The 880,354-nt window shown below is 37.6% G+C and overlaps 10 protein-coding genes and 3 pseudogenes across 38 annotated transcripts; 8 read left to right on the top strand and 5 right to left on the bottom strand.

The window, feature by feature from the left end:
• Positions 1-28,082: 28,082 nt before the first annotated feature.
• DTWD1 (DTW domain containing 1) lies at positions 28,083-67,683 on the bottom strand. Of its 5 annotated transcripts, XM_064365655.1 has the most exons (7): positions 67,593-67,648; positions 66,956-67,064; positions 63,294-63,612; positions 59,950-60,093; positions 57,482-57,740; positions 47,771-48,961; positions 28,083-28,302 (listed from the first exon to the last, which is right to left on the bottom strand). In XM_064365655.1, the coding sequence occupies exons 3-6, from the start codon at positions 63,555-63,557 to the stop codon at positions 48,714-48,716; spliced, it is 915 nt and encodes a 304-aa protein (XP_064221725.1). In that variant the 5' UTR covers positions 63,558-63,612; positions 66,956-67,064; positions 67,593-67,648; the 3' UTR covers positions 28,083-28,302; positions 47,771-48,713. The 5 variants fall into 5 exon arrangements, with proteins under 5 accessions (XP_064221725.1, XP_064221723.1, XP_064221724.1 ...); XM_064365653.1 differs by lacking the exon at positions 66,956-67,064 and having other exon boundaries at positions 67,593-67,683; XM_064365654.1 differs by lacking the exon at positions 66,956-67,064 and having other exon boundaries at positions 63,294-63,589; positions 67,593-67,675.
• A 227-nt stretch (positions 67,684-67,910) lies between these two features.
• On the top strand, positions 67,911-492,960 carry LOC105709990 (COP9 signalosome complex subunit 2). 5 transcript variants are annotated; one of them, XM_012442168.2, is made up of 24 exons: positions 67,911-68,011; positions 73,913-74,032; positions 77,511-77,564; positions 100,017-100,248; positions 101,901-101,968; positions 111,254-111,289; positions 112,059-112,163; positions 115,727-115,825; positions 126,420-126,521; positions 142,369-142,495; positions 157,325-157,462; positions 291,768-291,865; positions 472,659-472,772; positions 473,742-473,819; positions 478,085-478,210; positions 480,585-480,695; positions 480,817-480,894; positions 484,062-484,236; positions 484,468-484,646; positions 484,766-484,818; positions 487,949-488,046; positions 489,173-489,255; positions 491,673-491,731; positions 492,344-492,960. In XM_012442168.2, exons 2-24 carry the CDS (start codon positions 73,985-73,987, stop codon positions 492,486-492,488), a joined length of 2,406 nt encoding a protein of 801 aa, XP_012297591.2. In that variant the 5' UTR covers positions 67,911-68,011; positions 73,913-73,984; the 3' UTR covers positions 492,489-492,960. The 5 variants fall into 5 exon arrangements, with proteins under 5 accessions (XP_012297591.2, XP_012297594.2, XP_012297592.2 ...); XM_012442169.2 differs by lacking the exon at positions 67,911-68,011 and having other exon boundaries at positions 73,942-74,032; positions 480,606-480,695; XM_064365646.1 differs by lacking the exons at positions 67,911-68,011; positions 112,059-112,163 and having other exon boundaries at positions 73,943-74,032.
• Positions 113,685-115,019, top strand: LOC105709994 (heterogeneous nuclear ribonucleoproteins C1/C2-like). Its single transcript, XM_064365659.1, has one exon. The coding sequence runs from the start codon at positions 113,852-113,854 to the stop codon at positions 114,521-114,523; it is 672 nt and encodes a 223-aa protein (XP_064221729.1). The 5' UTR covers positions 113,685-113,851; the 3' UTR covers positions 114,524-115,019.
• Positions 176,813-239,282, bottom strand: FGF7 (fibroblast growth factor 7). Of its 2 annotated transcripts, none has more exons than XM_012442180.2 (4): positions 239,056-239,282; positions 237,912-238,463; positions 181,783-181,886; positions 176,813-180,708 (listed from the first exon to the last, which is right to left on the bottom strand). In XM_012442180.2, the coding sequence occupies exons 2-4, from the start codon at positions 238,195-238,197 to the stop codon at positions 180,514-180,516; spliced, it is 585 nt and encodes a 194-aa protein (XP_012297603.1). In that variant the 5' UTR covers positions 238,198-238,463; positions 239,056-239,282; the 3' UTR covers positions 176,813-180,513. The 2 variants fall into 2 exon arrangements, with proteins under 2 accessions (XP_012297603.1, XP_012297604.1); XM_012442181.3 differs by lacking the exon at positions 239,056-239,282 and adding an exon at positions 191,510-191,564 and having other exon boundaries at positions 237,912-237,988.
• Positions 296,078-299,423, top strand: LOC105709993 (signal peptide peptidase-like 2A; annotated as a pseudogene).
• On the bottom strand, positions 329,899-453,918 carry GALK2 (galactokinase 2). Of its 9 annotated transcripts, XM_064365650.1 has the most exons (12): positions 453,733-453,917; positions 447,885-447,992; positions 445,935-446,154; positions 440,438-440,526; positions 434,839-434,962; positions 417,927-418,017; positions 414,900-415,046; positions 375,699-375,797; positions 374,058-374,210; positions 363,769-363,979; positions 343,031-343,232; positions 329,899-330,466 (listed from the first exon to the last, which is right to left on the bottom strand). In XM_064365650.1, exons 4-12 carry the CDS (start codon positions 440,505-440,507, stop codon positions 330,259-330,261), a joined length of 1,305 nt encoding a protein of 434 aa, XP_064221720.1. In that variant the 5' UTR covers positions 440,508-440,526; positions 445,935-446,154; positions 447,885-447,992; positions 453,733-453,917; the 3' UTR covers positions 329,899-330,258. The 9 variants fall into 9 exon arrangements, with proteins under 9 accessions (XP_064221720.1, XP_012297598.1, XP_064221718.1 ...); XM_012442175.3 differs by lacking the exons at positions 445,935-446,154; positions 447,885-447,992 and adding an exon at positions 450,967-451,012; XM_064365648.1 differs by lacking the exon at positions 445,935-446,154.
• On the bottom strand, positions 458,202-459,327 carry LOC105709996 (NADH dehydrogenase [ubiquinone] 1 alpha subcomplex assembly factor 4-like; annotated as a pseudogene).
• A 608-nt stretch (positions 492,961-493,568) lies between the features above and the next one.
• On the top strand, positions 493,569-513,513 carry LOC135270384 (putative uncharacterized protein encoded by LINC00269). Its single transcript, XM_064365660.1, has 4 exons — positions 493,569-499,086; positions 500,108-500,178; positions 500,801-500,919; positions 512,952-513,513. Exons 1-4 carry the CDS (start codon positions 499,081-499,083, stop codon positions 513,071-513,073), a joined length of 318 nt encoding a protein of 105 aa, XP_064221730.1. The 5' UTR covers positions 493,569-499,080; the 3' UTR covers positions 513,074-513,513.
• Positions 513,514-565,251: 51,738 nt separating this feature from the next.
• SECISBP2L (SECIS binding protein 2 like) lies at positions 565,252-622,574 on the top strand. 4 transcript variants are annotated; one of them, XM_012442324.2, is made up of 18 exons: positions 565,252-565,428; positions 572,787-572,965; positions 574,735-575,059; positions 577,205-577,340; positions 582,230-582,459; positions 582,735-582,759; positions 583,416-583,531; positions 591,645-591,779; positions 593,568-593,648; positions 594,171-594,338; positions 594,480-594,621; positions 598,294-598,463; positions 599,262-599,394; positions 601,752-601,914; positions 610,024-610,244; positions 611,116-611,270; positions 614,209-614,428; positions 618,122-622,574. In XM_012442324.2, the coding sequence occupies exons 1-18, from the start codon at positions 565,405-565,407 to the stop codon at positions 618,802-618,804; spliced, it is 3,306 nt and encodes a 1,101-aa protein (XP_012297747.2). In that variant the 5' UTR covers positions 565,252-565,404; the 3' UTR covers positions 618,805-622,574. The 4 variants fall into 4 exon arrangements, with proteins under 4 accessions (XP_012297747.2, XP_012297746.2, XP_012297749.2 ...); XM_012442323.2 differs by having other exon boundaries at positions 577,202-577,340; XM_012442326.3 differs by lacking the exon at positions 591,645-591,779.
• A 30,548-nt stretch (positions 622,575-653,122) lies between these two features.
• Positions 653,123-795,068, top strand: SHC4 (SHC adaptor protein 4). The gene is made up of 12 exons (XM_012442380.2): positions 653,123-653,707; positions 693,288-693,358; positions 723,976-724,039; positions 730,670-730,789; positions 742,798-742,851; positions 746,920-746,971; positions 756,628-756,751; positions 758,323-758,494; positions 763,444-763,504; positions 771,685-771,858; positions 781,775-782,028; positions 792,696-795,068. Exons 1-12 carry the CDS (start codon positions 653,123-653,125, stop codon positions 792,849-792,851), a joined length of 1,887 nt encoding a protein of 628 aa, XP_012297803.2. The 3' UTR covers positions 792,852-795,068.
• On the bottom strand, positions 735,375-737,083 carry EID1 (EP300 interacting inhibitor of differentiation 1). Its single transcript, XM_012442381.3, has one exon. The coding sequence runs from the start codon at positions 737,015-737,017 to the stop codon at positions 736,442-736,444; it is 576 nt and encodes a 191-aa protein (XP_012297804.3). The 5' UTR covers positions 737,018-737,083; the 3' UTR covers positions 735,375-736,441.
• LOC105710107 (adenosine 5'-monophosphoramidase HINT1-like) lies at positions 768,414-768,793 on the top strand (annotated as a pseudogene).
• Positions 795,069-801,137: 6,069 nt separating the features above from the next.
• On the top strand, positions 801,138-878,238 carry CEP152 (centrosomal protein 152). 9 transcript variants are annotated; one of them, XM_012442383.2, is made up of 28 exons: positions 801,138-801,245; positions 806,921-807,014; positions 814,643-814,746; positions 814,965-815,034; positions 815,116-815,394; positions 816,499-816,667; positions 819,548-819,688; positions 821,972-822,111; positions 824,108-824,308; positions 829,011-829,158; positions 831,117-831,208; positions 832,013-832,176; positions 843,461-843,665; positions 847,124-847,249; positions 847,864-847,973; positions 848,734-848,862; positions 848,995-849,127; positions 851,353-851,532; positions 852,770-853,051; positions 855,180-855,311; positions 859,624-860,274; positions 863,382-863,502; positions 867,173-867,340; positions 870,567-870,663; positions 871,198-871,301; positions 873,436-873,589; positions 873,828-873,931; positions 876,847-878,238. In XM_012442383.2, the coding sequence occupies exons 2-28, from the start codon at positions 806,928-806,930 to the stop codon at positions 877,866-877,868; spliced, it is 5,313 nt and encodes a 1,770-aa protein (XP_012297806.2). In that variant the 5' UTR covers positions 801,138-801,245; positions 806,921-806,927; the 3' UTR covers positions 877,869-878,238. The 9 variants fall into 9 exon arrangements, with proteins under 9 accessions (XP_012297806.2, XP_012297805.2, XP_012297807.2 ...); XM_012442382.2 differs by having other exon boundaries at positions 851,347-851,532; XM_012442384.2 differs by having other exon boundaries at positions 814,609-814,746; positions 851,347-851,532.
• The last annotated feature ends 2,116 nt before the right edge of the window (positions 878,239-880,354 follow it).

Here is an 880,354-nt window from a genome sequence, read left to right as displayed (position 1 = left end):
ACAATAAAATAGTAAAATTCATTAAATATATTCAATTGCTTACAATAAAACCTGACTGATTTAGAAATTTTCTGAATGAAAAGACACATCTGTTTATGAAACAGACAGAAACTACAAGCCACAAACTGGGACTAGATAGGTAAGTGGAACACAGAAAACTCCTGCAGATCAATAAGGAAACAATCCAATTGAAAATGGATTTAGAAAGAGGAAATCCAAATAGCCAGTAAACTCAAAGATATTCAGCTTCAACAATGGCAGATTAAACAAAGGTGACACATTATATCACAACTATCAGAATGATAAATGTTTAAACCTGACAGTATAAAATGTTAGCAAGGATACAATGAGAACTTTCATGTATTGCATGTGGGGATTATACAGACTGCACAGAAATGTAGCAATACCTACAAGTTGAATATGCATGTGCCCTCTGGCCTAGCAATTCCATAGCTAGGTATAAACCTAGAGAAATTCTGTCACATTTGCACAAGAAAACATGTGTAAGAGTATTCTTTATAGCATTATTTATAGGAACAGCAGATTGGAAGCAATCCAAAAGTACATCAAGAAGAAAATAGACAAATTATGAAATACAGTATAGCAGTGAAAATGGACTAGAATGGTATCTTTGAATATGAGTAATTTTCACAAAAATAACATCAGATTTTAAATGCAAGTTTGATAAAGACACATAGAGTATCTTTATGTTTTAAATGTATATGAATTTTGAGAGCATGTAAGAATATTATATGTTGTTATAAATTAATGCATAGACATATAAAAGTATAAAAAATTAAATGCAATATTATACCTAAAATTTATGATAATTATCACCTCTGGATGGTGGAGGGCATCTTAGGTCAGGCCCAAAAACAAGGCATCATACAGGAGTAAGTACTGAGAGACGTAATCTCAAGGCAGCAAGGGTGAAGGAAAGGCAAACTGAGACAGGAAAGGAAGAGAAAGAAAAGGAAGGCAATGTATTAACTACACAGGCAGCACAGAGAACCATCTTCAGAAGAGTCCATTACAGAAAGGAAGGGAGATGAAATGAATATTTTGGGTTCTTTCAGTCTTCTTGCTCTCATCGGTCGTAATTTACTCTCAGGAAGCTAATTCTACCATGCTTCCAGGTTCTCTCACCTGGCCTTTGCAGCAGCTGCCGTGGAAGGCATCTCCAGTGCTCTGTGGCATGATGCTTCATTCAGATCTGGAAGCGGTAAGAGGATCCAGAGATTTCTAGTGTTTGCCTGCTAGACCTCAGGCAGTGGAACCTCTGCCCTGAGTGTACTGCAGTGGCACTGGCAGCTCACATGGAACAGCCAAGGGTCTAGGAGTCAGATGAGGGAGAGAGAATCTGAAAGGTTACATATAAAATGCTCAATATAAAGGGAGATGTGACTGGGAGGTATAAGAGGATTCAGCTGCATTAATAATGTTTTATTGCTTAAGCTGAGTATTAGGTTCATAGCTGTTTGTTCTATTTATACCTTTCAGACAGATAGATAAGATAGATAAAAATGTAGATACAGATGTACAATCATGTGTCACTTCACAATGGGGATACATTCTGAGAAATGCATCATTACACAATTTTGTTGTTGTGTGAACATCATAGAGCACACTTACACAAACCTAGATGGTATAATTTACTACACGCCCAAGCTATATGGCATAGCCTATTGCTCCTAGGCTACAAGTGTGTACAGCAGGTTACTGTACTATATACGGTAGGTGATTATAAGTATTTGTGTATCTAAGCATAGAAAAGGCACAGTAAAAATACAGCATAAAGAATAAAAAGTGCTATACCTCTCTAGGGCACTTAACATGAATGGAGCTTGCAGAACTGGAAGTTGTTCTGGGTGAGTCAGTGAGTGAGTGGTGAGTGAATGTAAAGGCCTGTACACTACTGTAGTGTTTATATACATGTACACTTAGGCTACATTAAATTTATTAAAAATATGTTTCTTCAATAATAAATTAACTTTAGTTAACTAACTTTTTCGCTTTATAAGCTTTTCTTAAAAAACTTTTTGACTCTTGTAATGACATGACTTTAAACACAAACATGTTGTACAGCTGTACTAAAATATTTTCTATCTTTATATCCGTATTCTGTAGCCTTTTTCTATTTTTAAGTTTTTTACTTTATACACTTCTTTTTTGTTAAAAATGAAGACCAAAACACACATTAGCCTAGGCCTACACAGGGTCAGGATTATCAATATCACTATTTTCCTCCTCCACATCTTGTCTTATTGGAAGGTCTTCGGGGGCAATGCATGAAGCTGTCCTCTCCTAGGATAACAATGCCTTCTTCTGGAATACTTCCTGAAGGACCAATCTGAGACAGTTTACAGTTAACTTTTTTTCTTTTTTAAAGAGAAGACATATACTCTAAAATAATGATATTTATAGTACAGTAAATAATAAACCAGTAACATAGTTGTTTCTTATTATCAAATATGTACTGTACAAAACTGTATGTGCTAGACTTTTATATGACTGACAGTGCAGTAGGTTTATTCACACCAACATCATCACAAACATGTGAGTAATGCATTGCACAATGACTTATAATGGCTACAACACCACTCGCGATAGGAATTTTCCATCTTATTATAATCCTACAGGACCACCATCATATATGCAATTAGTCATTGACTGAAATGTTATATACATGACTGTATATTATACATTAAATAATACATCTAAAGATGTTTTGATCCAGTTCAAAGGGCTTTAACGATGTTTAATGTATTGAGCTACGTTTTAAAACTTATAGGAACTATAGTTTTTTTCTTACTCTTATGTTGTAAGTTGTGTTTAGTTTGTTTTTTCTTTTTTTTTACTCTTATATTGGGAAGCACAGAACTTGTAAAGAAGTATTAATCAATTTTTTAAAAATTGTATCTTCATGTCTGAGTGATGAGTTAGTTAATTTGTACCATTCCTATAATGGGGTTGCACAGAAGAGTTGAATTTTGAAACTGTCCCTAAAAATAAGAAAATCTGGAAAAAAGTTGATAGAGAGGAGCCTTTCATAAAAACAAACTAAACATGGGATGTAGAAAACTAGCTCAGGGAAAAGTAATAATTATTTGACCAGATCACGTGCCTTGTGAAGGGAGAAATGAGGTATATAGTTAGAAAGGTACAATGAAGCTAGAATGCAGAGGAACTTGAAATGCCTAGTAGTCTATATTTCATTGACAAAAAAATAAACTGAAAATTCTAATCTATATTTTCCAGCCTGTCAGAAGTTTAATATAATCACATGTCTGAGTTTTGACCAATAGAACGTGTAAGGGTGGCTTTTCTAGGCCTGGTCCATGAAACCTCCCTTGCCTGCTAAACAGGTAAAGAATATCTGGTGGAGCTCTCTGAGGCCCCAAAAGATGGCAGAACCACTATGGAAGAAGCCTGGGTCCCTGGATGACTATGTGCAGCAGAAACCCCACCATATCCTTTCTGTGTACCCCCAGTGGTTGGTAATGCAACCAAATAATAAATCTTTGTTGTGTTAAAACACTGAAAATAACTTTGTTAAAGCATTTAGCCCATTCTGACTAATATATTACATAACTGAATTAATATACCTATCTCTTACTGCTAAAGAGTGAGCTTTTCTGGGGACAAAAACATAGCTCTTAATTCACCTTGACTAGCACACAGATGATCAATAAGTATTTGTGGAATTAACAAATAACCAAGGCAGAAGAAAGGACTAATATATGCTATAATGTTTTCTTTGTACCCACATTTTCTCCTGAAGTGATAGTTGAAACAAACATGTAAAGAAAAAAAAGTTCTTAAATATCAGAAAAACAAAATAGCAAGCCAACCAGATTTCACCGTTTCTCAAATATTCTGAGTATCTGACATTCGTTGCAGTAGAAAATAAAGATTGGTTCTGAAGTTTCCAAAAGGCAGAATCACACATCCTCCAAAGCAATTTTCCATCCATCATTCTCATAATAAAAAGAGCAAAATTCTCTACATTCTATAGGTCCAAAGTAATTTCTATCCCAAAATTGATACTTGTAACAAGGAAACTTGGAGTCAATTTTGCAAGGCTATTTACTAGAAAGTCATTTTGATGCATTTACTTGGGGCTGCTATTTGTCATAGCTGTGTCAAAATGCATTAAATTGGCTTGAAATATGCAAGTTTCCCCCCTTTTTTATGACCAAGAAATATCTGCGACACATTAACCCCAGGCAATCTTAGGAGATTTTCATTTTAAGGATATTGGCATATGTTTTTTTGAGTGTTGAGAGAATCATTAAATATATAATTAAGAATTCCCCATGCAGATTGATGCTAAGATTAGTAGATCAAATTACTACTACTCAAATATCCTCCCTTTCCCAAATTCTATATATATATATATATATGTTTGTGTTTGTGTGACTGTGTGTAAACATAGGAGGAACCCCAAAAATTTCAAATTAAAAAAACAGCTATCACTATTAAGCAGAAATTCTATATATTCATTTAAAGTAAATTAGTATGGCTATTATAACTTTAAAAGAGGAATCATGATACTTGGAGCATTCATTAATGTAAATTCTTAAAGAATGGGTAGATACTGAAGTTAAGAATGACTGATGGCTTTTTGTGAAATGAGCAAGCTTGGTAAATACAGGCCTCTTGGTTATCTGTAGTTTGTCTTTCAGATTGTATCTAGGTGTCTCCTCATTCTTACTCTTCCCTGATCCTCAGCTCATGCCTTGCTCAGCCCTATGCCAACAGCAATGAGGATGATTGTAGCACACATTTCTTGATACTAAACACAGTTGATGAGGCTGGAGGATCACTTGAGCCAAGGAGTTAAACTCTAGCCTGGGCAACATAGTGAGACCTCATCTTTAAAAATAAAAAAATAGCCGGGCGTGGTGACTCACGCCTGTAATCCAAGCACTTTGGAGGCCAAGGTGGGCGGATCACCTGAGGTCGGGAGTTCAAGACCAGCCTGACCAACATGGTGAAACCCCAACTTTTATTTAAAAAAAAAAAAAATTAAAAAGTTGAAATTTTAATATGGTTTGTTTGGGAGTTGTGTGAAAAAGTCCACACATGAAATTGACTGTCTTAAAAAAGCAACCTTATCCTATACATCCTTATTCTGCCCAACTCCCACCATCCTCAATCCTCAATGCTTCATGCCAAAGCAACTTCTGGTACTCAGTTTGGTAATCTGGGTCCCTAATTGTTGAATACCTTCTATCTCTGCATATGAATACAAGCACACACATCTTTTTAATATTCTCCAGTGTACATTATTCATGTTGTGAACTTTGTTCATGATTTTTTCTTAAGCAAAAACAAACCTCTACTTCAATTATAATGGAAGTTTCAAGTGAAATTTCTCACGGAAAAAAAGAGGAAAATATCTTGAAGTGCTAAGAGGAAACTTAATGGCAAAGTACATCTCTAATTCTGTTAACTGACAAGTTTAAACTCATGCTAAAGTCTCCAAAGTATTAAAATAGCCATACCATTTTAAAAATTTCTAGTAATTCAAGACTAAGTCATGGATTTTTAACATTTTTTTCTAGGTCAGTGAGTTTCATTATGCAAATGTGTCTGGTTCACAAGATGCTGGATTATGGATATCACAAGAAAAAAGTCAACAGTCCTAGTCACAAAAAAGGTAAATGAAAGCAAGGAAAATGGTTCTGTAAGTAGAAACTTAAAATAGATGCTAGTGCAAGATATAGTTTGTTAAATTCAAAATGTCTGTAGATCGAATCTGACTTTTAAAGGAAATAGTATTGTCAGAGAAAGTCCTAATAGTCCCATTACTATTTGAATCAAGAGGAAAGTAATAAACATCATAGAAGAGAAATAGTTGTGTCTTTTTCAGAGCCATTTCATATCTGTTCACACAGTGCTTACACATAAGAATGAAGCACGTTATGGTTCAAAAGAAATGAAACCGCAAACAAAATACTATCAAGACACATTCCGTCTCAGAAGGCTTAATGCTCTCTTGTTTTTATGAAGAGTATTCTGTTCTGAATATCCATATCCAGAAATGTCCTCAAGAAAATACGACAGCCTTGAACAAAATAGAGGAACAACTGGAATCCTAAAATAGCAGAGCAGGAGACAGTGGAAAGTAGAAGCTTTCTCAAGAGTGTTTCTTGATGAGACATGAAGACAGATGATGAATTGCTTTTAGTATTTTCTTCCATGATTTATTTTTATGATTATATGATGAGAAATAGCATTTTATCAGAAAAACACTGATGTAAGTTTGATAAAACTTTGTTCTGAAAGAGAGGGAGGCCCCCTGAAAAATTTAACAAGGTAGTCATTCAGGTCTTTCAATTCTCTACAATCTCTCTATGTGACTACATTTATACCAACATTTTCACACCATACAATAGCTCAAATTGTTAACTTTATAAATCCAGAATAGAGTTCTCTCTTGTTCTACAAACTCATACATCTATATGTCCCTTCCTATCTGATATTTACTCCTGAACATCCTTCAGGAACTTCAAATCCACTGAACAAAAATCATCATCTTCACTGTAATTTACCATCCTTTTGAGAAGTGTTGTAATGACTGCTGCATTTGGAAATAGCTCATCCTTGACCTTTCCCATAAAGATTCAAAATCTCCTTGCACTAAGAGACATAAACTGCCAATGATAGTTTTAGTCTGTGTTTCTTACAGTGGGTTTTGTTCTTGCAGCAAAGAATAGTTATAATCTATAGCTACTGCAGATATTAATGAATAAAATGTTACCAACTCTTCTGATCTTGTTGGCAAAAATTCTACCAGTGTGTTAGGAGTATCTTCTATTAAAAGCAGCATTTCTTTTGTGAATAGGTAGGTAGAGAATGGTTAGATAGGTGGATAAAGGGACAGAGAACTATACACATCAATGATTTATAACATAAAGGAGTAAGTGGATGAATGAATCACTGATTCTTAGAGGTGTGAAAAGTGATCCAGAATGAAGTGAGCGAATTTCTCTTCTTAGGGTTTTTCTTGATCTTCTGTAAATATGGCTTGCATTTTAGAGATCAATCCTATTTTCAAATGTATTTCTCCATTTTGATACTACTTGTATCAATTTTGGTGTTTGGGAAATATGGTCACGAAAGTTACAGTGGGAAATGATAAATGTTTGTATCTCACATGTTTCCATTAGGGTCTTTTTCAAATGTTCTGAAAGAGAAAATACATTAAATGTTCAAATGTAAGTATACTATTTTTCAACTTTCCACTTTACTTTGGTCACTTCTTAGTCTTCATCTTTCTTGATCTGACGGCAGCTTTCAGTAAAATTGACCACTTCCTCCTTCTTGAGTATTTTCTTTACTCAGCCTTGGTGTACCACTCCCTCTTAGTGTTTCCCTTACATTACTGGCGGTTCTCTCTCAGTCACCTTTGGTGGCTTCTCCATGTATACTTGACCTCTAGACCTTGTCCCACATCAGGGGTCAATCTTTGAACATTTTTATATATCCACAATTTCCTGTGATTTCACGGTCTTTAAAAACTATCTATATACCAGTGACGTTCAAAGCCAAAGATAATAGAAGATAACCAGAGATAATTAGGAGATAGCCCTAACATACTGGTAGAATTTTTGCCAACAAGATCAGAAGAGTTGGTAACATTTATTCACCTGTCACCTGAAGTCCTTCCTGTCTATTCAAATCTCCACAAGGATGTTTAATATTAATTTAGAGTCAACATGTTTAAAACAGAACTCCTAATTTTTCCCTCAACTCTAATTCTCCTGTCTTCAGCTTCAGCTCTACCAACGGCAATTCATCTATCCAGCTGCTCGGGCCAAAACCCTTGTACTTTTCTTTGATTGCTCTCTTTTCCTCACACCCCTCCACCAATCTGTCAGGAAATCTTGTTGGCTCCACCTTAAAAATATATCCATAATACTACTAATTATCACCATCTCTTTCCGTTCCAATTTTCTTACCCACATACACTGCATTGAGTTGAGATATCATCTCTCAGGCTAGGTGCAGTGGCTTACGCCTGTAATCCCAACACTTTGGGAGGCCAAGGCGGGTGGATCATTTGAGGTCAGGAGTTTGAGACCAGCCTGGCCAACATGGTGAAGGCTTGACTCTACTAAAGATACAAAAATTAGCTGGGCATGGTGGCGGTTGCCTGTATCCCAGCTACTCAGGAGGCTGAGACAGGAGAATTGCTTGAACCCAGGGGCTGGAGGCTGCAATGAGCCAAGATCACACCACTGCACTCCAGCTTGGGCAACAGAGGAAGACTCTGTATCAAAAAAAAAAAAAAAAAAAAAAAAGATATCATCTTTTACCTTGATTATTGCAATAACTTTCTGGTTTTTTCTCTCTTTTTTACTTCCCTATAGTCCATTCTCAACAGCCAGAGTGATCCTTTTAAAAGTTGAGTCATATCATGTCCTTCTTCTGCTCAAAATCTCGAAAGGTTCCCTATTTTTTTCAGAGTAAAAAGCATATAGAGCCTTAAATGACCTGGCCCCTTAATAGCTCTTGTCCTCTCTTCTGTAAGTCTTTTCCTTATTCATTGTGCTCTAGTCTTACTGGCTTTTTTCCTTTTCTTTGAATGCCTAGCACTCTGCCATCTCAGAGCCTTTGCACTGGCTGTTCCCTTGATTAGAATAATTTTTCTCTAATACTTCCAAGTTTCACCCCTTATTTTATTCAATTATATGCTCACTTGTCGCTTTATCAGCGATAACTTCTCTGACCACATTAACATAAAGTAGCAACTTTCTGTGTCCTTAATCCGGTTAATTTTCCTCTAATGCATTTTAAAACTACTTCACATACTCTATTTTTTTGTTAGAAGGGAATGCCTATCCTGTGGTACTGGGTATGGAGAGAATCTCTCAGCATATTAGTCAGGAGGTAGCAGACTGGTAGAAGTAAGAAGGATTGGGCACAGGCACTGAGGAAAGAGATTGTGGTTTGTGGAAAAGAGCTTTCTTTCTGTGGGCAGGGCTGATGCTGCTGTGTAATCGGCTCTCATGGCTTCCATATTGTCTTAATGATCCTGGGAGAGATCAGTGGAAAGATAGAAAGTATAGGCATATATTATTTGTACATGAGATACTAGAAGTGAAAACATCACCACTGTTAGCATCAGTTTCTTCCAGTCTTTGCCATGTTGAAGTATATCAATGCTCTAACCACAAGGTTTCCCATAATACAGCAGGTATCCCAGTTATCTTGGTCAATTCCCTGATAAGGATGGCTCTTTACATAGTCATATTTCTTATTCCTTTCTTTTAAGGCAATGGTACTGATAGACAGTGGTCAGTTGTAAATGCCATAAAACATCAGTCCAGGAGCTGGTGCCAGGCCTACCATGGCTCACCTCCAAATCCCTGGCTTCCCTAAAACTATATATCTGGTACTAGGGTTATAAAAGCAACACTCTGGCAAAGACCACTTTGAAAATTTGCACCGAGACTGCAATTTCAGGGATTTGAGAATCACAGAAATAGCTTTTTCTTTTTCTTTTTAAAAGTAGATAAAAAGATGGCATTTTTAAGGATAAAGAGATTTCTGATTAAGTGACTCCTTAATCAGAAATCAGAAATTAAGTTACTAAGCCCTACTAACTGCCACCCAGGCCAATATTAACTGTAAAAATCCCCAGGCAGGATCACAAAGTAAGAGAAGTAAGTGTGTTTTGTATATCCCTCCCTTTTGGGAGCCCTCTTTCCCTGACCTTCCATTTCCAACTGAAGAATAGTCATCTTGTGGTCTATTCATTTCACTTGTCATTCCCCTCCCTAGTCAAAAGCTTCTTTCAGAAAACAATCTGGTATCAATCACGTATTCCTCAAATATAAGGCTACATACTTTGTTTTGTCTCTATGAAATACGTTTCAGCTCTACAGCAGGGTGAAGATCGTTGGGAGCTGTCAGGAAGACTGAAGTCAAAAGTTGGGGCAAATTTATTCAGGCACTGGGAAAATCAAGGCCCACAAGGCAAAACTTGGTCAGTGAAACAAAACCAGGGCAGGGATTGTGCTAGAGTCAGAGCAAGAGGCAGTTATTTCAGGAAATGGCATACATGAAAATGATTCTAAGATCAAAAAATGAATCTAGTCCCAATGTGGGTAAAGGGTTGAATGTATTATGTTTTTTAGTAAGGCTTAAGAAATAGGGCATATATGCAGTTGGTCTGGATAAATTCCCAGCCTTGTCAGGATAGGGAATGGGGGAGTGGGGAGTGTCATTGGAGATGATTCTCTTTGGGAAAGTAAAGACTCTTGGGGGCACAGCTGCACTTCCATTGTTCTTAAAGAGAGAACTAACATTTACTAAGCACTTTCTTGGTGACAGGCACTGTGCTAAGAGCTTTGCTTGCATTTATCTTATTGAATTATTGCAACAACCTTATGATGCAAGTACTGTGTTTATCTCCATCACTTGTTAAAGCTCTCAGAGTAATAAATGTTGAATCTAGGCTGTGAATGCAGCTCTGGCTGTTTCTAGAGACAACACCCACTCAGAACAGCCATATGGCTTCCATATGGTAGAATGCTGGATTAACACAGCTGCATTTGATATACAACAACACTCCCCAGTGTCTAAGTGAATGGAATGGGACCTCCTCAAAACTTTCCCTCATATAAGGCTGTTTCCTTGAGATTTCTAAAGATCCTTATGATTCTCTGGGTTCAATGATAATAATTTGTATGTTTTCAGGTCTCACAATTTAATGAATTAGCAATGACCTGCAGGATCTGGTCTCTGAATTACCAGCTTGAGATGGATCGCATATTCTTTTTGATCCAATACAGACGTGCCTAATGGAGGCATCCTTAAATAAGTATTATCATAAACAAAACTCTTACAAAGGCACAGGTGGTGACAATTATATTTTAAGTTTTATCATCACCTAACAACATGTCAGACTGATTCAGTTCTTCACTGGGATGTCTGATTTTCCAATAACTGTGGGCCAGGGGATGCACTGCCCAAATCCCTGAAGGGAGTTCTCCTAATAATTGGAACATGCTGCCTAACCACCTAACTCCTAATTCCCTAAACTTTATTCTGGAATACATAAATATTGTATCAATACTTGCTTTGGGTCTCTCATCACATGTACTCATGCATTATCACACCATTTGTTGGCATTCATTCATTCAACACAGAATTACTAAGTATCTATTCTGACCCATACTTTCAGACTCAACAGTCAACAGGACAGGCATTGTCCTTTGGGGTGCTTACAGTCCAAAAATAGGAGCCACATTTTAGTGTAATTAGATATTATCCATGGAAGAGTCCCATACCACCTCCCAACAAGCTTCACTTTCTAGATATATATTTAAATCTTAATAAAAATGCTGCAAGAGTTTTTGACTCAAGTTGAAACTGCTCTTGGGTCTCACTTAGATGAAGACAGTTCTTGAAAGACTTGAGCTTACTTACCGTAATATATTCCGCTTCAAATATGGAGTAATTTATTCCTGTCTGTATATTCTTGCTATGTATACAATTTGCCCTTCCTAGAAAACTTTTTCCTTCTACTTTGTTTATCTAATTCTTGCCTTCCTTCAAATCCTAGCTCAGGTTCCCATATTCTTTGAAACTTTCTCTGGCACAAGGGAGTTTTTCACCTAAAAATTCCCAGGACATTCATTATCTGCACCACTTGTTGTCATGACTCCTTGGATTATTTGTTTCTCCTCATATCTACCCTCCAGAAGTTTCTGACTTTTTCATATTTGCATCCTGTTGTTTAGAAAACTGCCTAGCATGTCATGGCTACCCTGGAAATATTTCTTCATGATAACACATATTTCTCTGTTAACTTGATGATTATCAGGCTTAAAGAATAAACTTTTCCCAGGTAAACACTTTGTGAAAATTAGCTTTTGGCCAGAGAAATTTACCCTTAACTTAGCGACTGCATTTTTCTTTTAGGTATCTGCATAGATCACAAGGTAAACTTTCTTTGTCATTAGTCCCAAACATGGTGGCATATTATGTAAGGCAGACAGCAAGAAAGAAGGCTTGTGGTTTCCAAGACTGCGATAGTAGCTGATACTCTTGTTTATAGTGCTTATGTGATTCATGGTGACACCATGTTTGGCACCATGAATTACATAAGCACTATAAATAACATAGAATAAGGAACTGGGTGACAATCTCAGATAGACTACTAGGAATTAGAACAAGGTAAGACAATGGATTCAAATACTGAGAAATGTCAAAATGTAACAGAGAACAGGGTAACTCACTGATTAATGGCCAGGGAAGTTGTAGGTACCCAGAACACAGTCTAGGCAGTGAGGGAATCTGGAAAAAATCCAGCAATCTCAACATTAAGGGTCAGGAACTCCAGGCAATAATTCAGGGCAATAACTTTACAGGATACCTGGAGTAAATGTCCTCCTATATTTGTTTCTCTAGCCCAGCACTGTCTAATAGAAACATAACATGAGTCATTTACATCAGTTTTAATTTACTATGGTCACATTAAAAAGTCAAAATTAGGCCAAGTGCTGTGGCTGATGCCTGTAATCCCAGCACTTTGAGAGGCCAAGGTGGGCGGATCACTTGAGGTCAGGAGTTCAAGACCAGCCTGACCAACATGGAGAAACCCTGTCTCTACTAAAAATACAACAGATCAAGACTCTGCCTCAAAAAAAAGGTCAAAATGAAAACGTGAAATTAATTTTACTACTATATTTTATCTAACCCAATAAATTCAACATATCGCTTAACTGTTTATTCAATATGAAAGTCATATTGAATATAATTGATACATAAATTAGACAGTTTACATTCTTCTTTTCATAGCAAGTCTTCGAAATCTGGTGTGCATTTTATGCTAAGAATACAAGTCAGTTCAGGCTAGCCACGATTCAAGTGCTGGTAGCCAGGTATGGCTGGTAGGTACCATACTGGGTAGCATAGTTCTAGCCTACTGGTGAGAGTTGTTTTCTACTACTACTAATCTTTGGGTTGCTTCGTCATCATCCCTTGTTTTGCTTTTTATATACTAAATCACTTGTGTAATCAATTCCCCAAATAAAAACTTCACTGTTATAAGTACTTGAGGCAGTTTACTTGTTTTTTTTAGATTGGAATATGGCTAAAACAAAAGTATTAACCAAAGAAAGAATACATACAGAAGGCGTATCAGAGGGTCTGCCCTAGGAAGATAGAAAAGGAAGGTCACAAAAGCAAATTTTAGCAGCAAATACCAAAGCACTGTCTAAAGGGAGCAATTATTGGCAATCAGACTTGTACAATTACAAGAATAACATTATTGGTCATGCTGAAAAAGGAGGTCTCAAACTCTATTAGCAAATAAACACTTGACATTCAACTTTACATCCTTTTATTCCTTTACTCTATTGCTGTAATTCTTTCTATGCACACTATGCAATCATCGTTACAATTTGGCTTCTCATGCAGGTCCGTGCACCAAATAAGCACGCATTAGCTATGTAGATTAAAAAACTTGGTCTCTTCCGGACTTTATCCAACCCTTGAATAAAGATGTCTCCACTCTTTAGCATCTTGCTGCACATGGCAGAACCTGGCAGAAGTTTCCTACATTGCTTTCAGTCAGAGACCTGATCTGGCAGGACTTAACTCTGTTTTTGAGCCTCCATCAGCTCTCCCTCTGTGAAAGAAGAGAAGATGGATTCTGTTCAGCGTTGTAAGATCATAGAGCTGGAAGGACTTCTTGTCAGCTTGTCCAAACTCATAATTTTTACAGATGGGGATTAAAAAATTTGCCCAAGGTCATGCAGCAAGTTAGTAGCAGAACAGAGATTGTGACCTATGTTTTCTGCCTCTTGGAACAGTGTTCTTTATACTGTGTCATGTATTAGATTATTACCTTAGATCACCCAATATTGCTTTTGTAGTTACAAGTAAGTTTTAGTAAGTAGGAAAGTTACAAATACAGAATTCATGAATGAAGATTGACTCTGTGTGTGTGTGCATGTGTGTATAATGTGATATTCAGGCTCTGTGCCAAGCACGTTATGTGTATTGCCATATTTAATCCTTAGAGTAACTCCATGAGATAGGTACTACTTTTATAGTAGTGTGCAAATGGAGGTTAAGTAACTTTTCCCAAATTTGAAAGGAGTAGAGCCAAAACTTCTGTCTTGGGGTCTCTGAATCCAAAGCCTATGTTCTTAGTCATTATGCTCAATTGCCTCCCCAAATGTGGTGCCTCCCATGAGCTTTTCTTGACTTCATTGCTTCCTTTTCTGAATAGAGGTCAAGGGATGATCTGTGTTTCCAAAGGGTCACTTTTTTAGTGAGTATAATCTAGAGCTTACTTATCCTATCAATTACAGCATTCTCTTTTCACTTAACCTGTGTGGATTAAAATACTGACTACCCATGAGACGAATTGGTAAGCCATTCAGCCCAGATATTTAGGTCTGAATTCTTTAATATGAAGTGCTATAAGAAATTCTTCTTAACTTAAGGTATGGGCTCCATAGTTCAAATCCATGAAGCTTTTGGAGTTGTGGAATTGGATTTTCCACCCTCATTGAACCACTAATATCAATTTTAACATCATAGAGAATATGACATTCTGTTTTAGGAATATCAAAAACATATAATTAAAAAGCCATCACTTATTAAAATCCTATTTAATGATTGAATGAGAATACAATTGACAAATTACTATATGTAAGTGGTATTGGAAAAGCAATGAATATTTTCAAAGCTTCAAATAATTTACTATTTTTTCTCTACCAAGTGGATCTATAGCTCAATCCTTGAACAGATTCCACATTCATCTGCTATTGGCTTATTGATACTGTTTTTTTTTTAATAGATTCAGCAATAAACATTAGTTTCATGACTGAATGCAAAGCTTATAAAACTAAGCACTTGGAATACTTGTATCCAGCAACTCATAACTCCTGACTGTTCTGTATTCATCAAATATATTACATGTCAGTTTCCACTGCATATAAATGGACCATAATAGCACTTAGGAATATGACATGAAACAATAACTATCCCCATCCCTCTCCCACTTTCTCAAGAGGGTGTGGTGTTCACTGTTTATTGCTTAAAGGGATTTGCCAAGAACAATGGCTACTCAGGCCAGTAGCATTTATTCCAGCTACGTCTTGAATTGATTAAAAACTCTTTCTCTATGCAATGATTATTTTTACCTTAAGCCAAAGGATGAGTTTGAATAAAGGATTTGATTGAATCATCAGAGAAACAATGATATGGAAAGTGAGAATGAAATGATATTATCTTATCAGTTACAACATGAATACTGAATAGAATTATTCAGGTTTGACTGAATCAAATAGCCAAGTTATAACTTAAAGATGTAAATGTCACCTTTTTATCCAATGGATTTTAATATTCAAGAAAAACCTGAATAAATTAATTGACAATAAAAATTGAGAGATTTATTTGTTAAGACTGAGCATCCTATGCTTTATTTTCAGTTTGTGGTTGACACGAAAGTAAGAAGTGTTCCATTTAGGTACAACTAGCAATACTCTCAGACAATTAAGAAAGTATCAACAGATAAAAAGAAGTACTGATTTTGAGGAGTTGGAGAGGAGAAAGAGTATGTTGGCTATTTTGAAACAGTTTATTCATTGCAGAGAATGGGTAAATGTTGGAGCTGAAATAAATTCCAAAGAAATAAAAAATCATAGCTTAATTGACTGAAGAACAGATATGCTTCAATAATACTAATATGCAGGAAGAGAGATACTTTGATTACATATTTCCTAACTACTCAGAATGGTCCCTAACCAGTGACTGGAAGACATGTGAATTTAGATGCCAACGAATGGATGAATGAGCAAAACTCTGGGGAAAAAAACTTGAAGTAGGCATATTAAAAATTGTATGTTTTCACCTGTAAAAGAAAACTAAAAATTTTCCAATTCCTCATGAATATCTTTCATAAAGAACAGTCTTTCCTGAAAAGTCTAATTATCTAAGGGACTTTGTAAGGAAGGCAGAAAGGTTTGTCCAAAGATAGGTAGGTTAAGGAAAATATGAGGTTGCAGGTGATTACTGAATACCAGACAGCTAGAGTTGCAACAGAGGGACAGGTGACTTTTTAATGAAACATTAAAAATTTAGCTTATACAGTCCTCTATGAATGTAATGTTTCTAAGTATACATTATCACTTCATACATATGCACTAGTGCTACAGTTATGGCTTTTTGCTTAGCAACATCACATGGCAGGTGGTCAGGTTTGATAGGTTACTTACGAATTACCCATCCTAATTCTTTCCTTGGAGATAGAGGGACAGGCCATTCTGAGTTTTTGGAAAGAATGTCTTTAACCAAGGAATAACAAATCCAGTTTTAAAAATATTTGGCACCCTTATATCTCTTATTTTTAAAAATTTTAAACTGGTACATAATACTTGGACATTTTATGGGGCACATGTGAATTTTGATAAACACACAGAATGTGTAATGATCGAGTCAGAATATTTAGGATATCCATCACCTTGGGCATTTATCATTTCTTTGTGTTAGGAACACTTTAAATCCTCTCTTCTAGTTATTTTGAAATATACAATACATTGTTGTTAACTATAGTTACCTTACTGTGTGATCAAACATTAGAACTTATTCCTTCTACATGACTGCATGGTTGTACTGAATAACCTACCTCTCTTTATCCCCCCCACCCAACGTGCACCCTTCCAAGACTAGGTATCTATTGTTTTACTCTCCACCCCCATGAGAGATCAACTATTTAAGCTCCCATCTGAGTGAGAACACATGATATTTGTCTTTCTGTGTCTAGCTCATTATACTTAACATAATGACTTCCAGTTCCATTCATGTTGCTGTAAATAACAGGATTCCATTTGTTTTTATGGCTGGAGTATTCTCTTATGTATATTATATTTCACATTTTCTTCATTCATCTGTTGGTGGACATTTAGTTTGATTCCGTATATTTGAAATTGTGAACAGGGATGTAATAAACATGGTGTGCAGGTATGCCTTTGATATACTGATTTTCTTTCTTTTGGATAAATACCCAGTAATGGGATTGCTGAATCGCATTGCAGTTCCATGGTTAGCCTTTTGAGTAATTGCTATACTGTTTTTCCTAATGCTTGGACTAATTTGCATCCCCACCAAAAGCGTAGAAGAGTTCTCTTTTCTTCGTATCCTTACCAGCATGTGTTACTTTTTGTATTTTTAATAACAGCCATTCTAACTGCAGTAAAATGGTAACTCACTGTGGTTTTGATTAAGATTGCCCTGATGATTAGTGATGTTGAGTATTTTGTCATATACCTATTGGCCATTTGTGTATCTTCTTTTAAGAAATGTCTGTACATGTTCTTTGCCCACTTTTTAATGGGATTGTTTTTTGCTGTTGAATTATTTGTGTAGCTTGTAGATTCTGGGTATTAGTTCCTTGTTGGATAGTTTGCAAATATTTTCTCTCATTTTACAGATTGCCTCCTCACTCTGTTCATTGTTTTCTTTGTTGCGCAGAGCTTTTCAACTTAACATAGTCCCATTTGTCTGTTTTCTTGTTGTTGTTGCTTGTGCTTTTGCAGTCTTAGCCATAAAATCTAATGTCCTGGAGTGTTTCCCTTATGTTTTCTTCTAGCAGTTTTATGGCTTCAGGTCTATAAATTTAAGTCTTTAATCCATTTTGAGTTGATGTTTTTTTAATCGTGGGATATAGGGAATGAGTTTCATTCTTCTGTATACAGATATTTTATTTTCCCATTTACTGAAGAAGGTGTCCTTTCCCCATTGTATGTTCTTGTCACCTTTGTCAAAAAATCAGTTGACTGTAAATATGTGGAGTTATTATGAGTTCTCTATTCTGTTTGATTTTAATACTTTCACTGTTCTTTCATAATAGTGAGAGCATTCCTCTGAGGATCTTTAGGCTTGAATTAACTCTTTATAACTAATATTGTTACAATTATTATATTTGATAGAAACTTCTATATGACTCTACATGTAGAATCAAGTGAAGTATACACCAGGCACAGTGTAAGAATCATAAGCACTGGCAAGCCATAGTTCAAGTATTTCATAAAAGTAAGTGTAAAGGTCTTTATCTGCTACTCAGAAGAGAAGACACTAATCATGAAAAAAAAAACTATTAGTTGATCGTTAGTTAAATTTTATTTAACCAGCTCACTTTTACCTCATAAAGAGTTTTGATCAGCCTTAACATATGAAATTCCTGCATGTGTTCACCATACATCTCCAAAATACACAATAGTACATTCTTAGACTCTTTAGAGAGACAAATGTAATTTTTTTTTGCTTTATTTATGTTTTATCTCCAAATATGTGACATGCCCTGAATTTGGTACTGGGGATATCCATGGAAACTCTATCCTGGTAGAGGAGATAAACACAGAAAGATATTTGTAATACAATGTGCTGACAGATGATGTGCTAAGTGCTATGAGAGCATAGAGAAGGGAGTATCTAACTGTGCCTATATTAGATAAGGAGACTGGTCCAGTGGATCAGTGAATGCTTGAACTTGGTATTGGAAACTGAATAGGTTGGGCAGCTTCAAATAGGAACCATTTAGAAGCCTGTTATACAAAGAGTCCAAGTGATTGGTAAGGATCTGAGGATAACACATAATTGAACTTATTTAATGAGTATTTACATAGTGCTAATGTGTCAAGCCATGCTCTAAGCACTTTATAAATATTAACTCATCCTGTATAACTTATAACATCACTATGAGGGTAAGTAGTATTATAATCATCTCCACTTTATGGATGAAGAAACCAAGTAACTGAAACACTAAGACTTTTGCTTAAGATCACAAAGCTAATTAATGATAAGGCTAAAATTTGAACCTGGCAGTTTGGCTCTAGCCTCTTTGCTCTTAACCACTATACCACACTGCCTTCTTGTATTCCAGAGTAGAAGGGCATCCTATGACTTGGGTAACTAGGTGAATGGCATCCCATTTATGGAGACTGGGAAGACAGAAGGAGGAATAGATGTCTTTCAGACAAGCGTGGAGCTAATGAGCTCATATTAGGTATATTGAGTTTCATATCCTTCTGCTCATTACTTTGCCTAGACCTGAATGACAAGAGGTAATTGTTGACTATAGCTGATTATTTCTAGAGTGCTAGAAAGTGGGCTATGTGTCAGTGTCAATGCTGGTCTAAAGCCTCTTGGGAACCTGGCAGTGTAAGTTGAAAGCAGTGGCACACCGCAGAAGGAAGTGGGACATGTGTATACACAGTCCTGCTGCCTCTGCCTACTACCCAAATTCCCTTAAGTAAGACCCAAACATGGGGCAAATCACTGAGACCTGTACTACCCAGGATGTTTGACCTAAGTCTGAAAATCTGTAGTTCTTTTCTCCTTTATTTCCCCTCAAATCCACTGAAAAGGTAAAAGACCTTTTGCATTGTATTGAGCATGTTTTGAACAACAGTTATAATTCAGAGTTCACTGAGTTGGATCATTGTGACAAAAATGTCAAATAAGCATCTACAAGACTTTAATTCATTTAACGCAATGAAAATAATATCTATTTAGGAGAAATAAACTCAGCCAAACTTCTGCCCAAACTCTCAGATTCCACTTTCATTGGTGTCAGTTGGAATTATTTAGAAATATTTAAGAGACAACTCAGTCTATGATGCATCATTGTGCCATTGCTTTTTGTCTGTTACTTATTGTTAGTTTTCTTCTTTCTCACTTGCCAAGTTTGGAATTGGGTACAAGATAAAACAAATTTTTGAAGCAGGTTTCAAAGTTTTGGCGGTTGTTGAATTCCATTACTTAATATTCTTGTCTCAGGAGAAGAAAGAAAGAAAACAATTTCTCAACAAATAGGTAAGTCTTGACATTTTGTCCTGTCATGAAACTAGGGGATAGGACAGGGAAAGGCAAATTGTTTTATATTCAAATAAGTCTTGTTTCATGTGCAATGGTTCCTCTGGGAATGTCTCTGAATTCATTCTCTGACTCTACTCTTCAATGTGCATACAGCTTTCTAAGTTTCCATGATGTAACACTCATTCAATAGTTTTCCTATTGTCCCAGAGCATAGTGAATTCTCCCTTAATTTCTCCCAGAAGCTCACAAGTCTCTTCTCTTCAAGACATGTTCTTCCTTGGAGAGTTTCTACTTCAGTTAGTGGCATCATCATGTAGCTAAACTAGGAAGCCAAGAGGGCTTTCCAAGTCTTGTATTTCCCTGATTCTCCATACCCATCAACCAACCTTGGCTTTATGTATGATATTCTAAATATCTCTCAGATACAATCTCTCTTCTCTTATCGCCATTGCCACAACCATTGCCTTATTTCAGGCCCATATTACCTATCCTCTGGACAACTGCAGTTACCCTAAAACTAGTCTCAACGACTTCTAATATCTTTAGCCATCCTATCTAGTCTTCCTTCACAAAGCCATGAAAGTGAAATTTCTAAATCCCAATCTTATAATTCCCTTTCTTAACTCCATCTCCTAGTGGCATCTAAATTCTTATATATGAAAGTTCAAGCTCCTCAGTATGGCTTCTAAGGCCCTTTATGATTTAGCCCTTTGAAACTATGTTCTAGTTTTTCTTTATCCTCCAATAGTGAGGTCTCCTGAACTTTCCAAGGTGTTGCATGCCTCTGCCCCTATTCAGATTGAGTCAGTACCTTCACATCTACTATTTGGGTAACCCCAAAGCATCTATAAAGACCCCATACAGCCACTGTGCTGTTTGGGGTCTTTATAGATGCTTTGGGTGTTATTCAGGGCATTATCAAGGAGTGCTTCTTATCTAGGTTCCGTAATTGTTGTCATGTTATACCTATATTTTCCTTCTCTGTCAAGCTCCTTTGGTTCTCAGTAGAGTTCTATGACCTACTTAGCTTTTTACCTAGTTTCTCTTTAAAACTTTCCTCTTGTTTTCTTCCATCTGTTTCCAAGAAGGAAAGCCCTCAGACAAGCAATATTCCATCCCTACATCCTATACCAAGTTCCTCATGTTAGATCCCAACAAGAGCCCAAATTGGTGGTGGAATGAGTTTCTGCCTTTGTACAACAATGCCCTCTCTACCCTCTATCAATTACAAATGCCCTTCATCGTCCTTCAAAACTCAGGTCAAGGCAGGAGAGTGGGTCATGCCTATAATCCCAACACTTTGGGAGGCCAAGATGGGACATTGCTTGAGTGCGGGAGTTCAAGACCAGCCTGAGCAACATAGTGATAACCTCATCTCTACAAAAATTAAAATAAAAATAAATTATCTAGGTATAGTGGCATGTGCCCATAGTTCCAGCTACTTGGGAGGCTGAGATGGGAAGATAACTTGAATCTGGGAGGTCGAGGCTACAGTGAGCTATGATCACACCACTGCACTCCAGTAAAGAGCTAGATCCTGTCACAAACAAACAAACAAACATCAGCTCAAATGTTACCAACTCTGAGAAGCTGTTCCTGTCTGGATTAAGAGAGTCATTCCTTCTTATCTGCAACTCTATTCCTTGTACATATTTGCATTTCATTTATTCCTCTTTATTGGATAATCTTAGGCAATACTTTTAAATTTGCTGTGACTGGTCCATAAAAAGTAGTGTAAATTCTCACCATTGCCATCATATTGTAGATAGTAAGTGTATACTAAGAGCTGGTGGAAAAAAAAATGCTTCTAACTAGGAATAGAAAGCTATATATAGTCCATGGCTAATTTAAAGATCAGAAATAGCATTTCTATAATTGTAAGTTTCAGTTATCCATGTGTAAATAATTGTGGCCATGAAAAATTGTGGCCCATTGACATAAATGGGTCCTCAATTTCACAAAATGCCTTAAAGAACTTAAAATTAGACTAAGAATGTTACTGTTTGTCAACACAGATTATCTTTATATGTCATCAGCAGTAAATAAAGTATTTATTCACACACTGGACTCCTAAAATGAACTTATGAGTTGCCTTTGTTTGGTGAAGTGGTTTCTCATCTCTCATATCTCCTCCCATGATAAATTGTAGAGCTTATATTCATGATTTATAGATAGCATGCCTTTGCATAACTATATCCTTATATCGGGTCTCCTATGTAATTCAAGTATCAGGGAATCACATGAGGACAGCCCTAAGAATAATTATATTCTCTAAATAAAACATATTCAAAAATAGGTTTTCAACCCTCATTATATCATTCAACAGCAATTCAATGATCACCAATGACACTCTCATCTTTTTCTCAGTTTTTATTCTTCTTGCCCTCTTTACACTATTTGGCATTCTTGAAACTCACCTTATTATTTAAAATATTTTCCTCTTGGCTTCTACAATTCTCAATTCTCTGTTTCAAATGATGCCTCTTCTGGTTTTCATTTCTTCTGCCTATGACTTTGGGTGCTTTACTTGCTTTCTATCTTGAGCTTCTGCTTTTCCTTTTCTCTATCCTCTCCTCTACCCTTGGATGGGTGGATGACACCAAATCAATATCTTCAGTCCTGACTATCCCAAGACCGAGTTTGGGATTTCTTTCTCTCTGCTGGATATTTTCACCAAGATATGCCAATCACTACTTTAAAGTCAATAATCTGTATCCAAAGCCAATAACTGTAACTACATCAAGTATAGATTCTCCTATCTCTGCTAATGATAACCCGTTTCAGTCATATAGATATTTGATTAATGAACAAAAGTTAAAGAAACATTGAAAGTACATTTTTTCCCCTCTAGTCACATAGAAGGCAGACAGGATTAAAGGATCCATTTTTCATAACTTTCACTTTACCTTTTGAAATTTCTATCAGCAACAGTGTTAAGCTTATATAGAAGAATATTCAACCTAATAAACAGTTGTAAAAACGTTTTTAGAGAAAATATATCTGGCTTTTTTTTTTTAAGGGGAAAATGAAAATTAGAAGAAATAAGGCACAAAATTTTGTGCTCTTAGGTTTACAACAGAATGTTTACACATTCACACAGTCTTTTTTTTTTTTTTTTTTTGCTGGCAATTTAATTATCAGTTAGGAATTCTTGGTTTACTATGTCTCATTCATAAAAAATGGCCTTTTGGATTTCAAGATCTTTAACCAATGCCAATTTATAGATCAAAGTTTTCAAATACAAAGATCTCAAAGGTTCAGTTTGATAAAAATTTAAAATAATAATTTCCCTTGGATCTGTACTCACTAAAACAGTCAAACTCTCTAATCATTTTCTCCATGATGCCTAACAATACTCTACAAAGCTACTGTAAGAAGAGAAATTCCTTTGTTACCCCTGCTGGTAGAGGTGAGTGTTCAGTTCTTCCACTGCTTCTTAGGCCCAAGTATCAGATGTGTAAATAAAACTCACAATTGGCTGAACCTTCTCATCTCATTGTTTAAACCTCACCCACGAGATGATTCAGATTGTGTTTACTCAATTGCGAACTATTTTCTGAACTCAACATAGAAAATTAGTCAAGCCAGTTGTTGGGGTTACAAGAAGATAAGAAGCTCAGAGAAAGTCTACAGAAAGACAGTAGAAAGAAGGAAGTTATTTCCAGAATCCCAAAGTTCCATGAAATAATGCTTTAAATTATGCAAATTAATAGTTTTAGCACTACAAATGTACATGGTCTTAAAATGTTAAGCAAAGATGCCAGGGTAAACTATAGAAGGTGATTATAGGCCTGATACATAAACTTTATTTTTCCTACTTTAAAAAAAAAGATTTTTCCTCCTGTTTTTCTCCTAACAATAAAAACAAAGGGGTCAAAAACATGCCAAAAAATGATGAATTGAAGGAGACAATGCCATTTTGGGATCATTTAAATGTTTGTGTGGTCTTTCTGTTTTAATAACATTCAGATGCTCCACAATTTTCTTTTTCTTTCCTTGTAGAGTTTAAAAATACAGCAGTAAAAGATGTAAGAAGCCATTGGGAAATCTGTCTAATAGTCAGAACTTAAGATACCTTCATTTGTTTTCTTCTCCCCTCTACTCCCCCTCCCTTTCTTTTGGTCTCAGGATTCTTTCAACATTTGCATAAAACAAATATTTTACAGTTCAGAGAAATTTTTAGTACAATTTTCCTGTGCAAATTGCCAGAAAGCCTTGCCTAAGCAAACTGCTCAACCAAAAGTAGCACTATAGAGTGTTCCAGAACGTCAGTTACTATGAGACAAGGTCATCTACATTAAGTCTGTGGTTTCAAATCCCACCTGAAATGGAGTTTGGGGTTAATGTTTGTTGATTTATTTGTTTTAGTGATTCTGGATCTATATTTTATTTTTAGTCTACGAAAGCATTCAGGGTTGGAAATTTTCTTTCTTCTATCCAAGTAACACATGTAGCTATTTTTCTAAGAACCATTGATGCTGGATCATCTGAAGCAAGTCCATCAATAGTCAATCTCCATTTCAAGTATCAACATAGGTTCTGATAAAGATTGTCCGTACATTACTAAACCTCTTCTTCTTATTAGGAGTACCACTGAATTACAGAATGAAAAACTCCATGGGAGATCATTTCTTTCATTAACTGTTTGGACACAAGATTAGTCATGGAAGGTTTAAGTCACTAGATTATTTGATTTTAATACTTTATGCTATTTATTCATTTTGATTATTTTGTGGATTACCCCACTATGTCTTCATCAGGCATTTGAAACTCCTTAAAGCCTCAGGTATATTGGTTTTCTAAAGTAAAAATAGCTAAAAGAGGCAATGTGTAGAAGCTACAGTTTAAAAAACGAAAATGTTAAAGTTAAGCAAATGTATGTGCTACAGCTCCCAACTTACTCTTACTAAAGCCATCAGGCCAACTCAGAGACATGAAGCGTGGACAGCCTGACACCTAGGAGGTTTCAGTATCCATCCGCCAAGTGAATAGAGGTTGGAATCTCAAATCCTAGAAATGAGAGTCATTTTTCTTCTCCTTAGCTTTTTGGAGTTTAAAGAGTTGAAGCAGCCCTGAAAAGTAATGCTTAAGCACGATGAAGCTATTAGAATTGAGCTTTGATTTCTCCTGAGAAACCATAACTAGTTCATCTGAAGTGTTGTGTGAACTGCAGAAAGGTTCCACTGCTGGAAACTTCTTTCATACTGTTGTGCCTTACTACTTAGAATTGTTCGAGCCCTCTTTAGATGTGACTCTACTGACCTCAGGATCTCACTGGACAAGGCATGTGGGGACCCTTGCAGGAGCCCTGGTACTGGTGAAATGATCCTATTGTTACACTATTTATGGAGCAACAACTTTGTACAGAGACCAAGCTGCTTGGCTTCTAATGCCGAGAATGATGCTGATGCTGCCATGTAATAGCATAATTTTAGGTGTCCTCAAGGACAAAACTTCCCCTTTGGATAACAGAAATTAGAACAAAGAACTTCACAGGGGAATAAATGTTAATGACTGATGTAACTTTCTCTATTGAAGAACAAAATATGCCAGTGTGTATTCCCTCCCACCTCATTTCCACAGTTTGCTTTTTTTTTTCACTGTGAAATTAGAGGAAATGTGTGATGCTAGTGTTTTGTCTTGCTTGTTTGATGCTGGGGGTTTTATGTGTTGTACACTTTACCACTTACATTGTGTAATTTGCATCAAATCTGCAGTAAAAGTCCTTACTGGCATCTTAGAAAAGAAAAAAAGAAATGTGCTCTACCCAGATAAACATCAGTTGATGAAACTCACTTAACAAACCATGTCCAGAACCCATCAATATTTGTTAAATTCTTCCAATTTTTTTTTTCTTCTACATCTTTCTGAAGGAAAGCCCTGACATTCACAACAACAAAAATGGTCTCTACCATAAGTAGGGAGCATAGAATGGGAATATTATTTCAGTTGAGTCTAATGAAAATAATTTTGGACAGGCAAATGCCTTTGTAATTACACCACGGATTGGGCCTAGGTATAAAAGTGGAGATTTTACCTTAAGGTAACAAAAGGCCTTTCACTGTTAAGCAATACTATCAAATTTAAATATCAAAGAATTTTCAAAATTGTCTAGTACAACAGTCACAATTGATTCAGAGGACTATGAGATGGTTTGCACCTAGTTAATTAAAATAGAACCACTTAAGCAATGTTAATTTTGGACTGCACTGTTATGAAATTTTTTTTCATCAATTCTTGAAGTGTTCCTGCCTCCACAGAATTTTTCCCACTTCTATAATTATGTTTCAAATAACCGGTAATCTGTTAAAAGGTATTTGTGACCTTTCTTTAAGCTTAAAAAGAAATCATCTGTTGGTTTCATCATCAGGGAACTCTGGAAAAAGAGAAATCTCAGAAATAAAAAGAGGAGAAAGGCATTTTTTCTCCTGACCTTTTAAATTATAATGTCATTTAATTGAATCTGAATTTTTTGTTAACAGCTATTTCATTGTAACATTTCTGGGATCAGTATTAAGTCAAGTGTTCATAGACAAGCAGGTGTTTTCTCTCATGTTTGTGTGTGTTCATATTTTCCCCTTTTCACTCTGAGTAATTCGTTCTCATAATGTGCTTCTAATTTTTTACCTTGTGAATCTTCTTAATGAGAAGTTCCTTGTTTAAACAAATATTTGTTGATTAAGTGGTAAATAGTTGAAGATCACAGTTTTCCCCCAGTAAACACTATTTGTAGCTTTATCAGTAGTCATTTGAGCCACAAGATAAATAATGCTTATTTGTGAGATCCCCATATAAATATATGGCTTTTGCATTTGCACTTTATTTTATTTAAAATCTATAAAGTCAAAAAGAGTCTATGTCTATATTTTTTTAAAAACTAAGGAAAATGCGTTTTATATTTATCTTTAGTTTAACCATTTCTTGGGATATTTATTTCTTTGTATTGACTAAAAGGAAAAGTGAGAGAAATGTCTTACAGCATTTAACATTCTAGGGTTTTTTCTCGGTTGCCTTTGACAGTCTACTGTGAATATTTTAAACTCCCCTATAAGACTGCAACTCCTCTGCCCACTGTGAAGAAGCATTGACAATTACAGACCAATCAGTGAATAAATAGACCAGCTCTACTTACTCAGAATGGGTTAGAGTGGGGTTGGGGACTAGAAGTACTATACTGTGAAGCTTCTCAAAAACATTAAGCTCGTCCTGAGTTCATCAGATAATTCAGCCATATACAAGAGCTGGCTAGAGGCCTTAAACAGCCAACCCAACCATGCTTTCTTAATAAGGTCAGATGCCCATTTTCAGAAGTCAGCTCCTGGCAGGCACTTACCTGATGGAGTTTTGGCGTGAAGGGGCATCTTTCTGCAGCCCACATCGCTGTCCCAGGTTCTCTTCTTAGTATGACAGACACTGCCTCACATCATACTTGCCCCAGCATAGCCTCAACTTCACCCCTTGTTATATACTGCGACTCACATTCTCTGTCTGGATGTGAGAAACCTTGCTACCTTTAGAGCATCATCCCCCAGGGGTTGAGAGGAATGGCCAAAGAAGTTTAGGAAGGTCTACACTTCTCCATTAATTCTGAGTACAGTCATATTTAGCTTACATTTTCAGATAAAATTTACATATAATGTATCACAGATGTCAAATATACAGTTAAATGTTTTGACGGTGTATACCAATGTAACCAGCTCCTCCAAAGAAGACAAAAAATAAAATTCCCCTTATGCCCCTTAGTAATCAATTCCTAATCTCAACCTTCTGAGGCAATCACTGTTTTAATTTTTCCTTATATTTTTGCCTGTTCTTGATTGCCTTAGAATAAAATCATATGATATGTCAAAAAGAAACAACAAAAACCCTCAAGCACTTTGTGCACAAGAGGCTAAAACCAAATGGTAAACTGGGTGTGGTTTTTTTTAACCACAAAGAGTGAGTGGAACCAATCTTCAGGGTCACTGATGACTTGGTAGCCTGTTCATTATCTTAGGGGGAGTGTTACAGGATTCCAGAAATGAAATGCTTCACTGGAACGTATTTCTTCTAATTAATTGGGGTACTACAGGACTATCCAGGTGCAAATTTTTCTGTTAGGTTTTCTTTTAAATACTAAGCCTCTGTTAGGGTTTCTATGTCTCAAGAAGTTCAAGTAGAATCCCTCTATTTTTTCATAAATCATTCCTTAAGAATTCAACAATCTCTATTGTGAATGAGTATAACACTGAGTAGCCAGTAAATTCCCCCAAATTTATTTTTATTTATTTTATTCTCATTATCAATAGTTCAGTGATTATCAGGGTCCACAATAACTTTGTCACTCACTTCCATTTTTATTTCCATGGCCTCCTCTGAGGAATCAAAAGTAAATATGTATATTTTGGGAGATTGTTGATGCATTGTTTGTGGAATCTTCTTGTGGACTAAATTGTCTTAGGTTGGTGTGTCATCCTGAAAAATAAATTAAATGTGTTTACAGTCTGGCATTTTTACAAAGCTGAGTGCTGGACATACTGTTGTTTAATTTTGTTTGATTTTAGTCTGAGCTTCTGATGTCAGAATATTCTGTCATAGATATAAAACATGCTCTGACTGACTACATACTACTTTATATCTCCATTCCAGCATTTTTGATACTACAGGACACATTTTTTTCTTCCCTTTTGGATGGTACTCAAGCATTTCAGCTTGGTGTAGGTAAATCCAGATGGGGCTCCTTGCAGAAAATATCTCTGTAATCAGCTATGGTGTTCTGGGCTGGGATCAAAGAAGTATGAAGCTATTAGGAAAGAAAGTTAAGAATAACAAAATTCTCTTCCTTTTAAAAGGTAGTACTTCAGAAAGTGAAGTTTAGTGAAAGTCACAGAGGATCAATATCAGAGGAGAACGGTGAAGTTATTCAACTAACCAAGGTAGGTTGGCAGCAAGCACCTTGGAAAGACTGTGGTCTTGAAAGGTTAGCCAAGTGAAAATGCCACCTCCATGAAGGCCTCTGAGCCAAACTATGCATCTGAAGTCTGTGTTCTCAATTATCTGCTCAAGACCTGTAGACTCCAGTTCTGTGAACAGATGCTGGAAATGTGTTCATGAGAAAGATGCAGACCTAGAACCAACTGGAGTGTCTACTTATAACACCTTCAAACAAGTGCCTTATCCCTCTGGCCCTAGAGATAAACAGTTCATGCTTCTCAGTGCATTGGTAATGTCATGTCCTACAACTACAAGAGTTTTAATGTCAAAATGTGGCAAAGGGGTGGGTGTAGGGAAACAGTCAGTTGTACTCCTCATCACTACTCTCAGGTCCAGTCTGCAGGAATATCTGCAGGAAGGGCTGCTCAGGATTTTCAGGCACATGGTGATAATAAAAAAGCTGACAACAACTTTTAGTTGGCTTTATTACTGTTTTCAAATTCTCTACGGAAAAGGCACCCTCTAATCGTCTATACCCAGAGCAGACTGCTCCCACAGATCTTCCTACTCTGTAGCCTCCCTTTGGGAAGTCACTGCTGGATTCTCACAGTGGGGGTACCCCAGAAAACTCAACCATCCTCTTTCACCAAAAATTCCTCTCACAGACCTGCTAATTTTGTCTGCTATTTGAGGAAAGCTGAGAAATATAATACATCAGGAACCAACAGATCTGGGTCCTAATCCTAGCATCATCACTGACTTTATTAGTTTGAACAGATTATTAATAATTATATGCCTCAAGCTTGTGGGGGAAGAGGAACACTTATACACTGTTGGTGAGGGCACAAATTAGTTCAGCCATTGTGGCATTGTGGAAGACAGTGTGGCAATTCCTCAAAGAACTAAAGCAGAACTACCATTTGACCCAGCAATCCCATTACTGGGTGTATACCCAAAGGAATATAAATTGTTCTACCATAAAGACACATGCATGCATGTGTTCATTGCAGCACTATTCACAATGGCAACCTAAATGCCCATCAATGATAGACTGGATAAAGAAAATGTGGTGAATATACACCATGGAATATTATACAGTCATAAAAAAAGAATGAGCTCATGTCCTTTGCAGAGACATGGATGGATCTGAAGGCTATTAGCCTTAGCAAACTAACATAGGAACAGAAAACCAAATATTGCATGTTCTCACTTACAATTCTCATCATCTAAATGATGAGAACACCTGGAAACATGGAGGAGAACAACATATACTGGCATCTATTGGTGGGAGAGGGTAGGAGGAGGGAGAGGATCAGAAAAAATAACTAATGGGAACTAGGCTTAATACCTTGGTAATGAAATAATCTGTGCAACAAACCCCCATGACACAAGTTTACCTATATAACAAACCTGCACTTGTACCCCTGAACTTAAAAGTTAAAAAAAATTATGTGCCTCAGTCTCCTCTTTTTAAAAGTTAGGTTGATTATATCTGCTCTGATTTTCCCAGAGGGTTGTTCTGTAACAACATGAAGATGCCTGAAGAAGAACTGGGCAGTAGGTAACAAGAGCTGAAAAGAAACTTTCCAGCCTTCCTACTCACAAGACACAGGCCTCTTCAGCTGGTTTCTGGGCCTCCTGTTCTCAGAGTAAAGAAATAACCTCTTACTAAAAGGTATATTCCACATTTCTGTACTAACTTTATAGTCCAGACATAGACTTACTGGTGTTTATAGTCTTTGTGAAGACTATAAACTGATATCTAGCTGAAGAGATAAACTCATGTTTTGAACCAACACAAGGCTGATACTTCGATTATCATAATCCTTATAGTTGTTTATTTTTATTGAAGTAATCATATATACAGAAAAGAATACAAATCATAAGCGTATATAGCTCAATTTTTTTTCACAACTTGAACACATTCATGTAACCAGCACCCAGATCAAGAAATAGAGCATGAGCAGCACCCCAGAAACCGCCCCCCTTGTGCCTCCTTTCAATCGTTCCACTCAAAGGTTACCACTATCCTGACTTCCACAGCCATAATTAGTTTTCCTAGTAGCCCTTTAACAGGATAGATATGCTACATCCATGCAGATGCTAATAACTCTTAAACTGCTATAGATCAGATATTCATTTTTTGTCAAATGTGCTTCCTGATGAATTAATAAAGAATGGGGGAAAAGTGGGTAGAGTACAGGGGCAGATGCAGTAGAAAGAACTGGAAATTATCTTCTCCATAAAATATTGCTGGTTAAGACTAGTGTGTCATTTCCAGCAGGCATATAATCTCATACTGTAATATTTTTGGAAAAGGAAGGGCTTAATTATATTAGAACTATTATGTTTCTTTTGCCTTGGATAAATTGCAAAATACAACTTATAGAAATTTTTTGAAGCGTTCTCTGTGGCCTACTTGATATTTGTCCATACTTGGTGAGAGTTTGATACATACGGTATAATACTGTCATCTTAGATTTTATTTTGAAGCCCCTTACCATGATATTCCCAATAGTACAGAATCCAAGTGCCAGATCTTGCCAAGGTCACCAATATATTTCCTGGGTAGTGATGGGGTTGGGAACAGGAGGCAGGGGTAGGGAAGGGCAGGGTCTATGCACCAACTGCCTCAGGGCAGAAAATCTTTCCTGTCCCCATATCAAATCCTCATCTGCATTCCATCGTCTGCTGGGCTGGCCACAGCTGTGGCTGTTTCCAAAATGAAGATGGAATCTAGCCACATTTGGATTTAGTATTTAGTCTAGAACTGCTGTTCCTTTGGATATTATTTTCAGAAGTACATTGCATAAGGGCTTAGTGTTTCTAACTAGCTCGTGAAAAAAATTTGCAAATCTCTTCTCCCCTAAATATAAAAGACTGATGTAAAAGTATTCTGTTTATTACATTTTCCTTTGGGGTAGCCTTATTCAAATGAAAAAAGAGACGATTGCTTGATCCAGCTATCTATCTAAAAATATTTTTTCTCTCCTAGAGCAGATACATTATATACCATAATAGTGACAACACAGCAGTGTATTTGACATAAGAATCTACAAAGTGAAAGACTGTTTGGTGACTTCTTGTTATATAAGCTGTTCGATTTAGATCAAACAACATTCTCTAAGAGCCTATACTGTACCAGGCACAATGTTAGATACATATGACAGAATGACAAAAAGACATTGACCTAGCTCACAAGGAGTTCACAGATCAGTGAGAAAACAAATGCAAAACCAAAAATAACCATATAACAATGGCTTATTATAATGAAAATACTATATACAACGTTTTATGGAAGAACAAGTTACTAACTCTCAATGAATGCATGGTCAGGGAAGACATCACAGAGGAGGTGTTCCAAAATGGGTTAGCTGACTTTGTGGACTGCTCCCTTCTGGAAGGCATGGGTTTACAGGGGAAAAAGAGGTCATTTATGATGATGGAGCCTGCTCCATTTCTGAACATACACATGAGCCACAGTGTGACAAGTTAAGGTGGAAAAGACTTTGAGGAGAACAGAGAAGAGAATCACACGTGACAAGCAGAAGGAATAAAAAATATAGAGACACAGAGGAATGACATGGCCTAGTGTTCTTCAGAAACTTAAAAGAAATGAAAATTGTCTAAACCAAAGGTGAAGGTTTAGCAGCTGGTGAGGCTAAAGTGTAAGTTTGGAATCAGATGATGGAGAGACTTCACCCTCTAAAATGTTTTAAGCAAAGGACCAACACAGTTACATTTTCAGTTTAAGTATTGACACTGGCATAGGAGCAGAAGCTCAATTAAAGGAGGATAGTAAAGAAGGCAAGAGGATGGATTAAAAAACAATGTTGTTTTCAGGCTTCAAATATACCAAGTCTTTAGTCTCATGTACACACTCATTCTCACCCTCACCCATTCTCTTGCTCACCTCTCTCTCTTTTATTTTAATCACTGCCTTTCTTCCATACCTCTCTATCCATTTCTTATATTTTATGTAATACTATAGAAATTTTAGGACAAATCCTTAAAGATATATGGCATGATCCCATAGCCAATATGCCCAAGCTCCAAAACCAACTTGTGAAAAAGTGAAAGGTTAATATGACTCATCGAAATACGATTTCATCTCGTTTTTTTGTTTGTTTGTTTGTTTTTTACGTTCAGGTACAAACTCTTAGTTTGCCATCATTTTAACTGAAAGATGAAAACAAAATACTTAATACCCTTTAAAAAGGAACCCTATTGCGTAGAGTACAAGATCTTCTTTCCCAATAATCTTAACCATATCTTAAATCTTGCTAACAAGTAATATACTTATAATTTAGTATATTCAAACCATAGCTGGTTAAAAGAAAATTTCAATAAACCATTCTTTGAAGTCCTAATATTTTTATGTTACTGAGTGACATAAATAAGAGTATCAAATGAGATAATATCACTATTCCCAGCAAAGTCTATTTCTAATTTAGAAGTTCATGTATAGATTGGCTTCTCCACTTAGCAAGAAAAATAATCAAAACAAAGAAATGGATTTTTTTAAGCTGAAGACATGACACTAATGGGCCTCAAGTACTTCAAGAATGCTGTAAAGATAGGAGTAAATTCACGTTTCTAACTTAAAAATATCATTTCTTAATACTTCTCCCAAATCCCATACAATTCACCTATAGGACTTCTTCTTTTTTTTTTTTTTTTTTTGGAAGGAAGGAGGGAGAGAGGGAGGGAAAGAGGAAATGAGGGAGGAAGAGAAAAAGAGAAGAAAGAGAGAAAGATAAAGGGGGAGAGAGAACAGGAGTCTTGCTCTATTGCCCAGGCTGAAATGCAATCTAAAAATAAGTATTAAAAACCTCTTTTATGCCAGTAATTGTGCTTAACAGCGAAGACAGGAAGGAATAAGGGAAGAAAATAACAAACAAGCAGCCAACCAATATTTCATTTAAACCTATGAAATGCTATGCAATTACTGAGCAGTGATTTACTTCCAATTATGTAGTCACTTTTGGAATAGGTGTGAGGTGGTAATGTATGTTTTGTGTATTTGAAGTGGAGAGTTCTATATATGTTTATTAAGTTTACTTGTTCCTGGTCTGAGTTCAAGTCCTGGATGTCCTTGTTAATTTTCTGTCTCGTTGATCTATAAAATCGTTAGCTCTTCTTGTTACATTGATCCTTTTGCCATTATGTAATGTCCTTCTTTGCCTCTTTTGCTCTTTGTTGCTTTAAAGTCTACTTTATCAGAGGCGAGAATTGCATCTCCTGCTTTTTGTTTATTTGTTTATTTCTACTCTCCGATTGGTTGATAAGTGTTCCTCCTTCTCTTTGTTTTGAGTCTTTGTGTATCGTTGCATGTGAAATGGGTCTGGATGCAGCATACCGATGGGTTTTGGCTTTTTATCCAATTAGAATATATATAAGTTTAATACTGGCATTTGACACTAGCTGGCTGTTTTGCCCATTAGTTAGTGTAAATTCCTCATTGTGTTAATGCTCTTTTCTTCTTGATATATTTTTGGAAAGGCTGATATTGGTTGTTCCTTTATATGTATAGTGCTTCTTTCAGAAGCTCTTGTAAAGCAGGCCTGGTGGTGGTGAAGTCTCTAAGTACTTGTTTGTTCACAAAAGATTTAATTTTTCCTTCGCTCATAAAGCTTAGTTTGGCTGGATAGGAAATTCTGGGTTGAAAGTTCTTTTCTTTAAGGATGTTAAATATTGGTCCCCACTCTTTTCTGGCTTGTAGGGTTTCTGCTGAGAGATCCGCTGTAAGTCTAATAGGTTTCCCTTTATGGGTAACCTGACCTTTCTCTCTGGCTGCCCTTAGTATTTTCTCCTTCGTTTCAACCCTAATAAATCTGGCAATTATGTGCCTTGGGATTGGTCTTCTTGAAGAATATCTTTGTGGTGTTCTCTGTATTACCTGGAGTTGAATATTACCCTGCCTTGCTAGGTTGGGAAAGTTTTCCTGAATGATATCCTGAAGAGTATTTTCCAACTTGGATTCATTCTCTTCGTCACATTCAGGTACACCTATCAAACGTAAATTAGGTCTTTTCACATAGTCCCATATTTCCTGGAGACTTTGCTCATTCCTTTTCATCCTTTTTTCTCCATCCTTGTCTTCTCGTTTCATTTCACTGAGCTGGTCCTCGACTTCTGATATCCTTTCTTCTGCTTGATCAATTCGACTGTTTAAACTTGTGCATGCTTCGCAAAGTTCTCGTGCTGTGTTTTTCAGCTCCATCAATTCACTTATATTCTTCTCTAAATTGTCCATTCTCGTTAACATTTCATCAAACCTTTTTTCAAGGTTCTTAGTTTCTTTGCATTGGGTTAGAACAAGTTCTTTTAATTTACAGAAGTTTCTTATCACCCACCTTTTGAAACCTGCTTCTGTTAATGGAACACACTCGTAATCTATTAAGACTTGTTCTGTTACTGATGAGGAATTGCAATCCCCTGTAGAGGGACAGGCATTCTGATTTTGAGTATTCTCTGCTTTTTTACGCTGGTTTCTTCCCTTCATTATATATTTATCCGTCTGTCATCTTTGTAATTACCGACTTTCTAACTAGGTCTCTGAGCAGATGTCCAACTTGTTGATTCCCAGTGCCGAAATCTGAGCAATCCACTGCGCCAGCCAAAATAGCGGTGTTAAGATTGATGGTGCTTTTCTGCCCGGGAATCTCCGGACTCTGCACCAAGAACTGGGGCGCTAAGGCGCCAGCAAAACTGCCATGCTAGCCACAAGAGTCGCCCTGGCGACCCGTGGGGCTCCTCTGCTGGGAATCTCCTAGTCCATGAGCAACAAATATTCGTCTGAAAGTGTGGCGTCCTCTTGTTCTCTGCACTTTCACTGGGAATTACGAGCCCGAGCTGCTAGTGATCAGCCATCTTGGATCTCTCTCCCCATCATGTCCTTTTGAAGGTGGGTTGCCACACCTACACATTACAGTTTCAGTTTGGTAGGTTTATCACGTGGGCACCACACTTACTACGTCCACCCATGTTGTGTAACCAGGATTCCAACCTCCTGTTGATCAGGGTCAAGTGATCTTGACTCCTTTTATTAGCTGCTGTTCCCTGGACACAAGGAACCTAAAGTATCCAGGTAGCTGCTGCAGCTTATTTTTTCAGTGAGATTTTTGATGTATCTCCTGGCAAAAGTGTGTCCCCTTAGGGGACCAAGACCTCTCACTGCAGAGTTCTGAGTTATGAAGAAGTGCAAAGTACCATATGGGCCATTAAAGGTGATGGTAAGGAGGGTAGGAACTTCTTCTTCCACCCTCTTTGCATCTATTCCTAGGAATAAATGGCTTCCAATATCCATCTGTTCATATTGAGGCATATGCTATATAAGGATAATTGATCCAATTATATTCTGTATCTTGGAGTACAGCATCCTATCCCTGTGGAATATTGCCTATGAACTGGTGTTCAGCTGTACCTTCAGCAGGCTCTAACAATATTCTATCAGACTGACAGATTCTGGTTGGTGAAAAAAATGATATTATTAGTGGATCCTGCGGATATGGGTCCACTCCTGCACTTGCTTTTCCATAAAATAGGTTTCCAATCTCATGTGATATAATGTGAGATCCCATGCTGATGAATATAATACTAAGTAAACTCAAATGGTGATACTGGCTGAGGCTCTACAAACAGGAAAAGCAAACTCATATCTGGAAATTGTGTCTATTTCTATGACCAAGAAATGTTGGTTCTTTCAGGATGAAGGGGCCCAATGTAACCAGCTTGATCATGAAGAATGGTATTATATCAGGGATGCAGAATTGTCTCTGTTCCTGGTAGGTTGGACATTCAGCAGCAGCAGGAGCTACGGCACCCTTGGTAAGTTGAAATTCAAGTTACTGAACCTATGCTTGGTCTTCATCCCTTCCTCAGTGGACACTCCATTCATGTGTCCACTGTGCCAGCACTGGGTGGCCAATAACTGAAGCAGGATGGATGATGTCAACTAGGCAAAGTGTTTAGTTTGCTTTATTGTTTAGTGATTCTTCAGCACTGAATGCTCTCGGGTGATCACTGCGCGTTGATACAGAGACCTTTACAGTTCATGCACATACCTGACACAAGTATATCCATTCACATGCTGTGCTTGATCTTCCAGTATTTATTCTTAAGGGCAAATACTAGTTTGGCTACTTGGACTATTAAATCCTAGATGAGCTTTATATGCAACCAAAGAAGCCCTCTTTCTATAGAGCATTAGTGGCACTTGGTCATTCAATTCTGTTATTCTTAAATCTACTATTTCCTTCATGCGTCTCAAATACCTGATATTTGCACTCACTGGCACATTCTCTTCCATGGGTAAATCTCATTTTACCACTAATAAAAGTTACCACCTTGAGCCATGGGTTTTATTTGTTCCATGTGCCACATGTGATGGGATCCTCAATGGCAGCTCAGATAACTCCTGCTAACAACTACCACAGGTTGAGTCCTCTAAAGAGAAATGCTGAGATGGAGTATGGGGTGTAAGATGTTTATTAGAAAGTGTCACCTGGCAGGGGAAGGGGAGAAAGCAGGATTGGGCAGAAGAAGAAATCAAGTTCCAAAAGAGGGAGCTCTGGGGCAGGTTTTGCCTGACAACAGTGTAATAAATGAGGCTGAAACAGCAAGACCTTACATCTCCACTAAGCTCAGCCCTGAGATCTAGGGCAAGGGTCACCTCAGGTGAAGTTTTTTCTATAGCTATTGCTGATGAAGGTGCTGATATCTGGAGGATTTCTGTTTTCCACACTCCCTGCAGCTAATAAGCAAGTCCTACTTGGAAGGGGGATCTTGGCAGCACATTTTCAGGTCTACCACAGTATCTAACCTATTTGCAAATACTGGCTCTACCTTCAAAATATATGCAGGATCTTGTCATTCTGTATCACTCTCCTATGATCACAACCCCCATCCAGGCAAATACTGTCTCTCAAATGGACTACGAAATAGCATTCCAATTGATCTTCCTATTTTCTTACTCTCTTGCAGTCTATTTTTCACAAAGAAGTCAAAATAATCCTTTAAAAATATAAGTCAAATCTTGTCACTCCTTTGCTTAAATCCTCTGATGGCTTCCTATCTCATCACTCAGAGTAAAACCTTAACACCATGTTTTTTTAAAAATTTTTATTTATACCATATATTTAATTTTTATTTCAGCAATTATTTAAAAATTTCTGGGATCTCTTTTTTATTGTTAACCTTTTTCACACTCTCCTATTCTTGTTTTGTGAATACGATATACTCTCTCTTATTTTAAAGATAGTTAGTTGTTTTTTTGTTGCCATTATTCTTCTCTATTTCCTTTGGATTTTCTCCCCTCCTTTTCCCCTTTTTTATTTGAAGGATTCACCAAGTGTCTAGTGATGTCTGGCTCTTATATATGGGTGGTAATTTTTGGCTGGTGGCCTTCAATGTAGGGTCAATATGTGTTTGGCTAAACTTTTCACTAGGGTCTTTTTTTTTTTTTTTTTTGAGATGGAGTCTCACTCTGTAGCCCAAGCTGGAGTGTAGTGGCACGATCTCGGCTCACTGCAACCTCCGCCTCCCAGGTCCTGGTTCAAGCAATTCTCCTACCTTGGCCTCCCAAGTATCTGATATTACAGGCACGAGCCACCATGCTCAGCTAATTTTTGTATTTTTTTTTTTTTTTTTTTGCAGAGACAGGGTTTCATCATGTTGGCCAGTCTGGTCTTGAACTCCTGACTTTGTGATCCAACCACATCAGCCTCTCAAAATGCTGGGATTACAGGTGTGAGCCACCGCGCCTGGCCTCACTAGGGTCTTTTAACTGTCAGTATTTGGAGATAAAAATTTTCTCTAATTAATGCTTCCAGTAACATGGAAGACAAAAAGTATACCTAATGCATTCATGGCATTTGGTAGTATTTTGAGGCTCTTAGGTACCTTACCTATTATACTTAATAACAGTTTATTTTTTCAAAATATGAAACATAAGAAACAGAAAAGCTCAAAATTAAAGCAAGTGGAACTGAAATGAAATATATAACCTAGGATATGCAGAACTAGAAAATAAAATTGTTTCTTATCAAATAAAATGTGATAATCAAACACAGCCTAATACAAAGACCAAATCAAGGAGCTGCCATTAATATGGCCTCAAAGAAAAGATCAAATAAAAGGTGTAGCCATGTACCCTTTTTAAGACTTCTGAAGGGATTTAGGGGGACTTTCAGGATGAACCAAAGGACTCCTAGAAAGATTAGAGGAATGAGAACCTTGATATGCTTAATATATAAATGTTTCTACAAACGGAGTCATGAACACTTTGAGAATCTTGGGCTGACCTAGTTAGTCACTACTTCTCTAAATCTCTTCTACTGTAGCCTTCCAGACCTTTATTACCCCAGTAATTCCCACGTTGGGGTAAACCTTAATTTCTTTATTAAACTTCTTTATTCATGTAACGCTTGTAACAGTGCTGCTTTTCTAAATAAACCCAGACTAAAACATCTGACTGGCCTAGAAGAGAGCCTAAAGGAAATATATCCACTACTTTATTAAAGGTACAATCCAGACTGGTAAGAGTGAGGAAGAAAGGAAGTGAAGCTAGCAATAATGGGAAGCAAATGAAAACTGCCAAATTACTGTATAGCACTTGCTGCTGTTTCATGAAAAGCCATGAAGAGACACTGCTAGTCATGTGACAAGTATACTTGTATAGCCATATAGTACACTTCTGGACAGGCAGGATGAAAAACAGTGTCTCTATACAGTCCATCAGAAGAAGAGCAATTTATCTGGCACTTCTTCTAGTGCACTGTAGTCCACAGTTCTTCTAGTCCATTGAAGTTTTCAGACAGTTAACTTCACAAACCTACCAGAGTACATCACCTAGCCCTTTTAAGTCATTGTGGCATGGATTTTTTAAAGTCCAGAAGTGTTGGTATAAGCCAGAGATTCTGAACATATGGCTAGTTGATCTCAAGCAGAGGAATCATACAAGCCTGCTGGTAATCTGTTACTATGTGAGGGGATACTTAAGGCAAAGCAAGTGGTCAAGAGCCAAGAAACACAAGACTGAGATTCTTCTAAGGTACTTGAAGAAGCTGTATCTGATAATGCATCCAAAAATGAGATCTCTATAGCCACAATAATGCCACAATAAATAGCTATAAAACTTTGGTGGCATAATAGACGTTCCTTGCTCATATATTTGGAATCAGGTAGGTGTCAGTTAGATGACTCTTCTGATCTTGGCTGGAATCCTTCACATATCTTGGGTTTGGTTGGCCATCAGCCAATCTAGACAGGATTCAGTAAGGGTGACCAGGGAAACCTTGCTCTGTTCCATGGATGTCTCATCCTCCAGCAGGCTAACTCAGCCAAGCATATTCTATGTCAACAGCAGAAACACAGAGTAAGTAAAAATGCACTAAATCTCTGGATGTCTATGACCCAGAATCACAGTAGGGGGAATAATTCAAAGGAACCTGAAAAATGACCATGATTACAGGGAAGAATAAAGAATTAAGGCCATTATTAAATCTATCAAACCAAAGAAAAACAAGTATAGTCAGTTCATTGTTCTAAGAGGCATTATTATCTTCTTTTGAAAAGAACCTGAGATTTTATCTAGCCTTAGCTGTAAATTAGGCTCTTATGAACTACGTGGGTCATCTTTCTTGTGCCAGCTGAAAGATGGGGGCAAATGAGTGACAGAATTATTCTCTGTCTCTCACTTTTTTTTTTCTTTTCCCTCTGAACTGTTACATTTAGTTGGTTTGTAAAGCCAGTTAAATGCAATAGATTTTGGCTCAGGCAAGTCCAAATATAGCCCAGAGAAATTCAACTTTGGCCCTGCTTAAATCAATTCAAGCCTTCCTCTATTTCCAGGGCCAAGTTCTAAACATAAAAAACAATAACAGCTTCACGGCAGATGGCCAATTAGAAGGAACTCGGGATTGCAGCTCCGAGAGAAAGCGCAGAGGGTGAGTGGACGCCGCATTTCCAGACGGATTTTTACTGCCCACAGACCAGAAGATTCACAGGAGGAGGAGCCTCACGGGTCGCCAGCACTGCTGGTCTGACCGGCGCGGCCGCTCGGCCTACGTCCTGGGGCGGGGGGCAGTGGCTCCTTGAGCAGAGTGAGAGAGACTGAGTCCCCTCTGAGCCAGCAAGGGGAGCTGAAGCAGGAAGTCAAGCTAGGAGATTCCCGGGCAAGGGCGCACCACGAATCTTAGAGCCGCTGCTTCGGCTGACGCAGCGGCTCATAGGGCAGCAGATTTTTACTGCCCACGGACCAGGAGATTCACAGACGGAGGAGCTCCACGGGTTGCCAGTACCGCTGGTTGGACCGGCGCGGCCGCTTGGCCAACACCTGGGGCAGGGGGCAGCAGCTCCTTGTGCAGAGTGAGCGAGACTGGGTCCCCTCTGGGCCAGCAAGGGGAGCTGAGGCAGGGAGTCAAGCCAAGAGATTCCCGGGCAAAGAGAGCGAAGCATGGCTGAACCTGGGATGGTCCAGCTCTGTGGGGGAGTGGCGTCCCCCACCGGGAAACACCCTGCAGTTCCCAGGGCAATTTGCCGTAACCAAGGTAACCCGCCACTACAAAGACTCCGTCACTACAGGGGCGGGCCAACATAGCGGAAGCAGTTCTAACTACACCCATATAAACAGGACTGCAGGGAAGTTCACATGGAAGCTGGGCGGAGCCCACAGCAGCTCAGCGAAGCCTCTCCAGGCTGAGTGTGACCAGGCTGCCACTTTGTGGGCAGGGAAAACGGTAGCAAGACAGCGGGAAATCATAAAGCCCTAACTCCCTGGGACAGAACACCTGGGGGGAAGAAAGGGGGGTTTATGAGTTCAGCTGCTGCAACTTAAAATTACCAAAATCAGAAAGACAGCAACTAGAAAGTCGATAGGTGGATAAATCCACAAAGATGGGAAGAAAACAGCACAAAAAGGATGAAAACACCCAAAACCAGAACACCTCTCCTCCTACAAGGGAGCGCAACTCCTCACCAGCAAGGGAACAAGACTGGATGGAGAATGAGTGTGATGAAATGACAGAATCAGCTTTCAGAAAATGGATAATAAGAAACTTCTGTGAGCTAAAAGAACATGTTCTAACCCAATGCAAAGAAACCAGGAACCTTGAAAAAAGACTTGACGAAATGCTAACGAGAATGGACAACTTAGAGAGGAATATGAGTGAATTGATAGAGCTGAAAAACACAACACGAGAACTTCGCGAAGCATGCACAAGTCTCAACAGCCGAATTGACCAAGCAGAAGAAAGGATATCAGAGGTCGAAGATCAACTCAATGAAATAAAACAAGAAGGCAAGATTAGAGAAAACAGGGTAAAAAGGAATGAACAAAGTCAACAAGAAATATGGGACTACGTGAAAAGACCTAATCTACGTTTGATAGGTGTACCTGAATGTGACGAAGAGAATGCATCCAAGCTGGAAAATACTCTTCAGGATATTATCCAGGAAAACTTCCCCAACCTAGCAAGGCAGGCCAATATTCAAGTCCAGGAAATACAGAGAACACCACAAAGATATTCCTCTAGAAGAGCAACCCCAAGGCACATAATCATCAGATTCACCAGGGTCGAAATGAAGGAGAAAATACTAAGGGCAGCCAGAGAGAAAGGTCAGGTTACCCATAAAGGGAAGCCCATCGGACACACAGCAGATCTCTCAGCAGAAACCCTACAGGCCAGAAGAGAGTGGGGGCCGATATTCAACATCCTTAAAGAAAAGAACTTTCAACCCAGGATTTCATATCCAGCCAAACTAAGCTTCATAAGTGAAGGAAAAATAAAATCCTTTGAGAACAAGCAAGTACTCAGAGATTTCATCACCACCAGACCAGCTTTACAAGAGCTCCTGAAGGAGGCACTACACATAGAAAAGAACAACCAGTACCAGCCACTCCAAAAACACACGAAATGGTAAAGAGCATCAACACAATGAAGAATCTGCATCAACCAATGGGAAAAACAGCCAGCTAGCATCAAAATGACAGGATCAAATTCACACTTAACAATATTAACCCTAAATGTAAACGGACTAAATGCCCCAATCAAAAGACACAGACTGGCAAATTGGATAAAAAGCCAAAACCCATCAGTGTGCTGTATCCAGGAAACCCATCTCACATGCAAGGATACACAAAGGCTCAAAATAAAGGGATGGAGGAAGATTTACCAAGCAAATGGAGAACAAAAAAAAGCAGGAGTTGCAATTCTTGTCTCTGATAAAATAGACTTTAAAGCAACAAAGATCAAAAGAGACAAAGAAGGACATTACATAATGGTAAAAGGATCAATGCAACAAGAAGAGCTAACGATCCTAAATATATATGCACCTAATACAGGAGCACCCAGATACATAAGGCAAGTTCTTAAAGACTTACAAAGAGACCTAGACTCCCACACAATAATAATGGGAGACTTCAACACACCATTGTCAATATTAGACAGATCAACGAGACAGAAAATTAACAAGGATATCCAGGACTTGAACTCAGACCTGGAACAAGCAAACCTAATAGACATTTACAGAACTCTCCACCCTAAATCCACAGAATATACATTCTTCTCAACACCAGATCACACCTACTCTGAAACTGACCACATAATTGGAAGTAAATCACTCCTCAGCAAATGCAAAAGAACAGAAACCATAACAAACAGTCTCCCAGACCACAGTGAAATCAAGTTAGAACTCAGAATTCAGAAGCCAACCCAGAACCGCACAGCCTCGTGGAAAATGAACAACTTTCTCCTGAATGTTGACTGGATAAACAATGAAATGAAGGCAGAAATAAAGATGTTCTTCGAAACCAACGAGAACGAAGACACCACATGCCAGAATCTCTGGGACACATTTAAAGCAGTCTCTAGAGGAAAATATATAGCAATAAGTGCCCACATGAGAAGAAAGGAGAGATCTCAAATTGACACCCTATCATCAAAATTGAAAGAGCTAGAGGAGCAAGATCAAAAAAACTCAAATCCTAGCAGAAGACAAGAAATAACTAAGATCAAAGCAGAATTGAAGGAGATAGAGACACGAAAAACCCTACAAAAAAATCAATAAATCCAGGAGCTGGTTTTTTGAAAAGATCAACAAAATGGACAGACCACTATCCAGACTAATAAAAAAGAAAAGAGAGAATAACCAAATAGATGCAATAAAAAATGATAAAGGGGATATCACCACAGATGCCACAGAAATTCAAACCATCATCAGAGATTATTACAAACAACTCTATGCACATAAACTAGAAAACCTGAAAGAAATGGATAAATTCCTGGACAGTTGCCTCCTCCCAAGCCTAAACCAGGAAGAAGTTGAAACCCTGAATAGACCAATAACAAGGTCTGAAGTCGAGGCAGCAATTAAGAGCCTATCACCCAAAAAAAGCCCAGGTCCAGATGGGTTCACAGCCAAATTCTACCAGACAAACAAAGAGGAACTGGTACCATTCCTACTGAAACTATTCCAAATAATCCAAAAAGAGGGAATCCTTCCCAAATCATTTTATGAGACCAACATCAGCCTAATACCAAAACCCGGAAGAGACTCAACAAGAAAAGAAAACTACAGGCCAATATCCATGATGAACATAGATGCAGAAATCTTCAATAAAATACTGGCAAGCCGACTGCAACAGCACATCAAAAAGCTTATCCACCATGATCAAGTAGGATTCATCCCAGGGATGCAAGGCTGGTTCAATATACGCAAGTCTATAAATGTAATTCACCACATAAACAGAACCAAAGACAAAAACCACATGATTATCTCAACTGATGCAGAGAAGGCCTTCGACAAAATTCAGCAGCCCTTTATGCTAAAAACTCTCAATAAACTAGGTATCGAAAAGCTAGGTAATAAAAGCTATTTATGAGAAACCAACAGCCAATATCATACTGAATGGGCAAAAACTGGAAGCATTCCCTTTGAAATCGGGCACTAGATAAGGATGCCCTCTCTCACCACTCCTATTCAACATAGTACTGGAAGTTGTAGCCAGAGCAATCAGGCAAGAAAAAGAAACAAAGGGTATTCAATTAGGAAAGGAGGAAGTCAAATTGTCTCTATTTGCAGACGACATGATTGTATATCTAGAAGACCCCATCATCTCAGCCCAAATCTCCTGAAACTGATAAGCAACTTCAGCAAAGTCTCAGGATACAAAATCAATGTGCAAAGATCACAAGCATTCCTATACACCAATAACAGACTTAAAGAGAGCCAAATCAAGAACGAACTGCCATTCACAATTGCTACAAAGAGAATAAAATACCTAGGAATACAACTAACAAGGAACGTAAAGGACCTCTTCAAGGAGAACTACAAACCACTGCTCAACGAAATAAGAGAGGACACAAACAGATGGAGAAACATTCCATGTTCATGGTTAGGAAGAATTAATATCGTGAAAATGGCCATACTGCCCAAAGTAATTTACAGATTCAACGCTATCCCCATCAAGCTACCAATGACCTTCTTCACAGAACTGGAAAAAGACACCTTAAACTTCATATGGAACCAAAAGAGAGCCCGCATAGCCAAGTCAATTCTAAGCAAAAAGAACAAAGCGGGAGGCATCACACTACCGGACATCAAACTCTACTACAAGGCTACAGTAATCAAAACAGCATGGTACTGGTACCAAAACAGAGGTATACACCAATGGAACAGAACAGAGGCCTCAGAGGCGACACAACGTATCTACAACCACCCGATCTTTGAAAAACCTGATAAATACAAGCAATGGGGAAAGGATTCCCTGTTCAATAAGTGGTGTTGGGAAAACTGGCTAGCCATATGCAGAAAGCAGAAACTCGACCCCTTCCTGACACCTTACACTAAAATTGACTCCAGATGGATTAAAGACTTAAACATAAGACCTAACACCATATAAACACTAGAAGGAAACCTAGAGAAAACCATTCAGGACATAGGCGTAGGCAAGGACTTTATGACCAAAACACCAAAAGCATTGGCAACAAAAGCCAAAATAGACAAATGGGACCTAATCAAACTCCACAGCTTCTGCACGGCAAAAGAAACAGTCAATAGAGTGAATCGGCAACCAACAGAATGGGAAAAAATTTTTGCAGCCTACCCGTATGACAAAGGGCTGATATCCAGAATTTACAATGAGCTAAAACAGATTTACAAGAAAAACACAAACAAGCCCATTCAAAAATGGGCGAAGGATATGAACAGATACTTTACAAAAGAAGACATACATGAGGCCAACAAGCATATGAAAAAATGCTCATCATCACTGGTCATTAGAGAAATGCAAATCAAAACTACATTGAGATACCATCTCACGCCAGTTAGAATGGCGATCATTAAAAATTCTGGAGACAACAGATGCTGGAGAGGATGTGGAGAAATAGGAACACTTTTACACTGTTGGTGGGAGTGTAAATTAGTTCAACCATTGTGGAAGACAGTGTGGCGATTCCTCAGGGACCTAGAAATAGAAATTCCATTTGACCCAGCAATCCCGTTACTGGGCATATATCCAAAGGATTATATATTGTTCTACTATAAGGACACATGCACACGAATGTTCATTGCAGCACAGTTTACAATAGCAAAGACCTGGAACCAACCCAAATGCCCATCGATGATAGACTGGACAGGAAAAATGTGGCACATATACACCATGGAATATTATGCAGCCATCAAAAACGATGAGTTTGCGTCCTTTGTAGGGACATGGATGAACCTGGAAACCATCATTCTCAGCAAACTGACACAAGAATACAAAATCAAACACCACATGTTCTCACTCATAGGTGGGTGTTGAACAATGAGAACACATGGACACAGGGAGGGGAGCACTATACACTGGGGTCTGTTGGGGGGGAGTGGGTGGGACAGCAGGGGGGTGGGGAGTTGGGGAGGGATAGTATGGGGAGAAATGCCAGATATAGGTGAAGGGGAGGAAGGCAGCAAATCACTCTGCCACCTATGCAACAACCTTGCATGTTTTTCACATGTACCCCAAAACCTAAAATGCAATAATAAAAAAAAAACAATAACAACAACTAAAAAAACTATTTTAATTCCATTCTTGTAAAATAACTGCTAAATAAGCAAGCCAGTTAATTTATTTGGCTAAGACTATAAGACTAATAATGTTCAAACCTTATATAGTCCACAGTCCTTTTTATGAATAGCATAATATAATGGTGACCTTACTGAACCAAACCAAATCAGAAGTTCTAGATTCTAGAACAGGCTCTGCTACTAATTAGGAGTATGATCTATCAACAATTTACTTACCTCTTTAATTTTCAGTTGCCACATGTATATTAATAGGAATTGCTCTTAATTACAATATTCCAAATGTCCTATGTCCACGGAATGTTAATAGGCACTACACATTCAAGTAAGTTTAAGATCTATCAGCTTAAATAAAGTTCAAAATGTTTATTTCAGGACTTGCCAGAACCTTTAATATCGTTTGCCTTCTGAATCCCTAGGAGGGAAACAAACTAATGTACAGCAAACTAAGTTCACCAAAACTATTTTCCCCCATAAAGCATGATGTGTCCCACTGTATATACTTCAGGAAATGTGCTATTATTTCACCCAAACAGGTGAATTTATCAGAGTACCAAAATGAAATAGAAGGCAACTTCAAATGGGAACGTTTGAGAAGAGTATAATAAAACAAGTGCAGTATTTACAAATGTCTGAGCAGGGTTTAGGGAAAGCCACAAGTGGTTGTGAACTACCCTGGGGCTATTAATAACTGTAAGTTATTACCAGCCCTAAGTGAAAAGGGGTAAAGTGAGGGAGCAGGAACTAAGCCTACTGAGGTAACTGGGATAACTGCTTGGGAACAGAAGGGATAGGATTCCTGATAAGCCAACTGATTATGACAGGGCAGGAAAGGAGCCAGGGAAATAAAGCACATCATTTCATTTTCCTCTACATCTAATCTCCCACTGGTACTTCCCATTTTGTTGAACTCAACCAAAAGCAAGAGAGCAAGGGAACCTACCTCACAGAGCAGAGAGCAGAACAGAAAAGAGTAGACAGAAGCTACTCAGCACAGTAGGGCTCTATTCACAAGCAGCTAGGTCTAGGTGAGTAAATGATGTCATCAGGACTCAGTCTCTCTTTGTCTTTCTCCACTCTGCTTTCCATTGCCGACTTCATTCTAAGGCAGGCTCTTTTCACCTGGCAGCAGAGATGGCCACTAGCAGCCAGGCTTCAATTATTATTAGTTCACAATTCCAAATAAAATAGAAAGAGCAAACATATATATAAAACACTTATATTTCAGGTACTGCTGAAAGCCCCTTAGATATTAACCCAGTTAATTCCCAGTTAATCCTATAAGGTAGCTGCTCAGTATTGCCTGCTTTGTACAAATGGAAGAAACTGACATGCTGATAAGTAGAAAGGCTGAGATTTAAATTCAGGTAATCTAGCTCCAGAGTCTCTGCTTTTAACAACCTTAGGACTTAAAGAAACAGCCCTAGATATTGGAACTCTAATTCTAGTTCTGTCTATGTTTGCTACTAACCTCAAGAAAAATCACGTATGACCTATTTTTCAGCCAGTAGATTGTAACCCCATTTACCTCTAAAGGTGGTCACGAGTACAGGTGAAAAGATATAAAGATGTTGAAATAAAGAGCTAATTAGATCTAATTGAATATGTTATATCTAACAGAGATAAAACACACTATATTAAAATGTAGTAATGAAACTGAGGTTTCACTGAGCAAATAACTTCTGAAATAAGTTTTTCAATCTGAAAAATTCCCCTAGATACAGTTTCCTTCCTTTTAAGAAATATAAAGTAATATATGAGAGACTCGAATTTTTTCAAATGGTCTTACAGGCATTATATATAATTATTTCTTAAGAAAAAACAAAGCAGAAATATAAGTTTATTGATGTTAGCAAAATAAAAGGACATAAGTGGCTTGTTAAAAACTAATGTATAAGTTTTCCTGTCTCCTTATCTCCAGAGCACTTGGCATTCTTTATCAACTGGTACATAAAAGAATAGAAAAATAAAAGATTGTCATATTGCCCTCTGTATTTCTCTTTTAATATATCAGTATGGTAGTCTACCAGAAAGTAGTAAATGGCTTCAATTGTAGAAAGGAAAGTATCTGGCTTTCCTTTTTGATGGCGCCAAAAGCAAGTTTTTCTTGTTTTCAACTCAACTTGTAACAACCCTGTCAAAAAAAAAAAAGAAAGAAAAAATATAAATAATTTCTTCTTAACCACAGGCCTGGTACAATAATAATGATTTCTCTTAATTATTCTAACAATTTTTTTAAAGACTACAGATAACTTCCTTCAAAACCAGCTTGAAATAAGATATTTTCTTAAACACCTTAAGGTATATACAGAAGCAATATAAAACAAAGAATAAAATCTTATACATGACAGTTAACACTGAATCTTAGACCAATTAATTAAAAGTAGTTAACATTTACGATATTCTTCTAATCTTCTATGTACCAGCATCTTTAAAAATCTGAATCTCTGACAGGACTACATTCACCAATTTTCAGAAGGGTTTCATTTCCTTGACAAACTAATATTTTTGTTTGTTTAGAGATGGGGTCTTGCTCTGTCACCCAGGCTAGATCGCAGCAGTGTGATCACAGCTCACGGTTACCTCAAACTTCTGGACTCAAGCGATCCTCCTGTCTCAGCCTCCCAAGTAGCTGGGACTACATCTGCACACCATCATATCCAGCTAAGACTTTGTATTTTTATTTTTTTTAAAGATAGTGTCTTGCTATGTTGCCCAAGCTGGTCTCAAAATCCTGGGCTCAAATGATACTCCTGCCTTGGCCTCTCAAAGTGTTGGGATTATAAGTGTGAGCTATAGTGCCTAGCCTAAACTGACCTTTAAAATATCATTAACTGAGAGAGATAGGCAGCTTAATGGTCCTTAATCCTGGTTAAAGTTTACTTCTTGATTATCACTTTCAGGCTATCTTTATGAACAAATTATCCTAAAGCTATGGTGTCTTTTGTTTGTTTTAGCTCTGTTACATGTATGCTCCAGAGCCTCAATATCGAAGTCAGGTAGAATGCCTTGCTCTTGCACATTTAAAAGGTGAATAATTAATACAATCACAGAACAGTACTCTCATCTGTTATAACTCAGCTGTCATCATACAAATCCAGAATACTTTTAGCTCCTTTGGCCAGTAATTGGACTCATATTATATTTATTTGCCCCCTTTTTGCTTTTGCAAATTTTATTTTAAACTGAGAAATAAAAGAGAGAAGGTAGCATCAAAATTGTCCTAATGACCAACTGGAACTTCTAAGTCATTAATGATTTCCTACTGTCACATCTCACTTTTTCTCAAAAGCTACCCCAGAAATATAGAAGAAATAAATAATAAAAGAAATGCAAAGATATTAAGAGATATAGAGGATTAAATAACTAATAGGAGTTTGAGGAAGAGAGAACAAAGAGAATGAAAGAGAGAGAGAGAGCAGTTAAATAGATAATGCCTATGACTTTTTCAGAAACTGTTTTCAACTATGCAAAGCCACAAATACATAAAACATAATGTGTATCAAGCAGTATAAATACAAACAAATCAGTGCCTAGATCTATTACATAGTTATGTAACTGCAAAACACCAAAGATAAAGAGAAGATTTTAAAAGAAGCCATGGAGAAGGGATGGATCATATACAAAGAAAAGGTAATTAGAATGACCAAAGACTTCCCATTGGCCACAACAGTATATTGAAGACACTAGAATAATATCTTTCAAGTGTTAAAAAAAAAAAAAAGAAAAAACAAAAACAACAAAAAACAAAACTGGCAACCTAAAATCATGAACCCAGCAAAACAACATATCAAGAAAAAAGTGATAAACATTAATAAACAAATGAAAACTGAACATATGCCAACAAGAGATCAAATTAAAGGAATTCCTAAAGGACTTATTGGATAACACACTGAGTAAAGAAAATGGTAAACATCTATGCAAATCCAGGTAACTGTTGCCTGTATAAAACAAAAACAATATCTAATTTGTAGACTGACAATAAAGAACAGAACAGAAATCATGATATTAACAATAACAATGTGTACCAGGAAGAGGCTGAATGAAGCTTCAGCATATGAAGTCCATATAATGTAAAAAAGGAGACATTAAACATTGTTTGGCTTTGAACTTTTTAGGTGACGTATGCAATTCTCTAAAAGAACTGAAATAGGAATAAAAATGGAATAAGAAAAAACCTCACTCAATCAAAAGAAACAAAAATTATAAAAAAAGGACAAACAGAAATAAAAAATTAAGATGGTAGAAAGTAGATCTAATTATATCAATACTCACAGCAAATGTAAATAAACTAAAGTTGCTATTTAAAAGACATAGATTATCAGATTGAAACATGAGAAGGATGACCTCTACAGGGCTTCAATTAAATATTGCATTAGAGGTCTTATTTAACATAGTAATAAAGAACAACAAATTAATTATATGCATAAGAAATGAAAATAATTGCAATTGACATTACTTACACAGAAAATACAAAAAATCTAAAGCAAATTATTAGCCATATAGTATCTTGGAGAAGAGAAATATTCAAACAAGATAAAGACATATTGATAAATTCCACACTAAGAATTTTTTTCCTCAAAAGAAAGAGATTAAAAAGATGAACCACAAACTGCAAGAAGGTATTTTACAATATTATCTATATTCTAGAATATATAAATAATTTCTACAAATCAATTAAGATAAAACACTAAAAAAATGGGCAGAGATATTTCACAGAATAGCACATGTATTTGGCCAAATAAACAAATAATGTAATTCTCAATCCAATTAGTAATTAGAGAAAAGTAAATGAAGACGACATTGAGACACCATTTTATACATACTAGATTGGCAAAAGTCAGACATTTGATAATACCAAGGTAGGAGAGATTATGGATCACTGGAGCTCTTATACACTCATGATGGAAATATTCCTTTGTATATACACTTTGAAAAACAATTTGACATTATCTTGTAAAGGTGAATATTCTCATACTCAACAACTCAGCAATGTGACTCCTAGGTATGTTTCCTAGAGGAGCTTATACTTGCACAAGAATGTGAGTAGTAGCCTCATTTGTAATAGCAAAAATTAGAAATAACCAAAGTGTTTCATTAGCAGGAAACTAGATAAATTGTAGTATACTCACAGATATTATTCAGTAGTGAAACTGAATAAAATATAGGTACAGTGATATGACAATATAGACAAATCTGAGAAACAAAATATGAGTTTAGAAAGCAAGTCCCAAGAAAACAACATATAGGTCAATATAAAGCAAAACTAAATAATACATAGTTTATGAAAACAGATATACATAATACTATAATTTAAAAAAGCATAATTCAGGAAAATAATTAACTGTCAGGGGAAGAAGAAGAATGGCACAAGGGAGAAGAACATGAATAAAAAGGAAGTTAGAAATACTATCTTGATGCATGAGTTCTTAATAATTCATTATATATGTTTTATAACAGTGTTACATATATATGTGTGTGAGTGCATGTGTGTGTATTCTTTCATATGTATCACAATTTAAAAATATAAAACAGTTAAAAATAAACAAACAAAACCTCTTTGCTTATTTAGTGAAAGAATTAGAGCTGGAAGTCACATCCCAGCCCAATTCTTTCCATTAGACTTAAAATTCAATCTAATCATATCAATGACAACCTTAAAATTCTTTAATGATGCCACAGCACCTATGGATAAAAGAACAAATTCCCAGATATGCTGAATAAAATAAAACATTTATAATTTGAATTTATCCAGTCTTTTCTACCAGCCTCATATATGTATGCATTCTAGAACACAATAAATATTTCCGTTTCTTGAATGCAAAAAGATTTTTTATATCCTCGTATTTCTAACAGTTAGTAACTTTATAATAAAATTATAGTAAAAAAGTGAACTTTTTTTGAGGTGTGATTTTGCTCTCTTACCCAGGCTGGAGTGTAGTGGCATGATCATAGCTCACTGCATCCTTGAACACCTGGGCTCAAGCAATTCTCCTGCCTCAGTCTCTCAAGTACCTGAGACTACAGGTGCACACTACCACCCTGGGCTAATTATTTTTTGTTGAGATGTAGGTCTTGCTATGTTGTCTAGGCTGTTCTAGAACTTCTGCATTCAAGTGATAATCCCGCCTTCATCTCCTGGAGTGCTGGGATTACAGGAATAAGCCACTACACCTGGCTCCAAACTAGTAAAATATTTTAGTAGGAGAAACTTAAAGTAGATAATTACAAATTGCTTTTCCTTCCAAAAGTGCTGCCTCAATTTCTTCAATTGCAAAGTGAGGATGACATCCTTTACCTCATACATTTGATGTGAGGATTGAATAAGGTAGTAGATGACACAGTACTCACTGACACAGTGAGTGTAGTTTAGGCAATGCTTATAATGTGAACAAAGTTATCACTTTAAAAGTTGTATCAATATATAGTTAAAATGAAGGGAAAGAGCTGGTTAATTTTTAAAACAAATTACAGTATAATGATGTTTAAATAATTTGGACTCCAGCTCAACAAAAAGAAACAATGTCTCCCTCTACATTCTGCCAAGGCTTCCTATGGTAAATCTTCAAGAATGTTACATGATTCTTCACTTGTAGGTTTAGGTTTACCTTTTATGATTAAATTAGGCACTCTGCTTTTCAAGTGCTTTATTTTGACATTGGTAGAACATACAGAACTATTTCTCTGCAAAAATTTGGCAAAACAGTACGGCTTTACATTGTTAAGGGGATTCTTAACCTTAGCATTCATAGTAAGATAATGGAAAGATAATTTCCAATACACCTGAGGGTTTAATTGAGGTTTAACTTAGTAGTTCAGCTGAATCCCATGAAATGACAAAAAGTTTTAAAGCCTAAATCCAACAATTTATAACAAACATGGACTGTTTCTTATGGAAGTAACTTGGTTTATTCAGAATTAGTATTTTACATATACAGAGGTTATAAATAAGTGTAGAGCCCTAATTATTTCCTGTGGTGCAATAAGGAGCTACAAATGACAGGAGTTGAATTGAAGTAGGTCATGCAGACAACTTGCCTCTAGAAATCTGTTTCTTTTATAATTTTAAAGATTAAGAAGCCCCTTTAAAAATTTTTGATCTGGCATAGAACTAAAATATATGATATTTCCCATGTGAATTGGGAAGGAATAACAAAAATCTTTTGTACAAATCTGATTTTAGGCAAGCCAAATGTGAACACTCTGAAATGAGATTTTGAGTAATACCACATAATTCCTTTTATAGTTATGTCAAGGGTTTTTACTTATGTTTTTTTTTATTTGATCGTTTCAATTACCATATAAGGTAACAATAAAGAAAAATCGCTCAGAAATATCTTCAAACTGGCAAGTAACCTGCTGCTGTAAACATCCATGGGAATGTGGCAGGCAGTGTTCCCTTTCTCTTTCAAAGAGCACAGCCTTAGGGCTCAGGAGTTTGTCTTTCTATTAAACACTGGCAACAAAATTTCTTTCAGATCTTATGCTCCATAGTACCTGCCCTTCACTCTCTCCCACACACATACAACACAAAGAACACACAATTCGACTGTCAAAGCAACCTTACTAACATGTATGAAGATGTCAGATGCATAAACTATATAAATTAAGCTAGTTAAATCTAGTGTTGTCACTCACTTCAGCTTGGTATTAATGAACACCAGACTCCAAAAAGTGTCAAAATGTTCTTTCTAGATAATGCACATTTTTAACACTAGCCTGAGAGAAGCTCTCCCAATTTAAAACTGTTTTGGCAACTGTCTAATATCAACTGAATAGCTTTCTTGCCTTCTAATCATACATAGGCAAGTAAAGTAACTCTTCTTTTAAACAAACAACTGTTATTAGGAATCAAGCTATTCACTCCTCTAAAATAAATAAAAATCATTATAATGTTAAATATAGAATTAGAACTATCTGTGTGAACTCATGATGCATAACTATGTATTTTTCTTGGCTCTATCCACTGAAGGAATGACATCCGAATAGTAATGAATTTACCAGATCTTAGTTTCTAATACCATGTCCTATTAAAAGAAACTATAACTTCTTAGAAAAACAATTGATTCCAGGTCTGAGACAGAAAAAAAGTACAAATGAACTTGTCTGTTGTACCAAAAGGACAAATGAGGCCATGCCATGAAGTACCTGAAGGATTTGCAGTGGCAAAATTTGAGAGAACTCGAGCATCAAAAAGATTGTATCAAAAAGATTAGCATCAATATGCTATAATAGATTATAACATAATGAATTAGAGAAAAAAATCCATAAGTTCATAGTGATCTCAAAAAGAGGTGGGAGAGAGAGAAATAAAGAACAAGGGAAAAAGGAAAAGCTCTTCTTTACATAAGAATACTGGCTAACAAATGTAGAAGAAAACATGTAATTAAAATTTCACCATTTTTCAATTCTCAATGTAATTATTCAATTCACGCAGGGATCATCAATGAATACTAAAACTACTTGGTGAAAAGTTTTTGGGAAACAGTCCATAGTCTGAAAACATTACCCATAGATTACTACTACTTACAAAGAGAAAAAATAAACCTTAATAAAAGAGAGATCTGGCAATCACCACTTTACTCAAGTAATGAAAATTATCACAAATAATAGAACAACTTGCATTATATGCCTCCTAATTTGATGCAACAATAAAGTATGAATTCACCTATGAATTGGTTAACCATACAATTTATCAGCTAAAAGGTTTATTTCTGAGCGTGAAATGACATGCTATTAATAATTATACCAAAACAATAGATATAAAATAGACATAGACAACCCTGGATTTATCCTTACCTGTAAGTGTCCTAGCCAACATATTTAGACTGAAACTAATCACAATGAAAAATTCAGACAATTGACCTGTACTCTTCACAAAAGTCTAAGTCATGAAAACAAAAACAAGACTGCTCTAAATAAAAGAGACTAAATATACATAATAACCAAATAAACTGTGATAAGTTTAAATGCTATAGAGGGGAAGCTACAAAAAGTATTTTTGGGTCAGTTAGGGAAATTTGAATATGGACAGTATATTAGATGATATTATGGAATTTTCATTAATTTTCTTAGGAGTGATAATGGTACTCTATTTATTATACAGGAGAACATACCTTTTTTTTTAACACAAGTATCATAGCAACTTTATTTGAAATAGCAGAAAATAAGAAACAAACAGTACAAATGTCTATCAACAAATAAATGGGTAACACTACTTGTAGCATACCCATAAAACAAAATACAAGTTGGAAATAAATGTATGACCTATTGATACATGCTACAACAAGAATGAGTGTCAAGTTATTTATTTTGTGTGAGAAAGCCAAACTGAAAAAAGGAAAAGAATACATACTGTATGATTCAATTTATGTAACAGTCCAGAAAATGCATCTAATTTATAATGATTAGATATAGATAATTGATAGATTAGAGATGGGGTTGGAGAGTGCTGTGAGGAAAGCTGGATGTGAAAGATCATAAAAGGGCAGATGGAAACTTTGGCAGGGGATGGATAGGTTCATTTTCTTACTTGTAGTGATGGTCTCATGGCTGTACACATATGAGAAAACTTTTATACTCTCTAAATATGTATAGTTTATTATATATTAATTATTCCTTAATAAAGTTATTTTTAAAAACTGTAAGTCAAGCCAGGCACCATGGCCCATGCCTATAATCCCAGCACTTTGGGAGGCCGGAGGGCAGATCACCTGAGGTCAGGAGTTTGAGACCACCATGGCCAATATGGTGAAACCCTGTCTCTACTAAAAATACAAAAAACTTAAGTCGGTCGTGGTGGTGTGTGCCTGTAATCCCAGCTACTAGTGAGGCTGAGGCAGGAGAATTGCCTACACCCAGGAGGCAGAGGTTGCAGTGAACCAAGATTGGACCATTACACTCCAGCCTGGGTGACAGAGCAAGACTCTGTCTCAAAAAAACAAAACAAAACAAAAACTGTTAAGGCAAAAAACAAAAAACCAAAGAGAAGATATAACTCCTTGGTAAATGTGTTCACCATTAAGGTGCTTATAACAGAGAAGTCATTTCTTTATTAATATAGAAGAATATTTGTATTCTTAGATAATGAACACTTAGGCCAGACGCTGTGGCTCATGCCTGTAATTCCAGCACTTTGGGAGGCCAAGGCAGAAGCAGAACCTGAGGTCGGGAGTTTGAGACCAGCCTAGCCAATGTGGTGAAACCCCATCTCTACTAAAAATACAAAATTTAGGCAGGCATGATGGCAGGCACCTATAATCCCAGCTACCTGAGAGGCTGAGGTGGGAGGATTGCTTGAACCCGGGAGGAGGAGGTTGCAGAGAGCCAAGATCGCACCATTTCACTCCATCCTGGGCAACAGAGTGAGACTGTCTCAAAAAAAAAAAAAAAAAAAAAGAGAAATGTACACTTAATATTTAAGGGTGAAGTTTTACAGAGCCTGATCGGTCAACTTCCAATTGGTCAACCAAAAAAACAAAAAAAATATAGAATATATAAATACATACATATGTAATAAACAGAAAGAGAACTAAAGCAAATGTGGCAAAATGTATAGGTATTAAATCCAACTCTTCTTTCATATTGTCTGTAAGTTAGTTTTTCAAAATAAGTCTGAGGGAAGAGCAGTCCAAAAATCATTTTTTTTTTTTACCTTGAAGTCGCTCATCAGTGATTATTTTGTTTGTTTGGTTCCAGGTGCTATCTATAAATATAATTTTTTTCAGTGTTGTGCCTTTGCACTTGCTGTCATTCAAATCACAGAACTCATGTTCTTCAGCTCTTTTGCGTTTAAAAGATGGCTTGTCAAGGTCATCATTTTTGCCTCTAACATTATTTTGAATCCTTTTTTGCAGATGAAAAGAAATATCTTTTACTGAGATAGACTGAGGTCCAGGAAAAACGAGAGCAACCTAAAACAAAGAAAACTGGGTTAGCAGTGTGCTATTATGATCTTCAAAATATAGAAATTTTGATTGACTTAAAATTTTAAGAAAAACATGTTGAATATTTGAGAAACAAGCAGAGGTTGGTTCTATTGCATATGCTTCTTTAATATGTATAGTAAAGTTCTAGCTCTCTCCTAGTAATTTCTAATCATAATATACTAATTAAAAGTATTATTTCAAAATAAGTTATTCACTGACTGACAGAGGCCAAGTTAATCATACTTGAAATAAGAAGACTAAATTATATAATTTTTTAATAAGATAAAAACAAAGTACATGATACTTTGTAAAACAACCACTGAAACTCTTCAGTGATTAAGTGCCATTTTCATCTATATCATAAGCAAAGATAAAACAAATGACATAGTGAATGCTGGTGAAGAAATGGTGGTTTGAGGTCAGGATTAAATAGCATAACTCTTCATGGAAGCAATTTGACAATTTAAAACAAGAGTCTTAAAATATTCATACCCTTTTGCCGAATGGTTTCATTATGGGAACATAGTAAAATAATCCTAAACACACACATGCACAATATCTAAGTATATTTATTACAGTGAAAAATTAAAATGAAAAAAATCTAACCTTCTAGGAAAAATTTTATGAATTAGGATACCTCTTTTCTTTCAGCACATTTTTATTGAGATTGATATTGCTAGAGCCTCCAATGTCTGAATAGCTCTTGGCACAAAGCAGGCACCAAGTAAATATTTGTTAAGTCAATAAATGTTGGTAGAATCAAGGGAATTTTATCCCCATATGTTTCTCTATTTCCCAAATTTTCTTCAATTAGCATATAAATTTTTAAAATAAAAAGATAAAAATGAAATCATAATAAAATAAAATTAAAAAACAAAAAGTCTTGGGCAGGCAAGTGGGTCATGCCTGTAATCCCAGCACTTTGGGAGGCCAAGGTGGAAGGATCACTTGAGCCCCAGGAGTTCGAGACCAGCCTGGACAACATAGTGAGACCAGTCTCTACAAAGAATAAAAAAGCTGGGAGTAGTGGCATATGCCTGTGGCCTCAGCTACTCGGGAGACTGGGGTAGGTGGACTGCTTGGGCCCAGAAGTTTAAAGCTGAAGCGAGCTATGATCATGCCACTGCACTCCAACTTGGGAACAGAGCAAGACTCTGTCAAAAAGCAAAAAACTTGAATTTTATAAATTTCAAAGTTGTAAAAGTTTAAAAATATTCATAATACATGTCTATATTTCCCCCTATAATCAGTTAGCAAAGTCAAGGGCTTCTGAATTTTCTTAGATTTTAAGCATATCACATCTCCTTACAGAACCTAGCACTACATTCTGTCTAATGAACATAAATGGATTCTAGCTGACCAGAGAAGGAAACATTTACCTAGATCCAAAACTTAAATATTATTTACAAACATAATTTTCTATATAAACTCAGCCAAAAAAAATACATATATATAGAGATAAATAGGAAAGTAAAAATTTACCAAGTTCTTCCTGGAACAAATGAATGAATGAATTTTTAATTTTGTTTCTAAATCAGCCACACCAACAAATGGCCTCCAAGAGACCAAAAGGCTTTTACATGCTTCTTTCAGTACTCAAGGCCTAATTTTTTGAGACATATTGCAAAATTGCTTTTCAGCAAGAAGACCCATAATATCTCACCAATGTGACAATTACAACTAAGTGAAAACCAATTAAGAATCTAAAAATGAGCAAGGAAGGCCTCTAAGCAGCCAAAAGAAATGTTATACAGGTTACGCACTAAAGCTCTTAATTTAGGAGGATTCCTGAACATCCTAACTCAGTTTTCTTCTTTTAGAGAAATTCCAACAACATTTGTAATCTGGTTTCCCAGTTTGCATCAAATTAGATCATCTATGTGTAGCAGAGACAGGAGGAGAGGAGAAAAAGTAAAAGCAGGCACATTAATATTGGCAAAAAGTAAAAACTTAAAGACATAAGGCAGAAAAGCTATAAAGTGCAGAGAGACTGAAAAAGCATAGCAGTCTAGAATCATGTGATCTTTGAAGATATCAATGAAATACACTGTATATTGTCTAATGCTACCTGAGCATAATGCTAGGTTATGAAGAAAAATATTAAATTATGTTTGAGTAAGTCCAGAAAGGCAATGGAGGTTAAAATTCATTTTTATATCCAATGTGAAGAGTTATTAAAAAATAAGTTGCCTACTTCATGGTCCTTTTCTTCATATTCTGGAACACAAGGATACGTGTAAATGTTTACAAATTCAGGTGCTAAGAGTTTTGCATGTATAGCAGTACTTTTGCCATCTGTTTCATTTGGATGTTTAATGATGTCAATCTTCAATGGAAGCTAAAGGTAAAAAAAGGACAAATAAAAAAACAAATATAAACACTCTTATTTTTATGTTAATAAAAACGGTCTCTAAAGCTAAATAGGAAGCTCACAATAAATTCCTATACATATGCATATGGTTTAAAAGTTATACTTTTCTAGACCAGAATATTAAGAATGGTGATTGTTACAAGCAAAACCAAATTTCTTCCTTGGAATTGTTAATCATGTATTAAGACAATTATTTTCAACTCATTTAACATAGAATCTTCTCTTACAGCAAAGCTCCAATGTCATTTTCATTTAAGTTACTGCATTTCAGTATGTGTGCCATGGACATTTTTATAATTCCTATAAACTCTAGGTTTGCCTACTTAATTTTATTTTTATTTATTTATTTTGAGATGGAGTCTCACGCTGCCACCCAGGCTAGAGTGCAGTGGTGCAATCTCAGCTCACTGCAACTTCTGTCTCCTGGTTAAGCAATTCTGCCTCAGCCTCCCAAGTAGCTGGAATTACAGGCGCCCATCACCATGCCTAGCTAATTGTTGTATTTTTTTAGTAGAGATGGTTTTTCACCATGTTGGCCAGGCTGGTCTTGAACTCTCGACCTCAAGTGATCCACCTGCCTCGGCCTCCCAAAGTGCTGAGATTACAAGTCAGCCACCACACCAGGCCTCTTATGCTATTTTAAAAGGAAATGTAAGTTTGAGCAAAAAGCTTCAGATCTAAAATTCAAGTTGAAATTCTGTTCCTTATATATACTTTCAGGTCAAAACTGTTATCCTTTGTAGTAAACATCATGATTTTTGGCATCACATTTTCAACAGCACAAATTAAATAATTATCAATTTAAAAAATAGTAACAATAAGTCTAAGAGGTGTAATCTTTATATCACAAAACTCTCTTCAAAATCATCTTGCCTAAAAAGCAGTCCCCAGTCTTTCTGGGAAGAAGGACTGGTTTCATGGAAGACAGTTTTTCCACAGACCAGGGTTGGGGGAAGAGGGTTTTGGTATGATTCAAGTACATTACACTTAATGTATACTTTATTTCTATTATTCTTACATTATAATATATAATGAAATAATTATACAACTCACCATAATGTAAAATCAGCAGGAGCCCTGAGCTTGTTTTCTTGCAACTAGATGGTCCCATCTGGGGGTGATGGGAGACGCTGACAGATCATCAGGCATTAGATTCTCATATACAGCGTGCAATCTAGGTCCCATGAATATGCAGTTCACAACAGGGTTCATGCTCCTATGAGAATCTAATGCTGCTGCTGATCTGACAGGAAGCAGAGCTCAGGTGGTAATGTGAATCATGGAGAGTGGTTGTAAATACAGATGGAGGCTTCACTTGCTCTCTGGCAGCTCACCTCTTGTGCAGCCTGGTTCCTTAGGACTGGTACTGGTCTGTGGTCTGGGGATTGGGGCCCCTGTTGCCTATGTATTTCCCTTAAAGTTTCATTATTTGTTAAAGACTAACATGTCTCTATGCAAAAATAATATTCTCTTGGATTTCTTAATTACATTTTTCTTATTTCGCTTCAGCTTTTTTTGGTTTAGCTCTCGTTATAATGCTTATATAAGTACTGCATTCAGCCATGATTATGAAAAAAATGCCAAGTCATCTCCTCTACTATATATAAGAAGCCCTCTGGAGATGTGTTCTTGACTTCAGCTTTTAAATGACCTTTTGTTTTATTTGGTAGTTCCCACAATCTTCAAGTTCCCATTCCACACTAAATAAATAGGATTCTAGGAATTTACCCTGAGCACACTTTTACCCTGGAGGACAAAACTATTTTTCTTATGTTTTAAACTATACATATTTAAAGTGTACAATCTAATAAGTTTTAACATATATTAAATTCTTGAATCCACTGCTACAGTCAAAATAATGAGAGAATTATAAGATAGAATAATTCTATGTATACTTCAAAAACCATACTTCAAAATGTAACATTCCTGTAAGATAATGGGAAGCTTGAAAATAATTATTACTCTCAAGTTCTTGGTTTTTCTGAGCAAACTGTGAAGCTTATATTAAATTCCACACTTCCTTATTCTTGGCTAATAAACTTTCCATTAGCTTATATGTGTGATTTTAGATGCTGAGGACACCATGGACTGGTCAAGATGATATAGGCTAAATTGAAATTCAAATAAAATATGAGTGTCAAAGTACTTTTCTTACTTCAAATTTTTTTTTTTTTTTTTGAGACAGAGTTTCGCTCTTGTTACTCAGGCTGGAGTGCAATGGCGCGATCTCGGCTCACTGCAACCTCCGCCTCCTGGGTTCAGGCAATTCTCCTGCCTCAGCCTCCTGAGTAGCTGGGATTACAGGCACGCGCCACTATGCCCAGCTAATTTTTTGTATTTTTAGTAGAGATGGGGTTTCACCATGCTGACCAGGATGGTCTCGATCTCTTGACCTCGTGATCCACCTGCCTCGGCCTCCCAAAGTGCTGGGATTACAGGCTTCAGCCACCGCGCCCGGCCTCTTACTTCAAGTTTAAATGAACTTTAAAATCATCACAACAAATATTTAAAAATATAGCTACAATTTATTATTTTTTTTTACTGGCAAGTTCTAATGAGACCATGTGTAGGGTTTACTCTCTCTGAAGTCTTAATAAACAGTAGTCAAATTTTATACATTAATTGATTTATTCCTAAAGTTTAGGATGCTAGCAATCAATTCGAATGACCTTTTAAATCGGGCTTAAAATCACTCTAATGATAACACAGTCCAGGGAATAAGTCTTAGTTTTTAAATTTTATTTTCCTTTTGGTCAATGAAATCTGCTCCATCCCCATGTATAGGATAAGACTAAGTCATAAAAGTCTAGGTAAAAATTGATTCTATTCCTACTAGAATAGTATTTTCTCAAGGAGCAGTACAAAGACCTGAGTTTTTGGAGCTCCTTCAGGATGTCTATAAACTTTTTTTTTAGTATTCATATGTTTATATCACACATTTTTCCCTATGTTGTAAAGAAATTATAATTACTAATGAAAAATTAATTGGTTTCATTAAAAACACTATTTCAGACCCAGAGACAAGAAAAACAAAGAGGTTTAGTAGTCTGTAGAACTAAATTTTCCATAAATACACTTCCTTTATCAATTATATTAGAGTAGGTATGTATGAGATGTCTTTTAAAAATCTATTTTTCTACTTTCAAACAATTACATTTCTTACTAACCTTCACAAGTGGAATCTGTTCAATAGGTACATTCTCAACTGGGACATAACATGTATAGCAGTAGAACATTCTGGAACCACCACATTTGAGACATTTTGATCTCCCACTTTGCTGAGCTTTTTGAAGAACTTCTTGAGATGCTAAACGTAAGTTTTTAAGGGGATCTTCTGAAGCTATAGAAGTAGTTTGTGACTGTTTTGTTTCCACAAATTTTGAATTATTTTCTTCACTTAGTTTGAGAAATATAGGTGGATTGAGAGACATTCTTCATTCAAACCAAAGTTTAACAGCTATTTCTAAAACACAAACCATAGGTGCACTGTAAAAAAAAGTGTTAAGAGGAGACAAAATAAAAATAGAAAACGTTTTACTCAGTCTGTACCATGAAAATTATTCAATTTAAGTCACAGTTGTGTGCTGTTTTAGTACTTATTAATACATGTTTTAAACCACTAAATTGGCATACTTTGAAACATAAGATTAAAAGCAATAAACTCAAAGCTATTTCAGATAAAAAGTTTAGGTGTTGACAATCCATTTTTCAAGAACCTTTTTTCATTCCAGAGATGGCAATTTTGTTTTCCAGATATTAGTAACACAATGGCTTCATCTTAGTATCAGACAAGGATATATTTAACCCTGTTGGCTCTGACTTTGAATTGACATTAATGAAAAATAGAAGATTCCAGTGGAATCAGCAAAATTTAGTTGGGTATATTCTTAAAGATATAGTGCTCTCCAACTTAAAACACACACTGTTTATGTTTGTGTGTACATGTGTGCATATACACATACAACTAAATACCCACTAAAAAAGAGGCATCTATTACTAATTATAATTTATAAAATATCCTATAAGGTGAAATATATTATCTTATAAATTTTAAAAATTTACAGAGTAATATTAATGTCCACTTACTCTAAGAATTTATGCTTTTTAAAAACATACATTATTCAGATTCTTTAGTACTAGAGAAGAATAGTAAAATAACTTTCCCACTTAATATTTTCTTCAAAGAAGGGTGATGGCTGCCAAAACTGTTATCTGTATACCCTGTAAGGAAGATATCTTTCAAGGGAGAAACAACACTGGGGCCCTATTGATTCGATATGCATTCCACAGCTGTAAAATAATTCTCTTATTATAAAGCCTTCTGGCATTGTGGTTTAACTATGAAGCTCCAGCCACTTTAAGTAGTAACAGTGACAAGAAAAATGCTGTGACTTCAATAGGAAACACTTTGTGGTCTCCCAAATAGAAAGTGAACAAAAAGTCCAGAGAAACACAAAGTACAACATAATTTGTTGACGAGAAGTTAATGCCCCTAATTTAATTACTCATCAAATTAATTTTTTAAAAAGATTTTAAGTCCTAGTGAGCTTGAGACCAAAATAAAAAGATGCAAAGATACCAGTTATAGTAGAAAAAGGTATTTGCCAAATGTACCCAAGGGGGAAAACCAAAATATAGTAAATATTTTTGCTGTGTACTGATTAGGCACAGATTTACATTTTGGGTTAGAAAGCAGTATTTAAGAACAATGGTCCAATCCCTTCTTCCTGCCTCACAAATAGAAAATCTTACCAACTTCTGACCACCACTCTAAATCACCTGCCTAAAAATGGCTTCAATTTTTGTGAACATGCCCTCAATGACTAAAAGTGCAATAAATTAAGATGCCATCTTTTCTTGAGTCTCAGATCCTTTTAGGAATCACATTAAAATCTTAAACCTCATCCCTAGAAAATGCATATACAGACACAATATTTTGCACACAATTTCAGGAGATTTGGAACTTTCCTAGAGTCTAACTATAACTGAGGTAAAGAAGTTCCAAGTTTAGGAAGGGGCGGGCATGGTGGCTCATGCCTATAATACTAGCATTTGGGAGATCAAGGTGGGAGGATCACTTGAGCACAAGAGTTTAAGAACAGCCTGGACAACAAAGTGAGATCCCATCTCTAAAACAGAGAAGAAAAAGAAAGTTTGGGAAGAGATCCTAATAGTCCTCAGAAATCAGAGTTGCAAATGCTCTATTGACATCTCTTTGCTGCACATACAAAGCTAAGTTTCACCTAAACCCTCTTTGGGTTTGTTGTGGTGTTGCTTGTGGTTCTTACAGAGAAACATTTTGAGGCTTTCATAATCCTGAGTTACTCAGATGATGGGATTCATCCTAAAAAAAGAAAGTTGATTGGACTAACTCAACCTGACTTATTTCCCTGGGTATTCCAGTAGCTATTTAGTGGAACTGCATGTGTCACTCAAAAACCTAGACATAGTGGGACTGAAAAATGCAGTTGCTGTGATGTCATGACAGTTTCTGTGGTTGCTTGACATTTAGCAGAAAACTACTGGTGAGTTTTTGGAGTTATTCTAGGGCCCTCAAAGTGCATTCGTCTTAGAGATGCCTCAGAAATACCATTTTGTAGTTCATGGACCTCCTATCCAAATAACTAAATGGATATTAGTGAAGCCTTATATAAATAACCTTCCTCTACAAAAATCAAACACCACAAATACCTGTAAGACAGTAAAAGAGAAATGTTAATGGCTCCATCTTCTAGTTCACCCTACATACTCTCACTTATGGCTGAGGTGACCACATAGAAGAGGCCAGCAATTGTAAATCATGGGCAGCTCCCTCCAAAAGGTCTCTGAAACTACATGATCAGGACATCTGTCCTAACCTAGTCAACAGCCTGCCTCAACTGTGAGTAAATCATATGTTACAAATGTGGCTATTTAAAATCTTTAAAACATACCTCTTAATATCAAATATGTGCAAGGAAATACAATTTGAGTCATGGGAGCTAAAAAGACTTAGAAAACATAAAGACTATTCCTATGGAACTAACAATTTTAACACCTTGATGGTGTGTCCATCTTCCTGGAACTTAAGGCTGAAAATACATTAATTTTCTTATTCCTCCTTCTACCCAATTTCTACCCCAAATTAATTATACTCACTAAGTTTGTATCAATTCTACCTTGTACATAATCCTCTATCTTCACTCTCAAAGTCAGGACTCTAATTCAGTTCCTTATTAACTCATAGATGGGCCATGGCAAGATCTTAAACCTCTTTATCTTTGAGTACTTATTATTGATTACACATATTTGACATGGAAATATGCACTTATTGTAGAGGTACTTTCGTGAAGTTAGCCCCTCTAGCATTCAACTCTGTAAGAGAAGATCCTTTCCTGATCTCACCTATTCATGATTCTTATGCAACAGAAGGAATTCGATAAACACTTGTTAACTAAATTAAAACCATTCTGCAAAACACATCCAGTAAGCATCTTGCTACTGAAGTATCTGACAAACTACCTTTATAGGCCATCTGCAGCCTAGCACAGGTGGCAGGCTGGCAATTTCCTTTTTTTTCCAAAATGATAACAGAAAAAGCTTCTACCTCTTTCATTATTGTTAGTTGACTCACCTCCTTCCCATTGGAATATTATATATATATAGACTCCCCTATGCTATATTGTGGACCAATAATTCAGTACTAGATAAAAACCACTTCAAATTTTCTTGCTAGAGTATTTTTAAGAACCTGGTCACATAGGACCTCCAGGTCCAACATTCATTTTTCACAATCCAAGGTAGTACCCTTTTTTAATATAGGATTAATGGCCCCTCCCACACCACCCACCATATGGTAGCAGACGGTCTTGCTTTCGTTTTCATGGTGCATTGCGTTAGTCCTTAAATGTTGCGATCTGAAGTACTGATTTTACCATCCAACTTTGTGGACCTGGCGCCTGAAAATGTTAATATACTTCCTTATTTGTCCTACATTCCCAATAAATAATTTAGACGTAAGAAACAGGCTCTTTTGCTTATTACGTAACCACAACCTCAGTATTTAAATACACTGCATGGCATCGCTAATTCTACGTCTGTACTACTCTTCCCCTTTCGTGATAACCCCTACAAACCACTCCAAATACTAAAAAAAAAAAAAAAAAAGAGAGAGAATGGGGTTCCTAGGGAACTGACTTTGCCAGGACAAACTTTCGTTGGGGTGGAATGCACCGAAAATCATTGGTAGGAAAAAATAACTGTTTTTTGAGGAAAAATTTGGAAACCTTTTTCCCAGAGGGCCCGCAACATCCTAACAAAAAACAAGAGCCCGCGCAGGGATCGAGGATCCCCGTCACAGGCGACACCCAGCGTGATCGCCGCTAGGGTCCTGACAAGGAATGTCCACTTCCCGCTGCCGCAACTCTGGAGCCAGACCACGCTCCACGCGCAGAGACCTGCACCAGGAATCAGAGTGGTACTCAGACCTGCACACCCACGAGTCGAGCAGCTCCACGCTTCTTCAACTCCACCCGAGACCAAGGCGCGCGCCGGGCCGTGATCGCGCACGGACCAGACGGAGCGCTTTCCCGGTAACACCAGAGGGAGGAGCCAGGCCGTTACTAGTGTTGTTGCTAGGGCCGGGGCCGACACGCCGCAGTTCGCGCGGCTGAAGCCAGGAGCGGGAAGGACAGCAGGGCGGGGTTAAACGGGAAGTTCTGCCTCACCCTCACGCTCAGCGGCCTTGTCGTACAGCTCCTGAGAGGCTCCGGCGCGGGGGCAGGGCCGAGTTCGTCTGGAACCTGGCTCACGCCTCGCAGCCTTTCAACCAGTTTCCTCCTGATCCTTGCTGGGACAACATAATTGGGACGCGGTTCTCGAAACATACTCTGAAGGCATAGTTGCAGTGAGTTGTGAAGAAATGTTGTTCCCAGAGAAAGTTTGCATTTTACCCATCTCAAAGATAGTTTAGTTATAAGAACTTGGTTCTATTACGTTTTCGTGGCTATATCAGTATCATTATTTCGTGCGCTGTATGGTAATGAAAGCTATTCGAAAAATCATTTGTATCTTTATGATTTGGTTTGCATAAAAACACGCATATAGAGTTAAGAGTACTTTGTATGCTTTTCCAGTCTAAAGTTAAGTGTGATATGTGGATAAGTTACTAGACCATTTATCCATGCCTCTTCCCAAAGAATGCCCAAATTGAAGTGCACTCTAACAGCTAAGATTTTGAAACACAACGGTCAAATGTTGAGCAATGTTTATTGAGTATTCTGAATTTATCAAGTGGTAGATAAAGGATATTGCAATTCCCTAGAAGTGTTCACGGTACAAGTAAAGCATGGGTAGTACAGAAAATGTAATATTCTTACTACCAAGATTAAAATGCAATTTCATAAATTATAGGAATTTTAAGAAAGCTCAGAATGGAGTGGTCACGAAAGGCTTCTTTTTTGGACTTGGGTAAGGCCTTAAAGAATGATTTAGGTTTAGGACAGTGTTTTTCAACTGTAAAGGGGATTATGTGGGACCCATTAGTGGGGTCTTGATCCATTTGTAAGCACTTAAAAAAAGGAACAATATAGATTGAAAATATCAGTGCATGTGAGTAAATTTAATATTACTTAGTAAAGTACTGCTTTATGGAGATTTAAATTATATAGCATGTATGTGTGCACTAGGGCTTGTTTGTAAAATGTATTTCTTAGTGTATTTCAAACTATAAAAAGTTTGAAAGCCAGTGTTTTAGGGAGAAAGGTGAACTTTCTGGGTAAGGAAAGTAGAAGAGCAAAGTCTCTAAGTCAGGAATAAATAATTCACAATCATTTTCCTTTTTAGCTTAGCTCTTAAGTTTTATCAAAGTAGCTAAATTATACAGATTAAAAAGCAAATGATACTACTTGTTAGATAGAGCATTGGTTTGCTATTGCCATGGAATACATTAGTCCAAAATATGGTGGCTTGAAACAAACATTTTATTATGCTCACAGGTGGTATTGTCAGTAGGTCACAGTCATCGCCTTTTTTTTGGTAATTCAATTAGGAAGACTAGAGTGGGTAGGCATGCTAGCAGAGCTTCTATAACTCTCCATATGGCTAGGGCTTCCTCACAGTATGGCAGCAAGGTAATCAGCCTTCTTACCTTAGACTCAGAGCTCCAAAGGGAGTTTTGCAATGAACAAGGCAAAAATTGCCTGTCCTTTTCTGACCTTGCCTCAAAAAGTAACATGATGCTACTTCCCTTACTTTCTTTTTCTTACAAGTGAATCACAAGTCCTGTTCCATTTTAGGAAAGGAGACATAGATCCCTCTTCTAAAAGGATTGGCAAATAATTCTTGTCCATGTTTTAAAACCAGCATAGTGAATTTACTTCTATTATAGAAAACCCCAAAATATAAATGGTTTAATACACATGTTTTTTTTTTCTCACAAAAGATCCATTGTGGCTATTTCTAGTCAGATGAAATATTAAATTCAAGGCCAAATGTTTTTATTTTGAATGGTTCTTCTGCCTTCTAGGACCTGAGGTCCATAGCTTATGTGACAAGAAAGAAAGTATGGCAAATATCACTCAAGAAATTATAGAGGTCAACCCTAAAAATGATATAACAATTTGGCCACATTCTATTGGTCAGAATTTAGTCCCAAGGCCACCACTTTAACTGCAAGGGAGTCTGGGAAATGTAGAGAAACATTGGTGAGCACTAACAGTTTGCCACGTTCCAGGTTAAGGAAAACCCTGTAGTCCCCAACCCTTCCACTCTATTCTCAATTCTTCTCACCAAAGGAAAATTCAAGTATTTTAAATATTTCTTCTGTTACTCCCTATGTCTAAATATACTTACATTGCAGTTTCTTGATTTTCCAATTTCAGACATTACCCGTTGACTTTCTCCTATGGAAGACAGTGACATAGGTCTTTAGTAACAACACCACCTCTAAGTGTGTGAACATTCCCTTTCTACCTCATACACTCTTCTTGTCCTTTCACCTCTCCGTATAGTGATATCATAGGTTTTGGTTAAATCAACGTTTAGTGTTATCACTACTGTCTAGGTAAATGCCATTCAACCCTAAGCCACAAAGTATACTAAGATCACATTAACTTTTAATACAATCGTTTCCTTTCCTTTCTCTTAATAACTGCCATTTTTAATGTATTTATTATTAATCTGTCCTGAAATACTTTGGCAAACTGCTAAAGCATCACAGTAAAATATATCAGTTAATCTAGTAGATTTTTTTTCCTTACAGATATTCCTCCTAGATCATTACAACCTTTAGTTTATTCAGGATTGTTGGCTTCTTCAATATATCACTGCTCTCCTGTGTGTTAGATCACTTGTTTCTTTTTTCTTCGCTTAATTCCTTTTTAAAAATGAACTACGTTCTCTAGTACCTTCCTGAAAAAAGGTAAATGGGAGTGTGGTAGACAAAATAATGGCCCCCAAAGATGTACATAGCGTAATCTCCAGAACCTACTGATATTTTATCTTATATGGCAAAAGGAACTGCATATGTGATTAAGGAGATGGGGAAAATTACCCTAAATATTGTCTGGGTGGCTGGACATCATCAGAGTCCTTATAAGAGGGAGACAAGATGTCAGAGAGGGGAGAAGATTCTACACTGCTGGCTTTGAAGTTAGAGGGAGGAGCTCTGAGCAAAGGATAGCAGGTGACTTCTAGAAGCCCCTTTTCTCACAAAAAGATCTTTTGGAAGAAAAAAACGTGTATTAAACCATTGATATTTTGGGATTTTCTGTTCCACAAATAAATTTACTAATCTGGGTGACAGAAACAAAACTCTGTCTCACACACACACACACACACACACACACACAAAAGGAATATAGCCCTGCAGACCCATTTCAGATTTCTGACCTCTAGACCTGTGAAATAATAAACTAAACTTGGTTTTTTTTTTTAAGCCATTTTGTTTGCTGTTTGTTACAGCAGCAATCAGAAACTATTATGGGGGAAATTTTTTTGTTTTTTTTAGTATCTTGCAAATCTGAAAAATGCCACACACTTAATTCATGCCCTGTCTGTATTTAAATTTACAGATTGAAAGTCATTTTCCTGGCATAATCTTCTAAATTATTGTTTTTTATTCTCTGATTCTTGTTTACTTTAACATTTTTATTCTAGTTTCTAGAAGATTTCTTCAACTATTTTTCACCAGAATTTTGTTGAATAATTTATATCATTATGTTTGTACTTTGCATTTTTTCTTATTCTGTATTCATTTATAACATGCAGTTTTGGTTTCAGGGATGCATTATCTTATTATAGCTCTCTGAGAATCTTAAAGACTTTTTTGAAGTTTCCTTCACATTGTCTATATATGCCTAGATTTTATTTTTAGTCATTTGTTTGGGTTTCTATTTTTTTGTTTTTATATTTTTCATTTCACAATTATTCCATAAATGTCTAATAGTCTTTACTTTCTATTCATTTTGAAAAACAAGAATTACAATGATGATGAAAAGCTCATGGTGACTGAACAGGAATTGTCAAGCAGTCAGCTTCATAGTAGAGCAAGGTTTATCATTGGAAGTTTCTCAAACATTTAAAGAAGAAAAAGGACCAATAAAAATAAGAATTAATCAATAAAATTAAAAACAAATGTGCACTAAAGAAAAGCAACAAGGCCAAAAGTGGTTATTTGCAAAGATTAATAAAATTGATAAGCCTTTAGATAGACTGACCAAGATAGAAAAAGAAAACTCAAGTACCAATTTCAGAAATGAAAAATGAAACATCACCACAGACACTGCAGATTGCAAAGATAAGAAGATACTAAGAATAAATATTTATATCAAAATACTTGACATTTTAATTTTTCTTGAAAAGTAATTTACCAAAATTAATATAAGAAGTAATAGAATAGCTGGATAATCCTATATTAATTTTGATAGATTATATCTGTATCAGTCTACCTAGTATGCTATAATAGAATACCACAGAGTGGATGAATTAAACAACAGTAGTTTATTTTCTCACAGTTCTGAAGGCCAAAAATCTAAGACCAACCTGCCATCACTATTAGTTTCTAGTGAATCCTCTCTTCCTGGCTTGTAGACTACTGCCTTCTTACCATGTCCTTACAAAGCCTCTTCTCTTATATAGACAGAGCATGAATTAAGTGTGTGGCATTTTTCACATCTGCAAAATACTGGGAAAAAAATCACTCTTTCTCCTCATATTAGTTTCTTACTGCTGCTGTAACAAACAGCAAACAAGCAAAGTGACTTAAAACAACACTAAGTTTTTTATTTCATAGTTCTAGATATTTTTACAGATAAAATACCTGTGTGTATATGGAGAGAGAGAGAGAGAGAGAGAGAGAGAGAGACAGAGAGAGAACATGAGCGAGCAAGCTCTCTGGTGTCTATTCTTATAATGACACTAATCAGATTAGCGCCCCACTCTTATAGGCTCTTTTAACCTTAATTATCTCCTCAAAGGCTCCATCTCCAAGTAAAGTCACATATTGTTAAAAGTGTTAGGGCTTCAATATATGAATTTGGGGTGGGGGCATGATCAGGTCTATAACAGTATCCTTAATTTAAAACTCCCCCATAATTTCAGGTTCAGGTTCAGGGAACATAACTGGCAGTGTCCACCAAACATATAAGGAAGAGAGGAAGTAATAGTACTGATCTTTCAGATTTTTAAATTCTTTCAGATAACAGAAAAAACAGAGGCATTTCCCAGCTCATTTTTTTTGAGACAATAATAGCCTTATTCTAAATCTTCACATTATAAGATAGACAAATTCAGGCCAAATTTTTTTTTTTTTTTGAGACAGGGTCTCACTCTGTTGCCCAGCCTGGAGTGCAGTGGCGCAGTCTTGGCTCACCACAACTTCCACCTCCTAGGCTCAAATGATTCTCTCTCCTAAGCCTCCCGAGTAGCTGGGATTACAGGTGTGTGTTACCATGCCCGGGTAATTTTTGTATTTTTATTAGAGATGGGATTTCACCATGTTGACCAGGCTGGTCTCGAACTCCTGACCTCAAATGATCCACCTGCCTCAGCCTTCCGAAGTGCTGGGATTACAGGTGTAAGCCACCGCTCCCAGCCCAATTTTTTTTATAAACGTTATAGTAGCTTATATTACTAGCCTTCCCTGGTCCATTTCTTGTTGTATGCATGCCCTTTGTCATATGACATAGTAGAACCTCCAGGTTCATGAGCAGAAAATATATTTTCCAGCCCCACCTCCACTGCTGCTTTCTTGGTGTATTAGTCTGTTCTCACATTGCTATAAAGAACTACCTGAGACTGGGAAATGTATAAGGAAAAGCTGTGTAATTGACTCACAGTTCCACAGGCTGTACAGGAAGCATGGCTGGAGAGGTCTCAGGAAGCTTACAATCATGGCAGAAGGTGAAGGGGAAGTAGACACATCCTCCATGGCTGGAGCAGGAGGAAAAGAGTGAAGGGGGTGATGGTACACAGTTTTAAACAATCAGATCTCGTGAGAAGTCTATCACAAAACAGCACTAGGGGAATGTTGCAAAACCATTAGAAAGCATCCGCATGATCCAGTCACCTCCTACCAGGCACACCTCCAACACTGGGGATTACAGTTCAACATGAGATTTATTTATTTATTATTTGGTTTAGCCAGTATGCAATTTTTTTTTTTTTTGTCAACATGAGATTTGGGTGGAGACACAGAGCCAATTGATTATCACTTGGTGAAAGTCAGAAGTGAGGTTTGGGGTTGAGGAGAAAGGAATTATTTGGCTGAGTCATTTATTTTTGCATTTTGGTGTCTTTCATACTCCAGTTTGGTTCCCCAACTCACATTGATGCCTAAGGCCTAGCTGATTTCTCTTCATTTCTGCAAACTTACTGTACCATGGCAGGCCAGCGAAAGTGTCAAAAGATCAGCACAACTGGCCCCAGGGTAAGGAAGCTGCCACAGCTTTATGTTCACTTATAAATGCCGTATTTCTCTTGGAACTTCTGGTAATCAAGGCTCCCAGGTAGAGCTGGCTTTGTTACTGAAACACCAAGGGTTTGGTCTAGGTCTTGTTCGCTGCACAGATAGCCAGTCACTGAGATGTGTATTGCCAAGGAAGAAAGCTTTAATTGGGTGCTACAGCCTAGGAGATGGGAGATCAGTCTCAAATCTATCTTCCTGACTGACTAACATTAGGGTTTCATATAGCAGGGAAGACATGTAACCATGTGTGGGAAAACAGGAATTAGGGAGGGTGGTGAGGAGGAGGCGGTAAACAGGAAACAGGTGGTCAGTTAGGCAGTCATGATGGGTGATGGTAAGGAATCTAGAGGCTTATTTTCAAGATACACTTATTTGGTACATTTCAGTTCCTTAACACTGTCTGGGAGGCCTGATGGTTAATTTTCTGAGAAAGGAACTCAGAAAAGAGAAATGTAACTTTCTCAGGTTTTAAGACTGAGAGGATTAATTTCTATGTTTATTTAAAGTAACCATAAACATTAGTTCTATGGGACAATTAGGCTTGTTTTCAGCTTCATGAGTTTACAACTTCTGTATTTGCACAGGGCCTTATGCTGAGACGTACCATGCATTTGGTTTAATGCTCTGATGTTATTGTCTTCAAACTCTTAATAATTTTTGAACAAGGAACTCTGAATGTTTACAAGTTATATAACTAGATCCTACCTCCTGGCATTTACCATTTACTTTTCACTAACCCCATAGAAAAGTATGATTTTAATTTGTCCAAGTTTGTCTTATTGTTACCATGGAAGTATAGGCATTTTATATCCTTCTACATCCTACCAAAAATAGAAATCTGTTTAATTTATACCTTACCTTCTTTTAACTTTAAATGCCAAGATTCTTTTAAATTCCAATTCTTTTAACTTTAAATTCCTTCTTTTAATTTTAAATTCCAAAACTTTAAAATTCCAAGAAAAACACGGAATTTTGAAATTAATTGGGACTTTACTATGCAAGTTTCACTTTCTTAGTTCCTTTTTCTAATTCCCTTTAATTTAAATGTGCATATTATTTTTTTGATGCTTTGTACTAGGAGTGATTTGACAGCCATTACAAGAAAAAAAGTCTATACTAAAATTGTTTTCATTAAGTTTAATTCAGTATATTTTTTAATGTATTGTAAGTTCTTTCTAGCCAAATTGCTGTACTCACTATTCCTGAAGGTATTATATCATGAGCATTTTTCTATCTGTAAGCCTTTTATGCACACCATCTTTCATATCTCTCATTCTATTCAATCTAACTAGCTTTAGAGCTCCTGTTTCCAATAACATTTTCTTCACATCTCTATGCATCTTTGCTTCTTTCTAAACAATTTGTTTTCCTTTTTTTAATTTTATTCTTTAATTTTTAAGAGTACATCATAAGTATACATATTTGTGGCATACATAAGTTAATTTTTGATACAGACATACAAAGTATAATAATTATATCAGAGGCAAGTGGGGTATCCATCATTTCAAGCATTTATCATTTCTTTGTGTTGCAGACATTCCAATTATACTCTTTTGTTTATTTTAAAATGTTGATTATAGTTAGCCAGTTGTTCTATCAAATATTAGATCTTATTCATTCCATCTAGCTCAACCTTTTTATTTATTTGTTTTTTTAGAGAGAGTCTCACTCTGTCGCCCAGGCTGGAGTGCAGTGGCACAATCTTGGCTCACTGTAACCTCTGCCTCTAGGGTTCAAGCGATTCTCCCACCTCAGCCTCCCGAGTAGCTGGGACACCTGGCTAATTTTTTTGTATTTTTAGTAGAGACGGGGGTTTGGGGATCTCTTGAACTGTTGACCTCAAGTGATCCACCTGACCTCAAGTGATCCACCTACCTTGGCCTCCCAAAGTGCTGGGCTCACTGGCATGAGCCACCCTGCCTGGCCACTCTGGTTTTTTGTTTGTTTGTTTTTACTGTTTTTTTTTTTCTTTTTTATAGAGATGGGCTCTTACTGTGTTGCTCAAGCTGGTCTCGAACTCCTGGGCTCAAGCAGTTCTCCTGTCTTGGCCTTCCAAAGTGTGCTGGTATTACAGACATGAGCCACTATGCCTGACCCTAACTATATTTTTGTACTCATTGACCATACACACTTTCCCTTTAGTTCTCACTACCCTTCACACCATCTGGCAACCAGCATTCTATCTCTATCTCCATGAGTTCAGTTGTTTAAATTTTTAACTCTCACTAAATACTCGTTTTCTATAATGGTTGTTACATACACTCTGTCTTCTTCTTGCATTATCAGTTATATATTTCCTTACATTGATCATATATTTAGATGAATGAAATATCCCCCCAACTCAAATATGTTATTATTTTTATAGAATTTTTTATAAAGCATGACCTTGTTGTTCTGTAATCTTGACCATGTTATATATTGATGAGAAATATGTGCTTTAATAAATAAAAATGCAATACAATCTTTTCAATGATATCACCATGGATATTAGGGTATTCAACTTCTGAATTGCTCTTACTTTCGCCTTCTTCTTACTGGTTTTTCATTCCCTAGAAGGATTTTTATTATTTTTCAAGTACCTACGCATTTCTGCCCTTCATCTACACATTTATGCTTTAATTTATGCACACTCGAGTACTTATTATGCATTGACTATGAACCAGCCACTGTGTGAAATTTAGAAAATTCAGCCATGATTGTACCATAGTTTCTGTCCTCATAGAGATAATCTGCTGTATGCCACCATGGAGAAAACTTTAGGGGATAAGAAAGGCTTGCTGGACAAAGTGACTTTTAATTTGTTATTTGAAGTAAGAGTTAAACAGGCCAAGAAGGGATTGGAAGAAGAGAGTTTGGGAAAGGGAGACTTCTAGACAGAAGAAAGAATGTATGCAAAGTCTCTAAGGCAAAAAGGAGAAAAGTGTGGTCTTGATTAAAATTAATTTGTCTAATGTTGAACACATTTTGAAATCACAAAGAAACTAATAAAAAATGTGATTTTTATCTGTTAGACTGAAACAGCCAAATATTTAAATTTATTTTCACTGTGTAACTGATTAGCTTTTAAAAATACTTAATCAGCAAGATCATATTATATTTTGGGCTCTGAATTTATTATAGACTATCCATGATACCCCAAAATATCTTGGAAGTCTTTAGGAATCTGAAATGAGGGCCTTGAGCAAGATTCATGTGGAGTTTTTCACTATGGGTAATGTATAAGAGGGAAGCCTATTACAAAATTTGGTTTGGAGGCTGAGAATGTAAACATTTATGTCCCTTTTCAAAGTGGAGGGTTGGTACAAAGTGAGCATTTTATGATATCTTACTGCTTTGAAAATGATAACTTAAATAGAGTAACGTATTTAAGTAAATTATTTGTAAATATTATAAACAGTCTGAATTTATGCCAATGAACAATATCGATTTACTTTATTAGGAAATGCAAGAACCTCCGAAGAGTATTGAAGAATTCTTAAAGTTTCAAAATTTGGTGAGTAGAGCATCTAATTTTATGTGCCAAGACATCATTTTAAAATATCAGTTATGGAGATGTAGAAGGCTAAGAACAGACTTTAAGACTAGAAATTTGAAAAATACATTTCAATGTGGAAAGTGTGTATAAATACTTTTTTGGTAGGGTCTATACTGTAGTCTTTCCCTCTTGTCAATATTCTATTCTCTTTTTCACGTTTAAAAACTCTAGTCCTATACAGACATTTCTATATACTTTTATTAATGTAAGATTTTTGTCTTATGTGTTTATACCTTAAAGAATATCCAACAATTGTGCTTACTTACCTCATTGATTTATATGCCACACCTGAGACAGGTAATTTTTAGAGGTTTTACATCAATATTCCTTGATTATTGAATCAGAGAGGAAAATTAAAAATGTGTTTTCATGTTGAAAGTTCCAATTTCCATTGTTATGCGTAATTGCGAACTTTGCCTGGAGTTATTGGACTTGGTAAGTCTTCCCTTGGATTCATGCACCTGTAAGTGTGAAGGTCAGATTTGTTTTGCATTGAGGAATGTCAAGTAAGGGCCAGAATAAAGATGTCGATATAGAAAACAGAGAAAAGGTAGCTTTTTAATTAGATATGTTTGTATTTTGAGTGGTTTAGAATATAAATAATTTATATTTATGCTTAAATATAAATAGCATTTGCTATGATTAAACTGCTAACAATGTAGTTTCAGAAATAGGTATTTTTAAATATCTATTTTCTGTTTTTATATTTGTTTAGATAAGTTTTTTTTTTCCTTTCAATGTTTTGGGACAGGATTGCGTTCCTTTATGTGAAAACATTTTTAGTTATAAAAGTTTACTTCAGTCACATGCTGTAGCTAAGTATGTTGAAATACTTTTAGGACAAACTTTTTCTAACTATTTTGATTTAAAAAATGATGGAAATGTGCTGCAACCTAATGACAATGTTTCAGGACTTTTTAATGTTTTAATTTTTAAGTTAAAATTAAGATAAATTCGGCATATAATGGAGACTGTATTATTATACATGTTTGAGAACCTATGATTTCAAATAAAAATTTCTAATTATTTGAAGTAGTCAATACATAATCTGTTTGTTTAAATTGAGAATGATACAAATCAAATCAAGATAATAGGTTTATGCCGGCTCTTCACTAAATATAGAATAAAATCAAATCAAAGAATGTCTTACTAATAGTATGTCAGTAGTATCATTTTTGTATGCTAAGAACATATTTATAGTTGTATTCACAGGCTATATTTATAGCTGTCAATTTTTATCAGATAGCATTTGATAAAACAACATTCATTTATATCATTTTGTCATTTATAGATTTATCTGTAAATCTTTTCTTATTGTCTGAATTTCCCAACCAAATACTCATATTCCGTAGTTATTTTTTATGGTTTGACTGTGTTTGTGCATTGCCAAAGTATTGGCTATTTGAAAGTATTCAGAAATAAAATGACTAGATGTTTAATTTTTTGTTTGCTATACAAAGTCTTTGTCTAATAGATGATGGTAAAAAAGTAATGACTACCAAGAATTTATTTAAGAAATATTTTTGAACACCTGCTATGTTCCAGGCACATAGATGCTTAGGATATATCAGCGGATAAAAACAAGCAAAGATGCCTGCCCTTGTGGAGCTATTTTAGAATTGAGGCATATTATTAACAAACAAATGAATAAAACAAAAGAGAAATGAAAAATAAATTGTAAACTTTTCATAGCTTCTTAAAAGCCTATTTTATTTTCTTCCTTTTAAAATTTAGAAACAGAGCTATGTGTCTGTGTAGTATTAATAGTATAGTGGTTAAGAACAGAGATTCTGGTATCAGATTGCCTATGTTCAAATCTGAGCTCTGCTGTTAACTAGTATTATAACAGTAACCAGTATAACTGGTTTCTCTTGTCTTTTACTTTTATCTTTTATCATAACATCTAAAGTCTTCTCTTTTTGCCAGTCCATATTATTTCTTTTTTGATAATTTTAATATTTTATATCATCTACTTTGCTCTCTCCCCTCTTTGTTTGTTCTGTAATACTTCTGTGTATCTTTTTATCTTTTATTATTTTTAGCCTCTCATTTCTCTGTTGATCACTTCCTAAGTTCACTCCATCACTCTTCACTCCATCACAATTCTACTTTTATCTTTATAAAAATATTTTTATGTTTATTTTTATAATATTTTTCCCCCACTATTGTTATATCAGTGTCAGCTCTCTTATCCTATTCATTCACTCATTTAATTTTTTCTGTTCACTACCCACAATTTGCCAAGTATTTTTTTGGGCACTGGAAATTCAGCAATGAACAAAGACAAAAATTTCTACTCTTATGGAATTTACATTATCTTCCTCCTTCTGCCTCATTTCTCTTTACTGTCACACATTTAAAAAATTCTTTTTGGTTCTTCAAGTACTAAAGTATTGATTCAAATTGTTTTTATATTTATATATTATAATTTTGATTTTTATGTTATTTATTTCTTACCACCTTTTTTTCAGTGTCCATGCAACTTTTATCTGGTAAAACTTTAATTCATCTTCTCTTAGTTCATCAGTGTTAATTTTTGTTAACATTCCTGCTAGATTTGTAATCTATATCTGGAGAGTACTCAGATCCCTATTATGATTTTTCTTAGAGGTCAAAATTATTTTATGACAGAGAAAATAATTATTTCAATCCCATTATCTTTATTCAGGGAATAGCCTGGTTATTTGCTTCTTTATTTATTCATTTATTTATTCATTAATCCATTTAAATCCTTATATCAAAACTTAATGTAAGGGAAGAAGAGCTAAATAATGGTCACTTTTTCCACTAATTCTAGTCATGCTTTTTATTTCCTACCTTTTGTTTGATACTTAAACATTGTCTCTTGGACTTTGGGACATGGGTAAAGAATTAACCATATATTTAATTTAAAAAAATTTCTCTCTAAACTCCACGATAGCCCTTTTGTCTATCTACTCTCCCTTCTCCATCTCTAGTTTTGTATTATCGTATAATAATTTGTGCTTCTCCCACTGCCAAAGTTAATTGCTATAATTAACATAAACATAACAAATACATAGCCAATTCTTGGTTCACTGACCCTGTTTTAAACAAGGTAAATGTTCTTCTTAGTTATCACTAAGGACCATGGTGCTATAATGTAGAATTTAACTCCTTAGGAAACAAAAATTTCTAGTGCAATTCTTCTCTTCTTTTGGGATTTGAATACATTTATTTACTTTTAATTAATATAATCATCATAGACTCTGGTTGCTCATACTCTAGTAGTAGTGTTGATCTCCTTTCTTGCAGTAATGACATAACTTCTGCCCAACAGCTCATCCTCCTGTTAGCTGCTAGTTGACTCAATTTGCCTTTTTAGGTCTGGCTACAAAATTTATTTTTTAGATGATACTCTATTCAAGAGGTATCTTATTGAAGGCAAAATATAAAGTAATAAGGAAGGAAACTAATTAGAGAAATGAGATGGGGAAAGTGGATTATGATCTGCTACAAGATATGATCTACTCTGAGATAATCATCTGGTATCCATTTAATAATACATACACAAAGAATTCATTAAAAGAATTTAAATATCACCTGCTTTATATTAATTGCTTTGGGACACCAGTCAATCCCTTGATTACCTTGGTAATGTAGAGAAGACAGAGTCTCATCAGCCTGTAGAATTTCTGGAAATTTATTCAGCTCATAATAATATTTCAGTATCTTAGGAACAAGGATTGTGATATCTCAAGTCTGACATAAAGAATACATTTTCATAAAGTTCTGTACATATACATCTTTTCAAATTCCTTTTAGCTTCTTTCTATTCCCTCAACGTCCCTAACAACAGCAACACATGACTCATAAGGACTGTGTTTTCAAATGTAGCTGCCATTCTAAATTGACAGTGTTTGTCAGGGATTTTACCCTGTGACCTTCTCTTATTTTTCCAAAATCTCTGAAATTCTTGACATAATTTTCCAGATATCAGTGTTAGAAAACTTTCCCAAGTGCTGTGCATCTTATTTAAGATATGCATTTACAGAATTTGGAAGAGGGCACTTATGTATTTATATAGCACTCTTTTTCAAAATTACAGGGGGACCAAGACCTTTTTGGAAAAGTTTTCCAGTGTTAAACACTGGGTATTATTTTCATATCTTACTACTAGAGAGCACAGTTAGTAAATGAACACATGTATGATAAGTTTAGGATACTTTCAAAGGAAGAGAAAAGGAGGTATAATAGACCAAGGTGGGTTTGAAATTTCTGATCTGCAGACTTCAGATTTCTTCCCCTTTAGCTAAATCCCCAGTACATTTTACCCAAACTCCATTGCAGAGTTTCATCCTACACAAGTCTCCTATCATTCCAAAACATATTCTTTTATATATAAACTTCTAATTATGTTGTCTAACTTAGTTTTGCTATTATTTGATTATATTAAAAGATAATCTTGTATTTAGATTTGCAGATATTAAAGTTATGGTTCAACTTCCCTTCACTTTCTCTTCATTTCCCTTGTTTCCCTTCATTACATCTCATTCTTTTCCAAAACAATTTAGTCTTAAAGCCGTTTGGTGGCCAAAACAAGGCAGGCTTCCACATTGAGGAAGAAGGGTTTGCTGTGGTGGCCCAGAGCAAGATTTCTGAGCCCAGCAATGGTGAGGAAGATGTCCATGTAACACCACAGGTCATAATCCAAGGGAGTGATGATGATATTCACAAATAAATGGTGAAGAGGAAGGTAGCCTTCACTCTGATGCTGGAGGTCAGAGATCAAGTGGGGATAAGGAGGATGTCCTCGCTGAATTGGCAACCTACCATGGGATATCAGAGCCCAAGTAGCATGAAAAGGGTATCCATATAGGGAAGAGTCTGGGAGCAAATATGAGAGATTGGATACATAAAAGGGTTGATCAAATAAGTAAATATATTAAAGATAATAGAAGCTAGCTTTTTAATTGTTGGAGTTGGCAATTATAATATGGAAAGAGAAAACTAGGATGGTTAGATTTGGAATTAGAAACAGTGTGAATTTGTGGCTTTGAATATATAAAAGTAAAAACAAAAAAGACTGAGGAGGAATGACTCCAGCAAAATGGCAGAATAGCCTTTATCCCTTTGCCGAAATACCAATTTGAACAACTGTCCATTCAAGAAAAATGCCTTTACAAGAGCTAAGGAATCCAGGTGATATATTACTAGCCTCCACTATGTGGGAGGCCTGGATATAGCATAGAAATAAGAAAAGATACCTTGAAGAGTTTAGGAAGGACATTTTCAAGGTACCAAGCTAGGGCAGAACAGTGTGGAGAGAGATACCTTTCATGTGGGAAAGGGAAAGGAGAGTGAAGTGAGCACATAACTTTGCCATGGACCCCAGCAAGAGGACTGTGCAAGCCCACCCTCCAAGCTCCAGTCTCCAGTCCCACTCTAGTGGCAGGACAGCCCCCACAGTTCCAGGCCATCCCTCTCAGACTCAAACTCCAGCTCCATCCCAGCACCTTTGGATTTTTGACTTTAGGCTAGCACAGGAGGATCCAGGCTCCATGCCTGCTGCAGCACTAGGCTGCTGCAGGCTCCAGGCCATTTCTAGGTGAGGCAGGCTCCAGGGCAATCAGGCTTCAGGTCCACTTCAGTGTACTCAGGACCAAGTCTGCACCAGTAGACCCCAGAACCAGGTCAGTCAATGGACACAGGCTCCAGGACTGCTCCTGAGACCTAGGCTCAAAGCCAACCCCACAACCCCAGGAACCAGAACAACCCTTAAAACAGACACCAGGCCGATCCCAGCACTAGACCAGCCCCCACTGCAGTGTCACATTGGCTCATATGGGCCAAGGCTTCAGTTCTGGCTCCACAGATTAAGTGTACAGGCTCCACCCAGTGGACTGCTGTGCCAGGTCAACACCCCTTAAGCTAGGACTCAGGACCACTGCAGTGGACCCAAGATGTAAGAGTATCCAAGGGAACCCAGAGGCCCAACCCCATAAACCAAAGTACAAGGCTAGCCACTGTGGGCCCAGGTAACAGGCCTGCCCACATAATGAAGCAGATACCAAGTCAACTTACCTGACAATTTCAGCAGGAAGTCCACAGATCCTACCAGCTGGCCTGCCTACACTTTCTGGGTGGGCTGACAGGTAAAGGGCTTTTGTGCTGAAGCCAGCCTGTAAAACCACAGGAGGCATCTGTTTCTTCAAATGTGCAGGCATCGAAACAAGGCCACAAATGTGACAAATAATCAAGGAAAGGTGACATCACCAAAGTAACAAAATGAGTCATCAGTTACCTAAAGAAATAGAGATCTACAAACTGCCTGATGAAGACTTAAAAATACCAACTTCAAGAATCAGAAGAAAGAATAGGGATACTCAAATACAGATCATTTGAAATCGCTCTAAGGAACAAAAACATAGACTGAAAAATAGCAGTAAAGTCTACAAGTCATGGGACACTGTCAAATGAAACATACATGCTTAACAGGAATTCCAGAAGAAGAGAAAGAGAAAAGAGTAGGAAGCTTGGCCGGGCGCGGTGGCTCAAGCCTGTAATCCCAGCACTTTGGGAGGCCGAGGCGGGTGAATCACGAGGTCAAGAGATCGAGACCATCCTGGTCAACACGGTGAAACCCCGTCTCTACTAAAAATACAAAAAATTAGCTGGGCATGGTGGCGCGTGCCCGTAATCCCAGCTACTCAGGAGGCTGAGGCAGGAGAATTGCCTGAACCCAGGAGGCAGAGGTTGCAGTGAGCCGAGATCGCGCCATTGCACTCCAGCCTGGGTAACGAGAGCGAAACTCCGTCTCAAAAAAAAAAGAAAAAAAAAAAAAGAGTAGGAAGCTTATTTAAAGACAGAATGATAGAAATATTCCTAAATTGAGAGAGCAAAATAAGCAGCAGGATCCATGAAGCCCAAAAAAATCTCCGGATAAGTTAAGACAAAGAAAGCTTCCCCAAGATATATTATAATGAAATTATCAAAAGTCAAAGACAAGAGATGCTTTTGAAAGCAGTGAGAAAAAAGTTACTTATTATATACAGTTATAAGATTAGAAGCTGATAAAAAAGTTACTTATTATATACAGGAAAAAGATTATAAGCTGATTTTTCAGCAGATACCTTGAAATCCAGGATAATGTGAAGTGCTGAAAAAGAAAAAAAAACTGCCAACAAAGAATTTGGTAACCTGGCAAGGCTCTCCTTCAAAAGATAACAACTTTCCCACACATGGAAAAAGTGTTGGGAGTTTATCACCACTAGATGTAACTTGCATTAGATGCTAAAGGGAGTTCCTCAAGTTCAAATAAAGAACACTAACAATATAGAAACAAATTAAAGTATAAAACTCACTATAAATGTAAGAATATAGTCAAAATCAGAATACTGTAATACTGTATTGGTAGTGTGTAAATTACTTTTAACTATATTTCAAGAGTTAAAAGGCAAAAGTATTAAAAATAACTACATACCAAACTGAATTCAACAAAACATTAAAAGTATCATTCATCATGGCCAAGTGGGATTTATTCCAGGGATGCAGGGATGGTTCAACATACACAAATCAGTCAGCGTGATATGTCATATCAACAGAATGAAGGACAAAACCCATATGATCATTCCCACTGATGCTGAAAAGGCATTTGGTAAAATCCAACATTCCTTCGAGATAAAAATCCTCAAAAACTGGATACAGAAGGAATATGCTTTAACATACTAAAAGCTGTCTATGGCAGACCCACAGCTAGTAACACTTTATGGGGAAAAGCTGAATGCCTTTCCTCTGCGATCAGGAACACAACAAGGATGCCCACTTTGCCACTATTATTATTCTTACTTTCACCACTATTATTCAACCATAGTACTGAAAGTCCTAGCTAGAGCAGTTAGGCGAAAGAAAGAAAGAAATGGCATCTAAATTGGAAAGGAAGAAGTCAAATTATTCTTGTTTGCAGATGATATGATCTTATATTTGGAAAAACCTAAAGACTTCATCAAAATATTAGAACTGGTAAACAAATTTCAGTAAGGTTGTAGGATACAAAACAACATACAAACATCAGTAGCATTTCTATATGGCAAGAGAGAAAAATCTGAAAAAGAAAAAAGTAATCCCATATATAGTAACCAAAAATAAATGAAATACCTAGGAATTAAATTAACCAAAGAAGTGAAAGATCTTTACCATGAAAACTATGAAACACTGATGAAGGAAATTTAAGAAGACACCAAAACATGGGAAGATATTCCATGATTATGGATTGGAATAATCACTATTGTTAAAATGTGCAAACTACTGAAAGCAATTTACAGATTTAACACAATCCCTATCAAAATACCAATGACATTCTTCACAGAAATAGAAAAAAAATCCTAAAATTTCTATGAAACCACAAAATACCTAGAATAGCCAAAGCTATTCTAAGCAAAAGAGATAAAACCAGAGGAATCACATTACCTGACTTCAAATTATACTGCAAGCTATGTTAACCAAAACGGCATGGTACTGGCATAAAATAGACATACACACCAATGGAATAAAATGGAGAACCCAGAAACAAATCCACACACCTACAGTGAACTCATTTTCAACAAAGTTGCCAAGTACATACATTGAATAAAGGACAGTTTCTTCAATAAATGGTGCTGAGAAAATGGACATACATATGCAGAAGAATGAAACTAGATCATTATCTCTTGCCATATACAAAAATCAAAATGGATTAAAGATTTAAATTTAAGATCTCAAACTATGAAAGTACTACAAGAAAACATTGAGAAGATTCTCCAGCACATTGGTCTGGGCAAAGATTTCTTGAGCAATATGCCTCAAGCACAGGCAACCAAAGCAAACATGAACAAATGGGATTACATCAAGCTAAAAAGCTCTGACCAGCAAAGGAGAGTACCAGTAAAGTGAAGAGACAATCTATGGAATGGGAGAAAAGATTTGCAAATTACTCATCTGATAACCAGAATATATAATACAACTCCATAGGAAAACATAATCTGATTTAAAAATGGGTGAAATATTTGAATAGACATTTCTCAAAAGAAGACATAAAATGGAAAACAGTCATCTGAAAAGGTACTCAACATCACTGATCATCAAAGAAATGCAAATCAAAACTACAATGACAGAGAAGATCCAAGATGGCCGCTTAGGAGGAAGTTGGGATTGCAGCTCCGAGAGAAGGTGCAGAGGGTGAGTGGACGCCGCATTTCCAGACGGATTTTTACTCCCCACAGACCAGGAGATTCACAGGAGGAGAAGCCCCACGGGTTGCCAGCACTGCTGGTTTGAGCGGCATGGCCGCTCAGCCTACGCCCTGGGGCTGGGGGCAGTGGCTTCTTATGCAGAGCGAGAGAGACAGAGTTCCCTCTGAGCCAGCAAGGGGAGCTGAAGCAGGGAGTCAAGCCAGGAGATCCCCGGGCAAGGACGTGCCACGTATCTCAGATCCGCTGCTTCGGCTGACGCAGCGGCACACAGGGCAGCGGATTTTAACTGCCCACAGACCAGGAGATTCACAGGCGGAGAAGCTCCACGGGTTCCCAGCGCCGCTGGTTGGACCGGAGCAGCCGCTCGGCCTGCACCAGGGGCAGGGAGCAGCGGCTCCTTGAGCAAAGTGAACGAGACTGTGTCCCCTCTGGGCCAGCAAGGGGAGCTGAGGCAAGGATATAAGCCAAGAGATTCCCGGGCAAAGAGGGCCCCACTGGAAACACGGCTGAACCCGGGACGGTCCAGCTCTGTGGGGGAGGGGCGTCCTCCATCGGGAAACACCCTGCAGTTCCCGGGGCAATTTGCTGTAACCAAGACAACCCGCCACTACAGAGACTCCGTCACTACAGGGGCGGGCCAACATAGCGGAAGCAGTTCTAACTACACCCATATAAACGGGACTGCAGGGAAGCTCACACAGAAGCTGGGCGGAGCCCACAGCAGCTCAGCGAAGCCTCTGAAGGCTGAGTGTGACTAGACTGCCACCTTGTGGGCAGGGAAAACGGTAGCAACACAGCTGAAAAGCATAAAGCCCTAACCCCCTGGGCCAGAACACCTGGGGGGAAGAAAAGGGGGTTTATGAGTTCAGCTGCTGCAGACTTAAAATTACCAAAATCGAAAGACAGCAACTACAAAGTCAATAGGCAGATAAATCCACAAAGATGGGAATAAACCAGTGCAGAAAGGATGAAAACACCCAAAACAAGAACACCTCTCCTCCTACAAGGCAGCATAACTCCTCACCAGCACGGGAACAAGATTGGACGGAGAATGAGTATGATGAAATGACAGAATCAACTTTCAGAAAATGGATAATAAGAAACTTTCTCCTGGATGTTGACTGGATAAACACTGAAATGAAGGCAGAAATAAAGATGTTCTTCGAAACCAACGAGAACGAAGACACCACATACCAGAATCTCCGGGACACATTTAAAGCAGTCTCTAGAGGAAAATATATAGCAATAAGTGCCCACATGAGAAGAAAGGTGAGAACTAAAATTGACACCCTGTCATCAAAATTGAAAGAGCTAGAGGAGCAAGATCAAAAAAACTCAAATCCTAGCAGAAGACAAGAAATAACTAAGATCAAAGCAGAATTGAAAGAGATAGAGACACGAAAAACCCTACAAAAAATCAATAAATCCAGGAGCTGGTTTTTTGAAAAGATCAATAAAATAGACCACTATCCAGACTAATAAAAAAGAAAAGAGAGAATAACCAAATAGATGCAATAAAAAATGATAAAGGGGATATCACCACAGATGCCACAGAAATTCAAACCATCATTCAGAGATTATTACAAACAACTCTATGCACATAAATTAGAAAACCTGGAAGAAATGGATAAATTCCTGGACAGTAGCCTCCTCCCATGCCTAAACCAGGAAGAAGTCGAAACCCTGAATAGACCAATAACAAGATCTGAAGTCGAGGCAGCAATTAAGAGCCTACCACCCAAAAAAATCCCAGGTCCAGATGGTTTCACAGCCGAATTATACCAGACATACAAAGAGGAACTGGTACCATTCCTACTGAAACTATTCCAAATAATCCAAAAGAGGGAATCCTTCCCAAATCATTTTATGAGACCAACATCATCCTAATACCAAAACCCGGCAGAGACTCAACAAGAAAAGAAAACTACAGGCCAATATCCATGATGAACATAGATGCAAAAATCTTCAATAAAATACTGGCAAGCCGATTACAACAGCACATCAAAAAGCTTATCCACCATGATCAAGTAGGATTCATCCCAGGGATGCAAGGCTGGTTCAATATACGCAAGTCTATAAATGTAATTCACCACATAAACATAACCAAAGACAAAAACCACATGATTATCTCAATTGATGCAGAGAAGGCCTTCGACAAAATTCAACAGCCCTTTATGCTAAAAACTCTCAATAAACTAGGTATTGACGGAACGTATCTCAAAATAATAAAAGCTATTTATGACAAACCGACAGCCAATATCATACTGAATGGGCAAAAACTGGAAGCATTCCCTTTGAAATCTGGCACTAGACAAGGATGCCCTCTCTCACCACTCCTATTCAATATAGTACTGGAAGTTCTAGCCAGAGCAATCAGGCAAGAAAAAGAAATAAAGGGTATTCGATTAGGAAAGGAGGAAGTCAAATTGTCTCTATTTGCAGACGACATGATTGTATATCTAGAAGACCCTATCACCTCAGCCCAAAATCTCCTGAAACTGATAAGCAACTTCAGCAAAGTCTCAGGATACAAAATCAATGTGCAAAAATCACAAGCATTCCTATACACCAATAACAGACTTAAAGAGAGCCAAATCAAGAACGAACTGCCATTCACAATTGCTACAAAGAGAATAAAATACCTAGGAATACAACTAACAAGGAACGTAAAGGACCTCTTCAAGGAGAACTACAAACCACTGCTCAACGAAATAAGAGAGGACACAAACAGATGGAGAAACATTCCATGTTCATGGTTAGGAAGAATTAATATCGTGAAAATGGCCATACTGCCCAAAGTAATTTACAGATTCAACGCTGTCCCCATCAAGCTACCAATGACCTTCCTCACAGAACTGGAAAAAACCACCTTAAACTTCATATGGAACCAAAAGAGAGCCCGCATAGCCAAGTCAATTCTAAGCAAAAAGAACAAAGCGGGAGGCATCACACTACCGTACATCAAACTCTACTACAAGGCTACAGTAATCAAAACAGCATGGTACTGGTACCAAAACAGAGATATAGACCAATGGAATAGAACAGAGGCGTCGGAGGCGACACAACATATCTACAACCACCTGATCTTTGAGAAACATGAAAAAAACAAGCAATGGGGAACGGATTCCCTGTTCAATAAGTGGTGTTGGGAAAACTGGCTAGCCATATGCAGAAAGCAGAAACTCGACCCCTTCCTGACACCTTACACTAAAATTGACTCCAGATGGATTAAAGACTTAAACATAAGGCCTAACACCATAAAAACACTAGAAGGAAACCTAGAGAAAACCATTCAGGACATAGGCGTAGGCAAGGACTTCATGACCAAAACACCAAAAGCATTGGCAACAAAAGCCAAAATAGACAAATGGGACCTAATCAAACTCCACAGCTTCTGCACGGCAAAAGAAACAGTCAATAGAGTGAATCGGCAACCAACAGAATGGGAAAAAATTTTTGCAGCCTACCCATCTGACAAAGGGCTGATATCCAGAATTTACAAAGAGCTAAAACAGATTTACAAGAAAAAAACAAACAAGCCCATTCAAAAATGGGCGAAGGATATGAACAGATACTTTACAAAAGAAGACATACATGAGGCCAACAAGCATATGAAAAAATGCTCATCATCACTGGTCATTAGAGAAATGCAAATCAAAACTACATTGAGATACCATCTCACGCCAGTTAGAATGGCGATCATTAAAAAATCTGGAGAAAACAGATTCTGGAGAGGATGTGGAGAAATAGGAACACTTTTACACTGTTGGTGGGAGTGTAAACTAGTTCAACCACTGTGGAAAACAGTGTGGCGATTCCTCAAGGACCTAGAAATAGAAATTCCATTTGACCCAGCAATCCCATTACTGGGCATATATCCAAAGGATTATAAATCGTTCTACTATAAGGACACATGCACACGAATGTTCATTGCAGCACAGTTTACAATAGCAAAGACCTGGAACCAACCCAAATGCCCATCGATGATAGACTGGACAGGAAAAATGTGGCACATATACACCATGGAATATTATGCAGCCATTAAAAACGATGAGTTCGTGTCCTTTGTAGGGACATGGATGAACCTGGAAACCATCATTCTCAGCAAACTGACACAAGAACACAAAATCAAACACCGCATGTTCTCACTCATAGGTGGGTGTTGAACAATGAGAACACATGGACACAGGGAGGGGAGCACTATACACAGGGGTCTGTTGTGGGGGAGGGGGGACATCAGCGGTGTGGGGAGTTGGGGAGGGATAGCATGGGGAGAAATGCCAGATATAGGTGAAGGGGAGGGAGGCAGCAAATCATACTGCCACATATGCACCTATGCAACAACCTTGCATGTTTTTAACATGTACCCCAAAACCTAAAATGCAATAAAAAAAGAAAAAAAAAAACCTACAATGACATATTGTCTCACCCAGTTAAAATGGCTTATATGCAAAAGACAGGCAATAACAAATGCTGGGGAGGATGTGGAGAAAAGGAAACCCTCATACATTATTGGTGGGTATGTAAGTTGGTACAACCACTATGGAAAACAATTTTAAGCTTCCCCAAAAATCTACAAATGTAACTACCATACCATCTAGCAATCCCACTGCTGAGTGTATACCACAGAGAAAAGAAATTAGTATGTTAAAGAGATATCTGCACTCCCAGGTTTGTTGCAACACTGTTAACAATAGCCAAGATGAGGAAACAATCTTAAGTGTCCATGAACTGATGAATGAATAAAGGGAATGTGGTACCTCTGCACATGAAGTACTATTCAGCCATAAAAAAGCGTGAGATCTTGTTATCTACACAACATAGATGGAACTGGAAATTATTATGTTGAGTGAAATAAATCAGGTACAGAAAAACAAACACTGAATTTCTCACTTATTTGTAAATTCTAAAAATGAAAACAATTGAACTCATGGAAATAGAGAGTAACCCTCTTTCTAGAGGGTTACCAGAAACTAGGAAAAGGAGTGGGAGGATTGGGGGCAGATGGGGATGGTTAATGAATACAAAAATATTCATTAGAAAAAATGATTAAGACTGAATATTGATAGCACAAGAAAGTTAATATAGTCAATAACAATTTAATTGTACATTTTAAAATAAAAAGTGTATTACTGGATTATTTGTGACACATAGGATAAATGGTTGAGGGGATGGAAACCCCATTTTTCATGATTTGGTTATTATACATTGCTTGCCTGTTTCAAAACCTCTCATATACCCCATAAATATATATACCTAGTATGCATTCACAAAATTAAAATTAATAAAATTGTTACAATAATTTGATAATGGAGGTACAATATATATAAAATGTAAATAATGTCATCAGTAGCATAAAATGTGAGGGTGGGAGTTAAAGTGTAGTTTTTATATATGGTACATGTTAAGTTGTTATCATCCCAAAATAGAATGTAATAATTGTAAGATGTCTTATGTAAGCCTTATGTAACCACAAGGAAAAACCTTGTTTACATACACAAAAGATAAATAGAAAGGCATCAAAGTATACCATTATAAAAAATCATCAAATCACAAAGGAAGACAGCAAAGAGGAAGAAGAGGATGAAGTTACTATTCGTTTGGAGCAAAAGTAATTGTGGTTTTTGCTATTAAAAATGGCATTAAAAGTAATGGCAAAAAACATAATTACTTTTGCACTAACTTCATACAAAACAATCAGAAAACAATGAACAAAGTGTCAGTAGTAAATTCTTACATTCCAGTAATTACTTTAAGTGTAAATGGGTTAAATTCTTCAATCAACAGATGTAAGTGGCTGGCTGTCTTTTTTATTTTTATTTTTGAAATGGAATCTGGCTCTGTCACTCAGGCTGGAGTGCAGTGGGGCAATCTCGGCTCACTGCAACCTCTGCCTCCTGGGTTCAAGCAGTTCTCCCTGTTTCAGCCTCCTGAGTAGCTGGGACTACAGGTGCACACCACCACACCTAGCTAATTTTTGTATCTTTAGTAGAGACAGGGTTTCACCATATTGGTCAGGCTGGTCTCAAACTCTTAACCTCAAGTGATCCACCCACCTCGACCTCCCAAAGTGCTTGGATTACAGGCATGAGCCACCATGCCCAATTGGATTTTTTTTTTTTAAAGCAAGAAACAGCTATATGCTGCATACAAAAGACTTACTTTAGCTTTAAGAACATACATAGACTGTAAGTGAAGAGACGAGAAAAGATAATTTATGCAATGGTAATAAAGGAGAACTAGGATAGCTCTACTTCTATCAGGTTAAGTAAGCTTTAAGTCAAAATCTTTTAAAAGAGACAAAGAGGGTATTCATATAATAATAAAGGGTCAATTGGCAAAGAATGTCTAATAATTGTAAATATATATGCACCCAGTGTCAGAGCACCTAAATATATAAAGCAAATATTAACAGAACTGAAGGAAGAAATAGACAGCAATACATTAATAATAGGAGACTTTAAGGCCATATTTTCAAAAAATGGATAGATCATCTGGAGAGAAAATTAATAGGGAAATAGAGGACCTGAACAACACTCTAGAAAAAATGATCCTAACAGACATATACAGATCATTCTATCCAAAAGCAGCAGAATGCACATTCTTCTCAAGTGCACAAAGAAAATTCTCCTGGATAGATTGTATGTTGGGCCACAAAACAAGTCTTAGCAAATTTAATAAGACTGAAGTCCTATCAAGTATCTCTTCTGACCACAATGATATTAAACTAGAAATCAATAATGGAGGAGAACTGGAAGTTGAACAACATGCTCTTGAACAGCCAGTGGGTCAGGAAGAAATCAAAAGGGAAATCAAAATATCTTAAGACAAATGAAAATGTAAATAATGTACCAAAACTTGTGGGATAAACAAAGGATTTATAAGAGGGAAGTTTATAGCAAAAAATGCCTGCATTAAGAAAAAATCTCAAACAACCTAATTTATGCCTCAAGTAACTAGAACAAGCAGAACCAACTAAGCCCAAAGTCAGTAGAAGGAAGGAAATAACAAAGACCAGAGCAGAAATAAATGGAGAGACTAGAAAAACAATAGAAATGATCAACAAAACTGAATTGCGTTTTTTGAAAAGATTAGCAAAACTGTCAATTCTCTAGCTAAACTAAGGAAAAATGAAGGAAGATTCAAATAAATAGAATCAGAAATAAAAGAGGAGACATTAAAGTTGATGCCACAGAAATATAAATAATTATAATAGGCTACCATGAGAACTTATATACAAATAAATTGAATAACCTAGAATAAATTAGTAAATTCTTTGAAATATGCAACCTTCCATGACCGAATCATGAAGATATAGAAAATCTGAACAGACCAATCCTGAATAAAGGTATTGAATCCGTAATTGAATACCTCGCAACAAAGAAAAGCCCAGGACCCTTTAACTTTACTGGTGAATTCGACCAAACATTGAAAGAAGAATTAATACCAATCTTTCTCAGACTCTTCTGAAAAATAGAAGAGGAAGGAATACTTTCAAATTCATTTTATGAGGATAGGGTTACCCTGATACTACAAAGACACCACAAGAAAAGAAAACTATGGTCCATTATCTCATAATGAATAGTAATGCCAAAATCTTCAACAAAAACGAGTGAACCCAATTCAACACTGCATTAAAAGGATCATATACCATGGTCAAGTAGGACTTACTCATGGGATGCAAGGATGATTCAACATATACAAATCAATCAATGTGATAAACCACATTAACAGATGAAGAATGAAATCATTATCATCTCAATAGATGAAGAAAAAGCATGTAACAAAATTCAACATTGCTTCATGATTTTAAAAATGCTCAGCAAATTAGGTACAGAAGGAATGTGCTTTGAGATTATAAGGACCATATATGAAAGCCCACATCTGACATCATAATCAATAGTGAAAAATGGAAAGGGTTTCCCCTAAGAAAATCATTGGTTCCTTTTTCTCTGGTTCCTTGAGGTGTGACCTTAGATTGTCTACTTGTGCTCTTTCAGACTTTTCAATGTAGGTATTTAATGCTATGAACATTCCTCTTAGCACTGGCTTTGCTTTACCTCCGAGGTTTTGATAGGTTGCATCAGTATTATTGCTCAGTTCAAAGAATTTTTATATTTCCATATTGATTTCATTGTTGATCCAACAATCATCCAGGAGCAGGTTATTTTATTTCCATGTATTTGCATGGTTTTGAGGGTTCTTTTTGGGGTTGATTTCCAATTTTATTCCACTGTGGTCTGAAAGAGTACTTCATATAATTTTGATTTTCTTAAATTTATTGAGACTTGTTTTGTGGCCTGTCCTATGGTCTGTCTTGGAGAATATTTCATGAACTGATGAATATACTATCTATTCTGCAGTTATTGGCCACTATATTCTGTATATATCTGTTAAGTCCATTTGTTGTAGGGTATAGTTTAAGTCCATTTCCTTGTTGGCATTTTGGCTTGATGACCTGTCTGGTGCTGTCAGTGGAGTATCGAAGTCCTCCCACTATTATTGAAGTCCTCCCACTACTATTGAAGTCCTCCCACTATTATTGAATTCCTCCCACTATGTGCTGCTGTCTATCTCATTTCTTACATCTAATAGTAATTGTTTTATAAATTTGAGAGTTCCAGTGTTAGATGCATATGTATTTAGGATTGTGAATATTTTCCTGTTATACTAGTCCTTTCATCATTATATAATGTCCCTCTTTGTCTTTTTTAACTGTCACTGCTTTAAAGTTTATTTTGTCTGATAAAAGAATAGGTGCTCCTATATTTTTGGTGTCAGTTTGCCTGGAATATCATTTTCCACTCCTTTACCTTAAGTTTATGTGAGTCCTTATGTATTAGGTGATTCTCTTGAAGATAGTAGATACTGGGTTGATAAATTATTACCTATTCTGCCATTCTCTATCTTTAAAGTGGAGCATTTAGGCCATTTACATCCAATGTTAGTATTGAGATGTGAGGTACTATTCTATTCATCATGCCAGTTGTTATCTGAATACCATGTTTTTTTTTTATTGTGTTATTGTTTTATAAGCCCTGTGAAATTTATGCTTTAAGGATGTTCAATTTTGGTATATTTCAAGGTTTTGTTTCAAGATTTAGAATATTTTTTTTAGCAGTTCTTTTAGTGCTGGCTTGGTAGTAGCAAAATCTCTCATCATTTGTTTGTCTGAAGAAGACTTTATCTTTTCTTCATTTGTGAATCTTAATTTTGCTGGATACAAAATTCTTGGCCTATAATCATTTTGTTTAAGGAGGCTAAAGATAGGATCCCAGTCTCTTCTGACTTGTAATGTTTCTGCTGAAAATCTGTTGTAAATCTGATAGGTTTTCTTCTATAGGTTACCTGATGCTTTTCTCTCATAGCTCTTAAAATTCTTTCCTTTGTTTTGACTTTAGATGACATGATTACTGTGTGCCCAGGTGATGATTTTATTACAATGAATTTCCTGGGTGTCCTTTGAGCTTCCTGTGTTTAGATATCTAGATTTCTAGCAAGGCAGGGAAGTTTTTCTTGATTATTCCCTCAAGTAAGTTTTCCAAACTTTTAGATTTCTTCCTCAGGAATACCAATTATTCTTAGGTTTGGTCATTTAACATAATCTCATACTTCTTGGAGGCTTTGTTCATTTTTTAAAAAATTCGTTTTCCTTTGTCCTTGTTGGACTGGGTTAATTCAAAAGCCTTCTTGTCTTTGAGCTTTGAAGTTCTTTCTTCTACTTGTCTGATTCTATTGTTGAAATTTCTCTAGTGTGTCTTTCATTCCAGAATTTCTGATTTTTATTTATGATATATATTCCTCTGGAGATTTTTTTGTCCATATTCTATATATTTTTTAATTGCTTCATGTTTGTTTTCACCTTTCTGTGGTGCTTCTTTTAGTACAAAATTTGACATCCCTTTATGATTAAAACTCTCAGCAAAATCAGCATAGAAGGGACATACCTTAAGGTAATAAAAGCCTTCTGCGTCAAATCCACAGCCAGCATTATACTCAACAGGGAAAACTTTAAAACATTGTTCCTGAGAACTTGAACAAGACAAGTATGCCCACTTTCACCACTTCTATTCAACACAGTACTGAAGTTATAGCTAGAACAATCAGACAAGAGAAAGAAATAAAGGGCATCTAAATAGCTAAAGAGTATGTCAAACTGTCACTGTTCACTGATGGTAAGATTATATACCTAGAAAACATTAAAGACTCATCCCAAAAGCTCCTAGATCTGATAAATGAATTCTGTCAAGTTTCAGGATACAGAATCAATGTACAAATCAGTGGTACTGCTATACAGAAATAACAGTCAAGCTGAGAATCAAATCAAGAACTACACCCCTTTTACAATAGCTGCAAAAATAAAACAAGATAAAATACTTAGGAGTATAACTAACCAAGGAGCTGAAGGATAAACTACAAAACACTACTGAAAGAAATTATAGATGACACAAACAAATGGAAACACATCTCATGCTCTTGAATGGGTAGAATCAATTTTGTGAAAATGACCATATGGCCAAAAGCAATCTACAGATTCAATGCAATTCCCATCAAAATAATCATTTTTCAAAGAACTAGAAAAAAAATCCTAAAATTTATATGTAACAAAACAAAAGTGGCTTCATAGCCAAAGCAAGACCAAGCAAAAAGAACAAATCTGGAGGCATTATATACGCAATTTCAAACTATACTATAAGGCTATAGTCACCAAAACAGCATGGTACTGGTATAAAAATAGGCACACAGACCAATGGAACAGAATAGAGAACCCTTAAATAAAACCAAATATTGACAGGCAACCTAACTTCAATAAAGCAAACAAAAACATAAAGTGTGGGAAGGACACCCATTCAACAAACATTGCTGGGATAATTGGCAAGCCACATGTAGAAAAATGAAACTGGATTCTCATCTCTCACCTTATACAATAACCAAATCAAAGTGGATTAAATACTTAAATCTAGGACCTGAAACCGTAAAGATCTGAAGATAATATTGGGAAAAGTCCTTCTAGACATTGGCATAGGCAAAGACTTAATGACCAAGAGCCCAAAAACAAATGCAACAAAAGCAAAGATAAATAGATGCAACTTAAACTAAAAAGCTTCTGCACAGCAAAAGAAATAATCAGCAGAGTAAACGGACAACACACAGAGTGGGAGAAAAGTCTTTGTAAACTACATCAGACAAAGGACTAATATCCAGAATCTACGAGGAACTCAAATCAGCAAGAAAAGAAATAATTCCATTAAAAAGTGTACTAAGGATATGAACAGACAATTCTCAAAAGAAGAAGTTGTTGGGACAATTGAGTATCCACACACAGAAGAATCAAACTGAGCCCTTATCTCACATCATATTAAAAAAATCAACTCAACATGGATTAAAGATTTAAGTGTAAAACCAAAACTGTGAAACTACTAGAAGAAAATATAGGGAAAAAATTCTGTAACATTGGTCTGTACAGTGAATTTTTGGATATGAAGCCAAAAGCACAGGCAAAAATAGATAAATGGGGTAACATCAAACTAAAAGTTTTTGCACAGCACGGGAAACAAGCAAGAGTGAAGAGATGACCTGTAGAATAGGTGAAAATATTTGAAAACCATAGATCTAATAAGGGGTTGATGCCCAAAATATGTAATGTGACTCAAATGACTCAGGAACAACAAAACTAATAACCTGATTTAAAAATGGGCAAAGGACTGAAATAGACATTTCTCTAAAGAAGACATGCAAACAGCCAACAGCAATGTGAAAAGATGCTCAGTATCACTAGTTATCAGGAAAATACAAATTGAAAGCACAGATATTACCTCACACCTGTTACAATGGCTGTTACGAAAAAAAACTAGATTTGACAAAAATGTAGAGAATAGAAACATTTGAACACTGCTGATGGGAATGTAAATTAATACAGCCATTATGAAAAACCATACAGGTATTCCTCACAAAAGTTAAAATACAACTACCACATGATCTAGCAGCCTCATTTCTGATATAATATTCAAAGGGGATGAAAAGAGTACTTCAAGGAGATGTCTGTACCCTGATGGTCATATGCAGCATTATTCACAATAACCAAGATATGGAATCAACCTAAGTGCTTTTCAACATATGAATGGCAACAGAAAATGTGGTGTGTGTGTGTGTCTATATATACATAAAATACATTTTCTTTGTGTGTGTGTATACATGTGCACATATTATACACACAGTGGAATATTTATTCAGCCTTAAGGGAAAAAAATCTCTTCATTTTTGACAATGTGGATGAGCTTAGAGGACATGATGCTATGTAAAATAAGCCAGGCACAAAAAGGCAACTGTGGCATTATCTCACTTATAAGTGGAGTGTATAAGAATGGACCTTATAGGAACAGAGAGTAGAATGGATTCTTACCAGGGCTTGTGAAAGAAGGGGAGAAATGGGTGCAAAGTTTCAGACAGTACAGATAAATTCTGGGAATCAATTGGTTAGCATGATGATTATAGTTAATAATAATATATTGTGTACTTGAAAATTGCTGAGAGAGTAGATCTTAAATGTTCTCAGCACATACAAGCTATGCAAAGTGATGGATATGTTATTTACCTTTTGGGCAATCATTGCACAGTGTATACATTTATTGAAGCATCACATTGTACACCATAAATATTTACAATGTTAATTTGTCAACTGTACTTTAATAAAACTAGAAGAAAATAAAAATAAATTTAAATTATCTCTTCTAATCTTCCCTGTTCCCTTCCCCATAGATACTGTGGAACTGTCACAGACTGAAGGGGACCGAATAGACGTGAAGCCAAAACCTAACATTTTTTTTCTGAACTAGATTCTTTTGCTATAAAGGGCATAATTGGTTCCATTGAAACTTGAATAGAGTGTATGTATTAAATATAAATAATGTATCAACGCCAATTTCCCAATTCTCATGATTGAATTTATTATGTAAGTTTTTATTTTTTGCAAATATACACTGAAGTTTTAAAGGATAATGGGCTGTCATGTAAACAAATTATTCTCAAATGATTTAGGAAAATAGTTTTAGTAAAGTACTTGTAACTTTTCTAATGTTTGTGATTGTTTAAAATTTTTAAAAAGTAATAAGCAATGCTGTGGAATAAAGTTTCAATTAAAGCTCGTTGGTTTTGAACTCTTATTAATTTAAATTCATTAAAAATGACTTAAGCTGTATTCATTCTTTCACATTTTTTGCAGGATTATTGGCCAAAGGAAATCCATTTTAGAGATGATGATCAATGGTCATGCACTCTGAAAAAAATAAAAGAGGATAGTTCATTTGTTTCCATTTATACACATCTATGGGAAAATGTTCCTCGAATATTTGAAGCAGTTTTGATCATGGAATCACAATTAAAGGACTGTTCACTTCTTTTGCAAAACCACACCTCTAAAATATTTAAGTGGAAAAGCATAATTTCTGAAACAAGTAAGCCTTATTTATTTTTACCTTTTATAGAAGTGGAGTCTCACTATGTTGCGCAGGTTGTTCTCCAGTTTCCAATTTTTGGCCTCAAGTGATCCTCCTGAGTCAGCCTTCTAAAGTGCTGGGATTATAGGCATGAACCAGTGTACCTGGCCAGTCCTTATTTTTTGTATTAGTAAAGTAATGGTCAGGTAGGAGTGTGTGTGTGTGTGTGTGTGTGTGTGTGTGTGTGTGTGTGATCTCAAAGAATGAAATTCTTAAGGTATAAAATAAATTTTAAAAATATTTGATTTTAAAACCTCTTCATTTCAAAATGGTTCAATACAGAATTTTTAGTTGAACATAAATATGTGGATTCAAAGGAAGTATTACTAAAAAAAAGCCTTAAAATAGTTGTTAAGCTGTTAAGCTTTTGTTAAACTGTTAAGTTTTTGTTAAACTGGAGTGGAGGTACAGAATATTAGGAAGACATGAGAGCAAGGTTGCATCAACTAATATTTTTACTAGAAACAAACATATCAGCAAGGGTCAGGATAGAACAGAAATATCTAAAACAAAGTAAAAGGGGTGATAGTTAACCTATATGAACTAGGCTTGTTTGTAGGAGTAGCTGGTATTCACTATGCAATAACTGAATGAATGACAAAGCATATTGCAAGTAATGGTAATTTTTACTTTTCAATATTTGTATAACATTTTTCTAATATAATTGTATTGATTACTATTTCCAGAGTAGTTTTAAATATTTATAATTATTCTTGTCTTATTCTTGATTTAATCAGCAAATTTGTTATATATGTCTTGAAAATAATTGTACTTATAAAGTATTTTTAGATATTAGATTCATTATGTTATTTTGGTATTTAATATTCTTTTTTGGACTTAGAAATGCGTAATTCTGAGGATATATTTAAATACATTTCCATTAAATTATTTTTAAATTTTTAAATTTAAATTATGTTTTTTAATGTGTATTTTTTTCATTTGTAAAAGCTACATATAGCTTCTGTGTATGTATATATAAATATACACATATATATAGCTTTTATACACACACACACAGACAGCTGTACGTGCATATGCATTCATCTTATAAAGAAATAAAACATCCACAAGTAACCAAGTAGGAACATATCTTTTCATATCTTCCTCCTGTTTTTTAAAAAAGGTAATTTCTTATATATACATTGTCCTCAATATGTAGATATCAGAAACAGGATTCAAGTCTAGTTTATCTGACTTCAGAGCCCCCCATATTGTTTCACTGGGTCGTGCTCCACAGTACTGCACTTTATTGAAATTAAGGTGACCATGAAACAACCAAGCATAATTGGGTGAGCTATTTGAAAAAATGTGAACTTTTTTTAGGAGAGAGGGATTGATATAAAACTTTAGATATAGGAGTAAGTGCCACAGACATGTTAGTTGGAACATGACATTTCAGAAAAGGAAAACAGAAGATATACTGTATATAAGAATTCCAATTATTTATTCAGCTAACAGTATGTGTTTAGCATATACTCATCAAAATTGCTAGTTGATTTCATTGAATAGTTTTGTTTATATAATTTGCTTAAAGTATTTAAAATTTTATTTATTTCTAGAGGATATACATATATATAACATATAAACTATGAATTCTTGTATTTTTAAAGGTTCTTACAGAAAATTGGAAAAATATGGGGAGCTCCTAAAGAAGTACCATAAGAAAAAAAAGATAATGGTATGGTATCTATGTTTTTATCATCCTTGAAAATTGGATTTTCACAGAAAATATAAACATTACATTTCCACAGATGACCACTGAAAATATTTTTGTAAATGTCCTTTTAGTCTTTTGTTGCCAATCTAGCATCTGTCTCTATGTTTTAAAGATAACTGCATTTACTTTCTTTTTATACTCAATATTAATGAGCATTGGCATCTTCACATAACTACAAGTAATTTGAAGACATATTTCAAGGTACACTAGTCCATTCTTTGGTTATTTAATAATTTATAACATTTTATACTTAGTGGTGCAGGTCCCGTATCAGTCTTCTTCTTTTAGAAAATTAATAAGTCTTTTTGATGACCTTTAGATTACTTTGCCAATTTTTTAAAAATCTTTTTGAGATTTTGATAAAAATTGTCTTTTGAACTACTTTTAGATACCTCATCTTTTTAAAAATATGTTCTAAAAGTATATAATGTTAAAGCTAGAAAAACTTTGTATCACCATTAGTCTAGCCACCTTATTTAATACTTTTTTTTTAAATTAACTTTTATTTTCAGTTCAGTGGACATGTGCAGGTTTGTTTTATAAATAAACTTGTGTCCTGGAGGTTTTTTGAACAGATTATTTTGTCACTCAGGTATTAAACCTAGTGCCCATTAGTTATTTTCCTGATTTTCTCCCTCCTCCTGCCATCCACCCTTTGTTAGGCCCCAGTGTCTGTTGTTCCCCTCTATGAGTTCATGTGTTCTTGTAATTTAGCTCCCACTTGTAAGTGAGAACATGCAGTATTTGTTTTTCTGTTCTTGCATTAGTTTGCTAAGGATAATGGCCTCCAGCTCAATCCATGTTTTTGCAAAGGATGTGATCTTGTTGTTTCTTAGGGCTACATGGTATTCCATGATGTATATATACCACATTTTCTTTATGCAGTCAACCACTGATGGGCATTTAGGTTGATTCCATGCCTTTGCTATTGTTAATAGTGCTACAGTGAACATACATTTGCATGTGTCATTATGGTAGAATGATATATATTTCTTTTGAGTTCTTTCAGAAAGTGGCTGAACTAATTTATATTCCCACTAGCAGTGTAGTATAAGCGTCCCCTTTTCTCTGCAACCTTGTCAGCTTCTGTTATTTTTTTACCTTTTAGTAATAGTTATTCTAACTGGTGTGAGATGGTATCTCATTGTGATTTTGACTTGCAGTTCTCTAATGATCAGTGATGTTGAGCTTTTCTTCATATGTTTGTTGGCAGCATATATGTTTTCTTTTGAAAAGTGTTGGTTCATGCCTTTTGCCCACTTTTTAATGGGGTTGTGTGCTTTTTTTTTTTTGTTAAGTTCCATGTGAGTTTTGGATATTAGACCTTTGTAAGATGCATAGTTTGCAAGTATTTTCTCCCTTTCTGTAGGTTGGTTGTTTACTCTGTTGGTAGTTTATTTTGCTGTCCAGAAACTCTTTAGTTCAATTAGATCCTATTTGTCAATATTTGCTTTTGTTGTGATTGCTTTTGGCATCTTTGTTGTGAAATCTTTGCCCATACCTATGTCTAGAATGGTATTGCCCAAGTTGTCTTCCTGAATTTTATAGTTTTAGGTTTTACATTTTGGTCTTTAAACCATCTTGAGTTAACTTTTGTATAAGGTATAAGGAAAGGGTCCTGTTTCAATCTTCTGCATATGGCTAGCCAGTTATCCCAGTACTATTTATTGAATAGGGATTCCTTTTCCCATTGCTTGTTTTTGTCATCTTTGTCAAAGGTAAGATAGTTGTAGATATGTGGCCTTCTTTATGGGTTCTTTATTCTGTTCCATTGGTCTATGTGTCTGTTTTTGTACCAGTCCCATGCTGTTTGGGGGGCTGTAGCCCTATAGTTTATAATAGTTTGAAGTCAAGTAGCATGATACCCCAGCTTTGTTCTTTTTGCTTGGGATTTTCTTGGCTATTTGAGCTCTTTTTTGGTTCCATATGAATTTAAAGATAGTCTTTTCTAGTTCTGTAAAGAATGTGATTGGTAGTTTAACAGGGATAGCATTGAATCTACAAATTGCTTTGGGCAGTATGGCCATTTTAATGATATTGATTCTTCCTGTTCATAAGCATGGAATGTTTTTCCATTTGTCATCTCTGATTTCTTTGAGAAGTGTTTTGTACTTCTTGTAGAGATCTTTCACCTTCCTAGTAAGCCATATTCCTAGGTATTTGTGTGTGTGTGTGTGGCAATCATGAATGGGATTGTGTTTCTGATTTGGCTCTTGGCTTGACTGTTGGTGTATAGGAGTACTAGTGATTTTCATACATTAATTTTGTATCCTGAGACTTCGCTGAAGTTGTTTATCAGCTTAAGGAGCTTTTAAAACTATGAGGTTTTCTAGGTATAGGATCATGTGGTCTGAAAACAGGGATAGTTTGACTTCCTTTCTTTCTATTTGGATGCCCTTTATTTCTTTTTGTTGCCTGATACCTCTGACTAAGGCTTCCACAATACTCTGTTCAATAAAAGTGGTGAGAGAGGGCATCCTTGTCTTGTGCCGGTTTTCAAGGAGAATGCTCCCAGCTTTTGCTCATTTATTATGATATTGGCTGTAAATTTATCATAGTTGGCTCTAATTATTTTGAGATATGTATCTTCAATATGTAGTTTATTAAGCGTTTTTAATATGAAATGGCGTTCAATTTTATTGGCAGCCTTTTCTGCATCTGTTGAGATAATCATGTGGTTTTTTAGTTCTGTTTATGTGATGAATCACATTTATTGATTTGTATATGTTAATCCAGCTTTCCATCCCAGGGATAAAGCCTACTTGACTGTGATGTATAAGCTTTTTGATGTGCTGCTGGATTTAATTTGCCAGTGTTTTGGCGAGGATTTTTGCATCAATGTTCGTCAAGAATATTGGCATATAGTTCTTTTTTGTTGTATCTCTGTCAGGTTTTAGTAACAGGATGATGCTGGCCTCATAGAATGAGTTAGGGAGGAGCCCTTCTTCCTCAATTTTTTGGAATAGTTTCAGCAGGTAGGGTACCAGCTCTTCTTTGTACATCTGGTAGAGTTCACTTGTGAAACTCTCTGGTCCTGAGCTTTAATAGGTTGATAGGCTATTTATTACTGATTCAATTTCAGAGCTCATTATTGGTCTGTTCAGGGATTCAGTTTCTTTTTGGCTCAGTCTTGGGAGGGTATGTGTGTCCAGGAATTTATCCATGTCTTCTAGATTTTCTAGTTTTATATGCACAGAGGCATTTATAGTATTTATTCTCTGATGGTTGTTTATATTTTTGTGGGGTCAGTGGGGATAGTGATATCCCCCTTATCATTTCTTTTTTTTTTTTTTTTTTTGCAAGGTGAAAGCAAGTTATTAAGAAAGTAAAGGAATGAAAGAATGGCTACTCCATGGACAGAACAGCCCCGAGGGATGCTGGTTGCCCATGTTTATGGTTATATTTTGATGATATGCTAGACAAGGGGTGGATTATTCATGCCTCCGCTTTTTAGACCATATAGGGTAACTTCCTGACATTGACATGTCATTTGTAAACTGTGTGGCACTGGTGGGAGTGTAGCAGTGAGGACAACTAGAAGTTGGTCACTCTTGTTGCCATTTTGGTTTTGGTGGGTTTTGGCCAACTCCTTTACTGCAATCTGTTTTATCAGCAAGGTCTTTATGACTTGTATTTTGTACTGACCTCCTATTTCCTTATAATTTCTGATTGTGTTTATTTGATTCTTCTCTCTTTTATTCTTTATTAGTCTAGCTAGCAGTCTATCTATTTTGTTAATATTTTAAAAAAAACAACTCCTGGATTCGTTGATCTTCTGAATGATTTTTGTCTCACAGTCTCCTTCAGTTCAGCTCTGATTTGGTTATTTTTTGTCTCCTGCTAGCTTTGGAGTTGGTTTTCTTTTGGTTCCCTGGTTCTTTTAGTTGTGATGTTAGGTTGTTAACTTGAGATCTTTTTAACTTTTTGATGTGGGCTTTTAGTGCTATAAATTTCCCTCTTAACACTTCCTTAGCTGTGTCCCAGAGATTTCTGGTATGTTGTATCTTTGTTCTCATTAGTTTCAAAGGACTTGTTGATTTTTGCCCTAATTTCTTTTATTTCCCTAAAAGCCATTCAGTAGCAGTCATTCAATTTCCATGTAATTGTGAGGTTTTTGAGTGAATTTCTTAGTATTGATTTTTAATTTGATTGCTCTGTGGTCCAAGAGACTGTCATGAATTCAGTTCTTTTGCATTTGCTGAGGAGTATTTTCCTTATGATTATGTGCTCGATTTTAGAGTATGTGCCATGTGGGCAATGAGAAGAATGTGTATTCTGTTTTTTTTGGAGTGGTAAGTTCTGTATATGTCTGCCAGGTCCATTTGATCCAGTGCTGGGTTTAGGTCCTGAATACCTTTGTTAATTTTCCGCCTCAATGATGTGTCCTAATACTGTCAGTGGGGTGTTCAAGTCTCTCAGTATTACTGTGTAGGTCTAAGTCTCTTTGAAGGTCTCTAAGAACTTGCTTTGTGAATGTGGATGCTCCTGTGTTGGGTGCATTTATATTTAGGATCTTTAGGTCTTCTTGTTGAATTGAACCTGTTACCTCTATGTAATTCCCTTCTTTCTCTCTTTTGATTTTTGTTGGTTTAAAGTCTGTTTTGTCTAAAATTAGGATTGCAAGTACTAGTTTATTCTGTTTTCCAATTTCTTGGTAGATTTTTCTCCTTCTCTTTACTTTGAACCTGTGTGTCTCATTGCATGCAATATGGGTCTCTTGAAGATAGCATACTAATGGATCTTGGTTCTTTATCCAGTTTGCCACTCTGTGACTTTTAATGGGGGCATTTAGCCCCCATTTACATTCAAGGTTAATATTGACATGTGTTGATTTGATCCAGTCATCATGATGTTAGCTGGTTTTTATACAGATTTGTTTATGTGGTTGCTTTATAGGGTCACTGGTATGTGTACTGTAAGCAGATGCAGCCAGGCTGGGGCTCTGGGAGAGGCCAGCCAACCAAGGGGTGCTCAAGTTGGACTGGCCCCATCTTTTGGGCAAGATGGCCTTGCACAGTTCAGGTCTGACAGTTCCTCTAGGTCTGTCATCTTGTTGGTTATTATGCAGACTTGATTGTGTGGGTGCTTTATAGTGTCACTGGTCTATGTACTTAAATATGTTTTTCTGGTGGCTAGTAACAGTCTTTGATTTCCATATTTAGCACTCCCTGAAGGACCTCTTTCAAAGCAGGTCTGTTGGTAATGAATTCTTATAACATTTGCTTATCTGAAAAAGACTTTATTTCTCCTTCACTGAGTTTGACTAGATATGAAATTCTTAGTTGGAATTTCTTTTCTTTAAGAGTATTGAATACAGCTGGGCATGGTGACTCACACCTGTAATTCCAGCACTTTGGGAGGCCGAGGTGGGTGGATAATGTGGGGTCAGGAGTTCGAGACCATCCTGACCAACATAGTGAAACTGCCTCTCTACTAAAAACACAAAATTAGCCAGGCATGGTAGTGTATAATCCCAGGCTACTTGGAAGGCTGAGGCAGGAGAATAACTTGAATCCAGGAGGGGTAGGTTTCAGTGAGACAAGATTGTGCCACAGCACTCTAGCCTGGGCAAGAGTGAAAATCTGTCTCAAAAAAAAAAAAAAAAAAAAAAAAAGAGTACTTAATATGGCCCCCAGTCTCTTCTGGCTTGTAGGGTTTTTGCTGAAAGGTCTGCTGTTTGCCTGGTGTGATTCCCTTTGTAGGTTTGCCTGCCTTTCTCTCTGGCCACATTTAATATTTTTTATTTCATGTCAAGCTTGGAGAATCTGATAACTGTGTGTCTTGTGGATGGTCATCTTGTATAGTACCTCACAAGGGTTCTCTGCATTTCCTGAATTTGAATATTGGCCTCTCTAATGGGTTTGGGAAATTATCGTGGATGATGTCGTGAAATATGTTTCCAAGTTGCTTGTTTTCTCTCCCTCTTTTTCAGGAACACTAGTGAGTATAGATTTGGTCTCTATATAATCTTATATTTCTCAGAGGTTTTGTTCATTATTTTTCATTTATTTTTGTGTGGCTGAGTTATTTCTGAGAAGCAGTCTTTGAGGGCTGAGATTCATTCCTCAGCTTGGTCTATTCTGCTGTTAAACTTTTGATTGTATTTTTAAATACTTGTAGTGTGTTTTTCAGCTCTATCAGTTCAGTTTGGTTCTTCCTTAAAAATTATCATTTCAACTTTCAGCTCCTATATGGTTTTATTGTAATCCTTAGATTCTTTGGAGTTGGTTTTAGTTTCTCCTGAATTTTGATGATCTTTATTTCTACCCATATTCTGAATTCTTTGCCTGTCATTTCAGCCATTTCAACCTGGTTAAGCACCATTACTGGAACTAGTGCAGTCATTAGGAGGAAAAAGACATGGGCTTTTTGAATTGCCAGAGTTTTTGTGCTGATAATTCTCTCTCATCTATGTGGGCTGATGTTTCTTTAACTGTGGTGTTGATTGTAGTCAGTTGAGTTTGTTTCTGGGTGTTTTCAGAGGGCTGATACTTTGTGTTGGGTCTTTTCTTGTACCTGAATTCTTGTCTTTGGTTTTATCAGGGCATGTATTTGCAAAGTATTTTTAGTGTTGAAGTTTGGGATGTGATTCAGTAGACGGTGCTTAAGCATACTGGTTCGTAGCTAGGCGCTTGCTCAACCAAGTGGCTCTTCGGTATTTCCTTACATTTGCAAGCCATCCTGCTTTCAAATACATTTTTAAATTCTGACTACTTATTTTATCAAATGTCTTTTCAAAATCTATTGAAATGGCCTTTAGGCATATTATACTAACAAAAGTTTTAGTAGTTATTCTTTTTGTTAAATATAAAAGTGTTATTGGCTTTATCAATCAGAATTTAACATGTATTTATATTTTTGTGGTCTCTTTTAAGGTTATATGACTAAAAACTATGTTTTGTGTTACTGTAGCTCTGCTGCTTGAAAACTTTCACTGTTTCTTTTCCTCTTACAGAATAAAGCCAGGACTTGGAGATTAAGCTTAACATTTAATTAAATCTGACTTCATCTTTTTTAATTGATATATAATAATTGTACCTATTTACAGGGTACATGTAATATTTTGATGCATGCATGTAATGTGTAATGATCAAATCAGGTTATTTAGGAAAGCTATTATTTTTTGTGTCAGGAACATTTCAAATCTTCTCTTCTAGCTATTTTGAAATATACAATGCGTTGTTAACTATAGTTGCCCTACTATGCTATCAAACAGTAGAACTTAATCATTCTAGATAACTGTATGTTTGTACACATTAACCAACCTCTCTTAATCCCCTCCACTCCCCCAGCAGCCTCTGGTAATCATCATTCTACACTCTACCTCCACGAGATAAACTTTTTAAGTTCCCACGTGTGAATAAGAATACATAATACTTGTCTTTCTGTGCCTGTTTTATTTCACTTAACAGACAACCTCCAGTTTTATCCATATTGCTGCAAATGACAGGATTTCATTTGTTTAATGGCTAAATAGTATTCCATTACATATATACACAACATTTTATCTATTTATCCTTTGATGGAAACTTAGGTTGGTTCCACATCTCAGCTATCATGAGTAGTATTCCAATAAACCTGGGAGTGCAGGTATCCCTTTGACTTCCTTTCTAGTGGAGAGATACTGAGTAGTGGATTGCTGAACTAATTGTATGGTAGTTCTATTTTTAGTTTTTTGAGAAACCCCTGTTTTCCATAATAGCTGTACTACATTTACATTTCCACCAACAGTATTATAAGAATTCTCTTTTCTCTTCATCCTTACTAGCATTTGTTGTCTTTTGATAATAGCCATTTTAACTTGGGTAAGATTCATTGTGGGTTTGACTTGCATTTATCTGATGATTTGTGATGTAGATTGTTTTTTGTAGACCATTTGTATGTCTTCTTTTGAGAAATGTATATTCAGATCCTTTGCCCACTTTTTGATGGTATTATGTGGTGTTTATTTTTGCTGTTGAGTTATTCTAGTTCCTTGAATGCTAATATGTTCTGGATATTAGTATCTTATTAAATAAATGGTTTGCAAATATTTTCTCCCACTACACAGATTGTCTCATCACACTGTTGTTTCCTTTGCTGTACAAAAGTTTCCTAGTTTATTGTAGCCCTATTTCTGACCCCATCTTTATTGTATCCTAGCTTTTGAGCACATAGCCTTCTTTAAAATCATATTTGATCTCATTTTTTTCTAAAAAGTCTCTCTTTCTTATTCCTGTGTACACTTTTAAAAATGAGAATAATATGATCCTCTTTCTGGAAGCAATCTATCATTCTTTCCAATTTGTTTCATATGTTGTTTGTCCTCTCCTTTCTAATATATGTGTATGTGTAATATGTGTGTATGTTTGTTCTTGTATGTGTAAAACTTACTTGTAAGCTTAGTTATTTTTGGAGTAATTAGGAATGTGGAAATTAACCTGCTGTCTGTCTATATATCTATCATCTATCTGTGTCTATAGAATATGAATACATATATATATACACACACACACACACATGACTAGATGATCAAAAACTGATCTATGTGTGTAAAGCAGTGTAGCAGACATTAAAATTTGCCACCTGGATTCCCTTTCAAAGAAAGATCTGTTTCTCTAGCAGCTAAGAGTGCTGTTAAGGGCCACTCAGCTGTCAGCTCTTTCATGGGTTTCCTTACCTCCAGAGAGCTTCTTCTTCAGAGGAAACATCTTTCCAGGAGCTACTCAGTGACTGCTTAAGTTGGGGCAGGAAGTCCTGGCTATTTCAGTCCAATGCAGGACAACTTTGATGGATACTTTCTCCTCTAGAATTCTTCTTGGAGTCAGTTGTGGCTGTTAGGCTTCCATCATAGCTAATTTCTCCATCTGCCCAATCCTGCCTCTTCCCTTAACTGTCAAAGGCATTGATTCCAAAACACTCCCAATAAATGTTCTGAACACTAAACTCCTCCAAAGAATCTATTTCTCAGGGAACCTAACTGTAATAGTGATTTGTTTATTTTAGCCCTTATCTCTGTTTGTTTTTTAAATGAATATATCTGATTCCCTTCTTGAACCATAACTAGTTTGAGGGCAAGAACCATCTTTGAATTTCCAGTATCCAATACAACAATAGTATTTAAGGCCTCTGTAGGATGTATCTATATCTATATCTATATCTATATCTATATCTATATGTATACATACTAGTTAACTGAACAAATTTACTAAATGTTAAATTTCTTTAATTTAGAATTTTAAAGATTTTACTTTAAATGTTTTCCAGCTTTCAGATGACATGGAGACAGAGAAGAATATAGAGGTACTTAAAATTTATGTTTTGCTAGATTGTAAATCAAGTGTATTATGTAGGACTAAAATAATGTTTACAATAATATAAACATAGCTCTAAATATAGAGAGAGGTACTAGAGGAGAGAATTGGAAGCAGGTATAGAAGCTTCCTAGTCTGTATTTATTTATGTATATCCAGCTAAAATTCTTGATCATTTGAGTTTATGTGACAATTAGTTCTGAAATATGATTTTGTTTTGATTTTAGATATGGCATATAAATGTGCCAGGGCTTCTTATTTCAGAGAAGCAGATAATATGAAGGTTTTTCTTTTCTTTTCCTTTTTTTTTTTTTTATTGAGACAGAGTCTCACTCTGTGGCCCAGTCTGAAGTGCAGTGGTGCAACCTTGGCTCACTGCAGCCTCTGCCTCCCGGGTTCAAGTGATTCTCCTGCCTCAGCCTCCCGAGTAGCTGTGATTACAGCTGTGTGCCACCATGCCTGGCTAATTTTTATATTTTTAGTAGAGACAGTGTTTTACTATGTTGGCCAGGCTGGTCTCGAACTCCCAACCTCAAACGGCTTGGCCTCCCAAAGTGCTGGGATTACAGGCGTGAGCCACTGCACCTGGCTGAAGGTTTTTCTTAGATGGGATATATGAATTTTTACTTAATTTAGTAAAAAGAAGTAAAATTGTGTTAGTGAGTGATAGTTAAATGTTGGTTATCTGTAGTTATACAAGTATACTGTAGTGAGAAAAGTAAAGTAATTACTGTCCTGTTATATTCGCCTCTTTCTAGGGTTGCAACTTCACAGGATTCAAAGCAAATGAACTTACTCAGCTACCCAGACATTTGGATGCCAAACAAATTTATCTTTTTATTTTAAAAGCCCATAATTTTGATGTATGTAAATATTTCATTTTATTGTAGGATAAATTTTGACAGTAGGATTTAATGAATCAGACCTTTATTTAAAGCTATGATAAATAATTAGATGTTAAACAAGATTTGATCCTTTGGGCATCAAATTTGGCAGCAAAGACCAGTGATGTGTCTAACCTACTGATTACCAGAAAATAATGTATTAAACTCTGTAGTACTGCTTCAGGATCCTGAGGTTGCTAGTGTGCGCTGGCTTGGCATGTAACCATGACAGGTGTTTTTTCCTTCTGGTCTGTTCCTGCTCTGTCAGCTCAGGATGTTTTAGCCTGCTCATTTTTGATCCTGAAATAAGTTGTGAATGCCCTTCTTCACAACTCTTTGGATGTTTCTTTTGAGTCTTCAAGTGTCTGTGGGAATTTTTGAGTAGTATCTCTATAGGGTAACCAAACGATGAAAAACTGGAGGTCTTGAGAGGTAGTTAGATCAATAGCCAGTGAATACCAGGGCTAAAATGAGAGTGGTTACCTGGTAAAATAGCCAGTGAATACCAGGGCTAAAATATGGAGTAGTTACCTGGTAAAAGTGGTCATTTTGCCCTCCATTTCAATTTACCTGTTATAAAATAGCCAGTGAATACCAGGGTTAAAATGTGAGGTGGTTACCTGGTAAAACTGGTCATTTTGCCCTCTATTTCAATTTTCTGATTTTTATATTTATGTACATTACATATATTCTTTGTCACTAAAAAGTATTAAATCTAAGTTGAAGCTGTTACCAGTGTACTTCATACTATGCTTAGTAGCTTATGAAAAAGATGTGCCCCCACAGAATACATAATAATTTTCTTGTTATGAAAGTTGCATGATGGTCTTTTTATAGACCTGTACTTTAAGAGGAATTCATACCTCTGGATGTAATTAAAATAAATTAATTTCAGACATAAAAGAATCTTGAATGTCTCAGTCTGACATTAAAACATTTTGGGAATAAGAAGATAAAATGATCTGTTGAATCTGCCTATTTAAACCAAAACTTACAGTTCTAGTAGTCACAGTAGACAGATTTAACCATTTATACCAATTTTGATCAATTGTCTGCTTCGGAAGAACACTAGACAGGCCCAGAAGAAGGGCTTATTGGAATAGAAGTCCATGATTGATTGTTGTTATTTGTCCTCAGTGGAAAAGGGGGAACTCATGGCATGAATCTTACATTTTTGCTGTTCATGGTGTGTTCGACATTGTCCTTTCAGTATCAGCTATCCAAATATGGTTATTGAGCATGTGAAATGTGGCTAGTATGACTGAGGAGCTGAATTTTTTATTGTATTTCTTTTAACTCATATATAAATCTAAAAACTGAATTTGATTTAGTTATTTAAAAATGTTTAATTATGCTTGGAACAAAATTACAAACATGTATTCTATGAAGTCTAAATATTAATCTAGTATTTCTGATGAAAATGTAGGGTTCAAATTGAGATACACTGTCAAAAATATATACCATATTTCAGGGGGCCATTTTGTGAAGAGACGAAGACTGAGAGGTTGTGTCTGCGTTGCTGACTTCCAGCAGCAGTCAGCTTCTGCACTTAGAACCCAGGAGTAGGAGACTCAGAATCGAATCTCTTCTCCCTCCTTCCTTCTGTGAGATTTTTTTGATCTTCAGCTACATTTTCGGCTTTGTGAGAAACCTTATCATCAAACACAATGGCCAGCAACGTTACCAACAAGACAGATCCTCGCTCCATGAACTCCCGTGTGTTCATTGGGAATCTCAACACTCTCGTGGTCAAGAAATCTGATGTGGAGGCAATCTTTTTGAAGTATGGCAAAATTGTGGGCTACTCTGTTCATAAGGGCTTTGCCTTCGTTCAATATGTTAATGAGAGAAATGCCCAGGCTGCTGTAGCAGGAGAGGATGGCAGGATGATTGCTGGCCAGGTTTTAGATATTAACCTGGCTGCAGAGCCAAAAGTGAACCGAGGAAAAGCAGGTGTGAAACGATCTGTAGTGGAGATGTACGGCACCTCTTTTGACTTGGACTATGACTTTCAACCGGATTATTATGATAGGATGTACAGTTACCCAGCACGTGTACCTCCTCCTCCTCCTATTGCTCGGGCTGTAGTGCCCTCGAAACGTCAGCGTGTATCAGGAAACACCTCACGAAGGGGCAAAAGTGGCTTCAATTCTAAGAGTGGACAGCGGGGATCTTCCAAGTCTGGAAAGTTGACAGGAGATGACCTTCAGGCCATTAAGAAGGAACTGACCCAGATAAAACAAAAAGTGGATTCTCTCCTGGAAAACCTGGAAAAAATTGAAAAGGAACAGAGCAAACAAGCAGTAGAGATAAAGAATGATAAATCAGAAGAGGAGTAGAGCAGCAGCTCCGTGAAGAAAGATGAGACTAATGTGACGATGGAGTCTGAGGGGGGTGCAGATGACTCTGCTGAGGAGGGGGACCTACTGGATGATGATGATAATGAAGATCGAGGAGATGACCAGCTGGAGTTGATCAAGGATGATGAAAAAGAGGCTGAGGAAGGAGAGGATGACAGAGACAGCGCCAATGGCGAGGATGACTCTTAAGCACATAGTGGGGTTTAGAAATCTTATCCCATTATTTCTTTACCTAGGCGCTTGTCTAAGATCAAATTTTTCACCAGATCCTCTCCGCTAGTATCTTCAGCACATGCTCACTGTTCTCCCCATCCTTGTCCTTCCCATGTTCATTAATTCATATTTCCCTGCGCCTAGTCCCATTTTCACTTCATTTGACGCTCCTAGTAGTTTTGTTAAGTCTTACCCTGTAATTTTTGCTTTTAATTTTGATACCTCTTTATGACTTAACAATAAAAAGGATGTATGGTTTTTATCAACTGTCTCCAAAATAATCTCTTGTTACGAAGGGAGTACAGTTCTTTTCATTCATACATATGTTCAGTAGTTGCTTCCCTAACTGCAAAGGCAATCTCATTTAGTTGAGTAGCTCCTGAAAGCAGCTTTGAGTTAGAAGTATGTGTGTTACACCCCAACATTAGTGTGCTGTGTGGGGTAGTTCAACACAAATGTAACGATGTATTTTTGTGAATGAGAGTTGGCATGTCAAATGCATCCTCTAGAAAAATAATTAGTGTTATAGTCTTAAGATTTGTTTTCTAAAGTTGATACTGTGGGTTATTTTTGTGAACAGCCGGATGTCTGGGACCTTTTTTCTTCAAAATAAACAAGTCCTTATTAAACCACGAAAAAAAAAAATATATATATACCATATTTCAAATGCCTAGTATTCAAAAAGGAATGAAATATTTTAAATAATTTTTTATGTAAATTGTATATTGGGGTGATATTTTCAACATATTTGGTTAAATAAAATGTTACTAAAATTAATTTCACTTTTTACTTTTTTAATGTGGCTTCAAGAATATTTAATATTATGTATGTGGCTCATGTTAAATTTCTGTTGGACAGTGCTGATCTATAAGCATTGAAAGCATACTCTTTATAAAGCCTGTTTATATTAACATGTTTTATAATGTGTTTTAATCTCTATGCATCTCTTTTTTGTTTTTTTCCCCATAGGAAAAAGTTTTTAAAATCTGGAAGACTCATTTTCTCTCAGAAGCCTCCATTGCTCTTTTGCATGACTCCTTTTGGTGGTGGTTTCTCCATAAATTTAAGGTATGGTGTTTTAAAAAATGTATTTTAAGTTGATATTGAGCATAATTAATTTTTCAGTAGAGATAAGTCTAGTACAAAAATGCTTTTCTGGATCTTACTACAGAGGTCATTTTTTGAGCATTCACCATATAAGAAATCCTATTTGAAGTCTAGAGTTCTTTCAAAGGAGTTAAAACTGTAATATGGATTTCAAAAGATTCTGGATCTTTGAAATTAGACTTCGTAAATTATATATATTGTATATCATGTAATTAGAGTCTAAGTCAGAAATTTAATGAGAAGATCCAGAATTAGAAAGGTGAGAATTCTGATTAGGACTGAACAGATGAAGAAGGTGTATTAGTCCATTTTCACACGGCTATAAAGAACCTAAGACTGGGCAATTTATGTAGGAAAGAGGTTTAATTGACTCACACTTCTACACGGCTGCGGAGGCCTTGGGAAACTTACGGTCCTGGTGAAAGGCAAAAGGGAAACAGGCACCTTCTTCACAGGGAGGTAAGAGGGAGAGAAAGGGAAGCAAAAGTGCCACAGTTTTTAAACCACAGATCTCGTGAGAACTCACCATTATGAGAACATCATGGGGGAAACCATTCCCATGATCCAGTAACCTCCCACCAGGTCTCTCCCTTGACATGGGGTGATTACAATTCAAGATGAGATTTGATTGGTGACACAGCCAAACCACATCAGAGGGGGCATCTGGGAAACATTAAGAGAAGGAAAAAGCAGCACATGAAACAGTGTTTTACTAGAAGAGTTTCAGTAATAATATTATAATAACCTTAATGTTTTAAAAAATTGCTTTTGGGACCTTGACTACAAAAAAGACAAATCCCTGGAAAGTACATCATTTTCCTCCAAACAACAACAAGGGAGAGGCATATATAACTTACAAAGTCAGTTTTTTTTTTCACCCCATCATACAAAGTAGATTTCAAAGCAAAGAATGTTACCAGAGATAAAGAAAGTAATTTTGTAATGCTGAAGTGGTCAATTCATCATCCGGACATAACAATTCCAAATATTTATGCACCTAATAAAAATGCTTCAAAACACATTTAATAAAAAATTTTAATACTTTAACGAGAAATACACAAATCAGTAAGTATAGTGATTTCAGCACCTTCTTTGAATAGTTGGTAGAATATAAAGAAAATCAGTAAGGATACAGAATGATATAGAAGACTTGAACAACACTGTCAAACAGCTTGACATAATTGACATTTATTAAACATCTCTCCTGTCTTAGTTGGTTTTGTGCTATAATAACAGAATACAGCAGAATGGTGATTTATAATTAACAGAATGAATTGACTCACAGTAGTCTGGGGTGTCCAAGATAGAGGGGCCAGCATGTGGTGAGGGCCTTTTTGCTGCATCACTCCTTGGCATCAGGTAGAAGAGTGAGAGAGGGAACAAATAAGACGGTCTTTCCTATGATAACAAACCTACTTCTGTGATAATGGCATAATCTGTTCATGAGGATAATGTCCCCAAGACCCAAACACGTCCCATTAGGCCTCATCTCTCAACATCACTGATTGGGGATCAAATTTTCAATATATTGAACTTTGGGGGACACATTCAAACCATAGTACCTCACAATAGCAGGAGAATATACATTTTTCTCAAGTGCACATTAAACATTTACTAAGATTAACTATATTCTGAGCTAGAAAAATATCCTAATAAGTTTATAAGAATTCAAGCCAAATACAGTGTTTTCAGATCAACATGGAGGTATATTATAAAATAATAACAGATATCTAAAAAATTTCCAAATGTTTGGAAATGAACACAGTTCTCAATAACCATGGGTCAAGTCAGAAATCAATAAGGAAATCAGAAATTATTTTGAACTAAATGAAAATGAAAACACAGATTAAAATGTGTGCGATATAACTAAAGCAGTATTTAGAGAGAAAATCAAAGAATTAAAATGCCTGCAATAGAAAAAAGAGAAAATTCTGAAAAAAGAGAAAGCATATCTTCTACCTTAAGAAATTGGAAAAAGAAAAAAAAAAAAGCCAAACCTATGGAAAGCAGAAGAAAACAAAATAAAGATCAGAGAGAAAATTAATAAAATTAAAAAGAAAAAGCAAAGAAATTAAAGAAATTCAATTTGGCCAAAAGTTGGTTATTTGAGAATTGTAAAAATGAGGTAACATGAGCAATTTGAAGCCGTTATTTCAGTGAAAGTGACCATAGAAGAAACAAAACCTAAATACAGCTCATTGCTTGACTTAATTGATTCAGGCTCCTAAAGGCTTAGCAAAAGAAGAAGAATACCTATTCCCAAGCATAAATATTACTTCTGAGTTTCTATAGGCCTTTGAAAGATGCCAAGCTCTCAAACAGAAGGTATGAGACATATAAAAAAGGAAAGGAATTGCTGGGTTGTTTGATATGAAAATGATCAGTTTAATGAGAAAATGTCAAATTGTTTTTCCAAGTGCATGTACAATTTTATACTCCCATTGTTAATATATTGAGTTCCCATTGTTTCTGAACAACCCGTGGGTCAAAGAAGAAATCAAAAAGGAAATCAGAAAATACCTTGAAACAAATGAAAACAAAAACACAACATGCCAAAACTTATGAGATGCAGCACAAACAATGCAAAGAGAGAAATTTATAGCTGTAAATTCTTGCATTAAAAAAGAAGAAAGCCATAGCAATTAGGCAAGAAAAAGAAATAAAAGTATCCTAATAGAAAAGGAAGAGGTGAAATATCTCTGTTTGTAACATCTTTCATACAGAAAATCCTAATGATTCCACCAAAAAACTGTTAGAAATATATGAATTCAGTTGCAGGATACAAAATCAACATTCAAAAGTTAGTAGCATTTCTGTACACTAACAATGAATTATACAAAAAAGAAATCAAGAAAACAATTCTGTTTACAATAGTAATAACAAAATAAAATACTTAGATTTAAACTTAACCAAGGAGGTGAGAGATCTCTATACTGGAAATAAAAAACATGGATGAAAGAAATAAAAGATGACACAAATAAATAGAAAGATATCATATGTTCATAGATTGAAAGAATTAGTAAAACATCTATACTACCCAAAGCAACGTACAGAATCAATGCAATCCATAACAAAATTCCAGTAATGTTTTCCCAGAAATAGTTAAAAAAAAAAAAAGTTATAAAATTTATATGGAAGTACAAAAGAAACTGAATAGTCAAGCTGTCTTGAGCAAAAAACACAAAGCTTGAAGTATCACACTACCTAACTTCAAAATATGCTACAATGTTGTAGTAACTGAAAACAAGCAGAGTATTGGCTTAAAAACAGCCACATATACCAAAAGAACAGAAAAGAGAGCCCCAAAATAAATCTACACGTTTACAATCAATTGACTTTCAACAAAGGTGCCAAGAAGACATAACAAAGAAGGATAGTCTTCAATAACTGTTGTTGGGATAACTGAGTATCCACATGCAGAAGAAGGAAATTAAACCCTTATTTCACATCATATACAAAAATCAAGTCAGCATGTATTAAATTAAAGACTTAAGTATAAGATCTGAAAGTGTAAAACTACTAGAATAAAACATAGAGTAAAAGCTCCATGACTGGTTTGTACAATGATTTTTTGAATATGAAGCAAAGTATAGTCAACAAAAGCAAAAAATAAACAAATGGAATTGCATCAAACTAAAAAGCTTCAGCACAGCAAAGCAAACAATCAATAGATTGAAGAGACAACCTTTAAAGTGGGAGAAAATATTTGAAAATCATACATCTGATAAGAGGTTAATGTCCAAAATATATAAGTATTTCAAACAGTTTAATAGCAAGAAAACAAATAACCTGATTTAAAAAGGAAAAAAGTAAATTAATACAGTCATTTTGGAAAATAGTATGAAGTTTCCACAAAAAAATTAAAAGTAGAATCACCATATGATCCACTAGTCCCATTTCTATACTGTAGTTATATCCAAAGGAGTTAAAATTGCTATGTTGAAAAGATATTTGCACTTTTATGTTCATTTTAGCATTAATCACAATAGCCAAGATATGAAAGCAACCTGAATGTCCATCAATGGATGAATGGATAAAGAAGACATTATATATATACATATATGTGTGTGTATGTGTATACACACATACACACACATATATATATACATATATTTTTAATAGAATACTATATAGTCTTTAAAAAGAAAGGATATTCTGTAATTTCCAAAAACATAGGTGGAACTGGAGGACATTTTGCTAACTGAAATAAGCCAAACACAGAAAGTCAAATACTGTATGATCTCACATGTGGAATCTAAAAAAGTCAATCTTGTAGAAACAGAGAGCAGAAAGGTGGTTACCAGAGGCTAAGGGTGGGGAGAAATGGGGAAAAGTGAGATGATCAAAAGGTACAAAGTTTCACTTACACCAGAGAAATAAGTTTTAGTGATCTATTATACTGCATGGTGACCACAGTAAATAATGTTCTAAATTTAATAAAATAGGCCAGGCGCGGTGGCTCACGCCTGTAATCCCAGCACTTTGGGAGGCCGAGGCGGGTGGATCACGAGGTCAAGAGATCGAGACCATCCTGGTCAACATGGTGAAACCCCGTCTCTACTAATACAAAAAATTAGCTGGGCATGGTGGCGCGTGCCTGTAATCCCAGCTACTCAGAAGGCTGAGGCAGGAGAATTGCCTGAACCCAGGAGGCGGAGGTTGCAGTGAGCCGAGATCGCGCCATTGCACTCCAGCCTGGGTAATGAGCGAAACTCCATCTCAAAAAAATAAAAATAAATAAAAAATAAAATAATTTGATAAAATTTTTTAAATGTGCAAAGGCTCTAAACAAACACTTCTCAAAAGAAGACATACAAATGGCCAACAGTATGTGAAAAAATACTCAACATCGCTAATCATTAGGGGAATACAAACCAAAACCACAATGAGATACGATCTCACATACTAGTTTGATATGTGAGATGTTATCTAACATGGCTGTTATCCAAAAGGTGAAAGATAACAGGTATTGGTGAGGATATGGAGAAAAGATAACAGGTATTGGTGAGGATATGGAGAAAAGGAAACAGGTATTGGTGAGGATATGGAGAAAAGTTGGAAATGTGAATTACTACAGCTAATATGGAAAACAGTATGGATTTCTCAAAAACTAAAAACAGAACTACCACATGCTCCAGAAATCCCACTTCTGGGTATACATCCACAGGAATTGAAATCAGTATGTCAAATAGATATCTCTATGTCCACATTCATTGCAATACAATAGCTAAGATAGGAAATCAACTTAAGTGTCCATCATAGAAATCAACCTAAGTGTAGTATGTCAACGAATGAATGGATAATGTGGTGTACAATAGAATATTCTTGGGCTTTTAAAAAGGAAACTCTAATATTTGTGACAACCTGAATGAACCTGGAGGACAATTTGCTGAGTGGAATTAGCCAGGTTTGTACAGACAAATATGATCTCACTTACTTGGGGAATCTAAAAAAGTTGAACTCACAGATGTAGAGAGAAGAGCAATAGTTACAGAGACTTGGCTGGAAGCTAGGAATGGGGAGATGTTAAAAGGGTAAAGAGTTTCAGTGAGACAGGAGGAATAACTTTTTTTTTTTTCCTTTGAGACGGAGTCTTGCTCTATTGCCAGGCTGGAGTTCAATGGCACCTTCTTGGCTCACTGCAACCTCTGCCTCCAAGATTCAAGCAATTCTCCTGCGTCAGCCTCCCAAGTAGCTGGGACTACAGGTGTGTGCCACCACTCCCAGCTAATTTTTTTTCTTTTTGGTAGAGATGGGTTTTACCATGTTGGCTAGGATGGTCTCCATCTCTTGACCTCTTGATCTGCCCAACTTGGCCTCACAAAGTGCTGGGATTACAGGCATGAGCCACCGCGCCCAGCTGGAGGAATTCATTGAGATTCATTGAACAGCATAGTCACTATATTTAACAGTACCATATTGTGTGCTTCAAAATTCCTAAGAATGTAAATTTTAAATGTCTCTCCTTAACAAATTATAAGTAACTGAGAGGATGGATACATTGTGTACATATATCAAAATGACACATTGTACTCTGTAAATAAATGCAATTCTGATTTATAAATAAAATACAATGAAATATTAAAAATCAAAGAAAGCTCTCAAATCAACCACATGGTCTTATACATTAAGAAACTGGAAACAGAACAAAAGCTAAAATAGACAAATGGGATCTAAAAAGCTTCAGCACAGCAGAAGCAAACAACTTATAAGCTTTTGCACAGCAAAATACACAATCATTAGCATGAACTGGCAACCAATAGAATGGGAAAAAATATTTGAAAGCTACCCATCTGAAAAAGGGCTAATATCCAGAATCTACAAAGAACTAAAGCAAATTGACAAGAAAAAACCCCATCAAAAACTGGGCAAAGGATGTGACCAGACACTTTACTAAAGAAGACATTTATGTGGCCAAAAAACATATGAAAAAATGCTCATTATCACCGGTCATTAGAGAAATGCAAATTAAACCACACTGAGATACCATCTCACACCAATTAAAATGGCAATCATTAAAAAATCTGGAGACAACAGATGCTGGAGGGGATGTGGAGAAATAGGAACACTTTTACACTGTTGGTGGGAGTGTAAATTAGTTCAACCATTGTGGAAGATGGTGTGGCAATTCCTCAAGGATCTAGAGATAGAAATACCATTTGACCCAGCAATCCCATTACTGGGTATATATGCAAAGGATTATAAATTGTTTATTATAAAGATACATGCATACGTATGCTCATTGTGGCACTGTTTACAATAGCGAAGACTTGGAACCAGCCCAAGTGCCCATCGAGGATAGACTGGATAAAGAAAATGTGGCACATATACACCATGGAATACTATGCAGCCATAAAAAAGGATGAGTTCATGTCCTTTTCAGGGACATGGATGAATCTGGAAACCATCATTCTCAGCAAACTGGCACAAGAACAGAAAACGAAACACTACCTGTTCTTACTCATAAGTGGGTGTTGAATAGTGAGAACACATGGACACAGGGAGGGGAACATCACATACTGGGGTTTTTTGGGGGATGGGGGCTAGGGGTGCAATAGCAGGGGGTGGGGAAGTTGAGAAGGGTAACAGGAGAAATACCTAATGTAGGTGATGGGGGGATGGAGGTAGCAAAACATGGCATGTGTATACCTATATAACAATACTGCAAGATTTGCCCATGTTTTCAAGAACTTCACATAGAGTAAAAAAAGAAAAAGAAACTGGAAAAAGAACAAATTAAATCCTAAGTTAGCAGAAGGAAGGAAATAATAAATATTGCAGCAGAGAGAAATGAAATAAAGAATAGAAAAACCTGAACGGGCAAAAACTGGAAGCATTCCCTTTGAAATCTGGCACTAGACAAGGATGCCCTCTCTCACTGCTCCTGTTCAATATAGTATTGTAAGTTCTAGCCAGGGCAATCAGGCTAGAGAAAGAAATAAAGGGTATTCAAATAGGAAGAGAGGAGGTCAAATTGCCTCTGTTCACAGATGACATGATTATATATTTAGAAGAGCCCATCATCTCAGCCCAAAATCTCCTGAAACTGATAAGCAACTTGAGCGAAGTCTCAGGATACAAAATCAGTGTGCAGAAATCACAAGCATTTCTATACACCAATAACAGACAAACAGCCAAATCAAAATTGTGAACTCCCATTCACAATTGCTATCAAGAGAATAAAATACCTAGGAATACAACTAACAAAAGATGTAAAGGACCTCTTCAAGGAGAACTACAAACCACTGCTCAGTGAAGTGAGAGAGGACACAAACAGATGGAAAAAAACATCCCATGCTCATGGTTGGGAAGAATCAACATCATGAAAATGGCCATACTGCCCAGAGTAATTTATAGATTCAATGCTATCCCCATCAGGCTACCAATGACCTTCTTCACAGAACTGGAAAAAAACACTTCAAACTTCATATAGAACCAAAAGAGAGCCTGCATAGCCAAAACAATCCTAAGCAAAAATAACAAAGCGGGAGGCATCACACTGCCTGACTTCAAACTATACTACAAGGCCGCAGTAATCCAAACAGCATTATACTGGTACCAAAACAGAGACATAGACAAATGGAACAGAACAGAGGCCTCAGAAGCAACACCACACCTCTACAATCATCTTATCTTTGACAAACCTGAGAAAAGCAGTGGGGAAAGGATTCCCTGTTTAATAAATGGTGTTAGGAAAACTGGCTAGCCATGTGCAGAAAGCAGAAACTGAATCCCTTACTGATACCTTACACTGAAATTAACTCCAGATGGATTAAAGATCTAAATACAAGACCTAACTGCATAAAAATCCTAGAAGAAGACCTAGGCAAAACCATTCAGGACATAGGCATAGGCAAGGACTTCATGGCCAAAACACCAAAAGCACTGGCAGCAAAAGCCAAAATAGACAAATGGGATCTAATTAAACTCCAGAGCTTCTGTACAGCAAAGGAAAGAATCATTAGAGTGAACTGGCAACCAACAGAATGGGAAAAAATTTTTGCAATCTATCCATCTGACACAGGGCTAATATCCAGAATCTACAAAGAACTAAAACAGATTTACAAGAAAAAAGCAAACCCATTCAAAAATGGGCAAAGGATATGAACAGACACTTTACAAAAGAAGACATCAATGAGGCCAACAAACATACGAAAAAATGCTCATCATCACTGGTCATTAGAGAAATGCAAATCAAACCACATTGAGATACCATCTCACACCACTTAGAATGGTGATCATTAAAAAATCTGGAGACAACAGATGCTGAAGAGGATATGGAGAAATAGGAACACCTTTACCCTGTTGGTGGGAGTGTAAATTATTTCAACCATTGTGGAAGACAGTGTGGTGATTCCTCAAGGACCTAGAAATAGAAATACCATTTGACCCAGCAATTCCATTGCTGGGTATATACCCAAAGAATTATAAATTGTTCTATTATAAAGACACATGCATACGTATGTTCATTGCAGCACTGTTTACAATAGCAAAGACCTGAAACCAACCCAAATGCCCATTGATGATAGACTGGACAGGGAAAATGTGGCACATATGCACCATGGAATACTATGCAGCCATAAAAAACGATGAGTTCGTGTCCCTCATGGGGACATGGATAAACCTGGAAGTCATCATTCTCAGCAAACTGACACAAGAACAGAAAACCAAACACTGTATGTTATCACTCATAGGCAAGTGTTAACAATTAGAACACGTGGACACAGGGAGGGGAGCATCACACATAGTGTTGGGGGGTAGGGGAGGGACAACAGGGGTGGGCAGAGTGGGGAAGGATAATGAGGGGAGAAATGCCAGATATAGATGATGGGGGATGAAGGCAGCAAACCACCTTGCCATGTATGTACCTATGCAACAATCCTGCATGATCTGTATATGTATCCCAGAACCTAAATTACAATAAAAAAAAAGAAGTGTGCAAGTGTGCCCCAAGGAAATGCTGTAATGAAGAAGCTTGCTTTATAAATGTGCATGAGGTAAACCCCTTTGCAAATCAGAGATCCATTTTGTAAAGAAATAAATTGCTTTATGATAAATAATAATAATAAATAAATAAATCTAGTTCTGGCTCTGAGAAGAACAAAAATGGACAAACCTTTAGCTAGAATGACTATTAAAAAACAGTGAAGACTATACTAAAATTTTAAATGAAATTGGGGAAAATATTATCAATTTTATGGAAGTAAAAAGGATTATAAGAGAGTGTTATTAACAGATGTATGCCAGCAAGTTGGAATAATGTTATTGAAATGGGCAAATTCTTGGAAACATACAATCTAACAAGACGTAATAAGAAAGAAATAGAAAATATAAATGGGAGATTGAATCAGTAATCAAAAACCTCCTATCAAAGAAAAGCCCTGTAACAGAGGGCTTCACTGTTGAAGGCTACCAGCACGTAAAAATAAACACCAGTCCTTCTGAAACTCTTCCAAAAAGTTGAAAAGGAGGAAATATGTTGTAACTCAACCTATGAGTTAGAAGGTATTGCTCTGAAACTAAAACCCAAAAAAGACACTACAATAAAAACAAAACAGAAACTACCAATATCTTTTATGATGAGTATCGACATAAAAATCCTCAATAAAATACTAGCAAATCAAAGTCAACAGCATATTAAAAGGATTATACACCATAACCAGTGGGATTTATTCCTGGAATGCAAGGATAATCAACTCATAAAATGTTTTCATGCTTTTCATTGCCAGGTACTCTGCTAAGGCCTTGAAATACAAAGTTACAAAAATATGATCTCTGTCCTTATTTAATTTTACTACACTCCTTTAAGATAAATATATATTATCTACATTTGGCAGATGAGAAACCTGGCACTTAATTAACTTGCCCAGGATAATACAGCTAATGTATAACAACCAGTATTAAAATTTGGGTCTACATTATGCCAAAAGCCACCCATGCTGATACTCCTATACCAACTGATGTGCTCATAAGAATAAATAAAGTTGCTGACATCATGTAAACAAATTCCAGTTTTAAATTGTAATATTGACTTTAATTTCATACTTTTTTAAAGCCTGACAGAGAAAACCAAGATTGTTTATTTGACAGAATTTCAGAAAGTTATGTGACACTTTTCATGAGCATACCTCTAAGTCGAAAGGATGCATTCTTTCAGGTAAGCATTGAAATTTATAGTTATGCTAATTATTTGTAAAGTGAATGAAATAGAAACAATAGTTATTTTATTTAAACCCATATAAGAATATATTTTGTTATGTTTGAAAGCGAAGTTGTCTGGTGTAAAGCTTTAGTAATATTTTTAAAGTTAAGCTCTTATTAAGCCCCCCAAAATACTGTATTCTCTTGCATCGAGGTCTTACATAATCTCCTTAGTGACTATAGGTACTTTGCTTGCATATTAATAATTTGAAACCTATTGACTTATTCTATGTATGTTTTTGTCTTTTTTCTGTTTACCTACAAAATTATTTATGATTTTTATTTTACTTTATAATCTCGATCCATTTAAGAGAACTTTATAAATTTATGTTATGCCTAAGGACTATGCACCTGTTACGGTAAAGTATAGTACATAAAATTATGAATCAAATGCTTGCCATGCTTTTCTGTTGTACTAACTGATGGATAGGATGGATTTGAATAAGTGTGAAATGAAGATGGTATGAATCTCATTAGGTAATTTTAGGTTTAACATTTAGCATTTCAAAACACAAGCCATATTCAAATACTTTGTTTCATTAGCAATTTGTAAATCAGAAATCATAGTAAATATTTTGGAGTTTGTAAATGTTTTCATGAGTAAGCCATACCTCAAATAAAAAGTTGTATATTTCACGATGAAAATATAAACAAGCCTAAGTTCACACATTTGCCAAATATTTATATTTAATCTTGACCTATCTTGCTTACTCACAAACACATTTGTAAAGTGTGATAAAAAGAAACTACTAGTAGTAGACTGGGAATAAGTAGACTTGGCTTCATGTCCAGAATCTGCTTCTGATTACCTGGGTGATCTCAGCAAGCCACTCAACCTCTCAGGCTGACAACTGGGTTGTCTATCAAATGAAGACGTTGATCAGATCTTTATTCTTTTAAGACAGTGATTCTTAAATAGTTATGAAACAGTGATGTTCTGACAGGTTGACTAGGATTTTCTCTGCTAATATTGAAATTTTTTTTCTTACTTGCAGAAAAAAGTTAATGATTAGGCATGTTGCAATTAAATTGTCTAAAGAGCACAAAAACAGCTGTTTCTGCTACCCATGTTTTTTCATTTAGCCTATTCTTTTATGGCTTTTATATTAACTATTTACTGAGAGTGCATAGTCCACCTACATGATTTTATGAAATCAAGCATGCTTTAATACAGGGCCTTTAAGAAAAGGATAAGAGGCTTTTAGATATGGACAAAGAGTAAAATGATGACATTGTATATCCCCACTTCTCTAGTTTCTGTTTCTCCTTCTATGATCCAAATGTTCTCACCTATGATGGATATAATGGATGTGTCTTTTGATAGATCTTATACAAACAAACCATAATTTGACTTTCTCTGGGTTTTGATATTCAGTAACTTTTTCTAACAGAAAATTAGAAGTTATTTAATTAATTCTCAAAGCCTCATTTGAGAACAGACAAGATGTACTTAATGATTAGACTCCTTGGCTTGTGCTAAGTCTTCCTTTAAAACCCCCTGTGACAAACCTGACAAAAGCTATGGGGAAAGGATTCCCTATTTAATAAATGGTGTTGGGAAAACTGGCTAGCTGTATGCAGAAAGCTGAAACTGGATCCCTTCCTTACACTTTATACAAAAATTAACTCCAAATGGATTAAAGATTTAAACATAAGACCTAAAACCATAAAAACCCTAGAAGAAAACCTGGGTAATAACATTCAGGACATAGGCCTGGGCAATGACTTCATAACTAAAACACAAAAGCAATGGCAACAAAAGTCATAGACAAATGTGATCTAATAGTAAACTAAAGAGCTTCTGCACAGCAAAAGAAACTGTCATTAGAGTGAACCGGCAACCAATGGAATCGGAAAAAATTTTTGAAAGCTACCCATCTGACAAAGGGCTAATATCCAGAATCTACAAAGAACTTAAACAAATTTACAAGAAAAAACCCCATCAAAAAGTGGACAAAGGATATGAACAGACACTTCTCAAAAGAAGATATTTATGCAGCCAATAAACATGAAAAAACGCTCATCTTCACTGGGCATCAGAGAAATGCAAACCAAAACCATATTGAGATACCATCTCATGCCACTTAGAATGATAATCATTAAAAAATCAGAAGACAACAGATGCTGGAGAGGATGGGAAGAAATAGGAAGGCTTTTACACTGTTGGTGGGAGTGTGAATTAGTTCAACCATGGTGGAAGACAGTGTGATGATTCCTCAAGGATCTACAACTACAAGTACCATTTGACCTAGCTATTCCATTACTGGGTATATACCCGAAAGATTATAAATCATTCTATTATGAAGACACATGCACACATATGTTTATTGTGGCACTGTTTACACAGCCCCTTCAGTACTCATACCCACTGTTCTGCCAGCCATGTAGTGGCCTGGGAACCAGCTACCTACCCTACTTACACTGTTCCAACTCTACTGGCACCTGATCACTTCCCCAGGGCCTGAAGTCAGGCTGACCTAACCTGCCACAACCACCAGAACCAAAACCCACTTACGTGGGCCCAAAGGTGGAGCCCCCCCATACACCATTTACAAGCAGCATCAGTACTGTCACACTGGCAAAGAGGTGAGCCATAAAACTGTCTGTATCCAGTTCAGAGATGAAATTATGCCCTGAAAAACAGGCATTTATTGTGGCTCTCAACCTCATTGTAGTCCGGAGATAGACTAGAATATGAATCTAAACTAGGAGTCATAAGCCCTGGAACAGTTGTGTAATAGGAAAACAAATCAAGTTCTTGCCTATGTAGGACAGGAAGCTGGTGCAGTCACCTCATCTCCCTGCAAAGTCTTCAGTGCACTTCACAAGAAACTCCTACCATTAACCCTCATTAGGGCAGGTGCCTGTGTTTGCCATTTGGGTATTTGTGAGAAAGCAAGGGGCTTCACAACTGTGTCCCTCCAACCCCACAGAACAGGAAGCTTAGGGTACCAGGTACTCCAATGTCCAGTCCTTCACTTGAAACAACAGAGAGCAAAGCATGAACAAAGATCAGGTACATACCTATCTGCTTGTGTTGCAACTGGCTCTCACCTGACGGCACCGTCAATTCAGCTTGCACAGCTCAATATAAAACCAGTCCACAGAAGTGCATAAGGTAATAGAAGCAAAGCCAAAATACCATAAGGCAATAGAAGAAAAGCCAAAAGACCTACCCATTCCTCTCCAGATGAGCAGGAACCAGAATAAGAATTCTGATACCATAAAATATCTGAACTCCACATCAGTTCTGGGTGGGAAGCTGCCTGGCTTCACTCCTCTTTGTTCTTTCTGCTGCTTCCTTGGTGAATCTTCATGGGATCTCCTTGGCAATCCATTTGTAGAAAGAACCGGTATTTACTTACCACTTTGTTTCATCTCCATGAGAGCAGTGTACACTAGCTGCTTCCTGTCTGTCATCTTAAACTCCCCTATACGTGACTTTCTAAAAGAGGATAGCAATAGTAAAGTTAAATAATTACAAAGCCTTAATTGTTAATTTTATTCTTTATATGAATTAAGTATTTTCCCCAAAACGTTGTCAGGCTGACTGGATTTTCAACTCTTACTTGTTTATGTCCCTCAATTAAAGGTAGAAGGAAGTAATAAAATGGCCAAAACCAAGTTATAAGAAAAAAATACATGTGTATTTCATAAAGTAAATAATAGTTTCTAAGGTAGCTGACTATATGCAGCCAGGAGGAATATCTGCTACCAGGAGACTGGGATGGGAAGACTGGTGCACTCTGAATATATCATCTGAGGGAAGGCATTGAGAGTGGATGGAGGAAGAACACACATGCTAGGATGGAGGGGGAAGAAGATGGGTACACTGCATGGGGCTGTCATGCACAGGGGCTTCTTCCTGGCCTGAATGACTCCTGGGGAAGAGGTGAGATGAGCAGGCAAGGAGCAACCCACTCTCACCATGAACCTCTGGAATCATGGCAGCAGAGGACCCATGACCCCCATGGACACTTGAGCTAGCAGGGATAGCTGGTTGGAGATGTGTTGGGGCAGGACTCTAGCCTGTGCAGAAGGCAGAGGGTTTAGTGTAGGAGTGTCTGTGATGGAGTACAGTTAGGAATGCCCATACCTGAAGGCTTCCCTCACTACCCTAGGAGACTTTCATTTTAGGGGAACTGTCAGACCTTAACAGAGCAGGGTATCCTTTCCTAGGAGATGGGCCAGTCTGACCTGAGTGACCCCTGTCTGCCGGTCTCTTCTTGGGACCAGCCTATCCAGTGATGACTGCTTGCAGTATGGCATTGGATGCCCAAATGGGCTTCCTCCCGGGGGCCTGCATTAAAACTCCTGCAGTGGCAAACAGTGCCTGTCCATTGAGAGTTCCAGCTGGCCCCTGTCTAATGAAGTGCTTTGGCTGGCAGCACACATCAGAGTGTTGTGGCCTGTGGCCCAGGAACACTTTAGCCCACCAGGACAGCAGATTTCTAACCTCAAGGGGCCAGGATACCAGCTCTCCAGAATTAGAGCACACTGCCCAGGAGTGCTGAGCTGAGCTGTAGCTCTCTAATTTTTTACAGAAACAAAGTCAGTAAACTGAACCCACCTTATACCACAGTTAAACCCCTGACGAAATCAAATAAAAGAAGAAAGCATCCAAAGAAAGCAACTTTAAAGACTGAAGAAACATCAGCTCACAAACATGAGGAAGAACAAGTGCAAGAACTCTGAGAACTCAGAAAGATAGACTTTTTACCTCCAAACAACTGTACTAGTTCCCCAGCAATGGTTCTTAATCAGGATGAAATGGTTCCCAGGTCACTGGCCAAACTCAAAGACCAGGTCAAATCTGCATGTATCAGTAATAACCTAATTCTAGATAGAGAATTTAGAATATGGATTAAAAAGAATTCATTGAAACTCAATCCAAGGATTCTAAGGAATACAATAAAATGATAAGGTAGTAAAAGATAAAATGGCCATTTTAAAAAAGAAGAAGCACTGATACAGCTGAAAAACTCACTTTGAGAATTTCCGAATACACTTTAAGTATTAACGCAGAATAGGCCAAGCTGAGGAAAGACTATCACAGCTCAAATACTGATTCTCCAAAATCCACCATTCAAACAAATATAAAGAAAAACAGTGAAGAAGAATGAAGAACACCTTCCATAAATATGGGATTATGTAAAGAGACCAAATATATGACTCATTGGCATCCCTGAAAGAGGGAAAGAAACCAAGCAGCATGGAAAACATTTCAGGATATTGTGTATGAAAAATTACCCAACCTCGCTAGAAAAGCCAACATTCAAATTCAGGAAATGTGAAAAAGAACTGCAAAATACTATACAAGAAGACCATTTCCAAGACACATAGTCATCAGATTCTCCACAGTTGACATGAAAGAAAAAACTTTAATGGCATAGAGAAAAGAGGCAGTCACCTACAAAGGGAACCTCATCAATTTGCTAGCAGACCTTTCAGCAAAAGCTTTACAACCCAGAAGAGATTTGTTGCGGGGAGGGGTAGCTATATTCAGCATTCTTAATAGAATTTCCAACCAAGAATTAATATTCAGCCTAACTAAACTTGATAAGTGAAGGAAAAATAAGATCCTTTTCAGACAAACAAATGTTATAGGCGTTGACTACCAACAAACCTGCTTTATAAGAGGTCCTGAAGAAAGTGCAATATATGGAAAGGAAAGATTTTTATTGGCCACTACATAGACCAGTGACATTATAAAGCAATCACATAAAGAAGTCTGCATAATAACCTAAAAACATGATGACTAGATTAAATCTGCATATATCAATAATAACCTTGAATGTAAATGCCTCAATTAAAAGGAACAAAGTGGCAAGTTGAATAAAGAAGACTCAACTGCATGCTGTCTTCAAGAGACCAATCTCCCATGCAGTGATACCCATAGGCTCAAAGTAAAGGGATGGAGAAAAATCTACCTAGCAAACAGAAGAAATCAGAAGTTACTATTCTAATTTAAGACAAAACAAGCAGAGGCAGAGCAAAATGGCAGAATAGAAGCCTCACTGATTGTCCCCCCACAAGGACACCAAGTTAACAACTATCTACACAGAGAAAACACCTTCATAAAAACCAGAAATCAGGCGAGTACTCATAGTGCCTGGTTTTAGCTTCATGTTACTGAAAGAGGCACTGAAGAGACAGGAAACACCATCTGGAATCACCAACACTATCCCTCCCCAATCTGCAGCACTGGCAGTGTAGTGCAGAGAGCATTTCTGGGTGCTGGGGAAGGGAGAACACAACATTGTGAGGCAGTTAACTCAGTGTTGTCCTGTTAGAACAGAAAGGAAAACCAAACCAAACTCAGCTGATAGCAGCCCACAGAGGGAGCATTTAAAACAGCCCTGTACAGAGGAGAATCGTGGATCCCAGTGGTCAGAACTTGAGAACCTGCAAACCTTGCCACAGAGGGCTACAAATTCTGTGTCTCCAAGTAAATCTGAAAGGCACTCTAGGCCATAAGGACTGCAACTCTTAAGCAAGACCTATTACTGAACTATGTCCAGAGATGGTGGACTGAAGTGTGCTTGTACATATTGAAACCCCATTAGGGTTAGCCAAGGGAGTACTGACATCACCTCTCTCATAACCCTAGGCTGCACAGCTCACAGCTCCAAAAGAGGCCCCTTCCTTCTGCTAGAGGAAAGGAGTGGGAAGAGTGGGGAGGACTTTGACTTGCATTTTGGATACCATCTCAGCCCCAGCAGGATAGGGCACTAGACAGAGGTGAGGCCCTCATTCCAGGGCATAGCTTTCAGATGACATTTCTAGCACACCCTGGGCAAAAAGGGAACATACTGCCTTGAAAGAACAGGCCCAATCCTGGCAGCATTATTACCTGCTAACTGAAGAGCCCTTGGGCCCTGAATAACTAGCAGCAATACTCAGGTACTACATTGAGGGCTCTGGGTGAGACTCTGAGACTTGCTCACTTCAGGTATCAGCATGGCCACAGGTGGGAAGAGCAGCAGGTGGGCTCTTGGGGTCCCTGATTCCAGGACTTAATTCTTGGGCAGCATTTCTGGACCTGCCCTGGCCAGAGAGGAGCCCACTTCCCTGAAGGTTGTGTCCCAGACCAGGCGGCATTCAACAAAAGCTGATTTAAGAGCCTGTGACCCTTAAGGGAACATTGACTGATAGTCTGGCAATATTCCTTATGGCATGGTGTGGCAGTGGCTACAGGGTGAGATGACTCTACCTTTTGAAAGGGTAGGGAAGAATGGGAAGGACTGCATCTTGTGGTTTGAGTGCCAACTCCAAGGGTTTTTTTCTGTAGTCCCTGGCTCTCAGACAGCACACCTGGACCCACCTACCAGGGACCTGGGGAACCTGACCACCCTGAAGGGAAGGACACAGGCCTGGCTGACTTTGCCACATACTGATTGTAGAGCCCCAGGGCCTTGAGCAAACATATACAGTAGTCAGGGAGTGATTACTCTATGCCTTCAGTGAGACCCAGCACTGTTCTGGCTTCAGGTCTGACCCAGTGTAGTCATAACGGTGAGAGCCAAAGGAGTGCTTGTGTCACTCCACCTACATCTTTAGGTGTCAGAACAGAAAGAGAGATTCTGTATGGGAGAAAGTAAGGGAGGGAAACAAAAGTCTCTGCCTGGTAATTCAGAGAATCACCTCCACGAGTCTGCAAGAACCACAGTGTTACTGAGCTTGGGGTGTCCCTAAAAGTAGATGCAGCTTAGATCACGAAACCCAAGTTCTTTCAAATATCTGGAAAGCCTTCCCAAGTAGGACAGCTACAAATAAGCCCAGACAGTGAATATTACAATAAATACCTAACTCTTTAATGCCCAGGCACCAAAGTACATCAACTGGCATCAACACATCCAAAAAATTATGACTTCACCAATGAACTAAGTAAGGCACCAAGGACCAGTCCTGGAGAAACAGAGATATGTGACCTTTCATACAAGATTTAAAAATAGCTGTGTTGAGGAAACTCAAATTTAAGATAACACAGAGAAGGAATCAGAATTATATCAGATTGATTTAACAAAGAGAAATAAAAAGAAGCAGAAATTCTGGAACTGAAATGCAAGTGGCATACTGCAAATGCATCAGAGTCCTTTAATAGCAGAATGGATGAAGCAGAAGAAAGAATTAGTGAGCTTGAAGATAGGCTATTTGAAAACACACAGGAGAAAAAAAAATAAAATAAAAAACAATGAAGCATGCCTATAAGATCTAGAAAATAGCCTCAAAAGGGCAAATCTGAGTTATTGGCTTTAAAGAGGAGGTAGAGAAAGAGATGGGGTAGAAAGGTTATAGAAAGGGATAGTAGACAATTTCCCAAACCTAGAGAAAAATATCCATATCCAAATACAAGAAGGTTATAGAACACTAAGCAGGTTTAACCTGAAGATTATTTAAGATGTTTAATAATCATACTCCCAAAGGTCAAGTATAAAGAAAGGATCCTGAAAGTGGCAAGATAAAAGAAACAAACAACATACAATAATGCCCCAGTACATCTGACAGCAGGCTTTTCAGTGGAAACCTTATAGGCCAGAAAAGAATTGAATGACATATTTAACGGGCTGAAGGAATGAAAAATTTTACCCTAAAGTAGTATATCTGGCAAAAACATCCTTCAAACAGGAAAGAGAGATAAAGACATTCCTACACAAAAGCTGAGGGATTTCTTCAATACCAGACCTGTCCTATAATAAATGCTATAGTGAGTACTTCAATCAGAAAGAAAGAAACATTAGTGAGCAATAAATAATCAATTGAGGCCGGGCACGGTGGCTCACGCCTGTAATCCCAGCACTTTGGGAGGCCGAGGCGGGTGGATCATGAGGTCAAGAGATCGAGACCATCTTGGTTAACATGGTGAAACCCCGTCTCTACTAAAAATACAAAAAATTAGCTGGGCATGGTGGTGCGTGCCTGTAATCCCAGCTACTCAGAAGGCTGAGGCAGGAGAATTGCCTGAACCCAGGAGGCGGAGGTTGCAGTGAGCCGAGATCACGCCATTGCACTCCAGCCTGCGTAACAAGAGCGAAACTCCGTCTCAAAAAAATATATAAATAAATAAATAAAAATAATCAATTGAATTTACAAAACTCACTGGTAATAGTAAGTGCATAGAAAAACACAGAATATTAAAACACTATAACTATTATGTGTAAACTACTCTTATAAGTAGAAATACTTAATAAAGGAGGAACCATTCAAAAATTATAATTTCAACAACTTACATAGTACAGTAAGATATAAATAGAAACAACAAAAAGTTAAAAATTGGGGGGACAAATTTAAAACATTGAGTTTTTATTAGTTTTTCTTTTATGCAAATAGTGTTATATTGTTATCAGGTTAAAATATGGGTCTTAAATTTGCAAGCCTCATTGTAACCTCAAACCAAAAAAAATAAGCAAAAAATACAAAAAAAAAAAAAACCACAAAAAATACAAAGCAAGAAACTAAAGTATGTCATCAGAGAAAAATCATGTTCACTACAGGAAGACAGGAAGCAAAGAAAGAAGGAAGAGAAGACCACAGAACAACCAGAAAATAGATAACAAAATCACAGAAGTAAGCCCGTACTTATCAGTAATAATATTGAGTTGTAAGTGGACTAATCTTTCTACCCAAAAGATGTAGACTGGCTGAATGGATGTAAAACAAGACTCATTGTTCTGTTGCCAACAAAAAACACACTTCACCTATAAAGATACACATAGACTAAAAATAAAGATATGAAGAAAGACGTTCTATGCCAATGGAAACCAGAAAAAGAGGAGTTGCTATACTTACATCAGATAAAATATACTTAAATACAGAAACTGTAAGAAGAAACAAAGAAGGCTATTATATAATAATAAAGGGGTCAATTCAGCAAGAGGATATAACAATTTAAAATATATATGCAAATCAATAACAAGAAGAAATTTGAAAACTAAACACATGGAAATTAAACAGTATGCTCCTAATGACCAGTGGGTCAATGAAGAAATTAAGAATTTGAAAAATTATCTTTAAACAAATGATAATGGAAACACACTATACCAAGAGAGTGAAAAAACATCCTTCAAACATGAAAGAGAGATAAAGACATTCCCACACAAAAGTAAGAGGCATATTTATAGCTGTAAGTGACTACATCAGAAAAGAACAACTTCAAAGAAACAATCTAACAATGTGTCTTAAAGAATTATAAAAGCAAGAGCAAACCAGACCCAAAATTAGTAGAAGGAAAGAAATAATAAAGATCAGAGCAGAAATAAATGAAATTGAAATTGAAAAAAAAAAAACCACACACACACAATAAAAAAAGATCAATAGACTGGGTGCTGTGGCTCATGCCTGTAATCCCAACGCTTTGGGAGGCTGAGGCAGGTGGATCATAAAGTCAGATCCAGACCTCCTGGCCAACATGGTGAAAACCCATCTCTATTAAAATACAAAAAATTAGCTGGGCGTGGTGGCTTGTGCCTGTAGTCCCAGCTACTCAGGAGGCTGAGGCAGGGGAATCGCTTGAACCTGGGAGGTGGAGGTTGCAGTGAGCCAAGATTGCACCACTGCACTTCAGCCTGGCAACAGAGCAAGACTCTACCTCAAAAAAAAAAAAAAAAAAAAAAAAACCAGTAAAACAATTCTGAAAAGTTTTTTAAAAATTGACAAATCATTAGCCAGACTAAGTAAAAGAGAGAGAAGATACAAACAAAATCAGAAATGAAAAAGGAGACATTGCAACTGACAGTGCAGAAAGTCAAAGTATTATTGGTCTCTACCATGAGCAAGTGTATGCCAATAAATTAGAAAATCTAGAAGAAATGGACAAATTTCTAAATATATACCACCTCCCAAGATTAAACCAGGAAGAAATTCAATTCCTGAACAGACCCAGTAATGAGATCAAAGCCATAATGAAAAGGATCCCAGTAAAGAAAAGCCCAGGACTTGCTGGCTTCACTGCTGAATTCTACAAACATTCAAAGAAGAACTAATACTAATTCTACTCAAACTATTTTAAAAAATAGAGGAGGAGGGAATACTCCCAAACTCACTCTACAAGGCATTGTTATTTGGATATCAAAACTAGACAAAGGCACATCAAGAAAAGAAAAGAAAATTACAGATCAGAATCATTGATGAATATTGATGCAAAAATCCTCAACAAGATACTGCAAACCAAATTCAAAAATACATTAGAAGTATCATTCATCATTACCAAGTGGCATTTATTCCTGAAGTGGTTCAACATATGCAAATCACTCAATGTGATACATCATATTAACAGAATGAAGGATAAAAAATATATGATCATTTCAATTGATGCTGGAAAAAGTATTTGATAAAATGACTTATCCCTTCATGATAAAAATTATCAAAAAATTGGTGATATAAGGAATATACTTCAGCATAGTAAAAAGCATATATGACAGATTCAGAGCTTGTATCAGACTGAATGGGGAAAAACCAAAAGTTTTTCCTCTAAGATCTGAAACATGACAAGGATACACACTGTCACCAGTTATTCATCATAGTACTGGAATTCCATGTGCTGATGAATAGAATGTATATTCTGAAGTTGTTGGGTAGAATATTCTATAAATATCTGTTAAGTCCATTTGTTCTAGGGCATAATTGAAGTCCATTATTTCTTTGTTGACTTTCCATTTTGATGACCTGTTTGGTGCTTTCAGTGGAGTGTTGAAGTCCTCCACTATTATTTTGTTGCTATATATCTAATTTCTTGTGCCTAGTAATAATTGTTTTACAAATTTGTGAGTTTCCATGTTAAATGCCTATAAATTTAGGATTGTGACATTTTCCTGTTGGACTGATTGCTTTATCATTATATAAATGTCCCTCTTTGTCTTTTTTAACTGCTGTTGCTTTAAAGTCTGTTAGGTCTGATATAAGAATAGGTACTCCTGGCCAGGCACAGTGGCTCACGCCTGTATTCCCAACACTTTGGGAGGCTGAGGTGGGCGGATCATGAGGTCAGGAGTTCAAGACCAGCCTCAGCAACATGGTGAAACCCCGTCTCTACTAAAAATACAAAAATTAGCCAGGCATGGTGGTGTGCACCTATAGTCCCAGCTACTCAGAAGGCTGAGGCAGGAGAATTGCTTGAACCTGGGAGGCGGAGTTGCAGTGAGCTGATATCATGCCACTGCACTCCAGCCTGGTGACAGAGTGAGACTGTCTCGGGAGGTGGGTGGGAATAACTACTCCTGCTCCTTTCTGATGAGATCATATGATAGGCCATAAAAGAAGTCTCAATAAATTTAAGAAAATCAAAATTATATGAAGTACTCTTTCAGACCACAGTAGCATAAAATTAGAAATTACTCCAAAAGGAATCCTCAAAACTATACCAATACATGGAAATTAATTTGCTCCTGAATGATCTTTGGGTGAACAGTGAAATCAAGATGGAAAATTTAAAATTCTTTGAACTGAGCAATAATACTGACAAAACCTATCTAAACCTCCGACACAGAAAAAGCAGTGCTAAGAGGAAAGTTCATAGCATTAAATGCCTACATCAAAAAGCCTAAAAAAGCACAAATAGACAATCCAAGGTCACACCTCAAGGAACTAGAGAAATAAGAACAAACCAAACCCAAACCCAGCTGAAGAAAATTAATAACAAAGATCAGAGCAGAACTAAATGAAATTGAAAAAAAAAAATACAAAAGAGGGAAAAAAGCTGAATATTTGGAAAGATTAACAAATTTGACAGATCATTAGCAAGATTAAGCAAGAAAGTAGAAGATACAAATAAGCTCAATTAAAACATAATGGGAACTATACAACCGATACCACAGAAATACAAAAAATTATTTAAGGCTACTGTAAACACCTTTATGCACACAAATTACAAGATGTAGAGGAGATGGATAAATTACAGGAAATCTACCACCCTTTTAGATTGTATCAGGAAGAAACAGAAACTCTGAACAGAGCAATAATAAGTAGTGAGATTGAAACAGTAATTTAAAAGTTTGCCAAAAAAAAGTTAAGGATCAGATGGATTCACAGCCGAATTCTATCAGATATTTAAAGAAGAATTGGTATGAATTTTACTGAAACTATTACAAAAGTTAGAGAAAGAGAGAATCCTCCCTAATTCATTCTATGAAGCCAGTATCACCCTAATACCAAAACCAGGAAGGAACAAAATGAAAAATGAAAACTACAGACCAATATTACTGATGAACATAGATGTAGAAATCTGCAACAAAATACTAGCTAACCAAATCCAACAGCATATCAAAAATATAATACACCATGATCAAGTATGTTTCACAACAGGGATGCAGGGATGGTTTAACATACCCAAGTCAATAAATGTGATACATCACAAAAACAAAATTAAAAACCATATGATTATCTTAATAGATGCAGAAAAAGCATTTGACAAAATACAGCATCACTTTATGATTAAAACTCTCAGCAAAATTGGCATAGAAGGGACATACCTCAGGATAATAAAGCCATCTATGACAAACACACAACCAACATTATACTGAATGGGGAGAAGTTGAAAGCATTCTCCCAGAGAACTGCAACAAGACAAGGATGCCCACTTTCACCACTTCCGTTTAACATACTGGAATTCTAGCCAGATCAGTTAAACAGGAGGATAAAGGGCATCGAAATGAGTAAAGAGGAAGTCAAACTGTCACTGTTTGCTGATGATATGATTGTATACCTAGAAAACCCTAAAGACTCATCCAGAAAGCTACTACATCTGACAAATTAATTCACTAAAGTTTGAGGATACTAAATCAATGTACACAAATAAGTAGCACTGCGATATACCAACAACCAAGATGAGAATCAAATGAAGAACTCAGTCCCGTTTAGGACACCTGCAAATATATATATATATATATATATATACACACACACACACACACACACACACACACACACACACACACACAAATATATATATATATAAATAACTTAGGAATATACCTAACCAAAGAGGTGAAAGACCTCTACAAGAAAAACTGTAGAACACTGCTGAAACAAATCATAGATGAGACAAATAAAAACACATCCCATGCTCAGAGATGGGTAGAATCAATATTGTGAAAATGATCACACTGCCAAAAGCAGCCTACAAATTCAATACAATTCCCATAAAAATAACATCATCTTTTTTCACAGAACTAGAAAAAACAATCCTAAAATTCATATGGAACCAAAAAGCCCACATAGCCCAAGAAGGCTAAGCAAAAAGAACAAATTTGAAGGCATCACATTACCCAATTTCAAACTATACTACAGGCTATGTTACCAAAACGCCATGTTACTGGTATAAAAATAGGCATGTAGACTAATGAAACAGAATAGAGAACTTAAATAAAGCCAAATACTTACAGCCAACTGATCTTTGACAAAGCTAACGAAAACATAAGGTAGGGAAAGGACACCCTATTTAACAAATGGTTCTGGGATAATGGCAAGCCACATGTAGAAGAATAAAGCTGGATACTCACCTCTTAACTTAGACAAATGTCAACTCAAGATAACTCAAAGATCTAAATCTAAGACCTGAAACAATAAAAATTCTAGAAGATAACATCGGAAAAACTCTTCTAGATATTGGCTTAGGCAAAGAGTTCATGAACAAGAAACCAAAAGCAAATTCAACAAAAACAAAAATAAATAGGTGGGACTTAAACTAAAAAGCTTCTGAACAATAAAAGAAATAATCAGCGGAGTAAACAGACAGCCTCCTGAGTGGGTGCAAATGTTTGCAAACTATGCATCCGACAAAGAACTAATATCAAGAATCTACAAGAAACTCAAACAAATGAGCAAGAATAAAAACAAATAATTCCATTAAAAAATATACAAAGGATATGAATAGACAATTCTCAAAAGAAGACATACAAATAGCCAACAAACATGAAAAAAATGATCTATATCACTAATTATCAGGGAAATACAAATCAAAACCACAATTTGATACCATTTTACTTCTTCAAAAAATTCCATAATTTAAAAATCCAAAAATAATATATGTTGGCATGGATGTGGTAAAAAGGGAACACTTTTACACTGCTGGTGGTAATGTAAACTAATACAACAACTGTGGAAAACAGTATGGAGATTCTTTAAAGTAGTAAAAGTAGAACTACGGTTTTATCCACCAATCCCACTACTGGGTATCTACCCAGAGGAAAAGAAGTTATTATATGAAAAAGTCACTTGCACACACATGTGTATAGCAGCACAATTTGCAATTGCAGAAATATGGAACCAGCCTAAATGCCCATCAACCAAGAAGTGGATAAAGAAAATGTGAGATATTTATATATATATATATGTATATGTATAACTGTGGCCGAGACTTACTTTCTCAATAAATTGTACTAGTGTTTATAAAAAGAAATAATGTGTTCACAAAACCTCATTAACATACGGTTTACCGATATAAGAAACCTGCGCATGTACCCTTGAATATAAAATAAAAGTTAAAAATGTTAAATAAATGTATAACTAGTTTTAAAAGCTAAAAAATTAAAATCATGAGGAAACCAAAGAAATTTAACTTCCAGGTTGTTGGAGGCAGTGGAGAGGGTGGCATTGCTCTTCATTGACACATATTCCAGTTCAAATTTAGCTTTCAGGCATAGTGATGTACATTAATTTATATAATTATGATTTTAGAATTTAAAAATGGCAAATTTTTATTTGGTTAATAAATTGTAAGGCAAAGTTTAAAAATAATTTCTTTGGCAGCTGACATATATTAAAAATTAAGAATATAAAATTAATCTAATATGATTTTATTTTGATAGATATATCCTGATTGTTTGGCACAAGCCATATATGCAACATTCCATGAAGCTTTTCCAGAATCTAGTTACCGCTTTAATGATGAATTTAAAGAAGATCTAGGGAATAACATTTTTCTTTGGTGTTCAGGTATGAATATATCATTTAAATATTGATCATTGTTTTGGTTTCTAAAAGTTTGGAGTGGCAGTATTTTATTTATTTCATCCAACAAAAATGGTAGTTCTTTTTCATATAAAGCATGCCATAGCAGTACCCATGGGTTAAAATAAAAGTTATTTATTTTCTTCTGAATATTTTATTATACCATTATTTAAATCATTACTTATTAAATTTAGAAGCCAAATATTTTATAAGCAATGGATTTATTATGGAAAACTGAAATGTCACAGAAATAAAATCATACCATGTATGTAGTGTATTTGCACCATACATGTTTAAGCTGCTTTTAGAATACTACTTACATTTTCATAGCAAATAGTATTATTTAGGATAAAATCTAGAAATAATTTAATTTCTTTGAGAACATTAATCAAGGAAAACCTGTTTTTGAATCAATGTGTGTGTGTAGGTGAAAATGGTAGGATTGGAAAGCTAAAGGAAAGTAAAACTCTATCCTAGAACATTTATCAAGAGATTTAAGTACTAGAGTTTAAAACTAAAGTATAAAAATATAGTTTCATGTTCCTGGAATGACCTCCCAGCATTTTTTATAAGATTGTTATTATTAACCACCAGAAACTATTAACTGTTTTCACATAGTTCTTGTAAATACTTCAATCTAAATGTTATCTAATTTTTAAAACTGCTTAATGTCAGTTTTTACTAACCAAATCACTTTTATAAGAAAATGTTTTATACTTTATGGAGGGACCCTTTGAGGGGTAAAGACTTGAAAACAACCCTGAGAAACCCCTATGAATACACACAGGTAAGAATCTCCTGCTAATCATTTAAAATATCAAATTAATTCAAATATAAAAAACAAAAAGGAAATGTCCACAGCATTCATACAAAGATACTATAAGAAAAAAACATGATGAAGGGCAGAAGAATTTTTTACAGACCTATTATTAAGTGAATTTTGTCTTTCCCCAAATTTAAATGTTGAAGTAGATTCCTAATCTCTACTATACCTCACAATGTGACTGTATTTGGAGGTGTGGTCTTTAAAGAAGTAATAAGAAGTAATTAAGGTTAAATGGCATTATATGGGTGGGCTCTAATCCAATATGATTGGTGTCCTTATAGGAAGTGGGAGAGATAAATGATATGAGCAACATGGTAGATTAGGTTATCTTTTATCTCACTCCCACACATACAAAATAATTAGATATCTACCCATGAACAAAAATAATCCTAGAAGGGTTCAAGAGTCAAATTTAAAACCTACAGCAATATAGTACTGCAAAAACCAGTAACTGCACAGAAAGGATTGCTGGGGAGATTGGCATATGTGAGACATCTGGATACAGCTAGGCACAAAGAAGGGTGGGGAATACCAGAATCAGTCAGGAAGCAGGTACCACTTTGGTCTCCAGTGGCCTGCTCTGCAAAGGATCCTAGCAGCCTTTTCCACTAAGGACTTCAACAGTCCTCGAGGCAGCCACATAGTCCCTATAGCTTTCACATCATATGTCCCCTTAGTGTTCATCCTTTTTTTCTTCAGGACATAGAGAACACTACTGGCTCTTGCCACTGAGATAGTTAACCAACAGCCATTGCTGTTTTTACCTCCTGGGGAGAGAGACACTGCTGTGCTCTGACCTCAAAAAGAAGCCACTGTTGTGCTACCCAGGGCTAGGGCCACCACTTGCACCCAAAACTATGCATGCCACAGACTCTAGAGACACAGACACTCTTTGCATACCCACATTCTAGGTCTCAGCTTTGTTGCAGGAGCATGCATGCCCATGTTTCATACCCCAAAGTCATTTCCACAACAAGCTAGGCTTCACCAGGGACCATGGAACCACTTTTACTCCACACATGTCTGTACTTTAAACTCCAGCTCTACAGCCATTCCATAAACACCTCCTATGGACACCAGCTGCATTTGTATTCTGGACTCTAGAGCAACAGTAAATTTTCGCCTGCCCGTGCTCTGAACCCCAGATCCTAGGGCAAACACCTGCACTCATGACACTGGACCCACTACAACACTGCCTCACATTCCTGAGGTCTGCATGAATTTACACTCCAGACCTCATTTTCTTGCATTTCCAGAAGTTCCCATGCCTCACACACCATTCCAAATGCTGTTGCAGGGAACCTGCATCACAGGCACCAATGTCCCTATTGCCCCAGACCCTGGAGCCACTGACCCTTCATGTGTACTCATACTTCAAATCCTGGCACCATGGCCACTTTGTGGGCACCAGACATCAGACAGTGATGCTACTACCACTACCACGAGAGGCTCACAAACTGAACCTGGCATTTTTGGGGATATCTGCAGGCATGAATTCCACTATAGGAGAAAAAGAGATTAGTAGGATCCCATCAGCCTTTGTAACTGAATACCCTAACAACCCTCACAGCCATTGCAGACACCACTAGCCTTGGCGACCGAGGACACTGCAATTTTCACTGATGCTAACTTCATCTGACAGAGGTGCATGGGAAATGTAAGCTGTTGCATGCTCACCAAGCCAGAAACACTACACCTCACCTAGCCAATACCTTTATACCCACCCATAGTTGAAGTTCTTTTCTCACCAAAACCAGCATATCAACAGAGAAATGCGAATCAAAACCACATTGAGATATCATCTCACGCCAATTAGAATGGCGATCATTAAAAAATCTGGAGACGGCCGGGCGCGGTGGCTCAAGCCTGTAATCCCAGCACTTTGGGAGGCCGAGGCGGGTGGATCACGAGGTCAAGAGATCGAGACCATCCTGGTCAACATGGTGAAACCCCGTCTCTACTAATATAAAAAATTAGCTGGGCACAGTGGCGCGTGCCTGTAATCCCAGCTACTCAGGAGGCTGAGGCAGGAGAATTGCCTGAACCCAGGAAGCGGAGATTGCGGTGAGCCGAGATCGCGCCATTGCGCTCCACCCTGGGTATCAAGAGCGAAACTCTGTCTCAAAAAAAAAAAAAAAAAAAAAAAATCTGGAGACAACAGACCCTGGAGAGGATGTGGAGAAATAGGGATGCTTTTACATTGTTGGTGGGAGTGTAAATTAGTTCATCCATTGTGGAAGATGGTGTGGCGATTCCTCAAGGATCTAGAGATAGAAATTCCATTTGACCCAGCAATCCCATTACTGGGTATATACCGAAAGGATTAGAAATCATTCTATTTTAAAGATGCATACATACATATGTTCATTTCAGCACTGTTTACAATAGCAAAGACTTGGAACCAGCCCAAATGCCCATCAAGGATAGACTGGATCAAGAAAATGTGGCACATATACACCATGGAATACTATGCAGCCATAAAAAAGGATGAGTTCATGTCCTTTGCAGTGACATGAATGAATCTGGAAACCATCATTCTCAACAAACTGACACAAGAACAGGAAACCAAACACCGCATGTTCTCACTTAGAAGTGGGTGTTGAACAATGAGAACACATGGACACAGGGAGGGGAGCATCACACACTAGGGTCTATTGAGGGTGGAGGGCTAGGGAAGCAACAGCAGCGGGTGGGGAGATTGGGGAGGGATAACATTAGGAGAATACCTAATATGGGTGATGGGGGATGGAGGCAGCAAACTACTATAGCATGTGTATACCTACAAGATCTGCCCATATACCCCAGAACTTAAAGTAAAATAAAAAAATTTTAAAATCTTGATAAATTGGAGTTTGTAAAAATAGGAACTACTCTTCAAAAAACACTGATAAGAGAATGAAAATTCAAGCCACAGAGAAATATTTGTGAATTTCTTATCTGATAAAGGATTTGTATCTAGTATGCATAAAGACTCTTCAAAACTCAGTGTTTAATAAATAATCCAATAAGAAATACACAAAAGATATGAACACATCATCAAAAATGACTTACAGAAGGCAAATAAGCTTACAAAAACATGTTCAACATCCTTAGACACTTGGGAAATGCAAATTAAGACAACACTGAGGAGAGAGATCCAAGATGGCTAACCACTAGCAGTTCGGGATTGTAGCTCCCAGTGAAAGTGCAGAGAATGAGAGGACACCACACTTTCAGACGAATTTTTGTTGCTCACAGACCAGGAGATTCCCAGCGGAGGAGCCCCACAGGTCACCAGCGCAACTCCTGTTTTGCTGGCACCTCAGCACAGCAGTTCTTGGTGCAGAGTGAGGGGGACTGGGTCCCCTTTTGGCCGATTCCCGGGCAGAAAAGCACCATCAATCTTAACACTGCTGTTTCGGCCAGCGCAGTGGATTGCTCAGATTTCGGTGCTGGGAATCAACAAGTTGGACGTCCACTAAGAAACCTAATTTGAAAGTCGGAAATCACAAAGACAACAGCTGGATAAATTTACAATGATGGGAAGAAACCAGCGTGAAAAGCCTGAGAATACCCAAAATCAGAATGCCTCTCCCTTTACAGGGGTTCACAGTTCCTCATCAGCAACAGAACAAGCCCTGATGGAGAACGAGTGTGTTCCATTAACAGAAGTAGGCTTCAGAAGGTGGATGATAAGAAACTTCTGTGAATTAAAAGAATTTATTCTAACCCAATGCAAAGAACTTTGAAAAAAGGTTTGATGAAATGCTAACGAGAATAGACAATTTGGAGAGGAATATAGGTGAATTAATGGAGCTGAAAAACACAACACGAGAACTTCACGAAGTATGCACAAGTTTTAACAGTTGAATTGATCAAGCAGAAGAAAGGATATCAGAGTTCGAAGACCAACTTAACAAAATAAAAGGAGACGTCAAGATTAGAGAAAAAAGGATAAAAAAGAATCAGCAAAGTCTCCAAGAAATATGGGACTATGTGAAAAGACCTAATCTACTTTTGATAGGTGTACCTGAATGTGACAAAGAGAATGAATCCAAGCTGGAAAATACTCTTCAGGAGATTATTCAGGAAAACTTTCCCAACCTAGTAAGACAGGACAATATTCAACTCCAGATAATACAGAGAACACCACAAAGATATTCCTCAAGAAGACCAACCCAAGGCACATAATCGTCAGATTCATTAGAGTTGAAATGAAGGAGAAAATACTAAGAGCAGCCAGAGAGAAAAGTCAGGTTACCCACAAAGGGAAGCCTATCAGACTGACAGCAGATCTCTCAGCAGAAACCCTACAAGCCAGAAAAGAGTGGGGGCCAATATTCAACATCCTTAAAGAAAAGAACTTTCAACCCAGAATTTCATATCCAGCCAAACTGAGCTTCAAAAGTGAAGGAAAAATAAAATCTTTTGCAAACAAGCAAGTACTTAGAGATTTCACCATCACCAGGCCTGCTTTGCAGAAGCTTCTGAAAGAAGCACTATACATATAAAGGAGCAACCAGTATCAGCCTTTCCAAAAATATATCCAGCTAGCATCAAATGGCAGTATTAAACTCATATATATTATTAACTGGATAAAAAGCCAAAACCCATCAGTACGCTGTATCTAGACCCATCTCACATGCAACGATACACAAAGACTCAAAACAAAGGGACAGAGGAAGATTTACCAACCAAACGGAGAGCAAACATAAATAAATAAATAAAAAGCAGGAGTTGCAATTCTCACCTCTGATAAAATAGACTTTAAAGCAACAAAGATCAAAAGAGGCAAAGAAGGACATTACATAATGGTAAAAGGATCAATGCAACAAGAAGAGCTAACGATCCTATATATACACATACCCAATACAGGAGCACCCGGATACATAAGACAAGTTCTTAATGACTTATAAAGAGACTTAGCCTCCCACACAATAATAGTGGGAGACTGTAACATCACATTGTCAATATTAGACTGATCAACGAGATAGAAAATTAACAAGGATATCCAGGACTTGAACTCAGACCCGGAACAAGTAAACTTAATAAACATTTATAGAACTCTCCACTTCAAATACACAAAACATACATTCTTATCAGTACCATATCACACCTACTCCAAAAGTGACTACATAATTGGAAGTAAATCACTCCTTAATAATTAATTGCATAGCATTTCATAGGTTTAAATGAAATATTGGTTGGCTGCTTGTTTGTTATTTTCTTCCCTTATTCCTTCCTGTCTCCATTGTTAAGCACAATTATTGGCATAAAAGAGGTTTTCAATTCCCATTTTTAGACTGCATTCTAGCCTGGGCAATAAAGCAATATTCCCGTTCTCTCTCCCTCTTTCTCTTCCTTTTTCTTCCTCTTCTTCATTCTTTTTTTTTTCTTTCTCTCTTTCTTTCTTCCTTTTTTTTTTTCTTCAAAAGAAAAAAAAACAAGTTAGTACAATTTACAATCATTGGTATCGTCTTTGGTGCACTAAAGAAAAATAGCTATTCACTAAATTCTGAATGCAGGGAACATGCCCACTAAAAAAACTGAGCAATTTTTGCTTCTATGTTACTGGATTGGTGCAAAAGTAATTGCAGTTTTTGCCATCGAAAGTAATGGAATTAGGGCGCAGTGGCTCATGCCTGTAATCTCAGCACTTTGGGAGGCCGAAACAGATGGATCACTTGAGAGGTCAGGAGTTTGAGACCAGCCTGGCCAACATGGTGAGACTCTGCCTCTATTAAAAATGCAAAAGTAAGGCATGATGGTGGGTGCCTGTAATCCCAGCTACTCGGCAGACTGAGACAGAAGAATTGCTTGAACCCATGAGGTGGAGGTTGCCGTGAGCTGAGATCACTCCAGCCTGGCAACAGAGCAAGATTCCACCTCAAAAAAAAAAAAAAGAAAAAGAAAAAGAAAAAAAAAGTAATGGCAAAAACCTCAATTATGTTTGCACCAACATAATAAGTTAGTTTCCCTCTCACTATTAACAATTCAAAACTAATGTACAAATTAAGTGTTTTCTGTAATTGGACAACAGATAGTACAGGGCTGTGATCCATGTGAGAAGGGTACAAATTACGTGTGTCCTGCAACTGCCCCGCTTTCTACCTGAAGATATTTTCAGTATCACTGTAGAGGAAAAGGAAGCCAAACAGAACACAGTGGTCTCACTAAATTGAGGGATCAGAGCTCATGGAGGCATAGGCAGCTACATTTTGGGGAACAGGTAACTGGAGAGGAGAAGCCTACACAGATAAAAAGGTAGCAATTTTTCATAAAGATTTCTTTAAGTTCCTGGTTGACAACTAAGATGTGCATTAAAAGACTAAAATCCCATGCAGCTAGGAGGAGAGCAGTTAGTGGAGAGGTGTAAGTTGAACAATTTCTAGATGTAAGAAAGAACTGGAACATAGGCAAGTTCTGATGATCCTGGGTGAGAAAACTCATTGGACACCTGGGGGGTACAAGACAGCCCATAGATGGATGCACATTCCTGGCAGCAGGAATAAACTAGTTTTAGAATAACAGCTATTGTAAGACTTCACCTAAGTTCCTTATAGATTCTGAATATTAGCCTTTTGATAGGTGCATGGTTTGCAAATATTTTCTCCAATTCTTTACATTGTCTGTTTATTTTCTTAATTTCTTTCACTTTGCAGATGCTCTTTAGATTAATTAGATCCCATTTGTCAATATTTGTTATTGTTATCATTGCTTTGGGCATCTTTGTCATGAAATCTTTGCAGGACCTATGTCCACAGTGGTATCTTCTAGGTTTCCTTCAAGGGTTTTTATAGCCCCATCAACTCTTAGGTTTTAGGTTTAAGCCTTCAATCCATCTTAAGTTGATTTTTGCATATGGTAAAAGGAAGGGGTCCAGTTTCAATCTTCTGCATTGGATAGCCAGTTATCCCAGCAACATTTATTGAAAAAGGAATCATTTGACTATGAAAAGCAGTTTGGCAATCACTCAAAGAAGTTAGAGCAGGACTAACATTTTACTCAGAAAAAAAAAAGACAACACTGAGATAAACTATATATTTCTTTCATGGCTACCACTGAAAAATACCTGCCAAGTACCAGCCAGAATGTGGGACAACTAGGACTCTTGTACATTAGGTGAATGGTACAGCCACTTTGGAAATCACTTGGCACTTTCTTACAGAGTTACAAATATGGAACTGGGAGTAGAGGACGGGTTGATTACAAAGGGGCAAAACTTCCTGGTGGGTGTGGGGGGAGTTTTTAGAATGGTGGAATTGTTCTGTATCTTGATTATTGTGGTGGTTACACAATGGTATGCATTGGTCAAAACTCACAGAACTGTATAATAAAAAGGGATATTTAAAAAATGCAGAAAATAATACATATATTATAAAATATTTATCAATCAACTCTTAATATTACTAGTAAGGCCCCCAGTCAACAGTAGACTATTAGTCTTTAGGTTTTGGGGGCATCAAAAGCTATATGCAGATTTGCCTCTCCATGGGGTGTTGGTACCCCTGACTCCCACATTGTTCAGGGTCATCTGTATATTCAGAGTTCTGAAAGAAAAATATGTCTAAGAATACTTTGCCTGGAAAAGCTGTATTTCAAAAATTAAAGGAAAATAAAAGATTTACCAGACACACAAAACCTGACGTAATTAATCACTCCTAGATTGCCTTAAAAGAAATGCTTAAGAGTTTTTCAAGAAGAAAGGATGCTAATTAGTAACATGAAAACATGTGAAAGTATAAAACTCACTGAAAAAATATGCATATAATCAAATTCAGAATATTCTAAATTGTAAGGTAGAGCGTGAATCACTTATAACTCTAATGCACAAAAAGACAAAAATATTAAAGATAATTATAGCTACAACAATTTGTGTATACACAATGTTAAAAGATGTAAATCGTGACATCAAAAACATAAAATGGGGGGAATATAAAAGTGTAGAACTTTTTTTTTTTGAGATGGAGTCTTGTTCTGTCACCAGGCTGAAGTGCAGTGGCATGATCTTGACTCACTGCAATCTTTGCCTCCTAGGTTCAAGTGATTCTTTTGCCTCAGCTTCCCAGGTAGCTGGAATTACAGATGTGCCACCATATCCAGCTAATTTTTATATTTTTAGTAGAGATGGGATTTCACCATGTTGGCCAGGGTGGCCTCGATCTCCTGACCTCGTGATCCATCCACCTTGGCCTCCCAAAGTGCTGGGATTAGAGGCATGAGCCACCATGCCCGGCCAAAAGTGTAGAATTTTTAATGCAAAGTTAAGCTGTTATGATACCAAAGCAGACTGCTATAATTAAATAGGATTTATATAAGTAAAAACCTACAGTAGACACATGAAAGAAACAGAAAGGAATCAAATTATACAGCCAGAGAAAATAATAAAATCACAAAGGAAGACAGCAAGAAAGCAATAAATGAGCAAAGAATCTGCAAAACAACCAGAAAACAAAAAACAAAATAGCAGGAGTAAGTCCTTACATATCAATTACATTGAATGTAAATGAATTATAATCTCCAATCAAACAATAGAGAAGGACTGAATGGATAAAAACAAAACCCGACTATATGCTGCCTACAACAGACTTATTTCAGCTTTGAGGATGCACATAGACTGACAGTTATGAGAGAGAATCCATGCAAATGGTAATAAACGAGAGTGAGAAAAGCTCTACTTCTATCAGATAAAATGGAAAAACAAAAACTTAAAAAAGAGACAGAGGTTATTCATATAATAAGCAATCAGTTCATAAAGAGGATATAACAATTGTAAGTATATGTGCACTCAGTGTTGGAGCACCTAAATATATAAAGCAAATATTAACTGAACTGAAGGAAGAAACAGACTACAATACAATAATGATAGGAGTCTATAAGACCCTGTTTTCAAAAATTGATAGATCATCTGGAGAGAAAACTAATAGGGAAATAGAGGAATTGACAACATTGTAGACAAAATGACCTAACAGACGTGTACAGAACATTCCATCCAAAGCAGCAGAATGCACATTTTTCTCACATGCACACAAAACATTCTCCAGGATAGATTATATGTTGGGCCACAAAACAAGTCTTAACCACTTTAAGAGACTGAAATCATATCAAGCATATCTGTGGACCACAATGATATGAAATCAGAAATCAGTAATAGGAAGAGAACTGGAAAATTTATAAATATATGGAAACTGAACAATATGCTCTTGAATATCCATTGGGTCAAGGAAGAAATCAGAAGGAAAATCAAAATATCTTGAGGCAAAAATGAAAATGGAAATATCTCAAAACTTATGGGATACAACAAAAGTAGTTGAAGGATGTGCCATTGATGGAGCAGTGGTGACTCACACACAAATGTGCACCACAAACTATTTTAAACATAAAAAAGTTTAAGGATTTTTGTTCACATGAGACTTTCTTAAGGAAATACAAGTGGTCACATGCTAGCCAATTAAAATATGAAAAAGATTGTATGGTTTGTACCTTAGAACATTCATAAAGATAAAAGTAAATATTTTGGTGAATGAGCATAAATTGTTTTTTCTTCTCATTTGACTTTGTAGTTAGAGCTGTGTGACTCTATGATCTTAGAAAAATCACATCATTTTTTGATCTGTTTACTTTTTAAAATTGTTCTGATTAAATAAAATGGTTTTTGAGAGTTCTAATATTTTTAATATTGTCAAATATTAATTACTCTTGGAAAATTTCTGTAAATGCTTTTTTTTTTTTTTTTTAAGAAGGTATGGGATACTTGATGCTTTTTGCATTATTCTGGAACAATTTCCATTCCTCTTTTCTTAAGTCTCTTTTGTCTAATTTTCCACCAAAGAAGGAATCATTTTACTTGCAGTTTTTACTTGACAAAAATATTCATGCATTAATTTTGCTTTTATTGTCATTATTTTATCTCAGTCTTTTTAAATGACTGCTTTTTTTAACTTATGGAGCTGAAAGTTTTGTACATGATTTTCATATTTGTTGCTTAGTAATAAAAGCTTTAAGGCTATGAATATACCCCTGAGTAAACCTTTCTCATAATGTTTAACTATAATATTTTCACCACAGGCTTTCTTCTTTATATGATTCTAATTAATCTCTGAAAATATGTCAAATAGCAAATTTTCAAATAGTAGCAGCTGACATTTCATAATTTAATTGAGAGGAATATCAGTGTGCTCCCAAGCCATTCAAAAACCCCAACCAGCTTCCTTAAATATCTCTGTTTATCTATTATATATAGATATTCCCTTAAATATATATATATAATATTATCTATATTATATATAGATATTCCCTAAAATATCTATATAAAAACGCACCAAGAATTTCTTCATAAGTCATTTAATAGACAAAGTAACTCCCTGTTTATCCAGTAACAAACTTATTAATGGATATATTTTTTGGCAGTATTCAACAACAAAGTACAATAATGGCCACAAATTATATTTGCCTTCTTAAGGCAATGAATAAGTACTAAAGTGTAAATGAACAATGAAATATATCATAAACATGTTGAATATATTATCTAAATTGTGCCAGGGTTGCACATTCTCTCAGGCATTTGGCAGAGAGAAACACTGGGACTCTTGTAGGACTCAACCCACAGTCTGAAGACAGGGAAAATGATGGGAGTAATGCAGAATGCTTTTAAAAAACAAAAGCATGAGACATGATCCTTTCTGGAGAATAGCTGATGTACAAATGCAGCATTAGCCGTACCTTCTCATCCAAGCTCCCAAGAACTCTATACATTTTCACAATGAATGAATGATTTTTGTGTTTTTCTATTCAGAAATGAAATTTTGACTTTAAATATTTGTAAGTTGTTATAGAGAATATTCAAATCTTGAAGGATTCTGATAGCGAGAAATATCTTATTTCCCTATGCTTTAAACATTTTATTACTGATTTTTAAATTTTTCTATGAATATTTGTTTTTAACATTATTTTATTGAAATCTAATATACATCTAGTACACTGCACAAATCTGTAGGGTGCACCTTGATACATATTACAGAATATATATAAACATACAGAATACATAATATATTTACACAGACATATAAATTAAATCAACATACACATCAAGGTATAGAACATTTTCTATAGATCTATTTGAGCATCCATCTCAAATGGGAAGAAACTAATCCTTCAGCCTTTTTTGTTTTTGAATCTCAATTCTCTATATTATATTCAAAAAGAAAAAACAGAGAAAAAGCAAAGTAAGAAACAATCAAAGTTTTCGATGCTTGAAAAACTTGAGTTTCTAGTTTGAAAGAGATTATCTAGTGCTTAGGACAATGGATAAAGATTGATATATGCCACAGTAAATTGCTTTGAGTCCTCAGAACCCAGAAAAAAAAAAAAAAGAAAATGCTAAAAGCTTCCAGAGAACAGAAAGATTAAGAAACAGAATTGTATCCTCCTTCTTATCAGCAACTCTGAAAGATGGAAGAGAATAGAACAATGTCTTACAAATTCTAAGGGAGAATTATTTACAGCCTAGGACACCTAGACCCAACCAATTTGTCAAGTAAGTGTAAGGATGAACCAAAGACATTGTTAACTTATATATATCTTTTCTTACCATGTTACTGGAGAAAAAAAATCACCAAAATAAGGAGTAAATTAAGGAAGAGGTTAAGATGACAGTCAAGAAATGGGAGGCTTTGTCAAATAAGGCATGTAAATTGAATCCCCAAAATAATAGCAAAGGGAGCTTCCTAGATAATAACTGCGTGAGCCTAGTGAAAAAAAAGGTTCAGATTTGAGCACATTGGCAGGCTTTGGGAGAGATGTTTCCAAGAATATTAAACTCAAAGAAACCCTAATGCATCTGAATGTATTCAGAAGTAATTTAAACAGTGGTGGGTGGAGTAGTTCTTAGCTAAGTTAATTGTAAGTACATAGAACACAAGAAAATGAAAACATCCAAAGATTATTAACTTCAGAGAAACAAATTTTCTTAAGAAAATAAGTAAAGCAGATTCATTTTTTTAAATCTCAGTTCTCCACATTATTCTTTATATTCAACAAAAGAAAACTGGTTCAGTTGTCAACAAGATTTTACATAGTTATAATGTAAATGTTGATATTCACAAAATGAAAAATATAACAGTTGGTATTATATAAAGAATAGAAAATTAGCTTGTATGTGGTGATAATGGGATAGGATGGTGAAAGATTGTTAAATCTTTATCTTCCCTAGTTGGGAGTCAATAGTTAATGCCTAAAATTAACACATCAAAGTGTAAAAATATAGCCCTTCTTTTGTATGCTATCATTATGGGTCCCAAATAAAGATTGTTGTTTCTGGGAAGCAAGATATGGTCTTGGGGATGTGTGAGGAACTATGAGAGTTTGGAAATTAAACAAACAGCTTGACATATATTTGACTCTTTAAACTATATGTGTGTATACATTTTATAAAATGAAAATTAGAATATATGTAAGTTGCCAATTAATTACAAAGACATTTTAGGTATTTATCTCTTTTATTTTATATGCCATTTGTTTCTAAACCCTGTAGGAAAACAATTTCCTAGGAAATACTCAAATAGATCCTACTAGGGTTTAGTTTTTAAAAATTGGCAATGCAAAAAGGTAAATAACACTTCATTCAGGTGTTGTGCCTCTATATAAAGGTCATTCTTTAAAACAATTCATGTTTTGTGACCAGTTTGAATTAAAACTTGCAAATAATGTTGGAATGTAGTCAGAGATCAACCAGTGGTTAATTGGAAAAAAAAAAAAGTAACAGTGAAATTAACTTATATTAAGTGCTTAGTATGGACCAGGCACAATGCTAAATAATTTCACATCTGCCTTGATGGCAGACAGGGACTAGATTGAAATGAAATTTTTGCCCCTTGTGTCAAGCACAAAGTTTGGTACATAGTAATCTCTCTCTCTCTTTGTATATCAGGACCAAGTAGGGTTCATCTAACACTGGACAGTATTAACATTTTATTTTAATAAATGTATTTTCTTTTCTATATTCTGATATTTTGACATCTGGGACCTTGATACTCTAGAAGGACTGCACTTCCTAGGGTTAGTCAATTCCTAAAGACAACTTGCCTATGAGCATGTTTTTTAAATGCTTTTCAATTTTTAAACAAACCAGTTGAGAGGCCACAACACAACCATTTCCTTTATTGGGCTCTCACACTCTGATTCACTATCCACCTACCCTGATCATCCCAGGACTAGATGATAAAGGATAGCTCTATGCACTAAAGCCTGCTGAAATTATTTAAACTAGTCAATCATAGGCCTTTTTGCCTTGCCTATTCCTTCTTAAGGAAAACACAGTAAAGACTCATGCCCACAGTTCTCCCTTCTTTCTCTGCCTCTTTACTGGCCCCAAGGCTCGCCCTTGTGGGCCCCTGTAGCATGACATCCCCCTACTCTTGGGAACTGTGAGTAATAAAACATCTTAACAAAGGCAATCTACTGATCTGTTGGCCTTACTATACTTCAGCTTTTCTATTAATGTACAATATTTTAAAACATAGGCAATCTATCTAGAAGCACTCAAGTGAATCAAACTGAAGTCTTCTGCTAAATAAGTGATAACTGTATCTAAAAACATTTAGGAAATTATAATTTGATGGCCCAGTCTAGTGAATAATCCTCTCTGAACAATCACCACTGAGCCAATGTTGGCTACATTTATGAGCATGTTAGTTTATAGTCATAATTATGGTTAACATATAATATTAACAATAATATTAGTTCATATTTGTGTAGTACTTTCCCATTTACCAACACTTTAACATATATTTCAAAAGAATTTATATTATTCTCATTTTTATTGCTGAGGATACAGATGTTTAGAGTGGTTAAATGACTTATCTAATTCTATGCAGCTTAAAAGGAACAAAAAAGAAACTTTTTTGTTGTAAGGATGAAGTGTATAATTATGATAAAAAATACTTTGACAAATTAAAAGGTATTTTCAAAATCCAAATTTCTTTGGCTAAATATGCATTTTATATTCACAGGTTTAAAACCTCGAAAAGGCTTTTGGACCCACTGGAAACTGAAAGAACTCTCCACAACCACCATTCATGGTAGCAAAAAAGCACCCGCTAAATCAGTAAAGGAGAGAACTGCAGGCAGTCAAGAATGTATATCAACCAGTAAGTAAAGTTTTTGTGTACTGCAGAATGGAATAGGTAGCAAAATCAAGTATATTAAGTTATTTATTAGTCAGAATTTTCTAATGATTTATTTTTTGGTGAGGGTCTTAAAATAACATTTGACTTATAGATCAGTATTATAGTGATACACACTTAATTCCTTTTTCCATTTGTCTGTTATAAAATAATGATGTTTTTTACTTTTATCCTTTTTGTCTTTATGTATACTACAGATATTCTCACTTTTACTTCTATTGCTAACTGGTAATCAAGTGTTTTCTCAATAGATAAGTTTAAATTTTTTATTTTGTTCATTTAAATTATGTTTTCTTTAGAGTTTCAGTTTTATGTTGTGTTTGTCAAGACTTAACTAAGATTATAAAAATACCTACCTGTATTTTTTAAGTATTTTTAAATTTCCGTATTAATTTAACTCATTTCATTATAAGCAGCATAGTTGTATTCCAATGTGATTGTTTTTTTCCCCCCAAATGACTCATTTATTAAATAGTCCACTTATAGCCTACTTGAAATACCAATTCACTTACATTTTAATATTCTTTTCTGTTCCTTTGAGCCATATGCCAAATTCCTGCACCAGGACCAAAGTCCTCAGTTACTGTACATTAATAAGCTTTGTAAGGCAAGTGTATTTCTCTCCTGTTTATGCTATTTTTTTTAGTACCAAACATAGGTCTAATGCTCAGGCCTCATGTCTGATCAGTTAAATCAGAATCTAGGCTTAGTACTTTTTAAAGTTCCTCAGTGCCTCTGATGATTTCATGTGCATGTACAAACCACTAACGCAGAGGGAAATACCTTTCTAACCTTTATCTTGATATAGGCCAAGGAAGAGGAGGAATTAACCTCCTACCCAACCTACTCTTTGGGAAGTTTTTCTTTAATCTAGAATTATTTAATTAGTTAATTATTATTCTTCAGATCTGTGCACTTTGAATTTAGAGAATTACAGCTTGAACTGTGGTTTTCTGTATTCTTACCCCAGTATATATCAACCAGCATGATTTTTATCTTTTATTAGTTACATGAAATTTTCTTGTTTGCTGTCACCCTCAGTGGTTTACCAAAACTTCATACATATTAGTTATGGGTGTGGGGGGCTCGTTTCTAGGGATTTCTCATAGAAAGAGAAATAGTCTGCTATCTTGAGCCAATTTTGTTTATCTGTTTTTAATTCTCACCCTCACATGTGAATAACTAAATTAATAATTTTTTAGGAACTTTCCATTTTCTTTTCAATTTTAAATAACAGAAAAGTGATAAGAATAGCATAAAGAACTCCCATATATCCTTTACCCACCAATTATTTCTGCATTCCTTGTTCTTCAAATCATTCTCTTTCTTCTTTTTTCACGTAAGCATTTCAAGATTAAATTTCCCTAAGCACTGCTTTAGGTGTGTTGTATTTAGATATGTTGTATTTTGCCACTTAATTTAAATTTTCTAATACTTACTATAATTTCTACTTTGACTCATCAGTAGGTCAATTATTTAGAAAAGTATTGTTTAATTTCCAAAGGTTTGGGACTATTCCAGATACCTTAAAATTACTTTTTCCTAATTTAAAAACTACTGTGGTCTGAGGACATACTTTGTATGAACTTTTGCAATGTATTAATACTGTTTTATGGTCCAGAACGTGGTCTGTCTTAGTGAACCTTCCATGTACACTTGAGAAGAGTGTATATCTGCAGTTAAAAAAAAAAAACTCAATTAGATCAATGTGGTTGATAGTATTATTCAGATCTTCTGGATCAGGAGTCAGCAAACCGTAGCCTGTGGACTAAATCTGGTGTGTAGCATGCTTTTATACATTCTATGAACTTAGAATGGTTTTTACATTTTTTAAAGTTGTTAAAAACAAAAGCATAAAACAAAATAAAGAATATGCCACAGAGACTACATTTGGCCTGAAAATCCTACAATACTGACTAGCCTTTTATAGAAAAATTTTGCTTACCCTAGTTCTATGTCTTTATTGATATTTTATTTAGTAGTTCTATTAATTACTGAGAGGGGCTATTAAAACATCTATAATTTTAGAATTATCTATTTCTTCTTTTAATGTTATTGATTTTTGCTTTATGCATTTTTAAATTATTGAGCAAATACACTTTTATTGTTTTTTCCTTTAATCATTATAAAATGTTCCTTTATAACCATGATAATTCTCCTTTTTTGAGTTCTATTTTGTCTGATCTTAATATAGACACTCAGATTTCTTATACTTATGGTTTACATGGCATCTTTGCTCATCATTTTACGTATAACTAGTTCATGTTTTTATAAAGTATACTTTCTATAAACAACCTGTAGCTGAGTCTTGTTTTTTAATTCAGGCTGACAATCTCTTCACTTTAATTTGGAGTGTTACTTCATTTATGTTTCATGTAATTATTGATATGGTTAGTCTTATTTCTACTAGTTCCTATTTGTTTTGAGATTTATCCCATCTGTTTTTTGTTTTTCAGTTCTCCTTTTCTGTCTTCTTTTGGTTAATTGAATATTTTTATCATTCTATTTTAATTCCTCTATTGGCTATTTACCTATACCACTTTTGTATTTTTTTTAGGCTTTTTTAATGCTTACAAAATGCATTCTTAAATTATCAAAATACTATCTAAGTTAATATTGTTCTACTTCACTTAAAATGTAGGACCTTGGAGCAGTATAGTTACATATACACCCGCCTTGTCTTTTGTGCTGTTGTCAAATATTATATCTACATAAGTGATAGGCTCCTATTATATAGTGTCATGACTTTTATTTCAAATAATTACATGTTTTTTTCAGCTTTTTTGAGATCTAATTGGTGTACCATAAGCTGCATATATTTAAAGTGTAAAATTTGATGAGTTTGGACATATGTATTAATCTGTAAAACCATTATAACATGAGCTAAAAAAGCAATCTATCACTCCTAAAAGTTCCTTATGCTTTTTTTTTTTGTAATTCCTTCTTACCACCAGTCCCCAGGCAATCATTTATGTGATTTTTGTCATTATAGGTTAGTTTGCAATTTTCTAGAATTTTACATAAATAAAATTATATAGAGTGCATGCTATTTTTTTACTAACATTTTTTACTCCACATAATTATTTTGGGATTCATTCATGTTGCTACATGTATTAATATTCCTTTGTATTGCTGAATAGTAGTCCTCCATAGTAGGAATGTAATAGGATTTGTTTATCCATTCATCTCTTGGTAGATACTTGTATTGTTTTCAGTATTTGGATATTATAAATAAAGCTGCTATGAACATTTATGTACAAGTATATGTTTTGACATAGGATTTTATTTCTCTTTGATGAAAATCTCATAGTGGAATGACTGAGCAGCACAGATATGTAATACATGAGGTCATTTTTGCATTGCTATAAATATATATGTGAACCTGGGTAATGAGAAAAAAAAAAGAGGCTTAATTGGCTCATGGTTCTATAGGTTTTACAAGAAGCATGGTGCTGCTATTTGCTCAGCTTCTAAGGAGGCCTCAGGAAGCTTACAATCATGGCAGAAGGCAAAGAGGGAGCAGGCGCATCACATGGTGAAAGTAGAAGCAAGTGAGAGAAAGTGGTAGGGGAGGTGCCACACACTTTTAAACAACCAGATTTTGTGTTAACTCGGAGTGAGAGCTTACTAATCATTAAGGGAATGGCCTGAGTCATTCATGAGCGGTCTGCCTTTATGATCCAACTGCCTCTCACCAGGCCCCACCTCCAACACTGGGGATTACATTTTGCAACATGAGATTTGGGCAGGGACAAATATCCAAACTATATCATTCACCCCTGATCCCTCCCAAATCTTATCCTTCTCACATTGCAAAATACAATCATGCCTTCCCAACAGTCCCCCAGAATCTTAACTCGTTCCAGCATTAGCTCAAAAGTGCAAAGTCTCATCTAAAACAAGGCAAGTCTTTTCCACCTATGAGCCTATAAGGTCAAAAACAATTTATCCTTTTTTCTTTTTTTTTTTTATTATGCTCTAAGTTCTGGAGTACACACGCAGATCATGCAGGATTGTTACATAGGTATTCACATACCATAGTGGTTTTCTTACTTCCAAAATATAATAGGAGTATTGCCATTCCAAAAGGGAGAAATCAGCCAAAAGAGGGAACTGAAGGCCCAGTGCAAGTTCAAAACCTGGCAGAGCAGTCATTAAATGTTAAAGTTCCAAAATAACCTCCTTTGACTTTATGTCCCACATCTAGGGCACACTGGAGCAAAGTGTGGGTGCCAAAGGCCTTGGGCACCTTCACCCTGTGACTTTGTGGAGTTGTACCCCCACTGCTGCTCTCACAGTTTATTGAGTACCTGTGACTTTTTCAGGTGCAGGGTGTAAGCTGCCAGTAGATCTACCATTCTTGGGTCTGGAAGGCAGTGGCCCTCTTCTCACAACTCCATTAGGCAATGCCCCAGTGTGGCCTCTGTGTGGGGGCTCCTACCCTACATTTTCCCTCTTTACTGCCCTAATAAAGGTTATCTATGAGGGCTCTGCCCTGCAATGGGCATCTGCCTGGACAACCAGGCTTTTTCATACATTATGAAATCTAAGAAGAGGCTGCAAAGCATTCTTCACTCTTGCATTCTGTGCACCTGCAGGCTTAACACCATGAGGAAGCTGCCAAATCTCATGGCTTGCATTATCTAAAGTGGCAGCTCAAGCTATACCTGGGCCTTTTAAAGCCCCAGCTAGAAATGAAGCAGCTGAGATGTGGGGCCGAAGACTGTGCAAGGCAGCAGGTCCCTGAGCCTGACCCATAAAACCATTTAGTCTTCCTAGGCCTCAGACCTGTAACTAGAGGGCCTCTGTCTTAGATTTCTGGGATGCCTTCAAGGACTTTTTCTGTTGTCTTGGCTATTAGCACTTGGGTCACTTTTTGTTATGCAAATTTCTCTAGCAAGTGATTGCTACAAAGCCTACTTGAATTCTTCTGCCAAAAAAAGCCTTTTCTTTCTGTGCCACATGGCTAGGCTGCAGCTTTTCTAAACTTTTGTGCTATGCTTCCTATTTAAATACAAGTTCCACATTTATTATTTTTTTGCTTCTGCGTCTGAGTGTAGGCTGTTACAAGCAGCCAGGGTTACATCTTGAATACCTTGTTCCCTAGAAATTTCTTCCATCAGATACCCTAAATTATTGCTCTAAACTTCAAGCTTCCACAGATCCCTATGGTAGGGAAACAATGCAGCCAAGTTCTTTGCTAAGGCACAACACAGGTGACCTTTGCTCCAGTTCCCAATAAGTTTATTATTTTCATCTGAGACCTCATCAGGCTGGACTTCACTGGCAATATCACTATCGGCATTTTCACCACAACATTTAACTAGTTTCCAAGAAGTTCCAAACTTTCCCTCATCTTCCTGTCTTTTTCTGAGCCCTCCAAACTCTTCCTACCTCTGCCCATTATGCAGTTCCAAATCTGCTTCCTCATTTTCAGGTGTCTTTACAGCAATGCCCTACTCCTGGTACCGACTTTCTGTATTAGTTCATTCTTGTATTGCTATAAAGGAATACCTGAGACCAGGTAATTTACAACAAAAATAGGTTTAATTGCCTCACGGTTCTGCATGCTTTACAGGAAGCATGGTGCTGTCATCTGTTCAGCTTCTAGAGAGGTCTCAGGAAGCTTACAATCATGGCAGAAGGTGAAGGGAAAACAGGCATGTCACATGGCAAAAGCAGGATCAGGCAAGAAGTGGGCAGAGGTGCCACACACTTTTAAACAACCAGATCTCATGTGAACTCAGAGCAATAACCCACTTATCACCAAGGGAATGGCCCAAGCCATTCTTGAGGGATCTGCCCCCATGATCTAACTACCTCCCACCAAACCTCACATCCAACACTGGGGTTGCTATTTCAACATGAGATTTGGTTGGGGATAGATATCCAAACTATATCATGTATGTATGACATTTTAAGAAATTGCCAATTTCTTATCCAAAATTTTACATTTCTACCAGTATACAAGTTATAGTTACTCTACTTCCTTACTAACACTTGATATGGTCTTCTTAATTTTAGCTATTCTTGTGAGTTATATACTGCTATTTAGTTAGGTTTTATTTTAATTTCTCTAATGACCAAACATGATGAGCTTCTTTTCATGTGCTTATTTGCCATCCATGTATCTTCTTTGCTGAAGTATCTGTTCAAATATATTGGCCATTTTTATTTGAGTTGTTTGTCTTCTTATTGAGTTGTAAGAGTTTCTTTATATATTTTATGTTTATTTAGTTAGTATAGTTTTTAAAAACAGGGTCTTACACTGTCACCCAGGCTGGAGTACAGTGGCATGATCATAACTCACTGCAGCCTAGAAAAAAAGTTCTTTATGTATTTTAGAAACAGATTCTTTTTCAGGTATATATTTTAGAAATATTTTCTCTCAATATGTGACTTGCCCTTTTATTTCTTAATAACATCTTTTAATGAACAAATGGTTATAATTAGGAGAAACCCATTTATTGATTTTTTTTCTAATACAGTTTGTGCTTTTGGCATTCTATTTAATAATTTTTGTAAACCCAGTTTCAATAACATTATATTCTATATTTTCTTCTAGAAATTTTATAGTATATAGCTTTATAGTTGTAGCTCTTACTTTTAGGTCTCTAATTTATTTTCAGTAATTTTTCTTAATTTTATGTGCAAACATCAAAAGTAACTTCTTTGCATATTGCTTCAGCACTATATGTTGAAAATATTATCCTCTCCTCATTGAATTACCTTGGAAATCAATTGACCATACATTTTGGTCTATGTCTATTCTCTGTATTCTGTTCCACTGATGACAATACCCAGCTACCTTTAAAACTGTAGTTTTATAGCATATCTCGAAGTCAAGTACTATTAGTCCTCTAACTTTGCACTTATTTTACACAATTATTTTAGTTATTCTGGATTCTTTTTATTTCCATATTCATTTGGAAAACTGCTGGTCAGTTTCTAAAATATATACTCAGGCAATTTTATTTTAAATACATTGACTGTATTGACCGATTTGAGGAGAATTGATATCTTAACAAATTGAGTTTTGTAGTTCACAAACATAGAATATGCCTATGTTTATATAATATTTCTTTAATTTATCTCAGTAATGTTTTCTAGTTTTTACTGTACAGACATATCTTTTTCTGATTATACATGGCATTTTAAATTTTTAATTTTGATTATTCATGCTACTATATAGGAAAAAAACTTTTATTTTGCATTTTTATTGGGTGCATGTATATTTAGAATATTTCAGTCTTTTTGTTGTGTTGAATACTTTATCATTATGCAGTGCCCTTCTTTGTCCTTCTTGATTATTGTTGTTTTAAAGTCTCTTTTGTCTGATATAAGAATAGCAACCCTTGCTCTTTTGGTTTTCCATTTGGCTGATAGATCCTTTTCCATCCCTTTACTTTGAGTCTGTGGGTGTCATTCCATGTGAGATGGGTCTCTTGAAGATAGCAGACTATTGGGTCTTGCTTCTTTTTTCAGCTTGGCACTCTATGCCTTTTAAATGGAAAGCTTGATAAGTATATTATGTAATTTATTTATCCCTAAATATTGAAATATACTTTTTATATCTGATGCTAAAACATGACAAGATTTTTTTGTTTCTAGATGAGATGATCTAAGTTGTGGGAGCAAAGACCAAGTAATAGTGGCTGTTTCTTCTCATGTATTATTCAGAATTTAATTTAATAATTCATGTTCAACCTGGGAAAATCTTCAGTTTGAAATATGTACTTGATAAAGTGTGTTAACTTAATAGAGCTAAGGCTCTGTTAAGAGCCTTACTCTCATAAATGAATAATCTTTTTATGTGACAAGTGACTTTTATTATCATCTTTCTTTTATAAGTGACAAAACCAAAATATAAGTTGATTAAGTAATTTTCCCAAGACCACATAAGTGATCAGTGCTAGAAAGTGAATTGAAATTGAGGAAATCTTGGCCAGAGAGTCTGAACTCTTAACCACTTCATACACTGCCTATCAGCCATTTGAGTTTACCAGATTGTATTTATATTGAGGCTTAAAATTATCATCGTAGAATAAGAGTTGTAACTTACGATAGTTACCATAGCCTTAATTTTTCATTTATGGTAAATGTGAATGAGTTTTTATGTCTTTTCCTGGATTAAATTTTAATAGATGAGGGTCAATGAAGAAAGATGCTAGTAGAAAGGCCAGAAAGGTAGCAGAAGGCTGGATAAAAATTTACTTGTTTTCCAGTTTTGTGAATGAATTTCTCTAGAGATAGCAAACAATGGTTAGGGGAATTGGAAAATTCACACTTCGGGGCCAAAGTGGTGCATAGGCACAATGGCAGCAATGGACCAGAATTTCTAAACCTCTAAAAGAAACGCAGCCTCCATTGGGAATTACATGTCTACCACACACTACCGTTTTTGATGGTGGAATTAAAAGAGAAGTTGTACCATTTCAAAAAGACAGAGATCACTACAGAGGTATTTTTTTTCTAAAATCTTTTGCTTAGATTCCGACTACTAGGAAATCTACTTAAGAAAGAAGTTTGTTCAAATTTAAGAGTTTCAGTTTTGAACTTTGAACATCTCATATTTCTCCAGAGCTTTAATCTGCTTTTAAAACCGTCTTCTATGTTTTTATATTAGTTAGTGGTCAGTGAGTGCCTCTCTTCCAAACATTGATTTTGTCCTTGGTGGCAGAGTAGGACATTAATTCACAGTGAGAAACTGAAACATTCCTATCCCATAGGAAATCATTATAAAGGGGCTTGGCTCGTGGTATCTGAGAGCTTTCATATCCTGCTTGTTGCCTTACAGTTTCTTTGTTCCTTATCTCCAGTCTGAACACAGCCATCATTGTGGAGAATTCTCGAACATAAGATTTGGATAATTTATTTACTGGTGCCATAAGCATGTTTTTGTTTGGAGTCTTTCCTGTAGTCTCTAATGTTTCTTTTGCTCTAATGTATTCAACTTGTGCATAAAGAACTTTAATGTCCTTGAGCAGGTCATACAACCCCTCTGAGCTTTATTTTTACAACTGAAAAATGAGATAAATAGAATATTTCTATATTCCCCTTTTCTAGCATTTTGTTCTTTAGTAACTTCTATCCATAGGTGCTGAATAATCTTCCAAAGTGGTTGTTGACTGGTCAGTTGTGATTAGTAATAGAGGCTGGTGGTTTAGGATTCATGATTTGAGAGCTCCCCCTTCTCTATAGCTGTATGTGTGTGTGTGTGGGGAGGGTGAGGGTGAGCTCTGTGTATACTAAAACCATAATCCGTGTGCTGGAGGTATGCTAAGGCAGATTAAGAGCAGAACCAGAGTAAAACATTACTGTTACTAATGTTTTAGCCTTACATATGCATGCATATGCATATATGTGACTTTCAAGAAATAATCTGTGCTCCATATATACTGCTGCCTTAGAATTGCTTCTTCTAATTTAAAACATAATTTCTTCTTGACATTTGAGATGCTTATTGTCATGTGGAGTTAACTTTTTTCCCAGAATTTTAACAAAGGACTTTCTGTTTTTGTTTTTAATGAAATAAACGCACAGTGGATAGTTAAAATTTGCCTTCCTAACAAAATGGCATGATATCTCCCTTTTTAGGACTAGAATGTAAGCAGTTATAGAATTTCAGTATCTGGAATGACTCATGATTTATAAGTCAGCTCTTCTTAAACATTGTATTGTTAGATTATTTACAAGACTAAAGTTTTAATGTTAATTTCTCTTATTGTGGTACAACACCATTTAAACTTGTGAACTCAAAGATCATTTTAAAAAAGTATTTTTATAACTCTCCCCCAATTTCTAAATCCATTTCTTTCTCTTTGTTTGGATTTTAAGGTTAAAACATTAACAAGTCTCATTATTTTTATAAACAATAGCTTAAACCACAAGCAACAAGAAAAATCCTTATATTCAACTAACATGTACTTGTATATATCTAGTACACATTTCTGTACTTGGCACTGTGGGGAGATTAAAAAACAAGCAACACAATATTTGCTCATACACAAGTACTAGGTGATATTTAGCAAATGACATGTTATAGAAATATTTAAAGTAATAGCCAGATGGGTCAGGATTCCTTATGTTATAAAGGGCTACTAGAATTTTATCATTTATTTATTTATTTAGAGACAGAGTCTCACTCTGTCGCCCAGGCTGAAGTGTAGTGGTGGGATATTGGCTCACTGCAACCTCTGCCTTCCAGGTTCAAGCGATTCTTCTGCCTCAGTCTCCTGAGTAGCTGGAACTACAGGCATGCACCACTACACTCAGCTAAATTTTTGTATTTTTAGTACAGGTGGGGTTTCTCCATGTGGGCCAGACTGGTCTCAAACTCCTGACCTCAAGTGATCTGCCTACCTCAGCCTCCCAAAGTGCTGGAGTTACAGGCATGAGCCACTGTGCCCGGCCCTACCTGGATTTTAGTTTGCAACTCTAATTTTGCTACCTCTTCACTATTAGCAATGCTCAAGGATAATAAAAAACAAACCATTAAAAGTAGGATATAAAATAGCACTTTGAGAACTAAGCCAGTAAAATTTCCACGTTATGCTTTAAATTATACATCATTAAAAGAAAACTGAGAAATTTTGCACAGCTAAGGAGTGAGGAAACCCCAAGAATGTGCTATTAAGATGGTCAGACATACAAACTCCCAATGTGGTAGCAATTTAGTAAGTTGTATTGTTGTTAGCTGTATTTTATACTATATAGAGAAAGACTATATGAACAGAAGTGAAGTGAATAACATAAGGCAGAGTAGTCTAAAAAAACTGAAAACTGGCAGAAATTTAAAAGAACTATTCAGACTATTGAGTTACATTTCATCATAATTGGGAGAATATGTATATTTCAAACCCATTTCATCTCCTTTTACTTTGCTGCCATGCTCACCAAGAAATTTCAAGTTATTTAACTTCCAAGATAGTTTTCCTTGTCTACCATAAGGTCACCTGCAGATATGTGTCCCCCAGATATATTGGCCTGTTGATTGGTAGCAGTAGTCAGAAGTGCTGGTTTTAATTTTAAAACATTGGGTTTTCATTATATTATGATTACTAACATATTATACTAAATGACATGAAAATGCTGTGTAATAGAGAAGCGAGTGATAAGAATTTGAATACCTGAGAGATTTAGTCATCAGTTTGCACAAAATATGGTGATACATTTCTATTCATTTGCAACAGTCACATTTGTATCTGCTTTAGTATTAGAATGATTCTTTGTAATAAAGAGTGCTGGAATTGGCTTGTCCATTTGTTTAATGAATATTTTCTGAGTGCAATGAATATTTACTGAGTCCTTATATTTCCTGAGTATTAAAAATATTTACTGGGTACTTAACAGATACTCTTAAGGGAGCTTGGGATACATAAGGGAACAAAACAGACGGTATCCTTTTGCTTATGGAACTTTTGGGCTAGTGAGGAGAGACAGACAATAACCAACAAACAATTAAATAAGTTATATAGAATGTGTAGTAGTCATATGTATACCTCCCACACACCTCTAGACCATGGTATAAATGCTGTGCAAGGAAGAAAAGAGCCTCCAACTGAGCAGTTTGCAGGGGAAATAGTATCTTAAGAGAACAGCTATTTTCATTAGAGTAAATCAGTGCAGGGTATAAATCTAGCAAAATGTTAGAAAAAGTTTTCACTAATAAAGTCGATCTTGTAAAATGGACTTCCAAGGCAATACTGGACCTTGTTAAACACAGAATGAAGTCAACCAGAAAGTTCACAACAAAAAGACTGAAATTGCAGTTCTTGGCAATATACATTTCTTTATTCAGTTGAACTTTTTGAACTTATTGCTAACTCTATGTTTAGGGTGTGTGTGTGTATGTGTGTGTGTGTGTATGTGTGTGTGTGTGTGTGTTTCCCACTAAGGCAATAGAGATGATACTGCTTTGGCAGTTGTTTATATTTATATTTAAGATTTAAGACTTAAGCATTAAAGTTGCTGTTAGACAGGGTCAAAGCACAATGGTAACTTATACATTATTCTACAATTGACATGCTAAAGACTTAGGAAGTTTTTTCTTGACAGTCTGTCTGCTATCCCTTATGGTTCTTTGTGTTCCAAAGGCTCATTTCTTCCAAATCTGATCTTCCTAAAATTAGTTATATATATATGGACATGTAATTGTTTTAAGTTTTGAAGCATGGATTTTATTATCACTATTACAGTGTCTGACACTGCACTATTGACTACACACATACACACAAATATTATATATACACATACATACACACTCAGACCCCTTTATATATTTGTGTAGATGAAATAGATGTGGACGTATATTTATAAAACATAGATGTGCATGTATTTGTATTGCTTAAGTAGATAAGTGTAGATAGCTGGATAGATAGACATACAGGTATGTCTGTCCATCCTCTATAGAGATAGAGATAAGGGTTCTCCAAATGCTAGATTAATGGCATAGATTGACATACAGTGGGAATTCATAGAAGAGAAAAAGGCAGGGATAAGTCTGGTAGTAATTCATTGAAGAGGAGAATCTTGATTTTGTTCTTCATGACAGAGCAGGGTGTGGATTGATAGTGAGAAGTTAAGACATTCTGAATGATAGAGACAATATAGACAAATCCCAGAGACACAATGAAGTATGGTATGTATAGAAAATGATATGCATAATGGTCTAAGGAGACTGTGAAGTTTATGAGCAGTGAGGAAGTTGGACCAGATAGATGGAACCAATTTGTTGATGGTTTTGGTTTCTACTTTAAATAATTTTACCCAAATTCAGTGAGTCATAGAGAGACAACATGGGTTCTACAATTGGTAATTGACATAGTTTAAATGACATTTTAGGAGTATTAGGTAACTAAACAGGAATTGAGACAATGAGGACATGGAAGAAAAACAAATAGGATGCTATTGCTAAACTTTAGGCACAATTTAATGAGTTCATGAAAGTAGTGAGGAAGAGATGAGACTGAGGGATATTAGGTAAGAAGAGTTTAGCAACCTTGGTGATTACTGGATAAAGGAACAGATTCAAGAAGAAGATTCAGGACACAGTCACCTCTCAAATACAGTAACAATGACTACATTATTATGAAATTATGGTTTTAGTAAGTTTAGTTAATTGAATGAGATGAGCAATGTGGGTGCCAGGTTTGGTCATTCATGTAGAAGACTGTGCTATTTATTCCATCAGTGTGGCACCAACATCCCACTCTTCCAGCTCCATAAAAACTGAATGTGGAGAAGATAATTTTTTCTAAAAAATCACATTTGCTGTTGTTATTCTGATAATAAAGATGATATATATTAATGTAGAAAACTTGAAAATAAAGAGGTATTTACAAGACAGTAAAACATCACCTGTGATTTAACCTTAATAACATTACAACATGGTAAATATTTCTCTTCTGAAAGGGAATAAAAATTCCAATATTACTTTTGAAACAGTGAATGGAGCTAATTAGGAAGATTTATTAGCAAGAAGATAACATTTTTCTTTTTTCATTATGGAACAATATCATAAAAGTTGAACAAATGAGTAGCTAGTTGAGTAACATGTACAATAAATGAGAAATATGAAAAATTAACAATTAACATTGTTAACTATAGAAACTTAAAGTTGAATTGAAGTAAGCACTGTCACCTAGAAAAACAATGACAGAGAGGAATAAATAAAAGGAGGAAAAGCTGAAAAATGTTACTTGATTCATTGTGTGAACACCTATGAGCATGAACTGCTGAACACACTAAGCTTTCAATGATGAGATGAAGTCGTGCAAAAGCAAAAAGCTTTGATCTCTTGCTTTTCCTAATTGATTCTATTTAAATTGTATATAGTACTAGCATCCCTATCAATGCTATCAAATGTCTTATGTTCTCAAACCTGTGACTGACAGAATTTTATAGAAGAAATAATAGATGTGTCAAAACAGGAAAAGTTAAACTTAAAAAAAAAAAAAAGGCTGCTGTGACCTCTTCACCCTCCACTTCCCATCTCAGAATCTAAACGTAGTCACCTTTGAGTAGAGAGGCCTGTGAGCACACCCACTTAGGGCAGTGCTACCCGCTGATAACACAGGCTCTCCATCACCCAACCTAAACCATGGGAATTTGCAACAGGGGAGGAAAAAAGAACCAAAATTTCCAAGGCCCTGCTTTTTTTCTTAAAAGTACTTTAAAAAGGATATTTGTTTGTATTTTTTTGTTTACATTTTTTATTTTTGTACATATTGTTAGGGTCAGTCATTTTTAATGATCTCGGATGACCAAACCAGCCTTTCGAGCATTGTCTGTACATCTGACTTGATGTGGTGTAACTATGTTCATTATAATCTCAAAGGAGAAAAAAAACTTCGTAAAAAAGGCAAAAATGACAACGGAAAAAAATCTTATTCCGAGCATTCCAGTAACTTTTTTTGTGTATGTACTTAGCTGTACTATAAGTAGTTTGTTTGTATGAGATGGTTAAAAAGGCCAAAGATAAAAGGTTTCTTTTTTTTTTTTCCCTTTTTTGTCCATGAAGTTGCTGTTTATTTATATATATGTATTTTTTGGCCTGTTTGATATATGTGTGCAACAATGTTGTCCAACAATAAACAGGAATTTTATTTTGCTGAGTTGTTCTAAAAAAAAAACAGTACAAAAAAATGAAACAAAACAAAAAAGGAGAGATGTGTTTTTACCTCACAAAGTGATTACTGCATTTGTTAAACAACGTGTTTTTAAAAACAGTTTCTAAAGGACCTCGCCAGTATATAACACTGACCTTTGTATAGAAATAGATAAGATTGTGTATAAGCATGATGACAGGACTGGAAAGATCTTTGTATATAAAATGTATTATTTATTCTATCAATAGATTATTAATATGGATCATTTAGTAAGCCAGTATTAATAGTGTTAAGTACTTTTTGAGGTTCTATTTCCTTACTAGATTCCATAGGAAATTTTAAAAAGGCAATATTCATTTTTAATTTTATCACACTTAACACATATTTATCATACAGTGCCTGATACAAACATGGTAGAATTCTCAATATCTGCTTGTTTAACTGAAGTAGATGAAGCCACATATATATAACATGTGTGTGCATACATGTATGTGTGTGTATGTGCAATGTATTACTATATTAGAGTGCAATAGGATTCAGAGATGGAAAAAAATTGTTATAAGGCAGGGGCAAGTTTGGGAATAGTTCATTAAACTTGAGCTTTGTCCGTAAGAGCAAAGCAGGGTATGGATTGATTGACAGTGGGAGGTAGAGATATTCTAAGCAGTAGGGACAGTATAGACAAAACTCAGAGGCAGAATCAATTTACAACTTGTGTAAATCACGATAAACACAGTGGACTAAAGAAACTACGAGGTTAATATTGAACAGTGAGAAGTTTGGACAGTCAAGTTAGAGCCAATTGTTTGACAGCTTTGGGTGCTAGTTTAAGAGGTTTAAACTAAATCCAATAGGCAAAAAGGAACCAATATGGGTCTTCAAATGGCAACTGACATAGTCAAAGCAGTATTACAGGAAGATTAAAGAATTAGGCAGCATATAAGATGGGAAGGAACTTGAAACAAGAATGATTAAGGAGCTATTGCTAAATTCTAGGCATGAAGTAATAAAGCTGTAGAAGGATGAAGAAGGAGGTGAATCTGAATGGATGTTGAGAAAGAAGTTAGCTGAGTGTTGATAATTTACCACATTCACAGTCAAAGGGAAGGAGACACAAGAATAAGAGCTGACTAAATTTTGAGCATAAAAATTAGAATATTTACTCCCTGTACTGCTGATTAGAATGTATTTTGAAAAAACGCTCAATTATATTTCTTGTAATCATCCTAAGAAAATCAGAAATATAAAGAAGCATATGCAATATATTCATATTTATTTTAGTAAAAAATTTTGAAATAACCAAAATAATCAACAACAGGAGATATATAATAAAGAAATAATAGTAAAGTAGAAGCTCTCTCGTCTAGCCTAGTTGTATCTATTAATTGGTTGATTAATAGAAAAATTTCAGTCAAGTGGAGAATCATTAAGGTGATATGTACATGCCCTAAATATTTTATATTTACTTCAAACATCAAAAGATACATTTATTTATCATTTTTTGATGTAGAGCTATGGCCTTTCCTCCTCTCCTCAGTGTATCTGCCAAGCAACTTAAGTGCATAATTTATCTAGATTTTTATTACCTTTTCTTGTTGTTTTGCCCACACCTAATTCAGCAGCAGAGCTTTTAAGTACTCACTTTATTCCATTGACACTTCTTAGCCACTATGAGGACAGGCTCCTATTCTGAAGAATATGGAAAACAATTGCAGTTTTAAACAGAGGATGCGTGATCTGAAATATATTTTAATAGAATCACTCTAGCTGCTCTGTTTGAAAATGAACTGTGCTGGGGGAGGGAGGACTTTTGTGTACTTTGTATTCCATAATCATTCTGATGCAAAAAAAATTGTAGCTTTCTTTCTAGTGTTTACATTTCCTGTGAGCCTCAATTGTGAATAGCAGAAAATATGGAGGCATCTAGGAAAACCTAGGGGCAGGAGTGGCTGAGAGGGAATAAGACTTTTCAAGGTGTTTAAAGAAGAGACAAAGATTGTAGGACATAAGAATAAATAAAAGTTCCTCTTCAAAGATTCTTCTTTGCTTAAGAATAAATAATAATTTCTTCAAAGGTTAATTTACTTTAAAGCTTTTGCTAATAAAGTAGCTATTAATCATAATAGAGAAATAAGTATATTCTATGTTCTTAGCTTCTACACTTTAGCCTAGTTATTTGCCCTGACATTTCTGGACAGGCCCAGGCAAGCCTGAGCTCATAGCTTATTCCCCTTCCTTATTTGGAAGAGGGTCTACCTCTCTTGGCATTCCTCAAGTTACTTCCTCTTTTCCTCTGTTCTCTGTTGCCTTTACCTATTTAGGAAAGTTAGGTTGTTAGCCAACAGGTGCAGACTGGACTGTGAGGTTCAGTTCCAGCCAATGGAATCAGGTCACAGCAGTAGGGTCTAGGTACCAAGATCTGTTAGATATAAATGGCCCTGCCCCCTTTGTTCAGTGTCCTCTTGTAGCAAGATGGCTAATGGGAGCACCCTTTCTGCAGAAAGTAAAGTTGCCTTGCTGAGAAAATTAAATTTATATTCAAGTGCTACAGCCTTTGCAGCACAGAAAATTTACATATAACAAAGATGAAGAAGCAGGCATAGTTCCTAAAGAGGTTTTTTGGTTTTTGATGTTGTTTGCATTTACCTAATTAGTTCCCAACTTCAGAGGCACATTAGAATCTTCTGGAGAGTTTTAAAAATACCATTCCATGGGATGCCTCTCATATCCACTGATGTAATTAGCCTGTGTTGGGGCCTTGGCACCTCTCACCCTCTCTTGCTCTCTGAGTTTTACTGAGTTTTACTCAGAGAGTGAGAGTGAGAGAGAGGGAGAGAGTTTTATATATATAAAGAGAGAGAGAGAGAGAGAGAGTGTGTGTGTGTGTGTGTGTGTGTTTTATATATAAAAAGAGAGTTTTATATATAACAGGGGATACCAGTGTGTACCTACCATTGAAATAAATTGTTTTCAAGTCTTTTTTTTTTGAGATGGAGTTTCACTCTTGTTACCCAGGCTGGAGTGCAATGGCGCGATCTCAGTTCACTGCAACCTCTGTCTCCTGGGTTCAAGCAATTCTCCTGCCTCAGCCTCCCAAGTAGCTGGGACTACAGGCATGCACCACCACGCCCAGCCAATTTTTTTGTATTTTTAGTAGAGACGGGATTTCACCATGTTGACCAGTATGGTCTCGATCTCTTGACCTCGTGATCCACCCGCCTCAGCCTCCCAAAGTGCTGGGATTATAGGCATGAGCCACCGCGCCCGGCCTCAAGTCTTTTTAGGTCTTGTTCTCAGATGGTCTTGGGCAACTTGTGGCTGATTGCCTTCATCATTTAGAACAAAACACTCTATGGCCCAAAGGAATTCTAGCTGAAATTTATGATCTTATTCTCTTGAGGTAGGGCAGTTAAGGGGAGGATTATCTTTATGTTGAGCCTGATGGCAGAGTAATTTGCTTCATGTAGAGGCAAAGGGATATTGTTAATTTTCCAGCTGCATTGGGAGTTCTAAGTAGACACATCTCAGGCTAATAGGAAGCTCAGGCTGTGGTTCAAACATTTTCTTAATTATCCTATGTAGCAATGGACCACACAGTATCCCTCAAGGAAAAATCAAGAATATTTCCACAGAGAATATACATATTTCATCTCTTTCTCTGCTGAATAGAGCACCGCTGAAAGCCATGACCCTGTAGAATCCCAGCTTATGGCAGTGACATTTAAAGCATCTAGTTTATGACTTGGATTAGGTAGCCTGTAAAATGGCTTCTAGTGATCCCTGCCTTCTGCTATGTATAATACTCTCCTCATGAGTGTAGGCAGAAGTAACATCACTTTTGAAACTAGGTTATATATATATATTTTTAAAAAAAAAAAAAAAAACCTGTGGCTTCCATTTTGGGTATTTTATCTCACACTCTCTGCTTTCTTGCTTCATGGGAAGCAAACTGTAAAGTTGTAAGCAGTGCTATGGAGAGGTCCATGTGACAAGGAAGTGATATGTCCTGACAACAGCCAGTGAGAATCTAAGGTGGATCCCTTTCTGAGTTGAATATTGAGATAGATGACTATAGCCCTGGTCAGCACCTTGATTGCTGCCTCATGAGGAATTCGAACAAAAGATACATCACTGAACCATGCCCGGGTTCCTGAGCCACATAAATTATGAGAAAACAAATATTTGTTTGAAGCCATTAAGTTTTAATTTGTTACACAGCAATAGATAACTAACACATGGAAGGATTCATCAAGAGAAGAGTTTTTCATCTTTAAGTGAAATGTTATTTTCATCTCACATTTCAATTATTAGGATATAAATGAAAGAAAATACATTTGGATAGGCTCTCAGAAATTCAGTGATAAGGATTTGGAATATGCAACCACATGATAATCAGGAAGTAAAAGGAAAATATAAGAGACATCTTTCCAGACGAGAGTAAATATCTGGTTCCCTGAGAGGTATAGTTTGAGAATGGAGAAATCAGATGTTACTGGAAAGAGGTTAGGGCTTTATTATTTCTTGCTTCCTGTCAAGTCTTTTCAACTCAAGAGAAAGTAGATTTTATTGACAAACCATTCAAAATTAAAAGATAGGTGGAAGCATATGTGGCCCTGAAGGACAAAATGACCTTCATTGACAGCAGCAGGTTGGTTGAATAAATACTGTATAGAAGTGGAATAAAGAGTAGCTGATAACAATGCTAAAATAGGTAGACATAAAGTTTTAATGAGCTATTTCATATTAAGATGTACATGGAGAATCCAAACCAGAGAGACTAGTTAATAGATATTTTCCCAACTCTGTTTTAGGGTGATCATAGAAATGATACCCACAAGTTAGTCATAGTGGCCTACATCCATTTTGATATATCAGTGATGTATTCTGATTGGCCAATAATCACCCATACTGGCTGTTAAGTATTTTTAATATCACTCCTATATATAGTGAATTTAAGTTCTGGTTTTTTTTAGCTTTGTGTTTTTTATGTTTAAGGTTGGATTATGGGAGGCAGAGAATCTCTTGTGTCTTATTCATGCTCAAGTAAGTCTCAGTAGCATTGGGGTGTAAATAAAACTGCAAATCATTCTGAAGCATCAATTTTGCTTACTGATGTTTAAGTGCAGACATTGTCATATTAATGCAACCACTAATATATTATGGAGTAAGATGCAAAAATCACAAATCTTAAAAGAAATATTCTGTCTGTGCTGGGCCCCCTTTGCATTATACCCTAACCTCTTATTTTATACCTCTACTATTAGAGATATTTCAGTAGAAAATCGTGAGAGGTACTGTTTTAGAATTTTTGTTGTTATAGAATTGCTTTTACTACAGCTAGGTCCCCTAGTACATCTTTACATTCTTTGGCAGTCTAGAGAACCAGAAGAGCAAACTCTATGATATAGAAATCCTAAGAATTTACCTCCAACATCCCTTCGCTTCGGTCATTAAATTGAATTTGTAGCCAACACAAAGGCTGACAATTTATATTATAGCTTTTATTTTTTTTATATTATAATTTATATTGTGGCTTATGTCAAATTGTTTTGTTCACTGCTTTGAAAGTACCTTTTTGTTTACTTTTGTTATCATTTCATATTTTAATTTTTTCTAATTGTTAGAAACTCATGTATTTTCTCTTTCAAAGAACATTTTAGAAAGGCTTACTCTGCTTCTAAGTATATTTTGCACAGTGCTTTCCATTTATAAATAAAAGGTGAATAGGAATCAGAATTGAAAACTACATTATTTATTTTCTCCTTTTGAGTCAAATCATCACAATGTAGATTAGTCATTCTGTATGAAGTGCATTGCCAAAACGTAGTCACATTTGTGTGCAAATGTAAAGGCTATATCTCAATAGAAATAAAAAACAAAAAACACAGAAGACCACTAGTTAATAATACTGGTAATCTAAGAGGAGAAAGCATATGCTAACTGATATAGACTCTCCTGACAGTTGCATATCTATCGAACTGCATGACCTTAGGTGTATCAAAATATCAATTTTCTAGTCTACAAATGAGTAAGGGAGATGGAGACCCCTTACAGTTTTAAGATTCTAGAATTCTGTGTGTAACTAGAGCAAATTTTATTTTCTAAAATTTGCATAATAAATTTAAAAATAGGAGAAAAATAATTAAAGTACGTTTCTAGAAGTCTTTTTTAGGTGACTTATACTACCAAGAATGGATTTACCACTAAAAATTGCTTTTACCTAATTCAGCATTGCTATGTAATTTGGTAGAAGCATAACTCTATAGACAAAGAGTATTTGGTCCTAATGTAGCTTGTATTTTATATGCATATATACTATTTCTATTTAAATTTCTGTATAGTCATGTTTACCCTTTTAAAAATGAAGATTAGTTTTATTTTATATTTTCTTTTGTATATAAACATTGAATGAATTCATATTGAAAACTGATTATGGACAGATAGTCTGCTAGGCACTGAGGAAACAAATATGAAAAATTAAGTCCTCCTCTGCCCTCAATATGCTCACAAAACTCCAGTTACTGAAGCCTGATCTCAAAACCTAGGCTAGCAAGGTCCTTGAATCAGGTGATAGTTCAGAATCCTATTCATGCTCTCTCCCAGTAGTATATCTGAGGACGGGCAATTTTTTCTAGTTTCCTATAGCCTGGTCAGTAAGTGAACCACAGGAAAATCAAATGAATCTATTGTTTCTGTTGACATAGTGTTTTCATATAACTCTCATTTATAAATGTATTACCAAATACTATTTATGTAAAGGGACTTGAATGACAAATATTTTGAAATTAAAACCACAATGGTTAGCACACCTTTTAATTTAGATAAATGTTGACCTCCCATTGATGAACATATAAAGTGCTACCAAGATCTACCTATGAAAGAATTTTGAAGTGGAAATTCATCTTTGTAATAATCCTGTTACCTGTAGGCTGACCTCAAGCCTTCATGACATTCAGGGCCCCTTATTCCTAACTGTATCTTCTATTTTGGGCATTGTGCTCTTGCCATCTAACAGGAAAACAACTTTCAGTGCTGCCACCTTTTGAATAGCAGAGATTTCTAGAGATTAGAAAATCACTGAATTTAAATATACATAGTTTTAAAATAAGATACTTTTCTATTCATGCATTCAAATATATACTAACTTTAACATCCTATAAATTCTTTTATTTGTAATGATTTTACTTATATGATCCAATTAATTGTTAAGAATATGTGGCAAAAGATTTTTTACATATTTGTATTGTTCTGTATCAGACATTTATTGTAAGCATTGCTTCAGGCTCTCATTTTTGTCTGCCTTCCAGGATTTGCTGGCCCAAGTGCTATGTGCTAGACTTGGTGTCAGTCACAAAGGGGGAGGGAAACTTTTAGTTGAGCCAGACAGTTTTGTTATTCCTTTAAAATTGAAAGCATATGAAACAGATACAGCTTATTAAGGTTGTTTTTTTTATAAATAACATAAACTTAAATAACAAAACAGTAAAGTTCAAATACAACTTAAAATAGAGTTTAATGCTATAACCATAGGAAAAAAGCATGATTATTTGTGGGAAGAACATTATTAAAAGCCATATTCCCAAATATGAATTATACAAAGATAGATTATGTTATTTGAAAAAAACTTAAGGATTTCTCAGTTTTACTTGGAGGAATTATAAAATGCTAATTTTGTGGCAAGTGACATGAAGTACAGTATTGTCCTCAATCACTGTTGCTATTTTATATACAAGATTTTTGGAAACATCCTTTTAGCAATACCTTTTCCACTTGAGAAGCATTAGGAATTTTGTTCTCGATAATAGGTATAAGCATGTTCTAATCCTATACTTTTGGTAAATTATCTATTTTATTGACCTTAATAATAGATTTTTTTGAGAATTTTTTTTTTCTGATTAGAGTTTAAGTGGATTATAATTTTTCATTAGAAAACATTTAAAATGCTCATCTTCCATAGTTAGTGTGGCTTTATTATCCGACAAATCCTGCCAACAGCCTTTAGGTCTGACATATCTTATATAACATAATCTGCATTAATATTATTATAGCAGCCATTTTTTAAGCAGATAGGAATATTTAAATAATCATCTAAATCTAACATACTTTTAAGGGTAAATTAATTTAAGAAAAAATTACTATTACTAACACCATGATTGTACAACCAGTTTTATAATTTTTTACAACCTTTAGTTACTAAATCTGATTTTTGTGTATACTTTTCAAATCTTTCTTTAATGCAGTGTCTTAAACATAAATGCGCAAGTCCAGCTTGATCAGTTTTTCAGTAGTTTTCCAGCCTTTCTTGGTTACTAAAAAATAAAAGGAAAGAAAATTTTGAAAAGAAAGAAAACAGTCCACTTAAAGAAATCTCCCTGCTGGAATTGTTTCTTTATATACCATATACAATTAAGTTATTGCCATAGGAAGAAAGTGGGCTGTTTTTTGTTCTTTCTTCGTTTTTTTTCCTCTTACAGGAATCCCCTTTTGATTTAAGGCAACAAACATTTCCCCTCCATTGTGTGTCCATTTAGCTGATGCATATGTGTTGTAATGGTTTTCTAAAATTAGTTCTTTGAAGTTACAATCTTCATTGCAGTCTTTCTGTTAAAAGAAACAAACAAACATTATCCAAATGATTTTTAGAGGGGCTCAATTAAACAGAGAGTAAGTAGGTAATATTTGGTAGAATTGAAACATGCATGAGTTTTTTAACCCTCAGGTGGAGCAGGCCTAATGTGGTTTATTAGCAATACCTATGTAGTATATTTGCATAGAAAGGTATCTTAAAACAAAAAAAGAACATAATACACAGTTGGTTATGAAATATGTGTAGCTTTTTGGCAGTTCATGTCAACTGTTCTTTAAAATTAGGACCTATTTTCCTAAATAGCAGGCCTCATATTACTATTCCCACATCACTCATTGTTTAACCACTGGAAATTAGGTGTAGCTAGCAGAACCTCTGCCTCCTTCAGGTGAGAGACTTGTTTCACAACTTTTCTTTATTTACTTCTATATTGTCTCCAATGGTAATGGAAGGTAAAAGGTTAATTTGTATGTTCATCCATGCAACCATTTGTTTATTCAATTAAACCTATATTATAATATAATTAGACTGTGCCAGGCATTATGCTGAGCTGTGGGAATACAAAGGAAAGCCAATTATATTTTATTATAGTGGGATGAACTGTTACATATTTTGCATTGTAGTGAACTGGGAACAATGTGAATAATTACAGTTCAAAGCCCATGATTGTGAGATTGATGTTGATAAATGAACTAAACACTTCAGGATATTTTTTCCCAAGAATTTTCATGTCAGCAATGTGCAAATTGGGTGAACTTTAACAAAAAGAGCTTTAATACTGGCAAATGGAAATTTTGGATTTTAAATATCTAAAATGCACATGGAATTTTAGAGCTGGAAGGATCCTTAGAGGTCAGTTAATTCAACTCATTTTATAGACGAAGAAACCAAAGTCTAAAGAACAAGCTATTTCTCTAAAGTCACACCGAAAACATTTTTTCTTAATGTTTGAGTAAAAAGTGTTTTAATGAAATCATTAAATTATATAGTTGGAGATAAATTAATTCAATTTTTACTTTTCAGAAAGGTGAGATACTTTGACAAAAATGAATTTGAAAAATTAAATCTAAGCTATCACTTAACAATACCTTCGCATAGAGTTTTCCTTCCTTGTTCATTGCAAGATAGAATTCACTTTCCACCCCTTTGATTGCCACAATTCCAACTGCCACTGTTCTGATTTCCATGATATCTGCAAGGAATCACAGAAACACATGTCAAGTATTTGTTCAGCTTTGCAGATGATCTAAGAATGGCCATTTGTTCTTATTTCTGTTTTAATTTTAAGTTTTTAAATTTTTTAATGTGATTATCAATTCAGCCAAGACCCCTGACCCACAACAGATACACACAAACACCAGAATAGTCATTTTATAAGGGAAGTGCAAACTGACGGTTGTTTATTTTTTAAAAAACATGTCTTTATCAAAGAAATAGTTACATATTTGAATTTAGATTTTTATTCTCTAGAATTAAATTTCTAATTTACTATAATAGGTAATGTTTATTGAACTCAGACCACATGCTAAGGATTTTTAGTTTGCTCTTATGTATTAACTCATTTACTCATAACCACAGACTGAGGCAGGTACTCTTGTTATCCCAGTTTTGCAGATCAAGAAACTGAAGCACAGAGAACATACATGTGCATGTGTCTTTATAAAAGAATGAATTATAATCTTTTGGGTATATACCCAGTAATAGGATTGCTGCGTCAAGTGGTATTTATAGTTCTAGATCTTTGAGGAATTGCCACACTGTCTTCCACAATGGTTGAACTAATTTACACTCCCACCAGCAGTGTCTTTTCAAGCTGGAAAAAAAAAGTGGAGGCAGCGATGTGATGATTAGCCAATCAGAACATTTAATTTTATCCTTGATCAAGTATACCTTCTTGGGCATGTTAAAACTAAGAACTAGTATCAACAAAGAAAAAAAATTTGAATTTAAACAAATTTTATGATTTTCTGTCAAGCCTGGATTGTTTAGTGGGAAATGTTAACCATTATATATTTATATTATATTGAAGGCTATAGATTCCATTCATTTACATCATTAAAACACACCCACATATACATATATGCAAAAAATACATAATATATCCAACATATACAAAAAACACTGAAAACCCCACAGTAAGATAAAAAACCTAGTTAAAAAGTGGGCAAAATCTGACAACTCACTAAAGATACACAAATGGCAAATAAGCATATGAAAAGTTGCTCAAAATCATAGGTCATTAAGGAATTGCAACATGGATGCTGCTGGAGGCCATTATCCTAAGCAAATTAACACAGGAACAGAAAACCAAATACTGCATGTTTTCACTTACAAGTGGGAGCTAAATATTGGGTATTTAAGAACATAAAGACGGCAACTACTGACACTAGGGACTGCTGACAGGGAGTAAGTGAGGGAAGGGTTTAAAAATTATTAGGTACTATGCTCAGTACCTGGGTGATAGAGCAATCATACCTAAAACCTCAGTATCACACAATATACCCAGGTAACAGACCTACATATGTACCCCATGAATCTAAAATAAAAGTTGAAATTATTCTAAAAGGAATTGAAAATTAAAACAACAATAAGATACCTCTATACAACTATTAGCATGACTAAACTCCAAAAAACTGACAGTGCAATATGCTGGGAAGGATGCAAAGCAACCAAAACTCTTTCATTACTAGTGGGAATGCAAAATGGTATGGTCACATGGGAAGACAGTTTGGCAGTTTCTTAAAAACTAAACATACCCTTACAATATAATCCAGCAATTATGCCCCCAGGTATGTACCCAATTGAATTAAAAACTTATGCCCACACAGAAACCTGAACATGAATATTTATAGCAGCTGTATTCTTATCACCAAAAACCAGAGGCAACCAACATATACAGTAGGTAAATGGATAAACAAACCATGATACATGTATACTTTGGAATATTATTTAGCAATAAAAATATATTGAGCTGTGAAGCCACAAAAAGACAAGGGGAACATTAAGTGCATATTGCTAAGTGAAAGAAACCTGAAAAAGCCAGTTTGAAAAAGCCATATACTGTATGATTCCAGCCATGTAACATTCTGGCAAAGGCAAAACGTTAGAGACAGTAAGATCAATGGTTGCCAGGGCCTCGAGGAGAGCAGAAAAAGGATGAAAAGCTGAATCACAGGGGATTTTTAAATCAATGAGAGTATTCTGCATAATACTGTAATAGTGGATACATGATATACATTTGTCAGACCTCATAGAACTGTATAAAGCAAAGCATGGACCTTAGTATAAACTGTAGACTTTAGTTAACATTATATATAAATATTGGCTCATCTTTGTAACAAATGTGCCACATTAGTGCAAGATTTTTATAATGGAGTAACTGTGGGGGGAAATGGGGATTGCATATGGGAACTCTATTATCTGCTCAATTTTTTGTAAATCTAAAAGTGTTCTAAAACACAAAGTCTACTAATTTTTACATGCAACCGACTTTAATAATATAATATGATTGACTGTAGAGAAACTATTTGTACTGGCATTTTACATTATTTATTCATGACCCAAATATATAGAACATATGGGATTTATTATTAATTACTATTAAAAATGTCTTTGGTAATAGATGAAGAGCTGCTTACCCAATGGGTAACTTCTTTTTGTGAAATATGGACAGTAAGGAGGAGTAAGGTCATAATAAAAACACACTCTGGCAATTGTAGGATACAAATACTCGATATACAGACCACTGTTTCACTTGTAAGTCAACAGTATCTCTTAGGTGTTTGGGAATGGAAAATAACAGCCAGTAATATTTTAGAAACGTGAACTGATTACTTTAATTATGATGTCATCAACATATCTGGATATTAATAAATATATACAGAAAATCAGTTAGTATTTTCTCTTTCCACAGAAAAAGAAAATGAGTGATACCCAGCAGTATATGCTAATTGCAAAACAAACAAACAAACAAACAAAAAAACCAGGAAAATAAATAGGAATTCAGAAGAAAGAAGTGTTATCCTAGGTAGTCAAGGGAGGATTTGAGGAATAGGTAGAGCTTGAATTAGATCTTGATGTATGAATAGAGCTGATGTAGGTAGAAAGTATGGAAACATGCTAATCGAGAAATTAAAGTACTATGTGCAAGGCCATAGAAGCAAAGATTCAAAAGTCATGTTCAGAAGATTGAAACTAGAGCTGTATGTCTGGAACAGGAAGTGTAACAAAAGAGTGAAAGAGTGGAAAAAGAGTTAGGGCCAAATTGTGGATGGTCTTGAATGCCAATTTAAGGAACTTGAACTTTTATTTGTAGACAATGGAGAATCATTAAAGTTTTGAAGTATGAAAAATGTCAGTATAAAAATTGTGTTTTAGGGAAATGAACTGAATGAGAAGAATAAGAGGAGGAAATGCCTGGAACTGTGTAAGCCCAGCTTTCTTTCTATGCAAATGTAACCAGTTGGTTTTCCTGCTGACCTGTAAAGGGTTATTAATGTTATTTTTTAAATGTTAAAAAATACATGTTTTCGAAGTGCCTCGGTTCAGATTTCTAATGCGGGAAATTTCAGTAGTTATAACCCACATAAACAAAAGCTCTTTGTTGCCTTCAATTTTTAAGAAAGTGAAGTAGTCCCAAGACTAAAAAGTTTGAAAACAAGTTTCCTAAATTAGTTCCATTTCTCTTAGTCTGTTTTTTCTCAGTTTGACTGTCTGTTGTAAATTGTACCTTTGTATTTGTGTGATGAATATCTTTGACTAATTTATGACTCTCTTTAGACATAGGTTTATAAATAGAAATTCCATGGCATATGCATATAGAAATAGCGAATGTACTCCAAAATGTCTGGAGAATTTTTTAATGATATTTTAAACTATCAAGTTGCAAACTGTAATTAAATTATGTAAGTAAATAGTGAATCCTGTAAAACATTCATGTTTGATCAAGCTGGTTATTCATTTAATGTTAGCATGGCTTTAACATCCTAATACTATTAACATAATAAGGCTAAGATACGTATTTATATTGTTATGATTTTTGTACACTGACACAGTTACCAGGATAGTAAAAAATTTTTCTGATTAAGGGCCGTATTTTTGACATATTAAAACCCTGTATCTCAGTGTTATATTTTTGACATATCCTGCATGTAATTGTGCCAATTATTAAATATATTTGTGTGCATTTGCTATTGTAAATTCAAAGAATTGCCTTTAAAAAGTGGTTAACTCTTGATTCTATCTCCTTTTGCCCTCTGGAACATCTTCAGTCCCTCTCTTCCTTGTCTGTTGATTACAGGAATCTCTTCCAAATTTTTCTCCCAATCAGGGTTGTTTTAAGATTTGTAGATTCTAGGTACTGTTATTTTGTGATACCACCCTAAACAGATTAAACATTAAAATACATCTATATTGCTCAATAGATAAAATATTTAATAATTTTTTAAACTTTTATATAATTTTTTTGAAATTATTTGTCCTAAAGTAACTCACTGAATTTAGCTGTACATTGTTTTTCTTTTCTTTTCTTTTTTTTTTTTTTTTGGAGGTAGCGTCTTGGTCTGTCACCCAGGCTGGAGTGTAGTGGTACGCTCGGCCTACTGAAACCTCCGCCTCCCAGGTTCAAGAAATTCTCGTTCCTCAGCCTCTTGAGTAGCTGTAATTACAGGCGTGTGCCACCATGACTGCCTAATTTTTGTATTTTTAGTAGAGACGGAGTCTCACCATGTTGTCCAGGCTGGTCTCAAACTCCTGACCTCAAAGTGATCTATCTGCCTTGGCCTCCCAAACTGTTGGGATTGCAAGCATGAGCCACCACACCCACCCCAGCTGTAAATTTTCTGCAAATTGTGTACATTCTTGGGAATTCTTACAAAGTGAAAAAAGTATCAGATTGTTTTTAGATGTTATTAAAAAATTAATAAATTTAATAAAATTAGTGTAATATTGTGTTTGTTAAATATCTGCTAATCTGTATATTTTATTTTCAAATTTTACTGTCACTATCTTAATATTAAAGTTTAAATAGATTTGCAAGCCTTTGAAATTTTCACAGGCTCCCAGCTCTGTGCCTATGAGCCAAATGAATAAAATATCCCTGCTCTTAACTCTGAAATCTTTTCAAAGGACTACACTGGTTCCTTTTCTCTAGCACCAACTTTCCTGAACATATAGCCAGAAGCTGCTCATTTTTCTTCAATTTAACTTTTGCATCCTACCATTAATCTCTTTATTGGCGTTCTCTCTTCAAGCTCATGAATAAACTCCTAATTGCCAAATCCAAGAGTTTTTTCAATAAATCTTTCTTTTATGCATTCTTTGGTTCGCTTGAGATTTCTTACTCTATTCCTAATTCTCATGTTTCACTAATTGTGCACTACCGGAGTGCAGGGTGAAAAAATTAATCAAACTGATCAATTTTTGTGTAGCCAATTCTATAGATCTTTTGTGATCATTTATTATATTGTATCTGTGCTTAAAAGTATGTTTTCCATATCATTGTCTGAAATATGGTTTATTCTAACTTTTATAGTTTGATTTTTAAATATAAATTCAAATTATCTTAAATTTATCTAGAATTAATTCTGAGATATGGTATGAGATGATATTCTAAACCAGCAGTCAGGGGACGGGGAGTGGAAGGGGAAGTTCAGGAAGAAACTCTTCCACTTCAGATTGACAGGCATTTGTGAGATTTTCATAAGGAGCACACAACCTAGATCCGTGGCATATACAGTTCACGATAGGGTTCGTGCTCGATTCCAGTGCCACAGCTGATCTGACAGGAGGTGGTAATGCTTACTCACCCACCACTCACCTCCTGCTTTGCGGCCTAGTTCCTAACAGGCCACAGACCAGTACCGTTCTACAACCCAGGGGTTGGGAGCTCCTGCCCTAAACTGATACATACTTTCTTCAAATAGCTATCTGGTTTTTTCAATATTCAATTATTTATTGAACATTCTAGTCCTTTTTTTACTGATGCCTCAATTTCACCTTTTATTGGCTGTTTTGTCCCATTGATTTACCTGTCAGCTGTATACCCTTATTAATTTATTGTGGGTTACCATTTTTCAAATGGTTCATTACATTTACAGGTAGCTCTGATTGTGTTACTAATTATATGTGAATATATCCTCTGAAGTTATGCAGAATAAATCAATACTATTTCCACATAACAGCCATTGAAAGAGGTGAAGATGTTGATTATGCTTCCCATCATCCATAGTTTCTTTGGCCGTTTCTCATACGATATGAATTCCAGACTCTTTACTAGCTACACTATTTACTTAAAATAAGTATCTCAGCAAGAACTGGACTGATATAGATAGTCTAAGGCAGAATATTATTCATTATTTTCCCTAATGTAGACCATAAACGTATTTTACAGTTATATAATCTCATCATCTCCTTAAAAATATTTTTAAGCCTGTCATTATTTTGGAGTTTGAATATCAAAAATAAATTTTGTTTTAGATTAGTATATTTTTCAAGGTTATATTATGAAGTTTGTTTAAGTATATTATATATACAAATGCAAATGTCAATTGTTCCCTTTCAACAAATGATTAATGTTCTTCATTTTCCTTAAATTAATTATGTTTTTAAAAAAACCTCATGATTTTTGAACAAATAAATTTCAAAATGACCTCATATGGCATGTGTAGAATTAAAAGTAAGTTAAATAAATATATGTTGAACTATAAATGTTACAACATCAAAGGGACAAAATCTAGTTTTTGGATCTAATTATTAAAATTCTATGCTTTTAAAAAAAAACTCACTTATTTTTACAATTTCTTTCGTTTCTAAGTGTTGAAATAAGAGAAATTATTTTATTCTTCTATTTGCAAATAGTGCTCCATAAATAAAATATCACAGGTGTAGAGAGTCATTATACTCCCCCAAAACGTGAGACCAACTCCAATATGATTGTCACAATATTTTCTGTAGCATACAAAGTTATTTAACAAGTACTTATTGAGAGTTTATTGCCAGACCCATTTTTGGCACTAGGACTGTACTGATCTGAAGAAAATTATTTAAAAGTTAACTGTAAATTGTCAAATATAAATCAATTTAAAAAATAAAAGTGAATTTTGGAGTAATTTTAGGCTTCTAATAACTGATATTTAACTCAATTATTCTTTATACTTTCTATTGTTAACCAATGGTTTATTAAAGTTATAAATTTAGCAGCATGACAATGAATGAATCTATTTATTTAATAGTGAACGTCATCCTGACTTCATTAGATGAGGAAGGGGTGAGTTAACTAAATTGTGAGTAAATCTGTCTCATCTCTCTAAATTCCAGGCATTCATATTTGATATGTTTGTGGAGGCACTCAAACCATTCTTTTCTAAGTTGAAAAAATATAAAATTGATTTTTAAAAATATATAAGTTAAAAAAAGATAATAGTATGCCTTTAGTTAAATTAATCCCCCAAGTACCTTTGGAAACATTTGGGTGGTCCATGTACAATTGCTTAAGAAATGGTGAGTTTTAATTTAGCCACTTCAATTCTGTTTATAATTTGGCATGGAATAAATCATAAATAACTGATACATGATCATATTAAAATTTACGATACCCCAAAATTAGCCATTCCTTTCTATTATTTGTCATTGGCAAATTTGGGAAATGTCTTCATCTATAATGTCATGTAACTTTTCCGTCTACTATTTGTCATTGCATCTGTGCTTTTTTCTACCCATTTGAAGTTACACGTTTTGATTTTGGCCCTTTTCTTATGAGGCATAATGAGCTTTTATTCTCTTTTTGTTTTATCTCTGCCCCTTAAATCTTGAAGCTTATGACAGTACAATGTCATTCATTATGATGTTCATTCCTTCAGTCATATGTAGGCATTTTTCTCCCCAGCTTTCTGAGAAAACACTCTTAATTGTTCCCCAACTTTCATTCTCTCCTTCTTCCATGGCAGTAGAATTTTTAGCTGAGTGAAGAAAATAAACTTTACCTTTCCCAGTCTTCTTTGCAGCTTAGTGCAGCCACGTGACCGAGTTTTAGCTGATGTGATTTAACTAAAGTGTCCTATGGCAGCTTTCAGAAATCTTCCATAAAAGGTAGCCAGCAGAAGCCTTTTGTACCCACTTTTAATCCCTTTATTCCATCTTCCTGCTGGAATTTGGATTCCACCATGGGTTATGAGAACAAACAGATTGTGGAACACTGAGCTAAATGGACCTGGAAACTCCCAGATGTTTTTGTGGAGCAGAGTTCTCACTCCTCCAGACATTTATTGCATGGAGAAATAAACAATTTTTTGAGCCAAACTGAATCTTAACTAATGTACCCCAATTTCATTTTGCTTCAAATGCATTCTTCATAAAATGTACATAAAACTCCAGGAGCCCATTTTTTCAGTTATTCTAAGCCAACAGCCAGAAAGACAAGTCTTGTTTTCAACACTGTTGTTAATGGCCAGGTGTCTACTTTCATAGCTTTTTTTTTTTTTTTTTTTTTTTTAACTTCTAAAGTCATGAGATAAACCTAGAAGAAAAAATGAAAACAACACCTGTGCTGTCATGTCTTTCATTTTCATATCCAGAGCTTCACTGTCATGAGGGATTCCAAGTTTCTTCTGGTGCTGTCTTTTATTCCTACATGTGTCAGCATTTATTTAGCTTGATAAATCTTTTCTGGCTGCCCTTTACATCTTTATACATGTGTCAAGAAGACCACAGCTCCACTATCAACAAACTGTGTCAAACCTGTGTTCAGTTGCTTACTAGCCAAGAAATTACCTAATGTCAGCCAGCTTTTCTGAGTACTCATTATTGTTACGTATAGCATGAGATGCTGTTACCACTCTCAAAAAGACCAGATTCACCATTCTTGGTTAGAAAATCAACTTTTCATTTTTGAATAAAACAAGTTACTGATCACTTAACTATGTTCAGTACTCTGCATATCTGTTATCTTTCTTCTATATATGAATTCATTACATTTGCCATATTCTCTTTTTTTCTTTTCTTTTCTTTTTTTTTTTTTTTTTTTGAGGTAGAGTCTTGCTCTGTTGCCCAGGCTGCAGTGCAGTGGCACCATCTAGGCACAGTACGACCTCCACCTCCCAGGGTCAAGCAGTTCTCCTCCCTCAGTCTCCCAAGTAGCTGGAATTACAGGGATACGCCACCGCACCCAGCTAATTTTTCTATTTTTAGTAGAGAAGGGGTTTCACCTAAGCCAGGATGGTCTCGAACTCCTGACCTCAGGTGATCCACCCACCTTGGCCTCCCAAAGTGCTATGTGATTACAGGCACAAGCCACCGCAGTCGGCCTTACATTTGCCATATTCTTAATAATAGTTTCGATTCCCTATCCTCTTTAGATTTTTTCTTCTTGATTTCCTTTCTGAATTAGTTTTTCTACTCCCTCTAAAAATACTTATCTTTTCTAATAAGCTGTAACATAGAAAAGAGTATCAACAAGCCGTTTCACTTTTACATCTAGTCAAGAAAAACAGTTTATATTACACATGACTGGTGACTATCTCAGATACAACATGTGGAACAAACACAAAAAACATGTTCTAAGTGGGCTGCAGTAGTTCCCTTGGTGTCCTTACATCCTGGAATTTCTCCCAGCAGGCTGTTGAGTTCTTGGAAGTATTTCTTTTCATTCTTTCTAGATGACACCCTTGTCACTGCATTTCTACTTCGTTGATCTTCTAGGAAGTGGTACATAATACTGGAATGTACCACCTTAATGTCAAACTTCAGCAAATATGATAGATCACAAATACTTATTATATACTTAACAGCAATGATCCAAATTATTTCTGTCACATTTACCCATTCCTCTTGCTGTGTCCATTTTTTCAACTTCCAGGCCCATTGGATGTTGAGGCTAAAGCAAAAGAAGTTAGAGAAGTCAAGTATCATTTCAAACCCAGGTCATTTTGAGAATAAGTGTATGAAAAAAGTTAAGGCAATGCTATTTTTATTGGGTAGGAGTAATAATGTGTTGGAGTTTTTATGAAGATATTAAGTTTGAAGTGATAATGGGTTTGTATATGCTGGTCCTAAATTTGACATAAGAATATCGCTTTGTGATCTAGAACTACAGTGAAATTATAGCTGTACTAGATATGTAGGATCAACAGAATTATTTATTGATAGTAAAAAAGAAATTTGCTTAGCACCAAAAAATTTCAGAAGATATCTGACTTTTAAAAATATAGTGATAATGTTAGTGTTTTAATTTTAAAAATATTTAATATATACTCAGTATGCCCAGTGTTCCCAGTGTTAAAGAATTATCAGTAGGTGTCACTTAAAGTATCCTCACATGTGATTTTTCTATCACTGCCTCTCTCTTTAATTTACAATCTATAGTAACAGTTTAGAATTCCATCATTTTCCATGCTTTGATCATAATACTGGAGTCTTCAAAAGATGGTGCAACATTAGAATGTCCCATTTTGATTACAGTTGTATGCAGGGCTTAAATTTTACCAGAGAATTAAGAAATATATTAAAGCATAGCTACCATTTCTATTTAATGCCATCCTCAAATCATTGAACTCTTAATTGTACTGGGAAGGTGAGAATTCTTTGGTTTGATGTGGATTTACAGTTTCTCAGTTCTCCTTATCACCATTTCTCATTTTGAGTTTGCTTATTATTATGACTTCTTAGAATCATAAAAAAATGAAAGATAATGATAGTATGTTTTAGCCAGTAGCTTCTCAATCACATTATTGTTATTAACAGTCACTGTTAAAGGCATAGCTTAGTTGTGACCAATACCTTGATAATGATTATTTCATTCACTGCCAACTACTAATGTAGCTGTTACAAATGAAGTCCTTGGCTACTTTTTGTCTCCCTCATAGTAAAACCAGGGAATATAAGTAAATATGTTACTGAATTGTTTCAATTCAATACTTTATTGAAGTGACACCTAATAATTTAATCCGTAAGCCACTGTTTTGGCCTTGACTACAGATAAAAGTTTTTCTTGTTCTGACTCTAAGAAAGGGAGGAAAAATTGTGCTATGAAAAGCCAAATGATTTGTTGGTCTGAGATTTTATAATGAAATAGAGATAGTGCTTATGAATCACATATAATTTATTAGAATTAAGTATAAAATATTTTGATGATAAACTAATTTTAATGCTCCATACCCTTTAAATAGAAATAAAATTTACTTTAATTTTAAGAGTATCCCTGGAAGAAACAACAGTTTTCTGTATAGACAATATTTGGTGAGATAAGTGGTATAATTATCTCTAAGAAATGTTTCTCTAAAAGAAAACATATTTGAAAGCAGAGTAATATAAGCTTTATATCAACTGTTACGGACAAATTGCTTATAAGGAAATAAATGACTGAAGTACCATTTTAAATTTATTTCAGTCTTACATATATTTTACAGATGTTTTATGAGTCATTCATTTTCTTGTAAACAACTTGTATAAGTTGCCTCCATCATGAACCAAGTCAAAAAATATATATATATTTTGTCAAAATATATATATATATATATATATATATATATAACATGTAGCTGTATTTTGTTTCAAGGCGTCAACCTGAAACACAAGCAAATGACCTTTAGTGATATATGCATGTTATTCAAAATTAACTTTTTCAATAGTGACAGTGAAATAGAAAAAGCCCAAATTATGAGCACTTAGGTTGAAATAAACTTGTTTCATCAATTAAGCAGAGTGATTGTTTAACGTGGAAGACAAACCTCTTTTGTCAGTGCTAGTGTTGGGGTAGGACCCTTATGTGGATATGCTGTGTGCATGTTGGCTTTCCTGCCTGGAGGGAATGATTCAATGCTTGAGTTAGGAAAGAAGTGAGTTCACTTTCTCCACATTTCTTTATTGACTTTCACTTTGAGGGGACAACACAAAGGACTTTGTGGAGGTAGTGACCTCCAGCAGGCTGGATATAGAACCTGCTTCCAGGTTCTTCTCTTTTCCCATGAACCCTAGAATCCACTATTGTAAGAAAACACAATGATACATATGGTTGATAATACTAATCTTGTTGTTGGATCACTTTACCCTAAGAAGGCATGCCCTGTAGCTGTTAAATAACAGGTTTAAGACAGAACCTTGGAATATACTAAAAGAAATTAGAAAACTAATCGAAGCCCGCAAGAAAGAAACACAAGTAGATAAATTATTACTGAAACCCAGAAAGTTTAATTCCTATCAAATCAGCATGAAATTCAAAACAGTTCCACATGATTGCATAATTGCTGGTTTCAAGTATAACTGAAATGTCCTGCAACAAGAGAACTTATTCCACATCATCCTCATTATTAGGGAATAAATCAAATATACCTCTTATTAATCCCATATCTATTTTATAATGATGTCAAAAACTGTTTAAATGATATGTCTGGTTAAGTAAAAATAATTATGTTATCCATTTAGGGATTTATTAAAATAAAACATTAGAAAATCTTTAGAAAGTACATCAGCATATGGTACAATGATAGCAATATTTTCTTTAGAAAGAATTTAAGTTGCAGCAGCTTGTTTCAGCAGGGTTAGAACTATAGCAGAATTTGAAGCAAACTATTTGGTTGTACAATATACAGGGTAATATTTATTTAGTAGCATATTACTGAAGAATGCCATGGAAACACCATTGAACTATATTTCACAGATTATATTTCTATACATATTTACTGATCATTTTCCTTATTATTTATGGCCTCTCAGGAATGCAAGGACCCCACCTTTCTCCTTTGGGCCAGAAAAGATATATTCCTTGGCCGGGCGCAGTGGCTCAAGCCTGTAATCCCAGCACTTTGGGAGGCTGAGGCGGGTGGATCACTAGGTCAAGAGATCGAGACCATCCTGGTCAACATGGTGAAACCCTGTCTCTACTAAAAAAATACAAAAAATTAGCTGGGCATAGTGGCGCGTGCCTGTAATCCCAGCTACTCCGGAGGCTGAGGCAGGAAAATTGCCTGAACCCAGAAGGCGGAGGTTGCGGTGAGCCGAAATCGCGCCATTGCACTCCAGCCTGTGTAAACTCCGTCTCAAAAAAAAAAAAAAAAAAATATATATATATATATATATATATATTCCTTGAATCAGAGAGGAGGAAATACTCTTTGTTTACTCTCTAATTGCTAGAGATTCTGTATTTTTATCCAGGAAGAATTATTTGTCTGATAATGTAGACTGTTTACATCTGCTAAATACAACACTTCACTATGTTTTTTTTTTTAATATGCTTCAAAAATTATCAGAATAGGTTGGATATTATAGTTCCAGAATATGTGAGAAAATATCAGATTTTTATGTGAAATGGAAATAATTGAAGCAATCTCTTCCCACCATCTAGAAAATCTCTTCCATTTTCTGGCTTTTCCTAAAGTCTGAAATATCTTCAATAGGAAACCGGATTTTCATTACATAGCATGGGAGATAAGTTTCAAAATACAAATGTCCCAGGGAGGAGTTAACATCTATGTATAAATTTATACTGTGTATAAGTTTCTGAGAGCAGAATTTGGGCTAGAAGGAAGTGATCACAAGGGCACTAAGAGTGAAATTGAGGGGAAAAATCATCATAAAAAGAAGTTACAGAAACTTTCATTAACGCTTTGGTCATAGCTACCTCTAGGAGTCACAAAGCATGTTATGCTACACTTTAATTCAGAGACACCAGCTTAGATGATAAACTACACATCCACTTTCTCCCTTTATTTTAACTACTAATATGCTCTGTGAAATTTACTATCCTGTACATATATAATGTACTCTTTCTTCCCTTCCTCTTTAACTTGTATTTAAATGTTCTGCTACCCAGGCATAAGATAATTCTAAACATTTTACTTTCAAATCATGCTGGTTATCAGCACTGAAAAATTAAAGCATGATTTAAAGTCATTTTGGTCATTGGCTTTCTTGGGACTTTTAAAGCTGATGTTCTTTGCTAGCAGTCTAAACAAGGAATTCTTATGCAAAGTAGTTATATTTTTTCACAGAAATGAAAGTGAAAGGAAGAAGAGGCAGAAATAAAAACATCTGAGTTTACTGAGGAAGATATTTCAAAGATTTAAAAAGTATTAAAGATCCCCAAGCTCTCACCAAAAACAATTCTGTTTCTTCTCTATTTTGCCAGTGTATATCCAGCAGTTCTCTTCTGTTTCCATTGCCATCACATTAGTCCAGGCCTTCATTTTCTTTTGCCTCAACTATTATTATAGTTTCTTAACTAGACCTTTGCCTCCAGCCCTTCTGACTTTAACTTTTTATATATTCATAAAATATATGTTGTAAATGTTACTCTTCTGCTCCAAAAGTTTCAGTGGTGCACTCTATTAAAAACAAAAGCAAACACTCCTATATTGCCAGTCCAAAAGCCGTCCGGCGACTAAAAAAAATTAAAATTAAAAAAAAAAAAAAAAAAAAAAAAAAAAAGCAAACCAAAACCTCTTTTTTTTTTTTACTATCCAAATCCCTCCAAAATCTGACTCCAGCCTACATAATTTTTTCCCATTTTTCTTCTACAACTTAGATCCTTTGACTTCAAACAGATTTCCTCATTGTCTTCTTCTCCCATGCAAAATGTCAGAGTCTTTACCTGCTCTGCCTACCAGTTCCTGGAATTACATAGAATTCTTTACTCAAGAATTTCCCAAATATTGCCTCATGGACTGACTGCACAGAATCACGTGACACACTCTAAAAAAGATTTTCAGATTTCCAGTTCCTTCAGAAAATATCAGAGTCAATAGTTCTGAGGTCAAGCTTGATAATTAGTATTTTAACAACTTCCACCTACCTGAGTGACACGTTTCTTTCAAAATCAAATTGAAATTCCAGTTTCTCCATGATGATTAGTAGTTTTCTCATCTGTTGTCATCTCTTTTACTGTAAGAACATACTGCTGTACTATTAATTAGCACTCACCTCTATTGTTCTCTCGTTATTTATAAATTTTGTCTATTTTTAAATCTAAGTTATAAACTATTTACAGAGACTATCTTATGTTTCTTCTAACTGCCAGTACTTGGTACAGGGATTTGGATTTGACAGACTCTCAATAAATGCTGAAATAGAGAGAGAGATACATAAACACCATAGTATGTAGTGTGGGAAATTATAAATTGGCATATGAACGTTATTATTCCAAAATTAAAGAATTAATGAGTTTTCTAATCATACTAAATGTCTGAAAAACTAAGGTTACATTGAATAACAAAAGTATTTGCTAAATTTCCTTTTCTAATTTTTATTACATTTTGGAGTTAAATAAGCCCAAAATTCCATGGTTAAATCAAACAATACTTGATCTCAGATTGTATTTTACGATGCCAACTCAAAAAGGCTGAGATAAAACAAATGTCTTTAGTTTTCTGATCGATTATAGGTCTCTCTTGTTTGGTTTTAGCTAAATCTCTTTTGAATCTATTTGTATTTTTAGCATGCAACACTCATGTTATGGGTAACAGCTTACATATATTTTCTATTTACTATGTAAGATAGCATATTTATTTATCTATCTTGTTCCTAACACATTAAGACTTTAGGAAGTAGGCTGTGGGTGATGGCTGACCCCTGTAATCCCAGCAATTTGGGAGGCTGAGGTGGGCAGATTACTTGAGCTCAGGAGTTCGAGCAGGCTGGCCAACATAGTGAAACCCATCTCTACTGAAAAAAAAAATGGGAAAGGAAAAAAGAAGAGACAGGCATGGTGGCAGGTGCCTGTAATCCCAGCTACTTGGGAGGCTGAGGCAGGAGAATCACTTGAACCTAGGAGGCAGAGGTTGCAGTGAGCTGAGATTGTGCCAGTACACTCCAGCCTGGGCAAGTGTGAGGCTCCATCTCAAAAAATAAGAGTAAAATTAAGAATTACATGCTAGTTCTAATATTTCATGAGTTAAACAAGCCTCTGTTCCTATCCATATTGTTATGATTTTATATACACAGTCGATTTTAATGTTCACCTTAATAAACATTCATTATTCTAGATGAGAGCCAAAATGTTTTTTAGGTATGTCATGTATGTCTTCATCATTCATTCATTCATTCTAATTGCAGGATGCTTCCATTGTACTGTATAGTTCTTATTAATGCTAAGCAAGGAGTATAGCATCTGTCTTCCAGATGTAGATATACCATACTGTTTACACAGAGATATTATATGTTCTGTTTTGTATCTTACATTCTTCCTGATAATGCCCATTACTTTATTGGACATTTGGGACCACTGCACATTAAGATAATATTTTAAGGAAACATCTAAAATGATTTATTGGTGTCATTTTTGCAAGGAAATTATTATGCCGTGATGTTTATCTTGTAAATATAATTTAAATTGTATTATGAAATTTAATACATTAAAAGTCATCTGCCAGTTTTCTGCCTACCTACATGTAAATGCTCTGTCTTCCAACGTTTTATCTTCATTAGCTTAGTTTATGAATTTAGAGATGTTAGCCTAATCTACAAACTTGGAATTTTCACTACACATACTTACTTTTAGATCATTTATAAAAATGTCAACTAAGTTGGATCATTTGACTGATCTCTGAGGACTCTCACTGTTAACACATCTTTATTTAAAATATTAATTCAAACTAATTCCTTTTTTGTTTCTCTTTGAAGAACCAGTGATTCTCAGTAGTGATAGACTAGGGGTAGGGGGCAGAAAACATCCTTCTGGAGAAAAGTGTCAGAGTCACTGCTTTTAAATCTACACATACGCTGTGGAGATTCTGATTATCCACCCTCCCTACACCCTCATCTGGAAAATCCATCCCTTGCCTAACCCATCCCTCATGAGGCTTATCGTAGTAGTTAGCCAGTGAAACTAATAGAATTGTTATCCATACAGCAGGTGTTTGGGGGTGGAAAAAAATCACAACTTATTCAAAGCCAGGTTTTAAAAAGTGTCTCACCTCTGCCAATGAAAAAGATCAACTTTATTTTAGGATAGTAATAGTAATGCTAAAACAACAAACAAAAACCTTGTTTGTTGACCCACATCAAATCAGTTCGAAGTAGTCTAAAAAATGATATTTATGTGCTTATTTTCTCAAGGAGCATTAGCAAATACTTACAATTTTCCCCTTACAGAAACTTCCTTGCCTTTTCTCAGAATCTATTCCATAAACATTATAACTAATTTGTAGCAGCATAGTAGTGAAATAGAAAAAAAAATCAGATAAATGGAATTGTATGAGAAAGGCACAGAAGCTTAAAACACTGTGGCATTTAGGGGTTAATTTGGTTTGCTTGCAACATTTACACAGTGAACTTCCAGAAAAAGAAATAAGAAATATACGCAGATCTAGACCATTAAGAACTTATGCAGCTAGTTGAGTTTTGATTTTGTTTTCTTTCTTTTTTTTTTTTTTTTTTTTTGAGGTGGAATCTCTCTGTGTCGCCCAGACCGGAGTGCAGTGGCACAATCTTGACTCACTGCAACCTCCACCTTCTGGGTTCCAGTGATTCTCCTGCCTCAGCCTCGCGAGTAGCTGGGATTACAGGCACCTGCTACCGTGACCAGCTAATTTTTGTATTTTTAGTAGAGACAGGGTTTCACCATGTTGGCCAGACTGGTCTTCAACCCCTGACTTCAGGTGATCCACCCACCTTAGCCTCCCACAATGCTGGGATTATAGGCGTGAGCCACTGTGCCTGGCCAAATTTGAATTTTTATTCTGTAGGGGATGGTAAGCCACTGAAAAGTTTAGAAAAATGCTTTTAGCAGCAGTGTGGGAGATGAATTGGCAAGAGGCAAGACCAATAAAGAGATTGTGGTACTGGTCTAAGCGGGAGCTGATGGAGGCCTATTCCAGGGGATTGGGAGGGAGTGAACTTGTTTCCGCAAACAAGTTATATTTGCATAAATGGTTCATATAGATCCTGAATCTATTTTGAGTGATTTAAGACACAACCTCTCAAAAGACCTCAAAGTATTATTAATATTTAGAGAATCTGATAATGTGATATTTATCATGGCACGGTTCCATTCTGCCAAAATTGAATGTATAAAGTGCTAAATTAGGACCTAGAGAATAAAATGTACTTATTTATTTTGAATGTAATATCAAGTTTATAATCTATCAATACTCTTTTAGGATATAGTCATCCTTTTAATACATGCCAAAGTCTTCACTAGTCTGAGCTGCTTTCATAATCTGATAAATCATTTATTAGCTTTCAAAGTTGCATTTTAACTTAATTGGAAGTAAAATTAATTTAATAGGAGAAAGAGGAAAAGCAGTCATAGAATCTGTGAGCAACAGTGAGTTAGCTTTCCTCTTCTTGGTAAGAGTCACTGTAACCTACCCTTACCTCCCTATCTTATGCTTTCCAGTTATGTGCCATGGAAAGTGGATCATGCACAATGAATCAAGAGACACAAAGTTAAAATAGAATCAGGAGAAACTTATTAACAAATTTTATCAGAAAGTATATTTGTCCATGCTGGAAAAGAGAATATGAGACTGGACTAAAAATATTTCTGAACTAAGGCTGGCTTTCTAGTGAGCACAAGGGGAAAAAGGGCTGTGATTAAGAAATATCATCTGAAAACATCTAAATTTAGTAAATATATGTTAGGAGCTTACTATTCACCTGGCAAAGTACATTTTTAGGAATTATTTTCTGCAAGATATTTTAAATGATGGATCATTTTCAGTGCATTCATATGTGATTAAAGTGCAAAAAGGCAATAAGCAATCTTTTTTTTTTTAATCCCAGATCCTCCTTAAGTCATCCCAGATCCTCACACATTTCTCCTTTCCTCATGCTTTCACTCTACCTTTAAATACAATTTTTTGTTTGTTTTTTTGAGGTGGAGTCTCGCTCTGTCCCCAGGCTGAACTGCAGTAGTGCTATCTCAGCTGACTGCAACTGCCACCTCCTGGGTTCATGCGATTTCTGGCTAATTTTTGTATTTTTAGTAGAGATGGGATTTTGCCACGTTGGCCAGGCTGGTCTCGAACTCCTGACCTCAAGTCATCTGCCTGCCTCGGCCTCCCAAAGTGCTAGGATTATAGGCGTAGCCACCACACCTGGCTCAATAATCAGTCTTAAAGCTACGTTTATTAGATAAATCAGGATACCCTAGTAACCATATATAGATAGTGAGCTCCCAGTTGTTTTATTTGAAATTAATACACTAACTAGCGTAAGAAAATTCAACTTGAATTTCACATGGTATTCCTTTAAGTTTTAATGGAGTATAAAACTTTTTCCTCAAAAAAATCAGGATTGCTCTTACTCTTTTTGATGCTTTGACAATGTACATATTGTACCTGCACTATCTGAATACGTAGTGTACAACTTTTTCTAGCCAGTATCTGCAGGGATTAACTTAATATGCCTAAATTAAACAGAAGTATGTGGCTCTTTTACAGAGATAGATAAGACATGTAGCAATAAGTAGGAGAAGTGTAGAGCATGAAATATGCAGTTTCTCAAATTAGCTAAAGTCTTCATTGAAAAATAGACGTGATGTCAGATAAAACACTCCTCTTTTTATAGCTTTGTTAATGGCCAAAGAATATGTGTATTTAATGTTTTTCAAATCTACATAAAATGAATCAAAGTTATTGACTATATACCTACTCAGTATCTAACATTGTCCGTGGATTTGTACAGGGAACACAAAAAAATAAGTTGTTAGCTCTTTATCTTTGAGGAATGAATTGCCTTTTAAAATAATTAGACCTGCCATTAGCCTAAATGACAAGGAAGACTCTAAGTGGCAAAGTAGTAAGGAAGAGAAAGGATCTGTGTCGCTAGTCCAGTCGAGAAGGACTTCTACAGATAGGAAGAAAAGGTCCAACAGGATGGAAGAGATATTTGTGTCAGGAAGAAACAGACTAGAAGGAAGTAGACTAAGAAAAATGGCAGAGATGGGGTAAAGGGTAGTATTTTCAGAGGAGGGCTGGCCCCACAAGATGAATATCACTCATTTTTTATGATCTATATGGATTCCAGCTATCAACACTGGGCTTTGACATAGTGGAATTTGGCTTGGGCAGTATTCCATTGAAAAAAAATTAAAAACAAACCAAACACATTCTGAAAAAGACAAAACAAAACATAAACAAACAAACAACACTCTTATTTAATATTTGCCTCACACACAAAGCTTTGCCTGTAATATGTCTCTTTATTACAGGCAAAAATTTACAGAGCAGAAAATCATATTGCCAAAACAAAGAAGCTACACAGTTTTTACAAGTGCCAGAGGGGTTTTGGATTGTTTAATCATTATATACATGACTGGTATCAAGAGTCCTATTTTTTTTCAGACTATAATGAATACAATATGTGTGGGTTAAAATATTTGTTTTATGACTTGGCTCTTGCTAGAACATTTTTGGGATTGGCTAGTACTCCCACTTCGAATATTTGGTAATGATTGCCTGAACTGTGAAGAAATGTCAAAATATAAGTAGTAAAAACATAGTCCTTGCAAAAGAATCCTGGTACTACAGATTTAGAATTTGAGCTAATTTGAGCACATGCACTCAGACTTTGCAGTGGAGTCAGAGATATGTAGACATCCACTATGCAACTAAAACGCTTAAGTAAATTATATATGTCATTCCACTAAAATCAAACTTCACCTTCCATTAGCATGACTATATGTTTGTCTCAACATATTGTTATCTGTGATTGGATCAGTAATTATGTGCTATGTAAGTAATTGTGCAGTTTACTTCTAGGGGCACTGAGTTTTTTGGACTTTTTTTTAAGGCTTCAGAAGTAACTTTAATAGGTACTGGGAAACGTAATATCACTTTTCTTCCTCTGTTGGGGCTTGTCTTTTCCATACCTGATGCTCTGGCTTGACATTCCTTGCACAGATTGTTAACAGTGCTAACAAAAACATGAAGTCTGTTGTTGGTAGAGACAAGCCAGGCAGTGGTGAGGTATGGTATCAAGGGAAAAAAGTGATAGCTGAGGAAATTTCATCTACAGGCAGTGTGTGGGTGGATAAATATTTAAGAACAGACTCTCCAAAAGAAAAGAAAAGGCTCTAATGTGTAGCATTTGCCTATTTACATTGTGTAAATACCTCCACCGTGGCCAGTTTTATGCCCATGTCAAGCTACAAACATGGTGTTGGTAAGAGATGAATGTGGAGTTAGAAAGAGATGGACACAGGAACCAGGATAAGCCATCTTTGGCACACCACCAGCTATGAGTCTCAAGCACAGCTTATGTCATGAACTACAACCTGGTTTTGACCCTTGAAAATATGTAAAATCATTTGTGAAAGCATAATAGTGTAGAGCACTATAGGAATACTAGTTATAATTATTTCTCAAACTCTATGAATTTACATAAAAGCAGTATTTACAAAATATAGAAGAGATAAAAGAAAACAAGAGTTCTTTAAGATATATTAATTAAAGATAGAGGATGGGTAAAGAAAAGCACTTAACACAATGCTAAAAAGCAGGTTCATTTGAAAAATCACTTTTCACGCTTCTATCTCAAAAAAAGAAAGAAACAGTACCGCAAGAATGTACAACACATGGACTAGAAGGTTCAGAAAATGCATGGAATCAATTTACTAATTACAGGTGTTCTGATTCTAAGAGAGTTTTTGAATTTGTTGCAGGCATCATGTGATGTGCTGCTCCTCCAGAAAGCACCTAATGCAGAGAAACTATTGGGAGCCTACTCCTCCATGTTTGAAATTAGCCAAACATATAAATCTCTCCTCCTCTGGCCAGGACAGCTGACATCTGCACACCAACTACAATGTGGTGTGAGAAACATAAACACACATTCTCTCCTGAACAAAGATTCAAACCATTTTTAAACTTTCTGGGAAACTCAGAAGATATTCAGTAATGTTTGTATTTATGTCACCAAAAAAGGAAGAGATATTAGTTGAGTATTAGTTATATGACAGTAGATTTTTTGTGTTTTTAATAGAAATTAAGGACAATCGAATGAATTGACTTATTGTTCTGAATAACAGGTCAGTATTTTTATAGGCAGTGATAATTGTTATCAACTAGCCTAGTAAAAAATAATTATAACTAAAGAGAATAGTAGATGTTGGTCAGTCTGGAAAAAAATAAACAAAATACTGGTGCAGGGGAAAAATACTTTAAATTCATCTGCGAGACTTATTTTTTGTTTATAAATTGAATTTATAGAATAAATTTCTAAAAGACAAGATTTTAGGAACTTCAAAAATATCCACAACTGTTATTAATCCTATTGCTTTTATGAAACGTTATTATGAAGTTGATTTTCAGTTTAGTTTTCTGATGTATTGCATTTATTTGTATGGAAGTCAGAAAATATGGGAACATAAAGTTCCCTCTGATTTCTATAAAGGCAAGAGCTTGGCAATGGTAAAAAGCAATTTTTAGTCATTCTGTTTGTAAGGAGTTTCTTCTAGTGAGTATTATCTTAAAATGCATAAAGTGTGTTGAATCTTAAATTGGTAAAGAGGGAACAGGAAAATCTTGGATGAAAAATAATCCAAATAAAACCAAAACCTTTAAATGAGAATTAATTAGAAACACAAGTTAACTATGCTGGAAGTGCATGTTTATGAGTTTAAATGACCTTTAAAGATGACTCGAAGCCAACTAATAGCTTATTTGTGGATTGTGACTATTTAAATGTACTATTTGGCAGGTGGGGTGGGGGTTCTTTTTCTCCAGAGTATATTAATTCAGTATACTGAATTAGTAGACATTGGAAATCTATTGTCTTTGGAACCTGAGGACCACTTCAAAAATTCTGATCTAAGATCAAATCATTAGTTTATGTTGGTAATTATAAATAGCTTCACTTATCCAACTTATCAAGCTGAAGCTCTACCTCAGCACCTTTCATTAAGTTTTCAGAGAATTTTTACATGTTTTATCTCGTTTGATCTCCCCAACAACACTCTTGCTATAAATTGAATACTGTGCTTTATGGGAAAAAACATTATCAATCAAGAAAGTGATCCCTAACGAAAGATAAGTAGCATCACTAAAGGCTTAATTGTTCTAACATTAATTAGTGGTTTACCTTGTGCTAAAATTAGCACAAAAATTATTAGATTCATTTAATTGTAAGTTTTTTATACCATTATGAACACTTTCCAAAAATATACCATTTAACTGATGACTACAAAAACTCTTATCTAATATAATGCATTAATCAATTCTCTTAATTTTAAATATACTAAATAAAGCCTCAAGACTTGTGATCTATTAACTAAGTACTGAATTAATAGACATTGGAAATCTATTGTCATTGAGACCTGGGACCACTTCAAAGATTCTGCTCTAAGATCATACTAATTTTATAGACTCTTTTTAAGTCTATACTCAAGTTTTCTCTCCTCTTGAGAAATGAAAGTAGAAAAGTTTCTGTTCTCTAAGGAATTTGATAATAGTCACTCACAAAAAAGTTATAGATTTTTAAGAAAAAGTGACTCAAGTATTTATATTTTACCAAAAAGTTCAGTCATCTTGATTTTCTCGTTTTAGTTAATGGCATCATAATTTTCCAAACCATTCAGCTTTGTAATTTGAATGCTTTTAAAAAAAAACTTATCTCTCATATCCCACATACACTTTCTATGGATTCCATCTACAGGGTAGTTTATATACTGATCTGATTTTTTTTCCCATTTCTATTACCAACACCATTGTTACTGCATGTAGAATATTATAGTATTTACTGAACTCTTTCTTTCTTGGCCTACTTTTTCCCCATTCCAATCTATCCAATAAACTGCTTCCTGCTTTCCCAAAGAAAAAACACTATTAAAAGTTTTAATAGTTCTCCACTCTTCATGAAATGAAACCCAAACGTCTTGCTGTAAATTATGGAGTCTTCCTATTTTGGCAGACATGGTGGTATAGTAGTAAAAATGATATGGCTTTGAGACATGGCTTTAAATCTAGATTCATCCACTCACTAGCTCTGTGATTTTGAGCAAAGTGACTTAACTTTTTCAATTCTGACTTCCCTTGTCTATAATATGAAGGTAACTGTATCTTTTTAAAAATTAAATTGGATTGAATTGTAATGCAGTAAACACTGTAAAAACACTTACCTATCTTTTTCTGGTCTTATTTTTCATCAGAAAAGTTGGACTGCCACGGATTCTCACAACTCTGCATCTTTTGTTTATTTGTGACTTCCCGTCACCTGTCAATACCCTGTTCATCTTTCAAAGTGAGGCTCAAGTTCCTCCCCCGATCCTTCCCCCTTTTTTCCTTTTCAGAAATTCACAAAATATAGTATCTCTCATGCTTTTTTAGAAAGAACACTTACCCTGCCTTATTTTGTAGTTACTTATTTTAGTTATCTCCCTTTCTCAAACATTTATTCCTTGAGGAGAGAAAGGCAAAGAAAAAAACGTAATTTTTAAATAGTCTTATTTATGTATATATATATATATATATATATATATATCCAGTTGAATGCTTGCCCATAGTAGAAATGCTGAGTTTATTAAATAAATGCAAATATAACATTGAGAAATTTCATTTCGAGTATGTTACCCACATAGCATTACATTTTACATTAACCCTTCTTAACCCTGTCAAGCAATTTTAATTGGCATAAATGACTTGTCATATAAGACACTGCCCAGCTGCTTTCCCTTTCCATTATTTCTTTCAACTTCTAAATATAACTCTGCACTTTGTACTTCCTTCACAAAGCATTGTATTATGATCATCAAACACATTTTGGAAACTGGGGTAATAATTCAAGTCTCAGAGGGAAATAGGATAAAAAATGAAATTCTGCAGCATTAATTCTGAAATATCTGGAAAAAGAACTGAAAGAAATCTTAATCAAATGTGTTTAACAAAATGATAATACAGAGTCTAGACTTATGCTGAACATTTTAGAATGTCTTATAAGTTAGTAAAAAGCAGAAGTGCCATCAATATGTGGTCACACTAAAGCATGTAACAGCATGTTGAGCCAGTTCATAGTTATGTTAAGTAGGTATTTTTAAAATGAAAGCTGCATATAAATACAGGTTGACCTTGATTTTTATGCTAGATGTATTCTTGACAAATATAAGCACCATACTTTGGGGATACTATGGCCACTTTGTTAACCCTGTGTATTCACCACCTAGCAGACTGCCTGACACATAGATGAACAGGAATATCACCAGATTTGAAGTGCCTGTCACATTACATGCATACAAATCACCTGAGATGCCAATTAACAACAGAGATTTTGACTCAATGGGTGAGTGTTGAGGCTTAGGTAATATGCTTTAAAACAAATAAAATAGGTGATCCTAATACAGGTGATCCCAAAACTGTACTTTAAATCATACTGCTGTATAGGGGCAATTTTCTATCCCACCTCACTAAAATCCCTGGAATTGGCTACTGGAACATAGTGAGACTGAAGGCCTGCAGAGAGTGCTTCAAGAGTATAATTATGGGGAATATCCAGATCTTGGAGATCTCTTCTAATCTTAAAGTACAGATGAGTTGAGTGGAACCAATGTTTTCTCATTAGTAGGGAGTTCCATAGCAGAACTGAATTTACTTGAGTATATGCTGATAGGTAAATATTTTCTATAAACAGAGCAGGCACTCAATAAATATTGGCTCTTATTATTACCAGGATTTTTACCTAGGGAGATATTAGTGTTTCTTCCTTTACTTTGTAAATGGTGTGTTTCTGGAATTACACTGGAAAGGGGGAAAAGAGAAGAAAATGCATAAGAGAGACCCAGTAAGTGCCCTGCTGTCTTTGAACCTCTGGAAATCCATGGTATATTTCAGGGATTCCAATGCAATTTATTTAGTCTGTATTTCTGATGATAAAATGCTAACTATATAATCTTCAATATGGCATCACTCTGTATTTCTTTTATAAAAGTATACCCCATCTATGTTATACATTAACTAGAGCTGAAGCAGAGTTTTAAACCTAAGCCTGTCTGACACATCTTTTCTGTTACACCACACTGCCTCCCCAGTCATAAAAACTTCATCATCCCTGGTCATTAGAGAAATGCAAATCAAAACTACATTGAGATACCATCTCATGCCAGTTAGAATGGCGATCATTAAAAATTCTGGAGACAACAGATGCTGGAGAGGATGTGGAGAAATAGGAACACTTTTACACTGTTGGTGGGAGTGTAAATTAGTTCAACCATTGTGGAAGACAGTGTGGCGATTCCTCAAGGACCTAGAAATAGAAATTCCATTTGACCCAGCAATCGATTACTGGGTATATATCCAAAGGATTATAAATCATTCTACTATAAGGACACATGCACACGAATGTTCATTGCAGCACTCTTTACAATAGCAAAGACCTGGAACCAACCCAAATACCCATCGATGATAGACTGGACAGGGAAAATGTGGCACATATACACCATGGAATATTATGCAGCCATCAAAAACGATGAGTTCGTGTCCTTTGTTAGGGGCATGGATGAACCTGGAAAGCATCATTCTCAACAAACTGACACAAGAACAGAAAATCAAACACCGCATGTTCTCACTCATAGGCGAGTGTTGAACAATGAGAACACATGGACACAGGGAGGGGAGCACTACACACTGGGGTCTGTTGGGGGGAAATAGGGGAGGGACAGCAGGGGGTGGGGAGGTGGGGAGAGATATCATGGGGAGAAATGCCAGATATAGGTGAAGGGGAGGAAGGCAGCAAATCACACTGCCACGTGTGTACCTATGCAACAATCTTGCATGTTCTTCACATGTACCCCAAAACCTAAAATACAATAAAAAAAGTCTAAAAAATAAATCGATATTAGAGGCAATTGGACTACAGAGTCTAGGAGACATTTACAAAATAATATAATAAATGTAAATGTTTACAATGTCAAAAAAAAACTTCTTAGAGGATTTGAGGACTCAGTTTAAGATAATATTAAAATATTCTATCACATTTTAAGTGATAGACTAGTTGGACTTCGTGACCAAAAATGGGAGCTAGAAGTGATGGAGGAATGCAAGGCTTCCATTTTGGTCAATTAAGTGATGAACTTTCAAATTTCAGATTAAACAACATATGGGCGATAATTGAAGTCATGAGTGTAGATGCAATTACCTCAGAATGTATGAGTAGAAAAATATCGTTGTTATAAGCAGAGTAACATATGGCCTGTGACAGCCATGTGGTCTACACTACACCATCCTGCATAAGAGCCACGTGCCACATGTGGCTACTGAGCACTTGCAGTGTGACTAGTTGGAACTGAGATGTGCTGTAAGGGAACAACATGCATTGGATTTTGAAGACCCTGTACAAAAAAAAAAAGAATGTAAAATAGCTCATTAATATTTTTAATACTGGACCAGGCATCGTGGCACATGCCTGTAATCTCAGCAGTTTGGGAGACTGAGGTGGGCAAATGGCTTTAGCTCAGGCATTTGAGATTGGCCTGGTAACATGGTGAAATCCCATCTTAAAAAACTAGTAATAATGAAAATATGTATGTATTTTTATACTGACTATGTGTTGAAATGATATATTACATTAAACAGAACATATGCAAATTTAAAAAAAGAAAATTACAGTTATTTTGGAGAATATAAAATGGGAACCAAACATGCTACTTCAACTTTTCATTGACCTCAATGCAATATTTTAGGATGATTATCCAAGATTGTTTATAAAAACTACATTTCCATAGTAGTAAGAGAAAGAAGAAAAGTGATTATTACATTAGCAGTATCATTTATAATTAGAGTAATTTTGTGGAATTTGGGCCCTATGGTAGGAAAACCTTTTAAAGGGATAAAATCCTGACTTTGAAATATTTAAAATATTTAAAGAAATTTTGTGGGTTTTTTTGTTTGTACCATAGTAAGCAAGGCATATAACAGCTAATGTTTACTGAGTACTTATATTGTCCTGTGCCCTGTGCTGTGATTCACTTATACAGTATTCATTATCTTAATAATCTTGTAAGCATATAAATTAGATACTATCTCAGTCACCCAATAAAGAAACCAAGATTCAGAGAGATTAAGTTATTTGCCCAGAAATAATAGAATTTCTGTCAAATCCCAGATTTGAACCCAAATTTTATTCTCTTTCCTAAAGATTGCATCCAAAAGAGCTTTCTTTAAGGTAGTTGGCTTAAGTTAAAAAAAAAAATAGTAACTTGGAGTAACTGCATAAAAATATCTATATAGATCTTTTTATGAAGAACCGGAAAATAACATCCAGTTTCTCTGGCAGCCTTTTACTTGTTAATTTGTTTGCCAAACATTTTTTTTCCACAGCAAGTATAGAAATAGATGTCAATAAAGGTTCATTTAATTTTCACAAATATGAAATAGTAAGGTAACCTGTGTTTAAAATTCTGGCTGGGGCCGAGTGCAGTGGCTCACACCTGTAATCCCAGCACTGTGGGAGGCCAAGGCAAGGGGATCACTTGAGGTCAGGAGTTCAAGACCATCCTGGCTAACATAGTAAAACCCCACTTCTACTTAAAATACAAAAATCAGCTGGGCGTAGTGGCACACACTTGTAGTCCCAGCTACTCGGGAGGCTGAGGCAGGAGAATTGCTTGAACCTAGAAGGCAGAGGTTGCAGTGATTCAAGATCGTGCCACTGCACTTCAGCCTGGGCAACAGAGCAAGACTCTGTCTCAAAAAGAAAAAAAATTCTGGTTCGTATTAAATCAAATTTTGAATTTATGTCAAGTAGTAATGTAGGATATCATATGGAGACAAAGTTTCTCAAATAGGATTGTTTTCACTAGTTATTAATCCCAGTCTCTCAAATTCTGAAAGCATCTTGAATTCTGGACTTATTAGAAGAACCACATGTAAAATTACTTCTAAGAGATTACAAAGTGGGTCTTAGTTTCTTCTCCTAGGCAAAAGATTTACTTAACCTCTCTGGATTGCTATATAAGTATTACTTTTAAAATTTACCTAACCAATACTTCTAAATAAAACTTAAGAGTATTAATCCCCAATAGAGTCTGCAAATTTAGAAGATATGTTTCATGATTTAAGACATACTTAAACATTAGAGTTAAGTTAGCCTTGTGCTGTGTTTCACTTCATGTTTATTGAAATTATCAGTCATTAAATGTGTAGTCAGTACAGATAAAGGTGAATTGAAGAGGAATTGTAACAAGATTTAGAAAAATATATGAAGAATAAAGGTTAGTAAAGTTGAGATTTCAGAATTTAATCTTGTTGTTATAGTCTATATATACATATAGATTTCAGCAAACATATACATATATGTTTTTCAGCAATGCATAGACCTCTTAATTTTGAATGTTGCTTAAAAATATTTACTATTCGTTTCAACACTTTCCGGAAGAAAATAATACTTTATCATTGTGATACTAATTTTGTGCTTAATAAAACTTTTTTAATTTTTATAATTTCTTCTCTCACAAAACCTTAGCCTCTATGATACATAAATATATGTAGTTGTCAAACCTTCTGTAGAGATTGGCAAGCTCTAATTGGTTAACATTTTAAATGACAGTATTATTTATTTCACATGTAAGTAGCCATATTCTTAGTTAATATTTTGGAAACAAATACATATAAACTCTAAAGAAAATTATTTTTTGATATACTTTTTCTAGGTCATGGGATTTATATTTGACTTAAAATTTTTATTGAATTAAACTGTCATTTTTTAAAAAAACAAAACAAAACAGTTTTTAGACATATACTTCCCCACACGTGTAGATGGCACCGACCAGGGAATAATATTTGGGGAGAAGGAGCATTCAAAGGAGTTGATTAGCTGTAATTATGCTATCTACATCTGTAGTTTACGTTTTTCCCAAATAGGTTCAGTCCACATGTGGAAGAGAATAACTGGGCAGCTTCAGACAAAAACCCTAAGCCATCCAATTGCCTGTAACAGATTTTACAGTAAAACAGATGAGATTTATTTTTAAATAAACTGTCATAACAAATTTAATGTTATTAATTTGGTCAAATTGGATTTAATGATCAAGAACATAATTGAAAGCCTGTGATGTGGGAATCAAGAGACATAAGGAAGTTTTTGTTCTCTAAAATGTCTTTCTTATCCAGACTCTTTCTGGCTGCAGCCCTTGAATTGTACCATTGGAAACTAATTGCTCTATATTAAGCATCATATTTTCAGAGACATATAACTAAAGGGTAAATATTCCAGAGAAAGTTTACACATTGAGCTATTAACCATTAATAATGTCAGTTTATAAAATGACTCTCTAATGGCATGGCTGGCTGAGAGGAGGGGCTTTAAAAATGGCTTTCAGGATGGTTTTGAAAAGTCAGTGTAAAGGAAAAAAAATTTATCTGTAGCAACATAATCAGTGACATAGGCCCAGAGTAATGAACACAATAGAAGTGCCAAGATTTGGAAGAAAGAGATAGCCTATATTGACAGGAAACTGCTGAAAGATGAGGAGGGCAGTGAACACACACTTCATCAATTGTTCAATTGTAGGTTATTCTCCTGTCAGCTGAGTCTTGACACAGAAACTAAATTCACTTTTCTGCCATTCTAATTCCATTATTGTGAATTTCTTTATAGTGAATTTCCCTGTAATAAGGCATGTTTATTCCACAACTCTGTTTTTAATTTGTTTCTCAGTCTTACGGATTTATACAACTTTGGCACATGCATTGCTGATCCATTCCTTATGGGCCCATGCAACCATTTGTATGAATGACAGTGTCACAGTCTAGTTTGTGATTGAGCATGACATTTTCTTTGCATATGTCTGTGGAGTGTTCCACAGACATATGCAAAGAAAATTAGGTAACAAGAAAAACTTATACATTTCTAAAAACCTGTTTTCCAACTCAAAAATTACAACATTAGAATTCACAGAGTGACAATATCTCTAAAGTTAAGTCATCCCTATGGATATCTGATCTCATTCACGTGTATTTTTATTTATAATTGACTGCAATATTGGGATGAAGCTAACAAAGTAAAATTTAAGAAAGGGAAAACCAAGACACTATAAATACAAAAAGCAATTGCACAAGTACAGAAGCAAAGGAGACCTAATTTGTTAGCAATTTATCTGAAAGAGACCTGGACAAGCTTAAGATGAGCTGACAGTGTGGCATATCTTCTCTAAACTATATTAATGGGAAGGCAAGCTTGGCCACCTTAATAGAAGTGTAAGGTTGCCAAGGAGGCAGTAATCTTGCTGATTCTGGCACCACCTTGCTCAATTTGGAGCATTGCATTCTGGGTATCCTGTTTTAGGTGGTATTCATAGAGGACTAGTGGGTGGTGAAAATCTGAGAAATCCTCATGTTTCAGTGTAAGGGTTGAGTGAATTTACATTGCTTAGCCTAGAAAAGATAAGATTAAATAGAAATATAACTGTCTTTATATACTAAAATTACTATCCTATAGAGGACAATTTGTAGGTATAGAAGTAAGAAACATTTACTGATTTATGGTCTTATTTTAGATTGATTTCATGATAGTTATATTCCATATAGAAATAAATAGCAATAAATAGTAGGAGCCCAATATGAGCCTATGTAGATGGAAATTAGGTAACAAGAAAAACTTAGATTTAGTAATGTAGTCTGAGATAGTGCTAGAAAGAGTGAGAAATTTTCTACAGACTGAGGGTATCATTCAAGTCTCTGTTCAAATCCTTACCTGTTAGCCAGACCAGCATTTTAAATGCCAAAAATTACTCATCAAGGGGATGCGTGCAGACAGAAAATAATATGTTATTTCTCCTATGAAAATGTTTTTTTAGTGGCATATCCATATTATTCATATGCAAAAAAAGAACACAAGGAAAAGGGCTTAAACTGAAGCAGGAGTAATTTTCGTAGATATGAGAAAGTGTCCAGCTGTTAGGGTAATACAACATTGGAATGGACTGCTAAAGAAAATTGTAGAGGGTTCATTCTCGGAGAGCTTCAAGAAAAGTTTTGCCAGTTATCTGTCTTGGATTGCTTAGACTGCTGGGTGTTTATGGGAGCCTTTCTTGTCTTATTGGTGTGTGACTGAAAGGAAATTGACAGCCACATGTATTAAAACAACAGGTTTATTTTATTTATATATATATATATATATATATATATATATATATGTACATATGTGCATGCTCATTAAAAAAAACAGTATATGCTCATCAAAGAATATTTGGAAATCACTGAAAAAAAGTAAAGAGAATAACCAAAAATATCCTTATTATAATCTAGAATATTTATTTTTAATCATTTTTCTGTGAGATTAACTATGCTAGGAGTTTTTTAATATAATAAATATACTCTTTTAAAATTGCTTTTTAAATTTAAGCACAAGGAATTTACCCATTCACTTTAATGAACAGTTAATATGTACTTCAGTTCTATATTGTGGTTAGTTAAAGCAAAGAAATTGAGAAAATTAATTAGAAGAGTTAGATGGAAAGAAAGCAAAGAAGGGAAGAGAAAAAAGAATAAGGAAAAGAAAAGAGAGAAAAGGTAACAGGAAAGAAGACAAAGGTGGAAGGAGATGTAAAAAAAAACAAGAGTTGAGGGGGATAACGATAGTGAAATGTTAGGGAGAAGGTTGGAAAGAAAGTTCTAGTAATTTATGATAAAGATCCTGAGATAACCTTCATTCATCTGGCCCTCAGATATATTAGCTGTAAATAGGAGCATAATGTATTGCTTCATATTTCTGTCTTTTGAAGTTCTGATAAGTTTGTTAGTTACTGATTATAAATCTGTATATGCTCTTGAACATTAAAGTAATTTTGAACTCTCAAATCAGTAAGATATCTGGAGCAGCTTGTGAATGGGGAAGTTCTTCTCTGGCTGCAGAAGCTAAAGCTAGATGTCTAAAGAACAAGAGACTGAGGAGTCTACCTCTACTTTATATTAATATGCATGAAAAACAAAAGGCAAACCAACTGTTTATTCAATTTGTTCCCATTCTGTGAATCCTGGATTTTATGTTTTCTCCATCATGTTGGTGACCATCAGGTAGTTGAATTAGCTTGGAGCAAACAGTAATGAGGACCAAGTCATTCCACGTAAACATCTCCTTAAGCATTAACAATCATCCATGAATAGATTGCATGTTTTACCAACATCATCTTCCTCAAAAATGAAGAAGATAGCTTTGAAATCTATCAATTTGCATGAATTTGCCAGAAAATTTACCCCAAGCAGATACACCACTGATGGTGAATGTTTATTTTAAACCTAACAAACAATAGATGAATGTATTTTCTACCAAGTCTTGGTAATTAAATCCCATTAAGATTGAGAAGCTCTTATTCTAGCATGATTTCTATACTAGCTGCCATATTGTTCACTTTGACTCTTTTTTTTTTTTGGCATATAGATTTTTTTTTTTTAATTGCATTTTAGGTTTTGGGGTACATGTGAAAAACATGCAAGGTTGTTGCATAGGTGCATACGTGGCAGTGTGATTTGCTGCCTTCCTCCCCTTCACCTATATCTGGCATTTCTCCCCATGCTATCTCTCCCCAACTCCCCACCCGCTGCTGTCCCCCCCACTTCCCCGCAACAGACCCCAGTGTATAGTGCTCCCCTCCCTGTGTCCTTGTGTTCCCATTGTTCAATACCCGTCTATGAGTGAGAACATGTGATGTTTGATTTTGTGTTCTTGTGTCAGTTTGCTGAGAATGATGGTTTCCAGGTTTGTCCTCTTTTAATGCACATCTGGGTGTCTAGAAATACATGTTCCAAATATGACTATCACTAACTAGCTTTGTGATCTTTGCTTACTTCTTAACCTCACAGAAGCTAAAAATGTATTTATCCTTAAGTAAAATTCAAAATGGTAAGAGAGTATTTTGCCAGCCACATTACAGAGTTTCTTAGTAAATATTCTCAAGCAAGTCTCAAAAGAAATAACAATATAGTGCAAGATTATTTACAGTGGGCCTGGTGGATTATATAATAACACTTTGTCCACCTAAATTATTATTACAAGGATCAGTTTTTTTAATTCGTTTGTTTTTTGTTTTTACTTTAGGTTCTGGGGTACATGTTCAGGTCATGCAGGGTTGTTGCATAGGTACATACATAACCAGGTAGTTTGCTGCCTCTATTCCCCCTTCATCTATATCCGGCAGTTCCCCCCATGTTATCCCTCACCCTCCCCACCCCCTGCCATCCCTCCCCTAGCCCCCCTGCAACTGCCCCCAGTATGTGATGTTCCTCTCCCTGAGTCCACGTGTTCTCATTGTTCAACACCCGCCTATGAGTGAAAACATGCGGTGTTTGGTTTTCTGTTCTTGTGTCAGTTTGCTGAGAATGATGGTTTCCAGATTCATCCAAGTCCCTACAAAGGACATGAACTCATCGTTTTTTTTATGGCTGCGTAGTATTCCATGGTGTATATGTGCCACATTTTCTTTGTCCAGTCTATCATCGATGGGCATTTGGGTTGGTTCCAGGTCTTTGCTGTTGTACATAGGGCCACAATGAACATATGTGTGCATGTGTCTTTATAATAGAATGCTTTATAGTCCTCTGGGTATATACCCGGTAATGGGATTGCTGGGTCAAATGGAATTTTTATCTACATCACAAGGATCAGATTTTGAAAGCCTTACAGCAGTATAGGAAACCACAGGCTTGTGTATTTGACCTTTAACATGATTTTATTCATTGTTTAGGGGAACATTAGTCGAATTACAATCCATTTATTCAGGATGAATTCCCGCATCCCCAAACTCCAGTGAATATTCTGGTTATACCTGTCAAAATCTCTAGCAACTTCAGAACTTCCAGAGTATCCCTCTGCCCTTGTCTCTCCTGCTTTATTGATATATCTGTGTATTGCTTTTCCTTCTCTTTAGTGAGCATTCCTTCCTTGCTTCTCCCCCTCCTTGTATCTTTCTCCATTTACTTCCTACTATCCTTCTTTTAATTCTGTCTCCCCCATTTATCCTTGTTTTGCTCTATCTTCTCTTTTTATAATATGAAGTTAAAATATGTTTTGAAGCATTTTATCTGTTCACTAGCTCTGTGTTACCACTTTCTTTGCATCATATTCTCTGGCTATATTGGACAGAGATCCCCATTCCTCACTCTTATCCTAATACATCTGCATCTTTTTTCACATTTTGTTCTCTTCTTTAAAAAGCTCTTTACCCTCTATGAAATCTTTCAACCAGTCCTTCCTTCAAGCAAATGTACCTTTACCAGGAAATTTTCCTTTCCCAATTCTTTCTCTCTGTCCCCTTTACCTCCTTAGGTGTACCCAGAAATATTCTCTTTCAGTCTCTTTATCACTCCTTTGTTCATATGAAACTTACTAGCAACTATCATAACTTTGCAAATTATTTCCTATAGAAGCACATTAAAGGTAAAAGTCACATTGTTTATCCTTGCATCCATAATGTTACCTGTACATCAAATGCGCTCCATAGTATTGAATTGAACTAAATTAATTTAAATCTTAATGAACTAGATCTGATTGCCCTTTGATTCCATGTAACATTCAGTTAAGATTTTTTAAGATGAATGGCTCTTAAAAAGAAAAAAAGTTCCCATATTTACCAATGAGTGAAGCCTTTCTCGGTGAAATCGCTGTCACCCCCGCTCCCAATTATAATACACTAATTACTTCATTACTTAAAAGATAGTGAACTATTTAATAAAACATTGGTATTTAGAAATATACCATAGTTTTAATGTACAATAAAACTAACATTGTAAATATGTTCATTCCAGTAAGGGAAAAATTCATGAATTTAGATAAAATTATAATGTAGATGGAGAAGTCTGATACTTGAGCAGTTTTAACAAGAAATTATTAATAATAGTATAGATATGTTTGTCTAATAAAGTTTCTATCTAATTTCAAATGATCATATTAAATTTTAGTTTGAAATTATCTAATAATTAGAATCTGGTGATAAGAGAGTATCAAATACACTCTTTTTTACTATTATTTCTTGGCTAACATGAGCAGAACTTTGAACAGATACTTGCAGTTTTTATAAACTGGACAGCTATTATCATCTGAACTTGATAGATCATATACTTTTCTATATTTTATTTTATTATTAAAATTGACATAATAATTGTACATATTTATGATGTACACAGCGATGTTTTCATATAACAGTGTATAGTTGTCAGATTAGGATAATTAGTATGTCCATGATCTAGACATTTATCTGAACCAAAATAGTAGAAAAAATAACAAAACATAAAACCATTTAAACAAAGGTCCATTTGTTTTGGATAAAAATGTTCTAAAGAAGAAAATTAGAAAACTTACACTTCAAATGGGAAAAATGTCTAGATAGGAAAATTTAGCATGGTAAAAATAAGTTTGCCACAGGAACAGAAAACCAAGTACTCCATGTTCTCACTTATAAGTGGGAACTAAACATTGGGTACTCATGGACATAAAAATGGCAACAATACAAACTGGGAACTACTAGTGGGTGGTAGAGGTAGGCAAGGGTTGCAAAATTAACTATTGGGTACTATGCTCACTACCTGGGTGATGGGATCATTTATACCCCAAACTTCAGCATAATACAATATACCTAAGTAACAAACCTACACATGTACTCCTTGAATCTAAAGTAAAAGTTGAAAAACATGAAACTTTTTAAATTATAAAATTTTAGTCTGAAAAGAAAAGGATTACAGAGGATATGTCTGAAATCTATATAATAATTAGGACTTTAGCCACAATGAATATGAATTCATAATTGATTATATGAATATTAATCAGAATTAATATGAATATATTAATATTTGTTCTAAAATATCTTATTTAAATTTACAAACAAAGCTTCTAATTACCAGTATTCTGAGATGTATTAAACAAAACAAAAAAAGAGAGGCCAAACTTTATGCATTAGATTGTAAATTTATTTTTTTGGCTTAAAGTATATCACAAAAACATAGATTCAAGATGACTTAAATTGATTCTTGAATGATAGATTCATGCACAGTATTAAAAAAGCTGGAGATATTTGGGATTTATTTCTAGCCTTTGAGATAGACCATAAAAGATATTCACACAGTCAGCAACAGAATATTAGGCTAAAAAGATTCTTGTTCCAACTTACATCTGCATGTATAGGCTTCATTAGATTTCAGGTTATTTCAACTTGACATAAACCTTATGTTCTCTCACACACATAGGGTTTTAACTGAATGTAATTAGATGCACATATTATAACCCATTCACTTTAATGATGTTTTGAAGCAGATAATTTCAATGATATTTCTTTGTCTACTTTTTATCCTTAAGAAAGTTTTTTAAAGACAAATATGCAATAATCTATATTCTTTATTTTTTACTTTTTTGTACTATAAAACAGAATCTGTCACTGTTTAAACCAATTTTGATTCCCTGCATTTTCAAATATTTTTGTAGTAGCATGCTTTACTGAAATTTTAAAATGTTTAAAAGAATAAACACTGGATTAAATGGCTGGATTGTGGCCTTCCATTCTCTGTTTTTTCATTGTCTTGAGAGCAACCATAAATCCTGATGAGGAAGAAGGGATACTATAATGAAAAATGAAACAGTACATATGGTTCTTATTAATGAGTTTTCTGCTATCTCAGAAATGCCACTGTCTGCCCCAACATTGCTTCAAAATGTAATTTGTTTTAATGTAATTTATTTCATTCTAAGTTTATATAATTAAATGTTTACTAATGGCTGTATTTAACAAGTTTACAAAATTTTTGAAAATTTAACAATTGGCTCTCATGGACCAGTACAAGCAGCTTCAGCAGACCACTGAATATGGCCACCCTACTTACAACTAATCCCATATGTTCAAACATTCATTGGCTACAGATTTTCAAACAATATGTGCCAGGAATTGTGCTAGTTCTTGTGAGATGTAATACAGTGGAGTTCAAGATAGAAACTATTTCTGCCCTCACATGATTTTCAACAGTCTTCCTCTGTTTGCCTCTGCCACTTCCAATCTCTTTTTCCTGATCAACCGAATCATTAGTGGTGTGAGCAGCACATATTTGATGGATTGTAGTGACTTAGTAGGGATATAGGTGTCATGTGGAAGCCCAAATAAGGATTTAAAAAGAAGAAAAGCCAATGGTTGGCTATTTGAAATGTCAAATGTAAATAGTAACAAATTAGAACTGAGTTTTTTCTGTCAAATGCTAAAATAACCATGCTGGTAGATTTCCTTTACATGCAGCTTTATGATGGCAGACAATGATAAAAGACAATGCATTAATGTAATTAGTGAGTAATTACTCTATGCAAAGCACTAGTCTAATAGCTAAGATGGGAGATGAGGGATAAGGAAAGGGGAGACAGTGACAAGGGAATTGGAAAAAAGTTGTTATAATAGATGGAAAGACCTATAATACTTCCAATTCCTGGTTCTAAAGTCTAGGAAAATACAGTAAAGAGAAAGTAATAACAGTAATGCCTTATATTTGTATATGGTTTTACAGTTCTCATATTTGACTCTCAGGAGGTACTCAGCATTGTGCAGGGGTGGACTGAAATGGCCAACAGGAGCTTCATGGGAGAGTTGAGACTTAATCTGGGCCCTGAAGAATGAGTAGATACTGAGAATTAAAAAAAATTCTAGTCAATATTGTCATTCACTGAATGAGAAGTATGGATGTTTGTAGTCTAGGAAAAAGAGTGAATACATTGGCTGGCTAGAATAGAATCTTTCTACTATCAAACAGCAGAAAATAAGGTAAAAGAAAAAAATAAGCCAAATGTTAGAGTTCCTTAATGATGAGCTGAGAGAAGCCCTACAATACCTTTATTCACTCGAGTTTTTGTTGCTTCTTACTTACTCAAACACTTTGTTTCCTCATGTGCTGGACACTATACTGGATCTTTTGATATAAAGACAAAAAAGAAAAGTTCCCTGCCCTCAAAGAGCTCTAGCCAGAAAAATCAGACAGACATATACAATTAATTATAATACTTTAGCACTATACAAAATGAAAAAAATAAATGCATAAATATAATAAGAAGGTTGCTCCCTCCTCCTACTGACCACTGAGAAACATTGTATACAATTAAGCTTGTGACTGATAGGAATTCAATGAGATAATACTTTTTTAAAAAACTTTATACAATACTGCTATTAAGAATTATGAAAAATATGTAATAAAATAAAGAATAAGAATTACAAATAATATAAAATAGTATTATAATCATTATTATTGTTATTTGAGAGGCTGAACATATGAAATGATTTGGAGCCTCTGAGAAGTACTGCTTTGGTAAATCAGAAGAAAATTATAACATGTCATAAAATGCCTCTCCTTTTCTCTCTATTTATGGAAATCCTAACTAATCTTTATGTCTTTCCTTGTCTGTAATCCTTCTTGGTCTATTTTTCTGGTTTATTCCAATCCTCTGGAGCACCTCTTGTAACTGTGGCCAGTACCACATCATTTAGCATTTAATGGCTCTCTAATTTTATTTGTATTTTACTTCATCTTGTGTTGATATTAGTTTTATTTCTGAAATTGGATTCTTAGAGGCTGGAAGACATATGTTATACTTCCTTTGTACCCCCCAGTGAGCCTATAACACTGCAGACTCAAACTGATGCTAAATAAAGTATGACTGAGTGTTTAATTTGAAAATCCAAGTCATGGGCACCTAGGCAACATTAGCAGTATTGTTTGGTGAGGCCTCCGACCTCCTTCTTCTGCAGTCTCTTCCACTTCTGTATTCTCTTCTTCTTTTAAGGTGATTTCATGTTCTCTGTGTTCTACCCAGTCAAACCCACATTCAGGAAATTACCTTATTTGCTCATTCATTTTAAAGGTGTAACTTATTCATAAGTATTTAAACATTTCGTTTTGGGGATAATTTACATTTTAAAAGATAAAACATTAAGCCAAAAAGAATGAATCTCTATTTATAGAATATCTGCTATTAGTTAAGTAGGTAGGTGGAGTTTTCTTGTTACAGTTTTCTGAGTCTGAACCAACTTATAACAAGTATCATCATCTTGATAGAAAATTAAAATGTTAAAATATTAAAATGTTTAATAATACCTCAGTCAGTAATCAACTTCAGAATGTTATATAACAAAACAACTCAATGAGTGGAAAGAAAATTGGCTTTTCATTTTTTTAGAGCTCTGAGTTCAGATCCTGATTCTGTTGTTTACTAGCACCAGACCACTCTCTGACTGTCAAATTTTCTGAGCCTTATTTTCCTCATTTATGAAATGGAATTAGATGAGAGAAATTATGTAAAGCACCAAGCACTGTGCCTGACAAATAGTTAATACCCAATAAAGATAAGTTTTTATTCTCCCATCTATTTATTTTTAAAATATTAATGCCTTAATTTGGTTCATTTTAGGATTACTCATATGACTGTACAACAATGTTCATTTTAGTTAATTTTATGTAAATAGTAGGACATTATATAGTTTGAGTTTCGGTTTCAATTAAGTATTTGGTTTTATATTATAGATGGCCCACTGTAATCAATTTGTTCATCTCTTTTTCCTATATATAAACATTGGGTTTTGACATTATAAATACTTTGGAGCAATATTCTGTCCCTCTATGATGACTCTTTTACTTATATGAAATATATCCACTTTTTGATGTTTGGTGGAGGAACAAAAGGGGAAATGATTCAAATTGCAAGAGTGTATAAACAGAAGGAAATCAGCTAAGCTTTTGGTGTTCCAAATCACAGTAATAATGCATATTGCTTACACAATGAGTTTAACTAAAAGGTTGCTGAACTAAAACCCAGAAGACTTCAATTCCAGTCCAAACCACCACTGCCACTAATTCATGATGTGATTTTGAAAAGTTATCTTCTTGTGATTCAGTTCCCTCATCAAATAAAATAATCATGATAGACTATCAGTGCTTCTTAAACTTTTATTGGAAACACAGATACCTTTGAGAATGTGATAAATGCTTTGAATCCTGTCCCCAATATTTGTGCATATTTTTTCCTTTCCAGTTTCCCTGAGGGCTATCTGCAAACTTCATGTCAAAATCTCTGGACTGTATGATATCATAGTTTCCTTCCAGCCCTATAACTTCAGAATGGAGTTGTGTTTGTTTCATACAATCATTAGTGTGATTTTAAGCAGGCAAATCCAGTTTCTTTCTCAATGCTACAAAGTGGGGTATTAATACATGGTATAAGGTTTTCTCCCTGTGTCTGCAGTAAGAGAAGAGAGCTACATGCCTCCTAAGGAACCCTAAGAAATTAGCCGTTCCATTAAGGAAAGCTATCTATTCCTCCGGCTTGTTGAGAAACAAGCTTATTCCACAAACGTATTGTTCTGTTTCTCTTCTATTGTTACTTTAACCTAATTTTATGTGTACTTAGTATTTCAGCTTGACTAAAAATTCTTCGATGCAAAAACCACATATGCTAGCTAATATCTGGTTTGGCTTCAATGATCCCTAACACTTAGTATTCACTTTTCACACCCTTGTGTAGTTCATTCCCCCCAAGTTTTACTATTTTACTAGGGTTGGTCTGTGTGACCAGTAAAATAAGGCAGAAATGATGGTATGTCACACTGCAATTTCCATCTTAAAGATTCTCTCTCTTTTCCTCCTTTTCTCTCTCCCTTCCTCCCTCCCACGCCTCTCTCTCTCATCCCTGTCATTGCTCAATCTGAGGGAAGCCAGTTGCCATGTTTTAAGGACACTCAGGAAGCCTGTGGAGAGGCCCACATAGCAAAAAAGAAGTTTCTGGCCAACAGCCTGCTAGAAACAGAGGCCTGCCAACGACCATGTGAGAAAGCTTGGAAATAGATCCTTCAGCCCCAGTCAAGTCTTGAGAAGACTTCAGCCCTAGCTGACAGTTTGACTGCAACCTTGTAAGAGTCCCTGAGACCAACACGCTCAGCTAAGCTACTCCCAGATTCCTGACCCTCTGAAACTGCAAGATAATAAATACTGCTTTAAGCTTATAAATTTTGGGTAGCTTGTTATGCAACAATAGATAACTAATTCTCTTTCTCTTTTTTTTCCTCTCTCTCTCTTCTTTTTCTCTCCTTCTCTCTTCCCACCTTACCACCCACTGTCTCTCTCTCTCAGTTGCTTAGCACTGAAATGTATTCAAGGAATCTGGTTCCTCTCTTCAACTTTTACTTAAAAAACAAAAACAAAAACAAAAACTGAGGCCCAGGACGGTCAAGTATTTGCCCAAGGTTATTCAGTTACTTACTGGAAGAAAAAGGATTAACACCCAGGTGCCATAATATACAATACAGTATTATTTCCTTGTCCTTATGCTTCCTCTCACTTTCTTATCAATTCAATCTACTCCTGTGCTACAAATAATATGTATTAATATTTATATAAAATAACACTTTTGGTGTGATAAACTAAGACTGATAAATCATTGGTGAATTTTTCAAGCCTACTTTTCTCCTTCAATTGACAATCTGGTCCATTTGTAAATCCCTATATCAAAGACTGGGTGAAACAAAGTAATGGATATCCACTATCATGAGTTAATGTCATTACTTGTGTGTAGTTCTGTTAAGAGGATTTGGTAAGAAAGGTTAAATTTTTTAACAAAGTAATATTTGAGTTATTAATTGATACTAACTATCCAGGTCATTTTTGTGAATAATGTAAATGACTGTTTTTGATTAGTTACTGCTTCTACTATTCTTAAATGTCTCCTTAATAGCCTATTGGTAAAGTCCGTATTCCGTAAAACAACTTTTCAAGATGTGAGACTTCACTGGAGTCTTCTCTCTTCCTACTTCCTACCTTGAACTTGTACTCCTGAAACACTAATTCCTATCCAAACCTACTGACACACAACTCAGCTTGTCTTCATATACTATTTTCCAGGAAGGGATACCCTTTCTTCTGACTCCCTTCCCCATTTTCTACCCTTTTCTCTAGCCTGATTCACTCCCACTGGCTCTTTGGGATGTGGTTAAAATAGGTTTTTTGAGAGTCTTTCCCTTCCTCTCCCAAGTTCTATTAGCTGGACTCCACTAGAGTCCTCTAATTTCCTGAACATATCTTTATCCCAGTACTTAACTACATTCTGTTAAAACTGACTCTTTGGTGTTGGTGTCCCCATGTAGGCTGAATGTCTTCAATAATGGGTCCTTGCACTGTGTATCTATGCATACACAGTACATAACATATAATATATGCTCAGTAAATATTGCAATAAATAGTATTATAATTGCTGGAAAAAGCCACTGCAACTTTCAGAACACAAACCTCTAAGGTACTCTTAAGACATTGAAAGAACCTAAAGTTAATCAAGTCACAAATAATGCACGTCTAGATTTCAGAAAAATATTGAGAAACAAAGATATTATTTACCCTGAATTACACCCAAAACAATCTTTAAAATAGAATTCCAGGCCGGGCGCGGTGGCTCAAGCCTGTAATCCCAGCACTTTGGGAGGCCGAGGCGGGTGGATCACGAGGTCAAGAGATCGAGACCATCCTGGTCAACATGGTGAAACCCGTCTCTACTAAAAATACAAAAATTAGCTGGGCATGGTGGCGCGTGCCTGTAATCCCAGCTACTCAGGAGGCTGAGGCAGGAGAATTGCCTGAACCCAGGAGGCGGAGGTTGCGGTGAGCCGAGATCGCGCCATTGCACTCCAGCCTGGGTAACGAGCAAAACTCCGTCTCAACAACAACAACAAAAAAGAATTCCAGGTATATTATTTTTGCACTAATTCATCATTTTTATTCCCTTTCTTTTGCCTCTTACTTTTTGTGGAGCACAGTCCTAAAAGGATTAAAAGTAAACTAAGGACATGGACAAAAGAAAGAACCTATTTGCCAGTAAACTGTCTCTTTTGCAGTATCCTTCAGAAGTGCTTGTTAAAACAAACTCTCTGCTATTTCTTTTATTTGTTTTTGTGTTATCTTCTAGTTGCATCTAGTGGCTTTAGGGAAGGAAATTATCTTTAGGCACTCCTAAATATGACTGAGTTATCTGAAATTATCTGAAATTAAATTGTATATATAAATTTAATATATAACATATATAGTGTCTTATTATTGTTATACATTCTATAATAATTGTCCAGACACTAAAGAACAGAAGTATAAATATTTTTAATAATGTCCAAAATGTGTTTAAAATACAACCAAATTAAATTTTGTAGTATCTTTAGCAATTTGTAAACAAAATAAACTAAAAGTTGCACACCTTCTCAGGGGAAGACAGATGGATATGTTTTATACAAGGAAAGTTGGAGTAAGTTTTGATTTAATAAGATGATGATAATGCCAAGTATTCACTAGGTCATATTACAGAAAAGAAAATTTCAGTTGTTTATATTTCTTCAGAAATATATTATCCCACTTCATGATACAAATTAATATTTGATGTTTCAATAACATGAGTGACAGTATAGTGATACATGTGGTGATACTGAAACTATGCTTTGGAGTTAAACCTACTTGGATTCACGTCTCAACTCTGACAGTTACTATGTAGCCTAAAGTAAGTTACTTAACTCTGTGAGCCAAAGCTCCCCCATCTGCAAAGGAGCATTAAGTCTGCCCACCTTATAAGAGCCCCATGAAGATTTAATTAAATAATGTATATAAAGTGTTTAGCACAGTGCCAGGCACATAGAAACCACTCATACATTTAATTTTTGTTGTAGTCGTCATTTTTGTTGTCTTAATATTAGTGGCCCATGTTTTCATTGAGGGAAAAAATGTTACTTAAAAATGCCTCATGTTTTCTCTTCAAAGTCTCTTAGTGACCAACTTGTGTTGATTATAAGAAAGCTGGAAGGTTTAAAGCAGGATTCTATATATGAACTTCTTGCTCCTTAATATACAATGATGTTAATCACACAATGAGCTCATCAGACCTACTATGCAGTATCTACTCTTTGTAAGTTAACTGACTACTCAGGTATTTTCAGATAATAATCAACATTGTATGAAAAGGTTTTTGATAGGATCATCTGAAACATTGGCTAATTTTGAACACCAGTCTTTCTTCATTGAAATGAACAACATCTCAATAGGAAGTAAAACAGGGCCATGTATAATTTCAAAACACTTATAATTTCAAAACAGTTACATACCAGCAAACTTATCAAGCTGGCCAGTTTCCTGAGGGTCTTTTTTTCCTTCCATGACATGAAGTAACAGTGTAATTGCAAATTTACAGCATGGAGGTATTTTGAGAATTAATCAGAATGGAATAAAGTACTCTGTACCAATTTCAATATTGGCATATGTATTTTTAAAGAATTAACATCATTTTAATTATATACTTACATGTCATCACTCAATAAAAATGTTCCTAGTTGTACATTGTAAGATTTTGCGTAGACTAAATTAAAAGATTCGTGGCAACAGTAACAAATTTACTTCTATACGGCGCAATAATTTTTGTGGTAATATTAATTTGAATACCTGATAAAATACTAAATAGTACTTCAAAACATCATAAATTTTAAATTACAACTTAACACTATGATATATAGATTTATGTTCATTTTATTTGGGGGATCTATTATTATTCAATGTCTGGCCATCTTCCAGCCAGTTAAGAGAAAATTCGAAGACCAAATTTGGCCAGAATCTTTTCAAAGCTGAAAGCGCTTTTGTGTGCCTGTTAAACATCCAACATTATTTAATAACACATTATTTATACAAGAATGGAGGTGATTCTAATTTTGCAGAAACAAAGGCACATCAGTAGTTTATGAAAGTAGCAATCTTCCTAACTTAGAGGGCGTAAAACTATGCACAGCTGCTTGACTACTGAGTGTCTTGATTACATAGTTGAAACAGGTGATCCTACACTCATGGTAGTAAAATAATGTCTTATGTTAAAGAATGTTGTACAAAACCTTCATAATTTTTTCTTTACATGCCAAACATATGACTTGGAATTATTATTTTTCTCACATGCTAGAAATTATTAGGGGAAAAAGAACTCCATAAAGATAACATAGATTTTACAGTGATTATTTGTCAACAGCTGACGTAGACAAGTTACACTTATGATCAAAGATTGAAAAGGCATTAAAAAATGAAAAATATGCAGTTATTCAGAAAAAAATATATTATTCCAATTGAATCATGCCTTCAAAATTTCCTTTTAAAGGAAAGACATACAAAACTTGGAGATATTTGGTTACCTCTTTTTTTATTAATTCAACAAATAATCATTGATTATTTCCCTTGCCAGATTGAGCATACATAGTGAACAAATTCACAGTCTATGTAGAGAATTTTAGTTGCTGCTAGTTATGTTTTTAATAAATATAGCAATCATTCAAAGCATGCAGATTAATAAAGAGTAAATGATCGAAAAAAAGTTTTACCTTGGTGAATTTAACATTGGTACTTGGAAAGATGTTAAATCACTTTTCATTTCTCAGTCTTGCAGTACTCTTACTACAAAACATCTACAACAAGCATTTCCTCTGAGGATAATACATCTGTCCTCTATCTTTTGTCTTATTCATCCTTCAGGTCATTTCCTGTGAGAAAAGATTTCCATGCCCTTTTCCTTGTGTTGGGTTAGAAAACCTGCTATGTGCTCTAAACTTACCCACTCTGACTTGGAATTCTCCCTTGACTCCCAACTGTTAATTCTGTAAAAGCATGGACTGTACATTTGTTTACTGTTGTATCCTTAGTCTAGCAAAAGGAGGTATAAATAACTTGGTTGAATTAATTTTTAAAAAATTAAAAAGTCACTAGCCTTTAAGATTTTGTATGATGTCTTCATTATTCATGCAAACAAAAAAAGGAAGCTATGTACCACCTACAAGTGACCTTCCTGTGAGAGCTGCCTCAGTGTGAACCAGATAAACCAGGCCTATGGTCAGAAGCACAGTTAGAGACCCCTAAGATTCCTGAAGATTAGGCTACTGGCACTAAAACAAATTGAGAGTGGATTCACCAACTTTCTGGACTGCTTTCAGTTCTCTCTTCCTATACATATGCCCTCTCCTCCCTTCAATGCTGATCACCAACTCCAGGATCAATATTAGTAGCCAGACCCCTGTCTCAAAATTATTAGTCCACTGCTTGTTTTCTAGCATAGCTTATTTAATTAGCAAAGACTTTTTCTCTTGTTGTCTCCTCTTAATGCAGATATTCCTTAAACCAATATCAACTGTGAATTACTAATTTTTTCCTATCTTTGACATGCATGGATTAGTTGGCAGTCAGGTGGAAACAAGAATGATTGTCATGGAGGGCCTCAGCTCTTTTAGAATTGGTCTTCACTATCCCCTGCCAATCAACCTTCCAGTGTCACCAGTGGTAACTGTGCCTGCTTACATAGTTGGCCTCTACAATAAACCAAATTTTTCACCAGTTCCTTGAAATCACTTAGAAAGACCTAAGTTAAATTGGTTCTGGAGGCCAATTTTTTTTGATGATAGGAGTAAGAGGGATGTGAGGTGTATTTCTGTTTTATTTCAGCAAGGCTTTTAACTCTTGCCCACATTAAATTTTCATGATAATTTAGTAACCTATTTCTTATTTACAACTAATTTTAAATGTGTAATAAATTAAAGGATAAATATATTGAGTGATCACCAACCTTCCTCCCTTCTTTCACCCTTTCACCTCTTACATAGGGCTAAGTGCTGCTGCTTCTACCATTGGAAGATTTAAAAAAATAAAAAGTGTGATATGGTACTTGTCTTCCCAGAGCTGACATTTTAGTGACAGTGCCAAATGCAAACAGAAAGAACTATAAGACAAGGCATATGTGCTGTACACAGATAGAAAAGCAATTGGAGCACGGGAAGAGAATAAGACCATTACTGGCTGTGAATTTAAAATCTCAAATAATTGACTTCTTCAAAGAATATGGAGATTAGTTCATTAAATTTATAGCCCTTTCATCAGGTTGTATTAAATTTCTAAATAGATTTTAGCCAGTAAAAGAAATTTATTTCTTTATTGAAATAATTGAAATAGCAACAACTTTTGCTCAACTACTTTTTTGAAAAGTAAAAGTTTACTGTTGTAGGTACATATAGTAAGAAGTTTTTGATCATGTTAGGATCCTGAAGCAGTTTTAGGTTATGGCATAAGAAGTGTTTTTGGTCAGTTTATAGGTTGCCCACGTAATAGCTATTGGGCATCATTTCTTGTTGTAGGAGGGTGATCCTATAAATCTGCTCAGAACTCAGAAAGTATTTTAAATTAGGCTTAAATTATACTGTAAATCCTTGGATTTCCATCTGATATTTATTCACAAAATACTACTCTAATAATGTGAAATCATATATAATCTCCTGACTTTGGCATACGTGCTTGGTTGGTCATTATTAAAACATTGGTTCAGGTCAATTGTATAGTTTTTTTATTTGGTTCAAACAATTTAGTGGTGACTTTGTTTAGTTCTCGACAAAATCGAAGATAGATCCTTAGACAATAGCTCTCAATTTGAAATTTAACAAAATGTAAATGTTCTAACCAAACCAGGAACTGGGAATGGAAGTGAGGGAGAGAAATGTTATGTTGTCAAATAAGTTTGAGAAATCATGTGTACTCTTTTCCTAGAGTTTTTAAAATTCACATAAGCATAGTATAGACTCAGAGAAATTCTGCTGAAAAAAATTGTTCAATTTTGTTTAATCTAATATTTCTCAGTGGGTTAATTACAGAAGCCATGCTGCAGGAAATAGCACTAATATATCAGGGGCACTAGTGTTATAAGGAAACACAGTTTGGAAATACCACCTTAAGAAAATTCTGCAAGCCCTGTTTATTCTGAATTTGGTCTCAAATTTTCTTAGCATTACCTACAGTTACATCTAAAGTTCGAATAGGCAGATAAAATGGGAAATATTACAATAGAATATAATAAATGTGGTATTTGAGGATATTGAAATATGTCTTATTTCTCTTAGATTAATCTTAAAAATAAATTAAGTTTCAGAATAATCCTGATAAATAAGCAAAGATTGTTATAGTTTTAGGCACAAAATCAACTAATAGATTCAAACCACCTATTTGTGTAATACCTGTAATAATCTACTATCATTTCAACTCCTCTGATTACTATCTGAAATTATTATTTCAATTTCTAGTTAAATTCAACCACCAGCATTGCAGTGGTTTTGTTTCTCCCTCTACTCTCCTATCATTCCACTATCCTCATTCTTTAAGTGCATCAAGAAAGTTAGTGGAGCTATATTTTATGAGAAAACCTTTGTTTTATTTTAAGTTTACAGAAGATTTAAAATCCATTAATTTTTATATAAAGTTTTTTTTCCTTTTCTCTTTTGCTCTTTTTCCTCCTGTTCAAAAAGATATTTTCTTCCTATTTATTTTTAGATGGACACTAGCTAATGACTCTAGCAAGTACTCATAACCACTCCAGTAGAAGAGATTACTTTCTTCTGAAGGGGAGTTAACTAAGCAAATGGAGAATCTCTAGAGCCAGTTCTCCTCAGTATACATCAAATTTTTTTCCTCTGAGAATGATGTTGCCTGCCTAAAGACAGGGTTTTACCTGGGCATGGGTACTGGATAATTTTCCTTTCTCACTCCCCATCTTAATCACTTTGTCTTTATGTATTTACTATACAAACCCATTCATACACATAGTTAAGGAATGTTAATGACATTTTTGTCAGTGAATTTGATATGACTTCTCTACTAAAGATGTGCTCAGTTATAATCTCAAATGCAGATGTAAAACTTGGTCCAAAAGCAATTTAATATTCAGTGACTCCTTAACATGGTTTTCCAAATGATGTGAAAGGCAGAGAATTTTCATTTACAACATATTTGAGGGGTAAAAAGGTTAGATATTGTTTAGTAAAAGGGTTTACATTGAAGTCTATTTCATTTAACAAGAATCATTTTTCTTCATATTGCTTAAGTGTACACTATTGTATGTGATACATATAAAATTTTTAAATGGAAAAGTATTGTATTCCCATAGTGATGTTAGGGAAGTTATTGTGCTACCAAAAATTGTCTTATACAAAGGAAGAAAGCTACGATCCTTAGAAAATAAAAAAAGCTTTGCCTTAATGTTGTGCATCATTCCAGTCTTAAAAAAAAGAACAGTCCTCTAGCTTTATGTCCTTTCTCTGATCTGGATAGATCCTTGCTTTGGTTTGAATGTCCCCTCCAAAACTCGTATTGAAATTTAATTGCCATTGTGATGGTATTAAAAAATAGAACCATTAAAAGGTGATTAAGCTGTGAGGACTTCAACCTCATGAATAGATTCATATCATTTTTTCAGAAGTGGGTTTGTTATCAAGAGAGTGGGTTGTTACAGAAAATGAGTTCAGCCCTGTCTGTCTCATACTCTCTTACTCTCATACGTTCTTGCCCTTCTACCTTCCACCATAGAATGACATAGCAAGCAGGCCCTCGCCAGATGCCAGTACCTTGATATTGGACTTCTTAGCCCCCAGAACTGTGAAGAATAAATTTCTTTTCTTTGTAAATTATCCAGTCTTCAGTATTCTCTTATAACAACACAAAGCAAACTAAGACAACCCTCTAGAATTGTGGTTACCTTCCCTTGGGTTTTCTAGTCTGGAGGTTGTCTCCTTAAATCTCTGCCTTTGAACTTTGTGAGGTGGCCATGAAAGGTAAGATCCTAATCTGGGAGCATCTGAGTTCATAGTCATAAGGTGGCTCATTTAAGTGCAGAATAAGTTAACATTGATGCCTGTACTTCAAGTACCCTACTGTAGCACCACTTTAAAGTGTCAGAAGACATTCAGACCTGCCTGTCATTGTGAGACTGTGGCACAAAACCTATTCTTGCCTGCAGCTAACTCATTCAATAAAGCAGTCTTCTTAACATAGTAGCTACAGAGCTGCCATCATATGCATTTCCAGGCAAGTTCATCAAATGTTGGAGCCATTGAAATTTGTCAGATAGGTCAGATGAGCCCTGAAGAACCCTCTCAGTGCATAATTCAGAGATTTATGCCTAACCAAGCCTATTTCAAAATCCTCTAGGGTTCAAGTTAACTTCGAACCCCTCTACAGATTCCATTCCCAAGACACCTGAGGTGGTCCAGGCTGAATTAGAATTTGTGGTCTCCATAAGCAGTAGTTCACAACCTTAGCTGCACTTTAGAATCATTGGAGAACTTTAACAAATACTAATGCGTGGTCCTTCCCGCCTTTGTGAGATTCTGACTTAATTCCCCAGTAATCTAATGTGATCCATTTAGTCCAGTGGTTCTCATCCTTGGCAGCATGTCAGAATTATCTGGGGAGCTTTTAAAATTCCTGATGCCCAGACTGTACCTCAGATCAATTTAATGAAATTTTTTGTGTGGGTGGAATCTGGCATCATTTTTTTTTTTAAAGTTCCTTAGCTGGTTGTAATATTTAGCCAAGGTTGAGAAATGAAAAAATACAGAAAAGGCAACCCCTTCAATATCTAAGAGCTGACTTCTTGCATTCTCTGTAATTCACTTGGGTCTCTGAATGATCTAAAAGTATAGGCTAAAGAGTTTTTGTACAGCCAAGTCATAAGGGTCAGTCTAGATGAGGATTTAGAAAAGAGATAAGAGATGATAAAATATGCATTAATGGCAATGAATGAACTTACTGGGACTTCATAAGTGCCAAGCACATGTGATGGCCAGAAAAAAAAAATTATAAAATTAAAAACTAATTAAAGAAAGCTAATATTTCCAAATCTGCTCCCCAGCAATTTATCCATTCTCCATAATTTAAAGCCCTAACAAGTTACTTAAGGGAATGCAGGTCACCAGTTCTACAAGATTCTACCTTGTCTAAAATTTCTAGGATTTTGGTTCAACTCCATAGTTATGTTCCTTATTATCTATTTTTTAAAGGCAGGGATTGTCCTTACATTGCTATTTTTTATTCTGATAATGTGAATTACTGCTTTTTTACATAACTTGCTAAGAACTGTTTAGAATATAAGCAAATTTACCATCTCCATATTAAGAGGCGATATGTGTATTTGCTAGCTTCTAACAGACAGTATTGTTAAGTAGGAGCCTATCCAAAGAATTGTTGACAAATGAGTTGCTGAAGCTTTTGTGTCCAAAGTCAAATTCAGCAACGCTGTGTTTATTTGCTTTTTGCCAATTGTTAGGCCATATCCCATCACAGTCTAACAGTCCAAAAGAGAATATTGCCAAATCATTGGCCAGTTTTCAGAATGACTAACCCTTTTCTAGCTATGGAACTAACAATGCTTAATTACAACCAAGTGAGGCAATTTGTGACAAGGAGTTCTTCTTTAAAGGAGTAGATGATATTGACTATTATTGGGAAGAGCACAACTTTTTAGCAGTTGGATTCCAAAAGCAAGAAATTATCCTAAGGGATTAGGTTCTGTCTTCCACATCTGTTTCTCAAGGCGGTCACTGAGTGCCCAGGGCACTGCTGCTATCTCTCACTCAGCACCTCAATACTCAGCTTAAACAGCAGTGTTATTTCTGCTAGGTGCAGAATGATAGTCTCTGTCTGCTGTTGGACTGCCTAGTGCAACAGTTACCTAAATTCACCCTCTGGTCTTGTCCCCACAGGGAGAGCTCTGACAACAAAGGGGAAGTACTGACCATTCATTTCGTCCTTTTATGATGTTCTCAGTGCTCTTCTTCCACAGAGAAAATGAATATTTACTGCATTTTGAATGTGCACTTTGGAGGGACATTTTATTCTTTTATTATTATTATGTTTTTTAAGGTTAGGTACCAGTTCATCACCTGGAAACCTACTGTTAGGCTGAATGTGAAGCCACCAGAGACACAAGTAAAGAGGAGAGACTTTCTGCCTCCTGGGTAACAGTAGTACACAATCCTTATGACCAGTTCTCTAGTAACAACTTCTGTCCCTCTAGAGTTAGATATGTGTTCCAGTATTGCTTGGCCTCTCATGAATTCCCCCATCTTCATAGTTCTTATTTATATGTCTACTAATACAAGTCTTATTTCCACTGGGTTCCTTGGTGTACTCTTCCTGTAATGTATTCATTCTAATCTAAAATGTTTCACAAAAAAACACAACAATTAAGGTAGGACTAAAGGAAGTGACAACCTCACAATCCAGGATACCTTAAGTAATTTTTAAAAATTATCTAAAGCTATGAGACATGAACAGTCACATCCACTTCCCCCTCACTCCCTTTTATTTCTCCATGCCCTCCATCCATTTGCCCCAGCCCAAAACGTTCTAAAAGCAGAATTATACATCCATATATTTTTCTTCTCCTGCTAGCTCCAATCCATATTTCCTAGTATCTTAAAAGCCACATTCCTGTGTGAAAGCTGTGCTTCTGCTAGTGAAGTGAATAGTTTTCTGAAGACTTGATTGACATTCTCAGGTCAGTTCTCTTTCATTCAAAAAACAGTCATGAGCAAAGATTGGGGACTTTCTTATGGTAGTCAAAAGAACAATTATATTTTCCATAACTGACATCTTACTTTTCACGTAAAACTTTATCTTCCAAGACATTAAAATCTATACCAACTTAAAAGACCTTCAAAGAAAGGTGATTAACAACCTGTTGAAAAAATTTAAGACATCAAAACATTGAAAATGAAATTCTAAGTTTGATTCTGATCTTCACCACTTTCTGAATCCTGCTGCATTTCATTCTAGTAGTCAATCCAATTACATTTTACTCTCATTTTAATGAAAATAGGAAGGAAACATTCTTTTGTTCATTTGTTCATTCATTCAGTTAATGATTGATGAATGTAAACAATCTTTGATTTTTATAATTTCAAGTTTCTATTCTTGTTATTTTAAACAAATTTTGAGCATTTTCTTTGTACCTGGATTTCCTAGTATAGCAGCTTCAACTTCACATGTCACTTAGCACATTTAGGTATGGGCATTCACTCTTAAAATTATTATTGTAAGGCTACCCTTCAAATAATAGGAAATGGCTATCAGAATTTTATTCTAACATGTTATTTTCCATATATTCTTCACTGTAGCATTTCCCTCTGTACCTAAGGTCTGCCTATAGAAAAAAAAGTACCTTATACTCTTTTTAACTTTCGAGAAATATTACTAACTCCTTCTTCAGTAAGATAGCCATATAACTTGACAATAATTTTAGAGTCTACTTAAAGGATCCTGATGAAAGTTTCTCTTTCCAGGATAATTCACAGTATTAAGGAAGCATATCATATATACAGCCTATAGAAAAGCTTATAGAAGTGAAAATTATTTACACTTTGCATATCTTGTCTTTTTAGTACATTGGTATTGTGACATTCTAATTTATAACAACATAGGGCAACTTTCTTTCTTTTGTTCTGTTGTCTTATAGAATTAGTGTTAGAGGAGATGGTTTACAAAATTGGCTTTAGGGTTACTCAAAGTTAGCACTAAATTGTGTTTCAAACTATAAAATAATTTTAGCATTTTATGTATGTCTACTACTTGAGTTTCATTGTTTCAAGAAATCTTAATACAAACAAAATAAAATTTACATATATGAATGAACTCCAATTGAAGATATTGTTGATCCTAAATAATTATGCATGCCATTCATTTTCACTGGATTTGACATCTACTTTTTAATTTTTTCATTACTTGATAAAAGAATTGAAAAGGAACTAGTCAGAATGTAGAATCCCACAGTGCTTGGGTTTGGTAACCTTGTTGCTACAATTTGAAATTAATTGTAATGATTCATCCTACCACTTTAATCTCATTCATTGTTTGAGATAATTATACAATGGATATTTAGGTTTCTTTATGAAATATATTCTGTGGTTTAAAATAGAATATAAGAACTGAAATGTATCTTGGAAATCATCTGTACCTATGCCATATTTTACAGATGAAAAAATTGAGTGTCAGAAAAACTAAGAAATTGTCCCCAAATCATTCAGAGACAGGAATTTGACCCCTGTGTCATAATTTTTACCTGGGCTCTGTCCTCTCCACCAGGTTTTATCATCCATGATAAATCTGAGTAACTTTTAAATAAATTGATTATAGGCCAAATTGTGTTGCTCATGTAGAAGTAGGTATCAAAAAATTTTCTCCAAATAGTCATTCCTTAGATAAACTTTAGTATAATCTGAATGATTTTCCAGGACTAACATGATACCTTTATGAATCTCAGTAATAATGATAAATAATAATAATAAAATCATAACTGTCAATTCATTAAAATGGCCTTAACATTCTATATCAATTATGGTTAAAAAGAAGGTCCTCTCATTTTCATATTGGAAACATAATTCTCTGAAATTCCCATTTATTGGTTGATTAGCGTGGAACCCTAAAAGTCATTCAGTAAACAGGCATCAAAAGTTTGAAGTAATTGCTGCAAGCCTGGCAGTGTGATTTGCACATGTTTACACCAGTATCCCAATGCATTCTTCTTCAAATGACTTTAACACAATTAATATAAAATGATATATTAATAACAATGTTGTCTGAGTGCTAGTAATGTAAACAAAATTTATTTTTGCTAAGCATTTTAAATTCTTAATTTATGTGTTGAGGTGTGTATTTTATTCCGTTAAATTTAATACTATTGAAGTTGGTTATTAATCATAATCATTAAATGAAAAACACAACCTTGATATTTCGACATAAGAATAACTGATTCCTGGGAAAAATATAAGGCTTTTAAATTGAAACTCATGGAATTAACATCTCTTTCAGCTCACTTTTTTTCCTCCTCACATTTACGTTTTTCTTAAGGTAGCATAGAACTTTTATGTCATAGAAGATTTCATTAAAGAAAATGTTAGAAGGCATCTGTTTTTCTGCCTAAGTTGATAAATAATCAATCTAATACAAATTCATTACAACTTAAACGAATAAGGATACCACAGATTCCCTTCTATTTTGTCATTATACGCAATTGCAAAGAATGCATTTCTTAGCACAGATTAAGTATTTTACATCGGGAAAATATTATTCCAAAGAAAATCAAATTAATAAAAATAAATTTCCTACTCTTTAAACTAGTGATAAGTAGCTTTTAGTGATAATTTATAAAGTTCTAAATTAGAGCTCCTAATGAGTTTTGCTAGACAGTATTAAGTCACATTTTGGTGTGAATAATATTATTTACATTTTGCTTAACTTATGAGCATTTTGAGTACAAGGAGTATATGTTTTCAAATTGGCCTGGATTATCAGGTCCAACTATAATATAAGTAGATTTGCCCTGTTCCAAGAGATATTTTTAGAAGCATAGTTCAATTTAGAGAAATTAGATGACATTTTATTTAATTTTTTTCCAAGAAGTAAAAAAGAAGCTGAGAAAACATATCACCTGAAAATTGATCCATTAACAGATTGCCAAGGTCATAACCAGTACTTAAAATAAAATTACTTACTGTAATTGTTCTTCATCTCTTGGGTCCCTTTTACTTTGCCTCTTTTATCAATCCTCAGATACCACTGTGTTCGACAGAAGAGTCTTCTCACTCTTATATCCCCTCCTTCCATGTAATCATAACTTCTTGTGTGTCGCTCAGGGCTGGAACAGTTCACATTTGTAGCCATTTGCTCTGGAGTCATGTCATTGCAAGCTAAAGATATAGTACCCACTAGACAGATAATGTGAAAGCATGATCTGTAGAGCAAAGTTGGCAGGATCCATGTCAGTATCCATTTGTGCATTATAGTGTAGTGCTCCGGGTGTTCATGAATAACATAATGAAAATTAAATCTTGAGTTGATTGTTACTCCTAGGTCATTGACCTCTTCCTATCTATGAATTGTAGATTGATTTAAGAAAAAGTAGTTGCTCTTTCCAAATTGTTAGCCTTATCCTTTTAGTTCCTGATAACAATACAGGATTCTTCCTTAATAACTCTGTTGATATATTCTTATAAAAACAGTTCGTAGTAAGTTCAGTGGCTGTGACGCTGTTTGCTACTTGACTTCTGTTTGCAATGAGAGATTAAGAATAGGGAGGGGAGGAGAGAGGAAGATAAAAAATTGTATGTATAAATTTTAGTGGGTAAGAAGTAGTATAATATACAGTATAGGTTATACTTTGAAGATATATTTAAAACAGCCTTCCCAGAGGATGTCAAAATCTTTACCACTTTATGTGTAGATTTATAAAATTTATGCATGAGTAGAGATAAAACAGAATATGACTGTACCATTCATTCCAATTGCTATTTTGTGAGAAACATACTGCACATAGAACTATTTTTTTAATTAAGCTTTTATAATTACTACTAACAAAGTATAAGTGCTTTCTCCCTAGACTTCTTTATTATATGCTTTTACATTTGTGGTTAATCAATTATTTTCTCCTGAACTGCCCAGGTTTTTAAGTTAAATGTCAAGATTGCTCTGGAGAACTTCAACCTTATCTTTATGTTCTACAGCATAATTACTATAGATATTTACATGGCTCAAAAATCTTGTAACTTTACTTTCCTGCTCAGTACTAAAATCAGAGAAAGAAACAAACTTTTAGAAAACGTTTAGCATTGTTTTTAAAGACAAATAACAGTAACTTACTTGTTTTGTTGATAACAGCTGGATATGTAAGAATTCCATGTCTGTTGTCTGCCTTATGCAACTTGAGCCTTTCTACTGTAGCTACAAACTATTTCTCAGCTGAAAAATTCTCCAGCAGAATCATAATTGTTTCCATAAATCAACAGGCAGGAAGATTTTCTCTCTGTGTGTGAGTGCGTGTGTGCTTGTGTGTGTGTATGTGTGTGTGTGTGTGTGGAGTCTTTTATTCAGGGCTTTTCGATAAATACCTTTGCTGACCTCATTGGAAGCAATTAAAACTTAGCCAGTGAGCTGTTGAATACAAAGCGAGAATAAAAGGAGGCTTGTATATTACTGGATGGTCATGAGAGGGAGCTATGAACATGCTTATGCTTAAATCTACAAGTGGGTACCTACTTTGTAGAAACAGATCTCTGGTTATGAAAGAGTTAGAAGGAGAAAGGGAGTTTTTTAAACCTTCTCTGCAATATAGCAGTTGTATTATACTTTGAAAATTATTTCTTTGAACATATATATAGGGTTTTTTTGATACTTGAAAAATCTTTTCCATAGCTTTATGATACATGCATTTCTTCAATTACTTCTTTGTGCTCAGAATGTTAGAACAAAACTAATACGTATTAACTAACATATGAGTGCCTTAAAGCACTGTGTAGATAAGCTGAGTATTACCACATCATACAGAGACAATTCACTGAATATGAATATGAGTACAATTTTTATATCTTATATTCCTAGGCTGAAAGTGAGAAGATCTAGGTTCTTATTTTAGTTGTTGTTCCAGAGTCTCAGTTGCTACATTTGTAAAAATTGGTGTATTAGTCTAACGACTCTATGGTGCTTCATAGTTTTATAATTCTGTGATCTGTGACTTATACTCACTACTAATATAAGAAACAGGACACCTACTTTAAAAAACTGTTATTCTTAAAAATTAAAAATGAGGAAATAGTTTCACTTTAGTTATCAATATTTGATTTTTGCCTTCATAAGAACATTGGAACAGTACATGTTAATTTAGAGATGGAATTATAAGATCTATTACTAAGGTAAATAAGAGAAAGCTATTTTACTTTCCAGCATGAGTTCTCTCCTTTATTTCTTGTTCTAGTGTGTATGAAGTAGTGCTCATAGAATAATTGTGTTGTCTATCTAAATCAGTGTTGAGGAAGTATATTAAAATTATCTTTTTCATATTATATACCTCCTCTCTCTCTCTCTCTCTCTCTCTCTCTCTCTCTCTCTCTCTCTCTCGTTCTCGTACTTGAAATGCACTACTTTACCACCAGGTGGTGCATGTAGACCAAATAGGAAAAGGAAATTAAATCTACTCAACTGGATTATAGTTTTATGTGGTTTCTGTTTGTATCTGTGCCTTTAGGAAACAGAATCAAGAGCACAGAATGGTTCAGAGGTACCCAGTTACTCTTTATATACCAAATGTTGAATGTTCTACATTTATTAAAGCAGAGGAGGACAGACTCTTTGATGATTGTATCTGTTGAAAGCTAGAAGGCTGAAAGTATTCTATCATGTATCCTCTAAAAAGAGGAAGAGAAGGAGGAAAGAAAATATGGTGTTATTATGTTCTGAATCACACTTCACTAGTTTGGAAGGTAACAGTAATTAGCAGGGTCAGAATTCCTAGGACTTGGATATTGCTTCTAAAGAAATAAAAGTTAGCAATAGTAAATTTACTATGTAGAGATATTCAAGAGCTACTAAATCCATTTGTTCCATACTGACTCCCTAGATTTTAAACCAAGAAATCAGTAAGTTAGAAGGCAACATTTGCTAACTAAATGCTAAATACTTAAATAAAAGAAATGGGTAGTTTGTTAGAAAAGAGTGCTTAGTGCCTCCTTAATATCTGCTATATAGGATTAACTGTAAAATGAAAACAAAAGAATAAAACTGTGATCTATGCACTTAAAGTACATTAGATACTATTACACTCTAATTGGAAATATGATCCCAGTAATATTAATGGGATCTCAATAAGGGAACTGTATCAGTGGTTTAAATTCTTTGATTATCATTTCTCTTGTTGGAAGATAATTAATTCAGATGGACCCACAATTCATTAGGACCACAGCTATAATGGAGAACCAAACTTAGATTTCACTGTGCCCTTACTATTTATGCTTCAAAAGGAATTCTCCAGGAACTAAGAATAACTTTAGGTATCTCTAGATGGGGTAACCCTCCGGATTTGTTAAAGTTATACATTGATAACCATTTGTTGCTCTTGTTTTAATGGACCTATAGTGATAAACTAAGCACAGAAATACTTTGAACCATTGTCTTTCTTTTGTTATTCGTAGATGGAATTTTCTTTTTTAACACACCATTGCTGGCTTGAAAGAATTAACTGGCCTGGCACAGTGGCTCATGCCTGTAATCCCAGCATTTTGGGAGGCCACGGCAGATGGATCACTTAAGGTCAGGACTCTGAGACCAGCCTGACCAACATGGTGAAACCCCATCTCTACTAAAAATACAAAAGTTAGCTGTGAGTAGTGGTGAATGCCTGTAATTTCATCTCCTCAAGGGGCTGAGGCAGGAGAATCACTTCAATCCAGGAGGTGGAGGTTGCAATGAGCCAAGATCGCCCCACTGTACCCCAGCCTGGGGTGAGATTGAGACTCCACCTCAAAAAAAAAAAAAAGAATTAACTTTATTTTTAATTGGAAATACCTACATCTCATGAATTTTAAATTTTTAAAACAAAAGATTATTGCATCTATTCCTAAATACTGGCTTTTTAAAATGTGCTTTGCAAGTAAAGGTTTGCACTGGTAATTCTTCAAAAGGAAACAATGCCTAATATTTGGATAGTTTATTTGGGTAGAATATATTAAACGAATAGAGAGAATCAATTTCAGTAAGTATTGTGAAAGCAGGCAGTCGTTAAAGTAATAATTAGCCACCTAACTTTGCTTAAACAACCTCCGTTATATTCTTTATCCATGTAAAGGTAAATGAGAGAAAATAACTTTTGTTTCATGAATTTTTTGTTTTGATAATTAATTTTAAAACTTTGCCTCATTCAGAATCATGTATACTATAATCAGTAGAAGGGAACATCATTAAATATTTTCATTACTTTGCATTCTTACATCTTATTCTGTTCCATATCATCTGAGTTTTCTTTCTTCCCCAAAATATAGATAATTATTTTTATTAGTTTTTTGTGTATCTTTTTAGAGTTTCCTTATGCTTATACAGGCAAACTGAATACATATTTGTGTGTGTATAAAAAAAATCCAATATCAAAAAGATACTGGAAAGGAAAGGTTAAGGGGAAAAAGTCATATATGCTTCCTGACTAGGGTAAAACATGAATCCCTTTCATATATATTATACACACACACACACACACACACACACACACACACATATTATTTTTTACTTTTTCCATTTTTATACAAAAGGTAGCATGCCATATGCATTGTTCTGCATGTTGGTTTTCTTACTTAAAAAAAAAATAGAAAAATTTTTCTATCTCAGTATTTAGGAAGCTTCCTCAAATTTTTGTTGTTTTTATAGGTACATGGTATTCCGCTGAATGGTATATCACAATGTATTTGAGCAACCCCCTATTGAGGAACATTTGATTTTTGGTACTTTTCTATTACCAAAAGATGCTGTAATGAATAAAGACATAAAATATATTATTTTACACTATGAAAATAAATCTATAGGATCAATTTCAAGAAGTAAACTGACTGCCTGGGCCAAAAGACATAAAAATATTTTATTATTTTGATAGATATTGCCAACTGTCCTCCACAGAGGTTGTACTAGTTTTATAATCCCACCAGCAGTACCTAAGAGTACCCATTTGTTTAAAAAAAAATTATTGTCAAAACATTTGGAGTTTTGTTACTCTAACAAGTGAAAATGGCATTAAATTGTAATTATCATTTTCATTTCTATTCTTATGAGACAAGGTAACCATCATGGACAAGTACTACAAAAAAAGGTACATAGAGCCATAATTATTTATAATAAGTGGCAATATGTAAGCTTTCCCTACAAAAATTCCAGTAAAGCTGCAATTTTATAGCATGCATGGGAAGTAACCAGGTGAAAAGGTACAGTACAGACAACAACAACAACAACAAAAACCTGTCCTTTCAACTGTGAAACACAGGTTTGGTCCTAGTAGAGAGAATGAGAAGGGACTGTGGCACCTGAAGAGGTTGGAGAGGCAGGCAGGATCTCTGTGTGTTTTATTAAGCCATATGATCTGTATTCCAAGAGCAATGGGAAGCTGTTATAATATGGTAAGCAGAAGAGTGACGTGATCAGAATTGCATTCTGCCTCCGTTCTGGTCAAAAGTTAATTCCTATTGGCAGAGTGAGCTTATGAAATGTTAAATTCTGTTCATTTATTCAATTTTTTCTATTTTTCATATTTTCAAACAGATACTGGAAAGGAAAGATTGAGGGGAAAAAGTCCTATATGCTTCCTAACAGAGTAAACATGAATCCCTTTCAAAAGGTCATGCCAAGTGCCCCGAAAATAAAGGAAGCACTGGAGTGCCTTGAGAAGCAGCACATGGACATTATTATTAATATTTTTTATTATATTTTAGGTTTAGGGGTACATGTGAAGAACATGTAAGATTGTTGCATAGGTACACACATGGCAGTGTGGTTTGCTGCCTTCCTCCCATCACCTATATCTGGCATTTCTCCCCATGTTATCCCTCCTCAACTCCCCAACCCCCGCTGTCCCTCCCCTATTTTCCCCGACAGACCCCAGTGTGTGATGCTCCCTTCCCTGTGTCCATGTGTTCTCATTATTCAACACCCACCGATGAGTGAGAACATGCAGTGTTTTATTTTCTGTTCTTGTGTCAGTTTGCTGAGAATGATGGTTTCCAGGTTCATCCATGTCCCTACAAAGGACACAAACTCATTGTTTTTTATGTCTGCATAGTATTCCATCATGTATATGTGCCACATTTTCCCTGTCCAGTCTGTCACCAATGGGCATTTGGATTGGTTCCAAGTCTTTGCTATTGTAAACAGTGCTGCAGTGAACATTCGTGTGCATGTGTCCTTATAATAGAATGATTTATAATCATTTGGATATATACCCAGTAATGGGATTGCCGGGTGAAATGGAATTTCTATTTCTAGGTCCTTGAGGAATTGCCACACTGTCTTCCACAATAGTTGAACTAATTTACACTCCCGCCAACAGTGTAAAAGTGTTCCTATTTCTCCACATACTCTCCAGCATCTGTTGTCTCCAGATTTTTTAATGATCACCATTCTAACTGGCGTGAGATGGTATCTCAATGTGGTTTTGATTTGCATTTCTCTAATGACCAGTGATGATGAGCATTTTTGCATGTTTTTTGGCCTCACATATGTCTTCTTTTGTAAAGTGGCTGTTCATATCCTTTGCCCACTTTTGAATGGGCTTGTTTGGTTTTTTTCTTGTAAATCTATTTTAGTTCTTTGTAGATTCTGGCTATTAACCCTTTGTCAGATGGGTAGATTGCAAAAAATTTTTTCCATTCTGTTGGTTGCCGATTCACTCTAATGACCATTTCTTTTGCTGTGCAGAAGCTCTGGAGTTTAATTAGATCCCATTTGTCTATTTTGGCTTTTGTTAGCAATGCTTTTGGTGTTTTAGTCATGAAGTCGTTGCCTATGCCTATGTCCTGAATGATTTTGTCTAGGTTTTCTTCTAGGGTTTTTATGGTATTCGGTCTTATGTTTAAGTCTTTAATCCATCTGGAGTTAATTTTAGTGTAAGGTGTCAGAAAGGGTTCCAGTTTCTGCTTTCTGCACACGGCTAGCCAGTTTTCCCAACACCATTTATTAAACAGGGAATCCTTTCCCCGTTGCTTGTTTTTGTCCAGTTTGTCAAAGATCAGATGGTTGTAGATGTATGGCATTGCCCCTGAGGCCTCTGTTCTGTTCCATTGGTCTATATCTCTGTTTTGGTACCAGTACCATGACATTTTGATTACTGTAGCCTTGTAGTATAGTTTGAAGTCAGGTAGTGTGATGCCTCCAGCTTTGTTCTTTTTGCTTAGAATTGACTTGGCTGTGTGGGCTCTCTTTTGGTTCCATATGAAGTGTAAGGTGGTTTTTTCCAGTTCTGTGAAGAGAGTCATAGGTAGCTTGATGGGGATAGCATTGAATGTATAAATTACTTTGGGCAGCATGGCCATTTTCACAATATTGATTCTTCCTAACCATGAGCATGGAATGTTTTTCCATATGTTTGTGTCCTCTCTTATTTCCTTGATCAGTGGTTTGTAGTTCTTGAAGAGATCTTTTACCTCCTTTGTTAGTTGTATTCCTAGGTATTTTATTCTCTTTGTAGCAATTGTGAATTGCAGTTCGCTCATGATTTGGCTCTCTGTTTGTTATTGGTGTGTAGGAATGCTTGTGATTTCTGCACATTGATTTTGTATCCTGAGACTTTGCTGAAGTTCCTTATCAGTTTCAGGAGATTTGGGGCTGAGACAATGAGGTCTTCTAAGTATACAATCATGTTGTCTGCAAATAGAGACAATTTGACTTCCTCCTTCCCTATTTGAATACCCTTTATTTCTTTTTCTTGCCTGATTGCTCTAGCTAGAACTTCCAATAGTATATTGAATAGGAGTGGTGAGAGAGGGCATCCTTGTCTAGTGTCGGATTTCAAAGGGAATGCTTCCAGTTTTTGCCCATTCAGTATGATATTGACTGTTGGTTTGTCTTAAATAGCTTTAATTATTTTGAGATACATTCCATCAATACCTACTTTATTGAGGGTTTTTAGCATAAAGGGCTATTAAAGTTTGTCAAAGGCCTTCTCTGCATCTGTTGAAATAATTGTGGTTTTTGTCTTTGGTTCTGTTTATGTAGTGAATTACGTTTATAGACTTGCATATGTTGAACCAGCCTTGCATCCCTGGGATGAATCCTACTTGATCACGGTGGATAAGCTTTTTGATGTGCTTTTGCAATTGGTTTGCCAGTATTTTATTGAAGATTTTTGCATCTACATTCATCATGGATATTGGTCTGAAGTTTTCTTTTCTTGTTGAGTCTCTTCCAGGTTTTGGTATCAGGATGATGTTGATCTCATAAAATGATTTGGGAAGGATTCCCTCTTTTTGGACTGTTTGGAATAGTTTCAGAAGGAATGGTACCAGCTCCTTTTTGTATGTCTGGTAGAATTCGGCTGTGAACTCATCTGGACCTGGGCTTTTTTTGGGTAATAGGCTATTAATTGCTGCCTCAACTTCAGTCCTTGTTATTGGTCTATTCAGGGTTTCGACTTCTTCCTGGTTTAAGCTTGGGAGGATGCAAGTGTCCAGGAATTTATCCATTTCTTCCAGATTAACTAGTTTATGTGCATAGAGTTATTTGTAATAATCTCTGATGATGGTTTGAATTTCTGTGGAATCTGTGGTGATACCCCCTTTATTGTTTTTTATTGCTTTGATTCTTCTCTCTTTTCTTTTTTATTTATCTGACTAGTGGTCTATTTTATTGATCTTTTCAAAAAACCACCTCCTGGATTTATGGATTTTTTGAAGGGTTTTTTGTGTCTCTGTCTCCTTCAGTTATGCTCTGATGTTAGTTATTTCTTGTCTTCTGCTAGGTTTTGAGTTTTTTTGATCTTGCTCCTCTAGCTCTTTCAATTTTGATGATAGGGTGTCGATTTTAGATCCTTCCTTGCTTCTCATGTGGGCATTTATTTCTATAAATTTTCCTCTAGACACTGCTTTAAATGTGTCCCAGAGATTCTGGTATGTTGTGTCTTCATTCTCGTTAGTTTCGAAGAACATCTTTATTTCTGCCTTCATTTTATTGTTTATCCAGTCAACATTCAAGAGTCTATTGTTCGGTTTCCATAAAGCTGTTTGGTTCTGAGTTAGTTTCTGAATTCTGAGTTCTAACTTGATTGCACTGTGGTCTGAGAGACTGTTTGTTATGATTTCCGTTATTTTGCATTTGCTAAGGAGTGATTTACTTCCAATTATGTGGTCAGTTTCAGAGTAGGTGTGATCTGGTGCTGAGAAGAATGTATATTCTGTGGATTTGGGGTGGAGAGTTCTGTAAATGTCTATTAGGTTTGCTTGGTCCAGGTCTGAGTTGAAGTCCTGGATATCCTTGTTGATTTTCTGTCTTGTTGATTTGTCTAATATTGACAGTGGAGTGTTAAAGTCTCCCACTATTATTGTGTGGGAGTCTAAGTCTCTTTGTAAGTCTTTAAGAACTTGCTTTATGTATCTGGGAGCTCCTGTATTGGGTGCGTATATATTTAGAATCGTTAGCTCTTCTTGTTGCGTTGATCCTTCTACCATTATGTAATGTCCTTCTTTGTCCCTTTTGAACTTTGTTGGTTTCTTTGTCCCTTTTGAACTTTGTTGGTTTAAAGTCTATTTTATCAGAGACTAAGACTGCAACTTCTGCTTTTTTTTGTTCTCCATTTGCTTGGTAAATCTTCCTCCATCCCTTTATTTTGAGCCTTTGTGTATCCTTGCATGTGAGATGGGTTTCCTGGATACAGCACACAGACGGGTTTTGGCTTTTTATCCAATTTGCCAGTCTGTGTCTTTTGACTGGGCGTTTAGCCCATTTACATTTAGGGTTAATATTGTTATTTGTGAATTTGATCCTGCGATTTTGATGCTAGCTGGCTGTTTTGCCTGTTCATTGGTGCAGGTTCTTCGTTGTGTCGATGCTCTTTACCATTTGGTATGTTTTTGGAGTGTCTGGTACTGGTTGTTCCTTTCTATGTTTAGTGCTTCTTTCAGGAGCTCTTGTAAGGCTGACCTAGTGGTGATGAAATCTCTTGAGTAATTGCTTGTTCGTAAAGGATTTTGTTTCTCCTTTACTTATGAAGCTTAGTTTGGCTGGATATGAAATTCTAGGTTGAAATTTCTTTTCTTTAAGGATATTGAATATTGGCCCCCACTCTCTTCTGGCTTGTAGGGTTTCTGCTGAGAGATCCGCTGTGAGTCTGATGGGCTTCCCTTTGTGGGTAACCCCACCTTTCTCTCTGGCTGCCCTTAGCGTTTTCTCCTTCATTTCAACCCTGGGTGAATCTGACAATTATGTGCCTTGGGGTTGCTCTTCTTGAGGAATATCTTTGTGGTGGTCTCTGTATTTCCTGGACTTGAATATTGGCGTGCCTTGCTAAGTTGGGGAAGTTCTCCTGGATAATATCCTGAAGAGTATTTTCCAGCTTGGATTCATTCTCTCCATCACATTCAGGTACACCTATCAAATGTAGATTAGGTCTTTTCACATAGTCCCATATTTCTTGGAGACTTTGTTCATTTATTTTTACCCTTTTTTCTCTAATCTTGCCTTCTGATTTTATTTCATTGAGTTAATCTTTGACCTCTTATATCCTTTCTTCTGCTTGGTCAATTCGGCTGTTGTCACAGGGAAATTATTATAGAGTCCCGTGGACCTGGGAGCATAGAGAAAAATTTATGGCCCCCACATTTGGGGAGCCATGCTTGTGTATATCCGTACCACAGTACCACAGCATGTAGCAGAAGCAACAGTACTCCAGAAAATCAGGGACACCTCATAAAGATTTCCCATATTTTAAAATAATTCTGAAAATAGCAGGGAGTTCAGACCAGTAGAAACAATGTGAATAGAGTGACTGAATACCCCAGAAGAGGAATCAGGGTAGATACATGACTCAACAGCCAGATGCACTAGTTTTGTCTATGCATAAAACTCTTGAAATCTCTCCCATTTTGAAACAGAAGAGGGAAACTCAAGAATAACTGAGGTTAAGTTTTTACCAAACTGGAAGAACAGAATTATCAAAATTAAAGCTAGGTTGATTTATATTTATACATATAAATTTATATGTTATTCTTTGCATATCTGAAATTGTGGTCCCAGGCATGTTTCTTTTTTTATCTTTTATTTTAGGTCCAGGAGTACATGTACAGATTTTTATACAGGTAGACTCATGTCACAAGAGTTTGGTGTATAGATTATTTGTCACTGGAGCACTAAGCATAGTACCTGATAGTTATTTTTTCTAATCCTCTCCCTTGTTCCTCCCTCCACCCTCAAGTAGACCCCAGTGTCTGCTGTTCCTCTCTTTGTGTCCATTTGTTCCCACTATTTAGCTCTATTTCTAAGTGAGAGCATATGGTATTTGGTTTGCTGTTCTTGTGTTAGTTTGCTAAGGATAATGGCCTCCAGTTTCATCCATGTTTCTGCAAAGGACACAATCCAGTCCTCTTTTCTGACTGCATAATATTCCATAGTCTATATGTACCACATTTTCTTTATTCAGTCTACCATTGAGGGTATTTAGGTTGATTCCATGTCTTTGCTATTGTGAATAGTGCTGCGATGAACATATGTGTATATGTGTCTTTATGGTAGAATGATTTATATTCCTCTGGGTACCTACCCAGTAACAGGATTGCTAGGTCAAATGGTAATTGTGTTTTTAGTTCTTTGAGAAATTGCCACACTTCTTTCCACAATGGTTGAACTGATTTACACTCCTGTCAGCAGTGTATGTGTTCCTTTTTCTTTGCAACATTGCCAGCATTTGTTATTTTTTGACTTTTTAATAATAGCCATTCTGACTGATCTTGGATAGCATTTCATTGTGGTTTTTATTTACATTTTTCTAATGATTAATGGTGTTGAGCATTTTTTAGACACATGTATGTCTTTTCAAAATTGTTCATGTCTTTTGCCCACCATTTAATAGGACTGTTTGTTTTTGCTTGTAAATTTGTTTAAGCTCCTTATAGATGCTGGATATTACATCTCTGTCAGATGCATTGTTTGCAAAAATTTCCTTCTGTCTAGTAAATTGTCCGTTTACTTTGTTGATAGTTTCCTTTGCTGTGCAGAAGTTATTCAGTTTAATTAGATCCCATTTGTCAATTTTTTCTTTTGTTGCAATTGCTTTTGGCGTCTTTGTCGTGAAATCTTTGCTAGTTCCTATGTCTTGAATGATATTTCTTGGGTAATCTCCCAGGGTTTTTATAATTTTAGGTTTTACATTTTAAGTCTTTAATCCATCTTTAGTTGATTTTTGTACATGGTGTAAGGAAAGAGTCCTGTTTCAATCTGCTTCATATGGCTAGCCAGTTGTCCCAGCACCATTTATTGAATAGGGAGTTCTTTCTCCATTGCTTGCTTTTGTCAGCTTGTCAAAGATCAGATAGTTGTAGGTGTGCAGCCTTATTTCTGGGCTCATTCTGTTCCATTGGTCTAGGTGTCTCTTTCTGTACCAGTATCATGCTATTTTAGTACTGTAGCCTTATAGTATGGTTTGAAGTTGGGTAGCCTGATGCCTCCAGTTTTGTTATTATTTTTTTAAGAGAGTCACCAAGACTGGAGTGCAGTGGCATAATTATGACTTACTGCAGCCTCAGCTTCTCCGGCTCAGGTGATCCTCCACCTCCTGAATAGCTGGAACTACAGACATGCATCACATACCAGGCTAATCTTTTGTATTCTTTGTAAAGACGGGGTTTTTCCATGTTGCCAGGCTGGTCTCAAACTCCTGAACTCAAGCAACCTGCCCACTTGGGTCTCCCAACATGCTGGGATTGCAGGTGTGAACAACTGCACCCAACCAGCTATGTTCTTTTGGCCTAGGATTGCCTTGACTATTCAGACTCTTTTGCAGTTCCATATGAATTTTAAACTAGTTTTCTTTAGTTCTGTGAAGAATATCATTGGTAGTTTGATAGGAATGGCATTGAATATATAAATTGCTTTGGGCAGTGTGGCCATTTTAATTATCTTGATTCTTCCTATCCATGAGCATGGAATGTTTTTCCATGCATTTGTGTCATCTCTGATTTCTTTGAGCAATGTTTTATAATTTTCATTGTAGAAACCTTTCACCTCCCTGGTTAGCTATATTCCTAGGTGTGTGTGTGTGTGTGTGTGTGTGTGTGTGTGTGTGTTAATTGTGAATGGGATTGGGTTCCTGAATTGGCTTTCCACTTGACTGTTGAGGTATAGGAATGCTAGTGATTTTTGTACATTGATTTTGTATCTTGAAACTTTGCTAAAGTTATTTATCAGTTCAAGGAGCTTTTGGACAGAGACTGTGGAATTTTTTACATAGAGAATCATGTCATCTGCAAACAGGGATAGTTTAACTTCCTCTCTTCCTATTTGGATGGCTTTTATTTCTTTCTCTGATAGTTCTGGCCAGGACTTCAAATATGATGTTGAATAGATGTGGTGAGAGAGGGCATCTTTGTTCAAGACATATTTCTACTACATTCTCACAGCTGTCCTCACACTATGAATTTATCTTCCTCTTTTCTTCCATCTGTCCCATTCCATAAATCAGCCTGAACCCTGGATCATGCCATATAACCAGTCTTACGTATTTCCTTGATTCATCCATCTAACAAATATTTATCAAATAAATACTTGGTGCCAGATGTTGTGCTAGCCTTTTGGAGATACAATGGTGAATATTCTGGAGGTGACCTCTGCCCTAACAGAGTATGCATTCCAGTGAGAGAGCAAACATAAACAAGTAGATTGTTTGCGGGGTGGGGTGTGGATCTTCATGTGTTCCAAGAACTGAAAGAAGGCTAATATGAATGAACAATGGAAAAAGTAGTGAGAGATGAATGAAGCTGAAGAGGTAGGCAGGGACCAGATCATAATGAACTTTGTAGATCACAGTAATAGGAGTTTGGGTTTATTCTAAGTATTAATATTAAAGGAGGCTGTACTATAGACAAGTCAACCCAAACCTGATGTGCCTGGTCAAAGAGAGTAGTTTAAACTCTGGCATAAAATCCCAAAAGTAATTGAGCAAGCCTGAGGTTCCTATAAATCCTCAGTTATGTAAACTTGTGCTTACCCTTGGCATAATGACCTAACATTTTAAAACTAACTGTATATAAGATACAAAGTATGAGTCATATGCTCAAAATTGTGGTGTGCCTGTGACTCAAATATATAAATATCTCAGTTTACAAATGTTACTTGACTCTTGTATCTCTGAGTCTATAAAAATTTATGCTTTAATTTTATATTTATAAGAAGTTATCTGAAATGCTAATCTAAATTTAAATTTCTTAAAATTGTATTATGAATTTACTGAATTGTGGTACAACTTTAGACCTAGAGAAAGAGCTCTAGTTGGAGCTGCCAGTTTTGGTAATTTTTCCACTTTTACATTTATATATAATGAAAACATATTATATAATTCATTCTTGATAGTCTTGATTCCCCTTAAGTTACTGCTTAACTTTAGGAAATAATCAATTTCCTTGATTCAGTACTTTACATTGGTGCCTAGTTTTGATAGCTTCATGCCATTCTAAATGTTGAAAAATGTTCTAATAGAGAGAGTTTTGCTTCATCCCTAGAAAGACCTTGTGCAATTAGTGTTATTACATTATAATCTCTAAATTGTCATTCTTTAGGTCTATATTAATTGTCTATGTAGCAAGGCAGCAAAATGAGGGGTAAAACTAGCAATGGCAATTTTTCTTTAATAAATGTTTCATGGATATCAATGTGTTAACAGCAAAACTTGCTTAATTTTTCATTTGTTAGCTTTCAAAGTATGTTCAAAAAGGAGAAAAAGAGGCAGAGTAAAACTAATTATGATAATGAAGAAGGAAAAGAAAGTTATGAAGTCCACCACCTTAAGTATAGAGCTATATGCATGAAAAGTCAAGTACTTGGTAAAAATGTGTATTTGTGTAAAACTGGTGACTATCACAATAACTTATGCATGGGAAAGGAGGTTTATACTTCTGTTTAAGCTTTTCTTCAAGCTAAACATTTTTTCTATCCTTAGATGTAACTTATATTTTTACCTCAATAGTTGTGTTTTGTTTGTTTGTTTGTTTGTTTGAGACAGAGTTTTGCTTTTGTTACCCAGGCTGGAGTGCAATGGCACGATCTCGGCTCACCATAACCTCCGCCTCCTGGGTTCAAGCAATTCTCCTACCTCAGCCTCCTGAGTAGCTGGGACTATAGGTGTGCACAACCATGCCCAGCTAATTTTTTGTATTTTTAGTAGAGACGGGGTTTCACCATGTTGACCAGGATGGTCTCCATCTCTTGACCTTGTGATCCACCCACCTCAGCCTCCCAAAGTGCTGGGATTGATAGTTTTTAATTTTAATTCAGACATAGTGAATCCTCCTTATTCCTCTAATCGCTCCAAAAATTATCAATTCTACCAAACTTCTTCCACACCTGTTTCTTCCTATCAATTATCACTTTCACATCCTAGATCAAGTTATCGTTACAGTTCACATCAATTCTATTCCTAATCTATCTCTTTATGTCTTCTCTCCCCATCTCCAATCCATTTTAAATGTTATTATGAGATTAATCTTTCTAGAATATAATTGTAACTATTTTATTTCTCTGCCCCAAACTCATCAGTCACATCCCCATTTTTCCTAAATAAAACTCTACTCTTCTTTTTCTAATATGCAGACTACTGTTTCCAATGTCCTCTATGATCTTCAACATCCCCCAAACACTAGGCTCTCTCACTTGCTTTGGGGTGTAGAGAGATTCCCCACTCCCACTCCCCACAACACTTCTCCTCTTGGTAGAGAAGGGGACTAACAGAGAAGAAATCTTACTCACAAATTCTCTCACCCTCTACCATCTCTCCTCACTATCTCCCCATCTCTTTCTCTTCCTCTCTCTTGCATGTTCATTCTGCATGAGGGACTTAAGAGTCATGTAAGCAATTCTCAGATATTTCCTTTGAAATTATACATATTGAGTTTTTAATGATGCAATAAAGTCCTTGGTCCTATTTAACTGATAGCTAATTACTTTAAATTGAAACTTACTCTGTATTTAGATAGTGTGCATTATGATATACTCTTCAATAAGGTAAGCAAGGTCGCTGACTTAGAAGAGGAGACAGATAATAGACATAAAAATGATTCTGATGGCTATTTCAGGAGGAAATAAATAGGTTAGTATGGTATCAAAAACATGGAAAGAGAAGGATGTTTCAAATCTCATTACAAAAATGTCTTTGTGAAGAGTTGGCATTTAAGCTGAGATCTAATGAATAAGAAGAAATCAGAAGTAAAGGTAGACCATTCCAGATAAAGGTAACGCACAAAAGTTCTCAGGTGAAAATGAGCTTGTTGTGTTTTAGAAACCAAAAGATAGTATAACTGAAGCATATTGAACAAAGGGAAAGTTGGGCAATACAAGGCCAATGTACATAAGGCCTTGATACCAACATTAAAGACTTTGGGTTTGATCCTAAGTATAATGGGTTATAATTAGCAAGTATAATGGATATAATTATTCTGAAAACTTTATGGAGAATATTTGGGAGATGGCAAAAGTTGAAGTAAGAAGACCAGTTAGGAGGCTACAGTTGAAATCCAGGTCAGAGATTATGTCTTTGACTAATTATGGTAGGGGAGATGGAAAGGAGTAGGCAGATGTATGTTGGAAACTATATTAGTCTGTTCCTCCACTGCAGATAACGTCACACCTGAGACTGGACAATTTACAAAAGAAAGAGATTTAATGGGGAGGCCTCACAATCATGGTGGAAGGCAAGGAGGAGCATGTCAGGTCTTACACAGATGGCAGCAGGTAAAAAGAGAGAATGAGAGAGAAGTGAAAGCGGAAATCCATTACAAAACCATCATATCTTGTAAGACTTATTCACTACCGTGAGAACAGTATGGGGGAAACTGACCCCCTGATTCAGTTATCTCCCACCAGGTCCCTCCCACAACATGTGGGAATTATGGGAGTCAATTCAAGATGAGATTTGTGTGAGGACACAGAGCCAAACCATATCAGAGACAAAGCCTGATTCAGTGTAAGAGACAAAGCGGAGTCAAGGTTGAATTCCAGGTGTCCAACATTTGTAACTGGTTAAATGATGATGTCATTTGCTGAGCCAAGGAAGACTGGGAGAAGACCAGGATTGGAGGGGAAATCACACAACTGGAAATTTCACTGAGAGAAATTCTATAACCCAAGGGCCAATTTATTCTGAATCAGACAGATCTGGACCTTTTACTCCTTTGAAATGAGAACCAAGAAGCATCTTGAAATTCAATTTCCACACAAGTGTGGAAACAGAAACAAAATCTCATTTTAAGGATATCTGGTGCAAAATGAAATTTTTTTATTGTGCAGTATTAATTATGCATTTTAACAAAAATAATAAGGGCTGTCCTCCCTCGTTTTCTAATTAAGGATGTCTCTGACAACCAGCATGTCGTAGGCCCCAGTAATATAATACATGAAAAATATCAGAAGTCCAACCATATTATGGGAACTTACAGTAAAAGCCAAAACTGATTTATTCTTTGATTTCACCTATAAATGTATTACAAAGTTGCTAAAATATAAGTTAATGTACTTAGTGTTCAAATCATTTCTTGTGACACTGAGAAAAAAATTTTTTTAAGCATAACAGTGTTGGTATTTTGAAAAAAAATTAATCCTTAGTACCCTCTCTAGTTATTTTACCTGAAAGAACATTGCTTTCATCTTCTTGAAAGCTATACTTCCTTCCATAGAAGGATGTTAGCAGAGAAACATAGTAGTAGAGTTGCTGGTATCAGATTATAACACCACCCTGTATTGTGCAACAAAAAGAGTATGTTAAAACTAAGATCTTGAGGGTTGGCACAGTGGCTGATGCCTGTACTCCCAGCACTTTGGGAGGGCAAGGTGGGTGGATCATGATGTCAGGAGTTTGAGACCAGCCTGAACAACATGATGAAACCCTGTCTCTATTAAAAATACAAAAATTAGCCAGACATGGTTGTGGGTGCCTATAATTCCAGCTACTTGGGAAGCTGAGGCAGGAGAATCACTTAAACCTGGGAGGTGGAGGTTGCAGTGAGGTGAGATTACACCACTGCACTCTAGCCTGGGCAACAAGAGCGAAACTCCATCTCAAAAACAAACAAACAAAAACTAAAATCTTGTCTATCTAATGCCAAGAAAAAATGGCTAATTTGGCAAAAATTATATTAGGCACTTTATAGTGGCCAGAAGAACAACAAGCTAAGACTGACTGATTTTTTTCTTTTTGTATATATTTTATTGCACTTTAGGTTCTGGGGTACATGTGAAGAACATGCAGGATTGTTGCTAGGTACATACATGGCAATGTGGTTTTCTGCCTCCATCCCCATCACCTATATCTGGCATTTCTCCCCATGTTATCCCTCCCCAACTCCCTACCCTCCACTGTCCCTCTCCTAGTTCCCCCCAAAAGACCTCAGTGTGTGATGCTTCCCTCCCTGTGTCCATGTGTTCTCATTGTTCAGCACCCACCTATGACTGAGAACATGTGGTTTTTGATTTTCTGTTCTTCACTCAGTTTGCTGAGAATGATGATGTACAGGTTCATCCATGTCCCTACAAAGGACACGAACTCATCGATTTTTATGTCTGCATAGTATTCCATGGTGTATATGTGCCACATTTTCCCTGTCCAGTCTATCATCGATGGGCATTTGGGTTGGTTCTAAGTCTGCTATTGTAAACAGTGCTGCAGTGGACATTCGCGTACATGTGTTTTTATAATAGAATGACTTATAATCATTTGGATATATACCCAGTAATGGGATTGCTGGATCAAATGGAATTTCTGTTTCTAGGTCCTTGAGGAATCGCCACACTGTCTTCCACAATGGTTGAACTAATTTACACTTCTACCAACAGGGTAAAAGTGTTCCTATTTCTCCACATCCTCTCCAGCATCTGTTGTCTCCAGATTTTTTAATGATCCCCACTCTAACTGGCATGATATGGTATCTCAATGTAGTTTTGATTTGCATTTCTCTAATGACCAGTGATGATGAGCATTTTTTCATATGTTTTTTGACCTCATATATTTCTTCTTATGTAAAGTGTCTGTTCATATCCTTCACCCACTTTTAAATGGGTTTGTTTGTTTTTTCTTGTAAATCTGTTTTACTTCTTTGTAAATTCTGGATAAAAGTCCTTTGTCAGATTGGTAGATTGCAAAAATTTTTTCCCATTCTGTTGGTTGCCGATTCACTCTAATGACTGTTTCTTTTGCTGTGCAGAAGCTCTGGAGTTTAATTAGATCCCATTTGTCTATTTTAGCTTTTACTGCCATTGTTTTTGATGTTTTAGTCATGAACTCCTTGCCTATGCCTATGTCCTGAATGGTTTTGCCTAGGTTTTCTTCTAGGGTTTTTATGGTGTTCGGTCTTATGTTTAAATCTTTAATCCATCTAAAGTTAATTTTAGTGTAAGGTGTCAGGAAGGGTTCCAGTTTCTGCTTTCTGCACATGACTAGCCAGTTTTCCCAACACCATTTATTAAACAGGGAATCCTTTCCCCGTTGCTTGTTTTTGTCCAGTTGGGGTCAGATGGTTGTAGATGTGTGGCATTGCCTCCAAGGCTTCTGTTCTGTTCCATTGGTCTGTATTTCTCTTTTGGTACCAGTACCGTGCTGTTTTGATTACTTTAGCCTTGTAGTATAGTTTGAAGTCAGGTAGTGTGATGCCTCCAACTTTGTTCTTTTTGCTTAGAATTGACTTGGCTATGTGGGCTCTCTTTTAGTTCCATATGAAGTGTAAGGTGGTTTTTTCCAGTTCTGTGAAGAGGGCCACAGGTAGCTTGATGGGCATAGCATTGAATGTATAAATTACTTTGGGCAGCATGGCCATTTTCACAATATTGATTCTTCCTAACCATGAGCATGGAATGTTTTTCCATATGTTTGTGTCCTCTCTTATTTCCTTGATCAGTGGTTTGTAGTTCTTGAAGAGATCTTTTACCTCCTTTGTTAGTTGTATTCCTAGGTATTTTATTCTCTTTGTAGCAATTGTGAATTGGAGTTCGCTCATGATTTGGCTCTCTGTTTGTTATTGGTGTGTAGGAATGCTTGTGATTTCTGCACATCGATTTTGTATCCTGAGACTTTGCTGAAGTTGCTTATCAGCTTAAGGAGATTTTTGGGCTGAGACGATGGGGTCTTCTAAATATATAATCATGTTGTCTACAAATAGGGACAATTTGACTTCTTCTTTTCCTAACTGAAAGCCTTTATTTCTTTTTCTTGCCTAATTGCTCTTACTAGAACTTCCAATAGTATATTGAATAGGAGTGGTGAGAGAGGGCATCCTTGTCTAGTGTCGGATTTCAAAGGGAATGCTTCCAGTTTTTGCTCATTCAGTATGATATTGGCTGTGGGTTTGTCTTAAATAGCTTTTATTATTTTGAGACACATTCCGTTGATACCTAGTTTATTCAAAGTTTTTAGCATAAAGTACTGTTGAATTTTGTCGAAGGCCTTCTCTGCATCTATTGAGATAATCATGTGGTTTTTGTCTTTGGTTCTGTTTATGTGGTGAATTACTTTTATATATTTGCATATGTTGAACCAGCCTTGCATCCCCGGAATGAAGCCTACTTGATCATGATGGATAAGCTTTTTGATGTGCTGTTGCAATCAGTTTGCCAGTATTTTACTGAAGATTTTTGCATCTATGTTTATCATGGATATTGGCCTGAGGTTTTCTTTTCTTGTTGAATCTCTGCTGGGTTTTGGTATCAGGATGATGTTGGTCTCATAAAATGATTTGGGAAGGATTCTCTCTTTTTGTATTGTTTGGAATAGTTTCAGAAGGAATGGTACCAGCTCCTTTTTGTATATCTTACAGAATTCGGCTGTGAACCCATCTGGACCTGGGCTTTTTTGAGGTGGTAGGCTATTAATTGCTGTCTCAACTTCAGCCCTTGTTATTGGTCTATTCAGGGTTTCAACTTCTTCCTGGTTTAGTTTTGGGAGGGTGCAAATGTCCAGGAATTTATCAATTTCTTCCAGGTTTACTGGTTTATGTGCATAGAGTTGTGTGTAGTAATCTCTGATGGTGGTTTGTATTTCTGTGGAATCTGTGGTGTGTTATACCCTTTATCATTTTTTATTGCATCTCTTTGATTCTTCTCTCTTTTCTTTTTTATTAATCTGGCTAGTGGTCTGTCTATTTTGTTGATCTTTTCAAAAAACCACCTCCTGGATTTATTGATTTTTTTGAAGGGTTTTTTGTGTCTGTATCTCCTTCAGTTCTCTAATCTTAATTATTTCTTGTCTTCTGCTAGCTTTTGAGTTTTTTTGATCTTGCTCCTCTAGCTCTTTCAATTTTGACGATAGGGTGTCGATTTTAGATCCTTCCTTGCTTCTCATGTGGGTATTTATTACTATACATTTTCCTGTAGACACTGCTTTAAATGTGTCCCAGAGATTCTGGTACATTGTGTCTTCATTCTCGTGGGTTTCGAAGAACATCTTTATTTCTACCTTCATTTCATTGTTTATCCAGTCAGCAATCAAGAGCCAGTTGTTCAGTTTCCAAGTTTTGCGATTCTGAGTTAGTTTCTTAATCCTGAGTTCTAATTTGATTGCACTGTGGTTTGAGAGACTGCTTGTAATGTTTTCCATTCTTTTGCATTTCCATTCCTTTGATTTGCTTCCGATTATGTGGTCAATTTTAGAGTAGGTGTGATGTGGTGCTGAGAAGAACGTATATTCTGTGGATTTGGGGTGGAGAGTTCTGTAAATGTCTATTAGGTTTGCTTGGTCCAGATCTGAGTTCAAGTCCTGGATATCCTTGTTAATTTTCTGTCTCATTGATCTGTCTAATATTGACAGTGGAGTGTTAGAGTCTCCCACTATTATTGTGTGGGAGTCTAAGTCTCTTTGTAGGCCATTAAGAACTTGCTTTACGTATCTGGGTGTTCCTGTATTGGGTGCATATATATTTAGGATCATTAGCTCTTCTTGTTGCATTGATCATTTTACCATTATGTAATGCCCTTCTTTGTCTCTTTTGATCTTTGTGGGTTTAAAGTCTATTTTATCAGAGACTAGGATTGCAACTCCTGCTTTTTTTTTCTCTCTCTCCATTTGCTTGATAAATCTTCCTCCATCACTTTATTTTGAGCCTGTGTGTATGCTTGTATGTGAGATGGGTTTCCTGGATACAGCACACCGATGAGTTTTGACTTTTTATCCCGTTTGCCAGTTTGTGTCTTTTAACTGGTGCATTTAAGCCCATTTTCATTTAAGGTTAATATTGTTATGTATGAATATGATCCTGCCATTTTGATGCTAGCTGGTTGTTTTGCCCATTCATTGATGCAGTTTCTTCATTGTGTTGATGCTCTTTACCATTTGGTATGTTTTTGGAGTGGCTAGTACTGGTTGTTCCTTTCTATGTTTAGTGCTTCTTTCAGGAGCTCTTGTAAGGCAAGACCTAGTGGTGATAAAATCTCTGAGCATTGCTTGTTCATAAAGGATTTTATTTCTCCTTCACTTATGAAGCTTAGTTTGACTGGATATGAAATTCTAGGTTGAAAGTTATTTTCTTTAAGAAAGTTGAATATTGGCCTCCACTCTCTTCTGGCTTGTAGGGTTTCTGCTGAGAGATCGACTATGAGTCTGGATCCACTGTGAGATCCACCTTTGTCTCTGGCTGCCCTTAGCATTTTTTTCTTCATTTCAACCCTGGTGAATTTGACGATTATGTGCCTTGGGGTTGCTCTTCTTGAGGAATATCTTTGTGGTGTTCCCTGTATTTCCTGGACTTAAATAGTGGCCTACTTTGCTAGATTGGGAAAGTTCTCCTGGATAATATCCTGAACAGTGTTTTCCAGGTTGGATTCATTCTCTCCATCACATTCAGGTACACCTATCAAACATAGATTAGGTCTTTTCACGTAGTGTCATGTTTCTTGGAGGCTTTGTTCATTTCTTCTTACTCTTTTTTCTCTAATCTTGCCTTCTCATTTTATTTCATTAAGTGGATCCTCAATCTCTGATATCCTTTCTTTTGCTTTGTCGATTCAGCTATTGAAACTTGTATATGCTTCATGAACTTCTCGTGTTGTGCTTTTCAGCTCCATCAATTCATTTATGTTCTTCTCTAAGCTGTTTATTCTCATTAGCCTTTCATCAAAGCTTTTTTCAGTGTTCTTAGTTTCTTTGCATTGAGTTAGAACATGTTCTTTTAGCTCAGACAAGTTTGCTATTACCCACTTTCTGAAGCCTGTTTCTGTCAATTCATCAGACTCATTCTCCATCCAGCCTTGTTCCCTTGCTGGTAAGGATTTGTGATCCCTTGGAGGGGGAGAGGCATTCTGGTTTTGGGTGTTTTCATTCTTTTTATGCTGATTTCTTCCCATCTTTGTGGATTTATCTACCTGTGGTCTTTGTAGTTGTGACTTTCAGATGGGTTCTTTGAGTGGATGTCCTTTTTGTTGATGATGAAGTTATTTCTTTCTGTTTTTTAGTTTTCTTTCTAACAGTCAGGCCCCTCTGCTATAGGACTGCTGGAGGTTCATTCCAGACCCTGCTTACCTGGGGATCACCTGCAGTGGCTGCAGAACAGTAAGAGTTGCTGCCAGTTTCTTCTTCTGTTATCTTTGTCCCAGAAGGATACCTGCCAGATGTCAGCCTGAGCTCTCCTTTATGGGGTGTCTCTTTGGATATATGGGGGTCAGGGAGCTGCTTAAGGAGACAGTCTGTCCCTTATAGAAGCTCAAGTGCTGAACTGTGAGCTCCGTTGTTCCCTTCAGAGCTGCTGGGCAGGTACGTTTAAGTCTGCTGCAGCGGAACTCATAACTGCCTTTTTTTCCCAGATGCTGTGTCCCAAGAAGGTGGGGCTTTATTTATAAGTTCCTGACATGCTGCTGCCTTTTTTTAAGAGGCCCCTTCCAGCGAGGAGGTAGCCTAGTCACAGTCTGCCAACAGAGGCATTGCTGAGCTGCTGTGGGCTCTGCCCAGCTGCTGTGTGAACTTCCTTGCAGTTTTGTTTATAGAGGTATAGTTAGAACTGCCTCAGTAATGGCAGACTGTCTCTGTAATGGTGGACTGCCTCAGTAATGACAGACTGCTGTGGTAATGGTGGACTGCCTCAGTAATGGTGGACTGCCTTGGTAGTAGCAGACTGCCTGGGTAGTGAAGGACTGCCTTGGTAGTGGCAGACGCCCTTCCCCCAACAGAGCTGGACCGTATTGGGTCCAGCTGTGCTTGCTGTGAAACTCTCAGTCCAGAGAGTTTCAGATTGCTGGTCTTTGTGGGGATGGGACCGGCCGAGCCAGGTCACCTGGCTCCGTGTTTCAGCCCCCTTTTTTTCCTTTGAATGGGCAACTCTGTCTCCCAGGCGTTCCAGGTGCCAGATGAAACGGCACCCAGATTTGTGTGAATTTTTGTGTGGAGACCTGCTGTGCTGGCTGAAACAGCTGTGCTGGAGACTCGTGGTACTTTTCTACCCGGGAATCTCCTGGTCTGTCTGCAGTAAAAATTCATTTGGAAATGCGGTGATCACTCACCCTCTGCATTTTCGCTGGGAACTGCAATCCAGAGCTATTCCTATTAGGCCATCTTGGATCGTCTTTTTTTGGCTACATATGATTATAGCTTTGATTTCTTAGCTTAAGTAATTTGGAAGTTGGAAACATTGTAGTATGAGCTTAGAAAGCTGCTGAATAAGTAGAAATGCAAATGTATAGCATATTTTAGAAGAAATATTGTTTCTGAATGCCAAATACTGTATGTGTAATAAATCAAAATGCCACCTGGTTTAACTGAATCAATAAAAGAATATGGAAATAGCTTATAGCTGCTCTGCAAATAAGGATGTAAAAGTACTGAAAGATGTTTGAAAATTGCTTTCTCTCTGAAGTATTTTTAAATTCCCCATAACAATTGATATATCCTATTATTTTTGCACAGTTTTGGAAATGTCTGCAAAGCAAAAAAGACAGGTTTCAATTCAAAACTCAATTTGAATGGTAACAGATTCTGAATTGAGAGATTCCAAATCTAAGAACTTTTGCCATATTTTAAATTATCCTAGGAATACATGGTTTATTAGGATAATATTTATTATTTTTGCCTTAAATAAATAAAATTAAAGAGGATAATTCTAGTTCTTGGTACAACTAAAGGATTAAGTAAAAGTCTACTTCAGAAATGGTAATGAAATTATTTATATGTACTCATCCTTTACCTTGATTGCCTTCTTTATGCCTTTTATGCCACTCAGCATGTTGACATACTGTGACAATAAATATATTTTATTTTCAGTGTCATCAAATATAAAACCAGAATGCAAACTCAGAAGTATCAAAAAATCATTGTTCATTTTATCTCTCAAAAAGGTGGACAAGAAGGAATGAAATATTTTCAATTTTTGGATTATTTTAGCATACCTAGAATATATTTTGATTTAAAAGGGGACTTTTTTTTCAACAATGTTCCTCATCTGATTAGTACTTAATTTATCGTTTTTAAAATGAGAAACTATGTATTTTTTCTGTTTTTCCCTTCCTTGGTTTACAGATAAAATTATATTATACTATTTCCTTGGTGATACCAAATATTTACAAAGATTTGAGGATTTTTTTGGTTCTATTTTCAATTCTGTAACTGTTTTTTATCCTATCCATCCTCCTTCCCCTTCTCTGCATTTTAATTCTCCACTTTGTTATGTTTTTTTCCTATCTCCCTCTCTTATTCGCATACTTTTACTCCCTCTCTCCCCTCCCTCTCTGTCTGTCTGTCTCTCTCTCTCTCTCTCTCTCTCTCTCTCACACACACACACACACACACACACACACACACACACACCCCCTCACTCAAATGCTTTTTCTGTCATACCCATGCTTAAGGTTTCTAGAAACCTCCTTAGGTCATTCTTATATTAATTTTATAGTTGTTTATCATGTTTTCAGTCATCTTGAAAAACACATCTGGTTTTCATTCTAATCAGTACTCCTCTGAGAGCAGTATCATATTATAGAAGTCAAACAATTCTCAAATAATAACCCATAATGTTGCAACTTCTGGTAATTTAAACTTTTATTCAGTAACTTTAAAAGAGTTCTTCATGTAGTTCAACTTGGCAGCCTTTTTTTTTTAAGATAAAAGTTAATGGAGGTGGGGTTTGTATGGGTAATCATTTAAAGAAACAATATTTGGAAACCTGTTTTCTCAAAATGAGAAATCTTTGAAACTAAACATGGAAAATGATTCACTATTTTCATTAGCAATTCATTTCTGAGAGTTCACAATTTAAATGACACATACAACTTATATGCTATAGAAATGAGGTGATAGTGAAGCCAATGTCCTGAAAAAGGAAGGCAAAAACACTAGAACTACTAAGAAAGAGCAAATAGATGTTAAGTGAGAAATTATTGAAAACTACTTACAAAACATAAAACTATGTGCATTATGAAACTATGTGCATTATGAGAGGATATAGTGTTTAGAGGTAATATGGGACAAAAGGGCCTGTGGGGAGCTTTCAGAATTCAAATGATTTACAATCAGATATTCTGAATTTGAATTATTGTTCCTAATAATTGTGTGACATAGGCAAGTTATTTAACTTCTCTGAGTTCATCACATTTTATAAGAATAATAGAGGACAAATTTCCACTTGAAGAAGCTTAAAGGGCTGAAGAGTGGATGCAAAAATAAATAGGGTACTTTAGAAAATCTGAAGTGAGAGTACAGTTGTGAAAGAAGATGACTAGATAATTCTAGTGGCAACATTATAGGTGAGATTGAGCAAAAACCTCATGTGGGAAGGTGAGCCTAAAAAGAAATGAGAAAATGAGAACAAGGGAAATCTTAGAGCCTGAATGAGCCTGAAAACAATAAAAGCAAGATGAATATAGCAGAAAACAGAAAGAGACTATTCTTCTGGCGTATATCTTTAGTTTACATATTGAAGGCTTACATGGCACTTACTGCATGCCAGGCAGTTTTCTAAGCATTTTATAAAATTAAATAATGCAGTCATATTAAGTTGGCATTATTTTTATCCTCATTTTGCAAATGATGAAACTAGTCTTAGGGATAGTTTGCCAGAACAAATAAATAAGTGGAATAAAATTTGAGGTGACTTCAGTTCTCCAGCAAACATTGCTAGAAAGTTAAAGAAAAGATAATTCTCTCCAGGAAGAAAATAGTAATAACAATAATAATTACAGCAACAGAATTTATTCAGCCTTTATTAAGTGCCAGCTTCTATATAAACTTTAACACTTTATTAAGTGTTTTAAATTTCTATAAATCTCTCTTTTGATATATATATTCCCATTTTTATATATTATACATATACATATGTATGTATATTTCTTATACATATGAAAATATATATTTTATATATATATATATGAGACAGAGAGACAGAAGGAAGGGTAATATAAGAATACAAGTACTCCTTTATCCTCATTTTCCAGATGAATTAAGAAGACACAAGAGAGTTTAAGTAACTTTTACAAGTTAATAAAATTTGAAATAAATTGAGATATTTATACAGACAGGTTAATCTGAAGCCTGAGCCTTTAGTCACTATTACTTTCAACATAGGATTTATTTTCATAAAGGGGATGGGGAGGGTGTCCCTAACATGCTTCACTTTTTCAAGTGTGCAGTATCTTAAAGTGGAATATGCTTGTTGACATAGTTAGTTCACATGTAAAGAACCCAAATAAGATGCCCTCCAATACTGAAGTGAAACTTGCTAAGAAAATAAACATACTCATATTCAGAGGACACTCACACCAGTCAGCCATAATACTAAACTAAATCTTTAATAATACATATAAACCAAAGATGACAAAGATTTGGAGAAAAAAAGAAAGATCAAAGTGAAGACACCAAGAAAATTGATCCTTCAGAAAGGTAATCCAGGAAATATAAAATACGTATTTCAAATTCTTACTAGAATTTATGTACTTATTCATTAAAAAAATATTCACTATGCACCTCCTACTATGTATCAGACTCAGAATTGTGGTAGTAAATGCCATGGTGATATAACCCCAGTCCTCCACCCCCAGAAACAACAACAACATATGACTTGCTTCCATGGAGCTTATTTGAAATTATATTGTGTTATTTAAAAAGCATGATCTGACAGAAAATGAAGCAGAAAAAAACAGAATTAGGAATCAAGGATGTGATAGCAGCACAAGTAACTTGACAGAATGGTTAAATAATAGACTGAATATGGGTAAAGAACAAATATATGACTTGTAAAGTCCAGCATTCAAAATTAGAACAAAAAACAGAGGCTGAAAATAGAGAAATATTAAAGGATATGGAAGATCAATTTAGATAATGAACATACATGTGCATGTGTCTTTATAATTAATAGTACAATTTATAATTCTTTGGGTATATACCCACACTGTCTTCCACAATGGTTGAACTAATTTACACTCTCACCAACAGTGTAAAAGTGTTCCTATTTCTCCACATCCTCTCCAGCATCTGTTGTCTCCAGATTTTTTAATGATCCCCATTCTAACTTGCGTGAGATGGTATCTCGATATAGTTTTGATTTGCATTTCTCTAATGACCGGTGTTGATGAGCATTTTTTCATAGGTTTGTTGGCCTCATATATGTCTTCTTCTGTAAAGTGTCTGTTCATATCCTTTGCCCACTTTCGAATGGGTTTGTTTTTTCTTGTAAATCTGTTTTAGTTCTTTGTAGATTCTGGATATTAGCCCTTTGTCAGATGGGTAGATTGCAAAAATTTTTCCCCAGTCTGTTGATTGCTGATTCACTCTAATGATTGTTTCTTTTGCTGTGCAGAAGCTCTAGAGTTTAATTAGGTCCCATTTGTCTATTTTGGCTTTTGTTGCCAATGCTTTTGGTGTTTTAGTTGTGAAGTCCTTGCCTATGCCTATGTCCTGAATGGTTTTGCCTAAGTTTTCTTCTAGGGCTTTTATGGTGTTAGGTCTATGTTTAAGTCTTTGATCCATCTAGAGTTAATTTTAGTGTAAGGTATCAAGAAGGGGTCCAGTTTCTGCTTTCTACACATGGCTAGCCAGTTTTCCCAACACAATTTATTTAACAGGGAATCTTTTCCCCATTGCTTGTTTAGCAGTTGTTTTTTTGAAAAAAAAAAATTAATAAACTAGATAGACTGCTAGCTAGACCAATAAAGAAAACAGAGAAGATCCAAACAAACACAATCACAAAGACAAAGGGGATATTACCACTTACCCCACAGAAATACAAACAACCATCAGAAAATACTATAAACACCTTTACGCACATAAACTAAAAATTCTAGACAGAATGGGTAAATTCCCAGACACATGCACAGTCCCAAGACTGAACCAGGAAGAAATTGAATCCCCCAATAGACCAATAACAAGTTCTGAAATTGAGGCAGTAATAAATAGCCTACCAACCAATGAAAATGTAGGACCAGATTCATAGCTGAATTCTAACAAAAGGTACAAAGAAGAGCTGGACCATTTCTAATGAAACTATTCCAAAAAATTGAAAAGGAGGGACCCCTCCCTAGCTCATTCTATGACACCAGCATCATCCTGATACCAAACCTGGCAGAGATACAACTTCAGGCCAATACCCTTGATGAACATAGATGCAAAAATCCTCAACCAAATACTGGCAAACCAAATCCAGCAGCACATCCAAAAGCTTATCCACCATGATCAAATTGGCTTCATCCCTGGGATGCAAGGTTGGTTCAACATACACAAATCAGTAAATGCAATTCATTACATAAACAGAACTAAAGACAAAAACCACATGATTATCTCAATAGGTGCAGAAAAAGACCTTTGATAAAATTCAACTCCCTTTCAAGTTAAAAACTCTCAATAAACTAGATATTGAAGGAACATATCTCAAAATAATAACAGCCATATATGAAAAACCCACTGCCAATATCATACTGAATAGACAAAAGCTGGAAGCATTCCTGTTGAAAACTGGCACAAGACAAGGAGACCCACTCTCACCACTCCTATTCAACAAAGCATTGGAAGCTGTGGCCAGGGCTATCAGGCATGAGAAAGAAATAAAGCATATTCAGATAGGAAGAGAGGAACTCAAATTATCTTTCTGTGCAGATGGCACGATATTATATCTAGAAAACCCATTGTGTCAGTCCAAAAGCTTCTTAAGCTGATAAGCAACTGCAGCAAAGCCCCAGGATACAAAATCAATGTGCAAAAATTGCTTGCATTCCTATGCACAAACAGTAGGCAAGCAGAGAACCAAATCATGAATTGTGAATGAACCCCCATTCACAATTGCTACAAAAAGAATAAAAACCTAGGAATTACAGGTAACAAGGGAAGTGAAGGACCTCTTCAAGGGGAACTACAAAGCGCTGCTCAAAGAAATTAGAGGACACAACAAATGGAAAAACGTTCTATGCTCATGGATAGAAAGAATCAATATTGTGAAAATGGCCATATGGCCCAAAGTAATAAATAGATTCAATGACATTGACATTCTTCACAGAATTAGGAAAAACTTTTAAAATTTATATGGAATCAAAAAAGAGCCCAAATAGCCCTTTCTCTGCAAAAACAAAGAAGAGCCAATATACAGATTATTGATGTGTCTTTCTGTCATGCACTTTGCTTGTCTTATAATAGTTTATTGTATACCAAGCACTGTGTATAAAAGAACTATAGAGTCTGAAGATGATGTTATTTGTCACCAGAGGTGATTCTTCCTTTTCTCATTTAGGATGAGGGACTGAGACCATGTTTTAATCAGTGGTTGAGCTTGATAAGAGCTGGAATGCAGTTTTGGTAAGATTAACTCACATTTTGTTCTCCTCTGTTCTTTGGGCATGGCTTTCATGGGTTTTAAATTAAAAAAGTGGAAGTTTCTGAATTCTCAGCCATGAAAATTTAGGGAGATTCAATTCTATCCTTTGAATGTGTTGACCTTAACTCTTTAACCTTCAATACCACACATCTTCAAAATTTAATATATGTCTTTATGAGAAGACCAACCAGGTATTTGCAAGACTGCCTCATAGACACTGTAAGAGCTGTAAGAGACTTCATAGAGACTTCATAAGTTGCTGACCCAGCCCTGCCTCAGCCTTTAAAAACACTACATAACTCAGCAAATATCCTATGGTAAAAATTGGCTGTGACATGTGATGCTGCTCTAAATTTTTATACCTGCCTTCATAGTTGTCCAAAGTTCTGATGGTTCATTGCTTCCATAGTAACATACCTCTGCCTATGCTAACCCTGATTCTCAGTAGTACTCAGAATCTACAGATGCTTTCAAGGGATGAAAATAACTGAGATTGTCAGCTCATATAAGAAAGACTCTTCCCTCTCTAGAATTTTAAATTCTCCCTTTCCCATTGTTTTCATTGTCCTTAAAATAGCATTTTTGTAATATCTTTAGGTTTTTCTAATTATTGATGTGGAAACATTGACTATAAGAACTACAATATCCTACTGAGAAGCAAAAGTCTCAAGTAGATTTTTTAAAACCATCTTTATTCTTCTTACAAAAAACAAAACTTAACCCCCCCTAGAAATGTTGAAAACAAAGCAATATAAAAAGAAATACCATGTAACTATTTACCAAAAGAAAGCTAGCATAGTAGTATTTATATGGGATAAATTAAAAGTTAAGGAAGAAGGCATTGGTGAGTATAAATGTGTATGTACCAAAAATATTGCCTAGAAATATATAAAGCAAAAATATTCAGACTCTCATGGATTAACTGATAAATGCATAACTACAATGTAATATTTTAACCCTCCTCTCTTAAATAACAATAGTTAAATCTGACTATTAAAGAATATTTATTAGGAAAACATTAGTACATTTGGCATAAGTGTATGTGTATTAGACACTGCATCCAACAGTCAAGACTAAACATTCTTTTCAAGTGAAGATACAAGTGGAATAATTACAGACATTTTCCACATACTGTCATAAATGAAATCTCAGCAGTATATAGACTTTATTACTTTTCTACTGCTCCTCACCAACTGATGTCCTGTCTTTCTTTTTAACCAAAATTAAACATCGTTAATCATTATATTTATTTATTTGTACTCATCTTCAACCCTTTTGCAATTCTTCACCTTTTCAGTTCACTGAAAAAGCCACAAACCTAATTAAAGATAATTCTCCACACCTGAATTTGAGCACCTAATGTGTATATAGAAATCATGCAATCATGCTGAGTAGTGTCATTTTAATTTATAATTGTGTAACTCAAATTGGCCTTAATTCTGTCAATCATACTGCATTCCCTATTACTTTATTTCTCTCCTTCACCTAGACAACTACTTCCACCTTTATTTCTTTTCAGATCTCCAGCACCACCTCCCCATCTTCAATCTCAGATGGTGACTTTGCTTTCTACTTCAATTAGAAATTTAAAGCAATGAAAACTTCCACAAATTCCAACCACCATATCTACCCAATTACCAGCATTATGTACCATATTCTCTCTTTCCCTTCTGTGCTCCTATCTAAGGTCAACTTTTCCTAGTAACCTCATTTACTCCTCCAAGTATCCCATGAATTGGTGTTGATGGTATCATTTTACAGTTGGGGGGAAAGGTTCAAAGTCAAATCATTAGGGAAGAACTGTTCTAGCTCTGTGTTCTCTATCCCCTTGTTACTCAAAGGGTGATTCCTCAGAACAGCAGCATCACCAATACCTGTGATGTTATTGGGCCCCAGACCTAATTAATCCGAAAAGGGGATGCATTTTAAAAAGATTCTCAAGTGATTCTTATACTCTTTCATATTTAAAGAACATTCCTGTATACCACTCTGTCCTTTCCCATGCACATTCCATTATAGTCTAGTGGCACCAATTATTTTAAAAATAAAATTGGTTCTTAGATCATGTTTTACTAGAAGTCAGTCCGTCTCCAAGGTACTAACTAATTCAATCCCTCCATAAATTCTGTTAGTTTCTTGCAAATGAAGTTTCTGATGGTGATGGTGTTCCTTCTTTTGGTGTGATTGATTTGATTAAGTTTGGATTCAGTTAGTTTCAGTAGTCAGGGTAGGAGCTTGGTGGTAGCCAGATCAAAGAATTTGGAATTTACCAGCCTTATAAGAGATAATTTTTATTGTATTCATTCATTTTAACTGGTAATTTCTTATTCACTGAGAAAGAACTTGGTTTAATTAAAAACAGAACAAAATTTTGCAAATTTGATCTTGGTCTGTGGACTTATTTTAAGGCATATTGTTAGTGGTGAATATTGGGAACCCACCTATGGAAAAAGTTTGAGAGCCTATAATTTATTTTTTAAAATAATGGAATTAAATGTTAGTTTTTTGTTAAGCGTAGAAGTCTGACTTACAGTAAACATTCTGATGGAAATATTTTAGTTAAAGGATGGGGAACTGACACTACGTCATTAAGACTTCTGCTAGCATTTTTCCCATTAGAGCACAATGACTCCAAACAAAGAGGAAATGATATGGGTGAACCACAGCACCCTCCATTTACATGAAGAGGAAAACACATTGAGCTCTTGTGAAAGTTTTATGTCTTCTACATTTGAGCCCTCTGACCATATTTTGAAAGAAACATGCATTTCAAATAAAGTATACAAACACCGAACTTTCCAAAACAAAAATTTTGTTATCCCTTTCATTGCATTATTTCAAGGTTTTAAATATTTAAATTAAAAATACTCCACTTTATTCTTCTACAGTATCAGGTAACTATGCACTCCTTGACTCGTCTTTTCTTCATGATTTTCATGGTGGTTGTATTGATCCATTCCTCTTGTTATTACAAAGAGCTACACTCAGCTAACAAAAAGTTTCAAGCCCTTGGCAAATATTTCAAAATTATTAGATTACAAAAAGTAAATGAGACATAATTGCTTTCATCTTCCAATAAACTATCATGTTACCTTTCTCCATTACAAATAATCTGTGGGGAAATTAAGTTTATGACCATTTGAAATAATTAGGCTCATTAACAGCTTATGACTTAAGAGGTAAAGCCACATCACTCACATCATTTATTAAGCAACTATATATTTAAATGAACTCATAATTACCCACCAGTTATTTCAATCATCCTCAGAGATTTAAGTTCAATGCATTATTTCCTGACAGACACATTTTTAAAAGCTTCTTACACTTGGATAACCATTCCATCTTAATGTCTTCGCTCTTTGTCTTCTTCGCGTTCTTAAAGTAAGGACACTTGGGGTGGTCTTTTCATTGTCCTGCCTTGTTACTCAACTTCACTTTTATGTACATTCCATTGCCTGAATTCAATTTCCATGTTTGAACCCCTGCAAATCTAATCAGTTCTTAAGAACTCACTGACTACTTCATCCCACAGTCTCTTTTGCATCTTAAAAGTTTCATTTCTGACCCAATGTATTTGCCGCTTTATCTCATATGAACTTTATAATAGATGTTGAATTTTCCACAACTATGACTTGTAATGTGTTTTATCAACCTATTTGATCATAAGTGACTGTAAAAGGCTGTATTCTTTACTTGTCTTGAAACTTGCAGTGTTTTTCACATAGTCTACTGTTACTAAACCAAACATGGATCTGCTTGCCTGGCACAGTAAAGCCAAACACCCACACCAAGGTTTGCAGCAAAAGTAAGGAGGGCATTTATTTGCAGGGTGCCAAGCAAGGAGAATTGGGCAGCTAATCCTTAAGAGCTGGCCTCCCCAATGGCCCATAAGCAAGGGCTCTTAAAAGCAGAGGTGTATTTTAGGAAAGCAGAAGTTACAGTCAAAACTGTAAATCAACCTGGGAATTATATTAATACATTGGTTTGTCCCAAAATGGCAGGCTCTGTTGAAGTGGGGCTTACAGGGCATAGGTAGATTCAGATATTCTTTGGTTTACAGTTGCTTAGGGAAGTCAAGACTTTGTTTAAAAACTTGGGGTCATCAGAAGGGAATGTTGTGATTTGACCAGTGGGCATTACTCTCTCTGTGCCCTTCAGAAAAAAATTTAGAACAAAGAACAGCAATCAGATTTCATATTCCCCTTATCTGAAGTCTATGTAACTGTGGTTGGCATTTTTCAGCTGATGGGGTCTGGGTTTCTGAAAAACAACTTAGGGACATGTGTCATCTTTAGTTTCTATAGGGAACCAAACATTTTGTTCTTCTTGCTTATTGAATTGCTGATTTACTTGTCAAGGCTAGCTATATGCCTGGAATTTCCCTTGAAGAGACTCAAGACTTTTCCCTTATTTTCATACTTAGGGTGTCCTAGCAGGCCCGTAAGAGGGGTCTCTGCTGTGTCTTGCTACAAGAGCTATTTCTTAAATAAATGTGTGAATAAATGAATAAATGGAAAATAGCTGATTTAGGCTGGAGAAACCACATTTGTGAGGTTTTTCCCTGCTTAGTAGAGGTAGGTTAATTTGATCTATCTCTTCATGTCTTAATTCATATAATCTAAAATAAAGAACATAATTTGAACATAAATTAAATTTTTAAAAGGTCTCACTTTTACAAATGAAGAAACTAGAACTAGTCCTGAATCTTGATGTCATGGTCTTCCTAAGAATAATTCTTTCCAATGGAGATACCAGATTAATAGCAGTGTCTCGATGTTAGGCTGTTTCAAGTAAGGGATAACTGAAAGTTATGGCAAAGCACATAGGTCAGTTCATATTGGATGTCACATATTTAAAGTTTTTATTATTAAAACAATGGGCAATATGTTTGTATATATATTTAATTATGTACCTGCCCATTTTTCACATAAGGATTCTTTTATATAGCTGTACGTAAATGTGTTGAATACAACAGCATAAAATAACATTTTAAATAAGCAGATAAGGAAAAGAGGGTTAAAAGTGAGATAGGAGGGAAGATAAAAGCCTGAAATGAGGTTAGAATGTGAAATCCTATTCAAAAATCTTTTACTTTTGCTAGACTTGACCCATGAATTAGATTGGCTCTGAACATTCTACCTGTCAAGGCAAAAGAAATGACAGTGCCACTTTGGATAACTGAGAAGTATCCCAAAACAAAACAACATGCACATCAAGTACACCTATTCTTTATACTAACACAAGATAGTATTTTTTTTCTTGTAGATCCCTGTATCAAACAGGATGGACAGAATTATGTTATAGTAACAAACATTAGCAAAATCTTAGTGGCTTATGCTGACAAAGATTTATTTTTCACTCACACTGTGTGTTCATCGCATATAAGATGGGGTCTCTATCTACCATAGTTAACTCATACATACAAGCCAAAGGAGATTTTCTCTCATTTATAATCAGTGCAGCAGGAGGAAAAGAAGTGGGTGGCTGGTATATTGGTTCTTAAAGCTTCCATTTGGAAAATACACATTTCATCTGAGCTCAAATTTCTTCATTTCATTGCCCATAGCAAGCCCCATGTTCATACTTATCTTCAACAAACTTAAAGATAGTTTGCAGTCCAACCTTGTGCCTTGGAAGGATGAAAAGGTGAATATTTCTGAACAGCCAAATTGATTACCACACTCTCCATACAGAAGCATTGCATAATATAATAAGTTGTGTTGACATATAAAATATCACCAGAACTGAGTCTATGACATTGCACTGTGTTGACCAAGGGCATAAAGACAAGGCAAAAGCTGATACAAATGGTTCTACCAGTGGCTAGGAAAAATCGGTTCTGATACATAGCTCTTTACTTGTCTACCTTAATTCAGGAATATGTTTCAGATTGCCTAAAGAAATAGATAAAAGTTACTCCTAAATATATATTGCTTCTCTCAACAGAGCTTTTATATGTATGAACTAATAGTGAGTTTGCATTTATATCCCTTCAGAAATAATATTAATAACAATATTAATATTAATCTTAATAACAATATTAATGTTTTTCTTCTTTTTAAAAATTTAATAGCTTTTGAGGTACAAATGTTTTTGTTACATGGATGAATTACATGGTGCTGAATTCTGAGATTTTAGTGCACCCATCACCCAAGTAGTGTACATTTTACCTCTAATGTGTAGTTTCTTATCCCTAGCCCTCCTCTCACCCTCCGATTTCTGAGTCTCTAAAATCCATTATATCACTCTGTACCCCTTTGCATACTCATAACTAAGCTCCCACTTAAAAGTGAGAAGATAAGGCTTTCGGTTTTCCACTCCTGTGCTATTTCGCTTAGAATAATGGCCTCCAGCTCCATCTAAGTAGCTGCAAAAGACATTATATCATTCCTTCTAATGGCTGAGTAGTATTCCGTGGTGTGTGTGTGTAGAATTTTCTTTATCCACTCATTAGTTGATGGGCACTTAGGTTGGTTCTATATATTTGCAATTGTGAATTGTGCTACTATAAACATACATGGGCAAGTGTCTTTTTTTTTTTTTTATAAATGTCTTTTTTATATAATGACTTCTTTCCTTTGGGTAGATACCCTATAGTGGGATTACTGGATCAAATGGTAGTGCTACTTTTAACTCCTCAAGGCCTCTTGATTACTGTTTTCCTCTTCATTACTGTTTTCCATGTACCAGTTTACTTTCCCATCAGTAGTGAATAAGCTTTCCCTTTTCCTCACATGTGTGCCAACCTCTATGTTTTTTTGACTTTTTATTAATAATAATGGTCATTCTTTCAGGATTGGTTGTGATATCTCACTGTTGTTTTAATTTGCATTTTCCTCATGATTACTGATGTTGAGCATTTTTTTAATATGTTTGTTGGCCATTTGTATATCTTCTCTTGAGAAATGTCTATTCATGTCCTTTGCCCACTTTTTAATGGAATTATTTGTGGTTTTTTTCTTGGTAATTTGTTTGAGTTCCTTGTACATTCTGGATACTAGTCCTTTTTTGGATGTATGTTTGCAAATATTTTCTCCCATTCTATGGGTTTTCTGTTTAGTCTGTTGATTATTTCTTTTGTTGGGCAAAAGGTTTTTAGTTTAATTAGGTCCTATTTATTTATTTTTATTTTTGTACATTTGCTTTTCGGATCTTTGTTATAAATTTTTTGCCTAGGCTAATGTCTAGAAGAGTTTTTCCAATGTTGTCTTCTAGAATTTTTACAGTTTCAGGTCCTATATATAAGTCATTGATTCATCTTGAGTTGATTTTTGTATAAGGTGAGAAATAGGAATTCAGTTTCATTCTTCTATATGTGGCTTGCCAGTTTTTCCAGTACCATTTAATGTGATAAATGATGTCAATTCCCCAACTTATATTTTTGTATATTTTGTTGAAGATCAGTTGTCTGTACATATTTGGCTTTATTTATGGGTTCTCTATTCTGTTCCATTGGTCTAGGTGCCTACTTTTATACCACTACCATGCTGTTTTAGTAACTATAGGCTTATAGTATAATTTGAAGTCTGGTAGTGTGATGCCTCCAGATTTGTTCTTTTTGCTTAGAATTTTGTAGCTATTTGGGCTCTTTTTTGTTCACATATGAATTTTAGGATTGTTTTTCTAATTATGTGGAAAACAATGTTGGTATTTTTATGGGAATTATATGAAATCTGTAGATTACTTTGGGCAGTATGGTCATTTGCACAATATTGATTCTTCCAATCCATGACCATGAAATGCGTTTTCACTGGTTGTGTCATCATAATTTCTTTCAGCAGTGTTTTGTAGTTCTCCTTATAGAGACCTTTCACCTCCATGGTTAAATATATTCCTAGATTTTTTTTTTTATTATTTTTTTGCAGCTGTTATAAAAGGGATAGCATTCTTGATTTGATTCTCAGCTTGATCACCAACAATGACATTGTTGTACATTGACTTTGAAACCTGAGACTTTATTGAATTCATTTATTAAATCTAGGAGTTTTTTTGGAGGAGTCCTTAGGATTTTCTAGGTATGCAATCATATCATCTGCAAACAGTGATAGTTGGACTTCCTCTTTTCCAGTTTCAATGTCCTTTATCTCTTTCTCTTGTCAAATTGGTCTGGTTAGTACTTCCAGAACTATATTGAATAGGAGTGGTGAAAGTGGGCACCCTTGTCTTGTTTCTATTCTCAGGGGAAATGCTTACAACTTTTCCCCATTCAATAAGATGTTGGCTGTGGATTTGTCATATATGGCTTTTATTATTTTGAGGTAGGTGCCTTCTATGCCTGGTTCTTATTATAAAGGGATGCTGTCTTTTATAAAATGCCTTTTCTGCATCTATTAAGATAATATGGTTTTCGTTTTTAATTCTGTTTATGTGATGTATCACATGTATTGACTTGCATATGTTAAACATCCCAGTATCCCTGGAATGAAACCCACTTGACCATGATAAATTATCTTTTTGACATCCTTTGGGATTTGGTTAGCTAGTTTTGAGGATTTTTGAATCCGTGTTCATAAGGAAAATTGATCTGTAGTTTTCTTTTTTTGTTGTGACTTTTCCTGGTTTTGGTATCTGGATGATACTAGCTTCATAGAATGACTTAGGGAGGATTTTTAACTTCTCAATCTTTTGGAATAGTTTCAGTAGGATTAGTACCAATTATTTGAATGTCTGGTAGAATTCAGGTATGACTCCATCTGGTCCTGGGATTTTATTTTGCTGATAATTTTTAAATTACTGATTCTGTCTCACTGCTTCTTACTAATCTTTTCAAGGTTTCTGTTCCTGATTTAATATAGGAGAACTGTATGTTTCCAGGAATTTGTCCATTTCCTCTAGGTTTTCTAGTTTGTGCACATAAAGGTATTCATAGTAGTCTTTAATGATTCTTTTTGTAGTTCTGTGATATGGGTCGTAATATCACCAGTTTCATTTCTAATGGAGCTTATGTGGATCCTCCCTCTTCTTTTCTTGGTTAATCTACCTAATGGTCTATCAATTTTGTTTATTTTTTCAAAGAACCAGCTTTTTGTTTCATTGATCTTTTGTACTGTTTTGTTTGTTTGAATTTTATTTACTTCTGCTCTGGTCCTTTTTATTTTCTTCTAGCTTCAGGTTCAGTTTGTTCTCATTTCTCTAGTTCCTTGATGTGTGACATTAGGTTACCAATTTATGCTCTTTCAGACTTCTGATATAGGCATTTAGCACTATAAACTTTCCTCTAAGCAATGCTTTTGCTGTATCCTAGAGGTTTTGATAACTTGTGTCATTATCATCATTCAATTCAAAGAATTTTTACATTTCCATCATGATTTCGTTGTTAACCCAGATATCAGTCAGGAGCAGATTATTTAATTTCCACATATTTGTATAGTTTAGAGGGTTCCTTTTGGAGTTGATTTCTAGCTTTATTCCACTGTGGCCTGAGAAGATACTTGATATGATTTTGATTTTTTCAAATTTATTGAGACATGTTTTATGGCCTATTATATGGTCTATCTTGGAGAATGTTCCATGTGCTCATGAGACAAATGTATATTCTAGAGATCTTAGGTAGCATGTTCTGTAAATATCTTTAAGTTCATTTGTTCTAGCATGTCATTTAAGTCCACTATTCCTCTGTTGACTTTCTGTCTTGAAGATCTGTCTAGTGCTGACAGTCTCCCACTATTATTATTTTGTTGTCTATCTCATTTCTTAGGGAAATAACCTAGGGCGACACTAGCTGGCACAGCTAAAGGAGGGCTTGCACCATCCCTCCCGCAATCCCAGACAGTGAAGCTTATAGCAACAAAGGTGACTACTTTCTTCTACTTAAGAAGGGGAGAGCAAAGAGTAAAGAAAACTTTGTCTTGCATCTTGGATACCTACTAGGCCACAGCAATATAGGCCACCAGGTAGAGTCCTGAGGCCCCCATTTCAGGCCCTAGTTCCTAGATGACATTTCTAGTCACACCCAAGGTCAAAAGGGAAGCTGCTCCCTTGAATGGAAGGACCTAGTCTTGGCAGGATCCATCACCTGCTGACTAAAGAGCCCTTGGTCCCTAAATAACAACCAGTGATACCTAGGGAGTACACCATGGACCTTGGATTCTGAGGTGTGCTGGCTTAAGTGGAGACCCAGCACAAAACCAGCTGTGGTGGCTACAGTGAAAGACTACATTTGTTTGAGAGAAGCAGAGGGAAAAGTAGAGAGGACTTTCTCTTGCACCGTAGGTACTAGCTCAGTCATAATGGGGTAGAGCAACAAGCAGACTCTTGGGGTCCTTGCTTCTGGCCTAAGCTCTTGGAAAACATTTCTGGGCCCGCTCTGGGCCATAGGGAAGCCCACTGTCCTGAAGGGTGAGTTCCAGGCTTGGAAGCATTAACCACAAGCTGACAGAAGAGCCCTTGGACTTTAAGCAAACATGGTGGTGGCCTGGAAGAACCCTCTGTGGTGGTTCTGGCCACAGGGAGGAGCTCCTCTGCCTGTTGAAAGTAGAGAGAAGAGCAAGAAAAACTTTGTGTTATGGTTTGAATGCCAGCTTTGCCACAGTAGAATAAACATCAGGTAAATTGCTAAGGTTTTAGACTCCAATCACTGGCTCCAAGACTGTATCTCTGGACATGCTTGAGCTCATAAGGGAAGAGGACTCTCTGACAATTCAGTGGTCACTAATCTGTCTTGGGGTGAGGTGAGGGTAAATATTTTTACCTACCCTTTCAGTGGGACTTCAAGTTCCCCAGGCATCAATCTCTACCTGGAAGAACATACCAACCTTAAGAAAAGGGCCTTGGGCAAGGCCTAGTGCTGTGCTGGCTTCAGATCTGAGCCAGTGAAGTTCCAGTGGTGGTAGCCACAGAGATTCTTGCATTACCACACCCCTAGTTCCAGGTGACTCAGCACAGAGAGAAAAACTTCATATGTTTGGGAGAAAGTAAGGAAAAGGAACAAGAGTCTCTGTGTGATATTCCAGATAATTCTTCCAGATCTTATTCAAGACCACCAAGGTGTTACCTCTACAAGTCTGCAAAACTATAGCATTATTGGTCTTGGGCTCCAGGTTCCTCTGAATATCTGGAAAGCCTTTCCAAGAAAGACAGGCACAAAAAAGTCTAGGCTGTGAATACTACAATCACTACCTAACTCTTTAGTGCCTAGACACCAAAGAATATCTACAAGCATCAACACCATCCAGAAAAACATGAACTCACCAAGTAAATTAAATAAGGCATCAGAGATCAATCCTGGAGAAACAGAGATATATGACCTTTCAGGTAGAGAATTCAAAATAGGTGTTCTGAGGCAACTCAGAAATTCTAGACAACATAGAGAAGGAATTGATAATTCTATAAGATAAATTTAAGAAAGAGATAGAAATAATTTAAAAGAAGCAAGCAGAAATTTCAGAGTTGACAAAGTTAGGTGACATGGTAAAGAATGCATCAGAGTCTCTTAACAGAAGAATTGATCAAGCAGAACGAACAATCAGTGAGTTTGAAGACAGGCTATTTGAAAATGCACAGTTGGAGGATACAAAAGAAAAAAGAATTAAAAGCAATAAAGCATAGCAACAAGATCTAGAAAATAGCCTCGCAAGGAAAAATTGAAGAGTTATTGACATGAAGACAAGGTAGAGAAAGAGATAGAAGTAGAATGTTTATTCAAAGGGATAATATCAGAGAACTTCCCAAACCAAGGGAAAGATATCAACATTAAAATATGAGAAAGTTATTAAACACCAAGCAAATTTAATGCCAAGAAGACTAAGAAGACTATGTCAAGGCATTTAATAATTAGATTCCCAAAGGTAAAGGATAAGGAAAGAATTCTAAAAGCAACAAGAGAAAAGAAACAAGTAACATAAAATCGAGCTCCAATACAACTGGCAGCAGGCTTTTCAGTGGAAATCTTACAGGCCAGGTGAGAGTGACATGACATATTTAAAGTACTGAAGGAAAAAAAAAGCATTTACTCTAGAGTAGTGTATACAGTGAAAATATCCTTTAAACATGAATGAGAAATAAAGACCTTCCCTGACATGTCCTATAAGAAATGCTAAAGAGAGTTCTTCAATCTGAAAGAAAAGGATGTTAATGAGCAAGAAGAAATTATCTGAATCTACAAAACTCGTGAGTAATAGTAAATACACAGAAAAACACAACATAGTATAATACTATAAATGTGGTGTATAATGTTCTTGTGACTTAAGTAGAAAGACTAACTGATAATCCAATCAAAGCTAATAACTGTAACAGCCTTTCAGTACACTAAGACAAAAAGAAGCAACAAAAAGTGAAAAAGTGGAAGAATGAAGTTAAATTATAGAGTTTTTATTAGTTTCCTTTGTCCATGTGTGTTTGTTTATGCAAATAGTTACATTGTCATTGGTTTAAAATAATGGGTTATAAGATAATATTTGCAAGCCTTGGGGTAACTTCAAATCAAAAAATATATAATGGATCCACAAAAAGATATAAAGGAAAAAATTAAAGCATACCAACAGTAAAAATTACCTTCACTGAAAGAAAGATGAGAAGAAAGATAAGATGGAAGAGAAACCCACAAAACTCCTAGAAAACAAATAATAAAGGCAGGAATAAGTACCTATTCATCAATAATAACATTAAATGTAAATGAACTAAACTCTTCAATCAAAAGACATAAAGTAGCTGAATGGATGAAAAAACAAGACCCAGTGATCTGTTGCCTACAAAAAATACACTTCACCTATAAAGATACACATAGACTGAAAATAAAGTGATGAAAACAGATATCCCATGCCAATGGAAACCAATAAAGAGCAGGAGTAGCTATACTTAATTCAAATAAAATAGATTTCAAGACAAAAACTATAAAAAGAGACAAAGAACATTATTATAAAATGATAAAGGAGTCAATTCATTGAGAGGATATAACAATTGTAAATATATAGGCACCCAACACTGGAACAGTCAGATATATAAAGTAAATATATTAGTAGAGCTAAAGAGAGAGATAGACCCCAATACAATAATAGCTGGAGACTTGAACACCCTGCTTTCAGCATTGAACAGATCTTTTAGATAGAAATCCAACAAAGAAACATTGGATTTAATCTGTACTATAGAATTAATGGACTTAATAGATATTTACAGAACATTTTCTCCAGTGGCTACAGAATATACATTGTTTTCTTCAATACATGTATCATTCTCAAGGATAGACTGTACATTAGGTCACAAAACTAGTCTTGAAAATTTTCAAAAAAAAATTGAAATATCAAGCATATTCTCTGACCACAATGGAATAAAGTTAAAAATCAATAACAAGAGGACTTTTAGAATCTATATAAACACATGGAGATTTTAAAATATGCTTCAGTGGGTCAGTGAAGAAATTAAGAAGAAAATTTAAAACTATTTTGCAGCAAATGATAATGGAAACACAACATTCTAAAATGTATTGGATACAGCAAAAGCAATATTAAAAGAGAAAATTGTAGCTTATAGGTGCCTACATCAAAAATGAAGAAATGTATCTCAAAAAATAGAAAAGCAAGAGCAAACCAAACCCAAAATTTGTAGAAGAAAAGAAATAATAAAGTCAGAGCAGAAATAAATGAATTTGAATTGAAAAAAATAAAAAAGGTCAATAAAACATAAAGTTATTTTAAAAAAAAATGCAATCGACAAACATTTGGCTAGACTAAGAAAAAAAGAGGAAGACCAAAATAAATAAAATCAGAAATGAAAAAGGAGACATTACAATTGATATCACAGAAATTCAAAATATTATTAGTGGTATATTACTCCGTTTTCATGCTGCTGATAAATACATACCTGAGACTGGGTAATTTATAAAGGGAAAGATGTTTAATGGACTCACAGTTCCCCATGGTTGGGGAGGCCTCACAATCATGGCAGGAGGCAAAAGGCACATCTTACATGGTGGCAGGTGAGAGACAACGAGAGCCAAGTGAAAGGAGAAACCCCTTATAAAACTATCAGATCTCATGAGACTTATTCACTGCCATGAGAACAGCATGGGGGAACCACCCCCATGATTCAATTATATCCCACTGAGTCCCTCCCACAACATGTTGGAATTATGAAAGCTACAACCTCAAGATGAGATTTGGGTGGAGACACAGCCACCCATGTCATTACACACCAGATCCTCCCAAATATCATGTTGTCACACTTCAGAATCAATCATGCCTTCCCAACAGTCCCCCAAAGTCTCAACACGTTTCAGCATTAACTCAAAAGTCCACAAAGTCTCATTTGAGACAAGGCAAATCCCTTCTGCCTGTGAGCCTGTAAAATTAAAAGTAAGTTAGTTCTTTCTAGATACAATGGGGGTACATGCATTGGATAAATATATCCCTTCCGAATGGGAGAAATTGGCCAAAACAGAGGGGCTAAAGGGCCCATGCAAGTTGGAAATCCAACAGAGTAGTCAAATCTTAAAACTCCAAAATGATCTCCTTTGACTACAGGTCTCACATCCAGATAACACTGATGCAAGAGGTCAGTTCCCATGTTCTTGGTCAGCTCCACCCCTGTGGCTTTACAGAGTACAGCCTCCCTTCTGGCTGCTTTCATGGGCTGACATTGAGTGTCTGCAGCTCTTCCAGGCACACAATGCAAGCTGTTGGTGGATCTACCATTCTGGGGTCTGGAGGACGGTGGCCCTCTTCTCACAGCTCTACTAGGCAGTGCCCCAGTGGAGAACCTGTGTGGGGGCTTCCACCCCACATTCCCTTCCACACTGCCCTAGCAGAGGTTCCTTAAGAGGACTCAACCCCTGCAGCAAATGTCTTCCTGGACATCCAGACATTTTCATACATCCTCGGAAATCCAGGCAGAGGGTCACAAACCTCAATTCTTGACTTCTGTGTACCTAAAGACTTAACACCACGTGGAAGCTGCCAAGGCTTGGGGCTTGCACCCTCTGAAGCAATGGCCTGAGCTGTACATGGGCCCCTTTAATCCATGGCTAGAATGGCTGGGACACAGGGCACCAACTCCCTAGGCTACACACAGCAGGACAACTCTGGGCCCAGCCCATAAAACCATTTTTTTCTCATGGGCCTCTGGGCTTCTGATAGCAGGAGCTGCCACAAAGGTGTCTATCATGCCCTGTAAACATTTTTCCCATTGTCTTGGTGATTAACATTTGACTCCTTATTACTTATGCAAATTTCTGCAGCTGACTTGAATTTCTCCTCACAAAATGGGTTTTTCTTTTCTTTTTTTTTTTTTTAATTTTACTTAAGTTCTGGGGTACATGTGCAGATCTTGCAGGATTGTTGCGTAGCTACACACATGCCATGGTGGTTTGCTGCCTCCATCCCCCCATCACCTGAATTGAGTGTTTCTCCTAATGCTATCCCTCCCCAATCTCCCCACCCACTGCTATCACTCCCCTAACCCCCAAACCCCCAAAAGACCCCAATGTGTGATGTTCCCCTCCCTGTGTCCATGTGTTCTCACTGCTAAACACCCACTCATGAGTGAGAACATACAGTGTTTGGTTTTCTGTTCTTGTGTCAGTTTACTGAGAATGGTGGTTTCCAGATTCATCCATGTCCCTGCAAAGGACATGAATTCATCCTTTTTTATGGCTGCATAGTATTCCATGGTGTATATGTGCCACATTTTCTTTGTCCATTCTATCTTTGATGGGCATTTGGGTTGGTTCCAAGTCTTTGCTATTGTAAACAGTGCCACGATGAACATACATGTGCATGTGTCTTTATAATAGAACAATTTCTAATCCTTTGGGTATATACTCAGTAATGGGATTGCTGGGTCAAATGGAATTTCTATTTCTAGATCCTTGAGGAATCGCCACACTGTCTTCCACAATGGTTGAACTAATTTACACTCCCACAAACAGTGTAAAAGCATTCCTATTTCTCATCCTCTCCAGCATCTGTTGTCTCCAGATTTTTTAATGATCGCCATTCTAACTGGCGTGAGATGGTATCTCAATGTAGTTTTGATTTGCATTTCTCTAATGACCAGTGATGACGAGTGTTTTTTAATATGTTTGTTGGCCGCATAAATGTCTTATTTTGAAAAGTGTCTGTTCATATCCTTCACCCACTTTTGAATGGGGTTGTTTGATTTTTTCTTGTATATTTGTTTTAGTTCTTTGTAGATTCTGGATATTACCCCAGAATATCAGATGGGTAGATTGCAAAATTTTTTTGCAGATTATTTTTTTATATCAGATGGGTAGATTGCAAAATTTTTTTTCAGTTCCAAAATCTCTGCCACATTTTTAGGTATCTTTACAGTTTGCAAAATTTCTTTGTCAGATGGGTAGGTTGCAAAAATTTTTTCCCATTCTATTGGTGGCCAGTTCCCTCTAATGATTGTTTCTTTTGCTGTGCAGAAGTTCTTAAGTTTAATTAGATCCCATTTGACTATTTTGGCTTTTGTTGCCATTGCTTTTGGTGTTTTAGTCATGAAGTCTTTGCCTGTGCCTGTGTCCTGAATGGTATTGCCTAGGTTTCTTTCTAGGGTTTTTATGGTGTTAGGTATTATGGTTAAATCTTTAATCCATCTGGAGTTAATTTTTGTATAAGGTGTAAGGAAGGGGTCCAGTTTCAGCTTTCTGAACGTGGCTAGCCAGTTTTCCCAATACCATTTATTAAACAGGATATCCTTTCCCCATTTCTTTTTTTTGTCAGGTTTGTCAAAGATCAGATGGTTGTAGGTGTGTGGCATTACTTCCGATACCTCTGTTCTGTTCCATTGGTCTATATCTCTGTTTTGGTACCAATACCATGATGTTTTGATTATGGTAGCCTTGTAGTATAGTTTGAAGTTAGGTAGCATGATGCCAGGGATGCAAGGCTGGTTCAACATATGCAAATCTATAAACATAATCCATCACATAAACAGAAGCAAAGACAAAAACCACATGATTATCTCAATATATGCAGAGAACATCTTTGACAAAATCCAACAGCCCTTTATGCTAAAAACTCTTAATAAACTAGATATCTATGGAATGTATCTCAAAATAATAAAAACTATTTACGACAAACCCACAGCCAAAAGCATCCTGAAGGGGCAAAAACTGGAAGCATTCCCTTTGAAAACGGGCACTAGACAAGGGTGCCCTCTCTCACCACTCCTATTCAACATAGTATTGGAAGTTCTAGCCAGAGCAGTCAGGCAAGAAAAAGAAATGAAGCCTATTCAATTAGGAAAAGAGGAAGTCAAATTATCTCTATTTGTAGATGACATGATTGTATATTTAGAAGACCTCATTGTCTCAGCCTAAAATCGCCTTAAGATGATAAGCAACTTTAGCAAAGTCTCCAGATACAAAATCAATGTGCAGAAATCACAAGCATGCCTATACACCAATAACAGACAAATAGAGAGCAAGATCGTGAGTGAACTCCCATTCACAATTGCTACAAAGAGAATAAAATACCTAGAAATACTATTAACAAAGGACATGAAGGACCTCTTCAAGGATTGCTACAAACCACTGCTCAAGGAAATAAGAGAGGACACAAATGTGGAAAAACATTCCATGCCCATGGTTAGAAAGAATCAATATCGTGAAAATGGCCATACTGCCCAAAGTAATTTGTAGATTCAATGCTATCCCCATCAAGCTACCATTGACCTTCTTCACAGAACTGGAAAAAACCACTTTAACTGCATATGGAACCAAAAAAGAGCCCATATAGCTAAGACAATCCTAAGCAAAAAGAACAAAGCTGGAGGGTTTTCTTTCCTATCACATTGTCAAAAATTTTCTATCACTGCAAATTTTTCAAATTTTTATATGCTGCTTCCCTTTTAACACTGAATGCTTTAGCAGCACTCAGGTCACCTCTTGAATGCTTTGCTGCTTAGAAATTTCTTCTGCCAGATATTCTAAATCATCTCCCTCGAGCTCCAAGTTCCACAAATCTCTAGGACAAAGACAAAATGCCATGTTTGCTAAAACATTGCAAGAGTCACCTTTACTTTCATTCACAATAAGTTTCTGATCTCCATTCGAGACTATCTCAGCCTGAATTTCATTGTCCATATCATTATCAGCATTTTGGTCAAAGTCATTCAAGTCTCTGGAAAGTTCCAAACTTTCCCACATTTTCCTGTTTTTTTGAGCCCTCCAAAATGTTCCAAACTCTGCCTGTTACCCAGTTACAAAGTCTCTGCCACATTTTTAGGTATCTTTACAGCAGCACCACACACTACCAATACCAATTTACTGTATTAATCCATTTTCACACTATGATAAAGACACAACCAAGACTGGGTAATTTATAAAGAAAACAGAGGCTTGAGGGACTCACAGTTCCATGTGGCTGGGGAGGCAGAATGTGAAAGGCACATCTTACATGGTGGTAGTCAAGAGAGAATAAAAGTCAAGTGAAAGGGGAAACCCCTTATAAAGCCACCATATCTTGTGAGACTTATTCATTACCACGAGAACAGTATGGGGGAAACCACCCCCATGATCCCGTTTTCTCCCACTGGGTTCCTCCCACAACATGTGAGAATTATTGGAGTTACAGTTCAAGATGAGATTTGGGTGGGGATACAGCCAACCCATATCAAGTGGCTACTATGAAAAAAAAAAGCCAATAAATTGAAAAATCTAGAAGAAATGGACAAATTCCTAGACACATAAAACCTATGCAAATTGAATCAGAAATGAATTCAAAACCTGAATAGGCCAATAACAAGTAACAAGATCAAAGTAATAATAAAAAGTTTTTCAAGAAAAAAAGAAAACCTGGGACACAGTGGCTTCACTGCTGAATTCTACTGGGAACTAATGCCAATTCTACTTAAACTGTTCCAAAACATAGAGGAACAAGGAATACTTTCAAACTCATTCTCTTTGGCCAGCATTACCCCAATACCAAACTCAGATATCTAAGACACATCAAAAAAAGAAAACCACAGGCCAATATTTCCAATGAATATTAATATAAAACTGCTCAACAACTAGCTAAGCAAATTTAATGCTACATTAAAATTTAGGTCATTCATTACAATGAAGTGGGATTTATCCCAGAGATGTAAAGATGGTTCAACATATGCAAATCAATCAATATCATACATCATTTCAACAGAATGAAGGACAAAAATCATATGACCTTTTCAATTGATGCCAAAAAAGCATTTGATAAAGTTTAACATCACTTCATGATTAAAAAAAAAAACACCTCAAAAATGGGTTTAGAAGGAATATACTTCAACATAATAAAAGCCATATATGACAGAAGTTTATACTAAATGGGGAAAAATCTGAACGCCTTTCCTTTAAGATCTAGAACATGACAGGGATGCCTACTTTCACCAGTGTTACTCAGTGTAGTATTAGAAGTCCTAGCTAGAACAATCAGACAACAGAAAGAAATAAAAGGCATTCACATTGGAAAAGAAGTCAAATTATCTTTGTTTGCAGATGATGTGACCTTATTTGGAAAAACCTAAAGTGTTCACCAAAAAAAAAAAAAAAATTAGAACTGACAAATTCAGTAAAGTTGCAGGATACAAAATCAAGATACAAAAATTAATAGCATTTCCATATGCCAACAGTGAACAATCTGAAAAAGAAATAAAAAATGTAATACCATTTACAATAGCCACAAATAAAGTTAAATACCTAGGAATTAACATAAGCAAAGTGAAAGATCTCTACAATGAACACTATAAAACATTGACGAAAGAAATTGAAGAGGACACTAAAAAAAAAAAAAAAAACAAGAAAAAGGAAAGATAGTCCATGTTCCTGGATTGCAATAATCGATAAAGTTAAAATGTCTAATCTATGGATTCACTGCAATCTCTAGCATAATACCAATGACATTCCATGCAGAAATGCAAAAACATGTATACCAAGATATAGTAACCAAACAGTATGGTACTGACATAAAAACAGACATATAGGCCAATGGCACAGAATAGAGAACCCAGAAACAAATTCACACACCTACAGTGAACTCATTTTCAACAAAGGTGCCAAGAACTTATAACGGGGAAAAGACAGTCTCTTCAATAAGTGGTACTGGAAAAGCTGTATATTCATATGCAGAAGAATGAAACTTGATCCCTGTCTCTCACCATATACAAAAATCAAATTACAATGAATTTAGTACTTAAATCTAAGACCTCAAACTATGAAACTACTGCAAGAAAATATTGAAGAAAACCTCCAGGACCTAGGTCCAGGCAAAAATTTCTTGAGCAATACCCCTACAAACACAGGCAACCAAAGCAAAATGGATAAATGAGATTACATTAAGAAAAAAAAAAAAAGGCTTCTGCACAGCAAGGGAAGCAATTAACAAAGGGAAAAGACATAGAGAATATTGGCAAAATTATCTATCCTGACAGGGTATTAATAACCAAAATATATGAGAAGCTCAAACAACTCTGTAGTAAAAAGTCTAATAACCTGATCAAAAAATTGACAAAGATTTGAATAGAAATTTTTCAAAATAAGACATATGAATGGCAAACCAAACAATGCTTGTGTCTCTTAACATTTTAACTTAAAACAAGTTAAATATTGCATCATTTGTCTGTCTTTTGTCTTTTTGTTTTTTTCCTGCAGGCATGAGGCCTTTTCTTGAATTATCTTCTATTTCAATACTAGATTAAAAGTCTCTTTCTGAGAGTAGTTCTGATTTTAATTACATATATTCTAAAGCATATCTACTAGAATATATACATATATTCTAAGGTATATCTACTAGCAATACTTTTTCTGTTTCTATAGTTTAGTCAATTATTGTATTAATATTTGTGGCCTACACTTGACCTTTCTTTGAGTTTTCCAAGATATATGAATTATTTGCATTTCAGAAAGATTATTAGAATAAAAACTGCAAAAGTGGATAGCAATAACCATACTTACCTACATGTCTCCCTTTTAAAGGAGATAACATCTCAGAAATAAATAGGAGATAATTATGGAAATGAAATTTTCTAAATGCAGGTGGAGGAAGACTGGAACATTTTTTCACTAGTGAAATTTCTGGAGATTTAGTAAGAACAGTTAAGACATATTTTATTATAGTTTTATCAGATAGAGTCATTTTTTGATTTTCAGATAATCTGCCCAAGCTTTCAGAGATGCTGAAAACAGAAGAGGCACTAAAACTAATTAGAGGGAATATTAATATTTTCCCTAAAACTAATCAATGGATTTGAGGAGAAAAAGCTAATAAATACAGGCATTTTAATGTTATTGATTATTCATCATATCTAGATGAGTTTTTTTATAGTTTTTTATTTTATTTTATTTTATTTTTTATTTTATTTTTTATTTTTTTTTTGAGACAGAGTTTCGCTCTTGTTACCCAGGCTGGAGTGCAATGGCGCGATCTCGGCTCACCGCAACCTCCGCCTCCTGGGTTCAGGCAATTCTCCTGCCTCAGCCTCCTGAGTAGCTGGGATTACAGGCACGCACCACTATGCCCAGCTAATTTTTTGTATTTTTAGTAGAGACGGGGTTTCACCATGTTGACCAGGATGGTCTTGATCTCTTGACCTTGTGATCCACCCGTCTCGGCCTCCCAAAGTGCTATTTTTTTTGTTTTTGAGACGGAGTTTCACTCTTGTTACCCAGGCTGGAGTGCAATGGCGCGATCTCAGCTTACTGCAACCTCCGCCTCCTGGGTTCAGGCAATTCTCCTGCCTCAGCCTCCTGAGTAGCTGGGATTACAGGCACGCGCCACTAATACTAATTTTTTGTATTTTTAGTAGAGACGGGGTTTCACCATGTTGACCAGGATGGTCTCGATCTCTTGACCTCGTGATCCACCTGCCTCGGCCTCCCAAAGTGCTGGGATTACAGGCTTGAGCCACCGCGCCTGGCCTTTTTTTATAGTTTTTATTTGACTCTTTTTCTTCTTAAATTGCTTTGCTTCACTATTATGCCATTGCTATTACTCCTCGTTTAGATATTTTGCCTCATATTAATGTATACTACTATCTGTTAGCAAGCAGCAGTTCCACAATTAAGCTCAGGGGATCTGAAAAGTGAGCTTTTTATTGTGGGTACAGTGAACATGAAGTAGAGGTTTCTTTATTTTTTTAATTATACTGGTTCATAGAAGACTAGAAATTAAGTAATATATATATTAAGTATTATATATATTTAAGAATTTTCAAAATTGAGCACATTTTGAAGAAAAAAATATGGTTTATTACTTTTCTTGTCCTTTCTAATTTAAATCTAATATTCTTTCTACTTAAAATGTTTAAATGTAGGTTCCTTGCTAACCAATTCTTTAATCTCTGGTGGACATAAATGCTTACCTGCCTTTAGTATTTCAGGCTAATGCCTAATATTTCCTAATGCGTAATGTTAAAAATCAACCCAAATAACTTTCTTTAACTCTTAAGAGGTTTATCGTCAACATTATAATCTCTAGATCTGACTAGTCTTCCTGGTAACCGATAATCAGTGCCAGAATCTAGAACATACCTCTCAGATCACCTTTTTTCTCTGATGTTAAGATAAACTTAATACCTGCCTGGGCTTTTAGGCTGATTGACATGCCTGATTAAATCATATGGTTCTCTTTTCCTTTAAAAAATGGCAAGATTCCCTCTGTACCCTCATGCATATTCATGCTGTTGAAAGGAAAGATCATCAAGTCTCTTCTTATCTGGGTGTATTGTCAAAATATGGAAAAACAGAACTCTGACAGACAGCGGCCCAAGTTGCTTATTTCATTTAATTAGAGGGGCATTGTTCTGGACTTTGAAGCAAAAGGCCTAGATTTGTGTCCTCTCTTACTACTTAATAAATGGTAGCTTAAACAAGTCATAGAACTTGCACTTTAGTCTTCTCAACTGTAAATTATAGAAAATGTTTCTTAGCTCACAGAATGGTTTGCAAGGATGACATAACATAAATATGAATTTTATAAACTCTAAAGCTCTAGTAAAAATATGAAATGTAATATTTATTTCTTCTTTGGGACAAGTTATAACAATGTTTTAACACTCTTTATCCATGTTTGCCCTTCTGCGTGTTTAGGGTACATTGTTAAAAGGTGAAAAAGGTATCATGCTTTTTTTGTGAAGGAAAAAAAAATAGCAGAATTTTAAAAATTATTTTATTTTCTGTTTTAGCTATCGACTTCAATATTATAAAGATTTTAAACAACACAAGAGCATATACATTGCCTACATCCAAGGAAGAATCAGGATTATTGAGACTAGCAACAAAGGTTTGGAGTATAATAACTATTACAAAAAAATCTTACTTGTTTAATTTGCAATATAATTGCTATTGACTGTGCTGTACATAGACAATCCTGGTTATTACATTCTTAACATATATTTTAGAAAGGAATTTAATGGTCAAAAGAGATTCATTTGAGGGGTTAATCCTAATATTAAAAAGGTTTGTTTTCTTCTGAAAATATCCCCATCTCTAATGAAAAATATCATAATATTTATCTTTTTTTCTTACAACATGTCTTGTCACTGCTTCTCCTTGGGTTGACATACAAAGATTCCGTCTGGTGTTTGCACATGAATATGATCTCAATAAGCAACAAAGTTTCAGGGAAAACTTCAAAGGAGTATCAGCAATAGCTGACCTGTCCTTACTTCTTAAGCCACGGTCCTGGAATAATTGACCACATGTAGTTACTGTTACTCTTGAGTCTTGAATGCTTAGCCTTTCAACATTCTTGAAGGTGCTTTGCAAGTAGAGATTTCATAGACTCACCACCATGTGTTGCCTTAGCCAAAATTTGATGAGATTATTGACCTGAAATTCTGAATTTGATATCTTAATTTGTTAGAGAATTCAGTTTTAAGTCTGTTACAGTCTTTATTGCTAATATTTTTTCTAAATTATCTTATCTGATAAGATTATTTAAAATTTAAAATTATGCCTATGTAAAAACCACTTTCTGCAAGTCAGTATTTATGTTTTCCCAGTATTTAATAATCCAGGTTTAATAAAATATCTTCCTACTTTATTCCGACCTTCACAGTAAGGCCAAGGATGGTTGCAGCACTTCAGATATTAACTGGTGATGTATAGAAGTCTATTTTGAATCAATGAGAATGTCACATCATTTCCTTTGGGGCAATATTGCCAGATTTAGAAATCAGAGATAAATAATAGAAATTGTATATCTGATCTTCAGCAAACCCTAAAAATGGTCTCTTGTACTTTGTTTAGTAATTAACACATGGGTTTGTAACAGACTAAACAACCTGGTAACAGATAGAAGTTGGAGATATATCTTTAGAAGTACAGCACATTGCTGCATTTTTTTGTCCTGTCCTATTGTATTAGTCATCTTGGACTGCCATAACAAAATACCATGGACTGAGTAGCTTAAACAACAGAAATTCATATCTCACAGTTCTGGAGGATGGGAAGTCCAATATCAAAAAGCCAGCCATTTTGGTTTTCTGGTAAAGGCTCTCTTCCTGTCTTGCAGATGGCCTCTTTCTTGTTGTGTCCCCATATGGCAGAGAGAGTGAGCTCTGGTCTCTTCTTTATAAGGATTCCAGTCCCATCATTGATAACCTCATCTAAACCTAATTGCAAAGAGCTCTGAAATCATATTGCTGGAGCAACAGCTAAACTATTTATGAATATTTCTCCTGGAAGGAAAAGACTCGGAAGGCCATGATAACTGTTTTCAAATATGTAACAACCTACTATAGGAAAGCAGAATTAAAGTTTTTCTGTGTGCCTCCAAAAAAAAGTATAACTTTTGCCAATAAATAAGTGAAAGCTACAGGAATATAGATTTCAGCTCAACATAAGGAATTTTCCAGGAAAAAAAGTTGTCCAAATGCTGAATGGGTGCCTGTGGTTTTCTAGTCCCTGAAAGTGACATTGAGTATGAGCACTGGCAGAGCACATATTCAGGCCTCAAAAGTCAAAGTTTAACTTTCTTGTCATTGTAGCAATTATCCTTTAATAAATTAACAGAGAAATTAGACACCAAAATCACCCCTTCGAATTTCTAGTTTATCCTTACAATCATTCCAAAGCTTATGGAGTTGCTTGATTCTTCAAATTTAGGGCTAGGTTGACTTGACAATAAAAGTATTGTTTATAGAATCTTAAAGTGCTCTGACAAATTTCTACCATTATCTTTTATGGAAATATTAGGGCTTCTGTTCGTTGGTTTGGCTATTTGGAGTGTCTCTAGCAAGAGATTTTGGGAAACTTGGGACATTCTGCTTTAAAAAACAAAACACTATATTTACATTTAATACCTATTTGGCTCTTACCTGACTGAACTACTCTTAAAAACCATGAATTCTTATAGAGGAAAAAAGAGCTACAAACTGTGATTTTCTGAATTTAATAACAGATAACTGTAGAAAATGACAGAAATGTCTATTTTTAGAACTTTAGTAAGACAGAATGTTTATCTTACAGTACCCAAGAAAGAAACAGGAAGAGTTACAAAACATCTATCCAGACAGGAAAATTTTTTAAAACTCTAAACTGAGCTTAGGCTAGTTTTGCATATATTTTGAAGATTGGGCTATATATAACCCAATGTGAATTATCATGGCAGCTTAAAATGAAGGAGTGATTTACATCATAGAAAACATGTCTGATATTGACCTTAACTTTTTACCAGCAAAGACTTGCTATTGATTGTGATAGTCTCATTATTTGAAATGATTCTGTAGCTGCTAGGAATTCTGAAACATATTATTTGCAAAAACCTATAGAACAAAAAAGTGACCATAAGCAAAAGAAATTCAAGAAAACTTTATGTATCAATAAAAGCAAATGAAAATAAAATTTTATTTCCCCACAGAAAGTGGAATCAATACTAAATCTCTCATAATGGCATTACCAAGATTGAGGAAAACTTAAAATATTAGTAGTTGCTATACTGAAATTTCTCTCATAAGAAGGGAATAATAGAATCTTGGAGAAATTGTATTTATGGTTGTTGTATTCTTAATATAGGATTCTTGGTCAACAGGGTTTTTTCCATCAGCACCTTGATGCTATCCTACTGCCTTCTTGCCTGTTTTGTTATGATAAGAAGTAAGCTATTAATCTTATTAAAGTTCCCCTATATATGAATTGCTTTTCTCTTGCTGCTTTTGAGATTTTTCTCCTTGTCTTTATTTTTGAATACTTTGTCTAGGATGTGCTAGGTGTGAATTTATTCTGCTTAGAGATTGGTGAACTTCTTGGATGTGTTTTTCATAAATTTTGAAAATTTAGCCCGTCATTTCTTCAGATATTTTTCCTATGCCTTTTCCTAGCTTTGTTCATTTTCTTCATTTTTTTTCTGTTCTTAAGACTGAATAATGTCTTTTGCCTATATGCAAGCCTGATGATAAATCAAAAGGCTAGAAGAGACTTACTGCACATACTTATAGACTCATACTTTGGTAAATTCCTCTAATTAAGATGATGCTGTCTGGAATTTCCTTTATTTTCATATGCCAAATGGTAGCTTTATGCTTAATATGAAGTTATATTTTATTCATAGTTTTTTAGAAACACAAAAGTTATCATTGTCTTGATTCTTTTCTTCCTCTTACAGTCCCACTATAGTAGTACTGGTCCAGAGTTTAATCGTGTTCTCTTCAATTTTGGAGGTCAGAGTCCATTGGTTTTATATTATCTTAAGATGCATGAGCTGGCTGGTATTTCCAAAGCCCCTAAGCAAACCAAGATTAAACTCACTGAGATATTCCAGGAACCATATCCTTTTTAAAGCTTTGCTTTAATATGATTTGTTTCCAAAATAATATTCAGAACGTTTTACTGAATGTCTCAATTGAGAAAAAAAATTGAATGCATGTTTTACCAATGCTTCTATTTAGTTTTAATATTTAGTTATGCTTAATATTATATATTTAGTATGTAGTATGTTTGGCTAAGCTGTTTTGTAGTATGTTTGGCTAAACTATTTATTTTCTTTTTTAGATCTAAGGCTATAATTTTATAAGAAAAATAAAACAAACATAAACCCAAAGAACTTTTAAAACTGGTATACTTGGTGCTGTGATAAAAAGCTGTCTTTGCAACTTTACTGTTCAGTGATTGGTTTCAAACATACACAATTATGAGACATGGGCTTCTAGCCTTCTCCAAAGAGAGTTTTAGGCATGTTTTAGCTGTGGAATTCCTTGTTCAAATGAAAATTTGTCTGAACATGTTTTACACATTAAAAAATTATTTTTATGTGTAAACTAAAAAATAAATAAAGTCAGAGCTCTTTGGTTGAAGCAGGGGTATGGCCCAGAGTTCCATTTTTTACAGTCTTGTCCATCTTCAGTATAACATTTCTTGGCCCAGCCCTCATTAAGGACTCGGATGAACCCCAAAGAGATTAGAACACTAACCACTAAATTGGAGTACAGGCTGCCAAGGCGGCACCTGTCCGGTCTGGTCTGCTACGGAGGCCGCGCAGCGTCAGGACCCAGAGCTTACCCCACCGATAGAGCCACGCTGTGCGCCCCACCCAGCACCCACCAGTTCAATGGGGCCGCAGTGGCCGCTACCCCATGCCATGGCCGCCCAGCTCTGGGGCTTCCTGCTCCTGCTTACAGCAGCTCAGGAAGCATCTTAGTGCATCTAAAAATGGCACATCCAAGGGCTACTGCATGCTTTATAACCCTCGTTGGATAACTTTTCTAAGTACCCTAGAAAATGCAGCTTCCATTAGTTTGATGAGTCTGACTTCCACACCACTATGCAGCCCTTCTGATATTCCTCCTGTTGGCATAAAGAACAAAGTAGTTGTGGTGCAATGGGGAAGCTGCCATTTTCCCAAAAAAGCCAGAATTGCACAGAAAGGAGGTACTGAAGCAGTGTTAGTTGTCAACAACAGTGTCCTATTTCCTCCCTCAGGTAACAGATCTGAATTTCCTCATGTGAAAGTACTGATTGCTTTTATAAGCCAGAAAGTCTTTAAAGATATGAAGCAGACTCTAGGAAATAACATTAATGTGAAAATGTATTCTCCATCGTGGCCTTTGATCATACTATGGTGGTCATTTTTGTAATTGCTGTGTTCACTGTGGCATTAGTTAGATACTGGAGTGGACTAGTTGAATTGGAAAACTTGAAAGCAGTGACAATTGAAGATAGAGAAATGAGGATAAAGAAGGAAGAATATCTAACTTTTAGTCCTCTTACAGTTGTAATCTTTGTGGTCACCTGCTGTGTTATGATGGTCTTTAATTCTTCTGCAAATGATTGGTTTATGTTATGATAGCAATTTTCTGCATAGCATCAGCAATGAGTCTGTACAACTGTCTTGTCTGCACTAATTCATAAGATACTATATAGGCAATGCACAATTGTGTGTTGTGGCAAAAGCATGGAAGTGAGACTTATTTTTCTCTCTGGACTATGCATAATGATAGCTATTGTTTGGGCTGTGTTTCGAAATGAAGACAGGTGGGCTTGGATTTTACAGGATATCGATATCTTGGAGATTGCTTTTTGTCTGAATTTGATTAAAACACTGAAATTGATGAACTTCAAGTCATTCATGATACTTCTAGGCCTTCTCCTCTTCTATAATGCATTTTTTGTTGTCATAACACCATTCGTCACAAAGAATGGGGAGAGTATCATGGTTGAACTTGCAGCTGGACCGTTTGGAAATAATGGAAAGTTGCCAGTAGTCAACAGAGTACCAAAGCTGATCTATTTCTCGGTAATGAGTGTGTGCCTCATGCCTTTTTCAATGTTGAGTTTTAGAGACATTACTGTACCAGGCCTGTTGACTGGGTACTGTAGAAGAGTTGATGTTCAGACTGGTTCTTCCTATATATAGTATGTTATTATGCTAGTTGCCTATGCTATTGGCATGATACTTACATTTGTTGTTCTGGTGCTGATGAAAAAGGGGCAACCTGCTCTCCTCTATTTAGTACTTTGCACACTTATTACTGCCTCAGTTGTTGCATGGAGCATTTTAATTATTTATGATGTAACTGTAAGTAGCAGCCTGGGTGGCATAGCAAGACCCCATTTCAAAGAAATATAAATATATATGTAATATAATATAAAATAAATAACTTTATACATTTCCTGGAAGAAAGGTACTCTATAAATTCAAAAGATCTGAATCAAATTACTCAACCTTTTGGACTTTGATCCTCTACTGTAATACTCATATGTGAGATTACTGAATTTTCAGTTAAAAAAAATTATTAACAGGATAATATATAGGCCATATTATAGTGAAGATCATAGCCTCTGTATTAAAAAAAGTGTTCATTGGGAGAAAAACTATTTTTAAAACTAAATTTTTATAGTAATCCTCCATTACTTGCAATAAGGAGCAACCAAAAAAAAAAAAAGAAAGTAGAATATTTAATGTATACACTGTGGAATGACTGAATCAAGCTAATTAACATATTCATCACCTTAAATACTTATAATTTATCCCTCCTAACTGAAACTTTGTACTCTTTAACCAAAACCTCACCATTCTGCAACCCCACAGGTAATATTTCTATTGATAAGGAGTGATTTGCCAAAATCACAAAAGGGAGGATGACATTATTTTCAGTGTGTAAGGATTCACATGTAAACACTGAGTAGATTGGAGGTGTGTATGGAGAGGACTGGAGGGAGTCAATGAAATTTCATATCACAGAAGTGCTTATGTCTTCTGACATGATTTTAAATGTATATTTATAAGGATAATAAACTACTAGTTAATGTATACTAATTCATTAGTGAAAAATTTAAATTAATTTTTAAATGATCTTTGGAGTTTTTTTAAAATCTTGATCACTTAATATTCGAATTATGAGTAAAACAGGAGACAAACTTTGATGTATAGGATTTAGAGCTGAATGCATGGTGTATCTTTAAACTGCAGACTCTTTGATAAAATATATTTAGAGTTCCTCATTCTCCCTTCATACTTTGTCTGTATTTTTATAAGCTACCTCAAGCCCTTTATGTGTTGAGACTAAAAAAGAATACCCAAAAATTTAACAATTTTTTAACATGTGAAATGCTAATTATTTAAAAAATTGAAAACTCAGAGCCAAAATGTTGGTGTAGTCTGTGTAGGTCTTGTTAAAAAGAAAAATCTATAAGCCATATCTGTATTTCTAACATGAGTTTTAAACATTCATATTTTGTTGCAGTTTAGAAAAATCTGAACTCAATGCAATGTCATAATGAGTACATTATGTTACTATTAACACATGCTCCCACTATCACACATGCATATACAGACTTTTTAAACATGTAAATGGTGTCCAGGAATGAATTGTTTAAACCCAGCAATTGAAAATAATGTGGATATAGCAGCATTTATATTAGCATAAAAATAAAACCTATACAAAGAAATAATCTGTTATGAATTATCTGTGATGTGGGAGAAGAAAATTGTCAACAGTGAAAAAAAGAGAAAGAATTCTGAGACTCCACAAGCATCACCAGCTCTATATTCTTTTTACCATTATTTATATAATGATTTCCAATAATCTTCATCACATGAACACACATAGATATTTTTCTCATTAACCAATATATGAATAGCAATTTGTAAGTTATTACTAAAGTGACTATCAATTGTATTTTTCACTTCAAGTCAATGACTACTTAATTAGCATATGGTAAGAACCTGGTAATACTGTCCCATTTTTAAAAGGATAAATTAGCTGAAAGACAAATATCTGAAAAAACATCTAATCCAGAACCCTCCCATCTAGTAATTTTTCCAATATATACAAGGTAAAACATCTTTTTCCTCAGTCCTTCTGAAATACTCTGGGTGAAGTGAATAGACAAGCCTATACTGCAAGAAAGTTTGTTCCATTATTTATGATAACTTACCAAAAAATTTAACCCTTATTTTCCTTCAAAAATTGGGTATCAATGTCATAAAGTTATCTGTTAATGAGATTTTTCAGAAAATGAAAGCAGGTGTTAACTTGATGAAATGTGAGATCTTTTAAAAATACATTTTCATTCTAAACATATAGGCCTAAAAGTCCCGTGGCAACATAGAGATAAAAGATTTCCTCTGCCAAAATATGATGGAGAATTGAGATTTCCTCTAATTGCCTGCAAAGAGTAAAAATGGAGACACAGTGATCCCAAACAGGAGAAAGAAGAGGGAAGATAAAGATCAGAGAGGAAACATAATACCCTTGATTACATAGAAGAGGACTCTTCAGCAGTGTAGGAAATAATTGTACTCTAATTTGAGCCCAAATTTAAGCCTCTTCTCCATTCATATTAAGTAGATGAATTGGACTAAATAAATTTCAAGTCCCTATGGTTTTGTTGGAGGAATTTGACCTTTCACACTATCAGTGGCTGAATTGACAACTATTTCAATTTTTCCCTGAAATGATGACGTTCTCATTTTGTCAGCTCACCATAGAACCAAGTTCTTCTGAAGCTACCCTAAGAGAAAGAATGCTTAGACACTGTTTTTGCCATTATCTGCTGTTGACTCCCCTAAAAGACTACCAGAATTACCTGTTGACCAAGCAAAGCTAGGTTTCATACACGGATTGCAGTAAGAACACCAATGTAACAGAGCTTTAGGAATGTCTCAAAACCAAGAAATTCAAGGATGATATTTATGGGATTTTAAGGCCTGAGGTAGGTGACTTTGAGGCAGGCTTTGCAAGATAGGGAACTGCTTGAGATTGGGCAGAGGTTATGATATTATAATTTTGGATTGGAGGGACCAGTGGAGCAAGGGTCTTGAAGTGAGCTGTGATGAGCAAGCTATTTTAGTTTGTTTGCAGTCCTATCTTCAGGGAAAGGGATATTCTGGAGCAAGTAACTAAGTTATTTTTGCTTACTCTCAATATTGTTAAACATAGAGACAAAAAATTATGCATAACACAGGAACAGGAAAATACATATGGTAGATGCTCTGAAGCTTAAGCAAAGAAAAATAAAAGACATTCTTCAGCTGTTGGGATGGGACAATACTGACGGCATAAGGCCCTTGGTTACCAATACCCTATAAGAATTTCCTCAGCTGATAGTAGTGGACTTACTCAAGGTAAGTCCTATGGCAGATTATATTTTTCAAGGGGCCATAACAATATTGCCCTTACCACATGCTCCTGTTACAATGTGAATTATAGCAATTCTCCCATCAAGAGATAGCACCAATGTTCACTGCCCTTGAATTTGGACAGTCTTCTGTAACTTCCTTAGCCATTGGAGTGTGACTTTATGACTTCTGGGGCCAGCTAATAAATATCTTTACAGCTTCTGCCTGTTTCACTCTTCCTCTTGGGATGCTTGCTCTTGGAACTAGCTGCTATGTTAGTAGGAAGTTCAGACCCTGTGGAGAGTCCATGTTCCACTTAGCAGCCATAGCTGAGGATGAGCCACTGCAAGTATCAGCCCCAGACACATAAATGAGAAAATCTTTGAGATGATTCCAGTCCCAGCCAACAACTGACCTCAACTATATGATAGACTCCATCTTAGGACAGCCTAGCTGAGCCCAGTCAACACCCAAAATTACAGAGATAATAATATAAATTAGAGTTGTTTTATGTCTCTAAGTTTGAGGTTGTTTGCTATATAACAATAGACAACTAGATGATATTCCTTTCCCAAGTTAGCCCACATCTACTGACTAAGGTGATATGTAAAGATCTAGCCCCTTAGCTCCAATTCAGAACAATTCTGAAGGGTCATCTGAGCTTCAGACCTCCCTATAGGAGGTCTGAGAATTCCACTGAGACTGTTATCGCAGTTCAACTTTTCTGTCTGCCCAATGTTACTTTATTCCCTTGAATCCACAGGTGTTGATCCGAGAGCACTCTAATAAGCCTACTATATGCTGATCTCCATCTCTAAGTCCGCTTTCCAGAAAACCCAACTTGGGACATTGTGTTACTTTCAATTCTCACCATTACAGAGAAAACAATCCATGGATTGCTCATACTTTTCTTCTAGATCCCCAGTAGTTGATTAGATGGAAGCAGATTTTTAATAATACATGTTTTAGAAAAAAATCAACATCGTTCTATGGTAAGATCTCATTTTCTGTCATGACTTGGAGTTGCCCACTCCAGAATTTGAGTGGAATTGACCATATCTTCTTTCCATATCTTCCAGGAAAGACTTTAACAGGATCTAAAGGAGTGGCTAAGTACTAAATTTAACTAACAATTCCATAGCTAGTAGTTATTTTTGCATTGTTTGGAGGACATTTAAAACTCAAAATATTTTCTTTGTATAGAACCACAGTGTATAATCACACACTGTGCCTATGCACGTCTTATTTCTCTAGTACATGAATTCAAATAATTGCAAACAAGGGTAACAAGAAAAAAATGACCTACACAATAGATAGTTTCTATAGGAGAGAATGAGAAAAAATCATTGATTATAGAGATGGAACCTCAGCATATGGCTGAGTAGGCTATGCACTAGCCAGTCCGGTCCCTCTAAGAACTGTGTAGCAGGTACGTGCTCAGTGGTACGTGGTGGCCTTAACAACATGCTTCTAAGGGGGAATGTGATGCACTTGGAGAAACCTGTTTCATGCAGTGGATTAGGATGAGTCTATCAGAAGTCTTTCCTTTGTACCTATTCACTCCCATTTATCCCTACCTTTGGCCCTTGTCAGGGCTTTCTCTTCCGGCCTCACTTCTCATTTTGGATTCTATACCTATTGTCTACTCTATTTTCCAGATACTTCCAATCCTGCTTATTGAGTGTCTGCTTCTGCCCTATTACCTGACTATGGCTTTATTACTGGAGTCTGGATTCCAAACTGTTTCCTGTGGCTCATTTAACAAACATTTGCAGAAAATCTACGATGTTTTGGGTAATGTGCTATGTGCTAAGGACATGACTATAATCCCTGCCTTCAGATAACTTGTTGTCAAATATTTTACCTCATGCACAAGTTTTTCAGCTCCACCCAAACACAACCTTTTTCTAGTTCTCCTCTCATGCTTGCCTGAGCAATTTCTGTTCTTCCCCTCTCCTAAATATCTATAAACTGCATCTCAGTGGCCTTTAAAAAAGGTAACACTTGCAAAGATCTCAGGAAACACATTTATTTTCCTTCCTCAGAAATAAGCAGCAATCTACCAAAAAAATCGGAATAATTTTTTTTGCTTGATCTGGAAGCATCAGGGGCAACATTTAAAACATAAATGAAGCACTTACAGTGTTGAATGAGGGTATCACGAACAGAAACTTAGTCTGGAAGAAAATGGAAAGAGGGTTCATTAGGTTACTCTTCTCCATAGAACTAGCATCAAAGGGGAGTCTGCTTCTTTGCTGTAATTCCACGCCATTATATTTGTCTACAAAATCCAGTAACAAATGGTCTGGGGAAAATTTAACAGAAGGGTGAGGCAGAGAGAGGAGGGGGTAGAATGGGAATACTAGAGGCAAAGAAGCAAGCCAAATGCATGGAAATGCACTGGGGCAAAGCAGCACTGGCCAGTGTCAATTTTGATAACCACCAGGTGTTACAGTGAGGGACCAGCTACTTTATCTTTAGCTCGCATATCTCAGAGAAAGCTGTTAGGAAAGAAAAAGTCATATTTACCCTGGAGCAAATAAGAGAGAAGCTGCCCAGTTTTAGGAATTATAAAAGCCAAATAGTGCAGGAAGACCCACCAAGGTCAACAATTAGACTATGGAAAAGGCAAATCACAGTACCCTCAAAGGGATTCTGAATCTGTTGTTTTAAGAGATTAACGATTTGTTCTTACTTTTAAACTCAGTTTTGTGGTGCTAGCCCATAAAAGACAGTTTAAACTATTTGCTTTCCCCTATTCTTAAAACCGTGGTAGCAACTCCAAGTAAAAACTTAAAGTGTTTAATAGATCAAGAATTAGTATGTGACCAGTCAATGATACTTTTACAAACATTACCTAAAATGCAATATAATTTAGAACAAAACTTAAAGAAATACAAGTATATGCGCACAGGTATTTATGATGTTTGTCATCATTCTAGACCTGCACTGTCCAGTAGGGTAGCCATTAGCCATGTGTGATTATTTAAATTAATAAAATTAAGTATAAGTAGAAATTCAGTTAATCCAATGCACTTGCCACATTTTAAGTGCTCATTAACCATATGTGACTATTGGACAATGCAAATATCAGACATTTCCATTGTCACAGAAAGTACTATGAACAACAAACACTGCCTTGAGTAAGAAGAAAAGTTTAATTTATTTTATAGAACTTGATATGCCACCTAGGGATACCAGACAGCCAACACGTACAGAACTTTATTTTACTTTGTCATGTGTAGTCTTCTAATTTTAGAAGTTTAGGGGCTTAGAAGTTTACATATACCTTATTGATCCACCCAACAAAGTTACCAACAAAGTTAATTTCCCATATATGTTCTTAAATTTTCCCTGTCATTTTGTTTTGGTTAGATTTTTTTTCCCATTTTATTCTAGTTTAGAGTTATTTTAGTTTTTTGATCATTTTTGCTTACAGAAAAATTACTTTCAGCATCATGCAGGTTTTGGTCCATACACATGGCTTCAACCCAAAGAAAAAAGCTTGCCACTCTCTGTATAAGTCCAGAGATCTATAGAGGTCAAAGACTTTATCAGTAACCTACCTCTGTATAAAAGTCTGTGATTGCCTTTTTACAGTTAGAATATTTCTGATCAGTGAATCTCTTTACTTAATTCCCTTTGAAGATACCTTATATCAATTACCTAAAATAACCTAATAACTCCCCTACTTGGCTCCCAAGGAAAAACAAATTCCAGATTTTTAAAAATACATTTAAAACTTATGTAATAGAGTATAAGCATAAAGGCATAGTAAAATAAAGGATACATCCAGTATTTAAATTTTGCTTTTAGATAAGAGAAAGACATTTTATTTTATTTTTAGATGGCTTATACTTGAAGCTATTCTAAACTTTGATGAGTAAATTGCTAATTTATTCCTTTTATAAACTCTACCAATTAAGAGTAGAGGATGAGTTTGAAAATGAAATGAAAATAATAAATTTTATAAGAACTAGATGAACAAAGGGGCTTTGTTTCACATGAATGAGTATTATAAGTATTGTCAGCCACCTTGAGCCAGAGACAATTAAAAAACTGTTGTTGGTAGTATCTGGCTATTTTTTTCTGACAAACTCCTTTCAGTTCTAGTTGGAGATTTTCTTTTAATAAAATACACAAGATACAGACTACAATTCACCAACTTGTTATTAACACTAACTAGTAAATTAAATAAAAGACTTCAGTTGCTTTAGGTAATCAGGTTCCAGGGAGTGAGTTACATCAATTTTTAAGCACAATTTGGACTTTAAATTATAACTCAATGGAAAAATAAGGGGGGAAATATGAATTCTCATTCTGGAGAATTAGTAATAGCTTGGTTTGTTCAATTTAGGAGAAGTGTGGTAAAGGCAAATTTGTATCAAATAAAATAAGAATACTTCATTTTCAAATAGTTTAAGTGATCTTTAAAGACTGGGGTAAAAGCATTCTTGCTATAAATATTGTTGGTCAATAAAATTAGGTGAAAAAGCCAAACCTTTTGAATGCTTGGAATTTAGGAATCAAAAGCAAAACCTCAAGTAAATATTGATCAGATCATAATTTTGTGTTCACCCAACCTACTTCTCTCTGAGGAGGTGGGCAGGCAAAGGAGAAAATAAGCAAAACTTACACTATTACCATGCATTCACCCCACAAAAATCACTTCCAGCCTCTGGCTCTGAGTAATTCTGTGAAGTGCTCTAAAATTTCAGAAAGTAAAAACCATATTCTCGTTTAGAGCTAAAGTCCCGTTTATTGAAGGAAAAACCAAATTGGCTCCTTTTGGTGGTTGCCTCACATGTATCTGTTTTCTGGTTTTTTAGTGATATATCAAATTTGAAAGAGGGAGTTCCAGAAGTTCTATCTTTATAGACTTAGATATTCAATTAAGTTTCAAGCAGAGAGCTAGGGAACTTTTGTTGAACCTATATTTGCAAAGCAAACCCAAAATTTGTATATTTATCTGGAGTAGCTTTGTCGAGGATAGAGGGGTGAATGAAAATAATGGGAATGGCCAAAGCCCTTCCAAGCAACTTTTGAAGTGGTCTCTGTTATTGGACATAAATTATAAAAATGCTGGAATTTCTATAAATCAACAACTTGTTTATATAGCTTTATCAGGGAGTGCGCTGTAGCCAATAATTAAATTTTCCAGATAACTAAAGCTGACCATTTGAAGGACTAAACCTGTTTAACTACTTTTTTATTTTTTTTTTTTGAGACACTGTTTCACTCTTGTCACTCAGGCTGGAGTACAATGGCATGATCTCAGCTCACTGCAGCCTCCACCTCCTAGGTTCAAGCCACTTTCCTGCCTCATGCTCCCCAGTAGCTGAGCCACCACACTCAGCTAATTTGTATATTTTTAGTAGAGATCATCAATTCTATAGTGAATTATTTTACTTGAATAAGTGTCAATGTTTTCAATAGCCCTGTTCCTCAATTTTTTGAGTATACTACAAAACTGCTGTTAATGATGTGTTAAATAATGAAACTTAATAGAACTGCAATCCTATTTTACATATAATTCTAGGCCATTTAGAATCTGGTAAGATTCTGACAATAATGTTATCTCCTATAGAATAAGTCACATGTGTTTCTACCTTAAAAAAAAATTTTTTTTTTTTTGATACATGGATGTTGGGTAAACTACAAACCAAAATTAAAATATTTTACATATAGGCAAAGGTAAACATTAAACATAATATAACTGCTCTAAGATCAGTTTAGGCCACATGCTAATAAGCTATTTCAAGAATTTAGTTTTTAGGATTAAGAACTAGATGAGACTTCCACCAAGATGGCCAAATGGGAACAGCTCTGGAGTGCAGCTCCCAGTGAGAGACACACAGATGGGTGAACTCCATATTTCCAACCGAGGTACCAGGTTCATTTCAATGGGACTGGTTGGACAGTGGGTGTAGGCAGGGAGGGAAAACTGAGGCAGGGTGGAGCATTGACCTGGGAAGCACAAACAATCGGAGGATCAGGGACTTTACCCCCTTGGCACTGCAGATACTGCACTTCTCCCATGCCCTTCGCAACCCACAGTCCAGGAGAACACCATCAGGCTGAGAAGTACCACAAGTTGCTAGCGCAGATGAGCGACTGCTCCAGCTGGCCTGGCGCCGCAAATTGTCGGCACAGAACTGGGCAGAGTTTTTGGATAGCACCAAGATTGCCTGCAGGATGGATCTGTGCACCCCCTAGAAAGAGGGAGAGCTGAAAACAGGGAGACAGGTGATATGGCTTGGCAGGTCCCACTGCCACAAAGACCAGCAGACTGAAGCCCTCTCACTTGAGAGTTTCACAGCCAGTGCATGAGGTCAAGCTTGACCCCTGACAATCAGGCTTGGTGAGGGGAAGGGCATCCACCATTGCAAAGGCGGATCGAATCTTACCTGCATAAACAAAAGCCAAAGGAAGCCTACACAGCAGCCAGGCTGAGTCTGAGGAAGCCCAGCAGCACCTCTGCAGGCAGACAAGTGACAGACTGTCTCCTGAAGCAGCTCCCTGACCCCTGTATAACCTAAAAAAAAAAAAAAAAAGTCATACAGCAGAGGTGCCTGTTAGAAGGAAAGCTAAAAGACAAAAAGAAATAGCTTCAACATCAACAGAAAGGACGTCCACTCGGAGTCCCCATCTGAAATCACCAACTTCAAAGATCAAAGCTAGATAAACCCACAAAGATGTGAAGTAACCAGTGAAAAAAGGATAAAATCATCAAAGACCAGAACACCTCTCCTCCTCCAAGGGATCACAACTCTTCACCAGCAAGGGAACCAAACAGGATGGAGAATGAGTTTGATGAGTTGACAGAAGCAGGCTTCAGAAGGGGGATAATAACAAAGTTCTCCGGGCTAAAGGAACATGTTCTAACTCAATGCCAAGAAACTAAAAACCTTGATAAAAGTTAGATGAAATGCTAACTAGAATAACCAGCTTAGAGAAGAACATAAACGACTTGATGGAGCTGAAAAACACAGCACGTGAACTTCACAAAGCATACAAGTTTCAATAGCCAAATCAATCAAGGGGAAGAAAGGATATCAGAGATTGAAGATCAACTCAATGAAATAAAAGGAAAAGGCAAGAATAGGGAAAAAAGATTGAAAAGAAATGTACAAAGCCTCCAAGAAATATGGGATTATGTGAAAAAACCTAATGTATGTTTGATAGGTATACCTGAATGTGACAGAGAGAATGAATCCAAGTTGGAAAACACTCTTCAGGATATTATCCAGGAGAACTTCCCCAACCTAGCAAGGCAGGCCAACATTCAAATACAGGAAATAAAGAGAACACCTCAAGAAGAGCAACCCCAAGGCACATAATCATCAGATTCACCAGGGTTGAAACAAAGGAAAAAAATGCTAAGGGCAGCCAGAGAGAAAGGTTGGGTCACCCACAAAGGAAAAACCATCAGACTCACAGCAGATCTCTTGGCAGAAACGCTGCAAGCCAGAAGGGAGTGGGGGCCAATGTTCAGCATCCTTAAAGACTCAAAGAAAATAACTTTTGACCCAGAATTTCATATCCAGCCAAACTAAGCTTCATAAGTGAAGGAGAAATAAAATCCTTTATGGACAAGCAATTGCTGAGAGATTTCTTTGCCACCAGACCTGCCTTACATGACCTCCTGAAGGAAGCACTAAACACGGAAAGGAACAACCAGTAACAGCCACTGAAAAGATGTACCAAATGGTAAAGACCAACAACACAATGCAGAAATTGCATCAACTAATGGGCAAAACAACGAGCCAGTAACAAAATTGCAGGATCAACTTCACACATAACAGTATTAACATTAAATGTAAACGGCCTAAATGCCCCCAATCAAAAGACACAAACTAGCAAACTAGATAAAAAGTCAAGACCCATCATTGTGCTATATTCAGGAGACCCATCTCACATACAAAGACACCCATAGACTCAAAATAAAGGGATGGAAGAATACTTACCCAGCAACTGGCAAGAAAAAAAAAGCAGGGATTGCAATCCTAGTCTCTGATAAAACATACTTTAAACCAATGAAGATCAAGAGAGACAAAGAAAGGCATTACATAAAGGTAAAATGATCAAGGCAACAAGAAGAGCTAACTATCCTAAATATATATGCACCCAATACAGGAACACCCAGATACATAAAGCAAGTTCTTAATGACATACAAAGAAACTTAGACTCCCGCACAATAATACTGGGAGACTTTAACACTAAACTATCAATATTAGACAAATCAATGAGACAGAAAATCAACAAGGATATCCAGGACTTGAACACAGATCTGGACCAAGCAGACCTAATAGACACCTACAGAACTCTCCACCCTAAATCCACATAATATACATTCTTCTCAGCACCACATCACACCTACTCTAAAATTGACCACATAATTGGAAGTAAATCACTCCTCAGTAAATGCAAAAGAATGGAAATCATAACAAACAGTCTCAAATCACAGTGCAATCAAATTAGAACTCACGATTAAGAAACTAACTCAAAACCACATAACTACATGGAAACTGAACAAGTGATTCCTGAATGATGATTAGGTAAACAATAAAATGAAGACAGAAATAAAGATGTTCTTCAAAACCAGTGAGAACGAAGACACAACATAACATAATCTCTGGGACACATTTAAAGCACTGTAGAAAGGGAAATTTATGGCACTAAATGCCCAAATGAGAAGTGAGGAAAGATTTAAAATCAACAGCCTGTCATCAAAATTGAAAAAGTTAGAGGAGGAAGATCAAAAAAACTCAAAAGTAAGCAGAAGACAAGAAATAACTAAGATTAGAGCAGAACTGAAGGAAATAGAGACACAAAAAAAAACCCTTCAAAAAATCAATAAATCCAGGAGCTGGTTTTTTGAAAATATCAACAAAATAGACCGCTAGCCAGATTAATAAAAAAGAAAAGAAAGAAGAATCAAATATATGCAATTAAAAATGATAAAGGAGATATCACCACTGATTCCACAGAAATACAAACTACCATCAGAGATTACTACAAACAACTTTGTGCACATAAACCAGTAAACCTGGAAGAAATGGATAAAATCCTGGACACTTGCACCCTCCTAAAACTAAACCAGGAAGAAGTTGAAACCCTGAATAGACCAATAACAAGGTCTGAAGTTGAGGCAGCAATTAATAGCCTACCAACCAAATAAAGTCCAGGTCCAGACGGGTTCACAACTGAATTCTATCAACGTACAAAGAGGAGTTGGTACCATTCCTTCTGAACCTATTCCAAACAATACAAAAAGACGGAATCCTCCCTAACTCAATTTATGAGCCCCACATCATCCTGATATCAAAACCTGGCAGAGACTCAACAAAAAAAGAAAACTTCAAAAAAAAAAAAAAAAAAGAAGAAACTTCAGACCAATATCCATGATGAACATAAATGCAACAATCTTCAAAAAAATAGTGGCAAACCGATTGCAAAAGCACATCAAAAAGCTTATTCATCACAAGCAAGTAGGCTTCATCTCGGGGATGCAAGACTGGTTCGACATACACAAATCTATAAACATAATCCATCACATAAATAGAACCAAAGACAAAAACCACATGATTATCTCAGTAGATGCAGAAAAGGCCTTTGGCAAAATTCAACAGCCTTTATGCTAAAAACCCTCAATTAACTAGGTATTGATGGAATGTACCTCAAAATAATAAAAGCTATTTATGACAAACCCACAGCCAATATCATACTCAACAGGCAAAAACTGGAGGCATTCCCTTTGAAATCTGGCACTAGACAAGGATGCCCTCTCTATTACTCCTATTCAATATAGTACTGGAAGTTCTAGCCAGAGCAATCAGTCAAGAAAAAGAAATAAAGGTATTCAATAAGGAAAAGAGGAAGTCAAATTGTCTCTATTTGTAGACGATATGATTGTATGTTTAGAAGACCTCATCATTTCAGCCCAAAATCTCCTTAAACTGATAAGCAACTTGAGCAAAGTTTCAGGATACCAAATCAATATGCAGAAATCACAAGTATTCCTATACACCAATAACAGACAAATCAGAGATCCAGATCAAGAACGAACTGCCATTCACAATTGCTACAAAGAGAATAAAATACCTAGGAATACAACTAACGAAGGACGTAAAGGACCTCTTCAAGGAGAACTACAAACCACTGATCAAGGAAATAAGAGAGGGCACAAACAGATTAAAAAACAATTCCATGCTCATGGTTAGGAAGAATCAATATCCTGAAAATGGCTATATTGCCCAAAGTAATTTATACATTCAACACTATACCCATCAAGCTACTATGGACCTTCTTCACAGAACTGGAAAAAAACTCTTTAAACTTCATATGGAACCAAAAGAGAGCCTGCATAGCCTGGACAATCCTAAGCAAAAAGAACAAAGCTGGAGGCATCACGCTACCAGACTTCAAACTATACTACAAGTCTACAGTAATCAAAACAGCATGGTACTGGTACCAAAACAGAGATGTAGACCAATGGAACAGAACAGAGGCCTCGGAGGCAATGCCACACATCTACAACCATCTGATCTTTGACAAACTGGACAAAAACAAGCAATGGGGAAAGGATTCCCTATTTAATAAATGGTATTGGGAAAACTGGCTAGCCATGTGGGGAAAGCTGAAACTGGACCCCTTCCTGACACCTTACACTAAAATTAACTCCAGATGGATTAAAGATTTAAACATAAGACCTAACACCATAAAAACCCTAGAAGAAAACCTAGGCAATACGATTCAGGACATAGGCATAGGCAAGGACTTCATGACTAAAACACCAAAAGCATTAGCAACAAAAGCCAAAATGGACAGATGGGATCTAATTAAACCTAAGAGTTTCTGCATAGCAAAAGAAACAATCATTAGTTTGAACCTGCAATCAACAGAATGGGAAAAAATTTTTGCAATCTACCCATCTGACAAAGGGCTAGTATCCAGAATCTACAAAGAACTAAAGCAGATTTACAAGAAAAAAACAAACTCATTCAAAAGTGTGCAAAGGATATGAACAGACACTTTTCAAAAGAAGACATATATAAGGCCAAGAAACATATGAAAAAATGTTCACCATCATACAAAAAATTAGCTGGGCATGGTGGCGCATGCCTGTAGTCCCAGCTACTCAGGAGGCTGAGTCAGGAGAATTGCCTGAACCCAGGAAGCGGAGGTTGCAGTGAGCCGAGATTGCGCCATTGCACTCCAGCCTGGGTAACAAGGGCAAAACTCCATCTAAAAAAAAAAAAAAAAAGAAAGAAAAATGCAAATCAAAATCACATTTAGATACCATCTCATGCCAGTTAGAATGGCCATCATTAAAAATCTGGAGACAACAGATGCTGGAGAGGATGTGGAGAAATAGGAACACTTTTATACTGTTAGTAATTAGTTCAACCATTGTGTAAGACAGTGTGTTCATTCCTCAGGGGTCTAGAAATAGAAATTCCATTTGACCCAGCAATCCCATTACTAGGTATATATCCAAAGGATTATAAATCGTTCTATTATAATGACACATGCACACAAGTGTTCATTGCAGCACTGTTTACAATAGCAAAGACTTGGAACCAACCCAAATGCCCATTGATGATAGACTGGGCAGGGAAAATGTGGCACATATACACCATGGAATACTATGCAGACATAAAAAACGATGAGTTCATGTCCTTTGTAGGGACATGGATGAACCTGGAAACCATCATTCTCAGCAAACTGACACAAGAACAGAAAATCAAACACCGCATGTTCTCACTAATAGGTGGATGCTGAACAATGAGAACACATGGGCACAGGGAGGGGAACATCACACACTGGGGTATGTTGGGGGGTGGGGGTCTAGGGGAGGGACAGTGGGGGGCAGGGAGGTTGGAGAGGGATGACAGTGGGGGAAATGCCTGATGTAGGTGACGGGGGGATGGAGACAACAAACCACCATGGCATGTGTGTACCTACGCAACAATCCTGCAAGATCTGCACATGTACCCCAGAACTTAAAAAGAAATTCTAGTGTACAAAGTAGGAGATTCTGGCCGCAGCTTTCTGCCTAGCTTCCTTTAACTTGTTACACAATTAGCATTATGTGTATAATGGGCACTCTCACCTTAAACCTGAGATGCTCAGAAACAACTCTGAGGATACTCCAAGGAATATCTCTAAGGGCAAAAAGGTAGACAGCGAAGCCTCCTGAAGGTTCATTTTGTTATCAGTGAGGTCCAGGTATGTTCTGCCCATGCACAGTGAATCAATTACTGTGACATGAGTTTTACAAAAGAGAAAAGATTTATTAGCAAAGCTGCTAAGCGAGAAGGCAGAAGAACAGCTTTCACATTCTCTTCCCCTAAAATAAGGCCTAGGGATATTTCTGAGTTAGGTAAATGGGGTGGTCTAAGGTGTGGGGAAAGGTGATTGGCAATGGGGAAAGTGAAGTAACAGGTTCATTCTGTACAAGCATAGTTAGGCTTCATAGCATTTTATAGAACATATGTATAGAAAATCGTGTTAGCACAACTGGAGGGTACAGTTTTTGGCCCTCCAAAGGCCACTTGTTGGACACTTGCGCAGGCCCAGTTCAAGGGCTGGTGGTCTCAACCAGTTTGAATTGAACAGGAGTTGACTCAAGTTTCTGAAAAACAACAGAAGTGTTGTTTTGGTAACCTATGAATGTTATCTATCAAGTAGCCAGTAAAGGTTAAGTTTCAGCATTCAGCAACATGGCTTTCAGCTTTATGGAAAAAGGGGGAAAAAACAAAAAGCAAGCAGGGCAAGGAGACCTGATCAAATTAACCTCTTGGTTTCAATTCTAGGACAATACTTTGTCAGAAAAGTACAAAATTTACCCCTGGGCCATTCTTTTCCTGAGTCTCTCACATACACTCAGTCTCTCACAGGCAAGGCACTTCACTGCTAGAAGCTTCAAATTCTTCATTTCTAATGTAATTAAATTGGATCCTACAATTTCTAAGGCCCCTTGTTTCTCTAATTTTCTGTGATTTTAAAGGGAGATGAAAGACTCCGGAGTCTTGAGTTGAGGTCTTAGTTTGTGACAAGCCCACCACTGTTGTTGTGAAGTTCCAGAAAAGGACTATATTTTTTGTCCCCAAATGAATCTTCTGTTCAGTGGCTTACCATTTAGTAGTGCATGGAAATATGAAGTATGAGGCCAATTCAGATGGTGGAATTGAAAAATATATTGCCACATTCATCCCCCAGAAGTAGAAAATAATGGTTGTTGATAATTTATAGGGTCTAAGTATTCTGTTTTTTCTAATTGGGAAAAATTTATGGTTTTAAGTGTCTAAAAAGAATAAAAGGCTATTCATTAACACACATCAACAGAAATATACTGAAAACCATCACCACTTAGTACAAGAAAATGCTAAGGTTTCAGTCAACACCAACATTATACAGCCCAAAACTTCATTATACAGCACAAATGTACAATTATGACCAAATTTTACAATTAGAATGACTTTATAAGGAACATATGTCTACTCAGTTCATTTCAATAAAGTGAGGAGAACTACAAAACACTGTGGAAAGAAATCAGAGGTGACACAAACAAATTGAAAAACATCCCATCCTCATGGGTTGGAAGAATCAATACTATTAAACTTGCCATACTACCCAAAGCAATTTACAGATTCAACATTATTTCTATCCAATTACCAATGTAATTTTTCACAGAATTAGAAAAAAATATTCTAAAATTCACATAAAACAAAAAGCCCAAATAGCCAAAGAACTCCTAAGTAAAAAGAACAAAGCTGGAGGCATCATATTACCCAACTTCAAACTATACTAGAAGGCCGCAGTAACCAGAACAGCATGGTACTGGTACAATAACAGACACATAGACTGATGGAACAGAATAGGGAACTCAGAAATAAAGCCATACACAACTATGCGATCTCCAAAAAGGTCAATAAAAATAAGCAATGGGGAAAGGACACCCTACTCAAGAAATGGTACTGGGATAGTTGGCCAGCCATATGCAGAAGATTGGAACTGGGCCCTTTCCTTTCACCATATACAAAAATCAACTCAAAATGGATTAAATATTTAAATGTAAGACTTCACACTATAAGAATCCTAGAAGAAAACCTAGAAAACACCATTCTGTACATCGGCACTGGGAAATAATTTGTGACTAAGTCCTCAAAAACAAATGCAACAAAAATTGACAAGTGGGACCTAATTAAAGAGCTTCTGCACAGCAAGATAAAACATCAACATAGTCAATAAACAATCTACAGAATGGGAGAAAATATTCACAAACTATGCATCCAATAAAGGTCTTATATCCAGAATCTACAGGGGACTTAAAGAACCAAACAACCAAATAACAAATAGCTCCATTAAACAGTGGGCAAATTACATGAACAGACACTTCTCAAAAGAAGACATGCAAGTGGCAAACAAACATATGCAAAAATGCTTAGCACACTAATCATCAGAGACATGCAAATCAAAAACCACCACAATGAGATACCGTCTCACTCCAGTCAGGATGACTATTATTAAAAAGTCAAAAAACAACAGATGCTGGTGAGGCTGCAGAGAAAAGGAATGCTTATATATTGTTGGTGGGAATGTAAATTAGTTCAGCCACTGTCAAAAGTAGTTGGAGATTTCTCAAAGAACTTAAAACAGAACTACCATTCAACCCAGCAATGCCATTACTGGGTATATACCCAAAGTAAAATAAATCATTCTACCAAAAAGATACATGTACTCAAATATTCATTGCAGCAGCTATTCACAATAGCAAAGACATGGAATCAACCTAGATCCCCATCAACAGCAGAGTGGATAAAGAAAATGTGGTTCATATACACCATGGAATTCTGCATAGCAATAAAAAAGAACAAACTCATGTCTTTTGCAGCAACATGAATGCAGATGGAGGCTATTATCCTAAGTAAATAACACAGGAGCAGAAAACCAAATACCAGATGTTCTCACTATAAGTGGGAGCTAAATATTGGGTACTCATGGACATAAAGGTGTCAACAATGGACACTGAAGACTATAAGAGAAGGGAAGGAAGGGAAGCAAGTGTTGAAAAACTATTTATCACACACTATGCTCACTATCTAGGTGGCAGGATCATTCATACCCCAAACCTCAACATCGTGAAATATACCTGTGTACCAAATCTGCATATGTACCCCCTGAATCTAAAATAAAAGTTGAAATTATTTTTTAAAAGTGCTTACCAAGCAAAAAATAAATGAATAAAATACTTAGTGAAAAACAAATAAAATGAACATCAGGAGCAGGCCTGTAATAGATAATAAGGTTTTTAAAAAATGGGCAAACTATATTCAGAGAAAGCGGTAATATTGAAATTTGTTTCACAATGAGAGTGGGGCTGTAAGAGAGGACAGTTCATCCCCCATATCTTATTGATGGCAGACGTTTAAGAGCTCCTAGTGTAATACCAAGGCTAAGGTCTTCATTTAACACAAGTTGAGGAGCTGTCTTCTTGTTAATATTGGCCAATTGCCACTTCAAAAGGGAAGCGCCTGCTTTGCCAGATCAGGCATGGGTTAAGGCCAAGGTTAAGACATATCCTCAGGCTGTGCCAGAAACAGACAAGACAAGAACCCAGCTTCATTAACAGCATACTTGGACATTCTGATTACCATCTTTCTTCTGGGAAGATAGCAGAAGCCAGGCTAACCGAGGCAGCCCACGTGCTACCAGCTACCTCCAAAGCCTCTTACAAGAGTCTTTAAGGTTCTCAATATATGTAAAAATGAAAGCTGGGTGTGGTGGCTCACACCTGTAATCCCCATACTTTGGGAGACCAAGGATTGCTTGAGCCCAGGAGTTTGAAGTTCAAGACCAGTCTGGGCAAGGTAGCAAGATCCTGTCTACTACTCAGGAAGCTGAGGCAGGAGGATTCCTTGGGCCCAGGAGTTTGAGGCCACAGTGAACTATGACCATGCTGCCATACTCCAGCCTGGGTGACAAAGTAAGACCCTATCTCAAAAAAATAAATATATAATTAAATGAATTTTGGTAATCTTTAATATTTACATTTAACAAGTTGCTGCTTTTAAAACAAACATACACATAAAAGATAATTACAGGATTTATCATACTATTAAATGCCTTATGGTTGTTGTGGTCAAGATAATGGGACACACTTTTAAAGTGGTGTTGTCTTCTTTCAGTCCTCTGAGTGTGACTTCAGACAGAAGTGTTTATACTTGAGACTCTTTATCATTGGGAAGCCAAGGTCACATGGTCCCTTTGGTTCCTCTGTGAAGGGTACTATTTACTTCCCAAATGTTCCTAATTGAAAGTCTTTCCTTAATAATAAGCCTAGCACACTACCTGCTCCAACATACCGTGGTATTATAAAGGGGGCAAAAAGACAATTTGCAAGGAACCAAAAGGATTTTTGGATGTAAGTTGATGCCATACTATTGTTAAATATAAAATAATACTTTTTTAGAGCTGGAAACAATCAGAGAAATCATCTAAACCAAGTTCCTTATTTTAATGACGAGGAGTCATGTCTGAGCATCTTATAGACTGAGAGATTCTTTTCAGGTAAGTGTCAAAGGTATATGTTGTAACCATGGAGCCATGGCAAGTGAGAGAAACAGAAAAAAGGAAGGAAGCTTTTCTTGGTGTGACTAGAGGGGTGCACCCCAACATGAAAAGGCAAGAGCTTCAGGGAATGGAGATTGGAGTATTGTCCATTTACAAAGATAAGCCCTGGAAGACTAGCAGAAAGGTTGCCTGCAGTGGAAGTAGTTCCCTGGAGCTGGGGTGGCAGCTGGGGTGGAGTCAAGCAAGGAAACCACAACAGGAAAGTCCTTCCTGAAATGTTTTCTTGGGGGAACATTTTCAGTTATTTGTACTTAGTTTAAATGATTGCTTATGGTCGTTTATGGTAATCTTCTGTCCTAGGAAGCCAGGAATGGTTTAATGAGAGAATATCCATCAATTTTTACGATAACAAATCGGGAGGGTCCAGTGCTTCTATCTATGCTATCAAGGTTACTGCCTTGAGATTATATTGCTTTGGGGGGAGGATGATCCTCCCTTTTGGGTGCCTCCCACTGTTTAAGGAGGACATCCAAGAGAGGTAAATGGAGGATCACCAGTTACGTCCTGTCCAGCAGGCAGATCTAAAAGCCTGCACCCCTGCTTTCCAAGGGTCCCCATTCCCTTCTCTCTCGCCCACCCACCCACACACATATGTGCACATCCACACATACATACCTCTTAGACTTCCTGTGCTTAGTGGAAATGACACAGATGGACACTTTTCTAGAGGGCCCCTGTGGTAGCAGAAGGTGGAGTCCAGCTGTGCTCAAGTGTGGTGGGTGATACCTTCAGCACTCTTTGTAAGAGGGAATGTGCTGGGGGATTCTTGACACTAAATAATGCATAGGAAGGGAATGAATTGGTTTGTAGAGGGCTTTTACTAACACGTGTATATCCGTAAATTGTTGATTTCTTCTTTCCCAATTAGTAACGCCTGCATTATTTTAAAGTTTAACTTCAAACTTTGACTTTATAGGGAAAAGCATAGAATTAATGAAGAAATAAAACATCTAAAACGGCAGCAGGAAAGTATTGACAAGGAGCTTGATAGGTTTGTCTCTTATTCAAGTTTGTAGTGCTTAAGATCATCTTTAATTGAAGAGATGTGTTACATAAAACCACAAAACTGCAAAAAGGTTTTCTTGTTAACAGTTAATCTGGAGTAATTTTAACTTCCTTTAATCACGAAATCATTTACTCTGCTAACTTACTTAATTGCTAAACATTAAAAACAACCAATTTAGGTGGTCTCTCTTGGGCTATTTTATTTCTCTTCTTCTTCTGCTGCTTCCCCTATGCATATAGACATTTTTCCTCAATGAAGCAAGAAAAAATTGGCTAATTTAATTTATTTTAGAAATTATAAGAAAAACTATATTGAGATTACTTTAGAGTAATACTACTTCAAACACACCCACAAGCACATGCAGAATAAGAAGTATCAGACTTACCTATGTAACAAACCTGCACGTTCTGCACATGTACCCCAGAACTTAAAGTATAATAAAAAAAGAATTATCAGACAAGTCCAGCCCTTCAAACAAGCCCCCCTAGGGAGACTATAGCTTTGTGTAGTCACAGTTCACACTTCTAAATACTATTTTAGAACTTACAAAGCTAGTTTTCCAGGGACATGAGAAAATTCAACCCACTGCTTTAGGATCTTATCTCACTTTTCACCAAAAACTTTAACACCCAGTTTTCTGCTTCACAACACCTGTTATAAGGTTCCATTCTGGGTGAGTGTTACAAGTTTCCAAAAATCAAATGTGGACCAGAGTTTTCACCCCTGAGAATACGCAGAAGAATGTAGGACAATTCTCAGAGTAACTCACAAGAAGTGTTCAAATATGTTTAATGCAATAACACATTGTTGAAAAAATACATATCTGGATATATAAATCCCATGTGCTTGTTAAAGTTATAGGCACAGTGTATGAGCTTCCATTTGTAATCTTCAAAAGAGATATTCATGAGAGGAAAGGCAATCAGAAAGAGGAAGGATTAGTGATGATATAAAACTTCATGAATATACTAAAACTACTGAACTGTACATTTTAAAGGGTCAATTTTATGGTATGTAACATATATCTCAATAAAACTGTAATTTTTTAAGAGGGGAGATTGTAAATTAAAAGTGACTTGGAAGAGGGAGTGATTTTAACTAAGTGAGGTGAGACAGATTCTGAGAATAATGTGCAGCTCAAGGAGATTCTAAGAAGGTGTTACTGAGAAATGGCAGTGTAAGAGCCAGATTTGAGATAAGCGTGGAAGGAAAATGTGAGACCTAAAGAGCAGTAAGTGAGAAGGAAATCCAGCCTGAAAGACAAAATAAGCAGAGAGAGAATGAGTGAGGGGACATGTATCAGTCACAGAGCACGAATGTAAGAGAACCTCGACTAAGTAATCCCACTCTGCCTTCAGGGGTAGCTGAGTCTAAATGCTGAAGAATCCTCAAATAGGCCTTGCAAGGGGTTAGCGCATCTAAACTTTCTGCCTCAACAAAGTGTATTTGGGATTTTCAGAAAATTTTACTTCCTGCCAATTTCATGGAAAAAATAGTTTTTAAATACTTGAAAATTGCCAGTGAAATTAATAGCCTTATATATCTTTTATTCTGCTTCTCTTTCTCTCATCTGTGTTACTTTTACTAATGTTTCTTCTGGTTTCAAGTTTTTATCCTTCCTTGCCTAGCCTACCATTGCTTCTCCCCTCATTCTTAGATCTCTGGAAAGGTTCTGCTTCCTGAATTCACTCATTAAAGTCCTTCATAAATATTTCTTGAATGAATACTTGGTGGCAGAAACCATGAGATTCCTGGATCCCTGCTTGCAATGAGCTTACAGTCTAGCAAGTGCTCTCACCCAGTGGCCTTTTCCATCTCCCTCTCTTTCTTTCCTGTATCTCTCCCTTGTCAGTCTCTTTTACTCTTCTCTCCCCACTGTCACTCCTTGAAGTCTGAGCTAGAGCTTCATGAGTGGAATCAGTTAAAGCAATACTGTGTGAACAATCTAACTGAAGAGGATGTGCCATTGCTGGGACGAGAACCACACAGTGGGTGGAATTGAGGGCTTGAGTCACAGTGCTTGGGTTCAAATTCTTTCCTTGCTAGGTGTATGACTGGTGTGTCTGTGTGTCTGTGTGTGTGTGTGCACGCACGCACGCATGCACACAGGCAGCAGGGGCAGGTGTCTGAACCTATCTGAGCCTGTTTCCTCATTTATAAAATAGGATAATAGAAGTATGTACTTCAGAAGTTTTAAGAGTAATTGAATTAATGTATGTAAAGTGCTTGGCAAATGCCTCACATGTTAAATTCTTAATAAATGTTGGCTATTAGATGGTGTCAGTATACGGACAATTCATTTGGTTATTGATTTTCTTTATTCCATGATTAGACTCCAAGCAAAGGCTACCAAGAAACCTGAAGTTAAACATGACTTTGAAAAGTTCCTACATAAACTGGTATGTTTTCTTTCTGAAAATAATTGAGAATTCTCTCTCTAGCTTCTCTTATATAGACTGGACAATATTTCATAAGCAATGTATTGTGTCACACCCAAATTACAGTGGCAGAAGAGAATACATTCTTGTCATTTAATCATCCACATTCACATGTAAGATAATCTCTGTTTTACATATTTAGTGACAATTCACGTTCATTTTCCCCATTTTAAGATTCTGACCAGGAACAGTTTATGCAACTGAAAAGCTCAAATGCAGTTAGAATTACAAACTAATCACTGATGTTTGAAGTTGTATTTTGTTTTTCATTAATAATTCAACAAAATCATATTGGGTACCATCAGCTGTGTTAGATGAATAGTCCCTGCCCTCAACTAATGGAAACACAGGCAGAGTATGATAAGGTTCTAAACAGGACTCAAGTATGAAAAAGAAAGAAAAGAAAGGAGCCTGTTCTATCTTTCTGATTTTCCTTGTCAACTTCTCTTTTGCTTCTCTTTACCTGTGGGCAGTCTTGTTAAGTCTGAAGGGCCTCTTCCTTCCCAACAGACAAGAACATGTAGTGACTAGTGTACAATAAGTCTGAAGGTTGGACAATTGGAGGTCAGGAATAGAGGAGAGCCTTTTATTTTCGGCATGTCAAGGCTTCCACTCAAAAATCTAGAGCAATCCCATTGGGGATTGCTAGTATAATGTCAAAAATGGGTCAAATCAAATTCCTACATGGGCCAGAAAAGTGGTAGAAAGTAGTGAAACACCTGGGTGTTGTATAATATACCAACAAGACAGTATAGTAAGCAAATAGGACTATTCTTTTTCTTGTTGAAACAGGGTCTCACTCTGTCACCTGTCACCCAGGCTAGAGTGCTGCAGTCAGGGCTCACTGCAGCCTTGAACTCTTCAGCTCAAGTGATCCTCCTGCCTCAGCCTATCAAGTAGCTGGGACAGCAGGCGCATGCCACCACTCCCAGCTAAGGATTATTTTTTTACATCCACTCAAAAAATACTCATTTTCCCTTTTTTTTGCGGGGGGGGGGGATCTATCTTCTTTCTTCCCTACTATTGATAGGAACGTGAGCACAGAGAAATACCTAATTAGAATACAAAAACAAGAGTACAAGTGTGCTGATAAAGTGCAAATGACCTCAGCTGGTAAGTGGTAAATGATTTGAGTACCAGGGGAACTGTTATACAAACAGCTGTGGAAACTGTAGTGCACTGGAAAGCCATGCCTCATCTAACAAGGCAGCTACTATCTCAGCCCTAGTTCATTGATGCCCTGCAGAAATGTAGGACAAGTAGTCTCAGATATTCCACCACTCAGTAATCCAGATTTTTCTGTATAATCTTCTTATTTGAAGCCCAAGTTTTAAGTCATTCTGTGGGCCAAACTCTGTACACCTGCAAACCAGATGTGACCCATGGGCTGCTGGGCTATAACCCTTGATCTAAATGCTGCCTAGATTTGAGTCTTCAAAATCTAGCTCCAGCCAGTGTAGCCAATCTTATTCTTCACTACATAGCAGAGCAAACCCTTCACTGTCACTGAACCTCCTACATGCACCATGTTTGCCTATACCCATAGGCTTTGCTCATCTGCAGCGTGCACTCCACAGCTTTTAAACTATGTTCATTCTTTAGGGCCATGCTCAAAGTCCATTTACTGCATGATCTTTTTTCTAATGCCCCAGGCCCTATCCCTTCCAGGTAAGTTTAGCATCTCTCATAATGTCTAGAATACCACATGGTGGTGGTAGGACTGAAACATAGTTCTTTTTTTCAAAAGCGAAATGAAAACAAATATAGGATAGATCCCTCACTTAGAATGATCATGTGTGTCCCCCAAAGAAGAGTGCACATTGGAAATTTTTACTCACCTTTTGCAAAGAAGAAATCCCATGGTAAAAATTTTAAATGGAACAGCAAAGCAATGACAAGTGCCTTTTTTTTTTAACACCGATCCAGGTATCTTTAAAGAATCATATCCCAACCACAAATCCTTTGTGGAAAATGCCATGGTGTTAAAAAATAGAAGATTATACGTTTAAATAAATACAGGTTTTGGATTTTAGGGTTTATAGAACCAAAATTCTTTTAACAAATTTGACTCTAGCTTTCTCAGGCATTTACCTTTCTGCTAAGAATGAAAATGCACCAGAAGTTTATTTTAAAATAGAATATTGGCTTTCCTAGTATTTATATATGACTATTACCCTTGAAGAACTACAACCAACTTTGTACAGGCCTCCCTCAAACTGAGATTCTGGATAGTGATGCCCAATCTGAGTTAAACATTAATGAGCTAATAAAATCACAGAATAATAAGTAATTGTGATAATTTTATGGGTAATTCATTCCATAAAACCATTGCTATCTCACTTATCTGAGTATTTCAGCAAAATATTTTGGTCCAAATCATTATGTAATTCAGAAAGTGCTTCCTGTATTCTGTCCACAAGAGGAAGCGAGTAATTTGCCATCACTGGCCAAACGTTTCTGCCTACTCTTGATATACATACAGAGACACCCATCAATACCATTACAAATCCCAAGATTCATTAAGTCTTTTCATAGTCACTCTCACCCACATACCTGCATACCTGCCTTACACCGAGGTACATATATACAAACAAGCTTTGGTAAACACACAAAAAAGGGATATAAGGAATGTGTGATATTTCTCAGAAGCCTCTCTTGGATTAGAGAGGTATTTGAGAAAAAGTAGTCAAAAAAGAGTAAGAATGAAGTTAAGTTCTATGAACGAACTGAATTATCCTTCAGATAATTATTTATTTATTTATTTTAATTGTATTTGGGCTCTGGGGTACATGTGCACATCCTGCATCCTGCAAAATTGTTAAATGGTACATACATGCCATAGTGGTTTGCTGTCTCCATCCCACCACCCCCCACCCTCCGCCGCCTCCTGGTCACCTACATCAGGCATTTCTCCTGGTGTTATCCCTCCCCATCCTCCCTGTGCCCCTCCTCCTGTTGTCCCCACCTTCCCCTCCCCTCCACCCCACCACCTAGCCCTGTGAATGTTGTTCCCTTCCCTGTGCCCACATGTTCTCATTGTTCATCACCCGCCTATGAGTGAAAACATTCAGTGTTTGGTTTTCTGTTCTGTGTCAGTTTGCTGAGAATGATGGTTTCTACATTCATCCATGTCTCTACAAAGGACACGAACTCATCATTTTTTATAGCTGCATGGTATTCCATGGTGTATATATGCCCCATTTTTTTGTCTAGTCTATCATCGATGGGCATTTGGGTTGCTTCCAGGCCTTTGCTATCATAAACAGCGCCACAGTGAACATCCATGTGTGTGTGTCTTTATGACAGAACGATTTCTAATCCTTTGGGTATATACCCCATAATGGGATTGCTGGGTCAAATGGAATTTCTATTTCTAGGTCCTTGAGGAATCGCCACACTGTCTTCCACAATGGCTGAAATAATTTACACTTGCACCAACAGTGTAAAAGTGTTCCTATTTCTCCACATCCTCTCCAGCATCTGTTGTATCCAGATTTTTTAATGATGGCCATTCTAACTGGTGTGAGATGGTATCTCAATGTGGTTTTGATTTGTATTTCTCTAATGACCAATGATGATGAGCATTTTTTCATGTTTGTTGGCCGCATATTTGTCTTCTTTTGAAGTGTCTGTTCATATCCTTCACCCACTTTTGAATGGGTTTGTTTGTTTTTTTCTTGTAAATCTGCTTTAGTTCTTTGTAGATTCTGGCTATTAGCCCTTTGTCTGATGGGTAGATTGCAAAAATTTTTCGGTTGTCGGTTAACTCTAATGATTGCTTCTTTTGCTGTGCAGAGCTCTTAAGTTTAATTAGGTCCCATTTGTCTATTTTGGCTTTTGTTGCCATTGCTTTTGGTGTTTTAGTCATGAAGTCCTTGCCTATTCCTATGTCCTGAATGGTTGCCTAGGTTTTCTTCTAGGGTTTTTATGGTGTTAGGTCTTATGTTTAAATCTTTAATACATCTGGAGTTAATTTTTGTATAAGGCGTAAGGAAGGGGTCCAGTTTCAGCTTCCTGCATATGGCTAGCCAGTTTTCCCAATACCATTTATTAAACAGGGAATCCTTTCCCCATTGCTTGTTTTTGTCCAGTTTCTCAAAGATCAGATGGTTGTAGATGTGTGGCATTACTTCTTAGGCCTCTCTTCTGTCCCATTGGTCTGTATCTCTGTTTTGGTACCAGTACCATGCTGTTTTGATTACTGTAGCCTTGTAGTATAGTTTGATGTCAGGTAGCATGATGCCTACAGCTTTGTTCTTTTTGCTTAGGATTGTCTTGGCTATGTGGGCTCTCTTTTGGTTCCATATGAAGTTTAAAGTGGTTTTTCCAGTTCTGTGAAGAAGGTCAGTGGTAGCTTGATGGGGATAGCATTGAATGTATAAATTACTTTGGGCAGTATGGCCATTTTCACAATATTGATTCTTCCTAACCATAAGCATGGAATGTTTTTCCATATGTTTGTGTCCTCTCTTATTTCCTTGATCAGTGGTTTGTAGTTCTTCTTGAAGAGATCTTTTACCTCCTTTGTCAGTTGTATTCCTAGGTATTTTGTTTTTTTTTGTAGCAATTGTGAATTGGAGTTCGCTCATGATTTGGCTCTCTGTTTGTCTGTTACTGGTGTATAGGAATGCCTGTGATTTCTGCACATTGATTTTGTGTCCTGAGACTTTGCCGAAGTTGCTTATCAGCTTAAGGAGGTTTTGGGCTGAGACGATGGGGTCTTCTAAATATACAATCATGTCATCTGCAAATAGGGACAATTTGACTTGTTCTTTTCCTAACTGAATGCCGTTTATTTCTTTTTCTTGCCTAATTGCTCTGGCTAGAACTTCCAATACTATATTGAATAGGAGTGGTGAGAGATGGCATCCTTGTCTAGTGCCAGTTTTTAAAGGGAATGCTTCCAGTTTTTGCCCATTCAGTATGATATTGGCTGTGGGTTTGTCGTAAATAGCTTTTATTATTTTGAAGTATGTTCCATCGATACCTAGTTTATTGAGAGTTTTTAGCATAAAGGGCTGTTGATTTTGTCAAAGGCAGTCTCTGCATCTATTGAGATAATCATGTGGTTTTTGTCTTTGGTTCAGTTTATGTGGTGAATTACGTTTATAGATTTGCATATGTTGAACCAGCCTTGCATCCCTGGTATGAAGCCTACTTGATCATGGTGGATAAGCTCTTTGATGTGCTGTTGGATTTGGTTTGCCAGTATTTTATTGAAGATTTTTGCATCAATGTTCATCATGGATATTGGTCTGTAGTTTTCTTTTTTAGTTGTGTCTCTGCCAGATTTTGGTATCAGGATGATGTTGGTCTTATAGAAAGAGTTAAGGAGGATTCCTTCTTTTCGTATTGTTTGGAATAGTTTCAGCAGGAATGGTACCAGTTCCTCTTTGTATGGCTAGTAGAATTCAGTTGTTAACCCATCTGGACCTAGACTTTTTTTGGTTAGTAGGCTATTAATTGCTGCCTCAACTTCAGACCTTGTTATTGGTCTATTCAGGGTTTCAACTTCTTCTTGGCTTAGTCTTGGGAGTGTGCAAGTGTCCAGGCATTTATCCATTTCTTCCAGATTTACTGGTTTATGTGCATAGAGTTGTTTGTAGTAATCTCTGATGGTAGTTTGTATTTTTGAGGAATCGGTGGTGATCTCCCTTTTATCATTTTTTATTGCACCTATTCGATTCTTCTCTCATTTCTTTTTTATTAGTCTAGCTAGTGGTCTGTCTATTTTGTTGATCTTTTCAAAAAACCAGCTCCTGGATTTACTGATTTTTTGAAGGTTTTTTTTGTGTCTCTCTCTCCTTCAGTTCTCCTATGATCTTAGTTATTTCTTGTCTTCTGCTTACTTTTGAGTTTTGTTGATCTTACTCCTCTAACTCTTCCAATATTGATGATAGGGTGTCGATTTTAGATCTTCCCTTTTTTCTCATGTGGGCATTTGTTGCTATAAATTTCCCTCTAGACACTGCTTTAAATGTGTCCCATAGAATCTGGTATGTTGCATCTTCATTCTCGTTGGTTTCAAAGAACATATTTATTTCTGCCTTCATTTCATTATCCATTCATCATTCAAGAGCAAGTTATTCAGTTTCCATGTGATTGTGTGTTTTTGAGTGCTGTTCTTAATCCTGAGTTCTAATTTGATTGCACTGTGGACTGAGAGACTGTTTTTTATGATTTCCATTCTTTTGCATTTGCTGAGGAGTGATTTACTTCCAATTATGTTGTCAATTTTGGAGTAAGTGCAATGTGGTGCTGAGAAGAATGTGTATCTGTGGATTTGGGGTGGAGTGTCCTGTAAATGTCTATTAGGTCTGCTTGGTCCAAATCTGCGTTCAAGTCCTGGATATCCTTGTTGACTTTCTGTCTTGTTGATCTGTCCAATATTGTCAGTGGAGTGCCGAAGTCTCCCACTTTTATTGTGTGGGAGTCTAAGTCTCTTTGTAGGTCTTTAAGAATTTGCTTTATGTATCTGGGTGTTCCTGTATTGGGTGCATAAATATTTAGGATAGTTAGCTCTTCTTGTTGCATTGATCATTTTACCATTATATAATGCCCTTCTTTGTCTCTTTTGATCTTTGTTGATTTAAAGTCTGTTTTATCAGAGACTAGGATTGCTACCCCTGCTTTTTTTTTGCTCTCCATTTGCTTGGTAAATCTTCTTCCATCCCTTTATTTTGAGTCTTTGTGAGTCTTTGCATGTGAGATGGGTCTCTTGAATATAGCACATTGATGGGTCTTGACTTTTTATCCAGTTTGCCAGACTGTGTCTTTTGATTGGGGCATTTAGGCCATTTACATTCAACATTAATATTGTTATGTTTGAATTTGATCCTGCCATTTTGTTACTGGCTGGTTGTTTTGCCCATTAATCGATGTGGCTCCTTCATTGTGTCATTATTCTTTAGCATTTGATATGTTTTTGCAGTGGCTGGTACTGGTTGTTCCTTTCCATGTTTAGTACTTTGTTCAGTAGCTCCTATAAGGCAGGTCTTATAAGTGATGAAATCTCTCAGTAATTGCTTGTCCCTAAAGGATTTTATTTCTTCTTCACTTATGAAGCTTAGTTTGGCTGGATATGACATTCTGGGTTGAAAGTTCTTTTCTTTAAGGATGTTGAACATTGGCCCTGACTCCCTTCTAGCTTATAGGGTTTCTGCCGAGAGATCCGCTGTGAGTCTGATGGTCTTTCCTTTGTGGATGACTCGACCTTTCTCTCTGGCTGCCCTTGGGATTTTTTCCTTCATTTCAACACTGGTGAATCTGACAACTGTGTGCCTTGGGGTTGCTCTTCTTGAGGAATGTCTTCGTGGTGTTCTCTGTATTTCCTGGATTTGAATATTGGCCTGCCTTGTTAGGTTGGGAAAGTTCTCTTGGATAATATCCTGAAGAATGTTTTCCAACTTGGATTCATTCTCCCTGTCACATTCAGGTACACTGATCAAGCATAGATTAGGTTTTTTCACATAATCCCATAGTTCTTGGAAGCTTTGTTCACTTTTTTTCACTCCTGTTTCTCTAATCTCGCCTTCTCGTTTTATTTCATTGATTTGATCTTCTGTCTCTGATATCTTTTCTTCTGCTTGATCGATTCGGCTGTTGAAACTTGTGTATGCCTCGTGAAGTTCTTGTACTGTGTTTTTCAGCTCCATCAAGTCGTTTATGTTCTTCTCTAAGCTGGTTATTCTAGTTAGCATTTCGTCTAACTTTTTTTTCAAGGTTCTTTGTTTTTTTGCATTGAGTTAGAACATGGTCTTTTAACTCAGAGAAGTTTGTTATTTCCCATGTCCTGAAGCCTGCTTCTGTCAATTCGTCAGATTCATTCTCTGTCTTTTTTTGTTCCCTTGATGCTCAGGAGTTGTGATCCCTGGGAGGAGAAGAGATGTTCTGTTCTTTGATGGTTTCATCCTTTTTGCGCTGGTTTTTTCCCATCTTTGTGGATTTATCTCCCTTTAATCTTTGAAGTTGTTGATTTCAGGAGGAGTTGCTGAGTGGACTTTTTTCTGTTGAGGTTGGAGCTGTATCTTTTTTGGCCTGTAGAGGGCATTGCTGGGCTCTCTCGGGTTCCGTCAGGTTGCTGGGTGGGTGGTCCTTCCCTGGAGTTTGTTTGCAGGTGAGATTGGCCCTGCCTTCCCAATGGCATCTCTCTCAGAGCTGGATCTTCCTGGTTGGGGTCAAGCTGGTGTATTTGCTGCCAAGCTCTCTAGTGAGGGCTTCAGTTTGAGTTCTGTGGAGGTGTGGGGCCTCCCAGGCTTTATGGTCTGTTTCCCTGCTTTCAACTCTGCCTCCCTCTGTGGGATGGTCCATCCTGCTTGGTGTTAGTTCAAACTCCCTCCCAGATCCCTGTGACAACTTGCCGCAGGGAGGTAGCCACTGCTCAGATTTGCATCAACTACCCACGGCACCCCACCATCTGGCAGGGCACTTGTGGACCATGGGTTGCAGGAGGGATGAGGTAAGCACAGGATCTGAAACAGACCACTGAGGGGGTTAAGTCCCCCGACCCTCCAAGCCGGCTACACATTTCAGGTGGGGACATGCCCCCCCTCCCCCACGTCTTGATTTACCCCCCTGGGCGGCTCTTGCCCTGTGGCTCCTTCCCTGGGCCTAATTTCAGTGCCGTATCAGTCCCACAGAAATGAACCCGGCACCTCGTTTGGAATTGTGAAGTCCTCTAGCCCTCTGTGTCTCATTTGCTGGGAGCTGCGTTCCAGTACTGGCTTCTCTCAGCCATCTTGGCGCCCCCTCAGTAATTCTTTATTTCAATGTGAATAGAAGAGACTTAAAGTATCTTTTTTCTAAGTTTTTCTGTTAAGTGATGGAGATAGCTCAGGGCCAAAAGAATTGAAAGTGGTTATTTATATGATATCACATAGTTTAAAAATATTCAAATGAGTCTGAATTTTCTACCTGTATCCTTCTTTTGTCAAAAAAAATCCTAACTCTCTTGATAATTGGAGAAACCTCACATTCAATTACACAGTGTCCAAGAAAATCTGTGAAACTTTAATCCTGTATTGTTTTCATAGCGTTCTGAAGCTAAAATTGAGAGAGAATGTGTGGCATCACTGTCATCATCATCATCATCATCATCATCATCAACAGAAAACTACAACTCTGAGGAAGAACACTAAGAGAAACCAGAAATGACTCTACACAGAATAATGCATACAATTCAATGGTATCAGTTTAATTGTAGCAATATATTTAATTCAAGTCCAATCCATGAAATCAGTATTGTGTGTTTTACCATTCATCTTTAAAAATCTTCAAATCAGTAAATCTCAGTATATTCTTAAAAGATCTGTCCAAGCATGATCTTGGCTCTTAATAGTAAAACCATATTTTAAGATGGAAAAATAACCATTATGAAGCATAGAGAGTTTTCAACCATTTCTCTGGAAATACATCTTGATAATAGCAACCATTCATCATAATACAAAACAGAAAGAAGATTAATTTACTGTGGCATAGAAAGTCCTGCCAATTCCTAAGTGCCCTAAATAGTTTCTCTGAGATTTTTTATTTTTTAGGCCTCAAGGAAAACCAAAGCCCCGCCTCCAGGTTTGGTAGCAAATAAACTCTGTTTCTCCGGTGCTAAGCTTCCATCACTCCTCTGGTAATAAGCTTTGTGCACATTTGCTAGGAAGCTGATCAGCTTGTCCGCAGGTACTATTGACACTGTGCAGCCTCCCCATCCTGCTCCAGTAAGTCGTGACCCTTCAGCCCCAAACTTCCTAAAGCAATGAGAAAAAAAATATTAGAACCTATAAATATTAGAACCCATAAATGAAAATACAAGTGATTTGCTTGGTGTCTATAGAACACATAGCCTACCTAAGTTACATGAAGAAAATACATGAGAGGTTTTTAGGTGTCATCAAACATTTCAGGACATTAAGACATTTAGACTGTTTTAGAGCATGATCTGGAATTTTTTGATTGTATCTAAATCTAGTCCCTGGTTTTGAAAGTAGTAAAAGTCAACAGTACTCCTCCCATTTCATGACTGGCAACAACCCACTGTAATATTGATTCCATAAAGTAGCCACTTGAAGAGTTGTATAGCAAGCCTACAGGTAAATCAGGAAGGAGCCATTAAAATAAAACAGGCAATGGTAAAAGAAATGTAGGTAACTCTGAATCAGAAGGTCACTCCAAATGAAGGCAAATCAAAATGTAAAGTGCAGTCTTATACAAGTTTTCACCAGTGGCTATTTCAGCTTCATTCTTAAGGCTGGGCTATTTCACAAAGAAGAATCAGTCTCCTAGAACAGATAGCCTCATTCACTGAATAAACTTAGCAATGAAAAGCTTATTATTAAACTCCAGGTTGACTGGGTGGTTGGTTGAATCTCTAATGGAAAATTAAACAAATCTTTCCACAAAGAGGATGGCAGTCCATACCATCTTCTCTGTGCCTTCTGGAGCTGGTCTGATTACTGAACTCAGAATTTGACATCAGATGAGATGTATCTGATTAGGATGGCAACAACTATATAAAGGACCACACAGCAAGAGGTAATTTTAGTAACTGTAAACCAGGTACAGTTTTAAACCTCAGATTTTAACCAAAGTGAAAGGACCTATCACAATGTACACAGATCACTCAGCTTTAAAAGATGTAATTTATCCTGACAAGAAAGTTAACATGTACTTACAATTAATTATTATTCTTTTTTTTTTTTTTTGAGACGGAGTTTAGCTCTTGTTACCCAGGCTGGAGTGCAATGGCGCGATCTCGGCTCACCGCAACCTCCGCCTCCTGGGTTCAGGCAATTCTCCTGCCTCAGCCTTCTGAGTAGCTGGGATTACAGGCACGCGCCACCGTGCCCAGCTAATTTTTTTTGTATTTTTAGTAGAGATGGGGTTTCACCATGTTGACCAGGATGGTCTCGATCTCTTGACCTCGTGATCCACCCGCCTCGGCCTCCCAAAGTGCTGGGATTACAGGCGTGAGCCACCGCGCCCGGCCTAATTATTCTTAATAAAATTCCCTCCAAATTATTAGTGGATTAAAGGCTATATAATTAATTTGGCACAATTTTGTCTCTTTTTTTCAATCTAAATGAGATACTTTATTTTCTGGACATATCAATAGAATACCACCTCTACTCTAGAACATCAAAATTACTGCATGCCAGTAATTGATTTTCTCTTCAATAATTCTTCTCAGTTGATTTCTTTTTATCACCTGCTTTATTACATATATTAAAATATGCTTTTCAAATGCAAATAGGTGTTCAGGGAAGAAAAAAAAATGCTAACAAACAAACAGACATCACTGATCTCCTCCTATCCCTTAAACATTCAGCTTATGACCCAGTAGCTGAACTAAGCCTGAAATCTCATCATCTAGGCTGAAAAATTTCTCTGACCTTGGGATCCTTGAATTCTAAATTTCTAGGTTGGCAAAGGGCCTGTTTGCAGTTTGTTGATTTCAAAAATGGTTGTCATATGTAATCGCATCAAACTCTCACTGTGGAAGATGCTGGGAAAAACTGACGTGTCACTGAAGTGTCTCTGGAAGACCCTAAAATATGGGCATTAAAGTCAGCCATGACATGGTATAGTGAAGAACACTGTACCTTCTTATTTAAGATCCAAAATAGGCCATTTTGCTGGACTCAAGTCATCAAGCCTTTAAGGGTCTTCAGTGAACTTCTAAAAGGCATATTTTATTATATTTTCTTATTTAAAGAGTTTTTTAAAGCTGTGATTTTTCAAAATTGAACCTAAAGCAAACTGAGAGTATTGTTTTTAATCTGGCTATAAAATCTATAGGAATTGAGCCAGAGGGTCTGTTTCCTGAGACTTCTACTAGTTTCCAGAGAGCAGAAGCTGGAAGTCTTTCTAGGTAAAGATACTCACTACTGAGTCTCCAGAGCTGCTTTGTCACCACTCTGCATGCTACAGATGAAAATGAACTGAATTGCATCAATCACATGGTCTGAAGTCATCGGGGCTCAAATTTCCCAAATAGAGAATGATAAGTGCTATTATAAATAGCCTTCAGCCCCTGAGTCAGTGACACATCTGATCCCAAGTCAGGGCTGCCCCAACAGCTGGTCAGTAGCCTGCCCAGCTACATACACTTATAAAGGCTGAACGGTCTGTCTGCAGTGTTCCCCACTGGTACTTAATAGGCCGTTTGACATACGCCATAGAAATTCTGAGAAGACCAAAAGTTAGTAGCCAATATACACTTTAAATAAGAAAGAAAAGTAAGTGAACCAAGGGTGTTTAGCAAACTTTTCATGTTTGCACCTTTCTCTGGAAGAATGATAAATCATTAAAAATATATCTCCTGAGCTATTGCACATCAGAGAGGCAATACAAGAATTACAAAAACCAAAACCCCCAAATCCCTCAGATCCCACTTTGATGATTGTGCTGACTGGACTGGGAATAATGTGGAAAGGTTTGTCAAAGCAACAAAGGCAGCCTCTGCTTTATAAAGCATGATTGACAAAGGCTAGGGTAGATGAAGGATGGAGATTATGAGGAATGTTCTCTTTGATCCTTTTATTGCTGAAAAGTATACTCACATAATTAACTATCCAGGCACCCAATATAGCCAAAGTCGAATTTCCTACTTTTAAGTGAACTAATTTGACCATAAAGCGCTTACTAAGTTGCAAGATACAGAGCAATGGAGAGGGTGGGGAGGAGATCCAGAGAGACCCAACTGCACTACACACTTGAGAAAGAGGGAAGGTAAGAAGTTAGGCTTTGTATTTCAATTCTGTTTCATTTCTTTCAAAATAAGTGAATATATATTATACAAATGGATATGAAATAAATTATTTCAGGAAATCTTGAATTTAGGAATAGGTCACATCCATCTCTCTGACCCTAGCCCAGCACAATTCTAGGCATTTAATAGGTTCTACTAAGTGGCTGCTAGACTAAAATAGTTGTTTTAAAGTATTTTTTAAATTATATGTAATATAAGCAGTCAGCAGTGTATTCTTTACTTGGAAAGACTTCTACCTTCTGCCTCTAGGAAATGGCAAGAATCACAGGTAAGAGACCGTCTCGCCCAGTTTCTATGATTTTTACAGCCAGATTAGAAACCATACCTTCAAATTGCTTTAGAGTCAAGAAACCACAGCTTCAAACACTGGTCAAATGAGAAAGGATAAGAAAATACGTCTACAAGTCTACATTAGAAATGTAAGCCACTTAAAGCCCACTGAAGAGCAGGGGGTTTGGGTCCTGCAAATGGCATGTATACTCATAAGTAAAAGAGGCTCAAAGAGAAGTGAACCCCTAAGGGTAGCGAAATGGCTCATTCCCTTGTTTCATTTTTTTGATCGGGTATGCAGATTTGCACTTAAGGTCATAGGGAAAGAGCACAGAACTATGGATTTGCACTTCGTTCTTCCCCATTATGACCTTGTCAAAAGAACGGGTGGGAGAGGCTGAGCAGCCTCACCACGGAACACATTGCAGAAAGATTTCTGAGGAAGACAAAGCAAATTAACTTTTGTAATCATAGTTGATCCATTAAAATTTGTCATTCATCTTCCTTAACAGCTTGGGCAATAATGCAGCAATTAATCTTCTCTAATTTCAACAAGTGCCAAACGGAAATAAAAGGCATTAATCATTTTGTCTTAAGTGAAACCAGGGAACCAATAGTGAATGAGCTGTCTCACATTTTGTGTTCTCCAGTAATCCTACTTAAAATTTTGTCATTTCTTTCTGTTTATATTTTGTTCAGTTACAAGAGATATTTTATAATTCAGCAAAAATTACCTTTTTTCTTCATGATTCTTGGTTTCATATAATTTAAGTTCTAACTTAAGTTTTTAATAATTTAATACTTAATAACTTAAGTTTTAAATTTTTTTTTAGCTTTTGTCTTGCCCATTTTATTTTTTATTTTATTGTATTTTAGGTTTTGGGGTACATGTGAAGAACATGCAAAATTGTTGCATAGGTACACACATGGCAGTGTGATTTGCTGCCTTTCTTCCCTTCACCTATATCTGGCATTTCTCCCCATGCTATCTCTCCCCACCTCCCCACCATCCACTGTTCCTCCCCTATTTCTCCCCAACAGACCCCAGTGTATAGTGCTCCCCTCCCTGTGTCCGTGTGTTCTCATTGTTCAACACCCACCTATGAATGAGAACATGCGGTGTCTGAATTTCTGTTCTTGTGTCAGTTTGCTGAGAATGATGGCTTCCAGCTTCATCCACATCCCTACAAAGAAAACTAACTCACCGTTTTTGATGGCTGCATAATATTCCATGGTGTATATGTGCCACATTTTCCCTGTCCAGTCTATCATTGATGGGCATTTGGGTTGGTCCCAGGTCTTTGCTATTGTAAACTGTGCTGCAATGAACATTTGTGTGCATGTGTCCTTATAGGAGAACGATTTATAATCCTTTGGATATATACCCAGTAATGGGATTGCTGGGTCAAATGGAATTTCTATTTCTGGTCTTTGAGGAATCACCACACTGTCTTACACAATGGTTGAAGTAATTGACACTCCCACCAACAGTGTAAAAGTGTTCCTATTTCTCCACATCCTCTCCAGCATCTGTTGTCTCCAGATTTTTTAATGATCACCATTCTAACTGGCGTGAGATGGTATCTCAATGTAGTTTTGATTTGCATTTCTCTAATGACCAGAGATGATGAGCATTTTTTCATATGCTTGTTGGCCTCATGTATGTCTTCTTTTGTAAAGTGTCTGTTCATATCCTTTGCCCACTTTTGAATGGGCTTGCTTTTTTCTTGTAAATCTGTTTTAGTTCTTCCTAAATTCTGGATACCAGCCCTTTGTCAGATGGGTAAACTGCAAAAAATTTTTCCATTCTGTTGGTTGCTGATTCACACTAATGACTGTTTCTTTTGCCATGCAGAAGCTGTGGAGTTTGATTAGGTCTCATTTGTCTATTTTGGCTTTTGTTGCCAATGCTTTTGGTGTTTTGGTCATGAAGTCCTTGCCTACGCCTATGCCCTGAATGGTTTTGCCTAGATTTTCTTCTATGGTTTTTATGGTGTTAGGTCTTATGTTTAAGTCTTTAAACAATCTGGAGTTAATTTTAGTGTAGGGTGTCAGGAAGGGGTCCAGTTTCTGCTTTCTGCACATGGCTAGCCAGTTTTCCCAACACCACTTATTAAACAGGAAATCCTTTCCCCATTGCTTGTTTTTGTCAGGTTTGTCAAAGATCAGATGATTGTAGATATGTTGTGTTGCCTCCGAAGCCTCTGTTCTGTTCCATTGGTCTATATCTCTGTTTTGGTACCAGTACCGTGATGTTTTGATCACTGTAGCCTTGTGGTATAGTTTGAAGTCTGGTAGTGTGATGCCTCCCGCTTTGTTCTTTTTGCTTAGAATTGACTTGGCTATGTGGGCTCTCTTTTGGTTCCATATGAAGTTTAAGGTGGTTTTTTCCAGTTCTGTTAAGAAGGTCATTGGTAGCTTGATGGGGATAGTGTTGAATCTGTAAATTACTTTGGGCAGTATGGCCATTTTCACGATACTGATTCTTCCTAACCATGAACGTGGAATGTTTCTCCATCTGTTTGTACCCTCTCTTGTTTCGTTGATCAGTGGTTTGTAGTTCTCCTTGAAGAGGTCCCTGAAGTTCTTTGTTAGTTGTATTCCTAGGTATTTTATTCTCTTTGTAGCAATTGTGAATGGCAGTTCGTTCTTGATTTGGTTCTCTTTAAGTCTGTTATTGGTGTATAGGAATGCTTGTGATTTTTGCACATTGATTTTGTATCCTGAGACTTTGCTGAAGTTGCTTATCAGTTTCAGGAGATTTTGGGCTGAGATGAGATGATGGGGTCTTCTAAGTATACAATCATGTCATCTGCAAATAGATACAATTTGACTTCCTCCTTTCCTATTTGAATACCCTTTATTTCTTTTTCTTGCCTGATTGCTCTGGCTAGAACTTCCAGTACTATATTGAATAGGAGTGGTGAGAGAGAGCATCCTTGTCTAGTGCCAGATTTCAAAGGGAATGCTTCCAGTTTTTGCCCATTCAGTATGATACTGGCTGTTGGTTTGTCATAAATAGCTTTTATTATTTTGAGATACGTTCCGTCAATACCTAGTTTATTGAAGGTTTTTAGCATAAAGGGCTGTTGAATTTTGTCAAAGGCCTTCTCTGCATCAATTGAGATAATCATGTGGTTTTTGTCTTTGGTTCTGTTTATGTGGTGAATTACGTTTATAGACTTGCGTATATTGAACCAGCCTTGCATCCCCGGGATGAATCCTACTTGATCATGGTGGATAAGCTTTTTGATGTGCTGTTGCAATTGGCTTGCCAGTATTTTATTGAAGATTTTTGCATCTATGTTCATCATGGATATTGGCCTGTAGTTTTCTTTTCTTGTTGAGTCTCTGCTGGGTTTTGGTATCAGGATGATGTTGGTCTCATAAAATGATTTGGGAAAGATTCCTTCTTTTTTGATTATTTGGAATAGTTTCAGAAGGAATGTTACCAGCTCCTCTTTCTATGTCTGGTAGAATTTGGCTGTGAACCCATCTGGACCTGGGCTTTCTTTGGGTGGTAGGCTCTTAATTGCTGCCTCGACTTCAGACCTTGTTATTGGTCTATTCAGGGTTTCGACTTCTTCCTGGTTTAGGCTTGGGAGGAGGCAACTGTCCAGGAATTTATCCATTTCTTCCAGGTTTCCTAGTTTATGTGCATAGAGTTGTTTGTAATAATCTCTGATGATGGTTTGAATTTCTGTGGAATCTGTGGTGATATCCCCTTTATCATTTTTTATTGCATCTATTTGGTTATTCTCTCTTTTCTTTTTTATTAATCGGGCTAGTGGTCTGTCTATTTTGTTGATCTTTTCGAAAAACCAGCTCCTGGATTTATTGATTTTTTGAAGGTTTTTTTGTGTCTCTATTTCCTTCAGTTCTACTTTGATCTTAGTTATTTCTTGTCTTCTGCTATGTTTTGAGTTTTTTTGATCTTGCTTCTCTAGCTCTTTCAATTTTGACGATAGGGTGTCAATTTTAGATCTCTCCTTTCTTCTCATGTGGGCACTTATTGCTATATATTTTCCTCTAGACACTGCTTTAAATGTGTCCCAGAGATTCTGGTATGTTGTGTCTTCGTTCTCGTTGGTTTCAAAGAACATCTTTATTTCTGCCTTCATTTCATTGTTTATCCAGTCGACATTCAAGAGCCAATTGTTCAGTTTCCATGAAGCTGTGCGGTTCTGGGTTGGTTTCTGAATTCTGAATTCTAACTTGATTGTACTGTGGTCTGAGAGACTGTTTGTTATGATTTCCGTTCTTTTGCATTTGCTGAGGAGTGATTTACTTCCAATTATGTGGTCAATTTTATAGTAGGTGTGATGTGGTGCTGAGAAAAATGTATATTCTGTGGATTTAGGGTGGAGAGTTCTGTAAATGTCTGTTAGGTTTGCTTGTTCCAGGTCTGAGTTCAAGTCCTGGATATCCTTGTTAATTTTCTGTCTGGTTGATCTGTCTAATATTGACAATGTAGTGTTAAAGTCTCCCACTATTATTGTGTGGGAGTCTAAGTCTCTTTGTAAGTCATTAAGAACTTGCCTTATGTATCTCGGTGCTCCTGTATTGGATGTGTATATATTTAGGATAATTAACTCTTCTTGTTGCATTCATCCTTTTACCATTATGTAATGTCCTTCTTTGTCTCTTTTGATCTTTGTTGCTTTAAAGTCTATTTTGTCAGAGATGAGAATTGCAACTTCTGCTTTTTTTTGCTCTCCATTTGCTTGATAAATCTTCCTCCATCCCTTTATTTTGAGCCTTTGTGTATCCTTGAATGTGAGATGGGTTTCCTGGATACAGCACACTGATGGGTTTTGGCTTTTTATCCAATTTGCCAGTCTGTGTCTTTTGATTGGGGCATTTAGTCCATTTACATTTAGGGTCAATATTGTTATGTGTTAATTTGATCCTGCCATTTTGATGCTAGCTGGCTGTTTTGCCCATTAGTTGATGCAGATTCTTCATTGTGTTGATGCTCTTTACCCTTTGGTATGTTTTTGGAGTGGCTGGTACTGGTTGTTCCTTTCTATTGTAGTGCCTCTTTCAGTAGCTCTTGTAGAGCGGGCCTGGTGGTGATGAAATCTCTGAGTACTTGTTTGTTCGCAAAGGATTTTATTTTTCCTTCACTTATGAAGCTTAGTTTGGCTGGATAGGAAATTCTGGATTGAAAGTTCTTTTCTTTAAGGATGTTGACTATTGGTCCCCACTCTGTTCTGGCTCACTCTGTAAGGATAGTTTTCTTCCTCTTTCCTGCTCCTTTCTTTAGATTCTAAACTGATTTTCCCTTGAAGAGAAGGAAAAGGCTCAACTGAAAAAGAGAGCTAGCAGTGATCTCTACTCTTTCCCAGTACCCCTTCTCTCCACGTCACAAAGTTGTTCTATACATTGTCCTATATGCTAACTACCTAGAGATGCTTTTTTAATTCAGTCTAGCTCAGATCACTCTAAGATTATCTGCTTGTGTATAGCACCTTAGGTATTCTAGGTATTCAAGTCCTTCATTTACTCATTCAATTAGTTGTCTTTTTATACAAATAGTTTCCAAAAAGGCCTTTGGGAACACTAAAGGAATTTGGAAGTGCTGTAAGTGGACCAGGGAGGGTGATGTAAAGATTATTTTTGGCAATGCTCCTTCTTGAACCCATTTCAGCTTCCCTCCTCCCTCTTCTGGGAAAGTCAAGCAACCTGCTCAGGCTGCCCAGTCTTAGTCACACCTTCCCTACTGATGTTAACATTTTTAAAGGTGGCAGGGAATTGTGGAGATGGTGGTGGTTTTTAAACAAAGAAATACTTTGCCAGAGGTTGAGTCTGTGGCATCAGTGGCTCACACCAGGCATTGCTAGGACCCCTTCCAATAAGACCAACACCTTCTCTGCCTGACCCAGTAAGACACTGACAAGGCTTCAGGAGGAACTAGGGCTTACAAGTAGCTCCACTGTTCATTTATTTGAAGCTTTCCCCATGTTACTACCTGCTACTCTTCCACCGTCTGTCTTCCCCATCCTTTTAAAGCATCCTTTATCTTATTCCCATTAATTTCTGTATTCTTCTGAACCCCTCCTCCTTCCCTCATTACTTCTCAGATATCTTAACAAGAGAAAGTCACAGCTTTTGAAAAGTGGAGAGTAGACTGCATTTTCACATGGTATACAGATATCCATGTGAAAATATGTACTGACTGAAGGAGGGAAAATGCCTGCATCAACTTAATTCCTCTGAGGCTATCCTCCTCTGAGGTTGGTCTGCCACTTAGGACCTTTCAGTAACTTGCAACCAACTGAAACATTTGAAGAATATTATCTGCTGGTCACAGTGACAGCAAAGAAGAAATTAATAAGAAACTTTAAGGACCAGACAACTATTCTGGCCAATATTTTCAACAAGCCAGAAGATAATCTTTCAATATGGAAAATTTGAACCCTATATGATTATGGAATAAGTAGAAAATAACTCTGATACTTAGCAGTTGACTTTCCAAACAAAACAATCACGAAAAAGTGATGGAGCTCCTGAATTTTCACAGAGCTGAGGTTTTCTCAGAAAATGAATACAGTAGATGAAAATGGTCCAGTCAGAAACACTTTAGCTGCCATTAAGAAAGGATTTTCCAAAAACAAATAAAATGAAAAGATAAATAAAAGATACTCTTCCAAACCCATTTAAGACATAGCCATAAACTTTTTCCCTAAAACTTATTTTTAAAATGTGTAGGTCTATAGACTTCTAGAACAGAAAAAGGCAATGGAGATCATAAAGTGAGGCATTAGTTCAAACCCAACAGAGCTCAGAAGGAAAACAGAGCCAGAATGCAAACTTTCTTTCAGCCCACTTTTCATCCCACTCTACACATTACATCCCTCCTCAACATGACTTTGCTTAATGTTCAAATGCTGGAAACTTTGACAACAAAGGCCTCCATCATAAAGCTTCTAAGCTAGGAGATGAAAATAGGTTACATACAAACACACACGTACACACACACATATATATGACCTACATTTGAGTGTAATCACATCTCAGTATAACCCAAAGGGAGAGGCAGGTTTGGCAAAATCATTGGATTGAGAGCCAGGCTTTCCAATGGACTCATTATGTGACATTACTCAAATCATTTACTTTCTTAGTACCCTCTTGGATCTCTAAGGTTCCTTCCTGATCTAATATTTTATGGTACTCTAAGATAACTCATACCCACCCACAACGGTAAAGTGTGCTTTTCAAAAATGTGGCTTTTAGAGGAACAAGGAAGGTTTCTCAGATCAAAAAGCCAGGAGTTGTCTTGATTTCCCTCTTTCACCCACACAACAATTATCTAAGTCTTCCTTCCAGGCATCTTTGGCATAGAATTGCCTAGCATTTCCATTTCCCCCTTTCTCTTCTCAAAGCCAGAAACCTTCCAATGGCCTACACAGCCTATGTGATATGGCTCCCCTCTTCCTCCCTTACTTCACCTAATGCCTCTCCTTCCTTCCTGGCCCTCTGCCATGCTGATCTTGCTGAGCCTCACACATGACAGCCAAGTATCCACCTCAGGGCCTACGCACTTGCTGTTCTCATTTATTTATCTCCTTCAGGTCTCTGCTCAAATATCTCTTCCGCAAAGTGGCCTTCTTCAGCCGCTCCATACAAAGAGTACCCACCCAACCCTGTAGTCTGTATTCCTTCTGATTTTTTCCATAGCACTTATCACTACCATTCAAATTATTTTTAATTGTCATTTCTCTCTTTCCCCACGAGAATGTAAGCTTCATGAGAACAAGTACAGGTTGACCACTCTAGGAAGAGAAAGTTCATTTGAGAATTCCAGCTAGCAAACATCCTTCCACTGCTTTTCAAGTGGGATTGAAATCATCCCACTTCCTTCCAGGCAAAGACATTTCTTCCTGATCTCTGCAAAAATAATTCCACTTCCTCTTATTTCCAGAACCGAACAATATTTGTCCCTTCCATATACTAAGCCCTTGATATTTTCAGAAAAGAGTACTTAAATAAGCTGGGAAAGGCTTTTGAAAATTAGTGAGCAAACATGTCAGCAGATCTTCTTCAATGCTGTGGTCAAGTCTCTTGACAAGCTGGGTTACACAGGCCATTTGTGATCACTGGAGTTACTTAATTAAAATTTTTCAGGCCGGGCGCGGTGGCTCAAGCCTGTAATCCCAGCACTTTGGGAGGCCGAGGCGGGTGGATCACGAGGTCAAGAGATCGAGACCATCTTGGTCAACATGGTGAAACCCCGTCTCTACTAATACAAAAAAATTAGCTGGGCACAGTGGCGCGTGCCTGTAATCCCAGCTACTCAGGAGGCTGAGGCAGGAGAATTGCCTGAACCCAGGAGGCGGAGATTGCGGTGAGCCGAGATCGCGCCATTGCGCTCCAGCCTGGGTATCAAGAGCGAAACTCCGTCTCAAAAAAAAAAAAAAAAAAAAATTTTTTTCAGGCTGGGAGTGTGGCAATGAGTGAGGCAAGCCACAGGTGCCAAGTGGTTAATTACATTTCCATTACTAATTGTAGTGTAGTATTGTGTTCTCACAGTGAAATAACATCTAACATTTGAGAGCTCTCCAGTTTTCTTTGAGTTCTCCCAAGATCACTGAGCTTCTTCCTGCATAAGAGGACTAACTCTATTATCTCCATTCCTTCACAATTTTAAGGAAGTTGTTTTTAGGCTTTGTGAAAGAGTTTTCCTCTTTACAGTTCTGCCTCAATTAAGCATTTATCACCTGGGCTTTCTTCAGCCCTTATTTCCTCAAATTGCCTAAACTAAATCTGGAAGGCAGGAAATGCTGGCTTTCTGGGTGATTCCTTAAGTAATTCCGTCCCACACACTCCCATCAAGCTTGAGATCCTCTGTCAGTTTTCTCCCTTCTAAGTAGAACTACTAAACTTAATTAGGACATTGAACAGGAGTTTCTGGCAGAGCAGCAGTATAATAAAATAAAGCATGAGAAAGTTAACAGGGCCCAGCTCTGAGCAAAGCTACCATCCTGAAAGGCTTAATCATCCAAAGATGGAAAGGTCTTTCTCATAATTTAAAGAGCTGACTTCAAACTGACTCCAAACCCAGAGCCTCATAAAATCATGGGGACAGGTCTCAAATCTTTCATCCTACAGATATTTAGCAGGGAACAAGTTTAGCTCTATATCAGGAGAGACCCCTCATATAGAAAGTGGGGAACAATCTTCACTCTCATAGATTATGAAATGTTACATTTTCTCCATTAATTTAAACAATATTATTTGGTGGCATCCCTTGGCCCCCACCAGGCTGTCTCACCGACAGATGTCCACCAGTTGGTCCAGCTCAGGGCAGCTGCACTCATACATGTCCCGGCAGCTCATGTGGCTCTGGTTCATCAACTCTCCTAGCAGCTGAACCGTGTTTTCAGGTGCTTCTTCACATATCTTCTTAAACTGGAGGACTCGTGCAGCCTCACTGTACACATGCTTTGCCCGCTGATAGAGTTTGAAGATGAGCACTAAGGGGGTGGGGAAGGAGATTAGGAATAGTTACTGGACAACCCAGTATGAAGAAAAATTTATTTTTGAAGACTTTCATTTCTGTTTTCATTATCAATATCTTAAACTTTAAATAGGTCTCTCACTGAAAGGGTTCTTTCCACTGAAATGTGTCTATTTGCATGTGTCTATTTGTAGGTCAGTTTTACTTTTTTCTTGATACTGAATAAAATCTCTTAACTATATTTCCTTAACTTCACTCAGCACAGATGTGCATACACTTGTGTGCAATCTAATCCATCCCAAAAGAAAGGAGATGTAACATGTATTGAACACACCCTACATGCCAGACACAGTGGCTCACGCCTGTAATTCCAGCACTTTGGGAGGCTGAGGTGGGTGGATCACCTGAGGTCAGGAGTTTGAGACCAGCCTGACCAACATAGTGAAAATCTGTCTCTATTAAAATACAAAAATTAGCTGGGTCTGCTGGTGGGCACCTGTAATCCTAGCTACTTGGGAGGCTGAGACAGGAGAATTTCTTGAACCCAGGAGGTGGAGGTTACAGTGAGCTAAGATCGCACCATTACACTCCAGCCTGGGTGATAGAGCAAGACTCCGTCTCAAAAAAAAAAAAAAAAAGTACTACCTCATGTAGTTCTCATCACAGCACTGAGGGATGTGCAGTATGATCCCTGTTAATAGAAAAGAGAAGCAGGCTCATTAGAGTGAAGTGACATGCTTAAGGTCACACATCCTGAACATAGTGGAAGCCAAACAGATCAGGGATGCCTGGCTCTAGAGCCACGTTCTTTCCACTGTGCCCCAACAAAAAGGACCACTGAGAATTCTTATGGTGGCAATTTTTAATAAAAACCATCATTCTCAGCAAACTAACAAATGAACAGAAAACCAAAAACTGCATGTTCTCACTCATAAGTGGAAGTTGAACAATGAGAACACATGGACACAGGGAGGGGAATATTACACACCGGGGCCTGTCAGGGGTTAGGGTCTAGAGGAGGGATAGCATTAGGACAAATACCTAATGTAGATGACAGGTTGATGGGTGCAGCAAACCACCATGGCACATGTATACCTATGTAACAAACCTGCACGTTCTGCATATGTATCCTAGAACTTAATGTATAAAAAAAAATTTTTAATGTATCCTAAAGGAACAGATAAACACAATTATTTATATGGGATATATAATATTTATATATGTACCTGTACATATACTGCAGCTTTATTTATTATAGAAGAAAATAAGAAACCACTCAACTATCTAATTACAGAGGACTGTATTATACTGGCCAGGTGCGGTGACTCACACCTGTAATCCCAGCACTTTGGGAGGCTGAGGTGGGTGGATCACAAGGTCAGGAGATTGAGACTATCCTGGCCAACATGGTGAAACCCTGTCTCTATTGAAAATACAAAAATCACCTGTAGTCCCAGCAGCTCGGGAGGCTGAGGCAGGAGAATCACTTGAAACTGGGAGGTGGAGGTTGCAGTGAGCCAAGATTGTGCCACTGCACTGCAGCCTGTCAACAGAGTGAGACTCCATCTCAAAAAAAAATTAATTTTTGAAATATTACTGCTATTAAAACTCAGATTCTAAAGCAATTTGATACATAGGAAATTATTCATTATTAAATGAAAATAAAACAAAACTATATGTACAATTGATAACTCATTTTGCATACACATATACACATATTTATGTACATTTTAATTTAAAAAACTGATAGGAAAGCACTAAAATGTTAATAGTGTTATCTCTGTGGTCCCTTATGGGTGACACATACTTGTATTTTCCAGATTACCCACAATGACTCCGTAATTTCAGCTACAGAAACGTGGCCTATTGCAATGGCTATGTCTATAATATTTACACATTCCTGTGAATAACAACTGAGACTTTCTTACCATTTTCACCCATGCTGAACAGTGGCTGACCTGGTATGGTGGGTCTGGGAAAATTTAGGAAAATTTATGAAAATTCCCAGGCCTAGGGAATAGAGACAGGGCTAAAAATCAAAAAATCTAATTTCTTAACAGCTCTGTGACAACTAGCCGTACACAAATTGCCACCTTTATAAGGCCCTATTTATATTCTCACCTCTAAAATGAGGTGGAAAATCACTTCTCAGGATCCTTCCAGCCCTAACATTTTATAATTCTATAAAGGGCTTCTCCCAAGAGCATCTGTCCTTCAACATTCCCCCCATATTGTTATACCTCGTAAAGAAGATACTGTTACTGGTAGTTTTTGTTAACACCCCCCAGTTCTACTCTCTGCCCCTTTCCACCCTACTATCAGCCCCGAAGGCTGACCTGTATAGTCTATACCAGTGAGTCCCTTGCCATCTAGATTTGAGAACAGGAAAAGATCAGCAGCAGATGGGAGGGAAGAGAGTGAGGTCAGAGGATTTATGCCCTGGCTCCTCCCTTGCAGAGCCATTTAGAGATGGCACAGTCCCTCCACTGAAGGACACTGAACATCCTTTAAAATCTCCTTTTCTATATGACTCTCTCCTCCTGAGTCTGCCTCCAGGTTCCTCTCCCCTAAACTATGATTACTTTTTCAGAAGTACTTTTACTTTTCTACTAATGAGCCAATAAATCAAGTTTCAGGTTACATTTTCTCTCCTCCACAGGACTGTCCTTATAACTCTTATTTTCTTATATAACCACTATATCATTATCATACCTAACAAAATTACCAGTGGTTCCTTAATACTGCCTCATATTTAGTCCATATTTAAATTTTCCCAATTGTCCATCAGTTTAAATTTTAATTGGTTTAAACCAAGATCCAAACAGATTTCACACATAATATTCAGTTGTTATGTCTAGTAAGTCTCTTTTAATCAATCAAGAATTTAGTGGTTTAGTGATTTTTGATACTCTGGATTTTCAGTATCCTATCCAAGCATATGCCATACCCTATAATAAAACTCAATATAGTCCATTAGGGAGAGTACACTTTGGTTTTGCTTTAGGATTACATGTTTCTTTAGGATGAAATATTTTCTTTTAGGATTAAATATTTTAAAATAGAAACTATCCAAAGAGATATATTCTATTAAACCCAGGACTGGTGCTTTGATTTTGACAAAAAACATTCACAATACACCCAGAAGACTACCAGAACCTCACAATCCTGGCACCTTCCTGCGTCTGTTCTCTTCTTGCAGAGGAAGTGTTTCACAGCAAGACTTCTGAATAGGAATGTCTAACGGGACTCTTGCTGGGCATTCTGAAGGTTCATGAGAGATTGCCATGACTTGCAATCTCCTGAACAGTAGTAACTCAGACAACAAGGGAAAGGGCAGAAGGGCATCTGTTTTCAATTGTGATATAAAAATCTTGCCAAAAGCCACAACAGATTTGGAGACCACCCTTTGGGTGGGAAAGCAGTTCTGTGTTGGCTGAATGTCACAAATGCTCTCTGGATCCAGGGTTCTGGCTTGTTATGTGCTGGCAACTCATCAGGTTTCTGTTATACAGATACCAAAAAAATCCAAGAAAATCTGAAGCTTTATCCATAACAGCTTTCTTCCCTGTCCAGCTAACATTATAGCCGGATGTTCCAGCTGTCTATAAGCTCTTGTAATCCTTGAGAGCAATTATTACATTAAAGGATGAAGGAAGCTGTTTCTTACTATGTTCATTGCATGCATGATTACTTCCAAGGCAAATTCAATTTAAGAATATAACACTAGATGATATTTTACTCTAATATTATTAATGGCCTATCCTATTCATAAGAAATCCAAGACTTCAAAGCGGAATATACGGCATAGTCTTCAGAACACTGATTTTCTCCAGTGTGAATCTTACGTAATTACTTAATTTAATCATGAAATCATGGCACAGATTCTGAAATCTAAATGTTCATGGTCATGCATATACACTTAACCTGCAAAATAAGTATTTCATTTTGTTGCTAATAACTTTGACTTGTATAATAAATTCTATTGGCTAGCTCTAAACCTTCTTTCTGACTAGCCTCCTAGCTGTGCTTCCAACACACCATGTGGCTCCTGCCATAGGCCCGTGGCAGTAGCTGTTTTGTTGGCCTGAAATGCTCTTCCCCATGATCTTCACGTGGCTGGTTCCTTCTTGTCATTCAAGACTCAGATGTCACAGCTTCAAAGAGACTCAAATCTAATCTGCAGTAGCCCCCACACATACATATTTTCTCCATCCTATTTTATGCTCCCAACACTTATCACCATCCAGTATTTTCCTGTGTGTTCATTTGTTCATTGGTTTGTGGTTGCCTCCTACCACTGGAAGCTCAGCTCCAAGAAGGCAAGGGCCTTGACTAATTTCTTCACAACTATCTCCAGCAGCTAAAATAGGATCTGGCACTTAGTAGGGGTTCAATAAATGTTTGTTGAATGAAGGATTCAGATCCTTCTTGTAACAAAACTGCACTGAAACTAGGCTAAATAAACAGTAGTGAGACAAGTACAATATGGAATATAAGTAAGACTATTATTTTGACAATTTATACTCACTAGCATCCTCACCAAAAAGTGAGGAAAGTTTTCTAACATAAAATTAGAAACAATTAGTAAACTTCAGTGCCCAAAGTATACCCTAATACTCATTATCACAGATGACTGAGAATTGTTTATATTGTATTTTGCTTTACAGATGTGAGAGAAAAGAGATATCGAAAACAAACAAAATGTGTTTCAAATAAAAGAGAAAGAATACAAAAATAGATAATAAACAGTTCAAATTAGTTTTTTTTTTCTTTTAGGCAATCTTTGTAATAAAGAGTTGCCTATTAACTTTTTCCTTTAAAGGATGGTTACATAGTTAATGATCAGAACCCATCTCTAATCAAGGAATCTAAATCAGGGCACACATAATTGGTTATTTTCTTGGATTTCTGGTGGGAAAGGGTGAGAAAAACCTTTAGGTGAGGCACACTGAGCACCATTTTAAGCTCTGAGGACAGCAGGTCAACAGTAGATAGAGGACATGTTTATCTCATCTCTCAAAGAGTCCCACTGATTTAAATTTAACCTCTGCATGCAAGAGCTAGTGGCCTCTCCTCTATTACTTCATCTTCTGCTAAGAGCAATGCCAAAAGCACTGAGTCATCTGAAAGAGCTTCACTGATTTAATTTTAAATTCTCCATGCAAGAGCTGATGGCTTTGCCTTATTACCTTATCTTCCACTAAGAGTGATGCCGTAAGCACTGAGTATGATAGTCATCTAGCAACAGTTAACCAATAGTTCTTATTAAGCACCTGCTGTGCATCCAGTAGCATGCTCCAAATGACAGGAAAGCCATATGAAGTACAACCTCTGCTTTAGGTAACTTACAACTTAGTTACACCGATAAGACAAACTATAACATCACTGGACAGTGAGCAATTGCAGCAGACATCCCAGTGCTGGAAATGCTGAAGGTGCGCTAAGAAGACTGGGCTTGCTGGGGGAAGACCAGTAGTGGGAGATGTCACAGGAGAGAGGGGGCTGAGCCATACAGTGTCCCTGCTGTGAAGAGAGAATGGCCAAAGGCCCAAGGTGGGAACAGGCAGAGTGTGGTCATGGGCCTGAAGAGAGCAAGCTGACCAGAATCTGGCTCTCTAGAAAGCCATCCTCACATATTGTTTTCCATAATGGCTGTACTAATTTACATTCTCACCATCAGTGTAGAAGAGTTTCCTTTTCTCTGTATCCTCACCAGCATTTGTTATTTTTTGTCTTTTTGATAGTAGCCATTCTACTACTATCAAGGTGAGATGATACCTCATGGTGGCTTTGATTTGCATTTTCCTGATAATTAGTGATATTAAGCATTTTTTCATATACCTGTTGGCCATTTACATGTCTTCTTTTGAGAAATTGCTATTCAGACCTTTTGTCCATTTTTTAATTGGATTCTTTTTTGTTGTTGAGTTGAGTTCTTTGTATATTCTGGATATTAGTTCCTTCTTAGATGAGTAGTTTGCAGGTATTCTCTCCCATTCTGGAGGTTCTCTCTTCACTCTGTCGATAGGTTTCCTTTGCTGTGCAGAACCTTTTTAGTTTCATGTTGTCCTATTTGTCTATTTTGCTTGTTGTCACTGGTGATTTTGTAGTCTGCCACCTGCCCCCTGTAGCAGTGAAATACCACTACAATTTGAGTCTTCTCTCTAGAGCGACCTTCCAAGTTCCAACACATGATCAAATTTCCAGTCTCCTTCACCTGTTTATTCTTCCAAATACACATTAATCTGTGCATGCCCTTCTTGGAGGGTGGTTCCCAGGTCTGAATGCAGTTCTGGATGTCAGTCTGATGACTGCAAGGGAGCATCATCTCCCTCATTCTTTATGCAGCAAGTTTCTCCATATACCCTCATATCACCAAACTGCATAAAGGTTTATAATTACAGAAGAATGCAGAGCATTGGTTTTCAGCTAACAAGCTAAAAAGTGATAAGTATTTTAGAGTATTTTATTACCTTGAATGAAGACTATCTCGGGATAATTAATCATAGTGAATAAATATGCTGGTCTGAGAGAATTGGAAATTTTAATTATGTAAGTGTATAATTAATCTTTCTGAGACTTTCATACTCCAGAATATTGTCCCACTGTTTGGGTAGGGGCTAAAAGTAGTTGTGGCTGTAGCTGCCTGTGCACCATCATATAACTACACATTACTGGTCAATTTCTCTAACAAATCACAACTCCACTAGGCTAAACCAGTTGGTTTCCAAGAAGAGCAATCCAGAGGTGGAGGAAAACCACTTCAGAAACCACCTAGATATGTCCCTCTTACACTATAACTGGCAATACCCTGAAAGAATAATCAAGATGCTGCTACTTCACAGCACTCCCTGATTACAAATGTGCTTATGTAGCTCTCCAGGAGCCAGTTGGGAAGTGAATGCAACCAGGTGTGTGTTTGTGGTTTCTCCACATTCATGTTTATGTGCTTTTCCATAAGCAACCTTCCCCCCTTTATCAGATTCTTTTTCCCATTTTCTTTTCATATGACCCTTTCCCTCATGATCTTCATCCTCTCTGTCCGCTTTCCCTTTTTAGGCTAAAAGAGAAATGAAGTATATGTCTTAGTATTTCCTGTGTTAATTAAGTAGACTTTCATATTGCTTCTTCTTAGAACATTTTATAACCTCTAATTAAAAGACTAAATTATATTGCTTTCCTATATAGGTGGTCTCTGGTCTTTTTTACTGTTCCATCAGTGGCCCTTGACAGAATAATGGCTTCCCAACATTAGAGAAGTTCTAAGGGACTAAGGGTGTTAATCTTTGTGGTCTCTCCCATTCTAATCCTTTCTAAAGACAAAACAAGAAACCATTTTCCTTGAACATTTTCTACAAAACTATAGAACGTCTCTACCCTGAATATAGAGTGGTGGCATGTAATATTTTCATCTGAAACCTGCAGCATGAATGATGATCAAACGAGACCTCATATGGTTAAATTGTTAATGTCTATACACAAACAATAGGTCATAATTTTTGTTGTCATTACTATTGATATTTGGCAATAACCTGCTAAAAGCCACTAGATGCATTCATAGTTACTCACTTCAGCTGACTCTCATGGAAACAAATGGCACAGTAGGTAGAAAGTAGCAGAGAAGTCAGTGAAGCTGATGGGCAAAAAGAAGAGACCAGGCAGAGAGGGAAAGAAGAAAAGATTAATGAAAGCAAATTTTCCACAGACTGGACTTCCAAAACAACTTAAAGCATAATATCTTTTGTGTGGAAGAAAAATCATTATTATTTGATTTATTCTTTTATACTTTGTTTCATAACAGTCTATTATTTCATCTCATAAAAATGAAAACAATAGACAAAACCGAAGGACCCATTTTATTGGCTTTGTCATTAGAAGTCCATCTCACAGATTTTAAGTATTTCTGTTCAACCAACATCTGTAAACTCTAGAAGGGTCTATAATTTCCTTTGGAGTTTCTTCTAACTTTTTATGGAAAACTTTTCTTCCAAAACATTTACAAGAACAACAACAGAATCTGTTGAGATCACAGAGTTTAGTACCTGATATCTTATAAGCTACATTTAAATCAACTTCCTTCATAACTGAGAACCCTTAACTGGATATTTAAATTACTAAACAACTGGCCCTTTTACATTGTAAAGCATCTTTATACTTTTCCATTAGATAAAAACAAACTACTCTTCTTAGACTTAACTGAGGTAATCTATGAGAACTGCATTTTTATTAAATGTGAAAATTTCATAGCACTTCTCATGGCTCTTCTAGAACACAACAGCTTAGGCATATTATGGCCAAGTTGAGTTGTTCCTTAAATAAAGCAAGCTTCTAGATGCCACATGGTCTTATCTCTTCTAAGGCCAAAACACTAGAATGGGAAATAGCCATAAAGGAAACTCTTTGGACATAAAGTTACCTATCTTTATCACTACTCCTTAGTGTCAAGAAAAAATTTGAGCCAAGCAAAGTCAGAATTAGATATCATCTCCTGTAATTGGTGAAGGATTGCTAAGGGCAGCTTATAAGTGTGCCTAGATTTAAAAAGTGATGGCAGAGAAAGTATTGGATGAAGTTAGAAGACTAGGATTTGGGGTCTGACTCCAGCTCGTACAACCTGTGTGGTTTTGAAAAATCACTCAACTCTGTCACCTCAGTTTCTTCATCTGTGAAATGCAGATAACCCTGTGCCCTGGGGTTGTTGTGAGATTCAAATTAGATACTATGCGTAAAGGGTAATGCGGAAATCATAAAGTGTATAACAAGTTGTTTTGTTCTTTTTTTCTTTACCATTGACTCTAGGTGTCTTTTTAAAGAGCAATCTATGCCAGTGCTTTGTTTTTTATTAAAGCCATGATTATCACTCATGACTCTGGAAATCACACAAGGCAAACAAATGAGTTAATGAGTCAGGAACTGACCAGCATGTGGTCACAGGCAAAGTTGGTAATTAAAGCAATGAAATTTGGGTCTACTCCAGCACAGTGTGGCTAAGCAGCTGGGCCACCCCAACCAGAGCAGTTTCGACACTCTGAAAAGAAATGCTCCCAACACATTCCTTCCTTTTTAAGTTGGAATCTAAACTACCTGACCCGTTCTCTCTACTGCCCATTTACTTCCTCGCAGATTCTTCTGTCCTGTAATGTATGTTCTTTTATTTATTTATTTATTTATTTATTTATTTTGAGATGGAGTCTCGCTCTACAACCTCTGCCTCCCAGTTCAAGTGATTCTTCCATCTCCACCTCCCGAGTAGCTGAGACTACCGGCACACGCCACCACGCCCGGCTAATTTTTGTATTTTTTTTTTAGTAGAGATGGGGTTTCACTATGTTGGTCAGGATGGTCTCAATCTCTTGACCTCATGATCTGCCCTCCTCGGCCTCCCAAAGTGCTGGGATTACAGGCGTGAGCCACTGCACCCAGCCTCTGATGTGTGTTCTTGAGTTATATGCTTGATACATGTGCCTATCTCTCCTCACTCTGACCACAGCTTCACATTTTCTTCTTGAGTCACACCATGGGAAACACTCTTCCCAATTAAGTCTCACCCCTGAGGCTCCAAGACTCCAGACCACTCTACCATACCCTTAGACAATCCCTACCTGTGGGTAAGGCCTGGCACGTAATCCTGAAACTATTCCTAGACAGTTCCTAAACAACATCTGTTCATTGTGTAGCCATTCTAAAGAACATCTAAAGGATTGAAGGATTTTTCTTTGTGTGTGTGTGTTCAATTTGAATGTCCTCTGAGCATTTCTAAAACTAATTATTAGAAATTTGGAAACAGAATATCAGAATTGCACATGGGCCTTTGGAAGTCTGGCTGTTTAACAGAAGCTTGAAGCCACAACTTGATTTTAACATCTCTCCCTACACTGTCACCTCAAGGTCAGCATCCTTAAAGAAAGAAATTCCAACAAAGAGTTTCATATCCAGACAAGTTAAGTTTTGTAAGTGAAGAAGACATAAATCCTTTTCAGACAAGCAAAGGCTAAGTAATTTATTACCATCAGACCTGCCTTACAAAAGATCCTTAAGGAAGTGTTAACAATGGAAACAAAAACTGGTACCTGCCACCACAAAACACACCTAAGTACATAGCCCACCAACATTATTGTATTAGTCTGTTCTTATGCTGCTAATAAGGACATACCTGAGACTGGGTAATTTATAAAGGAAAGAGGTTTAATTGACATAGTTCAGCATGGCTTGGGAAGTCTCAGCAAACTTACAATCCTGGTGGAATGAGAAGCAAACGTCCTTCTTCACATGGTGGCTGCAAGGAAAAGTGCCAAGTGAAGGGTGGAAAAGCCCTTTGTAAAACCATCAGATCTCATGAGAATTCACTCACTATCATGAGAACAGCAGCATGGGAGTAACTGCCCCCATGATTCAGTTATCTCCCAGGATCTCTCCCATGACATGTGGGGATTATGGGAACTACAAGATGAGATTTGGGTAGGGACACAACCAAACCATATCAACTATAAAGCAGTTATATAATCAATTCTACAAAACAACTGGCTAACAAAGTGATGACAAGATCAAACCCTCACATATGAATATTAACTTGGAATTTAAACAGGCTAAATGCCCCACTTAAAAGACACAGAGGGATTACTTGGATAAAGTAGCAAGAACCAACTGCATGCTGTCTTCAAGAGACTAATCTCACGTACAGTGACACCCATAGCCTATGCTCAAGGTAAAGAGATGAAGAAAAATCTATCAAGCAAACAGAAAACAAAAAAAGAGCAGGGGTTGCTATTCTTATTTCAGACAAAATAGACTTTAAGCAAACAATGATCAAAAAGGTAACAAATGGGCACTACATAATGATAAAGTGTTCAATTTAACAAGATAACTGTCCTACATATATATTCACCTAACACTAGAGCACTCAGATTCATAAAACAAATTCTTAGAGACCAACAAAGAGACTTAGGTAACCAAAAAATCATAGTGGCAGACATTAACACCCTACTGACAGACAGATCATCCAGGCAGAAAACTAACAACGATATTTGGGACTTAAACTCAACACTTGACCAAATGGACCTAAAAGATATCCATCGAATACTCCACCCAACAACAACAGAATATGCATTCTTCTCATCTGCACATGGCACATACTTTAAGACTGACCGCATGCCCAGCCATAAAGTAATTCTCAACAAATTTTTTAAAAATCATACCAACCATGATCTCAGACCACAGCACAGAAAGAAGAAGAAGAAAAGAAAGTAAAACCAAGAAGATCTCTCAAAACCATACAGTTCCATGAAAACTAAACAACTTGCTCCTGAATGACTTTTAGGTAAAGAAAGATATTAAGGCAATGAAATTAATACAGTAAAACTAATGTAAACAAAAATATATCAGAATTTCTAAGATGCAGATAAAGTAGCATTAAGAGGAAAGTTTATAGTACTAAACACCTTCCTCAAGACATTAGAAAGATCTCAAATTAATAACCAAACATCACACCTAAAGAAACTAGGAAAACAACAGCAAACCAACAAAGCTAGCAGAAGAAAGGAAATAACCAAAATCAGAGCTGAACCAAATAAAATTGAGGCATAAAAATCCATACAAAAGCTCAACGAAACCAAAACCAGTTCCTTGAATGAATAAATAAGATTGACAGACTGTTGCCTAGAATAATAAAGAAAAAAGAGAGAAGTAAACATAAATAAATATAATCAGAAATGACAAAGGTGATACTACCACTGACCTCAGAGAAATACAAAATACCCTCAGACACTATTGCAGACACCTCTGTGCACTCAAACTAGAAAACCTAGAAGAAATGGATAAACTCCTGGAATCATAAAACCTCCCAAGGCTGAACCAGGAAGAAACTGAATCCCTAAATAGACAAATAAAAAAATTCTAAAATTGAATCAGTAGTAAAAACCCTACCAACCACAAAAGCCCTGGACCAGATAGATTCACAGCCAAATTCTATCAAACATATAGAGAAGACCTGTTAGCAATCCTACTGAAATTATTCCAAAAAATTGAAGAGGAGAGATACCGGTCTAACTCATTCTATGAGGCCAGCACATTCTGATACCAAAATCTGCCAAAGACACAACAAAAAAAGAAAACCTCAGGCCAATATCCCTGATGAGCAGAGATGCAAAGCTATTCAGCAAAAACTAGCAAACTGAATCCAGCAGCACATCAAGAAGCTAATCCACCACAATCAAGTAGCCTTCATTCCTTGGATTCAAGGTTAGTTCAACAAAGGCAAATCAGTAAGTGTAATTCACACATAAACAGAATTAAAAACAAAAACCATATGATCACCTCAATAGGCATAAAAAAGGCTTTCAATAAAATTCAACAACTCCTCATGTTAAAAACTATTAACAAACTGGGCATCAAAGGAACATACCTCAAAATAATAAGAGCCATCTATAACAAACCCACAGTCAACATCATACTGAACAGGCAAAAGCTAGAGGCATTACCCTGAGGACCAGAACAAAACAAGGATGCCCATTCTCACCTATTTAACATAGTATTGGAGGTCCTAGCCACAGCAATCAGGCAAGAGAAAGAAATAAAAGGCATCCAAATAGGAAAAAAGGAAGTCAAACTATCTCTCTACACTGAAAGTATGATACTATACCTAGAAAACCCCATAGTTTCTGCCCAAAGACTTGTGGAACTGACAAGTAACTTCAGTAAAGTTTCAGAATACAATATCCATGTACAAAAATCAGTAGCACTTCTATACATGTACCAAAATCAGAAGCATTTCTATACACCAGTAATGTCCAAGCTAAGAACAAATCAAGAACACAATACCGCCGGGCGCGGTGGCTCACGCCTGTAATCCCAGCACTTTGGGAGGCCGAGGCAGGTGGATCACGAGGTCAAGAGATCGAGACCATCCTGGTCAACATGGTGAAACCCCGTCTCTACTAAAAATACAAAAAATTAGCTGGGCACGGTGGCGCGTGCCTGTAATCCCAGCTACTCAGGAGGCTGAGGCAGGAGAATTGCCTGAACCCAGGAGGCGGAGGTTGCAGTGAGCCAAGATTGCGCCATTGCACTCTAGCCTGGGTAACGAGCGAAACTCCGTCTCAAAAAAAAAACACAAAAAGAACACAATACCATTCACAATAGCCACAAAAAGAATGAAATACTTAGGAATATAGCTAACCAAGGAGGTGAAAGATTTTACAATAAGAATTACAAAACATGGCTAAAAGAAATCAGAGACAACGCAAACAAATGGGAAAACATTCCATGCTCATGGGTTAGAAGAATCAATATTATCAAAATGGCCATACTACCCAAAGCAATTTACAGATTCAGTGCTTTTCCTATCAAACTACCAATCTCATTTCTCACAGAATTAGAAAAAAAAAATTCTAAAATTCAAACCAAAAAAGGGCCCAAATAGCTAAAGCAATCCCAAGGAAAAAGAACAAAGCTGGAGCCATTATACCACCCAACTTTAAACTATCCTACAAGGCTACAGTAACCAAAACAGCATAGTACTGGTAAAACAACAGACATGTAGACTGATGCAACAGAATAGAAAACTCAGAAACAAATCCATACACCCACAGCCATCTGATCTTTGACAAGGTCAACAAAAATAAGCTATGGAAAAATGACTCCCTATTCAATAAATGGTACTGAGATAGTTGGCTATTCATACACAGATTATTTTAACTGGACCCCTTCCTTTTACCATATAAAAAATCAACTCAAGATAGATTAAAAACTTAAATGTAAAACTTAAAACTATAAAAATCCTAGAAAAAAACCCAGTACATGCAGTTCTGAATATAAACCTTGACAAAGATTTTATGATGAAATCTTCAAAAGCAATTGCAACCAAAACAAAAATTGACAAGTGGGACCTAAACTAAAGAGCTTCTGTACAGCAAAAGAAACTGTCAACAGAGTAAACAGACAACCTACACAATAGGACAAAACTTTTGCAAACTATGCATCTTACAAATGTCTAATATCCAGAATCTATAAAAAATGTAAACAAATCAAGCAAAAAACAACTCCATTTAAAAATAGGCAAAGGACACAGACAGATACTTCTCAAAAGAAGACACAGACGTGGCCAAGAAGCATATTAAAGAAATGCTCAACATCATTAATCATTACAGAAGTGCAAATCAAAACCATAATGAGATATCATTTCATGTCAGTCAGAATGGCTATTACTAAAAAGCCATAACAGATGTTGCCAAGTTTGCCAAGAAAAGGGAATGAGTATATACTGCTGGTGAGAATGTAAATTATTCAGTCACTGTGGAAAGCAGTTTAGAGATTTCTCAAAGAACTCAAAACAGAAGTGCAACTCAGCAATCCCATTACTGGGTATATACTCAAATGAATATAAATCATTCTACCAAAAAGACACATGCATTTATATATTCACTGCAGCACTATTCACAATAGGAAAGACATGAATCAAACTAGATGCCCAATGGTGGACTGGATAAAGAAAATGTGATGCAAATACACTGTGGAATACTATGCTGCCATAAAAAAGAATGAAATCATGTCCTATGCAGCAGCATGGATGCAGCTGGAGGACTTTATCCTAAACAAATTAATGCAGGATCAGAAAACAAAATACCATATATTGGAACACCATCAATTGTAAGTGGGAGGTAAACATTGAGTACATATGGTGACAAAGAGGAGAAAAACACACCTGGCCCTACTTGAGGATGGAGGCTTGGAGGAGAGTGAGTCATAAAACTACCATTTGGGTACTATGCTCACTATCTGGGTGACAGAATCATTTGTACACCAAACCCCAGAAACATGCAATTTACATATGTAACAAACCTACATGTCTATGCCCTGAACCTAAAATTAAAGTTGAAAAAGAAAATAAATAAAAGTTCTGGAAAAAAAGAGATAAGATGAAGCATGCATTATTTTTACAAAAACCTTGAAGTCATCATTCTTCAGGGGATAAAGCTTATGCATATATACATAGAAAGAGAGACAGAGAAAGAGCAACACATGTTGTATGCCAAGCAAATTACCCTTTGTATTTTCCAAAGCATTCTGGGAAATTTACTTATTCCAAAAATTGTAAAAGAAGGGAAGAAAAGACAGGCAGATGCAGAAAGAAAGAAGGATACAGAGAAAGAGAATAGGTTGTGGATTAAGAAGTATAAGCAAAAGATAACAATTATATTAAGCTTTTAAGACAGGTAGGAACTGCATTTCAGAAAAGGGAGAAAATCCATTTATAAAAGCACAGAGTTGTTTAGGATTAAAAGCCCAGAGGGAAGACTAAGTTTCCGATTAGTAAGTAGAATGGCCCAACCAAGGCAACACTATCCACGTCAGCATGTATGGGCTCAAAAGGGACAAAGGACAGAACATAGTTAAGACAGGACTAGAAGAGTTCAGGCAATTAGGTAATAGTGGGCCTCTGAAGGTTTCTGAACTAAGAAGTGACACCATGAAAAGACTGTTTTTAGATCATTTGACAGTCAACATTTTCAGTGTCTATTAAGACTTCCTCACCTTTTCAACAATAACCCCAAATTGAATTACTCTATCATTTGGATCTTTACCTGTTTTACATCTCTAGATACCTTGCTATCACACCAGAGAAATTCAATGATAGATAGATAGATAGATAATCTATTGAGAGAGCGAGAGAGAGAAATGAGCTTGTCATCTTACTGCCAGAATCATTTCGATACTATAATTTCCTTACTTTCCCAGTTATCCATTCCTTGGACTTAATTACCTTATATTTCTTTTCTTCTTTCTTTTTTTTTCTTTTTTTTTTTTTTTTATTAAAGAGAAAGAGAGAGAGAGAATGGGGAGGAGGAAAAAGGAAGAGAAAGAGAGAGAGAGAATGGGGAGGAGGAAAAAGGAAAAGAAAGAGGGAGAGAGAATGGGAGTATTGCTTTCTTGCCCAGGCTAGAATGCAATTTAGTAATGGGTATTGAAAACCTCTTGTATACTGATAATTATACTTAATGATGTAGTCAGGAAGGAATAAGGGAAGAAGATAACAAACAAACAGCCAACCAATATTTCATTTAAACCTATGAAATGCTATGCGATTACTGAGGAGTGATTTACTTCCAATTATATAGTCACTTTTGGAATAGGTGTGAGGTGGTAATGTATGTTTTGTGTATTTGAAGTGGAGAGTTCTATAAATGTTTATTAAGTTTACTTGTTCCGGGTCTGAGTTCAAGTCCTGAATATCCTTGTTAATTTTCTGTCTCGTTGATCTATAGAATCGTTAGCTATTCTTGTTACATTGATCCTTTTACCATTATGTAATGTCCTTCTTTGCCTCTTTTGATCTTTGTTGCTTTAAAGTCTACTTTATCAGAGGCGAGAATTGCATCTCCTGCTTTTTGTTTATTTGTTTATTTTTACTCTCTGGTTGGTAAATCTTCCTCCTTCTCTTTGAGTCTTTGTGTATTGTTGCATGTAAGATGGGTCTGGATGCAGCATACCGATGGGTTTTGGCTTTTTATCCAATTGAAATATATGTAAGTTTAATACTGGCGTTTGATGCTAGCTGGCTGTTTTGCCCATTAGTTGATGTAAGTTTTTCATTGTATTAATGTTCTTTGCTTTTTAATATATTTTTGGAAAGGCTGATATTGGTTGTTCCTTTATATGTATAGTGCTTCTTTCAGAAGCTCTTGTAAAGCAGGCCTGGTGGTGGTGAACTCTCTAAGTACTTGTTTGTTCGCAAAAGATTTAATTTTTCCTTCGCTCATAAAGCTTAGTTTGGCTGGATAGGAAATTCTGGGTTGAAAGTTCTTTTCTTTAAGAATGTTAAATATTGGTCCCCACTCTTTTCTGGCTTGTAGGGTTTCTGCTGAGAGATCTGCTGTGAGTCTGATAGATTTCCCTTTGTGGGTAACCTGACCTTTCTCTCTGGCTGCCCATAGTATTTTCTCCTTCATTTCAACCCTAATAAATCTGGCAATTATGTGCCTTGGGGTTGGTCTTCTTGAAGAATATCTTTGTGGTGTTCTCTGTATTACCTGGAGTTGAATATTACCTTGCCTTGCTAAGTTGGGAAAGTTTTCCTGAATGATATCCTGAAGAGTATTTTCCAACTTGGATTCATTCTCTTCATCACATTCAGGTACACCTATCAAACGTAGATTAGGTCTTTTCACATAGTCCCATATTTCCTGGAGACTTTGCTCATTCCTTTTTATCCTTTTTTCTCCAATCTTGTCTTCTCGTTTCATTTCACTGAGCTGGTCCTCGACTTCTGATATCCTTTCTTCTGCTTGATCAATTCGACTGTTTAAGCTTGTGCATGCTTCGCGAAGTTCTCGTGTTGTGCTTTTCAGCTCCATCAATTCACTTATATTCCTCTCTAAATTGTCCATTCTCGTTAGCATTTCGTCAAACCTTTTTTTAAGGTTCTTAGTTTCTTTGCACTGGGTTAGAACAAGTTCTTTTAATTCACAGAAGTTTCTCATCACCCACATTTTGAAACCTGCTTCTGTTATTGGAACACACTCGTTCTCCATTAAGTCTTGTTCCGTTACTGATGAGGAATTGCGATCCCCTGTAGAGGGAGAGGCATTCTGATTTTGAGTATTCTCTGCCTTTTTAGGCTGGTTTCTTCCCTTCATTATATATGTATCCGTCTGTTGTCTTTGTAATTACCGACTTTCTAACTAGGTCTCTGAGCGGACGTCCAACTTTTTGATTCCCAGCGCCGAAATCTGAGCAATCCACTGCACCGGCCAAAACAGCGGTGTTAAGATTGATGGTGCCTTTCTGCCCAGGAATCTCTGGACTCTGCACCAAGAACTGCCGCTTTAAGGCGCCAGCAAAACCGCCGCGCCGGCCACAAGAGTCGCTCTGGCGACCCGTGGAGCTCCTCCGCTGGGAATCTCCTGGTCCGTGAGCTACAAATATTCGTCTGAAAGTGTGGCGTCCTCTCGTTCTCTGCGCTTTCACTGGGAGCTACGTGCCCGAGCTGCTAGTGGTCAGCCATCTTGGATCTCTTCTTTCCTTCTTTCTTCCTTTTCCTCTCGCTCGTTTCCTTCCTTCTTCCCTTCACTCCTTAGATACCAGCAATTGCCAATTCCAACTGAATTCTATTTTAGTCTTGAGAATCTACCAGTTGAGTCATTTACTCTACTTCCGGCTCTTCTCATTCAGTGTAGAGTATAGAACTAGTTTCCCCATTGGCATCCTTTTAGGCAGTCTTTTTGTCGTCCAACTCCTACTGCACACAATACCTCTTGGCACATGTTCTCCAGTACTCCACTCTTTGTGCTACTTTGTCTTCATTCAAGCTCTACTCTCTGCCTGGAATGGCTGGTCATTTCTCTTAGTCTAGGAAATTAATAACTTTCTCTAAGGATCCAGCTCAAAATTGAACCACCATCTACAGGATCTGAGCCACTTTTCCCTCCATACTCTTAGGGCTCTTGATAAATACCTTTGTTACAGCAGGTATTATTTATTGTGATTGTTGTATGGCACTCTCCCCCAATTAGACACGAAGTCACTATAGAGACCGTGTCCTGCTTATCTTTGTATCCCAGCATCTAGCACAATTTCTAGTCCACAAGTCAATACATATTTGTTTAAGAAATCAGTATCTTAGGTCAAAGGATAAAGGGTATTCCCCTGGAAGCTCTCCCTATCCAATACCCTACCCATCTTCTTCATTCAATAAATATTTATTACCTCTCACATTACCTATAAAACACACACACAAAAATTATTTAACAAGGCCTTTGGTGATTTGGGTCTATCTACAACCTTGGCCTATTACCATATCATTCTCAACATTATTTTCAAGAAACACTCAACTAACAGCAGTTCTCTGGACATAAAAACTTCTCTCACTTCTTTCTGCCTCTATATCTACTGTTTTATCTGCCTGGAATTCTTTCTGACTGTTTGCCTACCTAGGAAATACCTATTTATTATTTAACTTTTGGCTGGTTGCTATCTCCTTAGTTAAGCTGGCTTTTGTTTTTTTTGGGACTGGGTCTCGCCCTGTCACCCAAGCTGGAGTGGAGTGGCACAATGTCAGCTCACTGCAACCTTTGTCTCCTGGATTCAAGAAATTCTTTTGCCTCAGCCACCTGAGTAGATGGACTTACAGGTGCTTGCCATCATGCCCGGCTAATTTTGGTATTTCTAATAGAGATGGGGTTTTGCTGTGTTGGCCAGGCTGGTCTTGAACTCCTGGCCTCAAGAGATCCACCTACCTTGGCCTCTCAAAGTGCTGGAATTACAGGCTTGAGCCCTTGCACCTGGCCTTAAGCTGTCTTTGACTTCTTTGTTTTCTGGTTTCCCTAGACCCAAGTACAACTGTATCACCACACTCTATTACTACCTCCACTACTTAGCAATATTCTTAGCACAATACACAGATTATTCTTATAAGAGACACATTCCTGTTATGCCTATTTTCATGGCAAAACTGAGGTAAACTTCAGTCTACTGCCTTTCTGGAATGAGAGCCAGCAAACTTTTTCTACAAAGGGCCAGATAGTAAATATTTCAGTTTTGTGGGCTATTCAGTCTCTGTCACAACTACTCAACTGTTATAGTGCAAAGGCAGCCATAGCCAATACATGGCCATGTTCTAGTAAAAGTTTATTTTACACAAACAGATGGCAGGTCTGATTTGGCCAGTAGGCCATAGTTTGCTTATTCTGGTTCTAACGACTCTGTCAGGCTTCATCAAATTAAATTGGATTGACAGTGTTAGAAACCAAAACCCAGTCCCTGCTTCTAAATGATTCCCTTATCTTATCCCAAAGTTTTCAGTACTTGTAGCCTTTAAGACATTACTCTGTAGGTAAATCCACAGTAGCAACTCAACAACCAGTTGTAGAACTGAATTGAATGAGCCAGAATTGGGGCCCTGAGGCTGATCTTTGTGTTAATCTCCTACTCACCTACCATAACCCTACCCTAAGAGTAACTGAATCTTAACTAGATGTCCTTGCCCCTGGTACTGATTTCTCACAAATAGATAAACTTCACTCTAAGAAGAATAGCCAGTCCAAGACTCCATCCTATGCCTGCAACATTTACCTGGCCTTCATCTCAGTTTCTGATTTGATTGGTATAAAAAAAAAATTGAAAGCAGACCACAAATAGAAATAAGCTTCCACAGTAAAGTGGGCCACAAATTTGAACCTAAGAAGTGAAGACTTCATAGTGTTCTGAGTATTGTTTCACAGCGTTAAAGCAGTTCTCTAACCTAGACCATTTTTTTATACAAGCAGCATAATAATCAGAAAAAAAATGTATAAGGAAAAAAAAAAGATAAAAAAGAGCTTATTGAATTACAAGTCCCTGAAAGAAAAAAATCGTGTCTCATTCACCTTTGCCTAACCAGCATACTGATGAATGAATGAATGAATGAACACATTTATGAAGCTAAGATTCTAAATAATTAAGTTTGCCAAAACACAGCCTCCAAATTCCCTTAAGTATGCTTTAAAATCAGTGGAGAAGTTGAAGCCTTCCAACTGTGAGTGAGGGAATAACCTATATGTTACTTTCTCCAGCCAACTCACCATCCTGAGTGTTTGGACTCAGGATTTGGGTTCGGAGTTCCTCCAGGGTAATTCCCAGACACGTGCAGATCTCCTCAGGGCTATAGGGTTCAGGATGAAGGGCATCCTCTGTGACCAACAGCATTTCTTCTAGACTAATCCCTAGTTTAGCCTGCACCTCCTCCAACTGCAGTACTTTGTCCCATTGCAAGCTTTTGTATTTGGCCAGGAGCTGCAAATGAAAACCAAGAAGATAATGGTCAGTTTTCATTTCAGAATTTGATATGTACTATTTTAATTAGCCATATTCAACTTTAAGCTGTTTTTTTTTTCTTTTCCATTAAACCTATCCAAATTTCCCGCCATTACTTGGAAGTGCATACTGGCATCAGATGCCTGGAATTAAACATATTTGTATGACACTTACAGACTAGTTAAGTATTTGTCTGAAATACACACACACACACACACATACACACAAATAAACTAATCCCTCACTATTTTTTTTTTTTTTTTGCCTGTCACCACTTTCCCTCAGGGCTATTTCTTTGAATAATTTTATTCTTTTATCCCTATTCAGTTCATGCCTACTGCATCCTTCTCTAGGAAGTCAAAAGAAAACTACTTAAATCTCATGTGACCTGGATCCTGAGGTGATACTGTACATCCAATTAGGGTACTTCCTGTTTACTATATGCCTCTTTGAAAATGGCTAATGAATTTCTGTATGTGGGCATTTGGGGGAAAGTCCTAAATTTGAAATTAAAACCTCATTGGTAACCTTATGTGAAGCACTTCATTAGGTCACTGGTGGTAGTAGAGCTGTATGTTTCTCTACCCTCAAGAAAAAGAGTTTGGCTTCTAACTGCACCCTGAGGCACCTCCTCAATCTGATGGAGAGGGTTAAATAGAAACCAAATCTGTAACCACCCATGGGAACCCCAAACTAGAATATATTTCTGTCATTCTCCCTCAACAGTATCAGAGCAGGCGGCAATCAAAACAGTAAAGATTTCTCTCATCCTGAGGTCTACAATATTAATTACCTGGCTATGAGGACAGAAGGTGCAGTTTAAACAGCAAAAAGTAACAAACAAGAGAAGGGGAAATCAGTCTTCAAGGAAATGATTTACTCTTCCATTATGCTGATGATTTGATTATCTTTCTTTTCGACAGGAAGCAGGGTTTACCAAAAGACTATTGTACTCTGGTTACGGCCACTGACTTCTGAAGAATGTTAGTAACATAACTTCTTATATTAATTAATCCTCCTTTTAAAACCCTGGCTCATATATTTGAAATGAGTTAATGATTTTAAGGCAGAACTGGGAAATGAAACAATAGAACTATAATTTTCTGTTCAATTATTTCATGGAACATGGTGCCATTTTAAAAAAATGAAAAATAATAATTTAAAAAAATGAGCTAAGACTTTTCTTCTGACCTGTTTTCTTAGCACATTTAGTTCATGTTTATTAGCAGTACTGGGCTGATAGGTCCATAGACTATCAACTTCATTTCATTCATTCATTCGTTCATTCATTCATTCATGTTCTATATTCTAATGTATTCCAAAAATACATTAAGAAAATTCATAAAGATATACATAATACAAAAGAATAAATATATATTAATTTTATATGAAAAAAAGAGCTCAAGTCAATGATCTCCTAGAATGATGCTTTCTGGCAATATATATCCAGAATCCAAATGAGATAAGCAATGAAGCTAACAAAAATAATAGTGTGGTATAGTCTAAAATATGCCTCATATTTCTTATAATCTCCAACAACCCTGTGAGAGAGATATTATTACTCTATTTAAAAAATAATAGTAGGCTGGATGCGGTGGCTCAAGCCTGTAATCCCAGCACTTTGGGAGGCCGAGGCGGGGATCAGTTGAGGTCAGGAGTTTGAGACCAGCCTAGCCAATGTGATGAAACCCTGTCTCTACTAATAATACAAAACTTAGCCAAGCATAGTGGCGCATGCCTCTAATCCCAGCTACTTGGGAGGCTGAGGCAGGAGAATTGCTTGAACCTGGGAAGCAGAGGTTGCAGTGAGCTGAGATCACGCCATTGCACTCCATTCTGGGTGACAAGAGCAAAACTCCATCTCCAAAATAATAATAGTAAGGGACTTGTCCAAAGTCACTTAACAAGGCTAGGTGTGGTAGCCTCATTAATCCCAGCACTTTGGGAGGCTGAGGTGGACAGATCACTTGGGATCATGAGTTCGAGGCCAGCCTGGCCAACATGGCGAAACCTCATCTCTATTAAAAATACAAAAATTAGCTTGGCATGGTGGTGCATGCCTGTTTTCCCAGCTACTCAGGAGGCTGAGAAATGAAAATCACTTGAACCCAGGAGGCAGAGGTTGCAGTGAGCAGAGATCACACCACTGCACTCTGGCCTGGGTGATGGAGTGAGAGTATCTCATAACAAAACAAAACAAACCAAAACAAAAACAAAGCCACTCAACTAGTTAATAAAAGAATTTAAAACCGAATCCAGGTTTTATAACTCTTTCATGCTTCCCCTAGGCCACATTCTCAATGAGGTATGGATGATAACTATATCATGTTACCCATATGAGTTCAAATCACTGATCAAGTCTTAGAAATGCATTTCAAAACACAAATGTAGATCTGTGCTAGAAGTGAACATTCCAGTAATTTAAAAATACTTTGATAAATAGGTTCCTTCCAAACAAAAAAAGAAAAACGTCAGAGAACTGCCCCCAAGAGATGACAGTGGGCTCTTTTAAGAAGCTTTCAGTCAACAATGATCTCCAAATTCCCATTCTCTTTCTCTCTTTTACTAGTCACATTACCCCAGGGACTTGATCCAAAAACACTGGGCCAGTGATGTGTGGGGAGAAAGTCTGCCAGGGATAGCTGCAACTCACAAGGTTCAGTTTTCAAAGGCAGCGTCCCAATGTGCTCTTCTGCAGACTGGGGCACTAACATACAGTTCACATTCACTCCAGTAATATCCCACTTTGCTGTGAGACCAGTTGTCCAGTGAGCCCTCAGCTGGAGGATCCACACAGCCAATTTGGTGTGTATTTCAATTAAGGATGAAATCTACCATATGTCTTCAATGACAGCTGCACAGCCCATGAGCTGCTGAATTATACTACATTGAGGGACTCAAATACAAAAGCCTCTTAAGCCCTTTGAAATTTGGCTTGGAAAACAGAAAGATGGCTTGCAGATGAAGGAAATGGGTGGATAAGATCACCATTGCTCAATGACAGAGCTTCATGAAGGTACTTGTGGCCGAGGTGACTGGCCTCCATTTATGAAGCAGGGCTGAGTCAGGGCTATGAATTATTTTGTCACAACTTCCTTACTCAGTAGTAGGGTGGGGAAATAAGAGAAGGCAGTTCTTTCTCCACATTCACCATTTTCTTTTCACAATGGTAAACATTAAGTATTCATATCAGATACCACTTCTGGGAGGTTCCTGAGCTCTGTTCCACGCTCTGTGGACAAGAAAGCAGGCAACAAGTGCTTTGTCCACAGTCATGGAAAAAGGCACTGATAAATTGTGGTAAAACTCTATTTTAGGTTGGTTTCTCTCATAGGCAGGTCCTGTGACAAAAATTTAAGGGTAAGAATTTGAGGAGAAGGTGATCCTAAGAAGCATTAACAGAGGAATGGAAAGTGAAACAGGAAGAGAAGCCAGTACGAGGTATACTGATATTGGCAGGTGAGGCTGAGCCTGCTCAGCTTCAAATTATAGGTTCTCTGGAGCCTGTATAAAGTTCAGTCGTGTTCTACCTTGGGCAAGAAAGCCAAAGTATTTACCCAATAACTCCCAGTAAGCATTGGTGGAGGCAGCTCTCAAAGATACTAACTCCCTAGCACTTTCAAGTTGTCCCAGACACAAACAAAACTACTAAGCCCTCTGCTCTTGGTCTGAGATTCACTGAGTCTTCTAATAAGAGGGTATGGTAGAGAAAGGGCTAGGATATTCATGAAGAGTTATCATCATCTCCTACTTTTTAGGCACCTTCTAGTCCATCCTACCTTCTCAAAACCTATCAATGGCAGCACCATGCTTTTCACCAGCCATTGCACCTTGAAGCTGCAGCCCTTATTGACTCAACACTTTTTCTTCATCTCCTTCATTCATGTGCATCTGTTCACAATGAGTGTTTACTGAGTGGCTATCACTTCCCAGGCTCCAGGCAAACAGCAGTGAGTAAGGCACATGTGGCTCCTGACCACGTGCAGCTCACCATCCACCAGAAAAGACAGAGGTTACATTAAAACTACGTTCAACATAAAGAACTTAATCCAATTGTGATAAACTGCTATAATAGAAAAATACAGGATATGGTAAGAGTAAATAAAAGAATGTTTAACCTAACTGAGGCCAGGAGGTAGTCAAGGAAAACTTCCTCAAAGTAATGAGGTATATGCCAGAGGGAAAACAAAAATCCAATCATAGAGAGCTTGTACCCAACCCTTACTAGGTCCAGTCAGAGCTTTTCTCATATCTCTCCCTTTTAATCCCATCCTCATTGATACTCTAGCACCTACCTCTCTTCAACCAAGGCAAAAGCTCCTGATGCCATATTAATATTTCTAAAATACCTTGCTAACAACCTCTGCTTTCACAGCTGAGCCTGGTAAGCCTGAGCATAGCACTGAAGGTCCTGCCACAATCTGGTTTCACTAAACACATCACCCTTATTCCCCAGTATGTATGTCCTCTGCCAGGCAGCTTGGACTCACCATTGCCTAAATACTCCATGCTAGAGTCTTGGCAGAGTATGTGCTACTGAATCAACTGGCTGAGTGAAATTGGCCACATTCTTGGGTATTTAGGTTTTCTCTGCTCAAATTCAAGGAAACTGCCAAAACCCTAAGAATATTATGCCAACTTCTCCTCACATTCTATCACCAGACAAAGAATAAGTTTCATACTGACCACCAAGTGACAGGAGCTGAAAAACTGGGTTACTGATGGCCCCTGACCAGACAAGCCCTGTAAAGAATCACTGTAAATTTTCCTTGAAGTGTCAAAGGATCATATGAAACTCTCTCCTTCACTGCTTCTCATGTTGCCACAAGAGCTAGGGTGTGGAAAAAGCAACAGTATAATTTCTCTTCCCTACTTTACATCCCATAATATTTATTATGGGCATCACACATTTTGTTCTTCAATATAACTAAGGGATACTGTATAAGGAAAGCACTTCTGGAAACATTTAAGCCCCTAAGTGTATGAAATATGAAAAGTTTTGCACCTACTAAAGATCCCTGGCCACTTTAACATAAAAATGTGCCTCATTAAAAATATTTATACAAGTAATAATTATAAATCTCTATTGAGTTTGCTTTGAAATATCTTTAATTTTAGTCAAATGCTCTACAAGGCTCTGACATTTTATGAATCTGCATCAATAGTTTTTGAAAGCTTGTGGAGAGAAAGAGACAGAGACAGAGAAACAGGGTGAGAAAGAACTTGAGAATAGAAGAAATTTCTAGCATTAATGCAAAACAAAAATTGTCTTTATTGATTTAGTATACTTCTCTGTGTTAACTTGATTTAAAAAAAAAAAAGGCACTCATTTTCAAAAAAGGACCTGATAAAAATAGGAGGAAAGGAAAAATAAATGTTATTTATTACAACTTTGCCATATGGAGACCTAGCTAATCAGTCTCATTTTCAAAACTAACTTGATTAGCCATTCTTCAGCTGACACTTCATTATTATTGTTGGACAACAGAAAGTTTCTTCAAATTGAGATAAGCTTTTTTTAGCCTTTTGACATGAGAGTTTATTTCTTTATTTAATGAGACCATTTTTAAACAAAAATTATATTTATTCATATGTTGCCAGAGATGGAAGAATAGAACCATATTGCAAAGAAAATATGCTTAGTAGAATTCCAGCCTATATTCCTAAGCAAAAGCATATTCCTAATATCAACATCTCTGAATAAAGCACACATTAGCAGTTTTATCTTCATTTCCTTTTTGTACAAAACCTTGGATTTTAGTGATTTGTAGCAACATGATTTAGAAAACATTTTCCATCTTGATAAAGTCTTTCATTTTTCTTTCTTCCACATTTTAAAAGAGAAAAATTCAGAGTATTTAAAACAATGTGTTTATCTACGTCAATTGGGAGGAGTGTGTGGCAAAAAGCCGGATTCAGATGCCAATTTTGCTGACCAAAGTACCTCTAAACTGCATATGGGGTTATGCAGTTAAACTGAGAAAACATCCTCAAGAACAGGAGGTTCTGCAGTGGATTAAGATCTTCAGCTACCACTGCTTCCAAAGAGATGCCCTTTTTCTAGTTAACTCTCAAAAAGCATTCCCACATCCCAATAACTTTTACTACAGAGACTCTGCACTACAATTTTATCCCTCATTTTCTTCTTGTATCTTTAGGAGAGCAGTCACTACATGAACCGATTTTACATGTCTAATACTTATTTCAGCTCACCTATGGATCTGGTAGAGGATATCTAATTTCGTGATAAAACTTTGAAAACGATCTTGTGTATGTTTGAGGTCTCCTTAGGAAGGCAACACTTACTCATCAACCTCAAGATAAAAGGTCAACAAGACTAAGTCCTCAAACAAATAAGACACTAATTTCTTCCATTTCCTGAAAAAGGAAGTGTGTCCTAAGAGAAAAAAAGTTCATTGAACCCTGATATTGAAAAGTTTACAGCACTATTTCTCTGCACATATGCACTGATCAGATACTATGAAGAGTTCAATGTTAAAGCACTTCTATTGCGTTTTTTTAGATATTATTTTAAGTAAATTAAAAATTTAACATTGAAATCATAATTTTTCAAAAAAAATGTATAACTCCCAAATATTCCAGAAACAGAAAGCTTTTATTTTCCTGGCTCAGTATATCTCTAATTTCCTGAATTTCCCAACCTCAGAGGATAGGAGTAAGAGGAGAAGTACTAATTCAGTAAGAAGGGAAAACTGCACTTTACACACCTCCACAGGCTCTAGGCCAGGGCTGAGAATACAATAGGTATTTTTTAAAAACTGGGAAATTATGCAAAATAAAGTACAGAGCAGGTGATACAGGGAGTAGTCATTTATCAACAAATGTTTATCCTGTGCCTCTTCAGCTTAAGCACCATGTCAAGCATTAGGGATATAAAAGTTAATAAGACAGACACAGTCTCAGCTCTCAGGTAAAACTGAATCTGAAAGAAGAGACAGACATTAAATAAGTGATTGTGGTAAGTGCCATAACTGGAAAATAAAGTGCTTCAAAATATAAAGGGGGCTCTACCTTAGCCTAGGAGTAAGGAAGTCAGGGAAGGCTTCCTTGAGGGACATTTAGACTGACTTCAAAGAGGGCTGAAGGAAGAGTTTGGTGGGCAGGTGCGAAGTCTCTGAGACGAGAATGAGTCTCATGGCTGGAGTGCAAGGAAAGCAGGTAATGCTAAGAGATGAAGTGCACAGGTCTCAGATATGGCGGCTCTCCAGGTGGTGATATGGACTTTTTACTTTATTCCAATGAAATCGGAAGCTTTTGAAAGATGTTAAGCAGGGGAATTTAAATTGATCAGATTTAAATTTCTAAAGCATCATGCTGTTATTTAAAGAATGCTTGTGAAAGAGATGAGCATGAATTTAAGAAACAGTGAGAAGGCTAATGTGATAGTCAATAAATGATGATGGGACCAATGGAAAAATATAAGGTCTGTGAAAGACTGAGTTCAATTTCAACATGCTCAGTTTGAGAGGTCTATGATTCGCTCAAGTAGAGATGGTCAATAAGGCATTGGATTCAGAGGTTTGGAGCTCAGCCAAGAAAGCCTTAGTCGAAGATGTCTATTAGGAAATCATCATCATAGAGATGGAAGTTGAAGCTGTGAGCGGGCATGGGACCAACAGAAGAAAGACTACAAGAAAAAAGAAGAAGACCAAAGCCAAGGCCTTGAAGAACACCAACATTTAAAGATCTGTGGGAGGAGTGAATTCCTGCCATCCCTTCATCCCTGCCCAAAGCGGGGTGGGGGTTGGGGGTAGAAAGGGAAATGGCTAAAACCAAAAAGAAATAGCAACAAAAATATAAGAGGAAAAAAAAAACCAGGAAGTGAAGTATACTGGAAACCAAAGGAAGAGAATGTTTCAAGAGGGTAAGACTGGTTAACTCTGTTGAAATATAAGAAATAACAATGAGAAATAAGATGAAGACTGAAAAGGGTCCACTGGGCCAGGTGCGGTGGCTCACACCAGCAATCCCAGCACTTTGGGAGGCCGAGGCAGGTAGATCACGAGGTCAGGAGATTGAGACTATCCTAGCCAACATGATGAAACCCCGTCTCTACTAAAATACAAAAGATTAGCTGGACATGGTGGCACATGCCTGTAGCCCTAGCTACTTAGGAGGCTGAGGCAGGGGAATCACTTGAACCTGGGAGGTGGCAGTTGCAGTGAGCTGAGATTGCACCACTACACTCCAACCTGGCGACAGAGCAAGACTCTGTCTCAAAAAAAAAAAAAAGAAAAGAGTCCACTGGATTTACCAATGAAAAAAATCTTTGGTGGCCTAAGAAAGAACAAATTTAATATTGTGGAGAAGGCAGAAGTGAAAGTTTAGTAAATTAAGGAATAATAGGGAGGTAGAGAAGTAAAGATAATATACATATATATATAAAGCAATTTTTGAGAAGTTTAACTGAAGAGAAGGAAAAGTAGAAATAGAAATAGTAGTTGGAGAAAGTTGTGAGACTTAGAGTAGACTTTTCTAATAAAAAATACTAGAATATGGCCGGGCGCGGTGGCTCAAGCCTGTAATCCCAGCACTTTGGGAGGCCGAGGCGGGTGGATCACGAGGTCAAGAGATCGAGACCATCCTGGTCAACATGGTGAAACCCCGTCTCTACTAATACAAAAAATTAGCTGGGCACGGTGGCGCGTGCCTGTAATCCCAGCTACTCAGGAGGCTGAGGCAGGAGAATTGCCTGAACCCAGGAGGCGGAGATTGCGGTGAGCCGAGATCGCGCCATTGCGCTCCAGCCTGGGTATCAAGAGCGAAACTCCGTCTCAAAAAAAAAAAAAAAAAAAAAAAAAAAATACTAGAATATGTGGAGTTTGATAGAAAGGATTTAGTAGAGAAATAGAGGTGAGGAACAAGCTAAAGATGGAGTGAGTTCCCTGCAACCACACATGGAAGGGCTGGCTTTGACAGGAAATGCAGATACAGGGAGACATGCAGATATAATAGCAGGAAGCCAAAGTCTGTGTGATTACATCTATTTCCAGCAAAAAGTATGGGAGAAGATCACTTTTGGAAGTTTGTCAGACTGAATCAAGTATGGGTGTTTGAGAGACATAAAGAAGGCCTGAAATTATTACTACTGAGAAAATGGATTTCAGGCTGTATTTAGGACCTGGTGAAGGTTGGTGATCATGAGTCTTAGGTGATATCCATCAGTATCCATCAGGAGATCAAAGCAAGAGTGGAAGAAAGCACAGTGGAGCTCCTGATGCAGAATCCACTTCCTAGCCTCCAGCCTCAGTCCTCTCTCCAACTTTCTAGTCATATTATGAGCTATTCTGGATCCTTTATAATATCTAATTCCTGTGTAACTCTTTGGATCACTGGTTTACTTACTGTCTGATCACATATTAACCATTTCCTGTTTCATAATCCCTCAACTTGAACTCTCAACTCTACTGTCCACTCTCTCTAGTCCTATGTCTTATGCTCCTTTGTATATCTTCCTGCTGCTAAAACTGCAAATAGCTACTCAATGGATACTACCTAAATAGATTTAAGTTTATCTATGAGAGTTTTCTAAACAGAGACTTCCAAGACTCCCTGCTGGTTTATGTTTCCCTAGTAGACATGTAAAAATCTGCTTTGTGGGTACTGGGTGCAGGGGGACTGCACCAATCCTGTAATTTCGGAGTAACCAATGATAGCCCAATACAAAACTGCATCTTAGAGGACCAGGAGGGGTGAGGCTGCCATCACTTTTGTTGAGGAAACAAGACCAGCTGTGGTCACTTCCCATTAATTGTCACCAACTATCTTTCTCCACCCATAGATCCTAACCCACAACCTGTGCTTCACAAATATAAGCTGTCATTTTCTTCCCAGTGCCACCGTAGAAGACAACTGGTTCATCTGTCTCCTAAGTTGGAAATCAGATTGCTCTGTACCCAATGACCTTCAGCTGGAATGCTGCTGCAGTCAGAATGATGCCCTAAAATTTGGGGAAAGACATAAAGTAATAAAGAACAATGAAAATGAAGACAAGAAAAACCCTACTTCAAGTTTCACTAGCTTGCCAAGTTCATACCTTTGCAGCCAGCCGACACTCCATCACCCTGATATTGAAATGGGAAGTTGCTGCCTTATTCATCTCCACACAACTGTTGGCAATCACAAACACTGCTCCACTTGGGAGATTCACATTAGTTGCCCTCAGAGGACTAAATTCTATCAACTTGGCCTGTTAGAAAAAAAATGAAAGGAGAAATATAATTTATTAGAATTCAGAAAATGTTCAAGCATTTATGTATTTATCTTAGCAAAGTGTTTTGTCAAAAATGCATTCATTCATTCAAATATTACTTATTGACCTCCAGGCACTGTACTAGGCACTGGAAATACAACAGTGAACAGGACAGACACTGTCACTCCTCTCATAGAACCTACAGTCAAGTGGGAAAGGCAGTCTAGTAGACAGACAAATATATTTCCAAGTTGTGTTACAATGGTAGCAAAGCACAGATGCTATATGGACACATAGCTGAAGCATCCAATCAGATACAGCCTAGTGTAGGCTCCACTCAGTTGGAAAAGAGAAATCTAAACTAAGTCCTAAAAGATGAGTAAAAGTAGGGCAGACAGAGGGTTTCTTTCATCAAAAAGCATGTCAACAAGAGGCAACAGCTTAGGCAAGTTCAGGGGCAAAAGACAACATAGGATGTTAATGGAGCTATAGGCACGGAAATGTGGCTGGAACTTACAGTTTGAGGGGTGAGAAGTGGTGAGAGGTTAGGATAGAGGGGTAAAGCAGGGGTCAGATGGTGAAGTGTTTTGTAAGCCCAGAGAACTTGGACTGTGTTCAGACTCTATAGCTAATTTACATTAACATCAGGACTGTTGCCCTCATGTCTGCTTGTTGAGTCTCATCCAAAACACCCAAAGTATTTTCTTAGTATTAAAACAAATTTCCTCATGCCTCATGTCTTTGGCTTAGGGGAATCAATAACAAATATTCTTAATAAGAAGGAATCCAGGTGTTCTTGGAAAATAGCCAAGCCTGTAGGAATCTGATGAAAAACTAAGAAATGATTTTAAAGAAATGTTTGCTCTATTTTGGAAATGAACAGCTTATGGGCAACAGCTAAAACCTCTGCTCTGCCTAAAGGAGTTGATAGCCAAGGGGAAGTAGTATCCAGCTAAGGAATTCACTCCTGGCTTACTGTCAACATTCTTTTTCCCACCACTGAAGCCCCAAAAATGTCGACAGAGAAAAATGATATTAAAGAGTAAATTATAAAAAGAGGGACTGTGAATATATGCGGTAAGAGAACTACAATTTGGGTTTAAAACCAACATGATATTATAAAAATGCCATGAGATGAAGTGGTTTAGGACAGGAGCGGGAAATGAGGTTCCAATAACTAGGGAATTGAGAAAGCTCATCTTAACAATGAAGAAAAATAGAAGAGGGGAAAAAGCTAGACACATGAGAAAAACAGACCGGAGGTATCATTCTGGAAGCATAAGAGAAGGTAATCAATATGAAATAGAGCAGGTTAACTGGTGGTACCCTTGAGTTACAAGCAGTTGGGAAATAATATCCTACAATAGAGCCTAATAATAGTAGGCTGTCCATAACAAAGCATCCTGGGGCTCTCAAGGCCTTCCTCTGCATGTAAATTTTCCCATTAGGTATTTCCAAATGGCTTCTATTTGGAATGCCACCTACAGTTCCTTCTTCTGCAAGAAATGATATAGACTGGTCCATGCCTCCTCCTTCAGTGCCAATGTAACGCTCGCTCTTGGCACAGATTTCTGCAAGTTCCACCTGGAAAGGTAAAAATTGATTTGTACTGTGCATAGTCATAACCCATTTCTCATTCATTTCTTACTGCAGGCCTGACAAATAGGTTTGAATTCCACTGCCAGCTCTGATCAATTAATAGTAGCCTGCCTGGAGCACTGCATTAACAAGGCCTCCAGACTATAGGAAAATATACCAAAATCAATTAACAATGTCTGCTGTGGGTATGGAATAAGATATTGACTGTGCACTCTATTTTTTGCTATCCCTAAAAGTCTCCACAGAGCAAGCAGTTTCTACCATCTTTCTATTTACCCTATCTCTCTCTAAACTGGTATCACTGAAAATCTCATATGGGCACTCATTCATTTTTGCCTCAGCTTCCTTTGTCTCCCAACGGTGAACTATTCCATAGTCTACCCATGACCAAAGTGGGATCATTAAACTTTATTTTTCTGTCTAAAAGTAGTGAAGTCTCTCTGGCATTTCCATTAAATGTAAGAATCAGAACTAGTGTTATCTCATCAGACTCATCTTGCTCCAACCAAGATGAAGCGATCCAGTAGATGCACACAGCTCTAACCCAAACTGAAAATCTTGAAATATCTGTTTAAGAATCTTTAGTGGCTTCCTATTGATTAAAAAATAAATCTAAACTCCTCAACCAGGCATTTTGAAGGCTTCCAAAATCTGGGACCAATATGCATATGAAATTGGATCATTTACCACTCTTACCCAATTACATTTGTCTCTCTGACCATTTCACACATATTTATGCAACTTGGAATTACTTTCTGTCTTCTCTCCTATATACATTGTACTTATGTTCAATATCCAGTTTACTGGCTAGCTGCTATCAATAAATCCCTGGGCTGCCCACTCAAATCTTTTTTCATCATGGAATATTGTTCGAATATTATTCCCATCATGGTGTCTCCTTTTTCTGAACTCCTACAACATTTATAGTTAGTATCATCTAATACTCACACTACTATTTATTCATTCATCTATTCAGTTTTTCCTTCTTATGGGACTTGATTCAGGCCCTTACTTCTGTTTGACTACATGATGTTTCTAGAATAATTATTCTGAAACATAGATATTATCATCTCTTGCCTGCTTGGTTGTCAACACCTTAATGCTCATACTCCTCAGCATTGATTGCCTTCTCTTTAATGACTTACCCTAGCGTAATTCTCCAGCCTGCTCTCCCACCACTCCTCCTGTAAACCCTAAGCTCTAGCCATCAGGGATACTAAACACATGCTGTTCTTTACTTCCCTAGGCTCTTCCACATTTCTCTGCCTTGGCAAATAAGATTTTCTATTCACTTCACTCAGTACTCCTCCCCAGCATTCCCATCTAGTCAACAATCCAAGCAGCACCTTGCTTTGGAACTTGCACCAACACCCAAATGCACACACAGCATATAACTCCTCCTCTGCACCCCCTGTTTATAACTCTATTATCATGTACTGAATATGCTTTAAGTGTGGGGCTACTTGTCTTTTTGTCTACCAATCTGAGAGAGTCCTTCAGTACGTAGACCGGAGCCCACTTAACTAATATGAGCTGAATCACAGTGTTATTATTGTTCTTAATTGTGTCATGTTTCTATCACATCTGTTTCTTGTGATAGATGAATATAATATGGTATTTCTTTTGTGTCCCCTACTTCGTGCAATGCCAAACACATAGTAAATATTAATAAACACCTGCTGCTTTCAATTTCTGGGAATAGCTGCCCAAACACCATCTGACAGATTCTGCAAGTGTCATATTCCTTGTTGGTCATGTGGATTCACTAACATTAACTCTGTCTTGTGACATGAGGTAAACTCAGGATTTTGATGCAATAGGCATTGTTCGTGGTCTGCTGACACACAGAGCCAGTGTCCATAATATGTACATTAAAATTAAATTAGTAACCAAAAGATCAAAACACTTGGATTTAAAATGAAGAGAAACAACATACCCAGATGAAGCAGTACATTCAGCATTATGTAAGAGATGATGGAACCCCTGGGTGCCCACCTAACTCTGACCCTGGGCCAATGTAAAAAGTCCCCTCCCCTCAACAGCAATAACGCCACACTTACTGAGTGACAGTATGTGGCAAGTGTGCTAAGTACCTTGCATTATTTCTTTTGTGAGCATTATCTCCTTCAAATCTCCAAATAATGTTCTGCTCATCCACATTATAGAAGTGAGAAAAATGGGGTTCAGAGATATATAACCAGAAGTGGAAAGCCAGGATGGTGTGAGGGAGACATGTAAGTCTATTCATGCTTTTTCTGTCCTTTGGGACACTGGAAATAGAACCATAAAATGTCCTCCAAGGATTATAATCAGACAGAGTGACTTGCAAAGGCACTGAATCAATACTCTATACCTACTTAAATTATGTAAAATCTCAATAGATTTCATGAAAATAAGGAGTAGCTGTCAAAAGCACATTATCAAAAGTGTATAGAAAAGAAGCATATTGGAAGCTAACTTCATGGAAAGATCAAAATGAATTCAGGGACCCCATTCTCTTTAGCAAAGGACAAAGGCATATTTCTACCTGATGCCTAAGTGATTCTAAGGCTTTCCCACTGCACCCGACTGTCGAGTCTGACCTGCTGATTCAACCGAGCTACGGATGAAAAACGTACACTGACACAGGCTTGCCAGTGAGCATGGCCAGGGGACCTCTGTCAGAGTCAGCAACAGCCCTCATAAGCTGGGGATGTTCGTATTTATTTAGTACAAATTAAATGACAAAGGTCTCAAGTAAACGCCATTAACATTGCTGACCCCCAGAGTAGAGGGCAGTTTTGCCCACGGCTGTTCAAAGGTCAGTCTTAGGACCACATGAGTACACAAGCTATGTAGATAAACTCCTCTACATTCCGTTGATATTTGCTTTTTGCTATTAGCTCAGGGTAAGACAATTAGACTGCCTTCGGCCATAACCTTCTTCCAAGGCTTCTGAAAAACCTTAACCTTCTTCTGAGGCTTTTGAAAAACCTTACGGCCTTCCAAGAAGGTTTGCGTTTTCTAAAATTTCTCCCACCATTTTGACCAATCTTCTACACCCCAGAAACACACACACACACAACCTGAAAACTCTCAAGTTAGATCAGCAAAGCTCTAATCAAGAAGGGCTTCACTCCCCACTACCACGTATTTTCTTTTGCTCTTACACTTGAGTACTGCAAGAACCCCAGGGACTTCCAAATTAGTCACTTGTGGCATTTTGCTCTCTATCCCTTCCTTCAAAATACTAATGACTGAGAATCATTAAAGAAGACAATTTGACTGCATGGGAAACTTTTCCAAAGTGCCTAACCAATAAGCTATTATCTATTCAGACTTGTGCCCTCTGGATGTTTAGAAGAAACCTGACATTATTTACAGATCTTCTTTTAAAGCTATAGAAGATAGTTAATGAAGCTAGCTTAGCCCTTTGTATGGTTCCCTTGAAGAAGGCTGGGAAGGAAACAAAAAATTGTGGGCTTCCTAAATTAAACAGTTTATCCATCTGCATGCCAGTGGAACTCCAGGTAAGAGGAGAAATGAAGTAACAGAGTTAGATTTAATAGAGAATCTAATTAGATCTAACTCATTAGCACTGAGAAGGGCTAAAGATTCATGAATGTTATGCCTAGTTAAACCTGAATATGCACAAAAAAACAATAACAATGATACAGAGAGACTCAATATATTAATATGGTGACCTGTTTTTGTTTAGCAGTTTTACTAATGAGATTGTTAAAAGTTGAATTACACTGGAAAGAATGTTTCTCTGAATTAGTTAACCATGCCTATGGGAAGCCTAACTATTCAGAACCAAGACTCTAACCAAGACAAAATTATACTGTTATAGTTGGCTGCCATAAGTGCAAGTTAAGAGAAAGGAAGGAAATAAATAGCTCCATTCATTCATTCAACAATCATTTAAATCATGGCCTGACAGATAAGTGAATAGGCCAGTGTCTGCCCTCAAAGAGCTCACAATACCGATAGTGTCTTTAGGTTAACAAGTCTTCCAAAAGAAAATATAAACCTAGAGTGCCAGACAGGTTCAGTTTGCCTCTCCAGACCTGTCCACTTGCCTTCATCCTGCTATCTTCCCCAGAAGGCTCTGCAGGATGAATTACAGTCATGTGCTGCGCGAAAACTTTTTGGAGTAGTCTCATAAGATTAAAGTGGAGCTGAACAATTCCTATTACCTAGTGGCACCATAGCTCAGAGCAGTTGTAACATTACATTACATTTGTGGTGATGTTGATGTAAACAAACCTACTGCACCGCCAGTCACATAAAAGTGTAGTACAGGCCGGGCGCAGTGGCTCACGCCTATAATCCCAGCACTTTGGGAGGCCGAGGCGGGTGGATCACGAGGTCAAGAGATCGAGACCATCCTGGTCAACATGGTGAAACCCCGTCTCTACTAAAAATACAAAAAATTAGCTGGGCATGGTGGCGCGTGCCTGTAATCCCAGCTACTCAGGAGGCTGAGGCAGGAGAATTGCCTGAACCCAGGAGGCGGAGGTTGCGGTGAGCCGAGATCGCGCCATTGCACTCCAGCCTGGGTAACAAGAGCAAAACTCCGTCTCAAAAAAAAAAAAGTGGATTTTTTGTTTTTGGGGAGATCCAAGATGGCCGCTTAGGAGGAACTCGGGAATGCAGCTCCGAGAGAAAGCACAGAGGGTGAGTGGACGCCGTATTTCCAGACTGATTTTTACTGCCCACAGACCAGGAGATTCACACGCAGAGAAGCCACACGGGTCGCCAGCGCCGCTGGCGCCGCTGGCTTGAACGGCGCAGCCGCTGGGCCGGCACCCTGAGGCAACGGCTCACTGTACAAAGTGAGAGAGTCTGAGTCCCCTATAAGCCAGCAAGGGGAGCTGAAACGGGGAGCCAGGCCAGCGCCACGAATCTCAGAGCCGCGGCTTTAGCCAACGCAGCGGCTCCGGAGGCAGATCAGACGAGACGGTGTCCCCTCTTACCCAGCAAGAAGACCTGAAACACAACCGAAACCGGGACGGTCCAGCTCTGTGGAGGAGGGGCGTTCTCCATAGGCACCCTGCTGTTCCCAGGGCAATCTACTAAGGCAATCCGCCACTACAGAGACTCCTTCACTACAGGGGCGGGCCAACATAGCGGAAGCAGTTCTAACTACACCCAGAAGTTCACACGGAAGCTGGGTGGAGCCCACAGCAGCTTAGCGAAGCCTCTGCAACCTGAGTGTGACTAGGCTGCCACCTTGTGGGCAGGGAAAACAGCAACCGCACAGGGGAACATCGTAAAACCGTAACTCCCTGGGACAGAACACCTGGGGGGAAGAGCAGGGGGTTTATGAGTTCTGCCACAGCAGACTTAAAATTACCAAAATCAGAAAGACAACAACTACAAAGTCAACAGGTGGATAAATCCACAAAGATGGGAAGAAACCAGCGCAAAAAGGATGAAAACACCCAAAACCAGAACACTTCTCCTCCTACAAGGGATCACAACTCCTTACCAGCAAGGGAACAAGACTGGATGGAGAATGAGTGTGATGAAATGACAGAATCAGCTTTCAGAAAGTGGATAATAAGAAACTTCCGTGAGCTAAAAGAACATGTTCTAACCCAATGCAAAGAAACTAAGAACCTTGAAAAAAGACTTGATGAAATGCTAACAAGAATGGACAACTTAGAGAGGAATATGAGCGAATTGATGGAGCTGAAAAACACAACACGAGAACTTCGTGAAGCATGCACAAGTTTCAACAGCCGAATTGACCAAGCAGAAGAAAGGATATCAGAGGTCGAAGATCAACTCAATGAAATAAAACGAGAAGGCAAGATTAGAGAAAACAGGGTAAAAAGGAATGAACAAAGTCAACAAGAAATATGGGACTATGTGAAAAGACCTAATCTACGTTTGATAGGTGTACCTGAATGTGACGAAGAGAATGCATCCAAGCTGGAAAATACTCTTCAGGATATTATCCAGGAAAACTTCCCCAACCTAACAAGGCAGGCCAAGATTCAAGTCCAGGAAATACAGAGAACACCACAAAGATACTCCTCTAGAAGAGCAACCCCAAGACACATAATCATCAGATTCACCAGGGTTGAAATGAAGGAGAAAATACTAAGGGCAGCCAGAGAGAAAGGTCAGGTTACCCACAAAGGGAAGCCCATCAGACTCACTGCAGATCTCTCAGCAGAAACCCTACAGGCCAGAAGAGAGTGGGGGCCGATATTCAACATCCTTAAGGAAAAGAACTTTCAACCCAGAATTTCGTATCCAGCCAAACTAAGCTTCATAAGTGAAGGAAAAATAAAATCCTTTGTGAACAAGCAAGAACTCAGAGAGTTCATCACCACCAGACCAGCTCTACAAGAGCTCCTGAAGGAGGCACTACACATAGAAAAGAACAACCAGTACCAGCCACTCCAAAAACACACGAAAAGGTAAAGAGCATCAACACAATGAAGAATCTGCATCACCCAAAGGGCAAAACAGCCACCTAGCACCAAAATGACAGGATCGAATTCACACATAACAATATTAACCCTAAATGTAAACGGACTAAATGCCCCAATCAAAAGACACAGACTGGCAAATTGGATAAAAAGCCAAAACCCATCAGTGTGCTGTATCCAGGAAACCCATCTCGCATGCAAGGATACACAAAGGCTCAAAATAAAGGGATGGAGGAAGATTTACCAAGCAAATGGACAGCAAAAAAAAGCAGGAGTTGCAATTCTCATCTCTGATAAAATAGACTTTAAAGCAACAAAGATCAAAAGAGACAAAGAAGGACATTACATAATGGTAAAAGGATCAATGCAGCAAGAAGAGCTAACGATCCTAAATATATATGCACCTAATACAGGAGCACCCAGATACATAAGGCAAGTTCTTAAAGACTTACAAAGAGACTTAGACTCCCACACAATAATAGTGGGAGACTTCAACACACCATTGTCAATATTAGACAGATCAACGAGACAGAAAATTAACAAGGATATCCAGGACTTGAACTCAGACCTGGAACAAGCAAACCTAATAGACATTTACAGAACTCTCCACCCCAAATCCACAGAATATACATTCTTCTCAGCACCACATCACACCTACTCTAAAATTGACCACATAATTGGAAGTAAATCACTCCTCAGCAAATGCAAAAGAACGGAAACCATAACAAACAGTCTCTCAGACCACAGTGCAATCAAGTTAGAACTCAGAATTCAGAAACCAACCCAGAACCGCACAGCCTCATGGAAAATGAACAACTTTCTCCTGAATGTTGACTGGATAAACAATGAAATGAAGGCAGAAATAAAGACGTTCTTCGAAACCAACGAGAATGAAGACACCACATACCAGAATCTCTGGGACACATTTAAAGCAGTCTCTAGAGGAAAATATATAGCAATAAGTGCCCACATGAGAAGAAAGGAGAGATCTAAAATTGACACCCTATCGTCAAAATTGAAAGAGCTAGAGGAGCAAGATCAAAAAAACTCAAAACCTAGCAGAAGACAAGAAATAACTAAGATCAAAGCAGAATTGAAGGATATAGAGACACGAAAAACCCTTCAAAAAATCAATAAATCCAGGAGCTGGTTTTTTGAAAAGATCAATAAAATAGACAGACCACTAGCCAGACTAATAAAAAAGAAAAGAGAGAATAATCAAATAGATGCAATAAAAAATGACAAAGGGGATATCACCACAGATTCCACAGAAATTCAAACCATCATCAGAGATTATTACAAACAACTCTATGCACATAAATTAGAAAACCTGGAGGAAATGGATAAATTCCTGGACAGTAGCCTCCTCCCATGCCTAAACCAGGAAGAAGTCGAAACCCTGAATAGACCAATAACAAGGTCTGAAGTCGAGGCAGCAATTAAGAGCCTACCACCCAAAAAAAGCCCAGGTCCAGATGGGTTCACAGCAGAATTCTACCAGACATACAAAGAGGAACTGATACCATTCCTACTGAAACTATTCCAAATAATCCAAAAAGAGGGAATCCTTCCCAAATCATTTTATGAGACCAACATCATCCTAATACCAAAACCTGGCAGAGACTCAACAAGAAAAGAAAACTACAGGCCAATATCCATGATGAACATAGATGCAAAAATCTTCAATAAAATAATGGCAAGCCGATTACAACAGCACATCAAAAAGCTTATCCACCATGATCAAGTAGGATTCATCCCGGGGATGCAAGGCTGGTTCAATATACGCAAGTCTATAAATGTAATTCACCACATAAACAGAACCAAAGACAAAAACCACATGATTATCTCAATCGATGCAGAGAAGGCCTTCGACAAAATTCAACAGCCCTTTATGCTAAAAACCCTCAATAAACTAGGTATCGATGGAACGTATCTCAAAATAATAAAAGCTATTTACGACAAACCGACAGCCAATATCATACTGAACGGGCAAAAACTGGAAGCATTCCCTTTGAAATCTGGCACTAGACAAGGATGCCCTCTCTCACCACTCCTATTCAATATAGTACTGGAAGTTCTAGCCAGAGCAATCAGGCAAGAAAAAGAAATAAAGGGTATTCAATTAGGAAAGGAGGAAGTCAAATTGTCTCTATTTGCAGACGACATGATTGTATATCTAGAAGACCCCCTCATCTCAGCCCAAAAGCTCCTGAAACTGATAAGCAACTTCAGCAAAGTCTCAGGATACAAAATCAATGTGCAAAAATCACAAGCATTCCTATACACCAATAACAGACTTAAAGAGAGCCAAATCAAGAACGAACTGCCATTCACAGTTGCTACAAAGAGAATAAAATACCTAGGAATACAACTAACAAGGAATGTAAAGGACCTCTTCAAGGAGAACTACAAATCACTGCTCAATGAAATAAGAGAGGACACAAACAGATGGAGAAACGTTCCATGTTCATGGTTAGGAAGAATTAATATCGTGAAAATGGCCATACTGCCCAAAGTAATATACAGATTCAATGCTATCCCCATCAAGCTACCAATGACCTTCTTCACAGAACTGGAAAAAACCACCTTAAACTTCATATGGAACCAAAAGAGAGCCCGCATAGCCAAGTCAATTCTAAGCAAAAAGAACAAAGCGGGAGGCATCACACTACCAGACATCAAACTCTACTACAAGGCTACAGTAATCAAAACAGCATGGTACTGGTACCAAAACAGAGATATAGACCAATGGAACAGAACAGAGGCGTCGGAGGCAACACAACATACCTACAACCACCCGATCTTTGACAAACCTGATAAAAACAAGCAATGGGGAAAGGATTCCCTGTTCAATAAGTGGTGTTGGGAAAACTGGCTAGCCATATGCAGAAAGCAGAAACTGGACCCCTTCCTGACACCTTACACTAAAATTGACTCCAGATGGATTAAAGACTTAAACATAAGACCTAACACCATAAAATCACTAGAAGGAAACCTAGGCAAAACCATTCAGGGCATAGGCGTAGGCAAGGACTTCATGACCAAAACACCAAAAGCATTGGCAACAAAAGCCAAAATAGACAAATGGGACCTAATCAAACTCCACAGCTTCTGCACAGCAAAAGAAACAGTCAATAGAGTGAATCGGCAACCAACAGAATGGGAAAAAATTTTTGCAGCCTACCCATCTGACAAAGGGCTGATATCCAGAATTTACAACGAGCTAAAAAAGATTTACAAGAAAAAAACAAACAAGCCCATTCAAAAGTGGGCAAAGGATATGAACAGATACTTTACAAAAGAAGACATACATGAGGCCAACAAGCATATGAAAAAATGCTCATCATCACTGGCCATTAGAGAAATGCAAATCAAAACTACATTGAGATACCATCTCACACCAGTCAGAATGGCAATCATTAAAAAATCTGGAGACAACAGATGCTGGAGAGGATGTGGAGAAATAGGAACACTTTTACACTGTTGGTGGGAGTGTAAACTAGTTCAACCATTGTGGAAAACAGTGTGGCGATTCCTCAAGGACCTAGAAATAGAAATTCCATTTGACCCAGCAATCCCATTACTGGGCATATATCCAAAGGATTATAAATCGTTCTACTATAAGGACACATGCACACGAATGTTCATTGCAGCACAGTTTACAATAGCAAAGACCTGGAACCAACCCAAATGCCCATCGATGATAGACTGGACAGGAAAAATGTGGCACATATACACCATGGAATATTATGCAGCCATTAAAAACGAGGAGTTCGCGTCCTTTGTAGGGACATGGATGAACCTGGAAACCATCATTCTCAGCAAACTGACACAAGAACACAAAATCAAACACCACATGTTCTCACTCATAGGCGGGTGTTGAACAAGGAGAACACATGGACACAGGGAGGGGAGCACTATACATGGGGGTCTGTTGTGGGGGAGTGGGGGGGACAGCGGGGGGGGTGGGGAATTGGGGAGGGATAGCATGGGGAGAAATGCCAGATATGGGTGAAGGGGAGGAAGGCAGCAAATCACACTGCAACGTATGTACCTATGCAACAACCTTGCATGTTTTTCACATGTACCCCAAAACCTAAAATGCAATTAAAAAAAAAAAAAAAAAAAAAAAAAAAAAAAGTGTAGTACATATGATTATGCACAGTACATAATACTTGATAATGGTAACAAATGACTACACTACTGGCGACTACTAGTGTACATATTTATTATACTTTTTATCATTATTTTAGAGCATACTCCTTCTACTTATTTTTTAAAAAAGTTAAACCGGGCGCAGTGGCTCACACCTGTAATCCCAGCACTTTGGGAGGGTGAGGCGGGCGGATCAGGAGTCAGAAGTTCAAGGTCAGGAGTTCAAGAACAGCCTGACCCACATGATGAAACACCGTCTCTACTAAAAATACAAAAATGAGCCGGGCATGGTGGCAAGCACCTGTAATCCTAGCTATTCAGGAGGCTGAGGCAGGAGAATTGCTTGAACCCAGGAGGTGTGGAGGATGCAGTGAGCTGAGATGACGCCACTGCACTCTAGCCTAGGCAACAGACGGAGACCCCATCTCAAAAAAAAAAAAACGTTAAACAGTCCCAGACAGATCTTCAGGAAGTATTCCAGAGGAAGGCACTGTTATCCCAGGAGATGACAGCTCCATACATGTTACTGCCCTTGAAGACCCTCTAGTAGGACAAGATGTGGAGTTGGAACACAGTGATATTGATGATCCTATTTTAGTTTTTAACAAAAAAACTCAAAGTTTAAAAAGTTAAAAAATATAAAAATTTTTAAAAATAGAAAAGAGCTAATAGAATAAGGATATAAAGAAACACTTTGGTACAGCTATGCAATGTGTTTGTGTTTTAAACTAAGTGTTATGACAAAAGAGTCAAAAGTTTTTTTTTTAACTTTAAGTTTATAAAGTAAGAAAGTTACACCAAGCTAAGGTTGGTTTATTACTGAAGGAAAATATTTTTTATAAGATTAGTATAGCCTACTTGTTAAAGTTAGGTGTGTCAATACTGCCAGCTGCCTCAAGTTACGTTTTATGATCAAATCTTATTCTGTTGTCCAGTGTGTAAAATTAATGCTTTTTACCCTTATCTTATGACTGTTTTAAAGATCTGACCCTGCTATTATAAAATACTGTACAGTGAAGCTACTCTTCTGGAGCTGGCCTGAGAAAGTCTACATGTGTAGACTATTCACGTAGATTGGCAATTAGACATGGTAAAATAATTTACCCTGGGAAAGTCTTTATCTGTAATTAAACTATTTCCTATAGAACATTATAACTTCTTGGAGCAATAGTGGAAGCAGGAGTAAGATCCCCTTTTGTTTCATTTTTTATAAAAAACAGGGAATGTTTATACAATTCATCCTTTAGAAACTCAAGATGTGCTGTTTACACCCAGCTGCCCTGCTTTGTATCACTACCAGTCTGGACTTACTCAGGACAGCATAGGAGGAGATTGGCTTTTTTTGGTGTCACTTTGAAATGACAGATTTTTTTTTTTTTTTTTTTTTTTTTGAGACAGAGTTTTGCTCTTGTTGCCCAGGCTGGAGTGCAATGGTGCAGTCTTGGCTCACTGCAACCTCCACCTCCTGGGTTCAAGTGATTCTCCTGCCTCAGCCTTCGAGTAGTTGGGATTATAGGCAGGCGTCGTGAGGCCTGGCTAATTTTTGTATTTTTAGTAGGGATGGGATTTCACTATGTTGGTCAGGCTGGTCTCAAAGTCCTGGGACTCAGGTGATCCACCCACCTTGGCCTCCCAAAGTGCTGAGATTACAGGCGTGAACCACTGTGCCCTGCCCTCAAATGATAGATTTTAATGAGTGCCACTCAGATTACTCTTTGACCAATATGCTGATTTAATCTTTTAAGCATACAAATGAAACAACTGTTTCAAAGATCTTGGGTGACATCTCACATAAGATGACATATTGGGCTGTTAACTAGTTGTTAATTTTCACCGTTTATTTAAATCAAAGGGAAGCAAGACCCTGTGGAATTTATTTATGACTGTCAAAGCCCATAAATCTCTTATATTTTAAGTAAGGTACAGGGAAAGTAAAATTGGTGATGAGTCCCATGGTTACAAAGGCATTCGGAGATTATCTGATTATTTCTTCTTTTGATAAAATTTTGTTACTGCTTTGTAAAATATATGCAAAAATCTAAGTAATCAGGATTCTTTATGCTGTGAAGAGCTTTTCATTGTAATTAAAGTGCTCCTTTTTATTTTTATAATTTAATTTGTATTTATGTTTATTTTCATGAGAAAATATTTTAATTCTTATCAGGTTTTATACATATTTTAATTCTTCAAATAATGTTACTATGGTTAAATTTGGTGATAAAGCAGAAAATTTGGATAAAAGAGAATTTGGTGATAAAGGAAGAAATTTATTGGAAAAATTTAAAAGATGTAGATTTTTTAAGAATTGTTCACAGAAACCTATGTGTTAATGCAGGATGCTTTCATATGTAGAAGTTCTCATTGATTTTCTTCAATTATTTGGGATAATATTGTTACCTATTGACAGCAATGTTACATCTCTTTCACACACACAATTAGATGCATTGTTAATGTACCACTTAAAATTTTTTCCAACTTTTAATTATGAGAAAATTTCAAAAGTATAGAAGCAAGAATATTTTGCCACATTTGCTTTATCTTTCTCTCTACTTTGTTTTCTGAGCCATTTGAGAGTTAATTGAGGACATCACCCTGAAATACATTAATATTTATTTCCTCAGAGCAAGGCATTCTTCAACATGCCACAAAATAATTATCATTGGAACATTTAACATTGACACAATATTACCTAATATGCAGTTCATATTCAAATTTTCCAGTTGTCTTAATAGTAATGTCCTTTAGAGCTTCTTTTTCTTATTTCTTTTTCTTTCTTTCTTTTTAATTTTTCTGATCAAGAATTTATTTATTCAAGATAACTGAACACATTCTGGATCAGAAAAATTAAAAAGAAGGGAATTAAATACTACCCACAATAATACTCAATTTTACCAATAATTGGATTTAATTAATACTCAGCTTTACCATCATTGCATTTAGTGGATTTTTTTTTTCAGTTTACTTTATTTTAGAACAGTTCCCCAGCATTTTTTGTCTTTTATGACACTGATAATTTTGAAGAGTCCAGGCCAATTTTTTTGGTCAAATTTCCTGAATTTGGATTTGTCAGATGGTTGCCTTATGTTTATATTGAGACTGATGTTTTTTCCCCAAAGACTACCGTATAGGTGACAGATGTCCTTCTTGGTGAATTGCATCATATGATTTCTGTTTCTCCAATTGTACTTAACATTTTTTAATACACAGAGATAGGTAGAGATCTGTGCTACCTATCAAAATAATGCCATAGTTTAGGTATGTCATATTAATTCCCTTTCATAAAGGTGGAGTTTTTGTTAATAAAAGTTTTTTAAAGGTGTATTAAAAGTGATGATAGAGACAGTAACATGTCTTCTATTATGTGTTTTAATAAATACAATACTCAGTAAATATTTGTCAAATGAGTGAAAAATACTGATGACTTAAAAATCACAAATTCTCCACTTTATCAAGGAATTTCAGTTCTTCATTATTGCACTGCTATTTAAGTCTGTTCACGTTCTTCATTGTTTTGTTTAGGAAACAAAATGTACTAAGCTTGGAATAAACTGTTTGAGATGTCTAACATAAAAATAACCAAAGCAGATGTAATTTTAAACTGCCACTGTGTATATAGGGTTACATTATTTCACTTGCAGTCATTCAGGGTTTGTGTATATCACATTTCAGTATAATGACATGGGCAGGCTCCAAAGAAAATACCAGGCAACACAAATTTGGTCTGACTAACAAATATTTATATGTCTTTGTGTTTGTAATTACTGTAATCTTTTAAGGGGTTTATGTTACACAGGCTTAATTCTTTAGGGCTTGTGTTAGATTAAAAGAGGCTGATCAGTAGTATACATAACTGTAAAAATGATACTGTAGCCTGTCTACATAAATTGGTGTAAGCCAGAGCTTCTGCAGGGAACAGGTGGACTTAAGAGAGCCCTGACAAGGGCAGATAGCTGCCTTTCATGTACATGCTTTCTTATGTGTTTTAGCCTTTTCTTTCTTTCTGGGTGGATGGTGTTGATGGAACCATCATTTGTTATTTGATCTTTTCAGGTTTCTCTCGTCATGTAGTTAGTACATTAGAAGAAAGAAAAGATAAACAGTGCAGTCCTTTCCTCATCTGTAGCAGGCAGATGGATAGTTGTATTGCTGGTACTGAACCATTCACGAGTATATGCTTACTCAGTACCATCCGTGTCAATTCGCATGGTTTAGCGAGATGTAATTGGTTAAATAGATTCTCCCTTTTTGCCCCCTTGATTAAAGCTCTTTGGCCTGTAAGATGTCAATATCCTATTAACTTTTAACTTTTTCACTATAGTATGTCTCACTTTGTATTGCAAAAATGTTTCCCTCTAGACCATCATGGGGTTTTCAAACATAGAGACTATTTCTTTTTTAAATGTTTGGATCCCCATAGACTCAAATCACTCCCCAATTTAGATCCGGGAGACTGGTGCCTAACTGAATTAATAAAAAAAATGTAATCTTATATGCAACATGATAATTTCCTCGTGATGACATAAATAATTATTTGGGTTTTCACTTGAGATTCTATCAATTTTATAATTTGATTTAATCCAGAGGATTTATTCATTTATCCACATTTACTGAGGAGTTATGTTCCAGGCAGGGTTGATCCACTGGTCTCTCTCCTGCCTCTCTTATGGCTCATGTCTATTCTGATTTGTTGGTGTCTCTGCCACACTAGCTGGTTACTATTGTTCTTAGTTTTAGGCATTTATGCAAGGTGTTGGGTTCCCCCTAGTTGCTAATAGGCTTTGTCTGTTATATACAGACATAAATCTCATAAATTTAAGCATGTGAATTAGTAAAGTTGTCATAGTAACGGTACTAGTAAAGACTGTTCCTCTTGGGTGTCACGATTGAACTTGCTCAATTTTATCACCTGCCTCTTACATTGTCAAGTGAAGGAGCTATTACACAGGGAGGTGATAAAGAGCAACAGAGGCAAGGAAATGGAATGCAATCCTATAATACATAATTGGATACCCAAAATGCAGATGTTTCTAAAGTCACAAATATCTCTTGATGCATGTGGAAACCTCTCTTGTATCCCTAATTGTATTCTCTTTTAGAGTAAAGAATAGGCATTACATAGCATGACTAGCTATTATAACTAGTAAAGTGAGAATTTTTATTGACCAGAAATTTAAGATCAATTAAATATTTTCTAATTAAAGTGTTATAGTTAAAAATTATAAATATTGACAGTTTTCAAGTGTGAGTTTTAGTTCTGAGCACTAGTTCATGAGCTGAGTGTTCCCAAATCCATGAGTAGAAGTGGGAAATACAGCGCAACATCTTAAATGGGTGACATTTTATTTCTTAACAACTCTAGATTTTTCCTGATCTCATTAGACATGATTATATATTCCTTAAAATTTTTTTAAATATAAAAGCAATATATTCTATTGTATAAGATTATGGATTATTTGATGTAATTTAAAATATTATTTTAAATTATAATTAATAAAATAAAATTTTATTTAAAAATTAAAGAAAATTATTAATAATCTTCTGCAACCAAATATTGGACTCACAGTCACCTTAAGTATTGTGAGGATAATAAAATCATTGTATCTTTAAATACTACAACTCAAAGAAACTACATTTAGCTCATATGTTGATTCAATTAACAAATTTAACTATTTTGTGTCAGGTACTATTCTTGGCACTGGGGTAGAGCAATTACTAAAATGCAGTGCCTGCTCTCATGGAGCTTACATTTGAGTAGGGAACAAAGGGTGATAGAAAAAAGATAAAGTGGTAAAAGCCTTGAGGAAAAAGCAGGGTTTGGGATGGAGAGTGGCAGAGGGTATTTAGTGTATTTTAAGGAAATGAGGGAAGGTCTGTCTGATGAGGTAACATTTGAGCAGAGATTTTGGGATAAGAGCATTCCAGGCTGAGGAATGGTAGATGTAAAGATCCTGAGGTGGTGGGATATTGATGCACTAACTATATGCTAGGCTTTTAAAATCCTAAGAATGACACAATGAAGTAGGTAATTATTATAATTTGTATTTTGCAGAGAAGGAAACTTACATGATTTAACCACTGTGCTATATAGTGATGTAATAGAGCAGAGTTAGAGTATGTAACTCAGATCCCAGGAGGCCAGGAAAAGTTCCCCAGAGGAGTTGCTCCTCGAATTTAGTTGTAGTCAAAGAGCAAGTAGAAAACGAGAAGAGTTTAGAATTCCAGTCTGTTTTCTCCTGTTTCTATATCCCCAGAAGCACATTTATTTGAAAGCATATATACATATATACTATATATACACTAAAAATAGTATATGTGTGTGTGTGTGTGTGTGTGTGTATATATATATATATATACTAAAAATTGATAAGCTATAGAGAAGATGATCATAGACCTCAGGGAAGGATAAAGTAAGTAGTTCTATTTTTTTAACTGAATGGAACAAAATGTTTAAAATTGTTTGAATGTCTGAATATTGTTTGGGTGTCTGTGAAGATAAAATATTTCAAATGCACATGTGAGATTTTAAGATTTTTGCTAGCAAGGAAAAATAGTTCACTCAAGCCAGCTTCATTAAAAAAGGAATGTTTGCTTTATGTATGTGTTCTAAAATGCAAAGGTGGGTATGTCAGTTCGCTTTTGCTGTGTAACAATTTTTTTCAAAACATAGTGGCTTGTTTCAACCACCACTTGGACTGGGTTCAGCTTGACAATAATTCTGCCTGTTTTGGCTGAGCTCATTAAGACATCTGATCTCAGCTGCTGGTCAGGTAGGCAGTTCTGCTTCTGTCAGCTGACATGATAGGAGGACTTGGGCCTCATGTCTATCATCCACCAGGCTAGTCCAGGCTTGTCCAAATGGAGCTCTCCTGCTTCCATGAGCAGGTAGAGGGCAAGCTCCAATGTACAAGTGCTTTTCAAGTTTCTGTTTATGTCTTATATGCCTCTATCCAAATTGACCAAAGCAAGTTGTATCCCAGATATAATAAATAGAGAAAACAGATTCCATCTTTTGATAGAAGGAGCTGCAAAGTCACATTGCAAGGGAATGGAAACAGGGTGGGGAAGGATTTGTGGCCATTATGCAGTTTAATATAATGGAGTATTATAGCTGGGTTTCAGGAATGCACAGAAACCAGAAACCTAAGTGTTGTTAAGACTGAGTCTGTCATTTGTCTCGCTCTCTGTTTTGCTTGTCTGTTTCATTCTTCTTTTTTTTTTTTTTTTTTTTTTTTTTTGAGACGGAGTTTCGCTCTTGATACCCAGGCTGGAGCGCAATGGCGCGATCTCGGCTCACCGCAATCTCCGCCTCCTGGGTTCAGGCAATTCTCCTGCCTCAGCCTCCTGAGTAGCTGGGATTACAGGCATGCGCCACCGTGCCCAGCTAATTTTTTGTATTAGTAGAGACGGGGGTTTCACCATGTTGACCAGGATGGTCTCGATCTCTTGACCTCGTGATCCACCCGCCTCGGCCTCCCAAAGTGCTGGGATTACAGGCTTGAGCCACCGCGCCCGGCCTGTTTCATTCTTCTTAATCTTCAGACCAGCTTCCTCTACTTTTCTGGTCTCCATTTTAGAAAATATGGCTGCTGACAGCTTCTATGATCATATGAGATAGACATAGATCGCTTGAAACTGACACTTTCCCCATTGGGAAGATTCTTCTGAAGAAGGAACTCTAGAAGGGAATCTGGTTAGTGTCTTCAGTCAGGTACCTACTCCTGGATCTATGAACTGTGATAAAGTGTTTCATTGGGTGGGTGGGAGATGGGGGATTACAGTGTGTGAATCTGGCAATTAAGAGTTATATTGTTACAACCTTGTGGTATTAATAGTTGGAGGTGGAGTGCTAAGAAGAAGGAAAAAGAGTTCAGTATCCCCAAAAAAATGTAGAGATGGGAAGAAGGTGGCTAGACATCTCACATGGGTCCATTACAGTGAGTTTTATAACTACTGTATTAATTTCAGGGGATTGGGACCTTGGAGGAATAAGAGATGATGAACTAAAAACCAATATGGAAGAGAGGTACTTGAGCAAAGTAAAGGTGTAAAGGGTGTTAAAAAAAATTCAATGATACTTGTTAAAGCATGGTAAAGCAGGCTTTCTTAAGGACCATTGTGATAGACATGGGGACCACAGCAATGAGATTTTGCAATGGGACAGAGAAATTGGGCTCAACTCTGAATACAGCATGGCCAAGTGGGAAGTTATAGCCAAGGAGCAGTGTGGGGGTCAATGAATGGGAAATTAAACCTCAGGAGTAATAGGGATTCCAGCTAACCTGACCTAAAAGGATTCTTGCTGAATGTGGGCTAAAGTGATCAGTCATTACCTAAGGGATGGTGGAAGATGAGGAACCTGATCAGATATCAAAGGTGATCAGATATTGAGAGTGGGGTGTTCTTGCTAAACTGACTTAGCAGGGTGAACAGATGGGCCTAGCAACTGGTTTAGGAGTATGATGAAAGTTTGGTCAAGCAGAGAATCTTTGTCAAGGTCTTCTGTCTCCTGAGTCTCAGTCCAATGGGGAATACCATTCCCTTCAATAATGGCAGCGGTGTTTGTGGTAACAGACTGGGAAACCTGTTTGGGAATGTCTTGGATGGTTTTATCACTTAAACCCTTTTTCTTCTACACATAATGCCATTTCTGTGGTAACGTGATTTCTATTTTAGTGGAATTTTCTAGTTTTTATTTCCTCCTTTTCATGTTGATCATACTGCAGATGTTTAATAATTATTGGCACATTTTTCATGAATAAATCAGAAAAGTGAAAAGAAATAAAATCCTTACCTCTTTCATTTCATTTCATTTTGTTTCATTTTTATCAAAGAAGGAAGTTGGCGAATATTGACTAATGAATTCTCTGGATTTTTTTTTCTGTATCTCAGCACATAAACATATAAAGAAGAACGAAATAGGGTTCTCTATTATAAAACTTTAGATGAAGCAAAAGAAAGTGATATTTTGTTCTCCAAGATGTGCAAATGTCATGTTATGACTGTGTAGCTCCAGGGTTTTAATTTGGTGCATACTCAGTTATTAGGGGAAGATTTTTTTTCTGAATATGGTGGTTTAGTAAGGAAATGGGGCGTTGACATTGTATATTCATTTGTTCATTCATTCATTTACTCAGCCTTCATTTATCAACAAATAGGTTTGGTATTAGAGATACAAGGTGAACAGAATGCCTCCTCCCCTCATGGAGTTTAGACTAATGGAGGAAGATCAATATTAAACAAGCATACACAAATATCTATACACAGATTGTGATCAATGTTATGAAGAAAACAGACTATGAGAGAGAACAGGGAGAACCCAGTTTAAATGAAGAGGGCTTTGTGGTGTCAGCTGAGATGTAAAAACTGAGTTGGAGGTAGAAAGCAAAAATTACTCATTTTTTAAAGCCACTATGTCATATGTTGACATAAAATGCAGAGTATTTTAGAGTGCTTTGCAGAGCTAAAACTTCAGCTATAGAAATAAGTAATATATCCTCTGAAAGAAGTGGACAGGAAGAATCATGAAGTGAAGAGAGAAAGTGAGCAGAGCTGCAGTCTGAGGCACAGGTGGTGTAAGGACAGTGGCTGATGTTGTGAGCTGCTGTTTGGTCCAGTAGCAGAGAGCCCATCATCCACCTTGCAAGGCAGCCAGCCAGAGTCTTATCCTTACTGGTAGTTCTTGGAAATGATCATCTTCTTTTTCTCCCCTTCTTCTACTGTCTCTCTTTAGACAATGTTAGCATCTTTTGTTCGATGGATTGGCAGTATGTAAAATGGATTTATTTTCTAGCAAATTACCTTACCAGTTGGGCATATCTCCTGGTCTAGGTTAGTTTTTTGTTCCATTAGAAATTATTTCCCTCTCATTTGAGCCCTTCTACCAATAATGTGCTAAACTGACTGATATTTTCATATTTATATCCAGGACAGTGATTTTGCAACATCATCTGCAATATTGTTTCTATTTTTATCTAAGTCTGTTGTTGAGCATAGTATTTATAATCTGGGGGAGTATCAGGAATAGCTATATATAGGTACTCAAGGAACAGCAATCTAGAGAAGGAGATTACAATCATTTATTTTTCAAAGGATAAGTTTTCTAGGTCAGTTTTTTGCCTTATGGATTAGACTGTACTTGGGCTGTGATTTGCAATTAGATTGTTCATGACAGTTATTGGTTATTAGCACTTCTTTTGGTTCTCCCACAGCATGTAGCATAGACCTGCAAATATATATTTAAAAATGCTACATAAGAGATCAAATGAATCTCCCCCTGAGGTACTCTTCCATAGGGTATATTGTGCAGTGCAAGGTCAGGGGCCTGGTAGATTACATGGAGGGGGAAGGTGAGCTCTTGTGGTAACCTCAGCTCAGCATTGGCCTAATAAGCATCCTGGGGACTAGAGTTGTGCCCAAGAATCCACATTTTGGAAGACAGGACAAAATGGAAATTCCCCACTGTTCCATGAAGTTTTCTTTTTACTTCCCTCTCCTATTTTGCAAAGAGCAGCGAATTTAACCCTTTTGTTTCAGCATTTCTATATTTATTTTCATCTTTTGTTGAACAGAATATTTATGAATTTTTAAAATTTGGAGGACAAGGAAGTATAGTTTCCCTAGGAATTGAAGTTAAGGGGCTGCTCTCTCTGAACCCCAGATCTCAGGGGCCCTCTCCCTTTCTGCATTTTTATTCCAGTCACCTCCCAACTTGATATATTAATAGGAGATCATTTTCTGGCCTCTGTTACCAAAGTGATCTCACTGCTTTACAAATTAGCCCTTTTCATTTTTAGACCACTCTAGTCATTGAAAATGTTTTCCTTATACTTAATCAAACTCTACCCTTTCTACCTTTGTATCCCCAATTTTCTCCTCATTTTGATATTAGAATCCTTTGACGTTTGAAGGAACCACTCGTGGGTCCTCTTATTCTTTTAAGCCACACATCCACTGTTGTTTCAACTATTCCTTATGCAACATAGCTACTGGACCTCCAACATTCTTACTCCCCCTTCTTAGAATGTACTCTTGCTTATCATTGCTTCCTTAACATAACTATCCCTCCCATCTATTCTGTCTGTTTTTTATTCTACATGTACCAAGTGCCTATTTTATTTTAAAAAATGTCTAGGAATTATATAACCAAAAATATTCATTAGAAGTAGAAAACTAGGGCAAAAGAAGGAAGAATAAAAACATACCAACTGTTAATTACTTAATGTAATTGTTTTGTTTAATCTTATTTACTGGGATTCCTGGAGGCCAAGGTAAAAAGGGAAATAGTAAGTTAAAGAGGCATTATTTTCCTGGGGGTGCTAAATTCTGAAATCCATTTCTCACATGGATTCCTTAGAGCACATAAAACATGACCTCTGCAATGTCTGAAAATAAATGCAAAAGTAGTGTTCACATGACTGTTTCTCATAATGACCTTCAGTAAATGCTCTGAGCATAACATTTGAGCACAATGCAGTAAAATCTATTTATTTCATGTAACAACTCTTGAAACACCTTCAGCATTTCCTAACCCTAAAGATGCTTCCCACTACATGCCAAAGTGTTTGCAAATTAACTGTTGTATACATAAAATCCTTTCCCCAAGGCAAATATGTACACTGAGTTATGTATTTAGTTGATTCAGATGATGATTCATGAAAGTTCTTTTTTTGTATTTAGTTTGTGTCTGTATCTATATGATCATATCCATATTAGGAAAATTAACAAGTATTCTCATACTTATTATTATGCTAGGGAAAGAAATAATAACTAGTCATTGAATGCCCGTCTCTTCTTTACATTCTCTAGGAGAATCCAGATTGGTTTACAACTAGAGATCCTGCAGTTAGGACCTCAAGGGTGGGACAGGACTGTTCTGCTCAAAACACAGTATAAGGAACCCTTCCCCCAGGGAATAGGAGGGTTCCTCTGTCCATGGGAAGGAACCTGCAATTTCAGGACACGCTTACCAAACCACAGAGATTTTAAGCCTGCCGCCCATCCATTATTATCATTATTTAGCATTTTTAGAAGGCCAGAGCCAAAATAAGTATTCTGTCAGCCAAAGGAGTGACACCAGCCTTTACCACAGGCATTGGAGGCCCCGTTGGTATTTAGTAGCAGTGAATTGGGTCATATTGTTGTCTGTTTCCATCAGGCTGGCCAGACTCCTGCCTCCTGTTGGCTTTCCCCAACAACATTTTTTTAAGGAAATTTTTTTCTCCTCTCTTCTCCTCTTCCCAATAGTAGTTACTTTGGTATGTGTTTGCTAATTATTCCCTCAAATCCCACCCCCGCTGTGTTTTTTTAAGAATTTAAACAATGAAAGGGATTCAGTTAATTGTGCTACTAAGAGATAAGTATGCAGGGAAGGCTTTGGGGGCTCCTGAATTTTGGGTTCCTGGTCTACTCCTGAAACCCTTCCCTGAGAGATATAGTACTGTGCTTAGACGCACAGAACCAAGACTCAGCTCAAATTCTGACTTTGCCACTTATTAGCTGAATGATCTTGGGCAGTTTACTTAAACCTCTCTATACTTCCGTTTCTTCATTGTAAAATGGATTTGAAACTCTCTCATGAATTTGAAACTAGGTAGAACACAAAAGTGCTTTAAAAAGTGTCTGAGGCATTGTGCTAGCTGGTATTACTTTATTGGAATATAGAAATCATACCAAGATATTAGCCTTATATTGAGATCACTCTGGGTTGCGAAACAATGAAGAACATTGGGATCTTTGAGAGGAAAGTATTTGGGAATTGTGTTTGGAGATGGATAATGGCAAAGCCTCCAAGCCTCAGACCATCCAACAAGGTACAGGTTTTTTCACTTGAAGAGAAAATGGAGGAACATTGTGATGAATCACAAATGTCTGCTTCCTAGAACTTATGGTCAACTTCATTGTTCATTCTAATGAAAGGGAGTTTCAGTTCAGATATGCAAAAACAATGGAGCTGTGTGCTCCGTTGGCTCACCAGGAACCATTTTTGGGCACAGCCTCTGTTTTCTGAAGCAGAATGACAAGGTGGCTTGGTGGACTTTGGAGCCAGGTCTTTCTGGCTTTGAATCTTAGCTTAGGTTAGTTTATTGACATTTTTGAGCCTTTTTTGTTCTTTTTCTTTATCTTTTTTTAATTATTCATTTATTTTTATTAAAACTAAGAGCATGCCTCAGAAGTAAAAATACATGTGGTTAATTCAAGTGTTAGTCCCAGTATCTCCATCTAATGGGCATTAAGATTATAAGGTTTATTTTATCCAATAAATTCCTGATTAAGTTTATTAAGCAAAATAAATGTGAGCAAGATAAAAAGAAAGGCAGCAGGTATCTTTCTAGGGATGTAACTCTTAGTGGGCAATACTAGGAGAGTCGTGTTACATCATTACACTATAACAAGTACCTAAATCCAGAGTGTTCCAATTTTGTTAAAATGTGGCTATAGCTGTCCAGTGTTTTCTTTTGTTTTGCTTCCAGTTACAATTTTCTTGTCACTAGCATCTAGAATCTTGAAAAATGCATTAGAAAATTTAGATATAAACATAAGTTTAATTGTTATCCAACTCTTCAAAAATTTATAGTCTTAAGAATTGCTTCACCTTTGAGACCACAGAATCTTAATGCTAAAAGGGATCTCAAAGATTTATTGTATAAATTTTCTTATCTTACTAATGAGGAAACTGAGACCCAGAAACAGTAAAAGATTTCCCCTTAATTATAAAACTGGAGAGTAACAGAGCCAGAATTCAAACCTGATCTGTTTTTAAGTCTCACCTTTCATATTAAAAATAAATGCATCCTACTAGGAAAAGATACTGCTTTCTTCAGAGAAAAGTATTAATTTCATGGTTTTCTTTAATTCATCCAAATATAGTACTAACACTGGGGAAAATGGCTGTTTTACAGATGAAGGTAGTGAGGATTGTTCACTAATTCAATCCAATCCAATTGCTTGCCTCCTTTATGTCATGCATCGTAAAGATGCTCATAAGAAAGTGATACAATCATCTCTCTTTAGGGAGAAAAGTTTTAAGATTATTTACAATTTGCCAGACTAATTGCACTTCTTTTATTTTTAACGAATTTATATGTCCTTCAAGATTGAAAATTCATCCCTATTGTCAATACCAGTGGCTGACCCAAGATCCAGAAGGGCTGAATGAACCTGAGCCTATCCACCCAATGACTGTGTCCCCAACAGTTCTGTGTCGTTGATATTGATGATGATGATGATGCTTGGTGTTTTAAGGTCCAAAGGTGAAATGGGGACAACATTAACATATTATAAAAGTGAAATCTTCCATATCTCTTTGATATAACATAAAGTCTAGAGTCCAAAGTAAACACTCTTGTAGCTAGCCTCCAGGAAGTCTCTGAGAGGAAGGACTCTGGTCTAAGAAGTTGGCAGTTGTACCTTACTTAACAGAGTTAAATGGCCTATCATATGGATTATGGTACAGTTCTTTGAAACTGTCCAAGTGCTAAACAGATGCTAAGTTACATTATTCGTGATTAGAAAGTATATATCTTACTGCACAAATGCTATTAGAAAAAATGTTCCTGCTGGCTGCTCTATGGAGTAGCAACTCTTTTATTCCTTCACTTTCTTAATAAACTTGCTTTATTAAAGCAAGAAAAGAAATATTTTTAAAGAAAAAATATTCCTGCTTACAATACAAATGAGTCACAGTTTTGGTTCCACTGAGTAAGCTTCCAAAGACAAAAGGTCATACATGCAGTAGATAAGAGAGCCCTGGGATCCATTTAATGGGGAAGGTGGCTTACCCCTGAGAAATCCTAAATAAAATCCAGGAGTCTGTCAGGCTCCCTGTGTCCAAGTACTTCAAAATGGAATGAGAGATTGTAGAGTATTTTCAACTCAAGGAAGATAAAACTGAATACACATACGATGATCCTATGCTATATGTGATTAAATATGACTAAAATAGCTTTTGCTTCACAATTGTTAGTTTAAAAGAAGTTACACAGAAAATTAGTCTGAGTAGGGATAAATACTTGCAACATATAATAGATTAATGGTTAGCATATAAAGAGTTCTTTTAAAGTAATAAGATGATTGATAAATACTCCAGGAGAAAATGAGCTGAGGTGATATACAGCCAAATCAAAAAATGCAAGTGATCAATAAAAGACATGGAAAAGATGTTTAAACTATCTAATAATTAAAGAAATGGCCATGACAACATCTTTCAGATTGAAAAAAGATTTAAAAGATTGATAGAACTTTAGTAGGGGGGAGATAGATCCTCTCATGCAATGTTGCTGCATTGCTGGTAAAATCTGTCCAGATGACAATTGGGCAATGTATTTCAAAAGTTAAAATTATTATATCTTTTAACCCAATAATTTATGTTTTGGGATTTATGCTAAGGAAAAAAACTGAAAAAGTGTGAAAATAATTGTCTACAAGAATATTCATCAGAGCCTTCTTTATAATAAATAGTGGAAACTTGGTAACAACTTACATTTCCATCATAAAGGTCTACTTAAATAAATTATAGCCTATCCTTATAAAGAAATATTATTAAGTATTAAAACTGATGTTATACAAAACCCTGAAAACAACTGAAATGTCCAGTAATCAGGCCAATTTTAAAACATTGCCATCACACCAAAATCTATAATTGGGCATTATAGTATGACCATATATTAGAAAACAAGGTAGCCATTAAAGAGAATTCAGTATATGTATATGTGCTGACATAGAATGATTCAAAATTTATGGTTTAAAGTGAAAAAGCAAAGCAAGGGGAAAAATGTGTGTGTGTGTGTGTGTGTGTGTGTGTGTGTACGTGTACATATATATAAATTGTTTTTTTGAGATGAAGTCTTTCTCTGTCACCCAGACTGCAGTGCAGTGGCGTGATCTCAGCTCACTGTGACCTCCGCCTCCTGGGTTCAAATGATTCTCCTGCCTCAGTTTCCTGAGTAGCTGGGATTACAGGCACTCACCACCATACCCAGCTAATTTTTTTGTCTCAAACTCCTGACCTCAAGTAATCCACCCGCCTCGGCCTCCCAAAATGCTGTGATAACAGCTGTGAGCCACCACACCTGGCCGATATATGCATATATTTATATATATAATTTTCCTAGGTGTTTTACAAAAAGGGGAAACATGTATGTATTACATTGCATAGAGTATATCTGGAAGGATTCATTAAAAATCTTTAATAGTGGTTGATCCTAGGGTTGAACAAAGTCTTACTATTTTTCACATTTAGGAAGTATAGGACATAGAGAAAAGTAATTAAAGCATGAACATAAAGCTCAATAATTTGTCACAAAGGAAACATCCTTGTAACCACTATCAAGGTTAAGAAATGAAACATTTAGAATCAGAGTAGAATGATGGTTGGTGATGCACGGTAAGGGGGATTAACTGTAATAAAGCTTTAGTCAAACAAGCTGGACAAGCTCTAGAGATCTGCTCTATAACACTGCACCGATAGTCAATGATAATGTATTATACATTTTAAAATGTGTTAAGAGGGTAGATCTCATGGTAAGCGGTCTTGCCACAATAAAAGAAAAGAAAAAGGAATGAAGCTCTGCCAGCACTCTAGAAAGTCCCTTCATGTCTCTACCTAATCATTTCTCTTCCCTAATTCCCAAAGGCAGTCATTATACTTAATTCTACTAATTTGCTAAGAGTTTTTATCATGAATGCATGTTAAATCTTATCAAACTCTTTCCTTTATATATCAAGATGATGTTTTATTGTTAATATGGTAAACATTGATTGATTTTTAAATGATAAGCCAACCTTAAATTCTTAGAATAAACTCTTAACCACTATGTATTAGCCTATCATACTACTAGATTAAATTTGTGAACATTTTAGGATTTTTAGCATCAAATGTCATGAGAGAGATTGACCTTTAATTCTCTTTTCTTGTGATATCCTTGTCAGGTTTGATATCAAGGTATCACATTTGGTTTGGCAACAAGGTTTTACTGGCCTCATAATACAAGTTGGGAAGTGTTCTTTTTCTTCATATTCTTTGTAAGAATTTGTGTATGCTACTTTTGCATGACATTTCCATTTTTACGTTAATCTAATCTCCCTACCTAAATTATAAATTTCTAAGGCCCAAAGACTATACCTAAGGTTTCTTCTATCTTCAGAATTCAACCCTTTGCTTTGGATATAGTAGGATTTCAAAAAAATAATCATTATTAACTTGACAAAGAGTATAAAATCCATCAACTTATTAAAAAATCCAATTCATATTAATTATATACATGAAAATTTATAATTTACTTCCCTCTTTTTTAGGACATCAGAAGGATCACAGAATGTTAGGGCTGCACCTTATCTCCAGGGTGTTCTCTATGTTTGTGACACTGAGTATATTATACAGTATGGTACAATTACATTATGCCATAGGTAGCAGCATGGCTGAATAGAAAAGGATCTATTCTGAATCAAAAATATGTGAGCTAGAATCCAGACAACTCCACTTACATGTGATTTGTCTTCAGTGACATTATATAAATTATCTGAGCCTCAGTATTTTCCTCTGCAAAACTGAAATAATAATGAAATGTATTTACAAGACTACCACAAAGTTAGAGGTGATGTGCATAAAACATCTAGATGCTTCATAGTAATTTTAAAAAGAAAAACATCTTTTACTCTCATGAAAATTCCAACCTAAAATTTTAAAGTCATATTTTGCAGTAATAACCTCCAAATCTTTGTCTCCAATACTGCAATGTGTGCTCTAACCAATCTCATTCAATAACCTTTTCTCTTTGAATCACTTTCTTCTCCACACAACATGATTTGGCTCCTTACTCTTCCCATGACCACAAATACACTTAACAAAACTTCATACAATTACAAAAACTTCCCTGACTACTAATTTATTTTCCTGCCTTACCTATTTTCTTGCTAAACTCTTTCCCTGAACTTCATCAAAATGTATCAGGAAGATCAGAGAACTGTAGGTATTAAGCCAGTTTAACTGAATCATCCTTGTGAAGTTAAAGGAAGAACTATTCTCACCCTCATTTTAGAGAAAGAAACAGACGGATAGGGAAGTTATCCCACGTCACAGAGCAAATTGGCCACAGAGGGGACAAATTTAAGTCAGCCTTTCATTGTCTACCTTACTCTATCAAATATTAGTCTGAAGGTCAGAATAAGTAACTCTTGACCAAGATGGCTACCATCACCTCTGTGAAACAGAAATGCGTGAAAATAAACGAGATATGCTTCTGAATTTGGTAAAAGGGTTATCTATCCTTGTATTTTGATCTTTAAGTTATTTTCAATACACATAACTAATGTAGTAGGTAAAGGCTATGCACATATGTATAGTACTTAGTATCATTTGCATTGTTCCAGTTAATTGTTTAAATACTGTATAATACTTAACTTATTGTGGGGTGCAAGTCAAAATTTTGAGCCCCTGAAACACAATCGCTGAGTAATAACAATTTAAGGATCACAACAAAAGTTCAAAACACAACCAGGCATAGATATGAATTTGTAGCAACAGTGGTTTCATTTGAAACCACTTGCAAACAGTGACCCATACTCCTCAAATCTACTGTTCCCCAATTAGTCTTTTTTGCCTTCATTTACGCTAAAGGTAAACATGTATTTAGCCTAGAAAAGGAAATGGAAAAAAACAAAACAAAACATAAGTGACCCAAATAATCTCTGCAATCAAATAGCTTAGTCACGTCACCGAAGTGAATCCAAACTACTCAAAATCATTAAATAAATGATTCAGTCTCCAATCCTACTCCTAAAAAAGAATACAAGCAGAGGTTCTCTTTTAATTGACAAAACTATGTGAATGGTTCTGTATTTACATTATTAACTTAAAACTTAAAACACATTTGAATGCAGGCCACCCAGAGCTAACACTAAAGCTTCCTGGTTTTTGTACCAGTGAGCCCATGGCTTTGGACCATGTTCAACACTTAATTAAGAGAATCTTTTCAAAGATTGTATTCTGGATTTACCATTTTTTTCAGAGGCTATACTGCTGCAGTTCATTAGCACTCAACATCTGGCTGGAATGTTTTAACTACTATTTTCCTTAAGCATTATATTGATGAAGTTTTGTTATTCTAAGCAAACTGAAACAATGTCCTTGTGTGGACTTCTAAACATAATAATTAGTGACAGTGCAAATTGGTTTCTCATTTTTCTTATACCATGTAACAAACTATTTTAAAACATTCAAATGATGGTTTATATAATTGTGAGATCCTTTTCATTTTATAACATAGACATGTCTTTAGTTTTTAAGTACAAGGTCTTATTCTGAAGGCCAACAAATATTTCACTGAAATGAAACTATATGTGAAGAAAAGTATAGTCTTGTACTTTCTCAAGGAAACAGCCCTTATAAACTCAGGAAAGTGAAAATGTGGACATATTTGGCACAGAACTTTGAACATTCCACTTACTCTGCTTATAACCTTAAAGGTCTCCAGTACAGTATGGATTTCAAACTTCAAAAACACTTCCCTGAAAAAAGTATCAACCCATGTCTATATAACTAATTTGCCCCTGAAATGAAGTTAAGTAAATCTGTTCAGGGACTTAAGCATCCCTGTAGTGAGGCTGCATAAGAATTTCTAGGCCTTGGCTGACACATATTTATAAGTCTGGCTCAGAGAACTGTTAAAATACACTTAACGGGTTCACTCTGCCTGAAATGCCCTTGGGCCCCTCCCAGTGCTTTATTTCCCAGCCTTTCCTTCCTTTTATATTTTCTTAGAACTCACTAATTACTTGAAATTTTCCCTGTTTAACTTCACCAAGAAGCCATTATTTCAACCTCTTTACTCATTTACATATAAAATACCTTACTCTTCGTATGAGATAGATGGTCAGTTAATAAATCTTCTGTTACTATCCCACTGTGTGCATTTATTCCATACGGGCATTGACCATTTTTCCCTTCCTTCCTTCCTTTTCTTCCTTTCTTCTTCCCTCCCTCCCTCCCCTCTTTCCTTTCTTTCCTTCCTTCCTTTCTTCTTCCCTCCATCCCTCCCCTCTTTCCTTTCCTTCCTTCCTTCTTCTCTCTTTCTCTTTCTTTCCTTCCTTCTTCTCTCTTTCTCTTTCTTTCCTTCCTTTCTTTCTTTCCGCTCTCTCTCTTTCTTTCTTTCTTTTGTTCATTTGTTTCTTTTCTTCCCTTGCCACTATCAGGGGTATGGTATGGTACTCCCAGGTAAAAGAACTTAATCCATGTAAATCACATCTGGGCATCCCCAGCTTACAACCGTCCAGAGGTTTCCATTACACTTAGAATGAAAGCCAGAGAAGATGCTACACACCATGGCCCTTGACCAACTCTCTCAGCTCACCTCCCACCTCTCCCTGCCTCTCTCACCATACCCCATACCCCAACCACAGGGATCTTATTCCTTGGACACGACAAACTCACTTTTACCTTAGGGCTTTTGCATTTGCTGTTCCCTCTGCCTCTCTTTCTCAGCTGCTCACTCCCTAAGGTCTCTGTTCAAATGTCCTCTCCTTGGAGAAAACTTCTCCTACTACCTAGATAAAATACAAGATTTCCCTTAACTATGGCCTAGCTGATATTATATATTTATTTGTATAGCTCTTCATTATCTATCCCATACCATCACTCCCACCACCAGTATGGAAACTTCATGAAAGCAGGGGCACTTCAATGGTTTTATTCACAGTTGTATTTCCAGTGCCTAGAACAATGCATGACATATAGTAGGTATTCAACAAACGCCACAGAATCACTGCTTTCAAGTGGTAGGATAGGAAGTTTATATTGTCTTCTTCTTTTGAAAGCACTCCTCACAAATCCAGTAATATACATGGTATTCTGGGCTTCCCAATACAGGATTTTTGATGCCATCTAAGAGATTCTCCAGCTTCCTCAGTGAACTATAACTCTCGAAGGTTTTATGTCCAACTCATATTCTGGGTAATTCACAATCATGTGAACTGTGCTTTTAACAAAATGCCAGAGATATCCACGTACAGAATTCTCCCTTACCCCACTATTCCCAGCTGACTATTTCAGTCTTCATCAACCAAGATAATATGGGTTTTCTCTTCCTTAGACTCAACCCTACACTTCTCTACTGTACCTGCCAGATCCTCCAAAGTGGGTCTTCTGAATATCACCTGCTCAGTCTACCATCTCATGAATTCAAAATCTACTCTCAACCCCACACCAGCCGACGAAAGAATTTGTGGATAGAATGCTAATCTAACATACCTTGCTACCCAAGGCTAGCTTTTAGAATTGCAACCTGTTTCCTACGTTGGCCAGCTATTTTTATGCTACGGTTCTTAAGAGGCGCTTGGTCCTTTCTTCTAGGCCTCCACAGACAATTCCAAAAAAAGACAGAAGCTGGACACTAGAGAAGCCCAAATCCCATGCTGACAAAATACAGGCATACCTTGCAGAACACCACAGCAACTAATGTTTTCTTGGTGAAAGACTTCTTGATTTTTGATACCCAAACTTCATAGAATGTTCATATCTCTCAAAACAACTTTTTGAAAGGTGTTTATGTAGGAAAATAATAGATATTTACACCCTAAAACCTAAACACAACATTATTAACAAAATAGTGTGCAGAGTACTGAAACACCAGGTGTCAACACGGAAGACATACAGGTATTATTATATAAAGTACCTGCTTGCTAACAACCAGGTTTAATGGTCAAGAAAATTGCTTTAAGCATTTTTCCTGCTACTTCTGTGTTTCTCATATAAAGGAAGTTTTACTGTATTTTTGTAACATTGCAGGAAATTAGTTAGAGGTTTTGAGTTGAGGAATAACGCATTATACTTTTTCCTATTTAAAATAATTTTTAAAAAATAGGCCCCTGCTCAATAATTTTTTGCAGAACATCTGATTTTTTGGAATGGACTACTGCCACTAAATGGAAGATGCCTGTATTTTCTTGGATTCTTCCACCCAAAACCCATCAACAGGCCTCTCCCTAGGCCATTGATTTGGTCACATTCTAGCAGCTCATCTGTTCTCAATCTCTAGCCTTGACCCGTTGAATCCCTTCCCGCCTCTTCATCTTCCAGTTTCCCCCAGATGTGGTCACAGATCATTCACTCCCTACTTACTTTTCATTCTAGTCACTTCTTCTCTCTATCCTTTATTTTACTTTTGCCACAGAGATACATGCATATAATCTAAATTATTAAATAGAGATAAAAGACTTATAACAACAACAAAAGCAATCCCTAGCTCACCCTCACATCCCTATCCGCAGGGGAATGTGTACAGAGGCAAATACTTTCGACTTTGCTCTTGTTTCCAATTCCAGATGTTAGTAAAATGTTATTGCCTGTTGTTTCATTTTAAACTTTATTTATTGCTTTCCTATAATGGTAAATGAGGATTTTAGCTTTCTTATATCTACCTTTCCTTTACCCTCCCCCACCTTTCTCAATAAAGTTACGCCAAAAATTTTGTTTAAATTCATATTCAGTGTGTTAATTACTGAGGCTATTGTTCACTTATGAGCCAAATACTGAAAAATGATTGATTTCATTTCCGTTACAAACTTTTTTGTTTTTCCTATATTTAATAACTGCCCTGTTTCCTCATTTGCTTAGATTTGTATAGCTACCTAAGCTTTGTCATATCCTACAACAGCTCTGTGAAATTACTCTGAATCCATTTTCTACATGGTTGAACATATAAAATTTACCAGTTTTTTGGCTTTTTTTTTTTTTTTACTGATAAGATTTATGAGTTCCATTTTTACCCTCCCTCTCCTCATTTTAATCTGTACTGTTTTCTAAGCTGCTGGATATAATGGGTGTTATTTTGGAGTTTCCCTTATGTTCTATAAATAGCCAACTCCTCTCTCCTGTATTAGATTTCTCATTTCCTGGTTCTTATGTCATCCTCTTTCTTGGTTTACTCTCTAGTTTTGGTAGATTACATCCTCCAGACTTTCAGATTTTACATGTTGAAAATGTTTTACTGTAGCCTCACGTTTAATTAATTCTTAAACAGATATCCTAAACTAAAATTCATTAATATTTTAGAGACATTTCTCAGCTGCCTTCTATCTTCTAATACTGTTTTTGAGAAATTTGTTTACATTCCTGATCCTTTGATTATGATCTCTTTCCCTTCTTTTCTCTTACTCTGTCAACTAGATTTTAGTGTCTTTTATTAACACTCAAGTTTCAAAATTTCCAGATAATAACCTTTAGTTTGGCCTTTTACATTTATTATACCAAATACCCAGTGAGCCCTTCCAATCAGAATTCACATTTTCACTTTGGAGAAATATTATTTAAAAAATAATAATTTTCTGGACAGACACAGTGGCTCACACCTATAATCCCAGAGCTTTGAGAGGCCAATGAGGAAGGATCACTTGAGTCAGGAGTTTGAGACCAGCCTGGGCAACATAGAGAGGCCTCATCTCTATTTTTAATAATAATAATAATAATTTTCTAATAACTGTTTTCTCTGTTTTTCCTTACTAGTTAGATTTGGATTTCTGGAATTGATCCATAAATTTTCCTATTTTTCTCTCTTATTGTCCAGCTCTTTTATTCCCTGCTGTATCAGAGAGTTCTTCCAATCTTTTCTTTTTTTTTTTTTGAGACAAGGTCTCACTGTGTTGTCCAGGCTAGTCTTGAACTTCTGGGCTCAAGCAATTCTCCTGCCTCAGCCTCCCAAAATGCTGGGATTGCAGGTATGAGCCATCATACCCAGCTGCTTCCAATCTTTTTACTAAATTTTGTCTTGCTATCATATTTTTTTTTATTGAGACAGAGTATCTCGCTCTGTTGCCCAGGCTGGAGTACAGTGGCACTATCATGGCTCACTGCAACCTCTGCCTCCTGGGTTCAAGTGATTCTCCTGCCTCAGCCTCCCAAGTAGCTGGGATTACATGCGCGTCCCCACACCCAGCTAATTTTCGTATTTTTAGTAGAGACAGGTTTTCACCATGTTGGTCAGGCTGGTCTCAAACTCCTGACCTCATGATCAGCCTGCCTTGGCCTCCCAAAGTGCTGAAATTACAGGCATGAGCTACTGTGCCTGGCCGCTATCATATTTTTAATATGCAAAAGCTTTATCTTATTGTTTGTTCCTTTTCAAAAAATAACACTCTATTGTTCTTCAAGGATGTAACTTTTTCTTTTATCTCTCTGAGGACATCATGTCTTCTTTGAAGCATTCTTCTGCTCTCAGCATGGTCTCTGTTTCCCCTAGGTTCCCGTTTTCTCTGTTTTTCTGTTTGTTTGGTTCCTTTTGGAGGTTTTCTTCCAAAATCTTACTGTCCTTTGATGCCTTATCATATTTAAGAGTGAGCCACTAAAAAGCTGATTAGAAGCTTTGTAAATGGGCTTCTAATAGGGTCACAGAGAAGCTGGAGAAGGGGGTCACCAAATGTCAGTATCTGTATGAACCATCTCTGGGATGGTTCAGTTTCCTCTGAGAAGGATCCTCCAACATTCCTGCTGGTGTGTAGGTTGGTGAGGTTACCAGTGTGCCGGTAATGACTAGAAGAAGGGAGCTAAGAATTTCACTGTTCAGATGCAGAATGTCCTCTAATCTCTCGATTTCCAAGTCTATTTCTCATCCTGCCTTTCTCAGTGCTCAGTGTCCCGAAGAAAAAAATGATCTCTGGTTGTTTCTCCAGAGACTCCTGCAAAGGTAGAGGGAAGTGGTCCCAGGTGAAGAGATGGCTTTTAGGGTCTAAATGGTCCTCATAAAGGCTTTCAGAAAAATCCCCACCTAACATGTTACCCTGCTTTCTTTCTAAGCCTTGCCACAGAGAGCTGTGGGATGAGTCAGCTGCCTTTTCATCTACAACTTCCTCCGCAGGCACTTGGCTCTGACCTTTCTCCATTCCACTAAGTCATGTACCATTCCTCTATCCACTTTCCATCTTTGCATTTTGTGGTTTATGGTTATTTGTGTCTCCTTGGTTTACCAAAGATAAATCTTGTGCTTCCTTTTCTTATTTTCCCTGTTGTTTGGAGATAATTTTTGAGCAAAGAAGATTAAGTTAGGGACACGGAAAAAAGAGTAGGTAAGTCTTATTCCGACATCTTGAAATCAGAAGTCTCTAGACTTTCCTTTTTCATAGATCTTTACCACATCATACTCTCTTTGACTAGTACCATTCTGATTCATAATTTGTGGTTTCCAGATTCTCTGGGTGATTAGCCATATTGTTTTCTGGTTTCAGACATGCAACATTTAGTTTATTAATGAATTAACGAGTTCCACATCTACTTATCATATCCCATCTGCAGTAACTGTTGTCTGCAAATGAATGGGATTTACTGAATGTAGAATAATAGGAAAGGCTTTAGTCACCAATCTGTTGTGGGACTTAGTGTCCTTATGAAATAGGCTGGTTGTTTTTGGTTGTCCCTCTGTCCCTCTATTCTCACACTTCCCCTACAACAGGAGGCTGACCTCTATGGACAATTCCCCTCAACCATTCCCACCACCATTGCCATTTTTACCTGTGTCATTCTTTCTCTGTCTTGCTGCATTTCTGGCAACATTACTCTATATCCACAGCTCCTAAACTATAATGGCTTCCAGCTTAACAAGAGAACATTTCCTAGTTGGTTCCCTTGACCTTACCCACACCTCTGTAAAAGTCTCTGTATTAAACTCTCTTCAGTTATACCAAACATGTCATTTGTTTCCTATGGTAACACTAATACATCAGTAAAGGAGGATTTTGAACTAGCTCATCTCTAAAGTCCCTTGAGTTCTTATATTCTATGATTTTTACAAGAGTAAAATCACATGGCATTTACATTAAAGACTGAACAAATTACAGACTTCCTTTCATTCAAGATTCTGTCTGACTCCAGAAAAAAAAAAAAAACTCTACAAATAATTACACCCAGCCCTTAGAAAATATAAATATTGTTAGTACATCTTAGACTAGCTGAGAAAAACCAGGATATGTGTATTGTTACCTTTTTGCTTAGGCACTGCAGTATGATAGTTCTGATAAAAATGTATTTGCTATTTCTGACTTTGAAAACAGACACTCAGAATTAATTCCAAAGGTTCAAGTGTTTCTTTTTCTTTATCTTCTTTCCTTCCTATTTCTTAGATATGTGTATTATCAAAACACCAAAAGAAATTAGAAAAACTAAGTTTCACCAATCCTCCCATTAAAAGTGAAATGAATTCCTTGACTTCATACCCTTCTCTAGATACCAAATTATCTTTTTCCATGCATCGCCAGACTTTTTGTAGCCATTGAACTTACACCATTTTCTTACTTCTTATAGACCCTTCAATCCATTTCCATCTAAAACTGCTCTTTCCAAAATTTTATACTTCTTTGTTGTGATATTCAACAGATACTTCTCAGAACTTGTTGTAACCTCTCAGAGCATTTGAAAACACCACCACTCCTTCCATGAAACATTATCTTCCTTGTCTTTGATGTTGCCTCACCTTTCTGGCTTTTCTCCTACCTACTGGACTACCACTCAGTCCCTTCAGTAGACATTTCTTCCTCTGCCCATTCCTCAAATGTTCATGCTTCTTGGGGCTCTGTCCTAGTTTTCCTTATCTTTCCACCTATATTCCACCACCAAATATCTTCATCCACTCCTATGGCTTCAAAAATGATGAAAAACTAGTGATTCTCAAATGTACCATCTCAAGTCCAGATCTCCTCCGGGCCTTCATATTTTTTTTCCTAACTAAATAACTCCATCAATATGCTCATAGATTCCTCACACTCAACATTTTAGTTTCCACTCAAACCTATTTTCCCCCATATCTCTTATTCCAGTGAATCATATCAAGCCAGACACTGATATAATCTTTGACTCTGCTGTTCCCCATTCCCATGTCCAATCAATGACTACTGATTCTGAGATATTGAATCTATCTAATTCTAACCATTCTCATTGCCACTTCCCTAGACCAAATCATCTCCCTACTGCTAAAACCCTGAAATGCAGACTTTGTAATACAGCCAGGGAAATCTTTCTAAAATACAGGTGGGATCACATTACCCTCTTCCTAAAACCCTGCAGTGGTTTCCTGCTGCTATGAAGATGATGCCTAAATTCCTCAACAAAGTTTAAAAGCATCCATCTGATCCCCTGCCGTGTTATCCAAATTGCTGTATGCTTCAGCCATACTGAGACGTTTTTAGTTACTCCAACAAGCCATGATTGCTTTTACTCTGGATATTTCCACATGATGTTCTCTCCACCTGATACATGCTTATCTGATGTTATCAATGTTACACCATCAATATCTACAGCTCCTTTAATCCTTGGTGTCTCCATTTAGATGCCCTATGCTCTCTAAATCTGGATTTTATCTGGTCCCACAGCAAACTACTTATCCATTTACTATACTATTGCAGTTGCCTATTTACTTGTCTCTTTTTCTCTTTTAGATTATAGGCATAGTGAAAGTTGAGACTATACCTATTATATCTCCAATGCCTTGAACATTATGGGGCACAAAATAGCCACTAAATAAATAGTGGTTGAATGATGAACAAACAAATTAATAAATAAACAAATCAGATACAGAGTTGTACCGGGGAAACACATTTTACATATGAATTTTCCGTCCCTTGCTTTTTCTCTTCCCAAAAAACAATAATAATAATATGTAAGCCCTCTTTCCCTCCCTACAAACCATTGCTTACTAAGGGCTAATTAATGTACACTTACACAGGACAGCTAAAAAGAATTCTGTCTGAAACATTGCTTTCTCTTTCATTTCTGCCTTTTTTCCTATATATAAAATTTTCAAACTGAAAGTTTAAACATCCTTAAAAGAGACTTACGCATGTGGCTGACTTTCTCTTGATCTGATCAAACCATCTGTAAACCTGGTAGTGTATGTACGTGGGGTAAAAAGAACCTACGATAACCTTTTATTTGAACTAGAATGCCAAAGCATTAATTAAAGCTGAGCACACCTGCTGTAAACTGCAAAGTCAGAGATTTATGTGAACTTATAAAGTTGAGGCTTTCTGACCTCTTGTAGGATTTATATTTCCTTTAAATAAGCATTTCCTCTTTGTAATGCAGTATTTTAAAGTTTATTTTAGTGACTAATCTGCTGGCATAAACAGATATCCTACTTAGTTCCTTTATTACCTGGTCTTTACCCTTGTTACCCACTACTTGTCAAATTTTTAATTTAAGGTTTTGGGTGAAAATAAGCAGGTTCAGCCATGAGGGGAAGAATTTCTTGCCCTAAATTTAACTTATTAATAGGTGATCCAAAACAATATCCATGCATTCAAATCCCATATTTAAAACAAAGTATTTTTGTACAATTATTCACAGATCTATTCACTTGCTGTTAGGAGGGTATAAGCTACTTTATAGTGATTTATCACTTGTTAAGTTACAATGCTTGTCCACATGTGCAGGCCTTTTAGGGAAGACACAGGAAGGCATTCTGATTTTGAGATTTGGATGCTAATGATTTTAGAAGGAGAGGTTTCCATGAGGTTTCCTATCAAAGGTAGTTACCTTGGATAGATTCATTCCCAGCACTGTGAGCGTCACCAAGCCAGCACAACAGACCAGAGCACTGGAGCTGGAGAGACCAGAACTTGGTGGGATATTTCCATCTACCAGGCAGTTCATTCCAGTCAGGTTACTAAGTCCAAAGTGTTCCTAAGAATATAAGGAAAAACAGCAGCAGTAATTCAGTATTGAATTCAAGGAGGTAGTGAAACCTTTCATTCCCCATAGAACAAAAGTCTATCAATAGACTTACAATATTTATAGAAACTACTTGTGTAATTCAATTTAGTTGAGAGTATACATGACATTTTATTTAATGATGCTTGGCCACAGGGTAATTACTTTAAATGCCTTTAATTTTCTTGCCTTGAATGTTCTTTTTATTATTAATTGATTTGAATAAATATGGAAAAAATATGAAACAATTATAATTCAACTTGTCAAGTAGCAAGACAAGAAATTTACAATTATCTGTGAGGTAAGTTAAATCTCTGTGCAGCATATCTCCAGCAGACAGTGACTTGTTTCTATGGAGTGCCTTACTTCAGAAGGTTCTCTGAAAAAAAAAAGAGTTCCAAACTTTCTCAGTTATATTTTACTTATGAAAAAACCTAGGCACCAAGAGATTAAGAAACTTTCCCAAGATGACACATAAAGAGATGAGAATAGGGCCCAGGTCTCTGATTTCTGTTTGAAAACGTCTCCACTGCAGTTAGAAACCTGAGCCAGCAAGCCATCATTGTGATTTAATATGCCAGCTATATGAGAAAATCCAGATTTTTACTACAGTTTATAGATACAGTTTAGCCATATGGTAGCTTTAAAGATAGTCAAATTAGAATTCAGCCACAAATAAAAATGCAGACCCTAAACAAGTCAAGGAAACACTATCTCTACAAAGAGGAAAGCCCAAAGAAATAATCAGATTCTGATTTAAATATGGAAAGCTCTAGTATACTTACATGAATATCTAACACTAGGACACTTTAGATGATATCATATCATAACCTTTGTGGTTTAAGTTTAAAAATAAATTCAAATATACCTCCTTCTCAAGAAAAAGTACCATAGTCTGCAAATTTCTCAAATGACTGAAGACCAAAGTATGAAATACTATTACCTAATTATGCATTTCATCATACATATTATACAAGGGAGAATTTCAATAAACTAGCTAGAATAACTAAAATAACAACAAAATTCCACAGATAAAAGACTTTTTTGCTTAATTTTTTGTTTGTCTTTTCTAGCTGGCCAAACTCTAGCACCACAATAAGAAGAGATTTAGTTGGGTGTACTTCTATTCCTGATTTCAAGTCATCTAAAAATTTCTTTCCAGAAATACAAACAGATTATAAACTGAAACTCTACTGTTGCCAATGTCCTTTCATACAGAATATCAGACAGCTTGTTTAAAAAAAAAACTTGAAGAATACTATATATTTAACTATAAACTGATCCACAGAGTGTCTTGAATGGAAATCATACTTAAGAACTTATCATGCAATGTTTAAATGAAAATGTATAACAAATTCAAGATGTAAATGGGTATATGCCAAATTCTGTAATAGCTCTATCCCAAAAGGATAACATGTTAAATTTAATATAAACAAATTACCCTCTGAAACTTTCTAGTATTTGAATTTGAAGCTTTCTAAATAGGCTAACATTTAAATTATTTTTCTGCCAAAAGTTCATTGTATAAGTTTGGTTTTGCACATAAGTTGTCAAACCGAACAGGAAGGCTTTACAACCTGAAATGCTCAAAAATAACACAAAGCAACATGCACTATATATGGCTACTTTTTATATATGCATTATATATGGCTACTTTACCCATATGCTGCAAAAAGGCATGTTGTTACAAGGAAGATCAAAATTGCATTTGCCAGGCAAATGCTTCCAAATACTGTAATTCCCACTAATACATATGATAAGCCAGATGATTTGAAGATTTAAAATCTGCCAATAACTCTTCCTGTAAGTTATTACTATGTGTCTGACAGGAAGGAAAACAAAAAAGAAAGAAAGAAATGAATTCATTAACCCTAAGAACAAAAACCACCACTGTTAGAGTACAGGACTACACATTAGAAATAAATTTGATATATTTCTGTAATGGATGTGCCACTAAGTCCTAGCTGCTCATTACAAAGTTTCAGATAGGACTGCCAGGCAGTAAGGAACACAAGCCTTCTAAAACATGGGTCAATATTTTTGTTTACTTTTAGCTCACAAAGGAAAAATCTACTTCTTATTATCCTACCTATGATTCTATACAAGTCACTACATCTAAAATAATTATTGCAATATAAAAGTGGCTCTAAAAACAGCAAATATCAATTTTCTTTTGGTCCTTCACACTTTTTCAATTATGAAAGGGAATGGAAACATTTTATTTTCTTGTTCTTGTATGCATTAGAGATTTTCAAAGTAATTATTCAATGTTTCTATAGTTTCAAGTGTTTTTCTAGGAAAACACTTATACTATGTCTTTTTTTAACCCCATCTGAGGTAGCAATAACAATACTAGCTACCATTTATTAAATGGCTACCATCAAACCTTATGTAATTCTTTTAACAACTCTGTCAGGATAGCAATGACATCATTTTACAGATAAATCTGAGACTTCAAAGGTTAAACTACCTATCTGGAAGAGTCCAGATTCAAACCTGGCTGACTCTAAATCTTATTACAGTATACCCCTATACGTCAGAAGTATAAATGTCAATAATAGTACTAAAACATATGCTCAAAGGTATGTTAAAACAAAGATTTTTAAACCAGACAGATGTTTGTCACATGAACCTATTTATGGAGAGCCAGCTATATAACCACTACTGCACCCTGTGAACACTACCCAAAAACAGTCATATCTTCCCCACTCTCTGAAACACAAATTAGTAAAATAAAACAGAAGCATCAGTTAGTACTGTAAGGAGATGAAAAAGATGTGGTAAATAAAATAAATTTGACAGAACACACATGATAATCTCAACTGGTAGTAAGTGCCTTATAAGCCAATTTACCTGAATTCCTTTAAGTCCACATAAGAAATAGTTGTGCCACAAAGGCTTGGTTTTATCAATCTGAATGTTAGTAGCACTAGTACTGAAGTCCCTGCAAAGACAAAAGACACCATTAATTTAAAATCTGTAGGCCCTGAGCTGCAAAATCAGTGGCTGACTGCTGCCATCTTGTGCCAACACAGTGATACTGACTCTCCTTTCCCTTTTATGTTCAAACTGTGTATCTACAGCAAAACATCTCCAGCTGCTAAGACTTAAGAGGGGAAGTTGTAGTGGCCTTAATGACTAAACTACCTCCAACTGACCCTTTTTATTTCCTGAAACAGAGAGGAAACAATATATTTTAGAGTAATCTACAACTTTTTCTCTTTCATGTTGGTCCTTGTTAAACTGGCGTAAACCACATGAATGCTTATCCTCTGGGCCTGCTGGTTGGCACACCCCCAAACTGAAACAGGAGTACTCAACGCCATCTCTGCCACCCATCCAATTTTACCATCTGCACAATTTAAGAAAAAAAAAGCAAAAAAAATAAATAATGATTCTGATGCATAATCAATTGAACAAAATAAGATTCCATGAGTCTATACTAATGTAAGTTAACAAATGAATACAAAGCTAAATGAAGAGGAAGGAAAAACTCTTTATTATGGTAAAATGCCAACTAAGAGACATAGAAGAAATGATGTAAATAGAAAAATCACTACATGGTAAACTTTTTGATAATTTGTTTCAAGAATCATCAATGGATGCTAAACTTAAGAGAGTAAAAATGTGATGAGAAGCAAGATATTTATGGTATTTCCCCGGCAGACACTTACCAACTGCAATGAAAAAAAAAAATAGTATCTGGTCCAGGTGTGGTGGTTCATGCCCTAATCCCAGCACTTTGGGAGGCTGAGGCAGGTGGATCATAAGGTCAGGAGTTTAAGACCAGCCTGGCCAATATGGTGAAACCCCATCTCTACTAAAAATACAAAAATTAGCTGTGTGTGGTGGTGCACACCTGTAGTTCCAGCTACTCGGGAGGCTGAGGAAAAAGAATCTTTTGAACCCAGGAGGCAGAGGTTGTAGTGAGCCAAGATTGTGCCACTGCACTCCAGCCTGGGTGACAGAGTGAGATTCCATCTCATAAATAAGTAAATAAATAAATAGTATCTGATATGGTTTGGCCATGTCCTGACCCAAATCTCATCTTGAATTGTAGCTGCCATAATTCCCATATGTCGTGGGAGGGACCTGATGGGAGGTAACTAAATCATGGGGGTGTGTCTTTCCTGTGCTGTTGTCATGATGATGAATAAGTCTCATGGGATCTGATGGTTTTACAAAGGGGAGTTCTCCTGTACATGTTCTTTTTGCCTGCCGCCATGTAAGATGTGACTTTGCTCCTCATTTGCCTTCTGCCAAAATTGTGAAGCCTCTTCAGTAGTATGGAACTGTGAGTCAATTAAACTTCTTTCCTTTATAAGTTACCCAGTCTTGGGCATGTCTTTATCAGCAGCATGAGAACAAACTAATACAGTAAATTGGTACCAGATAGTGGGGTGCTGCTGTAAAGATACCTGAAAATGTGGAAGTGAATTTGGAACTGGGTAACAGGCAGAGGTTGGAACAGTTTGGAGGGCTCAAAAGAAGATAGGAAAATGTGGGAAAGTTTGGAACTTCCTAGAGAATTGGAGGGCTGAGAAGACAGGAAGATGTGGGAAAGTTTGAAACTTCTAGAGACTTGTTGAATGGTTTTGACCAAAATGCTGATAATTATATAGACAATAAAATCCAGACTGAGGTGGTCTCAGATGGAGATGAGGAACTTTTTGGGAGCTAAAGTAAAGGTCACTCTTGCTATGCAAAAAGGCTGGTGGCATTTTGCCCTTCCCTAGAAATCTATGGAACTTTGAACTTGAAAGAGATGATTTGGGATATCTGTTGGAAGAAATTTCTAAGCAGCGAAGTATTGAAGAGGAAACAGCGTAAAAGTTTGAAAGATTTGCAGCTTGATGATGTATTAGAGAATAAAACCCCATTTTCTGGAAAGAAATTCAAGCTGCCTGCAGATATTTGCAGAAGTGATGAGAAACCAAATGCAAATCACTAAGACAATGGGGAAAATGTATCCAGGGCATGTCAGAGACCTTTGCAGCAGCCCCTCCCATCACAGCCCTTGAGGCCTATGAGAAAAAAAAAAAATGGTTTTCTGGGCCAGGCCCAGAACCCTCCTGCTCTATGCAGCCTTAGGACATGGTGCCTTGCATCTCAGCTGCTTAAGATCTAGCTGTGGCTAAAAGGGGCCAAGAAACAGCTCAGGTTGTGGCTTCAAAGGGTGCAAGCCCCAAGCCTTGGCGGCTTACACATGAGCCTGTGGGTGCACAAAAGCAAAGAATTGAGGTTTAGAAACCTCTGCCTAGATTTCAGAGGAGGTATGGAAATGCATGGCTGTCCAGGCAGAAGTTTGCTGCAGGGGTGGGGCCCTCATGGAGAACCTCTGCTAGAGCAATGTGGAAGGGAAACAAGGGTTTGGAGCCCCCACGCAAGAGTCCCCACAGAGGCACTGCCTAGTGGGGCTGTGAGAAGAAAGCCACCATCATCCAGATCCAGAATGGTAGAGCCACTGACAGCTTGCATTGTGTGCCTAGAAAAGCCATAGACACTCAATGCCAGCCTGTGTAAGCAGCCAGGAGGGGAACTGTACCCTGCAAAGGCACAGGGGTGGAGCTGCCCAAGGCCATGGGAGCTCACCTCTTGCATCAGCATGACCTAAATGTGAGAAATAGAGTCAAAGATCGTTTTGGAACATTAAGGTTTAATGACTGCCCTACTGGATTTCAGACTTGCATGGGACTTGTTTGGAGGAAAAGAATCACTCTGACTTTTTGAATTGACAGAGTTTTTTCACTGATTCTCATCTGAGAGAAGTGGTGTTCTTTTAACTGTGGCATAAATTGAGAATAGTCATTTGGTTTCATTTCTGGTTGCTTTCAGAGGGCCAAGGCTCTATACAGGATCTTTATTTGTGGCTGTATTCTTATCCCTGGTTTCACAAGTGATGTATATTGGCAGGTTATTTTTGGTGTTGTAATTTGGGCTATAATCCAGTAAATGGTGCATAAGAGTGATGGCCAGCAGATAGGCACTTAATCAGCTGCACAGCTTTTTTGTATTTCAGTGCATTTGCAGTAGTGCTTTGTGGTGAGGCAGGGGGAGACAGATGACCCTCTCACCAAGTCTGTAGTGGGCATTGAGGCAGCCCCCTCTGATCACTGGCACTGATCCTGTGTTTTCTTTATTAGGTCTTCTGGGCTGCAGGGCTCCCTCAGGCAGATGCCATGGCCTGCAGACAGACCACACCATTCTTGGACTGGTTCTGTAGTGCAGGGTTCCCCAATCCCTGTTACTGGTCCATGGCCTGTTTGGAACTGGACCACACAGCTGAAGGTGAGCAGTGGGCGAGTGAGCATTATTACCACCTGAGCTCTGTCTCCCGAGAGATCGGCAGTGGCATTAGACCCTCATAGAAGCATGAACCTTATTGTGGACTGCATATGGGAGGGATCTAGGTTGCATGCTCCTTATGATAATCCAATGGCTGATAATGTGAGGTAGAACAGTTTCAACCTGAAACCATCCCCTCCTCCCCAACTTACATCGTCCATGGAAAAATTCTCTTCTACAAAACTGGTTCCTATGCTAAAAAGGTTGGGGACTGCTGCTGTAAAGGGAGAGATGCCCTTCTCTGGTGCTAGCTCACAAGCCTGTGTGTCTCACTTTTCTCTGTCTTCTGAGAGTGTGGGGTCCTTCCCTGCTCAAGCACTGGCCACAGATCTTGGCTCAAGATTCCCAAGCTGCATGCTGTAGCCCTGGACCTTTGGGAGTGGCCCACAGCACTCCATCTTTTGGCCGCCTTTGGCATAGCAACCAACTGTGCTAGGGGATTCAAAGTGCTTCTAGACCTCTGAGAAAGTACTCAGGTTGGCCTTTTGGTAAAGCACCCATACTGGGCAGTGGAGGCTGCACTGTACACATGCTTCTGTTAGAGCAGCTGGGCAGAGGTCTTGGGAGGGGCTGGTGGGCAAGAATGCCTGCAGAACAGACATGCCACATTCCCACTGGAAAGTGAGCCCTGCTCTCTTTTTTTTATTTTTTTAATTTTTTAATTTTTTTTTATTGCATTTTAGGTTTTGGGGTACATGTGAAAAACATGCAAGGTTGTTGCATAGGTGCATACATAGCAGTGTGATTTGCTGCCTTCCTCCCCTTCACCCATATCTGGCATTTCTCCCCATGCTATCCCTCCCCAACTCCCCACCCCCCCGCTGTCCCCCCCACTCCCCCACAACAGACCCCCGTGTATAGTGCTCCCCTCACTGTGTCCATGTGTTCTCCTTGTTCAACACCTGCCTATGAGTGAGAACATGTGGTGTTTGATTTTGTGTTCTTGTGTCAGTTTGCTGAGAATGATGGTTTCCAGGTTCATCCATGTCCCTACAAAGGACGCGAACTCCTCGTTTTTAATGGCTGCATAATATTCCATGGTGTATATGTGCCACATTTTTCCTGTCCAGTCTATCATCGATGGGCATTTGGGTTGGTCCCAGGTCTTTGCTATTGTAAACTGTGCTGCTATGAACATTCGTATGCATGTGTCCTTATAGTAGAACGATTTATAATCCTTTGGATATATGCCCAGTAATGGGATTGCTGGGTCAAATGGAATTTCTATTTCTAGGTCCTTGAGGAATCGCCACACCGTTTTCCACAATGGTTGAACTAATTTACACTCCCACCAACAGTGTAAAAGTGTTCCTATTTCTCCACATCCTCTCCAGCATCTGTTGTCTCCAGATTTTTTAATGATCGCCATTCTAACTGGCATGAGATGGTATCTCAATGTAGTTTTGATTTGCATTTCTCTAATGGCCAGTGATGATGAGCATTTTTTCATATGCTTGTTGGCCTCATGTATGTCTTCTTTTGTAAAGTATCTGTTCATATCCTTCGCCCACTTTTGAATGGGCTTGTTTGTTTTTTTCTTGTAAATCTGTTTTAGCTCGTTGTAAATTCTGGATATCAGCCCTTTGTCAGATGGGTAGGCTGCAAAAATTTTTTCCCATTCTGTTGGTTGCCGATTCACTCTAGTGACTGTTTCTTTTGCTGTGCAGAAGCTGTGGAGTTTGATTAGGTCCCATTTGTCTATTTTGGCTTTTGTTGCCAATGCTTTTGGTGTTTTGGTCATGAAGTCCTTGCCTACGCCTATGTCCTGAATGGTTTTGCCTAGGTTTCCTTCTAGTGATTTTATGGTGTTAGGTCTTATGTTCAAGTCTTTAATCCATCTGGAGTCAATTTTAGTGTAAGGTGTCAGGAAGGGGTCGAGTTTCTGCTTTCTGCATATGGCTAGCCAGTTTTCCCAACACCACTTATTGAACAGGGAATCCTTTCCCCATTGCTTGTTTTTATCAGGTTTGTCAAAGATCGGGTGGTTGTAGATATGTTGTGTTGCCTCCGACACCTCTGTTCTGTTCCATTGGTCTATATCTCTGTTTTGGTACCAGTACCATGCTGTTTTGATTACTGTAGCCTTGTAGTAGAGTTTGATGTCTGGTAGTGTGATGCCTCCCGCTTTGTTCTTTTTGCTTAGAATTGACTTGGCTATGCGGGCTCTCTTCTGGTTCCATATGAAGTTTAAGGTGGTTTTTTCCAGTTCTGTGAAGAAGGTCTTGGTAGCTTGATGGGGATAGCATTGAATCTGTATATTACTTTGGGCAGTATGGCCATTTTCACGATATTAATTCTTCCTAACCATGAACATGGAATGTTTCTCCATCTGTTTGTGTCCTCTCTTATTTCGTTGAGTAGTGGTTTGTAGTTCTCCTTGAAGAGGTCCTTTACATTCCTTGTTAGTTGTATTCCTAGGTATTTTATTCTCTTTGTAGCAATTGTGAATGGCAGTTCGTTCTTGATTTGGCTCTCTTTAAGTCTATTATTGGTGTATAGGAATGCTTGTGATTTTTGCACGTTGATTTTGTATCCTGAGACTTTGCTGAAGTTGCTTATCAGTTTCAGGAGATTTTGGGCTGAGATGATGGGGTCTTCTAGATATACAATCATGTCGTCTGCAAATAGAGACAATTTGACTTCCTCCTTTCCTAATTGAATACCCTTTATTTCTTTTTCTTGCCTGATTGCTCTGGCTAGAACTTCCAGTACTATATTGAATAGGAGAGGTGAGAGAGGGCATCCTTGTCTAGTGCCAGATTTCAAAGGGAATGCTTCCAGTTTTTGCCCGTTCAGTATGATATTGGCTGTGGGTTTGTCATAAATAGCTTTTATTATTTTGAGATACATTCCGTCGATACCTAGTTTATTGAGGGTTTTTGGCATAAAGGGCTGTTGAATTTTGTCGAAGGCCTTCTCTGCATCGATTGAGATAATCATGTGGTTTTTGTCTTTGGTTCTGTTTATGTGGTGAATTACTTTTATAGACTTGCGTATATTGAACCAGCCTTGCATCCCCGGGATGAATCCTACTTGATCATGGTGGATAAGCTTTTTGATGTGTTGTTGTAATCGGCTTGCCAGTATTTTATTGAAGATTTTTGCATCTATGTTCATCATGGATATTGGCCTGTAGTTTTCTTTTCTTGTTGAGTCTCTGCCAGGTTTTGGTATTAGGATGATGTTGGTCTCATAAAATGATTTGGGAAGGATTCCCTCTTTTTGGATTATTTGGAATAGTTTCAGTAGGAATGGTATCAGTTCCTCTTTGTATGTCTGGTAGAATTCTGCTGTGAACCCATCTGGACCTGGGCTTTTTTTGGGTGGTAGGCTCTTAATTGCTGCCTCGACTTCAGACCTTGTTATTGGTCTATTCAGGGTTTCGACTTCTTCCTGGTTTAGGCTTGGGAGGAGGCAGCTGTCCAGGAATTTATCCATTTCCTCCAGGTTTTCTAGTTTATGTGCATAGAGTTGTTTGTAATAATCTCTGATGGTGGTTTGAATTTCTGTGGCATCTGTGGTGATATCCCCTTTATCATTTTTTATTGCATCTATTTGGTTATTCTCTCTTTTCTTTTTATTAGTCTGGCTAGTGGTCTGTCTATTTTGTTGATCTTTTCAAAAAACCAGCTCCTGGATTTATTGATTTTTTGTAGGGTTTTTCGTGTCTCTATCTCCTTCAATTCCGCTTTGATCTTAGTTATTTCTTGTCTTCTGCTAGGTTTTGAGTTTTTTTGATCTTGCTCCTCTAGCTCTTTCAATTTTGACGATAGGGTGTCAATTTTAGATCTCTCCTTTCTTCTCATGTGGGCACTTATTGCTATATATTTTCCTCTAGAGACTGCTTTAAATGTGTCCCAGAGATTCTGGTATGTGGTGTCTTCATTCTCGTTGGTTTCGAAGAACGTCTTTATTTCTGCCTTCATTTCATTGTTTATCCAGTCAACATTCAGGAGAAAGTTGTTCATTTTCCATGAGGCTGTGCGGTTCTGGGTTGGCTTCTGAATTCTGAGTTCTAACTTGATTGCACTGTGGTCTGAGAGACTGTTTGTTATGGTTTCCGTTCTTTTGCATTTGCTGAGGAGTGATTTACTTCCAATTATGTGGTCAGTTTTAGAGTAGGTGTGATGTGGTGCTGAGAAGAATGTATATTCTGTGGATTTGGGGTGGAGAGTTCTGTAAATGTCTATTAGGTTTGCTTGTTCCAGGTCTGAGTTCAAGTCCTGGATATCCTTGTTAATTTTCTGTCTCGTTGATCTGTCTAATATTGACAGTGGTGTGTTGAAGTCTCCCACTATTATTGTGTGGGAGTCTAAGTCTCTTTGTAAGTCTTTAAGAACTTGCCTTTTGTATCTGGGTGCTCCTGTATTAGGTGCATATATATTTAGGATCGTTAGCTCTTCTTGCTGCATTGATCCTTTTACCATTATGTAATGTCCTTCTTTGTCTCTTTTGATCTTTGTTGCTTTAAAGTCTATTTTATCAGAGATGAGAATTGCAACTCCTCCTTTTTTTTGCTCTCCATTTGCTTGGTAAATCTTCCTCCATCCCTTTATTTTGAGCCTTTGTGTATCCTTGCATGCGAGATGGGTTTCCTGGATACAGCACACTGATGGGTTTTGGCTTTTTATCCAATTTGCCAGTCTGTGTCTTTTGATTGGGGCATTTAGTCCGTTTACATTTAGGGTTAATATTGTTATGTGTGAATTCGATCCTGTCATTTTGGTGCTAGGTGGCTGTTTTGCCCTTTGGTTGATGCAGATTCTTCATTGTGTTGATGCTCTTTACCTTTTCGTGTGTTTTTGGAGTGGCTGGTACTGGTTGTTCTTTTCTATGTGTAGTGCCTCTTTCAGGAGCTCTTGTAGAGCTGGTCTGGTGGTGATGAACTCTCTGAGTTCTTGCTTGTTCACAAAGGATTTTATTTTTCCTTCACTTATGAAGCTTAGTTTGGCTGGATACGAAATTCTGGGTTGAAAGTTCTTTTCCTTAAGGATGTTGAATATCGGCCCCCACTCTCTTCTGGCCTGTAGGGTTTCTGCTGAGAGATCTGCAGTGAGTCTGATGGGCTTCCCTTTGTGGGTAACCCGACCTTTCTCTCTGGCTGCCCTTAGTATTTTCTCCTTCATTTCAACCCTGGTGAATCTGATGATTATGTGTCTTGGGGTTGCTCTTCTAGAGGAATATCTTTGTGGTGTTCTCTGTATTTCCTGGACTTGCATCTTGGTCTGCCTTGTTAGGTTGGGGAAGTTTTCCTGGATAATATCTTGAAGAGTATTTTCCAGCTTGGATTCATTCTCTTCGTCACATTCAGGTACACCTATCAAACGTAGATTAGGTCTTTTCACATAGTCCCATATTTCTTGTTGACTTTGTTCATTCCTTTTTACCCTGTTTTCTCTAATCTTGCCTTCTCGTTTTATTTCATTGAGTTGATCTTCTACCTCTGATATCCTTTCTTCTGCTTGGTCAATTCGGCTGTTGAAACTTGTGCATGCTTCACGAAGTTCTCGTATTGTGTTTTTCAGCTCCATCAATTCGCTCATATTCCTCTCTAAGTTGTCCATTCTTGTTAGCATTTCATCAAGTCTTTTTTCAAGGTTCTTAGTTTCTTTGCATTGGGTTAGAACATGTTCTTTTAGCTCACGGAAGTTTCTTATTATCCACTTTCTGAAAGCTGATTCTGTCATTTCATCACGCTCATTCTCCATCCAGTCTTGTTCCCTTGCTGGTGAGGAGTTGTGATCCCTTGTAGGAGGAGAAGTGTTCTGGTTTTGGGTGTTTTCATCCTTTTTGCGCTGGTTTCTTCCCATCTTTGTGGATTTATCCACCTGTTGACTTTGTAGTTGTTGTCTTTCTGATTTTGGTAATTTTAAGTCTGCTGTGGCAGAACTCATAAACCCCCTGCTCTTCCCCCCAGGTGTTCTGTCCCAGGGAGTTACGGTTTTATGATGTTCCCCTGTGCGGTTGCTGTTTTCCCTGCCCACAAGGTGGCAGCCTAGTCACACTCAGGCTGCAGAGGCTTCGCTAAGCTGCTGTGGGCTCCACCCAGCTTCCATGTGAACTTCTGGGTGTAGTTAGAACTGCTTCCGCTATGTTGGCCCGCCCCTGTAGTGACGGAGTCTCTGTAGTGGCGGGTTGCCTTGGTAGATTGCCCTGGGAACAGCAGGGTGCCTATGGAGAATGCCCCTCCTCCACAGAGCTGGACCGTCCCGGGTTTAGTTGTGTTTGCAGTGGCGCTTTTTTTTTTTTTTTTTTTGCTCGGGAATCTCCTGTCTTCTCTCCCTGTTTCAGGTCTTCTTGCTGGGTAAGAGGGGACACCGTCTCATCTGATCTGCCTCCGGAGCCGCTGCGTTGGCTAAAGCCGCGGCTCTGAGTTTCGTGGCACTGGCCTGGCTCCCCATTTCAGCTCCCCTTGCTGGCTTATAGGGGACTCAGACTCTCTCACTCTGTACCGTGAGCCGTTGCCTCAGGGTGCCGGCCCAGCGGCTGCGCCGTTCAAACCAGCGGCGCTGGCGACCCGTGTGGCTCTTCTGCGTGTGAATCTCCTGGTCTGTGGGCAGTAAAAATCAGTCTGGAAATACGGCGTCCACTCACCCTCTGTGCTTTCTCTCGGAGCTGCATTCCCGAGTTCCTCCTAAGCGGCCATCTTGGATAGATCCCCCCGAGCCCTGCTCTCTTGACCCAGTGGTCAACTGGGATTAGAGTTACTCAGAGGAAAAAGGGGAGCCCTGGGGGATGGGCACCTGTGGCTGTATTCTGCTGCAGCTGCCATGTGTGCCAAACCTCCATTCCACATAGGCTGGAGTACTTTCTCTGCCTACTCTCCAGGCAGATCCTCCTGCCAGTTTAAATGGTATACCCCAGGTCCAAACACACACAGGGTAGACACTGGGCAAATGTTTCTTTGAAAAACAAATAAATGAATAAAATATGTAAGTGTAAAGTATTAATGTGATAATGGGTCATGTCTCCTCATTTTCAGGATTCTTTTTTCAGAATTATACAACATGAAAGTTAGGGTAGAGAAAGCAAATGAGTAATGCAATTCAGGGTTGAGAATTGGTGAGAAAATGAGTGCCTAGTTTTGAACCTCAGGAAAAGGCTAGGCAGAATATTGAGACAGGGATGCTGGGAAGAGCAAAGATCAGTAACTAATCAAAAAGCAGGGAGTTTTTTTTGACAGACTTAGGCTATACTTATAATTCTGTGGGAGCTGAAACTTTTCAGTTTGTATTAGTCCATTCTCACACTGCTAAAAAGAAATACCTGAGACTGGGTAATTTATAAATAAAAGAGGTATAATTGTCTCATGATTCTGTACAGGATATACAAGAAGCATGGCTGGGAGGCCTCAGGCAACTTACAAACATGGTGGAAGACAAAGGAGAAGCAGGCATGTGGAACAGGAGGAAGAGGGCTGGGGGGAGCTACCCACTTTTTACACAACCAAGTCAAGTGAAAACTGTATCACAAGAGAGTACCAAAGGGAGAAATCCACCTCTGTGATCCAATCACCTTCCATCAGGCCCTACTTTCAACACTAGGGATTACGATTTGACATGAGATTTGGGTGAGACACAAATCCAAATCATATTATTCTGTCCCTGGCCCCTCCCAAGTCGCATGTCCTCACATTCCAAAATTCAGTCATCCCTTCTCAACAGTCCTCAAAGTCTTAACTCATTTCAGCATTAACTCAAAAGTCCATAGTCCAAAGTCTCATCTGAGACAAGGCAAGTCCCTTCTGCCTATGAGCCTGTAAAATAAAAAATGGGTTAGTTACTTCTAACAAACACCAATCCTCTTCAAACAATTCCAATAAATTGAAGAGAAGGGAATTAACCTAGTCCCAAAAGGCAAGTATCACTCTGATACTAAAACCAAACAAAGGTGTGACAAAAACCAAAACTGCAGGCCAAGATCCCTATTAACATATATGTAAAAATCTTCAACAAAATAGCAGCATACTGAATCCAACAGCACATGAAAAAGATAAAACACAATGATCAAGTGGCATTTATCCCAGAAATGCAAGGATTGTTCAAGAAACACAAATCACTAAATGTGACACATCACATCAATAGAATAAAGGACAAAAACCATATAATCATCTCAATAGACATAGAGAAAGCATGTAATAAAATTCAACATTCCTTCATGATAAAAACTCTCAATTATCAGGCATAGAAGAACCATACAACACAATAAAGCTCTCATATGACAAACTCACAGCTAACATCATATCAAATAAAGAAAAGTTGAAGCATTTCCTGTAAAACCTGGAACCCAACAAAGATATCCAATATCACTACTCCTAGTCAACATAATACTAGAAATCTTAGCCAGAGCAATCAAGCAAGAATAAAAAACAGAAGGATCCAAGCTGAAAAGGAGGAAGTCAAATTGTCCCATTTCACAGGTGACATGATCTTACATCCAGAAAAACCTAAAGACTCCACAAAAAAACTCTTATATCAGACAAATAAATTTAGTAAAGCTGCAGTATAAAAAAATCAACATACAAAAATTAGCAGCATTTCAATACACCAATAATGAACTAGCTGAGAAAGAAATTAAGCCAGAAATCCTGTTTATAATAGCTACAAAAAAAACCTAAGAATAAATTTAACCAAGGAGATGAAAGATTACTAAGGAAAACTAGACAACACTAATGAAAGAAATTGAAGAGGACACAAACAAATGAAAAGCATCCCATGTTCATGGATTGGAAAAATTAATATTGTTAAAATGAATATAGTACCCAAGGCAATCTACAGATTCAATGCAATGTCAATGAAAATACTACTGTCATTTTCACAAAAATAGAAAAAAGTCCTAAAATATGTATAAAACCCAAAAAAAGAGCCCAAATAGCCAAAGCACTCCTGAACAAAAAGAACAAAGCAAGAGGCATCACACTATCTGACCTCAAAATATATTACAAAGCTATAGAAACCAAAACAGCATGATATTGGTATCAAAATGCACACAAAGACTAATGGGACAGAAGAGAGAACCCAAAAATACATCTATTTACAGCAAACTCATTTTCAACAAAGGTGTCAAGAAAATACATTCAGGAAACAACACCCTCTTGAATAAATGGTGCTAGAAAAACTCAATAAACATACGCAGAATAATGAATTGAACCCCTATTTCTCACCATATACAAAATTCAATCCAAGATGAATTAAAGACTTAAACATAACACCTACAAGTATAAAACTACTAGATAGACATAGCCAAAGATTCTATGGCTAGGATCTCAAAAGTACAGAAAAAAACAGATAAATAAAACTATTTTAAACTAAAAAGCTTCTGCCCAACTAGGAAGCAATCAACAGAGTGGGGAGAGAACCTGTTGAATGGGAGAAAATGTTTGCAAACTATTCATTCAACAAGGAACTAAAATCTAGAATATACAAGGAACTCAAAACACTTGACAGTAAAAACTAATAATAGTCCCATTTAAAAGTGGACAAATAACATGAAGAGACATTTTTCCAAAGACACACATAGAAATGGCAAACAGGTATATGAAAAAATGCTTACCATCACTAATTATCAGCAAAATGGAAATCAAAACCACAGTGAGACATCATCTTACCTAAGTTAGAATGGGAATTACTAATAAGACAGAAGATAACAGATGCTGGCAAGGATGCAGAAAAAAAGGGAACACTTGTACATTGTTGGTGGGAATGTAAATTAGTGCAGCCATTACAGAAAACAGTAGGGAGATTTCTCAGAACACGAAAAACACAACTACCATATTATCTAGCAACCCTAATGCTGAGTATTTATTTAAAGGAAAAGAAATCAGTATATCAAGAGGATACCTGAACTCCATGTTTATTCCAGTACCATTCACAATAGCAAAGATAGGGAATCAACCTAAGTGTCCGTTAACAGATGAATTAATAAAGAAAACGTGGTATGTATACACAATGGTATACCATTAAGCAATAAAAAAGAATAAAACCATGTCATTTGCAGCAATGTGGATGGCATAAGCCAGGTACAGCAAAACAAATATCGGATATTCTCACTCATATGTGAGAACTGAGAAAACTGATCTCATGAAGGAACAGGGTAGAATGATAGATAATAGAAGTGGGGAAGGGTCAGTGAATAAAGAATAAAAAGAAGTTGGCAAATAGGTAAAAACATACAGTTAGATAGAAGAAATGAGTTCTAATGATCTACAGCAGAGTAGGGTGACTATAATTAACAACCATGTATTGTATATTTCAAAATAGCTAGAAGAGAGGGCCTGTAATGTACCAACACAGAAATGATAGAGCAAGACTTGTCTTAAAAAAAAAAAAAACTGAAAACAAACAAAAAAGCCACATTTGTATCTTTAATATATAAGAAACTCAAAAATAGGAAAGTGATTTGAAAAGACCCTTCAACAAAAAATACACCTAGGTAGCAAATAAGTAGATGAAAAGATGTTCAACATCAGAAATTTACAAACTCGAAATACATTACTACACATTTATGAGAACAACTAAAATTTTAAGACATGTTAGTAACACCACTGATGAGAATGTAAAATTATACAACTTTGGCAAACAGAAAATTTCTTTTCTTTTTTTTTTTTTTTTTCTTTGAGATGGAGTCTCACTCTGTCATCCTGGCTGTAGTACAGTGGCACAATCTCAGCTCACTGCAACCTCTACCTCCCAGGTTTAAGTGATTCTCCTGCCTCAGCCTCCTGAGTAGCTAGGATTACAGGTATATGCCATCAGGCCCAACTAATTTTTTTGTATTTTCAGTAGAGATGAGGTTTCACCATGCTGCCCAAGCTGGTCTTGAACTGCTAGGCTCAAGTGATCCACCCTCCTAGGCCTCCCAAATGCTGGGATTACAGGCATGAGCCACCATGCCCAACCAGAAAATTTCTTTAAAAGGCTGTATTAGTCTGTTTTCATGCTGCCAATAAAGACATACCTGAGACTGGGAAAGAGGTTTAATGGATTTACAATTTCACATGGCTGGGGAAGCCTCACAATCATGGCAGAAGGCAAGGAGGAGCAAGTCACATCTTACATGGATGGTGGCAGGCAAAAAGAGAGTTTGTTCAGGGAAACTCCCATTTTTAAAACTATCAGATCTCATGAGACTTACTCATTATCATGAGAATAGCATGGGAAAGACCCGCCCCCATGATTCAATTATCTCCCACCAGGTTCCTTTCAGGAAACATGGGAATTGTGGAAGTTACAATTCAAGATGAGATTTGGGTACGGACACACTCAAACCATATCAAAGGCAAACCAAGACAGAAGCAATGGCTGAAACCTGTAATCCCAGCACTTTGGGAGGCTGATGCAGGTAGATCACTTGAGGTCAGTAGTTCAAGACCAGCCTGGTCAACATGGTGAAATTCCGTCTTTACCAAAAAATACAAAAATTAGCCAGGTTTCATGGCATGTGCCTGTAGTCCCAGCTACTCAGGAGGCTGAAGTGGGAGAATCTCTTGAACCAGGAGGCACAGGTTGAGGTGAGCCAAGATCACCCCATGGCACTCCAGCCTGAGCAATAGGGTGAGACCCTTTCTCAATAAATAAATAAATTAATTAATTAATTGCAAACCAGACACTCTATTCCTGGGTGTTTAGCCAACAGAAGTGAAACATATGTCCACATATACATTTGTATATAAATATTCATAGCAGTATTATTCCTACAGGCAAAAACTGGGAATGATCTAAATGTCCATCACTGGTAAATAGATAAACAAATTAAGGTATATCTACACAGTGAATGCTAGAACAAATGGACAATTCTAGGAGGTATACTGCATGCTTCCTAGAAGTCCTAGTAGAATCAAGCCTCTTGCCCATAGAAGGCACTATATATCTTGATAATTCACCTCTAATTGCCTAACTCATTCTTCATGCCCTTTCCTACTGCTCTTGGGACCATTTCTCAAATAAACTACCTTCATCCAGGTCTGTCTCAGGATCTGATTTTGTGAAAAATGAAACTGAAACCACATAGTCATTATTGTTGGAATTAATTAAATTTGACTAAATCAGTATGACAAAATATTATGTACTGATTTTTAAATGTTCATAAACAATTACATGAAAATATGTTTGATATAATATGAGCTTTTCAAGGGTCCAAAATGCACACAAGATATATTATCAAACATGTAAAATGAAAAGTAAAATAGATATTCTACAATAAGTTCCATATAAAAGTAAAAAACTTCTCCATCTTGCACAAGCTGGTATAGAGACTTATCAAAAACATTTTCTGAATAAATGAATGTTACTGCAGATAAACTAACCAATGAGCAACAAGCCAAACATATAATATGCCAAATATAAGCCAAATCTTTTTCTGTAATGAGCAAGTCAAATCCATTATAATACATTAGAAGCAAGTAGAGTTTATCCCAGAAACACACAAGGGCTCAAAATTAGAAAATTCATCAGACTAATTCACTATATTTTTTTTAATGGATCTTCAATACTATATAGACATTTAATTAAACTCAATACCCATTAGTATACTTAATCTTAGCAAACTAAGAATTTTTTTTTTTTTTTTTTTTTTGAGACAGAGTTTCGCTCTTGTTACCCAGGCTGGAGTGCAATGGCGCGATCTCGGCTCACTGCAACCTCCGCCTCCTGGGTTCAGGCAATTCTCCTGCCTCAGCCTCCTGAGTAGCTGGGATTACAGGCACGCGCCACCATGCCCAGCTAATTTTTTGTATTAGTAGAGACGGGGTTTCACCATGTTGACCAGGATGGTCTCGATCTCTTGACCTCGTGATCCACCCGCCTCGGCCTCCCAAAGTGCTGGGATTACAGGCATGAGCCACTGCGCCCAGCCTGAAACTAAGAATTTTTTTAAAAAGACTTCGTTAACTTGATAAAGCATATATATTAGATAAGCATACTTACCTCTTTTAGGCACCAGACTCTATTTTATATTCTAGTGCATTGGAGAAGAGAGACAACAGTGCCTGAAGTCAGAGTTTACGGTCTACTGGGTGACACAGGTAAATAAACAGATAATAACAATGCAGCACAGTAAGATGCTATGACAAGATACTTAGAAGTTACCATAGTAACATAGGAAAACAACAGACCTGACTTTGCTGGAGATAATTAGATCAATAGATGATAAGTACCTATTGGGCAAGGACAGAGTTATTTTTATCTTTGTATCACCTGATATCTAAGACTATGTCTAGGACATGGTATGTCTTTGGTAACTATTTCTTAAATGAATGGACAAATGAACAAACAATAAATCATGGCCTTAGAATTTTTTTAATATCAGGTACAAAATATCAATAAATTAAATGAGTTTTTATAAATTTGATGTCTCCTAAATAGTTCATTTGGGTAAAAACAGCACCATATATACAAACACATTAGCAATTTTAAATACTCACGGATACAACGGATTTGTATTGGCCAGTTGGAGAGTGTATGTTTTCACAGGTTCTACAGCTATTAGCAAATCTTGTTCTACAGCCATAGGAAGAACAGAATATCCACAGTAATCTACATGCTCTCCTAGAAAAAGAGAAAGCTTTTAAAATCATTGCTAATATATAAAACAAAAGAACCTCAAGAAATTTTACATACAGGAAAAAAACTGACCAGGAACCAGGTTTTAACAGTAAATAAAAATAAAGAGAAGCAGAGCAAGATGGCCAAATAGAACCTTCCATGATCTTACACCAAAGTGAACAACTATCTATGCAAGAAATACCTTCATAAAAACCCAAAAAATTCAGGGGAACAATCATAGTACCTGGTTTTAACATAACATCGGGGATAGAGGAATTGAAGAGAACAGGAAAGACAGTCTTGCATTGCCTACAGGATACCTCCCAGCATGAAGAGAGAAACTGTGTTTGGGGGAGGGAGAGTGAAGGGAGTGTGGTTCTTTGAACTGGAACTCAGTGCTGCCATGTTACAGCAAAACACAAAACAGAGCAGAATTATGCTAGCACCCAAGGAGAGAGCATTTAGATCAGCCGTGGCCAACACAGAATTCTCAATCTCAGCAGAAGGAACCTGAGTTCCAACTGATCCCACCATTATGGAAAACAGTATGAAGGCTCCTCAAAAAACTAAAAATAGAACCACCATATGATCCAGCAATCCCATTACTAGATATATACACAGTGAAAAGGACATCAGCATGTCAAAGAGATATCTGGTCCTCTTGTTTATTGCAGCACTATTCACAATAGTCAAGATATGGAATCAACATAAATGTCCATCAACAGATGAATGGATTTTTTTTTTTTCTTGAAATGGAGTTTTGCTCTTGTTGCCCAGGCTGGAATGCAATGGTATGATCTCAGCTCACTGCAACCTCTATCTCCTGGGTTCAAGTGATTCTCCTGCCTCAGCCTCTGGAGTAGGTGGGATTACAGGCATGTGCCACCATGCCCAGATAATTCTTGTACTTTTAGTAGAGACAGGGTTTCACCATGTTGGCCAGGATGGTCTCAATCTCTTGACCTTGTGATCCGCCTGCCTCGGCCTCCAAAAATACTGGGATTACAGGCATGAGAATGGATTTTTAAAATGGGGTATATGTGTACAATGGAATACTATTCAACCACCCACCTAAAAGAGTGAAATCCTATTATTCATAGCAACATGGAGGACATTATGTTAAGCTTAGAGGACATTATGTTAAGTGAAATAAATCAGGCACAGAAAGACACATACCTCATGTTCTCACTCATATATGGAAGGTAAAAAAGTTGATCTCATAAAAATAGAAAGTAAAATAGTGGTTACTAGAGACTGGGAAGGATAACATGTAGGGAGTTCAGGTAGGGAGAGGTCAGTTAACAGATACAAGATTGTAGCTAGAGGCCAGGTGCAATGGCTCATGCCTGTAAACTCAGCACTTTGGGAGGCCAAGGCAGGTGGATCTCTTGAGGTCAAGAGTTTGAGAGCAGTCCAGCTAACATGATGAGACCCTGTCTCTACTAAAAATACAAAAATGAATCAGGTGTGATGGTGTATGCCTATAGTCCCAGCTACTTGGGAGGCTGAGGCAGGAGAACCGCTTGAATCTAGGAGGCAGAGGTTGCAGTGAGCCGAAATCATGTCACTGCACCCCAGCCTCGGCACAGAGCAAATCTCCATCTCAAAAAAAAAAAATGTAAAAAAATCATAAGTTGAACCATCATTAAGTTGGGGACCTTTACAAGTCTGTACTTGTAAGTTCAATATTTTTTTGTGGAAAATGAGCAACTTACTAAATCTTATGAAAGAGAGTACATCCTCTATTCTACTGCTTCTAATTTCCATCCTTGAAAACAAATAAACCAAAAAAGCAATACTCATCTTACTGATAAAATGAACCTAAAGTGTCCCTTTTTGAAACTACCTGATATAATAGTAAAAACAAAACCTGGAAATAGCTTAAGTTACAATGAGAGAAAGTTGTCAAATAAATTATATAATATTAATTTAGTAAGCTATCATGACATCATTAAAATAATTATGAGCACTATACAGAACCACAGTGCTATGGTTTGAATGTTCTCCAAAACTCATGAAATGTAATTGCCATTGTGACAATATTAAGAGTTGGTACTTTTAAGAGGTGATTAGATCATGAGAGCTCTGCCCTCAGGAACAGATTAATGCCATTATCTCCAGAGTGAGTTAGTTATCTTAGGAGTGGGTTCCTGATCAAAGGATGAAATTCATTTTTTAATTTTATTTTATTGAGTTTTAGGTTTTGGGGTACATTTGAAGAACATGCAGGATTGTTGCTAGGTACATACATGGCAATGTGGTTTGCTGCCTTCCTCCCCATCACCTATATCTGGCATTTCTCCCCTTGTTATCCCTCCCCAACTCCCCACTCCCCCGACTGTCCCTCCCTTAGTTCCCCCCTTCACAGACCTCAGCATGTGATGCTCCCCTCCCTGTGTCCATGTGTTCTCATTGTTCAACACCCACCTATAAATGAGAACATGTGGTGTTTGATTTTCTGTTCTTGTGTCAGTTTGCTGAGAATGATGGTTTCCAGCTTCATCCATGTCCCTACAAAGGACACGAACTCATCGTTTTTGATGGCTGCATAGTATTCCATGGTGTATATGTGCCACATTTTCCCTGCCCAGTCTTTCATCAGTGGGCATTTGGATTGGTTCCAAGTCTTTGCTATTGTAAACAGTGCTGCAATGAACATTTGTGTGCATGTGTCCTTATAATAGAATGATTTATAATCCCTTGGATATATACCCATTAATGGGATTGCTGAGTCAAATGGAATTTCTATTTCTAGGTCCTTGAGGAATCACCACACCATCTTCCACAATGGTTGAACTAATTTACACTCCCACCAACAGTGTAAAAGTGTTCCTATTTCTCCACATCCTCTCCAGCATCTGTTGTCTCCAGATTTTTTAATGATTGCCATTCTAACTGGTGTGAGATGGTATCTCAGTGTAGTTTTGATTTGCATTTCTCTAATGACCAGTGATGATGAGCATTTTTTCATATGTTTGTTGGCCTCATCGATGTGTTCTTTTGAAAAGTGTCTGTTCATATCCATCACCCACTTTTGAATGGGTTTGCTTGTTTTTTTCTTGTAAATCTGTTTTAGTTCTTTATAGGTTCTGGATATTAGCCCTTTGTCAGATGGGTAGATTGCAAAAAAATTTTCCCATTCTGTTGGTTGCCAGTTCACTCTAATGATTGTTTCTTTTGCTGTACAAAAGCTCTGGAGTTTAATTATGTCCCATTTGTCTATTTTGGCTTTTGTTACCAATGCTTTTGGTGTTTTAGTCATGAAGTCGTTGCCTATGCCTATGTCCTGAATGGTTTTGCCTAGGTTTTCTTCTAGGGTTTTTATGGTGTTAGGTCTTATGTTTAAGTCTTTAATGGAGTTAATTTTAGTGTAAGGTGTCAGGAAGGGACAGCCATCTGATCTTTGACAAACCTCACAAAAACAAGCAATGCGGAAAGGATTCCCTGTTTAATAAATGGTGTTGGGAAAACTGGCTAGCCATATGCAGAAAGCAGAAACTGGACCCCTTCCCGACTTCCTTCTATTCTTGCATGCTCTCTGGCCCTTCTGCTGTTCCACCATAGAATAACTCATTAAGAAGGCCCTCACCAGATGCCAGTACCATGATCTTGAACTTGTCCACCTGCAGAATCATGAGCCAAATAAACTTCTATTGTTTATAAATTGCCTCATCTGTGGAACTCTGTTGTAGCAGCAGAAAATGGAAACAGATACATGGAAATATTCATGACATATTAAAGGAAAAAATAAGATTAAAATGGTATGTAGTCTAAGTACAACTATGTCAATTATTATATATGGACATTGATAAAATGATAGTAAGCAAAATGTTTTAAGGCTGAGTTATTTATCACTAAAAGGTAGTAAAATTCAAAGTACTTCACAGGATAAACAAAAGGAAAGATAAATTCACCTAGAAGACCTGCAAAATCTGGAGCACACTTTTAGTAGCAAGAAATTGTAAAGTTTCCCTTTGCTCCTCTAACCCAACGTGTGGGTAACACCCCCCATGGGCACTGAGAAAGGAGAACTGTCCAGACCCCAGGCACAACTAGTACCTGAAGAATATCTTAGTTTAGAGTGTTATTGCTCAGCTGTTTCCTTTATATAATCCTTCATATATACATGTATTCGTTTATAGAATTAGTGCTTGAAGTGTAACTTACTGCTTACATATATCTAGCATACTTAGTTCTATATAATCCTATAGGTATTGTAGTCGGAGCTGTATTGGCACATTTAGTGCTGATTTATATGAACCTTCTATATAACCATATAGTAGTTTGTAGTAGGGGGAATCCCTAGAGCAGTCATAGAACAGAAGCAGTACTTGGGAAAACAGCCAGACCAGGACGAGAACCAAAGATCCAGGCGGTGGCGTCCCTGTCTGAAAGGGCATACGCTGTATGGCAGGCTTGGAGCAAAGTGCCTCTCCTCCTGATAAAGGATTTGTAGTACCTTGCGTCCAGTTCCTGTGGAAAGTAGGCCTCAGGCCTCAGATCCTGGAAGTAACCGAGAGAGAAGAACCCCTCTGATGTGACCAGTCACTGCAGCTGTACACCCTGTCAGTCTTTTCTCGCTTCTGTGCTAGCTCAAAGAATCCTCCCATAAATATCTTAAGAGAAGAGCACAAGTCTGTCAGCTCCCACTGCATTAAGCTTACAGTATCCTTCTATTAGAAATCCTTCGAAGTCTCCAGCCCCCAGATAAGAAGTGTTGCACACGACACCTGTTGCACACAGCCTACCTCCTTGCCTTGGTGACCTAATGGGGGTGGACCCCTTTTCTGTCACAACCCTCTACTACTGCGCAGGGCACAGCCCCCTGATGTGCACGGCCCACCTCTCTGCCCAGGTGACATAATGGGGTGGTCCCCTTGCTTGTAACTCACGTGATTATGCCCTATTACTAAGCATATAGATGATGACCTCACACGACCCTGCCCCCTGCTTGTACCTAATAAATACAGATGCTCTTGGGCATTTGGGGGCCACCACTGATCTCCGCTCACACGTGGTATGGCCCCCCGAGTCCAGATGTTTTTCACTAGTTCTTCAGTGTCCTGTCTCTTTACCTCTTGGACCCTGTACCTCAACACAGCATAAGGGACACCCCACGACCCTGTGGGGCCTCTGCAGTCCTACACCAATAAGTAAATATAAAACCATCAAAACTACTTACCACAGTCTAGAATTTTAACCTCTGGCCTAGAAAAATATTTTCATTTTCTGTGAAAATAATATTAACAACTTGGTTTCAACAAATTTATACATTTAAAAAACAAATGAACAATACTAATAACATGGATTGGGAAAGATGAAAGTAAAGTGTGTTCCTTATGCAAAGGCACATCTTATTATTAGTAGATATATGTAAAATATTCTATTTTTGGAAAAATTAAGAAAAAAATATTCTTAAAAATTTAGATCTTACCAAAGGAAGAAGAAAAAAATTAAGAGAAGGAACTTTTGAAATACCTATTAGGTTGACTCTTCCTGGTGCTCGAACATAAAACTTGGGAATAGATCCAAACTTGGAGTTAAACATCTCCTTTAGCTTCAGTAATCTGAAAATAAAAAAACAGTATTTCAGAATATCATATAACAGAAAATCTGTAAGATACACACACACACACACACACACACACACACACACTCCATATGCCTGCCACCATTATTCCTTAAAATATTAAAAGCAAATTTTCCAGTGACATACTTCCTCAAAAATTTGAAGATGAACAATACTGTAATCTCTAAATGGCACAAAAGTATAGCTAAGCACATTGAAGAATTTAAAAGTTAAGATTGATATACCCAACAGAAAAAGCTATTTCCTTCCTGTTTGAAGAATGTAATTTTTGTATACTTTTTCGGTGACATTCAGGGAAGAATCTCTTTATACTAAAAGGTGTAGCATGTGGCAGTATATTTGGTTTCCTAAGGTTGCCATAACAAAGTACTATAAATTGGATGACTTAACACAACAGAGACTTATAATCATAATTCTGCAGCCAGAAATCTAAACTCAGAGGTCAGTAGTACCTCTAAAAGCTGTAGAGGAGAATCCTTTCTTCCCTGCCTCTTTCTACCTTCTCATAGCAGCAATCCTTGGTGTTACTTGGCTCACAGCTTCATCACTCTAATCTCTGCCGTGTCATCACATGGCATTCTCCCTGTTTTTCTTTCTTGTATTTTTCCTTCTTGTAAGGACACCAGTCATATTGGATTAAAGTCCACTCTAATTGAGTGTGACCTCATCTTAAATGATTACATTTGCAAAGATGCTAGTCCAAATAAGGTCACATTCTTCAGTTTCAAGTAGGTATGAATCTAGGGGGTTATACTGTCTAACTCAGAGCATGTAGTCAAATGAAAACTAGACTGGCTATCAGGAAACTACAGTTCTAATTCTGAGACCTCTAATTCAATGCCAAAGTTTGGCAAATCATTTTCTCTTGGCCTCTCTTCTCCAAAATTTGAGAATTTGAACTAGATGTTCTTCATAGGTCTCTTCTAGATGCAAAATTCTTGTAATAGATTTAATAACTTGATGCTCTCAAATTATCCCAAGTCAATTCTGTAAATAGCCCTCATTATTTGTAGTCCCACATCATATTGCATCCGGGTAATAACACCAGGATGATAAACATTTATTAAAGCCTGATATATTCAGGAAATTAATTAATTAAGAAACAGAAACCCACGCCCCAAAAAAACTCAAGAAAATTTAATATAATAATAGAAAAATATGTTGAATATTTTTGGAAGTTATTCAAGCTCATCTCTTAGGAATTTAATAGTCATCAGAAACTGTTTATATCAGTTTATTTGGCTCACTTCCTGCCTCATTCTCTTGTTGCTCCAAAGACACCATTATAACTCCTCTCTGCTTAGTACTCTTTGCATTCCACCTGTCTCTGTGAACCTCTTAATTTCTGCTACTAGGCCGTCTGCAACTTCCATCTCCCAGATTCAAGTGATTCTGCTGCCTCAGCCTCCTGAGTAGCTAGGACTGCAGGCACACGCCACCATGCCCGGCTAATTTTTGTATTTTTAGTAGAGACGGGGTTTCGCCATATTGCCCAGTTTGATCTCGAACTCCTGACCTCGTGATCTGCCCATCTCGGACTCCCACAGTGTTGGGATTACAGGCATGAGCCACCGCACCTGGCCCACAGAGCTAAGTTTTTAATAAAGAGTGCCAGTATATCACACTTGTAATCCTAGCACTTTGGGAGGCCAAGGTGGGTGGATCACAAAGCTAGAAGATCGAGACCATCCTAGCTAACACAGTGAAACTCCATCTCTACTAAAAATACAAAAAATTAGCCAGGTGTGGTAGCATGCACCTGTAACCCCAGCTACTCGGGAGGCTAAGGCAGGAGAGTGACTTGAACTCAGGAGGCAGAGGTTGCAGTGAGCCGAGATCACACTACTACACTCGTCCTTTGGGATCACAGAGAAACACCATTTAGTCCCTGCTATGAGAGAATATGAGCAGTAAGATAAATCAAAAAGAGGGAAGGTACATTAAACAAGGATCCCCAAAGAGGTAATGTTTGAAGTAAATTTTAAAGGATGATGTCAGACATATGGGGTAGGGTGAAGCATTCTAAGCAATTGGCATAAAAAGGCCCAAGCATACTGCATTCAGAAAACTACAATTAGGGTTCTAAAAACAGAGGGGAGGAGGTTGGAAGATATCAAGCCTCAGATCTTAAAGGGCCTTACTATGCCATATTGAGGAACCTGGCTTTTAACATACAGGCAATGGATGTGAACAGACGTTTAAAAATGAAGTAAATCATCAATTTTGCATTTGAAAAAGCAAACTGGGAAGTGTGTGGAATTTGGATTGTAGAAACAAAGAGATCTAATAGGAGTTCATTGTAATATATCAAGAGAGAAATGCTGAAAGTACTTTAAAGCTATAGGTAGAGAAGGGTGAGATTAAGTTAAGGTGATATTTAAAATGTCAAATCCAAAGGAATTGGTACAATTAAATGTGGTAAAGAGAGTGATAAGTATAACTCCCACCTTTCTGGCTTAGATAATTCTTCTAGCCTTAATAGGGGTTAATGTTTCTGCCTGTGAAAATCATATACAGGTGAAATTCAGGTTCTCCTGAACTTGAACCCTTATTAATTTGTTTTTATAAGGACTGCAAATACAAATAACATGAAGTGCTAACAGTAGAGTTAGAATGAGTCTCCTAAAATGTGTCTTAATGAAATGATTTTGAGTTATAAAACATTGTCATTTCCCTAGACTTCCTTAGGAAGGCTTATAACTGCTTCATCACCAAGAGGCTTACTATACAACATTCCTACCTTTGAAATTCAAATGTGTGGAGGCTATAAAAGAAAACAAGGAAAGCATTTTCTTTAAGAACAGAAAGAACTGAAGTGTACAGTGTTTTTCTAAACTTCATCCCTAATCCTCTAATAATGAATGGTACGTCTGTAATTGGGGGAAGCAGCTTTATTTTACCTCTAGGTGAGCTACCAACAAGACCTTGGGTTTTAATGCAGTCACTGAAAGTATGCCCCCAAAAAGAATACAATGAGCATTTCAATATTAAAATAAGAGCTCCTACAACGATCATATTATTTAAGGGGGAATTGGCCAAAGTATTACAGCACAAAGTGCTGACTCTAGTGCTCTGAATGCTCTTTTGAATTAAAATCTTAAAAAAGAAAAAGAAAGAAAGAAAAGAAAAGCAGTATTAGTAACAGAACTTGAGAAACAAAATTATGACTGTCATGAATGAAATGGACTTTACTAAAAAGACTGATGCCAGACCACGTGGCTTACTGCAGAAATGAATGAATTAAAATTTCGGGAGCTATGACATGTATTTTCAGTCTTCCATTGTGATCTTGGGTAAGTCCCCCATCCTGTCTGTGCTTGTGTTCTCCAGAAAATATTATTTTTAATACTAATTTAAGAACAATTGGTTATAACATGAATTTTATGTTAATTTGTATGAGTTGCTCTGTGCCTCACTTTCCTCATCTACAAACTGAGACTAATACTAGAACTTACTGCAAAGGTTTGTTTTGAGGATTTTATAAGTATACAATAATTATTAGTTATTACTATCATTACTGTTATATTTGAGAATTTCATATATGTTAGAGATGGAATTTCAAAGTATGGTAATTACCATTGGGAAAGGAGGATAAATTTGAATCTCTATTTTGTTCCTTTCATCACAATAAATTTCTCCAAGATCAAAAAATAAACATAAAAATAAAACTAAAATTGTATTAGAGCTCTTAGAAAACAAGGTTATGATGGTGAAAATAAAAATAGTAGATGGGTTGAATAGACGAATGAAAAGAATTTAAGAGCAAATTAATGAGCAAGAAGTTGAAAGAAAGTAGAAATTAAGGCCAAAACTATAGCTATGTTGAAAATAATAATGAAGGGCCTGCATATCAAAACCCATAAGATAAAATCATAACGGCACTCAGAAAATTTTCTAGCCTTGTATTCATATAAGAAAATAAATAATGGTGGAGAAAGGCTCTTTCCTTTCTGTCTGGCAGCAGCCATCAGGTAAGCCAAGATAGCGGCATATAAGTACATCCAGGAGCTATGGAGGAAGAAGCAGTCTGATGTCATGCACTTTCTTCTGAGAGTCCCTGCTAGCAAGTACTGCCAGCTCTCTGCTCTACCACAGAGCTCCATACCTCACCCAGCCCAATAAAGTGTGTTGACTGGGCTACAAGGCCAAGCAAAGTTACATTATATATAGGATTTATGTGCACTGTGGTGGCTGAAAATGCCCACTTCCTACGGGTGCAGCTTATGGCAAGCCTGTCTGTCCATCATAGTCTTAACCAGATAAGTATGCTCAAAGTACATTGCAGAGGAAAAAGCTGGATGCCACTGTGGGGTTCTAAGAGTCCTGAATTCATGTGTGTGTATGTGTGTGTGTGTGTGCGCGCACACACATGCACGTACATACATTTTTATTTATACATATATACATACATTTTTAGATTTTTTTATTTCTATGTATATACATTTTTTTTTTTGAGACAGAATCTTGCTCTGCTGCCCAGAATGGACTGCAGTGGTACAATCTCCACGCACTGCAACGTCCGCCTCCTGGGTTTAAGCAATTCTCATGCCTCAGCCTCCCGAGCAGCTGGGATTATAGGCATGCACCACCACACCTGGCTAATTTTTGTATGTTTAGCAGACATAGGGTTTCACCATATTGGCCAGGCTGATCTTGAACTCCTGCCCTCAAGTGATCTGCCCACGTTGGCTTCCCAAAGTGCTGGGATTACAGGTGTGAGTCACCATGTCCAGATAAGAGTCCTGAGTTTTTAGTTTGGTGAAGATTCAACATACAAAATTTTTGAGGTTATCCTCATTCATCCATTCCATACAGGTGTCAGAAAAAATCCTGACTCCCTGTGGATCACCAAACCACTCCATAAGCAAAGGGAGATGCATGGGCTGACATCTGCAGGCCAAAAGATCCATGGCCTTGGGAAGGGTCATAAGTTACACCACACTCCTGGTGATTATCACCGTGCAGCTTGGAAAAGGTACAATACACTCCAGCTCCACCGTCACCACTAATGTAAGTAATGTTTGTAAAATTGATACCTAAAAAACAATTTAGGATACTCATGTCTGCTTACAAGTATTATTTGTCTGTTAAAACTAGTCTGCAGATTGTTTGATGAATTGTTTGCCAAATTATGAAGCTTAAAGTGCAATCTTTGAAGATTATAAGTTTCTAGTAAGAAACATTTTTGTCTTTGCTTTATCTGATTAAGGAGTTACATGGTAGTGTTTAACAGGTACTTAAATAAAAGAAAATAAATAATGAAAATAAATAGAGAGAGAGATCCAATATGGCTGATCACTAGCAGCTCAGGCACGTAGCTCCCAGTGAAAGCGCAGAGAACAAGAGGACGCCACACTTTCAGACGAATATTTGTTGCTCACGGACCAGGAGATTCCCAGTGGAGGAGCCCCACGGGTCGCCAGAGCGACTCTTGTGGCCGGCGCGGCGGTTTTGCTGGCACCTTAGCGCTGCAGTTCTTGGTGCAGAGTCTGGAGATCCCCGGGCAGAAAAGCACCATCAATCTTAACACCGCTGTTTTGGCCGGCGCAGTGGATTGCTCAGATTTCGGCGCTGGGAATCAAAAGTTGGACGTCTGCTCAGAGACCTAGTTGGAAAGTCAGTAATTACAAAGACGACAGAGGGATAAATATATAATGAAGAGAAGAAACCAGCCTAAAAAGGCAGAGAATACTCAAAATCAGAATGCCTCTCCTTCTACAGGGGATCGCAATTCCTCATCAGTAACAGAACAAGGCTTAATGGAGAACGATGTGTTCCAATAACAGATGCAGGCTTCAAAATGTGGGTGATAAGAAACTTCTGTGAATTAAAAGAACTTGTTCTAACCCAATGCAAAGAAACTAAGAACCTTGAAAAAAGGTTTGATGAAATGCTAACAAGAATGGACAATTTAGAGAGGAATATAAGTGAATTGATGGAGCTGAAAAACACAACACGAGAACTTCACGGAGTATGCACAAGTTTAAACAGTCGAATTGATCAAGCAGAAGAAAGGATATCAGAAGTCGAGGACCAGCTCAGTGAAATGAAACGAGAAGACAAGATTAGAGAAAAAAGGATAAAAAGGAATGAGCAAAGTCTTCAGGAAATATGGGACTATGTGAAAAGACCTAATTTACGTTTGATAGGTGTACCTGAATGTGACGAAGAGAATGAATCCAAGTTGGAAAATACTCTTCAGGATATTATTCAGGAAAACTTTCCCAACCTAGCAAGGCAGGGTAATATTCAACTCCAGGTAATACAGAGAACACCACAAAGATATTCTTCAAGAAGACCAACCCCAAGGCACATAATTGCCAGATTTATTAGGGTTGAAACGAAGGAGAACATACTAAGGGCAGCCAGAGAGAAAGGTCAGGTTACCCATAAAGGGAAACCTATCAGACTTACAGCAGATCTCTCAGCAGAAACCCTGCAAGCCAGAAAAGAGTGGGGACCAATATTTAATATCCTTAAAGAAAAGAACTTTCAACCCAGAATTTCATATCCAGCCAAACTAAGCTTTATGAGCGAAGGAAAAATTAAATCTTTTGCGAACAAACAAGTACTTAGAGACTTCACCACCACCAGGCCTGCTTTACAAGAGCTTCTGAAAGAAGCACTATACATATAAAGGAACAACCAATATCAGCCTTTCCAAAAATATATCAAAAAGAAAAAAGCATTAACACAATGAAAAATGTACACCAACTAATGGGCAAAACAGCCAGCTAGCATCAAATGGCAGTATTAAACTTATATATATTCTAATTGGATAAAAAGCCAAAACCCATCGGTATGCTGCATCCAGACCCATCTCACATACAACAATACACAAAGGCTCAAAACAAAGAGAAGGAGGAAGATTTACCATCCAAACAGAGTAAAAATAAACAAATAAACAAAAAGCAGGAGATGCAATTCTCGCCTCTGATAAAGTAGACTTTAAAGCAACAAAGAGCAAAAGAGGCAAAGAAGGACATTACATAATGGCAAAAGGATCAATGTAACAAGAAGAGCTAACGATTCTATAGATCAACCAGACAGAAAATTAACAAGGACATCCAGGATTTGAACTCAGACCTGGAACAAGTAAACTTAATAAACATTTATAGAACTCTCCACTTCAAATACACAAAACATACATTACCACCTCACACCTATTCCAAAAGTGACTACATAATTGGAAGTAAATCACTCCTCAGTAATCGCATAGCATTTCATAGGTTTAAATGAAATATTGGTTAGCTGCTTGTTTGTTATTTTCTTCTCTTATTCCTTCCTGTCTACATCATTAAGTATAATTATTGGTATAAAAGTGGTTTTCAATACCCATTACTAAGTTGCATTCTAGCCTGGGCAAGAAAGCAATACTCCCATTCTCTCCCTCTCTTTCTCTTCCTTTTTCTTCCTCTTCTTCATTCCTTTTTTTCTTTCTTTCTAAAAAAAAAAAAAAAAGAAAAAAAAGAAAATAAATAAAGTATCCATATAACACAAGAACCTAGCAAAAAGTAATTGAAGAAATTAGAAGAAACAAAAGATAAATGAACTAGGGGAAAATAGCAGATTGGATCAAAAAATTACAAGGTGGTTCTTTAATTAAAAAAAAATAGAAAACAACTTTGAGTGTCATTAAACAAAATCAATACTAGAAATAATAGGCAGACATAAATTTTAAAAAGATTTAAAAATTTTTAAATCCAGACGGGTGATTTTTCTAGGAAAATACAAATTTCTAAAATTAACAGAAGAGGTTAAAAATAAAGAAATAGAAAAGTTGTCAGAAATGAAGCCCAAAAAGTGTTATGAAGTTAGTTGGACCTCCAAGGAAAAAAACTGTCATTTCTGTTTATAAATGGTTCTAAATAACAGAAGCTATGGAAAGTTTCCCATCTTATTTTAGGAGGCTAGTCTAACCCAGATGCTTTAATGGTCCTCAAAAGCAAACTATGAGCTAATCTCACTTGTGAAAATAGATAGGAAACCTCTAAATAAAATGTTGGTAAACTGAATGCAGTTATTACCTAAAATAACCCACGTGATCAAGCAGAGTTCATTCCAGGAATATGAAGGTAATCAACCAGAAATCTGTTGATTAAATGCACTATACTAACAGAATAAAAACAGAAAAATTCTATGACTTCTTGATCCTCTCAAAAAACGCAAATTAGAAACATATATATATATGTGTGTATATATATGTATTTCTATAGCCATTCCTCAAATTTTTTTTTAAAAAACTATTAAAATTTTTAAATATGTATCATGCATTGATCTAAAGACAAAAAAAGTTAGGTAAATTAACACAGAGTTTATTTGGGCCAAGTTTGAAGACTGCAAACTTGGGAGCGTAGATTCAAGTTAACCTGAATGTATCCTCTGATTAGCAGTAGTTACTAGTGGTTTTTCAAGGGAAAAATAGGGAAGTTCCTAAGTTGTTTACCAAGAACTTACATTAAAATAGCATAACCTATTGATTGGCTGTACGTTGTTCTTTGTATCACAGATTACAGGAATATGAAGATAATAGGGGAAGCAGCTAGTCAGGAACAAAATGCCTTTGAATGATTGCCCTCTGTAAATCTGTTTTAGTTCTTTGTAAATTCTGGATATCAGCCCTTTGTCAGATGGGTAAACTGCAGAAATTTTTTCCATTCTGTTGGTTGCCGATTCACTCTAATGACTTGTTTCTTTTGCCGTGCAGAAGCTGTGGAGTTTGATTAGATCCCATTTGTCTATTTTGGCTTTTGTTGCCAATGCTTTTGGTGTTTTGGTCATGAAGTCCTTGCCTAGGCCTATGTCCTGAATGGTTTTGCCTAGATTTTCTTCTAGGGTTTTTATGGTGCTAGGTCTTATGTTTAAGTCTTTAATCATCTGGAGTTAATTTTAGTGTAAGGTGTCAGGAAGGGGTCCAGTTTCTGCTTTCTGCACATGGCTAGCCAGTTTTCCCAACACCATTTATTAAACAGGGAATCCTAACAAGCCCATTCAAAAGTCGGCGAAGGATATGAACAGACACTTTACAAAAGACGACATACATGAGGCCAACAAACATATGAAAAAATGTTCATCATCACTGGTCATTAGAGAAATGCAGATCAAAACTACATTGAGATACCATCTCACACCAGTTAGAATGGCGATCATTAAAAAATCTGGAGACAACAGATGCTGGAGAGGATGTGGAGAAATAGGAACACTTTTACACTGTTGGTGGGAGTGTAAATTAGTTCAACCATTGTGGAAGACAGTGTGGCGATTCCTCAAGGACCTAGAAATAGAAATTCCATTTGACCCAACAATCCCATTAATGGGTATATATCCAAAGGATTATAAATCATTCTACTATAAGGACACATGCACACGAATGTTCATTGCAGCACAGTTTACAAAAGCAAAGACCTAGAACCAACCCAAATGCCCATCGATGATAGACTGGACAGGGAAAATGTGACACATATACACCATGGAATATTATGCAGCCATCAAAAACGATGAGTTCGTGTCCTTTGTAGGGACATGGATGAACCTGGAAACCATCATTCTCAGCAAACTGACACAAGAACAGAAAATAAAACACCGCATGTTCTCACTCATAGGCGAGTGTTGAACAATGAGAACACATGGACACAGGGAGGGGAGCACTACACACTGGGGTCTGTTGGGGGGAAATAGGGGAGGGACAGCGGGGGGTGGGAAGGTGGGGGAGATAGCATGGGGAGAAATGCCACATATAGGTGATGGGGAGGAAGGCAGCAAATCACACTGCCACGTGTGTACCTATGCAACAATTTTGCATGTTTTCACATATACCCCAAAACCTAAAATACAAAAAAAAAAAAATTAAGATTAAAAAAAAAGATTGCCCTCTGGCATGGGTGCAAAGAGCAGGAGGGATGTGACTGAAGTGCCATATTCACATCTCTCTGGGCCTGATAAAATTTTGCATATCTCACATAACTCAGATGACTCTGAGCTATTTTTCTTTTCTTACATACTAGAAAAGGGCATGTCCTTAATTTAATAAAGGATGTTTACCAGAAACAGCAAACATCCTATTTGATCACAAAACATTTGTGATCTGAGAAACTAAAGTAATGCCCCTTTATCAAGTAAAGGGGATCCTAAAGTTACAGTAACAAAAGTTACAGCTTGAAGCATGACAACTTCCTAAATTCTCATGGCTACAAGTAAAACCACACTCTTGCTAAGCCCCCTAGCAATAGGAGCTGTTGGGCACTTCCTAACTCTGACTTACAACCCATTCCTCAAAATTTCAGGAATGGCTATAGAAATACAACTCTGATTGGACAGGACCAACCTTACATTCTTTTCTGATAAACAACTGCAGACCTTCAGTTTCAGCCAACCTATAGAGGCTGTGCACTAATTGTCTTTGTGCTCTATAGCTTACCTTTTGATGTAAAGAGCCAAATTCCACCTCATTTTCATGATAAAACCTGCCACAAAGTGAACATGGGATGTATGTTACATATATGCTTACTGCTGCACATGTGCTTGACTCCTCTCATAAATATGTATAGCTTTTCCCTAAAACCTGATGAATATGTATGACTCTATTGTATAATACAGACTCTGTGGGACATAAAACCCAAACTTCTCCTTCCCTACTCAAAGGTAGAGCACCTTCAGTCCACACTGGAGATTCTCTCTTCCTGGTCTGCAAACTGATACGGCCAATAAAGCTCTCCTTTCTACTATCTAGCCATCCAGATGGTCATTTGGATGACACATTAAAATAACGATGAAGACAAAGATGCTATCATCATTATTATTCAACAACTACACTGCATAAATTATAAAATGTCAGCCGGGCACAGGAGCTCACACCTGTAATCCTAGCACTCTGAAAGGCCAAGGCAAGCGGATCACCAGGTCAGGAGTTTGAGACCAGTCTGGCCAACATAGTGAAACCCCATCTCTATTAAGAAAATACAAAAAATTAGCTGAGTATGGTGGTGTGCACCTGTAATCGCAGCTACTTGGGAGGCTGAGGCAGGAGAATCGTTGGAACCCAGGAAGCAGAGGTTGCTTCTATAAAAATAATAATAATCCAACAATTTAAAAACTTAATCCCAAAGAGAAAGTAAAGATAAGAGAACAAGTGCTAAGAATGCAAAGAAAACTAGAAAAGTGAAATTTAGAGTCTTACAGTACAGGTAGCACACAAGAGTGGGATACAGAAATAAAATATTAGAACTTTGATTTCCATTTGATTTTTACATAAAAATAATAAAGAAATTACGTTTTACTAAAAGGTATAATATGGTTGACTAGTTTTTTTACTCAAAGGATCATGTGTCCTATGAGGTTGAAGAGGCATCCTGAAAAAAAAAACAACAGAGTTCCACAGGCAGGCTGACCATGCAGTCTTTGTTTATTTTTTTCCTTCTCAGCATATTGCAATATTTGACTGGTTAGGTGAATTTACAGATTATACTATTTAGATTTAACAAAATACATCCCTTTTAAAATGAGTAAGTGGCTGCAAAAAATTCCTGCAAATAAAATATTGCTTGAAGCTAATAATTACATTTTGCACACAAATGAAAAACAAGAAAATGGAAGACCTTATCTGACTATTATGATCTCTTCTGTGGATAACATAGAATAAATATTAACAATAAATATTTGTCACATGAATGAACAAGATAAAAATCATGAAAAGCAAGAAGGAACACTAAGGAAATTCAGTAAACAATTCTTCACTTTTAGTACATGTACCTATACTGGTTACCACCATCCTCCCCGAAACAGGGTAAATACAGATAGAAATGTTGACCTTTATTATTAAAATCATATAAAATGGAAACATATTAGGAATTTACACATGGATATGTTTTATGTAAAAGACTAAACTACAGGCCAGGCTCAGTGACTCACACCTGTGATCCCAGCACTTTGGGAGGCCAAGACGGGCAGATCACCTGAGGTCAGGAGTTTGAGACCAGCCCGGCCAACATGTCGAAAACCATCTCTACTAAAAATACAAAAAACAGCTGGGTGTGGTGGCGCCCACCTGTAATCCCAGCTACTCAAGAGGCTGAGGCAAGAGAATGGCTTGAAACTTGGAGCAGAGATCATGCCACTGCACTGCAGCCTGGCAACAGAGCAAGACTCTGTCTTAAAAAGAAAAAAAAAAAAAAATACTAAACTACAAGGGATCCGGTTATTTTCATGTAACAAATTTCTCATGAATCTTATTGGAAGCATGCCTTTAACAGTGTGTCTTAATTCATTCGAACATATAAAGGCAACAGTGCTATGCAAGATCCTCTTAAGTACATTAAAACATTCAAAGACATTGAGAAGTAGTCCAAAGCTGTGCTGTACTCTATAATAAGGAATTATGCTTCTTTCTGGCAACTAAAGACACACTGCTGGTTTAAGGATGACAGAATATTTTCAAGTTGTAGTAAAGTATAATATCAACTGACACATGGTGATAATAAACCACGAGGTAGGAAGAGCTTAAGGACTTGATGTCAGAGAAAAAAGTTAACAGAAAGAAAGCTAAAAACAGCAAAGGCAGAGAGAAGCCAATCTCAGGAAAGCCCTTGGCTAATGTAGCAGGTGAGAGACTTCATTTTATGAGATTTCAGCCCTATTAGTCAGAAAGAAGTATTTCTACAAAGTACCTGTAATTGAAAAGATCACTACACTACTAAACTATTAGTTACCCTGTAGCTAGGGATTGCCAGCAAATTAATTCCTGTGTGACAGTTGAGATTCTCGTGCTTTTTTTTTTTAAAGGGGATGCAGAGACCAAGAGAGTTTTTGTGGGTTTTTTTCAATGAATATTTCCAAAGAAGACTTTTAAAAAGCAGTATCAACTGGCATGTGAGGGGTTCAAAGTTGATTTGGGCATTTCTCCTTAAGGCCAGTAGAAAGAGTGCGCTAATTACAGCAAGAAAAGGAAAAGAAAAATCTGCATGGATTAAGCAAAAAACATATAACCCTTGGTAGCAGTCAAGGTGGAATGTGTTTGCGGCGTGATTTTTTCTGCAAGCCTAGCTACGTGTCCTTATAGAATCCCAAGGGTTCTACCTACTCCCTAGGACCAAAAGAAGCGCCCCAAGGGAGCAGTTAAATGCTGTGGACCCGATCTACACCTAGCTAACCCAGGAGATCCCAAAGCCCGGCGTCGCCTCTCCCCGACCTGGGATGTTCTGCCACCTGGATCCGACGCGTAGCTGGGCTCTCTGTAGCCATATTTCGCTAGATACTTCTTTCTTCTGTAGTTCGAAGTGGCTAAGCAAAGCTCCCAGAGCAATCAGGAGACTTCGCTGACAGGAGCCGTTTTCTTCCGGGAGATAACCAGCTCCCGCCCTGCGGAAATCCTGCAGCTTCGCTGAGGTGGCTGCTTCCAGTCGGCCCCGCCTCTGGCTCCTCCTCCCTGGACTCAGCCAGGGAGGGACTAGGCACACACAGGAGCACCCAGCGCAGAGCACGTACAAAGCTGACTAGTGAGATTTTCTTTTTGCGCCTTGTGGATGTCTGTGAACAGTGTCATAACCTGGCGCCTTGCAAACACCTTAGTTTCCGATCTGTCTCGGGCAGCGATTTTGTTTTTTTGTTGTTTTTAAGTTATGGTTTTGGTGTTTATAGTCCAGCAGTTACTCCCCAAACAACACTAAAATGTTTAGCTGTTGCTTCTTTTGTGGATTATTTCCAAATCAAGCAACATAAAATTGATGTATCACTTGATTTAAATAGATTTGCATTTGTTTACAGGTTAGAGGCATTGGTGGGCCTTCCTAGAATACAGCAGTGAAAAGACAGAAACACGTGCCTTTTAATGTGCAACACCCCTTAGCATCCAGTTAAACCTCTTCATTTTTCACTTACCTCGAGAAATCCTAGATGCTCTATCTTAAAAAGTACATTATCCCCACTGCATCACTTACTTTTCCTTCCTTCATAGTTCTGTTTGCTTATATATTTATTGTCTGTCTCACCACCTCCACCATCCATACCACTAGAAAGCAACTAAGGGCAAGCAGATTGTTTTTAATGAATAGGTAAGATAAAGTGAATGAACGATGAAAGGTGAAGTGATGTGCCTAAGATCACAGCGACCATTGGGAGCAAAACTGAAATTAAAATTCAGATCTGTTAACTCTCAATCTAGTGCACTTTGCACCTCTGAAATGTTGAGATTAAACCCAAGTGAAGACAGCTAGCAATATACCTATTCATTCCAAAGTTTCCTGATTGAGGAAGTTTGGGCCAACATGCTCCGCACACTAGGGGTAGTAGCATAACTTAAGAGAGATTCGGCAAGTTGTATACATCAGTAAGTTGCTGCTCCAGAATTTCTATATGTATATGCATACTTTGTCTCCGTGTTTCCTTCCCCCTTTTATATACAGGGTTTACAGTCACCCGCCACGACACCCAGCTATATTTTTGTATTTTTAGTAGTGACGGTTTCACCATGTTGGCCAGACTGGTCTCGAACTCCTGACCTCAGGTAACCCACCCATCTCAGCCCCGCAAAGTGCTGGGATAACAGGCGTGAGCCACTGCGCCTGGCCAAATGTTTAAACATTTTCACTATTAGATATGTCTAATAAGAACTAATGGAATATCTTCTTGAAATTGAAAAGGAAATACTATTTTTCTACCCCATAAGGATTGTTGGAAAGGTTTAAAGAGACAATAATATATGCAAAGTGCTTACTTAGCAAGATGCCTAGTATAAGGAATATAGTTTAAGAAAGTAATGTTAGTTTTGTATACCTTCTGTATACAGGAGGAAGGGGGAAGGAAACATGGAGACAAAGTCTGAATGGACAATAAAGCTTAGCCAAAGAGTAGCAGCTCCTTGGCACCCCTTTTGGTTATTACTGTAAATGATACATCAAAGAAACAAAGTTACTCTGGTCTCTGGGCTGCTTTTTCACTATTATTTCAGTCCCTCTTTATGATGTTCAAATGAATCAGTTATATCTTCTTGTTTCTGAGGCCCAATAAATCCTAGTTTGATGTTCATTTTGGTTTAATTTTGAGCAACAGGAGTCATCATTGTCACTTGTAAGTAGTTTTAATAGGGAAATAACCTAAATTTAACAAAATGTAAAATGTTTAGAAACATCAGGAAATACAGAAAAGAGCAGAATCTTTTTTTTTTTTTAGACGGGAGTTTTGCTCTTTGTTGCCCAGGCTGGAGTGCAGTGGCGCGATCTTGGCTAACTGCAACCTCTGCCTCCCAGGTTCAAGCAATTCTCCTGTTTCAGCCTCCCAAGTAGCTGGGATTATAGCCATCCACCACCATACCCAGCTAATTTTTGTATTTTTAGTACAATGAGGTTTCACCATGTTGGCCAGGCTGGTCTCAAACTCCTGACCTCAGGTGATCCTTCTGCCTCAGCTTCCCAAAATGCTGAGATTACAGGCCTGAGCCACTGCGCCCAGCCTCTAATATATTGTTTTGCATTAGTTCAAAAATAACCAATTCTAAAGTTTTGAAATTTTTTTAGTAGTCCAAAATAAACTAATTTTATACAGGCCTCAGCCACCTGAGTAGCTGAGATTACAGGCACCCACCACCATGCCCTGCTAATTTTTTTTTTAGTAAAGACAGGGTTTCACCACGTTAGCAAGGCTGGTCTCGAACTCCTGACCTCAGGTGATCCACCCACCTTGGCCTCCCACAGCGCTGGGATTACAGGCATGAGCCACTGCGCCCAGACGGAATTATTTTTTAAAGAATAAAATGTCAAAGATAATCTCTGCAGAATTGCTTAAAAATGTGTTATTTCTGCAATACTCTGAATGTATAACAATAATGGCATGAATCATGGTACACTGGTACATTCAACAAGGGATTATTACACAGCCACTAAAATAATTATTATCAGGAATATATTTTAAGACTGGGCAATATGGTTCACACCTGTAATACCAATGCTTTGGAAGGCTGAGGTGGAAGGATTGCTTGAGGTCAAGAGTTCAAGACCAGCCTGGGCAACATGGTAAGACCCAATCTCTACAAAATATATATATATATATTTTAAATTTGTCAGGAACAGTGGCATGTACCTGTAGTCCCAGCCACTGAGGAGGCTGAGGTGGGAAGATCACTTAAGCCCAGGAGTTTGAGGCTGCAGTAAGCTATGATGGTACCACTGCACTCCAGCCTGGGTGACATAGCAAGATCCTGTCTCTAAATATAAACAAACTAACAAACATTGAACTATCCTGCTACATAGATGCAAAAAGAATCCAAATCTATACCTATGCTTAACTGCATAACACTTGTGGATTCATGTGGACAGAACTGGAAGTTTACGTGAAAAATGCTACCTGTTTGAAAAGTGGTTTTCCTACTTTCATTGTTTTCTTTATTTCGAACTCTGCCAATGATTTTGTGTAACAGTAATGTGTGTGTTTTTTTAATGGTATGGAAAGATCTTTATTTTATCATGTGACCCCACATAACAGCTGCCCAATCACACAATGTAGACATGAATAAAGATGGCTCAGAAATAGGGTGTACTAGTATTAGTGACTCAACTAGTAACCATTAGGATAAAGGGAATAAAGTTTTGACTGATTTACAGTAGGTTTTAAATGCATTTTATATTGAGTAGTTATTTCATGTTTTCTTAAAACAACTATTGTATTGAACTAAAAATAAACTAGGTGGTTTGTTCACATAACAAATCTACATTCAAAAGCATGCTTACAAATTTTCCACTTAGTTCATTTTTCTGTTCTCAGCATTACTACAAATGCCTCATTCTGCCATCATGTTGAATTCTTCAGCATCTTCTATATAATTTTCAGGGGCATCTCTGGGAAGTAGTGATGCCTATCTTCCCTCAGAAACACACTGCTATCCCCAGTATACCCACAATTCACACATTTTCCCTTCTCTGAAGTGTGCCACTTTTTGGCACAGTAGAAAAAACACACTACTAGGATTTCAAAAACTAAATTCTGGGCCTGGTTAGGTCATAAACTATAGGAACTTTAGGTCATATATTCTCCCCAGGTGCTTGTTTCTCCACTGCAAAAAATAATTCATATTTGGTCCTTTGTAGTCCTTTACTATTTCATTTATCTTCATGATAACCCTTAAATTTAAGTAAGGTAGCATTATGCTCTTTTTATAGAAGAAATTCCATCTCAAAGAAGATATAGTCTCCCAAAGATCCCACAAGTAGTAATATATTAGGCAGAGCTAAACTCACACACGTCACTCAAGATCCTAGTACTGGTACATGCTGTGCTAAGTTTGCTAAAATGGATGAAGCGGCAATTTCTCAGGTCCCTTCTAATGATCCTGTTCTCTGCTTCTACTTGCTATTTTTTCTCTCTTCTCTCAACTAGTGTTAACATCCGAAACAATATATAATCACCAAATTTCATTTACCATGTTTTTTGATTCAATTATTCTTTAAATTTTTCTATTTCCATGTTAAATCCAGAGAAATGTTACTTTTTTGAAAGTTTCTACTTCTGCCTGCCTCTCTGAAGGCCATGGGACTTACCTGTTTGTCAAAGCAGAAATTCCCAACATTTTGTAAACACAATCACGTTTTATAACTGTAAAGACAATTATTCCATACTTAAAACCAATTCAAAATAAAATAAATCCTCAATATTTCTTATTCCCTGGAGTAGTAATTTTAATTAGATTCTATTGATTCATTATTTTCTACTGTGCGCCTTTCTCTGGGAAATATTGTTAGTCTACCTTGCTATCCAGTCTCTTTTGCTGACAAAAAAATGTCAGTCTTAAGAGTCAGGAAAGCTTCTACTTTCACTATCACATATGAGGAATGAACTAAACACTTAACTTGGAAAGTAAAACTTAAATGAGGCATTCAAGACATTTCCCAAGGCGTCATATGACCAATTTAAAAGTTGGTATGATGTGCCTAAATAACAAATTAACTTTTACTTATAATAAAGTTACAGATGTGCTGATTAGTCATGCTGACATGTACATATGAAATATACCTAAACCAAATTAAAAGAAAACAAAATACATTCTATGACAATCTTGAAAGGTCAGGGAGCTCAATAAATATTAAGAGTATGCTCTCACAATGAGAGCATTAAACACTTGGTAATTAACATAATTTAATATGCAAAAAATGAGAAAACATACAGGATGAGGGATGAGGAGTACACATAGGAAATTTTTGTGAATTTCTTCATTTTTATTGTATTGTTTTCTTGTCTTCAGGAGGGAAGATTTTGACTTCAACAAAATATTTAAGAAGGGAATTCACATCTTTCTGTTCTCAATGGTATTCTTGAGCTATTTTCTCAGCAGCCCATGTTCCTGGATAAAGTTTATGATTATTGAGAAGTGTCAATGCTTCTACCATGGAAATTTTGCCTTTGGGGATGCTCTCAATATTTATCGTATCAAAGTGATGGCCTTTCAGCAAATCTGAATTCCTTTGGCTCTTGACATGTTTCAGCAGCTTTTACCTGCACGGAAGACACAGGATCTTTGAAATCAACATATACATCTCTTAGAAATGAAGAAATTATAGCAGCTTGTCATCTTTACGAGCAGTCTCTCCCTTAATTTCCGGATACAGACTAATCTGCTCTCGCAGGAGGCTGTTGGTAGAGGGATGCCTGCAGCAGGAGAGGGCTTCATCTTGCCGATTCCCCGTTTTTCTCGGTTCTCTAGGTCGAAATTCCTGATCCCGCGAGTCACCGCAGCCCCCATCTCCCCATAACATGATACTCTCAGGTTCCCAGTAATGTATTTTTAAAAAACCAGTCGTTGTTACCTTAATTTGGTCCCAAGGGCTGTAAAGGTCAGTTTATAATTCGTTGAACAACTGAGTAAGATTTAAGGCAACTCAACTGATACCTGTATACCTAATTTGGGATATCCACAGAATCGTTTTGTCTCCTACAAATGTAACAAGCATTAAGTGTAAACTGTGTTGCTGAAAAGTACTCCCAAGTATTTTAGGATAATCCACCGTAATGTGTGTGCTAAATGCACACGTACGATGACAGCAGAAATAATACCTGTCATATAGGACGGGCACGTCAGCCTTTTCTCCGCGAAAGGCTTCTGATCCTAAGCTGTCCCTTACTTTCATCGGAATGAGATGTTTCCAGAGTCCCAGGCAAGGGAGGACACTGCTCCCTTACTCAGGAGGCTGGAAATTGCTCGATGCGAGCGCAGTTTCTGACGCCCTTCGGCTGAGACCTGCAGCCCCTGACAATTTCCCAGTTGCTTGGTTTAGTTGCTAAGGCACCAATCACTTCGCAGGAAAAGGTGGGTGGTGCAGTTCCTTTTGGAGTCGTACCGAATCCCCTAAACGTCGAGGTAATTGGTTCCGGCAGGAAACAGCTCCTCTAAGAGGGACGGGAAGGCGAAAAGAAGCTGAGCGTGACGTCTCTGAGCCGCGGAGGATTGTGGGAGGAGGTTGTCTCCAATTTCTCCTCCCCATCCCGGCCAAGATGTCTGACATGGAGGATGATTTCATGTGCGATGATGAGGAGGACTACGACCTGGTGAGGCACAGGGAACGAACTCTGGGGGTGGAGATGTGTCTAGTTTTCGAGGCCCCGGCGGAGGCGGCCGCGGCCTCTCCCCCGTAAAGCATGTGCCGCTTCTACTCTCTCTCAGTTCGGTGACAGGACTGGTTTACCTCCTCTCCGTTCCCGCACTGGGCCTGGGCCTTGCTTCTCCAACATGGGGAAGGGAGGGCAAAGAAAGCAGTGAAGGGGGTCCCGGGCCTTGCGCTCCAAGTCTCAGTGTCTTCTGCGTTTACACGGATGCCCCTGGCCCCTGGCGTTCGGTTCTCTGTGCCTCCTGCCTCCCCACCGCGCGAGCCGCCTCGGTGACCATGCTGCGGTGTAGGCCCTGGCTTTGCTTCTTCGGGCTCAGCGGTCTGGGCCCCCACTTCTTCACACTCGAACTGAGCGGGTGCGAAATGCTAGGAGAAGTCTGAAAACTGGGCGAGGGTGGGGGATGCCTACTGCTCCCAGGCCTGGCCGCGAAAAGCAACTTGAGTCTCCTGGATACATATCTTTAATAGCCTTGTCCAGGGTCAGTTTTGGTCTGATGTAAGTGTGTAGTGGAGAGTTCAAAGCAAGGATAACTGAAAAAAGGGTAGTTGAATTACTTGCTCAGTTCTTTATAAAGAAAAGCTGGGGAGGAGGTTTTGCTTGTTGTGTTTTTGGGGGACGGTTTGTAAGAGAATTGAACCCATGGCTTTTCTCTTAGAAATTTCCTAGTGTACAAAGTTTAAAACAGCAACAGCATAGAAATAAACGAATTTCTCTGGCTGAGTGGAGATTTTCAAAGATTCAAGGCTTCATTTAGTAATGGATTTACAAGTTCGAATGACGTTTGCTATTAAAAAAACATCGTGTGGAAACTCAGAAAATTGTCTTGACCCAGAGTTAACGTCAGCTTGCTTTTTTTCTTTATTTTGGAGGTGTTTCATATAGTTCTTTTATATCATTTTAAGTGCCAAAGGTTGTCAAAATATTTATATATATATATATATAAAATTTTTTTTTTTTTTTTTTTTTGAGACAGAGTCTCACTCTGTCGCCAGGTGCCAGGCTGGAGTGCAGTGGCACAATCTCGGCTCACTGCAACCTCCTCCTCCCGGGTTCAAGCAATTCTCCTGCCTCAGCCTCCCGAGTAGCTGGGACTGCAGGCACATGCCACCATGCCCAGCTAATTTTTGTATTTTTAGTAGAGACGGGGTTTCACCATGTTGGCCAGGATGGTCTCGATCTCTTGAACTCGTGATCTGCGCGCCTCGGCCTCTCAAATTGCTGGGATTACAGGCTTGAGCCACCGCGCCCTGCCTAATATATTTTTTTAAATTAGTCTATAACTTCGTATATATTTTTAATTCTTTTCTTTTTAAAAGAAGGCACACTTTTCAAGCGGGAGACAAATTCTCGCTATTATTTAAAAGTCATAGTAGAGATTTTTACAATTTTTAAAGTTAAACGTAGTTTCGCTAATAGTTACGACTTCTGCCTTAAATTTTACTTTGTGCAAGCCAAGCCAGTTATAGGCAATGACTTCAGTTCATTAAGAATATGTATTTATCTATTTTTACTTACATTGTTTGTTCATATTACAGGTGTTTTGTTATCAAAATCTTTCTTTTAAATTTGCTTGTAATTTTTAAATTGATTCATAGTATTTTGTATATATCTATGGGGTTTTGTTACTTGCACAGGATATGTAATGATCTGTCTGTGTTTAGAATATCCATCACCTTGTGTTTTTATCATTTCTGTGTCTTGGGAATGTTTAAAGTCATCTCTTCTAGATATTTTGAAACATAAAATACATTTTAACCAGTCACCCTACTCTGCTATCAAACATTAGAAGTTACTCCTTTTAGCCAGCTATTGGTTTGCACACATTAACCAACTTCTCTCACTTCTGCACTATTTCCCCCCACATTTTTCCTATCATTCTATTCTCTACCACCATGAAATCAATTCTTTTGCTCTCACATCTGAGTGAGAGAGAACATGTGATATTTGTCCTTCTGTGCTTGGCTTATTTCACTTAACCTAAATCTCCAGATCCATCCATGTTGCTGCAAATTGACAGAATTTTATAATTTTTTATAGCCAAAAAGTATTCCATTACGTATATATATCACATTTTCTTCATTTATCCATTGATGGACACTTAGGTTGATTCTCTGTCTTTGCTGTTATGAATAATGCTGCAATAAACATGGACTGCAGGTATCCCTTTGATATACTGATTTTCTTTCCTTTGGATAAACCCAGTAGTGGGATTGCAGGATCTTTTGGTAGTTGTTCTAGTTTCTGAGAACCCTCCATACGGTTTTCCAGAATGGCTATGCTAATTTACATCCCCATCAACAGTGTAGGAGAGTTCTGTTTTCTCCACTTTCTTGCCAGCATTCTATTATTTTTTTGTCTTTTTGATTAATAACCATGCTAATTGTGGTTTTGATTTGCAAAGAGATAGGATTTTGCTGTGTTACCCAGACTGGGCCCAAACTCCTGGGCCCAATCAGTCATCCCGCCTCAGCCTCCTAAGTAGCTGAGACTACTGGCACGTGCCACCATGCCCAGCTGTATGTCATCTGAGAAACTGCATTTGTATTATTAGTTTGTGTTTGGAAATATTTCTACTTATCTCTTTCCTAAGCAGTTGTCTGTTGGATACATAACTTATTAGCACTGTGATTCAGTTGAAGATCATCTTTGAGAATGTAGTGTAGTAATGGCAGTGAGAATCTTCATTCCATGAAGTACCTGATTAACTTTGCAAGATTTTTTATTAGACATATAATGTTTTAACTTGGCCATGTTTTCCCAGCCTTTTAGGGGCTACACTACATGAGCAATATAATAAAGTTGAATATATAATTGCTTTAACCTTTTTTTTTTTTGGAGACAGAGTCTCACTCTGTTGCCCAGGGAGAATGCAGTGGCACAATCTCCCCTCACTGCAACCTCCGCCTCCCGAGTTCAAGTGGTTCTCCTGCCTCAGCCTCCTGACTAGCTGAGATTACAGGTGCCTGCCACTACACCTGGCTAATTTTTTTTTTTTTTTAAAACGAGACAAGGTTTCATCGTATTGACCAGGCTGGTCTCGAACTCCTGACCTTGTGATCCACCTGCCTTGGCCTCCCAAAGTGCTGGGATTACAGGCATGAGCCACCGCACCCGGCAATTTATTGTATTTTTATTAGAGGCAGATTTCACCATATTGGTGATGCTGTGACCCTGTTTTCACAGTGAACTTCAAACTCCTGACCTCAAGTGATCTGCCCACCTCGGCCTCTCAAACTGCTGAGATTACAGGTGTTAGTCACCGCACCTGGCCTTGTTTTAACTTGTTTATTTCTTAAAGTAAGATTTTGTATTACTGCATAATGAAATGAAATGTTGGAATTTTCTGTTGGGCTTTTTGTTTTTCTTTCCCTAGTATTAAATAGCTCTTCCTCCCCTCATCTGTCTTTCATCAGGTGTCTATCCGGTGTCTAACTGTAAAATTATTTATGCTCCATTTACTAACAATTAAAACTTTTGGTGGTATAAAATATATTTAGTAATTTGTTTTTCATTTCCTTAAATCATATATTATTAAAAAAAAAAAGATTAAGGAGGCAGGTTCCCATTTCATGCTTACATTTTGCCAAAAGAGGTTTTCTTTTTTTTTAATAGTATTTTTTAAATTACTATTTAAAATGTAATGTCTGTTATTCCTCCTCCCCCTTTCTTAGTAATTTGAAAGTCTGCAGGTATTGTTTGTTGGAAAATTGGTCATCACCTCCTTTTAGTTAAAGTATTAACTAAGAGCTATGAGTTTTTCTGACTACAATGATACTTAGCATATCTTTACTGGTTGTCCATCAATATGTTTTAACACCCTAAATCACTTTTTGTTCCTGCCCAGTCTGGTGGAAATAGGTAGTTAGGATACCATCTGAAAAATTAAGTCCATTTCTAAAACTGTACTGTTTTTACCCGTGAAAGTAAATAATGATCTCTGCCCAAGAAGGATCTAAAATAAAAGAAAACAAACAGGTATTTTTTTTTAAAAAAAAGAAATGAATGTAAAAGAAATTCAGCATACATGTATGGTCATGTATGTTCTAAGGTCTGTTTGATTTTTATTAGAGGTAGAGGCATTTCTAAACATAATCTGTGGTAGGAGATGGTGCTAGTAAATGACATTTAATGCATTGCTAATTTTACAGGTTTATAGGTTATTTGCTGCTCCATTAATATTAAATAATAACCATAGTGCCATTCATTAAGTTGGTAAGGCCATTGATAAGCTAACTGTTTTAATTCCAGAGTTCAATTGTTCTAGCATGAAACTTCTAATAATTTTTTTAGAAAGGATTTAAGACAAATTGACTTTATACCAAAAATTATTCTCTAGTAAGTTCTGTTATAGGTAAGGTATTAAATATTTGAATATAATTATTTAAATGTATTACAAAGAAAACATTGTCTAAAAATTAGAATAATTCCATTTGGTTAAATATATTACCAGCTGTGAGTCTCATTATATTCCCCTAGTCAAGCTCATAGTTGAGATTATTGAATAAATGTTTACTAGTATTGTTTTTCTTAATATTTAGCAGTTTGGTTTTTTTTTAACTTTTAGGTTCAAGGGTACATGTGCAGCTTAGTTATATAGGTAAGCTCATGTTACATGGGTTTATTTTACAGATTTATTTCGTCACCCAGGTACAAAGCCTAGTACTCAATAGTTATTTTTTCTACTCCTCTCCATTCTGCCACCCTTTACCCTCAAGTAGGCCCTAGTGTCTCTTGCCTTCGTTTTAATGAGTTCTTACCATTTAGCTCCCATGTGAGAACATGCAGTATTTGGTTTTCTGTTTCTGCATTAGTTTGCTAGGAATAATGGCCTCCAGCTCCACCCATGTTCCTGTGATTTTTTTTATGGTATAGCAGTTTTAATGCTCTACATTTTCACTTTGTCTATTTTTTTGTGTGTAGTCGAGGGTGGGGGGCGGGGAATGGGTCTTAGCTACAGGATCTCTTACAGGCTTTCGAATTTGTCATACTTTTAATAAAATCAGTAGAAAGATGATGGTCGATTGCCAGTGCTGTGTACATAGTGAACATATAGCTACTATAAATGTTAAGTTCAAAAAATATCAAAGACAGTATAATCCATATTTTTCAAATTTTGTTAGGTGGGAAAAAATATAGAAAAATGTCTGGAAATAAATTATCAATGGTTTAAAATTTTTTTTTTGGAGATAGTCTCACTCTGTTGCCCAGGCTGGAGTGCAGTGATGAAATCTCAGCTCACCGCAACCTCCACCTCCCTGGTTCAAGCAATTCTCGTGCGTGAGTCTCCCAAATGACTGGGATTACAAGCCCGAACCACTATACCCAGCTAATTTTTGTATTTTTGGTAGAGACAGGGTTTCACCATGTTGGCCAGGTTGGTCTTGAACTCCTCACTTCAGATGATCTGCCCCACTCAGCCTTCCAAAGTGCTGGGATTACAGGCATGAGCCACCCGCCCCCGGCCAGTTTTAGGTTTGTTTTTTTTTTTAATTTGTTTTTGTCTTGAAGACTTTTCACAGTGAACCTATATTGCTTTTATTGATGGAGGTGGGCAGGTTGCAGGATGCAAATGATGAACAAATATGTTACTTTAAAGGCCAGACAGTGACTCTGTCACTATATTTTTTAAAAAGAAAATACATGCACATGGTTCAAAACCAGAAAATATAAAAATATGTACTTCAGAGTTTTCTCCTCCATTTTGTTCCTTATCTGTCCAGTTCCCATTCTTCTTGGTAGACAACCAAATATACATTCTAATCCATCCTCTTTTTTTTTTTTAACCTTGGTATAGCATATTGTAAATCCTGTTCTTTGCTTTTTAATTTATCTGAGAGATTATTCCGTATAAGTATGCTGGAGCTTCCTTATTTTTTATGGCTGCATTGATTGTATGGATGTACCATCCTCTAAACAGTTCTCTATTGATAAGAATTTGACTTGTTTTCAACATTTTGAAAAAACAATGTGCAGCTTATTTAAAAAAAAATTCGGCTGTAGCTAGAGTTTTTTCCTTTTTTAGATGTAGTTGAAAATTAAGAATCAGGTTTGATGAATAAGTTTGGCCATTCACCTGGATGCTGTTGTTTCAGGGTAGAAACATACAACTCCAGTGAAGTTGGGTTTTTTGAGTATTTCAGAAGCATTGCTGTAATCCATGTCAGTATCATTGGAATAATTTTACTGTACCTTAAAGCTACTACTTAAAAGAAAAATACTGATTTGGAATATAAGTTGGCAACTTTTCAAAAAGGCCTGTTGTATTACCTCATAAATGTACCTTGTATAATGCAATTAGAGAGGTTCAAACATGAATAACTAAAACAATGGGACACAACTTTTACATGCTAAGGATAAAATAAAGTTATATAAATTTAAGTAATAATAAACTTAATGATTAATAATAAGCATAAGTACATTTAATAAAAAATAAACTTAAGACTTTTCACTGGTAACTTAAATCTGCAAACTATGGGTATCCAACAAAGTGAATTTGTACTTGTATATTATATCCCAAAATGAACAACATATGGACCTCCGTGGGAATTAGAAACTTCCTTCAAGGTTCAGCCCCCAAATTTGACACAAGAAAAACTAAAGCATAGAGATTGAGGGACTTACCTAAATTTATAGGACAAATATGTGAGAGAATTAGAACTAGAGCCCAGGTTTTATAGTAACTCTTTTAGGATGCTGAAACACAAATATGACTTTTATGACAGCTCTCCTTGGGAAATTTAATTTGAACACTAAAAATTTAGGACAGTTTTGTTGTTGTTTGTTTGTTTTTGATGGAGTTTCGCTCTTTTTGCCCAGGCTGGAGTGCAATGGCATGATCTTGGGTCACCGCAACCTCTGCCTCCTGGGTTCAAGCAATTCTCCGACCTCAACCTCTTGAGTAGCTGGGATTACAGGCATGCACCACCACGCCTGGCTAATTTTTTGTATTTTAGAAGAGACGGGGTTTCACCATGTTGCCCAGGCTGGTCTCAAACTCCCGACCTCAGGTGATCCACCTACCTCAGTCTCCCAAAGTACTGGGATTACAGGTGTGAGCCACCGCACCAGCCGGCCAACAGTTGTTTTTTTTTTTTTAAAAAAATACTAATTTACTCCATAGATAACAAATCAGCACCCATTAACTTATGTGATTTTTCTTTTTTTAATGGATAACTTAAGTAGCTAAACCATAAATGGCTACCTAGGATTTCAATTGTGTCTGGTTTTTAACGATAGTGAAATACTACCCTATGTCTCTTAGTGTGTCCAGCATCTGATAGTTAGACCAGGCTCAGAAAGCATTGTTAATGGTGAGTCTTGTTTTTCTAAAGTATGTTTCTTAGGACTGTTAAGTAGCTACATTCCAGATATAGTCAAAATTGACCTTGGCTCCTCTATGTTGTGTTATTTTGGAATGTTTAACCATCTTTTATTTTAATTAACCAAACACTTACTAAGCGTTTTGTAATATCCCAGGCTCTCAGAATACACAGATGCATAAGAAAATTCCTGCTTCTGAGAAATTCACAGTTTGGCCTGTTTTAACATACAAAGCTCTATGTTAGAGAGATGCATGTCATATGGAAGCATGACTGAGAAGAAAAATTTAGTTTGCTCAGAAGATTGATGCTAAGATGAGTTGATAAACACATTTCCCAGCAGTATTAGGGCAGGGGAGTATCATAGGAGAAAAGCAGAAAGGTTGTTAGGAGGGAAAGTGGTTTAGAATTCTAGCCAAAAAAGCAGTTTATGCCAAAGCAAAGATTTAAAATTGTGTGGCATGTTTGAGAAAGAGTAGATTTTGGTCGTGTGGATGGATCACAGATTGCTTTGGGGAAATATCAGGACATGAATTATATAAGTGGGTTGGAACTATTATTGAAGTTTAGGGTTTTATTTTTTTAAACACTTTTACAGCTGTTCATGTAAAACAAGTCGTTTTTCATTTATTGCTTAAACTCTTCATTTGTTTTTAAAGCATTCTTTATATACTAATTGAAATTTCACTTTTCTGTTAAAAAGCATGTAAACTTTTACAAATTATTATCTCTTATTCATTTGACATAACTAAATTCAGTTTAGTAATACTTATTCAGTACTTCTAGATTCCCTATTGTGATTAATGGCATCATGTATTACCAAGTCCTGATAGTCATTATGGGTAATTTTATTTTCTTTTGTCTTGTGCCCATATGGGCACTTTTATTTTACATCTTTAACATTGTTTAACATCTTCTATGTTTATTCCATTATTTATTGCATCCCCTACATTTTCTCCTCATTCTGCTTCTTGGGATCAGGCCTTCACGTCTCCTGGCCAGACTTTTAAGATTATCCAGTGGGCTACCTCATTGCTACCAGAGTACTCTTCCAGAAACACACATCTGATTATTTCCTTGTAAAATCTTTTAGACACTCTTTATTGGGTCTCAACTCCCTGCTAGACTTCTGTTGTCCTGTTCCTCCATTCAATACCAGCTCATCTTTCTTTCATCAACCAATACATAACATCCTGTGCTTTAGCCCAAACTATTCATACTGTTTCAAGCCTCCTTGCTTTTGCAGGTTAATTGCTTTATTTCAGCTGCCCTTCCTCGTTGCAGGTCATTACTGTTCGTACTTTTATACCTGACTCAGGTATCTTTTTCCTTCCTTTAACTTAGAAGGAGTTGATTACTCCTTTTTGAGATGCCAGTAGACTTAGTATGTGTGTCTATTATTGCTTTTATTATGTTATATTACAGTTTTGTTTGCATATCTGTTTCTTAATAGACCGTAATTACCTTGAGGGGAGGGGCTGTTAGTTTGGATTTGTGTGAGCAATCATTAACTGCTGGCATATATTAAAGATCATGATTGTTGAGTATAAATAATAGAAGCATCTAAATAGAATTGTTATTCCAAAGACTTCAGAACATTAGTTTGAAAACTATGCCTCTGTAATAACTGAAGAATAATTTGCAGCAGTGCATAGCTTATGATAATTGATTCAGTGGAGTGCGAATGACAGGTTAATGATGTCATGATGGCTGGTTCAAGCCATTCGAACATGATGTTGCAGATCATAACAAGGGACTGCCTATTTGTGGTCAATCAATAGAACATCAGTTGTGCTGGTTCTCATGTATTTATATATTTTAGCCATAACATTTAAGAGTTGAATTCCAGTTATGCAAAAACATTATACAGGCCATTTCTTAATCCATGTGATATGAATATAAGATAGGATATGTAGAGGGCTAAATTACATCTTCTCAGTCATTGTGATTTTCTTTGGAGTTGTAACATCCAAAGTTTAGAAATCTCAATCTGAAATCTATCAGTTTCCAGAAGTTACAGGTAACTAGTGTTATAATAAGTATTGCATGATTGAATGACAAGATACCGTGTGATAAGACAGGAAATGTAAAGGATCTTGTTTTTTTTAACAATGTTATAATTGGTTCCATAATTTCCAGATAATTGAAGTTAATCTCTTCCCTTTCTAAAATACTGTTTCTCCTTTGCTAGGAAGCTCCAAAACTCTAGTCCTACTATTGTCATGTGTATCTTTCAGCTTCTGCTTTCCACTTCTCAAAACCTGACCTAAGTGTTTTTTCTAAGCTCTTTTGAGCCAAGAAACCAAAAATAAATGGACTCTAAATTTATACTTTGTGATAAATGTAAATCAGAAATATTTTTCATTTTGCTTCGAGGTTCAAGTCTGCATTCTGAAGGTTTGGGTTGCAAAAAAAGTAATTTTCTAGTTCAGGGAGCTATTCCTCTATCTTATTCAACAGTTTTAAGTTAATCTGTGATAAATCGTATATTATATGGTAAATCTGTTTATGTTTGTTCCAACTTAATAAAACAATTAGAAAAGAACTGATTTCCAGAGGCATAGAGTAGGGTTTTTTTTTGTTTTCGAGACAGAGTTTTGCTCTCCTTGCCCAGGCTGGTGTGCAATGGCTTGATCTCGGCTCACTGCAACCTCTGCTTCCCGGGTTCAAGCGATTTTCCTGCCTCAGCCTCCTGAGTAGCTGTGATTACAGGTGCCCACCACCATGCCTGGCTAATTTTTTGTATTTTTAGTAGAGACAGGATTTCAATATGTTGGTCTGGCTGGTCTCGATCAAACTCCTGACCTCAGGCAATCTACCCATCTCTACCTCCCAAGGTGCTGGGATTAGAGGCATGAGCCACCCCTCTAGACTTAGAGTAGGTTTTATAGCTGTGATTCTTTACTCCAAGTCTTCCCTAAAGAATGCCCTTAGGCTTAGATCTGAATTGATATACAGCAGTTAACCAGATGAAGAGAGGTAGAGGTGGAAAGAGACAGGAATAGCACATAAAAATAGGAGAATTTGGCCACTTGTTAAGACCAGGATGGCTACAGCAAAATGAATGAGGGAGAACTTGATAGGAGATAAGGTTGTACACAGGAATCAAGTTTTGATGATTTTGCTCTTCATTTTAAGAGGAATGGGAACCATTTTTGAAGAAAAAGATTAAGATAATTTACATTTTGTGAAAATTATTTCCCTTGCTTAATTAACCATGAGGATATTAGGACAAAGAAAAGAATGAGAAGGCTGTTAAGTTTGTAGAGAGATGAAACTAGTTTGATAGGGTAGGGTGGTAGCAGGCAAGGGAGTGGGTAGATTTGAGATTTGGGAGTGGACAGATCTGAGATTTATTTTGAAGGTAGAATCAGTAATGATTTTTATGTTCTAACAAATAGTACCTTTCATTGTTTATGCTGTTACTACATGTACTATTCTCTTTATCCTCTCCCGTTTTGTCTAGCGGGCAAACTTCCATTTATCTTTCAAAACCCTGCTTTGAAGGCATCACTGTCACAGCATCATTCTGTGTATTGTTGGCTTGTTCATTCTTTATTAATTTCTGGTTTTTTAGCATGATCACTTTCTTTGTAGACAAGCCTAGATTGCAAGGTTTAAGAAGTCAATGAATAATTATGAAACTTATTTACTACCTAGTTTCATTTTGTCCCTAAAAGAAATGTTCCAAGTGATTTTCATATGTTAAACATAATGGAATTCCGGGTCTTAAATCTGGAAGACTGAGTGACAGTCTCATGTTCTCACATAAAGGAGGAAGGAATTATCCTCCAGAGGGCGCACATTACAAAGCCACTCTTGAGAGTATTGAAAACTTCATCTTGTGTTAATGTGTTTTTGAACTTTCGAGAAACTTGTACACAGCATACCTTTCTCCATTCCTATACTTTTATGGGACTGTAACAAATTTTTTTTGAGACAGAGTCTCCCTCTATTGCCCAGACTGGAGTACAGTGGCGAATCTCTCCTCACTGCAACCTCTACCTCCTGGGTTCAGGCAATTCTTCTGCCTCAGCCTTCTGAGTAGCTGGGAGTACAGGCACGCGCCACCACACCTGGGTAGTTTTTTTGTATTTTTAGTAGAGACGGAGTTTCACCATATTGGCCAGGGTGGTCTTGAATTCCTGACCTTGTGATCCACCCATCTCAGCCTCCCAAAGTGCTGGGATTACAGGCGTGAGTCATCGCGCCTGGCCTGTAACGTAATTTTTTATAAAGAAATTTGTTACCTGTATTTGGATTTAGAAATAACTGTAATACCATTCTTGTCTTTTTGTGTTTACTTCCAGGTACTAATCTTAATTTGATATAAACTTGCCCTTTGTAATGACTTATTACTGAGAAGGACATACTCTCTGTCTTATGACTCATAAAGTAATAATTTCCATTATACCAATCCATGTGTATTTTGTAATCCTCATTATTAGATTGAATATTCTGGAACTGTATAAAACTCTTATTTACACTGCTCGACAATAATAGTTGTTTTATTCCAGTTTTCCCTTCTGCCTTGTTTTTTCCCACTAAGAATTGAACTCATTTAATGGAACGTCTCATAAAATTATAAAAATCCATTTTGTTTGATCTGTTTTGATTTGTTATGAAGCTGATTAAGCTACATTAGCATAAATAGCTGTTGTATAGTCCACATAAGGCAAATATTCTTATTAACATAATTATATTTAGCGCTAGATGACTGTGGAATGTGTAGATTACTGTCCTAGCTAGTTTTAGACCATGTTAGAATAATGAAATTTAGACTTGGAGAGTAGAAAAAAGTTAGATTATAGAACCAAAGATTAATAATTAGAACACATCTACATTAGGTTTCCCTCAGATTTCATGACTAATGGAAGCTTCATCACTACAGAATTGGGATCATTAACCAATATTAGGTCTTTGCATTCTTCTTTTATGTTGATTCTGTAGAAATTTTAGCTTTTTTCTGAAAGAAAGAAATGGTTATATTCTGCTATACACTTGCTTTTGACTCCTCCCTCCTCCTTTCTCCAACCCCTGGTTTTATATAACAGTTGAATGTCAGTGGCATTTTACCTATGTATTCAAGGTTGTCCTGTCTTGTATAAATATGTGGTTTTTCTATCTTAACGCATTAACTTTTTACATTGCTATGTGTGGGTTTCTTTTTTTTTCCTTTTAATTTTTCTTTCTTTCCAACATACAGGAATACTCTGAAGATAGTAACTCCGAGCCAAATGTGGATTTGGAAAATCAGTACTATAATTCCAAAGCATTAAAAGAAGATGACCCAAAAGCAGCATTAAGCAGTTTCCAAAAGGTTTATATTCTTTTCCAATTGATTCTGTGTGTTAATTTTTTAAAATTATGTGTTAGAACAAATAAGTCTCAGGTGATTTTATCTCAGAAATGTGTTTTGAATGCTTAATTATCCTATAAGGTAAGTTAGCATTAAGCAGCACAAGCAAATATTTCAAAAACGTTATCCTGTTGTTTTTTCCAATCAAGCTATCTATGGAGCAGGGCCATTGTCCTGAAAATCTAGGACGGTTCTGGCAGAAGAACCATCAACATGATGGTCAATAGATATTCACTGCAATCTTATTTTTTGAGGAGTAAATCAAACAGTTGTGGTTTCATTATTAAAAATAGCTTGATATCTTGACTTACTGATACACTTATGGATTATTTTTACCATTGGTTGGTTATTCATGGGGAAAAAATATTTCAGGAACTGTATAATAATCAAGAAGTAGCTCTTAATTTTCCTGATGAAGGAACTTTAAGCTTGCTTATCTTTTTTTTTTTTTTTGAGACGGAGTTTCGCTCTTGATACCCAGGCTGGAGCGCAATGGCGCGATCTCGGCTCACCGCAATCTCCGCCTCCTGGGTTCAGGCAATTCTCCTGCCTCAGCCTCCTGAGTAGCTGGGATTACAGGCATGCGCCACCGTGCCCAGCTAATTTTTTGTATTAGTAGAGACGGGGTTTCACCATGTTGACCAGGATGGTCTCGATCTCTTGACCTCGTGATCCACCCGCCTCGGCCTCCCAAAGTGCTGGGATTACAGGCTTGAGCCACCGCGCCCGGCCAAGCTTGCTTATCTTTAAGCATCTTACGACTTTTTTTTTTTTTTAAAGATTAAAAATGACATTGAGAAATGGCGGAATCCTTGGGGAAATGTTTATTATGCATATAGTGTAAAATTAATTAAATACTTACACATTGGCCATCATTAGAAAATAACATGTTACTATTCAGATAAACTAAAAATTTCTTCCTTTTCTTAGGTTTTGGAACTTGAAGGTGAAAAAGGAGAGTGGGGATTTAAAGCACTGAAACAAATGATTAAGATTAACTTCAAGTTGGTAAGATATGTTTTGAGGAGAATTAAACTAATGAAATAAATTCTGTAGGTAAAAACCTCATCATGACAAAGTACTGTTACATCTACTTCTCTAAAGTAATTCTTTGGACGTGTTTTTATATTTAGTCTGCTTTGCATTTAGGACTATAGTAATATTAAGTTAAAAGAAAAGTTTCTACATAGGATACAGAAGTTTTCTATTTAAGAAAATTTATTCTTTCAGATGCATGGACAGTATTTGGCTGCATTATTAATAAACTGACTTTTTCACAAAGGATTAGTATTTACTTTGGAGTTTTAAAATGCTCCTGTTTATTATAAAGAGTTTCTCTTCCATTGACTAGGGCCAAAAACATTAGCATTATGCTTAAGTCTTCTCTTTGCCTCTTACCCCACAAATAATCCATTGGCAAATCCACGTGGCTTTATATCCAGTATGACTGCTGCTTACCATTTCTACCTCTTCTACTCTATTCCAAGGCACCGTTATTTCTTACCTAGATCATTGCAAAAGCCTCTTAACTGGTCTCCTTACTTTCATCCTTACCCTGCTATAGTCTGTTCTCCACAAGTAGCATAGTGATCCTTTTAAAAAGTTCAGATTATGTCATTCCTTTGCTCCATATAATGGTCCCCAACTCCCTCAGTAAAATCCAAAATCCTTACCATGACCTGTAAGTCTTTATGTAAGCCCATTCTTTGCTGCTGTTCTTGTTTATTTGCTCCATCACTGGCCTACTCTCTGTTCCTCAGGTCATCCCAAACACAATCCTGTGTAAAGGCTTGCACCTGCTGTTTCCTCTGCCTCAGCAGCTCCTCTCTGATATAACCATATGGGATTTTTTTCTTCATTTGATTCAGGTCTCTGCTCAAATGGCACCACATACTGGGATGGCCTTCCCATGACTACCCAGTGTAAAATAGTGTTCTTCCCATCATCACTTAAATTTCTTCTTTGCTCTTTTTCTTCTTTGCATTTTGGTCTATTATTTATTGCCCCTCTTCACACCACCCCTCCCCCGAAGTAAGTTGTAAGCTCCATGAGAGCAGGACTTTGTTTTATTCACTGTTATATTCTTAGAACCTATAATGATGGCTGTCATTTGGTGGTTGCTCAAATAGTTTGTTGAATGAACTCATAACGTATTCCAGAGAAACTGGAATTAGGACATTATACTCCTAAAATGTCATTCCTCAGTTTCTTTAAACTAGTAAAGAATACAGGGTAGAAGTGGAAGGAAAAAGAATCAGGAGATGATAGGACTAGGTATAATCATGAATCTTAGATCTCTAGAGGAGAAGAAGAATTTGAGAGAAAGATAAACTTGAAGCTCAGATTAGCAGGGAGTGAAGCAGTTATAGAAGAATAACTGATATGTTACCACTTTCTTTTTCTCCTGTTTTTGTATTTCCCATGTGATATGCCTCCTCTTTCTCCCCATTAGCTTCTCTATCCCATCTGACTAGTACTTGTATCCAGGTAACGTCTACTAATCTTGTACCTCCTCTTTTTGAGGTACTCTCACTCTGATATTGTTTCTCTCACCTTTAATAGGGGCACTCCATGGCATCTACAGAAGCTGTTCACAAAATGTTTTAGTTCATTTATTCCCCAAAATATATCAGAACAATTCAAAACATGTTAAATGTTACTAAGTATATTGTATATTACGTTTAAATCTAGTTAGAGAATGAAATTTGTCTACATTGCATTTACCCTTTCTATTTCTACTGCTCTAATACTTTCAAAACATTTCTATGTTGCCTAGAGCCCCTGTGCTTTCTTTCCATTTTTTGTTTGCAAAAATAATAAACATGAACATTTACTGTATGCAAATTACACGGCTGTGGAAGAAGCACCAAGTGTTTCAAGGGACAGAAATTTTTGATTAAACAACTATAGTGACATTAGGGGCTGAATGTTTAACTCTTCGGTTCTGTGATTTGAAAAAATACCAAGAGTCCCTATAGAACTCTGCTATTGTAACGTACTAGCAGTGGTTTCATTTTGAGTTCAGTTGAACGCTACGCTACCTTTAAGAGTTGGTTTTGCCATTTTACCTTGAGCAGAGTGAGTAGGAAGTCAGGGAGAGGGTTATTTGCATTTTATGCTATTTTATCTACCTTATCTATCTTTTGTTGGCTGTAGCAGCATCTGTGAATAAGTTATGGTTCACAGAGTGATTTCGGCTTCTATATCTGCCCCTCACATTTTCTGCTTGGACTCAGAGTAGGACCTATGTTGTATGTAGTGATTTTAGGTAGTAAAAAGTTGGAAGGGTTCACTATCAACTGATCTGGGACCAATTTACCTAATCTTCCTTCAGTCTTTATAATAATTTAATTTTTTTTAATGAGCTCCAAATTAAAGGAGATGAATTCAAAACTGTAACTTGTTTTTTTTTTTGAGATGAAGTCTTGCTCTGTTGCCTGGAGTTAAGTGGCACAATCTTGGTTCATTGCATCACTGCAACCTCTGCCTCCCGGGCTCAAGCTATCCTCCTGCCTCAGCCTCCAAGTAACTGGGACTATAGGTGCATGCCACCACACCTGGCTAATGTTTGTGGTTTTTCTAGAGATGGGGTTTCGCCATGTTGCCCAGGCTGGTCTCAAACTCGTGGGCTCAAGGGATCTTCCCATCATGGCCTCCCAGAGTGCTGGGATTACAGGTTTGAGCCACCAAGCGCAGCCCAAAACTGTTACTTTTTGCAAAACTCCTATTTCAGTGCCAAGATACAACCTCAAAGTTAGGATAGTCATATTTCTCTGATTTCCCTTTTGCTACAAGATACATACTGTAATATGGATTTAGCAACTCATTGACAGGTTGTTACCTATGATTTACCCCCACATAAAACTTGAAAACAAAAGTGGTTTTATATATGTATTTCCATAGTTCCATCCTTAGAGGTAGTTCTATCCCATCTACCTCTATTGTTTTCTTTATTGTAATTCAGTTCTTGCTTAGAAGGTTTTAGGGGTTGTTCTCAAGTTTTCTTGTTCTTCATGTTGTGTCTCAGGGCAGAATGTATTGTCTTAAGCAGGATAGTCACAACATTATTAGTTTATTCCTCACCCTAATAAACACATGTGTTCAAGTAGTCAAGGAAAGAAGCATTTCTATCTGCCAATGCTTTGCATTTTTGATGAAAAGAATCGAGTAGAACTCAGTAAAAAGAGGGATTAACAGCAGTTGCAGATTGTGAGGACTATGGATGCAGGTTATATGGTTAGACGTATAAATTGACTTACAGGTTAACTTAGAAATGGTAAACCTCTCCTAAAATTCTTAAGTGTCAGTACTCCTTTATTTTTTAGACCTTTCATGTTTCCTGGAACAACCTCAGTAGTACAAATATAAGGTATAACAACATTAACTACATCTACTATTGAGTAGAACCTTAGATGGGGAGACTTTTCTTGACGTGAAATTTGAGTAATGAGGCTTGAAAAGATTGTTTAATTTTCACGTTTTTGTATACAGCCAGCCAGTTATAGGGAGAAAAGAAACGCGTAAGTCTTACATTAGAGCTTCCTAATGACTGGATAAAATTACAGGGGTGAATATAGCTAATATCCTGTGTAGCAGGTACCCAAGGCATTTGAAAACTTAGATTTTGGCCTGGCACGGTGGCTCACACCTATAATCCCAGCACTTTGGGAGGTCAAGGCAGGTGGATCACCTAAGGTCAAGAGTTCAAGACCAACCTAACAAACATGGAGAAACCCCATCTCTACTAAAAATACAAAATTTGGCCAGATGTGGTAGCACATGCCTGTAGTCCCAGCTACTTGGGAGGCTGAGGCAGGAGACTCGCTTGAAAGTGGGAGAAGGAGGTTGCGTTGAGCCGAGATCACACCATTGCACTCCAGCCTGGGCAACAAGAGTGAAACTCCGTCTCAAAAAAAAAAAGGAAAACTTGGATTTTATTTGTATGTTTTGGCTTATGAATATTTTGGTGGTTTTGTGATTTAATTATGTTGTACAATGACAGTTACTGAAATTTGGAAAGTTTAGCAGTTGTACTTGTTTTATAAGCCAACTTTACACATTTGATTTGTTGTCTGAGTAATCTAGTCATTTCCAATTTAAGATAAAAATGTTGATAGTGTTCCTGTCATACATAGTTCATCTTTTACAAAACTATATTATGAATTATATGAACTACCTTTCATTATGTAGTAGTCTATTCTATAACCTTAATCATATGTACATATTTTAGTACATAAATTTGTATCTGATAATTCATTTTTCTTTTCTTACAGACAAACTTTCCAGAAATGATGAATAGATATAAACAACTGTTGACTTATATTCGGAGTGCAGTCACAAGAAATTATTCTGAAAAATCCATTAATTCTATTCTTGATTATATCTCTACTTCTAAACAGGTTAGACTCAATTTTCCCCTCTTGACACTATCAGTGTGTTTATTATTTATAGTAAGGGCTTCGTTCTTTACAAATGAAAAGGCCTAGTGCTTCTATTTAAGTAGTTATGCTAGTTATTAGTGTGCTTTAAAAATGATAAATAGTATCTTCTTGGTTATATTACTGATTACATAATAGTTAAAGGTAATAACTCCAGGTTGATCTTTTTAAATAATGTCTTCAGATACTAAAATCTGTAAACAACTTTTCAGGCTTAGGTTAGACTCCTACACAGTTGCTACCACAGGTCCTTCTAATAAACTCCATTAGCACTTCAGCTGGCCCTTCTGAGGTGTTAAATAAAGTGAATCACAGGTTATTTGTGGGGATTTGATTATATTAAAATCTTTGAGAAGTGCCTGTGCTCTTATCAGTTAGTGTTTGTCATTACTCAACAGGTGCTCAGTAAATGCTTCTGCAAAGGGTGGGTGGATAATGAAAGAAGAGCTACTGATGAAAGAAACTAAAGAGGGTATTGGGAGTGATAGTGCTTTCATTATGAGTCTGGATTTTGGCTGTTAAGCAAACCAGTGATTTTATTATTATTTTTTTTTTGCTAAGATAATTTTTAATTGGATAATTTGTTCTTATCCTTGTAAGCAGCATAGTCCCCAGTTTTAGTTTTTGGTCTTCTTACTCTGATATTTTAGCACAAGATAAAGTCTCTATGTCATTTAGTATTTCTTAAAATATTTGATACTTTTTGTACTCATAATAAAAGAATGTTCAGGTCAGAATCAGCCTCATTTAATGTCTTTGCTACTAGATGTCATTTTTTTCAGGCAGTTTCTACTCTTTAAATTTTATGTAATACGAATAGAGGAAGGTAAACTTACATGTTTTGTTAGATTATTAACACTTATTGACACAAATTCTAGAGTTATATATCATGGAGCTTTCCTTAAGTTGGAAAACGTTTACCAACTCTTAAAAACAAATGTCATCAAAACATATTTGGTACACTGTTATTAAATGTTATGTCAGTAATTGGAGCAGGGAGAGGGAATCAAGTGATTTTGAAACTTCAAGACTACATGCTCTCTGTGCTGTTATATGTAAGGTTTTTGGTTTTTGAAAGTAACAACAGATATTGAGTGGGTGGCACTCTGTTCTATTCAATATGCCATCAGTAGTCATGAATAAATAAGCAGTGTTTTCTGAAAATGTGGAATTTTCCTCCTCTTACAGTCCTCTTCTTGATCCTGTTAAGTAGAGAATTAGATATTCAAACAAAAGCAAAGCCAGAAGCAGGGGGAAGAGTGTGGGCAAGGGAACTTATCAAGATGTAAAACAAATAATGATTTCTGTGAAAAAAATGCCACACAGATTGGTGAATTGGTGGTAATTAGACATAGCTAAAATTTTACTAGACTTTTCTCTCCCCCCACCTCCACGGTTTCCCAGTGACTTAAAAGCTGTGCAGTTGAGTTAACTTAGTCACATTTATAGAAGAATTTTGAGAGAAGGAGCTTATTATTTGTTTTTTCATGTTTCTTCACCAGCATGCTTAGTGTTTGCCACGTTATAGGCTCCAAATAAGAGTTGAGTGAGTAAGATACACACTGTTAGTAACAGTACAACTAATTCTATGTACATGTCATTTACTGCTATTAATATGAAATGAGTGGCTGATCTGAGTGGAGTGGTGTTTTCAGCTAATTGATCACAACCAGTTACAGATTACTTTGTTCCTTCTCCACTCCCACTGCTTCACTTGACTAGCTTTTTAAAAAGTAAAATACGGGCCGGGCGCGGTGGTTCATGCCTGTAATCCCAGCACTTTGGGAGGCCAAGGCGGGTGGATCACGAGGTCAAGAGATCGAGACCATCCTGGTCAACATGGTGAAACCCAGTCTCTACTAAAAATACAAAAAATTAGCTGGGCGTGGTGGCGCGTGCCTGTAATCTCAGCTACTCAGGAGGCTGAGGCAGGAAAAATTGCCTGAACCCAGGAGGCGGAGGTTGCGGTGAGCCGAGATCGCGCCATTGCACTCCAGCCTGGGTAACGAGCGAAACTCCGTCTCAAAAAAAAAAAAAAAAAAGTAAAATACAGAATGAATTATTAGATTGGGAAGGACAAACTTTTACTGTTATAGCATGAGAACTTACAGCAGTATGTTTATATGGGGAAATATTTTATGGGTTTTATAAAACAATAGATCATAACACTTATGAATTTGGTCTGTGTTTTGCTTCAGTTAATTTTTTGGACTGTACAAGACATTCAGTAAGATACAAATAGTGTATCTTATATGTATTAAAGTTCAAAGATGCACTTTTAGTTTGTTCAAATTAACTTTATTAACAGGTACAAATTTGCTGTTTACAATTATAGAATTCTGATTTTTTATGTCAGATGGATTTACTGCAGGAATTCTATGAAACAACTCTGGAAGCTTTGAAAGATGCTAAGAATGATAGACTGTGGTTTAAGACAAACACAAAGGTAACAATTATAATTACTTACTCTTTTCTTTTGAAAAGTGGGTGGGTGTTCTTAATAAAGCCTCCTAAAGATATACATCTTCTGTTGAAATCTTGATTTTAATAAGTTTGCTTTTTTGCAGCTTGGAAAATTATATTTAGAACGAGAGGAGTATGGAAAGCTTCAAAAAATTTTACGCCAGTTACATCAGTCCTGCCAGGTAGCTTTCCCTTATTTTTTTCTCAATATTTCTTCATAACAAAAAAAGTATAAGCAATAATTAATAATCATATTCAAAATACTGTTTAGGAATGTTTTTTGTTTAAGCATTACCCCAAAAATAAAATTTAGAAAATAAGTTATAAAAAGTATTTTTTTTTTTTTTTTTTTTTTTTACTTGAGACAGCGTCCGGCTCTGTTATCCAGGCTGGGGAGTGGAGTGGTGTGATCTTGGCTCACTGCAACTTCTGCCTCATGGGCTGAAGCTGTTTTCCCACCTCAGCCTCCTGAGTAGCTGGAACTACAGGCGCACACCACCATGCCCAGTTAATTTTTTGTGTTTTTTTTTTTTGTAGAGGTGGGGTTTTGCCATGTTATCCAGGCTGGTCTTGAATGCCTGAACTCTGGCAGTCTACCCGCCTCGGCCTCCCAGAGTGCTGATATTACAGGTGTGAGCCACCATGCCCAGCCCCTCAGTCTTTATTCTTTGTGTAATGAGGTATCAGTATCAATAAACAAATAGCCTGTTGTGATACTTACTACAAGGAAGCCGTAATACTTAGTTATATACTCTATGAAAATTGAATAAGGATATTATAAATATGTAATAAAGATATTTTTATATTTCAATTTATATGAACCCTAGCAGCACTGTCCAACAGGACTTTTTAAGTGATACTGAGAATTTTCTGTATCTGTTTTCCAATATGGTAGCACCAGCTATGTGTAGCTATCAAGCATTTGAAGTATGGCTAGTGTGACAGAGGTACTGAGTTCTTTGTTTTCTGTAATTAATTTATATTTGAAAAGCCATATGGTTAGAACAGAGTAGCTCTTTAACTTTTTAACCAGGCTTTCATTTTATATTCCCTTTTTTGTCTTAACCAAATACATCATTTAATACTAGGTTAAATTTAATGTGGAAATACTGCTTTAAATTTTTTTTTTTTTTTTTTTTTTGAGACAGAGCCTTGCTCTGTCATCCAGGCTGGAGTGCAGTGGCATGATCTTGGCTTACTGCAGCCTCCGACTCCCAGGTTCAAGCAATTCTCCTGCCTCAGCCTCCTGAGTAGCTGGGAATACAGGCGCTTGCCATCATGCCTGGTTAATTTTTGTATTTTTAGTAAAGACAGGGTTTCACCTTGTTGGTTAGGCTGGTCCCAAACTCTTGACCTCGTGATCCACCTACCTCGGCCTTCCAAAGTGCTGGGATTACAGACCTGAGTCACGGTGCCTGGCCATTAAATATTTTTAAACTCTTCCAATGCCATGTACTATTTTTTTTTCAGCCCCACACACCCCCAACCATGAGGTATTATTTTAATGATATATGTGTCATTTCTGTGAATAGGAGGAATGATAAGGAAATTGTTCTGAATGAATCATCTACAGATATTTAATAGTTTTGTTTTATAAAGCAGATTAGTCACTTAGGAATTATTTCTTGCCTGCACATTGTTAGGATGCTTTAGTCTGATTCATAACCAACTGGAGGTTCAGTTCCCTATGAAATGGAAATGCTGGAGAAGCTATCTCTGAATGATGGAGGGTCTTTCAGTATGTTTGTATATAAGGAATTTGAGAAAACCCCTTGAAGAAGTTTTGCTTTAAGAACCTAAGAAAAATGCTATCTGAATGGGAAATAGCATTATATTACTTAGTACTTTGATATAAGTATGTTCAGGGAGAGATGCAGTATACTCTAGATATACAAATTGTTTGTATATTGTATGTTTTACTCTGGTTATGGTTCATTAGTGAGTAATTAAACAATTTTAAGTTTAAAGACCCAATAAATGATACATTTTTGCTTAGTACATGTCAGTGTTAGATATTTATGAATATCTTACTGTTGATCATATGCTATTTTTCATGGCCTACCTTTCATGGTCTGTTGGTCAGCTTTAAAGTCATGCTCAAATGTCAGCATCTTTTTGTGATTCCTGTGATATCCTCAAGGAAAATTAGTCCCATTCTATTTCATTCTCCTAGGCACTTGGTTTGTGCTTCAGCTAGAGTCATCATTTATATTGTAATTTATCTACTGACAGATTAATCTTCTACTAGAGTGTGAACTTTTGAGACCAAGAACCTCCGCTTTTTTAACTTTGTATTTCACCACATTAGACCTGCCTGGCATGTGGAAGGCACTTAATAAGGGCTTTTTAATTGAATAAGTGGTTCGAAAGCAGTTGTGAAGATTTGGGGAAGACAATAATAAATCTCCTACATAAAAACATAAACATTTAAACATTTCATACATACTTAGTCCTCCTAACCCTTATCCACAATTTGCTTTCTTCAGTTTCAGTTACCTGTGGTCAACTGAAGTCTGAAAATAAGATATTTTCAGAGAGAAAAAGATCACATTCATATAACTTATATTATAGTATATTGTTATGTGTTCTATTTTATAATCAGTTATTGTTAATTTCTTACTGTACCTGATTTATAAATTATACTTTATCACAGGTATGTATATACAGTAAGTTTTCACTTAAGATTGTTAATAGGTTCTTAGAAACTGACTTAACATTGCTTTGTTCAAGACCATTTTGTTATAACATTGATGAGGGGGAAAATGATTTCCTTGTACATTGTTTCGCTTAAGGTCATGGTTTCCAAGAACCTATCAACAATGTTAAATGTGGACTTACCATGTAGGAAAAAACATAGTACTGTACTTAGTTTCAGGCATCCACTGGAGCACTACACACTGGGGTCTGTTGGGGGGAAATAGGGGAGGGATGGCGGCGGGGTGGGGAGTTGGGGAGAGATAGCATGGGGAGAAATGCCAGATATAGGTGAAGGGGAGGAAGGTAGCAAATCACACTGCCACGTATGCACATATGCAACAATCTTGCATGTTCTTCACATGTACCCCAAAACCTAAAATGCAATAAAAAAAAAAAAATCCTATGGATAAGGAAGGACTGCTGTACAAAAAAACCTTTAGCTATTTTTTCCTTATAACTAAAAAGTAGAAAGAATGTGTTAGTTTCTTTTTGGCCATTATAGGTGGCATTCTAGTACTCTAGCTCCCAATTTAAATTTGTATTGCATTTTCACATAGAAATAGTATTATAAATATAAGATTTCCAGGCTAATGCAAGTAAGAATTACTGTCTGACTTCTATCTTGTCTAAAGTTAAGTATTTGCTTTCCTAGACTGATGATGGAGAAGATGATCTGAAAAAGGGTACACAGTTATTAGAAATATATGCTTTGGAAATTCAAATGTACACAGCACAGAAAAATAACAAAAAACTTAAAGCACTCTATGAACAGTCACTTCACATCAAGTCTGCCATCCCTCATCCACTGATCATGGGAGTTATCAGAGGCAAGTTTGGTTTGGAGAGGGTGGGCAGTTACGTGGGGAGATATCAAAGTGTTTAATTAAACTCTGGCTTTTTAGAACTTCAGTATATACCTTTGTGCCAGTACTATTCAAGTTTTAGAATTTAAAAACTGAAGGTCACTGATACAATTTTCATTTGGCCTTTATGAGATGGTCAGTCTTGTTATTACAGAAGTAAAAATATCTTATTTTCTCATGTCTTTTTCTTCACAGAATGTGGTGGTAAAATGCACTTGAGAGAAGGTGAATTTGAAAAGGCACACACTGATTTTTTTGAAGCCTTCAAGAATTATGATGAATCTGGAAGTCCAAGAAGAACTACTTGCTTAAAATATTTGGTCTTAGCAAATATGCTTATGAAATCAGGAATAAATCCATTTGACTCACAGGAGGTACGTGTGTTTTACTTGTTATTTTCTCTTATTAGCTATCTGGAAATAAATGTTACTTCTTTTTAAATATTATTTCTTTGTACATATACATAGTTAATTTTTTTCTTTACTCTGTTTAGGCCAAGCCGTACAAAAATGATCCAGAAATTTTAGCAATGACGAATTTAGTAAGGTAAGATTTTATATTTCAGTTAAGGTAAATTTAAGGTAAATTTCCTTGAAGCAGTTCTAAAAGGAGCAAGAGATAAAACTTTTCATAACTCAGTTAATATTCATCATTTGCCTTTTTGTATTTTCTTACAAAAGTTTGTAGAATTTTTATCTTCTGAAGTTACTGTGCTATTTTCTGTAGCCACAAGATTTTATAAAATATCCACTGCTTAGTTTTCCTATTATCTGTGTGTGTGTGTGTGTGTGTGTGTGTGTGTGTGTGTGTGTGTGTGTGTCTGTCTGTCTGCACATGCACCTGCTGTCTTTCAGTTGGCGGTGGGGGGTGTGTGTATGTCTATATGTCTGCGCAGACACCTGCTGTCTTTAAGTGGAAAACTGATTGTGGATGTCTTAAAACATTATTTCACAATGATACAGCCTATACCTCTCTTAATCCAAAATGAAACTATGGACTAGTCCAAGATGAGTCAATTTTCAGTAAGACAAGATGGCATAAACATATTTCTTTACTTATGTATTTTCTCAATGACAAGATGAAAGTATTTTTTAAAATGTTTACAATGGACAATTTTCTGAAGTGGAGTGTGGGGTGACAGAGGGTTGTACTGGTAGGAAACCCAAGATTTATTGAATGATTCTGTGGAGAACACTGAAGAACCTACCATAGTCGATTAATATTAAACAAAATTATGGAAGATACGACGAAACAAAAAGTCTAGAAGAAAAGGCCCGTTTTTGCAAAAGGAATAGTGAGTAAGAGAAACTTTCCTCCAGCCTAGAATAAATGGAGCCCTGGGTTTTTGTGGGCTTTATTCATTAAAAAAGTGTAAGAAACTTAGTAAGTTTCTTTAAGTCTTTTATTTTAGGTTGTACAGCTGAGTTTTACGAAGGCTGGGCAAATGTAGTTACGGACATAAGGCAGGACTTTTTTTCGCAGATATGTGTAAATAATTTAGGTGACCAGAAGTTCTATTTATAGTACTTTTTCATTTAACAAAAAATGCTATTAGACTGCAAATTATGGGTCACCTACATATAAATTGTCACCAAGTATAAATTGTATATACTTGGGGAAAATAGCTTATTTCATGATACTGAAGTTCCTGTGTTAAATGTCCTCATTTAATTTTTTTTTTTTTTTTTTTTTTGAGACAGTTTCACTCTTGTCGCCTAGGCTGGAATGCAGTGGCACGATCTCGGCTCACTGCAACCTCCGCCTCCCAGGTTCAAGCAATTTTCCTGCCTCAGTCTCCCTAGTAGCTGAGATTATTAGTCACCACGCCTGGCTAATTTTTTGTAGTTTCAGTAGAGGTGGCGTTTCACCATGTTGGCCAGACTAGCCTCAAACTCCTGACCTCAGGTAATTGACCCGCCTCAGCCTCCCAAAGTGGTGGGATTACAGGCGTGAGCCATCATGCCTGGCCTCATTTAATTTTTTTTTTTTTTAAGGAAACCTTAATTTTGGCTGTAAAAAAAAAAAAAAGTTTTTTTTTTTTAGGGGGACTAAGAACGGTTGGGAATTAAGAACCTGAATTACCACATTAAATCAGTTTTATTGTTTACTTTTTTATTTTGTTTGTTGAAATAGATTGCTTTTAATTATTAAAGGAAACTTCATCTTTATTTCAAATAGTTTATTTCATCCACATTTGGCCACATTAAGAACTGGTTTAGTTAGAGATTAACTTTATAATACTTTTAAAAAATTGTTAGTAATGTTAAATTGCTAAGCAGCAGTTTACACTTTAACTCTTAGAAATATTGAGGAAAAACTTTACCCTAGCCAGTTTATTTTATATAAATTAAATTGGCTAAGTACATTAAAATTGGTTAAAGGACTGATTTATCAGAGCTTTATCTGACCTATATCAGAATATATAATGGTTTTTACATATTTATTATATCCAACTACTCCAGTGAAGCCACTGTATTGGAACTCAACATTTATTTTAATGGTAAATTTTGACCCACTTGATGTGACCCATGGTATCCCAAACATAAGACGTTTTTTTAAAAACCCCACTTAAGAAATGGAATAATGTCTCATAGTTAAAATACATATGTCTATAAACATAAAATAAATGTTTGTGCAAATGTTATCAATGCTTGAATATGTCCTCCTATAGTATATTACAGCAATGTATTTGGGATAGATAAGAAAGTAATGCTTCCTAATTTTATCTTCCTAGTCAGTTGCCAGGAGACTAGAGGAAAATAATTCCTGTTGAAGCACTTGAATCACCTGCCCCTAACATGAAGTTACATTGGGACCCAACAGATGGAAGCACAGCAGAGGGCGTGCAGAATGGCTGATGATATGTGTTACATATAAAGCAGACAGTGGTGCCATATCCAGAAGGTTGGATTCTTCCTTCTCAGCACCTTTAGCAATCCCCATAGAGCTTTACAGAATTATTTCAAGAGGAGAGACTAGATACCTCTGAGAATTGGGAACATAAATCAGCCTTTGGCCTTCTGCAATAGGGGATTCCATCACTCTTGACTTTGTGTGTATACCCACTTGGCACTAATGATTTGCCACTGATGTCTCTGCTTTATAGCTCAGTGGGACTTTAAGGTTGGAGAGATTTGAGAAATGTTCATTTTGAAAAGTTTTGACAGTTGCTGGTAGCTTTCTAGAAGATAAAAATTAGGAAGCTGCATTTTCTGGATAACGTACAAAGAGTATATACTTTATTTGAAAGACAGGACCACACCCCTTCATGTAGTAGTATAAATGAAACCTGGTTCCTTTCATTATGAACCATTAGGGATTAAATGCACAATTTCATTTGAAAACATCAAGCATTAAACAGTTGTTAAATGTTTTATTGCCAACTTTTAACAAAGTAAGATACTGAGATGATTTCGATTAACTATGTATAAATATAGTATATAATCCCAAAAGAAGATTTTTTTTTAATCTTTCTTTTAAAAAAACAAAAGTGTGAAAAGGCAATTTACATTTTTTGGCAGAAGGATGTGTGTGTTTAACTCTGATTTCCATGACAGAAAGTATATTATTTAGATTTCTGCATATGAAAATTGAGAAACATTCTTCAGATTATCTGATTTAGTACATAACTTCTTCATGTTTGACATAATATACTCTTTTTGTTTAATTCTGTTAGTGCCTATCAGAATAATGACATCACTGAATTTGAAAAGATTCTAAAAACAAACCACAGCAACATCATGGATGATCCTTTCATAAGAGAACACATTGAAGGTATGTTCTTTCTGCCAACTGGATTCTATTATTTTCTTTGCCACTGTCAAACAAATGCTTCTTAATGAAGCTGCTTGGCACTAAGCTGTTTTTCTTCTGTCTATTGCAAAGTATAGATATGTTTCTAAATGCTGTCATGGAATAGGATATTCCTTAAAATTATAAAGCAGTTTTAAAGAAATTATTTGCCAATTTAATATTAATAAAGTCAAGTTTGTATATAATGTCCATTTTGTTTAAGGTAACTGTCCCTTTTTAAAAAATTCTAGTATATATGCTGTTGCATGTTTATTATTGATGCTTAGATTCAAAGTTAATATTTAGAGTTTGTTTTTGACAAAAAACAAAATCTCCTGCTATATAGATAATGCTAAGATGTACATTGGGAAGGTGTTCATGTCAGTAAGTGAATTGAGATTTTTAGAAAGTTATGTTGAATTACCAAAGACAACAATCATACCTTTGTTCTGGGACCTCTTTTATAGCTCCAATGTTCTCACCTATTATGGAGCTATTTGAAAGTTTTTAAATGACCATTTGTAACTAAATTTCAGATACATCAGAAGTAATGTTCTGTTATTCCCCATCTTCCTTTCTCTTAATCAGTAGACATTAAAGAAGTTGTTACATGAACCTGCAATGGTACTGTATTTTATAGATATAGAAAAATGTAGACTCTTTTTACATGAATTTCAATCTGGTTTTAAAAATTTTTAAAAACTATTAAATATGACAGAACTGGAGTAAATTGTAAAAGCATTATATAAAATACAGTACTGTAGGCTTTGAGAGAGTTTAAAACAAGGAACTTGGCTGGCTGGTATAAATCACCTTAAAAGTTGTTAACTGATGAGGAAATGATAAGTAGTATAATATTGAGAAGGCAAGATAATATTTTAGTAGAGTTTCAGCATAAACAAAATCAAGGAGGTGGGAACAGGAAATTATAGGATAGGTAGCACCTGCTCATACTGTGCATGTATTAACCCAAATATTTTAAAATACAAACACTTTAAGTCCTTGCCAAGCAGGAAGATGTATATTGAGAAGATGATTTGGAGTACATAATGATTCATAAAGATATCATACAAACTGTTAAATGTTATTTTAATTTTTTGTCTTTCAGAGCTTTTGCGAAACATCAGAACACAAGTGCTTATAAAATTAATTAAGCCTTACACAAGAATACATATTCCTTTTATTTCTAAGGTACTTATTTTCATGAATTTTAATGATGTTTATAATTTATAGTTATAAATGCAGTATACCAATTTTGCATTTAACAGTCACTAACTTGGTAACATTTTGTTATAATAAATGCATTTTTTAAATTAAACGTAACTTAAGGGCTTTACTTACTTTATTTTATTTTTCATTTTTTAAGAGACTGGGTCTTGCTGTGTAGCCTAGGCTGGAGTACAGTGGCTATTCACAGGCACAGTTGTGGCACACTATAATCTTGAACTCTGACCTCAGGCAATCCTCCTACCTCTGTCTCCTGAGTAGCTGGGACTGGACTTTACTTTTAATATGAATTTTTCTATTTTCTTGGCATAAATTGAGTTAACAGAAAAGAACCTTAACATTATAACAAAGAAATTGGTAATCACTAAATTTCTTTTTAAAGATTCAGAGAATCTCAGAGAAACTTACAGGGGAGAGTAGTGGTTAAAATATATAATTGATGAAGGGTCAACTTTTTTTTTTTTTTTGCCTTTTTGTTTTTAATTGTTATTATACTTTAAGTTCTAGGGTACATGTGCAGAACATGCAGGTTCATTAGGTATACACATGCCATGGTGGTTTGCTGCATCCATCACACCCCATCATCTACATTAGGTATTTCTCCTATTGCTATCCCTCCCCATCCCCTGACCTCCTGCTGTCTCTCCCCTAGCCTCCTCACCCCCCAACAGGACCCCATGTGTGATGTTTCCCTCTCTGTGTCCATGTGTTCTCATTGTTCAACACCCACTGAAGAGTGAGAACATGTGGTGTTTGGTTTTCTGTTCTTGTGTCACTTGGCTGATAATGATGGTTTCCAGCTTTATTCATGTCCCTACGAAGGACATGAACTCATCCTTTTTCATGGCTGCATAGTATTCCATGGTGCATATGTGCCTCATTTTCTTTATCCAGTCTATCATTGATGGGCATTTGGGTCGGTTCCAAGTCTTTGCTATTGTGAACAGTGCCGCAATAAACATACACTTGCCTGTGTCTTTATAAAGGAATGATTTATAATCCTTTAGGTATATACTCAGTAATGAGATTGCTGGGTCAAATGGTATTTCTAGTTCTAGGTCCTTGAGGAACTGCCACACTGTCTTCCACAATAATTGAACTAATTTGCACTCCCACCAACAGTGCAAAAGCATATTTCTCCACATCCTCTCCAGCATCTGTTGTCTCCTGATTTTTTAATGATTGTCGTTCTAACTGGCCTGAGATAGTATCTCAATGTGGTTTTGATTTGCATTTCTCTAATGACCAGTGATAATAAGCTTTTTTTAATATGCTTATTGGCCTCATAGATGTCTTCTTTTGAGAAGTGTCTTTTCATATCCTTTGCCCACTTTTTGATGGGGTTATTTTTTTCTTGTAAATTGTGTAAGTTCTTTGTAGATTCTGGATATTAGCCCTTTGTCAGATGGGTAGATTGCAAAAATTGTTTCCCATTCTGTTGGTTGCCAGTTCACTCTAATGACAGTTTCTTTTGCTGTGCAGAAGCCCTTAAGTTTAATTAGGTGCCCTTTGTCTATTTTGGCTTTTGTTGCCATTGCTTTTGGTGTTTTAGTCATGAAGTCCTTGTCTATGCCTATGTCCTGAATGGTATTGCCTAGGTTTTCTTCTTGGCAATGATGTTAGGTCTTATGTTTAAATCTTGAATCCATCTTGAGTTAATTTTTGTATAAGGTGTGAGGAAGGGATTCAGTTTCAGCTTTCTGCATATGGCTAGCTAGTTTTCCCAACACCATTTATTAAATAGAGAATCCTTTCCCTATTGCTTTTTTTTTGTCAGGTTTGTCAAAGATCAGATGGTTGCAGATGTGTGGTGTTATATTTCAGGCCTCTGTTCTGTTCCATTGGTGTATATCTCTGTTTTGTTACAGTACCATGCTGTTTTGATTACTGTAGCCTTGTAGTATAGTTTGAAGTCAGGTAGCATGATGCCTCCAGCTTTTTTTTTTGCTTAGGATTGTCTTGGCTATGTGGGCTCTTTTTTGGTTCCATATGAAGTTTAAGGTGGTGTTTTCCAGTTCTGTGAAGAAAGTCAATGGTAGCTTGATGGGGATAGCATTGAATCTATAAATTACTTTGGACATGAAGTAATTTATAGATTCTTGATGAATAGATTCATGATGAAGATTTATAGATTCAAGATTCATGATGAAGATCAACTTTAACCACAGTAAAATTGTTGTAGGAATATACTTGTTAAAAAGTTAAGCTTTGTCAGACCTGTGTTCTCCGAGATATTTTGAAGTGATAATGAAATATGTTTAAAAATCTTCTCTTCACTATTTTTCCTTTAAGTGATAGAAATGAATTAAAATTAGAATGATTATGTAAAATCATGAAGTCTTTTAAATATTAATTAGTATATAACAAGTCTTTTGTCCTAGGAATTAAACATAGATGTAGCTGATGTGGAGAGCTTGCTGGTACAGTGCATATTGGATAAGTAAGTACTTTACTATTTTTTATCACAAAACGTTTGGTACCTTAAGTTTTGAATAATAGTGACAAAAGTAGCAGTTGGATTCTTGAGTTTTAATAAAAAGTAACTTTGGGTTATGGTTTTCTCTTGAAAGAGATATATATGTATGTGTGATGGTTTTTGATAAATGAATGAGCATATTAAACACATGATCTCTTAAGAAGTTCTAAATGATTTTTCAGGAGGATTTTTTATTCAGTATATTGCCAAAGAATTATTTAATGAATAGTATTTATGTTTGTTAAGGATAGGGTATGTGGTACATAACATTTTCGAAATTATATCTTCTTAAACAGTACATTGTTTAAAACTTCACAGATGATGTTTGCCTTTGATTAATTGGATAAGTCTATGCCTAGTGGTTCTTTCAGTGAAACTGATGAAAAGTATCTGAAATCTGGTTTCAATCTAGAGTTTGAATAAGACAATGAAGTTAAAACTAATACTGAATTCATTTAATGTAGGCAGCTGCTTTTTTTTTTTGCATTTATTGATACTGTGTTTTATGAAACATTAGTCCAGAAGCTGTGCTTGATGAAAGTCTTTTGTAGACACATCTTATTTATTTATTTCTAGCACTATTCATGGCCGAATTGATCAAGTCAACCAGCTCCTTGAACTGGATCATCAGAAGAGGGGTGGTGCACGATATACTGCACTAGATAAATGGACCAACCAACTAAATTCTCTCAACCAGGCTGTAGTCAGTAAACTGGCTTAACAGAGAACAAGCTTCTACAGACATCCTTAAGGCAACAGTGCAGAGATGTAATCCTTAAAAGAACTGGGAATGGCAAAACTACTGTCGGTTGATGTGTCCTGAAAATTATTGGAGTTATGGCAGAAGTGCTTTTTTGATCAACTGGTTTGTGTTTTGCTGCTGCATTTATCCCAAGAAAAACAGCTTTAATCTCCAGAAGAAAACCAAAATACCATGGGATTTATGCTGTATTGACATCTTGCCCTAAACATACAACATCATAGTAATTCGTCATGGGCAACATGACCAGAGAGAAGATTTTTGTCATGATTTTAAATACACTGACACGCTACTGTTGGTTAAATTTAAACATGTTTTACGTGCAGAAATTCTCTCACAAATAACCTGCAATAACTTGAAATGCATACCCTTTTGAACACTTCCTTTTCTCATGTATAAATTAAAATGTTTGCTGCATTTTGCAAAATGTCAATTCTCCAAAAATGTGTCCGTATATTTCTGTACCTGCAGTGTAGTAAAGGTTTAGACGAAACCCCATAATTACAGTGGCATACTGTCACTTAGGTTTCAAGCAGCAAAATAAACAGTGCAGCTCAGAAATTGTAGTTTGGTTCTTGACGTGTTTTTATTACATTTGGAGTTTTTTGTTTTTTAGTACTTTGAAATTTCAAATTATTTTATCTTCAGTTAATGATTTTAAAAAGCCTGGGGGCAAATAAGTTGGTTATTTGCTTTCAAGTTTTTAAAAGTCGTCTTTATTGATACAGTAAGGAGAACTACTTTCTAACAAAACACTTGCATAGTTATGACAGTGATGCTTTAAAGGAATAAATTTTTTTTTTTAAGAGTGATATTCCTTTTCAAAAGAATACTAACTCTCAGAATGTTCACTTTAAACAAATATGCCAGAACATAGACAGCTAAATGAATGTTAACTCTGCATAGTGATCACGCTGGAAGGTTATTTCCTAATGCCAGCAATCTACCATTGCCCAAAACCTGCTGGGTTTACTCTTTTAGAATTGCATTCAAAGTTAATTTGTCACACAGACTATTAACTTTGTGATTATACATTGTTTTTAAAAAAAATAGTATTAAGAAGCTTGACTATTTTTAGTTACCATTATTTGGTGCCACAAGAAAGTTTAGAAAACTTCCACCTAACTTTGAGGTAATGCAGAAAGTATACAACTTGCTTTGGAAGCAATCCCAAAAGAGTTTTAAAGGTATTTTGAGCAGTGGCAGTATACTTAGGAGAATGAACAGTGGCCTTCCGAGGTAAAAAGGAACTCAGCTCATTTGAATGTATTGAGTTTTGGATGTATTGTTTCATTTTTTTAAAAGTTCACATTATTTTATAGTGTCAAAAGGAAGAACTAAGATTAACATAATTTCTTTGGTTTTTCTACTGCTTGATATTATTATGTATAAACTGGGTGGCAGTTCAGAAGGAAGATTGTTGTAACAGAAGAGTGACAACCAAGAATTTTTTGATCATTAAATCAGATTTTATAAACAGTGGAAGGAGCATGGACTTAAGGCATGCTTATTCGGTTTTGTCAAAATTTTAAGGAAATATGTGATATATATTTATACTAAAACTATATAATCCTTAGATTTAGAAAAGCAATCAATTAATGTCTTTAGCAGACTAAAGCAGTATTAAACACAGGTACAAGTTGGAAATTGTAGAAAACTGAAAGAAAACAAAAGACAAAATGTCTATGGTAGGGAATAAAAGAGTTTAAGATATTACAAAATTATGTGTATTTTCTTCTCTTTTACATAAATCATTTGTGAAAAGTGCTAAACTTTTTTTACAAGAGTGATATTAATTAGGATTTATTTTTCAATATAATTTGGAGACCCTTTGTTATCCAAATAAAAATGATGAGTTTCTGTGCCTGTATTCAAATATGTATGCATGTGATAATCCTTGAAAGCTAAAGCCCTTCTTAACTTTGAGTTGATGGAATTAGAATTCAAAGGATTTGAATGAAATGATTTAACCTTTATCCTCCAATTCTTATATAGTGCCCAGTTCTCCTGTGGTATCTTTGCTTTGTATAATAGTGCATCTTCCACTTTCTAGAGAGAAAGCATGCACTTGTTACTCTTTGGAAAACTGGGCTAAATATGTAACAGTATCCAAAGTTATACCATAACAATTTATTGTAATTGTGTATTACATACCTTTGTTTACCCAGATATAGGTGCATTCTATTTTTTCTGTTAGTCATCTGTGACTTTTGTCCTGGAATATAGGTTTTTTATATATCTTAACAGTCTGACTAACTTAAAATAATTTATTCTTCTCTTAAAACATTTTTCTGTGTTTTTGTGCATCAAACATTGTAGAGATGAAATCTTAGAGATTGCTTATCAAAATATAAATTTAGGGGAAGTTAAACATTGATTGACAAATTTGTAGCATTTATTCACTGATTAAATCTTTTCCACTTTTGTGAAAACCATACCATGTGGTTTACATCATACTGTAATGTGTTCATCTCATTTTTCTTTTTATCTCTAAACTTAGCTAAAAGTTACTTCAAAGAAATCCTTGGCTGCCATAAGTAGATGCTGTCTACAAGAGCTGGATTTCTGTTATTCGTTCTTGCTCTTACATTAAACTTGTTAATTAAATATTTTTTCTCCATATCTTAATGTAACATAACTGATTTCTTTTTAAAGATGAGTATATTTGTACTAAGTAATGCTCTCATCACATGAGTCCCTTCTAACTACAGGCTGATATATCTTTCAAGAAAACTGAGAATCTAATTTTTTTTTTTTTTTTTTTTTTTGAGATGGAGTCTCGCTCTGTCACCAGGCGCCAGGCTGGAGTGCAGTGGCATGATCTCGGCTCACTGCAACCTCTGCCTCCCAGGTTCAAGCAATTCTCCTGCCTCGGCCTTCCAAGTAGCTGGGACTACAGGTGCCTGCCACCACACCCAGCTAATTTTTGTATTTTAGTAGAGACGATGTTTCACTCTGGGCCAGGATGGTCTGAATCTCTTGACCTTGTGATCCGCCCACCTTGGCCTCCCAAAGTGCTGGGATTACAGGCATGAGCCACCAAGCCTGGCCTGAGAACCTAAAGTGAGACCTGTTTTATATGGGCTCTACTGTGGGTGGTAATATTTGTTACCTTATGTAAGACTTAGGTTTGTCCTAGACTGAAAAACTCGTATTCTTAATATTTAAAATATCCATGATGGTAGAAATTTTATGAGAAATTTTCTTTTTTAATCAATAGTTGTAATTCTTCAGTAAACACAGGTATGTGTACTTTTGTGGTGTCATTGTCAGTCTAAATCTATGGGGAAGCATTCCATAAGACAAAAAATTATATCCCTAGTGGATTCTCTTTACCTCTTTTTAAGAAGCTCAGAGATCTGTGATCATTAATTTACTAAGGATTTTTAAAAATTTTATTTAAGTCACTTTTAAACCTGAAAATTTGTTTTGGTTTAGATTTTTCAAGTGAGGCTTGAGCATACAAAACAAGTAAAGCTAAGAGTTTCATTCTTTACATGGGATTTATGACTATAAAATATTTCTAGCGTTTTGAAGAAGATAAACATTTTGAACTGAAATATGTAACCAAAAAAAGGCATTGACATTTAACTGTTTTGTTTCAAAGTGTCTAAGAACACCATCCAGAACAAGAGATGGCACATCAGGTTTCAGAATGTGGCACAAAAGGCATTTGGTCTTCATTTGTGTGATCAAAATTAAAATTTTCCTCCTGCTTTCTTTTTCTGGAGGTTTTCTTTTTGTTATTGTTTTAGGGGTTTTTTTTACCCCAAATCAGCATCCTATGTATATTTGTTTGATACAGTTTTTTGGTGTTTTTTCTGTGTGTGTGTGTGTGTGTGTTTGGTTTTTTTTTTTTTTTTTTTTTTGAGACAGAATTTCACTCTTGTTACCCAGGTTGGAGTGAAGTGGCACAATCTCAGTTCACTACAACTTCCACCTCCTGGGTTCAAGCGATTCTCCTGCCTCAGCCTCCTGAGTAGCTGGGATTACAGGTGCCCACCACTATACCTGGCTAATTTTTGTATTTTTAGTAGAGATGGGGTTACACCATATTGGCCAGCTGGTCTTGAACTCCTAACCTCGGGTCTCGGCCTCCCAAAGTGCTGGGATTACAGGCATGAGCCACTACGCCTGGCCTGATACAGTTTTCAGTAGGAATTTGGCAGAAATTTTGTAATGAAGACAAATCAGGGTTCTCTTCAACCCGAGATTATTAAATTTATAGGAACTTAATAGGTAATTAAAACTTGAGTTTTAACGCCATTTGGAGGATTGTATTAAGCACCACAAATTTAAACTGTCAACTAGTGATTCTAAATGTTTCTCAAAAACCTAAAATTTAGTATCACTTGTTTTTGAATTTTAAAGAGATTTAACTTAGGTAATGTCTCAGAAGAAACCAGTGTGTGGTTCTCTAAAATTTTACTTTTTTAGTGTTATGTATTAATATCTAAACTACCTGCAGTAAAAAAAATATTAGGGCATCAAAGATATATGCCAAGTCTATCTTAAAACCCTGTGACAGGAAAGAAAAGAAAAATTCTTAAATACTATTTGGGGCCAACTTTGTTCCATGTTGGCAAGACTATAAACTTTGCTCAGAATTTCCACATGAATAGCTGGCCAAAACTTTTTTGTGTGCATATGTATACATATGTAATAAGTGAAACATACTTGTAGGCGTACAAAATTCACCAGTTTATCACAGTAGTTTTCCATTACTTATCACTTCTTTCTAACATAGGCAAATGTCATATGCCATGAAAAGAATTACCAGTGTACCAGTAACTTCCATGTTATAACTAGGTTTCATGTGAAAGACTGTCTAAATTTATATAATCTAGAGTAATTTTTTAAAAATGAAGCAAGGGCATTTTAAAATTAATTTTAAAGGTTGTTTTATTGGACATCGATTTTATGTGAGTTTAGAGAGTAGAAAAAGTAATCTCTAGCATCATCCCGTGAAGTTGTCAAAAGTTTCGGCAAACTTATTATCTTAGCAACATATTAATGCCAAGTGTTGAGTATCTAATTTCTGTTAAAATGTTTGCCTGTCCTCTACTGTTTACTACAGTAATAAATTTTTATGCATCTGTTTTTAGTAACACTGAAGAAAATTAAAATATATTTCAAGAAATGGAGCAATGGCATGGAAAATACAGAATTGTTTGGTTTTGCAATGTGTTACATAATTGGTTGGGTTATAAATTTTCTCCATGTTGTTTATCATAAGCTAATGTAAAAGGTAACACATTCCTTGAGCTAACACTAGGTGGGAAGGAAGTAGTAGGTGATTAGGATTGTAACAGGATATCTGCCTGAAATTGTCGGTTCCACAAGTCAATACCTGAGAATTGATTATTATATGTGCAGGATGTGTCAGATGCTATTAAGGCTTAAGTACTCAAGGTTTTTTTTTACTTATCTGGAAGTGTATTCACTGTGTTAAAATAGTTATGATGCCCAAGATTAGCACAGTAACTAAACTACAATATACATGCTTGATCAAGTATATCAAAATGTATACTTCTGTAAAATAGCTGTTGAATGTTTTGAGAATGTTCCTCAAAAGTATGGAAAATCTTGTTCATTTGGTTTGAAAGAGTTTTAGTATTTTTCATGTTTAAGATTACCTTCTTATTATGCTTTGAGGCATTCATGGAGGAACTGGCCTCTCTTGAGTTATGTGACCTGAAACAATTCACGTTGCAAACAAATGTCTCTTAGGAATAATTTCTTCAGTATAAAAGTAAACACTTTAAAGCAGGAAATTAAGCCAAGGAAAGATGTGGGGAAAGAAATGTTCTCTCCCAAGCCCTGTAAGCCTTGTTATGATGCTTTAAAATGAAGCATTTAAGGACTGCAACATCTAAGAAACCACTTGTGCATTTATTATATATCCAAAAATAATGTTCTCAGATGTAACATTCAGTCTGTTAGAAGGGACCACCCTAATCTCAAAGTACAGTGATAATGCAATCAGACAGCTTTTGAAAATCAAAAGAGCTTTCAGACATGCCCATAGGACCAAGGTTCCAATGTAAATGTCAAACTAATGTCACTGCCAATTGTCATTGCAAATCTGTTGGCCTTCCAAGTTGTGGGAGTAGAAGAGGAGTGAAGCATATTAGCTACTTCTATTTCAGCTGCATTTCACACAGTGGTAGTAGGTGGTTTTATGTTGTTAGCATTAGCCCAGCAAGAAACTACATAAGCAATATACATTTGAGTTGTTATTTTATTTGTGGAACTAAATAGTTTTATGTTTCCAACTCTCAATTTTTAGAGTAATGAATGGTATTTTTTCTTTCTTTCCAGAAACCTATTTTAAGCTTCGGATTATGAAACCATATAGGTTAGTGGTCTTCAACTGAAGGAGAGTTACCTAACTCAAAAAATAAGTTTTGTGGCCAGGTGAAATGGCTCCCTCCTGTAATCCCAGCACTTTGGGAGACCAAGGCGGGCGGATCACTTGAGCCTAGGAGTTTGAGACCAGTCTGGGCAACGCGGCAAAACCTCTTCTCTACAAAAAATACAAAAATTAGCCAGCATGACGGTACGCACCATAGTCCTAGCTTCTCTAGAGCCTAAGGTGGGAGAATCACCTGAGCCCAAGGGAGGTTGAGGCTGCAGTGAGCCATGATTATGCCACTATAGTCCAGCCTGGGTGGCAGTGAGACCTTGTCTCAAAAAAAGTTTTGTGACTATAGATAATGAACTAATGTACTTTGTTGAGTAAGGTAGGTTGGTTGTTAGAACCTAGTCACTCTCATTATTACTGTCTTTACCACCAACAGGTAGTTAGGAAACAAATCCAAACATGCTAGAATACTAAAAGGATTATACCCTTTTAGAATAATACCCGTTAGTATTATACCCTTTTAGCTTCATCTATTTATACAGCTATTTATTGTGCCTGCCATGTGGTGGGGACCATTCTAAAGTTGAAGAACACCATGTGGAACAAATTATCCTTGTGCTCAAAGAGCTTGGCTGTATGGGGAGAGGCAGATACACAAGTTAATTTTAGATAGAGAAAAATTTCTATCAATAAAAGTTGATTTCACATTTGAATGAGGAAAGAAGCTCATCACGCAGATCTAGAGGAAGAGCAGTTCAGGCAGAGGTTAAGTGCATCTTCCTAGGGATGGGTATCCCAGATACAAACAAGGTAGGGTATGATATTAAAACTTTAGAAGTAGGTGGGGACCAGATTATGTGTAGTTTTAGAGCTAATTAGCTGAGATTTTATTATAAATACACTGGGAAGACTGGAAATTTGAAAGATTAAACTGGCTATTATGTGGAGAAATTATGGGGAAAGGTTGTGGGCCGGGAGACAGTAGGAGCCCATTGCAGAAGTCTATATGAAAGATGATGGAAATTTTTGGACTAGGATATGAGGAGAAGTTAAGATCAGGATAAGGCCAACAGGATTTGCTTATGAGTTGAAATTGGGGATTATGAAGGAGAGAAACATCAAAAGTGGCTCTTGGGTTTCTTACTAAGTTAACTGGTAGATGGTATTATTAAATGAAATGAGAAGACTAGAAACGTCTTTTTTTTTTTCTTTTAAGAAACAGTGGACTAGGAGCTTGGAAATAAATGAAGAGAGTGGTATCACAGAGACTAGCATATCAAACAGGAAGTAAGTATTAACTGAATGCTACTGAGAGGTTAAATAAGGGCGGAGAAGGGCCCTAAGATTTAGCAAGATGTAAGTCTTTGGTAGTGTTAATAAACATTTTCAGTGGAATGATGGGAGATGTTCCAGCTTTTCTATTGAACTATGAGTAATTTCATTTAAATAGTCACTAAATTTCTCATTTAAATTAAAGGGTTTTTTTTTTAATTCCTTTTTTTGGTGTTTGTGGTGGTAGTAAAAACACTAAACATGAGATTTTTAAGTGTGCAAGAGAGTATTAACCACAGGCACAATGTTTTGCAGCAGACCGCTAGAACTTTTTCATCTTGCGTAACTAAAACTTTATACTAATTAATTAGCAATGCCCCACTTCCCCAACCCCCAGCTCCTGGTAACCATTTTATTCTTTGTTTCAGTAAGTTTGACTATGTTAGATACCTCACATAAATGATCATGCAGTGTTTGTCCTTACCTAAAAGTTGGTTCTTTTCTTTTTTCCCTCTTCTGAATGTTAAGTGGAATAACTTAGGAAATTTTGAAATAAAGCCAACTCTGGACATTAATAACAAACTGTCTTCTACAAAGTGTCTCTTCCTATAAACCAGTTTGTTTCCTTTTTTTTGAGACGGAGTCTCCTGTCGCCCAGGCTGGAGTGCAGTGGTGTGATCTCAGCTCACTGCAGTCTCCACCTCTCGGGTTCAACCAATTCTCCTGCCTCACCCTCCCGAGTGGCTGACATTACAGGTATGTATCACCACACCCAACTAATTTTTTTAATTTTTAGTAGAGATGGGATTTTACCATGTTGGCCAGGCTGGTCTTGAACTCCTGGCCTCAAGTGATCTGCCTGCCTCAGCTTCCCAAAGTGCTGGGATTATAGGAGTGAGCCACCATGGCTGGCCTAACACTGTATATTTATAAGCATTTAACTTTAAAGTTTTTCCTTGATGCTTATTAACTATAAAATTGTTGAAATCTATGGCTTTACCTAACATTTGCATATCCCTAAAAAAGCTGTCAATTTTTCCTCTGTTGATGAAGAATGAATTTTTTATATGTAAACAAAGCCTTTTTGGCTTATCAATTTTCATGATATCTCAGAATATCATTATAGCTAGATGTTAATATCAAGATCATGAATTATAGAAAAATTTGGGTTTCTCTAGAAGAAACAAACCAGTTCAAATACAAACAATAACATTGAAAGATTGTATTCTGGTAATCTCAAATTCACAGTGGAATAATAATACACCTGAAATTATCATGTTTTATTAGGTTAGCACAAAGGTAATTGCAGGTTTTGCCATTAAAGGTAATGGAAAAAACCGCAATTAGTTTTGCGCCAACTTAATATCTGAAAATACATACTTGGCTTTACATATTTGAATGCTCATGAAGCAAGAATAATTAAGTTTACAGGCAATCATATCTGAGAAGTAATGGCCATTTTTCCTCAATTGAAAATCAAGAGACAGTTGAGTGAGATTGTGCTACTGTGGAAAAAATAATGAATTCTAGGAATAGTCTAATTTTTTTTTTTTGAAACGGAGTCTTGCTTTGTCACCAAGACTGGAGTCCAGTGGTACGATCTTGGCTCACTGTAACCTCTGCCTCCTGGATTCAAGCAATTCTCCTGTCTGAGCCTCCCAAGCAACTGGGATTACAGGCACCCGCCATCACACCTGGCTAATTTTTGTATTTTTAGTAGAGATGGGGTTTCACCATGTTGGTCAGGCTGGTCTCGAACTCCTGACCTCAGGTGATCCACCCACCTTGGCCTCCCAAAGTGCTGGGATTACAGGCGTGAGCCACCGTGCCCAAGGTTACTATCTTAATAGATGCCACTTTCAGCTTCCCAGGAAAGAGGAGTGTGGTAGAGTAGAAAGACCTGGGAAACAGGAGACCTGCATTATATAGTTGACTAAGAGTTGAGATCTTCCCGCTTAATCTCTCTAGGCTTCATTTTTTTTTTTACTTGAGTGATTCTTTTTAACCTCAGGTATATAGAATAGAGAAAATCATAATCCTTGCCACCTGGCATACTAGCATGTCTTTTCAGTTTACTGTCCATGTACTTATTTAGTTATGTTTATATTTTGAAAAAAATACATACATATGCCTATTTTTAATTTTTTTTGCTGTTTCCCAGGCTGGAGTGCAATGGTACAATCTTGGCTCACTGCAACCTCTGCCTCCCAGGTTCAAGCGATTCTCCTGCCTCAGCCTCCTGAGTAGTGGGGATTACAGGCGTCCGCCATCACGCCTGGCTAATTTTTGCATTTTTAGTAGAGATGGGGTTTCACCATGTTGGGCAGGCTGGTCTCAAACTCCTGACCTCAGGTGATCTGTCTCCCTTAGCCTCCCAAAGTGCTGGGGTTACGGGCGTGAGCCACTGCACCAGCCTTTAATTTTTATAAATGAAAATTTCATTCTCTTTGGTTTTTATTTTACTTTTATTGATAAATAATAATTGTACATATTTATGGGACATATGTAATATTTTGTTACCTGCATAGGATATGTAATAATCAAGTCAGGCTATTGAGAGTATCCATCACCTTGAGAATTTATCATTTCTATGTATTGGGAACATTTCCAGTCCTATCTTCTAGCTGTTTTAAAATATATAATACATTGTCATGCTACTCCACTATTGAACATTAGAACTTATTCCTTCTAACTGTATATTTATACCCATTAACCAACCTTTCGTCAACCACCCCACACCCACATCCTTCCCAACCTCTGGTATCTGTCATTCTAATTTCTAACTCCATTACATCAACTTTTTTAACTCTCACATGTGAGTAGTGGGATTGCTGGATCATATGATAATTCTCTTTTTAGTCCTTTGAGAAATCACCATGCTGTTTTCCATAATGGCTGTACTGACTCACATTCCTATCAACAATGTATAAGAGTTACTTTTTCTCCATCCTTCCCAGTATGTTATTTTTGTCTTTTTGATAATAACCATTTTAACTACTGTAAGATGATATGTCATTGTGGTTTTGATTTGCATTTCTTTCGTGTTTAGTGATGTGCATTATTTTATGTACCTGTTGGCCGTGTGAATGTCTTTTGTGAAATGTCTATTTATATCCTTTGACCACTTTTTAGTGGAATTATTATTTTTTACTGTTTAGTTCAGTTCCTTATGTATTCTGGATATTAGTCCCTTGTTGGATGAATAGTTTGCAAATATTTTCTCCCATTCAACAAGTTATCTTTTCACTCTGTTGATTGTTTCATTGTCCTGCAGAAGCTTCCTAGTTTAATATAATCCCATTTGTGTATTTTTGTTTTTGTTGCCCGTACTTTCGAAGTCTTTACATAAAATCTTTGCCTATGCCAATATCCTGAAGTATTTCCCGTATGTTTTCTTCTAGTAGTTTTATAGTTGTAGGTGGTATGTTTTAAGTCTTTTATCCGTCTTGAGTAGATATTTGGGTATGGTGAGAGATAGAGATTCAGTGTCATTCTTATGCATATGGATATCCAATTTTCCCAGCACTACTTATTTAACAGGATATTCTTTCCCCAATATCTGGATTTACTTCTGAGTTCCCTATTTTGTTTTATTGGTCTATGTGTTTGTTTTTTACCAATGTCATGCTGCTTTAGTTGCTATAGCCTTGGAGTATTTTTGAGGTCAGGTAGTATAATGCCTCTGGCTTTGGTAGTTTTTGTTTTTGCTCAGGATTGTTTTGGCTGTTTGAGCTTTTTGGTTTCAGTTGAATGTTAGGATTGTTTTTCTTTTTCTGTGAAAATGACTGGCATTTTGATAAGGACTCCACTGAATCTGTACGTACTTTGGGTAGTATCGTCATTTTAACAATATTCTTTAATGCATAAGTATGGGTGTCTTTCAATTTGTTCTTTCCATTTCTTTCATCAGTGTTTTGTAGTTTTCCTTGAAAAGGTCTTTCACCTACTTGGTTAAATTAATCCCTATGTATTTTATTTTATTTTTGTACCTATCGTAAGTAGGGTTGCTTGTTTGATTTCTTTTTCAGCTAGTTTGTTATTGGTGTATAGAAACACTAGTGATTTTTAAAGTTCATTTGGTATCTTGGAACTTTACTAAATTCATTTATCAGTTCTAAGAGTTTTCTGGTAGAGTCTAAGTTTTTCTATATGTAATATGCTGTCTGCAAACACGGACAAGTTGACTTTCTCTTTTTGAGTTTGGATATCCTTTATTTTTTTCTCTTGCTTAATTGCTATGGTAGAACTTTTAGTACTATGTTGAATGACAGTGGTAAAAGTGGGCATGCTTATCTTGTTCCAGTTTTTAGATAAAAAGCTTTCAATTTTTCCCATTCAGTATGATGTTAGCTGTGTGTTTGTCATATATAGTCTTTATTATGTTGAGATACTTTTCTCAACAAACAACTTCCCAAGTTGTTGAGAACTTTTGTCATAAAGGGATGTTAAATATTATCAGATGCTTTTTTTGTATGTCTTTTGAGGTGATCATATGGTTTTGGCCTTCATTCTGTTGATGTGATGTATCACTCTTATGGATTTGCATATGTTATACCATCCTTTTGTCCTTGGGATAAATTCCACTTGATAATCATGTGTTATCTTTTTGATGTGCTGTTGGATTTGGTTTTCCAGTATTTTCTTAAGGATTTTTGTGTGTGTGTTTATCAGATATTGCTTGTAGTTCTCTTGTTTTGTTGTATCCTCTTCTGGTTGTAATATCAGGATGATACTGGCCTCATAGAATGAATTAAAAAGAATACCCTCCTCAGTCAGGCGTGGTGGCTCACAGCTGTAATCTGGGCGGATTACCTGAGGTTAGGAGTTTGAGACCAGCCTGGCCAACATGGTGAAACTCCATCTCTACTGAAAATTCAAATTAACTGGGCATGGCTGCCATGTGACTATAATCCTAGGCACTTGGGAGGCTGGGGCAGGAGAATCGCTTGAACCCGGGAGGCGGAGGCTACAGTGAGCTGAGATCATGCCACTGCACTCCACCCTGGGTGACAGAGCGAGACTCCATCAAAAACTGATTTTAAAATATTTTATAGGAAGAGACACTTTGTAGGAGGCTGTTAATAATCTCTGGAGTTATAGTTGGCTTTATTTCAGAATTTCCATCAGCGTGGTCAAACAGGGAAACCCATCTCTACTAAAAATACAAACATTAGCCTGGTGTGGTGATATGCACTTGTAATTCCAGCTACTCGGGAGGCTGAGGCATGAGAATTGCTTGAACTGGGGAGGTGGAGGTTGCAGTGTGTCAAGATCACATTACTGCACTCCAGCCTGGGCAACAGAGTTAGACTTGGTCTCAGAAAAAAAAAAAAAAAGAATACTGTCCTCAATTTTTTGGAATAGTTTGAAAAAAATTGGTGTTCTTTTTTTGTAAATTTGGTAGAATTCAGCAATGAAGTCATTCAGTCATGGGCTTTTTTTTTTTTTGGTTGGGAGACTTTTTATTACTGATTTATTACTCATTATCAGTCTATCCAGGTTTTCTATTTTTTCCTGATTCAATCTTGGTAAATTGTATATGTCCAGGAATTTATCCATTTCCTCTGTTTCCCAGTTTGTTCATAATAATCTCTAAGAATCTTTTGTGTTTTTGTGGATATCAATTGTAACATCTTCATTTTCTTTTCTGATTTATTTGAGTCTTCTCTCCTCCTTTTTTATTTTTCTTGGTTAGTCTAGCTAATAGTGTATTGATTTTGTTTATCTTTTCAAAAAGTAAAATTTTAATTTTATTGACTATATTTTTTATGTTGTTTAGTTCTCTAATCCTTATTATTTCTCTCCTATTAACTTTGGGGTTTGCTTGTTCTTGCTTTTATAGTTTGTTGAGATACATCATTGGATTGTTTATTGAAATCTTTCCACTTCTTTGATGTACACTTTTATTGCTACAGACTTTCCTCTTAGCAGTGCTTTTGCTATATCCCATAGGTTTTGGTATGTTGTGTTCGATTTTTGTAAAATTTTTTCCTTAATTTCTTTCTTGACCCAGTGGTCATTGAGGAGCATGTTGTTTAGTTTTTATTTATTTGTACAGTTTTTAAAGTTTCTTTTGTTACTGACATCTAGTTTTATTTCACTGTGGTCTGAAAAAATACTTGATATGATTTTGATTTTTAAAAATTTCTTGAGACTTGCTTTGTGTCCTAGCATATGGTCTATCCTGAAGAATGTTCCATGTGCTGATGAGAAAAATGTGTAATCTGGAGCTGTTGGATGAAATGTTCTATATATGTTATGTCCATTTGGTCTATAGTGCACTTTAAATCCAATGTTTCTTTGCTAATTTTCTGTCTATATGATCTGTGTAATGCTGAGAGTGATGTGTTGATGTCCTCAACTATTATTGTACTGGAGTCTATCCTTTTAGATCTAATATTTGCTTTATATATGTGAGTGCTTAGGTGTGGGTACATACATGTTTAGAATTATCTTATTGCTGAACTGATCCTTTTGTCATTATATAATGACCTCCTTTGTCTCTTTATACTATTTTTGACAAAGTCTTTTTTATCTGATATAAATATAGCTATTCTTGCTTGCTTTTTTAACCCATTTGAATGGGAGGATGTTTTTCCATGCTTTTACTTTTGGACTATATCTTCCTTTACAGATGAGATTAGTTTTTTGTAAGCAGCATATAATTAGGTCGTGTGTTTTTTTAAAAAAAAAATCCATTCAGCCATCTATATCTTTTAAGCACAACATTTAATCTGTTTAAATTCAATGTTACTAATGTGTAAAAACTTATTCTTGTCATTCTATGAATTGATTTCTGGTCATTTTATATATGCTTTGTACCTTTCTTCTTGTTTGTCACTGTGGTTTGGTGGTTTTCTTTATTGGTAACATTTGAGTCTTTGCTCTTCCTTATTTGTGTGTTTATTCTACCAGTGGGTTTTATACATTCATGTGTTTCATGATGGTAGATAATATCCTTTCACTTCCAAGTGTAGGACCCTTTTGAGCACATCTTGTAGGACCAGTCTAGTGGTGATGGATTCCCTCAGCTTTTGCTTGTCTGGATAAGACTCTATTTTTGCTTTATTTATGAAGGGTAACTTTGCTGGGTATAGTATCCTTGGCTGATTTTTTTTTTTCCATCACTTATATGTCATCCAATTTTCTCCTGGGCTGTAAGGTTTCTGCTGAGAATCTACTGTTAGTCTGATGGAGATTCCCTTATAAGTTACCAGTTACTTTCTCTTGGTGCTTTTAGAATTGTCTCATTGTCTTTCACTTTGACAGTTTGACTATAATGTATGGAGATTTTTTGAATTGTATCTGTTTGGGGATCTCTAAGCTTTCTGAATCTGCATGTGTAAATCTTTTGCTAGATGAGTAGTTTTCAGCTATTATCTTGTGAAATAGGTCTTTCATCCCTTTAGTTGACTCTTCACCTTCTGGGACACTGAAATTTTGAATATTTGGTTGCTTTGTAGAGTCCCATACATCATGTATGCTTTGTTCATTCTTTTTTATTCTTCTTAAAAATTTTTTGTCTGACTGGGTTATTTCAAAAGACTGTTCTTCAAGTTCTGATATTCTTTCTCCTGCTTGTTCTAGTCTATTGTGGAAGGTTTTAAATGTATTTTTTATTTCATTCAAGGAATTCTTCAAGAATTTTTGTTTAATTCTTTTTTTATGATATCTATCTCTTGGCTAAATTTCTGATTCATATCCTGAATTGTTTTTCTTATTCTTTATATTGTTTACTCACTGAAATTTTTTAACATCATTATTTTGAATTATTTTTCTGGGATTTTATCAATTTCTTTTTTTTTTTTTTTTTTTTTTGAGACGGAGTTTCGCTCTTGTTACCCAGGCTGGAGCTCAATGGCGCGATCTCGGCTCACCGCAACCTCCGCCTCCTGGGTTCAGGCAATTCTCCTGCCTCAGCCTCCTGAGTAGCTGGGATTACAGGCACGCACCACCGTGCCCAGCTAATTTTTTTTTGTATTTTTAGTAGAGATGGGGTTTCACCATGTTGACCAGGATGGTCTCGATCTCTTGACCTCGTGATCCACCCGCCTCGGCCTCCCAAAGTGCTGGGATTATCAATTTCTTTTTCATTGGAATCTGTTGGGGAATTATTATGATCCTTTGCAAGTATCATATCTCTTTGCTTTTTCATCTTTCTGTGTTCTTACATTGATATCTGTGCATCTGGTATAATAGTCACTTCTTCCTTTTAGAGGTGGGCTTTTTCCTGACAATGTATCTATAATGTTTGTTGGGTAGGACACTTTGGCTTTGATTATGGGTGTGTGCGGTAGTATCGGGTCTGTATGATTTCTTTGGCTATAAATAGCATCTGTGGTATATGTATATGATTTCCTCAGTGGCTTAGGGTGTGGTTTGTTAGTAGAGGCTATGGTGAAATTTTACTGAGAAGAGGGACACCAGGTAGACTACTCCTGTGGCCCCAGTTGTGGCAGTGGAAGGATAGTCATGCCTGTCCTTGGGTTCCAGATCAGCATACACTGGCACCAGGACAGCATACACTGGCACATGTGTTAGTGGGTTCAGACGGGCCACTTCTTGGGCATTCCAGCACCTTGCTTGGGTGCCAGCAGTGGCATTGGTGGCCTGGTGTGTGGGCAGGTTGTTGAGCTCCTGGGCAGTGATATGTGAACAATGGCAGTGGCAGTGACAGAACAACTCCCTGGCTCCCAAGTGGTTCACACTGGTGTTGGAGGTGGCTGCAACAGGCCTGGTAGGTTAGTACTCTAGCAATCAAGTTCTTTTCCAACATTTATGGGAAATTCCTGTGAACCAATTTGTCAATCGGTCATATATACCTTTGTTTTGTATGGGTTTCTGTTTAAAAACAACTTATTTAATATGTATTATTGATTCATTAAGGTTGGACTCATGGCCAACAGCACTATGACTCATGCCTGAACATAGCTTACCTAACACATACTTAGGAACACTAGACAGCACTTCAGCACTATGTTTTGAGGGCCATTAAACAGCAAAGTCACCAAGATAAAGCCCCAAAATGCAAAAACTGTAGGACTAAATAGATTGCAAGAAGAACAGTTACGTACATTCTGAGAGCTGAAACTAGAAGACAGAGCATCAGCCCCAGCTCAGAATGTGCACTTTGGATTACTCAGATTTTTCATTAGTCTGTGCAAACGTATGTTCATGAATAACTGTGAAAGCACCAGAAATACTGATTTTCTGGTTACAAATACATTTTAATGAGTAGGTGAATTTGCAAATATGAATTCTGCAAACAATGAGACCTAACTGTACAACTAATCCAGGTATGCATTAAACTTCCAGCTGGGAACTGAAAGTGAGATTTTATATAACATCAAATATGAAACTGTGGTACTATATGGAGTTTGAATACCGTTCATTGCAGAAAATGATCTAACATTTTCAACAAATTGACTAACTTTCTGTGGTTCCTCACAGCCAACCGCCTAAAGCCCCCACTATAATGCATCTGCTATATCATGATATAGATTGATAGATAGATAATTTTGTTTTACTTTATCTTACTTTTTTTATTAAGATGGAGTTTCCCTCTTGTTGCCCAGGCTGTAGTGTAATAGCGCAATCTCAGCTCACCACTACCTCTGCCTCCTGGGTTCAAGCGATTCTCCTGCCTCAGCCTCCTGATTAAATGGATTACAAGTATATGCCACCATGCCAGGCTAATTTTACATATATATATATATATATATATATATATATATATATATGTACTTTTTTTTTTTTTTTTTAGTAGAGACGGAGTTTCTCCATGTTGGTCAGGCTGGTCCTAAATTCCCGACCTCAGGTGATCCACCCGCCTCGGCCTCCCAAAGTGCTGGGATTACAGGAGTGAACCACCATGCCTGACCTACATTGTACTATCTTACCCCAAGTCAAAGGACTCCTCCATTCTTTCCTTACTTGTTTCTCACCTTTCTGTGGTAGACTATTCCCTTGCCCTACACGCTTATCTTTAGCAGAGTCTTGGCTCTCTCTCCTTGTCTCTAGTGACACAGGTTTGGGGTCTGCCATCCCCACCAGCATTATAACTTATCTGTTTATAACACAGAAAAAAAGAAGTGGGTGGGGAATGAGCACATAGCTTGGTTTAGATGAAATCTGGAACGTTTGTTATCAGAGTAGTTAAAAGCTGAAACGAATCTGAACAATTCAATAATCTTACCAGGAGTCTTCTCTCTTGTTTTTTCTCCAGGTACTTGTTAATAATTTGTATTTTATACTTGTGCCAGGGACAGAATCCAGCCAGTTTCCTCTTTCCTGTGACTTTGAATCAATATATTTAAGGGTTTGGTTTTTTTACTTCTGTTTTTTTTTTCTTTGAGACAGGGTCTCACTGTCACCCAGGCTAGAGTGCAGTTGTATGGTCATGGCTCACTGCAACCTCGACCTCCCTGCCTCAAGCAATCCTCCCACCTCAGTTTCCTGATTATCTGGGACTATAACTGCATACCACCACATCTAGCTAGTGTTTGTATTATTATTATTTTCTTTTTCGGTAGAGATGGGATCTCACTATGTTACCCAGGCTGGTCTTGAACTCCTGACCTCAAGCAATCATCCCACCTCAGCCTTTCAAAGTACTGACATTATAGGCTTGGGCCACCATGCCCAGTGCAAGGGTTTGGTTTTTTTTAGTGCTTCTATCTGGGAAATCAGGCGTAGAGGAATAGATTAGAAGATGGTTTTGAAAAATACAAAGAAACCCAGATGAGACCTACAGGTTCACAGTGACAGAAGACATATTTTTGCAACTTCCTTTTGAATCTCCTTTGCAGAGAGTCCTTTCCTCATTTAGCCATAAGAAATGATAGACCATAAGAAAGGATATAACAGACACTGTCATGTTAATTGAAAGCAGGAAATTTATGTTGACCAGTGATGTCTTTCTGTAAGCCTGAACAAAGTAAAGCCTCATGCTCCATGCTCCATAAACTCTTCTCACGCTACATATATATATACACACACACATACATATATATATTAATGTACATTTTATATATATATATGTACATTTTATATATATATATATATATATATATGTATATATAGGTTTACTCACTAACCATAGAGCAGTTAAAAATGATCATTGTTTGGGCAGAGAAACTACAAGTTTCTGGATTATTTTATTTTGTAGCGCAAAATATTTACTGAAGACACTTGCAGGGAAGGTTATGTCAATCTCCATAACTTAGAGAGGACTCTGTCAATAAAAAGTGGCATTTTGTCTTGTCTTTACCAAGTCTTCTCTTTTTTGGAAGATTTTTTTCTTAATTTTTAGAATGCTTTTATTATCTCACTTTGGTCTTTGTTTGACATACAGTTTGGGGCTTTTGGGAGGGCTCTTAGTGACTTCATTCTCTAGTTTAGGTCACTTATGGCTATACCCCCATATCAAGAGACTTCTTGCCAGAAATTTTAATTTTTCACTAGTTAAATGTCCCTTTTTGTATAAGAGTGCATGACATTTAATTATGAGCAAATTATCTGGCTTTTCCTTCGTAATATCCAAGAGTCGGAGTGATGGCACAGGACAAAAATCAAAGTACTTAGAAATGTGCTTTCAGTCAATATAGGGACAGGGGTTCCATTATTACTGTGATACAGCTACAGCCCTTAGAGTCATTATTCTGACTTAATGAAGGAAAAGTGCTGAGCAGAATTGGGTGTAGCAGCATAGTTACATCCAGATACTAAATGTGGCTGGAACCTCTAAGTCAGAGTTTATTCTGGGTTGAACTTCACTGGGTTCCCTCATTTTAGTGAAAATGCTCTGGCTCAAACCCCCACATTTACGGAATAACCCTGGGAATACTTGGAGGTAATTCTTCATGGGATGACCCATGAAGAGATCCTAGTTCTCTACATGAATTAGCCTGTAGCTGTCATAATGTTTTAATAGTTATCTTCGCATACCCATTTATTTTTTATCTGCTATGTTTGTCTTTCATCTTGAAAGACAATCTCAGATGACATTTTTTATGCCTTCTCCTTAAATTATTCCTATAGTTTTGAGGCCTACTCGTAATCTGGGAGAGTAAATTTTTTTTCTCTATGCATTTTCATATGGCTTAGAAAATTATTCTGCAAATAATACGCATTCACTGGTTAAAAAAAAACTCAAGGTACACAGGGATGTATTGTGAAAAGCAAGGGCATCTTGACCTTAGATATAATATCAGTAGATTATTTTCTGTCCTTCCAGAAACTGTGCATATAAAAACATATAATTTTTGCATAAATGGGGTTCAACTAAGTGTTCTGCCACTTGCTTTGTATCTAATGTGTATATTTTAAATTGATATAAAGCAGGCACAGCAAGACAGGGCCTGTCATACAGCATGACATTTCATAACATTATATTCTTTTATTCTTGACTACAATGTAATGTGTCTTTAAAGTGATCTTTTGTTTTAGTATGTATGGCAGGAACACAAGAGTTTTACAATAAACAATATCTTACAATAATGACTCATTATTTAGAGGAAAAAAACCTAGCAAATATCTTGGAAAATGTCATCATGCTTCTGGTGGTCTGCAAACTTGGAGTGAGATTCTTGTCTAGTTCTGTGGCATTCCATATTCAGTCTCACAAAGAATGGGATTGTGAGAAAACTCGTTTTACCAGTGGGATGTTTGTGACCAAGATACTCCCACCACTCTCAAGACCTATAATCTAGTTAGATTTTTTTTTTTTAACAGAAAGCTTAATGCTTATTATTTGTAGCACTTCATATGTTTCCACTTTTGGCTTTTAGAAAACAACTTCCACCAGTTAATTTTAATGCCTACTGTGTGTCAAGCTATGATGAATGCTTTTGATATGGTACGTCATTTAATGTTCACTGCAACCTATGAGGTAAGTACTATTCTTTTCTGATTTCCTTTCTGTTAACAAAACAAAGGCACATAAAGGTTAAATAATGTGTTCAAGACCACATCACTAAGTTGAGAAGCTGAGCTTGAGACCAAGATCAGCGTAACTCCAGGGGCTGTGTGCTAACCTCTGGGCTACCTAGCTTTTCCTGTGCAGTATTCTGTCCCTTCCCTTCCCACCTATTGCCCTTGCACTGTTGATACACCCTACTCAGCACACCTGCAGTGTTAGCTTAAACAGCATATTGCCTTTGCCTTTTGTTTCTTTTGAATCTCCCTTCTAGAAAGCCCTGTCCTCATTTAGCTCAGAGCACCCTAGTACAAGAAGGGTCAGCAGACACTGCCTATTAAACTGAAAATGGGGAATTCAGATCAGCCAAGTGGCCTCATTCTGAAACCTCAACAAAGATAACCATCAAATGAATGTCAACTCTGTATGCCACATATGCCTGTTTACAAAACACTGGCTTTTAGTATGACCTGTGTTCACAGAATAGTGGAAAATAAATGTAACTTCGTTAGCAAAGTATGTTACAGAGAACTCACCTTACCTAGTCATGAGTCTTCTCCTGGGCTTCGGAAATCTTGAATCTCAGTTCTCTCTCTTAACTGTAGTACTCCTGATTCTCCTTCCTATCTACACAGTCTTTTCTCTCACAAACTTACATTGTAAGCTTATTCTTTTTCTTCTGCATTTGCATCCTCTAATTACTGTTTGGCAGATGCTTACAGGCATGTGCAAGTGAGTAAGGGTGAGTGACAATACATGTAGTGGAGTGTCGTGGTATGTATGTATATGGATGAGCAAATGGTGTATTTGTGTGCCTAATTCCTTCTGATATGCTCTGGTATATATTCAGTAAATGTGATAAATAAGTACTAACTAAAGACACAAAATTTCTATCACAAAAATGTGGCAGTAGAGCTAGGGAATTTCTCTAAGGCTCTCTCTCCCTCGCTAGCTAACCTGTGCCCTAGTCAAGGCTTGCATCATCTCTTGACTTGATCCTTACACATAGCTTCTAGATTAGTCCCCTAAACTTTTCTCTTTCAATTCATCCTAGTAGCCAATACCAGATTTGTCTCCCTAAAATTCTCTAATTGATAATCTACATATTATGAGCTGAATTGTGTCACTCCCTGCACCCCCACCAAATTCATATGTTGAAGCTGTAACCCTTAATGGGAATGTATTTGGAGATAGGGCCTCTGAGAAGGTGATTTAGGTTAAATGAGGTAGTGAGAGTGGATTCCCAATCCAATAGTATTGGTGCCCTTGTAAGAAAAGAAAGACCAGAGCTTTTTCTCTTTATGCCAGCACAGAGGAAAGATCATGTGAAGACACAGTGGGAAGCAATTATCTATAAGCCAAAAAGAGAGCCTTCACCAGGGACTAAATTAGTTGGCACCTTGATATGGAACTTGTAGTCTCCAGAACTGTGAAAAAATACATTTCTGTTGTTTAAAGCATCCAGTCTATGGTATTTTCTTGTGGCAACCCTACAAGACTAATACATTAGGGTAACTTCCTATTTTTCTGACTCTAGACTCCCTTTTACCTGCTAGCAAATCTAATCCTACCATAATTATCCATCGTCTCCAACCTTTGCCACTTGGCATTCTCTGCAGCCAAGTACAGTACTTCAGTGTTTCCTGAATACTGTCTTTTGTTCACGGTGGCTCCTGGTTCAAAAGAGGACCATGCCAACGGATTATTTCAACAGTCTCCCAGGTGGTCTCTGTGCCTTTCCCCTTCAGTTTATGCTCAGTCTACTCCTAGCACAGCTGCCAAGTGATTCTGTTAAAGCATATCCAGATATCTTACTCGCCTGTTTGAAACCTCCCATTGGACTCCCATCTCACTCAGAATAGAAGATCACATTTTTTGTTTTTGATTTGGAGTCTGGCTCTGTCACCCACACTGGAGTGCGATGGTGCAGTCTCAGCTCACTGCAACCTCCTCCTCCTAGGTTCAAGGGACTCTCCTGCCTCTGCCTCCCAAATAACTGGGATTGCAGGCACCCACCACCACGCCCAGCTAATTTTTGTATTTTTAGTAGAGACAGGGTTTCACCATGTTGGCCAGGATGGTCTTGAACTCCTGACCTCATGATCCACCCTCCTCAACCTCCCAAAGTTCTGGGATTACAGGCGTGGGCCAACTTACCCGACCAGAAGATCACATTCTTAAAATGACTCCCAAGGCCCTGCCCAGAAAGTTCCCCCATTGTCTTTCTGACCTGATTGCCTGCTGCTTACTTTCTTGCTCACTTTGCCCCAGCCATATTTGTCTTCTTGCAGTTTCTCTAGCCTGCCAGGCACATCCCTCCTCAGGCTGTTGCACTTGCTGTTTTCTGTGTCTGGAATACTATTTCCCCCAGACAGCCATATGACTGCTTTCTTCATTTCTTCAGGCTTTTGCTCATATATATATCACCTTCTAAGAGACGTGGTTCCTGACCAACTATCTTAATTTGCACACATCCCACTTTCTGCTTTATTTTTCCATGGCCACCATCTGTCATACTATTTTTCACTTTATTTTTTCTTATTTTCATGTCCTCTTAGAATGTAAGCTCTCTGAGGGTAAGGATTTTGTCAACTTTGTTCATTGCTATATCTCCGGTGACTTGAACAGTGTCTGACTGTTCAACAAAAACAAATTAAATGAATTCCAGGTCCTCTGCCTTCCTTTTCCTGTCTGATTTAATTTTTCTGGTTTACTATCCTAAACCATAGTACCATCACCTTCAATCTGTTCAGACGTGAATTTGTTCTGTTTAACATGTACTTGGTTTTTTTAATCTTCCCAGCCAAATTGTAACTTTCTCAAGTGAAAATACAACATAGGATTTATTTTCTATAATCCACAGCTCCAAGCAAGAGTGCTGGGCATGTAGTCAACATTCATTAGATTTTTGATGATTAGATTCTATCTACAGTGAACTACAGTCTTCCAAGGTGAGGCTGCCTACTGGATAACTATAAAAAAATTTCCAAAGGGGCAGACAGCTAGGCTAAAGGTATACTTCCTTCCTGAATACTCAAATTCTTGATGATGGAGATTGTCATAGCCCAGAAAAGCCAAGCAAAGGGTCTGTTGTTTATTGGGAGCTTAAGGAACTATGAAGGATGCAGAAGAATCATCAGTAATTTTTCAGGTGATGTCTTCAGCCAGTACAAGTATGGTTATAATTTTATAATAGTCTATCTCCTCAGTCACCAGTTAAATCTGCTGAGAAGAGGATGAAAAAGCCAGATCCAGGGTTCTATCTAAATGCCAAGAGGTATACTTTAAGTTCTAGGGTGGAGTTCTAGAAGCTAATATATACCTACAGAAAAGAGCCGGAAAAAAAAAAGTTAATGTAGCCACTTTGGAAAACAGTTTGGCATTTTCTCAAAAAGTTAAATATAAAGTTGCTGGATGACCCAATGTTTCACTCCTGAGTATCTACAAACAAGAGAAATGAGAACATATGTACATACAGAAGCTTGCACACAGATGTTCATAGCAGTATTATTCATAATAGCCCCCAAATGGAAACAACCTAAATGTCCATCACTGGATGAATGAATAGATAAAATTAATTCGTTCACATGATAGAATGCTGAGCAATAAAAGCAGATAAACTGATACATGTACATGGATGAAACTCAAAAACATGTTAAGTGAAAGAAACCACATGTTGTATGATTCTATATACATAACATGTTCAGAAAAGTAATAGAGACAAAGTAGATTAGTGGTTGCTTGGTGCAGTGGCTGAGGGGGAGGAGCATTAACTATAAATGAACATGAGGATTCTTACTGGGGTGAAGAGAATGTTATAAAACTGATTTATCATGATGGCTGTGGCACTTGATAGAGTTATTAAAAACCATTGATTTGGCCAGATGCAGTGGCTCGCGCCTGTAATCTCAGCACTTTGGGAAGCCCAGACAAGTGAATCACTTGAGGTCAAAAGTTGGAGACAGCCTGGCTAACATGGTGAAACCTCGTCTTAAAATACAAAAAAATTAGCCAAGGGTGGTGGTGCACACCTGTAATCCCTGCTATTCAGGAGGCTGAGGCACAAGAATTGTTTGAACCCAGAAGGCAGAGGGTGCAGTGACCCAAGATGATGCCCCTGCACTGCAGTGGGGGTGGACAGAGCAAGACTCTGTCTCCAAAGGAAAATAAAAAACAACAACAACATTGATTTGTCCACTTGAAATGAGTGAATTTTATGATAGAGTCTCACTCTGTTGTTCAGGCTGGAGAGCAATGGAGTGATCATAGCTCACTGTATCCCTGATGTCCGGGGCTTAAGCAAGCCTCCTCCTTCAGCCTCCCCAGTAACTATAGGTGTGTGCCTGGCTAATCTGAAAAAACTTTTTTTTTTCTATAGACAGGGCTCTTGCTATGTTGCCTAGGCTAGTCTTGAGCACCTGCCCTCAAGCAGTGCTCCCACCTTGGCCTCCCAAAGCACTGGAATTACGGGTGTGAATCATAATGCTTAGCCTAAAAAAATTTTTTTTTTTAAGATAATACTTTTTTCTGCTTGTAAAAGGAATACACACCAAGAAAGTACAGAAAAACTAGATTTTTCAATCTAGTTTATATCTGGTTCTTAGACAATCTTCTAAGTCTTGGATTTAGAAACTTGACCTTTAGTAATACGGGCTTCCTTATCTTCAGTTGGTGAAGTGGGCCCTGCTGAAGTGCAGAGAATCACTCATGATTTCAAAATAGGGCAAGGGTTTCAATAGAACGGAGCTGATTGGCTGGCCTTGCTTGCTCTGGTGAGAAGGCCACACCAGTGTCTGGGACTGGGATCTGCAATCATGGGTGAGGACTCCAGTGCATCAAGAGGTGAGGAACAAGGCCAAGAGCCCTAGGAAAAGTGGCCAAGGCAACAGAGCAGGCTCCAGGGTGTCAGTGTCACCTGTAGTCAAGAGTGGGCTGGAGTCTGGAAGCCAAGGGATCTGAAGCAGAAAGAAGTCATCAGCTCTCCCAGCCCCTGACAGAAACAAAGGTAGATTGAAACAGAGCATCAGGAACCAGAAGTGAACCCAGCCATAGGCAAAGACTGTTTGCTACTGCTCTCTCACATGTTGACCCAAAGAAACTGTGTGTGCTGGTATATAGGAACTCTAGTTAACCTTCCTACCTATCCAGAGGTAGGACTGAAGTTAGAGGGTGTTAACCATCAGTCTTGGTGTGAGAAACATCATTTAGTGGGTACTGATTTCAAATGCCATGTGAAATAAAGGTATTCACTTTCTCATCACTCAGAGAAATTGACCATCAATGTTGTAAAATTGACTATGGTGATGGCTGCACAAACTCAGTGGCTATACTAGACATCACTGAATTGTACACTTTAGGTAAAGTGTATGATATATGAATTATATCTCAGTAAAGCTATTTATACTTTTTAAAAAGAAAGAAAAGAGAAATTGACCATGATGGGCTACTCTTTAACATCTAGAGGATGGGGCCCATGAACTTCTCCCATGTTCAAAATCTCTACTCCATCTGCCTCCCAGTGAACTTAAGGTTTCAACAGTGAAAATTGATTCCTCCGTCATTCTATTGCTTCATCTAACCTTCAAACGGGTTAAGAAAGAGAAATGGTGGTTAAGAAAACTGTGCTGCTTATCCCTGGAGGGGTTAGTGCATAGCTATTAAAGGTTGTGGGATAGCCAGGAGCAGTGGCTCACGCCTGTAATCCTAACACTTTGGGAAGCCAAGGTGGGTGGATCATCTGAGGCCAGGAGTTCAAAACCAGCCTGGCTAACATGGTGAAACCTCATCTCTACTAAAAATAGAAAAATTACACAGGCGTGATGGCTAATCGGTAGGCTGAGACATGAGAATCACTTGAACCCAGGAAGCAGTGGTTGCAGTGAGCTGAGATTGTACCACTGCACTCCAGCCTGGGTTACAGAGTGAGAATCCATCTCAAAAAAAAAAAAAAAAAAAAAGTCTGTGGAAAGCCAAGTTGTGGAATCCGTATATTATACCCATAGAAAAAGCCTAAGCAAATAAAAACAGGCTAGCAGAAGTTAAAATGCTAACAGCAGTGTAAGAGAAAAGGGAGAATGATTTTTCTCTAACAATTTGTATTCTAATGTTTCTTTGCCTGTCAGGAGATGCCATTCTGTGGTTTTTAATGATGAATTATTCTGGAGAGTCAACACATTCAGCTCGGCTCAGAGAACTTGCTCTGTGAGATGTGCTTTTTTTCCTGTGACAAAAGGAGTCCAGGGAAATAGGAAAACTCAGGGTGCTAAAAGAAGAGAAAAGAAATAGCAGGGGCATAGGAAATAAAGTTACCTTTTGTTGTTCTTGTTCAGAGTTTTTGTTTTTCAGTTAGGTGCAAGAAAAAAGTCAATTTGAGATTATAGCTATGTAGGACAACCGGAATGATCTTCTCACATCTTGGCCTCTTCTACTGGAAAATATTTTCTTTCTGAAGATACCAAATACAGCTGCTACTCTTCTCTTAAAGGAATATCTTGTACCAGCTGACCTGGAATGAATTCAGCAGTATCTTATCTGCAAGGAGAATAGCAAAATAATACAAATACAAATAATACAGATGCAAATAAAATCATTTATGTGGACATAACTAGCTTAACATGAAGGACAAATGTTAGCTTGTCCTCCAGCACTGGGAAAGGTAGGGTCGGTTATGGGGTGGTTTATTCAGTTCTCACTGGACAGGTAGATTTTTTTTTTTTTTTTTTTTTTTTTTTTTTTTTTGAGACGGAGTTTCGCTCTTGATACCCAGGCTGGAGCGCAATGGCGCGATCTCGGCTCACCGCAACCTCCGCCTCCTGGGTTCAGGCAATTCTCCTGCCTCAGCCTCCTGAGTAGCTGGGATTACAGGCACGCGCCACCGTGCCCAGCTAATTTTTTGTATTAGTGGAGACGGGGTTTCACCATGGTGACCAGGATGGTCTCGATCTCTTGACCTCGTGATCCACCCGCCTCGGCCTCCCAAAGTGCTGGGATTACAGGCTTGAGCCACCGCGCCCGGCCTGGACAGGTAGATTTTGATCTGCTTGAAATGAGCAGATGGTGCAATGGAAGGAGTCATGAAAACTGAACTGACATTTTGCAAATGAAAAAGCTAAATCCCTGAGAAGCAGTGACTTATCCAAGAGCATATCAGTGGCAGGGCCAGAATCAGACACCACGTCTGAGCCTTGTAGTCCAGCACCAGGCTTTTCAGAAGCAAATCCAAACCTGACTCTAGAGAGGACTTGAAAGGTTCTGATCTGTCCTCAAGATTCCTTTGAAACAAACTGGATCCTAATCTGGATTTCTTTTCCCAGAGATGTCTGAATTCAGAAGAGAACCAGGTCCAGCCTGCCCTGTAGAGCCAGGCTAGAGCTGAGCAGCAGTTTGGGAGGGCCTAAGGGGTCCAGTGCTTGGGTAGATCTAGCTAAGTAGTCTCTGGATCCTTCTGCATTTCAGTTTTCAGTAGTAACAGCACCGGCTCTCCTCAAAAATAGCAAACAGGAATAGCTAAGGCACAGGTATAACACTAGTGGTCCCAAGAATCATTGGCTCGTTCATTAAATACCAGTATATTGCTCATTGAGAGACAGAACTGGGGAAGATCCTGGTCCACTCTCTCAGGACAGCTTTGTGTCTTAGTGTGATCCCAAGAAAGGCACATTCATTCAGGGAACACAAAGGGGAACTGTGTGGAAGGTGGAAATAGAATAAAGTGGCATTGTACCTAAGGAAGCCCTGGATGGCTTCACTTGAGAGACAGGCTCAAAGGGTGTAGGGAAGGGGAGTGTTTTTTGATAGTCTTGGAAAGAGAAGGCGAATGCTGTCTTCTCTCTACTTCCTACTATTCATCAAGCTGAGAGCTACAAAGTGTTCTGTAACTTCAGCAATATTTTTTTCTAGTAATTTGAAGTGTGTCTTGCAGAACAAAACCAAAATCAAATAACAACAAAAACTCAAAATGTTTTCATCTGTTTTCTTTCTGAAGATCAGCAGGTTGTGTATTACATTGAGAGTTTTAGCAGATTCTTCTGATCTTTTGATAGAGTTTAACCAAGTATTCATAGATAAGGGAGTTATTCATGTTTAAACAGAATTGTTTTCATATGAAAATTCCAGAATTATCATTTAAAAGCATTTTTAAAAATAGAGTACACCAACTCTCCTCTGAAAGTATAGCTTAAATGATAAGAAAATGTTTCTCTGTTTTTTGTTTTTTGTTTTTCAAACTAGAAGTGGCCTTAATAACGGAATCCACTTATTTTAAAAGTACTTCTGGCCAGGCAGATGGATCACTTGAGCTCAGGAGTTCAAGACCAACCTGGGCAAAATGGTGAAACCCCATCTCTACAAAAAATACAAAACTAGATGTTCATGATGGTGAGTGTCTGTAGTCCCAGCTACTCAGGAGGCTAAGGTGGGAGTATCACGTGAGCCTGGGAGGTTGAGACTGCAGTGAGCCGAGATCACGCCACTGCACTCCAGCCTGGGTGACAGAGTGAGACCCTGTCTCAAAAAAAAAAAAAAAATGCTTCTACAAAGCAGGAAGATTCAGTCTAAATATGAGCAAAAAGTATATTAGTATTATTTTGAAAAATTCTAAAGCATACTCTTCACAACATAAAGATAGATGGACTGGGCATGGTGACTTACACCTCTAATCCTGACACTTTGGGAGGCGGAGGCAGGAGGATGACTTGAGGCCAGGTATTCGGAAGGAAAGAAGGAAGGAGGGAAGGAGGGAGGGAGGGAGGGAGGAAGGAGAGAAGGAGGGGAAGAAAGAAAGAAAGAAAGAAAGAGAAAGAGAGAGTGCGATCTGGCCAGCCGGGCGCAGTGGCTCATGCCTGTAATCCCAGCACTTGGGAGGCCAAGACGGGTGGATCACAAGGTCAGGAGTTCAAGACCAGCCTGACCAACATGGTGAAACCTTGTCTCTACTAAAAATACAAAAATTAGCCAAGCATGGTGGCACACACCTGTAATCCCAGCTACTCAGGAGGCTGAGGCAGGAGAATTGCTTGAAGCCAGGAGGAGAAGGTTGCAGTGAGCTGAGATCATGCCACTGTACTCTAGCCTGGGTGACAGAGCAAGACTCTGTCTCAAAAAAAAAAAAAAAAGAAAGAAAAGGAAGAGGAGGAAGAGGAGAGGGACAAAGGAAGGAAAGAAAGAAAGAGAAAGAAAAAGGAAAGAAAGAAAAAGGAAAAAGAAGAAAGAAAGAAGGAAGGAAGCAAAGAAGGTAGAGGTAGTGTGGCTAGTGCTTGTAGTTAAATCTCTTTGGGAAGTTGAGATGGGAGGATCCCTTGAGCCCAGGAGTTCAAGGCTGTTGCAACCTATGGTCACACTACCACACTCCAGCCTCGGTGACAGAGCAAGACCATGTCTCAAAAAAATATATATATATATATACATATATATATATATGTATATATATATATACATATATATATATATGTGTATATATATATATACACATATATATATATATTTGGAGGTTTTATTTAAAGCCATAATACAGCCCATTTCAAATTTGTATCACTAAAAAATTGAACTTCTTTTATTATTTGACAAACCAAACTAATGTTTATGAAGTTAAGAAATCATCTCTACTCCATGAGCTTAATCTGATTATTCTGGAAATATTTTTAGACAGTAAAATATCTGTCATGACATACGTTATCTTATTAGAATAAAAAAATCGTGTTTCAGATACTTAAAACACAAAAAAAGTGTGCATATCTATGACTTTCATGTGTCATTTTAAAATAAAAGTTAAACACTTCAAGTGGGTTCACATGACAAATTTTTATTAATGTATTTATTTGAGACGGGATCTCACTCTGTCCCTCAGGATGGAGTGCAGTGGACCAGTCATGGCTCACTGCAGCCTTGAACTCCTGGGCTTAAGCCATTCTCCCAAGTAGCTGGGACTACAGGTTCACACTACCAAGTACCGCTGATTTTTTTAATGTTTTGTAGAGATAGGGTCTCACTATGTTGACCAGGCTGGTCTCAAATGCCTCGCCTCAAGCAAATCTCTGACCTTGGCCTTCCAAAGTGCTGGGATTACAGCCATGAGCTGCCATGCCCAGCTGAGACATTTTTTAAATAGATTAAATGATTTTATCTTCACTATCCTATTTTTTTATTATTTTGAACTGGAAAAGAAAGATGACTTCTACTGTTAAAATTTTTAAATGTTTTCTCAGTATATTTCAGAGGCAGGAGGATACACTTAGAGACCTGTCTAATACACTGAATCTAGAAAAAATATTTAAATATTTCCGTAAAGTAGACTAGCTGATAAAAACAATAAGGTAAAATTTAGCAGTAATTGATATAAAATTTTATATTGTGTTCCAAAAAATTTTGCATCACTTGAAATTTTTAGTGTAGATGAGAGAAGACTTAGCAGGGAGAAAATAGCTATTTTCAAGTATTTAAAATGTATTCAGAGAAAGAGAAATTAGCCTTGCAAGGCGTTGCCTCAGAAGTTAAAACTAGGAGCCCAGTGGGAAGTAGATCCTAGGCCATAATGAGAAATAACTTCTTTTAATTGCTGCTATAGGTAGAGGAATGGGCTGCCCGTAAATGGCAACCTTTGCATAAGAGATTTTTTTTGGTAGCAGTTGTGTTACTAACTCCCTATGATTTAAGGAAAATAAGCTAACCATTACCCCAGCACCCAACCCTGCTTTTCAAGGCCAGAATGGTGGCTTGTACATAATAGACCCTCCATAAATATTTTTGAGGAAGTGAACTGATTATGGCCTAATTATTGCTACATATCAGTAAAATTGTGGAAATATAACAAATTAAAATCGAAGTATTTAGTTAATCTGATAAAAGACATTTTAAAAAACTGATGAAGGATGGGGAGAGGTAGCTCACGCTTGTAATTCCAGCACTGGGAGGCTGAGGTGGGTGGATCACCTGAGGTCAGTAGTTCAAGAGTAGCCTAGCCAAAAGGGCGAAACCTCGTCTCTACTAAAAATACAAAAATTAGTTGGGTGTGGTGGTGGGTGTCTGTAATCCCAGCTACTTGGGAGGCTGAGGCAGGAGAATCACTTGAGCCCCGGAGATGGAGGTTGCAGTGAGCTGAGATCTCACCACTGCACTCCAGCCTCAGTGACATGAGACTCCACCTCAAAAAAAAGCCTGATGAAACATTTATAATCTTTTTAACCTAAGCATTTTTTTAATGTTGAAGAAAAACTTTTTTTTTTTTTTTTGAGATGGAGTTTCACTCTTGTTGCCCAGGCTGGAGTGCCGTGGCACCATCTTAGCTCGCTGTAACCTCTGCCTCCTGGGTTCAAGGGATTTTCCTACCTCAGCCTCCCAAGTAGCTGAGATTATAAGCTCCCACCACCATGCCCAGCTAATTTTTTTGTATTTTTAGTAGAAACGGTTTCACCATGTTGACCAGGCTGGTCTCAAACTCCTGACCTCAGGTGATCCACCTGCCTCAGCCTCCCAAAGTTCTGGGATTACAGGCGTGGGCCACCACGCCCAGCCAATGTTGAAAATTTTTTTACTTTTATTTATCCACATTACTTTGAACTTAAGGCTGTGTGCAGATTATTAAATAAAAGTCTTACAGCAAATGCCTGCTGGACTGTGAAAGAATCTGTTTTACAACAAAGCCATATTTAGTTTTAGGCCAGCTAAGAAACGAATCAACCCAGAGCATCACATGACACAGTTTAAGATACACTGTAGCTAGGGATGGTGTTTTTACTACTGGAGAAACATAACCATGGACATCATCTGTTTGATTTTTTTAAGCCAGTATCTCCCTCTGTTGCCCAGGCTGGAGTGCAGTGGTGCAAACATGGCTCACTGCAACCTCAACCCAGGTGATTCTCCTGCCTCAGTCTCCCCTGCAGTACTCAGGCCTGTTTGAATTTTTAAAAAGCAATCCTTTCCTTCCTGACCATACAGGAAGGAAAGTAACTCAGGTTCACTAATACATACATAGTTAAATAAGCACAGAAACCATTAAGTAAAATAAGAAAAAATAGAAAGTGAAGTTCTAGAATTCTTCCACCCAGAGCATATTTGAAACAAGCAAACAAAATAGGCATTATGTTGTATATTCAGTTCTGACTCTTGCTTCTTTTTTACCTATATTCTGGTTAGGTCTTTGACATTTGGTAAAAAGAAGCTTGCTTTCCTGTTCCTTTACTTCTTTCCCCTGCAGTATTAGGGTCTTCCTGACTTCATCCTTCTGTGCCACCTCTTTAAATGAAAAATTTGAAGGCGTTTGTCCATCCTACTCGAATGTCATTGTTTAAAATTATAAACTGAGGATTTGCAAATTCCTTACAGTGGAATCTAAGAAAATCTTTAACATTTCATAAGTTGTATCCTAGTCAATGTCCTATTTTCAGGACTTTGTCTGCTCTTTTTTCCAGAGCAGACAAATTCCCCAGAGTTATGCAGCATGCCAGACCATCCTCCTTTTTATTTAATTATTTCGAAGGATGAAAAGCTCTTTCATAGCACCCCCACAAAATCTGTTATACCAAGCACCATAAGAAGTCACACATAGCATTGAGCTCAACACAATGCCGGTGATTGTAACTCCTCCTCGGCTTCTTGTCTCTCCGCTCCTCAGGCCTGTAACTTGTACACGTTATCTCTTCTGAATGCAGGCTTAACACTAATATACCCAGCAACCACACATAGCTTCCTGCACCCACCTCAAAATGATAGGCTGTTCCTTCAGCATAAGTATGCAGCTATGGAAGACAGGAGATTACATTTTCTTTGGTCTCATATGAATGAACTGGTTCTGTTGTGAGATGCCAGGCAGGGCCATGCTTGCATAGAACTGCCAACTATTCCAAGGCCCAAGTGGTCCATCTCTCAAAATATAACTGGCTGAAACTTAATAACTACGTTCAGCAAGGGATTTCATTCAAATACCTACCCAGGGATATCTTTGGCAAACAATTTAATCTAGAAGCTTCACCAGCAAATCCACTGCTCATAGTTAGGCTTTCTATGGGTGTTCATGCAGAGTGTTCTTGTGTGTTCACTTTTGTAATTTGGTAAAACTTGGTTTAAAAATGCTCCTGGCTGGACACAGTAGCTCACGCCTATAATTCCAGCATTTTGGGAGGCCAAGGCGGTCAGATCAGATCACTTGAGGTCAGGAGTTCAAGACCAGCCTAGCCAACATGGTGAAACCCCATCTCTACTATAAATACAAAAAAAATAAATAAATAGCTGGGTGGGGTGGCAGGTGCCTATAATCCCAGCTACTCAAAAGGCTGAGGCAGGAGAATTGCTTAATCCTGGGAGATGGAAGTTGCAGTGAGCCAAGATCATGCCACTGCAGTACAGCCTAGGCGATAGAGCAAGACTCCATTTCAAAAAAAAAAAAAAAATGCTCCCCACCAGTGTTCTCTCAGCTGTGCTGCCATGGCATAGAACATTTGGCCTTGGATCACTAATGTGTTCTAGTGTTGACTGAGGGTCATTCAGTCAACCTATCACATCCAACTCAAGCAAAGTGTCAGCCTCCCAGGCAGATCTGAGTACCTGTGTTTCACTGGTTTCTGTCTCACAGATCCTGTAAATCAGGTAACTGACTTCGGCCCCTCAATTGTCAGAAAGATCAGACTCCTGTTTGTGACCCATCTCTGGCAAGTATGTAGGACTTTTTAAGGCACATGTACTAATCTCATATCTGGCTTTATTTTTTTGTTGTTGTTGTTATATATTTCTTTGTTACAACTCTGTCATGGATATTTTATATAATTTTGCAAACCACCTAAAATTCTGGTATAAGTCAATAATTTAATTGTTATTATACTTATTAGTAATCTGATCATTTTAAGTCAATTTATCATTCCATACTGAACAGAAAGAGCTCTGATTGAGTGCTGTCATCTTGAAGAACCATTCTTATTCATGGGCATCTATTTAAAAGTTATGTAGACTGGGATGGCACAGGGGCTCACACCTGCAATCCCAGCACTTTGGGAGGCCAAGGTGGGCAGATCACCTCAAGTCAGGAGTTCAAGACAATGTTTTGAGACTGAGTCTCACTCTGTCCCCCCAGCTGGAGTGCAGTGGCGGGATCTCATCTCACTGCATCCTCCACCTCCCGGGTTCAAGCAATCTCCTGCCTCAGCCTCCTGAGTAGCTGGGACTACAAGCGCACACTACCACACCTGGCTAATTTTTCATATTTTTAGTAGAAATGGAGTTTCACTATGTTAGCCAGGATGGTCTCTATCTCCTGGCCTTGTGATCTGCCCGCCCCAGCTTCTCAAAGTGCTGGGATTACAGGCATGAGCTACCGCGCCCGGCCCTAAAATATATACTTCTATGTATACAAATATATACTTAGCATTTCCTTACTTCTATTGATAAAGACACAACAAATTAAATAAATAGGGTAACAGCTTGGTGGAAAATAAAATTTCAAGGTGAATCTCAACCTGTTTCCACCACAGCCTACCTTCCTGTGGGTCACCTTGAATGGTGAGACCCTGGTGGGTTTGAATTTAGAATGAATTGACTGTTACCAATCGTTTTGAGATGTTTATAAAATCTGCACACTCTTTTGGTTAACTGACATCTATCTGGTCTTCACTGGGTAGAGGTAGCAGAGCTAAGACTAGAATTTACCAATCTTGGTAGTTGTTGCTTTCTGCTCTTGACTGATGATCCGGGAGGAAGCAAATCTCGATCTTTCACATTCCTGTTTGTTAACAAACACTACATATTCAGCTTATCTCTAGTTTTCTGTAAGTTCTCTGGTCTAATTACTTTAGCTTTTCCCCTCATTCCTTGCTTAGAATTAAAAACTTTAAGTTGGTTGTGTAAACTGACATTGCACAATTTCTTCTAATTCACAAAATAAACTCTCTACAATCTTACCTGCTTATCTATTATAAACTTTGCCAAAGGTAAAACAAACATCTTAAAAACTGCTTGAGTGCAAGGCTTAGTCTCCTCATGCATTTTAGGACAATCTAATTTTATTGCAAACTATTTTTCACACAAAATCTCAACTGCTGTTTCTCGCTCAAGAACCTCCAGTTGTTCCTTCATCTATAGACCCTGCGTTTGCTTTTGATAAAAAGGCAGCATTTTGTTGGCTCTAATTAGGTTCGACTCAACCCATTCGCTTTGCTAACAATAGACTAATTGTCAGTGAAACTTGTCTTTTATCTGTCACTCTGTCCCCTCCTCCATTTTCTTAGTGTAGTGACAGGAACAGGCGAAGCTGACTTGAAATGAATTATTTTGTCTTTCTGAGCCTCCGTTTTTCTCATTTTCAAAACAAAAACAGCAATACACGTATCTTAGGATTGCTGAGCAAAATTGATCCAATTCCTCCAAAAGACTCAGCACTCAATAAATGTGAATGTCCTTGCCCTCAGAGAAGGATCTTGTAGGAAATTACACCAGCAAAGCAAAGTCACTGGAAAGCAGTAAGTCACCTCTCCATCTGAGTTTTACATCCAGGCTTTGACACACAGTAGATGGTGGTAGTGGTGGTGGTGGTTTTTTAACTCGTCAAGTGCAGCAGTGAGAAATGGGGAAAGAGTAGATCATGGAGTTCGAGTTGTAGCTGATTGCAAACAATCGACAGGACTCACAACCTGTTTTACCTTTCACCCACGATGTATGTTTTAAAAAATCACTCTCCCAAACAATTTTCAAAAACTCAAAGAAGAAAGCCCACATTCACTGGGAATGGTGGCTAACACCTGCAGTCCCAGTACTTTGGGAGGCCGAGGTGGACAGATCACCTGAGGTTGGGAGTTCGAGATCAGCCTGACCAACATGTAGAAGCCCCATCTCTACTAAAAATACAAAATTAGCCAGGCATGGTGGCATGTGCCTTTAATCCCAGCTACACAGGAGGTTGAGGCAGGAGAATCGCGTGAACCAGGGAGGCGAAGGTTGCAGTGAGTCAAGATCACACTATTGCTCTCTAGCCTGAGCAACAAGAGTGAAACTCTGTCTCAAAAAACAAACAAACAGAAACTCAACATTGAAGCTTGAAGAAAATTGTTTAAATTTGTCCCCTCATTTAAGATTAACCTCTAGCTTAATATTGTAATAATGATAAATTCATTCTCAAAGCATTTTGCACTTTTTTTTATAATGTTTATCACAATTATAACTAAATGCCTTGATCCCTGGTATTATTAGTTCTATCTTGAAGGGAGGAACTGTGTCTGTCCTTGGCAACCTCTGTATCTCCAGTTGACCTACAATAGGTGATCTTAATAAACATTTGAAGACTCAGTGATTGAGTGCAGTAGTCTGTGTTTCTTTTTTTTTCTTTTTTGAGATGGAGTTTCATTCTTTTTGCCCAGGCTGGAATGCAATGGCGCAATCTCTGTTCACTGCAACATTCACCTCCCGGGTTCAAGAGATTCTCCTACCTCAGCCTCCCAAGTAGCTGGAATTACAGGCACTCATCACCACACCTGGTTAATATTTGTATTTTTAGTACCGACAGGATTTCACCATGTTGGCCAGCCTAGTCTCAAATTCTTGACCTCAGATGATCCACCCCGCTTGGCCTCCCAAAGTGTTGGAATTACAGGTGTGAGCCACTGTGCCCAGCCAAGAATTTTTTTTTTTTTTGAAAGAAAGAAAGAGAAAGAGGGAGAGAGAACAGGAGTCTTGCTCTATTGCCCAGGCTGGAATGCAATCTAAAAATAGGTGTTAAAAACCTCTTTTTTGCCGATAATTGTGCTTAACAGTGGAGACAGGAAGGAATAAGAGAAGAAAATAACAAACAAACAGCCAACCAATATTTCAATTAAGTCTGTGAAATGCTATGCAAATGCTGAAGAGTGATTTACTTCCAATTATGTAGTCACTTTCAAAATAGGTGTAATATGATACTGAGAAAAATGTATGTTCTGTGGACCTGGGGTGGAGAATTCTATAAATATTCACTGAGTTTATTTGTTCCAGGTCTGAGTTCTAATCATAGATGTCCCTGTTAATTTTCTATCTCATTGATCCGTCAAGTATTAGCAATATGGTGTCAAAGTCTCCCACTATTGTGCGGGAGTCCAAGTCTCTTTATAAGTCATTAAGAACTTGTCTTATATATCTGGGTGTTCCTATATTGGGTACATATATATTTATGATCATTGACTCCTGTTGTGGCATTGATCCTTTTACCATTATGTAATGTCCTTTGTTTCTTTTAGTCTTTGTTACTGTTAAAGTCTATTTTGTCAGAGATGAAAGTTACAACTCCTGTTTTTTTGTGTGTTTTTTTGTGTTTTTTTTTTCTCTCTGTTTGATTGGTAAGTCTTCCACCGACCCTTTGTTTTAAGTCTTTGTGTGTTCTTGCTTATGAGATGGATCTGGATACAGCATACCGATGGGTTTTGACTTTTTATTCATTTTGCCTGTCTGTGTCTTTGATTGGGGCATTTAATGCATTTAAATTTAGGATTAATCTTGATATTTGTGAGTTTAATATTGTCGTTTAATGCTAGCTGGATATTTTGCCCATTAGTTGATGTAGATTCTTCATTATGGAGATACTCTTTACCTTTTGGTGAGTTTTTGGGATGACTGATACTGGTTGTTCCTTTCTGTGTATCATGCTTCTTTCAGAAGCTCTTGTAAAGCAGGCCTGGTGGTGATGAAATCTCTGAGTGCTTGCTTATTTGTGAAAAATTTTATTTTTCCTTCATTTATGAAGCTTAGTTTGACTGGATATGAGATTCTGGGTTGAAAATTCTTTTCTTTGAGGATATTGAATATTGACCCCCCACTCTCTTCTAGTTTGTAGGGTTTCTGCTGAGAGATCTGCTGTGAGTCTGATAGGCTTCCCTTTATGGGTAACCTGACCTATCTCTCTAGCTGCCCTTAGAATTTTCTCCTTTATTTCAACCCTGATGAATCTAACGATTATGTGTCTTGGGGTTGCTCTACTTGAAGAATATCTTTGTGGTGTTCTCTGTATTACCTGGAGTTGAGTATTGTCCTGCCTTACTAGGTTAGGAAAGTTTTCTTGAATAATATCCTGAAGAATATTTTCCAGCTTGGATTCATTCTCTTCATGACATTGAGGTACACCTATCAAATGTAAATTAGGTCTTTTCACATAGTCCCATATTTCTTGGAGACTTTGCTCATTCCTTTTTACTCTTCTCTAATTTTGTCTTCTTGTTTCGTTTCATTAAGTTGGTCTTCGACCTCAGATATCCTTTCTTCTGCTTGATCAATTCAACTGTTAAAACCTGTGCATACTTCGTGGAGTTCTCGTATTGTATTCTTCAGTTCCATTAATTCACTTATATTCCTCTCTAAATTGTCTATTCTCATTAGGATTTCGTCAAACCTTTTTTGGTTCTTAGTTTCTTTACATTGGGCTAGGACAGGTTCTTTTAATTCACAGAAGTTTCTCATTATCCACTTTCTGAAGCCTAATTCTGTTATTGGAACGCACTCGTTCTCCATCAGGCCTTGATCCCTTGTTGATGAGGAACTGTGATCCCCTGTAGAGGGAGAGACATTCTGATTTTGGGTATTCTCAGCCTTTTTACGCTGGTTTCTTCCCATCATTGTGAATTTATCCACCTGTCGTCTTTGTAATTACCAACTTTCAAATTAGGTCTCTGAGTGGACGTCCAACTTGTTGATTCCCAGCACCGGAATCTGAGCAACCCACTGTGCCGGCTAAAACAGCAGCTTTAAGATTCATGGTGCTTTTCTGCCTGGGAATCTCTGGTCTGGCTTCCTTCTTGAGTCCCTTTTTCAATCAGCTGAACAGGCGACTCTGCCTTCCCTGAGCTCCAAACGTTGACTAAAAGGGGACCCAGTCCCGTTTACTCTGCACCAAGAACCACCACGCCAGGGCGCCAGCAAAACCACCGCGCTGGCCACAAGAGCCCGTGGGGCTACTCCGCTGGGAATCTCCTGGTCCGTGAGCAACAAATATTTGTCTGAAAGTGTGGCGTCCTCTCATTCTCTGCGCTTTCACTGGGAGCTACAATCCTGAGCTGCTAGTAATCGGCCATCTTGGATCTCTCCCTCTGTGTTTCTATTAAAGCAGTGCTGTGTCTGTGCTTCTATTAAAGCAGTGCTTCTGAAATGCTGTAGGCAAATCCACTTTAAATCCATTTTTCCCTTCATTGGCTTGTGGTAAAATTATCACCAATGCCTTCTCCCCATTTCAGGCTGCTCTTCATTTGATATTATCTCATTTTAAAAATCTGTTTCTCATTGATCTTCCTTCTGCTCTGCAAATAAATGCTTCAGGGAGATAGGCTAAGGGTAAGAGAAGAAATTTAAAGAAATGCTATTGCTGAATTATTTTACTAAGGCAAAATCTTTTCACATGTGAAAAGTTCTTATATTTTTGTGTAATAATGTTAGGTTTTCACTTGTTGGAATTTCATTTAAAAATGTGCACTGAAGGCCAGGCGTGGTGGCTCACGCCTGTAATCCAGGCACTTTGGAGGCCAAGGCAGGCGGATCACCTGAGATCGAGAGTCCAAGACTGGCCTGACCAACATGGCGAAACCCCATCTTAAAAAAAAAAATGTGCACTGATACCTCCTCAGGACACTCCGTCAGTGGCTCAAAACATTTTTCTAAAAAAGCAAAAACTGTATTTTTTGCCTACATTTCATTTTAGCTTCTTTCTAATTCTAAGAAAAAAAGAGTATTTGCTACAACTATACCTCACGTTTTTTGCCCATTCTTTAACTAAAAATGTTTTGTAAAACTCTGTCTTCAAATCTGTCAGTAGAAAAGGAGAAAGGATTTAATATTTCAATAAAACTAGGGACTTGGAATGGAAAAAATGTACCATGAGTTTGAATTCTTCAACTCCTTATTTTTCTGGGGGAGGCTTTGGAGGGGGTTGTGGATAGGAGGCCTTACTCTAAGAGTTACTGTGATAGGATCTTTTGACAAAGGCAGCTCTTTTAAAATTGTTTTTCAGGCCCTTATAGGTTGGGATAAGGACCTGTGGGCTGGAACTTATGCAAATGAAACACTTAAGCTGGGACTTTTTATATTTCCAGGAAATTTCTGAAGAACATGAGAGTCTTCAACTTTGCAAAACACAATTTGAAAAACAGTCTTCTACACTTGAATATGAGTAGTTCCCATCTTACCTCATTCTTTAAAACAAGATTTTCAACATACTTAAGAATTACTTTAGAGTTTGTGAAAAATGCACATTCCATAGTTATGGAGCTGAGTTCAGATATTGCATATTAACCTGCAGGCTAGGAGATTCTTATGTGTATGATTAGTGAACTATGCTTTGAAAAAGGTTATTTTCAGATAGAAGTGGGCAACTGGGTTTCAACTGACCTCCGCACTTCTGTTTTTCCTTCTCCACTTCCACTCAGTCAGAGGCTCAGGTTACTTTCCTAGACAATCTCCTTCTGCTTCTCAACAGAGAGGCAGCCTATTCAGAGAAGGTCCATGATAAGATCTGGTCTTCAATTCATCTTGTCCTCGATCCACACTCCCATCCTGCACTTCCTTTTCCAGCTCACTTGCTTATGACAGTTTCAGAATGGTTTTCTCTGGCACTTTGTTCCTTTGTCCACAGAGTCACCATTAATATTCCCCTAGGCATTTTGTTCTGCACCTCTGTGAACCACAATGACAATCTGAGAATGCATCTAGAGTGAGGTAATAATGGACACCATATCCATGAGGCCCAGAAATGGGAACTAGGATGTTTAGCTTAGAGGGAATGGATGTCTTATGGAAGCTAACCAAGGCTCATTCTGTGCAGTTCTATGAATCCTAACTACAACAACTGAGTAAAAGTTATGCAAAAGCAGATTTTGGCTGAGGCTCATGGAAAACTTCCTAATGAAGAGTTATAAAAATGCAGTCACTGTGAGTTCAAATAGAATATGGAGAATTTCCTATAAGGGTTTGGGGAAGGAAAATATTCTATTAGTGAAGATCAGAATTATTCATTTGTTCATTATAAACATTTGTGTAGCACCCACGATGTGGATGGTGCCCCGAACAGTGGTGATGCAAAGATAATAAAACTTATTTAATGTTTTGGAGAAGCTCAAGGTCTAGCAGAGAATTGGACATTTGAGCAAAAACATTGCAATGTACTGAGTTGAGTGTGATAGTAGAAGAATGCACACACCTGGCATCAATCACAGGCATGTGTGTGAGCAAGCTTCAGAGATTCTAGCTCTCAGACTCTAAGCTGGAAGTCAGACTTTTGTCACACTTTGACACCAAGTAGAGTAGCAACAAACTCCCTTCAACCCTTAAGCTTTGCCCAAGCTGCAGATTTTGGAGCAAAATATATATTTGGTTGTTTTAGCACTAAACTGTAAGGTGGTTTGTTAGGAAGCAACAAATAACTGAATCAAGGATGAAAGGAATTAATTTATATAAAGATCATAGAACAATTATCTAGCACATGGTAAGTACTCAACAAGTATTAACCTATGGTTATTGTTTTATTATTACTAATCATTGTTATGAAAGTGGTATTATTTAAAAAGCATTAGTATCAAAATCCATATCAATTTATTTAGCTTTATCATGCCATGAACTGTCTGCTCACATTTCCTGCCATTTCCACATGCTTTTCCCCTTTCTTTTGCCACTTCTACATTGCCCATAGCCACATGGAGTTTATCTACAAAGTGCTAAGTGTTTTGCATTTTCTGTTTACCTTACTTGGACTATTGCTTTACTCTCCTTTCTGGTCAAGCCACTTTCAGATTGTCCCTTCTGATCCATTCACTTACACGGCAGCCAGAGAGGTTTCTATTTGTTTGTTTTTGTTTTTTTCTTTGCAGTTCAAACCTGACTACATCAGTCACTTACTTAAAATCTTTCAATGGTTTTCCACTGTTCTTAGGACACAGCCTTCAGCCATAATTATGGCTTCAAACCCTATGTGGTTGTCTCTCTGCTCACTCTCTGCCTGCTAAGTCTTACTGCCTTTACTCACTGCATTCCAACTAGCCTGGTCTGCCTGTACCTCCTCTCCTTTCTGCCTTGGGGTCCTGGAGCACACTCTTCTCTCTTTGAAGAGCCTATGTATTGAGTTAACTCCTCCTTGGCCTTTAGGCATCACCTTAAATTTTACTTTCTCATGGAAGATCCTGAGCTCCGCAGCACTTTATCAATGGTATAGAAGTAATAATAATTTTTATTACTATTATATAATTATTTGTTTAATGTCTGCCTCTACAAAGGCAGGGATTATTTCTCCACAGCCACTTTCCCACCACCCTAGCACATAGGTGGCAAATGAGTGTCAAATTGACTCATTTCAGTGGGTCGTGCTTAGGTTCGTAATGTGTGTATATATATATATATATATATATATTAGATATATAAAATATATATATGGTTATGAACCACTTAATAGCGGGGATATGCTCTGAGAAGTGCGTTATTAGGTAGTTTTGTTGCCGTGCAAACATCATGGCATGTACTTACACAAACCTAGATGGTATAGCCTACTACACTCCAGGGCTATATGGGATAGCCTATTGCTCTTAGGCTACAAAACTATACAACATGTCACTGTTCTGAATACTGTAGGCAATTGTAATACAATGATAAATATTTGTATGTCTACACATAGGAAAGTACAGTAAAAATGTGGTATAAAAGATAAAAAAAGATACACCTGTTTAGGGCACTTACCATGATTGGATCTAGGAGGGTAAGTCAGTGAGTGAATGGTAAGTAAATGTGAAGGCCCAGGAAATTATTGAACTCTACTATGGATTTCATAAACTACCATACACTTAGGCTACATTAAATTTACACAAAATTTTTTCTTTCTTCAGTAGTAAACTAACCTCAGCTCAATGTAAATTTTTTTACTTTATATAAAAACTAAAATATTTTCAACTTTTTGACTCTTTTGCAATAACACATCTTAAAACACAAACATTATACTCCTGTATAAAAATATTTTCTTTCCTTTTATCTTTATTCTATAAGCTTTTTTCTACTTTTACATTTTCTAATTTTATCAACTTTAATTTTATTTATAAGCTTTTTCATTACAAATGAAGACACAAATATCCACATTAGTGTAGGCCTACACAGCATCAGGATTGTCAACATCACTGTCTTCCACTGCCACGTCTAGTCCCACTGGATGGGCTTCAAGGGCAGATGACACATGAAGATGTCATCTCCTATGTGAGCAATGCTTTCTGAAATATCTCCTGGAGGACTTGCCTGAGGCTGTTTTACACTTAATTTTTAAAAATTGTTTGTTTTTTTGTTAAGTAGAAGTAAACACAAAATAATTGATGCAAGTGATTATATGGGGTTAGAAAAAAGAAAAAACAATATTTAAAAACCAGAAACTGTGCTAAATGTTCCACATATTTTATTGCATTTAGTCATCACAATAATCTTGGCAGAAAAGCACTTTTAACTTAGGCACAATGAAGTTACCAATCTCATAAGGAGCAAGTTGGCATTTGAACTCAGTGACTCTAGGTCTGCGCTATAAGAGTAACCTTCAGAATCTGTGGGAATTCAGGCAAAGATAACAGTGGCCTGCGCTAAGACAAGGGTAGAGGGTTTGAGAACAGTGGACAGATTTGAGGACTATTAAGGACATAGGAATGAAAGGACTTGATGTTTGGCTAAAAGGAGAGAGGGAGAGAGAGAAAGTATCAGGCAGGACACTGCAGTGCAAGGAATAGAAACTCAAGATTAGCCTGGACAACCGAATGAGACCCTGTCTCTACAAAAAAATTTAAAAGGAAAATTAGCTGGCCTAGGGGCACAGGTCTGTGGTTCAAGCTAGTTGGGAGGCAGAAGCAGGAGGATCGCTTGAGCTCAGGAGTTTGAGGCTGTAGTGAGCTATGATCATCACTGCACTCCAGCCTGGGTGACAAAGGGAGACTGTCTCCAAAAACAGAACAAAAATGACATGAACTAGAGGCAAGGCTGTTAAAAGAGAAGTTTTTGGGAACTCCAAGGTGTCACTAAGGACCATTCTCAGCATGCTGGCGGTTAGCCTCAGAGTATCTGTTACACTTTCTGGTGTCACAAGCAGACTTTCAGAGCTCTTCCAAAACTTTCTCCATACGGTGCAGCATCCTGCGCCATTAGGGACCTTACACGCATGCGTGTGGCCACCCTAGCGCATCTCCGCCTGCCGTTGGCCTCCCTCGGCGTCTAGGGATAAGCATGCCGGCAGCCGTCGGTTGGGTAAGGGACTGGAAGAGGCCCTCTGAGCCCCTGGCAGGGATCGGGGCCATAAGCCCAAGGAGTTCTGCGTCCTAGATACGTGGAGAGTGGTGTGGATGGGGGCCACAAGGTCCGCATGGGAATGTCCCCTTGGTTCCAAGACACCACCCTTTACAGGGAAGGGCGCCGTTAGAGGAGCTCTAGGGAGTCCTTCTGCTACATCCACCCCGTGTCTTCCCAAAACCTCGCTTTCCACCTCCCACTCCCAGTGGAGTTTTCTTCAAGTCTCCGCAGCCAGGTGGAGCCATATGCCCTGCCCACAGATGCAAAGGGTTCTGGGAAAGCAAATGTCACCTTTTCTGCTTATTCAGTGGAAGAGAGTGAAAAGTAGGGGATGGAGTATGAGATGGTTGTTGGGAAGGCAGCCAACTAGATCTGTCACAAAAAGTCAAGGGTAACACCCAGAAGTTTCTTTAAAAATTAACACAAAATCACACCCACCATGTGACCTAGACATTCACCTTCAGCAAATTTAACCAAGAGAAATGAAATCATGTGTACATACTAAGGCTTGGACATAAAATAGCAGTTTTATTTGTAATAGCCAAAAGCTAGAAATGACCCAAATGGTCATCAACAGGAAAATGAATAAACAAATTACAGTATACCCATATAATGGTATACTACATTCTAATAAAAAGGAATGAAGGAATTAATACACACATCAACATGGATAAATCTCAAAATAATTGTGCTTAGTGAAAGAAACCAGACAAAAAGGTACATGCTATATGATTCCATTTATATGAAATTCTGAAAACTGCTAATCAATCTATACTGACAGAAAAGCGAATCAGTAAATATGTGCCATTTATTGTGGCCTATAATTTATACCTCGGTAAAGCTGTTTAAAACAAAACAAATCAAAATGTTGCCGAGGTGTTATTTGGGCAACTGGTGATTCACTGAAAGGACCACAGGTTGAGAGGAAGACAAGTTCTGTTTGGACATACAGTGCTGAGTTTGAATAGAACCATAGAACATCCAAATAGAGAAGTCAATGAGTTTTGAATACTAGAGTCTCTTTAAGGAGGATTATTTGGGCTAGAGCTGCTATTTTACAACTGAAGTACGTATATGAAATTTTATAACAACCATTAAGGTTCAATGGTGAAGACAGAGCCAGACTGCAGTAGATTAAGGGAGAAGCAAAGAAACGTAGAGAGAAAAATAGGCAACTCTTTGGCAAGTTTGGCTCTTTTGGATAAACGAAAAATCAAGCAATTGCTGGAAAAGTGTCTGAGCTGAGGGGATGGGATATATATTTGATTTTTAATATGGAAGATAATTGAGTTGTATTTCAAGTCTGAGTATAAAACTCCAGAGGAGAGGTAGATATTGATACAGGAGAGATAAGAGATAACTGATGTCACTAAGTACATTAATATGTTAGAAAGATTGGGATCCAGAGTGGTGTTCTACTGGAACCAAAGGAACAAGAGACATGTACCCAGGAGTTGGTGGCAGGTGAGACAGCCATGCTGTGCTCATTGGGAGAGCACCTGCTGCTGACTTGAATTTTTTTTTTTTTTAAAGAGAATAATAAAATTATTATTCTATTCTTATAAATACTTATATGTATTCAATATATTCATTATGAGTCCCCATGTTCTTGAAAATGTTCTCATTTTCCCAGCCTCAGCAGCTATCAGCTGATGGCTCATCTTATTTCATCTCTATCCCCACTCTCCAACTCCCCTAACCAGATGATTTTGAAGCAAATCTTAGACTCTTTTAAAACAGAAATATGATTACTATGCCATTATTCAAACTAAATAAAAATTAACATTAATTCCTTAATATCTTCCATTATTCAGTTGTAGAACTAGATGATTGACCCTGCCTGGTCAATATGACCCTGATAGGTCATAGGTAGGGTCTTTTGGAAGAAAGGAACGAATAAAGGTTTGTGCTGAAATGCATACCTGGCTTCTTACTGTACTACTCTCATGTGTTTCTTCCCAGATGAGACCTGAGCACAAAGTAGAACCACAGTTATAGCCCTGGGTAGCCAAAATGCTCAAGTCCTAGAGCATGAACTGTGGCAAATCCAGACATAGGAGCTGAAGCCTCAGCAGAATTTAATTAATCCATTTATTCATTTAATATTTCCTAAGTACCTACTCTGCATCAGGCACTGTTCAAGATACTGGGCACACAGAAGTAAGCAAATTAGACATGGTCCCTGGCCTCATGGCTATTCCAGTCTATTGCAGTGGGCTCCCTTTACCCTTTATGGAGAATCTATCCCTCCCTCCCTTCTTTAGTTCACCTAATGTAACACTGCTCTCTCTTCCAATCTGTATTTGTTGTTAAAACAATATTATACGTTGGAGGAATTTTTTAAGAAAAAATTCATCTAAAAATAGCTAAATCTTCTTATAATTGTTTATATTTTTCCATGTACTCTTCTAGTGTTTATTCATGTATTAAAATTCGAAGTTGGTTGTAATCTCAACACTTTGGGAGGCTGAGGTGGGCAGATCACTTGATGTGAGGAATTTGAGACCAGCCTGGTTAAAATAAGCCAGGTGTGGTGGCAGGCACCTGTAGTCCCAGCTATTTGGGAGGCTGAGGCAAGAGAATCACTTGAACCCAGGAGGCCGAAGTTGCAGTGAGCCACGATCACACCACTGCACTCCCACCTGGGTGACACAGTGAGACTCCATCTCAAAAAAAAAAAAAAAATTGGTAGCAACCTAAATGTCCATCATTATGGAATCATTAAATTCATACAACCATTAAAAATGAAGTGGATCTATGTATATGTGCATATTACAAATATATATACTCAAAGTTTGCCTAAGTCAGGGGTTCTCAAGTTTTAGGATCACCTGGAAGGCTTGTGGATGGGCTTCGCAATCAGTAGGTCTATGGCAGTCCATGGCGGGACCTAAGACCTTGCAATTCTATTGAGTTCCCAGGGATGCCAATGATGTTCACTGAGGGACTATAATTTAAGAACCACGGCCTGATCATTTAATCCTGCTAAAGCAAAGGCAAGTTGTAAAGTCTCTACAGGTGCTTTGTGCTGTTCAAGTGTAGTGTTCCAAAGCAAATGGCTATTTATGAGGCCATTTTAGTAAGTACAAAAGTTGATCAGTAGCAAAGTTTGAGGTAGAGCAAAAGGTACTGAGCTCTGCTTAATAATAGAGTGGGAGGATGTTTGAGTTCTGGGGGAAATTAAGGGAGGAAAAAAGTAGAAATGGGGAAGAAAAATGACTAGAAATAAGTGGACAAAAGGACTTTGGAGCATACTGAAATATTCAATATTAAATTATTTGCTTTCCTGTTTTGCAATAGAAGTCATTCAATTGTCTCCAAGTATTTTGATATTGCTTAGTCAATAGCGTTTTGGGGAATGGAGATCAGAGTTGTCCAACATGCAGTGACGTGGTACAGAACAGAAGAAATACATACAGAAGATGAGACCAAGAGCAAGGATCAATAATTCAGCAAAAGCAGGATGTCAGAAGAAGTGACTAGGAGAAATGAAAGCCCAAAAAGTCCCTGAGGAAGGAGAGAGATGAGAGATGGTGCTCAGATGCACTTTTACTTGCTATTATGAAAATGAGTGTGCCCATAATGCTGGAGGACTTGGTAATACTATTGGCTGATATTCAGCTAGGGACTGATATTGAGCATAGACAGCAAGCAAATAATGGGGGTAGAGTCATGATTGTAGCAAAGAGTTGAGACAGATTTTAATTAAGAGACCATGAATCCCCCCAGATTCCTGTGGTGAGTTTAAGCTGCTAGAATTTAGTCAGAAAGAATAATTCCCACAATACCAGCAAGGATTTCCTGGTCAGTAGCTGTGTAGTTCCATTCAACAGGAAACATTATCTTTAGGAACAATCTGTACCTTAATGCCACGTGGCATTGGTATCCAAACAGAATGTAAGGAGAAACACCTATGGTAACATTGCTGTCTTTGGCTGATAATGAATTAGCACAGTCTCTGAAGCCAACAACTGTTTCACATTCTAAAAAATATTACTTTGCGATGCATAAAATTTGCTTTTCCACTAGCAATGCAATAACTCATTCTTTTGTGGAAGAAAGACAGAGGAGTACAGATGCTCTTCCATGTAGAGTAGGGTTGCATCCTAATCTATCCATCATGAGTAGAGAATATTCTAAGTCGAAAATGCATCTCATATACCTGACCTATTGAACATCATAGTTTAGCCCAGCCTGCCTTATATGTGCTCAGAACATTTACATTAGGCTACGATTAAGCATAATCATCTAACACAAAGCCTGTTTTATAATAAAGTGTTGAATATCCCATGTAAGAGTATAATACTGATTATTGCTAGCCCAGGAAAAGATCAAAATTCAAAATTCAAAGGATGGTTTCTGCTGAATGCCTATTGCTTTTGCACTCTCGTAAAATTGAAAAGTCTTAAGTTGAACCATCATGGGTTGGGACCATCTGTACAAGGACTGTTCCTACAATGCATCTCGTGGGGCTGGGTAGCTTCACATATGCTCCCACGGCACCCCGTATGTCGTTCAGTCACAGCACCTATTATATCGCATTTTAATGTCTGATCATTTGTCTTTTTCCTCCAGTGGACTATAGGCAGCTTGAAGTTGGGGACTGTGTCTTTCATTAGGCACTAGAACATTATACAATCTCATAAGAGGAACTTTTTAAAATAAGTGCATCAAGGTTGTATGTATCTTGCAGTAGCCAAAGAAAACAATATTATGCCTCAGAGTCCTTCTCTATAAAATGACATGGTTGAGACTAGGGGCAGTGTCTCACACCTGTAATCCCAGCACCTGGGAGGCTGAGGTGGCAGATCACGAGGTCAGGAGATTGAGACCATCCTGGCCAACATGGTGACACCCCGTCTCTACTAAAATACAAAAAATTAGCTGGGGATGGTGGCGCGCACCTGTAGTCTCAGGTACTTGGGAGACTGAGGCAGGGGAGTTGCTTGAACCTGGGAGGCGGATGTTGCAGTGAGCCAAGATCACGCCACTGCACTCCAGCCTGGCGACAGAGCAAGGATCCATCACAAAAAAAAAAAAAAAAAAAAAAATGACAGGGTTGAACTGCATGATTGCCAAGATCTATAGATGTGAAGGGCATGCTTTATCTCAGATACTTGATATATTCAAATAATTTAGAAGTTCCTGAAGTTTTCCCAAGAATCCATCCACTGTTGATTCAAGTACTTTATTAATAGAGGACAGAATCAGATCCTACAGATCAGTCTCCATTAGAAGCACTGGAAAATTCCAAGACTATCAGAGATGAAGGGATGGAGATTCTTTTGAGAGTCTGCAGGTTCATCTTCAATAATAAATCACCCTACATGAAAGAAGCCAGAAACAAAAGGTTGCATATGGTATTATTCCATTTACATGAAATATATGAAATAGGTAAATCCGTGGAGACAGAAAGCAGTTTGGTGGTTGCCAGGGTCTGGGGGGAGAGGAATGGAGAGTGACTGCCTAAAGGATAGGGGGTCTTCCTCAGGGATGATGAAAATGGTCGGGAACGAGATAGTGATGATGGTTGCAAAACATTGTGAATGTGCTAAATGGCACTGAATTGTACACCTCAAAATGGCTAATTTTATTAGCCAGGCACAGTGATGCATACCTGTAGTCCTAGCTACTTGGGAGGCTGAGGCAGGAGGATCACTTGAGCCCAGTAGGTTGAGGCTGCAGTGAACCATGACCACGCCACTACACTCCAGCCTGGATGACAGAGCAAGACCCTGTCTCCAAAAAAAAGTTAATATTATGTTATGTGAATTTCACCTCAATTAAAAAAAAAGTCACTGACAGCCCTGAGCTGGGTCAAGATTTATACCAAACTTCATTCTCTAAAATTCCAAATAGTATAGTGTTAACTGACTGCAGAAACTTGATGAAGGGTCTACTTAAGTATCTTATTTGTATTGGGTCTATAGTTCCAACAGTCTCTTTTTCGAAGGGCTTTAAATTAGTAATATTCATCATCGTCATAATAATAGCTAACATTTATTGTGTGTACTATGTTCTAGATACTCTACTAATCTTTCTGTGGGTGTTAATTCATTTGATTCTCATAGTAACATTATGAGGTTGGTACTATTATCATTCTCATTTCACAGTAACCCAAGTTTACCCACCAGAGCAATAAATGGCAGGCTGAATTCAAAACTCTAATCTCACTGACTGAAAGCCTGTGCCTCTTGTTAATAATGCCAAGGACACAAATGACACAGTTCATGGTAGTACATGCAACTGATTTAAAGACACCTTGTTTGATAAGATAAGAAAGCTTTTTACATATTTTTCTAATTGCAGAAATATACCTGTCTAGTTTTCAGGTGAATGAGTGCAATGATGTGGTCTTGCTGGTGAATAGCAACCTTGGTGGAGGAGAAGCCAAGCAGACTTGACCCAATTAAAAGAGTCAGAGTCAGAGTGAGCCTTGTAAGCTTTCAGTGTCTGGAGAAATCCCGTGAGAAATCTGCTGCCACCTTCTTTAATCAGACTTTCTCATAGTACAGATGCTGTGCACCCAGGTCTCCGTGTTCCTTCTCAGAGGTTTTATCTCTAGAAAGGATAGGTGGTGCTGTCTTCACAAAGGAGTCCTTGCAAGATCAGCTATGTGAGCATTACAGTGTTAAAGGATTTTTGCCTAATTTGGTCATTCTGGCAAAATGTCTCATGAAAAAATATTGTGAGCAAAGCCAATATTGATCATTGAAATGTCAAGCTAGGCTTTATGTATTCACTTATCCTGTTTTATACTCTAAAGTATCCTAAGGCGTATATCCTCAGTTTTTATTTTAGTATGATGCAACTCTTGGATATCAGTGCCCTGTCAACAATCCAGATCGTTATATCAGGTGATGTGACCGTATGGCATAAGTTCTGGTCCTGGGCTTCCATCCATCAGCTTTTGAATAGTATACTCTTTCAAGGTTGCCCTTCCTCATTCAGAATCAACACTCCACATCTTTAAATCTTTGACATATCACATCTTCTGAAACAGGTTAGGATGCCTGAAACTGATCTGCAGATATTATTATGTGTTCAGCTGCCTCTGTTGGCCAGAGTTTCTGCCTAGGTTAGGGGCAATATTTAAGGAGCACATGGTCTCACTAGTTGGGGCCCTTCTTTTTGTTGTTGTTGTTGTTTGTTGTTGTTGAGAGAGGCTCTTACTCTGCTACCCAGTCTGGAGTGCAGTGGTATGAACACAGCTCACTGCGGCCTCAACCTCCCGGGCTCAAGTAAATCCTCCCACCTCAGCCTCCCAAGTAGCTGGGACTACAGGTGTTCACCACCATACCTGGCTAATTTTTTTTGGTAATTTTTTGTAGAGATGAGGTTTCACCATATTGCCCTGGCTGGTCTTGAACTCCTGGGCTCAAGCCATCCTTCTGCCTCAGCCTCCCAACGTGGTAGGATTACAGATGTGAGCCACCATGCCTGTCAAAGAGCCCTTCTTAAATCTCAGATTTTAATCATTTAAGGGGCAGTATCAGAGGATATGATTGTGACCTCCATAAACCAGGTGATCCCTCCACATCTCATCTAATACCCCCTGACCTGTAGAATTGAAATAGAACAGGGCTCTGCCAGATAGAGTGCAGTGCCCTCGCCAGGGGCTGAATTTATTTTGTGTTTTAGTTAGTAAAAAGCACCACTCAGTGAGCTTCAGAATTGCTTTGCAACTGCCTACTTGGCATCTCCACTTAGATGTCTCAGGCCAGCTCAAACTTAACATGTTCAACACTGAGCATTGGGTTTGCTACCTTCCTCCCAAACTTTTCCGATCTCAGTAAATGGCTCCATGGTTTACCCATTGCTTAGGCTAAAAACGTAGGGGTGATTTTGAATCTTCTCTTTCTCTCACATCCAAAGCATCATCATATTTTTCTGATTGCAAAAATGTGCCTGTCTAGTTTTCAAGTGCAATGACGGGGTCTTGCTGGTGAACAGCAACCTTGGTGGAGGAGAAGCCAAGCAGACTTGACCCAGTTAAAGGAGACAAAGTCAGAGACAGCCTCCTGTCTCTATTTACAGAATGTTTCCTGATCCTGAGAGCTCCTATCCTCTCTTACTGTAGCCTTCCTGCTACTCTCCCTACTCTCTTATGTCAGTATTTAATCAGAGGCCAGAGTCATCTTTATAAAACATAAAGCAGATGATCATGTCATTCTCCTGCTCAAATCCTCCAGTGATTTCTCATCACATTTGCAAGACATTCACAGCTATGAAATATAACCTATGAGGCTCTCCATACCTTTGTGACCTCACAAGTACTGCTTTTTTCCTGAGTCTGTTCTAACTTGCCTGGCCCTCTTGCTGTTCTTCAAACTCTTCAAGCTCATTTCCATCTCAGGGCCATCGTACCTGCTGTTCTTCCACCTGGAACATCACTCTTCCGCAGATGTTTTCGTGGCTCACCACCTTACTTTTTTCAGGGCTCTATTTAAATGTTACTTTTTCAGAGAGGCCATCACTGTCCACCTTATCTAAAATAGCCCCCCTACATTTTCTATCTCTTTACCATATTTTATTTTTATTCCTAGCATATATAACTTCTGATATATTTAAGTATGTGTTCAATAAATGAATGACTTCCCAATAGGACTAGAAAGTGAATTTTCACCACCTAATGTGCAACTTTATATATAAAAGCATTGCATCTTTTCCCTCTGAATACATTCCTTCAAAACATACTTTCCTCTGGCACTAAAGAGATTATCTTAATGCTCTTGAATCTGAGTCCACACTAATCATACCAATATACAATTTCAAAAACACGAAAGTTCCCCCAACAAAGATCTCAGAAGAAATCAGAGTAATAGCACTGAATCACAGATTCCGATTGCATGCAAACATCTTTCCCCTGCAGCACTGGGATTGCAAAATGTTACATGTGATAAAGATCAAAGGCTGTCACAGGGGCCTGGGTGGAGTAGGCAAGGACTTCAGGACTGAGTTACACCATCGAAAGTGTTAGGATGTTATCAAATTCTGATCTAGGACCTGACTTCAATGAGAATAAGGGAGCTGAATGCTTCAGTCTTGCTTTATTTCACTCAGTCCATTTCCCAGTACAACAGCGTAGTAACAAGCCACAGGCCACAGCCAGGACTAGCAGCTCTTTCAGTGCTGCCTGCTTCTAAGTAAAGCATTTACAAGGTGAGAAAATAGAAAAGGAAAAAGTAAATGATTGAGAGATGGAAAAGGGAAAGAGAGTGGCAGAATGGGAAGGGAAAAGCAGGAGAGAAAGAAGGAAATACTTGATGGGCCAGGGCTGAGCAGCAGAGAAGGGTCAGCACGTGAGTGATTCTAGCAGTCACCTCCCTGGTGCTGGCACTGCAGTCAGGCTTTGGTAACGGGTATGCTGAGAAACAGGAGAGCTTCACACACAGGCTCTGCCTGATGTGGCCTCTCTTTCGTTTCCTTTCCCTTGTCGCTCTTATTTCTCCTCTCCTTTCTTTATTTCCTCTGCATATTCTTTGTCCCTCTGCATTCCTCCTGACAAACAGCCTATCTTACCATCATTTGCAATGGACACATTTATTGCCTGCAAAGGAGACACTAGATTTTCTTGGGCCCTGGGAAAATAGATGAACAGACGTAGGGACATCTATACCTGTGGAGCAGCTTTGCTGAAGCAATGACTACTCTTCTCTAATCGCTGCTGATGGAGATATCCAGAATCATTTCCTTATACTGCAATCGGGTTGCGAATTTGACACAAGGACCTTTCCCCTGGAGGCTTAGTTCCGTTTTCTGTCCCAGACAGTTCACTTCGATATGGAAGGGGGGCAGGCAAGTGCTGGGAAGGGAAGGGTGGGTCCCTGTGCCCACGGACCTCGGTGAGAACAGGCACTTCTGCCTTCGTGCTCAAATGTTGCATTTCCCAAGACCACCCTGGTCCACTATACCTTCATCCTATGCCTTTAAAACCCCCTGAGACTATAGCAGGCAGGCACACAAGTGGCTGGACGTCAAGAGGAACACATTGGCAGAAGAAGACACAAGCAGCTGGAGTGCGAGAGGACATTGAGGGTGGAAGAGCACGGCAAGTGGGTGGGCCATGGACTGGTGGAACTAGGAGGAGTTTGGCCTGGTAGTCGGGGGAGGGCCCGGGCCCAGGCCGCCGAGCTGCCTGACTCCAAGGGAAAACCATCTCACTTCTGGCTCCGCTGTTTGCTGAGAGCTGCTTCCATTCCATAAAACCTTGCACTCATTCTCCAAGCCCACATGTGATCCAGTTCTTCCGGTACATCAAAGCAAGAACTCTGGGATACAGAAAGCCCTCTGTCTTTGCCATAGGCAGGGATCTAATTGTGTTAACACAAGCTACCTATGGATGGCTAAACTAAAAGAGCACATGGCAGCACACGCCCACTGGGGCTTCAGCTGTAAACACTCGTCCCTAGACACTACCGTGGGCTCAGAGCCCCACAGCCTGTCCATCTGTATGCTCCCCTAGAGGTTTGAGCAGCCGGGCACTGAAGAAGCGGGCCATACCCCCAGCACATGCCCTACAAGGGGGACAAAGGAACTTTTCCCATTTCACCTTCACTAGGTTTGTGGTTACTACGCCAGGGCATTTCTGAGTGATGCGCCATTTAGGAGGCCTTGCCCAGGACCTAACAGCCTGTGAGCTCCAAGCTAAACTATGAAGCATGTTAGTCTCACCAACAGGAAGGAGTTGTTTTCTTACGTACAAGTTCTTTTGCTTGCTATATTCAAATTCCAGCTCTCCTGCTTCCTATCTATGTAGGGATTTTGTGTAAGCTAATTACCAAACTATAAGTCTCAGTTTCTCCTGGAAAGAAAAAGTAACTTTTACCTCAAGAGTGCTTGCGAAGGTTGAATGAAATGTTTTCTGTAAAGGGTTCAGCACTGTTTCTGGAACAATCAGTGTAAGCTGTTATCATTACTACTTGGTAAGAGGTCATTGTGAACAGCCTCTTATCATTCATTGTTCTTGATCACCAGGCGCTGTAGTTTCTATTATTTATTTTAGAGACCTTAATCAGTTCAAAGCCTGTGAATTAGGACCTGTTAGAGTTTGGCACAGCTGGGAATCTGGAGACCCTGTGGTCAGCTGGCAAGTGAATAACCTGCCTGTTACAAGTCAATGTGAAGAAGCGGTACAGGTCAGCCAGAAGCGACAAGACCAGGATTGCTACAGTTGTCTTCCTTAAGAGTTCTGCCAACTCTGATTGAGGATGGACTGGAGAAGAGGCGGGGATTTTATAAGCAGGTGTATTTTCTGGTTGACTTTGGTATCGATGGGTCTTTTGAGATTAAAGCACCACGTGATGGTATTGGTACCCTTCTCTGTATCTCCAAAACAATTTTAAAGTTCTATTTTATTATAAATAATTTCTTATTTCTCTCAATATTTATCTTATACTACCTTCTACCCTCAGGACCCAGATAACACAGGGCCTAGATCGTTTGGCAAGGGAGGATTGAGTTGATGTAATTGTCCACGTGAAGATTCCAGCTATCCTTTAAATGGATGGAATTTATATTCTCGTGGGTATACCCTGTTCTGTTTTGGAGTCAGTGATGGGTCTCTGGATCAAGCCAAGTGATACATACCACCGGGTTAGTCCTGGGCCTCATTTCTCATGTTCCGCTTGACTATTTTAGACTCTTCCTAAGCTTCCTCATTTACACAGGCCCCAGAGCAGGGGGCAGTGTTTTCTCCTACCCCATTTTTAGAGAATGGGCAGACACTCCATTGCAAAATAGGCCTGAGAACCTCCAGGTCACATAGATTAAAAACCATGTCACACGCACATAGATGAACAGAAACTAGGAAATATTTTTCTTAGAAAGTTAAGTTGGTGGGTGATTTTTTTCTTTTTTATTGTGCTATTATTGCTCTGATGTTATTTATGCAAAACATTTAAAACTCTTTAGGAAAAACATTCTGTCATCTATAACACTTGCTTCTTTTCCTGGTATTTTTTGGAGCAGGAATGTTTTCAGAGATGGTATCTCTGCTGATTTTAGTTATTTAACTAGTACTTGTTATTTTCCCTCTGAGACTGGTGATATAAGTCTTGCTTATCATTGGAAGCCTTAGGGAAACTTGGTGATGCACCAAGGTTAACAAGAGTTATACATTCACAGGTTGAGCTTCATAAATTTTGATTCCAAAAACCAGGTTCTGCTGATGAAGAAAACTCCTGCTGGTTCAGAAAGGACATTCCAGAAAGAATGTTAGGTTTGGGAAACTGTGGATATGAGTCACTGACATGAAAAATCTAGATAATTTGTTCACAAAGTTTTCTAAAGACAGACTAAAAAGACATTGAGGTGTTTTTTTTTAAATATTAAAAATTGAGACGAGGTTTCACCATGTTGGCCAGGCTGGTCTAGAACTCCTGGCCTCAAGTGACCTACCAGCGTAGGCCACCCAAAGTGATGGAATTACAGGCATGAGCCACCATGCCTGGCCAGAAAACACTGAGTTTTGAAGGAGATTTTTCAATTTCAGATTGTATAGCACTTCTAAATGAAGGTGAACTATCAAAGATTTATAGTTTTTACTATCATAAGACAGCATCCTCTAGAGAAAGAAAGATTGAGATGTGGAATCATTCATGAAGATGATGTGTTAGGCCAGGCACGGTGGCTCATGCCTGTAATCCCAGCACTTTGAGAAGTCGAGGATGGCGGATCACTTGAGCTCAGGAGTTTGACACCAGCCTGGGCAATATTGCAAAACCCTATTTTTACAAAAAAATACAAAAATTAACCTAGTGGGGTGGTGTGAGCCTGTAGTTCTGGCTACTGGGATGCTGAGGCAGGGGGATCACTTGGGCCTAGGAGGTTGCAGTGAGCCAAGGTGATGCCACTGCCCTCCAGTCTGGGTGACGGAATGAGACCCTGTCTAAAAAATAAAAAAGAAAACAATCTGAAGGACATTATAGTAAATCTGGGAAGTTATTTCCTGTTTTTAGCTGGAATGGTCTGAAGACTTCACTGCCATAAAAAGTAATGTCATGTCTAATTTTTAGCTGGTTCTCCAAGACCATTTATGCATTTAAGCATTCTTTTTCAACTCGCTCTTACCTAGATTATTCACAAGACAGCTAATAATGTAGTTGATCTTACCATCCAAAAATCATTTTTTGATGTTATCATCTTCTGTTTTCATTTTACTTACATGCATCTAATATTCTCAAAGGTGCTAGGGAGTTTTCCATTTAAATCAACCATTTAATTACCTGTCTTCCTTCTTCTGGTAAATGTCTGAGTCAGCTCTAAAGGCAACCTCATTTGTTCATTCAAAAAACACTGTTGAGTAATTTCTCGAGAAGTGTACACACTTAGAAAGGAAATAATTACGTAAATAATTACACACAGCACACAAATAATTTCAGGCAGGATATGGCACAAGAAGCTAGAGGAATTTTGAGGAGGATCTGTTTCATCCAGGAAATGAAGAAAATGATTTTCAATATAAAAAGGACACACTAAGTAGGGAAAAGACTGTGTGAACAAAGTCAGGGAGTGGGGAAAGCACAGAATACATTTGGGACAGGCAGTGAACCATCATCGAAGTTTGTAGACTGAGTAAAGTGCGTGCTCAGAGCTTCCATTTGGAACAGCAATAATAAATGTGTTCTGAGGGCTTGCTATGTGCCAGGCAGTGTTCCAAGCACTGGGAATACTGAGCAATGGGCAAAACAAACAAAATCCTTGCCTTCCTGGAGTTTATATTTGAGATGAAAATGACAGTCAATAAACAAAGAAGACAAATATACAGCATTTTGGATGATGATAAGTGCTGTGGAAAAAAGATGAAAAGGAGAGGGAGTGTGTGTTTGCATGCTGTTTTCTTTTCTTTTTAAAAAATTTCAATAGCTTTGGGGGGTATAAGTGGTTTTGGTTACATGAATGAATTGTATAGTGGTAAAGCCTGAGATTTCAGTGTGCACATCACCCAAGTAGTGTACATTATACCCAATATATAGTTTTTTAAATCTTTCACCCCCTCTTCCATCTTCCTCCTTTTGAGTCTCCATAGTCCATTAAATCACTGTGTATTGCATAGTATTGCAAGCTACTTTAAAGAAGGTGGTCAGGAATGGCCTCACTTCAAGGTGACATTTAAGAAAAGGCCTGAAGTGAGGGCTTGAGCCATGTGGATTAACTGGGGGAAAAGAATTCCTGCCAGTGGAAGCAGCAAGGCGGAGGGATCTCAAGATGAGCGTGTGCTTAGAATGACAAGGGAACAGCAAGGAGTGAGCAAGTGAACAGCAAGTGAGTGAAGAGTAGGAATTAAGGCCAGAGGCATAGTAGCGGCTTAATCATAGGGACCTCAACAGGCACTCTAAGGACTTGGGCTTTTACTCTGAGATAGGACGCTCCATTTGAGTGCCTTGGAGGAGAGGACTGGAGGATTATCTGCTCCAGAGATTCTGACTTAATCGGTCTAAGAGGGGCCTGAGCATTCTAGCTTTAAAAGTGCCACAGATTGAGAACCACTCCTTTAGCGCTTGCAATGTGTTCTCACATTCATTACCTCAACTGGAACCTCTCAACAACCGCATGCATTGTACAGATGAGGAAACTGAGGCCCAGTGAAGCATAAGTGACTTTCGAGGGCACATGGCCTGAAATGGGTATAGAGAAAATTTAAACCCAGGTTATCAAGTCCTAGTCTAGTAGTGCTCTTTCCATCATTACACTTACATTATCAATGGAATCTTTTTTCTTTTTTCTTATCAGTTTGCCACTAGTTTATAGGAATTTTGGTGGATTCATCTTATGTGCTGAAAACATAGAGATATTATCTCTAATAATTTTTGATTCATACTAACTTTATTCAGGTTTGATTCCATGGTCTGTCACCCTAACTATCCCCTTGTCATTAGATCATGTTACTCTCCTGAAAATAATGAGAGATACAAGCTCCAGTTCAGCTGTGTTCTGGCCTCACTATTTGCCCAAAATTTGCTTTTCAGTTTCACCTTCAGCATTGGCCTTTGGAAGGTCGAATTGTCAAATTTCTATTTCACCTTCTGGCAAGTCTAAACTTGGTATGACCTTCCCATCAGGTGATCTCACTGAGTAACCATTATACCTAATCAGCATAACTATGTAAATTATAAGAACAAAGTATGTTAGTCAGAGTTATGTTAATATATGAATATGCACTTTCAAATATAGCATTTTGGATGTATTTCCTCATGTTGAAATTCTATTAATGGCTTAATATAAACCTCAGGAATAATGGTAATTGTGAAAATTGTTAATTTTATGCAAAAATGTAGAACTTTCAAGTAGTTAAATTGGAAAATAATTTAAAATTAATATAACTATACAAAAGATGGGCTACATAAATTTAGGAAGAAAATTACATCCTTTTGAACCACCAATATACATACAACATAATTAACAATAAAAGGCATGCAGAAATAAACACATATTAAAAATTAAAACTTTAAATGAGAGTAACAATCTTAGGTGTGCATCTGAAAATATCCACAAAGCATCTTCTTCAAGCACAGTGCAAACTTCAGTTTCTAGGGGGTTTCAATGAAATAGAATCATGTTCATTGGCCAAATCTTCAAGTCTACCAGTTGAAGAGCAGGTAAGACTTAGTTCCTGTTAGACAGGAAGGGAAGCTTAATAACAGACGATGACATCACTATCAGAAGTATCCTATATTAGGAGACCTAGCCAAAAATAATCTTGCTCTTCATCTGACTTTGGTTAATAGTAGACTTTCATATTTAAAATTGCAATGTGCAGTATTATGATTATAGGAACACTGATAAAGCTAAGAAATTGTTCCTGTCTTATTTCAAACTTTTGAAGTTTGATTCCTGCTAAATAAGAAATCATGTTTAACCTTCTCCATGGTATATATTTTTATGGATATGTTATTAGTATATGTTCTAAAATTATATGAGATTCCTAAAATTCTTATATGTCTTGGTATATGTTATCATTCATAGTTACAGTTAGTATGTTTAATTACTGTAGGCCAGAAATAACCAAATTTCCTCGTCAATTGTGTCTTTAATTATGACCATTTTAAGTCTTGTTTCCAGTTAATTGCTTAATTCTGATGCATTTTCTGAAAGCTACTTATAAGCAAGTAAAATCCTAGAGTATTGTGTCTTTAAGGAGGCTCATGGTAAGGATGGAAAGGACCCTGAGAAGCACTCTTGAATACAGGGTTCTGATAACCTTAGGATCATATCATTTGGACTGGGTAAGAATTCCTAGAACTCTCATGAAGAGACTGACTGATTCATAAAACTGCTAGCCCAAGCAGGACAAGAATTGATTGAATATCAAGAAAAAATTTTGCCAAATGTTATGCAAAATGAGCCAGTACTGAAATTGTTAAGAAATTCAACTTAAATGAACTCCATGGGCCAAGCCAAATTACCTATGATAACTGATTTATTAAACAGTGCTGTGCAACAAAATTGGTATTTAAGATTGATAAAAATCCAAAGTTAAGTGTAGAATCATGGATGGCTGCCTGGTCCTTCCTGAGTCCTTACAGCTTCCATTATTTATTTATTTATTTACTTATTTTTATTGAGACGGAGTCTCTCTCTTGTCTCCCAGGCTGGAGTGCAGTGACCCAACCTTGGCTTACCGCAACCTCCCACCTCGCGGGTTCAAGCGATTCTCCTGCCTCAGCCTCCTGAGTGCTGGAACTACAGGCGCTTGCCACCACTCCTGGCTAATTTTTTCTATTTTCAGTAGAGACGAGGTTTCACCATGTTACCCAGGATGGTCTCAATCTCCTGACCTCATGATCCACTGGCCTTGGCCTCCCAAAGTGCTGGAATTACAGGCGTGAGCCACCGCACCTGGCCAGCTTCCATTATTAAAAGCTCTATACTCTATGACTCATCAGGAAAGAGATAAAATGATCCAAATCATGTGTGTGTGGCGGGGCGGGGGGAGGTGACTATTCTAACTTGCTAAAATGGCTTATGATCAATGTTTAGTTTGTCAAATTCAAAATTAAGGGAAAATATCAAAATTTCAGGTACATTTCTGCTACATGATGAGCCATTTGAATATTTAGGGGAGATTTCATTCAATTGCCATTTTCTACTCACGTTTTCTGATTGTATGGAAGCTTTCCCATGCAAGAAGGCTAATGCTATAACAGTAGCTAAAAGGTTATTTAAAAATATGTTTCCTTCATGGGGAATTCTGAAGAAATCTCCAGTGATGGAGGTACTTGTTTCACTGGACAGGTTGCAGAACAGTTAAATAAGGTATTATAGCATTAGGCAAAGCTAAATGCATCGATTGGATTGCCTTGGTCCAAAATGTTGAAGATTAATGGCAATGAGATCCACTTCCAGAGGAAAACATAAGTTGACCCCTTACGCCACAGTCACTGGAAGCCTATGCCCCTAATAATAGAACATCATATCTCTTCCAGTCCTATACTCTGATATGACTAATTGCTGCAAGGCTTTAATGCATTATGTCAAAGTGTATTTTAGCCAGGCAAAGGAAGTTTTAATGACCCATTGACTCAGGATAATTAAACCACTGATGATAGAGAACCAAGATGCTGGGTCTTCTGGAAGTGAAGAGAAGGATTTCCCTTACCACCCACACTGCAGCAAAACTTTGGGACCGCAAACCCTGACTCCATAGTCTCATAACTCAAAGCAGCCCTTCCGGATTCTTGGGATTGTATACCAAGAGTCCCCCTAACAGACACTGGTCCATGGCCTGTTAGGAACCTGGCCGTACAGCAGGAGGTGAGCAGTGGGCAAGCAAGTGAAGCGTCATCTGTATTTACAGCTGCTCCTCATCTCTAGCATTACTGCCTGAGTTCTGCCTCCTGTCAGATCAACAGCAGCATTAGATTCTCATAGGAATGTGAACCCCATTGTGAGCTGTGCATACGAGGGATCTAAGTTACACACTCCTTATAAGCATCTAAAACCTGATGATCTGTTACTGTCCCCCATCACCCCCAGATGGGACCTTATAGTTCAATGGTCCCCAACCTTTCAGGCATCAGGGACTGGTTTCATGGAAAACAATCTTTACACAGATGTGAGTGGCATGGAGGGGGCAGATGGTTTTGGGATGAAACTGTTCCACCTCAGATCATCAGGCATTAGATTCTCATAAGGAGCATACAACCTAGATCCCTCCCATGGGCAGTTCACAATAGGGTTCAGGCTCCTCTGAGAATCTAATGCTGTTACTGATCGGACAGGAGGTGGGGCTTAGGCAGGTCATGCTTGCTTGTCTGCTGCTTACCTCCTGCTGTGCCGCCTGGTTCCTAACAGGCCACAGCCTGGGGTTGAGGATCCCTGGTCTAGTTGCAGGAAAACAAGCTCAAGGTTCCCACTGGTTCTATGTTATGGTGAGTTGTATAATTATTTTTATTATATATCACAATGTAATAATAATAAGAGAAATGAAGTACACAATAAATGTAATGTGCTTGACTCATCCCAAAATCATCCCCTACCCCCAGGTTCATGGAAAAATTGTCTTCCACAAAACCAGTCCCTAGTGCCAAAAAGGTTGGGGACTGCTACAGTATAGCTATTGGAGACCCTAAGGTAAAGCTAACTAGGGAATTTTCTCCCCAGAAGCAGACAGAATCCTAGACATGAAGAATTTTCTCAAGATCACGCATCAAGGCCCTGCTATCATGTGACTCTTCTTTTTGCTTATGCCTCTATGATCAATAAAACCAGAAAAGGTGCTTTGGGTATACCCATAGGGTATACTTTTATGTGTGCAGGATTTTACAGCTAACTTTATACACGGGAAACCTTATGCTTTAATACGGCAGCCCCCCAACCTCTTTGGCACCAAGGACTGGTTTCATGGAAGACAGTTTTTCCATGGACTGAGGGTGTAGGGTGTTAGTGGTGATGGTTTTGGAAAGAAACTGTTCCACCTCAGATTACTGGGCATTAGGGTCTCATAAAGAATGTGCATCCTAGATCCTTTGCATGCACAGTTCACAGTGAAGTTCTCACTCTTATGAGAATCTAATGCTGCCACTGATCTGATAGGAGGCAGGGCTCAGGCGGTAACGCTTGCTTACCCACTGCTCATTTCCTGCTGTGCAACCCAGTTTCTAACAGGCCCCGGGCTGGTACAAGTTCATGGCCCAGGGGTTGGAAACTCCTGCCTTAAGAAATGGAAGATGAGGGGCCAATTTGTGCTATGTTTTTTTTTTTTTTTTTTTTTGAGATGGGGTCTCACTCCATCCAGGCTGGAGTGAAGTGGTGCAATCTCAGTTCACTGCAGCCTTTACCTGCCAGACTCAAGCAATCCTCCCACTTCAGCCTCCTGAGTAGCTGGGACTACAGGCATGCCTAAGTATGAGGGAAGGTGTTCTCTTTCCAGGTCCACAAGGGGGCATAGTTTTAACGGCGAGATCTTCCCAGGGCCGTGCCCTGTTCCCATCTCTCTCCATTCAGGATATTTAACAGTCTCTGTTTTATATTTTCGCACACACGGGAAGAACCAAAGGCCAATCACTCCAGCGGAAGTTTAAGGGAATTATTTTCATTGGCCTAGGAACTTGGAGAAGGAGGGAATTCCTCCAAGGTTAAAAGTCCTCGTCTCCCTTATCCGGGCAGATTTTCCCTCTGGGGTCCCCTTCCACACTCTCTCGTGGAAGCCTGTCTTCCCCTCCTAAACTCCATCTCTCTCTCTCTATCCCAAAGTAGTGTGGAAGCTACTTTCCTCTCCTGGATTTCATCTTTCTGGACTCTCTCACTCAGTGTGAGAGGAGCTTTCCTTCTCTGGTTTTCCTCCTTCTGGGAACCCTTCTTACTCAGTGTGAGAGTGGCTTTTCCTTCTCTCACTCAGTGTGAGAGTTAGCTGTTTCTTTCTCCCTTCTCCTTTTTCTCTTTCTCTACCTAAATAAATCATTTCTGCAAAAGCTTTTTGGTCTGGTATTTACAAGTGCACTGCACCGTGGTCCCCTCTCTCATTCTTGAGAGAGCAAGAGACAAAGAACCTACAATATTCTCTCGGGGGAGCTGTGCCTCCCTGGCACCCCAAAATCCGGTCACAAGTACACGTGGCTTAAAAAAATTTTTTTTCATTTATTTTTGCAGAGGTGAGGTTTCACTATGTTGCCCAGGTTGATCTTAACCTACTTGACTCAAGTGATCCTCATGCCTCAGCCTTCCAAAGTGCTGGGATTACAGGCGTGAGCCACTGTGCCCAGTTGGACTAGGAATTTTAATGGTACCTTTGTTGCTCCACCAACAGTAAAAAACAGAACCTTGGTCCATTCCTCTTAACATATATCATGGATTAAAGAGAACATTGCCTGGAGGACTTCGCCTTTCTGGATGGGCATTGTTGTTAGGTCTTTTTTTTTGTGGCATGGGGTAAATAGAAGTCAGACAATGATTAGAAATATGTTCCTCGTAATAGGCTTTATAGAAGATTTCACTGCGAAGGCTATGGTTGCACAACAAACTTTAAAATATTCTCTTGCTAAAGTTGTGCTAGATGAGAGAATTACTCTAGATGATTTCCGATTGAACAGGGAAGGATCTGCAGGTACTGACACTTCTTGTTGTATATGGGTGAATACATCAGGTTTTATAGAGGCTCAGTTGCAGTGGATTAACAAACAGGCTGGTTGGTTTTGGTTAAAACAAGTAGATTTTTCATCAGCTCATTCTTAGATCTATTTGATTTTAGTTGGCTCAGTTGATGAGGACCCTGGCTAGGTAGCATATTCCCAACTCTTGGTATTATCCTTCTAATAATCATAAGAGTATCCCTGGTGCACTATATTTTCTCCAAAGTTTTAAATGATTGAATATAGCCATCTGTAGAATGTCAAATGGCCTCCCTTTTACTGGAATGACAAAAACTCAAAGAAATGAGTGACCATGAAGACATTGTAACTTATGAATGACGTACTGTGACTGGAAATCCAAAATGATGGTAAGTGGGAGTAGTGCTAAATCCTAAATTTTGGCCATACTCACTTAGGTGAGAACTTGAGCAAAAGAGGGGAATTATTAATCAAAATTATGGGAGGCCATTGTTCTAGACAGAGCTATTGCAGTAGGCCCCAACAGACCAGAGCAAACCAGCAAGAACTCACTCATGCTAATGCTGCATAATCAAAGTGAAATGTGACAGAAGCAGATAGATCCCAAAACAGATCAGTTTTTTTTCTCCTGAAAACAAGAGATTCTAATAAGGAAGTCCTCTCTGCTCTAACCCTTGACATCAATGCCTAAAAGGGTGAATTGTTAAATTAAGTTAAAGCTGCCTCTTTACACATACAGTGAACTGTCACCTAACTGGACGTGTAAACAGACTATAACTTACTCTTGTACTAATCATGCAGTTTCAGCCAATCATAGGTGGCCAACTGTTCAAACTGTGTTCAAATAAGACAAGTACCAAGCTGTAACTAATCCAGCTGTTTCTGTACCCTACTTCTATTTTCTGCACTTCACTTTCTGTAGGTATGATTGGATCATGTGGCAGCCCTCGAGTCTCTCTGAGCCTCTTCTGGTTCTGGGGACCTGCTCAGTTGGCAAATCATTACTTGCTTAATTAAATTCTTAAATTTATTTTTTCTAAAGTTTCCCTTTTAACACTGCTAAATCTTTTAATAATAAAATTGTAATAATAATCTAATTTTTAAATAGTCATCTAGATGTGTTTTTATATCCCAGAAGTACTAATTTTAACATTTGGCTATTCAGCATTCAGACAAAGTGTGAATTCAGTGCACTTCTTTAAAATTCTCCAAATGGGTTTTTGACTTAACTCTAAATTCTTTACCATGGCTTGCAAATTTGTACAAAATCTGGCTTGGTCTAGTCCTCCATTCTATCTGTTGTCCACACTACTCTCCCCCTCCTACCATTCACTATTCACACAGGTCTCTCTCTCCTTTCTGCTTCTACAATTTAAGACTTTCCTCTCATGGAACTTTTCCTTGTCTTCCCCCTATCTTTTTGTATTTCTCAAATCTCACATCAGATATCACCTCTTCAGTGTCCAGTCATCTAATATAGTCCACTTCTCCCTCCTAGGGACTTTGTGCCCTGCGTCCCAGCCACTCCAGCATGGCTAAAAGGGACCAAGGTACAGCTAAAGCCATTGCTTCAGAGGGTGTAAGCCCCAAGATTTGACAGCTTCCATGTGGTATTGAACCTGTGGGTGCACAGGAGTCAAGAATTGAGGTTTGGGAACCTAGACCTAGATTTCAGAGGATGTATGGAAATGCCTGGATGTCCAGGCAGAAGTTTGCTGCAGGGGCAGGGCATTCATAGAGAACCTCTGTTAGGGCAGTGTGGAAGGGAAATGTGGGGTGGGTGCCCTCACACAGAGTCCCCACTGAGGCACTGCCTAGTGGAGCTGTGAGAAGAGTACTACCATCCTCCAGACCCCAGAATGGTAGATCCACCAGCAGCTTGCACTGTGTGCCTGGAAAAGCTGCAGACACAATGCCAGCCCATAAAAGCAGCTGGGAAGGAGGCTGTATCCATAAAGCAACAGGGGCAGAGCTGCCCAAGACCATGGGAACCCACCTCTTGCATCAGCATGACCTGGATGTGAGACATGGAGTCAAAGGAGATCAGTTTGGAGCTTCAAGATTTGACTGCCCTGCTAGATTTCAGACTTGCATGGGGCCTGTAGCCCCTTTGCTTTGGCCAACTTCTCCCATTTTGAATGGGTGTATTTACCCAATGCATGTATCCCCATTGTATCTAGGAAGTAACTAACTTGCTTTTGATTTTACAGGCTCACAGGCAAAGGGACTTGCCTTGTCTCGGATGAGACTTTGGACTGTGCACTTTTGAGTTAATGCTGAAATGATTTAAGACTTTGGAGAACAGTTGGGAAGGCATGATTGGTTTTGAAAAGTGAGAACATGAGATTTGGGAGTGGCTGGGGTGGAACGATATGGTTGCCTGAAGCCATTTAAAATGGGAATCCAGTAAATAAGGCTGCCTTGCTGTTTTTAATAATTCAGTTATCTCCCACTGGATCCTCACCCAAATCTCATCTTGAATTGTAGCTCCCATAATTCCATCATGTGTGGGAGGGACCCAGTGGGAGATAACTGAATTATGGATATGGTTTCCCCATCATGAAATCTGATTATTTTATAATGGGAAACCCCTTTCATTTGGCTCTCATTCTCTTCTCATCTGCCACCACGTGAGAAGTACCTTTCACCTTCTCTGTGATTGTGAGGCCTCCCCAGCCAGGTGGAACTGTAAGTCCATTAAATCTCTTTCCTTTGTAAATTGCCCAGTCTTGGTTATGTCTTTATCAGCAGCATGAAAACAGACTAATAAAATGATTCATGAAGAGTACTGTTTTGTATACCTTATACATACCCACAACTCCCATGGGCAAAAGGAGATGCTTTCCCTTACCTCAAGCTATGTGAGAGAAGCTTTCTGGGAAACACTTGGAGAACTAGATACATGCTGCCTGGAGTGTGGTAGGATAGAAAGACCTGAGAGAGACAGTGGGAACAAGCTGCATTTTTGCCTATTGTAGCTATCTGAATTTTTCCCAGGGCAAAGTGTGCTGAAGTCTGCAATCAACTTTGACGTGCACCTAAAATAAGACAAATTAATAGTTGGATAAAGGTAGGGAGGGAGGGATAGTGATGTGATAAATCAAGAATTTCAAAATGATCCCAGGAATTAATGGGATCCCAGGAATTCTGCCTGAAGCCATTTTAAAAGGGAATCCAGCAAATAAGGCTGCCTTGCTGTTCCCCAAAGTGATCAAGCTGAGATTTAAACCCTCAGAAGCCTAAGGGCTGACGATAGGGTCATAAATGATTGCTTTGAGATGATTTTCCTGCATGTCATAGTAATTAAACATCTGAGAAGCTCTGCCATCCTCCCTTTCATAGTCCAAACCTGGAGAAGTCTAAAAGTCTAATCAGAGAGTAGTTGAGGTAGAGGAGGTGGAGATAAATTGAAAGGTATAAAACAAAACTCAGTGGACAAAGCCATGCCCTACACCACAGGCTTCCAGCCTGAAACAGGACTGAACTGGGGAAAATGAGAAGTTTTGATGTGAAATAAAGTTTGTGTGACCTTCATGAGATTTCATCCAAGGTAGAAAAAGAAATAGTCTTCAGAGAATTTGAAGGAACAGAAAAATAAACAATAACATTCTCCTTGCACCGTAATGAATCCTGCTCCTTCAATAAAATGTACATCCCTAAGAAAGCCCTAACCCTGGATGAAAGAATCCTGATTTAATATAATATTACAGTTCACTTATTCAGTAAATATTATTGATCACCTGCTGCATGCTAGGCTTTGATATAGGTAGTAAGAATAACAACAATGTAGAAGACAAAGTATTTAATGTAAGTAGAGAAGTTTGATATAAGTAGAGAACTTTTAAATGTCACTGGAGGTAATAGTGACATTCTGTGTCTTGATAGAGATTTGAATTACATAGGTGTATGCATTTGTTAAAACTAGAATTCGATATTTGATTATAGTTTTTTCTTTTGATGTAACATGTACATAAAATGATATGTACTTAACTATCTGTTTGCTGAATTTTGACAAGTGCCTGGTCATCACAACACTACCTCCCTTTATTGTAAGCAGGTAACCTTGCCTCCTACATCACTGAGAAAACAGAAGACATTAGACAGGCATTCCCTCAACTTTCAACACGAAACTTATACATGTATCGAATCTGCACCCACATTGATCTTTTCTTCCTTTCCTCTGTTATAGTAGATAACATGCCCCTACTCCCATCAAACGCCTATTTCTTCCCCTGGTATTTGTAACCCATCCCCTCCAAGCTTCTCAGAGGCCTTCTTCTATTGGATTAGCCCTCACATTCTGAACCCTCATCTCAAAGGATGAGCCTGTGTGAGTATTAAAGTCTGAATTTTCTCTTTCCTCAGAATGCTAACATAAGCCATTTCCTCTTCTTGAAACAATTTTCCCACTTCTCCTTTACTGATCATAACTCCTACTCACCCTTCAGGTCTTTGTGTAGATGCTATTTATTCAAATATGCCTTCCCTGTCCTTCCATCCCTTATCATGGCAGCACCTATTGTACTTCCTTTTTCATGACACTCATCTCACTTGTTCTATGCATGTCTTGCCCACAAGACAAGCATGGTCTCTGCCCTCATAGTGTCTCATTAACTGCTGTACCTCTAGTATTTAGCATAGTACCTCATACATTAAATATTTATTGATGAATAAAATAATTAATTTGCATTCATTTATATCATCTGTAATATATATATATATATATATATATATATATATATATTTTTTTTTTTTTTTTTTTTGGGAGACGGAGTTTCGCTCTCGTTACCCAGGCTGGAGTGCAATGGCGCGATCTCGGCTCACCGCAACCTCCGCCTCCTGGGTTCAGGCAATTCTCCTGCCTCAGCTTCCTGAGTAGCTGGGATTACAGGCACGCGCCACCATGCCCAGCTAATTTTTTTGTATTAGTAGAGACGGGGTTTCACAATGTTGACCAGGATGGTCTCGATCTCTTGACCTCGTGATCCACCCGCCTCGGCCTCCCAAAGTGCTGGGATTACAGGCTTGAGCCACCGCGCCCGGCCTGTAAAATATATTTTTTAAATGATTCCTTTTTTCACAGATTTTAATTTTTTATCTATTAGCTATTGTCATCTTTTTTTAAGATTACATTAAATGAGAAAGGCATTGTGACATTTTTCTTATAATTCTTATCATTCTGTTCTTATAATTTTAAGGAATGTCTTGTACATAGAAGATTCTCAATGAAAACAATTTCACAGTCATAAAAATCCCATAATGTGGAAAGATCCTTGGGAATCCTATATTTAAATTTCCTCAGATCATTCCTCAGAAGAAGGAAGAAAAGCAGAAGTACTATAGTATTTTTATGAGTGCTTTTCTCTTATCTTTTTACTCAGATGAGGGTATATTATGGCTATAGACCACCAGTAGAAAGACAATCTGAAAATTCAGTTATTTTATTTTTCAGTTGTGTAGGAGGACGGTCATCTGTTAGTTTACATAACTACCCCTTATAAATAACTTAGTTTTTCTGAGCAACCAACCCTAAATTCATTCAGCGTTCATTGAATCCCAACTAGGTGTGTGAGAGGCACTAGGACCTAACATTATGTTAACTGCACACATGTATACAAATGTTCATACACTTGCAATTTAAATACACATGCATTTATATTAAATTTGAGGAGGCAGAAGAGTTACTAAAATTAAGTATATTTAAAATGTAAATATAAATGTGTAAATATAAATGTTTCTCCTTTCAAACTGTTTCTATTGCCAGCCTTGATGCAAGTCTTGCTGACACAATATAGCTCCTTTCAGCAGATCAATATACAATACAGGTTGAATGTCCCTTATCTGACATGCTTGAAGGCTTAAGTGTTTCAGATTTTGGATTTTGGAAGATTTGCATTATACTTACTGGTTGAGCATCTCTAATCTGAAAATCCAAAATCTGAAATGTTCCGATGAACATTACCCTTAAGTGTCAGGTCTGTGCTCAAGAAGTTTCTAATTTTGGAGCATTTGGGATTCAGAAGGGTTTGGGACTTCAAATTTTCCAATTAGAGACACCCAACCTGTACCAACATAAGTACAGCAAGGGGCCTTCACATAACAAGTCTCATACCGGAGTCTAATAACCAGACTAATAACCTGAACTAAAAAGGCAGTTAGTCTTTACTGATGTCTCCTGAAGCATGACAAAGCAAATTTCTTCAAATCTCCTTCCCATTCCTAGCTGTGGATCTCCACACCAGTGCCCTAAACAGCAGCCCTCAACTCTCTTCCTTCACTTAAGTGTAATTTAGCTTATACAGCTGTCCCTAGGTATTCGAGGCGGATATTGGCTCCAGGATTCCTGCTGATACCAAAATCCCTGAGTGCTAAAGATCCTTATATAAAATGTTGTAGTATTTGCATATAATCTATGCATACCCTCCAATATACTTTAAATCATCTCTAGATTAGTTATAATACCTAATACAATGTAAATGCTATGTAAGCAGTTGCTAAACTGTATTATTTGTATTTTATTGTTGCACTTATTTCTTTTTTCCCCAAAATATTTCTATTTGCGGTTGTTTGAATCTTCACTGAGAGTGTGGGTGTTGGAGGGTGTGTCTGAGGAGATGTCTAGAAGGAATTTGCCATGCTAACAGTAGTGCCCAGTTTCAAGACAGTCTCTGCCCTTAAGGAGCTAAGAATCTGAAGATAAAATAATTACCTGCTGGGTGGTGTTATTTGGTACAGATCCTGCATAGAATTAGGAGTTCTGAGATGGGTGAGATCAGCCTGGATATAAGTCTAGAGGTGAACATGAACCTGGACAATGAATTAACTAATCAATAAATATTTGTGGGGCACTTCCTAGCAGGGCTTCTTCCAGTCATTTTGTGTATGCGTTTTACATATGCATTTTTCTAGGGCAAGACTCCATTCTTTTCAGAATATTCTCATTCCTTTATAGTCATGACTCCCTTTATTTGCGTAACATAAGGAAGGAGCAGATGTACAGTGGGCAGATGAAAGCTCTTCCAACATCACTAAGAGGTGGTTTCAGATCCTGAAGAGGTCTTTGAGGTCCCGGGTGACCTGGGTCCCAAGTGGTCTGACACTTCTCGTTTAACAGTCGCCAGAATGGAGTGCAGTTCCGGGCACCTGCTCCTAAGCGCCTCCACCTGGCCTCAGCTTCTAGGCCAGCCCAGGTTCCTGCTACCCTGGCTGAGGCCATTTGCTGTTACTCCGCCCACTGCCCCACTCTGCCTCCTCCCTACTCCTTTCCCTTCCGTGCGCCTCCATTTCTAACTACGCCTCCCGTCCATTCGGGCCCTCCTCGGCTTCCGTCCCAGATGATCCCTCCCCGAAGCTGCCACCGCCTCCTCCTTCTCCCGGAGTTGGAGCCGCCTCCTCCACCAGTGGCGTAGCCGAATCGGTGTCGCGGCCAGCTAGATAGGGGCGGAGGTCCGGAACCCAGTCTGGACCCGAGCGGGGGGCCATGGAGAAAGCGGCCCGAGGCGCTGTTTACATCGACTAGCGCGGGCCGGTTGCGGCTCTGCAGGCGCCATGGACCGAGCCCCCACAGAGCAGGTACGCAGGCTAGGGTTGGGCCCGCCGGCCGGGGGTTGGGGTCGCCGCTCCCTCCCAGGCCAGGCCCAGGTCTCCGAACGTGGGGACCCAGCGGCCGGAGTCTTCGGGTTCCTGCAGTCGCAGACCCCCTCGCCTGGGAGCCTGGCTGCGCCCGGCTCTCCTTCATTGTTGCCTGGGACTTGGGGGTTTTTCCAGCTCTGATTACTTCCCAGACTGGGGGCTCGCCATTGCCGCTCCTCCCCGGCTTGGTGAAGGGGTCAGAAGGCTCCAAGTTGTCCGTGCTCTCCTGCGAGGAGCGCTTATAACTTCCAGCAGTCTCCCCCTTCCCCCATTCCTTTCAGCTGTGGAATGTGTTTTCGAGGTGGAAAGGCGTTTGAAGGCTTCTCACCCAGAAAGGCTGAGAGAATGTGTGGTAACTACAGATGAAGGGAAGTCACAGGCCTTTTAGATCTATGTCAGTTAAGCGAAGCATTGTTTTTGCAGTGGTTTTACGGAGGTGTTTCTTTTAAGAAACGGTATTGCGATTTCCCCTTGTCCTTCTATCCAGTGATTTTGCAAAGAATCGTAATTAGTGTTTTTTTTTTAAAGCTAGCTTCTATTTTAAGGGTGTAAAGCATAAGCTTATTTTCGAAACCGTTTTCATATTCGCAAAGTAGTCCCTTTAGTGTTCTGTTTTGCTTTTAATTGCGTCAAATTCCTGATTATCCATGCTAGTAGGTGCTGGGAGGCAGGGATAACTACATTGTTAAAAATAATCGAAAACAATAGTTTTCCCTCCAGTATTTTCCACTCTTAAGATCTCTGCGAAAGGACTTAATTTGAAGTCCAAGTTTATTCACTCTCTGTTCCCTCATTGATGATTAGATGACGGAAGAAGAGGGGCTAGTAATTTTTGTCTATTAAATTTACAGATGGATAACTAGGCACCTGAATTAATGAGATAAGATTTCCCAAATTCCTGTATATGTATGTCTATATGTAGTCGAAGCCGGTTTGTATTTTGAAATCGCACTCTTAGCAGGCAAAGCACAGCTTCCTAGTTGTGTATACTTGTTTTTACACAGACTTATTTAAAAAAAAAAAAAAAAAGCTTTATGTGAATGTAACTCTGAAGACACAAATGAGTTTTATAAAGCAGTACATGGAATTACCAAAGCGAAATTGATGTGGAGCCTCTTGGCAAATACACGTAGGCGTTTATGTGACCCAGAGTATTCTGTATACAGCCTATATCTAGTTTAAAAACGTTTTTGAAGATATCTATCAAAAATACATGAGATTTCAAAGCCTGACAAATGAATACGAATTTTCCTTGAATCATTCCCTTGTAAGTGTGTTATTAATGAAAGGGTTCAATATTTTGTTCCTTCACCAGGATGCCAGGACTAAAACCAGTAATGCTACCTTATGTATACTTAGTTCCTTTCATCCTCGAGGAAATATAATTAACTATTTAGATGGTAATTTTTAGCATAGCTGTTTGTGATTATCCGAGCAGCAAGTGCTGTGAGCAAATTATTTAAACTAGAGAGCCTTTTCCTCTTTCACCCCACATTTTTCCAAAGTCCACGACCTATTAAAACCTTGTAGAAATTTAAGAACTAGGGAAAAAAACATGGAAGAAGGTTTTCTGTTGACTTTTTTTTCTTTTCAGTACCTCTTGCCTCTTCCCCAACCTAACCCTAAATAAAAGAATAATTTGAAAATCCTCCACTTCCTATACACTCAGAAAATAGTTCTAGAAAAGTGTCTTCGCCTAGTTTACGTGATAGGCAGTTAATTCAAGGGTCCATGAATGACCTGGAAGGAGTGTGCTTCATTATATGCCTTTTTCTAGGGCAAGACTCCATTATTTTCATCATATTCTCAAAGGATGGCTAAGAACCATTAACTTAATGGTAGATTAGGGACTGAGATTTCTCAATTTTGTGGAATTTTTTATGCTTTATACTATAAAGTCATGTAATGGCTTTTCCAGGATATTTGGATTATACTTTTGTATTTCTACTATTGAAGTGAATTCAGGTAGGTTAAAGTCATTGAAAAGTATATGTAATATATGCCAATTTCCATTTTTCCTCAAATAACTTTTTTGTCCCTTTAGACCAGTGTTGACATACTCAGAATTTCTCTGAATCCCTACAGCACTAAAACTTACTCATTATAGTATTGTAGTAGTTCGAATTTATGGAAGTTTGATTTTTAAAAAATAGTACTTAATAGACTTTCTGCATTTTATCTTAACCTAATTAAATGCTTGTGTATTTTATAAGTGTAACTTAAAAAAAAAGACTTTTTTTTTTGCCTGAAGGCGTTCTGTTCTTGTGAATTACCTTTTTTTAATACATAAAATCTTTTTATAGAAAAGATAAATTGTATGTGTGCTGATCAAGATGATAAAAAGTTGCTAGGAATACAATGCTAGATGGATAATCTTAACTGCAATAATGATTATTTGAAAGAATCTTAAAACTAGAAGAAAATCTCAGGAGTATCCTCTGTCAGCACTCTCTTCTGTAGGGTATTCTCTGTATATCTAAAAAGCTAGCTTAATTTTAACTGCCAGAGTTAGATGTTCTAAGAAGATGTGTTGCTTGGTATATAGTGCATTTTTTTCCCCTAAAAACAAAAAAAGCTTGCATAAAGAGATGTGAAGAATAAATCACGGAGTTCATTTCGTTTATAAAGCCTTACTGCCTGTATTTTTATGAAATTCATTGAGATTTTTAAAAATAAACAATGGGCTTAGAAGTGACAGAACACTTGAGGTTTACAGTCTCTTTTCTGTTATCACAAATAAATGTTGGCTTAATTTTTAGTACATTAGCATTAAATAGTTCTTTTAAAAGACTTTACGAAATTACTGGTTATTAATGTCTTTAATTTTTGGAAAAACTAATGAATACATATGAGTTCATGCAACGTGCTTTTTACCAATAAGGATACAGATTGTCTGGCTTTTCATTGTTTCCTTTAAATAGTTTATAAACTTTTAATAATGTCAGTACCCCAAATGAATTGTATTCTGAATGTTATCTTAAAATGTTTGTTATTCAGTAATGCTTATAGTTGGCCCTTATGTATGGATATAAGTAAATGACTTGTCTTACCAGACTTAAAAAATAATATGTTTGTAATAAAAATAAAGTATTAATATATACATATTCAAATTTAAGGAAAATGCCATTTGGAAATTTTTAAAGTTTTTTTTTTTTTTGCAATGGAGTCTCATTCTGTCACCCAGGCTGGAGTGCAATGGCACTATCTTGGCTTACTGCAACCTCTGCCTCCCTGGTTCAAGCGATTCTCCTGCCTCATCCTTCTGAGTAGCTGGGATTACGGGTGTGCACCACTATACCCAGCTAATTTTTGTATTTTTAGTAGAGATGGGGTTTCACCATGTTGGCCAGGCTGTTCTCGAACTTCTGACCTCAGGTGATCCACCCACAGCAGCCTCCCAAAGTGGTGGGATTACAGGCGTGAGCCACCACACCTAGCCAAAAAGATGTTTTCAAGCTCTTAGGTCATTTTCAAGCACAAACTCTTAGAAATAAGAGTTAGAAAAATAGAATGATAGGTTATTGAACTCTTAGAAAAATAGAATGATAGGCTATTAAAAATGTATTAATAATAAAATACCACATATGAAAAACCAGTGGGGCCCAGCATGGTTGTATATATCTGTAGTCCCAGCTGCTAAGGAGGCTAAGGCAGGGGCATTGCTTGACCCTAGCCAGGTGTTCTGGACTGTAGTGTGCTGTGTGGATCAGGTGTCTGCACTAAGTGCAGCATCAATGTGATGACCTCTCTGAAGTGGGGAAACTCCAGGTTGCCTAAGGAAAGGTGAACTGGCCCAGGTCAGAAATGGAGCATGTAGAAACTCTGGTGCTGATCAGTAGTGAGATCACACCTGTGAATAGCCACCGTACTCGAGCTTGGACAACATAGTGGGACCCTGTCTCTAAAAGAAAAACAAAAAAAACTAAAACCTTTGGGATGTGGCTGAAGCTATACTCTGAGGCAAATGCGTAGTCATAAATGCCTTCATGATTAAACAGTTTACCAGGAAAATAAAAATTAAGCATTCAAAGCAGGAAGTTAGAGAAGAAACTCCATCAAATCAAGAGATAATATAATTTAAAAACAAAGTAATAGATAATTCAGAAACTAATATTAAATCTAGAAAGCTGTTTTTTTAAAGTAACGTCAGATTTAACAAACATTAAGATTTGGAAAAAAGGAGAAGTATGGGTAGCAAAGCATTCTGCCCAATATGGGCAGAATATAAGTTAAATACTTTGATTTTTCTTCCTCATTATTGTCTGGAGTCTGCAAAACTTACACATACAAGTACTGTGGTTTGTTTTGGCATTTTAATCAGAAAACAACACAGCTAGTAGTTATCTCTTGAGCATTAATCATTTTTTCCCTTCAGAGGACATTTATTTTATCTTTTTCCATGAGTTATAAAATATCTTAAAGTTTGAGATATCCTATTTTTACCTTAACATAGAAAGAATATGGAGGGTTTCCATGGTCATGTTTTTTCTGTGGGTGGGTGGTACATACTCTGGAGTTTCACCGTGGGAGATTGTCTCGTTATGTTCCAACTTCAGTTTTGATTTTAAGTGGGTGTCAGTTTTCTATTGCTTAATCTGGAAAAATTATTTGCATTCATCTGGAGGTTCCATCTCTGAGGAATTTAGTGTACATTCTCTGCCGATGTGTTCCTTTGTAGTAACGTTTGCCCATTTTCCCTAATCCAGTCTAGCACGATGCTCTTTCCATAATGTATGCTCAATGCACGTTTGTTGAATTATATAGGCTCTCAATGATCTGAATACATTTGTCTAATAAACTCTTTTAAATAGTATTTTTGTTTCATATTCTGACAGATTCTTGAGTTTTAGAGATTATTTACCTCAAAGGCATTTTATTTATAGACATTTGCCTTAATATACACAAAATAAAAAATGAGCATGAAACTGGTTAAATATTTTTACAAAGATGATTCTGAGACTATGATTTTTTTCGTTAATTTGGAAAATTCTGAAATTCTGAAAGACGAAGATAATTTTACTATATAGATAGTTGTGCTTTTTTGTGAAGCAAATAATACAAGAATGATAAGACTTTGTTAAGTGTAGTGTACATTTATTCCATATTTATTTCCTTTATGGAGACAAATCCCTGCTATGAAATTTTTAATTCCTAAAAAAATAGATCTTGGCAAAAGTAGACAGACTAAATAGAGAAATTCAAACTGAGAAATAACATTCTATAATGTAACTAGTCTAGTTTTTCATACATTTTGTTGTTCACTATTCAGGACATATTTCTTTGATTTCTATACTAATATAATTAAAATATTGCCAGAATTTGTTATTTATTTAACATGTTATGTATGTGGACTTTATTATGTGGACTTTTAAGAATAGTTTGGGATCTTAAAAGGATAGTTTGGATCACTGCTTTTCAGTGCTGAGAACAACAGATGCTGCATTTTGATGTATATTACTGAAGGCCCCAAAGTCACAATAAACAGCTTTTGAAACCTTACAGAGTTGTAGCTATAGGAGAAAGTTTGCCAGTCTGTTCCTACTAGTGACATCTTCTGTTTGTGCAGCTGTTGACTATAGCAGCTTCTCTCTTTTTTTTTTTTTTGCTAAAAACAAAGGATCATTTTAGTGTTTGTGAGTTTTATTGTTGAACTCTGATATCTAGAATTGCACTTAGAATAGAAACCAATACAAACTTTAATATTTAAAAGCCCATACTGTGTATATGTACAGACATTAGTTTTAAATTATACATAATACCTTTTAAATAGTAGGTTGCCTAAGTTTATAAAACTTTTTTTTTGTAAAGTACAAATGAAGTGGGGTGTAAAAATTGCTTGCAACTTTTGACCTGAGCAAGAATTTGAATTTGTTGCTACCAGAGTCATTTATGAGTTGACATTTTTTGGCTGGGAGAGGTCAGGAAAAGTATTATTTTAAAATTATTTATTTATAATTAGTATAATTAAGATTGATAATTTGATGTAACCATGTACCTTCCTGGAAAAAAACCCTGAATGTCTACTAGCTCAGATATATAAAACTGCTCAGTGAGTTCTCATATGTCGAAAAGGACTTTCTGATTTTTAAAAGAAATCCTGGCCAGGCTCGTGCCTATAATCCCAGCACTTTGGGAGGCCAAGGTGGGAGGATCACTTGATCCCAGGAGTTCAAGACCAGCCTGGGAAACATGGCAAAACCCCATCTCTACATTAAAAAGTTTGCTGGGCTCGTAATGATGTGTGCCTGTAGTCCCCATGACTTTGGAGACAGGTGGGAGAATCACTGGAGTCCAAGAGATTGAGGCTGCAATGAGCCATGATCACACCACTACACCCCACCCCCAACCCTACCCTGTGACAGAGTGAGACCCTGTCAAAAAAAAAAAAAAAAAAATCCTAAAAATGTAATTTTTAAAGTTAAAATGTTAAAATGTGATTTCAGTTTCTTTTTTTTAATCTTTTTTTTTGTCCCTGCCCCACCCAGTTTCTTATGCATATATGTGAACTTATAAAGCAAGCTTCCATTATCTTTGCATTATTGCTGTAACATTTATTGGTTTGATATATTGTGTCTTATATAAGTAAGTTTGGGTTCTGATGAATATCACAGAATGAACATTAATAGTTTGTATCATTAGAGTTTGAAGATGTTTTTGCCTGTTATGTTAAACTCTAAGTAAACTAAAATGGATTACATACCTTGGATTACTTTAGTTTACTCAGATGTGTACTGGGAAACTGAAGTACTCATATTTTCCCCAGTTTCATTGTGAAATTTTTTTCTTCCTAATGTTAAGTATTTTTTCATCTTAGACTTTTTCTTTTCTTTTAATTTAATGATACTAATTTCCAGAAGTGAACAGAAGTAGACAATTTTTAAGACTATGGAAACAAATATAGAGTAATAATTACCCTTCAGAATTTTGTTTGATTTTTCCCCCTAACAAAATGAGTTAAAAACACATTGTTTTGTCTGAAGAGCTACATTTCTTACTGCCAACTTTATTTTTAGTCACTGAGGTATGCTTCTGTGTTCTCTTGATTGTTTTTAACAGTTTTAATTACATTGAAATGTAACATTTGATTTATTTTCCTTATTTGATGGCTTTGTCTAAGTAACTTGATCATTCTTCAGTTATTTTAAAATTGACATTGCTCTTTCTTTTGGATGTTTTATGAATGCTGAGAAGAGACCTAATTACTGTTTATAAAAACTGACTCTTCTGTTGTTGAGTTGTGAATTTGTATTAAGTTGCTTGCTTGTTTGTTATTAACGTATTCTACCTTCTCTTTGAAGAATGTCAAGCTGTCAGCTGAGGTAGAGCCATTTATTCCCCAGAAGAAGAGTCCTGATACATTTATGATCCCTATGGCTCTCCCAAATGATAATGGAAGTGTTTCTGGTGTAGAACCAACTCCAATTCCCAGCTACCTGATTACTTGTTACCCATTTGTGCAGGAAAACCAGTCCAATAGGTAATTTGTTTATTTTGATTTTATTTTTTGTGGGGGTGGCTATAAAAGTTGGCAAAGTACACTTAATATTTTTCTTTTACAACTTTTAAACATTAACCATTTCTCTATTAAGAGGAGTAAATAAAATGATACAGAAATTCGGAAATTGTTAACATGGATTAGTTTCTCATTTTTTCTAAGAGAACTGAATTCTTAGGCTATATCTCCTTCAGTAAGTCATTGAAATTTATTTGAAGTAAGTCAGCTTGAAGAAGAAATAAAATATTCAGAAGTGAACAAAAACCTTTTTTATGAGATTAAACATCTAATCTCATAGTTGCCAAGACAGTCTCTGGTGTAAGAAGAAAATACCAAGCACTAGTCCTTAACTTTGAAGCTGTCATGGTTAGCATATATTTCTAGACTTAAATGTTAGTTTAAATTTATGTTTATTTTATTGCTGTATAAAAGTACTTTCAGCCTTTTTCAAGTTATGTCACACAGAAAATTTTGTTTGTCTGCAACTATAAATGGACGAGGCAGCTGGTGACTGGCTATAGGCTCTGTCATCCCTGAGGGCTGAGGCAATCAGTATTTCCACACATCTATAAACCATCGTTGCATGCTAGTGTACCAGTGCACATTCTTTGAGAAATTGTGGATGTATGGTATATAAGGTCATTCAGCTACTTTGTCAAATACTAAGTGTTCAAGTTAATATTCTAAGACTCTTAATAAAGAATCTTGAGGGTTGGACAAATAGTAGAAACTAAGGAATCATTTTCAATTGAAGTTAGCATTATATTAAATATCCTTGCCTATATTGGATAATGTGCAAGCTGATTCATTAAACTAAATTTAATAGTGCTATTTTTCTATTTGAAAAAATGGCCAGGTATACAGTATGATAAACTTAATTGGTTTTCTTGATTTACCAAATAACCTTTGTAAATTCATGAGTAAACGAGCCAACAGATTATTTTTAAAATATTTTTAGGAATATGACAGTGAACTATTTTGCTTTGTCGTGAGAGTAATGAGGAAAAGCTCTATGCTTCAACTCTGTACTCCCTAGGACCCCATATTGATCAGCAGGAACCTTTGGTGAGGGGGTGCTGGGACAGGAAGAATTTTGCTAGTGTTTTATTTGAACTGCACTGGAAGAAGCTCCAAGGCTGGAGATGTCAGTGGGCAGACTTGCCTCTTCTCTTCTTTCACTTGGACCTAGAGCCTGCTTCTGTTGCCAGGAGGGGAGCCAGGAAAAGAGCTGGACTTGGCCAAGTGATTAGGGGAGTATGAGAGGAGGAGTAGGAGGCTCTGGGATTGAACTGAAGAATGAGAGGTGAAGGAATTAAATCACCCTATGTATCAGTCACCTTGCCCAGTGGTCACCTTAACTGTTTACAGAAGGCTGTCACAGTTGTCCTTGAATGGGAACTTTGGACTGCCATTGTTGGTAGATCCCAGTAGCTAGATGTTTAACTTTTAGGCAGAAGTACCTTGAGGAAGGTTGAAGGTAAAGTTACAAATACTAGTGGTATGTGGAATACTGTAAAACCATCAGATTGGGTTCATTTATACTGTTGTTTAAATTGTTACTGCATGAACATAATGATCTCTGATTACAGCAAAGAAATGTATAAGGTGATGTTAGTTTTGTCTCCTTTCCCAAAATTATCATGAAGCCACCGTTCTGCACTGTTGTGTCTTTTAATGAGTTAAGAGATTTTGCTTTAGTAGTATTTTTAGACTTGTCAATAGATTTGTTCTTTTTTGATTTGGTTTTGCAGACAGTTTCCTTTATATAACAATGATATACGATGGCAACAACCGAATCCAAACCCTACTGGACCATACTTTGCCTACCCCATTATATCTGCTCAGCCACCTGTTTCTACAGAGTATACATATTATCAGCTGATGCCAGCACCATGTGCTCAGGTTATGGGTTTCTATCATCCTTTTCCTACACCTTACTCCAACACCTTTCAGGCTGCAAATACTGTAAATGCTATTACCACAGAATGCACCGAGCGTCCAAGTCAGCTTGGACAGGTCTTCCCATTGTCCAGCCATCGAAGCAGAAACAGTAACAGAGGAACAGTGGTACCAAAAGTAAGTGTCTGCTTTTGGTTGGCTTTTAAATTTGATATTACTTATATTAGTATAAGTAATTTGCTACTTGAATTGATTGACCGTTAATGCTGAATTTACTATAAAATATCTTGTTCACTGTTATAAAATGGTAAAGGATGTGTAGTTCTTAAAATAACTTTCTTTGTGTTGTTTATTCCTTGTTCTTGATTGTGATATGATTTATAGTCATTTTCTTGTTCCTTTAGAGAGTTTAACATAAGGCACACATATTTACAAATTATTTTATTTAGTGATAAAAATTGCGTGGTGACACCAGCATTCGTAAGTGGTTATTGTGGATCTTGTGCTAGCTGTGTTGAATGGCTAATGCACTTCAAGATATTTCTGTTGGCCAGGTACAGTGGCTCACACCTATAATCCCAGTACTTTGGGAGGCTGAGGCAGGTGGGTCACTTGAGCCCAGGAGTCTGAGACCAGTCTGGGCAACGTGGCAAAACCCCATCTCTACAAAAAATACAAAAATTAGCTAGGTATGTTAGTGCATGCCTGTAGCTCCAGCTACTTGGGAGGCTGAGGTGGGAAAATCACTTGAGCCCAGGAGATCAAGACCTCAGTGAGCTGAGATAGCACCACTACACTCCAGCCTGGGTGACAGAGTGACACCCTGTTGCAAAAAAAAAAAAACAACCCAAAAGATAGATTTTCAGTCTTCAAAAGTTAGCGGTAGACATTATGGAAAAGAACATTAGTGATTAATGAGATCCCTTCAACTTTATTGTTTTGAATTTGTGAGTTTTTAGTAGGAATAGCACTTCGTTATTTAAGAGGTGCTTCGCTTTTATATAAACAAGGGTCTCCTAGGCTGAAGAAAATGAAAGGTAAATAAATATGTGGACCCACTTTTATAAAAGAAGAAAAAGAAATGAAGGCTTTGAATCACAAGAGAATTAAGGTTTAATTTTAGTTAACTTTTTAACTTAAAAGGCTATTTTACAGTTGAAGCCTTATTGTCAAAGCTAATGAAGAAAAAACGTGTTTCTAGTTAGCCCTTTTGAGCTGATAGAAGAGGGACTTCTTAGACATACCTTACAAGTATATCATCCAGGAGTTGATGCTTTCCCTAGATTCCATTAGCCCACCTTCTTCAGTGAAGTCTTTGTTACCTCCTCATATAATTTGTAAAAATTGAAATACAAGCAGCAGAGGTTGCTTGTTCATGGAACCGTTCTTGGTCAAGGAATATCCTTTTGGGAACTCAGAATGAGAAAAAGTGTTAGAAATAAGATAATAGTATATAATTTCCAGATGTTAAAGGAACATGATTTCTCAGAATACATTTTCAGCACTTCAGTTTAGGAAGTTCAAGAAGTTAAATTCAGATTTCTATTGTGTAAGTTGCTGTTAAGTGATGAATAGTTATATTTTTAAAAGTAAAGGAAGACATCAGGTTTTTAGTATTGATTGATTGACAGGGTGTTGCTCTGTCAACCAGGCTGGAGTACAGTGGCGCATTCATAGCTCACAGTAATCTCAAACTTCTAGGCTCAAATGATCCTCCTGTCTCATCTGCTTGGGTAGCTAGGACTCCCGCTTTATTTGTCTTTTTTTTTTTTTTTTTTTTTTTTTTTGGTAGAGATGGGGGTCTCTCTATGTTGCCCATGCTGGTCCCAAACTCCTGACCTCAGGTGATCTTCCAGCCCAGGAGCCCAGGAGTTTGGGATTATAGGTGTGAACCACTGTGGTCTGCCAGGATCAGCTTTTTTGTATTTTCTTTTTGAACTCTGAAGTAGAAATCTTTTTTCATGTCATTGTTTTTCTGAAACTAAAATTTCACTTTGGGATAAGATACTAACCTTTTAAAATTTACAACCCCTTGTATGATATTAGTATACCCCTGCTATTATTTTTTGACTGAGAAGATAAAAAATACAAGTAGCAATTAAAAATGAATTCATTTATTAATCATAGTTGTGTTGTTATTTGAAAGTGTGTATAATACATTGTTTAGCCTGTTATGCTTTGCTGCAGATATTTCATGAAACCCTAATACCGTTTCCTCATGGGAGCCAAGAATTTTGAAAATACACTTAGGTGTGTTTTGTAATAGATGTGTATTTTATAATGTTTCATACATTGAATAGTTGTTTTGTTTTTTTTAAGCAGCAACAGCTTTTACAACAGCATATAAAAAGCAAAAGGCCCATGGTGAAAAATGTAGCTACTCAGAAAGAAACAAATGCAGCAGGTCCTGATAGTCGATCAAAAATTGTGCTTCTGGTAGATGCTTCACAGCAAACTGGTAAGGCGGCAAGGGTTCTTAAATGTGCATCACTGATTTTTACCTGTTTTCATTCACTGACTTTATAATTGTGGTCTCTACCACTTGCCAGAATTGTAGACTTTCATCCTTTTATTTGTTCTGCCACTTTGTGATATTCTCTAGGAAGGATAAAGCAATCTGTGTCCTTAATGTTCTTTGAATTTGCTTGCTGGCCTTATATACAGTTTTAGGTGGGGTTTAAGGTGTCCTATTCCTTTTGTAATAACGGAGCAGTTCAGAAACCAGAGATGGAATTTTGCAGATACTATAGAAATTGGAGGAACTCATTTAGGTTGAAATTGAAATTGCACATGTGTTTATAACTAGATTAAAACCCTTTATAAAACATCCTAGTATCCTATACATTGTTCTAGAAAGAACTTAGCAAGTTTTCTATGCCATATTTTATTGTAGATCTGAACCAGACTTACATATGTCATGTATATCCTGTTAAACAAGTACAAATTTTGAACTAGTCAAATACCTTTTGTCAGAAATTTTTAGAGGACTATATAGGCATTAATAAAAAAGCTTTCAACTGGTGGTAGACAAGAATTAGTATTCTTACAATGTTCTAGCTATTTTTTATAGTTTATATTGGGAAGTTTCACTTTGTATCCTTGATCTGAGTTTATTATCTGTAGAGTGATGTTTATCTTCTCTCACCCATAGTCATTGACATCAGTAAAAAATCTTTGTTAATGATTCAAGGCCAAGATCAGATCCATTCAAAGGCACAACTGGCTTTTTTTAATCTCTGTACAGCCTCCATTCAAATGAGGTCCGAGTTGAAATGAATAAGATGGCTTATACTTTTTAAATTCAAGTTATACCTTTTCTTTTGGAGATCTGTTTATCTTTTTACAGTTGCTTAGATCCATTAGGAGCAGAGAAGGATCTGAAAATCAGTTTAAAAAGTCTTGCTGATAGTACAGTCATTGTGTGGTTAAAGCATAAAGCCACGAAGCTTTGAGATTAACAGACTGACAAATACTTGGAGTGACTATGGAAAAGAATCACAATGTAATGTATTACAAAGTTTTCTGGTGTGGTTTTCTCTAGTCATAGTGACCCATTTCTACATGCTTTTAACCCTGGGAAGACTTTAAAATATCTTTTTTTTTTGAGATGGAGTTTCACTCTTGTTACCCAGGCTGGAGTGCAATGGCACGATCTCGGCTCACCGCAACCTCCGCCTCCTGGGTTCAGGCAATTCTCCTGCCTCAGCCTCCTGAGTAGCTGGGATTACAGGCACACGCCACCATGCCCAGCTAATTTTTTGTATTTTTAGTAGAGACGGGGTTTCACCATGTTGACCAGGACAGTCTCGATCTCTTGACCTCGTGATCCACCCGCCTCGGCCTCCCAAAGTGCTGGGATTACAGGCTTGAGCCACCGCACCCGACCTTAAAATATCTTTACTTCTTTATTTTCCTTATTATTTTAACCACAAAGACACTCTTTCTGAGGCATAGGAATTAGAAAATGAAAAAATGAAGGTGAAATCTGAGTAGAAGACCATATATATTGTACATCCTATTAGTATTTTTATTCTTAGTTTTCAAATCTGAGGATTGTAATTCTATCAGTATTTTTATTCTTCAGTTTTTAATTTCTGAGAATAAACTGGCATCAAGCAGAGATTGAATTAAATATTATAGTTTATTAGGAATGTCTTTCCATCTGTAACAGACTTTTACATTTGAACATAAGATCATGATTTAATAAGAGTTTATAATAAGATGGCCAGATCTAATATACGAAAGTTAATTGTATTTCAATTTGCAACCCCCAAACAAAATTTTACAAAAAGATGTCATTAGCAATAACAGTAAAAAAAGAGAGTTTCTGGAAATCTTAGAGAAGATGTATGGGACATATAGGCAAAAAATGGTAAGACTAGGCTGGGCGCGGTGGCTCACCCCTGTAACCCCAGCGTTTTGGGAGGCCTAGATGGACAGATCACTTGAGGCCAGGAGTTTGAGACCACCCTGGTCAATATGGTGAAACCCCATCTACTAAAAAACATAAAAATCAGCCCTGTGTGGTGGCACGGGCCTGCTGTCCAGCTAATTGGGAGGCTGAGGTAGGAGAATCACTGGAACCTGGGTGGCGGAGGTTGCAGTGAGTTAAAAAACAAAAAAAGAAAGAAAATGTTAAGTCTTTATTATGGGACATTAGGAAAAACCTAAATATCATGTTCAAAGTGATTTTTGGGAAACTTGATAAACTAATTCTAAAATAAAGGAACAGTGGTCTCAGAAGACCCAAGACATCCATGGAAAAGAACTTTTCCTCTAGATATGGAAACTTATAAAGCCATCTTAATTCCTTTAGGTTTATTTTATCAATGTAGTATACAAAAGTTGAACAGAACAGAGAGCCCAGAAACAGACCTTATGTATGTATAAAACATGTATATGGAAAAAGACAGAGATAGCATTACTAATTTATACCCCATGCAAATCTATTTCAGATGGATTAAGGACTTAAGGAACCCGGTGGTAGAAGAAAATATAGGCAGATAACTTTATGACTGCAAGGAGGGAACTATTTCTAAAATTAAGAATTTCTATTTATTAAAAGTAAGTGAAAGAAGAAGCCACAAGCTTGGAAAAGACTTTTACCGTGCATATAACTGACAAAGGATTAGCATGAGATATATAAAGAATTAATATGAACCCATAAGAGAATGATCCCACCCTATCCTTGGGGCCTGTGGAACACAGTGCTAGCAGGCTAAAACAGTTTTACAGGACTATAGGAATTTTTCTTTGGACCCAGTCATCTCATTTCTATGAATGTATCCAGATGGAGCCTCCCCCTAGAAAGAGGGGGCTATTTGATTAGAGATACATACTGCAGCACTGCAGCAAAAGTACTGAAGCTTTCATAGTGTCCAGTAGTAGCAGGTAACAAGTCCCTCTTGGACACCACTCTAAGCACAGGACACCACTCAGTGGATAATACGGAGCTATCTTATAATTATGAAGACTTGTCGTAACATGACATCATATTAAGCAGAGCACAACTCAAAATTGTATTAGTGTTGTATAAAGATTATGAATGGGCAGAAATGTGGAAAAAGGAAAACTTGTAACTTGTTCAAAGAAGACTAAGGTTTTTTCTTTTTTTTAGAATGTCTTGCTGCAATTATAATTTGTAAAATAAAAAATAAATACAATTCAATAGAAAAGTGGCAGAAGTCAGATAATTCAAAAGTAATATTAATAAAAATTTCACAGAAGGGAAAACACTTGTGGCTAAAAGCATCAAAAAGAGGATCAGCCTCATACAAATTAAAACCCACAATGATCATGAGCCACCTTTTTTTGGGGGGGGACAGAGTCTCACCCTGTCACCTAGCCTGAAGTGCAATGGTATGATCTCAATTCCCTTCAACCTCTGCCTCCAGGCTTAAGCAGTTCTCCTGCCTCAGCCTCCAGAGCAGCTGGGATTACAGGCGCCTGCCACCATGCCCAGCTGATTTTTTTTTGTATTTTTAATAGATATGGGATTTCATCCTGTTGGCCAGGCTGGTCTCTAACTCCTGACCTCATGTTCCACCCACCATGGCCTCCCAAAGTGCTGGGACTATAGGCTTGAGCCACCGTGCCAAGCCGAGCCACCTTTTTATACCCAACAGATTAGGTACAGTCTGGAAGATAATATAAAGTATTGAATGAATATGTGGATCGTGGGGGTATATTTTACTGTTGGAGTATAACTGTCTTTTAAGTACCTTTGAAAATGATTTGGCATTACATTGTGGCGGAGCCAGAAAACAATGGTTATTAAAAAAAAAAAGAAAGAAAGAAAATGATTTGGCATCAAGTCAAGTTGGATATGTATGTCCCCTAAGTTCTGGCAGTATTTACCTTAGAGAAACTTATATATGCACATATGAACATTTATGTGTCCGTATATCAATTCTAACAGCAATATTACTCTTGGTAGCAAAACTCCAAAACAACCCAGGTGTCAAAGGATAAGTACGTTGTGGCATATTCATGTAAAGGCATTTTAGATTCCAGTGGCATTAATGAATTATAGGGACATGCACCAGAATCTTCAAAACCAGTGTTGAGGTGTGGCATAGGTGAGAAGTCACATGGACCATGTGGTGTTTTAAAATAAAGATAAAAACTGAAAAATTATATGATTTAGGTTTTAGAAATATAGAAATCCATGACAAATCTATAAAGCAAAGTGAAGGAATGATACACACAGGATTCAGAATAGATGGTAAGCTCTGGCGTAAGAAAAGGATGTAGTAGTGGAGGGGAACACACAACGACCTTCAAAAGATTCATGGTGTTCTCTTTCCTAAATGGTTGATGGTGGTTTTAGAATTAGTGATATATTTTATTCTCTTTTCATACTAAAAACATATAGTCTGGGCGCCATAGCTCATGCCTGTAATCCCAGCATTTTGGGAAGTCAAGTCGGATGGATCACTTGAGCCTAGAAATTTGAGACCAGCCTGGGCAACACTGTGGATGAAACCCTGTCTCTACAAAAAATAAGCCAGGCGTGATGGTGGTGCATGCCTGTAGCCCCAGCTACTTGGGAGGCTGAGGTAGAAGGATTTCTTGAGCCTGGGAGGCAAAGGTTGCAGTGAGCTGAGATTGTGCCACTACACTCCAGCCTGGGAAACAGACTGAGACTCTGACTCAAGGGAAACAGAAAACATATTATAAACCAACTTACCAGGAACATCTTACCTTTTAATGACCTTTTCAAAAAGTTGTCACCTGTTACTTCATTTATGAAGTTTGGTATCTGTTTTCTTACAACCTTAATGATACTTTAACAAGAATTTATCTATTTGTTCATCACAAAGAATTGTACTTTTCTTGCCTTTGTAGATTTCCCATCAGATATTGCTAACAAATCTCTCTCAGAGACCACTGCCACAATGCTCTGGAAGTCCAAGAGCAGGAGAAGAAGAGCATCCCACCCTACTGCTGAATCTTCTAGTGAGCAGGGGGCTAGTGAAGCCGATATTGACAGTGATAGTGGTTACTGCAGTCCCAAACACAGCAACAACCAGCCTGCAGCAGGGGCTTTGAGAAATCCTGATTCTGGGACCATGAATGTATGTGACATTGTCTTGATTTCTTTATTGGTCATTGATGTCAGTATTATATTTGCATCCTCTGCTAAAGCTTAAGTATTGGTTTTCAATAACAGTTCCTATTAGGATAGTTATAAATGTATTTTGTATTTTATTAATAAAAAATATTCATTGATGAAGTATTATAATATTGTAATATGCATGCTTCACACTAGGCTAAATTATAAAACATTTAGCCAGGTACATAATGTTGATTCTTAAGTAGAGTATAATTGTCTTTTTGTTTCCTTTTTTAGCATGTGGAATCATCTATGTGTGCAGGTACTTATTTTCTACATTGTGTTTTTGCTGTACTTTCTGCTTTGTCCGTATCAGTTTTCTTTTTAAGTATGAGGGTTGCTGATACTGTAAAAAAAAAAAAAACTTAGAAATCTTGCAGAGATTCAAGGTATTTTGGAAGTACAGTTTTGCTCATCAGCTTGAGAAAATGCCAGCTGGAGATATTCTGTAAGAGGACACTTGTATTAATAAGAACTGTAGTACTACTTAAAAGTTTTTAGGGCCAGGCACGGTGGCTCACACCTGTAATCTTATCACTTTGAGAGGCCGAGGCCTGTGGATCACCTGAGGTCAGGAGTTCGAGACCAGCCTGGACAACATGATGAAACACTGTCTCTACTAAAAATACAAAAAATTAGCTGGACGAGGTGGCGGGTGCCTGTAATACCTGCTACTTGGGAGGCAGAGGCTGGAGAATTGCTTGAACCCGGGAGGCAGAGGTTACAGTGAGCTGAGATCGTGCCATTGCACTCCAGCCTAGTCAACAAGAGTGAAACCTTGTCTCAAAAAAAATAAAAGTTTATAGAAAAATTTTCAGTATTACATTTCTAGTGCTGAATTTCAGTATATGAAGTCAGGGCAATTTAGGTCTTGCTCTTTTATAAGTAAATTATAATTTAAAATTTCATTTGTTATAGGTGGTGTAAATTGGTCCAATGTAACTTGCCAGGCAACTCAGAAAAAACCTTGGATGGAAAAAAATCAGACATTTTCTAGAGGTGGAAGGCAAACTGAACAAAGAAATAGTTCACAGGTAATTCAAATTAGGATGGAGAAAATTGATTAGGTATGAGATGAGTCATTTTAGACTTTATTTAGAGTGGTGCCGTGGAGATGATATTGAGTGATTTGAAAGTGAACTATCATGATATTTGTAACTTTAAAATGGCTTAGCTAATAAAATTACTTAATAAAACAAAATGGCAAAGTGTAGAGTGGATATGTATAGTATCATTTTTCTACATTTCTGTATATTTAAATATTTTATAATGTTAAAAAAGGATGCCCTTTAATCCTGTTTCATTTGCCATGGTTTTTTTTTCCCCACATAAAAATTTGAAAGCATTTTGTGCTTTAAATACTGATTTTTTGATCTTAAGGATTGCAGCCTTGTCCATGTGCCTTTACTTGACTGTAAATACCCTTTTGTGCTAATAGCAGTGCCATAGTAATGGCTTACCATAATGTAGTCAGACAGGGCAGTTTCCTGAAGGCCCAGAGGAACAAAGTGTAACTGCCGTACAGTAGAGCGGGCTGTGCACTGTCATGAACTATCAGTTACTGTATTTTTGTGCTTTGGTTGGCTGTAAAATCAGGGAGTTGTTTAATGGTCATTATTTTTCCTTTTCAATTTTTAGATAACTTTCTTGGATTCCTTAACTTTAGTTAAGGAATTAAAACTATCATATGACTATATGGATATGTTCATCTGTGAATAAACTTAAATAGGAGCAAGTTACTAATGGGTTAAATATACCAACTGTTTGCCTGTTCCTTTGCCTCCCTGGAATGAAATACAGGTTGAGAACATCTCCAATCCCAAATCCAAAATGCTCTAAAATCTGAAACTTTTTTTTTTAAGTTGACACATAATAACTGTATATACTTATAAGGTGTAGTGTGATATATTGATATATGTATACAACATGTAATAATCAAATCAGGGTAATTAACATATCCATCGTCTCAAACATAGATCATTTCTTTTTTTTGGGGAACATTCAGAATCTTATCCCCTATTTGAAAATAAACAGTAAATCATTGTTAACTGTAGTCACCCTACCAGTGCTATAGAACACTAGAATTAATTCCTATGTAGCTGTAATTTTGTATTCGTTGACCAACCTCTCCCTGTCCCCATACCTCAACCCTTCCCAGCCTCTGGTAACCACTATTTTGCTCTCTACTTCTGTAAGATCAGCTTTTTTAGCTTCCACATGTGAGTGACTGCATGTGTTATTTATCTTTCTGTGCCTTGCTTATTTCACTTAACATATTGTCCTCTAGGCTCATCCTTGTTGCTGCGAGTGACAGGATTTTGTTCTTTTTCATGGATGAATAGTATTCCATTGTGTATATATACCACATTTTCTTCATCCATTCATCTCCTGATGGCCACTTAGGTTGAATTATGATTGGCTATTGTGAATAGTGCTGCAGTAAACAAGAGAGGCAGTTATTGCTTTGACGTACTGATGGCCTTTTCTTTGGATCCAGTAATAGAATTGCTGAATCATATGGTAGTTCTTTTTTTAGTTTTTTGAGGAAACTTTATACTATTTTCTGTAGTGGTTATGCTAATTTGCATTCCCAAGATCATTGTGTATACGAGTTCCTTTTTCTCTGCATCCTCACCAGTGTACCAGCATTTATTTTGTCTTTTTGAGAACAGGCATTCTAACTGAGATGAAAAAATACCTCATTATGGTTTTGATATGCATTTCCCTGATGATTAGTGATGTTGAGCATTTTTTCATATATGTCTTCTTTTGAGAAATGACTGTTCAGATCATTTGCCCATTTTTTAATTGAAAAATATGAAACTTTTTTAGTGCCTTGACAGCACAAGTAGAAAATTCTACACGTAAATACTAAACGAAACTTTGTTTCATACACACAGTTATTTAAAATATTATATGAAATTACCTTCAGGCTATGTGTATAGGTGTATATGAAACACAAGTGAATTTCGTGTTTAGTCTTAGATCCCATCCCTGAGATACCTCAGTATGTATATGCACATAATCCAGAATCTGGAAAAATCTGAACTTCAAGACACTTCTGGTCCCAAGCATTTCAGATAAGGAATAACTCAACCTGTAATTCAGGTGTACCTTAACATTAATTAGGCTGTCAAGAAAACAAAATAATTCCCTCTTCCCTGTGGTTATTGCAAAAATAAATCATTTGGGCCGGGCGCGGTGGCTCAAGCCTGTAATCCCAGCACTTTGGGAGGCCGAGGCGGGTGGATCACGAGGTCAAGAGATCGAGACCATCCTGGTCGACATGGTGAAACCCCGTCTCTACTAATACAAAAAATTAGCTGGGCACGGTGGCGCGTGCCTGTAATCCCAGCTACTCAGGAGGCTGAGGCAGGAGAATTGCCTGAACCCAGGAGGCGGAGGTTGCGGTGAGCCGAGATCGTGCCATTGCACTCCAGCCTGGGTATCAAGAGCGAAACTCCGTCTCAAAAAAAAAATAATAATAAAAAATAAATCATTTGTGACAACCTTGTGAGGCAGTCTATGTTTATTTGATTAAGAACAAAAGAGCTAAAAGAGGAATCATTTATATAGATTAGATAGATTAGATAAATAAAATCTACATAGTATATACATATGGGCTGAAATTTTCTGCTGAGACTGTAATTGCTAGCCCTACCCGTGTTTACAGTTTCAATACTGCTGTTTTTGGTATCAGTTAGCTCACCAGAGAGGAAATAATACTGAGATGAAAAACATTTTTTCTCTTTCTTAAAACTGATGAGGAATGTTAAAAGAACCAAAAAGAAAACTTTGCAAACATATATGCCTCCAAAGAACTGGAGCCAGATGTTTGACCATGTATTCGCTTTCTTCTTCTGATGCTTTGTTATCCTTGTACTTTACTTAAGTGTGTTTGTTTGATTTTTGAGATGCAGAATCTTTTTCTTTTAAGTCAAAATGTTTTCCCTCTTTGCAATTTCTGATTGTTTTTAGGCTCTAAACATCTTTTAGAAATCAAATAAATACTGACCTGCATGTTCTGCTACTTTTTATAGTATAGTATTTCAGGACATTTTTATCTGAGATTTATTTTGATCCATGGTAAAACAAAATGAAGTGGATTTTCAAAGTAGTTAACCAGTTGTCCTAACATTCTTTCCCTGGTTTGTGTTTCCGTTTTAGTGATTTGCCGATTCCTTTTTTTGTTTTTCTTTTGAGACATAGTCTTGCTCTTGTTGCTCAGGCTGGAGTGCAATGGCACGATCTCAGCTCACTGCAGCCTCCACCTCCCGGGTTCAAGCCATTCTCCTACCTCAGCCTCCCGAGTTACAGGTGCCCGCCACCACTCCTGGCTAATTTTTATATTTTTAGTAGAAATGGGGTTTCACTACATTGGCCAGGCTGATCTCCAGCTCCTGACCTTGTGATCCACCCACCTTGGCCACTCAAAGTGCTGGGATTACAGGTGTGAACCACCATGCTTGGCCTGCTGATTTTTTATGTGCTATTTTGGGGCTATTTGTTTTTTTCAGTTTATGAGATTTCTGCACCTCTACCATGCTGTTTAATTACAGGAGTTTTAAACATTCTTAGCAGTGTTTTAACATTGGGTAACATAGATCATTTCTTTAGTCTGGTATAAGTCTAATTTTAAATGATGGAAAGAATCTTAAAAACTTGAAATCTTTTAAAATGGCTTTATTTTATGGAATAGGTTGGAAAGTAAAAGAAAAAGATGATATACAATGAAAAAGTCTCATTTCACTCCTGCTTCGCCTTGCCATCTCCTCTCCTCCTATACCTCTCCCACTTTGAGTAATTTCTTGTAGTCTTCCAGAGTTTTTTCACTTCATTATAAGTAAATATAAGTACATACCTTATTTTTGTTTTTTCTTTACATAAAAGAGCATATCTACTCTGTTCTCTGCTCTGCTTTGCTCACTTAACAGTGTATCTTGGAGACATTTTCATATTTTCCTTATTACTACATAAAGGGCTTCCTCACTTTTTCCTTTTAGACAACTCTTAATATTGTGTGGATATACCCTTGTTGATTTCTGTAGTCTAAACAATGGACACTTGGGTTGTTTGTAAACTGTTGCTGTTGTAGACATGCTGGCGTGTTATTTCGAAATCTGTGTGTATAGAATCAGTTTCTAGATAAGGGACTGCTGAATCAGAAGGAAAATTCATCTGTTGTTTTGGTAAATATCACCAGATTGTATCAATGTGCATCCTCAACAAAAATGTGGAAGGTGCCTAGTTTCATATGGCTCCAGAGATAGTGTGTGTTCAGGATTTTGGTAAATCCTGAACCAAAATCCTGACATAATTTTTAGATAAAAATTATGTCTTAATGTAGTTGATCATTTTTCCATGTATTTAAGGACCATTTGTATTTACTTCATTTCCTGTGAACTTACCTGGTTATATCTTTTGCTCATTTTTTGAATCTTGATCTATTTCTTTCTGTTTTGGGGTACATTTTAAAATCAGTTTGATCAAGTTTTAATCTAATTCCTGAAGTTTCTTGGAGTCTTTAATATGTAATACAAGTTGCAAATATTTTGCTAGATTTTCCTTTTTAATTTTTACTTTGCTCATTATTATCGTGACTATTGCCATGCATAGTTTGTTTGTAAAATAACATTAAGAAGTTTATATTTATAAATTGACTTTATTGATCTTTTTTTTTTTTTTTTTTGATGACTTCTAAAGGGTTTTAAATCATGATTGGAAAAGTTTTGCCCCTACTCCAAGGCTGTAAAGGCGTTTACTTGTTTTTTCCTCTAGTGTGTTCATGGCCTTGTTTTTTCACATTTAAATCTTTATTCCATTTGGAGTTTTTCTTGGTATGGTGTGAGAAATGGGTCCTACTTCGTGTTTTCGAAGTGACTTTTTAAAATCTTCCAACACCGTTTGTTGAAAAGTTTCTCTCTTCTTCACTGACTTGAAATAATTACCTTTATCACCTATTAAATTCCCACATAAATTGGAATCCATTTCTGGACTTTCTATTCTGTTCAATTGGTAATTAATCTGTAAAGTTAGAGACAATCGATTAACTACCTTTATGATGTGTCATCTTTCTATGCAAAAACAGTATGTCTTCCTATTTTTGAATCTTTTTGTTTGTTTTGAGATAGAGTCTCTCTCTGTCACCCAGGCTGGAGTGCAGTGGTGCAATCTCCGCTCACTGTGAGCTCCACCTCCTGGGTTCAAGTGATTCTCCTGCCTCAGCCTCTCAAGTCGCTGAGAGATTTTAGTTGACTGCTAACAAATGCAGCTAATTTTTGTATTTTAGTAGAGACCAGGTTTCACAGTGTTGGCCAGGCTGGTCTTGAACTCCTGACCTCAAGCGATCCACCTGCCTTGGCCTCCCAAAGTGCTGGGATTACAGGTGTGAACCACCATGCCTGGCTTGAATCATTTTTTTGTGTTCTTTAGAAGTGGTGTAAGCCAGATGTGGTGGCATGTACCCATAGTCCTAGCTACTTGAAAGGCTGAGGTGGGAGGAGTGCTTGAGCCCAGGAGTTCGAGGTTACAGTGAGCTGTGATGGTACCACTGCACTCCAGCGTGGGCGACAGAGTGAGACCCTGTCTTAGTTAAACAGTCAGTAAATAAATAAATAAATAAATGGAAGTGTTGTAAAGTTTTCCTTAAATAAGTTTGTAGATATTCTTAGTGGTGATTCCTAATATTTTTCCTGTTTATTATTGTAAATGGGGTATGAAAACTTAAAAATTTTTAAATTAATTTTGTGCTAGTCATTTAAGAATGTTAATATATATTCAAAACTGTAGCTTCTGATTTGTTTTGTTCAGTATGCCCTCTGTCAACAAAACTGTTTCTTAGAAGAGCTGACAAAAAGTATTTAGATGTCATGAGGTTATTGATTTATTCATCAGGTTACTGGAATACTTAAATATTTGGTTCACATGAACTTTGTTGGGACCATTAGTTTGGGGGTTTTAATTCAATCCTGGTGCTTTATGTCTCCAAGTTGCATTTGTTTTCAAAGTAAATTGTTTTAGTGTTTGTAACACCATTAATACATGTATACTAACTCTGCTTTACAACAGCAAGTGTGGGAATTCAGGTGGTTCCAGGTCTTTCTGTGCGTATGTTTGGTTTCAGAATCCAAGGCCTGTGTATTAGCACCTTCTCTCCAGGTCTGCTTCCAATGCTGTTTATTATTAGAATTTTGGAGTAGCTGTTACTGAAGATTATAATTTTCATATCTTTTAAGTGTCCTGGTTAAGAGAGGCATTTACTGTTAGCTGCATTTGGTACTTAGGAGAGGTAACTTGAAATGTCTTAAGAGTCTTAGAATGCTTAATGTGGTTTTTTTGCCCGTTTGATGATTGAACATTTTGCCAATTTGTTAATGGGATTGTTTGGTCTGTTTGGGCTGCTGTAAAATAATGCCATAGACTTGGTGATTTATAAACAACGGAAGTTTATTTCTCACAGTTCTGGAGGGTGGGAAGTCCAAGACTCTGGCAAATTCAGTGTCCGGTGAGGGCCTGCATCTGGGTTAATATGTGGCTGTCTTCTAGCTTTGTCCTTATGTGACGGAAGGGATGAAGGAGCTCTCTGAGCCCCAGAGAGCTCCTTCACCCCTTCTACCACATAATCTCATTTATGATAGCTCTGCCCTCATAACCTAATCACCTCCCAAAGGCTACACTTTAAAATACCATCTCATGGGCGGAGGGAGTGTTAGGATTTTAGTATATGAATTCTGGGAGACACAAACATTTAGTCCCTAACATACAACAGTACTAATTTATGTGATTGAATGAAAAGTTTATTCTTTTAAATCTTGGAAACAATATTTTTATTAGTTTTTCCTAATTGTTTTATCTATGTTAAAAAAATAAACAAGTATCAGAAGACTTAGAACAGTTAAAAAGTAGCTGGGCATGGTGACTCATGCCTGTAATTCCAGCACTTTGGGAGGCAAGGCAGGAGGATCCCTTGAAACCAGGTGTTCTAGACCAGCCTGGACAATATAGGCAGACCCTGCCTCTACAGATAATAAAAAAATTAGCTGGGTGTAGTGGTGCACACCTGTGGTCCTAGCTATTTGGGAGGCTGAGGTGAAAGAATTACTTGTGCCTGGGATGTTGAGGCTGCAGTAAGCCTTGATCACACTACTGCACTCCAGCCTGGGTGACAGAGTGAGATCCTAACTCAAAAAGTAATGTATAAGGCCAGGCATGTGACTCATGCCTTAATCTCAATGCTTTGAGAGGCCAAGGTGGGAAGATTGCTTGAAGTCAGCAGTTGGAGACCAATATAGCAAGACCCCTGTCTCTACAAAAATACAAATAAAACAATTAGCTGGGTGTGGTGGTATATGCTTATAGTCCCAGCTACTTGGGAGGCTGAGGCAAGATAATCATTCGAGCCCAGGTGTTAAGGCTGTAGTGAGCTGTGATCGAGCCACTGCACTCCAGCGTGGGCAACAGAGCAAGATGCCATCTCTAAAATAAGTAAATAAGTAATATGCAGTTTCCCCAGTGGTAACATCTTGCAAAACTATATTGCAATATCACACCCAGATATTGGCCTTGATACAGTTAAGAAACAGAACAGATCCATCACCACAAGGACCTTTGTGTTGCCTTTCATAGCCACACCAACTGCTCCTTATTCCCGAGAATCTACAGATCTATTCTCCCTTTCTAATTTTGTTGTTTCAATAATCTTGTATGCTTTCATACATTCCTTTTGGGATTGGCCTTTTTCACTTCCATGGTTCTCTGGTTGTTGAGTTTCTCAATACTGTAGTTTATTCCTTTTTGTGATTGACTACAGACTTCTATACTATGATCTGGATTTGCCACAGTTAGTTTAACTGTTCATCCACTGAGAGCATCCAGTTTGTTTTCTGTTTTTGCTTTTGTGAATAAAGCTGCTAATAAATACTCATTTAGAGGAGAAAAAAGTAATGCACAATAATTGTCTCATTTTCCTATTTTTCTTGTAAGTACCTTATTTGTCAGAAACTTGATCTTTAAAATAAATGATGCACTTGGTGAAAATTTATTGAATTGTACACTTGTGTGTACTTTTCTGCAAGTATGTTATATACTTGAGTGAAACATTTACTTTAAAATAATTAGATTTTCTTTTCCCCTCTGGGGTTTACTTAGGTTGGATTCAGATGCCGAGGACACAGTACTTCCTCAGAAAGAAGACAGAATTTGCAAAAGAGACCAGATAATAAGCATTTAAACTCTAGTCAATCCCATAGAAGCGATCCAAATTCTGAGTCTTTATATTTTGAGGTATTTTTTTCAAACTGTATTTGTAAGCTGTTATAGGAAATGTTCCCATTAAGAGATTAATTTGTTACCTTATAAACATTTTGAGTACTTTTTTTATGTCTTAACATGTGATTCTAGTATTAAATTATAAATTACTCAGAAGTATTAACTCATTTTTGTCTTGGCTATATATATTTGATCTAACATTAATTTTACTGATGTTAATTTTTATAAAGGTTTGTCCTGTGTGTGGATCATTTTGAGGTAATGTATGGAGGTAGAACTTGATCTCATGTGGACTTTATTTAGTATGGAGCCTTTTCACTTTATTTTTATTGTTATTCAATACATTTGAAAGGCTTTTCAGATTTAAGTAGTTCAATCTAGTTAAGTTGTGCTGCCAGCCAGGAGAGTTTTAGAAAAGGAAGAAAAATGTTTTACTCTCTCTCATAGATAGTTCATATCCTAATTGCACTGTTTTGATTGTTTATTCATCTAACAGATTCCTTTTTTTTTTGAGATGGAGTTTCACTCTTGTTGCCCAGGCTGGAGTGCAATGGTGCGATCTCGGCTCACCGCAACCTCCGCCTCGCAGGTTCAAGCGATTCTCCTGCCTCAGCCTCCCAAGTAGCTGGAACTACAGGCATGTGCCACCATGCCCGGCTAATTTTGCATTTTTAGCAGAGATGGGGTTTCTTCATGTTGGTCAGGCTTGTCTTGAACTCCCGACCTCAGGTGATCCGCTCACCTCGGCCTCCAAAAGTGCTGGGATTACAGGCATGAGCCACCACTCCTGGCCCATCTAACAGATTCTTATTGGTGGTTTAGTATATGTGTGCAGTAAGGTGCTCTGAATGATACATTAAGGTGAATACACCTGCTATCCTTGGGAAAATTGCTGTGTAGTAGGGGAATGTATGCATATATACCTAATACTTATTTGAGTATGGTTAGAGTTGAAAGCAGAGACAGGTCACTTTGGGTTTCTGGCAGGGTAGCTAACATTTGGAATGAATTTAAAGAACAAGTAGAATTTGGTTGTGTCAAGATGTTTTTCACCACACATCTCTGGTAACTCATTTGAGTAAGTCATTTTGGTTGGATCATGAATTCTATTGAATGAATTAATAGATGGAGATTAAACTGGAAAACTTGCTTGAGGTCAGAGGATGGAAATCAATAATATGTTAGATAAGTTTAGTAATTGAGCCAAAGGACTTGAGAGTATATCTCAATTATTCTGTCAACAATAGTTTCAACATATCCAGATCTGTCAATTGTATTACCTGTACTCAGCTGTACAATTGGTTCTATACTTACATTTAAATGTATTAGATATAATTTTCAGTATAAAGGATATTAAGAAATTAATTTTAGTGGAAAATTTTTTTAACCTTACTGACAATTGTGTGGAGTAATGCAGAACAAGGAATATGATGAAGTTTACATGAAGCTGACTTTTTCAAATTACCTGGATGTGATAAAATCCAATTTGAATTTCTTTTCAATTACCCATCTGAAGGTAGAATTATTAATAAAAATGAAATAGTAGGTGCAGAAATCCAAAAGATGGACATGTGTGGATATGCCCCCATCCTTGAATAATTAAATTGTTTATGTGTTAGCATGTGAAAAATGAGATTTCCTTTTTTTTTTTTGAGATTTCCTCTGTAAGACTGACTTTGAATATTTCAGTAGTAGAGTACAAGAAATAACTTCCTCATTTTTCAATACTTTTAAGCATTATAAAAAGGTTTTTTTTAGGAGTTTGCCTTGAACTCTTTTTACTTAGAATGTGAACTATTTCAGGATGAAGATGGGTTTCAAGAACCAAATGAGAATGGAAATGCTAAGGATGAGAATATTCAACAAAAACTTTCTTCTAAAGTAGTAAGTAACTCTTTTTAAAAAGATAAGCAAAATATAACACCTTTAAACAATGGCTATGTTGGAAGGAAATCTTAAAGATAAGTGTAAAGCACATGGAGCACAGAGTGTGCAGGAGACAGTGTTTAGTACCTATCTTTAATTCCAGCATAGCCTGAACAGAGATAATTCTCTATGAAATCCACAGTTCTATTACTAAAATACCATTAATTAAATGATATCATCAAACAACATACAGTCTGTAATGAAATTTTCCCCGTTGTTGCAAAATTTTACTTTGGAGGTATTTTGTTTTATTTCGGTCAAGAATCCAGGCAACCATCCCCCATTGCATTAGGCGGTTTCGTCTCTTTAGCATTTCCCAGTCCAAAATGGTCTTACTGTCAAATCCTGTTCTTTATGACATTGAATTCTTTGAAGAGTCTAGTCTACTTACACTGCATAGCATCCCACATTCTGGATCGTTCTTCCTTATTATTGACTTTTATGGATTCACTAACAAATTTTTTTTTCTGGGTATCATAGTTGGATGATTTACCTGAAAACTCACCAATCAATATAGTTCAAACTCCAATTCCCATTACCACCTCAGTTCCTAAACGTGCAAAAAGTCAGAAGAAGAAAGCTTTAGCAGCAGCCCTTGCCACAGCTCAAGAATATTCAGAAATAAGTATGGAGCAAAAAAAATTACAGGTATCTATTCACTTTTATGAACAAATGTGATTGTTTATTTGCTAAGTTTGATGGGATAGGAGTGATAAGTATAGTCATCTTAAAATGCCACACTTTCATACTCTAACAAAAAAATAAATTTTTTTAATCTTTACTTTGTAGGAAGCTTTATCAAAAGCAGCTGGAAAAAAGAATAAAACACCTGTGCAGCTGGATTTGGGGGACATGTTAGCTGCTCTGGAAAAACAACAGCAAGCAATGAAAGCACGGCAGATTACTAATACCAGGCCTCTGTCATATACAGGTGATATCATTAGACTGAGCAATTTGCTATTTGTCTCTGATAATATATGTTAGATGCTGTTAATCAAAATTTTTAAAGTTTGTGTGTGTGTGTGTGTGTGTGTGTGTGTGTATTTTAAATCAGCTTAAACCACAAGCTTTGAAATTGTCTATGCTCCTTTTCTTTCCACCTCTAGTCCTTTAACATATCCTGTCTATCCTGCCTGCAAAACATATCCATAATCTACTCTCTAGATTTCCTGCCACCACAGTAGCCTCCATTGTTGTATAATACTGCACTGATCAGCCTCCTTACTACTATCTGCTTTTCCCTCCCAACCCCTAGTGTGTGTTATAAGGAGTGATCTTTTTAAAATGTAAGCTGGATTATATCACTCTACTGCTCAAAATCCTCTAGTAGCTCTTCAGTTCACTTGGCATGAAGCCAGACTCCTAACTAAAGCCATATTTTAGCTGACCCTATTACCTTTTTGCCTTCATCACCATTCTCTCCTAACACACTCTGCTCTAGCCACATTAGCAGTCCTCAGACACACCCAGCATGATCCTAGCTCAGTATCTGTGGGCTTGCTGTTCCCTTTTCCTGGGATGCTCTTCATCCAGGTATCAGCATAGTTTGTTTCCCTCAGGTTCTTTACATCTCTGCATAAATGTCGGTTGGTATGCATTTTGACTCTCCCGAATTTTTTTCTTTTTCAAAGACTGAAATAAAAAAATCATAAGTCGTCTGGCTCTCTTAACCATTAAATTATCTAGTTTAATAAAACTCAGTTGCAGACAAGGGTTTTGTTGATCAGATTTTGTGTGTGTGTTTGTATGTGTGTGAGTGAAAATGATCTGGCTTTCTACTGAAACGGTAATTTCTATTTTAACAAACCTTGTCAGATTTAGAGCTCAGCTGCTCTGTGTTCCCTCATTTCTTTACATAGTCTTTTTTTAGAGGGTGAGGAATAGAACAAAGGAAAAGGAAAGGTACCAGTGTACAGCACCAGCACTGATGGTGAGAGGCAGAATTGAATTTTGTGTGTCTTCTGATCCTATGTGAAGGAACTATTATTTATTAGAAAGAAAAATTATAATGTATAATTTTAACCTGTGTGCAAAATGTTTAAAGCTATCTAGTTACTAGTCCGCTATCAACTCTTGCTTTGAATAACTTAGTCAGATGGTACTGAATGTATACAAAGCTTTAGAGTTGCATGTTGTTGAGATGGGGAGAGTGGCAGTAATCTCTCACTTAAGAGTTAAAAATAGGGAATAAAACTGAGAGTTAGCAGTATTGTGGAGGAAGTATGGCCTAGTAGCTAAAAGCAGGGGCTCTGGAATCAAGTTGCCTTGGTTTGAATCCTGTTATTCCATGTATTTCATTGGCAAGTTATGTAACCTTCCTGTGCTTTATTTCCTCACATTAATACGAGGGTACCTACTTCATGATTGTCTTGAGGATTAGATGAGAGGATATATGTAAAGTGCTTAGAGTATTTGGGTTATAATCACTCAATAAATAATATGGAGAAGAGATTGTTAACCTGTGATACTTCATATGGCTTCTTACAACTTTAGCAACAGTTAATATACAGGTTTATATGTGTGTGTATGTGTGTAAACAGTATATATACATATATTAATAGTATATGTTATATATACATTTATACATATGTTAACAGTATATGTATACATGTATAAATGTATATATTTAGCAGTTAAATGTTAATTATAATTACTATAAATTACATATATATTGTTTTATATATAATGATGTATCTTTTTTTATATATGTATATATACACACCCCTATATACACATGTTCAAGAGAAGGATGAGACTGATCATGATGAAAAAGGATTATGGAGAAATGGTGAAATCTGGAAACAGGTCAAGGATAACTCCAAACTCTGTCTTGGTTGAATGTGGTGGTGATAAGGGCTGCAATGTTGCTATACAAGATAAGGATTATAGAAGAACTTTGTTACAAAGAGCGGATACTGCCTGTTGTATTTTAAATGCAAGGGAGACTCTGGTGGTTCCTATTTAGCATATAGTTATGAATGTGTAGTTTAGGTTACAAGTCAGTGAGTTTCAAATACAGATGATTGTGGAAGCTGTGGATATCAGATTGTTGGGGGAAAGAAAAATTAGGAAAAAGATGTTCGCAGACAAAGCCTTGGTGGACTGCTCAGATTTAAAGGATAAGAGAAAGAAGTACCAGAAACAGATTTGAGAAAGAATAAGAAAAATAAAAGAGTGTAATGTTACAGAAGGCAAGAATAGAATTTTGAGGAAAAGGATGTAGTTCTTGGTACTAAATGCTGAAGAAAACTAAAGAGAGAATTATATTTGACAATTGCAAGGTTATGCATGACCTTAACAATAAGTTTCAAGAGAGTGGGTTGGGCAGAGGTCAAATTGTAATGATTTGAAAAGTGATAATGAGAGAAAGACTGTTCAGAAGTTTAATAAGGAAGGAACGGGGAATGATGGCACCTTAGGTTGAAGCGAAGTCAGTCAAGGGAAGGGTTTAGTTGGATTGCCTTTTAAAAAAAAAAAAAACCCTTTTTTTTTTTTTGGAGACAGGGTCTCACTCTGTTGCCCAGGCTGGAGTGCAGTGGCCCAATCTCAGCTCACTACAACCTCTACCTCTCGGGTTCAAGCAATTCTTCTGCCTCAGCCTCCTAAGTAGCTGGAATTACAGGCACTTGCCACCATGCCTGGATAATTTTTGTATTTTTAGTAGAGAATAGGGGTTTACCATGTTGGTCAGGCTGGTCTCGAACTCCTGACCTTGTGATCTAGCCTGCCTCGGCCTCCCAAAGTGCCGGGATTACAGACGTGAGCCACCACACCCAGCCTTTTCTTTTTTTTTTAGTTAGAAGATTTTTAAGAAAAAAGTCAGGGATCTGGTAGGAACTTGAAAGATGCAAGGGTATAGGAATAGAGTAAGATCCTAGAGGAACTGAGATGGGATATTAAGAATAGACGCAGTTGGTGAGCCTTGGACAGGAGTAAGGATGTCTGCCACCTCCTTTCAGGTGAGGTATAATTTTATATTGGATAGCATTTTCTCAGGGAAGTGGCAGGATAGCTCTGAGTGTGAGAGGATTGAGATTGGGGGTTTAGGAATAGTAAAGGATGGGAGGAAGGCAGTGGAGACTGAGGATATCAACCAGACATAAAAGACTTAATGGTACTGAGTGCAGCTGAGTGGGTAAAATCATCGTTCTTTACTGACCAACTGAAATAAGGAGAGAAGTGATAGATAAGGTATCTTATGTAAGGGTGAATAGCAGATTCAGTAGGATTAAGAAGGGGTACAAGCATTGTGATGTTTCAAAGGTAGAGTGGTTCTGACTGAAGACCAGTTGCAAGGAATTGCCATGTTTGAGGGCTGTACAGTAAAATAGAACTAATAATTTATTTATCCCTATAATGGACCTCTAAATTCGTTAATTGCTTTGGCTTAGTCTTCTTTATCTTATGGAAGATTCTTCGAAAAAATGGGTAAAAACTGTATCTGAGGGGTACTGCATAGCCATGTGTAGTACTTCTGCTGTTATGATATCTGTTTTTTTCCATGGGAGGAAGATGTTCTCGTTTTTTGTAGTTATCATGGGAAATTTTGAAAGTATGTGGGATTGGCCCTAATAGTGAAACTAATGTTCCTATTTGTTTTTAGTGGTTACTGCAGCTTCTTTTCACACTAAAGACTCCACTAACAGAAAACCTTTGACCAAAAGTCAGCCCTGTTTAACATCCTTTAATTCTGTGGACATTGCTTCCTCTAAAGCAAAGAAAGGAAAAGAGAAGGAAATTGCAAAACTAAAACGACCCACAGCACTTAAAAAGGTAAACCAAAATCTGGTAGGATATTTATTTTATAGGATGAATAAGGATTTTAATCTGTTTTGTAAAAGTGGTTGTGGTGTCTTAGTTAACAGATTGTTGTGAGAAGTATTCATGTGCATGAATCTTGATAACGAGTTAATTTGAAGCTCAGGATATCATCAATATCATGGCTGTCTTTCCGTGTAGAGCAGGGCCCTGGAAAATGAATTCTTTCATAAGGTTAAAAAAAAAAAACAAAAAAAAACCAGTTAAATATTTAGTATCCCAAAATGTTAGACTCCAGAAATCAGAAGCCCTGGATTTCAGTACTAACTTCAGTGCTTGCTACATGTATCATTTTAGGCAAACTTTTTACTCTTACATTTCTCATGTATAAATTGGGGATCGTATGTGATTTAACTCACTCTTGTTATTAAGAGGCTCAAAATGAGAGAATTCATATCCAAATAATTGAAAACTATAAAATGTCAATCAAATGTAAACTGTATGACCTGGGTTTCAAACTTTTTAATTTACTCATTTTTTTTTTGAAACTGTGGTTTGTCACCCAGAATTTAAAGAATCAGATATGGTTTGATAGCTGTGAATTCTGTAATACAATTGTGTCCCTTTATTTTGTATGAGGTACTTCCTTCAATTTATAGTGTCTGAAATTACATTTGCATTTTTGCCAGGCAGCTAAACTTCTCATGTTCATGTTTAAATGAACTACTGTATCTGTGTTATAATGTATATTGTCATCATTCTTACATAGTTGAAGAATCATAAGTAATTTAAGACTGGTATAATGACTTTTAGGTTATTTTAAAAGAAAGAGAGGAAAAGAAAGGGCGCTTAACTGTGGACCACAATCTTTTGGGATCCGAGGAACCAACAGAAATGCACTTAGATTTCATTGATGATTTGCCACAGGAAATTGTTTCCCAGGAAGGTAAGGAGGTCCCTCTTTCTCTTCTTCTCATGGATTGGTCTGAAATATTTTAATAGATACGTAAGCTGTTGCTAGTTATGCTCCTGAGTGGAAGATGTGCTCTCTATGTAACTCTCTTTATTTTTTAGAGTGGTTTCTTTTAAAGATGCTTTTGTAGGGAGATGGTTAAAGAGAAGGGAACAGGTGTTAGTCTATGATGTTTTTGAGGCTTAAATCCTGAATTTGAAATGAACTCTCAAAATTAAGATCTCGCCAATGTATAAGATCTCTGGAAAGGGCACAAGTATTTTCATTTTGTCTTCTTTTATGTCCAGAACACAGTTGGCTATCTTTCTTTCTGGGACTATTTTTCAGTGAATAATTTTTGTTGATTTTCTTGCTTTCATGGAATTAATACATATGCCACAATGAATGGAATTGCAAACCAGAATCTAGCTGGTCAATAAGATTCAGTGTCATACAGTAAGTAGCAACACGTACAATTCCAGTTGGTAACTCAGCAAAGCCACAGATATCTTCTAATATTTATACCACCATAGAAGAAAGATTTTTCTGCTAGTATATCTTTATTACCCAACTTTTTGCAACACATTTAAATCTAGTTTACACATAGATTAAGCAACAATGTTTCATTGTTTTTAGAAAATGAGTTTACTTCCAAGGATTGTTCACCGGGGACATAGTTGTTTAGGATTCTCTTCTTTTCTCAGTTTAATGATCCCCCATGTTTTTAGGTGTAGCCGTCCATCCGTTCATTCAGCAAATGTTTACTGAATGCTTACTACATATATTTTAGTAACTAGAGTGGCAGCAAGGACGTTGGGGAATGTAATCATGATAGATAGTAGGCAAGTCCTGCTGTTGAAGAGCTTGCAGTCCAGTAGGAAGGTAAGAAGATACATGTGGGCTGGGCGCAGAGGCTCACGCCTGTAGGCCTAACACTTTGGGAAGCCAAGATGGGCAGATCACTGAGCTCAGGAGTTCGAGACTAGCCTGGGCAACAAGGCAAAACCCTGTCTCTACAAAAAAATACAAAAATTAGCTAGGCATGGTGGCTCACACCTATAGTCCAAGCTACTTGGGGGACTAAAGTGGGAGGCTTGGTTGAGCCCAGGAGGTCAAGGCTGCAGTGAGCTGAGGTCGTGCCACTGCACTTCAGCCTGGATGACAAGGTGAGACCCCGTATTTTAAAAAAAAAAAAAACGTATGTGACTTTGCTAATTAATGGACTAGATATACAGATATGAACTCATTTCCTGAGTTTAGCTGTTTAGGAAAGAAGCAGTAACTAAATGAAGGAGACAGTAGAGTCAAGAAATGGCATCTGATAATCTGGCTCCCTGAACACAGAAGCAAAGACCAAATAAGAGAGAAACTGGGGTGGTGCCCAGAGAATCAGAAGTGGTATGGAGAGGGTGAGGTAGAATTTGTCATTGCCACCAGTAATGGGAAATTTTAGATTGTTTAAAAAAAAAAGATCTCTAAGAAATAGGTGTAAAAATGGAAATGAAGAAATGGGTAATATGATTTGGAAAGAGGTGTCAATTATTTTTTTTAGAGACAGAGTTTCTGTTGCCCAAACTGAAGTGCAGTGGCACGATCTCGGCCTTCTGCAACCTCCCCTTCTCGGGTTCAAGCGATTCTCCTGCCTCGGCCTCTCGAATAGCTGGAACTACAGGCTTGCGCCACCATGCACGGCTAATTTTTTTTGTATTTTTAGTAGAGATGGGGTTTCAACAGTTGGCCAGGCTGGTCTGGAACCCTGGACCTCAAGTGGTTTTCTGCCTTGGCCTCCCAAAGTGCTGGGATTGCAAGCATGAGCCACCATGCCTGGCCTAAGAGGTGCAGATTTTTGTTCTTTAAATTTTCTATGAATACATGTTTAGATAATGTGTATTCTTCCTCATCTCTGTGGAGACTTCTGGGCTATGCTTGACTTTTGAGAAAGAGAGAGAGAGTTTTTTGTTTTTTTTTTTTTAAAGAGATGGAAGTCTCACAGTGTTGCTCAGGCTGACCTCAAACTCTTGGGTTCAAGTGATTCTCTTGCCTCACCCTCCCTAGTAGCTGGGACCACAGGCATACACCTGGGTAAGAGTATACTTCAACAGACAATAGGAGAATTTCATTTCTGTAGTGTATGGAACATGTTTGTGATAAGAAAAATGCCACAAAGGAAGACCAGATAGAAAAAAAAAAAAAAGGAAAAAGAAAAATGCCCACCTTATTAGCTTCTGGAAAATTGGAAAATTTGGAAAAGGCCCGAAAGACAACGGCCAGTCTAAATTGTGTTGATCAGTGTGGAGCTTTTCAGGATTTGAAGTTTCTAAATTTTTTCCCTTCACTCTACATCTCCACAGATACTGGACTGAGCATGCCCAGTGATACTTCGCTCTCTCCAGCAAGTCAGAACTCTCCATACTGTATGACACCTGTGTCACAAGGCTCTCCTGCTAGTTCTGGAATAGGCAGTCCAATGGCATCTTCAACAATAACCAAAATCCACAGCAAAAGATTTAGAGAGTAAGTTTTATACTCATTAATGAGGTTGAATAGTTTAAGGATCTTAATTGTAGTTCTGAATTTAGTATTGTCATTGTTACTCAGTGAGTCATGCAGCTAAAACACCAGAGATCTTTACCTTTTGTCAGATTTTGTTTGTTTAACAGCTGGGTTTATTATTATTTAAAGCATTGCCTTCTGTCAGCTTTCAGTATTCACGTGAGAGTGATATGACAGTAAGTATATTCTCTTTATATTGGATAGTATTTCTATTCTAGAAATCTAGACTCTTAACTTCCTATATATTAAATGTTGTACTATGCATTTGCTTCCTCCAAATGCTTTTGCTTTCTTGTTTATATTATTGGCCCTTCAAAAGATCACTCTAACCAATTAGTAACAGGTATCTAAGACCTTAATAGATGAAATGAGCCTTTTACATAATGCTATTTGTACAGGTCTTTCTAAGTTCTTAAATTGAGATAACTGAGGGATCACAGAATATGATACCCCATCTGTGAATTGCTATTAACAGTTATTGCTGTGAAGGATTTTAACATTTATGTTGATGAATTAATTTCATTTTTGATATTTAAAAATGAAATATGAAAGAATCCCAGGGTGAAAGTATAATCTATGTGAGTCCAAATTACATTGGTTTATTCTGTTCCCTTTCCTTGTACTATTGTTTTTGGCAAATTACTTGTTGCCTAGCTTTGGAAAGTTAATTAAATATCAAGTCACAGATGTGGAGCAAATGAAACACTTGGGGGATAAAATGTTTCATATGTAGAAAATGAACAGCTTGAAGGAAAAAAGGGAAAAAAGAATGAAGAAAATTGCATTTTGGGATGTTCTAGTCTTTGATTGCATTCTTCAATTTTGCATACTTTGACAGTTAAACATTCCTCAGTGTCCCCATTTTTTTTTCTTTAAAGAATCCTCAACCTCCTAAAGTATATGTCCCCATTTTTATATTCTGAAGTAGTGTTGTACTTACTTAAGTATTTTCCACAGAAACACAAAAAATTCCCCTGATAAACTTTTTGCCCCAAAGAACAGGCACAAATTTTCCCACTGTGTAATATAATTTGAAAGTAGAAATTTGCTTGCCTTGGTTATTTCATAGATAAGAAATGATGCCAATTCTCCCTATTAAGTGCCTGCTTATGGTAGACATGAGAGATAATTTCTAGAAAAGATGGAAAGAGTATACATGAGAAGTATATACTTAGATGACTGTTTTTTTTGAGACAGAGTTTCGCTCTTGTTGCCCAGGCTGGAGTGCGGTGGCGTGATCTCGGCTCACTGCAACCTCCGCTTCCTGGGTTCAAGTGATTCTCCTTCCTCAGCCTCCTGAGTAGCTGGGATTACAAGCATGTACTACCACACCTGGCTGATTTTGTATTTTTAGTAGAGACGGGGTTTCTCCATGTGGGTCAGGCTGGTCTTTAATTTCTGATCTCAGGTGATCGGTCTGCCTCAGGCTCCCAAAGTGCTGGGATTACAGATGTGAGCCGCCACACCCGGTCATAGATGACTTCTTTATCCCAGGAATTAAGTACTGTAGTGGCCTCACACTGACTTTCTGTTTCTCACATTATAGTAATATATAATCTCACAGAGAGCCCTATTCATTTGCTTTGTCTGATGTAAAGGCATGTGATTTTTACCTCACAGCCTCTTTGATTTTGGCTTCAGTTTAATTACTGAGTTCATCCTCCATAGCCATAAATTTTTGGAGCTTTAGGGATCTTTGAGACCATTTTACCTAGCTCCTTACTTTTATGACTGAGAAAGCCAGGGCCCAGAAATCTATTCAAGCTCAGAGGAGGAATTGTTGGTAATAGGACATTCAGGTAGAAATTGTATTTGTTTCCTACTAGAAGCTTATTATCTCTTTACCAGAGTCATTGTGTTTATCTAATAGCAGGTGTCATTTGGTTTATATTTTTAGAAGTTTAATAATTAGCAGTTACGATAGTCCTTACCTTAAGTTAACCTATCCTTTAGATAAAATCTATCTGATTTGAGCTGGGCAAAGCCGCCATAGCCAGACTGCCTCTCTAGATTGCTCCTTTCTGGGCAGGCCATCTCTGAAAGAGAGGTAGCAGCCCTAGTCAGGGGTTTATAGATAAAACTCCCATCTACCTGGGAGAGCAGCTGGGGGAATGGGCAGCTGTGGCCACAGCTTCAGCGAACTTAAACATTCCTGCCTGTTGGCTCTGAAAAGAGCAGTGTATTTCCCAGCAAAGCACTTGAGCTCTGCTAAGGGACAGACTGCCTCCTCAAGTGGGTTCCTGACCCCTGTGCCTCCTGAATGGGAGACATCTCCCAGCAGGAATCAACAGACACCTCATACAGGAGAGCTCCAGTGGGCATCTGATGGGTACCTTTCTGGGATGAAACTTCCAGAGGAAGGAACAGGCAGCAATCTTTGTTTTTCTGCAGCCTCTGCTGGTGATACTCAGGCAAACAAGGTCTTAGAGTGGACCTCCAGCAAAGTCCAGGAGATATGCAGCAGAGGGGACTGTTAGAAGTAAAACTAACAAACAGAAAGGAATAGTATCAACATCAACAAAAGGGACGTCCACACCAAAACCCCATCTGAAGGTCACCAAAAGCAAAGACCAAAGGTAGATAAATCCAGAAAGATGAGGAAAATCCAGCACAAAAAGGCTGAAAATTCCAAAAACCAGAATGCCTCTTCTCCTCCAAAGGATCAGAACTCATCACCAGCAAGGGAACAAAACTGAATGGAGGATGAGTTTGACAAATTGACAGAAGTAGGCTTCAGAAGGTGGGTAATAACAAACTCCTTTGAGATAAAGGAGCATGTTCTAACCCAATGCAAGGAAGCTAAGAACATTGAAAAAAGGTTAGAGGAATTGCTAACTAGAATAACCAGTTTAGAGAAGAACATAAATGACCTGATGGAGCTAAAAAATACAGCTTGAAAACTTCACGAATCATACACAGGTATTAATAGCCAAATTGATTAAGTGTAAGAAAGGATATCAGAGATTGAAGATCAACTTAATGAAATAAATCGTGAAGACCAGATTAGAGAAAAAAGAATGAAAAGGAAGGAACATAGCCTCCAAGAAATATGAGACTATATGAAAAGACCAAACTTACGTTTGATTGATGTACCTCAGAGTGATGCAGAGAATGGAACCAAGTTGAAAAACACTTCAGGATATTATCCAGGAGAACTTCCCCAACCTAGCAAGACAGGCCAACATTCAAATTCAGGAAATACAGAGAACACCAAAAAGTTATTCCGCAAGAAGAGCAACCCCAAGACACATAATCATCAGATTCACTAAGGTTGAAATGAAGGAAAAAATGTTAAGGGCAGCCAGAGTGAAAGGTTGGGTTACCCACAAAGGGAAGCCCATCAGACTAACAACAGATCTCTCTGCAGAAACCCAACAAGCCAGAAGAGAGTAGGGGGTAGTATTTATCATTCTTAAAATAATTTTCAACCCAGAATTTCATATCCAGCCAAAGTAAGCTTCATAAGTGAAGGCGAAATAAAATCCTTTACAGACAAGCAAATGCTGAGAGATTTTGTCACCACCAGGCCTGCCTTACAAGAACTCCTGAAGGAAGCACTAATTATGGAAAGGAAAAGCCAGTACCAGCCACTGCAAAAAGATACCAAATTGTAAAGACCGTTGACACTATGAAGAAACTGCGTCAACTAAAGAGCAAAATAACCAACTAGCATCATCATGACAGGATCAAATTCACCCATAACAATATTAACCTTAAATGTAATCAGGCTAAATGCCCCAATTAAAAGACATAGACTGACAAATTGAACAAAGAGTCAAGACCCATCAGTGTGCTATATTCAGGAGACCCATAGGGTCAAAAAAAGGGATGGTGGAAGATTTACCAAGCAAATGGAAACCAAAAAAAAAAAAAAGCAGGGGGTGCAGTCCTAGTCTCTGATAAAACAGACTTTAAACCAACAAGATAAAGACAAAGAGCATTATATAATGGTAAAGGGATCAATGCAACAAGAAGAGCTATCTGTCCTAAATATATATGCACCCAATAGAGGAGCACCCAGATTCATAAAGCAAATTCTTAGAGACCTACAAAAGACTTAGACTCCCACACAATAATAGTCGGAGACTTTAACACCCCACTGTCAATATTAGATCAATAAGACAGAAAATTAACAAGGATATTCAAACTATTAGGTCTGGACCAGGCAGACCTAATAGACATCTACAGAACTCTTCACCCCAAATCAGTAGACTATACATTATTCTCAGCACCACATTGCACTTATTCTAAAACTGACCACATAATTGGAAGTAAAATACTCCTCAGCAAATGCAAAAGAACAGCTATAACAGTCTCTCAGACCACAGTGCAATCAAATTAGAACTCAGGATTAAGAAACACACTCAAAACTGCCCAACTACATGGAAACTGAACAACCCACTCTTCAGTGACTACTGGGTAAATAATGCAATTAAGGCAGAAATAAATAATTTGTTTGAAACCAATGAGAACAAAGACACAACATACCAGAATCTCTGGGACACGGCTAATGCAGTGTTTGGAGGGAAATTTATAGCACTAAATACCCACAGGAGAGAGCAGTAAAGATCTAAAATCAGCACCTTAACATCACAATTAAAAGAACTAGAGAAGCAAGAGCAAACAAATTCAGATGCTAGCAGAAGACAAGAAATAACTAAGATCAGAGCAGAACTGAAGGAGATAGAGACATGAAAAACCCTTAAAGAAATCAGTGAATTCAGGAGCTGGTTTTTGAAAAGATCAAAAAAAAAAAAAAAAAAAAATAGGCTGCTAGCCAGACTAATAAGAGATAAGAATGAAATAGACACAATAAAAAATGATAAAGGGGATATCACCACTGATCTCACAGAAACAGAAACTACCATTGGAGAATACTATAAACACCTCTACTCAAATAAACTAGGAAATCTAGAAGAAATGGATAAGTTCCTGGACACATGCATTCTCCCAAGACTAAACTAGGAAGAAGTCGAATCCCTGAATTAACCCAATAACAAGTTCTGAAACTGAGGTAGTAATAGCCTACCAACCAAAAAAAGCCCAGGACCAGATGGATTCACAGCCAAATTCTACCAGGTACAAAGAGGAGCTGGTACCATTCTTTCTGAAACTATTCCAAACAACAGAAAAAGAGGGACACCCCCCTAACTCATTTTATGAGGCCAGCATCATCCTGACACAAAAACCTGGCAGACACAACAGAAAAGGAAAGTTTCAGGCCATTATCCCTCATGAACATCAGTGTGAAAATCCTCAATAAAATACTGGCAAAGTAAATCTAGCAGCACATCAAAAAGCTTATCCATTACGGTCAAGTCAGTTTCATCCCTGAGATGCAAGGCTGGTTCAACATACATAAATCAATAAATGTAATCCATCACATAAACAGAACCAAAGACAAAAACCACATGATTATCTCCATAGATGCAGAAAAGGCCTTCAATAAAATTTAACACCCTTTTGTGCTAAAAATTCTCAATAAACTAGGTATTGATGGAACATATCTCAAAATAATAAAAGCTATTTATGACAACCCACAGCCAATATCATACTGAATGAGCAAAAGCTGGAAGCATTCCTTTTGAAAATCAGCACAAGACAAGGATGTCCTCTCTTACCCCTCCTGTTCAACATAGAATTGGAAGTTCTGGACAGGGCAATGACGCAAGAGAAAGAAAGAAAGGGTATTCAAATATGAAGAGAGGAAGTCAAATTGTCTTTTTTGCAGATGACATCATGATTGTATACTTAGAAGACCCCATCATCTCAGCCCAAAATCTCCTTAAGCTGATAAGCAACTTCAGCAAAGTCAGGATACAAAATCAATGTGCAAAAATAACAAGCATTCCTATATACCAATAATAGACAAACAGAGAGCCAAATCATGAGTGAACTGCCATTCACAGTTGCTACAAAGAGAATAAAATGCCTAGGAATGCAACTTAGAAGGGATTTGAAGGACCTCTTCAAGGAGAACTACAAACCACTGCTCAAGGAAATAAGAGGGGACACAAACAAATGTAAAAACATTCCATGCTCATGGATAGAAAGAATCAAATATCGTGAAGATGGCCATACTGCCCAAAATAATTTACAGATTCAGTGCTATCCCCATCAAGCTACCATTGACTTTCTTCACAGAATTAGAAAAAAACTACTTTAAATTTCATATGGTACCAAAAAAGAGCCCATATATCCAAGACAATCCTAAGCAAAAAGAATAAAGCTAGAGGCATCACGCTACCTGACTCCAAACTATACTACAAAGCTATAGTAACCAAAACAGCATGGTACTGGTACCAAAACAGATATATAGACCAATGAAACAGAACAGAGGTCTCAGAAATAATGCCACACATGTACAATCATCTGATCTTTGACAAACCTGACAGACAAAAACAAGCAGTGGGGGAAGGATTCCCTATTTAATAAATGGAGTTGGAAAAACTGTCTAGCCATATGCAGAAAACTGAATCTGGACCTCTTCCTTACACCTTATACAAAAATTAACTCAAGATGGATTAAAGACTTAAAACCATAAAAACCTTAGAAGACCTAGGCAATACCATTTAGTACATAGGCATGGGCAAAGACTTCAGGATTAGAACACCAAAAGCAATGGCAACAAAAACCAGAATTGACAATGTGATCTAATTAAACTAAAGAACTTCTGCACAGCAGGAGAAACTATCATCAGAATGAATAGGCAATCTACAGAATGGGAGAAAATTTTTGCAATCTTTCCATCTGACAAAGGGCTAATATCCAGAATCTACAAGGAACTTAAATTTACAGGAAAAAACAACCCCATCAAAAAGTGGGCAAAGGATATGAACAGACACTTCTCAAAAGAAGACATTTATGTGGCCAACAAATGTACGAAAAAAGCTCATCATCACTGGTCATTAGAGAAATGCAGATCAAAACCGCAATGAGATACCATCTCACAACAGTTAGAATGGCGATCATGAAAAAGTCAGAAAACAACAGATACTGAAGAGGATGTGGAGAAATAGGAACACTTTTACACTGTTGGTGGGAGGGTAAATTAGTTCAACCATTGTAGAAGACAGTGTGGCAATTCCTCAAGGACCTAGAACTAGAAATACCATTTGACCCAGCAATCTCAATTCCTCAAGGACCTAGAACTAGAAATACCATTTGACCCAGCAATCTCATTACTGGGTATATACCCAAAGAATTATAAATCATTCTACTATAAAGACACATACACACATGATTATTGCAGCACTATTCACAATAGCAAAGACTTGGAACTAACCCAAATGCCCATCAGTGATAGTCTGGATAAAGAAAATGTGGCACATACACATCATGGAATGCTAAGCAGCCATAAAAAAGGATGAGTTCATGTCCTTTGCAGGGACATGGATAAAGCAGGAAACCATCCTTCTCAGCAAACTAACACCGGAACAGAAAACCAAACACTGTTTTCTCACTTAGAAGTGGGAGTTGAACAATGAGAACACGTGGACACAGAAAGGGGAACATCATACACCGGGGCCTGTCAGGTAGCGGGGTAGGGGAGGGATAGCATTAGGAGATATACCTAATGTAAATGACAGGTTGATGGGTGCAGGAAACCACCATGGCACGTGTATACCTATGTAACAAATCTGCACATTCTGCACATGTATTCCAGAACTTAAAGTATAATAGAAAAACAGAATACATTGTGGAAGACAACAAATATATTCGTTAATTTCTTAGATATTTACTGATTGCTTAATATATGCCTTTTTCTAGGTGATGGGGACAAAGTGATGAATAAAACTAATATCATAATAAAACCAAGCATTTATTGAATACTTAAAAGTTTACCTGAATCAAATCTGTCTATTTGAAATGCAGAAACAAGGAATATCTGTGTCACTCCTCTGTTTTTGTAATTGAAGGATTTAAGAAGTTTTAAACACTTACTTAAAAGACTTTTCAAGAAAACTTCTTACCGGATATATTTTCTCTTAGAGATATTTTCATAATGTAGTTTTATAACTATAGGGGAAAAAATTAGGATGGAGTTATCTATTTTGGTTTTCTTTACAGGTATTGCAATCAGGTTCTTTGTAAAGAGATTGATGAATGTGTGACTCTTCTTCTCCAAGAGCTTGTCAGTTTCCAGGAACGCATCTACCAAAAAGATCCTGTAAGAGCAAAAGCAAGGAGACGACTCGTTATGGGTCTAAGAGAAGTTACCAAACATATGAAGTTAAACAAGATCAAGTGTGTTATAATTTCTCCAAATTGTGAAAAAATCCAGTCAAAAGGTGTGTGCTTTTTGCTTTTGAAGTGTTTTGACAGTATAATTTTAGGATATACAGTGACTATAAAGTAGAAGCCGTATGTCTTTCTCAGCAGAGTTGGGGTATAAAACAGAATACTGGAGCATGAGAAAACAAACTGCACTCTTTCAGTACCTGAAATTAAGTGATAAAATTGAGGTTGGATTGTAAATAAAATTCTTACATATGAACACCAGTGAAAGATTTCAGTTGGGCCCACCAGCTGTCTCTTCTGTTGTGATCAGATGGAGGACTAGCCAGAATGCATTCTTTCTGCCAATATATTTTGTTTTTAAAATTTTATAGTGGCGATTTGTCTCTCAGAAACCAAGTTTCACATAGAGGCGCTTAGGCAAGCCAACACACAAGTACTTTGAACTGCGTCATGCATCCTTATTTGTCCTTTTTGATGGGCAAGTTTAGGTGACTGTAGTAGACAGAAAGTAGGCATGTGCATGACGAGGAATACCAGTGAGACCAGTAATGTATAATCTGTCTCCTTGCATTGTGAGAGGTCTTTGAGCTGAAAGATTTTCGAGTCAGCCACTATTAACAATTTTAATTAATTTCTTTATAATAAGTGTTTGTTGAATTGCAGTTTGAGTCTTGCTATGCTAATTTCTATGGAGGAAGAAAAATACTGGGTGTGAGGAATTTAGAATTTAATAGGAGAGAAAAAATACATATATACTTCCATATATAGAATAAAATAGAACAATGTGTGTAATAGCGTAAGTGTTAAAAGTGTTCATAGAAACCTTTGCTGTGATGTTTTATGTTTTAACTATCAAGTGTGTGGTTAGCTCCATTTGGAAATAACTAAATTATAGCCTCTGCATGTGTTGATTTTTTTCAGGTGGTCTGGATGAGGCTCTCTATAATGTTATAGCCATGGCACGGGAACAAGAAATTCCTTTTGTGTTTGCCCTTGGAAGGAAAGCTCTAGGACGCTGTGTGAACAAGCTGGTTCCTGTTAGTGTAGTGGGAATCTTCAACTACTTTGGTGCTGAGGTAAGAATTTAGAAGACACACTCTTTTGCTCTCCAGCACATCCCCCAGATAGCACATTTTTCAATTGACATATGCCAGTGTATGTTTAAGCATTTGAGGGAGTGAGTTGACAACCCACAAAGAATGAGTGGAAATTTTTTGAGTATTACATTTCTTTTTAGTAGTGGAAAAGATTTATGTAGGTGAATCCTAAAGCATTTTGAAAAGGTTTTAGTTCCTATTTCTGCAAAAGCGTTTTTTTCTTCTGGGCTCAACTGCCTAATACTTGGTAATTTATTTTACTGCTGCTAAAGATGATCTGACGTAATGTAATTTCTTCAGTCTCTATGATGGGTATATTTTGTGCTACAAGGAATCAAGAAGACAAAATAATTATTTAATTGGAATGGATTTTCCTTTAGAAAATGAAATTTCTAAACCAGTTTTCACAATAGTTGTACCCATGATACTATCCAACCATCATATTTTTTTAGCAATCTGCTAATATAAATCTTTATCTATAGGAGCTGATAATATAATGGCTATTAATTTAGAGTAATGTTCATCAGATGTGGTGTTTAAGACTGTTTTTTACCAAGTTGATTCTAAAATACTTTGTGATATTATTGACAGACTATCTTTTTCCAAGCACACAATTTTTGTGTGTGTATCCAGTCACCATGTTTGCGTATCCTACATTCCCCCGTCAATTGTTTCTTTCCCACCACTCATGAAATTCTCTCTCTACCCACCTGTTCTATGAGCATATAACTAATATTTGTGCTTCTACAATAGCCCATGCTTTTCTCATGTTTAGCATAGCACAATGCCTTGCTGTAGGTTATGTACATTTCTTTTCTTTTAACTGTGAACTTCTTGGTGACAGGCCCCTTCCCTTGTCTTTATATTCTTGACACCTTTTACATTACTTGAGTATAAGCAGGGAATAAATGTTTGTTGAATGAATTGTGAGATAGATATATATCTGCCCACTATGCTAAACTGTATATGAGGATTTCACAGTGGCTCATGCCTGTTAGCCCAGTAACTCGGGAGGCTAAGGTGGGAGGAGCACTTGAGGCCAGGAGTTCCAGACCAGCTTGGTATATTATCAGGTATATGTGTTCACAGTGAATGGTAGTGCACCTGTTACTTTTACCATCTGATACAACTACTCTTTGAATTAAGCTTCCAATCTTTACCATCACATTCAAGCCTTTTATTCCTTGATCCTACCATCTCTCTTCAGTGTTTCTTCTCTTTCCTTATTCCTAACAATTTATTTCTTTCCTTTATATTGTAAAACCAGTGTTAAACTTACATATCCATTTGCATATTTTCTTTTTATTGTTTTCACTTCAATGCATGGTTTGTTAAACACTGCAAATATTTGTTAAGGCTGTTACATGTAACCACATAGGGCTGTTGTTTTTTGTTTTTAACAGAATCTGTCCTTTATTAAATAAATAATAAATCCTGAATATAGTTTTTTATACTACTAGTAGGTAACACCCACCGCTTTTCAAGTAGCAATACAATTAGCACCATCCTATATTATACCTACTATTTTAAACAATTTGTAGTGTAGCTGGATAAAGGATGCTTCTTATATTTTTCCTTCTCGAGATGAATTCTCAGAGAACATATTATTCTACAGCAATGTAGCACTTTTTGCCATGCTTTCATCTCAAGGTTTATACGTACTATAAAATTAAACAGATTCTTAAAAATGTCCAGGTTATGTTTAATTCTTTGAAATTCTTAATGTTGTGGGTATGTCGCATTGTGATACTAAATTGAACATTTGACAGGAGTGAGATGCTATAGAATTACAACATAACTAAAAGTCATTGTTGTATATATTGGCCTTCTGGTGGCTTTGGAAACTTGAATCTTTGGACATCATTAGGTATCATAGTTATTGAATTAGAACTTTAATGCTATATGAATTTTGCCATCTTACTAAATGCGAATATACTCAGTGTACCCACCACTTCACTGGAATTATTTATTTTATTCCTATTTTTGTTTCAGCAATGAAAGAACTTCAGGCTATTTAGCTCCACATTCTACTTCCGAGCTCTATATTCTGTTATAATTTTCATTTGGCCCAATATTTATGCTTTTCTATCCTGTTTTATCTTTTCATCATTTTCAATGTCCTAGCCATCCATATTATTACCAACTTACTTTTGGTCTTCGTCTAGCTCTTCCAAAAAGTAAACATTACAGGAAACATTTAATTCCTATGGACACTGCCATCTTCTTCTACATTCCTGAACATCACTCAGAATACACTCATTCCCTTATATTCTAACCCAGATAAAATTCTTTACTGCTCCCCTAACAAGCCTGACACTTTTCTTATATCTGTAGCTTTATTAATGGTTTTTCCTATTTGGCTTTGAAGGCCCTAATTTCAACCCTCAAAATTTTACCTTTTTCAAGGCCAATGCTGATGTCCTCTTCCCTTCGTGACTTCCTCAGTGATGCCCAGCAGTTTAGAGTTGATGTCTCATCTAAAAGCCATAACACTTTATACCTCTCAAGGCATTTAAGGTATTATGCCTTGTATTATGTGTCCCTTGTCATCTTTTTCCAGCCACATAGAAGGTTCCTTTGAAGTAGAGTTGATGTTCAGTCATCTTCGTACCCTCTGTCATGGCAGACACTAAAGGATGAGTGCATTTGTTGAATATTGTAAGAACTTTTAATATATCACATTTAGTGGCTAGTGTTGGAATCAAGAAATTTCCTCAGACTTGTGAGAATTAAATAAGCAGTAAAGGTAAGTTATAGAGTAATTTCATAAGGTTCTGTGGTTTTGCATACCATTTGGATTTTGTCCTCATTGAAAATATGTCTGACCCTGAAACAAACAGTGGAGGTATTTATTACCCATCATAGGAATAAAAAGTGTAACAAAAAATGGACCAGTCCAAATACTCTTTCATTTCAGAGCCTGTTTAATAAGTTAGTAGAACTCACTGAGGAAGCCAGGAAAGCATATAAAGACATGGTTGCAGCAATGGAACAGGAGCAAGCTGAGGAAGCCTTAAAGAATGTGAAGAAGGTACCACACCACATGGGGCATTCTCGGAATCCCTCTGCAGCAAGTGCCATTTCTTTCTGCAGTGTTATTTCTGAACCTATCTCTGAAGTAAATGAAAAGGAATATGGTAAGTTGTTGAATACTATTTTAAATGACTTAAACTATGAGATGATTTAAGTGACTTTCTATTCTACCTTTTATTTTTATCTTTATTCTTGATTATTCAAATGTTGCTCGAAATTTGGTTTAAAACATTGCATTAAACATGTTCATTAAAAATCAGGAGAATATTTGGGACTGAGACTTCTTATGAGACCCTGGAATTTAATCACAGTTCCAAATCTTTAAATAAGCCTCAGGGGCTTTAAAAAGCAAAACACACCATACTTGTGACCTATCACTAAGTAAATGCTAGGAAGGTTTTTTTCCAATACCTTATGCTCAGTAGTATTAAAATTTTATGTTTCCTAAGGGCTGGTCTGTAGGTAGTGAGTTACCTTAATTGTTCACAGTCAGTTATAGATCAGTCTCTTTGTTCTGCTCTTTCCTCCCTTCTCACTACTGTACTTGACTAGTCTTAAAACACAAGAAAAAAAAAATTTTTCATGTTGTATTTGCAAAGTAAACTGAAGACTTGCATACTATTCACTCTAAGTTTGTAAAACCTAGACATGATATTTGCCTTTAGTTAAATCTGACTGTAGTCAAAAAGAGATACAGACTAAAAAATAGTATTTAATGTTTAACAGTATTTACTGAAGTCTACATCTCAGTAGTTTTTTTGCCTTATTTCTATAATACCTCGAGCTCTTAAGTTTTCTTGGTCTAGTTTATGATTTGTTTTCCCTATGTAGCTTGCTTGCTTTTTTTTTTTTTTTTTTTAAATTTTAAATAGTATAGTCAACTTCTTTCATTTGGCCCTTTGTTCGTTTTTTCTTTTCTCTTTTTAATCAGTCTGGAAGGTTATCACATAGATTGTTGCCACCTAAAACTTAACATGTAAAAACAAAACAGTCCTCATTTTCTTCCCACATTCCCCTTCCTGGCCTGTGATTGTAGTTAAATGTTTTGAATGCTTTCAATAAAGCTCCAGAGCAGAGCCAATTAACAAGTTGTTGTGAGCCCTTAGGGAACTACTGGCCAGGGATAGGTGATACTGATTTAGAAGCAGACATGTTACTTTTGCAGGAGTGATATTAGTTGAAAATTAAGAAGATAAAGACAAAATGCTAACATTGTAAATGAGAGCAATCCTCTCTATATAGTGAAATGCCACATCTCAAAGGCAAGCCATAAGATAAACCTATAAAGCTGTGTGTTTGGGCAGATGACAGAGTGACAAATAATATTCATATGGGCACATATAAACACAAGGAGTATAAAAAGAAAGTCTCAGAGATTGAGGGTGATGTTTTCAAAAAGCACCAGATTTAAAGTGTTCAAAGATTGAAGTGCTGGTTTTTCTGTACTCTGCCTAAAGGTTTTAGGTGTAATCAGTTAATCTCGGGATCTTGAATTTCTCTTTAGAAAAAAACTGTTGAAAGGAAATGTAAATGTGCATCTAAAATTTTAAAAATTTTATGTCTTTCAGTTTTTTTTTCCATAATTAAATATATGTGGGAAAATTTTTACTTACCAGACTGTTTTTTGTTTTTCAGTACTTACTATATGCCAGTTATAGGGACACAGAGATGAGCTGGAGTGGAAGTGAGGAGGGATGAGGGATGTGAAACAGCAAACACAGAACAAGAGCTTTTGAACTGTATATGTAAAAAGTACTGTGGAAGTTCAGGTTAGCGATTGCCTCTCTCAGGAGTCACGAAAGACTTCACGAAAACGTTTAAGAGTGGTATCAAGATGAATAGGAGTCTGAAGGGAAAGGAGGAAAACACATCTCCTGCAGAAAGAGTATAGCTTATGTTTCAACTTTAGGGAACAGTGACAATTTAAATGACACTGAGCATGGAGTGTGTGGCCCATGGTCAGAATGCAGTAGGACCAGAATGCTAGATAAGGGCCAGATCACGAAGGGCTTTGCTGTGTCTCACCAAAGATTTTGGATTCTATCCTAGGATGATAAAAAGCCTGTTAGACAATGATATAATCAATTCATAAAACCGGTTAGGAAGATATTACAAATGAACATCAAAAAAAAGAAGGTCTGAGCTATGGCAGTAGTAACCAGATTTAGTAGTTTTTGAGCTGTAGTGGCATGGTATAGTGATGAATTCAGTGGACTAAAGGGATATAATATTAATAAGAGAAAAATAGGATCAACGGTTGCTATAAGGTTTCTTCTGCTTTGAGATTATGTAAATAATAATGTCATTAGCTGAGAATGAGAATATAGGAGGGAGTGATTTTTTTTTTTCATGAGCTAGAATGAGAGTCAAAAGAACTCATTCTACACTAAAGTAGCTTCAGGAAAGATATTTTTCCCCAAACAATGTATCCTGACTTGAAGTGCCCAAAGTATGTTCTGTATCAATATATAATCGATAGATAGTAACCATATTGAACATAATGTGAATAGGTTTGCTACAACTTGATAAGAATATTATATGTACAAACTGCAGACAGTAGCTGTAATATCAATATGATAAAATTTTTATTTTCTTAAAAAATTGAAAAAAAGCTGGGTGCGGTGGCTCACGCCTGTAATCCCAGCACTTTGGGAAGCTGAGGCGAGTGGATCACGAGGTCAAGAGATCGAGACCATCCTGGTCAACATGGTGAAACCCCGTCTCTACTAAAAATACAAAAAATAGCTGGGCATGGTGGCGCGTGCCTGTAATCCCAGCTACTCAGGAGGCTGAGGCAGGAGAATTGCGGGAACCCAGGAGGCGGAGGTTGTGGTGAGCCCAGATTGCACCATTGCACTCCAGCCTGGGTAATAAGAGTGAAACTCCGTCTCAAAAAAAAAAAAAAAATTGAAAAAAAGAGGGGTAGGAGAGCTCTACTTTACTGATTCTTGGTACTTTTTTTGCCTTCCACTGATTTCCTATCATGAGAAATAATTTAGATTGTCACCACTATAGTGTATAATACTTTTTTTGCCTTCCAAAATTACTTTGTAGGCCAAGCTACATATATTATAAAACAACCTTTCACTAATGTTAGAAATGCATGGATGGATTCTTTGCTTATAATTGGAAACACATGTTCCATTACAGGCCAAAGATAAGTAACTTGCTGAGCAAGCATGGTACAAACACATGAAATCAGAACTATTGTTGCTGGACATCTTGGCTCCTCTATCTCTTGAGTTGTGGGTCCTTGAGCCCAGTACACCTTTAGGCTACAAAAAAGTTAGGCAGTTCATTGATTTTCATGTATATATGGATTTTATTTACAAATACCAGTGAACTCCTGTTGGTATAAGATCTCTTGCATTCTGAAGCATTAATATGCTTATTTTTACCTCCCTGTTTCTTTATCTTGAATGTACATCTTTGGGAATTATTTCCCCTTTATAACATTTAAATTAGGTTGGGCACAGTGACTCACACCTGTAATCCCAGCATTTTGGAAGCTCAAGGTAGGAGGATAGCTTGAGCCCAGGAGGTCAAGGCTGCAGTGAGCCAAGATCACGCTACTCCATTCCAGCCTAAATGACAGAGCAAGACCCCATCTAAAACACACACACACACACACACACACACACACATAACACAATCATTTAAACTAGTACTAAATAAACTAAATTTGCAGTTTTTCCAGTCAGTTTCTAAGCCAATCTTTCTTATTTGGGGGTTTTTAAAGAGTTGTATGACATTGAAACAGTATTCTGGTTTTTAAAAAATCTGCTTGATATTTATAGAAACAAATTGGAGAAACATGGTGGAAACTTCAGATGGACTAGAAACATCAGAAAATGAGAAAGAGGTATCCTGTAAGCACAGCACTTCTGAAAAACCCAGTAAACTTCCATTGGACACACCCGCTGTTGGTAAGCAGCCATCGTTAGTGGCTACAGGCAGTACTACCTCAGCTGCAAGTGCTGGGAAGTCCACAGCAAGTGATAAAGAGGAAGCGAAGCCAGATGACCTGGAATGGGCCTCACAGCAGAGTACAGAGACTGGCTCTTTGGATGGCAGTTGCCGAGATCTTTTAAATTCCTCCATCACCAGCACCACCAGCACTCTTGTACCTGGCATGCTTGAAGAAGAAGATGATGAAGATGAGGAGGAGGAGGAAGATTATACTCATGAACCCATATCTGTAGAAGTGCAGCTCAACAGTAGAATTGAATCTTGGGTCTCAGAGACCCAGAGAACTATGGAAACCCTTCAGCTTGGAAAAACCCTTAATGGTTCTGAGGAAGACAATGTAGAGCAAAGTGGAGAAGAGGAAGCAGAGGCGCCTGAGGTGCTGGAGCCAGGGATGGACAGTGAGGCGTGGACTGCCGATCAGCAGGCCAGTCCTGGGCAGCAGAAGTCCAGCAACTGCAGCTCACTCAACAAAGAGCACTCTGATTCTAATTACACAGCCCAAACTCTGTAACTCAGGAAATGTCGGCTCTCTGTCTCCAGCTGTGGAAGGGTTGCAGCCATTATCTTTCATGCTTCATCTCAACATGTTGCACTGTCCAGTATTTAATATACGTATTTAATTCCCAACAAATATTTTTGTAGCTTTTACTTGTTTTGTTATGATCTGTACCTTAGCTTTTAATTAGCATCTAAGTGTCTAAGAACTGTGTGGAAAATTCAGATCTGTTCCAACTTATTTTGTAATAGGAAGTAATAATAAGACCAAATCTTAAAGAAAATAAATTTCAAATGCTTAAAGTCATTTTGAAAGTTAAAGAACAGGGTTCTAAGTATAGAAGCAGTTATCAGTGTTTGCTTCAGGACTCCACCTCCTTTACTCTAATTTGACCAAAAAGTTGTTTGGGCTTCTTTAAAAAAGAACTGGGGTGGAGTCAGAAAACTAAATAAAAGGCTGAGGGTAACTGAGTCCACCAGTGTTGTATGTTAAAAAACTGATGCAACTTTTATGTGGTCCACAAATGTTTATGTCAGAAGTCACTGATCATTGTAATTAATTAATGTTGGGATGGGCTGAAACAGAGCCTTCAAAACTCAGGCTAGCAGTGGAGCCACCATGATAGATTATAGCTAGCTAGCCTCATTTTTGGAAAGTGATAGATACCGCCTATAATAGTGAACAGTCACCCATGATAGAACCTTTCAGGTTCTGTCTCATATTTGCTTCTTACTTACCTCAGGAATGCTCTTGTACATAGACTTATTTACACAAAGTTAGTTAGGCACATTTTGACAGGTGAATAACTGTAACCGATTGTATGACTGCTGCACTTACATGTAAACTCTTCAGAAACAAAGTCTTATACTGGTGTGTTCTCTTGCATGCTTCTGGTTCAGGACCCTCTTGATTTGAGATATGGATTTGATTGAGTATCCAAACTTGTCCTGAGTACAAAACTGTTTCACGTTTTAAAAAACAACTATTTTGCACCTAGCCTTGAGCACCTTCCACATAGCAATGACCATAGTTACTGTCAGGAGGTCAGGGAAAGGAACTTTGCACAATTTGTGACTCGTATCCTGATAATCAAGGCTTAGACGAGGAAGTTTTAGAAGATAAGAGAAAGTTGTTTTAATTGTGCTGAAACTATTAGATGATTTAGAGTATACAGATACATAGGTATTAATTCTCTATTCACTATTATTTATCTCTGCCCTTCTCTAGGACTTTGTATACCTGCTTAGGAGACACTAAACTTAATGAGCTAAATGTTTTATTTGCTAGTCAGTCACCACCTGGACTTTAGTGACCTTACAGGTTTATATAATGGTGGAAGAATGACAAACTATGTATTTTTTGTCTTCCATCCAACTCCCCACCACCCCCAACTGCCCCTCATACACACACACACACGCACATGCATGTGTGTATGTGTGCCAGTTTTCTGCTGAAAAGCTCGCATAAGCAGGCACGGAACTGAGAAGGAAGGGGTATTTTCCCTGCCCTGATTATATGGGATAGGGCTTTGCCTCACAGAGGCGGGAGAGAAGAATTGGGCAGATTCTTTATTGAACTCATTGGGACTACTGTGCTAGTTTTGATGTTTTATAATGCTGGCATTTAGTTACTGGACAGATTAGATTCTTGGTTGATGATTTAGTATTTGTGAATTGTGAAAGTTTAGGAGCATTGCTGTGTAGAAAATGTCAGTCAATCAACTTTATTATTGTGCTAAAAGGGGACATTCTTATCCTGTCCTGTCTAAACTGCCCTCCAGTTAGACTTCCTAGGCACTAAAGATCCAATACTTAAAAACACAGCAGGTAAGGAATGAAGCCTCTGAAATAGTAATCATGGATTTATACGTGGCAGATCTTACTGTCTCTACACATTTGGAAGTGTTTGTTGGTTTAAAGAAATGATAGAGGTTTTGAACTACTGACAGTCTTAAAAGTGAATTTAAAAACTTTTCGTACTTTTTATGGTGTAAATTTCCTTTGCTCGATGTCAGTGATTCAGATAACTCTTGACTTTGAGGTGATGACTTTTCACAGGTTTCTTATATTTTATATCTCTTCTGAACATGAATTCTCATTTTAGATTTTTGACATTTGTATCAAAAGAGAAGTTGAGGAAATCTTCAGAACACCGGTAACTTGTAATTTTGCTATAGACTTCAGAAGTGTTATTTATATGTATGGCAAATGCTCTCACATATGCAGTACCTCTTCTGCCAGCAAATCCAAGGGACCATAGCCTTTTTATGAGACAGGTCACCTCTAGAGGACAACCCAAGAATTATTAAAGGAAATGTTACCATTTTGAGAGCATGCTTAAATAAATATTAATAATGTATTTATAACTTGTTTCCTTTAAATAAATTTTGGAATTTGTGTATATTGAATTACAGGCTTTGGGGGAGTTGCGGAAATTAGGAAAGTTTTTATATTTTTTTGGAAGTGAGCATGGTTGGCTCTTTGAAGACCTATAAAGAGATTCAGTGGAAAGAGTAAGGGTTCATCATCACAAGAAATAAAAAAAATAGTGATTCTTTTTCTTAATGTATAGAGGTGGTTTTACTGGCAATAATAATAGATTTATATTTCAGTACATAAGTATATTAATTAAAATATGAATTACACTTCCAAAGTTAGATTTCTGCTTCAGTAGGTTTGTTTGCTGTGAAGATTACTTCTCAAAAGGCAAATGTTCATATTAGCTTAGTTTTTGGTTTAAATATGTTTGTAAATGATGTAATATATTTCTTTTGACTAAACATGGAAAAATAACGTGTTATACATTGAGAAGTTTTTACAGGCTTTGACTGGAGGTTGTTTTTGCAGAGATGATATTTTATATGATTCCAGTATTTGGAAAGGAATTAGTCAAAAGGAATTCACATAGTTTAAATAAGGAGAAATTAATATCCAAATATGTACTTGTCTGATTTCTAAATAAGCTGGGGGAGGAGGGAGGGGTGGGAATTGAAATGTGCAAATGAGTAGTGAATGCTACATTCGTTTTCAACTCTTTAACATAAAACTGTTCAATCTTAACACACTGTTACTTTAATATATGTATAAAGAAGTATTACTGTTTGTAAAGCTGCTGTTTGTTTAAAAAAACACCCTTGTCATGTATTTTCTGTATGTTGGGCCAACAGATGAGAACATTAACCCATTTAAAACCTTTATCTTTTTTTGATTTAAAAAATTTTCTGTGAAATAATTTATTTACAGACATCTTCTTCCTCTTTCATCCTTTCCAACCTTTACATACATCACAGAATCAAACAAACTGTTTTCCTAACTTGAAATCTGAATCGTAATTAATGATAAAAATTTAAACTTTGTTGGCACATCACATCTTAAAAGTATTTGTATTATTTTATAATTTAATTTCTAAATATACCACATAAGTTTATATTAATGTCTTAATTGTAATGCTCTAATAAAAAACTAGCAAAATCAGTGTGAGTTATAACATGAAGGGATTTTCATCTTTCGCTGTATGAAGCATAATTGTTATATCACATTTGGGGGGTAATAACAGCTTTTTTGCACTATGTAAATACTAGTGGGGATTCTTCTGTACTAATAAAATGATCATTGAAATGAAGTCTGTCATTTCAGAATAGATACTTAAAAGAATTCATGACTTTCCCCACATGTAAAAGACAGAAAAAAAGAGTCCAGCTCAAGTATTGATTGTTGGTCACATAGGGTTGCCAAAGAAGGTTGTAAAATCAGCACTAAGGAGTGATGAATAAAAATTTCATCTGAGCTTGTTGTTGTGATCGGTGGCATGGGTCCAGGCATTTAGCCAGAGACCATCCTGGTGTTAGGAGGAGGCCTCCATAGATTCCTTCACCTTTTTATATTAGTTTCTGTGTGCTGGGCACTGTTCTAAGTCTTTTCTCAGTATTAACTGATTTAATCCTCATAACAGTACTGTAAAGTAGATTCTGGTTACTATTTCTCACTTTTCAGATGATGGAAGGGTCATGGAGATGTTAACTCAGCCCCATACCGACATCTATGCCCCAGTCACTATACTTTGTTACGTCCTGGCACAAAGTGCACAGGGTGTGGAAACCGAACATGGTTACTTCACCTCCAGGTGTCTTCTGGGATGTAGAACATGGGGACTGAAGAATGGCCTTAGGGATTGAAGTTACTGGACCTCACCTGATCGATCACTCTATCTAAATAGTCCCAGACCTTGTCACTATGTGACAGTGAAATGGAGAGAATCTGAAAAAGAGATTGATCTGTTGGAAAATAGGATACTAATTTTTATAACAAAGAAATGAATTTTTTGGTGGCCACAGAGAGAAGGAGGGATGCCTCATCATTTGTATCAGATACTTCCTTTTTAGCCACTACATGTACCACTCCCTAATTTTTTTCCGAATAGTGATCAGTTTTTCTCCTAACTGACCAGAAGAGGATGTGCATTGCACGTGAAAACAGTCAAGCGCTACATGTCATATTAATACTTTGATTACTATGTTCTGGGGTACATGTGCAGAATGTGCAGGTTATGTAGGTATACACATGCCATGGTGGTTTGCTGCATTCATCACCCCATCATCTACATTAAGTGTTTCTCCTAATGCTATCCCTCCCCTAGCCTCCCACCCCCCTACAAGCCTATCCATCACAATCGAGTTGGCTTCATCCCTGAGATGCAAGGCTGGTTCAACATATGCAAATCAATAAATGTAATCCATCACATGAACAGAACCAAAGACAAAAACCACATGAAAATAGATGCAGAGAAGGCCTTTGACAAAATTCAACAGCGCTTTATGCTAAAAACTCTCAATAAACGACGTTCATGGAATGTATCTCAAAATAATAAGAGCTATTTATGACAGACCCACAGCCAATATCATACTTAATGGGCAAAAACTGGAAGCATTCCCTTTGAAAACCAGCACAAGACAAGAATGCCCTCTCTCACCACTCCTATTCAACACAGTATTGGAAGCTCTAGCCAGAACAATCAGACAAGAAAAAGAAAGCAAGCCTATTCAATTAGGAAAGAGGAAGTCAAATTATCTCTATTTGCAGACAACATGATTGTGACATTACTGTATTTTAAAAGACCCCATCGTCTCAGCCCAAAATCTTAAGCTGATAAGCAACTTCAGCAAAGTCTCCAGATAAAAAATCAATGTGCAAAAATCATAAACATTTCTATACACCAATAGCAGACAGCCATATCATGAGTGAACTCCCACTCACAATTGCTACAAACAGAATAAAATGCCTAGCAATACAACTAACAAGGGATATGAAAGACCTCTTCAAGGAGAACTACAAACCACTGCTCAAGGAAATAAGAGAGGACAAACAGATGGAAAAACATCACATGCTCATGGTCAGGAAGAATCAATATTATGAAAATTGCCATACTGCCCAAAGTAATTTATAGATTCAATGCTATCCCCATCAAGCTACCACTGACTTTCTTCACAGAGTTAGAAAAAGTACTTTAAATTTCATATGGAACCAAAAAAGAACCCTCATAGTGCCAAGACAATCCTAAGGAAAAAAAAAAAAAAAAAGGAAAAGCTGGAGGCATCATGCTACCTGACTTCTAACTATACTACAAGGCTACAGTAATCAAAACAGCATGGCACCAAAACAGACATATAGACCAATGGAATAGAACTTTTACAATATTAGCTTCTCAATCACTGAAATATTAGAGGTCATCATCCCTCTCATTGGTCTTTTTTCTTGCTTCTCCCTTCTTAAAGCCAATATTGTAAGGAAAATGGTGAGCTGTAAGATGTTCCTGTTTTACAGATACTCAATTTCCATGATGAGTAAGAAGGATAAAACTATTTCCTTAATTTTCTCTCTTTTCCTAATAAAGTGTACCAATTAAATGATGTAATCTTTTAGATAAGGTGATCAAGAAACTATTGCCTTCTAACCTGCTGGGCCAACTCTGCCCAGCAGCCTCTTTTTGTAAATGAAGTTTTGTTAGAACACAGCCACATATCATTTACATATTGTCTATGGTTGCTTCAGTGCTACAATGCAGAGGTGAGAGACAATATGGCCTGCAAAGCCTGAGATATTTATTCTCCGGCCCTTTACAGAAAGGGTTCACCAACCTCTAAAATTGAGATGATGTCCAACAACATTTTACACTCACATGATTCCCTCTACCTCTCCCCCAGTTCTTTTATCTCCAGAGATGATACATTTGTTGTGGTTTTACATATTTAAAAACATACTAAGCTCTGCCCAGTGGTAGAAGGCATGCAGATGCATGGGAGGAGCACCACCAGAAGCAAGCCTGGATGCTTTTACAGTACTAGCTTTGGGAAGGACTGCGTTCTTGTTTCTCTATTCTCTAACACTGGGCAAGTCCCTTGAATCTCTGGTTATTGATTTCCTTTTCTATCAGGGGATGTTGGATGAATCAGAACTTGGCTCCTTAGAGAAACAGTGAGGCCATTCTTTGGTTAAAGATGGTCATGAGTTGGATGTGAGCTGGGCACTTTCCTAAGGCTACCCGTAATCAAAGACTGCCAGCACCCTCAAGGTGACCTGAATAGGCCCTGTCCCCAGAATAGGGTCATGGCAAGTAAGCTGATCACCTTAGTCCTTCCCACCCCAAAATCTGAACTGGAGGCCAGAGAAAACAGAGTGGAACAGGTGTGCCGAAAGTAGAGAGGCTATGAAAGTAACAAAGCAAGACTGACAGCTTTGCATTTTTTCAGTCCATGCTGTGCTTTAATCAACACTACTTTTCCTTAATTGTGTAGAGCTTTTTATGTACTTAAAATATTTCATAAGAATAACCAAAAGGAATGGGCCAACTAAAATGTAACTACTTTCTATCCCATAACTGACTTCCCAGATTTTGTATGAACTTCAATAAATTGACACACATAAAAAAAAATTAGTATTGGAAATGGAACTGGAAGCCAGACTTAAACCCCTATCTTAATTGATTTAACAAATAACTACTATTTGTTAAATAGCCAAGAACTATAAATTTTATCTTCTTCCCATGAACAAAAAACTCCATCTTTTCCCTGGCCTAACCCTCCCCCCAAGTAATGAGAAATGAGGGTTCCATCTATGACTCTCCCATCTGCTCTTTAGCTAGTGCAAAGTGCTTTAATCTTCATAGAAAGATCTAAGATTGTGTTAGCAACCCACTTATTTGGTTTCCTTAGCAACCAGAACACAGTATTTAAAGTAATGGCATTCCTTGCTCAGAATAGAAATTGAGTAAGCTGATCATGGTGCCCCTGGTCTGCTCAGGGCTGCTTCACCTCTTCAAAGACGATTTTTCACCTGCCGATTCATGGAAGCAAACCTATGAATGGCAGCAAAGGGACAACTACCTGGAATACAAAATAGTGAAAGCTCTGGAGCTGTATCCATAGCCAACTTCACCCCCACCAGTTAGAGTGACTCCTACAGTGCCCAATCCGTGGAAATATTGACAAAACAAACTGTATCTTTTAATGCCAGAATTTAAGAAATGTTTCCATGTCCTTGTAACTTTTGCAGCAATTTAGGCTAGTTGCCACCAGCTTCCAAGGAGTCTAAACATGAATCAAGATGATGAAGCTGCTCAGGCATTTCAAAAAAGCATAAAGAAAGAAAAAAATACTTTGAAAGGAAATCAGCACTAAAGTATTATTAACGTGGCGTCTGTTGTTTCGTCTGGTTAGTACATCCATTCTTTGCGGAACAACACTTTATGCCTCACACACCCACCAGTGATATAATCTCTTTTTTTTTTTCCTTTTGAGATGGAGTCTCGCTCTGCTGCCCAGGCTGGAGTGTAGTGGTGCAATCTAGACTCACTGCAACCTCCGCCTCCTGGGTTCAAGCAATTCTCCTGCTTCAGCCTCCTGCGTAGCCGGGATTACAGGCAGGAGCCACCATGCCCAGCTAATTTTGTATTTTTAGTAGAGACAGGATTTCACCATGTTGGTCAGGTTGGTCTCAAACTTTTTATCTCATGATCTGCCCCACTAAGCCTCCCAAAGGGTTGGGATTTCAAGCGTCAGCCACCGTGCCCACCGATATAATCTCTTAATTGCAACAGGAGCAGGCAGTTAAATGACCCTGAAACCATTGATTAGTCTGGAAATCCTGAAACAGTTGATCTATGCTGGGCCAATGAGGTTTTTCCTTGGGATTTTAGGACTTGGGACTGAGAGAGATTGGCTCAAATGGTTTGGGGTGACTGGCTTTTGAGAGGAATCTCTAAAGTCATTTTTGGCCAAGAAAAAGCAAAATCTGGGTCAGACAGTGTTGAACATGATTTCTCACTATCAGACATCTTACGGTCTCCAATATCCTAATGCATTTTGACTCTCCATGAAGGAAAGATTGATTATACATCAGGCTGCATTTCCTGAGCATGTTGGACCATGAAACACAGAGTTCTCCAAATATACTTGATCACAGAGCACTTTTTCTGTGCAGGAACTATAAGCAACCTGGAGAACTAGTTTTTCATGTAATGTGCACCAAAATATATGTTGTTTTAACTCTGAAGGTCCAGGACAACGAGACACATAAGGGATATCTGGACTGCTGTAACGGAGATTCTCAACCAGGGGCGATTTCAACCCCAGGGGACATTTGGCAATGTCTGGAAACAGATTTGAATGTCATAACTGAAGAAGGGGTTACTGTCATCTAGCAGGTCAAGACCAGAGGTACTGCTAAGCACCTTACAGTACACAAGACAGCGACCCCACCCCACAAGAAAGAACTGTCTGGCCCGAAATGTCAGCAGTGCAGAGGCTGAGAGTTCACTCACTAACTCAACCCTGGGAGGCTGCATTAGTCTGAAACAGGTTCAGGGCCCCAAGCAGGTGGTCATGTGTTCATAGGGTGAGTTATCAAATGCTCTTTATTTCTGTTTCTGGCACATGTTTATCCACTCTCTAATATTCCAGAGATGGCTTAGCCAGACACATCCAGGTCTTCCTGATACAATAGGTCTTATTATTTATTTATTTTTTTGAGATGGAATCTCACTCTGTTGCCCAGGCTGGAATGCAATGGCATGGTCTTGGCTCACTGCAACCTCCACCTCCCAGGTGCAAGCAATTCTCCTGCCTCAGCCTCCTGAGTAGCTGGGATTACAGGTGCCCATCACCATGCCTAATTTTTGTATTTTTAGTAGAGACGGGGTTTCATCATGTTGGCCAGGCTGGTCTCAAACTCCTGACCTCGTGATCCACCTGCCTTGGCCTCCCAAAGTACTGGGATTGCAAGTGTGAGCCACCACACCCAGCCCATAGACCTTATTTTTAAAGGGTTTTTAAAAACTGCCTGGGGAAGAGAATGAAGAGTTTGACCTGGAACTTCTGATCATGTGCCAGTGCCTCCCTCCCACGTCTTCTGCTTGTTTCTTCCCATCATGTGGGGACACGTGTGAGGAGCAGAAGGGCAGGGAGGCACCCCTGGCAAGGGCTGCTCCGTGAACACTTCAAGAAAAGCACAACTCAAGTGTGAACAGGAGGCCAGGGGAATTTGCTGGTCTGGCCACATCACACAATTGAATCAAGCAAAGGTGGCGAGGCCTGAGTTTTCCAAGACACTGTGACATGCAGTCCAGCTGCCTGCCCTGCTGAGTAGCATCCCTGAAGCAGACACGTGGAAGTCTCTGCAGGATACTCCAGCCACCTCTCAGGGAATGGTTGCCCTGGAACCAGGTGCCTCAGGACAATCACTAGACAGGGGCTTGGAAATGCCTGAGAAGCTCCTGTAATTCTGGAGAGAATGGAGCACAAAGCCTTGTCTACAAAGAAGAAGCTCTCTTCTTAAGCTCACTCTACCGTTCAAAGACATAGGGAGACTTACTAAGCTACAAACTGAGGACCCTCTATTATATTTTAATCAAATTGGTGTTGGTTGATGCTGATTCTGGGCCACAGTTGAGTTAGGTGTCCTGGCAGAGTTGACAGACATACAGGCTGCCCCGTCTCACACATGGCTGTGTACTGAGAGTTCCTAAATTGCTTGAAACATGGAACATTATCCCAAAGTAGTCATATTTAAGTGCTCATTATATTCCCAAGCTAACCCCTAGAAACCCTTAACCGTAACTCATATTGGAGTTGAAATCATAGGAAAAACCCACAGTTAAAGGAAACTATGCTGTTGCAAATGTGTTTCAGCTTCATACATTGTAACTGTTGTTGCATTACCCTTGTTTCTAGGAGAAAAGTATGTAATTCAGAAAAATAAGTACACATTTCCAATTACCTGGCCCCTCCTACTCACACATACAAATACACACACACACACACACACACACACACACACACACACACACACACACACACAGAGGGGCAGAGAGAGAGAGTCTGTCTCTTACCCAAACTCTCACCCGAGTGGGGCAGTGTGAGAATCAACATTTCCCGGTGCAAAGGCAGGTCAGCAGCACTTTCCCTTGTTGATGTCTCAGGACAGACACTCTCCTGGCTATGGCCTCCGGATACAATGACAGGGATAAGAAAACACAGCACAGAGAATCCCAATCCAAGACGGCCGAATGCGAACAGCTCCAGAGTGCAGTTCCCAGTGAGAACAGCACAGAGGGTGAGTGAACACCGCATTTCCAGACAAGTTTCCACTGCCCACAGACCAGGAGATTCCTGGCCGAAAAGTGCCACGGATTTTCAGTGCAGCAGTCTCAGCTTGTGCTGTGTCCGTGCACAGAAACTCATACAAGTCTGGGCGGCTGTTTCAACTGGCACCTGGAACGCCTGGGAGACAGAGCACCCCATTCAACTGAAAGGGAGGGGGCTGACACAGAGAGCCAGGCAATCTTGCTCAGTGGGTACCAACCCCACAAAACAAGCAATCTGAAACACTCTGGATTGAGTTTCACAGCAAGCACAGCTGGACCAGCTCAGTGGGGGGAAGGGCGTCCCCCACTACCGAGGCAGTTCACACAGCAGCTGGGCAGAGCCTGAGGCAGCTCAGCAACACCTCTGCTGGCAGACTGTGACTAGACTACTCTGCAGGGCAGGGCATCTATGTAAAAAGGCTCAGCAGCATGACAGGAACTTATAAATAAAGCCGACCTTCCTAGGACAGAGCACCTGGGAAAAGAGGCAGTTATGAGTTCCGCTGCAGCAGACTTAAAGGTACCTGCCCAGCAGCTCTGCACAGAGCATGGAGCTCCCAGCACAGCACTTGAGCTCCTATAAGGGACTGTATACCCAAAGAGACACCTTATAAAGGAGAGCTGAGGCTGACATCCGGTGGGTACCCTTCTGGGACGAGGATAGCAGAGGAAGAAACTGGCGGCAACCCTTGCTGTTCTGCAGCCCCTGCGGGTGATCCCAAGGCTAGCAAGGTCTGGAGTGGACCTCCAGTGGTCCTGCAGCAGAGGGGCCTGACTGTTAGAAAGAAAACTAAAAAGCAGAAAGAAATAGCTTCAACATCAACAAAAAGGACATCCACTCATAGACCCCATCCGAAAGTCACCAACTACAAAGACCACAGGTAGATAAAACCACTAAGATGGGAAGAAACCAGCACAAAAAGAATGAAAACTCCAAAAACCAGAACACCTCTCCTCCTCCAAGGGATCACAACTCCTTGCTAGCTAGGGATCAAAGATGGATGGAGAATGAATCTGATGAATTGACAGAAACAGGCTTTACAAGGTGAGTAATAACAAACTTCTCAGAGCTAAAAGAACATGTACTAACCCAACGCAAAGAAACTAAGAACATTGAAAAAAGGTTAGATAGATGTTAACTAAAATAAACAGCTTAGAGAAGAATATAAATGACCTGATGGACCTGAAAAACACAGCACGAGAACTTCGCAAAGCATACACAAGTTTCAGTAGCCGAATTGACCAAGCAGAAAAAAGGGGATTGAAGATCAACTCAATGAAATAAAACGAGAAGGCAAGAATAGAGAAAAAACGAGTGAAAAGAAGTGAACAAAGTCTCCAAGAAATATGGGACTATGTGAAAAGACCTAATCTACATTTGATAGGTGTACCAGAATGAGATGGAGAGAATGAATCCAAGCTGGAAAACACTCTTCAGGATATTATCCAGGAGAACTTCCCCAACCTACCAAGGCAGGCCAATATTCAAGTCCAGGAAATACAGAGAACACCACAAAGATATTCTTCAAGAAGAGCAACCCCAAGGCACAGAATCGTCAGATTCACCAGGGTTGAAATGAAGGAAAAAATGCTAAGGGCAGCTAGAGAGAAAGGTCGGGTTACCCACAAAGGGAAGCCCATTAGACTCACAGCAGATCTCTCAGCAGAAACCCTACAAGCCAGAAGAGAGTGGGGGCCAATATTCGACATCTTTAAAGAAAAGAACTCTCAACGTATAATTTCATATCCAGCCAAACTAAGCTTCATAAGTGAAGGAGAAAGAAAATCCTTTATGGATAAGCAATTGCTGAGAGATTTCATCACCACCAGGCCTGCCTTACAAGAGCTCCTGAAAGAAGCACTAAACATGGAAAGGAGCAACCAGTACAAGACATTCCAAACACGTTCCAAATGGTAAAGACCATTGACACAATGAAAAAAATGTGTCAACTAATGGGCAAAACAGCCAGCTAGCATCAAAATGGCAGGATCAAATTCACACGTAACTGTATTAACCTTAAATGTAAATGGACTAAATGCCCCAATCAAAGACACAGACTGGCAAATTGGATAAAAAGTCAAAACCCATCAGTGTGCTGTATCCAGGAAACCCATTTCCCGTGCAAGGACACACATAGGTTAAAAATAAAGGGATGAAGGAAGATTTAACAAGCAAATGGAAAGCAAAAAAAAAGCAAGAGTTGCACTCCTAGTCTCTGATAAAATGGACTTTAAACCAACAAAGATCAAAAGAGACAAATTAGGGCATTACATAATGGTAAAAGGATCAATGCAACAAGAAGAGCTAACGATCCTAAATATACACGCATCCAATACAGGAGCACCCAGATACATAAAGCAAGTTCTTAACGACCTACAAAGAGACTTAGATTCCCACATAATAATAGTGGGAGACTTTAATGCTCCACTGTCAATATTAGACAGATCAACAAGACAGAAAATTAACAAGGATATCCAGGACTTGAACTCAGATCTGGACCAAGTGGACCTAATAGACAGCTACAGAAATCTCCCTTCTAAATCCACAGAATATACATTCTTCTCAGCACCACATGGCACCTACTCTAAAATTGACCACATAATTGGAAGTAAATCACTCCTCAGCAAATGTAAAAGAACGGAAATCATAACAAACAGTCTCTCAGACCACAGTGCAATCAAGTTAGAAGTCAGAATTCAGAAACTAACTCAGAACCGCACAACTTCATGGAAACTGAACAACTGACTTCTGAATGTCGACTGGATAAACAATGAAATGAAGGCAGAAATAAAGATGTTCTTCGAAACACAACGTACCAGACACATTTAAAGCAGTGTCTAGAGGGAAATTTATAGCAATAAATGCCCACCAGAGAAGCGAGGAAAGATCTAAAATCGACATCCTATCGTCAAAATTAAAAGAGCTAGAGGAGCAAGATCAAAAAAAACTCAAAAAAGCATAGACACTTACCTGCAGGTAAGACATTCTTGGGGTCATTCAATCTCATCTTGAATGAGTTATTCAACTTGCCATGAGCATCAGCTTCCTCATCTGTAAAATAGGAATAATAATATAGAGTTATAAAGATCAAGTAAAATAATACACAGCACTTAAAACAATGCCTGGCACATGACAGACATTCAATAAAGTGTGATTTTCACAATTGCATAGAAGGAACACTACTGTAGGAATGTGTACAAGGCACCAAGGTGGCACATGGAGAGGGCAAGCCTTGTGATGACATGAGAATGGCCATGTGCCCAGCCCTATAGTTGGCATTTCACATGCATCCTCTCACTTAGAACTGTGCTACCCCCTTTTTAATTAAGACGAGAAAATCAAGGCTCAGAAAACTTCTTCTAAGGCACGGGTAGAAATGGAAATTTTCTTCTCATGCTCCTTTTATCACCCAGTTATCCAGAGAAGAGTCACTAAAACTACGACATCAAGGACCTGGGGTGCTTCGTAGATGGCATTCACTCACTTGCTCACACATCTTCAGATGTACCCTATTGTACCCGAGCCTCTATGTTACATCCTGGGTCAGAGCAGAGACAGCAGCTCTGGTCCTCGAGGAGCTTCTATCCCCTTGGCTGGACAGACCGCAAAGCCTCTCTACTCATATGATCATTCACTCACAGCCGTGATAGAGAGAAGGGGACGTGCCTGGCTTGGGACTTGATCTGGTTCAAGAGGATGTGAGGTTCCATCTCCATCCGCTCTTGCCTTCCTAACGTCTGTTTGTGAGGGAGGTTGGAGGGTAGCAAGGAAGACACCATGAGCAGAGGTAAAAGTATTTGGGCACGTTATTGCTTGGAGGAGAAGAAAGTCCCTTTTCGGCACAGAGATCACAGGGCAGTCTTCTTGGGGGGCCTCCCATTGCCACAGCTGTGATGAGTGTGGACCTTGGCCAGGTAACACCTCTCACACCCACAGCCAAGAAGGGTGTGGAACTGACCAGATGGTGAGTGTGTAGCTTCTACTGCTGTCACTGGAGGCGCTGCTGAGGATATCCTTACATCTAATTTACATGGCACCTTCTAGTCTACCCAGCACATTTGACATTCACTGTTTCATTTTATTTGTTGTACACATTTATATACAATATTTACGTACAACTGGGGTGGGTGGGCAGGAGAGATTGGGAATTAACCTCTCACCACTGCTACCCCTCACTCTAGCTCAGTTTTCTACCCTCTGAGATAGACTAGGTAGGTATTATCAGCCCCATTTTACAGATAAGGAAACTGAGGCTGTGAGTATTTAAGTGACTGGCCCAAGGTCACAGAGGTCATTTGCTTCCAAGCCAGGGATTTGGTCAGTAGGGTCCTCATGTTGACATGCAGTGATGCCACATGTTGGTCCCTTGTCAGACTGCCCAAGTTTCACCCTGTGACAAAGAGCCTCTTAGCTCCACATTCTTTACCAGTTAGAACTAGGCTGTGTCCTGAGGAAATAAGGTCCTCATGGCAGGTCTGGACTTCCCTCCTTCCCTATGTTGTAGTGACACTCCTCCCTCCCCACTTTGGTTCCTGCTGTGGACTGAATTGTGTCCACTGCCTCCATTCATATGTTTAAGCCCCTGTCTCCAATGTAACTGTATTTGGAGATAGTCTCTTCAAAAAGATAATTAAGATTAAATGAGGTCATAAGGATAGGGCCCTACTATGACAGGACCAGTGTCCTTATATGAAGAGAGGGAGACAACCAGAGTTCTCTCTCTCGAAGCATACCCAGAAGAAAGGTCATGTGAGGACACAGCAAGAAGAGGCCATCTGCAAGCCAGGAAGAGAGTCCTCACCAGAAACCAACATTGGCACCTTGACCTTGAACTCCAGCCTCCAGAACAGTGAGAAAATGAACTTCTGTGGCTAAAGCCACCCAGTCTGTGGCACTTTGTCATGGCAGTCTGAGCAGACTAACAGAGCTACTATGTCCTAAATCTCCACCCTCTGTCTTCGCCTAAAGGCACTGAGCACAGGTGTTTTACCCAAGACTTTGTCTCCAAAGTTCTCTTCAATTAACTGCTTAAATTAATCTCTCTTGCAGTGTTTATTTTCACAAAAACTTTCAAGACAGATTTCCAAAGAAATAGCTTGTGACCCCAAGACACAGGTTTGGTTTCATCAGTAACAGCATGAATTATGAAACTGATCATGTTCCCTTTTGATATGTTTGCTTGGGAGCTCAGAATTGACAGCCTAAACTTCTAGAAAGTTTACTTGCCGTTCTGTGAAACACTGTATATACTATCACCACAGCTTTCACCTTAATTTCCTTCTTGTTTTTCTCCTATCAGTTGGTTCTTACATTCATTTATTTTATAAGTTAATAGATAAATATATTCTTGTTGTAAATAATGAAAAGAACTCAGAGTCATGCAGAGCAACACTTAAAAGTATTCATTTATTATGTCATAGTACTCTATCCATTTGGAACAATATTAGGAATAATCAAATTTTTAAAAACAGATACCTTTATCTGAAAAACAAATAAATAGGTACCACTGTTTGAAAACTTACTATCATACTAGGAATGTTCATGTATGCTTTCTCTTTTGATTATCACAGCAACTCTGTAAGGCAGATTTCATATGCCTATTTCACAAACTAACACAATTGAATGAGGTTAAGTTAGTTGTCCAAAGTCATAGTAAGTGGTAAAGTCAGAATAAAACTCAGTTCAAGGGTTTAATGTTTGTGTGTTCAATACCAAAGTCATGGAATCAACCTAAATGCCCATCAATGGTGGACTGGATAAAGAAAATGTGGTACATATACACCATGAAATACGACACAGCCATAAAAAAGAACAAGATCACATCCTTTGCAGCAACATGGATGAAGCTGAAGGCCACAATCCTAAAAGAACCAATGCAGGGTTGGGGGAATCCCAAGATGGCTGTATAAGAGGTAGCTCCGAAAAGCAGCTCCCAGCGAGGGACATGCAGAAGCCAAGTGGTCACCACAATTCCAAACGAGGTATCAGGTTCATTTTGTGGGTCTGGTCGGACAGTGGGTATAAACCAATTAGGGCAAGTTGAGGCAAGGTGGAGCACTGCCCCACCCAGGAGGAACGTGCAACCGACTGGAAGACCGGGGGATCTCCCCCTCTGGGACTTCAGTTGGGATCCTGCGCTCCATCCAAGCCCTCTACAATCCACAGAACAGGAGATCTTCGCCAGGCTCAACAGCCTTAGCGAGCTGCCTCAACAGGGCAGAATAGCAGCTCTGGCCAGCGCAGGGGCTGTCAGCATAGATCCATGCAGAAACACTGGCTGTTGCTGAGAAAGACAAAAAGCCGGTGGGATGGAGCTACCTGCCCCCCAGTAAGAAGGGGAACAGAACACAGGGAAACAGCCCAAATGGCAGGACGGGTGCCCCCGCCGCATAAAGCCCAGCAGGCCAGAAAACTCTCACTCCAGAGTTAGGCACCCAGAAAGTCAGTTAGAAAGCAACGAAGAACAATCCAGCTCGGCGGGCCAAAGGGAAGCCGCCATCGCAGTAGCTGGCCAAATTTTCCTGAGTAAATAAAAGAGGCAGCAGCTCCACTGAATCTGTGGCAGCCCAGCAGCGCCTCTGCAGGCAGACAAAGGAAAGGCCGCCTCCCCAAGCAGCTACCTGAGATCAAAACTATATAAATCCAAGAGATGGGGAGAAACCAGTGCAAGAAGAATGAAACCATCAAAAACCAGAACGTCTCTCCCCCACCACGAGATCACGACTCCTCACCAGCAAGGGAACAAAGCAGGACAGAGAACAAATGTGACGAATTGACAGAAGCAGGCTTCAGAAGGTAGGTAATAAAAAGTTCTCTGAGTTAAAGGAACATGTTCTATCCCAATACAAAGAAACGAAAAACCATGAAAAAAGGTTAGACGAAATGCTATCTAGAATAACAAGCTTAGAGAAGAGCATAAACGACTCGATGGAACTGCAAAACACAGCACAAGAACTTCAAGAAGCATACACAAGTTTCAAGAGCCGAATAGATCAAGCAGAAGAAAGGATATCAGAGATGGAAGATAAAATCAATGAAATAAAATGAGAAGGCAAGAAAAGAGAACAAAAAGTGAAAAGAAATGAACAAAGCCTTCAAGAAATATGGGATTACGTGAAAAGACCCAATCTATGCCTGATCAGTGTACCGGAAGATGACAGGGAGAATGAATCCAAGCTGGAAAACACTCTTCAGGATATTATCCAGGAGAACTTCCCCAACCTAGCAAGGCAGGCCAACATTCAAATACAGGAAATACAGAGAACACCACAATGATTCTCCTCTAGAAGAGCAACCCCAAGGCACATAATCGTCGGGTTCACCAGGGTTGAAATGAAGGAAAAAACACTAAGGGCAGTCAAAGAGAAAGGTCAGGCCACCCACAAAGAGAAGCACATCAGACTGACAGCGGATCTCTTGGCAGAAACCCTACAAGCCAGAAGAGAGTGGGGGCCAATATTGAACATCCTTAAAGAAAACAACTTTCAACCTAGAATTGCATATTCAGCCAAACTAAGCTTCATAAGTGAAGGAGAAAGAAAATCCTTTATGAGCAAGCAATTGCTGAGAGATTTTGTCACTACCAGACCTGCCCTGCAAGAGTTCCTGAAGGAAGCACTAAACACAGAAAGGAAAAACCAGTACCAGCCACTGCAAAAAAGAACCAAATGGTAAAGATCTACAATGCAATGAAGAAATAACACCAACCAAAGGGCAAAACAACCAACTAATAATAAAATGGCAGGATCAAATTCACACATAGCAATATTTTTTTTTTTTTTTTTTTTTTTTTTTTTTTTTTTTTTTTTTTTTGAGACGGAGTTTCGCTCGTTTCCCAGGCTGGAGCGCAATGGCGCGATCTCGGCTCACTGCAATCTCCGCCTCCTGGATTCAGGCAATTCTCCTGCCTCAGCCTCCTGAGTAGCTGGGATTACAGGCACGCGCCACCGTGCCCAGCTAATTTTTTGTATTAGTAGAGACGGGGTTTCACCATGTTGACCAGGATGGTCTCGATCTCTTGACCTCGTGATCCACCCGCCTCGGCCTCCCAAAGTGCTGGGATTACAGGCTTGAGCCACCGCGCCCGGCCACACATAGCAATATTAACATTAAATGTAAATGGACTAAATGCCCCAATCAAAGGACACAGACTGGCAAATTGGATAAAAAGCCAAGAACCATCAGTGTGCTGTATTCAGGAGACCCATCTCATGTGCAAAGATACACATAGACTCAAACTAAAGGGATGGAAGAAGATTTACCAAGCAAATGGAGAGCAAAAAAAAGCAAGGGTGGCAATCCTAGTCTCTGATAAAACGGACTTTAAACCAACAAAAATCAAAAGAGACAAAGAAGGGCATTACATAATGGTAAAAGGATCAATACAACAAAAAGAGCTAATGATCCTAAATATATATGCACCTAATACATAATGGTGCACCTAGATACATAATGCAACTCCTTACTGACCTACAAAGAGACTTAGACTCCCACACAATAATACTGGGAGACTTTAACACTCCACTGTCAATGTTAGACAGATCGAGACAGAAAATCAACAAAGAAATCCAGGACTTGAATGCAGATCTGAACCAAGAGCAAACTTAATAGACATTTACAAAACTCTTAACCCCAAATCCACAGAATATACATTCTTCTCAGCACCACATTGCACTTACTCTAAAATCAACCACATAATTGGAAGTAAATCACTCCTCAGCAAATGCAAAGAATGGAAATCATAACAAATAGTCTCTCAAACCACAGTGCAATCAAATTAGAACTCACAATTAAGAAACTAACTAAAAACTGCACAACTTCATGGAAAATGAACAACTGGCTCCTGAATGTAGACTGGATAAATAAGGAAATGAAGGCAGAAATAAAGATGTTCTTCAAAACCAATGAGAACAAAGACATGACATACCAGAATCTCTGGGACACATTTAAAGCAGTGTCTACAGGGAAATTCATAGCAATAAATGCCCATGTGAGGAGCAAGGAAGGGTCTAAAATCAACACCCTGTCATCAAAATTGAAAGAGTTAGAGGAGCAAGATCAAAAAAACTCAAAAGCTAGCAGAAGACAAGAAATAACTAAGATCAGAGCAGAACTGAAGGAGATAGAGAAACAAAAAACCCTTAATAAAATCAGTAAATCCAGGAGCTCGTTTTTTGAAACGATCAACAAAATAGATAGACTGCTAGCCAGACTAATAAAAAAGAAAAGAGAGAAGAATCAAATAGATGCAATAAAAAATGATAAAGGGGACATCGCCACCGATTCCACAGAAAGACAAACTACCATCAGAGATTACTATAGACAACTCTATGCACACAAACCAGTAAATCTGGAAGAAATGGATAAATTCCTGGGCACTTGCACTCTCCCAAGACTAAACCAGGAAGAAGTTGAATCCCTGAATAGACCAATAACAAGGGCTGAAGCTGAGGCAGCAATTAATAGCCAACCAACTAAAAAATGCCCAGGTCCAGACGGGTTTACAGCTGAATTCTACCAGACGTACAAAGAAGAGCTGGTACCATTTCTTCTGAAACTATTCCAAACAATCCAAAAAGAGGGAATCCTTCCCAAATCATTTTATGAGACCAACATCATCCTGATACCAAAAACCAGGCAGGGATGCAACAAAAAAAAGAAAACCTCAGGCCAATATCCATGATAAGCATAGATGCAAAAATCCTCAGTAAAATACTGGCAAACTGATTACAACAGCACATCAAAAAGCTTATCCATCACGATCAAGTAGGCTTCATCCCGGGGATTCTCTAAGAAGGGGCTGTAGCTGTAGCAGTTGGGATCCTGGTGGGAAACAGCACTACCCTCCAAGGGATAGTTAAAAAGACAGAATGTGAGCAACTTCAGAGAAAAAAAGAGGTGCTGAAGCACCTAAGGACTAGCGAGTTGTGGGGATCCGTGATCACCTCTGGGTGTGAAGAGTGAGTTGGGGGAACCATTATTAACACCACAAGTCAGACAGGCCACGCATCAGGAGCTGTGCATCACCGCCAGGCCAGGCCCAGTGGGAAGGCTCTTCCTTGCTCCCCTGACCCTGCCGCACTTTGGTCAAATGCAAGAGGAGGGAGAGGACGTGCTTAGCAGGTGAGGCTTAGAGGGGAGCCCAGACAGAGAAGGCTCAAATATCTTCAGCCTGGGCTACACACACTGAACCAAGCCAAACCCCCAGATGCTTACACACACACACACCTCTGACTGGACCTGGATTAGGGCTGAAAACCTTCCTCACCCAGAGCCAGGCAGATTCTCCTTCTTGAGAATTTGCACTGAGAGACCCCAAGGCTGAGACATATGGTGTTGGTCGAGGGTTGCAACTTTCCACAACTGCAGGCGGACTATAAAAAAATTTGCAGTTTTTAAAAAATTGCGGTGGAGGAAGTTTTGGGAGTGTTTATCTAGCCAAATGGTTATCACAGGACAAGGAGGTAGCTGTAAAGAAGCTTCTCAAAATAGAGAAAGAGGCAGAAATACTCAGTATCCTCAGTCACAGAAACATCATCCAGTTTTATGGAGTAATTCTTGAACCTCCCAACTATGGCATCGTCACAGAATATGCTTCTCTGGGATCACTCTATGATTACATTAACAGCAATAGAAGTGAAGAGATGGGATCTAATCAAACTCCAGAGCTTCTGTATAGCAAAGGAAACAATCATTAGAGTCATCTGGCAACTTACAGAATGGGAAAAACTTTTTGCAATCTACCCATCTGACAAAGGACTTACAGCCAGAATTTACAAAGAAGTAAAACAGATTTACAAGAAAAAAAACAAACCCATTCAAAAGTGGGCGAAGGATATGAACAGACACTTTTCAAAAGGAGACACATATGAGGCCAACAAACATGAAAAAATGCTTATCATCACTGGTCATTAGAGAAATGCAAATCAAAACCACATTGAGATACCATCTCACGCCAGTGACACTGGAGATCATTAAAAAATCTGGAGACAACAGATTCTGGAGAGGATGTGGAGAAATAGGAACACTTTTACACTGTTGGTGGGAGTGTAAATTAGTTCAACCATTGTGGAAGACAGTGTGGCGATTCCTCAAGCACCTAGAAATAGAAATACCATTTGACCCAGCAATCCCCTTACTGGGTATATACCCAAAGAATTATAAATTGTTCTATTATAAAGACACATGCATATGTATGTTCATTGTGGCACTGTTTACAATAGCAAAGACCTGGAACCAACCCAAATGTCCATCATCGATAGACTGGATAAAGAAAATGTGGCACATATACACCATGGAATACTATGCAGCCATAAAAAACAATGAGTTCATGTCCTTCATAGGGACATGGATGAATCTGGAAACCATTATTCTCAGCAAACTGATACAAGAACAGAATATCAAACACAGTATGTTATCACTCATAGGTGGGTGTTGAACAATTAGAACAAGTGGACATGGAGGGGAGCATCACACACTGTGGTCAGTAGGGGGGGCTAGGGAGGGACAGCGGTGGTGGGGAGGGTGGGGAGGGATGAGGGGAGAAATACCAGATATAGGTGATGGGGGGATGAAGGCAGTCAACCACCTTGCCATGTGTGTACCTATGCAACAAGCCTGCATGCTCTGCACATGTACCCCAGAACCTAAAATACAATTAAAAAAAAAAAAAAGAAGCAATGCAGGAGCAGAAAGCAAAATACTACATGTTCTCACTTGTAAGTGGGAGCTAAACATTGAGTACACATGGACACAAAGAAGGAAACAAAAGACACCAGGACCTGCCCGAGGGTGGAGGGTGGGAAAGGGACGAGAATTTTTAAAAACTACCTATTTGGTACTAAGCTTATTACCAGGGTGATGAAATAATCAGTACACCAAACCCCCATGACAAGCAATTTAATTATATAACAAACCTGCATATATACTCCTGAACCTAAAAGTTAAAAAAAAAAAAAGTTTGTGTGTTCATTTATTTGTTTGGTTTGGTTGTTTGAGTTTTCTAACTATCTTGACCCTCTATAACAAAAACTAAGATCGGGAAATCAATGTACAACTGTGTTGTGTGGATGTGTGTGTGCTGAGGGCAGGGGCTGTGAATTGCTTCTCCTCTGCTGCAAGCCATTGTAATTATTTAGGCAATTCAGCCAATAGCCGGGTTTTCTTTCCCCGTAAGTGACAATAGGGACCTGACCCAAGCCAGCCGATCTTGTGTCAACCCCAGGAGAAAACTCAGCCAAGGACAAGTGTAAGGACCGTAGCCTAAGTAACCTTCCACCACCGATCAGTGGGCTACTGCTATCAGCGGGAATACAGGGTGGCCTCTCTCCCTGGGGAAGAGGCAATAGCAGAGTCTGGACAGCCGATCGCCGGTGGGAAGAAACTTGCCCACTCCCACCCGCTACTTCTCCCCAGCCAGGGCTAGTTTGCATTGCTACATAACACGTGTGCACAGGCATCTTCTGACAACTGGCTCCAGTCATTTGTACTGGCGTCCCCCTCCTCGCAGGTTCTGGCCAGAGGACGCAGCTCTCGATAGAAACACGGACCGCTGTCTCAGCTAGCAGGCAAACCCATTTCTATTTTGATCTGAATTCCCAGCATCTTGGGGAAAGAACTTGGCCTTTCCTATCGACCAGACCCATGACGAGGGAGGAGAGCCTGCAGGCTCCTTCTGTAGCCTTCTTTGACTTGGACTCCGAAGACAAAGGTGAACTTGAGTGCTGCGGAGACACAGCTTCCCTTCATGCTCCCACCAGGCCCCCGGGCCGCCTAGTCCCCAGCACTGAGGCCCTATTGTCCCGGCGGGGCACCCGGGGCCTGACTGCCCGCTCTGTGAAAGCGCAGTTCCAGCCCCTCGCCCCTCCCTCTGAGTCGCTGTGCCTGGAAAAGGGCTTTGGAGTTTCTCGGACGCACACTGGCCCTTTTCTTCTCGGGGCGCCTGCAGCTTTGATGCTGCGCGCCTGGCAGCCGGGTGCTCCGCTGGTCTTTTCAGGGAGACCGTGCGAAAGCGCGGACCAGATGCTCTCCCCGTCGCCCGCCGGAGCTTCTCGAGAGGGGCACAGCCCGGGGCAGCCGCGGAGCCGGCGGCCTGCAGCTCCCGCCGCCACACCGAGGGGGCGCTGCGCCTGCCCGCGGGAGCCCACGCAGCTGAAGCTCATCCGGGAAACTCGTCCGCGGCTCGCCTCTCAGAATGAAAACCGGCTGCCCGGGGCGGCAATGCTACCTCTGGGAGCTCATTCTAAGATAATTAGATTGGGATCTGTGCGAGGATATGTAAAAATCAAACAAACAAACAGAAAAACACTTCTCCAACCAAATCCTTCTTTGAAAAATTGGAAACATGCTAAAAAGTTGAAAGAATGGTACCACAGACACCCATATACCCGTTATCTGGCGTCCCCAATTAGCCTTGTGTATGGAAGGATTTAGCAACAATGGCTATGAGAGAGAGAGAGAGAGAGAGAGAGAGAGAGAGAGAGAGAGAGAGAGAGAAGAGGACTGTGTGTATCTAAGTCACTCCCTACACAATGGTACTATTAGCAGTTAAAGTAACATTGTAAGTTCAGTGATATGGAGATATTCTTTTCTGTTAAGTTAAAAAAAAAAAAAAAGCAGGTAGAAAACTGTATGCACATTATGTTGTTTTTGTTTGAAAAAAAATTATGTATAGGGGAAAAAGCAGCCTGAGGTGGTTTTTGTCTCTGAAATGTGAATAAGGCTTTTGACTAAATTAGGATATGGATGAATTTAGTTTTCATATCTGGCTTTGTTTCTATCAACGAAGTACTTCTGTGTAAAATGAAAAAAAAAACACAGAAATTTAAAACGTTGAGAGTTCAAAAAGCTGACCGCACTCCCTGGGATTATTTCACCACTGTTTATCATGACGGAAGTCCTGGGCTCTCGCAGCCCACGCCCAAACACTACTGTGTTCCCCCTCCTGGTCATTGCCAGCTCCACCAGTCCCACACAGCTTCCCAAATTTGCACCAGACCCTCCCTTCTCTTATCCTGCTTTCTTGCAGCAAACTGCATTCCTGCCTCTCATCACTTAAGTCAGACAGGTTCCTTAGTCTCTAAAAAGAGAGAATCTTACCATGCCATTCACTTTTCCCACTGAAAGCAGAAGTCTCCTAAGATCAAATTCCTCTTCTTAAAGAGAAGTTTGGGGCTTAACCCAGAGGCAGACCCTGAGCTGTCTCTCTGTGAGAGGCCTGTCGCAGTTAGGCTCCCAGGAAGAAGCTTTTTTTTTTTTTTTTTTAAGCGTGGGTTATTCAGGAATCGTTAGGACCAGCTGGATGATATTTTCATCACTATACAAGCAATGGCACTTTGGGAGACTACAGTAATAATAGCTCACTTTGTGTATGTATTTTTAGTTCACAAAGTAAATCTACAGATTCCCTTACAGTGATTCCCAGAGCATATCCAAAATCATTTGGAGATAGACATAGAGTTGCTAACTTTTGTTTTGCCACGCGTAGAGTCGTTTAAAAAACAACCTACTAACCATGTTTGCCATTACTTCGTAAAAGACATTTTACCACACACAGAAAATAGGAGGGACAATCTCAAATGTTTTTTTAAAAAGCAGTATTTAATTAAATCTTCACTATAAGGTCCTCCTGTTCCCCCACATATTTTAAGATCATTACTATTTCTATATAAATTGGAGGAGACTTTTTACAACCACTGGTTTGGGAACAGATACTTACAGTTACCCACTTGCAGGTGAGGAAGCCAAGGTTTAGACACCCTCAGGTGATGGAATGGCTGGAATCAAATTCAAGCCTGCCTGCTCCCAGTGGCTTTTCCTACTCCAGATTGCCTCTCTCTAACCACGCTGCCATTGTGATTCTACCAAGAGAAAACCGAACTAAAAGGCAAATGAAGTCTTGGCTACACTCGGATCACCGGACTATACGGTGGGTCAAATTTTATTATTGATTCAAAAATCACTGAGCTCATCAGATGGAATTAACCTTTCAGGAAAGTTCTTCTCTCATTTCATCATTTGCTTTATCAGCACAGCCATCCATACACATGGTTTCTAGGGGAGAATTACATATTAGAATTCTAATATATCTACTCATATGTATCTATCCATATACATCTATTGACTGGCACCTGAAATTCCTTCATTTTGGTCTCTTTTATTGATAGCTTTTTAAAAAATCACTAAAAATTTAAGAATAAGGCAAAAAAGGTAAACAGCATGTCCTTTCAATGCAATACTGAAGCACTGTTTAACAAGCTTAGTAATTTTTTTTAACTTTTATATTCAGGGGGTATATGTGCAGGCTTGTTACAAGGATGTATTGCATAATCCCTAAGGTTTGGGGTCTAATGATCCTATCACCTAGGTACTGAGCATAGTATCCCATAGTTTTTTTGTTTCTTGTTTGTTTTTGTTTTTGGCAGAGCTAGTTGAAGTTTTATTTTGGAAAAAAAAATGGAATTGTTTTGTAACTGGAGCCATGGGCAAGGCGGGTCCCCCCAGGCAGTTAACTCCCCAGCAAGTGGGCTGAGGGCGAGGGCTGAGCCTCAGGTGGGTCTCCTGTTCCCTGTGCTACCCTGCACAGCAGCTTCCCAGACAGGCTCTGAGGCTGTGGCAGGAGGGGTAGGCTAGGCAGGGCTGCTGTGGGCATTAATTCGAGCAGGACATTAGAGGACTTGGACACCAGCTTCCCATGTGGGTCTTGATCTTCTTCACAACCATGGCCCTGGTGGAGCTGGTGCAGCTGAAGGAGCTGAAGGCCTGGCCTTAGCTGAGGCCAGGGCTTTTGTGATGCCCTTGTAGGCCGAGCTCAGTGCATCTGCATAGCCACTGGTGCTCTTCTCTGTGAATACTCGTGTTCTGCGTCCCAGACTCCAGCCGGCTCTCCTCACCCTCCAGCATCTTCCTGTGGTAATACTGAGCATCTTTTCATGTTTGTTGGCTGCTTGTATGTCTTCTTTTGAGAAATTTCTGTTAATGTCTTTGCCCACTTTTTAATAGAGTTGTATGGATTTTTTTTGCTTGTTCGGTTGCCTAAGTTATAGATTGGACTTTTGTCAGATGTATAGTTTGCAAATATTTTCTCTCATTCTATAGGTTGCCTATTTACTCTGTTGATAATTTCTTTTGCTGTGCAGAAGCTCTTTAGCTCCCACTTGTCCATCTTTCTTTTTGTTGCAATTGTTTTTGAGGGCTCAGTTATAAATTCTTTCCCAAGGTTGGTGTCCAGAATGGTGTTTCCTAAGATGCTTATAATTTGAGGTGTTAAAATGTAAATCTTTAATCTATCTTGATTTAATTTTTGTATATGGTGAAAGGTAGGGGTCTAGTTTCTTTCTTCTGCTTATGGCTAGCCAGGTATCCAAGCACCATTTATTGTATAGGAAGTCCTTTCCCCATTGTTTTTGTCAACTTTGTTTAAGAGCAGATGGCTGTAGGTGTGTGGCTTTATTTCTGGGTTCTCTATTCTGTTCCATTGATCTCTGTGTATGTTTTTGTACCAGTACCATACTGTTTTGGTTACTGTAGTCTTATAGTATAGGGTTTGAAGTTAGCTAACTTTTTGAATTTTTTTTTGCTTAGGATTGCTTTGATTATTTGGGTTCCTTTCTGGTTTCATATGAATTTTAGAATTTTTTTCTAATTCTGGGGAAAATGATGTTGGTACTTTGGGAGGAATAGCATTGAATCTATAGATTGCTTTTGGCAGTATGGCTATTACAATGGGCCCATGCAGATAATTTTTCCATCTCAAGGTCTGTAATCTTAATCACATCTGCAAAGTTTCTTTTGTCATGTTCTCAGGGTTAGGGTATGGACATCTTTGGGAGTGTTTAGCCTGCTTACCATACTGTCAGTATCCAGAGTTGAACTCAGGTTGGTCTGACTGCTTTTGGACTTTCCCCACCTGACTCCATAGTCTCCTCTCATAAGTGTTCTTCTGTCTCATGCCTGGAGGCCCTGCTCTTCTTATGATTCTGTTCTTGCTATTGTATTTGTGTCAGATAGTAATGAGTTGGGCTGTAAGTAATAGCTAACAGCTGAGAGCTGCTTGAGCTGCTTGAATTACTGAGGTTCATTTTTCTCACATAAGGAATCTAGAGGTGATTGCTGGTCTTGGTTCAGGGATTCAACGATGTCAAAGCATTGGCTTCATAATTTGGTTGGTCTTTCCCTCATGGTTGCATTATGGCTACCACAGCACCAGCTATCATATCCACATTCAAGTCAAGAAGACATAGGGTGAAGAGAGTGGGCTCCAGTTTTGTCTGCCTCTTTAATTAGGAAGCAGATGTTTTCCCAGAAGTCCCCATCAGGTTTTCACTTGCATCTCATAGATCAGAACTGTGTCAAATGCCCCTATTCCCTGCAGTTGCAAGGAAGCCTGACAAGAACAGTATTTAGCTTTTCCTGGTGGAGGTGGGCAAAGGAAAATAAAATTGGAAATGAGGATTGGATTAGCCAATTCATAGTGTTAGAATTTCACCCTATCAGGATTCTATCTTTGCTTTTTTCTCTTGCCAATCACAATCAGAATGGAGGTCCTGCTCCTGAATCAGACACCTGATGATTGTACTTGGATCAAATTAACACCCACTCCCTTCTTATGAAATATTCCTGGCCCCAATTAACAACTTGGGCTGCCATCTGAAATGGCCTGGATGCACTGTCTGTTGCTTCTTGCTGCTGGCCCCTGGAAGCAGCTGACCACCTTTCAGAGGCCTAGAGACTCCATTGGTCCCCTTGGCTATGAAGAGGCAAGCTTCTATTCTGACAGTGCCTGTTTTTATATGGGTCATTTATAAGCATCCTGTGTGTGTGTGTGTGTGTGTGTGTGTGTGTACAAAAAAGGGGGAAATTGGACCACATTGGCCAAGAACATTTTAATCCTATGCTAGGTTTAAATTTAATAAAGTAGAAGGTCTTCTAAATATATTACTGTGGCAGATAATATCTATTTTTATGTTCTTCCCCTTGGTAACAGAGCTGTGATTTTCTGTGCAGCAGCCATGCACCCAGACAAAAGACTTTTTCATTCTCAGATGAAGAAGCTTTATCTTCTTTTACAGCTAGGTATAGCCTGTGATTATGTTCTGGCTAATGTGTTATAAATTAAAACATTGTATGGGGTATCCAGAATGTTTCCTAAAGAGAGGGGGCATATCTTTCTTTGTTCTTTCATCCATTTTTCTGCCTGCAGTGCAGATGAAATATCTGGAGCTCCATCAGCCATTGTGGGCTATGAGGAAAAGGATGATACTTTAGGGATGGCCAGGAGCTGACGCTGCCCCTGGATTTCCCACCTCCAGAGTAATAAACTTTCTATTTAATCCATTGTAATTTTAAATTTTTATCTTATTTGCAACTGAACCTGACCCTAAGTAATTCATCTACTTTTCATCTGCATGATGTCTAACTATTTTTTTTGAGACAGAGTCTTGCTCTTTTGCCAGGCGCCCAGCTGGAGTATAGTGGCACGATCTCAACTCACTGCAACCTCCACCTCCTGAATGGAGGTGGAGGTTTCAAACAATTCTCCTGCCTCAGCCTCCTGAGTAGCTGGGACTACAGGCATGTGCCACCATACCCAGCTAATTTTTGTATTTTAGTAGAGACAGGGTTTCACCATGTTGGCGAGGATGATCTCGCTCTCTTGACCTCGCGATCTGCCCGCCTCGGCCTCCCAAAGTGGTGGGATTACAGGTGTGAGCCACTGTGCCTGGCCGTCTAACTCTTTACATAGCATTTTCAGGTACGTTATTTTCTTTTCAACAGATAGGAAAATATCCATTTTCCTGTACTTTTTCGTAACTGGTTCTAGTTCTAGGTGTGGGATCAACAACAACCATCAGAAAACTGTCGACCTCCACGGCTGGAGACCGTGAGAAAACAGAAAACACTGGGTTCAGGAAGCAAAAGATGATTATTTCCAGAGTTAGTGACAACTTTGGGCGATATGATCCTACCTCCATTTTTGTGAGACTAGGCCCTTCCTCTCAGAGATACAGCTCTTCTTCACTATCTCATTTCCCCATCCTGAAAATGATATTTTGGTCTCTACTTTATTTAAATATTTTCTTGTGGAATTTTGTTCACCAAAATAGAGCTTCGGCAATGTTTTCATTCCCAACTGATGGGCTGTTAGATTCATTGTGGGTATTGCTCAGTGAAAATCCTTCACCAGTAGGTCTGCTTTATGATAGAATTGATAGTGGAGGGATGGAGTAAGAGTCCCTGTGCTACAGCACTCAGACGTCACCTGCTCACTTTGTTCCAAAGTAGCAATCGGCCGACAGCTCCCCAGAGTTATTATGTTTCTGCCTTATTCTCTCTCCTCTTCCCCATATCCTCTAGCAAAACCTACCTCTACCCCGAATTCCACACTGGGTTATCTTCAAAAGCTGGGCAGGCATTTTGCCAGGTTCTCTTCTCTCCTTCTCCTGGACCTGGTTAATTCTAGCATGGCCCAGCCTGACCCAGGTCTTCCTTGAAACTGCCTGTTTTACTCAAGAAGCTCGGCAAGCACAGGCTGTCTCTTAAGAAGCTGACATGTTGTTTTCTAGCAGGTGCCCTTGGGCGGGGGGTGTCTCAAAGTAAAGAAGGCATACCACAGGCATCTACACAGAACTCTGTTTTCCAAGGGCAACGATGATGGAAATTCATGGTTCTCAGATGATTTAATGACAATAATGGCTTTTCTTATCCATTATTCATGTTTTTACTTGTAAGATATTAAGGGTGAATTTTATAGGTATGATCTCCAAGGAGGAGGAAGAAGCAAGAACCAACATTTATTGAGCATAGAGTAGGAGTTCGGTTCGTATGCACCGATCATAGCACAGTGGTTAAGGGCATAGTTTGGAGTGAGCCAGTGCTCGGTTCTACACCGCAACTACCACGCCCTGGTTATGTGACTCGGGCAAGTCAGTAAATGACAAATAACACCTGCTGCATAGACTTGCTGGGGACTTAAACGTGAACACTTAGTTCAGGACCTGATCTAGAGTTAGTGCTTAGCAGATATTAATTATTATTGTGCCCATTTTACACATAAAAATACTGAGTCTTAGAGAGGTTAAGTAACTTATTCAAAATCCTGCAGCTGGTTCTGTAATTCCCAGATTAATGTTCATCCAATTACATTTTGCTGCTGAGTGCATATTGCTTGTAGGTGGTGGCCTAGCTACCAAGGTTACCGGAGACATCTAGTCTAGTATTATCTTCTGATAAATGATCTTCGGGCTAAATATGCTTTCCCTGGGGATTTTGGAGGGGTAAATACAGGAGAACCATAGATAGGAAAATATTCTGCCAGGCCTGATCTCATTGATTGGTGAGGGCCAGCTCAGGGGTAGGCTTCCCAACAACCCTAGAACCTCCAAAAGTCCCCAGCTCTTCTTCCTGCCCAGTCATTTCTCAGAGCTTCAGGAAGGAGTAAGATGCCCTGTAGCCCTCATAGGCCTGGAAACTAGACTTGAGCTCTTTGGTCCCCTGGGAGGCAGCAGAGTACAGTGGCTACCAGCACAGGCTCTGCAGTCAGGCCCAGAGGGATCCCAGGATCGTTGTTCAACAGCTGGAGCACCTTGGCCAAGTCACTGCCCTTTCTCTCAGCCTCATTTCCATGTCTGTAAGGTAGTGATGAACATATTCCTAGCCTCCACAATTTGTTATAATAATTGGACCAGAATGCAGATAAACTGTCATGTGTTCCACAAATAGTAGCTCTTATTAATATTATTTTAATCATCACTAATTGAAGGGGATGTTCTAATTTCCTGGAAAAAGCAAACCATCTGCCTTGCTCACTCATCTACCTGGAATGAAAAGAAGCTCAATCAAAGAGCCTTCTCTTGGGCGGCTAGGACTGAGAAAGAAGCCCAGCTGGGCAGGCTCAGCCTAGAGGCTATTCCCCACTTCCCAGTTGCAGATCTGGTTTCTTTCACCTGCATAAAAGGCTGTGGCAGAGCTGCCTAAGAGAGCCAAAGTCTCTGGGGTTCCCAAGGACAGAGAAGAAGCCCACAATGGCCGTGACTACTTTCTTACCTTACCTAGTCCCGTTTCCCAACCCCCAACCCTCCCAGGACTTACACCTTCTGAGGAATGTAGGCTGGTCTGAGCTCCTGGAGTCTGACCAACATGGTGCCTACCTAGATGAGCTGGTGCCCCTGCACAGCTCATCCTGCAGTCATGAGACCTCTGTAAGGATTCCTATCAGCCAGGCAGGCCCCTGTCCTTCCCAGCCTTCTCCAGGCCCATCTGATTTAAAAAACTGTTTTCTTTGGACAGTGTTGGCTTTCTTGGCATCTCCCACTTTGTGCTAATTTTTCTTTTTGATTCCTAGAATGATGTAAACTCTGTGCTGTGAGGGGTAAGAATATGAGCTTCATGGGGAGGCAGCTCTGGTTCCAATGGCGTTTTTTTCATACTGCCCACATGTACTTAGTGAGATGGGCACTGTGTGGAGCATTGGGCCAAGACTTTACAGGGATAAGGATTATTCATAAGCCCTCAGAACACCCTCATTAGATGACTGCTGCCAACATATGAGGACATTCAGTCACAGAGAGGTAAAGTAACTTTCTAAAGGCAGCATATGATGAGGTCATCACAACACAGCAGAAGCAAGGCAAGGACCCAGGAGAAGGCAAGAGAAATGAGAGGAAGAAAGCAGGTGAGGAATGGGGAGGAATGAGAGATACATAATCTTGCCCAGAGCCTGTCTCCTCAGCCCCGGAGAAGTGGGGTCCAACTGATTTAGCTACTTCCTTCAGTTTTGCCACGAAGAGTTGTGGGGAGGGGGAAAGGAGGTCAGAAAGGGTTAAAGGGAAGATTTATGAAGATGCAGCAAGGCCTTCCCAGGGACAGAAACGTCCAAACACGCTTGGCAGACAGGATGTGATAGGTGTGTTATTATCCCTGGGGGAGCAGGGAACTTGGGAGGAAGATACTGCTTTCACTGGTCACTCTCAACCATTTAATTCAGAATGTGTGTTTGGATCCCAAGGGAGCTCAGACTCCCAAAGTCATGAATACCCATGAGCCTAATGCAGCCTTGAGGTCAATAAGATAATGAAGGTGGCACCCTTGATTCCTTTGGTTGCCAGTTTGTCTTAATTTTTTAATTAATGAACAATTTCAGATGTCAGAGCCTTGAGCCACGGAGTAGTGCCATCTTTAGCTGAGACTTCTCTTCCTATGTGTGATTTCCACCCCACCCTGACACCCACACACCTCCAGTGTTTCAGCAGTTTCCTTTTCTCCATTCCTAAAGAACCTGCATTTCCTCTTCCCAGCTCTGGTTTTGGCTTCCTGTGTGCTAAGCCTTTGCAGTTGTCATCATGTCTTCAGGATGCATTTGATAGGTCCAGGAAGTTGCACCAGACGGAAGATGGAACCAACAATCAATAAAAAAAGAACTATGTTTCTAAGAAAAATGCATCATGGCTTCCCACAGGAGTTATGAACCATATGTCCTAAAATCACTGGAACAATGGGTCTAATTTTTAGCTCTTCTGCTCTGCTCTCCCGGCCATCTCAACAAGAAAGAAAATAGATCTTTTAACCTGCTGCTCCCCGGCTAATGATCCGTAGTAAAGACTGCCTTTCCTTTTAACTCATTCATCAGACACCACAAAATAAAATATGTCCCTCTTCTCCCACTAGCTTGATTTCTCTCGGCTACTAGTTTAGTATATTTATGGTGTATGAGTCATCAAGCTGCCTCCTGATTGGATAAAAACCAAGCACCTCTGAGACCGTCAGTCAATTACAGCTATTCTCAGCTTCATTCACAGATTTATTAGCTTGCACACACACAGAGAAATTCAGTCGGCAAAGTTCATTCATAAAAATTTCAACACGCTGCGTATCATCCTGCACATCTCAGCTTTCGGCTGCAAATGGGCTTCTGAAAACAGCTCCGAGAGGAGTCCAGGAGGGAGGGAAGCTCTGAGCGAGGGTGGGCAGGCGGGGAGGGGATCTGAAGAACAGGACCCATCACAAGTCAGTGAAACAATGCGGAGCAGCGCCCGTCAGTAGTACTCCTGGCTGGCGGCCCAGAACAGGATGCAAGACCAGATCTTCCAAGAGAGGGCAGCCTTTGGAATCAACGAACCCAGGCAGAAGGGCCTTTGGCTCATAGATACATTTTTTTTTTTTTTTTCCTTTTTAAATGAACAATCACTGGAACAAATAAAGGGTTAATAGGGCAGTCATTTGCCCCGCCCTGTGAGAGCCGAAGGGAGCAGGTTTGAAAGTTCCTGTGTGTAGAAGAGGAGGCTGGGGTGAGGGTGGGAGTGGGGGTGCCAAATATTTCTACTCGGCTCCTGCAAGGCTAGTGATGCGGCGGCCCCCCCAGGCGGGTGCTCGGCCGGGCTCTGTGCCTCAGAGTTGGCCGTGAGCGACCCCCGCCGCCAGGAGCCTGAGTCCAGGCTCTCGGAACGAGGATTCCAAGGCGAGAACACTGGTGCCTCTGCCTGGGCCAGGGAGGGACTGAAATCAGAGCGGAGGAGGCGTTTCCCCCCTGGGCTGTCACCCGTAAGGGGCCGGGAGCCGAGGTGGGCGAGCGCGAGAGGAGAGTTGGAGAGGTAGCTGCTGCGAGTTGCATCCGGCTTTGAGGCATTTGATGTCTGCACCGTTCATCTACCAGACGACTAGGCGATTTATGCAACAGTATCCTGTTTCAGCACTGCCAAGGCTATGCGAGAACGCGGCCAGGACAGCCTGGCAGGACTCGTGCTGTATGTAGGACTCTTCGGGAACCCCGGGATGCTGCACAGGGCCAAGTACAGCCGCTTTCGGAACGAGTCGATCACGTCCTTGGACGAAGGTAGCCCCGGAGGCTCGGTAGGGAACAAGGGCTCGCCGCAGCCTCCCCACCCCACCCTGGCACCTCACCTGCCCGCTGAAGATGCCACCTTGCCGTCGCAGGAGAGCCCCACCCCACTGTGCACCTTGATCCCCCGCATGGCGAGCATGAAGCTGGCCAACCCGGCCACTTTGCTGAGTCTGAAAAACTTTTGCCTGGGTACCAAAGAGGTGCCTCGGCTGAAGCTCCAGGAAAGCCGGGACCCAGGTTCCAGCAGCCCGTCATCCCCAGAAACCAGTCTGAGTGGGTCCGGGACTGCACCTCCACCGCAGCCGGACCTGGTGGGCCACAGGGCAACCGCCTTAACCCCTGATTCGTGCCCACTTCCTCGCCCTAGGGAGCCACCCCTTAGGAGCAGGCAGGACAGGCACTTTCTACAGCACCTGTTGGGGATGGGCATGAACTACTGCGTGAGGGTAAGTCAATTTTCCTCTCTGCATTCTTTCTAAGAATTTCTGTGGAAGGGGGCATCTCCTCTGCTCTCTGCAAGGGGCCTAACATTAACCTGCCTGCTGGGTTCTGTGGTTTGGACAGGACGTTATACAACTGGATCAAGGAGGAGGGGAGCTGGGTTTACAAATGGCCCTACAACTATCTGATTTGTACGGGAGTCACGCAGCCTTTGGTTCAAGAACATGAACTGGTGCTAACTTGTAGGACGTGAACTTGTAGGTACTTGGCAGGTGTAGAGGCAAGTTTTGATAGAGTCAGCTGATGGCACCACTTTGTCCCCACTGGACCCAGTATTCTGGCCAAAAAGAGTCAAGGACTTCCATTCTGATCAGTGATTGAGACCTGGTAGGTTATACTGGCCTTTGTGTTTTGAACAAATACAGCAAAGATTTCTGTGCCAGAGAAACACATGGTGTGTAAGGGGCTTGAATTATTCTTTAAAAATTTATTTCAGAATTTAACAAACACTTCTCAAAACATGTCCGAGTCTCTAACCTTGCACTAGTAGCTAGTCTCAGCTCTCCCGTGCACATTTATTGCCTTTACTGCCTACGCTGCAGCAATTAGGCCTCGTCCATGGGCTATGTGCAAAATCAAGGTCCTTACTGGTCTTGCATCTGTCCTTGCTTGGTCAAGATTTGGGCAAATGAAGATTTGGCCTGTGCCCTTTTGGTGCTCACATTTCAATGAGGGAGATCAATGAATACATGTGAAATACTAAGAGAATAATACTTAGTAATAGATACTAATATGAGAATGCCGAGGGAATTCAGGAAAAGGGAAAGATTATGTGGTCTGGGATTCATTCACATGGGGCACCCTTGGGAGAAGATGAATCTTGGAAGAAATATCAGATCTGGGTTGGCAGAAAGGAGGAGATTCCTGGTAGGCCAAGAATAGAAGCAAAGTCACTGTGGTGGTTGCAAGGGAGCATCACACAGCTGGGCCTCATTGAAGAGGAAGGGAATGCCGATAGCAGTGGGTGACTGAGGGAGGAGTTGGCAGGTAGCACTCAAACAAGTATGAGTTGAATAAAGACAAATAGAGATCACAGGTAGCTTGGGAGAAGGGAGTCGTTGACCAAAGCTCTTAAATGCCAAATGAGGAGATTGAAAATACTCTGATTGGTAAATGAGAATCCTCCTGGGTTTGTAGGACATGACTTGCTGAAAGTAATTTTTAAAAGGCCAGACGGTTGATTTATTTGACATGGATTGAAGCAGGAAAAAATTAAAGACTTGGAGGCCAGTAAGAAAGGTACTCTGAGAGTTTAGGTATGAGGGGATGAGAACATGGATTAAGACGGAGAGGAGAGAAAGGAGGTGAATGGTAAGGCATTCTGTGAAAGAAGAATGAGAGAAGCCTCAACAACCCTGGGAGATTAATCAGATCATTTCATATCATAATACAAATAATAGAATAGTGAACATGTATTGAGCAGTGGGTAGATTGATTAGTTTGTTCCCATTGTTGTTTATCAGAGTCATGAATGATTATTGATGGAGGGCTGTAAAGGGTGAAAAAAACCTTTCAAGTTGAAGTCTCAGAATGACATCAGTGATGCCAATGACTGAAACAGAGTAAATTAGGAAGTAGACTCATTTTAAGTTGGTTTTGACATATTGAACTTAATGTAATGATCTCTAAATAATGCTGATATGTAGGCAGACAGTCATATAAGACTAGCACCCAGGTGAGATGTCTGATCTGAAGGCATAAATTAGAGAGCTGGCCCAATAGCTGTATTATAAACAGACAATTAGGATCTCAAGGAAGGCCAAATAATAAACATCAGAATAGTTACAGAGAGCAGACTTGGGCAGTCCTGGCAAATGGATAACTAAAACCTCTAAAGAAGATAAATGTCTGGAACATGCAGCGCCTGCCTCCTCCACAGTGGCATGGTGCATAATGAAAATATTTTCATGTATCTAGTCAAAGTTCATGGGCATCTTCTCATTTGTCAAGATTAGGTGTGTGCCAGGCCCTCAAGGGAAAATGAGTGACTCTCCAACCCTGGGCTCTCTGCACCGACCTTACCGTCACCTGCACATCCTCCAGCCTCTGCCTCACCTTTCCTTTCCCCTTGTGCCTCCTGCAGCCTCCCCATTCCTACACACCTGTGTAATTTAAAATGTGAAAAGAGTTGCTGTGTGATCTCCAGTTTCCCTAGGGAATGCCTCCTCTGGTGTTTTAGATTTTTAATGAGGGCACCATCTGTCTTTTCATGGCGATAATCACTGACCCCAGAAAAAGTGCCGACCCCATGACCCAAATGAACCTCACAAGATTGCCAATATCGGTGACATCTAATACAAGCTAATGACATCTCTTATGAGGTCAAAATACATGAAAGAGCTTACTTTATTAATTTTTACAGAATCCTAACTTTGAAAGATGGAAGACTCAGAAGTTATCAAGGTCAATTCCTCTGTGGTGAAACCAAACCCAGATAAGTAGTTTTTTAAAGGCGAGGCAAGTGAGTTAAAAGCAGAGTGAGATCTGGAGCCCAAACCTCCTGTGTGCCTTTCTTATTTGTCTTCACTACAGGTTTCCATCCTGTTCCTCAGAACTCTTTTGAGATGGGAACCAATTGTTAAAAATAAAATGCCAAGCTATTAATTTAAGTAAAAGATACCATACCAAATGGACCAAAGTTGTGAGCCCTGTATTCTCATCTGTAGGAAAAAGCACAAAAGAACATTTAAATCAAACCTTGCCCGGTAATAATGGATTCAGAGGAGAGATCTGAGAGAGAGATGATCTTAATGGCTAGTTGACACAGGTCTGGTGGATTTAGGGGCAAATTTTACAGGAAAAAAACCACCACATATTCCATCTTCTTATCCATATCATGTGACTGCTCCCTCCCTGCCCCAACTTACTTGCTAATCCATTCATCTATTCAACAAGTCTGTATTATAAATCCATTATGCAGCAGGAACTGTTCTAGGCATTGGGCATCCATGAACAAAATGAATCAGTTCTAAGCATCAGTAAACAAGAGACCAGGTCTGAACCATTGTGAAATATTCTAGCGAGTAGAGATAGGTTCAACTGAATACATGAAAAAATATACTATTTCAGATGGTAATGAGTGCTATGGAGAGCAATAAAGTGGGGTGTGTGAAAAAGGCAGGAGCTTGGGTGGGAATGGAAAGCCTTTCTTCTGGTAAAAAAATGGGATTGTTATAGCTACTCTTTATTTTGTTTTCTTGCATCTTTTCTCTTTACAATAGGGACTATATTTTCCATCTGTGCTATGCTAGAGTTGATGGTGGGTTAAACATTCTGTTTTTAAAAAATGGCTCTTTATTTGGTCTTATGGCATAGAATCAATTACCCAGCTGAAAATACTTGATGAATCCTGAGCACCTGTTTTTGAGTAACTTTCATTTAAGCTCAGACTTTGGACTCCCTGAAGGTTTCTCAGGGAAGGGGACCCAGCAAACCATTCTTTGAAAGATACTGAAACAGGAATAGGACAGTGATATCCCACTCTGGGCAAAGTAGTGAGGTAGGCAAAGCGCATTAAATGGTGTCAAATGTGACTTCACTCTCCCCATAAGACTAAGTCTTCTTTCTTGAGAGGCCTTTCCAAGCGCATTCATCTATCAGCAGACGTTCAGTTAAGGGTCTCCCAGGTGCCCAACATAGCGTGGAATGTGGAAAATCTACAACGTGACACTGTTCTCCTCTTTAAAATGAGGACTTGGCCTGTATGGCCTTGAAGGCCCCTCACAGCACCAGCATTTAATGACTCTAGGGTTCCTTTCTCACACAGGAGGTGTTTAAAATATTAGTTTCCTTTCCAATTCTTAGCTTGGCTCAAAGACTTAATCAAGCAGAGGCAAAGAAACCAACCCTGATGAGCTTTGGCAGTTAACTGCAGTGGCCCTCACCACAACCCCCAGAGGAAGGCTGTGTTCTCCAGGTGAGGACGCTGACAGCCCAAGTGTTTGTGATCCACAAGATACTTCACAACTAGTAAGCGGCAGACTGAGGATTCCTATCCAGGTGTGTCTCACTCCAGTGCTCCTCCTCTTCCCAACCTCTCACTTGCCTCCAAGTAAGACAGGCAGTCTTTGAAGTATGGGAATGGAGTAGCGTATGAAAGACCACACAGTGCAGGGCAGGCTCATCGTAGGACCAGTCCATGGAACTTGCCTTGTCATATGCATTTGCATGATTTCAGTCTCTTCACTTCAGCCCAGACAACTGTTTCCCAGATAGTGTTCGTTTCCTAGGGCTGCCGAAAGAAGCACCACAGACTGGGTGGCTTACTACTGTAGAAATCAATTCTCTCACAGTTCTTGAGGCTAGACATCTGAAATCGAGATGTCAACCAAGTCACGCTGTCTCTAAAATCCCTAGGGGAGGAATCCTAGAGCTTTTCCGGTCCCTTCTAGCTTTTGGTGGTTGCCAGCAATTCTTGGTGCTGCTTGGCTTGTAGATGCAGCACTCCAATCTCTGCTTCTGTCTTCAGATGCATTCTCTCTGTGTGTCCATTGCCAAAGCTCCCCCTTTTTTATAAGAGCATCAGTCATTGGATTAGGGCTTACTCTCACCTCGTATAATCTTCACTTGATTACATTTGCAAATACCCTATTTCTAAAGAAGGTCACACTCACAAGTTCTGAGGGTTGACTTGGACGTATATTTTTTGGTGGACATAATTCAACCCACAACAGTCCCCAAGAACATTTATTGCAATGTGTTTGCTCACACAGAACTTCTTGGGTATCAAACTCATCAGTTTTGTGTGCAAATATGAATTGGTGTTGAAAGAGTTTCTTTACTTTCTTTGTAAATCCCACAGTATACTCTTACCATCCATCTTCTCCTGTCTAAGGTATCTTATCACTGAGCCAGTAAACTAGTATTGTCAATCATCTATTGTCTAGGCTAGATGTCTACCTCAAGTAGCTTTTCCATAGGCGAGTACAGGTCTACGAGTTTGAAAATTTGTATTAAAGGAGTTTGGAGTCTCCTTTATTATAGGAATGTTATTAAAGTAATGACACTAAGCTGTGTGACCTTGAGTGAGTCACTTAACCTCTCTGGGCCTCATTTTCTCATATTTAAAAGAAATTTATGCCAGGCACAGTGACTCACGCCTGTAATACCAGTACTTTAGGGAGGCCGAGGCAGTTAGATCATTTGAGGTCAGGAGTTCTAGACCAGCCTGGCCAACATAGTGAAACCCCATCTACATTTTTTAAAAATACAAACATCAGCCAGGCATGGTTGCATGCACCTGTAGTCCAAGCTACTTGGGAGGCTGAGCTGGGAGGACCATTTGAACCAGGGAAGTGGAGGTTGCAGTGAGCTGAGATCATGCCACTACACTCCAGCCTGGGTGACAGAGTGAAATTCTGTCTCAAAAGAAAAAAAAAAAAGAAAAGAAAGAAAAGGAAAAAAAGAAAAAAAAAGAAGAAGTTTGAACAAAATGCTGCTTAAAATCCTGAGACTCCAGGTCTTCTTTCCCACCTGTCTGAAACGCCTTACTACTAGGATCTCTTTTGGTTAGAAAGAGTTTCCTTGAGGAAATTATGTTTATCCACTTTATGTTAGCAGAGAAGAGAAAGAACGTCCTTCAGGGATGCATTAACTTTTATTTTAGCCCTCTCTTACTAACACTGAGCTGGCTTCACCAGTAACGCAGAAAGGCGGGTGTTATACAGTCATGGGTGGAGGCAGTAAGTTTTAGAGAGATGGAGGGTGGTAGAACAGCATCCAAAAGTTGGATTCCAGGGAGGGGTGAAGCGTGGGCTAGTTCGGGGGCAGGCCAGGGTTAAAAGAGGTGAGTGATAGTGGATGGGATTATGGGAACATGGCATTGCTCACGTGTCTGACCAGCTACGTCTGACTGGGCTTGGTGTCCAACAAGAGGACTGCAGGAATGACAGAAATTAAGCCATCTCTATTTCCTCTAGACAAAAGAACCAAGAGAAAAAGGCCTTGCCACCCATAATCTGGTAACTCTAACTTTGAAAGAGGGAGATTTGTAACTCCAGGAGACTCCTGGAGAGACAATCCTATGGTTTACATAATGAAGCCAGACCTGGGTGGTTCAGGCACCCACAGCGAAGGGACATGGCTGTAAATCTCCCTCTTTTCTAAGTTATTGGTGGTTGAGAGGGAGGTAGTATGGACTGGAGGAAATAATTCAAGCTAAAACTGATGATCGGCATTGAGGGTATTCTATTTTCCTTCCTATTTCTTTCTTGGAGTAGATGTGGAAGTAGATTCTGCTAGAACTTAGAGAAAGCCTAGCAAGTTTGACCTGTTCCTCGTTCTTCTCTCTAGATCTTCACATATCCCTTGATTGATCCAGTCTTTCCCTACCCCTTGACTGCAAGGAAGACCTCAGAGATCAGGGAGTCCACACAGTTCATTCTGCAGTTGAGGAAACTAGGGCTCAGACATGTGAAGTGACTTGCCCCAAACCACACATCTACCAGTGGTGGAGCCCAGACAAGAGCCCCCAGTTCTGTGTGCAGCACCCTATTTTCTACCCCCACCTTGCTTCGCCTTCCCCCACTCTCTGAACCGAATGTGCTACACCAAATGCCTCTACTTGATTAAAATGCTGGGTGTGCTTTTTAGAAAAATAATCACAGAAACTTTTTTCTAATGGAAAAATTGTCTTAAAATAGCAGTGAGAAGAAAAAAGGGAGCATAGAAGAGTGGCGAGGAGACCAAAGAACACTGGCTTGGCCAGTGTCAACCTTTTGATTAAGGAGTTCTCCGTGGGTGGCAGCGTGTCCATGTTGGACTAGGACATGTTAGCACATGCATGGACTGGCCCCCATTTCATTCATTTTCTACAACCCCAATGACCTTAGGGTCATTTCCCCGATACGGGTTCCTCTCATTTGCATGTTTATATTACTCTGAAACCAATACAGTGTTATCCTATGGAGGGACCTAACCAACCCTGGATCCCAATATGACAGTTCCATCACCAAGAGAGTGATCTAAATAAATGATGCACACATGCTGCCCCACATCCCCCTCCCGCCCTGCTTCACTCACTTACAACATCTGTCTGCACCTGAAGGTGGCTAGGTTTACACACCGCCCGTGGCATTGGAAGGTGAAGACATTTCTAACCCCTTTGTCTTTCATTTTCCGCTTCAGAATATGTGGGAAAGAAGCTGATAATGTCCTCTTCCTGGGTAAACATACCGGGATGTCTTTCTTTTATGCAAAGGGACAAAGAGTACTGGGGGCTGCGTGAGACCCAAGAGAGAGATCCTGCCTTCTCAACTCAGGGAGCGTTTTCTTATTCTAACAATGTTGCAAAGAGTTTTTAAGGGTAGTAGAACTCCAGAATTAGTACAGGCTGTTCCTATTTCATGAAGAGATTGTGAGTGAAAAGTTAATTTGTACATCAGTTCTTTGGGACATGAAATTTCCCAGAGAAATAAAACTAAAACTTGATAAGCCTTCTTATATGGTTAGGGAGACGATAAAATAAGAAACTCTGTGTAAAAGGCTTAGCACAGAGCCTGTCTCGTAGTAGGTCCCAAGTGGAGGGAGGAGGATGGACTTTTAATAGTCTAGGGGTGCTCTGGGCCAAAAACTCAGGACAGACTAAACTCGGTTTTGGCATTTCCCCACATTCTCTTGGCATACTTTCTCCTGGCCAGCAGCGCCACCCTGGCAGAACTTTCTTGTCTGGTGCTGCTCACCAGGGAAGACCTGCCTTCTCTAAAGCTGCCTGTCTGCTAGTCAGCCCCCTGCTCTTCCAGGGCAGCATAGCAGAAAGCATCTGCATTTTGGACAGATGTTTATTTACTTCACTGACTCTTTATTGTAGTTTTTGCCAAAAGTTTGCTGAGGGCCACCTATGTCAGTTAAAAATGCTTGTTAAAAAATGCAGATTCCCAGTCCCCATCTTGGACTTACTGGACCAGAATATCTGAGGCCGAGGCCTAGAAACCTGCATTTTTGGCAAACTCCCTATGTGATTCTGCAGCAGAGAAGATTTGGGAACCTCTGCTGAGTCCAGTCAGCACAGTGGTTCTCAAATGGGGAGTATTTTGCCACTCAAGGGACATGTGGTAATGTCTGGAGACATTTCGGATTGTCGTAACTGGGAGGGGAGGTGAGTGCTCCTGGCCTTGAGTGGCTAGAGGGCAGGATGCAGCTACACAGCCTGCAAGGCCCAGGGCAGTTCCCACAACACAGAATTGTGAGGCCCAACACATCAGAAGTGCTGAGGCCAAGAAACCTTGAGCCAGTGGGATGAAGTGCATGATCCCAGGATGTAGATTAGGAGGTGATATTCAATAGAAAAATAAACAACTGCTCAGTGATTCTTGTAATTCTTTTTTAAAAAATATATATTTTATTGCATTTTAGGTTTTGGGGTACATGTGAAGAACATGCAAGATTGTTGCATAGGTACATACATGGCAGTGTGATTTGCTGCCTTCCTCCCCATCACCTACATCTGGCATTTCTCCCCATGTTATCCCTTCCCAACTCCCCACCCTCTGCTGTCCCTCCCCTAGTTCTTGCCCCCCAGCCACTTCTAAATTTTCTCATTTTCTTCTTCCCACCCCCACCCTTTTTTTTTTTTAAACGGAGTCTCACTCTGTCACCCAGGCTGGAGTGCAGTGGCACAATCTCAGCTCACTGCAACCTCTGCCTCCCGGGTTCAAGTGATTCTCCTGCCTTGGCCTCCCAAGTAGCTGGGATTACAGGCACGCACCACCACACACAGCTAATTTTTGTATTTTTAATAGAGACGGGGTTTCACCATGTTGGCCAGGATGGTCTCAATCTCTTGACCTCGTGATCTTCTGCCTTGGCCTCCCAAAGTGCTGGGATTACAGGTGTGAGCCACTGCACCCAGCTCCCTTCTTTCACCTTTTAAATCCACAGCTTCCTTAAAAATGATAGTTCACACCACTTTTCACCCAAGCAATATTCCTGTGGCTTCTATATCAGAATCTCAAGTCATGGGATGAGGGTGGGCCACGTGAGCCATATGTTGCTGTGAGTCACTTGTACATCAAGGATGTCCACATTAGGACAGATTCTGCCTTAACACAGGGGCACTTGGGGCTAAATGGCATTGACCAGCTAGCTTAGTTTCTTTTTCTGTGGAGGGGGACGGAAATATGAGATTTTATTAGCATTTGTTTAGAAATATAGGAACACATCATCACATTCCCATTAACATAATAGCTACGATTTGTTGAGCTCTGTGTATGTTGCAGGAACCTTGCATCAATTACCTCACAATGACCCTGTGGAGTGGGTAGATGGAGAGGAAACTGACACCAAAAGAGGCTCATTATCTGGCCTTGATGCTTATAAGTAGCAAGCATCAGTATTGAAATGCGAGTCCAACATGTAAACTCCACTACTGTAGTTTGCTTTATACAGTGTTGTTGTTTTTTTTAACTTATTTTAAATTCATAGGTAAACTTGTGTCATGGGGGTTTGTTGTACAGATTATTTCGTCACCCAGGTATTAGGCCTGGTACCCATTAGTTATTTTTCCTAATCCTCTCCCCTCTTCCACCCTCCACCCTCCACCCTCTGATAGGCCCCAGTGTGTGTTGTTCACCTCTATATGTCCATAGGTATTCATCATTTGGCTCCCACTTGTAAGTGAGAACATGCAGTATTTGGTTTTCTGTTCCTGCATTAGTTTGTTAAGGACAATGGCCTCCAGCTCCATCCAAAGGACATGGTCGCATTCTTTTTCATGGCTGCATAGTATTCCTTGGTATGTATGTACCACATTTGCTTTATCCAGTCTGTCATTGATGGTCATTTAAGTTGATTCCATGTCTTTGCTATTGTGAATAGTGCTGCAGTGAACACACACATGCATGTGTCTTTATAATATAACAATTCATATTCCTTTGATTATATACCTAGTAATGGGATTGCTGGGTCGAATGGTATTTCTGTCTTTAGATCTTTGAGGAATTGCCACACTGTCTTCCACAGTGGTTGAACTAATTCACACTCCCACTAAGAGTATATAAGCATTCCTTTTTCTCTACAATCTCACCAGCATCTGTTATTTTTTTGACATTTTAATAACCATTCTGACTGGTGTGAGATGGTATGTGGTTTGATTTGCATTGCTCTAATGATCAGTGATGCTGAGCTTTTTTCATATAATAGTGGGCCACATAGATGCCTTCTTTTGAGAAGTGTCTGTTCGTGTCCTTTACCCACTTTTTAATGGGGTTGTTTTTTTCTTGTAAATTTGTTTAAGTTCTTTATAGATCGGGGGTATTAGACCTTTGTTGGAGGCATAGTTTGCAAAAATTTTCTCCCATTCTGTAGGTTGTCTGTTTACTCTGTTGATAGTTGCTTTTGCTGTGAAGATAGCTTTGTATCTTAATCATGGTATCCTACCATCACTTGTACCTTCATTTCCACAGGGAAATGCATTAAGACTTTTAACAACAAATTTACAAATAAATTTTAAGAGCAGAGGCTGTCTTGAGATTGAAAACTTCCTCTAGTTAGAGGGGATGACATTCCAGAAGGCAAGAGACCTGAAAAACCCATGTACTTTAAGGACAACCCCAGAAATTGGATTTTTACCCTCAATATCATCAGAGAATAATTTATTATATATATGAATCATTTATTGGGAAGTGGTGAAATGCATAATTCAAACTTAATTTTTTTTAATCTAATGCCAATCCTGGCTCCTTGAAAGGCCATCATTCCTCCCACGTCCCTCTCAGCTTGGTTCCTTTAACCCTGGACTCAGAACTCATCTGATACATTAGACTACAAAGTTCTGTTTCATGGTGAGTTAAGCTATCCAAGGTCACAGGGCTCATCAGCAGCAGAGCAGACTAAATTTCACATCTCCTTACTCCCAGGCCAGTGCTCTTTCCACTACATTATGTGAATGAAACATAATTCTTGCATGAGGAGGTGTAGTAGGAAAGAAAGCAAAGGTGTCCACACAAATTACTGTAATATGGAGAAGGTTGTAATAAATGACACCAAAGTGATACCAATGAAGGATTATGGGAGTTCAAAGAAGAAAGCGCACACCTTCAATTTGAGATGTTTAGAGACAGTTTCAGTGCAGAAAAGGCATCTTACCTGAGTTTTAAGAAATGAGTACAGTTTCCATAGGCTGAGATGGAAAGAGAAAACCCAAGGCAAAGTGAAGACACGGAGGTGGGAAAGTAGGGATGTATTTGGAGAGCAGTGAGTGGTTTGACTTGGTTGAACAGTGAAGAAGTATATGTAGGAAATCAGAGGGAAAATAAGATGGATTCATACAACAAGGTTGTATAGTACCTAAAAAGTAGAGTTTTCAACAGAAAGCCACTGGATATTTTTTTAAATGGGGGAATGACAAATGCAGAGATACGCTTTAGGAAGATTACGTGGGCTGCAATGCTCAAGAGGAAGTAAGAGAAGGGAGTCTGGTGAAAGGCAACCAGAAGAGAAGCAAAGTGATAACAAAGGCAGTGGCACTAGGAAGAGAGGGGAAAGATGGGACACCTAAGGGAGGAAGAAGTCACCAGCTTCTCACCCCTTCAGAAATGTGTCACAGGCAGGAAAATGAGGGGGCAGGAAGGATGGGGTTGGGGATGAGTCCCATTGTGCATGTGATGTGTTCAAGGTGACCCCAAAGCATCCAGGTGGAAATTCCCCAGCAAAAAAATGGAATGTGATGGGATGGGATGGGATGAAATGGGATGAGATGGGATGGAATGGAATGGACAAGGCTGCCACAAGGAGAGTGTAGAGCAGGATTTAGGATTTAGGAGTTCTATGGAAAGGTAGGAAGGGAATGGGCAGAATGAGGAACAGGATTGAGAGAGGATAGGTAACCTAGGGAGAGGGTGGAGAGAGTTTCCAGGAGACACAGGTTGGCCAAAACCTGTGGAGGGTCAAGGAAGACGAGAACTGAGAAAGGTGCACAGGGCTCGGTCTTTTGTCTTCCTACTCCTACCCTCCTCCAGGATATTAACTCCAGCCATCGCGACCCAAGCACACCATTGGATATCCCACACCTCCACCGTCACCTCTGCCCACTCAGTGAATGGTGCCTCCCTGTTGTCCAAGTCAGAAGTCTGGCGACCATTCTAGACCACTCACTCTGTCTTGTCGCACGCAGCCTCCTCTTATCACAAACTGTCAATTCTACCTTTATGACATTCCTCACACACTCCCATTTTCCTCCATCCCACTGGAGTTTCTAAGTGGGGGGCTCTAGTATGCAACATTTTAAAACTTATTTGATCACCTTCTTATGGAGCTAATATTCTGTGAAATAGGTTGGGAAACTCTGCTATTGTAGCTTTCATTTGAAACTAGGAGGTCAATAATCATAAGGTAGAAAGTGGTATATACAATAGAAAGTAAATATATAATATATATAATAAATATATCTAAAATAATTATAATTATACAATATAAAATGATAAATATAATTATATAATATAAAATAAACATTATTCTATGATATATTTAATATATATAAATTATATATTAATATATGTTTGTTATATGGTAATAGATATATTATATTCTTATTAATTACTAATAACAAAATATTTTAATATATTAATATTTTATTAATAGCAAAGAAAAATAAATATTTTTATTAATAATAACATTAATGTTATATATAACATATAACTAATGTTATATGTTATATATAATGTAATGTTATATGTATAACTAATGTTATATTTATATATAATGTAATGTTATATAATTATATAATAATATAACATTAATAGTGTTAATATAATTAATACAATATTAGCTTATATGTTATTTCATATTTTGCATATTTTATATTAAAATAGTATATAATATATAATTTGCATATTAATATATCATCTAAATTATAAATTATATATGTAATTTATATTTATATAAATTTTATATTTAATACATATTTATATATAATTTATAATTTAAAATTATAAAACTAGATATAAAATTTATAATGTAAAATTATAATTTTTGTATTATAATAATTTATATTTATAATGATATCTATTAGTGTATAATTATATATTAATTTATAATTATATATAATTATAAAATTGTATTACTTTATATATAATTTTTATAAATTATATGTATAATTTATAATTCATATACATTATAACATTTTATATAATATATAATTAATTATATATTATATATAATTTTATATTATATATAATTTATATTTATAATATCTATTAATTTATAATTATCTATTAATGTATAATTATATATAGTTATGAACTTATATTACTTTATACATATAATTTTTTAAAGGTATTCTAGATGAGGGAACATAGATAAGGAACTATAAGTTATCCATAAGGGAGGGCACCAATCTTAGTCGGGCTAGAGTAAAGGCTGCTTGGTAAAGAATGGTGGGCAATAATGCTGAGATTTGAGCCAGATTATAACAAGTCTTAAGTATCCCCCTAAGAAGTTTAGGTGTCTGAGCAGAGGCGTAAGGATTTGCCCTGGTGAACAAAGTGCCCGGAGGTGGGGAAGCCCATTAAGAGAGGATTACAGCAATAATCAAGGTGATAAGTGTGTGTATCAGGGTCTTGACAGAGGCAATGATGTAAAAAGATAGAGATGTTGTGGAAGAATAATTTGATGAAGAGGGAAAGGGGAGAGGGTAGGATTCAGTCCAGGCTACCCAAGGTTTTGAGGTACGTGGTCTAGGATGGGAGGTGGGGAGATGCCAGTGGAAGACACAGGACTACAGAAGGACAAGCAGTGTTGAGAGGGAACGGATGAGGTTCCATTCCCAACATGCTAAGTTCAAGGTGGCAGAGTCATCTAGATGAGAGGGAGGTGACCAGCAGGCAGGCAGAGTTAGGGAGACTATCTGGCCTGGTGTGCATTTCGTGGGTCAAGCCAAGCAATTGAGCATACTTATCTGACAACCGTCCCGTTACGGCAGAGAGATTTTAGGTGGTGAATGCTGTGTTTCTTAATACTATATAGTAGAAGGCATCTTCTCCGATACTATTGAGACTTGTCATTACAGAATGAAAATAAAAATGTTACATATATACTTTGGACCCTTAAATTAAACTTATATAAATGTGCCTTTGTGCTGTAGGGTCAAGGCTCTTTCTCTGAATTTTATAGATGCAGTGATTCATATCCCTTTTCATCCTTCTTGCATAAATTCTGCCCATAGTGCCTCATCCACATTCCTCCTTTTAGTTTCTTTAAAGTGGGACGAGCTCTTAGAGACATCTTCAAAAGAATCTGAAACTACAGAAGCAGCTCCATTTTTTAAATGTCTTTTAAAGCAGTCTTATCTACTTGTAATTTAATACTATTTTTAAAAGCAACTTGTGTTTGTTTTTCCAAAGCTGTTGACTTATTTTCATAGAATGACTACCTTTTTAAAAAATCCAAATCCACACTCATATGTTCTCTCTCTCTCTCTCTCTCTCTCTCTCTGTGTGTGTGTGTGTATGTGTATGTGTGTGTGTGTGTATGTGTGTGTGTGTGTGATTTTGTTTTTTGAGGCAAGGTCTCACTCTTGTCAAGTCTGGGATACAGTGGTACAATCTTGGCTCACTGCAGCCTCAACCTCCTGGGCTTAAGGCCATCCTTCCACCTAAGCCTCCCAAATAGCTGGAATTCCAGGCACATACCACTAGGCTTGGCTGATTTTTAAAATTTTTATAGAGACTGGGCCTTGCTATGTTGCCTAGGCTGATCTCAAACTCCGGAGCTCAAGTGATTCCCCTGCCTTGGTCTCTCAAAGTGTTGGGATTACAGGCGTGAGCCATGGCGCCCAGCCCAGTGTGTTTAATATCTACTTAAATTATGTGATATCAGTAGCAATTACAATTGTGAAATACAGGCTCCATATACAGCAATTGCAGTTGCACAAACACAGCAGAATTCTTGGTAAGCCCACAATTCAAATAGTCACAGCCGAAAGTGTAGACCTACTGGTAGTCTGCTGGCTTCATGAAGCAAGTTGTCAACTGGAGATCAGTCTGCAGAATTTTATGGTATTGAATTTTGTTAACAATTTAGCCACATGATTTGTTGATATGTCTCACAATGAGTTTCCTATTCTTGTCATCACATGTACATGCTCTGTTGTATAGCATGAACCCATTTTACATTCAATTGTTTTTCTACTAAACTTGACAACAACAGTGTGTCCTTGAAGAACAGAGAGCATTTAATAAATGCTGTTGTACTTACTCTCAAAATGGTTTCTCAGAGAAAATGATATACAGGGAGTGCCCCAGGGCAACCTAGAAATGAAAAACACAGCTAGGAATACAACAGATATCTTGACTACCCATGCAGAATCCTGTCCAAGACCATGTGTATTTATGAGATGAAACTGAATCAAGTAGAAGGGTATCTCTGGGGATGCAGGTTTAAATTTAGAAACTCATCTATGGCCTTTCCCTTTATAAAGAAAGCCACATGCACACGAATGTTCATTGCAGCACAGTTTACAATAGCAAAGACCTGGAACCAACCCAAATGCCCATCGATGATAGACTGGACAGGAAAAATGTGGCACATATACACCATGGAATATTATGCAGCCATCAAAAACGATGAGTTCGCATCCTTTGTAGGGACATGGATGAACCTGGAAACCATCATTCTCAGCAAACTGACACAAGAACAGAAAATCAAACACCACATGTTCTCACTCATAGGTGGGTGTTGAACAATGAGAACACATGGACACAGGGAGGGGAGCACTATACACTGGGGTCTGTTGGGGGGGAGAGGGGGGAATAGAGGGGGGTGGGGAGTTGGGGAGGGATAGCATGGGGAGAAATGCCAGATATAGGTGAAGGGGAGGAAGGCAGCAAATCACACTGCCACATATGTACCTATGCAACAACCTTGCATGTTTTTCACATGTACCCCAAAACCTAAAATGCAATAAAAAAAAAAAAGGAAAAAAAAAAAAAAAAAAAAAAGAAAGCCAAAACACATGAGGTTTGAGTTTCTCCCACTGTCGTCAACGTTTTCATCAGCTGAAATCTAAGTGAGGATGCCTTGATTTTTGTTTTTCTTGATAACCTGAATCTTCTAGAGGGCCCTTTGCATCTCCATAGCATTCTGTAAACATTAAACAAATTATACTAAAGGGTGTTACACAAGTAGGTGTATGTTTTTGCTTAATAACTTCTGTTTGCCATTTGGAAAAAAATACATACCTTTCTCAGGTGTGATGACTTTTACTATCAGAAATACTCTAGCAAAAACCAAGATACTTTACCCAACAAAGTGGATATATTTTAAGCTCTTATTTACCCAGTGCTTCTAGGGACTCAAAGGCCTCCAGGATCCTGGTGAATGAGATTGTTCTCTCACTTGTATTTTTAAAATAGAGAAGTCAGGACAAGGAAAAAGGATGACAAGCAATAAGGAATGACTTTTTGAGGGGTAATTGCCACTATTAATAGCTTGTTTTGTATTCTTTCAGACTTTTTTCCTAATGTTGCATATTTGTATATACACACAAATATGATTGTTGACACAGATGAAAATTACAGTGTGCACGCTGGTCTGCAATGTGCGTGTGTGCTTTTTCTTCTTCTCTCTGTGGATCAGGGCACCCTTGCATGTCAGTACCTACTGATCCCTCAGTGGCAGGGGAGTGTCTTGGAGAAGGCGTCACACTTCTAGCCATTGCTCTATTGAAAGACAACACCCAGAGGTGCTGGAGGACCCTGGCCAGAAGCTGGTATGTTTTCATGATGATTTTCTTTTGGCTTCTGAAATTATGTTAAATATAGTCATTTTGGCCACACGAAGACATACTTGGAAATAGTTTTTGATTTAAAAATATATATATATTGGAAATACTGACAGTTTGAAATAAAAGACTAAAACTTTTTAGAGTAGCTCTAACTGAAGCCTCATCCCCTAAATTCCCCTAGCATATGTATTATATAGCACATAGCAGTTCACCCAGCCTACCTACGTAGTGCTGGACTCTCAGGACCTGTCTAAGTTATTTCAAGTGTCTCTTTTCAACCTTTTCAAATGCAGAGGTGAGTTTTAAAATATGTTAATCCATCTGAAATAGATATCTGCTGTTCACTTAAAAAACAAAGAAACTCTTATTCAACACTAAATCTTGATTTTTTAAAAATCTTTTATGACAAGCAGCACTAAGTTGCAAGGTTCTGTGAAATAAAGGCTGAGACCACAAGCCATATCATTGTGCCTGGTCCAACGATGGGAATGTTTTGGGGGGAGAATGTTCCAAATGCGTTTCCCAGAGAGCAAGAAAGGTGATAAGTAAGGAGTAGGGAAGAGCCATCCAGTGAAAATCTCTACGTAAAACAAGTGAAAGAGACTCTGGCCGAAATGTGTGATAAATCTCCAAATTTCCCTTCAGAAAATCTAAGAATCCGATTTTACAACTAGGCTATCACTTAAGAAAAGAAGGAGGAAGAGAAGGGGGAGAAGAAAGCGGGAGGAGATGGAGAGGAGGGAGCAGGAAGAAGAAGGATGAGGAAGGATGTGAGCATTGCTGTGGGAGGTCCCTGGGCCCTGGCAGGGAGTGAGTATTGATTCTGGAGGCCTCCAGGAAGCATAATGTGCATAGTCATGGGTAATATATTTATTTATGATTTATACCCTGCTGACTTCCAAAAAGGTTTGAGGTGGCTCACCTGCTAGTGAGTTAATGCTTCCTACACACACTGAGCAACTCTAAGCAAGTGAAAGAGCAGAAACTCTGTGAGTCATCACCCAACTGTTTAAGTGATGAGAGGGAGAAGGGAGCTGTTTCTTCTGAATAAGACGCCCAAAGACATTGTCAGCCCTCACCAGGAATAATCTTGACACAGTAAAGCTCATTTAGGTGACATCACCAGGCAGTCATTGACTTTTTCAGGTAACTGAAGCTTCTCCCTTTAGATGTCAGGTTTGAGTTTCTCCCACTGCTGTCAACATTTTCATCAGCTGAAATCTAAGTGAGGAGGCCTTGATTTTTGTTTTAAATGCCTTGATTTTTGTTTTGTTTTACTGTTCTAAAAGCATAATATTTTACATGGAAACCTCTGTATAATGAAGATTATATGCTTCTTTCTCTTCATAGACAGGTGATACTGTTTGAAAAAAAAATTGAGAGGTAAATGTCAGGGTTTTTTCTAGATCTGTGGTTTATTTTTATAACAGTTTTATTGAGCTAGAATTCACATACTGTAAAATATACTCTTTAAGTGTACAGTTCATTTATTTTCATTTAGTCAGAAAATTGTGAAACCATCACCATTATCTAGTTTTAAAACATTTTTAGCACTCCAAAAAGAAATGCTGTAACCATCAGCAGTCACTCCCTCTTCTTCCCCTCCAACCCCTGGCAGCCACTAATCTATTTCCTGTCTCTGTGGATTTGCCTTTTCTGGCTATTTTGTATAAATGGAATAATATAATATGTGGTCCTTTGTGTCTGGTTCCCATCACTGAGCACAGTGTTTTCAAGATTCATCATGTTGTAGCATGTGTCAGTTCTTCATTTCTTTTTATTCCAGAATAATAGTCCATTGTATGGCTATACCGCGTTTTGTTTATCCATTCACCAGTTACTGGACCTTTGGGTTGCTTCTACTTTTGGGCTATTATGAATAGTGCTGTAATGAACATTCATGGGTAAGTTTTTGTGCAGACATGTGTTTTCAGCTCTCTTGGGTGTATACCCAGAAATGGATACTGATTGAAATTCAATCTCTTTTTTTTTTTTTTTCTGGTGGAAATGGAGCCTTCATTCTAACAGTCATCGAATGCAATGGTTGGTTGCCCCTGAAGTCGGGGTTCCCAAATGGTTGAGCTTTTTGAACTTACCGGTCTCTATTTTTATACTTTTTCAGATTCCTTTTGTTCAATCAGCGACCACTTTTTGCTTTTCAGAGTGAGGATGTTTCTGGGAGGGCCTGACTTTTCAGTTTGGGCTCTTGAGCTCTGGAGATGACAACCTGTTGCAACTGTTATTGAAACCAAGGGTAAATGGGCTCTGAATGAAAGACTGGATGCTCCTCTAAGAGAAAAACATAAGGATAAACATTAGTGTTGACTTAATAGTATTTTTAGATGTTTTTGGGTGCCTATTTTTGTATTCTTAGCCATGCTTAAGGACATTTGAAGTTGTTAGGTATAATACTTTCAGTTAGATGGTATTGTATAAAGACTCTAACTTTCAGATAATGGGGATTAAAACGTCACCTTTGCTGACATATAGGAAAGTCTATTTAAGAGCTGCTGAGCTGATTCTAGTAAGAAACCTTTTCACAGAGCTCTTTCTTGTTAGGAAGGGGGCTGCAGAGGAACCCTGACTCCTAAGCTGCCGTCTGCAAAGCACAGTTTGAAAGTTTCCCCTTATCACTTCAGATTAGATCATTACGAAACTCAAATAACCAGAGTTTAAACAAGATAGAGGTTTCCCTTTCTGTTCATGTTAGGTAAGTTGCCCAGGGCTTCAGTCATCAATAACCTAGGATCCTTCCAGCTTTCTGTTTGGCCATCCTTAACACATGGCTTCCATCTCTGGGCTCACTCAAGATTGCAACAAGGCTGCTGGAGCACCCAGTGTCATACCCATTTTCCAAGCAGCAGGAAGAAGCAATGGCAAATACAAATGGTGTACCTCCTGGCTGAGTCAGTCCACTTTTAAATAGTTTTCCTTGAAGTCCTGCCTGATAACATCCTCTAATATCTCCTTGGGCTCCTGGCTTCCAGAGAAGCTGAGAAATGGCAGTTTTTAAGCTGGGCACTTTGGGGGTCTGTTGGTAAGGAAGAAAGAGGGGAAGGAAAATGAGCAAAAGATGTAGGTAGGGCGCCTAGAGTCTCTGCCCTGGCCGCCTAGGCTCTCATGGTTTAAGATGGATGCAACAGAGGTGGACACCACATGGTATTGTATACAGAGCCGGACAGAAGCTTTGCAAGAGTGCATCCCTTTACCACTTGAAAGTTTGAAGGCTTAAATTGTTGAAAAATAGACATTTTTCCAATGAAGGCATAAAAATGGCCAACAGCTATATAAAAAGGTACTCAATAATACTAATCATCAGGGAAATGCAAATCAAAACCATATGCGATATCATCTCACACCTGTTAAGAGGGCTATTATCGACCCAGTGTGGTGGCTTACGCTTGAAAACCCAGCACTTCGGGAGGCTGAGGTAGGTGGATCACCTGAGGTCAGAGGTTCGCGACCAGCCTGGCCAACATCATGAAACCCCATCTCTACTAAACATACAAAAATTAGCCAGGCGTGGTGGTGCATGTCTGTAGTTCCAGATACTCAGGAGGCTGAGGCAGGGGAATGCCTTGAACCCGGGAGGCAGAGGTTGCAGTGAGCCAAGATCATACCACTGCACTTCAGCCTGGGTGACAGAGCAAGACTCTGTCTCAAAAAAAAAAGGGAGGGGCTATTATAAAAAAGACAAGAGACAGTAAGTGAAGGTGTGGAGAACAGGGAACTTTTGTACACTGCTGGTGGGAATGTAAATTGGCACAATCATTATGGAAAATAATATGGAGTTTCCTCAAAAAATTCAAAGTAGAACTGTCATATGAGCCAGCAATCCTATTGCTGGGTATATACCCAAAGGAAATGAAATCAGCATTTTGTAGAGCTATCTGCACCTGCACGTTCACTGTAGCATTATTCACAATAGTCGAGATATAGAAACAATCAAAGTGTCCACTGATAGATGAATGGATAAATTGTGGTATATGTATGTAATGAAATATTATTCAGCCTTAAAAATGAAGGTAATCTTGTCATTTGTGACAACATGGATGAACTTAGAGAACATTATTCTAAGTGAAATAAGCCAGACATACAAAGAAAACTGCTGCACGATTTCATTTATATGTGGAATCTTTTAAAGGTGGAATATATAGAGGCAGAGAGTAGAACAGTGGTTGCAAGGGCCAGAGATGGGGAGAAAATGGTGAGATGTAGGTCAAGGGGCATGAACGTGCACTTATGTAGGATGAATAGGTCTAGAGATCTAATGTGCAGCGTGAGGACTGTTAGTAACATTGGATTGTAGACTGAAAATTTGCCAAGGGAGTAGATTTTGGGTGCTTTTACCCACATACATAAAGATTATTGAGAAGATTGTTTTTGGTAATGGTTGAATTGTCTATCTCAGTTCTTCAGTGAGACTTTCTAGAGGATATGGGATTTCAGAAGAATGTTCAAGGAAGTGATGCTATCAGTGGATGCTCTTTAGGTATTATGGGAATGGCTGACTTAGAGCCGACATGGTATGACCTACTCTAGGTTTCTACTGGTGTACTCATGAATGCCATTGGTCAGGGGAATTCAGGTCAATGGTTGAAGGTTTGGTGTGTAGTAAGTGACTGGGAAAGGAAAGAAGCTGCCTAACTTCTATGAAAATCTCAAGCCTGAACTAGATTTCTTATCAGCTATAACCAACTAACCTCTATAACCACCTGACCTCGCTGCTCCTAGACTCTTACTTCAGCATTCCTAACTTTTTGCTTATATCAATCTATGTATCCTCCTAGAAAGTTATTACTTAATGTAATAACCAGTGAAAGTAATTGATTATAATGAGATTTGCAAGCAGTGTCAAAAATAATTGGTTAATAACAACTAATAATTAATAATAATCCACTCATGCTAATGGACTTTAAAGGAAAATAGAGATCTTCCTCATGCCCTTTCTTTCTCCTTAGCTAAAACTGCTGAGGTTTTTGGAAAAGAACACAAGCTATAAAATAAACAACTTGAATCTAGGCTCTATTTGCATTGCATCCTGAAGGTCATAAGTTATAGAAGGGCATTATTTGAGTTTGATTCAAAAATCTATGTTCAATTTTAATGGGAACTTGATGTCTGTGAGTGAGTGAACAGCTTAGAACGTTTTATGCTTGTTTAGAGCTTTGTGCTGCTGGGTGATCTCGTTCAAGTCTCTTACGTGCTTTGAAAATAAAGGGGTTGGGACCAAGAGTGTCTTCCATCACACAGTTTTTATGAGTCTAGGGTTTTTGTTTTTTAAAAAAATACTAACAGGTCACCTAGTTCTAGCTCTGATGATGATATAGCCCTGTGATGTAATCCTGAAGTCACAGGATCCTTCTGCTGTCCATCTCATAGCATTGCCATTTACATAAAATTAGGCTCAATCCTGATTATTTATAAGAATATTAGTCAAATACTGCATGTCCTCATTTATAGATGAGAACGAAATAAGATGTACACATGGGCATAGAGTTGGGATGATAGACATTGGAGATGCAGAAGGGTGGGAGGGTGTGAAGGAGGGGAAGGATGAACAATTCCCTAATGAATACAATGTAAACTATTAGAGTGATAGTTACACTAAATGCCCAGACTTCACCACTACCCAGTATATCATGAAACAAAACTGCACTTGTACCCCGTAAATTAACACCAAAAGAAGATTCCCCAAAAGGTATCCAGACATATGAAAATGGCAACTGTATCTTCAACTTTATAAGTTTCTTGATTTGAGTGCTTGAGAGGATCTGATTCATGATTAAAATAATTTGTTTGAATCAGGTCTTACTCATTTCACGGGTAGTCTTCACTCCTGCCTCCCTGGGGACTGTGATCTCACCATCATTTCTCTTCCCTCCTGTTACTGTCAACCTTTCTATCAAACGAACATGCTCAAATTTGTTCCATTCTTAAAATAACAGCCTCTCCTAAACTTATCTTTCCCCTCTTGTTAAAATATAAATTTCTCAAAATAAGAACAAAAGCACTGAGCTCACAGGTTCACTACCTCGCCTCCATATCAAAGTTTACATCTCTTGTTACCTGGCTCCTACTTTGACTACTCCACTGATACTGTTCCACAAAAGCCAATGGTTAAAGCCAACAGTTGCCAAACTTCTATGAACATTTTCCAGTTCCTTAGCCTACTGACCTTCTCCACTGCCCTGAATTCCATCAACAACTTCTTCCTCCCTGGAGCTCGATGTGCCCTTGACTGCTGCATATCATACTCTCTGGTTCTGTTTGTACATCTCTGACTTTTGCTTTGTGTCTTCAGTGGACTGTTCTCTGCCTGCCCTTTATGCTGAGTGACATCAGGTAAACCATTTAATGTTTTAGCTACAAAAAGCAGCGGAGTTGGAATGGATCATCTCTAAGGTCCCTTCAAGCCCTAATGTGCTTTTAGTCACGTTATCAGGAGTCAGAATTCACTCCTTGAGCTACAGACAACTCTTGTGTTTCATGCGAAAAAGAGTATGAGAAGTGATTAACATTTGAGCTGCATTTCCGCAAAGCCATGTTGTTGACTGCTGCTTTTTCAAAGAAGTCATAAAAGCTGAAAACTAGTACAGCATAATTCAGCAGTTTATCACCATGTGGGAGAATGATTAATATGAGTCATGGTTTCAGTATAACGAATGTTGGCCATTCGTGTAGGATATCAGTGTGGTGACACAGAGGGAGGGTGATGTCAATGAGGTTCTTTGCCCACATGGTCTCCAGACATGACCACACACTGGACATGTAAAGTCCTAGAGGGCTGGGAAGATTGAAACCACCATCGTACTGATGCTGCTATTAGGGACATCAACTTTGACCAGACATGGCAACTGATGACAAAAATTTTGGCCTTTGACACTGCTGAGTCAAAGGGAAAATGGAGTAGAAGAAAGAGTTTGATGGAGCTGCTGGTTTGTGTACCGTGTGGCAGTACTTGCAGGTGCTCTCATTTGTGAAAACACAGAGTTCCTCCAATGAATATTTAATTAAATCAAAACTCAAGGTCCTGGGTACTCAAACCTGAGTCAGATTTGTGTGATTTTAGGGTGTAGGATATGATTATTTAATTTTCTTGAGGAGCTCACAATTGAGAATGAAGTTCACAATGCCCCAAAAATGTTCCATTGTAAGTGGATTATGTGTTGGCAGGAGAGACCATAAACACAGTGTCATTATTAGGTCAGATCATATTCTCAACTAGACAAGAATACAAAATATATTTGGTAGGTCATTCACTAAACCATCCTGCAAAGGCATTGCCTTGGCTATAGCAGCAATCATATTAAAACCATAACCAACTTGATGGTGGACATGTTGGGCCCCTGAGATAATCAACAAGGCCCTGGGCCATTTTCTTGAGCAGACACGCAGAGCACCCTTGTTAGCGTCTGTGTCTGGGCTCATCCCTCTGCTGCCCCATGATGGGGTGCACAGAACTGCTGCCTCGTGGCATCTCTGCCTAGGAGCCTTGGAACACCAGATGGGCTTCCAGTGGCAGGCCTAGTCATTAGATTAGCTTTGTCTGCACAGTTATTATCCTGGCTTTTTGCCTAACCTTTCAGAGCAAAGGACATCCAGCAAGACTCTCCTGGGAAGCAGATTAACTTCTGTGAGTCACTGCTCTTCCATCTCATTTATGATTCATGACCTGGGCTATATTTTTAGCTTTTATTTATTTGGGTCTGAGGGCTGGGTGGAAGTGTAGTTGGGAAACTCATGAAAGAATAAGAAGAAATTGGCATCACATCTGAGCCAGGGTGGCCTGAAACTCGGTTACAGTCCTCAGACATTCAGCGTAGGGTATTGAGAGCCTACTATGTGTCACATATTGTGCTGGACTCAGAACAAAAGGGAAAATGAGAACCAGCTTCTGCCCTCCAAGAGCTCTCATTGAATTGTGTGGGCAGATGGTTAATTGGATGATTAATGTAATGTAACCCCTGCTGATATCTCAGCCATATCCCTGGACATTAGTCATATTGAAGCATTTGGTATTTTTGGACCACCCCTTATTTTTGCCCTTACCTCTTGCACATGCTGTGCCCATTGTCTGGAAATTCCTCCCCTACCACCTCTCATTGCCTGCCCTTCGTAACTCACCCCAGCATCCCTTCCTCAGACCCTTCTTTTCTGATTCCCAGAGGCTGGCCAGGAGCCCCTCTGACACACTCCCATAGCCCCTGGCATCCCAGTGCTCATCACACTCCTATAGAGCGCTGTTGATTAAGGTCCCTTCACAGTAATTGAGACTCGTTTATCAGCTCCCCAAACTAAGGCAGGTAGAACTGAAAACAATCAGGAACAGCAGCATAGTCATCCCACTATAGTGACGAACATATGCTGAGAACTTTGTATGTGCCAGTCACTGTGCTTAGCACCACACATGCATTACCTGATTGGATCCTCACAATAACCCTATGGAACAGATAAATTATTGTTCTTGTTTTATGGATGAGGAAACTGAGGCTTGGAGAATTAAAGTTATTTGTCCAAGGTTTCACAGCCAGTACATGCAAAGCTGAGATTCAGACCGAGGCCTTTGTGAATCTCAAAGCCCATGCTTCTAAACTCTATGCCATATTCCTTCTCCCCTTTCATGGTTATTGTATCGGCCAGGATAGGGCAGGCCATTCTATGCTAACAAGTAATTCCAGCATCTCTGTGGCTTAGACTTCTTGCTCATACCATAGTCCGTAGCACATTGGCTGGGGGTATCTGCTCTGTCATTCTTACTCAGCAACCTAGGCTGAGGGTGGCTATCTGCGTCTTGCCAGCTGCAAGAGAAAAGAGAGGTAACAAATCACTCCCACAGTGGTATTGGCCAAATCAGGCGCTATACCCAACTTCAAAAAGGCAGGAGAAGTGCAGTGCTACTGTGTGCTGGGAAGGTGAAGAATTGGAAATATTTGTGGAATGGCACTAATGACTCCCACAATATAAAAGCAAGGAGTGAGGGAAATAGAAAAATAAAAATAATAGAGGATAAAGTGTTCAGAGGAATAAGGGCCTTCCAGGGTATAAGAAAAAGCTTGCCTTTTAAAAACACAGGTCTCTGGTTAAACGGCTTCTGGGATCAATTAATTCAGTTGTTCTTCCTGTAAGTTGCATTGTTGAGGTGTCTTCGTTTCTGAATGTATTAATAGTTTGACACAACCTGGGATTTTGCTGCATCTATCAGGAGAGAGTAGTCGATTGCTATTACAAAAGCATCTTAATCTGAGTAGGGTCAGCTTTTGCAAGCCAGTATTCCAATTCTCATTTTCATTACAGAGAACCAGGCTCACCAGGTTAAAGACTTTCTCCAACAACAGGGAATAGCATTTCTGGTTTCCTAGGATTAAGCCTACATGGTGACAGAGATCTTCAAAGTTGTTTAGGAGGCTTGGCTACAGTGCCAACACTTGCTCCTCCCTGCTAAACTATTGGTTGCAACTTTTAAATCTCAGTAACAACATTAAAGTTGAATATAAAATACAAGCCCTCAAGGAATTTCTGCAAAGAATATATTTGGAATATTTTGGTCAAAGAGATTTCATCTTTGTACAAAGCAATTCCTGTTTTCAGAGAACACAGAATGGCTGACACGCTGTAAAACTAAGCACAGGGCCGGGCGCGGTGGCTTACGCCTGGAATCCCAGCCCTTTGGGAGGCCAAGGCGGGTGGATCACGAGGTCAAGAGATCGAGACCATTCCGGTCAACATGGTGAAACCCCATCTCTACTAAAAATACAAAAAATTAGCTGGACACGGTGGTGCGTGCCTGTAATCCCAGCTACTCAGGAGGCTGAGGCAGAAGAATTGCCTGAACCCAGGAGGCGGAGGTTGTGGTGAGCCGAGAACGCGCCATTGCACTCCAGCCTGGGTAACAAGAGCGAAACTCCGTCTCAAAAAAAAAAAGAAAAAAAAACAAAAAAACAAAAAACTAAGCACAGTACTTACTGTCTTAGGTGTTGGATGCAGCAATCTTCTGTCTAGTCGCTCTAAGTTATTATATAATGTAAGACATTTGCTACATACAGAGGGTGTCTGGCCTTACCACTCCTCTTTCTCTTCATGATATAGACAGATCTATATGTATATAATTTATATTTATATCTACCTATCCATATATCAATGTGTGTGTGTGACTGAGTGTTATCTTTTATATATAATATATCCAGGGCATGAGTCTCCCCTAGATGGTAAACTTCTTTAGGTCAGGGTCAGAGAGAGGAAATGTAACAGCAGCTTTAAACATCAAAAGATCTGGGTTCTTCTCCATTAATCAGCCCTGCCGCTCTTGAGCACTGGACTGAATCTCTGAGAATAAGTTTTTCCATCTGTAAAAAGGCTTCTGGGCCATGTATGATGGCTCAGACCTGTAATTTCAGGTCTTTTGGATGCCAAGGTGGGAGGATCACTTGAAGCCGGAAGTTAAAGATCACCTGGGCAATGTAGTGAGACCCCATCTCTACAAAAAAATAAATATAAAAAGGAGATCATCTACCTATTCAGGTCTCATTGCAGTTTCATTATGAGGCTCAAAATGATACAATTCTCTTGAAACTAAACAGAATATACATCTCTATTTGTGCAGAAGCACATGATCAATCACATAGCACAACTTTTCTGGCCATGTCCAGCAGCAGAAAGAGCCACTATGGCTCCCAACACATGGGGGCGAAGTTATTGCTAGGAGAAGTCATAGCTCTCCAATGCTATCAGTGTGCTTTTTGCCACAGGGATGACCTCCAAATGGGTGACTCTGTCTGTGCTCAAGTCTGTGGGCAGAGATGAAACCTCTCTTAGTTCAAAGAAATTCCCATGTGTAAGGGATTTTCAATGGGAGTAGGGCTATTGGAATGAGACACTGCATAGCTGCCTCACGGGATGCAGATGGTTGTCATACTTTCCTTGCCCACAGATGGCCAGTACTTTTTTCAGAGAAATTGAAAAACTTCTCTGGACAATTGTAGGCAGCTCATTTCCCAGCGTATTGGTCTATTCTCACATTGTTATAAAGAACTACCAGCGACTGGGTCATTATAAAGAAAAGAGGTTTAATTGACTAAGTTCTTAAGGCTGTACAGGAGGCGTGGCTGGGGAGGTCTCAGGAAACTTAAAATCATGGTGGAAGGCAAAGGTGAAGCAAGCCAATCTTCATGGCTCAGCTTCCTTTAGGGGGACTGGAAATAGAATCTTGGGGATGGAGACAATGGGGACTCTCCCCATCAGCTGGGGTGGAGTCCATTTAGCAGGGGAAGACATCAGATGAGAGGAACTGGGGCAAGTGAAAGGCCTTGCTCACTTCACAGCCCTGCCTTTTGACTTGGGCAGGAACCCTTGAGAAGGGAGATCTTCCTTTTCAAAGAGCAAACGGAACACACAACTTGCTTTTAGAAAGTTCCATTGTTGTGAGCACTAGTGACTTAGAGGATTGAAATTTCCTGGTTGCTGAGTCTCCAGTTGTGAATGACTGAACAAATCCAGGTTTTCAGGATTTTAAACCTGGAGCAGAAGGAGGAGCTTTCAGCAAAAATAGTTGTTTGTATTTTAAAAATGTATATTTAATTCAGTCAACCAAAATATGTTTTGAGGGTCTACTATGTTCTAGGTGTCAGGAATACAACACTCCCTGTTCTCTGCTACTAATCTTCTAGTAGGGGAGACAGATAGCAAGCCAACAAATACATAATATTTTCAGCAGTAAGTGCTCTGTAGAAAAGCAAATATAAGAGGACAGAGAATGGTGAAGAAGGGGAAGGTGTTAGCAGCTCTATGCTCCTTGATGCTGTAGATTATTTTATATATATATATAATACAATATTATAGCATTCAAAGGTGCTATAAGATTTTTCCTAAGAAAAGTCACTCTTTGCCAAGACCACTTGCACCTCTTCCTTAAATGTGTGTTCCAAGCAGCCCATCTCTCTGTCTGTCTCACTGAGCTCTTTCTAAAGTTCCTCCCTATTACAGGGCAAGAGATCCTCTGCCCCCATTGCTTACCTGCTCAGGTTTTCATTTGATTGGTATTATACTAAAAGGGGAAGGATTTTCCATTCCCTTCTTATATGGCCTACATTCCAACTCAAACCTGGCACAAGGAGGGACTTTGCCTAGCTTAACTTCAGGATTATTTTAATTGGCAATATACCCCTTTAAGAAGGAACACAGTACAGATGATCCAGTTAGGATGAAGGTTATTTTGAGACTTCCTGAACATCATTTCGTGGCTAGGTCATTCAAATAAATCATTTAATTGCGCTGTAAGAGGTGCTGGGCATAATGATGACTAAGACTCACTCCCTGCCCTTGAGAAGCCCATAGTCCAGCGGGAGGCATAGACATTGGAACAGATAAATTGCAGCACCACTGGGTGAGTGCAACCTAGGGGTGTGGCCAAGATGCTCTGGGAGCCCAAAGGAAGAGCAATGAACTCTGTTTCAAGGCTGGAGAATATTTCAAACGACTGTAGTAACTGCTGATGCCTCATTCATTTATTCATTATTCATCCATTCATACATATTTCCTGAATAGTTTATATCAAGGATCACATACTGCCTGCAGATATTGCTTGCTTGGACTCTTTTTGTTGTTGTTGCTTCTTGGTAATTGCTTTATTAAGATATAATTCACATACCATATAATTCACCCATTTAAAGCATACAATTCAATGGTTTTTTAGTATATTCACAGAGTTGTACAACTATCACCAATTATAGAACATCGTTATCAACCCCCAAAGAAACCTTGTACCCTTTAGAGGTCACACTCCATTCCCCAAGAACCACATAGCCCTACTTTCTAGCTCTACAAATTTGTCTATTCTGGACATTTCACATAGATAGAATAAAATCAGTCTTTTGTGACTGTCTTTTTTCACTTAGAATAGTATTTTCAAAGTTCGTTCATGCTGTAGCATGTAATGATACTTCATTGCTTTTTAATGCCAAATACTATTCCATTGCATGATATACCACCTTTTATTTGTCCATTCAGGGACATTTGGGTGATTTCTTTTTGGCTCTTATGAATAATGCTGCTGAACATTTAAGTGCAAGTTTTTGTGTGGACATATGCTTTCAATTTTATTGGATATATATCTAGGAGTGGAATTGCTGGGTCATACAGGTAATTCTATGTTTAACTGTTTGCGGAACTGCCAAGCCGTTTCCCCTAGTGGCTTTACCATTTTACATTCCCACCAGCAATGTATGATGATTCTAATTTCTCCACATCTTTACCAACATTTGTTTTCAGTCTGTTGGTTTGTGTTTTAAATTATAGCCATCCCAGAGGATGTGAAGTGGTACCTCACTGTGGTTTTGATTTGCATTTCCCAATGGTAAATTATATTGAACATCTTTTCATGTGCTTATTGTCCATTTGTATGTATTTCTCAGAGAAATGTCTGTTCAGATCTTTTGCCCATTTTTAAATTGGGTTACTTGTCTTTTTATCATTGGGTTGTAAGAGTTCCTTATATATTCTAGATGCAAGTTTCTTAGGAGATATATAATTTGCAGATATTTTCTCCCATTCTGTCAGTGGTCTTTTCACTTTCTTCATAGTGTCATTTGAAGTACAAAATAATTTAATTTTTATGAAGTCCAACTTATATATTTCTTTCCTTTGGTTGCTGGTGCTTTTGGTGCAATATCTAAGAAACCGTTGCCTATTCTGAGTTCCTGTAATTTATGCCTGTTTTCTTTAAAGAGTTTTACAGTTTTAGCTATTATATTTAGGTCTTGTAATCATTCTGAGTTTATGTTTTGCATATGGTATGAGATAGAGGTCCAACTTTTATATCCAGTTTCTTTGGTGCCATTGGGTGAAAACAATCATTTTTCTATTGAATTGTTTTGGCACCTTTGTCAAATTCAATTGACAGTAAATGCAGGGGTTTACTTTCGGACTTGGTTCTATTCTACTGGTCTATATATCTATAATTATGCTAGTACCACATTATCTTGATTGTGTAGCTGAGCAGTAGTTTTGAAATTGGGACATGCAAATTTTCTAACTTCGTTCTTTTTCATGATTGTGCTGATTATTTTGGGTCCTTTGAAATTACACATGAATTTTAGGATCAGTTTGTTAGTTTCTACAAAGACGCCATCTGGGATTTTGATAGGAATTGTGTTGAAGTTTTAGATCAGCTTTTGGGAGTATTACTATCTTAATGTTATTAAGTCTTCTGATCCATGAACATGGGATGCTTTTTCCATTTATTTCACTTGTCTTAAATTTCCTTCAACAATTTTTTTTAGTTTTCAAAGTGTAAGTTTATCCTATTAAATTTATTTATAAGTATTTTATTCTTTTTGATCACATATTGCAAATGAAATTGTTTTCTTAATTACATTTTGGATTTTTCATTGTGACTTGCTGGAATTAAAAGTTAGGAAAACTTACAAATAAAGTCTGATTTTGACCTCCTTAAAAAAAAAAAACATAGGGTCTGGTTTCCCAAATGGTAATGAGGGACTGGAATTACTGGTTTTGGCCCTGTTCTTTTTGTAGGCCATGTGGTTCCAAGTTTGCCCTAATCTAGCTACTTTCTTACATCTGGGTTACTTTACTCATTAATATCTTTATTATGAAGCACTGAGTTTTTGGCCTTTATGATTGTTCTTTTGGGAAATCTAAGTTAGATGAGATTCAATTTGAAAGAGCAGTTAATATTATCTAAATCTTTAATGTGATCGTTTTTACATATATATCCCATTCTTTTTTAAAATTACCTCAACCCATATCTTACTTGTCCATCTCAAGAATATTGTTGAGCCAGGCTTTACACAGAGGCTACAAGGAAGAAACAGACATCATTTCTGCTATAAAAGAGATACAGACACATTGACCAAGAGGTAGTTCCATATTAGCAACGGAAGTTTTGTTAAAGGTCTGCTAGAAGTTCATACAGAGTATAGAGGAGGGCCCAAAGAAGGTCAAGGCTGCAGGTAGGGATGGGGAAGAAGACTAGAGATCTCATAAAAGAAGTAACTTTTGGCCAGGCATGGTGGCTCATGCCTGTAATCCCAATTTGGGAAGCCAAGGCAGGCAGATCACCTGAGGTCAGGAGTTCAAGACCAGCCTGACCAACATGGTAAAATCCCATTTCTCCTAAAAATACAAAAATCAGCCAAGTGTGGTGGCAGGTGCCTGTAATCCCAGCTACTCGGGAGACTGAGGCAGGAGAATCACTTGGACCTGGGAGGTGGAGGTTGCAGTGAGCCCAGATCACACCACTCCAGCCTGGGCAACAGAGTAAGCTTATCTCAAAAAAAAAAAAGAAAGAAAGAAAGAAAGAAATGACTTGCATTTCCTTGTGAATGAGGAGTAAGTGTTAATCAGATGGACGTGGATAAGAAGGACATTTCAAGAGGAAGAAGCAGAGGAAGGGCTTGTTCTGAATTTTGAAGTGTGGTGAGTTCAGGCAAATTACTACTGGTATAAAATGAGAGGGCAAAAGTGGGGAGAAAAAGGCTGAAGAGTTCAGCAGGAGCCAAATCGTGAGAGGCCCTGTCCATCGTGCTAAGAAAGCTGGATGTTTTCCTGAAGATTGGTGTTTTCTCCAAAGTGTGATTCCTGGACAACCGGTAGTAGAAGGACGTGAGTGCTTATTAAAATGCAGTTTCATAGTCTTACTGGAGAAGAATTTCTCAGAGCCCGGGAATTTTATTTCTAAAATCTGATTTGTAAGTTTCCCTGGTGATTCTGAAGTTCTCTAAAGTTTGGGAAGCTGTGTTTTAAGGATGGGGGTCCTATGAGTGTTTTAAGTGAGTATAATTGACAGATAAGATGGAATGGTAACATGCCATATATGTGTTTTACTAATGTGCTGGCTGCACTGGGAAAGACAGATTTAAAAGGTGGGACACCAGGAACCCCATCTTAGGGAGGGCTATATTCTAAAGTCAACAGTAGAGTAAAACTCAAAATACAGAATACACTGGATCATCCTTGAAATCTCCAACACCCATGCATCAGGACCATCGAGTGTCAGAATCAACATCTTGTTTCTGTTTGCATTTACGGAGAGATACTCTTTCTCTGGGGCAGCGTATGACTCCAAAAATGCAAACAGAAACACAAGACATTTATTATTGCAAGCAGAAACACAAGACATTATTTAACTCTCCATAAATTCAAATGTTCTTTCTCTGGGGCAGATAGTTACCCTACTCTCTGGCAAGCAGGGTTGAAAGACTGAGGAGATGAACAAAGGGACTGATCTCTTGCTTTCTGCCTGCCAAATGGATGCAGTTGAATTCATGTGCATTACCCATGAATATGACGTGAAACCACTGTATTGCAATTGAGAGACAGAATGTGCCTAAATTTGGATAGTAAATGCTGGGGGCAGTGTGCAGCATTCAGGGGAGAAGACACGGAAGTTATTACAATGATAGGGAGACTGAAAGGACGGGGCTTGCCTCCTGATTGGTTGATGGATTTGAAAGAAAATAGGACTTGACTTTTCTGGTTTATGTAGTTAGGTAGCTAGTGATACTATTGGTTGAGATCAGAAATGTAAGTAGAGGAATAATTTGGGTGTGTTGAATTTGAGATGCAATTAGCATATTCACGTGCTGATACCTGTCTGAAGGTGGGAGAAAACCGGAGCTAAAAATGTGTGTGCCATCAGCATGAGGTAGTAATTGAAGGCAAAGGAGTGTACACGCTAGAGACTGATTTTTTTTACACCAGAGTAGAACCAGGGAATTAGAATTTTTAAAACTTCCCAAATGATTCTAATATGCAGTCAGCGTTGAGAACCACTGATATAGGGAAGAGAAGAAACCATTTGTATTTAAAAAAATGAGGAACTAGTGAAGGAGACTGAGAAGGAATAGTCAGAGAAGAAGGATGAGGCACTGGATAAAATGTTCTCAGGAAAGCTAAAGAAGGGAGGTTCAGAGGAAAATGAAGGGGTTGGGTAAAGGTCAACAGCAGTAGGTGACCCCACTCGGTGAGCAGGAAAACCAAAACCGTTCACCAAAGGAACTTTGGGTAAGTAGTTGGTTTGCTCAGGCAGTTTCACTAGAGTGTTGAAGCCAGAAACTTTACTATTGTGAGTTGAGGCATGAGGGAAGGGAAGGAAGTGGAGACAGTGTTTCAGGGTGATGAAGGGAATGTCCTTGTTTCTTAATCCCCCGCCTTTTTTTTTTTAATGGCAAAGACTAAAAGCGATTTAAAGGTGGCAGAAATATCCTGCTGTGTCCTCCTGCCATTTTGGTGGCCTCTACCATTGTTGAGCATTTATTCCATGAAGGTGAGACCCTCCTTACATCATAGTTGATTATATACTGTTCTTCAGTGTTTGTTTTTAATTAATTAAATATTTATTTTTGTTTAGAGACAGGGTCTTGCTCCATCCCTCAGGCTGGAGTGCAGTGGCATGATCTTAGCTGACTGCAGCCTCAGACTCCTGGGCTCAAACGATCCTCCTGCCTCAGCCTCCCGAGTAGCTGGGAAGTGTTTCTCTTCCTCAGCACTCTTATTATAAACTTATCAAGTGCAGATCCTGTGCCATAAACTTTTCTTGAACAATATTCTCCTATACTCCTAGCCAAGAGGCAGGTATATTCTGAGAAAGGGAATAAGCCACCTAGAAAAAGAGATTTTACCCTACTTAATAAAACTGTGGTTCTTACAGGTGAAGTGGTGAGCTTTGCTTAGTTTATTTTTCAAATCTCAACTAATACTACATACTTATTTTAAGAAGAAGCATGTTTACACTTATTTGTATAAACAGTACAGTATAAAGTAAAAACCCATCTCTCTCCCATTTCCAGAGGTAACTGCTGTTAGTTTCTCATTATCCTGCAGACCTTCTCTCTGAGGGTATAAGAATATATATCTTTTTTTTCTGTAGGTAGTGTGCTTGCAGTCAGTCATCATTCTGTAAGAGAGTTAGGATGAGAATTCCCATAAGTGGCTATCATTCCTTTTCTCTGAAAACCCCAGTCATTTCTTCTCTGCAGAGCAAAGCCCAGGATACATAGGATCGTAAATAGGTTGTTCACTTCTCCCTGGGAGCAAGTGGTTGAAGCTCAGACAGTACAAAAATATTATGACTGCCTTGGGGCGTGAAGGGAGGAAGCGAGCTGGGAGTTAGGTAAGCCTGTGTCGGGGGCTGAATGGGCAGGTTGTCTGAGCATTGCTTTCCCATCGTTGCTGTACGGCTCTACATAAAGGTGTTCAGTGTCCTCTCCTCACCACAGGGTGGGGAATTAGGGAGTGTCCTCCGTCTCATGTGCCACCTCCTGCAGTTCCCAGAGCAGTTTGGATTCACGTCTGCTGTTACCATTGTGGTCCCCCGTCTCGTCACTGTCACTGTGCTCCCGGGTTGACCAAAGGGAGGGTGAGTGGGAGGCTGCAGGAAAAGTCCTCTTTTCACTTTTTCTGTTGTACAGGGTCCCAGCAGTGGACTGCAGACTCTAGAATAAACCCTGATTCAGTAGCAGTGAATAAATGAAACTGAGCCAGGCACTTCTCTTTAATAGGCTTCAATTTCCTCATCTCTTAAATAAAGTTAGCAACAATGACTAACCTTATAAAAAGAAAAGTTATCTCTTTATAGTTGTCCTATCTGAATGGGACCAGGATTCTTAAGAACAGAGACCACGTCTTATGCAGATCTGCATTTAATACATGAATGAGAAGTATTGTCATCTCCAGTTTATCGCTAACAAAGTAAACTTCTCCTCTCTCGCCTTGATATTCAGCCACTATCTGCTTATGCAGTTGTCAGGCACCTACAGAAAGAAGTGGACGGCGTATTTTTATGCACTGGCCCCTCCCCGCTTCCCCACAGCGATGGTTTTTAAGTGAAATGGATTGTGTGAGTCAATGGGAAGACCCACTCCATTCTTGTCTTTGGAGTAACTGTGGCAAAAATCAGTTGTGGCTTTCTCAACAAAGATGCCCCCAGTGGAAGGGGACTTGTCCTCATTGTCAGTCATCTCAGGCCATGACTCATGTTTTTCCAGAAACTTCCGTTGTATCGTAGTGAGGCTGGCAGGGGTCACCTGTGCCATAGCTGACAGACAAGTGTATGAATCAAAACAGAGGTTCGCACAGAGGGAAGAAGATCCTGAAGCAATGCTTGGGCTTGCCTTAGTAGGAAGCAGATAATGTGGTTATAGCCATGAAGTGTGATTAAGAATGAAACATTGGAGGAGTTCCGCTCACCCCCAAGACACTAAAAATTCCTCTCCTCATTGATAACCAAAATGAATGGCAATTTAGTTAACTGGACTGAGAATAGCCTTCACTTTGACACTCTCCTCATGTGGGTCTCAAACTTGATCAGCCTTGGGTGTCCCTGTCCCAGCTGTCTCTGTTCGTCCCTTTGTCCCCTTCCTGTTCAGACATGCAACCTGCTCTCCTTTCCTTTTAAAGTTCCCACTGTCAACTCTATCATCCAGGCTGTTCCCACCCACAGCTTATAGCCCACCTGAGAAGTAGGGCACATTCTTGCCAGCTTCCCACTTCACTACAAAACCTCCTCGATCTAGGCTGTTTGTTGCCCCTCTCTAAAATGAAGAATAACAAAAATAACAAACATGAAGTACATTGCCGAGAATCCAGAAACCTTGCAAACGCATCGTTCTGGCCTGTAGCACCTGAGTCTGAGTCCTTGGTGCTCCTGTACTCCTCATTTGCCCCCAGGGTGGAGAGGCCAGCCAAGCCTTCACCTCCCTCAGTCCCTCAGCTCCCCCAAGCCCCCGCTCGTTGTAAAGGTACAGCAGAGTTGAACAAAAGATGCTTTATTCATTCTTTCAACAAGTGTTTATTGCGTGCCCACCAGACCCTAGGAATTGTTGGAGGGAATATGGTGGTGTTTGTGGTCTTTACTCTTACGGTGCTTATAGCCAAGGGAATGAAAAGAGGTACTAGACAAGCAAACTAACAAGCAAACCAGTCAGTGATGAGTAGAGGCTGAGATGAAGGGTGGCGGGAGGGGACCTCTGAGGCATGTCATTTGAACTGAAACCTGAAGGATGAGAAGGGGTCTGTCCTGCAGAACGGTGTAAGGAGAGCCAGGCGGAGGGAACGCCAAGTGCAGGAAGGAGCTGGGGTGTATCTGTGGAGAGAAAGGAGGCCAATGTGGCAGCAGAGTGTGTAAGGAGACAGTGACACTGAGGAAGCTGAAGGGGTGAGCTGGAGCCAGAAACCCCAGGGTCTAGGGGTTTATAGTAATGAGTTTGTTTTGATCATAGATGCCGGGGGTTTCATATGGTGGAAGAACATGATCTGATATGCATTTGTGAAGAACCACTGTGGCGGAGTGTGAAAATGTAAGGGCTTGGTCACCTTTTCAAAAAGTGTGCAGTGATAGGCCAGTTGCTATCACCTTGTCTTCAATTGGTGATTTACAGCTGAAGGGAAAGATGATACCCACCTCTGTACCAACAAGGTTTCCTGGAAGCATTGGGGGGATCCAGACCTGCTCCCCAGCCTATGTGGGGAGTCCACTCTTTCCAGGGCCAGGAGTGCGGGAAATAGGGGAGCAAAAACTAGGCTCGGGTGGAAGAGGGTGCTGGAAGGTACCACAAGCCAAAGCAGTCAGTGAGGACATGTGGACAATCTTTTCATGCCGCCTGGACGTGGAGCTTGGATGCTTGGAATCAACTTTCTTTATGATTCTGAGATGGGCTTTCTAACCTACTTCCTAAATCTAGCTTTCTTCTCCTAATAAGTCCTATGGTTGAAGAGAAATCTCTAGACACCACATCCTTAAGGTACCCAGGGCTTGGGACGTTAAATGTGATGGGGACGGAGTAAAATATCCAAAATGTTTCTTGTATCAGTACTTGAGATCCCAAGAGGAGTGTGACTAACAGGAGTCTGGATGAGACTGGCAGGGTGACTGTCCTGGCCAGCATGCTCTTCCCAGCACCAGGCTCCAGGCAGCACTTTGGCATGGAGGGGCTGTATCTGCACAATCTGCTTAGAAATACTATTATACAGGAGGGCGTGGTGGCTCACGCCTGTAATCCCAACACTTTGGGAAGCTGAGATGGGCGGATTGCTTGAGGTCAGAAGTTCAAGACCAGCCTGGCCAACATGGTGTAACCCCATCTCTACTAAAAATAGAAAAATTAGTCAGGTGCAGTGGCATGCACCTGTAATCTCAGCTACTCAGGAGGCTGAGGCAGGAGAATTACTTGAACTTGGGAGGCAGAGGTTGCAGTGAGTCAAGATCACACCGCTGCACTCCAGCCTGGGCAACAGAGTGAGACTCCATCTCAAAAAAAAAAAAAAAAAAAAGACAAGAATAAAAGAAATACTATTATACAAGAAGTGTCTGGGCAGGTGCCCTGTCCCCACCAACTCTTGCCATCTTTTGACAGTGTTTTTGCCATTCCCAAGCACAGAGAGACTGGAAAGTCTTCAAAGGAAAGCTAAACAGGAAGCATATCATTTCCAAGGAGCCGACAGATCATTTTCAATTGTACCTCTTGGCTCTGGTAACATTTTTAAGGCAATTCTCAAAGAAGCACTCTCCCTCATCAACGGAGGCTCTGCTGGGAGGATTGAGTCTCATAGCCTCACCTGGCAAAGCTGCGCAGAAGGCTACTGAGTCTGCATCCCTAGGCTGAATTCCTCTCAGGACCCCAGAATCCAATTTTCAGCTGCCAGCTGGTTATTTCCTGGATACCCCACTAGTGCCTTAAGTCAACAGCTCCCAAACCAATTCATCATCTTCCCTTCTCCTGGCCCTCCTGTTTCTGTTGATGGCATCACTGTTCCCTCTGCTACCCTAGCTGGAAACGTCAGAGTGAGTCATCCTTGACTCATCCTTCTCTCTAATTCTCCATAGCAAATCAACTGCCGAGTGCCATGGTATCTATTTCCATGATGTCACTTGAATCTATCCTGTCCTTCCTATTGCCACCATCCCTCCTGAGTGTGGGCTGTCATTACTTCCCTCTCCACAGGAGCATTCTAACTTATTCCCTATTAACCCACCTTCACACTGCCGCTGACTTAAGCCTCCTCCGCCACAGATCTCATCGCGTCATGCTGTTGCCAGCAGCCTGCCGTGGATCCTCACTGCTCCACAGTAAACGTAAACCATCTTTCCACTTTCTAAATCACACTTCCTTTTGCAATACACGGTGTTCAAGCTAACCATACTAATCACTGATGCGGCACGTGACTTTTGTCCTTTCAGGAACCCCCTTAATATTTAAATCATCTGCAAATGATGATAAGATCTTCCGTTACTAAGTTCAGTATCCTATGCATTTATGTACTTGTTCTATCTGCTTAGAAGATTTGACATTCCTGTGTTACCTCACATTTATTTTTGCTTCCTCTAATATTCGGGCCTTTGTATGTACCAGGAATTGTTCTGAAAGCTTTATTTATGTGTAGGAAATGATTTAACTCTCCTAACGATTCCGATTGTATCCCCATTTTACCAATGACAAAACTGTGATGCACCACAGTTAACTTGCTGAAGCTCCATAACTGAGAAGTAGCAGAGCCAGGATGCAAATTCACATGATTGGGCCCCAGAACCCACGCTCTTAACCCCTGAACCCACATTTGTCTTTGTTACTTGTGTTACCTATATTATGGTTTGGATTTGGCTGGTGTTTTATAATTGAATTGAAGCTTTAGGCATGTGTCCATTAATAGTCAGAAATATCAATGGTAGGCAGAGTGTGCAAATGTAACTTGATAGCAGAAGCTGATTTTCGGTGCTTCCCGGGAAGTCACTGTGAAGCTGAGAGACAGCCTCATGGAATTTTTGTCCTACTTCTTTTTTTTTCTTCTTATTCCAGTACATGGGCTGTATTGAAGTGCTGCAATCAATGAGGTCTCTGGATTTTGGAATGAGAACCCAAGTTACAAGGTAAGAAGCCAAAAATGGGAGTGGCTTTGAGGACTATAGTTTAAAGTCACAATAATTTCTCCCATAGGAATTTCATGCAAACTTTCAAAGTCATTATACAATTTTATTCATATAACGAGGATAAAAGTTTCTACCCAGTGACCTTCAATGAGTGGCTTTATCTCATTGTGTGAAAGACTTCTCAACTGTGTGGCAGTGCATCTGTGTTTCATGTGAGGACTAATAAGATGATAAAGTCTACAGAAATAGCTGATTTCTCAGGTACCAAAAGTATTTAAAATTATGCCTGGCAGGAAGCCATTAAAGAATCAGACCTGTCAGGAGATGGCAGAAAATAAGACCAAGCAAGAACTTTGAACATCAGAAAGCCCAAGCTTTCCCCAAGCTCTTCCTGACATGAGAACCTGCTTACTCATTGTCTGGGTCTCCCTCCTCTATGAACCGTGAGCTGGATGGAACAGTGGAACCAGGGAAGCTTTACCCAGGGTGATCCAGGGAGCTTAGGGGAAGAAATCAGAATCCTTGTTTACGTGAAGCTCAAGTCAGAAGCAGAAATACAAGGCATGGTTCATTAAAGTCAAGGCCAAAGCAAGGATGGAAAGAAGGAGTGAGTGCAGACTGGTAACCGGGAAAATTGTGAGGTGAGGGAGATGAGGTGAGAGGACTGGATCGATATGAATGGTTCAGAATGAAGACTTGGGCATCTGTTGTATGCAGTGACAAAGTGTGTCTCAGGGGCATGCCTCAGTACATCTGTGCTTGTAAGCCTCCTGTTCTGAAGGTGAATGTTTTCATGTAGAGAATAACTCTCCTTAATGCTCATCCTATGAAATTCTGGACCTACAAAAGTGTCCTGTGGTCTAAAAAATTTAGGGAAAGGAGCCACATCACTCTTTAGGGGAATACAGTATACAATAGTATATTGAAGACCTGAGTCTGGTGCAGTGGCTCATGCCTGTAATCCCAGCAAATCAGGAGGCTGAGATGGGAAGATTGCTTGAGGCCAGGAGTTTGAGACCAGCCTGGGCAACACAGTAAGACCCCATCTCTACATGAGTTAAAAAAAAAAAAAAGCCAGGCATGGTAGTGCATGCCAGTAGCCCCAACTACTCAGGAGGCTGAGGCTGGAGGATCACTTGAGCCTGGGAGTTCAAGGCTTCAGTGAGCTGTGATTGTGCCACTGCACTCCTGTGTGGTGACAGCAAGATGCTGACTCTTAAAAAAAAAAAAAAAGACTGAGAAGTTCTGTGCTTAGTTGAAAAATACTTTAACTTTACCTCAAGATTTTCCTTCTCTGTATGTATGTATGTATGTATGTATTTGAGATGGAGTCTTGATCTGTCATCCAGGCTGGAGTGCAGTGGTGCATTCTCGGCTCACTGCAACCTCTGAATCCCTGGTTCAAGTAATTCTCCTGCCTCAGCCTCCCAAGTAGCTGGGATTATAGGCATGCACCACCATGCCCAGCTAATTTTTGTGTTTTTAGTAGAGACGGGGTTTTGCCATGTTTGCCATGATGGTCTCAATCTCCTGACCTTGTGATCTGCCTGTCTCGGTCTCCCAAAGTGCTGGGATTACAGGAGTGAGCCACTGTGCTCGGCCTATTTATTTATTTTGAGACAGAGTCTTGCTCTGTTGCCCAGGCTGGAGTACAGTGGCATGATCTCAGCTCACTGCAGCCTCCACCTCCCGGGTTGAAGTGATTCTCCTGTCTCGGCCTCCTGAGTAGCTGGGATTACAGTTGCCCACCACCACACCTGGTTAATTTTCTATTTTTAGTAGAGATGGGGTTTCATTATGTTAGCCAGGCTGGTCTCAATCTCCTAACCCAGGTGATCCACCCCTCTTGGCCTCCCAAAGTTCTGGAATTACAGGTGTGAGCCACCATACCTCGCCTTACCTCAGGATTTTCTAAATTTATTGGCCCTAGGATCCTTTTCTCATATAACAAATGTGCATCTCAGGGTTCCATGAAATGTGCCTTAGGAAATGCTGATTTGGACTCTGCCTTATGATGCACTCAAATCTGTCTTTCCAAACATCTCTCAACCTATCCTTGGCATTTCCTCTGGAGTCAAACATATGAAACATAATCCTGTTTTTTTTACTCTTGGTACCGACCTCAGTCGCTGGCACACGGCGAAGGCTCAGTGGATATTTATTGAATAAATTCATGGTTCCACCTGATTACACTTCCAGTATTTGCAAACAGCTATATTTCTTCTCTCCTTTAAATCTTCTCTTTCACATTCTCAGTGCCTTCAATTACTCTCCAAGTGACATGGTATCTATTTTCCAACCTGTTAGCTCTACTTTGGATGGACATATTTCAGGCTTTACTTCATTTTGATGATTCTTAATCTCGAGACAACCTTTCTTCCAATCCTGAGCAGGCTGCAGATGTGAGAAAGAGGGCTGATACCCCAGGTGTGTACAGGAAAAAGGAATTCCCACTGTCCTAACCTGAGAGCTATGGTCTGAATATGTCCCCACAAAATTTATATATTGAAACTTAATTCCCAGTGAAAGTATTAAGAGACAGGGCCCTCAGGAGGTGATTAATTCGTGGGCCAGAGCCCTCACAAGTGGGATTAGTGAGCTTATAAAAGAGGTACAAGGGAAATGTTTGCCCCTTCTACCATGTGAGGATGCAGCAAGAAACACTCGTCTAGGAAGCAGCGTGAGCCTTCACCAGACATGAGATCTACTGAGGCCTTAACCTTGGACTTCTCAGCCTCCAGAAATGTAAGAAACACATTTCTATCATTTATAAGTTACCCAGTCTGGGGTATTTTGTTATAGCAGCAGGAATGGACTAAGACATTGAGAATGACTAAATTTCTGTTCATTCACCCATTCATTCATTGATCCATTCTCTTTCAATGGATCAATGGATCCATTGATCCATTTCTCGAATGTTTATGGAGTGCCCATAAAGCACCTGAAACTGTACAAGTATTAAGGATCAAGCAGTGAATAAGACAAAGCCTCTACCCTCATGGAATTTACATTGTAGTTGGGGAAACAGACTATAGGCAAGGGAACAAATAAATAAGCAATATGCTTTCAGGTAGGAAGAAATACTTATTTGCTAAAACAGTAAGGCGGGGAAAGAGGACAGAGATTTAGGGAGTGTGTTTTTTAATTTATTTTATTTTCTAGTTATAAAATATTGCATGTTTACTTAGACCATTTGGAAAGTACAGAAAAGTATAAAAGAGAAAATTACTCAGAATATCACCTAGAGAGTGTGTCTATTAACATTCTGTGTTTGAAATCCCTTTCCAATATTTTTTTCTATACATGAGCTTACAAAGAATTTTACACAAAATCTGAACGCTATTATATACTAAGTCTCCCATATTGAGCAATTTCCTGTGGCTAAAAATTCTAAAGCATTTTTTATCATGGTAAAATATACATAACAAGATTTACCATTTTAGTCATTTGTAAGTGCATAGTTCAGTGGCATTAAGCACATTCACATTGTTGTGCAACTATCATCACCATCCATTTGCAGAACTTTTTCATCTTCCCAAACTGAAACTCTGTACCTATTAAAAAACAATAACTTCTGACCAGGCGTGGTGGCTCATGCCTGTAATCCCAGCACTTTGGGAGGCCCAGGCGGGTGGATCACCTGAGGTCGGGAGTTCAAGACTAGCCACACCAACATGGTGAAACCCTGTCTCTACTAAAAAAATACAAAATTAGCCAGGTGTGGTGGCACATGCCTGTAATCCCAGCTACTTACGAGGCTGAGGCAGGAGAATTGCTTGAACTCGGGAGGTGGAGGTTGTTGCATTGAGCCGAGATCGCGCCATTGCACTCCAGCCTGGGCAGCAAGAGCAAAACTCCATCTCAAAAAAAAATAATAATAACTTCCCATTCCCTCTTCCTCCCCAGCCCCTGCAGCCACCATTCTACTTTCTGTCTCTATGAATTTGACTGTTCTAAGTACTTCATAAAAGTTGAAACATGCAGTGTTTGTCATTTTCTGTCTGACTTATTTCCTTTAGCACAATGTCTTCAAGACTGATTCATATTGTAGCTTGTGTCAGAATTTCATTCTTTTTTAAGGCTCAATACTACTCTAATGAATGTCTACATGGCATTTTGTGTATGCATCTATCAGTCAATAGGCATATGGGTTGTTTTTCTAAAAAAATTTTTATTTGAAACCAGCTTGGCCAATATGCTGAAACCTCATCTCTACTAAAAATGCAAAAATTAGCTGGGCGTGGTGGTAGGCACCTGTAGTCCCAGCTACTCAGGAGGCTGAGGCAGGAGAATCACTTGAATCCAGGAGATGGAGGTTGCGGTGAGCTGAGATCACACCACTGCACTCCAACCTAGGCAGTAAGAGTGAGACTCTGTCTCAAAAAATATATATATTTAATGACTGCATAATATTCTCCTATTTTCTCCTCTTCCCCCTCCCCCTTCTCATCCTCCTCCCTCTCCTCCCCCTCCTCCCCCTCCCCTTCCTCCTCCTCTTCCTTCTCCTCCTCCCCTTCCTCCCCCTACCCTTCTCCTCCTCCTCCTGCTCCTCCTCCTCCTTGTTCTTTCTCTTCTTCCTCTTCTTTATCCTCTTTTTTTTTTCTTATTCTTCTTCTATATATAGAGACAAGGTCTTGTTATGTTGGCCAGGCTGGTCTTGAAATTCTGGGCTCAAGGGATCCTCCCACCTCAGCCTCCCGAAGTGCTAGGATTACAGATGTGATCCACTGTGCCTCGCCTCTTCTATTTTTCATCATTATAAGTAATGCTGTGATTAACATCATACATATAGATGTATGTATATATGTATGTGTGTGTATATATGTATGATGTGTGTGTGTGTGTGTGTGTGTGTGTGTATCTTGATTATTTTTCCAAAGGACAAATTCGAGAATTAGGATCACTAGTTCAAACAATATAAATGTTTTCAAGGCTTTTGATATGAATTGCTGGATGACTCTGCAGACTGTACTAATTGATACCCCCTTTTCCCAGCCATGTATCTATTTTTATCTACTTAAAAAAACTTTGTAAACTTGGAAGTCTATATTTCTCTATTATTTTGTAAATAGTAAAAGGTGGACTTCCTTATTTTGCCTCTGCTATGAGGATTCAGTTTATGTCTAACGTACACACCCAGGTGAAGATGTCTGGTATGGTGTCTGGATACTGTTTCTTGTAGATGTGTCTATACGTGATTCAGGCATGGCTGATTGTGTTCTGAGCAGAGTTATGGAAGCTTTTATTTTTAGATTTGGTGGTCAGGAAGTCCTCTTTAAGGAGTGGACATTTGAGCTAAGGCCTGAATAAAGTAAGGGATCCAGTCATGAAAGTATCTGAGAGAAGAGAGTTGAAGGCAGAGGGAAGATGGCCATGGACGTCATGGGTCCATGGTGGCAACATCTGGGCAGGGAGTTTGTAAAAATGTCAGAGAGGTTGGGACGGTGGCTCACACCTGTAGTCCCAGCACTTTGAGAGGCCAAGGTGAGAGAATCACTTCAGCCTAGGAGTTCGAGACCAGCCTGGGCAACACAGTGAATGTCTACCAAAAATTAAAAAATTAGCTGTGCATACTAGCTGAAGTCTGTAGTTCCAGATGCTCGGTAGGACAAGGTGGGAGGTTCACTTGAACCTGGAAGGTCAAAGCTGCAATGAGTTGTGATCATACCACTGCACTCCAGCCTGGGTGACAGAGCAAGGCCCCATCTTTAAAAAAAATTAGTAAATTTTTAAAAGAGTGTGATAGGATATGCACCTTCTCCCAAGAGTGGATGCGAAAACATTCAACAGTTGCCAACTCAGGAGAGGGAAAGGCTGACTGGAGGGAAGGATCAACTTTTAAAATGTCCTGTGGTGTCAAGCGGTCCTACTTGAAGTCAGGAGATTCCAGCCACCAGTAGATTGGGGACCTATTCCAGGGTGAGTCTTGAAAGCAGTGAGGCTGACTTCCAAGTGCCAGGGCCAAACATCAATCCCTTGATTCAGAATCCTGTCCCTGTCCTAGCTTCTTGAGCCATTTCCCTGGGGCTTTTTGAATTTGAAATGCTGTGACTTGTAACTACTTGGGAACTGGGACCCCCTGACTCAAAAGGGAGAAGAAGAAACCCCATTAAGCAGAGCAGATTTAAAAAAGAGAGAAGGTGGGCTGGGCGTAGTGGCACACACCTGTAATCCCAGCACTTTGGGAGGCCGAGGTGGGCAGGTCACGAGGTCAATAGATCGAGACCATCCTGGCCAAAATGGAGAGACACCATCTCTACTAAAGATACAAAAATTAGCTGGCATGGTGATGCGTGCCTGTAGTTCCAGCCACTCGGGAGGCTGAGGCAGGAGAATCGCTTGAACGTGGGAAGCAGAGGTTGCAATGAGCTGAGATCATGCCATTGCACTCCAGCCTGGTGACAGAGTGAGACTCCATCTCAAAAAAAAAAAAAAAGAGAAGATATAAAATGGATTATCTCTCACTTTAAAGAATTAGCAAAATGCGAGGCTGGGCATGGTGGCTCATGCCTATAATCCCAGCACTTTGGGAGGCCGAGGCAGGTGGATCACCTGAGGTTGGGAGTTTGAAACCGACCTGACCAACATGGAGAAACCCGATCTCTACTAAAAATACAAAATTAGCTGGGCATGGTGGTACATGTCTGTAATCCCAGCTACTCGGGAAGCTGAGGTAGGAGAATTGCTTAAACCTGGGTGGCGGAGGTTGCAGTGAGCTGAGATGGCACCATTGCACTCCAGCCTGGGCAACAAGAGCGAAACTCCATCTCAAAAAAAAAAAAAATGAATTGGAAAAATCAAAATTTGCTGAACAGAACAATTATCATTGCAGAATTCACCTGACTTCCTTTAAATGGTGAATTCCTTGTTGGCGTTTCAAATAAAGTTTGGTATAGAAATAAATTACTTTCACATTTTTTCCTCAGGAGCTCCCATATTACTGAAAGAGAGGGAGATCTTTGAAACTCTTCTTTGAAACTCTAGGTCTTGAACTAAATTGGACTATGAGCTAAATGAAAAAATTTGATGAATGTAAGAAAATGGAAACAATTTAACAGTAATGTTTAATGACAAGATCTAAGATAATTGATAACAACTTGAACAGTGGTTGAACATCAAAAATACATTGCAGTTGAAAGAAGAAAGGAGAATGACAGAAAAGGAAAAATTAAAAGAGAAGGAAGAAGGGTACTTGGGAAGTTGAGTAGGAAATAGAGGTTGTTGAGAAAGTGGTTCACATGGCCTTGAGAAACACACATTACTAAATGAGCGAGTTTAAAGTCAAGGTGAGAGGATGTCCTACAGATACTGCCCTCAAATAAAATATTCCCATCCAGTTAACATATGGAGGAGTTGGGTGGGAGGGAGGTGGATGGGATCTTTTGTTGTGATTTTTCAAAAAAAATTTCCATGGACCAAGTTAGGATTTCACCAGAAAAAAACTGTATTTTGTGTGATCACAGCTATCTCTACATGTTGACATGTCACCAAACATAAAATAATTCAGGTGTGAATGCGGACAAACTAGTGTAAGTAATTACCACTACAAATGCAAAAAATTGGAGGCTGATGTCTCACCCACTATAAACATCTCACCATCTCTAGATCCCAAATAACCAGGAGACAGCAACATGAAAATCCTGGTAATAAAGGAGGAGCCATGATTAAGAGTCAGCCTTTGAAACAAAGAAGAAAGATGGAGCAGAATTCTTGTCTTTATGAGGGACCTTTCTGCCAACCATTTGAGGGCTGAATCCATGGACTTAGAACACAGAAAGTACTCAAATAAGAGCAGAGAAAAATAAAAGGGCAAGAGGCCATTGACTTTCTCAGCCTTTCCCTGGATCTCACCTTTTTCAAAGCTCTCATCTTGCTTCCCTACCTTGACTACAGATTCAGTCCCTGGGGGAGCCACTTGAGTGGCTTTTACTGTTGTTCCTCCACTAATTCTCACCAGGCATTCATCCCCTTGACTGATTCTGGACCAGATCTCAATTTTTATTAATAGAATATTCATGCAAAAAGGCAAAGGAGAAGGTTTTTACTGATAGTAAAGAGAAACAAGATCATTAGGGAAACAAAGGTTCCTAGCCACTCAAAATATCTCCACAATGTCCAGAACTGTATCAAAAGAAACAAGAGAAGAGAGAAAGTGAAGATCATGGTAAGGATAATATTGCTACTTAGTCTCTCCTATAAAAAGGTTCTCCTGGCTCCGTGTGGTGGCTCAAGCCTGTAAGGCTGAGTTAGGAGGCACTTTGGAAGGCCGAGTTGGGCAGATGACTTGAGGTCAGGAGTTCAAGACCAGCCTGGCCAACATAGTGAAACCTGGTCTCTACTAAAAATACAAAAAGTAGCCGGGAGTGCTGTTGAGTGCCTGTAGTCACAGCTATTTGGGAGGCTGAGGTGGGAGAATCGCTTGATCCTGGGAGGTGGACATTGCAGTGAGTCGAGATCACGCCACTGCACTCCAGCCCGGCGACAGAGTGAGACTCTGTCTCAAAAAAAAAATGTTCTGCTTATGTTTTTACAAACAAAGTTAAAGAAAATAAAACAACAACAAAACACCTGACCTAAATCGGGAAACTCACACACACACAAGAAATCAGGTCACTAAAACCTAAAGCTCAGCTTCCCTCCCTTGAGTAAGCATCCACATCAAGCAAAGAAGAAAAGTATCTTCCTTCTCCTCTAAGGATAGCTACTTCTTTGTGTCTAGGTGGGAACCTGCCTCAAACACTGAAGGAGGAATAGACACATCAGGGTAAACCCAGTAAGTGGAGCTGGTGGGACAGGGCTTGCCTTTCGACCCTGAAGAACAGAGCTTTACATTTTGATCCCCAAGGAAATTGCAGAGGGAACATTTAGTTCATCACCACAGTACATAATTCACCCTGAGGGGCAGAGCACACCATTGGCAGGAGGGACCTCCAGATCGCTGTTTTACTACTCTGTACTCTTCTGGTATTTAGTTCCTTACATGTGTAACTTGTATTCAGTAATAAAATCAGCCAGGCTCCCAGCACAGGATCTGTCAAAGGCAGGCTTAAGGGGCAACTAAGAAGCAGTGGCTTAGAGTGGGTTTGCCTCCTTTGTGTGATGCTACCCCTGAGGGTCTGTGAAGGAAAATGGGGAACTGTTAAAGAATGGGGGTGGCAAGTGCTCCCTTTTGAGATCCCAGCTTTGGATTCTTTTTCTCTAGCTAATCTCTACCTGTTTCTTGTGGTGTATCTGTCTCATTCCATCGCTGCTGCAGACAGTAAGGAGGTTGTTTGGGTGATTTGGTACTAGCTAAAGCAGCAAGGAAACGGAGATCATCATTCAGAAGATACTGTAACTGGACTAATTTCCTGTGTATAATGTTATTGCTCTTGAGCAGTGATTCTGCAGATTTCATTCACTATCTTGAAAATTTTGATTACTGGGCTTCAACAGGACATTAAAGGGAGTGACAAATGCCTTTAATGACAAATGCATACTTGTGTGTGTGTGTGTGTGTGTGTGTGTGTGTGTGTGTGAGAGAGAGCAACCATCAGCCGCAAAGCAGATTCAAGGTGTAGCCAAAGAATGCATGTGGTTTTCAAGAAATATGAACACTAGAAGGAAAAGCATTCTGGAGAGATCAAATATCTGTATATTAGGTAGCTAAATTAAGATTCGTTTGAAAACAGGCTGGCATTTATCTAAATTTTCTGAGGACTGTAGGAACAGGATTAGTTACAGCAATGCATGCATAAATGTGAGTATCTCTGCTAAACCTTGGAGTAGTTGAACAGCATATGGTATGTGGATTCTGTGTTGACCTGTTGCAGTTAGGAGCAGGATTGCAGCCACATGTCGTGTGGAATAAAGACTACCAGAGAGGGGGATAAAAAGCCAAGTCTCTTAACTTAGTAAGCAAGGGAACACTCTCCAGTGAAGAAGTTTACTGAGAAGAGTGCTAAGGAGAAAAAAATCAGGAGTTTTAAAGTTCTAGTTTATGGTGATTATGCTAAGGATTGAAAACAAGCACTGTAGTAGCTAAGGTAGAACGTCCATTGTTGGTTAAAACATTTTGCATTGTTCATGGTCAAGAAAGGGTGTTAAGACCCCTGTAATGGTCTGGTGTCCAAGGGTCAAGGTTCATGGCCTTTATCGGTTGATTACAACAATTAACTATGCAAAAAACATAACATCCTAAGTTGATCTCCTCTCAGCAAGCACTGGTGTCAATGGAAGGATGACTTCCTTTCACACATGCGCAGACGTCAGGAAGCCTTTGCTGGATATCTGGTGTTGTATACATTAGCGTGCGCACAGTGACCACCTCTTCTAGTTTCAGGTTTCACTGCTCTCCAATTTTGCCCAACTAAGATCTCAATTATTTGCCAATAATTTTGTATCCAGCAAAACCAAGCATCATCCATGAAGGAAAGAGACAGTCCTTTTCAGACAAACAAATGTTGAAAGAATTCACTATTACCAAGTCACCACTACAAGAACTGCTAAAAGGAGCTCTAAATCTTGAAACAAATCCTGGAAACATCAAAACAGAACCTCTTTAAAGCATAAATCACACAGGACCTATAAAACAAAAATACAAGTTAAAAAGCAAAAACAAAAAGCAAAAAACCACAGTACACAGGCAACAAAGAGCATGATGAATGCAATGGTACCTCACATTTCAATACTAACATTGGAGGTGAATGGCTTAAATGTGCTGCTTAAAAGACACACAATTGCAGAATGGACAAGAACTCACCAACCATCTGCTGCCTTCAGGAGACTCACCTAACACATAAGGACTCGCATAAAGTAACAGGTTAGAAAAAGGCATTTCATGCAAATGGATGTCAAAAGTGAGCAGGGTTAGCTATTCGTATATCAGACAAAGTAAACCTTAAAGCAACAGCAGTTAAAAGAGACAATGAGGGACATTATACAATGGTAAAAGGCCTTGTCCAACAGGAAAATATCACAATCCTAAACATATATGTACCTAACACTGGAGCTCCCAAATGTATAAAACAATTACTAATAAACCTAAGAAATGAGACAGACAGCAACATAATAATATTGGGGGATTTCAATACTCCACTGACAGCACTAGACAGGTCGTCAACAAAGAAACGATGGATTTAAACTATACCTTGGAACAAGTGGACTTAACATATATACAGAACATTTCCTGCAGAATCTGCAGAATACACATTCTATTCAACAGCACATGGAAGTTTCTCCAAGACAGACCATGTGATAGGCCATAAAACAAGCCTCAATAAATTTAAGAAAATTGAAATTATATCAAGCACTCTCTCAGACCACAGTGATATAAAACTGGAAATTAACTCCAAAAGTAACCTTCAAAACCATGCAAATACATGGAAATTAGATAACCTGGTCTTGAATGAGCATTGGGTCAAAAACAAAATCAAGATGGAAATTAAAAATTTTTTTGAACTGAACAGTAATAATGACACAACCTATCAAAACCTCTAGGATACAGCTAAGGTGGTGCTAAGAGGAAAGGTCATATCCCTAAATGTGTACATCAAAAAGACTGAAAGAGCACAAACTGACACCCTAAGGTCACATCTCAAGGAACTAGAGGAACAAGAACAAAGGAAATAACCAAGATCAGAGCAGAACTAAATGAAGTTGAAACAAACAAAAATGATACAACAGATAAATGAAACAAAAAGCTGGTTCTTTGAAAAGATAAAATTGATAGACCATTAGCAAGATTAACCAAGAAAAGAAGAGAGAAAATCCAAATAACCTCACTAAGAAATGAAACAGGAGATATTAGCTGATACCGCTGAAATAGAAAAGAACATTCAAGGCTACTATGAACACCTTTGTGCCTATAAACTAGAAAACCTAGAAGAGATGGATAAATTCTTGGAAAAATACAACCCTCCTAGCTTAAATCAGGAAGAATTAGATACCCCAAATCAACTAATAACAAGCAGCAAGATTGAAATGGTAACTTAAAAATTGAAAAAAAAACCTCCAAGACCAGATGGATTCACAGCAGAATTCTACCATTCAAAGAAGAATTGGCACCAATCCTTTTGACATTATTCCACAAGATAGAGAAAGAAGCAAACCTTCTTAATTCATTCGATGAAGCCAGCATCACCCTAATACCAAAGCCAGAAAAGAAAAGGACTTAACCAAAAAAGAAAACTATAGACCAATATCCCTGATGAATATAGATGCTAAAATCCTTAACAAAATACTAGCTAACCAAATCCAACAACATATCAAAAAGATAATCCATTAGGATCAAGTGGGTTTCATCCCAGGGATGCAGGATGGTTTAACATATGCAAGTCAATAAATGTGGTATACCACATAAACAGAATTAAAAACAAAAATCACACACTCATTTCAATAGATGCAAAAAAAGCATTTGACAAAATCCAGCAGTGCTTTATAATTAAAACTCTCAGCAAAATCGGCATACAAAGGACATACCTTAATGTTATAAAAGCCATCTATGACAAACCCACAGCCAACATAATATTGAATGGGGAAAAGTTGGAAGCATTCCCTCTGAGAACTGGAATAAGGATGCCCCTCTCACCACTCGTCTTCAACATAGTACTGGAAGTCCTAGCCAGAGCAATCAGACAAGAGAAAGAAATAAATGGCATCCAAATCAGTAAAAAGGAAGTCAAACTGCCACTGTTTGCTGACGATATGATTGTTTACCTTGAAAATCCTAAAGACTCCTTCAGAAAGCTCCTAGAACTGATAAAAAAAATTCAGCAACGTTTCTGGATACAAGATTAATGTACACAGATCAGTAGCTCTTCTGTACACAAACAGTGACCAAGCAGAGAATAAATCAAGAAGTCAACCCTTTTACAATAGCTGCAAAAAAAAAAAAAAAAAAAAAAGGAAAAAACCCTAAGAGTATACCTAATAAAGGAGTCAAAAGACCTCTACAAGGAAAGCTACAAAACAATGCCGAAAGAAACCATAGTCAACATGAACAAATGGAAACACATCCCATGCTCCTGGATAGTTAGAATCAATATTGTGAAAATGACCATACTGCCAGAAGCAATCTGCAAATTCAATACAATCCCCATCAAAATGCCACCATAATTCTTCACAGAATTAGAAAAAACAATTCTAAAATTCATATGGAACCAAAAAAGAGCCTACATAGCAAAAGCAAGGCTAAGCAAAAAGAACAAATCTGGAGGCATCACATTACTTGATTTCAAACTATACTATAAGGTGATAGTCACCAAAACAGTGTGGTACTGGTACAAAAACAGGCACATAGACCAATGGAACAGAATAAACCCAAATACTTGCAGCCAATTGATCTTTGACAAAGCAAACAAAAACATAAAGTGGGGAAAGGACACCCTATTCAACAAATGGTGCTGGGATAACTGGCTAGCCACATGTAGGAGAATGAAAGTTGATCCTCATCTCTCACCTCATATGAAAATCAAGTCAAGATGGATTAAGGACTTAAACCTAAGACCTGAAACTATAGAAATTCTAGAAGATAATATTAGAAAATATCTTCTAGACATTGGCTTAGGCAAGGATTTCATGACTAAGAGCCCAAAAGCAAATCCAATAAAAACAAAGATAAATAGCTGGGACCTAATTAAAGAGCTTTTGCACAGCAAAAGGAACAGTCAGCAGAGTAAACAGACAACCCCAGCGTAGGAGAAAATCTTCATTATCTATACATCTGACAAAGGAATAATATCCAGAATCTACAATGAACTCAAACAAATCAGTAAGAAAAAAAACAAACCATCCCATCAGAAAGTGGGCTAAGGACATGAATAGACAATTCTCAAAAGAAGATATACAAATGGCCGACAAACATAGGAAAAATTTTCAACATCACTAATGATAAAGGAAATGCAAATAAAAACCACAATGCAATACCACCTCACTCCTGCAAGAATGGCCATAATCAAAAAATCAAAAAAACAGATGTTGGCGTGGTGTGGTGAACAGGGAACATGCCTACACCGCTGGTGGGAATATAAACTAGTACAGCCACTATGGAAACAGTGTGGAGATTCCTTAAAGAACTAAAAGTAGAACTATCATTTGATCCAGCAATCTCACTACTGGATATCTACCCAGAGGAAAAGAAAACCATCATTTGAAAAAGATACTTGTACACACATGTTTATAGCAGCACAATGCACAATTCACAATTGCAAAAATCGTGGAACCAACCCAAATGCCCATCAATCAACGAGTGGATAAAGAAACTGTGGTATATATATGATGGAATACTATGCAGTCATTAAAAATGAATTAACACCATTTGCAGTGACCTGGATGAGACTGGAGACATTCTAAGTGAAGTAACTCAGGAATGGAAAACCAAACATAGTATGTTCTCACTGATACGTGGGAGCTAAGCTATGAGGGCACAAAGGCATAAGAAAGATGCAATGGACTTTGAGGACTTGGGGGAAAGAGTGAGAGGGGACGAGGGATAGAAGACTACAAATATGGCATAGTGTATACTGCTTGGGTGATGGGTGCACCAAAATCTCACAAATCACCACTAAAGACTTTACTCATGTAACCAAATACCACCTGTATCTCAATAACTTATGGAAAAAAAAACCATAGACTTAAAAAAAATACAAAAGTTAGTTGGGCATGGTGGAACATGCCTGTTATCTCAGCTACTGGGAAGGCTGAGGGGAGAATCGCTTGAACCCAGGAGGCGGAGGCTGCAGTGAGCTGAGCTAGTGCCACCGCACTCCAGCCTGGGAGACAGAGCGCAACTCTGTCTCAAAAAAAAAAATCGCACATCGCCATGACTGTTATCATTGGTAAGGCCAATCCTCTGGGCCACATCTAATTCTTAATTTTTTTCTTTGCATTTCTTTTCTGATTATGAAAAGTAAATCTGGCTTATTTTGGAAATTAAGTAGAATAAGATATTTAAAAAGCCAAATCACTGGAGATAACCAACAGTAACAGTTTGATGTATGGTTTTTCTAATCACAGGTTTAAAAACTAAAGTGAGGTCCTATGGTGCATATTAATTTATAACATGTTTTTGTCACTTGTGGGCACTTTTTCTACATCGTTGAGTCCGAGCACTAATTGCTTAGATCTGAGCTTTAAGGTGGAGGGAATAATTTTAAGTTCATCTGCTTGCCCTAGGCATACTTACTTCTGGGTTTTAAGTAGCAGAAAGTGATTGCCTAGTTAAGAAAGAAGGGGAATTCTTTGAAAGGACATTGGGGCAGCTCATGGAACCTGAGGAGCAGTAAACAGTCAAACTAATCAAGGACAGGGGCCAAGTCTCCTGAGGCCTTGGCAGCAGGAGTGCAGGGATGCCCCCATCTCTGGTTCTCTCAGTTCCGAATACTGATTCCCAGGAAATATGGCAATTAGGCCTGGACCAGTCATCTTTAACCAGGACAGCACTGTATTGTGGCAATATGGTAGTTCCATGATAATACTGTACATGGAAGGGGAGTGGGTAGGAAAAAGGGGATGAGATGGGGGAGCAGGAGCGGGGAAGAGTGGTGGGAAGTAGGGGAAGGACAAGGACAGGAAAAATCAGGTGGAAAAAGAAGCTTGTAAAATGAAATGAGTAGATACGGTAAAAAATAGGTTTCCACCTCAAAAGGAAAAGAAGACATTAGATCAATTTCTTTGGACTATTTAAATTATCCCTAAATATGCTCTACTAAAATCTAATGTTTGTAAAATTGTTAATCAAATGTTTGATGTTATTATAGCAGTGAATTAATTGTAGAACATAATTCAGTTGAGCTGTATTTTTATGTGGTGGTTAAACATTTCTAAACTTTGATACTCCATGTATAGGTACTGCATATATTTAGACCCCTTTTTTTAGGACTTAGGGCATTGTTTTAGTGTTTTAGATATTTATAGAGGTATATAAAATAGTTATAGTTTTTGTTCCATGACAAGCTGTTGGCAGTTTCTATATTTTATTTGCTGCGGAGTCCTTGGTCAGGAACGAAACTCCCAATTATAGCATCTTTTCCATGGAAAATATGATCTACATTGTGAAGTGGTTTCTAAAAATATGTTGTGGCTAAAAGGAGGGCCTGCTAATTTGTCCACATAAATCTATAGAAACATACAGATGTGCAGATTATTATTACACAAACACAGCTCCTCAATCAGGCAGTACACACACATTCACTAGCCTAAACAAGAATAGTTATATATCTGTCTGTGTTGAAGTATAGATGGTTATGGATGGCTTCAAGTGTTTGAAGAGAAACAAATTAATTCAGAGATTAAAACACACGACTGTTTAAGTCTATGCATGTGTATTTTTAGCTCTGATTGCTGAATGAAATAGCTTTCTCCAGTGATTTCTTCCCAGGCCTTCTTTACCATGCAGAGTCAGATGAGAATACGTTGCAGTAGCTCTGTTTTGTGGCCCCTTTTTGCTTTCTTTAAGCCTGGCTTTCTAATTTTGCTTTTGATAGATACAGTGGCTAGCCTCCAATCTTCATCATTTTACAATGCAAGTAAGAATGGGCCTTTGCACCATTGTTCTGGGAAGCACAGAAGCTGCAGTTGAACGGCAGCCTCCTGAGAAAGCTCAGCGTGCCCTGGAGGGTGTCTGCCCTGGACGGGATTGGGTTCTTTAAGGTCTTGTTTCAGTGGAGCAAACACAAGAGCTCCATCATCCATCATCTTTGGGCTTGAAGGTTTTCCTCAGAAGCCCAGTCCCTGGAGCTGGAAGGAGTCAGAGCCACAGTTTCTGGGACATCGTTGGGTTGATAATTATTTGTTGAATAATGGAGAGGTTTCTAGGCTTCTCAGGCCTGGATCACAGATTTTGAGATGACCCTGGAGGTCTTGAAGTTTTCGTGGTCACTGCTGGTTAGAGAAAAGCAGAAAAGACTAGAGAATCTAAAACAGGATCCAACATGCTGAACCAGGCCAAATTCCAGAATGAGGAGCTCTTGGACAATTAGATCAGGCCCCTGGTTCAACAGCAGAGTGTTTGGCTTATGGGTGCCGTGTGTGTGTGTGTGTGTGTCTGTGTGTAGCGTTTAGAGAAAGGATCTCATGCTATAACCCAGGCTGGAGTACAGTGGCATGATCTAATCTCCTTGTAGCCTCAAACTCCTGGGCTCAAGTGATCCTCCTGCCTTGGCCTCCCAAGTAGCTAGGACCACAGTTATGCACCACCACATCTGGCTAATTTAAAAAATTATTTTGTGGAGATGAGGTCTTGCTATATTGCCCAGGCTGGTCTCATATTCCTGGCCTTAAGCAATCCTCCCACCTCAGCCTCCCGAAGTGCTGAGATTACAGGTGTGAACCACTGTGCCCAACCAGGTATATTTTTGAACAAAGGAATAAAAATAAATTCTGTAAAGATGCTCATTTGGATCAGACAGCCTTGAGGTCCACGAGTTGATTCAGATGAAGAGAAGGATTTCTCAATCACGTGGAAATGGATGAACCTTAGCCTCTTTCTAGTTAAAGAGATCAAACATGGTTTCAACTATTAGCAGGCTGTTGACCTAACAGTTTATTAGTAGTTTATAGCTACTCTTAACAACTTTATCATCATAAAATTTAACATTTATAAAATAGATATTACTATTAGTCCTGTTTTGTCCATAATAATATTGAGACTTAGAGAAATTAAAAAATTTACCGAGGTCATCTAGCAAGTCAATAGGTGGTAGAACTGGAAACCAGATCTGTCTGCCTCTTGTGCATTATGAGGCAACCAAAGTAGAATAATTTTAAGGAACAAATCATGGAGAAGGGCTGAAAGCTAGATGCGACAGGATAAGGAAATGTTTAATCCTCATGTTGGGATTTGGCCTGGGTTTAAGATGCCAGATTCCTTGTTTGTGAGTTGTCTCTGGAAGGGCTTCATAAAGATACTCATAAATCTGTAGGAGAAGATACTTCAATATCCTTTTGTGGTTTCTAAGGAGAAAAAATGAGTGAGATAGTAGTTCTTAAAATTGAATATGCAAAGGCTTGTTAAAGCAGAGAATGTTAGCTGGACTTGGTGGCATGCACCTGTAGTCCTCCAACCTCAGCTACTTGGGAGGCTGAGGTGGGAGGATCACTTGAGCTCAGGAGTTTGAGGCTGTAGTGTGTGATCATCACACACTTGTGAATAGCCACTGCACTCCAACCTGGGCAGCACAATGAGATCCTGTCTCTGAAACAAACAAACAAACACAAATATTGGACCCCAACACCAGAGTTTTTTATTCAATAATTTGCATGTCTAATGAGTTCCAGGTGATGCTAATGCTGCTGGTCCAGGGACTGCACTTTGAGACCTGCACATGCAAGGGAAACCTATCCAGGGGTTTGAAAATGAGGTCTCTATATCATTTGGACTACAGATTACATGGAGGCTCCTTATTTCTGAGCAGGTGATTCCTTAGAAAATCCCCTGAAGCATCTGCAAGTTTTAATTGTTATTTCTGTTTTTGCTTTTAAGAAATGAAAATGGGAATATCAGGGAATATGAGAGCAGTGAGTTGTAACTCTGCTACATCCTAAATAGCTAGAACAAAATGATATAATTCCTTCTGGGAAGAGTGAGCTAGACGGGAAGCACCCAAACTCATCACAAAGTCATCTCATCCAGAGAAAGTCTTTTCATTGATAAAGAGAGCTTTGTGGCCAAAGTAAATGCAGGACAATTGTTGCATCTCTCTACCTGTCAGGCAGATTTGTTCCATTTCCTGTTGGTATTCTCAGGAGGGAAGCTGAAAAATGCCTAATAGAGTAAGTGCACAGCTCTGGTCCCTTTAATTATATGTGATTGAGTTGTAGTTTCTGAGAGCTGCACTTACTCTAGGAAATGCGTACTACAGTGTATGTCTGAACAATTAAAAAGCAGGTGTTTTTGATCCAGATTATCTGTGTCTCTTATGCAAAATTCTCTGAAAATGATTTTTTTTCACTGTTGTCTGTGACAAAAGAGATTCTTGAAAGACATCATCTAGTTGAGTGTATACAAGTGTAAGGGGACATAACTCTGGCAGCAGCTGGTTAGCAGGTCTCAGGCTGGATATTGAAACAGGTTCTGAGATGGAGAGTTGAGTGCAAAAGGTTTACTGGGAGGGCTCTTGAAATCAACAGTCAAGGGAGTGAGGGAAGCAGGTCCTGGCAGAGGGAGAGGCTGAAAAGCGATGAAGTCACAGCAGACTCAGACTCCATGGGCAGTTCTGGAGCTACGATGGCCCTTCAGAGTTGCTCCATATTGAGGTACAGGGACCATGCCTTGGAACCCCGTGTTGACCAGTCAGGTCACTGGATACCTACTGCTGCTGGGGAGGGGATATAACATGGGAAAGGCAACTTCCCCTAGAGAGCACAATTTCTGCGGAAGGAATTCAGCTATGCTCCATGAGAAGTGAGCACTCCAGCAAGTAGGGGAATGAGTACCTCTGTCCTGAAGGGGGATTTGATTTATATAGGGAGACAAGGGTTATACTTTGTTTTGATGACATAGAGCTATCTAACATTCATATATTGAATGCATTGTATTTCCAAGGCAGCCTACTAGGTGCCATGTGGTATCCAAAGAAAGCCAGACATGCATTCTGCCTTTATAGAAACTTATACCATTCATTGCTATTACACATGATAGACATAATTTGGTGTACTATATAACATATTAACTATAGCATGCCAGTTATAACACACAGAATATTTTGCTGGGTAGTGGGTATTGTACAAATTAGGTTAGACTCAGTTCTTTTTTTTTTTTTTTTTTTGAGACGGGGTCTCACTTCATTGCCCAGGCTGGAGTGCAGTGGTACGATCTTGGCTAATTGCAGCCTTGACCTCCTGGGTTCAAGCAATCCTCCCACCTCCCCAAGTCGCTGGGACTATAGGTACAAGCAAACACACCTGGCTAACTTTTGTATTTTTTGTAGAGACAAGGTTTTGCCCTGTTGCACAGGCTTCTCTCGAACTCCTGAGCTCAGGCAATCCACCTGCCTCGGCCTCCCAAAGTGTTGGGATTACAGGCATGAGCCACTGTGCCTGGCCTAGACCCAGTTCTTAAAGTAGACAGCCATTATAAGGATAAAGCAATAATAATGACTAGCATTTACTGAGGTATTGTTCAAAGCATTATTATTATTCTTTTGATATTTAAGGAATTGAGCTTTTATTCTTACTTTTGATATTTAAGGAATTGAGCTTTAAAAACTTGTTCAGGGTGACAGAGATTGTAAGAGACAGCTAAATTTTGAATTCTGGCTGTCTAACTGCAGAGTCTACTTAACTAGCTTTTCTTGACTTTCTATTATCATAAGGAAATAGAGTTATAGATAAATTAGAGCCATCACATTTTAAGAGTTACTATAATTTTGCACTTTTGTTTATTTCTGTATTGCCTGCCCAAGCACTTCGCACTGTACCATGCACATAGTATCACTTAAGGAAGATTAGATGATAATTAAAAGGGAAATAATTTGTTTCCCTCTGCCTCTACTGTGTGCTGTTAGAGGAAAAGAATGGAAAAACAATAATTTACAGTGTAAAAGGAGTTCCATAATTCTTACAATGACATAGGGAAAGACCCCTTTCTTATGATACCCAACTTCCTGTACCAAGAAACAGAACAAGACAAAGTTCAAAATATGTATAAACAATCCTTGCAAAGGATTGCACTCTAATAAGCTTTGGACCATGCACAAGCTAATAGCCGACCACGACCCCAAAGCCTCTTACATTTGTACCTGGTTTGCTTTACAGCAAGAGTCAGAGAACAACAGCCTGCAGGCCAAATCCCATCTGCTACCTGATTTTGATTTTGCCACCTTGTCAGACAAGAATGGTTTTGACGTTTTTAAATGGTTGGAAAAAACACCCCAAAAGAATATTTTGTGACACATGAAAATTATATGGAATTCAAATTTCAGTGTCCATAAGTTTTACCGGCACACCAGCACACTCATTTGCTTATGTATTGCCTGTGGCTGTTTTTCTAGCTAGAACAGCAGAATTGAGTAGCTGTAACAGAAACCATATAACCTGCAAAGCCCAAAATATTTCCTACCTGGCCCTTTTCAGAAAAAGTTTGCCAACTGATGCTAGTGTTATTCTCAACCCTAGTCGTGTTGAAAGTATTTGGGAGAGCTCTTAAAATCTCTGATCCCTAAGCCCCATCCTGCACCAATTAAGTCAGAATCTCTGGAGCTGAGACCCAGTCTTCAGTACTTGGTAACATTCTTGATGGTGTAGTCCAATGTACAGCCAAAGCTGAGAACCACTGCCTAGAGTGTTGAATGCATTTGAGGGGCAAATGGATTTTTAGAGCTTGCTGCCTCCAGATAAGAGAGAGAATGCAGGCCACTCTCTCACCACTTGTGTGTGCAAAGGGTGATGTGAGCAAAGATGTTCAGGACCTCCATGTGCCCTCTGGTAGAAGCCATTCTTTCTCTTTTCTTTCTTTCTTTCTTTTTCTTTTTTTTTTTTCTTTTGAGACGGAATCTCACTCTGTCACCCAGGCTGGAGTGCAGTGGCGCAATCTCAGCTTACTGCAACCTCTGCCTCTGGGATTCAAGCGATTCTTCCGTCTTCGTGTAATAGCTAGGACTACTGGCACCCACCACAGCTCCCGACTACCTTTTGTATTTTTAGTAGAGACGGGGTTTCACCATGTTGGCCAGGTAGGTGTTGAACTCCTGACCTCAAGTTATCTGTTCACTTCGGCCTTCCAAAGTGCTAGAATTACAGGCGTGAGCCACCGTGCCCAGCCATCAAGCCCTGCTTCTTGAGGAGATGAGGATGGGGGAGGCAGAGGGGAGAGGAGAGGATTATGCCAAATGGCTATCCCAGAATATAGAGTGACTACATTGAAAACAAAATTCCCCAGAATGGAGTATCATCAAACATATAGGCAGTGTAACCTTCCCTATCTTAGCCTCTAGGATTAGGTGACCTAATTCCTTAACATCCACAGTCTGGTCGATGCTATAGAGCACAGAAGCAGTTACTCTGTGCAGTGAGTCTAATAGAAGGTTTAATTAGATGTGTGGTTCATGAACTCTGTATCAGAATCACTTGTTTAACTGTAGATTCCTAGGCCTCACCCCAGAATCAAAACCTCTAGGAACAGTCCTAGAAATCTGTGTTTTAACCAGCACCCAGTTGATTCTTAAGAACTTCACGGTTTTATCACCACTTACCTAAATGGTGTACTCTCTGCGGATGTGCAGGCTGAAGTTGTCCTACCGTTACTTGTCGCGGTGGATTAACTGGCTAGGCCAGTTGTTCATTCCTTCCAGATGTGAACACACATTAAACAAATGGACTTCCCAAATAAAATCTATAACATATATGCCAAATGGCCTTAAAAAAAAACAGAGTTATGTAAGAAAAAAACCATGGTATAATATATTCATTACACCACTTGCTGTTTTGTGCAATCTGTATGACACACTGTTTTACTATTTACTTATTTATTTATTTAGACAGAGTGTTGCTCTGTCTCCCAGGCTGGAGTACAGTGGCACAATCTCGGCTCACTGCAACCTCTTCCTCCCTTCATGCAATCCTCCTGCCTCAGCCTCCCGAGTACCTGGGATTACAGGTGCACACCACCACACCGAGCTAAGTTTTGTATTTTTACTAGAGACGGGGTTTTGACATGTTGGCCAGGCTGGTCTCGAACTTGTGACCTCAAGTGATTTGCCTACCACCTGGCCAAACTGTTTTAAATATCTTTAAAATTCCAAGTATTTGCTGAAGAATTTTTGGAAGTAGATATACATCGTTTAAAGTGAACTCAAGTGAATAAAGTGAGTGACTAAATAAGATCTGTTTTCGTTTTTTTAAAATGAGCTTTGGCTCTTAAGTGACCACATTATGCATCAATGCACTCTAACTCCAAAAGACACACCTTCATAATATTTTGAATATTTTGTCGAAAACAGAATTGTTTTAAAGAAGCCCAGTTTATCTTAAAGTGAAGAAGAACAATCTTTTGAATTTACAAATTCCCATGTATTTTATATGAAACCAACTCTATTATTGTTATTTCCTTAACCACTTATAAGGCCTATAAGCCATCAGTTTGTGGGTGTGGGTGTTTGAATTTTGAGATACGTGATTGTATTACAAGAAATCACTGTGGGGACAGGAGAAAAACAGCACTTTAATACCGTGACCTAGTGAGATTTATAGGGGAGATGTCAATCTCCAGACAAGAGAGTCTTTCACCTCATTCCAGTGTGATTAATGGGTTTGCATTTGCATGAGAGCTAAAGGGCAGAATCACGAAGTAGACAGACAAACCCATTTCCTCTGGTTACTGAGCTGGGTTGGATAACAAATGTTCTTTAGAATCAGATTTTAAATGTAATTCAGGTACATTTAAAATCTGATTCTAAAGTCAGTGTGGGGATAAATGCTGTGGGCAGTACTGAAAGGTTTTATTTGACCATCCTGGGACTTGAGGTGCCCGTTTCTAAAGTGAAAGGATGCATTTTATGAGCTGAGTCCGCCCTCCTAGAGTGCACGGGTGATGCCCCTCGATAATAGCACAAAGAAAGTTTGAAGCTTTCCATTTTCAACTGGTCTATGGGCATTGACTGCATTCATTGTGTGCTTATCACTACAGAGGCAGGCTCCTGTTCTAAAGTGTACTGTCTGAGGGTTTTCACAAATTCTTGGATGTCTTTAATTTCACTAAGCTGGACAAAATTGAACACATAGATCACTGAGCCTTGCTGTCCTGGAGGCAAAGATTTAAAAAAAGATGGTACTGGTTTCCCTAGAACAATCGGAACAGCATAATACCACACAGATGTGCAGTCTGAATTACTCAGTCTCTTCATTCCCAATAAGAAGGCAATCCGAGACATTCAGGATGCAACGTGTCCCTTAGACTTTGTTAACTGATTTCTTTAAGGACTTACGTTGGAGATGAAAGTAAAAAAAAGTCCTTTGGGAAATGCAGGTGAATTTGTTTTGACTGAGTAGTGTTGACTTTTTATTTTGGAAAGGTTCTTGCTGCGATTAAAATTTTATTCTCATTCCTATTTGAAGGGACAAAACTGACAAAATTTTATTCTTATTCCTATTGCAGGGAAAATACTGCTTCACTGTGGATGTGACTATAGATGCGAGTGTGTGTGTGCATGTGTGTGTGTGTGTGCAGGTGGGGGATGTGGGGATCATTGCCTTTAATCATTCCAGCTGGGCCCCTTTGCCTGGTTTCATGTTGCACATTTTCTGGCTTTCCTATTGACTGAAGAGCTGCATCTTGATATTCACCAGAAAAAAATCTGCCCCACAGCCTCTCCTCCCATTAAATGCTCCCATTTGTCTTGGATTGTGATTCCAAACTTAAAAAAAAAAAAGAGAGAGAGAGAGAGAGAGAGGTGTGTGTGCGTGTATTGCGTGTTAGGTGATATCGCTTCCAGAGGAGCTTAACTGTTTAAGGGTTAAAGACACAGAAGAATTACAACTTAAGTACTGTAGTGGCCAGGAGTTGGTGAAGAAAGGTGGCTTTGTTTGGTGATTAGTTTGGACTCTGTTAAGACAGACGAAATATCTTTTTTTGGTCTTATGGCGTAGGCAGGGTTTTATATGCTTAAAAGCAAATCTTCAACGGCATTCTCATTCTCTTACATCAGCCCACTTCTCCCCTTCCCTCTCATGTGGCGAAACAATAAACAAAGTGGTCACTGTTGGTGCTCTGGGGCGTTTCTCTTTCTTTCCAATACAGGCTCCCAAGATGGAAATCTTTAGCCATTGAAACTCCAAAAATTCTGCTCCTCTAAGAGCAGACACTTGCTGAGTGTTTGCTGGCTGGAGAAAGTCTCACGGCCACTTGGCTCCAAAAGGGTTCTGCAGGAGCGCAGCTGCTTGGGCTGCAAGAATGGCGGGGCGCCCTCAGCCCCAGGAGAAATCGCTCTCAACTCTGTTTTCTTTTTCTTTTTCCTCAGCATTTGTAAAGTTGGCCCAAGGGTGTGGCTGAGACTCCAGAAAACCACTGAAAGCACTATTTGTTCTTGAAAATGTTACAGTTAATGTCTTGGTCCCAGTAGTAGCGGAAGAAAAGATCTTTGTGAACAAAAGCAACAAAATGCGGGCATCTCTCTGCCTTGCTGGGATTTCAGGAGGTTTGTTAACGCTGCTATCAGCAAGGCAAGCGGATTTTGAGAGGTTAAGTTAAACGGTAATTCTTAATCTGGGATCTGTGATTTCTAAGAGGTCCGCAGAGTGTTTTGGGGAGCTTTGCGGTGAGGAGCGGACCTTCTTAAATGGAACAGAAAAGTTTGTACAGGCCGGGTATAGTGGCTCACATCTGTTATCCCAGCACTTTGGGAGGCCAAGGCAAGGCGGGCAGATCACCTGAGGTCAGGAGTTCGAGACCCACTTGGCCAATGTGGCGAAATCCCCGTCTCTACTAAAAATACAAAAATTGGGCCGGGCGCGGTGGCTCACGCCTATAATCCCAGCACTTTGGGAGGCCGAGGCGGGTGGATCACGAGGTCAAGATATCGAGACGATCCTGGTCAACATGGTGAAACCCCGTCTCTACTAAAAATACAAAAATTAGCTGGGCATGGTGGCGCGTGCCTGTAATCCCAGCTACTCGGGAGGCTGAGGCAGGAGAATTGCCTGAACCCAGGAGGCGGAGGTTGCGGTGAGCCGAGATTGCGCCATTGCACTCCAGACTGGGTAACAAGAGCGAAACTCCGTCTCAAAAAAAAAAAAAAAAAAAATTAGCCAGGCTTGGTGGCAGGCACCTGGGATCCCAGCTACTTGGGAGGCTGAGGCAGGAGAATCGTTTGAACCCTGGAGGCGGAGTTTGCAGTGAGCCGAGATTGTGCCATTGCACTCCAGCCTGGGCGACAGAGCGAGACTCCATCTCAAAAAAGAAAAGAAGAAAGAAAAATCTGTACAAATAGATCTTTTATTGGAGAGAGGCATGGCTCATCTTAGAGTCTCCAATTCAAAAAAATTAGTAACTACTACTGAGTCTTGCTCTGTCGCCCAGACTGGAGTACAGTGATGTGATCCTAGCTCATTGCAGCCTCGAACTCCCAGGCTCAAGCCATCCTCTTGCCTCGGGCTCCTAGGTAGCCGTGGCCACAGGTGTGCACTGCTATGCCTGGCAATTAAAAAAAAATTCTTTTGTAGAGACAAGGTCTCACTATGTTGTCCAGCTGGTCTCAAAGTCCTGGCCTCAAGGGTTCCTCCTTGGCCTCCCCAAGTGGTGGGATTACAGGCGTGAGCCACTATGCCTGGGTAATAATTACTTTTTAAAGCAAGTTCCTCAGCAAAGTTTTCCCCTTTTTTTCTTTTGAGCAGAGTTTTGTACATCAAGAGATTTTGGGGACTCTGTAAAACCTCACATGCCTCAAATGTACGGTTGAGTGAGTGTGTGAGTGCACACTCATGTGTGTTTGCCCACGTGGGCAGAGCCTGGTTCTGGATGCTCATTTCTTCCAGGAGGTGGCAGCCAGCGCATAAACAGCAGAGGGCTGGGGAAGGGCAGAGGCATCCCGAGTAAGCCTTTTCCAGAGTTGGCACCTACACTTTGTCCTTTTACCTGGGTAGTTTACGCCAGCCACACTGGTGTTAACGAGAGTGAGCCCGGAAAGGACAGTCGGTATACTACTTCCCCTAGTCTCTAGAGCCTAGGACTCCCTCCTTTTCATCCATCTAGCAATATGGTTCCTCCCTGGTGCTTGTGAGTTTTGAAGTCAGAACTGGATTTGCATTCTGTCTCTCCCATCAATTGCTTTATTTGGACACAGTTATTTAAACTCTTTGAACTTTAGTTTCCTCATTGGTAAAATAAGAGTAAAGTCCCTACCTTGGAATGTTATTGTTACTACTCATGAAATGATGTATGTAAGGTGCTCACCTCTGGGCCTGACCACAGAGAGTGCTCAGTGAAAAGGGACTGGCCCGGAGCTGTGGCTCACGCCTCTAATCTCGGCACTTTGGGAGGCTGAGGTGGGAGTCTCACTTGAGCCCAGGAGTTCAAGACCAACCCAGCAACATGGGGAGACGCTGTCTCTGCAAACAATAAAAAAGGAAAAGAAAAAATTAGCCAATTTTGGTGGTGCTTGCCGGTTGTAGTGGTTCTAGCTACATGGGAGGTTGAGGTAAGAGGATTGCTTGAGCTCAAGGAGGTTGAGGCTGCAGTGAGCTATGATCACACCACTGCACTCCAGCTTCGGCAACAGAGTGAGACCCCATCTCTACAAGAACAAAAAAATTAAATAAATAAATATAAATAGGGGCTCTTCTTTCATTGAAACTCGGGCTCCCTGCGACTGCAAAGTGTACCATTCTAAAAGGCTTTGCTAAACCTGTTCAAGATTTTCTTTAACTTTATGAAACTTTTGGGAATAGAAACAGTTAAGTCAACTAAAAAAACTGAAAAAGCAAATCTGGATTTAGTGGCTACAAAGATGGAGGAGTTAAAACTAAGCTGGAATGGGAGCAGAGAGAGAAGTAAGAACATCTGTTAGCATCCGTAGCGTGAACATTTTCCCACCTCTGGGTGTCACCTGTCCTTTGGGACGTCTTTGATGTGCCTTCACATCTCAACACCTTTGCCTCACACTAGCAAAACTCCTGCTGAAGGAACTTAACTTTGCATTATTTTCAATATTTTAAAAGATTATTTATCCAATTAAGTGCACAATGAAAGTAAAACATAACATTGTTTACCTTGTAACAATGTTGAATCAGAAGCAAAACAGCACCCCCCCAAAGAAAACCACCTAAAACCAAGCCAGAGTATATAAGCTCTTTCTATATTACTATTTACAGATGATAATTTTATATAACTGCTACCAATGTGAACATACTGTTTTCATACTAATTAATATAGACTTCTTCATATTTCTGTAGTCCAACTGGCCATATTTATTTTAATATGTTTTATCTCTATATCACAGGACTTTGGGTTGGTTTCTTACTTGAAGTGTTTCTTTTACTTATATACTCAATGCTATCCCAATACAGGTTTCTCCCCACCTTGTCAAAGGCTGTAATAAATTATTTAAACAAATTTTTTTTAGAGACAGGGTCTCACTCTGTCATCCAGGCTGGAGTGCAGTGGCACTGCAGGTTTGAACTCCTGGGCTCAACCAGTTCTCCCAAGTAGCTGGGACTACAAGTGTGTGCCACCATGCCCAGCTCATGCTCTGATAAATTTTGCCATTTGTCAACTTTTACCAAATTGACTTTAGAAAGATTATATTAATACTAAGGCCCCTGGCAATGAATAAATATACCTAAAGCAGAATATTTCCCTCCCATCTTTTCCAACACTGGAAAAGAGTGAAGTATCTTGTTTTAATTTTCAATTTTAAAATTATAACGAATGTGAATATTTTCCCATCTTAAAAAACCAAATGATTTCTCTTTCCTTTTGTGTGAACTATCAGATCCAGGGGTCAACAAACTATGGCCCATGGGCCAAATCTGGTCACCACCAGTTTCTATAAATTAAATTTTATTGGAACACAGCCACGTTCACTTGTCTACATATTGTCTAAGGCTGGTTTTTGCACTACAATGGCAGAGTTGAGTCCTTGCAAAAGAGCAAAGTCTGAAATATTTACCGTCTGGTACTTCACAGAAACAGTTTTCAGACTCTTATCTCTTAGTTCATATTCACTCTTGTTCTACCATATGTTATGCTCCAGTGATATCAAAGTACTTGTAATTCCCCTCATGTCATGATACTTTGTGTTTTGGTGTCTTGACCTATGTTCTTCCCTCTGTCTGGAATTTCCAATCTCCTCTCTGCCAGGAAGCTTTAGCCTTTCAAAACCTCTTTGAGAGGCATTCATGCTGTAAAGCATTCCCTTCAACTTAAATTCACTGCGTTACTTGTTAGAAGATACAGATAACTGGTGTGAGAATGAAGAAAACAAATGTGTGGGAAAACAGTGTGAAATTTCATGATGCTATATAAAACTAATAACTTCTAATAAGAAGTTATTATATTTGGCATACAATTATTGTTATATTTTATTATTGTTATTATATTTGGCAGCATCAATATCCACCTTCGTTTTTACTTCAATTTCACATCATTTATAGTCAACTTTTTAGACCAAAACACCCAAATTACTCTCATGCAGTAAAGGACCTGCCTTATCTTATCTTTATTAAATACTGTCAATAGAGTGGGGTGCCTGGACTAGGTATTTTGGCAGTATCAGTGCCAATTTGGATTAATTATATGAGTCTTACCAATTATTGAGTAATCATTAAGATGACTCAAAACGTAAATCAATCAACAAGCCAGAGAGCCCAGCCCTCTGTATTATCCTTCTATTTGACTCCAGAGAACAAAGCATAGAACCCTGGAGAAACAATAAATATGAAATCCTGAGAATATATGCTAACCAAAGATCCATCCTATCCTTTGATTGCAGATAATTATGCAAAAATCAGACAAAATAATACCTTGAAGAAGAGTTTGATTTATATAGAAAAAATGATCTGAGCTAAAATGCGCATTTTAAGTGCAAAATAATGCCTAGAATCTTTGGGAATTCTACTTACCTTTCAAAAGTTCTTCTAGAAGGCCATTGCTCTGCACTACAACATATCATAGCTGTAGTTTTAAAAATGGGTCTGCTTTCCTCTCTCTGACCTCTCCCCACTTCCTTTGGGAATCTAAACTATAGAAAATATTATCATGAAATATAATATATATAAAAACAATTATACAATGTTGCATGCATATGTGTGTTGGTGTGTGTGAGAGAATATAGTTTATTAATTTAAACAATGATCTCTGGGGAATCCAGAAGAGATTTCCATTTGCCTTGTGAAAAGTTTAATATATGTGTTGAAAGCCACAAGGCTAAGGTTCAAATTACACAGAGTGAAAGCTTGGGCAGTTATGAATGCTCAGAGTCCCAGAGACAAAAGCTTTTAGTTGTAACTGCATTTCTGGAAAGGAGGGCGCCGATTCCTTCACCACTTCCATTAAGGAGCAACTACTTATTTTAGCGGTGCCTTTCTCTCAGGAAGTGCAATATATAGGAAGGGCAGAAAAGTAAGCAAAGGAGGAAATTTGATATTGATTTTTTCTGTGAAATTACATGAAAGCTCAATGACTTCTAGCAGCAACCTAGTCAATAAAACTCCATTTGAGACCACCTTGAAATCAACATTCTCCCGATCCTTTTAAACTTCCTCTAGTGTCAGGTTCTTTCTGTATTTAATTATTTTTAGTTCTGAGATACTATGAAGCTTTTTATTCATAACATTGCAGAGATGATTTTGCTAAAGGTAAAACTGCGAAGTATTTCCAGACAACAAAGCCCTGCCCCTCCTTTTTGGTTAAAAATCAACAACACAAAAAACAAAATCTGAAAATCCACAGAAAAACAGAGGTGGTAAAAAGCGAATAGTAGCAGAGCTACTTGTTGGAAAGCAACTGTTCAGTATTAGGGTGCTGCTAGGTCTTCCTGCAGAAGGAGTAAGTACAGCATTTCCTCCTGGGGGTCTGAGAATATCATTTGTGTCGGACTCAGTGTTATGTATGCGTACCTTTTGGCCGTGATAATTTCTAACATTTCTTAAACACTTACTGTGTGGAGGTAGTATGCTAAGACTTTATTGATACGGTTTCTGTTCTTTAGGGAAGCAATAAGTCGCCTGTGCGAAGCTGTCCCCGGGGCGAATGGAGCCATTAAAAAGCGAAAGGTAAATGTTGATGTGGTTTCCTTGTTTACGTCTCCCTCACTATGGCAGAGATAGTATGAAAATCGCTGTTACTTCATCCCACCATATAACCCAAGGTCCCACCTGGCCTTTGTCATGTGACATGATATCAGAGCTGCACTTAAAGTTGCTCTTGACCCTCAACTCTTTCCAAGTTGCCTGACACTGTGATGTGGTGATGCCTCAAGCTGCAGAGGGGAGAAAGCCCTGGGCTTTAGCTCAGAAATGTAGGGATGCCAGACTTGGCTCTTACTGACCATTGAGTGTGGGATCTCATCTTGCTGAGACTCTGTTCTTATTTCCTGTGGAGTTAGGGAGTTTAGTGCCTTCCAATTTCCACATTTTATAATGTATGTATTCTGCATTTTAACATTTAAGACTTTTTAGGCTTCCTGGCCTATTTTTGAGTATACATGTGGATAGTGGTAAAGGTGAGGTAATAACGCATGGGTAGAGTAGCTTTCTCTGTGGAAAGAAAGCAAAAGTTTTTATGTTAGACAGACTCGATTGAAGCCCTGCCTCAGCCACCTGCAAACGGTGGACTCCCGGACAAGTCACTTAACCTCTTGGATCCTTGGTTTTCTCATCTGTAAAATGGGAGAAAATAGCACTTACTTTATAAGATTATGTAGGAAATCAATGAAGTGATGTCTACATACTACCTACCACAGTGTCTAGCATCTATTAGGCTTTCTATGTTAATGGGAGCTAGTATTATTGCTATTAAGCTATGAGTCCTAGAATATTTTGTTGGTTTGAAAAGTCCAAAGGGACAATGCAAAGCTCTTAGGATGACTACATAAATCATATAGAATTGCAAACTGTTTAAGATAAGGGTTTTTTTAAGAGATCTTCTGGTCTAACCTTTTCATTTTGCCAGCTACTAAACTGAGTCTGAGATAAGAGATGGTATTTGCCTGAGTCACTAGGATGATTAAGGTCAGAGCCAGCTGTAGAAGCCAGGTCGCGAGATTCCCAGCATAGGGCTCTATTTCTATACTGCTCTGCCCCATTTTTGGTTATCATTCTTTGCCCCATTTTTGGTTATCATTCTTCATTATATTACATAGGACTGAACCTAGTACCACCCAGAGTGACTCAGAGGAATCACATGGCATGAAACATTCTGACAAATGGCTGTTAAATCCTATTAAGGACTCTCTATGACTAGTCTCTTTGACAGAACCCATGGTTCCAAAATAATCTCTAGCCTCTTCCTGCTTCTCACAATTTCTGATTAGGATGCTTCAACTGGATGATTCCAACTAACAGGCAATATTTTCTCATTTAAGGAGCAGGGATTCCCCACCCCAAAATAAAACAGAGCAAACCTGGCTATCATCTATCCAGAAAGTACACTTGAAGAGAAAAACAGAAAAACAGCTAGTTTCCTTCAACAGCTAGCATATCTTGAGTACTTAATATGTGCCAGGGACTCTTTCCAGCATTTTACGCTTTTTAATTTTCTTTTCTCTCCACTTTATTATGGTAAAATATACATAACATAAAATTTACCATCTTAACCTTTTTTTTTTTTTTTGAGACAGTTTTACTCTATCACCCAGGCTGGAGTGCAGTGGCACAATCTCGGCTCACTGCAACCTCTGCCTCCCGGGTTCAAGCAGTTCTCATGCCTCAGCCTCCTGAGTAGCTGGGATTGCAATCATGTGCCACCATGCCTGGCTGATTTTTGTATTTTTAGTAGAGATGGGGTTTTGCCATGTTGGCCAGGCTGGTCTCTAACTCCTGGCCTCAAGTGATCTGACCACTTTGCCCTCCCAAAGTGCTGGGATTATAGGCGTGAGCCACTGCTTCCAGCCTTATCTTAATCATTTTTTTTTGAGACAGAGTCTTGCTCTGTCACCAGGCTGGAGTGCAGTGGTGTGATCTTGGCTCACTGCAACCTCTACCTCCAGGGTTCAAACAATTCTCCTGCCTCAGCCTCCTGAGTAGGTGGGACTACATGCATGCACCACCACGCCCAGCTAATTTTTGTATTTTTAGTAGAGATGGGGTTTTGCCATGTTGGCCAGGCTGGTCTCTAACTCCTGGCCTCAAGTGATCTGACCACTTTGCCCTCCCAAAGTGCTGGGATTATAGGTGTGAGCCACTGCTCCCAGCCTCATCTTAATCATTTTTTATTTTTTGAGACAGAGTCTTGCTCTGTCACCAGGCTGGAGTGCAGTGGTGTGATCTTGGCTCACTGCAACCTCTACCTCCAGGGTTCAAACAATTCTCCTGCCTCAGCCTCCTGAGTAGCTGGGACTACAGGCATGCACCACCATGCCCAGCTAATTTTTGTATTTTTAGTAGAGACGGGGTTTCACCATGTTGGCCAGGATGGTTTCAATCTCTTGACCTCATGATCTGCCTGCCTCAGCCTCCCAAAGTTCTGGGATGATAGGTGTGAGCCGCTGTTCCTGGCCTCAACTTAACCATTTTTAAGTGTACAGTTCAGTGGAATTAAGTACGTTCATATTTTCGTGCAGCCATCACCATTTGCCATCTTTAGAATTCTTCGTCTTGCAAAACTAAAACTCTACACATTAAACAATAACTCCCAGGTCCCCTATTTTCTCAGCCTCTGGCAACCACAATTCTACTTTCTGTCTAGGTACGTAGAGTACTCAAAATCATAGAGACAGAAATGACTGGCTTAATTCACTTAGCATAATGTCCTCAAGGTTCATCCATGTTATAACAGATGTCAGAATTTACTTCCTTTTTACAGCTGAATAACTTTGCATTGTATGTATACACTCATTTTGCTTATCCATCCATCTGTGGATGGACACTGGGTTGCTTCCACAGCTTAGCTACTATGAATATGCTGCTATGAACATGAGCTACAAATATCTTTTAGAGGCCGGGCACTGTGGTTCACGCCTATAATCCCAGCACTTTGGGAGGCCGAGGTGAGTGGATCACGATGTCAAGAGATCGAGACCATCGTGGTCAACATGGTGAAACCCCATCTCTACTTAAAATACAAAAATTAGCTGGGCATGGGGGTGGGTGCCTGTAGTCCCAGCTACTCGGGAGGCTGAGGCAGGAGAATTACTTGAACCCAGGACGCGGAGGTTGTGGTGAGCCGAGATCGCACCATTGCACTCCAGCCTGGGTAACAAGAGCGAAACTCCGTCTCAGAAAAAAAAACAAGAACAAATATCTTTTAGAGACCTTCCTTTCAATTCTTTTGGTTATATACCCAGAAGTAGAATTGCTGGATCATGTGTTTATTCTATTTTTAATTTTTTGAGGAACTGCCATACTGTTTTCTACAGAAGCTGTACCATTTTACATTCCCACCAATAATGCACAAGGGTTCTACTTTCTCCATACTCTCACCAAGCCTCTTCATATTTTCCATTTCTTTATGATTTCATCTTGGTAGGTATTCTAGGAACTTGTCCATGTCATCTAGGTTCTCCAGTTTGTCGACATACAATTGTTCACAGTACTCTCTCATGGTCCTTTCATTTCTGATTTTAGTAATTTGAGTCTTTTCTCTTTTTTGCCTTAGTTCATCTAGCTAAAGGTTTGTCAGTTTCATCGATCTTTTTTAAGAATCAACTTTTGGTTTAATTATCTATTTTTCTATTCATTATTTCTTTTGTCTCTGTTCTAATCTTTATGATTTCTTTCCTTCTGCTAGGTTTTGGTTTTGTTTTTTTCTAGTTCCTTAAGTTACGATGTTAGGTTTTTGACTTGAGATCTTTCTGCTTTTTTAATAAAAGCGTTTATATCTATGATTTTTCCTCCTAGCACTCACTGTTTTCACTGCATCCCGTAAGTTTTGATATGCTGTGTTTTTTATATTTGTTAATCATCACAGAAAACCTAGCCACAGGTCTTACTATTTATCCCCATTTTACAGATGAGGAAACTCAGGCCCTGAGAGGTTAAGTAACTTGCTCAGTGACCCAGTAAGTGTGTAGAGGAGCTGGGTCAAGCCCAGGCAGTCTGGTTCCAGCATCTACACGCTTAATCATGATGTTATCTGCTTTTCTGCCAAGCATCTGCCCTAGGGTGAGGGAGCCAGAAAACGATTTAGGGCCAATTGAATATAATCAGATCTTTGTTTGATTCGTGTAGGTCTGTCAGATACTGCATTATTAGTAGTTTGGAGTGCTAATGGATAAGTGATTTATCCATTTATATGATGTCCCATGAGTTTTGAAGTCCAAAGGTTAAGAAATAACTGAAAGAACTGGGGGTTTCTGAGAGACTATGCAATATAGAGTACGAAGAGCTAGGCTGTTATATCAATACCAATACATTGACCCAGATACAGTAAGTTAATGTTTCCCTATCTTAATACTTTTCTCGTTTGTAAAATGTGGATAAGCACCTCTGCCAGGCCTGCCTCTACTGTTTAGTAAAAGTCGGTCAGTATCCTTCATCCTCAGCCTCCCCTTTCTTTTCCCTTCTCCTCTCACTTCCATAGTGAACTCTCCCAAGGCCAAGGTCTGCAGTTTCTCCACTATCTGTTTCTTGAAGGAGAAATCCTGTAGCGAAATTGCCAACATTCATTTTAAAAGTAGTAATTATAACCACTACAGTTTGTTAGCACTTCACTGCACACTATGCATTTCCATATACTTTATTATTAATGCTAAATTTGATTCTGCTAAGGCCTCCCATGGCTAGAGGTAGAAGAACAGAAGTGATTTAGCATTATTGCTCCTGTTTTGTAAATGAAGACATTGAGGGTGGTCTGGGGTTGTCTAAGGTCCCTTGACAAGTTAGGATCACACCTGGGACTTGAATCCCAGTTGCCTCACTGCCCATCCTGTATGCTCTCCACTCCTTTCTCTTCCATTAGTCTTTATTAGGACATTCTAATAAAGAGATGAAAGACTTTGTCTCCTATACAATAGATATATTTTGGACATTTCTCATGAGATTAAGGTTATGGTGAGAACAAAATTAAGATGATTAACGTAAAAGTTCTTTACAGATAACAAAATGCTTTTTGACTATGAGATAGTATTATAATTTAATTTGTATTTCATAATAATATTTTTAAAACTAGCATGGAAAAGAAACTCTAGAGAAGCAAATGAGCGATTTGCTGTTAAATAAAATCACTGTGGGAAACACAAACTCCCTGAATTGTGTGGCTCGCCTTGCCCAGAACCGTGTTAGAAGCAAAGAAAGTAGACCAAGAGTCAGCTTTACGATGTGGTGATAGCTGTGAGGTTTAGGGCTAAGCATTCCTCACGTTGTTTGCACTACATTTTAGAATGTGCTTAGAATTAAAATAAAACTATACATTAAATTTCAACAGTGTGCGTTTAACAGTTTGGTATGGCTCCAGAACAAATCAAATGAGAGTAATATAAAAGCAAAACTAGGAAAGAAACAAATTGTGTTTTCACTGATTGCCACAAAGTATTGATCCATATGCTGAGGAATCACTGATTTGCATCAACTGGCCCACTTTCCAGCAGAGGATTTCAAGACTTAATCCAAACATCCATCAAAGCACTTAAATCTCTCAAATTATTTCTTAGAATTTTTAATGTTAGAAAGGGCAAAAATTGTTTAATAATAACAGCTCTCACGTACGCAGCCAAATACTGCGCTAAATGTTCTCCAGTTATTATTTAATTTTCACAACAGCCCTTATGAGGTGGCTACTGTTTTTACTGCCACTTTTTATATAAAAAGAAATTGAGGCTTAGAAAGGTTATTTGTCCAAGGTAATCAGTTGGTAACTGGCATTTCTGCCTGAGGAAATCTGCCAGCCCAAACTCTCACCCCTCTGTTCGTACCTCTTTCCCAACTTATCACCCCAGTGCTTTTCTTTATAATTTCTGGGTACCCCCTGCTCTCATGATTCTTCACCACACCCCCAGACCTCCTCTCCTTAAGAAATGCCTGGTCCAGAATTTTTACTTTTATCAAAACATGTCCCTTTCCTCAGGATCTTTCTCTAAATTTCTATTAGTAAATTAAATCATCTTTATTAATGAGTTAATGTGGAATGGGCTACCCCCTTCCTAGTAATATTTGTTCATTTTAATATTTGGAACCTTCTGAAAACAATGATTTCACCTAAAAGAGTGGCCAGTGGTAGAATTTCAGACATGATTATCTGAAGGTTACAATTAGACTGGAAGAGAATACTTTTTAACTCTGGCAAGGGAAAGATGAAGGAGGAACAGGCATGGCTTCAAAGAAGGAAGCAGGTGCTTAATTGGAAAGTGTTTATCAGTGCCTTCTGTAGCATTAGATTCAGTGGATTGTCAAATTTTCCTTTTTTAGACTTGTAGTATTGAAAAGGACTCAAGAGTTCAGCTGCTCTAAACTCTCATAGGAATTTGTTTACATTAAAGCAAGAGCCCACTCCCAGCACTTGGAGAGGAGAGAAACTATGAGAAAGTTCTGAGGGCCTAAATTTCTCTACTTAATAAAGAATTTGCTGCATTCTAATTATTAAAAGATGTTTATTTAATAAAAAAAATCATTCCCTTTTATTTGATTTATGTAAAGTAAAATACAATGGAAGAGTTTGGACTTTGACTCATTTTTAACATTTAAAAAACATTCGTTCTGTAACAAACTTCCTAACAGTGGTTTTGTTTTTGTTTTTTTTAATTTTTAAAGGCTCCAGTTAAGTTCCTATCAACAGTTCTTGGCAAAAGTAATCTTCAGTTTTCAGGAATGAATATAAAACTGACCATCTCAACATGCAGTCTCACACTGATGAATCTTGACAACCAACAGGTAAGATCGTGAATCTCATTTATAGTTTAACGTATCATCTATTTTTCCAGAGAAGCCTGGGGATAATAAGGAGAATAAAGTTTTATACAGAGTATGCCTACAATTTAATACAGCACAAGTGAAAAAAATCTGCCAAAGATTTATGCATAACAATCATTAGAACAGCAGCATTACTAACCCATCACTGGGGCATGTAACCACCTACATACGTGCCCCTACCTAACCGGCTTTGAATGAAGAACTAAGGTGCAAAGAACATAGAAAATATCATTTAGCAACTCACATCCTTGAATTGGTCATTGATGTCTCCACCAACCCTCCCCTAATGGAAAGCAATTAATTCCATTATCACAACTAACAGACTGTGTGTTGGGCCAGGGTGCAGATGAGGGACAAAGGGGAAAGGTGATGTTGGGGTTAATGTTCTAGTGAACTGAAATTTAAGCAGAAAATATTTTCTTCCAATTCTTGTGGCTGAGCAGCTTTCTAAAATGTTATTATATAAAAGATAATGTCTTCTTCCTTATTAATTTATGATACTGTGGTGTGCCTAATTTTTCATTGTGAACCTCATTTCTCACAGAGCAGCATTGCTGAAGCAAATGTAGAAGATACATAGGCACTGGGCTAAATATGTACCTAAACCAGAACATTTTGTTTGGCTTGCTTTTAATTTCTTAGACTATATGCCTTCTATTAGGTTATATACGTATGTTAGGATCTAATTTTTCTCTGTCTAATATGTTGTGATTCAAGTTTCTTTACATGTAAGGTTTTACTGTATGGAGTGCTGTTGATCAAGGTTTAATGTGTACTTGGCAATAATAACATGCTAAAAAGCTCTGAGATTACATACGGGTTGAAATGCTGGCTTTGCCACTTACTAACGAATGACCCTACCACTCGGCTTCAGTTTATCTCTTCAGTAAAATGAGGATTATGGTACTTATTTATAAGGTCTGAGAGGCTGGATTTAACAGTAAGTATCTCATAGGGCTTTTCAAAAGATTAAATTAGATAATAGATGTAAATTATATAGCATGTGCCAGTCACATGATACCTATTATTTTTACTCAAATATTCTCTGAGAACTTTTCATATACTCAGTACTTAATAGGAAAATCATAAGATTATAATATTATCAGTAACATAACAGGTTTTGAGGGCTTTTTTTTTCTAAATTAAAAAACAATAAAATATACTGTTTATGCAGTAGTATATAACACCTTAGAGGAAAATACTTAATATGAAACAGTTACAAATAAATTCTCATCTAGTTGCGTCCTGATTGATCTTCCAAGAGTGGTGATACCATTGGTATAATGAGAACATAACATTTTGGGCTGCACTTGGAAGATGCAACACATGTGGGTGGTGAAACATTCATTCAGTCATTCTGACATTTTGACTTCAAGACTTACATAGATGCAAAATTTATTCTTAGTTTTCATTCACATGGATGGTACATGAAAGCTCAATGCTTTTAATTATGCGATCTAACTAAGTAGAGGAGCCCATGGATTATCTCAGAATTTTGTAAGAGAGGAACTGAGTAGGCAAAGCCAAAGCTATTAGAATGACAGCCTTTTGGGCAGAATCTAATGATCATTTTTTTAAATGACCCTGTGGGGTACCAGAAATGAATGAGGAATTTATGAAGAATGGAATTGTGGTGGAAGTGGTAGGGCAGTTTACTCTCAGCCTCTCTTTCCCCTTCAGTATCCCTTCTTTAGGGCAAAGTATTACTACCCACCCATCATCTTTCAGGCAAAACAGAGGTGAGGATAACGGGTGGTTTTCATTACCAATAACAATAGTACTATGATGTGCCTTTGAGAGTAATCCACATCTTTTCTGCCCTGGTGGCATGGAATGGCGTTGTGTTCAGCCCACTGCTGGAATACGGACCAAAGTTAAGATCTCATTTATCTCAGACCTGAGGGGTGATTTTGAATAACTGTTTTGAGCTTTTCTGCAGGCCTAGGAGAAATAGCTGGGGGGTATGGGGGAAAGATGTGCCACTGTAGAGGCCTCAACTCAAGAAGCTTTATGTCCCTTGAGAAAGGCAACTAAAATGTTTAAGAAATGAAGGCAGCAAAGATGAGAGACCTTGTGGATACAGCACAAGAAAAGGATTAATTAAATCCTTAACACTACCCCTGGAAGTTCTAAAATAAATACAAAGAAATACTAATGCCTTCCCCACCCCCACTTAACTTCTAAGATATACTTTGGACTGAAAACAAACAGGTTCAAGTTTATGGATATATTCATAGATGACAGCATTTATGGATCAGATAGTTCACACTTATCTTGGTCACTAAGAACATCAAGAATATAACCATTCACTCCCAAAAAATATTTTATAAACTTCCAGAGGCAGAAAATATTAAACATGCAATGCTTGCAATTTTAAAATATTACCATATTTCAGGATGGGAAAATACAGTTTTGCAAGGGTAAGTTTTATGTATTTCCTTGTTTTAAAATTCAAGCAACATACTTTACTGACATACTTTAATATAGTATTTTAGGGTCTCAAGCAAAAATATCAGAGTCTCAGCAGCTCAAACTCCCAATAATTCTTTACTTACTTTTACAACTCTAACAGGTACTGAATTCAGAAGGGTAATAGAGTTAAGGTAAAACAGGCAGAAAATTGAGACATCCTTTAGAATCTATAAGGAGAGGCAAGTTCAAATATTTACAAGCCAGGTAGGTAATGCAAACTGTGCAAGCACAAAAAAAGAAACAATGATGCAGGCCCAATGATAGATGTCAAAATGCTACCTGGCCTCTATGTTGGGGAGACAACACCAGGGGACTTGGCAAACAGAATACCTTCCTTGTCTAAAGGTGAATCAGATTTTTTTTTTTTTTTTTTTTTTTTTGCTATGTAGGTCTAGTGGTCAAAGGCTCCCAGATGTTTTACTTTAAAAATAAATAAGAGGCCAGGTGCGGTGGCTCACGCCTGTAATCCCAGCTACTCGGGAGGCTGAGCAGGAGAATTGCTTGAACCTCGGAGGTGAAGGTTGCAATAAGCTGAGATTGAGCCATTGCACTCCAGCCTGGGCAACAAAGCAAGACTCCATCTCAAAATAAAATGGTAAAAATCTAGATTTTTAGCTGGTATCTCTGTACTGAGATGGTGGTCTCTTAAAATTATAAGCATGAACCAAACAAAATAGATCTGTGGCCTGAAGACAGCCAATATGGACTATCTGATTTAACCAAACATTTATAATACATATGGATAAATTTGGAAAACTCTCCCTAATCACACTGCATACTCAAAACCTTCTTTAAATTTCCTGTCTTGCAAAACCGGTTAGAATTTCCGCAGAACTCCTTTCTCTAGTTCCCTTAAATGACTGACATACACACTCCTCTCTCTCTCTCTCCCCCCGGCATTTAGTCCTCACAATTTATAAGGTACATCCAATTGCCCCTATTTCAGTTTAGGAACCGAGCCACAAAGATTAATTTCCCGGTTACTGAGCTAAATAAATAGAACCCAAATTTTAAAGTAGTCTGGTTTGTCTGTGGCAACTGCATATAAAAGAAATACAAATGATTTTATACCCCTAAAACGGGTGTTAAAATGTTAGTTTTCTATTCTCAATAAATACAAGTAAATATTTACAATTTTTATTGTCTCTCAGCTTACTGCCTATTTTTAAGAGAGGAAAAACAACTGAGTCAATTGCAGAGCCCAGGTTTTTCTCCCCAAGAATAGCCTTCGGATGCAACAGGGAGTGTTTCCTACCCCACCTCTTGAGCGCTACTCAGTCCCAGAGACAAACAGAATCACAACCTTTTAGTTAGTAGACCTCAGATTTTTTTCAAGAGTTTATCTTTCCTAGTAAAGGTAAATTTTCCTGGTAAAGATAAAGATCTGGAGGTAAATACAACCAGCCAGTTTATTGTGCACTGGCATACCCCCACCCACGCTAATTTACATCATGCATGCAATTAATTACCTGGCTACACTCATCTGACTGCTGCTACAGGCTGAGAAAGCAGTGGAAGAGATAGTAAGATTAAGAAGTTTAAGCACCAACATTTTACTTCCACCATCTCTCCCTCCCAACTCAGCTAGTGTCTGAGCAATTTGGATCATCCTTGTCACAGTCCTATCTTTTACAGATCTCTCTCCCCAAAAGACAGATGACCGTAAAATAAATTAGACTCTGAGTTGTCCTGTTGCATTGGATATACGTTCTTTACTGCTACAATGGAGCAGAAGCATCTGGAAGCTTTTTACTCATCATAAAACCTGCTGATAAACTCATTTTGCTGAGCATAGCCTTCTGATGTAATTACTCTCCTAAAACTTCAGCATCTTAGTAAGGTAACCACAGCAACATGCTCATTGATAGGGCAGGTTTTCCTAGACCAGCAAATTCTTATAGGTAAAAACTTAATTTACAAAGTTTAATTTCCAGAAACTAATTTGTGAATTAGATATCTTAAGCTGGATCATTTTCCCTTAATACTACGTTTAAATCAAGTGGTTGCAATAATACATACAATAAAAAGTAGTATACAGAGAAAGTATGTATGCAATACGATTAGCCAAACAAAATACACAGAACAAGAAATTTTATTATTTCCAATGCTGGTGCATAACAAACAACAAGCTTAAGAGGAGGAGACAGAGGGAAACTTCAGATACCAAGGTAATTTCTGGGCAGGTTTAAAACCTTTAAGAGTTGAGAGAATAACTGTTCATAAAGTCTTTTTAGATATAGGGCTTTTTACTTGACAACTTTTATTAACAGTTCTTACAATATGAAGTTCAACTGAAGTCTTTCACCCGTCAAGTTAAAACAGCAAGCAAAACAAAATTTCTCTAGTATATAACAGCATTAGAAATGGTTTTTCTTTGTACATTCACACACAATGTCTAGATTTGAAACTTTTTAATTAAGGATGTCTTAATTTTTGACTTTTAAAAATGGTCATGACAATGGATTTTCTTGATTTATAGATCACAGTGGCTTTATAAATGATCAAGATACGTGTACAAACAAAATTTCAGATGCTTTTGGAAACACATCTTAAGACATATACACGTGATATATATTCGAGTTTACTCATCCTTTTGGGATAATGAAGACTACTCCATTTATCTTACACTGAAAATTTAGCCTTTGATAACTACGGCTTGAATAAATCACAAAATAGAATTTTGCAAGTTTTTTTAAGCTTTCAGTCCAAATAACTCAAAAGATACGTGTCCTAGTTGGATACATTTTTTTCTCATATAATTAGTATCAGTGGGCTCTTGTCTTGGGTTTGTCTTGGTCATGACTTATTCTTGCAAAACCATCTTTACAGCAAAACAAATATGAAAGATATTTTCCTCAATGCAAGGAAAATAATCTGGATCAATAACAAAGTCAAAGTCATTGGTGTTTTAGGACATTCTTGAGAACAGACTTCAACAGTCTAAACATCTTTTTTTCTTTAATGATTCTCTTCTTTTTTCACAACTGTGCAGTCACTATCCTATTGTCGTCTATTCTGAAAAACACATTTTTTTGAAGGTCAAGTTTTTCAATGGCACAGAACTATTTGGAATGAACCCAAAAGATAGCGGAAAATTGGGTCCCTCCTCAAGTAGTTTCCTCCTCTTTTAACAGCATATAACTACTCTCTATCAATAATCTCATCACAGCCGAGTTCTTCGGTCAGACGATTGACAACCATCAGTGAAAAAAGCTCTTCGATGAAAGCTAACTGATCAAACGGGGTCTTCTCATAATGCATCTGAAACCCGCCATCCAGGGCTGCTTCTCTTGCTCTGGTTGTTCTCAGAAACATCTTGTTGGCTTCTTCAAGAGCGGCTGATACTCGGTAGCCGGCACCACTAAGCTGCTCCTCTTCCGGATAGTCGTAGTCGTCCTCCCAGTCATCAAATTCCTCGCCCTCGTCCTCGCTCTCGAAGTCTGCGCCCGCCACCAGGCCTGGTTGCTCCCCAGCGCTGGGCCCGTTAGCAAGGCTCCGCTTCCCCTCTGGCGCCGCCATTGGCTGGGCCTCCTCCTCCTCCATTGGGCCTTCCTCCTCTAGCTGTGGCGGGGCCCCGTTGCGGGAGGGACGCAAGGACAGCTCCCGGCTCCCGCTGCCTACCTCCATCTGCGGAAGGTCACCCTCGCCAGGCATCACATCCATCTGCAGGTCACTGCTCTCTTCATACAGCTCGGACAGCTCGGCCATTTCCGACATTGTGCAAACCGCTCAACCTCTCGGAAAAAGCCTTCAGCAAGATAGAAACTGCGCGGCCGTGCGCTTGTGCGCGTGCGCAAAGGCTGCGAGCTTGCGTAACCACGCGCGCAGGCGTAGTCGTCAGGTACCGCCTCCTGCTTGGCGCGCCACTGCGATTGGAGTAGCTCAGTGTTTCTCCCCGGGTGTTGGTGTCGCTTTTTGAGCTGGGTTTCCATCGATTAGAGCTTCGTATCTAGGGATCCTGCGTGCAAAAGTATTACAGTTTCTGTGTTACTTAACCATACTGCTGCTTGTGATGCTGCAAACTGGAAAATAACCTACCGTGGCTTTCGTAACACTTAATGCTCCTCCCCTCCCTTCTTCCTCCTCCCTTGGGCAATTTATCTATGTGCTGATGACTTCTAAATCTACATCGCCAAATCAGACAACATCCATAACCACAGATCAGCATATTAAGAACTAATTCATTCTGTCGTTTAGTGTTGTCATTACAAAAGTTAAATTCACAAACAACAGATACATTGTACTTTTTTTTTTTAAGTTAGAGTGAAGAAATACTTGGTCCCATTTCTTTTCTCCTGAAAGGTATCTTTCCACTATTATCAATGCGGTGTGTATTCTTTAAATTCTTTTTATTTGCATATACGTGTATCTTTATTCATAGAAAAAATACTATTTTGTGTGTTTCTTAAAAACATGTTTTACCTATCTTCAACTTAAAAGCTGAATCTTTTAAGTTGTGTATACCTCTATGAATTATAGGACTATGTATACTAATATGATTCAAGCACATTTCATTTATTCTGCTCTGTATTTCTATTATTATTATTACATTGTAGTATATAATGAAATAATTATACAACTCCCCATAATGTAGAATCAATGGGAGCCCTGAGCTTCTTTTCCTGCAACTGGACAGTTCCATCTGGGAGTGATGAGAGACAGTGACACCCGAGATGTGTTGCTTATGTCCAGTCTATTCTGTAATCTCGTTTTGGTTGCTGCTACTGCAGAAAACCCTGCCTCACAAAGATAGAATGTTGAAAATGGAAGCAGGCTTTTCAGTACTTTTGTGGCAATCTCAGGATATTCCTCCTTGACTTTAATGAGAACGTTTAGAATGAGGCCAGCATCATCCTGATACCAAAAAAAAAAGAAAAAGAAAAAAAGAGAACATATAGAGATTTAAAGTCTCAAACATACTTTTAAGGGCTCTGTCATTTTCAATATCAAGCAGTTGATCCTCTTCTAGCATGGACAAAGTGGATTCACCTGGATTATTCACAAAAGGGTCACAGATCCATTCCGTCTTTTGTGAATGGGAAGTGTGATGGTTAATACTGAGATTCAACTTGATTGGATTGAAGGATACAGGTATTGATCCTTGGTGTGTCTGTGAGGGTGTTTCCAAAGGAAATTAACATTTGAGTCAGTGGGCTGGGAAAGGAAGACCCACCCTTAAGCTAGGTGGGCACAATCTAATCAGCTGCCAGCTCGGTTAGAATATAAGCAGGCAGAAAAATGTGAAAAGAGAGACTGGCCTAGCCTCCCAGCCTACATCTTTCTCCCGTGCTGGATGCTTCCTGCCCTCAAACCTCAGACTGCAAATTCTTTAGTTTTGGAACTCAGACTGACTCTTCTCACTCCTCAGCCTGTGGACAGCCTATTGTGGGACCTTATGATAGTGTGAGCTAATACTTAATGAACTCTTCTTTATATATATGTATATATCTAATCTATTAGTTCTGTCCCCTTAAAGAACCCTGACTAATACAGGAAGTAGTGTTCAAACTCTTTTGAAAGCTGAGATAGGTAATCATGCATCAGCTGGGAGTAAGAAGGTCCTGGCTCAGTCTCTTTCAAAATCTGCTAATGTTTGAGACAGCAGAAATCCCAGTGTTCATTTGTCACCCCCATGTTTCCAGTTTGATTTCGAATGCAGCCACTTTATCTGCCAATTTGAACACAGTTGTCATTCTTCCCTGAAGTGACAGAGTTCATTGAGCAGGTTGACTATGTCATACAAGTAAGCAAGTTTTGTGACCCATTTGATGTCATGAAATGTGCTGCTAGTGGGACTGTTTTTCTCAAAAGAAGTCTCTGAAGCAGCTCTCTAAACTCCGGCCAGTGATGTACCTTTAGAAAGCCTTCTCACTTCTGTGTATAAGAGAAGACGCGTGTGCTCCACGTCCATCTCCTCACAGAGCTGCGCAAACAGATGTGAGTTAAGGGCATGTATAATGTGGTTGATAATTTTAATCACATACTGCAAAACCTTGTTAAGTTCAGGTGGCATTTTCCGGCTAGCCAGCATTTCTCTATGGGTGATACAGTGCATAGACTCACATTCAGAAGCGGCCTCTTTGACCGGAGTAGTGAAACCAGAATGCCGTCCAGTCATGGCAGCTGCTCTACCTGTGCATATACCAACACAAAATGACCGATTCCATTTCATGATACGTAATCATTCAAAGACTTGAATAGTTCTGCAGCTGTGGTGCTGGTTGGCAACAGAAGTGCATATAACATATCCTCATTCACATCCTCTTGAAAAATATATCACACACGAAAAAGCATTTTGCTTTGTTGTCAGCATTGGTAGACTCATCAACCTGGATTGCATACCACGGTGACTCATTAATCCTCTCTAACAATTGTGCCTCATTATCCTGTAATATTTCATCAATACATCGAGTTGTGGTGCTAGCCAAAAGATAAATACATGCTACCTTTTGAACTGCAGCCTCTCTTAAAAGTTCATGACAAATGTCCTTAGCAGCAGGCAAGATCGACTCTTCACCAATAGCAAAGGGCTTCTTAGCTTTAGCAATGTGGTTAGCCACTAAGAATGACGCTCTCAGTGCAGACAAATTGATGAAGCGGTGGCCTTCAATAATTTCTTCTTTTCTTTGTTTTCACATTTTTTTCTTTTGAAAAACCCCAAAGTCTTATTATTAATGCAGGGTGCTTGGTCTCCATGTGACAAAGCAGTTTCATGGCTTTGTTGCATAGCCGCTTGTCACATATTATACAAAGTGAGCTTGGAGAGTGTGAATCACCTGTTGCAATGAACCGGTATTGTAAATAGGACTTCTGGTATTTTCTTTTAAATGCAGCTTTCTTTTTGTTGGCGGTCTTAAAGTCTTCTGCTGCCTAATCACCGGATCCTTCCCCCTTTTCAAAGAAGCTCTCCTTTCTACTCATTTTGGCTAGGGTGAGTTTATGGGCTTACCAAAACTGTGACTGAGAAAGTGCACAGTGCAGGAAAGGGCATGGATGGAAGTGGTAAATAAAATAATGGGCAGGCCAGGCACAAACTACAATAAATGTCAGATTCTGACTTAAAGCCTGCCCCCAGCTACAACTGTGCAACTGAAGTACATCAACTCACTTGCCACTATATAGTCTGCCACCAGATGCAGCTTAAGTGTCACTTGCTACTCACTGATAAAGTTTTGATATGAGTCTGCCAGCAATTGATTCATTATGGTCTCTGTGCAGTCAAACCTCTCTGCTAACGTTAATCTATATTTGCAGCCACTCCCCAGCACTGGCATCACCACCTCAGCTCTACCTCAGATCATCAAGCATTAGATTCGCATAAGAAGCAGGCAACCTAGATCCCTTGTATGCATAGTTCATAATAGGGTTCATGCTCCTATGAAAGTCTAATGTCACTGCTGATCTGACAGGAGGCAGAGCTCAGATAGTAATGTCAGCAATGGGAAGCAGTAGTAAATACAGATGAAGCTTCTCTCACTTGCCTGCTGCTCACCTCCTACTTCCTAAGAGGCCACGGACCAGTACTGATCTGTGGCCCGGGGGTGGGGAGCCCTGGCTGTAGTTCACCTAACCATGGACACATAATTTCTGGCTGATTGCTGCTTGGGGTCATATTTATCAAAAACTAAAAGTTCTTAAATACATGAGTCTGTTCATAGACTTTTAATTCTTAATAAAATTTCTATAGTTTTATAATATATCTTGCTGTTTGATCAGGAATATTTTGTCTTTGTTCTTTAAAAAATTGCCCTAACTCTTCTTGCACGTTTATTCTTTCATATGAATTTAGGAGTATCTTGAATATAATATTATAATATGTCTTATTATCTGATAAGGGAATTCTTATCTGTTTGTTCTTTTAAAAATTGCTTTAGCTCTTCTTGCACATTTATTCTTCCATATGAATTTTAAAAGCAGCTTAAAAAGTTCTATAAATGCTATTGTTAGCATTTTTACTGAAATTGCCTGGAATTTAGAAATTAATCTGGGGGAGGATTGACACCTTTTTAATACTGTATTCTCATCCATAAAAGTGATATATATCTTTCTCCTTGTTCAGGTCTTATTTATACTCTTCAATGAAGTTTTCCAAAAAGTATTACATGATTCTTATTAGTTTTATACTAAAGTGCTCTTACAAGTATAACTTTCTCCCCCAAATACAGTGTCTAATTGGCTATTGTTGATATATGGGAATGACATTGATCTTTATATATTGACTTTGTTTTTACTGAAATATAAATGTAGACAAATGTACACATAATAAGTTCATAATACTTATCACAAAATGAACAGTTTTATAACCAATACTCAGATGAACAAACTCTAGCATCCCAGAAAACCATTTGCCGCTTCTTCCTGTGCTCCAGAAATAACCACGATTCTGATTTCAAATATAGTAATTTTCCCTGGTTTTGAACTTCATATAAATTAAACCATGCAGCAGATATTCTTTGTGGTAGGCTTCTTTTGCTCAACAAGCAAGTTGTTGCTGTATAGTATGCCACCATTTGAATATTACGATAGTTATCATTGGAATCGTTTCCTTAGGGCTGTTACGAACAGGGCAGTTATTATCTTCTTTGAGGAGAATATTTTTACATATTTACATAATTCTGTTAGATATACATCTAGAAATAGAATTGCTTGGTCATCTTATTAATCAGCTTTGGTAGATTCTGTCACACGAGTCTGAAAACAGGATTAGTCAATAGCTGCATAGTTGGTGTTTTAATCAGCCTTCAAAATAGCATGACAAATACATCTCTGCAAATGGTCATTACACGGTGGTGTCCAAACAAGCAATCCTAGACCCTCAAATAAAAGACAATCTTCTTAGCTAATTAATGCAGTTTACTTGGCTAGTCTTGCTTCATATTAAAAGTCTTAATGTTCGTGCCTTAATCACTATACATTTAGTAGTGAATGACTGAAATCAAATTCAAACTAACTTTTGCAAAAATAAACAAAAATATAAAGGAACACGGTGAAATGTATTGGTTCAAGTGATGGAACATATGTTACCAGCAGACTTTTTTTCCTGTTTTTAGTTCTCAGTTCTGATTTTCATCAGAAACAAAGCTTCATATTCCAGCAGACCTTTCTCACATGGCAGCAGATTATGGCCCCCAGAAGCTTTGGCCTTACGTAGTTTTTAATGGCAGAGAGAGATGCTTTCTCTCCTATTATTCATTTCAGTTCTTCCCAGAAGACATTGATAGGCTCTGCTGTATCCGGAGAGATGTTATTTTCTGATTAGCTAGCCCTAGATAACGTTCCACCTGGGTGGGCAAGGGCAGTGAGATGGGCATGTCAAAATCACTGGAATCCCACAGTTTAAATGAGATTATTATAGGGTGTAAGTGGGATAGTTTCCAAAAGGATGCTGATTAGGCAAAAACAAAAGAAACAAATGTAAGTCTATTATGTTAGACTGTATATAACTAGAAATAATGATTAATTTATATTAGCATCCATGCTTAATTTATGTTTTTCAGATTATCGCAAATCATCATATGCAGTCTATTTCGTTTGCCTCTGGAGGAGATCCTGTAAGTATGGATTCACAAAAGTTCTTTTTATAAGAGTTAAAAGAACTTCTTGACATTTGGGGCTGTATGATAAAATAAAATAAAAGTAGTTTTACATAAACTGTGTTAGCCACTACAGTGCTTTTCCTAACATACTGTTACAGTCTGTGAATAGCTACATGTAGCAGATAATAAAAAATTTGCTTTGGGCAAAATATTTCCTATCACTAAATTTTAAGATATTTGGATTAGTAGATGAGCTAATAGTGTTCCATTGTGTTATCAGCCATGGAGTTATCTTCTATTAAGCTTCTTGTGGATAATATCTAGGTCATGAAAAGCAAGTATGTCATACATGTGTCCCTCAATCCTTCCTTAGAATTCTTCTCAATGCGGAGTTTCTAGCACACTCTACTAATCAACTGGACCCGTATATCAACTAAGGCAACTAAGTCTAATCTGGAATGAGCCACCAGGTTTGCAGAAACTCATAGGGGAATGAACTGGGAAGAAAGAACTTGTAGTTCTTCTCTACCAAGAAGAGGTCGCGTGGCACTCATTTCCAAGAAATTGTGTGGGACTTCTCCAAGCCTACTTTGCAGAATGGAGTATCATTCCTTGACTCCTCACTGTGCCATTTCTGGACCAGAGAAAAAGGAGGGGGGCTTTGAAGTTAGGGAGTCTGCAACTGAGCAAGAAGCAAATCTGCTTAAACTGAGGGAGCAGAAGAATACTTTTGCCACTCCGCGACATTATGGGTCTTTTTATTGTACTCTTTCTTCTTCTAACCTTCTGTATGTTTTGATGAAAGTTTAGAAGAGGAGAGAGTATGACTTTCATAATGGCTAAGCATCAGTAATGTCAAGAAAACAAGGGGAACATACGCAGACCTTGTTCTTACTCAGAATGTATTACCTTCTTTTCTGCAAAGCATTTTTTTTTTTTTAAAAAGATTATATCGTCAGGAATGAACCAATAAAATTCAGTATAACAATTGATTTTTTTCTATCTACCACATTGAGTTCTCACTTCTAATTGAGGAATCAAATTTAGAGTCATAAATGATAGGACGATAACCTAGAAACCCAAGAAAGATATAGAGGATGCTAACAACTAAATCTGGCAGCTAATACCATGGTAGTTTTAATTTGTTTTAAACTTTTTGCTAAATATTTAATGGGGGAGAAATAACTGTATATCCTAAAAGGAAGTAAAGTTCTGAAGTTACTCTGTAATCATTGCTTCATTTACGGGCATCTAAATTATTTAAGCAAGTTCTTCCACTTGTATGTCGGTGTAACTTACCTGTGTATAAAATATATAGATAAATGCTATTTAAATTAGCCAATTCTTAAAAACACTTCAGTAAGTACTTGTCTTCACATTGGCTACCAATGACTCAAAGTATTTAAGCATGTCAAACCAAGACAACCTACCTTCAGAAATTCTTTGAAGCATATGGCAGAAAAGCAGCCTTTACAGGATTTCAAATCCTTGTTTTTTAATTAATGGGTACTCAATTTCCCCGTTAGGCATTTCTACTTCCTCATCTTTTAGCCTTGGGCATAATTATTTTCAAGTAATTATTATATATGTATTAGTTCCTTGATACTACCATTTAAAAGTACATCAAATGTTAAGAGTTTTACCTTTTCCCCCAAGAAATTCCACAGATGCCCAATTGTGAATTCCCATTAGCAAACAAGAGACATACAAGGTTTCTGGTGCTTAGCAGCTGCTATTTGAGCCCAAGAGCCTATCTGGACTCTTTTTCATCAAGCCTTGTAATCTGGCCTCAATAGCAACACCAAGGATGGTGGCTGGCAGAGAGGGTCAACTGAATCCAGGCTGAAAAATGCCAGCACTGTCTTCTCTTCCTGGCTCAGTCATCCATGGAGGAACTCAAATACTTTTCTTTTTATTTTATTTATTTATTTATTTATTTGCTGGAGTGCAGTGTGCAATCTCAGCTCACTGCAACCTCCGCCAAACATTATTCTTAAGAGATTTAAAGTAGTATTTATACATGTATTGTGAAAAATAATTGTTGGTGTTCACCCTAAATTTCTCAAGGGTTGCCATCATGTTAGAATTGGTGTGCAAACTCTCATTTACTCAAGGCATGCCCTGAATGAGTTCTATTATTATTCTCCAGAATCTTAAGTTTTTCATACTGTCTTCATGTGCCTTTAGTTCTTTAAACTGACCAAAGCACTGTTCCTACTGAAAACAAACAGTAAATAATTTGTGGCCACTGTGGGAAAGTTTGTACCTGCTGCATTGAGAGCACCCCTGTGCCCTCTGAAGTTGGCGAGAAAGCCTGTTGATTCAAATTTAAAATAGAAATCTGGCGGTTGTGCTGTGGCTTAGTTGGTTAAAGTACCTGTCTAGTAAAATAGAAATCTGGAACCACCGTAAGCATTGGCATTAGAAATCATCTCTGTGAAGTTTTACCATCAGGTCAGGGAGCCAGTATGATACTAACACATGCCCATATTTGTTTTAGGATACTAACTGAGATAATTTACAGCTTCACGGCAAACTGGGTACAAGGGGAGGAAGCTGACTTAAAAGTCCCTGTGGTCCAACATAGTAATCTTTCTACAAGATTTCCTCTAAAATTTCAAAAATGATGAATATTCTTCTCATCTCCTGGCCTTTGCTCACCCTCATTTTTACTCTCTTTGCAAAAACGGTTAACTTGTTTTTTATCTGTCAGCCCTGAAAACAGTTGTTGGTAAATCCCTCTATAGCTATATATACTTTCTCTAATTAAAAAATGCACTGTATGTCAAAAATTGTATACATTTACACATATTTTCCCCTGCTATTTGTGCTTTACTTTTAGCATTCTGTAAATTCTCCTGAATGTTTACAGCTCTAGAATTTTAGAACTGTACCAATGGTGGAGACTGTTTTGAAGATGAGGAAACTGAGGTCTGGACAGGTCTCACGGCCTCTTTCCCATAATTGGACCTACCAGACAGCATGGTTGGCATCAGACCACCTCTTCACTTGAATAAGAGTGGCAATGTCCCCAGCGATTGTGGCTTTTCTTTCAAATTCATATAAAACAAAGCCCATAGATATGGCCTTATTGATTTAGAAGATATTTCAGAACTTTTTTCTTTTTGCATTAGGGAAATTTACTTAGGTGTGTGTTATTTTTTTTTAATAACCCAAGACAAGTTATGCTGACCCTGAGATCCGCTTCCTGTGTGATTCATTGTGGGTTATTAAGTGATTGTCCTTGAGGGTATTACAAACATGGGCTTTTATTTCCTGCCAGTTGATTGCATCTTCCCTCTAGAGAGTCATACTTCTAATCTGCAAATGGCATTGTGTATATTTTTTTCCTGAGAACTTAGATAACAAAAAGCATCTTTAATTATTCAAACCTTATCATTCATCAGCTTACTGTTTTCAATAAAAGCTGGAATTACTAAGTGGCATTTTGTTTGTTTGTTTTTGCAAAAGCAGCAGTGCATCTCTTTTTGAACTTACTTTTTCAAGGGTTCTCTTTTTAAAAAAATGATTTTTCTTTTCTGTATATTGATCAAATTAATTCCTTGTATTTTCGCTTTATTATTCCTTAAGGTAAATTGCACTGCACACAAGCAAGCTAACAACCACAAAATCCAACATGTCTCTTTAGTAAACTTACTTTCTGATATATGTTTGGACAATAGGAATCATGATGCCACATCTTAGTTTATGTCACCTTTGTGATTGCATAATCCCTGATAGTTCAAATTGCAATCCAGGACGGCCTCATAGCCCCTAGCCATTTTTAAAGAATATATCCTAACATATTCCCTATCTGCTTTTATTCTTAATGACAGACTGCCTCTAAATTTTTAATTTTCAAATTCTTTCCCTAAGGGACAGAGAACATGGACTCCATAATTGTTAAACTATATAGTGTATATTTGTTTATGCTCCCTTTTACAATAAATGCTGTCCATTTTTCTTTAAATAAAAACATTTGTATTTAAGTCCTTGCCTCAGTATTATGTCCTAAATATATATGTATCTTTCAACAGTACAATTCATCCATTTTAAGTGCAGTTATTTTTGCTTTTTTTATAGGATACTACAGACTACGTTGCCTACGTAGCTAAAGATCCAGTTAATCAACGAGGTATGGAAAGCAGCTTACAGATTGTTTAAAGAGCTGGTATATACCAACTTTAAAAAGCAAACGACAGTTATTTTTAATGTACAGGGTGATGAGTATCACTAGAGTGCTATACTGGATTCTAGAAATACTATGCAAATTTGAGTTGGAAATAAATAGCCCTGTTAGCAGAGCAAAGTAGAAAAACTATGTAGATGACATTTAAAGCATTTTAAAGCTTCACAAACCAAAGGCTTATCTATTTGTGTACTCAAAAGAGAAGCTGTTTGGTTATGATGGGAGTGCTGGCTGCCTCATCCCCACTGGACAAATGAATTATGTGTAAGACCAAAGCCAGTGAGGAGTGAGGTTATTAACCTGCATTGGCTTTGGGGGGTGTGTGTGTGTTTTGAGTCTGTGCACTTGCTGTTCAAGAGCCTGTAATATCACTTTGATCGTTGGACTTATTTTCATCATTTGGATTTCAGCTTAAATGCCTCTTCTTCAGAGTCCTTCTTTGATAGCACCTCCTGTCTCCAGTAGCGTATCCTACCTTGCTGTATCACAATACTTATTTCTCTTTTCATTAACACTCCACATTTCTATTATAAGTTAGTGCAAAAGTAACCATGGTTTGCCATTACTTTTAATGGCAAAAACTGCAATTACTTTTGCACCAACCTAGTATTTTATTTACTCACATATTGCACTTGTTTATATGTTTAATGTGTCCCTTCTACTAGGCTAAAAGCTTCATGAGGGCAGGAACCTGTTTCTCTTACTCGCTGTTGATCCCCAGAACTCATCAGGATGCCTAGCATGTAGGTGATACCCAAAAACTATTTTATTGAATGACTCAGTGAATGGAAGGGTGATTTGATGGGAACTCTTGTTCAGGATTTAGCAAGTTCACATGGTTAGTACTGCTTCTCATCCCTAATGCTGGAACATTCAGACTCTTCTTAGGAAGGAATGTTAGGTTGGTTCTCCTCTTTAACTGGAACGTGTTAGTTGGGCCACATCCTCTGCTGCCCCAGGGATGGAGTTTGCCCCCAAACATTTATTAAGTGAGCATGGAGTAGGACTTGAAAATTTAGAGAGCTTATAGCTATAAGGCACCAAGGTGGAAATGCACATGGGATGCTGGGGAGTAAATAAATAGAACACCTTGGACTTCACAATGTAAAAGCCTAAAAGGCATCGATAGGGCAGGTATAAGAGAGCTAATAAGGAGGAACTTAATCCCATGGGCAGATGGGTGGAGAGTACTGCTTACAAAGTAGAATTCAGACAGATTGGTTTGGCAGCAGGATGAGTAGATAGATTTGGGGAGAAACTTAAGACAGGGATATCCATTTGGAAGCTATTGTGATTGTCAGAAATGAAATGACGAAGCCCAGCTGCTGGCACAGAGCCTGGCACGTAGTAGATGCTCAGCAAATGTTTGCCAAAAGAATGTGGCAGCAATATGATGAAAAGGAAGGAACAGATGACAAACACTATGAAATACTCCATTAAAACTGACCCACTCTAAACTAAATAAGAAGAATGAATAATGGTCAAAGAGTGAGCAGGAGAGACAGGAACTAGTGAATGAGGCAGTGCGGATGTAGGAACAGGGCACAACAAAGGATACCAGAAAAGAGCAACTTCTTCTAATCGCTGCCTCAACTTCTCTAAATAATCACTGCTTGCTATTTCTGGGAAGTCCTCTGAACAACAATGCTTTTTATCTTATCATGGAAATGACAGGGTGAAAGAAAGAAAAAAATACATCAGGAAATCTAGATGTTTAGTAACTTGGCCATCAGTCACTGAATATCTCTGGGGATGTCATTGCTCTTAAGTAAATGATGGTGAAGAGTTCAAAGATTAATGTTGTTGCTAAGGGGAATGGCCAAGAAGGATTTCACTGTCCCTTTGCTGAAGTGAAACAAGAGAGGCAGGGAAAATTATGATGCAGCACATTCACTTTGAAAGCCCCTGTTCTGGTGCCTGAGTCATTTGTCAGAGCTGAGCTGCTTGGAGAGGACCCCTGGGGATCTTGGCATGGGGATTTTTGAGAAGGCATTCATGAGAACTGTTGAGGAGGTCCTGGATGGGAGGTGAAGGATAGAAACAGTCCAGATCAAGGTTTCAGTTTTTTCTTTCTTTAGCTATCAGCCTATGTATAGGAAATAAGATTGATGCTGGAGTCAGAAAGACTGGGTTGGAATCCTAATTATTTCATCATCTCATTGTATGACATTAGGCAGGTTGTTTCACAACCTCAAACCTTGATTTCCCTATCTTTTAAGTGGGAATAATAACATCTCCATCAACTGTTGGGACAAACAACTGAGATAACACATGGAAAACATAATTTTCTTTCCTCCCTCATTACATCTTTCTTTTCTATAGCAAAATGGGTGTGTCCAAGAAGATAACTTAGAAACATGGGGTGATTTTCTTGGGTTTAAAAGTCTCTATCACTTATTCCTCCTCTTTGGTCTTCTCCTCCCCTCTCTTATATAGCTTGGCTATAAAAATCTCTGTGAGAAGACACTGTGTTCTCAACATATCCCCTGCTTGCATACTCCTCTAGTGCTAAATTTTTTCCCTCAACCTGAGCCCATGGACTGACAGTACCTGCAAAGAGCTGATGATACAGCTTTTGAATGTACAAATAATTATTTATGATTATGGAAGGAAAACCCCACCATGGTATCATCATTTAGTAGGAGGGAGAAACATAACCCATAAGATGTGCATAGAGAAGGAGGGATGCCTAGAGAACAGTGCTTGAAACATAGTAGATGCTTAGGATTTGTGGAGTAAGTGAATAAAGGCACAGCTGAAAGAGCAGCATAATGAGAGCTTACAGCCAAGTGTTTGCAGGGTGTGCTAAAGTGTAAAGGCAGGGTTGCAGAGAAAGGAAAGAGTAGAAGCAGGAGTCCCCCAGCTGAAAAGATAGGCCAGAGACAGATTGTGGAGGGCTTTGAATACTGGCCAGGAGGTCACTGGAGCCAGGAGATATTTTGAGCTATATAAAAATTATTATGGGTTCTGCTATTCTGAAATTACTAAATGATCATTTTTCTGGAAGTCGTGGCTTTAAAAATGGTATTGGAACACAGAAAAGCCATCTGGAATTATAGAGTTCCATTTAGAGGACATCTCATTAGTCCCAAGCAGCAGTGTAATGTTCTAAATGGCACTGGAGGAGGAAGGAACAGTTTGAATCAAATTTGTGAACTAATGGTACTTGATGACTATTTAGATATTTTGACTGATGAAGAAATAGGAATCAGATGTTCCTGAGGATTTAATGAGATATTGTATGCAATGCAAATATTGCAATACCTAGCTTATAGCACCTAGGCAATAAATGGTAGCTATTATTACTATTCTGTGTGATGTGGAGTGGTGTTGCCACCAAAGAAACAGGGATTCTTGTAAATACAAAAAGAAAATACAAATAATCCAGTAAAAAAAAAATAGGCAAAGAAAAATGACTACCATTTATTGCATGCTAACTACGTGCCAGGCATTTTCAGTACTCCATCTGTATATTCCTCCTCACAACAATCCTAGGAGGTAAGAAAACATATCATTCCTTTTTTTATATGAGAAAACACTGGAGTTGGGAACAATAAGGTGGTTTTCCTAAGATCACCCAGCCATAAGTGGATGGACAGATTCCAGGTCCTGAGCACACAAAAGAACATGACAAGGCACCAAGAAACCTTTGAAAAATAAAAAAAGTCTAGTCTCACTAGCAATCAAAGACACACAAATTATAATTAGAGACCGTATTTCATCTCCAAATTTCAAACACTGAAAAAAGGTAAGATGTGGTTTAGAGTAGTAGTTATTCTTGAACACTGCGATAAAGAGTTTAGATTCAAACATTTTAGAGAGCAATTTGATGATTTGCATCAGAAGTCTTAAAAATGTAAATGCCTTTGAACCAGTAGTTTCACTTCTGAGGAAATAATTAGGACATGTACAAAGACTAAGCAATATAGATCATTTCTGTATGTGATTTATATCATGAGACAAAATTAATTTAGTATTCATAAGTAGCAAATTAAATGAATTCATAGAATGTACTATAATGTAGCAATTAAAGCTAGTAGTAGAAAAATAAGTAATGACATGGGAAAAATATTCACAATGCTGTTAATGAAAAAACATATGATGAAAATTGTGTCTAGTATGATCCCAGGTGACTTTTCCAGGGTAGATACACATTATAAAAAGATGGGAAAGATATATGCCAAAATGTTCCTAGTGGTTATTGAGATAACTACTGGATAGTGAGATTTCCTGTAATTTTTGGTTCTTCTTGGTGCCTTTTTGTTTTATAAAACTCTTATAGTGAATATTTATTACATTTATAAAAAGGAAAAATGTCCTAACCCTTGAATAAGTATTTTAAAATAGTGAAGTCAGAAAAATGATGTTATAAAATTAACTAGCAAGTTTGGTTTATCCAGGAGAAAATGGCACACAAGAGAAGCCCAGGAAGTAGGGCTGGGGCTGGGGGTGCAGCTGGCGGGAAGGGGAGGGAGGCGGGCCAGGCCTGCAGGTGCAGAAAAAACTGCAACTTCTTAGCAGAACCCAGACAGAAGAGGGCTAAGGAAGTGTGGGAGTGGGAGAAGCCACAGGAGACAGTGGCTTGCCTAAGGAGTAGTCGGGAGGGGAGGAAGTCAAGAACTGAGTATTACCTAACGAAGGGGTAGAGCAAGTTTCTTCTGAAGGAGACATCTCAGATGCTCACACACTAAAACGAGTTAAGGCGAACGAGGCTGGGAAGATGCTGTTCCGCCCAGCAATTAACAGGCCACTGGTCACCCTGGAAAGTTCAATTTCTGTGGACCTATAAAGGCTGGAGCCAGATTGCAGGGATTGTGGTTGACAGAAAGTGGAGATGAGCAGAGGAACTAGGCTTCATGCTGACAATCCCAAAGCTTCCCACTCTCCTATTTGGTTGATTTGTTTTTAGCATTGGTGCATTTAAATCAGAGCAGTGCCCGCTTTTCCCATCATGGCTAGGACCTTTCAGTGAACTCTTCATTTTATCAAAGGCCTTTTCTGTAGAAAAGGGAAGTTCCAGTAAGAATGTTTTGAGTTCACTTAGTGATGAATACAGCCTGCCCATGTAATTACTATAAATGAGGAAATCCACATTGTCTTATTCCAAATGTGTGGCAATCCAGGAATGCTTTAATATTTTCTTTGAATCTAGTCTGTGAAGAGGATTGGACTGCTTGGTCTACCTGGATATAGGAAGGCCATGCTTCTGGGTCTCTGAAGAAAGTTTTTTTTAAAAAAAACCCAAAGCCAGTAAAACCAACTTAAATGAACCCACTTATTTTTATTTATGTCTATGATTATAAAGTATGCTTACGACTGTCCTGGTGGTGGTAGCTGTGAACTGACTACTGGCTTGCCTCTTAGAGGTTGTTTCTTCCTAAGTATGGAGAACTCCCTACTTTGATCCCATAGCACCATCTGGTGGTTGATCTGAAAAGTTGAACTTTTGAAATCTCTAGTTTTCTAAGTATAAAAGGAAAAACAAAATAAAAAAAAAACCCTGTTAATTACAAAATATATAAAACTAGTAAAGAAGGGCCTGTTATCCTTTAAGAATAGTTTCAATCGTCTTGTTTATGACTTCCTATTTACATAACCAAATAAAAAAGACAGAAGGATATGTATCTCAGGTTCTTTTGAATCTTAATATAGTACTTGATACCCAGAGCTGGAAGTGTGAGCCCATTCGGCTACAGGTAGGATGAAAGACATCCAGACCTTCATCTGCTTCCACACATGGAAAGCAAAGCTCAAGCCTTGGTAACAAAGTTATCATATCACTGAAAAGTCATCCTCTTTTTTGGGACTTGGGTCTTTTTATATAGAGGTACTTGTCTTTCTTCTTTCCCTTTAGCTGAAAATTTGGCAATTCTTGGACAAGCTTTTGGAGTTGGTTCTAATCCTGGGAAATGGGCATATTTATATGTGATTCAAGGCCCACCTCTATCCTGTCCTATGAGCAACCTAAAAAAGATCATTTTCACAGAGCAACGTAGCATGTCTATGAGTGGCAACAATGGAACTGCCAGAGTATATGTGCTTACTCCCTGAAGGTGGCGGGACTGGTCAGGACATCTGCATGGGGTCAATTTGTCTGCTGTTGCATCTTGCCTGGAGACAGACAGGCACATGTTTTTCTTTTCTTTTTGTCTGTTCTTCTCAAGCTGGGTGTGGTGGGGCATGCCTGTAGTCCCAGCTATTTGGGAGGCTGAAGCAGGAGGATCACTTGAGCCCAGGAGTTTGAGTCCAGCCTGAGCAACCTAGTGAGACATATATCTCTAAAATAAATAAAGTAATGCGGTAGTAATAGGCTTATCCAAAGAAAAGCATAAAATTATGTTGATAGTGTCAACCTGTGAATAGGACCCAAACCTCAAAGTATCAAAATCAGAAAAGTCGAGTTAAGTAAAAACATTCTAGAGGTATGCCAGAAACGGTAGAGGCTGGTTGATGTGGTTGATTGATTCGTTCATTTCTGTGTACCCACATGCCGCCCTGTTCTTCAAAGAGTTTGAGCTACTGTGACAGAGGAAGAGTAGAATTTCTATAAAACAAAAAGGGACTTCAAAGATGACCCAGGCCATTGTCTAGGCAGATGAGGACCTTGCCATAAAGTGATTTATTCAAGGGCACACAAATAGTGGCATAATTTGAACTTGAACTCAGATCTGAATCTTTTCATGGAATTCTTTTAAACATCCTATTCTCTCATCTCTCTCACAGGAAGTACAATTTAGCTTTTCTTGTTTCTCTATTTATTTATGCTTAAGTATCCTGCTTCTCTCATTATCTTTCTCTTTATCTCTCAATATCTCTTCAACCCTAAGAAAAAAAATTGCCAAAATTGTTGTTTCCATTTTGATATGACTTTTGATTTTGACTTTATTAAAAAAAAATTTTTTTATTTTTTTTGAGATGGAGTTTCACTCTTGTCACCCACGCTGGAGTGTGATGGCGCGATCTCAGCTCACTGCAACCTGCGGCTCTTGAGTTCAAGCCATTTTCCTTTTTCAGCCTCTCTAGTAGCTGGGATTACAGGTGCCCACCACCGTGCCCAGCCAATTTTTTTTTTGTATTTTCAGTAGAGAAGGGGTTTCGCCATGTTGACCAGGATGGTCTTGAACTCCTGACCTCAAGTGATCCACCTGCTTCAGGCTCCCAAAGTGCTGGTATTATAGGTGTGAGCCACTGCACCTGGCCTTAACATCATTTTTAATTGGACTGGGAATTTATGAGATTAAAAACAAAAGAATTACCTTTTCTTTTTTTAAAACAATATATTATTTATTTGGTTAGGTTGCTAGCATATTAGTGTTAGAAGATATTTTATCATTTAAGCCATATTTAATATTATGTAAGCACTCTCTCTCTTTCTTTCTTTCTTTTTTTTCTTTTTTTAGAGACAGCGTCTTGCTGTGTTGCCTAGGCTGGGGTGGAGTGGCTATTCACAAGTGTGATCACAGTGCACTAGAGCCTGCGACCCCTGAGCTCAAGTGATCCTCCCTCCTCCGCCTCCCACGTATCTGGGAATAGTGAATTACCTTTTCTTATAATGTAACACAGCTTTTCTTGGCTCAACTGGAGGATACATCTCCAAGGGTACTTTTTACGTCTCAGGATATGAGTCCTGACTAGCAAGGAGGAGACTATTTTCACAAATGACCAAAGCGATAATTTATATCACCTACTAGCTATAAGAACATGTCCCATTGCAGGGACTCACTGCAATTCTCACTTCAGAAACCTCAAAGACAATTTCATGCAGTAGAACTATTGGTATGATTCAGAGAAATCAGTATTTATTCATTCAACAAATATTTTTAGAGCATTTTCTTTCTGTTGGTCACTATGTAAAGCTACAATGGAGAAAAATATAGGAACAATATAAAATGGCAGTCTAAAGACAGACCAACTATTTTCCTTTAGTAGAAAAGATATACATTTATAGATATTCCTAACTGGGTTTCAAAACTGGAATTAGCTCCTAAGTGTATTTCAGGATCCAACTTGTACTTTAAAGGGGCAACTTTATAAGAATGAAGATTTGACACCTTAGCATTGTTTGATTTAGTAATACCACCACACCGCCGTCACACACACACACACACACACACACACACACACACACCCCTACCTTTCAAAAGTGTTCAGTCAAAATTTTTAAATAAAAGTCAAATGAATTTTGTAATGAGAATGTGTGAGATTCCTTGATAGGATTATTAACATAAGGCTAAGAAACACTTACAGGTTCTGTTATAGCTTACTGTTATCAGCTCTACAAATTCCATTAGATGTGAATGAATTGCCTTTTACTTCAAATAAATTTGAACTTTTTCTAAGACAATGCAAAGCATAAAATCATGCTTCCAAGTTAGCATAGTTAAACCAGTCCATAAAGACAGCGGTCCTTCCTCTCCTCAGATATTCCTTTTAGTAATGTGTTCCAGATTTGTTTTCAAAATGCTGAGACCCAAGATACTTTCCCTGGTATTTAATCTGATTCTCCGTGCAGTCCTTTAAGCTCATTGCCTCTCCCCTGCTTTCCTATTCTCAGAGAATAGCTGACAATTTTTACAACACTCTTGCCTATATTAAACCGTTACTGGGCTTTTCCTCATCTCTTAATTCTTCAGGTTATCCCAGTGCTCCTTTGTAAAAATTCGTCATGAGACTTATTGCCTCTGTCTTTACGCCATCCTTAGGACTCTTTCAAAGTCATCGTTAGGAAACTTCAATTAATTATATCTTCACATTGGAAGGCCATATTCTAACCAAGGCAGGAACGATGTTACATATGGTAGGGGGATTAATTTACAGCCCCTAACCACAAGCTCCTCTTTTCAGTGGCAGCAGCAGATTTGCTAACTCATTTGTGATAATCGGTTGCCTGTCCCCGCCTCAACTTGTTTATTTTTTTGTACAAACTAGCCCCTTCCCAGTAGCTGTGTCTCAGAAAAAGTATCTAATATAAACTCTCATATCTTCTGGTAACAACACCTTCACCCAATGCTGATTTTGATGCTTACTGGAGACAGTTCTTTAGTGGGATTTCAAAGATGGGGATTGCTGTACTTTTCAGTGCTTTGTAGTAGCAATGACAGGGAAAAGGGGTGGCTGGAGGAGGGGTATTTCAAAGCGCCTATCTTTACCAGCAGCTCATTCCCCACTTTTGAAGGATTTGGAAAGTTATATTTTTTCAGTCTTCCATAACATACCATACAAAGATGAAACCTCAAACTTCACCCTCTCTGTAGATTACTGCCCTAATCATCTTCTATATTGAATTCAAGAGCTAGCAGTTAAACAATAGTCATATTATTAGTCAAATAAGTGTACTTTTATAAAAATGTGGGCCCAAATCCCTGTCTTGAGCCCCAAATTTGTAAGTGTTTGATATATTTTGATGTAAGATTTGAATGTTTCTTCTCTGATTCATGTGAAATGTGAAATATTCTTTATACTATTTCATGGCTGCAGAGAACTTGTAGTCCTGCTCCTTTTTATTCAATTATCAGTTTATGTTTTTGAAGTACTTTGACTTTATGTAATCTTCTCTTTCTGAAAATTTATTATAATATTATTTTTTGTATATCCTCTTACAGCCTGTCACATATTGGAATGCCAAAATGGAATGGCCCAAGATGTCATAAGTACCATAGGGCAGGCTTTTGAACTCCGGTTTAAACAGTACTTGAAAAATCCTTCTTTGAATACTTCTTGTGAAAGGTCAGCCAAGAGTTTTATAATAATTTGACAATATATATATATGTGCATGTATCTGTATATATTTATTTATTTGTGTGTATGTGTGTGTGTATGTAACATTAATGTGGCATTTTAAAATGGACTAATGAAATTAATTTTTTTCTTACAAAAAGACACAGTCTCAACAAAATAATATTTTCCTTCCATTCATATATATCCAGTTATTTCCCCTTGCTTTGTAACAAGATTAAGAGAGTAGTTCCCTTCTCACTAAAAAGTAAGAAGAGATTAGCTCTGTTACTCTAGCACTGTAAAGAGCTTTGAATTAATTAATTGAAATCAATATAATAAACATCAGTAAACTTCTCAGATTTGTTTCAACCCCAGATCCTTTGCATAGCAGCTTAAAAACAACAGTAAGAACAAAGAGCAAAATAAGAATCAAATGTCTATTGTAAGAATTCCTGTTAGTTGGTTTGCACTGTAAATAGATAGGCTCCAGCTAAACTGTGGTTGGAATGGAACATGACGGGCCCCAAGGATCTGGTTGTTCAAAGCACAGAAAGTCTGCAATGAAAGCTGATCACTTTGAGGCCTGTCAGACTCCACCAAGTGTGGAATGCGGTGATGCCTCTGGCTCACATAGTTCATGCTGGAGAAACAAAACTTTTGGGCACTTTAAAGTGCATTTTCCTCTAGTATGTCACTTTGTATATCAACAAATATGAGGTTTGGAGATGTCCCTTTATGAAGTGGTCTAGGGTAGCAAAGGAGGGGGGGTTACCAGGAAGCCTTGCTGTTGAATTTTTCCCAGGATAGCACTTATGTCTTAGTGCAATCATTTTATTGACATGTAATGAACCCAACAAAACTGTGTGAATTTTCAGTTGAAGAAGTTCAGTCCAAATAGACTTGATTTAGTCCCTTTTTTTTTTTAATAAGAAACTCTCTGATTCCAATTTGGAAGAAAAGTCTGTTAGTCTGTTTATTTGTTTGTTTTGCCTGTTTCAATGTTAAAAACAATTCCATGTTTATATAAATCTACCCACTTGCCACATATGGTTTTAATATTTCTTTATTAATTCCATATACTCCTCCAGATCTGTGCAGACAAGATAGCTGGCCATAGCTCTCTTATTTTTTTCATCTTGGTTTTATAAACTGGGACAAGCCCTCTACCCAAAGAACAATATTTAAATTTTCTCTGAGCAAAACATTTCCAAAATGGAACAATCCAAGTGTGCTGGAGATACTCAAGAATACTTTGTATTTTTATGATCTTATAACAAAAATGTCTTATATTTAGGGAGTTCATATGCTGTTATTATCCTTATTTTTATCACTGGAGGAGACATAAAAGCATCACCCTTGGCACTTTCTGTTTGCTTACCCCACTTTGTCTACAGAAAGCTAAACAACTCAACCATCTGGTTGCTTCCATCCAGATGTTTAACATCATTTAAGCACAGCTATAAACTGAAAACATGAATGCAAAGCTTTTCAGGATGATTTGCTTGGTTCTGATCCCCTTGCATCCCTTACAGAATTTGAATTTTCGCCCAGCCTCTTGAGGATTATTTTTTCCTTCACAGTGAGGAGGTGCATGTTGATAGCCATGCGGAGGAGAGAGAAGATCATGAATATTATAATGAAATTCCAGGGAAGCAGCCACCGGTAGGTGGTGTTTCAGATGTGCGGATCAGAGTTCAAGCCACGGAACAAATGGCTTACTGCCCCATACGGTGTGAAAAGTTGTGCTATTTGGTAAGTAATGTTTTATTGTTATTGGAACCAGCAATGCAATTCTGCCCTTATCACTAGAGCATTTACTTTGAGGATTTCCAAATGCTAGTTTTGAAAAGTCCTGTCTTCCTTAAATACAGAACCAGAGAGTGAATAACTATAGAGGCTGCACTAGATCATTCTTACTCCTAATTCCCCAATTGTAGCCTCAGCAGATGACCTCATATCTCACTTCACTGGGAAAACTGAGGCGATCCAACATGTTATCCTGAGCTTAACCCTTCCACAGCTCTAAGTCTGCCTAAGTTCTCCTTGCCTCTCTTCCTTAGCGACTATATCCAAAGCTAATCTTTTCCTTGTGTTTCTCATCCAACACCCCACCCCCCCTCAACTCTGTGCCCTAGTTCTGTCCATTTACCTCTGTCTCAATCTTCACGCTCTCTCTATTGTTCCTTCTGCCTGCAAAAAACCTGGACTCCCTCAACCCAACTAATAATGTTCCACCTCCTTGTCATCTTCCTTTCACCCACAAGCTTCTAGAAAGCATTGTCCCTGTCTTTGCGTTAATATCTGCTTTATACTGGAAGATCTGAACTCTGCTTGACAACTTGATGGAAGTTACTTTTACAATGGTCACCAGTAGTTTAATTGCTAATTCTATTTCCTTCTTCAGTATTATGCATCTGGTTTATAACATTTGACCCCTCTTCTTTTTTGTTGTTTTTATTTTTATAATTTCAACTTTTATTTTATTTTACTTTAGTTTTAGTTTTCTTTTTCCACCTTTTATTTTAGGCTAAAGGGGTACTTCTGCAGGTTTGTTAACAAGGGTAAAAACAAAGGTAAATGCTGAGGTTTGAGATACGAATGATCCCATCACCCAGGCAGTGAGCATAGTAACAGATAGCTTTTCAGCCTTTGCCCTATCTTTCCTTCCTTCTTTTAGTGGTCCCCAGTGTCTATTGTTACCATCTTTATGCCCATGGGTACCCAATATTTAGCTCCTACTTATAAGTGAGAACATGTGGTATTTGGTTTTCTGTTCCTGTGTCAATTCACTTAGGATAATGACCTCTAGCAGCGTCCATGTTGTTGCAAAGGACCTGATTTCATTCTTTTTTTTTTTGGCTGCATAGTATTCCATGGTGTATATGTACCACATTTTCTTTATCCAATCCACCATTGACGGGCACCTAGGTTGATTCCATGTCTTTGCTATTGTGAATAGTGCCATAATGGACATATGAGTGCATGTGTCTTTTTGATTGAACAATTTATTTTCCTTTGGGTGTATACCTAGTAGTTGGGATTGCTGGGTCAAATGGTAGTGAAGTTTTAAGTTCTTTGAGAACTCTCCAAACTACTTTTCACAGTGACTGGACTAGTTTACATTTCGACCAATAGTGTATAAGCATTCCCCTTTCTCTGCAGCCTCACCAGCGTCTATATTTTTGACTTTTTAATGATAGTCATTCTGACTGGTGTGAGATGGTATCTAATTGTGGTTTGCACTTCTCTGATAATTAGTGATGTTGAGCATCTTTTCATGTTTGTTGGCTGCTTGTATGTCTTCTTTTGAGAAATGTTTGTTCATGAAATTTGCCCACTTTTAAATTTTTTAATGGGGTTGTTTTTTACTTGTTGAATTAAGTTTCTTGTAGATTCTACGTATTAGACCTTTTTGGATGCATAGTTTGTGAATATTTTTTCCCATTCTGTAGAATTGTCTGTTTACTCTGTTGCTAGTTTCCTTTGCTGTGCTTAGAAACTCTTTAGATAGGTTGCCAACTCTGACCTGCAGACTCTGGCCAAGCAACGGATGAAAGGAGTTTGCAGACCCAGGTGTTTTGCCTGTGAGAGTGCAGCTAGGGGACCTCATGGCTTACAGACCCCAAAGAGGGAGTCCAGCCTGCCATGCAGCCCTGATATGCCAGAGACGCTCATATTTATTTTAGAACAGATTTAATGACAAAGGTCTTGAGCAAACAGCATTTGTGGGTGATTAACATTGCTGACCCCCTGAGTAGAGCAGTCATGTCAAAGGTTGGTTTCCGGGTAAATAGGTAAACAAAACTTATCTAGATAAACTCCTCTTTATTCTCTTGTTATCTGCTCTTTGCTATTAGCTCAAGATAAGAGGGTTAGACTGCCTTCAGCCATAACCCTTTCCCAAAGCTTTTGCAAAACCTTCCAGCCCTTCAAGAAGATTTGTGTCTTTCCTATAATGTTTCCCACCACCCTGACTGATCTCCTACATTAGATTCCACTTGTCCATTTTTAGTTTTGTTGCAATTGCGTTTGAGGATGTAGTCATAAATTCTTTCTGAAGACTGATGTCCAGAATAGTATTTCCTGGGTTTTCTTCTAGGATTCCTACAGTTTGAGGTCTTGCATTTAAATATTTAATCCATCTCATACACGGTGAAAAGTAAGGGCCCAGTTTCATTCTTCTGCATATGGCTAGTCCTCTATCCCAGCACCATTTATTGAATAGGGAGTGTTTTCCCTATTGCTTATTTTTGTTGACGACATTGACGATCAGATGGCTGCAAGTGTGCAGCTTTATTTCTGGGTTTTCTTTTATGTTCCATTAGTCTATGTGTGTTTTTGTGCCAGTACCATGCTGTTTTGGTTACTGTAGTCTTATAGTGTAGTTTGAAGTCAGATAATGTGATGCCTCTGGCTTTGTTTTGTTTGCTTAGAATTGCTTTTGCTATTTGGGCTCTCTTTTTGGTTCTGTATGAACCAACTGTTTTAGCATAGTTTTTTCTAATTCTGGTGAAAATGATGTTGGTGTTTTGTTGAGATAGCACTGGATCTGTAGATTGCTTTGGGTAGTATGGCGTTTTTATGATATTGATTCTTCCAATCTATGAGCATGGAATGCTTTTTCATTTGTGTCATCTGTGATTTATTTCAGCAGTGTTTTGTTGGTCTCCTTGTAGAGATTTTTAACTTCCTTAATTAGCTATATTCCTGGGTATTTTATTTTATTTTATTTTTGTGGCTATTGTACATGGGATTATATTCTTGATTTGGCTCTCAGTTTGACTGTTATTGATGTATAGATATGCTGCTAATTTTTGTACAGTAATTTTGTATCCTGAAACTTTATTGAAGTTTATCAGTTCCAGGAGCCTTTTGGCAGAGTCTAGTGTTTTCTAGGTATAGAATCATATAGTCAGTGAAGAAAGATAGACTTATTCTTTTTCTATTTGTATGTTTTTATATCTTTCTCTTGCCTGATTGCTCTGGCTAAGACTTCTGCCCTTAATTTGTCTTATCTTTTTATTTTTATTTATTTATTTATTTATCTATTTGAGACAGAGTCTTACTCTGTCACCCAAGCTGGAGTGCAGTGGCATGATCTCAGCTCACTGCAACTTCTGCCTCCCAAGTTCAAGCAATTCTCCTGTCTAAGCCTCCCAAGTAGCTGGGATTACAAGTGTGTGCCACCATGCCGAGCTAATTTTTGTATTCTTAGTAGAGATGGGGTTTTGCCATGTCAGCCAGGCTGGTCTCAAACTCCTGGCCTCAAGTGTTCTGCCCACCTCAGCCTCCCAAAGTGCTGGGATTACAAGCCTGAGCCACCGCACCTAGTCCCACCTCTTATTTTTTGAGACCTCTTCTGTAAGCTTCCAAAATGTTTCTGTCTTATCATTCTCTTTCTGTACTCTAGTTGCTGCTTTCCTTTCATTTTTTCACATTTCCCAACATTTTATTATGAGTATTTTTAAACATTTAGACTATATGAAAGAATTATACAGTGAACACTCACATACTCACCATCTCAATTCTACAATTAACATTTTATTATATTTGCTTTGTTACATATGTAGCTGATTATCATTCATTGATCCATCTTATTTTTGATATGTTTCAAAATAAGTCATACCTTGTCTCTTTATGTTATCATTTATTTCATCTCCTCCCATAAAAACACAAGCCCTGCCTTACTACCGCATTGACACTCTCCCAGGCTCTTCTGTTGGCCTTTATCTTTGCTTCTAGCTGTCCACCTGTATACACACTTCCTCTACGTTCTCTGTCTTCAGCTGTTTTGTATCTCTCTAGCTGTAATGCCACATTTTACTGCATTGCTTGTTTATAGCAAGATTGAACTAAGCATTTTCTCCCTGACTTCAAATGTCATTTCTCTACTGATTTACTCATGTTTATTAATGACACTGACAATCTTTCATTAATCTACAATCTTCTGTTTTTCTCACACTTTGAGCCCATATCAGTTCAGTCTTAAGACGTAAGATTCTACCATGAAAAGATGTTTTGAGTCCATCCAAACTTTTCTGCTTCTACTGCCTCTGAGTCCTGGTCCTCACTTGCCTAGATGATTCTGAAAGACCCTTTCCTGACTCCAGTCTCATTCCCTCAAACCCTCCTGCACAGTGCTGCCAAACTAATCTTTCTAAAGATATTGCCCATCTCAAAGGCATCAGTGGATCCCCCCAGTATATTGCTGAAGAAAGCTGTATGTACAGGGATGATTGAAGCTCTTTGGAGGAGACTTTCAAGGGTGAGAAGTGAGCCTGGCACAAACCTGAGTAGAGCAGAGACCCAGTCTACCGATTCAGAGTCAGATAGAGGTTGGCTACCTGGCCACTGTTTATAGCAATGTCCTGAAAATCACTTTCTGGCCAAGACTAGGATTGAGTTCTGGAATGTGACTTCTCAAGCAGAAGCAGTAACGCTCAGGACACAGGACACCAGTAGCCTTTAGAACCCCACCCCCCAGCCTAATCAGAACCACCTCTGCAGCTCCAAAGCAATGAACTATGAAGAGTGTACTCTGTTCACCCAAAATATCAGTTTTCTTTTCTTATCTGTCAGACTTTCCTGTGTTGGAAAATGAAGTTGTCTGCTATATTCTTCTGGGATTATTTAGTATTTTCTTTTAAGTTTATGAATGTGTATTATGTTTGTAAATGTTTCATAATTTGTTGTTCATGCAGCCTGGAAACTCCAAGTGCAGCAGTGTATATGAGAACTGTCTAGAACAAAGCAGGGGACTAGGTAGGTACAATGCCCTTCTCCATCTGCCACCCTCCTTATTCCTTGTAAGTCCCATGCACATGTGTGGCTCTTGCTCTTAAGTACTTCATGGAAAAGTCAGATATCTACCACTAAACCACATAATCCTTTTGTAGGCTTCTCAGAGAGGCCCAGAATGTTGCATGTGTGTCACTAGGAAGGCTCATAGTTGGTTCTCCCTTGCTCTTGTGTGATCTGCCATGCTGATGGCTTTGCTTTATTGGAGTCTTTTATTGCCTTGACATCATGAAAGCTCTTTATCTGGAAAGGTGCTTTCTCTGCTCAAAACGCAAGGGAGTTCCACTTCAAAGAAGATCAGGAGTAAGCTAATATGAAAACTGATGCCTGTCGGATCCCTTAGGATTGAGATAAAACCTTTATTCTGGCTTGGCAAAGGGAACAAAAGGATGTCTGAAATGTGAGAGTCTCAATTAAGAGCTTGTCCAGCCCATACTTGCCAGAGTATTACATGTTTTATTGCTGCATGTGATCATTGATGTTGGACAAAACTTTTCCACAACGTCAGCTATCAGATTGGAAATATATTTTAATTAAAACAAGTTATACTGTGAGTTAGTGATTTTAACTCCTGTTAGTTGTTGAGCATATTTATTTCTTCAGGAAGGAAAGTTTTGCAGTTTTAGAGGGGGAGATGACTGAACTGTATAAATAATGCGGTGGAGAATAGATATGGATAGCCATATTTAAGGACTCAAATAATTGGAACTTGCCATCTACAAGATAGTCACTTACAAGGATACTTTTTTATTTCTTATGGAAGTGCACCAATGTAATCTATTAATTTTATTATTTTTTATGTAGTGGGGGATACATGAAGATTTATTCTTTATGGTATAGGTATGATTACCACATTCTTCCATCCTGTAAAAAGAGTAGTGAGCTAAGGCAGCATTTTATTTTAGTTTAGTTTAGTTTAATTTGTTTATTTATTTATTTATTTTTGAGAAAGAGTCTCGCTCTGTGGCTCAGGCTGGAGTGCAATGGCACAATCTTGGCTCACTGCAAACTTAGCCTCCTGGGTTCAAGTGATTCTCCTGCCTCAGCCTCCTGAGTAGCTGAGATTACAGGCACCCACCCCCATGCCCAGCTAATTTTTATATTTTTAGTAGAGATGGGGTTTTGTCATGTTGGTCAGGTTGGTTTCAAACTCCTGACCTCAAGTGATCTGCCTCCCAAAGTGCTGGGATTAGAGACATGAGCCACCACACTGGGCCTAAGGCAGTGTTTCAAATTCTGTAAAAACATGCCTTCTTTTGATATAAATTAAAATTCCATGCCATTCTTTAAAGTTATTTAAAATTCCAAGCCAATCTTTGATAATATGACTAAACAAATTAAATTAATGACAAGTATGAATTTCTTTTAAGAGTTGTGCTCTCTGGCAGCCACATTTCCTTCCTCTCTCCTTTCCCTCATCCTGGAAGTTCTTAACCTAAGGATTTAATAGTCAGGAATGTACCACATACGCCTTGTGGTATTGCACCATGTTCTCCCCTGTACTGAAGCTCACTTGGAAATACCTCCATGTCCTGTTTTATCTCATTCATCTATTCTTCATTTGTTCAACACTTCATTTAATGACTACTTATTGATGACTTAGGTGCTAGAGCTGCGCCACAACTGGCACTCTTGTAGTCTGCAGTTTAGCCAGGAAGACACAGCTTAAACAAATGCCTACAAATATGATGAGTACTTCAAAGCCCAAGATATTATGGGAACAAATAATGGGGAAACCTAACTTAATTTGGGGAGCTGTAGAGGTTCTCCCTAAGGAAGTGACAATCAAACCAAGGCCTGAAGGATGAGTGGGAATTATCCAGGCACGGGGGCGGCGGGGCGGTGGGGGGGTAGGAAGTAGAAGTAGGAAAGGGATGCAGGGAGAGACGGGGAGGGAGCAGGGGAAAGAGAAAGGGAGAAAATGAATGGGCACCAGAACTAAGTGTGCCGGGACTAGCTCCCAGATCAGTGGGACAGAGAGAGCTCAGGAGGAAAGAGAGAAAGATGAGTATTGAACCTAAAATAGAGTCCTAAGGATCTTCAAAATGTTTAGTCCTGTCTAAATACCTCCCTTCCAAGCTTGTTTCCATCCTCTCCACTAAATAGTCAGCATAGCCACATCCCTCCTGTCCTCAATAACCCAGCTTCTGAAGGGAACTCACTGAATGAAAGTTTAGAAACAGACATTTCTAGAATTTTGTTGAATGGGCTAAATCACAATACTACCACTAGAAAAAGAGGACATGGTTTCCCTTCTTTTCTTCCTCCAAGAGTTCTCAACTTGATTAATTAAAAAAATTTTTAAAGCACCCTTCTCCAAAAACATAATTTATGAAGGAATGGATATAAAGGTATTTCAACCTTTATTCAAGATTTTTCTTTTTGTAAGTGTAGTCTTGTCATACAATCCAATTTATTGTTTCAGATTATCCTAGTTTTATTTCTTCTTTAAACCAACAAACAATACAGCCCCTTATTCTTACTTACATATTTATTTCCCTGAGCCACTACAAGCAGATCCAAACACATGAACAGACTTTAATAAAAGATTATTTGGAGGCTGGGATATATTTTTATAGAATTAATCCTAGCCATGATGGTTAACTCTTAGACTAGTATACTATATTCTATTATTGTGGTTTGCCTATCCTGGAGCTTAAGTGTATATTCTGTAATGACAGATAAAACAATAGAAAGTTCTATTGCCTACTATCTTTCTTAATGGTGGCTCTTAGGTGATGATTGTAACTGGGAACTTTTCAGACTCTTGAGGAGGTGAGATGGTGTTTGCAGTTGAGAAAAGTCCTCTAGGTGGATATTTTGCTCCCCCGTAAATCACTGAATTGCAACATTGTTTCTATTAAGAAAAAGTGAGTTCTGAGTTCTAGTGAGGAACTAGAATGCTAAGAGACCATCTCCCCAAACCTTAGCCACTAAGACCATGGTGAGAAGGACTCAACCCATGTTCCAGGAGCCATGACAAGTTAGGTCCCTCCTACTGTGGCAGGAGGGAGTTTCCTACAACTGTGCCCTTTCATCCTTAGATACCTACACATCAGGTAATCCTATCTTGAGACCTGTTTGTGATTACTTGGGCATATGTTTTTAAAGTAATATGAAATTCTTGAACAATGAGCAATTTAATAGCAGTTGCCAGAATAGCAAATACATAGTTTTTGTGGCTTTTCCCAGAGATTCATATGTAGGCATTTGAGAGATGCCTATACAAATATTTTCAATAACCTCCCAAGACATTCATTTATTCAAATATTGACTTCAAACTTGAATTCCAGTGTATTATCAATACTGCAATAGGCAGTATTTGATTGTTGAGTTAATTGTATTTATCACTAGACATAAAAAAGATCCCTATCCTTTATACTTACAGAAAAATTCCCTTATAGAAAACAATAATTAGCAAAATAGAATAATGTTTCCCTGACCTTCCAGTTAAAATGGAAAGTTGGTATTTTTAATCAAAAAGACATTAAATTCCCATAAACCCTAAGGGCTTACACTTTAAAATGTTGTTACTTTCAGTATATATACTGTGTATATCTTTATTTTCCTCTACAAATCTTCTCTTAGGAAAGTTGGATAGGTTCTCAGAGTAGTACTTGGTACAAAGAACTTTTGGAAGGCATACTGGCTGGCATGTGTGTCTAAGCCCTCATGAACCATACACGTTAGTCTAGAATGATTTTAAATTTGGGTCTGGGGTGGGGTTTTTTTTTTAAATTTAAGACAACATTACCAACTTAAATATGATGCCACATTTGAAAAAAAAGGGGATGGCAACTTCTTTTTTTCTTTTTTCAGTACTCTACCATGCACCTAAGGATGGCAGTTTTTAAGAGAGGCTGGATATAGACACTGATGCTTTTGGTGTCATCCTATGGGATGGTAAAATTGATGTGGTTAGCTTAGGCTGACGCTTTGTGAGGGGCAGATGTATTAGCACTCTGTGCTATGGGTTGATTCAGAGTCTTCAGAACATGGTGGGGTTAAATATGCCAACAAAGGAAGACTGGATAGACATGCTGTTAATTGTCCAATCAGCTGATAAACATTTTTTTTGAGCACCTGCTTCATCCCAAGCACCAAAGATGCAGAAGATACACAAATTAGATGGGTTCTAGTCTTTGCTCAAGGACACTAGGAATTTGCAGTCTCAAGGGGGAAGACAGGCAAGTAGACAGACAGTTGCAATATATTCTGAAGTGGAACCATTCCCGACCTTGGGGAGGGAAGGATTCAGGGAAAGGCTTCCTGAAAAAGATGGTTTCAGAGCAGAATCTTAAAGGACAAATAGGAATTAGGTAAAGAAAAGGACAGGGAGGATGTTGCAGTAAGAGATAAGCATCATGTATGGAGGCCCAGCATCAATGATGAATAACTGAGCCTCAGTGGGAACTAGTTACTGAATACCTGCTATAAGGCAGGCAAACTATGCTCAGTGTCTCACCAACATTATTTCACTTAATCCTCACAATGGTGTTTTAAACTAGGCATGACATTTTACAGATATGAAAACTGAGTCAGAGAGGTTAATTAAATCATCCCAGACCACTCAGATAGTAAGAGATACCACAGGGATTTGACCTCAGGTCCATATGAATTTAAAAGCTGACCTCTAGCCAGGCCCAGTAGCTCACACCTGTAATCTCAATGACTCTGGAGGCTGAGGTGGGAGGATCACATTAATCTAGGAGTTTGAGGCTGTAGTAAGCTATGATGGCACTAATGTATTAGGCCTGGGTGACAGGGTGAGATGTCGACTTAAACAAAACAAAAAACAAAAAACTCACGGCTCCATGGGTTCCTCCCTCCTTCCGAGTCTCTCCCCTGGCTGCTGTGTGAGAGAGAGGCCAAGATGGCCGATGAGATCACCAAGGCTCAGGTTGCTCAGCCTGGTGGCGACATAATCTTCAGAAGATCATCCACAAGGAAATCCCAGCCAAAATCATTTTTGAGGATGAGCAGTGTCTTGCTTTCCACGACATTTCCCGTCAAGCACCAACACATTTTCTGGTGATACCCAAGAAGCATATATTCCATATTTCTGCAGCAGAAGATTGTGGTGAAAGTCTTCTTGGACAGTTAATGATTGTTGGCAAGAAATGTGCTGCTGATCTGGGACTGAATAAGGGTTATCAAGTGGTGGCGAATGAAGGGTCAGATGGTGGACAGTCTGTCTATCACGTTCATTTCCATGTTCTTGGAGGTTGGCAGATGCACTGGCCTCCGGGTTAAGCATGTCTTGGGAATAATTTTCCCTTCTGTAGACAATGATTAAGTTAGGCAAGTTCCAGTATTTTAAGCAGCACACTTATTTTTGCCTGTGTATGGAGAGATTCCAGAAATCATTTTAAAACTGCTTACATAATAAAAGACATTGTTGCCTGGTGTATAGTCAAAAAAAACTGACTTAGCCACTTTCCAGCGCTTTTGATTATATTCCACTTTCAGTAAATTTTATTGAGGAGGCACTCCTACATAAATGGTTATTTAATAATGTATATGTTGTATACACGTGCTAATATATTATTATGCATGTATCATAAAACACACAAATATAGGAAATTTTAAAGTTAGAGTAATGATAAATAAACATGGTTTACAAAGACTTGCTAATTACAACAGCTGCATGCTATCATTAGACAATATCTCAAGGTCTAGCATGCATTTAGAGCATTTATTTAAAAAGAAAATAGATATAAATCTACATTTAATTCCTGATACTTTGAACATTTGGGGGACCAAAGCTCTGATCTGATTAGATCATTCTTGTTCATAAGCTCGTAATGCAGCTAAGGAGGAGCTGGTACTAAAAGAATTATCCTTAATCCTTCATTTCTTTGCGGTAATCTTTTAGCCTCTTTCCATTTGTAAAAGCAAGTTTAGTTTAAACTAGATAGTATAAATTATGAATCCACTTAACTAAGCAAATGGAAACTGTCTTATATGTGACAAAACGTACAAAACAAATGAGGCACCCTGTCAACTCCTCCCTCTGTAGAAACCTCACTCCTGTCTTAGGACATCCCACATACAGAGTATGACACATGACAAGATGACATGTAATATTTGACAGACAAGGAGTAAAGGAGAAGCAGGTGGTAAGACTGCAGCCTTCTGACTGGGCTTTCCCTGCTTGGTGTATTTTTAGTTTCCATACTATGAGTTACAGGTATCATAGCATTATTCACCCTGATGTGAAATTCATTATGTGGTTTGTTCTTGAAAAGGTTTAATGACTAAAGCAATAGAAGGACTAGTGTTATCTTATGGCAATGGAATGTCACTACTTCAGGTGCAACCTCTTGGTGATCCTGAGCACATCTGGCTAGCTATATGGCTAGCACATATTCTGATTAACTAAATAATATAATATAATATAATATAAATAATAAAATTAATTACTCTCATAATATAGACTTAGGAGGTTGTACTCTGTTTTTATGCTGCTAATAAAGACATACTCAAGACTGGGTAATTTATAAAGGAAGGAGGTTTAATGAACTCACAGTTCTACATGGCTAGGGAGGCCTCACAATCATGGCAGAAGGCAAAGGAGAAGCAAAGGCACATCTCACATGGCAGCAGGCAAGAGAGCTTGTGTAGGGGAACTCCCATTTATAAAACCATCAGATCTGAGACTCGTTCACTACCAGGAGGTATAGGGAAAACTGCCCCCATGATTTAATTATCTCCACCTGGCCCTGCTCTTGACACATGGGGATTATTACAATTCAAGGTGACGTTTGGGTGACACACAGTCAAACCATATCAGAGGGCAAGTGCAAACTGCTAGGAAAGCAGAGATCTAGTCTGGTCTGGAAGGTCAGGGAAGGCCTTCCTAAAGAAAGAGATGTTAACATCTGAAGAATGACAGTGATGGGGAAGGGAGGGAAGAGCATGTTAATTAGAGGATACAGCCTTTCAGTGTGAGATCATACTGCAAGAAGGCCAGTGTGACCCCGGACAGAGGCTGGGGAGGAGAAGGGTACAAGGGCAGTTGGATAGACAGAGCAGGGCTTGCCTGCAGCTTGTTAAGGAGCATGGGAAGCAATTGAAGAGATGTGGGGAACCTCTAAGAAATACGACCAGATTCACAGTTTTAAAAAGACTATTTGGGCTACAATGTGTAGAACAGAATGGAAGGGGAGAGAACAGATTAAGAGGGGAGGAGGAGATAACCTGAGGGTTGAGTTATTTTCACGGAATAGCAGAATTAAACATCAGCAGTTGGTGCAGGACTGAGCTTGGCAAGAGGAAACTTTGGGTATAGAGAGAAGCCAGACTTTATACTCTTTTTTTTTTTTTTTTTTTTTGAGACAGAGTTTCGCTCTTGTTACCCAGGCTGGAGTGCAATGGCTTGATCTCAGCTCACCGCAAGCTCCGCCTCCTGGGTTCAAGCAATTCTCCTGCCTCAGCCTCCCAGGTAGCTGGGACTACAGGCGTGCACCACCACGCCCAGCTAATTTTTTTGTATTTTTAGTAGAGACTGGGTTTCACCATGTTGACCAGTATGGTCTCGATCTCATGACCTCGTGATCCACCCGCCTCGGCCTCCCAAAGTGCTGGGATTACAGGCGTGAGCCACCGCGCCCAGCCCAGACTTTATACTCTTAAAAATTTTATTGTATTCATTCATTCATTTATTATTTATAAATTAATTTAGTTCACAGGAAATATGGATTTTAAATTAATCAGTTTTGAAAAGGAGTTTAATTATAGATATTCAAGTTTAATATGAAGTGTGTTTTCCTGATTCCTGGGCAACCCCTCTGAGGAGCATTGAGTGCGGGTTTGTGCTGTTTGCTGAGATAATCAGCCCTCTTCCTTCCACAGCTGGTCGGTCCTCTTTGCATCTTCCTGCTTGTCTTCTGTCTGCTGTTGACACAGGTGGTCATCTGGGGGCTGGGCCCAAGAGGGGAAATAAGCCCAGTGAGAGGGTGGCTTTTCCTCAAAGACTGGTGCTTATTTTGATTTTCCAGGTCAAACCTAAAAGTTAATGTTCAATCATTGCATAGGGTAGGGAATGGCCTTTAGGTTTCTATCAATTCTTGACTCAAACATGATTTTATTTACCATTTACAAAGAAAAAAACATAATGCATTGATCACTACTAATCACTACAGGTAATGTCCATCCAAGAGGGGTGCAGTCCCAGCGAGATACCTCGTTATTGAAGCACACATGCCGAGTGGATCTCTTCGACGACCCCTGCTACATTAATACACAGGCTCTTCAAAGTACACTTGGCTCTGCTGGAAATCAAACCCAACCACTGGGGAGCCCGTGGCACTGTGGAAGTAAGTAGCTACTCACTGTCTGTATTCATTTCTCAGGGCTGTTGTAACAAATTACCACAAACAGAGATTTATTCTTTCACAGTTCCGGAGGCCAGAAGTCCAAAACCAAAGCGTCAGCAGGGCTGGTTCCTTCGGGGACCTCTGGAGGAGAATCCATTTTATGCATCTCTCCTAGCTTCTGGTGGCTGCTGGCAAATTTTTTTTTTTTTTGAAACGGAGTGTTTCCCTCTTGTTGCCCAGGTTGGAGTGCAATGGTGCAGTCCCGGCTCACCACAACCTCCACCTCCTGGATTCAAGTAATTCTCCTGCTGCTGGCAATTCTTGATGTTCCTTGGCTTGTAGACACATTACTCTAATCTCTGCAGCTGTCTTCATATTGACTGTCCCTGTGTTTCTGTTTCTTAGATCTCCCTCTCCTTCCTCTATAGGACAACAGCCACTGGATTTAGGATGAGATGAGGTGATTGGATGAGATGAGACTAATCTCATTTCAAGATCCTTAATTTAATTACTTCTATAAAGATCCTTTTGCCAGATTAGGTCATGTTCACAGATGCCAGAGATTAGGACTTGAATTTATCTTCTTCTTCTTCTTTTTTTTTTTTTTTTTTGAGGCAGGGTCTCACTCTGTCACCTAGGCTTGATTACAGTGGCATGATCACGGCTCACTGCAACCTCTGCTTCCTGGGCTCAAGGGATCCTCTCTTCTCAGCCTCCTGAGTAACTGGGACTACAGGCACCATGCCCAGCTAATGTTTGTATTTTTTGTAAAGACAGGGTATCATCATGTTGCCCAGGCTTGTCTCGAACTCCTGGGCTCAAACTATCTGCCTGCTTCAGTCTCCCAAAGCATTGGGATTACAGGCACCACCATGCCCGGCTTTGAATTTATGTTTCTGAGGGCTACTACTTAACTAATTGTACTATCTCGAATTTTAAGAAGGCTATTTTCTTGGTCTCATTTTTAGGGATTGAGTTTTCTTTCTTTTTCAGTTAGAACTTTGTGGAGTTGTTTTGGGTTTCAAGGTTTGGAAATGTTGATTTTGAATAATCCTTTCAAATACTTTAAATTTACTTCCAACTTTTGATTTTTGCTATGTACTTTTGCTGAAAGAAGGGCTGTCAAGGCCAGGAGATAATTTTGAATTTGTTAATTTGTATGAGTCACAATAGCTACTGTTTCTGTTAGGGGTAAGCATTAACTCTATTCATTTCAAAATTCCTTGATAAGTCATCTATAAAGCACTAAAATAAGTTGGCTCCTTTCTTCACTCATGTAGTGTGGGTAAAATACAATAAGACAAACATCTTTCCTGCCAAATTACTATCAGGGGTAAATGCATAAACAGGAACATAAATAAATATAACAAGCCAAAAGCCTATAATCAACTGAAAAATAAACAAAAAAATGCTTTTCATAAAATATCGAAGCTCGTTGTGTCCAGAGATTGGCATGGTGTCAAATTTGGTTTGCTCCAATGATGGAGAACCAGTCACTGAGAAAATCCTTTTAATAGCCCAGGAGATTTCTCCAGAACTGCCAAAGGCAGCTTTTCAGCTAGTGTGGCTGCAATGGCAAGACAAAATTTAAAAGATTTTGTTGAGCCTGGATCTCAGCAGACTGTCTTAACTCTCTAGATGAAGAACCAAGGAATTTCCTTGTTAGCTAGGTGACAAGTGGTCCCTCTTTATGCTGACTTTCTTTTTTTTTTTTTTTTTTTTGAGATGAAATCGTCTCCTGCCTGAGCCTCTGGATTATCTGGGACTACAGGCGCATGCCACCATGCCAGGCTAATTTTTTTTTGTATTTTAATAGAGACGGGGTTTTACCATGTTGACCAGGATGGTCTCCATCTCCTGATCTCGTGATCCGCCTGTCTCGGCCTCCCAAAGTGCTAGGATTACAGGCATTAGCCACCACATCCGGCCTATGCTGACTTTCTAAGATCACTCCTGACACCCTATCCAACCAAGCTGGATTCTCTGGAAGCAGATGCTAAGATGAAGCTTGGCAGGCAGGATCTGTAAGAGGAGCAATATCAGGAAGCAATGGGAAAGAAGTAGGATTGGCCGGCGTGGGAGATGGGACTACAACGCAGGCCGGACAAAGCCTCGGCCAACTCCAAAAAGCCCAATGTGGTCTGTCAGAGTTGCTTTACATTGGGCCCAAATGAATGGGCCTATACAGCCCCATTTATCTCAGTCTTGGGATGTGAGCCGCACCAGGAAGATCAAACCCTGGGCAGCTGGGGCAGAGCCAGAGGGTTGGTCAGCTGCAGTCTAACTGCTGACCAACCCCGGGGGCAATGGTGCTTCCTTGAAGGGAGATCTGGGCAGTGTATCTCTGTGGCTACCACAGAGGGCATCTTACGTGACAGGTGATGAGATATGAAACAAATTCAGATTTTTGCTGTAAGTTTACTCAATTGTACAATGGGAAATGTCCTGTGTGGGATAGGTACTGTTTGTTACAACTTTTTGAAACAAAAACCCACACCTTTCTGGACCTTAGATTTTATAAGCATATATTCTTGATACCTTTCATTTCATGGACTTTTCAGAGCCACAACACATTATCGGAAAACTTATTTAGCAGGTGGCCCAAATTAAGCGATGTGGAATGTTCTTTGATTCACAACTCCAGTTCCTTTATAATTAAGTCTTCAAAGTTAAAATTATTCATAATCCAAGCTAATGAACTTTGCCTGTTGTCATAGACAATTCAATAATATGAAATTGCAAAATTAATGCATAACAAAATTCCTATCATTTGTTGAAAATAAAGTCCTTGTCCAAAATTGTAATGTCAAAATGTATTTTCTCTGACTCTAGGCTTCCCCCCCACCCCCGATTTCTCCCTTTCCCTGCTTTGGTGGCAACATATTTAATAATTTAGGCTTCTGGTACGATCTCCCGCTTTATTTCCTATTAAGATTTAATGTACCATATTTCTTTTGGGCTCCTTGCTGCCCCCTTGAGGTTAAATTCAACATTGCTCCCTCCAAAAACAAATAAAGCATAAATTACATTGATTTAACAACAGAATGGGAAAAAATTTTTGCAATCTACCCATCTGACAAAGGGCTAATATCCAGAATCTACAAAGAACTAAAACAGATTTACAAGAAAAAAGCAAACAATCTCATCCAAAAGTGGGCAAAGTATATGAACAGACACTTTTCAAAAGAAGACATATATGAGGCCAACAAACATGAAAAAATGCTCATCATCACTGATTATTAGAGAAATGCAAATCAAAACTATGTTGAGATACCTCCTCATGCCAGTTAGAATGGCAATCATAAAAAAAATCTGGAGACAACAGATGCTGGAGAGGATGTGGAGAAATAGGAACACTTTTACACTGTTGGTGGGAGTGTAAATTAATTCAACCATTGTGGAAGACAGTGTGGCGCTTCCTCAAGGACCTACAAGTAGAAATTCCTTTAGACCCAGCAATCCCATTACTGGGTATATACCCAAAGGATTATAAATCATTCTATTATAAAGACACATGCACTCATATGTTCATAGCAGCACTGTTTACAATAGCAAAGACCTGGAACCAACCCAAATGCCCATCGACGATATATTGGACAGGGAAAATGTGACACATATACACCATGGAATACTATGCAGCCATAAAAAATGATGAGTTCATGTCCTTTGTAGGGACATGGATGAATCTGGAAACCATCATTCTCAGCAAACTGACACAAGAACAGAAAATCAAACACCACATGTTCTCACTCATAGGTGGGTGTTGAACAATGAGAACACATGGACACAGGGAGGGGAGCATCACACACTGGGGTCTGTTTGGGGGGGAAGGGAGGGACAGCAGTGGGGGGCAGGGATGTCGGGGAGGGATAAAATGGGGAGAAAAACCAGATGTAGGTGACAGGGGGATGGAGGCAGCAAACCACCTTGCCATGTGTGTACCTATGCAACAATCCTGCATGATCTGCACATGTACCCCAGAACCTAAAGTACAATTAAAAAAAAAGAAAAGAAAATAAGAAAATTTAATAAAGAGGTGGAGTGGGGATAGCTTTATATATGCTTTTTAATAAAATATCTTAACTGCACCTTTAATCTTCCCCCCTCCATGGCTCCTCCTATTTTCTTTCTTCCTCCCTCAAAAATCCTGTTTAGCTTCTTTAGGCAAACTTAGTCTCCCTTAGTCAGAAAAAAAAGCTTTTGACAATTCAGTAAAACCAAACCAAAGGAAACCAAATCCAGAGTTACTAACCTAATATCTCTCAGGCAGACTCGTGGGGCTCCTCAGTTTATCCTGTCACACTACCAACAGAAAAAAGGCTCTGACACAGTCTGTATTCTCACCAAACATGGCAGAAGGATACCATGAGTTCTGGTACTAGTATTTGTATTGATTTATTGTTAGTTTCTGTCTGAGTTGCCATAAGAAATACCACCCCCAAATGCTGTAGTGTTAAAGGGCTGACGTTTATTTATTTTGCCTAAAAGCTCAAAGATTGGTTCCATGGAGTTGGTAGGGTAGCTTTGTCATTCTCAAACATCTGGCTTCCATCTCTGGTCCAAAGTGGCTGCTTGGACCCTCATCATCACGTTTGCATTCAGCCAGTGGGAAAGGAAAAAAGCAAGAGGAGTACATATATATTTCTTTAAAGGACATGACCCAGAAGTGGCAGATGTCATTTATTTTCACCTCCTTTTGGCAGATCATAGACCTGTGACAATACCTAGCTGCAAAGAAGGCTAGAAAAATTACTCTAGCTGGGTGCCCAGCTAAACTTAGGAGTTCTGTAGTGTAATGAAAGGGAGAATAGATATTGGTAGACAACTGTCTCTGCCACAGTACACCTATCTGCCACTCAAATACTTGTGAGCTTTTCTTTTCACATAGAACATATTTGCCTTCTCCCCAAGGGAGACACTGCAAGTACCTTACACAGTTAAAGCATCTAAGATTAGATAAAGGTCCTTATTATCTGCCAGGTTGTCTGCCACCCTCCATACCCCACATTAGTGGGGGAATAGGAATAAGATAATTGCAGTAGAAACTCGTATTCACAAAAGAGAGAAATGCAACAGTGTGGGACAGCAGTCACTGGTCCACAGCGATGACCAAATCCTGCCAGACTGGAGTTTCGAAGATGACATGAGCTGAAAGTAGAGAAAGAGATTTGTTTGGATCCTGGTTCAGCTTTATGAAAGGACTCTTGATGTCCACTGTCATCTGTGGACCCAGACGATGCCACCTGGGTTGTTCCTACCATTATTCTCCCTGTGCACACTCAAAGTAGATATTGGAGAATGTCCCTTTCTTGGGGGCTTCGCCACTTTTACAGCCTATTTCCCACTGTGGTCATGAGAGATTAGAGTTTGCTTCAGGGGCCAAAAGCCATGGACAAAAAGGGATTGTGATTTCTTTGGCTTGTAATTTCCTGGAAAAGTTAGCAGGATTCCTCTTTATTAGCTTACAAGGCGGTTCCGTGTGAAGTTTTCCACAATATTCCTTTATTGTCTTTTTATTGCCCAAAACATTCATAGTGATATCCCTTCTCTCTTTCCCGTTATTGGTAATTTTCTTTTACTTGATCAGTCCTCTTTTAGGTTTATTAATTTTACTGAGCTTTCCAAAGGGCCCAGGTCTCTGTTGTTTTTTGTTTCGATTTTATCTTTATTAGGTTTGCCTTCTACTGGCTTTGGATTAAATATTCTCTCTGTATCTAACATTATTATATTTTCTTCTATTGGCTTCATAGTTTTATTTTCATAGTAAAATATTTATTCTCTTTGACCTTTATTTATTATGTGAGGTTTGGGATGTAACTTAATTTTATCCACGTTTGTCAGTTTTCCAAACACTATTGATTAAGTAGTCTCCTCTTTTCCCTAATGCTACTTTCTATTATATCAAGCTCTTTGTATATATGTGAATTTGTTTCTGGGATCTTTATTATGTTTTTTCTTTTAGGCCACTTGCCTTTGCTCAACCTGCATCTTAATTGCTACATACTAATTGCTATGGCTTTGTAACATGCCTAACAGACATTTAAGTCTTCCTTTACATTACAAATAATTTTCCTCTGGGTACTATCTCAACCTCTTTCTCATTTATGCTTCGCATTTTATGTTAACATCTTTTTCTACCAAATTTTCAGACACTTTGTGTAAATGAACATATTTTTCCTCTCAATGCAAATGACTTTTTATTTTAGAATTTTCATACACCCAATAATCCATACTAATAAACAGTATACAGTCAATTGTCGTTATTCACATATTCCATATTTGAGAATTAGCTTACTTGATAAAATTTAGTTATAACTCCAAAATCAATACTCATGGTCCTTTTGTGTCATTTGTGGCCATGCCTAGATCAACAAAAATTTTCAGTCACCCTACGTGCACATTCTCAGCTGATATCAAACAAGACAACGCAGCCAGGCATGGTGGCTCACGCCTGTAATCCCAGCACTTCGGGAGGCCGAGGCGGGCAGATCACCTGAGGTCAGGAGTTTGAGACCAGCCTGGCCAACATGGTGAAACCCCATCTCTACTAAAAATAAAAAATTAGCCAGGTGTGGTAGCTCACACCTGTAATCTCAGCTACTCAAGAGGTTGAGGCAGGAGAATCGCTTGAACCCAGGAGGCAGAGGTTTCGGTGAGCTGAGATCTCGCCACTGGACTCTAGTCTGGGCAACAGAGTGAGACTCTGTCTCAAAAAATAAAAAAACAAAGAAACAAAAAACAAAACAAAACAAGACAGCGCTGCATTTTCTTGTTTTAGCTCTCAGTTATAATAATCCCCTTGTGTACTTACTTATTTTACTCTTCTATTTTAGAAATTTGTCTATATAAACACATGACCTTCACTATTTTAAATTGCTCTGTAGTTTTCTATTGTATGAATGCATCATGATTTGTGTAATTAGTTCTTTATTGATGGACATATCAATTTTTCCAATGCTTTGCTAAAATAGTTATTAATAGTATAAAAAATTTTTTACAGGTGCTTTTTAAAAATGGGATTCATCAGTGTGCCATCTTTCCAGTTCATGTTGGTTTCTTTGAAGGTCTTATTCTTTCTTTCTCATTGAGATTACTTTCAATTGTTTAATCCAGATTTTGCCTGTTAGATTTTTTTCTCTTCCTTAAACTGTATTTCCCCATTTAGAGGTTTTGCCCATTAGATGGATTTGGATGTGGATAGCCATATCTATACTGTGGTTTCTTGAAGGTCTGATTCGAGCAATATGTCTTTAAGTGCTAATAGGAACTCCAAGATGATATGATTACTTTCTTCCATAATTCCTATCACTTTTTTATGGTTTCAAGTAAATCTAGATTGGCCTTCCGTATTACTTCCTTAACGTTCACTACTTCTTCTGAGAAAACATAATAATATCAATTCAACAATTTATTAAATATTATATATAAATTGTATATACATAACCATATTTAGATTATAATTATTATTGTCAAAGTCAACTTATGCATTAGAAAAGGAGCAAGATAATGGATAATGTACCACAGTGTTAAGAGCGGTTTTATTTAGTGATGATACCATAGGTCATACATTTTCTTTGTTTTTTTCTTTCCTAGATTTTAAAAAGTTAACATGTGTAACTTTTAAAATTAAACAAATTGTCACCTATTCTGGCAGAATCAGATTTTCAGCCAGTGTTTGAATCATTGAAATCTCCCAGCAGAGTATCTTGTCCTTCTGCTAATTTGGGAAACTGTTAGGAAAACGTTGTCTATTTCCTCTGGTTGGCCCATGATCCGTTGCCTTTTTTCAAGATGATATAATGTCTGTTTTTCTATTGTTTTGTCTTTGTCCAAAAGCTCTTCACTATAATCTCAGAATAAACCAAAAGCCATCACGCATGAAGACGTGTACACCCACATGCACCGCATGCATGCATCCCTCCCACACTCACACACTTTTTCACACACACAAACACACACATAGCCACTCATTAGAAGCTATCCATTGTGCCCAAAAGCAGGCAGCGCTAAGGCCAGTTACGAGTATTATTTATCAAATCTGTATAAATTTTGTCAGGCTAATTCTGGCAACAATAGAAAGATTTGATTGTAGAAGAGAATGTTTCCAGCCATCAGATTTAGATTAAAGATACTTTTTGAAAGATCTGTTTGTGAATGCTGCATTATAACTGTGTGCAGAAAGAAGCTCTTAAGCAGGGACAAACTATAACGTATTAACAGGAGAACTGAATTACGTCTACAGAACACTAGTTGCCCACACCAGTGACTTCATGGGATGATCATGTGTAAATTGTAAAAACTCATAGTCAAGAGAATTTCTTATTTGTGAGACCCTTGCCTAAGGACACATAAACACTTATTTGCGTTAATAAAGATAAAGACTAGTTTCTATGCAAAGGACTCTTTGTGTTTAAAAAAAAAAGTCTAGTTTCTATGGTTATTTTTCTGGTAAATTTGCCTTATTAAACATACAAGTTTTACCTGGTTTCAGACTTAAGAATCTTACGTTATTACTTCTGGTGATGCTGAAGGCTACCCCAAGTAAGATAGCCTTGCTACCTGCTAGGGATCTTTGTTGGTACTACTGAAGTAAAGTGGTTAGATTCTACTAAAAGGAAGACTTTCACATCCAAGGCGAGGATCTTAGAGTTTGGTAATTAAGAATCTAGGCTTTGGAGTCAGATGACCTTGTCTTGAATTTCAGATCTACAACTATTAGCACTGTAACTTTAAATCCCTTAACCTTCCTTTTTGTTTGTTTGTTTGAGACAGGGTCTCACTCTGTCACCCAGGCTGGAATGCAGTGGTGCGATCTTGGCTCACTGCAACTTCTGCCTCCTGGGTTCAAGCCATTGTCTTGCCGCAGCCCCCTAAGCAGCTGGGACTACAGGCACATGCCACCATGCCTGGCAATTTTTTTTTTTTTTTTTGTATTTTTTGTGGAGACAGGGTTTCACCATTTTCCTAGGCTTGTCTCAAACTCCTGAGCTCAGGTAATCCACCTGCCTCTGCCTCCCAAAGTGCTGGGTTAACAGGCATGAGCCACCCTGCCCAGCCACCTTTGCTAAAGATTCATTTCCTTGCCTGTCTAACTTTGAGAGTTAAACAACATAATACATGTAAAGCATTTAGCAGTTCCTATCACACTTGATAAACGAGAACTACGCAGTAACTATTATTACTATTATGAGTGTCAATAATACCATAAAGTGCTAATTCTCATCCCCAGCACTCTCAACTCTGGACGACACTTACTCGGCAGCACCTTGGGGAGCTGCCTCAGGCTGTCTCTTCCTGGTGATATGTCTTCTTTTACCTCATCAACTCTTTTTGTCCAGACAGGTGAATGACACAAACAACAAAGTGGTCATTTAGTAGGAATGCTGTGAGATTTAGCAAAGCTTTGAAGTTTTGGGTCAGAAGACTGTCTAGACACACATTAATAATTTGGTTTTAAAAAGGGGGACGAAAGCTAACTGCTAAAAAGTGGGGACGGCTTAAAGTTATACAGCTATTTTCAAAGAGTTTGGAAACATTATACAAAGTATTTGTAATCCAGGTACAGCATAAGCCTTTTTCTCTTTAACATGCAACCCCTAGGACATAAAGAGCCTCTCTCTGCAGTTATAAAAGCAGTTCTCATGGATCTGTTCCATTTCCCATCTGAAAGAAAAACTCCTGCACCTGGGCAAGGCTTCCCTGGTAACAGAAGCCAAAGGCAATGTTTGGATCTACCATTAAATTAAAGCCTATTGGGAGTTCCGAAGAAAACAAAAACCTCATTTGTTCCCCCAAACAGCATTATGTAAACTGGCACACAGTAGGACCTCAGGTTATATTTGCTGAGTGAACAAATGAATGGATGGATGGATGAAGAGGTAACTCGATGATGTGTCTCTTTGTGTTCTGACTTCAGAGGCACCAGAAACCGTTCAGCCGGGTGCAGCGGCCCAGCCTGCCAGCTCACATTCTTTGCCACACATTAAGCAGCAGCTGTGGAGTGAAGAATGCTACCATGGCAAGCTGAGCAGGAAGGCGGCAGAGAGCCTCTTGGTAAAGGATGGGGACTTTTTGGTTCGAGAGAGCGCAACATCCCCTGGCCAATATGTGCTGAGTGGACTACAGGGAGGCCAAGCAAAACATCTTCTCCTGGTGGATCCTGAAGGCAAGGTATCATTGACTTCTCATTAGAGGTTTCACAGGATGTTGTTCTATTAAGCATACCCTGAATGATTTCCAGAAAGTGGTATTGAATAGTGTTCAAGGCTAAGTGTTTGCTTTTTCTGGAACCTTCCAGCTGGAGCAGGACATGCTAACTAGAGGATGGTGGAGGAGTTAGAGTAGGAGGCCACCCTGGAGTATCAAGCAGAGGACAGTCTCTTTCTGCCTTTTTCATTTCAATTCCATGAATTAAATGAATACCTACTATATAGAAGTAAAGGAATTCACAGCTGACTGTTGTTCAGTATCACATACGTAGTCCTTGCTCTCAGGGTGCTGATAATTTCATAAAACAGGTGCTTAAATAAGTATAATATAAAGCTGAATGGGATAAGAATGGTGCAACCACACATTATGGTGTTTCTCAGAATAGAGAGGTCATTCTGGTTGGGACAAACTGAGAAGTCTTCTTATAGGGTCCATCATGTAAAGCAAACCTTAAAAGAAGGCAAAATTTCAAAAGGGGTTTTATAAGTAAAATTTTGATGCTGCAAAAGAAATAGCACTCAAAGATAAATCCACTCAGCAAGGCAGTTTACTTGTATAGAAATGTGTGCCTCATGGATGGAGCAATGGTGAGCACACACTTAGTTGGACAAGGAAGGAAAAGGGGTACTTATTCCTGATGGAGGTTGCCCTACTGCCGTATCATTCTCTTATTGGCTAGGGTTAGACAGCACAGGCTAGACTAATCCTGATTGGCTATTTTAAAGAGAGCAGTGGTATGAGCCGGAGTGGCAGGGTGGCTGGTTTGGTGGGAAGGACGGTTAGGGCAGGTCAGAGCAGGTAGCCAGGTGTGACCTAGGTCAAAGCAGGTGACTGAAGCAGGTGACCAGGGCAGGTGACTGAAGCAGGTGAGTGGGATGAGTCAGGGTAGAGCCAGGGACAGGAGGAACAGATGTAAACTACTGATTAGAACTGGCAGAGAAAGTTGTTTACTGAAACTACTTGGAAGTTAAACTTTAAAATGGAGGACAAAGAACTGAACATACTGACATACTGATTCTTTAAAGAGAAATTCAGAACTCATCATATCCAACAGGGGGATATTGGAGTATAGGGAAGGAACCATAGGAGCAGACAGAGTAGTAGAATGGTATTAAGCCAATAGAAGATGAATGGCAGTAGCAAAGAATGCCTGTAGGCAGAAAATTATCCTGGGAAAGGTATGTTAGAGCTATCAATACGGGGTAGAAATATAGACCAAAATGGCTAATTTGCCAGCCAGTGGGAAGACATTGGCAGTTTTGAGACAAATGATTCAATCAAAGCTCATGTGAGTGGTGAAATCAGCAAGATGGCAGAATAGGAAGTCCCAGCCCTTGTTCTCCCAACAGAAACACAGAATTAACAACTCTATATTGACCAAAACACCTTTATGAGAACTACATAATTCAGTTAAGAAGTTGCAATACTGCAGGTGAGCATAGAGCTGAAAACAGTCATATTGAAACAGGTAAGAAGAACAATTTCACTTTACCTGCGTCAGCTCCTTCCCCAAATCAGCATAGCCCAGTTGCAGGAAAGAATTCTATGTCTCATGACTTCTCCTTTGGGGGAATGGGGGAAAGAGAAGAGTAGAGCTTGCTTGCCATGTTCTGGCTTTTCAGTGGGTTGCCTGAGCGACTGGTTTCTGTCTCACTTCTCATGGAGTGCTAATGGTACTACTATATTTTGGATGCTCAGGAGCCACTGAGAACAAAGAAGAGCACAGGGTAGCTTGCTGCAGCTGGCAATCCTCAGTACAAATAGGACAAAGTACATGACTTGAAGGTTCTCCTTCAGAAGGGAGGGAGGGGAGTGAAGTGTGTCTAGAATTCCAGCTTTTTGGAGGGATGCCTGATAAACCAGTATCCATCATGCCACTTGGGGTACTGAAAGGAAGCTGGCATACCTTAGATGCCTGTGGCCATGGAGAACAAGGGAGAGTGAGGTAGCTTGCTGCTGTAGAACCAGAGAACTTGCAGTGCCATAGACGTCAGAAGGAGCAAAAGATTACAACTTCCTGAAAAACTGGCAAGTCTCTGTAATTGAAAAATTGAAGACACAGGCCCAGAAAAGTCACATCTTCCCACAGAAAGTTTTGGGAGACCTCCAGAATCTCTATTTGGGCTAGTTAGTGTGATTCTTCCCTTGTATAAAGCCAGCTTGTAAGAAAAGGAGATGTGGCTGTTTTTCAAATGCATAGGTCCCAACACAAAGATATGAAACTCAAAAAGAATCAGGGAAACATGGCCCAAACAAACAAACAAAATAAATCTCTAGAAACAGATCCTAAAGAAACAGAAGCATATGAATTAAGTGACAAAGAATTCAAAATAAGTATAATAAAGATGCTCTATGAACTCAATAACACTGTCCATGAACAAAGTGAGAATATCAACAGAGAGAAAGAAAATATAAAAAAGAGCCAGACAGAAATTTTGGAGCTGAGGAATGTAATAAATGAACTGTAAAATTCACTAGAGGGATTCAACAGGAGACTTGATTGAGCAGCAGAAAAAAAAATTAGCAAACTCAAAGAAAGGTCATTTTAAATTCTTCTGAAAAAGGAATAACAAAAACAAAAATAATAATAATTTTAAAAAGTGAAGAAAGCCTAAGGAATTTATGATACATCATCAAGCAGACCAAATTATACATTGTGGGAGTTCAAAAAGGGAGAGGGAAAGGTGGCAGAAAGCTTATTTAAAGAAATAATCTCTGAAATATTCCCAAGTAAGGTATGAAAATGAACATCAGATTCAAGAATACCAATGGACTCCAACTAGGAGGAACCCAAAGACATTCACTTCATGACACGTTATAGTCAAATTGTCAAAAACAGAATTTTGAAAGAGGAAAAGAAGAGATTCATTATGTACAAGAGAGCCTCCATAAGGCTATCAGCACATTTATTATAACCCCCATAAGACTATCAGTGGGTTCAATATATTCAAAATGCTAAAAGAATAAAGACTGCCAACCAAGAATACTCTATCTGGCAAAACCATCCTTTTTTTTTTTTTTTCTTTTTTTGACACAGAGTTTTACTCTTGTTACCCAGGCTGAAGTGCAATAGTGTGATCTTGGTTCCCTGCAACCTCCACCTCCTGGGTTCAAGTAATTATCCTGCCTCAGCCTCCCAAGTAGCTGGAATTACAGGCATCTGCCACCACACCCGGCTAATTTTTTGTATTTTTAGTAGAGATGAGCTTTTGCCATGTTGACCAGGCTGGTCTTGAATTCCTGATCTCAGATGATCCACCTGCCTTGGCATCCCAAAGTGCTGGGATTATAGGAGTGAGCCACTGCACCCGGCCAAAACCATCCTTTAAAAATGAAGGAGAAATATAGACTTTCTGAGATAAACAAAAGATGAGGAATTTGTTACCACTAAATCTGCCTTACAAGAAATGCTAAAATCCTTCAAATTGAAACAAAAGGATACTAAACAGTAATGTGAAAGCTTATGAAAGTACAATGCTTGCTGGTAAAGTTAAATATATAGACAAATACAGAGTATAGTGATATTGTAATGGCAGTGTGTAAATAACTTTTGATTCTGGTTATAGAGGTTAAAAGACAAAAGTATGAAAAATAAGTCATGTATCACTTAACAGTGGGGAAATGTTATGAGGAATACATTGCTAGATGATTTTTTCATTATGCAAACATTTTAGAGTATATGTACACAAACCTAGATGGTATAGCCTACTACACACCTAGGCTATCTGGTACAGCCTATTGCTTCTAGGCTGCAAACCTGTACCACATGTTACTGTACTGAATACTGTAGACAATTATAACACAAAGGTGAATATTTGTGTATGTAAACATAGAAAAGGTACAGTAAAATAGGATATAAAAGATTTTAAATGGTACACCTATATAGAACATTGACTGTGAATGAAGCTTGCAGGACTGGAAATTGCTCTGGATGAGTCAGCGAGTGAGTAGTAAGTGAATGTAAAGATCTAGGACATTGCAGACTTTATAAACACTATACACTTAGATAAATTTATTTTTCTATATTTTCTTTGATAATAAATTAGCTTGAGTTTACTGCAAATTCTTTACTTTGTAAACGTTTCAATTATTTTAATCTTTTGACTTTTTGTAATAATATTTAGCTTAAAATATAGGTTATACAGCAGTAGAAAAATATTTTTCTTTATACCTTTGTTCTATATGCTTTTTCCTATTTAAAATTTTTTAATTTATATTTTTTACTTTCAAACTTTTTTGTTGTTGTTAAAAACATGTCAGAAACACAGACATTAGGCTTGCACTAGACGCGGGCAGGATCATCAACATCACTGTCTTCTGTCTCCATATATTGTTCCACAGTCTTCAGTGGGCAATAACGTGCATGGAGCAGTCATCTCCTAAGATAACAATGCCTTATTCTAGAATATCTCCTAAAGGACCTGCCTGAGTCTCTTGAGAAAGTGCCACTATTTTCAGAAATATGACCATGGCAGTTTGCTTAGTTTGTTTCTTTTTTCATCATAGATTTGCTCGTAAGCAGATAATGCAACATGAGCATTCTTTTCGATTAATGAATACCGTTTGGTGTTGGGGGTCCATATTTTCAATCTTTTCAAGAAGCTTGTTAAGGTCTGAAAAAGCTTCTGCTAAACTCTATTGTTAATTTTTGAGGGGTTCTTCTTTTTCTTCACCTGCACTTTCCTTTTGTCTCCTCTTCAGCTATGCCTCCCTGTTTCAGTTCCAACAACTCCCCATTAGTCAAATCTTCAGGACAACTACATTAGGCAACAGGAATTTTTCAGCTTCATTATGATCTCATGGGATCACCATTGTATATGCAGTCTGTTGTTAACCAAAATGTCATTATGCAGCAATAACTATATAACTATAGAATACGTTAATGAATACACAAAATTTAAAAATGTAATTTGTGACATCAATAACATAAAATTGTGGGTGGAGAAATAACAGTGTAGAGTATTTGTACGTGGTGAAGTTAAGTTGTTATCAGTTTGAAATAGATTGTTATAGCTATGTTTTATGTGAGCCCCACGGTAACCGCAAAGGAAATACTTAGGGAAGATACACAAAACAAAATGATAAAGGAATTCAAGCCTATTCACTATGAAAAATTAATGAAATACAAAGAAAGACAGAAAGAGGAAACACTAGACCAAAAAAAAAGCTTTAAGACAGAAAACAAGTAATAGAATGGTAATAGTTCTTCTCCATTAATCATTACTTTAAAGTAAATGTATTAAACTCTCTAATCAAAAAGCTGAATTGATTAGAGTGGCTGAATTGATTAAAAAAACAGGATCCAACTACACACTATCCGTAAGAAACTTACTTTATTTTATTTTATTTTTTGAGATGGATTATTGCTCTGTCACCCAGGCTGGAGTGCAGTGGCACAGTCTGGGCTCACTACCACATCTGCCTCCGGGGTTCAAGTGATTCTCTTGCCTCAGCCTCCCGAGTAGCTGGGATCACAGGGGTGTGCCACCATGCCCAGCTAATTTTTGTATTTTTAATGGAGATTGGGTTTCACCATGTTGGCCAGTCTGGTCTCAAACTCCTGACCTCAGGTGATGCACCTGCCTCAGCCTCCTAAAGTGTTGGGATCATAGGCATGAGCCACCATGCCTGGCAAGAACTCACTTTAGGTTTAAGGACACATGTAGGTTGAAAGTGAAAGTTTAGAAAAAGATAGTCCATGCAAATGATAACCAAAAGAGGGCAGGAGTGGCCATACTTATATAAGATAAAATAAACTTTAAGTCAAAATGTCAAAAGAGACAAAGAAGGACATGATATGATGATAAAAGGATCAATTCTTCAGGAAGATTTAATAATTATAAATATATATGCACATCAGGGCACCCAAATATATCAAGCAAACACTGACAGAACTAAAGGGAGAAATAGAGAGCAAAACAGTAACAGCAGGGGGGTTTAATGCCTCACTTTCAATAACGGATAGAACACCAGACAGATCGACGAGGAAAAAGAGAACTTGAACAACACTATAGACAAGTGGATCTAACATACATATACGGAACATTCCATCCAACAGCAACAGAATGCATATTCTTCTCAAGTGCACAGAAAACATTCTCCAGAATAGATCATATGTTAGATCACAAGACAAGTCTTGATAAATTTAAGAGGCTGACATCATACCAGATATCAGTGGAATGAAAGTAGAGGCGGAAGGAAAACTAGTATTTCCACAAGCAACAAAAGGGACACTAGCAAAGTCCCTTTTACATTAAACTGAAAACCTTCTGCACAGCAAACACAAAACAACAAAACAGAACAACAACAAAAAACACAACAGCTTGGTGAAAAGGCAGCCCACAGAATGAGAGAAAGTATTTGCAAACAATGTATCTGATAAGGAGTTAATATCCATAATACATAAGGAAAAAAATTAGCAAAAAAATAAGTAACCAGTTAAAACAGGCAAAGGAGTTGAATGAATAGAGGTTCCTCCAAAAAGACCAAAAAATGACCAACGGGCATATAAAACCTGCTCAACATCATTAATCATCAGGAAAATGCAAATCAAAACCACAGTGAGACAATACCTCACACTTGTTAAGATGGCCATTATTTTTTTAAAATAGGAAGAAAATAACAGGCCTTTGCAAGAATGTGAAGAAATTGGAGCCCTCGTGCACTATTGGTGGGTGTGTGAAATTGTATGGCCTCTATGCAACACAGTTTGGAGATTTCTCAAAAAATTTAAAATTATTATATAATCTAGAATCCTCACTTCTGTGTAATTATCCAAAAGAACTGAAAGCAGGATCTTGAAAAGATATTTGCACTCCCATGTTTATTGCAGCATTATTCACAATAGTCAAGAGGTGACCACAAAGATCCACCAAAAGATGAATGGATAAAGAAAATATGGTATATCCATATAGTGGAACACTATTCAACCACAGCAAAGAAGGAAGTCGGCTGGGTGTGGTGGCTTATGCCTGTAATCCCAGCACTTTGGGAGGCCAAGGCAGGCAGATCATGAGGTCAGAAGATCGAGACCATTCTGGCTAACAGGGTGAAACCCCATCTCTCCTAAAAATACAAAAAATTAGCTGGGTGCAGTGGCTCAAAAAAAAAAAAAAAAAAAAAAGGAAAGAAAAGAAAAGAAGGAAATCCTGTCCTATGCCACAATATTCTCAAGGAAATGGATAGTTCCTGTTTGATGGGTATGGAGTTTCAGTCATGCAAGATGAAAAAGTTCTAAAGATCTGCTGTATAATATTGTACTTAATAATACTGTACTGTAAACTTAAACATCTGTTAAGTGTACAGCACTGTGTTTTTAACTAGTTCTGTGTGTGTGTGTGTGTGTGTGTGTATATATATATACACACACATATATATATACAACAGATCTCATATTATATGTTTTTTACCACAATGAGAAAATTCTATTGAGTGAGGTTACAACCACAAGTGTCTGTGGGGCCAGGACTATACTGTAAGTGAATAAAGCTGGGCAGGGGACAGAGTGAGTACACAGAAAAAGGCACATATCCTATATAAGGGGGACAGTCAATCACTCAGCTTCAATCACTGTCATGCAGAGCAGAGGCCCAGTGGGACCAGATTTTATTTTTTTTGAATAAGTCATAAAACCAGAGTTTTATAGGAACTCTTCCTATTTTTAATTCACAAGAGTTGAGATTCTCTGTGGGTAACCCCCACCTCCCCCATCCTATCCCCTAGCAAACTAAAGCATATGGTATATTCGGCCAGAGAGTGGCCTGTTTACAATCTCTGTACTTGAAATATTAATTTGACACTTGTATACAGGATTGATGAAAGAGAAGGGGAAAGACCAGGGACAGAGAGAGTAAGTAGAGGCTTCTAGGTAAAAAGTAGTGAAAGCCTGAGGCAGAATGGAGGTAGAAGAAATACAAAGAAGAGAGCAGAGTGACTTGGCATTAAGAACATAGAATGGCAGGATTGGTCAGCTGATTTGGTGTGGGATGGGAATGAGATGGAGGAGATGAAAACCACTTTGAGGTTTGGAGCCATTCGAGAGCAAATTGGTGCCACTGTGTCCTTTCCTGTAAATCCTTGAATGTGTATTTCCTAAGAACAGAGATATTCTCAGCCGGGTGTGGTGGCTCGTGCCTGTAATCCTAACACTTTGGGAGGCTAAGGCAGGAGGATCACAAGGTCAAGAGATGGAGACCATCCTGGCCAATATGGTGAAATCCCATCTCTATTAAAAATACAAAAAAGTAGTTGGGCGTGGTGGTGCACACTTGCAGTCCCAGCTACTCGAGAGGCTGAGGCAGGAGGATCGCTTGAGGCAGAGGTTGCAGTGAGCTAAGATCACACCACTGCACTCCAGCCTGGTGACAGAGCGAGACTCCATCTCAAAAACAAACAAACAAACAGAACAGAGACATTCTTTTACATAACCATAGTATAATGATCAAAATCAGGAAACTTAACATTTATACGACCCTGTTATCTAAGTCATAGTTCATATTCAAATTGTGTTAATTGTTCCAGTAATTATGCATGATTTTAACATGCTGAAAACCAACATCTAGACAGAACTCAAAGAATCCCTTGTAGGAGAGCTAGCAGAAATACGTAACAAGGTGCTGCCTAGTTGCCTGCCTTCCCTTTCCTGGATGGTTCCTAGCCACCCTCCAAACAGGAGCACACGTATAACCAGGCCACTAAGCTGGTGGAGCTACAATGGATAGTAATGTCCATCTTCTGTCTATGCATCGGGTGCATAGAGTACTAGAAAGGAAATTCCACAGAAGGCATGGTGTAAGAAAATTGAACTTCTTTGGCATGCACAACATAAGTTCCATGCAACAAATATCTGTGAATCAGCTACTATGAAGTCTGTGGGAAGGAGACATGAATGCCTATTAGAAAGGTCTGAGGAGGCTTATTGGAGAAGGCAGGAATGCTGAGCCTCCAAAGAGAGGTAGTGCTGCCGGGTTTTAGGGTACAGGGGAGCACGAGGGTGTTTTTCCAGGCTCTTGGTCTCTCACTCACCCAAGAATGGGAGAGGGGACCACAGCAGGTGCACTCAAAAGAAAATATCAGACCCCAAAGAGTTTTCCAGAAAAGTGATTTATTTAGGCAGAGAGAAAGAGAGGGAAAAAGGAGAAGGGGAGAGAAACAGCTAGCTCTTACACTGAGTGAGAAGGAAAAGCTGCTCTCACACTGAGTGAGAAGAAGGAAAAGCCGCTCTCACACTGAGTGAGAAGGGTTCTCAGAGGGGGAAAACCAAGAAGGAAAGCTCCTCTCACACTAAGAGAGAGAATCCAGAAAGATGGAATCCAGGAGAGAGAAAGCAGCTTCCACGAAGAGTGGAAGGGGACCCCAGAGGGGGAAATCAGTTAACCTGGGAGGAATTCCCACCTTCTCCAAGACCCCTGGCCAATGAAAAGAGTTCCTTTAAACGTCCTCTGGAGTTACTGACTTTTGATCTTTTCCCACGCCTGTGAAAATTAAAGCAAAGACCGTTATGTCTCTGGGATGGCGGGGTGTGGGGGTGGGGGTAGAGGTGGCGGGGGTGGCACTGGAAGTTCTTGCCCTCGAAACTACGCCCCCTTGTGGACCCAGGAAGAGAATACGTTCCCTTAGTAGGAGGTAGGACTTCTCCAGAAGGGCCTGCTTCTGACAGAGACAAGGTGATAGGGAAGCACTCTGCTTGACAGAAGATAATTACAATCCTGGGATTCATGCTTGTGTACAAACCAGTTAAATAGATAGTGACATGATATACCAAACAATAATACTGCAAAGAGGCTGATTGCAAATTGGGATTGGGTGACAAGTGCATACCGTTTTCCTAACTTATAGGAATGGTTGCTTTAAAATGGTAATGGGGAATCAGAAAATTGTTTACTAGGGAATACAGAGTTTAAAAGTACCTTTTCTCCTAGCACTTTGGGAGGCCAAGGTGGGCATTTGCCTGAGCTTAGGAGTTCGAGACGAGCCTGGGGAACAGGGTGAAACGCCATCTCTACTAATAAACAAAAAATTAGCCAGGCATGGTGGCATATGCCTTTCATCCCAGCTACTCAGGAGGCTGAGACACTAGAATTGCTTGAACCTAGGAGGCGGAGGTTGTAGTGAGTCGAGATCGTGCCACTACACTCCAGCCTGGGTGACAGAGTGAGACTCTGGTTTCCTAAAGAACAAAAAACAAAAAAGTGCCTTTTCTGACAGACACTGTGGATCATGCCTGTAATCCCAGCACTTTGGGAGACTGAGGTGGGCGGATCATGAGATCAAGAGATCAAGACCATCCTGGACAATGTGGCGAAACCCCATCTCTACTAAAAATACAAAAATCAGTTGGGCATCATGGCACATGTCTGTAGTCCCAGCTACTTGGGAGGCTGAGGCAGGAGAATTGCTTGAACCCAGGAGGCAGAGGTTGCAGTGAGCCGAGAGTGCACCACTACACCCTAGCCTGGCGACAGAGCAAGACTCTGTCTCAAAAAAATAAAAATAATAAAAAAGTACCTTTTCTTTTTTCAGCAAAATATCTACTTTAGGGATAAATCTGGCATTTTCCCCCTGATTGTTTATATCTTTCAGGAGACTACTATAATTTAACCTGAATATATTTGTACTTCTTTTTCAAGGTGAGGACCAAGGATCATGTGTTTGATAATGTTGGCCACCTTATCAGATACCATATGGATAACAGTTTGCCAATCGTCTCTTCTGGAAGCGAAGTAAGCCTTAAACAACCAGTGAGAAAAGATAATAATCCAGGACTTTTGCATTCCAACAAATGACAGTATTGAAGCACCATCACACTGATATTTGAAGAAACTCCATTTTGTATTGGACACAAAGATAATTTAAACTTTGTTTGTAGATAAAATACAGCACAAACTGTGAAGTGCATCTTTCTGAGACTGTCATGGTCTAGGTCCTCTATAAAATGAAGAACTAACAAAAGTTGGTCTTCAGAAATGAAAATCAGAAAAGAGGAAGAGGGTTGGTCATTTTAAAAGAAATTATATGTATGCACGGATGTCACTTTTTAAGGCCATATTGCATTGATAACAAGCTAAAAGCACAACTAAAATTTCACATGCTAACGACAACTTGAATGAACTGCTGGGGCAGTGGTATGTGCCTTTCAACTTGATAATTTGGGGACATTTTCATATTGGGGAGGTTAGTTCTAACTATCTTCATGTTCTATGACTACAGAACCATTTGCCAAAAAAAAAAGGTTTTCTTGCTATAAAAAAATAAGAAGCAATTTTCTTGAGCCTTATTGACTTTATTACATTTTCTGTTTAGTAGCAGTTTTTACTGCAATGTTAAAATAAATATGGCATTCAATTCAGACTGTGTGTATGTCAGTGGAATCAAATCAAAAGCCACTAACATGGCTGTCTGTTTCATTGGTCTGTCCTATTTGCTGGTTAAAAGGATTGGGGCCCAAATTCTCTGGCCTAGCATTTCTCAGTGTTTGCTATTGAGACTGTTCAAATACAGCATGTGACAAGCTGAAGAGGCCAAGTCTATCAGCCAATTCTGATTTCATTATATTCTCCCCATCTTCCTGCAACAATTAAAAAAAAAACCACTCCTGTAGAGATTTAAAAGATGGCAAACAAAACCAGTATTCTTCATATTTACTATTCAAATTGGTTTCATTCTTAGTAAAAGTACAGAATTTATTTGAAATTATAGGAGAATTTCTTCTTGATTGGCCGACACTGAATCACGGTCTCTCGTCTACATGTATGCTTTGTACTTTGTATAGATATGATCAGACAAAAATGCAGAAGGAAAAAAACGTATTGAATGAAGCACTTGGAAAGATTTGCCACATGTAGAGCAACTGGTAAACTGAGTAATTGAGCATGGTGTACAGAAAAGCATTAGGCTGGGGCTTATCAGTGTGACCTTGAGCAAGTTGCTGAATCTGTTTGGATTCCAGTTTCCTTGTCTATAAAGTGAGCTAAACGGGCTAGGTGAATTCACAGGACCGCTTCAGTCCTAAGTTAGTATAAGTCTTTAAAAAGCACGTTTTTCATTTGTTAGAGGTTGTTATTGATAACTGGTCTGTATAGTTAAGGTCAAAAATTAAGCTTTTCTTTTTTTATCCTGTGTCCATACTCACAGAATAAATGGCACACCTGAGATCAACATTCACCTCATTTAGACCCCAAACCATTCAGTCTAAAACACTGAAACTTTGGAATAATATAGGGAATGATGGTAAAAGTGGATTTGGTTTGAGTAATGTCCTTTTCTTGCCCGTTCAAGAAAAGCGTTTTGTTGTTGTTGTTGTTGTTGTTGTTGTTGTTGTTGTTGTTGTTTTAATCTTGAGTTATCTGGATATTGCCTTAACTCCATTTCATTCTGGCTATGTAGATACAACTTAATCTTTGTGATTGTGATACATTTGCTAAGTTTTAAATAAAACTTCTTTTGGATAGAAATCATCAGAAACCAACCAAACTGAACTCTAATATTTTACTGGAAAGACTTATGATTTTTATTCTACTGCCATTAATTTTTTACATGGGTTTGTTTCCTCTCATACAACTAGAATTAATGTGTTTTTCGCCAGTTTTTCATATACCTTAGGTCTTGATCATTTGTCCTTATAAAGGGGATCAGCATGGGTATAGATAGTAGAAATGTATGGGTAGTCTAACCACTTTTATCAGAGACAGGGCAGGGCTGTGGTCTCAGTCTAGCTGGGCAGAGTATTAACTTGGTAGCAAGAGTTCCTGATACAAATAGATGCAGTGACTGTAAATGGTGTCAGCAGTACACATGGATAATCAGTACTTGACTGTAATAGTATAGTAGTTAGATAAACAAATACTGCACTTAAAAATACCACAGACACAGTTGAAACAAAAGGAAACAAAAAAAGGAATGTCTGCATGCTATTTTAATCTCACATTCTTCATCTGTCTTAAAGTGGAAATCCATTTGCCTATAAATACCTGTAAATGACTTTAAAAAAATAAATGGTTATTGCTTTGTGACAACTGACAGAATATGTCTGATGTTTGCGATTTGGAAATTTTGTCATTTGTATGTATCAGGGAAACACATCGGCTCACTCAAACCGGGTAATTCCAGGTGAGTTTAATAAAGGTACTATTTACAAAGGTGTGGGCAGAGTGTAGGAAATCAGGAGGGAGAATGCAGTACCCTGGGGCCAATAAAGTCAGAAAGGGAAAGAACAGCTAACAGAATCTGGAGAGAGAGTTCTGTGCAAGAGCTGCCTTTTAGGAGCTGTGGCCTGTAGTGGAGGAATGCAGTCAGCCCTGCCGACTCAACTAAGAGGCAGTGAGGGGCATTCATGAGCCAACATTTTTCTGCTCCGCCTGTATATCTTCTGCTGAGATTTTCCACTGGCCCAAGAAACTTGAAGACAGAGAACAAGGGTGCTCCTTGATGCAGTTCTGGAGGTAAGAACAGAAGGGGAGGGAAAAGAGTAGAGGGGGAGATCTGGAAGGGCAAATAAGTGGAGTATATCAAGCACAGAGGACTTTGGCGAGAGTCAAGCTTCTAAAAGCATTAGAGAGGGTTTGGGTTAACCAGTGAGGCCAGTAAGCGAGTACAGCTAATTTGCAGAGAAACAAGTACATATTCAGGTAACCATAAATGAATTACGGCAAAAATGTTAACTTGTTATTATTAAAATTCAAACCATATTTTGAGGCCTTGGTTAATGCCTCAAAAGAACAACTTCAACAGCATTTCAACCTTACAGAGGTAGTTTTAATCCTGCCTTCATGTTTCTTACAACTCCTTCTACTAATTCTGCCATTTTATTACTTGTAATTATATATGGAAAAGTAATGAACTTGTCCCTGTTACCTTTTACGATTGGAATTATAGACCCACAATAATTATAATATGAAATCACTATGTCAAATATATGTGAAACATACCATCTGCATCTGTGTAAAATATTTAAATATCAACATATTGTTGTCAAAAATGAATTGTCTATAGTTTGCCACAGTCTTACTAAAGGGACAAATGATTTTAGTCTGTGAATTAAAGAGAATTTATCACTACAGACCCTGGAAACATCAAAGGAATAATAGGGGAATGCCATGTACAATTCTACACATATAAATTTGACAACAACTTAGATGAAATAGATCAATTCCTCAAAAAGTACAAACTACCACAATTTAGCCAATATGAAATTGATCATTTGAATAACCTTATAACTATTAAGAAAATTGAATTCACAATTACCTCCTGCAAAAGAAATTCCAGGCTCAGATGTTTCATAGCAGAACTCTATCATTTGAAGAAATAACATTAATACTATACAATTGCTTTGAGAAAATTGAAGAGAAGGGAATACTTCTCAATTCATATTTTGAAGGTAAAATTACTCTGGCATCAAAACCAGACAAAAACAGCACACACACAAAAAAAGAAAACTGATGAAATCTCTATGAATAAGATGCAAAAATCACTAATAAAATATTACCAAGTATTATTCCCCAATATATAAAAAGAATTATGCACCATAATATGACTAAGGTTGATTCCAGGAATAAAGGCTGGTTCAATGTTTGAAAATCAATCACCATATTAAGAATCTAAAGAAAAAAAAACCACATGATATCAATTGATGCAGAAAATGCATTTGATACAATTCAACATCCATTTATGATACAAATTCTTAGTAAACTAAGAATAAATAAGGACCATCTAGAGAAGCCACGAGTAGTGGCTCATACCTGTAAACACCTGTACAGCACTTTGGGAGGCCAAGGCAGGCAATTGCTTGAGCTTAGGAGCTTGAGACCAGCCTGGGTAGCATGGCACAACTCCATCTCCACAGAAAAATTTTTAAAAATTACCTGGGTGTGTTGCATGCACCTGTAGTGCCAGCTACTCAGGAGGCAGAGGTGGGAGGATCATTGGAGCCTAGGAGGCCAAGGCTTCAGTGAGCCATAGTTGTGCTCTTGTACTCCAGCCTGGGCCATGCTCTCTCCAAAGGCTCTCGGGAAAAATCCTTTCTTGTCTCTTCCAGCATCTGGTGGCCCCAGGTGTTCCCTGGCTTATGGTAATCTAATCCCAATCACCACCTTTACCTTAACATGGCTGTCTTCTCCCTGTGTGTCTCTTTGTGTCCTCTCTTTTTATAAAGACACCAGTCATTGGACTTAGGGCTGACAGCACTTTGGATAGCACTTCCATGATGGCATTGCTTTAACCTGATAGCTTCGACATCAAAAAAGAGGAAAAAGGAGAAATGATGGTTTAGCATTCTGGATTAAACCAGAATGAGCTCATATTAAACAATTGTATCAGCAAAAACCATATTTCCAAATAAAGTCATATTCTGAAGTTTCAGGTGGACATGAAATTTTAGGGGACAGGATTCAGCCTCTACAATGACCCAAGCCAGCTCAAGTCAAAAGGTTTTTAAGGTTCAGTTATCACAGAATCCAAGGAAAAGCTAAACTGTCCGCTTTTCAAAGTGTAGGAACCAGACAGATCCATAGTTTTCAGTGCAAAAGTTCATGATCTTCAGTCTAGGCTCTACCAAGTATATGACACAGCCATGGAGGCAGCATACTTCCCATAAAATACAGACAAGTGTAATAAAAGCCTGCTTCTCCTCTGTATGGCCACCACCTTGTTCAATTTTGTGGAATCTTAGTTATCTGAGAAGGGAATAAGATTGGCCCAGCTTGGGTCTAGTATTCCTGCTCTGATTCAGTCAAGTCTGGCCAGGACTGTGGGTGATAGGATGGTGGTGGTGGTGAGGTCACAATGCCTGTGAGCAGGAGGAGATTCTGTGAGAAGGGGCTTGAGCAGAGCAGGCATTTTGACCCACATGTCAATATTCAATGATCCTAGCACAGTGCTTGGCACAAAGTAGGTGTTCCCAAAATACTGTTAATGAATTATAAATAATGGTCTGATCTTCCTTTTTTCCCAAGTACTCCCGTTCCATCTCCAGCACTTCCTGTTTTTGTCCTGTTCTCATGAAGCCATATCCCTTGTGTAGACCCCTTGTTTGTCCTATTCCATAAGCTCCTGTTGCCCTTGGCATACATTCACCCTTGTCTTTCTCTGCCATCCACTCCCAGAACACCTTCCTGGTTCTTCCTTGCTACCTCAGACCCCCGTGTGTACTCTAGTCCAATAAGCCGTAGTACATAGAAAGACAATACTGTGTTTTCATACAATCTCATCTCATTTTTTTTTTCTGCCCACAATCCTGAGAAGTAGGTATTATCATCCCTATTTTCAGATAAGGACTTTGAGGCTTTTGAGGGTTAAATTGTTATGGACAATGCTAGTACATGGGAGAGCTGGGACTTGAACTCAGATCTTCTTACTCTAAGTTCTGTGTTCCTTTGGGGAAAGCACTCCTTGATGATAGCACTTTGGATAGCACACCTGTGGTGGCATTGCTTTGACCTGATAGCTTTGACACCAAAAAGGAGGAAACAGGAGAAATGATGGTTTAGCTTTACCTTTAGACATGCTTGTTAGTGGGAGGGACCCCATCTCATCAACAATGTGACGTTTGAAATGTCTCACCCAGTTCATAGGCGTGCCCATTTAAACCATGCAAAGCAAACATTGAGCCAACGTTTCACAGGTAAGCTTTTGTCCAGCATTTGAGATCCTTGGCAGTTCTTCTTTCTTCCTCCACACTTGCCTTTGTTACCCCAGAATGCCTCTGTCTGCTTGTGTTTCTTTGGACATTAGATTCATTCCTTGTGCATACTATTGCCTGACCTCTGTAGAAAGTCTTTCCTATTCTCCCAGGCTTCAGGCTCTTCTATGGACTACCTCTTTCCTGCCTACTTTTCCAGACTTACCTCTCAATGTAAGATTTTTGCACTTTTGCTGGTCTGGCCTTCAAATGCATTCATGCCAGTCAGCTGGCCTGTTGAGCTGTCTCCTCCTCTTCTTCCTCAAACCTGCCTTGATAGATTCCTCCATAGGTGTTCACTTTCCCTAGAATTATTGCCTATTCTACTCTTGCTACATTTAGTAAACATTATCTTTCTATGTAAGCATCTTGTAACTCAGAGTGCTGGTACCTTGAGTATAGGGGTCCTGCCCTGCACCTAGGTCAGGACTTAAACAGGACAGGTGATCAAAGAAAATTTAATTGAATATATCTGTAACTCCACCAAAAATCATTTTTAGAGGCATGGCAGGATGGGAGGTTGATTGATTCTTTATTTTCCCTCTTTGTCCCGTATATGCTAGTCTCACTAACATTTTGTATGTAGTGATAAGTTCTGGGTTTGGAGATAAAGGACCCGGTTTCAAATTCTGTCTGCCTTGTATAAGCTGTGTAGCCTTGGACAAGTCACTTAATTTATTTTTATGTAAGTTTCTTCAACTGGAAAATGGGGTAGGAATACCTGTCCTAGCCACCTCCCCCGACAGTGTTGTAGTGAGAACCAAATGAGATAATGCTTGTGAAATAATTTACCCATCTGTAAAGCACTGTGTGAGAGATTATAAACACTCCCTCCTCATGTGCTTCCCCCACATACACCTTTTATGCTTTCATCCTTCTAAGAAGCAGTTGTTTGTCCATAGGGATCACCTGGCATTCTTGCTGTAGCACTCCATCACAACCCGCACAGGATGCAACATACGGCTTACGGATCGACTTCGGTGGGATGTGAAAGTGGAAAGTGCATCTAGTTCTCACTAAGAAGCCTTGGCTCAGATTCAACAAATGCCATTTACTTGAATGCTTTTTATTTGCTTTTTCTGCTCCCCCCACGCCAAAATCTTTATCTCTTTGTCCATTTATTCATTTACCCATTTAACACAATTGTTTTGAGTGCCTACCAGCGTCATGAAACATGTTAGATTCCCAAGATATTCACATTGTCCTGAGTGTAACAGACACACAAAAACTACTTATAGTAGATATAAGAACTATAATAGGATATATAGGATACACTGTATACAGAGGTAGGAAAGATCATTTTTGCGAAGTGAGCGAGTGTGTGTCATGAAAGGCTTCAAAGGAGGTGCTAGTCTATCTTGAAAACTGAGTAGGTGAAGAAGTAAGGTAGAGGCAATGCAGGTGAAAGAAACAGCTTAAGAAAAAAATCGCCCTGGGAACCATTGTTAACTCAGTTTGTAAGATTAAATTACCTGTTGTTTGCCAAACCCTATACCAGTTTATGGGGTTACAGGGGTCAGTGTAGGCATCATGGGGGGTGGATGGTGAAGTAGCAAAGGAAAACTAGCCACATTACGAAGAGCCTTGAACAGCCATTTTACTCTACGCCAGTACATACGGAAAAAGGTCCCGCTGCCACCAATGCCTTGATTATTCACTGGAACCCTTTCAACCAGAGAAGGCAGATACCAGTGCTGGGCTTTACTGAGGACTGGGTGGCGCTGTCTGTAGGGGCAGGTTAATAATATACACCTAAGTGACAAGAACACTCACGCCCGAAGACATTAGACTGGTGAATAGACACGTGGAAAAATGTGTCATCAGTAATTATAAAGAAGCACAAATGTAAACAAAGCGGCACCTAGTAAGGTAGAACAAAGCAAAACATCTACGGCTGTTAGGTAATGGGGAAGCAGGCGCCTTAGAAAACAAGAAGGGCAAATGCAAAAACCTCTAAGGCAAGAGTTCGGTGGGTAGTCTACGGGATTCTTTGTGCTGAAGCGCAAGAGGCACGAGTCACAGCTGCGGTCTCCGGTACCAAAGGGGCGAGGGGTCCCCGTAAGGCCGGTGCGTCCTGGTCGAAGGTAGCAGGAGAGGTGCTTCGGCTTCTCTAGGCAACCGATCAGCCCGCCCACTCCAGAGTGACCCCCTCGTAATTGGCTCACGAATTCACCAATGGGCGCAAAGGGGCGGCTTCCCGCCACCTCTGGCGCCCGCTTTCAAACAGCCGTACTTTGCAACAGCAGGCGGACTTCTCAACCAAGCTTGAGGAAGGCGGAGACTTCTCTCTCCTCGCCCTGCCCCGAGCAGACACGGCTCCGCCCACCGGGCGAGCTTCTAGTCGGCGATTGAAGGAGGCGACTGTTCCTTAAGGGCTTCCGCTCCATAGGTTCGGTTGTGACTAGGAAGGAGCCAGTGGACTAGAGCTAGGGTAAGGGGGTTTGCTAGAAGCTGGTCTTCCGCTAGGTCTAGAGTTTCCTCGCGGTAACAGCCTCCGTGGCCTCCGGTGAGTTCTGATTCACGAGTGGGCTTGGAGCTGGGGTTAGAGGAGTTGCGGGGTCCTCGGGATCCTAGCTGAGGTTTCCCGGGGGGCTAATCTGCTCCCTCCCCAAATCCCGCTTTTGTGGACTGCCCGCAGGCTGCGGGCTCAGCTTTTGCCTTTAACGCGTCATTTAGACCTCTTCATTCCTCCAAGATCCTACTTGGAAGTGACATACAGGAAGCCCGCCTCGTCTCTTCTCCAGGCTGCTGGGGTCGCCCTGGGACCCTACCCTGCGGACCCTGCCTTTGTCATCCTGGCGTCACGCCTGGCTCACAGTCGATGCTCTGTGCACGTGTGTTGACCTAGTGCAATTGACGCTTGCACGCAAAGCCAGCAGCCCCGGGGATCCTGGGCCCCGTGCAGCTTTGGTCATGTTTGTAGTGCGGTAGCTGAAGCCAAACAGTTCCTTAAGGTCATTCGGTCAGCCTGTGGTGGATGCCTATTGTGTATTAGCATAACTTGCTTTGCTCTCTGGGCAACCTGAATCAATTTGTCCAAAGTGCTGTCATTAGCACTGATCACAAGATGTGTGATCATTTGTTTATATGTCTATTTTATTTCCCTCTATCATGTCCTGTTAAACTTTGTCATCTTGAACAGTGCTTGGTAAATTGTCGAATGAGTCAATAGGCCGCCTCCACCAGGTGTTGCAAGTCTAAACCGGGCTACGTGCTCTGGCTGTTTCCATTCTAGAAGGAGAGTTATGTCAGCAAGTAAGGAGAATTTCCCAACTAGTGCAATTCTTCGAAACCCCTTTTGTGGGGGTTTACAACCCTTTATATGTCGTATCATGTACTCGAGTCGATTTAAGCCTAGTATCACCGTATACCTTCATAAAGTGCGACAATCTATATGCACTCCCTAGACAGGTGAATGCACTTAACTAAAGAGAAGCTGAAGTTGAAGCCATAAGAAAAGCATAAGAAATACAGTCTGAAAGTGCAAAAAAGTGGCTAATTCTATGGGGGAACATGCTTGGGGAGGGCATCTTGAAGGAGGGTGACACTTTTGTTCCATGGGAGGTTGTATTATTTGAAGTGACATTTCTCATAGGTTGCACATTCACCTTTTCTCAGATATGCAGAATCCTCTCGATTCCCTTAACCTCTTCTGTAGCTAGCAGACTCCTATTAATCAGTAATAATGTTACGATAGCAATAAAACTAGAATGTATTGATTGGTACATAGTGCTAATTACTTGTATTATCTTGTGACTCCTCAGAACCAGTCTTTGACGTGGATACTGTTTTTACCCCCATTTCATTAACGTAGCAGCAGAAACAGTTTGCCCAAGATCGCACAGCTGATAAATAGAAGAGCCAGAACTGAGCCCAGGTTGTCTGAATGAGTGCCCTCGTTCTTACAGCCATATTATGTCCTTTAAGATTTATTTCTAATCTAAAATCAGTTTTTTCTGTAAAACTTCTCTAAGCTATCCTTTCTTCTTAGGAAAAGTTAATTTGTGCTTTGTACTTTTATCTTCTATAGAATTTATTACAATATGTTATTGTAACTTTTAGTTTATCTCAGTGGCTGTCCAAGAGAGGATGAGCAGAGACAGCTTCTCATGGCTAGTACCATGTCTTAGATGCAACTAGGATATGATCTGGAACACAGTAGGTATTCAATAAAATTTTATTGAAATAATGAATGTATATAGGTAACATACCTATATCATATTCAGTCAACAGATATTTGTTGTGTGCAAGGCGGCAGACACATTTTAATTCTGCCTTCAGGGTGCTTATAGTTTATTAGATGAGGCAAAAACAGTGCTACTTTTGCTTCGTAATCTTTTGTCCAACTAAACACCCATTGGTTTTGTTGCAAGGAGGGCAGAGAAGAAAACCGGGACAACAAAAGGAATGCTGGATCAGAGCATCCATCTGAGTATAACAACAGGACGTCCTTTTTATAGTCTTGTTAAGGGTTCAGAAAAAGTTATCTAGGAAGAATGTCTACCAGACTGCTATTGAAAAGGAAAACTAAAACATACTGTGCACTTATTCTGCATCTTGATTTCTTAAGTGGTCAGCCTTGAGTCAATAGATACAGAAATATTTCATTGTTTTTACTGTATTGTATTGACAAATTCATAGTATTAACAAATTAATTCAAAAATAATTTTACTAGTGCAAATGTTCATTTTTTTACTAGTGCAAATTAATTCAAGTATTGACAAATTCAAAAATAATTTTACTAGTGCAAATGTTCATTTTTTTACTAGTGCAAATTAACTCAAGTATTGACAAATTCAAAAATAATTTTACTAGTACAAATGTTCATTTTCAACATATTGATATTGATAGTTTTCAAGATGGTTTAACAGTTCATATTTTCACCAGCAACTCATGAGTTACAGAATACAAAATGACTTCACCACTGGGTGATAACAAATTTTTTTGTTCAATCTAGTGGTTGAAAATGGCATATTGTTGTTTAAATGACACTTCTTAGAAACATTATGAGCATAAGCATCTTTTCAATCTGATTGATTTATACTTTTTAAAATAAAATGTCAGTTGCCCAGTTTTACATTGGATTTTTTCATTTCTTTGTAAGAATTCTATATTGGGACTTTGTCATGTGCTTTGGAAATATTTTTCTCATTCTTATTTTTTCTGACATTGTTAGTCATATATTTTTTCATACATAATACTTGACTTGTTAATGATTGTCTTTTGCCTTATACAAAATTTTATTTTTTTTGTGGTTAGGTTTCCATCACATTTTTTTTTTTATGGCTTTTGGGTTTCTATCTTACTTTTTTTTTTAAGGCAGTCTCTTCAGTTGTTCTAAATATTGCAATAAAGTCTGAGGTGATTCTCCTGCCTCAGCCTCCTGAGTAGCTGGGATTACAGGCATGCAACACCATGCCTGAGCTAATTTTGTATTTTTAGTAGAGATGGTGTTTCTCCATGTTGGTCAGTGATAATGAGTGGTGATTGATAAATTAAAGTATTAGCTTTTAAGTCTCATTTTAAGTATGTATTACCTTTTTAGTATATATATATATATTTAACCACAGTAAGTTGATGAGATTTCCCTTTATATCTGAAATCATTTCTTAAAGTCCGTTAAAGTTTATTCTTCTCAAAAGGAAAACTTATTTATACCTTTTCTTCAGTGAGGGAGATTTTGGTCTTTTTAGGTATTTTTAGATGTCTTCTTTAATGACATGGTTTGGATTTAAAATAACATTAAAGATATATACTTTGATCTTTTACATTTTATTTATTTTTGAGACAGAGTTTCACTCTTGTTGCCCAGACTGGAGTGCAATGGTGTGATCTCGGCTCACTGCAACCTCTGCCTCCTGGGTTCAAGCGATTCTGCTTCCTCAGCCTCCTGAGTAGCTGGGATTACAGGCATGCAGCGCCATGCCCGGCTAATTTTGTATTTTTAGTAGAGATGGAGTTTCTCCATGTTGGTCAGGCTGGTCTGGAACTCCCAACTTCAGGTGATCCACCTGCCTTGGCCTCCCAAAGCGCTGGAATTACAGGCGTGAGCCACCACAGGTGGGGCCTTCTCTTTACTTTGAAAACAAAAAACACCGTGTAGAATTATTCTCTATCTGAGGAAAAGTAGCTCTCTATTTAAAATATTAATAGCTACATTTTTAGCAATAGGCTCTTGTAAATCTTAATGTTCTTTTTCAATAATCAACATCAATTTATGTCAGGCTAATAAAGGATTGGAACAAACCTCTTTTCTTTAACTTAATGAAGGAGAAATTAACCCCAATTCCATATTTTGTCTTGTATTTATAGTTAAATGCAAGAGAGGTAGAAGACACGTAATTCAGAAGCAGAAAGGATTATTTCTGCCTGGAGGATTCAGGAATGTCTTTAAGGTCCAGCTTAATTTAATCTCTTTTAAGGAGATGTGATTTAGGTGGGCTAGTATTTTCATTATCTATACATAGTGTTCTGTAGACAAGTCCACTTGCAGGAGTGGAAAAAAAATCTGGAGACATGAGAGTGTGTGTTTTCCCCTCACCATTTCTCCTATGTTATAGGCTCTTTACCATACTTATATCTTTGTCTTATGGTGATACACAAAATGATAGTTACAGATAGATTTGTTTTCCTCGATATGCATGTCTCTTCCCCCTTGATCCCTGGCACAAGTGTAGAAAGGAGTAGGTGTGGTCTGAGAAGCAGAGGCTGGAGGGTTTTAAGTTGATGTGAAGAGTCTGAGTTGATATAAGTTGAAGTGTAGGGACCAGAGAGGAAGGGATTAGAAGGTAGACTGCAAATTAGAGGATGGCTAAGAAACATTAACTCGGTCTTTGAAATACAAAAACTTGACGTAGGGGGATTTTCACCACTGAAGTTCATATGTGTGTTAATCTTTAATACCATATTTATGTATTCTAGCTTGCACATTTTCACATTTTAATATCTACAACATAGACGGTGTCCTAAAATTAGTGTTATGTCATAACTTTAGTGGCTGCATCTTGTTCCCACTGCTACAAATGGAACTGCGTCATAGAATCAAAGAAATCTTAGATCTGATGAAATGGGATGTTGTGTGCTCTAGAGCTATTGGCTTCCGTAGAAGTTTGTGACATAGTTCTTACCTGTTAAGACGAGAGCACTAAGCTCTTTAGGGTAAAATGCGTTTGGATTACTGGCTCTCTGTGATTCTGATTTGACTTCCAGCTGAATGATATTTTAGAGCTCGAAAGGTGTAGAGAATGAGTTGTGGCTCGGGCTCACATCCAAGTGCGTTTCATTGGCATGAACAACAGTGGACTGAATAGAGGGCAGTGTGAGGCCAGGTAATTGATGACACCTGCCTAGTTTTTCGTTGGGATTGTTTGGAGGTTTGAAGCTTTGAAGTTCTGAGGAGTTTATGTGTAGTGTCAGGATCCCTAAGTATAATTTAAATCAGCAGCAGCTTTTTTGACGGTAAGTAGTTGAAAACCCATTTCCTGCGGCTGCTTTTGCCGCAGCAGTGACTGCTCCCCAGGGAACGCTTGCTGTTGCTTTTGGAATTGGAAGTCCACAGTGGTGTAGCTTCACAGCCCTCTCTTCTGTTTTTCCTGAGTTTATTGCCAGAACCTGATTTTATCAAGCTTTAGAGGAGGACATTTAAGACTTATATTTTGTTGTGTGCTCTGTGGAATTTACTGGATTGCAAATGGTTTCTGGGTGGCAGTCATTCACTCATGATTTAGGGGCCCTTTTTTTGTGAAGCATGATATTTGGATTTCTGGTATTCAAAAAAAAGCAATTAGGATACTACCTGTGCCATGTTGAATGTAGCACATCTGAAATTTTGTTTGAGCTCAAGATTTTTACATCTGGCACATTTCTAGTTTATTATTATTGTCATCTTATTTTTCATATGAGCAAATATCTTACTGTTTTAACTTACACTTTTCAGACCACTAGAAAGGTCTGTTCATAGTGTTATTACCTATTTGCATTTTTTCTTTTCCATGAGTTGCTGTCATACAGCTATTTTCTATGAATCACAATTATTTGTATTAGCCATACCTAAGTTACACATATTTTCTCCACGTCTGTTTCTGTCTTTTGACTTTGTGTATGTATGGCATCTTTTATGTAGTTTGTTCTGGGGAGATCTTATGGGATATTCAGAAACCAAACATCTTTCTCTTCCCACAGGCGGACCATGTCGTTAGACTTTGGCAGTGTGGCGCTACCGGCACCAAGTGAAGATGAGGAATATGACAAAGAGGACTATGAAAGAGAGAAAGAGGTAAGTTGTTACAAACTGACCCTGAACCCAATCTTTAACAAGTTTTATTTCCTGATCAAAATCATACCATCTTGTGTCATTTTGAAGGGATTTGAAAGTTTTTTTTAAAACAACCCTAAAATCTGCTTGTTATTTAGACTAAAAAAGTGTTTAAGTGGAATGCTTCTATTTTCGAGACAAGAAAAAAACACAACTGTGAATGATGCCATCAGATAAATGGTTAAAATTTTATTTTCGTTTAGGAGGTAATGGTTGCCTTTGGAAGTGGAAGGTTAGTTTCTAGGTGCTTGTAACGTTGCCATGAACAAGTCTGACAAGGGTCTTTGCTGTGGGTAGTTGACATCCTAGTGGAGGCAGACGATAAACAAGTGAGGAAAGTAATTTGAGTGAGTGATAATTTATCGTTGATAAATGACAGGGAAACACACTGGAGTGCTATGAAAGCAATTGGTAGGGGATTGCTGTAGATGGGGTGGTGAGGGAAGGTCTCTAAGAGGAGGCAATATTTGAGCTGAGACTTGACTCATGAGAAGGAACCAGCCATGAAGAAGCCTGAGGAAGATCATTCTAGGCCAAAACACCAAGGAGTGTAAGCTGGGGAGTTGGGAAGAGACCCCATGTTATCTGTGGAGCAGCCAGAAGGCCATGGTATTGGTTATATACGAGCCAGTGTTGGGTGGTGGATGTCGGGTGGAGATGTGGGTGTTGGACCACGGAAAGCCGTGATAAGGTGTTTGTATTTTATTCTAAGAGCAATGGGAAGGCAGTGGAGGATTTTAAGCAAGGAAAAGTGATATCATATTTTTGAAGATCTTTCAGAAGTCTGTATGGTCAATAGATTATAAAAGGAAATGAATAAAAGGGAGAGATTATATTATTTATATATAAAGTGTTTAGCAGAATTCTTGGCACATAGTAAGTGTTCAGTAAATGGTGGCAATAGTAATAGTAGCAGTAGTAGTGTTATTGGTGGAAGTCAGTTTACTTGTTTTGGTTGTTTTTAGTTTAAGTCAAATTTCTTGATTGCCTATGCTAAAAGGCTGCTTCTGTCCCAACACTGTTTTTTATATGACCCATTTTCTAATATGTAAAGAAATCTTTTTAAATTGTTATTGGAGACCATTAGTATTAACAGGAAGCAAAGAATGGGGTCAATTGACTGATGCTCATGTAGCTGGCAGTAGAATTATGATAGTGATAGAAAACTGGCAACTTGCTGGATTTGGTTCATAGGCAGGTATTGTTTGGTTGCAGAGTACTTTTAAAAAAATTGAATCCGTATTTGAAGATTGGAAAATTTTATGCAGCACTGCCGAGTCTCGGGCTTATCTAAAAACATCCAAAGCCCTGGCCACACCTGGCCTCTATTTGCACATGGCAGCAGGCAGGCTGGACCTGAGCAGTGGCTCTCCTTTCCCAGCTGGCCACGGTCCCCACTTCTCACACAGACATGGGCTTATGCACTCAGACCTGCCTGCTTCACTCTGGTAAATTCTCTGCCAGGTCCCTGAGGGCATTTGAGTTTATGACCCCAGTGAGAGTTTCTGGATTTTGGCAGGGCCCCTCACAACAATTGTTGTGGCAAGGATGGGAATGAGGATTTTCTGTTACTTGGAACCTGCCGCATGAGGTTTTCAGGACTGCAATGGCTTGGATAGTTGCCTGGGGTTTAGCCACTGGGATTCTTGATAGGGTCAGTTTAAGAAATCATTACTGTAAAGAAGAAAAAAATATTTTGACAGGTGATTTTTCACTGGGAAAGATATTAGAGAGATAGGTAGGGTATTAAGGAGAGCATACTGCCAGTGTATTGTGTGGTTAAAATTTTAAAAGATATTAGTTAAGGAGGTGATTAATTCTAGATACTGTAGAAAATAGCTATTTGGGATCACCTCTTTGACAGATTGTATGCTGGGATAGAGAATTTCAGGGGAAAAGCTGTTTTTAAAAGATGAAGTATCTAAGAATGAGTATTTCTAGCAGAGTGGAAGGATGTATAAATTGACTCTACTATCATGATTATGGTTAAATTTGTAAGAAACTTCATGTGAATAAAAATATTTTTATCTAAAAAAAAATTGCTGCAAGGGAAAGAGTGAGATTAGAGGCCAGAGAGGTTCAGATTTCAGTAACAAACTTCAGAACTTCACAAATCTTCAGCTGTATGTATACGTTGTCACTGCAAATTAAAGTAATAAATTGGGTGGTGAAACCCAAGCTTGCATGCATATCCAGAAGCCTTTATAACCATCTCAGTCTTCCTGACCCTGCAATAGCCAAGCGGTTCACAGACTTAAGAGATTAAAGAAAAAAAGCTCTTTTTTTCCTGTCTACCTTGTTGGTATCTTTGGGACTGTGGCTTTGGGATTATGGCTAGGTTATAACTGTTAGCAGTGGGCTAATGCAGATTGCTTTCTCTACTTAGTGAATCACTTTGTGTTCAATTTGCTGACATAGGAGGAATGCCTTTATCCCTGATGATGTGCTATAAGGCTTACCAGGCATACCACATCTGACTCATAGTCTGCCCTGCTAAGGGTTTGTGAGAGCCTCTCTTGGTACATGGTTGGATAGTCCTGATTTTCACTGTCTGGGATGAAAGGCCAGTTGCTAATACAGCATGTTTTTCCAAGCTGTGTTTAATTTTGTTGTTTTGGTGCCAGTTGGGATTTTGTCCACATATGCCCATATCCCAGTGAATACACCATTCCAACCTTTATGCCATTGTTATGAGCAGATTTACAATTATAATTTTGCCTTTTCCATTTCTATTCTCTCCATTGTTTGCATTGAAGATGAAATGGAGAAAGTGCCTTTAACATTCGGAAAAGGGAAAGCATTTAGTAAATAGGTGCTTCAATATTTAGAGGATATTTAGACCAGTGGAATCTTAAGGCACAGATCATCATTAATAGATCATCACCATATTTTGCAAAACAAACAAACAAACCAAGAATTTTGTAGAAAAGTCCTATAATCTATTTCTAAAGTGCTACAACTCTTAATGGTACATTAGTAAAAGTTGGCCCACTGGGGTCAAGGCATAAAGGCATAGCAGAGAGGTACATAAGCCACAGCTTCTCACAGTGTTTCAGCTGAATCTCCATCTCTGAAAATTAGTCAACAGAGCAGATTAGGGTGCAGATCAGTGAGGTTGATGACATCATAGAGATATGTATCTTGTCAGTTAATATCAATTAATTGTCACACGTTACTTCTGTTTCTCCTAACTTCCTGGAGCACGTTACTTTCTTGTACCATTTGAGAGCTGCTGATGGTAGTTGTCCTTCTTGTTAAGAAAGAGATCTGATCCAAAGCAGACTTTTCCTTATAAAGCTGTCCCAGAAAAGAATTCAGAAGCTCTTGTATTAATTCATTTATAATGTAACAATGTGACTTTGCAAAAATACTTTTCAGCTTAAGTCACTATACCTTTTGATTTCACAGTTGGATATTACAGAGATATAGTTTTCTTTTCTTTTTTTTTTCGAGACCGAGTCTCGCTCTGTTGCCCATACTGGAATGCAATCACGTAATCTTGGCTCACTCCCCATCCTGGGTTCAAGCAATTCTCCTGCCTCAGCCTCCTGAGTATCTGGGATTAGAGGCATGCACCACATGCCCGGCTAATTTTTTTTTTTTTTTTTTTTTGTATTTTTAGTAGAGATGGGGTTTCACTACGTTGCCCAGGCTGGTCTTGAACTCCTGATCTCAGATGGTCCACCTGCCTTGGCCTCCCAAAGTCCTGGGATTATAGGCATGAGCCACCGTGCCCAGCCCCAGATAAAGTTTTTTTGTAATAGGAATGCTTGTTATAAGCCTTTTAGTTGTTGGGAAAGCCACAGCTTAAGGAAGATTGTTATTTTGGACTCTCACAGTCAGCTGGAGTAGGCATGTACTTTCTACGTCGCCAGAAGTAGCTCTGTGATTGTTGTTGGTTCTAGATAGCAAAAATCTCCATTTATGTATGTATATATACTGGAGCTGGTGATTTGGGGCATAAATAATTGGTAATCTATGATATCAAGATAATATTTGCTGATGATGGGTCATTCAGTGATGATGGGCCATTTAGTGATGACATATTTGAAAATGATCTTGAGTAGAAAGGTGAATGGTTTAAGTAGCAGGTGGTAGATAGAAACTTCACCTGGCAATACTGACTTGGTTTATATATTGGTAGCTCTTTAATAGAATAATAAATCTCCATTTAGCTTGGCATCATGTATTTTAGAGGCAAGGTTTCCATTGCATTTCTTTTTCCACTTTGTAACTGCCTTGTTTGATGTAATTACCGAGCATTTTGATATTTTGTTTCCACTAGAGGGAGTTGTAAAGCTAGTATTTGTTTATATTTAGCGTGTATCCATGAAAGCATTATTTAATAATTCATATTTTAAAATATCAGAATCTTTTTAGAAGTGCACTTATGAGGTCACTTGTTCAAAGGGAATGTGACTGTTAGGTATTCCATTTGCTACCCTTTCTCTTCGGAGAAGATTATTGTATGGTTTGTAATTTGAGGCCTCTTGCCTTCATGAATGTTGGGGATTACAGGCTCTGAAGATAATCTGTTTAGTTAATTTAAGCTGAAAATCCTAACGAAAGGTTTCCACGTTCTTTGTTTTACATTTACCCTTCAGTGCAGCTTTTGTATGTTCTACATGGGTTATTGCAAAGTGTTTTGTTAACAAAGTTCTTTGAGTCAAACGCTCTCTTCTTTTTTCTTTTTAAGAAAGAAACGTGAAGTAGAAAGGGAGAGGAGTTTATAGAATGATTCTGAATTTATTTCAATTGAAGCCTTAAGACTGGCAAATTATCTTTTTTCTAGGGAAGTTATCTGTTACATTTTTAAACTCAGTTAATACACAATAATATCCTATTGAGATTGCTGCTTGCAGCCAAAAATTCAATCTGATGAATTTTAAATTAATGAGTGGGATTAAATTTTATCATTTATAAGGATTGTTATTTCTGTTCTTGAATCTGTATTTGGAAGTTTGATAGATCTTTAATGAGGAAAATTTACAGTTTCTAAAAATCTCTATTTGGTAACATGCATAGCTAGATATGGCAATTTTATGTTTTATTGCATAGGGTTCAGTGACCAAAAAGCAATTTGACAGTGTATATGAGGAGGGCACACTTTGATCCTGGGAAATGGAAACATTGGAGGTGGGATTTTGTTTCTGAACGGCCTTATTTAGGAGGACTTCGCTTCATTAAGCTTTCCTCTGCCCTGAACTTAAAGAAGCCAGGGAATATGACCCAGCTATGCCAAAGAACTTGATGGATAAATTTTTTGAAGACGAATTTTATAATGGCATCTGTGGATGCCAATTTTGTGGTATCGCAAAGAAAGCTACAATAACTGCTGAATTATTATGTAGTTTTTTGTTTTTGTGCGGGGGAAAAAATGTCCCTTCAGATGTCCCTGTCAAGGCGCCCCTGAATTATAAAGTTATGAACTTGAACCTCACTGAAGGTTTAGAAGAAAATATTCTTTCTGTTCAGGAGTCTTTACTTGAAGTATAAAAGATTTGCTTTATTTTTCCTGGTGTAACATGTAGGGTTAGTCTTTTTCCTTAAAGCAGTGATGCATAATTATAGACAACAGGTGGTACTACTTTTAAAAAACCTCATAGATGCGATTTTTTCCTTTAGTGCTTGCTTCTTTATAGAATTGCTTTGCTGTCTTTCATTTGAGGCATGTAGTATACAGATATGTTGCTGTGTTCTGTTTTGTTTTTCATGTTGTATCTTTTGTATTTCTTGTTTTTATAACTCTCAGTCAACTCTGATATGGCTAATTCTCAAAATGATTTTTCAAGTACCTTGCATGTGCAGGTGAGCAATAAATGAGGGTCTTGTGTGTTAATGTTAGCATTAAACAGATTTAAAGATCAAGGTAACTTTTCAGTGGAGAAAATATCTTTCTCTTGTTGAAGGTTTAGAAAACAAATGGATTGAGAAAACCTTAAAAAAAAAATCCATCCAGTGAATATCAGAAATACGGAGTGAGGAAGTATTCCCACCCACCCCCAACATATTCTATTCTCATTTACAAATTTTATTTCACCAAAGCTCAGTTAAGAATTTGGGGCAACTTTGGGAGGCTGAGGCCAGTGGATCACGAGGTCAAGAGATCGAGACCATCCTGGCCAACATGGTGAAACCCTGTCTCTACTAAAAATACAAGAAAATTAGCCGGGCATGGTGGCATGTGCCTGTGGTCCCAGCTACTCGGGAGGCTGAGGCGGAAGAATCGCTTGAACCCAGGAGGCGGAGGTTGCAGTGAGCGGAGATTTCACCACTGCACTTCAGCCTGGCGACAGAGCAAGACTCCGTCTAAAAAAAAAAAAAAAAAAAAGAATTTGGGGCATTCCTTTCAGTCCTTCCTTAAAATATATTTGTTTAACTTTTACTATATATATTTTGTTTAAGAAAATTTTTTTTTTTGGTAATTCCTAACATAATACTCAGATATGTTTTATGGTCACGTTCCATTTCTTTTGTATTAATGACAGGTAAAGTAGAAAAAAAAATAACCTGCTAGAGACCAGGGAGCATCTCATTTTTTTTTCCCTGAAAGGTTTTACAGAGTATTTAGGGTCTTTAAAATCCACTTGCATAATGTTATGGGTTTGATTTATGTACTTTGGAGGGAGGTAGTCAAGTTGTTAATTAAACTGGTGCTTAGTTTCTTAAAGAGAAGTAATTAGAAACAGATTCTCTAAAAAGTGTTTTGTAACCTAATATTTGATCTTCTAATTGTTACATAATTTAAGACATATATTGGGATTTTAGGGTAATATAATATTATTATATTGGGTTTTGAAAAAAAACAATTGCAGATAGTTATTGAAATTCAACAGGCTAGCGGATTTATACATTTTTTTTATCACATTTGAAATTTGAGTGAATGAATTTTGTCTATCTAGTTTATATAATAAGAAATCAAATATTTAATGTAAGATTTAGTGTTAGGCTTTTGTGTGTGCTGTCTATAGAAAACAATCTTCCAACTCTTCTTTTACTCAGATGTTGTATAAGAGCAGAGTATTGTGTATCTTTTCATCTTTGGAATTAGATGGCTTTTTACTAATTAGTGACTTACCAGCGGGTTTCTACATTATCAGAGCATTTAAGGGCTTCTAGGCCACCTGCTACTGCTGCTGTTCTCATCACCTGGCCAGAGTACATCTGGCTACTCACATTCCCTTCGGGATGTCTAATTGTCAATTTCCCAAGCTATGATTACTGGTAAAACAGGATTCTGAGACTTAGTCTGCACCGTGATAACATAATACAATGATTGTACTATTATTGTGACATGCTGTGTTTCCATCAAAAAAGTTTTAAATTCTGCTCTATGTGTATTTAAATCTGAGACCTTTGTTTAAAAAAGAAAGGAAAAAGCCTTCTGATGTAAATCCTAAAATCATGCATTCTCCTTTCCCCAAGTGAAATGATGAATATAATTTGTGTGGAACTTAAGAAATTAGTTAAAAGAGGGAATTACGAACTTCTTTGACTTCTACAGTCAAAAACGACTCGTTCCAAGGCAGCTTTGGTTTGGTGACTTGTGTTTCAGTTGGTATGATATTGATGCAGACCTTCTGACTCAGTTGCAGCAGTTACTCACAGACCTTCCCCATGACATGCTGGATGACGACCTCTCCTCTCCTGAGCTCCATTATTCGGACTGCAGCGAGGATGGCACAGACAGAGAGTAAGCATCTGAAGTCACTTTCACTTGTATATTACAATTCTATAAGTCTTTTTCTTTTGATGTAGTTTAATATTGTATATGATTATAAAATTATAAATAGATTCTTAAAATTTGGGGTGAGGGTTGATGGGAAAGACATTAAAATCTTGGGGTTCTTTGTGTTATTGATGTACAAATAAATGATACACTTTAAATTGAAAGTATTCATTTTTCTCAAGACCACATCATCCTGAGCAATTAGAGATGAACTGGAATGAGCAAGTGCTGCCCAAATCCCAAGGTATAAATGTAAGTATCTGGTGTGATGATGACACAGATGAGGGTGGGAATGGATCTCCGTGCTTTTGTTTTACTCTTGTTATCTAATAGGACTATAATGAAATTCAGAATTTATATGCTGGAGAAAAATGTGGGAATGTCTGGGAAGAAAACAGAAGTAAAACTGAAGACCGACATCCTGTGTACCACCCTGAAGAAGGTGGAGATGAAGGCGGAAGTGGTTATAGTCCTCCAAGTAAATGTGAACAGACTGATTTATATCACCTTCCTGAAAACTTTAGGCCATATACCAATGGTCAGAAACAGGAATTTAATAATGAACCAGCCAATGTGATTAAATTTTCAGATCCTCAGTGGAACCATTTTCAGGTATTGTAAAATCTTGTGATATTTGTGTGTGTTTAGGAAATGTACGTAAGTGCGGTGGTAAGATGATTTAACCACACGAAGTTTTGAGGGGGCACTTATTCAGGTTCATGGTGAATTAGTCATGGTATTTTCTGTTTACAATCTAATACAATCGTGATCTTAAGTCAAAAGTTTAAAATAGAAGCTCTTTGGACACAGTTGTTTAAACATTAAAAGTTAAGTCTGCCAAAGAATAACTATCCTCATTTACTGCTGCTTCTACCACTGCCCTGTGCTTCAGTGAGAAGCTATGTTCAGGTCTCTTTGTAGTTTTTAAAACAGTAATTCTATGGAGGTGACATTTAATTTTCTCAATTTTCCTGCTCACCACTCATAACAAATTTTAAGGTAAACACATCAAAGCTGATTATCTGTTTTGTTTGGTGATACAACAGTAGACAGGATGAATGTTAAGGAAAAAACAAAAAACCTTGTTTTTCCTGTGGGAGGGTTTAATGAAGTAAGACCTCAGGATATAGTTAGTTGCTTCTTAGAATTTCTCGATGACAGCAAATAACTCAACAGCTAGTCTGTGTCATGCATTGACAGGATGGATTTTTGGGTACTGTTAAGTGGTTATTTTCTCTTAATTCTCTCTCCGTGCAATGTTATTCAGCCCATGAGGGTTATCGAATATTTATTAGATATGAGGCACTGTATTCCATGTTCATGTATTGAATACATGCATTTTTATGTTCCCAAGATGTTGGCATAATCTAAATCAGTTGTATTAAAATATTTGTATATAGTCTTATTGGAATTCTTGAGTTTTATTTATAAAATTGGCTTCATCGTGTGCTCAAAAGTAGAATTTAGGTGTCTATGTGTATTGCAGACTTTCAATTAATAGTGTTAAATAACAGTAAGTGCTACTTTTGAGCAGATATGTTTAGATATGTGTGTCTGTATGTATGTGTGTGTGTATGTCTGTATACATATATACATATAAAACTTTGTAACTAACAAAAGTAAGTTCTGTATCATAAAATTTAGGTGTCTAATTCAGATGATTTTGGAAGAAAAGGCCAAATCTTAATTGTCAGTTTCTTCTGTCATCTGTAATAGCAATTTGGTTCATCACAGGGTCCCAGTTGTCAAGGTTTGGAACCATATAATAAAGTGACATATAAGCCCTATCAGTCTTCTGCCCCGAACAATGGCTCACCAGCCCCAGAGATAACAGGAAGTGACACATTTGAAGACCTGCAACAACAATTTTTAGGAGCTAATGAGAGTAGGTATCAAGTTTATATTTATTTTTTAATACCACATAATTGGGGAAATTTGAACAGTAAATATCTGAGCACATTCAAGCATTATATTTTGAGTATGACAGTAGAATTGTGCTTGATATTTCAAAGAGCCTTGTTTTTAGAGATATATACTAAGAGTATTTATGAAAAAACTGACATTAAGTCTAGGATTTACTTTAAAATAATATATTGTTGATGGGTAATGTTAGGTGGGAATGTAGATGCGGCCAAACTGGCCAGGAGTTCATAATTGTTGAATCTGGGAAATGGGTTTGTGGAGATTCATCGTACTATTCTCTTTACTTTCTTGTATATTTGAAATTTTCCAGAATGAAAAGTTAAAAGACATTTTCCCAACTATATATTTCAGTCATTCTAGTTTGTTAAGTCTTTTTTCCTCATTTGGATAGTGGTTAGTATCCTCGCCTATCATACAGGAGACTAGAGCGCATCTGAAATTTAAGAAAATTAAAAAAGACTTTTTATGAACGTCATATATTGTTTTGACTGAAACCTAATTTGGAAAATGAAACATAGTTTTCACTCTCAGATTTCTTACTATATGGAAGTGTAGTTTAATACATTGGCGCTATCATCAACTTTTTTCTTTTGATTTTGCAGTTTTTAGTGTAATAATTAATCTACTCTGATGTAAATTACTTTATATTCAGAATTACTTAGATATCAGGTTCAGTCATGGGACATTTGCCACATTTTTTTGTACAGTGTGTATATAAATAAGAGAATGAAAAAAGTGCTATAGCTACTGGAGAATTTTGATATGAAGTGCTGGTATCAGAAAACAAAAATTCCAAAATATAAACCTGTATAGTGACTTTACCGAATTACTCTTATACTCTCTGGCATACTAAATAGCTTCTAATTCTTGTGCATATTGAAGAGCCAGTATCATTCTAGAGCGTGGCAACAAGCTTTTCTGTTTTGTTTTTGTTTCCCTTTAATTAGTAGGGAAAAAGTCATACTGGATATTTGGGCTTACCTGGGCTATACCAAAGAGAAAACTGGACTTGTGGGTTGTAACTCCATAGTGTTGTTCCATCGTACACTGGGATGGCAGGGTACTTACAGGGGGAGGCCCAGAACTCATCTTCCCCTGAAGGCATCAAAAGCAAATATGAGGGTGGCTTCTTTTTGTTTTTAAGTTTTTTTGTAGAATGAGGAAGTGGACAGTGTATATAACTGGTTTTAGGTCACAGCAGTGGCGTGACAGCTCCTTAGTGTTTACTCTTTCAGTTCCCTTGAAAAGTTATATTTATATCTCCTGGTCTTTCTGCATATAGAAACCTTTCCTTACCTTTCTAAACAATCTGCACTTCTTCAAGTTGAGTTCGGTATACATTTGTCTAAATTTGACATTTGGAAGTTAAATAACTTAATGGTAGTGCCAATTTAGTGATTATAGTTTCTTAGCAACAGTAATTTAAAAAAAAAATTTTGAAGACAGGTGGGGCTTAGAGACTGTTTATTTCTGGGCTAGCTCTACTGTAAGACCTGTGAGGAGTTTGACTTGTATAAACTTTTCAGCCTTTAATTTTCTTTATTTAACCAGATCTCTGTTTTAAAAGAGGACTGAATTATTTAGTTAGCAAGTGGTTAAAACTTAGTAAATGTATTTATTTCTGATTGTAAGCTTACAGAAACATTGTTCTTGTAGGAAGTGAAGAATATTTATCATTATGTAGTTGAAGCATTATCCTCCTACTCTTACCAATTCTTTCTTCATTTTTGTCTCTGACTCTTTTTAAAGTGGTCCTCAAATGACTGATTGTTTATTGTTTCTGAAAAAAGACTTCAAAATTCTTTTTTTTTTTTTTGAGACGTAGTCTCACACTGTCATCCAGGCTGGAGTGCAATGGTGTGATCTTGGCTCACTGCATCCTCTGCCTCCTGGGTTCAAACGATTCTCCTGCCTCAGCCTCCCAAGTAGCTAGTATTACAGGCACCTGCCACCACGCCCAGCTAATTTTTATATTTTTAGTAGAGACAGGGTTTCACCATTTTGGCCAGGCTGGTCTCAAACTCCTGACCTCGTGATCTGCCCACCTTGGCTTCCCAAATTGCTGGGATTACAGGCCTGAGCCACCATGCCCGGCCCTTTTTTTAAAAATTATGGATTCGAGGAGTACATTTGCAGGTTTGTTACATGGGTATATTAAATAATGCTGGGGTTTGGCTTCTAGTGAACCCATCACCCAAATAGTGAACATAGTACCCAAAGGATACTTTTTCAATCCTTCCCTTCCCTCCCTTTCTCCCCAAAATTCTTGATTAATCTGTTCACTAGCTAATTAATTCAGCAGTTATGTCCTAGCATAAATATAGATATAATATTTTCCCCAATCCTGCCTAAAATAAAACATTTTGAGGCTGTCTACAAATTTTCTGTAATAATGATTTTACAGAAGCTGCTGTACTTGTTTTGTTTTAAATTTTCTGAGAGAATATTACTTTATTTCATTGCAGTTGTTATATACTAATTTTTAATTGGCTAAAATGGTAGTTAGTGATTCAGGGTTATAACCTAAACAATGACTTTCAAACTTTTTTGGCAGTGTCCCACTGCCAGAAACTATATTTTTTACATTGTGATGTGGTCTACAACATACATCTCTATGAACAAGTATATATAAATGAAACAAAAGTTTCACAAAAAAAGACTGATTCTTACTATATGATACACTCTGATATAGTCTCTCTTTTTAAATCCTAGTCACAATTCACTGAATTGATTTCATGATGCTCTAAAATGTTGTAGCCATAGTTTGAAAAACACTGCTTTAAATGACTATAAATTTATATTTTGGTATGTTTTTATCTAATAAATTGCCTTTAATTCCCAGAATCTGCAGAAAATATGCAGATTATTCAACTTCAGGTTCTTAACAAAGCAAAAGAGAGACAACTGGAGAACTTAATTGAAAAGTTAAATGAAAGCGAACGTCAAATTCGATATCTGAATCACCAGCTTCTGATAATAAAAGGTAAGATGCTGGATGCCGTCATTTATGAGGTACACTGGAGCTAGATATCTTATTTCCAATAACCTCATATTAAATACAAAGCTTAGAGAGTTAAAGCACTTGGTTAGAGGGTTCATAGCAAGTGACACATAGCAAAACAAAACCTAGGATTTCTGAGTGTTTGCCTTGGATTACTTCTCTTTAGAATACTCTGTTTTGGATACCAGGTGTGGTGGCTCACGCCTGTAATCCTAGCACTTTGGGAGGGCAAGCGGGGCAGATCGCTTGAGGTCAGGAGTTTGAGACCAGCCTGCCAAAATGGTGAAACCCTGTCTCTACTAAAAATAGAAAAATTAGCTGGGCATGCTGGCAGGAGCCCGTAATCCCAGCTACTCAGGAGGCTGAGGCAGGAGAAGGAGCATTACCTGAACGGGGGAGGTGGAGGTTGCAGTGAGCCGAGAAAACACCACTGCACTCCAGCCTGGGTGACAGAGCGAGACTCTGTCTCAAAACAACAACAACAAAAACCACAAGGCACAAGTGTACCTATGTAATAAATCTGCACATTGTGCCAATGTACCTCAGAACTTAAAGTATATATATATATTTTTTTTAAAAAGGACACATTATTTTGGAGTCCTCATTTTTTCCTTTTTCTCTCTTAGGTTCTCGCTTAGGTTTTTAGAATTGTTGAACATTATTATTTTTGGGATGGAGTCTTGCTCTGTCACCCAGGCTGGAGTGCAATGTCATGACCTCAGCTCACTGCAACCTCTGCCTTCTGGGTTCAAGTGATTCCCCTGCCTTGGCCTCCCGAGTAGCTGGGATTACAGGCGCCTGCCACCGCACCCGGCTAATTTTTGTATTTTTGGTAGGGACTGGGGATTTCACCATGTTGGCCAGGCTGGTCTTGAATTCTTGACCTCAGATGATCCACCTGCCTTGGACTCCCAAAATGCTGTGAGTCCAGATGTGAGCCACTGCGCCCAGCCTGTTTATACTGATGGCATTCTGTCTTAAAAAAAGTTGTTGATTCCTTATGTCATTTCTCTAGATCAAGTATTCCAACTTTCAGAGTGATTTGTACTTAGTTTTCACTGCAGCGTTTTCTGGGGCTACAAATTACCATAAATGTTTTAATCCAAATAAGAGTTAGTGATTGTGAAGTGCCATATCTGGGATAAACACATAGAGTAAATACAGATTCCAATTATAATTGCTTACTCCTGTGGTTTCTGTAGTTTTGGTCCACATTGAACTTTCATTTGCAGAATAATTTTGTGACTGAACTCTAGCTCATTTCAAATGTAATTGATGGTGAAAATGTCTCTTTCTGCAATGCTCGTAAAATTTATTTTGAGAGAATAACTTGTGAGCTGTTATAGCAAATTATGTGGGAAGAATTTAAGATTAGGTGAGTTTAACAGTTCAGTGCAAGTATGTGTCAGATAATTAGTCCTCAGATAACTTCTTTGATTAGCAGGAGTTTAAAAGGGATGCAATAATTTTTTTGTTTTTGTTGCCCATGCTGGAGTGCAATGGTGCAATCTTGGCAACTGCAACCTCTACCTCCTGGGTTCAAGCGATTCTCCTGCCTCAGCCTCCTGAGTAGCTGGGACTACAGGCGTGTGCTGCCACACCCAGTTGATTTTTGTATTTTTAGTAGAGACGGGATTTTGTCATGATGGCTAGGATGGTCTTGATCTCATTACCTCATGATCCGCCTGTCTCAGCCTCCCAAAGTGCTGGGATTACAGGTGTCAGCCACGGCCCCAAGCCTAATAGTATTTTTAAAGGAAGTTTCTCTAAAAAAAATTTTTTTGGTGTCATTTAGGTTTTTTTTTTTAATTTTTAATTTTAAATTATTTATTTATTTGGGGCTGGGCAAGGTCGCCTTTAATCCCAGGACTTTGGGAGGCCAAGGTGGATGGATCACTCAAGGTCAGGAGTTCGAGATGAGCCTGGCCAACATAGTGAAACCCCATCTTTGCTAAAAATACAAAAATTATCTGGGAGTGGTGGTAGGTGCCTGTAATCCCAGCTACTTGGGAGACTGAGGTTGTAGTGAGCCTAGATTGTGCCACTGCACTCCAGCCTGGGTGACAGAGTGAGACCCTCTCTCTAAATAAATAAATAAATAAATATTTCTTTATTTGGTTTTCTCTAAATAAACTAAAGTTAATTTTTCTGAATTAAATTTAATTCAACAACATTTATATATGACACAGATGTGATATCTGATAGTGATCGTGACATTGGGGTCCCTCTACAGTAACATTTATATAAATATTTTTAATACCATAGATGAAAAGGATGGTTTGACTCTCAGCCTTCGAGAATCACAGAAACTCTTTCAGGATGGAAAAGAAAGAGAGATACAGCTTGAAGCTCAAATAAAAGCACTGGAGACTCAAATACAAGCATTAAAAGTCAATGAAGAACAGGTACCTGTTTTAACTTATGTATGGTAAAAAAGTTAAAAGTTTAGTTATTTAACAAAACTTTTTATAGGGCAGGACTAAATTTAGAAGAACTTTGAAATTATTGACAAAGCATTCGAACTTAAATTTCCTGACTGAAATAGTTTCCTTCAGAATTGGTATCCTGAGAAGCTTTTTTTAAAAAAATTCGGTTGCTTCTTAACCATTTGGAGAACTGTTCTTTAGACTTGAGTTTAAAGTGGTGACACATTCACATTCTTTGATTAATGAGATAGCCATTTGATTTTTGGAAATAGTCACAAGTCATTGGTAGCTAAGCCTGGTGGTGGTTGATTCATTTTTTCCAGGGGGCATGGTTAAAAGTGAAAGTGACTATGAAATAATGAGCTTGGTTTTGGGTGAGACTTGTAGCTAAGTCTGAGGATGGTTTAATGAAACAGTTTAAACAGTGTTGTCTTACATCTGGCTCCTCCTCATCCTTCAGGTCATAGCTAAAAATAGTCACCTTTTCAGAGGACTTTCCATTCACTTTATATGTGAGGTAGCCCGAAGCTCCATCCTCCATCCTCCAACTCATCTTCATCATGCCATGTTCTATTACTCTATTCTATGACTATCTGAAATGATCTCATTTGTTTACTTGTTATTTATGGTCTCTTCCCACTAGAAAGTAGTAAGAGAGTAAGAGAAAGTAGTAACACCTTTTCTATGTGTGGTCATTATGTCCTTAGTGTTTAGAACCCTGCCTGGCACAAATTATCCGGGTTATTTAATGGATGGATCTCTTAGCAATGAAAGCATTATTGGAATAAATTGGCAGTCTCTGGGATAGGATGAAGAATATTTCTCTTTTGAAATTTTCATTATTGTATATAATGTAGATTATTTTTAACTTTTTGAAAACCGATAGTTATTAGATTAAAAAGTTAAATTGCTTTTATGTAGTAAAAAGTTATAACTTTGTCATCTTTTTATGTTAGCAATTACTTTATCAAATAATAGTGGAGCATTAAAAAAAGCAGCAGAATCATCAAGTATATTAGTTTCCTATTGCTGCTGTAACAGATGACCACAAATTTAGTAGTTTAAAACAACACAAATTTATCTCACAGTTCTGGAGGTCAAAAGTCTGACATGGATCTCAGTAGGCTAAAATCGGGGTGTCAGCAAGGCTGCGTTGCTTTCTAGAAGCTTTAGGGGAGAATTCATTTTCTCACTATTTCCAACTTCTAGAGGCCGCCTGTGTTCCTTGGTTTGTGGCCCATTTCTGTCTTCAAAGCCAGCAATGGCTGGTTGAGTCTCTCTTGTTCTGACTTTTCTGCCTTAGTTTTCCTCATTTATGGACCCTGTGGTTACATTGGGCCCACCTGGATCATCTAGGATATTCACCTTATTTTAAGGCAATCTAATTAGCAATATTAATTCCATGTACAATCTTAATGTTCCCTTCCCATGTGATGTAACCTATTCACAGGTTTTGGGTATTAGGACATAGGCATTTCAGGGGGCCATGATCTTGCCTACAATACCAGCTATGCAGTTATAGTTTTGAAAACTTTGTTTTTAGTAAGTGACCATTGGCAGTTTTCATCAGTCTTTGAAGCAACAGTTGTCATTTTTCTGTGACCTAACAATTTGGGTTACCCCACACTTTGGTCATAGAGCAATGCAAACAGCACTGAGGCCATCACAGCAGCAGCAGATTCCTTGCCTTAAAGTCACATCCATCATGCTGCGCAAAATCCTCTTTCACTCCCCTCAGGTAACTACCAAATGAATTTTTCTCAGAGAACACTGTTTCCAACAACTATGGGTCTGGAGGGTCCCAGCTAGGGCCATTTTAAGGAGCTTGAGCCATGGGGAGTGGAGACCCCTTCTTCTTTACTGTCATTAAAACATGCTTGAGTTTTAGTTTATAGTAAAAGAAGTTTATAGACAGCACAGAGTTAAAATACTATGCAGATATTTTAAACATGGATATCCTGTGTGTATTTACTAGATGATCAAGAAGTCCAGAACAACTGAAATGGCTCTGGAAAGCTTGAAGCAGCAGCTGGTGGACCTGCATCATTCTGAATCACTTCAACGAGCTAGAGAACAGCATGAGAACATTGTCATGGGCCTCACAAAGAAGTACGAAGAGCAAGTATTGTCCTTACAAAAGAATTTGGATGCCACAGTTGCCGCACTTAAAGAGCAGGTTGGGATGATTTCAAATGAGCAACTGTTACCAGCAAGTAAAGCTGGTTATGTTTTGTAACTGATATTTTATGGTTCATCATATAGAATTCTTGGATGTGTGTAGTAAATGTTAGATTGTGTGTGATGTGAGTGAAACTTAAAAGCCAGTGAAATTTTAATCTGAGAATACATCCTAAAGGTATACTTTTGGAAACTCTACTTCTTATATGATTATTAGTACTTTCTCAGTTTTCACATTACTTGTTTTTTATTTGTAGAGTTATTTGTGCATATTGTTTATATGGTCCTAGAATAAATCCAGATCAAAACAAATGAGTGTGCCAGAGGCTGGCTGGAACCTGAGAGGTTTTCTTGGGAGCTTGACCAGTAGAAAGCCTTACTTGGGTCTCCCAGCAGTTGGTAATTCACCTATTGATACAATCTGTTGAGAAATGATACTTGTGAGAAGAGTTAATTTTGAGGACAGTATAATTTATAAAATAAAGAAGACTGTTTGATCTAGACTTAATGAGATTTGAAGCATGAGCATATTGCACAGTGAATTTTTATTATTTTTGCTCAAGGGCGAATAAAATATTCTTAGTTAAATGTGACTCAGGGGGTGAGTTTGCTTGTGCTCCATAACTCTAGGTAATCACTTAAGTGAATAAGATTTCAGAAAGCATTTTTCTTAACATAATTTCAAAATTCATCCCCTTAACCTAAGGGAAGAGGAGAAGAAAAATCAGATGTGAGGGTATGGATAATTTCACCACACTTAAAATTCATGCTGATTTGGGTTATTTCTGACCTATATAGCTGCCTCTAAATTTTTCCATGCTTTTAGGTAGAAATATTAAGATTGCATTACTGGCAATAATTATTTGTATATCATTTTATTTTTTACATGTATTTATATTTGTTTTTATTAGATCTATTTCACTATGTATTTTGTATAGAAAAAACATTGTAAATTTGATCAGTATGGAGAATATATAGGAGTAGAAAAAGATGAAGGCCAGGTACAGTGACTCATGCCTGTAATCCCAGCACTTTGGGAGACTGAGGCAGGTGGATCACTCGAGCCCAGGAATTCGAGACTAGCCTGGGAAAAATAGTGAAACCTTGTCTCTACAAAAAAATAAAAAATTAACTAGGTGTGGTAGCGTGCACCTCTAGTCCCAGCTACTTGGGAGGCTGAGGTGGGAGGATTGCTTGAGCCCAGGAGGTTGAGGCTGCAGTGAGCCATGATTGCACCACTGCACTCCAGCCTTGGTAATGGAGTGAGACTCTGTTAAAAAAAAAACAACAACAAGAAAGTTGAAGTCTATACCAAATTATTGAAAAGTCTACTTTATAGAATATTTAAACAAATAGAATTTTAGATAAGTTTCATAAGTTTTTATTTCATTTTTAAGTTAATTTTGGTCAAACATAGGGTAGCATTAACTTTAGTTGGACTTGGACAGTAGCCCTTCTTGGATGACTAGAGGAGAGTGGATCCTGGGGGCTTTTCCATACTGGGTTGGAGGTCTCCATTCTCTGTTGACTTAAACACAGTTTCATTAGGGATGTGTTGGAAGGAAGTTGTAGTGTGTTCTATCACTGTGCCCACTGCATTCTCTGCTGTCCACTCCCCCACCCCCTTCAATAGAAGACCTCTAAGACTAAAGTCAGAACAAATTCTTGATTCTGTGCTGGGTGGGCTTCAGACTCCCGAACCCATAAATTGAAGGTGCTAAGATCTTTTCCCACTGTTGCATTCTTTACCTATTTTTACTTTGTTTCATTATTATTAAGCAGAGCATGGCTGATGTTAGGCTCAGCATATGATTGCATAGCTGCTTTGCAAAGTGGTGATTCCAAAGTGCCTAATAGAAGCCCAGACCTCAGCATCATGCCACATATCCATGTTACACACCTGCACACATATCCTCTGAATCTAAAATTAAAAACAAAATATACTTTGTTTTTAAACTAGTATATTTTGAGATTAAAACTAGTATATTTTGAGAAATATATGGATTGTAAAATTATTAGTGTTTTTCTTAAGATACCAGCTTTTCTGAGTAGAAAAGATTATATGCATTCACAACATATTATAACAGTTCTTTTTTATGGGGCTGATTTTCCCTTGAGTTTTTTTTAGTGAGATAGAAAAGATGAAAGAAATGGGCTTCTTGGAGCTCACAGTGTTCCTCCAATGTCATAATTCTGTCCTAGTAAACTATCTCCTGGACTCTCTCCAGCAAACTGACTTTTACCTCTTCCCAGTCATAGAGGTGTCATGTTAAGATCTCTGATTATCTCGTTGCTGGTATATTACTTTTCTTCATTCCGTCTCCTTGCAATCTTCAGCTTTCGGTGAAGTCACAGACTTTGTTTTCTATGTCATCACCTTCTGCCTTTTCTTTAATGTTCTATTTAAAGGCTCTACTGGGAACACTTTCTGTTGGCTTAGAGACTCCCAGACTTTGTGTGTGGTCTAGTCCTCATTTTCCTGTGCACTAGAACCTTGTTCAGTTCTTTTTCCTCCCACAGATTCCGCTGTCGTCTCTATCATCTCTCTCTTTCTCTCCTTTTTTTTTTTTTTTTTTTGAGATGTAGTCTCACTCTGTTGCCTAGGCTGGAGTTCAGCTGTCATACCTTTATCATTACACTTGTCTCAGTCTTGAAAAATGTCTGCCCATGTCAGTCTTGAACTACTCAAGCTAATCATGGCAAAGATTGAGCTACTCATCTTGTTTTGATTTTTGGTATTAAAACTTTATAGTTTTATGAGTATAATCTGTTTTCCTGAACTTGTCAACAGGATACACCATGGTTTAATATAATCAAATTATTGGCAGAGTCTGCCTTTTCTTTATAATTTTTTGTTTAGACCGAGTCTCACTGTGCTGCCCAGGCTGGAGTGCAGTGGCCCAATCTCAGCTCTCTGCAACCTCCGACTCCTGGGTTCAGGCAATTCTCCTGCGTCAGCCTCCTGAGTAGCTGGGATTACAGGTGCATGCCACCACGCCCCGCTAATTTTTATATTTTTAGTAGAGACAGGATTTTACCGTGTTGACCAGGCTGCTCTCAAACTCTTGCCCTCAGGTGATCCTCCCACCTCAGCCTCCCAAGGTGCTGGGATTACAGGCATGAGCCACCATGCCCAGCCTACATTTTTTTAAAATATATGTCCACCTTTTCTTTAACTTTGTTTGCTAGTTCCCAGTCCCTTGTAAACACGACTGTGACCTTCCGAGGATAAAATATTAGCTGTCTCTCTACCCCTTCTCGCTGTCATTACTGTCATGCTGTCATTAATATGAGCTCATTCATTGTGTTTGCCACGTTACTTTGGCACTTTAGAACCAGGTTTCTCAAGCTGGCCTGGAATTAGCAGCAGTGTGCCAGGAGGTTTGCAGTGCTGAATAAACATGGACCAGTTTCCAGAAGCTTCATTTTGCTCAAAAATTTAGTAGAAAAAATTTAAAGCAAACACAGCTTCATTATGAAATAGAATACAAAATTCACATGAATTTTTAAGTTAAAATAGGAGACTTCAGAGTCTCTTTGCTTCAAGGAACTTCTGTGTTAGTGCTCTTATGGGATGTACCTTGTGTTCGTATCCTGAAGGTATTAGTGGGCTTTAGGTTATACTACAGATCAGGCAGCAGAAGTCTAAGGGCTTTTCTCTACTTCAAAGCCCTTTCTCAGTATTCTTCTTATTTCTTATTTTCTTTAGGTTTTCTTGGATAATTTCAATTATTTAACTTAATTCACTCCCCTGCCTCTCCCATGCTCTGCCATCTGCCTGGAATTCAACCTGTGTAGACTTTTTTGAAAGAGAGGTGATGATTTTGACAATGTATTTGTTCTATCTGGACTCAGGACTCCCATGGTTCATTACGCCCAAACACATTTTCTTTTGTTAGAAACTTGAGTATATTGCATACACACTCTATATTTTGTGTAATCGTATATAGTTATGCATATGCACATACACATTTACCCTATCTTTGTCATTTATTTTTCAAGTGTTTATTGTAGCACTTGATGTGTCTAAGGCACTGCAGAAGCACCTTCAAGGGGGCTATTAAGAGAAATAAGACATGTAAAAGGTAGAGAAAGGTAAGAGAGAAACAGATCAAGTTTAAAAGAAGTTCAGAAGAGGGAGAGATTATTTTTGGCTGCTCTTAATGGAATGAACTTTTGGCTGCTTAGAATACAGTGAGTTTTCATGTGGTTATCTATATCCTTACTGTTTTGGGATACAAATTGCATGATTCAAAGCAGTCTAGCTATATATATATATATATATATATATATATGTATGTGTATACATATAAATACACACACACACACACACACACACACATAGACTTATACTAACAGTATAAAATACATATAGGAATGTAATACATTTTCTTTGGCTTGAATAAAATCTAATTTTTGAATAACATTGTCTTGTGAATATAGAGTTGAAGGAGACTTTAGAAAGCATCTAATTCAACCTTTATTAGCATAATTCCAAAAGAAGAAACAGACTGGAGAGTTGAAGCCTCACCCGAGCTCTTGACTCCGAGTTCTGTGCACTTAACCTTGTAGCAGAGGTGATGCTGCCATGTGATGCTCTTGTATTTGACATAAAATCCAATTAGGTGTCATAATTTTTAGTTTAATCTTTATTAAAATCCTTCATGAAAATGACTTGCTGAACTTTTTTTTCAATTTAGGAAGACATTTGCTCTCATTTGAAAGATCACGTGAAACAACTGGAAAGGAATCAAGAAGCAATCAAGTTAGAAAAGACTGAGATCATTAATAGGTTGACAAGAAGTCTAGAGGAGAGTCAAAAGCAATGTGCCCATTTGTTGCAGTCTGGTAGGTGTCTGGCAGGGCCACTGTCTCCCCACAGAAAGAATATAATAAGATCCATGAATTGTAAAAATCCAGAAGGGACAGGAAACACAATCAGTGATACATTTCTTAAAAAAAATACATATGTGTGTGTGTGTGTGTGTGTGTGTGTGTAAAGGTTTAGTTCGTTTTTGTTTTTGTTTTTGTTTTGAGACAGAGTCTCGCTCTGTCTCCAGGCTAGAGTGCAGTGGCACAATCTCGGCTCACTAAAACCTCTGCCTCCTGGGTTCAAGCCATTCTCCTGCCTCGGCCTCCCGAATAGCTGGGATTACAGACATGCACCACCGTGCCTAGCTAATTTTTGTAATTTTAGTGGATACGGGGTTTCACCATGTTGGCTGTGATGGTCTTGATCTCTTGACCTTGTTATCCACCTGCCTCGGCCTCCCAAAGTGCTGGGATTATAGGCGTGACCCACTGCGCCTGGCCAGTTTGTTTTTATTAAATAATTTGGAAGCAGGAGACCAGCATAAAGTACCAAATAAAAATAACCATAATTCTACTGAGATAATTATTGTTAGTGTTTGAATGTATTTCCTTCAAATGATATGTACACACATAAGACAATGTCCTGCTTCTTTGTGTAATGCATTTCTGAAAACATACTAAAGCTGAACGTGCAAAAATTGAAGAATAAAATACGTTATAAGGTAATTCCTATCCCTGAAAACTAAACATGACTGTAAAATCCCATTATATTTTGCTTTTTAAGGCCCAATATTTGATCATATAGTTCTATCCTTTGTATAACTTCTTTCACATTGTTCCCCTCATAATGGAATAGTGACTTACCTAGTTGGTTGAGGCCAGAGAGTTACATTTTTGTCATGCTTAAGGTTTCTAATATGGTCTCCATGGTACTAAGTTTGAGACATATGCTTTCTATCATTTTAGTTTTAGCAGTTGTTTTATTTCTTATTAATTTTTATAAAATGATATTAGAGCAAAGAGCAATAAAATGATCACGTTTGTACAAACACTGCTATATAGACAAAACTTCCCTGTTTACTGGTGAGTAGCTCACATCGTGAAAATAGGTCAACGGTTATTCGTTAACTGGTATATGAAAGTCACACTTTGGGATATGAAAGGTGATTTAGACTGGTGGTACAATATGTGAAAGGGTGGGTTATTTAAAAGTTGAAAGTACTAAAGTCAAAGACTGCCTGAATATATGTGTATATACGTCTTGGTAGGGAGCAAAATTTGGATTATGCTTTATTAAGGGCCCCTCCCTGTTTAGTTTTATAGCCTTTGTTTTCACTTGGCATTGCTTGGTGAGCCTTTTTCCTGGCCATTAAATGCTTTGAAAATATTATTTTCTTTATGCTGTCATTGCTTCACTTAATCATTTCCCAGATGGTCATTTTCTTTTGAAACCTAATAATGTCCCTTTTAAAATGGGAACAGTGCCCCCACCACCTTGCCCAGTACATTTAAAATACTAGGTTTCTAAAGTTTCAGAATTATAACCTAATATACTTCATTTACACATGGAGGTGGAGAAGCTGGATAGAAAAGCATTTAGAAAGAAGTTAAAGGTAGCACAATGTAGTTTTCTTATTGCAGGGTAGAAATGGGTTCCAAAGAATTTTTTTCTTTGGCTTTCCATGAGTTGGAGTGTTATGCTCCTATTAAAGGACTTCTGGAATGTTAAGGTCTGTAGATGTGGCTGATTTGATTCATAAAAAGGTCAAGGTAGCCCATGCCTTGAACTGCCCAAGGTCATATGGGATGTCATAGTAAATCTTGGAAATGTCTGGCTCAGACCTATGCCTTCTGGGTCCCACGGGTTCTGTGTGTGCTTCTAAAGAGACAGTGGTAATGAAGCAGAGCCTCAGTGGATTCAAGTCTTGTGTAGATCTTAAGTACTTTGTCCCCTTACAGTTTTTCAGTGTATCCTATGGTTCTTTCCTCTACAGGGTCAGTGCAAGAGGCGGCTCAGCTACAATTCCAGCTGCAGCAAGCACAGAAGGCACATGCTATGAGTGAAAACATGAACAAGGCTTTACAAGTGAGTGTTGCCACTTGGAAGGATTCAGTGGGTGTCTGAATTAGGCAGTAGTTACATCACCTTTTGAATCCTGAGTTTCTTTGTATAATAGAGGTGGTTGGACCACCTTCAAACCAGCCAATGGGAGTTGTTCACCATCTTCTTCACACAGCTGGCAGGTCAAGCCCAGGTCTGTCTAATTGCAGAGCCAAGGCCGTGCCCTTCCTGCCAGTCTGCCTGCCACCTCCTTCAAGTGGCATGTCTTCTCATCTTTGGTTGTATCCCAGAGATCAGTTCATTTATGGGGGTGGGGAAAGTTGAATTTGCTGCAGTTCTTTCATATCCTCCTCCAGTACTCTTACATTTTCCACTGGAGGGGGAGGAAAATATTGGAGAAGAGTTCCATTATTACCTCCACCAAAAGAGGTATTTTGCCTTTTCACCACTGGCAGGCTAAACTACAACACATTCTTGGCAAATCAGCATACTTTGTCCTGTACTCTAGTAAGCCACAAAGTGCCGTGCCGCCATCAGCATTTCAGCCCAAGAAACATACCACTTCCCGTGGAGGACAAAATCTAAGAGACAGAGGTGTGTGAGGAAATGCTTATGTTTGTTTTTTCATTCATTTATTCATTCAGGTTTTACTTGAAAACCTAATATGTGCTGGCCTTTATAAAGTATAATGTACACTACTAATATATTTGAATTAGTTTTTTTGCCTTCTATGGATCATTAAAACAAATTTTGAAATATAGATAGAATGACTGATTTTTTTCATATAGGAAAATAATGAAAATTATTTTTAATAAATTTGTATTGTAGGAAGAATTAACAGAACTAAAAGATGAAATTTCTCTCTATGAGTCTGCTGCAAAACTAGGAATACATCCAAATGACTCAGAAGGAGAATTAAATATAGAACTCACTGAATCATATGTGAATTTGGGTATTAAAAAGGTCAACTGGAAAAAATCCAAAGTTAACAGGTATGGAAAGAATATATTAATTTACTGTAAAAGAACCAACATTAATAATACTGATGATGCATGGTATCTGTTTTAAGGTGAAGGCATATTAATTTTGTATGTTAATACTGTATATTGAATGCAGATACCTTGCATTTATCAATGGTATATGAAAAATAAACATTAATGTTTCCTAAGACCCTTACTATGACCTTACTTTTAAAGTAGAGATTCTGTCTTTTATACTGCTGCTTAATACAAATATTTTAGCAATCTCATAGAAGGAAGTGTTTTATCACTCCTGCCAGGGACTGATTGGGGAGGGAGTAGTAGTGGTGGTAGAAGGAGAATTAAACACTCTAAGAACTTTAGAAGCACTTGCCAAGTGGAAGGTGCTATCTAAGGTTCAGGGAGTAGAGGAGTAGAGTACAAAAGATGAGATAGGAACTGTCCTTCCCACAGGGAGCTTACGTGTTTTCTGGTCAGGGAGAAGGAAACATTCTTGGAAATAACTAAGTGCTATGCAGTCAATGTTATGTTTGATGTATAGAAGTGGGATTTATATATTTCCTTTACTGGTTTTGGATAGGGAAGAGACATACGGTGTTTGGAAGACATTGTATTTAGGCTAAGGAAAGATTTTTGGATGCGTTTGGCCTTTACCACCACCATTTTGTTTATAGTTTAAGACTGAGTTTGCCATCATTATTGAATTATAGTTTCCTGAGAGTGTTTAATACATGTTGTATTTCAGGTATTACACAACTAAATACAAATATATAAATGTCCTGAAAAGTTTGCTCTACAATAAGTTTTAGAAGTTATGTATTTTGAGACTGTGATCCCATTTTAAGAACAGTAAGATGAGATTCAGTAAATTGAAATATAAAGTGATCAGGTGATTCTGTGAAAGAAGATATTATTATTATCTAATAATAAGAAGATATTATTATTTTGAGACTGTGATCCCATTTTAAGAACAGTAAGATGAGATTCAGTAAATTGAAATATAAAGTGATCAGGTGATACTGTGAAAGAAGATATTATTTTAGTTTACTAAGGCTCCATTTATCTGGAGGTCTGTCTTCAGGGACTCTCACCCTGCAAATCACAGCTCTACTATCTAGAGGGAAGCAAAGAAAAAAATATCAGAACTAGATTATATGATGTATTTAGTAGGGGCCACCTTCAAGTTCTTATCCCAGGACCATGTTGACTTAGATTTGTTTGTACCCCATGAATTGTCTGATTTCCTAATTGACCACAGAGGGCTAGGGCAAGGGTTGGGAAAGACACCATCCGTGCTTCAGCAAGGCAGCTCAGCCTTAGCAAGGAGAGAACTATGGAAACCTACCAGGCTGGAGTTGCTGAGCATCACAGCAAATAGCTTTACATATTTCCATATGTTTGAGCCACATTAAAATGTCCACAGTTATGATCCCAAGTTGTCAAACAAAGGCGTCCACTTTGGTTAGTCAATTAAAGCAAAAAAGGAAGTGCATTATATCTTTTTCAGACATATTTATATAAAATGTTAAAGTTAATATAGTCATCTAGAAAATTCACTGCTGTGAATGCCTCATTTCCTGCTAATGCCAGATTAATTCCAAGCGGTTAGTGGAAAGAGCATGGGCTTTAGATCCAAACTGTTTTGAATAATTTGCCATTTTATTACTAGCTTTATGAACTTGGACAAATTTCTTAGCTTTTCTGAGCCTGTTTTCTTATCAGGCTTAGTATCCCTTGGTGGCTAAACTGAGGATTAAAATAATGAATATAAAGGGCCTCATGTAACATGTTCTAACATATATTAGGCAGTTGAAAAATGATAGCTGTTACTATTATTCAGTAGATGGTTGATTAAAATATATCATTGATCAGATTTTATAATCACATGAATTTTATATTAATTCAACATATACTTTGTAAAATGTTCTTGATCCTCAACCTTGTCAAAAACATCAAATCCAATATTATCATGTGAGAGGTGGAAAAACCAGAGTGAACTTTACTCATTAAGGCAGACAATTAGTAGCAGAAGCAGTATTTGAGCCCAAGTACTGCTCTCCTGAGAAAGGCTCAGTTGTCTGTTCATATTTACATGTCAGTCAAACCTTTTCGCCTTAAACTTCATTCTTCATGTCTTTTATTTTTGAGGATTAAAGATGTAGTTCATGCCAAAAAATATTTTTCTCTAATTTGTTACTAGTTTTAGTTTGTGTTATAATTGGTCTGAGAATTGGATAAGTAATACATTATGCATATTTATCTTTTCAAATAGTTCTTCACAATGTATATTAAAATATATTCTGCTACATTGGCACTTTGTATTAGTGCTCATAGCCAAAATCCTGTACTCATCTTAAAGCACATTCCTATAGATAATAAACCTGAGACAACACATCATTATTTTAGTAAAAGGAATGATGGATGCATTCAGTGGGAAAGTGAAGAATAAAGCATAGTGTGATTAGTCTTTGCGCTCAGCAAAAAGACATCCAATGAAGCACAAGATAAGCAAAGAAAAATTTTGCTTGTAGTCATCCCACCTACCAGCAGTTTAATAGATGATATTTTGGTTTCGTGGAAAACTAAAAGCAGTTATACTCAGATCAAATTTAAAGGAGATAAAGGAGAGACGGTTTTCCTCTGGTCTACTGTGTTTCCTAGAATAAAAGGAAGCAATCATTTTCCTGTGTTGGGAATTTTAGTTCTTTGTTGACTTGAGCTGCTTTCAAATCACTGACCCAAATATTGGTGGCTACAAGCTTTTATTACCAACTACCTCCTCCCTCAAGCTACTGCCTAGTAAATTTTAAGGGTTTAGCCTCAGTGTTCTGTTTTACATTCATGGAATTTGAGCAGCTAAATCTGCATGCAGCTTTCAGACAGCTTCCTCTTTCCCTTATTATAGTTGGCTGCTAAGCTCAAATAATAAACATTTAACAAGTGGAATGCCTTTTCCCTTTGGTCTTCTCAGCAGGCTTCATAAGGGACTACAGTTTATTTGGATTTAGGAGAACTGACTTCCATAGGGCTGAGTAGTGATCCTTTTTCAGGATTGGTCACCACCACTGATTATTTTCCTCTTTGAGGAAAGAAGAGAAAATTATTTTAGCAAGCACTTTCTCCCTCTCTCTCTGACTTGGCTCCCTTTAGGAGTACAGGATGTGCTATTTCAGTGGTCAGCATTCAGTAAGAAAAGAAATTGGGGATGCATAGTTTGTTAACTGAGCAAAATAATCATTCTGCTTAAGGTTGGTTCACCATGTCTTATGGCACAGGAAGTTATGTCCTAAAATATTTTATATTTCTTATATAATTATATTTCTATTTCTTATAATTATATTTTCTACTTAATGGAAATAGAAGTGGTTTAAATGATATGTATATACAGACAGACTACTTACACAATATATATTACATATGCAAAAGTTGCATAATGTATTGCAAAAAGCTCCTTTTATAACATTAAAAAGCCTAATAGTTTATTGATTTTCTCTCTCTCCACACACGTACACACACACACACACACACACACACACACACACAATTCTAAGATTTTATTTTGAATCATTCAAAACTGAACAGTAAACATTTTAACTCATGCTATTATTTTTGTTTCTAAAAAAGTCTTTTTAAAAAGTATTTTTAGAAGTTTTAATTTACAGAAAAATTTATATTATACAGAGTTTGTATATATGATATACTGCACCCATTTTCCACTACTAATATCTTACATTAGTATAGTTCATTTGTTACAATTAATGAGCCAATATTGACATATTATTATTAATTAACATCCAGGGTTTATTTACATGTCTTTGGTTTTTATTTAACATACTTTTTCTGGAATCCCATCTAGGCTACCGCATCACATTTAGGAGTCATGCTTCCTTAGATTTCTCTTCATTTGTTTTGATGACCTTGACAGTCGTAAGGAATATTGGTCAAGTATTTTGTAGGAAGGCTCTCTGTTGGAATATGATGTTTTTCTCATGGGTTTTGTGGTGGAAGACCACAGAGACCCTTATCACATCATCTTAAGAGTAGATACTGTCAACTCTATTTCTTTTCAAAAGTAACCTCATCCTCCATTTATGAAAAAATTAGAAAATACAGACTAAAAAGGAAGAAAATAGAAATCACCAATCTCACCTTATTTGCCATGAAGAAAATCACTATAATATTTCAGTATAAAACTTCCACATCATCTATTTTGTATGTTTCTAAAAAATAAAATAATATTGATAATACTTCTTTATGATGTCATTTTACTAGTATATTCTGAAATCTTTGAATATCAGTGAATATTTTTCTATATAAATGAACCAGTTTAGTTACTAAAACAGTTCAAAATTTTTATTATGAATAATGCAATATCATTGTTATAATAGCCTTGAAGTCTTTATTCACATCTTTGATTATTTCCTAAAGATGTAGAATAATTTTCTTGCTAAACGGTGTGTACTTATTTGAGGATTTTGATGCGTACTACTAAACAGCCCTAAAGTTTGTTTTTACCCTTGTCCTGAGCCTGTCCCTATTTTGCTATAACCTAGCCAGTATTGAGAGTTATCACTTTTCCTGTTTATAATTTTTGTATAGTTAGATCTGTCACCCTTTTCCTTTATGGTTTCTTGATATTTAAAAATAAGGTATTTCTCTAGTGCTTTCTGTAGTTTTGTTTTACTTTTAAAATCTTTCAAATTGTGAAATATACCATATAAAGAAGTGTGCATGGAACATAAGTATACAGCTGAAGGAATTATTTTAAAGTGAATATTCATGGAACCACCACCCAGGTCAAGAAATAAATATTGCCATAAGCTATACATATTCTTTCCTATTGTAACCTTGAGGCTAACTATTACTATCTTATCTGTTAGGACAATCATTTTCTGTTTTTCTTTTTCCCTTAGCCTTTTAATACCCAATTATTCACACCTAAGCACTACAGATTATTAGATTTGCCTTCGTATAAAGGGAACTCATACATTAGGTGTTTGGGTTTTCTTCTGTCTCTTTTTTTTTTTTAACAGTATTATTGAGATATTATTTCACATACCATAAAAGCCACCCACTTAAAGTGGTTTTCATTATATTCACAGAACTGTGCAGTCATCACCACACCTAAGTTGAGAGCATTTCAACATCCCTCAAAAGAAACTCCATGCCTACTACCAGCCATTCCCATTCCCTTTTCCTGCCTCCACAGCTCCAGACAACTAATCTACTTCCTATCTCTATGGATTTGACTGCTCTGTGCATTTCACGTAAATAGAATCATATATGATCTTCTGTGATTGGCTTCTTTCACTTAACATAATGTTTACAATGATCATGCATGTTGTAGCATGTATCAGTACTTTATTCCATCTTAGCCAAATAATATTCCTTTGTATGGATATACCACATTTTGCTTATCCATTTTTCAGTTGATGGATATTTATTTGGATTGTTTCTACTTTTTGGCTGTTATGAATAATGCTGCTGTGAACATATGAATTTTTGTGTGGACATCTCTTAGAGAAATATACCTGTCATGTCTCTATATATTTTTTTCCTATTCCTGTCTATAGAAGTAGAATTGCTGGGTCATATGGTAATTCTGCTTATCATTTTGAGGAACCATTAAACTCTTTCCCCTAATGTCCTCACCATTTTACATTCTCATCAGGAATGTGTAACAGTTCAAATTTTTCTATATCCTCACCAATACTTATGTTTCATCTTAAAAAAAATTAATGCCCCTCCTAATGGATATGAAATGGTATCTCATTGTGGTTTTGACTTGCCAATGATGTGGTTTTGATTTGATGGCTAATGATTTAAATATCTTTGCATGTGTTTCATGGCCATTTGTGTATCTTCTTTTGAGAAATGTCTATTCGTGTCATTTGCCCACTTTTGATGGGATTGTTTTTCTCTTGCTGATTTGTTTGAGGTCCTGCTAGATTCTGGATATTAGTCTTTTGTTGGAAGCTTTGGCTTATATTTTCGTTGTATTATCTATATGGAATTACTGTTCTTGTTAGGGTTTTCCTGATTATTCTAGCTTATTTATGTTTATGTTTCCAAATGGATTTCATGATTAACTTTTTCTGCTCCAGGAAACATTTTCGATAATATTTTTATTAGGATCACATTAAATATATGTATTTCCACAGGGACAATTGACATTTGACATTTTTATGGTGTTGAATTTTCTTTTTTTTTTTTTTGAGACGAAGTTTCGCTCTTGTTACCCGGGCTGGAGTGCAATGGCGTGATCTCGGCTCACCGCAACCTCCTTCTCCTGGGTTCAAGCAATTCTCCTGCCTCAGCCTCCCAAGTAGCTGGGACTACAGGCGTGCGCCACCATGCCCAGCTAATTTTTGTATTTTTTAGTAGAGACGGGGTTTCACCATGTTGACGGATGGTCTCAATCTTTTGACCTCGTGATCCACCTGCCTCAGCCTCCCAAAGTGCTGGGATTATAGGCGTGAACCACCACGCCTGGCCTGTGTTGAATTTTCTTATCCAAGAATATAGCATATCTTTGCATTTGCTTAAACTATTTTGTGTCTTTCGAGAATGTTTTGGAATTTTTCATATTTTAATTTTTGTGCAATTTTTTTTTTTTTTTTTTTTTTTTGAGACAGTCTCACTCTCTTGCCGAGGCTGGAGTGCAGTGGTACAGTCTTGGCTCACTGCAACCTCTCCCTCCCACGTTCAAACAATTCTCGTGTCTCAGCCTCCCAAGTAGGTGGGACTGCAGGCACGCGCCACCATGCCTGGCTAATTTTTGGGGTTTTGCCATGTTGGCTAGCCCGGTCTCAAACTCCTTACCTCAAGTGATCCACCTGACTCGGCCACCCAAACTGTTGGGATTACAGATGTAGCCCTCCATGCCCGGCCAGGTTTTGTGCAATTGTTATAAAATTGATCCTTACATATTTAATTTTTGCAAAGTAAATGGGGCGTTCTTTTCCATCGTTCTAACTTGGCATTATTTGTGTAGATTTCTGTATTTTATGTTATAACTTGTTGTCTTCCTAATTCTTACATTGTTTGTAATAGTTTTTCCATTATATTTTTGGGTTTTTTCTTTTAGATATATTATCTGCTAATGGAGATTTTACCTCTCCCTTTCCACTTATGCTTTAAGATACTTTCTCTTTATAGTTACGTTAGAGGAGCAGTATTTAGATGCCAGTAGTATGCATGCTCTTTTCCAAAGTGACTACTATTTTGCAGTCCCAGCAGGAATATATAAAAGTTCCAATTGTTCCACGTCATTGTTTAGGTAGTGTCAATCTTTTTAAATTGTACCACTTCTAGTTTGTGTGTAGTGATATCTCATTGTGATTTTAATTTGTATTTACATAATTACTGGTTATGTTAAACATCTATTGATGCACTTTTCTTTCTTTTTTCTTTTTTTTTTCTCTGATATGCTCAGTTACCATTTGTATATATTGGTCAAGTGTCATGGTGAAATGCTTTGCCCATTTTTTTTTTGAATTGTCTTATTATGTTCAGTTAGTTTCTTAGTATGACATGAGCTAAGGATTAATGTTCATTCTTTTCAATATCCGTATCCAGTTGCTCTAACACCATTTGTCAGAAAATTTTTTCTTTCCTTGTTGAATTGCCTTCATATTTTTGTTAATAATTAATTAATTGACCATACATGTGTGGGGCTATTTCTGTACTCTCCATTCTGTTCTGTTGATTTTTAAAAAATTTTTTTTGCTAGTACTAAGCAATCTTGATACTATAGTTTTATAGTAAGTCTTGGAAAGGATTGCATAACTATCCCAAGTTATCCTCCAACTTTTTTGTTTTCAAACCTGTTATGGCTATACTAAGTCCTTTGCATTGCAAACTAAATTTTACAATTAGCCTGTCAATTTCCACTAAGATATCTGATGAAAGTTTACTTAAATCTATTGGCCAATTTAGGGAGCACTGACATAAATGCTTCCTTAATAAATTGAGCTTTCCAATATACATTCGTATATGCTCTCCATTTATTTAGGTCTTTAATTATTCTTGTAAAGTTTTGTGATTTTTTTAAAAGTAATTTTTAGAAAATATTTTTCTTTATTTTTATTTTAGATAATTGCTGTTGCAATGCTGGATTTTTTTTTTTTCTTTCTGAAAACAGTATCTCACTGTGTTCTTCCAGCTGGAGTATAGTAAATGTTCACAGGCACGATCATAGAACCCTATGTCCTTGAACTCCTAGGCTCAAGTGGTCCCTCTGCATCAGCCTCCTGTGTAGCTGGGATTACAGGCACATGCCACAGCGTTAGGCTGGATAATGTTTTCACTATAGATTCCCCTGCAGTAGATATAATTTCCATTTATCTTGAAGAATTTCCTTTACCATTTCTTCTCAAGCATCTCCGCTGCTGACAGAGTCTGTTTCCTTTTATGAAAATATACTTATATTTGATTATACAATTCTTGACCAATTGTTCTTCTATTTCAGCACATTAAAGCTACGTTGGTCCATTCTCTCTGGACTCAATGTCTGAGAAGCAATTTATTGTTATTTGAATTACTGTTTCTGTCAGTAAGGTATAGTTTTTTCTCTTGCTGTTTTAAGAATTTTTTTCTTTATATTTAGTTTTTGGCACTTTGATTATGACATGTTTAGGTGTGTTTTTCTTTTAGTTTATCTCATTTGGGGTTCTCTGAGTTTCTTGAATATGTAAATTTATTATGTCTTTTACCAAATTTGTGAAAATGTCAGCCATTAATTTCCTTAAATATCTTTTCTGTTCCTGTGTCTTTGTTCTCTCCTTTTGGGTCTCCAGTTACATGTATGTTAGATTTTTTGATATTATAATACAGTTTCCTGAGGCTCTATTCATTTTTTTCTATAGTTTTTCCCTTTTTATTTTGGATAATTGCTACTGGACTAATTTCAAGTTTACTTTTTTTTTGGTCATCTCTACTGAGCCTTTCTAGTGAAGGTTTTTGTGTGTGCATATGTGTGTGTGTGTTTTGTTTTTCAACTTATTTAATAACATTTCTATTTTGTTCTTGTATCACTTTTATTTATCTGCTGAGAATTCCTGTTTTTTCATTCACTTCAAGTATCTTTTTCTTTACTTAATAAAGCAGAGCTATAATAGCTACTTTAAACTTTTAAAACTCTTTTTGTGATAGTTCCAGCATTTGGACCATTTGTTGATTGTCTTTAAGAATTGGTCACATTTTTCTGGTTTGTTGCATGTCAAGTAATTTTAGATTGTATACTAGACATTGAGAATTGGTATGGGTGTTTTAAAGCTCAGTTACATTCTCCAAGCCTTTGCCACATTGATTTGAATCTAGCCTGTATATGCACCCCTCAAGGGTTAGTCATTGTGAGACTTCAATATGTGGTTTAAATTTCAGTTAAGTTTTTCAAATCTTTGATATGCTGGTTTGAGGGTTGTCCTGTACATGCATACTTCAGGGCTTAGAGTGAGGCTTTTACAAATGTATACACAGAATTCAGGATTCATTGCTCTGGTTCTCCTCTCTCCAGGAGTCTTCCTACACTTTGTTTTTATTGCTGGGCTTCAGCAATCTGACATTGGTGTGATGTATGCTGGTTTCCTTTGTGTTTCTTCTGCTTGAGATTCACCAAACTTCTGGGTTTTGTGGGGTTTTCATTTTCATCAAATTAGGAAAAATTTGGCCATTTTTTCAAATATGTTTTCAATCTTCTCCTCTTCTGGGACTTCAGTTACACATGTTCGAAAATGTAATGTGTTCTGTGTATTTCTGTTTCAGTTTTTTTTTTCTCTTTGTTTTTAACTTTATAGTTTTATTGCTAGATCTAGATGTTCACTAATCTTTTCTTCTGCAGTTTTAAATATGCTGTTAATCCCATCCAGTATACTTTACATTTCAGATATTATTTTTTTTGTAAGTTTAATTTGGGTCTTTTCTATATCCTCCATTTTTCTCCTCATGTTTGTATCTTCCTTAACCTTCTTAGTACATGTGAAATATATTAATTCTATTGTCTGTGTCATTGATGGGTTAGTTTCTATTGATTGGTTTTTCTCCTGGTATGGTTTATATTTTTTTCCTGTTTCTTTGTATGCCTGACAAATTTTGATTGAATGCTATCAATCGATTGATTGAATTTTGAATTTTGTTTTGGATGCTGGATATTATCGTATTTTTAAAAATATCATTGTACTTTTTTTCTGTGACACACAAGTTACTTGGAATCAGTTAGATCCTTTCAAGACTTTCTTTGTAGGCTTTAATAGATCAGGTTTAGAAAAGGCTTTAATCTGGGGCTAATTTAGCCCCACTATGAAGGTAGTATTTGATGCCCTGTAAATTAGGAGGTCTTTGCATTATGGCTTATTGAAACACAGCATATTCCCAGCCTTATTCATTTCCTGTGTTCTTTCCCTAGCCACACATACATGTACAGATCTCCAGAACTCTTTTTCTGTGCAGCTCCTTTTTCCTCTGTATTTCTCCCCTTCATATTCTAGCCACCCTGGCCTCCCCAGACTGAATTCTTTCTCTGCAATTCAGTGAAATAACTGGACTCTGTTTGGGTTTCATCTCTCTGTGCTATGGCCTAGACACTCTCCAGGCAGAAAGCTCGGGTAATCTTAGAGCTCACCTCATTTGTTTTCCTTTTCTTGGGAATCACTGCCCTGTGCTGCCTGTTGTCCAGTGATTGAATACTATTATTTTATCTACTTTATTTGGTTTACTGATTTTTAAGGAGGAAGATAAAGCTAGTCTTGTTAATTCATTAGGTAAAGGAAGCAGATAATCTCATCCCAATCTTTAAATTTAATGAAACTAAAATTGGGTTTAAATTAGCATGGTTTTATTTTCATGTTTTTCTAGTTACTCAGATATTCACCCAGACTTGTGTTTTAGTAAGTTGAGAAAAATAACAGAAATTGTTGGTTAAGATGGCTAGTGTTTCGTATTCTTTTCTTCCTTAATACTCATGTTGTTTCTGTTATAGTCATAAAGGCCATGTATATACAGCATGCACTTTTCTGAGAACACAAATGTAAATTAAGTCAAAGTTCACATTTCTAAGCTACTTACCATGAGACAGCAGGACTAAGCTTGAGAAAGTTCTTCCTATGAATAAATGTATTTCTGTATATGGAGACATGGCAAAGGTGATAATCCTTGTGTATGATAACATTTAAAATTGTTTTGAAATACTAGTATATAATTCTACAGGTGAGAAACATGTTCACCACTCTGGTCAGTGCTTTTGAGGAATGATCTTTATTACTTGATTTAATCTTAAAAATCACAATTTCTGTGGTAGCATTGTGCAACAAGAATACCCAAATGAAGAGCTTTCAAAAGATGAGTTCATTCTGAAGTTAAAGGCAGAAGTTCAGCGTTTGCTGGGTAGCAACTCAATGAAGCGTCATCTGGTGACTCAGTTACAAAATGATCTCAAAGACTGTCAGAAGAAAATTGAAGATCTCCAACAAGTGAAGAAGGATGAAAAAACCATCAAGGTTGAGGTTTGTAAAGCCTGTAGAGTTAAGAAGCCACTTTTAAAAGACTCAATAAAGAGAACTTTTACGCTTTTTAATATTTTTTTTTGAGACAGGGCCTCATTCTGTCTCCCAAGCTGGAGGGCTGGAGGGCTCCCTGCAGCCTCATTCTCCCAGGCTAAAGCGATGCTCCCACCTCAGCCTCCTGAGTAGCTGGGACCACAGGCACATGCCAGTATGCCTGGCTAATTTTTAAATTTTTTGTAGAAACAGGGTCCCACAGTGCTTTTATAGAGACAGGCTGGTCTCAAACTCCTGGGCTCAAGCAATCTTCCTACCTTTACCTCTCAAGGTGTTGGATTATAGGTGTGAACCATCATATCCAACCCTTTTACACTTTTTTAAATTAATAAATCTTTGACTTTCAGGGTATTATTTGACATTTTTGGAAGTAAAGTTTAAAAAAGGAAATGCCCTGTAAAGGGATACTCACAGTCCCTGGCTTGGGTTGGCTTGACTTACAATTTTTAGACTTTACAGTGGTGGGAATGTTATATGCGTTCAGTAGAAACCATACTTCGAGTACCTGTAAAACAGTTGTTTTTCACTTTCAGTACAGCGTTCAATAAATTCCATGAGATATTCAACAGTTTATTGTAAAAGAAGCTTTGCATTAGATGACATTGCCCAACTGTAGGCTACTATAAGTGTTCTGAGCATGTTTAAGGTAGGCCAGGCTAAGCTATGATTTTAATAGGTTAGATATATTAAATGCATTTTTGACTTAATGATATTTTCAACTTATAATGGGTTTATTAGAAGATAAACAATGGGTTTATCTTGTATATGGAGACATGGCAAAGGTGATAATCTTTGGTTTATTAGGAGATAAACCCATTGTAAGTTGAAAAGCATCTGTATGATTTTTTCTGGTTACTCTTGACACCTAGTAAATGAGATATCAATTAGGTAAAATTCCTTTACCGTAAATGAAAGGAAGTATTCTCTGTAACAAGGTATCTGCATTTCTTTAAGATTGGCTTTTACCAACAGTGCTCTAAAATCTAGTTAAAATAAATCCTCCATAGAAATCCTTTAGCATTTTGTCTATGAGATTTTCCTGGCCCATGTTCTTATAACAAAAGTCATTCTATATGAGGACATTAATTATATAGTTATGGTGGTACAGGTATTATATAGTGGTGGTGGTACAGATGGAAAAGGCACAAAATCTGGTTATGTCAGTCATTGAAATCCACCTCTGTATTCTTCAGTTAGGAAAATGAAGCTGGAGCACTTTGTGATACTTTTGAGTTTATAGAGCCCGTTTTAGACAAATTGAAACTAAACACATGACTAATAAGTAAGTCAAAGATATTTCCGCAAGATCATGCTATCACAGAGATCTTTAGGACTGCTCTCCTTTGTAGATGCCTTTTTTACCCTTCCATATTTCACAAATCCTTACCCATCTATACTCCCAATAGAAAATAATATATAAAAGACCTAATAACTAAGAAAAGGAAAAGAAGAGGGAAAAGGAATGTGGGTAGTGTACTTCTTTTCCTCCTGGGTGGAGATAACTGTTTACCCCCTTCTTTAGTACTGTTTATCTCCTGTTCTTTAAACTAGGAGTTGTGTTCATGAAAACAGTTCTGCTAAAGTATGTATGGTGTTCTACTGTGCTAATTATTGTGGAATTTAAATTGTGGCTAATTTATATTTTGGAAATAACAGTGTTTTTACTATCAAAATCCTTCCCAGCCTGATTCCCGCTTCTGAGTAACTCATATTTGATAACTGAAACATATTTTAATGTTAACAACAAATGAGATCAAACCCCTCCCCCAACAACATTAACATCTTTAAATCAAGCTGTTTTCATTGTTGCCCTTTAAAAGGATGGGAATGAAAGCTTGTTTCTCAATTTGTATTAGGACATTAGAGTTTATTAGTTTAAGCATTTTGGTGGGAGTGCGCTAAGATTTAGTAGAATAGAAACCTGATTTTGAGTCTAAACCTTAGCTCAGATATCTTGGTGCTTTCTTTGTTCTGTATTAAAGTTGCTAATGGCATTTGCTATACAGATACACTTTATCATGTGTAGCGGTTGATAGTGGTCATGCATTGTGCTGTTTTTTAGCCTTTCCCTTTCTCTTTGTAGTCTGGTTGATCAATAGAGTGAAGGAAGAACTATCTCATCTTTGAATATTCTTTTTGTCCAGCAACTCTATTGCCATAGTGAATTCTTGGTAGTCTACATCTAAACTCTGGTTTTTCTCAAAGTTACCTCAGCCCTGGGCTCAAGTGATCTGCCTTCCTCCACCAGGGGTGGAGCCCCTCACCTCCACAGGGGTGAGCCACTGTGTTGTAGCAAAGAGCTCAGAGTCCAGGTACATAAATCAACAAGTGAAATGGATTATATGTCTATTTTAAATCTTTGTAACCCCCATCAACCAATAAAGAACTCAGAGAAGTAGATAAGGAAAACAGTAAGAGGAAAATATGCAAAGTTATAAAAACAGATAAATCTGGGAAGATGGAAAAACAAATGGACAATGAAGGTATCTAAGAGGTTGCACTTTGGTGGTAACACAAATTCAAATGAAAGCTATTGTTAGATATTCTTTTCCCATCAGAGATACTTACTTAAAGATAATCACTGCCATTGGAGGTGAAGAGAGATGGGCAGACCCATGTACTACCTGACAGTATACATTTGTATGGCGTTTCTGGAAAGCAATTTGCCAAAGTCTATCATAAGTCTTAAAAGTGGTATTTATTGAATAAAATATATGTCCATGAGTTAATGCTGGCATAAATGAATACATACAGAAATAGGATAAATGCTTGATCTTAGTAGGAGAACACAGGATATTTGCATTGTCTCAAAGTATCCTATAAGATACTTATCATTTATTATAAGACAAAAAATGGTAACTTTACAATGGCGATAACTGGCAGAGCATGCCTTCAATTGATTATTACCAGTGGTGAGACATAGTGATATCATGTGTCTCCTGCAAAGAGCACGTATCAGTTCTTGACATGCATGCCAAAGATGCATAACCTGATTTTAATAAACTCAAAAACGCCAAGTTAGGAACATCCTACAAAATAACAGGTTAGTATTCTTAGAAAACGTCGTGGGTTTGAAAGACTGAGGAGCTGTCCTAGATTGGAGGAGATTAATGAAACATGATAACTAAATGCCACTCAGAACCATGGATTTGATCTTGGACCAGAAAACATATTTGGGGCAAATTGGAGACATTTGTATAAGGTCTGTAGATTACGTGATAGTACTGCATCTTGTGAATTTATTAGTTTTGATCATTGTGCTGTAGTTATATTGGGGGAAGACGAGTAAAAGCTATATGGAGATTAATTGTACTGTTTGCAATTTCTCTAAGTATGGAATTATTTCAGAGTGAATACTCTGAAATTTTTAAGATTTGAAAACCTTTTGACTTTTTAACATTCAGACTAAAACAGATACCTCAGAAAAACCAACGAATCAATTATGGCCTGAGTCTTCTACTCCTAATACTGTCAGAGATGATATTCTGCTGCTTAAAAATGAAATTCAAGTTTTACAACAACAAAATCAGGTAATCAAAAATATTATTTATATTTTATGAGAATTTTCATTTCCTTGGTAAATACAAAGGATAAAATAGACTTTTTGCAAATATAGAGGCAATGTGAGTTAGTAGACAAGTTAGTAGGTGATGGTGAGTTCCAGTATTTCCCTTTACTAGTGATTATTGGTTAGTAGTTTCATTGGAAGGTAAGTTAGTGTAGTTCCAGTTTTCTTTCTCTCTGGTAGCATGGCTGACAGAAGTATTCTTTCTTCTTTAGCCAGCTCTTGACCCAGAAGTAAAACTTTGCTTTTTTAGATGGTTGCTGAAGATTATTGAATTCTGAGAATTATTTTAAGGCATCAGGTAGCCTGTACTTCTCTGGTTATATATTTTTGTTTTATGTATTTCAAAGTAAATACAAAATTTAAACATTTAGTCCTGTCAAAAAAACTACTTGTCAGATAAATTAATCTATGTTTTTATCAAAGTGTGAAGAGACCTTTTCTTTTGTAGAATTATAATATGTCATATATTGTTATAGGGCAGAGATAAAGCACAGAAAATATTTAAAAATGAGATAAAACTAGTCAGTGAAAATGATGTTTATTTTCTCTAAGTACCTTATATTCTTTTGTGTCTAGGAACTTAAAGAAACTGAAGACAAACTAAGAAATACAAATCAAGACTTATGTAATCAAATGAGACAAATGGTACAAGATTTTGACCACGATAAACAAGAAGCTGTGGAAAGGTAAGGTCTTTATAGGTGCCTGACAACTGTCTCCTGGTTACCCTTCCCCTCTAAGTCCCTGGCCTTCCCCCCATTGACAAAAAGATTCAAAATGATTGAGTGAATTCTACCCTGTTGAGATCTTGGATTGGCAGAGATGAGTCCCTGGCTTTTGAAATGAGAATTTGGAACACATTTTCCATAGAAACAATATTATGTAGTGGGTTGGGTTCTATAGTATCATTGAAGCTGTAGTTCACTGAAATATTATAGCTTAGTGTTTTTTTTAAATACTAGTCTGGGAAACTATTCTTTATAAAGAAAACAGTCTGTGAGAGGGAATATGTCTTCCAAATACCAAATCATAAACTTGGAAACAGACTTCTGGAACATAACTTATTTCTGAGTTGGGGACTGCTGGTATTTGTATTTAATATAGATGACTTGAAATTTTGGAGGTACACCCTCAATTATTTCAATTAATTTTTTTATAAGTAAAAGTCCCCAACATAGATTACTATCTCTATTTGAACGACTGGGGCATTCTCACATCCAAGTTTCTAATTTTTCTCTAGAAACATCTGAAGAAAGAAAATTTTGAAGATTGTATTAAGATAGTTGGTTATTAATTAAGTATTACCACTTTCAGGTCGGGAAAAGTAATCTGACCTCAATTATAATTTACATTAGAGGGAAGAGTTGAGAAGGAAGGAAGGAAGCCAATTCATTTTGGTGTTAGTAGTGAGGCTGGACATTGTCTTTGATTCTGCTCTGTTTCCAGGTGTGAAAGGACTTATCAGCAGCACCATGAAGCCATGAAAACTCAAATACGTGAAAGCCTGTTAGCAAAGCATGCTTTGGAGAAGCAACAGCTCTTTGAGGTTTATGAGAGAACTCACTTGCAACTGAGGTGAGAATAAAGAGTTCAGCTGCCTTTTAAGCTGTAGAGACAACATACCCCTATTCCATAATTTAGAGGAAAATTGTGTGCAGCCCTTGTATTTTTTTGTGGTCATTTAGTTGCTGCTTTTGTGTATCCAAGGTCTGAGTTGGATAAGGTGAATAAGGAGATGACTGCTGTGCAGGAATGTTACCTAGAAGTATGCAGAGAGAAGGATAATCTAGAATCGACTCTCAGGAAGGCTGTTGAAAAGGAGCAACAGGCTCAGGAGAAGGTACAGTACAAGTTCAGTGTTGACTGCTCAGGACACCCTGTATCATTCTGTGAGCACTGCACAGAGCATTCCTTCAGAGCCCTTTTCCTCGGATCCATTTCTCTCTATCTCATTGTAATTTTATTCTTCTAGGGAGAAGAGTAGGAATTTGAATGTTGGTCTCATGATAGGGAAAGTGATGAAATGGACAGCAAGTTCAGTGTCTTCATATGACCACCTTCAGGGAAGCTGGAGGGGCTAGAGTAGATTCTCCAACTCTGCCTGATTCTTCTGAGTCACCCTTGGTGAATGTCCAGGAGTCAGATCACATGTAAACAGTCACACCTCCTCTTTTCTTCCCTGTCCTGGCCTGGAGCCTCACCCAGACACAGGCCTAACTGTCCTTCACACTTTGGACCAGCGGCAAACCACAGTTTGAAAGCTATCTGCTTCAAGATTAGAAAATATTTTTAAATGCTTGAATAAATGTTCTATACAGAGATTTTTGAATAAGTTATGTTAAAGCAAGCTATTACTATCACATAAAAAGAATAGTAAAGAGCAGGTGAGGAATTCAGTTTATTTAATATCTTGATTATTGTTGAATAGATTAATACGGTGAAAAACGTGCCATGTATACATATCATCTAGTGGAAAAAGAACTTCTGAAGGTAACTGTTTTAGGTAGATATGACAGTATAAAAGTGAGAAAGGATCTTACCTTGAAATTGAGGACTTAGCTTTCAGTAATGTTTTAAAAATTAAAATAGGGAAATCTCTAGTACGATTCTTTAAATATATATATAGGAAAGAACATAAGAGCAATTTTCTCAAAGGGGTCATTCTTTTCAGGAATATTTTCTGATACTTTTAATAGAATCAATTTGACTATAAAATTTGACCAGCCTGGCCAACAGGGCGAAACCCCATCTCTATTAAAAATTCAAAAATTAGCCAGGCATGGTTGCGTACACCTATAATCCCAGCTACCCAGGAGGCTGAGGCAGGAGAATCACTGGAACCCAGGGGGAAGAGGCTGCAGTAAGCTGAGACTGTGCTACTGCACTCCACCCTGGACTACAGAGCAAGAATCCATCTCAAAAAAGAAAAATGTTTGATCTCATATAATTGGTCATTTGCAATTAATAGCTGCTACTGACTGATATTTTGGCTTGTGTTTGTATACAAGTGCAAGAAGAAAAGTTAAACTATTTGGCCCTTCAAAAAAATAAACCTAGAGGTTAAATTTTTTTTCTTTAAAAATTTAAAATTGTTATGCAGTAAAATTGACTTCCTCCTGCCACTGGGTATATAGTTCTATAAACTTTTAACACATTTATAGGTTTTTCAGGATACACAACAGTTTTATCACCCGAAAACTCTCCCTTTTGCTATCCCTTTGTGGTTACTCTCCTCCCCCTACCTCACCCCACCCTAAAAAGGCCAGTGTACTTAAAACATTAGAAGTTTAATTTCTTCCCTCTCTGGGAATTCGTTGGTTTTTTAACTGTAGAATTATGTAAGCCCTTAGTAGTATAAGCCAGTCAGAACCGAAACATCTTTATATTTAGGAGACTATCTAATCTTCTCACATTCTTTAGAGGTAGGCAAAAATATACTCCCCCTTCCCTTTTTTTTTTTTAAAGGAAATATTTCACATGCGCAATGGGAGAATCTTATTAAACTCAAGAACAAGTGGAGGGCGCTTTTGGGGTAGCTCTTCTTGACAGAACATAAGCCATTTTACTGCAGCTTAGCTTTAGGTAGAGAACTTAATCTGGATATAGAATTTATGAGTCAGGTAACACCAAGAGTTAAAGGGTGTATTTTTATGTTTCACGCACTGTTTTCTGAAACACTTGCTGAGTCAGGTTGTAGGTTAAGTAGGAACTCAATTCCAAGTTTTAAAGCTTTTATTAGCACACAGAGGTTTCCTCACATGTTAACCTGGCTCATTCAGAGAAAGGGTGAAAAAAGTCTAACCGTTCAGGTTGGATAGTAATCAGTGAAGGTCATGAATTTGCAGACAAGGCAAACATGATCAACATTTTCATTCATAATGCCATTCCTTTACACATTAAGGCTTATTTATACAATTGTAATATGAGTTAGATAGGTGATTTTTAGAAGTTAGAGGGATTTTTTGGCTATCCAAGCCATGCACAACAAGTTCATATGTTTTAAAGGAACTTGGAGACTGTTGGTGTGTAGAGAGATACTTATTTGAATTTTGTTTAAAGAGGCAGCTATTGGAGGAAAGAGAAGAATATGTAAGCAAACTGCAGGTGGAACTTGAAGAAAAGTACCAAGACACACTTATGATGGAAAAGAGCAAGTGGCTGAAAGATCAAGAAGCTAATATTAAACAAAAAGTTGAAAATGAAGTGCTCTCAGCCAAAGCACGTTGGGATAAGGAACAGAAAGAGGTGTGCATTAAAATTTCTTTCTGTTTACCACATTTTAAAAATGTAGTACTAACTACAGAAGACAATTCTTCCTGAACAGATAAGTAATTTTTATTCGCTAGGCACTTACCTAATCACCCGTTTTACCTTTCGGAATTGAGCTATTAGCAGTTACTACACCAGTTTTTTTTTTTTTTTTTTTTTTTAAGAATTTAGCCACCTCTTGACTTTTCACCCCAACTCAGGATATAACAAGTTTTATAGGCACTTCTTTGATTCCTCAAAATGAAACCATGATCTGATTCTATACTGTGAAATGATCATAACTCTAGACTAATATCTATAACAAATAAATAATCCATATCGTGGATTAAAAGAAGTAATGGGCAGTCTCAGAAACACATAATTTATTACCCCATGCCCAGCTAATGTTTATATTTTTAGTAGAGATGGGGTTTTGCCATGTTGGCCAGGCTGATAACAAACTCCTAACCTCAGGTGATTCCTCACCCTCCCGAAGTGCTGGGATTACAGGTATGAGCCACTCCACCTGGCCTCAACCAGATTCTTCTATCTACAAAATTGTTACTAATTACTATTGATCTCGTAGCCAGGGAAACATTTGGAGAGCCTCAGATATCCAGGTGGTAAACAGAAAAAGGGAAAAGCAAATTACGCTGTTTCATAGTTTTGCCTAAGACTGTGTTTAGTTCAACTGCACTGAGAAAAATCATTAAGATGTTCTTCCAGTAATACTGCCTCCCTTTTAAATGTAGTCTACTTAGTAAAGTTTAACAGTATAACGAATAAGATTCTAAGGTTTTCAAGTGAGTAAAACTGTTTTTTAGAATGTCTAGTTTTTGGTTCGTTAATTAGATTTACTCAGTCCTTTGTGGATAGCATGGTGTTGATGGCAAAACACATTAACTGTACATTTTTTTTTTTAATCCTGCCGTCTTTGTAGTGGCAAAATGAAAGATTCCAGAAGGTTGCATATTGAGAGCAAGATAGTCTGACTTTATACAACATACTTAAATCTTTCATGTGATTTTTGTCATGTAGTTAAGTTCAAAGAGTAACTTTCAAGTTTTACTTGAGAGTGTATTTTCATTGACTAAATTTCTAAACCTTTTATAATTACTACAACAATATCTAGATGGTTTTCAAACACAGCTGTGGTTGCTTTTCTGGCTAGCTTTTAATTCTAGTTTTTACTTATTTGAATATTTTTCTCTGATGATTTTTCTTCTGAAAACAGATCAAAGAAAAACTCACTCAACAGCTTGAAAAGGAGTGGCAGTCTAAGCTGGATCGAACTATAAAGGCAATGAAAAAGAAGACTTCAGATTGTGGCAGCCAAACTGACCAAGTAACCACCAGTGATGCTATTTCCAAGAAAGAGATGGCAATCATGATAGAGGAGCAGAAGCACACGATCCAGCAAAACTCAGAACAAGAGAAGGACATAGCCATCAAGGAGGCTGTGAAGAAACTTGAAATGGAATTGGAACTAAAATACTGTGAAAATATTACCAAACAGGTAATAGGCAGGTTTATTCTAGTGACTTTATTGGAATTGCCTGTCTCTTAATGAAAACCCATGAAATGCTACCATTGAACTCGTTCGTAACTTTAAAGATTTCGTGAATTTCTAGGATAGAAAATCTGTCATATTTCTAAATTTTTCTTCATACTATTTGTCATAAAACTGTCACCCCTCGGTTTTCCTGTATATTCTTTCTGTTTACAAAATATTTGCTTCTTTGAGATTAGTCCAAGCATTAAGATGCCTGAGGTTGAAGAGGGTGCTTTTACCTCTGAATGAATCACAGCTTGATTATAAATCTTTATATCTAATTTTATAGATAATATTCCACTAAGGTGGTTATAGATAAGTAAACCTAAGCACATAACGTATGTAACAACATTTGTGTTGAGACTTGATGCAGTTGGAGCTGCAGGCATGCCCTTAGGTGGAACTTTGTCCATCATTCCCATCAGCTGCCCAAAAGTGGTGCCAATACCTTTCCTTTGAAGCACTCACAAAACTAGCTTTTAACTGACACAAGTTACTTGATGTGAAAGAAAGGTCATACTGAGAAAAGTACAGCCTATTGTAACAGAATAAAGATGAATTTTCTGTTATATCTGTCTTATCTATTACAGTGATTCTCAAAATTTTTGGTCCCAGGACTCCTTTACAATTTTAAAAACTGGGGACTCTAAAGAACTTCTGTTTGTATGGGTTATATTTACAGTAGTGGAAAATTAACCTGAGAAATGTTTAAAAAACAAGAATACCCAAGCACACATTCCGTTGACTGTCAGAACAGTGACATGATCACAGCATGTAGCTTTTGGAGAACTATGCTGTTTAATGCATGAGAGAACAGCAATAACAAAACAGATAGTGTCTTATTTTGGAAAAAGTTTTGGCCTCACAGACCTACCTGACAGGGTTTCTAGCCTCAAGAATTCCCTGGTCTTTGATGATACATCTATTATGTATTTTTATTTAAATTTTATTACTTATTATAAACCCTTAATTAAACGAGATAGCTCTCAATGTAAAGATTTTGAAAATACACTCTGCTTTTGATAAATACCTGAAATTCCATTTATTTGTAACATTGTTCTACATGATTTTACAGGGCACCCTTGAAGTCTAGAAATATAGGCAAATATATGTAACGGTAGCAAGGATATCTTCAATCAGTTAGTTTACCGAAATGTTCACTGAAGGGTTTCAACAGAGTTAAGAAAATGTTCCACAGACAAAAAGGTGCTGCTTTGGTATTTACAAAATTATTAATCTTAAATAGCATAATACAGCAGAAAGGAAATGTTTCATAATAACTTTTTAAGTAGACAAAGTTCTATAGGAGCTTTAGCTTTTCCCCATTTCTTAACTCCTTAGAGTTTGTACGTAGAGTTTACACATTGACGTATTTAGGACTTTAACGAGAAATACAGCCTCTTATATCAACCCTGCTTTTGTGTATATGTACATATATATACACACACACACATACCTGCATATCTATGTGTATTTGAAAATAAAGGAATAAGGAAAAATTATTTAACAAATAATATTCTGGTAACTGGTGGCAGATTTACAACCAGATCACCCTCATAATTAATCAAGCTGTAATTTTTTGCCTTTAGAGCTATCACCCTTATTCTTTAGGACAAACTCATTCTCCACAGTAGGAAAGTTTGCAGGTATAGGGCTCTAAACTATATCAGTGCACGCATGCATGCACATGTGTAGAGCATGAGGAGTAAGGAGGGTGGTGGTGGTGAGTGTAGTCATTAGACAGTAGTTGGCACCAAGCAGCCCTCCAGCAGGCCTTCTCCTTTTTCCCAGGATAAATAGGAGTTGTTGGAAATGGTAATTGGTATAACACTTTCTAAGATAGCTCAAGTCATCAAACAGTCACAGATTCTCACTTCCTGTGTGGCGTTTGTATGGGATGCTATGAGAAGTTTACAACAAAAGGATTAGAATCCACTGTTTGGGATAGGTAAGATACTTGAAGTCAGTTTAACTTTATTACGTAGTGATATACAGTGTAAAATACACATGAAATCATAATTGCTGTTGGAAAATGGGGTCTTTTTGAAATTTTATACTCCACTTTACCACTTTCTCTTGCAATGTCCTACAGGTAGAAATAGCTGTGCAAAATGCTCGTCAGCGATGGCTGGGAGAACTACCTGAGCTTGCAGAGTATCAAGCACTTGTGAGGGCAGAACACAAGAAGTGGGAAGAACAGCATGAGATCTCTGTGAACAAACGGGTAAGAGCTCTTATGCAAAGAAACTTCAGGAGACCATCTTGCCTGATCCTGTCTCTTAGCTCAGTCCTGGGAATTTGTACCTAACTCATAGAATTGTTGAAGGATTAAACATGATGGTACATGTTAAGCCTGTAGCTTAAAGCATAGCAAGTGTTCTTGTCATCATCAAGTTGTTCTGAGAGAGATGATGTATCTTCCTAACTGTGAGGATAACTTAGAAACTATTTAATAACTCCCATTCTCTCTTGCCCTATCTTTAGGTGAAACTGAGAACAGGTATATATTTGTTTATTTTTAGCTATACAGTAACCTTTCACATGCTTAAAGATTATTTTCTCTGCTGTGTCTTATAACATTCTTGTTAGTAAATAGCCAATTCTTCTTTCCAGAAATGTCGTGTTCCTTGACTGGAAAATACAGATATTATAACCATGTGTGCTCTTCCACTTAATTTACTGGTCTAAACCAATTCTAATCAAAATGCCAACAAACTGAATGTAGTTTTGAAGCTGACAAAATAATTCTGTAAAATTTATTTGGAAAAATAAAATGACTAGAAATTTTTTTAATGTTCTGGAATAATTATAGTCAAGCCCTAACATATAATGGAATATATTGGAAAGCAACAACTCAGATTGTACTGAGTCACAAAAATACAGTTCTTTTTAATTCAGTGCAATACAGATTTCAAAGGGAGGCCCTACTATAAATAAAAGCTTAATAATTTGTTTTAAAACAAGGGAATGAGGAATTTTATAATAAGTAGTCTTATGATAGCCAGGTAACACTTTGGAAAAATTAAGTTTACCCAACGTGTGTCATAATAAACTCTAGGTTAATGAAGGAGTTAAACATTTTTAAATAAAATATAGAAAAATTAAAAGAAAATTGAAGATTTCAGATTTGTACATAATAACAACTCAATTTCACAGCAATATATCCAATAACAAAGATAAAATAATAGGTTGAAATACGTTTTGTTGGCCGGGAGTGGTGGCTCATGCCTGTAATCCTAGCACTTTGGGAGGCTGAGGCAGGTGAATCACAAGGTCAGGAGTTCAAGATGAGACTGACCAATATGGTGAAACTCCGTCTCTACTAAAAATACAAAAATTAGCCAGGTGTTGTGGTGCATGCCTGTAATCCCAGCTACTCAGGAGGCTGAGGCAGGAGAATCACTTGAACCTGGGAGGTGGAGGTGGAGGTTCCAGTGGGCTGAGATCGTGCCACTGCACTTCAGCCTGGTTGAGAGGGCAAGACTCTGTCTCAAAAAAAAAAAAAAATATATATATATATATATATATATATACACACACACACACACACACACATATATATGTTTTGTTTTTGTAGTAAAGTAAAATTAAGGGGATAATAAAAAGAAAAATGGATAAAATATGAAAAATGTTAATACAAATATACGGTAAAGAGCTCATACAAATTTACAAGAAAAACATGAGTCCGTGGATAAACATGCCAAAGCTATGAGTGGATAATCTTCATGAGAAGTCCAAATATCAAAAGTCGGAGGAAAAACATTCATGCCTACCAGTATTAGGGAAATGTGAACTAAAACCACCTGAAGACACTGTTTTATGCTAGGTGTATAAATCCTCTCTTCTGAACTGTAACCCATATCATAGAATATATAGCAGCATTAAGCATTTGCTTCCCTCCTGGTGTTACAACCATGTTGGAAAACAATGTATGTAACAAATTGTGAAAGATTCATACCTGGTATTTGGCATATTATTCTACAAATTAAGGAAAATTCAACATAGTTAAAAATCTATATTAATATATTTCTTAAATTATATGGTAGTACATGAGTGTTCATTACATTATTCTCTATACTTTTTAGTATGTCTGCAATATTTTAAAAGGAAATTTAAGAGGGAGAGAGAAAACAATATGATAGTGAGGATATGTGTCTCAGAGCTCAGAAGTCAAGAAGAATAATAAAGTTAGGTAAAATAAAGAAAATAAAACAGGCCAAGAGATATTTTCGTAAGAACATAGAAGGCCTGGATGTTTGTGAATGCAGAAATATAGAAATGAGAGAACAGTGTTTTTGTTGCTTCTCAAACTTCAGCAGGCATGAGAATCCCTTTCAGGGTTCGCTAAAGCATAGCTACCTGGGCTTTCCTCCTAGAGATAATGATACAGTAGGTCTGGAGAGAGTGTCCCGAGAATTTGCTTTTTTTTTTTTTTTTGAGATGGAGCCTGCTCTGTTGCCCAAGTTGGAGTGTAGTGGCCTGATCTCTGCTCACTGTAACCTCTGCCTCCCCGGTTCAAGCGATTCTCCTGCCTCAGCCTCCCATATAGCTGGAATTACGGGTGCCTGTCACCTCACCTGGGTAATTTTTGTATTTTTAGTAAAGATGGGGTTTTGCTATGTTGGCCAGGCTGGTCTCGAACTCCTGACCTCAGGTGATACATTCATCTCGGCCTCCCGAAGTGCTGGGATTACATGTGAGTCACCGCACCTGGTCAGAATTTGCATTTCTAAGAGGCTCCCAGATAATGTGATACTGCTGGTCTTTGGACTACACTTGGATCTAAGTAGCACTATTCTAGATAATTACATTAGCCACATAATGTTAACGTGTTGTGCATCCTTCCTCCAAACCAAAAGAGGTCCTGAAAGGGCCAGTTCCATAGCATTGGCTATAGAGTAGTTGTTTTAAGATTAGAGTGATTAGTTGAGATCTGTGACAATGTAAAGCCAGTTTTCAGAATTCAGAAGTAGTTAAGTTGGTTCAGTGGTTCCCAAACTTTGCTGCACGTTGGAATAACTTGAGGATCTTTGTTATCTGGCCCCTACCCTTAAACTTAATTTTGTTTTGTCTGGTCTTCGGCCAGGGCATCAGGATGTTTAAAAGCTCCTCAGGTGATTCTAATGTACAGCAAAGTTTGGGAACCACTTGAGTTGATGAATGCTGTCAAATTCTCTTTGTAAAACCTCACATGAGAAAATGCACACTTTGGAAAGGTTGGGCACGTCATCCAAATTCTGTGGGATACATCACCTCTACCTGAGTCACTCGGGAATGACTTCCAGGCATCTATTGCAACATAACCTGTTTTCTCTAAAAACACTATGTAAACATGTTTCAAATCACTACTGAATTATTCTGCTGATTGATAGGAAAGGAATTTTGCAGTGAATTCTTTTGTAAAGCTCACCTTAGATACTGGGTTCCTTTAGCAGAAAACTTATTAAGTAGATACTCTATCTGGTCATCCTAGCCATATATATAGTATTGATTAATGGTAACCGCCACTGTCTAGGCCAAGCCTTTGGAGATGCCCAATTCTGTCTTTTGACACTATTGCGTCCTTGTGCCTTCTTTGAATTCAGTTAGGAAATATTAAAAGTCACTATCTACTCTACTACTTTATATAGGTGAAGATGTTAGTGCTAATGAGATTAAGTGACTTTTCCAAGGTCATGTATCCAAAAGTAATAATTATGTAACATTGAGTCCTTACCATCTGCCAGGCTCTGGGCTAAGTACTTTAAATGGATTATGTCCTTATGTTATTTAACCATAAAGGACGCTATCAAATTGGCATTGTTATTATTCTCAGTTTATAGATGAGGAAATTGAGGCTCAAAGAAGTTGAGGGATGGGCCTTCAAGTTTGACAGCTTTTAAGTTATTCCAGCAGTTTGTCTCCAGAGTCTGTTCTGTTAAGCACCTGTGTTAGGCTGCCTCTGCAAATCAGTGTCAGGATTGGAGCTAGGGCCCAGGTTTTTTGATTTCCCTATTACTTTTTGATTATATACTGTTGTTTTCTGTGATCCACTAGTTCTATTATTCTGTCATGCAAACATATTAGACTAATGAAAAATGGCTTCTTTTTGGTATTGTCCTTTAATGAACTGTTCTAGCCACTGAAAGTGCATTAAAATAGTTACATTTATGAGCAAGTAATTATGCAGGGATGTGCTATATTCCTAAGTAATAGTAAAAATTACTTATGAGTTCGCTTTTGCTTTAGGTAAAATATACTTAATTTGTTGGGGCACAGATGAAATTTGAGACTATCTGTATTAAAACTAGTATGAAATTTTTTCTCACATTAGTTTTGGCTAATTATGTAATTATATATGAGTGCGTATACATACACATAAACACATATTTAAGTATAGTGTAAGTATAGGTTTTAGAATAATATCTAAAATCACTTTTCCTTTTAATTTTGATTTTAAATTTCTTAGCTTCAGAGGTTAACCCAAATAGTTAATTTTTTTGTGGATGGGGAGAATCATAAAGACTTTTAAAATTTATGTTTGTTATGTTCTTTAGATATTATTTGCTGTTTCTGAAGCTAAAGAGAAATGGAAAAGTGAGCTTGAAAATAGGAAGAAAAATATACTTCCTGGAAAGGAATTGGAAGAGAAGTTTCATTCTCTTCAGAGGGAACTCAAGTTAAAGAACGAAGAAGTCCCTGTGGTCATCAGGGCTGAGTTAGCTAAGGCTCGAAGTGAATGGAACAAAGAAAAGCAAGAAGAAATCCACAGAATCCAAGAACAAAATGAGCAAGATTACCGGCAATTTTTAGATGATCACCGAAATAAAATTAATGAGGTGCTTGCGGCAGCTAAAGAAGACTTTATGAAACAAAAAACTGAACTACTTCTTCAAAAGGAGACAGAATTACAAACATGTCTAGACCAGAGTCGTAGAGAATGGACTATGCAGGAAGCCAAGCGGATCCAACTGGAAATCTGTCAGTATGAGGAAGACATCCTAACTATACTTGAGTTTCTTTTAAGGGATACCCAAAAGGAGCACGTCAATGATTCTGAGGACACGCAGCTTTTGGAAATCCTGTCGACTTGTTCTTCAAAATGGATGTCTGTGCAGTATTTTGAAAAACTAAAGGCCTGCATACAGAAAGCATTTCATGATACATTTTCTCTGCTTACAGAAAACATCGACCCAGAATGGGAAAAGGTATGTTCCTGAGAGTGAGAGGAGATATTGAACACCAAGAATGATTATGGAAGTTGTTTCTAGCATTTTTTTCCTTTCTTCATTTTAAAGTTTAGTAGATGTAAGTTTTATGTTTTTGTCAGTGGTTTAAAAAACTTTTTGTAGCAAATCCAAAGGTTTGCATATTTAGTTGCCAAACTTCACTACTTCATAGTGTCACAAATACAAGCTTTTCACCTCTAAATGTCTTTTTAAAAAAAAAAAAAAATGTGTGTGTATGTGTGTGTGTGTGTGTGTGTATATATATATATGTGCTATTCTTTTTAAGGATATGAGATTTCAGAAACTGAGTCATTTTTATTCCAAATTTTGTTTTCTGGGCCTGAGAACTTCAATAAATATGCATAATGCTAGAGTTTCTTAAAAGCTTCTAAAGAGTTTGGAAGCCTATTTGTTGCCCTCAAGAAATTTATGTCTCATTTAGGCAAAAAATGCCAACCAAATACAGAATGTTTATACAGAAACGATAAATATGGCTCACTTGCATAAAACTCTGAAGCCCAGTTTCAGGGTGTACTACATATGTGCATGTGGAATTAATTATATTCTTTTCATTATATAAGTACTCTCTGAGATTAGCTTTTAATTTGTGTGAAAGATTCAATAAAACCAAAGCCTTGCTACCTTATGACCAAAGAAACTAGGTATGCATAAAGATCTAGAATGATATTCTAAGCATGGCAATTAGCCATTTTCAACATTTGGAATTAGAGACAGGAAAAAAAAATGCCAGTATTATAAGGTTGGTCTGATAGAAGAGTTGAGACAGAAGAGTTAAGATCCATCAAGATAGTGTGATTGAAGAGTTTCAAGGCCAAGACTGAGCATTTGGTATTAATACCTACTTGGGAGAGTTATAAAGTAGGAAAAATAATCAGAGTTTCAATTCCATATTTGATGATTACTAGATTATTACATTGGGCAATCACACAGTTGCTCACCTGAGAAAGAAAATACAAATCCCTGGCCTAATTCCTTGGGTTTGAATAGGATATGCATGACACAGCTTAGCCTTGCTGCATCCTGCATTCAAAACAGTATAGAATTTTAGTGCTAGAGGGACCTGAAAAATCCATTCTCCATCCTACTTCACCCCAGTTGATATTTTTATCTTGACCTCACAAAGACGTTGCTACTGAGTAGTTGCCTTCAGTGTAAAAATTACTGGGCAAGATCACTTCCCATGAATACTGCTTAACACTTCACTGAAATTTTTTAGAGAAATTAAAATAAAGAATTTGGAGAAAATAGATAATTAAAATAAAATTATCTATAGCAGATTTGAGATGAGAAGTAATGGGAAAATTATGTTGACATGCTTTCAAGTTTGCTTTCCCGAAGAGGCAGTTTCTATTATAGAAATCAAGAAACTATGACACCTTTCTCCTACCGTTCATATATACATATGAAATCAACCCTGGAGTCTTTTTACAGAGCTTATAATTGTGTAAGCGGTATAAGATCATCTGTGTGACTTAATGTGGCTTACAAGTCTATGGAGACAGACTCACATAATCTGGCTAAGAATTCAGAGATTTATAGCTTTTGTTGGGTGGGTCAGATTCCATTCCTGAGGAAAGGATGGCTTTGAGATGCCTAATCTGGAATTTGTCATAGAAGTAATACTTGACCTTCTGCCATTTTCGAGCTAATTCCACTCAGCACCTTGCGGTAAAGCTATGATTATAAAGCTGTGATTTTAAATTTGTTATGTGGGTGCTGTAAATGTGAGGGACTATAATTTATAATTTATTAAATCTCTAGTTTAAGAAATTGTTCATGGAAATTAAAACAGAAAAAACAGTTTCTTAATATATATAGAAACAAGTCCTCATTAAAATAAGACAATCAAAAGTTGTTTTTAATGGAGAGGATGCAATGAATGAAAAATATAGCTGTCAAGAAAACAAATGCCTTATCAAAATATATTTATAGTAGTTCAAAACAGATAAATATTAAATGAAACAAAATTTTCAAGCAAACTTAAGGATGTGTGTTGTCTCTTTTACCATCGAAGTCAAGTTAAAACTAAGACAGAAAGGTTGCTGTTATCCTACCTTTTCTGTCCTCTTGTCTTTCCTTCTCCGGTTTTGCGTAGAAACTGGAAACATTGACTGCATTTTGGTTCAGCTTGTCTTACTCCTTTGGCCTCAAATCCATAGCTTCTTGATTGCCTCTTTATCAATCATTGCTGAACTCTGCTTCTGTTAGACATTGCGAGTAGGTTTCCTGACAGTCAACTAAATGGTTTCTCATAATCAAAATCAAGGCTTCTAGAATCAAGCATATATGTTTTAAATAATCAAACAAGACTGCTTTCTCAGTATCACCTATTCTCTTCTTTCTGATTTGGCAGTCATCTAAAATCTGAAAACATTGCCCTAAAAATCCATTGGTTTAGTAGCTGTATTGCCTGTGACAAGGACTGGAACACAAAAAGCATTCCATAAATATTAGTGAAGAAATAGTCTTCTGCAAGATGTTTAATTTAGCTAAGCCTCAATTTCTGTCTTAACTTTGGCATTCAGCAGGCCTTCCTTACAAATTTACTGCATATGTTGAAGTTTTTAGAAGCATATGAAGTAGTATATACATTTAAAATAATTTTTTTTACTGTTATTTTCAATTCATGGGAGGCAGAGGGTTGATATTATACTTGCTAATTAATTTGTAGTAGTAAAATTTGCTGTAGTAAAAACATTCTAGATTTTCAAGAACAATTCTGATTTTATATTTTCTTTCATGTGGTTTAATCATGTAAGCCATTAAAAAAATCTCAAATGCATATATATATATAAATGTGCAAACCATATCTTCTGTCTGTCTCATAGCCGGCTCACCAGTTGCCTGTCAGAAAATGTTCTAATTTGGAAAATATTACCATAGGAGGCTAGTTTCTAGTACAGTGCCAGTACTCATGTAACACCTTAAGAAAAATATTGCTGATAGTTCAGGCAAGATTTTTTTCAGGTAGTGTTCTCTCTTTGTATTGTTAATATTAGCATTTTAAATATAAAATTTCATAAAGATTTTTACTAAGCATTAACTTTGAAGATAATTTGTTTCAGAGAAATATGGCCAAGCTCACTAAGGATTCTGCTAGCCGGGGCACTGGCCAAGGAGACCCTGGACCTACTGCTGGACACCATGCTCAGCCCTTGGCCTTACAACAAACAGAAGCAGAAGTTGGTAATTGGATTTTGTTCCCACCGATCTTTGTTGCATCTGTAATCACCCTTCTGAAGGGTTGCTTTGAGGATAAAAGGAGATCATAGATGTGAACAAATGTGTAATACTATTCTGACATAATGTCTCCTCTTCCTCGATTTCATTTTGGATTTAGAGAACAGGGTTGATTTGGCCCTCTTCTTCTATTTATGGTTTTCCCTCCATTCACAAGTGATTCTTATTACGAGGAGAATTATGAGAGTTCTGATAGAACAGTCATGATTTTATTCCCTGACTACTGAGAAATCAAGAATTTCACATAAGAGAATTGCCAAGTAATAGAGAGTTTTTCATTCAAGTTACTGAAACTTATTTCAATCACTTTTTAATGGAAATCTTTCTGAAATGTATGAGATGGTTTCAAATTGATTTGTGAGTTTTTCTGAGGGCATGGGCAGGGTTTTTAATCCCTTTTCAACGTGTGGCAGAGCGATGAATTAATAGTTTTAACTTTTCCTTAATGACTTAGACTCTTTGTCATGACAAAAGAATTACTGTACTGCACTAGAGCCCCTTGTACTCAGAGCTTACTGAGGAGTCTAGGACTTATATTGCCTATTCACTGAGGTTTCTGAGCTAGAAATTTGCAAATCCTTTATTGGATCCCCTCCCTTTTAGCCTATTGGCCGCTTGCAGCCTGCTCCTTTCCTCCCCACACAACTACACAGCACCCTCTCTCTGCTGCTTATTTGTTGTTTCCATTATAACCTGGAAAATAACTAATAATTGCCAGGGCCAATCATGCCTACTAAGCAAATAACCTCAGTTTCCACCCATGTCTAATTCAGTAGGCAGTGTTACCAGAATCTTAGAGAATCTCTGCCTATATCATCTCTGACTTTCTCATTGTTCACAAACCCCCTATTTTAGGTGGCTGAGAATATGTTATTGCCATTTCAGTGGATGGTAATATTACCTTAATTTGTATTTTGCATTATACTTTTTATTTTACATCATATTTTGAATAGCTTGAGAATTCCTTTTTAATCTGTGAAATGGGTAGAAACAAGTTTTGGATATTACTTAGCTTTAGGAAGTCCTATAAATATAGAAGAAGTTAGTTTTGGCCAAAGACAAATCAGACTATAAAAATACTTTTCTTTCTTTAGTCTTTTCTTCCTTAGAAACAAACACATTGAAAAATTCATTAGAAGGAAGTAATACAAAACATGTATTAAGTGATAAAGTCCTTTAAAATCCTACCACCAAAGCGTACCACTGTTGACTGTTTGGTTATATTCTTATAATATCTTATTATTTAAAGTACTTTAAACATTAATTATGAAATACTTAGTTCATTCAAAGATTATATGTATGCATCTGTAAGTTATGAAGCCTAACAACCAGGAACCTATTATTCAGCTTCAGGCACAGAGAATATCACCAGTGCTGTTGACCACAGTTCAATCCCCACAACTTCTCCCTAGTCTGAGCTAACGATTATTCTGATTGTTAAAAATTATTCTCTTACTTTTTAAAAATGTTTTCATGATGTGTATGTACCCTCAAAAAGTTGCCTTTTTATGTTTTTAACATAAAAATGGTTTAATACTCATTATATTCTTTGTAACTTGCTTTTTTCCCATTTAACAACATGCTAGTAAGATTTGTCTATGTTGATGCAATAGCTCTAGTTCATTCATTTTCATAGCTATGTAGTATTTCATGGTATGAATATACTATAGCTGATTTATCTGTTCTCTTGTCAGTGGCATTTGCATGGTTTCCAATTTTACAACAGTATCCTAGATGAAAAATATAAATACGGTGTATGGTACCAATGTGAGGCTTCATCAGTCCTTTAATGCTTATGAAACTAAGATGTCAGGAGAGAGCTAAGAATCATTTTGCTGGATCGGTGACTTTACAGTAACATTTTGTATATTGGCCTCAGCCTGTGCCAACTTGTATTACTGCTTTATTACATCATTTATATTAATAATCTACTTTTTAATCAGTTTTGTCTATTTTAATTTTATAAGTTATATATATTACTAAAGGACAACAGCTATTAGTTATTGTGCACTTGCTCTATGGCAGGTACTGTGCCAAACAGTTCTTATACATTTATGTCTCTTAAAAGTTTTACATCATTTTTAAAATTTGGAAACAATTTCAAACTTATGGAAAAATAACAAAAATAGTTGCAAAGAACATTCATATACCTTTTAATGAGATACACCTACTGTTAACATTTTAACTCCATATGTATATATATGTGTATGTGAGTATTTCATTTTTTTACGAACCATTTGAGGATAAGTTATATATACATTGTGACCTTTTATGGCTAAGTACTTCAGACTGTACTTTGCAGGAATAGGAATATTTTCTTGTGTAACTTTAGTAAATTTAACTTTAAAGGTATGTATTAATCCACTGTTTGTGTTCTAATTTTGTCAATTGACTAAATAATGTCTTACAATATTTTTTTCTTCTCCTCCAGGACAGAGATTTGTTTAGGATCAGGTGCTACATTTAGTCACGTGTCTTTAGTCACCTTTAATCTAGAGCATTTCCACTGCCTCTTTATCTTTTATGACATTGACATTTTTGAGAAATATTCTATTCTTCCCCCTTCCCCTTTTTTTTTAACAGAACTTTTCTCATTTTGGGTTTGTCTGGTGTGTCTTCATGATTATATTCAGGTTGTGCTTTCTTGGCCGGAGCACTGCATGGGTAATATGTTGTCACATCTGAAAGCCTGTGGTGTCCGTTTGTCTTTTATTGGTTAGGTAAATTTTCATTACCTGGTGAAAATGTTGTCTAAATTTCTTCAGTATGTAATTACTGGGGTTTTTTTTTTCCACCCTTGCAACTGATAAGCAATCTGTGGGGAGACACTTTTAAAACCGTGCAGATATCTTCTCCTCATAAAAACCTTCTCTTAGATTTGACAACCATTGATGATTCTTGCTTGATCCAGTCTTTATTATGGTGGTTGCAAAATTATAATTCTTCCAACTTCCTCCCCCTACTTACCCCAGTTGGCACTCAGCATGTTGTTTTAATCAAGAATCCTCCCATCTCATTTGCCTGTGTATTTATCTGTCCATCCATCCATCTACCTACCTACTTACCAACTCACCTATCAACTTACCATTCATAAAATTATTGATGTGACTCATAAATTCCTATTTTTAATACTTTATAATTCATTACTATATTTAGTGCTCAAATTGTCCCAGCTTCAGCTAGTGGAGCTCCTTCAAACTGGCTCCTATGTCCTTGTGACATGCCTGTATTTTTGAGTATTTTCTTACTTTCTAGCATAGCAAGATATTTCAGTCTTATTTTGTATATAACCTCTCCCAGTACTGGAGTCCTTTCTTGAATATCCTTGACTCCTATTAATAGGGAATGGTATTCAGTACCAAGATGCAGAGCAATAAGTTTCATGGCTGTTTTTAAAGTAGATAGTGGTATCCAGTAGTACCTCAGACAAGTAATATGCTCCAAGTCACACAGCCAGTAAGGAGTAGAAACAGTATATAAATGTCTGTCTTAAGCATGACACTCTTTCAGTCATGCCGTAGCCTTTAGTCATGAGTCATCTGCTTTTCTTTTTTTCTTTATTGGTAGTTCTTAGTCCAAACTGATATAAAAGTTTTCTGTCATTTAATTTTTGCAGATAAGAAAAAGATCCTTGAAATTAAGGATTTATGCTGTGGACACTGCTTCCAAGAACTTGCAAAGGCAAAGCAGGAATGTCAAGATCTGAAAGGAAAACTGGAGAAATGCTGTAGGCATCTTCAGCATTTAGAAAGGAAGCACAAAGCTGTAGTGGAAAAAATTGGAGGTTAGCATTTAACCTATTGGTAATTTATATTGGTAGCACTGCTACCAATATAAATCTCTTTGATCCTTGTTGAAATGTTCAAATGTGACATTTTAGTTAATGTGTGCACTGATCCTCTTTTGGGATTAATGTAAACTAATTTGGATCTTATTTTTGCTAATCAAATTATTATTACAAAATTCAAAAGAGGAAGATTTCAGCTCTGATTAAAAAGGTCACATTCCTCGCTTCCTTTCTTGATTGAACAGATATTGAGGGCTCAGTATGCATCAAGCAGGCTTCTAAGCACTGGGGATGCAGCAGTGAATAAATGGTACAGAATTCCAGTTCTGATGGAGATGTGTTCCCTTCCTTCAAGAAGCTTTTGTTTGAGTGAGGAGATCTAAAAAACAGATTAACGAATAATTAAACATTGAGTGCTGTTGGCAGTGTGTACTTAGGAAAAAGGACTGTTAATTCTACTTCTTATTAAAGTTAAGAAAGGTTTGACTAAGCCTTGAAAAATAGAGGTGTCTGCCAAGGAGAACAGCATTTGAGATAGAGGGAAAAGGCTAAACAAGGGCGTGAGGGTCTGGACTGGCCTTTGTCTAGTCCTTTCATCACAATGCTGTGAGGGCATTTGGAAGGGTATCTTCTACCATTTCCCATTGCCCCTCTGAAGAAGGGAAGTTTGGGGGCTTAGATGGCTGCTCCCTCTTATCTTTCACCATTGCTTGTAGCCTATATGCTATACTCTTTACATTTGAAATATTTTCAATTCCTGACTGGTCATATTTCTTTTACTGCTGGACCTTCGTTGCATATGATGTTTGTATTCTGTCCTGTACTTCATCCCAATGTTTACTTTTTAGTCTTAACTCTTGTCCTTTAGGATTCAACTCAGAAGATGCTTCATCTGCAAAGCCCTCCTTGATTTTCCCTAGTCTGGGTGAAGTGGGCTGCTCTTGTGTGGTCCTGTAGCACTTGACTCTTCCTCTATTATCACCATTAACATTCTGTATTTTAATTTTTGGTCACTTGTCTGACACCTTCTCCAAATTCTGAATTTTCTCAGGAGAAGGAATATGACATATCTTGTTCATCCTAATACCCATGATGCCCACTACATACAAGATAATAAATGTTTAAATGGACAAAAACCAAAATGCCAGGATCCCAGATAATGATGTCATTCAGAAAAGACCAGCTTAATAAGTTTATTTTCTACATCCACTTCTGTCTGTTGCCTGGACACTGGCAATAATCTCCTGACTCACTCTGCTTCTAGTCTAGCCCCTCTAATCCATTCTCCATGGGGTAGCTGGAGCAGTCTTTCTAAAAAGTGAGTTGAAACATGACACTCTTGTTTAAAACTCTTCAGTGGCTTGCCGCGGTCCTCAGTATGAGACACAAAAACACTCAGTTTAATGGGGTTTAAAAAGATCTTGAGCCGGTACCAGTCAGCCCCTCCAGCCTTGTCTTTTTCCAGCTCTCTTAATTTCTCTCAGTAGAGCCATAGCATGGATTTCACTGTCTTCTCTCTTCACCAAAACATCCTGATCTCATTTGCTAACTCCTACTCATCTTTTCCCCAAAATGACTTCCTCAGGGAGGCTTTCCTAACCGCTGCAGACCTGTTTAGTCCTCCTATTATACACTCCCCATAGTTCCCATGCTTTTTATAACATTCACCATCCTTGTAATTGTTTGCTGTCTGTACTTTCCTTTGAAGTGTAGACTTTATAGCAATAAGGATCAAGTTGTGTTCCAGCACTTAGCAGAGTGCCTGGCATCATAGCACGACTCAAGAAATATTGTTGACTAAGAGAAGCCACCTACTACCATTGACTGCTTATTACTAAGGCACTTATTACTCTTATTACTTATTACTAAGAGATAATAATTACTTTAAGGCTGGAAGGGGTTTTAAGAATTTTGAGATTAAAAAATTAACAACTACAATTCCTTTTGTGATTACTTAGCTCTTTAGTAGAGGACAGGAGAGGACAGGAGTTATTTGTCCAACCGTAGATATGGTAAAATATGAAAACCAAGACAATTTGTTTTACATAATACAATGACAGGGCAGTTGGATATGATTATTATTTACAAATAATATTTAGCACCATACATTGTGATCATATAATAGTTATTCTACACAGTGCTTTTTGAAGCTGATGTCTTCTAAAACTCATAAGATTTGCAAATAATCAAAGATGATACTTAAAATCTGACTCTGACCCGTTGTATCAACTCATTGTTTTAAGTCTATAGTTTAATTGAATTTTTTTCCTAATGTAAATCTGTTAGGCGATTATAAAGTGATTAGATTAGGTGATTATAGATTGTTTCTTTGTTTCTTAAATTCCATTTTTCCACTCTCTTGGTAGTGTTTATTGGGAAATAGATGGAGTGGCAATGAGTTAACAAAAAAGTTATATCCATAATCGGGGGAACAGAATAATTTCGTTCCCCAACGTACGGGTGTGTTGAGGGGATGGCATCATAGGAAACATCAGATGCCATGTTCACCTTTATTGAATATTGGTATTTCCGGGCCTTGAATAGGTGTTGTACATTTTTGATTTCTGTTATAATCTGTAAGTTAACTAATACTATCACCATTTTACCTGTGAAGAAACTCAGGTTCAGAAAGGTTAATTTTCCCTAGGCTTATCTACCACGTAAGCAGCAGAGTTAGAATGTAAACTGATGTCTCTGACTCTGAAATTCCTGTCTTTTCTTTCATACTGCATGGCCTTTATCAGTCTCCTCATCCTCTTTTTAAAAGTTCAAAGAATTGAAAATCTTACATTATTTCTGAAAAAGGTACCGATTTAAGATTAATTTCTTTTTTGTTTTATATTGAGGTGCATGTTCAGTGTTCATTTATATGAGCATAAACTGTCTACCAGGATCCACAGGGAACATGAAATTAGGAAACCTAGTAGGTTTCTACAGCGCTTCAGCACAGTTGGAAAACAAAACACAGGCATTTCAAACAGCTGAAACCCAATTCCAGGACAGTGTGTAACCCAAAGCAAGAAGAAGATGGGATACAGATTTTAAGTGCTGAGAAAACAGAGCAAAGGAATGGTCTGACTAGGGTTTCTGAGGAAATGAACATTACAGGAAAGCAACTGGAAATAACGCAGTCTCCTCTATAAACATTTGTTTTGGAACTTAAGGGAAAAGAAGGCTAAAAAAAAATTTAACTGTCTAATATACTGTGAACTTCTTGTTATAGAAGAGAATGATAAAGTTGTTGAAGAATTAATAGAAGAAAACAACGACATGAAGAATAAATTGGAAGAACTGCGAACACTTTGTAAAACACCACCAAGGTATACTTTTACTATTTTAAAGAAATCTAAGTACAAGTATCTTTAAAATTTTTTAGGTATCAATTTTTTTTGTTGTTATACAGCAAAAAAGGATAAAAAGGAAGAAAATCCCCCAAAATCTTATTCCCGGAAGGTACCCTCTAGTAATATTTTATCTCATGTAAGCCTCTTTCTACACACACTCCATGTGTACAGTGTGTTTTTTAACTGAGAATATAAGGTATTTTGTAACTTTTTATTAACTTAATGTTAGATAAGCATTTCCCTGTGTTATCAGATATTCTGCTACATGTTTTTCAATACCTGCATACATTTTCATGTGGGTTTACCATTCTTTATTGAAGCACCAGAACATTTATGTTGTTTCCATTTTTCTCCTATTTTAAGTAACTGTATAGTGGCGATTCTTGTATATGAGATTTTTTAGCACTTCTCAGTTAATTTTATTAGAGTATATGATACATAGATATTTTTCAAATCAAGTCTTTCACTTACCATTTCTGTTCTCGTCTTCGTGGTTTTTTTTTTTTTTAGGTCATTGTCTGCAGGGGCCATTGAAAATGCTTGCCTGCCATGCAGTGGCGGAGTCTTGGAAGAACTTCGTGGGCAGTACATTAAAGCTGTAAAAAAAATTAAACGTAAGTCCCTAAGAGATTCCTAAGATTTTAAGGATGGCTTGAGCCATTTTTTTTATTGTCGCTGTTAAATGTAAACTCAGAGGTTACCAGCAGTAGTACTTTCAGAGAATTTTCCAAATCACTTTTTTCTTCAATCTTAGAAGAGATTATTGACACCTTTTCAAAATTACATAGTCATTGATCATTTTGCCCAAATAGTATCTTTTGGCAGTGACATGAGGATAGTCTTAGGTTTATATTGTTGATTTTCTTGTTTCTTTTTGGACACTAGTATTACTGAAAGTTTAATCTTACAACTTAAATAATTTGTAGTAAAGAAAATGTCTTATGGGTTTTAAATGAGCAATTAACCATTACTTCCTACCATAAACTTTTTTTTTTTTTTTTTTTGAGACAGAGTCTTGCTCTGTCACCCAGGCTGGAGTGCAGTGGCATGATCTTGGCTCACTGCAACCTCCTCCTCCCGGGTTCGAGGGATTCTCCTGCCTCGGCCTCCCAAGTATCTGGGATTACAGATGTGCGCTACTATGCCCAGCTAATTTTTGTATTTTTAGTAGAGATGGGGTTTCATCATATTGACCAGGTTGGTCTCAAACTCCCAACCACAGGTGATCCACCTGACTCAGCCTCCCAAAGTGCTGGGATTACAGGCATGAGCCACCATGCCTGGCCTCCTCCATAAACTTTTAAGGACTTTGGAGATGGATCTAGTTAGCAGTTGTTCTGTTGTTTCTAATTATTATTTCTCATAGCTATAAATTTATCAAGTTCTTGTCAGTATCAAGGGGTGCCAGCATATCCTGTAGAGTATTCTCCTGGCGTGTGTTTTCCCTGTTTTGAATACTTCCTGGTTTTTAATTATAAAATTGCATAGAATGTATATGTATCCCTAAACAATAACTAGTGTTTATATAGAATTAAAATTACATTTCTTTTTAACAAAAAGAGCAGGAAAAGTCTGAAGTTTCACATAAAATTGGTAGATTCAGAATCACGTGTAGATGTTCTGCAAAGCTCATTCAGTATTAATAAGGGAATTTGCTTCTCCTTTGTTATGGTACTAACAAAGGGCATATTGCTACAAGCAAAGCAACTTTTTGTTAATAATGTATTAACTGGGAAGTGGAATTTTAAGCATTTTTTCATCTTAACATGGTAACTTGTATGTATGTGTGTATATTAGTTTTATTTTGTAGAAAGTTGGTTGATTGGTTTTGTGTTGACAAGTACTCCATTTCATTTTCCATTTCAAATAATGAAAAATAGTCTCCCAGTTAATATTTTTGCATAGAAGCTCTAATTTTCAGATGCTTACTGACATTGAGAGGGAGATTCCTGTATGAATTGGTGTCCTTAATATAACAGAGATGGTGAAATTCTAGATGTAGGATGTAGTCTTGGATTTATTTAGGAAAAAGAAAAAAAAACCTTAGCTAATAGTAGTCCTAATCAAAGCTATATTGAGTTAAAAAAATTTTAAAAAAACCTTGAAAACTGTGAGCTATGTTTATCTGTAAATTTCAGAGGCCAACTATAAGTCCCATCACCCTCCTTGTAGTCTCATTTTGTACATCTCTCTTATGGATTGTAATATTATATTTAGTTAGATGCTCAAAAAGTACTGCCGAAAAAATTTTCAATAAATATTGCAACCTAAATTTTCAGAGCACAACAGAAGAATATGAGTTTCTCCAGCTCATATTCCCTCCTTTTCTTCTTTGTGTTTGCTTTTTCCTTTCTTTCTGCTTAACTTTTTCTCTGTATTTTATTTTTCTCTTTTCTTAACTGGACATAATGTACAACTGAAATACATACGTTTCTGTGCCTCATATTTACAGTATTTTCTTTGCTAAGTGTTTTAGAATATGACAAAATTTAGCTGGAGAATATACCATGTTTCCTTACTATATGTAGCTGCCATCATTCCAAAAGAACTTACAGATTACTTCTCATTTGAGTCTACCAAAATGATGATCTAAAATATTCCATTTTAATGACTGTGGAAAGTATAATGTTTAAACTATACTTAAAATCACTTCATCTACCAGAAAATTGATCTGAAGTCTGCCCCTCTTGTTTCTGAAAAAGTGCTAATAAACATACATTCTGTGGGCATTTTCTCACTGCACTATAGGTGACATGCTTCGTTATATTCAGGAGAGTAAGGAACGTGCCGCAGAAATGGTAAAAGCAGAGGTACTGCGAGAACGTCAAGAAACCGCCAGAAAGATGCGCAAATATTATTTGGTTTGCCTCCAACAGATTTTGCAGGATGATGGAAAAGAAGGGTGAGTTCAGTCTGAACAATGTGTCCTGAGATTACCAGGACAGCATGTTGTCATTTTTAAAGCATTTTCCTTAACCACTAAATTAACTATTTCTACGTGATCAGCCATAGGGAGTTAAGAGAGGTTTATGACTGTGCTACCAAATGTTGGCAGAGCCAATAGGAAAACAGAAACTGGGGTTAAGGCAACTCATTTTTTCCTTTAAACTATATTTTTAATATTCTGGAATTCCCCACAGGGCTGAGAAAAAGATTATGAATGCTGCTAGCAAACTTGCTACAATGGCAAAATTGCTGGAAACACCTATTTCTAGTAAGTCCCACAGCAAAACTACACAGTCAGGTATGTCAAAGTGAGTCACCAAATGGTTTTCCTATCTCTTCTTTTTTGGTTATTTAATATTTTCAGTATGAAAAAGGCAGGGAAGATAAGGAGTAAGAGTTAATTTATGAGGTTGTATAGTTTTACTTAAACTGCAAGTTTACAGAAAAAGAGTGTACAGTTTCCAATTCAAGTAGGCAAACTGAGCAGGCCCATCGGCTTCCAATTGCTGCTTCCATCCCTAGAAATGGTAGAAAAGATTTTCAACAGCAAATAAGAATGAGAAAAAGAGGAAATTATAACTGGGTTTTAAAAGGTTGCAATAGGACAGACATGATGGCTCACACATGTAATCCCAGCACTTTGGGAGGCTGAGGTGGGAGGATCTCTTGATCCCAGGAATTTGAGTTTTCAGTGAGCTATGATTGTGCCACTGTACTCCAGCCTGGTTGATAGAGTGAGACCCTGTCTCAAAAAAAAAAAAAAAAAAGTTGCAGTGGCTAGACCAGAAGTGACAAGAAATCCCTGAGAGAAAGAAGACAGTATAGGATGGGAGATGGAAACCTCAGTTCAAAACCACTAAGAGACAACAACTGCAAGAAGGAGCAATATCAAAACTGTTCCACATATGAGGGTGGTACGTTCCAGGAGAAGTAGAGGACCTAGGGGATATCAATGGGGTGATTAGTTGATATTCTAGACCAACAGCAACCAGGTAGGGTTAGTCCTGTCTTTATTTCTCTTTCTCCCCTTCCTCCCCCAGCCTCAATACTGAGCTGGACAACAACAAGAGGAACAAAGAATCTGGGAGCAGGGCAGTGCTCCAGGTGGCTAGCCATATCAAGCAGGAACTGGGAGCCCACATGCCCCGAGTCTCGGCCTTAGATCTTTCTACTCTGTAGCTCATTCCCTCTACCCCCACTCTCAACCTCTTTAAGCAGGAGCACAAACAATTATGTTATCCAGGATATCTAAAAGATAAGCATTTAACCAAGAATCACTATATATTTATAGAAAACCAAAACTACACATACACACACACACACACACACACACACACACACACACACACACAGAGACATCACACTAATGGCAAAAAAAAAAAAAAATCCTATAGAACTTACGTTTAAGAAAATAGAATTAATAGAACAAACAACAGGACCTGAGAATGTTAAAAAGCACAGTATTCTAAGATGTAAGAGGATATGGTAGAGGAAATGAAAATTCACTAAGAATTTTACTATTTTTAGGGAAAGAATATAGATACTAATAACACTGGTCATTGCTAGCAAAATACAGGTTTTAAGTATGCCTGTTAAAATTTAAGAGTAGCCGGGCATAGTAGCTCTTGCCTATAATCCCAGCACCTTGGGAGGCTGAGGTGGGAGGATTGCTTGAGCTCAGGAATTCAAGACTATCCTGGACAACATAATGAGACATTGTTGCTACAAAAAAAAAAAATCTTTAATTTTTTAAATGGGGCACTCTGGTGTTGGGAGGATCACTTGAGCCTGGGAGGTCAAGGCTGCAGTTAGCTATAATCACACCACTGCACTCCAACCTGGGAAACAGAGCAGACTCTGTCTCAAAAAAAAAAAAAAAAAAAAAAAAATTAAGATTAACCAACAAAGACAAGGAACATATAACTTTAAAACTGGTAAAGGAAAAACTTGTAAAGAAGCATTTTTAATCTAACAAAATCAGGCAAGAGAAAAAAAAACTAGAAAGCATGGGTAAGTAGGACATAATAGTAGTTTGAAACATCAGCAATCACACTAAATATAAATAGGTTAAACTCAGTTATGAAAAGACCACAACTTTCAAATAGGGGTTTTTAAAAATATGGACATTTGCTATTTTTACAAGAAGAACATTTAAATTACAAATCACGGGATGGAGAATGATATACCAAGCAAATGTGATGTTGATATTAAATTTTTGAGATAAATAAAAGATTAGATAAATTAAAGTTAGCATTCAAAGGGACAAAGGTCATAGTTCATAATGATAATGGAGTAGTCTCTGGAGAAACTATTTTTTTTCTTTCTGTATATAATAACACAGCTTTATATAAAGCAAGAGCTGATAGAAAAACATGAAAGAAATTGGTAAATTCTCAATCACACTGGGAAATTTTTAACATACAAGTGGGGATGTGGGGCTTTTGAACCTCTGGAAAACTTGAAGCTGAGATTGTTCAGGAGTCCATGAGTGTGATGTTGGTAAATTTTCCTCATGTAGAAGCATAAAGATTATTTGTATAAATTTTGGAATGGTGATGTGAACCTTGGGTATGAAAAGGCAGTAGCATATAACAAGAAAGTAATTTTCTGGATCTGGGGCAACAGTGTACAAATAATGTCCCCAGTAGAGAAGTAAATCCTTTTCATAGACTCTACAGACCAAGGCATGCCACTCTGAGATGTAACGCCTCTAATTCCATGCTATGTGGCTGCTTTATCTTTGATCAGATTTAGTGCCTTAGCTAATTAAATCAGAAAGTCTATTTAGCTGTTCTAGAAGTGTGTGTGTACGTATTGGGTGAGTTGGGTTCTTTGCGCAAACTTGTCAGAAACTCCATTCTTGACATCAGTACAGAATTGAAAACATTGTGACTGGATCTTGAAATGTATAACATCTATTACAGAAAATGATAGGTCAGGTGGATAGCCATAGTAATAATATATTGGATTTTTGTAACAAATTTACCAAGCTCTATCTAGTGGATGTATGTAAAAGAATATTTTTAAATGTCTGGCATTGATGTATTTTCTTTAAGAATGATTATTGCATATAAGTATTCTTTGGGAATACATAAAACATAATTTTTTATTTTTTTTTAATTTTTTGACTCAAAGATGAATCTTCCCTTTTAATATTAACTTTCTCTTAATTTTGTGTTTCCTTGCACATAATATCTTTGCCCCTAACTTCAGAAATGCTGATTGGAGTTGAAAAATCAAAAAGAAATGATGTGAATCAGAAAATACCATGTTATAATGAAAGCAAATCAAACAGTCTAAACACCATCACGAGAAGTGTGTGTGAACAAGTTCCCAAGAGGAGGGCTGCTTGTAACTTACAAAGGCTGTTAGAGAACTCAGAGCATGGGAGCAGAAAGCATGTGGGATCCAAAGAGTCACATTTGGAATTTCAGTTTGGGGAAAGTAGTTGTAAGCACCTAAACAGTTTGCCAAGGAAAGCTTCTCATGAGTTTGTTCCTTGCGAAGGTGAAGGAGGCTTTGGTTTGCACAAGAAGAAAGACCTACTCACTGATAATGGTTCTCAATCACTTCTGCATTCAGCTGCATACCCCTTTCTTGGAACTTCAGGAAATAAACCCTCTCTTAGATGTACCCCTAGTCCTTCTGAATCAGGATGCATGAATATAATCTTTCATGATCCTAATGAAAGACTTGGTTTAAAAGTACGTAAATGCAGTCCACCAATGGAAAGTGAAAATGTGGCATCTGAGAAAAGTCAAGGTTTGGGTATTCAGGAACCTCCAGTAAGAGATGGAGGGGACCTGAGCGACTCCTTGGGCTGGCCTTCCAGCAGTGCAGCTTTACCCTTTGACAGTCATCAAGCGTCATTTGTATGTAGTAGGCCACAAGGAACTTTGGAAATACCAACTGAATCTGTTAATTCTAAACAATTTTCACCATCCAGTTGTCTTTCAGACACAGAGAATAGTAATATGATTTGTCAAGCAATGAAGTGTAAGCGTGATCAAACTCCATACCTGTCGGAAGGAACCACGTATTTGCAGCCAGGAGAGAGCAGTGTGACTCGTGGACATCCATCTCATCATAAGGCTAATATATTAAAGTCAGATTTCAAAAAACTGAGCAGTACATTACCATCTTCAGTGTCTCAGCAGCCTTCAAGAAAATTAATCGTTCCGCTATCTAGCCAACAAGATAGTGGCTTTGATAGCCCATTTGTTAATCTAGACTAATTGTGGTACAGTATTTAAGAAGAATCATTAATATATTAAAAAGAAAACGGAAAGAGAAGACTTCATACTGAAAAAAACAATTGTGAGCCCTGCCTCTTTTGAGATGTTTTAATAACATCTGTTATACGAGTAAAGCATTCTCTTAAAATTACTTGAGATATTTATGTTGCCTTAATATTCCAAAGGCCGGATGGTGTATGTATAATCTGCTTTTGTGTGGTGCATTTTTGCTTGCTAAACCATCTATTTTTATATGCATAAACTGACTCACTCTGCAGTGTTAAATTATTTAAATAAACTTGCATATGGTTTGTAGAATTGTTATGAATTATTTTGTAGTTCAGAATATGGAAATGTCCTATCGGCATCATGTTTGAAATTCACCCAGAAAAAAACATAAATTTTGATTTGTGTGTATTATCAGCCAGACTTAGTTTTTGAAATTAGTCATGTTTAATGAGGCTGTAAACTTAGTCTAAACTTTCCTAGAAATATCTATTCAAACTTTTGATCTTTGTCTTCAGTTAGAGAAAAGAGGTTTTCCAGGGTTGACTACAAAATACATTGCTGTCTTGGTTTTATTACTGAAATATTAGTCTGAATTTTTTCAGTTCATATTTGCATTATTTCAGATCACCTGTGACATCCAAGAGTTTTGTCTTTTTTATGGCTTCACATTTGTTCTTTCATCTGAAATAGCTTTTGAAAAATTGAGGTAAGTTTTGTCATGTAGCAAAAAATGTAAAACTATTAGATTTTTACATTTCATTTATAGTGCAGAACTGACTAACTAATTAATGCTCTAGGTTAAAGGTTGTAATTCTAAACTGAAGAATACATGAAGAAATGAATGACTACCTAAATAGCATCGTTTCTAGGTGAATTCTTTTTCAGATTCCTAGAGATGAGTATGAACATTTAGGTGTTTGCAAGTGCTTCCTAAAAACAGGTAACTAGTTTTCTCTCACATCTCCCACTATAACCATATTATGGATTGTATTTGGGGGTTAATCCAGTGTATTTTTCCACCCAGAACCAGATAACTTAGGTGGTGATGGGGTAGATGGCAAGATGCATCCTCCTCTTCCTGAGAACCATCTCTAAAAGCAAGAAGCTAGAAGGAAAACTTCTTGGGCTTGGGAAGCTCTGTCACCTTAACTGATGACCAGGGGTAAATAAGCCTAAAATTGGCACTGGATTTCAGTGCTTGAATTAACATACAGTTATAGTAAGGAACAAACCATCTTGTCAAAGTCTCGCTTGTATTCCTGAAGACTCAATACCCCTTCTCCAACAGACTGTCATCTCTCTAAAAAACTCTAAAACCAGCCAAGTTTATGCTCCCTATGAATCTAGTTGGTGCTTGATTGTTTTAAGCCCAGGTTTTTACTAAACTTCGAATCTAGGCTCATTGCTCACCTACCTTTTCCACTTAGTTCAAAATCTATGTCAGTTATTGAATCTCTCAACATTAAAGTTGAAATTGGTAGTCTTCTTCCTTTCTGCTCCTTTTATGGTATCCTTAATCTTTTTTGATACTAATAATCTCAATAGGATTAAGTTACTTTATGTCATATATCCCATATCGAATTGGTTGGAGATAGGGTGTGGCATAGGGTGTATGACATAACGTAACTTGATCCTATTAAGTAATCCCATAAAGAAACCAATCCTATCCAATTGGTTGGATATAGGGTGTATGACATAAAGTAACCTTCTATTATGATAAATTGATCAAAGGTATCAACTTATCAGTTTGCAAAATGAAGGCACTACACAGCCAAATTATGACTAGTAATATACATTAGTCTGAAAGGTGATGGCAGAACTCAGGAGAGGAAGGAGCCCTGTAGATATCGTGATCACATAAATCTCACTTTGTCATATTTAGTCCTTTTTAACGGTGCTGGATTTTTATGTGCTAATGTTATGTTAAAGATTTTCATGTGTATATTCATGAGGGGTATTGGTCTCTTGTTTTCTCATGCTCTCTGTATTGCTTTTGTAAAAGGGTAATACCAGTCCCATAGGATATGTTGGAAAGTGTTCCCTTGCCTGTTTTCTGAAATAATTGGTTTAGGATTGGTATTATTTCTTCTTTATATATTAGATAGAGTTTACTAGGTGAAGGCTTCTAGCCTGGGCTTGTGGTGGGGGTGGTACAGGAGTGTGGATTTTAAGTAACTTATTTTCTTGTTATAGAGCTATTCATAATTTCCATTTTTTCTTTAATCAGTTATGATAGTTTTTCATTTTTGAGGAATTTGGCTATTTTATCTAAATTGTCTAATTTGTTGACACAGGTGACTGTAGTATTCTCATAATCCTTTAATTTCAGTAGGCTTGATAATGATGTCCCCCATTCATTCCTGATTTTGGTATTCTGTGTCATCTCATTTTTTTCTTAGTCTATCTAAAGGTTTATCAGGTTTGTTGATTTTTTCTCTCAAAGAACTTTTTTTGGTTTCTTATCTTTTCTCTTGTTT

The sequence above is a fragment of the Aotus nancymaae genome, unplaced genomic scaffold, assembly GCF_030222135.1.
Source record: "Aotus nancymaae isolate 86718 unplaced genomic scaffold, 86718_ANA_hifiasm-v0.15.2.pri h1tg000062l, whole genome shotgun sequence".
NCBI lineage: Eukaryota > Metazoa > Chordata > Mammalia > Primates > Aotidae > Aotus > Aotus nancymaae.
This window is presented reverse-complemented; position numbering and strand designations above follow the sequence as displayed.

Bases quoted from the DNA above. Each gene is read 5' to 3' on its own strand.
- DTWD1 (XM_064365653.1), bottom strand. From the start codon at position 63,557: ATGTCTCTCAATCCACCTATATTTCTCAAACTAAGTGAAGAAAATAAT. The intron at 60,094-63,293 runs GTTAGTAAGAAA...TTTTACCTTTAG, and splicing joins AACAGATTCCACTTGTGAAG to CTTCCATTGAAGATTGACAT. The intron at 57,741-59,949 runs GTAGGCAACTTA...TCTTTGTTTTAG, and splicing joins ATGAAGAAAAGGACCATGAA to GTTGCTCTCGTTTTTCCTGG.
- LOC105709990 (XM_012442168.2), top strand. From the start codon at position 73,985: ATGGCAGGCCAGCGAAAGTGTCAAAAGATCAGCACAACTGGCCCCAGG. The intron at 291,866-472,658 runs GTTTGGAGTATA...TCCAACATACAG, and splicing joins TATTGAGACTAGCAACAAAG to GAATACTCTGAAGATAGTAA. The intron at 480,895-484,061 runs GTAGCTTTCCCT...TTGCTTTCCTAG, and splicing joins AGTTACATCAGTCCTGCCAG to ACTGATGATGGAGAAGATGA.
- LOC105709994 (XM_064365659.1), top strand. From the start codon at position 113,852: ATGGCCAGCAACGTTACCAACAAGACAGATCCTCGCTCCATGAACTCC.
- FGF7 (XM_012442180.2), bottom strand. From the start codon at position 238,197: ATGCACAAATGGATACTGACATGGATCCTGCCAACTTTGCTCTACAGA. The intron at 181,887-237,911 runs GTAAGTAATTTT...GATTCCTTGCAG, and splicing joins AGAGATGAAGAACAATTACA to ATATCATGGAAATCAGAACA. The intron at 180,709-181,782 runs GTATTGTTAAGT...TTCTTTTAACAG, and splicing joins AAGGAAAACTCTATGCGAAG to AAAGACTGCAATGAAGATTG.
- GALK2 (XM_012442174.2), bottom strand. From the start codon at position 453,785: ATGGCTACAGAGAGCCCAGCTACGCGTCGGATCCAGGTGGCAGAACAT. The intron at 440,527-453,732 runs GTCGGGGAGAGG...TTTTATTTTCAG, and splicing joins CAGGTGGCAGAACATCCCAG to ATTACTGAAGCTAAAGGAGA. The intron at 418,018-434,838 runs GTGAGTATTTAA...TTGTCTTTGCAG, and splicing joins AATACAAATCCGTTGTATCC to GGACTTCAGTACTAGTGCTA.
- LOC135270384 (XM_064365660.1), top strand. The intron at 500,179-500,800 runs GTAAGTATTAAC...CTTTTTTTTGAG, and splicing joins ACTAGCATATCAAACAGGAA to ACGGAGTCTCCTGTCGCCCA. The intron at 500,920-512,951 runs GTATGTATCACC...TTTGGCTTTTAG, and splicing joins CCGAGTGGCTGACATTACAG to AAAACAACTTCCACCAGTTA.
- SECISBP2L (XM_012442323.2), top strand. From the start codon at position 565,405: ATGGACCGAGCCCCCACAGAGCAG. The intron at 582,760-583,415 runs GTACTTATTTTC...CATTTGTTATAG, and splicing joins GGAATCATCTATGTGTGCAG to GTGGTGTAAATTGGTCCAAT. The intron at 601,915-610,023 runs GTAAGTTTTATA...TTTTCTTTACAG, and splicing joins CACAGCAAAAGATTTAGAGA to GTATTGCAATCAGGTTCTTT.
- SHC4 (XM_012442380.2), top strand. From the start codon at position 653,123: ATGCGAGAACGCGGCCAGGACAGCCTGGCAGGACTCGTGCTGTATGTA. The intron at 693,359-723,975 runs GTAAGAAGCCAA...TCTGTTCTTTAG, and splicing joins ATGAGAACCCAAGTTACAAG to GGAAGCAATAAGTCGCCTGT. The intron at 756,752-758,322 runs GTCAGCCAAGAG...TTTCCTTCACAG, and splicing joins TTGAATACTTCTTGTGAAAG to TGAGGAGGTGCATGTTGATA.
- EID1 (XM_012442381.3), bottom strand. From the start codon at position 737,017: ATGTCGGAAATGGCCGAGCTGTCCGAGCTGTATGAAGAGAGCAGTGAC.
- CEP152 (XM_012442382.2), top strand. From the start codon at position 806,928: ATGTCGTTAGACTTTGGCAGTGTGGCGCTACCGGCACCAAGTGAAGAT. The intron at 848,863-848,994 runs GTGAGAATAAAG...TGTGTATCCAAG, and splicing joins AGAACTCACTTGCAACTGAG to GTCTGAGTTGGATAAGGTGA. The intron at 873,932-876,846 runs GTATGTCAAAGT...CCCTAACTTCAG, and splicing joins CAGCAAAACTACACAGTCAG to AAATGCTGATTGGAGTTGAA.